The sequence below is a fragment of the Odocoileus virginianus genome, chromosome 19, assembly GCF_023699985.2.
Source record: "Odocoileus virginianus isolate 20LAN1187 ecotype Illinois chromosome 19, Ovbor_1.2, whole genome shotgun sequence".
Taxonomy (NCBI): domain Eukaryota; kingdom Metazoa; phylum Chordata; class Mammalia; order Artiodactyla; family Cervidae; genus Odocoileus; species Odocoileus virginianus.
In genome coordinates this window covers 42121894-43231120 of record NC_069692.1, presented here as the reverse complement: position 1 = coordinate 43231120, position 1109227 = coordinate 42121894, and the positions used below count along the sequence as shown (strand labels likewise).

The 1109227-nt window shown below is 44.3% G+C and overlaps 14 protein-coding genes, 10 long non-coding RNA genes, 1 other non-coding gene and 7 pseudogenes across 56 annotated transcripts; 15 read left to right on the top strand and 17 right to left on the bottom strand.

Annotated features, from left to right (window-relative positions):
* Positions 1–63962: 63962 nt before the first annotated feature.
* Positions 63963–68046, top strand: PNRC1 (proline rich nuclear receptor coactivator 1). The gene is made up of 2 exons (XM_020877240.2): positions 63963–64677; positions 66966–68046. Exons 1-2 carry the CDS (start codon positions 64132–64134, stop codon positions 67407–67409), a joined length of 990 nt encoding a protein of 329 aa, XP_020732899.2. The 5' UTR covers positions 63963–64131; the 3' UTR covers positions 67410–68046.
* Positions 68047–79572: 11526 nt separating this feature from the next.
* On the bottom strand, positions 79573–94544 carry SRSF12 (serine and arginine rich splicing factor 12). 7 transcript variants are annotated; one of them, XM_070450133.1, is made up of 5 exons: positions 94346–94498; positions 88011–88115; positions 86607–86710; positions 86289–86430; positions 79573–81513 (listed from the first exon to the last, which is right to left on the bottom strand). In XM_070450133.1, exons 1-5 carry the CDS (start codon positions 94408–94410, stop codon positions 81144–81146), a joined length of 786 nt encoding a protein of 261 aa, XP_070306234.1. In that variant the 5' UTR covers positions 94411–94498; the 3' UTR covers positions 79573–81143. The 7 variants fall into 7 exon arrangements, with proteins under 7 accessions (XP_070306234.1, XP_070306235.1, XP_070306238.1 ...); XM_070450134.1 differs by lacking the exon at positions 88011–88115 and adding an exon at positions 87520–87872 and having other exon boundaries at positions 86607–86730; positions 94346–94433; XM_070450137.1 differs by lacking the exon at positions 88011–88115 and adding an exon at positions 87520–87872 and having other exon boundaries at positions 86607–86718; positions 94346–94433.
* A 1132-nt stretch (positions 94545–95676) lies between these two features.
* Positions 95677–102284, top strand: LOC139029714 (uncharacterized). Its single transcript, XR_011481929.1, has 2 exons — positions 95677–97585; positions 101139–102284. It is a non-coding gene; the product is annotated as an uncharacterized lncRNA (long non-coding RNA).
* Positions 102285–119945: 17661 nt separating this feature from the next.
* Positions 119946–142507, top strand: PM20D2 (peptidase M20 domain containing 2). 2 transcript variants are annotated; one of them, XM_070450132.1, is made up of 7 exons: positions 119946–120540; positions 122622–122770; positions 127119–127261; positions 128605–128759; positions 131108–131243; positions 132222–132329; positions 141168–142507. In XM_070450132.1, exons 1-7 carry the CDS (start codon positions 120085–120087, stop codon positions 141287–141289), a joined length of 1269 nt encoding a protein of 422 aa, XP_070306233.1. In that variant the 5' UTR covers positions 119946–120084; the 3' UTR covers positions 141290–142507. The 2 variants fall into 2 exon arrangements, with proteins under 2 accessions (XP_070306233.1, XP_020732927.1); XM_020877268.2 differs by lacking the exon at positions 141168–142507 and adding an exon at positions 132551–136920.
* A 1227-nt stretch (positions 142508–143734) lies between these two features.
* Positions 143735–161075, bottom strand: GABRR1 (gamma-aminobutyric acid type A receptor subunit rho1). The gene is made up of 8 exons (XM_020877420.2): positions 160969–161075; positions 159245–159312; positions 157331–157554; positions 152916–152998; positions 150257–150397; positions 147952–148104; positions 145883–146079; positions 143735–144416 (listed from the first exon to the last, which is right to left on the bottom strand). Exons 1-8 carry the CDS (start codon positions 160985–160987, stop codon positions 144123–144125), a joined length of 1179 nt encoding a protein of 392 aa, XP_020733079.2. The 5' UTR covers positions 160988–161075; the 3' UTR covers positions 143735–144122.
* A 35954-nt stretch (positions 161076–197029) lies between these two features.
* On the top strand, positions 197030–197120 carry LOC139029751 (U6 spliceosomal RNA; annotated as a pseudogene).
* A 6937-nt stretch (positions 197121–204057) lies between these two features.
* On the bottom strand, positions 204058–248896 carry GABRR2 (gamma-aminobutyric acid type A receptor subunit rho2). Of its 3 annotated transcripts, none has more exons than XM_020877448.2 (9): positions 248463–248894; positions 235808–235914; positions 215631–215698; positions 213801–214024; positions 212647–212729; positions 212314–212454; positions 210064–210216; positions 208807–209003; positions 204058–204721 (listed from the first exon to the last, which is right to left on the bottom strand). In XM_020877448.2, the coding sequence occupies exons 1-9, from the start codon at positions 248648–248650 to the stop codon at positions 204410–204412; spliced, it is 1473 nt and encodes a 490-aa protein (XP_020733107.2). In that variant the 5' UTR covers positions 248651–248894; the 3' UTR covers positions 204058–204409. The 3 variants fall into 3 exon arrangements, with proteins under 3 accessions (XP_020733107.2, XP_070306226.1, XP_070306227.1); XM_070450125.1 differs by lacking the exon at positions 248463–248894 and adding an exon at positions 248370–248413; XM_070450126.1 differs by lacking the exon at positions 208807–209003 and having other exon boundaries at positions 204462–204721; positions 248463–248896.
* Positions 230347–230647, bottom strand: LOC110127287 (small ribosomal subunit protein eS21 pseudogene; annotated as a pseudogene).
* Positions 239054–241948, top strand: LOC139029711 (exonuclease 1 pseudogene; annotated as a pseudogene).
* Positions 248897–252904: 4008 nt separating the features above from the next.
* UBE2J1 (ubiquitin conjugating enzyme E2 J1) lies at positions 252905–279659 on the bottom strand. 4 transcript variants are annotated; one of them, XM_070450127.1, is made up of 9 exons: positions 279046–279659; positions 271251–271324; positions 269436–269567; positions 267161–267245; positions 266780–266885; positions 264352–264481; positions 262987–263106; positions 257096–257269; positions 252905–256953 (listed from the first exon to the last, which is right to left on the bottom strand). In XM_070450127.1, the coding sequence occupies exons 1-9, from the start codon at positions 279074–279076 to the stop codon at positions 256675–256677; spliced, it is 1131 nt and encodes a 376-aa protein (XP_070306228.1). In that variant the 5' UTR covers positions 279077–279659; the 3' UTR covers positions 252905–256674. The 4 variants fall into 4 exon arrangements, with proteins under 4 accessions (XP_070306228.1, XP_070306229.1, XP_070306230.1 ...); XM_070450128.1 differs by lacking the exon at positions 257096–257269; XM_070450130.1 differs by lacking the exons at positions 252905–256953; positions 257096–257269 and adding an exon at positions 260608–260971.
* On the top strand, positions 278458–306378 carry LOC139029713 (uncharacterized). Its single transcript, XR_011481928.1, has 3 exons — positions 278458–278712; positions 300062–300364; positions 305307–306378. It is a non-coding gene; the product is annotated as an uncharacterized lncRNA (long non-coding RNA).
* Positions 291335–325378, bottom strand: RRAGD (Ras related GTP binding D). The gene is made up of 7 exons (XM_070450131.1): positions 324885–325378; positions 311621–311916; positions 304774–304973; positions 303734–303848; positions 302915–303057; positions 298092–298240; positions 291335–294268 (listed from the first exon to the last, which is right to left on the bottom strand). The coding sequence occupies exons 1-7, from the start codon at positions 325024–325026 to the stop codon at positions 294117–294119; spliced, it is 1197 nt and encodes a 398-aa protein (XP_070306232.1). The 5' UTR covers positions 325027–325378; the 3' UTR covers positions 291335–294116.
* On the top strand, positions 325371–329869 carry LOC139029712 (uncharacterized). 2 transcript variants are annotated; one of them, XR_011481926.1, is made up of 3 exons: positions 325371–327121; positions 328421–328707; positions 329094–329869. It is a non-coding gene; the product is annotated as an uncharacterized lncRNA (long non-coding RNA). The 2 variants fall into 2 exon arrangements; XR_011481927.1 differs by lacking the exon at positions 325371–327121 and adding an exon at positions 327130–327416.
* Positions 329870–336720: 6851 nt separating this feature from the next.
* On the bottom strand, positions 336721–337544 carry LOC139029710 (small ribosomal subunit protein eS12-like; the record flags this gene model as incomplete). The annotated part of the gene is made up of 1 exon (XM_070450124.1): positions 336721–337544. A coding segment is annotated over one exon (237 nt), but the record flags the coding sequence as incomplete, so codon positions are not given.
* Positions 337545–342432: 4888 nt separating this feature from the next.
* On the bottom strand, positions 342433–346447 carry LOC110127188 (uncharacterized). Its single transcript, XR_002310700.2, has 3 exons — positions 346031–346447; positions 345792–345911; positions 342433–345603 (listed from the first exon to the last, which is right to left on the bottom strand). It is a non-coding gene; the product is annotated as an uncharacterized lncRNA (long non-coding RNA).
* Positions 346448–346472: 25 nt separating this feature from the next.
* ANKRD6 (ankyrin repeat domain 6) lies at positions 346473–521707 on the top strand. 9 transcript variants are annotated; one of them, XM_070450118.1, is made up of 17 exons: positions 346473–346657; positions 461433–461692; positions 485163–485261; positions 492438–492536; positions 493645–493743; positions 497255–497353; positions 499084–499182; positions 501521–501619; positions 503446–503523; positions 507508–507612; positions 508090–508182; positions 508928–509062; positions 509367–509552; positions 510494–510646; positions 517293–517406; positions 518201–518327; positions 519808–521707. In XM_070450118.1, exons 2-17 carry the CDS (start codon positions 461573–461575, stop codon positions 520383–520385), a joined length of 2283 nt encoding a protein of 760 aa, XP_070306219.1. In that variant the 5' UTR covers positions 346473–346657; positions 461433–461572; the 3' UTR covers positions 520386–521707. The 9 variants fall into 9 exon arrangements, with proteins under 9 accessions (XP_070306219.1, XP_070306223.1, XP_070306224.1 ...); XM_070450119.1 differs by lacking the exon at positions 346473–346657 and adding an exon at positions 456762–457160; XM_070450120.1 differs by lacking the exon at positions 346473–346657 and adding an exon at positions 458097–458254.
* LOC110127194 (uncharacterized) lies at positions 348059–352020 on the top strand. Its single transcript, XR_002310709.2, has 2 exons — positions 348059–348134; positions 351876–352020. It is a non-coding gene; the product is annotated as an uncharacterized lncRNA (long non-coding RNA).
* LOC139039636 (uncharacterized) lies at positions 367941–368742 on the top strand. The gene is made up of 2 exons (XR_011492978.1): positions 367941–368176; positions 368445–368742. It is a non-coding gene; the product is annotated as an uncharacterized lncRNA (long non-coding RNA).
* On the bottom strand, positions 378728–378827 carry LOC139029750 (U6 spliceosomal RNA; annotated as a pseudogene).
* On the bottom strand, positions 443273–445395 carry LOC110127263 (calponin-3-like; annotated as a pseudogene).
* Positions 499177–502959, bottom strand: LOC110127241 (uncharacterized). The gene is made up of 3 exons (XR_002310727.2): positions 502315–502959; positions 500442–500486; positions 499177–499385 (listed from the first exon to the last, which is right to left on the bottom strand). It is a non-coding gene; the product is annotated as an uncharacterized lncRNA (long non-coding RNA).
* A 4259-nt stretch (positions 521708–525966) lies between the features above and the next one.
* LYRM2 (LYR motif containing 2) lies at positions 525967–528220 on the bottom strand. The gene is made up of 3 exons (XM_020877455.2): positions 528116–528220; positions 527497–527637; positions 525967–526820 (listed from the first exon to the last, which is right to left on the bottom strand). The coding sequence occupies exons 1-3, from the start codon at positions 528158–528160 to the stop codon at positions 526740–526742; spliced, it is 267 nt and encodes an 88-aa protein (XP_020733114.2). The 5' UTR covers positions 528161–528220; the 3' UTR covers positions 525967–526739.
* Positions 528221–531064: 2844 nt separating this feature from the next.
* Positions 531065–669416, bottom strand: MDN1 (midasin AAA ATPase 1). 2 transcript variants are annotated; one of them, XM_070450115.1, is made up of 102 exons: positions 669149–669416; positions 661375–661601; positions 653445–653669; positions 652977–653084; positions 652705–652897; positions 649202–649444; positions 648955–649086; positions 646074–646177; positions 644491–644605; positions 641316–641509; positions 640300–640381; positions 637204–637299; positions 635399–635511; positions 633800–633948; positions 633090–633150; positions 626865–627076; positions 626186–626289; positions 624482–624626; positions 623888–623984; positions 622526–622639; positions 620547–620694; positions 620152–620262; positions 617781–617932; positions 617037–617215; positions 616465–616673; positions 616146–616292; positions 615304–615445; positions 613862–613996; positions 613640–613778; positions 613256–613394; positions 612814–612944; positions 610586–610730; positions 608554–608683; positions 607291–607521; positions 606483–606680; positions 604816–605024; positions 604034–604156; positions 602031–602228; positions 600979–601086; positions 600422–600610; positions 598193–598282; positions 597386–597649; positions 597008–597269; positions 593682–593841; positions 592710–592826; positions 591694–591902; positions 590574–590722; positions 590027–590238; positions 589442–589662; positions 587774–587887; positions 586115–586247; positions 584460–584575; positions 583576–583709; positions 580722–580879; positions 580412–580532; positions 579847–580057; positions 579261–579492; positions 578862–578988; positions 578023–578193; positions 576048–576262; positions 575285–575672; positions 574223–574332; positions 572910–573615; positions 571574–571735; positions 570865–571126; positions 569861–570096; positions 569201–569296; positions 568496–568590; positions 568116–568237; positions 567396–567542; positions 566436–566545; positions 565809–565882; positions 565142–565340; positions 563741–563900; positions 561494–561640; positions 560875–561001; positions 560094–560199; positions 559473–559588; positions 558124–558564; positions 557660–557886; positions 556638–556793; positions 556307–556476; positions 555398–555559; positions 552370–552507; positions 549911–550052; positions 548485–548654; positions 547831–547983; positions 546963–547110; positions 544409–544731; positions 544015–544179; positions 542793–542894; positions 541726–541927; positions 540496–540666; positions 539266–539429; positions 538662–538751; positions 537682–537797; positions 536918–537092; positions 535710–535783; positions 535504–535618; positions 534391–534454; positions 533311–533453; positions 531065–532530 (listed from the first exon to the last, which is right to left on the bottom strand). In XM_070450115.1, the coding sequence occupies exons 1-102, from the start codon at positions 669248–669250 to the stop codon at positions 532342–532344; spliced, it is 16758 nt and encodes a 5585-aa protein (XP_070306216.1). In that variant the 5' UTR covers positions 669251–669416; the 3' UTR covers positions 531065–532341. The 2 variants fall into 2 exon arrangements, with proteins under 2 accessions (XP_070306216.1, XP_070306217.1); XM_070450116.1 differs by having other exon boundaries at positions 607303–607521.
* Positions 531895–534249, top strand: LOC139029709 (uncharacterized). The gene is made up of 2 exons (XR_011481925.1): positions 531895–531978; positions 532594–534249. It is a non-coding gene; the product is annotated as an uncharacterized lncRNA (long non-coding RNA).
* LOC110127245 (mitochondrial import inner membrane translocase subunit Tim9 pseudogene) lies at positions 611979–612257 on the bottom strand (annotated as a pseudogene).
* Positions 669417–675947: 6531 nt separating the features above from the next.
* On the top strand, positions 675948–713428 carry CASP8AP2 (caspase 8 associated protein 2). Of its 4 annotated transcripts, XR_011481924.1 has the most exons (12): positions 675948–676027; positions 686921–687003; positions 691570–691638; positions 693687–693787; positions 694350–694424; positions 695300–695415; positions 697131–699349; positions 699889–703018; positions 704082–704181; positions 704847–704933; positions 707622–707717; positions 710528–713428. XR_011481924.1 is itself a non-coding variant. In XM_070450107.1 (11 exons), the coding sequence occupies exons 2-10, from the start codon at positions 686949–686951 to the stop codon at positions 704901–704903; spliced, it is 5922 nt and encodes a 1973-aa protein (XP_070306208.1). In that variant the 5' UTR covers positions 675948–676027; positions 686921–686948; the 3' UTR covers positions 704904–704933; positions 707622–710173. The 4 variants fall into 4 exon arrangements, 3 of the variants coding, with proteins under 3 accessions (XP_070306208.1, XP_020753858.2, XP_020753859.2); XM_070450107.1 differs by lacking the exon at positions 710528–713428 and having other exon boundaries at positions 707622–710173; XM_020898199.2 differs by lacking the exons at positions 707622–707717; positions 710528–713428 and adding an exon at positions 706782–707417.
* LOC139029752 (U7 small nuclear RNA) lies at positions 693366–693429 on the bottom strand. The gene has a single exon (XR_011481954.1). It is a non-coding gene; the product is annotated as a U7 small nuclear RNA (small nuclear RNA).
* On the top strand, positions 712237–725148 carry GJA10 (gap junction protein alpha 10). The gene is made up of 4 exons (XM_020898202.2): positions 712237–712323; positions 715246–715439; positions 715533–716707; positions 723226–725148. Exons 2-4 carry the CDS (start codon positions 715262–715264, stop codon positions 723262–723264), a joined length of 1392 nt encoding a protein of 463 aa, XP_020753861.2. The 5' UTR covers positions 712237–712323; positions 715246–715261; the 3' UTR covers positions 723265–725148.
* Positions 725149–725463: 315 nt separating this feature from the next.
* Positions 725464–1099338, bottom strand: BACH2 (BTB domain and CNC homolog 2). Of its 7 annotated transcripts, XM_070450108.1 has the most exons (9): positions 1098823–1099337; positions 1005387–1005499; positions 882051–882199; positions 827972–828091; positions 812986–813240; positions 750580–752143; positions 749698–749804; positions 738806–739012; positions 725464–731681 (listed from the first exon to the last, which is right to left on the bottom strand). In XM_070450108.1, exons 4-9 carry the CDS (start codon positions 828008–828010, stop codon positions 731214–731216), a joined length of 2640 nt encoding a protein of 879 aa, XP_070306209.1. In that variant the 5' UTR covers positions 828011–828091; positions 882051–882199; positions 1005387–1005499; positions 1098823–1099337; the 3' UTR covers positions 725464–731213. The 7 variants fall into 7 exon arrangements, with proteins under 7 accessions (XP_070306209.1, XP_070306211.1, XP_070306213.1 ...); XM_070450110.1 differs by lacking the exon at positions 827972–828091 and having other exon boundaries at positions 1098823–1099336; XM_070450112.1 differs by lacking the exon at positions 749698–749804 and having other exon boundaries at positions 750545–752143; positions 1098823–1099335.
* LOC139039635 (uncharacterized) lies at positions 954946–958608 on the top strand. Its single transcript, XR_011492977.1, has 2 exons — positions 954946–955376; positions 958414–958608. It is a non-coding gene; the product is annotated as an uncharacterized lncRNA (long non-coding RNA).
* Positions 1021206–1021717, bottom strand: LOC139029708 (thioredoxin domain-containing protein 17 pseudogene; annotated as a pseudogene).
* Positions 1067628–1075427, top strand: LOC139029707 (uncharacterized). Its single transcript, XR_011481923.1, has 2 exons — positions 1067628–1068132; positions 1073581–1075427. It is a non-coding gene; the product is annotated as an uncharacterized lncRNA (long non-coding RNA).
* Positions 1099339–1109227: the final 9889 nt, after the last annotated feature.

Genomic DNA, 1109227 nt, shown 5'->3' with positions numbered 1-1109227 from the left:
AGCATTCAGAGCCACATGATCTCCAGGAAAGGATTCTGAGGTTCGCTTTGGTCCAGGTCTTTCTCCTATATTCAAAAGCCTGAAGGATCAAAAACTCTCCTCTCTGCTTCAACACCAATTCTTTTCACATATGCAATTAAAAACAACTAGCTTGTTAAAAAGCCTGCCTAAGGAAAAGCTTGAAGTAAACCCTTTCCATGACCCTGAAACACACAGCCCGCTTTGCCTGAGACCTCAGCCTTGGGCAAATTAGAACTTCAAAAAAGGGGGGGGGGAGTCAAAGAGATATTTTAAATATCAAGTGGAAACTATGAGATTTCTGTCTGTCTGTCTGGATTTATGTATGTCTCAGTGTGTGTCTTTTGGGGTTTTTTTTTAATCTTGCTGAAGTTATAAATGAGTTCTGATTTAATTGGCCTAAACAAAAGTAAGCACTTACAAATCAGACAATTCTAAATACAAGAGAAATTAACCTAAATGAATTTCAGATTCACATAAACTGGGAAATATTCAATATTAAGTATCTAATATTAATGTTTGTTTGCTAATCTAATTAGACAAGTCTAATACAGACATGTCTAACAGCCGTTAACATCAAGCATATTTTCATCGTGCTATTAGGTTTATTGTAAGTTGAATATTGTTATGTTGTTATATCTGTTACAAGTTTGTCAGCAAGGAAAGTAACTCCAGTGGAGAAACTTCAAAAAAAAAATGCAAATGAGATATGAGCTTTTGGACAAACTCTATTAAGAATAATTATACTTTAGAAATGTCTGTGTAAAACAGTCTCTGTAGACTTTGGTAACCTGAAGGGAAGTGCTAAGCTAAGTGACAGAAGTTTATTGAAGAGCTAGGCCATCTCCAAATAAAATAGGATTCTGAAACATTTGCTGCTAACACTAACTTCCTCTCACACAGAAACTGAAGAGACTTTGGACTACTAATGAACAATGCTTGATGCTGAAAGGTTGTTGCTGAACCTCAAAAAGACCCTGGGATTCTTGGCCTCTGGAGGAAAAGAATTCGATCCCGGGCCAGAGACGAGGCTTGATTAATCAGAGCTTTTGTGTAATAAAGTTTTATTAAAGTATGAAGGAGATAGAGAAAGCTTCTGACATAGACATCAGAAGGGGGTAGAAAGAGTACCACTTGCTAATGTCAGCAATGGAGTTATATACTCTCCAATGAATCCAAAGAATGTCTGGAGGTTGTAAAGACCTCACCAGACCTACTCCCATAATTTACATTTTAAAATAACAGAATTTGCCAGAAGGTTTAATCCAGAGACTGTCTCAGGCAGGATACATCATTGTTATATAATCCTAAAGAAAGTAGAGGAAAAGAGTTTTGTCCTTTCTTCCTCCTTGAGAATGCCAGGCCCCTTTCTCCTTGGGGACTCCTAGACTTCTTATCAACCTGCCTGGGAAATGACTCTCTCAATGCCATCCTGAGATGTTCTCGATAAAAAAGCAAATTTTTTTTAGAAATTGTCGCTGGTATTTATGTTCACCAATGTGTAGAATGTTAATACAAAGGTCAGTTCCTGGTTGCTTAAGGAAAGTACAATGTGTGTTTTCAGTAAAGAAGGTATGAGATGAAATTACATTTTATGAAGGGAAAAGGAAGTAGGTTTGACTTACAGGTGGCTGTTTCAGGATGGGAGAACAAATGGGTACAGAAAGCGATAAGAAGGTTTTATGGAAAGTGGACTCCAAGGAAGAGTTTTGTGTATAAATACAAGTTTTCTTAAGATGTTGAACTGCCTTTCATAATGGACTTTAAGTTTCTTTACCTCTGAAGTAATCTGTTCTATGTTTACCTTTGAAATCTTCTTTTGTTAACTTTGGCTAAGTGAGTAACTATTGTTTCACAGTGACTTATATGATCCTATCTGACTGAGTGTTATAAACCCTTTTGACATTTATTGAAAACACTTCCTAAATCATTTGACTTCTAGCCAACTTTGGGATGCTTCAGAGGGCCCCTGAAACATGCCAAAAAGAGTTATTAAACTACCTGAGTTCATATGACATGTTAAATTACATGGGAAGTATTGTTAGAGGATTTAACAAATACTTAAAGATTTGGATATAACCTGAATCTCAGGTTAAATTGTATGGTTGATGTTACTTATATAGATATCCTAGAATTTATGTGAAATTCATGAAAATATGATATGTCCTAATATGTAAAATGTTGTCAGTTATAATTCTAGTTATCATATTAAAGTGTTACAAGTCACAGCAATGATCAGGCTACTTTGTCAATTGCAATTTAATTAGATTTTAAACTTGCCTTCTATGGTTTCATTCTCATGCCTTTAGAAAAATACTGCTAGTTCTTCAAGATTTATGGAAAAGAATTTTCTAAGATTAACTGATAAACAAATTTTGTTTATTTGTTATCTGGTAAACTGGTACCAGACTGGAATTTAGTCTACTCTGTGTTAAGAGAACAAAGTTTTCTTAGAATGAAGCTTTCAATAACAGATTATGAATTTCTTTGCCTTTAAGTGATTTATATATTTTTTAAATATTTTGTTACTTTGGTAAAGTAAATAAGCATTATTTAAAATTATGGTACATGTAGAAAAAGCTCATTCTGTGTCTACAAAAAATAAGCCCTCACAATTAGACTTCTGCTATCCTAATGTCCTTAAAACATGGCAACAGTCTACTCCTAAATTGGGGATTTAAAAATGGGTGAAGGATAGCTATAAATCAAAAAGTCAGGGCTATGGGAAATCCAAGACAGCTTGGCTTTTCCCAGCTCCCTAACAAACCTCATTTTCATTTGATGGGTTAAAGCCTTCCCTGGCTACAGGGTTAATGCCCTCATCATGAGAAAAATCATGTTTCACTGAATATTAAGTTTTGTTAATTGTTAAACTAAGTTTCTAGTTTTGTTAACTAAGGTCTAGTGTTTACTAAGATTCACTTCTGAGACAGTTCCTTGTTGTTATGTTATATTGCTAAAAGGTTTAATTAATTATTTCAAAAGACACTTTTAAGTTTGTTTCTAAAGCTTATCTCAGTAACCAATCTTCAGATAAAGATCGGATGCTCCATGATGTACAACCAGGAGATTAACACCAGGCTATAGTCATTTAACAAACGAAGTCAGATGACCTGGGCTCTACCTAATTAAAGTTCTTGACTTAGATTCTCGCATGGACCTTACTAATAACTGCTAGCTATACTATTTTCTATGTCGCTTGTTTTTGAAGATTGTTTTTTACATTACCAAATGTGTAACTGAGCATATGATAAAATGCTGATATGCTGGGAGAAGGCGAGGGTGGGATGTTCAGAGAGAACAGCATTGAAACAAGTATACTATCAAGGGTGAAACAGATCACCATCCCAGGTTGGATGCATGAGACAAGTGCTCAGGGCTGGCGCACTGAGAAGACCCAGAGGGATGGGATGGGGAGGGAGGCGGGAGGGGAGATCGGGATGGGGAACACATGTAAATCCATGGCTGATTCATGTCAATGTATGGCAAAAACCACTACAATGTTGTAAAGTAATTAGCCTCCAACTAATAAAAATAAATGGGAAAAAAATGCTGATATGCAGTTCCCTATGAGATCAATTATTGTAACAAAGTAACTCTAGACATGGGAAGAGGCAAGAAGGAGTATTTTCTGGACCAAGAGGCTAGTAAGACAGGTATGGTCCAGAGACTTTTGCTACTCACAAGGCCTGGTCTAGTAACAGCACGTTGAGTGGCCTGTCAATGGACTCTTCGGTAGACCTGGGAGTGAGCCTTCCCAGCACCTCGGGACACAGTGACCATGCAATGCCCCAAAGCGTAGCTGAATATGGGGCTGTGAAAGGACCCTGCTGACTGGAAGAAGGCACTTTCCAGCTGCCCCTAGGAGGATTACTTCGTGACCACTGGAAGCTGCTGCCCTTCAACACCCCCTGAAAGGAGTTCAGGGTGGAGATCAGAAATAAGGCACTCTGTGCTCTGGGAAAAACCCACAGGAACCAGGCTTCAGATAGTCAGATGTTTTCAGGTAAAGATTTTATGAGCCCAAATTCTTGCATCTCCTCATACCTAGAGAAACACGAATGTCACAAACCGATGTCTGGCCATGGTTCTCCTGGCTGGCCGCCGAGCAGCTTTTCTACTTCTATTAATCTTTGGGCCGCGCACCTTTAACTTTCTTGTTAAGCTTGTTTCTTCTAGAATACAACAAATCTCCAAGTGGTGGTATGACAAGAATATTCCCTGACCAACAAACACCTAGACAAGGCTGAAACAAGCCGCCTTATCATTCCGTGGATTCTCCTCTCCCTCCGTAAATGCACCCTGGCAGAGAGCAGGCAAAGGGAACCCAGAGCCCCGCGATGCCCCTGCTTGGCCTGAAGAAGTCAGAGCGGTCATCGCCCCTTCTCCCCTGAGACCGGGTTCCTAAATGCCTGAGAAGGGAAGTAGGTAGGCAGTTAGACATGAGCAGGGTATCAAAAGGGGCCAAAGAATTGGCCCTAAAATTAACGAGAGGGAGGAATGTGGTGACCCCAGGACAAAAGAGCAGATGAAAGCAAGGAGGGTCTTGGAACGCAGGAACAGAAACGGCGGAGCCTCACTGTCCTTCCCTCCTCCATGCTGTAGCTATTCGTGGAACACCATGACCTGCCTCCCCTCCCACCCCAGAGGAAGGAGGAATTTGCTCCACTCTCCCCCCTCCAGTATGCGTGCCTCATCCAGTCAGCACATGGCCTGCAAGACCTCCATCCCACTCCTTGTACCCTGGGTATAAAAGTGGACTAAGGACCCTTGTTCAACGTAGTTCTCCCTTGAGCTGGCCCGCTGTTCTTACAGCGTCTCCCACTCAAACTTTATTTCCCTCTCATTCTGTCTCTTGTCTGGAAATTCTTTTCCAACCTGCACCCGGACCAAAACAGAGGCCAGTTTGGGGAGGTTACCAGGAAACACACAGTAAAAGGTAAGGTTTGTTATGGCAATTTAAGTCTCTGCCTTAAAAACGTCTCTTTGGCAGGTGGGTTACTTCAAGCTAAAAACAATGAAGGCCTGAAGGCCTCGGAAGAAACTTGGACCTTCCCCCTAACTGCCTAAAAAAGAATTTATATATAAGACCTGTTCCCAAATACAGCTATCTCTAGCGATATCTGCAAAGACTATGGATTACATGTGCAGGGAAAACTCTCTAGAGATCAGGTCCACTCTGAATCCCATTGTTTCTCCATGGCCTGGGCAAGCATTTGTTTACCAAATATTTGCTTTCTTTTTTTTTTTTTTCTCCATGTCAATTGTCTTTCTCCCTTCTGAAGTCCCAACCCACTACCCCAAACATCTCTTGTCTTTAAATGAAGATAGTATTGTTGTTGTCCTGAGTCACGTCTGACTCTTTGAGACCCCGTGGACTGCAGCACGCGAGGCTTCCTTCATCTTCACGATCTCAGACTCATGTCCATTGAGTCCGTGATGCCATCCAGCCATCTCTTCCTCTGTCATCCCCTTCTCCTCCTGCCCTCTATCTTTCCCAGCATCAGGGTCTTCTCCAATGAGTCAGCTCTTCACGTCAGGTGACCAAAATATTGGAGCTTTAGCTTCAGCATCAGTCCTTCTAATGAATATTCAGGGTTGATTTCCTTTAGGACTGACTGGTTTGATCTTGCAGTCCAAGGGACTGTATTAAGATAGTATTAAGGTTCATTAGTGGTTTTGGACATTGTGGTGAGTTACTCAGTTCTCCTGGGTCTCTCCCAGGTAGACGTGTTATGAAACTGATTGTCTCCTATTAGCCTTTCTCACATCAGGGCTTCCCTGCTGGCTCAGTGGTAAAGAACGAGCCTGCCAATGCAGGAGACCCAGGTTCAATCCCCGGGTCAGGAAAATCCCTTGGAGAAGGGAATGGCAACCCACTCCTGTATTCTTGTCTGGGAAATCCCGTGGACAGAGGAGCCTGGTGGGCTACAGTCCTCGGGGTCGCAAAAGAGTCAGATACACCTGAGCGACTAACGCTTTTCACCTTCATGCCAATTTAATTCTTAGATCAAGCAGAAGAACCTAGAAGGGTAGAGGAAAATGTCTTTCTCCCTGACAATGGCTAATGTCTTGAGAAATAAAATTTTAGGGTTTGATGACAGACTGAACATATCACACAAATGAAGTGATGAAATAAAATTATTTTAAAGCAAGACAAGAATATTTTAACAAAATTTTCTCTGCCATTTGAGCCACTCTCCCTCCCTTTAATATGCATTATGCACGTGCCTTCTACTTTAACTGGGTCCCCTTAGAAGACACAGGAATGCCTAGTCATCAAAAAAAAAAAAAAAAGTAATTCCCTCCTGGCACCAGCGAGTAACCCCCTAGGAGATGATATTTTTTCCTTAATCCTTTACAAGATCACAATGACCCACTACCACCTTGTCAGACTATTTAAACTGTCAGAATGTCACTTTGATACAGAACATTTTGTCTCAAAAACTTCATAATTGTGCTTTAACATCTAAAAAGAGAATCGACCTCAGAGCTACTTGAAAAACTGTCTCCCGGTTTATAAACCCTCAGGTTGACTGGAATAAAATTTTAGATTTCTTTTCTTTCTATTTCTTTCTTAGATTGATTATTGATTCATTTTTTTCATCAACAGAAGCATCAAAAATGACCCTAGTTTTTCTTTCCAAACCAGAAAGTTGCCAACTTTCCAACTAGCAACAAGAATCCTAAGACTATTTTTTTAATCAACTGGCTTTATTTTTTAGAACTGTTTTATGTTTACAGAAAATTGAGCTAAAAATACAGAATTATCTCCCTCCCAATAGTTTCCTCATTATCGCCTTGCATTAGTATGGTACATTTATAAGAATCCTAAGCCTATTAGTATGCCAGCAAATTTGGAAAACTCAGCAGTGGCCACAGGACTAGAAAAGGCCGGTTTTCATTGCAATCCCAAAGAAAGGCAATGCCAAAGAATGCTCAAACTACCACACAATTGCACTCATCTCACACGCTAGCAAAGTAATGCTCAAAATTATCTAAGACAGGCTTTAGCAATATGTGGACCATGAACTTCCAGATGTTCAAGTTGGTTTTAGAAAAGGCAGAGGAACCAGAGATCAAATTGCCAACAGCCGCTGGATCATCGAAAAAGCAAGAGAGTTCCAGAAAAACATCTATTTCTGCTTCATTGACTATGCCAAAGCCTTTGACTGTGTGGATCATAATAAACTGTGGAAAATTCTGAAGGAGATGGGAATACCAGACCACCTGACCTGCCTCTTGAGAAACCTGTATGCAGGTCAGGAAGCAACAGTTAGAACCGGACATGGAACAACAGACTGGTTCCAAATAGGAAAAGGAGTATGTCAAGGCTGTATGTTGTCACCCTGCTTATTTAATTTATATGCAGAGTACATCATGAGAAATGCTGGGCTGGAAGAAGCACAAGCTGGAATCAAGATTGCCAGGAGAAATATCAATAACCTCAGATATGCAGATGACACCACCCTTCTGGCAGAAAGTGAAGAAGAACTAAAAAGTCTCTTGATGAAAGTGAAAGAGGAGAGTGAAAAAGTTGGCTTAAAGCTCAATATTCAGAAAACTAAGATCATGGCATCCGGTCCCATCACTTCATGGCAAATAGATGGGGAAACAATGGAAACCATGACAGACTTTATCTTTTTGAGCTCCAAAATCACTGCAGATGGTGACTGCAGCCATGAAATTAAAAGACGCTTCCTTCTTGGAAGAAAAGCTATGACCAAGCTAGACAGCATATTAAAAAGCAGAGACATTACTTTGCCAACAAAGGTCCATCTAATCATAGCTATGGTTTTTCCAATAATTACCTATGGATGTGAGAGTTGGACCATAAAGAAAGCTGACCACCGAAGAATCGATGCTTCTGAACTGTGGTGTTGGAGAAGACTCTTGAGAGTCCCTTAGACTGTAAGGAGATCCAACCAGTCCATCCTAAAGGAAATCAGTCCTGAATATTCATTGGAAGGACTGATGCTGAAGCTGAAACTCCAATATTTTGGCCACCTGATGTGAAGAATTGACTCATTGGAAAAGACCCTGATGTTGGGAAAGATTGAAGGTGGGAGGAGAAAGGGACGACAGAGGATGAGATGGCTGGATGGCATCACCGACTTGATGGACATGAGTTTGAGCAAACTCCAGGAGTTGGTGATGGACAGGGAGGCCTGGCATGCTGCAGTGTATGGGGTCGCAAAGAATCGGACACGACTGAGAGACTGAACTGAACTGAGGCCTATTATTGCATATAGCAAACAGTATTAAGGATATTAGTATTAAGTATTAAGATTAAGTATTAGGTTAAGTATTAGTATTAAGGATATTAGATCATTTATCCTCAATAATGAGAATTTGGATGCGTTTATGTTAATAGGAAAAACTACTGTAGAACTTATTTCCCTTATCTGAAAATTGATGCCTATACCATATTTGACCACTAGATGGCGCAGAACACTAGGCAATGCAGCCTCACGTGTTTTGGTGGCCGAGAAAGTAGGTCAGTGAGTCAGGTTCTTTAATTCCACACGTGGGCGCCAATTTCAAAGGGTGAATTTGGCCCCGGTTCATCAAATTCATATTAACACAGATAAGCCTAGCCATCGAGATGATTAAGAGTAACTAGCAGAGCACCTGTGCTGGGCAGTCTATGTAAGTATTTTTACTGGAAAATATGAAAAATTAAAAGGGGGAAAAAAAACTGTCTTCTAAACATTACTGTCAAGGCATGAAGATTTTTAGAGATATAAATAACAATCTGCTTCTGTGTGCAGTAAAAAACTTCCCTCTACTGTCTAAATTATGCAGAACACTGTCTGCCTCTCCGTCAGAGAATAATAAGCCTTTTCATCTGAACAGTGCCTCGCACAAAATATTTGGAGATTTTCTGATTTGAGTTAAACCTCCCAGTTCTGTGAGGCAGACATTTCATAGGTGAGCAGACAGGCTCAGAGAGGGCCAGTAACTTGTCCTAAATCTCACAGCCAAAAGCTAGAGGGCCAGGCTGTGAAGTGGTGAGCAATGCTGGAACCACCAGCAGTCAGTAACCTTTCTTCTTACCCAGTCTCTGCCTCCCATGCCTATTAGAGCTTGAGGGAGAAAATCACCCTTAAAATCCCGATTTCTGTTTTTCCATTTGAAAAATGGTGAGATGGTCTCTAAGGCTGCTGCTAAGTCACTTCAGTCGTGTCCGACTCTGTGTGACCCTATAGACGGCAGCCCACCAGGCTCCCCCGTCCCTGGGAGTCTCCAGGCGAGAACACTGCAGTGGGTTGCCATTGCCCCCTCCGGTCTCTAAGTCAGTATACCTTAACTTTAAATGTATTCGGTCTCTGGAGATCTTGTTAACATGCAGATTCTGACACCACAGATGTGCACTGGAGCTGAGAGTGCGTGTCTAAGCAGCTCCCCTGGCGATACTCACACTGCCGACTGGAGGGCCACACTGTGGGGCCTTCCGATCTCAGGCAGCTGGTGACTCACATGTTGGCTTCCAGGTGGCTCCAGTGGTGAAGAGCCTGCCTGCCAACACAGGTGGGTGTAAGAGAAACGGGTTCGATCCCTGGGTTGGGAAGATCCCCTGGAGAAGGGAATGGCAACCCTCTCCAGTATTCTAGCCTGGAGAATCCCATGGACGGAGGAGACTGGTGGGCTACAGTCCATGGGGTGGCAAAGAGTTGGACACGACTGAAGTGACTTAGCGATGACTAACATCCGCAAGGGGTGTGCCAACTGAAAGAAATGAGCAAGCCATACATCTGCAATCATGCTTGCAGTTTTGTAGCTATTTGAAAGGAACTCTATTCCCTGGTATTGATCTATATTTTATGTATCTAGATTAGTTGGAGCCTAGCAGATCCTGTTGAAGAATGCAACTGTTATTCCAGTTATCAGCCACAATTTCCTTATCATTTTTGTCTTTTATTGCTGATTGATAGCATACCTGGCATCCCAGATGGAGCCACCCCAGATTTCCTACTTGACATCTGATATGAAGCCCATGTTTTATATCTTTGCAGAGCAAAACCATAATCCCAACCTAATTACATGCTGGGACACAGGTAAGCATCCTATTTCCTAAATAAATGGCCTCAAGATTTTATACACTCTCCACCCTGGAACATGCTTTAATCTCCACGTGCTAGGGAGTTAGTAAACCACAGCATGTGCTTGAGACCCATTTGTCTGAAAGATTTTGCATTTGTTCTATGCAGTGCTTTACAATTTATAAAAGCATTTTCACCTAACTCATTCGATCCTACAAAAATGTGGTGAATTGGTTAGGGAAGTTACCATTTTCCCTATTGTGGAGGAAGAGGCAAAGTCTCCAGAAAGATTGTGAGAGGCAGGAACACAGCCAGGTCTCCTGACTAAACCCCACGCGCCTTCCACTGCACGACACGGCTCTTCTCTCCACCTCATGTTCAACGTACGCGTGAATCTGTGAGCAAGGAGTGAGTTGATGCTGTAGGTGAAATGAAAGGAAATAAGGAGGTGGCGTAAGCTTGGCATCACCATGTTAGAAGAAACTAGGAAATAAGAGGAGAACGTTGAGGCAGGTTGATGGCTCGGAAAAATCTGAAGTTTCTGGTGACCTATTTAAAAACTCCAGGTTTGATTTCTACAGACCCACAACTTCAAAGGTCATTGACTCTTTGTAGAATGAATGTCTTAAATCAGGCCCTAGTTTTAGGCTCAGCAAAACTCCACTCAAGCCTAATTCATTCATCCTATTCCAATGTCTACTGAATGATGACTGCATATGAGAAAATTTAGGAAATGCTAAGATGAATACACATTCTTGGGCGATAAAAAGTTTCTTATTTAATGTGTCTATTAGTTGCTCAATCATGTCCAACTCTTTGTAACCCCATGGACTGTGGAACTCACCAGGCAAGAATACTGGAGTTGGTTGCCATCTCCTTCTCCAGAGGATCTTCCCAACCCAGGGACTGAACCCAAGCCTCTAGGACTGCAGGTGGATTCTCTACCGTCTGAGCTATCAGGGAAGCCCAATAGAGGGGGTTAATTATTCCAATTACTCATGGGCTAATTCATTTCAAAATGTGATGCTGAACCTTGCTACATGCCAAACACTATCCCAGGTGGAGAACAATGGCAATGAATAAGACAAAGCCCTTGATGTTTTATTTTTCCATCTGAATAATGATGAGGCGGTCCTTAAGGCAATGCACCTTCAATCTGAATGCACTCGTTTCCTGGAGATCTTGTTAAAAGGCTCTTTCTGATTTAATTGGTCTGGGGTGGGCCTGAGAGTCTGCGTGTCTAACCAGTTCCCCTGGTGATGATCATGCTGCTGACGGGAGGACCACACTATGAAGTCCTCCCTGACCTCAAAGACTTCACTCGGCCAGTATTGTTGATGTTCTGTCGCTGTTGTGGTGGACTCTCTGTGACTCCATGGACCGCAGCACGCCAGGCTTCCCTCTCCTTCACCATCTTCCAGAGTTTCCTCAGACCCATGTCCATCGAGTCAGCGATGCCATCCAACCGTCTCATCCTCTGTCGTCCCCTTCTCCTCCTGCCCTCAATCTTTCCCAGCATCAGGGTCTTTTCAGATGAGTCATTCATTGCATCAGGTGGCCAAACTATTGGAGCCTCAGCTTCAGCATCAGTCCTTCCAGTGAATATTCAGGGTTGATTTCCTTTAGGATGGACTGGTTTTTTCTCTTTGCTGTTCAAGGGACTTTCAAGAATTTTCTCCAACACCGCAGTTAGAAAGCATCAATTCAAAAAAAAAAAGGAAGCATCAATTCTTCAGCACTCTGCCTTCTTTATGGTCCAACTCTCACATCATATAGGATACTGAAAAAACCAGAATGGTAAGTGCCACAGTGCAGGTAAGGAGGTCCCAAGTTTCAAAGAATCATGGAGAAGGGCATCTGTTCCAATCTTGAAGAGTCAGGAGAAGTTTTCAAAAGAGACGTTTAAGCTGAGCCAAGATAACATAGAGGGGAAAACATGTACACAGTCCTAGAAGCAATGCTATATGATAGATACTTAATAGCCATCTCTCCAGGAGTAGGTGAGATGGCCCGAATTTGTGGATTTTGCCAATTTCCTTGATATAAATACTCCCACCATGGCTGACTTTAGGCAACCAACAGGACATCACTGAACACGTGATGGGGAGAAGATGCGCACCAAACTCACAGGTGACCAGAAGTCCCCTTCAGGGCATCACTGCCTAGAGGCCGTATGATGCTTCTAGGGAATTCCAAGCAGTCCTATGGGGCGGGAACTCACTGTGTGTTGGCAGGGGGTGGGGGGCGGCTGGCAGGGGAGAGGAGTGCAGGCTAAAAAGGGAGAGAAAGCTGGACAGGACCACATGCCATTTTCAACAGTCTGCACTTCATCCCAAGGTAAATATGGATCCGCTGAACAGTCTTAAAAGGGAGTGACTTGCTGAGAATAACGCCTGTGGAGTGGCTGAGGCTGACCACAGCAAGGCTGGATGCGAAGAAGAAGAGATGGGGCAGGCCTGGGGAGCGGAGGCAGTGAGTCCAGACAGTATCTATGCCTTCCTGCCAAGCAAACCAACCAAGGATGACAGCGGAACTGTTGGGTAACTTGCAGCCCCAAATCCCTGATTCAGAGATTTTTTTCTTTAACATGAAAGAAAAAGTGATTGCCTTTAAATGAATAAGACAGGGAATTCCCTGTCAGTACAGTAGTTAGAACTCCTGCTCTCACTACTGCGTTACATCCCTGAGTGGGGAACTAGGATTCCACAAGCCATTTGCTTGCTGAACTAAGACTCAACAAACAAACGAATGAATACGGTAAAGAGCCAGTAAAGAGAAGAGGACCGCTGATGGAGGAAGGTCTCTGAGAGCAGGTAGGGCTGGGACCCCAAGTTCAGATGACTTATTACAGGGTAGGGTGGTGCAAGGACCATGAGACTGAGGACATGAAATTAATGCTGAAGAACAATCCAGAGTAGTGCTCGGAGGACCCGCCTCTTGTCCGTTCCTCTCAACGCTGCCCCGCCAGCGCCCGAAACAGGGTGAATGATAGCTGCTCAGTCGCGCCTGACCCTTGGCAACCCCATGGACTGTAGCCTGCCAGGCTCCTCTGTCCACGGAATTCTCCAGGTAAGATTACGGGAGTCGGTTGCCATTTCCTTCTCCAGGGGGAGCATGGTGGGTGCTCCGCAATTATTTGCCAAGTGAATTAATTCACGAACAGCTAAGAGGAACTGCTGATGAGACCCACACTTTGCGCCAGGTCTGTGAAAATGATGGTGATGTGTGTGCTCTTGAATTCTTACAACTGCTCTGAGAGGTGGACGATCCTTCCCACCTTACAGAAGAGGAGAGAAAGGTGTGGAGAAATACAGAAATGAAGGCATTCAGGATACGCCACCCCAAAATAAATTGCTTTGGTATGATGGTCATTTCAATCAGAAGGAATTTGAGAAACAGTTCCTCTCTGAAAGGTTCTCCAATCTTCCCTTTTCTGCCTAAAAAAAGAACAAAGTTTCCCAGGAGGAAGTTGCCCTCACTGTACCAGGAAGAGAAGAACATCCTTGTCCCCAGAGATGGGGAATCGACACTGAAATGCACAATCGGTCTTACAAACATACTGAAATAACCCTTCTCCTCCATGAATTCCCCGCATGGGTCTCCTAGTCACTTCCCCCCGACGCTCTGCCCCAGCCCGGCCCCTTTATATGGTCATTTCTTCACAAGTTGTCATTTCTTTGTCTAAAAACTACAGAACTTCTTGCTTTGATCACTTCTTCGGGTTGTCCTTCTCTTGCAGAATTTGATTAAAATGTGCACACTTTTCCCTCTGTTACTATTGTCTTGTGTCAGTTTAATTCTCAGGCCCAGTTGCAGCCCCTAAGGGCAGCCCACACCTTCCCACCTTACAGAAGAGGAGAGAAAGGTGTGGAGAAATACAGAAATGAAGGCATTCAGGATACGCCACCCGAGGATTTCTTCCTCCCCTACCGAAACGTGCCCGTAACCACACAGCTAGTGAGTGGCAGATGTGTGACTTGATCCAGGCCAATCTGGTTCAAATTCCTGCTTTTTAACAATGACGGTGATTTTAAAGGTCTGGCTTTCACACATTCTGTCACGTTGCCCTTTTACCGTATTTGCGAAGTACTGATGCCTGAACTCACCCCAGACCAACTGAATCAGTATCCCTGGATGTGAGACACAGATATCAGTATATTCTAAAAATTTCTTCAGGTGATTCCAATGTGCATAGAAAGTTGGAACCTACCTCATTAACCCATTTCCTAGTTTGAGGCTACAGATCTTTTCTAGCTGCCATTTTATTTTGAAGGAAAATTTTTGCAAATACACCAAACAAAACATTTCACTGTATTTTCATCGAGTCAGTAAAGTACCAGGCCTACAGTAAGCGTCCTGTAATTGGACAGTGTTCTCTAAGAGGCACTAATTTAATACCTTTATAGAGAAGTAGTAAATATTTGAAGTAAAAATTGAAAATACTTCAGAAAGAAAGAGGAAAACTTGTGTCAATAGAATAAGTATGAAAGTGAAAGTGAAGTTGGGTCCGACTCTTTGCGGCCCCATGGACTGTAGCCCACCAGGCTCCTCCGTCCATGGGATTTTCCAGGCATGAGGACTGGAGTGGGTGCCAGTTCCTTTTCCAGGGGATCTTCCCGACCCAGGGTTCGAACTCGGGTCTACCCCCATTGTAAGCAGACACTTTTACCGTCTGAGCCACCATAAATAAGCTAATTGCAGAGAGACAGAAGGAAGCACTTAAGCTTGCAGCGTGTGGCACCGTAAATTCCAGCTCAGCGCTCACCAGCGTGACCTTCAGCAAGTTAACCTCTCTGTACACTGTCTCCTTCTCCTACACGATGGAGCTGCTGGTAGTAGCTACTTCCTGGGATTGTTAAGAGAAATGAAATGAGTTCACATGTGCAACCACGTGGAGCATGGACGCATCTTGTGTCAGTCAGGGTTGTAACTGCCTACCTTTTCCTCCCCGAGTAAGAAAATTTTTGTCTGTTTTCTTCCCAGCTCTATCTTCTGTCCTTAGAACAGAGCCTGCCACCATGTGGCCTTCCATCAATGCTTATTATTGTTATTTTAAAAATAAGATAATTATGTAAAATAACTGTCCAGCCTGTGTGTGAATGCCACTCAAAAATATTCACTGAATCTAAAACTAAAACTACAAAATTTACTCATAAAGCATGTTATGACATCATACTTTTGAGGAACTTGGTAAACCACTCTAAAATAAAGACAATGAAAAAATAAAATAAAATAAGACACTGATAGCACCATTTAAAAAATATGATTAGATAGTCAAGCTTTAAATTTTACATGTTATCGGGTACTCTTCCTACCCCCTTCTGATGTCTATGTCAGAAGCTTTCTCTATCTCCTTTACACTTTAATAAAACTGTATTACACAAAAGCTCTGAGCGATCCATCCTCGTCTCTGGCCCTGGATTGAATTCTTCTCCTCCGGAGGCCAAGAACCCCAGCATCTTTGCATGATTCAGCAACAACCTTTCATCTTGGGGGCTCATCTGGGATCCTTCAGGACAAGATACTGGGGCTGAAGAAGGAATTCATAGGGCCTGGACTCCATCTGAGGCCCGTCCATGCTGATCGTGCTGGGCCACTTCTCCAGTGGACTCTGAACTCTGTGCTTAGTGCCTGTGGGAATGACAATGGAAGGATAAGACCCCCTCCGGACAGGGGAACCTTGAAGATCTTATCCAGGTTACTCATTGCCTGAGAGGAAACAGGCACTAATCACCCCTGCCTCAGGACAGTATCTGTGTAACCACTGGCTTATCGGTTATTAACTGGTTGGAATGTAACCGCGGGCTTATTGATTATTAACTGTTTGAACACATAACACGTGAATGATGGGGTTACTGTGATTGTATTTACCCTTCCTTTGTAAGCCTCAAGGGATTTGGGGTGGTGGATTTGGACACGTACACATAGGGTATAAAAGATTTTCACAAATGCTGGTTGGGGTCCTGGGCTAAAAGGAGACTCTGCCTTGGGCCCGCAGGTGTAATAAACTGCACTCCACTATCAAAAAAATAAATTAATTAAAAAAATAAATTTTACATGTTATCATCCAAATAATAATGACCTTAGGTTAGAATAAAAATATGCAAAAATAAAAATGATTCAATATTAAAACTGTAGAATCACAGTGACTTTACCCTTTTTCTTAGTTTTGTTATTACATCATCGTTTTATAGGCTACCTGTTCTTCCCTACTGATATTAACTTCTCAACAGCAATTGAGAAGAAGAAAGAAAAAATAGAAACTATTCCAACGACTGAACTGCATTGAATAGTTTAATGTTGCCCTTTTAATGGCTGGAAATTTTTCATGAAACAGCTCTGGCCACAATTTGTGAAACAAGTAATTTAGGAAGCTAGTGCTTTATGAGCAATTCACAGCCCATCAGGAAGTTGGAGCAATGAAACGTACACTGTTCCTATGAGTCATCCCTCAGATACTGGCATTTTTTCCCAACAAGCCTCTGTAATGAGAAAAAAAAATTATCATTTCGCACAAGCTTCTGAGGCCTGTTATCACTTTGTAGATTGAGTAACCCTTGGAGACAAGGCAATCTACTGGCCTGACAGCGTGGAAACAGCTTCCAGACCAATCAACTCCTGGAAACTGTTCTTGGACCAATCAACCACCTAGAAACAGTACCTGGACCAATCACTGTTTTCTAAGGACTATTTCTCCTAAAACCTGCCACTGCTGCCTTGCAAACCAAAGAAATAAAATGCACCTAAATTATTTCTGTGCTGACCTCCTGTGTCCTAGCCCCTTTGACGGCCTATTTAACAGGTACCTGGAACTCTGTGCCCTTCAGTGGAATTTGTTCTGTACCGAATAATTTTTTTAGCCATGTCGTATCCTTTGTGGAATAAGGTAAGGAATAAATACATTAAAGAATATATCAGGTTGTACATTGTAGTGGTTTTGATGTTATTTTATGAGTGTCTCTTTTTTCGTTCAAACTAGGTGGTTGTCAACCTTGGCTGCACCTTCAAATCACCTAAGGAGTTTTAAAAATCCTTATGATCAGACCTCCCCCTACATCAGTTATATCAGAATTTCTGTATCAGTATTTATTAAAGTTTTGCAGATGATTCTCATGTGCATCTTAAATGGAAAACAACTGCTTAACTGGAGCTTAGCTAGATTAGAAGTTCTCCAGAGGCAAGACAATTTCTTGTGTTTTGCTTTATTTCACCCCATGCAGCCTAGTACAGTTTTTCTACCCAAACTAGGAAACTGGTTGATAGTAAAAACACAGGGAGTTACGGACTGGTATCTGGGACTTGGGGTAAGATCAGAATTATGTGATCCTCTGAGCACCGGAAGAAGTTTACAAGAGCTTGTTCTTCTGGGCTTGGATCTGTGTTTGAGGTCCAATTCTGTCACCACCCAACTCTCTGTCCTAAGTAAGTAAATCATAAAATGAGGAAATAAAAGTATCTATTTGAAAAGGTGTCATAAGGGTTATACTAGATAATGTAGGGAAAGCCCTTAGCCTGACCTTTGGTACATGCTCCAGAAATATCAAACTAAGAATAAAAACAAAATGATTGCGATGAGCCACTTGCAAGAGTAATGCTTCCTAAAAGGTGATGCATGCCATTCATGGGGAAGTTGAGAAAGTAACTGCAGGAACAGTGTTCTAAATGAATCTGCAGGCCTGTTATTTAACTAAACAGAAATATAATCTGATCAACCCTCCTGTCATCTGAACATTTCAGGTGACATTATAGTAATGGAACTGTCATTGCCCGCACAGACTATAAAAAGAGAAAACACTATAGAGATAGAAGAAAAAAAAAGAAAAAAGAGGGAGAGTTTATGGCGCATGTCTAGCACTGTATGGGAGAAAGAACATCCCTTCCATGGTGAAAGCACTTTGACCCCAGCTCTGGGATACTTCCCTGGATTATTAAAATAAAATAAGTGTGCAGTTACTCCAGATACAACTTGATTCTCTAGAATCAATGGGCCCTTTTGGAGGAATTCCCTGAAAAGTATCAGGCCTTATTTAATTACACAGCCTGATGGATCTAAGTGCCAGAATCATAGAGAAGCCCCGTCTTTTGTCCTCAAGAAACCCCTCTTAAAGTGTAGGAGGAAAAAGTTTTCCAAACTTAATCACATTTACAGGCTTCCCAGGTGGCACTAGTGGTAAAGAATACACCTACGAATGCAGCAGACTTAAGAGCCGTGAGTTCCATCCCTGGGTTGAGAAGATTCCTGGAGGAGGGCATGACAACCCACTCCAGTATTCCTTTTCTTTTTTTTTTTTTAGATTTTTTTTTAATTGAAAGAGTATACCTTATTTGATCATTTCAACTTTCCCTTTGCAGGATGCTTACAGAGACCCTTTACATTTTTTTTTCTTTCCCATTTATTTTTATTAGTTGGAGGCTAATTACTTTACAATATTGTAGTGGTTTTTGCCATACACTGACATGAATCAGCCATGGATTTACATGTGTTCCCCATCCCGATCCCCCCTCCCGCCTCCCTCCCCATCCCATCCCTCTGGGTCTTCCCAGTGCACCAGCCCCGAGCACTTGTCTCATGCATCCAACCTGGGCTGGTGATCTGTTTCACCCTTGATAGTATACTTGTTTCAATGCTATTCTCTCAGAACATCCCACCCTCGCCTTCTCCCACAGAGTCTAAAAGTCTGTTCTGTACATCTGTGTCTCTTTTTCTGTTTTGCATATAGGGTTATTGTTACCATCTTTTTAAATTCCATATATATGCGTTAGTATACTGTATTGGTCTTTATCTTTCTGGCTTACTTAGCTCTGTATAATGGGCTCCAGTTTCACTCATCTCATTAGAACTGATTCAAATGAATTCTTTTTAATGGCTGAGTAATATTCCATGGTGTATATGTACCACAGCTTCCTCATCCATTTGTCTGCTGATGGGCATCTAGGTTGCTTCCATGTCCTGGCTATTATAAACAGTGCTGCGATGAACATTTGGGTGCACGTGTCTCTTTCAGATCTGATTTCCTCGGTGTTTATGCCCAGGAGTGGGATTGCTGGGTCATATGGCAGTTCTATTTCCAGCTTTTTAAGAAATCTCCACACTGTTCTCCATAGCGGCTGTACCAGTTTGCATTCCCACCAACAGTGTAGGAGGGTTCCCTTTTCTCCACACCCTCTCCAGCATTTATTGCTTGTAGACTTTTGGATAGCAGCCATCCTGACTGGCCTATAATGGTACCTCATTGAGGTTTTGATTTGCGTTTCTCTCATAATGAGTGATGTTGAGCATCTTTTCATGTGTTTGTTAGCCATCTGTATGTCTTCTTTGGAGAAATGTCTGTTTAGATCTGTGGCCCATTTTTTGATTGGGTCGTTTATTTTTCTGGAATTGAGCTGCAGGAGTTGCTTGTATATTTTTGAGATTAATCCTTTGTCTGTTTCTTCATTTGCTATTATTTTCTCCCAATCTGAGGGCTTTCTTTTCACCTTGCTTATAGTTTCCTTTGTTGTGCAAAAGCTTTTAAGTTTCATTAGGTCCCATTTGTTTATTTTTGCTTTTGTTTCCAATATTCTGGGAGGTGGGTCATAGAGGATCTTGCTCTGATTTATGTCGGAGAGTGTTTTGCCTATGTTCTCCTCTAGGAGTTTTATAGCTTCTGGTCTTACATCCCCTCCAGTATTCTTGCCTGGAGACTCTCATGGACAGAGGGGCCTGGCGGGCTACAGTCCGTAGGGCCGCAGAGAGTCAAACAGAACTGAAGCGACATGCACACATGTGTAGCGTGCACAGTCACATTTATTGTCCAGCCTGTGAGGGCAGGAACTTCTCCTTTCGATTAACCTCTGTTAGTCACAATAGTAATGCCACCTCCCATGTACATGGAGGATGTTATTCTTCCAGCATCTAAAAGAAGTCTTCAGCTATCGGCTTATGAGATTTCATTTTTACAGAGATATAGCCCCTGCCCCTCCATCCAGCTAGGAGTTTCACAAATATATATCAATGGTCATGAGTGAAATCGGAAATTTCTCCTACTACTACAAATATACAGGGAGGGATTAAACTTGCTGTGAAAACAGAAGGCCGTTTTTATTATATCACCCAGGAAGTAAAGCATTATTTAATGAATTAGAAACTATTTTCTAAACTATACCCCTGTGTCTTCAATGTTATTGCAGCCCCTTAACAAGTTTTTCATAATAAATAATTCTCCTGTGGCTTGAGAAAGCTAATATAGCAGTACAGATGCATAATTTATTTTCCAGGACATGGATAACACAGGCTCAAAATTGTAATCTGTCACACATTTATACTACGAATGTGATTATATACAATGACTTTTTTTCATACATTATCTAGTTCTTCCAGTCACATGTGTTATTAACATGATTGTCATTTTCCCCAGTGGATTCCCTTGACACCTTTTTTGAAAACCAATCAACTGTAAAAACGTCAGTCTACTTCTGGATTCTATTCTGTCCCGTTGATCTATTTACACCAACATCACTCTGTCTTGATGACTGTAACTTTTTAGTAATTCTTGAAATCAGGAAATTCTGACAACTTGACAAGTGTGACAAAGTTCTAAAACTTTGTCTTTTTTAAAGTTCATTTTCTCTGTCGTTTGAAATTTCACGAAAAATTTACAAATCAGCTTGTAAATTTCTTTTTAAATGACCCTGCCATGATTCTGATTGGGATGGTTTTTACTCTAGATAAGTTTATGAAGGATTGACATCATGATAATATGAAGGCTTCTAATCATGAGCAATTTCCAATTTCTACTCTATTTAGATTTTAATCTCTGTCTATAATATTTGTATTTTTCAGTGTAGATGTTCTGCACATTTTTTGTTAAATTTGTTCATTCTTAAGTATTTTGTTGTGCTGCTTTCATAAATGGTATTTCTTTTTAAATTTCACATACGGCCCAGTAGCATAAAATATATCTTCGTGAATGTCTGATATGCACTTGTAAAGAATGTGCACTCTGCAATCTTTGGATCATCTAAATATGTCAGTTAGGTCAAGTTGGTAAGAACGCTGTTCAAATCTCCTATATCCTCACTGATATTTTTGTCTGTTTATTCTAACACATACTGAAAGAGAAGTATTAAAACCTCCGAGTATGACTGCAGATCGATTTCTGTCTTGTCAATTTTTGCTTTTGTATACTTTGATGCCCTGCTATTAAGTGATCACACAGTTTGAACTGTTATGTTTTCTTGATTGATTGACCTTTTATTGTTACAATATCACTCCTGGTTCCTGAAAATACTCTTTGTCTTTAAATTTACTTCTCACCTGATTTGTGGAAATCCAGAAACACTAGCTTTCTGACGCTTGGTGTTTACATGCTATGGAGAAACAGCTTAAAAATTAAAGAGCTTAAAAATTAAAGAAGGTTAAAAAAAAAACCTATGTATGTCTCTGTATTTAAGTGTATCTCCTGTAAACAGATTATAGTTGGGCCTTGCTTTTTATCCAGGCTGACAATCTTTATCTTTTAATTGGAAAGTTCAGTCCTTCAAATTTGATGTATTTATGTTATAGGTGGGGCTTCCCAGGTGGCACTAGTGGTAAAGAACCCGTCTGCCAAGGCAGGAGACATAAGAGACCTGGGTTTGATCCCTGGGTCGGGAAGATCCCCTGGAGGAGGGCACGGCAACCCACTCCAGTATTCTTGCCTGGAGAATGCCATGGACAGAGGAGCCTGGTGGGCTACAGTCCATAGGGTCACACAGAGCCAGACATGACTGAAGCATCTTAGCACATATGCATGCACACATTATAGGCAGATTTCAGTCTCCTATTTTGCTATTTGTCTTTGATTTGGTCCTCTTTTGGGTTGAGGTTTTTTGGTTTGGGTTTTGTATGTGTGTGTGTGTGTGTGTGTGTGTGTGTTACTGTTGTTTATTTTTGCGTACTAGCTTATACCTTCTATTGGCTTTTTAGCTTTTTTTTTTTTTGGCTGGATAGCTTGCATGATCTTAGCTCCCCAACCAGGGATCAAACCTGCTCCCCTGACAGTGAAAGTACCAAGTCCTAACTACTGGACAGCCAGGGAATTCCCCTTTAGGTAATATTTTTAAAGTGATTACTAGAGATTACAATATACATCCTTAATTTATCAAAATCTATCTTGAATTGATATTATACCACTTCATATATACTATAAAAGCCTTATAACAGTATATGATAATTTTTGGTAAAAGCTGTACCTTTTTTGAAACTTCAAATTTTCATGTACATGTTTATCAACACCCATCAAATGGAATACTTAAGATGTTTGTATATAAAGAACCATAAACAAGTATTAAACTCTAGATAATGGTATGCATACTGAAGTGTCCGGGATGAACTTGACTGATGTCTCTAAGTGCTTGAACATGCATCAAAAAATAACATGGATTGATGGATGGTGAGAGGAATGGCTAGATGGATGGATATGTGACAAAGTAGAGCTAGCAAATATAGGTGATTCTTTCCATTCTTCTCCCTGTTTGAAAACTTTTATAATAAAATGTTGGATTAAAAAGCCAATTTTCTAATATGGCATAAAAATCAAATTTTAATCTATTTTGCAACAATTAACTACATAATGAAACCTTAAGGGCAAAGGAATTATGCACGTAAAGTGTTCTGGTGATGGCCTTCCACACTAGCCCAGTGATTCCTTGACCTTGGTTTTATTTTTTAATCAAAAATCTTTAAATTTTTTATTTATTGCTATTATTTGACCACACCATGTGGCTTGCAGGATCTCAGTTCCCAGACCAGGAGTCGAACCCGAGCCCACGGCAATGAAAGCCCTGAGCCCTAACCACTGGAAGCCGGGGACTTCCCCCCTTGACCTGTTAACTCCTGACCTAGTCCTAGCTTCCCCGCACTGTTGCACGGCTGCAGATCTCAGCGGGCCTCCCCAGCAGGCTCACAGGCAGCCCTCTTAACTCTGCACGCCAAACGCAGCGAACTTCCAGTCCCCAGAGTGCCCTGGGATCGAGCTTGCCTGAGGCCTCCAAGCCTCCAGAGACACCGTTTCCTCACCTGGAATGCTGCCCACCCCTCCATCCCGCTCCGTGTTTTGGAGAAGTCATGCTCACCGTTTGGATTTGCACACAACTGTCATTTCTCCTGAAATGAAGCAGAAGCAATCCCTCCTCTTCCAAAGGAGGTGAGGTTCCTGGCCTGTCCTAAGGGAAAGCCCCTCCCAGGGCTGGAATTGCTCTGAGCCGCTCACAGAACCAGTTTCCTTCTCCAGGAAGGCCGGCTGTGACCTCTGTAAATTGCCCTTAGGCGAGGCATTCCCCTTCCTCATTCTGTAGGAATGTGTGTAACCTAAAATTCCCGATTAAAAACCTGTTTGGGTTTAAAAACCGTGCTTGCTTGCTTTTCACGTTGTATCATCAGGAGAGAAAAATGCCCCTCCCCTGTGTCCTAAATGAGCGCAGAGAGGTGTGATAGCCTACTTCCCCGGACCCCTGGGAAGCAGGGCAGAGCGTCGGAACACTAGCAACACGCGCGCGCGCGCGCGCACACACACACACACATGCACGCACACACGCGCACACACACACATACATACGCACGCACACGCACACGCACGGACGCGCACACACACGCACACACACACATACATACGCACGCACACGCACACACATACATACGCACGCACACGCACACGCACGGACGCGCACGCACACACACATACATACGCACGCACACGCACACACATACATACGCACGCACACGCACACGCACGGACGCGCACACACACGCGCGCGCGCACACGCACGCACACACACGCACGCACACGCGCACGCACACACACGCACACACATACATACATACGCACACACACGGCGTCAGGCAGCAACTCCTCGGCAGCCCGGCAGCTGAACCCAGCCTCTCCCGTCTGCCCAGTTGCCCGCGCCGCCCCGCAAGGCCATCTGCACGTGCGCGGAGCTCCACCCTCAGCCGGAGATGGAAGCAGCACCTTTATAACAATCGTGACGAGCTGGAGTCGCCAGGAACAGAGAGCCAGTGAAAACCGAGGCTTGCTTTCTGCTGCGGGGGGCCCTGAGTCGCCTGTCTTGTTAGAAGCAAAAGACAGAGCAAGACTTGATTCTGAAAAGAGAAGGAAAGCAGCTCCAAGCTTAACAAAGCCTGAGCGGCCTTCAGCGCCACAGCTCCCTGTGGATCTCTTCGTAAAACCAGCCCGTCCTTCCGTCCGTGCTCCTCTCTGCATCAGCGGCTAAGCTCCACGAAGGCAGAACCACCATCTGTCTTCTCCCTGTGGTATACCTCAGCAGGTGGTGCAAAATAAGACTTTCATAAACGCTGGTTGAAAAAAGACAAGGCATCCCTGTCTCTCTTCTTCATCGTAATACCATTCTGTATCTTAATCATGGGCTTCCTGGATAACTCAGCTAGTAAAAATTCTGCCTGCAATGCAGGCAATCCCAGTTCAATTCCTGGGTTGGGAAGATCCCCTGGAGAAGCAATAGGCTGCCCACTCCAGCATTCTCGGGCTTCCCTGCTGACTCAGATAGTCAAGAATGCCTGCAATGTGGGAGACCTGAGTTCGATCCCTGGGTTGAGAAGATTCCCTGGAAGAGGGCATGGCAAACCACTCCAGTATTCTTGCTTGGAGAATCCCTATGGACAGAGGAGCCTGGAGAACTACAGTGGCAAAGTAATGCTCAAAATTCTCCAAGCCAGGATTCAATAGTACATGAACTGAGAAATTCCAGATGTTCAAGCTGGATTTTTAGAAAAGGCAAAGGAACCAGACATCAAATTGCCAACATCTGTTGGATCATAGAAAAAGCAAGAGAGCTCCAGAAAAACATCTACTTCTGCTTTATTGACTATGCCAAAGACTTGACTGTGTGGATCACAACAAACTGTGTAAAATTCTTCAAGAGATGGGAATATCAGACCATCTTACATGCCTGCTGAGAAATCTGTATGCAGGTCAGGAAGCAACAGTTAGAACTGGACACGGAACAACAGAAATATCAATAACCTCAAATATACAGATGACACCACACTTGTGGCAGAAAGTGAAGAGGAACTAAAGAGGCTCTTGATGAAAACAAAGGAGAGTGAAAAAGCTGGCTTAAAACTCAACATTCAAAAAGCGAAGATCACGGCATCTGGCCCCATCACTTCATGGCAGAGAGATGGGGAGACAGTGGAAACAATGGCTGACTTTATTTTTGGGGGCTCCAAAATCACTGCAGATGGTGACTGCAGCCATGAAATTAAAAGATACTTGCTCCTTAGAAGAGAAGTTATGACCAACCAAGACAGCATATTAAAAAGCAGAGACATTACTTTGCCGGCAAAAGTCTGTCTAGTCAAAGCTATAGTTTTTCCAGTAATTATGTATGGATGTGAGAGTTGGACCATAAAGTAAGCTAAGCACCAAAGAACTGATGCTTTTGAACTGTGGTGTTGGAGAAGACTCTTGAGAGTCCCTTGGAGTGCAAGGAGATCCAACCAGTCCATCCTAAAGGAAAGTCCTAATATTCACTGGAAGGACTGATGTTGAAGCTGAAACTCTAATACTTTGACCACCTGACTCATTTGAAAAGACCCTGATGATGGAAAAGACTGAAGGCAGAAGAAGGGGATGACAGAGGATGAGATGTTTGGATGGCATCACTGACTCAATGGACATCAGTTTGAGCAGGCTCCAGGAGTTGGTGATGGTCAGGGAAGTCTGGCGTGCTGCAGTCCATAGGGTCACAAAGAGTCGGACACAACTGAGCAACTGTCATTACATTATCTTAATCCTGACTGCCACTGTATTGTATGCATCTGCACTGCATTCATTCATTCTTTCCTTTAAACATTTATTGAACTGACATTTATACATCTGCTAAATATTGAGGGCGCAAGTATTACTAGTACAGAATCCCTACCCTTAAGAAGCTCATAATCCATAAGAAGTCCAGAGACCAGCAAGGAAACCACCACCGTCTCGTGTGGAAGGGCCTCATGCGGGCGTGAAGGGGACAGACGACAGGCAGGAGGGTAACATAGCAGTGAGGAACTCTCACCTATCAAATTAGCAAACATAAAAACAGGAGAGTAATAGTCGGTCCCCACTTGTTCCTTTCTAACAGAAGCCCCAGTTTTTCTTTGGGTGTTCCTGCCTCATACATGCAGTCAGATGACTCAAGAGAAGCTGACTTTATCCCAGAATCCAAAGGCAGATTCCTAATAAACCAAAGATCCCAGTCCCATTCAGTGGGTGGCCAGTAATTGGCTCAAGAACCCGGGCTTAAGGTTAGAGTTAGATTCCCCCAGCAGCTATTCTATGTCCAGGGAGAGGCACATGACCTACAAGTGCTTTTAAGTTTGACCCAGTCAGACCTAAAAGTGAAACTTTATTCCATCATCAGGGTAGCATTTTACCCCTTCACAAGCCAGGGAGAGGCTGTCTCAGCTTTGATGTGAGGGGGCCCTGAGGACAATGTTAGCCCATGGCGGGAGTGTGGAGCAACTGCAGATAGGAGAGAACTATAGAAAAATAGGGTAGAAACTCAAATTACAGCCTGCCTGAAGCCTGCCCTACTTCTGCGGCTCTTGTGAGAGCAGTGATTAGGATGCATTCCTATTGTTCAGGACATTCTGAGATGGCTGTTAACTTGGATCCAAAGCTATTCTAACTGAAAAAGCAAAAGTATTGTGAAACTGTGTAATAATACAGGGAAATGTTTAAGCTAATACTACCAGCAGTGCCCCGCCCCAAAGTAGACTACAAGTAATGCACACATAGGGATTACAGCAATATTTTAAAATCTACAAGAATAGTTATGAAAATACTTAAAATAGTATAGAAGTAGTTAAAAAAAAATAACCATGATTGTATTGGATAGGTGTTAGTCACTCAGTCATGTCTGACTCTTTGCAACCCTATGGATTGTACCCAACCAGGCTCCTCTGTCCATGGGATTCTCCAGGCCAGAATACTGGAGTGGGTAGCCTTTCCCTTCTCCAGGGGATCTTCCCAACCCAGGGATTGAACCCAGGTCTCCTACATTGCAGGCAGATTCTTTACCATCTGAGCCACCAGGAATAGATGTACTATTGAGGAGTAATTTTTAGCTCTTACAACTTTCTGTAATAAATATATGTTACTGTTATGGTGAAAAATGTTTGAAGATTTAGTGGAAGCATAAAGGAATGGATGCCTCATATCTGGAGTAGTCGGAGCAGGCTTTACAAAGAAGTAAGGCAAGCTGATGCTGTCAGGAAAAGTCATTCACCAGAGGCAATTCTAGGTCACACTCACTTTCTTTGTTAGATTTGGGCAAAGAAATAACTCTTAGCAGCCTCGTTTTACTTTTCGGTCTCACAGCAGGCAGACTCAGTTCTCCATGCGTGCTAGGTTCATTCAGTTATGTTGGACCTGACCCCATGGACTGTAGCCCACCAGGCTCCTCTGTCCATGGGGATTCTCCAGGCAAGAGTCCTGGAGTTGGCTGCCATGCCGTCCTCCAGGGGATGCTCCCAACCCAGGGATCGAACCCGCGTCTCAAGTCTCCTGCACTGGCAGACGGATTCTTTACTATGGCCACCTGGAAAGCCCCCTTAGTTCTTCGACCAGAGACTAAACCTGTGTTGCCCGCATTTGAAGCACAGAGTCTTAACCAATGGACTGACAGGGAAGTCCCTCGGGTCCTCATTTTAAACTATGGATAATGCGACCTACCTCACAGAGTGTTACCTGGAGATGATGTGAAAACGAATGATGTTATGTCAGAGGCAGAGTCATGAATGTGCGTGGCTGGTTCAGAGAGATTCTAATGTTTTAGTACATTTGGAATACAGGGCCCATGTCAAACCTGGAGCAGTAGCCAGTTCAAGAAGGGCCTTGTGTGTCCCACGGGAGATAGAGCTTCCAGTAACCTGAAGCCTTATCCCGTTTGGGAAAGTCGGATTCAGCTGTCACTGGAAATTGTTCTAGGATTCCCCCTGGGCCCACTGTGGTTGCTTAGGCATGTACTGAGCCTGCTACACACCATCTATATTACAACCCGAGAAAAGACAGACATGCATATGCTCCCCGGGGCAGGGTGCTTCCCACCATGAGAAAGTTAATTCATAGTTTGCACCAGGAGGCTGGCAGGAACACAGAAGAGCTATCAGCTTCTGAGACCAGCTGGCCATCCTGAGAGGGACTGGGATGGTCTCTCCTCCAAAAGGACGCTGGTCCAGTGGCAGCATCAGTATGCAAGCGTGCTAAGCCGCTTCAGTCATGCCCGACTCTGCAAGCCCGTGGACTGCAGCCCTCTGTTCATAGGATTCTCTAGGCAAGAATACTGGAGTTGGTTGCCATGCCCTCCTCCAGAGGATCTTATGGCTCCTGCATTGGCAGGCAGGTTCTTGACCACTAGTGCCCCCTGGGGAGACCACGGCAGCATCATTTTAGGGTGTCTTTGTGGGAGCTTGAGGACAAGGAGAGCTTTAGCTTTCCTTTGGGGAGGATGCTGCCAAGCCTTGCTTTTTTTGTTGTCGTTGTTGTTTTTTAATTGAAGTATAGTTGATTTACAATGTCATGTTCGTTTCAGGCGTATAGCACAGTGATTCATATAAATACATTCTTTTTCAGATTCCTTTCTCTTACATACTATTACAAAATGTTGAGTAGAATTCCATTTACTATACAGTAGGTCCTTGTTGGTTATCTATTTTATATATGGCAGTGTATATATGTTAATCCCAAACTCCTGATTTTCTCTCCTCCCACCCAAGTCTTGTTTTGTTAAGCACAACATTTACCAGATTGGAAATCATACCTTTTGCCTGTGATGTTTAGAGCATCTTTCCATCATCTCCATCACCCTTCCAACAATCACATTACTTGTCAAGGAATTTGCTTGTCTCCTGTAGGCTAGTGGTTCTTCCCTCTTGTGGAGCCACAGACCTTTTCAAGACTGTTATGAAGGCTATATACGCTCTCCCAAGGAATGGACATAGTCATGTCAGTTGTCTGCACATCTTCAAAGGGTTCCTGGCCCCTTATCTGCTTGATATCTGTGGACCATGAGTTAAGGACCTTAGCAGCAGAGAATGGTGAGTCCTGGAAGGGTTTTATGAAAGGGAGTGGCCAATCACCCCAGCCGTGGGGTGAATCCAGAAATGGATTCGGAGGTCGAAGGAGTGAAGGCGGTGCTCGTGGTAAAGAACTCACCTCCTAACATAGGAGACAAAAGATGCGGGTTCAGCCCCTAGGTGGGAAGATCCCCTGGAGGAGGGCATGGACTGGAACCCAGTCCAGTATTCTTGCCGGGAGACTCCCACGGACAGAGGAGCCTGGCGGGCTACGGTCCATAGGGTGGCAAAGAGTCGGACACGACTGAACTGACTTAGCACACACCCACAGAGTGGAGAAGAGACCCAAGGCAGGAGGACCACTTCTGAGGCCGCCACAAACTTCCACAGGCCTGAACCAGAGCCCAGTCACCGGCAGAAGCGAGAAGGTGGCAGCACAGTCTTTGTCTCGAGATCTGTGGGGGCTGACGGAGCACCTGAGCCAGAGGATGGGTTAGGGGATCCTCGTTTACCTTCAGTCACTGTGGCTGGAACTTTGGAACGCCGGGAGAGTCAGTTCCGAGCCACTTAATGTTTAGGCCTCCTTATGCCCTCTCCCCACAAACACTGCAACCCAAACGTCCAATCTGGCAGAGGTTTATGATCTGTAATAGTTTTTTTTTAATGAAAATAACACAGAATAAATGTACTGAAAGTTCTGGTCCTTTGGAAGTATACTGCATGATAAATCTCCCGTCTCGTTTCTTTTCTTTTTTTCTATTTTAGAAGCTCAATCGTGTCCTACTCTTTATAACCCCATGGACTATACAGTCCATGGAATTTTCCAGGCCAGAATACTGGAGCAGATAGCCTTTCCCTTCTCCAGGGGATCTTCCCAACCCAAGGATCGAACCCAGGTCTCAACTTCAAACAATAAAAATAGAAACAACTTCTCAGAAAGCATCATTCTATATTCTAACATAACTCTATCTTTTGGATAATGTTAGCTGAAGTAGCCACCTAGAAACAATCAATTTTCAAAAGAACATAGAGTACTTCTACAGAGACTTATTACCGATATGGGTTTCCTTTTTTAACTTAATGACTCACCAGCAAAATCCCTTAGAATTGGAAGGCTCTGTCCTTGGTGAGTGTGCCAATGTGAGTCACTGATTTATTCCCTGAGTATCGTTTGAAAGAGACTGCTGTGTAAAGCTGAGTGCTGTAAACCTGTAAACCATGAGTCTTTTTAGTCGTTTCCCTATCAACAGTGCGCAACGCTTGAGAGCAGAATCATGAATGGAGTGGAGGAGAGGACTATGGAATCTTTGCTGTGCTAATCTTCTATGTAAAAACTTCTACTGAACCTACGTTCAAGGGATCAGTGGCAGATTGAGCACGAATAAAAGCAGAGAACCAGGCCCTGGGATGGGCAGACCGAGGTGGTTGACCATGATTACTGTGGGGCGAGCAGAAGTAACGCCATGGCAGGCAGCTTAGATTAGGAGTAGGCCTTCCTACTTCTGGGTGGTAAGATTATCAGGCCACCTGGATACAACCAATCAGCTTTTGCTTAACACTGACCAATGTTTGCCAATTAGGAAATTAGGAACGGGGCGGAAACCGCCCCCCCCCCCCCCGGAAAGTCACCTGCGTGCGAAAGTTTTGACCAATGAAATTGCTTTGCAAACTTGTAACCAATCCACTTAAACCAACTACCAACGGCGTGTGCTCACCCTATAAATTTGTGTAACAGCTTGGGCTCGGGGCTCTCTGACCCCACACCCCTGCGTTGGATGCGGCAGGAGCCCTGACTCGAGTCAGCAATAAACTTCCCTTTTTGCGAGTTGCATTGTCTTGGAGGCCTTCTCTCTTCCCGCTCGGGGATTCGGCACCGGGCAGAACAGTTACAAGGACTGATGCTGTGAAGCTGGGTAAATAATCCTTTGTTGTTGCTGAGTCGCTCAGTCGTGTCCAACTCTTTGAGACCCCATGGACTGTAGTCCACCAGGCTCCTCTGTCCATGGGATTTCCAAGGCAGGAAAACTGCAGTGGGTTGCTGTTTCCTTCCCCAGGGTGGGGGGTAGGCAGTCAATAATCCTAAATTTATCAAAGGGAAGGAACACCCCCCAAAAAATTATTCTTGTAAATATATCACTACAAAATATACTGAGTGTCATGAAGGCCATGTGCATGGTACTCTGATAATGTCTAACTGGGGATTGACTTAATCTAGGAATGTTGGAGAAATTTTCTTTTCCTGTTTTTGGAGGCATTTTCTTTGGATGACTCAGTTATCCATTGCTGCACAACTAGCTACCCCAAAAAGTAATGACTAAAAGCAACCATCTAGAAGAAGAGGAGCCTTTTATTCTACTTGCTCACAACTGTGTGATTTGGGTGGATGGAGCTGGTTCGTTCCCCTGCTGATCTTGTCAAGGGTCACTCACGCAGCTGCATGCAGCTGGCCCGGATGCTGGGCCACAGCTAGGGTTCTCAGGAGGAGCCTCTCCATCTGGTCTCTCCAGCAGGGGAATCAGACCTTTGTTACACTGGCCAAGTCTTCCAAGAGCACAAAAGTAGAAGTTACCAGCTTTTCTCAAGGGTCAGCCTCGGGACTGGCACAGCCCTGCTTGGGTGCTGAATTCTGTGGCTTCCGGCAGTCACAGCACCAACCCAGAGTCAAGGGGAGGAGGCTACAAAAGGACACGAACACTGGAAGGTGTAATCCACTGGGAGCCACGCTGAAACAAACTGCCAGAGTGACACCAGTCAGGGAAACTGGTAGATGCGTAGGAGCTAACTGGGCAGAGAGGGTGGAAGACTGTTCCAGGCGGGGGCAGTGGTGCCCGCATCACAGCACAGGAGCGAAGGAGTTCCTAACTGAAGCTGGAATACAGAAAGCCAGGGGAGGCTGCTCGCAGGCAGCGAAGGGCCAGACCACGCCACGCCATTGTATGTTTCTCAGCTATCTTCCATGTGCAAGCGGTAAAATTCCAAGAGAAACTGGCCTAAGCAAAAATATAAGCAAAAACAAAGAAATCAGTAGAAAAAAAGAGAGGGAGAGAGAGAGAATTGCTTAGTTCATGGTCCTGAAAATTGATTAGTTCATGGCCCTGAAAAGGCCAGGGCACCGTTCACTTCAAGTATGACCGTATCGGGACTTCCCTGGGGGTCCAGTGGCTGAGACTCTGCCCTCCCAACGCATGGGGCCTGGGTTGGATCCCTGGTCATGGAACTAGATCCCATATGCCACAGCTAAAGATCCCATATGCCACCACGAAGACCTGGTGCAGCAAGTCAACAGATAAGTATGGCCGTTATCTGTTGAGGCAATCTGAGAACGAGTTGGAAAAGAATTTCCAGACACAGAGCATTTCAGAAGGGAGTGAATTAAGAACAAAGCGCAGAGATAAAGTGGTCACTGCAAGCACAGGCAGGTCAACCTCCTGACAGACCAGGAAAAGCCGACACCTTTCATGGGTTAGTAGCCAATTTTTAGAACTTCAAGACAAAGAGAAGTCCTGCTGGAAGGTTGGCGTTAGGTGATTGGTTAGGGCGCCATAGGGTGACTACTGAGGTGGGCATCTTTGCCTGATATGGGTCAGGAAGCCTGCTGTTGATGATCAGGAGGCCTTTCAGCAAGGTTACAGAGAGGCTCTGCCAGCTTTTGAGGTGACCTTGGTTCTGGGTTCTGCTTTTGCGGCCTTGGTAAAGGCCTCACACCAGCAGAATCCACGGCTGGGATGGTACGGCCAGGATCCGTCTACCTCCGTCTCTTAGCTCTGGCTTCCTCTTGGCTGCCTTTTCTCTCAGCTCCCGAAGCTCTAGTTTCACATCCTCCCAGATTTAAGTCCTATAGAAAAGAGAGCTCTTTTCTCTCTGATTAAACATTCAGTGGTCCAGGACGGTATCAGAATCAGTCTGGGGCCCAACAGGAATCAGATGGTACACTCTAATTAGGATAACTTAGAAAGAATTCATTTGTAAGAGGACCATCTTATAAATGAGTGAGTGCTGTGTGGAGCTGGCTCGTAACAGTTTATAAAAACTGACTCAGCATTTCCTCCCAACTCTGTGGTCGGTGTCTTCACGCTGGTATCTTGAGATGGGCCATGATAGGAATACTTAGACCGGAGCAATTGGCAGGCGCTACAAGTTAAGGCTCTCCCACACCCCTCGGCCCCGGCTATCTACCAGCATATCACCAGCCTATTTTGAAGATGTGGGAGAGATATAGGGACCCTGCGAGGACCCAGAGCTAACAGCAGTAAACGTCCAAAAGAGCGGGAGGAGGGGGAGGTTACCAGAATCCAAGAAAGAGTTGCGACACCAGTAGTCTGAGGGGTATCACAGGAAGGGAGCTGGAGAATAAATATCCCAACCTTATTTTCTGCACCAAACAGGGTAATGTTGTTTTATAGATTCTAGAAAGAAAAAACTGAAATGGACTAATCAGTGTTCAATCAATTCATACTAACAGAATGTAGAGTATTTAGCTGCCAATTAATTTGCCTAATGTCAAAGTACAGTGCTGGCTTTAGGAAGTCCCCATCATTTCCTTGCTGGAAACTCCCGTGGCCTGACAGTTTAGGAGCCAATCCTGCTCTTGTCATGGACTTCCTCCTCTCACTGGTTCCAAATTCACTTCTACATATAACCTGAAGAACTGCCACTGATATGGGAATTTAGTATACAACAAAATGCTGTTTAAAACCTTAGGGGAAAATAAAGTCAAAGTGTTAGTCGCTCAGCCATGCCCGACTCTTTGTGACCCCATGAGCTGTAGCCCGCCAGGCTCCTGTGTCCGTGGGATTCTCCAGGCAAGAGCACTGCAGTGGGCTGCCATTCCCTTTCCAGGCCATCTTCCTGACCTGATCGAGCGGGTCTCCGGCCTGGTAGGCAGCTTCCTCACCATCTGAGCCACCAGGGAAGAGAGGAGCTGAAGTGTTGAACAATCAGTGTTGGGACAGTTGTCTAGTCACTTGGAAATAAAGTCAGACCCCTGCCTTAGACCAAATCGTATGTTACATGACCTCAAAACAATCTACAGTGATTCTCACTTTTCTGTGGTGCTTATTCTCTCTATAGTTTCCTTTTGAGACTTTTTGCACCAGATAACTTTGTGTAAGTTATATGAAAAAGATTAAAACATGCATGAGAAAATAAATCATTCCCTTATGGTAAATAGCACTAAAGCCATTCATTCTATTCAATCCAAAAGTTTAGTTGATGAGGCTACTTATATGTGTAATTCAAAAGCATTTCAAAAGACATGAATCCAAATGGTGAGATTTTTCTTGTTTTTCTCTTTAAATTCCACTCAAGGGCACTGTTTATTTTAACAGAGACAGGCAGTTTACAAGTGCAAAACTGTAAAAAGCTGTATTTGGAAAATCTGAATTAACAGAGACACCACAATCTAATGTATTCAGCAATGATTTGTGCCTCTTAGAGGTAGTTCAGGCCACTGCTGCCTGGCTTGACCCCTAATTCAGCTCTGTCTGCAGTATTTAAATTTCTGGTAGGCACAGCCTTTCAGAGTAATGAATTCTATATTTTCATGCATGTTATGTAAAGAGGTATTTCCCTTTTATTTTTATTAGAAGGATTTTCAAGCTTAAGAAATGTCACCTATTTTTTTTTTTTTCAGGTTTGAGAAAGCAATCTGTGATTATTCTTTGTGAATTTAAGACTTAAACTTTTTTTTCAAATAGAATCTTTTTTATTTTTACTACCAGACCTACCTAATTCTTTCTGCCTTGATCATCTTTAACATCCTTCTCTGGGTTTTTTTCTAGCTCTGTCTTATGCTAGAAAGACCAAAATCCTATGAAATATTTATCATGTAAAATATTCCAGGACCAGGCACTCCATTAATTATAGTCACCTCTCTTTTCCTACAACAGTTCCCAGTCTTTTCAGTCATTTCTCTGATATATCTCACAGACCTGTGCTTGTCAGAGACAGAACCTTATTGGAGAGTTCACAACTTGTGCCTCCATTCTGGCATGAACTGAATCCAATCAAAACAAAAATCACACTTGATACCATAATCTTTCCTTCATCAAATATTTATATGAGTTTAAGAATGTGCCAAGCATGGTGCTAGGTATGTAGACATGGGGCTAGGTGGTGTTTTTAAAATATTAATAAGAAGTAAGAGCACCTTGACTTTTCCTTGGCAGAGAGGGCCTGGTTGAACTGGGTTTTGTATCTGTCTATTCTTCATTTGGTACCTTCATTTGAATCCTGACTCTTCTGCTTGCCAGCTGAGATGATGGGCAATTTATTTTAAAATACTTTATATTATTTTATATAGTAAAGGGATTTCACAGATGTTAAGCTAAGGATCTTGAGCTGGGTAAGTATCCTGGGTAAGTACCAAACTGTAGAGTTTGGTACCCAAGGCTTCACCCTCCTGAAATAAATACAATTTGAAGTAAGGATTTGTTCACATTCATCACAAAGAAGAAGAAAAAATCATCAGACCCTAAGAACACACCTAAACAGCCTAATGGGAAAACATATGAAATTAAAAATCATAGAGAGATATAGATACATAAATGTTATGGAATTCACTCCCTCTCCTATTAATGCTGGGGCAGTTTAACACACACTTAGTGGCTTAATTCAATACCAATATATTCTCTTACAGTTCTGGAGATCAGAAGTCAGAAATGAGTCCTAAAGGTTAAAAATCGATATGTTTGGCAGGGCTGGTTCTTTCTGGAGGCTCCAGAGGAGAATCTGTTCCTCATTTCTCCCAGCTTTTCAAGGCTGCCAGCAACCTTTGGCTCACAGCTGCCTCACTGCAGTCTTTGCTCTCATCATCACACTGCCGTCTCCTCCTCTCTCTGACCCTCCTGTTTTCCCCTTGTGATTACTCTAGACCCACCTGGATAAACCAGGATACTTACCCAGTTCAAGATCCTTAATTAACATCTGTGAAGTCCCTTTACTATATAAAATAATAGAAAGTATTTTAAAATAACTTGCCCAACATCTCTGCTGACAAGCAGAGGAGTCAGGATTCAAATGAAGGTGTCTGCCCAGAGCCTCTGCTCCAAAGCATGATGCTGTCAAAGAAATGAAAGAGAGGGCATTCCAGGACAAGAAAACAGTATATTTAAAGGCCAAGAAGCCTGGAAGAGCTCAGCACCTGCAAGTTGTAACTGGGGTAAGGATGTGAAGGGAAGAATAACAGAGAATAAAGATTGTAAGGGAGACAGAGATTCAAGGTGATGGACTCCATGGGAGAGCGAGTGTGGAATACTATTTCTGTCAATAGTGGCAAATCCTTAAAAGATTTTACAAAGAAAGATAACCTGATCTGATGGCTGTTTGGGAAAGATCACCGGTGGCAGCATTTTGGAAGAAAGTTACAGAGGTGTGAATTGAGTGACAAAGTTATACTAAAGATCCAGGTAAGAGCTGATGGGAGCCTACGCTGAAGCCTGGGAGGACAGGAAGACCGATCAGAAGGTCATGGAAGGGAGAATCAGCTGGATTTTGCTGACAATATCCACATGAGTGTGAGGGAGGTAAAGAGGGCAGATTTAAGCACGTCTCAAGATTCTGGCATGGCGACTGGGCGTCGGTAAATTAACAAGGCACTTCCCAGCTGCTGCAGTGCTAAAGAATCCAGCGCCAATTCAGGAGTCACAGGAGACCGGGGCTCGATCCCCAGGTGGGGAAGATCCCTCGGAGGAGGACGTGGCAACCCGCTCCAGTATTCTTGCCTGGAGCATCCCATGGACAGAGGAGCCTGGCGGGCTGCAGTCCTTGGGGTCAAAAAGAGTCAGACACGACTGAGCGACTGCCTACAGTAGAGAACAGTTAAGTTTCACACATTAGGTGGTGTGACAAGCCTTCTATTTTGATTAAGAAAAGTCATTGAGAGCTTTCTACATTCTGAGAAACTGCACTCCTATGCTGCCAAGAGATAACCCTCTTGCCAGTGACTCAGGTCCAACAGCCAATCACAGGGTCCCTCCATCCTAGCCACCTGCTCTGATCTTATTACCACAACCTGCTGAACTGAAAACAGTGATGTCAACAAAGCAAACCGCCCCCCAACCACAGCCTAGTCCAAACCTGCATCATCTTGCTCTGTGACTAAGCAGACATTCCAAGAAGACTTCAGGAAAGAGTAAAAGCTTTTCTATCTCCCTGGGAGGGATGAGGCTCCCTGTGGGTCTAAGATAAATAGTGTCCATGAAATAGTGAGCAAAAGCACAAGGCAGCTTAAAATAAAGCACTGACTTGAGAAGTACATTCCATTCAGAGAAAGTGATATCATTTTTACTCTCCTAAAACAGTCAGGAAAGATATTAACTTTTACTGAGCATCTAGTGCCAAACCACCACCTTGAGAAATATTGTCCCATTTTCCAAAGAAGGTAAAAGGACTTCCGTAAATCATCCAGATGTTTAAGTTGGAAGAACCTGGGTGAGAACTTAGGAAAAACTGTCTTCGACCTAGCACTCCAGGAAGGCTTGGGGAACGAGGGTGGGCAGGTGAACAGGGCAGCAGATCAGGGAGAATCATAAGAGGAAAAGCAAAGAGGCAGGACTCAGCACGTTTTAATTATTCCCCAAAAGGAGCCCTTCTGACTGGAGACTTTCAGTTCGCCTACGACTGCTTGGTGTTCTAAGCATTTCATCACGGCGGTAAACATCAAATATTGTTTCATAACACAGGCATACGCCTGGAATATTCAGTGACAGCTCACTGCCATGAATTATTATTACAAAATAGCAGCTGTGAAGAGATCATGAGGCAGCGGCCCCTCCTCTGTACGCTTGGGTATGAACTACGGGCTTTCCAAGTCCATGGGAACCAGGCCAGACGCTCATTCCAGTTATGGAGTTTCATTGGTCACGTTCCAGATAGTCGTTTTATTGGTGAGAATGATGACTAACTAGCAGGCTGATTTACATGCAAGTTCCTACTTGGCCTTTTTCCTGTCAGCAAAATCTACTAGTATCTTCTAGCTAACTTCCAACTTCAGTATAAAAAATAATTACACTCCAGGCAGCGAAATACATCCAAGGGACCAGCAAAGAAAGGTTAAAGAGTCCAGCCCAGGGACAACGTGGGCTGGACGTTACCAGGAAAAGCAAGAGCAAGCTAGCCAAGAAGTGTTGCAAGGAAAGAATTTTCTGGAGCCTTACACAAACTCTGGTTATTATCCTGGGCAGTGTTATAGTTTCACTGCTGGTTTGTATTAACTAGTACTAGAAACACATAGTAAGTGACCTAATTCTTTTCCAGTGGATTTTCCCTTTTTTAGAGCTATACCCTGGTTGGCTGCTTTATTTAATAATTTACTAAATCAACAGTCAGTATGACTTTGAGCTCAACCCTGAATTAAATTTTCAAATATGTTTTTATAATATTTAATAAATATGAATTCAGTTTTTCTAAGGATTTTTAGGTATAATTTTATATTTCATGAAATTTACCCATTTTAAGTATACAATTCAATAACTTTTAATATTTTTACAGAGTCATGCAGTCATCACCGCATGAAGAATTCTTTGGATTTTTGGCCATACCAGATGGCTTATGGGTGAGATCCCTGACCCGGGACTGAACCCAGGGCTATGGCAGGGGAAGAGCTATGTCCTAACCACTGAACCTCCCAGGGAACTCCCCAAAATTCATTTTTGAGCTTATTTTTTATTTGAATCTTTCAATGGATGATAATTTTCAAGAGTAAGTGATGAGCCACAGAAAGGTCTGTCATCTAAGTTACTGAGTCAGCTTTTAGTGAGTTTTCTTTGAGTGGCCAGAGGTCTCCTGCCTGTCCCTTCAGATGCCTGTGTTTGAAGAGAGTGTGTCCAGATAACCTGGTTTGTTGTTCCGACTTGTCCTGTGGTTTCCCTGTTACTTGATCTTCCCCGAAGCAAATGACCGCTGAGTAGGCTGAGGACTAACGAGGCCTGCCAGTTGGCCTCATTATCACATGTGGCAACCAGTGGCCAAACAACTCTTGATGTCACTAGTAAGTGCTTTGTAATCAAGCATTTCAACGATTCTTGACAGCAACTGTGTGAAGTCCCCTCATGGATCAACAGTGTGACGTATTTCTATTTTTGCCTTAACATTGATTCCAGTTCCCTTCACCTGCCTACATCAATCACTATGACCTTGAAGTGTGGGACAAATCTCTTTCCAGTTTTCCCCTTTCCCACAGGGACCTCTGTGACCTTGATTCTGGCTTTATTTCCTTTATGCTTAATATGATAATCCATTTCCTTCTGTCAAAGGCATCTTCATTACCATCTCCTTGTCCCCTCTCTTCACAAAATATTCCTATAGCACATACCAAAATTTTAGTTATGGACACCTCATACTCTGAAATTGAAAACTTGGTCTGTGGAGCCTCTGAATTCTAAGGTTTTATAGTCAGTTCTTCCAGGAGTTGCCTTCAAAATCATCTTAAGCAAACCACTCTCTGACCACTGCCTCCAGTCTTTGCAGCTCTGATTCCAGTAATTCTTTCTTTGTCTGGGATCCATAATCCATTAGTCCTCAAACTATTTCACTGTCCATAACATCATCATGTCTGTCCTGAACTATCTTCCATCCATGATTCATAACTCCCTACACCTCTCCCTTCAGCAAACTTGCCTAACCCATGGCAAAACCAGCTGTCCGTCAGCTCCACCTTTGCACTAGTGCAGCTGGATGAGGCTGGAGGAGAAGCACCGACCGTGTGGAGAGGCTCACGTTAAATTACGGCCGCTAGCCTCACGTCCGCTTAGTGCTACCTGGCAGCCCCATCCCGTTGTCCTCCGTCATTCACTCTTCCACTCTCCAAGGCAGCTGTTTCACATTCCTTTCTCTCCTCAACCTCACATGGATGACCTTACCTCCCGTTTCCTTAAGAGAAGCAACCAGAAAAAAGCCTTCTGGGACCTCCCGTTACCACATCTGCCTTATCCTCTATCACACGTCGCTATAGATAAACTATCCAAGCTCCCTGTTCAATATCAGTGTCTCCGCTTGTGCACTAGACTCGCTATTCTCTCACCTACTCAAAGACGTGGCTTCAGAAATTACTCCTCTCTCCCTTGCATACTCGAATTTTCCTCTCTACTAGATCATTCCCCTTAGTCTATGAATATGTCCTGAAATATCCTCATCTTAGCACATAGCAATATTTACCTCTCCATTTCACTTTAATCCCCCTTCTAGTGGCTCAGATGGTTAAGAACCCACCTGCAGTGCAGGAGACCAGGCTTTGATCCCTAAGTTGGGGAGATTCGCTAGAGAAGGGAATGGCAACCCACTCCAGCATTCTCGCCTGGAGAATTCCATGGACAGAGGAGCCTGGTAGGCTACGGTCCATGGGGTCGAGAAGGGTGGGACACAACTGAGCAACTAACACTTTCACTTTACTGGCTGCCACCCTATCTATCTGCTTCCCTTTTAACAAAACTTTAAAATGTACATTGTCAGTGCATGCTGTCTCCAATCTGTCTCTTCCCATTCTCTTTGGAATCTCCTCTAATCAACTTTTCATTGCTTTTGTCATGATCCCCTGTGAGGTCCATGCTGTTAACTTCGACAGTCAAACCAGCGTTTCCGCAGCTGATCTTTCTCTGCTCCCCGAAACACTTTCTCCCCTTGGCTTCCAAGACAGCACGCGCTCTCACTGCCACGCGCTCACTGGCTGCCCTTTCTGTCTTCTCTGCTAACTCCTCTGCTGAGGATCCAGTGTCTCAGGGCTGAGCACTCAGAACATTTTCCCTCCTTGCTGTACCCCCAGATGATCTTAAGCACCCTGTAGCTTTAAATACTGTTAGTATGCTGGTGACTCCTAAATACACATCTCAAGCCAGATCTCTCCTTCGACCTCCAGATTCATATTCAATTGCCTGCTTGAAAATTGCCATTGTATGTTTCTCAGGCCTATTGAATGTGTATATCCAGAACAGAATACCCAGTTCCGAACCCACAGATTCGGGCCTCTTGCAGTTTCCTCCATCACAGTGATTGGCTTATCAGTTGCTCAGTCCAAACATTTGGATTCACCTTGATCTCTCCCTTTCTCTCATGCTAAGACTGCATACTTAAGATTGGGACTTGAACCCACAACTTCTGGCTTAGGAGGAGACTCGAGCCCACAATCTCCCAGCAGAAATTGCACACCTAGGTCTCAGGACTTAATGAAACTCATGCTCTTTATGATTTGGTGCAGAAGGAATTCAGCAAAAGGCAAAGTGATAGGGGAGAAACTGATGTGTTGAGAGAGAGTCACACTCCATAGACAGAATGTGAGAGCCATCTTGGAAGGTGAGAGATCCCAGAATATGACATGGTGAGCTTTTATGGGCTGGGTAATTTCATAGGCTAATGAGTGGGAGGATTATTCCAATTATCTGGGGGAGGGGAGAGGATTTCCAGGAATTGGGCCACCTCCCCCTTTTAGGACTTCAATGGTTGGCTTCAAAACTGTCACGGCCCTTGTTGCTGGGTCATTTAGCTGATGTATAGCAATGAGCATATAATGAGACGCAAGGTCCACTGGAAGTAAATCGTTCACCATCTTGGGTCTAATAAGTTCTAACTAGTGTATGTCACATCTTTACCCACAGCACAATGAAAGATCTGCATGATGCAGCGAAGATCCTGAATGCCACAACTAAGATGCAACACAGCCAAATAAATAAAGAAATTTTAAATTAAAAAATAAACAAATAGGTACTGAAGGTTTATTGTAAGACAAACACTTTGCATGCTCTTAATTTTGACTGTCTAAATATAAACACACTACTAAAGTGTTGTGGCCTTTTCCCTAAAAAGACAAAATAGAAGTCACAGAAGAAATGTCTCATTTAATTTTCTAAACACGATCCTGAATATTTCACTTTTATTCATATTGAAATAATCAGTGCTGAAAATCTTTCTAAAAGGATTTATGCCTCATGGAAATCTAGACCTTCAATATTCACTTTAGAGGAAGAAGCACCTACTTAATAAGATTTTCAAATAAGATGACCTTGTAGGTTTTCTTCCTAAAAATTAAAAAAATAAAAAATAAATAAAATAAAACCAGGGTTTCCTTCAAAGATATATTACCCAATCTAGCTTTGAACACACACCACCCAGTATCAATTTGTATACTCCTTTCTGTGGTTCTGTGGGTTTTAGCCTGTTATTTTGTAACACTGTGTTTTCTAGCAAACTGTCCTTCCTTAGCCTCAGGGCCTCTTCCTGCCTTTTCGGAGGAGGGACCAGCAGCCTCTATCAGATCTCTCCTCCCAAGCTCTCCTCTTCCGGGTTGAGAGGTTGCGCATTATTTTTTGAAATCAGCTTCTCCCACACAGACCTGGTGGTTTCAGAGTGGGAAGCCACCCACGCGGAGGGCGGACTTTCTGAGCCCAGCCTTGCACGGCTGCACCATGTGGGGGTGGGGGGCACATCAGGTGCTCCGGCTCCTAATCCCAGCCCCACGCAGGCCCTCCGGCTCCTAGTCCCAGCCCCACGCAGGCCCCCCGGCTCCTAGCCCCAGCCCCACGCAGGCCCCCCGGCTCCTAGTCCCAGCCCCACGCAGGCCCTCCAGCATGTCACGTGTTCATCCAGGGCTTTAGTGTCCCCAAGTTAAACACAGGGGCCAGGAGCCTGCCAAGCTCCTCCTGTCCCTGTTCCTCAGATGCCATGGAGATGGGAAAATATAATGATGGACTCCTCTGAGGCTGTCAGAGGGGAACCGAGTGAATATTGAGGATCATCGCTTTCTTTTGGCAAAGAAAGCTGTAAATGGTAAATAAAAGTTCACCTACTCGTGTACAGAGTTGTACTGAGGCAGTCTAAGGAAGAGAAATAGTACCTTAGAAAGGAGATTTTTCAAAAAAAAAAAGAAAAAAAGGAAGATTTTTCTTTCCATAAAACCAAATAATGGAAGTTTCAAACACTTCTCAGAAATGCTAGTAACTAGATTTCTTGGAGTCATTTTCAAAGTGGTTATATCTTTTGGGTTTGGTGTTGGTGGGTAATTTCTATTTCCTCTTTTTTTATCTTTTTACATATCCTCTGAATCTTTTACTAATATATATTAATTCTATGATCAAGATAGGTATTTTTTAAAAGAAAGAAGTAAATGGCTTTAACTGTGCAAATGGAGGATAGAAGAGAGAGAGAAACGGGAAAACTGACAATGATGAAACTGACATTTACTGAAAATCATTTGTCATCTACTGGATAGTAAGGAGCTCACTTACTTCTCAATTCTGAATATGTAAACGTCCCATTTTACATATAAGAAAAACAAGGCAGAGAGGAGTCAAATAGCTCCTAAAGTCACGGTAAGCGCAGGCACCAGGGCGGTCTGACACGGGGGCCGCGGCCGTTTTATCCCGAAGCTCTGCTGCCTTCTAAGCGTCTACAAATCAGTCAGAACATTGTTTAACTCTAGAGGACAGGGTTTTTTTGTTGCTGTTTTTTCTTTTTTTTTAGGACAGTTTTTTTTTTTTTTAATACAAACTACATTTTATTTAGGTTAATATTTCCTGAACACACATGAACAAAAGTTAAATGGTTTAGAATGGCCTGTGATTTAAAGTTTGCCGTGGATGGGGGAAGGAGGGATTGAGAGTTTGGGGTTAGCAGATACAAACTTATACAGGGAAGATGAACGACATTGTCCTGCTGCATAGCGCAGGAACTATATTAAATATCCCCTAATAAACCATCCTGGAAAAGAACAGATACATGTCTGATCAGCAGAGATTAACCCAGCGCTGTAAGGCAACGTGTGCCTGTGTGCTTTGGTCGTGTCTGACTCTCTGTGACCCCGTGGACTGTAGCCCACCAGGCTCCTCTGTCCATGGAATTCTCCACGCAAGAATACTGGAGTGGGTTGTCATTTCCTACTCCAGGGGATCTCCCCGACCCAGGGATCTAACCCGCCTCTCTTTTTGTGCCCTGCATTAGCAGGCCGATTCTTTACCACTGAGCCACCTGCCTCAGAGGCCTAAGCAAACCCAAATGAAACCTATAAATACCTCAAGGTTAAGAAAGCCAAACTCAGGACTACCAGTCACAAACAGCCAAGCAAGCTTTCCCATATAAGGCAGGAGTGTAAGCTGTAGCCAATCAAATTATTTCCTTGCTCTGAATCTACCTTTTCTCTTTAAGTTTTTCTCCTAGCTCCTATTGGTGGAAAGCACTGCTAAATATTTCTATTTTGGTGCAGTCTGATTCCAATTGATTTCTGCTCCAATAAACTCTTAAAATCTTTAATATGCCCCAGTTTGTCTTTTAACAGCTGATATCTGGATCATTTTGTGTAGGCACCTCAAAGAGATTTGGAAGATGATTCGAATGGTTTGGACTGTTGGGAAGCATTAGGAGCTGCCCATCAGCTTTCAAAAATATGTGTACAGGCACTTCCCTGGTGGTCCAGTGGCTAAGACTCCACACCCCCAATGCAAGGGACCCGGGTTCAGTCCCTGGTCAGGGAACTAGACCCCACATGCCACGGCTAAGAGTTCGTATGCAGCACCTAAAGATGCCACACAGCAGGCTTCCCTGGAGGCTCACTGGTAAAGAATCTGCCTACCAATGCTGGAGACACCGGCTTGATCCCTGACCTGGGAAGACCCCACATGCCAAGGAGCAACTGACCTATGTGCCACCTCTGTTGAGCCTGTGCTCTAGAACCCAAGAGCTGCAACAGGAGAAGCCCCTGCGATGAGAAGCCCACGCGCTGCGACTGCAGAAAAGCCCAAGAGCAGCAAAGACCCGGCACAGCCAAAAATAAATAAAATTACATGGAGTTATTTTTTAAAAAAGATCCCACATACCACAACGAATTATTGTGTGTGTGTGTGTGTGTGTGTGTGTGTGTGTGTGTGTGTGTTGGCCCTGCCAGGCAGAGCTTCCCTACCAGTGATTGAACCCAGGCTATGGCAGGGGCAGCCCCAAATCCTAACCACTAGGCCAGCAGGGAACTTCCCCCAAATAAAATGTTTTGAGAAGTACAATCTGTCCATAGGAGAGAGGATGAGATGGTTGGATGGCATCACCGACTCAGTGGACACGAGTCTGAGCAAGCTCCAGGAGTTGGTGATGGACAGGGAAGCCTGGCGTGCTGCAGTCCATGGGGTCGCAGAGTCGGACATGACTGAGTGGCTGAACTGACCCACAGGACGAGATTCTATCCGCATAGCAAACGGCCCAGGAGAAACCGCACAGCCAAGGGGGCCTCATCACCGTGGTCTCATTTCACATCAACGGCGTGGTCCCTGTCCTGCTCACAGCCAGGACTGGCGACTCCTGAGGGCTGCTAACTGCCGGTCTTTCTCCTCTCATCCTCCACTTCCTGATTCTCCAATCTGCTCTCTCCCACGGCTGGATCCATCCCGCGTGTGTGTGTGTGTGTGTGCGCACACACTCCTGTGAGTGCTCAGTTCTGTCTGCTCTTTGCCTCCCCGTGGGCTGTGCCCACCAGCCTCCTCTGTCCGTGGAATTTTCCAGACAGTAATGCTGGAGTGCGCACCTATTTCCTACTCCAATCCAGGGATTAAACCCGTGTCTTTTGCGTCTCCTGCATTGGCAGGCAGATTCCTTACCACTAATCACCTGGGAAGCCTCACACCACTTTTCAGGACGCCGGATGACAGAAGCAATTTCAGGGCTCAGAACTGAAGAAAGGCCTCAGTCTCAGTAAACATTAGCCGGATGAATGAGTAATGACTGTAGGTGTGGTCATTTCACCTAATATCCCAGGGTGGGGAAGGACACAGGACTGCAAGATATAATAAGGAGTACCTATGCTAACCAACTAGGTTCTAATTGTGGGGGATGGGGGAGCTTAGAAGGGCAGCAGCTTGGTTCACTGGAGCCTGCAAACCAAGTTCAGATTCTGACTTTGCTCCTTGCTTAGGGTGGAACTTCGATTTCTTTCCTTGAGCCTCAGTCAATAGGCCTATTTAAAATTCCTAGCTCAGGACCCAGGTGGCGCAGTGGTGAAGAACCCACCTGCCAATTCAGGAGCTGCAGGAGCCATGGGTTTTATCCCTGGGTCAGGAAGATCCCCTAGAGAAGGAAATGGCAACCCACTCCAGTATTCTTGCCTGGGAAATCCCATAGACAAAGGAGCCTATAGTCCAAGGGATCGCAAAAGAGTTGGGCAGGACCGAGCAAACACACACAACTCGGGACTTCCTGAGACACCCAGTGGTTAAGACTGTGCTCTCAGCGCAGGGAGAACGGGTTTGATCCCTGGTCTGGGAACTAAGATTCCACATGCCACATAGCTCAGCCTTAGAAAAGAAAAATGCCTGACTTTCAGGGATGCTATATTTTGGGCATGAGAAATGTCTCCTCAGGCTCTTCTCTGGTCCTTGCTTTTATTCCGGCTCCGTAAAGGAGACCCCAAGTTGATGGGTTATGAATTGGGCCACAAGTGAATGGGGCTCTCTTTCTTTCTCCTTTATCTTTTCTGAGGGTCAGCATGGAAGGAGACACCCCGCCCGCCCCCTCTGCCCCCTCCGCCCCCAACACACACACTCACTGTTTTTCTCTTAACCCTCCCTTCTCTTTCTGGGTGTATGTTTCAGAGTAGTAGGAGATCAGATCGATCTCAGCTCTTTCTTTCCAGGTGGTTGAAGTGGCAGAGAAGACAGGAAGCATTTCCTTCTGAAGAAAAAACCTGTCCATCCTGTTGTCTTTTCTTCTGGCATCTCTTGGCTTCAACCCCCTGTCTCCCATGTGACCAACTGGTCATAACACTTGGGTTTAGGATTAAAAGAAGGAAGGGTCTGATTGAGTCGTTATCACTGGTGTACCCTGCCCCAGGGTTTCACATACAAGCCCAGCAACAATAAATGGTTAATGCATTCAGACTGAAATTTGATGACAGGTCATCTCAGACATGCAAAGAAAATGTTGAAGAGGGAGCTTCAAATTGCCAATGAAAGTATCTCAGTTTTCTAATGTGAGACAGTTATGCCAAGGTGACAACTCTCTGCCAAAGCTGTTTCTCTCACTTTTTTTCTGTTCCTCCTGGAGACAGTGTCTAGAGGGTGGTGCTTAGGTGACCTCATGGTGACTCTTCTCTGGATTGTCACCGACGTGTGCTGCAAGAATGCTAGTCTGGTCTTGTCCTTGAGCTGTCAATCCTAAGGTCTGCTCTCCGGGCTCTCCTTCCTCCCCCATTCCCGTGACTGGCAGGAACTTCTCTTGCATCACATCTGCCTCCTCACCAAGGTGAAATCTGTAAACACCTACTTCCCAGAACCGTAGTAGCAGAATGGCTCCTAGGGAAACATTATTTATGGAATAGAAAAAACAGATACACATAGACCCCCCCACACACAATCTTTATCACATTGCATTCCTTAATCACTGTCTGTTGTCTGAATATCACCTTTAGAAATCGAACGGGGAAAGAAACCTGGAATTTGGGATTTTTCCCCAAAATTCATAAGGTCAGGCTCTTACAAATAATTTCTAGTATCTCTCCGTGTGACTTCATTTCCCATTATACTCTTTCATGTTCCCCTGTAACAGAACATTCAGGGATTTTCCATTTTGCTTGCTACTGTAACTGCAGCATCTGAAACAGCACATGGCCCATGGTCGGCGCTCACTAAGTATTTGTTGCATGATTGGGTGGTCAGTCACATCCTCTGTGTTTGCATTTATCCAGTTCCACTCTCGGGGCACTCCCACTTCCCTTCGCTCCAGATCCTTGCAGAGTGGCACACACGAGCTTGCGTGCTGCCGGGAGCAGGCACCAGCTTGGAGGCGGTAGCTGAAGCGGTGGGTCTTAGCGAGGCCCCCAGGAAGAGCAAGGAGGAGCCCGTGTGGGGCAAGAGTGGTCCGAGGGCAGCAGTGCTCCAACTTCTGAATCTCAGAACCTCTTTACACTTCAAAAAATTGCTGAGGACCCCAGGGAACTCTCTTTACGTGGGTTATGTCAATATTTCTTCTACTAAAATTAAAACAAAAAATTTAAAATATTTATTAATTTATTGAAAATGGGCACAAATATTACATGTTAGCATAAATAATATATTTTAAAACAATTATATTTTCTTTTTTTAATTGAAGCATAATTGATTTAAATATCATGTTAGTATCAGATATACAGGACAAGTGATTTATTTATATATTAATATATGTATTCTTTTCCAGATTCTTTTCCCTTATAAATTACTACAAAATATTGACTATGTTTCCTTGTCCCATTCAGTAGGTCCTTGTTGGTTATCTATTTTGTATATAGTAATGTGTATAAAGCATAGCTGTATTTTCCAAAACCAAGTTACCAAGAGGAGTGACATTTACTCTTTTTCAAGTCTCTTGTGTCTGGTTTGATCAAGGCAGCTGAGTTCTTATATCTGCTCCTCTGTTCAATCAGTTGTGATGTACTTTGGTTGAAATCTGGTCTCGCATAGAGAGAGAGTTGGAAAGGGGAGGATCCTGGGGACTCCGGTGGTTTCTGACCTCATTCTGAAAATGGTCCTGAAGCGACACTTGCGGGACATTCTTGGTGGCTCGGTGGTTAAGACTCTGAACTTGACTGCACGACGCACGCGTTCAGTCCCAGGACAGAGAACTAAGATCCCTCATGCCTCAGGGCATGGGCAAAATAATGATGATACTGATGGTAAAGTAGCTGTTTAAACCTCACAAATAAGCAGACTGTGGCTGCCGCAGTAACGACCCTCTCTGTCACAACACTCCTCGTTGTCCCTGGGCAGTCACTAAGTCGTGTGCGACTCTCTGTGACCCTGCGGACTGTAGCTCGCCAGACAGCTCTGTCCACGGGATCCTCCTGGCAAGAAAACTGGAGTGGGTTGCCATTTCCTTCTCCAGGGGATCTTCCCAGACCAGAGATCGAATGTGCGTCTCCTGCACGGACAGGCGGATTCTTTACCACTGAGCCACCGAGGAAGCCCCACAAGTTCTAGCCCTCCAGAAACTCCAGATCCTGCTAGAACAGAACTCCCGTTTCTCACCTTCCCTGCCTCCCATTTCTCCACTTACGATTGCCCGGTTCTTCAATCGTATATGACAGCTGGCAGTCTGGAACAGGAAAGATAGAGAAAATATATGTTCCTGAGGGAAGGTGCTGAGGGAAGAGGGGAGTGGACTAGACATCCTAGGAGGGGGGTGAGGGAAAGAAAACACGCTACCCATCTTCAGCGAGATGAGGTTAGGAAGTGCAAGCATGTTTATGAGCAAAGATGACTCAGTGCCTGGGCTGAGAGAAGGAAACAAAAAACAAAGCCCACCCTGCTGGGCCTGTGTGGAAAGAACTGGTTCTCAGAGGGGGAGGAGTTGGTGTTATAAATTGACAATAACATGATTACATTTTTACAGCCTGCTTCCTATTTATTGGGGGAACTGATGGAAAGATAGCTGACAACCAAGTTGAGCTCTGAGACTCGTGAATTCTCAGCACATTGGCATGGCCTTGCTGCCACGGGTGGGAAGGCTTTAGGCAACAACAGTTTATAAACCGTTCCCCTTGGGCCAGCACCACCACCTACGCCTTCAGTGTAGTGTGTATCTTGCTTGTCTGCTTTATGGAGGGAAGGCGCGGGCAGCAGCTGTCAGCGGTCCTAGCCAGGTCCCTGGGACCACCTGTCACATGTGGCCCAGCTCTGCTTGGAAGGCTGTCTCCGTGTGTGTGTGGGCGCCTGTGCACGCATGTGAGTGGTTGTGTGCTGATGCAACTAGAGGCAAGAGCCACACCCACATGGAAATAGAAGATCTTTGTGTCTAAGAACTTCTTAACCTATTAGCTCAGTGAATAAGTAGAAGCAAGGATTCGGTTTTTTGTTTTTTAATATAACAACTTTACTGAGATAAATTTGAATGCCATAAAATTTACAGTTTTAAAGTTTACAATTCAATGAATTTTAGCATATTTACAGAACTATGCAACCATCATCAATATCTAATTTTAAAACATTTTTATAAAAATAAAAACTGTTTCTTTTCCAAAAAGAAACCCCACTGAACATGTTTTCAAGGTTTATCCATGTTACAGCATGTACCAGTATTTCGTTCCTTTTTGTGGGCAAATAATCCTCTGTGGTTTGAATATACCACATCTTAGTGATCTGTTTATTAATCTACAGATACCCATTAATTGGCAACCATTTGGGTTGTTGTGACTATTATAAATAAGGCTACTATGCATGTTTATGTCACAGCTACTGAGGCACGAGACACTGAAGTCTGTGCGCCGCAGTGAGAGACCCCGCTCGATGCAATGAAGACCCCCAGTGCTGCAACTTAGACTGGACGCAGCCAAACATAAATATTTTTTTTAAAAAAAAGTCAATCTCATCCAAAAATATCCTCATGGAAACATCCAGAACAGTGTTTGACCACATACTGGAGAACTGTGGCCCAGCATGTTAACACATACAATGAATCTTCGCATTTGGAAATTAAAAAATAAAAAAATTCAAAATAAAGTAAAAGTTGTGTTGCAATGAAACACGAAAAAGTTTTCTTTTTCTCTTCGCCTTTTGAGTGCTTCTCTGATTTAACTGGTCCTAATCTACAGTCTGCATTGATAACTAAATTTCCTTCTTTTCAGAAGACTAACCCGTTAGGTAAACTGCATCACAGAACAACTGCCCTCTAACTCTGCGTGAACCACATTATGTACCCATTATCTTTTAATTTTATGCTAGTCACATCCTGATGCTTAACTTTATAGCCCTCTCTCTACAAACCACCCCTTACGGTTTGTTTTTCCCTCTTTCTGCAAATTGCAGTGCAATCCACAAAAAAACAATGGACCCTGCTACTGGGACCAACTGTTAGACCCAAATGACCGGCCTACCTGATGCCAGCCTACTGAGTGTTTTGAAACGATGCGAAAAGAAAGAAGAACACAGGATCCTCGCGTCTTTGCTCTTTCTGTCCAGCCCCTGGCCACGAGCAAGCCCCAGCTGCAGGAACGCCCTTGATCCCCAGGGAGGGGAGACTCAGTCCTCGGGTCACGGGCCTGCTCCTCTTCTCTGCTGGCCTGAGGATTAAACCCATCTCTAGATTTTGTCCAAACTCTGTCCCCATATTTTCTTTCTGGTAGGCAGAGGGAGCCAAGATTTTGGCAGCAATGATAGTTTCTAATCAGTCTCCTTGCCTTTCAACTTTGGATGTCTTGGCACTCTCTAACTCTGCCAAAATACACTCCCCAGCACAAGACATAAATACTCCCCCACCTTCTTTACTCACAGCACCAGAGTTCTCCAGCAGGGCCCTGAGTGCCCCTCTCAGTATGACCTTCATCGAATCTCCAGTTTCTCTGGATTATTTTCTTTCCTACCCATACTTGCCCTGCATATTGTCATCTCTCCGCCTTTGCTTTAAGGTTGAAGTCCTGTTCAGTTCAGTTCAGTCGTTCAGTGGTGTCTGACTCTTCGCAACCCCATGGACTGCAGCACACGAGGCTTCCCTGCCCATCAACAAATCCCAGAGCTTGCTCAAACTCATGTCCGTCAAGTCGGTGATGCCATCCAACCATCATACTCTCTGCCATCCCCTTCTACCCCTGCCTTCAATCTTTCCCAGCATCAGGGTCTTTTAAAATGAGTCAACTCTTCACATCAGGTGGCCAAAGTATTGGAGCTTCAGCTTCAGCATCAGTCCATCCAATGAATACTCAGGGTTGATATCCTTTAGGATTGACCATTTGATCTCCTTGCAGTCCAAGGGACTCTCAAGAGTCTTCTCCAACACCACAATTCAAAAGCATCAATTCTTTGGCGCTCAGCTTTCTTTATAGTCCAGCTCTCACATCCATACATGACCACTGGAAAAACCATAGCCTTGACTAGACAGACCTTTGTTGGCAAAGTAATGTCTCTGCTTTTTAATATGCTGTCTAGGTTGGTCATAGCTTTTCTTCCAAGAAGGAAGTGTCTTTTAATTCACGGTTGCAGTCACCATCTGCAGTGATTTTGGAGCCCAAGAAAATAAAGTCTGTCATGGTTTCCATTGTTTCCCCATTTATTTGCCATGAAGTGATGGGATCAGATGCCATGATCTTAGTTTTCTGAATGTTGAGCTTTAAGCCAACTTTTTCACTCTCCTCTTTCACTTTCATCAAGAGGCTCTTTACTTCCTCTTTACTTTCTGCCATACGGGTGCATATCTGAGGTTATTGATATTTCTCCTGGCAATCTAGATTCCAGCTTGTGCTTCATCCAGCCCCACATTTTGCATGATGTACTTGCATATAAGTTAAATAAGCAGGGTGACAATATACAGTCTTGGTGTACTCCTTTCCTAATTTGGAACCAGTCCATTGTTCCATGTCCAGTTCTAACTGTTGTTTCCTGACCTGCATACAGATTTTCAGGAGGCAGGTAAGGTGGTCTGGTATTCCCATGTTCTTCAGAATTTTTCAGTTTGTTGTGATCTATACAGTTAAAGGCTTTGGCGTAATCAATAAAGCAGTAATAGATGTTTTTCTGGGATTCTGTTGCTTTTTCTATGATCCAGCGGATATTGGCAATTTGATCTCTGATTCCTCCGCCTTTTCTAAATCCAGCTTGAACATCTGGAACCCCATGAACAGTATGAAAAGCCAAAAAGATATGACACAGAAAGATGAAGTCCTATAGTCTACTTTTTAAAAAATCATGCTATTTCTTTACAAAGAAAAACAAGTGTGGTGTCATAAATCAAACTCCCTCCACCCGCCCTTGCTTCCTGTCCACGCCTTCTCCCTTCGGCCAGATTCTAATCTTATTATGGTTCTTTTAGTGTCAACCTTCATATTTTAAAGTAAAACGCTAATAATGATATATTTGGGGAGCTTTCCTGGTGGCTCAGTTACAAAAAATCTGCCTGCCAATTCTGGAGACTTGGGTTTGATCCCTGGGTCAGGGAGATCCCCTGGAGAAGGAAATGGCAACACACTCACAAAAGAGTTGGACAGAACTTAGTGATTAAACAAACAACAATAATATATTTTTTGGCTGAATATAAAATGATGACTTTCTACTATGATGAGGTTTTCACTCTGTTATCAACTAGATCCCATCTATACACATACACTTACGCGTTAAAAAAGAAAGAAAGAAAGGAAAAAACCCTGAATATTCATTGGAAGGACTGATGCTGAAGCTGAAGCTCCAATACTTTGGCCACCTGATGGAAAGATTCAACTCATTGGAAAAGATCCTGATGCTGGGAAAAATTGAAGGCAAAAGGAGAAGAGGGTGGCAAAGGATGAGATAGATGGCATCATGGAATCAGTGCACATGAATCTGAGCAAACTCTGGGAGACAGTGAAGGACAGGGAAGCCTAGTGTGTGAAGAGTCGGACATGACTTATCGACTGAACAACAACAAATACATGTGTACATATACTCTCCTTCCCCAGCCTAATATGGTTAAATCTTGTTTGAATTCTATTAATATTTGTCATAAAACAAAAGTAGACTGAGTAAATCTAAAGGTCTAATTGGCTTTATTATTTTTTTAAAGATTTTTTGATGGAGATCATTTTTAAAGTCTTGATTGAATTTGTTATAGTGCTGTTTCTGTTTTACGTTTTGGTGTTTTGGCCTCGAGGCACGTGGAATCTTAGCTCCCCAACCAGGGATGGAGTCTGCACCCCCTGCATTGGAAGGGAGCATTTCAGCTGGACGGCCAGGGAGGCCCCCGATCGGCTTTATTAAACGACTCCTGGGCTGCTCCAGAGGTGTTTGTGTAAAACGGAAGGCTTCTAAGGCAGAAAGAGGGCGGCACAAGGAAATGCAAGAGTGGATTATTTCAGGAACATCACCCACCCCGAGAGGAAGGCGGGGGCAGGGTGTGGGAGGGGAGGGCCTTAGGCAGGTTGCCCCACTAGTCCTACCAGGAATTTTCACACACAATGGTTTTTAAACCTTCTGGGAGAGGTTAAAACTGCATTAGATTAGGTACTAAGTCTTGGTGTGATTTGCCACAGTGCTTCAGGGCTTGTTTCTTTTTAACAGGTATTTACATGTAACCAGTTTTACTCTGAATATAGTCTCTTGCTTGGGCTTTTTCTCTTCATCATTGCCTTGCTCCTCCCTTGACTGTATTTTCCTGGTTTCGTTTTCCATTTGTTGCTGCTGTTCAGGCGCTGAGTCATGATCCCACCCCGGGGATCGAACCTGGGTCTACTGCACTGGCAGGCGGATTCTCTACCACTGAATCAGCAGGGAAGCCCAATTACCTAGCATTCATTGGTCCCCAAGCTCTCTGCCAAAAGTGTACATCTCGTCGCAATTCCTTCAAACATTTTGAGGACTCGATCCATTTCACCTTTTTCCTAGTGACCCTCCGCTCCCCCCAGAGTCGCCCACCTTCCTGCTGCAGGCTGAGTGTCTGGCCTTCCAGGCCACGGGACGGCTACTGCCCTGAGCTCACCTCTCACCCTGAGCCTGGGAATTCCTTCTGCTCCCCTCTGGTGTGGGATCTCATGTTTCCTAGGTTCCATGACTTCCTCTTTGTCGTTTTATTCTCTTCAATGAAGCCCCTCTTCCAGTAGCTTCCCGAAGAAAAAAAATGCATGGGAGAAATTTCACAGGTTGTTCTGTATCTGAAGATCTTTTATTGCGCCATTATGCCTGAATGATAGTTTGGGAGGTATCTTAGTTCGGGCTGCTATAACAAAGTACCATAGACAAGGACTTCCCTGTAGCTCAGATGGTAAAGAATCTGCCTGCAATGCAGGAGGCCTGGGTTCGATCCCTGGGTCAGGAAGATCCTCTGGAGAAAGGAATGGCAATCCACTCCAGTATTCCTGCCTGGAGAATCCCATGGACAGAGGAGTCTCATGGGCTACAGTCCACGGGGTCGCAAAAAGTTGGACTCGACTGGCTGACTACCACACAGAGGTGGTTATAAATAACAGAAGTTTCTTTCTAACAGTTCTGCAGGCAGGAAGTCCATATCAGGGTGCCAGCCTGGATGGGTTCTAGGGAAAGCCCTCTTCTGAGTTATAGGCTGCAGAATTTTCATTGTATCCTCACCTGGGAGAGAGCACAGACAAGGAATCAAACTCTCGGAACTGTTACAAGGGCACTAAATCCCATTCATGAGAGCTCCAAGTACATGACTGTATCACCCCCCACCCCCAAAAGCCCAACCTCTTAATATTATCAGGCAGGGGAAAACAGGTCCCATACAAAGTATCGAGATCAGAATAGTATCTGAAATATCAGCTTGAAGCCAGAAGACAAGGGAATGATGACCTCCATCCCTGGTCCTGGCAGATTCCGCATGAATCTGCGGAGCAGCCACAACTACCAAAGCCCACACTCTAGAACCCATGCTCCGCAACGAGACGCCACCGTGATGAGAAGCCTGCACAACACAGCTGAATCTCTCAACTAGAGAAAGCCCATGGGCAATAACAGAGCCAGCACAGCCAAAAGTAATTTTTAAAATTTCTCCTACGTTCTCTGTGTCCTGCAAGTCCCATTATTCCTACTTGTTTGTTTCTCGGTGATCCTTGCCCGACTGCTTGCAGTTTAGGGAAGAGTAAAAAGAAGCCGACGGTAAACTCAGTGTACATGGCATGAATTACTGGCTAATGAACATCTTTATGAGATGATCTGGCTGGGCTGTCTCTTAAAGAATCTTTGCTGTCAGTATTTAAGCTAATCACATATGCACTTGTGTACATGCAGAATAACTGTAATATGTTTAACTTACTAATTTTGCCAAGAGATCACTCTCATCTCTCCTGAAATTCAAAAGGCTGATGACATCATTTTAGATGACAGCAATGAGTCATACTTGGCTGCAAGTCATAATCAATATCTCAGAGAATATTTGGTAAAATATCAGTATCACAGCTTCATTCTGAGTTTCTCTGTGCTTTTCTTTGGCTCTGCAATTCACACATTGTTTCAGTCTTCCTCTCCGTGTTCAGCAATGTAAAAAGAAGAAAAGATATAACTCAGGGATGGTCAGTTTCATTTTTTTATACAAATCTTAAATTTCCAAGGATGGAATAAGGACACAGGAAAGATAACTCAAGCAATGCTGATTTGGTTGCTTTGGACAAATCTTAAATCTTTCTAGATATGGTAAGGACATGGAAAATCTTCTTTCTTAGGAAAAATTAGTAGAGAAATAATTGGCCAAACTTCATTTTTCTTTTTGTGGTCTAGGGTTACAAGCTACAAAAACAAACAAACAAACAAAAAAAAACCAACACTCTACATGATCCAACTTAGACCTGAAAATCAAGAGCATTTCTCTAAAACAAAGATTCATTTTGGAACCTTTAACCATCACATAGTTGAAAGAGCCCTGAGTCTGAAATTCTACCATATTATCTCACCCTAAGCTGGAATCAAGATTGGTGGGAGAAATATCAATAACCTCAGATATGCAGATGACACCACCCTTATGGCAGAAAGTGAAGAAGAACTAAAGAGCCTCTTGATGAAAGTGAAAGAGGAGAGTAGAAAACTTGGCTTAAAGCTCAACATTCAGAGAACTAAGATCATGGCATCCAGTCCCAACACTTCATGGCAAATAGATGGGGAAACAGTGGAAACCATGACAGACTTCTTGGGCTCCAAAATCACTGCAGATGGTGATTCTAACCATGAAATTAAAAGATGCTTACTCCTTGAAAGGAAAGTCATGACCAACTTAGACAGCTTATAAAAAACCAGACATTACTTTGTCCACAAAGGTCCACCTAGCCAAGGCTATGGTTTTTCCGGTGGTCATGTATAGATGTGAGAGTGGGACTATGAGGAAAGCTGAGCACCGAAGAAGTGATGCTTTTGAACTGTGGTGTTGGAGAAGACTCTTGAGAGTCCCTTGGACTGCAAGGAAATCCAACCAGTCCATCCTAAAGGAGATCAGTCCTGGGTGTTCATTGGAAGGACTGATGCTGAAGCTGAGACTCCAATACTTTGGCCACCTCATGCGAACAGCTGATTCATTTGAAAAGACTGATGCTGGGAAAGATTGAGGGCAGGAGGAGAAGGGGATGACAGAGGATAAGATGGCTGGATGGCATCACTGACTTGATGGACATGGGTTTGGGTAGACTGCGGGAGTTTGCGATGGACAGGGAGGCCTGGTGTGCTGTGGTTCATGGGGTTGCAAAGAGTCAGACATGAGTGACTGACTGAACTGAACTGATCTCACCCTAAGTTCAAATACAGTAAAAACTGGGGCATTGCACTATTTCATAGAAATGAGATATGCTATTTTCTTCATGGAATTTTAGCTGACTAGGATAAGATTGAATTGGCTGTTTGGGGACCTGAAAAATAAAGGCGATTTGACAGGGCATATTTCTATTCATTTTCCTTAATTTATTTTAAGTTTTCTGGAAGTAGTTTAAGTATTTTCTGGAAATGTCAAATGAAATAAGCAAAGATAAACATATTGATTAAAAAAGTGGATTTTCATCTTTTTACTGAACAAAAGAAAGAATACTTTTTCTATAAGGGGTTCATAGGCAAATTAAAAAAAGAAACCAACTTAATTATTTTGGGTCCTTTTGTTTATGAGAAACAAAACAAAATTTTTAATTCATTTGGCTTTAAAAGGAAGAACATCAAAAATAAAACCTTACTAAACCCCAACGATCATATTTTCTCCCCAAATTGCCCCTCTGGATTTTCACAGTCCTGTCAAGCTACTATTTCTCTCCAAACCAACCAGATTAGAAAGTCAGGAAGCATCCTGTCCACTCTCCCTTCTCCTTGCCTCCTCTTCCTCATCCCCCCCCCCCCCCACCCCCCCCCACCCCCCCCCACACCACCACCCCCCCCCACACCACCCCACCCCCCCCACCCCCCCCGTGTCTGGTCTCCCATCTCAGTCACCAGGTCTCAGGCTTTTATTTCCAGGTCTACCTTTCCATTTCCTCTGAACTATCTTAGTCCAAGTCCTCAGGTGCCTCCCAGGTAAGTTACTGCAATTTGCCTCACTGCCTGCAATCTGTTTTTAGAGGAACTTCAAGCTTCTTTGCCTAAAGAGTCTGGGAAGTAAAGGAGTGAAATGATCTGGATGAGAACAAGCAGGCTTTTATTTTTTTAATTGAAGGATGATTACTGTACAGAATTTTGTTGGTCTCTGCCAAACATCAGCCTGATCAGCCGCAGGAGTACACACGTCCCTCCGTCCTGAGCCTTCCTCTCATCTCCCTCCTAACCCCACCTCTCGGTTGTTACAGAGCCCCCGTTTTCTGTTTTTTCCCTAAATTGTTTTAACTGGAGGATAATTACTTTACAATATCTTGATGGCTCTGCCATACATCGACATGAATCAGTCGTGGGTGCACACATGCCCCCCAGTCCTGAACCCGCCTCCAACCTCCCTCCACACCCCATCCCCCGGGCTGTCCCCCTCTCCAACCTCCCTCCACCCCATCCCCGGGCTGTCCCCCCTCCAACCTCCCTCCACCCCATCCCCGGGCTGACCCCCCTCCAACCTCCCTCCACCCCATCCCCTGGGCTGTCCCCCCTCCAACCTCCCTCCACCCCATCCCCGGGGCTGTCCCCCCTCCAACCTCCCTCCACCCCCTCCCCTGGGCTGTCCCCCTCCAACCTCCCTCCACCCCATCCCCTGGGCTGTCCCCCTCCAACCTCCCTCCACCCCATCCCCGGGGCTGTCCCCCCTCCAACCTCCCCCCACCCCATCCCCTGGGCTGTCCCCCTCCAACCTCCCTCCACCCCATCCCTGGGCTGTCCCCCCTCCAACCTCCCTCCAGCCCATCCCCGGGCTGCCCCCATCCAACCTCCCCCCACCCCACCCCATCCCCGGGCTGTCCCCCCTCCAACCTCCCTCCACCCCATCCCCGGGGCTGTCCCCCCCTCCAACCTCCCCCCACCCCATCCCCCTGCCCCTCCAACATCCCCCCACCCCATCCCTGGGCTGTCCCCCTCCAACCTCCCCCCACCCCATCCCCCGGGGCTGTCCCCCCTCCAACCTCCCTCCACCCCATCCCCCCGGGCTGTCCCCCCTCCAAGCTCCCCCCACCCCATCCCCCTGGGCTGTACCCCCTCCAACCTCCCCCCACCCCATCCCCGGGCTGTCCCCCCCTCCAACCTCCCTCCACCCCATCCCTGGGCTGTCCCCCTCCAACCTCCCGCCACACCCCATCCCCCTGGGCTGTCCCCCCTCCAACCTCCCTCCACCCCATCCCCGGGGCTGTCCCCCCTCCAACCTCCCTCCACACCTTATCCCCGGGCTGTCCCAGAGCGCTGGCTTTGAGCTCCCTGCTTCACGCATCGAACTTGCGCTGGTCATCTGTTTTACACATTTGTTTCAATGCTACTCTCTCAGAACATCCCACCCTCGCCTTCTCCCACATAGTCCAAAAGTCTGTTCTTCACATCTGTGTCTCTTTTGCTGCCTTGCATATAGGGTCGTTGTTAGCATCTTTCTAAATTCCACACATATGCATTAATATACTGGAATGGTGTTTCTCTTTCTCATTTACTTCACTCTGTATAATAGGCTCCAGTTTCATCCGCCTCATTAGAACGGAGTCAAACTCATTCCTTTTTTATAGCTGAGTAACATTTTTTGTGTATATGTACCACACTTTCTTATCTGCCATTGGACATCTAGGTTGCTTCCATGTCCTGGCTATTGTAAAGAGTGCTGTGATGAACATTGGGGTGCACGTATCTCTTTCAGATCTGGTTTCCTCGGTGTGTATGCCCAGCAGTAGGATTGCTGGGTCATATGGCAGTTCTATTTGCAGTTTTTTAAGGAATCTCCACACTGTTCTCCATAGTGGCTGTACTAGTTTGCATTCCCACCAACAGTGTAAGAGGGTTCCGTTTTCTCCACATCCTCTCTAGCATTTATTGTTCATAGACTTTTTAATGGTGGCCATTCTGACCAGCATGAGATGATACCTCATTATGGTTTTTATTTGCATTTCTCTAATAATGAGTGATGTTGAGCATCTTTTCATGTGTTGATTAGCCATCTGTATGTCTTCTTTGAAGAAATGTCTGTATAGTTCTTTGGCCCACTTTTTGATTGGGTTGTTTGTCTTTCTGATATTGAGCTGCATGAGCTGCTTGTATATTTTGGAGATTAATTCTTTGTCAGTTGTTTCATTGCTATTATTTTCTCCCATTCTGAAAGTCAGGCAGCCTTTTTAAAGGGCAGCCTCTATTCAGCTCTAGCCAATTGTCGCTTCAGCAAGCATGATGGGACAATGTTGCTAGAAATCCAACTTTCTCAGAAAAATCAGAGATTTCAAGAGTTTCCACAAGTTCTCACACTTCCGTTGAATTTCTGGGAATTATACATCCAAACAGAGGGATGTGTAGTGCCTGGAAAATAGGTTATGCAATATACTGGGCTGGCCAAGCCTATCAGTGATTGTCATGTCCATAGTTGCTAAACTGGTCCTAAGTGGTTCCTTAGAAAGTGCCTCGCCATCCTGGCTAGCCCAGAGGAGATCTGATCTAGTAAGAAAGTTCTGTTGAACCAGGATGATGGTGATGAATCATCCAATCGTCCAGTGAGAACCAATCCAAACTGGACCAAATAGCTTCCCTCTGGAATTTGAACTCCAGATAAACAGTGTGTTAATTGGCAGTGATAGTAGGTAGAGGCAGAAATATACAAAAGCACAGAGTAGTTAAATCATGGAGATGACAGAACATTAGACCAAGCAAACATCTTCTGTTGAGGAGTCACAAAATAAACCTAGTTATCCAGGGTTGTGCTGGATGCTGAAGAAATTTTGAGTTTCTTCATTCCAGATCTTTTAGGCACTGTACAGTAATTCCTATTCTTCCCATGAGTTCTGGGTATAAAGGTTTCCTAGGACCCTATGAGGCCTGATATGTGGTCAATCTTCTCTCTCTTAATACTGTATCCGTATCATTAAAACAGATACCTTGTTACTTTAGGTAATCTGAGTGAATTCTTGCAATGAAGAAACACAACAATGTATTTATTCAGTGTTCCTTTTTTTTTGAGGTAATTTTCTCAAACCTTGATAAACTGCAAAATGCTTGTCCTGACTGCTTCTTTTCTGTGATCCTCTGCCTTTCTCTTCAAATTGTTTTGATGTTTAAAACTGTTCTGTAATACTTATTAAGAACACTTATTAAGTATTAATAAGAATACTTATTAAGAATACTTATTAAGAACATTTTACTAATGGAAAAATATATCAGTAAATCTAATTAATGTGCCAGTCTAAAAGTCTAAAAAATGTGCCAGTATTTTAGAGTGCACAGGAAGCCTGGCGTGCTGCAGTCCACGGGGTCGAAAAGAGTCGGACAAGACAGAACAACAATACACCTCAGGGCGTGTGGCCCTCAGGCAGGTTACTTTATCTCTCAGTTCGGTTGCTCAATCTTGTCCGACTCTTTTCAACCCCAGGAACTGCAGCACTCCAGGCTTCCCTGTTCATCAACAACTCCTGGAGCTTGCTCAAATTCATGTCCATCGAGTCGGTGATGTCCTCCAGCTATCTCATCCTCTGTTGTCGTCCCCTTTTCCTTCTGCCCTCAGTCTTTCCCAGCCTCAGGGTCTCTATCAATGAGTCAGCTCTTTGCATCAGGTGGCCAAAATATTGGAGCTTCAGCTTCAGCATCAGTCCTTGCAATGAATATTCATTCAGGACTGATTTCCTTTAGTATTGACTAGTTGGATCTCCATGCAGTCCAAGGGACTCTCAAGAGTCTTCTCCAACACCAGAGTTCAAAAGCATCAATTCTTCAGCACTCACTTTATCTTTAGAGACTTTATGTATCATTTACATCTACATTACAAGTAGATAGAATATCTTCTTTAAAGGATTGAAGAATGAAATGATAATAGATGAAAAAGTGCTTTGAAAAAGTAGAAACTCTAACAAAAACAAAAGGACAATTAGCTCATTCCAGAGGTTCCACAATCTTTGCCTGCTCTTTTCCACCAGCTCTTGCTAGGCTATACTTTTTACCTGGATCTTAAACCCAAATTCAGTTTAGAGACCCGAGAACTTCAATTAAGGTTCTCTAAGATCTTTGACAACAAAATCTTTTACAGGGAATCCCAGTGGCTCAGTGGTAAAGAATCTGCCTGCCAGTGCAGGAGACATGGGTTCCATCCGTGGATGGAGAAGATCCCTTGGAGAAGGAAATGGCAACCCACTCCAGTATTATTGCCTAGACAATCCCATGGACAGAGAAGCCTGGTGGGCTACAGTCCATGAGGTTGCTAAAAGAGTTGGACACAATTTAGTGACTAAACAACAACAAGATCTTTTATAGCACTGGAAGTATATGATTCCCATTCATCCCATGATCATGAACACAATGTAGTAAGTGTTGGAAACACAAAAATGAGTAAAATCCAGTAAAAAACGTGAAATCCAGCAATGAAAAATGATGAAATGTAGCATTCGCAAAGTTTACACAAAGTTATTGGGAAGCATCATTCTGACTATTGCCTCTTTTCGACTCTACTATCAATCACAAAATACTTCTCAAGCACACAAAGCTGAAGAATACTGATTAAAGGGTGGTAAGATACAGAGAAGTTAAAAGATTATTGTGGTATTCGAAAAACCTATAATCTAGTGTTGCAAGCAGTACGATGGTGTTAAAATTTTAGTCTTGTCTGTTAACTTCCTTATTGTATGATATTTGACAAGTACTTTTTGCCTCTCTAAGCCTGCTTTCAGGGTTCCCTGGTGGCTCAGAGGGTAAAGAGTCTGCCTGCAATGCAAGAGACCTGAGTTCGGTCCCTGGGTCGGAAAGATCACTTGGTGAAGAAAAGGGCAACCCACTCTAGTATTTTTGCCTGGAAAATCCCATGGATGGAGGAGCTTGGTGGGCTACAGTCCATAGGGTCACAAAGAGTCGGACACTGAGCGACTTCACTTTCACTTGCAAGCCTGTGTTCTCTCCTGCAAACCAGGGATAAAATATAGTACTTTTTCCTTAGAGTTCTTTCGAGGTTCAAGCGAGATAATTTACGTAAAAAACAGGTCATGGCACATAAGTGCTAAATAGCCACAATTCTTTCTGTGTGTGAGCGCAGTGCGGGGAGATGACGAATTTCTATCAACACAGAGCAAGTAAAACGCAGTGTTGCAGAACTGTTTCACTTTCTCCCTTTGAGCCGCAACCCTCCTCCTTTGCTTCCTTCTCAGCACCAAGCATTGTTTAGCGATCCAAAGTCCCACCGTGTGCAGTTAGCATTTCCAATGCGCAGTTAGGGATTATGGAGAACTTTTTATATACTAAGAAGTCAGTTTCGTCAAGTCACTCTCTTAATTTTTATCCCGATTACCACGGCTAATGAGCAGCGTTTCTCACCCAGGTTAATGAAAAAAGGTGAGCCACACTTCATCAAATGTCATGTAAATGTGGACTGATTTTCCGACTGCGAGGAATGAAACTCTTACAACGTACTCTGAAATCTTAAATTAAAAAAAAAAAAGCCCACAATAATAATGCAATTATGTTGGGCTTGAAATAAATACTTTCCCAAGGTCAGTGGCTGGGGAGTAGGCGTCAGTGGTCTTGACGCTTTCAGATTTTCTCCCTGGCTCCGGCCCCCAACCCCAAAGCCCAAAGCAGCCTAGGTCTGGCTGTCTCATCCATGCCTTCAGGGCAAAGTGCAAGGGTGAGTACGGAGGAGCCAGGATGGGGGGCTGGGGGCAGGTGGGGCTGAAACGGAACTTCATTGTTCGCGGGACCGACTCTTCCCGAAACAGCCCGTTGGCAGCGCCTGCGCAGTGCGCGCTCTTTGTGCCCGGCTGCAGCAGCGGGTTGTTTGTGTGCGTCTCTTCCAGGCGGTGGAGGCGGAGCCTGATGGGCGTGACCTGCCCTGTTGCGTCCTGATTGGGCTTTCACAGGAAGGTGGGCGGGCGTAGGGCGGAGCTTCAGATAACAACACTCAGAGCGGAGGCTGAGGATATTTGTTGCTGCGCCGCCACCGCCCGAGCCATGGTCCGCGATTCACTCCGGCTCTCTTAGCAGCAGCCGCCGCCGCCGCCGCCCTGTGATCTGTGGCCTCACTCGCTCCTTCTGCTCCTGCTGAGCCACTTTTCCGCTCAGCGCTATGACCGTCGTTTCTGTCCCACAGCGGGAGCCGCTTGTTCTAGGCGGCCGCCTTTCGTCCATGGGCTTTTCCACCCGCGGTTACTTCGGCGCCCTCCCGATGGTTACCACTGCTCCTCCGCCTTTACCCCGGATCCCGGACCCCCGGGCGCTACCTCCCACCCTCTTCCTCCCTCACTTCTTAGGGGGAGACGGTCCCTGCCTGACCCCCCAGCCTCGCGCCCCGGCACCTCTTCCCAGCTGCAGCCTCGCCGCGGCGGGGGGCACCCCTCGGGCGGCACCAAAGAAGCGACGAAAGAAGAAGGTGCGGACCAGCCCGTCGGGGCAGCTACCCAGCCGCTTCCACCAGTACCAGCAGCACCGGCCGAGCCTGGAGGGCGGGCGGAGTCCCGCGACGGGCCACTGCGGAGCGCAGCAAGTCCCGGACCAGGCCCAGGCCGCCGCCTGGGTCCCAGCTCCTGCGACCGCAACCCGAACTGAGGAAGCGAGCCCTTTACTTGGCCCGCTGCCGCCCGCGGCGCCCGGCCAACCCTCGTTCAGAAGAGAGGTAAGGGCCGCGAGGGGGGCGGAGGAGGAGCCGTTGGCGTTGCGGCCTCTGTGCGGCCACAGCCGGGCCCCGAAGTCTGGGGCCCTGCGCCGAGGGGTCGGGGAGGGGGGCGGGGGCCGGGGCGAGGGGCGGCTGTTTACTCGGGAGGGAAGTTTCCGTGACGCCGGCTCCCTTCTTGCTGGGGGGAGGGGGGAGGCTTGCGCTGGCACCGCTGATTGGCTCCGGGGAGCCGGCCAATGAGAGGAGCCGCTGCGCCCCAGCAACAGCCCGGATTTAGAAGGCTGGCGGCGTGCCAGGGGGTTTCGGCGTTCCGGGCGCGCGGGGGGCGGGGGAGGGAAGCGGCCCGCGGGAAGCTGACGTCAGCGCGCGCTACGTGCGGAGCGCTCCGGCGCCCATGAAGGAGGCGAGCGGGCGGCGATGGGGGCCCGCGGTGCGGGCCGGCCGGCGGCTTCCCGACCGCCGGTAGCGCCAAAACAGGTCGGGACGCGCGTACGGCCTCTCGCCTCCCTGTGTGGGGTTCGCGGTGGGCCGCCAGCCGCTCGCTTACGTTGCCTTTTTGTTGAGTTGTGCGGTGCCTGGTGTGGGGCGCCGGTCCAACTGGGGCGCAGCTCCTTGCCGAGCCGACCTACTTAGCTGTACTTTTCAACTTCGAAAGTTGGCAGGAGCGACGGTGGAGTTGGGTTGGCCCTGACGCGATAATTCTCTGTGTTTGTCAGGTGAACGGGATTGACGGTTTACGCATCCCCACTGTGTGTGCTATGCCAGGCTTCCTTAGTGGAAGGTAGTGTTGTGCCCAGAAGGGTGAAGTTTTCGAAAGAAAAGTTATCAGTTGAATTGACGTTATGATGCCCAGTTGCTGTTAAAGGAAGGACTAAGATAAAACTGAATAAAACTTAGATGGTATTAAGTCGCTAAGGTAACATTTACATCGAAATAAGACATTTTTCCTTTAATTTCAAAGGTTTTCATAATGAGAATAAGTTACTGCCATTTGTTGAAAGAATGTTTAAGAGATTTGCAGCTTATCTAGCTGTGCCCTTGGAAAAATTTAATCTGCCTGCTGTGAGTCCTAAAAATTCTGTATAGGTTCTTCTTTCAATTCCTTGGGCTTCCCTGGTGGCTGAGACGGTGAAGAATCCGCCTGCAGTGCGGGAGACCCGGGTTCAGCCCTTGGGTCGGGAAGATCCCCTGGAGAAGGGAATGGCAACCCACTCCAGCATTCTTGCCTGGGAAATCTCATGGACGGAGGAGCCTGTCCGCTACAGGCCGTGGGGTCACAAAGAGTGGGACACGACTGAGCGTCTTACACTTCCATGGCTCTTCTGAAGTATTAGTGATAATGTAAAAACGAGCTTTTATACTTGTTTCCTAGTAAGATGACTTTTTCTAGAACTGTATTCAAGCCTGGGCACTCTCTTGCCGTTACCACTTCTGACTTGGTTATGTTACCTTGTGCTCTGGCTTTCTATTTGTGTCCTACTTCCCTACACATTAGAAGTTTTGAAAGGACAGTGATCTAATAGATTATCTTCTCTTTCCATCCTCTCATCGCTTCTTATAAGGATCACTTGAGTTAGGAAAGTGATTAGAATTAAGGCAATAAAGTTCTTGAAGCAATTGTTAAAACAGAAAGTAGGGAGCAGGCAGAAATCGCCTTTACCATTACGTATAAAAGTGGAAAGGATGATAGTCTTTTTAGTATTTAAGTTTCTGAAATTTTATTTTCAGAAGCTGGGAGATCATTTTTAATGTATATACTTAGTAACCATTGTCAAAACATTTTCTCACTCCTCACATTTCCTGGCTCCTGCTAATCATATTTTTCTGAAATATTTTTTCAAGTACCTGTCTTACAAGGTAGATAGTGTACCTGTTAACATAGTTTTTCTTTCAAATCTGCCAAAGCATTTGAAAATTTCTCTTGGAAAACTCCGACTGTAAAAACACTGACCTTTGTTAGGAAGAGGTTGGCATACTTGTTTGGCAGAGAGCTCATTACTTTTCTTTCCAGAAAGATGAACTTGGTTACCTTGGGCCTTTTACTGTGCATTTTAGAATCAGCTCATACAGTGTACTAGTAACAGTGATTTAACTATTTTCAGTGGTAAAATTAGATGTGTGCGTATTTGGACATCATTGCTTAAGTGCAGCAAGCACATTTAATCAAGACAGTGAATGAAAGTCCAGGAGAACTTTAAAAAAAAAAATATTAGATATATGGTGAGGTTCATGACTGCTTTTTTATCATGAGACTGTATTCACTTTTATTATGTTCCTTGTCTTTGTAGGTTTTAAAATCAAAGATGGGAAAATCGGAGAAAATTGCCATTCCCCACGGCCAACTTGTTCATGGTATACCCTTGTGTGAACAACCAAAGATAAACAGACAGAAAAACAAATATAACTTACCACTAACCAAGATCACCTCTGCAAAACGAAATGAAAATAACTTTTGGCAGGATTCTGTTTCATCTGATATAATTCAGAAGCAGGAAAAAAAGCCTTTTAAAAATACTGAAAATATTAAAAATAAGCATTTGAAGAAATCATCATTTCTAACTGAAGTGAGCCAAAAGGAGAATTATGCTGGGGCAAAGTTTAGTGATCCACCATCTCCTAGTGTTCTTCCAAAGCCTCCTAGTCACTGGATGGGAACCACCATCGAGAATTCCAACCAAAATAGGGAGTTGATGGCAGTACACTTAAAAACTCTCCTAAAAGTTCAGACTTAGATCTCAGTATGTATGTAAAACATAGTTTTTCCAAAATCCCTGGACTCCTTGAAAAGAAGTGGTACAGAAATGGAAAATTGCCTTGTTGTAACATACAAGGGCAGAAGATGAGTTTAAAAAATTAAAAACAGCTTGTATTATATTTTATATTTTGTAAATACTGTATACCATGTATTATGTGTATATTGTTCATACTTGAGAGGTACATTATAGTTTTGTTATGAAAGTATGTATTTTGCCCTGCCCAAATGGTAGGTGTTTTGTATATATACAATGGAGAAATTTTAAGTGTGCTAAGGCACATATAAGACCGATTTATTTGCACAAGGTACTGAGATTTTTTTCAAGAAACAGCTGTTGAATCTCAAGGTGAAGATCTCAATGTGAACAGTTTACTAATGCACTACTGAAGTTAAATATGTGGCACAATCATTGTAAACATAGGGTTTGTCTATGTTTCTCTAAATTGATTTCTGCCTTCTAATCTGTAATTACTGGAAAACTTCTATTCCCATTTTTACCAAACTTAATTTCTGGTTTTTGGTTTATATCCGTTCAGATTTAAAATTTTAATGCCAACAAAATCGGTTGTAATCAAATTTTAAAACAATAATAATAATTTGGCCCCCCCTTTTAAGTCTTGACTCTTTGTGTGTGATTGTTTTTCATGTTTGAATGTGTAACTAGGAGATGGATTTTAACTTTCCATTTCACTGGCTAAATGTTTATACTAATTGTATGTCCTCTTGAAATTTGGAGAGTCTAATTTAACACTACTACCTCTAAGGGGAGGAATTCCCCATCTTACAAATGGAAATGGTTGTGGGCAAAAGTATAGCTGATTTAGTTTATAGCTTAGAATATGTTTTTATTTTTGAACTGTTTCGTACCATTTGACTTACCACGTTTACAATGAAGGAAAATGGCACTTGTTTGGTTTTCAAATTTTGTTTTCAAACTTTGAGTATACTGGTTTTCAAAATCAGTATATTGATACTGAATGGGATACTTGAATCAAAGCAAATATAGCATGTTAAAATAATAGATGGAGATTTTGGAATCTGAAGCTTGCATGAAGTTACTGTAGCATATGTGTTTTTTACTTTAAAATTCAAACTTCTACTCAATAGTGTATAAGGTCTATTCCAATAAGAAATTCTAGAACACAATTTTCCCTTTTCATTATACAAAGCCAAGGTTATCCCAAACAGTACAAAGGAAAAAGTGGTCATGAGTAATTGATCAATATTTAGACATGTAAAAATGTAAAGTTGTTAAAAGGTTATATATGATTTTATGAAATAGTGTAGATGAGAAGGTGCTACCATCCTGAGGGGAAGAAATGAGTCATAAATTTCAACTTCTTGGATCCTTTGGTTCACACAAGGGAGGACCCAACTTTAGAATCCTGTTGACTTGACAAGCAGTGCCATGATCGTATGATGACTTGTTACTGCCACTACAAAATCTCAACAATTTACAGCTTGTAAACAACCCATCCAGCCGTTTTGCTTTGGCACTGATTGTAACATGCCTTGTTCTTATGAATTTAGAGAAAGTTACACGTAATTTACACACAGATCTATATAGCTAGATTTTTAAAAAGCTATTTAGAGAAACTAAGATACAGGTGCACTTTCAACCTTGTAAAGACTTTTTTTTTCTTTTAGCCGAGAGGAGTGTTAATACACTGGTAAAGAAGATGGTTAAATTTTTTAAGGGATGATATAAGGAAATTATAAAAAATTTTGCAGTTTGAAAAGTGGTTGAAAGTAGACTACAGATATATTTAGTGAGAAGGTGTTTACAAATTTAAGTTGAATAGGTTTGGTTTTACAGTAAAACAGTTATTTAGCAGTCATAGTCTCTTCAGACTACTGTAACAAAATACCAGAGACTGGGTAGCTTGTAAAATTCCTCAGTTCTGTAGGCTGGGAAGTCTTAGATCAAGGCAGAGCAGGTTTGGTGTCTAGGGCTTCCCAGGTGGTGCTAGTGGTAAAGTGTGCCTGCCAATGCAGGAGATGGAGGTTCCAGCCCAGGATCAGGAAGATCCCCGGGAGGAGGGCATGGCAACCCACTCCAGTATTCTTACCTGGAGAATCATGGATAGAGGAGCCTGGTGAGCTACAGTCCATAGGGTTGCAAAGAATCTGGACAGGACTGAAGTGAGTTAGCATGTAAGCATGCTCAGAGAGCCTTCATGAGGTTTATAGCAGGTGACCTTTAGCTGTGTGTGCGCATGGCACAGGTGGGGGAGCTTTTTGGGCTCCCTTTTATAAGGACATGAATCCCATTCATGAGGGTTCCTGTCCTATTCTAATCACTTGCAAAGTCTCTACCTCCTGTTACTATCACTTTGGGGGCTGGGTTTCAACATAAAAATTCAGACCATAGTGCAGCCTGATTATTCAGCAATTATTTTTCCCCTATTGGAGTTTCTTGAAGCATTTCCTCCCAATGTTCCTGTAATTTGTTTTGTGGGGATATAAAGTACACTGCAGTTTTCTGCTACAAACCTAAATTTTAACTAATGGCCTAGTTTAAAATTGCAAAGGGGTAAAAGGTGTATGTGAGTGGAAAGAAATTGTTCCATGCAGTGGCACTTTCCCTGCAAAACACATATATGTGATTTAGAATCTTATACTGAAGTGTCTTTAGGTAAATTTGTACAATTTGATAGAGTTTACTCAGTTCATACCACTGATGCAGTGACAATATAGAAAGCTGCTTTTATTTGCATTAATCTTGGTGCTAAGTAATTCGTGTCCTTGCAGAATGAGAAAGGAAAAAGTAATAAAAGACCAAATTACAATATTAAAAGATTGATGGGAGCCATTCTTTCCAAACTAAAGGTGGTTTTTAAGTTAAAATTCAAACTTTAGGGTAGTTTCTAAATTTGAAGATCTGAATGTATTATCAAGTAATTTACATTTTACTGTTAATCGGCTTTCAGGTTTCTAGGCATTACTATACCCCGTTCCTTCACAAATTATAAAACTAGTACAAATGTGGGAAATGAATGGGATCCAGTTATGCTGTACTTAAAACCACTTGTATTTCTTTTGCCTAGTACATCGTTTTGTGTGTGTGTGTGGTTTTTAAACTAGCTAAAATCCCATAGTATTTGTTCTGTCTTCACCTGCCTTCATTAAAAGCCCCGACTCAACTTTCGGTGTGGAGAAGGAACCAAACGCAGGCCCATCCCAGTGCTTCTGCCCCTCAGCACCAGGGCCCAGCATGGACCTGGTAAGCGGGTTATGGTGGGCATCCACCCGACAGGGAAATGAGGATTACGAGGAACTGTGAGTGTGGTGGATAAACTAGACCCCTCTGATGCTTCAGCTCCCAGCATGTTCTCAAAAGCATTTCACTGGGGAGAAATAGGGCTGTCATAGCTCAAAGCCACCAACCTCTGCCCTATTTATTCCTGATTCCTCCAGAAGCAGTGCTGGGGAGAAACATGAATATTCAGTGGTTTGAGATTACCAAAAAATGCAAGGCAAGTATTTCGTGGGGGAAGCTGGTTTTGTGATTGAGACGGTGGGTTAATTTTGAGTTGAGTCCACAGGGCCGGAACGGGATACGACTGAGCGACTGACCCTTTCCCTGAGCTCCTGTGGTAGCTGAGATGGTAAAGAATCTGCCTGCAGTGTGAGAGACCAGGATTCAATCCCTGAGTTTGGAAGATCCCCTGGAGGAGATAATGGCAACCTATCCAGTACTCTTGCCTGGGAAATCCCATGCACAGAGGAGTCTGATGGGCTACAGCCCATGGGGTTGCAGGCGAACATGGCTGAGCAACAGACACTTTCTCCATTAAGCAATCAGTTCTAGAAAGGAAAATGCGAAGGGACTTCTGTGTGATACTGGCATTTTTGTATGAGTCTTCGTTCCCGCTCACATAAATGCAGATGTCTTCTTTACAGATGGGAAATTCATTTTAGGAGTGAAGCCCATAGTTAAAAATTCCCCCAATTGTTAAGTCACCAGGTTTAGCTTTTTAAAATAGTATGTTGTAAATATTACCACTAATTGGCCTACAGGAGTTCTGAAGTCTCTCAGACCTATGATTCCACCAGATGGCTCATTTATGTGCGTATGTGCATTCTTAGTATAATAAAAATCCTAACAATGAAACTAATAGAGAGTCCTTGTCTTGGATAAAAACTTCAACCACTGCTCCCCTCTTTGTTTGAAATACCTGTTTTGTGTAATTTTTGAGCCGCATGTCTACTGTTTGGAGTGAGGGGAATTAAGAGTGAAGTATGTTCAAGAGATAGCTAACCCTTGGACAACACAGGTTCAAACTGAGCAGGTCCACTTTACACACGTATTTTTAAAATATTAAGTACTTCATGATCTGCAGTTGGCTAAATCCCAGGATGTGGAACCTTGGGTATGGAGGAATCACAGATAACAGACTATAATTTATATGCATGTTTCCTTCAACTGCACCCAACCTGAGTTGCTCAGGGGTCAACTGTACAAGGGTAACTGGCAAAACTAAAAGTTAACAGCATAGGTGGGTGAGGAAGAAATGGCCACCGTAACTAAAATACAAGCTGCGTTCCCTTCACCCTGCACCCTACCGAATGTCGTAAAACAAGTCAAGTCACTGTGTCTTCCAGCAGGTGGTTGCTGTAGGGAGTAGGGATCATCTCCTTGGGAATCAGACGCTCTGGAAGGAGCATTGTGTGGGGCCTTAAAATAGTATATGACATGCATATATATAACTGTCAGAGGCAAAAGTTTTAGCAGTCTTCTATGAAAAGATGTGGACTACTCAGTAGCTTGAGAAGTGCAGAGTCAGAAAATTCAGTCTTGAATGGTGTATTGGGGTAATAACATGAGGGGCTTTAAATTCCATGTTTAAGAGTTTCAACTTTATAAGCATGACAGTCATCAGAGGTTTATGAACAAGGTAATAAGATTCTAAAAGAAAATATGAAAGTGGAGTATAGTTTGGAAAGGGAAAGCTTGGACACGAAAGCCACTTGAGATTCAGTAGTTTTAAAAAAAAGCCTAAAGGACATTATCAGAGGTTATGCTGAGGCATGGACTTATTTGGGAGATGTTTTGGAGGTAGAACTCAGAATGGGAAACTGAATGAAGCATAAGAAAAAGATTTAATTTAAAATCAAGCCATTAGGAAGATAAAGCCAGCAATTAAGGACCTCTGGAAGGGGCTGGAATTGTGGAGGAAGGTGATTTCGATCTGCATGTTGAACTTTGAGATCTGTGCAGGATATCCAAGGGGAAATATACAGCAAGTAAGGTCGGGTCAGGCCAAGAGGCACAGCCGTGGTAACTGCACAAAAACACTAATTACAACATGAATATGAAACAAGTATTGTCTTCCTGTATTTTCTCTTTTTCCCCTCCTTAGGTTAGCACCTTTACCAGTACTCCTGACCTCACCCTTTCTGCCTCCTATAGACTCCAGACTTCATCTATGATAGTAAATGCTTTAAAGTATTTCCTCTGAAACAGTATTAAATGATGGTTAGTTACTACTGACCTGTAAAAGTCTGTTAGTAATGGTTCAATACTAAATTCTGGATTCAAAACCGACAGCAGGGGGCCGGTAGCTGAAAAGGAGGAACAGTTTCTTTCCCTTTTCTGAATTTCAAACTGGGTAAAACTGATCTTTTATAATACTAAAGTTTTTTGTAAATCTTACCCTTTCTAATGACCATCCCATTTTATTGCTAAATTTTTTTTTCTTTATCGGAGGGGGGAAGCCCTGGACTCCCATGCCCTCTATGCTGTGGATACCCGTTTCAGGCTGAGGGAGTCAAGATGTTCTTACACGTGGGCATGAAAGGCTGACAGTCTCATCATCTTCCTCTATATTCATAATTTTGAAGGGCACTGCTGAATGAAAACATGTAGAAATCACAAGCCTGCTCTACTAGCCCTGAGGTAACTCCTCCAAATTTTTTTTGTGTACTTTATTCCTCTCCTGAATCCATAAATCTTTCAAAAGTTTCCAAATAGGGAAACAGTATGTCTGTTATGAAATGAATTGTTGTAAGCACACACTGTGTGTAATTCAGGAGGTCACTTGTTTTTGTATCTGAAAGGGAATTTCAGAGTACATTTTATAGACTGCTTTTTATAAACATAAATTAATCTTTGAAGGAAACTTTCTTGGTAATTTTAGGATCCTCTGAAGGTATGGGATGAAGTTTTAAGAGTTAGGTATAATCTATTTTATGCCTGAATTAAACTTTTTCTTTAAATCTCTTGGATTAGATGTTTTACTCTGACAGTTTTCAGATTACTTTTCATATCCTTTGCAGTTTTCTTGGGAGTTCTAAATTGAATATGCTAACAAGTATGAGTAATATTCCCAACACCCCAGAACTGTATTTGCCAAAACTAAGCTTGTGAATCACAATTTAAGATTTATAGGTGTTACACTTACTAAGGGTTCATTGTCAAGGTCTTAGAATTCATTTTCTAACGTAGTTTGTTGTTTAGTCATTAAGTCGTGTTGGGACTCTCTGGGACCCCATGGACTGTAGCCCACCAGGTTTTTCTACCCATGGGGTTTCTCAGTCAAGAATACTGGAGTGGATTGCCATTTCCTTCCCCGGGGGGATCTTCCCAACCCAGGAATTGAACCCACATCTCCTGCTTGGCAAGCAGACTCTTTACCACTGAGCCACCAGATAAAGTGAAAGTCGCTCAGTCGTGTCCGACTCTTTGTGACCCCAAGGACCACACAGTCCATGGAATTCTCCAGGCCAGAATACTGGAGTGGGTAGCCTTTCCCTTCTCCAGGGGATGTTCCCAACCCAGGTCTCCTGCACTGCAGGCAGATTCTTTATCAGCTACCCCGCACATACATGTGCTGTGTGCCGAGTTGTGTCTGTCTCTGTGACCCTTTGAACTGTAGCCTGCCAGGCTCCTCTGTCCATGGGATCCTTCAAGCTACTCCTAAATTATTACAGATAGTTCCTTTGTTCTAAGATTAGAAATTAACCTGATTAGTTGTCAAAGCCGAATTACAAACCAGTCTAGAATCTTGAGAAGATGGCAGGATGAACACATTCTGGTGATTTTTTGATTATTTCTGACATGGAAATGTTTGATTTCATTGAACTCAAACTGCCTTCAAACAGTAAGATCTTTAAACGGGAAGATCTTTATTTCACTCTGCTTGGCAGTATGGAGCCAGAGGCCTTTGGCTCTTCCTATCTCCCTATCTTGGGAGAGATCTACAATTTGGGAGATCTTCTTGCTATAAAATGAGGGCTGTCAACAGTCCCTTTCAACGTTGAAATTACCCTTCAAGTGACCACATTAATAGAACAAGGCTCTCACATTAATAGAACAAAAGGACTATCAAAGGCTAGACTTCCCTTTCCAGTCAGCCTTCCAAGGGTCCTAGTCACTGTGCTCAGTCCAGTCTCTATTTGTGTGTTTCTTAGGTTACTGTAAATCATCTGACCTTTGAAACTACACCCTGAATTTTAAAACCAAGAAAACAGGATTATGTTTATAAAAGATAATCAAGATTTTTTGATCACTCTTTTGCTAACTGGAAAAGCCCACTTATGAACATTCCAATTTTCAAAAACTTACTAAATGTTAAAATAACTTGAGGAAAGTATGTGATGAAGCAAGCATAATTTACTGTTCAACTGTAGACTCTACTTAATTAATGATTATATGGGTATTCATTGTAAGATTACCTTACTGAAGAGTTCTACAACAAAATGTTAACAGAACTGGGGGAAATGAAGGCTGCTTATACACGTTAAAAATTATATGACTATCCCAGTGGCTTCCCTGGTGGCTGAGTCAGGAAAGACTCCGCCTACAATGCAGGAGACCTGGGTTTAATCTCTGGGTCGAGAACATCCCCTGGAGAAGAAAATGGCAATGCACTCCAGTATTCCTGCCTGGGAAACCCCATGGACAGAGGAGTCTGGCAGGCACAGTTCATGGGTCGATTTAGCGATTAAACCACATTACTCCTACATTATACACAAATTGAGTATTTGCCAACAATTCCAAAAATTCGTTTACATTAAATATGAAGCACTAAACAGTCAATCTTTTGAGGCTGTAAACTGGATGCTTTTTCTTTGCACTTTTCAACTCTTAGTTGGTCGTAACTTCTACAATAACACAACTCTAGTCAATGACTGAAATACCAAAGTCATTGTAAATACCTGAAAAATTAGAGGAATGATAATGTATTTAAGCAATGGCTTACTGGGCAAATATGACAACTGTTATCTAATGTTAATGTTGAAATAAATTTTAAAGCTTGGAACTAAAGTTGGAGGAGGAGGTAGGTGGAGATTACAGAGATTCCGCAGGGCATTTATCATTGCTGCCCGTGGTTTGCGAGGAAAGCTAAAGAATGATCTACAGCGGGATAACCTGCACTTCAAGCAGTGTGAGGAAATACCTGTTTGTATGAGATCCCCAAAGGAGAAGAAGGGGCTGGCTAGAGGGCTGGTTAGCACTGAGGTGACCAGAAAGGAGACGCACAAAGCAGCGTGCAACCCTCTGGCTCCCACTCTTTAAAATCTTTAATGCTGAATTAACATCCTTGGAACTAATGAGAAGTTGAAAGCATTTAAATTTATTCTTCAGGTGTAGTTCCACTTTCCATGATAGATACTCATGTAAAACCATACATTTTAGTCCAAAGTAGCTAACAGGTGATGGACAAAAATGTGGTCACCAAAACCTCTTTGAGTATTAGTTATACTTGACTACTGACAACCAGCTAAGAGAACCTTATACAAGTGCTTTTCATGTATGAGATACTGTAGAATAAAATTTTATTATCCATGTTTTTAACTGGCATTAAAAAAAAAAAACCCACACAGATTATATGACCAGACTAGGGAATGAATTATAAAGTATAAAACAATACAAAAAATGGTTAGACTTAATATACACATTAAAAATTATAATGAATATCTTAACAAAACTAGAGCCTGAGTATTTCTAATTCAGCTACATTGAACATTTTAAGGTCAAAATTTTATGGTTTACTGACAGTGATGAATGTAAGTACTTTTCCTTAAGGTTCTTGTGAAATTATGTTTCAGTGTTAAAACAAATTTAAGTAACACTCCTCCTCATTTTAAAATGTAAAAATGCCCTGAAACACTCAACCGATTATACAGCTTAGGACGGGTACTTTTCCTCAAGGTGTAAAGTATTGCAACAAAGCGGATACTGCCTCACAAATAGGAATGGTTTTTAGTTTTGCCTCACAAAAAAATCATGCATTTTTTCTTCTTACTACTGAAACAGGCTATCACTTGAGCCTGGAAGACTGTTTTATATTGAGATTTCTGTTGAAATAAGTCAATGTAACAGCATTTTAAGACTACTTATCAGGAGTACGCTAAGAAAACTTATAGTTGTTTCTTTAGGAAACAGCTGCTTATAGCAAAGAATCCTGGGTTTCCTCAATCTACATCTACATCCATTTCTAAAAAGCATATAGTTCTTAGGATTCAGGAAGCTGTAACTTTGCTTGTTTCAGTGATACTTTTTCTGAGAAACTACTCATCCTATACAAGCTGCAATACATAAGATCAAACAGTAATAAACATGTGGTCGATCCACTTCTAGCAAAAGCACTGATTACTGGCTAGATATTCTCTTATTTGGAGACTGACCCTTTAAATTTTCTATCCAGAAAGAACCTGAAACCTGGCACACCATTAAGATATTCTTGATTTTAATTTATAGCCTATTTAAATACTAGTTTATAAACTAAGTAGGCTTTAAGAGGTAGGTTTAATACGGTGTTTTGAGTTGTGTGAACCAAACACGCTTAAAATTGTATAATACATTTAAAAATGGTAACCATCAACCCCCTTGAACATCTACTTCCACAAGTTGATATTTTTTTCATATATTCAAAATTGTGGTATATCCCTAGAACATAAGCTTCAATTAAGAGTAATCGTATAACCCTTTCCCCCAAATATAATTAAAACATTATACCATGTTTTGTGGGGAGATTATTCCTGGGGTATAGTAGCCTAGGTGTATTTTTAAATTCCCAGTTACTTCAGGACTCCTTTATAGTCCACCCACCTTCTTTGTGGGCTGTCCCAGTATACCAAGTTCCTGGGATGGGATCAGTGCATCAGAACACGCTCTGAGTGGGGGGTGGGGCTGGGAGGGATTCAGGGAAGCCCAGTCAAGAATGAAGTGTTTACCCCCCTAAGGCTGTTTATGTGAGGCAACGGGGCCTGGTCTGGGATGCACAAACTTGGTTATTTGCTTGATTTAAGAGCATCTTGTACAAGATACAAATTTTGCAGAGGGCCTAAACTGACCTGGAAGAACAATGCTGGAGCAAATGCTACGATCCTAAATATTCTATTTTCATCAAGGGAGTGATTCAGATGCTAAGTTCATGATCTTCACTTAATGCTTAAATGTTTTCTAACTGAATATATGAATTTTGAGACTAATATCTGGATGTATCACTGAACCACTGGTTTTTAAACTACTAGGAATCACGGACTTGTTGTAAAATCTACAGGTGCTAGATCTGAAGCTTTGGTCTCATGACCTGGATTGAAATCCTCTGCATAAGTAGCAGTGTTATACAAGCACCCCGGATACTTGGCCACCCTGTTTGGAAAACAAATTTAATTTTTATCTCCAAGTAGGAAATTACAGTTTTAATGTAGTTTAGGAGAATTATGGGCTTCCCTGAAAAGCTCAGTTGGTAAAGAATGCACCTGCAATGCAGGAGACCCTGGTTTGATTCCTGGGTTGGGAAAATTTGCTGGAGAAGGGATAGGCTACCCACTTCAGTATTCTTGGGGTTCCCTCGTGGCTCAGCTGGTGAATCCACCTGCAATGCGGGAGACCTGGGTTTGATCCCTGGGTTGGGAAGATCCTCTGGAGAAGGGAAAGACTACCCACTCCGGCATTCTGGCCTGGAGAATTCTAGGGATGCAAAGAGTTGGACATGACTAAGCAACTTTCACTTTTCTTTAGAAGAACTGTAAAAGTATTTCTAAATGTTTCTTCTTTTAAACTCTGATTTTGCCTCATGCAATGGAACTGGAATAAAGACACTCCAATATATTTATAATAGAAGAGCATGTCTTAGAACAGTAGTACCTCAAGTAATATATATTTATCTCAGATAACACATAAAGTCCTAAAATTAGTTAATATTTTACATTTAAAGACAAATAGCCCAGTGGCACAAGATTAAATCCTAGACTCCTGATAAAGAATTTTAGCGTGTTCCCCCATTTTCTGTCTGCAGCTGCAAAATACCGGCTGCTATACAGTAATTATGTGTATTACTTATGAGAGAAAGAAAACAAGCGATCAAAGTGGCCATCTTTACCTTCTCTGACATATCTGATCCTCTATGAATCCTGAACAAATGGAGGTAGGAAGTGCCCCGATATTTAAAGTGGGTAAGTACCTAAATAAATATACTATCTTTAAAGGAAATGATCACAGATGGGCAATACATTTGCTTTATTTAACAAATCCTACCCTAAGTATCCTCTCCTAAAAGGCCCAAGAACAATTCTATAGCAGAAGTGAATCCTAGAACAGATGAACCCAGAATACAATTTTCCAGGGTATCAGCACAATTGTTAATCAATTTCTACTCACAGAACCCAGTTTCACTGAAGCCTATAATCGTTTCTTTTCCTAATTCTGTTATCTCCTTTTCCTCTAAATATTATCTTAGTTTAGCATGTATCTGTCAAAGACTCTGGTCTTCCACAAAGACAAGCGTGGTGATCCGGGAGGGCAGTATGGAGCCCAGCCACCGCCCGGCTACAAAGTCCGTTGTGTGGCCTTGTTTGGGCATGTCACTGAAGCTCTCTTCATCTCACTTACCTGATCTGCAGTGGTATTGCCCTTATAAAGCTCTTGTGATGAGTGAGTAATGTAAAACTTCACAGAGCATTGCCAAGCACATAGTAAATAACCATAAAGTTTAAACTATTATCATTCCAGTTTTTCAATCAAACCAAACAGTATCCTCATAAGCAGTCTAGCAATTACAATGGACAACCAAATCAGAGTAAATCGAAGGATTAAGCATGTTCAGAAACACAGCCTTATTAACTTTTTACTAAAATATGATTAAATGGAGACACTATTCGTAGTATCCACAATAACTACATACATGTGTACATAAACCAAAACATTTATTTAGAAAATACAAAAAATTAGTTTGTCTTGCTCTTTCTTCAGACTATCCTGTCAATTTTCAGTAGTGCCACATAATTTTATAACTAAATTTTATTACATGTGAACACTTCAAACAGCTGTAGTTTTGAAATAAATTTTGCTATGATTAAATAGAGAAAATCTATTCAGAAAGTACAGAATGCACGAATTTATGATACTTATCCAATTACCACCAGTATATAAATTATTTTGTAAGGTTATTTCTTACACACAGGATGTAAAATGCAAAAAAAAGGAATTTGTATTCAAAACAAACAGAAGAAACACTGGCTCCTATAAGCTAAAAATATAAGACAGATTTTTTTTCTTAAGCATTCTAGATACAAATATTAACTATATGGGCTGAGAACTTTAAATTTCAGTATAATTCAACAAGGTACACAGTAAAGCTCTATAAATACATCCCCTATAATAACCATATGCAAAACCATTTTATCACAAATACTACCAAACCCTCTGAAAAACGTAAACTACAAACACATTTTTAAAGAAATTCTGTTTTAACAACTACAAAAGAATATCAATAAAGCTATTTGGCTTTAAAAAATGAAGGGCAGTGTAATGTAAATCCCAGTACTGCGAAGCTGTTTTCTGAGAATGCAGTCTTGAGTTTAATACAAGGTACTAAACATTTTCAAAAATAAACAAAACTTATTCTATACCATTTAAAGTCTTGAACAAAAGTTCTAAAAAGAAACCACTAAGTAACAGATGAAAAGTAGGTATGTAGAATTAACGGTATAAAATGTGATTTTATACAAAATGTACCATCTTCATATGTATAAGGCTTGATATGAGTATTTTTGGACTATGAGTGTTGCACATTTTTATAGCAGTCTCAAACCGTTCGAAATGCAGTATTTTTAAAACGTTTTGATATTTCTAACAGGAATGAACATGATACAGGATACAACTTAATATCAATTTATCTATACTGTTCCACTCAGGAACCTTTTTTGAGCTTAGGAAAGAATTTCTTTTGAATGCTTGATCTCTAAACTCTACTTTTAGAAATGTCAGTATTTTATGATATAGAACTAATACCATCAGGAATTGGCCCAAGTTTAAAGAGAAAACACAAAGGAGACATACAGTGTCAAACAGTCTTAAGTTTGCCTTATGCAATTATACAGTCATCATTACTTTTACATGAAAGTAAAGTGCTTTATAAAGTAAAAAATATTTTTTTACTGTTAATACTTAATATCCAAATCAGATTTTCTAATTTAGTTCTACTTTATACATTTCCTCTAAAAAGTACTCTTCTGCCACGATGTAAGCAAAAAAGGGTCCATAAAATGGGACACCACTCACATCACATTTGTGGTGTGGGCCCTTACACTGAGACCAAATCTTCATTAACCCAAGTGAGAGAGCCTTTATTTCTTATACATGCCCAAAGTAACTAATATCAACTCACATTTTCTGTAAACCTTCAAGAATTTTTATTCAACATAATGAGAAGTTTAATACCGATATTAAAACTACGGAGCACTCTTCTGTTGCTGCTCACCAGCTGTTTTTATGCCGATAACTCCGCGACCTGGAATGTGATCGAAAGTGAGAGTGTTTTGCCGTTTGTGCTTTTGTTTCAGAATTGGTATACGCTTTGGGAGATTTACATGGGGATCTCGCTATGGAGTCAGAGTGTCTTCCATGTGATCTTGATTTTGTTCCTGAGCTGGTCTGCTTCTGAGGTGAGCGTGACTGTGATTTTCCTACTGACTTGGACCTTTTCTGCAAGGACTTGGACCTTGACCGTTCTCTAGACCCAGAATTCCTTCTTGGAGTTCTTGACTGCCGTGCTGAGGTAGACCGCCTGGGTAGTGATTTGGAGCGAGATTTAGACTGGCTGTAAGAGAATCGCCTGTGTCGAGACCTGCAAACATCCATAACGTCAGAGTATATATTTCGCACAGAAATAGTTAATAGGTTAGGAAACAACACTTTCAGAAACTTATATACTTTACATAACATTGGTTGCACTTTTGTTGGAGAAAAAAATTCTAATTTTATTATGCGTGCTTTTGGTTCAAAAATATGTACAAGTTTGTAATATTTGACCAAAAGATTTTGACTTTCCTGGGTATCTTTTATGAGTCAGTTCTGAAAAATATATTTTGCATATTTAGTCTGGGTTACATAATTCCTAAGAGGTAAGAAAATCTGAAAGGGAAAAAAAGATAAAAAGAAAATATTTAAAGAATATTAAATAATGTTAATAAAAACAAAAACCTAGACGGAGGACTTCTGAGCCTTGTCATGACAGAGCAGCTTGTCCTAGACCAATCTTCCCATTAAAAAAGCTGTATCAAAAGGTTAGACAAGACTTACAAAACGCCTGTTAAAAGGCATTGGAGAATAACCATCAAAAGCAGAATCTGAAGGGTTACAAGCCATGAGGTTACAAAGGTAAGGGCTACCAAGGGTTACAAACGGTCTCTTTTCCCGAGACCGTTTTCCAAAAGCCAGAATGGGAGAATTAAGCCCAACTAGAAAACAGCTACTGGACTAAGCTGAAGAGACAGCGATTAGAATTCAGGGCCATCAAAATGGCTAAGACTTAACTGACAAAAATCCCAGAGATGAGGAAAATGCAGACAAACCACCCCACCCCAAGCTAAACTCTGCCTATAAATTTTCCTCAAGTCACTGGCCACCATCTACGGTGCACATGTAAGACTCCAAGAGGTTAGCAAAAAAACAGCAGCTCAAAGATTGAACTTCTGAGTGAACAATGCAAAGAAACAGAGGAAAACAACAAAATGGGAAAGGCTAGAGATCTCTTCAAGAAAATCAGAGATACCAAGGGAACATTTCATGCAAAGATGGGCACAATAAAGGGCAGAAATGGCATGGACCTAACAGAAGCAGAAGATATTAAGAGGTAGCAAGAATACACAGAACTACACAAAAAAGATCCTAATGACCCGGATAACCACTATGGTGTGATCACTCACCTAAAGCCAGACATCCTGGAGTGTGAAGTCAAGTGGCCTGAGGAAGCATCACTACGAATAAAGCTAGTGGAGGTGATGGAATTCCAGCTGAGCTGTTTCAAATCCTAAAAGATGATGCTGTTAAAAGTGCTGCACTCAGTAGGCCAGCAAATTTGGAAAATTCAGCAGTGGACACAGGAAAAGGTCAGTTTTCATTCCAATTCCAAAGAAGTGCAATACCAAACAATGTTCAAATTACCAAACAATTGAGCTCATTGCACATGCTAGCAAGGTAATGCTCAAAATCCTTTAAGCCAGGGGTCAAGAGTGCAACTTCCAGATGTACAGACTGAATTTAGAAAAGGCAGAGGAACCAGAGATCAAATTGCCAACATCTACTGGATCATAGGAAAAGCAAGGGAACTTTGAAAAACATCTACTTCTGCTTCATTGACTACGCTAAAGCCTTTGACTGTGTAGATCACAACAAACTGTGGAAAATTCTTCGAGAGATAGGAATACCGGATCACTTTACCTGCATCCTGAGAAAACCGTATGCAGGTCAAGAAGCAACAGTTAGAACAAGACATGGAACAATGGACTGGTTCAAAACTGGGAAAAGAGTACATCAAGGCTGTATATTGTCACTCTACTTATTTAATTCATATGCAGAGTACATCATGTGAAATGCCAGGCTGGACGAAGCACAAGCTGTAATCAAGATTGCCAGGAGAAATATCAATAACCTCAGATACGCAGATGATACCACCGTGATGGCAAAAAGTAAACAGGAAAGATCCTCTTGATGAAGATGAAAGAGGAGAGTAAAAAAGCTGGCTTAAAACTCAACAGTCAAAAAAGGAAGATCATGGCATCCGGTCCCATCACTTCATGGCAAATAGTAGCGAAACATTGGAAACAGTGACAGACTTTATCTTCCTGGGCTCCAAAATCACCGCAGATGGTGACCACAGTCATGGAAATTAAAAGATACTTGCTCCTTGGAAGAAAAGCTATGACAAACCTAGACAGCATATTAAAAAGCAGAGACATCACTTTGGTAACAAAGGTCTGTATAGTCAAGGCTACATGGTTTTCCAGTAGTCATGTACAGGTGTGAGAACTGGACCATAAAGAAGACTGAGCGCCAAAGAACTGATGCTTTCCAGTTGTAGTGCTCGGAAAGACTCCAGAAAGTCCCTTCGACAGCAAGGAGATCCAACCAGTCCATCCTAAAGGAAATCATTCCTGAATATTCACTGGAAGGACTGATGCTGAAGCTCTGACACTCTGGCCACCTGATGCAAAGAGCTGACTCACTGGAAAAGACCCTGACGCTGGGAAGGAGTGAGGGCAGGAGAAGGGGCTGACAGGATGAAATGGTTGGATGGCATCAGCTCAATGGACATGAGTTTGAGCAAACTCCAGGAGACAGTGAAGGACAGGGAAGCCTGGCGTGCTGCAGTCCGTGGGGTCTTGAAGAGTCTGACAGGACTGAGTGGCTGAACAAACAAGTGTAACTACGAACACAAACCACTGAGGCCAGAGAGGTTAAGCCATCGTCTTAACCTTTAGAACAATGCAGAACTGTAACGAGAACAAAGCAGAACTGCACTGTCTTACAAGAAAATGTGGTTCTTTCTATTCCTGATACTCCACAATGATTGGAAACTGACAGTCTTTTTTTGTTTATTTTTCTCCAGACAAGTAGTATACTTTACTGCCACTAGAAGGCAGAATATGCTGTGAATATTCACTTCTCTAGATCAATCAGGAGAAAAGTTGGTTGATTAAAGCTCTAATACATTTGGAAAGAGCTTATATTTTTAATCAATCACATGGACAATTTTCTCCTTTTCTTTTACTCTTTTCACCAAGACCGCTGGTTATCATTTAGTAAGTTAGGACAGTACTGCTTTAGGTACAATATTATATCTAGTTTGATTTTTTGTATATAAACCATTAACTTATAGTAATGTGAAGTGTTGAATATCACTCATAAGACTCATGTCCTTTGTGAAGTCAGAAGCAATACCAGTGGTACTGGTGTGACTCTGCTACACATGGCATATAAAATTTCTTAATTTGTTCTCACCACATTTTAGGTTCTATAAATGTAACTTGTATTTGAGTATATTGGTGTCAAAATCTCAGATAATCAATCAGTAGTAAAATGGCTTTCCTTTAGCCATGTAACAAAATGGATTATTCTCCACAGATTCACAGGAGGTTTATATTCTTACACTATCAGACCAAGTATGATAAAAAGAATCAAATTCCAGACCAAAACATAACTGTTCCTAAATATTTCTTCACCCACCTTGGTGATGGCTCAATCCTGACCTGGGTTCTCCTGGCTTATAAAAGGAGCTCAAGGCTTCCTCTTACTTACATGCCTCCCTAAGAATATGCCAAAATCAAAACATTTGTTTCAAACCCAAGGTGAAGGACTGATCTGACATGTTAAGATTCTAGGGCTCTGAATAGGCCACATTTTCTGGTAATCAGGATTCTCAGATACTTCTCTCTTCCTGTCTTTTCTTTCCACTTGGCTGGAGGGACTGGAGCCAGGCCACTTTACAGTCTTGTTTTTAGAACTAGGTACTTGGGGTAAAGACTGTCTAGCTCGGGTACACACACTCCATGTTGGGCTCTTCCTTGTATAGGCTTCTGGGAGTTGAGGAACGGAGGGAGTGGAGTGAAAGTGAGCAGCTCTGCAGATCAGCTCTGATTTGAGGTTATGTTGTCACTGGACAGCTTAGATATACTCTATATGGCTCAGGAGAGCCAACTCTTTCTTTTCTTATCACTAACTGCGCCATATGGCATCTGGGATCTTCGTTCCCCAACCAGGGATCAAACCCAAGATAAGTCCCCTGCAGTGGAAGCCTGAAGACTTAACCACTGGATTGTTAGGGAAGTCCCAGGAGAGTCAACTCTTTATTACTCATAGAAAGAGGATACTAGCGTAAACGCTAATCAATCTTTAAGGCCAGAATTCACCTTAAAATTCTATATGCCTATAAAAAAAAAATTACACTATTAAAACTCAAGAGAAAAACAGTTAAGTGGTAGAATTTAGGCATGCTAATACAATTTCAGTTATGATTAAAACATCACCAAGTAATTTCCACTGCAATTTCCTATTATTCTAACAGAAACTAACTTCTAGCAGGAAAAACAGACAACTTGTAAATATCTTCTTCTGAAAAATCTACTAGTTTTATATTTTCTTCCTACAATGCTACCATACTTGGAATTTATTCTTGAAATAATTTGCTTTCTACAAATACACTGATTCACATTTTGATCAACTTCCTTTCACAAATGATTACATTTTATTTCTTATGAGTTTTAAATTATCAGGCCTCAGATTCTTAATTTGGGGGTTCATTTAAAAAATTTTATTTAAAATCCTCATTTTATTGTCAAGTATACATCTTTAAATTTTTGCTTTTTTCCTCAGTATGTATTATCTACTAAAAAGGTTAAACTTAAGTCAGGCATAAAATGAACACACTGGAAGGTATCTAACAAACCCAAGTTAAAATAACAATACATTATAAATTGAGAGGAGCATATCCTTCTAAAAAAGTTGATTCTTTATGTATATTAAGTAAAATGATTCTAGTGTCCTGTTTTTGAAAATTCTTTAAAATGTTTTCTGGAAACAGCAGAAAATTAAGTTTTCAATCCCCTTTTATTTTGTACTCACTCTTTAAGGCTATCCGACCGCCGCCTATTTCTTCCCCATGAGGAACTTCTACTTCGGGTTCTTCTTTGGCTAGGGCTTCTTGATCTCCTATGATCACTTGGAGAACAAGGGTGACGTTCTTTTGATTTCATCTGCCCTGGTGCTAGAATATGAAGTTCAAGATTAATAATTCATTACCTGAAAACCTCAATAAACAATCATTCAATAAATAAGCCACTCAAATAGCATTATATTCTGAAATAATTTAAATTAAAAAATCTGTCATTGCTGAAACTCATCCTGCTAAAAAAGCAAGATCTGCTATTAAGTCACACTTACTTTTGCGATCACCTTGTGCAAACTGTATTTCAATCTGACGGCCACATACCCACTTTCTATTGAGGTTATAAAGGGCGTCTTCAGCATCACGAACATCTTCAAATATGACTAGCTGTTAAGGACACTTTGAACATCAGATATCAAAAATATTATTTTTTAAAAATAATTTACAGGTGGCATGAAATAATTAGGAAAAATAAGCTCAAGTTTTTAAGGTCATATCTCTAACATAATTGAAGAATCAGAAAAAATATCACTATCAAATGCCCCATTATGATTCTTAAGAGTCTGAAAATGAACAGAAACAAATCTCTAACTGTATTTTTAATGTATACATTAAAAGCTGTAGAATGCATGTAATTTGAAACATGAGAATAAGTTCAATACTGGCTAGTATTATCAAATAAAACATTTAGGCAGGACCCACTCCCTTCTCCTAGATAAAAGACTTACCAGGTTTTTCAGTATTTCAGATAAAAATCAGTACACAAAAGCCTTCATTCTCAAATTAGAATTACTCTTTCATTAAAAGGCTTTTTAAATTAATTTAGGAGAAATTACTTATAAACAAAAGTGCACACATATAAGTGAGCTAAAACATATATTCAAAACTGATTTTGTCCTTTCAAAGTGATCATATTTGACTTTGAACCTACTGCTGTAAAATACCTTTATGTTTTTATTGCTTCGGATATAATTATAAAAGAAATAAACAATCTGTTAACATCTGGAATTATATATCCCACTGAATTCCTTTATCTATGTAAATTATATAATAAACCTAACTAAAATGGAAACAAACTATATAAACCAACTAGCTGTATTTCAGGAGGTTGTCACTGGTTTAACTTTTTAAAAACAGAAAACAGAAAAAGCTTAAGTAATGCAATACAAATGAGACTTAGGCAATTACCTCAGGGTCACTTGATCACTTGATCTTGAACCTTGACCTTTATTCTTTAGGGCTTGCAAGATGGACTTTATAAGAGACGCAGAACCAACAGAATCAGACTTGGCTTTGACTCTGGAACTCTGAGTAAACAGGAAAGCCGAAGTCTCAGCCTGCTGTTGGCTCCGTCCTCTGCCTGGTAAGGACGTCCCCTCTTCCAAGTCTTTACATCTGTGTCCACCCTCCCTCTTTACTCCTTGGCGCTTGAGCTTTAGGTGCCTTTTGTCTTGCCTGCTCGGTTTATGCTTGGATTCTAGCTAACGGGCTGGTTCAAACTGAGGGGCGCTTGCCAGCTACTGTGGACTGCTTTAGATTTTCTGAGATAAAGAAATAAACACATTTAATTAGGCCATATTATTTCATAAAAATATGCTCCTGAGTACGTGTGTGTATACATACATGTATATGCACATGTATGTAGTCTATGCACATGCACACAGTAAAATAAAGGATATTGAACATAAGCAAATCCTCTTGGGCGGCGGGTGTAGAAGTCAAGTGGAATGTAAACGTCTACTATAGGGCCGTATCGACCAAACTCACGGCGCAAGTCCTCAGGCCTGAAGTATTTTAGAAATAAGGTAAAGAAATATGAATAGCTGGATTTAAATATTTTGCCTACAGAAATTCAGTTGAAAACTTCAGCAGAAAGTATATTTTCCGGACTAGAATTATCTAAAATTGTCTCTCATAGGAATCACCCAGGGTTTAGAAAAGAAAGGAAAAATAAAACAACAAATTCTCAGTTCTAAGTTTTGGAGATTCTGATTTAAGAGGTCTGGAAGTCTGTATTTTTATAAGAACTCTAAGTGGCTTTTATGTTTAGTCAGGTTTGGGATACTGATCCAGCACATTCACTTAATTTTTTTGCTTTTTTAAATCTGAAATATAGTTGATTTACAATATTGTGTTAGTTTCAAGTGTACAGCATAGTGATTTCGTTTTTATATATTTTCTACATATTCCTTTTCAAATTCTTTTCCCTTATAGGTTATTATAAAACATTGAGAGTACAGTTCCCTGTGCTATATATAGTAGGTCCTTGTTGGTTATTTATTTTCTATAGAGCATATGCACTTTTGAAAGTTATTCCTATTACAAGACTTTTCAACTGTCAAAATACAGAGTACTATTAACTATTCATTAAGAACACATTCATTTGTCTCACTATAATTTCATATTTATGTTAAATGTTTTCAGATAGAAATAAGATTCTGAAGAAGTCCTAAAGTTACTTCTCAGGCTTTAAAAGAAAAATCTATGCTTTATTAGTAAACATAAAGCAAAAATAACTACCAGAGCCTCAAATCTGGCAAGTATTTTTGAGTCACTTATATGCTTTCTGCTGTCACAGGTACTAAAGAGGGGACACCAAGGAAACACATAGCATAATACTTGTCTTCAGGAGTTACAATTTAACTGGAGAGACAGAACACGGAGCATTAAAAACTGACAGTTATAATGCATTTATATACCAGCCACTGTTCACCGTAAGACCACTTAATTCCCATAACAGATCTTTACAAATGTTGCTTACAGATGATGGTACAGACAGATGAAGTCACCTAACGTCACCGAGTCAGAAAGAGACAGAGCTGGAAGCAAACTCCCACAATCTGACACTAGTCTGGCTTCCTAATGACTATATCCTACTGCCTCTTGGAGCTCATAGAGATTCAAAACCAGCTATGAGCACAAAACACGGCTTAGAGGAATTAAAGAGCATTTCAAAACATACTCCGCAGAAAACATGGCCCAAGGATGAGCACAAAGCTTCTAACTTGGGAAATGGAAGAAAGGTGGCGTCCAAGATGAGATCAGGTAACTGGAAGAGACAGTCAGGCTGGAGACTGAGGAGAGGCAAAACAAGGAACTTTCAGGGTTAGAAATGCCAAGTTTGAGGTGATGGTGAAACAGCCATGAGAGTTCTATGAGCACCTGAAAACTGTGGTTATACAAATTCAATTTTATTTTTTCTCAAGACTGTAAGTCAGTGATTAAAGCTAGAGATATGAATTTAAGAATTACATAAAGATTCAACTAACACTAACCAAGTAGCCAATATTACGTTGATATCATGACAATTTCACTTTATTTTTATTATTTTATTTTTAATATTCACTATACCACGCTTAGCTGCCTGCCTTTCCTGAGTGACTGTTGCCTTTAGATTTAGAGGACAATGACAATGCCTTTTTCTTTCATTTATTCATTCAACAAACACTTACTGAGTATGTACTATGGACCAGGCTCTAGGAATATGATGGAGAACACGAAAGACACAATTCCTGCTCCCATAAAACACAGACTACAGAGCAAAAATTCTCAACCATTCCTGAATATTGGAATCATCTGTAAAGGAGATGTCATGGAAGCAGGCATTCCAGCCTGATCCTTTAATCCCTGACCTAATTTGTGCTTCCCATGGTGAGCCCCAGTTATGTTTAATTTTTTAAGGGTTTCATAAGCAATTCTGAGGTTCAGGGTTGAGAATCACTTCTAAAGCAGATGTCTTCACTAGTATACCTCAGTACCTAACATAGTTGCTTGGCATGTAGGAGGCCTCAGAATATACCTGCTGTATTGATGAGTGAAGGACACATCACTGTTACTATTTACCAGTCAAGGAGACTGAAAGTGAGTTACCTTGCCCAAAGATACACACAGTCAGTAGCAAAGCTAGAATTCAAATGAGTACCTTCAGAGGCAACCAATTTCATCCACCAAATGTGAGTGGCTGACAGAAAAGGATACTAGATATATAAAGGAGGCTAGAGCAATGTGTCATAGAGACTTAGAACCCCAGAAGTCTGAGGGAATGAACCTTCTCAAAAGAACTGGCTCTTATTCAGTCTCCTCTTCATCTTAGCTGTTAGCTGTTTTTTTCCATTTATTTTCGTATTTCTGGTGTAATCTATTTTGATATTAAACACACATGTATCCATCAACAAGATTTATTATGCCTTAATATTAACTATACTTCTAATTTTTAGTATTTTTTAAGAAGATACTGTATTCTTCTCCCTCAGAAATAATCACTGGTGTGCATCATTCCTCTACATAACTTTGTATTTCTACTGCAAATCTATATAAATGGTATCGGATCACCTATAAATGGTATCAGATTACCTGTAAAATTTTGCACCTTGCCTTTTCCACCATTGAGATTTCTCCATGGTGCTCTAGTTCACTCATTTTAACTCTGTATCGGTATTGTTACGGATAAACCACAATTTTGCACATACTTCTATGGGTGAGCATTTAATATGCTTCCTTTTTTTAACTGCAAATTGTGCTGTAGCATAGTTTTCTGGGATGTATCACTAGCCATGCAATTGATGGGCTGGAGAGTATACATATCTTCAGCTTTCCTACATGTTCTCCAAAATGGCCAAATCAACTTATACTCCTCAAGACATGCATCAGAATGCCTAAAAATCCAACTCCTCACTCCCTGCCATTCTGAAGGATATAAAGTGAATGGGTATCTCATTATTTGAATTTTAATTTCTGTAAACACCAGTTAGGTTCAACATCTTTACATGCTTATCAGTCATTTATTCTAGAGTCAGAATTTCTGGGCTAAAGAGGATATATACATTTAATTTCTATGAAACGGCCAAACAGTTCTGCAAAATGGTTAACATTTTATACTCCCACCAACAACATGTACGTTTCAGTTCTGCCCATCTCTGTCAGCACTTCGTACTGTCAGTCTTTTGAATTTTAGCCATTCAAGAGGGTATTAAGTGGAATCTTGCTGTGGTTTCAATTTGTACTGCAATTTTTGCATTTCAGTTTGTATATTTGCATTGTACAAATGATGCTGAGCACTTTTTCACATGCTAATTGGACACTCATATGTATTTCTCTTGAACATGTAGGAATTTTTTGTCCATTTTTTAATAATAACATGTCTTTTCATTGTTGACTTATAAAAGTTCATTACTATTCTTAGAAAAGTCCTTTGTGAGATATATGCTTTCTGAATACTTTATCCCAGTCCCTGGCTCACCTATTTACTTTCGTAATGAACAGAAATTTTAATTTTGGAGAAACCTGACTTTTCAATATTCCCTTTTAAGGTAATGACTTTGTCTTATAAAAAATCTACCTATCCCCAAGTCATACAGATATCTTCCTTTGCTTTCTTCTAAAAGCTTTACAATTTTATCTTTTACATATCAATTAATGATCCAGTTCAAATTATGTGGGACAGAGGCTGAAGTACATTTTTTCCCTATATATATCCAGTTGTTACAGCATCATTTGGTGGAAAGTTTTTTTTTTCTAAAGGCTTTAGTGCCTTTGTCAAAAATCAATTGACTCTATATGTGTGGATTATTTATGGACCCTCTTTCTGTTCTATTGATCTATTCGCCTATCCTTAGGCCAATAACAAAGTTTTGATTATTGTAACTTTTTAATAAATCTTTAAGCCAGGGAATATAAGCTTTTCAGCTTCAGTGACCTTTTAAAAAATTATTTTGGCTATTCAGATCCTTTGCATATTAATATATTTTAGAATTAATTTGTTCCTGTTTTTTAAAAGCATTTGATCAGGAATGCCTTGAATCTATAATATAATCAACTGGGATGGAACTGATAACATAACAGTTCACCTTCCAATCTAAGAACACACACTATATTTATTAATTTATATTGGTCTTTGATTGCTCTTGGCCATGTGTTGTTATCTTCAATGCAAACGTTTTTATGTGGTTTTGCAAAACTTATTCCTAAGTATGTTTTTTGATACTAAGATAAAAGGAATTTTAAAAGTTTTTGTTGTTTGCTGTTAGTATATACAAATAGAATTTTCACTAAATTTACTTCATGTTCTGGTGACTTAAGGAAACTATTCATGACTGTAGCTTTATGTAAACAAACATGTCACCTAAGAATAGGGACAGGTTTTACTTTTACCTTTATAATTTTTATATCTTTATTTTTCTTGCCTTGTTACATTGGTTAGGACCTGCAGTAAAATGTTGAATAGTGGTTGTAAGAGTTGACATCCTTGCCTTGTTCTGATCTTAGGGAGAAAGCATTCAGTTTCATTATTAAGTATGTTGTTAGCTAAAGGTTTTTCATAGATGCCCAAAAGCTGAGGAAGTTCCCTTCTATGTCTGTGTGTGTGTTATCTGGCCTGCACAATGTTTATAAACATTTAACAAAAAGTGCTGAAACACGGAAATGCCAATATCTTATAGCTTTTAAAACTACAAAAATGGCAATTTTGTATGATTCAACTTAGAAACTGCCAACAGTTTGAAACTGACAGTTTACACACACAAAATACAGTTTTGACTTCTTTTGAAAATTAAAACGATGTAGCCACAAGTCCAAATGTCTATACAGCAGTTACAGCTAAAGCCTGGTAGCAGCCACTGTCCTCTTGAGATGGCATATGTTCTTTTCCATTTACGACAGTCCACACCATTCTATTGGGCTTTAACCTGACACCTTCACTCATTCATTCATATTACCATGGTTGGCCTCTGTGGCCATTAGAATTGGAAACCTTACATTTTTTTTGTTGGTGCACTGCAATCTTATTCAGTATACAAGTGGTCTGTTTAACCACAGCAATTTTTCTAACCTTACCCAAATTATAAATTTTGCTTGCTTTCTATTTAATATGCTGATAAACAAGTTGAGCAAAGACATGTAAACACAAGCATACTTAGGATGTTAAAGTATGTTAACTCACAGTCTATAGTTGTGACATGCATATATATATTAGCAGAAATTGAGTTTCTAAGAAAGACTTAAAATTTACTTCTCAAAAGTAAATTATGATAATTACTCTTGATGGCTCTGGAGTCAAAGGCTCCAATATATTTCCAGCCATGAAGCCCCAGGTAAGTCACTGAAACTCTGAATTTCAGCTTTCCCTTGGGTACCACAAGATAATCTTGCATAACAATAAAGACTGGGATGGGGAGGAGGGCTGTGGAGTAAATTAAACAGGCCCAGTGAAACGAAAATATCTACTAATCCCCCCCCATTCCCTCTGGCTCCTGCTGAGGGAGAAAGACACAGCTCTAAGAAGTCAACATTAGAAACTGTGCAGACACAATTCTCCCAACGGGGGCGGGTGGGCTAAATCCAACAGAATCGACCAGGGAAGTCTATCCAACCCATTATGATGGGTGTTTACACTGCACTCCAAACTTTAAAGGAAAACACAAAAATCTCATTCTCCGAAGTTATCCTTTGTATACAGTATAAAATTGTGCAACAAATAAATTAACGAGCGCCACCTGTAAGTAAACCAGACTACTGACTACAGTCGTCAGGCCCAAGGTACGCACTATTCCGCAACGCGTTCTCAGCATCCCCAACTCCTTCCCAGCTAGGTGGGGAGATGCGCGGCTTTATCCCTGCCCAGCGACAAAGGGGCGAGACGCTGGCACTCGCCCGAGGAACTCTCAGGGGCGGAGGCGGCGGGGACCGCGGCTCCCAGCCAGGGGCAGCCGGCGCGCCTCCTGTTCTCTCGGCGAGGAACAGGCACCGGCCAGCCGCCCAGGTGCGGGGGACGGCCAAGGGCGGCGGGGCCCGGAGACGGGGCCGCGCCGGGGCCGAAGGCCGGACGGGAGGGCGGAGGCGCGAGTGCCGCCCAGGCCCCGGGCAGCCCGAGGACTCCCGCCGGCCTCGGGAGAGGCTCCTCCACGGCGAGCCCCGGGCCGGCCGGCGGCGAGGAGCCGGCTGGCCCCGCCGGGGTCCGCGTCGCGGCCGTTACCCGCCCCTCCCCCGCGCGCCAACCTGCGGACCCGCCGCCGCTCACCTGGTGGCGTCCGCGACGTTCCTGACGAACAGGGAGGTGTTGGGGGGCCTCGTGTAGCGAGACATGACCGCTTCCTCCGTTCCCTCGGGGGTCTGCCCGGCCGCCGGGCTCGCTCTGTCTCCCGCCGCCGCCGCCGCCACAGCAGCTCCGCCGGCCCGCGGCGCGACCCCCTCGCCTCGGCCTCGGCCCCGCCAGCGCGCAGCCGCAGAGGCGGGCGCGGGGGCAGCGCTGTGCGGCGCGAGTCCGTCCGCGCGGACCACGCGGGGGCGGGGCGGGGGCGGGGCCGAGCGGGGGCGGGAGGGGCGGGGCCGAGCGGGTGCGGGAGGGGGCGGGGCCGGGCGGGTGCGGGGAGGGGGCGGCGCGGGGTCCCAGGATTCGAGGGCCTCTTCGAAGGGCGCGGCGCGCGAGCCCGGGTGTGGAGGGCGTCGGGGAAGGGGCAGCGCCGGGGTCCCGGGGGCGTCGAAAGGGACTCTCGGAGGGGGCGGCTGGGGTCGGAGTGCAATAGGCGGGCATGGAGGCTAGAGCGGTCCTACGGGCTGAAGCAGGTGAACCGCGGGTCAGAAAGCGTCCGGAGGCAAGATGTTGCGAGTCGGAGGTGGGCGGGGTTCAACCTGGGCACAGCCAGATGGTCCCTGGGGCCTTCTTTATTGCATCCTCAGCCCCAGACCGTGGCAGTGGTTCTGCCTCCTGCCCTTTGAATGCTGAGACTGTTTAGACTTTCAAACTGTGAGGATTTTTTTTGATTCTTCATCCATTATTCGTTTGGAGTACACCATTCAGCTGTGTACATTCATTCAGATGTTTACTGAGCACCTGCTATGCACCGAAAACTATTCTAGGTGTGGGACCCAGCAAAAAACAAAAGCCACATCCCTGCCCTCATAGAGCTTACATTCTTGAGCGAAGACCAGACAATAAAAGAATGAACAAGTGAATACGTGGTGTGGAAGAAAGCGATGAAAGTGCAGAAGCAATTAAGCAAATTTAAATTACCCTCTCCCTGCCTCTCCAGTGCGTCTTAGCCACCCCTTCTCAGTACTCCTCCTGCCTTCACATTTGCTACTGTGGTCAGAAACACGTGTTACCAGGACTGAAACCAGGTGGCTTGTAATTATAGTAGCACCCCTTTTCATTCTCAGAAGTGGCTAATTTGGGAGGGTAAGTAATATGGTCATCCTACCTAGCCCATGGCTGTCTCAAATGCTGTGAGTTTCCCAAGGTCAGCAAATGCTTCTGGAATAGTGGCCATTCGTTCAAAATGTGATTCCTTAGGGCACAGCAAGCTCTGGGCTAGCCTGGGGATCTAAGGGGTGGGAGTGGGATCACATTCTTTGAAGCTTACAACTTGGTAGAGGAGGCAGAACCTAATTATCACACTGATAACTAAAGATAAGCCTATGCTAAGGGTATGAAAACAGCTACATGCAGGACTTCCCTCGTGAGCCAGTGGTTAAAAATCCATCTCGCAATGCAGGTGATACAGGTTCAATGCCTGGTGGGGGAACTAAGATCCCACATGCCTTGGAGCAACTGAATCTGAGGACCACAACCAGACAGGCCATGCACCACCATGAAAGATCCCACATGATGCAAAGAAGATCCTGTGGCTGCAAGACCTGACGCTGTCAAATGAATAATTTTTTTTTTCTTAAAAAGTAGCTACGTGCTGCTGGAAGGGTACCTTATGGGGGTTGGCAAGCAAGGCTAGAGGATCACTGACCTTTACCCTGAAGAAGCCTTACAGGAATATTTGAAGAATGAAGAGGAGCAATCCATGCACTGGAACAGCATGGAGAGTGTATGGTAGGAAAGTTTGATTTTCTCAGTTCAGTTCAGTTGCTCAGTTGTGTCCGACTCTTTGTGACCCATGGACTGCAGCACCCAGACTTTCCTGTCCATCACCACTCCCGAAGGTTGCTCAAACGCATGTCCATAAAGTCGGTGATACCATCCAACCATCTCATCCTCTGTCGTCCCCTTCTCCTCCTGCCCTCAATCTTTCCCAGCATCAGGGTCTTTTCCAATGAGTCAGTTCTTCGCATCAGGTGGCCAAAGTATTGGAGTTTCAGCTTCAGCATCAGTCCTTCCAGTGAACACCCAGGACTGATCTCATTTAGGATGGACTGGTTGGATCTCCTTGCAGTCCAAGGGACTCTCAAGAGTCTTCTCCAACACCACAGTTCAAAAGCATCAATTCTTCAGTGCTCAGCTTTCTTTATAGTCCAACTCACATCCATACATGACTACTGGAAAAGCCATACCTTTGATTAGATGGATCTTTGTTGGCAAAGTAACATCTCTGCTTTTTAATAGGCTGTCTATAAGTTTTTTGAAACGAATTACCACAAATTCAGTGGTTAAAAAGAACAGAATTGTATTCTCTCATGGTTTAGGAGGCCAGAAATCTGAAATCAGGGTGTTGGCAGGGCCGCACTCTCTCTTAAGGCACTAGAGGAGCATCCCTCCTTGCTTCTTCTGGTCCCTGGTGCCTCCAATCTCCGCTTCCATCTTCATACAGCTTTCTCCTCTTTGTTTTATGAGGACATTTGTCATTGGATTTAGGGCCCACCCAGGTAATCCAGGATGATCTCATCTCAAGATCCTTAACTTAATTGCAAAGACTCTTTTTCCAAATAAGATTAGGACTTGGACCTGTCTTTTCTGGGGCCACCATTCAACCCACTACACTGACCTTGCCGAGGAAAGAGATTTGGTAGGAAGTGAGAGTTATTAATAAACCTCTTCCCTTGGGCTTCCCAGATGGTGCTAGTGGTTAAAGAACCTGCCTGCCAAGGCAGGAGATGTAAGAGATGTGGGTTCGATCCCTGGGTCGGGAAGATCCCCTGAAGGAGGGCATGGCAACCTACTCCAGTATTCTTGCCTGGAGAATCCCACAGACGAGGGAGCCTGTTGGGCTACAGTCCATATGGTCACAAAGAGTTGGACACAACTGAAGTGACCTAGCACGTGTGCATGCACACTGACACATTAAGTGGGGTAAAAATTCACTGGACTCTATGTAAACCATGAACCTATTAGTTAAAAATATATGCATTGGTCTGCTCACTTATAAACAGAGCTGTTTCTAGGTGGAGGCATTACACTGATTTTCACTTTCTTTTCCTTACAGTTGGTACTGTCGGGTTATTTTTAAAATGCTTTTTATAATTGGAAGAACTCTACAAATCTCTTTACAGTTTGAAAAAAGCTTCTATTGGCATATCTGAAAAGACCTAATGGGTAGGTAGTGGGTTTTTTTCCTGTTCCTATTGATAGAAGCATTTGAGGAAAGGGACTTAAACTATGGAAGTTCAATTACAAACTTGAACTTTGAAGCTAGCTGGAATTGATTTAAAATAAGTTATGGAAATGGTAACCATGTCAGAGATGGATACGATAAGTAGCTTGACTGTAGTAACCATTTCACTATGCATGTCTATATATCCAATTATCATGTTGTATGCTTTAAATGTGCACAATTTTAATTTAAAATAATAAATAAGTTACGGAACCCTAACTGTTTATATGACATAAAAATGTATGTTCCTCCTATTTCCAAATTCGATCCGAGGCAATGAAGTGTAAAGAAGTGTGGGGAAACTGCTGTCTAGTTGGAAGGCTGGAGGCGGGCTGTTGTCAGGAAGGGACAACTGAAGAATGTTACCCAGAGGGGCAGGCTGCCCCAGCATCTGACGGCCTGTAAGCCAGTTCAGACGGCAGCTGCTGCACTGTGCTTTACCCTGCCCTTGGCATTTGTTGGTACTCTTACTTACAGTGAAAGTGAGAGTCACTCAGTCATATCCTACTCTTCTCGACCCCATGGACTATACAGCCCATGGAATTCTCCAGGCCAGAATACTGGAGTGGGTAGCCTTTCCCTTCCCCAGGGGATCTTCCTAACCCAGGGACTGAACCCAGGTCTCCCGCACTGCAGGCAGATTCTTTGCCAGCTGAGCCACAAGGGCAGATACTCTTCCTTAAAGAAGCAAAGAAAAGGCTTAGGTCAAGACTAAACACGCTGCCTGTCACCAGGTTCACGAGCATATTCATATTTACCCTAAGACTAGACTTTAGTTAGATGCATTTAGTAAAAGTATCACTTGAATGAATCATTGCCTTAAGGCATTAAATGGTAGCCCCAAGGCTTGGGAGAGTTAATGTTCTCTCTAAATTGCCAGAGAATTCCCAAGGGGTATACCCCTGGCAAAATCTCATGACGGTTTAATAACTATAGCCCCTGTTGTATAGCAGAGTTATATGTATCATTCTTTCCATTTAATACAGTTTTAATGGGAATTCCCTGGCTGTCCAGTAGCTACGACTCTGCTTTCACTACCAAGGGTGCAGGTTCAGAGAATGAAAATCCTGCAAGCCGAGGAGCGTGGCCAGTGCATAATAATAATAAGGCAGTTTCAAAATTACACTTCATATTCACCATAAAAAAAGAGGTAATAATTATGCGATATGATAGAATGTTAATGTTAATCATGTTGCCATACATAAATCTATCAAACAAATGTTATACACCTTAAATGTAGGCAATGTTATGTCAGTTCTAGCTCCATAAAATAAATAAGTAATTAATAAATGCTACAATCTAATGCTTCTTGTTTTTCCACCTATAAGAGAGACTTTGATTGGAAAATATTTTAGGAAAATTAGGTTATTTCTCATTTAAATAATATCGTTACTTTACCTAGCTCACTTTTCAAAAGTAAATAGATTTTAAACTTCTTCATTGAAATCACAGTTCCATAGAGAATATAGCATGAAAAATTCAGCATCTTTTTTTAACTTGCTAAAACTTGTCCTAGTGGACAAATCTTTAAAATCAGGCATCTGTAATAAGTTGTGTTTAAAATAAAAGCACTTAGGATTTTATTTCTAATGTTTGAAACTTGACTCCTCAGCCCTGTCTCTGGGAAGACTGCTGCTAACTCACTTGTCATTTAGCATCTAAAGTGAAAGTGAAAGTTTGGCTGCCCTGTGACATGTGAGATCTCAGTTCCCTGAAGAGGGGTGGAACCCACCTCCCCTGCACTGGAAGGTGGATTCTTAACCCCTGGACCACCAGGGAAGTCCCAAGGCTAGCCCTATTTCTAATTACCATGGATAATCAGGAGATACCAAGGCCGGTTTATAAAAGCAAACCATGTATTTTTGTTTTTCATTCTGAACAAACACACACACACATAAAATTGAAATAGAGCTGATGTACACTAGTATATTAGTTTCAGGAGTACCACATAGCAATTTGACATTTATATATACTATGAAATGATTACCACAGTAAGTCTAGTAATCATCCATCCTCACACAAAGCTATTACAGTATTATTAACCATATCTTTATGCTGTATATTATATCCCCGTGGCTTACTTTATAACCGGAGGTTTATACCTCCTAACGTCCTTCACTTGTTTTGCCCACCTTTCTGCCACTTTCTCCTCTGGCAACCACCCACCCACTTGTTCTCTGTATCTATGAGGCTGTTTTGTGCAACATGTATTTGTTATTCTATGGCAAGGCTACAATGCCCGTGGCTGTATAATATCACTAACTTTTTTCCAGTTTTTAAATGGGTCAAAATAGTTTCATTGTCAAATCTGTAACTAAAGAGTCAAATCATGAAAAACTAGTATATTTTAATCAGATTAATTAACTAGTTTTGTTTTTGACTATCATAGTGGAGAACTAGACATAATTGAAAATTAAATTGTACTTAGATATGCATGAGTGTGTTGAAATTTGGATGATGAAAAGTACTTTGGAGAAGTAAATTCCATGGTAATGAAGTCAGCTGGTATCATCTTATGCTGTGAACTAATTCTCCAACAGATGGTGCTAGCTTGCCTCTAGTGACAGCTATTCTGGTCTATCCTCCCTTAAAATGTACTGTGACCTTGATGGTGTTGATGATAGAAAGCGATGTGGTGATTCGAATAGAATGTCTTGTAAACATTCTTCTATTGCCCCTGAACTTTGGCTAATAAGACATCATTTCACAGAATCCAATTGGAGAATATATCCTCTTATGAGGATTATGAACATTTCTTCCATGATAGTTCAGCTGGTAAAGAATCTGCCTGCAATGCAGGAGACCCTGGTTCGATTACTGGGTTGGGAAGATCGCCTGCAGAAGGGATAGGCTACACACGCCAGTATTTTTGGGCTTCCCTGGTGGTTCTGATGGTAAAAAATCCGCCTGCAGTGCGGGACACTGGATTCGATCCCTGGGTTGGGAGATCCTCTGGAGGAGGGCATGGCAACCCACTCCAGTGTTCTTTCCTGGAGAAACTTCATGGACAGAGGAGCCTGGCGGGCTACAGTCCATGGGGGCGCAAAGAGTCAGCACACAACTGAGTGACTAAGCATAGCATAGCTATAGGAAACCGTTTTAAAGGTAATTTATATGATAACAATGAGTATTATTTAACTTTTTCAGAAAAGTCAGATTAGAGAAGGCTTGTCTCTTTAACTATATATCCCCCCAAATTACACCAAATCTCAAAAATGTTGGAGGTGGGTGTTTCTTCCTAGTTTAATTTGGCAAATATTTAGTGATCTACTAAACATAGCACTACTAAACATAGTACTAGGATGAAAATAGATATTTCCTAATTCTGAAGGACTTAGCCCAATTTCCCAGCATTAAGCCATTTTCACATATCCTGTAAGAGTTTTACCATAATGACTCATTTTGTTACCATTATAAGCTCATTATCTTTCTTTAAATTATCTTTTATTTTAAAAGAAAAATCTATTATTGATATTAATTTTTAAAATTTCACAGGCAAAAAGCAATCATCAGAAGATATCATGAAGTGGGATTTCCCTAGTGGTCCAGTGGTGAAGACTCTGTGCTTCCAAGGCAGGGGGCATGGGTTCAATCCCTGGACGAGGAACAGAGAGTCCACATGCTGTGAGGTGAGGTCAGAAAGAAAAAAAAAGAAAGAAAAGAAAATATTTTGAAGAAATATATAAACTTCAGCCAATTTATGTAGGTGTCTACATAGTCTCAAGCCTGACACCTGCGCTCTCTTTAAAAAGGGAAATTAATCACACAATAAGAGAGAGATGTTAAAGCCGTGCATGTGCATATGCCTGCTTAGTCACTCGGTCGTGTCTGACCCTCTGCGACCCCATGGACTGTAGCCCGCCAGGCTTCTTCTGTCCGTGGGCTTCTCCTGACAAGAATGTTGGAGTCGGTTGCCATTCCCTCCTCTAGAGGATCTTCCTGACCCCGGAATCAGACCCAGGTCTCCTGCACCGCAGGCAGATTCTTTATCTTCTGAGCCACCAGGGAAGCTATTAACTAGCATAAAACTAAAACTTTCTCCCTAAAGTATTAAGAGGGGAATAACTCTCACACCACGCAATTCAATATTTAATGTCACATCAGTGGGACACATAAAACCATTTACAGTACCACCAGTGGTTAAGTGTTTTACCTTTGGGGGAACATTCTAGCTAGAGAAAGAGAGAGAGAGTGATGCATGTGAACAAATCATTATTATACAATTTCATTAGCACCACATACAGATATTTCAAAGTACTATGGAGGACATGATAGAAAGAGGTTAGTTTTCTACGGGGACGTGAAACCACAATTTATTTTAGATAAAACTGATGTTTGAGCTATTTATTGAAGGATAAATACAACTTTACTGAGGAATAGAGAAATCAGGGCGTTTCAGGGAGATGAGCACAGAGACAGTGTGGTGGGAACAGTGTGGCGTGCTGAACTACGGGGCAGGAAAGAATGAGTGGTAAAGAGGTTGGAATGGAGATCTGGAGCCAGACTTTGAGAGGATCTGCATGTATACCATGCCAAGGAGCTTTGGCTTAATCCTTTGGGCAATGGAACTCCACCACAAGTTTTTAAGCAGGGGATTAAGAAGATCAGATCTGTGTTTTACAAGGATGATTCTGACAGAAATGCAAAGGATGAATTGGAAGGAATAGTGAAGTAGAAACTGGCACAAACAGATCAGTTAAAAGGCTCTTGCATGTAGTATGTTTTCTCCTTAAAAAAATATTTCTTAAGTCAGACAGAGAAAGACAAATACTACACGCTCTCACTTACCTATGAAATCTAAAATAATGGAGCTCATAGCTACAGAGAACAAACTGATGGCTGCCAAAGCCGGGGGGCAGTGGCTGAAGGAAATGAATGAAGGTGATCAAAAGCGAGAAAATAAGTCCTGGGGGTAAAATGTGCAGCGCGGTGATTAGAGTTCACAATACTGAATTATACATTTGAAGGTTGCTGAGAGTAAATTTTAAAAGTTCTCATCACAAGGAAACAAAAATTTTTATCTGTGTGTGGTAATGCATGTTGACGACACTTTTTGTGGCAATCAATTCACAATATATACACACATCAAATCATTATGTTGTACACCTAAAACTAATACAATGTTACAAGTCAATTATGCCCACATATGCCAAGTGGCTTCAGCCATGTCTGACTCTTTGTGACCCCATGGACTGTGACCCGCCAGGTTCCTCTCCAGGAAAGAATTCTGGAGTGGGTTGTCATTTCCTTCCCCAATGTCAATTATACCTCAATTTAAATACTATTTCTTAGCTTTGCCCACGGAAAAGGCTTAGAAACAATGACCAGTAGTACTTAGCACCCTGAAAGCATGGACTATAGTCTTTAAATATAATTTTTTTCTCAAAGGAACCATGACTGTGAAAGGGTGGCTAATGTCAGGTCTGGGGAAAGAAATGTAGAAAATAAATCTAGAATATTTTGTCAAATCAGAAGTAAAGAAGCTATTAAAGTCCTCTGGAGTCCTGTCAAAAGGATTCAAAAGGCAGTAATAGCTAAAGAGGGGACAATTTGAGTATCAATAAGAGTAAGTGCAATGCTGTCTATAATAGCCAGGACATGGAAGCAACCTAGATGCCCATCAGCAGACGAATGGATAAGAAAGCTGTGGTACATATACACCATGGAATATTACTCAGCCATTAAAAAGAATTCATTTGAATCAGTTCTAATGAGGTGGATGAAACTGGACCCTATTATATAGAGTGAAGTAAGCCAGAAAGATAAAGACCAATACAGTATACTAACACATATATATGGAATTTAGAAAGATGGTAACAATAACCCTATATGCAAGACAGAAAAAGACACAGATGTACAGAACAGACTTTTAGACTCTGTGGGAGAAGGCGAGGGTGGGATGTTCTGAGAGAATAGCATTGAAACAAGTATACTATCAAGGGTGAAACAGATCACCAGCCCAGGTTGGAAGCATGAGACAAGTGCTCGGGCCTGGTGCACTGGGAAGACCCAGAGGGATCGGGTAGAGAGGGAGGTGGGAGGGGGGATCGGGATGGGGAACACATGTGGATCCATGGCTGATTCATGTCAATGTATGGCAAAACTCACTACAATATTGTAAAGTAATTAGCCTCCAACTAATAAAAATTAATTGGGAAAAAATATAAATAAAGGTTAAAATTTTTAAGAACAACAACAACAAAAAGAATAAGTGCGATGAATTAAAGCATCATTTACTTGTAAGTGTGCAAGGTCCCACTCATACTAAAGTATAAGTCTGATTGATCACCTTTTGAACCTAACTTCTCTGTATAAACTTATACCTCAAGGAAAAACCCAAATGGTTGATGAGAGAAGTTTTCTTTCTAAAAGTATTTCAGTCAGTAAAATAAAGAAGGAATGATAGAATTAAAGAAGGAACAATAGAATTAAAGAGAAATTGCTCAGCGTCCGACTCTGCGACCACAGACAAAAAGCCCATGGAGTCCACCAGGCTCCTCCATCCATGGGATTTCCCAGGCAAGAATACTGGAATGGGTTGCCATTTCCTTCTTCAGGGACAGAATTAAAATATCACAATTTTGAACTTCTAGAGAAATAATGGATCTAGGCAATGACCATAAATGGCTGTTCAATTAACACAAAGAAACAACCAGTTATATGCCCTCTTGAAGGAAGTTCATACCAGTATACTCTTGCAAAAACATTGAGTGATCCAGCCTATAGAACTTTCTTTGACATTGGAAGTATTCTGTATCTGTACTGTCCCAATATCAGAGGAAAGCAGTTAACAAGTTTCACTAGTGTGGGGATCTAGAGGAGTAACTATCCAGTTTCTTTAACAAGTAAATTGCAAACATTTTCTAAAAGGAGGGAAGCTAATGTGAACCAGAGGACGTGGTGGCCTCTTATTTTGTGGCTGAGGACCGCTGACACTCAACAAGGGGTTCTTGCTGCCGAGCTCGGGGGCTGCCTTGTTGAAGTGAAGTCAGAGACGGCGGAGAGAATGGGGAGCAAGAGCGGTGGGCTGATGATTTCAATCATGTGTGTCTGTATAATGGCCTTCAGCTCAGAATGAAAGACATGGGCCAACATGGATGAACCCCAAACACATGATGCTGAGCAAAAGAAGTCAGATACAAAAGAAGACATTGTCATGATGCCATTTGTGCCAAGAGTTCAAATTAATATATGTCGATAAAAATCAGAGACGACTGCCTTCAGGAAGTATGGATTCCTGGAAGGGGGAATGAGGGAACTTTCTGAAGGTGATGAAACTGTCCTACATCCAGACTGGCACGCTGGTTATACAGGTGTGTATATTTGTCAAAAGTCATCAAATTATATACATTTAAGATATGTATTCACAGAACGGATATTTTACCTTAATTAAAAAAAAAAAAATGTTTCAGGACTTTCCTGACTCTGAGTTCCATTGCTGGGGGCACAGGCTCAATCCCTAGTAGGGGAACTAAGATCCTACATGCCACAAAGCATGTCTTGAAAAAAGAAAGGTAGATGTTTTTTCTTTTTTTAATTAGGAAGAGAGGAGGTGGTCAGTGGACAGTAACTGTAAGAAACTAAAAACTTGATCTATCTATTCTTTGGGGCTTCCTTGGTGACTTGGTGGTAAAGAATCTGCCTGCAATGCAGGAGACACAGCAGATGTAGGTTTGATCCCTGGGTCAAGAAGGTCCCCTAGAGGTGGAAATGGCAACCCACTCCAGTATTCTTGCCTGGAGATTCCCATGGACAGCAAGCGAGGCAGGCTTCAGTCCATAGGGCTGCAGTCATGTAAGACTGAAGTGACTTAGCACGCATCCATTCTCTGAACCAGTGCCACTGGTGGCTTGCTTAGGTTGCTAGTGTGGGATGTTGCCGGTGTAACTAGAGGGATCTCAGAAGTTTTCTCGAGCTGGGTAGGGGCATAGTTACTCCACAGGGCTCTGTGGTGGGCTTCAGTGTCATGGGAGGGATTTAAGTCACTCTGGAGTTCGGCTTCAGGCGTCCTGGGAAGCCACAAGCAGCGGTGGTGGAGCCCTAGCCGGGTGAGGGGTACCCAGGCCCCACCCTCTGCAGCCTCCAGCTAGAGTCTAAGATGTGTGCACCAGCCATCAACCTTCTGGTGGGCCTCATACGTGGTGCTAGTGGTAAAGAGCCTGACTGTCAATGCAGGAGACCTAAGAGATGCCGGCTCGGTCCGTGGGTTGGGAAGATCCCCTCGAGGAGGAAATGACAATCCACTTCAGTAGGCTTGCCTGGAGAATCCCATGGACAGAGGAGCCTGGCAGGCTCTAGTTGCAAAGAGTTGGACACGACTGAAGCAACCTAGAATATCTGTTCAGAATTATTGTCTAAAAGCTGACTTTATGTGAAACAGGGAATGCTGCTTTTACAAATGCTGGCTGAAAAACCACAAACATTGGTGGCACTGATTTAAGAGAAGTATAAACTCCTTGGCGAGGATGGCACTGGGCAAAGTGGGGATGCAGCGATGAGTCATCTCTAGGATACAAGTCTAGAGAAAGAGTTAGCAAAGATTCAGAGCCTATAGCAGAATCATAGGCAGTACAGACGAATACCAACTGTATCCTGAAGCAGGAAATAGTAAAATAATGCTTCCCTAGTAAAAGAGAGAGATGAAGCGAGATCCAGATACTCAGGAAAAAAGGAGATGATGACTGAAGTTACAAGACTGATCCGCGCACTGAAATAGGAGTGAACGTATCTCAATAAACTTCTCCAAACAGCAGCTTCAGGCTGACTTTCCCTTGCCTTCTCCTACCAGGGCTGTGGACGCTGCCATCAATAAACAAAGCTGAGTCACATCCTTCTGAACTTCAGTCTCCACTGTCAGAGAGACAGCATGTAATGGGGACAATGTCATCACCAGGCAGCAGATGCCTCTGCTCTCTGAATTCTCTAGACTCCTTCTATCCTGCCCCTTTTCAAATATTCCTGAATGTATCAGTCACATTAAGGCAATGAGGTTGATGTAACTGCTCCCTCCTTACTCCATTGCTTCTCTGGCACCAGTCAGGAAATTACAGGAACCTTTGGTCTTGAGTGTCCATCAATTGTGCTGTTGTGTCCACGGGTTGCCAGGTAGCGGTCTAGTAATTCATTTTCAGTAGAGAAGTCGTGAGCAGCTATGTTGGGTAATTTTAGGAGCTGAGAGCCTGGAGTTCTGCACTGAAGCCAGTCCTGATCTATGTCAGAGGCCATCTCCTTAGAGCTGGGAGCACCCTCTCAATCTTGTTGTGCAGAATAAACAAGACAGCACACTATAGCCTAGAACACTGGACATGAACAGTCTTTTTTTTTTTAATCACCTGCAGTCTTTCTGGCTAACATATGCTTCCTTGAACTGAGAGCTTCAGAAATAGCGTAAATATCAGTTGCAGGCATCTCTGGGATTTACTGGAGAAGGAAATGGCAACCCACTCCAGTACTCTTGCCTGGACAACTCCATGGACAGAGGAGCCTAGTGGGCTACAGTCTGTGGGGTCGCAGAGTTGGACACGACTGAGCGGCTAACGCACACGCTGGGATTTATGATCCCAGGCCTTTAGAGGGCCCAATAAGGTGATCTTGCCGAGACACCCTTAAACATCTAGTGACTTCTTTGTTCTCTGTTCTTATTTAAGAAACATCAGAATGGCTTAAAAGCTTGGCTAGGGGCTGTTAACTGATGGCGTCACTGTACAGTTTCCTGTAGACCTATACTCAGGCCTTACTTTGTAGATGTGCAAATATTAGCATCTGAACGGTTTTTTCCTCTTGGGTTTTCTTTGTTCGTTTGTATTGTTATTGTTGTATGTTTCAGAAGAGGGTGTAAACATGGCTGCTATTATTCTAGGAGTTGAGTAAGGGCAAGGGAATTAAGTTCTCACAATGCAGGATATAAAATTTAACTTTACCTCTTTGTTTTACCTTTTTGTCTTACTTTCCTAAAATATTCCTGAGGCGAGAGTTCTGGTTCAACTTTTCCAGTGAGAATGCCTGTCTTCTGTTGGGGTGGGAAAGTTTTAGGTGCCTAGCTGTGCAGTGTTAGGGCTGGCATCTAGAGATCGAATTGCTTTTTATACAGACTTTCAACTAATCTTGTCTTTAATCCATGCCCCATTCAAAGTGACAGATACCTCCAGTTCTGCAGCCCTTTTTGTCTTCCTTTTTGGCTTTTCTGATGCAGATGCTTTTCGGTGCTGTTGTTGCAGCATGTGGGGTCTAGTTCCCCGACCAGGAATGGAACCCGGGCGCCCTGCATCGGCAGCATGGAGTCTTAACCGCTGGACCACCAGGGAAGTCCCTGGCTGCAGATGCTTAAATGTCAGCTTTCTCTGCTTTGTTAAGTCTCCATTTGTCCACCTGCTTGCCATTTTCCAAGTAGTATTCTAGCAGCAAATCACCTATCTGAAAAGACTACACATCTCAACTCCTTTGTATCTAGTTATGGTCACATTACTAAATTCTGGCCAAAGGGGAAATGCTATGAAAAATATCTGGAATAGCCCCTTAACAGGATTTGATTTGGCTGTAGGGCACATCCTTTTATCCTTCTCTTCTTCCTGAAAGGTAAACATGATAGCTGAAACACCAGTAATTATTCTGAATTCATGAGCGAATCTTCAGCAAAGAAGCCACATACTGAGGATGACAAAGCAGAAATATAGGAGCCTTGGTCCCTGGTAGCTGTAGAGTTACCCAAGACTAAAACCAGACTTCTTTGATACTAACAGTAATTCGATAAATCCTATCATGTACCACTTTCCTTCAAAAGAGGGGGAAAGACTATGATACACTGATAATTGTGTACATGGCATTACTGAGCATGCTGTGGACAGGATAGAACGTCCTTTTTGACTAGGAGGATTAAAAATAGACTTCTCTCTCCTTAACAATTTACCTATCTAGTGACTGGAAGAATTTCCAATAGACTGACTTTTACCTCCTTTCCTTTGAGTCTTTGTTTCTGCTCCACTAACTCACATATTAATACTTATGGGGTCATCCATTGTAGGAAAAAGTCACATTGCAATGTATCTTCTGGTTCTGCAATTTTACAAGATGGGATCCCAGGTGAGCTGGCGCAGAGGGCAGTAGGAATATTCCTGAAAGTCATTTCTATACCTGGAAGGCTAGTAATACTTACGTCTACACAGAAGTACTGCATCACACATGATCACATTCCATGAAACTCAAACCAATGTGTGTGCAGTTCAACTTCCCATTAACTGGATCCCAAAATGCTTATGGCCTTTCAGTGTGACATGACTAAGGGGAAGTCTATCAGAGGGAACGTCAGAATGGAAATAAATAGTGATCCTAGCTGACTGTGATTGAAATATCTTTGGCAAATTCTACTCAAATATATGACCACGTGAGATCATTTCTACGCCCTTCATGGGCTTGGAAGCAGTCTGTGTGAGTGAGGGACCCTGAAGCTTAAGCTCCATTAGCTTTATCGTATACTTGCGTCCCGATTGGACAGGTGGAATAATATTTATCAAACAGGAACACTTACGTTGTTGCAATCACAGTACCAGGAGAAACAACAGTCACTATGCCCAAAATGTTCATTTGAATGAGACGCAAGAACATCCTTTTATTCACAATCCAAGCACTTCTCTGTGATCTTAAACACTGCCTTCTGCATAAATTCCTTCCAAACTTCACTTCTGTTTCTCCCTCTTTTTGTGGTGCAGGAATTTCACACTGTGAGGTCTCATCCTCTTTGTTGGATCTATTTCCAAATATCTTGCTGACCGAGACCCATTCTTAGCAAATGAGTCATGTTCACCTAAATCTGCTAATTCAGTACACTTTACTTCTAACTTATTAGTACACAAAGTAGTTTTCAAACACATATATCCACGTGATACTTTAATCCTTCATATAATCCTAACGAGATATATCATGCATACTCTTATACTGTACTCAGAAAAGTTTCGCGTTTTGTACACATTAATTTTATACATTTCCTCAGAATATATTTTTCTTTTGAGCAAGACTACACTTCGTTATGGGGGCTTCCCAGGTGATGCTAGCGGTAAAGAACCGCCTGGCAATGCGGGAGACTAAGAGACGTGGGTTCGATCTTTGGGTCGGGAAGATCCCCCGGAGAAAGGCATGGCAACCCACTCCAGTATTCTTGCCTGGAGAATCCCATGGACAGAAGAGCCTGGTGGGCTAGGGTCCATGGGGTCACAAAGAGTCAGACACAACTTGGCGACTGCAGAACACCACTTCATTGTAAGTGAAAGAAAACGGCAGCATAGCAACGGGGGTGGACGGTTCCTCTGGTGTGAGCAGCAGAGGCTGAAAGTAGAATCCACTGCTACAGAACTTTCACCATGATGGTTTTCATAAGATGTTTCCCGGCATTCTTCTGTCAGCTTTTAGGCTTTTTAGCTTCCACAGGCTTGCTGTCTTATCAGAGTCACAGGCTGCTTAAGCGGATACGCTGGAGAGCAGTGTAATTTCCTTGCACACATGGGTTTCAATTCTACCAAAATTGAAATTTTACTAATAACTGCTGTTTCAGATACCACATCAATCAAAGTTAACTAACAAACACTTGCTGAGATTCTATATTGATGCAAAAATATGCAATAATGGAATGGAAAAATAATACAATAATGGAAATATAGGCACTCCGATGTCATAAAGGGACGTAGAATTTGGGAATTTGAAACCAGACTGTTGGTTACGATTTGTGGAGTTTATTTCACAGCATTAGTATCTGAAGATCAAATTATCTTGGATTAGCAGCTATGGTGGATCATCCTATTGTGCAATGCAGAAACTTGGGTAGAATTTGATCTTGCGTAAAATTCATGTATCCATCAGCTGAGAGAGGACAAATAGGCTGGTCACGGATTGGCAATTTTGGCCTTTTTACTCCTTTAATTTAGCCTAGTTTGTTTTCTTCATCTTCACCTTCATTGTGTATTCCCTGGGCTAAAAATGGCATATTTATGTGTGCTTAATTGTATATATTGCAGACTTAATTTTTAAAATAAAACTATTTAGATGAGACAGTAGCAGTGTAAACATTTCACAGCTGCAAAATGTTTCCTTACTACCCCTCTTTTTTGTCACTCTCTCCTTCATATACATTACATTTTCAATTTCTTTTAATAGTTTCTCTAGTATTCTAAAATTATATGGTATAGAGTCTGTTAATGATAAGTGTAAACCTTGAACATTTCTGTGTAATAACTTTGACTTTAGACCTTTTATTCCCATTTCAAATATTAATTTTGGTTCACTTCTATTCAGTAGTATGCACTATTCTACGATTAACTTTGCTCTGTGTTGAACTCTGGTATTGAACGTGATGGTCAAATCTGGGTTTTGAAGCTTTCAAAGCAACATGATAGATACATCATTACATGTCCTTATGATTGCGGATCACTGCATAGTCAAGTGTTCCTGGAGAAAGAAAGTGACCTCTTGGCAACAACAACACTTGGGTAAAATTATAAACTAATTCTAAACAAGAAAAAGAAAAACAAACACACAAGAACATCAATTGCTGCCTTTTTTTTAAATACAGTCCAAGCAGACAGAACTTTCATTAAACAGCGGATAGTAGTAGGCCAACCTGGAGGGAGAGGCCAGTTGCTGCCATTTGATATGAATTAGACAATGAATGAAATATGTTCTTCTGAAATGATAAGTGACATTCTAGATTTTTAAAAACTGGCCAGCTATCATATTTGCCTGAAAAAAATTAAAATATTGAATGAAATCTCTCTTCTTTCATAAGTGAGCTTGAATGAACTTTTCTCCTAAGCCATATTAGTTTATAACAAAGGAAGCTAGTTTCAGTGAAGTCAAATAGCTTATAATAATAACAATAATTAAATACGTGTTAGCTGACATAAAATGCATTAGAGCAAATAGAGAGGTGAAAAGCACCTTTTGAAGAACACTTTAATCTGATTCATACTTGTTACCTTAAAAAAACATGTAATTTCAAAGAATGATCTCTAGAAAGGAAATGAACATTTTCAATTCTAATGTTATCAAAAATATACATGAACAATTTTTAATTTTTCAAGGCCAACACACAGGAAGCCTTTCTGAAAAATGTATCTAGTTTTGTTCTGTGTTTACCATACAGGTCTCTTTTTAGAAATACTTTAGAAATATTATTATAGCCTATAATGAGAGATTACTCAGAACAAACCATCTGCTTTGCTGATATGTAGTTATCTAGAGCTGCTGCTGTTTGGTAACTGTTATGGACTGAATTGCACTTCCCCAAATTCACAGGTTGAAGTTCTGACTCCCAATGCTTTGAATTCCAATGTCTTTGAATATAGGGCCTTTAGGGCATTAAGGTTAAATGAGGTCATAAGGATGGACTCCTAATCTAATAGGATCCGTGTCCTTAGAAGAGGCAGAGACACCAGATATCTCTCTCTCTTTCTCTTCTCCGCTCCTCTCTCATCCTCCCCAGCATAGAGGGAAGGTCATTTGAGGACAAAATGAGAAAATGGTTGTCTGCAACCACAGGAAGAAAGTCCTCACCGAACACCAATCCTGACAGCAACTTGATCTTGGACTTCCAGCCTCCAGAGAGTGAGTAAATAAACTTCTGTTGTTCAAGCTACCTAGGCTCTGCTATTTTGTTATGGCAGCCTGGGCGGACTCAGATAGTAGATAAAGGCACAATTAAAAGGACTGTACATTAAATAAAATCCTGAGTCTGCGGGTTGGCAAGGTCTGATGTGACGGACAGTGTAGAGACACCACCAGATTCACCTTGGGGAGCATCAACATACCAGTTTTGAACAGAGGAGATGCTTCTAGTTAAAGCCTTACAATATAAGTAATTTGATGGTGATGACGCATCTACTTCACTCAGCTGGTCACTAAATTACAGATTCTAACAGTATTTCAAGAATTGCATAAGAGATTGAGAATTTGCCATTTCTATTATTGTTTTCTACTGTAGAAATTTTATTATTTTCTCTCAAAGCACTTCAGATGTCTGGACTTAGTAAATGGAGCGATTCAAAGCAAAGGCTTAATACTCTTTTTTTTTTTTTAAATTTGCTTATTTGGCTGTGTTGGGTCTCAGCTGCAGCACACAGGATCTTTGTTGCGTCATGCAGGATCTTTCATTGCGGCTCTTGGGCTTAGTTGTTTCCTATTTTATTTATTTACTTACTTATTTGTTTTGGCTATGCCACACAGCTTGTGGGATCTCAGTGCCCTGATCAGGGATGAAACCCTGGCCCTCGGCACCAAAATCTTGGAGTCCTAACCACTGGACTACTAGAGAATTCCCAATATGCTACATTTAAAAATCAGAAATAAGGAAAATGACACTCAAAAAGGAGAGAGCCAAAGGGAGAGTGCGGAGGAGAGGAAGCTGCAGAATGTGTTGGTAGATTGTGCTGGGCCTTTTTTCTCACCACCATGATCAACTCACAGTGAAAAGCATGCTTACTAGTCAGTTTGTGCTTTAAAAATGAAAATATTTTATTGAAGCAGGTAGGCAGAATGATTAAAGAATGGGATCCTAGGGGAATATCTTTACCCCAAAATGGGTCCTACTCATAACTGAGTCTAATCTCCTCCTTTTACAGGTGAGAACCTGAATGACCTAAGGACCACTGGTCAAGTGTCAAGGACTGACATGAGATCCCTGTCTCTGGTTACATAAACATAGGCTACACAATTTAGACACATGTTTTTAAAATGTGAACTCAATTATAATGTTACCATAACCACTAAAATTTAAACATTCTCAGCCATTAATTAAGATAAACTAGGAATGATCCCTAGAGTTGAGCAGACTCCCCTAAAACCTTTTAACTTGGAAATCATCATGCTATGGGGGGAACTATCAATATAATACTCAGGAAGGCTTTGTGGTTCTTACAGGCACCTCTTTCTCAATAGACCACTTGACTGAGGTATGAATGACATATCAAGGGCTATACATATTTAATGTATGCACCTTGATGATCTTGGATTTAAGTATGTATCAGTGAAACCATCACCACAATCTATGCCATAAACATATCCATCACCTCCAAAAGTGTCCTCCTGCCTTCATTATTCTTATTTTTTGTGATAAGGACACTTAATATAACATCTACTCTTAACCAATTCTTAAAATGTTTTTTGGCTGCGAGGGGTCTTTGTGTGGGGCACAGGCTCGCTAGTTGTGATGCGTCAGCTTAGTTGCCCTGGCATACGGGCTGTTAGTTCCCAGACCAGGGATCAAACCCATGTCCCCTGCATTGGAAGGCAGATTCTTAATCACTGGAACACCAGGGAAGTCGGCGCTTAATTGTCAACATAGGCACTCCACTGTCCAGTAGGGCTCCAGGAATTTTTCACCTTGCATGACTGAAACGCTGCACCCTCTGACCCCTTCTCTGCAGGCACTGACCTTCTAGCTTGGCTCAGTTTCCATTTAACCAAGTACCAGGAGCTTATTGGTTTCATGTTAACAAACAAAATATTTCAAGTGTTAACTAGTAAAAAGACTTAACTTGGCTTTTCTGTCTTTTTTGGTCAGCCAGAAGTTTCACCAGCGTCTCTTCTCTCTTTATGTTGGTCTTTGTAGCAAAGCAGAATAGGGAGCAGTTGATGCAGAAGACCTTAGAGAACACTGTAACTGCATTTTCCTTAATTGGTTTTATTGGCTATTTCTCATTTGCTTCCCGTTTCATGTTCCATGATACCTCTAATTCCTAGATGTTTATTTATTAATTTTTAGACCACACATTTTAAAAGTCACTAATGGCTCTTCAAGATCACATCCTTTATAAATCTTCTTGAGTATTTTAAGCATCCCATGACCATCCATGCAATCCAGTCCTGCTAGCAACTCAAAACAAGTAGCAACAGGACTTTCCTGGTGGCCCAGAGGTTATGAATCTGCGCTTCCACCACAGGGGACGCAGGTTCGATCCCTAGCCAGGGAACTAAGATCCCACAGGCTTCACGCTGTGGCCAAAAATAAATAAACAAGTGACATCAAAATGACTGAGAAGCCTGAGAGGCGAATCCTTGGTAAGGGTGATTATTAATGTGATGCATGCATGGCCAAGTTGTAACATTGCTTGAGAGAAGACCTTGATGCGACGTCCTGTCTTGAAGGACCTAGTACTGCATCGGGTCCAAGTTCTAAATGTATCAAGGGTAGGGGAGCCATAAAAGTGGTCTCCATTTTCCCGAACCACGACCTCAGCGGGGAGACGCTCTCACAGCACAAGCCGGGCTGTGGCCTCACAGTGCTGTGTAGCCCCCAGTCCTAGGGGATCAGGCAGCAAAGACGCCTTTCCTCCGAGAGGCTCACTGTCCTCACATCCAGGAGCGGTTACGGCGAGCAAGGCAGCTCATCTCACTGCCAAGAGGGAGGGGAGTCAAAGGGAGCCTCAAGTAACTTAGTACCAGGACATTCCAGGCTCTAAAATAGCTGCCTTTACCTCATGGGTCGTTTGAAGAAATCTATACAGAACTTGAAAACAAGTTGTCCTGGAACCTTCCCCAACGAAGCAAGGTCCTGCCAGACATTTCTGCTCATTCCCTTTGTTTTTGTTTTCTAGAGTTTCTTCGTCGGTTTAACATTTTTCCTGCCTACTCACTCACTCCCTGGACGGTTTAATTCTCCTCTGGGTATAAGCCAGTATCATAGTAGATACATGGATACGCAGTTTCCTCAGCACCTCCTCTTTCCTTCCAGCCACGGCTAGGCTCCGGTTTGGCGGCATCCACCGCCTCTGACACACGTCCATCCACTGGCCCCTCACCTTCTCACTGTCCCTATCCGTTGAATGACTTTACCATCCACCTGGCCATTCTCACTAGACACCTCAGTCACCCCGCCTCCTTTGCTCATTTCTCTTCCCCCCAAAACGATGCCTTTCAAACAGGCATCGAGTCTGGCCACTTCTGTCTGTAGAATGTTTTTAGAGTCCAGGGACTTTGCAGGAAGTTTTCAGCTTGTCTCAGCCCAAAGTGTCTCTGTTTCCATTTATCCTCCACATCATCATCAATTATTCTTCCAAAACAAAACTCTGATTTTATTTCTCTCCTGTTTAGTAACATCTGATGGTCACCCACTGTTTCCTCAACAGTGTAGGACTTCTCGGGCGGTCCAGTGAGTGAGACTCCATGCTCTCAGTAGAGGGGGGCCGGGTTTCATCCCTCGTCAGGGAACTAATCCCAGAGGCCGTAACTAAGACCCAGTGCAGCCAAATAAAAAAATAGACAAATGTTTAAAAAAACTGAATACGACTCTGCTATGTCCCTTCACCCTCAATCAAAACTCATCTTTCTGCCAACCCGTTCTCTTGGTTCACTTATTGTTGTTGTTGTCGTCCAGTTGTTCACTCGTGTCCGACTCTTTGAGACCCCGTGGACTGCAGCACTCCAGGCTTCCCTGTCCATCACCAACTCCCGGAACTTGCTCGAACTCATGTCCACTGAGTCAGTGATGCCATCCAGCCACCTCATCCTCTGTCGCCCTCTTCTCCTTCTGCCCTCAAACTTTCCCACCATCAGGGTCTTTTCCAGTGAGTTGACTCTTCGCATCAGATGGCCAAAGGATTGGAGCTTCGGCTTCCTCACCAGTCCTTCCAATGCATATTCAGGACTGATTTCTTTTAGTATTGACTGGTTTGATCTCCTTGCTGTCCAACGGACTCTCAAGAGTCTTTTCCAGCACCACAGTTTGAAAGCATCAATTCTCTGGTTACTCAGCCTTTCAGCCAGCTTTCCCAACATCTTAGCCCAGAAGTGGTTTCTTAATATGCTATCTAATTTTTCATTCTATTTCTTTTTCTGGGTTCTCAACATATTTTTTTTCTTCTCATTTAGGTCATGCTTTGCACATCTATGCTGAGGGTTTTATTTTATTATAATCATAAGAATATCAACCTTATCCAAGTCTGCTGTCTTGCCAGAAAGGGTTCTAAATCTGAAGTCCAGAATACTATCCAGTCTAAGTAAATAAGTGTTAGTCGCTCAGTCGTGCCCGACTCTGCGACCCCATGGACTGCAGCCCACCAGGCTCCTCTGTCCATGAGATTTTCCAGGCAAGGATACTGGAGTGGGCTGCCATTTCCTTCTCCAAGTCTAGTCTTAGTCTTGTACAATTTGGCAAGCATTTCAGTCATTGACAATGTTGCTTTCCCAGGGTAAAGGAAATACTTGATCTACTCTTCCCAACAAAGCACTCATTTGTCATGAATTTCCTGTTCTAAAAGATATGGGAAAAAAATTTAAAAAAATGAAAGATATGGAATCAGGTGTCATGGAGGCTCATTTCCTGAGCAGAGAGAGAAGTATCCTTGGACTTTAAAATCAATCCTTTAATGAGGACGCTTTCTACCCACCCCATCCCCAAAACAAAGGTCAAAATTAACACCTTCGTACTGAATTCTGGGCATTGCATTATCTTTGCAGATACAGCACCTAGTGAAGGAAGGGAAGCGCTCTACATCTTTAAAGGTTATTTCCGGGAAAAAGAACCACAGGCTCCTTAGTAGTAGCACATAGACAGCTGTATGAACATTATGAGCGTGAATGACAGTGATCGTGAGAACTGCTGAGCTGACCTCGTTCAAGGAGGCGTATGTCCAACTCCATCAGCTTCCAGAGGCCATTCTTCCTGCCTCTCAACTCCCACAGGCAAAGGGCTGAGAAGTCTGGGAAGGAGAATCACATTGACACACACAGTATCCGCAGGTATTTATCATAGCTGAGTGGTTGATTGCCGCCATTACTCCATTAGCCTACTAGATTCAAGAAGAAAAATCAACCAACACACGTTTATTGACAAGGAAAGGTTGTATCACCACCGCACCATGTCAGAAACACAGCGGGAAGGCAAAAGAAGTCTAAAGACTGGAGGGGAAGATATATATTCAACAAATTATCACAATTTATTAAGTAAATTAAGAATACAGTAAGAAATACAGGCTGCCAACAATAGAAACCCAACACATGAATGCATGCATGTGCATACACACAAAACAAAGCTCGAAATGAATCTACTTTTCTCTGCCTCAAATGACAGCTTTGTTAATTCACAGGTCATATAAATAGCAGCTTCTATATAGAATTTCTACATATCCCTTTTCTGTTGTTGTTTATACCTGTCTGATAAAAGCAAGCAAACATGAGTGCTACTGATGTCAACAGGCAGGGTTGATGCAGTAAATTTATTCAAAATGAGTAACTGTTACGGGTTCTGGTGTCAATTGACAAGCTATAGATGAATTTAAGAATTTGGATAAGCAATAGAGCACAGTGGCTGAAAGTAGGCCCCTGGAGCCAGACTGGCTTCTGTTCTATACTTATCTATACATATCTAAAAGATCCACTACTTACTAGCAGTGAAATCTCATACAGGCATCTGTAAAGTGAAGATAAACAATCTCATTAACAACCTCATCGGTCGGTTGTTATGAGAATTAAATGAGTTAATGCTTGTAAAGCACTTAGCTCCTGTTACAGAGGAAATGCTCTACAAATGTCACCTATTGTTTTTACTCAAACAAGGCCAGTTTTTTAGCCAGTTGAACACAGTAATACTGATCTCATGGACTCAAACGAGATTATTGCAGAAGTGTATCTCGGTAAGTTTACTAAGCATAGACAAGAGGGTCCAGGAACTTAATTCCACATTTGCTGTCTCTAGGGCTGAGTCTTGGTTACACTGAGAATATTTTCTGATCTAGAATGTGACATTACTCTAGTATTTTAACATACTCTAGTATGTTAATATGTGTGGTAGTTACAGCAGCAGTAGATAGTCTTCATGTATATTAGCTTTCTTTAGACTAGAAATGTATTTTTTTAAAAAATACATTTTGGGGACTTCCCTGGTGGTCCAGTGGTTGAGACTTCCCCTTCCAATGAAGGGGGTGCGGGTTCAATCCCTGGTTGGGGAGCTAACATCCCATATAAAACAGAAGCAATACTGTAGCAATTCAATGAAGACTTGAAAAATGATTCATACCAAAATATATTTTTAAAAATATATTTGTCTTATTATATGAATATATTCTGTCTGATTTAACCTAATTGTGACAAATTAAGGAAAGAGGTGATAGGGTCTGAAATGCTGATGGAAGCTTTTACTATGTGGAACACCTTAGATTATAAATCTCTACCGTGCTATTAATAGTTATATCATCAACAACAGTTTTTCAGACTTTGTGCTTCACTCTGGAGCATCTTGAATTTCTTCATTGGGTAATCTAAAACCGAGTTATAATGTGGACACCAACTAGACACCTCATGTTACTTGAGTTCAGCCTCAAAATTGTAAACAAAACCAGAAAATATGCTCTCTCTCAACGCTGTTACTATTAAAAAAACATAGTCAAATCAACAACGTAGTATGAGTATATATAACCATATATCTTTTAATTAACTTTGTTTTGCGCTTTAAAAAAAAACCCACAAAACCTCATTTTAAATTCTTAATTCTAATTCTACTCTACTCAAATAGACTATAAAGGGAATACATACCTAGTGCTTACTGCATTCCAGGCACTGTTCCAGTCATTAGTAAGTTCTGATTCTAATGAGAAAGCCATATACAGTAGTTTCAGCTTTTCTATTACTCAAGAACCTCAAGGAGGAGAAAGTGGGGGCAAACCGAAGAGTGAAGTTCGTAGTCTATAGACCGGGGTTCTTTGCAAACCATTTATATCGGCACCCAATTTTATGAGCTAAAAACCTTGTATAAATTTGTATTACTGTTCTAGAAACAGAGTGGCTTATTCCTGTTTTAGAGAGAGCTGGTTTTTCAGGGGGACTGTGTTGCACTTGACCCCCTGGTTGGTTCAGCGATAAAGAATCCACCTGCAAAGCAGGACGCGGCGGGGCTGAGGCGGGGGGAGGGGGGAGGGTTTCGTTTCAATCCTTGGGTCGTGAAGACCCCCTGCAGAAGGAAATGGCAACCCACTCCAGCATTCCTGCCTGGGAAATCTCATGGACAGAGGAGCCTGGCGGGCTACAGTCGACCGGGTCGCAAAGAATCGGACACGACTTAGCGACTATAAACAACAAATGTTCACTTGGCCTGCTCTGATACCTATTAGCCGTCCCCATTCTGCTTCTGTGGGACAGAGGCAACGACGGGCAAGGAATGATGCCCTTAGAGCAAAGATCAGCTGTCAGGCCAGCCACGAGGACCCAGGCTCGCCGGCACCGGGTTTTTCCCCGCGACCCCCGCGCCGACCGGGGGCGGGGCACCTGCGGGCTGCAGAAGGGGCGGAGCACGTTGCGGGCGAGGCTCTGGAGGCGGGGCCGGGGGACTCGGGGGCGGGCCTCCCGGGAGCTGTGGCGACGACCTCCGCGGACGCCGGGCGGGTACGCAGGCTCGGTGGGCCGCCGGGACGGAGCGAGCCAGCGGTCCAGGGAGAGAACTGCTGACCGGTCACCGGCTGTGGGCACGATGAGACCCGGAGAGGAGCGGCCGGTGGAAGGGGGTGCCTGCGCCAGCGTCTCCGATCTGGAGCTGCTGAAGCTGCGCGCTGCGGAGTGCATCGACGCGGCGGCCGAGCGCCTGGGGGCCCTGAGCCGCGCCATCTGGAGCGAGCCCGAGCTGGCCTACGAAGAGCATCAGGCCCACGGCGTGCTGACGCGCTTCTTCCAGAGCGAGACCCCGGCCGGGTCGTGGGCGGTGCAGCCGCACTACCAGCTGGCCACGGCCTTCCGCGCCGAGTGGGGGTCGCCGGGGGGCTGGGCGGCGCCGCGCCCGCTGCACCTGGGCTTTCTCTGCGAGTATGACGCGCTGCCCGGCATCGGGCACGCCTGCGGCCACAACCTGATCGCCGAGGTCGGGGCGGCGGCCGCCCTGGGCGTCAAGGGGGCCCTGGAGAGCCTCGCCGGACTGCCTCTGCCGGTGAAGGTGAGGTGGGACCCGGGAGTGGGCTGCCTTTGCCTGCCCAGTCCGGACCTACCGCAGAAGGGCGGCAGCTGGCGCTTCCCGTGCGCATCAGTCCCTTCCCACCCCGGGGCAGGTGTCAGAGACCGCGCTCCGAGTCCTGGCCTTGGCTAGAGTGGGCAAAACCCCTGCGTCAGTCAGTAGTGCATGAGTTGCCGACCTAGCGACATTTTACAGATTTTTGCTTTTTCTCTCCTGTGTAGTTGTAAACAACTGAGTCGACGTTCTCCCTTAGGAAAGAACCTTAGAACCAAGCCTGGTTTTCGTGATGGCTTATTTTTGGTAACGGGCAATCGCAATTGTCTGACAAGGTTGTGCAATCTCTAGAAGGAAGTAGTTATTGTAGGGAAACCTGCAGACCCGCTTTGTTAGACTCCAAAAAATTTTCTTGTTTGTGGCAGTTCTAGAAGCTGTTGTGATTCGAATCATTGGAGTTTGGATAGGAAATGTTCACCCGTTAAAACTACAAAACCTCTAGAAGTATACAGAAAATGGGAGGAGAGTGACTATTAAGAACATAGATGAGTTGATCCTTAAGTCTTATGGTTTATTTCGCGATTTAAAGAAATTAACTCGAAATTAAACAGGGAAATGTTGTTTATGTTAGCCATAAGGCAAGTTTAATCTTGTGTTACTCTGTTTTTCCAGATGGAATATTCTTCATTTTGTGAGCTAAGATTCAGTCAACACCATTCCGGTTAAGGGGAAGACTAGTGTTATATTTCATATTCTTTAGCCCATTTTTCCCCAGCGTCAGTAACCTTTCTGTTTTATTCTAACAGTTCCATCTTTTGTGGCTTTTTCTGTTTAGCTGCCTTCTCTTTTCTGCCTCTGACTGGGCCTTTGTTTTTCATCTGGCTAGGATTTTGTTTTGTCTGGGGGAGGAGGTGTCCTTGCTTTTGCGTGAAACACGAGAGGTTTAACTTTAAACCAGGTTTATGGAAGGTTCAGAGAAGTCAGCAAGATTTAACCTGAAAAGTCATCAGATTTCTTGAGTCAAAGGTTAAGAGTAAAAAGCAGCTTAATATAAGAGTTTGAATGCCTGGAAATATACACACTTCTGATTTTGAACCTTAATACTCAGAATTAGAAGGTTATCTATCTTACCTGAAAACGGAGTTTATGTTGATTCTCTTTGCAAGCCAAGACTTTTTCCAGCTTTTTTCATTGTGTTCTTACACATGACCTTGAAAGTATATTAGTTGTTTATAGTAAATTTTTATTTACTTTTAAAAATTGTTTGAAGAAGTTAAAGTTTAAATATCGAAGTAAAATGTTTATTCTGTAAAGTTCTCTTTTGTTTAATTAGGTGTTTGGTGACCAATAAATCTGCCTGGTTGAGCTGGTGGAATCGAATTAGTAAGTTTGTGTAACAGTTGGCCGTCTCTAACCGTGGTATTAAGATTTATTTAATACTTTTCATAAAGGATTAATGTGTTAAGACCTTTTAAAGAGGTAGTTTAGTAAAGAAACAAAGTTCAGGCCTGAAGGTCAAAATATCTCTTCCCAGCTCTGCCTTAAGACTTGCTCTGTGACCTGGGGCAAGACACTTCACTCCCTGCCTCCAAACCACCTTTCTTAAAATGATGACAGGGTCTCTTACCTACCTCACAGGGTTGTTGTGAGGATAACTAGTAAGTAACTAGAAAGTTCCTTACCAGTAAAGTGATTATGAATCATTATATACACATACATTAAATAAAAGCTTTAAGAAATCAGTCCTAAATAATTTTGAGGGACTTAGTATATAGTACTTATCTTTTTTCATCTTTGACATTAGTTATATAAAATTGTGTTAGAAGATTGGGAAAATTTTCCTGTAGAGGTTTTAGTACATACTTTGCAATAAATTGGTATAATAATGTCAACTGCAAGTTTGTGATTAATTTAGCACCATAGATTTACGCCCACTGCATTATTTGAGAGTCAGAGAACAAAATCTCTCTTCATAGTTTGATATAGATTGTGAATATATATGCAAGGAAATCTGACTGACATTTCCTACTAGGAATTTTTGTCCCTCTGACACAGGTGTTTCTTTCTAGGTGATTGTCCTGGGAACCCCTGCAGAAGAAGATGGTGGTGGCAAAATTGATTTAATTGAAGCCGGGGCTTTCAAAAATCTTGATGTTGTTTTTATGGCCCATCCATCTCAAGAGAATGCCGCTTATCTACCTGACGTTGCTGAACATGAGTGAGTAATCAAGTTGAAAGAGACTTCTTATTATTCATTTATTTTTGTACCGGGGTGCATCATTGAAGTGGTTTAAATTTTTACATCAGATGTTTCAGCCGTAATAGTTGATGGTCAGCTAGTAGTCTGGTTCCAAGGAGCCACTGCTCAGGTGCTTCAGGAAAGCCCTCCATTCTCCGCAGTAGCTGGAGAGGAGTAGAGGGCCCGGCCGGCCGTGCTAGTGACAGGTCAGTTACCCGGCCTCTCTCTGCATCCCTGTTTTCAGAGGGTGAGTGTTTTAAGTGTCCTGGTGTCTTTGGCCTTATCACTAGCGATTGGTGTTGTGAGAGGAGGAGGAGTCTTCCATCGTTGGTTTCAGGGGTGATGTATAGCGGCACACCTCTGGACAGCCTTAGAGGTTGGAAATCTCTGCCAGTGTCTCTGGCCTGAAGGGGCCAGAGGCTGCAGGCAGGCGTCCCAGTCCATCAGCCTTCTAGGATTTAGGTTAGGTAGGTTTATTGGCCTTTATCCTGAAGTCAGCCCTTTTGGCCTCAGGCCTTTTCTTAGTATCTGACTTCTTAGATTTTCATTGGCCATCTTTTAAGGTGGAAAAAAGAACAAGAACAAAAATTACTCATCTATTTATGCTAAAAATCTGTAACAATAAATAAAGCACTGTGTCCCTATTACTCACCTTCCCCACATCCAGTCCTTTTCTGGAGATATATATTCTTCCAGAGCATTTAGGCTGTATTTATAGCCATAAAATAGGTACTTGTATAAAGTAAATTTTAAAGGAGGATTCCCCCCAAAAATATTCTTCTAAATATATTGTTGATCTTGCTCTTGCTTTTTAAATTAAACAGTATGTCTTGAATACCATTCCATGTCACTTTTTGAATGTTTTTAAGCCTAAAATACTAATACTAATACAAAACAAGCATTAACATTTCTTTTCCTATAGTTTATTGTGCTTTAATTGTACATAGATTTGAATCCTAGAAAAAATAGTGCTCGAATCCTTTTCATAAAGGACATCCTTTTCCATTTTATAATATTTATCACCAGTTTTGTTAAAATTCCAGTTTCTGGGTGAGGGTGATAAGATATATATTGAAGAAATAAAGAGTATCCTAAAATTTTTTAAATGTATTTTACTTGAATGCTTTTACTTGTTTTTGTTTTGCTAATTGAATGTTTGGAATCAGTAAAGAAATGTCATGAGCTTCCTGAATCTACTCATTAAAAAAAAATCTAAGTGACTTTTTATTAATTTACACGTGGGTATTATTACTCAGTCTTAAAAAGTATTATCTAAGCAAGTCATCTTTGTAAATAACTATTTAATATTCAATCCTTTCTCTAAACCTTCAGTTCAGTTCAGTTCAGTCGCTCAGTCCTGTCAAACTCTTTGCGACCCCATGGACTGCAGCACGCCAGGCCTCCCTGTCCATCACCAACTCCCGGAGTTTACTCAAACTTATGTCCATTGAGTTAATGATGCCATCCAGCCATCTCATCCTCTGTCGTCCCCTTCTCCTCCCGCCTTCAATCTTTCCCAGCATCAGGGTCTTTTCAAATGAGTCAGTTCTTCGCATCAGCTGGCCAAAATATTGCAGTTTCAGCTTCAGCATCAGTCCTTTTAATGAATATTCAGGACTGATTTCCTTTAGGATGAACTGGTTGGATCTCCTTGCAGTCCAAGGGACTCTTCAAGAGTCTTCTCCAACACAAGTGTTCAAAAGCATCACTTCTTTGGTGCTCAGCTTTCTTTATAGTCCAACTCTCACATCCACACATGACTACTGGAAAAACCACAGCTTTGACTAGATGGACTTTTGTTGGCAAAGTAATGTCTCTGCTTTATAATATGCTGTCTAATTTGGTCATAATTTTTCTTCCAAGAAGGAAGCGTCTTTTAATTTCATGGCTGCAGTCACCATCTGCAGTGATTTTGGAGCCCAAGAAAATAAAGTCTGTCACTGTTTCTACTGTTTCCCCATCTATTTGCCATGAAGTGATGGGACTGGATGCCATGATCCTGTTTTCTGAATGTTGAGCTTTAAGCCAACTTTTTCACTCTCCTCTTTCACTTTCATAAAGAGGCTCTTTAGTTCTTCCTCACTTTCTGCCATAAGGGTGGTGTCATCTGCATATCTGAGGTTATTGATATTTCTCCTGGCAATCTTGATTCCAGCTTGTGCTTCATCCAGCCCAATGTTTCTCATGATGTAGTTTGCATATAAGTTAAATAAGCAGGGTGACAATATATAGCCTTGACATACTCCTTTTCCTATTTGGAACCAGTCTGTTGTTCCATGTCCAGTTCTAACTGTTGCTTCCTGTCTTGCATACAGGTTTCTCAAGAGGCAGGTCAGGTGGTCTGGTATTCCCATCTCTTTAAGAATTTTCTAGAGTTTTTTATGATCCACACAGTCAAAGGCTTTGGCATAGTCAATAAAGCAGAAGTAGATATTTTTCTGAAACTCTCTTGCTTTTTCGATGATCCAATGGATGTTGGCAATTTGATCTCTGGTTCCTCTGCCTTTTCTTTTCTTTTTTTTTATTTGTAGTATTGTTTGCCTCATTCTTAATGTTGGTTTTTTTTTTTCCACTTATTTTTAATTCATTGGAGGCTAATTACTTTACAATATTGTAGTGGTTTTTGCCATACATTGACATGAATCAGCCATGGATTTACATGTATTCCCCATCCCGATCCCCCCTCCCCTCTGCCTTTTCTAAAACCAGCTTGAACATCTGGAAGTTCTCGGTTCACGTACTGTTGAAGCTTGGCTTGGAGAATTTTGAGCATTACTTTGCTAGCATGTGAGATGAGTACAATTGTGCGGTAGTTTGAGCATTCTTTGGCATTGCCTTTCTTTGGGATTGGAACGAAAACTGACCTTTTCCAGTCCTGTGGCCACTGCTGAGTTTTCCAAATTTGCTGGCATATTGAGTGTAGCACTTTGACAGCATCATCCTTGAGGATTTGGAATAGCTCAACTGGAATTCTATCACCTCCACTAGTTTTGTTCGTAGTGATGCTTCCTAAGGCCCACTTGACTTCGCATTCCAGGATATCTGGCTCTAGGTTGGTGATCATACCATTGTGATTATCTGGGTCATGAAGGTCTTTTTTGTATAGTTCTTCTGTGTATTCTTGCCACCTCTTCTAAATATCTTCTGCTTCTGTTAGGTGCATACCATTTCTGTCCTTTATTGAGCCCACCTTTGCATGATATCTTCCCTTGGTATCTCTAATTTTCTTGAAGAGATCTCTAGTCTTTCCCATTCTGTTGTTTTCCTCTATTTCTTTGTATTGATTGCTGAGAAAGGCTTTCTTATCTCTCGTTACTCTTCTTTGGAACTCTGCATTCAGATGGGAATATCTTTCCTTTTCTCCTTTGCCTTTTGCTTCTCTTCTATTCACAGCTATTTGTAAGGCCTCCTCAGACAACTGTTTTGCCTTTTTGCATTTCTTTTCCTTGGGGATGGTCTTGATCCCTGCCTCCTATACAGTGTCACAAACCTCCGTCCATAGTTCTTCAGGCATTTTGTGTATCAGATCCAATCCCTTGAAATTTGTTTTTTATTGTATCTGAGTAGTTAGACTAGGGTGAGAACTATTTGAAAATGGGAAAACAATGTATAAAATTTTAAGGCATTAGTGATACAGGTATTCTGGAACATTAATAAAGTATTGGTCAGGAACAGCTGACTTAAAGCAAGAGTATTTTATAAAACTGTGAGTTTAATTTGATTTTTAGAGGTTTTCTTAATCCATTTCAAATATTACATCCTGGGAAGTCACTGGCAGTCCACTGGTTAGAACTGTGCACTCTCTGCTGAGGGCACAGAATTTGATCCCTACTCAGAGAGCTAAAAATCCACAAGCTGGGTGGCTCTGCCAAAAATAAATAAATAAATAAACACACACACACACACACACACACACACACACACAAAAACAAATGTGACCTCCTTTGTGTCTTTCCTTGACCATGAAACAGAATTATCTGAGTTTCTGCAGACCTTTGATACAGAGCTGTCACAATACAGCGTAGAAGACAGGAGCCATCTTTTTTGTAATACCAGCACTTAAAATGGATTGTTTATTTGAATTTAATGGTGTACAGATTTAATTTGAAAAGGAGGTTGAGCAAAATTCTTTTTTGGACTGCCTTCTTTGTGTTAGTTCCTGGATTACATATAAACTAGAACTAGGATATGTAAATTGTTACATTATTGCTACAAATAATTCGCAAATAAAAATTCCGGCCGTGTGAATTAATTTTGAATAATAATTGGAATTTCTCTGTTTAGTGATACTGAAAAAAGCCATTCCTAATGATGTTCTGTTTCCTAGTGTGACTGTGAAGTACTACGGTAAGGCGTCTCACGCTGCTGCTTATCCCTGGGAAGGGCTGAATGCATTAGATGCTGCCGTCCTCGCTTACAACAATCTGTCTGTGTTAAGACAGCAACTGAAGCCCGCCTGGAGAGTTCATGGTACAAATGTCAAATACTTTGGGTAATAGATGGTGCTTAATATAGTTGAGTGCAATACAATTCTTTAATAGACTCTTTGATGAAAAAAAATTGGGGTTAAAATAAATACATAAATTTTTTAAAAATGTAAAAAAAACATTTGGGAACATTTTATGTACTCTATGAATATTCAAAAAAAATTTTAACATTTTCAGAAATTCCTGGCGCAGGATAGTAGATGTTTGTTTACGTGTGGCTAAGATTATTTGTACATAAATAGAATGGTCATTTTGAGTATTAAAACTGATGTTTTTATGTAAGGATCTCTGTTCTTTCTGTTGGTATTTGAAAGTTAGAACTTGATTTCCCAGTTATCCTGTTTCTTGATAACAAAATTTCATTGTTTTCTCATTTTAAAAAAAGTGATGGTTACTGGTTTTATATACTCAAGTGCTGTTAACCCTAAGTAAAAGTATTATGCAAAATTAAAAATTATGTGTAGCACCTTAATGTAAGTACAGTAATAAAGTACTGCCTTGAAGTTGCAGGTTTATTTTTTAGTTTTATTTCCTTATGCTTTGGGAAATTATTATACTTCACATCTGTTCTTTACCCGATTTTGCTGTACTCTGAAATTAGTAACTGCACTTTTACTGATTTTCTGCTTTAGTTTCTTTAAAAGGACCAAACATGAATATGTAAAAATACTTTTTAAAAAAATCAGCTCATAAAATATTAGGCTTTAATTATTTGTTTTAGTTATTATTTTGAATGGATACATCTTCTTTCCTAGTATAGTTCCAAATAAATGCATTTGTTTTGACGGTTGAGAGTATACTTTGTCAGTCTTTCGTTTGTATTAGTTTCTTATTGACATAAAAATAGCTTCAAATATTTTCCCAGAGCCAAATGCCATTTAAAATGGGATTCCTAAGATATGAGGGTAATTATAGAACCTCCTACCATTGGGGTTTTTCCTTATGTCAAAAGTTTAACAAAATATACAACTATAAGAAAGCCCCTGAAATAAAAGTCTCTTCCAGAAGGCTAACAATACTTATAAAAATTTCTGACAGTTTCTTTTTAGTCAAGAATCATAATTTATTAACATTATGTAAATTCCTCAGGCTAAAGTACATACAGACAGTTATTTTATTTTTTCTGTTAGCCAGAAAATGTCACACTATGCATAGAAACTTGTTGTATAACATCAAAATCTTTGATTGGTATATATGTGAAGGTAATAAGTTTAAACTATTTTTCTGTATATATGTTTTGGCTGAAAAACTTTATGGCTGTATTTAAACTAAAGGAATGGTCTCCAAGCTCCAAGTTCAATTCCAGTAATTTGGTTCTTTTTATAGGTATAATAAAAAATGGTGGTGTAAAACCCAATATCATTCCCTCTTACTCTGAGTTAATCTATTACTTCCGTGCACCCTCAATGAAAGAGCTTCCAGTTTTGACCAAAAAGGCAGAAGACTGCTTCAGAGCTGCAGCTTTGGCCACTGGCTGCACAGTAAGGACTTTAAGAGTTAATCTAAGTTAGAATCAGAAGCACATGTGTGGGCTGGGACTGTTTATATTAAGTTACATTAGAACCTAATTTTGCCTTTCTTTCATTTGGCAGTGTCTTGAGTATGCAAAAATCAGTTGATTTGAAAGTCTTTCATTCTTACTTATTTTACTCTGTGTTCACATAGGGAAGACCACAGTGGTCTTATCACACAGGACTTAGAAGAACTGGTATTGCTAAGCTAGAATCCCTGCCTTTCTGCAAGCTATCTTTTTCCTTATTGGCAGTTATGCTTTTAGAATTGCTCTATGTAGCCGCTATGAAGGCAACTTTACGGCAAGATCAGCCACACCTATCTTTTGTTTGTATTCCTCCCGTCACGGTTACTGCTTTTGATATCATATTTTATACCCTTTTTTTTTGTGTGCCCCTTAATTCCTTATTATAGTTACAGATGATTCTGCTACTTTTGTGTTTTAACCTTCCTACTAGCTTTAAAGTGGTTGATCTTCTACTTTTACCATGTATTTACCTTTGGCAAAGAGATTTTTCCTTTTGTAATTTTCATATTTTTAGTCATGGCCTTTTTTTTTTTTTTTTTTTTTTTTGCTTAAACAGTCCTTTAGACATTTCTTAGAAAGTTGGGGCTTTGTGATACTGAACTCTTAGCTTTTGCTTGTCTGTAAAACTTGTGATCTCTGCTTCAAATCTGAATGAAAGCTTTGTGAGGTAGTGTATTCTTGGTTGTAGGTTTTCCCTTCCATCACTTTAAGTATACTGTGTTACTCCCTCTGGCCTGCAGAGTTTCTGCTGAGAAGTCAGCTGATGGCCTTGTGGGAATCTCCTTGTAGGTGGCGTGTTGCGTTTCTCTTTTGCTTTTTATATTCTGTCTTCCTCGTTCATTTTTGCTGTTTAATGACAGCATGGTCCTTTTCGGGTTGAATCTGTTTGGTATTCTCTCTCTGTGTCTCCTGGGCTAGACATCTGTTTACTGTCCCAGATTAGGGAAGTTTTTAGCTGGCATGTCTTCAAGTGTGATCTCTGCTGCTTTCCCTGTCTCTTCTCGTTTTGGGGTCCCTGCAATACAAATGTTAACACTTGATGTTGTCCCAGAGGGCTCTTTAAACTGTCTTCATTTTTTAAAATTCGTTTTTCTTTTTTCTTCTCGGCTTGAGTGATTATCACTGCTTTGCTCATCTGTTACTCTGTATCATTTAACCTACTGTTGATTTCTTCTCATGTATTTCTTATTTCAGTTACTGTATTCTTTAGCTCTGTATAGTTCTTTTTTATATTTTCCAACTCTTCGTTTAAAACTTCTCATTCTATTCATCCATTCTTCTCATGAGTTCTTTGAACATCTTTATGATTATTACTTTAAATATCTTGTCAGCTAGATTGCTTATCTCCTGTTATATTTAAATAGTCTTTTAATAATTTTTATGTTTTGGCTGACTTATAGTATCTGTTGGGCTTCCCTGGTAGCTCAGCTCATAAAGAATCCACCTGCAGTGCGGGAGACCTGGGTTCAGTCCCTGGGTTGGGAAGATCCCCTGGAGAAGGGAACAGCTACCCACTCTAGTATTCTGGCCTGGAGAATTCCTTGGAGTCGCAGAGAGTCAGACACAGCTGTGTGACTTAGTATGTTTAGATTTTCATTGTGTCTAACTTAGATGTTGCTAAGAGTAGAATAATATCTCTGCCATTTTATAATTGGTTTTTGCTAATGTTATTGGAATTATCTTTAGTTTGTGGGAATATTGCCCGTTTTTATTTAATCAAATCTAAATCTGTAAATCCTCTTAGCTGGGCACATGTAAACTGCTTCTGCATCTTAATGCACTGAAATTAATAAATGAGGACCATAGTCAGCGCCGCCACACTGTGGATCTTCTGTCTTCCTCTTAAAGTGCGTTATACCTTTCAGACGAGGTAGTGGTGTCAGGGTCAGTCTGTATACGGAAAATTCGGGAATCTTGATTTGTCTTTTAGGGGCCCTAGCCTAGAGCAGTGTTTCCTACGTGGCGTGGGGACCACCTGCATCAGCAGTACTTGGGGTGCTGGCTGAAGTGGGGATTGCTGGCCGCCCACTCCTGGTTCAGGGGCTGACCCTGAGACCCGCTGGCTGGTAGAGCTCGGTGACCTTGTGCGCTTTGGCGCATGGATCGCATAAAGGGGACAGGGTCCTGGGAGCTCTCCTTAGAGAAAAATGTGGGTTTTAAAGTAAAGGTTTGCGGGTTTGTATCCTGAAGGGTAGGTGCCGCCTTTTCAAACTAATTTCTGTTAGTGAACCAGTGCTGGTTTGAAGTTCAAGCTTCTTAATTTTAAACTTGTGTTGTAATTTTTATTAGGTGGAAATTGACGGTGGAGCACATGATTATTACAATGTTCTTCCCAATAAGAGTCTGTGGAAAGCTTATGTTGAAAACGGAAAACAGCTAGGAATAGACTTCATTTCAGAAGATGCTATGTTCAGTGGCCCTTCAGGTAATTAAGCTCTTTCAAACACACCATGCTGTTTGAGGCAGGGAAGTACTATCCAAGGTTAAATGGTTTTGCTTAACAGCTTTGGAGGTTGGGGGAAGTGTTGCTTATGCTTTTTAATGACACTTTTTTACAAACTTAATGGTTAGGAGAAAGACATTAAAGAACTCTTCAGTGAATGTGGAATGTCATGGGAACAGATTTGCTTTTAGAAACAGCCAACCTACTCTTGGCTTTATATTCTAAGTCTTTCTAGTGTTTAAATTTGCTTCGTTCTAATTTTTAAGTAAGCCACTTAAAGGGGAAAGAGAATTTTAATTCATTCTCAGTTATCAGTAAGCCAGTTACTAAGGACTTGGTTACATGGGGACATTTTCAGTTTCTGAGAAATAACAAACAACTATGAAACACTCATAAGTATATCAGGTAATTTTAGATTTTTTCTCCTTTTAGAGGATTATCGCTAATAAGTTTCCATGTTAGAAATGTATCTCCTAAAATGCAGTAGGTGTCGATGAGTGGACTCGGAGACTTGGAGGTGAAAACAGGTGCGGTGTCACTCAGAGATGAGAGCGCGGGCTGAAATAGGGGCTGGCACAAATTATTCATTCATTAAGTCTGAGGTGTTCACAGGACCTCTAAGGAAAGCTGCCCAGTAACCGATTCCGAAAGTTGTCCAGGTCGAGAGTTAGGGGCTGTCAACACATGAGAGGTGATTGAAGACACAGGTTTCAGTGTTGAGGAGGCTGCCTGAGGACCCAGAGATGACGCGCTCAGGGTCGCCCGTGCTCAGGAGACAGAAGTGATGGGCGAGGGAGGCGTAGAGAAAGCCAGGCAGTCGGGAGAGTGGGCCCAGAGGGTAGAGAATTTCTGGAAGGGAAGGAGTTGTAAATCAGGTCAGGTGTATATAAGGTGTGTTAAGATACACGTGCTCCGTTGGACTAGCAATTAAAAATTCATGATTTGTCTTACCTTTCCAAGGATCTACCGATTTTGGGAATGTTTCTTTTGTGGTTCCCGGGATTCATCCGTATTTTTACATTGGATCTAATGCCTTGAATCATACAGAACAGTACACTGAAGCTGCAGGTGAGAGCTGATGTTCTGACGTGCCTTCTTTTTGTAGTAGTAGCTGCCTTTCTACATGCTTGGTTTAGCCCATTATCACTTCTTTACCGAACACCCCAGGAAATACTATATTGTGGTGGTCAGTTGGACAGGCAATTTAGATATTGAGAGCTAACCTGAAAACGAATAAGTTAGCTGTAATACGTATGAAGTTACCTTTCTTTAACTTCTCTCCTGCCTAGGATCACAGGAGGCTCAGTTCTACACTTTGAGAACAGCCAAAGCTCTGGCAATGACTGCACTGGATGTTATCTTTAAACCAGAGTTGCTGGAAAGAATCAGAGAGGACTTCAGACTGAAACTTCAAGAGGAAGAGTTTTAAATGCAGTAGGATAAAAGGAGGGTTTAGGAGCTACTTACAGATCATTCAGAAGAAGTGATGATTTTCTTCCTGTAATCTTTTTTAATGAGCGAGGAGGGCATGGCTTGTTTTTCAGTCTTAAAGTTTGAGTCAAATTCCTCTTACCTGAAAAGTGAGGACACAATGTGGAAAAAACATATTACCTCACCTCATATCTAGAGTGAAAGTTTCGCAAATCTGTGGCTGATGAAATTGTGACCTTTCAGAGCTGGCATTTCATAAACAACCTGGATGACACATGGTTTATCAGTGATAATATTTTATAAAGCCATATGTTGTGTGAGTGTATTTTAAAAGATCCAAGAGATTTCAGGCCTTATATTCATAATGGGCACATGAAAGATGTTTTTGGTGTTGGTAACACTGTTCTATAAAGTTGTTTAAAAATTCCCGTTCTAAATTTAGGGAAGATTCATTTGGAATATCTGTATCTGTTTTGGTCTAGAGACTCTCTTCATTGATAATAAAAGTAGGCTTTTAATCAGAAATGCTGTGGGAAATAACTAGAAACTCAGGTGCAAAGAATGAGCTTAAGTTACCGTTTGAAAGAAAATGAAAATGTTCTTTTTTGTATATAACTTACTCTGAGAAGTGGCACTGAAGTGCTATTTCTCATTCCATATTATTGTAATAGGGAAAATGGTAGCTGGATAGGATTAGACTCTTCCTGTAAGGTTTTGGCTTGGTGGCCCCATGTGCCCTAGGGGAATATGGTGAGAGGAGTGATGTCTGCTTATCTTGAATGTTAATGTCATGGAACTGGTCCCCTCTACCTCGCAGCCCTGTTCAGGCTTCTCCTCAGAAGCTAGCCTGTCCAGCCTGAGTAAACTCGGTAGTTTATTAAATTTAGGCGACAGAATTCTAAGCCTCCTTAAGCCCCATGCTAGTATAAACTAAGAAGTATTATATTAGTTTTTCCTGGTGTGACTTCTTTATCATGATAAAAGAATGTGAAAAGTATCCAGTAAAACAAATACATTAAGCTGTGAATATAGTAAAGGTCAGGGAGTCCTCAAATTTGAGCCATAAGCATTCCAGAAATGGAAGGGGGAAAGAGAGCAAAGTGAGCATTTGGTCTCAGCTGTAAGCAAGTCAACTTGTATGCTCTGAGACTTCCGCTTCTCTTTCGGAAAGTTAGATTTGATCCCTTATCCTTATAGTCTTTTAAACCTCTATTTCCTCTTTTATCTGAAGTTATTTAAAGTTAAAAGAGAGGGGAATTTGAGAGGAGAGTTAGTATTTAAGAATTGCTTTCCTTCTGTATCTGCCGTCTGCAGACTGGCCTGATTTGGCAAGCAGCCTGATTGTTTATGGCTAGCATGCTGAAAATGAGCTGTTCTTTTTTAAAGGGCTCAGGAAGAAAGAGCATCAGAGAGCAAATTGTGTGACCTGCAACACCTAAAATATTTACTGTCCGCCCCTTTGTAAGATAAAAGTTTGCCTGTCCATCCTGTATAACATAAAAACTGGCTCTCTTTGACTTACATCGTATAATCAGATCTTATCCTGGAAGAAAACTTCAAGCCTCTGAATTGAAAACACTGAGAAAGGGACTTAGCAGTGCCCATAACACATCAGTGGTCTGTCCTCACTGGGGGTTCTGTCTCTTTTGAAGTTTGCTTTCTTTTTTTTTTATTTATTTTTATTAGTTGGAGGCTGTTTGCTTTCTTTAGTATCCAGCCTTAAGGCTGTCCCCTGTGCTGGCCACTCTTCTTACTCTGTATCAGCTTTGAGAACTTGGTCCTCCATGACATTCTTTGTCTCATTTTTAAAAATTAGAGTAGATCTCTGGGTCCAGAAGACCCCCTGGAGAAGGGAATGGCTACCCACTCCAGTATTCTTGCCTGGAGAATTCCATTTCCCCCTAGATCTCACCCTGACATTTTATGTTAAGTTATTTAGTATAATTCAGACTTTATAATTCAGACTTTTAAAATCCCCTCTTCATTTTTATTTACTAGTGAGCTAACTGAGCCATATTACATTAAAGCGTGTAAATAAATAAGTAAATAAATGCTGAGTCAAAATCTCCTGTCCAGAGGAACAACTGTAGCTAATCTTCACTATGCAATTAGAATTGGGGAGACTACTTCCTTTGTGAAAGTAGTTGCTCAGTTGTGACAGACTCTTTGCGGCGCATGGACTATAGCCCACCAGGCTCCTCTGTCCATGGGATTTCCCAGGCAAGAAGACTGGAGTGGGTTGCATTCCCTTCTCCAGAGGATCTTCCCAATCCAGGGATCAAACCCAGGTCTCCTGCATTGCAGGCAGATTCTTTACTGTTTCAGCAGGGAAACCCACTTCTTTGTAATGGTAGTTTTTCCTTTTGGAACTAAGGTCTTTCTTTATCCTCATATTTTAGTGGTATGTTGTAATGTGCTAAATTTTCGTAAATGTTTATACTTAGCTTAAATTATCATTGTGTTGATTGGGCCTCACATTTTAGATTAAATCTCCAAAGATTATTTGGAGGATAAATGGAGAACCACTCAATTACAGGAGAACAGTGTCACTTCTAGATAAAAAGGGTTATATATATATGTATATACATATACTCTATATATGTAAATGATGAGTATTTTTAGGAGGTTGACACATGAATAAGACTTTTTCAAAATGGAATTTTGTGCCTTGATTTTGAGAAAAGGGGCAACTGGCTTTTTCCCCCAGAATCAGTTTGAATAAGGACACTTGACTGTCTCTTAGATTCGGTGAGTGCATGTTGCTCCTCTGCCTGATTCTGTGTTCTTTGAAGCCGCTGTCTTTTCTGTATGCTTAATTTCCTTTAAGTGCATTAAAACCTGACTCATTTGAAAGAAAAAACAGCCCAAGCTAAGTTAGTATAAATTTTAAAATACTTTGACTTTTAAAATAGTGAATTAACTTCTAACCTAAACTAGAGACATAGGTGGACCTGCTTGAGTATCTTGGTTCTTATGGAAAAAGGTTTTATTACATGGTTTTTTGTTTCTTTTTAAACTTTCACTGTTCACAGGCTGAACGGAAAGCCTTTTCCTCAAATACCAACTTTTGGCTATTTTTGTTAAATTAATAGACCCAAATTGTATAATCCAGATTAGTGGGTTAAATTTAAAAACAGATTGAACATGTTTTTTCTTTTGTGGTTTAATTTTAAAAGCAGGCCTGACTGAATATGGGACCTGTATAAAATGATTATGTGGTACTACTCACTACTAAGTTGCTATATACTATGTAATGATTAAGTGTCGCTAATATTTAGCTAGCCTCTTAAAATTCTCAGGTTCTGTTAGTTTTAAAAACTACTCATATTTTATGAATTATTCAGGAATTTTTCCCTTTTAATTGCTTCTTCCTATAACACTCATAAGGGCTGGGACATTTAGGTTAAATTAGAACATTTTCATGTGTTCATGAATACTTGTATAAACTGGAAGTGTTTTGGTTTCCCACAATCCTCCAGAGGACTGTTTATTTATTAGTAAGTTGTAGTGATCTTTTCAACAGTTGAGTTCGGTGAACATTTGTCAAGGAGAGCCTACTTCTAAGCACTGGGGGTAAGGTAAAGAGGAAGATATAGTTCATGCTCCCAAAAACTTGTGGTTGGTGGTAACTTCTCATAAGATTTGCTTCATTTAAGCAACACTGGGTTTGAGGGAACACCTGAAGGCTGCTGTCTTGGAAATTTTTGAGGAAGTGTTTCTGAAATATTTAAAAATACCTGAGTCATGTCAGTCTATTTGAATAGAAGAAATTGATATGAAAAGTCTTCTTAAAGAATGATTGTCTACTTTTATAATATGTTCTTTTTAGAAAACCTTTCAGATAGTTGTATTTTATATATTTCTTACTTTTTATCTGAAGCATCTCTGGTCTTCTGGAAAATGTTCTACGTAGTACTAGCCTTCAAAAGATCAAAGTAAATTTTCATTGTAAAATAAGTCAATTTGTCTTGCTGCTAGCTAGCAACTCTTTATAAGTGTGTAAGGTATGAAAAACTGCTTCTTTATTTTTGTTTATACTTCAGCAAGCCTTTTGCAAACAAATCATATAGTTAAGGATGGTGCATTTGATATGTATGAAGTTAATATTTTCAAGTAAAATCAGTCTCTACTACCATCAGATCATAGTCATTTTAAAAATATTTTAATGTATACATATATTAAAGTATGTATGAAAAAATCTATAATGTTAATAAATGTATTTATCAAATAGCAGTTGTGGTTTTTTCCAACCTATATAGGGAGTTTTGAAAATATATGAATATAAAGCACAATTACCCAAATACACTGTGACATAATCTTTTTTAAAAATTTATTTTTTGGAGAGGATAATTTCTTTACAATGTTGTGTTGGTTTCTGCTGTATATATTAGTCTCTTATTCAGTGTTACAGGTGTTGATTTGCTTTGCTTTTATACTATAATGTCATGTTGTTTATATGAGATTTTAAAAAGAACAATTATTTTTGTTTAAAAATGAGTGTTTTACTAGTCTCAGATACTGAGAAATGCCAGGACAAGTTTTACATGATGAGATGTAGGTACATAATTACAGTATTGAATTTTCTTAAAAAATTTTTTCAACTTCAGCACAAAGTCATACCATGTAATAGCTTAAATGCAACAGAGCAGATTTTTAGAGTCTTATCAATGTCTAAAGAATAAGTGCCTCATATGAAAAAAATTACAAGTGTCCGTGTTTTTTTTGGTTTGAACTGGCTTTCAAAATAGAGTCCAAATCTGTTCTTTTTTTCCCAATGATTAAAATGTAAAATGAGCTTTGATTAGTATAGTGGATCACAGCATCCAGTCGCTTTAAAAAATAAACCTCAGAAATACAAAACAGAAAAAAATATCAAATCAAGGTCTTCAATAGACAAAATTCTTGTTTAGCTCAAAAAACTAAGTAGACATTGCCCCATTGAGTAAACAATGAATTGCCTTTGAGAGAGTTTGAACTTTTATCTATTAGTTGTGTTGCTAAATGCCTGACGCCTTATTGTTTGACCCGAGAGAATGGAAAGCAGTTCAAAAACTTCATGTTTTCCCACTTGAGCTTAATTTACTTAAGGAATAACCAAACCTAGATCCAAGCGTTGTTACTGCCTGGTTTGAATGATACTAATTCAGGATTAACTATCACTTCAAGCCTTGTCATCAGACCTGACTCATTCCTCATAGGAGGATCATGTGTTGTATATGAGAAGCTTCAAAGAGTTTGATGCCAATCTAAGTACCCCTGGACTCTAAAAATTCTCGTTTGCTTTTAGCTTGATAAAGGAGTAAGATGTCACGTGTGAAGAAGTAGACTTAGGTGCAGTTGAAATTTTAGCAAAACTTTAAGCTGTTGTCTGTTAATCTCTGAAAGTGGTGAGGGGCTAGTCAGTTATTGTTTCAGCCTAATGTTTCCCAAAGATGGAGCGGTTACCCACAGCAACTGTTTGGTATACCTGCCATTGTCCTAGAAAGCTTTCAGCTTCCGCCCATCCATCCAGAGTCACAAACCCACTCAGGTGGGTTGTGTGTTTTTAAGACAGGCTCTTTTGTAAAAAATATGTATATAAGAAGAGCTTGTAGTAGAAAATCCCGGCCAGAAAGAGATCGCAGCCTCAGCTGTTTGAGATGTTTATGATGGTGCTCAGTCATGTCCAACTCTTTGTGACCCTATGGACTGTAGCCCACCAGGCTCCTCTGTCCATGGGATTTCCCAGGCAAGAATACTGGACTGGGTTCCCGTGCCCTCCTCCAGGGGATCCTTCCGACCTCAAGATTGAACCCACATCTCTCGTGTTTCCTGCAAGTGGCAGGCAGGTTCTCTACCACTGGGTCAACCTGGGAAGCCCCTTAACTCTAGGAGTCTCTCCAATCAGATCTTAGCCCATGTTTCCCAGCTTCTGATGTTGCTATTACCCCACCTACCCTCTGCCACTTTTTAAGTTCTGGCCTAAATATCACTTGTTTCATTGATCTAAGTTTGGAACAAAAGAATTTAGAAAATCAAGGGAAATAATTACAAAACTTTAGAAATTAACTCACAAAGCATAGATTTCTTATTCTAAGATGATAAGAACAATTTGACTAATAAAACTTGTTTTCTGTCCTCAGCCCAATATGTCATAACTGTATTTGTTACCTATTAATATATTGGGTCGCAAAGAGTCGGACACGAATGAGCGACTGAACTGAACTGAACTGAATATATGGTTTTGATTTATCCATTCCCACTGCCAGAGAAATACGTTTTTCTGCCTGTACAGAAACATGTTCTTCATGTTGAACCAGTTTCTGATGTTTTGGTTATTTGCGGGGGTGGGTTGTTTGTTTTTAACACTGTGAAGTCTCCTTGTTCTGACCTCATTTGCAGACAGCTGTTATTGAGTGCAGGGTAGGCTGAGTAGGAAAAAGCTTATTCTGGCTCTTGTTTCTAATTCCTTTCACATCTCCTGAAGGGCCAGCTCACCCTCTTTTAGCTCAAAAGAAGGCCTATACAAACTGAGATGGACTTTTGATAAGGGTGGAGAGACACTTGAAATAGCTCTCCCGGGAATTAAGAGTTGCGGTGAGGTCATTTAGAGGATGATTACCTCTGGGATTTTAAGGTCAATGAATCTGGAGGTGAATGTCATGTGTGAGCAGAGGACAGTCTTTATAGTGAATAAAGCAAATCACACTGAAGAAAAGGAAAGGTAACTGCCTAGAAAGAGAAGTTGTCTGAAATCGTTACAGTACTCATCAGGCACAGCCATTTATTTACTTCATGTCTGTGATTCCTGTGTTCTTAAGCTAGTTTGAGTGGGTTACTGTTCCCTGAATCACTAAGGTATAGTTCTGAGCTTCCCCGGTTGGCTCAGATGGTGAAGAATCTGCCTGCAATACAAGAGGCCTGCATTTGATCCCCGAATAGGGAAGATGCCCAGGAGAAGGGAATGGCTACCCCCGCTCCAGTATTCCTGCCTGGAGAATTTCATGGACAGAGGGCCCTGGCTGGCTGCGGTGTCACGGAGAGTCACAAAGAGTTGGACATAACTTGAGTCACTAACATTAACAAGGCACAGTTTAATTCCATTTGTGATTTTTTAAGTTTTAAAAAGCTGAGAACTTGGAATTACACTGCACACTATTTACTCAATATAATAAGAATAGTGATCTCAAATCAGCATCCATTCTACACATTCACTATTAATATGAGGAAATTAAGTCTAGAGTGTGACAAGAATATTCCCCTAAGAGTATTCATCACAGTATTATTTTTTTATCCAGTGTTAAGGAAAAGATTGCCATGTACAGTCATAGTATGGAATGATTTTAATGGCTGCAAAACGGAGTTTTTAGTAGGAAAATGTCATAATATGTCATGGGAAACAACCTGTATCAATTTGTATATAAAATATGGTGGCAGCTATACAAAACTACGTAGAAAAAAGGATGAGAAGTAATACTAGTTGCCCATGGCTAATAGGATTATGAATGGATTTTTTTCTGCTTTTTATAACTTTACAAATTACCATCCCCTCCAAAACAAAAAAGGTAGAAAGAAAGGAAATATTCCTTCCTCGTAGAGTAAGCATGCAATACTGAGTTGTCTCATGTATAAATGCAGCTCTTACATAACTTTTTGTGAATGATACTAAAGGTATATGGTTACACAAACCTAGTTCAGTGCTTTGCTCACTTGAATGCATGTAAGATTCACCTGGGGAACTTGTTAACATACAGATTCTAGTTGGGTGTGGGGTGAGGCTTGATGTTCTGCTTTCCTAACATGTTCCTAGGTAATGTCAGTGCTGTTCTGGGAATTACAAGTATTTTCCTAATTATATATAGATAAAAATTATTTTTATATAGATAAAAATTAAACAATATGAAATTGAAAAGGCATCCAATTATCTTCAGAGTGGTGATAATACTTAAGTGAACTAAATGGTTTTACTCTCACATTATTACTGTGTTTGTTGGATAATGTGCTTTCTTATCACTGTAGACACTGGGATTTCCCATACAAAGACACTCAGTTGTAGCACAATTTTTTTAATAACAGAATGAAATGTTCTTCCTCTGCATGCTTTATTGTGATGATTATGACTCACATTCACAAACAGTTTTGGGCTCCATGGTCAAACCCACAAGTCCACATTCCTACAGGGTGGAATGCAGGCTCAGACCTAGATTTGTGAAGTTCTCCAGTGAATTGGAAATATAAAATAATTAAACAAACTGGTCCTTCACCACAGATGGTTTGAGAAGCACTGCTCTTGAACATTGCATGCTACATACTAGGTGCTTAGAATTACTTGCTGAATGAATGAATAAATACAAAAAGTGCCACTATTATAAATGAATAAATAGAAAAGTGCAACTATTAAAATTTTTTTCCTCATATTAATGCTTATGTGTTGTGAGTGACAGTTTGTTTATTTGTTCAGTATTTATGTGATACCTGCCTTTTTTTTTTTTTAAGCTATACTGAATGGTGTGCAGGATCTTGGTCTCCCACCGGGGACTGAACCGACGCCCCTGCAGAGAAACGCAATCTTAACCACTGGACCGGCAGGGAAGTCCTCATACCTGCTTGTTAACTAGACATTATTAACCAAATCTCTCTACTCTCTAGTCAAGCCAGCAAGTTTATTAAGTACTATAGATGTCCACAGATAAAGGGTGGTTTTCTCCAAAATTATCAGAAAAGAGAGTTGCTTTGTATTTGGGTTTTTATGAAGTCAAATTACAGAGTTCTGTCTCAGTGACATAGCTTTGAGAGCAAAGTACTGTCACCTTAATCAATGCTGTTACGTGCTTGTGGAGGTCACCTGAGAATTGCTAGAAAAGGTAGCAAAGACATTGAACATGAATTCAATAACTTATTCTTCATACCACTAGCATAGATATCAACGTGAACAAGCCTTTTAAAGATCACTCTGAGAAACAGCACTGCATGTGGTTATGTTGTAAAGATCAAGAGTAAACACCTATAACGTGCACTGTTGTCGGTCAGCTGCTCATTGTGTCCGCTCTGTGACCCCATGGACCGCAGAACGCCAGGCTTCCCTGTCCTTCACTGTCTCCTGGAGTTTGCTCAGACTCGTCCACTGAGTCGGTGATGCCATCCAACCATCTCACCCTGTCACCCCCATCTCCTCCTGCCCTCAGATGCACTAGATACACTGTTATGAAGCTGAATAATTCCCATAGGCATATGGGCTAAGTCGTGTCTTCCCAGAATTTGTATTTTGAAATTCTCACCCCATAATGTGACTTCTTTGAAGATAGGGCCTTGAAAGAGGTAATTACGGTTAAATGAGATCACAAGGGCAGGGCTGTAATCCAATATGACTTGTGTCACCTAAATGAAGAGACACCAAGAATGCATGTACTCAGAGAAAGAGGCCAGGTGAAGACAGCAAGTAGGCGGCCATCTGTCAGCCGAGGAGACAGACCTAAGGAGAAAATAAACCAGCCAACCCCTTGACCTGGGACTTCCAGCCTCCAGAACTGAAAGAAAATAAATATCTCTTGTTTAAGCTGCCCAGCTTATGGGACTCCGCTCCGGCAGCCTGAACAGACTAATACAATACAGCATCCTATATGCTGGTTCTATATGGCAGAGCTCCCCAAACACTGTGGATGGAAGTTCAGATTATGTGTCCTGGAAACCCGCCTAGACAGTTCAAAGTGGTCCTGCTCTGAGGAAGAAGCAAGTGGCAAGGATGTGAGTGAAATTTGATTAGAATTGTTTCATAAAATAAGCATGAAAAAGGTAATGTTCTAAAAATATTATTAGTATTAAAAGTTGACATTTAACTATTTCATCTGTATTCCTTTACATTTTTCTGGTAGAGTTTGCTATTAAAAAAAAAACAAAACTTTTTTTTATTTCAAGAAAATGGGAGATGGCCCTGTAATTAGACTTTCTGAAACTTGGTTGTTGTTGTTTTTTAAAGACCAAAGTATAGCCCTCATGAAGAAATAACATGATATTATTTAGTATAGGGATCAGTCAAATTAGCTTTGGAATAAAAATGACATAATAGAGTTTATTTGAATTTCAAACAAATGTTTTATGCATAAATTTGATGGGAGTTGATCCTGTGGATATATAGTATGAATAGCTATATGTTGTTTAAATAATACACCAAATTAGAACCCTCTCCTTTATCCCCTGCCCTGACATCAGTGGCCATTGTTTTCTGGGTCACAGAAAATGCTGGTATTCACTGAGTATAAATGGAATTGTCCAGTGATGTGTAACCATTTCTTTTTCATTTTGGCATTCTCTTTTACATTCAGTAACCATGTATTTCTCATCCTAACAAGTTATTGGTAGTCCCAAATTATGCATTTCCTTGCCATGGTTATGCAGAAAAAAGTCAGCCTAATCCCAGGTTCATCAGTGAAGATATCACATTACTAACTTCACTTTGAACTTGGACATGCTGCAAGGTGGAGATTCATGAAGCAGTGATTATTAAACAGGGAACACTCACACACAAATTTTCTAGGCTAGTTACCCCTATGACAAAACTGACAAAATGCCTGCAAATACTCTCTTCTTCAAAGTTTCCCTACCAGGGAAATACCTACCAAAACCAGAAACCACTGTACCAGTCTAAAAAGCTTTTCTTGTGAAGAGGTGAAACCTTAGGGACCACAAGATGTAAATAAAGTAGGAATATTGTTATTGCCTTGTAATGAAACCAACATGAAGAGATGCATATAAAATAGGTAGGAGGCTACAGACTGAAGCATAAGTTTTGGTCAAAGTGGGGATTTAGGTGCATGTAAATGAGTGGCTCAGCGGTAAAGAATCCGCCTGCCAATACAGGAGATGTGGGTTTGATCCCTGGGTCAGGAAGATCCCCTGGCGAAAACAGCAACTCTCGCCAGTATTCTTGCCTGTGAAATGCCACGGACAGAGGAGCCTGCTGGGCTACACAGTCCACGGGGTCGCAAAGAGTCGGACACCACTTACCGGTTAACCAACAACAACAAAAGAACTTCAGGTGCTTCCCAGATGCACCTGGTCCAGAGATAGAGTCACGCTCACGTAAAGGATATGGTTCATATGAATAAATGTCTAGAGTCTAAAAGAGGCTGAACTAAAGAGTGCCTACCCCACCCCAGTGTGCCTTTTCTCTTAGCAAAGCAGTGCGCTTTTCTAAGAGATCCCAGTAACAACTATCATCAGTTGCTACGGGTGTCTCTATACCCGCAGTACCGAGTATAATGCTGTGTATACAATAAGCGGTTAATAAGTGTAAATTAAACCAGTAAGTGCCTTGTCAGTGTAGTTTTGGAAAGCTGGAGAAGGGTGGGTACTGGGAACTTTCTTTTCATCATAACCTTAAATTATGTCTCATCATTCAATTATTTCTGTAGTACATACAGAAGAATGTGAAATGCATAGAATTACAGGCATTTATGAGAAAATCGACCAGTATATTAAATTGAATAAGATGTATGCAGCTGGGAAAATGATCCTCGAGTATTTATCGATGGCGTGGGTGTCAATCCTCATGCTCACGTAGCTGCTCCTCTGGCTCTTCCTCCGCGGGGAGCTCCTCTCCGAGGCCAGCGTCAGCTGCACCATCATCCTGTCGGGCTTGTCTCCGTTCTCGGGGGTATAGCTGCCCAGGTCGTTCACCTCCCCGTCGCTGTAGCTGCCGTCCAGGAGGACCGCGCGTGGCTGAGGCAACCCGCAGGCGCAGGGAAGCTGCGGACACAGCAAATGCACGCTGGAATGCGAGCTCAGCCCGCAGAGCTGCACGGAGGAGGGGATCGCCCTTTCCTGCTTTCTTTCAAGGTGCGTGTGAGTTGCTCAGTCGTGTCCGACTCTTTGCGACCCCCTGGACTGTAGCCCACCAAGCCCCTCTGTCCATGGGATTCTCCAGGCAAGAATACTGGAGTGGATTGCCATTCCCTTCTCCAGAGGATGTTTCTGACCCAGGGATCAAGCCCTAGTCTCCTGCGTTGCAGGCAGATTCTTTATCATTTGAGCTACAGGGAAGTCCTTTCTTTTAAGGGGCTGGAGAAATCATGATGGTGGCACTGTATACATTTTATCAATGAAAGAGCAGGTAACCCATCAACTGTTAGGAAACACCAAATCATATCGGAGCCCCACAAGGAGTTTCATGATCAGATAATCGCCATGTTCTCTGATATGACCCCTGATAGAAATGTTTGCAGTTATTGTGTGTGTGTGAGAGAGAGAGGTGGGGGGGGGGGGGGGAGAGAGAGAAAGAGAGATGGAGTAGGAACTTGAAAGGTGTGGCATTGTGGGGATAGGTTCTTCTACAGAGGCTGAGTTTTCTGGAGGAGATAATCACTGAACTGCAGACGGGAGAATGAAGGGGAAACCAGGTGGGAGGGGAGGTGATCTGGGAAGTGATGGGAGCTGTGTGAGCTCACACGTGAAGGAAATTTGCCTAGAATGGAAGATGTGCTTCCTTGGAATCTTATATATACATATATAAACTTTCAAGAGACAGACATATCTATCCACCTATCTATGTATAATACATACATATAATGTTTATTGCAGCATTTATTATGGTGGCCAAAAATGGGAAAAAAACCCACTGCCCATCAATAGAGGAATAAATCATATTATAATACATCCAAGACATTCTTTATTATGCAACTATTAAAAAGATTGTCTTGGAAACAGACATTTCTGGAAGCTTCTTTTATGACTTCTCTATGTTCATAAATCATTTGCCCCGCCATGTTGAATTGGCATTTACCTTTATCACTGAACTAGGAACACCACCAAGATTGAAAAGACCTCGCCTTAGTTAACGTGACTTAGCAGTTTCTGATCTACCTGTGGGTGCTCAGTCGTTCAGTCCTGCCTGACTCTCTGAGATCCCATGAACAGCAGCCCACCAGGCTCCTCTGTCCATGGAATTTTCCAGGCAAGAATACGAGAGTGGGTTGCCATTTCCAGGAAGCTAGTTTATGGTAGGTGCTAAATAAATGTTTGAGTGAAAGAGGTCGCTCAGAGTGAGTTTCACACCGTTTTCACTTATTCTTTTGTTTGCTCTTCACAGCCAACTGGTGAAATGAGTGGAGGAGGGAGGGCCATGACCCCGTTCTACAGAGGAGGTGGGACCTGCCCCAGGCCGCGGCTGGACCCGATCCTGCCCTTGCAGACACTCCTGCTCACGGGAAAGTCACCTTCTCCTGCGGCTTCCGCGCCTTGCGCTCCTGCACGGTGGTCAGGTAGTTGACGGCCGCGTACTCCAGCACGGAGAGAAACACGAAGACGAAGCTGACCCAGAGGTAGATGTCCACGGCCTTGATGTAGGACACGCGGGGCATGGAGGCGTTCACGCCCGTGATGATGGTGGACATGGTCAGCACCGTGGTGATCCCTGCAGACGGAGAGAAAGGAGCAGGGGTGGGGGTCTCACCGAACCCACTGGCTGGCTCCGCGCCTCTCTCCTCTCTCCTCTCTCCTCCTCTCGCCTCCTCTCTCCTCCTCTCTCCTCTCCTCTCTCCTCTCTCCTCTCTCCTCTCTCCTCTCTGCCCCTCCAGCTGCTCACCTTTCCCATTGTGGCTTTTAAGAAGTTTCTCCTAGTCCTCTGCTCCCAGCTGTATCCCTGAATCTTTTATTTTTTCTTTTTCGCCCTGCCCAGTGGCATATCTTAGTTCCCAGACTAGGGATTGAACCCGTGCGTCCCGCAGTGAGAGCATGGAGTCTTAATGCAGCCGAAGTATGGCCTCTTCAGCTCAGGACCGCCAGGGCGTTCCGCCTCCTTGTGTCTGCATCATGGCACCTTTATCACTGTTTTTCTGCAGAGAGCCCCTGACAGCTTAGCAGTACAATTCTTTCCATTCAGCTGCTTAAAACAAAGATTGCAGGGGAGTTCCCTGGTGGTCTAGTGGTTAGGATTCAATCCCTGGTCGGGAAATTGAGATTTTGCAAGCCTTGTGGAATAGTCAAAAAATAATGAACTTTATTTTATAAAATAAATACTTATAAACAAAACAAGAAGATTGTATATACAAGCAGGTATGTATGTTTCTCCAAAAGAGGGGGGAAGTGTACAAGTTGTATTTTAATCTTTGTGTCCTTGCTGCTGGTGTAGAATGCTGTAGTCCTCGGCCTGTGTTATCAGCGGTCAGGACCTGTCTGGGTCCTGGACCTGGCTGCCCATTCTGCAATGCTGACTTGAGGACCCTATCAGTTTTACCAAGAATGATGTTAACCTCACTGATGGGAGACAGATTTCTGAAACTAGAATGTTTATTTATTCAGCACAGTAACTGTTCAAGCTACAGAACAACCGTTAAAGGCCAGGGCATCTGTCAGTGGCAATGTCCCTGAGATTTCAAATTAAGCTCAGAACATTTGCTTGGCAAACGCCAAATCACAGCGGATTGGGGTCATCTTAAGGGCCAGCACCAATCCAGTTTCACTAAAACCTGGTGAGTCATCCTCTCCCTTGAAGCCCCTGGACCTCTGAGCCACGGTGGTGTGTGTGGAATAGGTGCAATATTTAAATCAGGGAAGAGAGTGGATGGCAAACAGCTATTGAGAGTATAGTAGGGATTCTCAGACTTGAGCATGTATAAGAATTACTAGGGGAGGGACTTCTCTGAAGTCCAGTGCTTGAGACTTCACCTTCCAATGCAGGGGTGCAGGTTCAAGTTCTGCTCAGGCAACTAAGATCCCACATGCCTCTCAGCCAAAAAACCAAAACATAAAACAGAAGCAGTGTTATAACAAATCAAATAAAGACTTTAAAAATGATCCACATTGGGAAAAAAAAAAAGGTGTACTGGGGGAGCTTGTTCAAAATGCAAATTCCTGGAACTCTCTCAGAGATTCTGATCCTATACATGTACATAGGCCCCAGGATTTTTCATTTTAAACAATTTCCCCCAGAGAATCTGTCATAAAGTTCCCTTGGGCCACCTTTTGAAAAGCCCTGTTACAGAATGTGACTTTTCTTATCCAGATGAGCAGAGAAAAGTACTGCAGTCCAGGACAACCCACTCCAGAACTCAACTCTAATCAGATTAAAGATGAACTGTTTGTGTGGACTCCCAGGGGGACCTAGAAACGGCTTCACTACACAGACTCTTAATAGTGGCATTACACCTGTGGACAAATAACTTGATGTTTTTCTGAGTTATAATGCCCACAGGGATTCAGGACCCATTTGGAAAGAAGGGTTTTATCTGGAAGGAATTCCTCGTATTTTCAGATGTCTGGAGCATACACTTGAGATGTTGCTTACCCAGAGGGACTCTGGCGGGCACGGCTCTGCGGTCGATCCAGAAGGACACCCAGGACAGCATGACCATCAGCGTGGCGGGAAAGTAGGTTTGGAGCAAGAAGAAGAAGATGTGGCGACGTAGCGTGAAGTTGATGTACAGACGGTTGTACCAGCCTGCGGGACACAGGAAGAAGAAAGAATACACTCCATAGCCGCTCAGCTTCCCCATAGGACAGATTTTATTCAGAGAACCATAAATGCCTTAGACCCTTGCCTGGAAACTTACCCTACCTTTATAAAATGGAAGACAGAAAAACCATGGAACAGAATGATTATGTGATAACCCACGTCATAAGGGTTAGTACATTTCAAGGAACCTTTGGCCCCCATCCTGTACACAAAGGGACCCCTCGGGAAGGCCGTGTAAGACTCTCGTTACTCCAGTTTGGCTCAGGGCCCAGCAGCATCACCATCACCTGGGTGCTTGTTAGAAATGCAGACTCTTGGACCCCGCCCTGGATCTACTGAATCATAACTTCCTTTCGGGAATTTCCTGATCGTCCAGTGATGAGAACTTGGTGCTTTCACTGTGGTGGCCCAGGTTCAACCCCTGGTTGGGGAAGTCAGATCCCATAAGCCCTGCACTGTGGTTGAAAAAAAAAAAAAAAGAAAGTTCTTTTAACACTCCTCTCCACACAATTCCTACATATGTTAGAGCTTGAGATGTGTGTATTTAACAACTCCCTCTGTATTTCTTTATGGGGGAAAATATGTTTAAATAAAAATACCAAGCTCACTGCTGCAGGGCATTTAGGCTCTGCTTTATCTTCACCCTGGTGTTCTCTACAAGGAAACCTTGTGTGGAGGAATTGAAGGGAACAGAGAATGGTGGAAGGAGAGGAAAACGCAGGATAAACTTGACAAGAACTGAAAATAAAATGGGGACTTGGCAACATTAACTGGAAAACTGGCATCCCAGGACAATTTTAGTGCAACGGCTATATTTATAACAGCTCCAGAAAGTGATTGTGGAGGTGCTAGAGATTGAATATGTCCTTCTCAAATTCATGTGTTGAAACCTAATCCTCTAAGTGATGGTATTTGGAGGTGGGGCCTTTGGAAGGTGATTTCATTGTGAATGGGATTGGTGCCTCAGAGAGCTCCCTTGCGCCTTCTTTCATGTGAGGACACAGTGAGTCCTAAGAAGCGGGCTCTCACCAGACACTAAATATTTCAGACTCCAGGGAAGATGAGCCTGTCTGTGAGGCTCTGTGGGGGTTGTAAGGAGGCTGAGTTTCCTTGATCCTGACTTCCCAGCCTCCAGAACTGTGCAAAACAAGTTCCTGTTGTTTAGAAGCCGCCTAGTCTGTGGCTTGTTGGTAAAGAATCTGCCTGCTGGTGCAGGAGATGCAGAAGACGCTGGTTCACCCCCTGCATTGGCAAGATCCCTCGGAGAAGGAAATGGCAATCCACGCCAGCATTCTTGATCCCGTGGACAGAGGAGCCTGGTAGGCTGGTCTATGGGGTTGCAAAGACTCGGACACAACTGAGCGCGCACACAGACACGCACAGAGTTATGGTAGTTTTTTATAGCAGCCCAAGCACACTCAGACAAGAGGGAACGTCAAAATGCTAAGAGTCAAAGGAATGAGGGTTCCCCAAAGGACCAAGATGGGTGGATGAGGTGTGCAAAAGATAAGAGATGTGATTTTGGAAGTGAGCAATGCCTTCTGTTACAGGTCAACGAGTGTTGTCAACCACGCAGTGTGTTAGCAACGGCAATTGCAGAAAGATGAGAGCAAAGTCATCTTGAAAGGCGATTAGTTGAGAAAGAGGCAAGGGCTGGAGAGAGTGAAACTCAGCCGGAACCTGCCCTCTGGCTCACAGGAGGGTCACAGGAGGAGCTGTGCAAACAGTACAGCAGCAGGGGGTTGCTTACGACAGAAGCTCCCAAAGGGGCTGAAGTCAAGAGAACTGAACAGAAGATAATAAACCTGAAATGGACCTATCTTTTGTCCATAGGAGAGGGGTCTCTGGGAGTCATATCAGGGTGAAATTTCTGCTGTTAAACTGTCAATGCAATTGTCTCAAATAGACCTACACAGAGGGCTTATGTTGGAGTTTTTATTAAGATTTTCTAGGTTATCACTTGTGATGCTCTGGTGGTATCAAAAACCTCCCTCACCCCGTGCTCACCACCCTCTAGACCCGATCTGGAAATTCCATCTTTGGTTTCACATCCTAGAGGCACTGGCTCTGCTCACTTGATAGTCAACCCACAGGCCTCCTGAGATCCAAGCAGCCCCCTCTCTTAGCCCCGCCTCACCTGTGCTGCTATAGAAGGCCAGCTTCGTGGTGGTGTGGAATTCCTGGATGAGGAACTGGGAGAGGGAGATCCGCTCATCTGTCTTTAAGGAGTCATTGCCTTTCTTCCAATAGAGCATGAGGTCATCTTCCGTGTAGGCATCTGAAAAGACAAGATGGCAGCAGACGCCAGGAAAGATGAGCCTGTCTGTGAGGCCCTTTAGGGGTTGTAATAAGATCAGCTGAATAAATAAACTGTAGTCTAACAAAGCAAAACAAAATCCAAAAAGACAAATCTAATTCTCCTCAGTCTTCCAGAATCATCAGGGCAAAGCTCTCAGGCCTAAATACTCATCCTGACTGCAAAAGTGTTCACCGTTCAAGTCAGCCTAAAAGCAGATGAAATTGCTATTTTTGTAGACCAGAAACTACAATTTGCTCTTTAAAAAAAAAAAAAATTTTTTTGATTTTGCAAGTGAAATAGCAGCAACATTTCATATCGTTAAACTTTCTAAACCACAGGTAATTTAGCCCTTTTTTCTTTCAAAGAGTGATGATGCATCATTGATGGCAAATACCTTTAAACACTCTCAGGTAATAGAGGATGCATTCTAGCAAGAAAAGACCCACAAGGAGATTTGCAGCCAAAAGAGTCTTTCTCTGCAGGCCTCTCGTTGCCCTGCCCTCAGGGAAATCCCCTGAGGATCCCTCCCTCTGGCCCCATAGTTCCCCACCCCACTTATTTTAGGTGAGCACACCGCTTACCCCAGCCTGGCAGACCTACCAGAACTGGGGGTAAAACCTGAAGGGGCTGGTCCTGCGTCAACAGTTCTTTCTGGGGCTCCCCGAGGCTCTGTTTTATTCCTCTTTTATTCTACTTTTAACCTTTGACCTATGCATGACCCCTTTCACGTGTCTACTTGGCCAGGCTATCATGAGTATCCAGTGATTCAATCCGGCACTAATCTGGGTGCTGCTGGGGAGATGCGTGTTGCCTTGTTATCTACACCCAGCTCACTTGAAATAGAGACGACCCAGGATAACCTGGGTGGGTCTGATCCTGTCAGTTGAAAGGCCTTAAGAGTGGACCTGAGGTTTCCTGGAGGCAGATTAAAATTCCACCTGTGGACAGCAGGGTGGGCCCCTCTGCCCTTCCCCACCACCTGCCCCGCAGGAGCTCACGTAAGCCAGTCCCGGCACTAGCCGCCTCCCTGTGTATGTCCGATGGCAGCCGGCCCCAGCATCTTTGGCTCCAGGGGCCAGTTTTGTAGAAGACAGTTTCTCCAGGGACCAGGGTAGGGGGCATAGCTTTAAGCACATCACATTTTTTGTGCACTTTATCTCTATTATTATTCCATCGGCTCCACCTCAGATCATTAGGCATCAGATCCTGGAGGTTGGGGATCCCTGTCCGATGGTTCTGCTTCGCTGGCGGAAGCCTGACAGGTATCACTGCCTGGGTGTCTGGGGAAAGCCAGATTCTGGAGCCAACGATTAGTCCTTTGCTGCAAAGCTCCATGAAGGAGATGGCAGTAACCTTCTCACAGGGAGCTTGGGAGGGTTAAAGGGCAGAGCAGGCGGAAAGCCACAGTGTGCGAGGCAGTCGCTCCTTCGGTCCTGGGACTTTTTCTCCCTGACCCCACGCGGATCAGCCCGCAGACCTGTCCGTCCTACGTGTGGAGTCCGTGTCCCTGCGCCCCTCAGCCCTGGGTGACTGGAGCCAGGGGACTCCTGATCCACCACCACAGCCCTGGCAGGCTCAGCAAGATGCCCTGGGCCAACGAAAGTCCTCGCTGGGACTCTGGCATGGGCTGGGACGTGTCAGGGCTGGGCGCTGGTTCGAGACGAGTGTAGGAGTCACGGGGGGGGACCAGGCTGTGACGGTCAGAGAAAGCATTTTGGCAGAGACTGGAGCACGGGGCAGATGCGTAGAGAGCTAGGGATGCCAGTCCTGGACGCGGCCGCAGCCTTGGTCCTCCTACGGCTCTTTACTTTTCCGGGACTTCTGCGTGTGTGAGTTTCCCGAGGCCCCTAGGTCATGCCTGAATGTCTCACTCACAGTGCTGTCCCCTGGGGCAGCTGCTGCCCAGTTGTTTTTGCCAGGAAATTCTTTCTTCAGGGGAAATCGTACTCAGAAGAGCAATAAAAGAGATCCACAAGGAGCTCTCTGGTGGGCTGTGTGATGAGTGCTTGCCTGGGGAACTGCCCTGGGGAACTGGGAAACCTTCAGTTTCCACAGGACCAAGTTTATAACCACTGCCATGAGTATTGAAAGGGTCAGTTATGGGAATAGAAGGTCTTAGTGCCAAATTTGTTCCTGATTTTCAAACTTACCCGAGACGTCGCTTCTATCTGAAAAGTCATCTCAAAAGCACAGTCACCTGTGATAACCTAGAGGGGTGCTGGGATGGGGTGGGAGGTGGCAGGGAGGTTTGAGGGGGAGGGAACATACATATACCTACGGCTAACTCATGATACATGGCAGAAACCAACACGATATTGTAAAGCAATTACCCTCCAATTAAAAATAAATTAATTAAAATGTATTAAGAGATTAAATTTCATGTTAAAAAAAAAAGCAGATCACGAATAGGAAGACGTCCTGCTCCTACTCCTGAGAGTCGGAGGTGTCCAGGGTAACTTAGGGTCTGCGGGGGCTGTCTGGGCACAGGCTTACTCACAGCTCTCAATTTCAAGCGAGCACGTTTGTGAGTCCAGGGGGAACCGGCTGAAGTCCATGTTACACATGGCAGTCACTGTAACCCTGGAAACAAACAGATAAAATCCCAATGTGCGGAGGCCGCAATGCATAAGCGCAAAATGGTAAAACAGAAAGAAAAGGCCTCTCCTCCTCCCACATAACTGCCTTCTTACAGTTCTTAAGCGGTGTGCCAGGACCTAGAGAACCAGGCAGCTTATGTGTGATTTCCACTCTGGAGTACCCTTGGGTGTTTATGTTTAACCCCAGGCTCACCATGGGGCCGACAATGACTCTGCTAACCCCCACTGCATGCAAGCATTTTAGAGAAGCAATGATCTCCATCGATAAAACAATGTGGGGACTTCTTTTGTGGTCCAATGATTAAGATTTCGCCTTCCAGTGGAGGGGCTGCAGGCTCAACCCTTGGTCAGGGAGCGAAGACCCCACATGCCTTGTGGCCCGAAAATCAAAACATAAAACAGAAGCAGTAGTATAACAAATTCAATAAACATTTTTTTAAAAGAGCCACTCCTGAAATTAAAAATAAAAAATAAAACAATGTGAAACCACAACTCATATGGTTTCTTAAACGAAACCATAGGAATACATTGCTCTCCTGTTTCAGATTCATTCAAATTCTTCTTTTCTTGATTTTACTGAAACTCAGTATTTGTGTACAATGTTTTTACAATAATATTCATGAAGTATTTATGCCAGTTGCCAAATTAGGCACTTTATTTTTTTTTTTACAATGTTGATATTTCTATATTGATAATAACATCTACTAGTGGGCTCAGGTGTTCTGAGTGGATAATTCCGTGGAGATCATAATAATGGAAAAACACTGGAAGATCTTATGCATCAACATGCAAGCACTTGCTGGCATCTAATGGTTTTGCTTTAGAGTTTACACAGGAAAATTGGCTTTTGCATCAAAGAATAAGCAAATACAGATCGTTAATCCTAAAGAAAGATCTCCCACCCAGTGTGGAATTTCATGGCAGGGTATGATTACCAGTCATTAGCTAGTGAACATCCTATTTTTCCTTCAGCCACAGAAAATTTGCTATGTATAAGTTATGAAAATTATCAGGATAATTCATGGCCAAAAAGAAAAATCACTTTTAAATGGAAATTTCAAGGAAAAGAGCTTTTTTGAAACTCAGTTATCCAGATATTTGCCTTATTTTCCTCATTCCATTTGAGTGTTGTGGTCTGGGAGCGATCTTGTATTGTTACCAGCTGGATCATCTTGTCTCTCCTGGGAATACTGATACACAGGATGTTTTTCTGGGGGTGGTCAGGCCAGCCTCTGACTTGGACACCTAATGGGTGGGCTCGCATTTCTATGGGCACATCACCAGCACAGCCACACCTGATGGCGTCACCAGCAAGAAAGAAACTGGGAGCTAAGCTTGGAGACACTTGTGGCAAACTTGGGGACATCAGATGTCAAATGCAGGTAGGTTTTGCTATGAACAAAAGTATTAAATAGCCCTTCTCTCTGTTGCCAACCGATGCAGGAACAGGCGTTGTAGAATCGCAGACCTCATCAGACTTGTTCTTGGCACTCTGACTTCATGGTTCTCCACTTGTAACCCAAGCATTGAACAAGCAGCGCATGTGGTGTAATCTCACCCACACTCACTGTTGTTTCCCTCAAGTCCTTTTAAATTATTTCATCTAGAGCATCTTCCGGACGCTTGGCCAGTCCTGAGATTTTCCTGCTTACGCCTCTCATGTAACAGGCGCTCAAAACCCTCAGAAGTAACCAAACATATCTCAGTTCAGAAACAAAGAGTTTTGGTCCAATGTATTGACACTTCAAACTTCACTCACATTAAGACTTCTGCTCCCCCTTCCCAGCTAAGGCACAGAGTTGGCACTTGAGTGGTCAGTGTCTGCACGTCTCTATCACCTCCTACATGGGTAGAGGGAGATAAGAGGGGGATGGTTCTCTGGTGAGGTGGTTTCAAGCTCTCTGGGACCACTATGTGGTTGAAGCTGAGACTTTTTCCCCAGGTCCTTCATTCCCTCCGCGGGGCACCTCCATCCTCCAGCAACATCTTCCACTCCATCTCTTGGCTCACCACTCTCCATGCCCCACATGCTGAACTATTCCCAACAAGCCTGGGTGTGCAGACTGGCCCCATCACGGCCAAAACTCCTTCTAGCTCTGCCCTCAGTGGTTAGACAGCTCTTCTCTCAGCCTCTAGCTGTAGTGTCCCCCAACCATAGGCACACAAGTGTCCCGTGCAGTCCAGCAAATGGCATGCCCACACCTCTCTCCCAAGAACAATCTCTTCCTCCCAACAATCATTGACTCTCAAATCTTGAAAATGACTGGGAATTCAGGAACCGTGGAATTGATTTTTCAATCCACCTAGTGTGATGGAGCATCTCATTTGTGAATTTCGCTTGTTATCGTTTCTTGATGCCTAGGAAACTTCACCATCCTTACCTGCCACTCCCCGCCCACCCCTCCCTGGAGTCCGTACCTGTCTCTACATCAATCCTTTGGTTCCTGCAGGTCTCCCCCACTAGGCTGCAGTCATGCTAAGCTCACTGACTTTATATTATTCATCTTTATGTGCCCAGAGCTTAAGACAAGACCTGACAGGGTTTTTATCTGCACAGCTCTGGGGGCCAAACTTAATATGAACACATTCTATTGAATGGATCAGTGAGTGTGGATGAGGCGGAGAGCAACATATTAGTACTGATTTAGTGTTAACCTGCTGTTGACAGAGGTGACAGTATCCAGCTCCTCCGTGTTTTCCCCCAAATAAATCTCAAAGTGATAGCCCTCACTAACTCAGACCTCTTTATTTCTCTCTTAAACAAACCCATCATTTCATTTGCAATGAAAAATCAAATTATATGTTTTTAGGCACCTGGAGTCTCACTGACAACTTCTTTCCTCTCTTCTGCCTCTGATGTCACGTTCAATAGTGCCGGACCGGACCCCCACCAGTTCATGAGACCTGCCTGCTAGACTATCAGAAGTTTACAAGCCCCTTGTTGAACATAATTTTTTTTTTTTTTGGCTTTCCTGCTCAGCATGTGGGATCTTAGTTCCCTGATCAGGGATAGATCCCCCCTTGCATTGGAAGCTCAGAGTCTTAATCATTGGGCCACCAAGGAAGTCCCAAACATAACCATTATTAAAAATTAAAGTTCTGTTAAAAACAGAAGTAAAACTCTGAGTCTGGTACCTACCTGCTTAGATTCTAAGCCAGGATGCAGCAATGAAAGATTACTATAAATATTCATTAGGGGCAGAGATTCAGCTTCAACATTGCCATCTCTGACTCTAAAGATACACTGCATCGGTGCAGGCACTCCCTACTTAGACACTGGTGTGTGGATTCAGCTTTACCAAAATAAAGCCTGTAAAACTGAAATGCACTCTCAGCACAGCACAGGCGGAGTCGATCTCAGCCAGTAGCCGAGGCGCTGCTCCGTGAAGGCCTGCAGCTCATTCTACACGTGCTCCGGGGGGAGGTGGGCACCGAGATTTTCTCAAGGGGGCCCCCAGGGAAAGCCCCTCTGCGACGTCTGTGCTAAGGGAAGGTTATCCAGGTCAGTGCTTAATGAGCAGTTAAACATTTCTAAGGCTACTCTTCAGCACAGGACACATAGCCAATATTTTATAATAACTGTAAATGGAGTATAGTCTATACACACACAGAATCACTATGTCGTACACCTGAAATTAATGTAATATTGTAAATCAACTGTACAGAAAGAATAAATGAATGAAAGCAAGGAAGGAAGGAAGAAAAAGAAGAAAAAAAATTTCTAAGTCATCTGAGCTCTTGATTTTATTCTTTATGTTTTCAAAGTGATGCTCAAAATACCATTTAAAATCCTCAAGTGGCCTGGGGTCCCCATAGTTTCTCAAGGAGGACACTCTGGTGAGAAGGAATTAAAAAAAAATGCCTAAGCTGACGAGGTGAGGTAAACGACTTTTTTTTTTTTCAAAAGCAAAATTCCAAAATGGGAATCAGAGAGGTCAAATGAGGCAGGTCTTTGCGAAGAATTACATTATCTACTTCTTTGACTCCTACTAGAGAAATAAAACCTTCCTTAAACATTTGAAATTGAACTTGAACAGGGCCTAAATCATAAGCATCTGTATGAGAAATTTCCCCAAATGTACTTTCAAGGAGAAACAATCCTTTAAAAGGTTTACTCATGTGTAGGGGTAGGTTTTCCTGATGTTGGAAAGTCAGAGCCCCTGGAAAGTCAGAAGTTCACTGTTCAAGCCCAAAGCCAAAGCGCTGTGGTGGGGGGAATGACTCTCTTGACTGACAAACGAGTTGCACTTCTTCCCAGCTTCGGGCTTAAGAGGACGCAGGGGAAGGGGCCCGGAAGGAGGCCGGGAAGGCTCACCTGAGGCTATAGAGCACTTTGCCGTCGGGCTGGACCCGAAGCATCACGTTGTCTGTGGTGGTGTCGTGGATGAAGGAGCGCTTGGAGTGCACGAAGAACATGTCGGGGACCCAGATCTTCTTCACCAGTCGGCCGTCGAAGGTCATGCTGAGGTTGTTGGTGCTCGGGAAGGATAGCCGCTCGTCCTTCCAGTAATGCCGCAGGTAGAGCGTCATCGTGAAGTCCTGGGTCCAGGGGCAGGGTGGGAGCCCACAGTGACCGGCCGGGGGATCGCAGGGCGTCCTGCACCCCCACCCCCAGGCTGCGGGGTGAGCTGAGCCCAGGGAGGCCTGGCTTCTAGTCTCTGCTGCTTCGGGAGGCAGGGAACCCTGCAGGCGGGACTCAGCAGGAGGCCCTACAGAGGGGGCCTGATTCCCACCCCACCCTGCCCCTGGGCGCTTGCCTCCGCTTGCAGAAGGCTGCTCCCTCCAGTGCTGGGACCCCAGCCTGAGGGCAGCCTGCCCACACACAGGGCCACCAGCCAGCCTAGAGTTCTTGCCGGAAGCAGCCCTCAGCCAGAGAGTGGGGCTGGGGATGGGAAAGGGGTGGGTAACCCAGCCCTCAGCCAGGGAGCGGGGCTGGGGATGGAAAAGGGGGTGGGTAACGCAGCTCTCTGGACCCAGAGTGGGGCTGAGGATGAGTAAGGGGGTGGGTAACCCAGCTCTCTGCCCCAGAGTGGGGACAACCCCGAGGTGAGCTCTTTGCTGACTCCCAGAGAAGCCCAGAGGGATTGATTCTCACATAGACCTGATTTGATGACATGACCGTTTTTGCTTCCTTCCCTTTCCCTGTCTCACCTCTCCACCCTCTTCTTATATAGATAATTTTTTTTTGACACCACCATATACATATATATATATATATATGGGTTTCCCAGGTGGTGCTAGTGTAAAGAACCTGCCTGCCAATAGAGGTAAACCCAGGAGATGCAGGTTCGATTCTTGGGTCAGGAAGATTCCCGGAAGGAGGGCACAGCAACCCACTCCAGTATTCTTGCCTGGAGAATCCCATGGACAGAGGAGCCTGGCGGTTGCAGTCCATGGGATCACACAGAGCTGGAAATGACTGAAATGACCTAGCAGGCACACACACACACACACACACACACGCACACGCACCCACACACGCATACACGCGCGCACACACACACACACACACAGGCTTGCAGGATCTTCATTCCCTGACCAGGAATTGAACTCAGGCCCTCAGTAGTTAACGTTTGGAGTCCTGAGCCCTGGACCATCAGAGAGTGCCCCCACTCTTTTCGTATTTCCTTGGTGTCTGTGTGAGCTCAGTCGGGTCTGACTCTTTGCAGCCCCGTTAGCTGTAGCCCACCAGGCTCCTCTGTCCATGGAGCTTTCCAGGCGGGAATGCTGGAGCAGGTTTGCCACTAAACGGCTCGCGCCAGAAGGCTAGTCTCAGCTCTGCCTCTCCCCAGCTAAGACAAGTTTCTACAAGGTCCTGTCAGTCAAGGAGTTGTAGAATGTTCTATTTGTCAATCTAAGCCCATTTGAAAAAGAAAAACAGAGCTTTTTCTGCATTTTCGCAGCCAGACATGGAGTCCACAGGAGTAGCTTGTGTCTGGCTCTTGGATCCCGCTGTCTGTGCTGGACGGCATTTGCCCAGAGAACACTGCCCGGGGGCGAGGGCTGGACCCTGGGGTGGAGACGATCACGTCTGCCGTGCGGCTGTTTCACACCAGCTGAGCAGCTTTGAGCAGGTGTCTCAGCCTCCCTGAGCTGCCTGTAAAATGAGTGCGTGAATTCCCACTGCCGGGAGTGGTGAGCCCGGGGAATTCTGGTGTGTGGAGTTCCTGGACCAGCGCAGGGCCTGAGGGAATCCCCCATCCGCAGCCCTGGTCAGAGAAGCACTTACCATGTCCACCTCCGAGATGCTGTCCAAGCTTTCCACCTGCACGTCCACGCCCACAGGAATGGCCGGCCCTGGGGACAGAGCGTGGCAAGAGGTTTACTCTTTTTACTTGAACTCTGACTTTGAATGAGACAGGCATAAGGAGTATTTCTCCTAGAACGTTCAGATTTGAAGGTTTGGTGTCCCACATGCCAGGCTAGAGTCAAACCAGAGATTAAGGTGTGGCATCATGGGCTCGCTCCCTGGAATATTCCAGCTAAGGAAAAAAAAAAAAATTCTTTTTGTTTTGAATCAGTCAGGTGATTCTGAAATGAGGAAGTTAATACAAAGCATTTGTCTTTGGTTACATATGATCATTTAAAGGAACGATGAGACTTGAGTCAATGTTGGGTCCCATCTAAATAAGAGTTACTCCTCAACATGAAGTCACGTGTTTTTTAATTTTTGTATTACCTCCTGATTTTGCACCCTCTTTCATCTTGGAAGCCAGTGTCTCTGGCCAGGAGAAAGGCCCTGTTGGTGAATTAGAACCAAGGTCATATTCAAAACATTTGCCAAGGTACCGATCTGCATCTTTGCTAGATGATGGAGTCGCCTCCATGGGGGAGGTTATACACTGGGTGGATGTGAAAACATTATATTTGGGGGGCATTTCTAGGCCATAAAAACTTAATATTTATAAAAAGAAAGAATTATCAGGGAAGTAGATTGCTGCCTCTTTTCCTCCCTGCTTTCAGGTGTACAGGACAGGCATGGAACATCGGCACAATGTCATCATGGAGCATCATCACAGAGTGAAAAGGTGACTTTGGGCCCAACAGCAGCAGATTAAGGACTGAAGAAAGACTCCCTTCTGGAACCTGTTTATCCTTTAGGCAAAAGTGACTGGAAGAAATAAAAGGCATGAGAACGATTTCTGAAATGAATATTTTTTTCCCAGGGGGGAAAAAACACAAAATTCATAAGAATGAAAACCCTATTTGACTCTAAGAAACCTGAAATCTGGCAGCTGCAGGCTAAGCTTCAAAGGGCTCTGGCACTAAATCATTATTTTCTAAACAATTTTCATTTAATTAAACTCAGCAGACCACACTCTACCCTAGGATATGGGCCCAGAGTTCTGTCTGCCAGCTCCAGGATGAGAACAAATTTAGTCCAAGATTGGTATTTCACATTAAATTGATAATGCAGTTGTGATTTCAGGGGTATGATTATTGTGCATTTTTAAACATATACTGCAGTCAGAACTTTTACATTTTATTTAAAAAATTATGCATTTCTAGGAGCTATGAAAGTGAGCATCATTTAAGAAAATTTCAAAAACTGCTCCCACAAATCAAGAAATAAATTTAAAAGACCCAATTAAAAAAAAGATCGCTATTTCAGAGCATTTTCAGGAGGCAACTTTGGACCGCAACTGTCCCCACTGCCAGCTACTAGCCTCCCTGATACTGAGACATCCTTGTTGGGAGCTGTGGCCTGAGGACAGCTCGGCTGGCCTGGCCACCAACCAGCAGCTGCCTCCCAAGAATGCATTCAGCAGAGCCCAAGGCAGGCTGGCCAGGGCAGGTGCTCAGATGATGCTGAGGGCTCAGGCCTTGTTCACAACCTAGGCAGACCTGATTGGGGTAGGGAGCAATGCTGAATGGTTCCCAGGTCTGATGCTGCCCACAGACAGACAGAAGGACCTGCAAAGAAGACAAGCCCCAGGAGTGCATGCCTCATACCTCCAAAGCCAGGCCTCATGCTGAAATCGTGGTCATCTATCCTCAGAAGCTGCTCTGACTTTGTTAGCGGCGATTTGGTAATGTCAGGGCTTCGTTTGAGAACTGGGCTGCGGAGCAGGAGAAAACAGTTTGATCACGCACCCTGGTTAGGTCAGATGAACACTAGTCGCATTCAGACTTGATCTCGACAAGTTTGATGGGCTGTGGCATTTCCTCTTTAAAGCTACTGGAAATCCTCTCTTCCTTTCCCCGGCTTTCTGGATCAATGAACCAACCCAGAAGGTCCAAGACAGGAGTCTAGGAATGTGAATGAGGAGCTTGCAAAATAGCAACATCCACGGGACTTCCGCAGCGGCTCAGTGGTGAAGGCTTTGCCTTCCGTTGTAGGGGGTATGGGTTCGCTCCCTACTCAGGGAGCTAAGATCTTACATGCCTCATGGCCAAAACCCCAAAAAACATAAAACAGAAGCAATATTGTAAAAATTCAACAAAGACTTTAAAATAAATAAAATATTTAAAAATCCAACATCCAGGCCCCATCTCAGAGGTGCCAATCTGGGCAGAATGCAACCTGGACATTATTGTTTTTTAAAGCCTCCCAGATGATTTTAATGTGAAACCAAGGCTGAAAACTGCTGGTCCTGGGGCTTACTAATGAGTCTAAACGCACCCAAAGCTCTTCGGCCATTTGGGGAGGTTGCAGCTGGAGGGGAGAGGCGGTGGGTGTGGGCTGAGCCTGGCTCCCTTGAACCCCTCATCCCATTCCCCCAACCACCGTTACTGCTGTCTCTCTGTTCTTCATTTGGCCGTGGGGCTTGTAGGATCTTAGTTCCCCTACCAGCGATCAACCCAGAGCCCCCGCTTTGCAAGCATGAGTCTTAACCACTGGACCACCAGGGAAGTCCCCCCTTCCCCCTGGTTCCTCTCTTATTGGTTTTTGGTCTATCTGTTCACAGTATCTTGTAGGTACAAGTAAATACAAACATACATTCTTATATCTCCTATTTTTTGTTTCATTGAGACATAATCAACACTTAACCTTGTATTAGTGTTAGGTGTACAACATGATCATTTGATACATGTATATTTTGTGGTAAAATTATTACAGTGCATCTAGTTAACATCCCTCACCTCACACTTTCTTTTTCTTGTGATGAGAAACTTAAAGAGATACTCTTACAGTTTTCAAATCTACACTATAGTAGTGTTAACTATCATCACCACGCTGGACGTTAACGTTCTCAGGACTTATATGTGATATAACTGGAGGCTTGTACTTCTTGATCCCTTTCATCCATTTCACCCACCCCACACCCCCCACCTAGGGCAACCACCTGTCTGTTCTCCATAGCTTGTTTTTAATTCCACATAGAAGTGAAATCATACAGTATTTGTCATGTATGCTGTGGCAAATGGTCTCTTATTTTTATACATCAAGTAACATATAAACTTACACTTATTCCTTCTTTCTTACTATATATATATAGCTTGGGTTTTTTTGCATATCAAAGCATCCCAAGCCTCATATTCTTTCTCACACTGCGTAGTGTTGCATTGCACAGATACACCGTCACGCAGGCGCTCGGTCCTCTATCGGTGGGCACATGAGTTGCTTCTAGTCTTTTGCTGCTATAATCAGTGCCTCAAGGGCCTCTTCCGGTCTTCACTTGCCCCTCAGCAGCATCTCTGGAACTCACAGAAACAAGAACTGCCCTCCCAGCTCCTCCTTGTCCCAGCAGCAGTATGTGTGTGCCCTCCCGTGTACCGTGCACCCACACTCACACTTCTTTCAATGCACATGTTCCAAACGTTGGCCTACATCAGCATCTCTTGGAGGCCTGTTTCAAACCTGGGTTCCTGAACCTCCTCTTGCCCCAGAGTTTCTGATTTAGCAGGTCTGGGCTGAGGTCTAAGAATTTGTATTTATCACAAGTTTCCGGTTACTGCCGGTGGTGGTCAGGAGATGGCACTTTGGCCATGCCACCCGGCATGTGAGATATTAGATCCTTGACCAAGGATGGGACTTGTGCCCCCTGCATTGGAAGCATGGAGTCTTAACCCTGGGCCACCAGAGAAGTCCCTGGGGATGGCACTTTGCGAACCGGAGCTCTGGTGCATTCATCCTCAACACACGATTTCCTCCCTTGTAACCGGCGCTGTCCACCATTAAGTCCTTTGCTTCTCTTCTTTCCCGAAGAAACTATCGTTCTGGGCGGGGAGCGGAGAATGTGTCAGGGAGTCGGGAAAACAGGCCCGCCGTCCAGTGACCTGCCTGCCGCGCGCCTTCGGGGGGCTTGGTTTCCTCATCTTGCTGAAGGTGCAGCTCTGTGACAGGACCAGGGCCGCGTGGAGCCAGCGGGATCGTGTGTGTGGGTACGCGTGTGGGTACTTGCTTTTGAACTCGAAAGTGGACTGCGCGTGGAAGGAGCCGTTGTTTCTCGGCCAGCAGGACGTTTCCTCCTAAAGGAAGGAAACCGCTGAGCTGGCAGCAAAGGCAGCGCCCTGGGGAAGAGTCTTAACTAGTGGATGGGGATGAAGGTACGCTGCTGCTGGAAGGGAGGGAGGAAGCCGTTGCTGCCCACCTCCTCTCTCTCTCCTCGTGGAGCCAGGAGCCGCCTCCCTCTGCTCCCTGCCCCCTGGCCAGGTGTGGAGGCACTGCTGCCAATCACTGCAGCTTAGATGCGGGGAAGAGACCCCTCACAGTCGCGGGCGTGCCCCCTGGTCACTGTCGGCCTTACTTCAGCGCATCTTTGTGCACTCTGTCTTTGAGGCTTACTATGAAATTAAAACTAAAGGTGTTCTAGAGAGTCCAGGTACTCAGATCAGCAAAGTATCCATCACCCGGTAGATTTGCTTCAAATCTAACTGGAATAAAATGTGAAAGAAAAAAAAAGACTACAAAACTGCAATGCGTTATTTTAGTTTTTTGGCGAGAAATCCCCATGACCCACAGAAGCAGGAATTGGAGGATTAATTATTCAGAAGGCCTGATATGAAGAGGTCTGACCTAAACTATCTCCCCAGCTGAAACTGATGGCATTTTTTTTTTTTTTTTCTGGTGGCATTTTTAATCTGGAACTGCCATGAAGCTGTCAGTATGGAGAGCGGCCCATTGCCAGGTGGACCATTTCTCTTGGGCATCCTTGCACTTCAGCTTAGGGATTCAGCCCAAAGTGCGCTGGCAGGAGATGAGACAGCCGAAGGTAATCCCTCCTTCTCTCTCGGCTTCCATGCCGGGGACCAGCGATGTCTGTGTCCTCTGTGACCACAGGTAATCACAGTACTTCAATGAGCTCTGGTTACACAATTTCCCCGGCAGGCCTGCGGGTCGCCATGGCTTCCTGTGTTTCTTGTGCTTGGGGGTGGGGCGTTCGCTTGCCTGGCTGCTGCCCTGAACCCCGGGCACCGCCCTGCGAGCGGTCTCTTTATTCAATTATTGGCTAAGCCCTTTTGAGTGCAGTGCTGTTTTCTGCCAAGACCCGACTGATGCCCAGGGATATCAGGGCTGATGCGCAGGGATTATGTCATCCGCGACAAACTGGGGCAGGGGCAGGTGTGCGCGCTGCAGGGGATGGTCGCAGGGCTGGGGAAGGGCAAAGACTGGGCGGAGGGCTACCGGCCATCACAACGGATGGTCGGCAGGGGCAGGATGAGGCCACCGGCCGCTGAGCGCAGAGTCCTCTTCATCTTTGGGTGCCCATGGACTCTCAGTAATGTGAGTGAGTGAAGAACAGTATTAGTTCTTTGGATGGGTGCCAGAGAGAGCAATACAAGAGATGCGGGGAGAAAGAGGGGGGAGGAATAAACGTCAGGTTTGGCCCCATCCTACTATGGCTTTTCTTGTTGCTTCGTCGCTATGTCGTAGACCACCAGTCTCCTCTGTCCATGGGATTCTCCAAGCAAGGATACCGGAGTAGGTTGCCATGCTCTCCTCCAAGGCATCTTCCCCACCCAGGGATCGAACCTGAGCCTTCTGAATCGGCAGGTGAATTCTCTATCGATGAGCCCCCCAGGGAAGCCCCTCGTGGCTTTGGGCCCGTCTAAAACCGAACTGGGCACCGACTAAAGGAAGCGCTGCCACATTCTGAGACGTCACTGCCTCTTGCCACCATGAAGCTGAGATTCTAGCTTAGCAAAAAAACTGATAATTAGGACATGTAAAATCTTATTCTTTTTTTTTGCCACACCACGCAACTTGTGGGATCTTAGTTCCCCGACCAGGGACGGAACCCCAGCCACGGCAGTGAAAGCACCAAGTCCTAATCACTGGACCACCAGGGAACTCCTGTAAAATCTTTTTAAAATTGTTGCTATTTAATATTTTAAAATAACTATTTTCTCTTCACATTCCTATGTTAACATTTTTTTGGAAAATAGATTGAAGCCTAAAGCAAAGGATGAAAACCACTAAGAAGTAATCTGTACCATCCTGAACATATCCTTACAACCCTGAGAGAGGGAAAAACGCTGTAACTTGCTTTTAACTCAAGTTACAGTAGATCTTAAAATACTTTTCATGTCACCAGCATCATTTTACCAGCTGAGGTATGAGTATTAGCCTTGAAATGAAGTGTAACACGCAGCCAATAAAATAATAGCTAACACTGCCTGAGTACTGACTCTCTGCCAGTTACCAGGCTAACTAGATCACATGTATTAACTGGGTTAGTCCTTATAAGAATCCTGTGAGGTAGGTGTTGCCGTTGTGCCCATTTTATACACGAGGAAGCTAAGACATAGACGGTTTGAATAACTTGTGAAATTGAAGGAGACAGGAGTCACACTCAGAGGTTCTGGCTCTAAGGATGGGAGGCAAGTTTGGCCACTGTATCTCACTGGGAGATCTGGCTCCCATTGCCTGGAATGTGGGTTCAATGTGCAAGGTCCAAGCTTACCTTTCCCCTCACAGAAGAGCCAACATGGACCTTGCCCAAAACTGGTGCCCACTCACTGATTAAACAGGGCATGAACTGGGACTTCCCTGGCAGTCCAGTGGTTTAAATTCCAAGCTTCCAATGCCTGGGAAGTGGGTTCAGTCCTGGTCAGGAAAAAAATGAGTGCATTTACTGACTGAGTCCCTAGGAACTTATGAAGAAAGAATTGACATGTTCCAAGTTGGATACTTGGCTGTCTGAGGAGGCCTTACAAATAGCTGTGAAAAGAAGGGAAGTGAAAAGCAAAGGAGAAAAGGAAAGATATACCCATTTGAATGCAGAGTTCCAAAGAATAGCAAGGAGAGATGAGAAAGCCTTCTTCAGGGATCAGTGCAAAGAAATAGATGAAAACAATAGAATGCAAAGACTAGAGATCTCTTCAAGGAAATTAGAGATACCAAGGGAACATTTCATGCAAAGTTGGGCTAAATAAAGGACAGAAATGGTAGGGACCTAACAGAAGCAGAAGATATTAAGAAGAGGTGGCAAGAATACACAGAAGAACTGTACAAAAAAGATCTTCATGACCCAGATCATCATGATGGTATGATCACTCACCTAGAGCCAGACATTCTGGAATGTAAAATCAATTGGGCCTTAGGAAGCATCACTAAGAACAAAGCTAGTGGAGGTGATAGAATTCCAATTGAGCTATTTCAATTCCTAAAAGATGATGCTGTCAAAGTGCTGCACTCAATATGCCAGCAAATATGGAAAACTCAGCAGTGGCCACAGGCCTGGAAAAGGTCAGTTTTCATTCCAATCCCAAAGAAAGGCAATGACAAAAAACACTCAAACTACTGCACAATTGCGTTCATCTCACACACTAGTAAAGTAATGCTCAAAATTCTCCAAGCCAGGCTTCAGCAATACATGAACTGTGAAATTCCAGATGTTCAGGCTGGTTTTAGAAAAGGCAGAGGAACAAGAGATCAAATTGCCAACATCCGCTGAATCATCAAAAAAACAAGAGAGTTCCAGAAAAACATCTATTTCTGCTTTATTGACTATGCCAAAGCCTTTGACTATGTGGATCACAATAAACTGTGGAAAATTCTGAAAGAGATGGCATACCAGACCACCTGACCTGCCTCTTGAGACACCTGTATGCAGGTCAGGAAGCAACAGTTAGAACTGGCCATGGACCAACAGACTGGTTGCAAATAGGAAAAGGAGTACATCAAGGCTGTATATTGTCATCCTGCTTATTTAATTTATATGCAGAGTACATCATGAGAAACGCTGGGCTGGAGGAAGCACAAGCTGGAATCAAGATTGCTGGGAGAAATATCAATAACCTCAGATATGCAGATGACACCACCCTTATGGCAGAAAATGAAGAACTAAAAAGCCTCTTGATGAAAGTGAAAGAGGAGAGTGAAGAAGTTGGCTTAAAGCTCAACATTCAGAAAACTAAGATCATGGCATCCAGTCCTATCACTTCATGGCGAATAGATGGGAAAACAGTGGAAATAGTGGCTGACTTTATTTTTCTGGGCTCCAAAATCACTGCAAATGGTGATTGCAGCCATGAAATTAAAAGACGCTTACACCTTAAATGGAAAGTTATGACCAACCTAGACAGAATATTAAAAAGCAGAGACATTACTTTACCAACAAAGGTCCATCTAGTCAAGGCTGTGGTTTTTCCAGTGGTCATGTATGGATGTGAGAATTGGACTATAAAGAAAGCTGAGTGCTGAAGAACTGATGCTTTTGAACTGTGGTGTTGGAGAAGACTCTTGAGTCCCTTGGACTGCAAGGAGATCCAACCAGTTCATCCTAAAGGAAATCAGTCCTGGGTGTTCATTGGAAGGACTGATGCTGAAGCTGAAACTCCAGTACTCTGGCCACCTCATGTGAAGAGTTGACTTGTTGGAAAAGACCCTGATGCTGGGAGGGATTGGGGGCAGGAGGAGAAGGGGACGACAGAGGATGAGATGGCTGGATGGCATCACTGACTCGATGGACATGAGTTTGAGTAAACTCTGGGAGTTGGTGATGGACAGGGAGGCCTGGTGTGCTGCGATTCATGGGGTCGCAAAGGGTCGGACACGACTGAGCGACTGAACTGAACTGAAGTTATGATAATACAGGATGACACTTGAGACAGCTTCTGGACTGAATGGAGGGTGTATGCTTTTGGAACATGCATTTTTATTCTATCTTCTTGGAGATTATGAAAAGTTCTGGCCCACGGCCCTTCTTGGTATTTCCTTGCTGTATTCCCCAGTCAGTTTGTCCACGGATGATGTTTCCTGAAAACATTTCCCGGAGGTTAGATCAGGCCTGGGGGCCTGTTGGGAGCAAGGTTCTGCTGGAAGTCTCATTTCACTCATAGCAGAGCATTCGATAAGTTATGCTTCACTTTGTTCATTCTTTCATCTTCAAGCCTGGCATGCTGAAGTCCACAGGGTTGGAAAGACAACTGAGCGACTGAACAACAACGTTATAGCTCTAGTCCTGCTGGCAGATGGCCACGTGGACGCGGTCAGTCTGCTGTCAGAGCCCCACAGAGATGGCTTGTGTTCCCCACAGACTCGTCGGCCTGGGGGTCGTGTGAGTGTGTGTGTGTGTGCATTTAATTTTTTTATTTTATTTATTTCTGCTGTCTTGTTATTTACTCTGCATTTCTTGAACTGCAAGCAGAGACTGTGCATTCGTCCACATAATGAGTAAGGATTGTGTATAAATCCCTCACGTATAAATTTCCTTGGATTCCTCACTAAATGGATTTTTAGGTAACTGATGATCTCCTTTTCAAACCACTACCTCTAAGAATGTGTGATAGGTAAGTTAGGTGTCAACTTGACTAGACTCTGGTACCAGTTTTTGGTTTAAATACCAGCCTAGATGTTGCTGTGAAGGTGTTCTAAAGATGTGAATAACATTTAAATCAGTAGCCTTTAGATAGAGCAGATTATCCTTCATAATGTGGGTATGTCCCATCCAATCAGTTGAAGACCTTGGGGGAAAAAAAAGACTGAGGTCCTCTGAGGAAGAGGGAATTTGGACTGCAGACTGCCTTCGGCTTAACATCAACTCCTGCTGGAATTTCCTCTGCCTGCCTGCCTGCCATGTAAATTTCAGACTTGGTTGCCCACACAATCACATGAGCCAATTCTTTAAATAAATCCTCCTCCCACCCCAGCTCCTGTCATATGTGTGTGTGTGTGTGTGTGTGTGTGTGTGTGTGTGCGCGCGCGCGCGCGCGCGCGCGTATGCGCTTAGTCACTGAGTTGTGTCCAATTCTTTGCAACTCCATGGACTATAGCCTGCCAGGCTCTTCTGTTCATGGTGATTCTTCAGGCAAGAATACTGGAGTGGGTTGCCATTTCCTTCTCCAGAAGATCTTCCTGACCCAGGGATTGAACCTGCATCTCTTGCATTGGGAGGCAGATTCTTTATCACTGAGCCACCGTGGAAGCCCACACACGCACAGACATACATATACATACACATCCATACATGTTGCTGCTGCTGCTGCTAAGTCACTTCAGTCGTGTCCGACTCTGTGCAACCCCGTAGATGGCAGCCCACCAGGGCTCCCCCATCCCTGGGATTCTCCAGGCAAGAACGCTGGAGTGGGTTGCCATTTCCTTCTCCAATGCATGAAAGTGAGAAGTGAAAGTGAAGTCGCTCGGTCGTGTCCAACTCTTAGTGACCCCATGGACTGCAGCCTGCCAGGCTCCTCCATCCATGGGAGTACTGGAGTGGGGTGGGGTGCCATTGCCTTCTCCTATATACATGTTACGCACATCCTATTGGTTCTGTTTCTTGGGAGAACCCTGGCTAATTGAGACAGTGAATACTCCTTGATGCCTAAGGTCTGCACACCTTGGGAGACCTGAGTTGACTGGAACTGGAAGGCTGTGTCTGGCGTGGGTGGGGTGTCCGTGCTGTCTCAGAGTTTTCTGATCCAGCCTTCTTGCCACCACGACGGACCCAGGTTCCCACCAACCTGATGGATCCTCAACACACAGACTTGGCCAGCTATGGCCTTCCCAGGGGGACAAGAGAGTGCAGCAAGGGCAAGAAGGTGGCAAATTTGGTTTCTGGGAAGGAAATGTTAGCGTGAACATTGCACTGGTTTTGCCATATGAAAACATTTTCCTATGATTCAACCTGAATTTTACATCCATGAGTGTAACTTCCTGTTCTCCTTCTAGCCTCCAGGACTTGAGAAGATGAACGTCTGTTGTTTAAGCCACCCAACCTGTGGTGTGTTGCTATGGCGGCCGAGGCAGACGGCTCTCAGGGGGCTCACAGGTTGGTAATGCTGAGTGATTAGCTGTCTGAGATAGGATAGATAGGGGCCGTGGAAGCTCGGAAAAGAGTCTTCTGAGACTTGAGATGCAGGGGTGGGGGAGGGCCAAGGAAGATGACATCTATGCTAAATGTTGGAGGAGGGGAAAAAAATGAGGCAGAGGAAGAGGGAAGAGATGGGCGTGGTGAGCCTTGGAGCAGCCCAGTGAAGGCTCAGGAAACTATCAGGATAAGCGGCGCTTTGTAACTAGACAAGAGCAAGAAGCACAACGTGAAGACAAAGTTCTAGCAAGCTCTCTGGAGAATGAAGGGATGCAATGAAGGCAGAACACTGCTAACTTGAAAGAAAAAGTCACGGGACTTCACGGTGCTCCAGCAGTGAAGACTCCACACTCCCCAGGCAGGGGCCCAGGTTCAATTCCTGTTCAGGGAACCAGGTCCTGCCAGCCTCAACTAAGAGCCAGCACAGCCAAATTAAGAAAAAATATTTATAAATAAAAATCTAATGAAAGAGGCGTAGGGTGATCAGAGAGACCCCACCCATAGCCCAGAGGTTTGCGCTTTGTCAGGACAGGATCTGACAGCCAACAACCTCCTCCTCCTGGCCTCTGCCCTTCATCGCCTGAGCCCGCTGCAAGTTCCCACCGTGTACAAGCTCCTGTCACCTGTCTGTCCCTCTCACCTTCTCCTAGTCTCACTGGTCCAGTTCACAGCCAGGCTTCTTGTAAAAGTGAACCACATTCACTCCATTTTCTCCTCTCATCAACACACCAGCGCCCATCTCCTCTCGCTGAGATTGTTAACAGCTCTTCACCCTGTAAGTGGAGCTTGCATCTTGGCCCTCTACCTGACTGATTTTGACCCTAGGGGGATCTGGCCCTATGGATCGCTCCCTCCTTCTGGAAACCTTTGACACCTCAACTGAACACCTCTCTGGCCCGTAAGCCTCTTACGGGGAGTCTGTACGTGACTCGGTCACTGATGAGGCACCCACTGCCCAGGACGGTGCCTGCTCTGAAACAAGCATCTGACAGCTGTCCCGTAGATGGTCCCTTAGCTCTTTGACACCTCTCCATTCCAGCTCTACACCTGTTTCTCTGATCACCCATTTCCAGCATCCTTCCCCGAGTCCTCTAGCTTCGTCATGTGGGATCTTCCCTCATGGCGAGTGAGCTCAGTTGCCCTGCAGCAGGTGGGATCTTAGTTCCTCGACCAGAGATTGAACCCACGTCCCCTGCATTGCAAGGCGAATTCCTAACCACTGGACCACCAGGGAGGTCCCCACCGAGAACTCTTCATCCATCCAGTCCTTCAGTGTTGCTCATCCCCCCAACTCTCTCCTTTGTCCTGCTCTTACGCTGCCTTTGGGTCACTTCATCCCTCACCACCGAGGAATTCTCTTGACAGCTGCATCTCCAGACCCTAATTCTCTTTTGAGCCACAGACCTAGAGGCCTTCCTGTCACCTGGACAACCATCTCCTAGTAGGTTGTGAGCACACCCGGGTCCACATGCTCATACGGATCTCAATTTCTTTGCCCCCAAACCTGCTTCTCCTCCTGCTCTCCCTTCCCAGGCACTCCCCTCGACCCAGTTACACCTTCCAGATACCTGCTAGACTCCCACCAGTCTAATCCTGACAATCCTGCCTCCTTACAGTTCTCATCCATCTTCCCCATCCCTGTTCATTTCATCCCACGAATACTGTCCTAGCTTCGGCTCTCACCGTCTCTCATCTGGTCTAAAGCAAGGACTCTGGATGACTTTTGTGTCTGCCTTGCAACTCCTTCTGCACCCCCCTGCCACCTGTCACAGTGTCATCTCCCCAAAGTGGGAATCAGCTGAAACTCTCAGATCCTCTCTATCCTGCAGTTTAAATTTGAGTTCTATAGCATTACAAGCAAGAATGCTAATGGTACTTTGCTTCTGATGGGATCAGCTTGTGCTTCCAGAGCTTGAGCCAGAATTTTTCCAGGGGCCTGCAGTGTAGACAGGCTAGATTTTCATTCTTCCAAGGGAGAGGGAGAGACTGTAAGTATTGATACATTCTAGAAACACTGCTCAATGCCCTGGCACTCTGATCTTCATCCAGCACGTTTCATGAAGGTGGGTTCCATCTCGATATATCTCCCGAGAAGGTGCTGAGAAAATCACAGAAATTATCTGCCAGGGCAGAGACTAGAGTAAGCCCCAGGTGAGGCACAAAATGTTAAGAAGGCCCTTACCCTTGGATCGTGCAAGGCCCTATTCATTCATTCAGTCAGCCATTTATTTTTTAGTCCTGCTCTGCCACTTGTGGAATCTTAGTTCCCTGACCAGGGATCGAACCCGCACCCTTGGCAGTGGAAGGAGTGGTAACCACTGGACCGCCAGGGAATTCCCGAGGGTCTCTTTAAATTTTGCATCACTGGCGCCTTGCTAGCCTCACCCTCACCATGTGCCTGTGTTCACATTGCTTCTTATGTTATTAGTACGAACCCTTAAAAGCAGCCTGGCTACAAGTTACCAGCATTTTATCAGTTTAGAGTCTGGCTAAAATTAAGTGAGCCCTTGAAAAATTTAGGCTACATAAAAACAAAACACCTGGTTGAGTTCACCATTTTGGAAAGCAATTCTGCCAATTATACTGGAACTTTAAATGTTTCTATGCCGTTTGATCTAATATACTTCCAGGAGTCTATCCTAATTAAATAATCATGCACATAAGCAATGACCTTATATGCAAAGATATCCAGACAGAATATTTATAATAACAAAGAGAAAGCAATTAAATACTGTAAGCAGAGGAAGATGCTTAAGCGGTTATAATTATTATTGTGCTTTATAGTGTGTTCATTCAAATGATAACACTATATACTTCACATAAGAAAATATGCAGATAAAATCACATTAAATGCAATAAGGTTATAAAACTATATGCACAGAAAGATCCCAGACTAGTTAATATTCAATACATGCTTATAAAAAAAACAGAAGAAAATACACAAAAATGTTAACAAGGTTATTTCTAGGTTTGGGGGATTATGGGTGATTTTTGTGCATTGAAAAAATTTTTTTCCTATGGTTTTTAAAACAATGTGTCTTTCATAACAAAAATAAAAGTTCCTTTAAGTAATTTTTGAAAGAACATTTATTTCGCTTTCAGGACTCACTTTGTCACGGTGTGTGTGTGTGTGAGATCAGTCATGTCTCACCCTTTGTGACCCTATGGACTGTAGCCCACCAGACTCCTCTGTCCATGGGATTTTCCAGGCAAGAATACAGGAGTGGATCGCCACTTCCTTCTCCGGGGGATCCTCCTGACCCAGGGACCCACCCTGAGTCCTTGCATCTCCTGCATTGGCAGGCAGACTCTTTAACACTAGTGAGACACTGGTCTTCCTGATAAGTCACCCCTCTAACTCCGGCTTGGGAGAGAGGCTGAGAAGGTTTTGATGACAACCAATAGGATTTGTTGCTGTCGTCTGTAATCCTCGAGAGCACGGTTGGTTCCGATCGTCTCTATGGCTGCCCCGCTCCACAAATTCCCGTTTGCCCAGCAGCTTCTGACCCGGACGGTGATAGGACATGTGTGTTATGCACAGCCGTCCCTGTCTGTCCTGGGTTCACCACGACCAATGGACATTTCAGCTCCTTAACTTTGCTATGTTGCGAAAACTGCCTGAAACAAGGGCCGTGAGCCAGAGCTGGCTGTTCAGAAGCCCGGGTGTGAAGGGCTCTCTCAAACCCAGAGTGGGTCACTGAGGAGTCAGACACCCAGCCCTCCCACCAGCCCAGACGCCAAGAAGCTGGATTTCCTTTCATAGTCATTGATCTTGCTTTTTTAAAAAAAAGTTTTTGGCTGCACCTTGTGGCACGTGGGATCTTAGTGCTCTGGCCGGGGATTGAGCCCACACCCCGGGGCAGGAGGGAAGAAGGCTTAGCCACTGGACCAAGAAAGTCCCATGTTAACCGATACTCCTGACCTCTGTCCATCTTACACTCGGAGATGAAGAAAGCTAAAGTTCAATCTGAACTCAGGCTGCTAAAGAACCAAGAATCACGAATGTCCTTCCTGCCTCCATCTCTTCATCAGTAAAGAGAGGGCTGGTTTGGGGGTGGGGAGCGGGGTCTCCAAGTATCCTATTTTATTGATGCATATCAGGCAAGCAGGTGTGCATGTGTGCCCTTCCATCACCAGTGCTGCCAGAGCCGCCCTGGTGAAGCTGTGGCTAAAGGATCGGCCTGTTTCCGTCTGAGCTCCTTCCGCGGGCTGGCTCAGCCAGGGGGCACGTACCTTGCTGGCAACCATCAGCAGCTGGTCCTTAGGCTGGTCCACCTCTGTGGACCAATGGGGACAATCTAATGACACTCCGGGCCGTACAGCTTGAAGAAAGCTGTTTTGTTCTCTTTTAAAAGATTGTAAAAGGGACCTACACATCTAGCAGAAATAATTAGAACTCACAGAACCATTCTCACTAATTAGAGGTCCCATCAGTCATTTGAGAATTCCCAGATCTGCTCAACCTTGGATGCAAACATCAAATAATTGCCCTTATTATTTTTAACGTGCATATATGCTTTTTTTTCCCCAGAATCTTTCACCCAGGACAATTCCTAAGAGATTGAAGAGTATGCAGTGATAGCACTGTATCAGATCTAAGCATCATCTAAAAAGAAAACGTAGTTCTAACGTCGTAAAAGGAGGAGGGGAGGAAAGCAGGAGAACAAAAGGGAAAAGGAGCAAGCATCCGCAGGAAACACCACGTACTGGAGACGATTCCACAGTGAAGCCAGACGCTCACTGCACACACCGTCTCCCGCTAAGTCCTCGGTGCTCAAGTGTCCGCTCACCTGCCCTTTTTCGGCATCTCCTGTGTGTCTCTTTTCTGCCAGAGCACTCTGCTTTCAGCAGGCAAAACCCACGCCCACCACAAGAAGAAAACGCCAACTTTCATATTCTGGACGGCCAACACAGGTTTCCAAATCCAAGCAGTTCTCTGAAGAAACAGCGGAAAAAAAAAAAAAAGGAAAAGGCAAAGGATGTTCTTTTTCTCTCTTAAGACATTATCGGTCCGTTCATTATTAGAAAGATGTTTATTCACGGAAAAAAAAATCAACCCGCGGTCTGTAATCTGGAGAGCAGGAGAAAGCAATTTCCACTAAACCTATAAATCCTCCTACGTCAGATGTCAGGGATTTTCTGCAGGGAGGTTGAAGTCCTGTGTCCCTGGCTGACAATCATTTTGGCTGGTCTAAATAAGTTCGTCGTCAGACCTGGTGAATTCCTTCGTAAAGGTCTGTATGAATTTCTGGTCCAACGAATAGAAGGAAGTAAGGAGGAACCAGAACAATTTCCAAATCCAGAACTGCCTGAGGTGCTGAATTGCTTCTTATGCCCCGAAAATGAGCTCCTCCCTGGGTCTATTTTAAGCTTTTAGCCATTATTATTTGCTTCAGCTGAGGGCTGGATTTGGACAGCTCCCCACCCTCACTCCTTTCTGGGGTTGAATCTGTGGAAACTCAGTGGTCTGTAACTGGGCGAGTTGTCTATTTGGCTAACACGTCAGTAGAAGGCTAATCCTCGTCTGGTGGACCCTCCAGGAATCTTCTCATCCTCCATGGATGTGGTTTTTATTGTCTGTTTGGTTTGTTTGTTTTGCTTTGATGTGGAGGATAGTAAATGCTTTCTTTTTCTGTATTTTTTCTTTATACTGGAGTCTAATACAGTTTTGTATTAGTTTCAGGTGTATAGCAAAGTGATTTAGTTATACATACACAATATCTGGGGAGAAGGCAATGGCACCCCACTCCAGTACTCTTGCCTGGCAAATCCCATGGATGGAGGAGCCTGGTAGGCTACAGTCCATGGGGTTGCTAAGAGTCGGACACGACTGAGCATCTTCACTTCAATTTTTCACTTTCAGGCTTTGGAGAAGGAAATGGCAACCCACTCCAGTGTTCTTGCCTGGAGACTCCCAGGGATGGGGGAGCCTGGTGAACTGCCGTCTATGGGGTCGCACAGAGTCGGACACAACTGAAGTGACTTAGCAGCAGCAGCAGGATACAATATCTGGACTTCCAAGGTGGCACAGTGGTAAAGAATCTGCCTGCCAATACAGGAGGTGCAAGAGATGCCGGTTCCATCCCTGGGTCAGGAAGATCCCCTGGATCAGGAAACGGCAACCCCCTCCAGTATTGTTGGCTGGAAAATTCCATGGACAGAGGAGCCTGGCAGGCTATAGTCCATGGGGTTGCAAAGAGTCAGACACAACTGAGCACACACACATGCATTTATCTAATCCTTTTCGTATTCTTTTCCCATATGGATTATTGCAGGGCATTGAGTGGAGCTCCCTGTCCCACACACTAGGTCCTTATTGGTTATCTATTTTATATGCAGTGGTGTGTATGTGTTAATCCCAGACTCCTAATTCATCCCTCCCCACCTCACTACGAACAAGGCTAGTGGAGGTGATGGGATTCCAGTGGAGCTATTTCAAATCCTAAAAGATGATGCTGTCAAAGTGCTGCACTCAATACGCCAGCAAATATGGAAAATTACACAGTGGCCACAGGATTGGAAAAGGTCAGTTTTCATTCCAATCTCTAAGAAAGGCAATGCCAAAGAATGCTCAAACTACCACACAACTGAACTCATCTCACACGCTAGCAAAGTAATGCTCAAAATTCTCCAAGCCAGGTCTTCAGCAATACATGAACCATGAACTTCCAGATGTTCAAGCTGGTTTTAGAAAAGACAGAGGAACCAGAGATCAAATTGCCAACATCTGCTGGATCATTGAAAAAGCGAGAGAGTTCCGGAAAAACATATATTTCTGCTTTCCTGACTATGCCAAAGCCTTTGACTGTGTGGATCACAATAAACTGTGGAAAATTCTGAAAGAGATAGGAATACCAGACCACCTGACCTGCCTCTTGAGAAACCTGTATGCAGGTCAGGAAGCAACAGTTAGAACTGGCCATGGAACAGCAGACTGGTTCCAAATAGGAAAAGGAGTATGTCAAGGCTATATATTGTCACCCTGTTTGTTTAACTTATATGCAGAGTACATCATGAGAAACTCTGGGCTGGATGAAGCACAAGCTGGAATCAAGATTACCAGGAGAAATATCAATAACTTTAGATATGCAGATGACACCACCCTTATGGCAGAAAGTGAAGAACTAAAGAACCTCTTGATGAAAATGAAAGAGGAGAGTGAAAAAGTTGGCTTAAAGCTCAACATTCAGAAAACTAAGATCATGGCATCCAGTCCCATCACTTCATGGCAAATAAATGAAGAAACAGTGGAAACAGTGGCAGACTTTTTTGGGGGCTCCAAAATCACTGCAGATGGTGATTGCAGCCATGAAATTAAAAGATGCTTACTCCTTGGAAGAAAAGCTATGACCAACCTAAACAGAGTGTTAAAAAACAGAGACATTACTTTACCGACAAAGGTCCATTTAGTGAAGGCTATGGTTTTTCCAGTAGTCATGTGTGGATGTGAGAGTTGGACTATAAAGAAAGCTGAGTGCCGAAGAATTGATGCTTTTGAACTGTGGTGTTGGAGAAGACTCTTGAGTCCCTTGGACTGCAAGGAGATCCAACCAGTCCATCCTAAACGAGATCAGTCCTGGGTGTTCATTGGAAGGACTGATGCTGAAGCTGAAACTCCAATACTTTGGCCACCTGATGCAAAGAGCTGACTCATTTGAAAAGACCCTGATGCTGGGAAAGATCAAAGTCAGGAGGAGAAGGGGACGACAGAGGATGAGATGGTTGGATGGCTTCACCGACTCAATGGACATGAGTTTGAGTAAACTCCGGGAGTTGGTGATGGACAGGGAGGCCTGGCGTGCTGCAGTCCATGGGGTCGCAAAGAGTCGGACATGACTGAGCAACTGAAGTGAACTGAACTGAACCTTGCCTTTCGCTTTTGGTGACTGTAAGTTTGTTTGCTAGATCGTTTAGTCAGTTTTCCTTTGTATAAGTTCATTTGGATCGTTTTTTTTTAACGTATCACTCATATGTGTATCACATGGTATTTACCTTTCTCTGTCTGACTTCATGTAGCATGATAATCTCTAGGTCCATTTGTGTTGCTGCAAATGGCATCATTTCTTTCTTTTTTAGGGCTGCGTGGTTTTCCATTGTATATATGTACCACATGTTTATCTATTCATCTGTCAAAGGACATTTAGATTGCTTCCATGTCTTGGCTATTGTAAATGCTGCAATGAACATTTGGATGCATGTAACTTTTTGAAGTATGGTTTGCTCCACATATACACCTAGGAATGGGATTGCTGGATCATACGGTAGCTCTATTTTCAGTTTTTTAAGGAACCTCCAAACTGTTCTCTCTAGTGGGTGTAACAATTTACATTCCCACCAACCGTGGAGGAGTGTTGATTTTCTTTATGCTATTTTACAACCCTGTGAAAGGTAGATATTAACACGTAGAGAACTGATAGTAATACATATCTTTCCTGTCCATAGCTATGCAAATTATTCCTCTTGTCCACTAGAGAATATAAATCTCTGAAAAGCAAATCCTCATGTGAACCAGTTATAGCATGTTCCCTCACTAATTAATGACTTCAGCAAATTCTTTCACATGTGTTCATTTTATGGTTGTGTGAGTCATGATTAAATCCTCTTGTGTAAATCAGAATAAAGCACTTTCAATAAATACATATTGGAAACAGTTCAACACACAGAAAGAAGGGCAGAATATGTGATGTCTCCGGAAGTCAATATAAGCCAAGCATCATTAGACACTTAGTTGATGTGTGTGTGTGTGTGTGTGTGTGTGTGTGTGTGTGCGTGCGCGCGCGCATCTGTGCTCAGGCATTTCGGACTCTTTGTGACCCCCCATGGACTGTAGCCAGGCTCCTCTGTCCATGGGATTTCCCAGGCAAGAATACTGGAGTGGGCTGCATTTCCTGATGCAGATGATCTTCTTGACCCAGGGATTGAACCCAAGTCTCCTGTCTCCAGCATTGGCAGGTGGATTCTTTACCACCGAGCCACCTACAAAGCCAATAGTGACTTACTGAAGAATCAAAGTAGCAAAGAGGGGTGACTCTGGGGTTGAGTATATTAAAAATGTCTCCAGGCCAAGAAGGCACTGAGGGGGACATTAAATGGTTTTTTTATTCCCAGATGAGAAAATCTCTTTCTTTCTTGTTTGGAGAAACCCAGACTAGCTCCAGCAGCCAGGAGCCTGGACATACCACAGAGAACAAATCTGGATGGCCTCACAGGTGTATTTCCTACCTTTCCTCAGTAGCTTTACAGAGAGCTGGCTCAGCAGATCTGAGTTAGCTCAGTGGAAGCACAGGCTGATGACCAGGTGCTGAGCTTTCCCAACAGGGCCACTTCTTCCTTCACCAGGCAGCTCCCACGGCAGAGCTGGATGGCAGGGGCCCATGCTGGAGCCATCTGGCCCCAGTCAACCATGCCCAACACAGCTCAGGGGGTTCAGGAGAGCTCAGAAAACTGTGTGATCTTTGCTACTTTCCTGCTTGTCAGTGCTCTTGATGAATGTTGTGGGTTTTTTTTTTTCCCCATTAACACCACATGACTCCATTGCAGAGTGTCTGTGCCCCTCTGCAAGACATGGACATGGGAAGGAATTGACAAGACATCTGAAGATAAACAAATAAGACAGAAAAGTAAAAATTCAGAGGCAAGTAACCTAGACTGATGGGGATGTCTGCTGCATAGGATGGTCTTTTGTGTCTTGTTGCCCTTTCTTAGTGTGTGGTCCTTAGATGCACAAAGTTGGGTGGCCACTAGGACTGTGGTCCAGGCCAGTGAGAGAGGCAAGGAGAAGAAATGAAAGGCAAGCAATTTCACAAGTGACACAAGAGCTGTAGTCACCACTTTTATTCACATTCCACTGGCAAGAACTTGGCCACGTAGCCACTCCTAGCTGTGGAGTCTGAGAAATGCAGTCTCTAGCTGACTCACCTTTAGCTGAGTCTAGCTAAAATTCCATCACTATGGGGGAAAAGGAGAGTAAATTTGGAGGAACACTCAGCCATCTGCCAAACTCTCCAACTTTGCTTTCCATCTCAGGAATCAGGTAGCAGTGACTTGAATTGCAGCTTCTATTCCAATAAACCCCTTTTGTTAGGGTTTACTGGGTCCCTTTCCTCCTGGCCTGCTTTATAATATAGAGCTAAACTTTTCAGGTCAGTCAGAGCATCCAGACTAAAGAGAGAGGGGACAAAATGTCAGTCAGATCGTTCATCTGAGGCATGTGGAAAGGCTGGTATTTATGATGAGCAGCTCAGTTACCAACCCCGTTCCGCATTGCTATTCTAATTCAGGTCAAAGTCCTTGATCCCTGGTCCTTAAAGCCCATCTGTAACGTGTGCTCTTTCTCATTTGCCTGTTGAACCACCAATCCCACTAAAAACACTTAAGTTACTTAATTCAAGTTATTTAATATGGCAACAACAGTAGGCTATCTGGAGACTGTGTGCGTGCTGTCGCTTCAGTCGTGGCCAACTCTCTGCAGCCCTATGGACTATAGCCCACCAGGCTCCTCTGTCCCTGGGATTCTCCAGGCAGGAATACTGGAGTGGACTGCCATTCCCTCCTCCAGGGGATCTTCCCAAGAGAGGGATCAGTCCTGCGTCTCCCACACTGGCAGACAGGTTCTTTACCAGTAGTGACACCTGGAAGCCCATTTGGAGACTGCCCACCATCTATACAGGAATTTTCATCTCTGATGGGAAATCTAAACTAATAAGCTTCAGTTACTTGGAGTTAACTTTTTTTTACAGTATAAGTCTGTGATCTGAACATATCTTATTGATATCCCTAAGATTTTAATCATCAGTGAGGCACATTTGTTTTGCTCATCACTTGGAACTTTAGCTGGTTCACCGTGGGTGCTCCATAAATATTTAGTAAATTAATAAATGAACCTATTAAGTGCCCAATGCTTTTATTTCTTTAAGGAAGATAATGTATATTTACATTTTTTCTAAGCTTAATTTTGAAACATTCTAAAATATTGTTAACTACTTCAGATGCTCATGTATTAATACATTTGGGAGAAATTTTTCAACAATAGTGTTTGACACAAAAATTATTCCTGACTAGTATTGATACCACTTTTTAAACCCAATACTGTAACTGCCCCAATTCTCTCACTTTGCAAGTTCATTCAAATCCAAACCACCCTATTTAGCGATTCTCTGTAAAAAACCTCCCCTGATGATAGTAGCTCACTCTAAGCCCTTTTTTTTCTGTATACTGATACACTTCTATACCTCTTGACTTTGGCATTTAATTGTTGTTCAGTCACCAAGTCATGTCTGACTCTTCGTGATCCCGTGGACTGCAGCATGCCAGACCTCCCTGTCCCTTACCAGCTCCCAGCTCCTGAAGTTTGCCCAAGTTCATGTCCATTGCATCAGTGATGCCATCCAACCATCTGGCCCTCTGTGGCCCTCTTTTCCTTCTGCCTTCTATCTTTCCCAGCAGGCATTTAATTATCTGCTGCCTAAAATGGTTGACTACTCATTTTCCTATATACCGTATTAGTCTTCTTTCTCTAAGACTGTATAAATGTCATTACTGTATTTTAGTCATCCTTTAATCACATCAGCCCTGAGCACAGGATTTTGTATGCTGTTAGCTGAAAAATTACATCCCTTTTTAAATTTTATTTTATCTTTTGGCTGTCCTGCACAGCCCACAGGATCTTAGTTCCCCAACCAGGCATCGAACCCAGGCCATGGCAGGGAAAGCACTAAGCCCTAAGCACTGGACCACCAGGGAACACCCCTCCTTTGTGATTCTTTATTTCTCATGCCTGTGTGCATGCTACATTGCTTCAGTCATGTCCAACTCTGTGCAAAGCTATGGACTACAGCCTGCCAGGCTCCTCTGTCCATGGGATTCTCCAGGCAAGAATACTGGAGTGGGTTGCCATGCCCTTCTCTTATTTCTCATAATTACAGCTGAATAATAATTGTTTCATGAATGCTTAGATCATTTATCTGGTGATTCTCCGAACAAGCCCTCAAACACTTGGCCAAAGTCCTTTGGATGCTGAATAACTAGGTCTCCTTCCTGTGAGGCAGCCAATACCTCCTGCTCTGGCAAGTTCTTTCTACCACAAGCCATGAAAGACTTTTATGATACGGTTTTCAGAAGCTATGAAGATTAACTAGCAATGAAAAATCGATACGTAAACACATATATCACCCCCGCCCTTTGAAGAAGAGAACAAGGGAAGGCAGCACTAAAGATTTCTAACTTTTGAAATCACCATAGGACGTCCCTGATGTCCAGTGGTTAAGAAGGGACTCAGTTCAATCTTTGGTCCAGGAAGATTTCACTTGCTGCGGGGCAGCTCAGCCCGTGAGCCGCAGCGAGTGAGCCCGTGTGAGGCAGCTCCTGCAGCTCACACGGCCTAGAGCCGTGCTCTGCGACGAGAAGCCCGCGCCCCCCGGCCAGAGGAGCCCCGCTCACGGGGGAGAAAGCCTGAGCGCAGCAGCGGAGACCCGGTGCAGCCAAAAATAAAGGGCCGCAAGTTCTTAAAAATGACCGCAGCCTGCTACGTCAGTTAAGCTGAATTTCCCCCTCTGTCAGGGCAGAACTAGGAACGGATGGAGCACCTATGGCGTGCGCGGTACTTTCAGCGCAGCCGTGGGCATCTCGGTGACCTTGGACACGTTTTGACTTGCTATACTGCAGTCTCCCACTTGGAGCGATAACCCTCCTAAGTCACAGATCCGTCTAGGACTAAGAATAGATAGCAAATATCTTTAAAGTACTGGGTCAGTGAAAAGAATAACACGCAACAACATCCTCAACGAGTGACCCAGGGAAAACCAATAGGTAGTTTAAAACGAAGAGTAGTCCAGAGTAGGCAGTCGTGGCCCGTGTCAGCCCAGCTGGTGGGTGGCCTTGGGAAACTGAAGGGAGTTCATTAATCCATGTAAGCATGATATCTGCAAAAAGTAAAAGACGGAACAAGCAGGATTAAACAGAAGTGTATCACCTCTCAAGACAACAAGTCCAGGTGACAAGGTTGTTGGATTTAATGATGTTACCAAAAACCTGGTTCTTCCCTTCCCCCCTCCTTTTTCCTTTGGCCATCATACTCATTGTTACAATATGACTGCCAAAAGCAACAAGCTTCCACTTTCATTCCACATCCATATCCAATGGGAGAGAAGGAGGGAAAGCTTTCTTCCAGATCATAATAGATAAGCCCTACACTTCAGTCTGACTGGACCAAGAAAGGTTTTAAGTCCCCTCCTGGACCAGTTGCTTTTACCAGGTTAAAACATGCTCTGATAGGCTCAGACTAGTCAGGATCTCTTCTGGACTAGGAATGGGGAGATACTTGAGCAAAACCAAGGTTCTGATCCAGGAAGAAGGAAAACAGGGTGACTGCCAGCTCAGCCACCATTAGTGTCCATTACTCACCAAGGGTGAAAGCATTCAGTTTCCAAAAGCCCAGCTGGCTCCTGCAATTAAAAAAAAAGTTCAAACCCATTTTGGAAGTGTTTGGAAGTGCAACTGAAAGCATAATGGCCTTCAGTCGTGTCTTTTCTCCACAAGAATATTAAAACTACGACTGTTGTTCAGTTGCTAAGTCAAGTCTAACTCTTTGCAACCCCAAGGACTGTGGCCCACCAGACTCCTCTGTCCATGGGATTTCCCAGGTAAGAATATTGGAGCGGGTTGCCACTTCCTCCTCCAGGTGATCTTCCTGATCCAGTCATCGAAACTCATCTCCTGCATTGCAAGTGGGCGGCTTGCCGCTGAGCCCCAATCATCTAACTGGAAAGAAAAGAAAGAAGACGGGCTCTTCGTGGTGTTAGCCTTTGAATTACATGGCAGTTCCCTGCTGGCTCAGATGGTAAAGAATCCACCTGCAATGCGAGAGGCCCAGGTTCGATCCCTGGGTGGGGAAGATCCCCTGGAGAAGGGAACGGCTGCGCACTCCAGTGTTCTAGCCTGGAGAATTGCATGGACTGTGTGTACAGTGCGTGGGATCGCAAAGAGCCGGACACGGCTGAGAGGCTTTGACCTCACTCGACTTCGCTCCAATAGGAGAGTCAGTGCAGCCCTGTCGCCCTCTACTGGGGTCGCAGCAAAATTGTTGCAGGCAACTTGATTCCTCCCCAAATCTGTTTTTAAACAAACCACATACTTCTAGATTCGAGTATACAAAAAGATTTTATTATCTTACTTAACATGTTTCTAGGTTCAAGTATGCAAAAAGTCCCCTTGTTTTCTGTTGATGGCCTCTGATATTCTTGTCCTGGCTCCAGGGGAGTCACTGCGGTGAAGAAAGGAAATACTGTGAGATCGATCTAGGTCTAAAGCCACACTACTCCTCTGGAGCCGCTCGGGGGGTCTGTTAGGATGGAAGAGTGGGCGAGGGTATGGGGTCCCCTCAGCAGCATTTCAAGGCAAAGGGGAAGGGGGCGGCAGATGGCTGGATGGCATCACCAACTCAATGCACATGAACGCGGGCAAACTCGGGGAGACGGAGAAGGACAGGGAAGCCTGGGTTGCTGCAGTCCACGGGGCCACAGGGAGCGGGACTCGACCGACCAGCAGCAGCAGCCTTGCGTGGTCTGAAGGCTGAACGTGAAACACGAGGACTTTGCTGTTGTCCCTAAAGCAACTGGACTACTAAATAATTGTAGTTTGCAATCAGATGGCCCTTTGGCATTTACAAAACATTTTACAAGATTCATTGGGCCCCAAGAAAGAACTCAGAAGCAGACTTAGGCTACTACTTTTGCTTCATCAGTGAGGAACCCGAGGCCTTGAGACATCGTTTTCCCCAGGATATGTAGCTAATAAATAGGAAAATTTGTGCTTTCAGTCCCAGGGCCCGTACTTTTTCATTGACTCTATATCCTGCTTTCCCTTCCTGGCTGGTCTGTAAAATGATTTTGTTATCTTACTTAACATGTTTCCCAAGGCAGTTTGATGACAACTCAGATCTTTTAGTTAATTAGTTCCAGATTTTTCCCTGCTAATTTGAGAAACTGATTCATTAGCATGAAATAAAGGGTTTTTCTGGCAGGGGTTAAGAATGAATTCTTTGAGTGAGAAAGCCACATTTGGAACTATTCAACTCTTGAAGAAAAGAAAGAGTGTAATTTAATTGTATGACTAAATAAACAACAGGCTTAAACTGAACTCATGCGTCAATGTCCAGCAGAAAAGGACAGTGGTGCAATTTAATATGTGACAATGCAATTTAATGTTTTAGGGGTAGACAATTTTTCCCCTCTTCCATTCTAGGTTCTTTGGCTGACCTAATAATTAAGTTGACATAAGACAGATTAATAAGAGAACAACCAAATTTAATTTTGTATGTATAGGTGTCCCATAAAAATTTTAGACCCAGAGTTAAGCAGGGCAACTGAGACTTATATGTCATCCTCGGTCAAGCATTGGGTAGGGGTACTTCCCTGGCAATCCAGTGGATAAGACCATGCATTTTCAAGGCAGGGGGCAGGGGTTTGATCCCTGGTCGGGGAACTAGGATCCCACATGCAGTGCAGCCAAAATAAAGAATTAGACCATGGGCCTGGGTCTTCCAAAGGGAGGAGGGTATTTCACAAGAAGATAAGAGGAGCTGGTATTTGATGGTTAGATGTTCATCCTTCCATGTAGATAGGTTGTTCAGACAAAATGTTGTCTCTAGCAGGATCTCTTTTTCTGGACCAGGCCCCCTATCTAAGGTCTTTTAGGCAGTTAAGGGAAAGTGAAAGTCTTCCTTGAGCCTGCTGGGTCTTGACTGCCTTCAGTTCAAAACAATCCACATGCCAAAGTGGCCTATTTGGGGGTGACCTATTAGGCTCCCCTTCACTATTTAACTTTTTTCAGCATGTCACTTCCTTGGCTCACAGATTAATTTTGTTTGCATATAATTTAGTAAAATAAGTTAACAAATTCTAATTTTTCTTTGAACCTGTTAAAAAATCTTTTTAAACAGCAAGTCTCAGACTGTATTCATCTCCATGTTTTCAGATGACGTGGTTCTTTGCTTTAAGGAGAGAGAAGGTACTGGAGATTGAGTCAGTGACATGGGATGACACTGTAGCCTGTGTCCACCTTCTGCCCTCTGAGAGTTGGGCTTCGGATTTCTCTGGGGCCTCCTCACTCTCTCCTCCACGCCCCTGCCACCCCACCGAGGACACACCCAGGACAGCTCAGATGTGAACATTACAGGCTTGTGGAGGGTTGTAGCCCTTCACTGGTGGTGGCTGGAGCGTACAGAATCATGACTGTTCCAGCTGGGAAGCGCGCTGCGGCTCCCCAGGTTAACTCACCTCATTTAGCTACAGAACATAGCTCCAGATGGGTTATTTGGTTTTAGCTGCCTTTTCCAAGTGGCTATAAAGTCACAGGAGGTTCTGGTTTTACTAGTTCCATTTAGGTACAACTGGTAATTTCCTGTTTTTAGTCAGTGTTGGAGAGAGAGCTGGCCAATCCCTGGTGATGTGGTCTTTGGATCCATGACTTCTGCTGTTAACTACTCTATGGGTTGCATGCTAAGTCACTTCAGTTTGTGTCCACTCTTTGCAACCCTGTGGACCATAGCTCCCCTGTCCATGGGATTCTCCAGGCATTAACACTGGAGCGGGTTGCCATTTCCTCCTCCAGGGCATCCTCCCAACCCAGGGATCGAACTTGCATCCCTTACGTCTCCCGCATTGGCAGGCAGGGTTCTTTACCACGGGTGCCACCTGGGAAGCCAGTCAACTGTTCTACAGAAAATGCTAAAGAGAGCAGCTGCAGGTGGTTTTGTCATCTAGTTCTTGAGTTGTGTATTCAGTTGTTTCAGAAGTTGCTGCGTGAAGTTTCATTTAAGTTTAGGATGTCCACAGCTCACACTCTGAAACCTCAGTGTTAGGGAAGTGTAATTTTTAGACATAACTCTTTTGCTTAAAAACCACGTTTTACTTTCAGGTCAATTTACAGGCATTAGTCTGTTGATCCCTACTAATTTTTTTAAATTGAAGTATAGTTGATTTACAATGTCTCAAGTGTACAGCAAAGCAATTCAGTTACATACATATATATATGTATAACTTTTCAGAGTCTTTTCCACAACAGGTTATTACAAGCTATTGAATATAGTGCCCTGTGCTGTACAAGGAGGTTCTTGCTGTTTATTTATCTTATATGTAGTAGTGTATGTCTGTTCATTCCAAATTCCTCATTGACCCTTTCCCTCCAACTAGTGATTTTTAAATGCCAGTGAAAAGCTGGTCTTGCGAGCTCCTTCCCCAGCTCAGCTATTCACGGCCTCAGACAGAAGGAGGTGGCCGCTGAGGTGCAGAAGGGGTCTGTTAAGAAGCAAGTGCAAACTGCTCAGGCGCTGAGGACAGAGACATTTAGTAAATGACCAAATGGCCTTGGGCCTGGGGATGCTCTCCTCTTAGCCTTCAATGTCATGGGCATTTCCTGCATCAGTTGGACACCATGCTGTGTGTCGTGGGAAAGGCAGCCATAGGTGGGAGCTCCTGGGATCTGTTCCAGTAGGTTGGTGGTTTTGATTATTGTGCAATGACAGAGTTTACACCAAGAATATGGCTGGCTCAGCCGTGCCACAGCAAGCCTCTGGGACGACCGTTAGCTTTTAGGCAAGCTTTCAGTTTCCGTTACATCTGTTAGATAACATGCCAAAGAATTTGATATAGCAACCCTCCCACGAGGAAATAAAGGCTGAAGACAGTTCCTGTAACGTGGGTGGCTAGGAGGAGGTATAATGACAACTTCTTAGAAGGACAGATGGCACAATAGTAGCAGCTCAGATTAGAGCCAATTCTACCTGGGTTCAAATCCCAGAGATGCTGTTTATAGCTGTGTGGCTTCTGGGTGGTAAACCTGCCCAGGCTTCAAGTTCTTCATCTGTAAAATGGAAATCATAGCAACAGTGCTCATTTCTTGGGGAGGTAAATGATGTGTAAAACATTCCACTCTAGTCTCTCAAGGGAAACCTGTGAACTCGGCACAGACACCGCCCACCTTGCACGTGGAGCTTTAAGCCAACAGTCCCATTGGCTTCTCACGGCAGCCCTAGGAGGTTGGCTCGGGAGGCATTAATGCCTCTCTTTTACACCCAAGGAAGCTGAGAGCCCGAGACAGTTCTCTGCTGTAAAATGCCCATCAGGAGTGGCTCATCTCCAAACTGCAGACGTGCATTTTCCAACCAAGCCTGTTTTCTTCGTTTGGCTGCCACTGATAGATAACAACCTTTTAAAGACACTTTTGTTTATTTCTTTTTATTTTTGGCTTTGCAGCATCTTCATGGCTGTGCAGGCCTTCTCCAGTTAGAGCAAGCAGGGGCTGCTCCCTAGCTGTGGAGTTCGGGCTTCTCACTGGGGCGGATCCTCTTGTTGAGGAACCCCGGCTCGAGAACACGGGCTCAATAGTTGTGGCGAATGAGCTTAGTTGCTCCGTGGCTTGTGGCATCTTCACCACTGAACCCCCAGGGAAGCCTGATAACAACTTTGTTAAACTGCATGAATTCTGCTTCATCCTACCAACTACAAATTCCTCACTCACCCCCTGTGTCCAACCAAAGCAAACTTCAAGTGTATGTTCGCCACCTCTGAGCTTTAGCCCAGGAACTTCTTCTTTTTTTTTTTTAAGACTTTTTGATGTGGACCCCCCCCCCCCATTTTTTGTTTTTATTGAGTTCATTACAATGTTTGTTTTATGTTTTTGTTGGCTGAGAGGCATGTGGAATCTTAGCTCCCCAAACAAGGATAGAACCCTCACACCCTGCATTTGAAGGTGAAGTGATACTGGCCAAAATCTTGGCTTTCTCTGTCACTGAAGCAGAATTTAAAAAAATATGGAAATATAGTCTGGAAGAAATAGAAAAGAGGCTTTAATTCTCAGCTGTCAGAGAGAGGAACACAGTAGGTTCATGCCTCAAGGACTGTGCTCCCCTCCATGAGGAGTCTAGGCGCTTATACTAGAAGAGGGTTCGCAGTCAGGAGTCTGTGATGAGGAACAAAGGTGTCAGGAACGTGATTTCTTCCCCTTGCATTGTTTCAAAGACAGTCATGGGCTGGTGTCAGTAACCCAGTGATTGATTCTGGCCGTTCAGTGGCTCTTTAGCCTTCTTTCTGACATATTATACCAGGGGAAGGGTGCTCTAAGGATAAATACCAGACACAGGAATGTATTTAGCATATGGTCAAAGGAAAATAGATGTGAAGTGTAGCTCCCGCATAGTTAGGAGACAGAAAAGCAACCTTAGTTACAGACATGCAGAGTCAGAAGCAGTTAAAGTGAAAAAGATTAGGATTGTCAGGCTTGCTCATTGTTCTAGTTATCTTCTTTGTTCTCAGTAGAGGGAAAGAAAGAAAACAACTCACTCCTCTTTTTCTTTCCTTTTCACGTCATGAAGTCGTGGCCCCTGGACCGCCGGGGGTCCCTAATCCAGGGGCTTCTCAATGAACGCGTTTCGGCGCGGTGTCGGGCACACACACCTGCTAGTTTCTTTGTTTATGAGTTACAAAGTCACTCTTTGTTAACCGCCATTATTATAAGACGCTTTATTTCTCCAAACCGGAAATAATCCAGATGTCTACCACATGAGAAGGGGTGAAGAAGCCATGGTTTATTCAGACAAGAGGCTACTTCTCTGCGGCAAATAGGAATGAACCACAGATACATGTAACGACATGACTTCATCTCAAAAATGTTATATTGAGTGAGAAAAGCCAGGCACAGAAGGGAACCTACCTTATAATCCCATTTATATGAAGCTTTAGAAATGACAGAACAAATTTAATGGTGACAGAACTCAGAATATTGGATGTCAGGTCAGGGGGAGGTGAACACAAGGAATGATTAGAAATGAGGCATGGAGGGGCTTTATGAGGTGTCAGAAATGTCGGTCTCTTAATAGGAAGACAGGTCAAGCAGAATATACTTTACAACTCATTGAACTGTACACTTAAAGTCTGCATTTTACTGCAAGTAAATTATATCTCAATAAAAGCTGTCAGCTGTAGGTGGTTATACAGTTATGATTAAAAGGAAAGTGACTTCCCTGGAGGTCCAGTGGTTAAGACATCACCTTCTACTGCAAGAGACGCAGGTTTGATCCCTGGTTGGGGAACTAAGATCCCACATGCCTCGTGGCCAAAAAAAACAAAACAGAGAAGAAAAGCAATATTGCAACAAATTCCATAAAAGGCTTTAAAAATGGTCAACGTCATAAAAAATCTTTATGGTAAAAAAGGCAACTCTCCCAGAAATACAGGTATGCCTAGGCATATAATTGGGAAGGGTTAATTTTGAGTTTATGCTGGATCTGCTTCTGTAACTTTAACCCTCATTTCGCCACTTTTGTTACTGTGGTGGCGGTTTAGTTGCTCAGTTGTGTCCGACTCTTTGCGACTCCATGGACTGCAGCCACCAGGCTCCTCCGTCCATGGGATTCTCCAGGCAAGAATACTGGAGTGGGTTGGCATTTCCTTCTCCAGGGGAGCTTCCCAACCCAGGGATCGAAGCCTGGCCTCCTATATTGCGGGAAGTCGCCTGCACTGCAGGCGGATTCTTCACTGGCACCAAGGAAGCCGCTTTGTTATTGCAGGTAAACATAATGGCCCGCCTCAGGGAGATAGCCCGAGCTGCCCACCTTTGAAGGACAGTAAGAAAGTGAACGGAGAAGGCAATGGCACCCCACTCCAGTACTCTTGTCTGAAAAATCCCATGGACGGAGGAACCTGGTGGGCTGCAGCCCATGGGGTCACAAAGAGTCGGACACGACTGAGGACTTCCCTTTCACTTTTCACTTTCATGCATTGGAGAAGGAAATGGCAACCCACTCCAGTGTTCTTGCCTGGAGAATCCCAGGGACGGGGGAGCCTGGTGGGCTGCAGCCCATGGGGTCGCAAAGAGTCGGACACGACTGAGGACTTCCCTTTCACTTTTCACTTTCATGCATTGGAGAAGGAAATGGCAACCCACTCCAGTGTTCCTGCCTGGAGAATCCCAGGGACGGGGGAGCCTGGTGGGCCGCCATCTATGGGGTCACACAGGGTCGGACACGGCTGAAGCGACTTAGCAGCAGCAGCAAGGAAGTGAAACTAACACATCCCCCTGCCTGAGGCTTGCCATTCTAGGGTACCTTTGCAAGGACTGAAGAGTCATTTTACTTTGTTTCCTCACCTCCCTCACCACTACCATCTCTGATCCATAAGAGAACCTGGCAACCAGGCCCCAACAAGACAGTTATTTTGAGACACTAGGCTGCCATCTTCTTGGTCAGCTGGCTCCTGAATAAAGTCCCTTCCTTATCCCAACACTTCGTCGTGGATTCTTTGGCCCATCTTGCGGCAAGCAGAGCGAGCTTGGACTCAGTAACAAGCCAACTATTTAGATGCCCATGTTCATGCAGGCAAGATGGTTGGGTGGCATCACTGACTCAATGGACATGAGTTTGAGCAAACTCTGGGAGATGGTGAAGGACAGGGAAGCCTGGAGTGCTGTAGACCATGGGGTCGCAAAGAGTCAGACACAACTGAGCAACAAATCATACAGACTATTGACTAACATTCAACAGATGAGAGCAGCATAATGTGGTAGAAATAAAAGACGCCTTTGTTCTTGGGCGCTACAACATTAAGGTAAGCAGTATCTTGAATCAAGCGGTCCAGATTACTAACTCGTTTAGGAACCCATTGTTAATTTACAATGTTGTTTTTAAATGTAGTCTTTTTTCTTTAGTTAAGAAAGATGCTCCAGAACAGTAAACTCCACCTATCCTATCTTACTCTGATATCCTTCTTGTTTTCAATACATATGTGTTTCATATTTGCCTACTGACTCGATTTTTTATTTATTTATTAGATTTTTTTAAAATATTCAAACTCAGAAGAACCTTTCCTCTCCCCTGTGGTCACATTTACATGCCCTCAGCCAGCAAGACATCTCAAAACAAGGCACTCTTGTGGTGAGGATGGAGGTGACTGGTGCAAATCCTTCATGCGCTTGGGAAAACAACTAAGATGATGAATCACATCCTGCTCTCTTGAATGTAGTAATCAAACTTCCTCTCGAGGGTGGGGATTACAGGCCAGCTTGTCCTCTGGAGAGAGCTGCTCAGGGAGCAATCACCAAACAAGCCGGGCAGCTGGTGGGAGCGGACTCCCTGGGACTCCACAGTCTACCCCAAGGAGAATTGCCCTAGATTTCCTGACCCCGTTGCTTTCTCTCCTAATTGGCAGAGTTGGAGGGAAAGGGAGAATTCCTCCCTCTCCCAAAATAAGCAGTGATGGGGACTCACTGCCCAGGTCCTATTTCCAGGCTCAGAAACATTCCAAGTCTGCCTGAGGTTAGTTGTAGCTGAAGCTCTAGACATGACCCCAGTACATTAGAAAGACCCATTTCTCTCTGCTTCACCCTTGAGATAGAACGGGAAGGTGTGTGCATGAGAGGCAGGGAGACCAGAGGCATCAGCCATCCGTGTCCTGAGAGAGGAGCGTCCCTGTAGTTCTTAACTGGTGCTTCAGAAGATCCCCGGAGGAGGGCATCACAAGCCACTCCGGCATTCTTCCCTGAAGAATCCTATGGACAGAGGAGCTGGCAGGCTACAGTCCACGGCGTCACAGAGGCAGACACGGCTGAAGCGACTTAGCACAGCACTGCGCATGGAAAGAAGGGGGTGCCCTGTTCGGCGGTGTGGCGGGAACTGCTCTATCCTATACTCTGTATGTTCCCTTTCTTTTGGCATTTCATCTTTGGGGGTTACGTATATGCCTATTCAGGATAAATACATTTCCCAGCATTCTTTGCAGGTGGGTGTGGCCAAGGAACCCAGTTCTGGCCAGTGGGAAGTGTGTGACAGCCTCCTGGAACTTTCCTTAAAAGATGACAGGCACGCTCCCTTTCCCCTTCATCCCCTTAAGCATCCTGCTTCTCCAGTGGCAGAAATGATGGCTGGTGGTCCAGCAGTTAAGATGCCATGCTTCCACTGCATGGGGCCCAGGTTCGATCCCTGGTCAGGAAACTAAGATCCCACATGTCATGTGGCAGGACTAGGAAAAATAATAAAATAAAAATTGAAAAAACAATGATGGCTTAAGCTCCTGCCACCGTCTTGAACCATGAGGTCAAGGGCCACACTCTAGGGCTGCATATGGTGAGTGAGAAAGCCCCAGTTTTCTGTCCCTGAGGTCTCTACAGAGGGAGCTGATGAACTGTCTGGACTGTCTCTTCCAGACTTCTTTCTTCTGAAGCCCTTGTTCTTTCACTGGTTACTGAGTCTAATTGAAACAGCAAGTCACTGAGAACAGATGCAACCTGGGAGGTGTTCCATAACATGAAGAAAATTTTTTCAAAGGAGTTTTGCTGAGGCCAGAAATATACCCCATGGTGCTCAGTGAATAGCATGATTCAGTGAAGAATCCTGAGAGCTGGGCTGTCTCATTCCAACTTCAGAGAGAACCCATGAAGTACCAGGATCGGGGTATTCCCAGGTGCCCAGGGCATCAGGGGGCTGAGAGGGTGAAATCAGGAGCCAGATGGACAAGCCTCAACCCAGGTCACACGTTACCATCAGTTCTGCATAGTCTGATGGATACTAACCAATTTAGGGTATCTGGACAAGATACTTTTGTCCATATTAGGGTATTACTTTTTCTTTAATAACTGCAGCAGCACTCATCTGACATAAAGCCTGTTACTCAGCCTCTCTGGCTATGTCTTTTTATCTGCAAAATGAAGGGTGAGACATCTCTCTGGAAAGTTGGCCCCCTGACACTCCAGCTGACCCATAACAGTTTTCATTTGAAACAGTGTGGAGATTTCTTAAAAAGCTGGAAATAGAACTGCCATATGACCCAGCAATCCCACTTCTGGGCATACACACCAAGGAAACCAGATCTGAAAGAGACATGTGCACCCCAATGTTCATCGCAGCACTGTTTATAATAGCCAGGACATGGAAGCAACCCAGATGCCCATCAGCAGACGAATGGATGAGGAAGCTGTGGTACATATACACCATGGAATATTACTCAGCCATTCAAAAGAATTCATTTGAATCAGTTCTAATGAGATGGATGAAACTGGAGCCCATTATACAGAGCGAAGTAAGCCAGAAAGATAAAGACCATTATAGTATACTAACACATATATATGGACTTTAGAAAGATGGTAACGATAACCCTATATGCAAAACAGAAAAAGAGACTCAGATGTATAGAACAGACTTGTGGACTCTGGGAGAAGGCGAGGGTGGGATGCTTCAAGAGAATAGCATTGAAACATGTATATTATCTAGGGTGAAACAGATAACCAGCCCAGGTTGGGTACATGAGATAAGTGCTCGGGCCTGGTGCACTGGGAAGACCCAGAGGGATCGGGTGGAGAGGGAGGTGGGAGGGGGGACTGGGATGGGGAATACATGTAAATCCATGGCTAATTCATTTCAATGTATAACAAAAACTACTGTAATGATGTAAAGTAATTAGCCTCCAACTAATAAAAATAAATGGAAAAAAAAAAAAAAACTTATTGCCACTAGGAAGAAACTGACTCAGAGGAGAGAAACTTATAAAAGAATGTGAGTCACCCATAAGGCTAGGGACCAAGCTGAGGAAATAGATGCCACAGCTGGCACTGCCAACATACTGGAAACAATTACTGGAGTCACTGCCTCACTTACCAAAAGGAAAAGGGAATTCTTCACTGTTTTCATCTGGCTCCTGATCCAAATACTGGGCGGGTCCACTTGATTGGCTTAGACTAGGTCATGTGACCACACATAGCTGCCTGGAGCTGAGCTTCTCTAACAGGAAGTCAGCCCACCTATCATTAGCACAACTAAAGTGAGGGATTCCCCAAATACAGGAAGGAGCTGAGTTTCAAATGCTGAGCAGTCAAAATAAACGGAAAGAAAAGGGAAAAAAAGAAAGAATAACATCCACTACAGCCCATGACCCATGATTTGGCTTGCCTCCACCTCCAGCATCATATCTCACGCACACACACCCCACACCCTCCCTCCCACCCCACGCTCCAGCCATTTTGTCTTTCCTTCAAACATTTCTTCCTTATTTCTCCCACCTCGCTCCGGTTCAGGCTAGTGTAAAGGCTCGGGTGCTGTTAGAAAAATGAAGGCACACTCACAGGTGAGTTCAATGAGACCATTTACAGAGATGCGGGCCCTGTTAAGGGAAGCCAGCCAGACCAACTCTAGAAAGCATCCTTGGCTAGTAACAGTGGGAAGCCCTAAGCACCCCTCAGTTATAGCAGTAAATGATGAGAGGGAGGGTTCCTGGAACCTAGAGAGAATAGCTGTGTTTTCCAGCAAAGAAATGAAGTCAGTTTATACTGGCAGGGTGGGGAAGCTAATGGCCTGGTTTCACTCTGCTCCCACCCTCGAACCTCCTCCTGATGCTATTGGCTAAACCCAAACTGAAACCAGAGGGACGGCACCAAGGTAACCTCCCAGAACACAGGGCAGGGTCAAGAGAGATGGATGTTGGATCCCGAAAGGCTACTGGAAAAAAATGTCCAGGGTAGTCAGTATCCTTTGTTTTAGGTTCTTTTTCTTAACAGTACTTTAAAACATTTTTTAATTGTGGTATAATTGACATGTAATATTTTATTGGTTTCAGGTGTATGACATAATAATTGGATATTTGTATCAGTGTATGTTGCAAAGTCCTTAACAGTACTCACCTCTATGTGTAAGTATATAATCATAAGTGGTTTTAAATTTACTAAAATTAATAGGTATTAATAAAAAAAAAAAACAAAAACAGTTTTCATCTGTTCTTTTGATGAAAATGTCAAGGTAAAGAGCAGACTAGAAGGATTTTATATTCTGAGATCACGTCTTCCTACACTTTCAGGGTGAAAATTTTTGTTGTTGGTTTAGAAATGATTGTGGGCTTTCCAAGTGGTGAAGAATCCACCTGCCAATGTAGGAGACACAGGTTCCATCCCTGGGTTGGGAAAATCCCTTGCAGGAGGAAATGACAAACCACTCCAGTCTTCTTGCCTGGGGAATCCCATGAACAGAGGAGCCTGGCGGGCTACAGTCCGTAGAGTCGAAAAGAGTCAGACACAACCGAACAGCTGAGCGCTAGAAATGATTGCGGTTATAGATGCAATTAGAGACTGGTTTGCGGCTGTGGTTTTAAGTATTTTCACTTGGAAAAATTAAAAATTGGCTCATCCTCTCCTTCTTCCCTCTCTTTTCCTTCTTCTTCCTCCTCATCCCCTTCCTTCTCCGTTCGTCTATTTTTTAATTTTCTGAACTGAATACTTCAGACCCTCTAACTCATTCCTCCCGTCCACACTAAGAGGCCAGAATTATCCTTTTTTTTTTTTTTTCAGATAGAGAGATTAAAACTCAGAGAAATTAATTAAATTACTCAAGGTCACATAGCTGGCAAAATGCGTTCACTTCATATCTAGCTTCCTGCCTCCATACTGAACATGAATAAGATAAGTTAAAGATAAAAAGAAAAGAAATTAGATAAAAAGATAAGGCATCCTCTTTTCTAATTACAAAGCTATATTACAGTACCTTTGAAGCAATTTCTCTACAAACACCAGAGTTTAAAAAAACATTTTGGCAAAAATTGTAGATGTGTCCTTACATGTAAAAGGTGTAACTCTGAGGAAAATATCTTAGTTTGGGGACATCTTTACAATAATAGATGAAGTACAACTATTTCCTTCTTCTCCAACATTCAATAAAAAAGACGATAGTCAAGGGTAACTGAAATTAAAACAAAAATACAAAGCCTGAGATTTTGGAGAGAAGAAATTTCTATAATCCATATGTAGCACAGTGTCTAGCGCATAGTGAGTGCTTATGAACAGTAGCTTCAGTGCTCACTTTGGCACATTTATACTAAAATCAGAACAATACAGAGACTAGCATGCCCCCTGCTCAAGGATGACAAGGAAATTCCTATTTTTCATGTATAACTAGAAACTAATAAAACATTATAAATCAATTATACTTCTGTTTAAAAAATAGCTTTCACGCCTTCTTTCCATCAAATGAAAGAGCATGTGCCAACACTGTTACGTACCTTGGAATGCAGCAGCTGAGAGGTTAGACAGAAGCCCCGCCCCTCGGAGATGACCTCGTAAGGCTGTTGCACCTGTGATGACATCCCCTGCGGCAGCCCCCACTCACAGGCCCTCGGTCTGCTCACAGAAGGAAGGAGAGAGGTTCGTGGCCACGCTCCGTCCTGCAGCCCTTCAAGGCCACGGCAGTGTGGACGAGGTGGGTAATCGGAGATACAGGGCGGCAGCTGCCAGCTTCCTTCTGGGTGCAGAGGAGGGGTGCTCTCTGGGGGAAAGGAAAGGTGATGGGAAGGAGGGACTGGGTAAAGGCGGGAGGTCAGAAGAGGTTGGCAACCAGAGGACCAGGACCTGGGTCTAGAATCTTCCTTCAAGCACTTTGGGCAAATCTGATGTTGGAGCAGAAAACCAAAGCTCTACATGGTAGAAGCTGCCTGCCTGTCCCTCCCACCTCTGGCCTCCATTCCCCCCATGCCAGGAGGCCAGGTACCTTCTGGATTAAGGAATGTTGATAGGAGAAGATGGAAACTTCCCTTGGGCCCGTTGTGTCTCAGACCACACAGATTTCTTGTGGGAAACCGTAAACGTGAAAAGGTTTGGGTCCCAATTCTATTTCTGGCTTATATCTTGCCATCTTCACCTCTTACCTCTTCTAAACCCTACTTCAGCAGCTCCCACTCCAAGAGTAGACCCTGAAACAACCCCCAGAGAATCTCTTGGGTTCCAGGAAACACAGTTTGCAAACCATGCAAAACTCTCCCCTTCCCCCAATTTATTTCAGACTTTGGTACCAGCCTTTTAAGAAGAGTTACTGTTATTAAGAACAACCACCACCAAAAAGAGAGTTGGGATTATAAGAAAATCATGAACTCTGGGAGTGGGGCTCAGGCACTGAGACTTTCTCAACAGTTTGCCAGGTGACTAATTCAAGCCTGGGAAGCGTGGATTAAGGAGAATCATCAAAACATCAAGGAAACGCCTCAATGCACAAATGTATAACATGCTTTGGAAATATAGATGAGTTAAAGATAAGTTATGCTTTGGGAAGGGAGAGGATGTAAGGGAAAGTCACAAAGGGGAGGTGACATCTGAGCTTAACTTTAAATAATGAGGGGGATCTCTAGGGCCTCCCTGCTTAAGATGTGGTCTGCAGGCCAGCAGCACTGACATCTCCAGGCCGCTTGTTAGAAACACATAATCCTGGAAATTTTCTGGCGGTCCAGTGGCTCACACTATGCACTCCCAATGCGGGGGGGCCTGGTTCAATTCCTAACTGGGGAACTAAGATCCCACCTGCCCTAGCTAAGACACGGCTCAGCCAAATAAAAATTTCTTAAAAAGAATGAAAGAAACGCATAAGCCAAGGTCCCCTCCCAAACCTACTAAATGAGAACCTGCATTTTAACAAGGTCTGCAGGTTATTAATAGGCACGTTTAATGTCAGATACCTTGGGCTAAATGGACTAAAGAGCACTCGCCAATAAACCTGGTCAGTTTTGTTTCAACGTGACGTACTACACCTGAAGTTGGTTTTTCAATTTATCTTTTAAAATAAATCCCAAACCTAATATTCTCAAAGTTGACCCACATGCCATGTCATGATGACATCTGCAGGTCTGAAAGTGAGGACTGAGTATTTTAATGAATCCGCTGATGGAGAGTATCTTTATACTACAGGTGTGGATTGCCCTCAGATAGCTCTGGAGGTTGGACACGCTGGGACATAGGTCCCTCTGGCATGGGATTTAGCTCTCAGGGCAAATAGGCCAGTGCTCTCGCCCTCCGACACGTGCTGGGCACACAGCCTTCCCTGTGGGTGCCATTTTAACTTGCGTCAAGTTTCTTAGTGATCGGTGTGGGGTCAGGGGTGGAAGGTTGGGGACGTGTAGACTGCTCTGAGTGGCTGCTGGTCCCACAGCTTAGCTTCTGGTCTCGAGGAGCTAACCCTGAGCCCTAGTTTAACTCTGAATTCCAACTGGCTGTTAGGATAGCTCCAGGCAGACACGTTTCAGTACAACCCAGGCCAGTTTGGGTTTGGTTTTTTTTTCAGTCGCTTCTCTAAGTAAAGAAATAAATCACTTTTTTGCCTGAAAATACTATGAGCAATGAATTGTTTCATGCAGATCCACCTACCTGATGGGTTGAACACAGTTATGGAAGATAGCACATTTCAGTCGGCGTGTAGGATGAAAATCCCTAAGACCCCCATGAGGTTGAAGTGAGAGATGAATCAGGGGCCACGAAGCCAGCTCTCACTGCGTGCTCTTTGGAGCAGGGAGTGCACCCCGCGCTCCTTTTACACAGTGCAGCTGCCCTGCCCAGAGGCACGTGGGATCCTAGCTTCCCCACCAGGGGTCGAACTTACACTCGTCTACAGAGGAAGTGCAGAGTCTCAACCACCCAAAACTGCTGCTTCCCAAGCTGGGTCCACAGACCCGGTAATCAGGTTATAGACACCACCCTTGGACTACCTCCACCAACTCCAACAGAAGAGTTTGGAGAACCCACCATTAAAACCACAACCCTCATCCAGGCCAGGTATTCCATAGTGTTCTTTTGAAGTCCTCCAAGAAAACAAGAGTCTATAAAACCATCTCCTATTGTAAAGAGCAGTTCTCTGAACATTTTTCCTTCTACCTACATAAACCTTTTGTACCTGAGAGAATGGTTCCTCTTCTTTGCCAAGGAAGGCCATCATCTATCTGCACGATTTTTTAAAATCAGTTGTTTATTTGGCTGCGCCAGGTCTTCATCAGGGCACGTGGGATCTTTAGTTGTGGCATGTAGGATCTTAGTTCCCGGGACCAGGGATTGAACCTGTGCACCCTGCATTGGGAGCATGCAGTCTTAACCACTGGAAACCAGAGAAGTCCCCTACGTGCATGACTGATCCCATCTGGCCTCTGGCTTCCATCTTGCCTCGCTTGTTCACAGCCTTTACCCTTCTCAATTTTTATGCTATTATTTGTCCCCAGCCCTCCCCTCCCCCACTTGAGAGTATTCCTTCTTACTGTATCTGTGACTGTATCCTTCTATGTAGGTAGAAGGAAAAATGTTCAGAGAACCGCTATTTACAATAGGAGATGGTTTTAGACTCTTGTTTTCTTGGAGGACTTCAAAAGAATACTATGGCATACCTGGCCTGGATGAGGGTTGTGGTCCTAATAGTGGGTTCCTCAAACTCTTCAGTTGGAGTTAGTGGAAGTGGTCCGAGAATGGTGTTTATAACCTGGTTACCAGGTCTGTGGGCCCAGCTTAGGTTCTTCTATTTCTCTGATCAGCATTCCTCTTCCCACCTAAATAAGTACTCCTGAGGTTTTATCTCCAGACCTCCTCTCTTCCGCTTTTCTTCTGAGGAGTTTTGTTCCCCTTGATAGAACTTCCTTGAGCACATCTGGGATGATAGTCCCAAATCTTTATTCCCTTCAGCCCTAGACCAGCCTTTGTAAGTTTTTACTTGACATCTCCGCTTGCCTGCCAGACCCAGACTCCTCACCCTCCACTGGACTAGCTTCTCCCTCTGGCTGCCTGGTCTAAGTCAATGTCAGCACACAGGCTGCAATTCTAAAGATCACCGAGCTTATCATGAACTTTTTCCACTATCATCATCATTATTTTCCTGCCTCATTGGTTCCCTGAAACTCAGCAGCTTTCCATTTTTTAAATTCATAGTTTCCCTTCTGCAGAAGAAAGAACAAAATCAAACTGGTTTTGAAGAGTCCTAATTTTCTAAACTTGCTTACAACCCAGAGCTCTGATTTTCTTTGACATTTGTGGGTGCAGACAAGACCCATCCAGTTTCTTCCCCAGGTTTATTCTAAGTGGAATGAACCTAGAAGGACCCTTGACACTGAGGTCCTGGAACTGCTAGGATGCAAACCCAAGACTTTGTTACATTTGGTGGAGTGCTTGCTCCCAGTTCCCTGAACACACCAAAGCTTTCCTTCTGCCGTGTTAATATTCCCTTCCCTCCTCATTGCTCAAAATTTACCATAAACAGCAGAATCTGTAATGTCTCCCTCCTTTGGACCATTTTAAACCATGCCTATTATGAGTGTGAACTTTGTTATCTTTTGTCTTTCTTTTTTTTTTGTCACTCTGCATAGCCTTGTGGGATTTTAGTTCCCTCACCAGGGATTGAACCTGGGCCTCAGCAGTGAAAGCAGCAAGTCCTAACCCCTGGACCTTCAGGGAATTCCCCAGTGTAAGTTTCTTAGTGACTAAAAGGAGTCTCCCATTCATTTCTTTATCTGCTACCACCCCAGGTACCACCCCATCCCCCACCTGGGCATAAGGTCTTGAAGATAAGTGCTGATAAATGTCTCCTTGGTGTCCAAGAAGCATGTTTGATCATCAGTTTTTGTATAATACCTATTTCTTTTATTCCAGCATGCACACGTTTTACAATTTAACATCAGTGAAGTCGGGATTCATCCTATAATCGCTGACTGCTATAATTTAACTAGCAGCATTTTTTCCTCTCAGTGGTTCATAAACTATGGGGCATCTTACATTTGAGGGTGCCTTAGATTCAGTGAAACCAAAGCACCATCCAAGCACCTCTGGTAACGGTTATGTTTACTCGTCTGTCCTCTCTACAGAGAGTCACTCTCTGCTCAACGTTTCTTTAATCCCTGTTCTCCACTCCTACGGTTCTCCTCTTTACCTCATTTAAATTTCTACCTTTCTCACATAGAGTCACATTATCACACTGCAGTAAGACTGTGCTAAATCCGAAGGTGTCATTGGCTCATGATAAAATGCTGTTTACAATTCTGTTTGCTATAGAATGAATGCCAGTTCACTATATAAGCTAGTTAAAATACATCTTTATTTCTGTTAAGTGTGAACAGGCCAGCATGCTATAGGAGCTTCCATTTATGAAGACAACGTGGTCAGAAGTCAAGCAGTGTTGGAATTAAATGCAACAACTAGAGAAACAGGATGTATTTTTAATGACAATGTAATTATCATTCTTTGAGCAGCAGTGTGGCTTAGAGAGTCTCCAGAGAGTAAAGGTTTCTAAACATTTCCAGATGCCCTGTACCGTGCAATTTCCTCTTTATGTACCTTCATTCTTCATTTGTTTACAAGGCTGGGAGAGCCACTGGTCTTGGGCCGGGCAACTACATGGAGGGGACGCTGTCCCCATCAGCCTGGGTGTGGAGGGAGAGGTTGGGGGACCTGCCATGACTCCCAGTGTTGCAGAAATAGCTCGTCTCTCACCTCTTCCCGCAAACCAGGATCCAGCAAAAAAAAAAAGATGACTTGCCCCACAAACTCTATACTCAGCAATCCCAAACCATCCTGCCTCTCTCATGCTTTTTGCTCAGGCCAATCCTTCCATCCACAGCAGCACTAATAAGACTTTCTGTGACTGTGGAAATGTGTTTTAACTGCACTATCCAATAGAGCTGCCACTGGCCACATACGGCTATTGAGCAGAGCACTTGAAACTTGGCTAGTGCCATGTGGCAGGAACTCAGGTGTTTTTAACTTTAACTAACACAAATTTAAGTTCATGGCCAGTGGCTACCATACTGGAAAGCCCACATCTAGCATGTGCTTTCTACATGTGCACTTGGCATGAACATTTCTTCTCCAGATCCCCAACCTTCAAGGAACAGCTCAGAAGCTGTCATCTCCATGAGGTTCAGTCTTCCACTGGAAATCATTCCTTCCTCAGAGTTTCCATTACACATTGAACCGTTTTTGTTGCATGTAACATTTTTAATGTATACATAACCACTTACCACATCCTTGACCAGTCCTTTCTCTGAGGGCTGTGTGAGAATATAATTATGTCTTATTCTTACTTTGGATCCCACTATGTCTAGTGCAGTGAAAAAAAGTGAAAGTATTAGACTCTCTGTCATGTCTAATTGTTTGAGACCCCATGGACTATAGCCCATCAGGCTCCCCCGTCAATGGAATTCTCCAGGCAAGAATACTAGAGTGGGTTGCCATTCCCTTCTCCAGGGGATCTTTGCAACCCAGGGATAAAACCCAGGTCTCCTGCATTGCAGGCAGATTCTTTACCCTGTGAGCCACCAGGGAAGCCCAATATCTAGTGTAGGGATGTTTTTAAATGTTTGTTACATGAATCTTCTAATGACTGGAAGCAGAATTATTCACATTGACAATGAGGAATTGACAAGGATTATTGTGTAGTACAGGATTACCTTGACAAAAGACAGATTTGGGCCTTGGCCTCCAGCTCTTGAGAGGTAATGTCTGGACCCCTGAACTGTCCTGCCTGATAGGAGGGTCTTTGTTCCCCTGGGGGCCTACAGCCATGCCAGATGGTCTAGGCTAACAGTTTGATTTACGATGGGGTCTTGGGCTAAGGGTTATCAGCTCAGCCTCTGGAGGAATAACTAAGGTCAGCCATATGGGGAGTCAGCTCTATCCAGATGGCCAGCCCCCCCAAAAAAAACTCTGTACCTTCATGGGTTTGGGCAGTGTTTCCCTGGTAGGCAATATTCAGTGCATATTGTCACATATTGCTGAGAAAAATAAACGCTGGCACAGGCTGGGTATTCAATATTTAATGAGTGGCTGAATAGATGGATGAAAGAATGATGTCCCTTAATACTGCAAAATCATGGGAGTTGCCAGACTCACTCAGGTCAAATCATTTCCTGTTTGGGATCTGAGTTTTCCTTTTTCTTCTTTCCTAGATAGGCACTTAGTCCAGGTGTAGAGTTTACAGATTTCTTTCATTTCCATTTTGAATCCTCATTTCCTGTCTCCTATCAAGAAAGCCCCTAAGCTCGCCTTTCATTTCCCCCTTTCCTCTATAACAGAATCTGAGGCTTTGTAAGGGTCTCAGAATATTCATCTGGGAGGCATTTGAGCCTTTTCTTTATTGGAAGGGTGCTTTCATGAAACTGTTCACACCCAAGAACAGAAGACAGTCCCCGAGAGGCAGGAAGTGGGACAACACAGCATGAATGACGAGCACGCCCATGAGGTCTGGGGAAGGGCAGCTGGAGGGCTCCTGGGGTCCTCCAAGGGCCAGGATGCTGCTCAGGGTGGTCCAGGAGCTGCTGCTCTGTGGGGGGACACGGTCAGCAGGTCCATGTGTGGGCAGCCCGCCAGACCCCAGAGATGTCCATATCAGGCAGGACAGTCCAAGGGTCTAGAAGTTGCCTTCACCAGGCACAGGTTTGGAGCCCCTAGGCAAACACTGACCAATAAATCAAGTTGAAAAATATGTAGGAAGCTGGGAATATCAACCGGGAGTATTTGTCGATGGCGTGGGTGTTCTGGAAGATGCGAAGACCCACCTGGCCCTTCAAAAGCCCCTTCTTCCTGGAGGAGCTGGATTCATTGTTCAGGGCCAGGTGGACCCCTGTCTTGTCCTGTCTTTCTTCTTCCGTCAGAATATGGCTTCTCGGGTAGCCGGCCAGGCTGTTGGCCTCGGACTCGCTGCAGCTCCCATCCAGCGTCATGGTTCTTGAGTGAAGCATTCCGCACATGCACGGGAACTGCAGGCAGCAAACACGGGGGAGACGTCAGGCGCGTTTAGACCTGGAAGGGGTCCAGACGAAGGGGCCTGGGCTGAGAGTAAAGCCCACAGCTCTTCGGAACCACAGAAAGCAGAACTAGCAACATCTCCAGAGGTCGCTTTGTCCCATGACTCTCTAGCCTCTCTGCATATTAGAATCACCTTGGGAGTGCTTAAACTGCGCACCCCAGGCTCCACTCTAGACTAATTGATTTAAGGCTCTCAGGTTATTCTGCTAAGGAGAACCACTTGTCTAGTCCAAACGCCCTCAGTTACAGAAGCAAAAGCTAAGAACAAGAGAAGCTATACAACTCTCCTGGGATCAGACAGCCGGTGTCAGAATTAGGACCTCAAATCCACATATTCTGGTTCCAACCAGGGGCCCCCACCTCTGTGTTTAAACACAAAGATGATTAGGTAGGAGACTGTCCTTATTTTAAAGGGTTACATTTAAGGTTCAAGGGTCATGGTGCCTGCCTGTTATGTATTTTTATTGTTTTATTTTATTTTTTCTTGGATAATCCTCTAAGTATAATTTATTTACAATGTATAGTTTCAGGTATAGAACAAAGTGATTCAGTTTTATATATCTAAGTATGCCTATGCAGATAGATATAGATATATATGAGACCTTTTTCAGAGTCTTTTCCATTATAGGTTATAACAAGCTATTGAATACAGTTCCCTGTGCTATACAGTAGGTCTTTGTTTATCTATTTTATATACAGTAGTGTATATCTGTTCATCCCAAACTCTTAATTTATACCCTGCCACCAACCCTTTGCCCTGTACTTTTAAATGGTTCAACTGCACTGACAAAAAAATATGTTTATATGAGAAAAAGTTCACACAAAAATGGCAAAATGTCAGCAATGCTGGATGGAGGGGCAGGGTGTATGGATGTACATTATCCTATTTTTTCAACCACTTCTGCAAGTATGAACACGTTCATGAGAAATTATAAGGTGGAGGGAGGGAAATGGTTTTACTTAACGCCTCACAATTTGAGTCAGCAAAGTTGGCACCAGTTAACGTTTGGCTCATGAGCCCATGTTTGTTGAACGAAGGCTTTGACATATTTTGAATGACTCTATACAGGAAAGTCCAATACTTTCCTGTATAAAGTCCAAAAGTATTTAAATATAATCCAAAGGTATTTGATAATAACCTATGTACAGATTATTAAAAATTTAAACAAAGATTCACATACCCAAGTGAAAAGGATTTGTGTTTGATGGATGCTGGACAAAACATGATGCCAGCCTACTGACCATGGGTTTATCTCAGTCTGTTGGCAGTAACATGTTTCCAGCTCTGCTCTCAGCCCTGCTGTGCCTTTTCCATCTGGGAAAGTAAAATAATAACTTTTCACACCCTGGCTCCTACTATCATGGATCTTGAAATATACAGATGGATACCAAGAGGCATTAGGATACAAAAATAGATGAAAAAAATCAAAATTACTTGAAGTATTTTCACACTTGAAGAAATCTCTAGTTTAGAGAGCTGTTTTTTTAATCAGGCATGATTGTTTCATTATAAGTTCTATATCTTGTCCCATCAGCAACAGTAATTAAGTAGCCCAGTAATACATTCCTAGAATAATTAACATAGATTTTAAGGATAAGGGTTAATAAGAGGTCATCTATTCAATTCTTTGCATTTAGATATAATCACACCCAAACTTGGTAAAATTATGAGACATTGTTATATCACTGTGACTTCTTTTTTTTAAGACACAAGTCTTTACTCCTTTTCCTTGCTCTAAGCTGAAATTCTGTCTGCTAAAAGTCTGTTTGACTTTTAAGATTTTGAGTTATAACCAAAATTATGGAAAATCTCTATTTCCCCCATCAGCTCATTGCTGAGAAAAATTAAGTGGCTCTCGGCACACTGGGCAGGTCTGGATAATCAGCCAAAGAATTTGAGCACATGGGGTGGAGCAGATCCCGTGCCTTCCAGCTTCAACCCAAAGCGGCATAGAGCCCCCTTTGGAACCCGGGTAAATCTAGCAGGCTCTGGTGAGACTTGCCGTCTGCAGAGCAGAAGTCAAACTTCAGTGGACATCAGAATTGCTCGGGAACTTGTCAGCAATGCCAATTCCAGGGTGCCAGCTCCAGAGAATCTGAATCCATAGATATGGGGTAGGCCTGGAATCTTCAACTTTAGTAGGCTGAGAAAGTGAATCCAGGCCCCTTTGGGAACCTCAGCTCCACTGGGGGCCATGTTAACAGTCGTGAATAGTGATTTCTCTGTGGAGCAGTGAGAGAGAGATCTCACGCCTTCCCACCTGTCTACTCTCCAGCAACTATACCTTCTCAGCCTTTCAATCACATGTTTGACAACAGTGGACAGCAAGCCCTTACTGCCCGGGTTTCTGTTCCCATAGACAGGGAACTAGACTTGGGGCCAATGATCTGTTCACTGAGGACTTCCTCTTTGCTCCTTAGATAGCATCGTATGATCACTGCCCAAGACCAGGTTCATCATATGGTAATAGGTTGATGATCTGCCTGAGAATATGTTATACGAGGTTAATAGTTCATAAGTCCATATTTGTCAGGGGAAGGCTTTGTTATTTTTTGAAAAGCTCTTCAAAGGAAAGCCTAACAGATTATAAATCAAGTAGATTATAAATCTTAAGTAGAATCAAAGGCATTTGATAATGATCAATGAAAGCTGAGCACCGAAGAATTGATGTTTTTGAACTGTGGTGTTAGAGAAGACTCTTGAGAGTCCCTTGGACTGCAAGGAGATCCAACCAGTCCATCCTAAAGGAGATCAGTCCTGGGTGTTCATTGAAGGACTGATGCTGAAGCTGAAACTCCAATACTTTGGCCACCTCATGCGAAGAGCTGACTCATTGGGAAAGACCCTGATGCTGGGAGGGATTGGGGGCAGGAGGAGAAGGGGACGACAGAGGATGAGATGGCTGGATGGCATCACCGACTCGATGGACATGAGTTTGAGTAAACTCCGGGAGTTGGTGATGGACGGGGAGGCCTGGAGTGCTGCGGTTCACGGGGTCACAAAGAGTCGGACATGACTGAGTGACTGAACTGACTGACTGACTGAATGTACAGATTATTGAAAATGTGAACAAACATCCAAACGCTGAAGCAGAAAAGTTCCAAAGAGAACTTCAAGTGTGTATCTTAAACATTCTAGCATATTTGAAGACATCATGGAGATACTTAGCAGATATATTGTGGAATTGAAAGACTATTTTTGAAAATGCAACACATTGTCTTTGCCTAGAATTTAAAGCTCTCTTATGCAAAGGAGCTCCCAGACACCTAGACATGCATCAATGTAGGACTTTTCAGTCCCCTAATCTCTACATCTTTCAGATGAACATCATTTTTATTAGTGCAATGATGAATAAGGATTTGGTAACAAGTTGGCATTTTATTTCTTAAGGTGATCAGTAAGAGTCTGTGTGTGAATAGAATAGACTTTCCCTCTCTGCCCACACGCATTGCCCTGAATTCCCCATTTGCATTCCATCTCATAGTATACTTTAGTGTAGTGCAGTGCTGTATAGATAGCACAGTATTTCCAATGAGCCTAAAGGCTAAAGTCTCAGGATCAATGGGCCAGAGAACTGATAAATATATGAGTTTTTTATGCTAGAATTTTCCTCTTGTCTGCTCAAAGGCCATGGAGACATTTTCCCTAGACATGTTCAGGAATGATAGTGAGACTTTATGTGCATCTAGAACCATACAATTTCAAAATAACTTTCCCATACGCTATTGCAAGGGTGTTGTAACCCTTAACAGAAACCCTGGGAGGTAGGTGGGGTGAGGATTCTGTCACACTTTTCTAAAACAGATGAGGAAACTGAGGCCCGAGAGAAGTTGCGGAGCTGAGATCAAGAACCCAAGTCTTCCCAGCTTTTGTCCAAAGACTAGCTACTTTCTGGGGTCCTTTGTGACAGAAGCTAGACTATTCTGAAATGGTTCCTCCTCCTTTTGCACAAACATCTCCCTTTCCTCCCTCCGGCTATCCTCATCCAACCCGCAGCATGGGCTCCAACCAGGAAATGAAGGGAACTTCTCTCGCCTTCTCCTGCGGCTTCCGCGCCTTGCGCTCCTGCACGGTGGTCAGGTAGTTGACGGCCGCGTACTCCAGCACGGAGAGAAACACGAAGACGAAGCTGACCCAGAGGTAGATGTCCACGGCCTTGATGTAGGACACGCGGGGCATGGAGGCGTTCACGCCCGTGATGATGGTGGACATGGTCAGCACCGTGGTGATCCCTGCAACGTCCAGCTTTAGTTCAGCCTCTGACAAGCGTACACGGCTGCCCCATTTTACATTCTCTCTCTCTCTTATATCCAACCAGAACTGCCCCTGGCAGATTTCCACCTCATAGAGGTGTGAGGGTCTGCTCCGCAGCAGCCACCCCGGTCTCCTCCTGGACCACTCACTGCATGTCCCCTTTTGCTCTGAGCTCCTTGGAGCTGGGGGTCTCTGTGATGTGACCGCCAAGATCCATGGTTCATCCCAGAGGATCTGCTCAGATGTGGAATTTAAAGCAGTTGACTGTGAAAATCAACTATACTTCAACAAAAATTAAAATTTCTTAATTTAATAAAAAGTTAACTAATTTAATTTAATTTAAATTTAAAACTAATTAAATTAATTTAATTAAAAAATTTAAAAGCAGGGGCTAAAGATCCCCTCTCAAGGAACCTTCCCAAACCTCAAGAGAAGAACATATCCTCCCTCATCTGAGTCCAGAAAGCCTGTCACACCAGTTTCTTCCTCACTGTGCCTTGCTGGTCAAACCCAACCTGATTTTGTCCAAATTGACAATGATGAGGTGCAAGCGTTGACTCTGACACAGGGGCTTCCAAGGCTAAGCCACCACTCCAGGGAACGCAGCTCCCCCTTCCTTCCAAGAAACCACGAAACATGGGCCCTGCTCCCAAACTCTGTCTAAACAAAGCCAACAAACAAAGTTTTTGTGTTTACAGAGTAAGTTTGGGCATTTGTCGAATTGCCTCACTTATCAGAGTACTGAGCTCTGACACCCCCAGTGGTAGAGATCCACATCCCAGAAAAGTGCTTTCTTCCTGAAATGACTTGAGCAGAGGTGGTGTGGTCTGAGCTCCCTGAGGTTTTCACCACGTGGTCTGGGAGACTGAGGGCAGTGTGGAGTTGGAAAGCAAGAAGCAGGAGGAAAGTTCGCTCCTCTGACGCAGACAGACCGTCGGTTAAGAACCCTGAATGGTGCCTTTTACTTCTCTACATAGTGACTGGTGGAAAAAACAAAACGGAAAACCCACCCTGCCACACCTTATCAAGTGCTTTTACCCAGTGAGACTCTGGCGGGCACGGCTCTGCGGTCGATCCAGAAGGACACCCAGGACAGCATGACCATCAACGTGGCGGGAAAGTAGGTTTGGAGCAAGAAGAAGAAGATGTGGCGACGCAGCGTGAAGTTGATGTACAGACGGTTATACCAGCCTGCGGGACACAGGAAGAAGCCAGTGAGATCCCATCACAGAGGCAAAAACAAACTACTTTCCCGGGAGCCCTTCTTTTCCCATCATCATATTCATCTTCGGCAGAAAGTTAAAAGTTCATGATTGGGTGCCTTAGTACAATAAGCTTCCTTTCTAAAATCTAATCCCTCTGAGCCTCAGTTTTCTGGTCTATAAACTGGGGAGAACATCAATATTATCTACACCATAGATTCGTTGGGTAGACAGTAGTTAATTCATATAAAATGCTCGAAACAGCAGCACATAATGAAAAAGAAATTCTTAAAAATGGCTTTAGGGGCTCCCCTGGTGGCCCAGTGGTTAAGACTCCACCCTTCCATTGCAGGGGGCACAGATTCCACCCCTGGTTGATCCTACATGCTGTCTGGTGCAGCCAAAAAAATGACTTGTTTCAAAAAAAAGGCTTTAGAAAAGAGTTGATTTAAACTTGCCAAGAAGAGATGAGAAAAGAAAACTGTGTGCCAAACAGACATCAGAGCAGAAGAGAAGAGAGGGATGCAGGTGAGCACCATGGACATAAAGGGAAGCTGGCGCGGGCGGTCCTGACACCCTTGGCTGGGGCTCGCTTCTCTCCACTGTTGGATGGTGTGGACAGAAGGGCGGGGCTGGGGGCAGGCGAACGGGGAGATAGTGGCCAAGTAGCAGCAGACAGTAAGACAAAACCCTCTCACACCTGGGCCTGGGCTTCTCAGCGCTGGGACAGGAAGGGTAGGGAGTGAGAAGTCCTCTGTGGTCCTGTGGCTACTGCAGAGCTGTATAGTGTATAAAGGTACGTTGAAGTCCTAACTCCCAGCACCCGTCAATGTGGCTTTATGAGAAATCAGGTCTTTGTACATGTAATCAAAGTGAGGTCAGGTGCCTTTGAGTTAGGGTGGTCTGTAACCCAGTGACAGGTGTCCTTAGAGAAGAGGGCAGTTTGCACATAGATGCATAGAAACACGGGCTTCCCTGGTGTCTCAGACTGTAATGCTCTGCCTGCAATGCAGGAGACCTGGGTTCCGTCCCCAGGTTGGGGAAGATCCCCTAGAGAAGGGAATGGCTACCCACGCCAGTATCCTTGCCTGGAGAATTCCATGGATAGAGGAGCCTGGTGGGCTACGGTCCATGGGGTTCCAAAGACTCAGACACACCATGGACACACCAGAGACACAGGGAGCCACGCGACAATAAAGGCTGAAGCCGGAGTAATGCCACCGCCAGGAGCTGAAAAGAGGCACGGAAGGGTTCCTTCCCAGAGCCTTCAGAGGGAGCAGAGTGCTCAGGCTCCCAGCCTCTGCACTGGGAGGGAACACATTCCTATTGTTTCAAGCATCCGGTCTGCGGTACTTTGTTAGGGGCCCCAGGCAGCTAGTTACAAGGGCTGATGGTGGCATCAAAGCAGAGCTCACAAATGGACGCTCTCAGAACTGCACTATGGACCCAGCATCCAAGAAGAGGTCACACTGCACGTGAGAAATGAATCTGTGTCTCTGAATATAGGTTGTAAACACCTTTCCCTGAAAGCTATCCATCTATGTCGTTAAGTCAGATGAACCAGTTTACAGAATCGTGTGTAAAACCTGACTTCTGTCATTTTTCTGAGCGCCTCCCAGGTGGCCCAGTGGTAGAGAATCCGCCTGCCAAGAGGGGACACCGGTTCTATCCCTGGGTTGGAACGATCGTCTGGAGAAGGAAATGTCAACCCACTCCAGTAGCCTTGCCTGGGAAATCCCATGGGCAGAGAAGGCAGGCAGGCTACAGTCCATGGGGTCTCAAAAGAGTCAGATATTACTTAGTGACTAAACAACAACTTTGTAAAATTATGTAATTTTGTAAAATGACATAATTAATCAGGATGTCTGCAAGGATATTTGCTGAATTGTTCAGAATGAGTGCCTCCAACCATGGGATTTCAGAGGGCAGCAACTTTTAAATCCTCTGCATTTAAGTGCTATTTTTGTTTTGTTGCACTATGCATTATTAAAATAATAAAAAAATTATTTTCATCAGAGGGGGCCAAAGAAGAATTCTAATGTGTTTTCTTCCACATGCAAACCCAACCGTGGCAGAAGTTAGCTACCTGTGCTGCTATAGAAGGCCAGCCTGGAAGTGGTGTGGAATTTCTGAATCAGAAACTGAGACAGGGAGATCTTTTCATCCGTTTTCAGGGACTCATCCCCGTTCTTCCAATATAGCATCAGATCTTCATCTGTGTATGCATCTTTGGGGAGAGGAAAAGAAGTTAATTTGACTCCCTGTCTTCTGAGGCAAGGAGGAGCAACAGGGACCTCCTACACCAGCCTGGGAGTAAATAGGTCTTATCTCCGGCAGGCGGTACTCAGCCTCAGAGTTACTAAAATGGCACACGGAGGGAAGAAGGCAAAGGTCTGTCATTACGAACACAGATACTTACAGCTTTCCAGCTCCAAAGAACAGGTCTGAGAATCCAGGGGAAAGTGGCTGAAATCCATGTTGCACATGGCGGTGACCGTAATCCTAGAACAAGACAAACATGTCGTCTCATGCAGTGACCTACTGACTCGCCTGTCTGCCCACAGTAAGGAGGACACGGACATGGTCAGGAGCGGCTGCCTCCTTCCGGAAGCTTGGAGACCCAGGTCTCTAAGTCAACTTTTTATTTTTGAGCACCATGTGGCCCACTGGACCTTATATCCCCAACCAGGGATCGAACCCGTGTCCCCTGCATTGGAGGCACTGAGTCTTAACCACTGGACTGCCAGGGAAGTTCCTCTAAGTTAACTTTTAGAGTTTTGTCTTCTGTAAATGGTGGTATTTGCTCTGCCCGGATCCCAGCTCCTTGGGGTGTTGGTTGTGAATGACCCACACCGGTACCTCTTCCGGGCACTGTTCTTATTCAGAAAGCCACCTTCCCCAGAGATACCCAGAGGTTATGCCTCCGCAGCACCCTCTCAAAGTTATTAGCATCAAATTCTGGCAAACTGTACAGGCAGGCCTGGAAAGTGGGAGGTAAGACTATAATCACTCAAGTCAGCCCACAAGACACGATACGGTAGCCTCTATTAAGCAGTAGCTGTTGTTCTTTTTCTAATGTTTATTATTAATAAACATTGATAATATGTTTGATAGAATGATAGAATCATAGGCTGTCAGAGGTGGAGGGTGTAAAGATCATTGTCTCCCTCAATTCATTCAGGCTCAATTAGTCTCCTAACCCAAGCTTACGATCTCCAGTGATGGGGAAGTTACCACCTATTATGGTGGCCATCTCATCTTTAGAGAGTTCTGTTATCAGAAGGTTCAGACCTCCCATGTATTCCACAGACCCAACCACAGTGGCAAACTCTCCAGGGCCAAACGGACAGACCACACATTTTTTTTTTAATAGAGGGCTGTTTTTTCTTTGTGGTGGTTTTTTAACCCGAAATTGAATAGCTAATTCATTCTACAAATGCTGTTTCCTCACCTGCCATGCAAAGCACAGTCTAGCTCTGACGACACGGTGGTAAATCAGTCACACCCTCCCCGGCATCGTCCACACGTGTTAGAACGACTCTAGACGGAGCCCATGGCCCCGGGGACGGTTACCTCATGCTGTACAGCACCTGCCCGTCTGGGAACACCCTCAGCATGATGTTGTCCGTGGTGGTGTCGTGGATGAACGACCTTTTGGAGTGAACGAAGAAGACGTCGGGGACCCAGATCTTCTTCACCAGCCGGCCGTCAAAGGTCATGCTCTTGTTGCTGGCACTGGGGAAAGCCAGCCGCTCATCCTTCCAGTAATGCCGCAGGTACAAGGTCATGGTGAAGTCCTGTGGAGCCAGGGTGAGACCAGAGACGCCTGACACAGCGCCCTTCCTGACCGTCATTGCTGCATCCACCACCATGATGGATACCTCGGACCCAGCCTCCAGAGTCTGGGGGACAGTCTGCAGTCCTGCCGGACCACAGCTACCGCTGCCAAGGGAAAGAGAATGACTCATTCTCGTGCCTCGTGAGACTGGAGCCCAGGGGACTGCACAGCTCCTCCTTCAGGCTGTGCAAAGAAGAAATGGCAGCTGTGATGCCCTCTGGCTGGCATGGAGCCAGCAGGCCCGGATTCCCCCAAAGCCCTCCACCCTCTCCAACACCTGTGCTCACCTTACCTATTGGCTCACCATTCAACTCAACTCAGTAGACACTTCCAGAAACCTGGACAGTCAAGGGTCCCATTTAGGAGGATTTCTACCACTGGACTTGTAAGATCTTTGAAGGCAGAATTATGTCCTGCCCACCACTGAATCTCCAGACCCTAGTTTAATGCCTGGAAGAGCAGAGAAGTGGATGCTCAATAAATATTTGCAGGGTGGAAAAAAATGAAGGGAATGAATGGATGAAGAGATAGGCAGCAGTATAATTTCAGCCTGAAACCTTATTCTGTTAACAAGTGTCTCCGTGGTTGTGCCTTAAACCAAGAGTGAAGCCCTTACACTGTACCCAGACCTAAGACATAAATGCAGATGGGTCTTCCGGGAGCAGGTGGAGGAAGGCTGGAAAGATGCCTGTGATGGTGGGCTCAGAGTGGATGCCCATTTCTGCTCTACCAGCTCCACCCGGATCCCTCCTGCCTGTCCTGCAGGCCGGTCCCGTAGAGGTGAGCACCAACCAGCCCATCTCTTGAGTCCTTCACTTCCCTGTTCTGTCTGTATTTGCAAACTCCCTGTTTCTTCTGCCTCAGAGATCTCAGACAAGCTCTTGCTGTGCCCTCTCCACAGCTATCAGGTCTCAGCTGAAATGAGACTTCTTCAAAGAGGCTCTGGTGACCACCCAATCCTGCTGGACCCCACCATAGGGTGAGAGGCGGGCACTGGGGATCAGAGACCTGCAGACTTCCAGGTGAATGCATCCACCTCCTGTGCCCCTCCAAGTGTGGCTCGTCTGACCACTCACATTCCTTGAGGGGTGTGTTCAGAACATAAGGTGCTGGCTCTCACTCCCAGAGACCGAATCGGCAAGTCTGGCGTGGTGCCGAGGATCTGCATTCAATCAACACCCCCTCCCAGGCTGGGGCTTCCCAGACGGCGCCAGTTGGCGCTAGAACCTGCCTGCCAGTGTAGCAGAGGCCCGGGTCTGGGGTTCAGTCCCTGGGTCGGGAAGATCCCCGGGAGAAGGAAACGGCAGCCCACCCCAGCATTCCTGCCTGGAGAACTCCATGAGGAGTCTGATGGGCTGCCGTCCAGAGGGCCACAAAGAGTCAGACACGGCTGAGTGACAGAGCACCCTCCCAAGCTCTGACCCATGAAGATAGAGAACCCCGGCTCTAGATTTCACCGCACCTGGGTCAGCCGCCAAGCCCCAGCTTTAGCCCCTCCGGCTGCGACGCCGCCCCCAGGCGCAGCCGATCCCGCACCGGAGCTGCCCGCCCAGGGCCCCGCGTACCATGTCCACCTCGGAGATGCTGTCCAGGCTTTCCACCTGCACGTCCACGCCCACGGGGATGGCAGGGCCTGCAGAGGGGCAAAGACAGCTGGTTAAGGCGCCTTCCCCGGGTGGGCGTACAGCTCCAGCCACCGTCCACGCGGGCCCTGAGTAGAGCAGGGCTGAGGCAGTGATTGGAACTCCCTGAGGGTTTTCTTACTCCTTCCCGACGTGTTGGGTGCCTAGGCGTTCTCCATGAAGGCTGGGACTGTGTCTACCTTAAGTGCCTTTCCTAGGTCGCATATGTGTGTGCTGTCTCTTCAGTCGTGTCCGACTGTGACTCCATCGACTGTAGCCGGCCAGACTTCTCTGTCCATGGGATTCTCCAGGAGAGAATACTGGAGTGGGTTGCCACGCTCTGCTCCAGGGGATCTTCCTGACCCAGGCATCGAACTGCATCTCTTAGGTCTCCTGCATTGGCAGGCAGATTCTTCACCACTAGCGCCACCTGGGAAGGCCAGGGTGGGTGTTTAATCTATGCTTATATGAGTGGATGAGCTGGATTATGTATATGTTATGCTTCTGTGAAATGATTTTTTTAGATTTTAATATTTATTTAAATTTAATCTTAATATTTTAAAATATTTAGTATTTTAAAAACCTCTTAAATGGGAATAACCAAAACCCTGTATCCGTAGGCATATTAATGAATGCTATTCCACTCACAGGTAAAAGATGTCTTTGAGAGCATCAGGTGGCACCTGGACAGGGCCTTCTGAGAGGAAGGCATTGTCTGGAGGCCAGCCTGCTGCACCTGGGGTCGCTGGGCCCTGGCCAGTGGTTGCAGGACTGGGGCATGCCGACCCACAGTGATCTGAGCTGGGAGAAACTTAGGGTGGCGGTGGGAGTCTGGGTCTCAGGGAATGAGGACTGGGAGGGCCAGGGACTTCAGCTGAGGGCAGGGAAGGAGGATCAGAGATCCTAACAGGATCTAGTGGGTCAGTACATTGGATGGGCTCACCGATTTCCCCAAACCTCTCCCAGTAGGTTTGCTAACACTTCCAATCTTACCATAAGAGATTTGGGTTTTTTTGACTGAGCATGGTAGAATGAGAGCATTTTAGTTATTACTGGCGGGATTTCACGGCTATTTTCTGTGTCCTTAAACATGAACACAAATGAACCACACACACACCGCTTTTTTTCACCTGTCACACAGTGTAGCTTGTGGAATCCTAGTTCCCCAGCCAGGAATTGAACCCAGGCACACAGCAGGGAAAGCACTGAGTCCTAACCACTGGACTGCCAGGGAATCCCCACTTCTTAATTTTACTTTTCCGCTCCCAGATTAATTGGGTCATAGGCTGATCTTTTTATTTTCCTGTGCTCAGGTCAGGGCCCATGAAAGATCAGTGCTCTGGCAGCCAGTCTTTTCTTATTCCAGGCTCCAGGCAGAGTGGAATGGCCAGTGTGAGGCAGAGGCCCCCTCCTCAGGGCTGACTGCTGGTCTCTCTCTCCTGAGGGGACTGCAACATGAGGAAGGGTCTGCCGGCAGCCGGGCTGGGTCCCCGCTCCCAGCACCTAGACCCGTGCCGGACTGTGTACTCCCAGTATCACCGTGGGAAGCAGGGCTGTTTACTCCCTTGTCCTCTGGATCCGTCACCCCTGAGACATTAAAACAGCCCCGGGCCAGAGCTCTTCACCCTCCCTTTCCCGTGTCCCCTTTCTACAAAGCACCACACGCCTGTAATGCCCGGTCACCCCAAAGCCAAGGGCAGAAATAGTAGAGCCGTCACCCTCTCTGGACCCCCTTCCCGTGCCCTGGATTTCAGATAATGAGTACAGTGTCTGACCAGATAAAGTACGTCAGCTCGCGTGGTGCCTGCTACTGTGTCTCTCTGTCCCCGGGCCGGCCCAGCCCTCTGGAGCTCCAGTCGGTCTTTGGAGAGAAAGCTGGGAGGGTGAATTCACGGCTGTGAGGTGCCACCCACACGGGAGGGCAGGGCAGGTGTCAGGGATCCTGGGCTGTTGGAAACCACCTGTGTATTCAGGAGGCTCCAGAGCTGTGTTCAGGGGCTCGCACCCCCAAGCTTGAATGGGACCAGCAACTCTGCCTTCCTTGGTCCCAGGGCAGTGAAGGTCATCCTGGCCTTTGACCAGCCCAGCAGCCCAAGGCTGACATTCCACCCTCAAGTTCTCCTGAGTGCTCCATTTCGTCACCCTTCCCAACCTGATTTTTGAGAAATTCTTCCAAATTACTGGCCTTTCTCCTTCTTCCATGAGCAATTTTATGTTTTTAGTAGGACTGAGCCCTAGAAGAGTTAGAAAGAAAATAGTCTAGTGAAGTTAACTAGGCATTCATGTCTTGGCTCCAGAACACTGATGTGGGTTTTTCAGCTTTAAGAAGATTGAAGATCCCGCTTGCTGCAACTAAAATCCGGCGCAGCCAAATAAATAAATATTTTTTTAAAACTAGGAATAGGTACATAGAAATAAATCTAACAAACTATCTAAATGTCTTCTATAAAGAAAGCTATGAAGTACTGAGAAAAATGAAAGAAGACCTAAGTAAAGGAAAAATAATTTTCCTGAATTGGAAGATTCAATATTATAAAGATATTAATTCTGTGTTTACTTTGCCAACAAAGGTCCATCTAGTCAAGACTATGGCTTTTCCAGTGGTCATGCATGGATGTGAGAGTTGGACTATAAACTGTCGGGAAGCATTTAACCGAAGGATTCCTCTGTGCTGTTTCCTATCTCTCTAGAGCCCTCGGTTCCTTATCAGTCCCTTTCAGGGGCCTGAGGAGCAGGCAAGCCTCTCCCAGGACAGAGATCAAAGAGATGGAATGCTTGCATAGGATTTCCTTCATTAGCTTTTCCATTTGGTGAAAGGGGTTATTTACGACCCTCTTTTGTTATAGATCACCTCTTGGCCTTATGGCCTCTGGCTCCTTGCTTCCTTGGTAAACTTGTAAAGTCTGGTCTCTTGATCTTTATCTAAAGAAGCTACTGGTATATATACTCTTACAGAATTCAATAAAGCACCTTGGCTCCATCAGAGCTTGGGTCCCCGTGTCTGTCTGTCTGTCTTTCTCTCTCTCTCTCTAGCTCTGTATTTCTGGCTGATTCCCTGGAGCGCGAAAGCTGGCCGCGTAACCCAGGGAATATTAGCCTCTTTCCTTCTTTCACTCTCTCATCGTCGACTCCAGACCACCAGGTTCCGGTCCAATAAAGGACCAACAATAAACAAAGCTGAGCGCCGAAGAATTGATGCTTTTGAACTGTGGTGTTGGAGAAGACTTTTGAGAGTCCCTTGGACTGCAAGGAGATCCAACCAGTCCATCCTAAAGGAGATCAGTCCTGGGTGTTCATTGGAAGGACTGATGCTGAAGCTGAAACTCCAATACTTTGGCCACCTCATGCGAAGAGCTGACTTATTTGAAAAGAGCCTGATGCTGGGAAAGATTGAGGGCAGGAGGAGAAGGGGACGACAGAGGATGAGATGGTTGGATGGCATCACCAACTCAATGGACATGAGTGTGGGTGGGCTCCAGGAGTTTGTAATGGACAGGGAGGCCTGGCGTGCTGTGGTTCATGGGGTCACAAAGAGTCGGAGACAACTGAGCGACTGAACTGAACTGAACTGGGTGTGTTAGTTGCTCAGCTGTGTCTGACTCTTTGAGATCCCATGGACAGCAGCCCACCAGGCTCCTCTGTCCATGGAATTTTCTAGGCAAGAATACTGGAGTGGGTTGCCATTCCCTTCTCCAGGGAATCTTCCCTACCCAGGGATAGAACCCGGATCTCCCACACTGCAGGCAGATTCTTTACTGTCTAAGCCACCAGGGAAGCCCAGAGATATTAATTACCTCATATTAAACTATAGACTCAATGCAATTATTTTCTCTCTCTCTCTCTTTTTTTTTCTCAATGCAATTATAATCAAAATCTCATTTGGTTTTCTTGTGGAACTTGACAAAGAGATTATTAGGAAACTCAAAGTTGCAATAATAATCCTTCTTGAAGGAAAAAAGGGCGGGAGGATTTGCTCTACCAGATATCAGGGTTTGCTGTAGAAACACAGTGATTCAGAAGTGAAGTACCAGGACTGCAGTGGTTAGGACTCTGGTCTTGCAATGCAGGACCTTCAGGTTTGATCCCTGGTGGGGGAACTAAGACCCCATGTGCCATGTGGTGTGGAAAAAAATTTTTTTAAAGGAAGAGTGAAGTACCAGTATAAAAATGGACAAATAAATAAACAGAACAGAGTGGAGACTCCAGAAACACACACACACTTACAGACACCTGACTTTAGATACCACTGCAGATCATTGGGGAGAAGGCAATGGCACCCACTCCAGTACTCTTGCCTGGAAAATCCCATGGATGGAGGGGCCTGGTGGGCTGCAGTCCATGGGGTCGCGAAGAGTCAGACACGACTGAACGACTTCACTTTCACTTTTCACTTTCATGCATTGGAGAAGGAAACGGCAACTCCAGTGTTCTTGCCTGGAGAATCCCAGGGACGGGGGAGCCTGGTGGGCTGCCGTCTATGGGGTCGCACAGAGTCGGACACGACTGAAGTGACTTAGCAGCAGCAGCAGCAGATCATTGGAGAAGGAATAGTATCCTCAGTAACTAATGCTGAGACAATGTATATGTGCAAATCATACAATGTCCAAAACAACTCCAAGTGGACTGTGGATTCAAAGGGAAGAGGCAAAACAGCAAAGAGCAGGATAGCAATGGTCTTCCTTATCCAGATACAAAAAGCACTACCCTTAAGAAAACTAATGACAAAACGAATCCTTTGGTGTTAGAAGCCAGGACAATGTTTGGCTACGGTGGAGAGAATGAGACTTCTGGAGTTCTGGAAGTTCTGTTTCTTGGTCAAGGTGCTAGTTGCAAGAATGTGTTCACTTTTTGATAATTCACTAAGCTGAGCAGTTATGATTTGTGTACTTTTCTGCATACATGTTGTAGGTCAATGAGAAATTGCAATAAAAAAAAACCAAGAACTCTTCTTTATCAAAGACACCATGGAGAAAGTAAAAAACAAGCTACTGAGTGGAAGATATTCATAGTACATGTGACTGGCAAAGGGCTCATATACAGAATATAAAAATAACTGCTAAGAGTTTCATTAAGAAAAAATCAGATAATGCAGTACAAAAAGGGGCAAGAGATTTAAATAGGCATTTAACAAAAGACCAAGCAATAGACATATGAGAAAGTACAAAGATGCATTGACATTTCCCTTAGAACCACGATGAAATATTAATACTATCACCCAAAGAATTAGGCTCATATGAAAGAGCAATTACACTAGGCATTGATAAGGACACAGAGCAACAGGAGGAACCTCAGACATTGCCAGTGGTGGGTGCAAATTGGTACAATCACCTTAGAAGACATCATCCAGCAAAATGGAAGCTATGTAAACCTCGTGACCTATCTACAGAATAGGAAAAATACATTATGGTATACTCTCAGAATGGAATGTTACATTTACAGTCAACGACATGGATGAATACACTTCATGAAAATTTCACCACTGCAGGTTGCATGGCTTGAATTTCCGCCATGGCCCTTCCCGTTCCTTGAGAGCTTCTTAGAAAGTCGGAGTTAATTTGAAAGCTGAGTGAAGTTGAGACTCTTTCTCCTGTTGGTGGATGTGATCAGCATTTTGGTTTGAAAGCAGACCTGGTTTTTTCATGCTGAGCACTGTCTCTTGTGCAGCAGTAAGTGCCGTGCGGCAGGCATTAACCATCCACCTGGGGTGGGGTCGAGGCTGGACCAGGTCAGGGCTCTCCCTTCCACAAACCAGCATCAGCATCACCAGGCACTTAGAGGTGCAGTTCGTGGGTCCTACCCTCAGCCTCCCGCCCCAGAGACGTCACAAGTCCTGGAATGATGCCGACCCATAGTCACGTTTGAGGACACTGGACAACTGACCTTTAATGAAACTCCAGCAGTGAGGTTTTATAATGTCCCATGTCCTGGTTACCGTTTTCCTCTTGCTTTCAACTCTTCCACTGTGCTATCTCCGCCAGCTGTCTCCACTTCCTGCTCATCCATGCCTTCCTTCCCCCTTGCACTTGCTGAGCTGAGGAGTCTTTTTCCCTAAGCCTTGCTTGGCTCCCTGACCTCTGTTCCATGATCACTCTCCTTGGTGGAGACCCCTTCCTTTTCCATCTCTGCGACGCAGCTCTTGCCTGGCCCCTTCTCCTCTCTGTAGACACTCGGCCCTCCCACAGCCCACTCCCCTCCTAAAGCTGAGGACTCTCGGCACTCCCCTGGCCCCCAGTGGTTAAGAATCCATCTTCCAGTGCGGAGGATGTAGGCTCCATCCCTGGTCAGGGAACTAAGAGCCCACATGCCACAGTGCAACTAAACCCACAGCCTCTGGAACCCGAGCACTACAACCAGACAGCCCCGAGCCCCGGGAACGACCCAGCATAGTGAAGGTTAAAAAAAGTAAAACGATGACTCTTTGTCCGTCCTGGTTCCGATCTCCGACCAAACTCTGACACTGTTGTTAGTCTGGAAGGAGTCTCCACTGGATATCAAACCAAGTTCTTACATTTAACATCCTTCAGATGCGCAGTGACTGCCTCGGTCACCGGGCACAGGTGAGATCAAGGAGCAGAGAGGCGAGAAGGCCCAGAGGGGACTGTAGGAAAAAGGCCGTCTGAGGAAGGGGCTAGGGAGAGAAGGTTAATCTTAGGGGAAGGATGGAACCGAGTCCCCCTGCTGAGCTCATGATGACCCTCTCTATCCAACCCCGTGCTCCCTTTCTTGTCCCGCCCTTGTTCCCCCCAGGGCTGAAGAATAGCAAAGAGGAGTAAAAACTGAAACTGATCAGGGTCTTCTTAGGTACAGAGCCCCACTATGCACCCGGTTTCTATTTTTGTAGAAAAAGACTTCATTCTCCTAGGCCTTCATAGAGTTCTAAAGAGCAGACTCAAGAAGTTACTAATTAGGGAAGTGAAAGAATACAGAAGTGAAGGAAGACCAGTCAAGCAAGAAAAGTAGTGATAGTTTAAACAATAGTTCATCAATAAAACAGAGGTTTGGGACTTCCCTGGTGGTCCAGTGGTTAGGACCCGGCACTTTAACTGGGTTCGATCCCTGGTCAGGAAACTGAGTGTGCTTGCAGCTCAGCCAAAATAAAGGTAAGTATCTTTATTTATACCTTTAAATATCTGTGTGGATCACAACAAACTGTGGAAAATTCTGAAAGAGATGGGAATACCAGACCACCTGACCTGCCTCTTGAAAAACCTGTATGCAGGTCAGGAAGCAACAGTTAGAACTGGTCATGGACCAACAGACTGGTTCCAAATAGGAAAAGGAGTACATCGAGGCTGTATATTGTCACCCTGCTTATTTAACTTATATGCAGAGTACATCATGAGAAATGCTGGGCTGGAGGAAGCACAAGCTGGAATCAACACTGCTGAGAGAAATCAATAACCTCAGATATGCAGATGATACCACCCTTATGGCAGAAAGTGAAGAAGAACTAAAGAGCCTCTTGAGAAAGTGAGAGAGGAGAGTGAAAAAGTTGGCTTAAAGCTCAACATTCAGAAAACTAAGATCATGGCATCTGGTCCTGTCACTTCATGGGAAATAGATGGGGAGACAGTGGCTGACTTTATTTTGGGGGGCTCCAAAATCATTGCAGATGGTGATTGCAGCCATGAAATTAAAAGATGCTTGCTCCTTGTAAGAAAAGCTATGACCAACTTAGACAGCATTTTAAAAAGCAGAGACATTACTTTGCCAACAAAGGTCTGTCTAGTCAAAGCTATGATTTTTCCAGTAGTCAAGTATGGATGTGGGAGCTGGACCATAAAGAAAGCTGAGTGCCGAAGAATTCATGCTTTTGAACTGTGGTGTTGGAGAAGACTCTTGAGAGTCCCTTGGACTGCAAGGAGATCCAACCAGTCCATCCTAAAGGAGATCAGTCCTGGGTGTTCACTGGAAGGACTGATGCTGAAGCTGAAACTCCAATAGTTTGGTCACCTGATGTGAAGAACTGACTCATTTGAAGAGACCCTGATGCTGTGAAAGATTGAGGGCAGGAGGAGAAGGGGACAACAGAGCATGAGATGGTTGGATGGCATCACCGACTCGATGGACTTTATTTTGAGCAGGCTCCGAGAGTTGGTGATCAACAGGGAAGACTGGTATGCTGCAGTCCATGGATTGCAAAGAGTCGGACATGACTGAGCAATTGAACTGAACTGATCTTTTAAAAAAAGAGAGTTCTCGTTCTTCTTCACAGGATATATATAGTTATCTGACCCATATGTTCGAGTTATTCTACAGAAACTAAGGCCTCCACCCAAGTGGAGGATGGTGACTACATGCAGACTGGTTGGAACCAGAAGGCTGACTTTATAAGATTCCCAAAGCATTTTCATGTTACCTCACTAACTACCAAACAGAAGAAAGTTCTACAAGCTGCAACCCTTACTCCAAATGGCTGCCTTTAAACACCCTTCCCTGAAAGCGAGTGGGGAAGGCAGGTCTTCGGAGCACGAGCTGCCTTTCACAACAAGCAGCATCAATAAACTAGCTTCACTGTAAGTGGACTCAAGTTCAGTTTGGTAACAGGAGCAGGGTGTGGGTGTAAGCTAGGGTTTGTGCTCCGGAAGGTGGGGGCCAAGGACACTGCGGAGAAGTCAGAGGGGTCTCCGCTGAGGGAAGAAAGCTGCTGGAGCCCCAGAAGGCCGACTTCCTCTCCAGCTGTGGCTCTCCAACCAAAGAGAGTTGTTAACCGCAACAGTGAAGCATAGACCGCGCCCCCCGTGTGGAAGCGGCCGGGGAGATCCAAGAAGCATTCAGGGGAAGAGGCCACAGCTCCAAAACTAGGCACGCCCTTGCTTTGAGCTGGTTCCATGGGCCTCAGCTTGAGCAGCTGAATGGGGGGCCTTGGTGGCCAGACTCCTGTGGCTTGGAAATCCAGGGCTTGAACCCCTCCTAGGAGGAAGGCCACAGAAGAAAGCACTCAGGAGGGTCTCCACTCACAGTCTGGGTGCCCCATAAAGAGGGCTCCTTAAATAGCAGTGGAGAGAAAGTATACCAGGTGAAGATCATGTGTCTCAATTACCCTGGAAAATCCCAAGGAAGGCATCACACTGGAGACAGTCCACCTGGAGATGTCACTAGGAAGTAACCTTGTGAAGTGACACCACAGTTGGGATATTATGATATGTTAAGATATGATATAATAAGAAATATTTATTTGGTTTTCAGCCCCAGTTCCTGGCACAGAGCTCCTGAAACTCCTGTAGCTTCCTAAGTGATAGGGGTAAAAGGAGTATCCTTTTGTTCATAACAAACCACACCTGAGTTTAAGCTAGAGCGGTGACCCTCGGTTAGCTCTCAGTTTCAGGGTGGGGACTGGTTATTAAGGAGACAGCCGGGTGATTAGATGGTTGGAATTTCAGCCCAACCCCCCAACCTCTGGGGAGGGGAGGGCCTGGAGGTTGAATTAACCAGCAGTGGCCAATGAGCTCATCAATCATGTCCGCACAATGGAACCTCCATTAAAACCCCTAAACAAAAAAAAATAAAACCCCTGAGCAGCCAGGTTCAGTGAGAGTCCTGGTGAACACTTCAGGGAAGATGGTGCGCCCCAACTGCATGGGACAGAGGCTCCTGGGCTCGCGACCCTTCCGGTCCTCACCCTACGCCCTGCCTCGTCCTCTGTCCCTCTGTATCTTTTATAATGTTCTTTATAATAAACTGGAGACAGTAGATAATGTGTTCCCTGATTCTACAAGCCACTCTAGCAAATTAGCAGGGGGTTGTGGGAACTCCAGTTTTGCAGCCACGTCGGAGAGAAGTTTAGATAACTGGGGACCCGCTTCTGGTGACTGATGTCTGAAGTGGGTCTGATGATTGACGTCTGTGGGTCTGAGCCCTTAACCTGCGGAGTCTGTGCTAACCCTTGTTGTCATCGTTGTTTAGTCATTGAGTCGTATCCGACTCTTTAGCAACCCCGTGGACTGCAGCCCGCCAGGGTCCACTGTCCATGAAATTTTCCAAGCAAGAATACTGGACGGGTTGCCATGCGCTTCTCCAGGGGATCTTCCCAACCCAGGGAGTGAACTCGCTTCTTCTGCAAGTCTCCTGCATGGCAGGGAGCTTCTTTACCTCTTGAACCACCAGGGGGGCCCTAGGTAGTGTTAGAACCAAATTAAATTGTAGGACATGCAGCTGGTATCCACAGACAATAGGAGAACTCTTTGGAGCAGAAAACCCACACATCAGACTCGGAAGTTTCGTGAGTAGAACAGATCATGGTGGCAGGAACAGTACGAGCCCATCTCCCGGGACAGGCCCTAACGGACAGTGTGCCGTGTGTCTAGGAGGCTGGGCCGCACACCCCCCCGGGCCAGGAGCCAGGTCTTCATCGCATGTCAGCATGCAGCGTCTGATGCGTGGCCCACCCACTGTCCCCATGTCCCCAGGCGCACGCTCTCTGCTCACTGCCTTTGTTCAGCGCTTTCTGTAGGACACCTGGGTTTCACCCTCACGACAACCTGCTGAGGCAGGTACTGGAATTACCTCCATTCCATAGGCAAGAACCTGAGGACTAGAGATGGAAGTCTGGGAATGGAAGTCCCAGCCAGTGGAAGGCACAACCAGAAGGAAGTTGTCCCAGAACCCCCTCTTTAATGAATGCCTTTTGCTGACCGGAGCATTCTCAGTCAATAAAAACAGTTAATGTTTCTCGAGCACTTCTTATGTGTCACGCACTTTGCTGAAAACTCCACACATAATCTTCACTGAGGTTGCTCTAAGGATTCAAGAATTTGCCCTAGCCACACAGTTGTTAAGAGGCAGAGCCGGGGTCTGGACTAAGCAAGGCAGGGTGGCCCCAGTATAATGGTTTTACAAGATGTCTGTAAATCCTTCAACACGCCTCCTAACACAAGTCTATTCCTCTCCCTTTGAATCTGATTGGACCTCTGTGGTCAATTCAAAGACCAGAACGCATCAGGACTAATAACGCTGTGAGACTTCCAGTTTCTGCTGGTTTCTCTTCTGCTGTCAGGTGGCCGAATTAGAGACTAGAGAGAGGGAATGGTGAGAACAATGCCCTGATGCCCAAGGAGCCCCAGCTGCCCCAGGCCTAGCTTTGACATCTCTCCACCCGTGGCGCCAGACATGAGAAGGAAGACACTTTTGGGATGACCCTGTGAGGAGCAAACTTGCCAGCCCACAATGTCTCTTTGGCATATGCATTATTTTGAGCTGAAAACAATCGAAGCCGGAAAGACTCAGGAAGAAATTTTGACTTTCCATCTAACTGCCTTGGCTTCCCTGGTGACTCAGATGGTGAAGAATCCACCTGTAATGCAGGAGACTCATTTGATCCCTGGGTCAGGAAGATCCCCTGGAGAAGGGACTGGTTACCCTCTTCAGTATCCTTGCCTGGAGAATTCCATGGACAGAGGAGCCTGGCAGGTTACAGTCCATGGGGTTACAAAGAGCTGGACACGACTGAGCGACTAATACACTCACATACTAACTGCCTTATGTAATTTACACAGAGGGCCTGTTCCCACGGTAGAGCTTACTAAACTTGTTTGACTTTCTCTGGTGGATCAGTCTCACGCAAACTTAATTCTTAGACCAGCCAGAAGAACCTAGAAGGGTAGAGGAGACTTTCCTCCCGGACAAGGCCACTCTCTGCCACCATCTGACTGCATTCCCCTGAGAACTGACCCACTGAACACAACCTGATTTGTGAGCAGAAATAGCCTGTGACCTAAAGGTCACAACCGGGGTAGCTGGTTACATAGGAGTGAATAGCCAGACACCAGAATTATACAGCCCATGTTCTTAACCACAGTGCTGTGAACAAATTAATTAATCAATAAGTGATTGGAAGAATGAGTCTGTGTGATGATTTCAAAGAAGAAAAAGGTCTTATTGAAATAGGAGGGAAGGGGACAGGGTACAATCTTTAAAAGAATGACATAACTGTTGAAGACCTGACAAAAACTGGTCAGAACCAACTAGGTCCAACATGGCAGAAGATTCGATTTCCAGTGGGCCTTGAGCCACACCATATGCTCACTGTAATACATTAGCTAAATTACACTCCCACCAGCGCCATGATAGTTCCAAGGCTGACCATAAAAGACTAAAAAGTGGGTGGTGGCCCAATTCCTGGAAATTTCCACACCTTCTCCAAAACAGTTGAAATAATCCTGTCCTCCCACTCATTAGCCTATGAAATTACCCTGCCCATGAAATCTACCCACCCCACATTTCGGGGACTCTCACCTTCTGAGATGGCCTATCCTCTGTGAACTATATTCCTGCCATGACCAGTCTCATCTTTCGAGATGGATCATATTCTGTCTATGGCATGTGTCTCTAAATAAATCCACTTCTTACCCATCACTTTGTCTCTCACTGAATTCTTTCTGAAATGAGATATTGAGAACCTGAGATTCAGTCAGCCTTGAGAATAGGGGTGTGATTTCAACTTAAAGACAGTGGGTTCAGGTCCCAATCTGAGTTGGGCAGTTTCAGTACAGTTCCAAATAGCCAGGCGATGTTTCATGCTAGAGGAAAGGCATTAACTGGGGGCTCTGGGCAGGGACGGGCCGTCGGATGAAGCAGGACTGCACAGGGGGCCTCCATGGAGTGATGCTCGGAGCAGACTCTGCAGGGATGTGAGAGAGCCTTCTAAGACACGAGAGGTGAGAGGTAAGGCAGTTCCTGAGGTAGCTTGCTTCCACCAGGGGAGGTGAGCTGGGGAGGTATTTGGCCAGACCGTGGAAGTTCTTGGGACTCAGAGGGGAGAGGCGGGGGCTGTACTTCATCCCGTAGAAGATGGGACTCCCTGAAGTTCCCAAGGGAGCAGCGCCAGGAAGGGGATGTTTCCAGGAGGTGAATTTGGTGACAAGAGGTAGTGTGAGGGCCGTGGTGTGGGTGTCAGCAGGGTGTCCAGCCTTCTTATCATGATCATCCACCAAAGAGACAATTTAACAGATTTCAGTTTATGAATTCATTCACACTTAAACACCAAAGAATAAGACTGTGTCGGGGGTGGTGGGGCTTTCGAGGGCCACAACCATTATAACGTCTAAGATTTTTCCATCCTGCAACAAGGGGCTGAGAAATGTGTGGGGTGAGGGGGTTGCGTGGGGAGGGAGGGGCAGATCTGAGAGACTTGATTCAACTTGGTTGATCAAGAGGGGGAAAGGGGCAGGAGGGAGGGGGGCAAAATCAGCAAGGGCCCCAGAGCCCACTGCCTGAATAGCCGGAGAAAGAGCTACCGAACTTTGGCAGGTTCACTAAATGAAGGCCAGAAGCATGAGATTTGCAATTATCTCAAGGAAGCACGGGAGCCAATGTCTGCTGCCCCGTCTGCTATGTCCAGCCCTTTGTTATTTGGATATAGCACAGGAAGATTTCTCCTGTGCTCTAGAAGTTATATGGGGGAAGCGGGGTGTGCTATGGGCCCAGCCACTGCCCCGACCTGCCCCTGATCACAGGCTGGGCTTCCCGACCCCTTCTTTCCAGACTCACTCAATCTCAGCCATCCAGACATGGCCCCTCCAGACCAAGACTCCACCCTACTCTGTGTGGGCAGCTGACCACTAAGGGCAGCATCCACATGTACACACCCACCCCCCAGGCAGGAGCACAATCAGAAATCCAGATGCCACATGCTTGAATACCTAAAGGTTACAAGTCAAGCTAAGAAACTGCAAGATGGCATATATCCTGCCCTACTGCTTTGACCAATACACCTTCATGTCAACCCAGAAGGCCAACCCCAACCTTGGAACTCAGGCTTCTGGGAGCTCTGGCTGGCCCAAGACGGGGTGGGGAGAATGGCCCAGCTCTGAGCAGCCCTATTTCCACCCACAGCAGCACCCAGTACGTGCCTGTGGACACCCAGGTGCACTGCCTACACACACACACACACACACACAAGCGCGCGCGCGCGGCTTGCATTCCAATGCCAGGCTCCTGTTAACCATGAGCACCTTCGCCGTGGCCCCCTCTTCCTCTCTCCACACACTGGACTCAGCCCCACTGCATCTTTCCTCTTTACGAGCATCGCCTCTTGAATGCAGGCATCTCTGATTGTCTCTCTGGACAGAACTGACCACGTAACTCCCCCTCCATCAGCCGAGATGCTCTCCATTGCTTCTGTAATACGTGACTGAACTGAGTCATTTCTGTTTCACCTATAGACGCTTCGTGGGATGTCATTCTTGGGATGACACTCTGGCATGCCAGGAGTCAAGAGAAGTGACTGAACCCGTGCCGTGTCCAGCAAGGCTCCTTGGCCTTCCTCCTCCTGGACTCCTGGAGGCAGCCCTCCCCTGGTGCCCACAACCAGCCCTGTTGCGCCCACCCTACGGCTCCTCTGTCCTTCCAGCAGTTCTCCGTAATGTGACGTCTTGATGTGAAGACTTCATTAACACTGGTCTCCCCGACCAGAGCATTAACGCTCCAAGAACTGTGGCTGTCCTGCTCACTGCTGGGTCCCCAAGTGCCACCGACCCTGCTTCACACGAATCAGCTCCGTATTTGTCTTAAGAATAAAAATGAAAGTATTTTGGTTGGAGGACCTAACCTACGTTGTGGCCACTTGCCCACCATCCTGACAAGCTCCTTGGGTTTAATTCAAAAGAATCCACGATGACATTACGTCCATCCTCTACCTCCCACTTTTTTTTTTTAGGTTTTCACTATTTATTTATAACAAATATTCCCTGTCCGGGATCCTCTTCAGTTAAAAGTTCTTTGAGACGATGCCGTCGGCCTTGGCCAGCCGGAGAATGGAGTCATCTGACTCACCCATCCTGCGAACGGCCCCGCAGATAGCGTAGGTTTTGAACTGGCCGTTGAACCTGCCTGTCACCTTGTCAACCTCGGCCACGTCCATCTGGATGGACGCGTGGTCCTTAGCGCCTATGATAGTTGCTGGCGGAGCATTTCCGGTCCACGAACCCACCGGCGTCGTTCTGCATGTTGAGCAAGCGTCGGCACCACGATGAGAGCCAGGGCAGAAAGTTCCTCCCACTTTTACATACGTGCGTGCGTGCTAAGTCGCTTCAGCCGTGTCTGACTCTTTATAACCCTATGAACTGTAGCCCACCAGGCTTCTCTGTCCATGGGATTCTCCAGGCAAGAATACTGGAGTGGGTTGCCATGCCCTTCTCCAGGGGATCTTACCAACCCAGGGATCAAACCCATGTCTCTTTAGTCTCCTGCATTGGCAGGCAGATTCTTTACCACTAGCACCACCTGGGAAGTCCCCCACTTCTACAGTTTGAATTAAAAACCAGAACCATGTGGGACTCACTGGGGGTCCAGTGGTTAAGACCACACAGCCACTGCAAGGCGTGTGGGTTCAGTCCCTGATCGGAGAACTAAGTTCTCACATGCCACTTGACAAAAAAAATTTTTATATAGAATCAGCATTGTGCTGGTGAAAAGGTGAAATGATGTAGCTGCTATAGAAAAAAGTATGAGGGCTCCTCCTAAAATTAAACATAGAACTACTATGGGTTCCAGCAATTCCATTTCTGGGTATACAGTGAAAGTGAAGTCGCTCAATCGAGTCCGACTTGCGGCCCCATGGACTGTAGCCCACCAGGCTCCTCCATCCATGGAATTTTCCAGGCAAGAGTCCTGGAGTGGGGTGCCATTTCCTTCTCCAGGGGATCTTCCCAACCCAGGGATGGAACCCGGGTCTCCTACATTGCAGGCAGACACTTTACCATCTGAACCACCTGGGAAGCCCTAAACCCCCAAATTGAAAACAGGGTCTTGAAGAGATGTTGTACACACATGTTCATGGCAGATTTTTTTCCCAATACCCAAAAGGAAGGAATAATCCAAATGTCCATTGACAGATACGTGGGTAAACAGGATGTGATATATTCATACAACAGACTATTGTTTGGCCTTAAAAAAGAAAGGAATCTTGCCACACAACATGGGTGAACATTGAAGACAACGCTGAATGGATCAGCCAGTCACAAAAGAACAAGTACTATATAATTCCACTGACACGAGGGGCCTAGAGCAGTCAAATTCAGAGACAGAAAGTAGAATGGTGGTCCTCGGGGACAGGGGAAGCAGGGAGTAGAGTTATTGTTCAATGGAGTTTCGGTTTGGGAAGATGAAAAAGCTCTAGACACGGATGCTGGTGATGGTTGGACAACAATGTGAATGTGGTTTGGCCACTGAACTATACGCTTGAAATGACTGAGCTTGTAAGTTATATGTTCTGTATGTTTTACACTCAATTTTTTAAACATTAAAATTTAATTTTAAAAAGCTAAGCATTTCACTTTTTCTAACAAATGGAAGGGAAACCCCAGGCAGGCCCCTGCATGTTCTCCTAACCAGGACACACTACCGAACCAGGCAGCTGGGAGCTTAGACAAGATATTTTTGTTTCAACTGATCCCTGGGATTATTAGGAAGCTGCTAGATTTTTAATCTTTTCTTTTTTCAGACTGAAAAGGTCATCCAAGGGGTATCTAGTCTTAGGCAAATTCCTCTCTATCAGTTATTTTTAAATATCAGTCCACAGGGAAGCCCCTATTGGAGACACAAGTTAGAAAGAGAAGACAGGAATGGGAATACATACCCCTTGACTCTTAAAGCGCACCCTGTGGGTGTGGCCTGCTGAGTATGCACGGCTGCTAAGGGGGGTGTGTTAGGCTGGACCTGCATTATGTGGCTGCTAAGGGGGGTGTGTTAGGCTGGACCTGCATTATGTGGCTGCTAAGGGGGGTGTGTTAGGCTGGACCTGCATTATGTGGCTGCTAAGGGGGGTGTGTTAGGCTGGACCTGCATTATGTGGCTGCTAAGGGGGGTGTGTTAGGCTGGACCTGCATTAGGGCCGCTTGGGCTGAGGCTCTGCTTTGGACTGGGGGCCTGGCACGTGGCTGCCCCCGAAGAAGGCAGGCTTGCTCTTACTTGGACAGGGTCACCTATGTGCTGTCTGTCAGCCTCCTTCCTCAGAGCCACACCCACCACCAGCCAGTACTCCTGCCCAGGAGTGAGGGGCTGGGTGGACCCCGTCAGGAGCACTGGCGGAGACAGCTTCTGGGCTCTAAACCATCCACAGAGGCCCCAGGGCCGTGGATTGTGACGATCGTTGGAGCCCTGGGCAGTGGGAAGCCCCCTCCTGTGACGGCCCCACCCAGCCTGCTTGGTCAGGACCCCTCCAGCTGCAAAGCTATTTCTGAGTTCATGTATGTGTACCTCATCATGAGTTCCCCTAGTCCTACTTCATTCAAGTACCATCTAGACCTCCAGGATAGCCCTCCCTGTAGGGAAGGAAATGTGGCCCAAGGACCAGCTGCCCTGGGGGAGGGAGCTGGGAGGAAGGAGGAGCGCTCCCACCCTTTGCCGCGGTGACTGAGATGTGTCCGCTGAGGTGTAAAGGTCTTATCGGACCTGCTGGAGGTGACACCTCCTTCTCCAGCAGCTTTCCCTGAAATCAGGGCCTTCCCCAGCCTCGGAGGCTTACTCGGGCAGGGGCAGGGGACGGTCCTGATCCTTCATACTCTGGGGAAGTCCAGCTGATGGGCCCAGCACGTGCAGGGATCAGAATACAGGAAGTCCAGTTTGCTCCCCGAACGTGGCTTGAGGAAGGAGCTCCCTGACGGGGGCTGCAGCCTGTTGGATGATTCTCCTCAGAGCTGGGTTTTCTGAGAACGTGGCAGGATTTCACTCGCTGAGTGAGAGCTAGCTCCTGGCTTTCTCCCAGAGGAGGAGGGTGGTTTTATGAGGCTTTCACTTCTGCATCTGACATCACAGAAGAAACCCAAGTTCTGCCTCCAGTTGCTCTGTGCTTCTCACTTAACCCTCTGGGGCCCAGGCTCTTCTGCAAACTGAAGGTCCTGACCAGGTGACGGCTCAGGCTCCTGCCGGCAACAACAGCCTCCATGAGAAAGCTCCAAGGCGTGACTGGGAAGGTCACTCGCACGCAGACGCACGCAGCTGCCCCACAGGACCGTGCTCTGCCCGAGGGCTGCCACGCTGTGACTTCTGAGGACCCTGGGCTCTTGCCTTCATGGGCCCTTCCACCAGAGCAGTCACTTTCAAAAGTCTTGGCATAAAGATGAATATATTAGTATTATACATTAACATTTTATTCTACCTAAAATTTTATTTTTTTCTTCTGACTTTAAAATAAAATCTTTGTAGAGGCCCCTAGGAGTATTGTTTGTGAGCCCTAAACCCTATGCCTCCTCCGCCTAGCAGTGGAGGACACGCAGGTCAGAGGAGGCAAGAAAGAGACCCACCCAGGAGGTGGGTCAGCAGCTGTGTGACGTGGGCGTCACCTCACCTCTCCACACCTCACGTTCCTCAGCTAGGCATAACAGTATCTACTTCATAATTATGTCTACTTCACGGAGTTGTGAGGACTGAAGTAAGATCACGTCTGTAAGTGCCCTGATTAGAATGGTGCCTGGCACGGAAGTCAGCAAGAATTGTGCGTTGGCATTAATGCTATTGTTTGGCAACCTTGTCCCAGTCACCTGCTGACCCTCTGCATCTCAGCTCCTCCTCTAGAACAGGGGTCCCCAGCCACCTTGACACCAGATATTGGTTTCACGGAAGACAGTTTTTCCACGGACAGGGGAGGCTTCTGGATGATTCAAGCACGTTACATTTATTGTACACTTCATTTCTATTATTACGCCATCAGCTCCACCTCAGATCACCAGGCATTAGATCCTAGAGGTTGGGGACCCCTGCTCTAGAAGAAAAACAAAGAGGAGCTTTCTGCTTATAGGATATCATCTCGCTTGGACCTCCTGGAGCACTTCCAGCTAATTTTAGAGCTGCTTACTCAGGAAAATGTTACTGAAGTTCATGAAATTCCCTGGTGGCATTACTCAGAGCAAGCCCTCGAGGGCAGCGGGATGCCTGGCTGAGCAGCTTTCTGTCCCAGCAGGAAGAAGAGGCAGTGACTGGCCGCCTGCTTTCTCCTCCTGCTTGGCAGGTGTCAGAGCTCAGGGAGCTGAGTGAGAGGCTTTGAAAATGCAAAGGCCCCGGGGATAAATTAACATCCTAATCCCCTCACAGTCACACAAGAGGGAGGCCTGACAGCTGGCTTTTTCTAAGGGGCCGAGAACCCGTAGGTGCCAGGGGCTTTACATACATCATCTCGTTTAATCCTGACAGCCCCTGCAGACGGAGGGATTACTTCCCCCACTTCACAAACCACAGGCAGAGGGTCGGTGGCTTGCTCACAAGTCATTCCTGCTCCTTCCTGCCGCCCCAGGAGGATGTTGGCACCCGAGGGAAGTTCAAGAGCGAGATAAAGGGGAATAGAGACCAGCCTGCCAGGGTCTCTCTGGCAGGGTGTATCAGCTGCCTTGCTCTGGGCCTCAGTTTCCCCACGTGCACAAGGGGTGCCTGGGCCTGTGTCTCATGCATCTTGTGAGTCCCATCCTTCCCCCTGCCCTGTCGGTGCAGACGGTTGGCCCCTGTCCAGGCTCCTCTCTCCCTGTGGCATTTTTCTCCAGTTCCTGGGAGGGGCAGCCACCTTCCATGCCACCCCTGCTGGACCCCCCAGAGCAGGGAAACTCTTTTGGGGTCAAGTCTGCAAGGGGCCTTTGCAAGGGGTTAAATTGTTTTGGGGGTTTTCTTTTTTTAAGATCTTTTTTTCTTTTTTGGCCGCACTGTGTGGCATACGGGATCTTAGCTCCCCAACCAGGGACTGAGCCCCCTCCCTCTGCACTGGGAGCGTGGAATCTTAACCCCTGGACCACCAGGGAAGTTCCTGCGAGGGGTTAAATGGTTGCTGCATGGGCAAGCAGGTGGCCCCCCTCAGAAACCCAAATTCCCAGCCAGGCAAGGGGCAGCAGAGAACAGAGTCATCTTCTGTGCAAAACCTCCCGCCTGCTCTTATTCTTTTAAGAGAGGCAAGTTGGCAGCAGCAGGGCTAGGCCTTTGAGAAAGTAAACAGCTTCACCGTCCCCAGCGCCTCTGCTCAACACTCACTTCCTTCCATCGCTTTGCTCCAGGGGATGGTTAGTGAGTTGGGCTCCGCCAACTGGGAAACTCAAGCCACGCCCCCTCCCCCAGGGGCAGGGCTGTGCCTGAGGGGACCCAGCAGGAGGCAGTCCTGGGATCCGGCCCCAGAGGGCTGAAGGTGGGCGGACACATCTTACCTCCAAAGGCGGGCCTCATGGTGAAATCGTGGTCATCCACTCTGAGAAGTGGCTGAGGTTTTCCATGTCGGATTTTGGTCATATCGGGGTTCTTCTTATACAGGTGACTGCAAAGACAGGCAAGAAACATTTTCCATCCGCCCACCGAGGCGTTGTGTGAGATGATTTGGGGAGATTACTTCCTGCAGAATCTACCTGTTAGACACTTTCCCCCCATCTTACTGTCTCTTTCTCCCCTGAAGGGAGGTTGAGAGATAAAGGATCCAGGCTCCCGCACCCCCGCTTGCCCTCAGCACCCCGCCCTCACCGACAGGCTGACCTAAGGGCCTGGCCCTTCCAGAGGCTTCTAAAACAGATCCCTCCCAGACAGGACCCCATTCTCCCTTGGCAAGCTCCTAACTGTCTTGCCAAAAGTCATGATTGGATGACCAATGCTTGGGTTGAATGGTTTATGGTTGTTGTTGTTTTTTTTCCTTTTGAAATAGCTCTTTAGGAATTTCCCTGGTGGTCCAGTGGTTAAGAATCTGCCTACTAATGCAGGAGACATATCCTGATCCAGGAAGATCCCACACGCTACAGAGCAACTAAGCCCACGTACCACAAATATTAAGCCGCACGTCCTAGAGCCAGTGCTCAGCAACAAGAGAAGCCACCCCAATGAAGCTCAAGGGAGGCACTAGCGGCTTGCTGCCACTGGAGGAAGCACGCTTGCAGCGGCAAAGACCCAGGGCAGCCAAAAATTAACCAAATAAATCAATTAACTTACAAACATCTTTTCAATGTTGTTATAATATTGGTTTTGTGATACGTAAAATTCTGAGATAAATAGAGTTAAAGTTGTAGCAGGCTGGTTTGATCCTAGCCAGACCTGCTATTCCTCACATCAGTCCAGCTGGCAGCTGCAGAAGCCCCCCTGGCGGCGAGAGCCTCACCCCTCAGGAGGACAGACCGTTCACAGCCAGCGGGCGTGGAGGCCTCAGCTGGGCACAGAAGTGCCCGACCCGTCCAGCCAGGACGGCAGACCCCGCTGCCCATCCTTCCTGTAACCCAGAGGACAAAGGCGTGATTCTGGCCTCACTCACACTCATTCTTTCCATATATTTTTTCCCACCACAACCACACATAATCCTAGAGCAGTCAAGTTCCAAATATTCCAAAGCGATATGCTACTTACAGGATGATCACTAGACAGGAAACATAATAAGAGGGAGAATAAAATGGAGAGGAAGGAAGGCAGGCAAACTAGCAGGTTATTTGAATATTTGGGGCTGATGGAATGTGAGTTTTAATTTTTTTTTCTGGCCATACTGTGAGGCTTATAAGACCTCAAAGTTCCCCAATAGGGATGGAACGTGGGCCCCAGCAGTGGAAATCCAGAATCCTCACCACTAATCCACCAGGAAACTCCCTGAGGTTTAATTCTTGATGGAAGGAGATAACCTTATAAGAAATCAGTGTTACTATAATACTATCTGTAATGTGTTAGGTATTGAAGGGTTTTAGAAATCAAGGAAGAGACTTTGTTTCTGAATGTCTGTTGTTCATTTATATACACCCCTATTAGCTCTCTGTGTTCTTATCACACTTCATTGACTTTTTAGAGAAACAAGCATATTTCCTGTTTAAATTCTGTTAAGAGAAGAGTGATACATTTCCTGTCTCGGGGTCCTGTTCATTGAGACATCTTCCTATGAAATCCTTAAATTTCATTCTCTCAGCTCTGCGCAGATGGTATTATTTGATGGGAGGTCAAGGAAATGGCAACCCACTCCAGTATTCTTGTCTAGAGTATCCCATGGACTAAAGAGCCTGGCGGGCTGCAGTCGGTGGGGTTGCCAAGACTCAGACACAATTGAAGCAACTTCGCATGCAGCATGCCTAAAAGAATTTGTGCAGAGGGTCTGTTCCTAGAACAGAGCTGTCACCAGAGATGTCTGCAAAGAATAGAGGGTGGGGGTGGTGGAGAAAGTCTGCAGGGCCTGGAGGTCAGCGTCCACCTTGTCCCATTGTCTGCACAGCCTGGCACATCACTGCTTTACAAACATTTCTCTTCCCATCTTCAGGTGAATTGCCTTCCTCCTGACTGAAGTCCTAAACCACTACCCCCAACATCCTCCTCTGTCTTTAGCTGAAGACGGTATTTAATGTGAGGGCTTGGCCACCGGGAGAATTACTCGTTTTTCCTGGGTCTGTCCCATGGATGCAGATTATTAAACTTTTGCTTGATTTTCTCCTGTTAAGTTCTCTCCTGTCCATTTAACTCTTATGCCAGCCAGAAGAACCTGGCAGGGTAGAGGAAAATGTCTTTGCTGGACAATATAGACAGCCATCCTGCTCTCTCATTGCATGATTCTTTGATTCCTGGACTGAAATTTATTTTCTCAGCACATTCCTACGGAGCATCCACTCTGTCCAAATACTCCTCGCTCAAGGCATGGCAGGACAGACACTCATTCCCCCCACAGAGCTGATAAACAGACAGTAAACAAATGGAGAGAGAAATAATATGGCCTCACAAAGTAAGTGCCATAAACATAGAATAAAGCAGAGTAAGGAAGGAGAGAGAGACGGGCTGGGGGAGAGGGTGGTCCAGGAAGCCTTGTGAGCCCTGGAGAGAAGGTGAGCCGTGAGAGGAGCTGAAGAGAGTGCATCCTGAGAGAGGGACCAGCAGGTGCAAATGTCCTGAGGTGAGTCTTGTGTGTGGAACAGTAAGAGCAGTGAATAGAGAATGAGGAGGAGGAAAGCAGTGAGAAAGGAGGTGGGAGACGAGGCCAGGGACGTCTGAGGCCTGAGGCCCCCGGATGTATGACCCTGAGAGGGGAAACCCGTGGGAATTCTGAGCAGGGGGTCACAAGGTCTGGATTAACAGCTGAGAAGATCACTCAGGTAGAAGCGATGGCGGAAGGGCAGAGAAGAAGCAGGAAACCATTAGAAGGCTTTTACTGCGAGAACACGGCACCTGGGTTAGGGCAGTGAGCGGTGAGGGTGTAGAGGACTGATCAGGTTTGAGGGAGGCAGAAAGACCTTGCTGATGGCTTGGGGATGGGGATGGCGGAAACAGAGAGGCAAGGATGGCCCAGTTTCATGACAAGCACCTGGGTGAATGGTGGAAACATTTGCTAAGATGATGAAAACCAGGGGAGCGGCATGTTTGTGGAGATGATGGTGCATCAGATTCTTAGGAGCCATCTCGATTTCCAGACGCCGGTGAGGCACCAGGTAGAAAGTGCAGATAGGGTCCTTGCTCCTAGCTTTTGGCGCTGCCGGCTGGCGCGCGGCGGCCCAGGCCAAAGGAACGTGTCTTCTGGAAAGGGCGTGTGGGCCCCCCTTCCAGTTCGTGAGACGCGGGATGGAGCCATGACGTCGTGCTGTCAGTACTGCCAGATGCCGCGGGCGGTCCCCTGAGGACGCTTTGTGCCTAAAACCCCCGACCCCCTCCACTGTTTAATTGTGCTAAAGAGGAAACGTTTAGGAGAAACTTTTAACTTGGCACTATGGGGATACATGGATTGCTGCAATTTATCAAAGAAGCTTCTGAACCTATACACATAAGGAAGTATAAAGGGCAGGTGGTAGCTGTGGATACATATTGCTGGCTTCACAAAGGAGCTGTTGCTTGTGCAGAAAAGCTAGCCAAAGGTGAACCTACTGATAAGTATGTAGGATTTTGTATGAAATTTGTAAATATGTTACTATCTCATGGGATCAAGCCTATCCTGGTATTTGATGGATGTACTTTACCTTCTAAAAAGGAAGTGGAAAAGTCTAGAAGAGAACGACGACAAGCCAATCTCCTTAAGGGAAAGCAGCTTCTTCGTGAAGGGAAGGTCTCAGAAGCCAGAGAATGTTTCACACGTTCTATCAATATCACACATACTATGGCCCACAACGTAATTAAAGCTGCTCGGTCTCAGGGAGTAGACTGTCTTGTGGCCCCATATGAAGCGGATGCACAGCTGGCCTATCTTAACAAGGCTGGCATTGTACAAGCCGTAATCACGGAGGACTCTGATCTCCTTGCTTTTGGCTGTAAAAAGGTTATTTTAAAAATGGACCAGTTTGGAAATGGACTAGAAGTTGATCAGGCTCGTCTGGGAATGTGCAAACAGCTTGGGGATGTGTTCACAGAAGAGAAGTTCCGTTATATGTGCATTCTTTCAGGCTGTGACTATCTTTCATCACTGCGTGGGATTGGATTAGCCAAGGCCTGCAAACTACTAAGACTAGCCAACAATCCAGATATTTTAAAGGTCATCAGGAAAATTGGACATTATCTCAAGATGAATATAACAGTACCAGAAGATTACATCAAAGGATTTATTCGGGCCAACAATACCTTCCTCTATCAGCTTGTTTTTGATCCCATCAAAAGGAAGCTCATCCCTCTGAATGCCTATGAAGATGACAGTGATCCCAAAACACTAAGCTATGCTGGGCAGTATGTTGATGATTCTATAGCTCTTCAAATAGCACTTGGGAATAAAGATATAAACACTCTCAAGCAGATCGATGACTACAATCCAGACACTGCCATGCCTGCGCAATCAAGAAGTCATAGTTGGACTGACAAAGCATGTCAAAAATCATCTAATATTAATAGCATTTGGCATAGGAATTATTGCCCTAGACGTGAACTGGATATTGTTTCAGATACTACAAAGGTGAAGGAAAATACAAGTACTGTGGGCATTAAACAAGTGATTAGTACTAAAGGGTTAAATCTTCCAAGGAAGTCATCCATTGTAAAAAGACCAAGAAGTGAAGAGCTGTCAGAAGATGATATGTTGGATCAATATTCTACTTCCTTTACAAAGAAGATCAAGAGAAATAGTTGTGAAGGTAATAAGTCATTGAACTCTTCTGAACTGTTCGTGCCTGACCTGGTAGAAGGAACTACTGCTAAAAAAACCTTAAGCACACCACTGACTACAAGAAACAGATTTGCAACATTTTTACAGAAGAAAAATGAAGAAAGTGGTGCAGTTGTGGTTCCAGGCACCAGAAGCAGGTTTTTTTCCAATTCTCTGGATTCTGCTGACTGTATATCAAAGAAAGCAAGCAGCCAGCCTCTAGCTGAAACTGCTGTCACAGATAAAGAAACCAATGGAGGTGAACCAGATTGTCTAGAGGACAAGAAGTTGGATGATACCACTGTATTGCATAATTCCGGTGAACAGATTCCAGATGATGTGACTGTGATGGCTGAAGAGTCTCAGTCTTTTAAGACCAGCACATTCACGAGGACCATCTCACCACCCACCTTGGGGACACTAAGAAGTTGTTTCAGTTGGTCTGGAAGTCTTGGAGATTTTTCAAGAACTCCGAGCCCCTCTCCAAGCACAGCATTGCAGCAGTTCCGTAGAAAGAGTGATCCTTCCACCTCTCTGCCTGAGAATACTGAGATGTCTGATGTAGCTCCGTTAAAGAGTGATGAGTCAAGTGATGAATCACATCCCTTACATGATGTGGGTTGGTCTTCACAGTCTCAGGAAAGCATGGACTTGTCACCACACAATTTAAATGCATCAAAACTTTCTCAGCCTTCTAGTAAGGATTCAGATTCAGAGGAATCTGATTGCAATTTTAAGCCACTTGATAAACAAGGTAATCAGAAATCCAAGCTACACTTGTTTCATTTTTCGAAGAAAGACACGCTTCTAAGAAACAAGATTCCTGGGCTGTATAAATCCAGTTCTGTGGACAATCTTTCTACAACCAAGATCAAACCTTTAGTACCTGCCAGAGCCAGTGGGCTGAGCAAGAAGCCATCAAGCATCTGTAAGAGAAATCATCACAATGCCGAGAACAAGCCAGGACTGCAGATCAAAATCAATGAACTCTGGAAAAATTTTGTATTTAAAAAAGATTCTGAAAAGCTTCCTTCTTGTAAAAAGCCAGATCCCCTGTCTCCAGTCAAAGATAACATCCAGCTAACTCCAGAAGAAGAGGATATATTTAACAATTCTGAATGTATGCGTGTTCAGAGAGCACTATTCCAGTAAGCGCAAGCAGCTGGGAGACTGTTGCCTGCAAGAGAATCTCTATCAATTTCAAGTCCTGTTTGGAAATGAGGCCATTCTGAAAGATTTGTTCTTAGATCTATGCTATTTATTTTAAATAGAACACAATTTTTTATAATAATTGTGTAACTGTTCTTGTTTGGCTTTTTATATTTTTGTAAGAAGCTAACTAGAGAAATAACTTTGGAAAATCTACTCTATGACTTCCCCTGTGGTCCAGAGGCTAAGACTCCTTGCACCCAATGCAGAGGACCTGGGTTCGACCCCTGATCAAGGAACTGGATCCCACTTGCCACAGCCAAGGGTTCTCATGCTGCAACTAAGACCCAGTGCAGCCAAAATAAATAGTTTTAAAACAAAAAAAAAAAAAAAAAAAAGAAAGTGCAGATAGGGTGGCGGCAGCTCAGAAAGCAGGAGCAGGAGCCGTGTCTTCACTTCCTTCGGCCTTGTAGGTTCTGGAGGTCCCTGGGGGCTCAGCAGAGGTGCCTGACCCCCCTTCTCCCCGAGCCCTTTGAACTCTGCCCTCAAACACCCTGGCCCAACTTCCTCCCCTTCTCTCCTTCTCACTGCTCTTTCTCATCAGCCTTCAAACTGGATCCCACTCTCTCTCACCTTGAACCGAAACAGAGAAGGTGATCCATCCAGACCCCACCACCTCCTCGTGCCAAGTTCACTGGAAAGTGAGGATGGCACAGTGGCAGCTATCCTCTTCCGTGAACATTTCTGTTGTAAGAATCATCTCTCCCTCCTCCCAGTAAGTAAATACTCTCCCGAAGAGCTGCAGGAGCCTCAGTCCCAGGAGCCTCTTTCCCCTTTGGGCCTGAGCCGAGGCCCTGCGGGCATCCTTGCTGAAGGCCAGGGAGCACCGGCCTCTGCTGAGAGCCTCGTCTTCCAGGACAGGGCCCTCGGCCCTCGCCCCGCCTTCCCTGCAGCCTCCCTCCCCGCGCAGCCCCTCCGTCCTGCCTCTGTCCTCGGGCCGGCTCAGCCACCTGCTCTCCCTCCGGACACTGTCTTTGTCAACGGCTTCAGCTGGCATTCACTCACTGATGATTCCGAGGCCTAGGTCCCTGGCCCTGGACCTTCGCATCCTACTAACTGATTATTCCCAGCTGGGTATCCCATCGGCTTTTCAGCTCAACATGTCCACAGTTTGAGAACTCCTAAGGGCAAGGTGACCCAGCTGAAGGATGGGTGCACCATTGTTTGAAACTGGAGAAAGGGTAGGAGGGGTGAGGATGAAATGGACAGACCGAGGCTGCAGGGCGCAGCCAGGGAGAGCCTTGAAGATCCTGTGAAGAATTTTATCTTTAACCAAAGGCTGAGGGAAAACATGGAAGGGTGCCGGAGGAAGAAGCCATGAACAGACTTGCTTTTGGACAAGGCGTCTGCGGCTGCACGCTCTGAGGAGAGGCCAGTGGTCTCTTCCTGTCCTTTAGCTGGAAGGTGGGACCTCAGTCAATTCCCCAGAAGCTTGTGTGGTCGCAGAGAGGTCATTTCAAGGACCTGCCGCCCTCTTGGGTCTCTTCCCCAAGAGGCTGAGCGGGACCAGGCATGCTTCCCTGCGCGGAAGCCCCTGGAGAGCTGTTCAGAAGCCTCAGCAGAGACACTCCAGGATGGTGTCAGGCAGAGCTCAGCCTGAGGGCTTAGCCCATCGCGGACATTAAATTGTGAGGGCAGCCGGCTTGCTGCACCCCCCACCCCCCTCCTCGCAGGGAGCAAATCCCTCCGGGTCAGCAGTTTCTCTGTTTGAAGGGGAGGATTAGGGCAGCGAAAGTCCTCACGTGCCAGCATGCTGGGGAGAGGGAGATTGCTGGGGAGAGGGAGATTGACATCCCAGTGCCATTCAGAGGACCTGGCATTTTTCTTAAAGGTCCAGTCATTTGATAACTCAGGCTGCTGATACCCCGAGGCTTGGGCTGTTTGTGTGAGCTGGACGCCCTGCATCCATCCTTCACAGTGGGTGCCCACCCCAGTTCGAATGCCCGAGCCCTCCCACCCCAGACTCCGGGGGCAGTGTGTCAGGCACCAGCTGCAAGGCTGGGCATCTTCACGGAACCTCCAATCCAGTGAAAGGGGGAGAGAAGAAAAATGTGTTCACTCCACCTTGAGAAGCAGGGCAGGTGCCATCGTATTGTTATTTGCTGCAATAACAACAGCAATCATGAGCATCACACCCCCTGTGAGTCACCCCTCCTTGTGCGGGCCCCGAGCTGCAGTCACCCCGTCATTGTGTTTGGAGAAACGAGGTTTGGAAAGATCAGGAAACAAGGCCACACAGCCGGCAAGCAGCAGAAGCAGGGCCCCAGCCTGGTTTTCCCCGACTTCCCGACCCCACAGACCGCTGGGGAGGGGAGGGTGGCTGGGGAGAGAGAGAGGAGGCTTCCTGGGACCAGCCTTGGAGCCATGATGCAAACAGTGGGCAGGAGGAAGCAAGGGAACACCCAGCGGGAGGGAGAGATGAAAGGGCCCCGGGCTCTGGGACCGGGAGGGCGGACCGTGTGGTCAGGACAGGCCCGCACTCCCAGGTCCCGCTGCATTTCAGAGCTCGAGAGAGAAGGGTCTCTCCTGCCAGGGAGCGGTCGTGCGGTCAGGGGGCCACCTCAGGCAGCAGGATGGGGAGAAGCTGGAATAAAGCCGGGAGGCTGAGAGGCTGGAAGAACAGAACAAAGCAGAGAGCCTAGAGCAAAGAGGCTTGCTTGGCAGCGAGTCAGTGAAAAGGGGACGAAGGGTCAGAAGACTGGAGGCAGTTTTGAAAAAGCTGCTGCTGGACAGAACGATTGTCTTGTGAGGGTGTGTTGGCTACAGTGACACAGGGAAGGTTGATGTGTGAGAAGAGGTCCCCGTGTGTGGCTGTCTGTGTGAGTGTGACCATACGTGTTACATGTGAATGTATGACTGTGTGTGACCACGTGTGGGGTGTGTGTGTGTGTGTGTGTGAACGGGACATCTAAGAGAAGGAGCTATCCCACAGAGGTGAAATGCTCTAAGACTGTAGGGAGAAAGGGTCAGGTCATTTTATTTCTATTTATCAGTAGAGCTTAACTCTTGTGTCAATAATGAAAGTACTTTTTTGTCAAATGTTTGGCTGAAATTTTTCACACACAGACGTAGCTCTATGATTGTCTGAGTGTGCACATGCTCTGGTGGATTGCAGAAAGGCCTGGAACCATGATTCCTGATACGACTTTTCTCTGTTCTTTCTCCCGGTTTCTGCTCAATAATTATTTTATATTCTTTGAATGATGTATGCTCATCTTTTCACCCACATTACCACCTTATGGGATAGATTTCAAGAAGTTCTCACTCCTAAGGGTCAAATTTAATTCATCAATAAACATTATGGAGTTTCCTCAAAAAATTAAAACTAGAACTACCATATGATCCAGTAGTTCTACTCTGGGTGGAAGAAACCAAAAACACTAATTTGAAAAGATACATGCATCCCAAAGTTCATAGCAGCATTGTTTACAACAGTCAAGATGTGGAAACAACCTCAGCTTCCATAACAAATAAAGAAGACGTGGTATATATTACTATGGAACAGTACTCAGTCATAAAAAGAAGAATGAAATTTTGCCATTTGCAACAACATGAATGGCAAAAGGGCAGGGAGACGCTGGAATAAAGGAGGATATTATGCTAAGTGAAATATTAATAACAGAAAGACAAATACTGTATGATAATCACTTATATGCAAAACCTAAAAAATAAAACATAGTCGTGAATATAACAAAAAAATAGACTCGCAGATAATAGAGAATAAACTAGTGATTAGGAGTAGGGAGAGAGAAGGGGGAAGGGGCGAGAGAGGGGTAGGGGCGTAAGAGGTACAAACCACTATGTATAAAGTAAATAAGCTACAAGGACATATTGTACAGCACAGAGAATATAGCCAATATTTTATAATAACTACAAATGGAGTATAATCTGTAAAATTTTTGAATCACTATGCTCTATACCTGAAACTAATATAATACTGAAAATCAACTATACCACATTTAAAAAATGTTTTTTAAATAAATCCAGTCTATGTACAGAACAGACTTTTGGACTCAATGGGAGAAGGCGAGGGTGGGATGTTCAGAGAGAACAGCAATGAAACAAGTATACTATCAAGGGTGAAACAGATCACCAGCCCAGGTTGGATGCATGAGACGGGTGCTCAGGGCTGGTGCACTGGGAAGACCCAGAGGGATGGGATGGGGAGGGAGGTGGGAGGGGGGATCGGGATGGGGAATACATGTAGATCCATGGCTGATTCATGTCAATGTGTGGCAAAAACCACTACAATATTGTAAAGTACTTAGCCTCCAACTAATAAAAATAAATGGAAAAATAAATAAATAAAAATTTAAAAAATAAATAAATAAATCCGGTCTGTCCCCAAGCTCAAGCGGGTGTCTGGGAATGAGACTGTGGGTCTTCTGAGGAGGGACAGAGACGCCGTAATTGCAGGTTGCAGAGTGGAATCCCTGAAGGTCCCAGAGGAGCTCGTGCTGAGCCCAGCGCCACTGGAGAATAGACAGGTTCAGACGACGCTTTCCCTCCCACCTGAGTAAGTCAGGGTCCTGGGTTCTGGTTCCGACAAGCCACTAGCAACTGCGTGAGTGACTCAGGTGGGCGTCTTGGCCTCTGTAAAATGAGACAGTTTCCCCAAGTGTTCTCTGTGGAATAGGAAACCCACAAGATAGTCCAAAAAAAATAAGTGTTGTTTTTTTTTTTTATAACCTCTGTGTAATTTATCCCCCTCTTCAAATACACAGTGTCTATTTACATAGTAAAAATACCTGTTTAAAATGGTCGAAAGCAGGATTTCCCAAGCTTCTTTGACCCTGGAGCCTCTTTTCCATACAACACCTATTCACATTTTCAGAATTAGAACTCAGGGGAATTGCTGGATCCAGTGACCTCTGAGGTTCCTGCCAGTTCAACAGCCTCGGATCCTGAGATTACGGGTAACCAGGCTGAGCTCTCGAGAGTGGTTTCCTTTGTGTCATCCTGGTCAATTGGTATCTGCTTGCTTCCTGACTGAGGGTGTTAGACTCCACAGAGTCTTCACGTCTCCCGGAGCAGCAGTCTCTAAAGTAGGGGCACCCACTGGGGGCTCGAGAGAGCGCAGTGGGTTGCAGGAAGTAGAGACTGCAACTCTCATTTGCAATTGGTTTTTATCTGAAAACAAAGCTACCAAGCTTTAATTTAATACACATATTTATAATAGTACATGTACGCAATTTGTGCATACGTATACACACACACACACACACACACACACACACACTGGAGGTACACTTTTAAAAAATTGTCACTGATCGTGGTACATGATCAGAAAGGGAAACCAGGGAATGCCCTAGTGGTCCAGTGTTTAGGACCCTGATCTCACTGCCAAGGGCCCAGGTTCAGTCCCTGGCTGGGAAACTAAGATCCTGAAAGCTGATGTGACCAAAAAAAATTTTTTTAAAAGGAGACCACTGGCCTAGAAAATGTACCTCAAGATATTAGCTTATATTCATAATCACTAGTTCACGCAGGGCCTAGTAGGATGGAAAATAGGTGTGTAACATCTCACACGTGGTGCGGGTATCTTAGCTGCTTGATCTTTCCTTTGTGATGAACAGACCTAGAGTACCGTGCCTGGTATATCAGTTCAAAACACATATTAAAGAACTTGATTTGCGATAATGAGTGCACATTCTGGGCCTAACCGGTTTTTCTTGGAAATGTTTCCCTTACATCACAAAACTGCCTTCTCTGTTGTCCACACAAGAATTTCTGTTCAGCTAACAAATTTCAAACACCGCTTCTAAGATTCAAAACAGTGAAATGATACCCGAAACCGTTATAAACTTGTTACCAATCAAATAATTTAAAGAAAACAGAGGGATCGGGTGGAGAGGGAGGTAGGAAGGGGGACCGGGATGGGGAATACATGTAAATCCATGGCTAATTCATTTCAATGTATGACAAAAACCACTGCAATGATGTAAAGTAATTAGCCTCCAACTAATAAAAATAAATGGAAAAAAAATAAAGAAAACAACTCCCACTTACATGATTTCTTCATAATTCAAACTAAATTCCTATATACCGTTCCCCTGAGGTTCCCTAATTGCTTAGCAAGCCATTTGTGGTCCCTACAGGATGTAATCCGAGAATCAAAGCAGGACAGTCTGAGAAGTACAAAGATGCTTTACCCACTAAGTCTTCAGCTACCTGCCTTAAATCAGAATGCTTTGGAGGAGCACAAACATCAGAATGAAAGGCCCAGCCTGGTCGCTCACTGCCGGTGAGGCGATAGTGCATTTGTGCCCAGTGAGAGGCTGTGTTCATCTCCCTCCGACTGGAAAAGGGGTTCCAGGAGGACGGCCGATCGGACCCGCAGCCCTCCCGAAGCTGTCCCGAGCGCGGCTGCCAGCTCCAGGCACCGTCCCCCGCCCCGCCCACGGCGGTACCTCGGCTCGGACGTTCCCAGCAGCCCTCCCGAAGCTGTCCCGAGCGCGGCTGCCAGCTCCAGTCACCGTCCCCCACCCCGCCCACGGCGGTACCTTGGCTCGGACGTTCCCAGCAGCCCTCCCGAAGCTGTCCCGGGCGCGGCTGCCAGCTCCAGTCACCGTCCCCCACCCCGCCCACGGCGGTACCTTGGCTCGGACGCTCCCAGCTGCCCTGTCCATCTCCTCTTCCTGGGCTTTCTGCTCTCCGCAAGAACCATCAAGCAGAACAAGAACAAAATGAGTCTTGAAAAATAAGGCATCCTGTGAACGTCTGTGATGCTGCAAGCTGCCTTCCAGGGGCCTGCAGCGGGGCAGATCCCCGCAGGCTCAACCATTGAGTCGGTCTGCCGCCTCGAGCCGGCGCTGCGAGCGGGGCATGGCTGGCCCAGCTGAGTTTCCCGACCTAATATTGATGCCGAGGCTTGAAGCCAACCCACTTCCCACCCCTTTGGGCTGTCGTGACAGCTACAGCAAGGCTTTGCCGTCCCTGCTACTTAGGGATTGGCTATTAGTAAGTTGATTCTCCTGTGAAACTCAGCTTCCACTGTGTCCTAGCAGAGCTCTGGTTAAACCTGTTACATAAAAAAAAAAAAATAAATCTCTTGAACATGCCAGCTTTTTGCTGAGATCATTAATCCATCTTGCTGGCGACATAAAACCAGTCTGTCACATGCACCAGGGAGCAGGTTGGATTCTGGGTGGATTTGCAGGAAGGACTTGTGGACACAGAGATGAGCCCCTGACTGTGCCCAGGAAATGCTGAGCAAACACGAGATTGACCTGTTTCCATAGGCTTGCTTTATTCCTTGAGCTAAGAGCCTGTGCTTTGTCTGTGGACAAGGGTGTTTGGTTTTTTCCCCCAAATACATGTCTTTTTTGTTTTCTTTTCAATCTTATCAAAGCATAAAATGCATTTTTATTTTGAAGGAAAGCATAAACCAAAGGAGAATTTGTGATTATGTAAGTTCATCTTCCTAGCAGGAACACTGGACGAATGCTGATCTTTCATCCTAAAAGATATGTGAGGCTTGATCCCTATCCTGGAATATGGCATCATGAACATTAGAAGTGAAAAGACACACATGGTTGTTTCATCTACTCAACCAAAGAAGATGTTTAAAAACTACTTACTGGGGACTTTCCAGGTGATCTGGTGGTTAAGACTCCAAGCTTTCTATTGCCCCAGAGCAAGTTCGATCCCTGGTCAGGGAACTAAAATTCCACATGCAGCAAAAAACAAAACCAAACCTACTTATTGCTTGCTTGCTGCATCCTGGGAATGGAGACGACAAGTGTGGCAGAGACATCCTTACAGGTGGGGATGGAGGTCAGAAGGGACAATAGCTAAAAGTGAAACATTAGGGTTTTCTGAGGAAAGAATCAAAACCAGTTCTTCTGATCTCTTTAAGCAAAGTGGTATGACGTGATGCACTTTATTTTTTCAGGCACTTCTAACTGGTATCAGTTAGGTCAGAGAAATTGTCATAATAAAAGAGGATGAGGTCCTGGCCTAAGGGAAGGGGACAGGGAAGACGGAAGAATGAGATAGTCAAGTTATCACCAAAGGGCCCTGGTGACTGTTCAGGGTAGGAGGTGAGAGAATTCAGTGAAAGCTAGGGCTCTAGATTGGAGGCAGGTCTGGTGGGCTGTAAGGCTTCCCAGGTGGTAGAGAATCTGCCTGCCAGTGCAGGAGAGGCAAGAGGCACAGGTTCGATCCCTGCGTCAGGAGGATCCCTTGGAGGAGGGCATGGCAACCCACTCCAGTGTTCTTTCCTGGAGAATCCCAGGGACAGAGGAGCCTGGCAGGCTACAGTCAATGAGGTCGCAAAGAGTCAGACACAGCTGAGCACTGGTGAGTTCAGTTCAGTCAGTTCAGTCGCTCAGTCGTGTCCGACTCTTTGAGACCCCATGGACTGCAGTACGCCAGGCCTCCCTGTCCATCGCCAACTCCCGGAGTTTACTCAAACTCATGTCCATCGAGTCAGTGATGCCATCCAACCATCTCATCCTCTGTCATCCCCTTCTCCTCCCGCCTTCAATCTTTCCCAGCATCAGGGTCTTTTCTAGTGAGTCAGCTCTTCGCATGAGGTGGCCAAAGTATTGGAGTTTCAGCTTCAGCATCAGTCCTTCCAATGAACACCCAGGACTGATCTCCTTTAGGATGGACTGGTTGGATCTCCTTGCAGTCCAAGGGACTCTCAAGAGTCTTCTCCAACACCACAGTTCAAAAGCAGCAATTCTGTGTTCAGCCTTCTTTATAGTCCAACTCTCACATCCATACATGACCACTGGGAAAACCATAGCTTTGACTATATGGACCTTTGTCAGCAAAGTGATGAATGCTTAAAAGTTTCATTCCTGCTGAAGATTTAGTGAGGAAGAGATGTGATCTATGAAAAGTTCTTTTCCATAAATTTTGTTCCAAAGATCTCTTTTCATTTCTGTCATTTGGAACAGGCCAATCAGGGGCTGACTGGCTGGGAGCCTAGAATCGTGCATGGATGTTGTTGGTCTTGAAGTATTTGTTTTCTTGCATTTCAGATGCAACTTACATCTTACCAAGTTTTCTCTTTAAATTTTACTTTTAGTAGTTCAATTCCTGTGATTACAAGTAATAAACATCAGTTGGAGATGTGTAACATTTTTTATAATTTTTTTGAAAGATCATTCACACACCATAAACTTACCTTTAAAATGGGGTTTTTAGTTTTGCACAACTGTCACCACCACCTAACTTTAGAACAGCTTCACCTCCTCTTCATTCTCCATTCCCTCCGGCCCCGACAAACACCAGTCTACTTTTTGTATCCACGGATCTGCCTGTTTGGGGCATTTCGTACAAATGGAATCATGCAACATGTAGTCTTTTATGTCTGGCTTCACTCAGCATGTTTTCATCATTCAGCCGTATTGAAGCAGGTATCGATAGTATAACTTCATTCCCTTTTATTGCTGAATAACATTCCATCGTATAGATACAACATGTCTTGTTTATTCATTCATCAGTGGATGGACATTTGAGTTTCCAGTTTGGGGCTATTAACAATAATACTATGAGGACTTCCCTGTCAGTCCAGTGGTTAAGACTTCACCTTTCAATGCAGGGGATGAGCGTGTGATCCCTCATCAAGGAGTTAGGATCGCACACACCTCTTTGCCAAAAAACCAAAATATAGAGCAGGAGCAATATTGTAAGAAATCCAATAAAGACTTTAAAAATGGTCTACAAAAAAAAAAATTAAAAAGACATTTTTTGAACATTCAAAAGCTATGAACATTCATGTACAAGTTGTGTGTATGTATTTTGTCTTGGACATATACCTGGGTGTATTGCTGGGTCATATAACTCCATGTTTAAATTTTGAGGAACTGCTAAGTGGTTTTTCAAAGTGGCTGCACCATTTTACATTCCCACCAGGAGTGCATCCTCTAGCCATCATAGTGGGTGTGAAGTGGTGTCTCACTGTAGTTTTGATGTGCAGGCCCCTAATGTCTAATTAACGATTCGAGTATCATCTTTGTGCAAATGGCTATTCAAATCCTTTGCCACTTTTTACCAGGTACTTATTTTTGAGTTATGAGTTCTTCAGATATTCCTGATACAAGTCTCTTATCAGACATATGATCTACATTTATTTTCTCCCATTTTGTGTTTTCACTTTATTAATGTTCTTTCAAACACAAAAGGTTTTGCATTTTGATGGAATGTAGCTTATCGACTTTTTCTTTGGTTGCTTATGCTTTTATCTTCTAGCTAGAAAACCACAGTCTAACCCATGGTCACGAAGATTTACGTTTTCTTCCAAGTTTTTGTTCTTACTTTAAGGTCTTAAGATTCATTTTGAATTAATTTTGCATGTGGTGTGAGGCAGTGGATGTATAACTTTAACATTTTTTTATTTCTCAGGACCAAGAATTGTTCCTAGTGGCTCAAGATGAGGGGTGTGGAAAGTCCGCAATAAGTTACATGCTGCCAAATTAGGCCAGAGTTAGGTGGGACTCTGGTCACACAGTCTTGTGCCCCACATTAAGGGTTCAGGCCTGTTTTAAGGGCAATGTTACACAGGCCCTGAGCTTTTCTATTAAAATGGTACAAGAAATCTTTCAGCATTATGCACATTCCTGGAATAATTAAATTTATAGTGATTACAAAGCTAGGCACAGTAATATAACTCAAAAGACACACAAGTCCAAGGAGAGCATTAGAGAAGTTTCCAGCTGCAGTGTGCGGCAAGAGTGGAGACTTGTACCACTATTAACATATATACAGTAGATATCAAGCACCTAGTGCATAGCATAGGGAAGTCTACACAATACTCGGTAATAACTTACATGGGAACGAATCTAAAAGAGTGGATGTATGTACATGCACAACTGTGTATGTTCACTTTGCTGCAGTATACATTGTAAATCAACTATATTCCAATAAAACTAATCAAAAAGAACAGAAACTTAAAGAGATTACTGTGCTATTGAGAGACGATGTGGCTCATTAGGGTAGTGGCGGCAACATGAAAACTGGAAAAAGGGAAGAGAACATTTAAGGAGTTAGAATGGACAGAACACCCAATGACACAAAGAATTCAAAATCAGGTACAAATAGTCACTGGTTTTATTCAGCAGCTCAAACCAGTTCTGAGGCATTTAAAGAGGCATTCCAAACAGCTCTGGAGCAAGTATAGCCTCCCACAAAGTCCCTACGAACACACTTTTTTTTTCTTTTTTTCAGTGAGCCGCACAGTTTCTGGGGTCTGAGTTCCTCGACCAAGCATTGAACCTGGGCCCTCAGCAGTGAAAGTACACAGTCCTAACCACTGGACTGCCAGGAGATTCCCAAAGTACGCATTTGTGCACACACCATCTGTTTAAAGTTAGGGTTCCTCAACACGTTCACCTTTCACATACTTCTTTGTGAGTAATAAAACAACATAGGCTTTTCAAGACCACAGCCTATATTTCTGTACAACTAAGCCCAATGGTGTGAGGTTTGCTTGTTTCTTGATTCTGCTCTATAAAAATGGGAGGACTCTGGAGAAGGAGATGGCAACCCACTCCAGTGTTCCTGCCTGGAGAATCCCGGGGACGGGGGAGCCTGGTGGGCTGCCGTCCATGGCGCTGCAGAGTCGGACACGCTGGAGCGACTTAGCGGCGGCGGCAGCAGCTGTCTCTGCTGCTTTACAACCCATTCTGAACTTGAATTTAAAAATCGCTCAAATTTGCTTTTTGTCTACCATTTCTATAGTCTAAAATAAATATAAAAAAACAGCATGTAATGTTATTAGCAAAAAAATAAAGCAAGAAATGTGCATTAAAATGAATGTATAACATAAGCACATTTACTTAAGAAGTAAAGTTCAACAATATAAAGTTCAACAAATGTTAAAAAAAGTTCAAAGTTCAACAATGTAAAACTACAATTACTTTTGCACCAACCTAAATTTCAGTGTGAGCTGAGTTACTTCACTTTACACACAAACAGCACTGGGGTTTATTTCCATTTGTTTATCTGTAATGACTTTAGAAAAAAATGTCTCTGTGAGATTCTGGGATTAATGTCTGCTTCTAACCAAATTATGTTCTTAAATATCTTGTATCCTGAGTTTCTGCAGAAAGTAGCTGCACATTGATTTCTCAATAAAACTATTGACATTAAAAAAAAAAAAGGGGGAGGACTCAAGGTACCAGGAAGTTTATTCATAGCCAGAAAATAACAAAAAGATTTATTCTCCTGAAATAGGAAATTTTATGTTTTCATAGTCAAAATAATATACAATCTTAAAGGATTTTGTTTTTTAAAAAGCAGTTGAGAATTTTGATGAAATTCATTTATTTCAGTAGAATTAAACTATAAGCAGCATGAAAATGTAAAGTGCTACATAAAAGCCCACAATACATAAAGTTTAAAAGGTTTCATCGGTTTAAACAGTTACAGGCAAAACAGACATGTTTTTTTCAAGCATGCATGCTATTTTAACTACCCTTGTATGTGCTGTGTTGGTCAAAAAAACAGTCATGAGTTACCTAAACCTGAGGATTTGGAAAAGGAGTCCTAAGCCTTTATCTACCAGATCACACGTTTTTTTCCTGGCCTTATGCTATAAATAAGGGATTACAGTGGGGCTTTAAAAATAATGGTTTTCTGAAGAAGCCCTTTATCGGGGTGTTAAGAATGGCTCCAAAGACCAATTTTGTTCATTAACTCCACGATGGGGGTCAGATCGACAACTTAAGGATTTTTAAGTAGCAAAGTGAGCTGAAGGGAAGCAGCAAAAGATATGCCACTTCAGATATGTGTATCAGGTGCTAAAAAAAAAAGCGAAGGAGAAGCTGGCCTGGCAGTCGATGAGCGAGGGTCGAGAGGCCAACTCAGGCAGAGGAGAAACTGTATGACGTGCCTTCTTCATCAGTTCTAAGTATACACACACCCCATGAACACACGCAACACTATCACACAGACTGAGGCCCGCTCAGAGGGAGAGCAGGGGCGGCTGTCCCTAGCACACGATTTGGCTCAGCCTAGGCTGAGACGGGGGACGTTCTTAGGTGATAGCATGACCTGGTGCTGCCCAGGCGAGTCAGAGACCTCCTGCTAGGAGACCACTGAACTAACACCCCTGATACCTTACATTCCAAACCAAGCTTCAGAACGTATTTTCTCAGGGCAATAAAGTTCTAAGATACTAACCTATAATTTTTCTGACATAGGAGGTCTTCATAAAGTCCTTAGGCTTTTTAGACTTTACCGAATTCAGCTGTAGACAGAACAGTAGCAATCTGTAAAGACTTTAAAAATACCAATTTATTAAAATTTATGAAAACTGTGCATTATATCATAGTACAATATGTTCTTATTTTAGATACAGACATAAACTGGGCTATCAAATGAAAGCAAATGGTGTCTAACAGTTCATAGAACCAAAGCCCAATGAGAGCAGGAGTAAAAACTAAATTGGCCTTTAAATCATTTTATAAATTGCTTCTTTATTGCCCATAATAAACCACATAAGGACTTTATAAACACCACTCTCCAAAGTACTCAAGATACATTGTGGACAAACTTTTGTTGTCCTGCCTAGAACCTAAACACAATTTACAACACTGAGTTGTAAAAAAAAAAAAATAACTTACAAATGCACTTTTAGAGCATAACCTATTTGAAAGTTGGGGACTGCCTGTATTTAAAAATTAAGTCTTGATTAGCAATACTCTGGCAAGTGCCCTCAATGCTGCTACTGAACATGCTGAAGGCAATGTTTTCCTGTGACTATGTGTTCTCACCAGGCATTATTCACGATGATAGTTTAAATTATCTACTAGAGTCTGTGGAGCTAGCTAGCACTAAGTTATATATTGATTTTTGCACTGAAAATGATCTCTTGGGCTTTGATTAGGTAGGCAATTCTAAGTAGAGGTTTTTCTAATTTCTATCACTGTTACATGGGCCCTGAGCTTTTTTATTAAAATGGTACATGAAATAGTTCAATATTATGCATATTACTAAAATAATTAAATTTATAGTGATTATAAAGCTAGGAATATAATACAACTCAAAAGACATACAAGTCCGGGTAGAGCGAACACTCGAATCTTAAGACCCTCCCTTTACCTCTGGGAAGAACATCAGGCCATGTCCTGGCTTGGACCCTTCCTTCCTGATTTCAGAGGTCTAAGGAGGATTGTTTTCCTTCTTTTTTAAAAAAATCTTGTGTGTGAACTGGAGAGAAGGGGATAACAGCATATCAAAGTGGTTACAGACCATTATTTCCCCTTCAAGTAACATCCAGTAATAAAGATGTAATCTCATTTCCTCAGCAATGTCTGACCAAAATAGTTAATTTCACCAAAGAATGTTTAGGACATAGAGTCAGTCACAGAATGGGCAATCCCAGTATCTCTCACATGAACGCGTTTTAAGCAAGCTATTTGAGGAGTTTTATTTTCCCTTTTCAGCTCTTATCTCCATGTCATTCTACATAAGTAGAAACAGAGTACTCAGTGGTATCGAGTAACTAGTAATACTCACTGGAACTTAAAATACCATCTTTTATCCAAAAATTCCAAAGGGCTATACAGAAAAGAATCACAAATTTACATAAGAAAAGCTGAGGCATGAAAAACAGCAAATAAGTTATTTCCCGGTAGAGCAGGTTGGATAGAGAGACGAGGGACTTTGACTTCCAGTCCCTCAACTAAGCAGGACACTGAATGTCTAGATATATTTATACTGAATTTATAAGGATCAAAAAAGGAATGAAGAGTAAATATAAAATAATTATTTTGTAAACAATTCTTAGATTATACCCAATGCAGAATGTTTAATGAAGCAGCTGAGTCACAGCTCTTAAGACACAAAACCATATTATAACTCAAAGTCAAATATGTACTCATTGGCCAGATATATTCGCCGGAATATAAGAGCTGCCAGTGCCAAAGTCAAGACGACAATCAAGACAGCAGACCCGCCGTGGTCGGTGTGGTTGCCTCTCGGCTGCTGGCCCTGGGTGGTGTCTGGGGAAGCAGACGGCCGTCTCTGACTCTGCTGCTGGGCCCGGCGCTGTCGAGGGCTCATGGAGGTGCTCTTAGCTACGGGCTGGGCAGGCTGTTGAAGGGATGCTGCTGAGGGGTTCTCGGTTCCATACTACGAAATTTTAAGAAAGTCAGTTTGAAACTGGCAAAGCAAACTTGTACAATACATACAGGCTATTCAAGAGTACACAATATCACAGAGCAGTAAGGCCAAACTACCAGGAAATCTCGGAAGGCTGAGATGAGTAACTCACCCTCCTGAATAAGCCAGCAACACAACTTATTCTGAGTGCTTGCAGGTGGAGGAGGAATTTACCCGCAACAAGTAAGACAAGGACAGAGTTCATCCACATTCCCCACAGACGGCTCTGTACTCTCCTCTGGCTGCAGTTCCAGCAGCGTCTGCCAGGCGTCTGAGTACCGCCCTTCTTTCAGAAGTCAAGGAGAGAAGCAACTTGATTCCCACTTTCTACATAAAGATTTACCATATTCTAAACGGCAAAAAAGGACAACTCTCAACAGTGTTCTTCCTCCAATGTTATCTTACTACATCAATCATCATAGAACATAGGAAATAACTGCAAACCATATGTTCCACATAGTAATACTGTTATAAAAATTAGATGTGGTTTTCAAAACAGGTTTATCCTTTCTCACAATCCCCATCAACTGAATTGAACACAAGTCCAGAACTCTTTACTGTGTGTTTGAACTGTGTTACTTTATGAGTGTAAAGCATGAACTATTGTAAAGAGTACCCTGGGTATGTGCTGAGAAAAATGTGGAGGTAGGTACGGGAGACTCAGGAGGTGCCCTCTACAAAGCCCTGGATGTCAACTGCTTTCTATCCTTTCAGTGAATGCTTGGTCAAAGCAAAAACACCACATGGCAACAAGTGATTCAAAGTCATAAATGTGGTTTACAGACAAGAATGGAGAAGGAAATGGCAACCCACTCCAGTACTCTTGCCTGGAAAATTCCATGGATGGGGGAGCCTGGTAGGCTACATACAGTCCATGGGGTCGCAAAGAGTCAGACACTACTGAGCAACTTCACTTTCTTTCTTTCTATAGTTCCTTTTGGAGAAGGAAATGGCAACCCACTCCAGTGTTCTTGCCTGGAGAATCCCATGGACGGGGGTCCTGGTGGGCCACAGTCTATGGGGCTGCAGAGTCAGACACGACTAAGCAACTCACACACACACACAGACAAGAAAGCTCTACAAAATGTGAATTTCATTTTGCTTATATAGATACCTTAACTCTACCTCTAATAACCAAAGTCTTTGTTGTATTGAAAACTTTATATTGATTATAGTACAGAAAACACACATTCTTTCAAATAAGTAAGAATGCATGTTTTATTCAGAATCACTTTTTAAATTGAGTAAATACAAAAGATTTTAAATACTTTTCATTATAGAAAATTTCAGTATTTAGAAGAAATAAAGAATCTAAAAATATAATTCAAATACTCTTTTTAAAAAACAGGTAAGAGAATGAGCTTTGTCCTGACAACAGCTATAAACAATAGGGAATAAACTGCTGATCTTAGTTATCTACAGAAGACATTACACTTTAATTCTGACATCACCCCAACATTAAAAGATGTAAATAATCTGAGTTTCTTAAAACTACCCTTTGGAAGCACTCACAGGTAGTGGCCCGTAACACAGAGGCAGAACTGGGGCTTCCCTACTCCAGGGCTCAGGAGAAAGGCGCTCACTGAAGGGCAGGCCCGCGAAGCCCGCGCTTTAGGGGCCTTACACGGCCACGCTGCGTCACGCAGAGGTTTAGCACTGACGGAGGTGAACTGAGCTACCGTGACCAAGGCAAGATCCCCGCGCCCCTGAGATCCACCGTTCTTCCCACCGTTCAGCCGAGAGGACAGAAGGGTCTGACACAGCAAAAGCACTCAAGGCTTACAGGGAGATGGGTTCTTAAGAAAAATAAAAAGGGCGGTGGCAGAATCAACCCAGAAACCAGCGTAAGAGACTGACTCATCGTAAAGCTTTTATTCACAGGTGCTGCTTTTTTCCAGTAGTCCGAGTGGCGAGCACAAGCCTGGCCAGGACTAACAGGCAGTCTCAGCACCGCTGGGCTGGCTTCACCGCTTCACGGACGTGTGACCCGAAGCGAGCCATCTAACCGAGGAGTCAGCTCCCTCTCGCACAGGGTAATATCCAGTTCAGTAGTTGTGAAGATTAAACAGGATAATGATATAAGGTGCAAAGGGCACACAACTGCTTGTTAAATCTTAGGCATTACTAATATTACTATCGGTACATCCCTTTGAAGATTCCCGATTCAGGTTAACAAAAGAAAAGTCATGACTTTATTTAGGACTAATTCTCACAATTTTATTAGTGTGATTAACGTAATCCCTCAAACAATGACTTTACATGACATTTTAGTATGTGTACTTCATGGGAATATTTATGTAGATACACTGCTTTAAATAGGTTCCTAAATTTCAGATTCCTTTTGGATGATACATTACCAACTAAAACTTAGTGCTGTGATACTATGAAATTATCCCTATTTTAAACAATCACATCACGGCAAGACTGTATGACTTCAACGCTGCAGACCAAGAGGACTTTAGATTGGAGCTGATGGGCTAACTGGACACACTTTTGGTGATTCTCACTGAATCACAGATGCAGAAACAAGTTGGACTTGGCCATTTCAAAACACCATAGGTTTGGGGGCACAACATTTAAGTCTTTGCTGTTTACCTAAACTTGTTCAAACACGTATTGTATCACAGGATGTATACTTAAGTGAGAATTGTTCCTTTTTCCTTCATTAAGATGAAGTGATCATTTCTGGGAACATAAAAATATGTGACGTTTGTATCAAATTAAATTATATTTAAATATATATGTCACAGTCACAGATAAATCCCTTGTAATATGTATAAAATTTTCTATAGTTTAGCATCTATAAGGGAGTTTTGTGTCTGCTTCTTAATACAAAATGGAATGGCTTATTCAGAACCTCAATCTCAGGAAGAAGAAAAAAAACTGATAGACTGGAAGAACATAAGTCGACCATCAGTATTGTTCCCATTTCTACAGAGCTAAAAAATCTGCATCAAAAAGCAACAGATGGCCTGATGTTATCTGCTGTATTTAGACTGTGGGCAATCTCTCGCCCCCTCAAGGATAAAAAAACGTAGCTTATCTGGGATTTGACGTATAACAACACAGTGAATTCATATTACACTGGCATGTAAAGCAGCTACCTTCAGCCAAAAACAGGTTTCAGTCACCTCCCTAGTGATCAAATTATATAATCACACTCCGAGATAACCTGTACGTAAACATAATTAAGAGCTAAACTTGTAACTATATGCAATTTATTGTTTTAACCAGAATTGGTGTCAATTAATTACCTATACCTATGAAGAAGAGGTCTGTGTTAGGTACTTTAAAATCAAAATGGGTGGTGATCACTTTGTAATGCATAGAAATACCAAATCACTATGTTGTGCACAGAACTAACATAGTACTGTAGGTAGATTAAACTTCAAAAACAAACTCAGAGAAAAAGAGAGCAGATTTATGGTTACCAGAGGGGTAGGACAAACAGATGAAGGTAGTCAAAAGGAACAGACTTCCAGTTACATGATAAATAAGTCCTAAGGATGCAATGTACAGTATGATTAATGCAATTAACATTGCTGTTACATATGAAAGTTGTTGAGAGTAAATCCTAAGAGTTTTCATCACAACAGAAACATTTTTTCTATCTTTTTCCATTCATTTTGTATCTATGAGCTACTAGATATTTGCTAAATTTATTGTGGTAATCATTTCATGGCATATGTAGGTCAGATCATCACGCTGTGTGCCTTTAAATTTATAGAGTGGTGTATGTCAATTATACTGCTAAAACTGGAAGAAAAAATAAGGAAGAAATCAAAATCTAATTTACTAAACGTTGTCATTTCTTTACCTGTATTCCTAGTGTATTTTTAAAGTGCCAATCCTCAGATTCATTTATTCAACCAACAAACACGACCTACTACATACAAGGCATTGTGCCAGGCACTAGGGGTACAGTGCAGTAGACAGGCCTGATCCTCAAGGGACGCACATTCCGGGAAGTGAAACAGGCAATAAGTAACTGGAAAACAAATTTCAACTGGAATAAGGATAGCTGGAATACGCAACAGGGGACTTGACACAGCTTTAAAATAGACCAAAGACAGATTTAAATACACCACAAAGTATTAGCAGACTGTCTTTATAGGTGACCATCTTCCTTCTCTCTGCAATAGGATGGCTCTATTTTTTAAAAAAAAACTATTTATGACATAGAAAACAATTAGAATTCTAAAGGTGAAAAGTAATCTGAATATTTTTTTAAATATTTCAAGCTAAAACATATACTGACTAAAATTAATTCACTATATCCCTCTATAACATATATATTACATGAGCAACACATAAAAACAGTTAATCTCTTAGCACATGCTTTTTTCTTATACCTTCCTCTCCAGTCCCCTCCAAGAATTTACTTTACAGCACCCTCTCTCCTGCTTTCTCCACCCCACTTTTTTCTACCCATCTCAGTCTCTTGAATGGGACAGGACCACTCAATCCCACTTTATATTTGCCTGGGCAAATCCATATTTGCCCAGCTTTTATTTTAATTTTCCTGACCCTTTAACATCCTCTCTAAACTGGGAAAGCGGGGAAAGATGTGGCTACTCAACCAAACAACCTGTTACCAAAATGACAGTTCATCTCATATATAGAAAGTAAAGTCAATGTTTTTTCCCTATAATCCTAATTATTTAGCAATAACCCAGTCACATTTTCTTAATCGGTCTCTCCAATAACCAAGACCCACTAATGTTTAGAAAATAGGTCTGCTGCTGCTATTGCTAAGTTGCTTCAGTCGTGTCCGACTCTGTGCGACCCCATAGACGGCAGCCCACCAGGCTCCCCCGTCCCTGAGATTCCCCAGGCAAGAACACTGGAGTGGGTTGCCATTTCCTTCTCCAATGCATGAAAGTGAAAAGTGAAGTGAAGACACTCAGTCGTGTCCGGCTCTTCGCGACCCCATGGACTGCAGCCTACCAGGCTCCTCCGTCCATGGGATTTTCCAGGCAAGAGGACTGGAGTGGGGTGCCATTGCCTTCTCTGAGACAATAGGTCAGGGCACAACTAATAAGACCCACAGCACCCATGGAATCTTTCCGTCAGTGATTATTTACTAGACACTATGCGCAAGGCAGCACTTGTCCAGCAGACAATAATGTTCTGTATCTATGCTGTCCAAAATGGCAGCCACTGGCCACTTGGTGCTTTTGAATGCTTGAATTGTGGCCAGTGTGACTAAGGAACTGAAGTTTTAATTTAGCTTAATTCTGAATAAGAGCAAGTAGTTTATTTGGGAAGTGATCCCAAGAAAGCGTGTGCATGCACGCTTAGTCTCTCAGTCGTGTCTGGCTCTTTGCAACTCTTTGGACGCTAGCCCGCCAGGCTCCTCCGTCCATGGGATTCTCCAGGCAAGAATGCTGGAGTGGGTGCCATTTCCTCCTCCAGGGGATCTTCCCGACCCAGGGGTCAGACCAGAGCCTCTTGTGTCTCCTGCAGTGCAAGCAGACTCTACCCTCTGAGTTTTAATAAGGTAAATATAAACTCAGGGAGCCACATGCGGCTAGTGGCTATTGCACTGGACAGAGACCGTCTAAGGCAAATTTCTGACTCCAGGCCTTTGAGTCAGGGCCTTAACGCAGCTTAAGAAACCTGCCAAAGACAGAGCACCTATTGAGAAAGTGGCTAATGAACGTATATTTCATTTTATTCAGAGTCTAGCACTATACTGAAACTAACTTTTCAGAAAAGTCATATCAATAGAAAGAAGGTCCTATTTAGGTCCTACTGTCCTTTCTATAGAAAAGGAAGGACAATAGGACCTAAAACTGTTTTAGTCCAGCTCCATTTAACAAAAAAGAAGACTCAGTAAATATGAATAATTTGTTTTAAGATACTATAATTCATTAGAGGGAGAGCTTGTCTCGAATCTGTTAGGAGGACCAAACTATTCAGATATTTCATCTAGAGATCTCCTCTTCCTACTGCAAATAATTATGATGGTACAGATGTAGATGTAAAAGATAAGAGCCGTACCGATGTACTTGCGGTAGCACCCTGGAATGTTGCAGGTCCGTCATCCTGTAAACCACTTAGTGAAAAAGAGTGGTTTAAGTCCGACTCAGCAACAGTCTTTCCAGATGAATTAACTTCTGCCTATAAAACAAAAAAGACACACCCGAGAGCAGTGTCACAAGAGGAGGTGCACAGCATAACCCGCAACCTACTGAATTCTCTCTTGGGTTTATTTTTAGCTGTTTAATTGATTTTAATTACTACTTTAATATCAACTATCAATCAGGTAAGCTCTGAACACTCATGCTGCCCAACACTGTGCTGGTAATTTAGGAGGAGGAGTAGACGATACTTATTCTCAAGGAGCTGCTACTTGGTGAGGACAAAACCAGTACTCACGGCTCACGGCCCACTCCAACAAGCTCTAAAAACTATAAAGTTTTTTGTAATTTTTAGGCATAATCTGACATGTGAGGTTAATAACAGTGTATGTATTTTCACATTAGTGTAAATATTCCCAGGTTTGCTGATGAGATATTAATAGATTTGATGATTAGGAGCTGCCCCAGATCCCACTGTGCATATTAGTGCAAGTTTAATATTTTCTAAAATCTGAAATTCTGATGTACAAGAGACATTTGGCCCTAAGATTTTCAGAGAAGTAATGTTAAGTACAACAGGAATCCTCAGAAGGAAGAAAATAACCAATAATTAAGCACCCCCTCTTTCGGGCACCACAAAAAAACAAGGAAAAGTCTCTCCCAAGACCTGGACATGGAAGGATATACAGGATGTAGAAAGGTGAGACAAGGGAGGAGGCAGCTTGCTGCTTAATGCAGGCTGACTTTTCTGATGGAGCTAATTAAATTCCAGAAGTAATTAAATGTTTGCGCAAAACAGACGCAGAACAAAAGGATATGAGAGATACGTCAGAATATTAATAGCAGCTGTTGCGTGGGGATGGGATTATGCATTCTTGTTATTTTTCCCTTATTGCTTATCTGTAGTTTCTATAATAAGAGTTAAAATTTATTATGCACCAGACAGCTCTAAAGTGAGAATTAACTCAATCCTTATAATACCATACAAGTGCCATTATTTATTTACAGATGAGAAAAAGGTACAATATGAGCAATATGGCCCATGTCCTTCTACTAATAAGCAGCAAAGCTGAGATCTGACCCCTGACAGAGTATACCAGAGTCCAAGCTTTTAACTATTACTATGCTATAATGCTGCTTCTAAAAATATATTAGTTTTGTAATAAGGAAAATAATTTGTAAAGATCTCAGTACAGTGGAACTATACTGCTTTACTTTCTATCCAAAATTTGGCTAGGCAACAAAAGGGTTTCATAGTTAGAATTTATTTACAAATTTAGAGTACCTTAAAACTGATTTGTCTAGCCAGTTCCTTGGCTTCTTGGTCAGCCTGGCTTGAATCGCTTCCAGATTTTAAAGGCAACAGGACATCCTTCATGGCAAAGCCACATCCCTCACAACAGAAATCTTGTGATCTGGTAGGAAGCAATTTTTTGATGGATATAAATCAGATACTCAAAGGTTGCTCTATCTAAGATACTCAAATACTGAGTGATTAAATTTAAAAGAACACTGGACAACTCCATATCACATTCCTACATGTAAATTAGACAATTTTGGCAATAATTATAGTTCAAAGACAAACAAGTTAAATTGGTTTTTTAAGAAAATCCATGTCAATTATACCTCAATTTTAACTATCTAAATTAAAAAAAAATCAGGGTTTAGATTTCATTTTTTCCCAATATAATACCTCTTTAAAAGAAAAGTTTTAGATCTATAAGACAGCATACAAATTGCTTAACTACACTGTCCTTAAGTTCACACACAACAAGCCTATATTAAGTCTGTGTAAAAAGTCCATTATAAAGCTCAAACTGGGAATTCTCTGGCAATCCAGTGGTTAAGACAGTGTTTTCACCGCCATAGGCGTGGGTTTGATCCCTGGTCAGGGAACTAAGATCCCATATTCTTTTGGTGTGGCCAATAAAAAATTTTAAAAAAATGAATACTATTTACAGTTATTTCCAGGGGAAAAACTCAACAACTCTACTCATCTAAATAGCAGTACAATTTGAAAGATAAAAGACAATTCATGGACAATCCAGACAATGAAATTTATCATTCATTATAATAAATAGAGGCTCAAAATAAGCCTGTTAACTAGACTATTTCCTAATATTAATTTGATTTTCTATGCTTTCATTTTCTTTTTTGTATGACTAGAAGTAAATCAGTATAATACACTGTTACATTACTAAACTTTTACAAAAACTATTTTTTCATATTTCTAGTTCAACATAATAAAACTCTTAGATCTGGAAGAACATACTATTACATTATAAAAAACATACTATTTATAATTTCATGTAAACAAAACACATGTAAAAGTTGTACTAATTTAGTACTTACTGATGAATATTTTTTGTTTCACCAGAAGTAGCACTGCTGTCCACATCCTTTTGAGAATCAGCTGTATCCAAATTATTTATCTTAAAGTGTGTTCACTTTTTTTTCCCTCTATTTTCTGGTCCTGCTGAGCAGCATGTGGGATCTTAGTTCCCTGACCAGGGAAAGAACCCTCGCCCCTGAAGTGGAAGTGTGGCATCTTAACCATGAGACTGCCAGCAACGTCCCAAAATGTGTTCATTTTTTAACTGAGAAGTCAGATGAAGTTTAAAGGAGAAAGTTTATTTTTAACACATTAGTTTATCCATAAGGACAGTATGCTACCATGGTTGAATGCAAAATCATGTTTTAGAAAGCCTATATCACAGACTTAAGAACCTAGACTATATATAGTGAGAAGTTTAAACAAAAAAAAACCTTATTATTTTTTTTAACCTTGTACATGAAATGAACTGGATACAAGAATCAATTTAGAAAGTCAACAAAGGAGATCAAAACAAATGCTGTGTATTCAAAGTACATACTATAGTCTGTGAATAGTAGCTACAGGGTATATTCTGAACTTGGGAAAAATCTTTAAAAGACAAGTTGCTGATAAAACAGGGAGCCTATCAAACCTTCCTGAGGGATGGAACCCAGGGATCAAACCCGTGTCTTCTCACTGCTGGCGGATTCTTGACCGCCGAGCCGCCAGCGAAGCCAAGCTAGGGTAAGACATACTGTCATTTAATTAAACATGATAGATCTGAAGGGTGGTAGGCAGCAAAGTTCAGAACCTTACAATGGTCAGACTCAAGAACTGGTCTCCACACTACTCAAAGGAGAGGCTCCTCTGCACCTAATTACTCCTCTGGGTTATACAGACAGAATGCACCTGAGAAAACCTAGACGGCAAAACTGCTGGGGAACTCCCATTCGATAAAGAAAATCTCCTTTGCTTTATTCCAGATCACTTGTTGAGCACTTGCTATGAGGCAGATGCTACAGATACAAAGATGATAAAGTGGGTTTCCTCCCTGCCTTCGAAAAAGTTTCTAGAAGCTTCATGGAAAGCAACATACGTATCATCACTACGGCTCTCTTCTAGCTGTAACACTGCCCAAGTGGAGATAGGTGACCAGTACTGTCTTCTAGAAGATACTGTGCACTGCAGGCTGGCATCACCAACTACTTTTTAAAGCTAGATAGCATGAAATAAATTCTTCAGAGTCTGATCATCCTGGGGAAATTAATACAGCTACATTTCTAAGCCAGGAAAACTGAGACCAGGTCCCGTGGCGCCAGGGCGAGCACACAGGGCAGAGCCTGTCCGCGGGCGGCGGCGTCCGCAACGGCAGCCCCGGCTGGGCAGGGGCAGCACTCACTTTTTGGCGAGAGCTCTTCTCTCCTCAGGCGTGTAATCCAGAGACCCTATGGCCCCCTCGCCTTTCGTCGGCATGAACCCGATGATGGCTAACAACGCCGTCCTTACTGAAACAAAGAGCAAACACCGATCTGAGCTGCTTTGCAGAAGGAACTGGGCCTACTCTGAAAAGGAGAAAAAGACTCCGGGTTTCACTGGAGAGGTACGAGGAGGGGACTGCATTAAAATGATGCAAAAATCCCAACAGGGAAGAGCATGATCACTACTTATTCAATAATAAAAAGTTATTTATCCCAAACAGCTTCAATCCCCAGAGAGTACTATATCTTATTATTAGAATGACTCAAGTGCTCTAAGGCTTGTATTCACTGTAAATACTCACTGCTCCATGAAGGCTGCCAAGTTTCAGGATGATGTCCTGAGATGCTCAAACAGATTTTCTTGCCTACTTCAAATCGTCCATTAGCCTTAGGAATAAATAAGGCATTTAAAAAATTATGTATGTGTGTGTTTAATGTTTTATACTTTATAAGCATGAATATATTTTATGTATAAATAATTTTTAAAAGATAATTTTTAGAGCATTTTTAAAGGATGGGATCTCTAACGGGATACAGATTTTTGTCTTCTTATAGATACCCCACAAATATTTGTTAGATTCTGAGTGAATAATAAAAGCTGTTTTTAGAAGCTGTCATAGAACATTTTGAAAGTGAGCTGCACAAGTGACATCTCCGTAACTGACATACAATGACGTCCTGATAGCCTCCTCTGTGCCTAGTGTGGTGCTAGGTTCTGGGAAGGAGCTAAAAGAGAAGACATACCAAGGCTAGGGTAAAAACCAAGGACTCGGTGTCACCTAACTAGATCCCGGGGAGGAAGGCTCTGAGGTGGCAGTGCCTCTCAGAAGGCTGATGCAATTCCATACAGGAACACAGAAGTGAAAGATGAGAATGACTTCAGTTTTGTCTTGGTGGAAGAGCTACTGATGGTGTCCAGCAGTCAGGCAGAAGTACAGATGTGCTAATGACAGAAGATAACACATTTCTGGTACTTGACTTTCACAGAGGTGATCAATGAAACCATTTCACAGAAATAAGAGAAAACAGTTGTAGTCTGAACTTGTAGAATATCCATACTTGGGAGAAGGAGCAGAAGAAGAGGCATGAAGTTAGAATACAAGTTCCAAGTAGGCAGTTTCGACTTACTCTCTGCTACACACACAGGGTACATGACACGAATTTAATAAATATTTGCTGAATGAAAGCTGGAGAAGACTTTTCAAAAGAGAGGAAGTGAATCAGAAAGAGCAAGTACTGAACATCAGCATACATGATGATAGCATCGATGAATAGCTGTGGCGTCAAATACCCTCCACCAGTCTCCCCACGTACCAGCTCTTCCTTGAGACCAGTTGGCGCTCCCCACCATCTGGCAACTAAAAGGAGAGCCTCCTAACACAGCAGGGCCCCGCCAGGCTCTCCTACTCCAGACCTACTGCCAGCGTGACTAATTCTCAATATCACCTAATACTTATTAAGCAGCTTCTATATATAGGAACCTGACAGTATGATTATCTTCTTCATACACCTCCCTTTGGACAACTGAGAAAAATGAATTTCAGAGATTACGTAACCTGCCTGTGACATGACTGGCCAGAATTCACGTCTGTTGGCTCTAAAACGAATGCTCTTTCCACTATAAACACACACCATAGGGAAAAACATTAATTTGGTAATGATGACAATTTTTTCTTTCACCATTTGCTACTCCATGTGTATCAGAAGTTTAACTTAGATGGAAAAGGATGAAGACTGAGAAGAGATGGTGTGATTTCTCAAGCTGCTCTCTTGAGACTGGTGTAGGAAGCACGTTTCAATAGGATGCTATGTGTGGGAAGCAGAACTCAAGAGATGACACTACAGAGTCAGGATGTTTTGAAGGTTACAAGGAGAAAAAAGGCTACAGCTTAAAGTTGTAGCAGAGACATGGGAAGGTTTTTGTTTCATTTTTGCTTCTTTCAAGTTAGAGGATAATCAAATACACATAAACGAAAGGAAATGAAGGAAGGAAAGCTTTAACAATTAAGAGAGGAATTTACTGGTAGAACAAGGTCCCAGGAAAGATAAGATAAAGCTGGATGTATAGCTTTCCTCTACATGGAGATAAAACATGTGAAGATGGAGAGAAATTCTAGGATATAAACGGTAATAACATAGCTAACATTTACTGAGGACTCTTATTCTAAGAACTGCATGTGAAGATGAGGAAACTGTAAAAAAAAAAAAAGAAAGATGAAAATGAAGGACAGAGCATCGGGTGAAAAGCTGAAGGAGATAACGGGATTAAGAAGTACAACGGCAGTAACTACCCTTTCCTGAGTACCATCACGCGCCAGACTCTGCACAGAACTTCGTGTACACTAAGTCACTGAACCCAACAACCACACCACGGCAGCGAGCATCACGGGCCCTTCTCAGGTGCTTCAACTTCCTAGGGGTTTTTCTCCAGAAAAAATACAGTCCAAGGTCTGGTCTCCCAGGGTTATAATAATCATGATCCGCTTTGTTTATTAGTGAAAAATGCATGCATACTACACTTTACAGCCACCAGGAAGAGTTATTCCAGAAGCATTCCGGAAAGCCGAGGCTTCTTACCGTTAGGAGAATGATGCTGGGTGGTTTCATGGGGTACTCCGGTGGCAGCACTATTCGCCCATGATAAACTCCTCCATCAAAATCAGAGTCTGGGGGCCCTCTAACTGTGAAGTGCCATTCAAAAAGATTATCCTGAACCAAGACGAGAAGCAGAGAGGGATCAATAACATTAAAAAGTTGGATTGTTTTTACCGTGAGTATTAGAAACATTACTGGGTGAGAAAAATTAACATTTTATATTATTCCTAGGACAGTTTCTAATGCACAATGTCTCAAGTATAAAAGTTATAAGTAAAAGCTATTCAATCTAGCTTTCATGTCACATAAGAGCTAAAATATTTTTTTAATACATTTTAAAACACATGAGCACCATTTTCGTTGCTGTCGTTTAGCCGCTAAGTCGTGTCCGAGTCTTTTGCAACCCCAGGGACTGTAGCCCACCAGGCTCCTCTGTCCATGGGATTCTCCAGGCAAGAATACTGGGGTGGGGTGCCACTTCTTTCTCCAGGGGGTCTCTCTGACCCAAGGATCAAACGCACGTCTCCTGCACTGGCAGGCAGATTGCTTGCCACTGGGCCACAGGGAAGCCCGAGATCATTACATGTTCATAAATAAGATTATAGATTTACATATTTCCTATTCCATTAGCTCCATTTATTTTTTCTGAAAAATCTCTTCTGGACCCTGAAGTTTTAATATGGACTAACTGCTTGACACATTCCAAAATTCTTCACTTGAATGTCTCCTGGGTTTACTGGAATCTCAATCTTCCTTTGTATGTTTCATTCAGTTTTTGCATTATTTTGGTGTGGTTTATTGTCAACTACATTTCTCTGAAAGGAATATAAGGAAGAAAATCTGTACTCTTGTATGTCTAAAAATATATTTATTTTGAGTTCATGCTTGATTGTTCTCTGGATGTGGATTTAGTTAATTAATTAAATTATTTTTATTAAAAGTTATTTATTTTTATTAAATTATTTGATCTAAAAATATTATAGACTTAATTAAACTGATAAATAACCCCTAAAGCCCAATTAATGAAAATTATTATTTATATAATCAAATAATCTACTATAAATTTGGATTATTTTAGCACTTTCCAAATTTATCCGTCATAGATGCCAAAAAGCTTATTAGTAAGTGGTCAGTAATATTAACATCATATGTTAATATCATCGGATACCAAGTACTTCATAGTTCGCAAAATACTTGCACGAACATTATTACATTTTAGTCTCACCATCACCATGAAAGCGAGACGGGGCACATTTAAATACCCTCCTTTCACAGACCGGAAGACTGAAGTAGAGGTGGAGACGTTTGTATAAAAAGCCCAAACAAGCTGCAGAGACCCCTCACGGGGCTGAGTCTCCCAAATAGAGTCTGGAGTTCTTCCCACTTTTCTCCCTCATACCTAAACTAATTTCGTATCTGAAGCCCCCTCCTTTTTTTTTTGGCCGAGCTATGGCATGGGGGATCTTAGTTCCCCCATCAGGGACTGAACTCCTGCCGTGGGAGACTGGAGTCTTAACCAATGGACCACCAGGAAAGTCCCTGAGACCCATTTGATAGAGACCAGACATCTGCTTCTTCTAGAACATCTGATTCTGAATGGCTAACAGAAATACTCAGTGTATACCTTAAACTACCACAACATTGTAAATAACTGTACTTTAATTTTTTTTAATGGTTTAAAAAAATACTCAGAAAATATAGGGAATAAAATATATCAATAAAGCATACCAAACACATTTATAATGATTCAATGCAGTGAAAAAATAAGAAACTCAGAAGACAGAGACGGAAACTGACCTCTAAAGGCTGTGCGTGGTAATGATCTGTTGGGTCTTTCAGCTCTGCTGCTTCTTTCATTAAGCGTTTAACAGCTGAAACAGAATTCACAAGATAGAGATGTTTCAAATATACTTTTTCCATGTGATTAGCAGATTTACAGGCCTAATGAATAAGTTCCTACTTCAACAAAAAACGTGCAGAGGACTTACTGACTACAGCATATGATTTAATTATGCGAGAATAGTAATAACGGAGGAAGAAAAGGCAGCTAGGCACTAGAAGAGTGATATATTAAATTAAATACATAGGGAAGTCTCAGAGACACTAGTTTTCTCTAGTAAGTACTTATATACACTCCCTATTAGGTGGCACTCAAATATTAACTCAAGTAATCCTCAAAACAACTGAGATAGGTGCTGTCTTTATCCCCATTTTCCAGATGAAGAAACTGAGATATGGGGAGATTATACATATCCAGGGTTACATAGCTGGTAAATGACAGAACTAGGATTTCAACACAGGCAGTCCAACTGTACCTTGTTAAAATATCTACAGTAACAGGAAACATGGCCTCTGGCACTTATGCTCATGAACAGTAAACCCCCTAATATCCTCAGCCTCAGGACTTTCCACTCAATATCTTCTTTGACTTAATGGCACTGTCCCGACGTCACTGAATCTCCACAGCCCTAACTGAATTCCTGTTTGAAATGATTATTTGCTAAATTAAAACCTCCAATCCCCTGACCCCACAACTTTCTTAACGCCACCTGTACCTATACTCACTTCCATCTATCCATGCTCTTGGCTCTTAGATGTTCCCCTTTCATAGTCCCCTAAATTCAATTCTAACTGAGCCAACCCAACCATCTTCCAATTTGGAGTCTATACCCAAACAGCTAAGCATTACTGAATGGGGTTTAAAAAGTCATGGACACAGGCCCATTGACGCTATTATAGAGGTGTTATTAACAACCTCTGCTGGGACAGGGAGTGCCGCACATAATGCCACACAACGTCCTATATCTCTCCAGTAAACCCCACCCAGCACCTCCAAGTGGTACCCCAAGACTACTTCATACCTATTCGCTCTCTTCTCTTCCACCTCTTTCAGTTAATGGCAGACTTTATCCCCACGATGGATGACTGTGAGCAGCCAGGACGTTTAGAGTCCCATGTGTATCTGCACCCTCTTTCCTCGAATGTTGGTTCACAAAGGTCAATCCTTTGATCCCACCCCCTCACCCTCAAGCTTTAGGTGCTTAAAAAAATGTCAGGATACTGGTGTAGGATCCAGAATAGCAAAGCCAGAGAAACACCGGATAGCTCAAGGCTCTCTGAGACTCTGCTTGAGAACAAACTAACATAGCTGAACACGCGCCAGGAGAGAGGTACGCCCCAGGTGGGCACCTAACCTGCGAGCAGACGGAAGAGAAGAGGGGTCAGGTGCTGAGATCTGAAAGAAAGACAGTGGGAGTTACCCAGCTGGGTATGAGAAAGCAAAGGAAACAAAAAGTAGCCGTGCGGGGGCAGACTGGCATGCTGTGGGGAGAGGCCACCTGAGAAAGAGCTCACGCATAAACCACCAGACAGCTCCTTGTGTATCAGGACTTTGCATAAAATTTCACTTTACTCAAGGGTTCCTACGCTGGAAAAAAAATTCTCAAGTCACTATCCTGTTCCATAACTACTAATATTCTTTTCCATCTCCTACTCTGAACTAAGCCTGTAGGCAGAGAATTTGTTCGCCTGATCAGTAAATATTCACCGAGCTCACACTCGATGCTAGGTATCCTAAGCTGCTTCAGTGGTGTCTGACTCTGCGGAGCAGATGCTATAGCTACAAGCAAACTAAAATACAGCTTCTGTTTTCAAGGAGCTTATAGTCTTGGGGAAGAAGTCAAGGCAAGTAACACAATAAATGCTTTATTAGACACATGTACACACTGAGACCCACCCTCCACCCCGGGTCCCAGTCACTAGGCTTCGCTCAACTCTTTGCGCACGTCCCGCCTTGTTTCCGACTCCCTCCTTACACGCCCGTTCCTCAGGGCTGCTCCTGCCCCCATCCCCCACTTCATCGAGTCTGGCTCTCACTGGACCCTTAAGAAATTCACTCAGAAGGGTCTCCTTGACGCCTCCTTCGTCCACTCTCAGAGGAGTGACTAGATTCCCATCAGGACACATAAAAGCCCCCGAGGGGTCCTGGGAGGAGGGTGGACGCCAGGAATGCTCTCCAGGTTATTTTCAGTGGTCAGTCAGGTTTGGGAACCACTGCTCTGGAGACTGTGTTGAGCCCCACTCACAACACTCTATAGTTTCTCTTTTATAAAGTTCACCTCTCACTAGTGATTAACACCTGTCTTTCGTGTTCAATAACATCTACTTCACTGAAGTCTCCTCAGAACTCAGCACTCAGTAAACTCTCAAATATTAGCTGAAATGAACATTAGTATCTGCCCCCAACAAAATGCTCTCCAAGGATCTGATTAAAAGCAGTGGTTTTCAAATTCATTTGATGAGATAAAATCCTTTGTTCAAAGAACACTTTAAGGAGAACCTCAATATGTAAAACAGATAACAGCAGGCTAGCATGGAAGGACCTCTAAGCTATCTACCTCCTTCCACCTATTCTATCTAAGAGGCCCAGAGAAAAAGAATTGAAAACCCTTGGTTTAGAGCCATGTAAAAATATCATTAAGTTAATATTACCAGATATAAATAAAATCATGAAAGTTGTTATGAAGTTAATTAGTTTAACATGATTGCTGCTGTCAGCAATCAAAGATGCCAAGGAAACTGTTTTTTCTTTATTTCTCATCAGCTGGCTGCATAAGCTGAAGAGGTCAGATTTTATTCATTCTATCACCTTACCACATTTTCCTCTGCCTCTTCCTCACTCAGTTTATTAGGAGAGAAGAAAATAAACGTCCAATGGATATTATGAGAGATGTATGGAAGGGTCGGAACTGCTGCAAGAAAGATTAAAGGAACAATCATTGGCTCAACAGAAACAACAGGGAAAGGGGCAGAGCGCAACCTCTGAAAGAGCGACGTGGCCCAAGGCCCGTCAGCAACAGAAACCGATCAGAACCAAAGGGGTCCAAGATGCAGACAAGTGGACTTCCACCAGACCCCGGGCCTCAGCACATGTCTATGCTCTTTCCAACACTTCAGCGAGCTAAAGCACACACCGACAGGCGCCGTGACACTTCCAGGGCGGTTCCTCCGCCGAAGAGTGGGCGGGGCCAACTCCAAAAGTCCCCGCCCCCTCCCCCAAAACAGCTATTACAGGCCTCCCGCTCCTTAGCCTACGCAATTACCCAGCCCGTGAAAGCTAACCACGTCGTACTCCCAGGCACCTCTCCGCCTTCTGTGATGGCCTACACTCTGTCTGTAGAGTCTGCTTCTCTCTAAATCCACTTCTTATCCATCACTTTGTCTCTCACCAAATTCTTGCTGCGATGAGACATCAAGAACCTGAGCTTCATTATGTGCTGAGGCCAGATGTGTGATCCCAGTTGGAGGACTCTGGGTTCTGGCTGAGTTCAAGCCCGGGCCAAGTGAGTTCAAGTCTTAATATGAGGTGCATGGTTTCACATGGCTTTATTAAACAAGTTGATTTTATTAGTTCATGGGCCAACATTAAGGACAATACCATGTGAGAGCCAAAGTACATGGTCACACAGAAGGTAAAACTATTCTAGTGTTCTTATAATCTATTTTTCCTGAAACAACACATACTATGAACACTTCTGTGAAAAATAACATGGACTCTGGAATTAGAGCTGCATTAAAATTGGCTCTGACAATTTGCAGCTCTAAATACTTGAAAAGTCTCCCAATCTTATTCTGCTGCAATGTTTATATCTGTCAAATGAAAGTCAGTAATTTCTTCACGTAATTCTCCTTTCCTTTTCACCCCCTGCCCCTTCCCCAGGCCAGACATGGACTGGGATTTAAGGTCCTTCGATGATTCTCTCTGGTTCAAATATAGGCCTTAAGCATATGAAGTTGGCAACATGGCATGGCTCGCTGCCCGCAAAAGAAACGTCACTGCTATGGGGTGGTCAAGACTCAAAGGACTGCCTGGAGACCAGGGCTGGAGCACAGGATGCTCCTGACCCTCCATCTCTTGCTACCACGTGGCTAGTGAGGAGACTTTTCCCATTCCAGCTCCTCTCTTATCTCTTCGCAAGGTTGTAAATGGAACTCTCCAACCATGGTAAGATAAGCTGTAATAGGAAAGGAAAGGAAGGTGGGGAGCCCATGCATTCCTGCTTTCTTCTTTTCATGGAGGCCACATGATCACTCTGGATGCAATCTCTAGGTTCCCAGGGCCTCCCATTAGCATTCTTCACAGGCTCAGGTAATTCACTGGACTTTGGAGACAACGCTCCAGGAAAAGGGAATCATTTACTGGTCACTCTCATGCATCTATATTCTCTTGGAAAATAAATATCTTGATATCATCACCCTCCAAAGCATGGGTAAAATGCAGGAGACAGGCTTATCAAGGATGTGAAGCCAATGTTATGCTCCCCAAGAGCCTCTTCCTGCTCCCACAGTGAAGACACTTAAACAAATATTTAAGGACTGATATTTCTGCCCAGGAAGATCTTGCAAAGGTAATATATTTGACAAACATTTAAAGAATATCTGAGTTATGGAGATAGAAGAATGACCCAAACTGCTTCTTGTCTTCAAAAAGCTTGTAAAAAGACATGAAAACGATTAAAATAGAAATACTGACCAAGGATGCACAATTATACAGACTACTTAGCATGCCTAGGGAAGCTGGACAAGGTGGAACCTTAAAGAAGCTTGAAGAATTAATAGGAATTCCACATGAATAAAACAGAAGGCATTCCAAGCAGAGGTTCCAACAGGGACCAAGGCATACAGGTGAGAGCTGCTCCATCTGGAGAATCACTCAGGCAAACGGGTAGATGGTGAAAATGCAAAGGAGCATAACAGTGGTAGGAGATGAGGCTGGTGAGGAAGGCAAGGATCAAATCAGATTCAGCCCTCCGTGTTTAGTTGCTCAGTCGTGTCCGACTCTCTGCGACCCCGTGGACTGCAGCCCGCCAGGCCCCTCTGTCCAAGGGATCCTCCAGGCAAGAACACTGGAGTGGGCTGCCACGCCCTCCTCCAGGGGACCTTCCCGACCCTGGGATGGAACGCATCTCCGGTGGCTCCTGCGCCGCAGGCAGATTCTTTACCGCTGCGGTACCAGGGAACCCATGGAGGGAGTGACTGCTACATTTCTGATGGAGGTAATGGGTGCCTTCCCACCAATTTCTCATGTGCCAGCCATCTGCTGAGCAAGCAGATAGGGCCCTTCTGAAGAAATCTTGCCACAGGAAATTCTTTACACGTATGTCCCCTTACTGTGTACTCTGAGATCCTGATACTTAGACCAGAACAGACCCAAAAAAGAGAGCAGGGTGCCTGATCCAGAAGCAACTACTGACAGGGTAGTCAGAGGCTTATGAGGTGGCCTCACATAAGAGTTCTGCCCATTATCACAGGTCCATCCTAGAAAAATCATTAAAAATAATTTTTCCATCTATAAAATGAACAAATTTACTATCCATATGCTAACAAACTGGCCTTTAACCAGTTATTTGTATCGTCTTAGCTTAATCGTCCCATCCATGCTGCCAAGACAATTCCATGTCAGATAGAAAAAGGGTTATAGCTCTTACATTGTGCAGCGTTTTTAACCACTTCCTTTCATGCATTCATTACCTTAAAAAGTATTACAAGACAGAAAAAAAGAAGACATTTTCACTACGCTTCCCGCACTTTCAACAAGTTCCATATTTTGGCTAATTCACTTTTCTATGAACACCAAAAGATCTGTAGAATTTTTTTTTAAAGTTTTTTAAAAACCTCTTTTTTAGAGCAGCAGCACTAGCTCTGAGGAAACGAAACCGAAAATTACACAGCTAGAAGCATGTCTACCAAAGAGAGCTCAGCCAGCACCTGCCTTACAGCAGGTCCCACGGTGCAGAAACGAGAACAAAAAGTCTGAAGGACTTTAAAAGCTTATCACAGTCTCAGGTACAATAACCTATCAGAATTCAGCAAAGTCCTCTGACAACCATCTCCTGGGCCCCACCAACACTCCACTCCAAACTGCACTGCTACTCATTTTCATTATTCTCTGGACATTCCACTAAGTACCTCAGCTGTCTCAAGGAACTCAGTACCGTGTGACCAAAAAGTCACCCTCCGTTTTACCCACATATTTTTATCAAAATCTAGCACAAGTTTAACGTTCTAAACATTCCCCCATCTAATCTTAAAATGAAGCTTTTCTTTCCCTCTTTCTCTTTCATCTCCCCTTTCCTCCCCTGGCGTTCTTGGGAATGGGTTGAGGATAGCAGGGGTGGTGAATCCACTGAAACTGAATCCTATAAACGTATTTCTTGGAGTCCAAACCCTTCCGCGGATTTTTTTTTTTTTTTAAGTCTATGGCTCCCCCAAACGTTATGACTGATTCTGCAACACTTGGTTACCGAGAACGTTTCTTAGCCTGACAGCACTCAAGTTAACAAAGCTCTGTTCAATCAGTATCCTCAGGCTTTCCTCAGTCTTAGTTATGTTTTTAAGTCACTAAAAAAATCCAAGATTCACAGTATCGACTCTCTCCATGAGCATGCTGATCTTGCTGATTCTTACTGAGAAGTTGCTTCTTCCGTAGGAAAAAAAAAAAAAAAAAAAGAACCAATAAAGGTTGGCCAAACCATCACTAAAATCCTTTATTAAGATTATTTAGACCTGAAGTGTGGAGTTTCTCCCTCTGAACAAATTTATCAAGGTACACATCCAATACCGCTTATAGAATCCAAAGGTTTGTTTCAAGCCTATCTTAATCTGAGAGCTGCTTACTTTTCGGGCTTCTTTATTTTGTTGTTTAGTCGCCAAGTCGTTTCTGACTCTGCACCCCATGGACTGTAGCCCGCCAGGCTCCTCTGTCCAAGGGATTCTCCAGGCAAGAACTGGAGTGGGTTGCCATTTCCTCCTCCAGGGGATCTTCCCGACCAGAATCCAACCCGCGTCTCCTGCGCTGGCAGGCGGATTCCTTTATCGCTGGGCCATCAGGGAAGCCCGCTTCTTTATTATACACCAGAAAAGTATTTGAGGCTAGGATTGTTTGGCTGCTTCTGTGAATGAAGCAGGTCTATTAAATACAGGAAGAGAAGTTTCTATGCCTGAACAGAGACATACATACATCACACCAGTGTGAAAATCATGGTTAGTTCTAAAGTACATGGCTCGACTGGTGTTCTTAGCTTTTTGGTTAACTGCTTTAGTCCAGAACATTTCCAGAACATATGTCTCTAATTCTATTTGCCCCAAAGACTGCAAACAGGACGTTGAAACGAAATCCTCAAATAAGAGTGAGTCAAACAGCTAATAAAAGTCCGGTGGCGGCGACGGAGAAGAGCTAACGACCGTGTTCCAGGCGCAGGTAGGGCAAGGGGGTGATCTCTATTACTCACGGCCATCACCATTACACCTGTTCCCGGGGATGAGCTGGTAACCCAGGTCTACGTGGCGAAAACGAGGGAAGGGCAGTCGGGGTGCGGCGGGGAGACCCCAGGTCTTGAGCCCGCCGGGCCGCCCGGCTCCGCGGCCTGCACCAGCCCGGCAGGCGGCGGGCTGGCGTAGAGCGCGGAACCGGGAGCGGAGCGGCGAGTGGCGGCCGACGCGAGGGGACCGCGGCGCGGGTCCCCGGGGTCCCGGGTCACTCCCCCCTCGCGCCGGCCGCGCGGCTCCGGCCCCCGCCCACGGCCCCGCTCACCCGGACTCTTCAGGTTGTAGCGGGCCTCCATGGCGGGTGGCTGGCTCGGCTCCAGCCTCCCGGCCCGCCGCTGCCGCCTCTGCGCGCCGCCGCCTCCCGCGTCTCCGCTCGGTTCGGGCCGACCGGGTCTGGCCGAGGCGCCTCCGCGGTGGCCGCCCCGCCCAGGCCGGGGCTGCGGGCGGGGCGGGGCGGGGGGCGCGGGCCCCGCGGTGGCGCCGCCTCCTCCGCTGCTCCCCCGCCTCCCAGAGGGCCGGGCAGGCGCCGGCGCCGGCCGGGGTGTCGCGGAAGCCGGGGCTGGGCCGGAGGTCAGCCTCCTCGTCTGGCCGCGGGCCCCACGCCGCCGCGGCCGCCCGGCCTGCGTCACCCGCCCTCGCCCAGGTTTTGTGAAGTTGTCCTGACGTGGCAGTCGCTTCGTGGCGGGGGCGCGGCTCGGCCGCTGGTCCTCTCGCCGGCCCCGCGACGCGCACGCCGGGATCTGCAGGAGCGGGCGGCGCTCGGGTCTTGCCCTTGCCGGCCCCACCCGGGCTCCCCAGGCGCTCGCGGGAACCCCCTGGAAGGGCGCGGCCGAAGCGCCCCGGCCGTCCTCGCTGCGGGCGGATCGGGGCCCAGGTCCTCGAGACCGGTTCCGAGCCTCCCCGGCCCGGCGCCCGTGTGGACCGGCCACTGCCAACTGCTTTGTGTTCAGATCGGTAGCTGTTTGGGGTGGAAACAGTGAAGCAGGAAAGGCGAAATCCAGTGATAAGAGAATGAGAAGGGTTCTTATAACATTTTCCCCCTAGACAAATATGCTTAGGTGCAAGGCAGTTAGTTAAGCATTTGGGGAGATTTTTTAAAAAAGAATTGGGTTGGGAAGCATACATATATGAAAGGTATCCCCTCAAAGAACACATTGCAGGCTTCATTGTAGAAACTGACGTCACGAAAAAGACTTAAAAAGGGACAAGGATTTAGGAAGGGACTGGGACGATGGAGTGGATGAAGAGGGAAGGTGAGAATTCTATGTGGAATGAAGAGGGTTAATCAGGTTGGACAAATTTTATTTTGTTACATAAAAATGGAAAACTTTCTTTTAACAATATGCTACCCCAAAATATCCCTCTTTGGCATAAGGATTATCTTGAGCTGAATATTTTTGAGAAAGAGCAGGCACAAGAGAATCTCTGAAAACAGAGTAGAATTTACCCTTTCCTGAGGGAAATTCGCGTGTTTTCAAACACATTTTTTTGCTGTGCTGGGCCTAGTCGCTCAGCTGTGTCTTCTCACGACCCCATGGACTCTGCAACCCCATGGACTGTCGCCCGCCAGGCTCCTCTGTCCCTGGGGATTTCCCAGGCAAGAATACCGGAGAGAGTTGCCCTCCCCTCCTCCAGGGGATTCTTCCCAACCCAGGGGTCGAATCCAGGTCTTCCGCATTGAAAGTGGATTCTTTACGGCCTGAACCACCAGTGTCTGAGAAAGTCGACGAAATGGCAAGAGAATCCCAATGGAGGAGATGCTAACAAATCTTCGAAACAGCCTTTACCCCTGTTTAGGTGCTTTCCCTATGCCCTTTCATCGCTGGCCTCCTTCAGTCCCCCTACAGCTTTCTTCTGTCTTTAGCTGAAGACACTGTTAACCTTTGGTAGTGACTCAGGGAGTTATTCAGCTTGTTTTTCCTTTTGTTCATTTGTCTGTTGCAAGGGGTTTCAGCCAAGGACTCATAAGGGAAAAGTTTTACCTTTTCACTGGTAGTGACATGGGTTATTTATACCCATTTGACAGAGGAAGACAATTGAGGTCTCAGAGAACTCAAGCTTAAATTCTGTTTTCAACTACATTAAAAGCTCTTATCTGTGGCCCCCCAAAATATTGCCTGCCATTTCAGTGAACAGAGGACGTCTGCCTGCCATCAGCTGTTGCAATTGCCCTTGAAGGTGCACCTGAGGGGAATTCAGGATAAGGTAAAACAGGATACTGGCCCTGGAGAGTGGACAGAACAAGTTCAGAGTCCAGACTCTTGCATCTTCTCATAGGTAGAAAAGCACTAAAATCATGAACTTGAGATACCTGTATTTTTGTGATTAACAGTAATCTTTTATTGTTCAACTACATGTTTTTTACATTTTTTGTTTGGTTGGTTTTTTCCCAGCAAGAACTCCTGTATATTCTGGCTCCTCTCTTACCAATTTGGAACGACTCCTCAGAGATACCTGAGAGGCAGCATCCTAGGCTAAAGTCCTCAGTAAGGCCACCAAATAAAACAGAATTCTCAACATTTAGAATGTGCATTTTTTTTTCCAGTTGACATATCTTTCTGACATATTATTTTTTATCATATTGATTAAAGGAAATTTTCTAGGTTTTTATTAATTTCTTGATTTGAATACTTTGAAATCCAATTTACAGAGGTTCTTCAAGTTTCATTGACTTACATTGAAGGCTACTTATCTAGAAATTGGAAGGACCCTGATTCAAATCCAGGTCTTCCGACTCTGAAACTGGGATTGTTTTCTCTGCAATAAAAAGGAATCAGGCTGTCTTTCTTGTCTTATATTAATGTAAAGCCTTTCTTCCCTGCCATTGGAAAAGAGGAACATGCTTCTTAGAACCTCAGAGGTATCCTTGAAGTGCTGTTGATTGCAAGTTCACGTGTTCAACACAGTGAGGTCAAACAAACCAAAACGCCAGAGTTTGGAGCAGAGAACAGTTCACTGCAAGGGCCAAACTAAGAGAGTGAGTGACTCCTGCTCAAAAAAACATGAACTCCCAGATGATTTTCTGGGGAGTTCTAGGACTCCCAGGTGTGTGACTTTCTTCTGATTGGTTGATGGTGAGGTAACAGGGTGGTGCGCCAGGAATCTTGTGCTCAGCCTGAAGTTTCTCTGCTTATTTAACTTGTATGCAGAGTACATCATGAGAAATGCTGGGCTGGATGAAGCACAAGCTGGAATCAAGATTGCCGGGAGAAATATCAATAACCTTAGATATGCAGATGACATCACCCTTATGGCAGAAAGTGAAGAAGAACTAAAGAACTCTTGAGGAAAGTGAAGGAGGAGAGTGAAAAAGTTGGCTTAAAACTCAACATTCAGAAAACTAAGGACATGGCATGTGGTTCCATCACTTCATGGCAAATAGATGGGGAAACAGTGGAAAGAGTGAGAGGCTGTATTTTTTGGGGCTCCAAAATCACCGCAGATGGTGACTGCAGCCATGAAATCAAAAGACGCTTGCTTGTTGGAAGAAAAGTTACGACCAATGTGAACAGCCTATTAAAAAGCAGAGACATTACTTTGCCAACAAAGGTCCATCTAGTCAAAGCTATGGTTTTTCCAGTAGTCACGTGTGGATGTGAGAGATGGACTATAAAGAAAGCTGAGCACCGAAGAAGTGATGCTTTTGAACTGTGGTGTTGGAGAAGACTCTTGAGAGTCCCTTGGACTGCAAGGAGATCCAACCAGTCCATCCTAAAGAAAATAAGTCCTGAATAATCATTGGAAGGACTGATGCTGAAGCTGAAACTCCAATACTTTGGCCACCTGATGCAAAGAACTGACTCACTGGAGGAAGACCCTTATGCTGGGAAAGATTGAGGGCTGGAGGAGAAGGGAACGACAGAGGATGAGATGGTTGGATGGCATCACTGACTCAATGGACATGAGTTTGAGGAAACTCCAGGAGTTGGTGATGGGTAGGGAGGCCTAGCATGCTGCAGTCCATGGGGTTCCGAAGAATTGGACACAACTGATCTAATTGAACTGACTAATTGAAGTTACCATCCTCCACCTGAGAGGGGCGCCTTAGTTCCTATAGAAAGACTAAAAGATACATTGTTTTATATATCTCCCTTGAGGAGGCACTAGAACTCTGATTTCTGGCTGCGCTATTATTTCTTGAGTGTGTTTCCTTTGTTTCTGCATTCCATCACTTCCCGTGTTAGTAACTGTTTGAATCTGCCCTTAGAATTTTTTTCTATTGACCACGCTGCTGGGCATGCGGGATCTTATTTCCCAGATCAGGGATGGAACCTGAGCCCCCTGCGGTGGAAGCGCAGGGGTCCTAACCACTAGACCATCAGGGAATCCCCAAAATGTTTTTGTCCTGGTCATAAAAGTAATAACATGCCTGATGTTTAATATTGGAATATGAATAAAATACAACTCTCCTATAGTTCTTTTCAGAAATGACCATGATTAACACTGTAGTGTAGTGACCTTTAGCCTTTGTTTAGGAAGCATAGGTATAACACAGTTGAAATTCTATTATTTTTTTATACTAAAAATATCTGTCATCAGCTAACTGGATTACTTGTTTTGTAAGCAGCAGCGCTATCATAACTTGTATAGTTAAAAAAGAAATGGCAGGCCCAAAATGGAGTCACTTGTGTTAAGCCCCCCATCAGCAAACCAATATTCAATACCCAACCTAATTGCAGTTACAACCTCCTCCAAGAATGCATTCTTAACTGGTCAGTCTGGAATTTTCTGGTCGGCACCAACGCGGTAACCTTCCACATAGTTCCCTGCCATACCAATAGGTAGGTTTTCTAAAACTGTAACGATGCACCTATTCCCCAATTCTGCCTACTAAGGTTTCTTGGAACTCCTTTCTACTTGCTACATGGGTAGCAGCCCAATTCATGAATCATTCAATAAAGCCAATTAGATCTTTAAAATTTAACTTAGTTGAATTAACAGTTTGAACTGACAAATTTTATGTCAGTGTCTTCCTAGTATATAATGCAAATTGAAGAAATCTCAAAAAGCCATATATGAACTTTTTATATTTTATTAATTACTTTGAATAGTTCATGAGGTTTTGATTTCTCATTTAAAAAGAAGAACCTGCCATAGATTTTCAAATTTTCTTCAAACCCCAGGATTTCCCCTTTGTGGTGGTTAACATGGTACTACCTTGCTGGCTGGTATTAATGTTAGGAGATGTTGGTCGTTATTGGGCACTCGTTTAAACTCTGGTTACCTAAGCGAAAATGTCAGCCGGAAAGGAGTTCTTTGTTGTTTTCGCGCCTCACCTTTCTGCATTGCAGGCATAAGAGTTTCGTTTTTGTCTACCATCTGGTGGCCAGTCGAGGCATCCAGGAGAGAAACTGCTTCTTCATTTTTTCTTTCTTAATTTCTGCTATAGTCAAAATGTCTTCCCTGCTCATTCTATGTGAACATTTTTCTAATATTATATCCCAGAAAAAAATATTCTGGAGAGGTATCAAGTGAGTATACCTGAAACCAGGGGAGTGCTTACAATACTAGTGAGGTGGATTCCTTCCACCAGATGACGTGTACCACATTTCAAAAAGTTTTCCCTGGGACTGCCCTGAGGGTCCAGTGGCCAACACTCCGCATTCCCAGTGCAGGGGCCTGGAACTAGACTTCAGATACCGCAACTAAATTTCCTGCATGCTGCATCTAAAGATCCTGTGTATTGCAACTAAGACCCGGTGCAGCCAAGTAAATATATAAAAAAAAGTTTTCCCCATTATTAAGCAAAGAACATTTTCTAATAGTTGTTTGCAACATTATTAAAATAATTTTTACTATGACTTTCTTAAAAATCATGTCCTTTCTTGAAAACCTAATTTGCTACTGTATCTTTGAATTTATCTGACATCTTCCCCCAACTACAGCTCTTGATATTAGGGATGAGGAAAAGCAAACCTGCTTAGTATTGGGCTTTTGCTTTATTTGCGTGATTGCATTTCTTCTTTTTTTTAAAATAAAGGTGCTGTTAAAAATAACAACAAAAATGACAATACTTTATTTCTTACTCCTTAGTTCTGATGAACTGATGAGTTAGACACGAGATCTTTCACTTGTTAAACTTGGCTCTACAGGAAACACCTGCAGCTAAGATAAAACTGGTGTGCATGGGTAAGGTACTTCATGACGGCAGCTAGAGAGCCAGGCGCAGCCGCGTTCCCCCTGGCACCTGCAGTCCTTTCCTAACAGCTCTTGGGCACTGTCCCTCTGCCACCCAGTCTGTGCCTTTTTTTCTTGTGTCCCCGTATCCTGTCACCCCAGTCTGTCATTCTCTGGACTCCTTTTAGCCACTTGCTGAGGGGTAACACTTGGTCAGCGACAGGGCAGTCAGAATAGCTGGGAACTCTGCTCTCTACACTCACAGAATTTTCAGTTCCTATTCGTTAGGAAAATGCAAAATGACCAAAAAAACCACTATCAAAACTTCAATACTTTTAAATAAAATTGTATTTACCACTATAGCATCCACAAACTTTCAAAAAAAACATAGTCCATAGATGTGTGAAACATTCTATTGATGATGCTCAAGGCATACAGGAATTATGGGACTCACAGTAATTCTACAGCCACAGAACATTAGACAATATTAATGCCTTTTGCACAAACAACCTTACCTGCTTCCTGGTAAAATACTCTTTACAATTGTAGGCAAATTTTGAATAATAACCAAGTCATCCACCTCTTTAAAAAAAAAAAGTGGTCCTGGACTTCCTACGATGTATTCTTTCATCATAAAATAACCAAAAGGTGTCCCATACTTTGTCTGCCTTATCGCACCTTGTGAGAAAACAGCTGGGCCAGTCTGACTTCCCCAGAAGCTGAAGCAGGCTTCAGGTGCAAATGTTCTTCAATGGAAATATATACCATATATGCCAGGATTAAAAAGCAAACTTTTCCCCAAAATATCATTCTTCAGAAGAGAATTGCCTTATATTTTGTCTTTGTCCTTTATGAAAAAAATCCTCCAAGAAGACACTATCTCTTGTAAGGACCTAAAGCAATGAGACAAATTTCTTATACATTTTTTATAAAATTTCTTATAAAGGCCATCTAGCAGAATCAGGGGAAAATGGTGAAGACATATTTATTAATTATTCCTGAGGTTATGACTTCGGAGAACAAGCCCTGGAAATCAGTAGTAGTAAGCTTCTTACAAAGGTATTAGAAATACAAGAATATCTATTTGTGGAGATTGTGAATATTCAAGGGAACAAAACACCTGTCCTTTGTTTAACAAATGGCTTCTGAGATGCAGTAAAATCTCTACTGACAGCAAAAGTGAAATTTTTCTGATTGACACAGCTGAAAGCCTGGATCAAATGAAAGAAAAATTAAAGAGCTTCCTCAGAATTTCCCTACATTTGTTAAGATCTTAAAATTAAAAGAGAGAAGGAAAATATTTTAGGTTAGAAAGAAAATCCTCAGGTATCTTTGATCTTGTCAGTGGGTTTCTTCTAGCAGTGCTTACAAATGGCAGGCCATGACCCAAGAGTGGATTGTGAGGTCTTTTTTTTGTATAAAAGAAAGAGGAAAAACACTAGAATGCCTTGAGAGATCTTTAAAAAGTAACATCTGCAAGTATGAGGGCATGACAGTTTGCAATGTGAAGTGTTTATTGTGTCTCACAACAGAAAGTTAAAAATGGATTTCATAAAGGGTTAACTCCTATAGTTCTGCCCTATGGCAGTGTTAAGCATCCCATTCAGACATTGCTTTGGGTATGAATTCACAAGGTCATTCTGCTTTTCTTTTTTTTTTCATTCTGCTTTTTACAATAGTTTCTTTTCAAGACTGAAACTCCATCTCAGCTTTAACTGTAAATCATTTATTGAAACTAAAAACCATAATATTCTATCAAGACTGCTGAAGGTGCAGGTTCAATCCCTGGTTGGGGAGCTAAGATCTCATAAGCCACACAGTGTGGCCAAATAAATAAATAAAAAGGTCTGTATTAGCCTTATTTCCTACATCAGCGTTGCCTCACACCTTCCACTGTAACTCATATCAACAGGTTAGGAGGATATAAACATCACCTTGGCCAGCACTCACAGTTCCTGGTACACACAGATTGAAAAGCTCTGTATTATAAATGTTTTATTAAAATAAAAGTTTTAATAAATAAAGAAAATTTTATTAAAGTAAAAAATTAAAGTTTATCTGTAAGATAAACTTTTTATTAAATCTAATTTGGAAATCATATTGACTTTGCATGTGGATTAAGTTAGAAAAGTCTGAACATCAAAATAACACAACACAATTTTAAGATAATGTACCTCTTTTCTCAATAGGGAAGGCACTACTTCAGTAAACATGTTTACTTTCACATTCTATTTCTTACATTTACTGGGTTGGCAAAAGTTTGTTCAGAAACCTGAACGAAGTTTTTGGCCAACATAATAGTTACAGTAGATAAAAAATGTGTTTTTTTTTTTAATTAGTTGGAGGCGAATTACTTTACATCATTACAGTAGTTTTTGTCATACATTGAAATGAATTAGCCATGGATTTACATGTAAAAATATGTTAATAATATATTAAAGTATCACTATTTGTCTGCTCTTAGAAGAACAACTCAACTTTTCAGATACTGGTTATGGCCCTCCATGGTCTTTGCTGGAGAATGTAAGTAAGATTCAAGACAACTGTGGTTGCAGACAGTGACATCTGCAGGGCCTAAAACTGGTTTATTTTCTATTATTTTTAGATATCAAAATCCTTGCACTGTCAGTGTCTGTCTTTGAGCTACTTTACTAAGCACAAGGTCTGGCATATAATAGAGATCCTGTCAGTAACTGTTGAATGACAGAAAATTACGTCTCAGACAATGACTGATGGAGGAGTGCGCCGCCAGCGCAGCTCTTGAAGGAGGAGGAACCAAGGCTGGAGAAGCGGGCTGGGCTGGGCAGACAGGGCCTTGGAAGCGCCATTGAGGCGTTTGACCGCTGTCTGTAGCAGAAACCTACAAAGGGTGTTAGTGAGCAAGCGGTGATGAGGTCGGGAGTGCGGTTAGAAGGTCAGCCCAGGTCTGGTGTAGAGGATGGAATGGCTGGCTGGCTGAGGCCGAGGGACACGGGGAGAGGGCGCTGACGTTCAGATACGAGGAGGAAGTGGTCTCGACCAGGACAGCGGAGGGGAGAGAGAAGAGACAGGAGACCTTTGTCAGGCTGAGCTGAAGGGGCTGGGGATTGCCTGGAGGTGAGCAGGAGGCAAGTCAAGAATGCGGCTGAAGCAGTGTGCTGTGGCCCCTGAGATCTCTCTTCAATAATATTCGGACAGAACAGACCCAGGGATGCCCTTTGCTCCAGCCTCCAACCTCCAGTCGCAACCTTCGGAATCAGCCATTCAGTTTCCCTGGGCCTCCAGGGCCTCCAGCACCATTTTCTGAGCTTAGGTCTTTACGCATTAGCTGTGAGCGCCCAGATTCATCAGAGCTGTCATACCAAGATGGAGGCCACCGTCAGCATCCGGGTCAACATGCCTTTGCGGGCCTCCCACACCTCTCTCTCTGGGCTTCTGCTCTGAATGGCGATGCCGCAGCTCTGGTGGGCGAGGGTCATTTTTCCACAAGCTGTTCAAGAAGAGGCACCAATATCTCTTAAAAGGCAAAACAGGTGCAATGGCTGGACACTCTTCTGGGACGTGCAAAGGCCTCCCCAGGATGAGGGCGGGTGAAACCCAGGAGCCTAGATAGTTGCCATTCTCATGGAGAAGAAACTTTCCTAAGTCCTTTTGGGTCTGCATGCCCTGGGTCCTGCCTCCATTTCCAGACAAGCAGGTGAAACTCATCAAGAAGATGGCAACCACGTGACTTACCTCCCCAGACTGGCTGGTCCCCAGTCTAGGCTGGTGAGCATCTCTTGGAAAGACTCACCCTCCAAGCAGAACTCGGAGCCTCCAGAGTCCTTCTGCCTTTGAGGAGGCCCTCTGGTGCTAGGGGTTTTTCCTGCAGCCATTCCGCAGCTTTCTAACCACCCTGGAGCAATCTCCCAAGCCTCAGACCAAATGGAAACAATAAAGCTATTTGTGGGGGGAAAATAAAAAGACACAAGTTTCTGGCAGGGACACTAGGGAGCAGGATGATGACACCATCACAGGGAGACAATATTTAGTAAAGAAAGAAGCCAGTTCACTCTGGACATGTTAGATTGGAGGTTCCTCTTACAGAAGAGTCCAGCAAAGGTTGTTAGTGGCAACTTTAAGTATGGGTCTGAAGGATTAGGGTTGAAATGTATCTTTTAGAATTTTCATCCAGATCGGTGTTTTAAGTTATTATAACATATACTACAAAATCAAGGTAAAGATTGAATACAACTAAGATCAAAGGCTTATTCTCTCTTGATTTTCTTAGAGCTTGATATACTAATGCTTCTTAAAAAAATCAAAAGGCTCGTAGGTTCCCTGGTGGTCCAGTGCTTAGACTTAGTGCTTTTATTAACGTGGCCCAGGTTCAGTCTCTGGTCAGGGGTCCCACAAGCCTTGCACACAGCTCCCCCCCACCCCAAAAAAGAAAAAAAAAAAAAAAAACCGAATGGCTAGAAAAAGGATTTACATTTTCTGATATTTAAATGCTGTTAAGATTATTTTTGGCAGTAGAATTATTTAATGGATTAGGAAGAAAAAAAGCATCTTTGTTGAGCTTCTCCAAGTGAAGCACATTAGAGGACTGTACCTATTGATTCTTGTGTATATAAACGCCTCCGTCTGTCAGCCCTCATAAGCCCATGCAGCAGAAACCCTAAACTTCAAGTCCCTCTCTTTCTATTCATGAAACGAGGGCATTTTTTTTGTGTGTGGCTTCTTGGCATGTGTTAAGTGTTAGTCGCCGAGTCATGCCCAACTCTTTGCGACCCCATGGACTGCAACCCACCAGGCTCCTCGGTCCGAGATTTTCCAGGAAAGGATACTGGAGTGGGCTGCCATTTCCTTCTCCAGGGGATCTTCCCGACCCAGGGATCGAACCCGGGTCTCCTGCATGGCAGGCAGATTCTTTACTGCCTGAGCTACAAGGGAAGCACTTAGCTCCCCGACAAGGGATGGAACCTCTGCCCACTGCACCGGAAGCAGAGTCATAAGCACTGGGCCACCAGGGAAGTCCCCAAAGGAAGGCACTTTAAGGGACGTCTGGCGAGGTGCTTAGAGCAGCGGTCGACGGACTGGGTGCCGAGGTCAGACTCCAGGCCTCGCGCCTTACTTAGCAGTATCTTAACCAAGTCATTGCATCTCTCTGGCCTCAGCTGCCTCAACTGTAAAACAGGGTTACAGTGCCCACTTCTTGGGCTTACGAGGGTAACTATGGAAAAGCACTTAGGAACAGTGCACGGCATATTGTGTGCACCCAGCACCTACTAGTATTCCATAGTGTTGTCAAAGACAACATTTTCTTTCCCCTATACTCAATATCAACACTGATTAAAAATTTTGGAAGTAGTTATTTCAATTAGATTTTCCAATCAGAAACAGGATTTCATATATAACATCTTATGCTAGCCCATTCGGAGAACTCTGAGTGTACCTGTAAAGTCACTATATGGTGGAATCTTACTAAGAATCAAAAGGTGGACTGTTAGGAAAAGAATTTTTGGATGGCTGGGGATTAGGGCCAGAGCAGCAAGAATCAAAATCTTGAGCTTACTGAAGTAAGTTCTACAGCCAAAACAACCATGTCCCCATCAAAAGTATGGAGGGATGGAAGTGAAGTCGCTCAGTCGTGTCCGGCTCTTCGTGACCCCATGGACTGCAGTCCACCAGGCTCCTCCGTCCATGGAATTTTCCAGGCAAGAGTACTGGAGTGGGCTGCCACTTCCTTCTCCAGGGGATCTTCCCGACCCAGGGATCGAACCTGTGCCTAAGTCTCCCGCATTGCAGGCAGACGCTTTGTCATCTGAGCCACCTGGGCAGACCATGGAGAGATGAGTTAAAAAAAAAGGCAAATCCCACTTAAAGAGAGAAATGGATCCTCATTTCCCTAATATGAGAGCTGGTTAATTAGGACAAACACATTTATCTAAAGAAACCAGCAGGTCTGATGAACCAGTGATATGCATGCACAGTATATGCAACCTCACAAATGTGAAAGACCATGCTTCCTTTTCAGGAAAGAGACCATTCTGAGTCCAGAAAGATAAGTTATGAACACGCCTGAAATAAAATGAGATCCTTACCAAATCATGAGCACATGATACATGCTTTTAAACTGGCAGCTAATATTCTTGAAAGCAATGGTTTAACAATGGTTATAAATAACATCCTGCTCAAATAAAACATAATATTGAATATTATTGTTGTTGTTTAGTCACTAAGTCATATCCAACTCTTCTGCAATGCCATGGACTGTAGCCAGCCAGGCTCCTCTGTCCATGGGATTTCCCAGGAAAGAATACTAGAGTGGGTTGCCATTTCCTTCTCCAGGGGATCTTCCCGACCCAAGGATCAAACCCCAGTCTCCTGCGTTGGCAGGTGGATTCTTTACCACTGAGCCACCAGGGAAGCCCAATGCATATTATACTTGATTACAAATTACATCCAGTCCGCATGAATTGAATGCATACCATACTTTAATAATCAAGACAATTCAGCTATTTTTCTTGAATATATTTCAAACAGAGTTCCCATATAACCCGTACATAACAATATTGCTGTGTTTTTATTCATTTTATAGTTAAGGGTCCAAAATATATTATGTTCACAAAATAGTACTGTCTGTGAATGTCAACCAGTTTTTAATGTCTATTCCATCAGAAATATGCCACTCTGAAAAAGAAAAGAAATATGCCACTCTGGCCACATACGCTAATCTGTATTACTGAAACTAAACAAAGATGATAATTCAGAGTCTCACCCCCACATATAAGTTCTAATTGAGCTGAAAACCTCTAGGTCAAGTTCTCAACCTTTGAAAATGATCAGAAATATTCCAGAGCAGTCACCATAGCCATGTATTTGAGCTTCATATTTACACATTATTTTGTATACTTATATGTATTTATAGTGGTGGATTTGAGACATGAAAGTGACCACACACAAGAAAGCTAAGTCCCATATCAAAAACAAGTGAAAAAGAAACTGAAGAGATTTTGTGATTCCAATAGCACAGACTCCAGAAACTGAATGCTTAGCCATAACTCCGACATTTTCTTTAACCAAGAGGTCATCGCCATGCTGACGGCTTTGAGGCAGTAGTCTATATATCAGTGTCGTTAATTAAAGAGTGTACTTACTACCATGAACTTGGGTCTGATGCCATAGCATTAACTTTGCCTTTCCCCCAAAGAATCATTTGCTCTTGAAGTAGTAGGCATTTAAGGCACATTTTAACAAAACCCATCATATACCCAGCTTAAAAATGGAAGCTCCACCTAGTTACAATAATATATATACCTAAGTAACCTGTGATTTACCAGTTAGGCAAATGTCTCTATCTTGAGGATAAAGTTGTTTTAGAAAAGTGATTCTGTATTTGAACATTCAGAAAGAAACACTGTGTAAAAAATATTAAAGAATTAGATTTGTAAGAATAGCCTCCAGGTACTGTGTTGGTTATAGGTTTGGAAATGAGGAAAAAGACTTCCCTGGAGCCCTGGGATCCTACACAGCGCTTCTGAGCAGGAATCATGAGGGAGTTTGGGCACCTTCATGATTTTTACAAATTTCCTTCCAAAATGCGCAGATCCTTGGGAGGGCTCAAACCTCAAATCAGCTACCACCTCAAATTGCAGTTTCCAGCCTCAAAGGAATAGGACTTGGGAAGAATGGACGAGGAGAGGATAGAAAAGAAGCCACGGACGGTCTCGAGGAAAAGTTGCTTTAGGAACTATCCATTTTTGCTAGCATCAGCATTGCTATCCCTACGAGGCTCTGCTAAAAATACATACATATGAATATTTTCTAATACCTGCCAACATGCTTTAGGGCACTGAGCCTTGGGATAGACTAGAATTATCTACTTGGAATGGTTTGGGATGGGGGTAGATTTAGAATCTCTTCACGTGCTGTTGGTCTAAAGTACACACAGGAGGAAGAATCTCATAGAAACAGACATAGCTAACTACAATGCCTCCTCTGGTCATCCTCGCCCACTGCCCTGTAGCGGTTTCCAGGACGGCTTTTTCAGCCACGCAGAGCACGCTGCTGGCGAGCCGAGCCCTGGCTCAGTCGCAAGGTGGGGACAAGCAGAGTCCATGAGGCACCCTGTCACAGCTGAGGAGACTCAGAGGTGACGGATGTGCCCGCCAGGATTCAGTTCTCTGGCCGAGAACTGAAATGCTGCCTGTGGTTGTGAAACAACGTAAAAAAGAGAAAGAAAGAAACTGGTCCTAAATAAACATTTGGATTCTTGCATGGCAAGAGGCCCATCCCACAGAGGCGAAAAATTGTACATATTTTTAAGTTGGATATATTTTTAAATCTGCAAATGCCAGTCACTTCCATTTGGGAAACCATGTAGCTTCTGAGATTACTTTAGCCTGGGTGGCAGGTACAGAAAAGCCTTCGGAAACCCTGCAATTCAGCGACATTCCCATTTCTCTCCAGTGATTGGCACCATTTTGGAAATATGGTCCCAAACGACAGCAATAACACAGCAGAAAGAAAGAACCTCTCTGTATAAAGTGGTTTTAGACATGTCTATTGAGGTAAAGAGTTTTATAAAAAACTGTCACGTAGGGAAGCGCTCTCACAGTTATATAAATGTTTAGATAAGTTTGGTGCTAATGTTATTCTATAAAACTTCTATTTATATCCATTATAAACAGGGGACAGGTCTTATTGCTCCTGGAGCTTGCCGCCCCAAGCTGTTCCTCCATGGAAAAATGATTTTTCTCAACAACTGGTAGCAAAGATTCCCATGCTTAAAAAAGTCATTGCTAATGCATCATTTTTTGATTAATTTCCGTTTGCCCCATAGATACGGACTCAGTATGCATGTCCTAGACACCAAGGACAGAACAAAGCTTAGAAAAGTTGTTTTATCAAAGTTTAGTTCCATGAGAAAAAGAAAACATGAAAAAGTGCAAAATATATACAGTTCCTGGCAGTACGCACACAGGATTTTTTCTGACTACAGACCATAAAAGTTTACATTTGTGTAATGAAGTTACAGTAGATTTCACTTCATTGTTAATATACAAGTTTTTGCTTCAAAGTGCTTACTTTATTTAAAAAAGAGAAGATTAAAAGAAAGGGTGGCAGGATTTTTTTTTTTTTTTTTACAGCAAACGTATGTCTTGTGTCCCCATCTCCTTCCTCCTCTTCCTTTAGTGCAACACAGGGCAGCAGCTTCATTGAAACGTCTGATTTCAAAAGATGTTCCTGAAATCTCACCTACAGCAGCACCCTAGGCGTCCCGTTGGGGGTGGCTCCTTTCTTCTTCTGCAGCCGATTCTGAACCTTTCGCGATTTCACTACTTTCATTCTCACCTCAAACACTTCATGGATGGCCTTCCGGAAGCAATGAAAATTATAGTCAATCAACCCTGGAGAAGAAAACAAAAATGTTTCTAAGTGTCACCTAGAAGCCTTTCAAGTCAGCCATAGCAAGGAGATGCCAGTAGGGGGCGCCGGAGGAGAAAACATAAGGTCCATAGACTTGCCTAGAAGGTTTGCAGCGAGCTTCAGGCATCGCAGGCAAAGTCTTGTGAGTATGTATTTTCACAAACGAACGGTTCCAGAGCATATACCACATTTTCAAAAGTGTCTATGACCCCAAAGTTTTGAAGAACCAGCTGAACTGCCCTTTTAAAAAATCTTTCAGAATTAAAAACTGTAAGAACAATTAATATATATCTTTAGTGAAATATTTATTATATCTTTTCCCCAAAAGGCATTATTAAATTGACTCTGAACAGAGGCGGACCTTGACTTGGAGGTCAGCTTACATCTCCAGGTCACATTCCCCATCAATCAGTATTTACTGAAAAGATATTCACGAAATATTTAAGCTACTGTCATAAGCCCTAGGGAAAACAAAGTCCCCAATTTCAGAGGGGTTATCATCGCCTCAGGTCAACTCTGAGCTAAGAAATTCAACGATCAATGACACTCTCGGTGTTTCAATATTAAGTAAATTTTAAACGGCCAACAGTATGGGAGAATTTTCTTGCGTTTTCAGAAATTCCTGATACAAAAATAGAATAAAATATAATCCAAGTCCTGAGCCCATTTCAGACCATCAGCACTAGCATGCAGTATTGAGAGAGTATTCTGCACGTGTCAGTCTCAGGCAGTGGGTTCACCTGACTACCTCTGAAGGTGAAGGTGAGAGCCACCCAGCTGTCTGACTCTGTGACCCACGCGCTGCGGCCTGCCGGCCCTCCAGGCAAGAGCACTGGAGTGGGCTGCCATTCCCCTCCTCCGGGGGTCTTCCTGACCCAGGGGGCATGAAGTTTAAAGTGAGCTACTGTTAAACTTATTAAAGTAACCAGCCCCCAGAACATTTCCGTCCACTCAGGTGATGCTTCCGGAGCCCCAACCTCCCCCCAGAATAAAAAATAAATAAATAAAGATGGGATGGGGATTGCAGCAAGGCAGGGAACGCTTCCAAGCGGCCAGGAAACTAACCCAAGCGCCCTGTGAAAACAGCTCCTCGGCTTCCAGGGGCAGGAAACCCCGAGTGGCGCCCTCCGCTGCTTCTGCCGTGACAGTGACCGCGGCGCCACAAATCTAAGAAAGCGTCTCCTCGGGGAAAGACCGGCGAGAAGGAGCGGGGCAGAAACAAGAAGCGAGGAAGCCCAGGGAGGCGCACTTCTCGCTGGAGGCTTCCCCTGGCGCGCAGACAGGCACCAGGGCTATGGGAATTAAAGCCTCTGAGGTGCCCCCCATGACGGGGTATGAGAGCTGGTGGACAAAGTTGCCGTCTTGCATGTCCAATGGGGGCGAGTCTAAGTTTTTCTGCACACATAGCTTCTCCAAGATCCCCTCAGCAGAAGTGAGCATAAGGGAACTCCCTGGTGCACCAGTGGTTACGATCCTGCATGCCTCATGGTGCAGCCAAAGAAATAAAAGAAAAAATTTTAAAGTAATAGCATTTAAAAAGAAGTGCGGATAACGCTGCCACTGAAGATAGCTTTTCTCCCTCCCTTCTCTATTTCCCCACTTCCTCACTTTTATTTCTTGGAACCATCTTCCAAATAAAACATGAAATTCAAAAAAAGAAAGAAACAGGGACCAAAGACATGATTTTATTTAGCGACAGTTTGAGTAAGGTATGTGAGCGCCACCTCAAAACTCTACCTATGTGTCCCACTAACTGCCTTAGGCAGAAAGCTTAGCTAAAGGGCTTTGGCTCAAAGAGAACTCAACTCTAGGAAATTTCAGAGAGACGACTGATGATTCCCGACACATGTCAACTTATTCATCTGTGCACGTTTAAAACACAACAGTAATCTTGCTGCATTTGGAGTTTTAAAAGTGAAAATTCACTACTAAGGTTTTTAAAGGAACTGTATACAAAGAGTGCTGTTTATTTCACTCTTTCATAAAAGGCTGTTGACAAATATAGGAACAGAGACATGAACAGAATAAGCACTATCTTTAGCACCGTACAAAGTTAAGGGATGGTCCCATATCCTTCTATAGGTTCAGTGATTTTCAGTCATAGCTGCACATTAAAAGCATCCTGGAAAGTTTTATAAAATGAATGAACCCCAGGCTCTTCTCCCAGGAACTCTATTCTAGATGTTCGGTGGTGGGCCCAGATGGCTGTATTTTTTAACCACCTCCCTTTCCAAGAATCCCACTTCTGCTTTCCATCCTCCCCCTTCTGCCAGAGCAGTCAAAGATGATCCCAGAAAATGCAGACAGAAACCAACATGAGGAGAAATCAATCAATAAGTGTCGATTATCCATAACACTAACAGGACTCACTACTGAGATTAAGGCAGCAAAAACCAAGCGAACCACTTCCTGCATATGTAAGGCATCAAGCTCTAGGGGTGATTGATTCATCACATTTGCCTGGGACTTTTCAAGTTTCAGCCCTGAAGATCCTTTTCTCAGGAACCCCCCTCCCTGTCCCAGGCAAATGGAGATGGTTAGTCACCCTAAAAAGCAAACAAGTTTAAATGTGATGTGACTGAGAAACTTACCAATAATATTTCCTTTTTGCTCATTATTTCTAAATTTTCTAAATGAATCTACTACTTTTTAACAGAAAAGTAATACAAATCATAATTATGCTTTTATGTTCCAAAGAATTAAGAAAATTTTCAGGGTACAAATAAGTGAAAACAAAAGGATAAAAAATTATATAGACAAAATGGCACCAGTTTTGTTGGAAGAAAGGAAGGAAAGAGGGGATAACAGAAGAAAAAAGTGACAGGAAGGCAGAAAAGGAGAAAGAAAACCCCAGAAATTTAACACGGGGTTCAGCTCTAAGATGGTGATATTCAGTGATTTTATTTTGCTCTGTATACTTTAACTTTTCAAAGCATTTTTAAATAATGAACATGTATTACTTATAAGAGAAAAAGGCTATTTCAGAAAATGTTATTATTGCTACTTTGTTGGGAATTTAGGGTAATGGTTTAGTCACCAAGTTGTGTCTGACTCTTGCAACCCCATGGACTGCAGCCTGCCAGGCTCCTCTGTCCATGGGATTCTCCAGGCAAGAAGACTGGAGTGGGCTGCCAATTCCTTCTCCATTTAGGGTAAATCATCTCCTAATTACTAGCAAAAATCCTTAACTACATCAGTAAGCTGTTATTTCCCAGTTTAGATGGGGGGCAGGGAATATGAATATCTTTAACAGGTTAATTGCTTTTATTTCAAAATAAACCTCAATTTGGTCCTAAAAAATATTTGGTGACGTTATTAAGTATACTACTATCTTCCCTTTTTTGGAATCACAATGCCGCCCCTGTGTTTTAGGACTAAAGAATGGACAAGAGCTGAACAGAAGTTTAAAAAAGTAGCTTTAAGACTGCCTGAGTTTCACCCTTTACACGGGGAGGACAGGTGGTCGCAGCGTCCCTGAAGCCTTCTAGAAGTGAGAACCAAGGCGGAGGCCTTGGGCCTCCCTGGGGTAAGGGGCTCTACGGCCAGGCAATAACACCCCAGCCGGCTTCGCTCCCGGAAAACCTAAGGCCCCTCCCTGGGAGGGGGGTCTGGTTCCACTACCACCTCACGCTGCTGCACGGATCCCCAAACCCCACTGGTGGGGGCAGGAGCCAAGGGGAGCCCGCGACTGAAGTCTGGCAGCCTCCAGAGGCACGGTGCTGTCCACCCACATTCAACGAGCAGGAAAGGCAGGATCCGTGTGAATGGAAATGCTCCATTTAAATCACACACACACGAAATTACCTTTTCTCTCAAAGCTTTCCTCTCTGACAAAGCACACAAGAGCCAGGAACTTTGTCACCTCTTTTAAATAGAGAACTGTTGTATTATTCAGCTTTATAATGGCTGTTGATTCCTTGTCATAGGGGGTTCCTGCTCCATCTTCTTTGAGGCTAAATGGGAACAGAAACCAAAACATATTTGACCATTAAGAACTACAATTTGTTACCCAGCAACAAGACCGGATTATCACCAAGAGTGATAACCATAACGATAGGGAGTTTACACTTACAGGGCCTTTCAGCTAAATATCTCAGAAGCCCCAACCCCAAGAATGTACAGTGCATGCGGTCAGGGTCCTACCGACACCCACGTGGCTGAACTCTTCCTGCACCTGAAGGACACAAGTGACGGGTGGAGGCCAGCTCTCCTCTCCGCGGCCCATGAGGGCTTCCTGCTTCCTCGTGACAGAAGAACCAGGCTGTCTAAAGCACAGCCTGAAGACCAAGAAAGGGTGAAGAACTTTGCCAAAATAAAGCAGCCTGAAGAGGCAGCCAAGTGCTGGGCTAGATCCCTCACTGGGGGAAAAAACTGCGATAAAAGAAAGAATTGGGACCACTGATAAAATTTAACAAAGGACTCTATATTAGATAATAGAGTCATGAAGTCATGTTAAATAGACTTAATTTGATATTAAACTGTGGTCCTGTAAGAAAACGTCCTTGTTATTAAGAAACAGATGTTCAAGTATTAACAGCTATGGTCAAAGGATCATGATCTGTAACGTACTCCCAAATGGTTTAGCAGAAACAAATGTGTATGTTCAGTCATCCCTATGGAGCAGGCTTAGGGCCTGGGGTTGGCTCTAAGACACCCCTCAGCAGATACCCAAATCCAAAGATGCTCAAGTTCCTATGTATCTGCATATACCTTACCCACATGCATGCGTGCATGCTGAGTTGGGTCATTCATGTCTGACTCCTTGCAACCCGATGGACTGTAGCCCACCAGGCTCCTCTGTCCAAGGGAGTCTCCGGGCAAGAAAACTGGAGTGGGTTGCCACGCCTTCCTCCAGAGGATCTCCCCGACCCAGGAATCGAACCTGTGTCTCTTGGTCTAACTGCCCTGGCAGGTGGGTTCTTTACCTGTAGTGCTACCCGAGAGCCCCAACCTACACACATCCGCCCACTTTTTTACTTCCTTTTGGCATGCGGGATCTTAGTTTCTCGACAAGGAATCGAACCCATCCCTGTGCAGTGAAAGCCCAGAGTCTTAACTGCTGGACCATGAGGGAAGTCCCACTCCTCCTCCTCACCATATACTTTTAATCATCTCTAGATGACATAAAATGCCCAATACAATGCAAATATTATGGAGATAGTTGTCAGCGTGCAGCCAATTCAAGTTTTGCTTTTTGGAACTTTCTGGAACATCTTTTCTGAATATTTTCAATCCACTGGTTGGTTGACTCTGTCAATGTGGAACTCACATAGAGAGCCAACTATATTAGAAAAAGAGTGAGCGAATATGGCTCACTGATAAAAACTGGTGAATCCCAGAGAAGGGTATGTCGGAGTTCACTGTACTATTCTTGCATATTTTCTATAGATTTGAATTCAAAATAAAAAGGTAAATAAATATTTAAGAAAAGGTGTGACCTGCAAACACAAATTACTTGGGTTTGAATCCCAGCTCTCTCATTTTATTGTATAAATTTGGGCAAACTGAGTCACTTCTTTGAGCCTCGATTTCTTCATTGTATATTAGCAGTGATTACTTCAAAGTTTCCTAATGCAATGAAATAATATATACTTAACACTAAGCATAGTGCTGAGAGCATATAAAATGTACAACGTTAACTGCTATTATCATTATTGATATGACCTTTGTGATCAAAACTGGGCCCTCTGAAGACACTGCCATATGTATCTTGTTTACAGACAAAGGAGGATGTCATATACCTTTCCCTTATCTGAAACTGTGTGTGTTTTCAGAATCCCAGCTGAGACTCCTGAGCAGCCCAGGTCACCTGCTTCTCGGATCGCCAATGACAAGGCGGACTGCTTCCTGGGCTGTGGCATGCACCCTCAGCTACCCTCAGCAGGCCACCTGGGCTGGCTCGTGGCCACTCGAGCAAACAGTCTCAAGAAAGCCCAGAACGTATGCCCCATTTGTGACCCGGACCCAGACTAGTTCTTGCTCAGCAGGGCAGGTTCCCAGGCACACTGCCTGCCACCACAGGAAAGCAGATCTGCCAGAAAAGCCCTGCTCCTCCTCTGCCCGGCCCCTTCCTCCCGGTGAGTGTTCGGGCTGGATCAAAGTAACTCTGATTAACACTGTCTCCATGAACAACTTACCATTTATGTCTAATTACCATATGGCAAAATAATGATTATGCATATCATTGAGTATGTGCCAGATTAATTGTGCTGTTCATTGTTATTTGATTATGACAATCATCTAAACTATAATCAGGATAACTTTCATCCTCCATGACTATTTCAAGGTCATCCACATAACAGTTTAAAAACAAGAGAATATTGCAAGGCAGCAGTCTTGGGAAATAAGGTCTATTTCTAAAGCCAGTGTTTAATAATAATAATGATAAGGAATTCCCTGGTGGTTCAGTGGTTAGGACTCCACGCTTCCACTGCAAGGGGCCCGGGTTCAATTCCTGGGCAGGCAACTAAGACCCCGCAACTCATGTGGCTTGGCCAAATAAATAAACTTTGGGGAAAAAAAGTTTTAAATACTTTAACTTTAAAAAATAATAATGGCAGATACATTTGGGGTCCACCAGGGGAGACCTAATGATATTTCATCCTCACTGCAGTCCTGAGAGGTATGCATGCAGGTCAGGAAGCAAAAGAACTGGACATGGAACAGCAGACTGGCTCCAAATAGGAAAAGGAGTACGTCAAGGCTGTGTATTGTCACCCTGCTTATTTAACTTATATGCAAACTACATCATGAAAAACCCTTGACTGGAAGAAGCACAAGCTGGAATCCAGATTGCCGGGAGAAATATCAATAACCTCAGATATGCAGATGACCCCACCCTTATGGCAGGAAGTGAAGAGGAACTAAGGAGCCTCGTGATGAAAGTGAAAGAGAAGAGAGAAAAAGTTGGCTTAAAGCTCAACATTCAGAAAACTAAGATCATGGCATTTGGTCCCATCACTTCATGGGAAGTAGATGGGGAGACAGTGGAAACAGTGTCAGACTTTATTTTTTTGGGCTCCAAAATCACTGCAGATGGTGAAATCACTGCAGCCATGAAATTAAAAGATGCTTACTCCTTGGAAGGAAAGTGATGACCAACCTAGATAGTATGTTAAAAAGTAGAGACATTACTTTGCCAACAAAGATCCGTCTGGTCAAGGCTATGGTTTTTCCATTGGTCATGTATGGATGTGACAGTTGGACTGTGAAGAAAGCTGAGTGCCGAAAAATTGATGCTTTTGAACTGTGGTGTTGAGAAGACTCTTGAGAGTCCCTTGGACTGCAAGGAGATCCAACCAGTCCATCCTAAAGGAGGTCAGTCCTGGGTGTTCATTGGAAGGACTGATGCTGAAGCTGAAGCTCCAATACTTTGGCCACCTCATGCGAAGAGTTGACTCACTGAAAAAGACTCTGATGCTGGGAGGGATTGGGGGCAGGAGGAGAAGGGGACGACAGAGGATGAGATGGCTGGATGGCATCACCGACTCGATGGGCATGGGTTTGAGTAAACTCCGGGAGTTTGTGATGGACAGGGAGGCCTGGCGTGCTGGGATTCATGGGGTCGCAAAGAGTCGGACACGATTGAGCGACTGAACTGAACTGTCCTGAGAGGTATGGATTGGTTTCCCTGTTTCATAAGGGAAGGGACTGTGGGTGGGCATGTATGTTAACAGTTAACAGAAAGAGTCTGAACTGAATGGAAGGAGAAAGTGGTGAGACCAAGGCTCCCTAGAAGCTGGCAGAGAAAGCTGCATAAAGCAGGCCACAGCCAGTGAGCAAAGAGAAAGATGAAGAAACGCTTTACCCCATCAGCGGCTGTGAGATGATATTGTGAGGGCCAATATAAACAGGCAGCAACAACCTAATGCCTTAATAAGACAGTCCACACCCACTCACTCTGTACAAAATCCTGAATTCAGCAAGTTTACTATTATGGGGAATTATTTCTGTGTCCAGTAACAAAATCAATTTCCCTCATTCCTTATTTTGTATTCTTTTATATGTACAAGAAGTTCAGTTTTCTAAGAAGGTTAAGATCGTAATACTAAGCAGGTAATGTTTGCTTAGTTTTATAGTTCTCTGCCACCCACAGCAAGACAGTCAAAAGTATATTGGGAAAAAAAAATCCAGCCATTATTTCCTATTATAAAGAAGGTAACAGAACTATGGTTAATGTGAGATATTTATGTAGAAATCCAAGGACCCTAATATTCTCCCTCAAGTATACATGACATTATGATATGTGACAGATTTTTCAGTAGGGTAACTAGGAATCAAATGAGTTCAAATCCTAATTTCATTCCTTAATGATAGTGTGAGCTGGGGTTAGAAACTTCACCCCTCTGAACCTCAGTTTTCCTATCTGTAAAATGGGAGTAGTAATTCCCACCTCATGGAATACTGAGGAATTCAATGGTATAATATAGGCAATGAAATTATCAGCATAATGCCCAGGCATTTACTCAACAATTTTTTGCTATTATTATCACACACTAAATGGTGTATTTATAGGTCTCAATCATTTCAAACAAAAGTATTAAGATCAAATAAGTAAATTCAAAATACCTCAAGGGTTACAAAAGAGAAACTTGCTTGACGGTAGCCTTTCAGAATGTTCTACTTACCCATAAATACATGAAATATCAATGACCACATCGATCATGTCACAGCAGAGCTCGTACGTTTGCATATCCACAGGGGTACTATCTGTTGCAATATAAATCTTACTGACCACATCAAAGAGAAACGCCTTTTCAATTCCAGAATTCTGAAACAAAAGAGATTCTGCCTTAAAAGGATAGCTGGTTTTAGAGCATGATATGGTTATATAAAATGATACGACATCCTTAGTCTCAAATACGAACTAGCAAAAATTTTGGTTGTTCCATTTTTACAGTTTAAACCTCATTATCATGAACATCTTTATAATGGATTTACTTAAGAAATGAAAACTGAAATTATCACACAAATTTTACTAATTTTAAATTAAAAGTAGACTTTAAAAGTCTAAGCAAACAAACTCAAAATTGTGCAGTGAGAATCAATGTGAATACAACTAAAGGTCTGTGGTAATTCTACTTTGAGCTGGTAGTTTTTAGGACTCAGCCAGCCACCATATCATTTATTCACAGTGTTAAACAGATTTTTAAAAATTCAACACCATATATCTTATAGCCAAAATCAACTCTGACAGGACTCTTTTAAAACTGAATGATTGCCTACAGCTTCAATAAACATTCCGACTATAACAGTGAAGTATAGGAACTGTTTGGGGAGTTAAATTTTAACGGACCTAAAACAGTATGTAGGCACGATCTTCAAGTGTAATATTTCAGAGACCTTGAAGTACTGTCAGACCAAGTAGAAATAAGATTGTTTTCACTTGTGCAATGTTATTCTTAAATTCCGCGAACGACTCTAATGGGATAATATTATTTACTTACTGAGATAAAGATGTTTAGCAAATTCTCCAGGGTGGGAAGTTGTGGAATCAGTTTCTGAACCACTTTGCTAAAAGCTTCAAATATTGAATGGTCATATATGCTTGTCAGATAAAAGCTGAAAGATGAAACAGTATTTCATCACTTTTTACCTTTGACTGAGGAACAGGCTGTTCAGACTATGTCCTAACACCAGCATCATGCCTTCTGTACTTACTACAGCTCTTGGACACACATTCTAGTCCCTGCAGAAGTCAAAACCACCTTGGTAAAAAATGGACATGAGAATTCCCTGGCGATCCAGGGGTGAGGACAGTACTTTCACTGCCAAGAGCCAGGGTTCAATCCCTGAGTGGGGAGCTAAGTTCCCAGAAGCCATGCAGTGCAGCCAAAAAGAGAACTTATCTTAACAAGACATTTCTGTCCAACTCCCCCAAAGCAAGAACTGTGCCTCGTCTCTGCTGACTGGCTGGACCAGAAGGCTTAAAAATGCAGATGCATGTGCCTATATCAGCTTCCTTACATTCTCCAAGGGAATCTGCACTAATCATCTTTATACACATCTCTCACATTATAGCAGCTACATTACTGATACTGAAGTACCCAATCTTTTCATTTTTCTAATTTGCCAAATGAATGATGCATACATACTACCCCACAAAAATTATAGAGAAGTGGCTTTCCTCTGTGAATATTTATTTCTATTTGGTTTTTTTAGAGGATTCCTTATGATTATAGATACTACCTATAATAGTAAACCTTAGCATCGATTAGCTTCCTGGATGCAGTGTATGGGTTTTCTCTTCTGTGACTTTCATATGAGGAAGGCTTAGCTTTGATCTTTGGTCAAAAAAAAAAAAAAATTTTATGACCCCAATGCTTTTCTGAAATCTTGGAGTTAGCACACGCAAAGCTCACTTTTCCCAAATACCATCCTGATGTCTACAGCACAAAACAGGGTACACGGGTCAGTGGCTGTCCGTGCCAACTGCTCACGGCGACTGTGGGACCCCCGGTGCCCCCTGCAGCGTTTCTCTTCTCACCTGAGGTGAATTTTTTCTAGCCCGGCGTCTGCAAGGTCATCATTGGCCCTCTGGTGGATGTCCCTCTGGGTTTCAATTTTGTGGTCATCTGACAGGCCATCCACTTTGTGGATGAACACCTCGAAGTTGATGTCGGTGTTGACTTTGTAGGCCCTGGTCACGGTGAGGTGGAGCCTTGCCAAGGCCTCCATGTAGTCGTCCTGAGAAGCGAGCACAGGGGGGTCAGGGAGGCCTCTCTGGGCGGCCTGCCAGCCCCCCGCCTCGCCCCACGCCCAGCCTCACTGAGGTATGACTGACACGCACCGCGTGGATTTAAGGGCCACGGCATGTTTGGATACACACACGTTCGACCGCTACTGTGGGGGCACCGGGCAGAGTTGAGTGGTTCTCCTCTGTAGAAACGCCTCAGAGATAGCACAGCCTGCAAACCTCAAATCATGACCATCTGACCCTTTTTAAAAAGTCTGCTGACCCCTGGGGTCCACAGGAACTGCCCCAAATAACACAACGCTGTTTTTCTTCTCCTTCTACAGATGATACCCATACAATAACACAACGAAGGCCTCTGTGTATGCATCTCTCTGTTTGAGAAGTCAAACAGTAGACATCAAAGCCCCGTGTTTCTCCCCATCCTGCCAGCCAAGCCCATCACTCTATACCACACGTTCCAGAGGTAACCAGTACCCTGACTTCTGCCTTTAGCATCACCCACCTCTTTATACATTACTATTAAGACACACCTATGTATCCTCAAACAATATACAGAATTAATTTACATTATTTAAAAATTTACAGCAATATCAACGTGCCTGCGGATTACAGTTTGCCTTCTCCGTGTCCATTATGTCAGTGAGATTCACCTTTGTTGAAGCGCATAATGAATGCGTGATTCCTAGGAACAGTTCTATAAAATTCCATTGTGGATGGTCTATAATTTGTCACCTACCTGCCTGTTGATGGACATTCAGAATGCTTCCAGTTACGTGTGAGATCAGGAAGATGACAATGTGGCCAGTCTCACACCCAAATCTCTGTGCCTGTTTGTCTCTTAGGGCTTCCCCTGAAGTCAGGCTTGTTGGGTCAAAGGACTGAGCACTTTGAACTCAACTAGATACCATGGAAGAACCCCTGCTCCTCCAGACTCTCACCAGCACCCAGGGTTGTCAGATCTCTTCATCACCGCCAACCTGAAGGGTATGAATATGTCTCGGTTTTTTGGTTTTTTTTTTTCCCCTGGCTTCATGGCTTACAGGATCCAGTTCCCCAATCAGGGATCAAACCTGTGACCCTGGCAGTGGAAGCTCAGAGTCCTAACCACTGGACAACTGGGGAATTCCCCAATAGGACTTGTTTTTATAGCAAAAAGGAAAGGGATCTTCAGAACAACATTTAAAGGAGTTTTCACCCCCTCATTCTGACTCCAAAACTGGACAAATGAAGAAAAGTCAATAAAACAGGGGATGTTTTGGGGCATTCTTGTATTCCCCAAACTAATTAATAAAAATGTAGCCCTATGTATGTGTATGTGTAGCTGAGTCCCTTTGCTGTCCACCTGGAACTATCACAACAGTGTTAATTGACTATAATATAAAATAAGTTAAAAAAAAAAAAAATACAGTAGCTGCCCCATTCTGCATTCCTACCAGCAGTGTAGAAGTTTCAGCCATTCTCCATGTTTCCTAACACTTGGTATTACCAGTTGGGTGGTTTGTTTTTGTCTTTTTCAATTTTGGCCATTCTCATTGGCATGGGGTGGTATCTCACTGTAGTTTTGATTTGCATTTTCCTAATAAGTAGTGATTTTGAGCATCTTTACACGTGCTCACTTGCTAACTGTATGTCTGGTTTGGCCATGTGTCTATTAAAATACTTTGCCCATTAAAAAAAAAAATGTATCCCCAGTCTTTAGATAAATCAAAATACTAAGATACTAACAGGAAACTATGAAGGGAGAAAAAGACCAGACAGTCATTATCATCCTTCACATTCTAAAGAGCTGTTTAAAATGAAAAATAAACACTGGACGCTGTGGCGTGGTTTAGTCACATCTGACTCTTGCGACCCCATGGACTGTAGACCACCAGGCTCCTCTGTCCATGGGATTCTCCAGGCAAGAGTACTGGAGTGGGTTGCCATTTCCTCCTTCAGGGATTGGATGCTGGGCTAAGCATTTTGGAGAAATTCTAGTTTAATAATTTGGGGCACTTTCTTAACACATTATAATATCTCAAATAAAAAACAAAGTCATGATTATACAATTCCACATATAGAAATTCTAGACAAGGCAAACTATTCTATAGAGACAGAAAGCACATCGTATCAGCCTGAGGCTGGAACCTGGGCAGGGTTGGGGGGTACATCTGAGAAAGGCCACAAAGGAAGCTTTCAGCGAGGTGGAAACATTCTTAAAGTCAGAAGGTGGTTAGAAGGAATATAGTGGTTGAACTGTGCACTAAAAATGAATGTAACTTGGGACTTTCCTGGTGGTCCAGTGGTTAAGAATCTGCCGTGCAGTGTAGGGCACGTGGGTTCAATCCCTGGTCAGGGAACTAAGATCCCACATGCTGCAACCAAGACCCAATGCAGCCAAGTAAATATTTGGTTAAAAAGTGAGTGCCATTCACTGTGTGGAAGTTACACTTCAACGAGTGTTATTGGTTATGTCTCCAACTGAAGAGAGGTGTGAAGGGCATGTGTCTGTAAGCAGAAGCAGCCAATGTCAACAGTGTATCATGATCTCAAGAGACTAGAAATCATTCCTCTAACCTCCCTGCCAAGCGCATGAAATGGTCTGATTACCAGCAAACTGATGAAGTGACACAGATCTAAACGAGCTAAAAATGACATGACAAAGAAGAAAACATCTGATTACTAGAGCAGAGAGACGGTGAGTGATTTTTTTCTCCTACTGTGCTTATTATCTTCTACAACAAATTTTAAAAAAGGAAAAACACATTGCCTGGCTCCTATCCTAAAATTAGATCTAGGGATTACGGGCAGGTCACAACCGCAGTCACCAACATGAGTTAAGCCAACACTCTAGTCTGGACCCCAAGCACCTGTGAAGTCGCTCCCGGGGCAGGGTGGGGGTGCTTCCCTGGGCGCTCAGTGGCAGAGTCCGCCTGCCCGTGTAGGAGACACAGGTTCAAGCCCTGGTCTGGGAAGACCCCACGGGCCACAGAGCAACTAAGCCAGCGCGCCACAACCACTGAGGCCGCGCTCTAGAGCCCGTGATCGACAAGAGAGCCGCCCCCCACCCCAGTCTCTGCCACCAGAGGAGAGCCCGGCGGCAGTGCAGACACAACACGGCCACATAATAGGATTATTGAAAAAAAGGAGCGACGGCTCCTGGGTGGGGGGCGGGGGCCCTGGAGACGTGCCACATTCTGTGGGCGGCCCGGGGCGGGCGGTTCACGGGACATCACGCCTGATGCTTTCGCCCTCTTTTATTTCACAACATTATGGGAGGACACACTTTTCTCCTTGGTGATATATGTATCTGGCAATCCTGCGACTGTGAGGAATTCACAAGCAAAAAATAAAACTAGGAGGTGTCAGACAAACAGAGTCCTGCTTAGAGCCCTGCGCCGACCTTCAAGAGCTGCTGAGATACTTTCCTCCGGTTCGGTTTTGTTTAGTGCTTGCAATCACAACAAGTAAAGATCCCCACAAATGGGACTTTTTACAGTCTGCTTCCAACAGAAAAGTCTATTAGGCAGACTTGAAAACTGCTTCGTTAAAGTTAAATATTCCTTATTTTTAGTAAATGACAACTTTTAACAATGCTTTTCGCTATCTTTTAAGAAGCGTAACTTCAAAAGATGTATTTCTTACTCTTACTCATTTCGTTGCCCTGTGGCTGGAACACAACCCAGCAGCCCAAACAAAACCCAGCAAGCCAAGAAACAAAACAAAGAACACGTTTACCAACCCCACTGAAAGTCCACTTTTCACGCTCAGGTTAAATTAAAACCGAATTACAGCTGCAATTTAAAAAACAGGCAAAAAAAAGCCCTAAAAATAGAAAATAAAAATTGGCAAGTGTGGGAAGGAGAGGCATAAATTCGGAATTTGGGATGAACATATACACTCGCAGTCCTGTCCGATTCTCTGTGACTCCATGGACTGGGGCCCCCCAGGCTCCTCCGTCCAGGGCACTTCCCAGGCAAGAATACTGGAGTGGGTTGCCATTCTCCACTCCATGCTATCTTCGCAACCCAGGCATCGAACTGATGGCTCTTGCATCTCCTGCATTGGCAGGCGTGACCTGGGAAGCCCAACATATACACACTGCTTTATATAAAATAGATAACCAACAAGAACCTGCCGTACAGCACAAGGAAGTATATTCAAGATTCTGTAACAACCTAGAAGGAAAAGAATCTGAAAAAGAATAATACATATATATTCTTTAATATATATCACCCGAAGCTAATACAATATTGTAAATTAACTATATTTCAATCAAACCAAAAAGGGGAGATAACTGAGGCAATAAAAACACCCTAAACAATGAAAAAAACTGGCAAGTGTCCCTATTTTATCACATTAAAGCTGTATTATCAACACCTGAGACAGAGGTGCACTGGCAATTCAAATCCCGTAAGTGTAAGTTGTATGTATACACAATCTGGTACTGATGTGAAGTGCTTCCTGAGCCTCAGTCCCGAAGTGACGTGTCAGGGCTGGAATCTACTTACCCAGGGGCAGGGCCACTAGTGCCAACACCCCATGCAGCAGCCGCAAGACTCGGCGAGAGAAGGGGCTGAGAGGGGACAGAGGAGCGGGACAGCTCGGGAGCCCCCCTCCCCACGAGTGGCTTGTCCACCGCTCGCCACTCCTCTTGGGCTTTAAGCTTCCTGACTCCTGGTGCTGGCCAACCTCAGACAGGAAGAAGGGGATACTGCCAAAACCACAGAGGGGCCAGGAAACAGGTCAGGATGAGCAGGACAGCCAGCAAAGTGTGGCTCCCAGCAGCGCCTGGACCCAATGAAGGTGCTGCTAAGTCGATTCAGTCGTGTCCGACTCTGTGTGACCCCATAGACGGCAGCCCACCAGGCTCCCCCATCCCTGGGATTCTCCAGGCAGGAACACTGGAGTGGGTTGCTATTTCCTTCTCCAATGCATGAAAGTGAAAAGTGAAAGTGAAGTCGCTCGGTCGTGTCTGACTCTTTGCGACCCCATGGACTGCAGCCTACCAGGATCCTCCATCCATGGGAATTTCCAGGCAAGAGGGCTGGAGTGGGGTGCCGTTGCCTTCTCTGAATGAAGGTGCTAGAGGCGCGCATCTCTAGATGGGCCCACAGGAAGAGAGGCACGGCTGTCCATGGATCAGATATTGGAATGGACAGCCTCCCTAGCCCACTACCCCACACACAAAGGAGAAAAAGAACTTCTAACCATCCAGCCATGCTCCCACGGCTCTACAAGTTCACCGTGCAGTCACTTGGAACTAAAAGGCTGAGTTGCAAATTTCATTATTACATTAAACAGGCACCTCGATCCACGAGTGAGTTTACAATGCTTTCAGGCATGAGCAGTCTTGTCCGAGAATAGTTTTGCAAGCATGGACTCAGAACTATTATTACCGATGGTCTTCACAGCCCTGCCTTCCCAACACGACCGGGCTCGCAAGAGGCTCAGCCCCACCTGTCCATTTGCAGGTCTACAATTTCAGGCAAATATTGAGACCTGAGCTTAGAGTTGGCTGAGGGCATTCCTGTAGGACTCGTTACCTTTTAATCCCCTACAGCTGCAAAAGAGCGCCCCCGGGAGGGCCTTCTGGCTGGCCCTCCGTCGGGGATACGTTCTAAGAGTAACTACACATGAAACAGTTTGAAAAACATCAATGTCAATGTCCCAGTCTGCTAACTGTGCTCCTTCCTAAGACTGACCTGCCTGAAATGCATCTTTAGTCCTGCTTTTTCCCTCTCCTCCAGCCCTTACACCATCAGCCCCCTCCCCCACTTCACAGGAGAATGGCCCAGGGTACCAAAGAGATCATTCAGAAAGCTGGTCTGAACACCAATAAAGTGAGTGACTTTCAAGCCTGGGTGATAAGGTTCTTCTCCAGACAAGCGGCTCCCAATTCTTTGCTTTCAGCAAAGTTAAAATGAAAATACAATCAGGATTGTCTACTGATAAACCACAAAAAATATTTTTTTGTGTGATAGAAAATCAGGTAACCTAGGGGATACAACTTGGAAGGAATTTAAATAACTGAGTGAATGCTAGAGCAAAAATCACCCCATAGCCACCTCATGTGAACAAGGTTTTCAGTACAAACAGAAACCAAAAATAGAACTGATGCTAAATCCTTAGTCAAGCACAGATACACAGATTGAGTAGAAAAAAACATATGTATCTCAAACTTCACATTTTGCATTTAGTTACCTCTGAAATACATGCTAGTCACGCTGCCTTAACGGTGTACTAGTAGGAACTGCAATAGTTTGATTCAGAAGAAAAATGTTCACACTCAGAGAACTTGATCTTCACAGGAAATAGTAAACACTTTGAAACGTAGCTAATCATGTACTTTCGTTGCAGAGAACCTGTGATCTTTCAGAGACATCTGCCAAGAGCACCTGCTTCCATGGCCATCACGGCGGTCCCCTCCCGCCGGGACGTCCTCTCTGGGCTTGCCGAGAGCACACGGTTCCCGAACACTGCTTGTGGTCAGGGCTGCGTGTAGGGAGATTTTTCTTCCCCTTTCCAAAGCCAGACAGCCACAGCTGAGAAATGCTAGTCTGGTAGAAATGCCTACTCCTGACCCTAAAACCGAAACCCAAATGATCGCAAAGGGTCGGGCATTGCAGTCCCACCAGACACCGAGATGGAGCCTTACCTGGGAGTCTATTACAAATATCAGTGCTCCAGTCCCTCGGAAGATCATCTCATAGTCAAAGGTGGGGTCAAAAAAGTCAATCTGTCCTGGGAAGTCCCATATCTGAAAATTAACAAAGGAGCTGTTGGAAACGTCCTCCCGGCAGATCTTGTTCGTGCTCTCCAAGAACAGAGTTTCGTTGGGAGACATTTTATGAAAGACGACTTTCTGGATGGATGACTTGCCGCTCCTTCTCAGGCCCATGAGCAGGATCCTCGGCTTCACCTCCGTGCTGAAGGGGTCGCTAAAGTCCAGAACTGGGAAAACCACAAACAAGAAGGAAGGTGAGAGGCCGTCACAGTGGTTAGCGAGAGGAGTTTCACTTCCGCCTTACACACCATTTATGACCCACAGACAAAACTACCTTTTCAAGTACAGAAAGAGCAAACTCCATCACTCCTTCATCAAGAGGCTAGCTTTTAGCAAGTGAAAAACCCTGAAAAATGCTGCATCACCATCTCTCACACCATCTCAGAGGGCCAGAAAACCTGGGCAATTCCCCATCACAAGCAGGAACTCTAGCGTGTGAAGACTGGAGGTTTCCTGGAACAGACTATATAGGGAAAGAATCCATCTTAGCATTCCATAAAGTCCTTCTTTGCCGAGATTATCAGTGTTTGCTAAAGAGGTGCTTGCTTATTTGAATTATGCCTCAAAGAAACAATTTTGGACTTCATCGAAATTTAAAACCTTGTTGCTTCAAAGGACACATCAAAAAGTGAAGACAATCCAGAGTATCAGAAAACATTTGCAAATCATATATATGATAAGGGTCTAGTAACCAGAATATATAAAGAACTCTTACAATTCAACAATAAAAAGATAACCCAATAAAAATGTTAAAGGATTTAAATAGACATTTCTCCAAAGATACACATACGCCTATTAAACACATGAAAAGATGCTCAACATCATTAGTCATAAAGGCAATACATGTGGAAAAAATGTGATGCCACATCATACCCCACTAGGATGGGTTAAAAAAGATTGACAATAGCAAGTGTTGGTGAGAATGTCAGGAAATGGGAACTCTCATACGCTGCTGGGGATAACATAAAATGGTGTGCTTTGAAAAAACAGTTTGGCAGGTCCTCAAAAGCTTAAACATTGAGTCACCATATGATCCAGCAATTCTAGTCCTAGAAGTAAAGAACTTACATATGTCCAAGCAAAAATCTGTACATGAGTGTTCAGAGCAGCACTACTCATAATAGCCAAAAAGTAGGAACAATCCAAAGGCCATCAGCTGAAATAGGAACAAAATGTGGCATGCCCATATAATGGAATATTATTCAGCCATTAAAAAGGAATGAAGTATTGATTGGTGCCACAACATGATGAATGTTGAAAACGTTATGCTAAATGAAAGAAGACATAAAAGGTCACAAATTGTTTGATTCTGTTTATATGAAAAGTCCACAACAGACAGATTCATAAAGACAGAAGGTGCTTCGTGGTTGCCAGGGGCTGGAGAGCGGGGGAAATGGGAAGTGACCATAATGGTTATGTGTTTTCTTTGGGGTGATGAAAATGTTCTGGAATTAAACAGCAGTGATGTTTGCATCCCTTTGTGAATATACTAAAACCACTGATCTATATACTTGAAAAGGCAAATATTGTGGTATGTGAAATATATTCCAACTTTAAAAAAAAAAAACAGCTTCATGACTGACAAAAATAAAAGACCAAGTATAAAACCCAGTGAAAGATCAAGAAAAGAAACCAACGTTTTAAGAAAAAGGCAGAATATAGACAAAGATAGAAATGTGGCATTCATGAAACAAGGACAGTTCAGAAAAAGAGCAGTTATGGAAAAGGGTCTTAATGGATCTCAGAAACAGAAACGTAATTGGCAGGAGGGGAGGATATATGAATTGAAAAGCAGAATAAGCAGATGAACATGGCATCAGGGAAAGTCAAAGTCTCTCAGAACACAGTACAAAGGGACAGAACAACAGAAAGTATGAAGTAAAGGTAAAAGCAACATCAAGAATAAAATTTGAAAGTCCCATTATTCTTCAAACAAGTTCCAAAAAGAAAAATTACAGAATATGGGGGAAAGCAATACTAAATAGATAATCCTTTTCCAATTAAAATGAGCATGCCCACAAAGTAAAAAAGAGAAATTTAAACAAAAACATCACCACATGAAGAATAATTATAGTAAAACTTCAAAACATCAAGGATAATAATAAAGTCCTTTAAACTATGAAAAGAGGAAAACTATTACCTACAAAGGAATCATAAAGACATCAGACTTTTTAACAACATGAAGACGAGAGTATCATACATCAAGGACTGAAGGAAAATATCTTTCACCCCAGATTTATATACCCAGTCATACTATGTCTCAAATGTAGGAGTGCAACAAAGATGTTTTCCAGGAATTCCCTGGCAGTCCAGTAGTAAAGACTGCAAGTTTCCACTGCTGGGAGGCCCAGGGTTCGATCCCTGATTTGGGAATTAAGATCCTGCAAGGCTCATGGTGCAGCCAAAAAAAATAAATGTTTTCAGACATCAAAGGACTCTGAAAGCTTACTGCCTACTTAATCTCTTTGAAAGAATTACTCAAGGATACACTCCTGAAAGAAAATACACTCAAATATAATAAAATGCAATAAGCAATGGAAGACAAATTTTATTGAAACCTATTAATTTAAAATAAGTATTGATTTTAAATTTTGGAATAAAAAATTGGAAACTAAAATTCCAGATAAGGCAGACATGGGAGATTGGTGAGAGAGAGGGAGACAGAAAGTAACAGAATAGTATGGTTTTTGTTAGGAAAGCACAGTTGCGTATCAATTTTTTTTTTCAATTTTTTAAAATAGAAGAATAAGCTTCTCAAAATATAAAACAGGTGCATCATATTAAATTATGTATGACCACAAAAATATTTCAGTGCTTATAGATGTCTTCATCTCTTCTCAGTTTATACTGCTGGATGTAGGTGCAGATTTTAACTTCTCTTCAGCAAGGTCTGCAAGACTCTATGTGGCATGATCACCGACAGTGCTGCCCTGGAGGCGGGCCCTCTTCCCCCTGGGAATGTGGAGGTGATGGAGACCATTGTGGAAAGGGAAGGGAATGTGCATGCGTGTTTACATACACAGAGTGGCTGGGAAGTGAAATATACATATGGTTGTAATACACACACACAGCTGGAAGCATTTTCCCCTGGCCAAATTCAAGCATGCGCCGCCAACTACAAACAGCTGGGAAATGGTGAGTCAGATCAGCAAGTGCACCATCAACTCTGGAGAGACCCCTACACTGACCCCCACGCAGATGCATTTTATCATAGTTAACTATGGCTGTTCAGTTGCTCAGTCGTGTCCAGCTCTTTGCAACCCCAGGGACTGTAGCCCGCCAGGCTCCTCTGTCCCTGGGATTTCCCAGGCAAGAATACTGGAGTGGGTTGCCATTTCCTCCTCCAGGGCAGGCTTCCCGGGTGGCGCTAGTGGTAAAGAACCTACCTGCCAATGCAGGAGACAGATCAGACAGGTTCAATCCCTGGGTCAGGAAGATCCCCCTGAGGAGGAAATGGCAACCCAATCCAAATATTCTTGCCTGGAAAATGCCATGGTCAAAGGAGCCTGGCGGGCTACAGTCCCTGGGGTCGCAAAGAGCTGGACACGACTGAGCACACACACTGCAGGGCATCTTCCCGACCCAGGGATGAAACCCACGTCTCTGGCATTGGCAGGTGGATCCTTTCCCACTGAGCCACCTTGGAAGCCCGTATTTAACTGGCATGTACCGTAATACACTGTGTGCCAGGGACCTCGCTAGACACGTCTACAAACTCTACCCACCCAATGAGGAAGAACAAGTCTGTTCTACCCCTACTTGGGGCAATGAACCGGCCCAAGGTCACAGGACTGGTATGTACTAGCGCCCTCGTCCAGGGCCTTAGCCACCAATCAGCTGGCATTCAACTAAAACTGCAACGAAGACAAAAGAAAGACTAGAAAATACCAGAGTGTGTTACGCATGACAAGAGTAAACGCTGCCAGGGGAACTCTTACATTTACTTATACGTAGGTGGGTGCTGTTTCACAATATAAATGCATTTTTTTTATTGTGGACCCACGGTCAGGAAGTTGTGTATGCCACAGCTGTTGATCGGGGAGGTTTCTTACATCAGAAATGCCTGCTGACGAGACTACCCTGGTGGCCCAGTAGTTAAAAGACTCCACATTTTCACCGTAGGGGGGAACGAGTTTGAGCCCTGCTCAGGGAACTAAGATCCTGCATCATGCATGGCTCGGCCAAAAAAGGAAAAGCCTGCTGGCAAAAAATCTTCCTTCTAATCCTCCCCCACTCCCTCAAACATCCCTGCTCTGAAATCCTACGGGGTCTCAGAGATCTCTTTCTACTCTGGGGCGGGCAGTCAGGGTCCCATCAGGAAGGGAAACACCCGCGGGTCTCTGGCAGAGGGCCGCCCTGCACCCCTCATCACGCTTCCCCGAGCTGCACTCACTTGCTCAAGTTCGGTGAGAATCACCTGAGGAAAGGGAGCCGTTAAAGAGCTGCTTTGAACACAACGAGAGGGCCATTATGTATTTTAAGGAAAACCAGAAAGGAACTACAAAAAAAATCTGGGACTAGAGCTGGGACCCCAGAAAAGGCTCTTTAAAAGTGTCGGTGCGGGTTTGCAGGAAGTTGCCCGAGCGAGGTGAAATTTACAAGAGGGCAGTCTGCTCCATGAAGGTTCCCTGAACGGCTGCCAAGTCCGACAGGGCTGAGGCCGGGGCTGCAGACACAAAGAAAAGCTCCATTTCTTAGTGATTCGAGAGGAAAACACAAGGAAAACCGTCAGCTTTACAATGCACTGCTATCTAGGTGTTGTGGGGTCAGCAAGAAGGCTCCCTGGAGAAATCACATCGGAGTCTTCTAGGCGAGGAGGCCTAAAAGAGATGCATGAGGCAAAGGGCGTGCCAGGAAGAAATCTGGCCTTCCTGGAGTTTAAGGAACATAGTCTAAAGACAAGAAAATCCTGTCCACTCTCCAGAGGCCTCCCATAGAACTCAGAATAAAAGCCGAATGCCTCCTTTCCCTAAAAGGCCCCAGGTGGGCTGCCCTCTCATCCCACGCCCGGTTCATCCTCCCTACCCGTTCCCCCGTCCGGCAGGCTCACTGGCCTTCTGCTTCCTCACCTTCGGGCCTCCACTCGCTCTGCTCTCCCCAGGCCTCCCCGGGCTCCTCCTCCCACCCAGCCCAGGGGCAATTTCACCTCCTTTGGCCTCAACGGGTCCCATCACTTCCTAATATCCCTGTGTCTTCTTCATAGGACTTCACTATACAAAATTATCTTTTTACTTTATGTTTGTCTCGTTTTTTGTTTATTGTCTGTCTTACATATACACAGGCAAAAACCTTGGTAGCACGTGGTGTGAGCCCAATAAATACCATTAAATAAATTAGTGATAGGTTAACAGGCTAAGTCGAGAATGAAATGCAGGGAACTTCGGATTTTACTCTCACAGTGATGAGGAAATTACTAAGGATTTTAAAAGACAGACTCACAGGATCAGGGGCTTCCCTGGTGACTCAGTAACGAGTCTGCCTGTAACGTAGGAGACCCGGGTTCGATCCTTGGGTTGGGAAGAGCCCCTGGAGAAGGAAATGGCAACCCACCCCAGCATCCTCGTCTGGAGAATCCCACGGACAGAGGAGCCTGGAGAACTGCAGTCCATGCAGTTGCAGAATCGGACACAAGCGAGCCACAAAGACATACACACAACATGATCAGGAAGCGCATTCCAGAGACTCACCCCACTTAAGGGGGTCAGCGTGGGGACTGCGAAGAGTTCTATAATAAGCCACTATGGCTTGGAAAAAAGATTGTTCTGAGCTAAAGGCACTGGAGTTCTTGAAATCCTTTTTTTGCGCAAAGCAGATCCTCCCCTAAAGAACTCAATTGTCAAAAATCTCCTCCCCAGGAGTAACTCTCACCTTCTTTGTTTGGAGACTGAGGCAAAAAGAAGTCGGCTACACCCAGAGAACGTCACCAAACCCCTTCCCCCATCCCCTTTGAAGTCGTTTATTTCTCTCAGAAGTGTCCCTCTGCCCCTCCTCCTCCTCTCTTAAGATGGTATGTAAGTCCCAAATTCTAACTGCCTCCTTGAGTGGAATTTTTGTGAACTCACATGCATCACTACTTAACTAAACCTATTTTTCTCTTGTTCGTATCTTTCGTCAGTTTAATTTGCAGGACTCCATTTCAGAACCTAAGAGTTTTTACTCCCTGACAATAAGAAGGAGGCTGTTCTAGAAACACAAATGAGATGAATTTGGAGATAGGCAGAAGGAATGGATCCATGAGAAGCTTAAATTCACTCAATAATACTCAGTGATCCTCTGAACACAGGGGACAAGGGAGAAAGAAATCCCAGGTCCCCAATCCGGAAGATCAAGTGAACAAGGGCCCACTCACCAAGCTGTAAAGGCAAAGAGGCTGAACAGGGATCTGAAGTCGTTGAGTCCAGGGTGTCTATTGGCCTATGGCTCAGATGAGGAAGAGACTGGGGCCTCAGAAGGCAACACAACTATGAAGGTGTAAGAAGGTTTGAAGTGGAAATGCAGGTTGCTGAGATGGTCTGTGCTTTATTGTGGTCCATTTTCCCCCAGATCTTGCTGACTGAGGGTGAGAGCACACTGGAGAGGTTTGAGGCTTGTTCACAGTGAAATGGCTCAAACCAACCTGTTCCAATCTCTTATCACCAAGAGTTACCATTTACAGACCACCTACAAAGCACACAGTGTCAACTCTAACCCTCAAATTGATAACATTCATCCTTTGTCAGATGCGAAAACTAAGCTCTCGGTGTTCACCGTAATAAACACTCAATAGACAGTCACTGGTTGGGACGATGAAATGAAAGGGACTGATGGGACTTCCCTGGTGGTCCAGTGCTTAAGGCTCCATGCATCCACTGGGGTCTTGTTGCAGAACTAAGATCTTACATGCTGTGCAGTACAGCCAAAGATTTTTTTAAAAAGAAAAGAAAGTGAGCAGAATGTGAACTGAAACTTTAAGAAGAAACTCCACATCTGACTTTGGTCCAGCCCAGCACTTAGGTATTAAGGAGGTGAGTTTTATGCCCAAGTAAAGCTTATCCACTGTGGTCAAGGGCACTGAACATACCTACCACTGGGTCCTGACACCCGATTTCACAAACAGCAGACGGAGCTTTGTAACTAGACTACTGGGGATCCCAGGGAAACTCACTCACCCAGGGGGCAGCATTATGAGCTGGGGTTATCTAACCGGGCCTTTGTCAGCCTCTAACACCTTCAGGCTAATGACTTAACCCTGAAGTGGCAGAGCCCTGTCAAAAACTATGGAAGGGGGAAAGATGGATCAGGGACTCAGGGGCCGGGCTGCGTGGGGCCACATCGGACTGATCCCCTGGGCTGGGAATGTTCACAACAAAGAAGGGACCAGAAGTCAGGAAAGATGGGAACTGAGGTTCTGACAGGGTTGGCCCTGACTTTCTGGGGGAGGAGAAGGCATTGTCTGAAATGCATTTCCCAAATTCTGCTGTACCTGACAGCTAAGAGCTCTTATTATTAAGGAAAGTTCTTCAAGAGGCGACACCTCTGAACAGACCCAGAACTGGAAAATATAGCAAAGATTCAATGAAAGGATTAGGATAATGCGGGAGCAAATGGAATGGTTGAAAAAGTACTGTGTTAATGCCACAGTGGAGTGGAGTGAGTCGCTCAGTCGTGTCTGACTCCTTGTGACCCCACGGACTGTAGCCAACCAGGCTCCTCTGTGCCTGGGATTCTCCGGAAAGAATACTGGAGTGGGTTGTCATTCCTTTCTCCAGGGCATCTTCCCGACCCAGAGATGGAACCTGGGTCTCCTGTATTGCAGGCAGAGTCTTTATTCCTGAGCTATCAGGGAAGCCCATTAGTGCCAGACTGGGGTTCAAATCCCGGCTTGCCCGCTTACCAGCTGTGTAATGCCCACACATGTATCAGAGCCCACGAGCCTCATCTCCTCTATCAGTCTCTGCCAGAGTGTACACACACACACACACACACACACACACACACACACACACACACCTCTTTTCTTCTTTCTCCCCCAGCCCAAGCCTCGGTAACGCGAGGGTCTTTTGTGGAATGTGACCAGTGAGAGGCTCACTCACCCTTGAGGAAGTCAGAATGTCTTGGCTGTTAGTATTCTGTGGGGTCCACAAGGGCTTAAGGGTCTACTGATACACACTTATGGTTTTAGGAAGAGGCCTCGGGATCGTTTCTATTTGCATCATTATCTGTAGTCCTTTATATTTCTGATCAATGGAACTATTTACACATTCAAGACCCAGAAGTCCAGTAAGAAATTCCAACCCAAGTAGGAATTAAATATACAAATAGTATTGTTAATAAGAGACTACGCAAAAGATGATGAAGATTTATTCTCTGTCTGATTAACTGACGACTTCGTAAGGAAAACTAAATGCAATCAGAATACATATTTTCAAAGGCAGAAAAGGTTTTGAAGGTGACTTTTATTTATATGTGAAGATCAAATCTTTCTCAAATCCTCTCACATCACACTGGCAGGGAACTAAAAAGCATGATTCCATGTACGAATACTTCCTTTACATATGTATTCAATAACATTTCTGGGAATGCCCGGGCGCTTCAGTGGTTAGGACTCTGCTTTTACTGCCGTGGCCCAGGTTCAATCCCTGGAGGGGAAGCTAAGATCCCAAAAGCCATGTGACATAGCCAAAATAGAAAAACAAACAAAATATCTCTACTGTGTTCTGACCTACCCATGCTTCTGCAAGAAAGGAAAAGCATTCTTGTGAGTTTTTCTTTTTTCCCCCCAACTATCACTCTGAGAGCGATCAAGTTTATTTCACACATGGAGGAACAGAGCTGGCGTCTTCCCCAGAGGTCCTCAGGAGGAGAAAGTCCACCCGAAATCTGGGAGCTTTAGGCCAGAAGTGAAAAACCCTGTTTGTCTTGCATGTCACAGCAGAACCAGGGAAAGCCACTGTCACAGGAGAGCCTTAAAGCCTTCTTTGAGAATTGTAAAGCTGCCTTTTTAAATTTTTAAAAATTTCTTTAAAAAAATTTTTTTTTGTAGCACCCGTGGCCTGTCGAATCTTAGTTCCCCAGCCAGGGATCAAACCCACATCCCCAGCGTTGGGAGCATGGAGTCTTAACTTATGGACTGTCAAGAAGTCCCAAGAGTTGCCTTTAAAGAAAAAAAAAAAGGTAAGGAATACATGAATAAAAGAGGTAGAGAAGAAGAAAGAAAAATGAGCAAGGCAGAAGTGGCTGTAGAAGTGAAATTACGGGATGGGAGCCGTGAGACTGAATAAAACTGAGTGAACCCCGAACCACATCCCTTATCCAGAACTCGCTGTTACTGCATCTTTTCCCCATTAGACTACCCCGTATCTGTTTTAATATTAAAATGGGAGAGATTGCTGGTAAAAGGAGAGGACCAAGGTTCTATGACACCAGGAATCACTGAGACATGTTCACAAACATCTGAGATAAAAATACACTCTCTAACTATGTGTATTTGAATAAGCTCTGGGCCTAAGCTGTGACCTTGGTCACATCATTTTCAATTATTCGAGGCTTCCATCTCTTCCAACACTCTGTATTTTCAGAACCAGAAGAGATTAGCTATAGCCAGGCTGTAGTCAACCCAAGTCGTTACGGACAAGAGAAGAGACTTCTATTTCTATGAACCCGACCCTCTCCTAAATCTCCTCAGTTCTAGCCTTGTGGCTGCAAAAAAAGTCCCCTGGCATCTCTGAGCCATGGATTCAGGATCAGAAGAACAATTCTACTTACTCTCAAGAAACAATGAGCAGAGATAACTCACTAATAATTTTAAATATTAATATAAAAAAAAAAAAGCTGACTAATGATTAGTAGAACTGCCAGATTCACTACTTCTATGCCCATCAGGGAAGTACCACCTGCTGACTCTGGATTTTTGTGTCTCCTGTAACAACCTCAACTGTCACTCCCTCAGACCCTGAGAGAGCACACAGGCTGCTATGGAAACAACACCGCACTTCGCTGCACTGGGGGTGAGCAGTCATCTTAGCCAAATCTTCCTTAAAAATTGGGAGAGACTTTGGGAAAGAATAATTTCACTTTCGGATTAAATATGATCATTTAATTGCTTTCCTTATTATTATAGTTTTTAAAGCACTGTAATTTACTTAAGACTTAAAGTCCATGTGTCTAAAAATAAATTAAAAAATAAAATAACCATTATTTTTGGTGCAATTGTTTTTAATGGTTCAATTATTGCTTCCTCTCTCTGGAGTTTTATCTGGAGCCTGGGGGTTGAGGGTGAGACTCATCTTATCTCTAATTAATGACCCTGAAAGGGGGGGGGGGATGGGGTTCAGAAGTGGCCAAATCCATCCTTAACAGAACTAAAGTACCTAAGAAAGAAAGTGAAGAAAGTGAAGTCGCTCAGTCGCGTCCGACTCTTTGTGACCCCATGGACTGCAGCCCACCAGGCTAGACCTACGAACACTCCTGCTATTCATGAATAAAACGTGGAGTGTAAGGCAAAGCAGTTCAGTTCAGGGCTCACCTTAGCTGCACCAACATTTTTAAACTTCGCACAATGTAGTGAAATGTACCAGGCAACTCGGTTTAAAAATAGGATGGGGGATTCCTTGTAAGACTACGGGCAAATGAAAATCACACGACCCACCTCCAATCACATTCTTTTGCATAGCAATGCTGGTCAGACCTGCATCCCACACATCAGGGCAGAGTTCTGAACCTCATGGAAAAAGCCCCATGTCACTGTGAAGCTCAGGCACCAAACCAAGTCCATTAGGAAGGTTTGGAATTCATTAGAGAAATGCTTTGCTCATGGTTCAAAGTGCACCATATTCATCTTTTCTCAAAGAAAAGAAGTCCTCCTCTCCAACCCCCACTTTCCACTACTTGAGTTTGTAAATGTAAAATTTACCCCAAATACCAAATTACACAGGGTTATAAGGCAACACAGGGCCCAGGGCTCATTAGAAATCGGAATGACCAACTGGTGGCACCTGACGCCTCAAGAAAGGAAGACCACAGAAGTCAGGACTCCCAGCCTCCACCCCCATCCCGGCTCCCAGGGACCGTATCAGCTGGCATGACGGTTGTCAGGGACAGTCCTTGCCAGAACTGCTGACTGAGAAAGCAAATGTTCTGACAGAGATTCTGCATTCAGGCCTAAACTCCCAAGTCAAGCCAGCAACACTTGGAAAGAACAGGAGCCCAAGATAAAGGAGAAAAGCTTCAGAGGAACAAACCACAGCCACAGCAGAATCAGGTGGACAGAGGCCAGGCGCTCCTCTCACCACACAAACATACTCAGTGCTTTTATAGCAAGATTCCAGTTTGATCCCAAGATCTCACAAGGGAAGATTCTGATACATAAGCATCAGTTACAGGTGGGTTTACCTTGGGTTAGGAGCAGTGGGGCGCATCCTACGTCTGGCTCTGGGGTAGCCCTTTGTTCAGGAAATTCCTTCCCCTCAGCTAAAGTGTTCATTTCACTTCAAGTCCCCAAATAAAAAATGCAAAGTGCCCCTTTAAAGAACTGCAGGAAAAACAAACAGACCTCAAGCATTTCCCGGATCCCTGTCTCCGGCCCCCAGGACAATATCAAATTACAGGGTTTTTCTTCCCTAATATAGTCTCATTTCTTTTCCTTTTTTTTTTTCCAGAGGATCACAATTGCACCCTATTGTGTGTCTACCCTTTCAAATACCTTGCAAATACATTCCCATTCCGAATCTCTCCGGAGCCTCCAAAGAATCTAGGGGAGGAGCTGACAAATGCAATTTGAATAATAATGAAGTGGCTGAACAATTTAATTACCAGAAGTAGCCCAAGAGACTCCAACAAAAGCGTGGAAAGCCTTTATCTACAAAAATGTGGCCACCTGCTAGACTGTGCAACCAATTACGGGAAATGCAGAAGACAGAGGTGCACAGGTGCGCACAGGAGTTTAAGCAAATGAAGAATTAGCACAAAACCTCTCTAGGGGCTGGCACCCTGAAAAAGGGTGGCTTGGAAAGCTTCTTTCTCATCTATCAGGCTCAAGACTTAACTTTCTTCCCTGATTCATTGAAAGTAGCACCTACTCTAAGTAAAATACTGAAAACTGCCTTCCCACCCCCCCACCCCCCAGAGAAAGGCTTTGTTTGTATGGAGAATTTAAAATAAGTTCAATGAATTTTCAATAAAGGTTCTTCAAAATCAAGTCAAGAAAGTACTGTTTAATCCCTCCTACAATTTCTTTAAAGTGAACATTTTAAGTTCTTTCTTTAGAAAGCTGACAATTTCACCTAGATGTTGTGTTTACCAGCTTTATTCTACTGACCTTTCCAAATGACCTTACAATAAAGGACTTTTCCCTCGCTTTGGAGGGAAACAAAAAAGATGAATCTTTCTGGAATCCTAAAGGCTCTCAACTTCCTTAGGCTTTAGGAATTAAATGCAGAAAGCCCCCAAAGGCTGGCCAATTGCTAAATCCCGCTTTTTGAAAAGGAAACAAGAGTTTGCTTCTAAGTGGCCTTGTATTCCCCCGCCCCGCGCTCACTCCAGGCCAGGCGCTGCCATGCCCAGGTGGTGACACCTGGCAGAGATAAGGTGTCCTAACAACCGTATTTGCCTGGATCTCCGGATACCCGCGGCCACTCGGCGACTCCCTTATCACCTGGGCGCATCCCCAGCCGCTCCACCGGGGCCGCCACGCCGGCCCCTGGACCCCTCCCGCGGCGACACCGGGTAAGACTGACATCCGCAGCTGCCGACGACCTGCCAGTCACGCTGCCGCCGGCTGCCTTTTTTAGCCATGACATCTGACCCCTGCTTCGACAGCAGCATTCAGGGAGAGGTCCCGGGCGCGCCGGGCGGTCCCTCCCCTCCCCAACCCCCAGACCCTACGGAAAGCTCGGAACTGCCCGAGCGCGCGCGTTCCTCCAGTCAAAACGCCTCCTCTTTGCCCTCTCCACCGATCCTGGTCCCCCCGCCGCTGCCTGCACCCGGGCTCCCCCATTTTTGCAGCTCGCGACAGCTCCTCCGGCGCCCCTCCCGACCCCAACCCCGAAACTCCGCTCTCCTGGATCCCCTCCAAGTCCGCGGCCCGCGCGCCCGGCCCGGCGGGGGTGCCGGCCGAGGTCCTCCGGGTGGGGGGCCGAGCGGTGGACCCGACGCTCACCTCCCTCCTCCGCCCCGCTGTCCGGCTCGGCGTCCGAGGAGTCGGGCCCGTCTCCGTAGTCCGCTAGCCCCACCAGCTCATCCTCCTCCTCCTCGTCGTCGTCCTCCTCCTCCGGCTGCGGCTTCCCCAGCACCTGGCTCATCGCGCCCACGGCCGGCCGTCCCGGGGACGACGGAGGTCCCGGGGGTTGGGGGGGGGGGGTCGGCCAAACCTCCTGGCCTGCGGCTTGCAACGTATTTCTAAACTGAGGTTTCGTCCCGAGGTCCGCGGGCGGAGGCGGGGGCCGCGCGTCCCCCGCGGCGGTCGGCGTCCAGGTCTGGGTCCCGCGGCTCCCTGCGCGCCCGGAGCCCCCTGCCCCGCCCCGCCTCGCCCCGCCTCGCCCCGCCCCGCCCGCTCTCCCGCCCGCCGGCGGAGGAGTCAGCCGGAGCGCGGCAGTTCCTCCCCCGAGGAGGGAGAGAGAGGCTGCGTGACCCAAGTCACCTGACACACAGTCACACACTCACACACACACTCACACACACACCCCGCACGGGCGCGAGCGCGCTTTCCCGGGTACGGGCACCGATGGCTGGGGCGCTGGGCCGAGGCCGCGCACACACACTCACGGGGAGCAGGGCGGCGCGGGGCCCTCCACCCGCCCAGCGGCGCGCACACACACGCCGGGTGCTCGGGGCCCCGGGCCCCGGCGCAGGCACCTACCGCGGCTGCGCGCCCGGGGCCCCCAAGCGCCCCTCCTGCACGTGGTCCACGCACAGGCGGGGGAGCCGGCGGCCCGCGCAGCCGGGGGCCTCTCCCCGCCCACCTCGGCGCACACACGCCACCTTGGGCGGCCTTCTCCAGGCTTCACTCCGGGGCGAGGGTTCCAGTCCCACGCGGGCTGCCCCCGCCCAACGCTGCTGCGCCCGAGACACCTCTCAGAGCCGCGTGCCTGGAACACCCCGCGGATGCTGAAGCGCCCGAAGAAGAAAACTCGGGAGAAATGCACCGCAGAGGCGGCGCTGTCTCCATGGCAATTGCCTCTTAGTGCGCATTTGCGGTTCAAACTGCTTCCCGCTGAGAAAACGTGCCTGCTGCAGTCACCAAGCAGGCCTACCCAGCCGTAAACATTTCTGAAAAAACACCATGCCTCGTGGCTGGCTGGCCTGAATAATTCCTCTGCAGCGTTTGGGGAAGGTCTCAGGTGTGTGATACACTAAGAGGCTATTCACAGCCACCTCCTCCTGTCTCATTGTTGCATGGGGTGTAATCCCAAATCCCCAAATAAAATGTTCCAAGGGTTTTTTTGAGGGGAAGAGAGAAGGGGTTAAGTGGCGAGGGGAGACAATTCTCGCATAGGAATGGCAGCATTGTGGGGGTGAGACTGAAACCTGCATTCCTCCGCAAGCGTTTCACCGCAGGACAAACTGTACCCGCCCTTTCTGGATACTGCAAAGAATCACGTGGATGAACTTCCTTCTGTCAAGCGCAACGAAAAGGAAACCAGCTGGCCAGCAGGGTGACCCAGCTCCCACAGGTGCCAGCGGCTCAGAAGGCGGTGTGGGAGAGGAGAGGAGGAGAGATCGGAGGCCGGAGGCTTGGCGGGCCTCGGCGCGGCCTCTGCGGGGACTTCGGCTGGAGATCCTGCTCCAGGCTAGGGACCTGGGCTCAGCGGTGAGGGTGGGGGCCTCCATGCAGGCTCAGCACAGTGTTGCTGCCCTGGAAGAAATCCCAGTCTAGCAATCCAAGACTCCTGTCCTGGATTTTGTAGTAAGTGTAGGTGGATGCGGCTACACCTTCTAGGAGGTGGCTGCTTCTAATTGGGAAAGGCCCTGGGATTTTCCAGGAGGAGGCAGTGTAACATGTATGGCTGTATCAGTCAAAGTCCTTCCCAGGAGTAAAACAGATGGCACAGGCAAATATTTTAATTTAAAAGGCTTTTTCAATTAAAAGGGACAATTTACTAGGATGTGGGCAGAGTTTAGGAGCCCACACAGGGATCAGTAACAGTGAGGAGAGATTACCACCCCTAAACTAGCAGGTGTAAAGGAGAGTCCTGGACAAGGGGCACCAAACAGGAGCGACAGCTGATGAGGAAGCAGCCACTGCGGGAGCCACGTGGTGTTGATGGGACAGCAGTGGGGAGGAGTACCCTGACCTCTCTCCTGTCCATTCTCCAGTCTCCTCCAAGAGCTTTCCACTGGCCAAAGCCAACTGGACCCGAGGGCTGGAGAGCCCGGGACCCAGCCCGGGACCCAGAGGTAGGGTAGGGAGGGCAGAGAGTGGGTTCCAGTGGTGGGGGGAGGGCGAGGCGTGTACCCAGCACAAGCAGGCTCTATCCGCTCTTATCAGAGGAAGTTATTTAGGGGCAATTTTCCTAGTCTATTTTGGTCCACTCCTTCCTCTGTACCTGGGAGGAAGGCTCTTACAGAGTGGGTTTAAGACTTCTGGTTATCCCAGAACAAATCACCAGCCTGAGGAACTGTTGAGCAGACCTGATTCAAACTGCAGAAGGCTCTACAAGTTCAGAAGCCAGTCCAAGGTCAGTCCAGACAGGTAGGACATCCTTTGGGCTGGTTGCTGAGTGTGTGTGCCCTGGGGACCCAGGGGTTCAGGCAGGACAATTCCTAGGCTAAAAGCCCTTCTTTGCCTGAGACCAAGAAAGAGCAAGATACCTGAGGGCCCTCTCCGTTCCTTCAAGTGAGAGATCCTGCAAGGGGGGTTTACAGAACATCCGCAGTAGATTGGAGCACTAGTCTCAACAAAACATTTGAGAATTTGACCTTTCTTGAGGGGAAAAAAAAAATCTGTCAAAAAAATCAAAAGTCAAATCCTCAGTTAATTCTCCACCTAAAGGTAGATAAGAGTCATATAAAGGTTTAAGAGATTCAAATTCACTGTCCTGGAATTTTCCTGGCAGTCCAGTGGTTAAAAATCTGCCTGCCAATGTAGGGGGTGCCGGTTCGATCCCTGGTCTGGGAAGATCCCACACGCTTGGGAGCAACTAAACCCGTGTGCCGCATCTACTGAGCCTTCATGCCTCATGGCAGACTAGCCCCTGCTCCCTGAAACCAGAGAGAGCCTGCGTGCCGCAACAAAGACCCGGCGCAGCCAATAATAAATAAACAAATTCCCTGTTGCTTCAGAAATGTACAGTATTGACGAAGTTGGAGCAAACAGAACAGGAAACAGCTTTATTGCTTTTTCCTTATTTCAGTACTGTCAGCTTTCAGATAAGGAACAGTTTGAGGAAAGAGTAAGATGGAAACTTACATCACCATATGTAAAATAGATAGCCAATGGGAATTTGCTGTGTGGCTCAGGAAACTCAAACAGGGGCTCTGTACCAATCTAGAGGGTGGGCTGGGGCGGGAGATGGGAGGGAGGCTCAGAGGGAGGGGATATGTGTATACCTATATGGTGAGGTTTGGCAGAAAACGGCAAAATTCTGAAAAGCAATTATCCTTCAATAAAAAAAAAAATTAATTAAAAAAAAATAGGTTGAAAAACATCTTAGAAGTTTTTTAATTGTAAAAGTAAGTATGTATGGTTTCTTTCAGAATTTAAATAAAAAATGGAAAGACACTGGGACTTCCCTGGCGGTCAAGTTGAGCTTCCGAATTTCCAATGCAGAGAGGGGTGCTGGCTCGATCACTGGTCAGGGTATAAGATCCCACGTGCTGCGCAGTACCACCAAAAGATTTTTGTTTTAAATGAAAGACACTGAACCCTGGAAGCCTTTGAGACACTCGGTGTGGGATCTCCTCGGTGAGCAGGCTACGGCCTTCATCATCTGGCCTGGCGCTCGGGCTCCGTGCCGTCTTCCCGGGAGAGCGAGCTCAGGAAGGTGAGGATTTGTCTCTGAAGGTACTCATGCTCTATGTAACCATGGCAGGCTGCCACATACTTGATGGGTACTTAATAAATGTTTATGAAATGAATGAAAGAAAAGAAGGGAGGAAGTTACACAGTAGTCTCTGAACAGACCTGGCGTGTTTTTGAGAGAAACTTCAGGAAGAAGTGGAAATCAAATTTTTCTACTCAATCTGAGCTCTGGGAAATGCCACAGTGAGGTAAAATATGGACCCTGCCCTACAAGAGTGCAGCTAGGCTGAGCGCAAGTGCATCATGCAAGAGATGATGACCCTCAGGTCTTCGTCCCTCCAGGACTGCCTGAAGATGTGAAGGAATTATAGTAAAATGATTATTAAATGCTTGTTCTATTTTTTCTAGGGTTTCCCAGGTGGCACCAGTGGTAAAGAACGTGCCTGCCAATGCAGGAGATGCAAGAGACTCGGGTTCGATCCCTGGGATGGGAAACGGCAGCCCACTCCAGTGTTCTTGGCCGGAGAATCCCATGGACAGAGGAGCCTGGTGGGCTACAGTCCGTGGGGTTGCAGAGAGTAAGACATGACTGAAGCAACTTAGCATACATTTTTGCTAACCCTTTCTAAATAACTCTTTAACTTTATAGCACGTGAAAGAGGAGCTTTATCTTTTGCCAGAATTTTCCAACTAATATTTATTATTTTCCATGAATAAGAGGCACTCTTCCAAAATAATATGATCTTCAAAATATTCCCATTAAGTAATATTATTGTTCTTAATTTACAGATAAGAAAAATTCTCCCAAGGTATCACATGAAGTAGATGGTGATACTATTTTGGAATGCAGCAGGTCACTAGATCTTATTCCTATTTAACAAAGGAAAAAGCTGAAGTCAGTTACATGACGGCCTGAAACTGAAAAGGAGAAAGGGCTCCACAGTCTTCTAGGGAAAGAAGCAACACATACATAGACACTCAAGAATGAGTCTGTCGTTCCAGGCCGTTTAATTTACAAGATTCGCTGAGGGGAAGGGAAAAAAGAAAAATTGAAAAGCTTCATCAGTAAATTACTTGTCATAATACAATTGTTGACCATCATCAGACCTTTTATGAGGAACACCAATGGCAAATGACTTTGTTCCCTATCTGGTTTATATGCTGAATTAAAGTATAACATCTAAGTGTTATTTTTGTTTAAAATTTGAATTTTAAACGCCAGAAGTTTGTGCCCTTATTTTAGTGAATTATTTTGCTGTTACCAGTTAGATGCCTTGTGACAAGGAACATAAGAGCTATTTAAAAGAGACCTGTACAATTTAGGCAGAATAATTGCAGTCCTGAATAGGGCGAGCAATTACATGCAGCATGCAGCCTGCATCTTAGGGCATTCTGAGGCATCTGATGGCATTGCGCCTGGTTCCTGGGGTTTACATGTTGAAAGCCTTTCAGGCTTTCTTTTAAAATAGGTATTTAAAGCCATTAATTCTCTCTTGAAGCAAACAAAGGAAAGAGCCATCTGCAGAATCTTGCTGGACTCCTGCTTATCTAGGAAAGCCAAGTTTTTCAAGAGGGCACCTCAGAGTCTCTGGTTCTCCTAAGACAGCTGACTCCCTGATGAAATTGTTATAAATCATTAAATCATTTCCACTGAGGCAAACCATTATTTTTTATTATATTTTATAAAGTACATTATAAAATTATATTTTATTAAAGTAGTGTTTTGACATGATATGAACATGCACATGGTGAAGAGTCAAACAGCATAAAAGAATCTCCAGTGAAATGTTAGTCTCTCCTCCCACCCCGCCCAGAGTCTCTTGGCTTTCCTCCACAGACAGAAACATGCTGCTTTAATGTGCAGACATATTTGGAGCCATTATAGAGATTTCTACTTGATAACTTCATCTCTTTTAATAGTCTACAAATATTTTTTTTTAATGAACATAAAGACAATTATACTTTTAGGGCTGTGCTTTGAAGGAGGTAAACAGAGAGAGGCCAGAGAGTAACTGGGGATGAAAGAAGCAGCCTGATTTAGATGGGATCACCAGAGAAGACTTTTCAAAGATGGTGACTTCCGTGGTGGGCCAGTGGCTAAGACTCTTGAGTTCCCAATGCAGGCAGTCCAGGTTTGATCTTCGGTCAGGGAACTAGATCCCATGTGCCACAGCTAAGAATTTCCTACATGCAACATCAAAGATACCATGCGTGGCAAATAAGACCAGGCAGAGCCAAATAAATAAAAATAAATTTAAAAAAAGTTGACATTTAAGTTGACCATGAAAAAGGGACAGAGAGCAAAGTGAAAGTTGGAGTGGGGCGTGTTCCCCTGGAAGGTATCTCCATGGTTGGAAAAACCAAGAAGTGAGAGTGTTTGGTATTGGAGGGACAAGATGTCAATGTGATGAGAGCGGAGGAGGGCGGCAGGCTGAGAAACAGGTCGTCTTTTCCACCAGGATAAAGAGTTTAGACTTTATTCCAGGTGCCGCTGAAGCTCTGAAGAGTTTTCAGAAGGGAGGTGAAACGCATGGCTTACATTTCTAAAGGTTCACGCTGGTAGATTGTTTCCAAAGATGGCCACAACCATCCTGTCATCCCACAGACCTTCTGCAGATGTGACTCTGCCCCTCCGCCCTCCTGTTTTCCCTCCTTTTAAGTGTGGGCAGGCTCTGTGACTTGCCTTAACCAACAGAATGCAGCAAAAGTGAAGTGACACTGCAGCATCTGAGATTGGGTCAGAAAAGACTGTGTTACTTCTTTTTTGCACTTTCTTGGTGCCTTGAGCCACCCTGAAAAGAAGCCTAGGCTAGCTTACTGGGAGGCCCATGACAGAGAGACCCTGAAAGATGCCGGAGCACAGGAGTAAAGCGGCCCCAGCATGCCAGCCAGCCATCTGAGGGGCCGGGCATGTGGGTGACACTCTCTTAGATTCTCCAGCCCCAGTCGCAGCCACATGAGCAAGTTCAGCTCACTCTGTGTGAAACACAGACTTGCTATTCTGGCTGAACCGTGCCAGGCAACCCACATAATCATGAGCAAATATTGATAAAAAACAGTTGGTTTTTTAAGGCCATTAACTCATGGGTTGGTTTGTTACACAGCAGCCAGTAACTGATGTACATATTCTGGCTGATGTGGGAAAAATGGATTGTAGATTTCAGGATAGAAACATAAATAACAGATCACTTTAGCAGTTCATAAATGAAATGAATAGAGAAGTAGAAAATGAGAGAAGTGGATAGATTTTATATAAATTTTGGAGGTAGAATAGATCAGAATTTATTGAAAGCTTAATTAACATGAATGTTCAGTGAAATGATTACTACCAGATATTTGATTTGAGTAACTAGATGTATGGTAATGCCATTTATTAAAAAAGTTAAGACCCAGATAGGAGCAAGATTGAGGGATGGGAGGTGAATGAAGGTCCTTGATTTCTAACATTCTAGTTACCATATATTGCCACCAGGAAAGCTACCTTAATCTTGTAATCGTGGCCATTTTTTAGATGTTTATAATGTTGTCTTTGGTATAAATCATGAATTTTTCCAACTACAAGCCATGAATGAACTAAAGATGACATTTGTAAAAGTTCCAAACTAGTGAGACAGAATGGCTACATGTCGACTTCCATAAAAAGTTAACTTTCTATTCATATGGACTTTGAAGGACAAGTTTCTGACATCAGTGATACCATAACATGAGAGCAGAAAGCTCTGGACAGTAGACTCAGCCAAACAGAGGTTCTGACAGCTCCATGTTTGTAGGTCAGTTTGGACTGGACAACCCCTGCCTTGGCTGGGACAGTTACCCTAACTGCAATGATACACACAAGCAAATTCTCCAAGACAAATGACTTTATTTAAAATCCTCAAGAATGAAGGAGTCTCCAGGATGGTGGAGTAGGAACACCCTGAGCTCACCTCCTCTCAGTTCAGTTCAGTTCAGTCACTCAGTCGTGTCCGACTCTTTGTGACCTCATGAACTGCAGCACGCCAGGCCTCCCTATCCATCAGCAACTGCCGGAGTCTACCCAAACCCATGTCCATTGAATTGATGATGCCTTCCAACTGTGTCATCCTCTGTCGTCCCCTTCTTCTCCTGCCCTCAATCTTTCCCAGCATCAGGGTCTTTTCAAATGAGTCAGCTCTTCGCATCAGGTGGCCAAAGTATTGGAGTTTCAGCTTCAATATCAGTCCTCCAATGAACACCCAGGACTGATCTCCTTTAGGATGGACTGGTTGGATCTCCTTGCAGTCCAAGGGACTCTCAAGAGCCTTCTCCAACACCACAGTTCAAAAGCATCAATTCTTCAGCGCTCAGCTTTCTTTATAGTCCAACTCTCACTTCCACACATGACTACTGGAAAAACCATAGCCTTGACTAGACAGACCTTTGTGGACAAAGTAATGTCTCTGCTTTTTAATATGCTGTCTAGGTTGGTCATAACTTTCCTTCCAAGGAGTAAGTGTCTTTTAATTTCATGGCTGAAATCACCTTCTGCAGTGATTTTGGAGCCCTCCAAAATAAAGTCTGACACTGTTTCCACTGTTTCCTCATCTATTTGCCATGAAGTGATGGGACTGGATGCCATGATCTTAGCTTTCTGAATGTTGAGCTTTAAGCCAACTTTTCACTCTCCTCTTTCACTTTCATCAAGAGGCTCTTTAGGTCTTCTTCACTTTCTGCCAGAAGGGTGGTGTCATCTACATATCTGAGGTTATTGATATTTCTCCCAGCAATCTTGATTCCAGCTTGTGCTTCTTCCAGCCCAGCGTTTCTCATGATGTACTCTGCATATAAGTTAAATAAGCAGGGTGACAACATACAGCCTCGATGTACTCCTTTTCCTATTTGGAACCAGTCTGTTGTTCCATGTCCAGTTCTAACTGTTGCTTCCTGACCTGCATACAGGTTTCTCAAGAGGCAGGTCAGGAGGTCTGGTATTCCCATCTCTTTCAGAATTTTCCACAGTTTATTGTGATCCACACAGTCAAAGGCTTTGGCATAGTCAATAAAGCAGAAATAGATGTTTTTCTGGAACTCTCTTGCTTTTTCGATGATCCAGTGGATGTTGGCAGTTTGACCTCTTGTTCCTCTGCCTTTTCTGAAACCAGCTTGAACATCTGGAAGTTCACGGTTCACGTACTGCTGAAGCCTGACTTGAAGAATTTTGAGCATTACTTTACTAGCGTGTGAGATGTGTGCAATTGTGGGGTAGTTTGAGCATTCTTTGGCATTGCCTTTCTTTGTAATTGGAATGAAAACTGACCTTTTCCAGTCCTGTGGCCACTGCTGAGTTTTCCAAATTTGCTGGCATATTGAGTGCAGCACTTTCACAGCATCATCTTTTCAGGATTTGAAATAGCTCAACTGGAATTCCATCACCTCCACTAGCTTTGTTCATAGTGATGCTTTCTAAGGCCCATTTGACTTCACATTCCAGGATGTCTGGCTCTAGGTGAATGTGAGTGATCACACCATTGTGTTTATCTGGGTCGTGAAGATCTTTTTTGTACAGTTCTTCTGTGTATTCTTGCCACCTCTTCTTAATATCTTCTGCTTCTGTTAGGTCCATACCATTTCTGTCCTTTATTAAGCCCAAGGGACATGAAATGTTCCCTTGGTATCTCTAATTTTCTTGAAGAGATCTCTAGTCTTCCCCATTCTATTGTTTTCCTCTATTTCTTTGCATTGATCGCTGAGGAAGGCTTTCTTATCTCTCCTTGCTATTCTTTGGAACTCTGCATTCAAATGGGAATATCTTTCCTTTTCTCCTTGGCTTTTCCCTTCTCTTCTTTTCACAACTATTTGGAAAGCCTCCTCCTCTCAAGGACACACCAAAATTACAAGTATTCACAGAGACACTGTTGATGAGAAAGACCAGAATCTGCCAGAAAAGACCTTCCATAAAATGCGAAGAAGGAGTCACAGCAAGACAGGTAGGAGGGGTGGAGGTGCAGCTCCAGTGGAGACCCGTACCCTTGGGTGAGCAACCCACAAACGGGGAGCAATTTTAACTGCAGAGGTTCTCCTCGAGGGCAGAGGGAACTGGGCCCCACACCAGTCTCCCCAGCCTGAGAGTCCTGCCCGGGAAAGACGAGGCCCCGGCAAGTTTGGTTTTGAAGGCCAGTGGTGCTTGCTTTTGGGAGACCCCGAGGGCTCTGGAAAATACAGACTCCACTCTTAAAGGGCACACACAGAGGTTCACCTGCTCCGGGGCCCAGGGCAGGAGCCGTGATCTGAAAGGAGCCAGGGCCAGACCCACTTGCCAATCTTGGAGAGTCTCCCAGAGAGGCAGGGGGAAACTCGATCTCATTCTGGGAACACAGACACTGGCTGCAGGCATTTTGGGGCGCTCATTCTACCAGGTGGACGTTAGTGCTGGCAGGAAATTTTGGAATCCTCCCTCTAGTTTATTAGCTCCAGAACTCTACCCGACCCCCCTCATTAGCCTGAGGCGCCAGTACTGGGATGTTACGCCCAGCAACTAGCTGGGGGCTATGTCCCCACCCCCAGCCCTCAGGCCCCTGAACCCACGGCCTCCCAGGACATTCCTGTCCAACAGAGGACCTGGGTCCTGGCCCCACACACCAGTCACAGGAGCTTCTGGGACCCTCAGGGACCCCAGAGACTCCCAGACCTGGCTCCACTCGGTGGGGGGCGCACAAGGACCCAGGAACACCAGAGTCCTGCAGCGCGCCATGGCAGGGCCCGGCCAGCCCACCAGCAGTCCAATACTAGCTCTGGGACCCCTGAGCCCTCTGGCTGGAGACCCCAGGGCCTGGATCGGCTTGCTGGTGGGCTGGCACTATCCCTGGGGCTCAGCTTCACCCCCCAGTAGATGAGAATCAGTCCTGGGATCTCCCAGACCCCGACCCCATCCACCAGCATGTGGATATAAGGCCTAGGACCACAGTCCCACAGCCTGCCCCCTCAGGACACAGCCAACACACCGGCCCCAGGACACCTGGACTCCAGACTCTAGCCTTGCCCACCAGCAGGCCAACTCCAGCTCTAGGACACCTTGGGTCCTCAGTACAGGGTCCTGGGATCCAGGACCATCTCCTGTGGGCTGACACCAGCTTTGGGACCTCCTAGGGCTCCATGGCCAGAGTACCTGGGAGCTGGTGCTACCCACCCATGAGCTGGCACTAGCCCTAGGCTCTGGGCCCACTCACCATCAGGCTAATATCAGCTCTGAGATGCCCGGCTCCTTAGCCAGCCACTCCAGGATTCAGCCCTACTTAACCAGTGGCCAGCACCAGCTTTGGGACGTGCTAGCACCCGTGTCAGGAACTGGCCCCTCCCACCAGAAGGTCAACACTAAATTTGGGGATACTAGCCCCACAACCACCCATCCCAGAATCCAACTTTGCCATTGGTGTGCCTGCATTAGCCCCAAGACTTACTGGCGTTCTCCAGCCAGCTCACGAGCTAGACCCTAAATAAGGCAGGGCCTTACCATCAAGCAGACTGGAAGCCAGCCATGCCCTACCAGACCGCCCCCAATGATCAGCCCACTGCAAAAGGGGGAATCCCTAGTCCATGTAGCCTGGTGGCCAGAGGGGAGTGCACTGCTGGGACACAAGACATCTCCTAAAAAGGCCACTTCTCCAAGGTCAGGAAACAAAACCAGCCTAGAAGGTACGCAGAAGTAAAACCAGCAAATTAGGCAGAATAATTTATAAATAAATAAATAAATAAGCAAGCTGGTGTCAGCCCACAGGAGAACATGTTCCAAATGAAGGAACAAGTTAAAACCCCAGAAGGAGAACATAAGTGAAGTGGAGATAGGCAATCTACCTGAGAGAGTTCAAGGTAGTGATGTTAAAGATTATCAAAGAACTCGGGAGCAGAATGGATGGACAGAGTGAGAAGTCAGATTTTTTTTTTTTAAAAACAAGAACTCAGTTTTTTATTTCATCATTTCTTGCATTTGAAGTCTCCTCGATGACATTCCTAGCCTGAGATTCTCTGCCATAGTCGTTAACCACCGCACAATTGCAACCAACCACTTTATGGGGTTTTTCTCTCTCATCAGTTTCACAGAGGCCTACCCATTCCTCTAGTTTCTTGTTGTCATCAACGTTAATCAGGTTGGTTTGATAGTTATGACCAACCTAGATAGCATGCTATAAAGCAGATACATTACTTTGCCAACAAAGGTCCATCTAGTCAAGGTTATGGTTTTTCCAGTGGTCATGTATGGATGTGAGAGTTGGACTGTGAAGAAAGCTGAGCGCGGAAAAATTGATGCTTTTGAACTGTGGTGTTGGAGAAGACTCTTGAGAGTCACTTGGACTGCAAGGAGATCCAACCAGTCCATCCTAAAGGAGATCAGTCCTGGGTGTTCATTGAAAGGACTGAAGCTGAAACTCCAATACTTTGACCACCTCATGCGAAGAGTTGACTCACTGGAAAAGACCCTGATGCTGGGAGGGATTGGGAGCAGGAGGAGAAGGGGACGACAGAGGATGAGATGGCTGGATGGCATCACCGACTCGATGGACATGAGTTTGAGTAAACTCCGGGAGTTGGTGATGGACAGGGAGGCCTGGCGTGCTGCGGTTCATGGGGTCGCAAAGAGTCGGACACGACTGAGCGACTGAACTGAACCTAACTGAACTGATGCTTAGCACAAAGGGCCTCCACCGACTTGACATTCCTAGGCTCATCCCAGTTGGATGCAAGCACACATAGATGGGCTTGGCACTTGTCTAAAGCTTTGGCAGCTTCATGAATTCCACGTGCTAAGCCACTGTGGATGAGGGCGGTCTTCAGCACCTCTTGCAGAGCAGTATTAACATCCATTACACCTCCAGCAGCAATGCCTTCCTCGGCCAAGGCGGTGGGTTACGGGTGGAGCCGAATCTTGACTGCGCCCTAGCCTCCGCCTTTGCGCGGCTCCGCAGCGGCAGGGCCAGAAATCAGATTTTAACAGAGTTAGAAAATAAAAGAGAAGTACCAGAGATGAAAAATATAATAACTGAAATGAAAAGTACATTAGAAGGGTGACTTCCCTGGCAGTCCAGTGGTTAAGACGCCCAGCTTCCACTGCAGGGGGCTGGGTTCAGTCCCTGATCGGGGAACTAAGATCCCACATGCTATGAGGTGAGGCCAGAAAAAAAACAAAGGTTAGAAGGAATCAATAGTGTATAGAAAACACAGAGGACCGTATCAGTGAGCTGGAAGAGTAATAGAAATCACTGAAGCTGAAAACAACAACAAAAAAGGATAAAAAGAAATGAGGACAGTTTAAGAGACTTCTGGGACAACATCAAGTATGTTAATATTCTTATTATAGGGGTCCCAGAAGGAGGAGAGAGAAAGAGAAAAGGGAGAGAACATATTTGAATAAAAAGAGCAAAAAACTTTCCTAACCTGGGAAAAGAGATAGATATCCAAGTCTGGGAATTAGAGAGTCCCAAACTGGATTAATCCAAAGGCAAATAACATCACTTCCATGTGGAATCCGAAAAATAAAACGAATGAATATAACAAAACAGAAACAAGACTCTCAGATACAGAGAACAAAGGAGCGGTTACTGGGGTGAGGAATGGGGGAGGGGCAAGATGGAGTAGAGGATTAAGAAGTACAAACTATTAATACTACATATCAAATAAATAAATTACAAGGATATATTATACAGCACAGGGACAGAGTGAATGACTATTTTATAATACCTTTACATGGAGTATAAACTATAAAAATTTTGAATCACTATGTTGTACACCTATTGCTGATTTCAGAAGTTATGTCATATTCAGAGGATCCCAGGAAAGGTGTCTCAGGATATATCAGGAGACGAAGCTTTGTTAGAAAGGGAACTTGGGCTTTACTTCTCTCTGTCCTTGTCACTTTTCTCTCTGCACGAAAACTGGCTTTCTGTGCTTCTCCCACCAGATGGCAGGAGTTGGCTGTCTCGCCTTTCAGGCCCAGTGAGAGTGGGCTCAGGCTCTGAGCTCGACTATCCAGGTTCAAATCCTGGCTCCAACACGAACCGGCTGTGTGACTTGGGTCAAGAAACGTAACCTCTCTGTGCCTCGATTTCCTCATCTCTCAACTGTTGTTAATGTTATAGACCTCAATAGGATTGTGCTTAGTCGTTCAATTGTGTCTGACTCTTTGCAACCCCATGGACTGTAGCCCACCAGGCTCCTCTGTCCATGGGATTCTCCAAGCAAGAATACTGGAGTGGGCTGCCATGCCCTCCTCCAGAGGATATTTCCAACCCCGGGATCGAACCTAGGTCTCCTGCATTATAGGCCGATTCTTTACCGTCTGAGCTACCAGGGAAGCCTTGCCTTTAAAGGTGAGTACTATGTAAGTTTTAACTATTATCTTTGATTCCTAGGCAAGAAAATCTGGCTGGGGGACTTCCCCGGCAGTCTAGTGGGTAAGACTCTGCCTTCCAATGCAGGGGTATGGGCTTGATCCCTGGTCAGGGAACTAAGGTCCTATATGCAGCGAGGTGTGCCCAGAATTCAGCAGGAATTTGCTGTGTGGCTCAGGAAACTCAAACAGGGGCTCGGTATCAACCTAGAGGGGTAGGATGGGGAGGAAGTTCCGAAAGGGAGGGGAACATATGTATACCTATGACTGATTCATGTTGAGGTTTGACAGAAAACGGCAAAATTCTGTAAAGCAATTATCCTTCAATAAAAAATAAATTAAGACAAACAGAAAAAAGAGGCACTTGACTGTCAAAGTTTTATAAGTTGGGAAATTGATTACATGATTTACCCATGGTCACACACTCATTTTTCTACTGGGTAGTTGATCTTTATCATAATGATTAACAGAATCTCCTTATACATGTATATAAAAAAATCTTGTTGAGTTTGGGCCAGTGGTCCACCGCTAACGGCCCAGTCATACTTCACACAGTGCTATAGACTGCCCCTCCTTCAGGGCATGCGCCTCAGCTATCATCTAACGTCTGGCTGAGGACTCTATTTCCCACTGGACTTCAGCACTGCTGCTTGGCTCACATTTTGTTCTCGGTGCCTAACGCGGCGGTCAGAATCTCTCGGTACACTGTGCCATGTGGTAGCCCGATGCTGGTCCAGTTTCAGCAAATGTGCTGAGTGAATGGTCCAATCCGTTAGGGCTGAGGGTGTAGCTAGTGGCTGCAAAGGCCTGCCTTCATGAGTGGGGAGGCCATTCTGAGCGAAAGGAGATAAAGCTCAACAGAAACCTCCAAATACACCTACCATGTGCTTCACGTGGCCAGGCACAGGGAATACAAAGTCAAAACAAATGTCAGGCAGAGACTGTGGGTGGCTTAATCCCCAGACCACTCTGCCCTTAATTTGATATCCCTAAGTGTTCTTGAGTATCGACACAGCCACTGAAAGAAGCCCAGGCTCAGAGGCTGAATCATGATTGTTTACTCTGGGGATGATAATCACCCCCTTATTTCTGGAATCCAGTTATGATCAATGACATGTAATGAGAAATAAATTTAAGGGGCAGCTGAGAAGAGGTTCTTCCCGAATTAAAACACAATGGGAAGCGCTGTCCCTTTTTCCTGCTTAGATGTCAAGCCAAAAACAAAAGCCAGTAATGAGGTGGTACAGTAGCATAATAAAGAACCTAGGCCCAGATATTTTATTATGTAAGTTTTTACATGTTTAAACTGCTGTAGACAAGCATGCTCTTTCTTGCAGCCAAGTACTTTTTAACTGATAAACAGGGTCCCTTTATCTTCATAACTGAAAGTGAGCGATGGAGACAAATCAGATAATCAGTAGCTTAAGATCAGAAACTCAGGATGCCTACTACCATCACTTCTCTCCCACAGGGTACTGTAATTGTTTAATTGCATAATAAGATAGGAAAAAAGACAACAGGATTGTGACACTAAAAGCATGAACTATCCATAAAAGAAAAAGTACAAAATTAAAAACTTTTTCTCAGCAAAGAGTCTGTTAAGAGAATGAGTAAATATTCATAAACTTACATCTAGAATATGTAAAGAATTTTCAAAACTCAACAGTAAAAATAATTCCAATTAGAAAATAGACATTTCACCAAAGAGGTAGAGGTGCCAAATAAACACATGAAAAGCTGTCTAGCCTTTCAGCTTCCAGTATTGACCAAAATGACCAATCCAAAGGGAAAGAGTCAAGGCATTTGTTTATATACCTTTTAGAAGACGGAAATCATTCCTTTGGCCACATCCATGGGAATCTACAAGAAAGGTGATGTAGACATCAAAGGAATGAACCTTGCTCAAAAACGGAATGCCCCGCAAAGGTTCTCAATGGCAAAACTGGAACAGTTAGGCTGAATGTACCTAGCATGCTGTTGGCATTATTGTAAACAAACAGGTTAATGGCAAGATTCTTGCCAATAGAATTAATGTATGTATAGAACATATTACGTAACCCATGAGTTTAGATAGCTTCTTGAAATATGTGAAGGAAAATGATCAGAAAAAGAAGGAAGCCAAAGAAAAGGATATTTAGGTTCCACTGAAGTTTCAGCAGAAGAAAATTAGAGATACCAAGGGAACATTTCATGCAAAGATGAGTTCGATAAAGGACAGAAATGGTATAGACTTAACAGAAGCAGAAGATATGAAGAGGTGGCAAGAATACACAGAAGAACTGTACAAAAAAGATCTTCACGGCCCAGATAATCAAGATGGTGTGATCACTCACCTAGAGCCAGACATCATGGAATGTGAAGTCAAGTGGGCCTTAGAAAGCATCACTATGAACAAAGCTAGTGGAGGTGATGGAATTCCAGTTGAGCTATTTCAAATCCTGAAAAGATGATGCTGTGAAAGTGCTGTACTCAACATGCCAGCAAATTTGGAAAACTCAGCAGTGGCCACAGGACTGGAAAAGGTCAGTTTTCATTCCAATCCCAAAGAAAGTCAATGCTAAAGAATGTTCAAACTACTGCACCATTGCACTCATCTCACACGCTAGTAAAGTAATGCTCAAAATTCTCCAAGCCAGGCTTTAACAATACGTGAACCATGAACTACCAGGTGTTCAAGCTGGTTTCAGAAAAGGCAGAGGAACAAGAGGTCAAACTGCCAACATCCGCTGGATCACTGAAAAAGCAAGAGAGTTCCAGAAAAACATCTATTTCTGCTTTATTGACTATGCCAAAACCTTTGACTGTGTAGATCACAATAAACTGTGGAAAATTCTGAAAGAGATGGGAATACCAGACCACCTGACCTGCCTCTTGAGAAACCTATATGCAGGTCAGGAAGCAACAGTTAGAACTGGACACGGAACACAGACTGGTTCCAAATAGGAAAAGGAGTACATCGAGGCTGTATGTTGTCACCCTGCTTATTTAACTTATATGCAGAGTACATCATGAGAAAGCTGGGCTAGGGGAAGCACAAGCTGGAATCAAGATTGCCAGGAGAAATATCAATAATCTCAGATATGCAGATGACCCTTATGGCAGAAAGTGAAGAAGAACTAAAGAGCCTCTTGATGAAAGTGAAAGAGGAGAGTGAAAAGTTGGCTTAAAGCTCAACATTTAGAAAGCTAAGATCATGGCATCTTGGTCCCATCACTTCATGGGAAATAGATGTGGAAACAGTGTCAGACTTTATTTTTTTTGAGCTCCAAAACCACTGCAGATGGTGACTGCAGCCATGAAATTAAAAGACTCCTTGGAAGGAAAGTTATGACCAACCTAGACAGCATATTAAAAAGCAGAGACATTACTTTGCCAACAAAGGTCTGTCTAGTGAAGGCTATGGTTTTTCCAATGGACATGTATGGATGTGAGAGTTGGACTGTGAAAAAAGCTGAGCAAGAAAAAATTGATGCTTCTGAACTGTGGTGTTGGAGGAGACTCTTGAGAGTCCCTTGGACTGCAAGGAGATCCAACCAGTCCATCCTAAAGGAGATCAGTCCTGGGTGTTCATGGGAAGGACTGATGCTGAAGCTGAAACTCCAATACTTTGACCACCTCATGCGAAGAGTTGACTCATTGGAAAAGATCCTGATGCTGGGAGGGATTGGGGGCAGGAGGAGAAGGGGACGACAGAGGATGAGATGGCTGGATGGTATCACTGATCCGATGGACATGAGTTTGAGTAAACTCCGGGAGTTGGTGAGGGACAGGGAGGCCTGGCGTGCTGCGATTCATGGGGTCGCAAAGAGTCGGACACGACTGAGCGACTGAACTGAACTGAAGTTTCAGCCTGCTCCACCCAGAGAGGCATACTTTGTGGGAAGCAATGGAAAGGAGCCTGAGCTGCTGGAACCTGTTTGCTATGAATTCAAAACTCAGGGTCTGTTTTCAAACGTAAGATGAATAAAGAAGATGTGGTACATAGATACAATAGAATATTACTCAGCCACAGAAAGGAATGAAATTGGGTTATTTGTAGAGATATGGATAGATCCAGAGTCTGTCATTAACAGAGCGAAGTAAGTCACAAAAACAGAAACAGTATGTTAACACATATATGTGAAATCTAGACAAATGGTTCACATAAACCTATTTGCAGAGCAGGAATAGAAACACAGACCCAGGAACAGATACGGGCCACGAGGTGGGGAAGCGGAGGGTGGGTGAACTAGGAGAGTAGCCCTGACACGTATTCACCAGCCTGTGTGAGACGGACGGACGGACAGACAGACAGTGGGACGCCGCTGTGTCACACGAGCAGCTCAGCGCCAGCCTCCGTGAGGACCAGGCGGGGTGGGATGGAGCGGGGCGCGAGGCAGGCTCCAGAGCGAGGGGATGTGTGTGTACACACAGCCGTTCACTTCGGTGCATGGCAGAAAGTAACACAATACTGGAAAGCAGTTATATTCCAATTTAAAAACCACACAGATTTTTCAGGATGTGTGTCACCAGCATAGGGATAGGAAAATGGGACACAACAGAGCGCCTAAAGCTGACCCATAGATATTTGGAAACCACTCTAAGATAGCTCTGGCACTGCGAATGAGAGGAGAGATTGAATTTCAGATGGAATGTGACAGGCAAAACTTCACAGCTTTCACAAGAAAATATGGGAGAATGTTTTTATATCCTCGGAGCCAAGAAGGATTTCTAAAAACCCATAAATTAGGGCGAAAGACATGAGAAATTAACAAAAGAGAAAACAAGAATAGTTAGCAAACATTAAAGGTGAACAATTATACCTATAATTGGAGAAATGCAAATCACAGCATTTGATTTACAAATTTGTATTTGAAATACAAATCACAGTAAGAAATCATTTCATACCCACAGGAAAAATAAGTACTGGCAGAGAAGTAGAGCCAGGGGACTTTCAAACATCACTGCAGGAATTCAGATTGGTACAACTGACTTAGAACACCATTGGCATTATCTAGTGTGTAAATTTGAACATATTCGTATCTTAAGACCCAACAATTCTACTTCCAAATATGTAGCTTAAAAACTCTTGCACACATACCTCAGAAGAAATATTTAGGAATGTTCATAGCAACACCGTGTGCAGAAGCAAAAACTGGGACAATGTCCAACACACTGTCTGAAAGTAACCTGGGCAAATAAACTATGATATATTCTCTCAATGAAATACCACATAACAGAGAAACTGAATAGCTGAATCTCAGAAACAGAATGCTAAGTGAAAAATTAAGCAAGCTGAACTGGAATGGTGAAGAATGATTCCACTTATAAAAAAGTTCAAAAAGCAGGCCAAACTGAACAGCGTAGTATTGAGGGCTACATATATTTGTGGTAAGAGAATTATGGATGGCTGTTTCCTTTGGAAGACAAGGAGGGTATGATTGCAGAGGGGGCATTTACGAATTTCCTTGAGTGGGAAGCCTTGGCAAGGGCAGTTTCAGGGACGGAAAGCAGAACAGTAGTCTGGAGGACCAGTTGAAGCTAGTGATGCAAAGAAAGCTCGTGCAGTCAGCTCGTTAAAGAAACGTTGCTGGAAATAGGAGTCCATTAGGTGATTCAATAGGTTGGAGCTACAGCCAACTCCAGGAGATAGTAGAGAACAGGGAAGCCTGGCGTGTAGCAGTCCATGAGGTTGCAAAGGATGGGACATGACTTAGCAACTGAACAACAACAATATCCTAACAAAGCAGTGAAAGCGATCACTGGTAGAGCCAAGCTTTTCCTCATGAAGTGGAAGGAGAAGGTAGCGAGGTGGATGTGTGAGGCTGGCTGGACAGAGGGGCAGAACAGAGCTGCAGGCTGCCAGCCTTCCTCACACACAGGGAGCTTTAGGGCTCTCCTTTCATGAGATGCCCAAAGACTGTGTGTCCACTTGGAAACAAGCAAGCATGATCTCCAAACAGCTCACCCACTACTGTCTGCTTTGGCTCTCATGAGGCCCCTCTGCAGGAATTCCCATTAATTAAGGTCTGGGAAGAACTGCAGACCAGTCAGCTCCCAGGAGCATTCGGATGTCTTACAGACTGGCTTCTGTTCCTTTCAGCAGAATTAATGTGTGATCGCTCGGACTGCCCACGAATGCAACTTCAAACTCCATCTCATCTCCACTCTGGTGATCTCATAAAGGCCTCCTGGAGGAATGGAGCATGCTGTATCTCTGGATGTTTATTCAATGGACTAGCTTGGAAAAGCCTTTAATATGGAAAAGTGTAAGAAAGAAACAGTCACACTGAAAGGTAATGGGTACTTTGACCTTGGGGGATCACCTAGCCCTCACGGTGACCTACCTGGAGAGAAATTCAGAGCTGATGGGCAAGGAAAAGAAATATATTCTTCTAATAGCTCGTGATGGGGAATGACAGGGATGGGGACAAATCTGAAGGCCAAAGGACACTCAGAAGAGAGGTTTCACATCCTGCCAAGTAAAATTCTAGTTATGACTTTAGGATTGGGGAAGTTCGGAAGTAGTGGAAGAAAATCAGGCACTTACTCTTCCCTGGTGTGCGTAGGACTGTTTGGATTCATTCTGATTGATGTTCCCTGAAGGAGAGAGGGAGACATATAGCTTAAGAAAACGTAGGAGATCTTCACGTTTTTTTTTCCCCCAGGTCTATTTCAGAGGGAATAAAAAAAAAAAAATTCAGTTAAAACTAAGCTCAGGTAAGCCGGAAACTCCATTCTGGGGTTTCACCTCCCTCTCCACCTCCCTGTGTTCAGAGAGTAGATACCTGTCACGCTTCTTCAAAAGGCTGAATGAGATCCTTCCTACTCATTCATACATTCATTGAACACTAATTTATTGAACGCTCGCTGTGTTCAGGGAACTCTTCTAGACACGGAAGAAGTAACTGAAAAATAAACAAAAACAGACAGAGTTAATAGTGTGTAAAGCGTGATTTGAATATAGCAGGCTGGACCGTTCAATGCTTCCTATTTCATTAAGAGATGCTTCCGACAAGCTACTAACCGACAAGCTGTTTGGAATGAAGGCTTCCTTTCTTCTCTTCAGCTTTCTCATGAATCTGGATCTTTCATCATTGTTGTCTAGCTTTCGTTGAGACATCTCAGCTACGTGAACCACGGATACACTGAAATTACACCCTTGGCCACAGGTTGAAGGATGGTTTCTCCTCCTGAATCCCCTCTCCCTCCTAACAAACCCGGCAACCTCTGCTCGGAAAACCTCACCCAGTTGCATGCCCTGGCTGCTCTCCCTCTTGACAAGGAGGCCTGTGGGCAGGCGCCGAAGGCGCGGCGGTGAGGCAGGGAGCTGGCTGCAGGACGAGGCCCACGGGAGGGCTGGGGGGCCCCGCCTCTCCCCGGACCGGCCGCTGCGGGGCGCTGCGGCCCCAGCCTCCGAGCGCGCGCGGGCGGGCGGGCGGGGCGGAGGGCCGAGCGGGCGGCGGGCGAGGCGGCTCGGCCACAGGTAACCTGCGGAGCGGCGAGCGCAGCCCGGCGAGCGGCGGCAGGAGGCGGCGGCGCTGGGCGGCGCCGAGGCCCAGGGGCCGCCGGAGCCAGCGAGAACGCGTGCCCACCGAGTCCCCCCGCCTCCCCGCCTGTGGCCAGCACCAGACCCTGCGGCGCGGAGAGAAAGGTACTGGGTGACCTCGCCGGGTCCTTCCCAGACTCTCCTTCTCCGAGGGCCGGCGCCCCTCCTCCCGGCGCGGGGCGGGGGGCTCTGATCCGGGGAGGACGATGTCGCAGGTGGGGGCTCCCCCGGATCGCGGTCTGTTTGGGGAAGAGTCCCAGACCCAGCGCGATGCCGCCGTTCCTGCGGCCTCCGGGGAAGCCGTCGCCGGAGCGGGGTGGGGGGGTCCTCCCCCGGGTGCCTCCCTTGTCGCTTTCCTTCAGTTGCTTCCCTAGAGCAGAGAACTTGGGGGAGGGGGCAGAGAACTTTCTCGCCTTTGCACGCCCCCTTCCTCTTGCTCCAGTGAGCTGAAAGAGTTTGTAGAAAGTGGTGGTGGTGGTCGGGGTGTGTGTGTGAGGGGAACAGGGGTCCCCAGGTGTTCCGGGCGCGGAGACCCGGCAGTCTTGGGGCGTCAACGGAGAGTCTCCTCTGGTCGCCAGCGGCCCCCGCCGTCCCCGGGCCTGCGGCCGGCTTCGGAGTGACCGGACTTGGCTGGGACCCGCCTGCAGCCTGGTCCCTTCCCTCACCCCTTCAAGGACCGCAGAGGGGCACAGGGCCGGCCCGTGGGGGCTGTTCTGCCCCGGGGAGCCCCGTTCTGGCTGGAATTAAGCTCTGTAAAGAGTTAGCAAGTGGCATGCCCCAGAGCGCCAGGAAGCGAGCACGTTGTCCGGTCTGAACTGAGACGTCAGTTCGCCGACACTTGCCTTGGGAATTTCGGTGTGGTGCTTCCGGTGGGTTTGAGGAGGGGGAGGGGAGTTGGCGTCTATTCCTTGTCACCAGAGAGGAGCTTCAGTTTCCTAAAGCGGGTCGAGCATGTTTTCCCTAAAGCGTGGTGAGATGGTGTAAGTGGTGGTGGAAGACGTTCCCTTTGGGGTTATGAGACTGAGTCTTGATGCGTCTTGTCAGGTGTGTGGCTTTGGAAAATTCACTTTTTTAAGCCACAGGCAAACTGGGTGTATTGTACATAAGCTGGTGGTACTGTTGTGGAAATTGAATGTAAGTGAAAAGCTTGGCATAGAGCTCTTGAACGTTGGGCATCCTTTCTGCGAGCCTGTGGATGAAGATAGTCATTTCATGTTTAGGTCACATCTTCTAGGCCAATGTTAATGGGAAGAACTTGGGCAGTGAATACAAACACACCTGGGTCCGTGGTGGTCCCACAGAGTACTGATGGTCTCTGGGGGGAGGGGGTCCCATCCTTAAAATAGCAATAGCAACCTAGGTTCTCCTTGTGTCCTACCTGCCGACTACACGTGTTTACCTTCCATCATCCTTAGCTGCTGCTTAATATATTGTAAATGAAGAATTTTTTAAAAAGTTAAACATCCTAATTAGATCCTAATTTCTGCACTCTAGGAGTGAGGAGGGGAGAGAGGAAGAAGGGTGGAGAGGAATAAGAACCCAGGAAAACAACCGATGACACATTGGGAGATATAAACCAAAGGTGATAACAAATTGCCAATTTGTTAACTCCTGATTCGGTGGTGGCACCAAAAATTAACCTTTGCATCTCACTCAGACCCATCAGCCTCTCCAGAGCCCCTCCAGATAAGTACATAATCCAGGTAAAAGCGGACAGTTTGCTTAGAGACAACTCTGCTTAGAGATAAGGCACGCATCCAGCTCCCAGGGCATGCGTGTGCTGAAATTCTGGGGCTGCCTCTGCAAACTATAGCATGTGTTCAGAAAGCAACAAACGGAGAAGAACAAATTAAAAAATAAGAACAGAAGACACACCCAGGTACCCATCACCCAGCTGAAGAACCAGAGCATCCTTACAACCTTGCAGCCCAGAGCACTCCTCCCCATGGCATTCCACTTCTCTTTTATCTCCCAGAGGAACCACTAGTCTGGCTTTTGTGTTCATTTCCGCATTGCTTTTCACACTTAATATCTGATATGAGAACCTCTGTGGAAGGCAAGTTTCTAAATAACCATTTTCACAGTAATCTGGAGCTTGTAGAACTTAAAAGGATATTGAGAGTAAGATGCAAACCACAAAAAAGCTGAAAGTATCAAAGTGCTAGGGTGAGCAGTCTCTCCGTCACGCTTTGCCCCCGGTTTCCTTGGCAAGACTCTGCGGGTGTGTTCTGTCTGTATGGGGGAGGCCCAGTCTCTTCAAACATAGCTTGGAGGCTATAATTTTGAAAGCTTTGCTTGAGTCTCTAAGAATTGGAAAAACAGTAATTTGCACGCATGTGTTTTAGAAGTCTTTAAAAAAAATACCAATTATCCAGAGGACATTGTATTGGGATTTGAAGGATTAAGCCAACTGAGAGTGACCTTTAAAAACGGTTTTAACCTAAATTCTTCTTTTTCTGGTTGCGATGTTTGTGTTCGGGACTTTTAAGTTATTTCTTTGGGTTGACTCACAGCTGTCCTCCGTGGATCGCACACATTCAGTCACTTCTTGGTTAATCAGAGGTTCCTAAACTTGGTTCATGGTGCCCTTTGGATCTCAGTAATTTTTTTCACAATGCCCCTAGTTTTTGGCAGCTAGTAAGTAGTTAGGCTGAAATAACGTAATAAGTATTTATATCCTAACAACATAGAAGCTGTTTGAAGAAAATGACACAGTAAACTAAGAGGAAAAAATTTCTATCATTCTTAAATAACCACACTTTCAAATGGGGTGTGTGTGTGTGTGTGTGTGTGTGTGTGTGTGTGTGTGTGTGTGTGCCTGCGCCGCGCGTGCACGCGGCGCGCACACACACACACACACACACACACACACTTGGGATCTGATTGGATCCCAGTCTCATTTCCTGTCCCACGTTAATTTTTCTGCAGCACTCGCTTTTTATCACGGCAACCTCTGAAAACCCAAGCTTTGCAGAAATACAATGTCATTGGTAGGAATGTGATAGGATCTGATTTGGAAACTGTGAACTCCACCAGCCTGTAGGTTCAACGTCCAGCATGTTGAGTACGCTGTGTTTCCCTTGAAATTTTCAGAAATCCTGAGTTGTCCCTGTGAATTTGCTTCAGCACCCCCAGTGCCTTGGTGAACAGTTGAGGAATTGTTGGTCTAAGATAAAACCCACTTCCCAGGAAAGACCAGTTAACTAAGGAAGGTGTCAGCCTGAAAAAGCCCCAGGTTAAGTTTCTGTGTGGGTTTCCCAGGTGGCTCAGTGGGTAAAGAATCTGCCTGCACTGTGGGAGATGCTGACAGACTTGGGTTCGATCCCTGGGTCAGGAAGATCCCCTGGAGGAGGGCATGGTGACCTAATCCAGTATTCCTGCCTGGAGAACCGAAAGAGCGACCTAGCACACACTAAGGCTTCTGTGTGCAGTGGGCTGCATCTTGGTTTTCTCCTATATGAAATAGAGTTGCCTAGAGGCTTCCTCATAAGACTCTTTAAGAGAATTAAACTAGATAATATACATAAAGCCACCTTTTAAAGACCTGGAGTACAATGGAGTCTTGAGAAATAACAGCTGTTTTAATGGTTGTTATTATGTATGTGAGTGCTAAGTCGCTTCAGGAGTGTCTGACTTTTGCGACCCTATGGATTGTAGACCACGAGGCTCCTCTGTCCTTGGGATTCTCCATGCAAGAATACTGGAGTGGGTTACCATGTCCTCCTCCAGGGGATCTTCCCGACCCAGGGCTCGAACCCGTGTCTCTTATGTCTCCTGCACTAGAAGGAGAGTTCTTTATCACTCGCGCCACCTGGGAAGCCTGGTTGTTATTGTAAATAGTACCAAATCACTGTCCAGTGATGGGTATATGTCATTGCCCATATTAAAGAAGAGTGGGTGCTCGATATCTCTGTTAGCAAACAAGCTATGAAGTAACTAGTTTACATTGTAGGATGATTTATTGTTTTTTTGAACAGAAAACTCTGGTTTACTATTGTGACGATCTTTGATTTTATTTAGACCGTCTTTGGAATACTCATTTTCAGTGACCACCATGAGCCCTGGTTTGGACTGAGCCTGTATTAGTGCACTTCTAAAGGGGGTATGGTTGTCTTATGTCTTGGGAAGTTTGAACATAGGTGATAGGCTGGGAAATGTTTCAGGTAGGATTTAATTTCTGCGTGTACTTTTAGCACAGAGAGGCAGATGATATATGTATATTTTCATTGTATTTGTTTATTTTTGGCTGTGCCGGGTCTTCATTGCCGCTCACAGGGTTTTTCTTGTGGCAAGCTGGGCTACTGTCTGGCTGCGGTGCACAGCTTCCTCACTGCAGCGGCTTTTCTGGTTTCTGAGCGCGGGCTCTGGGGCTCTCGGCTTCAGGGGTTAGTTACAGCATGTGGGCCTGTATTGCCGCTTCCGGGCACTCGAGCACAGGTTCGACGGTTCTGGCACACCGGATTGGTTGCTCTGTGGCAGATGGGATCTTCCTGGATTTCAGATTCGAACCTGGGTCTCCTGCATTGGCGGATTCTTTACCACTGAGCCACCGGGGAAGCCCAGATGATACAGTTTTTATTAAATTGCAGAGCATCCCACGATAATGCCTATCAATAAGAGATACTTGTTAGTCTTCCAAGGAAAGGCTGACTTGGATAACGATGGCTGTCATAGTTCCTTTTAAGAAACAGAACTTTCTTCCCTTGTCCAGATCCCAAGTCTAAGCTAGGACCGAGTGATATTTTAACAACTTTGAAGAATACGCTCAAAAATACATTCATCATAGTGATGTTTCCTTAGTGTAGTTGTAGATTATTATTGTTGCGTTCTTCAGTCATTTATCATTGGGAAGCCTGTGCAGAAGTGTAGGTGATACTTCCAAGTTGACCTTAAATTTTTTTTTCTGTTTGTTTTGGTTTATCATGTTGAGGTTTTTTTCCCCCTCTATAAAATTTGGGTATATTTGTGAGTGTGGGAAGCGATTTGATTCTTCTGAACTGATTATTCTGTTTTTCCATTTCATGCCTATCTATAGATTATCAGCATTATTTCTCTTTAACATATTGCTCCCTTTTTAAAGAAATAACAATTTCATATCTTGCCTTGGTTAGGCGGATTATGTTTAATACTGAACATCTTTTTTAAAAAAATGTTTATGGCTGACTTAACAATGTTAAATTAGTTTCAGGTATGCCACATAGTGACTCATGCTTTTTATAGATAATACTCAGTGTCTTATGGTTTCAGGGCATAAAGTAGAGAACTGCGTTGTGGATGTTGAAATGTGGATTAGAATGAATTGCTTTCTTCCTTTTGTCTGCAGCTCTCACTTAAAAGCAAACTGAGCCAAGGAGCAGCTAAGCTCGTGTGCCGCAACTAGAGAGAGCAACAGGCGGAACGAAGACCTTCACAACCAAAAATAAATAAAATTATTTAAAGAAACAAAAAAGAAAATTGAAAGTCAGAAAGCTTGAGCATCAATTTAACTATTAGAATCTGATATTAGCCACAAAGTGCTTTATGAAATGCTTTACGTTTTTAAAAAGATTGTTATCCATTCATGGTGATGGTGATGTAGTTGCTAAGTCATGTCCAAGTCTTGCAACCCCATGGACTGTAGCCCACCAGGCTCCTCTGTCCATGGGATTTTCCAAGCAAGAATACTGGAGTGGGTTGCCATTTCCTTCTCCAGGGGATCTTCCTGACTCAGGGATCAACCCGGGTCTCCTGCACGGCAGACAGATTCTTTACTGACTGAGCTACCAGGGAAGCTCAATCCAGTACCATTCTTATAATCACTATATAGTTATGTTGGCTATTTTCCCCATGTTACACAATGCATTCTTATAGCTTATGTTTTACCTCCTGGTTTGTACCTCTGAGTCCCCCACCCCCATCCGGCCCCTCTCTCCCCCATTCGCCTGTCCCCCCTGGTGGCCACTGGTTGTTCTCTGCCTCTGGGAGTCTGCTTCTCTTTTGTTTGTTTTCGTCACTAGTTTGCTGTATTTTTTAGATCCCACATCTAAGTGATTATCACACAGTGTTTGTCTTTTCCTGCCTGACTCACTTCACTTAGCATAACGTCCTCCATGTTCATCCCTGTTGCTGCAAATGGCAAAATCCCATCTTTTTTTACGACCAAGTAATATCCCATTGTGTGTGTGTGTGTATATGTGTGTGTGTATATGTGTATGTGTGTGTATATGCATGTGTGTGTATATGTGTTGTGTCTGTGTATGTGTGTATATGTGTGTGCATGTGTGTCTGTGTGTCTGTGTGCATGTGTGTATGTGTCTCTGTGTGTCTATGTGTGTGTATGTGTGTGTATGTATATGTGTGTGTGTGTGTGTGTGTTACACATCTTCTTTGTCCATTCATCTGTTGATGGACACTTAGGTTGCTTTTATATCTTGGCAGCAGTTGTGAATAAGGCTGCTATGAGCATTGGGGTACATGTGTCTTTTCGAATTAGTTTTTTTGTGTCTTTCAGGTAAATACCCAGGAGTAGAATTGCCGAGTCACATTGTAGTTCTATTGTTAGCTTTTTGGGAAACCTCCATGCTGTTTTCCGTAGTGACTGTACCAATTTATATTCCTACCAACAGTGTACAAGGCTTCCCTTTCCTCCACATCCTTGCCAACATTTGTTATTTGTGTTCTTTTTGATGATCGCCATTCTGACAGGCATGAGATGATATCTCATTGTGGTTTTGATTTGCATTTCCCTGATGATTAGCAATGTTGAGCATTTTTTCTTGTGTCTGTTTACCATCTGGGAAATCTTAATATCTTCATATACAATTAGGAAAAGGTATGTAAGGATGAAAAGATTGAATTTTGGAGTTTATCGATAGCTAAATGGACTTAATTTCTTCATCAGTGATTTGTTGTTTTCAGTTCAGGAATAGGGATTATGGTAAATATTTCTGTCCATGATAGTAAAAAACATTCTTTTTAAAAAATTGAATTTAATGGAGATACCAGCAAATAGCAACCAAAAATGGAAAAGTAGTCCAAAGTAAACTAGTATTAATAACTAAACAAGAATCAGCAAGGTTTTTTTGTTGTTGTTGATTTTTGGTAAAGGACATATGCTTTGAGTAATGTTTCTAAAAGGAATAAATAGGTCCATTTTCCTTGCAGATATTAAGTAGATAAGAGGTGAAAACAGAACTTAGTTTTCCGTTTTCCACATCAGCTCCAGGAACCCTGCTCCCCATCATCTTGTCGAGCTGGGTGGGGAGGACGGAACAGCAGGGAACACGGCGTGGTCCGGGCTGTCCACTCGCCGTGGAGCTCAGGACAGTTTCTGAGAGCCTCAGTTTTCTCTTCACTGAGGGGACCAGACCAAAGCATTGCTTTAAAAAATGTGTGGTTCTGTGAAATTATTCATATTCACAGGGTAAAATCAACATTCTTTTTCTTCCACACTTCTGAAGGTGGATGCCGTTGAGTCAACCTGATGATCTGTGGACCAGAGAGAACTAATGAGATTGTTAACGTGATGTAACCTGATGACCTCCTTTTATTATGAGCTTCATTCACTTACTGTGCTAAGTCCTTTCAGACTGTTCATGCATGTATTCACACTCGGGAACATAAATCCAAAATACCATTCTATTTTAAAACTTGATTCCAAGGTCAGAAAATTTATACTCTTATTTCTGTAAGTTAGAGTTTTCAGTTCAGCATTTTATTCTAACTCTGGGCAAGTCCCACAGAAATCTGATATACAAGGAAATTGCCTCCAGGTGACAAGTTTGGGAAGTGTTGGATTTCTCCCCTCTTTGCATCTTTATAGGAATTTTAGACTTCTTAAAGTGAACATATATTCAGTTTATGGTCATAAAAATAAATATATCAAGTATTAATAAAAAGCTGTAAAATCACACAAGAAAATTCAGCGTTAATCATATGTATTAGAAAAAAAAACTTTGTTCTCATAGTGGAACTATTTAGATATTCTAGTAACTAAAATATTTGCTTAATAGGAGGTAAAAATGTAATCACATGAGATGGGCCTACTTTATCATGATTAAATGGTAGTGATTTGAATTTATTATTGAGGATAAAAATAAACCAAATCATGAACAATTTGACTTGGAAAATTTCAGTTCAGATTTTTCTAAAAGCTAAATTTTTTCTTTCTTTGTCAGGATAACATGTCTTATGCCAGTCGCTAAAGTTACTTTTTAGCTAGAAAATATCAAGTGAACGGTAAATCCCAGCATGAAATTCTGGATGTGACCCGGTTTAGGTAGAATGCTAAATGCATTGTGTACTATTTTGTATTATGCCCTATATTGTCTAAAATATTCAAGTACCACAGAGCAGACTTCTTGAATACACATATATGGATGCATTTGAGTATCCTAGTTATGCCCTATATTTACAGTTTTGGTTAACCTTTGATTAAGAGGCATGCACTTCAGAGCTGATCTTACTGGGTAAGATGCCTGGTTCTAGCACCTATTGGTTGTAAACAAATTTTTTTTTTGGTTGTAAAATTTTTGACAGTTAACTGTCAATCTGCCTCAGTTTCCTAATCTGTAAAGTGGAGGTTTGATACAGTTTTGTACTCTGACTATGGTGATAGTTACATGAATCTGTGAATGTGATAAAATTCGTAGAACTACACACACACATGCACACACACACACGTACCCTGAGCTCATGGAAAAAGTGAAATCCAAGTAAGTTCTATAGTTAATAGTATTATACCAATGCCCATTTCCTTGTTTAGATTGTTGTACTCTGGTTATGTAAGACAGTTGCGGAAGGAAATGGCAACCCACTCTAGTATTCTTGCCTGGAAAATCCCATGGATGGAGTCTGGCAGGCTTACAGTCCACAGAGTCGCCAAGAGTCAGACACGACTGAGCGGCTTCACTATGTAAGACATTACTGTTGGGAGACAGGGTGCATGGGCACTCTCTGTACTATTTTTTATTGTGATGTACACGACATAAAACTCACCGTTTCAATAGTATTTTCAACATGCAGTTCAGTGGCATTGGTTTCATTCTCATTGTTGTGTAACCATCACCACTATCGGTCTCCAGAGACTTTTATCATCCTGACCTGAAACTGGGTACCCACTTAACAATAACTCCCCAATCTCATCTCCCCAGACACCTCGTAACCACTGTTCTTTCTTTCTCTGTCAATTTGACTCCTCTAGATGCATTATATAAGTGGAATCATACAGTGTTTTTTCTTTTGTGTGTGGCTTATTTTACTTACCGTCATGTCTTTGAGGTTCATGTACTATTTTTTTTGCAACTTATGTGAGAAAGTAATATTGTTTCAAAATAAGGTTTTTTTTCTATTTTCTTTTTTTTTTGGCTATGCTACGCAGCATGCGGGATCTTAGTTTCCTGACCAGGGACCAAACCGGTGCCTGCTGCCGTGGAAACACAGAGTCCTAACCTTGGACCACCAGAGAATTCTCTCAAAATAAAGTTTAAAAAAGAAAAAAAGAAACAAACGTCCCATTGATGGTGCCCCACTGCTGTACCGCACCAAGGCATCGAGGTTAGGGACAGTGCAGGATGGCCAGGAAAGCCGGGGGGTGACATCACCTCTTTCCTTCCTCCTCCTTGTCCCCAGTCATAGGAGAAGAGATGAAGGAACTGCTGTGTTCTCTCTTGCCTCGGGAAGAGTCTGCATTATTTATCAGTAGATTGCTGTATCAACCCGAGGAGAAGCTTTTAAATCTCCCACGGTAATAGGGATTCCTGGGCTTCGCTGCTGGCTCAGCTGTAAACTACCTACTTGTCAATACAGGAGACCCGGGTTCAATCCCTGGGTCGGGAAGATCCCCTGGCGAAGGAAATGGCAGCTCATTCCAGTATGCTTGCCTGGAGAATCCCATGGACAGAGGGGCCTGGCGGGTAAGAATCCATAGGCTCGCAAAGAGTTGGACACGACTCAGAGACTAAACAACAGCAGACTAGGGGTTCTTAACCCGAGGTTCAGGCCTGATGGACTGCAGAGGCTCTGACAGCTTCCAGAATTTAGGCGTGAGTAGTTCATGCTCGTTTGTATATATGAAAGGGGAAGCATTCCGTAACTTTCGTTATGTTCTCAAAAGATTCCCTAACCCCCAAATAGTTTGCACGACAAGAAAATATAATTTAAATGTAACTTATGGAGCTCTTCCCACCCCATAACCAGCTTTTTCACTTGGGTGTCTTAGCCCCTTTTGGTTTCCTGGTGTATCTTTCCCCTTACTAGGCTCCAGAGGCTTGCTTTCTGTTCAAACCTGGGAGAAGCCTAAACAGTTCTTTTCCCTCAGAGCCTCCAGCCGTTCTCTCCTGTGTCCTACAAAATCCAGGATCCTCAAGTAGCCCCAGAGTAAACCATCTCCAAGTCTCCAGCGGGCAGCGGTGGAACTGAGTGGGGCTGAGTGGGGCTCAGACTCTTTGGAGAAATTGTTATTGTTCAGCTGCTAAGTCGTGGCCGACTCTGCGACCTCATGAGTTGCAGTACACCAGAGCAGCCTGGTGGCCTGCTGTCTATGGGTTTGCGCGGAGTCGGACGCCACCGAAGTGACTTAGCAGCAACAGCAGGAGGAGGCTTCACTGTCCTTCACTGTCGCCCAGAACTTGCTCGAACTCATGTCCATTGAGCCAGTGATGCTGGAAAAATAGGAAGAAAATAATACTTGAGGTACACAGCTATGGAAAACTCAGGAAGTGGTTCCGAATGACTGAGGTTCAGCAGATTCTGCCCTGGGGCGTGCAAATTTAATTTTCAGATTGTTTTCTGGTTTACACTTTGTGTTACAAATGTATTATAAACGTATCATACAGTACATTCTACCTTGTGGAGTATCCAGTGGTTTAGGTGAGCTATTGCAATGGTGTATTGTTATAAAAGATGTTAGGTATCAATTTATTTAATAAATAGAACTCCCCAGTCATTCAGACTGGTTTTTAACTCATACAAATGGATTGCACAAATGGGAAAAACTGTAACTTGCAAGTTTTTCTTACATATGTGATTCTCTAATCTTTGCATTCATCTTAGAAATCCTTCAATAAATCGTGACTTGACTCATATATTCAACTCAAGTATATTCTTTTAGAGTAGACTAACTGCTGTAACAAATGTTTCCAAATCTCAGTGGCTTAAGCCAGTAAAAGTTTACTTCCATCTCACCCAAAGTCCAAATAGGTTATTCCTGGTTAGGCAGCTCTCCTGCTTAGCTCTTCTTCAACTGATTCTCAGATAAAGTGTCCTTCCATCTTGTTATGCTGTCCTGAACAAGGGATTTCCAGTGTCACTATAGCGGTGAAGAGAGGGTGGGAAAGGCATACCAGAATAACTCCCTCCACCAACAAGTAAAAACATTACTTCTGCTCACATTCCACTGGCCAGAACCAGCTCAAATCCTCACCTCAATTTATGGAGGCTGGGAAATAACATGTGCCAGGGTGGACAGCTGCTTCTGAGCAATAGTGATTTACTTTAAAAGGGGAACAGAGCTCTTTGATGGATAAGTAGCCATCTTTTATGCTAATATGCTAGTCTTTTAACTGGTCAGTTCAGTGTAACTGCTTCGTATGATTTGTTTCTCACTTTCCAAACAGCTATATATAAAGTGTTAGGTTTTTGTAGTCTAAGGTGTGGGTGAGACCTTCCTACAGGAAACAATTTTGTCATAATTTTTTAATAAAGAGAAATAGGATTAAACCATCTAGTTTCATACATTTATTAGGGAATGAAGTGTATTTCATTTTGTTTATTCAGAGTCATCCAACTCCCTAGAGAATTGCACATTTGAGAAAGATGGAACAGAGGAAGATTAGCCAAGAACAAGAATATGCATGTCTCATTGGGTTCATGAATGTTCTTGTAATAATTTACTTCCAGCTGCTGGCAATAGGCAAGTATGAAAATTTTCCTCTTTAAAAAAAAAAGCAATCTTCACCATGTGATCTGTTACTCAGTCATAAATCAAGTGCAACTTTTACTTATTTGCTCTTTGTTGTTCTGTTCAGTCACTAAGTCATGTCTGACTCTTTGGAACCCTGTGGACTGCACACCAGGCTTCTCTGTCCTCCACTATACCCTGGAGTTTGCTCAAATTCACCTCCATTGAGTTGGTTGAGTTCCATCTCATCCTCTGCCACCCTCTTCTTTTGCCTTCAGTCTTTCCCAGCATCAGGGTCTTTTCCAATGAGTCAGCTCTTTGCATCAGGTAGCCAAAGGATTGGAACTTCAGCTACAGCATCGGTCCTTCCAATGAATATTCAGGGTTGATTTTCTTTAGGATTAATTGGTTTGATCTCCTTACAGTCCAAGAGACTCTCAAGAGTCTTCTCCAGCACCGTAATTCGAAAGTCATCAATTCTTCAGCACTCAGCTTTCTTTATGGCCCAACTCTCATATCCATCCATCCATGACTAGTAATAAGTGGAAAACCGTAGTTTTGATTATACAGACCTTTGTCAGCAAAGTGATGTCTTTGCTTTTTAATATGCTAAGTTTGTCATAGCTTTCATTCCAAGGAGCAAGTGTCTTTTAATTTCATGACCGTAGTTACTGTCCGAAGTGATTTTGGAGCCCCAGAAAATAAAATCTGTCTCTGCTTCCACTTTTCCCCCTTCTATTTGCCGTGAAGTGATGGATCCAGATGCCATGATCTTAGTTTTTTGGATGTTGAGTTTTAAGCAGCTTTTTCACTCTCCTCTTTCACCCTCATCAAGAGTTTCTTTAGTTCCTCTTCGCTTTCTGCTATGAGAGTGGTATCATCTGCATATCTGAAGTTGTTGATATTTCTCCCAGCTGTCTTGATTCCAGCTTGTGATTCATCCAGCCTGGCATTTGGCATGATGTAAATAAGCAGTGTGACCATATAATGGAAACTAAATTTGTAAGATTTGTCCGTATTTATTTACTTGAAACTATTTTGTGCCGGGGAGGGTGCCATTTGACTATATCCAGCATCTGACAGCTAGAAATGGAGAATATTGAGGGATTAATAAAATATCATGTGAAAGATGCCAGTACCTAGTTGGAGTCATAGAGAAAGTGGTCCACAACTTAGTAGTTACACCAACCATACGGACATATGGGCATATCTTGTTTCATTGCTCTTTGCTTCATTGAGCTTCACAGATCCTGCATTTTTTTCACAAGTTGAAGGTGTGTGGCAGCCCTGTACTGAGCAAGTCCATCAGCACCATTTTTCCAATGGCGTTTGCTCACTTTGTGTCTCTGCGTCACATGTTGGTGATTCGTATAATATTTCAGACTTTTTCATTATTGTGATGATGTGTGGTCAGTGGTTTTTGATGTTACTATTGCAAAAAGATCATGACTCATTGAAGACTCAGATAATGATAAGCATTTTTTGGCAATAAAATATTTTAAACTTTTTAAACAAATACAATACTTAACATATGTTTATTTTTAAGCCATAATGCTATAGCACACTAAATAGACCACAGAGTAGTATAAACATAGCTTTTATGTGTACTAAGAAGCCAGAAGACTGCTGTGACTTGCTTTATTGCAGTATTCAGTTTATTGAGTGGTCTGGAACCAAACCCACAATGTCTTTGAGGTCTGCCTGTAGTAATGTTTCATTTATCTGTTCGCAGTTGGGATTGGGCTGTTTTACTTAAGGAAGAGGTGCCAGTTTAGGTCCTAATTTTTTTGCATCTTTTTCTTTTTTGAATTTTGAAAGTATGGGACTTCCCTGGTGGTCCAGGGGAATCAGACTCCACTCTCCCAATGCAGGGGGCTGGGGTTTGATGCCTGGTCAGGGAACTAGGTCCCACATGACAGAACTAAGACCCAGTGCAGCCAAATGCATAAATAAAACTAAAAAAACTAAATTATGAAAGTATGATAACACATTTATGGGAGACTTGGAAAATACAGAACAACGTATCATATAGTTCCACTATATATTACAATTATTTTTTAAGTAGATAAAGATTTTTAGTTGGAGTTTTAATATCAAACTCTCAGAAATTAGTAGGATGAACAGACAGAAAAGAAGGATATAGTAGACCTAGAAGCACCACAAACCAGTTCAGCATAATTAAGATTTATATAATTTTTACACAACAGTAGGATACAAATTCTATTCAAGTTCCCATAGACTGTAAACCAGGAGACACTGGAACATATCCAGGGACATAAAACAAGGTGCAAAAATTTCATGGTCTAAAGGTATTGAAATCATACAGAGTCTGTTCTCTTATCACTGTGAAATTATGTTAGAAATCAATATCAAGAGATATTTGAAAATAACCCACATATTTTCAAATATAATGTGACATTTACCGAGAGAGATTTCTGACTTAGCCATTGAAAGCCTCAATGAAGTTAAAAGACTGAAAAAATAGAGGGTGATTGCAGAGAAGAAAGCATTTAAATGAGGAATTAATACCAACCTAATTTTAAAAAAATTATATTTTATGGTGCCATATTGGAATTAAAGATGCACTAGACCAAAGGTCAGCAAACTATAGCCATGGGCCAAGTCTAGCCCATTCCCTGTTTTGTAAAAGTTTTTAGAACGTAACCATACCCCTTGATTTCCATCCTGTCTGTGGCTGCTTTCACACTATACTGGCAGAGTTGAGTAATTGTCATAGAGACCGCATGACCCTCAACATGCAATGTATTTATTTACTATCCTTTTCCAGAAAGTGTGTTAACCCTTTCACTAGACTTAAATTAGTATAATTTGGGGGACTTCCTTGGTGGTCTAGTGGCTAAGACCTTGAACTCGCAATGCAGGGGGACCTGGTTTCATCACTGGTCGGGGAACTAGATCCCACATGCTGCTATTAAGACTTCCTATGTCACAACTAAAGATAGCTAGAAGATCCTGCATGCCACAGCTAAGACCCAAGCAGCCAAATAAATAAATAAGTAAAAGTAAAATATTTAAAAAATCAGTATAACTTGGTTTGAGGTGACTCTGCTTCTGTGGGCTTTCTTGGTGGCTTAGACTGTGAAGAATCTGCCTGCAATGCAGGATACCTGGGTTCGATCCCTGGGTTGGGAAGATCCCCTGGAGAAGGGAATCCTAGTTAGGATTTACTTAATCTCTGGCCCACAGTTTACCATCATAGTGGGGATAATAAAACCTACCTATTGAGACTCTAAAGTAGATTTTAAATGATCTCACGTAAGTTGCTCAATTGATCTTCTAGGTAGCAATCTGCCAATCTGTCTTCCAGTCTTTAGATCAATCTGTTTCCAGCTCACCACGGGTAAGAATCATCTGGGAACTCTATTACAGTTCAACGATGCCCACCCTGATTCCTCAGGGTCCTGATTCCTCAGGGTCCTGATACAGCAGATCCAGGGAGATGCATGCGTAACAAGCACCCCAGATTTTGATGGAGGACCTTAAGTAACTCAGACCCTTGTGGCAACTTGTCTTTGGGTCCCTAAAAAATAGTTTCTCTGGTAGCTCCAAATATGCTTCTTGACTCACCCCAGAACTGAAGCCTTGCCTGCTAGATAGGAGAGCTTGGAACCGAGAGGGGAATGCCCAGTGGCATCAGTCATCAGCATTCTGAACACGTGCAGAGACCCGGCCGGGGGTTTATCATAGAAATCAAATCACTCACTGCCTGACCGCACCTATACAGCCATCTGGTAAGATGCCTTGCCTCCAAATAGAAATAATGATGGAGACGTTGGCACTGGGGTTTCAGAAAAAGTGACTGGTTTACACTGGAGCGCCATATGCCTCTTGATGCTAAAAGGGAACAAATGAAAACTGAAATTAGCATTAAATCCCTGGGCTAGCTGTCTCTTTTTAAAATCAAAATGAAAGTTAGTAGCAGAAGAAGTTACCGTGAGAGGAAGAACCTAAGTACAGGTGTTTTATAGGCGCTTTAGGAACAGATGCTGATGTAGTTATTTACAATTTCCTTAGTCTCCAGAATGTATTGTTCTAGGTTACCTGATACTTAATGAACGGCTTGCTCGCTGAAGCCTTTGTTTTCCTCCATTTGCTGTTCAAAAACTTGGTACAGTAAAGAGCTGTAAAGCCAGTCATGAATAATAGCAAAATCCCCTGGCACCTGTTGGGTTTTTATACCATATGGAAAAACATGAGGAACCCCCTCCCTCAAAAAAATCTCCAAAAACAAAAACCAGAAAAATAAACACTTGAGGAATCAAAGAACCTCACACTATCAATATTTAATATGAGTGGAGCTGTGTTACTGTTGGAAGCAGTTTTAAAACTGAGGGTCCGGCGCCTTGAAACATTTTACACCTTTGTTGCCCTGCTGAAATAAATCCTAGATGGCTGACTGGATGTAAGCCAGGGTATTTTGTACTTTGAAATGTAAGAAAAGTGAACACTTCATCATCCAATGAGGGGCTTGCAGCTAATTAGATACCTTCCTGTTGGGAGATATCTTGGGAAACTTACCTCAAAAACATATGCTAATAAGGATTTAAAGAATCCTATGTAAGATTATCAAAAGATTCCTTTCAATAATGAGTTCCCTTAGACTTGGGATGTTTACTATATGATCAGAATTACTAATCATTCAAAATATACCCTCTTTAAGGGAGCCCAGCATTGCCCAGAACGTAGGAATACCATAGAGGAATAAAATTCTCGAAAGGTTGCCAAGTAAATAACCATCTTCTATTTTTATTAAAATGATAATGTTAGGTCATTCCTTTTCTTCCCTGCAAAATATGCAAGAGGTTTAATTTATCTCTCCATACCAAAATTTCTTTCCTTCCTATTACTAAACTCTTGAGATAAGGCCATTTTGAAAAAAAAATAAGGCTTCCGTCTTTAAAAATTGGTTATTCTGCTATACCAAAAGCTAACTGTCTTGATGCTTAGTGCATTTCTGTCTTTTTAAATCCAAAATTCACAAATTTAAATTCTTCCCTTGGTATTTAATGACTCATAAACACTAACACTGTGGTTATAACTGACTGACTGTGTTAAAAGTGACCACGCTTTTGTACATCTAAAAATAGAACGTGAAATCCTCTACCAGATTTCGCCCCAGGATGTCTGTGTGCTTGCTTATTATGCCTCTCTCCCCCTGCCTTTCGAATTCTCTTAATGTCAGAGATACTAACTTTGAGGGCAAGCAGGTAAATCTTAAGAGACTTGGAGTATTTGCTCTGAATTTACTAGCCAGCTAAACTGGATGGAGGTTGATATCTCAGTTATATCAGGCATACTTTTTGTTATTCAAAATGAAAGTTGTGCATGCAGTGGAGAGAAAACAGATTCCCTAATTCAGTAAGCCGATAAAAGCCATGATGGATTTTGCATGAAAAAAGAAATGTCAGAGGCTGTTAGGGTATTTAAATGAGGAGAAAAATTCTATGTTATAGCCATCAATCTAAAAGGAAAGATGAAAAAGAATGGATGCTTGTATGGGTATAACTGAATGACTGGGCTCTACACCTGTAACTAACACATCATTGTTAATCAACTATACTCCAATATAAAATAAAAAATTTTTGTTTAATTAAAAAAAAATGAAAGGAACGACCAAGTATTGACTGTAACCTAACGAGTTACCATGGGGCTTCCCTGGTGGATTATTGGTAAGGAACCTGCCTGCCTATGCAGGAGACACAGATTCAGTCCCTGGGTTGGGAAGATCCCCTAGAGAAGGAAACGGTAGCCCACTCCAGTATCCTTACCTGAGAAAAACTACGGACAAAGGAGCTGGCGGGCTATGGTCCATGGGGTTGCAAAAGAGTCGGACACAACTTAGTGACTAAACAACAAGCAGACACCATAAATCCACAGCAGCACATCTCAGCCCCACAGAATAAATGGCAAAAAGGAGTGTGTCAAGGCTGTATATTGTCACTCTGCTTATTTAACTTCTCTGCAGAGTACATCATGAGAAACACTGGGCTGGAAGAAGCACAAGCTGGAATCAAGATTGCCGGGAGAAATATCCATAACCTCAGATATGCAGATGACACCACCCTTATGGCAGAAAGTGAAGAACTAAAGAACCTCTTGAAAGTGAAAGAGGAGAGTGAAAAAGTTGGCTTAAAGCTCAACATTCAGAAAACTAAGATCATGGCATTGGGTCCCATCACTTCATAGGAAATAGATGGGGAAACAGTGGAAACAGTGTCAGACTTTATTTTTTGGGGCTCCAAAACCACTGCAGATGGTGATTGCAGCCATGAAATTAAAAGACACTTACTCCTTGGAAGGAAAGTTATGACCAACCTAGATAGCATATTAAAAAGCAGAGACATTACTTTGCCAACAAAGGTCCGTCTAGTCAAGGCTACGGTTTTTCCAGTGGTCATGTATGGATGTGAGAGTTGGACTATAAAGAAAGCTGAGCACCAAAGTATTGATGCTTTTGAACTGTGGTGTTGGAGAAGACTCTTGAGAGTCCCATGGACTGCAAGGAGATCCAGCCAGTCCATCCTAAAGGAGATCAGTCCTGGGTTTTCATTGGAAGGACTGATGCTGAAGCTGAAACTCTGGTAGTTTGGCCACCTGATGCAAAGAGCTGACTCATTTGAGAAGACCCCGATGTTGGGAAAGATTGGGGGCAGGAGGAGAAGGGGACGACAGTGGATGAGATGGCTGGATGGCATCGCTGACTCGATGGGCATGGGTTTGGGGGGACTCTGGGAGTTGGTGATGGACAGGGAGGCCTGGTGTGCTGCGGTTCATGGGGTTGCAAAGAGTCGGACGCGACTGAGCGCCTGAACTGACTGAGTGAGTGAAGTCTGAGTGCATTGTTGCCCTCGGATTAGGGAGGCCACTGTTCTCTGCAAAGCCTGATCTCTGCCTGAACAGTGATTCAGGGAGAAAAATGCTAAGGTCAGTGACTTTCCGCCTCCCTACCTATTTGTCTTTTTCTTTCTGATTAGCAGTAGGTAATGTATCTTAAAACCCCAGGCCTCCACATTCAAACCTGGCTAAGTGACCTCCCCTGGGAATGGACAATGCAGATGCCCTTTAGGAGAAGTCTGCTTCATGGGAGACTGGCAGGCTGTAAAGAGAAGAGTGTGACCTGGCTGCCAGGAGCCTTAGGTTCCAGTTTCACGTCTGACCAAAGCCTTTGTGCCTTCTGCCAGGTTGCTTTCTTACTTCTGTGGCTTTTCTTTTCTTTTAGAAAGGTGACCAGTTGCCCAGTGCTTCAGATGGGTCCTCATTCACTAGTCTCCTGCCCCTGTGGGTTTGAATCACAAAAACATTTTTCACCTTAACAAATTATTAGAAGCCAAATACCTTTATAACGGCCACTCTAGTCAGGAAATCAAACTGCTAGTCACCCCAGAAGCCCTTCCTTGGGCTGCATCTCAATCATAACTCCCTCTCTCCCTTCAAATTAACTACTGGCCACCCTTGCCTGAGCTGTGGTGCTATAAAGAAAATAGAGCACGCTGAAACCCTGATCCCTAGTGTTATTTGCTCAGTCCTGTCTGACTCTTTGCAGTCCCATGGACTATAGCCCTCCAGGCTCCTCTGTCCATGGGATTCTCCAGGCAAGAATACTGGCATGGGTTGCCATTTCCTTCTCCAGGGGATCTTCCCAACACAAGGATCAAACCTGGGTTTCCTGCATTGCAGGCAGATTCTTTACTATCTGAGGCACCAGGGAAACCCTGATAGGCTATCTTAATAATCAATGGGGAAAATTTCGATTTTAGTAGGATCTTTAAATGTTTTGCCAAAACATTAAAAACTATTATACTGTCTGTTAACAATTGTATAGGGAACTTTAAAAATACCAAAGTTTAGTACACTGTAATTTAAAACTTTAGCAACATTGAATATTAGACTTTTATTTTCTTTGTAAAATCTTATCGCGAGTAGTTTGGTTTGCCTTTTCCCATCCTATAACTTACGATACAGAACAGGCCACTTTTCAGAATTTATTTTATTGATGTGTAGTTGATTTACAATGTGTGTTAATTTCTCCTACAGCAAAGGAACTCAGTTATACACGCAAACATATACAGGCTCCTCTGTCCATATGGGATTCTCCAGGCAAGAATACTGGAGTGGGTAGCCATTCCCTTCTCCAGGGGATCTTCCCAACCCAGGGATCAAACCCAGGTCTCCTGCATTGCAGGCAGATTCCTTACTTTCTGAGCTACCGAGAAGCCCTGTGTACACACGTGTATATGTGTGTACATTCTTTTCCATATTCTTTCCCATTATGGCTGCTCACAGGACATGGAGCATAGTTCCCTGTGCTCTAGGCAGGATCTGTTTCTCCATCCTCTGTTCACCAGTCTGCATCCACAGGAGGCATCTTTCCTGCGCCTTGTTAACTTTCACGCTCTTGTCGACGTCTGGGTCACTTTCTAACATTTCATCCTTTGCGCTGTCAGTATTGTGAAGTGCTTGCAGGAGTTCCGTTCATGTGACGTTTTTGCAGCGTCATTTCTTCATCCTCTTATCTCCACACTTTCCTAATTTATGCTGATCAGTGCCCTTCTTTGAGTTCCTTTGGCTTCACACCTGGAGTCTTCAGGTGGTAGCTGTATCAGCTTACCATGGTCAGCCATTTCTTTTGTCACTCCGTCCTATTCCATTCAGATTTCACTTCCCACATTACCACTTTTCATTTCTTGGCTTCACTTTCTTCTTTGTTGGCTCATTCCCTCTTTTAGTTGTTCATTTTGGGAAGCTGTTAGGTGGATTTTTCACTGGGAGATAAGGAGACAACTCCATTACGTGTCTTGTTGTCTGTGTGAACTGAGTAATGAGTGACCAGTGACCAATCACTGCAGACTTGGAAAAGATGTGATGTGGTTGGTCACTAATTGTGATGCACTTCTGTTTACTACATAGTGATTTGTAGACCGGAGAGCTGTTGTTGAAATTGGTACCTCATGCAGTTTCTCGAAGTTAATACACCATGGTGAGATTGGAACTGTGTGGTTGGAGGACTGGTATAATTTAATCTGTGGGACCTACAACAGTGCCTGTTCGAATGTGTAGGCAGCCTACACGTGTGAAGTGTGGGCTGCCTGGATGATTTGTTATAGTAATCAATTCCTTGTGTTTTTTTGTATCTCTGCTATCCAGGTGTCCATCTTTAGGTACTGTGATTTAGTATTGTTCCTTAAAATGCTTTTCTTATGTTCTCTGTCTTTTTTTCTTTTTAATACATGGGTTTCCCCTCTGGGGGGCGTCCCTGGTGGTTCAGACAGTGAAGAATATGCCCACAATGTGGGAGACCCAGGTTTGATCCCTGGGTCCAGAAGATCCCTGGAGAAGGGAATGGCAACCCACTCCAGTATTCTTGCCTGGAGGATTCCATGGACAGAGGAGCCTGGCAGGCTATAGTCCACGGGGTTGCAAAAGAGTCAGACGTGGCTGAGCGACTAACACTTTCAGTTTCCCCTCTGCATTCGTTTGTCAGGGCTGCCAGAACAAAGCACCAGAGATGGAGTAGCTTCAACAACAGAAATTTCTTTTCTCACAATTCTGGAGGCTGGATGTCTCAGATCAAGGGGTTTGCAGATCCGGTGTCCCCTGAGGCCTCTCTCCTTAGCTTGCAGATGGCTGCCTTATTGCTGTGTCTTCATATATATATATATACAGATTGCATGTGCTAAGAAGCAGGAAGACTATATAAAGAGGAAGCAAGTTGAACAAGGGTGAAGGTGAGTAGTGTGGAGAGTGTTTCAGTTGATAGGAGAGAATAAAATTGGTCTGAGATGAAATGACTTATGAAAGGTTATAAATTTGTGCTACAGTTTTTATTGTGTGCTGTTTGTAGAATGATATATAGTTACCTAAGTGATTTTGTGGTATGAAGTATGAGATTCATGGCTTTATTATTATTATTATTATTTTGAGATTCATGGCTTTATTAAATCAACTTATGTCCAGATGTAAAGCTAATACTAATGCTTTAAAATTTACAAATAGCTGAGGAAAGAAGAGAAGTGAAAGGCAAAGGAGAAAGGAAAAGATACGCCCAACCGAATGCAGAGTTCCAGAGAAGAGCAAGGAGAGATAAGAAAGCCCTCTTAAGTGCACAATGCAAAGAAATAGAGGAAAACAACAGAATGGGAAAGACTAGAGATCTCATCAAGAAATTTAGAAGATACCAAGGGAACATTGCATGCAAGGATGGGCTCAATAAATGACAAAAACAGTGAGGACCTAATAGAAGCAGAAGAGATTAAGAAGAGGTGGTAAGAATACACGGGAGAAAAAAAAAGAATACACGGGAGAACGATACAGAAAAGGTCTTAATGACCCGGATAACCATGATGATGTGGTCACTCACCTACAGACAGACATCCTGGAGTGTGAAGTCAAGTGGGCTTTAGGAAGCATCACTACGGACAAAGCTAGGGGAAGTGATGGAATTCCAGCTGAGCTATTTAAAATCTTTAAACATAATACTGTTAAAGTGTACTCAGCATTGGCCACAGGACTGGAAAAGATCAGTTTTCATTCCAATCCCAAAGGAAAAAGGGCAGTGCCAAAGAATGTCTAAACTACCATACAGTTGCACTCATTTTGCATGCTAGTAAGGTTATGGTCAAAATCCTTCAAGCTAGGCTTCCAGCAGTACATGAACCAAGATCTTCCAGATGTACAAGCTGGGTTTAGAAAAGGCAGAGGAATCAGAAATCAAATTGCCAACATTTGTTGGCTCATAGAGAAAGTAAGGGAATCCCAGAAAACATCTGCTTCATTAGCTACTGGAAAGCCTTTGACTGTGTGGATCACAACAGACTGTGGAAAATTCTTAAAGAGACAGGAGTACCAGACCACCTTACCTGTCTCCTGGGAAACCTGTATGCAGGTCAAGAAGCAACAGTTACAACCTTACATTCTTTTTTATTGTTGAGTAAAATTCCATTGTATAAATACCATATAGGCTTAAAAATTTTTTAATAACCCATATTCACTTGTGACTCAGTATTTGTTAAATAAAGATGTTTTGGGTTCATTCATAGAGGAAAATTAGGAACATTGTTAAAATATGATAGTAGTCTAAGCACCTTAAGGTGTTATAGTTTGACTCTCATACAGGACTTCACACAGCTGCAAAAAGGAGAGCAGTATCCAGTACAGACTCTTGTGAGTACAGTGTTAGAAATGATGTTATTGAATCTTTATACCCCTGGAAGTTTGTCTGATAAACTGAGTAGTTGTCACACTGAGTTTCATACAATTCAGATCATAAAAATAAAACTAAGAGCTCATATATGTGTATTCCACCTCACTCCACAGGCTCATTAGAATTGATTTGTTGCTAGTTTCAAAAATACAGTGAAAGAAGTTTGCAGTGTTTGTGTTCACTTGGGATCAGGCTGTTTTGCAGAGTCAAGGTTATTGAAATTTATCTGCGGCAGAGATGGGCGAATAATGAACAGTTCTTTCTAGACACGTAATACAAGCTCCCTGTTGGCTTATGTCTGTCTGCCTTAGTAACAAAGATGTCTCTGTGCTACGGGGTAAAGACCTGGAGTGAACTGACTGCCCGGTAAGGGCTAAAAGCACTTGTAGGATATAGAACCACAGAGACTCATTATGATGGCTAAATTGCTTATGAGATACCAGTACTCTGAAGTCCTGATTGGAGTGGGCTTCACACGTCTGTGTTCTGTCTTTCCTGTTTCCTATGCAGCATTTTGATTTAGAGATAGAGTAAGATCTGTTGAATAAAACAAAAAAAGATAGTCTTTGGGCAATTCCTACAACAGACTCTTCCGTTTGATCTTTTGCTATTTGAACCTTTTAATTATTTGTAGAGATATTTTAAAACACAGAAAAGTACACAGGCACTCAATGTATTGACCACCAGGATGAGTTTTTAGTTTTCAGTATCTTCCTTCACAAAATATAAGCATAACGTCTTTCAACTTGTGGGAAACAGGACTAGAAAAGTGAAGAACATTGATCCCTTCCAAGATTAGCTTTTATTTATAGCTGTAGCTTCTAACTTTATTTTGGTGCTTTATAAACTCACCAAATCCCACTACTTAACATTAGCAATAAATTGTACCTTCTTTCCTTCTAACCTTGAAGCTTTTAGTGTAGTTGATTGGACACCTGCTTTTGCACATCTGCAAATGGTTATAAGTTATATATAAAATCCATTCCAGAGGGGTGTGGAAGAAGGGAAAAAGAAATGGATCTTACTGTCTTTTTCAAATGATCTTTTCTTCTCTGCCTGGCCTTCCCTGGTGGCTCAGCTGGTAAAGAATCCGCCTGCAATGCAGGAAACCCGGGTTTGATCCCTGGGTTGGGAAGATCCCCTGGAGGAGGGAATGGCTACCCACTCCAGTATTCTGGCCTGGAGAATTCCATGGACTGTATAGTTCATGAGGTCGCAAAGAGTCAGACACGACTGAGAGACTTTCACTTCACTTTCTTCTCCAGCTAATGAATGTGGATAATTTTTTTAAAATTTTATTTACTTTTTTAATTGAAGGATAATTGCTTTACAAGAATCTGGATAATTTTGAAACGTCAACCACTTGATGTAGTTGGTTTTTTCCATTCGTTGTGCTGAGTGCTTGTCCCATTCAATACAGAGTCTCATGCCCTTCACTTCTGGGAAATTTTCTTCCATCATTTCTTTGATAATTCGCCTTTCTTCTTAACCTGTTTGCTTTTTTAAAACTTCTGATGTGGAGAAGACCTACTGAGACTCCTTTTGCTTAATTCTTCTGTCTCTTTCTGCCTCTGTCTTTTGGTTGTATTTCTTGGTAGATTTTTAAACCTTACTCTCATTCCTTCTATTGAATTAAAAAAATTTTTTTGTCAATAGTAGTTTTATTTTCAAGAAATCTCTTTGTTCTTTATTTTTTTCATTTTAGCTTCTCCTATAATACTTTCTTTAATCTCTGAGGATACTAATTCAGGTTGTTTTTTTATATACATTTATGTGGCAATTTATATACATTATGTGGCAAAACCATCATAAGAGCAAAAAAAACCAAAACACAATATTCAAATAGTGCTCACACTTTGGGGATATGCTTGGAGTGGAGCATAAAGAATATTGTTATTGGTTGTGTCCTATTTTTTTAAATTAGGAAATGAGTTTTATTATGATCTTCATTCCTTACATATATTAAGTATATTACATAATCTTTTATATGTGTCTAATATTTCATAAAAAATGAGCAAATGTGAAGGACACTCCTTGTATCCCATCTTGTAAGAGTAGATGTTTGACAGTGTTCTGTGCCTGGGGCATTGACTCTTTGTAATCATGACCCACCCTTTCAGCTCAACATGCAATTGAGAAATGACAGGGCTAAATGAATCAGCATAAACAGGGTAAAGTGAAGTGTAAAGTGAAGTGGCTCAGTTGTGTCCGACTCTGCGACCCCATGAACTGTAGCCCACCAGGCTCCTCCGCTCATGGGATTTTCCAGGCAAGAATTCTGGAGCGGGTTGCCATTTCCTTCTCCAGGGGATCTTCCCAACCCAGGGATTGAACCCCGGTCTCCCGCACTGCAGGTAGACCTCCTTACCCTCTGAGCCTCCAGGGAACCCTATAAACAGGGTGGTGATGCATAGTTCCTTTGGAGACGTTCTTGGCAGGATGCCCCCTGAAGTCACAAACTTGAGGACACCATCTAGTCTTCCCTGTGATTGTAAGAGACGCGCCCACCAGCTCCTGACCACGTGCTGGTCTTAAATTGCATCCTTTGCCATCCCCACGGGGCCTCGGGCACTTCTGCGGCGCCTTTACTGTCCTCACTTACACATCTCTGTAAGCCAGTTTGGCTCAAAACCGTCTGACTGGACGTGAAGTAAGGGCAGAAAACAGCGGAGTGGAGGGGCGGCTGGTAGGGAAAGCCCGGCGCTGCGCCCCTGCCCGTGCTGAGGGCTCGAGGGCGGGCCGGGCCGGGCCGGGCGCCTCCTCCCGCGGCCCGGACGGTCCCGAGCGCGTCTGTGGACGTGCTCAGGTCTTAGTGCTGCCGCGGCTGGGACAGAGGTCGTCACGAACCAGAGCGAATGCGGCGCTGCGGACCGGGCACACCCGTGTGTGGCCTTGCGGTGTGCCCCAAGTCGTGTTTGCGTCCGCTCCAGCACCAGGCGGTTCTAAGTCCCAGACCTCAGCCAGCGTGCCCCGCTGTCAGCGCCGGGCGGAGGCTTCCTCCCCGCCGCCCGACGGCGCGGCCCCTGCTTCTCCCCGGGCGTTCTGACGCCACGCCTGCGGGAGTCTCTCCTCCGCTTTCGGCCACGCCACGTTTGTTCCCGGCCTTGCCGCTGGCGCCGCTGGTAGAGCGCCCACCTGCAAGGCAGGCGAGCTCAGTGCCGGGGTCAGGAAGATCCCCCGGAGGAGGGCGCGGCCGCCCTCCAGTGTCCTGCCTGGAGCCTCCCTCGGACGGAGGGGCCTGGTGGACCTCAGTCCCTGGGGTCGCACGGAGCGGGACACGGCTGACGTGACTAGCACACGTGCGTGTTCTGTTCTTTAATGCGGCTTCTCCTTAGTCTGTCTCTCTCCTGTTCGTGGGGTCTGTGTTGGGAGAGGAGATACGGGAAGTGTTTCATAAGCTTTCTTTTTTCCCGCAGAGAAATGTAAAAAGTGATTAAATTATGTTTTTACTTTCTTTTTTAAATTGAAGTATAGTCATTTTACAATATTACATTAGCTTTAGGTGTACGATATTGTGATTCAGTAAGCTTTCTTTAATCAGAAACCAGTATTAACGTTATGAGGCATTTTGTCTACCTCCACCTCCATCTTTTTTCTTTTTTTTCTTTGGCTTCATTGAGGTATAATTGACAAAATTGTACTTTATTTTCTTGGTAAGATATTCAAAGTGTGCACCATGATGATCTGATATACATAGACACTGTGAGAGGATTACCATATCCATCACCTTGCATGTTAACTTTTGTGTGTGTGTGAGAACATTTAAGTCCTATCACTCAGTGAATTTCAGTTATATGTGTTATCAGCCATAGTGACCATGTACATTATTTGATCCACAGACTTTATTCATCTTGTAACTCAAAGTTTGTACCGTTTTCCCAACCTCTCCGTATTGCGGTCACTCTCTACCTCCTGGCAACCTCTTCTCCTTCTAGGAGTTTAGCTATTTAAATATCTATTTATCTATTTATTTATAATTTTAAAAAAATTTAAGATTCCATACATAAGTGAGATCATGCAGTATTTGTGTTTCTCTTTCTGACTCATTTCCCTTAGCATAATGCCCTCCAGGTTCTTTAATGCTGTTGCAAATAAAAAGATTTCCTCTTTTTTCAAGGCTGAAATTTATTCCACTTGTGTTGTGTGTATTTTCTTTAACCATTTATCCATTAATGGACACTTAGGTTGCTTGCATACCTTGGCTATGGTGGATAATGCTGCAATGAGTATGGGAGTACAAATATCTTTTGGAGATACTGATTTCGTTTCTTTCGGGTATATACATAGAAGTGGGATTGCTGGATCGTATGATAGTTATATTTTTATTTTTTTGAGGCATCTCTGTACAGTTTTGCGTAGTGGCTGTCCCAGTTTACATTCCCACCAACAATGTACAGGGGTCCCCTTTTCTCTGCATCCTTGCCAACACTTTTTATCTCTTGCCCTTTTTAAAAAGTTTTTTTTCTTTTATCTATTATTTATTTTTGGCTTCGCTGGGTCTTCGTTGCTGTACACGGGTTTTCTCCAGTTGCAGTGAGCAGGGGTTTCTCTTCTTGCAGAGCATGGGTTCTGGGTGGGAGGCCTTAGTTGCCCCGAGGCATGTCACATCTTCGGCTACCAGGGATCAGACTGGTGTCCTTGCATTGCAAGGCAGATTTTTAGCCACTGGACCACCAGGGAAGCCTCTAGCTTTGTTCTTTTTGCTCAGGATTGCTTTGGTTATTTGAGGTCTTTGGGTTTCATACGAATTGTTTTTGGATAAATCTTTATAATTGAAGGAACTCATATTAACTAGTCTCATTCCTTGCTAAGGCAGTCTTTTTTAGGTTCACTTTTGCAAAACAAATGTTTGATCATATGTATCTACCTACTGGAGATATGGGTCAATCTAATTTATGTTAGGTGTAAAATCACAGTCCTCTAGTAATAGTGGCTCATCTTTAATAAGCTTTGGGACAGCAGAATAAAATACTCCTTTATGAACTGTAACTGAGGAGAACCATTATTGATCCCTGAAGTTAAAAAGCAGTCATTGTTCTTTAGTAAGATAATTTCATCACTAGTGGTGATATTTTATCTAGTATTACAAATTCCTACTTTCATTGGCAGAACTTCACTTCTTTGTAACCTGACCGGGTGTCTAATTTTAGAACAACAGATGGCTGGAGCTTGCCTTGTATTGATTAGTAATATTTTCTCTCTGACACACAGAAAACTTTTCTTTAGTCCCTTGCAACTTGATCATCCGTGCACCTTGCAGAAACCTCAATGTCCTATATGGCTCAGAATATTATCTATAAGCACTTACCTCTGTCAGGCTTTTGTTTGGAGGCCAGAGCAGGAGTGTGACATGATACACCAAAAATTGTCCTCTAATCTTGCCTATTCACACGTGACGCACCATAGCTTGTCAGCGTCTTTTGTGTTTTAATTAAAAAATTTTTTTTCCTATGTATTGACTGAATGCAGCCCTTGGATCTTAGTTCCCCGACCAGGGATCAAACCTCTGCCCTCTGCAGTGGAAATACAGTGTCTTACCACTGGCCGACCAGGGAAGTCCGAGTCTTTTGCATTTTAACAACACCTTTCAGAGAATTGACATTGCTTCCATCTAAATGACTTTGTCACTTCCTTAGGGGAAAATTAGTATACATTTTGTTTATGAGGGAAATGAAAAATACTTTATTTTACGCTGGATTGTGAGTTAATATGTCTAGGTAGACTGTTACTAGCCAGAGCCAGGACCAAACTCTGGTTCAGCTTGCTTGTTGCCCTGGAGTCAATGTTGGAGAGACAAGGGTGGTGTAAAAAGGGGCTTTATTTAGGAAGCTGGCACCTGGGGATATGGTGGACTTGCATTCCCCCACATCACCTCCCAGTTGTCAGTTAGGGGTCAAAACGTTTTAGAGGAGAATTTTGGGGGCTTCACTGACAGTGAGGGTGCCAAATACATGCAGAACAGCAAAGTCAAAGACGACTCGCATCTTGAAACTGGTCGCGCAGTAGTCTAATCAGCGTCACCGTGATCATTGTAAGCACAGTTAATCTTCAGCCCTAGGGTTGATGTGTTCCAGTTTCCTGGAGGCCCGTTCTTGGAACTGTGCAACCAGAGTCAGTACTGATAAGACAGAGCAGCGTCTGTCACGGCCACAGCCTGCTCATCCCACGGTTAGTTTTTCCCCTCTGGTGGCGGTTAGTGTCTGCAAAGCAACCGAGGAATGTGCATCAGACACTGTTATCTATGTCCTTTAGGGAGGAACTGAAGGTTCTGTGACTCTCTAATCTTCATCATTAATTGCTTAATCCTGCTCTTCCGTGACTCAGGGAGGCCTGGGAGACTCCAGCTTTTCTACAAACGAGAGACAGGGTATTCGGAAGGGCTTTTGTATCTGGGAAGGCCTCCCTGCCCCCACTGCAGAGTCCTGCTCTGCCATGAGACCTCTAGGAGTTATTGGTGGGGGCCCAGGAGACCTGGGGGCTTCCCACGTGGCTCAGTGGCAAAGAATCTGGCTGCTAGTGCAGGAGGTGCAAGAGATGCATGTTTGATCCCTGGGTTGGGAAGAAGATTCCCCTGGAGACGACGGAAATGGCAACCCACTCCAGTATTCTTGCCTGGAGAATCGCAGGGACAGAGGAGCCTGGTGGGCTGCATGCGTGCGCACACACACACGCACGCACACACACACACGCACACGCGCGCGCACACACACACGCACACACGCGCGCACACACACACACGCGCGCACACGCACACGCACCACACGCACGCACTCACGCGCACACACATGCACACACACGCACACACACGCACACACAGCATTCTCAAAATCTCAAACTTAGGTACCACTCTCTGCTCCCTTCCCGGGCCATGACAGTTCCTTGAAAATTTCTTTGCTGTTCCTAAAAGCCACGGGGTGTGTGTGTGTGTGTGTGTGTGTGTGTGTGTGTGTGTGTGTTGAGGGCAGGGAGGATGGTGACAGAGGAGTAGGTGACTCTTCAGATAATCTGAGTGAAAACCTGAAACAAAGAGGGACGACCTGGTGAGACAGGAGAGAATGTCCAGCCTCACCACCTGTCTCCCAATATGCTCTGAAAATTCTGGTCCACAGATATCCTCTTTCTTTAAGAATTGGTAGTGCATGTAATTATAGATTATCTGACATTTTACTTGAAATTACCTTTTAAAGGTGAGTCATCGCAAAGTGGTTAAGAGACATACTCTGGAGCCAGGGCAATATAGGACAAATCCTGGTTTATGAGGTACTGGCTGTGTGACCCTAGACAAGCGGCGTAACCTCTGTGTGCCTCAGTTTCCTCATATGTAAATTGAGGATAATAGTAATATCTACTTTACTGTTCTGTTATGGGTAAGTTACTTAGCCAGCAGCACTCATACATATTCATTGGAAAAGGAGATAGTGGGACTTCCCTGGTGGTCCAGTGGTTAGGACGCCACGCCTTCACTGCCCAGGGCCCAGGTTTAATCCCTGATTGGGGAGCTAAGGTCCAACAAGCCGTGCTGCACAGCCGAAAAAAGGAAAAGGAAAAGTAGATAGTGTAAAAATTAGCGGAAAAAGAGATAAACATCTTCAATCCTTCCACCTATAGGTAACCACTATTTCTATATTGGTACGTACCCTTATATGTTTTCTGTAGACAACATTAAAATCATACTTTGAATGTTATTTGTAACTTTTCCCCTTAATAATATATCATGAGCATTTGCCCATACTTTTTAACATCATTATATCTAAAAGAGAACTACGCTGAAGCTTTAGGTGGCTTCCAGATTGTCACTTTTACATGAAATGCTTTGGTAAACTTTTTTGTATGTTAATCTCACTCCCTTTTTTTTTTTTTGGCTGTGCCATGCAGCTTTTGAGACCTCAGTTCTCTGACTAGAGATTGAATCTGGGCCCATGGCAGTGAAAGCCTGGAATACTAACCATTAGGCCACCAGGGTACTCCCTCATCTCACTATTTTCCTTGAAAAAGTTTTCCTTGAAGAGAACTGAAATTGCTGATTCAAAAGGCATTTGTTTTTATTTTTAAGGCTTTTGACACATACTGCCAAATTGCCCTCCAGAAATATTCTCTAGTGATGTGTGAGAGTTTGTTTTCTTGTCCTCTTGTCATTAGGGATTATTCTACATTTGTTTTTTGGCTGCACTGTGGCATGTGGGATCTTAGTTCCCTGACCAGGGATCAAATACATGCTCCAGGCAATGGAAGCCTGGAGTCCTAACCACTGGACCACCAGAATTAATTCCCTCCTAATTTTTTATTTTAGGTTCAGTTTTGTAGGTAAGAATTATATCTTCATTGTTTGATTATGAAGAAAACTGAACATTTGTATGTTTTTAGCTTCTGTGTTTCTTTTTCTTCTCTGTGTACGTGAGGTACCTTTGTATTCTCTGTCCGTTCTTCTTTTGGGAAAAGTATTCACTTTCTTGTCAAGTTTCCATTTGTAAGAGATCTTTATGTTAAAAAGCTATTGGTTGCCTTTATTAAAATATTCTTCTCCCAAGAGGTAAAGTTTCAACAACAACTTTATTAATCGATTTGATACTCTAAGGTTAGTCAATTAAGCCTCATCCACGAGGTCTCTAAGAGAAAAACTATGATCAGTTGATATTTATATTATCATATACAAGGTATATTATTTATAAACACAGTTGAGAAGTCTTTTTATTTTTCCCTTCTGAATATACCAGACACTTGCTGGTGAGTTGATTTGGAGTTTACTTTGTGAGTGAAATTACTTCAGTCATTCTGATTAGGTATTGTGAATCCTGTTTTGTGCTTTATCTGTGATATCTTTTTTTTTTTAATTGAAGTATACATACTTCAATTGATGTACAATGTTGATTTACAATGTTATGTTTCTGGTGTACAGCCCAATGATTCAGAGATACACACACACACACACACACACACACACACACATATTCTTTTTCACATTTATTTCCATTATGATTTATTACAGGATATTCAATATACTTCCATTTGTTATATAGTAGGACCTTGTTGTTTATCTCTTTTATATACACAGTAGCTTGTGTCTGCTAATCCACCCCAAAATATGAACTGCTTAAGAATTTGCTCATCATCCTTGTGCGGGGACCATGCTAATCTCTGTATCATTCCAATTTTATTTATATGTGCTGTGGAAGCGAGCGTTGTACTTGTGGTATCTTAATGCATTCCTCAACTATTCCCAGATGCTGTCTTGGTATTTTAAACTCTGAGAGTCAGCCACAGTGCTTATGCCTTGCGTTTATCAAAGAACTTGCTGTGTGGATCGATCAAAAGTTGAGATGGAAGGCCCACAGATTTTTGTGATTCTAGAGCTGAGGTTGTAATGCTTAGTATACAAATAACCGAGTGACTTGAAAGGTGGATTCTTAGAAAGATTGGAAGTTGCCAAAGATGAATGGGTGAGCGAGAGCTCGCTGTGTGTAGGGCAGCGCATCGCTGCTCAGGCCTCCCGCGGGCATCACTTCTCAGAGCACGCTGGAGACTCATCCCTGTAGCTTTCTGAGGCTTGAGCGGGACCTGGAGATTCCCTTGGAGTACAGTTTGAAACTTTACTCATACCTTCAAATGCATTTGGGAGTTTAAAACAGCTGTAGAAACTCCTGTTGCCCCGGTAGAGTTCCCAAGGCAGTGTGTCTCTGCTTCCACAGTCTTTACTTCCTAAGCGCCCCCAAACACCACAGGCCCCCAGCCCGCCCCCACCAGCCATCCGAGGAGACGTCGCTGATGGCAGAAGAGCCTGAAAACCACTGGGTGACTCATGCCACGCGTGTGTGGCTTTAGGATTGACAGATGGTTTTTAAAATAGTTTACCCTTTCACTCTAAGGAGATTTTTGAAGTTTTGATCAGGAGTCTAAAAATTCACATTTTACCTAATTGATTGTGAGGAGGGTGCCTATCTTACCTGTCTGGATTTTTTTTTTTTTCTTCAGTCAAAGTTTAATGAAATATTCTGTATTACCTATAATCTTTTATTTAAAAGTGAGAAGAGACTGTGAGGAAATATATAAAATCTGTTTAAATCAGCAGAGCAAAAATCATGTTCTTACCAATGCTATTTATAAATATTGAGATGTTATTTATTTAAGCATGATAAATATATTCTCTTTTGATGGTTGAATGTGAAGTTTGCTTAGAATTAAAAATTTTATTTTCATTTTTCTGAGTGGCTATGACGTTTTCTAGCCAACCCAAGGGGTTTTATAATGTTTCTCTGGCCATTTAACCTGTATTTAGAATTTTTAGTGGTACTTTCTGAAAATTTCCAAGGCGTATCATAAAATTTGTGTTACAGACGTGTTTCTTCTTGGTTCTTCCTCTCTTGGGCTCACCGTTCCCCTCTCCATCCCTTCAATTCCTCCACACACACCCCCCACACCCCCCAGTGCTGGCACAAAAGTAAGTTACCGAAGTAGAGGAGGAAACATCTGCTTATTAAGTGTGATATTTGAGTAGAATTCTAAATGCAAAGTGGCTAGCGGCAGCGCTTCACAGAGTCAGGTCAGCCTCGTCTGGGTTGGGTCCCGGTGGTTTGTAATGCCGCGTGGGTCACGCCGTGTGTGGACGCCTTCTGCCACGCTTCTCGTGTCGCTCTCTGCTTCTGTTGCCACCGTTTTAATTCACAGCATTAGCTCACATCTCTGGTCGTTTGTCATTGGGTTTTCCCTGCCTCCGTGGTCAAGTTCCTCCAGTCTGCAGATCCCACAAGCGGCGGCTGGATTTGTATGTCTGGACATTGCTAGGCGTGGGGTCACTGCGCTGCCTAGAATACCCCAGCATTATGGTCCTGACTCTCAGCCTCTCCAAGCCTCTTTACTCTGAGTGCCACGTTAATTTTCTAGTCTTATCACCTGCTGCTCCCGACCCCCAGATTCTACCCTGTGGATCTGACAAGCCCGACAGTCCCTGAGCGGATATTGCTTTTCCAGCCTCCTGTCTCTGTGCTGGGACATCTGACCCACCTTGGAAGTGGCACCATCTCCTGCTGCATTACTTTCCAGATCCCTGCTGTAGGCAGCGCTCTTCTGCTTTAGGGAGCCGGAGTGTCACTCGTAGGGAATCCTGTTTGCATTTGTAGGCTCTTATCTGCCTTGCCAGAGGGTAGGAACCAGCTCATCCCCTGGACACACTCAACCTGCTGGGTCTGCGGCGCCCAGCCTCTCGTCCCCTTCTGGCTCTCTCCCCCGTCACCGTTCTCATTTGTCCTACCGTGAAATAACAACTGCTGCAAACTCTCCTTTTACCCAGATTCCCCTCCCAGTTCAGCCATCTCTCTCTCTTCTTGCTGCCATGATTGTTTTTTAATGGAAGAGACTGGCTTTATTGATTTTCCTGATAAAGTTCATTGGAGAAAAATACAAATAATACAGAATTTGAAGTGGGTAAAACTCATCCAAAATGCCATCACTCAGAGATAAATTATTTTTTATTAAATATCCTGTCCCATTTCACACATAAACACACATACTCTTGTATGTGATACACAACTTTATATCAGTGAAATCACAGTGGACATACTGTCCCGTGAGCTCCTTAAAAAAAATTCAGTATTTTGGGGACATCTTTCCATGTCAGTTCATGTTAATCCTCATCATTTCTGTAAGCAGTTCTCAAGAACTCCATTGGATAAAAAATTACTTATTCTACCACCTTTTGATGAGGATACCCATTCTTTCCTCATTTTTCATTTGTATTGCTAATACTGTAGTTATGTTAGTTAGGGTTCTCCAGAAAACCAGTCAGTCCTAAGGGAAATCAACCCTAAGGGAAATCAACCCTGAATATTCATTGGAACGACTGATGCTGAAGCTGAAGCTACAATACTCTGGGCATCTGATGCGAAGAATCGACTCATAGGAAAAGACCCTGATGCTGAGAAAGATTGAAGGCCGGAGGGGGATGACAGAGGATGAAATGGTTGGATGACATCACCAACTCAATGGACATGAAGTTGAGCAAGCTCTCGGAGATGATGAAGTACAGAGAAGCCTGGCATGCTGCAGTTTTCGCAAAGAGTTGCAAAGAGTCGGACACGAGAGTGACTGAACAACTCCAGAGAATTAGAACCAGGGGACACACACGGAAAAATTTTTATAAAGAATTGGCTCATGTGATTATAGAGACTGAGAAATCCCAAGAAATCCCGTGGAAAGCCTGAGAACCAGCAGGCAGTCAGGCCTCAGGCAGAGAGAGTAGGTTTTCTCTTGCTCATCCTTTCATTCTATCAGACCTTCTAGGGATTGGATGAAACAGTAGGAAGGACCTTCTGCTTTGCCCAGTCTGCTGATTCAAATGGCAGTCACATCCAGAAACATCCTCATGACACCCAGGATAATGTTTAACCAAATAGCTGGGTATCCAGTAGCCCAGTGAAGCTGGGACAGAAAATTAACCATATCAGTAGTGAACATCTTTATATAGCTATTCTTAAACTCACCCCCCTCTTCCCATTATCCCTTTAAAAAATATATTATTTATTTATTTGACTGCACCAGGCCTCAGTTGTGGCATGCAGGGTCTTTTAGTTGCAGTACATGGGATCTAGTTTCCTGGCCAGAGATTGAACTTGGGCCCCTTGAATTGGGACTGCAGAGTCTTAGCCACTGGAACACCAGTGAAGTCCCCCCATTATCTCTTTAGGATAAACTCCTGCATGTGAAATTGGTGGGTCAAATGTATGTGTATTCTAGATGATTTTATTGCCCATCAGAAAGGTAAAGTTTTCAGTGGCTTTTCCACTGCCCTCACCAACATGAATATTGCCAAATCATCCTAATCTTTGCCAACTTTATGCTTTAAAAATCTTTTTTTTTTTTTTTGCATTTCTTTCAAGAGTAAGATTGAATATTATTTTGTAAGTTAATGTTTGTATGTGTTTGTGTTTTCCTTCAATTAGACTGACTGCTGTATACTGGACTCTTAGGGTCCTAAGTCCAAATAATTCCAGTCTTTAATGAAGCTTTTGATTTTGTGCGTGTGTGGAATTGCCTAATCAGATTCTCTGTCCATTTTACTCTTTGAGTGTTTTGTCCTTCTTCATTGATAAGAACTTTTCAAAAATTATACATGTTACCATATTTCAAACTGTGGGGCTGGAGAAGGCACTTGAGAGTCCCTTGGACAGCCAGGACATCAAACCAGTCAATCCTAAAGGAAATCAACTCTGAATTTTCACTGGAAGGACTGATGCTGAAGGTAGTTCAATAGTTTGGACACCTGATATGAAGAGCCTAGTCATTGGAAAAGACCTTGATGCTGGGAAAGATTGAGGACAGGAGGAGAAGGGGGCAGAAGGGAATGAGATGGTTAGGTAGCATCACTGACTCAGTGAACATGAATCTGAGCAAACTCCAGGAGATAGTGAAGGACAGGGAAGCCTGGTGTGCTGCAGTCCATGGCGTCTCAAAGAGTCTGATTCAACTTAGTGACTGAACAATATTAATATATATTATCACAGTTTAAAAATTTTTGACTTTTCAGTTTTAAGAAAGAAGAATGGAACGGAGGAATCAAGCTTCCTGACTTCAGGTTACACTACAAAGCTGCAGTCATTAAGACAGTATGGTACTGGCACAAAAACAGAAACATAGACCAATGGAACAAGATAGAAAGCCCAGAAATAAACCCATACACCTATGGGTACCTTATTTTTTGCAAAGGAGGCAAGAATATACAATGGGGCAAAGACAGCCTCTTCAATAAATGGTGCTGGGAAAACTGGACAGCTACATGTAAAAGAATGAAATCAGAACACTTCCTAACACCATACACAAAGATAAACCCAAAATGTATTAAAGACCTAAATGTAAGACCAGAAACTGTAAAACTCTTAGAGGAAAACACAGGAGAACACTCGATGACATAAACCAAAGCAAGATCCTCTATGACCCACCTCCTAGAGTAACAGAAATAAAACAGAAGTAAACAAGTGGGACCCGACTGAATTTAAAATCTTTTGCACAGCACAGGAAACTATAAGCAAGGTGAAAAGACAGCCCTCAGAATGGGAGAAAACAATAGCACATGAAACAACTGACAAAGGATTAATTTCCCAAATATACAAGCAGCTCATACGACTCAATACCAGAAAAACAAACAACCCCATCAAAAAGTAGGAAAAAGACCTGGACGGACATTTCTCCAATGAAGACATACAGATGGCTAGTGGACACATGAAAAGATGCTCAGCATTGCTCATTATTAGAGAAATGCAAGTCAAAGCTACAATGAGATGTAACCTCACACTGGGCAGAATGGCCCTCATCAAAAGGTCTACAAACAATAAACGCTGGTGGAGAAAGGGACCACTCCTGCACTATTGATCGGAATGTAAATTGATACAGCCACTATGGAAGACGGTATGGAGGTTCCTTAAAAACCTAGGAATAAAACCACCATATGACCCAACAATCCCACTCCTAGGCATATACCCTGAGGAAACCAAAATTGAAAAAACACATGTATCCCATTGCTCATTGCAGCACTATTTACAATAGCTAGAACTTGGAAGCAACGGAGATTTCCATCAACAGATGAATGGATGAAGAAGTTGTGCTATGTATACACGATGGAATATTACTCAGCCATAAAAAGAACACCTGTGAGTCAGTTCTAACGAGGTGGATGAATCTAGATCCTATTATACAGAGTGAAGTGAGTCAGAAAGAGAAATATAAATATCATATTCTAACACATATATGCAGAATCTAGAAAAATGGAACTTAAGAATTTATTTACAGGGCAGCAGTGGAGAAACAGACATGGAGAATAGACTCATGGACATGGGGAGAGGGGAGGAGAGGGTGAGACGTATGGAAAGAGTAACATGGAAACTCACATCACCATGTGCAAAATAGACAGCCAACAGGAATTTGCTGTATGGCTCAGGAAACTCAAACAGGGGCTTCTGTACCAATCTAGAGGGTTGGGGTTGGGAGGGAGATAGGAGGGAGTTTCAAAAGGGAGGGGATATATGTATACCTATGGCTGACTCATGTTGAGGTTTGACAGAAAACAGCCAAATTCTGTAAAGCAATTATCCTTCAATAAAAAATTAATTAAAATTTTTTTGGCTTTTATGATTAATATGAAAAGGCCTTTTGTACTCCAAAAATTGTAAAAATACTAATCCATAGTTTCTTCTAGTATTTTGATGGTTTTTTAAAATTATCATTTATTTTTTATACTTACATATATTACAGATATTGTAACATCTATAATTTTACTTTCCTTTTTGTAATTTCTTTCCTTTTTTTCTTTGGCTGCACTGCACTGGCTTTTGGGATCTTAGTTCCCCAAACAGGAATTGAACCCATGCCCCCTGCAGTGGAAGCATGGTGTCCTAACCAACAGATCGCCAGAGAATTCGCTATTTTTATACTTTCTAATAGGTAATGACCTCTTTGTTTTCAGTGTCTGTTTAATTCATTGGGTACTGCTAAATAGATATATGGATTGCATTATTTCTTCTTTGTTAGCTGAACTGTAAAGAGAAACTTTATCTCATTTACTATTTGGTTCACTGTTTTGATTACTCATTTACTATTTGGTACAGTTCAAAGTAGGACAGGTAGAATAAATCTTAATTCTTTGTCAGTTTTTATAGGAGCTTTGTCATGGTAAAACTAGTATAATCTTAGTCTACTGCACAGAACACAGTGCCTACTGGAATAGCTTCTTCAAATACCTTCCTTTTAAGTAAAGGTATAGAGATTTGCCCAAGATCCTGTAGATGGTGGATTAGGTAAGATTTTGTGTGGTTCCACTGCCTGTTTTTTCCTAAATGAAAAGTAACCGTCTCTGCCTGCAGTCCATCCTTCCTCGCTCCCTTCCATCTCCAAACACATGAATATAAATGCCTGTATGTATTATATATGGACATGTTTATCACTTCAAGTTCTAGTCCCCTACGGTCAAACTCTAGGTGACTGTGATTGGCGCAGAGTTGGTGAATCTGTCGTGCCTGCCTGCTGGGTGAAGGAGCAGGAGGAGGAGCGGGAATAGCTAGTCATTGGAGGTCACTGCGCCTCTTGGATCTTGGCTTGTCTTTGGCAATAGTCCTGCTTCACGGTGGAGCTGCCAAAAATTTGTTGGGTGCTTTCCTGTCAGTCGCTGTCTGGATAGCCTGTGCCAGGAGTGTGGATACACCACCTGGGGATTCATGAGGACAACCTCAGGGTGACAGGTGCTGACACGCCTGGCCCCAGGTTAGAAGGGGACGATTTTGCTGCCGCCGTCTCAGCATCTCACCAAGCCTCCCCATCTCCTGGCGTCTCTGGGCTATGACTGGCTTCCTCTACAAGGCAGGATGAATCATACTGTTTCATGCTGCTTGCGCCCTGCCCCCCAACACCCCATCTCCCAAAACAGCCCAAATCATTCCCTCTCCTGCTCCCACGTCTGCTGATTGCTCAGGCCAGCTTGTAGTGTCTGTGTAGTGGCTCTGTGAGCAGGACTCAGGTTCCCAGGTGCCTGACCTGGCCAGGAAGAGCCCCAGAGGAAGAGAGGCCGCTGCCTGCTTCCTGCCCTCTCCCCTGCCCCCTTGCCCGCCGCCTGTCATCACGCATTGATGCTACTTCCTTTGTGGTTAACAGAGAGGCTTTAAGTCAGACGTCGCCGATTTTTGTATTCCTGAGCGGGCATCTCACGTTCTGAATTCAGGCACGCTGAAAGTTTTCGCTGCCTTGCCTGTGTTTTTCATGTTTCTGTAATCACTGCTGTGGGTCTAGAGAATTGACTCAAACTTGTTTTTCTTCAAAGGTGTCACTTCTTGGTTTTTCTTTCTTTATGAAATCTTGTCTTTATTCTTATCCTTCTAGAGTTGCCTAATCGTGTCACCAGAAAATGTCTGTGTCCCTGAAGTGTAGTGTTGATTTTAAGAGAAGTAACATTATTTTGTAAAGTAACATCTCACATTACCAGTGCGAATGGTTTTTTAAAAAAATTGTTTTCTAAGCAACTGTCAATCCAGTTAATGGTGGAACTTGAGGCTTAAAAATTGACATCTTATAGGGAATTCCCTGGAGGTCCAGTGGTTAAGACTTGGGCTTTCACTGCCATGGACCGAGGTTCAATCCTTGGTCGGGGAACTAAGATCGCACGAGTCACAGCAGTGTGGCCAAAAAAAGCAAAAAAATTGACGACTTGTAATGCTGCGTGTGAAGGGCATGTAGGACGTAGTGCTTATCTGCCAGACTTCCCCAGGTGGCCTCCATGAAATACTATGCAACTCACCCAGCTTCTTTTTATCTTTTGCTTCTCACCTCTAAAGCTGTCATTAGCTTGAGAAAAAAATGTTCAGAATGTGCTGCTGCTGCTGCTGAGTCACTTCAGTCGTGTCCGACTCTGTGTGACCACATAGACGGCAGCCCACCAGGCTCCCCCGTCCCTGGGATTCTCCAGGCAAGAACACTGGAGCGGGTTGCCATTTCCTTCTCCAACGCGTGAAAGTGAAAAGTGACAGTGAAGTTGCTCAGTCGTGTCCGACTCTTCGCGACCCCATGGACTGCAGCCCACCAGGCTCCTCCGTCCATGGGATTTTCCAGACAAGAGTCCTGGAGTGGGCGCCACTGCCTTCTCCATCAGAATGTGCAGTGGTCCACAAATAGACATGATCAGTGTTCATAAAGATGCTTTCATTGACAACCTATAAGTATCAATAACTTGTAAAATTTTTTCTCTTCTTTTTTAGTCTGAAAATTGCCCACTACATTGTTAATTGAATATAGTCTAGAAACAAGCCTAATTCATTAATTTTATTTTGGCTTGCAATTATTTGAGCTTTTACTCTGCCTCCTTTATAGCCTACACTGAAGAGATAAAATTTAACCTACATTCTTGATCTGATCAGAATATTTGTACTTTGAGTCTACCACTGAGGGAGTCAATGTAAAATGAGAAATTTGTCTTACTTATAAATTGTCAGAAGGCAACAATCTCAAGACTCATTATGTAAATATGAACAGATGGACAGAAACACATTTAGGAGACAAACCCTAGGAGCCCAAACCTAAGATCTGGACATTTCCTGTTTAAGCAAAAATAAGGAAAAATGAGAGCATATATGGCTCCTATTCTATGACTGTTTTCAAATAAGAGTTGCTGTACTTTAAATTCTGTTTGTGAAGCTGGGAGCTAAGAAGAAAACAATCTAAAACGTGCATATTTCAACTAAATCTGTATCTTAGCATCTGTACTGGCATGCATATGATTGGAACATGTAGAGTTGAATCGACACCCTTGTTTCTGGTTGGTTGCCAGAAATAAAGACATCAAAGGAAATAGTAAACCGGGCAGTGAATCAAAGCTGCATGAGCTTTCCATTTAGTAGTTATTGTAAGTCTCTCAACTGCTTTCTAACTGAAACTGTACTTCCCATAGCCCCCTTCGAGAAAGGGCCACCCTAGGTACACCAGTTGTTCATTCTTGTTAACCTTTACTTTGTACATATGTAGAATTGTTTCCTGGATGTGTGGAAATGCATGGTCAAAGGGAGTGAAACGTTGATAGTTTAACAAATACTGCCAAATTGTCCTTTAGAAAGGGTGTATTCATGTGCACTTCCACCAACAAGTGAAGGTGAAACCAACCACCAAGGTGTAACAGATACTATGGGTTGTTTGTTGGGAGCTGGACAAGACCGAAGTTTTACCTGTCATCTTCTAGTCGAGAAGTTGATTCTTGGAATGGCTGGAAGCTATTTCAGACAGTGTAAAAAGATTTACAGATATTCTTAGAAAAGAACATTTTCTAAGAATACTTAGAATACATTTTCATAAATACCTTAAAGTGAAAATACATAACTATATTGAATCTTTAAAAATAATACATAATCCTACTTTGAATAGATACTCATTTTTGCAAATTACTGTCGGCATATGGATATATTTTACTGGTTATAATTTGTATAATTTACTGTGTTACAATTTTTTTTCCCACAGAACTGTCTCATAAGCTGTTTCCTGTTTCTGTATGTTCTTAATGGTCATTTAAAAGCTAAATTTTGTTATTGTACCATAATGTGCTAGTTCAGCTCTTAATATTGAATATTTAATATACAACCAAATACTTAAACTGCATGTTCTTAATTAAGATGTATTGGCTTGTTCTGGTTATGAGAGTAATATAATTCTTTATTTAAAAATTTGGAAAAAAATTAGGAAGAAATACCCAAAACTCTTTCTATAACTTGTTAATGAACTCTGTGAGCATTATATATTTTCCCCTTTTCTTCCCTAATTTTTAATTTTATTTTGCAGTTTGAGAATATACTATTTGTGTAAAACATATTCATTTTTACATATTTCTAAACTCAGGTTTTTTTGGCTGTACCATGTAGCATTTGGAATCTTAGTTCCCTGACCAGGGATCGACCCCATGCCCCCTGCAGTGGAAGCGCAGATTCTTAACCACTGGACTGCCAGGGAAGTCCTTAAACCTTTAAAAATACCACTTTTTTGTTTTAAAAAAAGTGGAAGTTGCCTTTTTTTTTTTTTTTTTCTGACTATAATAGTAATTTGAAACTACTACAGAAAATTGAGAAACAATTCCAGGCATCCATAATATCACCCTGAGGCATATACCATTAATATTTTGGTTTATTACCTTCACATTTTATTCCTTTAAAGAAAATTTGAGATCTACTACCAGTAGTGGTTAATTTGGGGATGGTCATGGACTCTAAAGTAAAACCCAAGTTAAGAACTCTTACTCTATACATGAATAGACCCCCTTTTAAATTAAACATTATAAAACAGGCATTTTAAAATTGTTGTGAACTCTCGTAAATCTAAACATTTGCTGATTGTTATGGGTTGAATTGTGTCCCCCTAAAATGCACTGTGAAAGTCCCAAGTCCCTTTATCTCAGGTTGTCACCGTATTTGTAGATAAGGTCTCTATTGAGGAAGTCATTGGTGTGGGCTCTAGTCCAGCACGATGGGTATCTTTATGAAAAGAGGAAATTTGGAGATAGACCCAGGTGGAGATGCTATCCATTCACAGGTCAAGAAGAGAGACCTGGAGTGGATCCTTCCCTCATAGCTCTCAAAAGGCATCAACTCTGCTGACACTTTCATTTCAGACTTGTGATCTCCAGAATCGTGAGACAATAAATTGTGACTGTTGTTGAGGTCACCAGGTGTGTGGTATTTGGTTATGGCCGCCCTCAAAGGCGAATATGCTGATTACGTGTATCATCTTACATAATACAGACATTGGGTGCTGAGGTACTGTGCTGGGTTGGGAGTCCTAAACCAACAAAGTCAAGCTCTCTGGCTTTGAGGCGCTTAGACTGGCACACAAGGATTGAACCCTGGGGTCGTGCTGTGGGCGGCAGTGCCCAGGGCATCATGGGGGCCCAGAGCTGGCCCAGGGCTGAGGGCGGATTTCCCAGGAGAAGTGCCACTCGAGCCGAGTTTGGCAGAACCACTGGGAGCTTACGTAACGTGTCTATTGTTGAACCTTAGGGTGTTTTTACTTTCCTGTGTTTTTCAATAATTTCTTTAGGATAGATTCACAGCAATGCATTACTGAATTGCATAACATCCCAATGTGAAACTTGAAACATCATTTTTAGGGCAGTATAATATTCTAGTGAGTGGAAGTTTCCAGGTTTATTGAATCATCCTCTTTTATTGGATAAGACTCTCCCTGATGCTGTTTCCAGTTTTGCTATTATAAATAATGCTGTCAGGAACATCTTTTTGCAAAAAGCTTTCCCCACAATTAGAAGTATTTCCTTAGTGATAGAACCCTAGAAATAGAATTACAGTATCAAAAAAGTCAAATTATTTTTCAGAAATGCTGATTTACATTCCCGTTAGTAATCAAGTAAAAATTATGAACATATCCATTTTAATTTATTATAATCTTTTATACCCTTTGGGGGCTTCACTCATAGCTCAGTTGGTAAAGAATCTGCCAGCAATGCGGAGACCTGGGTTCGATCCCTAGGTTGGGAAGATCCCTTGGAGAAGGGAAAGGCTACCCACTCCAGTATTCTGGCCTGGAGAATTCCATGGACTGTATAGGCCAGAGTGTGTTAAAACAATTCAGTACTTCCCTCTTTTGAAGACTGAACCTTTCCTAGGAAGAAAAGTGAGATTTATGTTATTTGGGATGGAAGACCCCCTCCTTAGATTCTTCCCTCCCCCTGAGAAAGACCTGCTTAAAGGGCGTTGCACCGTCACAGACCTGCCCACACAGCTTCTGTGCAGTTTCTCAGCAGCAGATGTGTGCACTGGCCTCTGCTTAAACTCTCTTAGGTCACTGCTTATCTGAAATCTAATTGTCCCAAGAGATCAGCCTTCCAGGTGGGCTATTTCTGTTCTGTTCCAAGCTTTTTTCAAAAAGACTCTTGTCCTCTGCATTCTCTTAGACCCTAAATGTTGACAGAGTATCTACTGTCGTAGGTAAACAAAAATCTCACAATCATGGTGACCTGCTAGACCTATGTGGGCAGGAAGGAACCATTAGGAGTGATGGGGTTCTCAGTGAGAGGAGAGTTTGCTAACAAGCTTTGTATTGTTTCCTCATTTTAAAGGTGAGGTGAGGGGCTTCCCTGGTGGTCCCGTGGCTAAGACTCCCTGCTTCCCATTCAGGGGACCCAGGTTCAATCCCTGGTCAGGGAACTAGATTCCACATGCCCCAACTAAGAGTTTGAATGCCACACACAACTAAAACCTGGTGCAGCCAAATAAATAAATAATTTTTTTTTAAAAGAGAACATTGAAGATAAAATTTGCTCTTTAAAAAAAAGTGAGTGTGAGTATATTTTATTCACTCAACTAGATAGTGAATATGAAGGAGCAAGGACTCACCTTAATTAGTTTTGTGTTCTCTGCCCCAAAGGATGCCCTGCATAATTAATTGATGCTGAATAATCATTGATATAATTTTTTAAAATGCCCCACTAATTACTTAAAAAACTTTACTCTTGAAGTCAGGGGTAAAAAACAAAGTCATACCTAGTTTAAACACTACAGAAGCACATATGTGGAAGGTTTAAATCTCTTATATTTCTGTCCCATGAAGATGAACAACCATGTCTGCAATTTAGGATGTTTCTCTTTTTTTTTTAATTTTTTTTTTTTTAGGAAATTTCTCCAAATTTTTTTCCTAGCATTTAAAAAATATATAAACATCTCTTTCGTCTCCTGCATTGGCAGGAATATTCTCTACCGTCGTGGCCCCTGGGAAGCCCGGTGACCGTGGTGGTGGTAGGGTGTCTACTGCAAGAGGAGGCTTGAAGAAGTCTCATCTGAATCTGTGTGGTACCCAGAACAGTGCTGGGGGCACTGTGGGTCAGAGCCGTTCTCTTGATTCTTTGCCAATGCAGATGGAGAGAGAAACTTTCCTGGGGAGGAGATTTTTAGGGGGAAGCAGTCCCCCCTTAAGGAGGTCGCCCAGTCCCTGCGGACACTTTCTGACGGTGCTCCCTAGGACTCCCTCCTTTCCTCTGTTTCTCAGTCCTAAATTAGCAGAGAGATCCTGCCCTATGAAATATTCATAAGAGTCAATTGACCGTAAAACACTTTGTAAATGTAAGTGCTGTAAGTGACCCAGATTATATCAGCAACTTTTTGAGAAATGGGCAGAGGAAGGAGAAGGAAGGTAAGGGATTGGATCCAGGGAGCCAGCCTTGCCATTTTCAGACCGTAATAAATGGGTCATGGATCTGCACTTTTGTAATTTCAGAAATGACTAAGGTTTGGACTGTTTTTGAGCATCACAAGAGTGGCTTCGTCTCAGGATAAGTCAGTCTTTGTACATTACACAGATTATGCCACTTTTTAAATCCATATATATTGTTTTCATAGTCATCGTGTTTCCTGCTTGAAAGATCCTGAGATCCCATCGGTAGTCAGGATGGGTCTTCTCACATCCGAGGCTAAGTAAGAAGTCCCTGAAGGCAGCTGGCTTGGAAGGAGTTTCTGCCATCACCTCTCTTGCGGAGAGGGGGGATGGGGTAGGTCTAGGATGAGGGTCTTGCAGGACAGCAGCCTTGGGTCTGACTCTTGGGGGGTGGGGGTCGGGGGCAGAGGCAGTGTTTTTCACTATTAGACAGCCCTCCTTAGCATATGCAGATACTGGCTCCATCAAGCCATCAACTCTTTGTTCTGCTGGCTGGAGCCCCCAGAATAAATCTACTGTGTGTCCTTCCCGTCCGCCACGGCCGTTCCCCGCCCCCACCCTGTCTAAATCACTTCTTCCTCGCAGGACAGGATTCCTAGGATTTCTGCCCTCCGGGTTACCCACTCTCCTCTGGCAAATCCTAGGTGGACCCTCTCGTCTTCCCCAGCCCCCTCCTCGTCCTGAGGGCCGTGTTTTTATAACAAATCCTAACACTGTGAAGTTGTTCAGTTTCTTGTTTCTACATATACTCCATTGTCTCATACTGACTTATAAGTAAGCTGAAACCCCAGAGCAGTTGCTTTTTGAGTCTGAGTGAAAGATGGAAATCTCTATTTCTCTGAACTTTTTTTTTTCCCTTTCAGCTCTTTTTTTTTTTTTTCCCAAGCCAGACAGACTTCTTTTGGAATTCTGATTCTGTTGGTCTTCTCTAAAGCATTCATCTCTCCCAGCGTGTTGTCCGTGGATAATTTGAAAAGCCTGTGATGTATTTACCTAGGCTCAGGACTCTGAAGAGGGTGACAAATCCCTCAGGACGAGTTTGCCAAATGCCTGCTGGCAAGCCAGCGGCTTCCAGGCTCCGTGGAGAGAGAGAAGGACCAAACCCAGGGTCTGAGTGCTGAGGGGCCAGGTCGGGGGAGCTTTGGTTTGACTATTGACATGTAAATGGTCAGAGGGGCCCGAGGCGGATCCTTCCAGACCCTCGCGCCATCCTTCCAACCACACAAAGCCCAGCCCTGGATGGCTGCAGGCTGCGCCCTGTGAGGCACCCAGCGTCCTGGCTGCGGAGGTAAGCCCCAGATCAGCTCTGCCGTGAAACTTCTGGGTGGGACGGTGCCTGGGGCCTGGAAGTTTCCCCAGGTACACGCGATGGGACTGGTCTCTGGGTGTCGGTCGACAGAGGCTCAATGAAGGTTTTTGAAATGAAAAAGAATACTACTAAGTGATGATTAATTGGATTTGGTTTAAGAAGAATCATAATTGCCCACAGGCATGTGCATATACAAAATTTGATGGTAGATCCTAGTTCCCAAGTACTTTCTGAATCTTACCTGAGATTTCTGTGGCATCGTTTTTGGCATCACGTCTCTATCGCCCCTCGGGCACAGCCCCCCTCTTTCTCTCCCTTGTCTCTAGGTCCTTTCCAGTTCATCCTCCCTTCTTATAGTGATGGTAAATCGTGTGACTCACATAAGGGATGTCATTGTGTGCTTTACACGTTAGAGAAGTGAAGGAGAAGTTATACACCATTAGAAGAATTATATGAATAATTTATATGAATTATATGAATAACCTTTACTAAATTATATGAATTTATATGAATTATATGAATAATTTATGAATAACCTCTACTAAAGAATGGAGCTGCTGAAGTTTGTGCTTTCTTCCCCCCTCTCTGTAACTAAAGTGGAAGAATTTATGTAGCTATAGTGTCCTAAATTTAACATGTGAATTATAAAAGTTATATGTGCCAACTAAGGAGTGTCTCTGAACACCTAGCTCTGTGGGGATTAAGTCATCAGCCACAACAGGCGCTGACCTTTAACACCCCCTGAAAGGAGTTCAGGACAGACATCAGGAGCGAGGCACTCTGTGCTCTGGGAAAAGCTAGCAGCCTAGGACCTCATACAGTTAGATATTTTCAGGAGAAAATGTTATGAACCCAACTTGGTGCATCTGCTCATACCTGGAAAAGCCCTAAAATTGTTAACGGAGACGTCTGCTCCTTGTGACGTAATCGCAGCCTTCTACAGAGATGTGTGCTGGATCGTGTCCCCCCTCTGTCTCATCGTATATACTGCGACCTGCCCCTGCGCCTCTCAGAGCAGCTCCTCAGAGCCGTCTGAGAGACGTCTCCCGGCTGTCGTCCTCAGAAAGTCCCAAATACAGCTGCACTCAGAGCCCTGACGTTGTCCATTTTTTTCAGTGAACATTGTCACGCTTTGGACTGATTTTGTTACAAGTCCTTTAAGAACTAGCGAGAAATTATTTAAAATATAAGTTGAGATATCACATTCAGAACGAGTGCTAGTTTGAGTTAGAGTATCTTGATTTAAAAAAAAATCTCAAGGGAATTCCCTAGAGGTGCCTTGGTTAGGACTCTGGGCTTCCACTGCAGGGAGCACGGTTTCCATCCATCCTTGGTCAGGGAACTAAGACCCCGAATGCCCTGTGGCCAAAAAAAAAAAAAAAAAAAATCTCCAACTAAAAGGTATTATTTGGCAAAAGCTATCCCAAGTAGAACTCAGTTCCGTGACTGATTGAAGAGATGGTGCTTTAAAGAAAACATTTTGTTAATAAAATGCAAATGTTTCCAGACCTCTCTTTCTTTCTCTGGTACAGATATTCTTGGCAGTGTGAGTTCTGCATACAGTGCATCCCATAGCCTTGAATATTGGTTGTTAGTTCAGACACTTCTTGGTCCTATTAGAGTAATTATGATGATAGAATTATGCTCCCATACCAGAGCACCCATAATGAGACTGAAAAAACAGCTCAGGCAGTCAGACTTAGATCCAGAAGCCATAAATCCTGTCAGTGAAGTGTGAAGTTTGTTCTTAATTTTTAAGGATCTCATGCTCTAAGGAGCAGAAGTAGGTACAATGGAAAGAGCACAGAACTGCTATGAGACATCTAGCTTCTCAGGTGGCCTGGGCAAATGACCGCCTTCCCTGCCCTCAGTGATGGACCAGGTCAGTGGTTCTGGACCAGGGTTGGCAATGTCCTTACGGGGCCCTCGGGAATGTTGAGGGGGAGCATTTCAAACTGTCGCAGTGTATGGAGGCGCTAACAGTTGAGGACCCCGGATACTAAAATCCTGAAATGCCGCCTGGTCCTGGGAAGGCTTGGTCCACTCAGATGCCAGTGGTACCTATGCTGACAAACACTGAACCCAGTGGTCGTCTCTGAGGTTCTTTCAGCTCTGTTTCCCTCAAGTTCACAGGCAGAGCATTGAAAGCGTCTAGAATGATGTCCAACAATTACACTTAGCATCTGTAGCCCACATGTGTGTACGTGCGTGCTAAGTCGCTTCAGTTGTGTCCGACTCTTTGCAGCCCCATGGACTGTAGCTCTCCAGGCAAGAACACTGGAATGGGTTGCCATTCCCTTCACCAAGGGATCTTCCCAATCCAGGGATCGAACCTGTGTCTCCCATGTCTCCTGTATTGCAGGCAGATTCTTTACCGCTAGGCCACCAGGGAAGCCCCTGTGTCTCACATTTGGTGTCAAATGCTGTGTTGCTGGGAGTGAGGACAGATCCAGTCGTGCTGGGTCCAGATGCTCAAGCCGTGGCAGCTCGGATTCAGAGCTTCGTTGCTGGGGAGTTGCCTGCTCCAAGCTCTACTGAGACTGTTCAGATGCAGGTACAGATCTGGCCTGGGTGTTGTGGTTGGCTTTCGATTGTCTTTCATGCCCTCCTGTCCTCAAAGGGAAGAAGACCGTTCACTGTGGCCACAGGCCTGGCCTCCAGGGCCCGGGCGGCTGTTGCAGCCCTCTGCCCTGCTTCTGGGCCCTGTCCCCTCTGTTGGGGAGGGGTCATCGTGGGGACGGGTACCACCTGCAGGTCCATCCCCCTGTTGTCACAGGCCAGGCCAGAGGCCCTGATGACGCCGAGCAGGACTCAGGCTGGAGCAGAGGTTCCTCGGGAGTATGAATTCTTGGTTTAGTGTGATTAAATGTTTATTTGACAGTCAAGTGCTATTAAATCAAAGTCCCACAAGAAAGCTCTCAGGCTTATCTTTGTGTAGAAAGCAGTAGAAGGGTGAGTGACTAATCCTCACCAGAAGTTGGCTGTGATGTTGTATATGTATGCCATCTTACTAACGTGTAAGATTAACTGGAACGTGTTTTTTAAGTGATGCGTTGTTAAAAACTTAAAATTCAAGTACATAAAAATACCAGTAGTTAACTTTGATATATATCCTGCTTGTCTTTACAGTTTTACAAAGTTAGGGTTACGGTATGTGATATTTTGTAACTTTGCTTGTTCATGTCACACTATCTCATGAAAATGAGATATTTCTCTGCTTCTATCACATTTATATTACATCATTTTAGATGACTTCTAGTGATCCATTGAGAGGACAGGGCAGAGACCCTAGAGTCAGACTGTGGGTGCATACCTCAACCTTGCCTCTCATCAGCTGGGCAAGTTATTTAACTGCTGTGCGTCTCCCCCTAGTCTTCTGTAAAACGGGGAGAATAATCATACCCCCTCTACTGGTCTGCTTTGAGAATTAAATGAGGAGATAGACGTTGAGTGCTTAGAATAGAGCCTTGCATAAAGTCAACACTTACTATGTAGCATTATCTCCTCAGCATCAGCGGCGTTCCATGACTGAACCATCTCTACTGACCCCTCTCCTGATATTCTTGCAATTAAATCCTTTCTGACCCCTAGAGTTACTACTTTTGGATCAGTTTCTAAAAGTGGAATTTCTGGGTTAGAGAGCAAACGCAGTTAGAGGCTTTGGATATGTATTGCTGAATTTTCCTCCTTTCTCAGAATTCACTCCTACCAGCTTTTCTCGGCTAAATTTAAAAAAACATTGAGCTTGGCTTCCTTCTAATATCCTGTGTGTTCTGGGATCTTTCCCTTCCCATAATGGGGAATATAAGCTCATATAATATTGCTCTAGGGCGAGTATAATTAAGGAAATGAATTAGCCACAGAATGACTTCCATAAAACATGCCACAGTCAAATAAAAAAACAAGGCCGTTCACCTGCCACTTGGTATTTCCCGTGCTCACCCTTCTCTCCATTGATCAAGAGTTGTTCATGTGTGGGAGGAAGTAATATGAAATGTGAGACCGTAGTCCCCCAGCCCTCTTCCCCTCCAACCGAAGTTAACTTCCAGACATACTGGAAGAAAATGAATTTAACCTGCAGCAGCATGATAGGAAATGTACATGAAATTAACCATATAACTTGTAAAACATTAGATTGGTCCTTTTATTCTATGTTAATGTGAAAATCACTCACGTTATTGCATTTACTTTTACATTTACCATGACAAAACTGTTTTAAGTTGGTGTATACAGAGATGGGATCCACAGTGTTTGCTCCCAGGCCTGGAAGTGAGAGCTCTGTGGCCCGGGTTCCTTGTTCAGCAGGCCTGTCCTTACCAGTTGCTCCGTGATAATTCAGTTCTCCCACCCATCGTCTGGGTCAGGTGGTTGAGACCTCACTGCCCGGCATGACCGTATCTTTGCTAGATGAGGCCTGCTTTTGTGTTGTTCTCAGCAGTCCAACCACCTGCATTAGATGATAAACACGAATGCAGACATGAACGTTTAAGCCATATGACCCAACACAATTATGAGGAAGGTGTTTGATTGATTCCGAATATATTCAGTTTAGAATCTCATTATTGTTACCAAATGCATGTTTGTGTGCCTGACGCACAGTGAGACCAAACAAACCAAAATGGAGTTTGGAGCAGAGCAAGATTTATTGCAGGGCCAAGCAAGGAGAACTGGGTATGTGTGAGCGTGGAAAGGTCTCGTGCTCAAAATACCCCGAGCTCCCTGAAGAGTTTCAGCAAAGCAATTTTAAAAGCCAGATGAGGGACGGGGGATCTCAGGGTATGTGACCCACTTGTGCACAGTTCTCTGATTGATTGATGTTGGGGTAACTGAGTGGGTAACATTATCCTCAGGCTCCCATGGGTCTGGGGTCTCATAATCATCAGGTAGTTAATTTCTTCCATTTGGTGGGGGTTTTAGCATCTGCAAAGCAGCTCGGAAATGTGTGCATCAGACACCATTACCTAGGCGCTTCAGAGACGAGCTCTAGCAGAGGATATGGGGCGGGGGGGTCTGTCCCAGGAAGACCCACAGGGTCCTGCACAGTTATATTAGGGGCACAAAATGTGAAAATTCTCATCAAGAATTCCAGGTCTCTGAAAATACATCTTAGGACCCTAGAGCTATGCTCGAGAGAAGTTGACTCGGTTTGCAGACACAAGGTATTTCTGATAATTATTGGCATTCCCAAAAGAAACGGGGTTATGTTTTTATCATTTCTTTGAACGGAACACTTGATTTACTTTTGTGCAAAGATAGTGGCTTTCAGACTTTTTGACTGTGACCCATTAGAAGAAAGACATTTTACATAGTGACCTACGGTGTACATACACATTTAAACACGTGCAAGGAGACAGTTGTTTCCCAAAATACATGCACCACACTCTGATATTTCTAGTTCTGTTTTATTCTTTAAAATGGTGTCTATGATGGCACTGATGAACCTATGTACGGGGCAGCAATGGAGATGCAGACATAGAGAGCAGACTTGCAGACGCAGCGTGGGAAGGACAGGGCGGGCCGAATGGAGAGAGTAGCGTGGAAACGTGTGTATTACCAGATGTAAAATAGCCGGCCAGTGGGAGTTTGCTGTATACACTGGGAGCTCAACCCAGGGCTCCGTGCCAAGCTAGAGGGATGGGGTGGAGTGGGAATCGGGAGGGAGGCCTGGGAGGGAGGGGCCGTGATGTATGCCTCTGACTGACTCGTGCTGATGTATGGCAGAAACCAACAGAAGATTGTATAGCAATCCTCCGATCAGCACTTTTTTAAAAAGTGGTGCTTGTGACCCACTCACTGACTTACTTCTACGACCCACAAATGAGTCTGCAGGACCTGCAGTTTGGAAGTCCTGTTCCAGAACTTTATCACGGGCAGCCTGCTGCCTTCCTCTAGGTGCCGAGCCCCGGGCATCACCTCTGGTCAGCTCTCAGGGCCACAGGGCTGGTCCAGCAGTGGAGGTGGAGCCCCGTATGCTGGCCGCCTGGGCCCTTGAGCACTTTGCTCCTGACTGCGGCAGCTGACAGCTCCATCTGAATGGGAAGGTTTAAACAAAGACAATAATTCAATCTGAGTGCCCCTGAATCACGTCTTTGTCTCTGCTCTTGACAGAACAGAAGGAAGTTGTTCGTTATGAAGGATGCCAGCTGCCCGTGGGTTGGTGTATCTGTAGCCAGGCTGGCTCACTGTCAGGTCGAGCAGGTAAAGAGCTGGTTCCCCAGTTGGTGTGTCTCGAAGGAGTGCAGAAAGGGTTTCCCTAAACATGCCTCCTCATTCCCTTGTGCCTAAAATTTTACATTTAGAAGTTCATCCTTTTTCACGCTTACAAGCTTTTTGGTTTCCCAGCTCAACATAAAAATATCCTTAAGGAAGGGGGATCCCTTAAGATTGCATCAGGTAACGTTTGATGAGGATTTGGACAGCCACTGAGAGCTGGGGGGCGGCGATGGTGCTGCAGGAGGCGGGGGGCCTCGGGGACTGTGGTCAGAACGGAGGGGCTTCAGGCTTCTGGAAGCTTCTGTGTCTAATGATAATTTGAAAGCTGTTTGAAAGCGTGGTGCTCTTTAACTGTTCTTAAGAGAATTTTATGAAGACCTTGTGGCTTGGAGTGGCTTCAGCAGGGCTTAGAGGTGAGGGAACTGATCCAGATGATGACGAATGAGGGATGAGGGGACCCTCCAAAAGTGACCAGAGCTCTTAGGACCACTTGCCACTCAAGGATTATGTGGCCCGTATTTAACACTATAACCCATTGAACACAATGGGTTTGTATTTTCATTTAACCGATTGCAGACAACGTGACTTAAGTATGCCATCCAAGGTTCCCATTTTATTTTGTCCAATGCCTCCCAAACACCTTGCACATATTTAGCCATTTTAACTTAAATGTAGCTTTCTGCTTGGTCAGATTACCACAATTTGATTGCATGCCAGTTTGCTTTTCCAGTTGTTGGTTATGATGAATTTAGAGATAGAGAAAGACCTTAGTGATCACCTGGTGGGTCGATGTTTTTCAGGCTGTGGTTATCAACCCATTCCCTGTTCGTTAAATCGGTCTCATGGGAGTTACTGACAGACCCTGTGGGTTGAATGGGTGGGAATGCGGTAAATATTTATCTTTCCCACCAGGCATTGTGCAACACATGGGTACCCCCCAATGAGCAGCAATATACACAACCCATTTCATAGGATACAGATACATCCTTTCTTTTGTTTGACAAATATGTTTATCAAATTAAGCACCTGTTGTTTTTAGGCATGTTGGGGAGGGGCAGGGGGTACAAAGGTGAGGAAGATGTGGACTCTGCCTTCGAGATGCTCAGGTGGGCAGACAGGCAGAAAAGGTTACTGTGACACAGCGTGGTGGCTGCCCTGATGGGAACATGAAGTTCCCTCCTCCTTTCCTCGGGGGGCATCTGCCCCAGGAGGCCGCACTTTGGAAAAGCAGCAGTGAACACAGAAGAAGCTGGAGGTGTACCTGTGAGAAGGACAGATGAACCATCCTCAGCTTCAGAAAACGAGACCTCCTAGTCTTCTAGAAGAAAGGCTTCTAGCGAGCGGCGATAGCTCAGCTCGCTCAGTGCAGTGGGTTGAATGCCGGCCCCCGAATCTCCATCCGTGGCCTAATCTCTGGAGGAGGTGAGGAAGGGATCCTTCCCGGGCTTCCAGAGGAAGGACTGGCCTGCCCACACCTGGAGTTTGGAGCCTGACCCCAGACCCTTGAGGGAGTAAATGACCGCTGTTTTAAGTCACCACGTTTGTTGCGGTCTCTTGTGGCAGCCGTAGCAAACATAGGCAGGGGCCGCAGGAGGGAGGGTGTTTCTGCAGAGAACAGGGGCAGGGGCAGAGCCCTGAGTGGGGAGAGGGGGGCGTCCGGCCAGAGCAGGGATTTTGTGAAAAGGAGTAACGGGAGGCAGGGCTGCACGGCCGGTGTTGGACTCCTGGCCTTCGTGGTGGTCTGAACAGTGCTTTGTTTATAAAGGCTCATCTGGTGATACCTTGTGCTGCCTCTCAGGTAATGCTCCGGACATCGGATGGCCCGGCAAAAAATACAGGGTGAGGTTTGTGTATTCCTGTGGTGGCTACGCTCTTGTGTGAACACGTGGAAAATGCCAACAGTCATGGCGCTGGAGTGACTCCCCTCGTCCTGTTCTTGAACTTCTATTTCTTGTATTTCTCACTGCCTTTTCCTAAAAAGTTATATTTTTACGGCATTTTATTGCCTTGAAATTGTCAGTTAGGTTGAGCTCATTCCTGTGATGTGTAGTGAAAGTGAAGTTGCTCAGTTGTGTCCGACTCTTTGCGACATCATGGACTGTAGCACCCCAGGCTCCTCCGTCCATGGGATCCTCCAGGCAAGAATACTGGAGTGGGTTGCCATTTCCTTCTCCAGGGGATCTTCCCAACCCTGGGATTGAACTCAGGTCTCCCACGTTGCAGGCAGACTCTTTACCGTCTGAGCCACCAGGGGATCCCTGATATTTAGTGAGCATCTTTAAACCAGATAGATGAAGAAAATCATGTTCCTCATTGTGAAACTAGTCTTTGCTCATTTCAGGAATGCAGAATTTCAGGCTGTAGAACAGACCTCCCCACCTCATGCTCCTTCTTCTGGAACTGGGCCCTTTGATGCCTTTTTGTTTTCTTTAGTGAGATAGAATTTAGGTGTGAGAACATTTCGGGGTCAGTTTAAATTTTATTTCTTCGGGTTGAGAAATAGCAGCTAAAGGTCTTGTGTCTCAGCTGTCTGTCTGACCTGCACGATATCTTCTTCTATCTTTGCTCCCCCATCAGCCAAATTTCACATACTCTCATGTTTTATGGGTTTAATGATGAGTTTTTAATCACAAAAATAATTCAAGCTTATTATAAAAGTGTCAAATGTTAGGTTTGAATGTATTGCATGTGTGCATGCGAGCTCAGTCACTCAGTCAAGTCTGTCTCGTTGCAACCCCATGGACTGTAGCCTGCCAGGCTCCTCTGTCCTTGGGATTCTCCAGGCAAGAATACTGGAGTGGGCTGCCATTTCCTCCTCCAGGGGATCTTCCCGACCCAGGGATCGAACCTGTGTCTCCAGCATCTCCTGCACTGCTGGTGGATTCTTTACCTCTGAGGCATCTGGCAAAGCCCTTGAATATATTGCTCCTCAGTATTTTAGCTGGCTGCAAAGCTCACTCCCCACTTTGCTATGGTTTGTGGGCCCCCCCCCCCCCATTCATGTGATGAAACCAAACGCCCAGTGTGATGGTCTTCGGAGGTGGGGCCTTTGGGAGGAGATTAGGGTTTGAGGTGGGGCCCTCATGAATGGAGTTAGTTCCCTTATTAAAGAGGCCCAGAGAGCTCCCTAGTCCCTTCCGTGTGAGGACACAATGCAAAGGCACCATCTGGGAAGCAGAAAGCCAGCTCTCACCAAACAGCAAGCTGGCTGGCACCCGATCCTGGACTCCCAGCCTCCAGAATTGAGAGAAACTGCTGCTCTTTGGAAGCTGCCCACCCTGTGGTATTTTGTCACAGCAGCCCGCGTGGACTGAGACGTGCTTGTCTCTGGGTGTTAGCTTCCTGGGGCTTGTTGCAGCAAATTCTCGCAAACCGGGCGGAGCAGAGCGATAGAAGCGCGTTCCCTCACAGCCCGGGAAGCCAGGGCTCCAGAATCCGGGTGTGGGAGGGGCACCCACCCCAGAGGCTCCCACAGATTCTGTTCTTGACTCTCCCGGCTAGCTGGGGTGCAGCTGTCTCTTGGCTTCAGGCCACGTCACTCCAGTCTTCGCTTCTGTCTTCACAAAACTTTCCTCTTGTGGTTGTCTGTGTCCCCAGGCACCCTCTGCCTCTCACTTACAAGGAAACATATGGCTGCGTTCAGGGCCCCAAAGCTGGCATTCACTCTCTGGCCACGTGAGGCCATACTGGCAGGTCCCAGTCTTAGGTGTGGATCTAACTTTTTGGGGGGCCACTGTTCTACCCACTAACCGGTGTTAAAGCAAAGATTCTTGTGACACAGGTTAAAATGGTAAGAAAGACTTTATTCAGGAATGTTGTGATAGGTGTCGACTGTTGCTGTAGGGGCGAGGGATTGGTCTCCACTCTAAAGGTGACAAGAACAGATGGGGCTTTATAGCCAAGGAGTGGGGGAGGGGAAGTTACTAAGGAGAGACATCAAGTGTAGGAGGAGTTCTTGCTAAACTAACAGAGTTCTTACTGAAGGCCTGCCAGAGTGATGAAGCATCACCCGGGGAATGATGGGGGAGGGGATGAAGAATTCGATCAGGTATTGGTGGAGATCAAGTATTAAAGTGGGAATTATTAAGGGTCCTAAGCTGACTTGGCAGGATTCTTGCTAAAACTGGGCTTTGCAGGCCGGATGAGGATGGGGGAGCAATGTGAGCTTGATTAGGAGAGAGTCTTTGTCACAGTTCTCTTAAACAGTGTTTTCCAGACTCAGAAAGACCATAAAAGCCAACCCAAATTCTCAACAACGGAGCTCGTGCCCCAGGGGGAGCGTCACGCTGCAGCTGCCTGATTGGAAAAGTGCAGGGTTCTCCTCTCTCGCCTCCGCAGGCCCCTTGCCCTGTGGGCCTGCTGCCTTGTGTAGCAGGGTCCGTCTCCAGGACCCTCTGCTCCCCCCTTCCATGCCAACCTGGCCCCACCCGGCCCCTCTGCCCACCCCGCGCCTTAGAAAGCAGCTCCTGCCTCTCCCTGAATGCTATTGTTTGGATTCAAACCATGAGGGCTGATGTTAGGGAACTCATTGTGACATCAGAGAGAATTTTAGATAAATCACTGTGTGGGAAGAGGAAACCGATTGCTGCTTTGGGGCCCAGCCTGGAAACATTTGGCAGCTGATAAGAAGCCCCGCGGCCACTCTAAGGTCCTGCGTTGGCAGGAAGCCCGTCCGTGGCTTGGGGGTGGGGCAGAGCGGGTCTGACTCCAAGCCTGCTATCCATCGGCGGAGGCTGTCTGCGGAGCTCTTCCACTGCAGGAGCGGAGGGCTGTGTCTTCACAATGACCGCATCCCTCTGGGTAGGACCAGTGGAGCTGCGTCCAGCGCTGTTGTTGGACTCACACCTGGGCAGGTGGTTGCCGGTCTGTGTCCTGCCCTGGAGACAGGTAATAAATCATTAAAGGTATTTACAGGTAGTAAATAAATGTCCGCTCAACAAATCCCTAAATAGCTCTGCTTGTGCTCCGGGGACCAGGAGGCCCTGCTTCACCATATTTTCCAGGACTTCCACAGGCGCCTTTTTCTACTACAGGATGAGACAAGTGGTTTATTTCTTGTCAAACTGAAACTCTCTCTTCTTGGGCTTTTCAGGAATTCAGTACCCTAATTTACTGCATTCGGCTCATGTTTATTGAACCCAGCCCAGTCCTGTGGTTCGTCTAGGACACTTCTTTTTTTAATCTCATTTAACCTTTTCCTGCCTCCAAGTTACAGGTATTATCTCCATTATTTTTTGTTTTTTGAAGGAAGAAACAGGCTCAGGAAGGTTTTGACCTGCCCGGGTTAAGTCTAATGACTGTGGGGTCAGGACTGAACCTGGGACTGGTGACTCCAGCCAGTGTGCAGGCTCAGGGCCCCGCGAGGGCCCCCATTAAAGACGGGGCAGAGCCTGGAGTGGCCTGGGGGCTGCCTCAGGTCCGGCATGTCACACTGCGCCTGTTGGAAATGAAAACTCCGCAACTGTCCTTCCCCGGAGCTTGTCCAGTGGCTCGTGGGTGAAGAATCCACCTGCCCGTGCAGGAGACACAGGAGGCCCAGGTTCAATCCCTGGGTCGGGAAGACCCTGGAGGAGGAAATGGCAGCCCACTCCGGTATTCTCTCCTGGAAAATCCCCACAGAGCGAGGAACCTGGCGGCTGCAGTCCACGGGGTTGCAAAGAGTTGGACACGACTGAGCGACTGAGCTCGCAAGGGTGCTGAGATGCAGTGAGATAGGCACTCTTTTTTTTTTTTTCTTTTTCTTTCTTTTTTTTTTTCCATTTATTTTTATTAGTTGGAGGCTAATTACTTTACATCATTGCAGTGGTTTTTGTCATACATTGAAATGAATTAGCCATGGATTTACATGTATTCCCCATCCCGGTCCCCCCTCACACCTCCCCCTCCACCCGATCCCTCTGGGTCTTCCCAGTGCACCAGGCCCGAGCACCTGTCTCATGCACCCAACCTGGGCTGGTGATCTGTTTCACCCTAGATAATATACATGTTTCGATGCTGTTCTCTTGAAACATCCCACCCTCGCCTTCTCCCAGAGTCCACAAGTCTGTTCTATACATCTGAGTCTCTTTTTCTGTTTTGCATATAGGGTTATCGTTACCATCTTTCTAAATTCCATATATATGTGTTAGTATACTGTAATGGTCTTTATCTTTCTGGCTTACTTCGCTCTGTATAATGGGCTCCAGTTTCATCCATCTCATTAGAACTGATTCAAATGAATTCTTTTGAATGGCTGAGTAATATTCCATGGTGTATATGTACCACAGCTTCCTCATCCATTCGTCTGCTGATGGGCATCTGGGTTGCTTCCATGTCCTGGCTATTATAAACAGTGCTGCGATGAACATTGGGGTGCACGTGTCTCTTTCAGATCTGGTTTCCTCAGTGTGTATGCCCAGAAGTGGGATTGCTGGGTCATATGGCAGTTCTATTTCCAGCTTTTTAAGAAATCTCCACACTGTTTTCCATAGTGGCTGTACTAATTTGCATTCCCACCAACAGTGTAAGAGGGTTCCGTTTTCTCCACACCCTCTCCAGCATTTATTGCTTGTAGACTTTTGGATAGCAGCCATCCTGACTGGTGTATAATGGTACCTCATTGTGGTTTTGATTTGCATTTCTCTGATAATGAGTGATGTTGAGCATCTTTTCATGTGTTTGTTAGCCATCTGTATGTCTTCCTTGGAGAAATGTCTGTTGAGTTCTTTGGCCCATTTTTTGATTGGGTCATTTATTTTTCTGGAGTTGAGCTGGAGGAGTTGCTTGTATATTTTTGAGATTAATCTTTTGTCTGTTGCTTCGTTTGCTATTATTTTCTCCCAATCTGAGGGCTGTCTTTTCACCTTGCTTATAGTTTCCTTTGTTGTGCAAAAGCTTTTAAGTTTCATTAGGTACCATTTGTTTATTTTTGCTTTTGTTTCTAAAATTCTGGGATGTGGGTCATAGAGGATCCTGCTGTGATTTATGTCAGAGAGTGTTTTGCCTATGTTCTCCTCTAGGAGTTTTATAATTTCTGGTCTTACATTTAGATCTTTAATCCATTTTGAGTTTATTTTTGTGTATGGTGTTAGAAAGTGTTCTAGTTTCATTCTTTTACAGGTGGTTGACCAGTTTTCCCAGCACCACTTGTTAAAGAGGTTGTCTTTTTTCCATTGTATATCTTTGGAGAAAGGCACTCTTGTGTGCTGCCACTGATGGTGTTGGAAGGTCTCAAGAACACTGAAGAGAGGGATTGTTGGCAAGGAGGTTTTTGTTATTATTGTTTTGGGTTTGTTTGTTTGGGTTTTTTTGTAAGAATGTAGGAGTTTCATTTGGGAAGACGATAGTTGAATGAATAACAGAGAGAATTGTGTGTCGGAAGGGGTGTGGGGTCATCTAGAGTCCTTAGAAGGTAGCATTCTCTTGGTGTGATTAAAGGCTGTCAGAGGGCACAGTAAATCACAGCCAGGATCCCGTTTATAGCAAGCCTGCAGTATGCAGACTGAAGTCAGCGTGCAAACTGGAGATGTGACCAGAGATGTGAGATGAAACCGGGGGTCGGCTGCACCCAGGCCCTGGAAATCTCTCTCCCCCCTTCTTTCCCTTTAGAGGAATGTGCCCTGGGGCTGTTTCAAATTTAAATCCCACTGTTGGTTTTTCAAGTGACAACAAATAAACATTAAGTTTCAGAATTTAAGAATTTATGAGGTCTGTAAGTAAGAGGTTTGTCCCAACATCTAAGCATAAATTCTGGCAGTTATGGTTTGATGGACAATATTGATGAAAAATTAAAATTGTTTTACTTCTCACTTTGCAGCAGATAGAGCTTCTACCCCAAACACAATGTCCCTGCTCTGGAGGACTTTGGAGCTTCTTTTATTCTGTTTTGGCTTCCTTGGTAGCTCAGCTGTCCACCTGCAATGCGGGAGACCCGGTTTGATTGCTGGGTTGGAAAGATCCCCTGGAGATGGGAATGGCTACCCACTCTGGTATTCTGGCCTGGAGAATTCCATGGACTGTATAGTCCACGGGGTCACAGAGTCAGACACGATTGAGCAACTTTCAGTTACTCTGTTTTGGTATAAATTCTAAGTTGTCAGAAGTACTTTCTTTTACCAAAGAAAATGAAATTTGAAATTAATTTTCCTTACTAGGTGGGTTTAATATGATGTAATTTTGAATGGATTAAATTCTCCTGAATGTTAAAACAAATAAAAAATTCCAACAAACAAAAATTACTGCTGGCACAAGCTGATAATTTAGGACATTTAAAACTGAATTATGGCCTCTAGACCACATTCCTTTTTTGCTTGTCTTTTATTCGGCATACTTTGTTTTTCCGTTTCCTACTTTGTGACTTTCTAAACAGAGGGTTTGAATCACCTCCTCCTTGTCTGATAAGTTCCTGCTCTGCAGAAACGCTGACCTCGATGATTCAGCTGCACCAAGCAAAGACTGTTTGCTATTTTTCTTTTTCTATTTCTCATTTTTAGATTTGTGGGAAGACTAAAAGAAATGGTATGTGTCACTAGATGCTGCTTTTCTATGACGTTAGATCAGAACCACTGAAATCCTTGGAAAGTGTCCTTTTGTCAAAATTGTCTTTTTTTTTTTTTTTAACCACTTCTGTAAGCCTTGTCTTCCTAAGTGTAGTGCTGGCATGTAACAGCAGTCTCATTTCCCTCTCGCTGTCCCTGTCTTTGGAGTTATTTTTAAGATAGGTTTATTGAGGTGTGACTTGCACACCATCACACTTACCCACGTGCTGTGCATCCGTCTCTACAGTGCGGTGAGAACATTTTCCTCACTCCTCGTAGCTGGTTTGTGCCCGTATGCAGTCCAGTCCTCACACCCACTCCTAGCCACGGGCAGCCATTGGTCTTCCTTCTGTCTCTGTGTATTTGCCTTTTCCAAAAATTCCATATAAAATCGTGTAGTATGCATTTTTGTGTTTGGCTACTTTGATTCAGCTTTTCTTTGCCTTTTTTGGCCATGTCCCATGCCATGTGGGGGCTTAATTCTCTGACCAGGGATGGAAGCTGCATTGGAAGTGCAGAGTCTTAACCACTGGACTGCCGGGGAAGTCCCCCTCATTCAGCGTTTTTTTGTTGTTTTTAAGGTCCATCCCTGAAGTATGTATTAGTATTTGTTCTCGAGCTGTTTAAAAAGAAACAATTTTCTATTGTTTTTATCATCTGCTGCCCCCTTGTTCGCCTTTCTCTCCCACACTCTTGGATTGTTTTGAAGCCATCCTAAATGTGCTGTTACTTTGTAAATAGTTTAATATGTTCATTTGTATTTATCTCTTGCTTTTCTATAGTTAAGGAACTAATTATCTTTAGAAAAATGTGGGCACTTGGGTAAAGGAGAAGATAAAAGAGCTAAGTTTGTAGTTTACCTAAAATATAACACTTCTGCTATGTTCACGGTGCTACATGTGGCGATCTACCATGTGATGGATAAATCCTGTGTGCCTACCAGATCTGCAGTATATAATTACAATACTTAATTAAGACATCAGTCTGTAAGGATAACAGATTTTTAAGTGTGGGATTAACACATGCACACTGCTATATATAAGACACAGAATCACAGGGACCTACTGTATATTGAACTATATTCAGTATCTTGCAAAGGAAATAAAGCTGAGAAAGAATATATGTATATGCGTACACCTGAAAGTCACACAACATTGTAAACCAACTATAGTTCAATTTTTAAAAAAAGAAGTGATACGGGGGAACCCCAAGCACACTTTACCCGGGTTTGCCCGTGGTAACACCTGATACAGAGCCATTCCCCAGCATCACAACAAAGAATATTGACTTTGATACAAAGTACAAGACGTCACCCTCTCCTTAAAACCTAGCAGGACCGATCTGTTCTCCGTGCCTGTAATTTTGTCATTTCAAGAATGCTGTACAGATGGAATCATACAATAGATGACGTTTTGGTTACATTGGCATTTTTCACTCAGCATAATTCTCTGGGGATTTATCCAGGGTGAAAAAAAAAGAGAGAGAGAAAGAGAAATGTGTTACGGAGAATAATAAGAAGTCTTCTGTTGAAACCTGTTATGCAGCAAGGTAAAAGCAGATGATTTCAAATTTGCTCATCAGAGACGGTGACTGAGGTGAAAATATTCTTTGGTCATAATTACGTTGATGAGGGGCCCAGTTGGCTGTGGATGAGCTGGAGTTTTATTTAAACTGGCATAGTCAAGGAGAGGTAAACTCCTACAGCGCTTTGCTCCTGCATAGACATTCGTTTACAGAATTACTGAATATAAAATAAAGGCTAGCCTCTTTGTGGAATGTGCACACAATTAGATAAAGATGCCTGTGGCAGCCCCTGGAGGCAGGCCAGTCTGAAGCAAATTCCCAACCACCTTCTCCCTTGCCTTCCTCTGCGATGGAGACTGGAAATTTGAACGTTTAACTTTCCTAACCATTTTCTAGCTAGGGGTGGCCATGTGATGCCAATGCTGCTGGTACTGCTGCTAAGTCGCTTCAGTCGTGTCCAACTCTGTGCGACCCCATAGACGGAAGCCCACCAGGCTCCCCATCCCTGGGGTTCTCCAGGCAAGAACACTGGAGTGGGTGTGATGCCGATGAGATAGGGCCAATTCTGCTGGATAAAAATGCATATGTAAAGTGGAAAAAACCTTTGACGCTTTTGGCTTCTTTCTACCCGACACCTAGATGTGACACCTGGAGGCAGAGCAGCCCTTTGGGCATCATGAGCCGATGTGAGGATTAAAGCCATCACACTGAGCTTGGCAAAGTGTAAACCCAAAGGGAGCTTGGGTCCCTGAGTGTATTACTGAGCTGTTGTCCATCTTAGACTGCCTTCTTCAGGGCTTCTTCATGTGGGGTGAAGATAAGCCCCTGTGTCACAAAGCCTGGTTAGTCAGGTTACTATGATTACTATTTTGTTGTCGTTATTTGTAGCTGAATGCATTCTTCTTCGGTGATATTGGTGTATTTGTAGCTTTTTTGCCACCACAGAGCTCTCTCACACCTAAGGCCACTCTGGACCTGGGAAATTTTAAGCCAGGAAAGTCCTAGATGTTACCTAGTCTAGTGGTTCTCAACCAGGGGGTGGAGGTCTCAGTATTTGTGGGGTGCCACTGGTATTTAGCAGTGAGAGGCCAGGGTACTAACAGCCTGGCTGGCGTAGGGCAGTCCCACAGCACAAATGTTCCTGTTCAAAATGCCAGAAATGCCTGTTAAGAAACACTGATGTCATCCACTTCCCTGAGCAGTCCCAGTCAGGGTGATTAGAGCCAGCCCAGGACTCTGGATCTGCACTGATCGGAGCAACCTGGAGGAAGTCCCGTTCCCACCCAAACCTCTCTTCAGCGTAGCCTGGCTTCCCTTTCACCTCTGTTACAGTGCCCTCCTTGATGCCTCAAGCCTCCAACATCACAGCTGCCTTCCAGGTCGGGGATTGATGGCCCTGCAAGCTAGGGAGCAAGGGGAGAAGCCTGAAGTGCCCACTGAAACCCCTAACGCTCTGCAGAACCACACTCTGAAAAGTCTCTGAGGCAGCTGGGCCTGGACTTCCTTAGTTTCCGTGCACTTGTCTTCCAGGCAGTCCTACTATTAATAGTATCATGTGGTACTTTTGAAAAAAAAAATGCATCAAAGATGAATAGTAGCTGGAAGTGGAAGAGTCCTGGCTCTGACACCAGGTACGTCTTCTTCCAAGCATCCTTGCAGGTAATAGGGGTGATGGCAGAGCAGCGATCTCCCAGGCCCTGGGTGGAGATGAAAGGGGGTGTGGCCTGGGAAAGCACTTTGGGAATGGTAAACGGCTTTATATTCTCATTAGAACAGTGATGCTTTTAATGGCTTTGGGCATTAATCATAGACAAGGTCATGTAACAGGAGCGTGGTTCGCAGTTTAAGTTTCTGTTGATTCTTGCTGTATTTTGATTTATTAGGTCCAAGGGAATTGATTTCAGGCCAGGGCAATGGGTTGAGTAAGTAATAAAGATAATAGGGACGCACTTAGGAAAGTCAGGGCTGGGCCCAGCTTACTCACATTTTTTTCCAGCACAGAAAAGCACAGCTTTTACTGTATCTGAAAGACTTTGCTGGGAATGTGCCTCAAGATGAGGCTTGCACATGGAGCCGCTTCTTGGGAGTTGATTTTTCCACATCCTAATTGCAGAACGCATTGTGATTAGAGTGCATCTATTTTTTTTCCCCCCGCACCATGCAGCATGCAAAACTTCCCCAACCAGCCATTGAAGCCACACTCCCTGCACTGGAAACGCAGTCTTAACCACTGGACCACCGGGGAAGTCCCAGAATGCTGCTTTTTACATAGCACATAAATGCTCCCTGCAACATCAAGGCATGGACTTGTCCAATCGTGATCTCTTAGGGAAGCACCAGCGTGATTCCTATTTTCAGTGTTTCACTCTTTAAGAAGGGGCTTCCCTGGTGGCTCAATGGTAGAGAATCCGCCTGCAATGCAGGAGCTGCGGGTTTGATCCCTGGGTTGGGAAGATCCCCTGGAGGAGGGCACGGCAACCCACTGCAGTATTCTTGCTTGGAAAATCCCATGGACAGAGGAGCTCGGCAGGATCAGTTCAAAGGGTCACAAAGAGTCGGACATGACGACTTAGCACACAGGCGCGCACACACACTGTTTAAGGAACACGTGCTTATAAAAACAGATGAAAACTTTCAGCAAAGCACCTCTTGGGTCTGCCCTTCCTGGAGTCCTTGAGGCTTGATTAATATTTGCATTCGAAAGGGAAGGGCCTTCTTGGCAAATAGAGCACACACACCAGTCCTTAGGGTCGATTGCTTAGAACTCCTTCAGCTTAAATTTCCTCTGGAAACATTTCTTCGACTCCCAGCCTTGCGAACGCCCATCTTATTCCGAGCTTGGCCTGACACCCTTGTCTCTAACTTTCTGTCAGCCGCGTATCCTGCAGCATCCTTGCATCAGAGCGACCTATTTCAGTGACTTGAGGAGGGGTTTCAGTCATTGTCTGGGAAATCCCTGAAAAAGAGGTTTCTCGCGCTGGAGTGAATGGGTGTTTGTGCGTTGCCCAATACTGAGTGCTATAACGCAGGTTCTTCTTACTCATTCCTTTTCCTTGAAAGGGCATCGTGGTGCTGAGTCTTTACTTTGAGACAGCTCTTCAAAGTAAACAGACAGAAAACAACAAAATTCTGTAAAGCAGTTATCCTTCAATTAAAAAATTAAAAAAAAAAAAACAAAACCCACATGGAGCATAGACTTGAACTGCAGGTAGCCTTATGCCCCAGCCCATCCTGACCTGCCCATTTCTCTCCTTCTTGAATTTAGTGGGTCTGGTTTGCAGAATAGATTCTCAGGTGTTCGCCTTCATTAGCCCGGCTGAAAGTTCTAGCTGGCTGCTGCTGTACACACAGAATTAGCACCATTACTTGGTCCCTGCATTCTCGTTAACATTAAATTACACTTGCCTTAAATTTCTGAAAATTCTATTTCCTCACTGGTTATTGGATGTTAGTAATGTTTTCTCATGAGGTCTGTCACATTTCCTCACTGCAATAATTAGAATCATTACGATAGCAGTTATATCTGGGATTTACACTGCCTATTTACTTAAATTTTTATTTTTGTTTTCGTGTATATAGTCATGTTAAATAAAATAATATTCTGATAATTAACATAACCATAATAAGAATAATCTAACTGTAATTATCTCAGGCAGAATAACCATTTCAGCGTCTCAACAGAGATATGGAAAGATGTAAGCCCATATCCCTGGCTACCAGGCTGGCAGCCTAGTCTTACTTGTTTTTTGGAACTGTCTGGGCAATAAATAAATATTTTGAAAACAACATATGCAGATTCGATCCTCATGTTCCTTACCTGACAGGACCCTTTCGGAGCTTTTGGCTCTTGTCGAGAAAATATAGCAAATAAATCCCATTATGATAATAACTACAGAAATGTAGGCCTTACAATGTGGCAGGACTCTTCTAATCCTGTTATTTATTTTAATTCACTTAATTAAAAACAGAGATCTCCACATGTGGTATGACTGGAAAGCCGGCCAGTCTCTAGCTAACGGTCTCCTCCTCAAAGCGTTATTGCGTTCAGCACAGAGAGGCGTGCAGCTGGGCTGCTTCTCCCAGGACCGTGCCCGTCCTTGCTGCCGCTGCCCGAGTCCATGCCAGCCCAGGGTGTGGCCCCTCCCTCGCCCCTCCCCAGCCTCCTGCTGAGCCCGCAGGCACCCGAGGGCCCGGCTTGGACCCGGGCAGCCCTTGCAACTAGAATCTGGAGTCGCCTGCAGAAGCCCTCTTCCCGAGGTTGGGGACCAGGCCTCACCCACCGTGCCTGCTGGGCCTCCCAGGCGACTCAGTGTTAAAGACTCTTCCTGCCGGTACAGGAGACCCGGGTTCAATCCCCGGGTCGGGAAGATGCCCCGGAGCAGGAAATGGCAGCCCACTCCGGTATTCCGGCCTGAGAAACCCCATGGACAGAGGAGCCTGGTGGGGTCGCAGAGTCAGACATGACTGAACGATTAAAGAGCAACAGTAACGGCGCCTGTCAGGTGATGCCCAGCTTCTTGCGTTAGAACACTGGTTGGGCTGATGCTTTTTGGCTGCTGGGGCTCTTAAGGCAGGACTGGAAGGAGGGCAGGGAGACGGGGTCCCTCTGCTTCTACGTCATGCTGTCTGCCTGCTTAGGAAGCAGTGTGGGCAGGCCCAGGGTAGGGAGAGGACAGAAAGTCAGGAGACTCGTGTCTGTGCAAGTGTCTTCTTAAGCCTGCTGCATCTCTGACAGCCCTCTGGAATGTGGAAGGGGGGTTCTGGGGGCCCTGCAGGGAGTGTGGGCTCCTGGGTCCGATGGAACCTGAAGTTGGCCCTAGCACGGCTCGCCACTGCCTCTGTGGGCAGGGACAAGCTAACGAGTCCCTTAGAGTCTCCATCTATTTGTTCAGTTCAAAACCGTTCCTGCCCTTGGAGAGCTCGAGGACGGTGAAACAGTAAACAAAACAAACAATGCTAGGTGCGAAGGCTGCAGTCTTCAATAAGGTTGTCAGAGAAGGCGTCCCCGATAGGGTAACATTTGTGCCAACACCTGGGGGGTCGAGGGGGAGGGCACGTACTTTCTGTATAGAGGGGCAGCCGTGCAGAGGTCCTGTGGCAGGGTACCAGTGTGTTGAGAGAGCATAGGGGGTCCAGCGTGGCTGGTGTAGAATGAGCCAGGGGACTGTGGTTGTGATCGGAGAGGAAAGAGGGGGGCTCTGGTCCTGCGGGGCTCTGTAGACGTCGCACAGACCTGGGCTTCTGGGCCATGTGGGAAGCCATGTTTGCGGATGGGGATGGGGGCTTGAAAATGCAGAAGAGTAACACGACCTGATTAAGGTTTCCTTACCTCGGCAGTTGTGATGAGGGATAGTCGCGGGGAGGGGAAGGGCTCCAACAGGAAGGCCAGGCAAGAGGCTGTGCAGCCCGCAGGTGAGACAGGATGGAGGCCTGGACCAGGATGTGGTCGGGGAACGAGGGGAAGTGGTCAGATGGTGGACGTACTGAATAACGCCTGCCTCATGGAGCCGTTGCAGGGTTAACGAGATGCACGCAGCTGCTGCTGCATGCAGCGGGTCCTTGGGAAGGGCCAGCTGCTGTTGTTGCTTCTGGTCTTGCAGGACAGTCCTGACAGACACACAACAGTCAGGTCAGGGGTCTGTCCATCTGGTCAGCTGTAGCAGTGCTGGGGCTGGAACTCAGAATTGCTGGCTTCAAACCGAATAGAATGCCCCCTGCCTTTCCCTGCAAATCTAAGTCGCTGAAACCAGGGGCAGCGCTCGATTAAATCACACAGGAAGGAACGCTGCTGTCATACCTGACATGGCGTGAGCTTTGACGGTGAAGCCCCTGGTGTCCACCTCCCGTGTGTTCACAGGCGGTGTGATGGCTGATCGACCTGTCACGTCTACTTGAGTTTGGCCTTTTCGCTGGGTTTTCCTGGGCATCCTCCACCCACTGCAGGCAGTGGGCCTGACCCTGGTTCTCAGGCTGCCCTTCACCCATGCGCCCAACGTGCAGTTTCAGCACTTGTCACCCATCCTGAAGCTGAAAGATTGAGCTTTGGAAAGTAAACGGAAGAGGGATAACTGCCTTCCCATTTTTTAATCATGTCAAAATATACAGGATTTCCGTTATGAATAAGTAAGCATTTAGTGCAGGAAACGGAAACCACCCTAAGGACTTCACGCAGGAAGAGATGGGAATTAAGTGGTCCCAGACTTGCTGGAAGGGGCAGAGCCCCGAGGAGCCCTCGCCTGCGCCCAGGGTGATTCCCAAAAGTTTGAAGAACGGGCCCAGCAGCACACTGCCAGCTCAGAAGATGTTAACTGGGACTGCGGGTTCAGGAACCCACTCCCGGCCTGGGTTTTGGGGAGCAGGCAGGCTGGATGGGGAGGGGCCTGCCACCACCACGGAGGATGGGTCTGGAATGCAGCTGCGAAGAACCTCCCATCTCCCCACCGTGCCTGCCAACCACTGCGGGCAGGGCAGGCCTCTACTTGGCCTCCTTGTTTCGCGCAGGTGCCTCCCGCTGGATCGCAGCCCAAACTCTAACTGCAGGTGTGGGGTCTGCAAAGTGTAGTTTTCATTCTCTGCCCTCCAGCCAGGAGGAGGATGAGGTGAGGTCAGACACGCCGCCTCCCCGTCTCCGGTGACATCCCGCTGGCCTGCAGTGGGGATGGCGGGGGCCCTCCTTCCGGTTGTGTTAGCTTGGCCCGTGTTGAGAGCATACCACCCGCGACATAAAACTCTATGTTAAACACCAAATGCAACTGTCAATATTTTCCCAGCTTATCTTTTGTACAATGCCGTGTGCTTCGTAACAGAGGAGCTCATATCATCAGTTACATTGCGGTGACCCTCTGATGTCTGTAAAACAAAGTAGACCTGACAATCAGATTTCGGTTTATTTAAATTTGGAGAAAGTACTGAGCCTGGATTTCTGTTTATCACAAAATGCTTTTATGGTTCATTTCATTGCTTAAAAAGACTAGGCTAGTCACACTGTTTATCTAAAATGACATGATCAACATTTGGTATGAACAGCACTTTTAGCAGACTGTTTTCAGTATAAAAATATGCAGGAGTGAGTGTCAGGTCCAAGTAAAGTTGAACAAAAACACTAACTGACCAGTCCAAGTGCTCTGGAGCCCAGAAATAGCCATTTCTTGCAGCTTTGTGTCGAGTCTGTTTTGTAAAAGTTAATCAAATTTCTCTAACCATTACCTGACCGATCAGCAGAGAATTAAGCTGGCCTAATTAGTTTGGGAGCTAAATCAGACAGAGTGAACATACACCAGAGCCCAGAGAGGATAGATGGCTGCTGGTGACCTCATCTGAAGGACAGGTTACTTTTGCTACAATAGTAAGTCTGAACAGTCATGGGGGCTGCCCCAGCAGTAAAGAATCTGCCTGAAATGCAGGAGACGCAGGAGACAGGAGTTCGATCCCTGGGTTGGGAAGATTCCCCCTGGAGTAGGGCATGGCAACGCACTCCAGTATTCTTGCCAGAAAAATCTCAGGGACAGAGGAGCCTGGTGGGCCACAGCCCATGGGGTCGCAAGCGTCAGACACGACTGATGTGACTGCACATGCGTGCATCGGTCATGGGGTTCCTAAAGAGTGCCTTGGATGATAGAACAGAAATTGGAAGATCGATGTCTCTCTGAAAATTGGAGGTTGGGGTAAAAAAAAAATCAGTAAAATGCCACATATATATCTAATGCTACTTTACACACCCAGACAAATAGTTAAATATAGAGGGGGCTTCCCTGGTGGTCCAGTGGTTAAGACTCTGTGCCGCTCTGGGGAGCGGCTTCAGTCCCCTGTTGTGAAAGTGGGATCCCACATGCCACGAGGTCAAAAACTAAAATAAAGTCAATAATATTAAAAATATAAAATTAATAACATTTTAAAGATATCTGTTTCCAAAGTACACTGTATTCCTTGGCAACCCTTTTAAACCATTCTCTTCTGCCGTTCAGGAAACATTCTGCAGCTGCGTCGTGGACTGATCAGCCGCTGTTTTTTTCCTGTGCGGCCTGCACTTTCCCCTCCAACATTTGATTATGAAAATTGTCCTGTGTACAGCAAAGCTGAAAGAATTTTACAGCGAACATCTGTATAGCCACCACCTAAATCCCACCATCAATATTTTATTAAAATTGCTTTATTCCCTACAGTTATAGACGCTTTACCGTCTACAGTCAGGTAGTTATTGCTGCATAGCAAATTGCCCCAAACTAAGGGCTCTTTTTGGCCAGTCCTCCTGGCCTGTGGGATTTAGTTTCCTGACCGGGGATTGAACCTATGGCCCCTGAAGTGGAAGCACAGAGTCTTAACCACTGGGTCACCAGGGAATTCCTGGAGCTTATTTAAAACAATAAGCACTCATTATCTCACTTGGTCCTCATGAGTCAGAAGTTGGGGGATGGCTTCTCTGAGTTGTTCTGGCTTGAGGTTCCCTAAGAAGCTGCAGTCTGGGCATTGGCCAGGGGTTACAGTCATCTGCAGCGTGACTGGTTCTGGACAGCTCACTTCCAAGAGGGCTCACTCACATCGCTGATGGCTTGAACCTTCAAAGGTGTCACAAGGCAGTCTCACATGGGTGCTGTTCAGTCTGGTGGTTGCCCGGGGCAGGGGGTTAGGGGAGGGATCAAGTGGGAGATTGGGGTCAGCAGACATAAGCTTTTATATAGAGAATGGGCAAACAGTAAGGGCCTACTGTATAACACAAGGAACTATGTTCAATATCCTGTAATAAACCCTAACGGAAAAGAATATAAAGGAATATATATGTATGTATGTATAACTGAATTACTTTGCTATCCAGCAGTAATTAATACAACATTGTAAATCAACTATGCTTCAATTAAAAAAAATTGTATGTAACAATCAGAACTATATAACCTAATATAAAAAGTTACACCCACAGGGGATTCCCCGATGGTCCAGTGGTTAGGACTCCACTCTCTCATTGCCGAGGGTGCAAGTTCAATCCCCGGTCAGGGAACTAAGATCCCGTAAGCCACGCAGTGTAGCAAAAAAAAAAAAAAGTTATAAACACAAATGTACACCTAAGCTTGTCATTAAAAATGTGAAAACACTTTATATGGAAGTTTTATACAAATTAAATATTTAGTATCTTTGCTTATTTATAAAAAATGGGTGCTGTTGACAGTAACTCAGAAATGATGGAGTGGGGCAGGAGGATTCAGGGAAGGCTTTGCCCTGAAGGTGAGACTTGCCTGGTGTGGCATTCCAGCCAGGGCTGCTGGTAACACCAGTGCCGAGCGAGAACTTCAGGTGGAGTGGGTCACAGGATGATACCAGACACGTCCAGCGGGGCAGGAGGGGTTCCGTGGGCTGGATTACACTGGGGAAGGCAGCTTTAATAGCTCCTGACAGGAAGGGCCTCAGCTCCCCAGGCTGAAATCTCTAGATGTGGTCATTAATGTTTGACTATAGGAGCACCCAAAAACTTCTTTTCCTAGGTACACAGACATTTTTATTCACACACTCAGTGTATCCCTTTGAGGTTGAAATATTGTGGATGGTTCTCTGCTCTTTAAAGCTTCTTTCTATTGAAAGCTTTTTTTTTCCCCCCCTAGAACACATCTTCCTAAATTTTTTAAAAAATTATTTCTTTGGCTGTGCCAGTTCTTAGCTGCAGCATGGGATCGAGTTCCTTAACTAGGGATGGAACCCGGGCCCCCTGCATTGGGGTCACAGAGTCGTAACCACTGGACCACCAGGGAAGCCCCCCTAATTTCTAAATGTATATTCCTGTTCCTGACCCCAGAACAGGGCCAGACTGGATAACAGAAACATCCCTGGGAATGCTTGGCTCCCTTAAACTAGGAGGATGATAGCTACTGCTCCCCTATCACAGGTGAAGCCCCCACCCAGGACCCTGGTGGGGAGGCAAAGACTGAGGCGGGTGGCTCCTGAGTGCTGTGGGGGGCGGTTTGTTGAGGATTTGGGGGCCCCCCCCGGGGGAGGTCAGCTGCCCTCTGAGTGACTGACGACCCCCTCTGCTTTCCTGGGAGGTGAGCCCCTTTCTTAGACACGCGCCCAGGACCTGCCCCTCTCCTGGCAGCTTCCTGGTGGTCGGCGGGCTGCAGTGGAGCCCTTCCAGGGCAGCTGGGGTGGAGAGATTGGCCTTCCTGAGCAGGTAGAGAACGTATCAGTGTCCTCTGAACTGGGAGGATCCTCCTTATGGGCAAAGAAGAAAGAGTACAAACAATGAAAAATACCTTATCAGGCCAAGTCAGTGGCCCGTGAATCAAAGAATTCCAAGTCTTTAGTGCTGGAGAATGTTGACAATCACCGGTACAGCCTCTCTTTTAAAGATAAGAAGGAAACCTGGAAGCCAAGGAATGGGCCAGCTGATCTGAAGCCTAGCCAAGTAGGTCCTGGGGCTCCTGGTCCTCTGCTCATAAAGGCCGCTGTTCATTTTGTACCCACTTTTGTGTGTGTGGGCTTCTGCGCTGGTACTTCCCACAGTGTGCATTCATGAAGTATGTTCCCCCCCAAAATAAAAGCATTGCCTTAAGAATTATTTTCCTGAAATAATAGTTGCAAGTTGTATAGTATTTATGTAGTGCTTATGTGTAGAACTTATTTGCCAGGTTCTAAATTCCTTCCAGATAGAAATTCTTATTTAATCTTCTAACCATCCTAGGAGGTAAATATGATTGTTGTTGCTCTTGTTGAGTCGTTAAGTTCTGTCCAGCTCTTGCGACCCCATGAACTGTAGCCCGCCAGGCTCCTCTGTCCATGGGATTTCTCAGTCAAGAATACTGGACTGGGTTGCTATTTCCTTCTCCAGGGGACTGAGGAATCGAACCCACATCTCCTGCATTGCTGGCTGATTTTCTACCACTGAGCCACCAGGGAAGCTGGTAAATATGATTTCTCTCCCCATTTTCTGGATGAGAAAACTGAGGCATGAAGAGATCGCTGTGACCTCGCCAAGATGAGCTGGCTGTACCACCTGTGCTGTTAACCCCACTCGGCCCTGATGCCCGTGCAGACATCAGTGCTGTTGACTCAGTCTTCAAAGCTTCCTGTTTTCTAGGCATGTGATGGGCGTGTGCGTCCCACCTCCTGTGTCTCTGGGGCCATGTGACTGCTTGTGGCCACTAAGCTGTGAAAAGTGTGTTGTGTCACTTCTGAGCTCGATTGTGTTGCCACTATTGTACGATCCTCCAGATCTGTCTTTCTCTATGCCCTGGAGGCTGGTGGTTTCTCTGTGAGCCTGGGCAAGTCAGGGAGGAGACAGAGTCCCAGCCAGCCCTCGGTGGAGAGAGCGGGGGTGTGAAAGCAGCGGAGGCGTGGGGGCTGTTTGCCCTGAGTCCGTCCTGACCGATGGGATCTCCGGTGTGCCCCGTATTTCAAGGAGTACCTTAGTAATAAACAGGCTTCCCCGCTGGCTCAGACGGTGAAGAATCTGCCTGCAATGTGCGAGACCTGGGTTCCACCCCTGGGTTGGGAAGATCGCCTGGAGACGGGCATGGCAGCCCACTCCAGTATTCTTGCCTGGAAAATTCTCCAACCAAACAGATCTTTGGATCATTTGATACTTTGTGTGTGGGTCACTGACTTTCTTAGTTAGAACGCTGGAAAACAGCTTGGGCAAATGAACTCAAGCTATGAGAGCAAGAGCAAATGTGGCACCTCTTCTCATTTTCCTGAAAGCCCCTCCGCTTCCACCTGTCTAATCAGGTGGATAGCCCACCTGTCCAGTCTGTCGCATAGCCCGTGTAACATCAGGCAGTGACCTGCACGGATGTGTGAGCGGGAGTGTGCTCTGTGTGTCTGCTGCAAATCTGTCAGCATTACAGCAAAGAGCAAAGACTCAAAAAAGTGTCACAGCAGTTATCACAGCTATGCAGGATGAGACAGGTAGGGGTCCAAGGCCATATGAGAATGACCTTCCGTCGACAGTTCACTGTTTCCTGGATTATTAGTGGTTTTTCTGAGCCACGTGGGACCAGATGGCCGGATGAGCTAAGAAGTGTTGCCTTGGGATAGTCCCTTCCAGGTTGGTGGTTAGGACTCGGTGCTTGAGAGCCTGGGTTCAATCCCTGGTCGGAGAACTAAGATCCCACATGCCTCAAGGTGCAGCCAAAAAGTTTTCCCCTGGACTTCAAATTCTAGGCTGCAGAGTGGAAGGGGTGAGTAAACCCAGCTCTTCATGTTTCATGTGAACAAGAATGGTGCATTCTTGTTAAAAATGGTGTTTTTAAAAGGTGGCCAGTTATATTAGCTTTGATTATGATAGTGTTGCTGTTTATTTTGTCTTAGGAGAGAACAGTAGGTATGTAGCTACAAGAAAAATTGGCAAAAGTAAGAGTTTCTTTTATTTTTATTTTATTGGCAAAAATAAAAGTTTACACATTCTCTTCTTTGAGATGTGATTTCTTTATTTTTTTAAGATGTGATTTTTTAAGTATCACAGTTACAGCCTGCTGAGAAATATAGAGATTTTATTTAACGTTGCTCTGGTTTCAGAACTTCATTTCTGAAAAAGTAAAGTATTCAGATTCAGTTTTTTTGGTGGGGGGCTGCGTCGTGCGGCATGAGGGGTCTTAGTTCCCTGACCGGGAATGAAACCCCAGCCCTTGGCAGTGAGAGCACGGTCCTAACCACTGGACTGCCGTGGGCTCCCCCAGATTCAGCACTTTTTGAGCATCTACTGTGCACCTGGATGGGGCTCTAGCGGTCCTTGCCACCCTGGGGCTCACGGTCCATCCCGCGAGACAGAAGTCAAGCACATAATGCAAGTCTCCTGAGTCGTGAAGAGAAACCCACTGCGGATTTCCCGGGACGTGCGGGTCAGGGCGGGGCTCCCTGGGAAAGCGGCACCCAGGCTCAGGCTTCAGAGGTGGGTGGAGAGTAGCCCAGTGAGGCAGGGAGGGCGCGCTCCAGGTGGGGAGGCGCGCATTCTCGCGGCAGCGCTGGCGAGCGTGACAGGCCCCCAGAGGGGAGGCTGGGGTCCGGGGCCAGCCTCCGCTGAGAGTTGAGTCCTAAGGGCAGCCAGCTTGCTGTGGAAGGCCTTAAGGATAGAAATGACACAATCCGACTTCTGGTTTTCCAAAGAGCTCTCCGGCCCCAGTGGAAGAACCCAGAGAAGGTGAAACAAGCCTGCTTGACAGGCTCTGGCACCGACCCGGGTGACTGGCAGGAGATGCCGGGGCCTGGGCCTGGGTGGTTGCGGTGGGGCTGGAGAGAACTGGACGGATCAAATCTAGTTCCCTTTGAAGATATAATGTGTTTCTTTCCTCCTTACTTGGATATTTTTCTGATTTATTTTTGGCTGTGCCGGTTCTCCTGGCCGCGTGGCCTTTGCTCCAGGTGAGGCCAGTGGGAGCCACTCTGCCGCTCTGGGGCGCAGGCTTCTCCTCGCAGCGGCCTCCCGCTGCAGAGCGGGGGCCCTCGGGCGCTCCGGCCCCAGCAGTCGCGTCTCCCGGGCCCTGGAGCACAGGCCCAGCCGCTGTGTGCACGGGCTTGGCTGCTTCTCGGCCTGTGGGATCTTCCCAGACCAGGGCTGTGACCCCGCGTCTGCTGCAGTGACAGATTCTTTACCACTGAGCCACTAGAGAAGCCCTTAAATGTTTTTCTTACAGAAAATCTTGAGAAAATGTATGAGCATGAAAAAGAAAATCACCTAATCCCATCTCCTAAGGAGCAAGTTTATTTCTTCAGTATAAACCCTTCCAACCTCTTCCAGGCATTTACAATACATATTAATTGTAAAAGCAAAATTTATATATTAGGTATACATTGTTTTATAACCTACACTTAAAAAAAACTTAATGTACTTATTTTTCAGGCGTGTCCCACAGCTTGTGGCATCTTGGTTCCCAGACCCGGGATTGAACCCAGGCCCTTGGCAGTAAAAGCACAGAGTTCTAACCACCGGACCTCCAGGGAATTCCCTAATCTATACTTTTAGTAATATCCTTTCTGACTTTCTGTGTAGGTTCTTTGGACTGTGTTGGCAGTCAAAATGCCTTGGTGTGAGTGTGAACACTTCTCCAGAAAGCATCCCCTATCGGTGTTTACAGATAAACCGAGGGCCTTTTTTCCCGAGCCTGCTATAGTCTTTGTTGCTTTGTTTAGCCACTCAGTCGTGTCTGACTTTCTGCAACCCCATGGACTGCAGCACGTCAGTGTTCGCTGTCCTTCACTATCTCCCGGAGCTCGCTCAGACTCATATTCATCGAGTGGGTGATGCCATCCAAATCTCATCCTCTGTCACCCGCTTCTCCTCCTGCCCTCAATCTTTCCCAGCATCAGGGTCTTTTCCAGTGAGTCAGCTTTTCATAGCAGGTGGCCAAACTGTTGGAGCTTGAGCTTCAACGTTAGTGCTTGCAGTGAGGATTCAGGGTTGATTTCCTTGGTCCTGAATCTTGTTAATCCCTGGCTTGAAAGAATCTGTATGCAGCCATGGGGAAGTGTCCCTGGGAGATGCTTGTAGAAGCTGCAGGTCCCGGAACCCTGGTGTGGGGCAGGCAGCCACCCTTCAGGGTTTCTCGCGGCTGTCCCCGGGGCAGGGGAGGCGCTGATGGCGCTCAGCTGCATCTCTGAGTGGTCAGAGGGAAGTCAGAGACAGAACCAGCTGCCAAACAGCTTCCTGCAGAGTGAGAGCTGGGGCTGGCGTCTCTGCTGAAGGGGAAAGTAAGAAATGAGATACTGAAAATAGCACAGTGTTATGTATCAAATCTGTCTCAATTAAAAAGGGAAATGAGATAATTTCGGGGTGTCTCCTTGAAACAGTGTGTGTGATGACCCTTCTTAATAGGTCATTAAACACGCTGATATCCTTCCAGACCAGGAGTGGTTTGTCATCCCTGTTCGGTTTCTCACTCTCGCTTTGTCAGATTTTTTTTTTTTGTCTCTGCCAAATCTGTGGAAGGAGTTCTAGCTTCCGGGGTCAGCAGTATCCGCCAGTGGCCTGGGTTGGAGGACCTCAGGGTCTTTCAGGGATGCACATACTTAGGGTGTGGACTTCCCAGCTGGTGCAGGTGGCAAAAGAACCTCCCTCCCAGTGCAGGAGACGGAAGAGACACAGGCTTGACCCCCCCGGTCGGGAAGACCCCCCGGAGGAGGGCTTGGCAACCCGCTCCAGGATTCCTGCCTGTAAAGTTCCATGCACAGAGGCGCCTGGTGGGCTACAGTCTGTAGGATTGTAGAGAGTTGGGCGTGACAGAGCGACTGAGCGTGCACACACACACACACACACACACACACGGGTGTGTCATAAAAGGTGACAAAGCCAAGCACTGAACTTTCCAAAAGAAGAGCTGAGACGCAGCGCTCTGTGGCCACAAGGGGACTGTTCTTTTTTTATATTTACCATCCTGATAGCGCATTCCTCTCCTGCCCAGAGGAAAGCCTCCACTCCCTTCTGGATCTGGAGTTCTCCCTTTTACCAGAAGTGATGCTGTGGAAGGTTTGATGTCACCGGGTCTGGGGCGTGCCCAAGCCTCCAGGCCCACAGCTCTCTGTGAGGTTTTCTCCATGGCTGGAGAGGCTGTATCCTTTATTCACTCAACAACCACTTAGGACGCGACTGTGTGAGCGTGCTGAGCTTGTTGCCGTAAATACACTGAGGTCACTACCCCTGAGGAGTTTACTGCGTGAACCAGTCTCTTGGGCTGGGCTGGTGTCTAACATCAGATCCTGGTTCTAACGCTACTTGCTCTTACCTCTAGTGTCTAATGATGGTGCAGTCTGCTTGGCTATACAGCACGTTTCTGTAATGAAATGAGCTCATGTGCAATTTAAAAGTGAGTAGTATCAGTTCATGTGCTCCTCGAGAGCCAGAGTAGCAGGTTAGAATGATAACCTTTCTCCAGCCAGCAGGAAAGGGAAGCGCCTTCAGCTGAACTTCTCATCCGCAGGAAGGAGCTCTTTCTGTTCTAAGAAAATTAAAAACGGTGCCTGCGCCCAGAGCTCCATGCCTGGAGACGTGGGCCCCTAGCCTGGAGGGCTCCCAACTGGCAGCAGGCCGTACGTCCTGCTCTCTGGTCTGGCCCTGGAAAACCAGCATCTCCATTCTGTCAGGTCTTTTTGTACCTTTAATATTTTCTGCAGTCACCTCTTGGCTGCCACAGGCTGCTGGTTTGCTTCTGAGGTACTAATTGTGTGTGTGTGTGCACGTACACGTGTGTGCATGGCCTTGTTACCATAGATATTTTTCAAATTTAAGTGTAGTTTACAGTGTTGTGTTAGTTTCTGGTATAGAGCAAAGTGATTCAATTACACACACACACACACACACACGTGTGTGTATATTCTTTTTCAATTTACTTTCCATTGTAGGTTATTGCAAGATATTGAATACAGTTCCCTGTGGTATACGGTAGGTCCTCATTGTTTATCTATTTTATATGTAGCAGTGTGTATCTGCTAATGCCAAACTCCTATTTGGTTACCATAGGTTTTGTGAGTATATGGGCTGCCGAAGCAAGCCTGGTTACTGTTGGTTTTGAATGATCTTTGAATTTTCCCAGTGCCCTGGTGCTGACTTGTGGAAGGCCCAGAGGGGTAAACATGCTCACACGGAAGCGGGAGTTCTGAGCCTGCCGTCCGCTCCGCTCAGCCTGGCCCAGCACCTTTCCAGCTGTGAGCCCTCGGGGCAGAGCCCTGAAGCCCTGTGCCAGGCCCTGCAGAGTGGCCGCAGCCCGAGACAGGGCCGGGGGGCTCACTCGCTCTCGGTGGTTCAGTCGGCAGGGATTTTACAGTCCGTTTACCGTTTCCTGAATTGGGCAGAGTGAGGCCTGTAAACTCTCTTAATCTGTGGGAAGGGGGGACTGTCTGGAATCCCTTTTTGTGTGACCTGATTCTGGGGTGACCTTAAGTGAGTAGTCAAACCCTTCAGTGGCAGCAGGGAGTTAAGGAGCCTAGTTCCTACTCAGAGAGATGGAGCATCAGTGGTCCTTACTTGGCACAGTGCCCAGACTGCATCAGGCCTTCCACTTACAGCATTCCAGCTTGGGGCCAGGCCAGCCCAGCAGGAAGGGCCCAGGTTGGAGTAATAAATAAAGGATGCCGGAAATGCGGTCAGGAGGACTTGCTTTGAAAATGTTCCCAAGATACATGTATAACCTGATGCTGAAAGTCAAACCTTGTGCTGGGTAGAGAGGTTCCACCAGCAACCCCACGGAGCTCTCTGGTCCCTTCATTCCTCATGCTGTGCAATGGAAGACCATTTTAAAAGCACAGAGGTTGCTTTGAGGAGCAAATCTATTTGTTCATCTTCTGCATTTGGACGCCAGGGGTTAAAAAGATGGTTGAGATTATTTGCACACACAGATCTAAAAATGCCATCATGGGCATTCATAGGTGGCTTTATTAACCTCAGTCTGTTTTAGGCGTTGTAAGCGAGGGAGGCCTGGTCTCTGTTGCTCTGTGACCCAGAGCGCTTGTCTGCGGAGACAAGAGCTGGCTCAGTGAGTCTGTGGCCATGCACCCCCGCCCGCCCGCTGGATGGAGAGGTGTGCTCCTGTCTGGGAATTCAGCCAACACTGTGATCTGTTCTTTCTCTTGGCTTCTGTTTTCATGGTTATGTCACTGTGAGATAGAGGAATCAATAGAATGGAAGATATAGGCAAATAAATATGTTCCAATTAGAAGAAGCAGTGAATCCACTGTACTAGCAAGTACTTTCCTTGAAGGAGAATTATAGGATGCTTTATCTCACTTTTCTAAGAGAAAAGACATTATTATCCAATCACATGGATGAAAACTGCTTGATGGTTCTCAGATCCTTCTGTTTCAGCATCTCCCCATCCTTATCCCAGTCCAGGCCTCTGCATCTAACTGCTGCAGCGGCAGTCCTGTTGATAACCCTGGGCCCTACCGTTGCCCCATCCCCCTGCTCTTCATGCTGCACCGTGCAGACCGGTTCAGTGTCGCTGATCTGGCCGTGGGCCTTCTCTTAAATGCCTTCCCAGTGCTCATGTCGCCCCATACGCCTTCCTTGCCTTCTCATCCTGACTGGATCACTGGATCACTGGACCTTTGAGGGGCCTCCACCCACAACACCACATCATCCCTCCTTATTCCCCGTTTTAGTCAGGGTTCTTCAGAGAGACAGACCAATGGGATGTGTGTGTGTGTGAAGAGATTTATTATAAGGATTTTGCTCTTGTGATTATGGAGGCTTGTAAATTCAAAATCTGTAGACTGGGCCAGCAGGCTGGAGACCCAAGAGAGCTGATGTTTCAGTTCCAGTCTGAAAGCTATCCGCTGGAGGATTCTCTCTCTTTTTGTTCTAGCCAGACCTTCAACTAGATGAAGTCTACCCACGTTATGGAGGGCAACCTGCTATACTCAAATCGCCTGACTAAATGCTAATTTCATCCCCAAACAGCCTTACAGAAACATCCTGAATGTTTGACTGAGTATCTGTGCAGCCTGTGGTGCAGCAAGTTGACACATAAAATTCACCATCGCACTTCTCTTTGCTTTTTGTCATCTGCCCACAGCTTATCTGATGTTCTAATTCTAGACTCAGGGGCTTTGGGCGAGCTGCTTCTTCCACTTGGAGCGCTTTTGCATCTGGAATTCCACTTCCGTAAGGGAGCCTTCGCTGGTCTCCCAGGCTGGGTTCATTCCCTCAGCTCTATATATTGCTGGAGTACACTAAGTTTCCCTTTAATATCACACTTAGAATCACTTGCTCAGTGCCAACCTTTCCCTCGAGACTTTAAGTTCCACGGAGGCAGGAAGCATTTCTGATTTGCTGTTAACATGCCTGACCTTTACGACCTTTCCAAAGGTCATCCAGTGAATGAATGAATGAAAGTACTAATAGTTTACACTGTATTAAACACTGTATTATTATTATCACACTGTATTAAAGAACCCCCTCGCCAGCAACCACCGTGAATGCATGTGGGTGGAGAAGAGCTGCTCTTCGTGATCACCATACTCTCCCCGAAGCAGCTCTCTCTCCCCGTCCGCCACGTCTGTACACCTAGTGGGATTGTGGGGTTCGCCAGATACTCTGAGTGACCTGGGCAAGGTGGGTCCTGGGATGTCACGTATACCTGGGGCCAGTGAGCGGTACGGTTTGGTTTTCTGAAATCCAGCATATATTAATGCGTGCATTCTTTGAGTCCCTGTGTCTTCTCAAGATGACTTGAAAATACAGTTACACCCTCAGGATACGGGGGGATTGTTAGCTACATGTCGATTTCGTTATATTAAATTACAGACTGATGTCCTAGGAGACTGAACGCCCTGGAGGATGGGGCAGGTCTTTTTTTGTTCCTGTGTCAAGTTGCAATCTTAATGATGCAACTGCGTATGGCTCGGCTATAGAAGAGCTTAATTTTCAAAGACAGTCAGACACGTTTATGGCTGACCTGAAGCATTTGTCCCCAACCACTGAGCTGGTATCGCGTTGTCTCCCTAACGGGTTCCTGCTGACAGTCAAAGGAGAGATAAGTCAGGGGAGGTACAAAGCTTTTCAGTTAATTTATGATCCTGTGAGGTGTCAAGGCTGTAATTACTCTGTGACTGTTGCCTTTGCCGAAAGGGAAAAACAGTCTATTGAAAACCTGTTTTATGGAGAAGTCCTTTTCTGAACTTGAAAGATTTGTCTATCCCCCCAGAGCAGTGAGTGAGGAGGAATGAAGATTTTGGCCCAGTCTTTTTCCTAACCGGTGAGTTTGTAAAGCACTTTTTGATGAATAGGAATTTGTTTAACAGAATCTTTAGATCCTTTTTTTGAGGGGGGTCATTCCAAGTGACATGCAAGATCTTAGTTCCCCAACCAGGGATCGAACCTATGCCCCCTGCAGTGGAAGCATGGAGTCTTAACCACTGGACTGCCAGGTTAGTCCCTTATTTTTACATTCTTGACTAGACATCTCACAGACAACTCATTCATTCATTCAGCATATATCTGTAAGCGTTACTGGGCCCAGGGACTGTGGCATGCGTGGGGATAAAGTGACGAACCTGGGAGAGACCCAGAGTATGGGGGAGGCCCCAGCCCTCTTGGCGCTCCTGCGGGGTGGGGGTGACTGGAGACAAGTAAGCAAGTAAGTGAGTGAGTGACAATGCAAGTAAGTAAATTAATGAAAATGATTGCACATGGTGTTGACCGTTTTAGAAAACAGAACTCGGTCATGTGATGAAGTGTGTGCACTGGGGCAGGGGGTAGCTCGTCCATTCTGAACCACCCAAAACGTTGTAGACATAGGGACCTGCTGCCCGAGGAAGGGTCCCCACTCCCGTCCCTGCTCGCAGCACCGTTGCAAAGTGGTGTCATCCAGCTGGCAGGGGGAAAAGGATACCTTTGTGAGAACCTGGCAAACTTTTAGTGGGACTCTCTTTGGATTCCTCTTTCAGCTAAATAGAGCACAGAGCTTCTTTAGGGAAAAGAGAAGAAGGTATTGCAAGTTTTAAACAAGAGTAAGGTTCCCCAATCGCTGCCTCAATCAAGTTCATTAAAACTGAATGTATATTTAAAACTTCCTTATGATTAACTGTGTTATCATGTAAGTAGTAATACTTGAATGTCTCCACTATGTTGAAAGGCATCTTGATTTAGGAGAAAGGGAGTCATGCACCCTCTAAACCTTTGGCTTTCATTAAGTGTAAGTAGTAAATCTCAAGTGCCTGTGGTATAAATAAGGTAACCTTTCTAAGAATTAGCCCTTCTAGGAAATAAATATTTGGCTTGAAAAGCTCTACTACTGTATACTGTTTGCATGTTTCCCCAGCTGCTGTGTTTTGATAGCTGGGGCAATAAGATTAAAACAGACATGAGTTAAACACACACACACATACACGCACGGAAAGATCCGTGCAAACACCTGAGCTTGTGTTTTGGTGTCGCTGATAAATACAGAACGTGATGTGGATACGGGGTCTGGCCGCGTCCCTCCCCTGTGCCGGGTCACAGCGCGCCCAGGGCCCTTCAGCACGATGCTCTACAGGGAAGCCCGGCAGCGGTGGCCAGTGCGATTTAGGACCTTGTTCTGTGCGGAGACCAAATGTAAGTTAAAAAATGCATGTGTTCTGAAGGAATGCCGTATATTTGGCCTAATGTGAAAAGATGATGCCTTCTTCTTCTTTTAACTATTTGTCTATCTGTTTGGCTGCACTGGGTCTCAGTGGCAGGATTCTTCATTGTGGCACTCAGGCTCAGCTGCTCTGTGGCATGGGGGAGATTAGTTCCGTCTCCAGGGATTGAACCGAGTCCCCTGCATGGCAAGGTGGATTCTTAACCACTGGATCACCAGGGAAGTCTCAGTGGATGCCATCCTGAAGCTAGTTAGGCAGCACCCAGCAGTGGAGAACAGTTGCCCTAGATTTTGGCACGCAGGTCACATCCTGAGCCGACCTCTGGCTAGCTGTGCAGTCCCAGTTAAGTGGCCTGACCTCTCTGGATTATTTCCTCACCTATGGAAGGTGAGTACTCACAGGGCCCACCCCCGTGCTTAAGTGACGGTCTTAAGTGGTCTTAAGTGAAGACCTTATCATGATGCGTGGTCCAGGGTTAAAAGGTCCGGCACTCTCGCATCATTCCTTCCATCATCTCTGCTGGATTCCACCTGGCATCCAGATGGGGCTGCTTCTGCCCTTTGGTGTTTGCTCTGCTGTGTCTCTGTAAAGCAGCGTAAAAGCTACATCTCCGGAAATGGAGGTGCTCCTTGGAGGAAGGTGTGTACTGCTGTGAACTTGCCTCTCCGGGACTCTGCTCCTGGTCCCAGAGCAGTGGAATGGCCTCCTGGTAAAGGCTGCCGGACAGTCCTGTCTGTGGCCCTGATGTGCAGAGAAAGACACGTCTGGGAACTTTTAAAGAAGGTAGCTGGCCCGGTAGGCGCTATCGCGAAGGCTGACTTGAATGTGTGTGCATTTACACACACACGTAATTGTACTGTAGGGCCTTCCTAGTGCCTCAGACAGTAAAGCATCTGCCTACAGTGCGGGAGACCTGGAATCAAAATGTGGGTCGGGAAGGTCCCATGGAGGAGGAAATGGTTACCCACTCCAATACTCTTGGCCTGGAGAATCCCATGGACAGAGGCGCCTGGTGGGCTACGGTCCTGGGGTCACAAAGAGTCAGACACGACTGAACGACTAACACTTTCACTTTCATAACTGTATTATATTTATAAAGTTAAAAAATATATTTCAGTATATATATATATATATATATATATATATATATATATATATACATTTAATGGCATCAGAATTGATTAAGCAAAATGAATGACCTTATGTTACGTAGGGAGAACCTTGGAAAGTAAGCCAGAGGCCAATGAGCTTTCTCTATTTTTCTCTAGTCCATACTGCAAAGCTGGGCAAGATGGGTACCTTTATTTCCTTTGTCCCATCTGAAAATGTGTGCGATGGATGCAAAGAGATATTTGTTCATTGCCACATTATTTGTGACAAAAATAAAAAAAAGAATTGCAAACAACCTAAATGATTATCAATAAAGGAATGTCTAAATAAACCAGTATTCCACAGAATCCTATTACAGCAGTTTTAAAAAGAAAATCAAATTGCAAAGAATTAATATAATTATATTAAAATGCACACACACACACAACTGTATACCGTTGAGAGAATATGTGTTTGTGTGTGTGTGTGTGTGTGTGTGTGTGTGTGTGTGTGTACATGGCCACAGAAATAATTTGAAAGGGATGTCATCAAACTGGGAATATAGTTTCCTACAGGAAGGAAATTGGGATGAAGAGAAGGTGAAATTCAAGGGGAATTTTTCTTTCACTATCATATTTGAATTTTAATGTACAATGAAAAATTACATATGTATTACTTGTATGGTTAAACTTAAAGTAATTTCTAAAATAGATGTGAGGACAACTATCTTAGTTCAGGCTGCTATAATGAAAACCGTAGACTGGGCGGCTTAAGTGGCAAACATTTCTTTCTCACAGTGCTGGAGGCCAGGAAGTCCAAGGTCAAGATGCTGGGTGATTCTGGTTTGGGCAAGGACTCTTCCTCGCTTGTGGACAGCCACCTCTTCGCTGTATCCTCAGATGGCAGGGAGAGAGGGGACTCTGGTCCCCTCTTCTTAGAAGGGCACTGATCCCATTATGGGGCCCCATCCTCTTGACCTCATCTAAACCTAACTGCCTCCCAAAGCAGCTTCCCAGTTCCATCCCACGGGGGATTAGGCTTCAATACATAAATCTGGGGGGACACAAGTATAGTGAATAACACCAATCTGCAAAGCTTTTGAAAAGCTCCATTGCAGAATGTAAAGCCATGTACTTGTGAGGATACCACTTTATATTCTCACTCCAGGACCCTGGTATTTTTCAGATTTAACAGCCAGTAATATTTCTTCAACCAAAATTCATGTTCCATTTATATTCTAAGTGTTAGGATGACTAAACAAAATGAATGGTGTACCCATAGTTAGATTTTGGTCTCCAAAGGACTGCTTTTATAGTGGTCTTTTGTCATAGACAAATGGCTCTCCCTAACTACATAATGAGTATCTACTCTCTGCAAAGCACTGTGAAGGCAAATAAGGGAAGAATAAGAGTAGAATATTACTCCTTAGCTGTAAGAATTTTTCTGTGTCACTGTTTGGATGAACTGTGACACCTGAAATTATTTAAGATAATCAGTATAAGTAATTCAGTGTTAAATCACTTCATAACATACTCTTCTTAAGGCAGAAATTAGCTGAAGGTACTCCTAATTATAGCCTGTTAATTTCAATTTCAGAAACTGGTGTCATTTTTTTTCCCCCTTTCTATTTGTCCTACAAAGTTCTATTTCTGGTCATCAAAAAGAAGGTAACTCTGTGGGGAGACTAGGGATTTCATTTGCCCAAATGAGTAACTTTTAACTACTCAATTTCAAGTTGCCAAATGTCTATTTGTTCTTGGGTTTTTGTGGTATGTTATATTCAGCTTGCCTGATGTCGGGCAGAATTTAGGTCTCTAAATACCATGGAAATGCAAGGAATGTCAGACATGACAAAAAGCTGTTGTTGTATGAATGTTCCTTCATGTGTGTGCTTGCTAAGTTGCTCAGTCTGTCCGACTCTTTGCGACCTCATGGACTGTAGCCCGCCAGGCTCCTCTGTCCATGGGATTCTCCAGGCAAGAATACTGGAGTGGGTTGCCATGCCTTCCTCAGGGGATCTTCCCACCCAGGGATCAAACCTTTATCTCTTACATCTCCTGCATCGACAGGCAGATTCTTTTACCAATAACACCACCTGGGAAGCCCATAAATGTTCCTTCATACCATGTTCTAAAGGCAAATATACTACTTTTTAATTTACCTTTTTAGACTGCCACTATGATGTCAGGGACAGAGTACTATTTTGTTTTACAGATGTAAGAAAAATAGCATCTGTAGAAATTCCTCTTCTAGAGATGGTGTCCTGAGTCTTCCTAGGGAGCCGTTGTGAGGGTTCTGTTAGTGTCTGAGTTTATCTGTATGTACTTTACAGCTGGAGGCTGGGGAAATACCCACAGACGCTTGTGTGGACCTGCTCGACTCCCTGGGAAACAGGTGAGTCACTGGGACTGCATAAGCCTCCACTCCAACTGGAGAACTAGCTTTTAGGTCCCACAAGTTCAGGGTCAACTCAGACCCAGTCCAACACGAAAGATTTGGCATCTACCTTCCCCAGTGCCAAAGATCCTCATGAGCAGTTACAGATGTTTGTAGCAGGACCCGTGAATTCTTTATCTTATGAACTCTCTGGCCGGGTTCCTCTCTAGGGAGACCTAGCCTCTTCTCTTCAGTGGCCTGTGAACCTGTGGATTAGAGCAGCTGATGTCAGTCTTCTGTTCTCCAGCTCACTCCCTCTCACTTTTTAGTTTTGTTGTCATTTGTTTCTGTTTACTTTTTCTTTTTAAATTTTGTTTATTTGTCTGTGCCAGGTCATGGTTGTGGCGTGCAGGATCTTTAGTGGGATCTTGTTCCCTGATCGGGGGTTGAGCCTAGGCCCCCTGCGTTGGGAGCACGGTGTCTGAGCCCCTGGGCCACCAGGGGAATCCCTCCAGCTCGCCGTTGATTTTTTTTTTTTTTTCAAGTCAAATAACACCTTCAGTCAGTCCACCCATCTTTCCTGCAGCTGACCTCTCACGGCCACGGGTTCCTAATGATCAAAGTACCCCATTTGTCACTCTGACCTTGCTTTTGATTATGGCGTTTACATTCATCTCGCCTCTGATGCTCAGTTGTCACCCCTTGGCCTCTGGTCCTTTGGAATCCTGTCGTTGTTCTTTTGGAATCCTGTCATCCTCCAAAAGAGCCCAATACCAGGGAGCATCTCCCATGTCAACTCAGAGCATGTCAGCTGTGCGTGCTGTGTGCTAAGTCACTTCAGTCGTGTCCAACTCTTTGCAGCCCTATGGACTGGAGCCCTCCAGGCAAGAAGACTGGAGTGGATTTCCATGCCTTCCTCCAGGGGATCTTGCTGACTCAGGGATTGAACCCACGTCTCTTATGTTTCCTGCATTGGCAGCTGGGTTCTTTGCCACCAGTGCCTCCTGGGAAGTCCCCCTGGTCAGATAGTGGGCTCTTCTTTATTTTCTCGTGATAAGTCCAATCTTTACCCTTCAACCTTCAAACCTTCAACTCATCTCTCAATATCATGCCAAGGCACTCCCAGAACCTCCATTTAATTCACGGTAGGCCATCCTTGCGCCTAGGCTTCCAGGAACCATCCCAACATTTAAGGACCATCTTCAGGTGTCTGTGCCAGGATACTAAGCCACCAGTTTACAGGAGAGTGTTTCTTGGTTGATAAGGTCTCTTCAGTCCAGCCTGACACTCACCGCATCAACCCTTCTTCACCCACATGTTCTCCATCCCATCTGTACAGAACAGTGGAACCTGAAAGTCCTTTAGTACAAAGCTGTTTCCTGCAAGAGCAGGGACTCTCGATAGGAAATTTCCCTGCAGGCTTGCTGAGCCCTGGCCCTAATTATCAGCAGGGGTGGAAGGATTTTGAGGAAGGGGAGCATCCCCTTATGAGGCAGCTGACTAGGTGAGCTCTTTGCAGGTCTCCAGGCAAGAAAGGGCAGCTCCCGAAAGAAGGAGCTGCTTTGCGGTCAGAAAGTTCAGGGGTGTTGGGAGTTCAGGGCTGTGGGGCTTGTGCACTAGTGTCCCTGTGGCGAATCTCAGGGCCACTGCATACGGGTAAACTCCCCACACCTCCAGGAGTCCCACCCTTGGGTGCCAGGAAACTCCATCCCGGATGGGTACTGTGTAATTCTCCTGGTCGGTAGCTCTGCTTGTAGCTCATAAGGCAGAGGTGAGAGAATTGTGAAGTGGTGCACAAAATGTGTGCGGAACAAGCGTTTTCCACAGGACTTTATTGACGAGGTGAGGTCAGAGAAATACTTCATTTAAACCCAGAACTTCCCGTGTGACAGATACATTCATAGCAGTCACAGAAGGCCAGATATCTTCAGGTGTCTCCAACCCCCAAAGATGGATTAAGTCTTGAAGAAAGCAGTACTGAACTAGAGTCAAACACAGTTGTTTAGTCATCTAGTGGCAATAATAATAGTGGTTATTGAAAGCTGGCATCTGTATGCATTCTAGATTATTGTTGTTGAGTCCTAAGTTGCGTCCAACTCTTTCAAGACCCTATGGACTGTGGCCCGCGAGGCTTCTCTGTCCGTGAGATTTCCTAGGCAAAAATAATGGACTGGGTTGTCCCCGTGCATTATAGATACATGCCTTATCTCATTTCTCTAAAATAGTGTTTTTATACATGATCTTATTTAATTTTCAAAACAAGTTGGTAGTATATCCTGTTTACAGAAGGAGTAGCTGATACTCAGAGAAGTTAAGTAGCTTCTCTACAGTAAAATAACCAGTAAGGGATGGATCTAAATTTATCTGACTCTAAAATGTTAACCAGCTAATTTTTTTCACTGGAGTAGAGTTGCAACCAGCTGATTTTTAACAGCTCTGTTAATACCCAACAAAGCCCTGAAAATTTAGAATATACCAGTCAGGATTTTTTATACATATGTAGATAATTTCTGAACAAGGAGCAGCACAACAAACCAAAGATGTTCTAAAACATCATTTTTGTAAAAGTTGAAAGCAGTGTGATGATTTTTAAAAATTGCAATAAGCTACATTTAGGAAAAAAAATAAGAAAAAAAAAGTCAATCTACTGTCTTGTTCTTAAGCTCTTGTTCCATAGGATCTTCTCACCGTGACTGGCATTCACCAAGATGGCCCCAGGACCATGGAGAAGGGCACCCGCTCTAGGCAGTCTTTCTTCAGCCCTTGGTAATTACAGGATAAACTTGAAACTACCATCCTGAAATATTACTTTTAAGGAAACTTCTGATTTTGGAGTACTGCTGGCGTTGCTGAGAGTGATAACTAAAAAGATCCTATTACAACTTGTTATTTGGGGGATTACATAGAATGTGTTTCAGTAACCAGGTGAGGCAGGCGTAGGGGACGGTCGATCTGGCAGGAGCTGGCTGCTGGACAGTAGAAACCATCATTATCACACTTGCTCCTGCCACCTCCTAGAGGAGCAGCCTGCCCAGCACTTTGAGAGTGTGGTGATGGGATCTGCCTTTTTTGGGGTCCGCATCCCTGGTGGTAACGTCCTCGCTTTTACTTGAGGAGGAAGGGGGAGGCTGGGAAGGCATTCAGCATGGTTTCTCGGGGGAATGGGAGGAAGAGGGGGCAGTTTGTCCAGCTGATTCTCAGCCAACAAGCGCTCAGAGCGGGAGCTCCTTGTTAGACAGCTCGTCCTCGTGGACCTTGGAGAGAGCTCTTCCCGTCCTGGTTCTCTGCTCACTGATGTTTCTTGCTTTGTGGCAGGATGTCCCCCTTTTCACTGAGCAGCAGCCTCACCAGTGTAACTCCTTTTGTAACATATAGAAAGTCATACCCTTTAGTGGATAAAGGGGTCTGAGAGATGTCACTGGTGAGTGTATCCCAGGAATGTCGAAAGTGTGTTTGTGAAGAGCTAGTTTCTGCTGTTTCTGTCCCTTTAGCATCAACGCTAGTTTATTGGGCATTTTCTTTTTTCTTTTATTTGTGTGTTTATTGATGTGAAGTTGACATACAGTCATGCGCTAGTTCAGATGTTCAGCACCCTGATTCAGTTATATACAAACACACACACACACACACACATTCTTTTCCAGGTTTTTTTCCCTTTATAGGTTATCACAAAATATTGAGTATAGTTCTGTGTGCTATCAGTAGGTCCTTGTTGAGTCTCTGTTTCACATACGGCAGTGTGTATATGTGGGGGCTTCCTCGGTAGCTCAGCTGCTAAAGGATCCGCCTGCAGTGGAGGAGACCCCGGTTTGATTCCTGGGTTGGGAAGACCCCCTGGAGGAGGGCTTGGCAACCCGCTCCAGCATTCGTGGGCTTCTCTCACGGCTCAGATGGTAAAGAATCCACCTGCAATGCGGGTGACCTGGATTTGATCCCTGGGTCAGAAAGATCCCCTGGAGGAGGGCATGGCAACCCACTCCAGTATTCTTGCCTGGAGAATCCCATGGACAGAGGAGCCTGGTGGGCTGCGGTCCATGGGGTTGCAGAGAGTCAGACGCGACTGAGTACCTAAGCCCAGCACAGTGGCATATATTAATCCCAGACTCCTAATTTATCCTCCCCACCTTTCCCTTTCGGTAACCACAGGGAAAAACATTTGTTTTCTGTCTGTGAGTCTGGTTCTGATTTGTAAATAAGTTGATTTGTATCATTTTTTTTAAGATTCTACATTTAAGTGATATCGTATGATACTTGTTTTTCTCTGTCTTACTTCACTCAATATGACAACCTATAGGTCCATGCATGTCGCTGAAAATGGCATTATTTTGGCTTTTTTAAAAATGACTGAGTAATATTCCATGTATATATATGTACCACACATCTTCATTATGTATTTCATCCATCGATGAACATTTAGGTTACTTTCATGTCTTGGCTATTGTGAGTAATGCTTCAGTGAATATTAGGGTATGTATATCTTTTTGAGTTATGGTTTTCTCCAGATGTATGCCTGGAGTGGGAGTGCAGGATCACATGGTGGCTCTGTGTTCAGCTTCTTGGAGAACCTCTGTGCTGTCCACACTGGCTGCACCAGCTCGCCTTCCCCCAGCAGTGTAGAAGGGCTCCCTTTTCTCTACACCCTTCCACCGTTTATTATTTGTAGACTTTTTGATGATGACCATTCTGACTGGTGGGGCTTCCCTGGTGGATCAGATGGTAAAGAATCTACTTGTAGTGCAGGAGACCTGGGTTCCATCACTGGGTTGGGACGATCCCTTGGAGAAGGGAATGGCAAGCCACTCCAGTATTCTTGCCTGGAGAAGTCCATGGACAGAGGAGCCTGGTGGGCTACAGTCCATGGGGTCACAGAGAGTCAGACACAACTGAGCAACTAATACACTCACACACACACGTTCTGACTGGTATGAGGTGATACCTCATTGTAGTTTTGATTTGAATCTCTCTAATAATTAGCCGTGTTGACCATCTTTTCATGTGCCTTTTGGCTATCTGCATTCTTTTTTGGAGAAATGTCTACTTAGGTCTTCTGCCCATTTTTGATTGGGGTGTTTGTTTTTTTTTCATATTGAACTATATGAGCTGTTTCTGTATCTTGGAGCTTAATCCCTTGTAAGTTGCATCATTTACAAATATTTTCTCCCATTTTGTAAGTTGTCTTTTCATTTTGTTTATGGTTTCCTTTTGCTGTGGAAAAGCTTTTAAGCTTAATTAGATCTCATTTGTTTGTTTTTGTTTCCATTACTGTAGGAGACATCCAAAGAGATATTGCTGCAGTTTATGTCAGAGAAGGTCCTACTGTTCATTTTCTATGTGTCATCACTGTACCAAACTTTTATCACCTTGTTCTCTGAAGGTTATGCTAGTTTTTAATTGATGTGTAGCTGATGTACAATATTGTCTGTTACAGGTGTACAATGTAGTGATTTATCATTTTTAAAGGTTGTACTCCATTCACAGTTATTGTAAAACATTGGCTCTGTTCCCTGTGCTGTAGAATATATCCTCGTTGCTTATCTATTTAATACAATTTATTTATCTCTTATCTATTTAATACATAGCAGTTTATTGCTCTTAACCCCTTACCTCTGCTCTGCCCCGCCACTCGCCCCACTGGTAGCCACTGGTTTGTTCTCTGTGAGTCGGCTTGTTTTGGTTACACTCACTGCTTTGTTGTGATTTTTAGATTCCACACCTAAGTTTGAGTCTCACAAGCACCATCTGAGATCATTGTTCTATTACCTCCATTTTACAATGGAGGAGACTGAGGCTTGGAGGCTTATTAGATGATCTGTCCCAGCATCATGTGTTCAGCAGATGAAAGTCAAATCCACGTCTGATTTCAGCAACTCAGTCAAGTTATTGAGTCGTAAGTTGATGTTCTTTAGAATTGTTACAATTCACATATCATAAAATTCACTCTTTTAAAGCATACAGTTTAGTGTTTTTTATTATATTCAGAAGGGTGTACAACCATGTCCAGTATCTAATTTCATCACCTCAAAGAGAAACCTCAGACTCACTAACAAGCTGCTCCCCTGGCTTCTCTCTCCCACCTCCTCTTGCAAGCAGTCCATTTCCTGTCTCTGTGGATTTGCCCGTCCTGGACGTTTGGTATAAAGACTAGCGTACCACATGTGACGTCTGGGGTCTGGCCCTGCTGGCTCGGATGGTAAGGCATCTATGTGCAATGCAGGAGACCCTGGGTTCAGTCACTGGGTCAGGAAGACCCCCTGAAGAAGGGAATTGTTGCCCACTTCAGTGTTCTTGCCTGGAAAATGCCATGGACAGAGGAGCCTGGTGGGCTACAGTCCACGGGGTTGCAGAGAGTTGGACACGACTGAATGACTGACATTCTTTCCATTGACTTAGCTTAATGTTTTCAGAGTCCATCTATGTTATATCAGACGTCCGTGGTTCGTTCCTTTTTATGCCTGAACAGCGTTTCGTTGTATGGTTGTGTACCGCATTTGGTTTGTCCATCCACCAGCTGATGGACGTTTGAGTTGTTCCCACTTTTGGTGATAAATAATGCTCAGGTGGCGCCTGTATGACCTCACTGGGCTTTTACTGGAAAACTTGTCTTCTTCTCAACATAGGGAATAAAACACAGCAGTTTCCGAGGCAGTGTCTGGAAGGCTTCATAGCGTGGAGAGGCAGGCTCTCCGTGGAGCTGTGTTACTGTGGTGATGGCCGTGTCCAGTGGAAGGCAGGGCTGTGAACCGCTGAGTCTCCGCGTGTGTCTGGAGGGCACCGGGTCTACATGGTAATGATCGTTATGTGTCCGTTTCCCTTTCATCGCCCGTCACTGGAGTACATTCACGTGCTTTTTAAGTCTAATTTGGGAAAAGCAAGTCAGGAACTAAATGAGATGCCCTTCTCAGGGTCCTCTGTCTCCCATCTCTTGGGTACTTGCTGTGGGCCCAGTGGATGGATGGGCTTCCCAGGTGGCACTAGTGGGAAAGAAACTGCCCGCCAGTGCAGGAGATGTGAGACATGGATTCAACCCCTGGGTCGGGAGGATCCCCTGGAGGAGGGCATGGCAACCCACTCCAGTATTCTTGCTTGGGAAAATCCCATGGACAGAGGAGCCTGGTGAGCTACAGGCCGTGGGTCGTAAAAGAGTCAAGACGCGACTGAAGCAACCTGGCACGTGAGCACACGGTGGGTGGTTGGTTTGTTGCTCTGTGGACGGGGTGAGGCTGCTGTTGCCCTAAACCCCACACAGGGCAGCCTCTTCTGCTGGTCATTTTTCAGTTAATGATACTTCGGCAGTGATTGTTCTTTCTCAACATATTTATTTAAAAAATAGCAAAAATGAATTAGAGTTACAGGTTTATTCTTTTTGCATGACTTGTTGACAGCATGGACTGCTTCTCAGTGGTGAGAGAAACCCAGCACCCAGCAGTCCTGCGTCTGAGACTCACATAGACCAAGAGGGTATGTTTGAACGTGGGAAAGACGCATAGAAACATCTGTTACAGTGGAACATACATTTGTGTACATAGGACCCAGTGATTCCACTCTAGGTGAACGTGTGTATGTGTGGAGTCTCCTGAAGGGATGAGTGTAAGAATGTTTATAGCAGCACTGTTTTCAATACACTATGCAAAAACTCGTCAGTAGAAGAATGGATACATGAACGGTGGGATAGTCATTCACACGGTGGAATGTAATATATGTCAGTGAGAATGAAAGGAGCAGCAATGTGGAAGAAGCTCACAAATGTAGAGTAAAAGAAGCCAGGCAAAAAGGAATACGTGAGCAGAATATGAGGTTCAAAAATAGGCAGAACTAAGCTTCACATTAAAATTCAGGACAGTGGTTACCCTTGGGGTGGGGGGTGGTCAGTGGTCAGAAGCGGCATGAGCAGGGCTCTGGGAGGCTTTGCTAATTTCTTTTCTTGACTAAGCTGCTATTCACACAGGTCTGTTCTGTTTTTTCCATCCCCCCCCCCCCCCAACACTGATCAGGACTTTATTTAAAAATTAGTAAACAACACTGTAGAATCATTGATATGTAAATTTATAAAATCCTGCATCTTAAATTTAGTTGGCAAAGACCAGTTAGTTAGTGGCTCAGTGGGAAAGAACCCACCTGCCAATGCAGGAGACACAGGAGATGTGAGTTCAATCCCTGGGTCAGGAAGAGCCCGTGGAGGAGGAAATGGGAGCCCACTCCAGCACTCTTGGCTGGAAAATCCCATGGACGGAGGAGCCTGGTGGGCTGCAGTCCACGGGGTCGCAGAGTCAGACACGACCGAGCATGTGCGCCTTAGCCCACAGTTAGCCATAGGCATGCGTTTAGTCTTCCCTGTAGAAATCAGACACTAAAGGGTAAAGAAAAAAGCTTCCTCTTGTTTGAAAATACCAGTTTAAGCAGAGGACTGTAAAAATGCATAGATGTTTAATAAAAGAATTGACTGTACAGGAGTACTCCCCTTTCACATTATTCCTTTTTACTTCGTATGCGAGTTATTGGTTATGCTGTAGAATTTAACCGTCACAATGTTAAAAGGTAACTACTTAGGGAAGAGGCAGAAAAAGGAATGCATGTAAGGCAATATTTCTGTTAGGTACAATAACATAATAGTGTTTTCAGAAGGCAAGATAAAAATTACTCAAGGCTAGCTTGTTTCTCAGAGAAGGCAACGGCACCCACTCCAGTCCTCTTGCCTGGAAAATCCCATGGACGGAGGAGCCTGGTGGGCTGCAGTCCATGGGGTCGCGAAGAGTTGGACGCGACTGAGCGACTTCCCTCTCACTTCTCACTTTCATGCCTTGGAGAAGGAAATGGCAACCCACTCCAGTGTTCTTGCCTGGAGAACCCCAGGGACGGGGGAGCCCGGTGGGCTGCCGTCTGTGGGGTCGCACAGAGTCAGACACGACTGAAGCGACGCAGCAGCAGCAGCTTGTTTCTCGCTGAATAAAAGCAACAGGCTGAACACAGAGCTCCTGCGTGAATCTAATCACCAGTGCCTTGGTCACCACTTTGGTGGTCTCTGGGGTAGTCATCTCGGTGCTCACTATGAGTATTCACCGGGCGTCCTGCCCGACAATCACCGTCACTGATTTCCGACTCATCGGTCCCTGGTCCTTGGCTTCCGCTGCGAACGACAGGTTCTGTGGGCGCAGCACGTACCTTGCCGCCCAAGTCCATACACACTCATTCCTTTCTGGGAAGCGACTTTGTTGGTACCTGCCTGTGGAAAGATTGTGCAGTTGCCCACGGGTTGTAATATTAGCGTCTAGATGTCCCTTTGGGTACCCAGTGCTAACATTCCTGCCTGCCTGGCTCCTTCGTTGGTGCCCGTTTGCAGACTAATTGTCCTGATCCAAAGGTTTGCCAATTTGCACTTGGGGATCACAAAGATGCCTCCTCGTCCCATAGGCTGTCTTCCCTACTCGCCTGGCGCATTTGTTGTCTCCTATCTACAAACCGGTTACACTTTGGCCGGCTTTTAATTTTCCTTCATCAAAACATCCTGCTTTTCTGCATACTTAGCTCCAATGTCGATGGTTGTATGGAATCCTTTTGTTCTGGTCAGGCCTTCTAGGGCCATGAGCATCGTCTGAACCTGTGTGCTGTTTCCTTTCTCTGGAAGGTCATCTGCTTGAAATATGTCATGTGGCTTCATGCTGTAAGCTTGATAGCTTTAATCAAGTTGCAGTACTCTCCAAATGAGGCCAGTTTAATGAGGACTCATCGACCTTCCCCGAGTCTGGCTGTAGCTTGTTCATGAGTTCACAGAGGATTGTGCCATCTTTTACGTCCAGCCAGTGCTCATCCTGTCACCTGTTCTGGCCAATAGCGAAGGTCTTCTGCCCGGTGGTCACCCTGGGAAGCAGTCCTGCTCTTGACCTCGGCCTCGAGCCCGTAGGAACGGCGCTTGTTGAAGTGGGTCGTGCTGACTCGGGCGACGGGAAGAGGCTGGGCTCGGGCCTGGGGGTCCTCGCCCTCGGCTTCCCTGCTCCTGGCCCCGAGGAGAGGCTGCGGCACAAGGCGCTCGGCGCTCGCTCCCCTGGCTGGCGCAGGCGTCGCTGGGACTCGGGCGGCGCGATGCGGGCCGTGCCTCGGCTGCTCAGCTGATCGAGGCCCTGCAGAGCCTCCGGGTCAGCTCCGGAGTCTCGCACCAACTACGTCTGTTCTGTTTTTGAAAGTTCAACATGCTGCGCACCTAAGCTTTGTACACTTCTTTGGTAAATTATCCATTTAAAATACAGAACGTAGTACATGCGTGCATGCGTGCTCAGTCGCTTCAGTCCGGTCCAGCTCTTTGTGACCCTTCGGATGGTGCCCCGCCAGGCTCCTCTGTCCATGGGACTCTCCAGGCAAGAAGACTGGAGCAGGTTGCCATGCCCTTCTCCAGGGGATCTTCCCAACCCAGGGATGGAACCCACATCTGTTGCATCTCCTGCGCTGGCAGGCAGGTTCTTTACCACTGGCGCCGTCTGGGAAGCCCATAAAGTGTAATGTGTGTGTCTATGGTTACATATGAATAGATTCATATATATACTTGTTATCAGGTTTTCTCCACCTCTAGTTTTCATTCTAAAATAAAATGTTGTAGGGACTTTCCTGGCGGTTCAGTGGTTAAGACGCCTCACTTCCAATGTATGGGGCACGGGTTCAATTCCTGGTTCAATCCCAAACGCCACGCGGAACGCCAAAAAATAAAACATTGTTAAACATGATACAGACTGTGGAAGTGTGATAAGTACCTCCAATCAGAAGGAATCCCTGCATTCATTCCACAGATTCTGACGAGCAGAGGCTGGGCCAGGTGGGTGGCTCCTAGCCTGGGAGGGAGTGGGAGGGGGGCGGGATCGGCAGCGCCCCACGTCCCCGTCCGCGGTGCATCCTCTCCGGGATGCTCCCTGTCTCCTCACGTCCCTGCTCCTCTGTTCCTCCCTCCCGCCTCCCCACCGTTACCCTTCTTTTCCCCTCTATTGCCTTCCCCCCGCCATGCACCTTGTTTTGACCCTGGATGTGGACGATCATCGAGAGGCCATCTGCCTGAAGTTGGAGACTGCATAGTACTTGCCTCGCCCAGGTTTTGGGAGAATCCCTGGAGAAGGGCTGTTAGGACAGGAACCGTGACTCCAGAGAGAGTCTTTGGATTCTCTCCAGGGGCTGGGTCCCAGGCCCCTGAGAGCAAGGAAGAGCCAAGCCTGCGAGTGGAAGCTCCACCAGCAAGCGTACTGAGACTCAGGCTTTGCGAAGAGAGAGCCCGGCCTCGCGCTCTTGGAGGCCGTGAGAAGGCTTCACCCGGACCCTGGCACAGAGGGCCTCACACGGTCTCGTTCCTCAGGTCACCCATCTCCTGACGACTGCTGAAGCTCGACTCATTAAATATAGTTCCATTATGGAAATAACCTGACAATACTAATGAGAAAATCCCGCGAGACACAACTATTTTAAGATTGTTTTAAACTCTTGGAAATGAATATCTCTGGGGCCAATTCTCGGCATATAATAAGCAAGTCAAGGTCACTGTCGTTCCTGCTGCCTTCACTGTTGGAACCTCTTCTCCCCGTAAAGAGGAGACACAATTTTATTTTCGAATAATGCACCATGACTGATGATGATGACAATGTGGTATGTTTTCGTGGGCTGTAATTATGGGCGACAGACTTTCGTGGAGCGAACTTGTTCATGGTTCATTTGTGGCTAAAACTTACAATATGAACAATCACCAATTTGAGAGAAATTCTCAGCTGGGAAATAACCTGAAATAACCAGGCTGGGGGAGAGGCTGGCGTGAGGGAAGCTGACTCCCAGCTGGACCCTCCTGGGTAGCCCGCCTCTTCCTCAGTGGTCCTCGCCTTCCTGGGGGTCGGAGTCCCCAGGTGGAATGTGTCTTCTTGAGCCGTGGGCTGTGCACATGCATGTGTGTGAGGACGCCAGGAGGGGGGGTGCTGCAGAGCCTCCAGGCTCCCGCTCCACCTAAAGTCCTGATTCCCCTCGCCTGCGGAGAGCTCCCAGCAAAGCTCTGTGCCCGAGCCAAACGCTGCATCATGCCGTGTGCCGAGCAAGGCCACGGGACCTCCCTGGGGCAGCCCGCGGGAACTCTTAAGGAAAGGTGAAGGTGTGAGAGATGCAGGAAGGACTCTAATTAGCAAGTTTATCCTCCAGTAGGCTTCATACGCGCACACAGGCCACCTGCCTGAGTGCTCACGCTGTGTGAGTACTGTGCTAAGTGCTTGCCAGCCACGCCTACAGCACGCAGTGGTCCTTACGTGGAGTTGCTAAGTTGTGTCGACTCTTTTGCAACCCCGTGGACTGTAGCCCGCCAGGCTCTCTGTCCGTGGGATTTTTCAGGCAAAAATACTAGAGTGGGTTGCCATTTCCTCCTCCAGGGGATTTTCCCAAGCCAGGGATCCAACCTGCGTCTCCTGCATTGGCAGGCATTTTCTTTACCACTGAGCCACCTGGGAAGCCCATGAGGTCGGCAGCTACCATTTTTCCCCGTCTTACAGTCGAGGGCATGAAGGCCCAAGGAGGTTCTGTAACTTGCCCAGAGTCACGTAGTTGGCTCTGGGGGTGGAGGGTTTCCATAGACCCTCTTCTCCTCTTGCTTCTTCCCGTCCTGCCCCCACCAGGAGGAATCAGAAGGAAATTGAGATGAGGGGGCCAGGTCTGGAGTGGTGCAGGCCGTGGTGTGTGTGCAGCACCGGCCTTTTCAGACCAGTGGTGATGGGCGCTGTCACCATCAAACCACATCTAACCATGACATGCTGCTGAGAGCTGCACCTTTTAAGAAGAGTTTTGGACATATATAAATATAAAGAAGAAAACCAACAAGGATCTACTGTATAGCACAGGGAACTATACTCAATATTCTATTGTGTGTGTGTATATGTATATGTATATATATATATATATGTATATATTTAATATCTTGTGTTTGTGTGTGTGTGTAACTGAATCACGGTGCTGTGCACCCAAAACTCACTCTATGTTGTAAATCAACTATACTTCAATGAAAAAGTAAGTAAAGATAAAAAATTATTGGAGAAAGCTGTGTGGGTTAAAGGTGATAGGCGTGGGGGAGGGTGGCATGCATCATAGCATCTGGAGTTTCTAGGATCAGATGGACAATATGGTCAGAAGTTCTTCATTGAGGGTCTTCTCTGGCTGTCCAGTGGCTAAGACTCCATGCTCCCACTGGAGGAAACCTGAGTTTGATCCCTGGTCAGGGAACTAGATCCCACCTGCCGCAACTAAGACCCAGCTCAGTCAAATAAAATTTTTTTTTTTTTAATGAAATACTTCATTGGCAGTATCATTGCCTAAACCAGGACCCCTGCGATGAAAACCAGGTTTAGCCAAGATAAAAGCAACTATTTCTGGAGGTTCACTTAGCGGACATTGATAGAGAAGATCAATCTGTGGAGTTCAAATGGTAGTTCTCCCTGAAGGGTCATGGACTTGAGAGAAGGCCTATGTCCTCCAAGGAATATAGCAGAAGAAATCCACTGGAATTACACATTACAGTGGTAAATCACAGTTGGTGTTTACTGCTGAGTAGATGACACTCCTGTTAATCCCAGACTTCCCTTTGCCTTATTTGGGGTTGTGTTTGTGGGGTTACATTTGGACACTTCATTCCTAGCTAGAGCAACAGCTTCGTGTTTTTTTTTGTGTGTGTGTGCAAAATTAGAAACCAACCGCCCGACGTGGCTTTCTCTCCGTGTCTCCTGTAGGGAGGCTGCAAGGATGCAGCCTGAGTCGGCTGCTGGCCGGAGCGACCCCGGTGAGGACGGCTCTCCATCCTCGTGTGACAGCCATTGCTTCCCGGCATCCCAGCGTCTCCCTCCTGAAAGGGCGGGTGACGGGTGTTTTATAGGAATATGCCCTCAGTAGAACACTCTTAGCCCCTGGAACCTCACTGTCCCTCAGACAGCAGTGAGGGACCCATTGTCTGCAGTGTCACTTATACATGTTGAAGTGACATAATGGAGTCCTGGCTTTTGGCCAAGAAGGTATGGATGTGTGTGAGTGACTTTAAAAAAAGAAGCAGAGCCTGTGATGTTGATTGACCCAGACAGGCCATTGGTAAAGAGTTACTAAGCATCCATTATGTATAAGGCACTTGTACTCATTTCCTGCGGCCACTGTAACAAATTACCACAAGCTAACTGGCTTCCGACAACAGAATTGATTCTCCCACGTTCTGGAAGCCTGAAGTCTGAAATCAAGGCGAAATCTTCTGAGAAGGATACCTAGAATCAGGTTTGAAGGATAAGGAGTTTGGGAAAGATCTAAAGGTCATTCTAAGCAAAAAGAACAGGATGGTGCTTTCAAGGTGACCTGAGCACCCTTGTGGCCAAGCGAAGGTACAGGATGGGTGGGTGGATGGGTCAGAAGACGTGGTGCAGACAGGCCGAGACCAGGCCGCGCATGGGTTTGTGCATCCCTGAACTTTGTGGTGGGGGATGTGAGTCGCTGAGGATTATAGCAGAGGAAAAACGCACTCTCGTTTGTGCCGTGCAGAGCGCATTCTGCCACCAGTGATCACAGACACCGAGGCGGGGGAGGGAATTGAGGCCGGGAGGCCAACGCGGCAGAACAGCTCCACCTGCGGAATTCAGCACCCAGACTCCAGCCCTGCAGACTCCACGCCCCGGATGGTTGGTTCACACGAAACTGTCTTTGTCAAGAGGAGAGGTCCGCAGACAAGGCAAAATAATGGGCACCAAAGGCCCAGACCCTAACCACCTAGCAACCCCCATCACCCAGCAGACCCCACCACCCAGCAACCCCCATCACCCAGCAGACCCCTGCCCAGCAACCCCCATCATCCAGCAGACCCCTGCCCAGCAGACCCCTGCCCAGCAGACCCCACCACCCAGCAGACCCCTGTCCAGCAACCCCCACCACCCAGCAGACCCCTGCCCAGCAACCCCCATCATCCAGCAGACCCCTGCCCAGCAACCCCCACCACCCAGCAGACCCCTGCCCAGCAACCCCCACCACCCAGCAGACCCCTGCCCAGCAACCCCCATCATCCAGCAGACCCCTGCCCAGCAACCCCCACCACCCAGCAGACCCCTGCCCAGCAACCCCCATCATCCAGCAGACCCCTGCCCAGCAGACCACATCACCCAGCAACCCCCACCACCCAGCAGACCCCACCACCCAGCAACCCCCATCACCCAGCAGACCCCAACACCCAGCAGACCCCTGCCCAGCAACCCCCACCACCCAGCAGACCCCTGCCCAGCAACCCCCATCACCCAGCAGACCCCTGCCCAGCAACCCCCATCATCCAGCAGACCCCTGCCCAGCAACCCCCACCACCCAGCAGACCCCTGCCCAGCAACCCCCATCATCCAGCAGACCCCTGCCCAGCAACCCCCACCACCCAGCAGACCCCTGCCCAGCAACCCCCATCATCCAGCAGACCCCTGCCCAGCAACCCCCACCACCCAGCAGACCCCTGCCCAGCAACCCCCATCATCCAGCAGACCCCTGCCCAGCAACCCCCAACACCCAGCAGACCCCTGCCCAGCAACCCCCACCACCCAGCAGACCCCTGCCCAGCAACCCCCATCATCCAGCAGACCCCTGCCCAGCAGACCGCATCACCCAGCAACCCCCACCACCCAGCAGACCCCTGCCCAGCAACCCCCATCATCCAGCAGACCCCTGCCCAGCAGACCACATCACCCAGCAACCCCCACCACCCAGCAGACCCCTGCCTGGCAACAGGCACGGTGTCCATGGCTCCGGCCGTGTTGCAGCTTGGCTGTCTGTGCTCCGACTTTGCCATCTTGAAGCAGCTGGAGGAGGAGGCTGAGTTTCTCATGACTCCCTTTCTTCTGAAACTAATACATCAGAAGGGAGCTTCCCTGGAGTTGGCTCGGTGGCCACTGAGAGGAGAGAGAGTTTGACCACTGTTGGCTCAGTGGCTCCTTCCTGAGAGTCAAGCTTAAGTAATCCTACCAGCTCTCTGGTCAGGTTGGGCTGACCTCTACAGACTTATCTTTTATCCAGGATACATTTCAGGCCGATGTATACTCACTCTCTGAGTTAGTCTGGCTTTGGCTTCTAACCAGTTCCCAGGCAAAAACCCATCTACAGAGGCAGATTCTGTTAGGCAAGCAAAGCTTATATCACCTCTTTCATCCCAACTTCTCAGTTTAGAAGAATTTCAGGAAGCACCTTCAGCATCCAGCTGGAGACTCCTGTGGCAGTTCAGGTGATAAATGATGGCAGGCTGAGTGAAGGCCATGGCACTGTGGCTGGAGATGAAAGAACAAGTCAGCAGCAGTTAAGCGGTGACCATACAGCCACGTTTAATGTTTACCGAGCTCTTTGTGCGTGCCAGGCTGGGATAGCCTGTGTGTTATCTCATTCAGCCTTTGCAACAACCCAAGCAGGTAGGGATTATTATTCTCTCTGCTTTATAAACGAGGAAGCGGGCTTAGAATCAAGTAGGTAATCTGCCCATTTTAAGTGGCAGAACTGGGTTTTGAGCCCAGGAAATCCGACTTCAGAGCTTGCATTTTATTATTTTTTTTAATGTTTATTGTTTGTTTGTTAATGGATGCGTCAGATTTTAGTTGCAACATCTTTGTTGTGGCATGTGGGATCTTTCGTGGCCGCCTGCAGACTTCTCTCTAGTTTCAGTTCCTGGGCTTAGCTGCCCTGCGGCATGTGGGATCTTAGTTCCCTCACAAGGGATCGAACCCACCTCCCGTGCATTGCAGGGTGGATTCTTAACCACTGGACCACCAGAGAGGTCCCCAGAATTTGCATTTTAAATCTCTGTCTTACTGTCTCAAACCAGGAGGATCTGGTAAGTTGTTGGATGTGGGGGTGGGTGGAGACACTTAAGAGGAGAGGCGGGGTGGTTCCAGATGAGGGAAACGGGCGGACAGATGGAAGACGGGGCCCCTCACCAAAAAGGGGCCACAGGGAGAGGAGTGGGCTTGGACAGAAGAACGGTGATCTGGCTGTTGGCATGTTGATGGGGAGCATCTGAGTAAGATGTCTGTTAAATGGCTGGGTGTTTAAAAAAAGGGAGCTTTAGGGAGTGATTGAGACGAAAGAAGATTTGGAGCGATCCGTTTCTAGGCAGCAGAAGGGCGTGTGGGCTGCAGGGGCGGGGGCTGGGTCGGCACTGAGATCTTCTAGAGGGGAAATGAGCAGAGAAGACAAACGCGATAGAATCTCAGGAGCCGCAGCACTTAGGGGGCCGGTGAAAGAAGAGCCCTCGGATGAAGAAGTCCGCGGATGGTAGGAGCACGAGAGAGTGGGTCACGGAAGCTGGTGGAGGAGGAAGTGTGACGGAGGAGGGATGGTAGCAGTGTCTGATGCAACAGAGAAATCACGTAACGTGAGAGCTGAAGGTTACCCTTGCGCTTGGCAGCTAGGCAGTGTAAAACCAGCTGTTGCAATGCAGATTATCGCAGCCCCTTTGGAAGGCACTACAGCAGTTTCTGGGCTTCCCAGGTGGCGCTAGTGGGAAAGAACCCGCCTGCAAATACAGGAGACAAGAGACGCAGGTTCAATCTCTGGGTTGAGAACATCCCCTGGAGGAGAGAGCACGTACTCTTGCCTGGAGAATCCCATGGACAGAGGAGCCTGGAGGGCTCCAGTCCGTAGGCTCACACAGAATCGGACATGGCTAAAGCAACTTAGCATGCAGCACATCAGCTTCTGGCACAACTACACACTGTCCTACCGTATGATTCAGCAATTGTCTTCCTTGGTATTTACCCAAATGAGAGGAAGACTTAGGTACACACAAAAATACGCATGTAGAGTTTTTAAATTGAAATATAGTTGACATATATATCAGTATTGTGTTAGTTTTAGGTGAACTACACAGTGATTTGACACTTACACACCTTGTGAAATGATCAGCACAATAAATCTAGTAACCATCTGTCCCCATACAAAACTATTACAATATTATCGATGATATTCCTTATGCTGTATATTACATCCCTGTGGCTTATTTGCCCTTGGATGTTTATAGCAGCTTTATCCCTCATTGTGAAAACTTGAAAGCAACCAAGATGTCTTTTAGTAGGTGAATAGATAAACTCTGGTACATCCATACAATGGAATATTATTCAGCACTTTAAAAAAAAAAGTTATCAAGCCATGAAAAGACAGGGAGGAAACTTAAATGGACATTACTAAGTGAAAAGAGCCAGCCTGGAAAGGTGACCTATTGTATGATTCCAACTCTATGACATTCTGGAAAAAGCAACACTTTAGAGACAGTAGAAGGATCAGTGGTTGTCAAGGGTTGGGGAGGGAGGGGTGAGTGGTGGGGTGCTAATCCAATGAAGCTGTTGTGTGAGATACTCTCATGGTGGGTATGTGTCATTGTACATTGTGCAGACCCGAGCACCCGTACAGCCCAGGGTGAACGCTATACAAACCATGGGCTTTCGTTAAGGAGTCAACACTGACCCATCAGTTATAACAAATGTACCACACTAATACAGGACGTTAGTAATAGGGGACACTATGGTGAGTTCAGGGCCAGAGTGTGGGTTAAGAGCTGTAAGGAACCTCTTTATGCTTTCTGTTCAGGTTTTCTATAAACCTAAAACTGCTCTAAAAAACTAAAATGTATTAACTAAAATTGAAAGAAAGAAGGAAATGCAAAAGAAATTAAAAAAGCAAAGTAGAAGAGAAAGCTGTATACATACAGTCTTGAAAGTGTAGCATGAATCCGTAATTGTGACTAATCCAATTCTGTGTGTTTGAGTTCCAAGCTGTACACAGATCTGACCAGTCTCTCTTCTTACCGACATCTAGGGTTCCCATCACGCATGCAAGTTACAGTCCAGTGTCTTTGGCATGATGTGAAAATTTTTCCACAGCCTGACTTTGCAGTGTCATCTGTGGTCTTTGCCTGTGTGTTGTAAGCTCCAGCTGCAGCGCCTCTCTTTTTATATATGTGTATTTTTATTTTGTATTTTGGCTGCGCCAGGTCTTAGCTGCAGAAGGTGGGGTCTTCAGTCTTTGATGTCTGCAGCATGGGTGATCTAGTTCCTTGACCAGGGATCGAAGCCAGGCCCCCTGCATTGGGAGCGTGGAGTCTTAGCCACTGGACCACTGGGGAAGTCCTGAAACAAGCCTCCTTGCTCCTCTTTCCTACACTCTCAGATGACTGCCTTCGCTCTTGCTGTTTCCTCTGCCCATGCCCTCCCCCACTTCTCTCCCTAACAAAATCCATGGTTGAGACCCAGCTCAACCATGACCTTCTCTGTGAGCACGTTCCTGACCTCCGTTCACCCCAGCACACCAACCAAGAAAGCTCTCTTGCTGGGTTTCCGTAGTTCTTCGTGACTGTCTATTCAATAAATGCTTCATACACCACAGAATCAACAACCACAGCATCAGGGATGGTTTAGCAAGAAAACGGGGTAGAAACAAGCCAGATCAAAGCAAGCTGGCCGTGGGTAAGAGCTGGCATATGGATGCATGGCGGGTGGACTGCTCTCTGAGGCTGGTTTTATTGTCATTTGGTATTGATTGTGTAGGGTCACCTTTAGCATTTGTGGTTTTACCCAACAGAGGTTGAGGACAGCGAGAAGAAAATTCTGGGGGCAGCTATGGTGCCGTCCGGTGCTGACACACCTCTGTCACTGGAGATTGGTAATTCTTAGGGTCCCAGGAGCTGCTGTCCTCTATTTTGAGGAGGAAGAGAGAGGGAAGAACGAATCCACCCCCATTTGTTATCTCTTGGAGGTTTTGCAGCCATAGCCTGCTTAATCTTTGGGGAAAGGAAAAAGGAAAAAGTCAACCCCCCAAAAAACAAAGCAAAAAACCAGTTGACTTAGCTGGCACCTCCTCTGTTTCTCGTGGGATCCACAGACTCCTGAAGACCAATTAATGCTTAGAAAAAGCAACTGATTATTAGCTCTTCTAGCATCTATTGAACAGACATTAAAGGCTAACTATGTTCTGGGAACTATGCCAGGCCCTGGAGATACAAGATAAACAAAATAGGGTTTCTGCCTTCAAGGAGTTCAGTGTAACCAGGAAGACCAACCTTGAGCACATGCCAGCAAATTACAGGGTGCGGGGAGCGCAGGTCTTCGTCACTAGGGCTGCCGTCACAAGGTACTGTAGACTGGGTGGCTTCAATGGCGAGAATTTGTTTCTTCTGAGTTCTGTAAGCTGGAAGCCCCTGCTCAGAGTCCAGCAGAGTTTGGTTCTTATAAGGATCTTCCTGGCGTGCAGAGGACTGCTGCTTTTTCTGTCCTTGCATGGCGTTTCCTATGAGCATGGTTGGAGGCAGGGGTGCGGTGTGAAGAGGGAGAGGCGGGGGAGAGAGTCAGCATAGAGACTCTTCGGTGTCCCTCCTTATGAGGACACTAATCCTATCAGATCCGGGCCCTACCCTGAGAGCCTCATGTTACCTTGCTCACGCCTGTGCTCAGCTGCTAAGTCATGTCTGGCTCTTTGCGACCCCCATGGGCTGTAGCCCACCAGGCTCCTCTGCCCATGGGATTTTCCAGGCGAGAACACTGGCGTGGGTTGCCGTTTCCTTCTCCAGGGGAATCTTTCCTGACCCAGGGATTGAACCCATGTCTCCTGCGTCTCCTGCATTGGGAGGAGGATTCTTCACCACTGAGCCACCTGGGAAGGCCCGTTTGACCTTAATTACCTCCTGACGGCTCCATTTCCAGATACAGTCACACTAAGCGTTAGGGCTTCGGTTCATGAATTTGGGGGTAACACAATTCAGCCCATAGCAGGGCTCACAGGAAACTGTAGGAGAACAGAGAAGCGCCTGATCATCTCGTCACAGGGGAGATGGAGCAGCAGACGGCTTGCAAGTGGATGACACTGCATCCGGATTGTGGGGCATTTGCTATGTGATGTGAGTGCCCAGCCCCAACTTGGCAGCTCTGGTTATCTAGCAGCACCAGACAACCAAAAAGTAATTATCGTTGCCCTGTGTAAAAAGGAGAGGTTTCTACATCACAGTCCTCCTGTCAGTCACATCTTCATTCAGTGGTGTATCCTGGTACCGCCGATAGTATTTTGACATTTGTCAGCAGCTTTTCTTGATGGTGGGGTATGTCATAGGTTTCCTGAATAATATCCAGATGTCACTCAACTTTCACTGCAGCAACTCTCTAAGCCTACTGCGGAGGTGATTCTTTGAAAAATCCAGTAAATGTCAGATTCAGAAGAGAATAGTTACAGTACGTGAGCTGTTCTCAGGAAATCAGCGTAGCTGTTCCTTAGCCGTGATGGGCCTGCTCAGGACTTGCATCTCCACCGCTGCCTTTTGCAGACAGCACGTGTGAGCACCAGGCTCCTGCTCAGCCAGTGTTGCCCTGTCCTCGTCAACGGTGCTGCGCTGAGGGCCCCTGACTTGAGTCGGTTTTCTCAGAAGGAAGTGCCCCAGGACCTCTGAGCAGATGAACCGCTCCTCACTGTGTACTTCTGTCACATTCAGTCACGGCTCTCAGCTGGCCTCCAGCCTTTTGGGCCATCATCAGGGCTGATCAGGGCCTGATGATGGGTTTCTTCAAAGTAGGGAGCGAGTCACATGCATCTGTGTTCAAAGCTCATTGGTCCTCCAGTAGCGGTTGCAGTAATCCAGCAGTGATCACTTTTGGCTAAACTAGTATAAAGGTCTTGCATTAAAAATAGGAATGTGATTCTACCAGCATTTGGTCTCCCCAGGGAATTCATTCTCGCTGCAGCACACCAGCCATGGTTGCTAGCTATTCTCCTGCCCTTGGTGTAAGCCGAACGCTGGCCAAAGCAGAATCGGCCCCCTGCCCATAGGAGCTGCTGCCCTCGGGGGAATGAGGGCAGGGCTTTGGGCAGAAAGGGTGTTCAGAGGGTTCATGCTGACAGTCATTTTCCCATCTCCGGGACCAACAATTCTGGCTTTAGAAATGAAGGGGAAAAAAATTAGTAATATTAGCACAAGTCAAACTCAAACCCCTCTTCCTTTCTGTGATTACTCAAGTTGGGAAGTTGGTTTTCTGCTGCTTCAGCAAGTGGTCTGGAAGACGCACCTGCGATGTGGAGGGCCGCTGTCAGCCCTTGAAAGAGCTCCCTGTCTTCTCCCGTCCCCTTTTCCCGCAGAGGCTCTGATCAGGGGGATTTCTGAGACGAGCTATCAGTTCGCAAACACTGGGACAGCTTCGCAGCCAGCCCTAGTCTCCTCCGCTGCTGCAGTCCCTGTGTTGGAACCCTCTGCCTAAAGGGCTGGGTTGGGAGAGTCTCTGGGTCTCTGCTGTTCCCACAAAGCGAGCGTTCCCCTCACTGCTGTCCTAAAGGCAGTTCCTTACAGATTTCAACTATTCTCGCATCCTCCCTCCTTCACAGCCTGTGCACTCATCGCTGAGTGCTGCTGGAAGAATGCAGACTTCGTTTCTCTGTCGTCTGAACACCACTGACAAGCGTCCCGCCCATCTGTGAGTTATTCCCCAACTCTGATCAGAGCAGTCTCACAGGTCTTCTGCTGGTGGGAGGGAGCAGGCCACAAAATCTGAAGACCCAGGACTTTCAGAAGCTGTGCCGGGCAGACTAGAAAGCCACGAAACACTGCGTGCTGGATGGATGTCCTAGTATGCTTTTCGATGTGATCTGGTCGGTGTTGGCTGAGGAAGCTCAAGGGGAAAAGGCAGCGAGCATTGTAACGTAAATCACTGCGGACCCTTGGGCGTGACAGTGCTAGGAAGCTAATGATCTCCAGGAAAGAGCTGACCGTGATTGTTTCCAGCAACAGAACACGATGTAGAACGGGGAGGACAGACCCCCCAGATGTGAGTACAATCTCTCCTCAACACAGGGTTTGGACCAGTAGGAGCAAAGAGACTCATCTTAACTGATGGTGCTCCCTAACCAGAGTGCCTGTGGACCATCTCTGGGTGGGCTGTGCGTAATGCCTGGCTGGGACTTTTGTGTTCAGATTTCTTCTAAAATATTCTTGCCTTGTTAGGAGACTGAATGCAGTGGCTTTGAGATATCGGTACCAGGGGACCTTGTTATAAATCTTCAAGAATACCCCATAGACCTTTTGCTATAAAAAGAAAACGGATCACATCACAGACCAAGCAGCTCTGTGGCCCCCTGGCATTTGATGAGAGACAAAAGCACTGACGAATTGGAAAGCAATAGAAAATGGGGCAGTGGGCCGGGAGGAAGGAGAGAAATCTTAGGAAGCGAAATTCCTTTCCCAATTCATGATGCTCATTGCATATTTATGATCGTGCATTTATTTCCTTTCTGCTTAAAGAACTGGCAGCTTGTTTGCATTTAAGGTTTTTCTCCTGTGAAAAACGCTGTGAAAGTGACAAAGAGGGATGTGATTGATAGACTTGGGGCAGAAATTCCTCACTGCCAGCAGTGGGAAGTGTCTTGGACAATAGCTGGTCTATTTGGGAGCGAAAGCTCACATCTAATGAGGGAATGGGGCACTGCAGCCTGGGTGCCCAACAGGTAGGCAGCAACTCTTTGATTGCAGACTGCTCACCATCCCTCTCTACTCCTCTGCCCTTCCTACTCACTGCTGGGGGTCCAACATCCTCCTTACCCCTCTTGCCAGCCCAGTCCCTTCCGCCTGGTCTGATCTGTCAGTTCAGAGGTATCAGAGGAAAGGAGAGTGTCCCCTCACTGCAGAAGCGTGGGGATCATTGTTCTGGAAGAGAGGTCCGGATACCGAAGATGTCGGGCAATGATCATGAGAGAGGTGGAGAGGAAAATGAGCCCAGGGTGGAGGTCACAAAGGAAGACTCGGCCACTTTGATCCCTCCCTCCGCCCCTCTCTGCCGTGTGCCAGTGAAAATGCAGGTGAATGCTGGAGGTCCTTTCAGTGAGGCGACTGCTGGATTTAAATTGTGAACTTGAGATCCCCAAGGTATGTGGGTGCATCCCTGTGGGATACAGGGACTGTGCTGATAGCACAGTAGAAACCAGGAACCTGGAATTCTGTTCCTGCTTTTGCAGGCAGTTTTCTGTGCCCCTCTGGTGGTGGTGGGCAGGCGGGGCGGGGGGGATCCAAAATCCCACGAGACACCTGTCCTAGAGGCACCCTCAGCCTCAGGCAGGCTATGCGTGGCTGTGGTGGAGGGGGTGGGTTGGGGTGGGGGCATTTCATTCTTAAGTAGCTGCCATTGAAATTTCTGTTTTTAATAAATAACATTTCTACTTGGCCAACATTTTCTCAGAAATGTAGTGTCTCTCCCTCTTAAAAAGAAAAAGGAATAGTAGTGTGTGCTGGATTTGTAAAGCGCTGTTTACCAAAGGTAATCATGGGCTATCTCAGTAGCTTGCAACCATGGCAGTCAGGGTCCCTCACCTTTTGTCTCTGTCTGCGAGGCAGAATTTGTTGCATGGGACAGGAGGAGGGGGGGAGGGGCCGTTAGCAGAGACAGGCCCGCTGACCCGTGCTTCCGTTGCTGGGGAGACAGGACGGCACTGCTGGCCTGCAGCTTGTAACCTCAGCTGATGGCCTGCGAGGAGATCTCTGTCCACAGGAGTTATTAGCTGCGGAGTGAATGGTGACATTGTAGCCATGATGATAATATTTGCATGAACTGGGAATTGTACTGGAGGCTCTTGAATGCTAGTCACAGGAAAGGTTTGGGAAGGTGGGGGTGGCCTCGTAGGTCGTGTGCACAGAAATAACAAGTGAGTCAGTGAAGAAGAATGTGGCTGTGGGAGCAAGGGCATTTAGGAAGCCGGGGCTAATTTTCTGCATTTTCATGTCACTGGGCCCTGGAGTGCTTCCGCAGGGTTGGGGCAGACAGATCTGAAGCTCCATGTAATTTGTGTGAAGATAACACGCTTTACCTGAATAAAGAGAGAGAGCGTGCAGTATCCTGTGTTGACAAAAGCCACTAAAAGCCCTCCAGACAGGGCGGCATTCTGGGAAACATGAAGCCCAAACTTCAGTCTTTCAGGGCCACCCTGGGAATTTCCAAAGGCTTTTCCAGCTCCATTTCTGTTTTTCATCTCAACTTCATTCTTTCATTGGCTTATTCATTCAACAAAGATTTCAGGTTCATTCCAGTGATTTCTGACTGTGGGTGAGGAAAGGGGTCTCCTGCTTGTACCTTCTCGAGGTTTGTTGCGCTTCTGATGAGCCTGGTGATCAGAACAGCATGGGTTTGTGAGGCTTCCTTCTGCCTCTTTCCATGTTTTTTTTTTTTTTTTCTTTTTGCGCCTTGCTTCGTGGCTTGTGGGATCTTAGTTCCCAGACCAGCCCTTGAAAGTGAAAGCATAGAGTCCTGACCATTAGACTGCAAGGGAACTCCTTTTCCTTGCTGTTCTTTACCCACACTTTGGACAACAGATGGATGATGGAAATTTGGTCATTTGCAAGCTGAGCAGAGGCTTCCCATGTGCACTAGTGGTAAAGAACCTGCTTGCCAGTGCAGGAGATATAAGAGATTCAGGTTCGATCCCTGGATTAGGAAGATCCCCTGGAGGAGGGCATGGCAGCTCACTCCAGTATTCTTGCCTGGAGAATCCCCATGAACAGAGCAGTCCATGGGGTCGTAAAGAGCCGGACACGACTGGAGTGACTTAGCACAACACAAGCTGAGCAGGGATGAGAATAACCTTTCTGAAGTTGTACGACTCACACTTGACCAATGATTTCACATAATAAAATACTGTCTTTGGTCCCTGGACCACGGTCCTGTTGTTCTCCCGGCCACCTGGAGTGGTTGGTGACGTGGCCCACCTAGATGTCAAGGTGAAGGAGAATCAGAGCCAATTCCTTACTCTTCAGAGATTGAGAGGAGTGTGGGGTTTGCCTGGAAACCACTGTAAAGATGTCTGTGCCTTCTGGGTCTTCAATATTAGAATGTGTGGTAGGGCCTTATGCTACAGTAGTTTCTTTCCATAGCCCATATTGGTGTTTTTAAGAAGTACATTTGAAGGCAGAAGGAGGCCCATGCTTTCTGCTGTCCTGGTAGGAATGGGTCACAGAGTCTTAAGCGTTCCTCTGGCCCCCAAACCTTCACCTTTGGCGTAACACCAGTGGTTTTGGTTTGCTTTAACAGTGGCGCAGGGCTCCCAGGAGGAGTCAATCTTTAAAATTCTGTTCATTTGGCATTTGGTGGAAAGATGGGTTTCAGTTTACCGCTAGGACTACCCCCAGATCAGTGCTGTGAGCGCACAAACCTGTGGGCGGTTTGTGTTGGCACAACCCCTCCCTAGAGTAACTGTGCATGCTAAGTCACTTCAGTCGTGTCCGACTCTTTGTGACCCCACGGACTGTAGCCTGCCAGGCTTGTCTGTCCATGGGATTCTCCAGGCAAGAATACTGGAGTGCCATGCTGTCCTCCGGGGGATCGTCCCAGCCCAGGGATCGAACCTGAATCTCTTCTGTCTCCTGCATTGGCAAACAGGTTCTTTACCACTAGCGCCCTCTGGGAAGCCCCCAAAGCATCCATTTATTGCAGCAGTTATTGGCCAGGGGATGGCCCGGGCCTGCTTCCAGCTCTCCAGTTGTTCCAGAACTCAGGAACATGCCCTCTGAACAGTGAGAAAAGGATGAAGATAGAGAATGGCAGGAAATGCTGGGAGAGAGTCCATGGATATAGTCCTGTTAGGGTCTCTGTGGGCTGTGGTCCATGGGCACCCAACCGGCCAGGGGAATGGGCATGTTGGCCTTGGTGAAGCCACAGAGCACAGTCCAGAGGGCCCTTTGTGGCCACCTCAGTGTAGTTACCTGCTGAGGGGGAGCCTGGAAACCAGGCTCCGTTCGGGGATTTCGTCGGGTCTCTGAGCCCCTCTGTTATCTGCAGGGCAGACCTTGCAGTTCCAGCCCTAGTGGTCAGGAGGCAGTGGGGGGGGGGGTGGGGGGTGAGGGGTGGGGTGGGCTGGGCTGGTTCAGCACCCTCTTTGCCTTCCACTTGCAAGTTCAGGGTTTGCTCTTCAGGGGGTGCTTCCTGAGTGTCCCGTCTCCCCCAGTTCCCCTCCCCAGCAGCGAGCAATCAACAGAGTCCCTAAAACCAGGGCGGAGAGATGCGGCCTGTCCCAGGTGCTGAGTGGCACTGATGGCAGCTTTGTTCTGTAACCCCCAGGTCCCGAAGATGGCATAGTGACGAAGCCTCCTTCCGATGGTCAGAGCATCTTTACCCGAGGGTGCCCGGGCCCGTGATGCCGTGTTGAGCCGAAGGGACTTGTCCACCACTTCCCCGAGAACGTCTTTCTCTCCTAATTCATGAGCCAGCAGGATGCGGTCGCCGCGCTTTCAGAACGCCTGCTCATAGCTGCGTACAAAGGCCAGACGGAGAATGTGGTTCAGCTCATCAACAAGGGCGCCAAGGTAGCGGTTACCAAGGTAACGCGAGAGTAAACACTTCAGCCATTCCCTGGGGGAAAGCCCACGTCTTAACCATGATCCGTAAAACTGTTGTGTTTGGTTCACAGTCTTCGGAGTACTGGCTTCCTTCTCCCCCCTCCCCCCCAGTGATGGAGGTTTGGGGAGAAGGAAGAAGGATTTAAAATGCTTTCATTGCTGTCTTTCAAACGGAGTCACTTGTAATTAGCATTGGACCCTCTTTAAAATCACAGCAGTCCGTGGGGTCGCAGAGTCAGATGTGACAGTGGGCACACAGCACAGAATCACAGAGTGGCCTTTTCTCACTTCTTTAGCCAAACAGACAAGAGAAGCTGGGGCACAAAAACTGACTGTAGAGTGTTTACGTGGGAATCACATTGAGCCTCGTGGGGAGGTTTGTGGGCGGGTCAGCCACTCCAGCCTGCAGAACCTTGTTGCTCCCGTCTGAACCATGATGGGCTTGGACCAGGTGACCCTCAACCTCTTTGGACTGACTTCACTCAGGGCAGTGGGATGCGTAGCAAGCTTCGGAGGGCACTCCTGACCCCTCACCAGCAGATGACACATGGGCCCCGGGGCAGCTTTTTTAGCAAAACTGAGGTCAGGCTGACTCTGCCGAGACAGGTGTGAATCCCTGGACAGCATAACACCGACGGTAGAACTTAGCATTGCTCCGACCGCTGTACAGAACCTCTTAGAAGAGGTTCTCTTTGCACCCCCACTTTAGGGATGAGGAAACTGAGGCACAGAAAGATAGTAGTAACTTCAAGGCCCAGGGGCCCCCACCTGCTGATCAGCAAAACCGCAACTTGGACCCCGTCATGGCTCCAAAGCGCCCCCCACTCCAGACCACCCAGAGAGAGCTCTGGAGAGAGGCAGAGTTTCGTTTTTCAAACAGTCATGTCTGTTCACCTCTGACCTCCTGTGGCAAAGATCAGCCAGCTGGCATTTTCAGTTACTCGCGGGCAGTCTCCGTATTTCCTGCTTCTGACCTGTGCTTTCTCCAGCACCACCAGGCAGGTGACTCAGCTCTGAGGGCGTCTCTCTGAAGACAGCATCAGATCTCACGGGATGCGGGCTCTCTCCCACGAGACACCCCGCCCCTCACACCAGCCCCTGACACCGGCTGCAAGGCCGGGTTGGCTTCTGCGCTTCTGACTGACTGGCGAGAAATCAGAGGCTTCCATGACCCTCCTTGGGTCGAATTAACTTACTAAAGCAGCTCACAGAAATCAGGAAAACATTTTACTTACTAGACTCCCAGTTTATCATAAAAAGGTGCAACCCAGGAACAGCCGGATGGAGGAGCTGCGGAGGGCAAGGTGTGGGGAGAGGGCGCTGGGCTTCCTGCCCCTTCAAGCGCCCCACCCTCTCAGCAGCTCTGCCTCCGCCAGCCCAGGCAATCCCTGACCTCTGCCCTTTGGGTGTTTACGGAGGCTCCATTACATAGACGTCAACTAAATCTCTGGCACTGGTGATTGACCGCCGCCAGCCTCTTTCGCCTTCCTGGAGGTCAGTTCAGTCGCTCAGTCGTGTCCGACTCTTTGTGACCCCATGACTGCAGCATGCCAGGCTTCCCTGTCCATCACCAACTCCTGGAGCTTGTTCAAATTCATGTCCATTGAGTCAGTGATGCCATCCAACCATCTTATCCCCTGTCGTCCCCTTCTCCTACCACCTTCAATCTTTCCCTGCATTAGGGTCTTTTCCAATGAGTCAGTTCTTCACATCAGGTGGCCAAAGTATTGGAGCTTCAGCTTCAGCATCAGTCCTTCCAGTTTCCTTTAGGAGGGACTGATTGGATCTCCTTGAAGTCTAAGGGACTCTCAAGAATCTTCTCTAATGCCACAATTCAAAAGCATCAGTTCTTCGGAGCTCAGCTTTCTTTATAGTCCAGCTCTCACATCCATACATGACTACTGGAAAAACCATAGCTTTGACTAGATGGACCTTTGTCGGCAAAGTAATGTCTCTGCTTTTTAATATGCTAACTAGGTTGGTCATAGCTTTTCTTCCAAGGAGCAAGTGTCTTTTAATTTCATGGCTGCAGTCACCATCTGCAGTGATTTTGGAGCCCAAGAAAATAAAAGTCTGTCACTTTTTCCATTGTTTCCCCATCTATTTGCCATGAAGTGATGGGACCAGATGCCATGATCTTAGTTTTCTGAATGTTAAGCTTTAAGCCAGCCTTTTCACTCTTCTCTTTCACTTTTATCAAGAACCTCTTTAGTTCTTCTTTGCTTTCTGCCATAAGGGTGGTATCATCTGCCTATCTGAAGTTATTGATATTTCTCCCAGAAATCTTGATTCCAGCTTGTGTTTCATCCAGCCTAGCATTTCGCATGATGTACCCTGCATATAAGTTAACTAAGCAGGGTGACAATATACAGCCTTGACGTACTCCTTTCCGGATTTGGGACCAGTCTGTTGTTCATGTCCAGTTCTAACTTTTGCTTCTTGACCCACATACAGATTTCTCAGAAGGCAGGTCAGATGATCCGGTATTCCCATCTCTTGAAGAATTTTCCGCACTTTGTTGTGATCCACACAGTCAAAGGCTTTGGTGTAGTCAATAAAGGAGAAGTAGATGTTTTTCTGGAACTCTCTTGCTTTTTCGATGATCCAGCAGATGTTGGCAATTTGATCTCTGGAGGTCAGGAAAGTGCAACTGAACGTTCCAACCTCCAGTGACTGTTGGTTCCTCTGGCAACCCATCCTTAGGGCTTCCCATTGCTCAGCACTCAGTCGTGTCTGACTCTCTGCAACCCTGGGGTCTGTAATCACCAGGCTCCTCTGCCCCTGGGATTTTCCAAGCAAAGTACTGGAGTGGGTTTGCCATTTCCCACTGCAGAGGATCTTCCCCACTCAGGGATCAAAGCTGCGTCTCCTGCATTAGCAGGCCGATTCTTCACCACTGCACCACCTGGGAGGTCCAGGGTTTTTCATAAGTTATTGTGTTAACATCAATTCAGGTGTGGTTGAAAGGGATTTATTATGAATAGCACGCTCCTTTCACATTTATGGCTCTGGAGCTGTTTCAGGAACTGACAGAAGACCAACTATAAGAACAAAAGATGCTCCTATTGCTCTCATCACTCAGGAAATTTCAAGGAGCGGTAAGGAGCTATGAGCCACGAATGGAGACTAAGAGCAAATATGTATTTCTTATTATAAGTCACAATCACAACGCTGGTCTCTACAGAGAGAAAATCTTCGGCTACTGAAAGGTCTCCCATTGGCCTAGCAGCACTCTGACCTAGGTGGTGACAGGGGGTGTGGAATCCAGGGTGAACCTTCACTCAGGCCCCAGCATGGGCTCCCCACAGCTCTTCAGGCCCCAGGCAGTCACACGTGGGAGAAAGTGCAAGAACTCTGTAGTCAGGGCACATGTGCACACATTTTAACTTTGCTATGTTTGCTAATTGTGCAAGTTGCTTACTTTCTTCAAGCCTCAATTTTCTTATCTGTAAAATGGGTATAAAAGTACCAACTTTTCAGAATTATTATAATAGAAACTTATTAAAGCTCTTAACACATAGTCTGCAATTTCTTTTTTAAAAATTAAAAAGATTTTTTTGTTTATTTGGCTGTGCCAGGTCTTAGTTGTGGCATTTGGGATCTTTAGTTGTGGCACATGGGATCACGTTCCCTGACCAGGGATGAACCCAGACCCCTAGACCGGGAGCTCAGAGGCTTAGCCACTGAACCACCAGGGAAGTCCCTGCAAGTTCTCTTCTTTAAACAGACTTCTTTTGCTCTTTAAAGAGCAGCTTTATTGAAGTATAACTTGCATGCCAAAAAATTTACCTATTGTAAGTGTGAAATTCAACAATTTTTAATGTATTTGCAGAGTTGTGCAAACATCACCGTGTTCCAGGGTTTTTTAATTTTTATCTATTTTTGGCTGTGCTGGGTCTTCCCAGCTTTGCTTGGGCTTTTTCTGGCTGCGGTGCGTGCGGCCACTGTCACTTTGTGCTTCTCTCCCTCCCGGCCCCACCTCCCCAGGGCTCACTGCAGAGTGGATGGGCAGAAAACAGCGGGTGGCAATATGGGGGGCAAGGAAGAAAGTGAGGGAGCAAGGGGAAAAAACGAACTGAAGACCCTATGCAAGCTTCACAATATCATGTATATCTAATTTATGTTAAATGTCACATTTGCATATATGTTTGTGCACAAAGAACTTAGGAAAGAGTTGCCTTTGTATTGACCAGTCACATCCATTGATAAATGAAAAAGGCAAGTATCAAAGTAGTAAGTGATAGGTATAGTCTGATGCATTTTGGTTAAAACACAGATCCACTGCTCTCTGCAAACGTGCTTGTGTTTGTGTGAGCATGGAGGAGGACTGCGCGGGAGCACAAGACACTGTTGATGCTGGTTCCCTGGCGGACAAGAGGATTAGCTTCGCTTCTAAAGATGTTTCCGCTGTATTGTTCTGCTTATTAAAACAAGCATATATCACTTTAGTAATTTGTGAAACATGAAATCAAGTTTAGAAATAGTGTTGAGTGCCTGTGCCCACACTGGACCAGTGCTGTATATTTAGCACCTCATTGAAATTCTCACAGCTCAGAAAGCCTGCACTCTTATTTGTGCAATACTTATAAGGAAAGGTGGGTATTGAGCAGGAAGCTACTCGAGCAATTAAATTACTTCCCTGGTGGCTCAGACGTAAAGAATCTGCCTGCAATGCAGGAGACCAGTGTTCAATCCCAGGTTGGGAAGATCCCCTGGAGGAGGGCATGGCAACCCACTCCAGTAGTCCTGCCTGGAGAATTCCATGGACAGAGGAGCCTGGTGGGCTACAGTCCATGGGGTTGCAAAGGGTCGGACTCGACTGAGCAGAGAAACCAACCAACCTGGGCGGGAACCAGCTGGCCTGGCTCTGGGGCCCACACTTGGGACGGCACCTGAGCTGTTCCTTCAGCACCAGCCCAGGGACCTCCACGCCCCCCCACCCCCCCAGCTGCTTGTCCCCATCAGGGCTCAGGTAGAGATACCATCGTGTGGGAGGGACTTTTGCCAATGGGACCTCTCTCTCCCCATCCCCAGGACCACACTTACACCATTGCCAGGGTTTTTAAGCAACTTCAGAAATTCCTGGCCAAGGAAATGTAGTGCAGAGGGTGTGAACATGGACCTAGGAGCCAGACTCGCCTGGGTTCAAACTCGAGCATATTTACTAGCTCTGTGATCTTGATCCCTTTGTGATTCACATCGTCACCGCTAAAATGAGGGTGAAGTAATACTGGCTACCTCATGCGGTTGTTTCAGCACTAACTGAATCGATATACGCAAGGGACTTTGAAAAGCACTTGGCATGTGGCACGAGTTGAATGTGGTCGCTGTTATGAGGTGGTCCTGATGAGGCAACAACCAGCAGCTTATGGTCTGAGAGTCAGGGTCTGAGCAGCAGGCGGAGAGTCCTGAGCAGAGGACGCATGCTGGTCCCTCATCTGAAAAGTGAGGCTGACCCCCACCTTGCGGGGTCGCTGTGAGGATTAAATGGGACGACAGCTGTGGAGCGCAGTGTCCCGCATCGAATGAAGAGAGAACTCTGCTTCCATGTTGCCTGTCTGCCTGCAGTGAGGACTTGCCAGGTCTCTACAGTTGGCAAGAGCCAGTTCCTTAAAGTAAACCTCTCCCCATCCAACCTGCTGAATTGATGAACATGTTGGGGAATGCTATTCAGCAACAGGAAGGACTGAGCTACGGGCAGAGGAAAGAGCACGAATGAATCTCAAAGCCAAATGCGTTTGAAGCCAGACACAAAAGGCCACGTGCGATGTGACTCCCTTTGTACAACTTTCTTCTTGTTGTTCAGCCGCTAAGTCATGTCCAACTCTTGGGACCCCATGGACTGCAACATGCCAGGCTCCCCTGTCCTTCACCGTCTCCCAGAGTTTGCTCAAACTCATGTCTATTGAGTTGGTGATGCTCTCTATCTAATTCTGTCTTAACATGCTATCTAACCATTGACTTTACCATCTTTATCTAACATGCTATCTAACCATTGACTTTTTCAGTTCAGTTCAGTTCAGTCACTTAGTCGTGTCCAACTCTTTGCGACCCCATGGACTGCAACGCACCAGGCTTCCCTGTCCGTCACCAACTCCCAGAGCTTGTTCAAACTCATGTCCATGGAGTCTGTGATGCCATCCAACCATCTCATCCTCTGTTGTCCCCTTCTCCTCTTGCCTTCAATCTTTCCCAGCATCAGGGTCTTTTTCAGTGAGTTGGCTCTTTGCATCAGGTGGACAAAGTATTGGAGCTTCAGCTTCAGCATCAGTCCTTCCAGTGAACATTCAGGGCTGATTTCCTTTAGGATTGACTGGTTTGATCTCCTTGCAGTCCAAGGGACTCTCAAGAGTATTCTCCAACACCACAGTTCAAAAGCATCAATTCTTCGGTGCTCAGCTTTCTTTATGGTCCAACTCTCACATCTCTACATGACTACTGGAAAAACCATAGCTTTGACTAGATAGACCTTTGTCAGTAAAGTAATGTCTCTGCTTTTTAATATGCTGTCTCGGTTGGTCATAGCTTTTCTTCCAAGCAGCAAGCATCTTTTAATTTCATGGCTGCAGTCACCATCTGCAGTGATTTTGGAGCCCAAGAAAATAAAAGTCTGTCACTGTTTCCATTGTTTTCCCATCTATTTGCCATGAAGTGATGGAACTAGATGCCATGATCTTCATTTTTTTAATGTTGAGTTTTAAGCCAGCTTTTTCTCTCTTCTCTTTCACTTTTATCAAGAGGCTCTTTAGTTCCTCTTCACTTTCTGCCATAAGGGTGGTGTCATCTGCATATGTGAGGTTATTGCTATTTCTCCCTGAAGAATCAAAATTGTAGGAACAGAAAATATATGAGTGATTGCTAGGGACCAGGGATGGTGGAAAGGGACGACTGGAAGAAAAAAAAAAAGCGAGTGGAATTTTGGGAAGGAAATGAAATTCTCTATTTTGCTTACACTAGTGATTTTGTTGGAAAAGGCAACTGCACCCCACTCCAGGACTCTTGCCTGGAAAATCCCGTGGATGGAGGAGCCTGGTAGGCTGTGGTCTATGGGGTCGCTAAGAGTCAGACACGACTGAGCGACTTCACTTTCCCTTTTCACTTTCATGCACTGGAGAAGGAAATGGCACCCACTCCAGTGTTCTTGCCTGGAGAACCCCAGGGACGGAGGAGCCTGGTGGGCTGCCGTCTATGGGGTTGCACAGAGTCGGAGATGACTGAAGCGACTTAGCAGCAGCAGCAGTGATTTTGTATGATTCTATACATTGATCCAAACACATCAAACTGAATACCTAAAAAGGATGAATTTTATTGAATGTTAATTATGCCTTGATTAAAAAAAATAGCTCTTCTAAATATAATCATTATTATGTAAGGAAATAAACATAAAGGGATTTAATATCATTTGTTGGAGGGGGGAAATTTCACCACACCCTCCCCCCTAAATTTTTTGGTTTGGTCTAATAATTAAATTGACACAAGACACAGTAACAGAAAGAAAAATCACTTAATTCACACACACAGAGTGTCATAGAGATGGGCCACCCTGACCTACCTGCCCCAAGGCGACCAAAGCAGTTTGTTTGTGTCATGTTGAGACAAAGAAACAATCATCTCTGAAGGTTTAGCAAAACAAAGGGGCTTGTGCTTGGAGTAGGAGACTCCTGAAGAAGCTTGCTTTTACTAAAGCTTCCTTAGCCTAGAATTCTGTAGCTCTGTTGGTAAGGATGCTTTTTGTCCTCCTGGTTTATACGGAGGATTCCTTCATGCAGATTTATTTCTGGCTTGCAGAGGGACAGAATGGGGGCTAGCATGTCTTTTAACAATATTTTCCCCCACCGGCCGTTTCTCAAGTAGCTTTAATTCAAAATAATCAGTGTGCATTGAGCATACTCTGGGCAGCCTGCTCCGGGCCTCGACACATTCATAGGTTTGTGGCTCCTGTGAAGGTTTCACATCAGGGCTCCCATTACTAGTGAACAACTATCCTCCAATAAATAGAAACTTTAAACTTTTAAAAGGAGAGCTGCAAAGGGTTTAAGTTTAGTAACTTTCCCAAGCATGACACTTGATCGTGTCTGTAGAAATTAAGACATGCAGGGCTGGTAGATACTTTCTGGCAGCCTGTCCCAAGAAAAGGCTCAAACTGATGGATGATATACCTTCACAGCCTCAAGAAACGCAGCCGGAACAGCGAAAACCAAGGATCTTTTTTGTTGTTTGTTCATCTGCTTTGGTTTTGAGTCCATGGGAGTCTGTTTAATATTGGACTTACTGGAATGAGGGCCTGTTGGTCTGTGGTCCTTTCCTAAAAGCTGCCAGTCCCCAAGAGGCAGGCAATGGGAGAAGCGGACGCTTACAAGGCCCTTGGTTAGGTGAAAGTGTCCACTTGAGAGACTGTGCTGTCTGTCACAGGCTTCTTCCAGAAGACTCCATATACTTGTTTTAAACGATAGAGAATGGTTTTAATTTTCTGGTTTTTTGGCTGAGCGGCACGGCCTGTGGGGGCTTAGTCCCTGAGTGGGGATTGACCCCTGACCCGCCGCTGTAGAAGATCGAAGTCTTAGCTACTGAACTTGCAGGGGATTCCCTAAAAAATTAAATATTGTGAACATCCACGTGGCTCTGAAACAGAAGGTGTGAGTGTTGAGAAGTCTTTCTCCCACACTGTCTCCCAGCCCCTCAGGGTCGCCTGTTCTGAAGGCAACTGTGATGTCTGTTTCTTACATTTTCCCCTGAGATATCTCATGTGTATATGTGTAGATGGATGTATCTCTATGTGTATCTCCATGAGTTGTTTCTGGACAAATGGTAGGATACTCTATATATCCTCCTTCCCTTTTTCCTTTTTTTAAAAATAGTAATCTATTATTTGGCTGTGCTGGGTCTTAGTGGTGGCATGCAGTATCTTTGATCTTCATTGCACCGTGCAGGGTTTTTAGTTGTGGCGTGCGGGATCTAGTTCTCTGACCAGGGATCAAACCTGGGCACTCTGCATTGGGAGCCCAGAGTCTTAGCCACTGGCCCACCAGGGAAGTCCCTCCCGTTGCTTTCTTCAGTGAACTGTAATTGGCTTCACCTGTCTCCTGTCCACGGGCATTTAAATTGTGTTAATCGTCTGTTCTTGGAAATTACTCTGCAGCGACTGACCTTGTCCTGAGGTCCTCTTGACCAGCGTGGTTCTGTCTGTGGGAAGGCTTTCTCCAAGCGGCACCAACGGGGAAGGGCGTGCCTGCCCTTGTCATTTTCCAGCCGCAGCAGAATTGCTCTGCATGGAGCTTGCGCTGGCGTCCACTCTGCCGGCGCCTGCAAGCACTGCCCTCCGAGTGCGCCGTGGCCAGTGCTGTGCCGGCCCCTCCCTCTCCTCCTGGCCTTTCTTCTGGGTTTATCCCGCCAGGAGCTTTCGGCAGTGGCTCTGTTTGGCCTTTGAACCTCTCCTCTTTAGCTTGGGGTTTATAGAATTTTCTCTTTTCCACCTGCTCTGGGTTGTGTCTAATGACAGCCTCCCGGGAGTCAGGGAGAAACGCGAGGGGTGGCTGGTGGGAGACCAGTGGTTGGAGTCCCCAAGGCTTCTCCCCTTCCTCAGCCTCCGCTCACAGCCGGCATCCAGGGTTCCCTCCCCAGGCGGCCTGGGACTCTGCCTCTCACGCCCAGGAGGCAGTGTGATCTCACCTCCCTAGCGAGGCGGAGCCTGCGCGGGCCGATGTAGCCCAGTCCTTCTCTTGGACCCACACACTCTGTGAAGGCCCTGTGGGTGTACACTTACGGGTCAGGGCAAACAGAAAATGTGCTTTTGGTTCTACAATAGCTAGAAGCATCGCCCTGTGGGAGGAAAATCTCAACTGGGAAAACTCAGGCCTTTGTAGTTTATTGTTAGAAATCAAGGAAACTTGACATGTGGTAGTAATTCTGAGCAACTGTTATAAAATGAACACATGTTCAGATTTTATTTAACTAACCCATTAGTGAGAGAACCAGTAAGATGTTGCAACTGGTTCAAAAGAGAATGCAAAGAATTACAAATATGCAGGTCTCAGGAAAGCGGAAATAAATTTGCTTATTAGATATAAAATTGGCTGGGATACACTGAATCTGCTAGACATGACTTATTGGCGTCACCCTCAGGATTCTAAGACTTACAAAGTTGTGAAATAGCTCAAAGATGAGGAAGATAACCAGGAGATGACCTGGGATAGCGCTGTGCCCGAGACAGGACATCTAGTCATCTCTCTTTTTTTCATTCATTTTATATTTTAATTTTGCTTAAAATATTTTCATTTCAAAAATATAGCAAAATATGCATAATACAAAATTTACTGCTTTAACTATGTGTAAGTGTTTAATTCAGTGGAATTAAATCCGTTCACTTTTTTGTGCAACCATCAGCCCCATCCATCTCCAAAATTCGTCTTCCCAGATGGAAGCTTGGTACCCGTTAAACATGTCCTCCTCATTACCCCCTTGCCCTGGTCTGTTGCAACCACAGCTCCACACTCTTGTCTCTGTGATTTTTTTCAATTGTTTAAAAATCTCCCAATTTTTCCTTACCGAGAGTAGAGGCAGTGAATGACATTCACCATCTCTGTGACCCTGGCCAAGTAATTAGTAGCCTCCTGGAACCTTGGCTTCTTGTCTGTAACGTCAGCCTCACCCCTGCCTCGGGGCTGTGTGGTGCAGATCGGTCAAGGTGATCCATGCAGCGTGCTTGTACAGTGTAACAAGGATGTTGGACAAGCTCAGGGGATGGTAGTTATTTTGACCATAATTCTGTTTCTTCACTGGGGTCCCCAGGGGCAGAGGAGTTCTCATCGGTAGGTCAGCAGTTCCCAGTGTTGACCACACGTGTGATCACCTGGAGACCTTTAAAAAATCCGGACGCCTGGTTTCTGACTGAATTGGTATGGGGCGTGGCTGGGTTTGTTCCAGAGCCCCGGTGAACGAGTCGCTCACTGCTCCAGGCCTTCCTCCGCAGGCTCAGGAGGGGAGCCCCTCATGCATGGTGGGGCAACGCTCTGTACGGAGCTGTGGGCGGGTCAGTGGCAGACGCCTGGGATCCCCCGCGCTCTTTGTGAGCCCCACAGAAATACAGTGGTATTCTCAATGCCGTAACACAGGCCAGAAACAAGCTTGCCTGCAGGAGGTACAGTGTGTAGGGAGGCAGGTGCATGCTGTGAATGGCATGGCTTGCCTGGGACACACGCCTGGCAAGTTACCGGGTCAGCACAGGAAAGCCTGGTGAGGGTTAACTTCTGATGGTGCAGGTGTTAGTGAGGCCGGCAGCCTGGGGACTCGGGTTTGCCGCAAGGGTACGGGGTGTCCCCCGGAGATGCTCTTCGCAGGAAGGAGAGGACACGGTGAGAACGGGTGTTGTGGGTCACACTGAAGTCCCTGCCTGGGCCTGAGAGGAGACAGCCGTAATTGAGAGGAACAAGCCTGGAGACTCAGGGAGAGACATGCAGCTCTGACTCAGGCATCCCAGGAGAGGCAGTGGAGGCTGCCTTGGAAGGGAGCTCAGGGTGGGCGCCTATTCTCTTGGCTGCTCTCAGCCTCTGGGGACGTCCTGGGAGGGGTGTTGTTCTCTGGCTGTGTCTGCAGTGTGTTAGCTCCCGCAAAGCTCGGGCCACTTTTCCAGCTCTGGGCCGACTTGGTGGGTGGGTGGCCCAGAGGCCCAGTCCACACCGGGGTGTTCATGCAGCAGATCATCTGCATCCCCCAGCCCTGGGTCTGTCTGCACAAAAATGGAGGCTTCAAGCTGCACAGCCTAGATTAATGAGCTGGTAATGCTCCTCAAGTCGTGTGTTTGATAGATCCTCATCACCTGGAAGAGAGATTGCAGTGTCACGGCCCAGTCGGGTGTCAGCATTTGTAAATCCCCCCTGTATCTTTTTCTGAACAAAATGCATTGGAGGATCACTGACCCACTGATTCCAGGCCAGGAATCAGCCTGTTGTATGACTTCCGAAGTGTCATCACCTAATCCACGCTCTGGGATTGTTGCAAAATGAGGAAGCCGGAGAGCAAAGGGGCTTTCGAAGCTGCTGAGTTGCCCACTTGTGCCCACTGCTCAGATGCCAGTGCAGACGGTCTGTTGGTGGATCCTCTTAGTTGTCTGCTTTCTCTTTTCTTACTCTTTAAGCTGTAATGACTTCAGTTTCAGAAAATGGATGAAGCCAGTAACTTGTCTAGAGACTGAAAACTCCTTCTCAGCAGGCCTCTTGGTTTGTTTCCAATGAAAGTTGGCTGTTGCATGTTTAAGTTGTTATAAACCAAGGATATAAACCAAGATGGGTGAGGAGGAGGCCACAGTGCCTGGTCTTCTTTCAGCTGGTGTTTCCATCAAATAGAGCAATGTATAAAGAATTACGCACCATGAGCAAGTGAAATTGGCTGATTCTACATCAGTCAATGTGATCCTACCTGTCAATAGGCGTCTTAGTCAGCTATAACGTGATACCGTAGACTGAGTGGCTTAAACACCAAAAATTTATTTTTCACAGTTCTTACAGGTGGAAATTCCAAGATAAAGGTGCTGGCAGGTTTGGTTCCTGGTGACGGTCCTCTTCCTGGCTTACTGACTTTTTTGCTGTGGGATATTATTCAATGTTTAAAAGGAATGAAATTCTGATACATGTTACGACATGAATGAACCTTGAAAACGTTATGCTAAGTGAAGTAAGCGAAGTGAAAGGCAAAGGAGAAAAGGAAAGATACCCGTCTAAATGCAGAGTTGCAGAGAATATCAAGGAGACATAAGAAAGCCTTTTTAAGTGAACAGTGTAAAGAAATAGAAGAAAATAATAGAATGGAAAAGGCTAGAGATTTCCTCAAGAAAATTAAAGATACTAAGGGAACATCTCATGAAAAGATGGGTACAATAAAGGACAGAAACAGTATAGACCTAACAGAAGCAGAAGATATTAAGAAGAGGCGGCCAGAAAACACAGAAAAACTATGAAAAAAAGATCTTCATGACCTGGATAACCACGGTGGTGTGATCACTTACCTAGAGCCTGGCATCGTCGTGTGTGAAGTCAAGTGGACCTTAGGAAGCATCACTATAAACAAAGCTAGTAGGGGTGATGGAATTCCAGTTGAGTGGTTTCACATCCTAAAAGATGATGTTGTTACAGTGCTGTACTCAGTATACCAACACATTTGGAAAACTCAGCAGTGGCCACAGGACTGGAAAAGGTCACTTTTCATTCAAATTGCAAAGAAGGGCAGTGCCAAAGAAGGTTCAAACTACCACACAATTGCACTCATTTCACATGCTAGCAGGGCTTCCCTTGTAGCTCAACTGGTAAAGAATCCACCTGTGATGCAGGAGATCCTGGTTCGATACCTGGGTCGGGAAGATCCCGTGGAGAAGGGATAGGCTGCCCACTCCAGTGTTCTTGGGCTTTCGTGGTGGCTCAGATGGTAAAGAATCACCTGCAGTGCAGGAGACCTGGGTTTGATCCCTTGGTTGGGAAGATCCCCTAAAGGAGGGCATGGCAACCCACTCCAGTGTTCTTGCCTGGAGAATCCCCATAGACAGAGGAGCCTGGAAGGCTACAGTTCATGGGGTCACAAAGAGTCGGACATTACTTAGCAACCAAGCACAGCACAGTGCATGCCAGCAAAAGTAATGCTCAAAATCCCACAAGCTAGTCTTCAACAGTACGTGAACCAAGAACTTCCAGATGTACAATCTGAATTTAGAAAAGGCAGAGAAACCAGAAACCAAATGGCCAATATCCATTGCATCATAAAAAAAGCTAGAGAATTCCACAAAAAACATGTTTCTGCTTCATTGACTGTGCTAAAGCCTTTGGCTTTGTGGATTACAACAAACTGTGGAAAATTCTTCAAGAGATGGGAATACCAGACCACCTTACCTCCTCCTGAGAAAACTCGATGCAGGTCAAGAGGCAGCAGTTCGAACTGGACATGGAACAACAGACTGGTTCAAAATTGGGAAACGAGTATGTCAAGGCTATAAATTGTCACCTGGCTTGTTTAACCTATATGTAGAGTACTTCATGGGAAATGCTGGGCTGGATGAAGCACAAGGTGGAATCAAGATTGCTGGGAGAAATATCAATAACCTCAGATATGCAGATGACACCACCCTCATGGCAGAAAGTGAAGAGGAACTAAAGAGCCTCTTGATGAAGGTAAAAGAGGAGGGTGAAAAAGCTGGTAAAAGAGGAGGGTGAAAAAGCTAGCTTAAAACTCAACATTCAGAAAAACTAAGATCATGGTATCCAGTCCCATCACTTCATGGCGAATAGATGGGGAAACAATGAAAACAGTGACAGACTTTATTTTCTTGGGCTCCAAAATCACTGTGGATGGTGACTGCAGCCATGAAATTAAAAGATGCTTGCTCTTTGGAAGAAAAGCAATGAGAAATCTAGACAGTATATTAAAAAGCAGAGACATTACTTTGCTGACAAAGGTCTATCTAGTCAAAGCTATTGTTTTTCCAGTAGTCATGTATGGATGTGATAGGTGAATAAAAAGGCTGAACGGCGAAGAATTGATGCCTTATAACTGTGGTGTTGGAGAAGACTCTTGAGAATCCCTTGGACAGCAAGGAGATAAAACCAGTCAATCCTAAGGGAAATCAACCCTGAATATTACTGGAAGAACTGATGCTGAAGCTCCAATACTTTGGCCACCTGATGCAAAGAGCTGACTCATTGGAAAAGACCCTGATGCTGGGAAAGATTGAAGGCAGGAGGAGAAGGGGACGACAGAAGGTGAAATGGTTGAATGGCGTCATCGACTCTGTGGATATAACGTGGAGTAAACTTTAGGAGATGGTGAAGGACGGGGAAGCCTGGTGTGATGCAGTCTAAAGGGGTTGCAAAGAGGCAGACACAATTGAGCGGCTAAAGAACAACAAAATGAAAGAGACACAAAAGGACAGGTGTTGTAAAACTCCACTTATATAAGGCGCCTGGAATAGTTGATTTAGTGGGATTGAGAAGTAGGGTAGAGAGGGAATTCCCTGGTTGTCCAGTTGTTAGGACTCTGTGCTTTCACTGCCAAGGGCCCGAGTTTTGGGGGAACTAAAATCCCACCAGTTGGCTGTTCGGCCCAAAAAAGAAAAAAGAAAAGTAGGATAGAGGTTAGCAGGCTTCGGGAGAGGGGAGTTATTGTTTAATGCATATGGAGTTTCTGTTTGGGATAATTAAAAGTTACGGAATTGAATAATGGTGATGGTTGTACAACATTGTAAGTATATGTAATGCCGCTGAATTAAAAACTAAAAAACTGGTTTAAATGGTAAATTTTATTACGTATTTTTTACCATAATAATTTTTGGAAAATTCACTCAAGAAGCAGCAGAAAACATAAATAGTTGAATTACCATAGAAAAGATTAGATATGTAATTCAACCTTTGACAAATGCTAGGGTCAAATGGTTTCACAGCCTTCTTCTAGACTTTGACAACAGCAACAACAAAAACAGTTCCAATGTTATTTAAAGTGTTGCAAAGCATAGCTCAAAATGGGAAGCTGGATTTACGTTAGGAAACCAGTGCAACCTTAATACAAAAGCCAGGTAAATATAAACAAGAGTGAGAGAAATAACACAAGAACTGTGGAGCAATCTCGATTATGAATTTGAAGCAAAAATCCTTAATAGTCCTGCTTAGTAGAATACAGCACATATCAGAGTGGCACAGTGTGACCAAGTGGAGTTTGATCCAGGAATGCAAGGATGGTTCCTTAATTCATTACAGCAATAGATTAAAAGGAAAACAAACACATGATTATATTAACAGTTGCCGAAAAGGCGACGATTCCTATAAGGATCAGGAAATAAGAGAGGACAGTTCTCATCTCCCAGCCACAGTTCTTCAGGCACTGGACTGACATGTTTCCCTCTGCCCGTGTGCCAACCACTGCAAACGTCGTCTCAGGAGCGGCCAGTGAGTCGCATGGAGGCCTTAACGAAACCTTCCCACTTAGGCAACTGATGTGCGGTGGGAGTCGGTGGGATTCTAGCAGCCCGTGAGTCGCCTGAACCGCTTTGGTCCTTCTGCTGGTGGACCTTTCTAGAGACGAGCCCACGCCTGGCGGTTTGTGCATCACTTCAAAAAGAATTCTCTTATTAATTAAGCCATTTTGTTTGAATAATTGATTCCTGGTCATACACATTTTAAATCATCTCTCCCAGTTATTCATGATTATTAGTCCATCCCCAAAGTAAGACTCAGAGACGCATTATGAAGCTTTTTGGCACAGGAAACTGACGGTTTTAAACGGAACGACTGAAGCAGCTTCCCCGGTGGTCTGGTGGCTAGGACTCCACTTTCCCAGTGCAGGGGTCCCTGGTTCCATCCTGCATGCCGCAAGTAAAAATTCTGTGTGCTGCAACTGAGACCCAGTGCAACCAGAGAAACAATTATTCTAAAAACTAATGAAAAAATAAAAGGAAGGACTGTTCTTTCAGAGGACAGTATCCCTGCCTGTGTGCGATTGGACTGTTGATCCCTGGGGCAGGAATCTTACCTCTGTCCCCTGCTACATTTTGTCTTATTAAAATAAGCCTGTCCTTTCAATCTGACATTATGTTGGATCCTGGTTTTTGTCATTCGAGGACTTTATTACCTTGCTGCATCTTGTCACCTACAGTCTGATTAAAATGTGGTGTGTCACTCATCCATGTAGACAGGTAGATGAAACACATTTCCAAAATGGAAAGAAAGTTCTGAAGGCTTTTTAAACGGTACGTTTTTTAATGTGAAGATTTATTCTCTCACTCTCTTTTTGTCCATGGCACTTTTTCTTTGTCCATTTTCTCCCTGAAGGTCTTTATAACTTTGTTTTGATTGAATCACAGGCCTGAGAAGGACTTTGAAGTTTTGGACCCAAATCTATGTCACTCCAAACAGTTGGAGCTCTGGAAATACTGTTTATGATAAGGGGACCCTGGGGTCACCTAAGAAAGTTGGTGGGGATCTTCTATAATTTAAAACCTAAATGAGGGACTTCCCTGGTATTCCAGTGGTTAAGGCGATGTGCTTCCAATGAAGGGGCTCAGGTTCAATCCCTGGTCAGAGAACTAACATCCCACATGCTGTGCAGTGCAACCAGGGGTCGGGGGGAGGACAGAAAAAACCCAAACAGTTAAAAAACAATCCAATAAAAAAAAATAACCTAAAAGGCTGGGCCAAATGGCCAGGACTCCAGCTGCTATTTCTTCTGCCACAAGTAACATTTTAGCTCTTGAAAATCACTATCTACAAGCCTTACTACCTTCATCCAAATTAAACTCTCAGAGACTCTTTTCAATCTGAATATTATATTGTTTCTAAAATATGTGTCACTCTTACTTCACTAACGTTACCACTTTCTTGCTTCCCATCTCTCTCTTTCCTATTTTCTATTCCTTCCTTAAAGCTGCATGTAATACAGACAGACTTTATTTGCCTCAAAAAAGACTGCATGACTCTGACCTATTATATTTCTCAGGATGTGAAGAAAGGAAGTGTTGTCACTTTGACATTATTACACTGATTTAGGTTATACCTAAATGCTTCTTGTCAAACTGTTTCCTCCCATGTGGGTGATGTCTCTGCAACGGCCCTCCTTGTAACAATCCCCAGTTAAGATGGTTCAGTTGTTTTATTTCTTCGAGCTCATGAGCCTCAATTACTTTAGCCTCCCTTTGCCACGTGTGTCTGTTGTGACCTTGAGCAAAAGTGCATCATTCAACAAAGACGATGTTTTGAGAATGGCTAAGGACTGATACTGAAGCTGAAACTCCAATATTTTGGCCACCTCATGCAAAGAACTGACTCATTGGAAAAGACCGTGATGCTGGGAGGGATTGGGACGACAGAGGATGAGATGGCTGGATGGCATCACTGACTTGATGGACATGAGTTTGAGTAAACTCTGGGAGTTGGTGATGGACAGGGAGGCCTGGCGTGCTGCGATTCATGGGGTCGCAGAGTCAGACACGACTGAGCGACTGAACTGAACTGAACTGACGCTCCTTCTTACTTCTTTGGGTCCGCTGTCTTAGACTAGGTGGCCGCCTTGAGGAGTCGAGGCTCAGCATCCATGGAGCAGGTGTTCGTGGTCCAAGTGTTGTCTGGGCGAAAGGCCGGCCCTTTAGTAAGGAGGCCCAACCACACTGAAGCAGGAGAGAGGAGCTGTGACCCAACCTCTAGGTCGTGGCAGCGGTAATGAGTGACCAGCGTCGTGACCCAGCATTCCCGGGCACCCTGGGGTCTGTATGAAGGGAGAGTCTTTTTTTTTTCCTGCCATTTAATTTATTTTTTAAACTGGAATATACTTGCCTTACAATGTTGTGTTAGTTAATGCTTTCCAGGGAGCTGCCGAGCAGGAGACGTAAGAGACGTGGGTTTGACCCCTGGGTGTGGGAGACCCCCTGAGGAGGGCGTGGCAGTCCACTCCAGTGTTCTTGCCTGGGGACCCGTGGACAGAGGAGCCATGGCGTTGAGAAGCGTCAGACACGACTGAAGCTCTCAGCGCACGTGTGTGTTGGTTTCCCCAGCACAGGGACGTGAAGCAGCCACACGTGTACCTGCAGCCCCCCCTCCTGGGCCTCCCTCCCCCCCCCGCCCCCGAGGGCTCACGAAGCTCCAGTCTGAGCCCCCGTGCCCAGCAGCCCCCCACTCGCTGTAAAACGGCTCTCCCACTTCCAGCTGGGAGCTGGGCTCTTCCAAATCAGCAGCAGAGGCTTTTCGTTCAGAGCGCTCTCTACGATCACCTGTGAGTGTAATTTGTGGGCCACCTGCTGGATCGGGAGTCGCTCATGTTCTCTGCGGCAGTTCTGCTGGAAATCAGGACCCACGGAGCTCAGCCTGCCAGAACAAAGCAGCAGCCGGGCCGAGTTGTTGACGGCGAGGCCACGTTTTCTGTGGTTGTTGCCTGGCAACGTCGCTAGGCCCTTTGCTGTTCACTTCGCTCAGAGTGAGTGGCTAAACCCCTGCCCTTCCCTGGTCGAATCAGGGAGACATGCTGCCTGCAGGGTCCTGCGCCCCCCCACCCCGCTGGTCTTGGCTAGCCGGCCCTGACCCCGGGGCACGCTGGAGACCTGCACAGCTGAAGCTTCAAGGAGGGATTTATAGCCTCCAGGTGCGCATTTGTCACATGGAACTTGGAACACACCCGCGCTGAGACCCCACCCTAGCTTGATGGAATCTGGGGGTAAATTCTGAGACTTTAAAAATGTTTTCAGGTGCATCTATGGTGCAACAGGGTTGAAAACCCATTATTTATGTTACAGCTCGAAAAATGTGGTCCTAATACTAGCAGCATCTGCTTCTCCTGGGAGCTTCTTGTTTGTTGTTCAGTTACTGAGCTGTGTCTGACTCTTTGTGACCCCATGGACTGCTTCCCTGTCTTTCACTATCTCACGGAGTTTGCTCAAACTCATGCCCATTGATTTGGTGATGCCATCCAACCATCTCATCCTCGGTTGCCCCCTTCTCCTCCTGCCCTCAATCTTTCCCAGCATCAGGGTCTTTTCCAGAGTCGGCTCTTTGTATCAGGTGGCCAGAGTACTGGAGCTTCAGCTTCAGCATCCGTCCTTCCAGTGAACATTCAGGGCTGATTTCCTTTTGGTGGCTCAGTGGTAAAGAATCAGCCTGCAATGTAGGAGACCCAGGTTCAATCCCTGGGTCAGGAAGATCCCCTGGAGAAGGGAATGGCAACTCACTCCAGTCATTTTCGCCTGGAGAATCCCATGGACAGAGGAGCCTGGCAGGCTGCAGTCCTTGGGGTTGCAAAAGAGATTAGACTGAGCGACTAACACTGTCACTTTGTCACTTTCAGCCTTCTTTATGGTCCAATACTAACATCCATACATGACTGCTGGAGAAACCATAGCTCTGACTAGATGGACCTTTGTCGGCCAAGTCATGTCTGCTTTTTAATATGCTATCTAGGCTGGCCATAGCTTTTCTTCCAAGGAGCAAGTGTCTTTTAATTTCATGGCTGCAGTCACCATCCACAGTGATTTTGGAACCCAAGACAATAAAATCTGCCACTGTTTCCACTTTTTCCCCGTCTATTTGCCATGAAGTGATGGGACCGGATGCCATGATCTTCTTTTTTTGAATGCTGAGTTTTAAGCCAGCTTTTTCACTCTCCTTTCACCCTCATCAAGAGGCTCTTTAGTTATAGGAGCTTGTTAGAAATACAAATTGTCAGTCTCCACCCCAGACCTACAAAGTCAGCAACCCTTTAACAGGGCCCAGATAGTGGTCTTTAACAAGCCTGTGCTGCCCTGTGAAGTTTGAACACCACTGGTTTAAGGCGTGATATTAACACACAAGCAAGCTAGTTTCATGTGACCTGTGAATGTTAACTGCAAAAGCAGCAATAGAGAAGATGCAGTGAAAAAGTAAGGATAAAAGTGACAAATCGTTGTGTGGGGTGGGAGAATCGCAAATGATTCGCTTTTATTTTCCAGGGCTTTAGTGAAGGCGTTATTTACTTTTATTTTATTTTTTCTTCACTGGCGCGCAGGCGTCCTCTCGTGGTGAGCAGGGCCTGCTCTCTGGTCGCCATGCACACGCTTCTCCTTGAGGTGCCGTTCCGCCACGGGGAGGTCACGGCCTGGTTGGAAGTTCAGTCAGAACAGGACTGGTGGTTTCCTGGGGGGAGCTGAGGTGCTGTGGGCGTGGAGAAGGCAGCTGGGGCCATTTCTTCTTGGAGAACTGGAGAAGGTGTTCCCGGTAAAGAAGGTCCTTCCCGAGAGACATGGAGACTGGATTTCAGAAATAACCGCGGGTGAGATCTAGCTGATGGGAAGCTCAACCCTCCAGCGAGGCCCACCTGGTTACCTAGGGCACCCGAGATCCAGCTCCTTACCCGTGTCTGTGCCGTTCCCACGGTCTCACGAAGGCAAAGGAGTGGGGGTGTTGAGGAGGAGGGGCAGCAGTCGGGGGTCTTCAGGGGTGAGGGCTGAGACAGAGGGAAGGAAACCCGTGCTGGGTGCTGGGTGCTGGGTGCTGCCTGCCTTATCCCGTCTCAGTGGTTGGTGGAGCCTGTTCCTATTTCAGATGAGTAACCAGGCTTAGGAGAGTGTCCAGCACAGAGTCAATCAGGTGTTACTGGTCAGAGGTGGGGTTTGAACCCTGCTCGTTGGGCTCCAGTGCCTCTGGCCTGTCCTTTCTTCGGAGAGGGCACGCTGCTGACCTTGGATGAGGAAGGTGCCTCTAGTCCAGGACATTCTGTTAACACCTTATAGTTGCTCAAGCACCCTCCAGATGTGATCTGGTTTTAAAGCACATCCATGTTTCCTTCTCTGGCCTTCGGATTATTTGTGTCCACTTGGACAAACCCTCTTGCCTCCTTGGGCCTCAGCGTCCACGCAGTAACCCCTGGTTGCTGATGAGGATGTTCCTCGGGGCTCCCCTGACCTGCCTCCCATGGACCCCTTGGGCCTGTGGCCTCGTTCCCAGCCTCCTCAGGGCAGCCCCCTCCGGCCAATGTCTGCGCTTCTCAGATGCTCAGAAACAGTGTATCCTGCCGTCTTGTCAGCCTTCCTCACCGCACACGTCTTTCTCCTTATAATTGCGATGGGCTTCCCTTTGTTCAGAATGCGCCAGAAACGTTGTGAAGGTCACTGATCGGATGTCCTGGACAAGGACACATGGTAGGAGGAGCCTGGGGCCAGGCCAGCGAGGGGAACCAGGCTATTTGGCTTCAATCTGATCGGCTGTGAACACTTCGTCGGATGAATCAAGGTTAACCATCCTGCATAGAACACCATCGCCAGCCGAGGAAGGTCATGCCTCCATCTCATCTCTGATGCTGCCTTTTTATGAAGGCTTTTTATAGCCTGTTTTCTTGGGAGGAAGTTTTTTCTTAATTAAGAATTCTAATTTTAATGTGAGCTCTGACCTCTTTCTTTCCAGAATCATTCTAATGCTTTGATTGCATTTCACAGGTTGGAATTAAAATCCTTTATTGTCTACTATCTGTTTTCCTGCAAGGCTAGTTACCCATGGCAAACTGGCCCTTGATTGGGAACACAAATGTGTTTATCCTGCTAGACTATCAATAAAGGGCTTTGGGAAGCTTTATCGAGATGCGAAAAAGGACTCAGGCCATATGAAACCCTTGTTCCTCCAGGAGCATTTCTGTATAGGTGGGGTCTGTGGTTAAATGCTGTTTGGAAACATTTCTTCACAGTGAACTTGAGGGAGAAAGCCAAGGGAGCAGAATGTCTCCTTCAGAAGTTGGAGAATTCGGAGCGTGGCAGGGTCAGTTTTTCGGATGGGGACTGACTTGCTCTGAGAGCGCGGCTCTGGGTGTGAGCCTGTCATAGTTCAGGAGTCCCTGGCAGGGGACAGTCACCTCTGTGCCCCACCAGCAGGGCTGGGAAGCCCCACTCTGGCGCACGGGAGCTGCACACACACGTGTTCTGCCATCCCCTGGGAGCAGCCTGCAGCTCACCAGTGACAGAATGAGTGAACAGTGTGACAGTGTTTTTTAAAATAAAAAATAGAATGTCAGACCCCCAAAATTGCTACATGACACTGTTTCATTTAATACCATTTATGTAAGGTTTGAAGACAAGCAAAACAGTTTTCATCTATTGTGCACGGTTACAAGCCTGTAGTAATGTATAATCACAGGCAAAGAAACGATGGATTCCAGATTGGTTGGTTACCAAGGGGTCGAGGGGAAGTGAGATATGGGAGGGGTTCGCGAGGAACGGCTGTGGTTTCTTTGTTTTTTTCCTAAAGTGTTTGGTGGAAGTGAAGGTGTCAGTCGCTCAGTTGCATCCGACTCTTGGCCACCCCATGGCCTGCAGCCCACCAGGCTCCTCTGTCCATAGAATTTGCCCGGCAAGAATACAGAAGTGGGTTGCCATTTCCTTTTCCAAGGGATCTTCCCAACCCAGGGATCGAGCCTGGGTCTGGTTTCTTTAGTTTTCTCTTAAAGTTAATGGTGGGTATGTGCATTTTCAAATATTATTCATATTTTCGAATGGTTGAAGTAGTTTGTAATTTAAAAATTTTAAAATTTGTTTTAGAAAGGAGAGAATCGGTTCTAATGGTTTGTCCAGCAGTTTCAGTTTTGAGGAATTCCTAGCCAGACATCTCTGGGGCTAAGTGGCTCTACACTTTGCTGCTCTCCCGTCTCTTGCCCCATCAGATACACTGTGGCCACGTCACCATCCCTGACAGTCACACCAGTGGGGAAATAAGAGAAGATGTGAAAGCCCTCACCTTTCTACTTGCCTGTTGGATGAATAGGAGTGGAAATTATGCACTAAAGGAAATCTTCACATTTTGAACATATTTTGTTCGTAGCTCACAATGCCAATAGCCAAGGTTACCCGAGACAAACTTGAACTCTGAGTAAATCTAAGCATCGCTTGCCAAACTGCAGGCGGGGGAGGAACACTGCTGTGCAGACCTTGTTCTTGTGACATCTCGTTCTGAAATCAGTGTTTGCTTTGCATTAACAGCATGGCCGGACGCCCCTGCATCTTGCTGCCAATAAGGGCCATCTCTCTGTGGTCCAGATCTTGCTGAAGGCTGGCTGTGACCTCGACGTCCAGGATGATGTGAGTAGAAGCCATCATTCTGCCGGGGGATGGCTGTCAGCCGGGCTTGTTGCGTAGAGTCCCACAACGTGTAACTAGCTGTGAGGGGGGGCAGGGACAGCACTTTTTAGCTCCACCTTGGTGGGAAGAGCTTCCTCTTGAAGCCCTGCTCTGGGACTCATTCTCAGTAGCAAGTGTGGTTTGGTTTTCCCATCATAGTTCCTATCGAGTATTATTATTTCCTATCTAGTATTATTCAAGTGCAGGGCCTTGAAGGGTGTTTTGTCTGTTTCCTTGTCTCGGTATGAAGGAGCACACTACATATACACATGCACGCACACACACAGGTTTGGGCAAGTCTTCCTGGAAATGTGTCATTGATCAAATTTACCACTGGAGAAAAAGATGAAGCTTAAAAACTTAGATTTTTGTCTTTTCTTGCCTTGATTTCTCTTAATATACATTTAGTTTAAAGGGACCTATTTAAAGAAAAAACAGGACATTGATCTCATGTAATCTGAGAAAAAGGACACCTCCAGAAAGATTCACCCTGGTGCTCTGCCATGATTGAGAGTCACTCTCTGAGTTTCTTCAGTCAGATTATCTAGAAAGAGATTTCACTTGGCTCTTTTGGGTTCAGGAATCCATTCCCGAGTGAATCAGCTTTGGCTGGCAAGGAGTCTTGTAGTGCAGGGGGTAGCCTGTTGGGTTTTTGGGCAGGCTAGAATCTCTAAGAAGGGGATGTGAAAAAGATTATGTAAATTGCCCTCCAGTGGGCTATTAGGAAAATGTCCTAATGATAATCTGATTGGAAATTCTTTTTGGAAAGTTTCTAACTGTGATTTGTACAGTAGGACTCGAAGAGGTAAGAACTTCTGTGAGGGACACAGGCTCTTGGAGACTTTGTACTCATAAACCCCTTCAGATTCACCTCTAATCACTGTACTTACAGAGTGTTATCACAGTTCAGACCCTCTGTTGGGCTAGAGTGTGGGTCACCAAAGTGCTTCTAGCCTTCTTTGAGTTTCTGTGTAGTGTCCGAAAACTTGGCAAACACGCAAGTTGAGAAGGACAGCCTTCACAAAGCAATAACTAAACGTGTCGTGTCCAGGAGCAGAAGGCTGCCGGCGTCATTCAGAAATTTCTGGTTATATTTGAAACCTGTTGAGTCATCAAGGATGTTATTTTCAAAAGATGCTGATCTAGCTTTAAGCTGCTGTTGATTTCTACCCCGGGTCACAGTACACTTTTTTCTTTCCCAGCACTGTAGCCATCATAACATACCTGATTATATCTTATCCTTACATGACAGGAGCAAAAATACAGGGAGAGGGGAGAGATTCCGACCACAGGAAAGGCAGGGCTCTCAATCGTTGGTGCCAATATGTTGGGCAGCGTCCGCTCTTCTCTGCGTAATTAAAGCCCTTGATGCCTTGATGGCAAGGCTGCGGTAATACCAGGGTGCTCACCCATCGCGACCCAGCACTCCTCAGGTCCTGAGCTCCGGGTATCGCGTGTTCTCCTGCAGCAAGAGCCATGCAGACTTCCCAGAACTACTGCTGTTTCTATCAGGCGAGATAGGAAGTTAAACTCGTCAGGAGTCCTCACAGGGTAGCCAAAGGTGTATATGTCAGCAGAAGGAAGGCCAGCTCTCCCGTTAGAGGGGTATTCTTTATCTATTGAAATTATTAATATATTTTGCATCTTTCCCTTGCCGTAGACAGTGCATATATTGCTTCTCTCAGGTGGTTTGACGCAAAACAAAAGCACACACACAACAACAAAACAGCATAAAAACAGCTGGAAGTGGAGGGGCCTTGACTCTCACTAGTTCTGAAGTGATGCATTTGTCAGAATATGGTTCGTGTGTGTCTTCTATATATTTACTCTGCTTGTCGATTAGCCTTGAAACCCACGCAGGAATTCGAGGAAGAAAACTCCTAATGGATGGTCTTTAAAGAAGCTGGGGACGGGAGTCCCCTGGTGGTCCAGTGATTTCACTGCCATGGCCCAGGTTCACTCTCTGATCAGGGAACTAAGATCCTGCAAGCTGTGAGGCATGAGCAAAAAATAATTAAAAAAATGAATAAAGAAGCTGGGAGATTAAGTATTGGGGAAAAAAATTTCAGAAGTTACCTGTCTTGGGTGATGGGTAGCAAGAGAGAATGTGAATGTTATGAAGAATTTACTCCTAACTTTATGATCCACAGATACTGTGCTTTGTATCATGGTAAAGACTGAGAATTAGTTGAAGAATGACCTCCAGTGCCCTGGAGTGGGATTATTATGAATTTGAACCTGTGGAAACCAGTTCTTTAGAATATGCAACTCCAGGAGCAAGTTCCCTCTTGCTTCCTGCCAACCCTGCCAACGCTCATTGGAGCACTAACGCCATCTCTGATTGGTCGATGAGCAGTCACACAGCCCCGGCCTCAGAAATAGTCCAGGACCCCGTGGCCACGGGAAAAGGCACGAAGGAAGAGAAAAATCAGAAAACCCAGAGAAGACAGGCTAGGAAGAACCCCGGAAGATCAGAGAGAGAAAAAGAGGTCAGCAACTGTTTTGTGCGCCTCCCTGTCTTGAGCTCCCTTGCAGTAAGGCTGCCTGTGCCACCAGGAGGGGTTCCTCCTGAGGGGGCAGGGCCCCCCTTGCATGGCTGGGGTTTCTCCCATGAGCTGGCTTTGGAAATCTGCCTCCACTCTGCTCACTCGTTTCCACCGTGTAGGAGAGAACACGTATTTCAGAACCAAGTTTTAGACCGCAGGGGTTGCAAACCTTTTAAAATCGCTAAGTAAGAAACACCGATGTCCTAGAAAAATGGAGAGCTGGCAGTTCATGAATCTTGCAGTCACTCTGGAACATGATGTGCACGTTCCAGATCAACGTGCCAAACTACAAGTTTGCTGGGTCTTCAAGTTCCAGCTTCAGCATTTTTCTTCTGCCTCTTTGTAGTTAATCATTCAACAAATACTTCTCAGGTGCCATACTTGCCCAGGCACTGGGCTAAAGCACTCAGCTTGATGATGCCATAGACAGGCCAGCCCCATCCCCCAGAAGCACCTCATTGTTTTAAAGACCTGTTTAAGGTTAAGTGACTTCACAGGTTATAAACAGCACGGGGCAAGTGCAAAAAGCCTTGACAGTTTGAATTCTGCCCCAACTGTGGGTACATTTGTGCTAAGTCTCCTCAGTCATGTCCGACTCTTTGCGACCCTATGGACTGTAGCCCACCAGGCCCCTCTGTCCATGGGATTCTCCAAGTGAGAGTGCTGGAGTGGGTTGCCATTCCCTTCTCCAGGGGTCCTTCCCAACCCAGGGATTGAACCTGTCTTTCTTACGTCTCCTGCATTGGCAGATGGGTTCTTCACCACTAGTGCCGCCTGGGAGGCCCCTGTCTCAACTGTGCTACCCCGAATTAGCTGGTTATTCTAAGCTATGCTCTGAACTGCACTGGACCTTGGTTTTTTAATCAAAAAATGAGAGAATTAGATGCCACAGTGCTTGGAGTGTAGTAGAATCAGTAAATATTCACTGAATAGTTAGTGAGTAAATGCTGTTGAAGGTGCCAGACTTCTCCCAGCTTTTTTTTTTCTCCAAAATTTCAGAATTTCATGGTTGATCTTTAAATCAAAGAGAAATAAAGATTATGTCTAAGTTGCTGCTTAGGTCTGTTAATAAGTATGAGTAGAAACATGAAACAGTTTGAAACATGTATAGAAACAGTATGAAACATTTTGTTTCAGTATTTGAAAACTATACTTACTTCCTTTTAATTTATTTTTTAACTTTTTATTTTGTACTGGGGTATAGCCAATTAACAACTCCCTAACTATCCCTTCCTCCCGTCCTGCCCCCGCTGGCAACTACAAGTTCATTCTCTAGGTCTGTGAGTTTCTTTCTGTTCTGTAGAAAGTATACTTTTGAAATAATCCTTTTATTTCCAAAGAAGTTTTATAGGAGGAAGAGTTGATTCGCAGGTCATTGGCCGTGTTGCAGTAACGGGTCTCAGGCGTTCATCCATGTCATGTTCTGGGGAAGAGCGGGCCCGAGACAGCCCGAGGTGGCCCTTGGCTTGTGTATTCAGGTCTCTCAGCCCGCGATGCTCGCCTTGGTGACTTCGGGGTGGCTGGTTTTTATGTGCCAGAGAAACCCAGGGCCTCTGCACCTCGCGTGAGCAGAGCTCACAGTCCCTCTTGAGGGCCATGCAGGGTGGGAGTGGCTGGCTCTGGCCTTCACAGTCCTGTCCATCCGACACACACGGCAAGGAGCCTGGCTCTGACCGAGGAGTGTGAAGAGGAGGGGGGGCCGTGTCCTGGAGACGGGCAGGGCCGGGAGGAGGGACCGCCGGATGCATCTGTGCCAGGGGCATGGGGACCACGGGCTCCCACCACAGCCTCACCTGGCCATCAGGCCTCCCAGGTCCTGTCCATCCATCCGGAAATCTACTTTTAAGGGCCGAACTAGAATTGAGATTTAGCTTCCTACGTTGAGTTAGGATTTCACGAAGGAAAGTTATCCCCACAGAAGCAAGTACAGGAGGTTCACGCTAAAAGCAAGTAATAATCACTGTGGTGGTCTGGCTGCAAAGTTGCCTCAGCTCATGATTTAGCGGCAGCCCCTGAAGCACAGTGAAACATTCGATCTGGAGCCAGGCCACCAGCACAACCCATGCTTTATGCACAACAGAATGGCTCCGTTTGGTTACGTAAGAGGGTCTCTAATTGGGCCAAGGAGTGCAGGTTAGCATGCCCGCAGTGTGTGGGAATGGTTAAAGGCCTGTAACAGCTAGAAATCTGCCCAAATCGGTGTTTACTCTGAAGAAGGGGGCTGCAGCCTCACCTTTGTTGCTGAGAGCAGGGCACCTCCTTTCTCATCAGGTCAGTATCAATATATTACTCTTGAGGTCCATTTTGGGAAAACCCATCATGACGCTGATAGGGAAACAGGCAGTCCTGAAGATTCTTACAGAAGTTTTCAGAAATGGAGACTGGGGCCCTCCCGGCGGCTCAGTGGCAAAGCATCTACCTGCCTGTACAGGAGACACAGATTCGATCCGCGGCCCAGGAAGATCCCGCACGCCGTGGAGCAGCTGAGCCCGTGCGCCCCTGCCGTTCGCCTGCGCTCTGCGGCCTGGGAGCTGCAGCTACTGAAGCCTGCTCACCACAGCTAGAGAGCAGCCCTCACAGCAGCAGACTCAGCCCTGCCCCCAGATTAGTTAATCAAAAAAGAGAGACTGGGCGGTTTTTCATGGTTACCCGTTTGGGCCTTAAGTACACCTCATCTGGAAACACTTCCTGAGTTGTTTGAAGAGGATGTCTAATGGCTTCGCCCACCTCCTGTGACCACTGATCCAGGGGCCGTGTTCTTTTGATGACATGTCACATGCAAAGGGTCCTCTGAGTAAGCGGCCTTGGAAAGGTGAGTGAGAAGAAAAGCAAGGCTAAACCCACTCTGTAGTGGGACTCATAGCACAGGATGCCGAGGGGAGGGCTGGTGACAGAGGCACGGACAGTGGATGGAATCGTGGAAGTGATTACCTCTACCCTGACCCAACCAGGAAGAAATCTCTTAGATTCTACGGAATGAAGAGAAAAGCTTCTGAGACATGGGCAGTCCCATCCTGTTCCTGGGATATCAGTACAGCTTAGACATTTAATAAATAGCAGTTTTTTGATGCTAGAAATTATATATGTAAAAAATTGGAAAGAATTAAAAAGTTTAAAGAGGAAAATAAATAGTTCCTCTCATGAATTTTTAAAGGGAGTTTTTTAAGTTTTAAGAATGTGAATTTGGTTTTTAAGTAGGATTAAGTGCTTTTTATTTGTGATCAACTATACATCAAATTGACCATTTTAACCATTTTTAAGGGCACAGTTCTTTGGCATTAAGTACATTTGCATTGTTATGCAAACATCACCGCGGTCTCTCTCCAGAACGTTTTTTCGGATTAAGTGCTTTTAAAGTGCATTGTAATTTGTTACAGATCCCAGGGATGTAAGTAGAACCAGGATTTGATGAAGGCTGTTTATAGGTAGCAGGGCAGCCCTCTGTAAAAAGCCCCGGGAGCTCCGTGTTCTAGACGGTCTCTCCTCTCTCGGGCTGAGGAGCAGGAGTAGCCCGGAGCATGTCCTCTGCCCCTCCTAGGTTCCACCAGAAAATTGTTTATGCAAAACTCTTGCCACCCAGATCACAGACCCCAAGAAGGGAAGTGAGGGACTTTGCCTCCTTTCACAGAGGAAGAACCTGAAGTCCAGCGAGGTGACAGGTGTCCCCCAAGGCTTGCGCAGCGCACATCTCCTGACCCCCTTGCCCCACTCCCCTTCCATCCCACCAGGAATTTTCCACACCGTTCTCCCATTTCCCTGTTCAAGCTTACACCCCAGGCTGGACTTGATTTCCTGAGTGCCTGTCAGAGATAACTTGTGTTCTCGGAGGCTTCAGAACTATCTCTTGCTACAGACTTCACTGTCTTACCTTTAGGATGTTAGTCCTTCTCTCAACTGTGATTAGGGGGAGTCAACTTCCCTTTGGCACCCTGATAGAGAAAGAGGAGGCCAGCCATCCCGGGAATCTGATCACAGAGAAAAGGGTCAGATGCAAGCCCTAACAGTGAGGATGCTGTCATGGGATGTTGCAAGAGTCTTAGAGATGTGCAGTGACAGCTTGAGTCCCCGAGTCCATCCTCAGATGTCCTGACAGATCGCCTGCATTGTTTGCCCTAGGCCAGGGCCAGTCAGCCAAGGAGTCCACCCACCCTCGGGTCCTGAGTGCTGCTGAATGCCAGAGTAGGCATTCAGAGGACTCTGACCCTGGGGGATGAGAGAACTCAGCAGAGAGTAAAGATTCCAGGCATTGCCAGTCACCTTGCACAGCCCACGGTCTGACTTTCAGACGTGCTCATCGCAGTTGTGATAGTGCCGTCGCCATCCCCTGGGGTGGCGAGTAAGAGCCTGACCCTCATCCAGAGGTCAGCTCTGGGGCCCAGGGTTGCTCTGCGGTTGGCTCAAGGTTACCACTGAGTTTGTGAACATCGTCATTCTTCCCGGCATGCACCGTCTGTTAACTGGATCACGGAGCCCAGCTGACCCTTGGTGGCTGAGGATGATGTCCTTACTTCCTGAGCGGTGAAGCCGGGGAGCAAGTGGTGGGGGGGCTGGCGCGTGCTGACCGCCGTCCCTGCCTTCCCACCCCCTGCAGGGGGACCAGACCGCCTTGCACCGGGCTGCGGTGGTGGGGAACACCGAGGTCATCGCGGCGCTCATCCAGGAGGGCTGTGCCCTGGACCGACAGGACAAGGTGAGCAGGGCAGGGGTGCGCCAGCTCGAGGCCCACTCGGGATTTCCTGCTGCGCGAGACGCTGTCATTCCTGAGTGTTACCGCTCACGATTCAACTTGAGGAAATCAGCCCGGAGTCCCGCTGAAAGAGTAGCTGGTCTCCCAGCAAACTGAACGTTTAAAAAAGCCCTTCCCTCTTTTCTGCGGCAGCAGTGAACAACCACAGAAATATAAACGGGGAGAGAAAAGTCCGGAAGTAATGAGCTGTGCAGGCCTGGATGGGGGGTTCCACATCCGGAGAGTCTGAGTGGAAGCCCGCAGACTGTTTCCTTTAAAAAAAGATAAAAAATAAAACAGTGGCCTGAAACAGCTGGGAGGGCATTTCTGCCTCTTCTCTGCGCTTCCCTTTCCCTCACCCTACCTCCAGGTCCCACCGCACTCAATTCATTGCACTTGATGTTTCTTTTTTTAAGAGTAAGTTAAGCAAACACAAGATCTGTGGAATTGGTCGATTTTTATTTAAAAGTCACCTATGGAGGACACCTGTTTACCGTATTTAGAAATCACTGTCCCCAGTGCCTGCTTATTTGCTTGGGGCCCTGAGGCTTCTGGATTAAACTTCGAGAAATCAGATGTGGAGAAAGGAAAAGAGCTGTGGGACCCACTTGCCCGCCCGTGGGCCCCTGGAGCTTCTGAAGATGGACTTTCCATCTGCCTGATCTTTGCAGGGTTTTCTGTGGGGCCAGGAGTGGAGCCGGGCAGCCCCTGGGGCGGGTAGGTGGGCGGGGGAGGGACCCACGGCTCCCAACGCAGCTCTCTGTTCAGCGGGAGTGGTGTGTGGGGGCCTTTCTCACCACCCCAGTCCCCAGAGAGGCTTAAGCCCTAGTGCCTTAAGTCATCCACCGTGCATCAGAGAGCTGGAGCGCGTGTGGAGCGGTATGTGTTAGGTACCCTTCTGGGAGAACAGGGAAACTGGCCGCTCAGCTCACTCCCTGGGTTCTGTGGTTTAGGTGGGAAACCCAGCCAAGAGACGCCCCTGGGTGGGCCTTAAAGCAGCCTGCGCTGTGCTGACGGGGAGCAGGTGGATCAGGCTTGGGTGACGGGGCTCTCTCTCCTGTGTGCCCCCCAGGACGGGAACACGGCCCTGCACGAGGCGTCCTGGCACGGTTTCAGCCAGTCGGCCAAGCTGCTCGTTAAAGCTGGAGCCAACGTGCTTGCCAAGAACAAGGTGAGGTCCGGCAGGTGTGAGACCGCCTTGGGCACAGTGAGGACGGCCCAGTCCGCCTTCCTTGAGGGAGCCTCCTCCTGCTGAGCAGAACTAGGGTCTGGGGCCTTGGAACCTGGTGCAATCGAAAGCTTGGAGCTCTCGGAGCACTTCCGTGAGGGCAGCGGCTCTCCCTGCTTTCCCGTCAGTCCATGAGAATGTGGTCACGGGAGCCAGCCCTGTCCTGCGGGGGCAGAAAAGGACCACAGCATCTCCTCTGCCTTGCTGTCCTGTCACCCTCCTCTTCCCTCCCTGCCATATCCCCGGATCAGCCCCAAAGCCTCACAACAGACTGATCTGTCGCTCCTTCTCATCTGCTCCTCCTCTCCTCGGGAACTTTCCAGAAAGCTCCTCACCTGTCACTGTCTTGGGCCTCCCCAGAGCAGCCTCAGCCTCTCTGGGCGACTCTGGCGTGTGCTTCCTGGGCTTGCAGGGTGGGCCCGCCATCTCTTCCCTCGCCCCCTCCCTTAGGGGTACCCGATTTCTTTCCTGCCCACTGACCCTCAGGGTGGGGACCTGCCCGTCGGGCGGCCAGGTTTCTCCAGCTCCCAGGACCACACGCAGCTCCGGGCTGTGCTGACTGGTGAGATGTTTCATGGTGCCCTCACGGGCCGAGGGCTTCGGGGAAGCAGCCTGCATCTCCAGTAAAAGCCCAGCTCACTGCCTAGAGGACTGGTGGCCCTCCATTTCTTCCAGGTGGGCCATGGCCTGGCACAGGAGTTGGTAAGCTTATACCAACTCGAAGTAGGTGGTTCCCAGTTAACAGATGGGGAGGCCTCACCTGAGTCTTATGAGACATGTGATTCGTGCGGCGCAATTAGGGCTGTGAACTACCCCAGCTGGGTCCACTTCAGCACACTGCCACCTGCGCCCGGGAGGGCCCCCAAGCTGTGCGGGGAGCCACGAGCTTTCTCTCTGTGTAGGGCAGCACAAGGGAGGTGTCCCCCCGGGAGAGGGGCTTCATGCTCACCGGCCTCAGCCTCGAGGGGCCTCTAGGAGGTCCTCCTCTCGCTTTCTTTCCCCCACAAATTATAAGGTACGTAAAGTCTACAATATTACGATTTGATAGCTCCCAAGGGTTAATGAACACATTGATCACCCCCATTTATTTACCTTTTTGTGTATGTGTGGGAACGTTTAAGTTTGACAATTAGCAAATTTCAATTAAACAAGACAGTGTTAACAGCCTAGGCCCCATGTTACACATCAGATTCGAAGGCCTTGTTCCTCTTAGAGCTGGAAGTTTATGCCCTTTTACCACTTTCTGTGTCCCCCTCCACCCCCAGCTCCAGCTTCCGGCAGCCACTTCCTACTCTCTCTTTCTACAAGTCCATCTTTTTATTTCCCAGTCTCCACATAGAAGTGAGATGACAGAGTATTTGTCTTTCTGTCTAACTTATTTCACTTGGTGTATCACCCCCTTGGTTCATCCATATTGTTGCAAGTGACAGGATTTCTTTCTTTTTAAAGGTTGGATAATATTCCGTCGCATAAGAAAAGTCCTTACTCAGCCAAGGACAGAAGCCCCTGTCTAGAAATCGGTCCTCATTACTCAGGGTGGGAAAAATGCCTGCTAGATATATAGCAGGCCAGTTTTTGAAATTTCAGGTTTGACATTGCGGCCTTTTGTGTCTCCTTTCATTTTACACATTGGAGAGCCTTCCATGTTATTACACATATGATGAGTGCATTCCTTTTGATCACTGAGTAATGTTCCACTGTGAGCATATACCATAATCTATATTCTAGCCCATGTTTTTTCATTTTCTTCCTCCAAATGCTTTTCAGCATAATCGATATTTTCTTATTGACAAAGTAAATTTTTTTGTACAGCCATCAGATTTCTTTTCAACATATATTTAACATATATTTTTTTCAACATATATTTAAGTGACTCCCAGGAAGCCAACAGCTTTGGGAAAACCTTCTCTATGTGTACTGAGAATTCACTAAGCTGAGCCCTGAGCCCTGCCAGGGAATGGAGTGTTTAAAATGTGGGCAGACCCTTTGTTTTGGAGGACTAAGCTGGCAGTGCCTCTATCTGGCTGCACTTTAAACTCTCCCGGTAAGTTTTAAAAAAAAAGCAGGGAGAGAAGAGGGGAGAAAACCAAACCCACATGATGAGCAGGCCTGGGATGACCAGCTGTCCTGCTTTTGCCTGGAGTTAGGGAAGGGATGCGTCCCAGAATGCAGACCTTTCAGCACCTACACATGAACAGCCTGGCCCCACCCCCTGGGGCGGGGACATTGCGTTGCATCCGTGCACTGGTCTGTTGGAAGGGTCCCCCAGTTGAGTCCAACTTGCAGCCGAGGCTTGATAACCAACAAACTCACTCAACTCTCAGGCTCAGAACTTACCACGTTACTGGAGGAAACAAGGAAAGAAAGACCCTGCCCAGGTTGGTTAGAGCTAAGGTCATGAGAAGGGTGGTAAGTGGCCCTGCAGCACACAGCTTTCTTCTGTTTTTAAGAACCCATTCTTCTTTTCAAAGGTAAGGAATATAAACCATCCTTGAGTCTGGGCAGACAGTGCCGTGTGATCCAAAGAGGAGTGAACCGGGCCAGGGAAAAGCCATAAACAGGCTGACAGCTTTGAGCCCAGAACTGCAGGCCTGACCCAGCTTTTACGCTCAGCAGAACAAACACGGAGCTTATGTGTTTAATCTCCCAAATCCTCGCACTGAATCACGTTGCCTGCTTTTCTTGTCACTCTCCTAGGGGTTATCAGCAGCCTTGCAGGCCTCATTCCCTGGTTTCAGAAAGTTCTCTCCTTGTCAATGCAGTCTTTCTGCAAGACTGTAGTCTATGTGATCCTGACCTTTGTTTGCCATTTGACCTTGAAGGTAAACTCCCAAAAGCAAGAGGGTCTCTATCTCTATGGGAAGTGATAGATGCAGTTGTATTGCGTGTCCTGTGGGGGACCTTGCCCATAGTTTAGATTTTGATGTTTCAAGAAAAACCCAAGATTCGGAAGAGGCTTGCAAGTTAAATCTGTTACTGTAGCCCGCTAGAATCGGCCTGTTTTACCGCCGTTGTTAGGCCATCCACAGCTGTTCCATGTTCCTCTTACAACTAAGAGGAACAGCCTTGCGCATGTGCCCAGAGCTCTGCCGTGAAGAAGACGGTCTCCTCAGCCCTCCGAATCAACCCTCACTGTCCCAGCACATGGGGGTCATGCTCCACTTTACAGGTGAGGAACCCACGGTGGCGCTTATTAAGAGCATTCCCCAGTAGCTTGCAAGCAGTAAGCGGCAGAGCCAGGGTTTGGAACCGAGGTTTTATGACCCACGTGACTCCTCTGCTGGTTTGGATTCCCAGTTACATGTTCGCCTCTGAAGCACCCCGATTGGGTCCACCGAGCAGAAAGCGGAGAGCGCGGACAGTGACTCTCCTGTGAGTCTTGGCCCCCTGCAAGCGTGCCCGGCCTGCAGGGGGTGTTGCTAACATGTGCCCCCTCTGTTCGCCTCTCTCCCAGGCAGGGAACACGGCTCTGCACCTGGCCTGCCAGAACAGCCATGCCCAGAGCACCCGCGTCCTTCTGCTGGGCGGCTCCCGCGCCGACCTCAAAAATAATGTGGGTGAACAAAAGTAGCATCTCTTGCACTCTCTTCCATTGCCTCCAGTATGAAAGCATACTAGAATACTCACGTGTAGAAAATGAAAATTTGTTAATAAAAGGGGTTTAGGGACTATCAAGAAAGTATTCATTTGTTGCTAATTCCTAAAGGATCCTTTTGCAGCAGTCCCCAGTCTTTTTGGCTTAAGGGACGGGTTTCATGGAAGACAGTTTTTTCACGGATGGGGGCAGGGTTGGGGGATGGTTTGGGGATGATTCAAGTGCATTACGTTTATTGTGCACTTCAGTGCCACCGCTGATCTGACAAGAGGTACCAGTCCGTGGCCCAGAGGTTGGGGACCCCTGCATTAGGGGAATGGGAAGAGGAATCAACACTTGGAAACACTGATTTTTCTCCCACGCTTGCCCCTTGCTCCTCAGCCTCTCAGTGGGTTTTATCATTTTGTACAGCAGGTGTCTAGCAAGTGGGTCTAAGAATGAGTAATTGTGTTCAGGAAGCCTCCGCCCACACAGTGTTGCACTCTTAGTAAATACAGGCTGAGGCTGGCCTGGGGAGGCTGTCTGATGCTCCACGCCCAGCATCTACAAATCTGCCCCTGAGGCATCCTTGGGATGAGCTGATGACCAGTAGTTCTTGGAGGTTCCTGGCCTGAAATGTCCCACGGGCACCCCCCTTCCCTCCACGGACACTGGGTTTCCTTCCTGAAGCTGATGCCACATGGCAAAAGAATCTGAGGCTTCTCTCAAAAGTGACTTTGGCTGGGCAGCTTCCCTGGTGGTCCAGTGGTTAGGGCTCTGTGCTTCCACTGCAAGGGGCACGGATTTGATCCCTGGCTGGGGAAGCAAGTCCTACAGGCTGTGCACCGTGGCCAAAGAAAAAAAGGACTTTTAGCTGGGGTTCCCTGACTGGGGGCAGGCTTACCTAAAGTGGTCCTGAGAATGCTCTGAACTTCAGCGTTGAGCTTGGTCCCTCCTTAGTCCAGAGGAGAAGGTTGTGCTGAAGCGTCACCATCTCTAGACAGAACTAGAGCTCAAGTGAGAAGTCAGGGGAGCTCCGCAAAGCGTCACGAGATCTTCTCCAGCTTTCTCATTTTCCCTCTGGGAGCAGTTTGGTCTGGGACCACCAAGGAAGACCCTGCTCCTGACTGCTTTTGAATGTCCTTTTTTATGCCCAGTGATTGCTTCCTCGTCAGCTCCCTAGACTGCATTGCTCCCCGTGGGATCCTGGGGTACTGCTAGAATGGGGTGCACTTGAACTTTTTAGAGCACGTAATCTTAAAATCCAGCAACTCATCCCACTTTCCTAGTCCATTCAGCCACAACGGATCTGTGATGGGGAAAGTCTCATTTCCAAAGTGATGCTATCGGTCTTGGGCAGTGTCATCCAGAGCCTTTGGGTTATAGGAGAGGCAGGGGTCAGTGGAGTCTTAGTAAGTGTCTGCTAGGCAGAGCCTCTCTTAGTTTTGGCGAAGGTCTCTTGGGCAGCAGGCCTCCAGGACCTGAAACCGGAGACAGGGTCTGCGTGGTGGGAAAGAGAGCTGCACGCAGGGAAGGGCTGCCAGTCGTGGAGTGAGCACCTGTGATAAAGGAGATGCTTGTCATTCAGGCCATTACCCTGTAAGGAACACATGCTTGTCTGCTAGCTTGTAAAGGATAGTTTTCTTTTAATTTGCTGTTTTGTTTTGTAACCACCCAGACCGTGCTTAGAGTGTGGTCTCTGTCCGCAGGCAGGCGACACCTGTTTGCACGTTGCCGCACGCTACAACCACTTGTCCATCATTAAGCTCCTCCTCAGCGCTTTCTGTTCCGTCCATGAGAAGAACCAGGTCAGTGCACGTGTCCTCCCCACGGTCCGCTGGTAGGTGCGTGAGCGCCGGCGGGGACAGGGTGCTGGGAGGCGGCGCCTTCTCCCGACGTGGGGCTCGCCAGTGCTGGCCTCTGAAGGAAGCGCAGGCTTCCCGTGGCCCTGGTTTCTCTGGCGTTCCAGGGTGTGTCACCACATTTGCATCGTGAACCTTTTTTGGAAATCCTGGGGGTGGGTTTTGTCGTTAGTGTGATTTTTAGAAATGAAACCCGCAAGGAAGAGTGGCTTGGTAAGTAAGCACGGGCGTTCGGTGTCGTGATTCCCGAGTTCTGTTCCTCGCACCACCCCCTTTATGTGAGCTAAGCTGATGGAGCCACTTGTTTCTGTGAAGTTCGGGGTATGGTCAGTATCTCCACCGTGTAGTGGGGTTTTGAGATAAAGCTGTGGTTATTACAGTGTCCTGTGGAAATGTGACTTTTCAATAGTCATTTGGATTTTTAAAAGTTGTCCTGTTATTTATTGAAACCTATACCTAACGGATGCATGGTTTGGCTTTTCTGAGTTTGGGTGCATAAATCTGAAATTTTAAAAATTAGGTCATGATTCAGATTTAAAATACCCTATAATGATGATTATTGACCCTGGCTGCATATTGGAATCAAAAGGGAATTTAAATATGCCATTCCTGAATCCCACCCCTAATGTAGATGACCAGAACATCCGGGGGTGAGGTCCAGGAAACAGTATTTTTTGAAAGCTCCTGATCTAAGTGTGGGCTTCCCTGGTGACTCAGTAAAGACTCTGTCAGCAGTTCAGGAGACTTCCTGCAATACAGGAGACCAGGGTTCAGTCCCTGGGTCGGGAACTTGCCCTGGAGAAGGAAATGGCAGCCCACTCCGGTATTCTTGCCTGGAAAATCCCATGCCTGAGTGTGCAGACAGGATTGAGAACCACTGACCTAACGGCTACAGTCTGTCCTTCTACAGCCTCCCCGTGGATTCTCGTTTGTCAGGTTACCCCAACACAGGCCTCAGCAACCAGCGCTTCTCAACCTGGGGGGCATGTTTCAATCACCTGGGAGCTTTGAAAACTCATCATGCCCTATCCATGCTCCAGACCAATTAAGTCAATGTCTGGGTGGGACTCCGGCGTCAGTAGTTTATAAAGCTTCCCAGCTGATTGCGGTGAGCAGCAGAGACTGGAAACCACAGCTCCAGAACTTCCCCTAACATACACCTAGGTGACTCAGGAATGAAATGAACACTTTCCCTGTCTACTCACCAGGGAAGGAGGCCCGAAGATGGCTGGATTTTCATACTTGATCACCTGCAAGGAATGAACGAATGAGTGATTTCACTTCTGTATGCGTCTGACTTATTTATGTCATCCGGTTTGGGAATTAAAACCAACATTTGCATTTGTAATTGGCCCACCCAGCTGCATCTGTTCATATCCTCCTTTGATGGTCTGAAATGCTTTTTGTCAAAAATGAATTATTGGCTAAGTTTGGTAAGGAGTTGAAAACAGCTGGTGTTCAATGAACACGATCGTCAGTGACTCCACCCGAACAGAAAACTCCCTGGCCTGTAGGATGGTCCCGGTGACCCTTTCACATCCCTCAGAGTGGCTTCAGGGCTGGGCTATTACTCTGGGGCCTGTAGAAGTAGCTACCTTAGAAGCTCCTGCTCGTTCTAGCTCAGAAACCAACGGGCTCTCTGCCCATCCTCTGCCAGGGCAGACAGACAGGGTCCAGAGCTACCTTTTAAAGTAAAAATGTTAAAAAGTATGAGGTAAAAGAAATATTTAAAATACATGGCTGAGATCCTGCCTCTGTGTAAGGTCAGGGCCTGCATTCCCAACACCCCAGGCCCACCCAGCATTGCTTGGCCTCCCTGCACTTAGCCCTGCCCTGTGATTTCTGGCATCCCACTCAGAAAGGAATGTGCTATTTGTGCGTAGTTCATTCAGTTTCCAAGATCTCTTTTAAAAAAGAACCATTAAACAACAGGATCCTACTCTATAGCACAGGGAACTATATTCAATATCCTGTGATAAGCCATAAAGGAAAAGGACATAAAAATATATAACTGAATTACATTGCTATATAGAAGAAATTAATACATTATAAATCAATTATACGTCAATAAAATAATTTAAAAAATAAAGTATAAGTTAAAAGAAATATTTTAAAGAAATAATAAAAAGAACCACATAATACTTTAGCCAAGGGCCACTTGTCAGTCTAAGGCAAATTTTAGTTTAACTTTGAAAAGCCAACACCAAGCCATGGGATAAAAAGCTGCAGGGCTGTGGGCCATGATCCCATGGGGTTCAGTGGGCTTTCTTCTGATGGATTCCAGGCTGGAGACACAGCACTTCATATTGCCGCTGCCCTGAATCACAAGAAGGTGGTTAAAGTCTTGCTGGAAGCCGGGGCAGATGGGACCGTCGTCAATAATGTAAGTGGAGTTTTCTGAAGCCGTTTCTAAAGCCGTGCCCACCCCTCGCAGGGTCAGCTTGCGCTGTGGCCGCCTCGCCTCCTGCGAACTCAGGGCACGCGGCCTCGCCCAGCCTTGCTCTGGAAGAGCTTCAGCGTGCCCACCCCACGACCCCTGGGGCCAGAGGCGGTGGGCTCGAGGGGACCCCTGCTCTCAACAGCCCCGTGATGTTACCGACCCCGAGGGCCCCTCGTCAGACAGTTCAGTGAGGACATCCCGACATGAAAAGGGTCAGGGCTGTCTAAGTAAACGGGCAAGCAGATGATACTGGAAGTGACTTCCAGGCCTTCTAAACAGATGTGGTCCTTAGAAAAACGGCCACCAGGTCAGTCTTCCTCAAAGCTCCAGTTCATTTCTCTCCAACACCATCTTCTGTTCCTCCTCTCGATATTTTCCTCCTTCCCTCTCCGCCTCTTCCCTCACCTTCCCATCCCTTGTCTGTCTGTCTGTCTGATCGTATAGCAGGCCCCAGCTCAGACACCCTCTCTTTCTCAAGGTTGGCCCGTGGTGTGTGCGCTCCTGAAACAGCACAGCCTCGGGCTGGTGGGGGCAGGGGGCCCCTGGGGGCAGAACAGTCGCCTGGGGCGTTGGGGTGTGGAAGCTGGTGAAAGGCTTCCCTATCTAGCCGTCCCCCGCCGGCCTCCCAGCTCTGGTACCTTGACTGGGCACCATTCCCTTCCTCTGAATCCCGCTGCCATCAGCTCCTGGCTTGGGGCTGAATCTCGCTCGAGCCTCTGTCACGGCCACAGCTTCTTGCTTTTCACAATCCGGTTCTTGAGTCTCTGCGGCCAGACCCTGATCTGCCCTACAGGTGTCTTCTCCGTTGTTCTCCAGGGGAAATGTATCACCTGGCTAGAGTTTTATGATTCTGTTTCCTCAGCTGAGATGTTCCATCTTCCCCTTGTCTGTTTTGTTTGCTTTTTAAACCTCCCTCATCTCTTTTCCAGGAAGCCTTCCTGGCCGAGCAGCGCCCCGACCTTGGTCTCCCAGTCACTCACTGCTCACAGCGCCAGCACTTCCCTCGGGTGTGGCTGGTGGTGGTTTAGTCACTGAGTGTGTCTGACTTTCCACCTGCCGATGCAGGAGATGCGGGTTCAGTCCCTGGGTTGGGAAGAGCCCCTGGAGGACGGAAGGGCATCCCACTCCAGTATTCTTGCCTGGAGAAGCCCATGGACAGAGGAGCCTGGCCAGGGTCGAAAAAAAGTCAGACACGACTTGGAGACTAAACACCGCCACCTTCTGAAGCTGTGACTGGGCTCCCCTGTTAACGGGTGAGGGGCAGGGGCGGGGCTGTGTCACACGCGCAGCTGCGTTTCACTGGTCGCGTGTGGGTGCTCATGTGCCCCGCTGTGGGGTTACCAGCCCCCGGGAGCGCTGTCCCGGCTGGGCGTGCGTGTCCCGGCTGGGCGTGCGTGTCCCGGCTGGGCCAGGCGTGCGTGTCCCGGCTGGGCCAGGCGCGCGTGTCCCGGCTGGGCTGAGCGTGTCCCGGCTGAGCTGCGCGTGTCCCGGCTGGGCTGCGCGTGTCCCGGCTGGGGCGCGCGTGTCCCGGCTGGGCGCGCGTGTCCCGGCTGGGCGTGTGTGTCCCGGCTGGGCTGCGCGTGTCCCGGCTGGGCTGCACGTGTCCCGGCTGGGCGTGTGTGTCCCGGCTGGGCTGCGCGTGTCCCGGCTGGGCTGCGCGTGTCCCGGCTGGGCTGCGCATGTCCCGGCTGGGCGTGTGTGTCCCGGCTGGCCTGCGCGTGTCCCGGCTGGGCCGCGTACTCACCGGCCCTCCCTGTCCCTCTCCGTAGGCAGGCCGGACTCCGCTGGAGACTGCCCGCTACCACAATAATCCGGAAGTGGCTCTCCTCCTCACTAAAGCGCCCCAGGTAGGATCTGCCGCATTTTCCCTTGTATTGATTATGCGGGGGCTTCAGAGTTGTTGGGATTCCTTGGGTTGCGATCTACGGAAGCCAGATCAAACCACATTATGTAAGGGACTGATGGGTTTCCTGAGCAGGTAGTGGGAAATGTAGGTATCCGCGTGAGCCTCCGGGAGACTGGAACCAGAGACCTCAGGCCCAGCAGGCTGTTCTCATGCACGGGCATCATTTCCTCTCTGTGGCTGGATCATTGTCACAACCAGTTTCCTAGATCGTAATTTCCCAGCCAGGGAAAAGTAACAGTTTAAAACGTTGTAGGAGAGACTTCCCTGGCGTTCCAGTAGTTAAGACTCTGTGCTTCCAAAGCAGGGCACGTGGGTTTGATCCTTGGTAGGGGAACGAAGGCCCCATAGGGTGTGCAGGGCAGCCAAAAAATGAAGACAATAAAACATCATGGGAGAAGATTGTGATTGGGAGCTTGGGGCAGATGCCCAGAACAAGTGGGACAGAGGTGCGTTAGGGAGATGTTTGACCACGTGGTTACAGGAGGTATTTCCCAGAGAAAGGTGGGAATGGGCATCTGTCTGGGCAGCCGTATATGTCCACTAGAGGCAGCTGAGTACAGTACAGTTGTACTCCTTTTAATTAAATATTGCATGATGGTATATTGGCCATCATTCAATTTTAATAGATGACTGATATTTGAGGTTGAAACGATCCAAGTCAGAAATTTAATCATGATAATCTATAAGCTATTTATGATTTCAGCACCCTGAAATAGCTTTGTTTATAGTACCTTCCATATTCTCCCCTTTATCCTATCTGTGATAGGAAACTGTTCTGCAGTCTTCACAATTATTTATCATAATGGAAGCATAATATTCTTTTCTGGTTGCTGACCAGTATTAAACCATTTCCTTAATGGTTTAATAACACTTTGGTTATTTCCCAATTGGAGCTACCCTGTTCCTTTACGGCAAACAGTGATTAGTTTTCCACCTTATTCTGGCTAATGCTGCAAGAAGGCATCGTCTCGGGGAGCCAGAGGGAGAGCCTGGACCCCAGGTGCCACCCAGGCCCAGGCAGCCTCGGGTTCTGGGTGGCCTTGATTCCATCTTGTGTTAAAAACATGCCTGATGTAACTAGCAGTTTCTGGAAATAGTTAAGATTTTATCTCTTGCGGAATCGATCACCCTCTTGTCCATGGAGTAAGTCCTTTTCAGTGGGCTCTGAAGATCCACAGATTCTCAGCAGAATCACCTCCAGAATCTTGATAGAAAAATGCTCGCCTCTCCTGGGTCAAAAAGGACAGGGTGTTGTTTAAGTGTCAGAATCCATCGCAGTTACCTGGCGTTTCAGAGTCTGGCATTTTGATGGACAGCCAGCCCTGTGCTCAGCCATATGAAGACCGTCAAGTCTTGTGGGGTGGAGGATTCCCCTGGCACACAAGGACTGAGGTGCCTTTAACCTGCCTGTCATTTATCTTCTAGAGCCCAGGGATCTAGATTCCCAGGGATAAAGCTCACTTGTGAACTACTTTCCTGTGTGGGTTCTCCTTTAGCCTTTACCATTTAAAAAAATGGCTTGGGACTCCCCTGGTGATCCAGTGGCTAAGACCCCGTGCTCTCATTTCAGGGGGCCCAGGTTTGGTCCCTTGTCAGGAAACTAGATCCCACATGTCACAACTAAGATCCAGCAGCCAAATAAATAAATATTTTTTTAAAAACAGCTTACGCAAGATTTTCCACATGCATCAGGGAAGTCTCCACACCCATACTGACTAGCAAATAAATAGAATATTTTTTAAAGTTTTTTTTTTTTTTTACATAATTGTATGTACTAACCCTTATTTTTCAATGCAAAGTAAAAGCTTTGGAATATGCACAAAATTGCATGCATACTGTTCTGTTAATCTGTAGTTAGAGAAATGGCCTCGGTGTTTGTCTTACCTGAAATGAGAAATCCCCTTGTCCCGGCACCTTAGTTGATCATGGATTTTGATGGTTCACAGCAGTACTATGAGGCTGTTTCCTTCCAAGACCTTAGGGTTAATATTCTCTGGTTTTTGTGAAGTGGAGAAGACTGGTGATCCGGGTGGATGGCACAGTTCTCTGAGAAAGGCTGTGAGCCATGCAGAGTTGTCACTGGCCAATAATGTGGTCAGTGGAGGGAGTTTTTCTGATTATTTAGTGTTTTGTGAACTGAATGTTACTTCTCATTTTTGGTGGATGTGGTTCACAGATGCTTTGGAAAGTGACTTTTAGGCTGATTCTGGAGCTGTGTGCTGTTAAGTGTCCGTAAAGCAGATGAGCATCGGGCACTAGTTGCTTCTTTTCATCTGACTCGACTTCCTACTGAGTCTATTTGGCTTAGGACACTGGTTCTCAGACCTTTTCTATCTAAAGACCCTTTAACTTTTCTTCAACGTTATGGAGGCCCATAATGAACTTTATGTATGTAAGTTTATATCTATCAGTAGTTTCCAATTGAAAATAAAGTTGAGAAATATTAAATACTTTAATCATTTGGAAGTCAATCCATTTTGTAATAACATAAATAGCATCATTTTGCAAAAGAATACTTTTCAAAACAAAAATTGAGGAGAGTAGAATTGTTGAAAGTTTTTCGCACATCTTCTCAATTGTCTTACTTAGATCAGAATTCTGCCAGCTTTTATTTCTGCATGCAATCTATTGTAATATCACTTATGTAGCTTCTGGCAAACACCACAGTACACTCATGAGAGAATGAGTGTGAAAAATGCCAATGTTGTAATATTATGAAAATAATCTTAACCTCATGGACACAGGGGTCCCTGGACACTTTTAGACCTGCTGGCTTTCAGGGGATGAGAATATAATTTAAAAATTCTTTTCAACTGCAGGCATATATTTTCCATTTAGGTGGTACCCACTGCCTGTTGATGGTGTTGTTTGGTTTTTTTTTTTTTTTTTTGGTCGTATAATGTATCATTTGAATCTAATGAGCAGGAGAAGAAAGTCTGACCTTGAGATGAAAATCACTAGGCTGAATTTCAGAGAACACTTGTCTATCTATGAGACAATAAAATAGTGTTTCATTGCAGAAAGAGTGTGACCTTGAAAGTGCTTCTGACTTCTGGACCTCCTTTGGTTTTTTAAAGGGACTGAACCCTGGAACTAGGAGTAGGGAGTCTGGAGGAGAGGATGTGGGGCTGGGCCAGAGACTGGAGGTTCCCACCAGCTCAAAGATCTTTGTTCTGTGTTCGCTTAGAAGCCTTTCTGCCAACTCAGTGATTCTAAGGCCCCCGGGCAGGTGGGAGACCCCTGACCAGGACCAATGGACCAGGTGTGCCTGCTGCCTGCTCTGTCTCGGTTAATACCAGCAGCTCCCTGTTCTCATGTTTGAGAAGCCAGAGCGCAGAGGGGTCAGATCACTTGCCTGAAGATCTCCAGCTTGCTGCCGGGCTTCAGTCTGCAGGGCCCCGCATGTCCTTGCTCGCGTCCCTTCCATGTCTCTGCACTCAAAGGGGCCGACCAAAACCTTCTTCTGGGGGAAGAGACTCCAGCCCCGTGGCTGGTACTGTGGTTCACAGGTGCATCTCAGTTATATTTGAATGAAAGTTCTATCTGAATACGACTTGGATACAATTCGGCCAAGAAGGACGTCTGGTGGGCTAGATCAGACCCTGTATCCCAAGACAGACTGCCTGGCATAGGGCTGCCGTGCCGCACAACCCCAGGGGCCTCCGTTCCTGCCCTGGACTCCGAGTGGCGCTCCCTGGAGTTGGGCAGTGCACAGCCCGCTCACACCTACGTGGCGGCCCTGGCCCGGACTGCGCGCCTGTTAGTGTCAGTGTCGACCGTCAGCTCCTGAGGTCGGGAATGACATCCTCGCAGCTGGGCCCTGAGCGCCCAGGGTGCACGGGACACAGCAGGCGGGCTCGGCCGGAGGCCCTCGGCAGCCCAGCGCACGCCAGCGGTTTGTAACGATGCCTCTTGCCTCCTTCAGGTCTTGCGCTTCAGTCGCGGGCGAAGCCTGAGGAAAAAGAGAGAGAGGCTCAAGGAAGAGAGGAGAGCTCAGTCTGTGCCGAGAGATGAGGTGGCCCAAGGCAAGGTGTGGGGCGGCCCTCCCGCCCGCCCGCGGGTGGGAAACTCTCCCTGCCTCCGCTGGGCCCGCCTCGGTCTCTCCTTCCTGCTGGGTCCTTCAGAGCCTGTCTTTCCTTCCGGCCTCTTGTCTTCCACTCTCCCCAGATTTCAGGCTGTGGGCTCGCATGCCACTGGTCTTTTCCAACACCCCGTGTATTTGCGAGCCCTGAGCGTCTGTGGCCCCGTCACTTCCACGGGGACAGCACGGCCTCTGACAGCACACCCTCCATCATGTAGAGCAGTGAAATTTGCAAAATGTGGATCCACTTGTCACCTGGAACCTTGTTAGAAATGCAAATGTGGGGGCCTCACCCCAGACCCACTGTTTCAGAAACTCTGGGGCAGGGCCCAGCCATCTGTGGTTGAACAGGCTCTCCAGGTGATTTGAATCTGGACTCAACTTGGAGGACCACTGTCGTAGCTTCCTGCCTCTGTTTCCTCTTAGGGAATAAACCCAGGCAGTGCTAGCCCACACGGCTACTTGTGCAAATTAGAAGGAGCTGCCTCCCGGACATCAGCCCAGCACAGGGCGCTTACGGTGAGAAGAGCCGGAGCTGGAGTTCAGTCCCCTCTGCCTCACCCATGCCCTCGGCTTCGCGCCTTTGTGCAGTGAGCAGCTTGCACAACTGTACGTGGCAGCTCTGGAATGAACCATGCCTTTCAGCTCCCCCAGGGGGAAGAAGACTAGGATTTAGAGACAGTTTTGGGGACATAAAATTTTATACCAAGTACTTGTTTTTCTGTCCATTTGAGAATCTTATCAATTTCCAGGGTTAAGGCATTGTAACTTTCATTACGTTCCTGTGTGTGAATTCTACATGTTAACTTGTAAACGTTCTCAAAAGGACTAGAAATGGTGATTTTTTTTCCCCCCTTCATTTCAAAGGGTTCTCATTCTCCTCTATGAATTGTGAGGGTCCAAGTTCAAAGAATGAGTGGGGTTTTCTTTTTGTTGAAATGTAAAAGATAAAAAAAAAAAACCCTCTAATGCTGAAGTGTTTCATGTGTGCTAGCTTCCAGAAGTTCTAAAACACAGAATGAGACCCAAGGCGATATCTAGTTTGGCACCTATTAAATAAAAAGGCAAATATTCAGCTCCCCAGGAAAAGCTCAGATGTTCAGTTAGAATCACAAGCAGTGTTCCCTGTGTCTGAAATTTGTTGTTTTTTAACGATTCCCAGGGGTCCTTTAAGTGGATGGAGTCTGGGAAATGTTATGCCATGATGGAATAAGGCTGAGGGGTCCAGTAGAGGAGGTGTCTGGGTTTTTTCCCCCCTCTGTAGGGAAGTGTCTCGGCAGGAGACACCCATAGCAGCGAACAGGCTGCACCCAGGAAAGAAGAGGCCAGAGAAGATGTCCTGTCCGCCTCCCCGGAGCCCAGAGCAAAGGACAGCAGACAGAGAAAGTCAAGACCCAAGGTCAGGAGGCACGTGAGAGCCACCGAGAGGGCTGGGAGGTGGGCTGGCGGAGGGCCCTGGGGTAGCGTCATGCCCAGCGTTAAAAAGCCACTTCACTTGGCTGGCTTGCTGCTTCGGAGCCAGAGCGCAGACATTGGCCCTGGCCGGCTGCAGACCCAAGGTTAGCGTGTGACAGCTCCCTTGGCACGGGGTCCCTAGAGTAGAACGCCGCCAGAGAGCGTGGTGGGCCGGGGGGCGCCGCTGGCTGGGCGTCAGGCTCGCAGGTGTCACGTGCTCACAGCGGCGGTCTCCTCCTCTCCCACAGGTGTCAGCGTTTTCTGACCCCACCCCTCCAGCAGACCAGCAGCCCGGCCAGCAGAAGAACGTGCACGCTCACAATCACCCTAAAAAGAGGCCCAGGCATCGCTGCTCGTCCCCGCCCCCGCCGCATGAGTTCAGAGCGTACCAGCTCTACACGCTGTACCGGGGCAAGGACGGCAAAGTGATGCAGGTACCTGCTGGGCCCTGTCAGGACAGGCCCGAGGGCTGCAAGCAAGGAGTCTGTAACCCTGTTGCTGGAGGCTGATACCCACTGTAGGCAGTGACTCCAGAAGGCAGGAGCTTTGATGATAAGCCAGCTGGCCCTCTCCACCTAAATAGTATACTACCCTCCTGCTGCTTAGGCCTGGTGAGGCAAGGGATGGTGCAGGGCTTTCTGCACCAACCTTGTTTAGTCGCTAACTCATGTCCGACTCTGTGACCTAATGGACGGCAGCACACCAGGCCTCCCTGCCACTGACTCTCTCTGGGAGCTTGCCCAAATTCATGTCCATTGAATCGGTGATGTCATCCAACCATCTCATCCTTTGTTACACTCTTCTTTGCCTTCAGTCTTTCCCAGCATCAGGATCTTTTCCAGTGCATCGACTCTTCGCATCAGGTGGCCAAAGTATTGGAGCTTCAGCTTCAGCATCAGTCTTTCCAATGAATATTCAGGGTTCATTTGCTTTAGGATTGACTGGTTTGATCTCCTTGCAGTTCAAGGGACTCTCAAGAGTTTTCTCCAGCACCATCCTTAGGAGACCTGATAATTTTGAGACCAGGGAAAGGATAAAAGCAGCTTGAAGGAATTCCTTGGCAGCCCAGTGGGTGGGACTTGTTGCCTTCACTGCCGGGGGCCTGGGTTTGATCCCTTACCTGGGAACGAAGATCTTGCAAGCTGCATGGAGTGCACACACACACAGAAGGGCATCTGAGGATGGGGACTGTATGTTCCCCTCTGAATCCTCTTAGCGTTTGCCAGCCCTGTGGGCTTGGCTTGCGCGACAGTCCAGAGCTTCCCCAGGGGTGAGTGTCCACCATCACCTCTGTCCCCTGGGTGACCTGACCAACGCAGGACAGGTACCAAGGAGTAAACGAGCTGAACTGAGTCCTTTCTGGCTTTCCTCCTAGGCGCCAATAAATGGCTGTCGGTGTGAGCCCCTGATCAACAAGCTGGAGAATCAGCTGGAAGCAACTGTGGAGGAGATCAAAGCAGAGCTGGTGTCGGTTCAGGATAAGATGAACGTGAAGCTGGGGCACATGGAGAATAAGACCCAGCACCAAGTAAGTGGTCGCCCTTCTCCTCGTGACGCCGTGTTCTGGCAGAAAGTGAAATCAGAGACCTCAGCACGCCTTTCTGTCCTGCAAACTCTACCCTGAGCATGTCGGGCAGGCTGTCAGAGGAGAGGCCTGTGATTTCTTTAAAGCCATTGTGATTTTTTTCTTTAAAAAAGAAAAAAGTTTTATTGGAATATAGTTGCTTTACAATATTGCGTTGGTTTCTGCGTATAGCACGGTGACCCCACCTTACATACACACGTGCCCCCTCTTTTTTGGATTTCCCTGCCATTTAGGTCCCCACAGCACTGAGTTAGAGTCCCTCGCGCTACACCCACTGGTTATCTGTTTTATACGTAGCAGTGTAGGTAGCTGGGTTTAGTTGCTCAGTTGTGTCTGATTCTTGCGACCCCATGGATTGTGGCCCACCAGGCTCCTCTGTCCACGGGACTCTCCAGGCAAGAATACTGGAGTGGGTTGCCGTTTCCTCCTCCATACATAGGAGTGTATGTATTTGTAAATGCCAATCTCAATTCATCCTACCTTCTATTCCTCCCTTGGAATGCATACGTTTGTTCTCTGTTTGTGTGTCTATCCCTGCCCTGCAAATAGGTTCCTCTGTCCTGTTTTTCTAGATTCCATATATATGCATTAAAATAGAGAATATATTTCTTTTCCTGACTCATTTTCCATGACAGTCTCTAGGTCCATCCACATGTCTGCAAATGGCACAATTTCATTCTTTTTGATGGTTGGGTAGTATTCCATTGTGTGTGTGTACCACATCTTCTTTACCCGCTCCTCTGTTGGTGGACATTTAGGTTGCCTCCATGTCCTGGCTGTTGTAGAGTGTCGCAGTGAACACTGCGGTGCGTGTATCTTTTGGAATCACGGTTCTCTTCAGGTATGTGCCCGGGAGTGGGATTGCTCGGTCGTATGGTAGATCTCCTGGCCATTTTTCAAGATTGCTGGGAGAAGTATCAGTAACCTCAGATATGCAGATGACACCACCCTTATAGCAGAAAGCAAAGAACTAAAAAGCCTCTTGATGAAAGTGAAAGAGGAGAGTGAAAAAGTTGGCTTAAAACTCAACATACAGAAAACTAAGATCATGGTATCTGGTCCCATCACGTCATGTGAAATAGATGGGGAAACAGTGACAGACTACCTTTTTGGGCTCCAAATCACTGCAGATGGTGGCCGCAAGGCATGAAATTAAAAGACACTTGCTCCTTAGACGAAAAGTAATGACCAACTTAGCATATTAAAAAGCAAAGTCGTTACTTTGCCAACAAAGGTCCATCTAGTCAAAGCTATGGTTTTTTGGTCATTTTTGGATGTGAGAGTTGGACTATAAAGAAAGCTGAGTGCTGAAGAATTGATGCTTTTCAACTGTGGTGTTGGAGAAGACTCTTGAGAGTCCCTTGGACAGCAAGGAGATCCAACCAGTCCATCCTAAAGGAAATCAGTCCTGAATATTCATTGGAAGGACTGATGCTGAAACTGAAACTCCAATACTTTGGCCACCTGATGCAAAGAACTGACTCATTAGAAAAGACCCTGATGCTCGGAAAGATTGAAGGCAGGAGGCAAAGGGGATGACAGAGGATGAGATGGTTGGATGGCATCACCGACTCAATGGACATGAGTTTGAGTAAACTCCGGGAGTTGGCGCTGGACAGGGAGGCCTGGCGTGCTGCAGTCCATGGGGTTGCAAAGAGTCGGACATGACTGAGCAACTGAACTGAACTGATAATAGGTCTAGTTTTAGTTTTGTAAAGAACCTCTATGCTATTCTCCATAGTGGATACTTCAGTGCACATTCCCATCAGCAGTGTAGCAGGGCTCCCTTTTCTCCATACCCTCTCCAGCATTTATTGTTTGTAGATTTTTGATGCTGGCCATTCTGACGGGTGTGAAGTGATACCTCACTGTTGTGGTTTTGATCTGCATTTCTCTAATATTTAGTTGTGTTGACCATCTTTTCACGTGCCTCCTGGCCACCTGCATGTCTTCTTTGCAGAAACGTCTATTTAGGTCTTCTGCCCTTTGTGATCACTTTATGTGATTTCTTGAAAGCCATTGACTTAAAAATTTTTAAGAGCATGTTTTAATTGCTTCTGATTATAAAATAATATATACCATTATGGAGCATTTTTAAAACATGAAAACTAGGAAAGGAAAATAAATCACCTGTGAACCTACTATGATGAAAAAGCACTGTTCATATTTGGGTTTATTTCCTGCAGTCCTTTTGTGTCTGTGTGCCTTACTCCCCTTTCCCCTTGTACACTAAAGTAATACAATCACGTGTAGCTTTTTCTATTTTTCCAACTTTATTTTGAAAGCGGTCACACACGCAGAAAGGTTGCAAGCACAGCTTCCTGAACGTCTGTGCAGCCTCCGCCTCGGCCCAGCCAGTAGGCACTGTGTTCCCACGTTTGCACGGTGTCTCTTGAACACACTTCTGGGTCTTTTGCTTAACTGTTTGCTGACCCTAACCTTTAAGTACTCCAGAGCACATCGACTAAGAATGGGGATCTCGTCCTTCCTTACACAATGCCGTCTTCACATCTGAGAAGAATAACACTAATTGTGTGATGTGCAGTCCATGTTCAGATTTTCTCAGTTCTCCCAAAATACGTGTGTTTTGTAGCTGGTTTTTGTTTTTAATGCCAACCTAGGGTCCAGTGAATACTTTGTGCTTGTATACTATATGTGAGGTCTCTTTTCATCTAAAACAGCCCCTGGTTTCTTCTTGTGGCTCTTGTTTTTTCCCATAACAACTTTTTAACAGAGTCCAAGCCATTTGTGTAATAGAATGTTTTATAGTATGACAGCTTCTTCATGGTATTTTTAACTTGTTCCTCTATCCCTCTGTCTGTAAAGCGAAAGTTAGGTCTAGAGCAGTAATTCTCGAAGGGTTGTCCCCAAACCAGCAGCATCAGCATCATCTGGGGACTTGAGGGGGAAAATATGCAAATTCTTGGGCCTCCGCCCAAATCTCCTGAATTTAACTGTAAATAAAACTCCAGGGGCAGAGTCTTAGCAACCTGTATTTTAACAGAATCTCCAGGTAATGCTGGTAAAAACAAGTTTGAGAATCATTACTCTAGATGCTTATTTAGGTTCAGGTTAAATATTTTTGGCAAGAATATTTCATAGTTAATTGTGTAAGCTTCAAATTACATCACTTCAGAAGAGACATGTCAGGATGTCTCATTATTACTGACACTAAGTTCGATTGCTTGGCTAAGCTGGTAACCACTGCCTGTCTCCACTGTAAAGGTATGTTTTCCCTTTGTAATTAATAGATATGTGTTGGATATAGGTTTTTAAATATAAAAAAACTTTTAAAAGCTTACAAAGTAACACATGTTATTTGGGGAAAACACCTCACATGCAGAACTATTATTGCAGTGACCCTGCCCAGAAACCCTCCCATTACTGTTTTTTTCCTGTAGCTTTTTTCCTTTTATAGATATAACCTTACTAATTTTCACTTTTAAACAAAAAATGGAACTATACTGTGCTTTTTTTTTTGCAGTTTACTTTTTAAGTTAGTAGAAAGAGCTAGAGTGTGCTTTTTAATGGTGGTGTACAATTTCTGTGCAGGGAAATAGAATTTTACTTCCTGCTCTTTTCACTTCACTTTATTTTTTAATAAAGTTTTATTTAGGTTTGGCGGTGCTGGGCTTCGCGGCTGCTGCGGGTTTTCTCTGGTTACAGGGCTTGGGCTCCCACTGTCATGCCGTCCCTTGCTGTGGCCCCGGGCTCAGTGGTTGCAGCTTGCAGGCCTAGCTGCCCCACGGCATGTGCGGTCCTCCTGGACCAGGCATCACACCTGTGCCTCTGGCATTGGCAGGAGGCTGAGCCACGAGGGCAGCCATTCCGCTTAATTTTGTTTCTTGAGCGCTTCCCCACGTCCTTGGCTTCATAATATTCCAGCACATCAATATCACATAATTTATTTAACCATACCTTTTGTTAGACACTACAGTTGCTTATAATTTTTCACTCTACTCAATAAATGATGTGAACATTTATGTACAGAAACTTGATTGCTTCTGAGGTTATATGCTTAGAATTAGGATAATGGGACCCAAAGTTAAGAATATGTTTAAGGCTCTTGATAAGTGTTGGCAAGCTACTTAATTGAAAGGTTGTACCAATTTATATCCTATAAGCAGGATCTGAATTTCTGTTTCAAAGCTTTGCTATCATTGAATTTTTTTTTTCAAGTTTTTTCCAAATTAACTAAGGACATTTGAGTTTAATTTGTGTGTCTGTCCCTGTCTATTGGTGAAATTATTTTTAAGGTTTGTGGATTATTTGCATTTCATAAAAAGCCCATTTTAAAACTATCTGGGGGAGGGGGGACTGGGATGGGGAATACATGTAAATCCATGGCTAATTCATTTCAATGTATAACAAAAACTACTGTAATGATGTAAAGTAATTAGCCTCCAACTAATAAAAAAAAAAAAACTATCTGGGCCATAATAGATTAGTTAAACTGCTTTGTAAATAAAACCTGACTTTAGCTAGCCCAAGCACAGAGGGGAATGCATTAGGTGAATGTTGAGATGTCTCACGGACCTCTGTTTGGTTCAAAGGAGGTGACAGACTAGAGTCTAGGACCCGAGTCCTCACTCTGGGTCTCAGGGGACTGACTCTAGCACAGCGTGAGTCAGGAGCATGTGCCTGGACCGCCAGCTACGCCCCAGGAACACAGCTGTGTGTCGGCCTGGGTACTGTCCGGTCTAGGCAGGGGTGGGAGGTGGGAGAGCAGGCTGGTCCTGGGAAACAGGAGGAGAACGGGTCCCAGGAGGCTGTGCGGATGAGGAGCCCAAGCAGGAGCTCGCCACATCTCCGGAGCATCTGAGCGTGGAACGTCAGCATGTCCCGGCAGGAGAGGCGCCCGCTGCCAAGCCCTCCGTGCCGGCTCCCACTCACAGCGGCTCCTTTCTCTTCTGCGGAGCTTGCCGCGCACTGGGCGTTTGTCCTGCTGGGTGTCTGTCAGAGCCCCGCAGCTTAGGGACTGGAGGAGCGGAGAAGGGCACGCGACTGCAGGGGGCCGGTCACTCGCTCCTCCTGCGAGAGTCCGTTCCTGGGCAGGCTGAGAAGTCTGGGGTCCCTGAGAAGGAGAAGGGGGCCTGGGGCTCTCGAGGAGGAGATGGGGGTCTGGAATTCTCAAGGAGGAGGAAAGGACAGACTTCTTCTTTCCCCTCTACATGCCTTAGTCTTAGTCACATAAAACTTTTTTTTCTTTAAGCCTGAAACTGATGATTACACACCTCAGCTTAAACTCTGTACCAGGGATTCTGTAACAACAGTGTATCCTGCTTGGACAGTTTCTCCTTCCTGAGAACCTGACTGATCCTGATATTTTAGAATGTGTATTACGGGAGTGGGTCTGGTAGGATCTCTTCTATTAAGTTCTAATGCTGTTAGCCTAAAATGTAAATTGTGGGAGTGGGTCTGGTAAAGTTTTCACAAACTTGAAACATTCTTTTGCTTTATTGTAAATAACTCCCTTGCTCACACTGGCGAGGGGGCCGCTCTCTGTCCCCTCCTGGTGTCTGCGTCAGAAGCTTTCTCTTTCTCTTTTCATACTTTAATAAAACTCTGCTACACAAAAGCTCTTGAGCAATCAAGCCTGGTCCCTGGTCCCGAAGCTAAATCTTCTTCTTCGGAAATCACGAATCTGACATTGTTCACCATAAGCTACCACTCCCTGACGTGATCCCTTTGAACTCCGTCCACCCCCTTCCTCACAGGTGCTGTGAGAACTCTCAGTGACGCGACGTGTCTGTTCACTGGGAATGCTGGAGGAAAGTGCTGACTATCCAGCAGCTTTCCTTTCTTCTCGGGCAGCCACTCACCTTTAAAAGGGGAAGGGGGGTTAAAAAAACATTCTTAAAAGGGGAGTCGGGGGACTTCCCTGCTGGCCCAGTAGTTAAGACTCTGAGCTCCCAATGCAGGGGGCCCAGGTTCGATCCCTGGTCAGGGAACTAGATCCCACATCCTGCAACTAAGACCTGGTACAGCCAAATAAATGAATAAACATTAAAAAAAAGGGGGGGGGGGAGTGGGATGGGAAGGGAGGTGCAAGGGGACGTGGATAAACCTTTGGCTGATCCACGCTGATGTCTGGTAGAGATCAACACAATATTGTAAAGCAAGTATCCTTCAATTAAAAATAAGTAAATTTAAAAAAAAATTTTTTTTTTTTTAGAAAGAGGAATTGGGATAGCTCCATACTCCTTGAAACACTTTTTCCTAAAAAAAAAAAAGAAATAGTTTTTCCTTTTAACAATAGTCTTGGAAATAATTTTCAAAGGCCTGTACAAATTTTCTTTTACTGACAAGGAATATATTGGCTCAAATTGTATATTTACTGTGTATTTATAGTCTCTGGACCCACTCAGGATTTTAAATGAGAGAAAGAAATCAGCACTGGCTTACTCAGAAACATACTCAGGAATTCTGAACGTGTAGAGGTCCGTGAGGGCCACACGGAAAGAACCGGGCGGGGAGTGGGATGTGCTGGCCTTCTGTCCGGCCCCCTACTCGTCTCAGGAGTGACGGCATCAGGGCCCATCCTTCGGTCATCTCAGTCACCACGGCCCCCTTGCCCCCTGAATCCTAGATGCGGGTTCTGGACAAGCTGATGGTGGAGCGACTCTCCGCGGAGAGGACGGAGTGCCTGAGCCGCCTGCAGCAGCACTGGGACTCGGAGAAGCGCGAGGGGGAGAGACGGCAGGTGAGAAGCGGCCTCCGCGCCTGTGCACACGCCGCCCCGGGCCGGGGCGCAGACCTGCCGCTGAGAGCGCCCAGGTCCTCGGAACGTGCTCGCATCACAGAGCGTGTCAGTTTTATAGCCTGAAGGTAGGCGAGAGCCTGGAGTCCGGCTCCTGTTTGTGGCTGACCGTGCAGTAGGAGGCGCAGGCCGGGCAGTCTGTAGAGGGTGCTGGGGAGGAGGTGGGCTCCGCCAGGGTCGCTGCTGGGCGCTGTGCTTCTGCCCTGAGCGCGCGGCCACGCGGACGGCAGACGCGAGACGGGCTCCGTGAGCGTGAGCCCGCGCCCCTGCGCAGGCAGACGCGCTGCCGGTGCTGTGGGCGCTGGGTGCTCACTCACGTCTGACTCTGCAGCGAGCCCGCCAGGCCCCTCTGTCCACGGGATTCTCCAGGCTCGAATCCTGGAGCAGGCTGCCTTCTCCTCCTCCAGGCGACCTTCCCGACCCGGGGTGGAACCTGAGTCTCTTCTGTCTCCTTCGTTGGCAGGCAGATTCTTTACCACTGCTCCACCTGGGTGTTTGCTTTTAAGATGCCTCTGAGTCACTTAATGAAGATGATAGGTAGCTATCGGCTTGGGTGCTAGGTGAATCCCAGGCTTTGGGGGGGGGGGGGGCTGTGGAAGGGAGGCAGCCCACAGCTTTGGGCCTTGTCCAGATAATAGCCTATCATAATTGAAAAGCCCAGTCTTGAGGCTTTAGTTCATAAGCTGTGTATCACAGTCTCCTGATGATTTGTGTACTAACTGTGGGATTTTTTTTAGATGTCCTTGGTGGATGAATTAAAAACCTGGTGCATGTTAAAGATTCAGAATCTGGAGCTGAAGCTTTCTGGAGATTCTAGGGCCTCCAGGACTAAGTCCACGCCGTCCACTTGCGAGTCCTCCACAGGTAACCAGCATGCAGAGAGAGCCCCTCCACCCACAGGGGATGAAACCCCCAGGTCGAGTTCTCTTCTTGCATCTGAAGACAGCCGTGTGATAGGGCTGCATGAAACACCAGCCTGTAGCATGATCTCTGTAGGGGCCAGGGCCACGCTGTTGCTCTTATTTAAGTGCTCAAAAATTTGTTGAATGAAGGAATAGAAGAATCGCTGATCAGTGATAGCAGTGCAGTACTGATAGTGTGAAAGTGGGCACCAAAGATTAGGGTGCGGAGGGGACACGTCTGTTTGGCCGGGCGCTCGCCCGTGCATCTCTCTGCCTTCCTCGTCCTTGATCCGCCCTCCACTCTTGGCCAGCTCTGCACAGGTGCTCAGTCGCTTTGGTCATGTTCGATTCTTTTCGATCCTGTGAACTGTAGCCTGACAGGCTTCTCTGTCCAGGGGATTCTCCAGGCAAGAATACTGGAGTGGGTTGGCGTGCCCTCCTCCAGGGGATCCTCCCGACCCATACTGAACCCACATCTCTTTACATCTGTACAGCCTCGCTAAACCACAGATCATATATCGAAGTTGCCCCAGGTGCTGGATAAGAGATGCTTTTAGCAGAGCACCGTTATGTTAGCTCAGTGGTTGTACTCAACGATGATCATCGAGGACATGCACAGCCTTAGTAATTAGACCTTCATGGGGGATTTTGATGTGTGTTGTTCATTTCATATTATCTTGGACCATTTCTGTACCTTGGTGCCTTAATGGTGGGGAAAATCCTGGGCAAGTTTTTCATGCTGGGACTAGTTATGTAACTTGTCGTAGAGCTCTGGGTAGGGGCATTAGGACCACCTCTCCAAACTGGGTCAAGACACTTGTAACTGGGGCTCTGGTGTGGAAAAGGCCCAGAAATTAGAATGGGGGTGCTTACTCATCAGTAAGTGCCCAGCTTGGCTTTAGAACATACAGTGAGATGTAGCATCCTTAACTATCAGGAAGTGGTACCCAGAGCCGTCTCATGTAGATTGTTGTTGTTTAGTCGCTTAGTCATGTCCGACTCTCTGTGACCCCATGGACTGTAGCCCACCAGGCTCCTCTGTCCATGGGATTTCCCAGACGAGAATACTGGAGTGGGTTGCCTTTTCCTTCTTCAGGGGGATCTTCCTGATCCAAGATCGAACTGATGTCTCCTGCATTGGCAGGCAGATTCTTTACCACTCAGCCACTTGGGAAGTCGTGTATATTGAGACAGGCTAAAGGAAAGGCCAGCAACATTTTGGCTTAGATGCCATGAGTGGGTCTCACACAGTACCTCTGAAAGCCCCGACAAGCCAACATCATAATCCAGGGAGAAGCAGGAGGAAAGGACGGGGGAAGCTGCACAGGCGGGTGGTGATGGAGAGGCTGGCAGTTACAGGATTCCCAAGACTCTCAAATGCTGGCCCAGGTGCCTGTATGAACACAGCTTCACTCTGACTTTTGTTTTCCTTCCAAAACCAGGTGTGGATCAGTCAGTGGTGACTGCAGGCCCAGTAGCCGCCTCGGACAGTTCCCCCCAGGTGGTCAGGCCCAAGGACAAGGCCCTCAGCTCCTCCACCACCCACAGACTCCAGCAGCAGGAGCTGTCTTCCTCGGACTGTACGGGCTCCCGACTGAGGAACGTCAAGGTCCAGACAGCCTCGCTCCCCTTGAAAGAGGCAGCCAGAGGCGATCCACAGGCTGGGCCTTGTGTTGACAGAGGCACCCAGACCAAGAAGTCTGGGAAAAGCGGGCAGACGAGGCACCGAGGCCAGCAGCCAGCAGTCAGCACTGCCGGCGGGCAGCCGCCGCCTCCAGCAGCCGGCGGTGAGCAGACCGCCCCTCACGTTCGAGACACCTCCCAAGCGCTGGAGCTCACCCAGTATTTCTTTGAGGCTGTTTCCACCCAGATGGAAAAGTGGTATGAAAGGAAGATTGAAGAAGCACGAAGCCAAGCCAGTCAGAAAGCCCAGCAAGACAAGGCCACGCTGGAGGAACACATTAGAAGTCTAGAGGAGGAACTTGCTAAACTAAGGACTAAGGTACAGAAGGAAAACTAGGGCCCACAGTGAAAGACGGGAGCCTGGTGCACTGCAGTCCCTGGAGTTGCACAGTCAGACACGACTGAGCGACTGAACAAATTAAAAAACAAATGGCCTGAGAAAGGATCTTTAGGATTTCCTGTCCTGCAGCTGCAGAAGAGCTATGTCCAAGGTGTCGGTTATTGTGCACACAGCAGAACTTGCCTTTAAAAAAAAATCAAAACACTGGTTTCTAAAATGTGCCAGACACACGTTTCCTACGCCCTGAAGTTATGAAGACTTCAACAATTAGACTGAAACCAGGGGAAGCGTGCTTGGTTTCAGGTTTCATTATAGACTTAAAACCTCAGCCCAAGTTCATCTGAAGTTCAAAAGCTCAAATTAATTAGCCATGCTAAGAAACTGAATGATGTGTAAGCCTAAATCCTAATATTCCCGATATGAAATAACGTAATTGAAAAGCAAGAAAAAATATTCATCCCTGTGAACTCGAATCAGGCATTCATTCATAGCAACACAGCTGCTGTGCCTGGACAGAGTCTTTCTGAAGAGCTGTAATAGACATGCTGAGGAATGTCAAGATCCAGACAGCCTCCCTCAAGTTCATAGTCCTCAAGATACTGACATTTTAACCAGGGGAAAACTCATCAAACAAATTTTGAGGAGAAGGATTTTCACGATGTCACAAGATCCAGTATATCTTAAAATGTTTTGAAAAATCAGAGTGTATTTAAATAATGAGTTAATTGGCATAGTAGCACTGAAAATGTTTGTTAATAGTGAACTCAAATGAGAAAAGGTTCAGATCATTTGATCATGGTGTTTGTATCTTTCAGCCAAAATATAGAAATATTACAATCAATCATAGTGATTTTCAAGTGGATTAATGGAAAAACATTCCCATAACAATTACCTGAAATTTTTATAATCTAATTCCCAGCCAGATTATCTTAAGAGTACCTTTCTGAATTTGAGCTTATTGGTCTACATTTTATAAAGACAGTATTTCATTTTGAATTGAGTTCTGTCATTGAGGAACCTCAAAAGCTTCCCACTGCTTTGTAGCGACTATGTCAAGGTAAATAATTCAATAAATTGACTTAGATTCTCCAGCATCATGGAGCCCTAGATTTTCACTCTGCTCTGTGGGGTGTACAAAGTTGAAAAGTAACAGTATATTGAAACTTTCAATTATCTTTCAAGCTTCTTGTCCTTTGGACTGTGGCATTATGTTCATCTCCTCAAAATCCCATATATGCATAGAAACTTTGATTCTATTTCTATAAACACAGGAACCAAGTACTGTTGTCTGTAATTTTGAATAAAGTTTTGCTCATTGAGCCAAAGAGAAAAATGTGACTTCTTGACATGGGAACACCCAGAGAAACAAAGTATGCATTTAATCCCTGCGTCTTCTGCCCCTCAAGCTGGGTTGTTTTGGGTTTGTTCTTTTAAATACAATCAATGGATCTAGGCATTCCTAGTAGATGTATGTCTTCGTTCTGAAGCCCAGACGAGGAATTAGTTTGCTGTCCTCTCAAGTTTATCATTAGGTCTGTGAGCTCATCTTGTTTCTCCTTGGTGGGGAGACGACTTCTCCCCAGAGATTGTCGTTCGGTTGCAAACTGTAGGGGCGCTTTGCTCTCTTCATTTCCCTGTTTGTCCCCAGTGCAGCATCATGGGGTTGTAGGGCTACGTGGTACCTTGAGTTTTCTAAATCTGTTCCCAGCAAGGTATCACTAAACCTCTTCAGAATCCTTCCTCAGTATACATCAGTGTATTGAGAGCTGCCAGATACGGAACTCCTGAGACGATCAGGAAGTCGTGTTCCAAGTAGAATCTATTCTCACCCATTAAGAGATCTGTTACCTCGTGGGGTATTCCTGTTGAGAAACGCTGAAAACAGTTTAATGCTTTGGTGGTGTTTTGATTGTATAACTCCTGCCCATCAGAAGCAGGCAGCTTACTGTGAACTGGAAGATTCCATCAGAGTCAGGGAAGAGACTAGGGAGACACGTGAAAGGCCAAGTGCACCTCGTATGGCAGATTATGTGGATCTTGTTTCCCAGGGAAGGAAAACCAGTGGCGGCCAGGAAACAACAGGGTCAGCCAGCTTCTAACTCAGAGATCACAGCATCTCAAGACAAATCCAGGAGTGTTTTCAACGACTGTGATTGGTCTGCTTTTGTTCCTTAGCATTGTCAAAAACTCAACTAAGGCTCCCATGTGTATTTTTTCTTTTTTCCCTTGTGCTATTGGCTAAAATGAGCAAATGCCACAATAGTGCTTTTCCTAAGAAGCAGAACTATTAACAACTTAGGCCAGTCGTGTAGGTTGCGTTTCAAACTGAGGCTGGAATTTTCAATAACTGGGGAAGATGATGTAAAATACAGAGAAGATGTACAATATTGCAGTATTCTTTTCAATTGTTAGTGCATTATTGCATTGAGTGTAGTAAATATCTGTGATCAATTGAATATTCTAATTTTACTTTAGACTTTGGGAGCCCAAAATCAAGGAAGGGGTGTTTCATGTTTATACCTTTTTTTCAGTCAAGAGTTGATTCAGTCAAAAGTTGAAGCTTGAGAGGTATGTTATATTCTATTTAATATTTTTATCACCTTGAACTTATCTCTCTTCCAAGCATTAAAGATGGTTCTCAACATTATGGAAAATATCCTGTATTTAAAGAATGAAAGTGGGAATACTTTGTTCAGCCCATAGTTTCATTTGTGTGGTTGACCAAATTTTATGGTTCCTGAAGGAGTGTTTCCACCTAACCACACTTCATCTTGTTTTTAAAAGAATGTAATTTAGACTAAATACACTTGCTTTTAAAGGAGAGATCAGGTGTACTGCATGAAAACGTAAAAACATTTTTAAGCCTGCTGTAACATGAAAAGATTTTTCAGTGCAAGCTTAAACAAAATGCTTTCTTTAAACTGTTGACCTTTTGGAAAATACTGAACGAAGGAGAAGGGGACAAAACCTCATTGTGTGCAGGCTAAGATAATGTTGTTTTTTTTTTTTAACTAACAAACTGTTTCTAAAAGCTAAATGTATTTCCTATGATATAAAAGCCAATCAATTAAGACTTAAAGGACAAATCAGTTAAAAAAAAAACCAAATGGACTTTTAGAATATGTCTTACCAATGAGAAATTTATGAAGAATATTTTTTCAGCCGTCATTTTATTTAAGGAGAAATAGTCTTTTTGTCTACCAGTTAGCCAAATGTGACTAAATGGGAACACACTGATTTAAATCCATGAGACACACAGAAGCAAGACACTGTTCAGCAAAACACTTTTTTAAAGAAACAAAATGGACTGGGTCAAAGTGATTTACTCTTCTCAGCAAACAGAAGAAGCAAATTTCATTTAATCCTTAAGGTATTTCTCAAAGTCTGATTCAAGGAAGGAAACAGCCTGAGGTGATTCCCAGTTTGGCACAGGACAGCTTCCTTTTGATCCTGTTCGGGTCTTACTCTACATAATCTTTTTTTTTTTTTTCAATATAGATGTAAGTTGCTTCCTTTTGGTTATGTTTTACTTGAATTTTCCTTACTTTTCTATAAAAGATAATTGAGTTATTTAAGTCTGGCTCTCCGCCACTCAGCTTCTCCTGGGTGGAGGAGAGGCGTGACTGCAGTCATACAAATTCCAGGAAATAGGACGTCTTGCCCTCCTCGAACACTGGAAAGTCATCCGTCCGGGCAGACACATCTGCAGCAAGGCCTGTGCCGTGCAGTTCAGACTCTGACAGCACACTGGAATGGGGGCAGTGATAGAGGAGGGGCAGTCAGAAATATAAATAACAGCCTTAGCCACTTTTCATGTGCTAGAAAGCTTCTGTATTTAAAAAGCTGATTTACTGTAGTGGTGGTGGTGCTTAGTCGCTAAGTCGTGTCTAACTCTTGCAAACCCATGGACTGTAGCCCACCAGCCTCCTCTGTTCATGAGATTTCCCAGGCAAGAATACTGGAGTGGATTGCCTTTTCTTTCTCCACGGGATCTTCCCAACCCAGGAAACGAACCCGGGTCTCCTGCATTGCAGGCAGATTCTTTACCAACTGAGCTATGAGGGAAGCCCTTATTGTAGTTGATATACATAAATAGAATGTTCAAACCTTAAACTTTGGGAACAAACAGTCAACAATAGTATAGTATTGCTGACTCAATGGGCAGGTACTTGAGCAAACTCCAGCAAACAGTGGAGGACAGAGGAGCCCGACGTGATGCAGTCCATGGAGCTGAAAAAGAGTCGGATGTGACTTAGTGACTGAACAACAGCTAGTTTACGGGGAACACCCAGCGAGTTAATTTGCCTCATCCAAAATAGTGATAAAGATGATGAATCAAATGTTTCACCAGCAGTTCTCTTTTGGCCAGTTTCTTAGTTCATGACCAAGGTTCGATGTGTGAGAGGAAATTGCTAAATAAATCTTCCTTTAGGCTAAACAACAGACTTGACTTAAAATTCAGAGGAGATAAAACTGTAAGTGAACACATAACATCAAACTGTTCATTAGAGATGAAGGGAAAAGCTTATCCCTGAGAATGATCTTAGCTTTGGAAAGATGCAAATTCAACTTTTTGTGTGTTTTATCCACTTAAAACCAAGTTAGGTTTTCTTGGGGGAATCGTGGTATTTTGATTCCTGCAAATACAAACCACAAATGCTCTCACATCTTCAACATACACCACTGCTAGGATGAACATCAAAGTCACTGACTGCCACACTTCATAAAGGATGGTTTTTAGCTTCAAGATTTTAGATTAACTAGAGACAGCCTGTATTTCCGTATGTATGTCAATCATGCCACACAGAAAAAAGGATGAATATTTCTAAGTTTGTTCTTTGTTCAGAAACCGTTCACAAAAGCTTTTCCTTTGTTCATCAGATGGCTGGCTAGATAAAAACTGGCTCATGCAAGCATTTAAAATGTCCACATTCCCCTGTGGAAGATCTGAAGCTGTGGGAGGCGAAGGTGGGCCTTGGGATGCAGGTTACTGATACACCACCACAGGTTTATAGATTTACCATCCTGCAGAAGTCCTACACCTTTCAGCTGCCGCTCAGACCCTTGGATTGACTCTAGACCTGTTCTGTAGATGAACTGCCAATCCCAACCTCGTTGGTGAGCTTTCACTTTCACTGAATTAACTGTTAAACATTTGGTTTCTTTCAAGGGTCCTGAAGCCAACTTTATGTCCAGTGTATTCTTCAGACTGTTCTCCCTGTTAGCAGGGCAGAGTCCAATGCACTGAGGAGCTTCCTTACTGATTTATTCTACTTTCCACATGGCTGTTAAGGTAACTGTATTTGTTTTGTCCAGAAACTGCCTCTTCTTTTTGGAAGGTTCATTAAGTTTCTCTTTCTCCTCTCTCCAACAAAGTTCTAGATCCCCTGCGGTGATCTCTTCAGAACCCTCTGAGTATCAGATCCGGTAACGCCTGAACAACATGCTCAACAACCCTGAGGGGTAAAGTGGAAAGACTTTCCGAGGGAGCTCCAGACTGTCTCCTGAGGTCAGTCCACCTCCAGCCCTACACCTCACAGGTTTTTAAAACAGCTTTACTGACTTACACACAAAAAAATCAGGGTGGGGGAAATGGCTTTATTGAGAGAGAATTTGCATACATGTAAAATGTACAATTCAACAGATTTTAGTATATTGAGTTGTGCATTCATATAAATGGAATCAGACAATATGTAATCTTTTGTGACTGGCCTCTTAATGTTTTCAAGGTTCGTTCAGGTGTAGCATGTATCAGTACTTCATTCCTTTTCGTTTGCTAAGTAATATTTTATCATATGGGTATACCACATTTAACTTAGTCCTTAATCAGTTGATAGGCATTTGGATTGTCCACTTTGTGGCTCTTATGAATAATGCTGTTTTCTGTTTCCAAAGTGGCTGCACAATTTCACAGTCCCACCAGCCATGTGTAAGGTTCCAGTCTCTCCATCCTCACACACATTTGCAGCTACCTCCCTTTTTAATTACAGTCATCCTAGTAGATGTGAATAGCGTCTCTCGGTGGTTTTGATTTGCATTTCCCTGATGACTGATTAATGGTGTTGAACATCTTTTTATGTGCTACCTGTTGGACTGATTTTTGCTTCTTACAAAATACTGCTGACACATCCAAAAACATTTTCAAAATAGCGGGTGTGTTTGTCCATGCTAAGACAATTGCTCTGATGCAGTTTTCTTGGCTCTCTCTCATATGCTATGCTCCACGTTCTGATATTTTGCGCAAGGGTTCTACATATAAACAGTTTCACTTGGCTTTGGGCTGCCCATGATTGAGCCTAAGCTCAACTAAACATATGGAGACTTTGAAAACCTTTCAGAACAATGCTGTAGTTAAGATCTGGCTAAAGCAAGTGTTTTTTCTAACTCTTTGAGCTGCATATTGCCTTGAGTAATCATCATCCGGATTGAATCCTGCAGAAGAAAGTGAAATCTGGTCAGTTTTAATTGGTAGAACAAGGTACAGCTCTACCATTTCATCTGTTAAAATTAAGAATTAATACTGAGAACTGGAACCGCTGTACTTTAGGAAAGTCCAGAATTAACAATCAGGGGTGTACAATTGTCTGACATGCTTTCATATACCCCAATCGTACTCCCCAAGCCACCATGCTGTAATATCTAGCATCTTTTTGTGTGTGTGCATGCAGATATTTGGTTAACAGAAAAGCTGGGTGATGCCACCGCAGAGTGTAGACAGAACAAACACTGTGAAATTTAAAACGCCAGGTAAGTGAAAACCAGTGACATTGAGAGCAATGATCGAGATATATCATTTCAGTGACATATTCCAAGACAGCTACTAAATTTTTAAAAGAGCTCACTAATCAGGCATCCCAGGTGTCACTAGTGGTAAAGAGCCCGCCTGCCAATGCAGGAGACCTAAGAGTGCGAGTTTGACCCCTGGGCTGGGAAATCCCTGGAGGAGGGCATGGCAACCCACTCGTGTTCTTGCCTGGAGAACCCCAGGGACAGAGGAGCCTGGCGGGATTTCAGTAGATATTCCAAGATATCGTATAAAGTTAAAAAAAACCTCACTAATCAGTGCAAAAGGGTCAGGGTCTTCCCTCGCTAGTGATCTTGGTCTCACCTCTTCCGTGGCACTTTTGTTTCTTTTGAATTCTTCTCTTGCCCAGGCCTTCAGGTATTTGCGATCAGAATCATTTGGAACTTGCCGGACTGCCTGCAAAATCCTTCTGTAGAGGAGGAGAACTTGTTGCCTCCTCATGAACTGCACAGGGGAGGAGAAACAGTAATTACAGCTGCACAATCGTCAGTTCAGTGGGTTCTTTTCTCTTTGGTCCTCAATTTTGAAAAGAGGAAAGAAAACCATTTTTTCCCCTAAGAAAATGGCAAGAAATTTACCTGGACTGTTTACTCATTTGTCAAATACAGGAACCCCAAAGGGTACAAGCGACAGAGAAGTCTTTAGAGTGCGTCAGCAGGCAATGAGGCACCAGGGCTAGAGATGCAGACCTCTGCCAGCCTCTCGCCGCCGCGGCGGAGAGCAGCCCCGCCCCGCGGCGCCTTCCGTCCGCCGGGGCGAAGCCCCGCCCCCGAGCCCGAGCCAATCAGAGGGCGGCGCGCGTGGGGGCCTGCTCCCCAGTCGTCCCTCAGTCCCGCTCCATAGGACGGGTGGAGGGGGCGGCAGAGAACCGAGCTCAGACCCAGAAGAGCTGCCCTAAGAGGCCCGCGAGGAGAGCTGGTACCTGCTTGAGGGTTAGCGTCGCCGGGGGCAGGCGGGAGGCGGCCATGTCGTCCCGACAGCGCGGGTCCCCGAAGCCCCGGCGCGCAGGAGCGGAAGTGGGGGGTGGCGGGGCGGGGCGAGGTCGGTTTCCTGGGAGACGGCCGGCAGCGCGGGCGCCCCCGGAAGAACCTGGCGGTCTGCTGATCGGAACGGAAGCCCGAGGCAGTGTCGCTTTGTCTTAGCCTGTTTTCTCATCAGAGAAATGGGGTGACAGTCCCTGCGTGCTGGGTTGTTGTGAGAATGAAATGGTGGTGAGGCATTTAGCACAGTTCTTCACACGTGTTTGTTCTAGGAAATGAGAGTTAAGGGTTTTGATGGTGAAGGGAGAAAACTGTGTTCCTTTTGAGATTTAGTGTATACAGCTAAAATGACTAAAATGGCTAATTTGTCAGTTTGTGTTCTGCTCTTCTCGGCTTCGTCCTGCTCTGTTCTGCTGCATTTTTCCTGGCGCTGTAGTCTTCATGGTCGTCATTAGTTACAAGGTTTCAGGTGGGTGTACCGTTGCAGTTTTGAGAACTTGGTGTCGCTGGTAATGAGGAAACGAATATCCCTACACCTTAAGCGCTTATTTCCCTAGATGTGTTTTATTCTCCGGTCACTACTCTGTAGGCCCTTGGCTTGTATTAACTGTGAGAGGTTAGTGAAGCCCTCCCACTTCCGAATTAAAGTGCGGCCTTGTGTGTTCAGTAGTTGCCGGCTGGCTCCCTGAGCACCTCTGCTTGACTAGCTGGCTTGGAATCCTAGCCCTAGCTGTGTACTTCAGTGTGTGGACCCGCCTGTTTTCTCATCCCTGAAGTGAAATGACAGCATCTACCGGAGTTGTTACTGGAATATTGTATGTCGTGCCCTGAGAACAGAAACTAGCGCGGGTCAGCCTAACGGCTACCACCAGGCATTGTGTGAGTAACGTTGATGCCATACCCCACCCTTTTCCAATCCCATGGACTGTAGGCCACCAGGCTCCTCCGTCCATGTCATTCCCCGGCAAGATTACCGGGGTGGGTTGCCATTTGCTCCAGGGGATCTTCTTGACCCAGGGATCAAACCCGAGTCTCCTGCCTGCAGGCAAAGCCTGAAAACTTGCCTACTAATTAGCAGTTCATTTTTTCCCTTTTAACTATTAGTGAGCTATCCCTTGCCATTTTCAGTCACACTTATTTTGTGAATTGTTATGACTTTACTCCCTTTATCACTACCTGGACTTTATGCAGTTTTATATGCAGTTTGCCACATTTCAAAAATTCTGATCTTTTTTATATAGCTTTAAGTCACTACACACTGTATTTTCTATTATTTTGATTCTTTTCAATTTCACCTTCTCCCTTTAATTCTTAAAAAATTTTCATTGTTGATCTTTAAAATATTTACTCCACCTGGAATTTTGTTTTATAGCATATTGGGGATTAAGTTATTTTCCAGTTGTAAACTATAATTTCAGTACTATTAACCATTCATTCGTCTTCCTGGGCTTTGTGATGGTCTTGGTAAATTCTTTTAGGGTCTGAATAACCCTTACAGCTATTTCATCCAGGTTTTTGTTGTTTTCATGAGGCAGTAATACTATCCTGTAGTATCTTGGAAGTGTCTATTAACCTTCTGTATGACCTTTACAGATGTTTTGTCACTTTCCTTTAAATCATCTTAGAATCTTAATCTATAAAGTAACTTGAGAGCAGACATTTTTATACTATTTCTTCTTTTCATCCAGAAACATCCCCTTAAGCCAGACACTGGTAATGCTGTTGTGAGTCATACCTGCCTTCTGTTCTCAGAATCACTCTTAGGGTAGGAAGACATAAGTCTAAGGCAGTATTAGAGATGCTGTCAAGGCTCCTGCCTTGGGAGCGCATTCTTCTTCCAGGGCTTATCTGAGCGAAGTGTTGTTCAGAAAGGCCAAGTGGGTAAGAGCGTTCCAGGCAAAGCGCACACGAACACTGGCAGATTCTAGGGCTCCCGTGGTTTGCCGTGAGCAGGTCAAATAGTGTGGTGGGGATGCGGGAGAGAAGGGACAAGGGAGCTAGGCCAGGAAACAACCAATAGTACCTCTTCACAGGAGTTCAGAAAGATCTCCAAGGATGCTGTATGAGGGAGTGAAGCTGGCACAGTGATTAGTCGTTTGAGCTACATTTTGAGAGAGCCCCAGCTGCAGTCCAGTACAGAAGAAAGCGAAAGGGAAGGGGTGGAATAAGATCAGAGTCTAGAAGTGAGACCTGGCAAGACGGGTTTGGATGGAGATGGGAGCGGAAGGTGAGGCGGATGGAAGGGCTGAGCTCCACGGGCGCGAGTGAGTGAGCAGGCATCCCCAGCAGCTGCTTCTCTGACTCAGGCACGTCACGCTTCCTGACCAAGCCCCCAGTTCCTGCGTCTGCTGCTGCGCTTCCCAACCTTTCCCCATCACCGCACAGACTGAAATGGCACGCCTCGGTAACCTGCTCACTGAAATTCTCCTGTGCCGCCTTGCCGGCTGTCCTGGGGCCGAGGCAGTCACTCGTGTTGGTACACCAGCTGGGATGCTGCAGCCTCGCTGGTCCTGCCAGTTAAAGGCAGACATGATGGACTGCGTCAGTCATAATGTTGGATCTTACCTCCCTGCAGGAAGATTAAACTTCCTACCCCACAGAGGCCGTTGGCCAGGAACACATCTCTCCTCTCAGAACTCATCTTGGAGTAGTACCCTTACAAGCCATGTGTCCACCATCCTGCCCTCCTTCTGCCCTGAGGCCAGCGTGCTGGGGCTCACCCACCACAGACATGAACACAAGAAACAGACGCTGGGGCTGTCTGAGGTCAGCACTGAAGCTGCAGGGTCACGACACGCGGCATACACTAGTGACCGCTGCCTGATCCAGCAGTCGAGACCCCTCGCGCACCTTTTACACTCTTGTCTTATCCCATTAAGGATGGTCATAAGTGACATCAACCGTCGTATACTTTTTAATACTTTTCAGAATACAGGCTGCATAGCTTTTTAGAATAAAAAAGTGATATAACCTCAGGTACATGCTTTAGGACACCTGGTTAAACAACAACAGGCAATCTGTCTTTGAGGACCACTTCAGAAGGGTGGCACGCTTCACAGTGTAACTAACACACGCGGAGATGGGCGATGGCATCCTGGCGGGCCGTCTGTAAAGGACACTTGACAGGCAGAGCTCACATGGGACACAGCACAGCTTCAGGTGCTCACGCACTGCTTTTTGGCCAAGTAAATGAAAAACTGCCGAAAAACTGCTGGTGGATTTCTGACTGGGGAGAGAGGTCTGGCTGCTCAGTTCTTCTGACACAGCACTTCTTTTCCAGGATGAGCCTGACTCAGTTCAGCTTGAAAGCAGTGTGAGGAATGGTTCTTCCTCATAACTGTTAAGAAAAAATGAACTAAAGAAATAAATTACTACGACAACAGGAACGGTGGCATTGAGAGAATGGAATAAACAAAGGGAAAATCATCTTTCCATCATTGCATAGTCTCCCGAAGCAGCAGAGGTGAAGGAGGACAGGGAGAAGCCCCTCCATCATACATGACCCGAGGGTCATTCTCTGAGGATCTGGGCTCCCATGATGTCTGGTCGCTTTATGAGGACACACACAGCATGAGGTCCCTACCCTTGGAGAGAAGGTAGTTCCTTTCACAAGAAGCACGGTAAGAAAATACACTGACTCTCTAAAATAAACTGGAGCTGTCTTAGCCATCTGACGGCTTTTGGGTACACACTGCGGACTTAGCAAGGCTAAGCCAGAGCGCAGAGTCAGAAGGGCCACTCCCTTCATTCAGGCCTTTGTCCGGAGGCCTGGCACAGTCCGCGTTCCTGGCAGCATCTCCTCAAGGTGGGTCCAGGGTCCCTGAGGGGGAGGCAGGCAGCTGGGCCCACGGGGGGGGGGGGGGGGGGGGGCGCAGCTGCCTCCCGGGCCAGGGCCGCCCCAGGTGGGGGACGCCTGCTGCTGTGGCTTCACTGCCCCGGGCTTAAGAACCAGGACCCAGCGCCTCTGGGGGCACGAAGAGTTTTCTTTAGGCCCTGAAATCGAAACTTAGGTTGCGATCATTTTTGTGGTGAATGTTTATAAATCAGGCCTAAGATAAAATACCATTTTCGAGCTAGTTCAGAAACAGCTCTCCAGAGGGAGCTCCTGGCAAGCAGTGTGACGTTCTGGGTGCAGTTACAAGTCTCCCTCAGGACTGGTCCTCCTGCTCTATGGGCGGTCAGAGGCCGTCACCAGCTCAAACCACTGCCTCAGCGCGTCACTGAGCGTCTCGGGAAGCGCGTTCACGTCGCGGAGAATTATGTAAAATGGGAACGGGAACTCTTCCATGTACGATCGGATCTCAGGCATTTCTCCAGGCCCTCTAAATATCGGTACCTTGATGTCCAAGATAGAATCCTGGCAACAAAAGACATTTTGAAGACAAAAATTAAATCAGCTCTTTCATGTTCTCTTTTACAGACATCAGGTGCCTGCATGTTACAGCAGCTCTTATTAAGGAAATTAAGGAAGAGGCAGGTCTCTTTCTGAGCATCCCTTCCAGGAGAATGGACACCAAAAGGGAGGGGACGGGGTCGACGAGCAAACCTGATTGCCCTGGGATGGTGTTTCCTATTCTCTGCTTGGAATAATTCACGTTAAGTCTTCAACTCGCTCCTCAGGCCTTAATGTGACCTGGAGAGACGGGACTTCCCCTGGGACAGACCCGCCTGTGGATACCTCTCATGCACCACTGGTGCCTGCTCCTCTGGGGAGGGCACTGCTGAGACACAAGTACCCAAAAAGGGCTGGCTGCGTTTCCAGCGGACAGGGCCCGTCACAAAGGCGCAACGCCCGTGGTGACGCTGTGCAGAGGAGACGGCCCCCCAGCGCACAGTCAGCACAGCGACTGGTTCGGAGGACGGCCTCTGGGATGCGTGGCTTCCGAGTCGTTACCGACAACCTCTCCGTGTCTGTCCCCTGCTGTAGCGTGGGAATAACCATGCCTGTATCACTGACTCACTGCACAATTATATGAGAACTTAACTGTAAAATGCCTCAAACAGCGCCCTTCAGGATGCCGTGGGTGTTAGAGGAGTTCTCGGTATGATGGTGAGACGCAGGCCGTTTTTCAGATACAACAGCTTGGAGGGAATTCTCACTTTATCTCCAGAAAAGTGGCTTTTAGTAGTCACTCACCCGTGAACTGGGATTGTCCAACACAACGAAAATAACGAAGATGTTAGCGCTCCGGGCAGCCTGAACCGCGGCTAGGACCCTGTCTTTGCCCTCGAGGAAAAGGCCGCGCCCGTCAGAGACCACGAGGAGGAGCTGGGCGGCTTCTGGAAGGAACACAGAGCAGAGGGCTCAAACCACTCGGGAACTGCCACGGTGAGACGAGCTAGGCAGGCTCTCTGGGCTAGGGAGCCAAACAGCTCTGAAGCCGATGAATTCTGGCACAAAGCGGGTCTCCAATCACATCTACTATTTTGGATGTGTGAGGCAGCGACAAAGCTGTGCAAACACTTCTGTCAACAGAACAATTTCCCAACAGTGCTTTGGGGGTATGTCACATGTAGAACAATGTGTGAGAATGAAAACACATGTTTATAGACAGAAAGTATAAAAAGAGCAGTCCTGAGCAGACCATTAGAAGAAAGTACCCAAATCAGAAACGTGGAGCTGTGTCTTTCAGATTTCTGTCAATTTCCTGTACCTAAATTCTGGTGTGTTTTTTTTCTTCTTGAAATTGACACATTTAAACAAAACTTAAATAGACTAGACCACTAAAATGAAGAGTGAATAAAAATGTTTAAGATTTTTTAGCACATTATATTTTCAGTGAAAATTAGCAAGTTTTGAGAGGCATGGATGACCTGCTTTAACAGGTACAGTCAGAATGGAGGATTTAGGAAAGGGCTAGAACTGGTGGCTGCGAAAGTACAGTCAATCACGGATGGATTAGCTGGTTTATGAATTACATCCTCTGCTTTCCTTTGTTACTAAGATATTACAGAATACTCTTACTAAGATATTACAGAATACTCTTTCCATTTAATTCCACATACCTTGCTCCTTCCTTTCTCAAGTGAACTCAAATCTACCAAATAAAAAATTCCACGAATGTTTAACACCTCCCATCATCCCCTGTTCATGTCTTTTCCTATAGAGCATACACTTGAACATGTGGCGGTGGGTACACTGAAGTGGGACAGGCCATCTGCAGATCACACAGGAACGGAAAGGTGCTTGTCAACAGGACCCAGGCACGCAGCTTACCTGGCCCGGCGCTTTGGGAGGGCTGTTGAGCAGCTGCAAACATGCTGGCTACAGACTCCAGAACCTAGACCAGAACCAGAACCAGACACTCAGAGAGCTATTTACTCCTGCCATTGTCACAGAGGCTGAAATTACATCTGGCACTTACGTGACCGTCTCCAATCTGTAGGAACCAAACTGTCCCTTCCCGTCGCCTGCAAAGGACTGAGAAGGCTTGCAGTTGCCATTTACCTTGGGTGCTGGCGTTTCAAGCCGAGACCTGTGTCCCTGGCACATACCCCACTCATGTTCTACTAGAAAACCCAACAAGGGGGGGGAAACACTTACTCTGGGGGACAGGAAGCCAATAACTCCCCCCAAATGAACCAAAGAGCTGTCTTTCAAGAAAGCAAAATAACTTAGCAAAAAAGGGCAAAAAGCCCCTCACAGCATGTCCATAAGGAAGGAAGTTAAATTAAGATAGGAATCAGGAGAGAATTACTATCCCATACTGTTCTGAACCCGTGCCACCCTGAGCAAGTCACTAGCTTTATTTCACATCACTTCCCCAGGCTCAATGGTGCAGAGAAATTGGCCTTGACCCACTTGATAAGCATACTGGGAGGTGGTTCATTTTCCTAAAATGCTCCAAACTGCTCAAAAAAGTAGGGAGCCAAAAAATCAATGCTGCAAAGTGAAATGATCTTTGAATAACAGAGAAAGAGGTCACACTGCATTTAACAATGGATGCCAAAGGAGAGTCTGTCCCAGTGTACACAGTCTGAGGTTTAGGACTGTTCTCTATTGTGAATTTTACCATATTAGGGAGGAGAGAGTCCTAAAGAATTATGTTTTTCCTGTACCAGAAAAAAAGGGGCTTCCTTTGTGGCTCAGCTGGTAAAGAAACTGCAAGCAATGCGGGAGACCTAGGTTCGATCCCTGGGTTGGGAAGATTTCCTGGAGAAAGGAAAGGCTACCCACTCCAGTATTCTGGCCTAGAGAATTCCATGGACTGTATACCCCAGGGGGTTGCAAAGAGTTGGACATGACTGAGCGACTTCCACTTTCATACCAGAAAATAACTTCAGAAGACATACGATGTCATCAACTTACCTGAGCATGTCATCAACTTACCTGAGCAATCTTGGTTTTCTTTTGCTGGAATTTGCAGAGCCGCAGAATCTGGGACCCTGAGGAATCACTGAACTGTTCGTGGAATGGATGTAATAGCTTTACAGACTCTCCAAAACTTGGAGGAGAAAAACCAAATACAATGGGAGTTACTTCTTGTCAAGCCAAAAAAGGTTGGCTTTCCCAAAGGGATTAAGAGGCACCTTTACCTGCATACCGCAATCTGACCGACTTCCAGAAGGGTGAGAGCATTTCCAATCACGGCCAAAGACTCAAAGGCAAGCTGTGAAACAGGAAGTGGAGGGCTGAAGGCATCAGGGTATTCTTGACACCAATGCCTTTCACCTCTTTATACCATGAGTCCCACAGGAAATGCTGTTTTTTTTGGGATAGCACCTGGGAACACCATCAATATGGCTGTTCACCAACTCAGAGGCCTTGGTAGTCTTAGGCCCTGGCTGATGCCACAGGCGCCAAAACCCAGTACCTGTTAAAGCAGTAGGAAAGGTCTGCTTTAGCATTACCCAATAAGAGTGATCTCCAGAAACTTGGCCCATAAACTATGGCTTCCCCCTGCTTTTTTGACTACACAACCTCTCATGGATAAAAGATTTTATTAGCCAATTTATTCTACTCTATGCATACATGACAGTAGTTTTAGAATTTAAATTCAATTGAAAAGATGATATTTATAGCAACTAACATCTACTGAACATGTATCAAGTACCTGGCACTGAACCGAGTGCTTTATATATGTTATTTCATTTAGTCTTCGTAACAATGATGAGTTCGAGTTAAATATTGTTATAATCCTTTTTTAAGAAGTGAAATCACCTGCCCAAAGTCATGTACTAAGTGGGGAGTTGAGACCTGGACCCAGGGTTAGATGTATGCTTTTTCCCAGTGAAGTGTGTGTACAGACTTCAGGACACTCACTGGCTTGTGCTGGCTGTCACTGCAGAAGCCCCCCCACTCTCCAGGTCCGTGACGGGGGGTGGGATGTGAGGGGCCCTACCCAGGCTCCTGAGCCCTGTTACTACCGACAGAACACTGACTCTACACAGACTTAAAGAGACGTATGCTGAAGACATTTTCTTAGAAGAATCAGAGGCGTCAGATACTGAATCATGCGTGGTCTCAGAGTACAGTGCACCGTGTTTTGTGGAAAATAAGCACCGTCAGACTGACCTACGCTGAAGCGAGACAGCCGCACCGCAAGGCTGAGAAGTACAACAGTCTAAAAGACCTACAATCTAAGCGACTGCAGTCTGGGAATCCTGGAATTGCTTTCCGACTCTTTAACGTATCACACTCTCAGAACTAACTGGTGTTCCGAAGCGCTTTCTGTCCAGGCCACGTTCAATTACAGAGGCACCCAGCTGGCCCGTCCAACCGCCACTGCGCCGCTGCCCCTTGCCTGTTTGGTGTGGTTGTCCACCATGCTGGAAGAGTCGTCGACAGCCAGACAGACTCGGTACTGCCGTTTACTCGGCTTGGTTCTTCGAAGCCAAATCTTGTCCTTCCGAAACTGGCTGGCAATGTAGGGAATGACCTTCCGCATGTTCAGTCGCTTCCCAGTTCGATAGTCCCCTCTGTTTAATTTAACCAAACAGAACAAAGATTAGAGCTAAAAGCACAGTTACAGTACCCGACAGCCAGTTACACCAAATAACCAGTGTCCTGGCACAAATCAAGTATTACTGTTGGCTCAGACTGCCGGGATCTTCTTGACCAGCAGCCAGAAAAAACAACAGATGTGTATGTGGCAATAATGATTAGGTGTTTTGGTTTTTTTACATTTAGAAAATGTAAAACACTTTTTAAAAAGGAAAAAAATAATGTCTGCATTGAAGGTTAAGTCTTGGATTCCCTTTTCTGTTCTAAAACTGATTGTGGACACCACTTTGGGAAGATCTAGGTGAGTGATGCATGCAGCGAGCGAGTGACCCAACATAGAGAGTGGGAGCGGCGCACACGCCCAAGGCCAGCCAGCCTCCCCACCCGCCGTTACCCAGCCCAGAAGCTTCTCTGCAGAGACAGCAGCATGGCCACACGGTGAGGATGCCACAGGGGCGCCCGTGCAGCAGAAGCGGCCGCCCAGACCCCAGCACCGCGGCTGGCAGGTGCTGAGCTCAGGCACCTTCCCGGGCGCCGCGAGTGCCTCCAGCGGAGGAGACTCACTTCAGCTTGGCGGCCTGGGTCGGCTCCAGTATGAGACGAAGCTGCTCACACAGCTGTTGTGAAAGAGGCGCAGTTAAGACCAGGTAACTCTGCCACATCTCCGCGGCGGCCTTCTCCTGTGACGACAACATGCAAGGTGCCTTTAGAACGTCAGAGCCAGGCAAGGTCATCACAGCGAGACGAGGGCTTGAAGCAAAGCAGAGGAAAACAACGTGCTTCTCTTGGCAAGCTGAGTCCCTGGGTTTAACACGTCTCCTCTGCCATCAGAGCCATTAATTCACAGTCCCAAAGAGAAAGACTGGAATTCAGGACCAGATCAGCGCCTCACTCACATCTCCTACGCGGGATACATGCTGTGTACCCTTCACATGGAGAGGGAGCTGTGATGGTTAATTCTGGCGGCAGGAGATCCAGCCACTTAAACCATGGGCTCTCAGGGTCTTGTTTCAAAAGCAAAAGTACAAGGGCAAACCTCTCAAGTAACACACTTAACAGCGTGCTTACTTCCTGGGCACAAAGCTCCTTTTTTTTTTTTTTTAGGCCAATTATGGCACAGCAGTCATTACATACATGTGATGAGAATGATGAGAACAGATATATTTGTGTATACATGTATACAATAAATTTAGGATGCAAGCTCACTAAAAAGGAAATTTTCGGTTAACCTACACTTCCACTTCACGTCAGCTGGCAGCTCTCCGGGCGGTCTATTCAGAGGGTGACATGGTATCCAGACTTCTGTCCCACATCCCAACCAGTCACCTCTGTTACCGCCATTACAGACTGAGCGATGGAAGCTAAAGTATGAGACGTCAGTTTCCCTGTTTTAATTAAGCTGCACATCCAGTGGCAAGGCAGGCTTTAAAATTATATTCTCCGTATCCTCAGCCGCTTTCACCAAGGAGGTGGGGTGAAGAACCTACGAAGTGGGCTGTGTCTTCGGGAAGTCACGGTGTTTAGCAGGAAGACCAGTGACTCACCTCTTCTGGGTTTCCAGGTTCACATGGCTGCCATGCTTCCAGCTGCCTCTCCAGCTCCTGTCTTAGCTCATTGACGTCTTTTAAGAAGGGCTAAGAGGGAAAAGTCACAGAGAGAGGAGACCCAGATTGGAGTCACTAATTCATTATCCTTGGGTGCCTTCTTCCCTGCAGTATCAACTCCCACTGAGAGGCAAAGCTTGAGCAAATTTAATGGCACAAAAGATGCCAGACACCTATTCTTCTCCTTCCCATTTTTTTGAGGGTAAGCTGGATAAACATAAACTTAACTGACCTGCAGCCTCCCAACACAAGGCTGGTGAATGCCCCCCACCGTGGCCAGGTAAGGACGCAGACCTCTCCCAGCGACCCTGGGACTGGCTGTCCTGCTTAGAGAGCTGCTCACACCCCTCAGTGAGACCTGACACATTCAGAAGTGTGTCACACCAACAGTGCTCCCTGAAACACTGATACGATATGAAGCCCCCAAGCAACCAGATGCAACCAGATGCTTATAAAGTTCTAAAGAATTAAGAGCAACTCCACAATTAAAAGCAATTCCATACTGTCAACTTATTAAAGTGGTGATCTGTTACAGTTTTAGGACCTGGAAAATCGTGTCCACAAGAAACTGATGAGCCGTGTGAATGGTGGAGTCTCTGCTTCTCTCTGGCTTCTCATTCTCTGTCTCCTTGTGGGATGGGTCTCTCCTGGGGTCTTGGTCTTCCTCTGTTTTAACAGTTTGGGCCTCCATCTCCATCTCTTCAGAGCCTGTTCTCACACAAGGACCGAGTTTTACTTAGCATAACATCAGCATTAAGACTGAGCCTTCAGTCACACGTCAATCCTACGTCGCTCAGATGTCACTCACCCACCTCCCAGCAGGTTAACATGTCAGCTCCCTGTGTTCTGAGACAGTCATTGCCAGTTCGCACCCCTTAACTCCCCTCTCTCCTGACCCTGTTGTGCTCTGGGGAGGGGAAGGTAGGAGAGATGGTTTTACCCTGGCAAGCCTTGTAGAACTGTGTGATTCATTAAACTGTGTGCATGCAGAACACTGACAAAATAAAAATTAAAATAAAATCATAGTTCTATCTTATAGATGAAGATGCTGTGTCAAAGACAAATAATTTGCCTCCACCTATAAAGCACGTAAGACAAAGTCTGGATCTGAATCAAGGACAACCTAATCACAGAGCTATGTCTTTACTGTCCCATAATGGCAGTCTGCGATTCTAACGCCCCTGAGAAGCAGCAAGCAGAAGCAGCAGCTGTTGAATTTAGCAGGTTACTTTGAATTTGCATTTATTTCATTGCTGATGTTCTTTATCCATGTGTGTTGAATACATTTAAAAAAAATGAACTGAAAAAAAAAAAAAATGAACTGGCTTTTAATAGCACTTGGGGTCGGTTATGAAATGGAACAGTTATAAAACGTAAGAAGTTAGTGTTACTTTCTCACATGCATTTACCCTATTTCTTTAAACATTTTATGCTAACATTGCATATTTTATAATTTAAAATATTGTTTCTCTAGTAATCAAGACCATCTCTTCTGGTTATAACTGGAGTATGTGCATTGTTCTGTTTTCTTCTACATATTTAACCAAGACTGCCAGGATTCTGTCTGGAACTTGGGCTTCCCCGTGAATGTCAGTGACCTGTAACGCCACTCTCCCACCTTTCTGCTCCCAAAGGAAGCGTCTACAGGGGCGTGACTATGGGCAAATGAGTATCTAAATCACGGGTTAGGACCTAAAAAGAACAGGACAGGCGAGACGACAGTAGAGAGTCACGGTGCTCAGGTGGGAAGGGGGTGTTCACCACACTCGCTCACCAGGCTGGGCCGTGCTCCCCGACTTGACCTCCTCTGGCCTCAGCAGTTCTGCGTCCAGCGCTCTGAGCTCCTCCTGCTCCTCCAGGTCCATGGAGGTGTCCTCCACCCCCTCCTCTTCATGAGCCTTGCTGGAGTCCTTTGCAGACTGCTGCTGCTCCGTGCTGGCCACATCTGCCAACAAAGCGCACACATAAAAAGCTGAGCTCTTTGCAGAACAGTCATTGAGAGTGGGTGTGCTTTTGGTCAGAGATTCTACCACTGACTGGTTACGTGGCCTGGACACGACACAGTACTTGGCTTGTGAGCTGTTGACCTAAGTGTCTTATTTCCGTTTTCCCCAGAAACTATAAGGATATAGTGTAACCATACCTGTGACCACAGAATAGGATGTTTAGCTGCTGGGTTTTTACTGCTATGATCAGAGACTGAACCAGAATAAACATGCTGAACACATGACTCAGAGCAGCTCATGGATTATCCTCAGGGTCAAGTCATGGGGGAGAAACTGTAGTGATGAAACATAACAGCAGAGGGCGGGAGGCACAGAAAGACAACGCGGGTATCCCAGCATCGTGACCCTGGACAAGTTCTTAGACCTCTTTGGCCTCAGGATGCTGATCTATAAAATGCAGATGGAACTCCATGATCAGGCTGCAAAGCTCAGAACAGTGCTAGGCACAACATAAAAGCCCCATGTAGGGCAGTCATCATCGGTTCTGCTTCATTTTTCTTAAAGGTGGGGACAGGAAGAGAAGAAGTAATCCACAGGAGAGCAGTCTTTTCCATGTCATTGACAGTAATCAATACCAGCTCCCGTATGAGGAACGAAACAGTGAAAAGTCACCCAGAGAGCTCAGAGGGGAGACTGAACGATATCCCATACTGAGATCTTTTTTTCTTTGTCACTCTGAACCTCCGCAGAGAGTGAAGAAACATCTGCTCTCAGATCCCTGAGACCAGTGCTGGGTTTGGATAGTCAACCGTCACCAATAATATTTAAAAGGCTTTACACTAGACCCAGAACCCTGAGCACTGAAACCCTGCCCTTGGCTACAGATATCTTTATTTCAAAACCAAATTGTATATCCGCACAGTTCTTACTAGATGGAAACTCGTTTGAAAAGTCCTTCCGCTCCCTCCTAAGATGACTTTGTAACAACACCTGGTGGACACAGCGTCAGCATAAGCGCGCACAGAGCTCGATCAGCAGGGAGGGCCCCAGCTCCGTACCGTAGGTCTGGGCATCGTAGGGCTCGCTGGCCTGTCTGATGTGCTCGAACGCTTCCGCGTCCTCCGCCCGCGCCTGGAGCTGGGCCGGGCCCTGCTCGGCATGGCTCTCGGTGTCCAAGGTCCTCAGCCTCTTATGCACACGCTCACTGTGATCACCCATGGAGCGTTCGTTGTCGGCCTGCCCAGGTTTCCTCTTAAAACTCTGTGGGAGATACGAGGAAATTCACCAGAACTTTGTAATACAAAAAGAATAAAGATAACATTTATCCTCAGGGGGCTGATTAAATAAATTAGGTACAGTCATGCAAGAGTGGAATTCAATGCAGCTGTTGATAGAAGATCTCTAAATACACATACAGAGCAATCTCTATGATACACTCTTATATCTGACATAAAGGCAGAGAGACCCCCACTCACACACAGGCGCACACACACCCACACACCCACTGCACACGCGGTTAGTCTCCCAGAAGACAAGCCTGGCAGCGCCAGTGGATGCTCTGAGGACAGGCCCTCGGTTTCTTGAGCACAGGGATAACACGGAAGCTTTCAGCGGACTGGTTTCTATAGACTGATTTTGTGTCACATGTATAAATAGCACCCCATTCTTAAAATCTTGTATTTAGAACAGAAAATAGGGAATTTGCCAGCGGTGCAGCAATTGGAACTCGGCACTTTCATTGCTGGGACCCAGGTTTAATCCCTGGTCAGGGAACTAAGATCCCACAGGCTGTGCGATGCAGCTAAACAAACAGGATTAGGACAGGATTGAACAGAATTAAAGAAACCAAACACAGGAGAGAAAGGACAGTGAACAGTACTTCTGGTTAGTAGCCTGGCAACACCACCTGTTCTTAGGCTCCAGAACAAGCGCATCACGGGATCAGGATAAGCGTTTGTCTGTCCCCACCAAGAAAAAGGGAGCAAGCCCAGTGGTCCTGCTGTGCTTGCCAAGGCTGCCATCGTGCTGGGGCAGCAAAGGCTGGGAATTTCTTTTTCAACCAGTGCATCTGCAGCATCATTTACACACAGCCTTCACCCGAGTTTAGCTGAAGAGTGACAGAGACCTGTGTGTTCTTCCTGGTGTGTTTCTGGGAGGCCATCCGCGCCATGAAGCTCGACTCGTGCCCTTCTGCCTGGTTTGCATCCGCAGCCCCGCTGCCGTGTTCCTGTGAATCCCAAGCCACAGAGAGTGAGGGGCAGGAAGCGGAGTCAGCCCCTGGTTACAGACCGCACTGCGTACAACTGCCCTCAGTCACGTGCAGTCGGCCCTGAGTCCACGGACACGGGCGGCCCACTGCGCCACACCAGTTCACGTGAGGGACTCGAGCGGCCGTGGACCTGGGTATCCGTGGGGGTCTTGGAATCACTCCCTTTGGGAGCTCAGGGGATGACTGTGACCACCTCTGCCTGCCTGCTCGGGAACTCACCCGTCACTGACGCCTGGCCTGTGGGCAGGAACAGAAGCACTGAGACCTGTCTGTCACCCTCGCGGGGGGCTGTGTTGTCTACAGGAGGTAATGGCTTACTCTGAAAGCAGGACGGACCTCGATCAGAAACGAGGCTTCATCATCAACCAGCTGGGTACCCTTGAGACTGTCATTTAACTTTATGGGGGCTTATTTAACTCAGATGCAAAATGGAGAACATAGTAAGAACAATAGTATTTATTTTATAGGGCCACTGTGAAGATCTACCAGAGTGATGAAATGCTCAGCACCTCATGAACAGGTGCTGAGTAAACGGGCTGGAAGGGTAAGAGGGGTGTAATTACTGCTGAGAAAATGGGGGTCAGAGAGGTCAAGGGAGCGGGCCAGAGACAGCACTGAGCGTCAGGCCCCGACTTCCAGGGCTCCCCCCAGACTACCGACGCCCCAACTATGGCCACAAAAGACATATCACCCCACACCAAGGGATGAAGACGTGTTTTGCTTTTTACATTAAAATGTCTGGCAGCGTGGTGAACAGTAAGGAAGAAGGATGCACTGTCACACCCGTATCACTGCATGAAATCTCAAGTCAACCCTTCTTCGCTTAGGAGCTTCGAAAACAGAATTTGAACGTGATTCTCCCACAGAGAACGATACTCTCGTGATTTTTTCTCCTTAAGCACATCACTTAAATACAGTGTGAAAATATTCTGGGGTTTGTTCCATGTAAATATAGGTGTATGACTTAGATGTCAAGAACGAAAAGACACTACACAGTAATCCCTGCTGCTGAACCAACAGGCTCTCACACAGGGAGGAGAGGCCCTCCCGCGAGGCGCCGGCGGGGAGCAGGCCTCACCTCCCGGCCCCGCTCCGTCTCGGGCGCGGCCCCGGCCAGCTCCACGGCCTGCTCGTTCTGCACACTCTGCAAGCCCGTCTGCCCGCGGGACTGGCGCTCCTTCCTGTCCGTGGGCTCTGGCACCGGCTCCTCCATGTCACAGTTCTCCTCTTCTTCTTCCTGCATCTGCAAGGAAATCAAAAAGCATTCAAGGCTCTGAGGGGAGAGGTGAAGTGAGGGCCCCTCTCCTCACCGAGAGGAGCCTGCAGGGAGGGCATCAGCCACAAACCGAGAACTGCTTGGCGCTATCGCCTGCTCGTGGTAAAGTATCCTAAGACAGAGTCCAGCGAGAAGATGGTACTCTTTTCTCATCATTATTACTTTAACAGAGGACAAGGCAGATCCGCCGTGATACCTGAGGCTGGAGGCCTTGGTCAGCAGGTGCGTCCTTTTCTGAGCTTTCCTCACTGGCATCTTTGTCCCTGTCGGCCGAGGACAGTGGCTCCTCTGCGTCCTCTTCAGGGTGATCGGCAGCAGCCCGGTCCCCGTCATCAGCGCCGGTATCCATCTCTTCCTCTCCCTCCTCCGCCGTGTCATCTTCACCGTGGCCTCCCTCAGGCTGGGGTTGACCCCGACCTTCGTCCTGATCAGCCTCAGTCTCTTCCTCTATGTCCTCAGCTTCATGACCTGCTTCTTCAGTATCCTTTGGGTGCTCTTTAATTTCCAAAGGATTCTCTTCTGGACAGATGAGACAAAAGAACGAACGCAGAATTTAAAAACTAAACAATATGATTTCTTAAGATGAGATATAGTTATACAAGCATCTTTTTATTACTCTCAAACCAGAAGCTGGCAAACTATGGTCCATGGGCCAAATCTGGCCATCTACATATTTCTGCGAGTAGTTATGCTGGAACACCACTGCATCCAATTGTTCACCGATGTGTCTACTCCATCCGTTTTGTGTTACATATGGCTGACTTCACGCTACAAGAGCAGAACTGAGGATTTGCGATTGTGTTGCAGTTTATGACTGGCAAAGACTGATCTGTTTATTATCTGACGACCCCTTCACAGAAGAACTTAGCTACATCTGCTCTTCACTATACTTATATATTGTATGCAACTGTTTGGATATCCATTAAAAATCCAAAAAGCTACCACAACAATAGGAATACTTTAGAACAGACAGGAAATGCTACTCTAATTTTCAATTATCATTAGGAATAACTGATGGACGTCATTCATTCCTTACCACACACAACATATATTCAAATGGGAACAATCCTATTTGAAAAAGTTTTTTTAAAACAGCTTTTCTATAATTTGGATAAGAAATCAATTACTTTGTTAGTAAATAATTCTTTAAAATAATTGTTTCTTCAGAATCAGAAAAAACTAGTGGTTATCATTGTGGCGGGGGCGGGGGGGGTAACATAGGAGCAGCAGGTGTGAGGTACAGACTGGTGATGTAAGATAGGGCCAAGGATGTACTGTGTAACACAAGGACCTTAGCCAGTATTTTGCAGTAACTGTAAATGAAAAGAACTGTATAAAGATAACTTTTTCACAGTAACTGCTCCTTAGTTTATATACATAGTAGCTTAAAATGAGCCTGGGTATTTTCCTCAGGCAAAATAGCTTATTAGAGTCTCAGTGAACTTTAATTTTATGCTTGCTTGACTGTTGAATTTAAGGTTGAAATAAGTGTCCAGTATTATAAGGTAATGAAAGCACCTTAAAAGCAACAACTTATACGATGCTTAAAAAGGAGAACTAGAGATTCACTGGGCAAAGAATGTTCTAAGCACAGGTTATCAAATACCTTAAATGTGAAAAAGGCATTTCACGTTTATGAGAGCCATATGCGCACCTCCTATACTTAAGAGACGTTAATATCTTGCCACAGGTGTGTCAAATCTGTCACTTGTACTTAAGGAATAAAATAGTTCTGGACACAGCTGTCAGGGTCCTGATGTCTCTGCTCTTCCTACTTCCTCAGAGCTCATAACCTGAAGTTACCATTAATTACTTCTGTGTTTTCAGACATTTGATGCATCCATAACCAATATATAGTACTATATCTTTTAGCAAATTTTCATATAAATAGTACCTCTCATTTATTCTTTTGTAATTTGCTCTTTTTGTTCTGACATGGTGTGTTTTTAACAGCTTTCTAGATACGTAACTGCCTCACTGGGAAGCCGAGTGAGGCTGCTGCGACCTTCCTGTCCGGTTACGCATCGTGACAGGGTCTCTGTCACAGCAGCCTCACCCACACCCCCTCCCAACTCCAGAGAGCACTCCCTGAGGGAGTCACACGCAGAGGGAACAGTAGGTGACAGAAGCACTGGCTTACTGTTGTGCCAAGTGAGTTTTCCTGGGATTATTCAATTTCACTTCCCATCATGATTTCATATTTCAGCCTAAACACACAATATAAGCACAACAATCAGTAACTGTCCTAGGAGGCAATTCCCTGGCAGTCCAGTGGTTAGGACTTGGCGTTTTCACTGCAGCTGCCCAGGTTCAATTCCTGGCCAGGGAACTAAGATCCAGCAAGCTGCGTGGTATAGTCAGAAATAATTAATTAAACAAAACTTTCACAGGAAAGCTCATAAGCGGGCTCTACAAGAGGGCTGGCGCTGCCTGGCCTGCACAGTGATTGTATCAACCCGTGAGAGGGGCCCACGATGCCGCTGTAGGGAGGCAGAACCATGCTGCCGGCACCGCCCGGACAGCGGCTGAGAGGCACAGGACAGGCAACTGCAGAGACCGAGGCCTGCTGGGTACCAGCGTCAGGCCCACTCGGAGGAGAAATGCAACAAAGACAAGCAGGCGACCTTGTCAAGCCGGAACTACACTCATCAGGCATGGTAACGAGCTGGCCATGACGCTGGCCTGGAAAGCAATCAGTTACTGCTCACTGTCAGGGACTTTCAACAGGCCCTTTATGCTTTAAGACACACCTTCTCCATCTTCACGGTCACTGTCCCCATCACCGTCGTGGTCTTCACTGTCTAAGTTCAAGTCATCCGGAAGGTCCAAGGCCTCGGGTTCGGGCAGCTTTTCCTCGCTGCCATGGTAAGGATCTACCTCGTTCTCATCGTAGTCCCTCTTTGGGCAACGGAGAGATCAGGAAAAATAAAAGTAAACTTGAGAACAACATTCACACGTAATGAGCTCTGAACACAGCTGACTCCTGAACAGCACAGGTTTGAGTGGTGAAGCCCACGGACACAGACTGCTTCTGTGGATCTTTTTCAATGAACGTGCCATGACACCAGGCAGACGTGTGGCTGTCACGGACCCGAGGCTCAGAGCCCCCGGACGCAGAGGGCCAGCCATAAGGTTACACGCAGGTCTCCAGCCCTGCAGGTGCCCACACCGCTCAAGGGCCACCTGTCCTTCTGCTGAGAGAACACAACGTCTCTGCTCTCAGATCACCAGCACACACTGGGATTTTACCAGGAGGCTTACAACTTTCACGTTGGAATGTCAGCTTTCACTGTTTGTGCACATTCTCCATGGATAGGAGGTGCTGTGTTACCTAATCTCAAACAGGATGTGGAAGTTAATGGAAAAAATATGCAAAAGGACTGTGGGTTTTAGTTTCTAAACTGCAACATGAGTCCCAGCAGCACAAAGCTCATCTCATCGGTAACAGTGGCTAGATACTTCATGTTCAGCTAAGAGGCTCTATGGCACATTCCTTTATGAGGTGGTGGGGAAACAAATGATAAGTAGGAGAAATGCGTCCTGAGACACCCCGGGAGCTTGCGCTGCACGGCCCTGGCCTTGAGTGAGAAGAGCAGGTGGGCTTTGAACCCTCATCACCTCATCTATTTGTTCATTAATTTTTTCTTGGTCTCGTCCATCGTCATCAGCTTCTGCTTCTTCCTTTTCCTCCTTCTTATCTTGTTGGCTTTTCTTTCTGTTTGACTTGCCAGCATCTAGGTTGTCATCTTTAGCAACAAGTTCAGAATCTTCCTAAATATCAGAGGAAGAAAAAACAGATCATCATCTCTCTCAACCTAAAACAGTGCTTTCACCTTACTGTCTAACGCAGCTCCCAGACACGTGCTAGGCCAATCCCATGGAGCCATCCAGCAGACGGCGTACCCATCACCCTGCAGGGGCCAGGCAGGACAGCGCAGGCGGCGGCCGAGACAGCAGTGGGAGCAGCAGGGCGGAGGGGTGTATCACACCCAGCCCTGGGGGCCCTAAGCTCAGGGCTGGGGAAGGGCAGTGACCACTGAAGTATCCCATCTATACTTCCCTCCTCCATAACACAAAGGATGCGGCAGGTCAGGCTACTCCTTGAGCCCTGAATATAATCAAAAATCTAGATTGCAGAAAAAAAACAGAAAAGCAGAGACAGAAGAAAAACCAAAACAGAAAGAAAGCCATGACCGACAGGGAGTGGCAGCGGGTAGGATGACTGCCCCCTCTCTTCGTGGGGACACAGTGATGGGGGAATCTTCTACTTACCTCGTCCATCCCTGGTCCTGTTTCTTCAGTCTTACTGTCTTCCTCCTCATCTTCATCGTCGTCATCACCCCAAAGCCTCTCGTCTAGTTTGTCAGCCTCCTCGCCATTCAGATCGCCCATCTGTTTGTCGAGGTCTCTGGTCTCACTGTCTGAGTTTTCATCATCCTCTTCTGAAAGGGAAGGCACGGAGCTCAGTTTGGCAGATCCCCAGACTAATCTGTTCCTGGGTGTGTGGGAGAAGCAGGGACCCGGCCAGGATCCTGCCTGGGATGTGCGGCCTAATTCTGCAGAACACCCTACAGGCAGATGTTTTTAGATGTCCTGAAGCGCTCCTGCTGTGCCTACAGACTGGAGAAGAAAGGAGGTCTGGGATGTGGGGTGGTGGAGGACTGTAAGCAGGGTGGTAGAACGGCTGTCAGCGCGTCCATTCTGGTGCTGGCAGAGTTCATTATGCGACCCAGCAACCTCACTGGATTTTGGTTTCTTACCTGGGAAATAATCAAGGGTGGTCTACAATATCTCCACGGTTCCTCCCTATCTCCAACCTATTCTATGCCAATGATTCTATCTAACATCTCAAATCATGTGTCTCGATCAATTAACTAGAATTTTCTCTCCTTGCTCAAATAACCAGACTTTTCTTTCCTTTGTATTTGATCAAGGTCTGCTTTGACAAAGTTTATACCCTTATACTTACTTAAGGCATGCATACCTCCTTCTACTCAGAGGTTAGCTATCATTTCTTAAAATAACACACTGTATTTCAAATTAAGCTTTGGACAGACATTTAGGTCAACAGTTGAATTATGGTAATAACATGACAGGTAATAATGTGCTGTAAGAAATCATTATCAAATAATTTTCATAAGTTAAGTGAAAAAAGCAGACTATAGAACTATTCATGGTCTCTGTGTGTGTGTATGTGAATATATATGCAATAAATGGAAATACCCCAAAATTAGGTGATTTGGGTGACAGGTACAATGGTATTGATTTGGCTTCTGCATTTTTATTCCAAATCATCTACAACAAATGTCTACTGATTTTGCAATTAGAAAAAAACGCATATACATTTTTAAAAAAAAGCCTCTCCAGAACAATTCAACTTGGGCTGAGAGCCAGGCTCGGTGAGGGTGCGTCTCGCTGCTCTCCCCAAAGGACACTGCGGGTCACTCATCTGCACATGCAGCAGCCAGAACATCAGGGCCAGTGCCTCAGTTTACTCAGAGCAGGACCTCCGCAAGGAGCTGGAGACACCCGACACGCTGGCATACACACAGCAGACGCTGATGCTTCCACCGCAGTCACGCAGAGTAACCAACTTGCTCCAAGAGCATATGCTAGGCTACTTATTGGGAACATGTGGTTTCCTGGAGAAAATATTCACTTTTCAAAAGCAAGAACGAAGTGGCAGATAATCTCAAACCTTGTTCTTCCAGCTCCCCATCATGCATTTTCCCATCAAAGTCTTCTGACATCTCAATGGCATTATCCTCGCCCTTAATGTCTGATTTTGAGTCAGGATCTTCTTTATCCTTTTCTTGACCCTTCTGAAATGTATCTTCTGCCTAAATAAAAAAGCATTATAGAAACGTAAATGAACATAATGTTACTAATGTTTATTCAGCTCTAAATAGAATATAAATATGTAAATGCCAAGGTCAATGGTATAAAATTTTCTGTGGGGAGAGAAAAAAGAACCAATAGAGAAAATACACATGATTTGTGACTTGCTTTAATACTTCTGTTAACTAATTTCTAGTTTTTTGCATTCGCTGTTAGAGAATATAGACTTTTATTGAGGTTTCCTTCATGTGAAATTTTTTTATTCCAAACATATTTTAAAAGTCTATGTATTCTTTATGTAGGATAAAAAAAAATTCACTTACTATACTGCATATAAGTTTAATATCTTGTCACTTTGATCTCTCATAGACATTACCTAACTGTGAATGTAATTCCCCCCTCCTCTACTTCCTTTTTTATCTTTTTATTTGAAGTACAGTTGATTTACAATGTTATGTTAGTTTCAGATGTATAGCAAAGTGATTCAGATACTCACACTTCTTCAGATCATTTTCTAAGTTATCACACGATACTGAATACAGTTCCTGTGTTATACAGTAGGGCCTTGCTGCTTATCTGTTTTATATATAGTAGTGTGTATCTGCTAATCCCAAACTCCTAATTTATCCCTCCCCCAGTAAATGCAATTTTCTTCACTCTTTCTTAAACTACATATTCCTACACATTCTGTATTACATCTTGGGCAAAAGACTCAGATTGCTATCTCTTCCATTACGGTTGAATTTTAAAAGTCCTTTTTTAAGATACAAAAGTAACACAATCTCATATAAAAATTTCTAAGCCAAACAAAAAGAGTATGTTTCCCTGGCACCCCCATCCTCCAAAATTCCCAAAGAAAATACCACTGGTGATGTTCTGGCACATCTTTTTATCTATAAGTATACCAACAGACACTTAGAAATATAATATATACAGTATATATCAATACCTGTCTCCGAGCATTTTTTTTAAACAAGGGATCATTCTTTACAAACTGCTGTGCAATCTGTTTTTTCTAAGTTAAAAAATATGTCCTAGATATATTTCCATGTTGATACTTAGAAACTTATCTCATTATGTTTAATTATAGTATTGCTCTGCATAAACAGTATCATTCAAAAATAATTCCTTCCTGATGAAGATATGGATGCTTTCACAATTTTCACTAGTGTAAATAATGCTGCAGTAAACATTTTTGTATAAACACACTCCCTCATACACATACTTATCTTGGGGCCTTATGAGATTTCTGTGAGAAAACATGGAACTCCTAGACCAAAGAACACAAAGCGTTTAAAAGCTATTGGATACTGCCGAATTCTTCGGAAAGTTTTTTATCCTACTTAATAATGTTTTTCTGCAATGGATTTGAACTTTTCTATTAGGTTTCTTTTACTTTATTTTTCTTCCTCATTAACAGAGTACTGGGTGCTAATTAAGTTAAATTTGACAAATACAGAAAGGCCAATACATACACACACATGGACACACACACACACTCTGTACATTAGAGCTCTACCACACAAATGCGAGCATTACTCTTTTGGTTTTTTATATCTTTCCAATTTTCCCTTCAAAGGAAGAGAGGAAATCTGGATTGGTTTGTTCCTCTGTTTTTAATAGGTATGACCATATCGTAAATAGAAATTTATGGACTGCTTTAAATTTAGAATACAGGTGATAAAACGAAATTCCACTCTCTCTTCTATCTTCAAGTCACAGTTGATTAATCTAATGACTAAATGACTAAAAGTATGTTTAAAAAAAAAAATCCAAATCAGATTGGAATTTTACAAAGTAAAACAAGAATCCTAGTCCAAAGCATCTAAATATTTCAAAAGCATTATTGATTTCAACTAAAAAAGATACAGATATTTAAAATTTGAACATGTCAAAGACATACAACAATAAAACCTATTAATAACAAACACTGGCACTGTTGTTTAATGTAATCGTTACATAAAATAGCCAAACTTTTTGTCCTTAAATGAACTACTACCAAAAGTGTTCTCTAGAAAATCAGCAAAAATATTCCCATTTAAAATAAAAAATTAAAAAAAAATAAAATAAAAAATTTTTAAACTATTTCCTTCCCAAATTGTAGGTACAACCAATGACCAAGCTACCAGTATCCTTTCTATTGCCTTCAAGCTTTTAATTTACAGCCACTCCCTAAACTCCAGTTTTCTTAAGGTACCTAAATCAGTCTGAAAACCATGAACCTAGTAGGAAAAACATTCAAATGTGTAATTTAAATACTGGAAAAGGAGTGTATGCTTCTGCATCCAATTTACATATTTCATGGCCATGAAAACATACCTGTTCTTCATTTTCTATCTGATCACTCACATCCTTCATGCCCTCGCCTTCTCCAATGCCTCCTCCCTCGTAGTCATGGAACTCAGTAGCCCCCTCTCCTGCTGAATCTTCCATAAACTCTTTGGGCAGGCAAAATCCCTTGAAAATAGAGTGAACATTAAGTACAAATGCAATAAAGAAGTGATTCCCAGTCCTGCTGCAGGGAAAAATACCCTACATAAATGATAAATTCTTTTCTAGCTCAGTATTTTACATCTGATGGAAGGACAGGAGACTTTTTGACATTCTTTTCTTCCTTGGTGATAAGTTATTAGGCAGTTTCAAAGCTTGATATCAGATTTAATATACGAGGTTTTGACTGTGGAAGCCTCTGGTATGTAGTAACCTGTCATTCGGCCAATAGAAAAATCTGAATGAGGTATATACTAGGATGGTATTTAAGGAGCAAATCAACAGGGGTGCGGAGGGAGAGTAAACCCTTCCAGTGTCTACATCCCAAAAGGCTTTTGTCCTTCTTTATCTACTTCCCAAATCAGCAAGCCAGAGAGGAAAGAGAGAAGACAAGTGCCCGTGAGGTATAGCAACTTGAAAGCACTTAAGTGCGAGAATTCATTTTCTTTCATTAAGGAAAATTCTGTGTGATGTTCCTCAAACCAAGTCACGGTGTATGCGTGCGTGTGTGGCTACATTGCTTCAGTCGTGTCTGACTCTGCAATCCTAAGGACCACAGCCCGCCAGGCTCCTCTGTCCATGGGAGTCTCCAGCAAGAACACTGGAGTGGGTTGCTATGCCCTCCTCCAGGGGATCTTCCCAGTCCGGGGATCTGCCTGTCACCTCAGTCTGGGCTGTCTGCTGCCAGGGCACTTGGCCACCCTTACGGCATGGGGCCTGGAGATACAGCAACACTTGTGAAGAGTTAACAAAACTGTGTTTCATGTCGGAAGACGGCCTAGAAATAAGTATCAAAAACTAGTGTGAGGGCTGAAATTGACTAAAAAAAGAAGCAGAAGAAAATAATGGCTCTCAATCAGAAATTCTACCAGAGAAAAGTATAAGCTATCAAGATATTTGTCAATCTGAGGATGAGAATGTACTACGAATAAGCTGACAACAAGGCCAAGATCCAAGACCAATAAACACTGTGTCTGAGTTACACAGATTATAGAAGATATTACACAGATACATAGAAGTTACACAGCCTTCTATGGATTAAGCGCTTTAATCACAACCTAGACCTATTAACTTAGCACTGCATCTCATCTATTTTCAAGTTCCCTCAGCATGCCTGAGAGAGAACAGGAATACAGTACAGACACTTAAAAAATTAAGGGAAAGGGAAACTCACTTTCAGGACATGTATTTTTAGAAAGGTGACTGGAAAATACATTTTGGTTAAAATAGTGAGGGAAAGAAAAGCTACGTACTCCAGTATTCTTGCCTGGAGAATCCTGTGGAGAGAGGAGCCTGGTGGATAGTCCATGGGATCACACAGAGTCAGACAAGACTGAGCACCTAAGACTTTCTCACACTATTTTAAAGAAATATGTTTAGATGCATGAAGAGTAAGTCATAAAAGGAGGAAGATTCAGACGTCCTTCCACAGGGCACATCACTGCTGCAGCTGAGACACATGCTAAGCTCACAGCACTCTGCTTTTATCAGGACCACTTCTACCCCCACAACCCCATCCGTAAACACACACAGGTCTGACAGGCCACAGTCATTCTAGAACCTGTCAGACCACAGCAATGGAGCAAGTGGACAATCATAGCTGACCCAAGTCTCGGGGCACCCTCAACATACCGTCCTGTCCCTGCCTTCTGCAGGCAGTGTTCCCTCCAGAAGTGATGGGATGTAAGACTGGCTCAGTGCCCATCAGATAGAGGGGGCAAATCTGAGACTCATTCCTTTACTCAATAAAGGCACACACTTATCCTCTAGAGACAAGGGCTTGCCTCCCCATTTTTTTTTAACCATTTGTAGTATTTTAGATACTCAAAACTAAGAGCTTTTGACTGTTTACAGGAAGCCTAAACCTGACCTTCAGTTTGGAAATTCCTATCTTCATCAAGTGCATCCTACCTGTACCATATTTAGACTCAGGAAAGATCTGAAAATACTAGGGACATTAAAAGAAAAAACTGAACAAAAAAACTACATACTTAGTTGAAGGTGGTACTCACAAAAATGCAAGTCTCATTTTACAAACGAGGAAACTGAGGCTACGAGACTCACTCACTCTGAGTCTCGGAACCAGATGGACCTGTGACTGGCCTTACCATGGCATGCTGAGTCTGTTAGATCTGTCTGCTGCTCCTGAATTCCAAGGGTAGGGTCTACAGTCTCAACAATATCAATGCTTTTCACAGCATTGGGATCATGGCTGAATGAAGGAATGCCTTCCCTATTAAAGATGCCCACCTCTCTTAACTTTAAGAGCCCCATTACCATTTCATGAGTAAGTATAGATGACTTAACAACTTAATAGCATTAAAGTGAAGTTGCTCAGTTGTGTCTGACTCTTTGCAACCCTATGGACTGTAGCCCACCAGGCTCCTCCGTCCATGGGATTTTCCAGGCAAGCATACTGGAGTGGGTTGCCATTTTCTTCTCCAGGGGATATTCCTGACCCAGAGATCGAACTCAGATCTCCCACATTGCAGGCAGACTCTTTACCCTGTGAGCCACCAGGGCTAATAGAATTAAGGATTCATTTATCCTACAGGTCTAGCTCAGAGTTATCAGAAGACTTCAAATTGGAGACAAAGAGAGAAGGGTATGAACAGAAAGCAACAGCCTTTAGATGGACTCTCTAGTCTAGGGAACTCCCCCCGTGAGGGACCTGATTTTAGTAGAAACTAAAGTAGAGACTTTAGTACAAACAAGCTTAGTAAAAGAAGAACAAACAAAGCCATAAGAAATTCACAGGGAGGGCAAATCACCTCCTGCTATTTGTGAAGGTTCGGAATAACAGCCCATCAAACCAAACATTGACGGGTATGGAATACTCCATGGAAACAGTCCTTACCTTCTGGGCAAGCTCCGTGAAGATCTGGGCGAGCACAGAGAGCAGCTTCGCAGTGCTGCGGTGAGTCGCCAAAGACATGGTCAGGAGGAAGAGGACGAGGTCGGAGTACCTGGACAGCATGGGCACCAGGCGCGCCAGCAGGCGGCAGGACTGGGTGACGAGCTGGGGGCAGAGCGGAGTGAGAGGCCCGCTCACACCAGGTCCCCTCCGGGGGAGCCAGCTGAGTGCGCTACATGTCACTAACGGTGCGCCGCGGCCACACACAGGCACACCACACGTGCCCCCTGCGACTTCCTCCTCGTTCACACAGATTCTCACAGCGCTACACTCCAAATTCCTAGTGACGTAAGTCACTTGTTAACATCGAGTTAACAAGGCTCTTTAGCTTCTAAAAAAAGTATGTTTATAAACAAATTCTGCTGGGATTCAAGTTCGCACTGGAATCAATGCAAGAGAATAACACACAAGTCTTACAAAGTAAGCTGTTTCTCTGGACTTAGGGAGATGACAATGTCATCCTCTCCTGGCTTACTGAAGGGAAAGGGGGTTGCCTGATATGGCCAGTGATCCTTAGTTATGGCGGTAACATCCACCACTAACATCAAACAAGTATGTGTTTGGATCATACATCAAGGAGTATGTGATTAGGATATGAAAGAATTCTAGGTACGTCAACCCTAGATACTCTAGACTGCCATCATCTTTGCACTTACAATTGTAATCCTTAGCAAGTAAGCTCTAAGTTTTCCAAAGTTTGTCAGTGAGGTCTACATGCACAAAAAGGTCAAATTCTTAAGTGATTCTGCCAAGGAGGCCTGCTTTGGGACCGGTATGTGCAGCGAGCTGAAACCCCGCTGGCTCTGCTCAGCCCACATGGACAGTGAGAAGCCTGTAAGGATCTCTGGTTACCGTGTGCCTGGCTGCTGAACCGTCCTCGCCGGATGACTTCAGCCTCTCCACCAGCTCAGAGACCGTGGAAATGATTCTCTGCACATGCAACGTGCTCACGTCGGCCCAGAAGTCCTCCTCCAGGAGTTTCGTGAGGTGTCCTAACTGCAGGCTCTCGAAGCCTGCAGCCTCTTTCATTCACAGAAAAGAACAACACGGTGAATAACAGAATAAAACTCTCCTCCTCTCATTCATCCAATAATTATTCCAACATTTGTCCTTAGATATTTAAAATAATCACCAAATTAAAAAATCAAGTAAGAAACTAGTATTTTCCTGGTTCTAGACATACCATCTTCTTCTTGGGGTCTTGCCTGGTCAGCGCTCTCCTCTTTTTTTTGACTGTTTCTTTCTGCTAAATTCTGAATGGCACAAAGGATGGCCCGGATGGCGGTTTCCATTTGCTCTGAAAAATCCTCTACAAACCCTTCATCCAGAATTTGGTTTCCTAGTAAAACAACATGGTGCAGAACAAATTTTTACAACTCAATCACTGGTTTCAGTGCCTCTGGAAATTACTAACAATCCTCTGTCATTTTAACAAACAGCCACCAGCCAAGCAGTAGCTGAGGCTGAGTCACTGTCCAGCTGTGCTGGGTGTAAAGAACGAGATACACCCCTGGCGCAGATAAACCTACAAGGTTATTTCCTTCTGTTAAAACAACTTTGCTGAAAGAATGCCAAAACTATGAAAACAGTTAAGATGGAGTGTATAAACACCAACTGAATCCAAACAGGATTTCCAGCCTAAAAGAGAACTTTCTGGAACAGCCGGTGAGCCGCGGCTGTCTCCCTACTCGTGTGCTATAAAGTAATGTGATGGCAACCCAGAGGCAAGGTGCTCAGACAAAAGTTAAGAGCTATGTGCTTGGGCTTTGCGGGTGGCTCAGTGGTGAAGAGTCTGCCTGCCAATGCAGGAGACATGGGTTCAATCCCTGGTCCAGGGAGATCCCACATGCTGTGGAGCAACTAAGTCCGTGCTCCACAACTATTGAGCCTGTGCTCTAGAGCCTAGACCCAACTACTGAAGTCCGCCTGCCCTGGAGCATGTGCTCCCATCAAGAGAAGTCACCACAATGAGAAGCCCGCACGGAGCAACGAAGAGTAGCACCCACTCACTGCAACCAGAGAGAAGCCTGTGCCGATCGAAGCCCCAACACAACCAAAGATGAAGAAGTTTTATACACGGCCTCAGAACCCTGAACAGATACGTCTAGAACAAAACGACGTCTGTTTAGGGCAATGTGGACTTAAACCTACAAGACAGCGTTCCTGCACTGGGCTTTTACTCCCTTCCCGAAAAGCAGTCCTCACCTTCTTGGCTGCCTGGGGTGAGCAGGTGTGTCTTCCAGGTAGTGAAGTCATCTGCGGCTTTATTGATCTCTCTTCTTACATATTCCATGCTCTCAACTAAAGCCATTTGTGGGTCTGTTTGCTCACCCTCAACCCCTGGAAGAATGAACAAGGACTCTAGGCCTTGCAAATGAGCTGACACCTGGGACAGGCAACTCAGCCCAGAGGAGCAAACTTCAAAATCTTTCCTGCAACAACAAAAATGCCACAATGTTGAAAGCAAGGCGCCAACACCCATCCACACCCTCCCTTCCCTGCCTCCAACCACTAACACTCAGGGCGCCTAGAGACTTACAGCTGGACACGCGCCACAGGGCACTATGCAGGTCACTGGAAGACTGAGGACGAAGCACGCCCCTTTCGTTCCCTCACTAAACCGCGACCACGCGCCCACGCGGAGGCAGAGCAGACACCCGCACACTCACCAAGAATGAAAGAGCGCCTCGCAAGACTGCTGCCTGATTCTGTCGACATCAGCTTTCACGGCTCTAACGGTCTTCAGCATCTCCGTTAACCTCGCAGTGGACTGCTGCCAACGCGGGTCCTGTCTCCGCATCAGGCAGCCAGAGGGCAGCTGCGCTTCTGGAGCTGGGGACGGGAAGCTCAGGTCTGACGGGGTCGGGTCGGGCGCTGCTCCGGAAAGCGCCGGGCCTTCCGGGCCGGGGCCGGGGCCGGGGCCGGGGCCGGCGGCCGGGCAGCACCGGAGGAGCCAGGAGAGCTGCTCCAGCAGGACTTGCGCCTGCATCGCCACGTGCTGCAGCCTCTCCGTCCACTGCTGCACCGCGTCCTGAGGCGGGAAGGCCACGGGGTAGACGGGCGGCCCCGTCAGCCTGCCGTCCATCTCCTGCACACAACTGAGGAGGTTCCTGCGCAGAGAAACAAGCCCAGGGGAAGAACACATGGCACCTTCAACCGTGTCCGCGAGCCTGTGTTAGCAGTGAATGCACTGATTTCCGGGTGAAGTATGGGCTCTTCCACACAATCAAGAAGAGAGGCTCCCCCAGCGGAGTAAAAGGTCTAATCACACGCCTGCCAAAGTACGTAACCACAGCCTTTGGTGTTTAAAGGCTTCAGAGCAGCAGAACGGGAACTCGCTGCTTACCGTCTGCCACTGACAGGCCTCTCATACCCCGCACAGTCACAGCCCCGCAGTGACCTCAGCCACTATTTTCTAAAATAAAAAATCTAGTAAATGTAGTATACTTTGCTATATAAACTCTTGTGAGCAGAGATAAAATAGCTGAAGTGACTACAGTCTAGAATATGATCTCTCAGCCAAGGATCCACTCAGCAGGTGATGACAGGCTTCCTAGCCATCCTCATCTTTTTAAATATCTGTTTCCGTTGGGTAGCATCTGGGGGTACAGTTCAGCAAACTGCAACTCGGTGATCCAAAAAGCCTAACGAACTGAAGTCAACTCACATCTGACCTGTGCCCAGAGGCCAGGATGCCCCGACGCCATGATGCAACCCTGTCCCTCTGTCTGCATGGGCTGCCAACCACGGACTCCCTCACTCCAGACCCAGGTGTGGTTCAGCTGTGACCATTTTTCCCGTCTGACTCAGCCTTCAACTCATCCCCCAGAGGTGCTGCCAACACCAGGGGGGCACAAGTGTCACCATCAAAAGTAAGGGGCCGAGCCAAGGCGACCGACCCCATCCGCCTCTCAGGCCTCAGACCTCACATCACAACTGGGAGCAGCTCGCACAGCAACTGTGAGCCGCACACAATTCTCCCCCATTCATTCCCAGAAACGCAGCTAGTCAGCAACACCTGAGGAGGATCCACTGCTCCGTCAGAGCCGTCAGGGACCGCCGCTGTCGGATAAGCACCTTCATCAGATGCGCCGAGAACCCTCCACACCGCTCCACGTGGCCCGCACCCACCTCCTGCAGGGAGAGAGGAGAGCACGCTGAGGGGCCGCGTGGTGAAGACGCCTCCGATCCGCGCTCCTGGAGGAGCCCCGTGGGGGCAAGCTGGGTGTGCTGCCCTCTGGAGGCCACACATCCGTCCACCTCTGGGATGCTTCCACAGACCATGGACATTCCGTGAGCAGAACTAGTTTAACACCAAAACTGGGTATCAGTGATCTTTTCTCAATTTACAAGGGGGAAGAAAAATCTGAGGGTGGCATTCTCAATTTGAAGTTTTTCTTCCATAATTTTTCTTAAGGATTTGGACCTGCTAGCAAACAGTGAGTAATGGAACTTGTTATCAAATACTTTCTGGTTAAGCACAAAATTACATAGATTACATCACATCCTCAGGTTGATAACTGCAGAGAGCTCAGTCACCTCCAGTGATGGGCCGTGATCACGTGACCAGGTCTGAGGATGCTGTCCTGGGTGGACAGGAGTCCCCAGGTCCTGCAATCCCGAGGCTCTATCATCCTACCTTGGCAGGAGCTGCCAGGACGGCACTAAGCCTGACGTGCCGTGCGAGAGAACGATAGAAGTACTTCTGACAGCCCTCCCATGAAGACGAGATTTCTGTAAGCAACCTGGAGAAGAAATCAACATGGCGTAATTAATTAAAACCGCTATCTCCACCCCAGATCCTGAGGAGTCAGAGACTGGTCCCTTCAGCCACAACCAGAAGCCACGAGTCTGATCAGGTTTACTTCTGTGAGGATCCACTGAATTAAGTACTCATCAGTCCTTTACACAAAGGATGTGACAATAACATGAGGCCTTAAAAGAGGTCTGTGTACACGGCACGCTTAAAAAGGTGACCATTCTCCTACAGATTTTCACCTGTACATTCAAGCCAAGTGAGCAGGCCTCAGGAAAAAAATCAAAGAGCCAAAAAAACAATGGCAGAGATAACACGAGGAGGAAAGAAAAATGAAAAGAAGAAAACCAACAGTCACCAACGCTTGCTTTAAATGCTCAAAGTGGTCCCTTGTCTTCCTCACCCCACCAGACTCCCAACAGAGCCCAGAGTCCAATGTTTTACATTCGCTCCTTACCTTTTAAAAGGGCAGAAGGAGAGGGAAGTTTTTAAAAAAGAAAATTAACACTTGCTAGGTGCTCACCACCTGCCAGTCCTGAGCCGGCACTCTTCTAAACGTTATCCTTATGGCGACTCGAGGACAGAAGCACTGCTGCCCCCACTCTGGCAGATGAGGCCGTGGGGGCTCAGCGGACTCGCTCCATTTATAATTAAAAACACCAACCTAGAATCAGCCTCTTGAGTGCTGCTGACTATAGACAACGCGCTCTGGAGATCCAACGGGCGAAGATGGAGCATTTCTTGAGGGTTTTTTGTACGGGCCCAGGAAAGACCTTTGCGATATGACAAACCTAGGAAATAAACAGCATGTTTTTAAATAAAGAAACTCTGAAGAGAATGGATTAGCAATGCCACCATCAATCAGAGTTGTGTCCTGGGAACAGCACCACCCAGGACTCTCAGGCCCTGCCCCACACTGAGCAAAACAGAACCCGCTTCTGCACTTCAGCAAGGTTCCCCAGGTAGTTCATATCCGAGTTACGTCGAGAAGCATTGCTCTCCATGCAACGCTGGAAGGGTGTGTGCTGATGAAAATAAAACACATGGTTTCTGGGAAACCTCACTGCACAACTGTGAGACGATTTGGGAGTCACAAATGGTCATCAGAGGATTTTCGTATGTGTAACTGGAACTCTCAGAATGGCATTTCCAAAATCTTGCCTTCCACCTTATATTTCGCACTATCTCAACGGTGTCTACAAAGTTTCCCCAAATCAACCATGTTATTTTTCTTCCTAAAAGCAGATGAGTATACTCCATTGAGTTTCCAGTGAAAACTGTACCAGCTTTTGTCAGGTGTTTGAAGAGATCTGCTAAAGCTCGCTGCTTCTGCCTGAGAATGTGCTTGGCCTCCGACCGCTGCTTCTCCTTCTCTGCGGAGGGGTCCACCTTTAAGCTCTGAAGCTCACTCACAAAGGAGATGACTTCGCCTGCAGGGAAGACAAGGGGGAAACGTGGAAATCCCCAGGAATCCTTAATAGACTCAGATTACCCAAGACCAAGGATGTTTTGGGAACAAACACCAAGTGTCATTCATCTTTATATTTAACAGTCCTCAGCACTGGTAAATTCTCAGTAACAGCTGAGGACACGCATGATAAGAGAAAAATCGGAAACAATCTATCTTGATAACAAGCAACCCAAATAAAAGTAGCTAATCGTTTTATCCAGGGGTTTTATAATCACTCAGGCAAAAAACACTTATTGAACATGGATCATGTGCCATGATTTACACTAGGAACTCTAAAACACTTGAATAAATTTCCCATAACTGCGACATGAATTGAGCTTCTGTGCTGCACCGTGTGCTCTGAAAACATCCTTCTCGCCTGCACAGCTCCAGAACTTCTCTGCAGCCACTCTAAGAGGCTCAGAAAGTCTCGTCATTTCCCAAAGACCGTTCAGCTACAGAGCGGACCTGACGCCAGGACCTGAACCCTGGCTGAACGGACTCCAATGCCCAGAGTCTTTCTCCAGCACTGGGCTGCCTCAGGCGCTGCCCATCTGCCACAGGTAGTGTCATAAGCAGACTGCATGTCCTGCCAAGTCCACGCCGAAGTCCTCATCCCCCAGGACCTCAGAACACGACGGGATTCAGAGATGGGGCCTTTAAGGAGCCCATCATGGTGAGAGCAGGCCTTGTGGGTGGGCTCTAATCTAGCCTGGCCGGCAACCCCAATAGACAGGGACACAGAAGAGGCAGCTACAAGCCAAGGAGAGCGCCTCGGAAAAAACCAGCCCTGCTGACACTCTCATCTTGGACTTTCAGTCTCCAGAACTGTGAGAAAACAAATTTCTATTGTTTAAACCACCCAAGACGTGGCACAGCTGCCCCTTGAACAACGTGGGTTTGAACTGTATGGGTCCACTTACTTACATGGGAGTTTTTTTTCCCCCAATAGTAAACACCTCAGGGCTTACACGCACCCGAGTGAATGAATTCGCGGATGTGGCACCTGGACACAGATGCCCGACTCTAAGTGACACTTGGATTTCCCAGCTCTGAGGGGCGGGTGATGCCCCCAGCGCCCGTGCTAGTCACAGGTCAGCTGTATGTTGCCAAGGCGGCCGGAGCAGACAAAGGCAGGCGGTCCAGTCTGTCAGCTGAGAGCCTGCACCCCCACACGCTTGGCACAGCACCAGCAGAGGTCGCCGTGCATCTCCCAAAGGGCACGCCTGGGGTCTGCAGGCCACGCACCCCATCATTAGGCGCGGGCAGGCAGCTTATCTTGAAAACTGGTTATTAGGCTATTACTCTAACAAGTTTGGTTTTTACTTTATTTACTTGGCTGTGCCAGGTCTTAATTGCAGCATGTGGGATCCAGTTCCCTGACCAGGGATCGAATCTGGGTCCCCTGCATTGGGAGCACAGAGTCTTAACCACTGGACCGCCAGGGAAGTCCCGCTAACGAGTTTATTTTTCTTTTTAAATATCTTTCTGAGGTCAGACTGTAGACTTACTGGAGAAGGACCAGCTTCACTGTGACCCCACACTCGCTGGGGCTGGGTGGAGGTGGAGAAAGTGGTGAAAGGCTGCCAATGGCCCAAACAGTCTATTAAGTTCTGGATCCCCTTTCCCAGCCATTGCTGATACACTGCAGAGCAAGGACAACCAGGGAGATGAGACTGCTGTGCCTCTTTGAAGTGAAAGGAAAAAGAAAGGGACTGTGGATGAACCTTCCTTCTCCTTTAACTCGAGAGAGACAACATTCTGAGAGGTACTGACAGCGTCTAGACTCTAAGAAACCCTTCACTCATGGCCCTGAGCAGGAAGAGCTGATGTGGGCAGGGCTGCTGCAGTGAATGGCTAACACCGCCCTGGTCTGCACGAGAGGACGGTAAGACGGAAACCACGGTGACCACCTGGGCGGTCTCCGCGGACGATGTCTGGGTTTTGTCTGGTTTGTAACCCACTTGCTTGTTCAATCACCTGCTCTACACTAGTAGGACACAGGTAATGAATTCCAGCTTTCCTGGGCCACTGGGGCCACTTCAGAAGGAAAGCCCCCTCGGCCTGGGCATGCACCCACCGGTGAACTGGTCGAGGCCCTCCACGAGGCGGGGCAGAGGGCTTCCCTGGATGAGCGTCAGGCACATCTTCCTCATGCGTTTCAGGAGTTTCGGCAAGCGACGCAGAAGGGCCCCTTCCGAGGGGAGCGGGGCGCCCTGCCACGGCTCTGGAACAGCGGCCTGTGAGACAGAGGACAACAGTCGTGGGCCACCCCCACATGGGTGCGGAATTGAATGCCGCGCCGTCTCTGAAGTCTCACAGGACAAATAAAACATCTCCAGAAGTAGGACAGCATGTGCCTCAGGAGCTCAGAAGAGTGTGGCTGGGGTGCGGGCCCCTCGGGGAAGCCCCCGGAGCTGCCGTCCGTGCTCCTGCTCCCTGAAGGCGGGGCTGGGCAGCCTAGCTGCTCCCTCTGAGATAATGCGCCACACTGCGCTTCTCAGACACGGGCAGGGCGAACCTGACCACCAAGGCCTACTTCAGCCGCCATCTCTCATCACCCTCTAATTCCTGACACTTCAAATACCAGGATCCAGACACTAGGGAAGGCAGCAGATGAAGGGAAACCAGGCAAAGGGAAAAGCGTTCGTCTGTCGAGGGCACAGTTTCACTACTTTTTTCCCCTGAGGAATCCCTGAAATTCTTGTGCTTTCATCGATAACAAAAAATTTGATTAGCATTATGAGCGGTGAGGTGATGAATACAATCGAAAGAAAATAAATTTGGCAGCCATATCATATGTGTGCAGCCATATCACAGCTGGACGCTCAATTTCTACTACGCCTTCTGAACTATTAAGAGATCTAACACAGCTTGAAGAACTGCACTGCTAACTCTGACCCAGCGTGGAAAGCACGACGTGACGGCAAGAGCCATCACCTCCCCTACGAGCGCTCGCCTCACCCGGCGACTCTGCAGCAGGCCTGCTCACTCAAGGTCTTGATAACTGTTTCCACTTTCAGGAATTTTGTAAGCCAGTTCTTAGGTCTTGGTGCTTGAAACTGGCCGTGATGGAAGTTCACACATCTCCACACCATGGTCATCAGCAACCACTTCAAAGCAGCAATCACCACACACTCCCGGTGTGTGCAGCAGCCTCGCCGCGCGAGGTCCCCAAGGCAGCTTCCATGTCCTATTCCTAAGCTGATGCCCTAAATCTTCCCTTACGGGGAAGTGAACTGTTCACAGTTAAGTACAATGGTTTTGTACACAGGCTCATGTTAAGCTTCTAGCACGAGGATTAACGCGTTTTGCCTTACTAGGCAGCAGGGTCAGAAAGACGAACACCACACCACTAGCCCAAAGAGGAAGATTTCAAAGGCATTCCCTCACCTAGCTCTCAGGGCATGTCTCCCACAGAAAGCACAGACCGCATCCAACCAGCTCAGGAAGAAGCAAATACCATCCCGCGAGCTAATACCTGTGCGGCTGCTGGCCGGGCTAACAGGGTCTCCCTCAGCACCCTGTTCAGGCTCTGAATGGGGGACTCCTCACTCGTGGCGGCACCTGTCGGCCTTGGCAAAGGGTCTGGCTGCTCCTCCTCGTCACCTTCCACCAGGGATGACCGGCAGGGTTCGCTCAGGATAGCTTCAAATTTCTTCATGAATTTGAAGAGGGTTCTGGCCCCCAGGTAACGGGAGATAAGGGCAGGAAAAAGTAAAAATGGAAAAGTGAGGAAATATGTAAATGACATAATGCACACACAGGCAACTTGATACCTTGCACCTCTGGTACAACGAGCGTCTTAGAGACTCACAATCCTTTGTTGTTTTTAAAGGAAAAAGCATGGCAGGTATTCTAATCGCAACTGAGCCGGGAACGGTGGGATCCCTTGGCTGAAGGCGAGCAGGTGGCAGAGGACTGGACCTTCGGCAGCAGGCAGTCTGCTCTGCCTCCACACACATCAGCTCCTCCCGCAGTGAGACTGCGTTGGGTGGGAGGGTGGTGCTGTGCAGACAGCAGAACATTCCAGTGTTTTTAGCAAGTTTAAGGCAGCACAAGTCAGGCCTTTGTAACAATGCAGTCATGCTGTCTACCATTCAAAAATTCTGAGCTCTGGCCACTCCCCGTTTTAAAAGATGAATTACCTGTGTGTCTTTTCCACAGACTGCTTAATAGACCAGAAGCTGACATCATTCCACTTGGATATCTTAACAAATTCCTGTAAGAAAAATGAAGCTCAAGGACGGGCTTTACCAAGCTGGTGTCATTCTGCTTCTTTCTAGATCACCCGTGTGATGACCAGAGCGCTCTTCATCCCTAACACAGGACGGGGTGTCAGTGAACAAGTAAAACAAGTCAAATAAAGGGACATGTGTTCATCTCAAAGGGATGGAAAAATTGCTGCTACGATCGGTATGTCGCTGTGTACTCCAGCATAAACCGTGTTGGGTCCACAACAGCTGCAAGTATAAACAGGATTCTCATTGCCCCCCGGCACCCCCGCAGCCCACAGCCAGGCGGCGCTCCTCTGAGCCGGCTGCGGCTGGGGCGTGGGCCCTAACAGTCCCCTCAGGCGCCTCTGACGGGAGCCGCCCCACCGAACCCTCGCACACGTGGCCAGGGAGCCATGGAACCCACGCCACGAAATGCAGAGCCTGCTGCTGCGATGCTCCCCTCCGTTCCTCAGAGCCTCCGTTTCACTGGATTAAAACCGGAAAAGAACTTGCTGCTTTTGTTCTCCCAAGAGTCATTATGACTGGTGTTCATCTTACCTTAAGCTCCTTTTCTAGGGGGGAGCGAAGTTCCACAATTTTGGCCTGGACCCGGTCAGAGAATTGCTTGTAGTAATGGTACAGGTTCCACAGAACACTGCAAAGTGCATCTGGAAGAAAGGAAAAGGAAATGAAAAGCACGCGTGCTGCTGGCTTCTCCCTCGGGGCTGCACACCTAGGGGCGATCCTCTCCTGACCCTCCGGGCCACGACGTCACAGCAGAGCACCCGCAGATTATGTGACAGCTGGCGGGGGGCCGGGCTTAGCGGTTCCCAGAGACGCCGGCTGCCAACACTACCCCTAGTTTTTTCATTTCAGTCTGCAGTGGATATCTTCTTCAATCGCACTTTTGTTCTTAAAGAAGGCATACTCAGATGTTCTACCAAACTCACAATTTCCAACTCTTTCTCAGAATCTTACTGTACAGTCAGCAGAAACGAAGCCTGTTTTAAAAGATGGCATATTAAGGGCTCAGCTTGACTACTCATTCACGTAAATCTATACCTTACAGTGACACTTGTCTCTAAACTGCTGTGGTCAGGGACGGTAACTGACAGAAGTTTTCTGTGCAGTTGCTTGATATGTTGTGGCAGTGCTCTCCTGAGATCAAAGAACCTAATTATAGCCTGGTTCAAGCAGAAGCTTAGTGGGACATATGCGCCGTCTAGACAGACAGACGTGCTGCCTCAACACACCAGCTCCCAGGATCTGCTTCTGCTGCTTTGCCGCTGCCACAGGTCACCAGCCAGGGATTCAGTTATAACCAGTCTGCACTTGATTTCAGAGTTTTTCTCTTTATCTCATCTGAATCACATTACAGTAAAAGACAACTGAAAGTGTCTTATTTAAAACCTGGTATGCATCAAGACACCTGTCTCACGAATTCAGAGCCTAATCATTTTAACAGCATAGGGTAAAATTAAAGAAAAAAATTTGATACACACATATGTATATCCTCACCTTTTCCTTCGACTTGTGGCATCAGCAGGACATGACAATGGAAAACCAGTAACATCTGAAGCCGTATGTGGAACTCGCCCAGTGAGGATCCTTCAATAAATGCTTGTAAAGTGCTCACCAGCAACATCAGGGTCATCTGCTTGTCGTCTTTAGAGATTCAAAGAGGAAAACACACGCATGTCTGAACTCATCACACAGTGTCATACTACACACACTCTACTAAGAGATCCCCGAGGGACACCAGCTAATGTGAAGTTTGGAGCAGGGCCCACAGCTAAGTTCCAAGCCAGTTTAAAAATGGCAGTTGCACTGCCCGCATATGTGACACGCACTCCTGGCAAACAAGGGAACTGAATTATGAGGCCCTTGTTCTAAGCATGAGATGAAACCCTTTTAACTCAAGCACTGTAACTACCACCTACCAACACAGAAACTCCCTCTCTGACTTGTCCCATGGACACAGAGAATAAGGAAATCTTATCTTACGACTAGCTCTCTAGACTCTGGATGAGTCACTTAAGCCTCTCTGACTGTCACCATTGTTCTCAGTAAGAAAAGAGCCACACAGCTTTCTCGGCTGACCTCTCGGGAATACGGCAGTCCCACAACACGTCCTGTGGGAAGCAGTGGGGGGACAGGGGAGCGGTGAGCCCCAGACGCCGCAGCACGGCGGGCTGAGCCCGGACCCCCCACGCCAGCGGGAATCGCGGCGGGCGGTACCTTCCTGCCCCTCTGCCTGCTCCTCCATGTGCTTCTCCAGCGTCTGGTAGATGGAGAACCAGTGTCTCGTGGATTTCTCAGTATGGCGCTGCAGGGTATTATCCAGACTCACGGACCAGCAGCTGGAATGCGGGAGGAGAGGCCAAGGAGGCATGTAAGGAAACCCATTCAAACACATGAAACCTCGAAGACAGGAGCTAAACGTCCGCAATTCTCCCCTCCTACATGAAGATGGAGATGCTGCGGCTCTGCGGCCTCAGAATGCATGCTGCTCTCTGGTCTCCAGCTGACACATGCCCTCAACTCTCAAGAAACAGCCCATCCAAAGACCCTGTCCCTACCATGTAATCAGGAGGGGGAGTGGCAAATGAATCACTCACTTCAGTTCCAGTTTACGCCAACGGATGATCAACTGACTGACCAAATCAAGATGCTTCCTCAGGGACAGGGCTCGACTTGCATTCTCCTCCCAATCCTGACGAGACACAGAAGCCATTATTCAGCCCCCTGATCACCTCCTCCCTCAGGTACATCCTTGACTTTTCTTAAAAGACCACTGGGACCTTAAACAACTTCTATGCTGATGTACCAGGTGGCGCTAGTGGTAAAGAACCGGTCTGCCAATGCAGGAGACATGAGACACGGGTTTGATCCCTGGGTCAGGAAGATCCCCTGGAGGATCTTGGCAGCCCACTCCCGGAGTCTTGCCTGGGAAACTCCAGGTGGACTTCAAGCCAGAGGGTCACAAAGAGCCGGACATGACTGAAGCAACTCAGCACGCCTGCACGCACCAACACAGAACCACCCTGCTTATCCAGCTCGGAGATCGTCCTGGTGACCTGACTAACCTCCAGCTGAGCAAACTGCACAGGATTTGGAGACCTGAGTCTGAATCTCTGTACTGTCAGTCACGTGACCCCCTTAAAGTCCAGAGCTCTAATCTGAAAATGAGGGGAGCACCAGCCACTTCAGAGGCTACGAGAGGACTGAGGGGGTGAAGATGCAGCCAGTCTGAAGCCAAACTCGAACAACAGGAGAATCTCCTCGTTGAAGACAACTGAGGACTAGAGAGAGAATCCTCTTACCTGTGCCTTTGCCAGAAGGATCTCTAAGCCGCTCAGGAACTTTGAGATGGGGCTGGAAAGTGGGAAATAACAGATTCGATCCATTACAACCAGCAGCTGCAGGGGCGAGAGAAAAAGATCTGGGCATGCTCTCGGGACTATCAATCGCCCACAGTCACAGGGTAATGAAGACCGGCCTGTTTCATGCAAAGGCCCTGCTTCACAAGCACCCATGAATGCTCTGGGTAAAACACCAGGGCTGCAGATCCTCCCCAAGATAAACACTTTCTCTGCTATATTACTCTGGAAGTGAGGCTGAGTTTGATAAGGTAATTGCTCTTATTACTCTGTTATAAGTTATTACAGAATTAGCTGAAGATCACACAGCAAGGGTCTGAGTTAAAACTACCAAGCTTGAAAGAGCCAGACCCTTGTTTACATAAGGACATTTCTGAATAAAGAGCAATGCAGCAGCACTTCATATGTGGATGGCAAACCCTGAGCAACAGATAAAGTAAGCGGAATCGCAAACACCATTCACAAGCAGCATCACAAACGTGTATATTCATCCTACAGGAAATAGTGCCTCCTCGAACCGCGTTCTATAAAACCTCCGTGTCACCAGTGTGCAAGTCAATGCACCCGGGACAACGAGAAGCCGCCTCCCCAGCACCGCCCTACCTGCTCCAGCGCCGGGTGCTCTGGCCACTCCTGCAGCAGCCGGTGGACAGCCTCTGAGAAGCCCTGAAGCACGGGCTGGCACTGCCGAGCTTCTGGGATGTTGGGGTGATGGTAGAAGTCGTAGGGCCCTTCAGGCCTCACCGTCAGGTCTGAGGTCGCTCCCCCAAAGAGAGTGTTATGGGATAGGGTGCAGGCCAAAAGCTGGCTGCCCAAGAGTTGGTCATTCAGCTCAGCTCCTGTGAAGTCATTAACAAGATCACAGTAAGGTCGGTGTTAAGTTACAAAGATGTTAGAAACATGCTCAGAAATAATGAATGACAGGGACTGAATGGAGCAGACATGGCAACGCCGTTCCCCCCAAAGCAACACAAGCCCAGGAGACTGTGACTCTGATACTAAGTGGTCACCAAAACCTGCCAAGTTTCAGGATACACGGATGCTGCCTCAACATAATCAAAGAGGGTACAGTCTGAAGGATTCAAATTCCCAGTTTTGGGGGCTCTTCTTGGCAGAACTGAAAGCTTCCTTCCTACTTAAACCATGGTGTTTTGCTTTCATGAGAAATAGAGGCAGAATGAAAGATTCCTTCCTACTTGCATGGAACAAATCACAAGGTCATGTAGGAAACTGCATCAAACCATACCCTGTGAAATTAATTTCTGAGTTCCCAGGCTACTCCCAGCAACACATGATTTCATTAGAAAATCACCAAAGCTGTTAGAGGGAAATTAGAAATAATGTGGAGAAACAAGACCATTAAAACTAATAGCGTATCCTTGCTTTCTTAATCCCTTTAACCCAAAGTATTCAAAGGATGAGAAACCATGGTTATGGCAGAATTTTAAATCGATTTTGGAATTAGCTTTAAGTCCCTTAAGTTAAGGAAACACCATCAATTCGAACTTAGCAAAAACAGGGAGGTAGCAGTTTTAATTGTTCCAGAAGCAGCAATCACATGACTCATTCTGATCTCCCAAGAGCTAAAGAGAAGTAAACCACCATACCCATCAGGGGGTAGACGTGTGTCACGAGAGAGGCCCCCGTCTGGTAGCAGGACAGAAACAGGCTGAGGTAGTGCTCTGCCCCGTGGGGTGGCGGACTCTGCTGGTACCAGAGGGACCGGGCGAAGCCGAGGCACAGCTGCTGGTGGATGCGCATCACAGCCTGCATGGAGCTCTGCGACAGGACGGCGGGGGCCGCCTCTTCCTGCCCACCTGAAGGCCCCTTCTCCTCTAGTGTGGGTTCTGCCAAAATATCTGCGAAGTCCTGTAAATAACATTAGAGCAACTGAACTTGTGCAAATCAAAATCCAGTTCTAATCAGACCAAAAGGAATGGGGAGGGATGGAGTGTGAATGATCAAGATGAAGTAACATTCATTATGTGCATTAAGAAGTTATTTTAAAAATTACGGAACTGTTCAAAGGGAATGTAACAGAACCTAACAAAGTGTTGCAGTCAGTTATAGAGTGAATCCTAAGAGCTCTCATCACAAGGAAAAAAGTTTTCTTTTATTTTATATCTATATGAGTGATGGGTGTTCACTATACTTATTGTGGTAATCGGTGCGTGACAGATAGAAGTCAGGTCATTGTGCTGAGCACCTTAAATTCAAACAGTGCCGTGTGTTAATTATTTCGCAATAAAACCGGAAGCGGGGGGACACCCGGCCATTCAGAGTGAGGGGCGCGACCCAGGGCAGCACACTGCCCACCTGCTCGCGCGGCGGGAACTGGCTCCTGAAGGCGCGCTCCTCCTGCTCCTCCTCGCTCAGCGCCGTCCGGGGGGTCCCGCCCCGGTGTCTGTACAGGCTGCTCTCCTGCGCTGCCTTCTCCTGGGCTAGGCGTTCCTGCTCATCCCACTCATTGATGATTTCCTGAAGAATCACACATTCCAGCAGAAGCTTATTTGCCTTTGCTCAAGCACTTAGTGAACAAAGGCAGGATTTGCTCTCTCTTTATTTCTCATTTCTCATGAAAACAAAACACCAGGGTTCAAAAACAAATGACCATGTCCAAGAAACTAAATTCCATGTAGTGGACAGTAAATGGGCTTTGTTTTCAAACTATGTATCTGTAGCAAACTGGTTTTCCTAAATTCTTCCTTGCTGTATTGTTACAATTTGGCAGGTGTGAAAATCTGCAGGACTGGGGACCTGCTGTCAGGCCTGGGTGGTGCTCTGTGTCAGGGGTCAGCAAAGTGGGCATGTGATGCAGACTGCACTTGGCCAGCACCTCAGGGAGATGGATGGCCCATGAGTTCGGAAAAGAGAAAATAGACTGGGGAATGGTTGTTCTTGGGGAACCAATCAGTTAAAACTGGGCCATACCTTACCAGACATTTCCTAAATTCCCTACTACCTCTAAAGTCCTCTAATTGGCAAAAACTATCAAGAAACCACCCAGTACTGAGGAGGACCGAGGACATGAGCCTCCTACATTCAGGAAGACAGTCTGTATCAGAAGCCTAAGCCAGCAGTTAACCTTTGTCTCCGCAATTCTGCTTTCTCGAAATTTTACCTGAAGATCTAGTTTTAAGACTTTTCTTAGAATGGCACTGGTTTGGGTTTTTTTCTCTTCTAAAATAGCAAAAAGACCTTACATATAAATGTAAATATTTAGTGACAGGGATATCCCAATGTGTTAACAGTTCATACGGTTCACATGGCTTTAAGTGGCCGACTCTAACAATTTAGCTTATTCTTTTAACTGTCTACAGTGAGAACAAACTGCTTTTGTTGGTAAGGGAGAAAAGCAGAAGTTATTTTCTTAATGTTAATAGAAGTTGATACCGTTACATGGCAAAACCCACCGTAAACAAAGTCAACACCAACAAACGAGAGACCACCTGCAATGTGCATCAGGAACAAAGGACTGACGTCACTAATAACTTTTTTTGATCTCTTAAAAACTAACACAGACCCCTAAACCTGACAATTAAATGTGAAAAAGCAAGAAACAGCTACTCGATCCCCACTCCCTAACCACATGACCCCATCTACGTCGGGCGCCCCGCTCAAGTCCCCGGCGCCCCGCTGGAGGTGGGCTCACCTGACAGGCGTGTCTGAAGAGCTGCAGGGCCCGCTGGTCCAGCTCTCCCTTGCACAGCGCGTGGGAGCGCAGGTATAGGAGGGCGTTCAGCAGCAGCTGTTCTCGGCCTGGGCAGGGGCTCTGGCCCTTCTCTTCCAGCTCCTGTCCTCCTGGGCGCTTGAGCATCAGCTTGCTGAGGCCACGCAGCACCTCCTCCGACTTCACAGAGCACAGAGCGTCTGCGTGGGCATAGTAGGTAGGGAAGGCAGGGCCCACCGACGGGAAAGCCAGCAGGGATGTGGCCAGGGCCCCCAGCCTGTCTGCACCGGCCAGGCCACCCTGGAGCAAGGCGTGGACCTCACCCGCCACCAGCCGCATGCCGTGCTGCAGCTGCAGGATGGAGGCCTGCAGCGGGGCCGTGGCGTCTGGGTACAGGGCAAACTCCTCGGCCAGCCGCCTCCGGAACTGGTGGTGCGACTGCTGCCAGGCGGCCTCCTCCTTCAGAAGGTTCTGGGCCATCTGGGCGGGCCGAGGTCCATCCGAGCGCAGGGCCTGCAGGAGCCGCGAGAGCAGATCCTGAACGGCGGGCGCCTGGGCGATGCTACTGACGTAGTGGTGGATCTCCTGCACCAGGGCCTCGTACGTAGGCAGTGGGGGCCGACAGGCCTGCTTCTTGGACAGGCTGCAGATTAAGTTCTCCAGCTGATCAATTCTCTGGCGAAGCAACCTAAAGGCAAACCAACACCATAGGCAAATTCCATCAGAGGCAAAACAACAAATCTAGACTGAGCTCTTGGGAAACAGAAGGCAGGCATTTTGGTTTCTGAGGCCTAAAATGATGATATACTGACAATTACAGTGAGAATGGATCACACACCTACAGCATTTACTGTGTGTAACCCGTGTCGTCAAGCACTTCGGACGCACATCTCACTGAAGGAGGCACTATTCTATCCCGCTTTTACAGAGGGCGCTGCAGTGGTGAGGCACTGAGCGGTCTACCCGAGGTCTCAAGCTGATGGAACTCAGAACCCACTAAGCAGCACTTCCTCAGGTACCAGCTGCCCGGGTGCCTGGCATGGCACCCGACTCCTTCCACACCGAGAGGAAGCTCTGCGTTCAACCCTCCTGGCTCCATGCGGGTCCTCCCCCTCCTTGCAGAGTATACTTTTCCTGATTATAACTGTGGCTTTGGGATCCACTCGCTAATAGAGCTCACAGATGTAGACCATAAGCTCAGCTTAACACTGTAATTACACTGCAGAATGTCATCTTGGAAAGAAGATTCTAGCTGATAATCCCAAGTTCCAGTAATCATCACTGCACAGCGTCACCTGATGTGAGGGTGAGAATGACTGAGGATGACGTCATCTTCCAGGTCTCTTCCGGTCTGCAGCTGGAGTGAGAGGTTCCGGGTCTTCCACTCACACCGCAGCTGGTGTAACTAGCACAAAAGGAGAGACTGGCTTGCTGCACCCAGCGAGGACCAGGCCTGAGACACGCAGCCCTGCGGGGGGGTTGCTCCCTGGATGGACAGAACCTGGGAGCCTGAACGACCCAACGGCTGGGGGTGGCTTCTGCCTCACATTTTTAGCCTGGACCACTCGCTTCAGAGCGCTCAGGTGAAAAGGAACAGTCTCACTGATGCCAATGAACTGCTGAGTCTCCGCCACAGCAGCCTGCCCTTCACCCCAACCAATTTAATCTTCCTTCCTCCAAATATAGGTCTAACGTATCACTATTTAACATGCTCAGTTCCCGAGTTTGGTTGGTAGTTCAAACAGCAAGAAGCACATCACATTATCGGAATCTACCTAATTCCTGAGTTTTGGATAACACCAACAGTTCAAAACCTAAGGTCTACTCACTGTTGTTGTCTAGTCACCAAGTCGTGTCAGACTTTCTTATGATCCCGTGGACTGTAGGCCACCAGGCTCTTCTGTCCATGAGATTCTCCAAGGCAAGAACACTGGAGTGGGTTGCCATTTCCTTCTCCAAGGGATCTTCCCAATTCAGGGATCAAACCCACACTTCCCGCGTCTCCTGCATCAGCAGGCAGATCCGTCACCACTGCTCCACCTGGCCCGAGGACTACTGGACCCTGTCTAAAGGAGCTACTCAAACCCAAGCATCCAAAACTTAATCCAGGTGGGGGCCAGACGGTGAGGGGCACTGTGAGCGCTTAGGACAGCCTATCCATCGGTGGCTGGAACCAGCATGGCGGTTATATAAGCCCTCGTGGCGCCTGGCCCTCCTCAGAGGGACCCACAGACAGGACGCCGCAGCCTGGAGAACACAGCCCTGGAAGGCCACAGGGCAGCTCGAGCCCAAGCACCCAGGAGGGCGCAGGAGGGGCGATCGCTGAGCGCGGCCCGCGGCCAGCCCTCCCGCCATACCTCTTCCGCAGCGTACTTGAGCTTGTACCGCCTCTTCACGGCGGGGTCGAAGCGCGCCTGGGGCAGCCAGGTCTGCATCTGGAGCAGGCCCAGGCTCACCCACAGGCTCCCACGGCGGGCCGGCTCGGGCAGGTCGCGCCTGCCCTCCACCTCCCCGAACGCGTGGCGCAGGGCGGCAAGCAGGAGGCCCAGCAGGTCCTGGGGCAGCGCCTCCTGCCTGGCCAGCTCCCCCAGAGTCTCGCCCACGTGCTGGAAGGCCTGGCCATCTCCGAGCAGCAGCTGCCGGCAGGCGTGCACGTGCTCTTGCTGCCGGGGCGCGGGCAGCAGCTCCGCCAGGCCGGCCAGATGCCGGCACAGCACCAGGCCCTGGAGCCGGGAATCCGTGCGTCTGCGGGGACAGGGGAGCACTCACTGGGTCTGCGCTGCAGTCACCAGCATTCCTTTCTGACACTAGCGTTCGTCCTTCCAGAAAACAGCGAGGCAGCCTACACTGCTCTCCAGACTACACCTGGAGGTGAACTTCTGTTCTCGGTCTGTTGGTTTTCCAGGCACCGCCCTCGTGGTGACAGGACACTGACAGCTGGCAGAGGCCAGCTCGCAGCAGTCTCTGTTATGGGCTGAAAACCTGCTCCTCCAGCCAAAACACACCTGTCCTCCACCCACCGGAAGCAGCCACTACCCAAGCAAGCTCTGGCCGAGGTCCCCGCAGCACACCCTGGAGGAAAGGCGGGCGCCGTCCCGTCCACCCGGGGAGGGGGGATACCTGAACTCTGCCACCACCGGGACGGCCATGTTGGTCCAGAGCATCGCGCTGACGTCCCGGAGCTGCTGGCACCTCTCGGCCCACTCGCCCAGGGTGACGCGCGAGGACGACAGGACGGGCAGGCCGCTCACATCCCAGCGACCTGCTCTGCAGCTGCTGGTCACGACCTCAAAGCAGCACTTGGAGAACACGGCTCTACTGAGACCGCCGGGGCCCTGAGGGAGGGAGGCGAGTCAGGCCCACTTTTAGAAACTGACTAACGGGTCTCAACGGGCAGCACTGGGGCGCCTCAGGCCGCCAGGACAGGCAGCCGCCACCCTCAGACAGGACCAGCCTGGCAGAGTGGGGCCGGGCGCGGGGGCCTGAACGACTCCACTCTCCCGAACGGAGAACAGGGGCTGCTTTCGTCAGCGGGAGAAAACCCCTCGCCCCCGGGCATCGGGAAGGCCGTGTCCGCTGCAGGGCTGGGGGCGCACTGCGGGCGGTGAGGCCTGCGGCAGGGGGAGCCTCTGCTTCCTGGACTGCTAACCGGGACACAGCAACAGTGTCCATGACAACAGGAGAGGGGTGAGACCCACAGGAAAGCAAGCCTCGGCTGTGTGGACCTCTTGGTGAGCCATGAGGTTTAACACTAAGGGCTTTGAGACGTCTGACAGCAAAGGAATCATCTTTGATACAGGGATGGAACAGAACTGAGTCCTGCATCCGTGAAGCTTGTGAGAATGAAGTACTGTGTCAGAAGTGGCATTTCAAATAAGAAGGAAAGAATGAACTAGGTCAAACTAGTGTTGTCAATACTGCTTTTGGATATATTTGTTTGTAGAAGATTAAAAAATTTACATCCCTACCTCACAAAATAAGATATTCTGATGAGACTGACATACATATGAAAATGAACAAATGGTTTTTCACTCTATGGGTGGTGAAGAAAGACTTATTTAAAAGCATGTCAAAGCCACAAACTAAAAAGTGGCTGGTGTATTTGCAAACTATAAAACGTGTGTGATAAAAGAAAACATCCTCAAACCTGAGAGACAATAGAAATATATTTCCTTCAAACCTGCGAGATACGAGAAATATATTTCCAACCATGTTAGGTGAAGGTTTAATATGCATAATATATAATGAGATCTTCATTAATAAAATGACGTTTAATGACCCTTTTTAAACAAAGTGGGCAATAAACATGACTGGAAAATTCAGAGAAAGAAATAAAAACAAACAATATACATATGTAAAGATGCTCTATCTCAATAAAAATCAAAGGAATACAACTTAAAACAAGTTCTAAAGTGGATGACTGGTAATAATTCAAAGTATTAATGACACCAAGTGGGGCAAAGATATGGAAACACAGGATATGAGAAGTGATCCTGACTTCATGTCTTCCCTCTTCACCGTCTCCTAGCAGGAAGAGTGAAAAACAAACCTACTTCCCTAGATGTTCTGATAACATACATAAATCTCTTTAACTGTGCAGACACTTTGGCCATGGGTTAAATCCCAAGCTTCATCACAATCCATGGGAACAGCAGACAAGTAGACAAAGGCTTGTACAGGGGTAGCTGATGCAGGGGTACCTGCTAGAGGAAGCGGGAGGAGAAGGCCAGAAATCTCAGTGCTCGTCAGTAAGGAAGTGACGAATGCTCTGCAGCACAGCGGTGGCGTGGGACAGCTTAAAAAGCACGAGCTGGGCGACAGGTGCAAACTTTCATGACATACTATGTGAACCAAGGAGGCAGCCTTGCTTTTGATTACACGAGAGAAATTTTTTCTTTTTTTTAAAACATTTATTTTTATTTATTTGGCTACATAGAGTCTTAGTTGTGGCATGTGGGATCTAGTTCCCTAACCAGGGATCGAACCCAGCCCCCCTGTATCAGGAGCGCAGAGTCTTAGCCACTGGACCACCAGGGAATTCCCGAGAGAAATTTTTTCTACTGTCAAACATTTTTATAATTTTCTGCCAACAAACCTTTAATGTGGGGTCCAGAAGAGATCTGGGGGTCTCCTTCCGCTGTTCACCAGGCAGTGGGCTCCACGTCAGCCAGTACTCTGGATGTGTGGTCACAGTGCTGCTCCAGAAAGACGTAAATGTGGAGCTGAATAACTCGGACCACAAAGAGATTCTTTCTTCAGCAGTCATCTAGAGATAAAGGGTTAATCAGGTAAGAGAGTATTCGAGAAAGATTCTATAAATCCAGTTAAAAGATCTCCATCTTGTAATATCATCCAGAACTAACATGGATTTAAAGATTATTAATCCTAATGTTTCTGATTTTCTGCCACCCCAGACATCTTAGTCACATTATTTAACCTATTTATACTTTGATAAAACAAACATGAGATCTGATTCTGTAAGACTGCATGTGAAAATGTAATAAAAATAATCACATAATTATGTATCAAAATAAATGAATAAAACATTATAAAAAAAAATTTAAGGCTGTACTAATGAAGTAACAGTAACTACAATTCACCACTATTCATATTCAACAAGTTACTCTCTATGGAAGAGTAAAAAACACTGATTATACATTTTTGAGCAAATAAAATAAATATTAGCAAGTATTTTAGCCTCATCTAACTGGGAACCAAATGGAATGAAACTATGATAAGAGCAGGAAAATGCCTAGAATATTACTGCAAAAAACATTCAAAGTTCTCCTCTTTGAAACTTAATTCAGAAAAGATTAGCTTTACAATATGCAATTTTTGAGATTATTCTGCAATGTTCTGCAACTAGTGTGCCACAGAAAATCTAATCAGTTCACAGTGCAAAGGCGGCTTTTTGATTTTGACTTTGATTTTTACCTTTTGATGGTGTGCTAAGGACCAAAGATCTCGAAGCTCTTGAGGAGCAACTGGTGTGTGCTTAAGACAAAATGTGATGTGACAGCTTATCTCCTCATCTATCTGAGGCTGCCGGTGTTTGCTTGACCTGCTCAAGAAATAGAGATGGGGAGAGAGTAAGCTGTGGGCTTTCCATGAACTGCTAGAAAACTGCTATGGAAGGGGAGATGGAATACACACAGAATAGGCAAAGAATCAAGAATTTTTGGCTTTCCAAAGTGGCAAACGACCTCCCTCTGCTTCAGCAACTACTCCCCCCCTCAAGACAAGGCTGTGCTTTGTTTTAAATGCAGGATACACAGAATAAACTTCCACGAAAATAAGCTGCCCCAAAGGGAAAAAACCCGAAGCATGGCTCACCTTCTCAGACAAGCCTCTGTCATAAAGTCAGCTGTGACTTTGTACTGCCAGAGCATGGCCAGGTACTCCATCAGAGGCCACAGCTGAACGCTCCTGGTGAGCTGGAGTAAGGGGCTGAAGTCTGGCTGCCACAGGGAGGAAGCTTCACTCTGCTTTTTCTCCAGAAAGCCAAGTGAAATTCCTTTGGCTTTTAGTTCTAAACACTGAGCATTCACAAGATTCTTCAATGCATCTGGACAAAAAGATACACAGCAGTCAGTGGTCGGGCTCAGATTCCCAACAGCCAGTTATGTGACTATGAGCTTAACTTGAGTTCAACATCACCTGAGCTCGAGTTTCTCATGTGTTAAATAACACTATTAATATCTGCACAATTCCAATGACAGAATTAAATAATGTATGTAAAGTTTAGCCTTATGCCTCGACACTTATTTAGTTGTCACTATAGTATATGGGCGGGGCGAAGAAGGAGAAGAATATCTAAGGGAGAAATTTTTTAAACTTACTGACAAAGAAAAAGAAAAAAAACCAACAACTTATTGGCTGCAGAGAGCATGCTTAGAACCACTGTCAGCTAGCCACACACCTGAGTCAACATCTTCCAGAATATTAGCTCGGAGGACCAACCCCCAGGCCCGGAGGAGACTTTCCTTTAATGTCCCTTCAGATGCAACCATTTGGAGCCGACTAATGTCTTCCTGCCATCCACTCTCCCCAAGAGCAGGCATCCACTCTCTGACGGTAAGAGCTTTGTTAAAGATCTTCAGTTGTGAAAAACACTCTACGACCAGCTCGTCCTAAAACAATAAAACCCAGGAGAGCCTATTACAGAGGAGAAAAGTGGTTCTTTTTAGAAGCCTATTCATGTCTGAAAAAGTTTTTAAATATTTCCTCAATGCTTCTACAAACATAAAGTTGGTTTACTCTTGTTGCTCTAAGGATATTTTACAGTAATAAAGTTAAAAGTCTATTCAACCTTAAAAGTCTCAAGACTATGCAAAATAACACTTAACAAATCAGTAAATAGTGCTCACTGAACATTCAAAAATTTGCAGGCAGGGCTGAGTCTAGTTGAATGGCAGTGCCCACATTCCAAGAGAGCTTTAGAAAAGGTCAAACCTTTGTGTTAACTACATGCTTCCAAATTGTACCTTAAAAGGAAAGGGTCGTCCCAGGAACTTCTGCAACTTCTTTACACCTGCGAATCCACCAGTTGGGCTCTCCAAGCAATTCTGAATATGTTCTGAAATGGTCTGAACCTCTTTGTAGTATCTTTAGCAGAGGAGATAAAGGGGCAGAAGGGAGGTGAGGAAAGGGGAAGTGCATGTACTTTATACGAGGTTCACATTCACCGACAAGTCAAGGATGGAACAAACCACAGTAAAGTAGGGAGAAACACGTTTCCTTCCCAAACATCAATCCTGTAGATACTGACGTTGTTTCTCTAAATATGAGTCTTACTTGTCTTCATGGTTCATCAGGAGTTGGGGGATCCGACAGACCAAATGTTTTAAAACCCAGTGCCAGTGAAGGGCAAGCAAGGCCAGGCCCGAGGCATCTACTTTTACTGTGTCGGCCGTAGTCCAAAACCGGTCCCGCCACCGCACAGAAGCCAAGATCTAAAAACAAAGCAAATCAAGACTGCTCACAAACATCTCACAGTAAAGGACACAAAACACAGACTTCAATCGTGAATCAATACGCAACATATACATGTTAAAGACCTAGCATCTGACTGGAAAATTTTTTAGGGGTATTGAGGCAGTCAGAGAAGGCAAAGATCTTTCGTCCTATCACTGGAAGTTCAGAGCTATTGGGGAAAACAGCGTCACTGGGTCATGTGGTAAGTGTGCACCCCATGTTATAAGAAATCACAACCTGCTTTACAAAGAAGCTGCACTCTTGAACCCCAACCAGCAGTTCAGGCAGGATTCAGTCGTTAACCTTGGCTGTTCTGGTGAGTGGACCTGCACTGCGGTTTCAATTTACATCTCCTGGATAACTAATGATACAGAAGTTTCCAAGTTCTCAGGGGGCATTCATTATCTTCTGAGAAACATCTATTCAAATTCTCTTGCTCCTTTTTAAAACTGGGCTCCTGCTTTGGTTTAAACAATTTATATACAATTTATAAACAGTGTCGCCTAGTGTTTTCATTCTCTTAAAGCTGTCTATTAACAACCATTTTTAATTTTGACAAAACTGAATTCAATTTTTTCTTTTATGAAGAATGCCCTGAAATCTCTGCCTATCCTCAGGCTGTGAATATTTTCTATGCTTTCTTTTAGAGGTTCATTAACTTTAGCTTTTAGACATAGGTCTATAATCTATTTTGATGTTAACTTTTCTGACATAAGGCAGGAGTAAAGGCTCATATTTATTACATGGATATCTAGTTTTATCATCACCGTTTGTTAAAGAACTGTTTCCCTCATTAAGTTAATTCACCATATATTAATATTTGAGGGTCTGCTTCTAAATTCTCTTTTATTAGTCTATGTCTATCCTTATGACAATAACTACTGTTTTCATTAATGGAGTGTTGTAATGCAAAAACCAGGTACTCTGAGTTTCCAACATTGCTGTTCTTCTAATTGTGTATTTTTATGGCAAAGCAGTCTCCAGATTAATGATAATCTTTCAGGTTTTATGGTGTAAAAGCTATTTTCATAATAATATCATATTATTTGCCCTCTTTACTTTGGTGACATTTGCACCGATGGTACCAAAAAAAGGGCAGGGGCTGGGGTGGCAGACAAGCCGTGACTGGGGGTCTGGCAAACAGTGTGTAGAAAATGAAAGGATCTGTCAGTTCAAGAGAAACAAGACTGCCGAAAACAAAACTCAAAACTTTTAAGCAAAGCTCAGAACTCTGAAGAACTAAGAGCGTGACAAATTCCCAATACTTAAAGATTTTCTGATGAAGTCCTGCAGTAATTTTTCAAGAGTATGACTTCTTAATTTATATTGGAAAATGAAATGTGCCAACATTTGGAAGATCTGATAACTCACTTAACAATACTTTCCAAATTACCAATGCACCAGCTGCAAATATACACAAGCGTAACATGCAAGGATAAAGTCCATCCAAAGTGCAGGCCGGGACAATGAGTTTTAACACATGACAAGATCGCTATTTTTCCAAATTCCACATTATAAGTGACCTTTACAAAACTATCACTTGTCAAGCTGTGGTATAGGATCAAAGGACATTCACAATTACATGGGAATGTTTGTTAAACTAGCCTTCACTTTCCCAGCTCTTAGCAACATGAAATAGAGGTCAGCTTCTCTTCACAAACTTCAACACATACAACATATCATAAGACAGCAAATCAGGGGCAGGTGTGAAAAACCAGCCTTCCTTCTGTTAAGCCAGACACGGAGAGATGTGCAGAAATGTAACACTGTTCCACTCTTAATTTTTGTTTTGGAAAATGGTTGGTTTTTCATTAAAAATGTTATTCATGTTAACATGAATTTGTTACTGTGTCTTTAAACAAACTAACATAATTTTTTACATTTCTAAGATTTATTTCCTAATACAGTAAATATACATGTAACCACATATGCAAAAGTTCTTTGAGATTTGGGAATGGCGGGGGTGGGGGCTGGGGCGGGGGGCGGGTCTTGAGACTAAAAAGTTTAACACCTACAATTCTACAATTACTGGAATAAACTGGAATCAATCCCAGTTTAGTCCACATGTGAGAATCATGTCTAAGAAGGCTTAAGGGAACTAAAATATAACAGTTAAAATTCTGATTTTTAGCAACAAATGGATGGACAAATAAGTTATAGTATGTATACGTCCAACAGACTATTACTTGGCAATAAAAAGGAATGAGTTGAGACACAAAACAATATGGATGTATCTCAAAATGACTTTAAATGAAAGTGGACAGATAAAAACAATATAAAATGCCAGAAATAGAAATATAAAAGCAATATAAAATGCTGTAGTAACAAAAAGCAGACCAATGGATACCTGCTGGAGGTGGAGGGCAGAAAAAAGGAAGAGAAAACAGAAGATGAAAGGTTTGAGGGCGATGGATGGATTCACTGTCATGATTGTGGTAACGGCATCAATGTATACAGGGGTCAAAAAGTATAAATCTGTACACTTTAAACATATGCAAATTATCCCAATTACACCCTTATACAGCTTTAAAATATGTGTATCTATTTAAAATTCACAAGAACAATTTCTCAAATAATATTGGACATATGACTACACTGAAGTTAGCTGTTCCCCTAAAAAATCTCTGTGCCAAGAAATATGTCACTTAAAAGAAAAACAGGTGCATCTCCTCACCTCATTAACACTGGCATCAGACACCGTGCCCTGAGAGGACTGTACCCACAGCAGGATTAATGCATCACAAAGTTCAAAGAAAGCAGCAAGATTGACCACGATTTCATGGGGCAGGCTGTGATAGCTCTCTGGATCTTAGAGTTGGTATAAACAAGAACATGTGATCAGTTTTAATTCTGTGGACATTTTCAAAGTTAACAGCAGTCTAGAACTTAATATTATCCTCAGCACAAAGGTCAAGGTCAAAGTTGAAAGCAAATCTTTGCCTAATATTATTAAGTTAGCAAGTTAGGTGTGTAGAGATGTTCATGTCTCAATTAAAAAAAAAAAAGCATTTGTTTAAATACAAAACAAATTCTAAGATATTACATATATGACCAGATGCATAGATAACAGGAAGATATGAGAAGATATAAACAAATCTCTACTATTAACAGTAGCTCCTGCAAGAGTAAACTTTTTTGTTTTTATGCTTCTATAGTTTGAACATTTTCCAAGAAATACCAATATCTTTTCAATTAAAAAAAAAAAGGAAGGAGGAAGAAAAGAACCCATAACCAAATGCTTATGAGCTCATACTCTTGAGCCAAGAGACCAGCTCTGGCCCTGCTACTTGCTGCAGATGTGACCCAGGGCATCTCTGTGCCTCCCTTTCCTCACTCACAAGACCCACCTCATGGTGGTCAAAATAAATAAATAAATAAAGGAGATTGAGGACATGTAAAAAAGCACTTAGTCAAAAATACTGAGTAAAGGAAGATGTCAAAATCAGGCCGCCAAATCAAAGGGAATCAGCAGCATGGCAGCACCTGAGGAGCCTCTCACCGTCAGGAACATCATGCAACCAGGTGCGCAACTCAAGGAGGTAAAAGCGGCGTCCTTACCTTTCTGGAATTCAAAGGACATTCTCAAAACACTGTTTCTCAACTTTCTGCCACCAACAGAAACCGAATTTGCTTCAGTAAAAATCCGTTTTTCCCGGTCGAAATATATGATGGTCCTGAAATGAGATTCCACAATTAATAGTGATCAGTTCATAATACTTATCACAGCCTCTACCTGCTGAATCTTAAGAACCCTTAGAATGAACATCAATTTCCCTCAGTCTGTCATTCCCCTCAGGCCTCTGCAAATTCTGGCTGAGAGAGACGGGCAGTGACAGAGACGACAACCAGGCTGGCGGGGAGGAAGACAGGGCGAGGGAAGCTGCCGGGCCCAGGTTCTGCTCGGCCACGATCTGACAAACCGCACTGTGGACTCTCGACACTGGCCATCACGGGGAAGCCCAGGCAGCTCAGTGGCTGGGACCCGGTGCTTTCACTGCTAAGGCCCAGGTTCTGCTCGGCCACGATCTGACAAACCGCACTGTGGACTCTCGACACTGGCCATCACGGGGAAGCCCTGGCAGCTCAGTGGCTGGGACCCGGTGCTTTCACTGCTAAGGCCCAGGTTCTGCTCGGCCACGATCTGACAAACCGCACTGTGGACTCTCGACACTGGCCATCACGGGGAAGCCCTGGCAGCTCAGTGGCTGGGACCCGGTGCTTTCACTGCTAAGGCCCAGGTTCAGTCCCTGGTCAGGGAACTAAGACTTCAAAAGCCTCTCGGTGCAGCAACCCCCCACCCAAAAAAAAACCCCAAACCAGCCATCATACAATTAATCTGCCAAGTTAGAAGTTACCCAGGGAGGAGGATGAGAGAGCTGCTGGGGGAAAGGGACAAGGGGTGCTCTGCGGTGTTACTGCATATCAACCACACGAGTGAGTTCACTTTGTGAAAATTCATCAAAACGACATACATTCATCATCAGTGGCACTTTTCTGTAATGCATGCTGTACCTCAGTTACAAAATTACTTCTCTAAATCTCGTACACTGATGGACAATTAAAAATACTACTGGTCATTACATTAAACAGTGAGGAATGATTTATAAAACACTTAGGTATATTTATACTGTATGTGACTATGTATGTTAGACCTTCAACATTTGATGGGACAGACTGCTGAGGAAAGAACTTTCCAAAATGCAGGGAGCTATTGGGAATCACACAGAAAAACAGTGGAAACAGAGCTATCCTGTGATAAAAGATTAACCATAAAACAAATCCCACTACTGATACTTCCCAGTGTACATATTAATAAGCACCCTGTTAAATTATTAAGAATCTGCCAATTCAAAGGCACTAGGACATCAGGGTCAGAATGACTTTTCGCTGTGCACAGAACTTGAAGGAGAGGTCGTAACAAAGGCAATCATGTCAGACGCTCAGCACTCCTCAGATTCAGAAACTAAACACGTGTAAACTGTATCTTAGGCGATACGGGTCCGATCCCTGAGTTGGGAAGATCCCCTGGAAAAAGAAATTGCGACCCACTCCAGTATTCTTGCCCAGGAAAACTACATGGACAGAGGAGCCTGGCGGGCTACAGTCCATGGGGTCACAAAAGAGTCAGGCATGACTTAGCCATTAAACAACAATTTGTGAAGTCACAGGGTACAGTGAGGCAAACAGTGCCCACAATAGTAGGCTTCACCTACTTGTTTGCAACAGACTCTAAAAGGGCAAAGAGCTGTTCAGGCTGGTCTGTCTGTGGGTCAAAGTCCATCGCATTTCGGATGATGTCTACAGCCTGCATGTTCCATCGGGGATCCAGAGGGATGACAGATTCATCTGGTTTAAGGAACAAAAGAAAAGGGAGAATTTTGGAGTTAAACTCCCTGTCTGACAAATCTCACCGTTTTACTTTGATCACATAAGTCTTGCTGGGGAAGAGAAACGGAAATGGTTCAATCCGTGACAGTTCCAAAGCCAATGCATTCACCTGCTCAGGTCCCATTAATGGTTGGAAAAGAATTCATGCACTCAATTACCCAATCTTTTGCCATTAACCACAAGATAACTAACTTCCATGACAGAAAATGAATGAACACACCTCAGTAATTTGTCTTTAACAAGAAAAACAACTCAAGATTATTTTGCTTAAAACCCACTTCTTTATAATCACAGGGCACGCTGCCGCCACCTCTGCTCCTTTGGCTAAACTTGGTATCAAGCTCTCTCTGCACAGCAGCAGCCATCAGCCTCTGACCTGGCCCGGAGGTGGGGATCCCAGCGGCAGGAGGCATGGGAAAACCATGGGAATGTTAGTTTGAGGGTGGCTGGGTGGCTCAGTGGAGTACTTCACGCCCTGAAGGCATCCAGAACACAGGAGACTAACCAATGCCTACTGTGAAGAGCAAGGTCCAGTGGGGGGACCCGTATCCCCAAATCTAGCAAGGCTACATGAGCCAGAGAGACTCAGATGAAAAGGAAAAAGGAAGATGAGCCAATCAGTGGGCAGGCCAAGGCTGCCGCGAAGGGAATCTAGCCCTCTATCCTAGAACTATGTTCTCAAAGACCAAAGTTCTTTCATGAATGGAAAGTCATAATTCACTTCAGCCACAATATGACCCTGACATCAGTTTTCTCTGTCATTTGACTTCTGCCCAACCATCTATCCCATTACCTTTAGTGTACATGAGGCAGTCATAGGTACACATAAAATTATAATTATATAAACATCAAAAAGCATCACGCACACTTTTTTTCTAAACCAAATCAGGTAATAGCATGTTTTGATCAATGTCAGATGAAAACTGAGAAATTCTGAATACCTCATTTAATTAGATAGCTTGGATGGCTACTTCTTTTATCACTGTGGCTTTGTTTCATAACTTTGAATCTAAGACTGTATAACTTCATCATTAAGGTTTTCTGTTTAAGACACAGAAGGTGTACTATTTTACCTTCATCTCAAAAGATCACAGTTTAAAATCCTTTCTTTTAACAGTACTTACTAACACATCACAGACTATTACAAGTTACAGGGGCCCCAGAAGAATGAATTTTATTCCCATGTTTTTCAAACAAAGGCAGCTGAGCATGAACGAGGGACCCAGAACCAACAAGCCGGTTTGTGGCCAGGCTGGGACCGGAGCCCAGACCCCCAGCGCCCGTGTTCCTCCCACCGCACTGGGTGCCATCATCCTTTCTCAGAAACTGAACAGTCAATACACAGTTTTGAAAAGCAGCAGCAGAATACGCATCTGGATACTCTGAGACTTCTTCTGTTACAAGGGGGAGCTCTGACAGATCTTTTCCCCATGAACTCAATGGACAAGAGTGCTGAGAGCTAGAAATCAAGGCAAGTGCAGTACCTGTTGCATTTGGTTGTAATATTTTGATGACATCACGGACCCCAGATGAGAGAGAATTTGAGTAAAACTTCCTGAGAGCTGCAGCACTGGCTTCCAGATGAATCTGTATGGACTCTGTGGAGGAAGGAGCACAGATGCCAGTCATCACCTAAAGCAGCGCCGTCCCCTTGAGCTTTCCGTTCTGCAGCTGCCACGGTGGCCGCGCCGCAGGTTACGCTTCAGGAGCTGCCTGTGTCTAGCAGCCATCACACGGGACAAAGCAGATGAGAACACGCATCCAATTTCCTTCTACACATATTTAGACATGATATACACATACACTGGCTTAACTACAAATTCTCCTAGAGTAGAAACACTCATATAAACTCAACTACTTTAGTCAACAAGTTATACCCACAAATTCTGGTACTTTAAAACCTTTAAAGCTACCTGGCATGAAAAATGTACAAAGAAATTAAGAATGATCATTTAGATCACTGGAACGGAAGTTAAGATTAGAATCTTACGTACTTTTATGGGAAGTAAATTTACCAAAAGCAACCCTTTTCCAGAAGGAATGCATGTGCCAACAGAGTAAGTACAGGAAAAACACCAGGATGCTCAGAAGTTAAAAGTGACGTGACACAGCGCATTCTCCTTCTGGGCTGGATAGAAGACTGGACAGATGCTGAAATGCTCAGAAGTTAAAAGTGACGTGACACAGCGCATTCTCCTTCTGGGCTGGATAGAAGACTGGACAGATGCTGAAATGCTCAGAAGTTAAAAGTGACGTGACACAGCGCATTCTCCTTCTGGGCTGGATAGAAGACTGGACAGATGCTGAAATGCTCAGAAGTCAAAAGTGACGTGACAGCGCATTCTCCTTCTGGGCTGGATAGAAGACTGGACAGATGCTGAAATGCTCAGAAGTTAAAAGTGACGTGACACAGCGCATTCTCCTTCTGGGCTGGATAGAAGACTGGACAGATGCTGAAATGCTCAGAAGTCAAAAGTGACGTGACACAGCGCATTCTCCTTCTGGGCTGGATAGAAGACTGGACAGATGCTGAAATGCTCAGAAAGCTAAAAGTGACGTGACACAGCGCATTCTCCTTCTGGGCTGGATAGAAGACTGGACAGATGCTGAAATGCTCAGAAAGCTAAAAGTGACGTGACACAGCGCATTCTCCTTCTGGGCTGGATAGAAGACTGGACAGATGCTGAAATGCTCAGAAGCTAAAAGTGACGTGACACAGCGCATTCTCCTTCTGGGCTGGATAGAAGACTGGACAGATGCTGAAATGCTCAGAAGTTAAAAGTGACATGACACAGCGCATTCTCCTTCTGGGCTGGATAGAAGACTGGACAGATGCTGAAATGCTGAGAAAGTTAAAAGTGATGTGACACAGCACATTTTCCTTCTGGGTTGGATAGAAGACTGGACAGATCCTGAAATGCTGAGGTTTACATGGGGAAAAGTTTCTCTCAGGGAACAACTAGGGTAGACGTGTACCTTAATGTTTTAACAGTTAAATAAACAATAATGCTAAGTCATAAGCATCCTGCTAGGAGCTTCCCCAGATGTAATTTTAACTGTGTAGTTGAAGAAAAAAAGCAACTGCTGAGTTATGAAAGCAGGGTATGCATACATAAATTCCCTCATTACACAAATCAAGCTTCTTTACTCACCAAGCCCCTGTGGCATATTCTTGGCTAAATGATAAAGCCATTTAACTCTGAGCATCCAGTCTTGATTGGTTGCTCTTTCTATGAGCAATTTAACAGCCACAGCCAGAGCATCTGGTTCATCAATCCAGTAAGTATCCACTTCAACTGAAGTGAACTTTAAGTTCTCTGGGTGGGAGGACTGCATAATTTTCTCTAAGTCTGGCAAAGTAAGAGGCTGAATCCTGAAATTCATTACAATAGACAGAGTTAGTATTAGGGTTAAATCTTCATTTCACATTTCAAAGAACCAAGACAAATAACTTTATAATTAATCCATCAAAGAGTTAACAGGGAATATATAAGTTCCCTCCAAAGAGGGAAAATCAAAACATGTACCTATAATAAATAATAAATAGGGAGCAATATCACAACAAACAATGAAACTATGTGAAAAAGTGATCATGTAACATTCTGGTCCAATATATTCAGTAGTGACCATGACCATCTAAAAAAAGGGAGGGAGAAAGAGAGGGAAGGAGGAAAGCAGGAAGGAAGGGAGGGAGGAAAAGTCGAGAGAGAGACACACAAGCTCAAGGCTCCGCTAACCTTGCCCAGTTGCTTGTTTTCATGCTCAGCCTGTTGAGACAATACGCCAAGATCTGCCCGTCGCCTCGGACTTTAGAGAGGTGAGAATCTTCTATAGTGAAGAGCGCCGAGGGCAGAGAATCTGGCCACAGCCCCAAGGCGAGAAGGGAGCTGCCCCAGGTTTCCTGTGCTTGCAGCGAGGAAACATGTTTCTCTAGGAGAGCCTGCACAAGCTGGTGGGAGACAGAAACACACGGTGTACGGTCCCCAAGACACAGGGTCTTATCGAAGACTAGTAGAGTAACGGCAGTCTTCTAGGTCAACAGTCAGGACACATTCCTCAATACCCAACATGACAAAATTCCACTTTTTCAGCTGAGAGGCAAGTGTCAAGACATATTTAATCACATTTATGCTATTTTCCAAAAGAGTGCCTGGACACCAGATCTCTGTTCCAGCAAAACTGCAGGTGAGCTCTCTAAGGCCGTTAAAGTTGCTGCTGGCAGAGCACCCTCCCACCTCCTGCAGTGCTGTCCTGCAGGAAGCTGTGCCAGGCACCTCACAGTACCTGCTGGTTTGCTGGGGAAGCCTGGGAGCGGACATATGCTCCCCAGCACGCTTTAGAAAACGCGCTGTCCACGCTCAGGCCTCGCTGCAGACACTGCACGGTGAGTGCGGCTGCCTGAAGGAGGGTCGACACTGAGGGCGCTGGAGAGGCTGTAAGGAAGACGACAGTGCCACGCGTGAGCAACGGGTCCTGCGAAACCTCCAGAGAAGACGCACAGATCCCATCTTCACGCCACACTGCCACCCGGCCCTTATCTCAGAACGCCTTCCGAGTGGACTCCAGGGGGCTCAACGGCACTCAGTGAGCCTGCGAGAACATTCACTCACATTCGCTCCCGGCAAGCCCGCCCCCCCACTCCCTCTCCGGGAGCAGCACCTTGTGGGGAAGCGACCAGATGCCTTAGACACGACAAAGCCTGGCCACATATACCCTCAGCCTCAAGCTGATACCCTGAAGGGGACAAAATGAGCGTGGCAGCAAAAAGCCCCGTGGGCTCTGAAACCCAACTCAGCTGTCCTTGTCGACTGCGTGGCTTTCCCGAGTCACTCAGCCTCTCTCATCCGTAAGATGGAAACGTGCCTTGCAGAACTAACATGAGGACTAAGTAAGCAGCCACCACTGCACCTAACACAGAGTGGTTTACTAAACAAGTAACATTTCATTATTTTTCATTGTTATAATTACTGCCCTTTCTTGTACCTTTGGACATTTAGAAGAAGTAATACCGGTCTGTTTTAAACAATTCCAAGTTCCTACTTTATTCAACCTTCAAGAGATTCAATGATGACTGTGAAAGATTTTCAGGACAACCTTCACCAATCTCAGTGCCAAAAGTAATATTCTTCCGAGTGTGGGCCTCTGACTGCATGCCTCAGAATTCCCTGGGAAGCTTCCTGACATGCTGATTCCTGTGGCTCCCTCAGACCAGCTGAACCCAACCTCTTGGCGGGCAGGGGCAGGAGGAGAGTAGCCAGTACATCTATATTATTAACAGGCTTTCTAGGTCATTTCCATCTCTATGCATACTAAATGCAAGAACTCCCAGACGAGCAGCAAGTGAAATGACGTGAATCTCCAGAGGAATAAAACCCTGCAGAGGCCTGCAGGTCAAGCACCTTACCTACAACAGCGCTTCGGGCCTCTGTGTGCAAAGCCAAAAGGGTGTCACACACGCTGCCCCCCACCAACCCAAGGCTGTGCAGTAGGACTTTCAGATCTAGGTCATCTGGGGTGCTCCCGTCCCCGCCTCCTGAAATGTAGATTTCAAGTCCACGGTTCCTCATAGCTCGGGAGATTTCTCCATGAACAGGATCCATTGAGAGAAAGAGTCTAGTGGTACAAGCAATTCAAAGAGGGGGAAAAAGACGTCAAAATCTCAGTGCAACCAACAGTGTAGCTCCGCAGCACCTGGCAAGGGCAAAGCACATGTGGCTCATCCTCAGGAGCTGGACACCGACGGCCCAGCTCACAGATGCTGTCTGCGTCTGCATTCTATCCTCTAGTTCCAAGCACATCCATAAAAAGCAAGGCAGTTTCGCTTCCTAGGCAACTAAGGATTGTGTATCCACCTTGAGCACTGAGGGCTGTAAAATTCTTACTCTCAGATGTTTCCCAAATCAGCCAGTGCTCATTCATCATTCTAACTCATCTACAGAGAAAACAAAAAAGAGGAGTGTGTTCTCCAGAAACACTTAGCTTCGTAATAGCCGGTGTCCACCAGCTTCTGCATCGAGCCGCCTGATAGCTCACCCTTGCCCCAGCACTCAACGGGGGCTCCTGCTGACCCTCCTCGCGCCAAACCTGCTCCTCGGCCCGTCTCCCCCTTGCTCGATGAACAGCTCTCCACTCACCTCACTACTCAAGCCAGAGCCTTAAGTGCTATCACTGCTTCCTCCCCTTTTTAACCCACAAGCCTGTCAGCAAGTCCCACTGATCTGACTGCCTGAGTGTAAGCCATCGTTTTTTGCATGAACTATTGCAAAAGGCTTTGAATGGGTCTCCCTGCTTCCACCCTTCACCACCGACCCGAGGCAGGGACCTCATCTTTCTGCTGACGAGTGTACAAACACAGTATGTAAGGGGCCCTAATGAACGGCCACCTCTGATATCCAGGTTGAGACTTTGAGGCAGGAATACCTGAAATTGGGATGTGGTGTTACGGTGGGAGTGGATCCATCGATCATTCCTCTCTCGCTGACAGTGAGGACACCTCCAGGTTCCAACAGAGCATTCAAACGATCCAGCACCGATGGGCTGCAGAGAGAGAACCCAAACAGGTGGACAGGTCCGGGTACCATGCTGACCACTGCCCTGGCAAGGGCCTCCTGCTCCTCTTGACCCACCCCCCACTCCCGGACAGAATGAAGATCTCTTAGCTGATCACTACCGGAGAAAGAAATGGCAACCCACTCCAGTGTTCTTGCCTGGAGAATCCCAGGGATGGGGGAGCCTGGTGGGCTGCCGTCTATGGGGTCGCACAGAGTCAGACATGACTGAAGCGACTTAGAAGCAGCAGCAGCAGCAGCTGCTGATCAATACCCCTTTTCACTCCCCGAAGGCACACAGCCTAGCGAGCCATAAACGTAACTGGATTTTAATTGAGGACATTCTGAAAATGTTCAGAACGTAGAGAAGCCCAGATCTGACCCGTACTGCGCTCACTGTGTAGGCACAGTAGATTCATGCTCGTCCTTCTCCTGACTTTAGAACCAAGTGGTACACTCGGAATGCACAGTTACTAAACATCTGCTCTGCTTATCAGATCCTCCAGTATAAACATCTGTACTTCAGAATTACCCTAAAGAGGAAGCTTTCTGAGGTTAAACGAAAATGTGTAACTCAAAGAAAGTTTTGGTTGGAAAAAAACAATCCAATTTTGTTAGCCATCAGTTCAGCTTAAAACGATCTGCTAGAACGAAAATCTTGCAGCTAATGACCAGCTACCACTGTTCACCACGAGGGGAACTCTGCAGAATACAGCAGACAATGTGCTTACAGTTAAGAAAACAGTGGATTAAAAACAGCAGAGCTTCCACCTGGGGTTCTATTTTGACAAGCATATCCCAAACTTCAGTCAGACCCGCTCATGATTGAACAGAAGCTCCTTACTTGCAGAAGTTAACATTGTCCATCAAAAGCCAATCTCCAGACTTCAGGGCCTGAACCAACATGCTGTCAACCCATTCGAACGTGCCATGGCTGCGGCCACTGGCTGACTGCATAAGCTTCACCCCAAAGCTTCGGAACTCCTCCACGAGTCTGGCAAACTCTGAAATGTCACAGTCACAGAACTTAATTTCAAACCAGGGCAATCAAAAACAAACAAAATAAAAAAACTAAGAGCTTATTAAAAGAAGGCTGGAAATGTATGGCTCAGTTCTTTAAAGTTTCATTAAAAAGTAAACAAAAGGATTTTTGTTTTTGTTTGAACAAGTAAGAAAATTAGGTTTGGGGATAGAAAATACTTCTTAAGGGCTTTCTGAATGAATGGCTAGATAAGAGTTGACTCAAAGGTGATGGAGAAAGTAAATAATATTTACCTGTCTTAATTTCTAAAATGACAGAAGGATAAAGCCTCCTGCTTATTATTGCATTTATACCATATGAAAGTGCTTTAAGTTTGCACAATGTAATTAATGTTATCACACCAGGCTTCCTTTATAATGACCACATCATATATAGTAACAACTGGTATTTATTTATTTATAAACTCTACAGTTTATATAGCCCTTTCCTGGAAATTTTTCAACTGGTTTTCCTTATTAGAAATTGATTCTAACCCTTTTTCGTCTGACAAGATAATATATTTCTGCTTCTAGCCATGAAGGATTAACAAGGTTTAGACTTAAGCTCACAGTCTTAAGAAACCGGGTAAACTATATGAATCACAAGTGCTTTCAGACACGGAAAACAGACAGTACGGAGCTGGGACCCCAAAGGGAAGGAGGCCCTGGGACTGACGGGCTTTCAACCTGAAAGGAATTTCTAGATTGCAAAGCAGGAAGAGGAGACTCAAGCAGATCCCGAGATCTCACTGACATGAGGACACAAACTGAGATTCAGGGAGATGGAGGCAGCCTGAATGAGAGGCAGCATGCTCAAAAAGCAGAAGTTAATCAAAGAAAGGGCTCCAGATATCCAGAAAGAGGTCCCTGGGCCTTTGGCTCAATAATAATCTCCATGTGCAAGGGAAGGCTGAAATTCCATGTGTAAAAAATTCCAAGGAGAAAAATATTACTGGGGAGCTGCAAACTGAACAACTCCCAGAGTTCACACAGGGCTGAATAACACTCCAGTTTCCACCAATCAAAGCGAAGAGACCCCATGGAACACACAGGACCTTCAGAAGAGATTACACAGGGCCATGCCTCAAGAAGGGGGTTAATCTGATTTAGCACCATACACAGGTTAAGAGTTTAGGGACTTCCGAGGTGGCACTAGTGATAAAGAACATGCCTGCATGTAAGAGATGCAGGTTCGATCCCTGGGTCGGGAAGATACCCTGAGGAAGGAAATGGCGACCCACTCCAGTAATCTTGCCTGGAAAATCCCATAGACAGAGGAGCCTGGTGGGCTACAGTCCATGGGGTTGCAAAGAACTGGACACAACTTAGGTAACTTGACTCTTCTTAGCACAAAGAGTCGACAGTGACTTAGCATGTAAAGGATACTCTGGCCCTGATCTTAAACAGCTTAATAGCAAGCCTGAAAAGATAAAAATGATCCAAAAGCAACTGAACAGCCTTACCCGCTACTCAAAGAAACCCTCAGAACACCAAAACACAGCACTCAGCAACTTGAGTGAGTGTCCAGAATCTAACAGACATGACTAGACATATTTTCTGGCTTTTTAAACTCACTAAGTGCTGCATTCTGATGTTAATAGAGCTATTATAAAATATTCAATATATATAAAGATTTTAAGGTAAAATAGGAAACACCTAGAATACATTTTAAAAGTCATACATGTTTATCACAGAAACATTAAAGTATAAATAGTTTAAAAAAGAAGCTATTTTCAATCAAAAGTAAACAAGTTTTACAGCCAGCCTTTTAGACTCTATTGATATCCCTAAGAAATAACTAAGAAAATAAATCCTAAATAAAAAGCAGTATTGAGGAAGGGCTGTGAGAACTTACCCTAGATATTTAAATTTTAACTGACTTACGAAAGAAACATATACACACCAGATTTCAGGTTTTGAAGTCAGACAGGCTTGGAACCAAAACGGAGTCCAAACACATCATAACAAGAAGACAGTGGGCAGGCTAACCTCTCTGAGCATTCATCTCCCCATGTCTAACATGGAGTTACCTTTCCTTGTAATGTGGTGTTGTGAGGGTTAAAAGTAAATATATTTTATATAGTGTCCAACACTTGATAGGAATTCAATGGTGAGTTTACAATCCCTAACAGTTAAAAAATATAAAGTGATACAGGGGTGGGTTTAGTCACTCAGTCGTATCCGACCCTTGCGACCTTGTAGACTGTATCCTATCAGGCTCCTCTGTCCATGAGATTTTGCAGGCAAGAATACCGGCGTGGGCTGTCATTTCCTTCTCCAATCTAGAGACTGAACCCTGGTCTCCTGCACTGCAGGCATTCTTACTGACTGAGCTGCCAGGGAAGCTATAAAATAGTGATATATGATTTCATTAAATATATCAATAAGTAATTTGAATGAATGAGTAAACAATTTCAAATTCAAATGGTGAGTTTGAACTGGAACATGACAGATCAAATCAGTAATAAAATCACTGTCTTAACTAAGAAAGTAAACGATTTGACCCAGATCATGGATACAATGTTGACACAGTTAGAAGAGGGGGGTTATTTCTTCATCCTTAGGGAATCCACTATTCCTAGGGAATAACTAAGGATTCCTTAGGAATAATGAGCAGGTTTTGGAAATAAAGGATGACAAACTTAGTGACAGGCTTCAACTTTTAATCAATGCTCCCCAATCAGCCAAAAAGCTGCACCACAAGATGAGAGCTGAAGGCTTCCAGATCAACTGAGGAACTTCTTCCACCTTCTATACAAAATGAATAAACACATCCAAGCTACTAATTTAGGCTTCTATTCTTCAGTTTAAAAAGACTCAATTTTTTGAGAAATTATTAATAAGTTTAAAAAACAGGCCAACAAAAAACAAACCAGATTTACCTGCAAGTCACTGTGGCTGATTATTCACAAAATAAATCAAACTCAGTAATCCATTTTTTTCCTTTGCTTAGGATCACCAATTCTGAATAGTTTACATCAGCTTCACTTTACTTTCTAGTAAACTTTCTATTTCCAAACCTTGATTGTTAATAATCTAATCATCAAATTCATTTTAAAAGTCACAGGCATTGCATGTACAAACGTAATACCTGTGGGTGGACACTCTATGGTAATGCCAAGTGACTGATACACACACCCAGAGACATACCTGCCTTGGAGTAGGAGTTGATTTTGTTGTTGAGTCTCTGCATAAGCAGTAACACTGCTTCCAGCTTGTTGACAATCTCCATCGTGACACCTTGACCACCTTCCCCAAGACACTTGGGCTTATAGGTCAGAAGGAAGTGACTCCAGGCTCGAAGCACTACTTCTGCATCGTCGGCACTGGCAAGGAGGCTGTCTCTTACCAGGGCCCTGACTGCGCCCTCCACCTTCTCAAGGAGCTGCCTCCATGGCCGGGTCAGATCAACCTGCAATTCCCAGAGCACGTGAGCCCAGCAGAGCCACGGCCACTGCTGCCGTAGCAACCCCAACACGAGACCGCACCGCTTACTGCCCTGCCGAAAAATACGGGCGGGTCAGCTACCTGCTCAAATCCACCCAGAAGCTCCGTAGTGTCCATCGCACTGTTCACGGCCATGATCTTCAAAGTGTGACCGGTAAGGTGTGCCAGGAGCTGAACCAAGCTGGTCTTGCCCACTGAGGCTGGCCCCACGAGGATGACCATCCAGCTCATCTGTACACACTTCATGACCGACTCCAGTGACTGTAAAGACTGGTGCAGGAGCGACAGGGGCCGGCAGGGCGGTGGAGGGACGTAGCTGCCGCGGGAAAGCATTGAGTAGCCAAGCTGGAAAAGACGGCCCACAAGATGTCACAGGCATGCCCGGGGAGGGGGCCGGGGCCAGGGAGGACTGGGGATGCCCGGGGAGGGGGCCGGGGCCAGGGAGGACTGGGGATGCCCGGGGAGGGGGCCGGGGCCAGGGAGGACTGGGGATGCTTGGGGAGGGGGCCGGGGCCAGGGAGGACTGGGGATGCCCGGGGAGGGGGCCGGGGCCAGGGAGGACTGGGGAAGAGCTCCGGCCCCGCGAGATGTCACAGGCGTGCCCGGGGAGGGGGCCGGGGCCAGGGAGGACTGGGGATGCCCGGGGAGGGGGCCGGGGCCAGGGAGGACTGGGGAAGCCCGGGGAGGGGGCCGGGGCCAGGGAGGACTGGGCATGCCCGGGGAGGGGGCCGGGGCCAGGGAGGACTGGGCATGCCCGGGGAGGGGGCCGGGGCCAGGGAGGACTGGGGAAGCCCGGGGAGGGGGCCGGGGCCAGGGAGGACTGGGGATGCCCGGGGAGGGGGCCGGGGCCAGGGAGGACTGGGGAGAGCACCGGCCTCCTTGCCTCACCTGGACGTCACAGGGCGTGACGTGCAACAGCCTGGTTCCCGTGTACGGGCTGGAGTTTGAATTAAACACGTCCTTGAACACAGCGATGACCTAGAGGAAGAGGATGATAAAATCAAAATGCAAATCATTACATCAAACTCTCGGCCAAACCTTCTAGAATGAACACTAGTAAATATGAACAGCAATATGAAAATCACCATATTATGAGTTATTACCCTTTTGAATTTTCCTATTAAAAAGGATTGATTTAATTCTTCAGAAGGAAAACAAATGGAAGTTCAAGAAAAGAGCAATAATCTCGAATTATGAGATTCCAGAGAGAATATACCATAAATTAAAACAGAGCCATGGAAACTACGGCAGATCTCAAGATAAAAAATTAATTTGCTTTCATCGTTCAAGATAACCACCTAAAGAAGGTAGAAGAGAGAAGCATGAACTTTATGAAGAACAATGACCATCATTTCCTGATACCTGCCATGTGCCAAACATATTAGGTGCTTTAGTAGATTATTTCTGATCCAAATACCCTCACAAAATATTTCTATTTCCATTTTATGGATATGGCTATGATATTCACACAAGTTATGTAATTTGCTCATGGATGGTACCTGAATTTAAATCTAAGCCTGTCTGACGGGAAAAGCACTGTTTTCCTTCTAAATATTTATGCAGGAAAGCATTATTTCTGTATTGACATTTATTTGTCCCTTCCTTAGCAGCAATACTGTTAAAAACTTTTTGCTAATAGTATTCTTTCTTGCATTTCTTTCAAAAATCTAAGAGGAGCTGGGGTGGGGGAAAGATGAGGATGTATAAAAATCACTAATTTAGCCCACAGCAGCAGCAAAGATTCCTGCCACCCAAAATATTTAGACAAGTAGTGCATTCAAACAAAGTAGCAATATACTAATCAATGTACACTGGAGTGAAAACTAAAACAATAAGGACAAAGACACAATGAGTGTCAAATGCTAAGAGCCCCAAAGCAGCGCAGAAGAAAATGCTGCCTCCTGGGTCTGGGTGACGTTTGACCTTCCATTTCGCTCGAAAGCATACCGCCTCCTCTCTCAGATGCTATACCGGAGTTAAAATTACAAATTACTTTTGCAACCTTTCTCCTTCTGCAACTTTTCTTTTCCTCTCAGAAAACATTTGGCCAACTAAAGCTGAACTGCAGGAGTGATGGAACCCTCCCACACTCCACAGTAACTCAGCACCTGGCCAACGCCAATTACCCAACACTGGCCAGTGTGGCCACAGCTAACATACTAGGCTACGTTGATAAAGAAAGGAATATACCAACTGGTGATAGGTGAATGATATAAAGTTTCATTAATTAAAAAAAAAAGAACTGAATATTTTGTCCTAGTATGAAGACTCAAAGCCACTCGCATGTAACACATGAGTAGTTGATGCTGGGCTGGATTCTGGATACCACATAAATAAGGATCTGTGCTCTTAACAGCACAATCAAAGTGTCTGAAAGCCACATCTTCACGTTTCTGTTTCTAACTCACATAAATTTGTAAACTACTTTGTTTGTAAGCAACTGTGATACAGTAGAAGAAACAGCAAGCAAAGTGGAAAGGTCTGGGCTGGAGAGCTGGCTCTGCCACGCAAAACACGGAGACTCCATGGCTAAGCCTTGGATCCTTGCCTGTGAGAGGTCATGACAGCATCTCCCAACTGCAGCTGGTATGAAATTTCCCATGAACTGCATTTTAAATACCACAAGGCAAAATGCATCCATGATTACAGTTTACTAAGCGAGGAATTCTGGTGTTATTTTCTATTTATGAAGGGGTATTTTTTACTTTCATTTAGATACGGAATATCCTCCCTTTTATCTATTTATACTTTCTAGATTAAGTATCTTGCAATTTGACATTTATTTAAAGGTAGAAAACCTCCTCTTCTACTTGTTATCACCTCTCCCCTCCTGTTTCTCATCTGTGTGCCTGGAACCAAGGTGATGAACACCAAGCCTTTATTACTGCAGGGTGATACTGTTTAAGAAGGTAAGCGATCCTGGCAATGTAGATAGGTAAGCAAACTGTGTCCTCTAAAGTAAACTACACTATGAGACTCTGAGACAGATTAAGTTTTTGTTTCCGCCCTTAATTTCTAAATTTCTAAGCAGCGTTACTGAGTCTGGTTGATGAAGCACACCCTTTCTCTCCCTCAGGGAGAAATCAAAGAAATACAAAGAGCAAGCATGGAACTCACCTTTTCTTTATCTTCCTTGGTTCTCATTCTCTCACCATAGACCAGAAACACATGCTGACCAGGATCGTAACAGCCGGGGGACTGGTCAACCAGCATCAACTGACACCAGCGGAAAAGGTCCCGGAGGTTGAATTCCCAGGGTCCTCCTATTTGCCCCCATTTCTTCTCAACGGTCACCTCATGATCAATCTGAAAAGACAGCACTCGTACTGGGAAACACGTCCCACCGCTCGGGACTGCGTTAAGTACTATCGACATAGTACAAGTGCACACACAATCCGAAACAGATTAACAGGCTGGATTCGGACGTCTCCTCCCAACTCAGACTTCTCAATGCCAGGAAGACCCTTGGAGGCATTATAAAAATGATACATGCAACAGACCTGAATTACTGTAACTCTCAAATGAGCAGCTTGCCTTCCACTAGAAACTTTTAGAGTCCTATATGATTTATCTCAGTTGCAGAGACTGGTAATGAGATAGTATTCCATATTGAGAAAATGATGATTCAAGTCAGTCAGAAAAATAAAGAACAATTAATGCACGTAAGTACTTACTTGGTTGTTGAAAGCAACCATTTTTTTAACAATATTTTTGTCAATGGCTGGAAAGAGAGTGCTGGCAATGAACTCCATGTCTATTACTGTAAGGGGATCCACAAAGACCTAGAAAATCCAAAGATAACACGAAAAAAACGCCATCATTTCTCTTTACCAAACATGCCTGCCATGACTTACGCAGTATTTTTATTTAATGCCAAAGGAACAATGCCTTAGAAATATATATTTCAGTTATAGAAATTTCTTTTCTTGCATTCTCAGGATATGGAATCATATAAAATCTTTCAAATACAGAGCAGAAGGTTTTCTTGTTACCTTCATTCTAACGGTTTAGAGAAAGATACCTGCAATTAATATTTTTAAAATATTTGTAATTTTAATCTCCTATTATGTAAAATTCTCTCAAATATCTAGATGGTAAGTATACAAGTATTTATTTTTAAGTCTGATCAACTTCTCAACAGTTTTGAAATTTTTCACACAAACTTCTTAAAAGATACTTAGTAAAGTCTTAATTACCAAGAAAGGAACATTAAAGAAAGCTAATATCTAGAGGCATTTCCAAGCCACTACTTTGAAAAAAGATGTTAAAAGAAATAAGTGTATGTGTACATACACACACTGATACAACTACTCATGGTGGCTGACTCTGGTATGGAGAATGCTGGATTTTTTCTTCTTCCTGGTAGTTTTTTGTACTTTTCTGAGATTAGTGCACTATTTTCATTATAAAATAATTTTTTAATGTTCTAACAGACACTTAAAAAGATTGGCCTTAATCCTTGAGCACAGTAATAGAATCCTCAAGATGGTGGTGATCTTACTTCCCTCCAACTGATAACATACCAGGGCCTCTTAAACTGAAGATAAAGGATTCACACCAGGAGAGGACAGTGACAGGAATCGGTCACATTAACAGCCATCACACCCAGACATGAAACTGAGAAGTGGACACCACAGCGAGCCTGCCCCATCCTCCAAGCAGGCACCCTCCCGGCTACTATCGCCCCCGGGCCCACCTCTGGGTTTTGGGCAACAGTACATCTTACCTGAGTGAATCTATTCAGGAAAGACCTGGGCAAGCCCTTCCTCCCGCCTCCTTGTCTAAAAGGGTTCTGACAGCCAAAAATTTTGGTCTTCTCATGCTGCACTTGAAAGCTCATTCCTAACTCAGGAACATAGATTTCTCCTCGGTGGTCAAAACAAGCATTGAGTCCTTCCAAGACTGACTGAGAAGCCAGGTTCAGCTATTTGGAGAAAAAAGTGCATACTTATTTTATATGCTATTCAGCTATTAAGAAAAAACACAGGAATAACACACATGAAAAGCAGTCTTATCTTCAACAGGGATGGGGACAGAGTTCAAACAACATTGGTAACACTGTTTGTTAAGCTGAAATGACATGAATTCAGTCTACTATTAATATTTCATCTATATGTTAGAGAAATTTGGGGTGTATAAAATAGCAATAATTTTTAAGTAAACTGAAGTCAGATGAAATTCTTTAAAAGCAGTTAAATTAGCCTCAAAACTAGGCTGTATCTGTTACTTGCTCCTATACTGGCCTGCTTTATAAATTACAGCTTACCAGTACAAAGATATCTCATGCTTAAATATCTGGGATTTTTTTTTTAAAAGAAGCTAGCTAGCTCCTTACATACTTAAATAAGAAAACATCCTTTCTCGATCAAGTAAATCTGAATAAAATCTCCAAATGGTTTTCAAAGTCATGATATAAACCACATAATGTGGATCTAATGATGCCAACAGTTTTGTCAATAACAAGTATGAGGATCTGTGTGTGTCCCAGAAATGAGAAGAGCTAAATGGAGCTAAACTCAGCATCTTCAGACACTGAGCTAGCGCTCAGAGATGTGAAGTACTGGTCGTTTTCAGACAACATGGAAAACCTCAACTGTGAAATGGGAATCAATAAAATGCAAATGGTCCAAAAATCAGCTTATATTAGAATTTCAAGTGCCACATTTACACAAGCACTCAAAGCACACGCTCTGCCACATATCCCTTATGGGTCAAGTTCGAAAAGCTGCTCTTACGTAACGACGTCAAGTCCAGGTTGCCTGGCAGTCCCTACATGCATTTCCACAAAATATGATTCTGGCCAACAGTCTCAAGCTTTGAAACTAGGCACTCTTTTTTTTTTCCCTGGTTAATGATTATCCTATCACATATCTTTCGTCAAAAAATTGGCGGAGGTGGTGGGGGGGTGGGGGGAAAGGTGGGGAGACGAACAAAATCTGTCCCTCTTTAATCTCCTCTCAAGACGAGCAGGAAGCAGCTCAGCGGAAAAGGAACCCCATGGCAGTCCTGTCACTGCAGACTCAACGGGGTTTGAATCTAGGGGACCTGTTGGGGCCAGTGTCAGACGTGATCTGTGGCACTTTCATCACTTACTTATCATTTAACCTGCACCATCTTTGCTTGCCCTTTCGTGAACACACCAAACTAACTCAGTTCTTTGGGCCACAACCTTAAATTTTTATTGTGTGCATCACATCTCCATTACCTCTCTAGCTGCCTGTCAGTTACAGAGACCCAGCACTTACCATGTGTCATGACGTGCTCTGTCTTCTGGCCACTAATCTACGCCCGACCTGCACGTATTACACTGACTGCTTTCTCACCAGATTTGTGCGGCTCATCCTACTATAACCTTCCCCCACCTTTCGGCTGAAGTGAATTGGTCGGCACTATTTGTAAACTATGTTATCTCTGAAAATAAACAAGAGACACAGCAAGCCTACCACAGACTAGAGACTAAAACTAGTGAAGAGGCACTGTCTTACTGAAGGCTAGCTCACAGAAGAGGAGAGTTCGTAGGGGAGATGCAGAGGGGCTTCTCTACGTGCTTTCTGACAGCTGACTTTCCTTACTCGCGAAAGAAACCATGGAGGATTCTTTTCATTGGAGAATTTGTCTTTACCTAGCCAACAACACGATCCGGTGCAAAATGCCCTCAAGTTACGCAAACTCCGCCCCGCTCCTCACACGTCTCAGCCTATCTGGCGGCCTGACCGGCTGTCCTCTCACCTCATCCAACACAACCCAATGGCCTGCCTTCAGGGCTGCCAGCAAGGGGCCGTCACGCCAGGCAAACTCTCCTCCCTTGCCACCCTCAACAGGTAGATCAGCTCCAAACAGGTCTGTGATGTCCTATGAGAAGAAAAAAAAGCGAGGGAAAGCCAGTATTACATAAAAAATGAACTAGATCCCAAGACCCCAAATCTAAAATGATACCTAGGCCTCATGCCACTTCTTATTCTTATACCCCAAAGAGAACTAATCAATTTCACAACCAGGAGCCTAGGAGCACCTTCTCATCACAGTACTCTAAGGATCTATCAGCTAGAGTCCTGGGTAACAGTTTTCAACTTTCGCTGTTCTTGAAAACAAACTGATGAGCTTAAAAAATACCCAATGCCCAGGCCCTGCTCCTAGACCCCATCCCAGAAGATTCTAATTTGTCATCTCTGTCCCCTAGTTTCATAAGATTGTTTAAAGGTCATTTTATCTTAATTAACTTCTTTAGAAAGGACAAAGACGAACAGGTTATATTACAGTAAACACCAAAGCAGGCAATTCTATCTCAGAACAGAGTAAAGCATCTAGAGAGACTAACACCACAGGTGTCATCTAGTAATGAACACGGAGGAAGAATCAGGTTTGCAGATCATGTTGCTGCAATCTTCATCACCATGAAATATTTGGGGCTCTGATAACATCATAATTATTTCTGACTAGGAAACACTATAATGGATAAAGACGTTACTCCCTACACTTATCCCCGTCAGCTGTAGCATGATCAAGCTTACCGTCTGCTCTGACAAGTTGATTCGGATGAGCGTGTTGCCTGAAGCCCTGGCTAAGGCTCCCACCAAGCTTGTCTTGCCCACACCGGGGGAGCCCTCCAGTAGAATGGGTTTGTTCAGTTTTGTAGCTCTTAAGAGCCTCTGGGCATTCATGGCTGTGGTGCCTGCAGTGAGTGCATAGTCGGCGATACTGTTCCTATGCAAGACAGGGCCTGAGGAGGAGAAAAGTCACTTATAAGCTGGACATCACACCAAATCATACATACGTATCAACTGGAGATTAGGAAAATCCAGCAAGTAGACTGTCAGTCAATGAAGTACCATATGTGGTGAAAATGTTAATCTTATTTCAGTGTATTATTCCCTCACTTCTGGGTTCATAAAGTGCTTTCCAACATCAACCAGCAGCATACTCTTTTCATCTGTGATGACCACACTTCTTGCATACACAGGTCGGAACTGCAAGCATGCGTCTTTGCATATTTCCTTTCACAACCTATACCTGGCATCACTACTCCGTGTGCTTGTACAATCTACCCTGTACTTGTATTTTCCTAAAACTCAAGCAGAAGCTAGGCAAACAGGCCAGATGGTTCCAAATAAACAATTTCATTCAAGGTTTTAAGCCACCAGATAATTCAGGATGCATCTTGGAGCTGAAGTGCAGGACTAATACCAGTCTTATAGGGCTTAATATTTATAAGCTATGTCTTCTGGAAGAAGTTTCAGACTGGTACATCAGTTTGGAATGGAGCTAGAAAAACATTTATCTTCTCAGCTATGACAGCAGAAGCAAAGGCTATCCAAGACCTTGGACCCAGGCCACAAGAACTCAGCTCCTACAAGAGAGAACTGAACACCACCATGATGGCTTCGGGAGGGGATCTAATGGTCACATCACAGGGGCCACATCAGAGATGAAGGCAGTGCCACTGATGAGCGAGAGGGAAAGGGACAATGTTCCATCCAGCCAGGAAGCTGGGCTGGTTTAGCCCATCACTGGACCCCCGCAAGTCTGTGTGTTCCTGGAGCCCAGCAATTATTAACACAGAAAGGGAGGAGGAACAAGAAATAAACGACTCTTCTAGAGAAGCAATAATCCAAAAAGTCATGAGCACCCTGGAAAGATATCTAATATAACTACTTCATTTAAATATTTGACAGAGGCAACCTAATAAGAGCAAGGATTAAAACTTAAATCCACTTGCATTTCCCACTTAGCCACTCATTTACTCATCCATCTCTCATTTTCTGAATGTCTGTGACTATTAGGCTACATACAGATGCCAGGGACAGGAAGGTGAGTGACATGATGCCTGCCCTCAAGGGTACACAAAACTGTTTCTGTAAAAGGTGATAAGGTTCTATGGTTGAAACATTACGGGCTGAATAACCACTTTAGGAAAGGTCTTATTTTGAGCACTAACACAAGAATAAGTGCATTTTATGGGACAATTTATTTATATATCAAAGACTATATTATCTCCTATTTCTGCATGCCAGTTATATATATTTTAACCACTCACACAATAATGATTACACCAAGTCAGATTCTAACTGTTATCTAGTTCCAAAGTAATCATGAGTATGATACACTAAAAGTGAAAGTCACAATAAAAGTCAACTATCTAGGAACCACAAGAGAATCATTTACTTAAGATAATTCTTACCCCTTGGTATAAAAAATGGATGAATTCCCCAAAGGTTATCTATCGCAGTGAATTCCTTGGCTTGGAGCCTGTCGTAAATCTTCAATTCGTTTTTCTGACTTTCTGTAAGTCGGCCTATCTTGGAAAGTTTCTGGATTAGGAATTTCAGACATTCTCTGCGAGCCAAGAGAGCCGTACCAAACCCAGAGGAGGTTACCCCTGGAAGAAAGAGGACAGTCCGTCAGACGACACCCGGGCACCAAGCTCTCCAGCCGCGCAGCAGGGGCTCGAGGTGAGCTGCAGCAGCCACCGCAAGCAGCCGTAAGAAGGGCGGCTCCCCGCTCCCCCAACCGCCAGACCATCAGTTCAACAGCGGCTTATTCGGCAAGCACTCCAGTAACGCCACAATAAATCAGCCTGCAGAAAACCACCACCAGTGTTACTACATTTAGTCATGTGGGCTTGTAATTCTGATGTTCATGGCTGAAAAAACACTTAAATATTACATTTAATAAATCGCAGTAAACTTAGAACTACAGGATTCCAGCCGATTAACTCTAAATGACTGTGTTAAGAAATACCATGTTAAATTCTTCAAGAGCATTACCAGCAGTCTTCTATCAGAATCACTATTTCGTGCTTACTAAACCCCTGGTCTGTAAGCAGTGAAAAGTTTTCTCCACTCTTATAACAATCGCCTCTCAAAAAGTAAAATGAGAATCACTGTGCGTCTTGGAAATGTTAACGTAAGTCTGTACACAGCCCCTGGCTCAGAGGTCTGGGCCTGCTCCATCTCATGGTCCCCTCTGCCCTAACCCCTTGTTCTCACCAGCCAATATACCTGAGCCGATTCCATCTATGTACACTAGGCACGCGGCATGGACAAAAGACGTCACTGTGGAGATGGTCTCCTGTCTTTTCAAAGCAGCTTCCTCCCCCATCGTGTTCATGAAGTTGACCCAGGACAGGATATCTCTGATACTGACCACACATCTTCGACCAAACTCCTGGTGGGTCAGCCAGTCAATGAAATCCAGCATCACCTCAGCTATGTCAGCCCCTAAGACACAAGGAAGCATACAGGTTTGCTATTTAGGAAGACTCCAGAACGGGGATTTGCAACATGGGGCCCATAGACAGTCTTTTTCTAAGAAAACGAGGTCCACAGCTTTAATCACATTTCCATAGGGTTCAATGAACAGCATTCTCCCCTTACCCCAAAACAAACAAAAAACCAGAAAGAAAACTTGAGAATTAAAGTCTTTAAGAAGGTGCCCTGAAAACTGCTCCAAGAAATAAAGTACTCATAAACCTCAGTCTCAAAGAAGCAGATAACCTTTCACATTCTTTAAGAAAGAGAAAAATGTGATCCAGACACTACTTGGATTAGTTAGGGCTTGTATTAAGGCTCAGACCAGATCTAGGCCCTAAATTTAGTCTGTTTGATGCCAAGAATATGGATACATCAAGGCAATCAAGGCTCAATTAAGAGCGAGAGAGGAAAAAGAAAGATGTTTTGGCACTCACTGAATATTCTAAGAATCGTTAAACCTAGATTATAAGTATATGGTAGCTTTTAAAATACTACTCTATTTTCCTAATGTTTCAGAATTTTCATAATAAAAAGAAATTTTAAGGTGAAATAACAAGTTAGTTGACAACTACTGAAGAAACACAACTGAAAATTCTATAAACATTTTCTAAAGGTGGTAATCACTAAAATTTAAACCACATTTTCCTGGGAATTACATGGTGGTTGATCCCTGGTTGGGGAACTAGGATACCACAAGCCACATGGCACAGCCAAGTAAAAAAAAAAAAAACCTGTATTTCCCTTATCTTTAGCCAACGAATATTATATATTTTATAATAACAAATCTTATTATAAAGATGGCCAACAGGTAAAACCATCAGAAAGGTAAACTTTAGTAACCCTGGTGAAGGAGCGTACCAAGCTAGTATTTTCCTTAGATCTATTCGTTCCCAATTCTCCTTAGAATATACCATATACACATACCATCGATGTCCTACTCCCCCCGCTCCAACATAACTTCTCAGCCCACGACCACCCCCCACACCCGAATACGCTCACCTTTACGATCTGTTCTGCCCAGAGACAATCCTGGACGAAGATTACGGCTGATGATCTGAACTAAATCTTCACGCTGTGTGCTTTGAGGGCACCATATTTCCGTAAAGCGGTTTCTTAAGGCAGGAGACAGCTACCAAGAACACAAATTCTAACATGAGTATCTGCGAGGAAAACAAATCTTCTGAATACTGGCTGCGAATCTGTCAAGTACCTGGAGCTTCTTTTCTTACCTCTTCTACTATCTATAACTTATTGATCACCTATTTGTCCCGGCTCCTAACACATGTCATCTCATTAATCTCCACCACACTCCCCAAACTCATATTCCCATCACCTTCTTTAAAACCATGGTAGAGAAAGAACTTCAAGGTCTCACAGAGTCCGTGCTCCAAGGATTCCAGCCCCAGCAGATGACTCCCAAATCCCAACCCCTGTCCCAAAGCAGAGGCCCTTCCCTTTATTTTCCCTTCAGCTACCTTAACCGGAGGCTCAGAAAAAGTAAATGCTATCTTCCCATGGGGGAGAGCTGTCTGAAGTAGAGGGAGAAAACTTGGATATGGCTCAAAGGGAGTGAAAAGGTAAAGAGGGGACTCTTTACTGCCTATATGACAAGGAACAGTTAGTCCTCCAGTCTCAAGAGCCTTTGCCTCAGTCTGGATTCTCTTACCCTTCCCCTGGGTCAGGTAACCCCCATTCGCAACAGTGCACCAATGATTTCCTTTTACTGGACAACTGGGTCAACACCATACTTCTGTCTACCCAGCCGCAGGAGCACGTGCCGCTCAGCACCAGCCTGGCTCAGCCGGGCCCCAGTTTCCGGATGCCAACTCTGTCTGACGCAAGGCATGCAAGCCAAAAGGCGGCTCTCCCTTCGCGCTGTGTGTGTGAGTTGCTCAGTGATGTCCGACTCTGCAACCCCATAGACTGTAGCCCACCAGGCCCCTCCGTGCATGGGATTCTCCAGGCAAGAACACTGGAGTGGGTTGCCATTTCCTCCTCCAAAAGGAGCTATAGGAAGAAAGAAAGTGAGGTTGCTCAGTCGTGTCCGACTCTTTGCGACCCCATGGGCTGTAGCCTAGCAGGCTCCTCCATCCACGGAATTTTCCAGGCAAGAGCACTGGAGTGGGCTGCCATTTCCTTCTCCAAGGGTAAAGGTTGGCAATCTCTGTCCAAAAAAACTCAAGCAAACCTGCCAGGCAAGTTAACACACACAACCTGGAAATCAGATCTTTCTGTGTTATTTCCACTTGCCAAGAAGCCCATTTTCATACTTTGTTTGAAACTGTGATGTATTTTATTTCTTCTCCTCGGTGTTTTTCTTGAAGCACAGCGATCGTCTTTTTTCTCAAACTACTGAGGAAAAATAGTAGTCATCCCTCCCTAGCCTGAACAGACCAGGGTCCCAAACACAACGCAGACTTCTCACAGAAAGGCTTCACGAGCCTGAGGGCCACGGGGTCCGGGGTGCTCCACGCTAACTGGACCCTCACAGCACTTTCTTAACAGAAGACACCGCCCCTACTCTCTCCCTTTCCAAGTTTGAGGGCGACCCACACAACCCCCGAGACAACTGATACGCTCCACCTGCAAAGCCAGGACGGAATCCCGGCTGCCACTGCTTCCGCGTCACTTTAAAATCACTCGTATCACCACCCCCGGGTTTAGCAGAGTAGACTTGAGAAGCAGAACATGAGAATAAAATTCAGTTCCAACTCTTCTCATCCATAAAACTAGCATAATAACTTCCACACACAGCTCCCATGAGAATCTGTTACAATAACACATGTAGAAAGCCAGGCAAAGTGATTGAAACAATGAAATTTCACACACATACAAAAAGGGAAACGTCAAGTAAGGAAATGTTTTATCTCTTAGAATTATTTTTCAACCTTATAATGACTCTGAAATATCTTTCTGGATTTTTGTTTTTTATTCAGTTTCTATGCAGATAATTTTTTACATACTATATTTAGGGTGCCAGTGAGCTGAGGTCAAAAGGCAGAAAAAAATGATGCTTTAACAACAGTTTTACCTCTTTTTTTCCAAAGTCGCCCCCAGGGTTCATGGTTGCCAAGATACGGAATTTCTTCCCAGCTGTCAACAGCTCTACCTCATTATCCCTGTCCTCAAGGTTGCCTTTTTCCGCTAATAACAGAGTCTTTTCCACTTCAAGGACACTGGAAGAAAAGTTGGGAGATGGGAAGATTAGAAAAGGCTTCCTTATTCTCTTTTGTGGTGACAGTTTTCTTAAAAAGGAAAATAAAATCATCTTCTCTGTTGAGCTTTCACTTTAGTTAATGGTTTCCTATGACAAACTTCAAAATTTTTTTTAGTAGTTATCCTAATTCCTGTGTCATGGAACAATAGTTCTGATCAAAAGAAAAAGAGTTCCTTTTTCTACTTTAAGCCCTATTAAGACATTTGCTTTAAAAATGGGTGACTTGTATGCAAATATTCATGGCAGCATATTCATAAGTGGAGGAGAACAACCCAAATACCACCAAGAGGCGAGTGAAGAAAAAAATGCAGTATTATCAGCAGAGTGAAGTACTATTAGGAATAAAAAGGAGCACACTAATGAAGCAGGCTACACCCATGGACGGGACTCCAAACATCGATGCAGAGCAAGAGAAGAGATGAGTTATATGAAAGGTCTTGAAAAGACAAATCTATACAGACAGGAAGCAGATTAGCAGCTTCCTGGAGCATGCTGCTGCTGCTGCTAAGTCGCTTCAGTCGTGTCTGACTCTGTGCGACTCCACAGACGGCAGCCCACCAAGCTCTCTTGTCCCTGGGATTCTCCAGGCAAGAACACTGGATTGGGTTGCCATTTCTTTCTTCCTGGAGCATGAGGCAGCATCAAATACAAACTGTAAATGCAAAGTTGGGGTCCTACTGGGATGATAGAAGTGTAAACTGGATTGTGGTGGTGGCGAAACTCAGTAAATTTACTAAAACTTATTGAATTATACATTTAAAACATGTACATGTCATGATATGTACATTATATCTCAATCAAGAAAAACAGTTAATCATCAAGATCCACAATGATCTGAGGTCTTTTTGTCTAGTTATTCTGCTTTGTCCATTTATCTTACTTTTAGTAAAACATTTTTCTTCTATCTCATGATTGAACATGTACTTTAAATAAACAATGCTTTCTTTTTCTAAACGTGATCCATCTGCTGAGTCTTAAGGTCTCAATGAACGCTGCATCTTACTATTTTCACTGCACAACAAGACCTTCTGTTGCGATAATTCCTGGTCTGCAGCAGTTTTGTTTCACTGGTGCTTTGTATCTGCCAAAGAGTCATGACGCACGGTGGGTTCCCACAGTGGTTCCTGCTTTCAGGGGACCCGTCAGGTGAGCCAGCCTCACCCCCAGCGCGACCGCGGCTGGTACTCGGTCACCAGGGGTCCATCCATCAGGCCTCCACGTGGGGACCAAGATGTCCTGCCTCGGTTGCCAGGGCTTCATTCTACCGGACAGGACGTTCCTGAAATCTCACGCATATTTTTCTTGTCATTTAAAAACTTTCTGGAAGCCATGTTCCAAACACGTGGGTTCACGTCGGGTTTTACTTTTCTTGTCCGGCCTAAAGTCTGTCATGGTCCAAAAAGCAGGGCTCCGTAAGTTTACTGATGGCTTTAAGAAAATCCTTAAACTGCTTTATCTGATCAGATTTTGGTACTCGTGCAGCCATATTCTTTGGGAATGTTCATTTGTCACCTTTTCTGATGCATGAGTTTCCTTTCTGTTCTGGAAAATCAGCAGTCCAACCTTTGCTTAGATGTTTTCAGGGAGGCCTGATTTCTTAAAGCACAGGCTCTCACATCCGACACCAATATGAGGCTGGGGGCTGTGCAGCCAGCCAGGCCTGAGTGGAGGGTAAGGGTCCTGTCCTGGGGTGCTGAGAGGCCTGACAGCAGTAACACCTCGGGTTTTGATTCTATTTCTTTGAGGAAAAAAATCAATGGCCATGTAATAATTTGCCTTAAAAAAGGATTCTAACTTGGGCTCGTGTGTTTTAGCCCTAGCATCCCATAGTCCCATCTTTCTGATTATTAACAGCTAAACAGAAGAACCAGGTCTCTTAAAGGAGAAACTGAGAGCTAAAGCCTAAGGAGCAACTGCTCACTGTCACTCTCAAACATTTTCAGCAGACCGATGAAGAACATCACTGTGCACAGGATTAGTATCTGTAAAACCCAGACCAGCAGAAGCATCGAACACAGGGCAAGCCTCTCCCACGCGTGTACCTGTTGAGTCTTTCCAGGACAGAGTCGTCAGCCAGCGAGATCTCATCCAAGAGGAAAAAGCCGTCCTCCTTCACGGCCAGAACCAAAGGCCCATCACGCCACTCAAAGAGTCTTGACGTGTCAACTTCCTCCTGCAATTTGGAAAAGCGGGTTAACTTAAGGAGCAGGTAGCTCCACAAGACAATACACACGTAGCCAGCACACGTCCACTAGTGAAAGGGTCCTTCTGCAGAAAATACAGGTCAAGGAACAAAGAAAAGAACTTGTGTAACAGGGTGCTCATGGAGCCCCCATGTAGACCAGTGAAAATATGAAGATAAGATACATATCAAATCTGGAATCAAACACCCCGCCATGAACAAAAGCCCACAGCTGACTGCTGCAGGGAGCCAACTTCAGTTCTTTAGATGAACAAACGCATCATCACTTGCTCTGGACACACCTTGTCATCTGGCTTCTGCCTCACCGGCCGCAGCCCCCCCAGGAAGTCCGAGGTCTCCATGTGTAAGTGGCAGCTGACCGAGTATAATCTCTGATCTGCCAAGGCTGCGAACAGCTGGCAGACAGTCGTTTTCCCACACCTGTGAGACATGCACACCAGATTAGCAGGGGCGTGAATTTCAAACGTCCTCCACAAACACCCCAAGCATCAGAGAGAGGAGCCCTGGGCAGAGCCGACCAAAGCCACAGAGACCGCTGGGCCACACGGGGCCTGTGCCTTAGCCTCAGAGGCCCTCCCCCAAACACCAGCACCCTACCGCCTCTCATCCAGAAGGGCAAGTGCCGCATGAGCTCTATGGAATGGAACCCTTTCTCCCGGCTTTACCCCGTGTCTCCAACCAGCAGCACTGGTTCACCGAATTCCAGCGCCCTTCCCACCAGCATCGCCAGTCGCCGCATGCCCTCGGTCCACACGATGTGGCTGAACTTAGACTCCCAGGTGGATGTCGGAGTAGACAATTTACCTATCAAAGGCAGAGCACACATGTAGGTTCTAATGTGAGCACAACTCAAACTCATTTTCCTTGGGGTACGATGGCCTACTCACTCAGCAGCCTGAGGACGTTTTCTTTGGAGAAGAGTGACTGAGGACATAGTCTTTTCTTGAACTGTTTCTCAAGGACTTCCTGAATCACGACCACCTCCTCCTGCTTCCTGACTCGGCCTGCCAGAAGCATAAAACCTCGGGGGAAGAAAAAGACACCGTCGAGTGTTAATCCCAAGGAGCGCCGAGACTATGGAGCATTAGCTGCTGTGAAGAGGAAGCCTGAAGACCTACTTTAAAAACACAGAGACCCTACTGCAACGAACTGTTCACTCCATCAACATGACCTCTAGGTGAGTCTAACAGACGAACTCGTGGCTCTGAAAGACATTCAGGAATGCTGGAAGCAGCTTTGTCTCTAACAGCTAAGAAGTAAAAATGATCCCCATGTCCTTCAACAAGAGAATGGATAAACACATGATATCTCCACACAATGGGTTACAACCCAGTCATAATTTAAAAGGAATGAAGTCCCGATACACAAAACAGCGTGGCTGAATCTCACATCAGTCTGAGTGAAAATCCACCAGACACAAGAGCACACACTGCATGATCCTGTTTGGATGAAGCGGAAGCTCAGGCAGAATCTATCACTGGTGACAGATGTCAGAGGAGAGCTTACCTCCAGGAGCTAAGACTGGCAAGAGCCACGAAGGAATCTTCCGAGGAAATATTAATCGAAATGTCCTAAATCTTAGCCGAGGCGGTGATTTACATATGGGCATCCACATATGTAAAAATATACTGAGCTTTACATGAAATAATATAGCACCTCGCCCGTTCTACTGTTACATTTTGTTATCCCTTGATGGGAAAAAAGTGTTCCTCCCTCTCTTCTTTACCAGTTAAGAAGAGCAAATGCAACTCTCATGGGTTAGTTTCATTTCTTCCCCATGCTTATTAGCCACCCTGTTAATCTCACCAAGACCTCTCAAATCAGAAGATTCTGAAAGGCTTTCATGCAGAGCAGCATACAAATTCTTCCAACTGATTAAACCAAAATGACCAAAATCTGAGTCTCAGATGACATGACCGCCTTCTCTTAGAACTCTGGTATCATCTAATCATCTAATCTTTCAGTTTTCTGCAAGTTTCTAAGGCATAAGCAGGATTCTCCATGGTCACCACACTGCAGGTAAATAGTGCAAAGAACCACCAACCTCCTGCCTAAACTCCTAATGGCATTATGTCCACACCCTGACTCCCATAGGTGGCTACGTGAAGGGACGAGTGAGAAAACCTTGGCAACCAAAACCTAACGGAACAGAGGCCTTGCAGAAACAGGATGCTAATAACAGCAGTCTAGACTCGAGGGACAAAGGCTCTGTTCTGCAATGCTCAGTACAATGTGTATACTGAGCACAATTTGAGCAAGATTTGTTTTAACAACACAGCTTGTGATCTACCCTAAGTTCACAGTCGGACAGCACGTGCTGAGAGCGTACCATCGTTGGCTAAGTGCTGCAGCCAGTCATACTCCTCCTGCGTCTGCTCAGCCAATCTGTATCGCTCAGCCCATCGAAACAGATCACGGAGGGTGATGAAGCCTTGCTTTCCAGCAAACACTGAAGAACCTCTGCGATAGGACTGTGAAAGCACCAAAACAAATGAAAAGGGGTGATGGCAAGCACAAAGTACAGAAGTCCTAACAAATTCAGGCTCCTGTAGGAAAAGATTACAAAAAAATAATACAAATAGTGCAAACATGCAGAAGTAATCCCACAGTGTAGGAACACATTAGTGAGTGGCAGTTATTGGCCTGTTAGGGAGTGATTCAAAAATGTATAATCCTGACAAAAACCACTTTTAACCCCATAAAATAAAGGGGATATTCTTTAAAAAAAAAAAAAAAAAAAAGGAAGAAAGAAAAGCTGTAGCTTTGCAGAGTTCACAAGAGAAGTAACACAAGGATGGATCTCTTTAGTTAGGTCCATACAAGGATTACTGTATCCATTTAAAAAAGAAAAACTGCACTTTGTCAATGTTAAATTCCAACCTTAGTAAATGCTTCAAAATTATCCACAAGTAGGGAATGTCATCACACATAATTACCAGAAAAATTTTAACATGTTATTAAATTGCCAAATTATAAAACAAAACCAAAAAAATGAATATTAATGAAATGCATGTTAAAGATACGATCCTTACTCCAAGAAAAAATAATAAAATAATAATAAAAAGTAATAATAAAATGGACTGCTGTTTCTACCCCAGGAGGCCTCAGATTCTGGTCACCAAATCTGATCAACACAGTCCAGTTGTCACTAAGTGATGAGAGGTGGAATACCTGAAGGTCCAGCATGACTTTAACCAACTTGCTGCAGTAGGACGGTGGCAAGCTACACCGCTTGTGCAAGATTGTCTCCAACTCAGAACTAGGCAGTTCATCAAAGTGCAACTCCACAAACCGATTCCTGAAGGCTCTGGAAAGCACCTGGGAAGCGTGCAGAGAACAATATGATAAAGAGGGCCTTTGCATCTAATTCCCAGAATGGAGGCTCCGTCATTCACCATAAAAAGAAAGTCCTTCAGAAGAGGTAAAAACAGTCTCACCAAGACTAACATGCCGTGTTGACAACAGGAGTGAGGCAGCAAGAGCTACTCACCTTCCTGCCCCCGTAGAGCCCCGGGGGGTTCTGGGTAGCAAAGAGCGTGAAGCGAGGGTGTGCTCTCACGACTTCCTGTGTTTCTGTCACGAGCAACTCACGGTTGTCGTCCAGCAGTCTGTTCAGCGCCTCTAACACATCGGTGGGGGCCAAATTTAACTCATCTAAAATAATCCAATAGCCCTTCCTCATAGCATCAATAAGAACACCTTAGGGGAAACAAATTATGAGAATCAGTGCATAAATTGGTCCAAAGTGTTATATACCAATCAACAAATCCGAGATTACTGCTAAATTTCAAAGCAAATTACTCTCTGCAGCTACTCATGTCTCAAGACAATTTGTGGTGTTAAATATCAAGGAAACTTACACTCTTCAAAACCAGGCCCTAGTCCTGTCTACAGCTGACAAGATGAGTGTGGCCCAAAGGAAGCATCAGCCCTAACCATCACCACTTATCTGTCATAGAGCCCAGGCAGGAAGAAAAACCAGCTGTTAGGGCATCCATGTGCCTCAGCTGAAAAGGCTAAAGACTACTTGAGGAAATCCACGGAAAAGAATAATAATCCTACCTTCTTTAAACACAAGCTTCCCTGAGGAGTCAGATGTGTAACAACCGATATACTCTTGAATATCCGTGTGCTCGTGGTTGTTAATACGCACGCAATGGTTACCAGTAGCTGCGGCCAGCCACCGGATCAGGCTTGTTTTACCCACTGATGTCTCTCCCTGAATCAGCACTGGATAGGTTCTTTAAAAAGATCAACCAGTAAAGCAATTTAGAAAAAGACAGAAACCAGAATTAAATCATGTAGCATTTTAAACAAAAAAAAAGACTATAACATTTAATATCCTAAGAGAACGTTATTATACACCTATGCACCATGAATGGAATATTTCTTAAGCCCTGAGCAGTTTCTATATAAAAATAGTTACTGAGAAACTACTAAGAAAGTAATTCCAGCCCCTCTTGCACTAGTAAGAAACAGTGAGTGGGACTAGCTACTACTCGCTTAACAGGTAATAGGTGATGAGTATCCGTCAGCAAAATACTAAAAGGCAATCTTAATAATGGCGAAAATGATCTGCACATTATCTGCACAGCACCACATGGTGGTACTGCTCCCACCAAATGGTACAACTGGAAATGGTGCTCTGCGCCGGGTGAAAAGCGGCAGGACTGACTTTAGAAAGCACTCACTCACTCAGCGAATGAGTAACAGGAAAGCTCTCTGACAGTTAAGGAAGCAAGACCAGACTCTGAGCACTGCCCGTGCCGGGCAGACACCAGAGCAGTGGGAGGAAGGCCCACACACCCTGCAGAGACCACGCGGACTATGTCCCTCAGGTTCCGCTTGACGGAGGGCGTGAGGATGTACGTCTCGTCTATCGCAGGCTCCCTGTCTCCCACCGAAATCCAGTAGCCTTCCACCTGGATGAGCCTGCCTCCCTTCGGTTCTGGAATAGGCTGAAAGACACAAGGGTCAGAGGAATAAACCACGGTCCCACACAGCTCCAGCGCTCTCTCAGAGAGGGGTGGCGAAGAGAACTGTCACCAAGCATGCTGCCTTGTTCTGGATGCCCTCGACATTAAAATCCACACATGAACAGGAAAATAAAATTACTTTGAGGAATGAGAAAAAATGGTGACATGTACTGGTCTTAAAACTCACATAGGGGTAGGTAGATTTGGGGGGCACTTAAATCAAAATAACTTCTCAGATAGTTTATGACTCAGTTCTCTTCTCTCATCTATGAAAATTCTCACTCTAATCAAGCATTTTCATCAAAAATATGTGTTTCATATAAACCACATTCCCCAAACAAGGCCAGTGTTGTACTGCAGTGGGGGGGTGGGGATGGGGTTATACCACTACATTCTGGATCCCCTGCAAGACATTAAAAATAAAAGCAACCCCCCAGAGAAACTAACTTGTTAAGAATAATATTGTAGTAAAGGCATAATCTTTTAAAGATGTGGTGAAAGTTAAGCTGATTTATACACGATGACCATTTCTGATCTGTAAGAATGGCAAAGTGGTGGTCACATATATAGCTACAGAAAAGTGCTCTTTAAGCCTCCTGACTTGAAGCCATAATTGTAGGCACTGCTTTTAAGGACTCCTCAGTTGAGCAGAAGAGCCGCAAGAAAAAAGAACTGTTAGGCCTCCATCATGTGTAACTATGAGGAACACATACAAAAAATAAGTGCAGGGGGATTGTATTGAGATAACCAAAGCAAGCTTGAGTCTTTTCTCAATGTTTTCACAGTTTAACCAAAGTATATATTCATGTGTTACTTGCATAATTTTTCAAAAGGAAAAAACAATGAATCCAAGTACCCCCAAGTCCCAGTGGCCCTTTCTTCCTAAAGAGAGCAACTGACATGTGAACAAGACAGTGGTAAGGCAGTTTCCATCAGCCTCCTTCAGTCCCACGCATCCTGTGATTCCCTCTGTCGAACTGAAATGGTACTCGTGTGTAATAGAAAAACGAAAAGGAAAGGGGGGAAAACAAGTCCAACCACTGATCAAAAGGGAGGTGTGCCAATAAATTATGGTGTAAGCTTCTGATGAAATGCTAAGTGACAATCAGAAAGCATGTCACTTACAGTGATTTCTGGTACAAACATTAAAAATACATCTAGGATATAGTGAGACTAAGAAGGAAGCTACAGAACATTCTTATGAGATGGTCTCCTTTTATATATTAGATATATATAGGCATACCCTAAAGATTTTCCAGGTTGAATTCCAGACCATGGCAATAAAGTCAATATTGCAATAAAGACAGTCACACAAAATTTCGGTTCCTCAGTGCATATGAAAGTTATGTTTACACTGTACTACAATCTAGTAAGCATGCAATAATGTGTCTAAAAAAGGTAAATGCCTAAATTTAAGAATGCTCTACTGCTAAAAAGTGCTCGCCATCAGCTGACAACACAGGGAGCCACAAACCTTCAATCCATAAACACTGCAACGTCAGGGAGATGCGTCAGAGCAAACGCAACACAGTGGGGCGTGCCTGTATTAGAACTCACCTTGCTGAAGCTACACACACATAGAGATAGCAGAGTTTGATATGTAAAAACTATTTAACGAATTATATATACACACATATATATGATTTAGAAGGAAAGGACAATCTGTAGGGCTTAAATCTCCAAAGAGTAAGATTACCCTGACTTTTCACCACCTAAGGTACTATCTTAGAGTCTAAGGTACTATCTAATGTTTAAATTTTGTGGGATAAACTGCTTTTATAACTACAAACAAGTTTTGCAAAAAAAAAAACAAAAAAAACCCCAAACAGCTAACAATCTGATATTTCTACCTTTCATTTATGTTACTTCAAAAATCAAAAAAGAGGACTTTCCCAGTGGCACAGTGTATAAGAATCCACCTGCCAAGGCAGGAGACACGGGTTCAATCCCCGGTCGTGGAAGGTCCCACCTGCTGTGGAGCGACGAAGTCCCCACACCACGACCCCTGGGTCCGTGCTCTCGGGCCCACGCGCCTGGAGCCGGTGCTCCGGAACAAGAGGAGCCCCTGAAAGGAGAAGTCCGTGCGCTGCAACCAAGAGCAGCCCCTGCCCACCGCGATGAGAGGAAGCCTGCACAGAGTGACAGAGACACCGCGAAGCCAGACAAATAAAACTTTAGAAAAAGATGAAACAAGAACCCACCTGCTTCAGCAGACTTTTTACGTTGCCAGAGACAATGTGTTGACAAATGAGCTTCTGAACGATTGGGTGTGATGCCCTGTCAAGTTGTGTTAAGAAACCCAAACAAAAGCCCTAGAAAAAAAACACAAATACACAAAACAGTAGTTATCCTTCTGTAATAAGAGACCAACTTATTCCAAGAACACAGTTCAACCTCTTGGGTGGTGGTGGTGCGCAGAACAACTTCTAAACGTGTTACAATGGTAGAAAAAGGCGAACGGTAGGTAAGGATTCCAGGATGAAACATTCTGGGCTCGTCTGACTGAAGCACACACAGACTGGGCACCTGCATCCCCATGCCCCTCTTCCCAGGGCATGCCCACCCCCCGCTCCCCCACCACAGACCGTGCACAGACCTCATAGAGTGAGCGCTGGATGCTGCCACATGGATTGGAAGCTGCAAACCGCAGGGCCCTACACAGAGTCCGAAGGCTGTAGTGAGGTCTGTGGCCGGTCCCGTCCACCAGTTTTGTTCCAGACTCTTTCCTCACAGCTGTATAGAAGCTACAAAGAGGATGCAGTTCAGATTTATTTCAGTAACCAATAAGTGTTATTATTTTGCTCTTGTTCCTGTTTCCTCTACAGAAGGGCCAAGAGTCATTTTTATAGATTAGGTGGCCAAGCTTACATAAAACTTGCCATCAAAAATAGTAAAATGAAGATGGATCAATTTTCTTCAGGATGGAACGAGGAGAGAGGTGAGAAATCTCTGACTCTTAAGGAAAAGACAGGGAGATTTCAGAGGTACTTAGCAAGTATCTTTTGAATCCTAACACAGGGTTCCAGAGTTGACATTAATATGAGAGTCAAGTGAAATCCCTGTATAAATTCCGGTGATGATGGCCAAGCACACAGAAAAAAAAAAAAGTCATGGTGTTTTTTAAAAAAGTCTACAGATACGGCTATAAGCAACAGTGACAAAGTCGTAAAATGCCTGATGATCGGGGACCATTTCTATTTTCATTACCACATACTTCAGAAGATGGCAAAATGGAAGAAATTTCAGATAGAAACATCAAATGCAAAACTCAAAAATTCATGAAAATTCATAAGCAGATACCACAAAATCAATTATAACCAAGTGTATGTCAGAGATAAAACTCAGGTTCTTGCCCAAATGGGATCTGGCTTGCCTCTTACCAATCTAGCTAGATATCCTTTCTATTGTAGAAAGAATCTACATTCTAGAGTGAGTTTTTATATATGGAACATGCACCTCTTGTATTATCAGCACTTATAAGAGCCACACTGCTTTAATCCCCAGCTTTCTGAATATTTGTACTATTCTTGGCTAACAAATAGTGCTCAGATTTTAAAATATGGTGTGACAAACCATTCCAAAGCCCTTTGACAAATGTCTCCTTGACTAACCTATTTAAAACAGGGCTCCACATCTTATTTTCTAACTGACATTTTATTTGTTATTTTTCTTCACTTATCACAACCAAAAATAACAGTGCATCTCTCTTTACTTATTATCTTCACCTGCAGAATTAAAGCTCCATGAAAAGAACAAAGATTCTGTTTTATTTACAGCTGTACTCCTAGCACCTAAGCGACTCAATAACTATTTATATTAAAAAAAAAAAAGGAGTAAAGCATGAAAAGCAAAGTAGAACACTAACATGATCTGACTTCAAAACCTTTATTCACTTTAGGGACCCAGGGGAAACTGAGTGGCATGCCCCAGATGACAGAATCAGTTAGACAGAGCCAGCACTAGAACCCAGGGTGTCTGATACACGGACTGTACCCTTTCCAAATGGCATACGAAAAAGAGGAAAGAGACTCAAATTAAAAGCACTAAGCCATATCACCACTCTATAGACCATTCAGCTAAGCCCTATTAATTCCAAACCAGACCCAATCAATTATATCAAGCTTTCTCCCCTTCTATGGCTAACATGCAAACTGCATAAAGGATTTCAACAGGGCAGATCAAAATACTGTTTATATCTCCTCGAAGAATCTGAATCCTCCAAGGACTCAAACTCTCAGCTGTGAATACAGAAGTAACTGGGAGAGTATTATTGGTTACATATTTTCATAGGCAGTGATTTATAAGCTCTGTATGTACTACATTGGCCAAAAAGTTTGTCTGAGTTTTTCTCTACCGTCTTACAGAAAAACCCACATGAACTTTTTGGCCACAACTCAATAGCTTCCTTAGGAAAATCCAAGGGAGTCCATTGTGTCCAACTTTAAAAATAAAGTTCAAATAATCCTTCCACCAGTCTTCTCTTGTTAGAAGCAAAAGAAGAAAATTTATATGCATGAGACACATATTTTTCTGTTCAGAGGAAAGGTTTATAAAGAGAAACCAGAGAGAACGCACTTTATGATTCCTTGCACTGTGCTCTTATTCACACTCAAGCCTTTCAGATAATCCACAATAAGAATCTGTAAGTCTTCTTTACTTTCTAATTCTTCTACATAAAGTTCTGTGAACCTGTAAGACAATTATTCCATTATTGCCATATTGAGGAAGTTAATACATCTATCTTTAACAAAACAAAAACACAAGACAAAAGAAGTTATGTCAACTTATTTTACCCACTTGTAATATGAATTATGAAAGCCTTTTAACTTGAGATACAGACTGATCATAACAAAACAGAAAATAACATAACTGTTACCAAAAACCCACACTACAGCTACTACTGCTGCGAGACAAAAATCACAGCCCTTGCAAAAACAGTTACAGAAACAAGGCTTATTCCTCCTCATTCTCCGGCTTCCCAGGAGGCAGAGTGATGAAGAATCTGCCTCCAATGCAGGAGACACAGGAGACGCAAGTTTGACCCTGTGTTGGGAAGATCCCCTGGGGTAGGAAATGGCAACCGCACTCTGGTATCCTTGCCTGGGAAATTCCATGGGCAGAGGAACCTGGTGGGCTGCAGTCCCTGGGGTTGCAGAAGAGCTGGACACGGCTGAGTGACTGAACACACATCCTTATCCTAATCTCAGCATGCGTTCTTGGTCACACTACATGTCACAAAACGTACATGCAACAACAACAAAGTCCCCTCAACATCAGAAATTAATAGTTGTAGCAAAGGAAAATACAACTCATGGTTGATAAAATTTGCCCAAGCTTTTATTATATTATTACTATTTTATTATTTTATAATGTGGGAAGAGATTTAATAAAGTTTTAACACTATTTTAAAACTCAGATTCAACAGGCTACCAACAACAAACAAGCTCATTTATCTTTTCCCAATGCTACATACATCAAAATCTTGTCCCTGTTACTCAGTGTTTAAAGATGAAAACTGGAATTTAATGTCCTTTTACAAATCATTAGCCTCATCCAAAAGGACTCATCCTAAGATGCACTTATGTTGCTACATGAGATACTGTTATTTCCTTATATGAAGGTTTTCTAATAGCCAAAGGGCTATTTGAAGAAGGAAAGATTTTTGTTTTCAGCAAAATCCATGAGTCATCAAATGGATTAACTAACATTAAATGTCAAATTAACAACCCAAAGGAAAAAATTCCCTATTGTTCTGGAGTTTTCTGTATTCCTATCACCTATAGAAAGAAAAATATGACAAGTAAGAAGATTCCTCTAGCAGCAATCAAGAAATTTCAAGCATTGTTATGAGGGTTGATTATGTTACTACTACCAATCAATAAATCAAGAGAACTTAACTTTAAAACTGTCTACTGGTACCAGGCCATGTCCCCTTACCTGTTTCTTATTCCTGGTGGGAGATTTCTTTTGCCTACATCAGTTGCTGGATTCATACAAGCAAATAAACGGAAGTCAGGGTGACGAACCAGTGGTTCTGTTAAAAGAAAACTGTAACTTATCAACAACTTGTAAGTGATGGGGTAAGACCAACTCCCCCGAGCCCCCAGGGGAATCACTCTGCCTCAGGCTCACCAAGGGTGGTACTGGCTGCTCAACCATCTCTGCCTTTGGTGAAACCCCACTGGAACCAGTTTCCAGATCTATGTATACAACCTAATTTTAAGCTGCCATTCCACCATCTCTTATGGTGTGGCTGTCCAGGCCATTTATGTTTCATCACCTATTCACCAGTGTGTATTCTGTCACTGAGTGAGCATGCTTTATTACCCACTATCCAAATGCTTTGACAAATTATTTTATTTTTTACATTCCCTCTACCACCTAACAGTAAGACTCTGCATAAAATTACTATCTACAGAATAAATAAATCACACTGAGAAGCCCATGCAATCTGCCTAACTGAAAGAATACTACTTTCAAGAGGTCAAAAGGCCTCGCGGCAAGTCCAGTCCCAGGAGGATAAAGACCTACCTGTGTCTCCTCGATCCAGTAACACCAGGGAGCCAGAGGAGCCTTCAAGTAAACCACTCAGACATTCTAAAGTTTCTGGAGCAGCCAGGTTAATCTCATCCAACAAAATCCACTCTCCTCTCTTCACGGCCTGAGCTAAAGTACCCTAGAAGATGGATCAAATGCCAAGGATCCGTTTCAGATGCAGACACAGTCACCACGAGCAGCTCTGAGAGCGGGGTTAGAGCGGGGGCAGGCAAACTGCTCCTGCCTGAGGAGCTCGCGCCTTGACGCCGATGGTGCCAACCGGCTGCCGAGCCAAGGTCAGTTAACTTTCTCCAAATGTCCAAAAAGGCCACAGAGATATCTCTGAGCCTAAGAGTGAGATGCACTAAACCAGACCACTGCATCATATGGGTGGTGAGGTAAATAAAAACTTACAATGTATTCAGATGTTTACAAGCACCCAAATGGCCACTAAAAGCAAAAACACAGGGTGAGGTTGTAAGTACCTACACCAAGAGAAGATAAATGACTACGAGTGCACAATAGCTGTAATACAGAGCCTTCAGTTTCTGAAGAATGTCAAAATGAATCTCTCTTCCTGACTTTATCTCTTGAAGTTCTACTTTCAAAAGCACTGAAAATAAACCTTATAATCCATTCAACTGACATATCAGAAACTGAACTGTTTTGGTGTTTTATACTTTTGCTTTCATGGTGATCCTAACAAAGAATCTTCTATAAGAAAAAAAAAAACCGACCAAATGTACAAAACTTCAGTGTGATGCCGAGTCATGAAATAGGTATAAACCCTATTTTGATAGCACTTGATAATTTCATTGGTTATTTTAGAAACAATTATAATAAGATGAAGTGCTGATGTCTAAATTCTCCACAACAACAGATATATGGTTGAGTGACCTCTCCTCATTAAGACATCATCTCAAGTAAGATTCCTGCATCACCCTTAGGGTGAAGTCTGAAGACTCCCATGATTTTCTTTAATAAAAATATAAAAAAACTTAAGTCACAAGTGTTCAAGTACACTGATCCTGCAAGGTCACAGGACAGAAAACAGTACAGCTACTAACACACTGGAATCAAGAATGTAGCCCAACATGAATGGATCCAAACCCACCTCCCACCCACAAATACAAACACAACTACAAAACAAGATTCACTCATTATCCTCAACTGCATCTTACAAAATAATAATGACAGTGCTCACGAACACCACAGTTTTGGGCCTCCCTGGGGGCTCCGTGGAGAAGAGTCCGCTGGCCAATGACCCCCGACCCGGGAAGACCCCACAGGCCACAGAGCAACGAGGCCCTGGCACCGTAAGTGCTGAGCCTGCTCTCTGGAGCCCGGAGCCACACCTGAGGCCTTGCAGCCGGAGCCTGTGCCCCACAACAAGGGAGGCCGCCACAGCGAGGAGCCCGGGCGCGGCAACTGGAGGGGAGCCCCAACGCTGCAGCTCGAGAAAGCCCGGGCAACAGTGAAGGTCCAGCACAGCCAAGTTAATTAAAATCTTAAATTATATCAAAGACTTTATCACGTCCATAAAAAGACATTTAAACCCTGCAAAGAATTAAGTGTTTACTGTTCTAAACAACAAGCCCTAAAACGTCAACACGAAGAGAGGACAGAACAGTAGCCTCTTTAACTTGCATTTTGCATCAAATCAACCTTCCCTAAACCTAAACAATCAAAGCAAAATACCTCTACAAATGCAAACAATAGGGCGTTCTCAGTCATTCTCATCTGTTGTTGGGCATGGTTGAGTCTAAGACCAAATGCTTCCCACTTCTCTTTTAGTAGTGACCCTAGAGAAGAATAAAGACAAGAATTAAAAATACATTTTGAGTCATAATATATATAATTTTAAAAAACCGCATAATTAACAAAACACACACAAAAATCACAACTTAGAAGTGTAAAAAATTAAGTCCAAATGCTTATAGAACTCCAACCGTATGCAGCCACTATACTAGCCAGTTCATTTATATGCATATAATAAATATACACATATAATATGCATATATATGCATATAATAACTCCCTTATTCTCACTATTCCCACTGTATAGATGAGAAAGTAGAGAGGATAACTAAGCCACCAAAAGCCCCATTCACTGTGGAATGCAGTTTTCTGGAATAACCTCTTCTAAGCATACGTGCCTTACTGACCAAGTAAGGTACTTGTCCATCAACACCAGCAACCACTGACTTCTACAGAAATCGTGCTGAGTCCCAGGCACAGCAACGCTTCAGAATCAGTCGTGTTCACCCCAAGTCCCCGCAACCCCTACTCGCACTGCACCACTCCGCCCCAGTCTTCTCCCCATTCGGCTCTCAGACTCCAGCCAGGGCCCCCACCAGCGGCCCGGGCTGCCACCTACCCGTCTCTCTCTCTGTCCCACCCTTGCCGACAGCTGACTTGTGTACGTGCTGCATCAGCTTCAGCAGATCTTGCCACCGCTTCTGCCTATAACACGTCTGAATGTGTCCCAAGAACGCAAAGTTCTGCTTCTTCGAGAATGTCTGAGCAAAGAGCTCTTCAAACGTCTCCCGTAAAGGCAGCCAAATAAGCTTATGGTCCACTGGCTTGTAACTGAAAACAAAAGGTAGGTATGTGATTCACAAACTTCTGAAGCTAACAGAAACTGGGAAGTGTACCTAAGAAAACAGGAGTAGGTGTAAGATTTCTTCTCATCAAAATCAGAAATAATAGCAAAATACTAAAAATCTATGCTAAAGTTTTAGATTATGATCTATTTTTTCCACTCCGTGTGTTTGAAGGGTCTACGCTAAAGGTAAACACTAGTATTAGATAACCAAATTATGAAAAAATTTGAAATTCCAAACTGGATAGTGAGAGGCATGTCATTTATTTTACTAACACATTTAAATAACCATCATGTATATTTAATGATAAACCATATTTTATTAAGAGTGACCAAAATGTTTTTGAGATATTTTAGGAAAAAATATAACATCTGAAATTGATTTACTTAAGCATCTTGTACTTCCTTTAACATCATGCCTTGTCAGTGGTGGGGTGGGGGAAGAGACTGCTCCCAAAGAGATTAAAATTGGGGGAGGGGGACAGTAAAAAAAAAAAATGTTTTTTTAAGACGTTGCAATGGTTTGTGACCCTTCAAGGCTCAACTATTTATTTCTGAGATTTAAGATTCTTTTTTACTTCTTAGTATTTTATTTTTCTGGTTGGGGAATTAGGGAATTAATTCATTTAAATTAAATTTTAATTTACTACTGGGGGTGGGGAGAGGTTAATAAGAGTCAAGAAACACTGCTCTGGCTAGACTTAAGATAAGTTCCCCAGGCAGCACTAATCATTCTGGAAGATTAGACAAGATCAAGCATACAATTTTCTGCAGCCTAGGATACCAAATGCTACAATTCAAGGATGATAACGTCAATTTTATTTCCAATAAATATAATTTGAGAACCGAAACAATATCAAAGTGTTTCAAAACAGGCAAGTACAATTGGAGAATCGTGGATACTATTTACTCTCTGGCCTGTGAGGAGGAACAATGAGACACCCGAAACCCAGTGCCCTGACACAGCGTCTACAGGGAAGAGTCTGATTTCAGAGAAAGCAGGAGAACTTCACAGACTCAACTTCGCTTCCCAGTAAGCACTGACCCGTTCATTAGTAAAAACATTCCTTTACACCATTCATTCCACTCTTGCCCTCAGGAGCCTGCAATCTAACCAGAAAGACAGCAGAGGAAGAAACCTACCAGTACAGAGTATCAAGTAGAAGCTGGTATGCCAGGAGATGAAATGAAAGCAGAGGGGTCAAAGGATTCTAGTGCTTCAGCTGTGACAGTCAGAGGACGGGAATTCGAAGGCAATCAGAGGGGAGGGTTTGGCTAAGCAAACACCTCTGGGCAGCAGGTGAGGTTGCAGGGGAGTGCGGCTGGCCAGGCAGCCGGGCTGAAGGGAGGGGAGAGAGAGAAGGGCCGCCAGAGGTGGTTTGCAGCGCATTCCACGTGGACTGGAGTCAGGGAGGAAGACAGTGATGTAGTCTGATCACACTATCACAGAACCACGCCATCTACCAAAGAGAGGCAGGAGGAGGAGAGGAAAGCCCTAAACTCTGGACTAGGCAGAGGACGATGAGCCAGAATGTCAACAGCGGAATGCTAAGAAATTAAGCTAAATACAAATGCAGTTTAAATAAAATAGCTAGTCTTAAAGATGAGGGAATAAATGGGATCCAAAGCTAACTGAGGCAGCAGAGTGATGATTAAGAAGGTAGATGCTCAGGCAGACTGCTGGGTTCAAGTCACTGACTAGTCATTACTTTGAACAAGGCACTGAATCCGTGTGAGCCTCAGGTCCCTTGTCTGTAAATGGGAATAATGGGCAGGTTGTTAAGACTGCTAAGTGAGTGAACACAGGTAAAAACTCAAGAGTGCCTGCACTGGAACGCCATTGAAGAGCAACCTGTTACAATTACTACTAGTTACTAGTAGTAACTAACTCAGTGAACTGAATTCATGAAAGAGATGGCTTTATACTTCAAGTTAGTCTGGGCTCCTTAAGAAAAAAGCTTGTTCATTTAAAACTGAAGGCATATTGGCTGGTTAAGTCAATAAATGCTTCAAATGATGGAGAAAATGAACATATATATATACAGCTTGCTGAAAATAAAAATAAAAACACTCAATGGAAACCAACGTGTCAACCGAGGTGAGCTGATAAATCAAAGGATGAACTGTTACAGGCTAGAGTTTCCAAGGTATCTTTGGAAAGCTCGCCTCAGGGGCAGCCTGAGGGCCCAGGGGAGGAGGTCCGGGCCACCTGGCCCTCATGGACAGCTGCTCAGCGTCTCCCTGTCACACATGATGCATGGAGACCGCAAACAAGCGTTCACTCGAAACGCCTGGAACAAAAGAAAACGACTCTCCAAAATGCCCACACATGGAAGAAGATCAAGTGCAAAAGAAACACGGAAAGCACGTGATGAGCATGAAAAGGCGGACACCTCCCCTCATTTGGGGTCAGGGCTCTGGGTCTGAGAACAGGCACTGTGCCCTGCTGTCTCCTGACCAGTCTCCGTTATGGGTGATGCTTCCTCGAGGGGCTTAGAGGAGAACGCAGGTTGGCCATCTTATTTCTGCTTCTGTGAGATCTTTACTTCTCCTCTCATTTTTGCTTTCCAGCGTTGGTGACGTCTCCAAGGACCCCTCCGCGTCTCTGTATCCGTCTACTCCAGCGGCGGCCCTCCCAGCTCCAGCTCCACACTGTGAACCCATGTTCTCTGTTCTGCCATTTAGCGTAGGCTTTCGTTTCTGGAATGGTTTTATCTGCTTCATCCATGTTCTCTGTATCATCCGCTCTTTTCTACAGAGTCCCATAAGCTCCCTCCAACCCAGTGCTGTTGGAATTTGGTTTACGTCTCTTCTCCCAGGCAATCTGTAGGTCTATGTGCAATTTACCAGAATCTACTTTAAATAGAATGACAAAAATGAGCTAAAAGTGAGGGGAAAGATATACCACACTAACGTCAATCAAAAAAATAAGTGGGCACATATGCAAACAAAATTCACAAGGCAATCTGCAGGAATGCAGCTTAAGTGCCTAATCGCCTTGAAGGCCTTACTCTTACAAAATGTATTTATCCTTAATTATAACTTCTCAAAAAACCAATCAAAAGGATCCAGATTTGCAAGTCAGACTAATTAAGACTATAAATTTCTTTTATCTTTCACCATAGTATTTGATAAATGCAGAATATGTTTAATAAACTAATTATTAATACAAAACATAAAACCGGTTTCATAGTTAGATAAAACTAACCTCACATTCCCAAAATAGAACTATGAAGCTTCTGTACCTCTTCTTCCTAGCCACTGCTCTGTTTTCCATACCCTTGCCTTTTAGTTAATAAAATCATTATTGTTGTTCGAACTTTATACACAAAGACTCTTAAGCAGTCCTTTATACATCTAAGATATAGATTAAAAGATGTGATTTACACACCACTTGCCAGTAATACAAAAGGACAGAAAACAAGGCATACTTACAGCCATACGAAAACTGAATTGTATCTAAGTTTTCTTTAGATTACTGATGCTAACCTACTAACAAGTTAGCACCAAAAATAAAATTCCAATTACCACATTCTGATTTCAACCTTTCATATTATCAACTGCATCACGTCACAATGTTCTCCCTACAATTAAGACTACTTGCATTTAAAAAAAAGGAATTAAAAAAGAAAACACTATTTGCAATGGCTGATATAACACTACAGATTCTTAAAAGAGACTGATACAGCCTGTGTTCAATTAGTCCAAGAACAATGCCATCTGTGTTAGCTATACTCAGCTGCAGGGCATTACAGAACAGAGTAGAAACAGACAGTAGCAGAGACACACTTGGAGAAGGGAATGGCAGCCCGCTCCAGTGCTCCCGCCTGGAAAACAGCACGGACAGAGGAGCCGGGCGGCTGGCAGCCCAGGGGGCTGCTGCGAGTTGGGCACGACTGAGCGACGGAACCACCGCAGACGTGCTGATTGAATAAGACTCCACTTATTACTGGGAACACACTGCAAGTGCCGCAGTGAGGGAAAGCGGAGACTGTCCGTTAACTGCACAGAAGTGATATCAGAGCAAAGTGGAAAGGACCACCGAGGAGAAACAGTGAAAGAAGAGCTGCAGTGAGAGAGGCCAAGTCTCAGCTGACAGATCCTAAGACAGGAGAGAGACTTAAAATACACTGCCAAGGTGTGTGAGGAGCAGAATTTAGGGGTCGGGAGGGAAAGAAAATGCGAAGCACAGAAGGAAGCAGGATTCCACACTAGCACTCCACCCAGGGCAGGCAGGGCTAAGAGACTGGAAAGAGCAAAAGTAAAAATAATGCCACAGTATAAAGTGCCCTTAAAAAAAAAAAGAGTAAATAAAGAGCTTCTTGTAGACACTATAAAGAGAAAAAAGAAAAATAAGTTCTATTGTTCTACGCTTTTAAGGATTTGTGCAAGCAACTGTTTAGAATTAATGGGACAGATCCTAGCATCATTCAACATAAGGTATGCCAATAGCATCTATCCAGTTTTACAGCCTTCAGCACAGATTAAAATTGTTCAAAAACTAACATATTCAAAAACATCAAAAGGAAGAAGGGCATTTAATTGACCACAGTGAAGTTCCATTTAACCAAGTGGAAGCTACTTAACCTTTTAGAGTTAATCAAACTGCAGGAGAGTCTCGCTTGAAGGCGGCATAACTCAAGAACATACTCTTCAGATAAATATTACTTAACGGCATTCAGTTCAGTTTAGTTGCTCAGTCGTGTCTGACTAATTTGCAACCCCATGGACTGCAGCACACCAGGCCTCCCTGTCTATCATCAACTCCCGGAGCTTGCTCAAACTCATGTCCATTGAGTCAGTGATGCCATCCAATCAACTCATTCTCTATTGTCCCCTTCTCCTCCTGGCTTCAATCTTTCCCAGCATCAGGGTCTTTTCCAATGAGTCAGTTCTTTGCATCAGGTGGCCAAAGTGTTGGAGTTTCAGCTTCAGCCTCAGTCCTTCCTGAATATTCAGGACTGATTTCCTTTATGATGGACTGGCTGGCTCTCCTTGCTGTTAATGGGACTCTCAAGAGTCTTCTCCAATACCACAGTTCAAAAGCATCCATTCTTTGGTGCTCAGCTTTCTTTATAGCCCAACTCTCATATCCACACATGTCTACTGAAAAACCACAACTTTGACTAGACAATCTCTGTTTATAAATCTCTGCTTATTGGTATGCTCTATAGGTTGGTCATAACTTTTCTTCCAAGGAACAAGCGTTATTTAATTTCATGGCTGCAGTACCATCTGCAGTGATTTTAGAGCCCCAAAATAAAGTCTGTCACTGTTGTCGTTGTTTCCCATCTATCTGCCATGAAGTGATGGGACCAGATGCCATGATCTTAGCTTTCTGAATGCTGAGTTTTAAGCCAACTTTTTCACTCTCCTCTTTCACATTCATCAAGAGGCTTTTTAGTTCCTCTTCACTCTCTGCCGTAAGGGTGGTGTCATCTGCATATCTGAGGTTATTGATATTCCTCCCGGCAGTCTTGATTCCAGTTTGTGCTTCCTCCAGCCCAGTGTTTCTCATGATGTACTCTGCATATAAGTTATATAAGCAGGGTGACAATATACAGGCTTGACGTACTCCTTTCCCAATTTGGAACCAGTCTGTTGTTTCATGTCCAGTTCTAACTGCTGCTTCCTGACCTGCATACAGGTTTCTCGGCAGGCAGATCAGGTGGTCTGGTGTTCCCATTTCTTTAAAAATATTACACAGTTTGTTATGATCCACAGTTGACTGCATACTCACCTTTATATTCCAGCCCCCACCCCACACCCTCAGCAGGATCTCTGAGAGCAAGAACCTCAAGAATTGTTTAAAATGAGGAGAAACATCTACATGCCCACGGGGCCCTTAGCAAACACTAATAAACACCCTGCTGGGGCAGGCACGGGGTAAGTCGATGAACATTTTCCCAAGGCCAGTACCGAGCTTGACAGCAAAGAAGTGCTTCTTACCTCAAGCAATGAGCACAAAATAACAAGAAAATGGTTTAAAACCATACTTACCCTCCCAGCAAATCTGCAGTGTCACTTTGCTGATTCATATTGACAACTCTCAAACGGTGGCCTTTAAGAAAAAAAGGGTGTCAAGAGTTATTCTGAAAATGCGACGACTGACAATACCCGCCGAGACCCTTAGGGGTGTGTGGGCGTGGGCACGGGCAAATCTCTTAATGTGCACTTCCTCTGACCCCTCAGCTCAGTTTCAGGAATCTTGACTCTTCAACGTTTTAACCTAACCCAGAGAGAACGAAAGATCCACTGCTCTAGCATCAGGTAACTGAAAACAACAAAAAAAATCCTTCAGTAAGTCAATGTCTATGAATTAGAACTAAATAAATACCCAGCGTGAAATATTAATATAGACATCAGAACAGGAATGAGGCAGTTCTGTTTTTAAAGGTGACCAATGTGCTTAACTAAACACAACACAGAGAAGGATCCATTTGTTTCAAAACAAAACCAAGGCACTATGTATGTGCAGGCCATAGATTAGAACCGAAAAAAATTAATACCCACATGTCAACAGCAGTTATTTCCAGGGGGAGAGAGTACACTGTCTCCAAGGAAAAAGATTCCAGTGCTTATCTCCAGGGGAAATAGAGCTGCGGCACCTTTTAACTCCAGCACCCTTTGGACTCTAGTTTTTAAAAGGCAGTCAGCATGGAGTGAAATGTCTGCCGTCTAGGGCAGAGTGCATCCCCTCCCGCAGTTACCTGTGACGTGAGCCAAGTACTGGACTGTGGAGGTTTTGCCTGTCCCAGTCTCTCCCACCAGCAGCACAGGCTCCCCCCTGCTAACGCACACCGCGAGCTGCTCAACGAGAACAGAGGACGGCCTCGTCGCAGCAAAGGAGAGCTTCTCCCTGGGGAGGGGAAAGGACACGAGTGGCAGGAGAGACAAGCTGCAAGCTTCTCTTGGTGCTATTCTGAGGAATCAGACTCGACAAACAAGACAACTCAAGAAGGGCCCGTCTCCACACTGTATGGGATGGCTTACAACAGAAGAATTGCAGAACTCATTCTATAAACATGGAGCATTTATATACCTAGCACTTCACTAGGCTCTGGAAATTCAAAACACCAGCAAGATAAAACGTCTGTACTACCTATGTCATCTTGGGCAAGTTACTTAACCTCTCTCAGCGTTGGTTTCCTAACTTGTTCAATCTGGGCAACAACACTAACTAGTTCCAGTAAGTCCCCCACAAGTTCATGTCCACCCAGTACCTGTGAATGTGACCTTATTTGGGAAAAAGGTCTTTACAGGAATAAGAAGATTAAAATCATACTGTGTTGGACTTAAGGGCTGGTCTTAAATCCAACGGGCCGTGTTCTCACACAGAAAGAGAAATTTAGAGACACAAAAAAGACACACAGGGAAGATGCCCATAATACAATGGAGTCAGAGACTGAGCTGGGGCAGCTACAAGGTAGGAACACCAAGGACCAGGCCATGCCGTCGAAGCCAGGGCGAGGCAGGAGCCTTCAGAGGGAACACGGCCCTGCCCACACCTGGATTTCAGCCTTCCAGCCTCCAGGACGGAGAAGAAATGTTTATTGCAAACCATCAAGTTTATGACCAAACCATCAAGTTTATGGCGTTAGTGGTATAGAACCCACGTGTCAGAACAGGATACACAGAGACCCAGGTTCAGTCCCTGGGTTGGGAAGATTCCCTGGAGAAGGAAATGGCAACCTACTCCAGTATTCTTGCCTGGAGAAGCCCATGGATAGAGGAGCCTGGCAGGCTAGTCCATGGGGTTGAAAAGAGTCAAACACGACTAAAGCGACTTGGCAAGCATGCACACGTGAATCGAGTTCACGGTAATCTGTGAGGAGAGTCCTGGGGCACTAACAAACACATTAACTCATAGGGCTACTATACTCACATGCAAAAACATGCAAAACAGCACTTAGCACAGTGTTAGAATACAGCAGGTATTTACTGAATGGTAACTAGATCTCAGAAACTTATAAAATTCCAGCCTTCAAAGAATTAACAGACTAATGTTAGGACCAAGCCTGCCTTCCAAGTGATGCTTACTTCACTAAATAAATATGTTACAATGAATAAAATCAAAGATACATCTCTGCTAGTCCCAAATCTCTAAGGACCCTCATCACCTCCCTCCACCTCCTAATATCCAGTTTCACAGGACACATTTTCAGAAGTCACTGCTCCTTCCTGTCTAGCATACTGGAGAGATCACAGTTCAGACACGTGTTTTACTCAGAGAAAAGGGTCAGGACCAAATGCTCCTTCCATCAAGTTCCCACTGACCCCACAGGGCTCAGCTCCGGCTGGAACCTGACCTCTGTATGTGGACTGCCTCGCTTTGTTTTCGTAGAAGCCGCACTCGACCCACTTGCACATCGAGCTCGTTGATCACAATCTCTGGTTTGTAAAGTTGACAGAAGAATTCCACCTATGGGAGGGGAAAAGATTCACCTGAGTAAAATTCTGCATACTCTTCAAACACTTAAATCATGAGGCTTACTGTGCCCCCTCTACTAAGAAGCATTTTTGGCTTCCTAGATAGGCAAGTTAGCATTTAATTTTATTTTACAATATTTTCCAAGTTTCCATTTTTAAAAACACTGATTATGAATGTTCCCTAACAGTACAATTTATTCATTCAAATAATCTTCTATCTACCTACATAAAGTGAACACAGTCAAGAAAAAGCTGCACTCCTAAAAGATACTTCTAAAAAAAAAAAAATCAAAGTAATTTTTCTTCAGCTATGTTTTCTTCCCAACAAACTGAAAAATTCTTAAAGAGGTGGGAATACCAGACCACCTGACCTGCCTCCTGAGAAATCTGTATGCAGGTCAAGAAGCAACAGTTAGAACTGGACATGAAACAACAAACTGATTCCAAATCGGGAAAGCAGTACGTCAAGGCTACATATTGTCCCCCTGCTTATTTAACGTACATGCAGAGTACCTCATGTGAAACGCTGGGCTGGAGGAAGCACAAGCTGGAATAAAGACTGTGGGAGAAATATCAATAACCTCAGATATGCAGATGACACCACCCTTATGCAGAAAGTGAAGAACTAAAGAGCCTCTTGATGAAAGTGAAAGAGGAGGGTGAAAAAGTTGGCTTTAAACTCAACATTCAGAAAACTAAGGTCCTGACATCTGGTCCCATCACTTCATGGCAAATAGATGGGAAACAATGGAAACAGTCAGAGACTTTATTTTTGGGGGCTCTAAAATCACTGCAGATGGTGACTGCAGCCATGAAATTAAACAACGCTTGCTCCTTGGAAGAAAAGCTATTATCAATCTAGAGAGCATATTAAAAAGCAGAGACATTACTTTGCCAATAAAGGTCCATCTAGTCAAGTCTATGGTTTCTCCAGTAGTCATGTATGGATGTGAGAGTTGGACTATAAAGAAAGCTTAACTCCAAAGAAATGATGCTTTTGAACTGTGGTGTTGGAAAAGACTCTTGAGAGTCCCATTAACAGCAAGGAGATCCAACAAATCCATCCTAAAGGTAATCAGTCCTGAATATTCATTGGAAGGACTGAGGCTGATGCTGAAACTTCAAAACTTTGACCACCTGATGCAAAGAACTGACTCACTGGAAAAGACCCTGACGCTGGAAAGACTGAACGTGGGAGGAGAAGGGGACAACAGAGAATGAGATGATTGGATGGCATCACTGACTTGATGGACATGAGTTTGATCAAGCTCCAGGAGTTGGTAATGGACAGGGAAGCCTGGCGTGCTGCAGTCCGTGGGGTCACAAAGAGTCAGACACAACTAAGCGACCAAACTGAACTGAAGCTTTGGAAATGCAAAGGCTTATTAAAATATTTGCTAAGACAAAGTTCCAGTCCTGAATCTACAACCTACAGAATAACAGCCTCCTTAAACACTGGCAAGTAAGGCATGTGTGTGAGAAAGAATGCAAGGCAGCTGACTCTAAGAATGTGGCCCACAATGAGAACTACTTATCCAAGAGATAGTGAGTTTTATGTCCATGAGAGGCAGCAATGAAACTACCAACTTTGCAAAAGCTTTTCTAGGTTAAGGGCCAGAGACCAGCAAGTAAGCTAAATATCGCAACTTCCTTTCTAGAGGGAAGTAGAAATAGCACTACATACCTTTTTCTTGGAAATGTTCAGTTTGCTTCCAATGACTTCTGCCATTTTCAGTTTGCTTGTCTGCTTAGAAAGCATCGCAGTGAAACAGTCCAGGGCCTATTAAAGTAACCAAGGCAGATAGCAACTGACTTTTTAAATAATACATTAATGACAGAGCACTGCTGTCCAGACCACAAAAGGAAGGAATATAAAATCTAGCAGGAACATTTCTGCAAGAAAGACTAAAAGGAGAGTACAAATAAGGTACCAACCCTAGACTTAAAAATGTTACAACAGAGACAGGACACCAAAAACATTAAGGCTATATTATTATCAAAATATTGGTTAATTAGGAAAACACACACACAGCTCTTGAGTTTGCAAATGCAAAATTCAGGCAAAAATAGCAAATAGCATTATTCCCTGGGTAGGTATATGATTCTGTAGGGGAAAATGATCCTCAGACAGTGGAGATAACACCAAAAGATTACTTTTGAGCTGTAAAGGGAAATTCTTGGTGTGCAATAAAGGAATACTGTCATTAACCTAACCCAGTACTTAGCCACTACTGAGAAGCCAAGATACATGTCTTCTGCTGTAATAAGAATTTATCTGGTGTTTGCCCCTAATTCCTACATAGCCTTTCAAAAATTCTGAATCACCAGGAAGGAGTGTCTTCTGTTATTCACTAGAGTCCTCCTGGGCCCTACTGCGTTTATTATGCTAAGCAAGGTAACTCCAGATGAGCCCTTACTTAGTTTATCAGAGGAAATGGCCAGGCCAGAAAGACCAAGCACGAACAGGAGCACCGACACTCCCACCCCCAACACTTGGAGAGGGTGGAGGGGCTGGTGATGTATGATGAAGGTGGCACGCCCTGCCTCCAAAGGTGTGCCTGTGCTCAGATCCCTGAAATCTAGCCCTCTGTGACTCTTTCATCTGACTGCTCCTGAGTAATATTTTTAATAATAAAACTGTAACCTGTACAGTGAGTACAGAGCTTCCAAAGAATTCTACAAGACAATCACTGTACCTGAGGAGTTTGTGGGAACCCCTGAATCTACAGCTGACTGGTCCTAAGTGCGGGCGGGCCTCCAGTACTTGCGGCTGGAGTCTAGAGCGGGACGGTCTTGTGGAGACTGAGTCCGTGAACCTGTGTGGTCTACACTGACCCCGGGTAGTCAGTATCAGGGCTGGACCGAATCGCAGGACACCCGTTGGTGTCAAAACAGCGAAGAAGCACCAGATAAAGCCATAAAGCCATAAAGCAACGTTCTGTACAACAGCTGGCCTGACCTCCTCAACAAGGTCGTGGGGGGTTTTCAGGAGGGGCTGGGGGCGCGGCTCTAATGCAGTAAGAGAGTTCTTAACTCCACACGCAGAGACCACGATGTACAGGAGACACACCAAGGTCCTAACGGCACAGGGGAATCTCTGAATGGAGAGTGTTTCTTACCGTCCTGTTCTGCCGCATTTTCTCAGTTTTACTTCTATATTAATAAAATGTCGCTGCTGTTTAGTCGCTGAGTAGTGTCCAATTCTTCTGTGACCCCATGGACTACAGGCCAGCAGGCTCCTCTGTCCATGGGCTTTCCCAGGCAAGAATACTGGAGTGGACTGCCACCTCCTTCTCCAGGGGATCTTCCCGCCCCAGGGATCACACCTGCGTCCCCTGCCCGGCAGGCAGATTCTTGACCACTGAGCCACCAGGGAAGCCCACATTGATAAAACACTTGTACACAAATGTGCACAGCAGCATTATTCACAACAGGTGAAAACAACCCAAATATCCATTAACGTATGAGAGAATAAACGAAATGTGGTGTATCAATACAATGAAGTGTGATTCAGCCATAAAGAGAATGAGTAATGCTGCAACATGGATTAACCAAGAGAACATGCTGAGTGAGAGAAGATAAAAGGGTCACCTAATGCATGATTTCATTTATATGAAATGTCCAGAACAAGCAAACCTATAGATAGGAGGTAGATTAGTGACTGTCAGCGGCTGCAGAGAGAAGGAAAATAGGCACAACGGTCGATGGTTACAGGATTTCTTTTGGAGGTGATGAAAACGTTCTAGAATTACTTAGTGGTGACGTTGCATAATTCTGTAAATATACTAAAATACACTGAATTGTACACCTCAAAAGAGTGAATTTTATGGGCTGTCAATCACACACACACACATAACAACATTCTGAAATAGAGACTAAAGAAGATCCTCCCCATGCCAGTTTTATTTTAAAAGTACAAAACAAGATTGTCTGTAGGAAGATGAGAAATGTAGGAGGGCGGGAGGGGAATTTCTCTGGACAGAAGGAGATTAAAGGACTGGCACATACCACTTCAGGGTCTGGCTTGATTAAGTGTGTGCTCTGAATCAGGGTTCTTTCTACTTAAAGTAACTTCACCAGAGATACTGCTCACCAAAACAGGTCACTATCCTTTCCTCAATCCTAGCTGACAGACACAGTAACACTTTATAGTCAAAACGGGTCAATGTTTTAAGAGCCCAGAGATCTTCAGGCGGTACCACTTTTATTCTTAACCAGGTGGAAATAAATCTCTCTCTGTTCTTATTGAAGATGGCAGAGCTGTAATTCAACAGCGCTTTCCTCTTGCATAATACACTTTCCCCCCAGCCCAGCATACAAGAACAGACTTCATAACCCACATACATTTCTCTGGACTAAAGTTAAAAAGGCCCTGCTAGGGCAAGTGGTGGGATCAGACAAATACAAATCTGTCAAATAGACTAAGAAATTATACACAGAAATTAATACTAAACATCTTAGAAACTCTTTTTGTTTTACAATAGTATTACCACCTGGGAGATTTTTTCCTTTCATTTAAGCTTTCATTTTAGCATCTGTTTTACTCTATTTCAAACTAGACTTATTTGATATTAGGGGTGACCCATTTTAAGAGTCACAAAACATTTATCATGCTCACTTAGCTCTAAGACAACTTTAGTTCAGTTTTAACTAGCTAAGGATATACACAGTACCTACACCATAGAAAAACTTTCTGACAATAAGTCAAGAGACAGAAAATAACAGTGGAAACGAGCAGCCTGGCGGAGCACAGAGAAAACAAGCAGGAAGGCGGTCTTACCTCTTGAAAAATATTTAAGGATGCTGATGAAGACAGACTGTCAAAGCTGTGGGCAATCCTGTTACACCAATTAAGTAGGTCCCTTTAAACAAACAAAAAAAAAGGTAAGAAATAAAAAATACCACAGGTCAAAGATGTCAAAGATATCAAAGGTATCAGAGTTTACTTAGGTCTGGGAACGTCTGACCACAAAGACTCTCTCTTTCTGGCAACTGAATATAAACAGTATCAGGTCAGGAAAAAGTATGAGTGGATACTTTCCTTACCTCTACCAGGAAGCAACCTATAACTCCTTTCTCCCCCATCCATACCAGACAAGGTAGCAAAAGACAGGATCAATTAACTCTCAGAGCAAACTTAAGGGGAACTACCCATTCCCAATTCTCACTTCTCAAAGAGTAAGTCAACTACTGCAAATGGAGCTCAAAGGAACAGAATTTACTATATATAGCAAAACCCAAAAATCTTATTTACGACCCCATTTGTCACAAAAGGACATCCAGTGAAAAAACTATGTCAGCAGTTTTCCAACTTTTTCCACTATTGCCAAATTTTAAAGTTATTTGTTAAACTTCCAATTATAATTCCTAGGGATGCAATGTATAGTATGATAAGTAACACTGCTGTATGTTATACATGAACAGTTGTTACATTATCACAAGAAAAATATTTTTTTTTTTACTATTTAACTTAGTATCTGTGAGATGATGGAGGTTCACTCAACTTGTTGTAGTAATCATTTCATATGCACGTAATCATTATCCTATATGCCATAAACTTATACAGAGCTGTTAGTTATAGCTCAATAAAACTGTAAGAAGAAAAAAGTAATTTTTTAAAGCTAACATATTATCTTCATAAGCCTTCCCATTCAGTAACTATAGATCTCAGAGATTAGAGACTGAGAACGTCTAATTTCAAAATCAGACTTCTTGTAACCATTCAGTTTGAGCTGCTAAGAACTTCTGAGAGAAGCAATTTTTAAAATACCAACCCAAAAGCGTTTAGTCCAGTACCTGAGAGACAATTCTCTTCCCTCAAGGCTTAGTCTCTTATTTTCTTGTCTTGCTTCTGGAACCTCCTCGAGTGCCTGTTCCCCTCCAACAGAACTTTCACTCAGACAGTGATGCTTCTCTCCAATAAGCTGGATGTAAATATCAAGCAGGTGATCGGTTGCTGCTGATAAGCTGGGATATCTATTTTGAAGAACCTGACAGAGGAGAAAAAAAGCAAAAAAGAAAAAAAAAATCGCAGCAAAGTGATTTTTTTTTTTTTTTCATTTATTTTTATTAGTTGGAGGCTAATTACTTTACAATATTGTAGTGGTTTTTGTCATACATTAACATGAATCAGCCATGGAGCAAAGGGATTTTTAAAAGCACACCAAAAATGAATTTCTCTAGGAGATCTGTCATCTTGAGCAAGTGTAAGAACTTTCACCTTCACCAATTACCTCCAACCCCCCAAAGACTATGACTTCTTCCTGCCCAGAACTGTTACCTAGCAATCTCATGACCTATCACACAGCTTTGGGCACAGGAGCTTGATGGGAAAGACGCCTCAAACAACATGGGCATCCAAAGCCCATGCATTTCAAGTACTATGTACTCTAGTTGTTTTAAAGACAATTCTAGTCATTGTCATTTCTCAGCAAAAGCAGAAATGAAACAGTTCAGTGGGAAAGGAAACAAAAGTTTTTTTTTTAAAGCAAAACACAGCAAAAGGAGCTAATGTTAAGTCCTGATAAAAAGTAGTTTTTATCAGACAGTAGAATTTAGAAAGCAAAAGATCTAATCCAATTCACTTCAATAACTATTAAGAATTTTGTGCAGTATTAATACTTGGTGGCCATAATATTACAATATTTATGATATGGATTTGTTAAGTCTACTTGAGAAGAAAAATATCACATATGTATTAGAAGTATTATTAGCTAATATATATTTAAATTAGCTTAAGTATACCATGATTCCAATTTACATTAATATATGAAATATCAACATATTTTATATATATTAAAGAGGTAAAGTCCACATATTTACAAAGATAAAGAACCAAAATCTTTTAATAGTGTCACCTTAAGTCTTAGATCTCATAGATTTTAATTTCTTACCTTTTTTTTAAATTGGAAGATTTTACAAAATGTTAATATTTCAAATGTATTAAAAATTAAGATAGAAGTGAACAGTAAAATCAACAAATTCATTTTATTTGCTACTCATGTGGATCTTTCAAAGAGAGAAAAAATATGTTCTGTGTATAGAAGGAACATTTTCAAAACTGATCATATTTATGCACTGTGGCTACCATAAACAAAATACACACTTCCATCACCCATAAGACAAAGTCCCCCTGTGCCCCTTTTGTGATCACACCCTTCCCCACCACCCCTGTCCCTGGATTCTTGAACCTGATTCCAATCAGTACAGTTTTGCTTTCACATTTCCCATATACATGCAATCATACAGGATGTAGCACGTAGTCTGGTTTCTCTTATTCGGCATCATGTTTTTGAAATTCACCCAAACATTACTGTATGTATCAGTAGTTCATTCTATTTTAATGCTGAGGAGTAATTCCATCATATGAACATGTATACTTATGATCATGGTGGGGGAAAAGAGCTATTTTTACTTGAAAAAAACAGGTTTAACACTTTAGCAGGGCTTGGTTATTTGGGGAAAAAGTTCTGAATAGTGATTTTTTTTTTTGAATAGTGATTTATATGTTCCAACCAATTAGTCATTTTTTACCTCAAGACAAAAAATATCTTTTGTTATTACCATAAATGTCAAAATGTAAACAGAATATCACATGATAAACCAATCTGACATGATACGCTTATCAATATTTAAATGTCTGAAAACAAAACATTTAAAGTACTGCAACAGCAAAAAAAAAAGAGGGGTATTATGTCAGAGCAATACCACACACACATGAATTGTGAGGCAGGAACGGATGCCGGGGACACCAAAGCTGAGCAAGTTATTGGAGGAGCTCCCAGCTGCGCGCAGTGAGAGAGGGGGAGAAGGCCGCACAGACACACAGCGCACGGCTGGGAACCGGTGAGGCCGAAACTCACAAGGCCGTGGAGACGCAGAAATCACACCAGCAAGGCCAGGGTTCTGAGAGATCACATGAAGGGCGACCCAGTAACTGGCGCCCTCTGAAAACCCCTGTTAATAAACACTTCAATGCTATTAATAGAAAAAATATTTGGAAGGGTTTTCTGGAGCCACTTATTTATGTAAAAATGTACACCAAGAAAGAGGCAAGTGACCCTGCCATGCCTGAATGTTCACTGACAATACTTTATTTGCTACTGTCCAAAGCTTTCTGCTGGGAGACAGAAAGCTGCCCAAGCGAGAAGGTAGATGCAGAGGAGAGAGGTTGGCAGCCTAAGTGAGGTACACCGCGTAGGGATCCCAGAGAACCAGTGATGCTACAAAGTGAACCAATGTATAAAGCCTTTAAATTAAGTCATCCCAGTTTCCATTAAGGTCCAGATGAAAATGCACATGGAGTTGTTAAGTGCGAAAGATACTAGTTACAATCAACTTAGTAAAAATAAAAAGATCCTTTGAGGACAACAGGGGAAATTCTAATGTGATCTGAGAATTAAGTGCTACTGAGGAATAACTATTCATTTTATTGGCTATAATAACGATATTGTGGTTACATATGGAAATATCCTTAGAGATGCATGAAAGTATTTAAGGGTGAAGTGCTGTGAGGTTTGCTTTCAAATATATTAGCAAATAAAAAGTACTAGATGATGTTAATATAGTAAAATGTTAGCACACTAACTGTTAAATTTAGAGTGATGAGTATTTTCGTGACTCACTGGGCTATTTCTCCTCTCCACATGTAAGCCTGAAACTTTTAAAATAGGAATTCTCTGGCGGCTCAGTGGCAAAGAATCTGCCTGCCACGTGGGTTTGATCCCTGGATTGGGAAGATCCCTTGAAAAAGAAAACGGCAACCCACCCCATGACTCTTGCCTGGAAAGTCCCATGGACCTAGAAGAGACCAGTGGCTACAGTCCACGGGGCCGCAGAAAGCTGAACAGGAGTCACAACTAAACAACAGAGCTGACTCACTTCTTTGTACAGTAGGAACGAACACAACACTGAACTTCTAATATAAATGAAAAGTAAAGAGAAGCAGTGATATTTTCAAATGATCACATACCTCATTCAGTTCTGCCTTATCCATATTATCCAGGTGAATTCTCGTCCAGTATTTGTCTAGCAGAGTAGCATGACTATTTAGTGGTCGATACCAATTTCCTCCACAGCTCAAGAGTCTGTATTACAAAATGAAAAGCAGAGTCACACAAAATTGCTAAATTTTAATCTTGAATGATGCTCCTGGTTATCCCTTGCTATACACTGCGTCACATCTGAATAAAACTCACAATTCCTTCTGGTGTCAAGACACTATTATGCCAGGCTTACAGGGAGGATGACAATGAAATGCTGCCGCTGACTCAGCTTTGACTATTTTCCTGGGGAGAGTAACAGGGCTTTCACCAAATTATTTTCAAATTACTGCAGAGAGTCCTATTAGGCATTTTGATCTCAAAAACATGTTTTCATTAAGATGTAACTTCAGGAGAAAGAAAACAAACCAAGACCCACAGCACTAAAAATAAGTTCACTGCTTATTTACCAAAAGCTATAGTACCTAAAACTATTTAAAATACCCAGAAGGGAAGGAATATTCATTGAATACATATTCTGCGCAAGCCACAGGCTTACAGTTAAGCCATTAATTTAATCCTCATAACAGCTGCCCTGAGGGAACAGTGATCTTGTTTTCCTCTAACCGCAAACCGTAAGGAAGAGAGAGAAAAATGTCTCTTGCTCACCCAACTATGACTACATATGGCAAAACCAAGAAACGAACTGCAGTTGGTGTGACATCCTTGTATGATGTCTCAGGACTTTCCAGGAAAGAACTTCACTATCACTGTGAATAAAAACAGGTTCTATCAAAACTAACAGGGTCTAGCAAGGTGCTCCTTGAAGATGGTTAGATCAGCTCTGCATTCCACCTGGGAGTGAATGTTCACAGAGGTACAGTAAGCACTAACATAATCACTAAACACAGTGGAGCATCAGTTTCCCTCTTGGGCATTTTAAGATCCTGGAGAAATGTACAGGTAGTCAGGCAGTAGGAAATAAGCCACTGCCTTCACATTACTTTAAAATGTAGATACGGACATATACGTAAGTTTCTCTAGGTTTTATTCCCTTGTTGATGCTTATCTTCAACTTATTTATTTAAACCGCTTGACGTCTGCATGGCTTCATTAGCATCAGCACCAGCATCATGGCTGGACACTCACCACGTGACAGGTCTTTAGCGCAAATCATTTCACTGAAACTTTACAATTTACTCCAAGTTGTGAAGCAGGCATTACTGGTCCCACCAGAATCAGCCAAGCAAGGCACACACAGATACCAAGAGTCAGTGTCAGGACTCAGACACAGGCTACCTGACAACTGTCATTTCTGCTTATGTTTGAAAACATGGAAACAAGTTTTTTAAGACTGGTTACTTATTTCTAAGTGAAAAAAACAATACTTTTATTTTCTAAATTAATTATCTCCTGAAAAACAGTCAGGAATGAGAAGGTTGGATCTGTTCCAACTAACCTTGTTTAAAGGCCCAGAGAACTCTATTCCTGGACTTGTGTATTCAGGACTCTAGCATGTGGACTCGTGAGCAAGAGGCTCCACTGTGGAAACAAAAGGGTTAATAGGACATACCTCCTGGTTGCAAAGAACTGAAATCCAGGAGCCGCCTTCACACAGTCACCTCTGCCAGGAATCAAGAGCTCCCCATTCTCCAAGAGAGGGATCAGCACAGAAACCTAAATCACAAAATTCCAGGGACAAAGCTACAGAGACAGAAGTAGCAAAAAAAAAAACAAACACAAAACCAGCCCTCTAACCAAATGACAAACCCATACTTAAGGAAACCCTACTTCTCACAGCATAAACTGGGGTCAAAGCTGGTGGGAATACTGGAGTCAGCTACACTCTGGCAGAGCAACTTACTCGTCCAGCATCCACTGCGTGCCTACTATGGACCAGAATCAAGCAAGACACGAGAACTCCAGACGCGACTGAGGCGTTACGGCCTGGCGTCTGATGGCAAGCGGCTGGCAGATGACCACACAGCCTGACCGCTGTGACCCCAAGCGACGAACAACTCGCCACATGGAGACAGGCTGTCGGTGAGCGCGGAGTGGATCAGAAGCAAGGCAGTGAAGCCACCCCGGAGGGAATGCCATTCACCGAGTCTTAAAGTTGAATAGGAAATAGTCCAGTTTGGTGGGAGAGGAATGGCACGACCACTCTAGGCAAAAATATTAAAATGAATAAAAACACACGTGCCTAAGCGTGTAGCGTGAGAAGATTCTGCGGTGGTTAGGGCAGAATGTGCACGTGAAGTCGTGAAAAAATACCAGGCTTCAGAGACAAGAGGGTAAAAGCCCTTCTGTGCTGAGAAGTTTGAACTTCTTCATGAGAGTGGTTGAGAGGATTTTATTCAGGAGAAAAAAACTTTTATTTTACATTTTAGAAAATGAACTGTACAACAATATGGAAGATAAACTGAAAGAAAGCCAGCCTGGATGGAAAGAAGTGAAAAAACGTATCAGTCAGGTAACACAGGCAAGATGGCAAAGCAGATTAGAGACAAAGCAAGCAGTCACGTCCTACGGCAGCAGGCCAGGAGGGAACAGAGGACGAGAGAAGGAAAGAGTACTAAGCAGCATCGGTCTCAGTGAGCAGGAGACGAGAGGAAGCGGACAGCAAAGTTCTGGCTTGGCTCTTATGTGGCAGGAAAGGTTGTTCTGGGAAACCAGCAGACAAGGTTCATTTTGAACATCCTAAACCTGCACCCACTAAGGAATCTAAATAGAGATTTTCTGAGAAAAGTATGGGCTAGACATATGGATGTAGGGGATGGGAGTTTAAGGATGAAGTTTTGAAAAACAAAGTAGGCAGAACAAAGAGCCAAGAAAGAGGGTTCTAAAATATCAACATAATTTTATTAAGCGTCGTTAGTTCATGGCTAGGAGTAGAAAGGGAAAGTAATAGAGTGGCAACGCCAAGGTAACAACGAAACTTGAAACAAAAGGCAACAATCCTGAACCACATCTATAAAAGCTACCTTGAAATAGTACTGGGTTCACTATTAGCTGAGCTCTGGAAATAACAAAATAATAAAGGGGAAGGCATATTTTTGAGTAAACACAACTTTACTATAATGATAAGTTTAAACATAATCAACTGAACAAACATACCCTCTGGAATCAAATGTAGTAACAAAAGGGGAATGGAACACAAAATGGAAGTCAAAGAATTTTCTGATGTATTAGACACGACCCAAGTAATGACAATTAAGAACAAGACAGAAAGCAACAGTTCGGTCTTGAATCTGGATGTGGCCATCAAAGAATGTACTTAGCTACGGGACAGGGACAGACACCTAAGCTTCATCATGACCTGAGTGGAAAATCCCTCATGTTCATCTAACTTCTTCAGCTCAAATTCTATGATTCATAATCCCAATGACTTCTCAGGTATCCTGAGGTCTAAAAAAATTTGTCCAGGAAAGAGAACAGTAGAAAGGGCTAAGACTCAACAAATACTTTTAAGTTGGCCTTGTAATTTATAATTCAGCTTCATTTTCAAGTCTCCTTGGTAGGAGTCATCCCTGGCTCTGGGCTTATCAAGAAAACGAAGTTCCAGCCCTATAAAACTTAGCATTAAAATCTTAGAACACAGTGGTAACACTAGGCCAAAAACCCCATTACATCATTACCTCAGACTCTAAAACACGCATGTGCTGTAAGACACACACATTTGTGGCCACTCTTTCCCCTCACGTCTCCCTGAACCCAGAGACCTCTCCTTCTCTCTCCTCTCTCTCTAATCCAAGAGGGTAAAGTCCACGCAGAGGTGGCTTTAGGGTTCACATTAGAGAAAACTAAAACCAATCTTGGGAAAATCTGCCCACAGAAAGATTTTCTTCATTTTGCAATACATTTTAGGGTGGGAATTGGGTGGTAGGGGGTTGGGGGGGATGTCATAGTTCACAGAATACAGAAGAAACATGGACTGCCTCCATAGCTAAATTTCACACACATAGAAAAGTGATCTTTTTAAAAAGTCAGACATAGACATTCAGTTTATCTCCCTTAATGGAACAAAGACAAGCAGGCGCTTATGACATCATCTCTTCCTTCCTGAGTCCTCAGCTCACTGCGCTGCAGATGCCACGGCTGGGGAGTGGGCTTCAGAGTTCTCGGTGTACCTATAACACGCATGAGATGTTTCCCACCCAGCCTGTTCTTAGAGAGGCTGTGATGCTGATCATATGTTCAACTAATGGAGGAAAAAAGATACTGCGAAACTGATCACACATTCGACTACTAAAGGCAACAGGACAAGCAGAATTTTACTGATTTTCTATCAAACAAGAGATCAGCCTAGTAATCCAAGAACTCAAATAGATTAGGTGGATAATCAACACACCGTCTCTGATGAAATAACCTGTGCTGTTTAAGTAGTGCCCCAGAATCACTATTAACACAATCTGAAGGCAAGAGGTTAGTGCGTTACTGTGGAGGTGACGTACCACGTCCAAGGGGGCATAGTCAATATTCTCCAGAAGGACCCAGCGTCCCTCGGTGACGGCCTGCGCCAAGGCCCCGGGCTGCCACACAAACTCCCCTGGGGCATCCGCGCAGCGGTAGGCTCCCAGCAGCATCTGCAGAAAGGAGGGGAAGTCCGCACTGAGACCACGCGCCTGAGGCGCCGCGCCGCATCCCGAGACGAGCTCCATCTCACTCCTACAGTGTTACAAATCTGCCAGTCTTAGTTACCTTGCTGTCGGTCTGATCTCCAAGTTGGACTTTGAGAAGTTGAGGGGGCTTCCTTCTACCTGTCATTGCAGCTAAGTGTTCAACTAAGGAAGTTTTGCCACAGCCAATCGGCCCTTCTAACAACACAGGGTTCTGAGAAGCCACCGCCATAGCCAGCGTCTGAAGATTTCTGCACGCTGAGTCGACCAGCACGTAAGACCTAAAGGTCAGCTCCTGGTCGCGAGAAGAGCTCCTACCACTCGCCTGAGGAGACAAGTGAGAAAGAAAAGGCACATCAAGAAGAGTCTTTCCACCAAAGGGCACAGGTTAATTTCTACAACAACTGACTTTTACACAAACCTCTGCCAATAAATTAGTAGTTCAGGATCTACAGCAAGAAGTCTGTAGCCAAAGTAAGGATCCAGCTTTTCCCCTTTCCTGTCTCCTGTCCTAGGGAGAGGGGTGGGAACTTACTTACAAATTTCAGAAAATCTCTCTCAAATTTTAAGAAACCAAAAAAGTTGATGCATAGTGAATGGGAGCAAATCTCATTTGTCATGACTGGATTTTTGTTTTTCTTCCTCTTACCATATTCTAGGATTTCATGTCTAAGATTAAGAATGCACACAATACAATTACAAGACAATCATGGAAGTAAAGACACTAATAGGATGTGCTATAAAACCACTCAATGTTTTTCCAGGTACAATAAACAATACCAGGGATTTAATTTTTTTTAATTTTACTGAAGTAGAGTGCATCAACAATGTTGTGTTAACTTCTGCTAAACAGCAAAGTGATCCAACTACATATACATACATTCTTTTATGCTCTTTTCCATTACGGTTAGTGAGAATACTGAATAGAGTTCCCAGTGCTACATGTCCACTATATAGTTTGCATAACAGAAGTACACACACACACTAAACTACAGGCATACCTCCAAGATTTTGCAGGTTGAATTCCAAACCACAGCAATAAAACAAATATCATAATAAAGCAAATCACACAAAACTTTCAGTTTCCTAGTGCATATAAAAGTTATGTTTACACTATACTCTGGTCCATTAAGCGTGCAATAGTTTTATGGCTAAAAAACAACATACATACCTTCATTTAAAAAACATTTTATTGCTCAAAATGCTAACCATCATCTGAGACTTCACTGAATTGAAATCTTTGCAACAGTAGCAAAGATCATCAGTCACAGATCACCATAACAAATATAACAGTAACTAAACAGTTTTAAATATTTCAAGTATTACAAAAATGTGACAGAGAAACATTAAGTTAGCAAATGCTGTTGGGAAAACGGGACCAACAGACTCGCTTAAGGCTGAGGTGCCACATCCTTCAGTTTGTAAAAACAATACAAACAGAACACCTCACAATATCCATGAGCTCAATGAAGCAAGGCAGGCCTATTTAATTAAGGACATTTTTGTATTACAATAATAACTATATATTATACTTAGTACCTTACAATAAATTATAATAATTTAATTAATATTTAATTAAGAAATAACGTGGTATCTGGGAGTTGCTTCAAAATAATACAGTGTGAGGAGTCTTCAGAAATATAAATGCAACATAACTGACCGTGAATTTATAATTAGTGAAGCTGAATAACTACATGTGAATTCATTATACTACTATTTCTACTTTGAAATATGCTTAACATCTTCCATAACAAAAAGTAAAATAATAATCATAACGCACCCAATATGTTTAATCGGTAATATTAGTTTTTTTTTTCCTTGAAAAGTTGTTTTTATTTTTATTGGGCTCTAGGGGATGGGATGGGGAATACCTCTGTAAGTTATGCCCCACTAGGAAGATGTCCAATATTAGCTTTACAAGATGAAAAGTTCTGGAGCTTCTTTGTGCAACAGTGTAAATACACTCAACACTACTGAGGTGTACACTTAAAAATCTTAAAAGACGGCAAACGTTACATTCATTTTACCACAACTTTCCAAAAATTTAATCATCATCTACCTACTGACACAGAAGAAAGCATCTCTTGGAAGAGTGCAACGATTATGACCTTTTAAGGAATGGTAACGTCTCAAACAGAGCTTGTCCCCTAAAGATATGTAAGGACAAAGTGAGATTTGGCGCTGGAAGCTGCTGAACTTTCTGCAGAGCTGTGACTCTCGGCAACTAGCGGGCTGGGCCGCCGCTCCAGGCTGCACTTCTGCCCCAGCTCTCTGCCGCTGCCATCCACCAGCAGCCCGCCCCAAGCTGACTCCTTCCCAGCGTTAAAGTGCTCACGCTCCAAACCTAACCTATGTTGTTGTTGTTTGCTGTTTACTCACTAAGTCACGGCCTGATTCTGCAACCCCATGGACTGCAGCACACCAGGCTTCCCTGTCCTTCACTATTTCCTGGAGTCTGCTCAAACTCCTATAATTGAGTCAGTGATGCCACCCAACCAGCTCATCCTCTGTCTACTTAGGATCTGTCTATATTAGGAGAGGGGTTAAAGAGGGGTGGGGAAGTCTTCCTGACTACAGGGAAATACCACGGGCTTTGGAAATACTGCTGTCTCAGTGCGGGCAACAGATATATCTAGTTTATGAATTATCATGCAGCTGTACACTCAAAATGTGCACTTTTTTCTATCTATTTTATACTAATCCTTTTCATTGTACTTCCCAGATACAAACTGATGATCACGGAATGACCCAGGACTTGTTCCAGGGAGAAAACTAGGTATATTTGATGAACTGACTACAGACTGCTGGGGAAACAGAGCGGCCTTTCCAAAGTGTAGCATGGAGCCACTTTCTTGGAAAGGTCATTTACTATGGCGGGGGACAAGTTCACTGCAGATGCAGGCCTCCCACACCACAGGCAGAGAATACTCTGACAGGAAGAGGCTGCTGGCAGTAATACCCGGGCAGAGCCCCATCTCTGCCAAAGGGCAGCCCAAGGGCCCTGGGCAAGTCACTCTGCCTTGTGCTAAGAAGCTTCACTGGTGTCTGACTCTTTGCCACCCTATGGACCATAGCCCACCAGGTTCCCCTGTTCATGGGAGTTCTCTAAGCAAGAAAACTGAAGTGGGTTGCCACATAATTGCCAGGGAATCTTCCCCACCCAAGGACTGAACCCACATATCTTGAGTCTCATGCACTGGCAGGTGGGTTCTTTACCACTAGCGCCACCTGAGAAGCCCCATTCTGCTTTAGTTTTATATAAATATGGCATCACAGTGTGTGTCACCCAACTTCAAATAGCTGCTAAAGCAAGTAAACAAGTCATATATGGAGGAGTTTTGCCCAAATTAAGAGCCTGATGCACAGGCATCATTATTTCTAATTCCACACTAAACAGGGACAATGGGGCTATCGGAGAGGAGGGTCCCGGGTGAATTCTCTACTCTCCCCGAATACCTCTCTAAGGGGACAGCAATTGGGCAAACTCAATTTTGCTCACACATAAATCACAAAGCCCAGCCACAGAAAAATACACACGCAGTGTTCAGATGGAAGACGGCACACCTAGCACTGAGGCCAACGTACCTGCTCTTCGGCGGCAGGCGGCTGCCTAGGCAATACCACCCCGCAGACAGCGGTGACCCTGGAGCAGAGATCTGCCGACACAAGGTGCCCTGTGGGGTACTGTTGCTCCTTGTCCTTCCGCCAAAGGGGCGCGCCTGGGTTGGCCAACACCAAGGCCTTCTCCAAGTCCTGCAGCTGGGCCTCCTCGAGTAACCTGAGGGGATGAGGAGCTCGTCAACGGCTCGAATGCCCAGGAACGCCACGCTGACATCTCCAGGAAGGCTCCTGCTTACCTTAACCTGAAGTGAATCAGTTCTTCACTATTAAAAATCTTCTTCAGGAATGATAACTTGTGCTCCTCATTCATACAGGTGACCAAAGCAAGACAATTGGCCGTGTACCTGGAGAAAACCAAAGTATATAAACTCAGGATCTGCAGTGGAGGCTAAAGAATTAAAGAAAATTTACTAGCCCGCTGAACACCCAAAAAGGAAATCTTATGGAGTTTAACACAGGGAAGGGCAGAAATCACAAATAGGGCACAGTGAATTCACTTGATGGAACATAAGAACAATGGAATCCCACTCACATCATCTTATTTCCCTCTGAAATGACACATGAAAGGGAGTAAGAACCCCAAAGGCAGCAGAACAAAAACAACGTATTTTCAATGGTTTCCTTTTCCTCCTCACGCACACAACTCCAGGGTCCTGCTACAGTCCCCACACTAGAAGGACAGGAACAGGCCACCAGCTACGCACCAGCGGACCAGGGTGTCGTGGCTCCTGAGGAGTGGGACACACACGCTCCAGTCCCAGAGGTCCCGGAACACAGACTGCTCCTGCTGCAGAAACTTGTAAGCTGCCTCCATGAGGTCCCGAAGCTTCATCCGCCTGCGCCCGTACCGGACTGGGTTTGCATCTGAAGTCTCTAGGAAGAGCCTCTGAAAGACTGGAGATGTGTCCTTGAAATACCTCAGGGCAAACCTTCAGAAAGAAAAAGAGTTTTCATTGGTTGGTAAGAGTATTATAGCATATATGTGTATGTATGTATATATATACACACACACACACACACATTTTTAATGGAATAAAACAACAGAGTGTAATGGTAACTCTCAAGAGTTTACAAGCCAAAAGAGATGAATGCTTAAAGCCACCTAGTCCTAAGATTGTATTCCGCTTGAGTTCAGGAACCAGAATTGCAGCCTGAGATATCTGACTAACAGGAAACAAAAACCACAAGAACTCATCACAAGTGTTTACTACTGAAAATACACACATTTTCAACAAGCATTTACTGACGTCTCACTATGAGTCAGACACTGTTTCAGACACCTTGTGTTAAGTCCTGGAGGTACAAAACCAAGAAGACGCCTCCCGGGAGGGAGCTGCTACCTAGGAAGGAAGGGAGTCGCAGAGACAAAGTGAAGCACAAGAACAGGGCCTGAACTGAGCCCGAGAAAGTCGCCAAGAGACGCTCTGGTTGCGCCTTAAAAGATGAAGAGGAGACCTTCATGAAAGGCAAAGGTAGTTAAGACTGGAAAAGAGGGACCAAAAGCTACAAGACATACAGAAAATAAAAACGGCAACGTAAGTGCTTCTATATAAGTAATCACTTTTAATGTAACTGATTTACTCCTAATCAAAAGACACAGATTGAATGGATTAAAAAAAAAAACAGCATCAGACAATATGCTATGTATGAGAAACCCACTTTGGATCTAAGGCTACACACAGGCTGAAAGTGAGGAGATGAAAAAAAGGAAAAATCTGTGCAAATGGTAATCCAAAGGGAGTAAGGATGACTATACTGATATCAGTCAAAGAGGCTTTAAATATATGGAATAATGAGAAAGAAGATCAGTAAGGAAACAGAGAGCGTGAACAACACTACAGAGCAAAGGCATCTAACAGGCATTATGTACAGAACACTCCACCAACAACAGAAGGACATATACTCTTCTCACATGCAGACGGAGCATCCTCCAGAATACAGCACACGTAAGGACACAAAGCAACTCTCAGAAGACTTTGAAGTGCTGAAATGACACACAGTACCTTTTGTGTAATTGTACAGATTACAAAGGAATGAAACTAGACAGTGACAGCCGAAGGAGAATTCAAATACATGGAAATTAAACACTCTTAAACAACTGATGGATCAAATGAGAAGTTGCAAGGAAAATTAGAGAGGACCTTGAAACGAATGAAATATAACACACCAAAACCTATGGGCTACAACACAAGCAATGCTGACAGCAAAGTTTACAGCTACAAACTCGTATACTTAAAAAGACCTGAAGATAACAACCTAACTTTAGACCTCAAAGAACTAAAAAAAAAAAAAAAAAAAAAATAAACACAGAGCTAACAAAAGAAAGGAAATAATAAAGATTAAAAGCAGGGACAGAAACTAGAAAAGCAACAGGGAAAAATAATCAACAAAACTAAGAACCGGTTTTTGAACAGATCAAGAAAAGTGATAAACTCTGTGGCTAACTAAGAAAAAAATAAAAGATTCAAAAAACAACAACCAGTGGACTTCTCTGGAGGGTCAGTGGTTAAGACTCCACGCTCCCAATGCAGGGGGCACGGGTCCCATCCCTGGTTGGGGAACTAAGATCTCACAAACAAAAAAAAAACAACAATCAGAAATTGTTTGAAAGAGGGACATTACGGATGCCACAAAAACAAAACAGATTGTAAGGAATACTGTGAGAGAATTTCCTGCCGATTGGACTCTGCGCTTCCACTGCAGGGGGCATGGCTTTCATCACTGGTCAGGGAACTGAGATCCTGCACCCCACGCAGTGTGGCCAGGAAATAAAGATTCAGTTGTGGCTTGGAAGGGAGACAGGCAGGTGTGGGGGCAGGGGCGAAGGTGGGCTGGTGTTGGCAGCACATGTGGAACCAACAGGCAGCAGTAAACATGCAGGCAGATAAGCAGTAACCAAGTCATCAGCCTGACCCACGAGGCCTTTGAGGATAAGGGGAGATGAGCAGAGTGGACTGGCAAGGGCCACAAGCCTGCGCAGCAAATGGAGGAAGGCTGTGGCCCATGGGAAGCACGCGAAGAGGCCTGGTTGACATTCCCTGCTGAACTCAGCTGACTGCAGTCCCCTTCTCTCTAGAGACCCATCATCTTTAGAGAGTGCTCTAAAATTCTGACCTAACCAGTGATGGATGGACCGATAAAGCACACTGAGCCAGAGAGTAACAAAATCAGATTCTTCCCTAGAGAATATTCGAGAATATGGAGAATGGTCCCTTTCCAAGGATAAGACTGAAAGCCGTAAGGTCTAAAAGGCAATGAGGAGCACCATTCCTGTTAAATATCTAACCCTGGATGAGTCACTTACTTGGGCAGCTTGCCACACTCCACGCATCCAGAGGGAAGACCTGGGGTCCAGTCCTGGCCCTGACGTTGAGAACAACTTAGTTCACTCAGCTAACCCCTCTGAAGACCTGAGACGGAACTAACAGCGCCTGAATAGGTCCCGGTACAAAGATAAAAAAGATAATGCTTATCTACTTACTTTACTATCCGAAGGCCTATATAAACACACATTACTACCAAGATACCACCATTCAGTTCCAAAATCCACACTCCTAATACCCACAGCAGATCCACAAAATTTCCATGCTCAAGGATGTTCAATGTCTTATTATACATCAAAAATTCAGAAAACAACCTAACTGCCCAACAAAAGGATAAGAAGTGATAAAATACAACACAACTTTTTAAACAGTTTCATATACTGAGGCAAAGATGGCCATATGTGACTAAATTTAAAAACAAGATGCAGGTTAAAAATTCTAGTATGTATTTTTATTAGAATTAGTATGTAACCAAATGTTTTTTAATTTTATTAAAATTATTTTTTAAAAACATGTGCACAGATGTTCTAAACTTTGCTGTGGTAATGGTCGCACCTATCTGCAAATATACAAACACCCAGTGACCTGCACACTCTGTGGTCTATAAACTACATCTCAATAAAGCAATTTTTAAAATATATGCACATAAAAATCAACCTGCATACTCTCAGATGGGTGTAAGAATAAGAAAAAGAAAAGGGATTTGGGAGAAAAAATACCAAATTAATAATAATACCAAATTACCTCTGAAGAGTAGAATTTCAGGGTGGAGAGGACCTTTTGCTTTTTATAATTTTATACTGACTGTTACTTGAATATGGTGCTTCTGTAATCAAAAGATGATACTCTCTTTCTCAGAAGAATGCTACCAGAGTTCTCAGAGGGAGAAAGGAAATCTACAATTAAGTATGTGCTACTTTCCAGCACTCCTGAGCGCAGCTTTCAAGCGGAGGTGTATAAAAGCAAGACTACTTCTGGTTCCTCCTTCAGTTCCAGGCGAGCCTGATTTCAGCCTGACCGCCCGCATGCACACAGTCGTGTCCGCACGAGGCACGCTCTCCGACAGCACTGTCTCTGCTACCGTTCACAGAAGACCCCTGCTGGGCCCACCCATCACTGCTCCTTCCAATCAAAGACAGAGCACGGATGTGGAGCCGCGTGTCCAGACGAGCTGACAGCAAATGAGAAACCGAAGCCACGGAATTAACCGAGTGCAAAACCCAAAGCAACCTGGGTGGTTACAGTCGTCCCCTTGTCCACAGGGGACGTGATCCAAGACCCCGGGGGATGCCTGTAAGCATGGGTAGTACTGAACTCCGTACACGCTGTGTTTTCCCGTACATACATACTTAGGATAACGTTTAATTCATAAATCAGCCCCAGGCTATCCAAGCTGTCAGCATCACTACTCTCCTGCTTTGGGGCCATTTCTAAGTGAAATAAAGGCTACCTGAACAGAAGCACTTCAACACCATGGCCCAGGCGGCAGCTAAGTGACAGGGGGGTGGGCAGCAAACAGAGCACGGACGTGCCAGAGAAAAAGGATTCACGCTCCAGGCAGGACACGGCGAGGTTCCATCACACCACTCAGAACCGCAGGCAAGTTACAGCTTATCAACTGTCTCTGCAACTTTTCACTTAGTTTTTTTGGATATGGTTGACTTTTAGCAACTGAAACCATGGGAAACGAAACCACTGATAAGGAAACCACATATAAAGGAGGAATGCCATATTCTTCTCCTCCTGGGAATATAAATACAATCATTAGCTCTAACATGCTGTTGAGATCAAGTTCTGTATAAATCAGTCAACAAATACATGAATGAGGACAAGTGGGCAGCACCAAAGTAGGAAAAAAGAGCGTGGGCTTTGGAGGCAGCTAAACCTAAGACTGAATTCCAGCTCTGCCACTTTCTAGTAAGGGGATTTAGGGCAAGTTATTTAGGGGTGGTTGTTCTTCATTAATGAAAGACAGCTTTCACAAGATTTGCAAGCCATGGATGAAAGGACTACATGTTAAAAGGATCTGCAAGAACCAGGGAGTGGAGAGAAAGGGGGAGAGCAAACTAAAACAAAAAGCAAAGAACTAAAAGATGCAAAACATAAGAGTAAGGGACAATCAGAACTTAAAAATCAGGTTGCCCTCCTGAGAGAACACTCAAGGGGAAAAAACATCAACACACAACGGGTACACTGGGGGCTTCCCTGGGGGCTCAGCGGTAAAGAGTACGCCTGTCAACGCAGGATACACAGGTTTGATCTCTGAGCCGGGAAGATCTCCTGGAGAAGGAAATGGTAACCCGCTCCAGTATTCTTTCCGGGAAAATCCTATGGACAGAGGAGCCTGGGGTCGCAAAAGAGTCAAACACAACTAGGTGACTGAATAACAATAATGTAGTACCTTAACCGTCTGAAACCACTTACAAAGTTACAGCTGAAGAAACCTGGGAACACAGGAACCAAGTCAGGAACAGGACTGGATGATTTTTTTAAAATTAGAACTCTGAAACCAAAACTAGTATATCAGAATAGAGAAAGCATCAACAGACCAAGAGTGTTCTCAGAGTCCCGACAAAGGATCTGCCAAAGAGTGAAAGATGCACTGAAGGACTGAAGATGCAGAAGGTTATGAATAACAACAGCAGAACGGTAGTCATGTGAGGCAACAGCTGTGTTAACTGTTACTGTAGTAAATGTCTTGCAATGCGCATCTCAGATCTCCACACCGTGCACCTTAAACTGATACAAAAATGTTTTATGTCAATCATATCTCAATAAAGCTGAGGGGGAGGAGGGGCCAGTAATGCACGAGCAAGGGAATAAAAAGAAAGACCTTGTTACTACTGAGACACCCGATGGGAGCTCCACAGAGGTAGGCGCCCTGGCCTCAGAAAGAGGTGTGAACTGGCTTCCAGTAAGAGGAAGCCTGACTGGGTTCCTCCTCTCCAGTCTCTCTCATAGATTTTCATCCCCAATCCATCTCTCATCTCTTCATTCCTCCCTCCTTACTCTTCCTCCACAATTTGACAGTAGGAAACACTCTCTATTTCCAAGAGATAACACACTCATTTTTCTTAATTTAATGACTTCTTGCTCCCCTTTAGTATTTGGCTCACACCTCTGTTAACATATTGTATCCTGTTGTTTACAAGTACAGAAACTCCTAATGTGTGACTTTCTCACTCCCACCATCCCAGAGCTCAAAGGGAAGACTATATTTATCTACAGAATGAATGACTGCATCCTATCTAGATATATTAGGTATAATCCTAATACGTTTGGTAATTTCCTCCAGAAGAAATTTAAGAGTGCAAGTGAAACTAATCAGCTACATTTTTTAAAACTAAAAATCAAAATCCTATTCCACACCACGACCTATAGTTCATTGTATGTCCTGCCTGACTCATCATTCACACACATTCACACATGGTGCTTCTTTCTTTTTTTGCTCGTCTTTAAGTTACTCTAGCGGGCACGTCATGTAATTTTTGGAACAAGGTGGGAGCATAAGTAAAACCTACTGCCTTGGCAAAGGGAAGAGAAGAAACAGCAGTGGTGCCTCACATTCATTTAATAAGAACATAAAACTGAAGCTGATGGGGAAGCAGATGTAGCTACTCCATCATTTTAGTGATTCTCAAACACAATCTGAACGCACTCTACCAGTAAGGCTTAAGAGAAGGGGGAGTTCAATTACTCACAGGTCAATCCTACAGGGTAAGCAGAACAGTCAGCACATCTTGTGAAACAGTACCACAGTCAAGTACACCTAAGTGATGGAAGCAGCCAGCGAGGCCACAGTCTGGATCCTCAATCAGCCCAGAGAACAGGTTCCTGACACTACGCATGATGGTGACCTTTAACCCTGCTGTGTGTGTTTTAGTTCCCTCACACAACTAGGCCCATTTTTTCCCTCCTCTTTTAGAAAAACTCACACAAATCACGGTTCCCTCAAGTCTTCATTTCTTATTCCCTCATCAAAGGATCAGACTAGAGATCATACTTGCAGGAAAGCCAAAGGGTACTTATTATGTTGATGAAGACGAATAAGAAATGCTCCACTGAGTGAAGTCAGATACGAGAAAAACAATGTCACGTGATATCACTTGTATATAGAATCTAAAAAAAAATTGGTACTAACGAACCTATTTACGAAACAGAATTTGAGTCACAGATATAGAGAACAAACTTGTGATTACCAAGGGGGCGAGGAGGTCGAGGGGGGTAAACTGGGAGACTGCTACTGACGTATACACAGTACTGTATGTAAAACAGACAACTAACACAAACCTACTGCACGGCACAGGGAAGTCTGATACTCTCTAATGACCTACACGGGGATGCGTCTGGAAGAGAAGGGACAGATGCACGGATACGGCTGATTCGGCCTTCCCCGGTGGCTCCGCTGGCAAAGAACCTGCCGGCAACGTCGACACCTGGGTTCGATCCCTGGGTTAGGAAGATGCCCTGGAGAAGGGAATGGCTATCCACTCCAGTGTCCTGGCCTGGAGAATCCCAAGGACTATCCATGGAGTTGCAAAGAGTTGGACACAACTGAGCGACTTTCACTCACACTCACGTGGCTGCCTCTTCTGACCATTCCACACAAACCTATCAATTTGAGAAAACCAGGCGCAGTGGCACGTGTCTACAGAACCAGCTAGTTGGAAGCTGAGGCAGGAAGACGGCTTGAACGAGGAGTTCTGGGCTGCGGGACGCTCTGCCCACTGGGCGTCCACACTAAGTTTGGCTCACTGGGATGACCCCATGGGAACAAGAGACCACCAGATTGCCTAAGGAAGGGTGAACCAGCCCCAGCTGGACAGACAGGAGGTGAAATGAGAAATACATTAGAATCCAGTTCTAACACAACTTCTTATCACACTTTGGATGCGAAGAGCTTTCTAGAAAGTGGGAAGAGACATGAGAGATCTTGTAACCCACCCCCCACAGCTGCTCCAGCGAGAATCTCACACAGCTGAAGTGGATGATGTAAGAGTCTCAGCTAAAACTCATTTAAATCTATCTTATATGCCTTTCTTGCCAGATGACAGAATCTTGAGGGTAGGGGAGATGGCCTGGTCATATTCTCCAGACCTATCTTGATGGCCAAGACTTCAAACCTAGTAAATGGTCACTGAATTGAGCTGGATAAATGGCTTCTTCTGTGACTATTTTTAAAAACACTCCTTTCTCCCCTTTCTGTATTTCCCCTCTTCTCTTCATCTCAGCTCAGACTCCTCCTTACTTCCAGCAGAGTGTGGGGTCTGCCATCTCAAGGAGAAACATGAAGAATAAAGCTGTTACTCACGGGAGGACGTCAGGATGGTTACCAACGAGTTTGCTCATAGACACACAGAGCCGTTCATGTAAATCATGGTTGACCTGGCCTCCGGCTTTAATGGCTTCAGCATTCCTTTCCAGCAAATCCAAAAGGAGAGGGCGCAGCTGGCGGCCAATCAGCACAGCGCAGTCCTTGTCCAGAAGTAACTGTGCTAAGGTGTTCAAGATACCCTGGCGATCCTGAGGTGTCCACACCTGAGAAAGGCAAAGCAAATTCATGAGTGTCTGCTACAGACCAGAGTCCTGGCTTATATTCGATTTCCAGACTTCGTAACTGAGTTTATTTTACAAAACACAGTGGGGTTTCTTTGCAATAGGACTAGTGAATCAAATGTAAACTGAAAGTCGCTCAGTTGTGTCTGACTCTTTGCCATCCCATGGACTGTATAGTCCATGGAATTCTCCAGGCCAGAATACTGGAGTGGGTAGCCTTTCCCTTCTCCAGGAGATCTTCTCAAGCCAGGGATTGAACCCAGGTCTCCCACATTGCAGGTGGACTCTTTACCAGCTGAGCCACACAAGGAAAGCCCCAATCAAACGTAAAGGCTGTAACAAATAAGTTTCAGCCCACTGGGGTTTGAGATAAAAGGACCGACATCAGGATTCCAGGTAAAATGCTAGACAGCTTCAGCTTCCTTGAAAAAGAATCTGTTACAGAGTCATAACAGTTTCCAGGGAAGCCAGTGCTTCCCCAACTCCTTTGTCTGGAGGGAAAACAGTAGTTAGATGAGGAAAAAGTACAGTTCGTATGCAAAACTGCCAACTCTCTTGAGGAAAGGATATTAGAAATCAATTCCTGGAAATGAATGAAGATATATCCCCATGAAGACATCAGACTTTAATTAATAAACAAGACAGGTCTAAAGCTGACAGGCACACTTTGATATACAAGATGAAATAAACCACAAAGTTCTAGTGTTTGGGACCAGAATGTCCAGGAAAAAAAGGAAAACTGAAAAGTATGAAAAATGTCTCATATTGCTAGTGCATAAGCAGTTCTGCACAACCCTTGCCAGCCAATGTGACAGTGGGTTTAAATTACCTGAGGGGCATACCCTCTGACCTACCAAGCCCAATGCTATGAATTTACAGCCTAAAGAGTTTGATACTAAATGGTTATCTATAAGAATACAGCTGGAACACAACCTAAATACCATATTCAAAAATACTGTAACTTTTCCCAAAGTTCCAAAGCTGTTCTTGTATGTAGTATTAGTAACTTATTCCATTTTATTTCTTACTAGTTTTTTACTGTATGAATGTACCACAATGTGTTTATCCATTTGCACTGTTTCCACCTATCCTCGATAAAGCCACCACGAACATTCATGTACAAAACATTTACAGACATATTTTTATGACTTTTACTTTTTGGCCATGCCACATGGCAAGGAGGCTCTTAGTCCCCAATCAGGGATTGAACCTTGGCCCTCAGCAGTGAAAACACAGAGTCCTAACCACTGAAACACCAGGGAATTGTCTAAATTTTTATTTTTAATTTTAAAAAAATTTAAGAAATTTCTTGGGCTTCCCTGCTGGCTCAAACGGTAAAGAATCTGCCTGCAATGCAGGAGACCTGGGTTCAATCCCTGGGTTGGGAAGATCTCCTGGAGAAGGGAAAGGCTATCCACTCCACTCTGCTTGCCTGGAGAACTTCGTGATCAGAGGAGCCTGGTGGGCTACAGTCCACGGGGTCACAAAGGGTCAGACACTCAATGTTTACCAGAAGTTGTTTTCCAAAGTATTTGTACCATTTCACATCCCCACCAGCAACGTCTCAGTGCTTCAGCTGCTATATAAATTCACAAATACACAGTACTATCAGTCTTAATTTTAGCCATTCTATTGGAGGTGGAGTGGTATACAATATAAAGTGTCACTCATCTATTTTCTGTGATGTAATGTTTAAATCTTTTACCCGTTATTAAATAGGGTTGTTCCTGTATTAACCATGATGGTTTCTGTGGATCCTCTATATAAATAAGCTTGAGGAAGTTCTGCTCTATCCATACTTTGTTTTTCTGTTTCCTGAATAAGCTTTGTTAACTGGCATTCCTCCAACACCCTTATCATCTAAACTGCCTAATATATTGGCATAACATTTTTCGTATTAGTCACTTATCTTTCTAGTCTTTTTAAAATCTGTAATGGTGGCCTTCTTCCATTCCTAATAATTTGGATTTTTCACTTTTATTCTTGGTCAACCTTTGCAAAGAATCAACTTCTGGTTCCAATGGTTTCCTATACAGTTTATCCATTTCCTATTTCATTCATTTCCACTGTTAGCTTTATTATTTTCTTCCCTCTATTTATTTTGAATGTAATTTCCTCTTTTTTTTTTACTACTTCACAAGGTGGAAGCTTAAGAAATATCACTAATTTCAAACATATTTTTCTTATATTCATATATTTCACGTTATGAATTTCCTTCTAATTGTAGCTACACTCCACAAATTGTTTAAATCATAACACAGTTCAAAATTCTTGATTCTCCCAGAGATTTCTTCTCTGATCATAAGCTTCTTTAAATTTTTTTACTTAATGTCTAACATTCAGGGATTTTTCCTTATTTAACATATTATTTAACTTATATGCAGAGTACATCATTTGAAATGCCAGGCTGGATGAAGCACGAGCTGGAATCAAGATTGCTGGGAGAAATATCAATAACCTCAGATACGCAGATGACACCACCCTTATGGCAGAAAACGAAGAAGAACTAAAGAGCCTCATGATGAAAGTGTAAGAGGAGAGTGAAAAAGTTGGCTTAAAACTCAACATTCAGAAAGTAAGATCATGGCATCCAGTCCCATCACATCATGGCAAATAGATGGGAAACCATGGAAACAGTGGGAGACTTTATTTTGGGGGCTCCAAAATCACTGCAGATGGTGACTGCAGCCATGAAATTAAGAGAAGCCTGCTCCCTGGAAGAAAAGCTATGACCAACCTAGACAGCATTTTAAAAAAGCAGAGATATTACTTTGCCAACAAAGGTCCGTCTAGTCAAAGCTATGGTTTTTCCAGTAGCCATGTATGGACGTGAGAGCTGGACTATAAAGAAAACTAAGTGCTGAAGAATTGATGCTTTTGAACTGTGGTGTTGGAGAAGACTCTTGAGAGTCCCTTGGACTGCAAGGAGATCCAGCCAGTCCATCCTAAAGGAAATCAGTCCTGAATACTCAATGGAAGGACTGATGCTGAAGCTGAAACTCCAACACTTTGGCCACTGATGCGACGAACTGACTCACTGGAAAAGACACTGATGCTGGGAAAGATTGAAGGCGGGAGGAGAAGGGGACGACAGAGGATCGGCATCACCGACTTGATGGACATGAGTTTGAGCAAACTCTGGGAGTTCGTGATGGACAGGGAAGCCTTCCATGCTGCAGTCCATGGGGTCAGGCAAAGAGTCGGACGTGACTGAGCAACTGGACTGAAATGAACTGAGGGATTTTTCCCAGCATTATTTTGAGGGTTTCCCCCGCTAATTTCATCTCATTGAGATAATTGAATATGCCTTCTATGATTTCAATTCTTCTAACTTTCTTGGTATTTGTTTAATTGCCCATCTTATGATCTATCTTGGTAAATGTTTCAAATGTGCAGAGCATATATTCTGGAATTACTGGGCACAGTATCCTTTAATGCCAATTAGGTCAGGTTTGTTGATAGTGTTCAGGCCTTCTGTATCCTTAGTGATTTTCTGTATTTGTACTATCAAGTACTAAGGTTAGAGTATTAAAATTCTCCAATTATAACTGGGGTTGTCTATTTTTCCTTTTCTATCACTTTCTGATTCATGTATTTTATTATCAGATCCATGCACATTTAGGTTTCTTTCTTAATTTTTAATACTGACATTTAGGGCTGGATACATTCCTTGCTATGAAGGCTACCCTGTGTATTAAAAAGATGTTCAGCAGCATCCCTGGCCTCTACGCTCTACATGCCAATAATATCACCATCACAGGTTGTGAAAATTTTTAAAACATCTCTAGACTTGCCCCAGACAGTAAAATTCCCCGAGCTGAGAGTCACCAGGCACGGGGCAGAAAAAAACACTTCAAAAAAAGAAAGTGGAAATAAGATTAACAGAAAAAAAAGGATTTTTTTTTAATTAAAAAAAAATCATATGCTATCTTAGAAAGTTTAGATTTTGATTCTGGAGATAACAGAGAGCTTTTAGACAGAATAGTGATAGATTCAGATTTGTCTTATTAATGATGACTTATATTAAGTGGCCAGAATAGGGTGGGAGGTAATAGCTAAAAGGAACAGGGGCTTCTTTTTGAAGTAACAGAAATGTTCAAAAACGGACTGTGGTGACAGCTGCACACACCTGTGAACAGAGCAAAAGCCACTGAACTGCACACGTACATGGATGAAGTATGTGGCATACAAATTACATCTCAAAGCTGTCTCTAAAAAGTTCTAACTGTAGCTCACATGTATTGATTACTTCCTGTGGGTCAGGCACTGTGGTAAGCTCCTCAAATGCATCATCTAGATTCCACAATCTTATTTATAGCAATAATAACAGCAACCACTTTTAAAGACAACACTTACTGTACCCTAGGCACCTAACTCTCATAGCAATCCATGAAGTAGGTAAAATTATCCCCATTTTACAGATAAGGAAACTGAAAAATTAAAAAAAAAGGGATAAGGTCATAAAGCTGAGAGTAGAACCAGGAATCGCATCCCAGGCTCCAGAATCTCTGCTTTTAACTACTCTGTAACTATTGAGCAACTATCACACGTAATGCATATCAAGAAACTGAGGCTTAGGAGAGCTGAGCAACTTGCAGAACGCCCCAAAAACAATGGTAACGCACTCCAGTATTCTTGCTTGGGAAATCCCATGGACAGAGGAGTCTGGTGGGCTATGACCATCCATGGGGGTCACAAAAGGGTTGGACACAACTTAGTGAGTAAACAACAACAGTAAGGAAAGAGAAGAGAAGGACTTCCCTGATGGTCCAGTGGTCAAGAGTCTGTGCTTTCACTGCCAAGGGAGAGAGTGGGTTCAATCCCTGGTAGGGGAACTAAGATCCCGCATGCCACAGGCATTGCCAAAACACAAAACCGAAAAAAGAATCTGATCTGCACCCATCCTTCAGTCCCACTACCCATACATGCTCTCAAGCACTCTGCTCTTCCTCAACAGACAGTGATCAAGGACATAAGATGTGATTCTGTGACTTACAGTAAAAGAAAAAAAAAACATACTTAGTCTTCAAAACTCCACATCTGTCCAAGTACCTAAAACTCTGGGAATTTCCTGTGGTGAGAGAAATATGCTACAGTAACACAGTGAATTTTGGAAAGCGGCTAAGCTGGGAGCCAATCACGTGTTTAGAGGATTAGAACTTTCATCCCCATGCCTTGACCTCTGAGGAGGGCAGAGGGGCTAGAGATTAAGAGCTGAATCACCAATGGCCAGAGATTGAGTCAACTGTGCCCGTGAAGGAAGCTTTCATAAAAACACCAAAGAATGTGGCTCGGAGAGCTTCAGGGATGGCTGTCCTAAAAACGAAATATTTTTCCAAGTTTTGTGAGCTGCTCTAGCAAATTAATCAAACCCAAGAAAGAATTTCTTGGAATCCCCAATTTATAGGCCAGCTGGTCAGAAGAGCAGGTGAGGGTGGGAGAAGTCTTTTAGGGCTAAGCCTTTACTCTGAAGGAACTGATGCTTTCCACAGGAAAACAGCATCAGAATTGAGTTAAACTGCAGGACACAAGCTGGTGTCTGAGAATTGCTTGATAGTGCTAGAAAGAAAACCCCCGTGCTGGAATTAAGAGTCAGAACTGTAGGATGTTAGTAGTAGTAAGGATGAAGAGAAAGACACAGATTCAATACCAAGGAAGGAAAATCAGGAGGATTTGGCTATACGTGACGGAAAAGGAGCGAGAAGAGTTGAGGACACTCAGTTTTCTGTAACAAGTGACTGGACAGAGATGGGGGTGTCACCAGCTGAGATGAAGAACAAAGGAAGCACATCTGAAAATTTTACTTCAGATCCCAAACTCCATGAGAAGTAAGGTTTCAAAATCTTTGCTGGGAGTTCCCTGGTGGTCTAGTGGTTAGGACTCCATGCTTTCACTGTCCAGGGCCCAGGTTCAATCTCTGGCAGGGGAACTAAAATCACGAGGTTCAGTGGTGGGAAAAAAAGTCTTTGCTCTCCAGTAAAAATCACTGTTTCTCCAAATAGGAGAAACATAGCATGACAACACAATCAACTCTTCTCTGAGTGAAAGGCTTGAAATCATTACTGAAAATAGAAAGGAGCAAACCTGAAAGACATCTCCCAGATTGGACAGAATCTGAGACAGAGGAGAGACAAATGGAAAGCACAGGTGGCCGGAATCTTAATTCAACTGAACTTTCTAGTAGCTTTCAAGTCCCTCAACATTACTATATACAGTCCCCGAATCTACCTGAGTGGTTCCCACACTTCAAAATCTGATTCTCTTTTTTTTAAAAGGCTATGAATCATTTCCTCATTTTACTCCCAATACATAAGCACTAATTTTCTATCCAATTACTGTGAAGAACCATAAATAAACCTCCTACTGTCAGTGGTCCATGATCCCCAGCTTCAGAACCTCTGCTCCAAATGCAAGCCCACTTACAGAAAAATATTTCTAGCCATAATACATAGTTCAGGAGCCTGTCACCACAAGCTCAGCTCATATAAATTGATTTTTTCATCAGTCCAGCCCATCAAAACTCAAGTTTTCTTTCCAGACCTCTCTGTTAATGTTAATGATCCCTTCCTTGGGGGAAATCACAGGCCAGATAACCCCAGGCATATCTTCCACTACTCCCTCCCCTTTGCTATACACGTTCAATTTGTCATCAGACATGCCTCTTCTGTTAGCTCCCGGCCTCTCCAGACCCGAAAAACTGCTGTTTCTTCCTTAGCAATAGGATATATATGTTCCAGATACCGAAGTTAGGGAAAAAAAAAAAAAAATTCCCCCCTACTCTCAAGCTCACAGGTGTGGTGGGGAAACAAAAACGCCAGGTGAAAAAACGCGTGATAAGGATCCTCAACTCAGATAGCGGGTGGTCAACGAGAGAAGGCTCTTAACAGGCCAGAGCACCCATTTTCCAGAAAACTAATTCATAATCCCTATGGCTTACGAATTATGCCCTCGCCGTCTCGCTCGGCCCATCAGTTGTAGTCTGTGTTTATGAGCGTCTCCAAAAATAGACACGAAATACCTGGGGGTCAGAGACCATAACGAATTTATCTGTATCCGCAAAGTGCCACAACTGTGTCTTACTCCCAGCAGGAATACAATCAATACTTGTCAGTGGGCAGAAAAGTCAGAATAAGGCAGAAAGGAGACATCCAGCCAGCCAAGCCAACAGAGGTGGCTGGACTCGGCAGGCTTAAGTAATACAAATGTCAAAAGGGCAAACACGCAACCTCAATTACAAAAAAACCCCCCAAACCACGTTTTTCTCTGAAGGTCACGTTTGGCGCACACAGCCAGGGTGCTCCAAGGAAATAAATCGGTGGAGAGAAGGGAAGACTCTCCCACAGAAAAACAAAAGGCTCCTTCCAGGCTCCTCAAATGGGCGCGGATGCCTCCGCCACTGACCAGCCTTGGGGAGCGGGCCAGTGTGACAAGACGCCGCTCTCCGGTCCCCTGCGTCTTCGCGCAGGGCCATGGGGCACGCGCCAGGCGGTGGTGGGGGCGACCCAACTCCCTCCCGCTCCTTCTCTTACCTGCTTGACCAAGAACCTGCCCAGCTCGCTGCGGCTCTTCTCGTTCTTGGCAGCGATTAACCGCAGCGGCGCGGCCGCCACCTCCAGCAAGAGGTGCTCCATGATCACGGGTCCTCCGCCCCGGGCGGCCACCAGTGCTCCTTGCTTCGCCCTAAGAACCCCCGAGCTGCTGAGGTACCCGCGCCGGAACTGCCACCAACTACGTCTCCAGTGAAAGCGGCTGCCGTAGCTCCGCTGGTATCTAGAGAGCGGCGGCAGCACACGTGGGGGGAGCACGCGGCGCTCTGCATCATCAACCCGCGACCGCGCCGACCGGCGATCGCGGCCCCGCCTCCTCGACACCGGAAACGCGGGGCGTCAGTAGCTATACACTTCCGGCCTAGACTCCTCCAGAAACAGCTTTTGCTGGTGGAGGCTAACGGTTACAGTGATGGGAGATACGGCGACAAAGAGTGGCGTGACAGCAATTCAGGAGAAGCTAGGGGGCCCCTCGGGCCGTGTGCCTACGATCCTCAGCCCGCCATGCCTCCTTCTGCCTCAGCAGACAAAAAGATCAGCTAGGAATGAAAAGCAGATTTACTCCCTCTAACCCATCAATTCCCCTTTTAGACGATTGCCCTGTGGAAATTCACACACAAGTGTAACAAGCATTAGATAGCCCTTGCAGCAGTTTTATTATAAATATTGGATATAAGTGTTAAGATGGGTGATAAACTTTAACATGTTGAGATACAGAAAAGTCATTTGGGGTTATATATGAGTTAAGGTGAATTTTATGTTAAGGAAAATAGCCTCTTTGTGGCCTATCAAACATAAATTGTATATGTGCTTTAATTATTAAAGAGAAGAGCACACTGACAAGGAATAAAGAATGTCCATGGTAAAAATAAAGATGAAATGCCTTTCTTTCTGGGAGGCTAATGCTGGTCCTACTTTGATGATAAGACTTCCTTTTCCAAGTGCCAAGGCCATGTGGACTCTCATATAGTTGCTGGTGTGTGTGTGTGTGTGTGTGTGTGTGTGTTTCAAACCTTGAAGAACTGTAACCATGTCTTATTAAATGTTCTTTGTTTTGACAAGATATAAAATTGTGCTGGAACCCATGCTTCTCTGGAGCAGCTTCACAGAGTAATCTGGGAAGCTGGCTTCTGGGCTAGTCCTTAGTTTGGCTGAAATAAAACTTCTTTCTATTCTTTTATAGATTATTGATTATTTTCATTGACATGGGAATGAAATAAAGTATGGTATATAGGACACTGAATATTCTGAAGGCACTGTGAAGAGTGGAGTAGAAAAGTACATAAAATTAAAAGTGCATTTATGTCAAATTCATTTATGAACAAGCCAAAATAATGACAAACTCAGACGAGTGGTTGCTTTTGGGGGTATTGGACTGAGAAGGGCCTAAGGGCACTTCCTAGGGTGTTGGAACTATTTCATTATCTTCCCCTGTGTGGTGGATACTCTGATAGATACAAAAGCCGTAATTTGTTTATTTGCTTTTTTATTTAAAATTGAGGATATATGTTGAAGTACTGTGTTCCAAGGTCTTCTCAGGTGGCTCAATGGTAAAGAATCGCCTGCCAACGCAGGAGGTAGGGTTCTGATCCCTGGGTTTGGAAGGTCCCGTGGAGGAGGAAATGGCAACCCACTCCAGTATTCTTGTGGAGAATCCCATGGACAGAGGTGCTTGGCAGGGTACAGTCCATTAGGTCATAAAGAGTTGGACATGACTGAGTGACTGGACGTGAATGCACTGTATTCCAAGTTTCCCTGGATTTCCCGTTCTGGGTGGATATATTACTTTGAAATGCAGATAAGTTTACCAGATTCATAGACCTTTGATTTTAAGTTGAAAAGACAGAAACATTGACAAATGTTAAAAGTATTACAATGTTTGAAAGAACTTGAGGTTTCACTACATGTTTAGGTACTTATGTAATACAGAAGAATCTTTTGTATTCTATTCCAAGTTAATCATAAAAGAGATGTTGCCTGTAAGTTTAAATTATACATAACGGTCCATCTCTGGGAACCCTGCTTCCAGGTAACGAGCATTAAGCTACGATACTGTTGTTTAGCTCATAGGAATCATCCTGACCAGGCCTACTTTTGAATGACTACAGGAAGGAAGAAATGAACACATCCCCTCCAGAGGCTGATGGGAACCAGGAAGTGTTTGACTTTACTCCCTCCCCTTTTAGTATAATAGGAGCCTGAATTCTAACTCAGGCAAGATGGTTCTTTGGGGCATGAGTTCACCATCTTCTCTGTTTCCTGGCTTTCCAAATCAAGTTGTTATGCCTTGCTCCAACAACTGATCTCTTGATTACTGGCCTGTCATGTGGCAGAGTAGTATGAGCTTAAACTCCATAACTCTTAGGAATGTTTTACTTGTCAGTTTTTGTGTTTGTCCTACAAGTATGATGTGTTTAAAAAACATCAAATGCATTACATTTACAAATGGGGTTTAAAATACTGAAAGGAATTTAACTATATGTTGTAAATGGGAGCAATTACTAATTTAAATTCATCAACCTTTAAAGTCTTTCTCTGGCCTTCCATTCTCATATTTCATGTAACAATTTTAATAAAACTGCAGTTGTGTTCTGACGTTGCCATAACTGTCCCAGTAATCTAGTTCTTTGTAACAAATTATGACCTTAAATTATACTGACTTAAAACACCAAGTATTTTATGTACGTATGTGCTAAGTCACTTCAGTCGTGTCTGACTCTTTGTAGCCCTATGGACTGTAGCCCACCAGACTCCTCTGTCCATGGGATTCTCCAAGCAAGAATACTGGAGTGGGTTGCCATGCCCTCCTTTAGCAGATCTTCCCAAGCCAGAGATTGAACCCATGTCTCCTGCATGGGAAAGCAGGTTTTTTACCAATAACTAGCACCACCAGTCGGAGAAGGTGCCTGGAAAATCCCATGGACGGAGGAGCCTGGTAGGCTGTAGTCCATGGCGTCGCGAAGAGTTGGACACGACTGAGCGACTTCACTGTCACTTTTCACTTTCATGCATTGGAGAAGGAAATGGCAACCCACTCCAGTGTTCTTGCCTGGAGAATCCCAGGGACGGGGGAGCCTGGTGGGCTGCCGTCTCTGGGGTCGCACAGAGTCGGACACGACTGAAGCGACTCAGCAGCAGCAGCAGCAGCGCCACCAACACTTTGTGATAGGGAGGTCCAGGAATTTGAGCAGGGCCCTGCTGGCGATTCTTGTCTTCCATGGGACATTGACTGAAGGCATTCAATTGTATTGAGCTAGTCAATGGCCTAATCTGGTGGGTCCAAGATAGGATCACTCACACATCTTGTATCCTGGCAGGGATGGCTGGAAGGCTGAGCTCAGCTGGAACTTTAAGCTGGAATGCTTACATGACAATTTGAGGTTGAGAAGAGAGAGATCTCCATGAAGCCTGGATGGAAACTGCAAGGTCTTAGAAGTCCTAAAACATCCCTATCCTTGCATCCTATGGTCAAGCAAGTCGCTAAAGCTAGCCCAGATTCAAGGGACTGGAAATTAGACTTCATTTCTCAATGAAGGAGTGGCAAATAATTTCCAGTCATCTTTATTTACCACAGCTGATGCACTTTTTGAGATTTCTAACAGAATTTTCCAGAGCACTTTCATTTGACTTGAGTAACAGAATTTTTATAATGCTAACACTGGAAATGTTAACCCCAGCCTCTTACCCACATTCAAGATACTGAGTATCTTGCACTTGTTCCTTTGGATAGATTCCCCCTCCTTCTCTCCTTCTTCATCCTCCTCTCTGCCCGTAGGTGCTGATCTGTTCAGACTACAAGTAGTCTGAGTCTTAGATGTGTTCCTGACATATTGCAGTCGAGGTATCATTGCTTCCAAACCCTTTGAGGAACAGAAATAAGCAATATGTATTTTAAAAAATCATGAGCTCATGCTGACATTTCCAATTCATGTAAAATAGTATAAGTTTTCACCCCTAATGTTTTTTATTTTATCCTTGGATCTCTTTTCTCTTTCAATAAATATCTTAATTCCTAAAAATATTAAAATATTACATATTTCTTTATTCCACAAGATACAAAAATAGTTCCAAAACTACAACATTAATACTAACAATAAAACTACTGCATGAGTTATAAGATTTCTTTGCAGTTCTTTTTGTCCTTAGAAATATATCCCACTCATGATACACAGTCAGAGCACCATATTCATATGTCACTTGAAATAACTGTTTTGTCTATGTGGTTATATTTCTCTTATTTACACAGTTTCATTACTTAGATTTATTTTCCATTTTAATGTTTTTTCTTCCTGATTTAACTCAGTCTTTTAATATATGAAGTTCTTATATAGTTTATTTTTTTCTTCTATAGTTTAAAAGTTTTTAAAAAGGCAAACTTAACACTTTAAATAGGTAAAATATATGGTATGTGAATTATATCTCAATGAAACTGTAATTTTAAAAAAGGAAGAAAAGCCATACATATTTCCATTCATATATTTTGCTTGTTTTTTCATAGCAACACTTCAAGGATTAATTAGAACCTAATAAAAAAAAAGGTACCATACGGTGCCTGAAGCCACCATTTAATATTTTTATGTGGAAATAATTTTTTATTTAAGTAAAAATACTTAAATGGTGGCTTCCGGTTCCGTATGGTACATTTGTTTATTAGGTTCTAATTTATCCTTCAAGTGTTGCTATATGAAAACAAGCAAAATATATGTATATTCTTTTTCTAATTCTTTCATTGTTCTGTTATCCCCCTTAACACTGTATCTTCTAGTTACATAAACATCTTCTTCAGAAATTGCTTTTACTTTAGCAAGATTTGCAATCGTTTGTTCAGACTCCATAAAGGATGTAACTGTTTTACACTACTCTGTTTCCCTAAGAAAAATGTTGATCTCTTCAGTTGGCTTCTGTAAGTTTACCAAATTGGCAATGAGGTCTTTTGAAGCAAATATTTTTACAGGTAGTTCCCACCTCCCAACCCCACCTTCCTTGCCAGGGCTTGCAGAATCTTAGTTGCAAGATCTTAGTTCCCTCCCTGACCAGGGAATAAACTCAAGCCATAGCAGTGAAAGCACAGAGTTCTAACCACTGGACCGCCAGGGAATTCCCCAAGGAAATATTCTTAAACCAAATACTACTTTCTGCTCAATGTAAAGTATTTACAAGAGCACCAGTAACAACGAGAGACTTTGTAAGGCTTAAATGATATGATTATTCTTTTCTGGAAGATAATCTTGCTGGAAACCTTTATTTTTGAGGCACATATGCTGTGTTCTCAATAATTGTTCTTTGATGACTGCCATCAAGTACTCATGTTGAAAACCAGTATCCAATCAGTTGCTATGTTTTATCACTTTCATCTCCTAAATAGTCTAAAATCAATTTCCTAGGCTACCTGCCATCTCCCTCATCTTCTCTGGATCACTGCAACAGCATCTCAAAATCCTCCTTCTCAAGGCCAACAGAGCTTACTGAATGTAAATCAGATCACCAGCACCTCAAGTTTAAAAACCTTTGGTGGCCCGCCCATGCCTCATCTTTAAAAGTAAATTCCAAGCTCTGCGACAAGGTTCTTAAGGGGCTTCAAGGTCTGATCCAAGCTTCTCTCTCCAGCCTCACCTCATCCTTTATGTTAAAGCAACGACGTATGCCTTGTGATTGCACACCTTCTACCCTTCCCGTTTCCACTACCTGGAAAGCTACCTGGCTAACTTCTCTTCAGAAGCGACGGTGGTTGGGGGAGAGTCTGCTGCTGCTAAGTCACTTCAGTCGTGTCCGACTCTGTGCGACCCCATAGACGGCAGGCCACCAGGCTCCGCCATCCCAGGGATTCTCCAGCCAAGAGTACTGGAGTGGGTTGCCATTTCCTTCTCCAATGCAAGAAAGTGAACAGTGAAAGTGAAGTTGCTCAGTCGTGACCGCATGGACTGCAGCCTACCAGGCTCCTCCATCCATGGGATTTTTCAGGCAAGAGTACTGGAGTGGGGTGCCATCGCCTTCTCCAGGGGGAGACTCTAGGAAACCAGTATTCTTCCAAAACATATTCACCCAAATGAGGACTTTTTGAAAAACTTTAAAATATACAATAAATTGCTAATGAAAGTCGCAAGTTGTTAAAATGGACAAACTGGAGGAAAAGGCTAGGGATCAAGATCACATCTCTAGATGAGGTAGCAGCGAAAGCTGGCTTTATTTCCCCACGGGTCAATGGCACAGGGCCAGCCTCTGGGGGTTAGACCCTACTGGTGCCTCTGATGCCCGCAAGTTCTAAGAGATAATTCTGGCAGCCTGACTCTAAAAAGCACTCCTCTCTCTCCCACCCCACTTGACTGGTATCCCCTCTACACCAACTCCCCGGGGTAAACTGCTTAGCCTTCAGTCAAGTATCTGCGGGCACTGTACAACAGGCCTTACCAGCACCTGTCCAGCACGCGGCTGGCAACCAGTCGAATTAATTGAACAAAGAACCAAATAAATTAGTCGAATTAACAGAACAAAGAACTAAGTAAATGACAGAGCCTTCTCAACTATTGCTTTTCCCTTTCATTAAAGAGCTCCCAGACCCCACCCACCTCAGCCAAGGTTCTGCCCCTTCCGTAGAGAAGCCCCGCCCCTTCTTCCCCGCCACGGCAGGCCCCGCCCCTTTGCCCCAAACACGCGAGTTTGGCGCCAACCGTGTTTTTTTTAATCCCTCCCAAAGGCGGGAACTATTAATGTGCGCCGAGGACGTGCATTGCGTCCGATCCGATTGGCCATGGACGCTCAGTCCCGCCTCCGGGTGCTAATAGCGAGCTGGCATTGGTGGAGATGCAGGGAGACCAGGGTGTCCAGAGAGGATCCCAGGCTGCTTTGGGCCAGGCGGGGCGGGTAAGTTCTTGTGGGGGTCCGGTCTGCGCGGAGCTTCTGGGAAGAGTTTGAAGGGCGCGGTAGTCCCCGTAGCGGAGGCTGACTGCGTCCGGGGATCCAGGGCGTTGAAGGGAGCAGCGGAATCGGTGGGGGTTGGCGTGCGTCTGATGTCCGGGGCTCCCAGGAAGCCGCGTTCCGCGGATGCAGCTTCTGGGCTTTCACTCCAGATCCCTCTGTGGTCCTTCGAGAGAATTCGGGAGGGGGCGGGGGCGAGGACTAGCGCAGGTAGGAATTGTCCTTTCGACCACTCTTCCTGCCCCTCCCCTCCAAAACCTATCTCTCCTTGGAATTGTCCTTTCGACCATTCTTCCTTCCCCTCCCCCCCCAAAACCTATTTCTCCTTGGAATGTACTTGTTCGGATGCGATTCTCTGCAGGAATGGGTCTTTCCTGTGTCTGTTGATCATTGATGTAGTTTGTTTGTTTCGGCCACTCTTATACCCAGAGAAGTTGTTTACCTTAATCTATACAGATATGAGAATCTTTTCCTAACACAGAGTAGACCCTAAGTCAGGTGAGAATGTATAATTCGTAGAGTCTCAAGATTTGCGCTTCACACATCAACTTGCCATTGATTCTGATTCCTCCCTGCTCTTTCCCATTCTTTACAGCTCCAGCTCCAAACCTTGTCTGTGTTGAAGGCTCCTCCTCCATCTCACTCAGGGCTCCTCCTCTCATCTCAATCAAAAGATTGGAGGGGGGACAGAGGCCTTCCGGGGAAGAATCCCCCTACCCCAATTAGTTCTAGCGTTTCTTGCCATTTTGCAAGAGATCACCCATTTAAAAAGAATTTTTTTATATTCTTCTCTCTAATGAATATTCTTGGTTTTGTCATCTGGCTTTAGAGACAGTTGGGTTTAATCCCAGGTCTCCCTTTACCAGCTGTTGGACCTTGAGGCAAGTTTCTCTTATCTATTTCTGCATCTGTAAATTGAAAAAATAATAGTTTGTACCTCATAGGACTTTGGGAGGATTTAAGATAAATTAATAATCTATTTAAGAGCATTTAGGTCAGTGGCTGGCACATAGGGTACAGTATATATGGTGTTTGTTACTCTTTTCCCTGTACATCATTTTAGGGATCTTGCTATATTTGATTAAGCCTTTTCTGTGAGCCTAAAGATACCCTTTCCCTCTCCCCTGACTATTTGTCTACAGATATTTTTGTTTTTCTCTACAAATGTTTATTTCATTCCCTCGATTTTTTTTTCTTAAAGGAAACCTACTTCAGACTGTCTCTTAAAGACATCCTATCACAAAAGCTTAGGTGATCCTTCTCTCATCTGCTTTGCCTTCACATTTGAATTCATTGGGATTGTTCCTCAAAAGATTATGAGTGAGCTTGCGACTCTTTTCTTTCATCATCATGGTTCTCAACTTTAAAAATTTGCCTCTGCACTTTGGTGCAACTTTCCTATCAGAAACAACTCTCATTGTATATGAGACACTCATTTGGAGAAAGATGAGAGCAACTGTGAAAAATCCATCTTCTCAAGAGATACTGATACATAATTCCTCTTCTGTTTCCTGTCTTCCTTTTCATGAGAATCACTGGTCTCTGTAAAGATCTCAGCTATAGCAGTTGTGTCTTTTTAATTGATGAAGTATAGTTGCTTTACAATGTTGTGTTAGTTTCTGGTATACAGCAAAGTGATTCAGATTTATATATTCTTTTACTCTATATATTCTTTTTCATGTTATTTTTCATTATGGTTCATTACAGGATATTGAATATAGTTTGCTGTGCTATAGGACCTTATGGTTTATCTATTTCATATATAGTAGTTTGTATCTGCTAACCCAAACTCCTGATTTATCCCTTCCACCCACTCCTTTTCCCCTTTGATAACTATAAACTTGTTTTCTGTGTCTGTGAATCTTTCTGTTTTGTGAATAAGTACATTTGTGTCATATTTTAGATTCCACATGTAAATGATCTCACATGGTATTTGTCTTAGTCTTTCTGACTTAACTTCACTCAGTATAACAATCTTGGTCTAGCCATGTTGCTGAAGATAACAATTTCGTTCTTTTTTATGGCTGAGTAGTATTCCATAGTGTATGTATACCACATCTTTTTTATCCATTCACTTGTCAGTGGACATTTGGGTAGTTTCTAATCTTGGGTGTTGTTCAGTTCAGCTCAGTCGTGTCCAACTCTTTGCAACGCCATGAACCGCAGCATGCCAGGCCTCCCTGTCCACCAACTGCCGGAGTCTACCCAAAAACCCGTGTCCATCGAGTCAGTGATGCCATCCAACCATCTCATCCTCTGTTGTCCCCTTCTCTTCCTGCACTCAGTCTTTCCCAGCATCAGGGTCTCTTCAAATGAGTCAACTCTTCACATCAGGTGGCCAAAGGATTGGAGTTTCAGCTTCAACATCAGTCCTTCCAATGAACACCCAGGACTGATCTCCTTTAGGATGGACTGGTTGGATCTCCTTGCATCCAAGGGACTCTCAAGAGTCTTCTCCAACACCACAGTGCAAAAGCATCATTTCTTTGGTGCTCAGCTTTCTTTATAGTCCAACTCTCACATCCATACATGACTACTGGAAAAACTTGACTAGATGAACCTTTGTTGACAAAGTAATATCTCTGCTTTTTAATATGCTATCTAGGTTGGTCATAACTTTCCCTCCAAGGAGCAAGCATCTTTTAATTTCTTTCTTTTTTTTTTTTTTTAGCCTCTTAATTTCATGGCTGTAGTCACCATCTGCAGTGATTTTGGAGCCCCCAAAATAAAGTCAGCCACTATTTCCAGTGTTTCTCCATCTACTAGCCATGACGTGGTGGGTCCAGATGCCATGATCTTAGTTTTCTGAATGTTGAGCTTTAAGCCAAATTTTTTCACTCTCTTTCACTTTCATCAAGAGGCTGTTTATTTCTTCACTTTCTGCCATAAGGGTGGTGTCATCTGCATATCTGAGGTTATTGATATTTCTCCCAGCAATCTTGATTCCAGCTTGTGTTTCCTCCAGTCCAGCATTTCTAAACAGTAGCAATTATGTCTTGTCTTCGGTGCTATATACTGTTCAGACATCTTGTCCTGAATGTTCTACAGATAATTCAACATGTCTTCTTTGGTTCTCCATTTCAGTTAAAAGCATGACTACCTTGTTATTGAAACTAGGAACTGAAGAGTTGTCTTTAGCAAATTGGGATTTTGATTATTTCAGCAAATATTTTTTTTATTACCTACCAACCTGTCAGACTCTGTGCTGAGAGCTGGGGATACAATGATAAACAGAACAGACTAGGGCCTGGTCTTGGTAGAGCATATAGTCTAGTGGATGAGACAGATATTTCTCTAGGAATCCCACACAAATGTATTCATAAACTGAAAAGAGGCCATGTAGAGAAAGGACACAGTGTTATAAGAATATTTAACAGATGGTTAAATTTAACAGGGGCTTCCCTGGTGATTTCGACAGTGAAGATCTGCCTGCAATGCAATAGACCCAGGCTCGCTCCCTGGGTTGGGTTGAGTCATGTCTGACTCTTTGCGACCTTGTGAAGTGTAGGCTGTCAGGAGTCTCCTGCATCTCTTGCATTGCAGGTGGATTCTTTACTGCTGAGCCGCTGGGGAAGCCCGTAAGCCACAGTATCAAGAGGAATTGAGTGAAGGAGGGCAGTGAGAAAGGAGCACTCCCTGCCGAGGCTCTGGTGGGAGGAACAGACTCTCCTAGGAGCTGAAGGAAGGCCCTTAGGATCAGAGCAGAGGCTCCCGGAGAATGGGGGAGGATGATGGAGACTAACACTGCAGCTTCCCCAGTGGTCAGTGGTAAAGAATCCGCCTGCAGTGCAGGAGACCCTGGTTCGTTCTCTGGGTCAGAAAGATGCCCTGGAGAAGGGAGTGGCAACCTACTCCAGTATTCTTGCCTGGGGAATCCTATGGACAGAGGAGCCTGGCGGGCTACAGTCCATGGGGTCTCACAGAGTCAGACATGGCTGAAGCGATGTAGCGCACAGCCCACAACGCTTAGAGGAGTGGGCAGAAGCTGGCTTACTCGGGGCTTTGTAAGCAGGACTGTGACAGACGTGTGTTCTAACCTAGGGTCAGCTGGAAGCACTGAAGAGTTTTAAACATAAGAGGGAACATGATCATATTTGCATTTTGAAAAGACAGCTCAGGCTGTGGTTTTGAAATGGGCAGTACTGGGTACTTGAATAGGTGCGTACATGCTAAGTTGCTTCAGTCGTGTCCGACTCTCTGTGACCCTGTGGATAGTAGCCCTCCAGGCTCTTCCGTCCATGGGACTCTCCAGGCAGGAATACTGGAGTGGATTGCCATTTCTTCCGCCAGGGGATCTTCCCGACCCAGGGATCGAACCTACATCTCTTACATCTGCTGCGTTGGCAGGCGAGGATCTTTACCACTAGATCCACCTGGGAAGCCCGATACTTGAATACATTTTTCCTTAAATCTTTTTAATTCTGTCACTGAAATCTCCGAGGTCTGCTTCTCATCTTTATTTCCACAGTTAATAACTCAGTCACCCCTCATTGTCTCCTGTATGTTATCATAGCCTTTGCTGTCTGCCTCGTTACTAATATTTTCGACACTCTTCTTGCTAGAGTTGAATGTCTGAAATGCAGATTTTTTTCTTTGAAATGCAGATTTGACAATTATATTTCTTGGCCTTAAAAGCTTTTAGTGGTTCCCTCATTCTGTGGTTGAAGAAGTCCAAGTATTTCACCAGACTTTCTAAAACCTCAGTTCTCACATTCTGTTCTGTGGGTATTCAAACCCAGACTTGCTTGTGAACTTATTGATAGATGTGGGAAGATGGTGTCAGGAAGTGTGTTTGCTCGCAGGAATCCAGTTTCACTGAACCTTGGGATTTTGGAAATCTTGGGGTCGTGAGTGAGAGGGTCAAAAGTGTAGGTGGCACTGTCTGCGCTGACTTTATTCAGTAGGTGTTGGGGAGTAATACGAAGTTTCTGAGCAGGAAATGAGATGAACAGGGTTGCTTTGGATGAACTAACTCAACAATTGTGGGTAGCATGTGTTTGGAGAGGGAAGATAACTAGCTAGCTATAGTGGAGGCTGAAACAAATTTCTTTAGCAAGAACAAAGGAAAGGGGAGAAGCATCAATAGGGATGCTACTCAAAGAAACAGCAATATCAGGAGGTGACAGATGTTGATGGAAAGTTTTTTTTTTTTGGTTTGGTTTTGGACTTGGTGAGCGTGGACTTACAGGAATGTATTTATTAACTTTAGCATCTTACCGCTGACTCTTGGTTTTTATTTTAGTACAGACAGTTCCTAGTTTTCAGGCACCGAAGGAGCAGCACAGGAGTCTGATCTGGAATCCCTGTTTTTTGTAGCAGCTCTTGCTCTCTATCCCAACTTCTTTGTGTTTGCCCATCAGATGTTGAATCCAGACTTTGCTTTGCAGTTGTAGAAAATAAGATACAGATGTCCCGGAGCTTGTCACCTTAGGAGAGAATTCAGATACACTTTTACAAGGGCCAAATAGCATTTAGAACTAGTTATGTGTTACTAAATTGTAACTACAGCTCTGTGAAGTCTTCCCTGTGAGCTTTTCATGATGAATAAGACTTTGTAGTCTTTTGAGTGAGAGCCAGTGAACAAACCAAGAGCTTTAGTTAATGGATATAGATATATTTTGGTTAAGGGTCTTTTGGTTGATTTCCTTGTTTATTCAGCACACCTTTATTTTCATATTTATGTATTAAGTGCTGAGAATATAGAGATTTCTAAAACTTGATCTCTGCTTTCAGGTTGCTCATATTCTGTCTAACTGCTGTCTAGTACAGCCACCTCTAGCCACATATGGCCATTTAACTTTTTTTTTTTTTCCTCTTGGCCATGCTACACAGCTTGAGGGATCTTAGTTCCCCAACTAGGGATTGAGCCCCCGAGCCCCCTGCGATGGAAGTGTGGAGTCCTAACCACTGGACCACCAGGGAGCCCCCTCTTTAACTCTTTAGTTAATTAAAACAAGCTACAATTTAAACATCAGTCTCAGCGTATTAGGCCAAATAATGGATTCACCAATATGTTCATGTTCTAATCTTAGGAACCTATGAATATGTTGCCTTACATGGCAAAAGAAAGTTTGCAGGGGATTCCCTGGTCCAGGTTAATGGAGAAGAGTGTTAAGAGTCCAAGGTGTGGATATTATGTGTGCTTACTGCTCCTTTGCTGATGGAGCAAAGAAATATCAATACGTGTGTGTCTACTAACTCATGTATACACATGTACCTATAATTATTTCTATATCTAATCATCTGTACCTATGTTGAGTTCAGTGTGTGTTCTTACTGATGTCTTCAGCTATAATCTGTTACCACAGGGGTCATTTTTTGTATGTTCTCTTGCTTTTCTGTAACCTTCTGCTTCAGTAGCAAGAATCCTGGCTCTCACTACCAACCATTGATTACATCATTCAATTCCAATATACATGTATTACAGATTGGAACTATTAATTTGTACCCTGGTGGGAAGCAACTTCATCAACTAGAAGACAGTACTTATACTAATTGAGATTTTAATGCTATACCATCTTCCATTTGGGGGTATAAATCTTACTTGTCCTTAGTGTACTTTTGTTTTTGTTTTTTGTTTAATGTCTTGCTGGATGCAGTTGGCTAATACTTTTAAAAGACTATTTCTATGTTCCTAAGAAAGATTGACCTATAGTTTTCCTGTCTTGTAATTTTCCTATTTTGTCCTGTCTTTGCCCAGTTTTGATGTCTAGACTGTACTAACCTTATAAATCTTGTCTCTCAGCCTTTTCCCCCCATTTGTTGTCTGGAATAGATTTTATCTCTTCTTCGAAGGTATGATAGAATTACAAGTTTCTTTATGGGTAGATTACTGTATCAAACTATTTAATCATTATTTAATCATCCTAGATTAACTACTGTGTTGAATTATTTTAAAATGTGTTCATATTTTCTGTTTCTTCTTTAGTCAGTTTTGAGAAGTTACATTTTTCTAAAAAACCATCTGTTTCATTGAACGTTCAGATATCTTCTGTTAATAACTTAATCTCCGCTGTGTGTCAAACTGCTGTGCGTGTGTGTCCACTCAGTCGTGTCCGACTCTCTGGGACCCCGTGGGCTGTAGCCCGCCAGGCTCCTCTGTCCATGGGGTTCTCCTGGCAGGAATACTGGAGTGAGTTGCCGTTTCACTCTCCAGGGGATCTTCCTGACCCAGGGATCGAACCTGAGTCTCCTGCAGCTCCTACATTGGCAGGCGTGTTCTTTACTGATGAACCACTGGGGAAGCCCTTCTGAAGCCATGGTCCTTTTCTATTTCCGATGTTTGTTCTATATTTTTCTTTGTTAGTTTTGCCAGGTATATGTCTATTTTATTCATCCCTTTAAAGAACTAGTATTTATTTTTGTTCATCTTTAGAGCGTTTGTTTCTTTTCACTAATTTAGTTTTTTATGTGTTTCTTTCAGTTTACTTTGTTCTCGTTGTTGAGTTGGATGACCTAATTAATATTTTGTATTCTTTCCCTATAAACTTATTTAGCTCTATAACTTTTCCTCTAAAAGTACTGTTTTCGTTGTACTCCACAAATGTTTTGTAGTATATTCATTGTTAGCTCTGTGTATTTCCCAGTTTCCATTAATGTTTGTTCTTTGCCCTATGTGTGTGATTTTTGAAAGTAATTGGGAAATTTGAAAATGCACTGTTAATTTCAAATTTTATTAATAAAGCATATCTGTGAAATTTGTTGAAACTCACTATTATAATATGTTGTCCGTTTTTATAAATGTGCTTGGAAGTAATATAAGTGTAGTAATTTAGTGTAGGTAAATCATCAGATCAAATCTGTCAATTTTGTGTTCAGAGCTGTATCTTTAAATCTCTTTTAACTGCTCGATTAGCAGAGTGTGTTAAAACCTCTGTTGTGACTGCCTATGAGTCTCAGACAAAAGCCACCTGGTAGCTTTAAAAGAGAAAGCGTGTTAGAAAGAATTGTTAACAGCGAGTTGGAATAACTGGGAATTGGTTAATAAAGAGTTAATGATAACCCTAAGAAACAAGGAGTAGCAGATACAGGATCAGCCACTACCTTTAGGGTTGAGATAGATCATCCAGAGAAGACCCATCTGCCCATCGTTGGAAAGAGTGTGGCCGGGCTCATTGAATGGTGGCGAAGTTGCCCAGTGCCTTGCTGGTGACAGTGCAGCCAGCATTGAACCGAGCAGAGGAGGTGCCTAGAGAAGCCCCTAGATGCTGCTGGTTGTTGGGTGCTGTGGGGTCCAGGCGTTGAAGCTGCCCTCTCCCTAAGCCTAGCAGGAGAAGGCTGTGTCCTGGACAAGTCCATTGTAGTAGCAGCCTTATGTATAGGAGGCAGGCATGTAGGAAATTGTGCCCTTGCAGAAACCTAGTGCTGGAGAAGCTGTGTGCTGTAGGTACTGAATGCTGGGGAACGCTGGCTCCGCAGGAACCTGGCCCGCCAGACGTGCTCCAAGTCGGAAGAGAAGCCGCCCTCCTTTCCAGGGCCCCATCAGCGCTCTCTGCTGACAGGGCTGTATGCAGGGCTAGTTAGCGCAGAGAGATTTTCAAGGCCTACCTCCATTATCACACAAGGGTAGATAGGGAATAAAGAGGCATTGTAATTGCCACAGTTCCTTTAACTTTGTGTGTTTATACATATATGTAAATAATTCTCAGAAACAATTATAAATAATTCTCAGAGACAATTTTGAAGATCTCTTAGTGCTCCATGTACTGTGACTAAGAAATGAACAGTCACTTTTCTCTTAAATTTTAAAAGGAATTTAAAAGTATACATTTTATTTGGTGGTAGGGGCCTAGAAAGTAAGGTTTGCAGACAGTGATCCCATAAACAGTTGGAGAAAAGTTTAAGACAGGTAAGGGGCAAAAACTCAGGATTTTTTGGATCTCTTGTATTTCCCAATTTTGAATAACCAAGACAGGTAGAGTCTTTTTCTTTTTAGAGTAATAACTGCCAATAGTAAAAACTGAAACTGTGAAATGATAGGCAATGAAGGCATTGATCTGTTTGATCTGTTTCACCAGGTCATCAGATTAATTGGTCACCATTTTGTGGGGAAAAAAAAAATCCATTGAGTGATGCTCCCTTCCGTTTGCAGCTAGTCGTAGGCTACTGCCAGGAAACCTGTGCGTTTCTTCTCCATCCATTGGGTGCTGCCTTACCAAGAGTTAGTTGTGTTACTTGCCAAATGTGATTCTGCCATCTTTGCCTTCTGTAATTATTGCGCAGGCTATGACAGAGTTGATTGCTGCAGACATACACATGTACTTTGATTTTATTTAAAGGCATACTATATAAATTATATCTCTGTGGTACATGATGACTTCTTCTTTGAGTATACATCCAGTGATTAGAGCTCTGACTTCCTTGCACACCCAGAAGATGTTGCTTGGGATTTCCCGGACTGTTTTCATTTGAGTAACAAATTCTATACTTCTGAGTCCATCTGAGTACAGACTAGATTTTCTCTTCCAGTATTTTGGATTATGTCACCCTCACTTGATTTGACAGCAATTGTAAGTGTCTTGCTTCTCACCTTTTAGACTTTCTAGAACATTCAGCCTAGTTTTCCCTGGGAAATAGCTGAATAGTAACCTTACTCCAGTATTCTTACCTGGGAAGTTCCATGGAGAGAGGAGGCTGGCAGGTTATAGTCCATGGGGTTGCAAAGAGTCGGACATAGTGACTAAAACAACAACAACATACTTTTACTTAGAAAAATAAGGAAATTAGCATAATTGGATTTGATAATAGATGCATCTGGTCGTTGGTAGCTTATTTCGGTTGATGAGAGCAGACCTGTGCAGGCACAGATACCCATAATAACCCCAAATAGCCACAGAGGCCATGGTTCATTGACTGTGGGCAGCATTCAGATATCTCACAGGCAGAATGGAGAGTGTCAGATAAGTTAGTGACTGTCAGGTACTTCAAGATATTCTTAGAACTGCTTTGGATTCTTATGTTGCTCCAGTCTTGTGCCACATCAAATATTCCTGTATATACATTTTTGTAATCATGTGCTTGGTATATCTATAGAGCAAATTACTAGACATGAAATTGTTTAAATTGAACTTAAAAACTTAATAGCTGTTGCCAGAGTACCTCCTCAGAGTTTGTACCAGTATACGCTTGATGTATGAGAGTCTTTGTGAATATTGTTTAGTTGCTAAGTCGTATCTGATTCTTTTGCAACCCCATGGACTGTAGCCTGCCAGGCTCCTCTGTCCTAGGCAAGAATCTAGGAGTGGGTTGCCATTTCCTTCTCCAGGGGATCTTCCCGACCCAGTTATCAAACCCAGGTCTCCTGTGTTGGCACGCAGACTCTACCACAGAGCCACGTGGGAAGCCCATGAGAGTGTTTGTGTCACTTTTCCCCCACCTTTGCTAGCCTAGTATAGCATCGAGCTCTAACTCTTCGCAATTTGCCCATCTTACTCCCTTGCTGGTGAAGACGTGTATGTGTAGAGTCTCATGCACATCTAAGGTTACCCCCAGGTTTGATGATTTGTTAAGAGGACTCAGAACTCACCATGTATTTGCACTTCGTATGATAGTTGACTTATTTTAGTATAAAAGTTAACTTATCTTTTGGTCTACTTTATAAAATTGGCATCATTTGCTTTCTGATATGGGTTAACCATGTCAACAAGTTTAAGATTTTTTGTTTTATAGTTTTAGCTTTTAGAAAATGCCAGACATTAAAAAAAAAAAAAAAACCAAAGCAGAGTGAACCCTGTCATTGTGTCCAAATTTGAAAGTTATCTTTTAACTTAAAGCTAAGTTTAGTCTCTGAATTGTGAGGTTGATTTTAACAGTGGAGAATATTTCTATTTAATACCTTAGATGGAGACTATCAAAAAGAAATAGGATCATGGCAGCAGATGACGACAATGGTGATGGAACAAGTTTATTTGATGTCTTTTCTGGTAAGAGCTCATTTTAATTTTCTTTCTAAATTTATTTAATTATAAAGTCATGTATTTATTCTCATTGATCACACTGTCATTATCAACCTTTTCTCCCCACACATAAATGAATACAGTGAAGTGCTTGGCAAATAGAAAGTGCTTAGTGAGTGAGAACATTCTTATTTTATACTTTCAGGCCTCTTAAATATAATAAAATTAACAACTTTGCCAGTATAAGCAGTAATGATTTTTTATTGTCATATGAAAAAATATAAGGAAAAAAATATAAGGAAAAAAGCTGGCTTGAAACTCAACACTCAAAAATGAAGATCATGGTATTCGGTCCCGTCACTTCATGCAGACAGATGAGGAAAAAATGGAAATAGTGACAGACTTTATTTTGGGGGGCCAAAATCACTGTGGATAGTGACTGCAGCCATGAAGTTAAAAGACGCTTATTTCTTGGAAGAAAAGCTATAACGAATCTAGACGTGTGTGCGTGCTAAGTTGCTTCAGTTGTGTTCAACTCCTTGCAACACCCTGGACTGTAGTCCACGGGATTCTCCAGGCAAGAGTACTGGAGTGGGTTGCCATTTCCTCCTCCCAGTGATCTTCCCGGCCCAGGGGTCATAGCCGCATAGCTCCTGGGTGTCCTGTGTTGCGGGTGGATTCTTTACCGTTAAGCCACCTGGGAAGCCTGACAAACCTAGACAGCACATTAAAAAGCAGAGACATCGTTTTGCCGACCAAGGTCCGTCTAGTCAAAGCTGTGGTTTCTCCAGTATCATGTGCGGATGTGAGAGCTGGACCATGAAGAAGGCTGAGCGCTGAAGAACTGATGCTTTCAAACTGTGCTGCTTTAGAAGACTCTTGAGAGTCTCTTGGACAGCAAGGAGATCAAACTAGTCAATCTTAAAATCAGCCCTGAATATTCTTTGGAAGGACTTGATCCTGAAGCTCCAATACTTTGGTCACCTGATGCAAAGAGCCAGCTCATTGGAAAAGACCCCAATGCTGGGAAAGACTGAGGGCAAGGAGAAGTAGACAACAGGATGAGGTGGTTGGATGGCATTATCAACTCAGTGGACATGAGTTTGAGCAAACTCCAGGAGACAGTGAAGGACAGGGAGGCCTGGCGTGCTGCAGTCCATGGGGTCACAGAGGGTCAGGCATGACTGAGGGACTGAACAGTGAACTAGGGGAATTCCCTGGTGGTCCAATGGTTAGTACTTGGTGCTTTCATTGATAAGGTGTATGTGTATGTGTTTATATATATATATACACACACATATACCATATATATACTTACCATATATATATATATGATAGATACTTGTTGGAATTGATATTTCCAGTAAATGGAGTGGTACTTGCTTATTGTTGTTTAGGGAGAGTCACAAATAGATGATCAGTTTGAAATAGACAGCCAAAATCTAATAGTAAAATAAGCTCATAAAATGGAAATATTTTTAGTAATATGCAGATTTTAAACTTCCAAATTCTGGCATAACATTTTAGTTCTTTGGTCTTAATTCTAATTATGCTATGACAATCTCATTAAATTTATTGAGGATATAGTTGTATATTTATTGATCAGAATTATAATTGCTGTAGAATGAAAAAGGGTAGTTGTAAAACATGTGTAGTAGAATTCCATTTTTGCTTGATAGTGGTTTAGTAACTATATCATGTCTGACTCTTGTGACCCCATGGACTGCAGCCTGCCAGACTTCTCTGTCCATGGGGTTCTCCGGGCAAGAATACTGAAGTGGTTTGCCATTTCCTTCTCCAGGGGATCTTCCTGACCCAGGGATCGACCCCATGTCTCCTGCATTGCAGGCAGATTCTTTACCAACTGAACTAGGAGGAAGAATATGTTTTAAAAAACTAATATCCATAGACATGAAATAGATTCATGTGGAATATGGTCATCATAACCACTCTGGATAGCATTATTTGATTTTTGGTGTTATTTAATTATTTTTGCTGATGTTTTTTCAAATTGTTATGCTGCTATATATTTGTCTTATGATATTTTTTCTTTGAAAAATTCTAAACCAATAGAAAAATGGAAAGTATAATGACCACCTTTACTTTTCATTTAGATTCATAAGTATCACAACTGTAACTCTTATTTTGAAGGACAAAACTATTTTGTTATTCTCATTTGCTGGAAATAGCTGTTTTCATTTCTGTATATTGCTCTTTCTCAAGTTTTTGTCCACATGCATACGTTGTTTTGATAGTTACATACATAGTGTATGTTTTTATTTTTACTAGTTAACATGATTTCACCAACATTTTTATTCATATAACATTTTTTGTACTTGTCTTTTATTATATCTGTAATTTCAAACTTATAGAAAAGTTGCAAGAATAAAAACATGCAAGGAACCTTTTACCTATGCCAGTGGCCTTAACATTGTGCACATACTTTTTTATTTATACACATACATGCACACAGTTTTTTCCTGACCTATTTGATAATCAGTTGTATACATTATGGTCCTTTACATCCAAATACTTCAGTGTCGGGATTTCCCGGGTGGTCCAGTGGCTGGGACTCTGTGCTCCTAATGGAGGGGGCCCAGGTTTGATGCCTGGTCAGGAAACTAGATCCCACATGCTGTTACTAAGACCCAATGCAACCAAATAAAATAAATAAAATATAAAAAAAAAACAACAAAAAAAAACCCAACAAATACTTCAGTGTATATTTCACAAGCAAAAGTTGGTTTTCTTACTTAAAGACGGCATAATCATCAATTTCAGTAAATTTAACACTAATACTATAATTTTACTTAGTCTACCATCTTTATACCAGTTTTATCAGTTAATACAGTAATGTCCTTTATTGCTGTGATTGGATTTAGACCTATCATTTTAAAAGTTTAGTTTATCTCATCAGTTTTTTTCCTTTCTGATTTTCTTGCCTTTTTCAGATATTTGAATATATTTTAGAATTTCATTCTGATTTGCACATTAGCTTTTTGGTTATACCTTTCTGCGCTGTTTTTTATAGTTGGTTGCTCAAGGGACTGCAGTATACATCTTTAGCATTTTATAGTCTAGTTCTTAAAAGGTGTTTATTATTTATTTTATGTATTTATTTTATAATGTATTTATTTTACATTATGTACAAATAAAATGTTTTTACTTTATAGTCTAAATCTTTATGTAAGATGTAGAATCTTGTACATATAGTTGCATTTGGCCTCCTTCCGTCCCTTTATGTTGAAGATGTCATGAACCCTACAGTGCTGTAATTTTTATTTTAGCCTGTTGTATGTATCTTAAATAAACTAAGAGGAGTTAAAACCTATTGAGGTGAAATATTAGTCTTTTGTATTTACTCAGTTATCTACCAGTTTGGTCCTTCTAGTATCCTCTAGCACCCTTCTAGAATCACTTTCCTTCCCGTTGTCTCTTTTTTTCTGGGACTCCAGGTCTATAGTATGTGAGAACTCGTGATATTCTATAGGTTAGTAAGATTGATCTTTTTTAAAATATTTTTTCCTCTATTCTTGCAATTGGATAATTTATTGATCTGTCTTCAAGCTCACTGCCTCTTCTGTTGAATCTTTTTACATTAGGTATTGTAGGTTCAGTTTTAGAATTTTCATTTGGTTTTGGAGTTGTTTTTATTTTCTACCAAGATTTCTTTTGAGAAGTTTTGAATTGCGTTTTGGACATTGTAAGTGTTCGAGATACATGATTCTGTTATATTCCTCTGAAAGTGTTTTTAATTTTAGCAGGCATTTATCTCAACTGAACTTAGTCTTCTGTCTTCCCTGTGGTGAACAGTAGCTGCACTCTCTGTTTAGCTCAGAGATTCTTTAGCTTTTAGCTGGACTCCTGGGAGTTTTAACCTTTGCTTGTGTTATTCAGATTTGGGCACAGTTTGGGGAGTCCTTTCTGTGGCTCTTTGGATTTCCTCTTTGTAGTTGCTGTTATCACCCCCAAAGTTTTTTCTCTAGTTCTTCAAGCTATTAGGACTAGAAGTGTCCATCTGAGTTTTTCTGCCTACTGTGGTTCCAACTAGAGCTTATCCTTGCGCAAAAACTTGTAAAAAAGGGGGAGAGGAATTCATTGCTTCTTGCAGCGGTCACCTCCTCTACAGTTTTTGCCTGCTTTGGATTTCTCTTTAGTTCTTCAGATAGCCTTTTTTTTTTTTTTTAATTTAGGAACCGTTTACATATAATATTTAAGTAATTTCAGATGTACAATATAATAATTCCATGTTTGTATATATTCTGAAATGATTGCTACAGTAAGTCTGGTGATAGAGCATTAACTGCAGTTAGCTTTTAATATTTTGTTTAGAGTTTTTATTTTTGCAGGAAGATTGTTCTGATACTGGATTGGGAATCTTATTACTAGTATGGTTTTTGAAAGTGAGTTTTTAAGTCTGTATCTGTGTACTAAGATGTGTGTGTCTATAAGGATGTACAAAATCTTCTAAACAGTTTTCTTTTTTGGCATAAGACTGATACTCTTTTTCTGGTCCTACAGAGTAGAAATGGAAAAACTTCACTAAGTACATAGAGTCAGTTTTAACCAGCCTTTGATTTTTTTTTTTTCCAGCTTCTCCTCTTAAAAATAATGATGAAGGTTCTTTGGACATATATGCTGGGTTGGACAGTGCTGGTTCTGGTATGTAAATTCTGTAACAAAATGCTTTCTTATTTTGTTTGGTCAGTCTGTTGGAAGTGTTTATTTTGTTGTTACCAATTCCTGGCATAACTCATAGCTTCTCAACAATTTGCCTTTTCTTTGAAGTGATTATACTCAGGTAACTATTTTTTAACCAACATCTTTATCAGTGAAAAAATTAGCCCTTAGGTTTGTTTTTCACCTGGGTGTCAGGTTTAATTGGACCTTACGGAAAAGTATTTTGTACCATTGAAAAAAGCCTGGTGGCGGTGACTGCATGTATTACCTCACACACTGTTACAGGCTACATGACACTGGAACTTTTGGAAGGGTAGGCACTCTATGTATTTTCAAATGAATCAGTACGAGTGTAATATGCAGAGAATCTAATGATCTTTCTAATTGAGAAAACTTTGCTGCAATCTTATTTTTCAAAGCTTTGAACAAATATGATCTTTACATCTGATTTGTTGATAAATTTGTTGTAGATAAAGTGGTTCTCTAGTTCTAATCTGAAATTAGTATAGATTTAGATGAAATACAAGAGATGGGGAAATGTATAGCTCTTTGTGTAGAGGTAGACCCTACATCAAAACGCTTGACATGTATATTTTTCCTTTTTTACCCTAGTTTTATTGAGATATAATTGACATATAATATTAAGTAAGTTTAAGATGTATAGTGTGTTGATTTTATACACTTAAATATTGTGAAATAATAACCACCATAGCATTAGCTAACACCTGTATAGCATCACGTGATTACTATCTCTTTAGGATTACTCTCAGCAATTTTTGATTATATAAAATAGTGTTATTAACTATTATCACTATGTTGTACATTATATCCCCAGAACTTAATCATCTTATAGCTGGAAGTTTGTACTTGTCCACAAACTCAGAAGAGTTTGATCAATATCTCTTTTCCCCCACCCCTAGCCCTTGGTAACCATCGTTTTTAGTCTCTGTTTACGTACATTTCAGTTTTTTAAATTTTTTTTTCCTTTTTTTTTTTTCTTTTTGGCCCCTCTGCAGGGCTCATGGGATTTTAGTTCTCCAGCCAGGAATGGAGCCCGTGTCCCCTGCATTGGAAGCATGTAGCCTTAACCCTTTTTTTGGAATAGAGTTGGCTTACATTGTCTTGTTAGTTTCAGGCATACAGTAAAGTGATCCAGTATATATATATATATAGATAGATAGAGGTATATTCTTTTTTTGTATTCTTTTCCATTATAGCTTATTACAAGATATTAAGTGTGGTTGAAGGTTTTAAATCCAGGTTTTTAATTTGAGTTGATTTCTGTGTGAACTATATAAATATGAGGGTCTACTTTCTTTCTTTTGCTTGTGGCTGTCCAGTTTTCCCAACACCATCTGCTGAAGGGACTATCCTTTCCCCATTGTATATTCTTGGCTCCTTTGTCATAAGTTGGGGCCGTATACGCGTGCCTGCCTGTGAAGTCACTTCAGTCGTGTCTAACTCTTTGCGACAGTATGGACTGTGGTCTGCTAGGCTCGTCTGTCCATGGGATTCTCCAGGCAAGAATACTGGAGTGGGTTTCCATGTTCTTCTCCAGTGGATCTTCCTGACCCGGGATCAAGCCCAGGTCTCTTGCATTGCAGGCAGATTCTTCACCTCCTGAGTCGCCTATGACTGTGCATGCCTGCGTTTATTTCTGTGCTTTCTGTTATGTTCCACTGATCTCTGCATCCGTTTTTCTCCCGCATGGGAGTGTTTTCCAGTGTGGACCAGAAAACTTGCTAGACAAGTTGTGAAAGAGCTGTTACACTCGTGTGTTTGTTCTTATTCCTATAAAAGTATACTTCTGATTACTGCAGTGTTGTGTTATAGTTTGAAATCAGGAAGTTTGATGCCTCCCCCTCTCATCTTCTTTCTCGATTGCTATGGCTGTTTGCAGTCTTGTGGTTCCGTACATACTTTAGGATTGTTTTTCCCATTTCTTTGAAAAATGCCATTGGAGTTTTGATAGGGATTTTATTGAATCTGGAAATACTTATTTTAATGGAAGGGTTTCTTGTTTGTTTTAGACAATGCATCCAAATCCTCTGTACCATCCAGGAATTGTTTGGATTTATATGAAGAAATCCTGACTGAAGAAGGAACTGCAAAGGAGGCAACATATAATGACGTATGGATTACCAGAATTATGAACGATGGTTATTTTGTGCTTTGATATCTCCTGAAATGCAGACATTGGCTAACTTCTGAATAGGCGTTCTATGTTTGAGAAGTAGCTCTTAGACTAAAAGAATATTTACATCAGTTTCTGCCTTCAGATCTGCTTTAAAACAGTGTCTTCTAAATGTTTGCCTAAATGTAGTTTTAATTTTGCTTGATTAAATTTAAGTGTCTAAATATATAAAATCTCAACAGGTAAATCAGTATGATAAAACATTTTGTCTTTTCATGATTTGTACTAAATTATAAATTGTCCCAAGACTTCATGCAGACAAATTTCTTTCTACATTATTTGAATTTAAAGTTTGGAGACTGAATGTGAAACTAAAGAAAATAACATTACTGGCAGGCCCAACTTTAAAAACTAGTAGTCTAACTAAATACCTGTTAATAGAAATAGACCTCATTTACCCTACTTTGTGGGTTGATTTATAAAGTTTTAAGTATTTTGAAATGTCATTTAAGTTAAGAAAATAATTTAAAATGGTGCTTGATCTTTTTGTATTTTACAGTTGCAGGCAGAATATGGAAAATGTCAGTTGCAAATGAAAGAGCTGATGAAAAAGTTTAAAGAAATACAGACACAGGTAGAATTATAATGAATATTTTATTGTTGCCTTATTAGCCTTTAAAATAAAAATTTAGTAAAATCCTTTGTTAGAAATCAAAATGCTAAAGGGTTGACAGATTATAAGAAAACTTTTCTTCAAAGTGTTATGTGAAATAGCAAATCTGGCCAAATATGCATTATTTCCAGTGTCAATGAAACTGATAAAAGAAAACTGCTTGATTTGTTCAATGATATTGACCAATGATTAAATAAATGTTGCTAGACTAGTTAATAGTTAAAGAATAGAAAATTTTGATTGTATCAGGTGGTTTAAAAGAATGGCTTGAGGAGCCAAGATTTAGAATGACTGATGGGGGAAAATGGTGGTGCCCTCACAGTTTTTGCCAGAGTAGCTTTTTTTGTTATCATGCTGCAGAATTAGGAATGTCCTGTTCTGATTTTTATTTTTTGGTAAAGTTGTTTCTCTTTCTTTTCCCTTTCTCCCAAAGAGCCAATCAGTCCTCAATTCATTCTTTGTTCACCTAAGAATTAGTATATTATTTCAAGTTAAACCTCCAGTTATTAAATATAACACAGATTTTATCATTTCCAAAATAATGACCCAGGCAGAACTTTTTTTCTGGTTATTTATTGGTTTTTCATTTTCATCCCTCTTTTAAATTGTTTCATTTTAAATAGCCTTTCTTTGGTGCCAGTTTCTTCTCTGAATCTCAACCTCCCCATTTGTATAACGAGCATCACTGTAGTCCTCCTACAACTGTTAACAAGAATTTCATAAGATAAAACAAGTGATGCCTAGCATGTAGTTAGCATTCAGTAATCAATAGCTATTATAAATAGTGGTTTATTCCATAGATACATACTTTACTAAATATATTTTATGATGTTTAGAATTTTAGCTTAAAAAATGAAAACCAGTCTCTTAAGAAAAATATCTCAGCACTTATCAAAACTGCCAGAGTGGAAATAAACCGCAAGGATGAGGAAATAAATAATCTTCACCAAAGGTATGATTGAAGAATGTGGATATGTTTGTAAATTACATGAATTTTGATATGTGGAATATTTTTAACTTTGGAAAGATAATGAAAATCATGCATTTTGTTAAATTTTTAAGGTTTCACGGAGAAGAGCTAATATTCTAATGGTGTATTGTCATAATGATTTCTGCATGATTATTAATAGAATACTGCCACATACCTCTCTGAATGTATCCAGTTTTGTAATATACTGGGATCTTGTTCTGAAATTCTTTGATCCTGGGAAGATGATGGTGTATGTCATGGGCTCCAGACGGGGCCCACCGAATTACTAAAATACAAAGAGGATGTCTGCATCATACATTCTGTCATAGACAACTCTTAAAATATCTCGCAATTACATATTCTTTTTCCTCTGAAATGGATTTTCTACTTAATTTCTCTCTCTCCCTCTCTCACCTTTTTTTTTTGGTTGGAGCAGTATTGGCTCAGAGAATTTCATCTCTTCTCCCCTTGATAGTCCAAACCTCCAAGACAGTTATCGAAATTTGCTATCTGTTTCTCCACCTTCCATTTCTACTCACTCTCAAACCCAGTCTGCTCTGATCTCTTCCTCCTGTGACTGCCACTAAATTCATCATTTTAACTTGTCTTTACAATTTGACATAGTTGACCCTTTTTTCTTGAAATAGTTTTCTCCCTTTGGCTTTCATGAGCCTTACTTTTCTTCCTAACTTGAGACTTGTTTTTCTGGCGAAGTTGGTTTTCTTCTAAGCTATGTCTTTGCTTTCCTTTGTCTTTCAATATTTTCTTTTGATGTAATCTTACTTGTACTAGTCGGTTTCATTTCTATGTAGATAACTACTTTACATCTGTACAAAATTTTCAAAGTTACCTCATCCAACACTGAATTTAAGATTGAACCCATTCCATTATTCCTTGCTTAGTGGATTCCACCAACATTTATTTAGTTGGTGCAAGCTAGAGAGTCTGAAGGATAGAATGACCATTTAATTTATTGCCCAGACCAGGACACTTTCAAGGGTAGAAGGAAGTGCTGTTAGTAATTACACTGATACTACTTGGCAAACTGGGACGTGCAGGCCGCCTGCCTGGGAGGCATCAGTAACACTGAGCACTTTGTTACCCTTCAGATCCCAATCCATTGCCATGTCCTGTTGATTTTTATGTCTATATTCTCTCGACTCATTCACTTCTCGCCCATTTCTGCTGCCACTGCTGCCCATCACCTCTCAGCTGAACTGGGAGTGGTCTTTGTGCTCAGAACTGTTCATCCCCTCTTGCTCTTTCCAGCCTCTGGTTTCTCACTTCTTGCTATTAAAGCCACAGGACAGTAAAGCGCAGCTTTGGTCATCTATCACAGAACTGCCCCATCCCACCTCTTCTCCTCTTTTTTCCCACCACTCCTCCCTCCCTCCCTGGTTTTCTGTCTCCTGTAGTGAAAGAAATCTGAACGACATTGGCCAGTGCTGGGAGAAACCTGAGAGGTCTTTCAGGCTTGGTTTGAGCAAAGCAAATGAAAGAGAGTTCTTTGTTTTAAAAACTTGTCCATTACATTGGGAACTGGTAAAGTCTTACTACTACTTATTCTTTTTTACAAAGGAAAATTAGTTTTGCCAGTATGTGGGCCCCCAATTTTAAAGTGTATCACATGTGATTAAACCTTGGGTTATTAAAAAGGAATTAACTTTGTTTTTGGTGTTAATTTTATTTCTCAATAGACTGTCAGAGTTTCCACATTTTCGGAATAATCATAAAGCTTCAAGGACATCAGATCTAGTTAAAACAAAAGATCTTAAATCCAGATCTCCCCATTTGGATGATTCTTCAAAGACTGATCACAGAGTGAAAAGTGATGTTTCTAAAGATGTACATTATAGCACTTCACTGCCAAACCACGAAAAGGAAGGAAAATCACACTGTGAAAAAAAGAGCACTTTGCATTTGCCTACATCTGTTGAAAAACACTCCACCAATGGCATTTGGTCACGTTTCCATTATCAGGTTGGTGAGAGTAGTTCAAATGAGGATCATAGAAGAGGAAGGAAAGATAGTCGACATAGCCAGTACAACCGGGGGACTGACAGAATACGAAAAGACTTGAGCGCTGGCTATGGTGATGGTGAGCTGAGGAACACGGAGGCCAGTCAAAGGCCACAGGGACATCCCGAGAAATATGGTAAAGGCGAACCAAAGGCTGAAAGCAAAACTGCAAAGTTGAAAAGTAACACAGATTTAGATCATAAAAATGAACGCATCAGCTCTTCTTGGGAGAAAGAAAGCTCTAGAGATAAGTCACACACTCGACTAGAATCTCAAAGTGACAAAAAGCTCGAAAGACAAAGTGAAAGATCACAAAATGTAAATAGAAAAGAACTTAAATCACAAGACAAAGAAGAAAGAAAAGTTGATCAGAAGTCGAAATCAGTAGTGAAAGGCCAGGATCATTGGAGAAGATCTGAACGAGCGGTGCTTCCGCATTCCAAAAATGAGCTAGCGAAGTCTTCTCACAATTCAGGTAAATACCATGTCGAGGAGAGAAGAGGCTGGGAAGATTGTAAAAGAGACAGGGCTGTAAGTAATCATAGTTTTCAAGAAGGAAGGTGCCTGTCTTCTCTTTTAGCCAGTAGAACTCACAAACACACTGATTCCACAGAAGCTGATGCTGGGCACCAGCGGGAAAGCACAGCTTTCAGAGCAGAAAGGCACAGAACTGAAGAGAAGAGGAAAAGGGACCGGGAGAGCAAGGAGGAAAATAAGCATGTTAGACACGAAGAAAGAGCACCTCCGGGGCGTTTGCAGAGGACTAACAGAGAAAGCAAGAAAGCCACCGCAGACTTAAAGAGACAGAACGAGCCGAAAAACGATAAAGGGGAAGTCTCCAGCAGTGATGCTCCTGAAGGAGCGAATGGTAAGGAGCCAGCAGTTAGAGCTGAGAGTGCCCCAAATGAGCCGCAAAACAAAGACTTAAAGTTGAGCTTTATGGAAAAACTGAACTTAACTCTTTCTCCCGCTAAAAAGCAGCCTGTTTCTCAGGAGAACCAGCATACCATAACCGATACTCCCCTGTCCTGTGACTTACGTGCTTCTGAGTCATTGGTGCAGGCTCAGACTGTGACATGTGTCCCCTCTGTCCTTGAACATACCACAGAGGAAACCAAAGCTGAGTCATTGGAACCAAAGGATGCTGTTACAGCAGCATCTGAACCCAGGACCAGTGTTTCAGAACGGAAAGCAGAAGGAAACAGTTTGTCCGTGGCATCTGTGGAGAACGCTGTGCCTTCTGACACACCCACGTGTGGCACGGAGACTTCCTTCTCAGCACCTGTGGAAACGGAACCAACAGAATCTTCGTTATCTCCATCCGCAGCAATGCAGCAGACTGTTACTGGTGCCAGGGCCACAGTTCCTGTGATAACAGACACACCACAGACAAATGTTCCTCAGAACATCGGCTTGGAATTGGACAGCAAAAGAAACAGTGACTTAAATTCTTGTAGTATCTCTGAAGAGACAGAAATGAAGGAGGCATTTTCAACAAACATGACCAAATCCAGTGAAAGCATTTTGCAGCCTTCAGTTGAAGAAACTGGCATTCTGCCATCTGTCCTTTCAGAAGGTGGTACACCAAAACTTGAGCCTTCTCTTGTAGACCCACCACTGGTTGAGAACAAGTCTTGTCATTTGGATCCTTGCTTACCTAAAGAGACTCCAGAATCTTCACTTCAGCAGACTGAGTTAATGGATGACAGAATGGAAGCTGGTGAAACAAACTCAGTTTATCATGATGATGAGAACTCAGTTCTGAGCATTGACTTTAATCAGCTGAGACCCATTCCAGAAGCCATCAGTCCTCTGAATAGTCCAGTGAGACCTGTAGCAAAAGTTCTTAGACTGGAAAGTACATCTCAAGTTCCATTATATAATAATAGTCATAAAGGTAATACTTTATATTATCTCCTATGGCTTATCTTATGTGAGAATGTAAAACACACCAGCAAGATGAATCAGTGCTTTTATTTTATAATAAACTAGTGTCCACACCTCTGTTGTTAGCTAGTAATGTACACTGAGCCTTTAGTCTAGGTTTAGGTAGTGCTTATTTATATGAAAAAGAGAATGGTAGGACAGATTGTTTCAAATATTCTTTGCCTGTTTTCAGATACTTTCTTGTTTAAAAATCATCATCAAATGGCAGAGAGTAGGTGATGCTGCTAACATCAAGAAACTTGAACAGTTGGTTTTGCTGGTTACCCAAATGATCAGACTGTGCAGTATCATTATTGTCAGGCACCTTCTCCGACCAGTAAAGATGAATCATATAATAAGTGTTAGACATTAACATTCTGCTTTTTTTTTAAGAGCTATTAAAATAATAAATTGCCTCAACATTTAATTTTTTGTTATATTTAAAGTGGAAATGTTAAATGATAAACACTCATTGGACATGTGGCAATAATATGCTTTTCTCTTTCACAGATGTGTTTCTACCAAATTCAGCTCATTCTACCTCCACAAGTCAGTCTGATCTCAACAAGGAAAATCAAAAGCCAATATGCAAATCTGACAAATTTGCAGAAGCAGACTCCCACAAGAATTCATCTTTAGATGAATTAGAAGAAGGGGAAATTATCAGTGACAGCGAAAAACCTGAACCACAAAGAAGTTTTGACAAAAGTGCCAAACCAAGAGGTTCTGCGGAAGTGAAGAAGACAAAAACTAGCCCAGCAAGCAGGAACAGCTCTGTGCACTTGGATAAGGACAACAGGAAGATACCCCCTATGAAAATGCACCAGACCAAAAGCAGATGGGATAGAAGACGAAGTGAAGCTAGCAGATCTTCAGAAACAGAGAAGAAAGAGAGACCAGTGAGCACTTCCAGCCTGGAGAAAATAGTTCCGATCACTGTCACACCCTCTTCTGTCCGAGAGATTATGCACATGCTACGAATGATAAGGAAACATGTAAGGAAAAGTTACATGAAATTCAAGGTCAAGTTTTCACTAATACAGTTTCATAGAATTATTGAGTCAGCGATTTTGAGTTTTACATCACTAATTAAATACCTGGACTTGTCCAAAATATCTAAGTCAGTGACTACTTTACAGAAGAATCTCTGTGATGTTATAGAGTCCAAACTCAAGCAAGTTAAAAAGAATGGCATCGTGGATCGTTTATTTGAACAGCAGCTACCAGATATGAAAAAAAAATTGTGGAAATTTGTAGATGAACAACTCGACTATTTGTTTGCAAAACTTAAGAAAATCTTTGTAAAATTTTGTGACTCCATAAATGTTGGCAGTGACAGTGACGAAGGGAAGCTTGAAAAGAAAAGTAAGGACAAAGCACGATCTTCACACTGTCAGAAGGGGAATATAAACAACTTGGGCAAAGAAATGTTGAAAGAGAAATCCCTCAAATCAGAAAATTCTGGTTCTTCTAAGTCTTCAGTAGGTTGTAAAAAATCTGAGGAAAAACATCAAGAGCAAAAGAATTCCAGTATTAACACAGTAAAGCATGACGTTAAAAAGACTACTAACACTTGCTTTGATAATATGAAGAATTCTCAGTCTGCAGAGCACGCCTTGGAACCAAACTGCCTGAGCACCCTAAAGCCAGGAAGAATCGAAGGTAGCACCACAGAGGATGCCCAGACATCCCAGCTCACTCCTTCGAAGCCAGAACGCAGTTTCGAGATTCTTACTGAACAGCAGGCATCTAGCCTTACGTTTAATTTAGTGAGTGATGCACAGATGGGAGAAATATTTAAAAGTTTGTTGCAAGGTTCTGATCTTTTGGACAACAGTGTCAACTGCAATGAAAAAAGTGACTGGGAGTTAAAGACACCAGAGAAACAGCTGCTAGAGAGTCTCAAATGTGAATCTATACCAGCTTGTACAACTGAAGAGCTGGTTTCAGGGGTGGTTTCTCCTTGCCCTAAGATAATCAGTGATGACAACTGGTCCTTACTGTCATCTGAGAAAGGTCCGTCTCTGTCTTCGGGGCTTTCCTTGCCAGTCCATCCGGACGTGTTGGATGAAAGTTGTATGTTCGAAGTGTCCACTAACCTAGCTTTAAGTAAAGATAATGTATGTGGTTCAGAAAAGAGCAAGCCCTGCATTTCTTCCATACTTCTTGAAGATCTAGCCGTCTCTTTAACAGTACCATCGCCTCTGAAGTCAGACGGCCATCTCAGTTTTTTAAAGCCAGAAGCTTTGTCTAATTCAACGCCCGAAGAAGTTATTAGTGCCCATTTTAGTGAGGATGCCTTACTGGAGGAAGAGGACGCGTCTGAACAGGATATTCATTTAGCCCTGGAGTCTGATAATTCAAGCAGTAAATCAAGTTGTTCTTCGTCGTGGACAAGCCGGCCTGTTGCCCCAGGCTTTCAGTACCACCCTAACCTCCCCATGCATGCTGTCATAATGGAAAAGTCCAACGATCACTTCATTGTGAAAATTCGGCGTGCAGCACCATCCACCTCCCCTACTCTTGTACAGAGTACAGTGACTGATAACTCTCTGCCGAGAATGGAAAAGAAAGCTGGTGAAGCCATGGAGGAAGAATATATTTCATGTCAGAACAGAGTTTTTAAGTCTGTGGAGGAACTGAAAAATTCCAGTAAGAATGTTGATGGTAGACTAGTTCATGAGGAACAAGACTGTGTAATACAAACAAAAGTTCCTGACATATATGAATTTCTTAAAGATGCTTCAGGTAAAGTGAGTCAAAGTACCGAAGAGGCTGAAGAATGTTTCAAGTTGCATCAAGTATGGGAACCAAAAGTGCCTGAAAGCATTGAAGAATTGCCTCCAGTGGAAGAAATTCCACATTCTGTTGAGGATCATCTTCCAAACACATGTATAGACCTCACAAAAGATCCAGTCACCGAGACCAAAAAGTTGGGGGAACTTGTAGAAGTAACAGTTTTAAATATTAATCAGTTGGGATGTTCTGGAAGTAGTGTGGATCAAAATGCTCCAGTATTAGACAATATGCAGCCTGAAACCGTTGATACTTTTATTGATTTGACACAAGATGTTTCAAGTGACAGTAAAAATGAAGGTAACCATCCTGCTGTAGTTGTTGAAGACTTGGGGTGTCCGGTGATCTGTGTCGATGAAGATAACTCAAAGGAAGAAAATGTGCAGGTGGCAAACAGGCCTTTGGAATGCGTCGTTGAGGAGGCCTGTATTGATCTAACCTCGGAAGCTTCCAGTTCAGGTGAAGTGAAAAAGGATGATTTAAACTCAGAGTCAGCATTAAATTCCAACAGTTCAGAGTTGCCTGGGACATTGGATAATCCTCACAAAAAGAGAAGAAATCTTTCTGATCTAAATCCTTCTTCTCAAAAAAAACAGAGAAAGGAAACAGATTTAACCAGTAGGGAAAAGACCAAAAAAATTACTCAAGACTCTGGTGAGGACAGTAATGCTCATCGAAGGAAAGCCAGTAAGAAAAAGGCCCCTTCAGTAACTAAAGACTCCGCATCATTAAAGGAAAGCCCAGGGACTAAGGATGCATCAGCAGCGCCTGCTACTTCTTTCACAAGCCTTTCTGCAAAGAATGTTATTAAAAAGAAGGGAGAAATTATAGTTTCGTGGACAAGGTAAGAATCTTAAGAGACTATTAAATCACCAGGAAATTTTGAGACACCAGAAATCTATCATGTCATAGTTTTATCCCAACTTAAAATAGGGAAAGGGATCACTTTCAAAGTGGCCAAAGTTGATAGAAAATACACTCTAGGATACAGCCCAGCTGTCCTGTAGAACAGTCTAGAGCAGTGGTCCTTGACCAGGGAAGTGTACTGGCATGATGGACAGAGCTTTTCACTATGTTTTAACCTCACTTTTTCAATGAAAAAAAATCTTTCACTTGTAAGGGAAATAGTATACACACATTTTTTTAAGAAAGGAGGAATGACAGGTGGTGAATAGGACAAAAAGTGTGACTGAGTGTAATTTGAGTTTTCCCCTGAAGTTAGAAGTTTCAAAAAAAAGTTTTATAAATTTTGTTGTATTTTAATGTGAACTTAAAAAAAAAAATGCAGGTGTAAAGACCGCCTTTCAGATGTAAAGGTAACCACAGTTGTAATCCATTAAGCTAGAGGAACATGATCTCCAGACTGGCTAGAGTGTATAATGATACTGAATTTTCTTGAAATTGGGATCAGTTTTAATACCTCAGTCCTCCATGCTTTCATTTCAGGTAACCTGTAGCTGGTAAAATCTCAAGAGATTGTAATAACAAACATTGGTTCAGACCATGTAGAAAAAGCAGAGCTCTAGGGATTAGAATATCTGAATTCTATATTACTTTTTGGTTCTTCTTACCTATTAAATCTGTGATCATGTTTGGGCCCTACTTTATAAGTACTATTTACACACTACAGGTAGAATTTTAAGAAAATCTTTCATTTTTGTCATTAGAAAAATACATTAGTGTATTTGTTTTAGAAAATTTGGGAAATATGTATGAACTCAAAGATTAAAATCATCCATAATCTTATCTCTCAGATAACCATTGTCCTTTATTTTAGTATATACACTTTTCCTTTTTTTATGAGTTTTAACAAAAATGCCAGTTGTTATTAGTAGATATTAAGAAAGTGAACTTTTTCTTACCTTTCTGTTATAACCTACAAAAACTTAACATTTTTCCCCCTTCAGAAATGATGACCGGGAAATTTTATTGGAATGTCAGAAAAAAGGGCCATCATTGAAAACATTTACTCATTTAGCTGCTAAGTTGAATAAAAATCCATATCAGGTAACTACCCAAATTTTACATCTCTGTTGTTTCACAGATGGTACTACTGTAAATACTTAGATTTTATTTTTAATGTGTTTAAAATATATAGATATTTATTAGCTAACATCTTTAAAAGTATTGCTCTTTGGAGAATTCTTTGGTCATCCAGTAGATAGGACTCTGTACTTTCATTACCAAGAGTGTGGATTCAGTCCATGGTTGGGGAGCCAAGGCCCTGCAAGCTGCACAGTGGGGCCAAAAAAAAAAAAGGGTTTGATTCTTCACGTTCATCATGTAGAACTGCTAAAAGCTTGATGATTGTGGAAGAAATTTGAAACAATCCTAATTCTTTTTTCTGTCATTTTACCATTTACTTATTTGGTCTCAAACAATTTTATAATGATACTTTGTTGCTTAAGAAAGTTTAATATTGAAAAGTTAAATAGCAGTTACCTTTATTACAAAGATATTTTGTTTTCGGAAATATTACTTTACCATTATTATTAAGAGTAGCTTTCTCTGTCTTTAGATGTTTTCTTTTTTTCCCCCACAAATCAGAAGGCTGACTTTATTTTTTAAAATTTTTTAAAAATTTATTTTAGATGTTTTCTGAAAATATTCATCAAAGATACAGAATATATTATTACAATATTTACAGTTAACCCTCATTTAAAATTTTTCAGGTCTCAGAAAGATTCCAGCAGCTAATGAAGCTCTTTGAAAAGTCCAAATGCAGGTAGTTAATGGATACACTGCAGGAGGCTAGTAAAGTAAGTGTCTGACACTACTTGTGCGGTTAGTGGCTCACTAGTCATTGAAATGTGAGTGGTGGGTGAGAGACATCTAGTTCAGCTCGTGCTTCCGTCATAGGTTGGAGAATGCGTGCTCAGGAAGTCTTCTGAGTCACCTGTCTTAGAAGGTGGGACGTGCTCAATGAAGCCTGCTGCGGTTAGATCAGGACCTCTCTCCTCCACCTTCTGCATGCTCATGAGTCTAAGGCGGGGGCAGACCCATTTGATGATTGATTATACATTTTTAGAGATAAAGAAAAGGAAAAGCATTCTTGAGGGAATTCCCTGGAGGCCCAGAGGTTCAGACTCTGTTCTTCCACTTCAGGGGGCCTCAGTTCGATCCCTGGTCAGAGAACTAAGATCCTGCATGCCGTATGGTGCAGCCAAAAGAAAGAAAAGAAAACATTTTTGAATAGCAGTATATTTCATAGCCAGTGAAGTCTGTACAGTCATTGTAATTTAACATTTTTCTCATTTTTAATTGAGTGCTAAAATACTTTAAATATAAAATATACATTTAAAAACATGAAATCCACTGTCATCTGAAGAGGTGACACGATTTACCACATTAAATTATTAATAATGTACACAAACATGTTTCTTTAAGCCATTCTTATGTAGATTTATTAAGGCAATATGTATCAGAGTTTTTTCTTTAAGACCTAGGCCAGTTGCCTAAATATTTTGGATTTTTCTGTAAGGAAAATTGTAAAGATATCTAACAAATCACTGTTTTTCAGTTGATTTGTAGTCATAGTTATTTGAATCCAAACACCCAACTTTATAGGTAAATCTTAGTAAAAACCATATTTGGACTTTGATCTCATTGTGATGGGTTCTGAATATTTTTGAGTTATAAAAATCTGTTCCTAAACATAGTATAAATTACTGTCTTTTAGATAATCTGTTAATTTCAGTATCCTCTTAGAGCAACTAGTTTCTTAATGAAATCTTCAAAAAATATTTAGTTTATGTGAAGTTAAAATACTACTTATGTAATTCAGAATGTAAGATTGAATAATGGGGGATTTGAAGAAAAAGCTTATTCTAAAGAACCTTAAAAAAGTAGTTTGATGCAAAAATTGCCTGATTATTTTTCAGATTCATTATAAATAAAGTTAAAAATTTTCGCTACCTTTAAGAAGTTAAACTGCGGTTTTATTTGAACATTGTTATAAAATGTGACTTCCATTCTCTTTTTGAGGATAATGTCCATTCATGAAAGAATTAACTTGTGTCTGGAAGTGATGTTTATTAGTTTGAAATTTCCAAATTCCATTGCAAATGTACAATTTTTTTTCATGGATTTGATACTTGACATTTTATTTGCTTGCGTGATAGCACAAATAGTATGTTATTTCATTCCTAGTTTGTTTCTTTGCTGATATTTTTCCCTTCAAGTACTATAGTCTCATTAAATTCTTGTCAAAAGCAGAGTGTAATGATAAAGTTACCAACCTAATTCTGGAAAAAGCTAGTTCTTTAACCATCAGTATTATCTAGGCCTTCCCTGGTGGCTCAGATGGTTAAGAATCTGCTTGCAACAAGGGAGACCCAGGTTCGATCCCTAGATTGGGAAGATCCCCAGGAGAAGGGCATGGCAACCCACTCCAGTATTCTTGCCTGGAGAATCCCATGGACAGAGGATTCTGGCAGGCTAGAGTTCATGGGGTTGCAAAGAGTCAGACATGACTGAGTGACTAACACACATACACACACATATTGTCTAAGTAGAACTCACTTGAAAGAACAGCAGTTCATGAAATATCATGAAATAATCATATCAGAAAAACAGTATCGTAACTTTAGCATTTTCTTATATTACAGATAAGTTGCTGAGTTTCTTGGAGTCTTAATTGATATTGCATACTACACAAAAACTTGGAATTCTTCATGTTTTTAATGGAGCAGGAGAGGGCAGTTTTATGGCATATTTGATTCCCAGATAATAATCTTCATTTGTTATTACATGCTGACTCTTAACTTCAGGCCAACATGGTCAACTTGTTCCTGACATCAGTCTGACTTGCTCACCTGTTACTGATCAGGATATTTATTTCTAAACAGGTTACAACTTGTTATTAAGGTAAAAGCAACAATGAAACAGTATTGAAATCTTAGTTTTGATATTTCAAATAAATGACTTTCTTTTCTAGATTTTTAAAAATAGTTTTGTAACATTTTAAACTTAACCATTATTTAGTTTGTTTCATCCATTTTTATTTGCTTTTGTAATTGCCTGTCCTCATTTTGTTAAATTGTAAAATAATTTAAATAGTGTGTCTGTAAATATGTATAATTATAATGATGTAAAATACTTTCTGTGTGTGTGTGTGTTTGTTGTATACACACACATGAATGGCTGTGCCTAGCCAAGGATTTTTTTATTTGTATAAAACTTTTTGTATAAAGTTTGCTTTCGTTACCAGTAATGTATAAATAAAACCATGTAAAGTTCTGATATATTCTGATTAGAATGGTTCTCTTATTGTGTATTAGAATGTTTCTTTTGTTGTGTTTAGATGGTAATTAAAATGGAAAAAAGATAAAATGCCCAGGGGCCTTGCAGGCTATTTTGAAGTGGTTCTTGGTTGGGGCATGGCTGGCTAAATGTGCTGGAGTAGATTCATTGGAGCAAACTGGTTGCTTTTGCCTGCTTTCTCACAGCAGGTACTGGTACAGTGAACAGTGCCCCAGGGGTCCTCACAGACAAAATCAGGGCAGTGCAAAAATTCCTTTTGGGTGAAGATCTCGGAAAAGCAGGTAAGGATTGCCTGACTATGTATTATTTATCCATCCCTCTTCCTTCAGACTGGTGATACTGGTAGGTTACAATCTAGGCTTGGCGCTCTGGAGTTACTGAGGAAATTGCCATTTCTCCCAGTGTCTGCAGGGGAAGCCCTGATCTGAAGGATTACTTGGTGGATAACAAACTGAAATGATGAACTGTGGTTGTATAGTTCTGGGGCAGTCTGCCATAAGGCTTGACCTTTCCCCTTTCTTTCCATCCAGCATAGCCAAGCCCTCCACGGCCCCTAGCCCTTCAGTGCATAAGAATCCTTACCACCAGGCAAATGGGTTCTTAAGCCAAAGTAAAGAAGCAACTAAGAGGTACCACTGAATCCAAGAAAAACTGGATTACAGAAGACCGTAAAGATCTAAGATAAGGCCAGGAAACACTAAAAGGAAAAAAAGATTTTGGCAGTGTGGTATAAGAAATAACCAAGTAGAAATATCAAAAACATAATATTTAAAATAAAGGTAAAATGGAATAAAAATAGAGTGGATACAGATGCGTCACTACAAACAAAGCTAGTGGAGGTGATAGAATTCCAGTTGAGCTATTTCGAATCCTCATAGATTATCCTCTGAAAGTGCTGCACTCAATATGCCAGCAAATTTGGAAAACTCAGCAATGGCCACAGGACTGGAAAAGGTCAGGTTTTCATTCCAATCCCAAAGAAAGACAATGCCAAATAATGCTCAAACTACTGCACAATTACACTCATCTCACATGCTAGCAAAGTAATGCTCAAAATTCTCCAAGCCAGGTTTCAACAGTATGTAAACTGAGAACTTCCAGATGTTCAAGCTGGATTTAGAAAAGGTAGAGGAACCAGAGATGAAATTGCCAATATCCGATGGATCATCAAAAAAGCAAGAGTGTTCCAGAAAAGCATCTATTTCTGCTTTATTGACTATGCCAAAGCCTTTGACTGTGTGGATCACAACAAACTGGAAAATTCTTAAAGAGATGGGAATACCAGACCACCTGACCTGTCTCTTGAGAAATCTGTATGCAGGTCAGGAAGCAACAGTTGGAACTGGACATGGACCAACAGACTGGTTCCAAATAGGAAAAGGAGTACGTCAAGGATGTATATTGTCACCCTGCTTATTTAACTTATCTGCGTAGTACATCATGAGAAATGCTGGGCTGGAAGAAACACAAGCTGGAATCAAGATTGCTGGGAGAAATATCAATAACCTCAGATACGCAGATGATACCACCTTATGGCAGAAGGTGAAGATGAACTAAAGAGCCTCTTGATGAAAGTGAAAGAGGAGAGTGAAAAAGTTGGCTTTAAACTCAACATTCAGAAAGTTAAGATCATGGCATCTGGTTCCGTCACTTCATGGCAAATAGATGGGGAAACAGTGACAGACTTTATTTTCTTGGGCTCTAAAATCATTGCAGATGGTGACTGCAGCCATGAAATTAAAAGACTCTTGCTCCTTGGAAGAAAAGCTATGACAAACCTAGACAGCATATTAAAAAGCAGAGACGTTACTTTGCCAACAAAGGTCCATCTAGTCAAAGCTATGGTTTTTCCAGTAGTCATGTATGGACGTGAGAGTTGGTCTATAAAGAAAGCTGATTGCCGAAGAATTGATGCTTTTGAACTGTGGTGCTGGAGAAGACTCTTGAGAGTCCCTTGGACTGCAAGGAGATCCAGCCAGTCCATCCTAAAGGAAATCAGTCCTGAATATTCATTGGAAGGACTGATGCTGAAGCTGAAACTCCAATACTCTGGCCGCCTGATGTGAAGAACTGACTCATTTGAAGAGACCCTGATGCTGGGAAAGATTGAAGGTGGGAGGAGAAGGGGATGACAGAGGATGAGATTGTTGGATGGCATCACCAACTTGATGGACATTAGTTTGAGCAGATTCTGGGAGTTGATGATGGACCCGGAAGCCTGGTGTGCTGCAGTCCATGGGGTTGCAGAGTCGGACCTGACTGAGCGACTGAGCTGAACAGATGCATGAATTAGTGAGTTGAAAAGTCAGATTGAGAAACTCGTCCAGAGGAAGCAAAAAATGGTAAATAGGAAGTATGAATGTTGAAGTAAGTGGGATGAAGTAGACATCCCATGGACAGAAGTAGATGTCCCAACATTCAAGTAACACACAAGGTCAGAAGAAGAAAAATTTTTAAAGATTGAAACACCACAGAGTGCCCAATGGCAAAAAGTACCCCACATCTAGACACAGAGTGTAATTAGGAATATTAAAGATATAGTAAGAAACATCTACAGGCTTTTAGACAGTAGATCATTGTGCAAAGAACAGGAATCATACTGACCTTACTCTTCTGAAGGGCAGTGCTTGCTGTAAGGGAACTATTTTTTAAGTAGTAGAGCTAAAATTTTATGTCTGTTTATATTGTTATTCACATGTGAAAGTTTAATAAAAGCAGTAAGATTTATCACTCAAAAGATCCACATTGTAAACAGTTTTGAAGAGCGTACTCCACCAAAAAAAAAAAAAGTGCAGAAACTGTTTCACGAGCTAGGGGTTGAGTGAATTACCTGATCCCTTGGTGATACATGCATAGGCAGACCTCAGGGATATTGCAGGTTCGGTTCCAGACCACGGCAATAAAGCAAGTCGTGAGTCTTAGGGGGGCTCTCACTTCTGCCCACAGGAGTTTATATCACCAGGTGTGAACAAGGTGGCATTGTGAACACGGGGGGCCATTGAGAGCACAAAGGCAGAGGCTATGGACCTGTGCCTCTTTCTCCGCCCTGAGATGTTTATTCTCTCTAACCTTTCCGTTCCCTCTGTTTCAGATCTGGGTGTGTTTTAGGCCCACTAGTGACTCCACAGATTCAGCAAAACATTTGGTGTGAGTAAAAGTAGGAACTTTAAAAAAGTAAATACAAAACCAAGCGAAGCGAAGCTTGTCTTCTGTGGCAGTGAATCCTCAGCCTCTGGTATGCTAGTTTTCGCTGAACCCTCCGGCGAGCTTTGATGACGCTCCACCCCGTGGTGCTCCTGTGTTTCCCACAGCTGCGCAGTGTCAACATCACTCACCTCCTCGGGACACTTCAGTTACTTGTGTGAGGTTTGGAGAGTCACTCACTCTGTGCCTGTCTCAAAGATAATTCACCTAGCTGCTCAGAGTCTTCAAGGGTAAAGATTGGATTGATTCATATGCTGAAGACTTTAAAAAAAAATCAGGTGTATGGTTGCATTTATTTTTTTTTCCTTTATGGCTTGAACATTTATTTTCTTGAGTAGGTAACACATTTAGAGAATTCCATGTAAAAGTGTTCATCTCACCTCTTCCTCATTCATCATGTTACCTTCCCTTGAGGTATCTAATATTAGGACTTATTTTATATACCCTTATAAACATATGAATTTAGTATTTTGATTCTGGTAAAATGCATTTAAGCTTTTAAATACATTACTTTCCAGGTGAACTTTAGGAGTAGATGTCAAGGGCTTCCTTGGGCAATATACTCAATACTATACAAATACATACATTAATACACTGTGATTTCACCTCTAGTTAATTCTGTAAGTTTGTACTTGAGGCTAGTGAGCCAGGGTAGTGGAAATTTAACCTCCCCACCCCAACCTGTCCACCTTTCGTTATCATCCTTTCTTTAAAACTAAATATATAGGCAGATGATACTTAGGAACTGTCAATGATTTTATGTATTTTCTATATATTATATGGAAAAGACCAAGCTTAGAAGTGTGCATCAGAGCTATGACTTGAAGCCATTCTTGTGTTCTGGTGACACCATTGCTATCAACTCCTCTAAGGTGACAGTAAGATTGTGTACTTGAGATGTGACGCACGGAAGATTCTGCAGGGCTTGGAGTTAGAAGATCTGGTCTCTGTTTGCCTTGGGCAAATCATTTGACCTCTCTGAATTCAAACACTTTACAAAAATTTGACATGGGTTTCTAAGGTTTTCAGATTCTCTACTGGAAAAAATAAATTTTTTCCTGAGCTGCCTGTTTCAGCCTAATAGAACATTGCTAGAACACATAATCTACAGACAGGCACAGCCCCCTCTTGATGGTCTGAAAATGTTTAATTTCCTTTTGAGCTATTTCTCCTTTCAGCCTGACATGATTTGCAAGAACACTTGGGGTTTGATTGTCACTCTATTATTGTTCCCATTTGGTGAGGCCAGATTCGCCCCAGGCGGCTCTTGATGAAATTGGACATGACCCATTGATCTGTGACATCGATTCACAGAGCAATCAATTGACTGAAAGAAATGCACTGAAATTCAAATCACTGTAATCACCTACAAATGAAAAAGGAAAATTCTCATTTGTTTCACTTTTCATTTCCAAATATGGTACACCGGGAGGGGCTCCAGCCTCATGCCAATTAGGAAAAAAAACGTAAGAAAATTTAAAAGCACCAAAGGACATCTTGACCTCAGGGGCGGACTAGGTTAGACTCCATTGATCAAAATTACTGAGCTTATTCTGAACTGGGCCCCACAGCCAGCAGGTCAGAGCCTTTATATCTGCAGCCAGCAGCAGTTCCAGTAATCAGCCACACATGGTCCAACCTGAAGGTTCTTGGAGCCCAGTCATTTTTTTATCTACTCCTAAGGTAAGTGGTAAATATGTAGTATCTCTTGTTTGTGAGAAACACAGGAAATTCCTGTGGGGATACAAAGGTAATATTTGAAGTAAAATTCACGAAAGGAGTGCCAACTTCTTTATATTTTATTTGATAATGAAAGAAAATTCAAGGGTATTACTTGGACCTGAGGAAACAGAAATATTTGTCTAAAGGATTTCACTCTTGCATGCTAATATGCATGATCATTTTTCTGTTTTGTGTATTTCCTACTTCCAGTTTTCTTGCTATTTAAAAATTATAATTTCTATGTTTTTAAAGAGTGGCAAAAAGAACATTAAATAGTTTAGGATTTCTAAATAGAGAATAAGTTAATAAAATGAGTTAGCTTTTTCACTTTCAGGTTTTTATATAAAATAGAAGCTTTAGTTTTTTTTTTAAGTACTAAAGGAGTTAGTTTTTAATAAAGAATAATGGCCAGACAATATTAAAGGAATAATTATGGGAAAGGACTGAAACTCTTTAAGAGAGGATAGAGCTTAGTAAATTATTGTTTCAGTTAATGAGAAATAGTCCAAAATTTTATAATCTAAATTTTATTTGCAAGTGGTAGATATGACTACATTTTTAATTTCCGAATTTTGAACAAGTGTATGGAGTAAAATAGAAAAGACTCATTAATACCTCTTCTAGATTCTGACAGGTACCTACTGCTTTTAAAATTTTATCTTAAAAGATGTTTATGCATATGTATGTACATACAGGTATGCATGTACATAAATGTGTGTACTGGGTGAGAATCAGCCATGCTTCCTTAGAAGCGTCTCTCTCTCCTTTATATTTTTGGCTCTGCCTTCAAGCTCTTCTTCTGCCCTCATGTTCTCCTGCAGACCTCCAGTAGCCGACATGAACTTCCTCATGTGTGCCTTTGGCGTCTTCTCTCCACACTTACATAGTCACATATATATATATACATCTCATATACATATGTGTATATATGTATGTGTTTAGAGGATTTTATTTTATTCAGTGAGCTACAGATGAATGAATTTGGGAAGAATTGACATCTTTATAAATGTTTAGTTTTCTAATCCCTGAGCATGATCTATCCCACCATTAAATTGATTTATTTAAATAGTGGTATTCGACGTTGTCAACTATTCTCTCCTTGAAACTCTGTCCTGCTTTGGTTTCAGTGCCTTCACCCTTTTGGTTTTCCCCCTCTTTCTCATTGGCCATTCTCATTTTGATTTGTAGACTTTTCCCCATGCTGTTTCTCAGAGTTCTGCCATTGGCTTACTTTTTCTTTTTGTCCCTAGGTGATCTCAACCTATTCAATGATTATTTACAATTGCTTATTTATCTGTAGTTTGCATATTTTGTTTTTATTCTCTAGACCCAAATACCTTCTGGACATCTCCACTTTTGCTATTCAGTTTTGTTGGGTAAAATCTAATTTTTTCCCTAGTTATAATTTCTGGCATTGATGTATTTAAAAAGCCTCCTTCTACTTCAAGATTATAGAACATTCTCTTACATTTTACTTCAATACTTTAGTTTTTTTACATTTAATACTTTATTCCATATGGGATTTACTTTTGTGTTTGGAGATAAGTAGAGAAAATATAATAATTCTGTGTTTTTTTTTCCTTCTATATTTTTGATTTGATATTCATAACTTTTTCACTGTCCATTTTATGTTACTGGGAATTCCTGGTGACTAAGTACTGTGAAGTCTGAATGAAGTATGTATTGTTCATTGTTGAATTCCTTGGTATCTAGCACTGTGTCTATATGATAAATTTTAGTACACAGTATTGAATAAATGAATTGTGGAAGGAGAGAATTGTTTCATTATCTGTTTAACTTAACAACACTTACCTGTTTTTCCTGTTTCTTTCATATCTGGAAGTCATCCACATTAGAAGCCTATAAACCCTCAAGTATTTTAACCTCATTGATCCTTGAGAAACATGTTTTTTTCAAGGTGAACCCAATGACCCATTCATGGTCTATGCTTTGATTCTTCTGCAGCTCCCAAGCTTGCTAGCGAAGCAGTTTATATTCACTTTTCTTCTAAGTAAGCAGAGCTTCCGTGAAAATCTGTTCCAGATGTGGCTTTGTGGATCTGATCATATGTCATTGCTGGTACTGCTTCTGAGCCTGCTGAATCTTTACTGCTACCCTGGGCCAGATCCGGAGGGTTTATCTGGCTGAGTTCTATTCTCTCTGCTTGTACTTTCAGTCTTGCAGTAGGAGCCATTGATAATATATAATGAGGATCTACTTGTTTTTTCTGTTGATGATTTTTTCCAGTGATAGAGTCAAGGAGCTGAGTTTTTAAAAAGAAAAGACAATTCAGTTCACTATTGTTTACTGATGCCTTCATATGTCAAGATCAAGATGAAATAGAAAGCATCTCTGTCTATAAAGAGTACCTTTTCAGAAAAGAGAGCATAAGACAACTATCACAAAGCTCATGTAGGCATGGTACCAAATGAGTAATACAAGCACTAGTGTATGAATTCAGAAATGGGAAACTCACTCTGACTTGAGATGGCTGGGAAGACTTCCTAAAGAAGTTGAGACTTATTTAAGATCATGTAAGGTGTATGGTAAATATGGCATTTCATATGTTAGAAAAATGAGCAAAATTATGGAATAGAATGTATTGTACAAATATGATGGCCAATGAGTATGCTAGAATGACAATCAACTTTGTGTAGGAGAGAAGAGGATAGGAAGGAATTGAGTTGGACTGGGGAGGGTCTTTAGTATTTTTTCCAAAACCTATCCCTTAGAAATATTTCAGCAAGCATGAACCATAAGTATTAGGGCTGGAAAGTCCTTCATAGTTTTATTGACATGAAGAGAGGGCCTGCTGTATTGACCATGTTTTTATATATTATACCCATGGATTCTATTAATCTTAGTGTTTTCTGTATGTTTCAGACATTAGTCTCTTACCATGGGGGATTGGAATTTATTGGGTGGCATCTTAGAGGAAGTTCACTCCCACTCAACCATGGTGGGGAAAATCTGGCTGACCATCCTCTTCATTTTCCGAATGCTGATACTTGGTGTGGCTGCTGAAGATGTCTGGGATGACGAACAGTCAGCATTTGCCTGCAACACCCAGCAGCCAGGTTGCAACACTGTCTGTTATGATGATGCATTCCCTATCTCCTTGATCAGGTTCTGGGTTTTACAGATCATTTTTGTGTCTTCTCCCTCTCTAGTATATATGGGCCATGCACTGTATAGACTCAGGGCCTTTGAAAAGGAAAGGCAGAGGAAGAAGTCACAGCTTAGAGCCCAGATGGAGAATCCAGAGCTTGAATTGGAGGATCAGCAAAGGATGGATAGAGAACTGAGGAAATTAGAGGAGCAGAAGAGGATCCAAAAAGTCCCGCTGAAAGGATGTCTGCTTCGTACTTACATCTTACACGTCTTGACCAGATCTCTGCTGGAAGTAGGGTTCATGGTAGGCCAATATATTCTCTATGGGTTTCAAATGCACCCTCTTTACAAATGCACTCAACCTCCTTGCCCCAATGCAGTGGATTGCTTTGTGTCCAGGCCCACAGAGAAGACCATTTTCATGCTCTTTATGCACAGCATTGCAGCCATCTCTTTGTTTCTCAACATACTGGAAATATTTCATCTGGGCATCAGGAAAATCATGAGGGCACTTTATGACAAATCCAGCAGTGAGGGCATTGAGGATAAAAGGAGACCTCCATTCCATTTGAAAAAATATTCAGTGACCCAGCAGTGTATGACTTGCTCTCCCTTCCCTGAGAAAATCTCCCTACTTCAAGCCAACAATCAACAGCAAGTGATCCGAGTCAGTGTGCCTAATTCTAAAACGACGTGGCATATCCCGCAGCCCAGGCAACTTGACGTAGACCCTTGCTATAGTAAAAAAGACTGGGCTGAGAAAAATCAGCACAACGGACAGCTCCACGTCCACAGCCCGTGTCCCTGGGACGACGGCGCTAGAATTCAGCACCCAGGACAGCAGCCAGGCCATTCTTCATTTGGCTTGCAGACCATAAGGCCTCACTCCTGGCTAGGTACAAGGATGGCTCCTAGGCATTGCCCATCACATACAACAGGACCCTGGGAGCAGTCCCAGGACCGACAGCCCTCAGGGGAGCCTCTTGCAGACTTGCACAGTCACTGCAGACACAGCGAAGGCAGCAGGAGAGACAGCAGGGTCCAAGAGGCAAGAGACAGATCTTACCCCGGCAGTCGCAAGGCCAGCTTCCTGTCCAGACTGTTTTCTGAAAAGGGACAGCTGTGCGGGGACTCGGGAAGCTCCAGTTCTCCAAGTAGCTCTTGCCAGGGCTTCCCACACCGGGAAAACAGCCCCTCACTTCTGCCTTCAGCCCCCGGGCGAAGAACATCCATGGTAAGTAAGGTCAGACAGCCTGACTGATCATGGCACTTTCACAAGAGGTGCCCCCTCTGGCCCCTTCTTAGCCTTCTCTTCCCTTCTTCTTTGTGTGTATATGTGTGTGCTGAGAGAGAGGGAGAGCAGGAGAGGGAGCTTAATTTACGGAGAGTCATTCAGTACATCCAGTTAAGCTCAATTCATAAAATAAGCTTATTGAAAACTTGCTATCAACTAGTCTTATAAGTGCTAGGATATAAATGAGCCCCATCTCTGCCATCAAAGCGCTCTGAGTCTGGATGGGAAATTAGTTAAACATATAAATGGTCAAGTGTGAGTGTGCACGTTAGAGGGGATGGTGGGCAAAAGAGAGAGAGGTCAGTTCTTTACAGAAAGGCCAGGAAAAGCTTTAGAGTTGAAATTGCCTTTGAAATGAGTCTTGAGAGAGATGAGTTTCTCTAGACCTGGGTGGACTGGGGTACGTGGAAGAAGGCTCTCTCAGTACAAGGAGAACATGGACAAAAGCCGAGAGGTGTCATAAAGTGGAGCTGTCTGGGGCCATGTGCGTCTAGAGCACAAGGTGGTAAGAAGACTGGAGAGGGGGGCATGGAGGCTTTGCAGGGAGGCCACTGAGAACCGGTAGGGCTAGACAGTGAGCAACGGAGGAGTGCTTGGGACGAAGCTGCGCTTTAGACAGCTCTTTATAGCAGAATATGGAAGCGTAAATCAGAGGAGGGGCCGCTTGTCACCTTGGATTGCCCTTGTCTCACTAAGGATGGAGGGCGTGCTCCGTGGTTTAAACAATTCTGGCATTTAAAAGTCACATACAAACATTTGCGATATATTCCATAAAGACTAAAATCAATATTGTCTGGATTTTAATCCTGTTCTCTGAAAAGCCACAATGGAATAAACATTCCCTGGCTATCATAGGGCACGATGGATATTTACTGTGGATTCTTCTCAATTCTGGAAAAAAGTGACTCGTGTTTTACCCACTACTAGCTTCTTATACTTCTTACCCACTACTTGCTTATTATAAAGAAAAATCACCGTGTTAATAGGGGAACTTCTCAGCGGAGTTTGCTTTGTTGAGCTCACACACTTGCTTTTTCCTTTGTTTCAATCTTTGTGTTAATAATAATTGAATCCCTCTACCCCAGTTTGGTATCTTCTATGAATTTAGAGATGTTTTGTTACTGCCCTAATGCCTTACCTTGAAAAGGAATCATCCTACCTAGACTTTTTCCCAAAATGCTTTTTTTTTTCCAAACTTATACTCATTTCTTGTCAGTGACCAGCCATCTTCTCAGGTTGATTATATTTAGGATTATTGTATGGGTGCTTGGAACGCTATGCCAAACTATGGGAGGGTTTTCAACTCCGGCTTGAGTTAGTCATCTGGAGCTTAAAAAAAATCTCCAGCCCAGGACCCATCTAATTCCAATTGAACCAGAAGCTCTGGAGATGGGATGCAGGATCAGTATTTTTAAAACTCCTTTGGTGATTGCAATGTGCCATCAGGGTTGAGATTCACTATTTTGGAGTAATCTTGCCAGTGGCCCCTGCTTCTTATCTGCTTTTGTGGAGTCAGTATGACAGTTTTCACCATTTTCTCTCTCTTGTACCTCCTTCCATGTGAGAGAAGCCTTTGTATTGGCAGAGAACTGAGGGAAGAACGGCAGTGTTTAGTTGAGGCAGATTGTCTTCATCTCAGATTATCTTTTGGGAGAGATAAGCCATGCTGCAGAGCTTGGAGAAAAGACGATGAGGATGACAGGCCCTCTTTCAATTTTCATCTTCCTCTTTCGTCTTTGTTTATGTTTCCAGGGATTATAAATAATGCCTTTGGTCACAAGGCATTTGCTTTGACTTCCCTGGGGGCTCAGATGGTAAAGTATCTGCCTACAATGCGGGAGACCTGGGTTTGATCCCTGGGTCAGGAAGATCCCCTGGAGAAGGAAATGGCAACCCACTCCAGTACTCTTGCCTGGAAAATCCCATGGATGGAGGAGCCTGGTAGGCCCCAGTTCATGGGGTCACAAAGAGTCGGACATGACTGAGGGACTCACTTTTCACTTTTGGTCCCAGAGCTTTCCTACTAATGGTCACTTTCCCCCAAGCCTCTTTCAGAGTTGACAGGCCACTGCACTCCCCAAATGGTAGGGAGACTTTGAGATTGAGGTCACAGCTGTCAACTCCAGAGCACTGTGGCTGACACATCATACTGCAAACAGAGGAAGCTTTCATGAGAAATTAGAGCAGTTGGGACTTCCCCAGAAGTCAGTGGTTAAGACTCCACATTCCAGCACAGGGCAGGGGTTTGATCCCTGGTTGGGGAAATTCAGTCCCACATGCCTCATGGTGTGGCCAAAAAAAGGAAAGATATTAGTGCATCAAGCAAAGTGTTGTGAGCATCCACTTTCAATACATGGACTATAAACAGTTTTTTACACTGTATTAGGTCCCAGAGAGCTGAATTTTTCAGGGTCAATCAGATGCATTCTGATTGTAGCAGTTAGTGTTTCAGAATGAGATGAGTTCAAGTAGAGACCACAGTTTCTTTGCCACACGTTCCCCTTGCAGAGAACTGTCCTGCAAAAGAAATCCGCTCTATTTTAAAAGGTCAGGAATACCACCTGCAAGAGCCATGATTTATACTCCAAGACATTCTCCTTGCCATCATACTCAAATCCCACAGTTTCTTCACGTCTAAGCCTGTTGGTTATTGAATAATTTTCTGTTAAGTTTGATTCTTTAAGGATGGAGTTCACTGGGCATGGACAGCAAGTTTTAGTCCTTTCAGTCTGGCCCAGTAAGCATGGAGAGGAAGGCTGGGTGAGCTTTAGGAACCCATGCTCCCCTCTGTAATGGAGAGGGTATGGAATGGCATTCATCAATGAATGCCTTCACTTGTCTGAGGTGCTGTGGAGTAGTCATTCTCATGCCCAATTCCACTTTAAATCTGCAGGGAAGCTTTGAAAAATGGTGTAATACGAACCTCTGCAGAAAGAGCCTGAGTACCACTATTTTTAAAGCTCCCCAGTGACTCCAATATGAACTCCTACTGTAGAGTAGGAAGATTTTGGCATTAGGAAGAAGATTGCCCTGTGAATGACTCTGATCTTCTGTGATGTTAAAGTGATGATAAAGAGCACTCTCCTGTTGCTCCACAGTGCTGAGGACCTTTGTACTTACTAGTCCCTCTGCCTGTGTTGCCCCCCCCCCCCCCCCAAGGACCTCAGTGTGACTGATGGTGTGAGCTGTGTGCTGAGGTCCCAGGGAGCACTCTTGGGCCGTGATCATGGAGGGGAGAGTTAGGTGTGACGAGGTTGGAATGGGCAAGAGCTGATATGTCAGGCTTTCCAGGTCATGGAAAGGAATTTGGGTTGGATGGCACGGGAATGGTGGTGTTCTGATACATACACATATGCATACATGTATATATTTAATTAACTTATTTACTCTTGGCTGCACTTCATCTTTGTTGCTGCACGTGGGCTTTCTCTGGTTGTGGAGAGTGGGGGCTACTCTTGAGTTGTGGTGTGCAGGCTTCTCATTGCAGTGGTGCCCTTTGTTGCAGAGCATGGGCTTTTGGGTACGGGGGCTTCAGTAGTTGTGCACATGGCCTTTGTTGCTGCAGGGCTTATGGGGTCTTAGTTCGCTTTTGGGTACGGGGGCTTCAGTAGTTGTGCACATGGCCTTCGTTGCTGCAGGGCTTAGGGGGTCTTAGTTCCCAGACCAGAGATTGAACCCATGTCCCCTGCATTGGCAGGTGGATTCTTAACCACTGGACTACCATGGAAGCCCATGATACATATATTTTTAAAATCACTGTTTCTGATGAGTCTATTGTAGAGATGCTGTGGTCTGAATGTTTGTCTCCCCCAAATTCACATGTGGAAACCTTATCCCCCAGTGCAGTGGTATTTGAAAGTGGGACATTTGGGAGGTGATGAGGTCATAAGGATGGAGTCCTTTTGAACAGGATTAGTGCCCTTTTAAATGGGGCATCAGATCATTCCTTAGCCCACCCACCATGTGAGGGTACAATGAAAAGATGACCATCTGCGAGCCAGGAAGAAGACTCACACCAGATGCTGAATCTGCCAGCGCCTGTGTCTTAGAATCCCCAGTCTCCAGAAATATGAGCAGCACATTTCTATCCTTTTTCTGTTTTTAAATGTTTGTTTATTTTCGGCTGCGTTAGGTGCGCAGGGCCTTTCACTGGGCCCTTGGGCTTCTCTGTGGCTGCGGCACCAGGCTCAGTCGTTGCTGCGTGTGACCTCAGTTGCCCCAAGGCATGTGGGATCTTAGTTGCCCAACCAGAGATCGAATTCACCTTCCCCGCACTGGAAGGTGGATTATTAGTCACTGGACTGCCAGGGAAGTCCCTACATTTCTCCCCAGTTTAGGGTATTTTCTTATAGCAGCCCAAATGGCCCAAGGCAGGGGGTAAGAGTGCAGTCAGAGAGACCAGCTCGGAGGCTTGCACGGGACTCAGGTAAGAGGGGATGTGACTCAGTGCAGGGGTCCTACTGTTAATGGTTTGAAAGAAGAGCCTTTTTATTTCCTCTTAGTTTTCAAATTAAAGTTATACATGTTCATTGAAAGACATTCAATCGGGATAAAAGAACACCAAGTAAAATGTGACCCTGACGATGTGAGGGTTCACCTCTCCCTCTCACCTGGACTCAATTCCCATTTCCCTCCACCAGAGACCATCACTGTGAACAGCACAGGCTGTGTTCCCCTTCCTCCCTCACTGCAGTCACAATCTGTCTTTGAATACAAATGTATGTCCACATATATCTGTTATATGTTTTCAAAAACATAAATGTGATCCTGCTACAGAGATGTCTCTGCCACTTGCTTTTGCTCAATTACTGAGACGTCTCAGGAACTCCTCACTTCCGCACCCACGGAGACGCCCCAGCTGTACATGCTTCATGCTCCTCCATGATAGCTGTACCGTAAGATACTTGATGAAATTTAGCCATTCTAACTTTTTTCCTACCGCAAACAACGTTGCAATGAATCTCTCATACATACCTTGATAGGTACCTAGAAATGGAATTATTGGTTTTAACAGGCATGCATATTTTACATTTTGATAGATGTTGCCAGTTTTTGCTCAGGAAGGACTATGCCAATTTATCCTCTTTCCACCACATTAGCACTTTTTCTCCACACTCAGACATTATCTATCCCCACCCTCAGTCTGATAAACTAGAAATGTTTTCCTTTGTTTTACTTTAAATTTCCATGATCACTAGTAAAGTTGTTCATATGTTTATTAACCATCTGTATTTCTATCATGAATTATCCTTGTCTATTTTTCTGTTGAGATATTTGTTTTTCCTCTGGTTTCTAAGAGCTATTTTATGGTATTATATTAATGCCTTGTCAATATATGTATTTTAAGATTTTCTCCCAGTCTGCTTATATCTTATCACTGTGTATGGTGTCTTTAAACTTTTAATATTGTACTAAATCTAAAATCTCTGTGACTTCTAGGTTATTTGTCTCATTTGAGAAGGTCTTTTTTGATACAGCATTATCAACACGGGTAATTAGATGGATGTTTCAATTGTTATAATTTATTGAACGTTTTACTAGAGAAGTTTTCCATAATATATCAGTTGCCAAAGAATCTAAAGAAGAGGGAGAAAGTCCCCCATTTTATGGAGCCCCTGATTCTGTCTAGACACTGCCATGGGTTTCCGCATTGTGACCCTGTGATGATTGCCATCTAAGAATAAGGAAGTAGATGAATTGTCCAAGTCATACAGTTAGGATGTGGTAAACCACAGTCTTTGGGACATAGCAGGAACATAAATGAATATTTACTGAATGGGTGAATGAGCTGGAATTTTATCCTAAACTTGTCTGACCCAACCCAAGTTCCTTCTCCCATTGCTGCTTCCTGCTCTCCCTGTGAAAGTGAACGTGAAAGTCACTCAGTCATATCCAACTCTTGGTGAGCCGTGGACTGTAGCGCTCCAGGCTCCTCTGTCCATGGGATTCTCAGGCAAGAATACTGGAGTGCGTGGCCATTCCCTTCTCCAGGGGATCTTCCCGACCCAGGGATCAAACCCAGGTCTCCTGCATTACAGTCAGCCTAAGTGTAGCATATTTTTAGGAAAGATTATTACAAAATGAATCATCTACATTGGGATCCATGTTCCCATTCCACATTAATGCAAAGTCAGGAACTCTGGTTTGTTGTGGAGGGGACAAAGATGGAGATTAGGAAAAGGTTGGCCTTTTAGTTTTAGACCTGGATTTTGGACACGAGCACAGCTGGAAGAGGAGGCGGGGATGGCAGGTGGGATTCAGGTCTTACGCTGCAGTGCTGTCAGGGAACAGAGCTTCTTACCTGGACATTCTTCTCTGGGGTGATGTGGTGGGGGGACTATCTTCTGTAGAGAGTTTTGTTTGGATTTGGGATATTTGTGACACACAGAGTCGAGTGTGGGTGGGTGAGACTAGCTTCTACCAGCCCTTCTGAGTCTATTTTGTTCATTTTGTTTCAGAACATGCTTCTAGAACTTTCATCTATTATGAAAAAATAATCGATGCCTGGGATCAGAAAAAATGAACCCAGGAGAGAGCTGGCATCTGCGAAATAAAAGTTGTATGTCTGTGAGCTCAAACTGCAGGAGAAACTCCTAACTATCCCCTCCGGAACCCTTGATCAGGCCGTGGCTGTGCATCAGAAGCTCCCAGCTGGGGCTCCTGACCTCTGGGGTCAGCCTCTCGCTGTCCTACTTGGCCACACTTCCTGAAGCTGATCTGATGCTCTGCGTTCACCAGGGAGGTACTCTATTCCATCAGAGAAAATCTAGGGACCAGATGTGTAGGAGCCGGGGTGGGGAGGGGCGGAAGGGATGATGCTCTTGATTCAAATGAAAGGAAAGACAGTTTCATAATGGGGTGTGGGAAGTGCAGCTTTCTCTGTCTCTCTGGACCTTGATTTCCTGATACCAGGAAGCATGACGTTTATTTATGCCAGGAAGACAGAGGTGCTCAGTGCAGAGAATGGGAAGCCCATTCCACTCTGGACCCCGTCGCAAGCTTGTGGGAGCCATGGAGTACGGTCATGGTAATGTATCCTAACTGAGGGGCTGGGGTGATGAGCTGCAGAAGAGTGAGAAGTTCTAGAACTATTCCTAAGAACAGCTCAGTTTTTTCCCAAACAACATGCCACAGAGCTGCTGGCAGAGAGAAGGCAGAACGAGACTCCTCAGTGTGCTCTGGAAGTAGAGCCCCCGATTCACACCCAAGGTGCACATTCAAACCAGGGGAGAGAGGGACTTCTGGTCTAGTGGCTAAGACCCCGGGTTCGACCCTGATCAGAAAAGTAGATCCCACCTGCCACACACACAAAAAAGTGACCCCGTATGTCACAACTAGAAAGATCCTTCGTGCCACAAGACCAGATGCAGCCAGATTAATTAATTTTTTAAAAAACAGTGTAGGAAAGAGAATGACTGCCGCCCATCTGGGGCTGGGTGGTGTTTGAATGCTTCCCTTCTGCAGGATGTAAGAGCCTTATTCTGTATGAAACCACAGTGGCCATTCCCTGCGACAAGCACTAAAGTCAGGTGGAAAGTGCAAATGACTGTTGGTTCTAAGTGAACAGGTTTTCCTAGAGAATTTTGGGAGTAATTTTGGGATCATGGCCCACCCTTTCCCCAGAATGGACTGAGTAACTTCATGCCTTCAGGCAAAGGACTCTTCTTAACCTCTGACACCTGATGCAAAGAGCAGACTCACCTGAAAAGACCCTGATGCTGGGAAAGATTGAAGGCGGGAGGAGAAGGGGACGACAGAGCATGAGATGGTTGGATGGCAGCGCCAACTCAATGGACATGAGTTTGAGTGAACTCCAGGAGTTGGGGATGGACAGGGAGGCCTGTCGTGCTGCGGTCCATGGGGTCACAGAGTTGGATACGACTGAGCGGCTGAACTGAACTGAACTGAAGACACCTGAGATGTTTGGGCCATGGTGATTTCACAGCAGAGAACATTTGCTAAGCCTGTTAGATGCTCCCCGAAGCTCTGCCTCAGTGGGGAGCCCATGGAGGGAGTGGAGTTTGGCAACTTGTGTCATTTCCGTTTTCCCACCTGGCTAATGGGGCTGGGCACATCCAGAAGCTCAGAGCCCAGCGGCTCTGCTAGCTCCTGCCATCACGTGACTCCATCCTCACTGCCAGACCCCTCATGAGTCCAGCGTACTCAAGTCATCTGGGCTGCCCGCCATTCAGTATCTCGTTTTCCTTTTACAAAACTCAGACTCAAGTGATCAAATATTCTTTTCTGGCTTAGCTGTATTTCTGCCCTAACCACAATTATAAACTCTCTGCCCTGCAATTCACTGTATCTGGCATTGGTTTATCCTTTTCCCCATTTGCATTCATTCAATGTTTTATTTTCAATTAAACCTATTATTATGAGATGTAGATTCATATGCCTTAGTAAGAAACAATATTCTTCACCCAGCTTCCCCGATGGTGACTTTCTGCGTAATTATAGCACAATATCGAAACAAGGAAATTGGGTTTAGTGCCTTTGTCCACTCTCAAAGGCATTCGGGATTTTTAAAACTGAGAGTTGAAGAATCACATTATCACATTTTTAAGATTTCTTATCAGATTAATCAGGTAGCAGGTAAAGGTCCAAACAAGGAAGAGGCGTGGCCTCTCTCGACGGAAACAGTTCTGAAAGCCTCTGGCTCTATAATCTCCAACACAGGGATCAGAGAAAATCAGTTTACAATGCGTAATGATATGTCTTTATTTCATTAACAGAAATGGTGTCTAGACAAAATTCAGTTAACAGTAGCAGTTCAATTGAGTGAATTTTTTTTTTTTTGCACAATAGTGTATTTACAATGAGTAAATGAAGTTTCAATTCATTAGTTCATAGCAATGCTTTTTTTTCCCCCCAGAAAAGGTAAAAATTCTTAGTTACAGAGAATAAGCATCAACAGCCATTTCATTTTTACAATAAAAACCACAAGAAAAAACCACAATCACTTAGGAAATAAAAAGACGAGCCTAAGAACTAGTACAACAAAATGATGCATTGAATTCAGTTACATTAATCGCATAGAATCTGTGTAAAAAGTATGTAGAAAAACACCTGATGTAACCTGTTACAGTCGTTGACCAGTTATGAGAGGTACAGAGGGTTATACAGGTAGATATGTGTGAAAACTGTCCGTATTGTTCGACCTGGGGAGGAAGAGGAGAGGGGCAGTGGCCCCTTGCATACACTGAGAAAACCCTGTTTTGAAAATGGCCTCTGGAGTTTGTAAGGCATAGATTGGAGGTGCACTTGCATTGGACTGGTTCTGGAACAAATTCTCACGGGCCCATGGGACCTCACTAGCAAAGGTGGCACTTGCCTCAAATGGCTCACCGTGTCTAACCAGCGCCCGAAGCTCCTGAACGCCCATGAAAGCGTCCAGATCACTTAATAGAAGTGGCAGGTCTTTTAGGTCGGGGCATGAATGGGCCTCTCAGCATTCACACATGCACAATGCATGGTCAGGACTCATGTGGAGATCACCCCTCTGCCTCCAGGCATGTTTTGGTAGAAGACGTAGCATCAAACTGTAGGAAGAAAAACCCTCTTTGTCCAAATCCCTTCCCTCTTTCCTGTCCCCACAGGAGCGCCTGGTGCTGCAGTTGAGTCTACCTGAAATGCACACTCTGGGTGCCCTTCTGTGCCTAAGGAGGCCACTGTGTTATCTGAGGTCAGTCCACTGGCATGGAAAGCAAAGTCAAGGTTGCTTGTCCATTGCTGGCGAGTGAAACGCACACACCATGGCACAGCAGGGAACCAGAGCTGTGAAAGTGGGCCCCTGCCACCGAGTGGGTTTTCTTCACACCACGGCGGCGTTCTTGTCGTATGACAATGAGCATGCACTGAGACTCATTTGCTATGAATACTATCTCCCAGGGTGGAGTTTAGGAAAACACTACACACTTACTTTTCTTTGCAAGAAATGTTTTTGCACCGTCAGTCAAATAATTTATCCTCCATCTGCCGCAGTAGGCCTTTTCTATGTACAAAGACTGCTTGCACACACTATTTGTGTACAAATATATTTTATTCTGCAGCATCCGTCTTTGATGCTTGGGTCAGGAGCTAGCTTGGGCAGTATTCGGCACACATAGCTTACACACAGAATGCCTCCAGGCACACAGAATGCCCGCGTGAATTCCAATTCCACACAGGCTTCCCAACTGAGCACTGACTTGCCAGTAATGGAACCCACAGCAAAATCCTCAATTTGGGGAAGAAAGACTAACTCATGATCCAGTGAATAGCTTTATTCTTTAAAAAAAAATTGTGTTTCTTTGCCTATTTATAGTGATTTGAGGACAAAACTTCATTCTTTTTGCCCTCTTGATCAGCAACTCCTTCAGCAAATGTTAAGTACTAGTGGTGCAGTTTGAAGTCATTTATTAAGTGGCTCCTAGTTGAAATGGGGTATAATGTACAGAGCTAGGGAACCCATAGGGAGTCTGAAGAGCTTTGCAGGCTTTTACTCATTTTGAGAGGATTATGCTACATAATCTAGCAGATGGATCAGCTTGAAGAAGCAAGTGGGGTCTTCAAAGCTGTATATTTTCACACCTTTTTCTGTTCATTTCTTCTTCTTTAATGGCAATCATAAAGCATTTAGAGAGAAAGTGTAGGTTTAGACCTCCTGACAATAGTGCTGGACTTCACTGTACCCACCTGGTCTTTAGAAGTCCCCTCACACGAATTCTGTTGCTGGTCCCTGCCTTCCTTTTCAAGAAGTGGCAGCTGACATACTAATCATTAGCCTTTTTTTTTTTTTTTACTTCCTTGGGAAAGCAACACAAGGATTAAATCCAAAATCATAGTGCATCTTAAAAGCAGCATACCTTTAGAAATACAGTTAATAAATTATTTGTACGCTATACAAAATACCCTTCCCTACGGCAGCATCACCTCTGATGCCTGAGTCATTAAGAGAACCCAGAAGAGAGGAGCAGGTGGCCCAGTCACTTTTCCAGCTCTTTTGTTTATTTGTTTTTGCCATGGTTTGTTCCAGAATCAGTATGTCATGAAGTTATTTTACTCAAGGCACCCCCCAGATAACGCAGAGAAACAGACATATACAGCAAAGCACGCACCTGCCCAAGCCGGACCGATCTGAACGAAGTGAGGTTGTCTGGAGACACAAGTAGAAGAAAGGCAGACCCGAGGGGAGGATAGTTTCAGGCAGATGTTAAGCAGCCACAGGGCCACCTCTATACTGCCCCTGCTGCGGCAGCCCATGCCTGCCCCAGCCGCTTGGAGACACACAAGGACCCTCCTGAACATTTCATGGCTGGAATATAAATGCCAGAGCTCTTTATATCTGTAAGGATAGAACCCTAATGGTACAACTAGATGTCGCCATTCCACATAAACACTATTCTGTGCCGTTTACTTGCTTTTCTCTTTCATAAAAGACTTGGCTTGCACTAATGGATCCCAGGAAAAGGAGACAGGCTGGTTTGCAAACTCCACTTGAGGCAACCTGGACCGTGGTCCCCAGCTAGTCCTCCCTTTGAATCAACCTGGAAATAATCTTGACAAGCACATGGTTCAGAGCAGTAAGAGACACAGACACGTCACGTCAACAGCTGAACAAAGCCAGTCGCTGTTCCCGGTGGACAGTGAACCAGACCCAACAGCTTGTTCAAACCTCCAAGAAATCGAAAGACAGTTTCTCCAGCAGTGTTTTTAACTGGCTGCTTCCCATGGCAGGCGTGGCGAGGGTGTGGTTAGCAAAGAGGAAGACATTTGAGGCAGGGGTTGGCCAGAGTAGGCCATGGGCTGAGTTGGGGGGAGAGATATACAGGAAACCCCCTCCCCAGCTGGAAGCCAGCAGCGCAGGATAAAGGAGGGCGGGGGGGGGGGGCATTCAGAACGGGGTCAAGACGACCAGATGCACATGAGTGGGTACCAGGGTCATTCACAGCAAGGAGCCAGTTTGGACCTGGTTATGATATGAGCAGAAATCATTCCTTTTTTAAAAGAAGAGGAGGTCACTTTAAAAAGGCAACAAAAGTTAAAAAACCAAAAAACAAACAAACAAACAAACCTTTTAGCCAACTCTTCCACCAGAACACACAGGATCACGGCATTCACATTGAGTTAAATCAGAGCTGTCACCAGTCTTCCCCAAAGGCAAACCTCACAGAGAAGCACAGAACCAGGCCAAGAAATTCCAACAGCCACAACAGAAACCGTAGCCTCGACTCAGAGCAGGAGCAAAATGTATCTTAGACAAATGCACGCACACACACACATACACACAGACGAGAAAAAACAAAAGCCCAGAGGCAGGTTCTAAAAGTGGAACTATTTTCAAAGAAAAGCCTTTTTTTTTTTTTAAAAAAACCCTACCGCATGAACCAACAAATTTCTGGCATTCATACATATTTAAACATTTAGCACTAATATTTGTACAGAAAAAAGTTAATAATACTAAAACATATGTTACTATGATTTCACGTTTCGCCTACGTCATATACTAATTTCCCCTTTCACATGCAGCTTTAATATCTTCCAAACAATGGCACAAATGAAGAAACAAAATCAACCGTCTAGTCCCCACGGCCCACCACCCCATCCCCACATTAAACTGTTCAGGACTCCTCCCCGCAGCCAAGCTGGAGGACCCACAGGAGCAGGGGACTGAACTCTCCCCCAGCACAGGCTTTGAGGGGTCTGCACCCCTTCCTGTAAACGCAGCCAGGGGCCCACACGCCCCCTGAGCCAAGGGAAGCCGCTCTCTGTGGGTTGCAAGTCAACCAGTTTTGCAGCAAAAGAAGGAAATCATCATCAGGAGAGAGTAGGGAGGTGCGTGGTGGGGGTCAGGGGCAGGGAGGGCTCCTGGACGCATCGTATCCAAAGCCTCAGAATGAAATCTGCCTTCAGACCAAGAGAATTGGTGGGAAAACCTCAGGATGCAACTTAAAGCATCTGGAGAAACAAGGGAGAAAGAAATGCTTTTGTCTGCGCCAGGAACAGACTTCAGGCTACAACTGTCCTGCTCTCTCCTGCTCGGGCGGGGCCCGCCGCATCAACCCCAGGACAGCCACATAAAGGTGGGACCCCCAGGGCGGTGATGCAAAGCCCCCCAGGTGAGTCCCAGGGGAGGCAGGTCCTGGGCTGGGTGGCCAAGCAGCTAAGTCCTTCGAAGAAGTTCCTACTGTTCTGTACATCCAGAGCAGGCAGAGGTCTGGGGCAGTGTTGAAATGAATGGGACTTACTCCCTGGCTGAGAAACCAGTTCTAACTTGGTATCTAGGAGCCGAAGCCTGCTGAGTTCCAGTATAACATCACGATTCCCGCTGTTTCAATGCACTTTCCAGTGAGATGTCCAAACTCTTTCCCCACTTAGAAATCTGAACATCAACTCTGAACACTCTGCATTTTAACTTTGCTTAGGAAAAGGTGGGGAGGAGGTGAAATATAAAAATATTCAAGCAGATTATTGTCTACATCCTAGGATGAATTCATTATTTGGCAAGATTGTTTTTCCTACATAATTATCACCTGAGTGCTTTTTTTTTTTAATTAGCTGTTTTACTTTTTGAAGTAAGAGCAAAGAATATACAGTTTACTTGAGTTATACTGAAGTGACAACTTCATTTAAGAAAATATGTTTGACCCAAAACTCAGTGCAAGTGGCAAAGTTGACCTTGACTATACAGTATCCGCAAAAAAAAACAAACAAAAAACAACCCATGATACTCAACTGGCACCATCTGAGAGTGCCCAAATCAAACCAAACCAGCAAGAAATAAAAGGTCTGAAATAAAATGTCAAAGAAAGCTTCCAACACTGAATTCTGTCCATAAATAAGCACAACTTGAACTGTGAAGCAAGAAAAATGACCAGGTTAACAGTTACAAACCGGTTCTAGCATCAGAGACAAAAGAGGAATGTTGGAACCTGTTTATAAACGAGAAACCAAGTTTCCAGTTTCAGGAGGAGAAAATTGAGGCATGCAGGACTTTTGCATATGGAGAGAGATAATATATTTCATATATATTATATATATACTATGTACAGTCTAGCTATAAAACTTTGATGTGTATAGAAGCTGTCTTCCATGAAAAAAGTTGAACATTCAGAAGAAATTCCTGAGATAGGCTTTGTGACATGGGCCACGGAGAAAAGAAATCCGCGGTTGGGTCCTAGAGGTGTTAGTCCATCCCTGTAAAGACTGAAATGAACCCACAGACAGACAGCTTTGCCACTGTCGTCTTCCCTTGCCTGAACAAGGGGTAGCACCATTGTGAGGGTAACTATATGTCGCTCCTGCTTGAAGGGAGGAGAGAATACTAAGAAACAGTATTGCTGCTAAGACCGCTGTAGTGTGCACCAGATTCCTTCTCGGTTCTTCCAGACGACAGACGAACAGCACTGCAGGCTGACCCAAGGACAGCTGTGTGGGAGGGGGCTGAGAACTCGCAGGCAGGCCGTCACTGGGGGTAATCTTTCCTGGGTTGTTCATCCGTTGTACACTTATCAGTCATTTCCTGGCAGAAGTCCACGGTCACCGTTTGGCTCCTGGGTTCCAGGGGAGGCCCTCGCTCAGAGAAAGCCCCCGGGTCAGTGCCCTCCAGCCTCCGAGCAGAAGTACAGTTCTCCGAGGCGCTGCTGGGGGCCCAGGGGGGGCCGGGGGCCGCCGCCCCCTGCTCCAAGCAGCAGGGCGCGCTCTCCCCCGCCGCGCACTGCTCCACGCCCAGGGGCGCGGGGCTAATACTGGGGGCTGTGGGAAGAGCCACGGGCCTGAGGACGGGGCAGTACCGATGCAGGGCCTGGATCTGCTCGGGGCTCTGGATGTCCCGGCAGACTTCCTGGGAGAGGCACGAGAAGTTGTCCAGCAGCTCCCCCATGTGCGCTTTCAGCTGGTTTCTCTCCGAGAGCAGCTTCTCCTTCTCACACACCTGGAGGAGACGGAAAAGAGGAGACCTGATGCAGCCTGAACGCGGGCAGCGCGGGCCCTGTGTTCTGCAGGGGGCCCTGCTTCAGGTTTTCGCAGCCTACGTTAGAGTGTAACTCGAGAAGGACTGGGGCTTCCCCAGGGCCCCAGCGCCAGAGAAGCTGCCCGCAAGGCAGGAGCCACAGGAGACCTAGGTTCAAGCCCTACATCAGGAAGGTCCCCTGCAGGAGGGCAGTGCAACCCACTCTAGCATTCTCGCCTGGACGATCCCGTGGACAGAGGAGCCGGTGGGCTGCAATCCACGGGGCTGCAAAGACTTGGACACGACTGAAGCAACTTGCATGCATGCATTCATGAATGGCTAGGTCAGAATCTAGAAACTCAAAAGCCCCCTGTCCAGGGAGCCAGGACCCATATTTTCAGCGTCTCCCCTCTGAGCAGCCCACGGAGATGCGCCAGCGTCCCTGACACCTTCCCCGCAGCAGCTCTTCACCCTTCTCTGAGGCCTGGCCGAAAAAGTGAAAGTGAAAGTTGCTCAGTCTCATCCGGCTCTTTGTGACCCCATGGGCTATATATATATAGTCCATGGAATTCTCCAGGCCAGAGCACTGGAGTGGGTGGCCTTTCCCTTCTGCAGGGGATCTTCCCAACCCAGGGACTGAACCCAGGTCTCCCCCACTGCAGGCAGATTCTTTATCAGCTGAACCACCAGGGAAGCCCCTGGCCAAGCGACCAGCAAAGTCTCCGCCCACTGGAAAACGAGACAATCAAGATTCCAGTTTCCTGGTATTTGGGGTTTGAAGAGAATCAACTGGAAAACTCTCAGTTCCCAACCTTATAGTTGAAAATCTCTCTCAGATATATTAGGGTTTGATTTCTGAAGGTCAAAAATAACTGACCAATTCCAACTATAAGACATTCTGTAAAAAGGCAAAACTACAGACACACAAAAAGATCAGTGTCTGCCAGCGGCTGGGGCTGGGGAGGGAGGTAAGAATAACTGAAACAGAGGATTTTTAGGGCATGCAACTACTCGACGCCATTGTCAGAGTGAATACATGTCATTACACATTTGTCCAAACCCACAGAACACACACCACCAAGAGTGAGCCCTCCGGTCAATTATGGACTCTGGGTGATTACAATTTATCAACACAGACTCACCCCCTGTAACAAACACACCACTCTGAGAAGACGGTGAGTGAGCAGAAGGAAGGGGCAGGTGGGAACTCTTATTTTCCTTTCAATTTTTCTGTGAACCTAAAACTTCTCTAGAAAAGCAAGTCTATTAAAAAAAAAAAAAAAACCATGAAAATTGCAAAAAAATTCAACCGCTGCAGTTTCTTATGGTTCATCCTACACCAGCACGCTCTTGACCTTTGCAGCCGACGGACTGAACACAACGGGTCCTCTTAGGATGCCTGAGGACTGTGTAGTGAGTCTCAAGTACCCAGTCTCTCTGGACGTGGAAAGTGCTCACAGAGGGGTAAGACAGGCTGAGTGTACTAGCCCAGGGTTCCGAGATGTTCTCCTCGGAGAAAACGCCATATAGACTCCAGTGTTACTAAAACTCATCACCCTATAAGAGAGGTGAATGTGGTCATACCTATCTGTGTAAGGACAGAACATAAGGAATCTCCCTGAGATGCACAGCTGTGAAATGGACGGAGAAACTGGACATTTGAAGGGGTGTGAAGTGAGGCCTGACCCTTGGCAAGGGTATGCAGAGAGCTGAGGAGTGGATGAGAGAGGATGGGAAAGAGAGAGAAGAGGGAAGAGGGCAGAGAGAGAGAGAGATTGAGCAAGAGAGAGCGAGGCAAACACACGACCGCAGGGTCTCCTGCACGGGAGCTGCACGTGCTGAAACACGAATGCAATCTGGCAGATGTGTGGGCATGTGTGTTGGAGATAGAGATTTACACGGGGAAAGGGCACCTGCTAAAATATTTATAAATTTATCAAGAAAACATGCTTTAGAGATGAAAAATAAACAGATGTACAAGTGCAACTCGAGAGAGAAATACATTTTGCAAGTTTGCAAAAGCAGTGAGTGCCTGGCGGGAGACCAGTGGGAGTGAGCGGCTGGGACCAGCCTGTGGACACCGCCCCCGGGGGCTGGTGGAAGTGGAGGGACGGAATAAAACCCATCCGGAGGGCTCCCGAGGAAAGGACATCTTACACCAGCAGCTGTGCAACTTGGACCTCCTTCCCTGGGCCTGCAACTCAGTAAACTGAGAGGCAACACCATCCCTGGGGAGGAACTCGGTCTCAATTCTGCCACATCTTCTTGGCCAAGTCACCTACCCCTCCAGGCCCACCGACCTGCAACGTGTCCTGGGCCACTTTCTAGAAGGGAGAAGATGCTGCAATTGGCAGTGTTTGGCTCTCTGCAGGAAAGGCCGTATAAATCCAGGCCTCGGTTAAGAGCAGGATGCTTTAAGCCACAGGTGCACTGTGGGTGAGCACGTGACACTCACATTCCACGGGGAAGGTAGCACATTATTCAAGGGGCTTCCAAAAAGGCCAGGGGAGAACTAGGAGATGCCCTCCGGTTTCAGCTGAGCGATATCAGCACAGAGCTTTGAGTTTCTGCCGGGTGTGTGGCTTAGACTTTTTCAGTTTGTTCCGTACGACACAGGTACACAGAGGAGAGAGCTAGTTACAAAAAGTCAGGCACTTCTCAAACATGGGTGATTACATTTATTCCTGTACCTGGAAAAGAGCGCAGGGCCAGAATTACCACAGGCATGTGCTTAAGGCTCGATGGCTTATCTCCTGCAGGCCCAGCCTTGCCCGAGTACCCGACTAAGCCAAGCAGGCTTCCAGAAGACCCACACACTCACCAGCAGCGGTATCTGGCTTCCTGATGTCGGCTTAAATTAAACATTTCTGTTGCTGTTGTCACATGTGTGTGCTCAGTCACTCAGTTGTGTCCAACTCTTTGGGACCCCACGGACTGTAGCCCCCCACGCTCCTCTGCCCATGGGGTTCTCCAGGCAAGAGTTCTGGAGTGGGTTGCCATGCCCTCCTCCAGGGGATCTTTCCGGCCCAGGAATCGAATCTGCATTTCTAACATCTCCTGCGTTGGCAAGAGGGTTCTTTACCACTAACGCCACCTGGGAAGCCTCATCGTTGTTGTTAGAACATTAGAGAAAAATTTGAAAAAAGAAGGAATTTTCAATCCCAGGACTCAGTCACAATGTCCAATACATTTGAGGGCAACAGACATTTCCTGAAAGGCTTCAGGGGCTTGCACTGGGAATTCAGAGATCATCAAGACTGTCCTGGTCATGAGGAATCCACAGTCTAGGGCCGGGATTGAGGAGACAGACAGATACACAGATAACCAAGACTAATGTGGTAAGTACGAAGCCAGACATCAGAAAGGGCTCTGTGGACAGAGACTCAGCCTCACCAGAGACTCAGCGTAGGGGCTTCTAGGAGGAGACAGCAACCTGTCTCTTAAGGAACAAAAGACACATAAAAAAACAGTCGAGGACTGTCCCGGGTGGAGGAGACGCAGCAGAGGCAGGAACACAGAGGTGGAAACAGCGGGAGCTGGGGCTGGGGGAAATGCACCCAGTTTGATTTTACTGGGGGTCTAGTTCCAGGGAGGGAGTGGAAGGTGATGCTAGAGGGGAAGATTGAGTCGTGGACAGCACAGCGCATCTTGTTGAGGAACCTGGCCTTTATCATGGAGGTGATGGCAACTGCTGAACATGGGTAAATCTTCCCTGCTTGGTGGGTGTTAATTAGATCAAAAAGAAAACAAAACATGACGTTCAGGACTATCTTGAGAACAGGTAACATTAAAAAACTTTTTCTTTAGTTTTTTAATTGCTTTACAATCCTGAGTTAGTTTCTGCTGCATAGCAACGTGAATCAGCTATACGTATATATATGTCCTATCCCTTTGAGCCTCATTCCCGCCCCCCACTCCCATCTTACCCCTGTGGGTCGTCACAGAGCCCTGAGCTGAGCTCCTTGTACCATACAGCAGCCTCCCACTAGCTGTCTATGTTACACATGGTCGTGTGTATATGTAAGCGCTACTCTCTTGGTTCATCCCACCCTCCCCTTCTCCCACTGTCTCCACAAGTCCAGACAACAAGTAACATTTATTCAAAGTTTCTCAAGTGAGCCTTAGGAAGCATCACTATGAACAAAGCTAGTGGAGGTGATGGAATTCCAGTTGAGCTATTTCAGATCCTCAAAGATGATGCTGTGAAAGTGCTGCACTCAATATGCCAGCAAATTTGGAAAACAGCAATGGCCACAAGACTGGAAAAGGTCAGTTTTCATTCCAATCCCAAAGAAAGGCAATGCCAAAGAATGCTCAAACTACCACACAATTGCACTCATTTCACATGCTAGCAAAGTAATGCTCAAAATTCTCCAAGCCAGGCTTCAACAGTACATGAACTGTGAACTCCAGATGTTCAAGCTGGATTTAGAAAAGGTAGAGGAACCAGAGATCAAATTGCCAACATCCGCTGGATCACTGAAAAAGCAAGAGAATTCCAGAAAAACATCTACTTCTGCTTTATTGACTATGCCAAAGCCTTCGACTGTGTGGATCACAACAAACTGTGGAAAACCCTTCAAGAGATGGGAATACCAGACCACCTGACCTGCCTCCTGAGAAATCTAAATCTGTATGCAGGTCAAGAAGCAACAGTTAGAACTGGACACGGAACAACAGACTGGTTCCAAATTGGGAAAGGAGTACGTCAAGGCTGTATATTGTCACCCTGCTTATTTAACTTATATGCAGAGTACATCATGAGAAACACTGAACTAGATGAAGCACAAGCTGGAATCAAGATTGCCGGGAGAAATATCAATAACCTCAGACATGCAGATGACACCACCCTTATGGCAGAAAGCAAAGAACAACTAAAGAACCTCTTGATGAAAGTGAAAGAGGAGAGTGAAAAAGTTGACTTAAAACTCAACATTCAGAAAGTTAAGATCATGGCATTTGGTCCCATCAGTTCATGGCAAATAGATGGGGAAACAATGGAAACAGGGACAGACTTTATTTTCTGGGGCTCCAAAATCACTGCAGATGGTGACTGCAGCCATGAAATTAAAAGATGCTTACTCCTTGGAAAAAGATGCTTACTCCTTGGAAGCAAAGTTATAACGAACCTAGACAGCATATTAAAAAGCAGAGACATTACTTTGCTGACAAAGGTCCGTCTAGTCAAAGCTATTTTTTTTCCAGTAGTCATGTATGGATGTGAGAGTTGGACTATAAAGAAGGCTGAACACAGAATTGATGCTTTTGAACTGTGGTGTTGGAGAAGACTCTTGACAGTCCCTTGCACTGCAAGGAGATCCAACCCGTCCATCCTAAAGGAAATCAGTACTGAATATTCACTGGAAGGACTGATGCTGAAGCTCAAACTCCAATACTTTGGCCACCTGATGCAAAGAACTAACTCATTGGAAAAGACTCTGATGTTGGGAAAGATTGAAGGCGGGAGGAGAAGGGGATGACAGAGGATGAGATGGCTGGATGGCATCACCAACTTGATGGACATGAGTTTGAGCAGACTCTGGGAGTTGGTGATAGACAGGGAAGCCTGGCATACTGCAGTCCATGGGGTTGCAAAGAGTTGGACACAACTGAGTGACTGAACTGAATTGAATCTGCAGTCTCAAATGTCTCTTCTTGCTCTGAGGTTCTCATCAGGACATTGGCCTACTATGAGGCAAAGGACCATCACATGTAGCCTGAGGACCCACACTCAGGTCCTGACCACAGTGCGTGGCCTCCCTCTGCTTCAGGCCGCCACAGATATGGCTCCTGGGATGAGTTTCTAGGATTGGGCAAGCAGGAAGGATGCGCTGAATGAGGCTGTACCGACTGCCTTCAAGTGTATAGTCAGGAGCCAGAGGCCACCTGGATTTACTTTCTGTAGCTTAAGGTTTCTGATTCAGAAGGGAATGCAGACTTCTGAGTGAGGCGGAGGCTTGAAAGATCAGAGATGAGTCCCAGAGACAAAAGACTCCCCAGCATGGGAAGAGGTGATGACCACTTTGAGGCAGAAGGTGCAGAATTCAGGACCCCAGGGCTGAGAAGGGCTTCAGGAGATCAGGTGGCTGAGCCGCCCCTGGTGGCAGGCTGGCGTCCTGCCCCTAACCTACCCCTCCGTGGGAGGCAGGAGAAAGCAGGGCAATGACAAGATTTGGGATCAGACAACCAGACTTGCATTCAAGCTCCATCACAAGGTGGGGAGTTACCAAAGCTCTCTGCACTCTGGTTTCCTCCTCTGTGAATGGAGGTGAAGTAGCACTTAAATCATAGGGCTGATGTGAGGATTACACGTGACCAGCTACAGAAAGAGACCAGAAAAATACCTGGTCCACACACGCAGCACTAAATGTTAGCTCTCGGCTCACGCTGAATGGAAAATAAGAAGAATTATCTCTATGGGAGAGAAGGAATGGGAGTTTCAGATTAGCAGAGGCAAAGTATTATACATAGGATGGATGAACAACGAGGTCCCAGTATATAGCACAGAGAACTACATTCAATATCCTAAGACAAACCATAATGGAAAAGAATGTGAAAAACTAAATATATATAACCGACTCACTCTGCTGTACAAAGAAACTAACACAACGTTATAAATCAATTAGACTTCAAAAAAAATCACCTCTATGCGAATGTGAAAGTGAAAGTCAAAGTCCTCAGTCTTGTCCGACTCTTTGTGACCCCATGGAGTACACAGCCCATGGCATTCTCCAGGCCAGGATACTGGAGTGGGTATCCCTTCCCTTCTGCAGGTGATGTCCCCAGCACAGGGCTCGAACGCATTGCAGGAAGGTTCTTTACCAGCTGAGCCACCAGGCAAAGTTGGTGGTTTGAGCACGCCCAGGGACGACTGCCCCTGTGATCTACACAAATGGCTAAGATATAAAACACGGACACACAATCACACAGCCACACATATATTACAGATGTAAAGCTATTGTTTCTTGTTAAGAACGCCTTTAAAAATCACTGTGAATGTCCCTGAATGGTGGCCCTTCTCTCTGTCTGTCTGGCCTTTGCTACTGAAACTCCGCATCAGTCTTGATCATTCCAGGTTGCTGATAGCAAAGGGCAGGCCGACTCACCAGCTTGCGGATTTCACATTCCAAGTTCTGAATACAGTCCAGCTTCCTCTTGCGGCAGCGCTGGGCGGCGATGCGGTTCTTGCTGCGCCGGCGGACATCGTGAATGAACTCTAACTGCTCCGAAGTCAGCTTGTGCATCTTGATCATCATCTGGAAGTCATTCCTCGGAAGGTCTGTGATTTGATCGACAGGAAATGGAAGTTTGACCTGCAACCAAGAATAACAGAACACGATTATGGCAGCTGGATTTTATCGTTTTCATTCTGGCGACTGGAACATCAAAAAATGGTAAAATCTCCTTTTTAATGATGACCAAGTACTATGAAGACGACTGAAGCAAGCAGTGATGATTCTTTCCTGTTTCAAATATAAACAAGACTAAATAGACAGTCAAACAGAATGTGAGCACACACATATTATGGTGTGGTTATCATTCCTGAGATCTCAGAAGCAAACAGCATGGAAACAATGGAAAATGTATACACTGTCACGGCCGGCCACAGCACTTTTGTAAGCAGGGCTCTACAATCAGTTGAAACTCACTCCCATTGAGCCTCAACTCAGTGAAGTAACAATTTATAGACAGACATCATCTGAGGAATCATCTAAAACACTTGAATTAAGAGAGCATGTACACCTTGGAGATGCTGGAAAGACGGAACAGTCGGTGTGACTTGCAGTTACAGCAGTATAAGGGAGACAGACATGGGGAGAGAACCTGGCAAGGCTACACCGTTGTGACCTAGGAGTTAGAACTGGCTTTTGTTCCTTCCTGCCAGACGTGAGACCTCAGGCTGGTTACCATACTTTTCTGAGCCTCAGTTTCCTCATCTGCAAAATGGGACATGCTTTTTAGTTGCACAGTGCTATTATATACCCATGAGGCACTATGGATTTAGGGAAAATAAAATGGCCCACTCTCTCACATTTTCTTTTACAATGTGATGCTGACCTTCCTCTGTCAAAAGGTGGGATGCATGTTCCTGCCCTTTGACCAATACAATGAAGTGGGAGTGATCCATGAAACTTCTGAGGTGACATCATAAAAGCTGTACGGTATCTCCTCAGGCCTCTTAGATCAGGGCCAGCCTCCAGGCTGTGGACCAGTACCTCCTGACAGATCAGCGGCACCATTTGATAGAAATAAAAGGCACAATAAACGTAATGCGCTTGAATCATCCAGAAACCATCTTCCGCACAATCAGCCTGCGGAAAGACTGTCTTCCACAAAACTCGTCCCTGGTGCCAAAAAGGTTGGGGACCGCTATCTAAGATTGCGCTCTCTTCAGGACAGCTTCTGGAGAGGCCCAGGTGGAGAAGAACCAAGGTCTCCAGCCAACAACCAGCATCACCTCATCAGTCCCATGAATGAGCTACCTTGGATGAGGATCCTCCAGGCCCAGGCAAACCTCCAGAGGTTGCCTCCTGCCAACATCTGACTTAAACCCCATTAGACATTCTGAGCCAGGCGTGCTCAGAGCAGCCACTTCTGAATTCCAGACCCACAGAAGCAATGAGAGATGTTAAATGATTGTTTGAAGCTACAAAGTTTTGGGGTGATTCGTTGCATGGGTGCGTGCTAAGTTGCTTCAGCTGTGTCCGACTCTTTGACCCTATGGACCACAGACCACCAGGCTTCTCTGTCCACGGGATTCTCCCGGCACGAATACTGGAGAGGGTCGCCATGCTCTCCTCAGGGGTTCTTCCCCACCCAGGGATCGAACCTACATCTCTTACGTCTCCTGCACTGGCAGGCAGGTTCTTTACCGCCAGTGCCGCCTGGGAAGCCGTGGGATGATCGGTTACACAGCAACAAATAACCGATGCAGATACTGTGTTCAGCAAGTCTCACTTCCAAATTCTTGCAAATCAAGGGAAAGGGTGAGCATCCTCCAGAGAAAGAACACTAGTCATTTCAGAGATGGCTCTGTGTCCTTATATTCTGCTAAACGCTTCTTTACAGCCCTGTGGCGGTTTGAAGTATTTCTTAGAAAAGGAACCAACGTTCTCTCGAGCTTCCTCGGCACCCACAGGATAGAGAACCCAGACCTGCACCGTCCAGCAGCCTGCCAGGCCCCCTTCAGGATTCGCTGTGAGGCAGGGACTGCAGGAGTCAGCTCTGGTCCCGCCCAGAAGCTTCTGGAAGTGGAAGGTGGAGTGTTGCTTGGCCAAGACACGGCGTTTCCCAGCTCAGGGCCCGAGCGCCTGCGTAACGCGAGCATCTGCTCCGGATACACCAGCAGATGGCGCTAGAAACCCGAACGTCGCTCAGGCACCGGCCCGGCGCCGTCCAGGCACACAAGGCCGGCTCCAGTGGGGTTCTTCCGCCTTCCAGTAGCCACGGCAAAGGAAGTGGAGAGAAACGGGTGCCGCTGACTTTAATACCATACTGAACAGGACCCAGTGTGGCTGCAATGTTACCAACGGGAATCAGCATGGAATTAACGAGGTAGTCCACCAGTGTGGCTGCAGTATTACCAACGGGAATCAGCACGGGATTAACGAGGTAGTCCACTCTGGGGGGATGCCACGTTGTCAAGCCCCGGGGCGTGTTTCACACTTGGGTGTGCCTCGCCGTTCGGACCAGCCTCATGTCCAGGGCTCAGCAGGCACGTGCGGCGCGTGCCTCCGGTCCCGGACGGCGGGGCGTCAGCGGCCGGAGCAGGTCGGCTGGAGTCAACGTGGATAACTAGAGGAACAGACAGGCTGTTCTGGGCTTAGTGGATCAAAGTCCTTTTGGTGAAGAAATGGCCCTTAGTATTCAGAACCCACAGGGTTATGTCTGGGTCGTCCAGGGGAGTGAGAGGAAGATCTTTAATCCCGAGCTCAGGCTTTTGCTTTGGTTGCATCAGAGGCAGGCAGACCCCGAGTGAGTCTGGACATTCGTGGTTACTGAAGCCCCTGGCTCAAAGGCACTCCTCCTAAATGATCATTCGCCTTCCTGTGGCTGGGTGTGATAGCTCTGAGCCTGTGAGACGTGGCATTTGCTGAAGGCTCCCAATGGGTGCTCTGATTGAACTTCCGTAGGGCGACCTCTGCCCCATGACAGCTGTCCGATGCTGGCTCAGGAGGGCAGAAATCACCACAGTGCCCATGAAACACCGTCGGCTCGGCCCTGCTCCGGCCGCTAATGACTGGCGGTCAGCACAAACAGCTCCTTGTCACGGGCCCGGCAAAGGGCTTTGTCCACGGGCTGTGTTTGCACAGGGCTTAGAATGATATGAAAGAATGTTTGATTTCCCTTTTCTATGCTTGGATAACAAACAGACTCAGATCCTGGACAGCACCTACGCAGCACAGAGGCCTGTCTGTCGGCCACACAGATGTCCCCACACCAGGCAGCAGGCGTGCGTTCACAGCAGGGGTGACAAGGCTTTGGGCCTCAGGGCTTCTCCCCCTCTGCTGACAACAAAGCAATTCTGCTGATGCTCCACACAGTGCTTGCTTATTTTCAGACAGACTGCCTTCTAAACCACAGGCTACTGTATTTAACACTCTCTAGACAGCCAATATATATATATATATATATATATAACACTATGGTAACAGCACCGAGCTTGACAGTAAAGAGGAAAAATCAACAATGCTGGTTTCAAAGTCCTTGGCGCGAAAGGCCATGTAACTTTTCAGTGGAGCCGTTGCAACGCAAGCTGCTTTACAAAGAGGTCGAAGGGAAACTGTCCACTATAGACTTTCTTCCATGTGGAAAAAATCCCCCAGGCCCAACCACTCTGGTCTCTTTCTAAAGTGTGCTGCGACCCCTAGAGAAAGGGATGGCTTACCCCAACTACCAAAGGGAAGCCCCTGAGATTGTTCTTGGAAAGGCGTGGCAGAAACCTCACCACAGCTCTTCACTAATTTCAGGGTAGGAAGTTCCAAACTGACGGCATCTTCCCTGGAGATAAATGTCAGCCACAGACCCACTGAGGGGCTGGGGAGACGTCCCTTTCCCAGGCTGGCAGGCACCCACCTATTCCCCAGATGGGCTCGAAAGTCAGCTAAAGTGACTTGGCCTTGGACACCGAGAAGGCCGAGACCCTCCTGCCTTTCTCCCAGCAAACTTTTCCAACCCAGATAGACCCAGTAGGACTTCACATCTTATTTACTGTCCTCCACCCACTGATTCCTCCAGGATCTCACTTTGGAGGTGACTTAGTTTTCATGCCCCAGACCCTCATAAACTGAGGGGATGGAATGCAGAGGCCAGCGAAGCAGCAGCAGCACCTATTGAGCGGCCAGCCTGCAGCCACATTCAGTGATCAGTCATGCATGAGGCTCAGCACAGAGGCTCAAAGCGGACCAGGCTGTTTAGAAGGGTGGGGGCCCAGGGGGCCTGGGGGGCCCATGGTCTCTTTGGACAGGTGGGGCCCCAGCTTGGGTTCTCAGTGGAGACTCACCCTGACTGTCAGAGGCATCTCGGCTTGTCTCATCCTGTAAGGACCACGGTGGAGGATGTTTTCACCCGGGACCCACTCTGGGCTGGGTCAGTAATAACCAGAGGCGGGGATTTCACTCCTGGGGGCTCCAGCTCTGGAGCCGATGGTGAAATGAGCGGCCCCCTGCAGTGCAGGTAACCTCTGGCCCCAAGGGCTGACAAAAAGTGGGAAGAGGCTGTGACATTTGGACAGTGAATGAAGCTTAAATATTCCTCCTCCGGGGCCTGACCATGGGATGCTGCCGGCTAGACCCCGGGGGCGGACGCTTCTTTCTCACCAGACAGAAATCAGCTGTTCCCTTTCTCTCTCCTGCCAACACCTACCCTGGTTCTACCGCCCAAACCACATCCCTTCTCTTCCAGTGAAACAAAAATATCATTTAAGAACTGTATGAGAAGTATAACTTCTAGCAGCAAATTCAGTTACGAGGCCAAAGAAGAGAAAAGAATTCCCACTCCCGAACACCGACTCTCCTCGGCCTCCCTGTGACCTGTGCTGCCTCTGCACGCTTGTTACAGGCTGGTGATGAGCTCGTGCCTCTCAATACACATCTCACTTGCCTGGTGACTCTGGTGTGCTGCACGGGGGCTACTGGAGAGGCAGGACAGAGATGCAGACGTTGCAGAAAAAGGCGAAAAGCAGCACGTCTTTCATCTAGAGATCCCAACTAGAAGCACCAGCCCCTGGGGTCAAGCTTCAATCCTATCTCCTTTCTTGGTTTCACTATTAGATGCTGAGCAGGAATTGGATCCTCTTAGCAGTGCCCTGAGGATCTTCTCCAAAGCCTGTAACATTTATGTTCTTAAAAAAAAAACAAACTTTCTAGCTGTGCCGCGGGGCATGTGAGACATAGTTCTCTGACCAGGGGTCAAACCCACAGCCCCCTGCATGGAAGCTCAGAGTCGTAACCACTGAACCTCCAGGAAGTCCCTAACGCTGACGCTCTCGCAAGCCCCTCAGATCCCTGTGAGCCGTCTGGGGATGAAGCAAGATGCCCTGTGGGCTGACGATTCCAGTCCTCTTCGAATGGCGACAGCCAGCTTTGAGCCGGGCAGATGCCAAAGACAAAACCTCCTCTGCCAGAGACAAGCTTCTCACACAACTCTCCTCCTAATCTCCGATCTTGCAGCCCAGTTTCTGGAACAAACACAGGACATCTAGAGTTTAGTTGTGATGCTGCAATTCCTGAGCCCTGTGATCCCAGGCGAGTCTTTTCCTTCTCGGTCCTGAAGCTCTTTGAGGATCTGGGAGTCAGAGGGATTCAACATCTGCCCTACTTAGCTGACAGGGTTGCCATGAAGAAAAAAATAGGCTAACAGATGGAGAAAGTGCTTCGAAAAGTCTGAATTGCCTGAGAATTGTGAAGGGTTACAAACGTTGGCAGTAGGTGTTGAAGTAGTAGCATTAGTGTTTCAGTTCGTCCACCATCCTTTGTCACATAGCTTCTTCTTTGGGTCACAGGGTGTGCTTTGGAGTTCCAGATGCTAAGAGTCTTTCTAGACAACATGAAAACACTGTTTTCATTAGAAATGTGGCTGACGTCCACGCTGCCCAGAATGGTTTTCTTTTATTAAGCAGACCAACTATAGTTACTTTTAAAAAGACCCCTGATTCAACAAGCCACAAAAACGACTGTAAAATTTTTATATCCAACATATGTCTGGAAGTCAACATCTTGGTGGAAGAGTTAAGAGTCAGACATGGCTTTTCTATAACATTTCAGGGTTTGTTCTGGAACTTACTCCTCCCTGCCCTCACACATCCACAAGCATACACGTACACACAGCACCCTCATACGCTTTTACCACTCTTGGTATGAGAGGTGTTAATAAAACAAATCCAACTAATCAATGCCTTTGACTATGCAAATAAACTGTCTTCCTGCTGCTTCTTTATTAAAATCTACAGTTAATGCTTGTGGTACAAAACTATTCACTAAGACTCTTACTACTTGGCAAATGCTTGTGACTTTTCAATAATTTTCAAATTCTAAAAGCAAACCTGTAAACCACAATGAGGTACCATACCACTAGAACGACTATATAAAAAAAGGACAATAACAAATGTTGATGAGGGTGCAGAGAAACTGGATTCCTCATACAAGCCTGGTGGGAATACAAAATGGCTCAGTTACCTTGGAAAACAGCCCAGTAGTTCCTCAAAAGGCTAAACTTAAGACTTATCATATGATTTAGCAATTTCACTCCTTGGTATATAACAAGGAGAATTGAAAATACATGTCTACAAAAAACCTGAACACAAATACTGTTCGTGGCATAATCAGTAATAGCCTCAAAATGGAAATAACCCAGCATCCCCCAACCAATGAATGGATCAACAAAATTAGTGTATCTACACAGTGGAATATTATTCAGCAATAAAAAGGAGTGAAGAACAAATATATGATAACATGCCAGGTGGATACAGTGATAGCAAGAAGGAACTTAGAAAACATGCTAAGGGATGAAGCCAGACACAAAAGCCCACATGGCTAGATTTTACTGAAAAGAAATGTCTGGAATAGGCAAATCTACTGGAGACAAACGTATATTAGTAATTTCTTGGGGTAAGCGAAGAGGGGAATGAGAAGTGATTGCTACTGGATATTGTATTGCTTTTTTTGAGGTGATGAAAATATTCTGGGATTAGACACTGTAATGGTCATACAACTTTATGAATCATTAAAAATCACTGAACTGTTCACATTAACAGAGTGAATTTTATGGTATATCAATTGTATTTTAATTAAGAAAAAAACCTGTATGATATACGTGCACAGAAATCAAACATAGGAATACACAGAAATAAATCTTTCTCTATATTCCCTCTCTCCAAGTTTGCCTCCCATTTCATTTTATTATCTATACTGCTTTTATTGTTTATAATATGTTTATTTACAAAGTAAACTAGGACCATGTTATCTACACTGTTACTTTTTTCACTTTATATGACCTATTCATTTTTTCATAATTGGAAGTAAGAAAAAAAATTCCCATGTTGACTTTTTAGGTATGAAAGCATGAAAGCATGAAGAAACATAATAATCACTTGATTACATAAAACTTAAATTTTTTTAAATGGAAAAATATACTATAGAAATAGACTAGGAGAAATAAAAATTTTAAAAAATAACATAAAGAGTTCAAGAAACTTAATGATAAAGGTCATGGTTCTGAAATGACTTGACAATTATCAAACCTAATCTGTAATTATTTTTCAAGATTTGTGCTTGTGCTCAATTGCTCAGGCGTGCCCGACTCTTTGAGACCCCATGGACTGTAGCCCACCAGGCTCCTCTGTCCATGGGACTTTCAAGGCAAGAATACTGGAGTAGGTTGCCAATTCCTTCTCCAGGGGATCTTTCTACCCAGGAATCAAACCTGAGTCTCCTTCAAATCTCCATGTATATGAACAATTTTTATTTTATGATAAATAAAGACCAAAAATTTAGTTTAAAAAAACAGACTAGGAGAGGATATAGGCAACATGTATAAGAAAGGATTAATAGTCTTAAATTAAGGATTCTGTAAACTCATTAAAGTCAAACACCCCCCCCTACACACACAAATGGACAAATGGCAAGTCCAGGAAAGAAAATACAAACGATGAAGACATATAAGAAAAATATCAACTGCATTAGAAGTCATCATGTCCTGTCCATCAGACTGGCAAATATAAAAGGACTAGTGACCGCTACAACTGGCAAGAACAGGGGGCAATGAACACACTCGCACGTTCTGCTGGAGGATGTGTGAATTGCTACAACCTTTTGAGAAAGTAAACAGGTAGTATTTAACAAATGAGTATAACCTTTAACCCACTTACGTAACTTTAACTCACAAAAATAAAAGCACCACCACTAAATAAATATGTTCACAAGCAGGTTTATTGCAGCAATGTTTGTTAAGAGGGAAATACAGGAAATGGAAATGTCTGTTGAGAGGTGATCACCGAGTCAGCTGTGATGTATAGGAACCAAGGATATTAAAGAAGCTTGTGTTAACCCTACACAATTGACCTAGGGGCATGTACGCAGCAGACAGCTGTGTGCAAAAAGCAAGTTGCTTAGTAATTAAATGTGTGTTATGCAGTACTTAGTCACTCAGTTGTGTCCAACTCTTTGCAACCTCATGGACTGTAGCCCACCAGGTTCCTCTAAATGCTATTAAAATAAAGCCCAAACCCATAGACATGTGAATATGTTTATATATTATTGTAGGCACAGAGAAAGCCTGATAAATTTGGTACGTTAGGGGCTTGGTATGTTCTGCTTGATTATTTTAAAAAAGGAACTTCAAAAAGATGGCTGTTGATAAAGGACAATATTGTGCTTAGTTAAACTTTCCTTGAAGCTGGGGAATGCTTAGGATGAGAAGTCAACATTGATGAGATGGGAGGGTAAAGACAGTGTAACTAGAAATCAGAATATTCTGTTCACTTGGAAAAGAAGTCACCTGGCACCTTACATGAAAGCAGATCAGGGCAGAATCAGCCCAAGAGATGCTGGCTTCTGGATCATTTATGACTCACCCTGTGAAGGGTTTGCCTTCAGTGTTACCGCGGGAGACCACACTTACACTGGGGCCAAAGAAACTCCCCAAAGCAAATGCTTGGCTCAAAGAGGAGCAGTCACGCTCAGCTCCTGAGACAGTTCTGGGAAAACCTATCTCTTCTACTTTAGGAAAATGAAAAGGTTAAACTGGGAAAACCTTAACTTTACCCAAAACTGGACTACTGAGAGGGGCTAAATGTGACTCCTGAAATGGCACGGAAATCTGGAAAATACCTTTTGAGACTGTTCAGGAATGTAAAGCATAGATTCATTTTTTAAAAGTGAAAATAAAAATATTTTTGAAAATAGTGTATATTTTTTGAGGGGAGATCAGTCCTGTTCATGACTACTGTGTAGGCTGAATAATTCCTCCATTTCACTGATTCATTTAAAGTTGAAAAGTTATAAGGACTTCTCTGACGGTCCAGTGGTTAGGAATCCACCTTCTGATGCAGGGAAATTGGGTTCAATTCCTGGTTGGCGAATCAAATCCCACATGCCTCGGGGCAACTGAGCTTGTGCGCCCCAACCAGAGAGAAGTTCGTCTACCGCAATGATGAAGATCCCACATGCCACATCTGAGACTCAGTGAAGCCAGAACAACAGAAAGCCTGCAAAGTTCTAAGACGGACAAGTGATAAAGCCTCAACACAGGAAGATACCGGTGCCCTTGGGGGCATTCAGTCTCAAGAACTGACTTCAAGTTCTCTTTGGGGATGTAAGAGGGATAAAAGGAGATTTTTCTGAAACTGACAGGTCCTTGGACTTATGCAGCTATCATGAACACACACCCCTTTTAGTTAACGGTGGGGCTCCTCTTAAGAGAGACAAAAAGAAAGAAAGAAAGACTGAGAGACATTTGTCTTTTTCATGAGATATGTATCCTGAGAGAGAGAGAAATCATTATGCCAATGGACTCAGTGACTGGGCTTCTGAATCAAGAATGCTTATGAATAATTTCAGGGGAAAAAAAAAGAAAGCCTCCTAAAAGTTGTGATCAGAGAAAAAGAAGTGAGTGAAGAGAGAGAGAACACAAACTTGAACTGTTCTCACCAAACCTCCACCTTCTCAGGTGACAGACGCAGATGTGACTCTGGCTTGCGACACTGAGCCCAACCCTCCATTCCAAGCCCTAGGGGATACAGTGTACTCAAACAGTTTCCCATTCAAATTTCCTTTTTATTGTCTCTTAGCTAAACTAAATCCTTTCAGTATATTTCTGTTTCCATTTCTGCTAGGCAGTAACGGAGCAGTGGGGACCAGGCTAGGTAGAAAGCGAGGAAGTGACCACAGGGCATGTCTGTAGTTGGTCCAGGGAGCTTTGGAAGCTGTTTACAAAACATGCCCAATCTAAACCCTTCATGTGCTTCTTGCCAACCTCACAGAGGGCTGAATAAACTGCACGTGGCTCTGTGAAAAGCTAGCTCACCCCGTGCGGCATTTCTGCTGTCTGGATGGGTTAACGTCCCTGCTTTACTAGAGGCTAATATCCAGGGAGTGCAGACGTGGATGACGTGCACTGGCCTAATGAGAGTCACGCTTCATTTCCTCCTGTGTTTTTCGGAGATGCACTTCACAGGAGGGGCTTGGCACTGGCCTTGCTCTGAGACACAGGTGGCCCTCTCATGTGGGGTCCTTGGCAGTCACTACCAGATCATGACACAGACACCCTCAGCTCTTTCTGGGGGCTTCTCGTGTTCCAAGGGAAGGAGGAGCACCTGTGGTGTCCTTTCTTTTCTCTCTTTGGCCACGTGAGTCTCGCTCACGATGTGGCTGGCGTTGCACCTGCTTCCTCTCCCAGCATTGGGAAGATATGGTTGGGAATTTTTACCTAGAAAGCACTTCACATTTAGTGTGGACAAAAACTGCTACCCAACCCCACTGCTCCTTAAAATGACTCTCACCGTTTGGGGGGCACCTGGGCAATGACCCATGATACGGTTAGGTGCAACCGACAGAGGTTCTTCCTCAGTGATACTGGGGCCAGGATGGATGGTGAGCTGTCCATCACCTGCATTCACAATGGACAAGGGATGACTCCAGGGTGCCTGTTGACAAGGAAACTTAAAGGTGCTGGGAAAGCATGGGCTTACTGTGAATCTCTCCAGTTTCAATCAGTCAATTTTGAAAGCAATTTTATATTTTTCTTCTCACTGAAGAAGCGAGGGGCAAGGATGAGGGTGACAGGTATGGCATCCTTTCAAAGCAGGCAGAGAAGGGAGGGGGGGTATCTGAAGTAACTGCACACGCTTTCAGGCATCGGACTTTTTTCCCACTAAGCTTTTTGCCTCTGCTTTTTGAGGGCTGAAATCTCGATCAAACTTCAAGTGCTTTCTGGTTAATTCTGAATCACCTGGAAGCATCCTGCCTTTGTGTGTGCATGTGTGTGTGTGTGTGTGGGGGGGGTTTAGTCGTTCAGTTGTGTCTGACTCTTTGTGACACCATGGACTGTGGCCTGTCCATGGGATTTCCCATGGCAAGAATACTGGAGTAGGTTGCCATTTCCTTCTCCAGGGGGGGATCTTCACCACGCAGGGTTCGAACCCAGGTCTCTTGAACTGCAGGCAGTCTCCTGCATTGCAGGCAGATTCTTTAGCGACTGAGCCACCAGGGGCGGATGGGGAGGCAGTCCCTTAACTGTAAAGGTTTAATCTTGGCGAACAAGAACGGTCTGGCAGTGGTGGGGGCAGGGGGAGTCCAGATAAAGGGCTGAGGGTGGGCCACATGCTTGAATTCGTGCGGGTTCCCTACCTCCTGGCCCCTGTCCTGAACAGGGCACGACTCACTGTCTGCTTCCGAGAACGATCCGGACTCGTCGCTGGAGTTGGTTCCGTAGGACTGCTCACATTTAATCTGGGGTCGGACCTGGCTGTACACTCCGTCTGCCAGCAGGCCTGGCTCCTGATGCTCGGTGGCGAGGAACCGGGCTCCCTGGGAGCACGGGGAGGAGGAGAACTCGCAGAGGGGGAGGCTGCAGGGCGAGCCGCCGCTCCCGTCCTCGGCGTAGGAGTAGGAGGAGCATGAGCTGGAGGTCCTCGTCCTGGCCTCCAGCGGCGGCGACCGAGGGCACACTTTGATCGGCACCGGGCAGCTCGTGTTGGGCCGCATCCTTCCCGGCAAGTGGTCCGCCATCAGCCCACCGTGCGGGTAGGCCTGCGAGCTGGAGAGGGACTGGCCGGCCCCCACCCACAGGCCCTTTGGCACCGGCTCGGAGAGGTCTTTGTCCAGAGCGCTTACCCCAGAATACGACTGCACCGCGGGGCTCGCTTGGTCACAGGCGCCGGAGGAGAAGATGACGCTTCTCCGGTCCAGCTCGCCCTCCTGTTTACAGAGCGCCTCCAGGCCAGGGCCCTTGAGGGGCGACCCCATGGCGAAGCTGTGCGCGTCCTTCTGGCCCACGTGGGGCGGCCCGTAACTCCCCGGGAAAGGGGCGTAGTCAGTTTTAAGGTCACCCTGAGTGATCCCCTTGTCGAAGGGGCACGCTGAGCTCCTGGCAAAGTGCTGCTGAGAGGTGCCGGGCAGGCCGGACGACTCCGCACTTTTCGTTACGCTGAACAGAGAGCGCAGGCAGGACGGGGAGGGCGCGTCCCGGGCCCGCTCCAGGCAGGCGGCCCCTGCCGGCGGCGCGGGCGCGGGCGCGGGCGCGGGGCTGGGCTGCTTCCGGTCCATCTCCACGTCCCCCGCTCGGTCCTTGACGTCAGGCTCGTCCCCGGACAGGCAGAGCGTGATGCTCTCGTCTTCGTTCTCTTCGCTGGGCGGCTCGCTTTTAATCTGCCCCACGGCAAGCCCCGGCTTGAGGCTGGTGCCAGAGTGATCTTCACTGAATGTGCTTGCAAAACCTGAGGTACTGTGTGATGATGCGTTATAGACATTCTTGGTACATGCAAGCTGGTATTTCTTGTATCTGGGGTACTGCGTTAACGCGTCCTTGGCCGAGCTCTCCTTGGCGTCCGCGGGCACGTCAGACTCGGGCAACAAAACTTCTTCCTTCTCTGCCACTGGGATGGTGCTGGCCTCAAAGCCGATGGGGTCTGGAAGCATCTGGTCCCTAGGGCAAGCCATCTTGGCCGTGTCCGAGTCCATGGTCTCCTCCTCTTCGTCCTCCTCCTCCCCGGCGCTGTCCTCGTGGTCCTCGTGCGGCCGCTGGCACGCCGCATCCTTCCGGCACACGAAGAGGCCATCCTCGCTGTTCAGAAGCTGGGTCTGCAGGAAGCTGAAGCAGGAGTCCTCCAGATTGTGCATGCGCAGGAACTCGGCGCAGCGGATGACCTCGCGGATGTTTTCTCTGCTGAGTAACAGCTTGGCGGTGTAGGCGAACTGCAGCAGCGGCCCAAACCCCCTGGCCGTGACCTGCAAAACAAACAGGGAAATCGCCAACCGTTACCATCAGCACTGCTATTGTCCCGAATCTCTCAACTGAAGCAAGATAACCAGACAGCGCTAATGTCCCAGGATAAAGACTGCAAAGGAGCAGTTAATCTCGTCCGGGGTCAGCAATGATTCGGCTCCCAGTAATTAGGGCCTGTCTCGTGCACGCCACTGCTCTACTCATCACGACACACAGAATTGAAAATCACCAGGGTCAAGTGGCTAAACAAGATGACAACGGGTTCAGTGTTTACACTAATGAAATATCCTGGCAAAAATGCACGGTAACAATGGGAAGACTACTGATCTCCCTCCCCATCCATCCTGTTGAGAGCCATCGTCCAGGAGTGCCGCGATGCTTCTGACAGCTCGCCCGAGCCAAAGAAAGCGCTGTCATTTTCTTGTCAACTGCAAAACCGGCAATGCGGCCCTGTGAAAAACCGGAAAGTCCATGGGGCTTTGAAAATAGTTGTTTGCTCACTTACAAAGTTAAAAAGAGACATTAAAAGCAACTCCTGTTTTTTTGCTCACTCGTCATGGTTTCTAGTTGAGATTTGCCAGCCATCATGTCATATCCCATCTTAACAATGATACCAGAGATGACGGTCCTTAGCAGTGTTCTCAACAAGAAACTAACTCTTGGCCCATAAAACGGGGCGGCGGGCGGCGGGGGGCGGGGGCGGTTGGCGCGGGGGTGTTACAAAGCTAAACAAGCTGGCTGTCATTTCAGGGCTGAAGCTGCGGAATGGCACGGGGCATGGGCAGCTCTTTCCCTAGCTGGCAGCGGCAGCCCTGCCACGCAGCTGTCTTCTTCCTGGTGTATCTTCAGGGGGTGAGCCTACTGTCATGCGCTGCTCCTCCATTTCACTGGACACAGGTCGGGAATGTGCTGTTTATGCAGGGCGTGTGCACGCGGGCATGCGTGCATGCACACGAACATGCAGAATGACTTCGTTAGAAATATGCCGCCTAAGGCCAGGTGTTTTTTCAGATGGAAATGGATGAAACCTCCTGGTGGTCAGGGCAGGCTTCCTTGTGTGTGTCTGTGTTCAGTCACTCGGTCGTGTCCAACTCTTTGCCCTTAACATATACACAAACCCATGCGTCCTCTAATTTCTTGCAAGCACTGCTGACCCCATAAGAAAGGGAAGGGAGGCACATTCAGGAATCACATGTACAAAACAAATGAAAGCAGGGGTCATGGGGTCCTTGCTGGAAGCTATAGTAGCAGTGATTAAAAAAATCTCTGCTAGGGGAATAAATGTGGAGCGAGATAAACCAGCAGGCTTGGTAGATGACTGCCACAGGAACAGAATTCAGCACAGCACACAGAGCCCAGACTCTTGTGAGGACCTGAAGCTGTTTTCAAAATTCAGCTCAGACATCGCTCCTCTGGGAGCCCACAGCAGACCTCCTAGAGGTCGAATGCCAGCATCCTCTCAGTCCCCACGGGCGGAGTAAGGAAATAACTTGGTCTTCCCCACGGCAGCACTGATTTTATAGCATTGCACCTTGTCTTTTTAAAATCTGTTTGGTTACACCAGGTCTTAGTTGTGGCATATGGGCTCTTTAGTTTCAGCATGTGGGATCAGGTTCCTGACCAGGAATTGGGCCCAGGCCCCCTGCACTGGGAGCTTGGGGTTTCAGTCACTAGACCACCAGGGAAGTCCCTATATCACTGCATTCTAAGGGAATGCCTTGTAGGTAAATTTCTTAGATACAGAGATGACTGGGATTTTAACTGCTAATATTTTAAAAATACTTTTAATAAAAACCTACCACAAAAACACATGACTGCCAGACCCACATTACAGTTCTACAAAGGCAATCACTGCCACCTCCCTCTTATTGTACTTAATTGTGTCTTTCTACCAGTGGACAGCAAAGTTTCTTCAGATCAGGGGCTTTTTAATTTTTCTTTGTGACCCTGAATCTAACTAGGGTCTCTAAATATCTGCTAAAAGCTGGTATATTACTGAATATGTCAGACAGAAGTTCAACTGAGCCCCTAACATAAAACTACAGTGTCGAGAAAGTGACAACACAGCCTGTTTGGTGAGTTTGGTCTCAGACTGCTTTTGGAGAAAGGCCTTGTGTCAACCAACAAACCATCCCAATTAACAAATCAACAGTGGGCGGGGGCTTATCTGCTGTGTCCCCTAGAATCTGTGGGCTTCCCCTGTGGCTCAGCTGGTAAAGAATCTGCCTGCCATGTGGCAGACCTGGGTTTGAGCCCTGGGTTGGGAAGATCCCCTGGAGAAGGGAAAGGCTACCCACTCCAGTATGCTGACCTGGAGAATTCCATGGACTGTATAGTCCACGGGGTCACAGAGTCGGACACGACAGAGTGACTCTCCCTCACTCACTCACCCCTAGTGCCCATATCGAAAGGGAGCACATCTGACCACGTCTGTTCTACTAAGTTGACATGGCAACAGATTCAGCACATGTATGTTTTATGTACTTTTCTCCCAGGAACCTTTAAAAGGGGGTGTAAGGTAAGGGAGTGCATATTGATAAGTAACCAAAGAAGGTTGCCAAGAGTGTCACAGGACCCATTTCTTCATTGTAACACGGCTCCACCACAAAGAGAAAGTGGCAGAATCATGACAGCTTTGATTCCTTCATCAGGAAGTGTCCTCTGCTCCCCCCCAAGGCAATCTGCCAGTTGTGGAGTGGATGATACACATCTTGAGTTTTGGCAGATGCGCTCATTACATGGGAAATCTGGGAAACTCATCTCAATGCTATTTATTTATTTTTTTATACAGCACTTCTTACATTCTCATCCCAATTTTTTAAAAAAATCTTGATGTGGTCTGAGTAAGCCGCACCACTGCCCCCATTATAACTGCGTTAAAGAAGATTCCTAAAGAAGCTAAGAGACATCCATGGGTATCACTAGATCAGTCCTGCGAGTCACCGCCTGCCTCAGGGCAGCAAGGAGCTGCAGGAAGCTCTCTGCTCAGGGCCAGGCCGTTGCTTAAATGTAGGAGTGGGGCCAAGGATGCCAGTGAGCACAGTCTCCACATCCCAAACCAGTTCACCAATCCTTTTGGTTTCAGGAGACATGAGGAGCTTGAAATGATGGTCACATGGTCACGAGCAAGTCAAGAATAAACACAGGGTTGTAAACTGTCATCAAGCCCAGGTCAGAGGAAATGGTGTCCTCACCATGAAATCTTTAGCGACCATAATTAGCTCTTCCCTCCCATGAGGTTAAGTCATGTTTTGTTATATTCAATTTTGCTACATTTTGTTCAGCTTCTGTGTGCAGGGTTTTGTCTAGTAAATCAATTATTATTCACCAAGCTCCTGTTACTACCTAGCACCATTCTAGCTGGTTCTCCTAATGTACTGGAAGGCAGGCAGGATTGCAATGCTTTTTGTAGCCAAGGAAACTGAGAAGCAAGGAGATGAAGGGATGCATCCGAGGTCACAGAGCTCGTAAGTGGAGAGCTGGGATTCCAACCAGTGCTGTGAGGAATGGTTAAATCTAAGACTCAGTACTGTCCTTAATACACTCAGGATTTAGCTTAGAAGAAGAGATATATGAACAGTAAGTTAATTTTAAGTTTAACATTTTCATGTTAACACTGAAAGGGCTGAGCATCCAGTGGCTAAGATTCTGAGCTCCCCAATGCAGGGGGCCTGGATTCAGTCCCTGGTCAGGGAACTAGTTTCCACATGCTACAACTTAGAGTTCACATGCTGCAACTAAAGATCCAGCAAGCCGACACTGACCCAGTGTAGCCAAAACAAAAACAAAAAGCCAAAAAAAAAAAAAAAATGGAAGGGCTGTCACAAGATGACATGATAAGGTGTCAGCTGAGAAATCCTGACCAGTTCAGAAGAGGAGATGGCTGAGGTCCATATGATCCCTTGAACACGTGTAAGCAGGACACCTGGAGTGCACTGACTTGCCTCCAACAGGGTCGGATCTGGGCTTCCCAGGTGGCGCTAGAAGTAAAGAACCCTCCTGCCAATGAGGGAGGCATGAGACCGGGGTTCCATACCTGGGTTGGGAAGATCCTTTGGAGCAGGGTACAGCAACCCACTCCAGGATTCTTTCCTGGAGAATCCCATGGACAGAGGAGCCTAGTGGACTACAGCCCATAGGGCCGCACAGAGTCAGACATGACTGAAACAACTTCACATACACAACACGCACACACAGGTCTGATCTGGGTCAAGGGTTGCTTTGATACAATGGGTACCTTCTGAATTGCAACACCCATCCCCCCCAGGAGCCCATCTCTGGTGCATGCAGGCTAGTGTTAAAACAGGCAGAGGCTTTCTCAGTATTGGTTTATCCCCCATCTTGAGTAGCTTGCACTGTCTTTCCACTTTCAGGAATCATTTAACCTTGCACTGTCCTCATAAAACAAATGTCCAGGTACCGATGACAAATATCCAGCTACCAACGTGAAGCTGGATGTTTATGAAACTGGGCCACAAGCATGCACTGTTGTTTATGCTCTATTTGTAAGAAATAAGGCTCTGATAATGGGAAAAATAAGATGGGGGCAGGAGGAATCACACACAAAACTAATGACCCATAAAAATGTTATTTAAAAAGGTAATGATCACCAAGTTACAGTGGAATGAAGTAACCGAGAAATAGCAAGCCCGTCCCAGCTCACTGGTGTTAATGGAGCTGTGTTCCACTGCTCTAAGGGAAGCAGACACATCTAGGCTCAAAATTATTAGTCAGGAATGGTCTAAAGGAATGATGAACAAATGCAAAATACAGTATTAGGGACATCTGGGATAAGAGTCTCGCATTTTGAAAGTAATATTTAGGTTGGATCATTTTTTTTTTAATTCTTTTTTTTTTTTTGGCCGTGCCTCGAGGCATGTGGGATCCTAGTTCCTGATCCAGGGCTAGAACCCATGTCGCTTGCAGTGGAAGTGCAGCGTCTTTACCACTGGACTGCCAGGGAAGTCCTCCTTGGCTGTTGGATCGTTTTGAAGAGTATTTTTTCCATCACATGGTGTGCAATACGCACTGTGCTACAGATGAGACTGGCAGACACGCTGGGCACAGTGGAGTGTGCCCTGTGGGACCGAAGCCCACGAGAGGTCCGCAGACCACCTCGCCCTACTCTCTGGGTCCCCCAAGGAGGCGGTGACCCCAGCCAGCAGCTGGCACACACGAGGCAAGTGGCACTGACCTTGGGTTTTGGGTCTGAAAGAAACAAGGTCGGGCCACCAGACGTGTGCCCTGTGGTGTGCACCCACGTGCCACCCGTGGGTTGGAAATGTAACCCACTGAAGCCGTGAGCCTCCATCCACCCTCTGTTCCCCCAGCGTTCTGATGTCCGATCTCTCTGCTGGAGAAGAAAGGAAGAGGAAGTGATGAAAACGTGGCGAGCAGAGGGCATGCTTAGGGGCTGTTAGCAGGCCTAGGGGGTTTATTCTCTGAGAATGTGCCCCGTGTGCTGCTGGGCAGAGCTGGTGAAAGGAAACTTCTCTACACTTTCATTGCTCTGGACTATTAGAGCAATCAGGCAGTTGGGCTGCAGGCATAAATTGAAAATAGGGTTTGGGAATTTTTATGAGACATGAACAGCATTCCATACTCAAGTCATGTGATGAAGGTCTCCTCTGATGGTTCTTTTAGTTTTCTTTTTAATTTTTTAAGTTTTAAGGCTGCACTCTATAGCATGTGCGATCTTAGTTCACCAATGAGGGATCAAACTCTCGCCCCCTGCATTGGAAGGCGGAGGCCTAACCACTGGACCACCAAGGATGTCCCTCCTCAGCTGCTGCTGGCAGTATACATCCAAGGCTGCAGCACTGAGCCCACCTGCCCAAGGCTGATCAGACGGGTCAGGAGACCCGGGGACTGTACCCCAGGAGAGGGGTGGCATGTGCCCAAGGTTCCATAATCCCAGCATCACAAAACACAGACTCTTTTGTCTTCAGCAACATTACATCCCAGTGAAGCTGGACCTCTCCTCCACTCCCGGAGCGGGGAAGAGAAGGTAACAAAGCTTTGCGGATCAGTTTTTGAAAACACTGACTTGGGTTGTGTTTTCACAGCAAGGCACTTGTCAAATAAAGAGAACAGCACTGATGACAACTCACTCCTCCTTTCCGCCCCCGCACCACGCTGCATCCCATTCTGCAGGCTGAGGACTGATTTAGAGATGAAGCATCGCTTCTAATCTTAATTTTCTAAAATTAATATCCATATTATCACATGTGTCTCCCCAAAGCAGCATGGTATACAAGCATACTACATTCAGGATGTGTTTGTTAAATTAACCTCACTATTTCAACAGAACTTCTGGTTATTTTAATATTAATTTTAGTTAACGATAGAGCCAGAGAAATCAATCTGTTTCCATCCCTAAAGTAACAATACAAAAACTAAAGCAAGTTGATTTATATCTACAAGCATATAATTTCATATGGTGGGTTTTTTCAACCTATTAATCTATTTTTTAATCTATTCTTTTCTCTCCTGTGCAGTCTTGAATTGGGGTTTCCAGCCACAATATAAAGTTCCTCTCCTGTTTGTAAATCTGTCCCTGAGACTCTATCTGATCATTTAATCATTGACTGGCTTTTTTTTTTTGTTTATTCACTCATTCATTCACTGACTACATAGTGGGCACTGCCCATGCACTGTGTGACATCTGAGGGTAGCAGATCTTTCATCCAAATCCCAGTTCTCCAATGTATCAGGTAACCTGAGCTGCTTACTTAATTGTTATATGCTTCAGTTTCCCCAACTGTAAGACCACCGGTGCCTGCCTTGTAGTAAAACCTATGGAACAGCTTCTAGCATTGAGTAACAGCAATTATTATTGCTGTTATTACAAAAATGAATAATATATAGTCTCCTTCTCCAAAAAGCTAACATTTCACTGACCAGAGACAGATGTTCAGTACAAATGTCTAGAATGTAATGTAAGTATGTAACAGGTATTTCCAGCTTGCTGAGGCAGGACCAAGCTAGGGGTAGTTATTGCTAAGGGTGTCCGCAAAGCCTTCCGAGAAGAGATGGCCTTTGGAACGCTGAGCTGAAATTCATCACAATAAGAAAGGCCTGGCTCATTCTTCAAATGCCACTTTCTCGGTGAGGCCTTTCCTGGGCCTCTAATCACACCTGTCCTTCCAGCCCAGGACTGGCTATCAGACTTGCAGGGCCGAGTGCAAAGTGGAAGTGTGGTCTTATTGTTTGGAGGTTGGGAACTTCAAGATGATGAATGACATGGTGGGACTTCCTTGGAGGTTCAGTGGTTAAGACTCCACACTCCCAGTGCAGGGGGCCGGGGTTCAGTCCCTGGTCAGGGACCTAGATTCAGCATGTCCCAACGTTCATGCCACAACTAACGATCCCACATGTGGTGACAAAGATTCCACACATAGCAGTGAAGAGCCTGCATCATACAGCTAAGATCCAAATTAAAAAAATCTGAAAAGATGGTGACAAGGTCCTTCTGAGCATGGGACCCCAGGCAATGACGTAGGTCAGAAGCCCATGATCTGGCCCTATAAACACACACTTGCTGTCTGCGCACAGCTGGTGAAATGGTGATCTCAGGGGGGTGATGGCATCCGAGGGTAGAGCCAGTGAACTCCATCTGAGTCAAACTCCAAGAGTTCAGGGACACAGCTACTGGTATCATCAGTGCAGGTCAAGTGACTCTCATGAGGTTATGGGTACCTTGGCCTGAAATACAGTCAGCCCATGAAGAAACGTTTTGATTGGTGAAAAAAGAAAAGAAGATCATGTAGGTTCAGTGGACAGAGTCCTGCTTGAGTCTCCATCATAGAGTCATGATCCCACACTTGAGTCAGTTCACAGATCCAGATTCTTAATTCCCAGGAATTCTCCAGGAAGAATCCTATAATAATCTATGTTGCTGCTATGATTTCTTCTGGAAGGGTCTGCAGAAATGTATTGAATACATCTTATAGTTTTCCTAAATAATGAACTAATACAAGCTTTTTTAATTTCAAAAACTTCAACAGAAAATTATTCAGAAACTGTCTATATCAGAACCAAATCTATCTATATATCCATCCCTACCTATCTATGAACTGAAGTAGTTGTACTACTTACTTATTTAAAGATTTTTTTTGATGTGGACCATTTTTAAAGTCTTTATTGAATTTATTATAATATTGCCTCTGTTTTATGTTTTTGGTTTTTTTTGGCCATGAGGCATGTGGGATCTTGGCTTCCCGATCAGGGATCAAACCTGCACCACTTGCACAGGAAGGCAAAGTCCTGAACCACAGGACTGCGGGGAAGTCCCAGTAGTATTACTTCAATACGAAGGGAACAAGACCATGTCAACAGTTCTGGCCAAACTACTAACTTTGACTTCTATCATTTAATTTTAGTCTGATATTATAAACTCACATGCTGATTACTTCCTATTGGCTTTCAGATTCACATTCACTCTTCTTTCGCTTTTTCCTTACTTGCATTGAGAAAGAACTGACAGACATCCCTGTATCAGTTGGAGGTGTACCGTGTGCTGGCTGGATGGACGTGTACTGTGAAATGATGACCACAGTGGGTTCAGCTGACATCATCTTCCTGTGCTCCCCTGGCGGCTAAGAGGGTGACGGATCTGTCTCCATTGCAGGAGACCTGGGTTTGACCCCTGGGTAAGGAAGAGCCCCTGGAGAAAGGGATGGCTGCCTACTCCAGTATCTTTCCTGGAGAATCCCATGGACAGAGGAGTCCGGTAGGCTGCTGTCTATGGGTCACAAAGAGTCGGACATGACCGAGCAACTAACACATCATCTTCTCATATAAGATACAACAAAAAGAAAAAAAAATTCTCCTTATGATGAGAATTTTAGGATTTGCTCTCTCAGCAACTGTCCTGTGTATCACAATCATGCCCACTCTCTTTATGGTTCCTTCTCTAATGATGAAGCTAGGTTAGTTTTTGAGCTTTCTCTTTAAGTCGTTGGTAAAGAGGCTCCCTTGTCCGGTGACTCATTCTGCCCAGAGGGGGCACTGGCGGGAGATGCGAGGTGGGAGGAAAGCAGCTGAGGTTGCTGCTGCTTCTCCTTTTCTTCCCTTCCCTGGTGGGTGTCTGGAAGCGGTGGTCTCCCCCCGGATGCAGCCCCTCCTGCACGCTCAGAGGCCACCTCTATCCCTCCAGCCCTGGGAGTGGGAGCCACGACCTGCCGTCATCAATCACTGGCTTGAGTCTCCTTCCACTTCCTCTTCTTTCGGTTTTCCAACACCTGTCTCACCGATTCCCTGTCTCATGCCCCCTCTGTCTGAAACACCAGGCATGATTTCTGTTTCCCTGACTCAATCCTCATCCAGTTTACAGACCAGGAAGCCACATGAGGTGAAGCCCAGAGAGGTGAGGGATTTTCCCCAAAGTCACATGGCTGGTCAGCCAGGGCTTCACTAAAGCCTTCTGAATGCAGAGTTCAACTCTCCTCCTCTTTTCATTTAAAAAAAAATTTTTTTAAAAAAAAATATTATACTGGAGTATAGTTAACAATATTGTGAGAGTTTCAGGCGGACAGCAGAGGGACTCAGCTGCAAGCACACACGCATCCATTCTCCCCCAAAGCCCCTCCCAGGCAGGCGGCCCGCGATCCTCAGCAGGCTCCCTGGGCAGCACAGTAGGCCCTCGCTGACCATCCTAAATATCCTCCTGCTCCTTTCATACCGGCTGCTGCTTCTCCGAAGTGAACCACAAAAGAAGTGATATTTCACATGGACACACGGGACTGTAGGTTTTACTACATTCTCTAAAACGGTCACCTTTATACAGCTCTATCCAAAGGAGTCTGGCCAACTGGATGTGCTCCTTCCCCAGCAGGGAGAAGGGTGAATCTCCATCTGGTTCTATCGTCATTTACATGATTCAGATTCAGTGCCTAGATTTCTCCTGAAGAAGGACAGGAACTGCTAAGTCCCTTTGTTGCCTGATGAAACCTGGTAAATCAAGGGAGCTCTTCTATCACATAGGAATTTGATAAATCAGCAAAGCTCAGCTCAGCTTCAGTTCTTGGCATCTGGAAGGCATCAAAGCAGAAATGCCTTTCTGGTGGGGGGCCATGTTACACCAAAGCTTTGTTCCAAATGAGAAAGGCAGCCTGCTAAGGCTAATGTCTAGGGGGCATGTCACGTGACCCCTGCCTGTGTCCACTGACTCCACATTATTTGGGGGCTACCTAACAGTTGAAACTGCCCCTGAGGTATTTGGGTGAAGAGAACAGGGAAGGAAAGCAAACATTCATTATCGTCTTTCCTGGAAACTGCCAACGCTTTGGCCCTGCGAACCCTCACTTCACCGGGGTGGTTTTTACCTCCTCATCTCACTCCTTCATGTGTGGCCTTAATTATTTTCTCCTTCAGTTACCTGATAGTTATGTTTCCCAGCTAAATGACGGGCAAGAGCCACAGGTGATTCAAATAGAAGATACTGTATTCATATTTACTCTAAAAGCATACAATGAAAACAGAAAGTCTCTCTTCTGAAAGATTATATAATGAAGCTCACGGAGTGATTTTTAAAAATTCAATTTCAGTATAACTGTAGATCTTAAAATAGCTATAAAATCATAGTAACTTTTTACGTTTTTCAGTGTAAAATGAAAGTGAAAAGCATCCTACTCACTGGTAAACACGTAGTAAAACCTGCATCGAGGTTTACAGTTTCATTTGAAAAACCACCTCCAACAGAAAATTATTTTTTAAAAGATTTTAAAAAATTACCTAATTTCCCTTTGAATGACCCCCTCCCCTCTTTCAGGAAACCAGTGATCTTCACAGGCTAAAATTTTCTTGAGTCAAGGTTTGGTTTTACTTCCTAGACCCCTCTAGTCATTTCAAGCCAACCATCAACCATTTGATGTTCAACCAGATAACACGGAACAGCTTTTAAAGCTTCCAGTCTTGAGAAGTTCAGTTTCTCAGCAGAGCCTTCTAATGGTTCTTCTTGTGCCCAGTGGTGTCCCACTCTGGGACCCCATGACCGCAGCCTGCCAGGCTCCTCTGTCCATGAAGTTTTCCAGGCACGAATGCGGGGACAGGTTGCCATCTCCTACACCGGGGGCTCTTCCAGATCTAGGGCCTGAAGCGGCGTCTCGAGTCTCCTGCATTGGCAGGCACCACCAACGCCACCTGAGCTCTTCCTATTAAGCCAAAATTCCCATCCCTGAGCGGCTTCACGGTCACTTTTCACTTTCATGCATTGGAGAAGGAAAGGGCAACCCACTCCAGTGTTCTTGCCTGGAGAATCCCAGGGACGGGGGAGCCTGGTGGGCTGCCGTCTATGGGGTCGCACAGAGTCGGACACGACTGACGCGACTTAGCAGCAGCAACCCATCCCTGAAAGCTAACCAGTTACCAGCACCCCTACCCACATCACTGCCCTCCTCTGAAACATCTTGAGCTTGACTGCATCTCCAGCAAGATACCTGGACGGAGCAGATGCTGCAGTCACTAGATCAGAGGGCAGAACGACCACCTCCCTCCGTCTAGAGTCTACTTTCTACGAATGCGAAGCTTTATTTCACTGCCACTCACTACTCACGGTGCTACCAATGACCATCTCTGAGCGGCTGCCGCTTTTTTTCCCCTAGAATTTGCTACCGATAAGCCACAAGTCCATCTTAATCTTGCAAAACTGCTTTCTTAACCTGAGTGTACACCCGTGTCAACATTCAGAAACTGTTCTTATATAAATTGTTCTCCAGGAAAACTTTTTAAGATTCACTTTCTTCCTTTTTTAAAAACCTGTAATGCCGTATCTTCACCTCCAGACTTCCCGTGTTGTCCTGGGCTCCACGGTTTCTCAAAGATTTTGACCTTAACAAGTTGCACCATCATTATGACTATGTCTTTCCTGTCCTTCGGGAGACTTCATCCAGACGGGGAGCTCAGGTGTCTTCTTCGACCTGGGGTTTCCATTTCTTTCTCCGAGTTTTCCTCAGTTTTCCATCTACTGAACATTCTCTAAGACATACAGTACAGAGGTAATCCACGGCTCTCTGTCTTCCTCAATACTAAATGGTCAGCCCCAAGGAGTAGCTGTTGGCCCCCTTACCTTTTGCTCCACACAGGACATTTCTTTTATCTCTCCCTCTTTGAAAGGTCTCCACTCATTCTGAGCTTGGGTTTTCTTGATACTGTTTTTGCAGGTCCGGTATACCTTTCCATGGGCTTCCCAGGTGGCGCTAGTGGTCTTCACCACTTTACCCACATGCCAATGCAGGAGATGTAAGAGATATGTGTTCTATTCCTGGATTGGAAAGATCCCCTGGAGGAGGAAACGGCAACCAACTCCAGTATTCCTGCCTGGAGAATCCCACGGACAGAGAAGCCCAGCAGGCCACAGTCCATACGGTCACAAAGAGTCGGACACAACTGAAGTGACTTGGCACGCATACCTATTCATCGTTGTTCATATTTTCCTACGGTTCAAAAAAATCTGAGCAAAACAGAGAACTGCTGGCACAATTACCATCCTTTGTAGAAAAAAATAAAATAAAAAAGGTCCTCATCTGAACTTTGTTTTGGACATTCAGAGCCGTCCTGAGTCATTTTTCCCTGCATAGGCGTAATTTCTACATTTCTCTTATTTTAAAAAAGAATTTCAAAAGGTCGTGAACCCCAAACCAGAAAACTTCTAAAGGAAAACACAAGGCAGAAACTTCATGACACCAGATTTGGCAATAATTTCCTGGATATGACACCACCACAAGCAACAGAAGCAAATAGAGGCAAATGGGACTACATCAATTTAAAAACTTTTGTGCATGAAGAGACACAACAGAAGGACATCTCTGGTGGTCCAGTGGTTAAGAAGATACCTTGCAACGCATGGGATGTGGGTTTGAGCCCTGGTTGGGGAACTAAGATCCCACATGCTACAGAGCAACTAAGCCCCTATGCCACAGCTAGCGAGTCTGTGAATGCAATGAAAAAGCCCACATGATTCAGTGAAAATCCTACAGGCTGCAACTAAGGCCCGACGCAGCCAAATAATACATAATCTTAAAAAGACACAACAGAGTGAAAATGCAACTGATGGAATGAGAGACGAGATTGTGAATCATATATTTAGTAAGGGGTTAATATCAGTAATATAAGGAACTCCTATAACTCAACAACAAAAATCAAATTATTTGGCTTTTCTCAAAATGCAAAGGATTTGAATAGGTATTTTTCCAACGGAGATGGACAAACTGCCAACAAGCATATGAAAAGATGCTGAAGGTCACTAACCATGAAAGAAATGCAAGTCAAAACCACAGTAAGATACCACCTCTGACACATTAGGATAGCTACTATCAAAAAAGGACTATTTTTAAAGTAAGATGTTTACTGGACATTAGTATAGGACACTTAAAAATGGTTAAGATGGTAAATTCATGTTGTGCTTTTTAAAATCAAAATAAAAATAGGTCTTGGAATAATTATGGACTGTGAAAAACCTCCTTGTTGACGATCGTGCTCTCTAAAATGATGGTTTCTTCTAAGGGTCCTCTCATGTATACTCTTGCCAGTTCCTTTCAGTGAGTCAGTATTAAGACCAAAGTAGCAATTCTAGTCTTGAACTGTCTACCCTCTAAAGATGAAACCACCAATAGGGCAAATCAATAAGCGCTCAGGTATTCTGTTACTTGAGAATTCTGATAGCTACTTAGCTGAAGTTCCGCATCACGCGTCTCCTCTGCCCTGATTTTGTAAACGGGAGTTGAAACCTGAGCCGGTCATCACGCTGGCTATAGAATCCATAAGAAGCTCCTACTGCACGGTCAATGCTGCTTCTCTCCCGTTTCCTCCTACTTCTCTCTAGAAGGCTCCTGCCCTCGCGTTTCTCGACTCGCTTACAGCTTCTGGATACATGCTGCTGCTCTGCTCTTCTGCCCAGCTGGTCACATTTTCCATTTGAACAAAGAATTCCTGCTCATGGCCATATCTCCGTGTCATGCCCTTTTGCTCGCGCGGTTACTTGAGCCATCTAAGAAATTCTATTTATCACTCTGGCAATAATCTCCAGTTCAATTTCTCAATTACTCCTGCTTCACCCAAATAAGCATTGCTTCTGTCTTCCATTTCTTCTTGGTTTATCAAGTCATTCACCAAATACTGTGCACTTTCCTATCAATGTCAAACCCGCTTGCTTCCGCAATAATCAGTGTCATGAGATTAGCAGGATATTTGTCCCTTCCCCCCGCCCCCCACTTTCAGTTTAAAGCATGAACCTTATACACTGGAGGTCCTCAATAACTATTTGCTGAACTGAATTGAACTAACCCTAGTAATGCCTGCCAGGGCAAGCAGACAACTTGAGTCCTCCTTTCACATGACCATCTATCACATAGTTGAAGACATCTGTCATGCCTGGTTAGGGAATTTTTATTTTTTTCTTTCCTTTCAAGAACTGAAGTCATATTCTCCATCTGAAATAAAAACTGAAGAACAGACAGATCACATGTCTTCTGGAAAATGCCATTTTCTTCTTGACCTCTGGAAGCAAGTGGGTTTTACATTCCACTAACACCCCAATCGCTATGAGGACTCGGTTCCACCAAGGGAGAATCACTGGTCTTTGGTGCGGAAAATAATCTAACCCTGACAACCTAGGCAAGCACTGCCCATCTTTCATTTGCAAAATAGGAATAAATAAATAGGGACATGCTGAAGAAATTCAGATAATACATCTGAAAGGCTTTTGAGACACAAACACTAAAAATTCTAAAAAGATGTGTATCATCTTTTCAAACAGAGCTTTTCCATTTGCAACGGAAGTGGGTGTTGCCGTGGCTTACAGAAGGAACAGAGCTACAGATCTTGCCTTACGAGTATGGTTGAGATGACAGCAATGACAGTATTTCTACTGTCTTTAGTTTCCTCCATCTAAGTCCTTTACTATCCACCCTAAAACAGAAGCCAAGACATGCTGACTGGGTTTCCAAGGCTGTGCGGTAAGCCAGGGTAAACGCGTATATGGGAACCAGACGTTCTGCCAAAGAGACCGTGTATTCCTGATTTCGCCTCCCTCCTCCTGCTTCCACAGCGGGCTCTGGCGATGGGGAAGAGTCAGTGCTGATGCGATGCAGGCGCCATCTGTGGTCTGTGAGGACTTAAACAGTGGCCACCGACCTTCCGTATGTGAGCGGACCACGGCTGCCCCAGAGTTAACGGACTAGCAGACGGGAACACACCGCTTTGTGGGAACCAAGGCTGCAGAAATCAGCATGAAGCAACACCCACACTCCTCGAGCGGAGCACGAAGTCAAGCCTGTCACCCAGCTGCTCCCCCCCAGTTCTCACCTTATCTCCATGTGAGTCCCACCATCAAAGGAGGGGTGAAGAGGGAGCCGGCTCCATCCATCCGCGTGGCCAAGGCTGCCATTTTGCCCGGATGGACTGGGCTCTTGCCCTGCGGCCTTCCCCAGCCCCCCGTGGGAACGAGGGCACCAGGCTTGCAAATGACATCAACGGTCCTGGATGTAAGCCTCCAATGAGAAGGGCGGGATGTCCAGGATGGAGACTATGGAGCATGAAGGCAGGGGCCTCTTCTGACATTTTTTTTTGGGGGGGGGGCCATTGCACTTGGCATGCATGAGGGATCTTAATTCCCCAACCAGGGATTGAACCGGTGCCGCTGCGTTCAGTATGTGGAGTCAACCACTGCACCGCCAGGGGGAAACCCCTAGGGCCTATTTTGGACGGTGGAGTCACCTCTGGTGGCCCTGCTGCTAAAGCAGGTGAGGCAGAAATTTCCACCAACGACTGGCAGGCTGTGTCCAGTTTCTGTGGGGCTGAAACACACTTTTCACGCTAACTCAGGGGATGGTGAGAAAAGGAAATAAGCCACAGGTGCATCCAGAATGGCCCTTGGAGGCTGTCCTGGGCCACCTACTTTGAATGTGGCTTGGAACTGTGATGAAAGACCTCTTTACTTACAGCCCCTAAGCAGGGAGACAACTTTTTCTACTCTAAAGGAAGATATCTTCTGAATCCTGAAAACAAACTTTTGATTTCTGAGAGACACCAAATCTCAAGGATAACAGCTGTTTGGGGCGAATCAATGTATTTCAGAACATACCTTTAAGGATGCGAGTTCAGCACCTACAATACTTGGTTGGGGGTGTTCCAGTATTTTGATGGAATTTTAATCCTCAAAGCTGGAGATCAGACTACAATGGAAGACAAGCCCTCCGGTTTCCTTGCTCTATTAGAGCAGGAAATATTCGGCTCCTGTGAGTTTGGACCCTAGAGCTCATCCACAGCGGATGACCAGCAGCCTTCCAGTCCAGCGGAGTTTGAAAACCTCAGCCATGCTAGCAGGTGTCTGGACGGCACGATCATTTCTTTAGCAAGTGTAGGAGGCCAGGGCTTAAGAATCTCTGGGCAGGGTCATCTTCGGGGTAAAAATACTGAGGCCGAAAGCAAAAGGGAAAACTCATACCACTTCTCCTGTCCTCTCTGCTGACACCACCTCGCCTCTCTCCTTCACCCTGATGATCTTCCTGGGTCCTCCATCCCAGGGAGGCTGAAGAGTCTTTGGGTAAATGTTCCTGACATGGACTGTGTTTCCAGTAGCGATGACCTGCTTTAGAGAGCAAACTGTATGCTCTTCCATCTGACCTTCCAGATTCCTCCCAAACGACTCCCCTTTCAACCTCATCTTCAGTTATCCTCTTGAGCCTGACCGCCAGCCTTTCTCCGCTTCTAGCATTTGCTCAAGCTGTGCTCACTGCCCAGGTCCATTCTTCACATTGCTTTACTGATGCCCAATGTACCCATGAAATCTAGGAAGGACAGGGGGCAGAGTGTCCTTCAGTATGGAATGCACGGCCAAGGGAAACCGTTGTGAAGGAGGTGGCGATTAAACTGGATGCCCACCCCCTCACACACACTCTGGACAAGAGCTGCTGCCCACAGACCCCCAGCTCTGGCATTCAATCACATGAGTACATGAGTGCTGTTTTCCATTGCTACCTGAATGTTGTGCCTTTAAAAAAATTTTAAATTTTATTAGTAATGTGCTGATTTTTGCTGTAATAAAAGTGATTCAATTATACATGTGTATATACATATTATTTTTCATATTATTTTCCATTCTGGTGTATCACAGGATACTGAATATAGCTCCCTGCGCCGTCCAGTAGGGCCTTTTTTGCTGTTTATCCATTCTGTATAAGAGTCTGCATCTGCTGATCCCAAACCCCCGGCCTTCTCTCTCCAACCTCCCTCTCCCTTGGCACCTATAAGTCTGCTCTCTCCGTCTGTGAGTCTGCCTGTTTCATAGATAAGTTCATTTGCGTCATATTTTAGATTCCACATGTAAGTGATGTCATATGGCCTTTGTCTTTCTCTTTCTGACTTGCTTCACTTAGTATGATCATCTTTCAGTTCAGTTCAGTCGCTCAGTCGTGTCTGACTCTTGGCGACCCCATGGACTGCAGCACGCCAGGCCTCCCTGTCCATCACCAACTCCCGGAGATTACCGAAACTCATGTCCATCGAGTTGGTGATGCCATCCAGCCATCTCATCCTCTGTCGTCCCCTTCTCCTCCTGCCCCCAATCCCTCCCAGCATCAGGGTCTTTTCCAATGAATCAACTCTTCACATCAGGTGGCCAAAGTATTGGAGTTTCAGCTTCAGCATCAGTCCTTCCAATGAACACCCAGGACTGATCTCCTTCAGGATGGACTGGTTTAGGTCCATCCAGTTGGCTGCAAAAGTGTCATGCCTGTCTCGATAAGAAATTCCTAAAGGTCTGCTTTTATGGGTCATCTACATGTATTCTAATAAAATCTCAAAAATATCTGCATTGTAAAGAAGAGTTTGTTGTTTCTTTTCAGAAGCCAATAATATCATCACACGTTTTAAAGGAATTCACAAAAGGCCACATTTTCACCTCTGTTGGATGATACAGTATTCACAAAAGGTTAAATGATAGGAAATTAGTAGGTCACAGAGAACTACTGGGGTCATGAGGACTTTTGTGTACATCCTAGGTATCTTGTATCAACAATAATCAATCCAAAGATATTTACCTGAGCATTTGCTGTGCTGGGTGCTGAGGTAAACAGACAGTCTTACCCTGGAGGAACTCATGATGCATTATCCATAGTTGGGGAGAGCAATTAAATGTTAAACTATACATTGTCCAGACTCCCGGTGTGACAGACAGTGCGAGAAGCAGGATGGGTCTGCCGGGCTGTGTGATAGCCTCTAGCACTAAACTTGAATGAGGGCAGGCTGGAGGACGGAAGCGCACACGACCCATGCCCTCCGAATACTACGATCATGACCACGGCAGATGTCAGAAATAGCCTCGTGGCCATCTAGAAGAAAAGATCTTCCACAAGCATCTTGTATGTCACACCTTTGTCTGCCAGAGAGAAACCACGGCCCTCCACCCCATCTGCATGAAACTTCAGCTGGCCCTCCTAAAAGGGACGCCAAGGTAGAAACAGAGATGATCTGTCAAGAGAGGCCGGTGGTGCATAGAAAACCACAGAACACAACAGATGGGGCTTCGGGGGCACCTGCGCACCATCGCCGTAGGAACTGCAGGAGCGGGAGGCTGGTCTGAACGTGGGGGCTGGGAGAGTCACGTGGACGAGCAGCCCTGTTTCTTAGGATGCCAAGTGAGAATCGTAGGATTTCACATCTGGGGGATGGGAGGGAGCTTCTAGATAAACTTGAGAAAAAGCAAAGTCAAAATCCTCTTTTACAAACTAAAGGAGGGAAAACGACATAGCAGGGAAGACATTTCAGAAAGTCAAACAGGAAAAAACAAAAGAATATAAGGTAACGAGATAAAATGATGAAATGTCTAAGAAGCAACTGCCATCAGCAAAAGAAGCCGGGCAGGGTCAGAGGTCACAGGTCGCTCCGGGGGACAGTGGGTGTCACGGAGGCCCTGTGAAGCCCAGGGTCCCTCCTGAGGGCATGCCGTCCTGCCAGCCCTGGGGCCGGGACTTGAGCCTCCCCATTCCCAGCTCTGCCCCTGAAGCCAAGCGCTGCGCCGGCCAGAGGCACAGACCGTCCGACACCCTTGCTCTTAGTGGGAAGGGAATCCAGTTTGCTCCTCGCCACGGTCACAGAGCCGACACCAAACACTTCCTCTGGCATATGGAAGGAACAGAATGTCAAAGGGGGTTTTTACTCCACCTGACCAGATAATTAGGTAATTAGCACCGTTAACCGGCAGGGCACAGACAACGTGTATATGTGTATCTCTAGGGAGGCATGTTTTTCAAAAATGTACCATCAAGTGCTTTTTATTACACTTTTTTTTTTTCCTGGAGAAGCATTTCATTTCTCAAAAAGGATGCTGGGCACGTTTCCTGTCCATCCCAGTATGGCCCTTTCTCACTGCGTCAAGCTGGACTGCAAACAACGAAGAAGCTGTTTCTGATCCCCCACGGATCTTACAACAAACCCTGCGGTGCTGGCTGGCTCCTTTCTTCCCTCCAGGCACCCCCCACCCACCCTGGCTGGGGGACACATTTCAGGAACGCTGTCTTGCTGAAAAATAAAAAAGACCAGGAGAGGGAGCACCAGAACACAAGAGGGGTATAGATCTGGGTCTCAGGGCAAGTCGGAGAAGGAGAACGGGGCAAGGAGAAGCCAGCTGCCTCAACAAATAGATGTGGAATCTGAACGGTGTACTTCTCAGGGCGGGAGGAACGGGAATTTGGGATCTGTTACTTGTTCACCACACCGAAAACATTTCCAGCCAATCATAACAAAAGAAAACCTAAAAGGCCATTTCATTTGCTCTTCATTCATCCTGGATAATAACATTATTTCATCAACTGCTCTATCTGTTGTTGTGGGGTCCACCACTAAGTCTGTACGTGCAGAGGGAGGATTCATTCTGATTAGGCTTCTCTCCTGCGTGCTGAATTTCCTTCAGCTCTGAGGGGAAGAGCGATATAAATACTTTAAGAGACTTAATGCACTTTACTTGTATAGTATTAATAACACTCTGGGCTCCCCTGGTGGCTCAGTCGGTAAAGAGTCTGCCAGCAATGCGGGACACTCGGGTTCAATCCCTGGGTTGGGAAGATCCCCTGGAGAAGGAAATAGCAACCCACTCCAGTACTCTTGCCTGGAGAAATCCATGGACAGAGGAGCCACAGACAGTGGGCTATAGAGTCCATGGAGTCGCAGAAAAGCTGGACACGACTGAACGATTAACACTCGCCTTTCACTTTTCAAGAACACCTTAGAGCGGGCACCTTCCCTGGGTCGTGTGAGTTCACTTGCCACTTAGTGATGTGGGAGCACCTGTGTCAGCCTGGCGAGCGTCCAGTCTCACCTGGAGATCAGTGGGCCCCAGTTGCACCGCAGTCCTTGGTTGGAGGAGGTGTCCGAGCTGGGGCCTGTGACACCTGGGACGCAGCAGTGAGCTCAGGCGTTCTCCCTCGGGCTTCACGCTGTGGGATGCTGGCTGGTGACCACCTTGGCAACGCAGGGCACAGACCTCTCTGTCCCTTACCTAAGGCATACTGCCCACCTCCCACGGCTCCACAGTCTCAGGTGTTGGGGGAACAATGAATAAGGAAGGAAGGGCCCTGGTCTGAGATTCTAGGCGGATGGGGCAGAGACAGGTCAGCAGCCTGATATTTATAAATAAGAGCTGGAATGGAGGAGAGCCTTTATGCCCTACCAGCATACCAGGGGCTGGGAGAAGGCATCTGGTTCTGAGGAAGTGACACCCGGGCTGAAGCCTGCAAAAGGAACTGGTGGATCCTGCAGACACAGGAGAGAACCCAGCGCTCCGCAAGGGGTGGCAGGAATACAGCTAGGGTGGGATGCTGGGGTGTGGGGGTGTGGACAAATGAGAGGGACCACGAGCAGGGAGAGCTGGCGATGTGTGAGGACCCAAATCAGGACTGAGAATGATTAAAAGAGGCTCCCAGGGCTTCTCACTCACTCACCAAAGCCACAATCTGGACACCGCATCAGTGACCGTAAGGTTCCAATCGGAAGCTGCTTGGGACCGACATCACACCTTTCCTGAGTGATGATTCCAGCAGGAATTAAGGTTCGCAGGAGTCACCAAGGTGGTTCAGGACTCAGAGTCACAAATTATTAGGGAGGATGTGGCTCCGAATTCTGTAGCCGAGAGCTTTCTTTAAGGGAAGACAGCCATTGATATTTAAGCTACTGCCTGATGTAGGGTTTTTTTTTTTTTTTAAAACAGCCAACTTGCCCAATCAATCATTCTGGTCTGGCAATGAGAAGGAGCTGAAAGTTCTTACAGAACTTGAATTTAGAAATTTAAATAAAGATGAATGGCAGAGAGACAGACTAGTAAAACATGAGGTGGTGTGTTGAAAATAGCAATGGTCACAGATGGGGAAAAGGCAACCTTCCTCCTGGTCATTGAGTCTGGTGGTAACTGGGGAGCAGCTGACCAGTTCTGTGGCGGTGGTCCCTATAACTTCTTCCATTATCACTTGAATGGACTTCAGACTGCAAAGTGAACTTTTTGACTCTGACCCCTCTGCCTCCCTCTTATAAGCACTCTTGTGATCACCCTGAACCCAACTGGATAATCCAGGAAAATCTCTGCATCTCAAGATCCTCTATCCCATCTGCAAAGTCCTTTCTGCCATGTAAGGTAGTGTATTCACAGGTTTGGGGGACTGAGATGAAGCCATCTTTGTGGGGGGCTTACTCTGCAGACCACACTGGGTTATTATAAAAATCTATGCAGCTGTTGTCTTAGCTGTATCTTACGTCTTCAGTGCTTCAAAACTGAGGCTGCAAAGGCAGGTCCTTATGTAAGCCAAGGTGACCTACATATTCAGATCTTTTTGTGATCAAGTGGTGTGAATTGAGTCATCAATGGGTAAAGTGAAGAAAAAGCATGAAAATTTCAGAGTTCGGGCATTTTCTCTTTGCTGTCACTGTATGCTTAAATTTTTTTCAGCATCGTTTTCATGATTTTTCGTGTAAAGACAAACTTCCAGTGCTGCGTTCCTGGTGACTTCTACGTGGCCCAGGGAAATCGTGAACAAGGGCTGGAGGGTTGCTGTCTCCCTGTCCGTGGCTGACTGGATTGCGACCCCAGGGCTTATTTTCCCACCAGATAAAAGCCCAGCATGTGCATCTTTAATGAAGATTGCTACTGTCACCGCTGAGACCAGGGGTTAAGAACTCGGGTTCTGGAGTCAGGCTGCTGGGGCTTATATTCTGGCTCCTTAATTTAGGAGCCGATCTTTGGGCAAGTTAATTAGCCTCTCCTGCCTCAGTTTCCACATTTGGCTTCTGGGGATAATACCCAGCAATCTCATAGCATCGGTGAGTTAAACATATATTGTGCATGAAGCAGTGCCTGGCACATAGAGAATGCTCACCAAGGGTTATTTCTGATCATCACCATCAACAGTATATTAGACACGAGGGATGTACTGAAGAGAAAATTAGCCCTTTTCCTTAGTGCTGGCTTAGATGACTTTTAAGACCAAGTGTTTATGATTTCCAATATATCAGAGAAGAAAAACACTCCTTTGACTTTCTCACTTCCCGTGGATCACGCTGTGCTAGCAAGATCCTTTAATATTTCTCCTTGCTGCCAGTTAAGTACACCAAGTCAAAATTGATATGTAAAAAATTACTGTCCCATTATCACCTGCTGGCCTTGCTAATAAATCTTAGCTTAATGAAGCATATGCATCTCTTCAGAACAGGACACAACCAAAACTAGAGCGATATGCCTTTAAAAAGTACATATCGCTAGTGCCTTTAAAAAGCTCACTGCGTAACTGTATGCCCATAAATGCAAATGCTGTAATTTTTTTGAGTCAAAGATCATTTTGAAAAAGCAAGAACATAGAGTGGAATCTAAAAGATATACACATGAACTTATTTCTAAAACAGAAAGAGACTCACAAACCTAGAAAACAAATGTATGGTACCAAAGGGGAAAGGGTCAGGGGAAGGATAAATTAGAAAGTTGGGATTAACAGACACAGGCTACTACATATAAAGCAGATAACTAACAAGGACCTACAGTATAGCATAGGAAACTATACTCAGTATTTTATAATAAACTATAAGGGACAAGAATAAAAAAAAGAATATCTATCTATCTATCTATCTATCTATCTGAATCACTGTGCTGGATATTTGAAACTAACACAATATTGTAAATCAAGTATAAGTCAATAAAAAAAAAAAGAGTTAAAAGCTAAAGAAAAAAAAAAGTACATATACATCTATACTCATGGTAGCTTTTAAAGCAGTCTACAAGGTCCAATGAGTCAGTTTTGAGAGTAGGCCTTCAAATAGTTCTCTTCCACTTGAAATCTGAAGTGTGGAAAGTGGAGTGGATGTATGTTTTACAGAAAGAGTTGGCAATAAAAAATAGAGGACACTCATAGCTGAAGCAAGCCAGGAGGAATTTATATAGTGAGTTTTAAATCACACTCAAAATTGGCTTATGTTATCTACTGAATAAAAATCCCATTGATTTTGGGTTTCCTGAAGATGTTTTCTGGGTGAGGCAGACCCTAGACCTGGCAAAGCTTCAGATGCAGACTTCTCTGTTTTCAAAAGGATTTGGAGAGGCACAAATGTTGCTAATAGAACACAGCAATGAAAATGAACAATACATTTCTTGGTATTGTGCTTCTCAGGTAGCACTGTGGTAAAGAAGCTGCCTGCCAACGCAGGACATGCAAGAGATGCAGGTTCGATCCCTGGTCGGGAAGATGTCTGGAGAAGGAAATGACCACTCACTCCAGTATTCTTGCCTGGAAAATTCCATGAACAGAGGAGCCTGGAGGGCATCAGTTCATGGGGTCGCAAAAAGTCAGACATGACTGAGCACACTTTGGTGTTAAAATAGGCTGACTTAGTTCTATCAGTGGCTGAAATTTTCCCATCTTGTTATTAACTCTTCAGAGAGACTTGAAGTTAGTTTTTTCTTTTTGCCTTTTCCCCTTTTCTTTCTTCTATTCAAACACTTCTATATAAAATATTTATAGCCTAATACAAAACACAGTGTTTTCATTAAAAGAAAGCCAGCCATGTAAGTCCACTCAAGTTCTTTTGTTCCTCTGATACTAAAATCTTTATATCGCTCAAACTACTTTCATATTCACTGGGCACACAAAAGTTCCTTGGCCCCTATCTGTTAATATATTTCTTCCTTTAGTCTTTTTTTTTTTTTTTTTTTTTTGCCACATGGCGGGGATCTTACCTTCCCGAACAGGGATTGAACCCATGCCCCGTGCAGTGGAAGCACAGAATCTTAACCACTGGACCACCAGGGAATTTCCTCTTCCTTCAGTCTTTGGTTTACAAACCACTTGCTATATCACTGGCTCCAAGAGCCTCCCCTTCAGACTCTCCATCATCTATTGGGAAGCTTAACCCAAACTGAGACAACTCTCATAAGACATGTTGGAGGCAAAAAGGTTCAGAAAAAACACAGCATCCCACTTATCAAAAATAAAGTGCTTTTTTTTTTTTATCATTTCAGCTCTGGCAGCAGAAGGGAAATATCAGCCTTCAGAGGTCCCCATGAAATATCTGTCAAGATATGTGAAATGTTTTTTTTTTTTTTTCATTTGGGTGACTTGTTTCATGATACAGTCGATGTGTTTCATGAGAAAACATAAAAGGTCAATTCAATTGGTCAAACATGGTTTTGCTGACAGACACACATACATATAAACACTCATGCTCTCCCAGTTATAACAACACTGAATCTAATTTAGAGGCACAAGATCTAGGACATGAAGAGTTAATAGTTAAACCCCACCCTTAATTCATTTTGTCATGCCCGAGTATCACTCTTCCATAGCAAGCAGGATCACCCACTGTTCGGAGGCCAGCAGACAGAGAATGAAATCAGTGTAACATCACTGTGCCACAGTGGGGGGAATAGGGATGAGCCCGGAAAACAAGCTCCGGTGCTCCCTGTATGTGAGAGCGGGACGCAGGACAGGAGGGAAAGAAAAGAAGACAAAATAAAAAGAGTAGAAAATAAAAAAGCCGGCACTGTAGCTGCAGGCAAGCTCCTGCTTGCCTTCCATCTATTTCAACCAAGGGCATCTTTAAGGCTGGGCGCAGGCATCTGTCCTCGTTATAGCAACCAGGCTATGAGCAGCCTAAACTCCCAGACGAACCTGGAAGAGCAGACGAATCCCAGCGATCAGAACTGATGGAGTGTGCCCTTCTTGCCCTCTCCCCCGTGACTGCTTGCGGGCAGGAAAACGGGGGCTTCTCTTGCTCAGCCCAAATGCCCCTTTGTTCGCTTGCTTGAGGCATGGTTTGAGTTACTGCTCTTTCAACAACATTATGGGTCACAAACCCCCTAAAATGAAACAATCACGCTGTACTTCTTTATCATGAATCATTGCTTTAATTTTTAACCCAGCTCAGCAGGAAATCATGTGTTTACCCCATGCAACTTTCATTTGATCATGGAATTAATAAAATCTCTGTTACCTAACAGAATACCATGGGGCTATTTGAGAGCAGCGACAAACTTAAGGAGGGAACAGTGCCCCCTCCTCTTTCTCTTTCTCTGACAGCTGCTTGGTTCTGGGGCAGTAAAATCACACATAAAGTAGCAAAAAGCAAGTTTACTAATTTGCCTCCTACATTTACAACTTCACCAGGACCAGCTCTGCTCTCTATAAATTCTGTTTTCTAAGGCTTCCTTATCAGATGACTAGGTTCTGCCAGTAGGTAATACTCTTAAATTGTCATCTGCTTATAAACTTTTTAAAATGTTATTTTTTATTTTTGCAATGTGGGAAAATGTATCATGCAGTGAGGAATGACCCTCTTGATGTTACCTGCTAGTATGTACAGTGAACTTCCTCTTTGTCCTAATGTACATTTTTCAACGAGAAAAATGACATTACAAAATAGTTCTTCTTGGCTGTATTCAGAAAATAGCTACATATATTCATTATTAGGATTCTTCGATTTTATTGAAATATACCCATTTGAACCTAAAACATGTGCAGAAGGTTAGCTATTATCTTAATCCTAAATTCTGCTATTATATTTCCATCACAGATGTTCTGCGCTGATAGAAAAGTCGGAGCTATTTGGATTTGACAGCTTGGATTAATAACTACCCATCTCGAATCATTAATGATGCTGGTTCCAGTTCAGTGATTGAAATGGGTAAAAAAAATTTTTCATCTTATTCTTTCCTTATGAAAGAGCTGTTGGCTTGGCAGTGCATTTCTTTCTGGAAAAAAAAGTCCTTTTGAAGGGGAGAATACTAAAAACGGTGTAGGAAGTGCTAGAGAAGAATAGAAATTCATTTTAAAGCAGTGTACCATGTACAAATGCTGTCTTACAAATAGGATTATTTAATTTAAACCTCAGATCTGTCAAGCTTCATTACTTCAAATGGAGCCTGTCGTTTCTTGAGTTCATTATATACAGAGATTATATGACAATTTATGTTAGGTTCAGTCATTGCTGAGATCCAAGGCAGTTAAAAAAAAAAATTACACAGCAGTGTCAGTAAATACAGCAAAGTCACTGCAGTGTTGGGAAAGGCAAAAAGTCATCTTGCTAAATGAGGATCCAAGCTGTCCTGTACCGAGACTGCTTCTAATAAATAAAAGGCCTCTGGGAAAAGTGCTGAGCGCACGCTGGATCTATTTTCAGCTTGCATCAGCAGCTGTTGCCCCTGGGATCACATCTTTACGCATACTCTACACCATATGTAATCACTCCAGCGCTGCAACCAGTAAGATAATGAAAGAGCATGGCATAAATCTATACTCGAGTAGAATGCTAAATGAGAAAAATAATACAAAAAGGGGGGAAATAAACCACATTTTCAAGTCATTAGGAAGAAAGACTTTGACATATGAAGTGTTGCAGCCATTAATAGCACTTATCATATAGAGTGGAGACAAAGAGACAAATTAATCAAACTGACAGAACTGGGACATTTTATGCTAATGCAGGCTCCTGGGTTTTAGTCTGTGTTCCTCTGCGTCTGGAAAACTGATACCATTACAGGACAGGAAATTGTATGAATAACACGCAACAGATCATAAAAATTCACACACCAACTGCAGAAACACTGCCAAAAAGCTCAGTAAAAACAAGGATGGAGACCTCCACAGAGGAACTACCAGCAAGTCATGAATGCAAATATGTCCAGGAATATCTCCCATTCATGCATTGTAATTAACTGTAGGCTTCTCGCTCATAATTATAGTGATGAAACCGAAGCCTGAGGAGTGAACTCTGCCGCTACCCAGAAGAGGCTGCCCCAGCCCCTGATTCCAGGCTGTTTGCCATCAGCTGGAGTGACTGTAGTTCCAACCTAAATTTACTGGCCAGGCTGGGTTAGTCTTTAAAAAAAAACAAAATAAACATAAAGGGAGGAGGGAAAGTCATAAATTGCTAATGCAAAGAAAAGATAAGCCAACATGTTCACGTATATTTGTGCGAGTGGCAGGAAGAAAGGGAATCTGATATTGAAAACATTTTTCATAAAATACACACTGTCCCTGACTTATAAACAGCCCTCACTTTATGAATAGGCTGAACTTGGAAGTGAATGGTAGGCAAGCCCTCAGGAAGGCTCAGCAGAGACATTGCTCTTTGTCTTCCAACTGTAAACTCCTAGGGTGGCTGGTGAGGTGGGTCTGCTGGCTCATTCATACAGATCCACAGAGGCAGTAAATGACTGCTATGCTAATAAGGTCTCCGTCCCTTCCCAGAGGAAGCTCCTGTATCCTTAGCACTGGGTCCTTTAGCTGCAACTCCAAAGAAATTTCCCATTAAAAAATTAACAATACCAACAGAAGTTAGGCGTGGCTAAAAAAATGCATCAGAACTAGAATCCAGTGAGATCATCTTTTGGCATTCAGGACTCTGGTTCTCAACAATTCTGTTCCAGTCTTTCCTCTCCTTCTCACCTAATTTACACTACATATTTTCCTGCCTCTGAAACTTTCCTAAAGGAGACCTGTCATGATGTTAACCAAACGGCTACCACGTGAGTATTGTCCTAGATGGTTGATTTGCAGATTAAAAATAGCATCGCCACTACCATCACCACTCAGAAATCTTGCACAAAGATCTTACTGTCCAAATGAGGAGACAGACAAGCAATAATTCAACTACAATGCAATGTACAAACTGCAGTGACAGAAATATAGAAAGGTGTGACTCACATATAATGGAGGGACACTGAACTCCAAGGGCCTTTCCCACCTATAGAGATCCCACTCACACCTCCTCTCCTCCATGAGACCATCTCTCATTTGAATTATCTACTACTTCTTCACAGTGGTACAGCCCTTCACTTATTCGTAGATCGTAGAAATAGTCTTTCTCTCTTTGCATGATGATAAACATCTATCCATTGAATAAATTTAAAAAAATAAAAGGCAACACAGATAGAAGGGTATCCTGTTTCCAGGATAAAAGACACTCTCAGCGGTTCAAACAACTAATTTCTTTAACAAGAGATTAAAAAAATTTTTTTTGGCTATACTCCACGGCATGTGGGACCTTAGTTGAACAGAGATCAAACCCATGCCCCCTACATTGGAAGGTGGTGTTTTCGCCACAGGACCATCAGGGAAGTTCCACCAAACAACTAACTTCTCAACAAACTTCTAGAACACAATTTATCTAAGCCACCTATCCTAAGCCTGTGTTCCTTAGCTACCGGGCCACCAAAAAACGGAACTGCATTTGCGTCGACCAGTGCACGAAGCAATGGAAATGTTTCAAGTAGTGTCAATGTGAAGATTCTTCTTACAGTCATGTCACTTGCATACTAGAAAAAAAAATCTGTTTCAGGGGAGGACTCCTGCCTTGGTAAAATGAAAAGTGAAACACACAACCTGGCTTTACTTATGAAGGTGGCAGTAAGTTTGGCTATATGCAGCACCGTACAGAAAAACACTTTAAAGTACGCGTGTCCTAGGCTGGTCAATGACTATAATGGGAATCATCATGTAAGGCCATTCACAGCGACAGGTCTGGGAACACAGCTACACCACCGGGGCTAACCCTTACTATCAGGGACCATGCCTGAGTGGCCACCCCCCAGAGGGAGCAGAAGGGTCAGGTGTGGGTTTTCCTGAATGCCTTTCAGCCCTGAGGATACCTGTGGAGGACCCAGATCTTTGGTAGGAAGGGCACCTAACAGTGCAACTGAGGAACACTGCTGGCCTCCACCCAAAGGTGCTGAGTCTTCTGCTGCTTTCTCTTTTTTACGAAATCTGTATAACTTTTTTTTTCTTAACATCACAAGATTTTAAAATATATTATTTTTCATTCTGTGTTATATTTTGTATACTTTTAGCATATTTACCATTTTACCCTTTTGTTAATACAATCAGGTATACTGTGGACTGGCTATACAGACCTATCAATTTTCAGTATTTTTACCAATGAAGGGGTAGAATGGCCTTATTCTTTATGGTGTTAAGCATAAGGAGAAGTTTGAATTAGAACTAAAGTTTAAAGATGACAGATTCTGATTAGGCTCAATAGATGGTACTATTTGGGGAAGAAAACAAAGATACACCCTAAATGCAAAATAGAAAATAATGATTCAAGTGTTATATGATGGAAGTGTTAGCTGCTCAGTCATGTCCGACTCTTTGCAGCCCTGTAGACTGTAGCCCTCCAGGCTCCTTTGTCCATGGAATTCTCCAGCAAGAATACTGGAGGGGGTAGGCATTCCCCTCTTTATTTATTTTTTTCATTCCCTTCTTTAGGGGTTCTTCTTGACCTAGGGATTGAACCCATGTATCCTGCATTGCAGGCGGATTCTTTACCATCTGTGTCACCAGGTAAGTCCATGTATTTGATGAAAGCCAGTTATAATGATTCCTGTTTTAAATATTTTTCTTCATTGAGAACATGTTCTCTTTCTAATCATATTTAAAGACAGGAATCATTATAAATACATGATGAAAGCCAATAAGATTTATAGTGATTCCTGTCTTTAAATACAATTAAAAAGAGAATGTGTTCTCAATGAGGAAGAATATTGGGGAATATGATGGTGAAATCTGAAAACTGATGTTTAGATTCCCTGAATTGATGAGACTTTTATTTAAATTGCTTATTATTATAGCCTCTTATTATTTCACGTAAGTATATTAAACTCTGAGAAATAAAATCACAAAAAGATGAGAAGGGAGGTCATATTCACAGAAGTCTTGGAAGAAATGGGATGATGTACTACAAGAAAATCTAGTGACAACGTTATAATTATTTTCAATAGGAATTCTTTTAAAAATATTGCAACTGGGGCACAGCATTGAGAACCTGACACACGGACCAAATCTTGCGCCTTTCGTGTAAGTAGCTGTTACCTACAGAAGGCGTGTGATTTGATCCACCTCGGTCAATTGGAAATGATTGACAGGGTAAGACAAGGCTCTGTGTCCATGGACGGTGAGTACAAATGGATGATAATAACTCTTGCTACAATCATGAAAAGTAAAGAAAGGCAGATGGGGCAGGGCTAGGAGGGAAAGTGGTGGTCCTGTGGGACTCAGGTGGCTGGAGATGATTTTCTTCTCTTTGGTTCTGCTGGATCTTAGTTGCAGCACTCAGGATCTACCCAGGCCCCCCACACTGGGAGCCACTGGACCACCAGGGAAGTCCCTTCCTTTTTATTTATTTTGCTTTTGAGATGTTTCTTAATAGGACGTTACAGGTACTGCTGAAGTTATAAGTTTGGGAGGATCAGTTCCTGCAGAGAAGAGTCTTCATTCTTTGCTAGGACTGCAGCCAAAGACAGAGGATGAAGGTATAGGGTAGGGAAGATGAGGGAAGGGTATGAAAGGCTGCACTGGGAAGTGGGAGGTGGTCCTGGCCAAGTGGGGAAGGGAGGTTGCCACTGGATCAGGAACTTCGTGGCAAAAAACACTACTGAATCATAAGCTACTGGAAAGAGGCTGTGGTATCAACTTTCCAGACTTTCGTTTTTTAATATAAGAGATATACAACTCTTTTTTTCTATTTGGATGGTTTAGGTCCTTTTTTGAATATAGATATCTCGAATTTGGTGACTTCTTATTTTTGTTTTTCTGAGAGGCACACTGCCAGATTGTATTTTAAATAATTGTGCCTTTCAGACATATATTCAGCTATGGGCCCAGTGCACATAAATTACAATAAATATCTGAGGGACATCCCTGGCAGTCCAGTGGCTAAGGCTCTGCCTCCAATGTCGGGGCCCCATGTTTGATCCCTGGTCAGGGAATTAGATCCCGCGTGCCGCAACGAAGATCAAAGATCCTGAGTTCAGCAACTAAGAGCTGGCACAGCCAATTAAGTAAACAAAGAAATGAATAAATAAATAATATTAAACATCTGAATGGAAATTTATGGATTATATTGTCATTATATATTTTTATGCCACTTCTTCCTCCCAACAACTTGGGAAGTGAAATGTGACAGTTTCTATTCTCATTTTAGATTTATAAAATGGTGCAGAGAGTTTGAGCAACTTGCCCAGGTTTGCTGAGCTCAGATCACATGTGACCTCCCCCACCTCTAGAGCCATTCTAACAAACCAGCTCTAACACATTTTCTTTTTCTCATTCCCCCTTAAAATCTATTTTTCCATTTTGATTACCACCCCTTACATATTTCAAGAAAGAGTGTGGGCGTTGTGCATTGTAAGAGCCAGAAATGAAGACCAAGAAGGCAGAGACCACAGCACAGACCCTAGCTTTCGATGTTCCCACCACACGGCTGATGTTCACTTATGATAAGACTCCACCTGCACACGCTGGGAGCTTCAGTTTAAACCTTTGGGAAATATCTTCAATGTCTATGGGAACTTGCCATCTTCCTCCTCCTGCTTTAAGTGGGGGCCAAAATTTTCCATAAAGTCTATTCGTTTGAATAGGACATAATCCTTTCTTATAAGGTTTCTTTTTACTGGTTCATTCATCAAATATTTATTGAGCATCTATTTTGTGCCAAACACTGCGCTGGGCTTGAGGAACAGAACGGCAGACAAGGCGGGCATGACGCCTGAAACTCATCCTGCACTGCGCAATTTGGTGGCCACCAGTCATGTGTGACTGTTGACATTAAAACTAATTAGAATGAAATAAAATGAAAAATTCAGTTCCTCAGTCCCTCTAGCCACATTTCAAGTGCTTGATAGCCCCATGTGACTAGTAGCTACCATATGTACCATACATAGACAATGGGCAGAAGGACATGTCCACCACCGCAGAAGATGCTATTGGACAACACTGACCTAGGACAAGTAACAAAATAAACAAGCAAGTTGACAAATGTATCAGTGAAAACTATGACACAATGTGAGGTCTTTTTCTGTTTTCTTTTGGGCTTTAAAAGTCATCTCATCTCTTTCTTTTCCAACAAACACACCTAATTTCACGGCCTCGTGACTTCTTGCTTAGGCCACCGCAACAACCTGGCCATTGTACCTTTGTCTCTCAATCCTTCCTTTGTACCACTGCCTGACTCATCTTCTTAATGACAGTCTGTCAACCTGCTTCCTGCAGAATAAAACCCAAGCCCTTCAAGCATGGCATTCAAGGCGCTTTATATTTGGGCTTAAATGATCTGTCGTGCCTCATTTCTTGCCACATCCTCTCCCTATTCTACACGTTAACAACAGAAAATGGGGCTATTGACATCAAGGGCATCACTCTCCGTGTTCATTCTTGGAAAGCTGTATTTAAGTTATGAGGATGTCCACAACAGCCAAACAGACATTCTTTAGAACTTCACTGAGCTGAAACATGAGAAGAAAAGGAGAGGGAGGAAGAGGTGTAGTTCCTCAGAACTCAGATGGGATAAGTGCAAGTTACCTATGTGAGTTCTGAAGAAATTCTCAGCTCAGAGCAGTCGTCAGGGGGAGGGTCGTTTTCTACCCTCACCAAGAGGAAGGTAAAGAAACAGGAGAGGAAGTAGGATAGACACTTAGGGATCCATGCAGGAGTGCTAGGATGTTTTGCAAGAAATATACAAATCACATGACCAAAAAACACACACACAAAGTATTTTCATCTAAATGGTCGTTATGCAAAAACCTTACATTTTCTTATGTGTCTATGTGTATGTGTGTGTGTGCAAGCTCAGGCGTGTCCAACTCTTTGCCACCCTTTGGATTGTAACCCGGCAGTCTCCTCTGTCCATGGGATTTTTTTGGGCAAGAATACTGGAGTGGGTTGCCATTTCCTTTTACAGGGGATCTTCCTGACCCAGGGATGAAACCCGAATCTTCTGCACTGCAGGCAGATTTTTTACCTCTTGGGCCATCGGGGAAGCACATATTGCTTTATATTTTATATAAAATTTATAAAAATATGCATGACCTGTGTTCCCAATAAAATGCCATTGGGGCTTTCTTTGGGGGCAAGACTGCACAAAACAAAGAGGACTAGTAGACAAAATGTACTGAATTTATGGAGCGCCTCCCAAACTGCACATGACCCACTGTCACAATTTTTAATATCTTCTCTAACACAATTCACTTTGCTTAAAAATTAGATTCAGCTTAGAACGAAACTCATTCTAAGCAATACTATCTGTGAAATCGCAGGTTTAACATGTGAGTTGCACTTATCGAATACGTCATTAAAATAAACAATGATTTTGAAAACAAATTTTTCACATATCACTTGAAATCATTTCATTTTCAAGCTGTGCTACAAATATCCATAGGATGGGAAATCCTGGGGTTAGGAGGCTGAATAAGTGTTCTAAGCGCTAAGGTGGGGGATACTGGACATAGCCTCTTGTGTTTTCCAGTCTGGGACACCAGGCAACTCCCCTGTGGTTGGGGGTGCTCCTGACCGCTCTAAAGAGCGAAGCGGTAAAGAGTGGCAGAGACGTGAAGCATTCATCAGATCAGGGGACCTCCCTGGTGGTCCAGTGGTTAGAAATCCGTGTGCCGATGTGGGGAATGGGTTCAATCCCTGGTCTGGGAAGATTCCACATGCCCGTGAGCCACAACTACTGAGCCTGCGCTCTGCAACAAGAGACGCCAGTGTGGTGAGGCGCCCGCACTCTGCAACAAAGAGCAGTCCCTGCTTGCTGCAACCAGAGAAAGCCCTCGAGCAGCAAAGACCCAGTGAAGCCCCAGATCAACCAATCAATCAAAAATAAGCCAGCGGTCAGAAACATCGGGGTCCTTTCTGGGGCCGGCGAGAACAGACGCGTTAACACTGACGGCGCACAGAACGTTCCACACGTCTCCTGGAGCCTTCTCAGTCCTCTGCAGTGGAAGGGGCAGGGGGAGCCTCACTGCTCTCCAGGGGCTCCTGGGTTTGGGTTTGTGGGTGGCCTCAGGGGACCCGGGGGCAGCTTCCCGCCTCTGTGGTGACAGGCCACCTCCTCTGTGTCGAGTCCAGGACTCCTGATGCTGCGGCCCAGAGGCTGCGGGCCGTGAGGGCGGGATGCTGGCTTCCTCATGCCGAGGCTGCTCAGAGCTGACGGTGTCCCCCGAGCGACACGGGCAGCCTCCGGGGCCACCGCATGCGACCGTCTGGACGCGGAGGTTTGCACAGACCCCCAGCTGGGCGATGCCGCCACAGCTTCTGTCAGAGGCTCAGCTCTCCTGCACAAAAGGAAGAGAAGCCTGCTCCCCAGAGGACGGGCGTTTCACGCAACTCTTCTGCCAACTCTTCTTCACGCAACTCCTTTTGTCTCCCCTCTCCAGTGGGGCTGAGCTCGTAGAAAGCTGGTGCTAAAGCACTTCAGCAAGAAGCCAGGGATTTGAAAGCCCCTTCTAACAGCTGTTAATGGTTGTCGACGCGCGGCAGACACCAGGGCTGGCGGGAAGAGAGCCAAAAATAACTCCACGGCAGTGCTGTTGAGGACTCAGTGATTTCTGATGCTGCAAAGGAAGGGCATGAGGAACGGAAGCAACGGCTCCAGGAAGACGGCGAAGGGGCTGGAAGGATGACGGCCCTGGGCTGCTGGCTGCGTGGCCCAGTCCTGTCACCACAGGACTTCTAACACCTTTCTCAAAAACCTGGTATCTGAGAAAGACTCACGCAGGAAAATGGAAAGACAGGAAGGGAGACTGGTGCTGGAGGCGGACTGAACCCAGCCCCCTGCGTGGACGGGGTGGGCCCCGTGGACTCGGGCTGTGCACGGCCGATCTGTCATGACGGCTCTTTCTGGTGTGTGCGTGTGTTGTTTTTTTTAATTTTGTTTTAAAAAAATTATTTTATTGACGTATAGCTTATTTACAATGTTGCATTAATTTCTGCTGCACACAAAGTGGTTCGGTTATTTATATATACGCATTTTGTTCATATTCTTTTCCATTATGGTTTATGACAAGATACTGGATAGAGTTCCCTGGGCTATACAGTAGGATATTGTTATTTATCCATTAATTACACAACAGTCTTCATCTGGCAAACTCCCAATTCATCCCTCTTGGCAGCCACACGTCTGTTCTCTATGTCCGTGAGGTTGTTTCTGTTTCAAAACGACAAGTTCATTTGTGTCATATTTTAGAATCTACATGTAAGTGATATGGTATTTGTCTTTTCTCTGAATTACTTCACTTAGCATAATAATCTCCAGGTCCATCGATGTTGCTGCAAATGGCATTACTGCATCTTTCATGGCTGAGGCGTATTCCACAGTTTACAGTGACCACGTCTTCTTTATCCATTCATCTGTCTGTGGACATTGAGCTTGCTTCCACATTTTGGCTGTTGTAGACAGTGCTGCTATGAACGTATGGGTGCATGTATCTTTCTGAATTATAGTTTTGTCAAGATAGATGCCCAGGAGAGGGGTGGGGGGATCACAGGGAAACCCTATTTTTAGTTTTTTAAGGAATTTCTGCATTGTCTTCCATGGTGGCCACACCAATTTACATTCCCACCAGCAATGGAGCAGGGTTACCTTTTCTCCACTTTGGTGTGTGTTTTTCATCTGCATTTCATTCTGTGGCATTTGTAAGCCCATTCCACGGTTGAGGAACTGGCTTAGGCATCTTATCCTAAGAAGCCCTTCCCACTGACTCCGAGACTTGCCTGATTTGATTGCCTTCTACCGTCTTTCTGTTCAACCTGTTTTCTCTCAAACAGAGATGTGTAACAGTTTTTGTTTTCTTGTTTCTCCTAATAACCAGCCTCCACTTCAGTTTTAAAATCATATCCTAATTTTTATCAGCCACTCCCCCAAGAATTACAGTGACTTCTGTTTTCATTTTTTCATTTTTATAATGTATATACACAAGGGAGGATTTTTTTTCCCTGACTTTTTTCCCTATCACTCAATCCAGATGTTCACGAGGCACTGTTAAGTCTTCCCACTTATGTGCTGAAAATTCTGGTGCTCATAGTGAGTAAAGCTAAGTCTTGGAATTCTATCTGAATAGTATCCTTGATCTTTCTGGGTCTGGCAAACAAACCATCACCCACTCACAATGTAGACAGTAAAGTGGCAGATGAGTCGAGCTTCATTAGGGCCAAGTCATGCCAACATAACTTCATCTCTGGTTTTGCTGGGATTGTGCTCAGAGAATGCAGCAGAAATAGCATCTCAGGATTTCAATAAAGGCGGCGGACATGTATCTCAGGTCACTTTTTCAATAATATGAAAAAATGGGGTCTGGAAGGTAGCAAAATTAAGCTATCGTTGGCTAGGGGATAGATGAGTGTCAACTTCAACCTGAGGGAAACTATCTGGTGATAAGACCTAGCCTTCTGTCCACTCTGTCATGCTTAACTTCTATCTCTGACTTGGAAAAGATTTGGGTAATAAGCTGGTAAGATATTCTAGGAATCAGAGCAAGACCCTAAAAGATGATCATGAGCTGATACTATGGAGTAAATGTATAAGGATGCAATTTAACAAAAATATATGTCAATTCCTATACTGGGCTTTAAAAAGTCAACTTCGCACAATAATATAAACCAACTTTTTTTTTTTTTTTTAAGTGTTAACTCTGTAAAAAAAAAAAGATGGGAGAGTTCTGGCTTAATGATGCGTGTCAGGACTGTGACAGAGTTGCCAGGAAACTTCATACAAGCAGAGCTACATCAAAAGATGTATTGCAGAGATGGGGTTACAGTTTCCCTCAATTCTTTACTGTTCAGATCACACTAAGACTTTCATATTTAGTCCTTGTACTGTATGTTAAGAAAAGACCAGACCACTATATTCTTCTACTCCTCTGTATATTCATCCTATTAATTTTTAAAAGTTTGATATTGAAACTGCAACTAAAAATCTTAATTCATCTACTTAAAAAACTGTAATATATAATGGAACTATATGTTACCTTGTTCTGTATTTCCCAAGTCTCCTGTAAATGTCATACTTTGATAATTCTAAAGAAGATTTTTTTTTTTTTTTTTAAAAAAAGAACAGGCCATACTGAAAAGCATCATGATGAACACTGAGTCTATGTCCCTGGTGGCCATGGAACCAGGGATGTTCCACCTAGAGAAAGGGAGACAAGAGTTGTCTTCAGAGAGCTAATGAGCAATCGCAGAAAGATGAAGTGAGATTTGTTCTCTTCCATTGCCAAGGGCACAAATAGGGCCACAGATGAAAATGAAAGGGAAGTAGATTTGTGCTAAAAATGAAAAAAAAATTTCTAGCAATCACAGTTGTACAAAATGGGAGGCGGCTCTCAAGCAGTGGTGGGATCCCTGCTAAAAGTGTCCCAGCAGAGGCTGGAGAGGTACCTATGTCAGTATCATAAAAGGATGCCACAGTGGGTAAGAGATTGGACTAAGTGCCTTCTGACATGCCTCCTCTTCTAACTTTCAATCCTTGATACTCCTCAGTTTCTACCACAAGAAAGGAAAGGAGGTAAGGTTCTTAGCTCCCTAAACACTGGGATGCAACACATTTCTTGCAAAAACTGACAAGCAACAAAGACAAGCTGGGGCGTATTTTCATTCACTCTGGGTACCACTGGCCAATACATGGACTTGTGAGTTAGCAAAACAACCAGAGCTTTCTTAAACTTCCCCAGGTCCTCGATAAGCCTGTGAATGACACATCCTTCAGGCTACTCTAGTTTGGAATTCTGACCTAGTCCAACCAGTCTGCTGAGATCGTGAACAATTTGCAGGGCACACAGGGCCCTTTGACAGAATGCAATGAAAGGAAGTATTAAAAAAATAAAGGAGTCAGTGATTTCCTAAGCATGTAAATTTTCAAAGACCTTCGTATCTACTCAACAAGAATTCAACTGTACAGTTGCAGAACCTGGAAATTAAATAAATGCAGACTCAGCAGTCTGAGTTTCAAGACATTTACACAGGCATTATTTCCAGGCATGACTTCCCTTGCTGAACAAGTAAGCCCTTTCTATTTAGACCTGTCAGGGAAGCAAATGGAGTCTGTCACACGGAACTACAGTTTTGTTTGGATGGATAGCGGCAAGCCCCATCTTGTATTTTTTCAGGGCTTGACATAATAACATCCATTAGAAAATATCATAAAAGCTGTACACACTCTGCCATTCTGTACATGTTAAAATGTCAGGAGAAAATAGCCCAAAGCCTTTCCTCTTCAGTAATCTCTTGGATGGGTTTTAGGACTGAACCAGGCAATCTCAACATCTTTTCTGATGAGTGGAAAGAAACCAGAATAAATGACTACAAGTATTGATAGAAGAGATGGAAGACATGAGGCAATGAAATAAGTGGGAAGAGGTGAGGGATATACTCTAAAACATGGCAACATGTACTGTGATTTACTCATGGTTGATAATCAAGAAACATCTGTAATCTCAAGGATCGTCACGACTTGGGAGAGAACGTACTTCTGTGCCAGCAACCTAAGGCCAAGGGAAAAGAGATGCTCCTGCAGCAAAGGGAGCGGAGGTCCTGGAGGCCACTGTTCCAGATCCTGCTTAGGCGTCCATTTCCTGTTCTGATGATTAGGACCTCACGAATGCAAATTCTTGCATGGGTCTCTCAGGTCTGTGATCTTTTTTTTTAATCTAATTAGCGATTCTAATGTGAATTCTAGACACAAAGTTGAGGTGAACAATTGAACTGGGCCTCAGGTTGTGAAGTTGGCACTGGCCTCTGAGGACAGATGGCGTCGCTGGTTCAGAAGCTGCCGCTCCAGTTTTGTAAGAAGTAACAAGGAAGAAAGCCTTGGATGTGAAGATGATCATGCCCTTTCAGAAATCTCCTTTAACTCAAAGCAAGTTACAATTACAAACAATATCATATATTAATATTTTGTTTCCCAAAAGAATTTAAGTGAATTCTAAAATCCAAAAATAATCTACTACAGACTGAGCAGCCAATGGAGGTCAGGTGGCTTAGGACTCAGGGAATTATCCAGTTCAACAACTGATTGGAAAAAGGGGCCCAAGTGTGTAGGAAGCAGAAGAAAGGTGAATTTCAGGAACTTCTGAACCAAAAGACAACTGCATTTTAAGTAAGTAAGAACAGTAGGAACTAGACAGAAATTTGCCCCCAAGTGGAGTGGACCTAGACTACTAACATTAAACCTAGCAAAGGACGGACCAGTGGATGTGCTGGGTAACTCAGGGGTGATTCTGATGTCTTTTTTCTTATGATGTAACGATAATAACGTCTGGGAGACCCACACACGTGCACAGAATGCTGCAGTGCTCACACTTACACACACACACACAATACACATGCATCCAGAAAACTGATGAGACATCTGCAGTTATAGCATAAAAGCCTTACCCCCTGGACTCTGCTTGTTTTCTCTGGCTGAATGCATTCCACTTTTTAGAACTTGTATGTTTTTCCTTTTGGGGAAGTAATGCTGTTAATGTGGCTTTTAAAAAGTTGTGGTTAAAAAAAAAAAAGCCTAACAGAAAATCTACCATCTCAATCAATTTCAGGGGCATAGTTCAGCCATATCAAGTATATTCACATTGCTGTAAAACAAAGCTCCAGACAGTTTCACCTTAAAAATCTGAAATTCTGTAACCATTAAACCACTCCCTTTGACCTCCTAGGACCCAGCCTCTGGTACCCACCAGTCTACCCCATTTCTATGAATCTGAGTACTTTAGATACCTCATTTAAGTGGAATTATGCACTATCTGTCTTTTTGTGGCTGGCTTTTTTTGATTGATATGGCTTTTAAATAAACAAGGGAGGTGGGAAGGGAAGCAATGAAAGACAGAAAGAGGGTGAACTCACCCTGGATTCTATTTCTGGCATTGGCTAGAAAGGAAAGTCCCTGGAGTGTTGTCTTGGGCTGGACATGTTACAGCTACTTAGAGAGGGTCCTCCCAAGCTGAGTGGGTTCAAGGCCCATCATATCCATCAATAAACCTCTTCTGAAGGTGCTCTAAGAGTCCTGCTTTCAAGAACACTCTCTGAAGTCCACAAGATCTCAACGATTCTTCAAGAATTCCCATGAAAAGTTCTCAGCATCTTTCTGGGGGAGGAAGAATCTGAATCAATAAAGCCTCATTATTTTAAGTGTAGCCTCTGTCGGAATCTTGGAAGGAGTGCAGAAGAGGCCATGGAATGTGAATGAATAGACTCTGAGCTGCCAGAGCCTGCTCTTGAGGAACGAAATATGCTTAGAATGTCTGTCCCTTGTGGATGCAGGCGGAGGGCACAGAAGGAAGGAAAGTTTGGGTTTAAAACTGAAAGGCAGTCTGTGAAATTCAGTCACATGTCAAAGGGGTCACTGGCAAAAAATGTCTGGGAAGCACTGTGACACTCTGGCTGAACCTTGCAGGGCCACTCCCACCAACGCCGCCGCACATGTCACTGTGAGCAGAGCCACATCTTCAGCGCAAAATCCCCCTTTCCCAACAAAACGTCCCCCCAGCGTCCAGAACACAGGGGCATCTCCGCGTGGGAGCCTGACTCCGAGAGGCAAGTAGCAGCGCCAACTGCGAGTTCACCTGTCATTTGAGTGGACGGAACTCAAATGACCAACAGGTTAATTTGCAAATGAAAAGACAATTCTCTGAGCAGATGTATCCAAGGCAACCTCAATTATCCTTGCACAAGCCGGCGGTGAGATTCTCAGCAGATCTTCAGTGTTTTGCGCTTCCCTCCGCCTCACTGCTGATGGCCCCGGGGCCCTGCCTTCCACCCGCCCCGCCCCTCACGTCCTCTTTCAAACCTGCTCCTCAGGCAGTCTTTCTTCCCCACCTCAGTTCAGGGCAACTCCCCTCCTTCTGGCTCTTGGGGCCAAAACCCTAGTCATCTTGAATACTTTCTTTCTCTCATAGCCCACTTCCAATCAGCTAGTGGGAAGTCCTGGCAGTTTCACCTTCAAAACAGTCGGATTCCAAGCCTTTGCATTCCTCCCCTGCTACCACCCACCTACAAACTACCTCTCGCTTGAATTACTCATTTTACTTATTTTTTTATTGGTTGCACTGTGTGGCACATGGGATCTTAGTTCCCCAACCAGGGATCGAACCTGTGCCCCCTGCATTGGGAGCATGGAGTCTTAACCACTGGACCACCAGGGAAGTCCCTCGCTTGACTTGTTGAAGCAATAATTAGTTGTTTAGTTGGTATCCCTACCAATGCTTAGTTTGTATCCCTACTTCTGCCCTTGCCCCTTTGTAGCCTACCCTTAACCCAGCATCCACAGCCATCCTTTAGAAAGACAGGCTGGATGATGTTACTTTCCTATCTGCTGCTGCTACTAAGTCGCTTCTCTTAGCTTCTGTCCAACTCTGTGCAACCCCATAGATGGCAGCCCACCAGGCTCCTCTGTCCCTAGGATTCTCCAGGCAAGAATACTGGAGTGGGTTGCCATTTCCTTCTCCACTGTCCTCTCTAGAACCTTTCGAAGGATCCCATATCACTGAGTAAAAGCCAAAGTCACTAATATGGACCATCATGCCCTCCACGCGCTGTCTCCTCTCAACAGGCCAGCTCAGACTTCGTCTCTGTTAAGTCACCTGTTTGGTGAGCCCTTTCTGAATTTCGGCTGGCCACCTAAATGTCCGTGGACAGATGAACAGATAAAGAAGATGTGGTTCATGTATATAATGGAATGTTACTCAGCCATTAAAAAGAATGAAATAATGCCATTAGTAGCATTATTGCAATAATCATACTAAGTAAGGTAAGTCAGATAAAGATAAATATTATATGATATCACTTATACGTGGAATCTAAAAAACCCGATACAAGTGAATTTATTTACAAAACAGAAATAGATTCACAAACATAGAAACAAACCTCTGGTGACAAAATGGGAAAGGGGTGGGGAGAGATAAATAGGGAACTTAGAGTTGACAAATATATACTACTATATATAAAATAGATAAGGTCTTACTGTACATCACAGTGAACTCTATTCAGCATCTTATAAAAACCTATAATGAAAAAAGAATCTGAGAAAGAATGTATATGTACATATATATACATAAATAATACATATATATGGGGTTTATATATATATATATATATATGTATGTATAACTGAATCATTTCAGTGTATGCCTGAAGAACTATCAGTCAACTATACTTCAAAAAATTTTTAAAAGCTGCAATGCCAAAATGAAACACAACAAAATTTCAACTCCTGTCCTCTCTAACCACCAGGCTCCTTGCTTTATTTTCCCCTGTGATGCTGACCGCCAACTTCCGTAGTCCTGCTTCTCATGTGTGGCCCCTAACGGGAACGCAAGCCCTGGGAAGGCAGGGTGTTCTGCTCCCGGCTACACCGGGCACGCAGGAGAGCAACATGCTGGTGCTCCACGCAAATCTGGTCCATGGGTGAACGGCTCCCTCTGGTCCCTCAGGTCTCACTGCCAAAGTCTCCTCCTTGGAGAGACTTCCACGCCCACCCGATCTAAGGCCACTTCTCCTTCTGTCTAGCACATCATCTCGTTTTATTCTGTTTTCAGCACTCAGCACAATCTAAAGTTACCTGTTCTCTTATTTGTCTTTTGCATTAAAATGTAGGCCCATGAGAGCTCCCACTTATTCTGTCCTGCTCACGGCTACATTTCCAGCACTTAGAACAGAGCTTGGCACAGAGCAGATGCTCAGTAAACGCTTCTACTGAATGGAGCACCTTTATGACAAAATAGATCCAAATCCATTATTTTTTTTCCCCATTTTTTAATCCAGAAAATTAAATGCATGTCCATATACCTTTCATTTCAGCTCACCAACAGCTTTAAATTTTGCTAAATTTGTGTGCTCTCCTTGATCGAACTGTGCTTGAAGCTGTTTAATATCTCTGGTGTTTTAAGCAAAAGAAAAACATGTGATCTCTTCTCCATATCTTTATTATCTATCTACACACATACATACACCCACACTCCACCACATAACCATTCAAACCTTTCCAAAACCATTCAAAAGTATATCATGACATTTCATTCTTAGAAACTTTAGCATGTATCTCCTGAGAACAAGAATATTCTACAAAACCAAAATACCAATTTCCATCCAAGAAAAGTCATGTTGGCACAGTGTTATAAACCACACTATACTGTCTACATTCAGAGTCTCTAAATTACACCAAGGATGTCCTTCATAGATTTTTTTCCAGTTAGGGAGCCTATTGAGATCACTTACTGCGTTTGGTCCCCCTTAATTTTCTTTGACCCCATCATTTTGTCTTTAATGGTGGTGACACTTTTGAAAAGTTCAGGCCAGCTGTCTTGAAGAATGTCTCACAGAGGATGTCCAGCCACAAAACTATGTTCAAAAGTTAATCTAATTTATTCTTTTATTGTGTGATTAGTTAACCAATTTAATATAGAGAGTTCATTTTTTCTATTTATTTTAAACTTTAGAGTTTGCTGTTTTTAATTTTTTTTTTTGGCCACACTGTGAGGCTTATGGGATCTTAGTTCCCTGACCAGGGATTGAACCCCAGGCCCTCAGTGGTGAAAGCGTGAAGTCTTAACCACTGAACCACTGAGAATTCCCTACTTTTCATCTTTTTGATTAAATTTCAATTTCTTGATTACATAAAACATTTAAGTCGTTCAAAACTCAATACCAAATAAAAAGATACATTTAGAAAAGCTACTTGCATCTTAAATTCTTTCACTCTGTTTTAGCCCACTTTCCTGAAGCCACCTTTTCATAGCTTTTGTTTATCTTTTCCATTTCTTATATATTTTATATATATATGCATTATAAATAGATATCCATATTTCCCCTTGTTTCTTAATCAAAAGGAAGCATACCATATCCTGTGTATGCATGCTTCTGTGTCTTGCTTTTGCCTTCTAAAATATATCCTGGAAATTATTTCATATCAGCACACGAAGACCTTTTCTTCTGTATAGCTGCACAGTATGCAGCTGCATGGTTGTACATACATGGATAATCCTGCATCCATGTTGCTTTGTTACTCATTAAAACCCATTTTTTAAAAGCTGAAGGATAATCGCTTTACACATTGTGTTGGTTTCTACCAGACATCATCATGATAAACCCACTCTTTTTTAGTGGGTCATCACGGACTGAATTGTGTCTCCTCAAATTCATATGCTTAAATCCTCATCACCAGATAAGCATATTTAGAGACAGGTCCTTTCAGGAGGTAATTAAGGTTAAATGAGGTTGTGAGGGTGAGGCCTCGAGCCAACAGAACTGGCGTCCTTACACGAAGAGGAAGGGACACAGGGTTCTCTGTCTTTGTGCACAGAGGAAAATCCACGTGAGAACACGGTGAGAAGGTGGCTATCTGCAAACCAAGGAGAGAGGCTTTAGGATAAACCAAACCTGCAGACACCTCAGTCTTGGACTTCTAGCCTCCAGAACTGTAAAAAAATAAATTTGCTGCTTACGCCACCCATTCTGTGGTATTTTTGTTAGGGCAGTCTGAGCAGACTAATACTCGGATACTAGAAGAGTTAAAGAGCTATACATTTCCCAAGAAAACAAGCTAAAGACTGACATCAGAGAAAATCACTTTTTAAAAAAACTTAAAAGACATTTCTGGAGGCTCCTGGGGAGGAAGTAAGGAAGAATCAGCATTCCACTGACCACAGAGTAGGAAGCAGTTTGCATTAAGTCGTTTTAAACACCAGTGTGAGCCTTACAGGTGCAGACCCACTGGAGCATCACTTTCTATTTTGGCTCGCTCCTGAAATCTCAGTCACACACGTGTCAGTTGTCTTCTTGCAGACTTCGGGCATGAAGGAGGGAAACCATCTCATTACTGCAGGGCCCTCAGCGGTCCAGGTGTTCCAGGATCCGGGGATGGCCTTATGGTGTCTTCTGTGAACAAAGCCAGGCTGAGGATGGAAGTAGCTTCTTTTCCTTTTGGTTTGTTTATGTGGTTGCCCTAGGTCTCTGCTGCTGCACGCGGGCTTTTTCTAGTAGCAGGCGGGCTTCTCACTGCGGGGGCTTCTGCTGTTGCGGAGCACAGACTTAGGTGCGGGCTTCAGCAGGTGCAGCATGTGGGCTCAGCAGTTACGGCGTGCAGGCTCCAGAGCACAGGCTCAGGAGTTGTGGCACACGGGTGCAGCTGCTCCTCCGCATGTGGACTCTTCACAGACCAGGGATCGAACCCCTGTCCCGGCCTTGGCAGGCAGATTCTCATCCTTCAAAGTCGCACAAGACTTGACTAGACAGTGAGACCTTCCTACTCTATCTGGAGATGCAGACGGTCAGAGTCTCGGAAAACATCTGCGTTATTTTCACTGAAAATAACATTAGTAATTTCCAAAGGAGTGACTCTAGCGAATATACAGGAAGGAAGAGCATCTGTAAGTTTCAATGATCAAGGTAAATTGAAATATGAAAAAAGGACTTAAACTTTTAATAAGAAGGAGCTGGAAGAACTCTATTCCCTTTACTGCCTTTGGGGTTAATTTTCATTTCACCAATGAGACAGTGAGTGTGGTCCAAGTTGAGGACTCTAGTCTCTTAGTTGGGAGCATGGAGGGCCCTGAGCTGGACGGAAGGGACCAGGAGCACTGGTGCTTCCAGAAAGAAACCTGATGGGGTCACAGGACTTGTGAAATCACACATTAATACCATACTGCAGAGTTGTACATTTTCCAGCATTATGCTCCACACTCCATCTGATCTTCATTCCCTCCTTCCCTTCTATCCACTGAACTGTTCAAATAACCTTTTTATTATTGCAGAAATGAAGTAATGTATGCTGTAGGAAATTGGAAATTCAGAGAAGCAAAACAAAACCCATCACGTTCCCACCATTCACAGGTCACCACTCTTTAACACTTAGCAGACGTACTTTGTCTCCTTCACACACACACACACACACACACACACGGTTACAGTTTGTATTTTTTAACCAAACCTAGATCATACTGGGCCTATTGTTTCTCAGTCTGCCTTTTCCAATTATTACCAACTTTCCATTTCAGGGAAATTTCCTCTAATATCCAGACCACATTTGAATGTCTACAATTTCCCCCCAAAGTTTCTCTATAACTGGTTTATCCAAATGAGTAACCACTCCAGGACCACATTCTGCATCTGGTTTTTAAATCCCTTAACTCTTGTTTAATTCAGCGTAGTCCCACTTTTATGACACTGACTCATTGAAGAAATCAGGTCATTTGTCCTGCAGAACGTCCCACCTTCCAGATTTGCCCCATTGCTCCCTCAGGCTGTTGCTATGCTTGTTTTTCTAATCATTGGTTTTCCTCTAACTGGAAATTATATCTAAAGGTTTTATGAGGTCAAGTTGCGCATGGAACACATCGTCGGGAAGGGTGTGTATTTCATGGACATCATCAGAAGACATCTAACACCAAGGTGACTCCCCAGGAGTGATGCTCAGACTGATCCCTGCCTGGGTTTGTGTAGAGAGTGTGTATGTCGTTACATTGTGTCTTATTGTGTTGCTTAGCTACCGTACTAATGTCCACCAAACATTCATCATAATGGCTTTAACCATAAGTGAACACCTTTTCTGAATTTGTTCCTAACACTTCAAAAGACGTGGCACTGGATTACAAACGCCCTTGAGGTATTTCTAGAGGCTCTGTCCTCCAGAAATTCAGTACAGTAAGTCCCCTACATACGAAACTTCAAGCTGTGAACTTTCAAAGATGTGAACGTACACCTGGTTCCAGCAAGGAACCAGAATCTGTGCCATCAACATCAGACGTGAGTGACACGGCAGCCTGCCTTCCATCTCTATTGCTGACGGCCCTTCCGCTCCACCGTCTCCCCCCTCCTCTCCCCTCCCATCAGTAACTCTTCTTGCCCGTTCATGCGATGCCAGTCCCGGTATGCCAGCTGATGTACTGGACTCCTGTACTTCCCAAGATCCTGTACTGAAAGGTTAGAAACATTTTATTTTTTGTGTTTGTTTTTTAAGTACATACTATTTGTGTGAAAAGCATTATACACCTATTACAGTACAGTACTATATAGCCGACTGTGTTACTTGGGTACCTAGGCTAACTGTGTTGGACTTACAAACAAGCTGGACTTATGAACACACTCTCAAACAGAACTCATTCGTATGTATGTTCTTGCAGGTCCTTGCCTCCATCTGTGCTATGTAAGGAGTGATGCTCACAATATCACCTGGGAGGCATACTCCCTGGAAGGTCATTTAGGGAGCTCCTCTATAGGTACCCCCAGTCCGATAAACTGTTGAGGCTTAACTATTTCACAAATAAATGAAGATAAACTTAAAACCAGCCATCGAGAGAAGACTGTTCTTAGTGGAGGAACCAGCAATGAGAGTTTCAGGGCAGGGGTTCAGTCTTAGCCCTGGCCCTTTTTTCTCTTTTCTCAGCAGCTTTTACTGTCTAGTTGCTCAGTCATGTCCGACTCTTTTCGACCCCGTGAACTATAGCCCTCCACTCTCCTCCGTCCATGGGATTCTCCAGGTAAGAATATTGGAGTGGGTTGCCATTTCCTTCTCCAGGGGATCTTCCCGAACCAGGGATTGAACTTGAGTCTCCTGCTTGGCAGGCAGATTCTTTATCGCTAAGCCACCAGGGAAGCCGTCTCTCTTCTCAGAGGGGTCAGCAATTCCCAGTCGTCTCAGCCCCGCCCCATGGGCCTGTGTTCCTCATATCTGTATCATCAGCTGTGCCCTCTTGGTGTCGTGTGAATATATAAAGTGCCACAGATACACACGAAGGCTGGACAGCCTCTCTCTCCACTGACGAGTCCCACGCTCAGTTTTCGGGATCTCCCAACTCTCATCACCAGGCACAAACCACTGTCAGTTCATGCTGGGACCAGGGGAGCCTTCTGACCGTGCCCTCTGTCTGGAGTAGTCTAGGAACCCATCCATCCAACATTCCACTGCTAGAGAGCTATTCTTTAAATTCCTTTTTATCATGTTCCATTTGGGCTCACTTTTTGGCTCACAACTATTGGCTACTCAATCAAGATTAAATTCTTTTGTCTAAACTTTATTCTTTCATAGGAAGGCCCCATGGAATCTGACCCTATTCTGAATTATTTCCCCAAACCTAGCCTCTGTGCTATTCAGAGGTGACTCCTCAAGGCCCCGTCACTGCTTCTTTTGGGACCTTTGTCGCATCAGCATCCTTTCCCGAAGGCTCTCTCTCTTCTCATTCCCTGAGAAAGTCTGATCAATCCATGTGAGAGTTGGTTTTAGGAGATGGAAGGAAAACCCCATCCCAGCACCCCATCGGAACCTCAGCAGCAGAAACAATGGCTGACACATGGCGTGGCATCTACAACGAATGCTTCTGAATTGTTCACACCTTTTGATTTCTACGGTTTGCCTTGATTGTTCAACTATTAATACATTGTAAGCTCTTTGGAGGAGATGGTCTTATTTGATATTTCTAAGTTAAGGCCCCCAAGTCCATTGTCTTCTTCTATGAAGTACTGTCCTTAAGCCATCTTAAAGGCTTAAAGGACCCGTTTGTCCTTTAAACACACACACACATCTCTGGAGGTAATTCTGTGTTTGCTTCTACCCTACCCCAGTGTCCAGCATCTTGCACTATTATAAAAATCTTGAAGAGAGCTAAGATGCATGACATGTAGCCAGGATACTATTTCTTCTGCTAGCAAGTAAGAACATCTGGTCGACGTCTACCATAATAGCCTCAAACAGGAGTCAAGGAGAGACTGCTGAACAGAACTTGGAAAGGTCATCTCATTTCTCCCCATGAATATCTTACAAATCTGAAGGATTTAAGTCCCCTGCCACCCAAATCCCCAGAGTTACAAAAGGTGTGCTTCAAACATCTTCTCTTAGAACCCTGCATATTTCTTACCCCTGAATCTTGGTGGTCCACATTTTTAATCTTCCCACCTTCCTAGTTGTAGGGTACCACTTAATTCCTGGGATAGAAGAGCTCTGCTTGGCAGAAAGAATATTCTCACATAGCCTAGGGTGTTCCTTGGAAGGAAGAATGAAGCAAATGTGACGGTGTCTCACATGGTACGAGACTGCTTATCATTACAGAGCGAGACCCTTGAGAAGCCTATCTCTCAGCAGACACTTTCCTGGCCTTTTAGGAACGTTCCTGTTTCCCCCACCCTTCTCTTTTAGTAAGTAATAAACTAAGAGTAGGAAATAAGTCATGAGAAGTCAGAGGGTACGTAACTCTATCCTAACTGGTGCCATTCGACACGGCTTGGCACACGTGCATGTGGCCGCGCTCTCGGAGACCTGCTTATTTTACTTATTTCTGGTTGCTGATGCCACCTCTGCAAAGAGCATCATCCCTATACTACTTTTAGGAAGAATAATCTGTCATTTGGTTTTGCATCTGGAGAAATAAAAACATAAATAAACCAAGAGAACAAAAATGGAGACTCAGAAATAAAGAATCAGGACAAAATGAGTAGCGATGACATTTACTTAATACTCTTCTCTATGCAGCAGAAGACAAAATGAAATCGTTGTTACTTCAACAACTTGGAGGCCTGTAATTGTGACCTTCCATATCCTTCCTTTGATTTCCTTCTAAACTCAGGAATCTTCTGTTGGCTAAACCCCAGCCTTTTTTTCCCAAACCCGGGCCAACTTTTCGGCTTGCTTGGGAACAGCTGCCAGTTCTCTGCGCTGCCAATCAGTCAAGAAACGTGCTCACATCAAGGGCCTGGCTCCATCCCACCCAGGGTGCTGAACGCGCTCACTTTTTCACACACAGCCTTTGCCAGGCTGCACGCAGAAGTCCAGCTCAGACAGGAAAGCTCACTGCATCACCAGTGAGCTCTGAAGAGGTGCCAACGTCAGTGAGAGAGACTGTCAACATATCTGAGGAGTCGATGGCACAATGAAAGATTTTACTATGCGTACCAAGTAAATGAAAAAAAAAAGAAACACTTCTGAAATATCAGGAAACCAAAAGTGCCATTGTTTACTTGCTCCCTGAAAGCAAAACCAATCTACCCCTTTGTCTGGCCTGTGATTTGGTTAAGAACCCAAACAAACAAGGAAAGAAGCAGAAAGGTATTAACTGATGAATGCCAACAACGATTTTACTTTCTCTGTGTTTCTAAGAACAGCCTTTTCTACTAAAAACCACACACCACTACAACGCCTGGATATGTTCCCTTTTATTCAGGAATTTTCTGAATCAATTTCCTGGTTTACAGCTTGTCCAACCAAGATTCCAGGTGTTCTCACCGTAAGAAGGGTCCCTTTCCAAAGCTGTCTGCTTGTATAGAACACCTCCAGAAATGTCACGGACACCCTGACAGAGCTGAAACCTGAAGACGTTTGGGGACATTCCAAGTTTCTGAATGGAATGTGAATCCATTAAAATGACTAGGTAATTTTACTGATATCCTCCCATTTGTGCCAAATGGTAGAGCTGCCAAAGAAAAGGCAGAATCAAAACCGATTTTTGGATTCCAACTCTTGAGTATTTTGGTGTGGAAACTGTATTTTCTTGTAACTCATTTAAAAAACACACCATGCTTTCACTGGTTAACTGCAATCTCAGTTTTCAGGAAGCAAAGAGAAATGAGATCTATAATCAATGTTTCTCTTCTGTTCGGCTTTCAGTCTAAATGGTCCTGCACTTTCATTGGCAAAGGAGGGCAGGTAATAACAGTGAGCAAGAAACCTATTCGAGGAAGCAGTGGCTCAACTGAAGTGCCACTACACCATGAGTGACTCACCTCTGTACTCAAGAGCGATTACGCGGCATCGATAAAGCCGTGCTAATTGGACAGTGGCTTGCTGCCAGCTCATGCTGGCATGACCTACGATACCCCTGGCTGACAGCTATTACGTCTATCACACTTTTTGGGGGGGGTAAGCTGGATGGGAAGTGGAAAGAATTTTGAAAAAAACCCTCCCAAGTGCTATTTAACTTCTTCTCATGAATTAAAAGTTTAATTAAGTATCCTGTTAAAGGCCTGGGTTCTATGATTAAATATGACAAAAATAATACTTCTGATTCCTGATCAAGTGAAGAACTTTACAGGTCTGAACTCTTGTCTTTAAAGCTATTACTAATTTTAATTGAAATAGCTAAGAGATTCCATAACAGGGCAAAGAAAGAAATGTACCGGATGTTTAATTCATATAGAGAGAAGAGTTTTAAAATGAATAGATACACTGGAAACTACTTCTACAAAATTTCAAACAACTTTACTGTTAAAGGTTTTATAAATGGACCTATTTTAAAATGTTGATGACTGTTTTCATCCTACATTATACAGGGGGAAATAGGTATAGTCAAAGGAAGTCTTAAAAATGGCTTTGAAATCAGGTCACTTAAAAATAATTCTTAGACAGGTCTTAGTTTTTTGTCTACTCAACTCCTTATACTATGCCAAAAGAGGAACATATCTCTGCTTAAAGTTCTTTAAATAGGACTTACTGGCCTCAGGATTTAGAAAATGTAAGAGGTTTGGAAATAGCTTATCTATTTCAGTTTTAAAATTAGCTATTGCTGTGGCTATTTTCACCCTAGATTTCCTTACCTCTGTAGCAGTGCCACTAAGCAGTCTTCAGAGATGGAATCACAATAGTATTAGCACCCCATTTTGTGGCTTCGCTTTTATTGCACCCCCATCTGAGACGGAGGCCCAGATTTCAGGGCTGGAAGTCACCTCTGTGTAACTATAAATATGTTCTGCCTTCAGGCAGTTCAAAATTATCAGCATGATTCTAGGACTTGAAAACTTCTTACTTGCCAGCAAGTAGTTACCTGGGATATTTTGACTTATTTTTCATTCGTTTTTTTTTTTTTTTTTTTTTTCATCTGCTGCCAAGTCTCACTAATGCAACTTGGAAAATTGCACCACAGCTTTTAATGAGGACTCTGAGGTAAGAGTCATTTCATCAGAGAAGGTTGTGCTTTCCTTCTAGGGGAATAATAACACCTACTGTCTATATAGCACCATCCTTCCAAGAAGTTTAACTTATCACATTTCATTAATCTGAAGAGCAGACTTGAAAGGCAAATTGTTGCCCAGTATTGTTACTCCCTGCATACACACATGGACATTGAGGTCATTAAATGAAAATAATTATTTTCAAGATACTTCTGAAATGGTTGTAGAATAGTGATCTACATTTTCTACAAGCTGTCTGTGTTCTAGGTTATCAAATAGCCCACGGGGTTCTACAGCTCTTGAGCTGTCATCTGAGAACTCTCGAAAGACCACCTCCAAAAGGCCAGGGAGGATTTTCAAAGAGAAGAGAAGTGAGCTCACATCTCTTCTGAAGCCTAATGATTCTCTCCTTTCCAGACCAATCTGCCTTCCATCTCCCTGGTCTTTCCCTACCTCTCAATCCAAACATCTTGCCTCTCTTCCTGACCTGCAGGATTTTTTTTTTTTCTCTCCCTCCAGTAGGAACCTCGAAAAATTCAAAGACCATCAACTTGTCGCCTAGGCTAGGTATCCAGGGATCATCCAGTTCAACTCCATCAATTCTGAAGGATGAACCTTGCTAAGTTGAGTATTGCCATTTGCTCAGGAGATCCTACCCTCTTTCAAGTCCTCAAGAGCAATTCTTTTAGAGACTAGTCTTATGTTTCCCATATCAGCAAGTTTTCTCTCTCTTTTGGAACTTTGCTATCCACCCAAGTATGAGTCAGGATGAGCTCTGCTGTGCAAACAAACACGCACCAAGTCTTAATGCCTTAACATAAAAGCTAATCCCTCATTCGTGTTCAGTCTGATTTGAGTCAGATGGCTCACCTCCAACAGTGACTCAAGAATCTGGGTTATGGTTCCACCACCTAGGAGTCCTCTGACACCAGTTCAACGGATACGAAAGGACAGGAAGAGCTCAGGCTTACTCTTAACTGCCTCAGGCTAGAAGTGACGTGTGACTTCCTCTCACCTCTTGCTGGCTAATCTGGTTACCCAGCACTCCTGACTGTGAATGCGGTCTTCCTGTGTGTGCAGGAAAGAGAGGAAAATCGGATATGAGTGAGTATTGATAATCTTTATCTTCGGGGGCAAGTGTGCTGGAATTTCTCCCTCCTGAAATCAAAAGCCCAAAGAAAATCTCTTGTGACTCTATTTCCCTCCAGTTTCTGGCTCACCTCTCTCTACTCGCTTTAAAATAAAGGCTAAAAAAAATGTAGCGTACATGAGCTTCTTCAAATACTTCTCTCCTTCTCTCTAGAACAGAACCCAACTGGATGTGCCCTATTGCTTTCCCAAATGCTCAACGAAATCATGAATGGCTTCCAAATTACTGGATGGCCAATTTTCAGCCTTCACTTTAGCTCACTATCAACTTCATCTGACATAGCTGATCACTCTCTCCACCCTGAAATTCTTTCATTACCTGGCTTCTGACACTTTACACTTTTTTTTTTTTTGCTTTGCTTTCTACTTCAATAGCTGCTCTTTCTTGGTTTACCCTATCACCTCCTCTTTTTCTCTCTGACCTCTTAGTTCTAGAAAGACTCAAGAATCAATCCTAAGACCACTCTCTCTCTTTTTTCTATCTATACTTATTCATAAAATTCTATCTCCGGGCTAGATTTCCCCCAAGAATCTCAGTCATGTATATCCTTACTGTGCAGCAGAGACAACTCTGAAAGGCCTTCCCTGGTGGCTCAGATGGTGAAGAATCTGCCTGCGATGCAAGAGATCCGGGTTCGATCCTTGGGTGGGGAAGATCCCCTGAAGAAGGAAATGGCAACCCACTTCAGTATTCGTGCCTGGAGAATCCCATGGACAGAGGAGCCTGGTGGGCTACAGTCCAGGAGGTCTCAAAGAATCGGACACCTGTATATCCTTACTGTGTAGCAGACAACTCTACCTAGATGTTAATAGGCATCTCAGACTTACTATGTACAAAACAGAATTCCTAATCCTGCCCCACCCGTACCATCTGAAACCTATTTCCTTCAGGCTTTCACCAATCCAGGCAACAGCAACTTCATTCTCCCAACAGTCTACCCAAACCTTGGAGTTAGCCTTAACTCTCTTTCACGTTGTAGTTAATCTACAGAATAATCCCATAAACTCCACCTTCAAAATATTGCCAGAGGGACTTCCCTGACGGTCCAGTGGTTAGGACCCCATGCTCTACTGCATGGGACCGAGGTTTGATCCCTGATCAGAGAACTAAGATCCCTCAAGCCGCGCAGCCAAACAGACAGATGTTTGCAAACTTAAAAAAAACAACACTACCGGAATCGAACACTGATCAGCACTCCAGAGCTATCGCCCTGGTCTGGGCTTTCACGCCAGGCATGGTTTTGCGGCCTCAGCATCTTCAAGGCTTTCCCTGCTCTGCCCTTGTCCTCTTTCAATTTATCCTCGCCCAGCAGTCAAAGTCACCTTTTCCTGTGAAACCCTCCACCGGCCTCCCAGCTCATTCCACGGAGAGGTGATGTGCCCTGCTTGTCCCCGAATCTTCTCTGCTGTGCCACCTCCCACGGACCCCGCGCTCACGCTACTAGTGTGCGTCAAACAGGCCGGCCGTGCTCGCCCCGGGGCCTCTTCTTGCTATCCCTTCCCCCTGCATCACTCTTTCTCCACAGCTCAGCACGCTGTCTCCCTCACCTTCTGCAGGCCTTTATACAAAAATCATCCCCCAGGGACTTCCCTGGTGGGCCAGTGGTTGAGAATCCAGCTTCCAAGGCAGTAGACGCAGGTTCGATTTCCAGGCAGAGGACGAAGGTCCCACATGCCTCCGAGTGCCTAAGCCCAGGGCGCCGCTACTAAGAGAGGAGCGTTAGCATTGCAGCTAAAATCCCATGTGCTCCCACGTACTGCAACTAACACCCAATGCAGCCAAATATAAAATAAACAAATACATTTTTAAAAAGTCATCCTCCAATCAGGCCTCTCCTGACCACCCTATTTAGAATGGCAATATCTGAACCCTGATGATCCTTAACCCCCGTCCCTGTTTTATTTTCCCCAGTGGCATCTAACAAAGTCCATGCTGCATTTATTTATTTTCTTTCTCTCCTTCTCCCCTACTGGAATGTCAGCTCTGCTGTGTTCCCTAGTTTCATCCAGCACCTAGAACGCTGTCTCCTGGCACAGCCTTTGATAAACATCTATAGGATGAATGAATGAATGAATGAATGAGGAAACAGAAGCTCAAGGAGGTTGACTGGCCTGCGCAAGACCCCATATGTAGTTAGTGCCAACGTCCCGATTGTGGTTTTCCCAGCCCCTCATGGTTGATGCTCCTCAGCTCCTAAAATTGGCCTACTCGACCTCAGAGGTTTGTCTCGGCGATAAATGAGGGGACGCCAAAGGGCTGGCTCTGTGCTTCGGGGTGGGGGAGTGCTTTGTGTTTCTTGGTCAGGCCACGTTCCAGAGACCTCCCCCAGCCCCGCAAGAATCATGCTCGGGCTCAGAACGCCATGGGCATCCTCTGCTTATCCAGCACTGAGCACTTTCTGCAGTATGACATCCTGAAAGCACTGTCCAAAGACAACCATGCCTGTCTTATTGCTTCTTTAAAAAACTGGGCCTAAGCCATTCCAGGACCATTAACGGCTTTCACTGACTCTAAAAACTTTCAGACAAGAAGATTGCGTCATTTCCCTGCTGGCCTCTGGGCCCAGCAGCATGACACAGGGACATTCTTTACTGCACCTGTGGTGGAGACTTCATAACAAATGCCATTTTTTTTTTTCCAGAATCCTTTTGGGTCAGTCTTCCCTTTCGTTGAGCAGTATCAAAACAAGATCTGTCAGCAACACTGGGAGGGAGAGAGAAGCTGAAAGATGCGGGAACAGCAGAAGATAAGACAGTGAGTGGGCAGAGGTCTGAAATACACTGACACTTAGGACAACCTAAGGTCCGCCTGAGCGGCCATACGTACGTACGCCTACCCTACTGCCATTCCCTGGGTGAACCCTCCCCTTCTCTGGAGAGTGAGAGAAGCCGGGAAACAAGCCCAGAGAAAGGGACCAGAGCCTCGGCAATAACCTGTCTCCATCTTGTTTGTGTGTTCATTGATGGCAAATGAGAACTGGATATATTTAAGGTATACAATGCGGTGTTTTGATATACGTGTACACTGTGACATGATCACCACTAAAAACAAAGAACATTATCTGTCAGCTCCCATAGCTGTCTTTTAGTTTTGGGTATGTGGTGAGAACTCTTGAGCTCTACTTTCTTGGTGAATTTCAAGTATATTATATGCTATTATTAGCTACAGCCACCATGCTGTACATTAGGTCTCTAGAACTTATTCATCTTATAACCGAAAGTGTGTACCCTTTGATCAGTATCTCTCCTTTGGCCCTACCCCTCAGCTTCTGGTAACCACCGTTCCATTCTGTTACTATGAGTTTGACTTTTTTCCTTAGATGCCACAAACAAGTGAGAATATGCAATATTTGTCTTTCTCTGTCTGGCTTATTTCACTTAGTATAATGTCCTCCATGTTTATCCATGTTGCCACAAACATCAGGATTTTCTTTTTTTTTTCCCCAAAGGCTAAGTAATATTCTCTTGTGTGTATGTATGTGTGTATTTACATACAGACCTCAGCTTCTTTATCCATTCATCTGTGGACAGACACTCAGGCTGTTTCCAGATTTTGGCTATTGTGAATTATGCTGCAATGAACATGGAAGTGCACATAGCCCTTTGAGAGAGTGATTTCATTTCCTTTGGATGTAGACTAGGAGTGGGGTACTTCTACTACTTTTAATTTTTTGAGGCACCTCCATACTATTTTCCACAATGGTTCTATGAATCTACATCCCCACCACAGTGCACAAAGGTGTCCCTTTCTCCACATCCTTGCCGACAAAGCAAGAACAGCTTTGCCATGCTCAGCACATCAACCACTCTCTCTTCACCTCTTAACTCGAAATATGCTCACTATTATGCATCAGATGATCTGTTTCATTGCTGAATGAAAGCACTAAAGACAACGCCTTATCCCCTAGTCTTTGCTAACACACATTCCTGGATGTGCTTTTCAAAGAGGAGCCGACACTCAAGTCACATGAACCCTAGGGACTCTCTGTCATCCCATTTTGACGGGGGTGGGGGGGGTGGGGGGGGAGGAAGACGATTTCTTGACTCTTTAACTTCCAGGAGGCCCCTTTCAGTTGAGAGACTGCCCTGGCACTGTGGTGGGCTCAGCTCTGCAGGAATTGGCGCTGCCCGTCGGGGGTCTGAGGGGTCAGAATCGCACAAGGGGATGGCAGGTGCGGGCCGGAGCCGGGTCGGGCCTAAGCCGACTAAGCAGGGCAGTGGGGAGGGGAGCAGTTCGTATCTGGAGATTTCCCAGCCAAAGATGGAGCTTTTGGATTTGGCCGTGCTGGTCCATGAGAAGCTTGGAGGCCGGCCGGCCGAGAGCACAGAAGTGAGACGAGTAAGAACAGGGCTGGGACAAGGGCCAGAAGGTGATCTGACCATGATGGATGATGATGAAGATTTCCAAGGAGCTAATGAAATGCTTTTCCTTACATCATAGGGACCAAATGCCAGTGAGTTCCAGGCAGCTACTTTTCAAGGTAGTGTTCCTGATGTTTGTTTATTCACCACTTAATTCAAATTCGATGAAGTCATTCACTGAACTAAGTAGGACAATGATCTTTCAGCCTGCAAGGATCCTGCAGTGCGCCCACAACAAGGACAGAAAACAACGCCCGTTGTTGGGGCCACAGGAGGGGGCTCTGAGCAGAGGAGCAGGCTTCGGAAGAGGGGGGTCTCAGAAAAAAATCACAGACCCACAAAGGAAAATACCATGGGGGTTTGCTTGCATGCCCATCAGCCAGATGCTTAGGGCTGGGTTACTGACAATATGAATTCACATATTATAGGAAAGGAAAAAAACGTTGTTATATCTGAAGGTTTCAGGCACATAAATAACCAGAACGTTTTAATGACTTGGAAATGCAGATGACACAGGGCAGAAATCATTTCACACGACTAGAAAGAAGAAAATCAGCATTTAGCAGATTCTCACTTAACTGGAACACAAGCAACCGAAAAGTTCCAACGGCAGGTTTTTGTGTGACATCTCTGCAGTGTGCTTCTGACTTCAGAGTGCCCAGTGCCAAGGAAGTAAGTGATCATCAGGGGTCTGATCTAAAAAGAAACTTGTAGGTTAGGTTTTACTGCCTTGGCATTGTATTATGATACATAATTTAAGGACTTCAGAATTTTAGGGGTTTTTACAGGTAAGAAATGGGGCTCAGAGAGGTTAAGTGACTAGACGAGGGTTACAGAGCTTACTGGGGTGGGGGGAGGCCAGAGCTTATAAGGTCCAGGGTCCAGGGAGTTTTAAGATGTGGTCAGCAGTCATGGAAGAGAGACTAAATTATTCAAATATGGTTTTCATTTGTAAATATATTTTAAGATAATCTAACTTTTTAAAAGCAGTAAAAAACATAAATTAGGTGGTTCTCAAACAGATACAGATGGTAAATTAACTGTAAACTCCACCCCGTCCTCAAAACCATTCTGGATAAGTGGGATTCTTGTCAGATATTTTCAGAGAATTCTAGAGCGAAAGTAAATTCAACAGGCATTCTTGACACCCGCCCCTCGAGAGACGAAGAAAGAGTCTTACATTTGATGAAGTCCTACTAGTTTAAATGGAGACTTTTATATATTTATCCTCTCACCTCATGATGGATTAAATAGCTGCCCATTAACACAGACGAGGACAGTCCAGCTCAGGATCACTAGTCACCAGGCAGCTGCCTCTCCTCGGCCTTCCCGCGTCACTTGGCACATAAACGTCCCTCCCTACCCCAGCCCCGATTACATGACCTTCAGCTGACTGGCATCTTGTGTTGGGACCTTCTTAGTCATCCTCTTGCCAGTGGTGTGAGGAGTAATGGAGCCTTTCACACGGGCACATAACAAAGAATATTCATGTGAAACTGCTGTGTCACCCTCACTTTGCCAGCTGGCCACTCTCCTGCTTTGCAGACATTGTTTAACAGGGGACTAGATCTGGTGACCCCTCTGACTCCCTGTCTATTTTGGGTTTTTTTGGAGGGGGGTATAGAGCGACTTTTAAAAATTGAGGAGGAGCTGATTTAAATTGTTTCAGGTGTACAGCAAAGTGTGTCAAACTTATATATAGGAATATATATGTATCTATATTCTTTATCAGATTCTTTTCCATTACAGGTTATTATAAGATATTGAATCCAGCTCCCCGTGCAAATAATGTTGTCTTAAAGTCTATTTTGACTAGTATCAATAAAGCTCCCCTAGCTTCCTTGCTGTTTTATCTATTTTATATTTTGTATATAGTAGTGTGAACGTTTATTTCTTAGGTTGAACCTGAATGTCTTTCTGCAGAGCAGATGCTTGCCTCACCATTGCCTACTTCTTATATAGTAGGCATGTCCGACTCTTTGTAACCCATGGACTATAGAGTGCATGGAATTCTCCAGGCCAGAATACTGGAGTGGGTAGCTGTTCCCTTCAACAGGGGATCTTCCCAACCCAGGGTTCAAACCCAGGTCTCCCGCATTAAAGGCAGATTCTTTACCAGCTGAGCCACCAGGGAAGGCCACTTTTTATATACAAGCTGCTTTATTCATTTATCTGATTTCCAGGCCTCTGGAGGCACTGGATTTAGGACCTCTGGGACTTCAAGCCAGTTGCACCCGTCGTTCCCTCAGGGTGACTGGGTCCTTGGCTTCTCCTAGGAGTGCTGTGAAGAGCTGCTCTGAGGGTCATGGCACAACTCTGGGGCTCTCTTCATACGACTATGGATGTGAGCTGTGCAGTGCACAGCTTGCACAACTGTCGGTGGCCCTAGTGGTGGTGGCGCACAGGAAAGGATTCTGGCCTGAACACAAAGCCTAAGGCTGCCCACTGGTACCCTTCGTCCCACAAAAATGAGGAGGAGTCAGGATGATGGAAGAAGAGAAAGAGCATGGGCAGTTCCACGGGGCGACCAATTTAATGGTCTGTCAGCATCAAGCCCATCTCCTGAGTGCTGGCAGCTCAAACTAGTCAACTGAGTATCATCTCTGGACAGAGCAAGTGCATCCACCAGGGTCCCCAAGGTACAGAAGTGACTGTCCCCCCCAAAGTAATCAAGAAACCTGAGTAGGGTATTTTCAACAATGGTGAGAAAAGCAAAGTTTACATTTCTTAGAATCTTACTATATTAACTGTGAAAACAACCGCTTGCTTTTACTTTGCCCCCTGGGCAAGGAAGGGGCTGTGAATACTTTCATTCTTTTACTCTCAAGGGAAGTCAAGTGTTCCTTCAACCATTTGAAAGAGAAAAATCATAGCAACAGTCCCAGTGATTCAGATCCCACATCTAGGATTGTACTAAACTTCGGTCCAACGACTCAAAACCCAAGAGTAAGTGAATTAGAAACTACGAGAGGCTGCGAGCCACAGGTGAGGTTCAGATTCATGCTTCCGAGACTTGAAATGCATCAAATAGAAACCGGCTCAGCCACAAACCTAACATGTGGGTAACTTGATCATCAACCCGCGAGCGGGGATGTGACGCTGCGCCCACCTCCCGGTCCACCTCCCAGCCAACAGGCCTCGATCGGCAGCCACGCGGACGAACCAAAGCACGGTACCTCCTCGGGCAAGCTGACCACCAAGTCATCCTTCGTCTGTCCGACCAGCGCCTGCCAGAAGTATTCACTGCACGCGGCCAGCACGGCGCGGTGGGCCCGGAACTCCTTCCTTTCCACGATCAGGGTCACGTCACAGAGAATATCCTTTTTGCGCTGGTCATTGAGGCCCAGGAGGATGTTGGTGCAGTGGACTGTGGACTCATACACGTACATGGGGGAGCCAGGCTTCTCATCCACAGACATGCCGTTCACACCCTGAAAGACAGCAAGCCAGCCCGGGTCAGCGCGGCTCCCCGAGCCAGAGAGACGGTGAGAAAGGACGCTGCCCTCCTGCGAGCCCCCGCCCTGACCGAGCCAGCGGGAAGGCGCAGAACCGCCCGCTAGCATCTTCTGCTCAGTCAGCACCGTGAGCTCATAAAACATCTGGAAAGCTGTGTTCTATGGCTGACTTTTCTCCTCTCCCCTCACTGCGTCATTTTAAACCCCACGGAAACAAAGCCAGGTCTTTTAATGGAACACCCCAAACACTCAAAACACATACCCACTTTAAGACTTGGTAGTTTTGATTTTGTTAGTGGACTGAAAGGGAACTTTCACACATACTGAGTCCCAGTGCAAGTATTAACTGAACTGTGTGTTAAGAGGAAATGAATCATTCAGAAGTATTGGCAATGCTGCCTTGATGAAGCACGTGTTTAAGTTTCTGGGCTGAAATTTGGCCAAGATGCCAAGCGGTTAAACATCTAATCACAATATGTGATTTAACATGGGAATGAAACGGACTGTGTATGATGGAGTGGATGTAGCCACTTATCTATCACAATTGCCCTCCAGCACTTCAGACAAAACACAGCTACATAGCCCTACTACTGTCATGAAAGGCTCTTGAAAAGAAGTGGAAGTGTGCTATCATGGCTCCAGCAGACTGGATGTACACTCTCTTCAAGGAAATACAGTATATCACATTAGGAGTCAAGAAAAAGATATATTCAATGGTGAAGATTACTTTTACAAGGGGTTCTTTGCTTTAAAAAGCGTCCACTGACAAATGTAAAAAATCCATTTAATTTACCTAATAGTTGCGCTAGTGGTTAAGAACCCACCAGCCAATGCAGGAGAGATAAGAGATGTAGCTTTGATCCCTGGGTCAGGAAGATCCCCTAGGGTTGGAAATGGCAACTCACTCCAGCATTCCTGCCTGGAAAATCCCATGGACAGAGGAGCCTGGCAGGTTACAGTCCATGGGGTCACAACAGTCAGACACGACTGAAGTGACTTAGCACGCAACAATTTTCCAGTAATGTTTACACTAATATGAATTTCAATAGTGAGTCTTACTTTCTTTTTGGCTTTATTCTTATTTTTTCATTTTAAAAAATTTAAACAAATTCTCGGCAGTGTCGCCTGGCATTTGGGATCTTAGTTCCTTGACCAGGGATTGAACCCATGTCCCCTGCAGTGGAAGTGTGGAGTCTTAACTACAAGACTTCCAGAGAAGGCATTCTTATTTATTTTTTAAAGAGTTTTAACACACCATAAAATTGAATAGCCTAGAGCATGCAATCTTGACATATTTTGGCAGATTTTCACAACTGTGAAACAATACTAAGTCACTTCAGTTGTGTCCAGCTCTTTGTGACCCCATGGACTGTAGCCCACCAGGCTCCTATGTCCATGGGATTCTCCAGGCAAGAGTACTGGAGTGGGTTGCCATTTCCTTCTCCAGGGGATCTTCCCGACTCAGGGATGGAACCTGTGTCTCCTGCATCTCCTGCATTGGCAGGTGGGTTCTTTACCACTAGTGTCACCTGGGAAGTCCAAAAACGTATTCTCTGAATACAGTAGTCACTTGGTATCCACTGGAATTGACTCCAGGACTGCCCGCAAATACCAAAATCTATGGATTTTGAACATAATCACAATCGATACACTGAACATATTCTTCACCACCAAGTCTCTTTACATCCCTTAACAATCTCTCCCTTGCACTCATCCATTCACCTACTGGTGGATACTTGGGTATTTCCGCTTTGGGTTGTTACAAGATAAAGCTCCTCTGGATGAGTGTATAAATCTCTGTATGAACGTAAGCTTTCCTTTCTCTCATGTAAACACCCAGAGATAGAATTGATGGATCATTTGGTATGTATAAGTCTAACTTATAAAGAAACAGCCCCTGTTTTCTAAAGCGGCTGCGCCATTTTACACTTTCAATGGCAATGGATGAGAGCTCACTTCTTTCCCATCCTTGCCACCATGAGGTATGGCCAGCCTCTCTAAGTTTCATTGTTCTAATAGGTGCACTGTGGCATCTCTCAGTGATTTCACTTTGCTTTTCTCCAGTGACTGAAGATATTGAGACTCTTTCATGTGCTTATTTGTCACCTATCCATTTTCTCGGTAGAGCATGAGACTCTGAATCTCAGGGTCGTGGGTTCATGCCCCACATTGAGTGAAGTGTTGGGGCTTCCCTGGTGGATCAGATGGTACTGCTTGCAGTGCAGGAGACCTGAGTTTGAGCCCTGAGTCAGTAAGATCCTCTGGAGAAGGAAATGGCAACCTACTCCAGGATTTGTGCCTGGAGACTCCCATGGACACGGGAGCCTGGTAGGCTTATAGTTCATGGGGTCGCAAAGAGTCAGGTATGACCAAGCGACTAACATGTTCACTTTCATACATTTTCTCTGGAGAGATTCTTTGCCCATTTTATACTAGGTTGTTTCCTTACTACTGAGTTTTGAACGTTCTTTATAAAAGCTCTTATATCTATCAGATATCTTATATCTATCAGATATGTAATCTGCAAATGTTTTCTCCAAGTCTGTAGCTTGTCGTTTTATTCTCCTAGTAGTGTCTTTCAAAAGGCAGAAAGTCTTCATTGATGAAGTCCAGGGAGCAATTTTTTCTTTAATGGATCATGCTTTTGGTGTCATATCTAAAAGCCCTTTGCACAAACCAAGGTCACATCTTTTGTCAGATTTACAACTGGATATTAATATTTTTAATGCAATTAGAAATGGCTTTGTTTTTAATTTACAATTCTGATTTGATTTTTCATTGTGAGTATATAGATATATAAATTACTTTTGCATGTTCATATTGTATCCTGCAGCTTTGTCTAACTTGCTTATCAGTTCCCATTGACTTTTTAGGGCCTGGAGTTTAAATTATAAATTCAATTCAAAAACTATTGTCAAATTTATTGGCATAAAGTTACACATAGTATTTCCTTATTTTCCTTTAATACCAGTAAAATCTGTACCAATGGCACCTCTCACCCTCTCAGTTCAGTTCAGTTCAGTTGCTCAGTTGTGTCCGACTCTTTGCGACCCCATGAATACCAGCACGCCAGGCCTCCCTGTCCATCACATACTCCCAGAGTTTACTCAAACTCATGCCCATCGAGTCAGTGACGCCATCCAGCCATCTCATCCTCTGTGGTCCGCTTCTCCTCCTGCCCCCAATCCCTCCCAGCATCAGGGTCTTTTCCAATGAGTCAGCTCTTCGCATGAGGTGGCCAAAGTATTGGAGTTTCAGCTTCAGCATCAGTCCTTCCAATGAACACCCAGGACTGATTTCCTTTAGGATGGACTGGTTGGATCTGCTTGCAGTCCAAGGGACTCTCAAGAGTCTTCTCCAACACCACAGTTCAAAAGCATCAATTCTTCAGCGCTCAGCTTTCTGCACAGTCCAACTCTCACATCCATACATGACCACTGGAAAAACCATAGCCTTGAATAGACAAACCTTTGTTGGCAAAGTAATGTCTCTGCTTTTTAATATGCTATCTAGGTTGGTCATAACTTTCCTTCCAAGGGGTAAGGGTCTTTTAATTACATGGCTGTAATCACCATCTGCACTGATTTTGGAGCCCCCAAAAATAAAGTCTGACACTGTTTCCACTGTTTCCTCATCTATTTCCCATGAAGTGATGGGAGCAGATGCCATGATCTTAGTTTTCTGAATGTTGAGCTTTAAGCCAACTTTTTCACTCTCCTCTTTCACTTTCTTTTTTTTTTTTTTTTTAAGTCTTTATTGAGCTTGTTATAATATTGGTTCTGGTTTATGTTTTCGTTTTCACAAGGCATGTGGGATCTTAGTTCCCCAACCAGGGATTGAACCTGCACCCCATGTAGTGGAAGGCAAAGTCTTAACCACTGGACCACCAGGGAAGTCCCCCTCTTTCCCTTTCATTAAGAGGCTTTTTAGTTCCTCTTCACTTTCTGCCATAAGGATGGTGTCATCTGCATATCTGAGGTTACTGATATTTCTCCCGGCAATCTTGATTCCAGCTTGTGCTTCTTCCAGTCCAGCGTTTCTCATGATGTACTCTGCATATGAGTTAAATAAGCAGGGTGACAATATACAACCTTGACATACTCCTTTTTCTATTTGGAAGCAGTCTGTTGTTCCATGTCCAGTTCTAACTGTTGCTTCCTGACCTGCATACAGGTTTCTCAAGAGGCAGGTCAGGTGGTCTGGTATTCCCATCTTTTTCAGAATTTTCCACAGTTTATTGTGATCCACACAGTCAAAGGCTTTGGCATAGTCAATAAAGCAGAAATAGATGTTTTTCTGGAATTCTCTTGCTTTTCTGATGATCCAGCGAATGTTGGCAATTTGATCTCTGGTTCCTCTGCCTTTTCTAAAACCAGCTTCAACATCTGGAAGTTCACAGTTCATGTATTGCTGAAGCCTGGCTTGGAGAATTTTGAGCATTACTTTACCAGCATGTGAGATGAGTGCAACTGTGCAGTAGTATGAGCATTCTTTGGCATTGCCTTTCTTTGGAATTGGAATGAAAACTGACCTTTTCCAGTCCTGTGGCCACTGCTGAGTTTTCCAAATTTGCTGGCATATTGAGTGTAGCACTTTCACAGCATCATCTTTCAGGATTTGAAATATAGATACTAGAATTTGTGTCATGTCTTTTTTTTCCTGATCACTTTGGCTCAAGGTTTATCAATTTTATTGATGTTCTCAAAGAACAAGCTTTTGCTTACATTGATTACGTTCTGGTTTTTATTACACTGAATTCTGCTCTCATTATTTTATCCTTTCTTGTGCTTACTTTGGGTTTAATCTGCTCTTCTTTACCAGTCTCCTAAGGTGGAAGTTGAATTCACTGATCTGAGATCTTTCATCTTTTCTAATGAAAACTTAAATGCTATGCATTTCACTCTAGATACTTTAGCAGCACCCCACAGATTTTGAAATGTTGAGCTTTTATTTTCATTCAGTTCAAAATACTTCCTAATTTTCATTTGGGTTTCTACCTTGATGCATATATTATTTGGAAATACATTAACAGTGAGTCCCCTACATACAAATGAGTTCCGTTTCAAGAGCATGTTTGTAAGTCCAATTTGTTCTTAAGTTCAACACAGTTAGCCAAGGTACACAACTAACACAGCCGGTTGTAGGGTACCACACTGTAATAGATTTATAATGCTTTTCACACAAATAACACATAAAACACAAACAAACAAAAAAGCCTTCTGGGAGAGGAGGAACCAGAAACCCAACCTCTGCTCACACAGGTTTCAGGTGAGGAAGATCTGATAGGCTAGACCATGGTATCCTGGACGAAATGGAGGGAACAAGATACTTGAAGAGAAGTTACTTTTAGGAAAAGGAGAATTTAAACCTAGAGGGACATTTTAGCATAATATGTGGAGCTGATGCCACCAGCTCCTCTAGCCCTACGTATCCTAGCCCAGAGGTTTGTTCTAGGGACCATGGCTGAGCAAGGGAATATGAACTAAACCAACATGCCACCTGGGAAGCCAGTGTGGAGTTCTGAGGTCTGAGCGGGGCTGACTGCCACGCAGCAGGACTGGGCAAGGGCCCACCAACAGGCAGAATAGTCATCAGCAGTGATGAAGTCACGGCAGCAGGTGGGTTCTCAGCTTCCAGTTCACAAGTAAGATGGCCTCTTTCTGCAGATGACATACTAAACATAGAAAACCCTAAAGATGCCACCAGAAAACTACCAGAACTCATCAATCAAGACAGTAAAATCACAGGATACAAAATTAATATACAGAAACCCGATGCATTTCTGTACACTAACAATGAAAAATCAGAACAAGAAATTAAGGAAACAATCTCATTTACTATTGCACCAAAAATAATAAAATATCTAGGAAGAAACCTACCCAAGGAGGTAAAAGACCTGTAATGGGAAAACTGTAAGATACTGATGGAGGATTTATCTGGTGGTTCAGTGGCTAACTCCACGCTCCCAAAGCAGGGGGCCTGGTTTCGATCCCTGATCAGGGAACTACATCTCACATGTTGCAGCTAAGAGTTCGCATGCCTCAACTAAAGATTCAGTACAGCAAAATAGATAAATAAACTAAGTATTTTTAAAAAGATACTAATGGAAGAAACTGAAGATGATACAAACAGCTAGAAAGATATAATAATTGAAACTGTTAAAATGACCATACTACCCAAGGCAATCTACAGAGTTAATGCAATTCCTATAAAATACCAAGGGGATTTTTCACAGATCTAAAGTATAATTTAAAAATTTTTATGGAAACACTAAAGACTATTAATTACCGAAACAATCTTGAGAAAGAAGAACACAGCTGGAGGCATCATGCTCCCTAGCTTCAGACTACAGTAAAAGCTAAAGGAATCAAAACAGTATGATATTGGCACAAAAACAGACATATAGATCAATGGAACAGAACAGAGAGCTCAGAAACAAACTCACACATTTATGGCCAATTAATCTATGATAAAGGAGGCAAGAATATACAATAGAGAAAAGACAGTCTCTTCAGTAAGTGGTGCTAGGGAAACGAGAAAGAATGCTATTAAAATGTTACTCTTTATAAAATTAATGTCACATCATATATAAAAATAAACTCAAAATGGATTAAGGACATAAATGGAAGAACATAAAAATCCTAGAAGAATACACAGCAGAACACTCTTCGATATAAATTATAGCAATAGTTTTTGGATCTGTCTCGTAAAGCAAAGGAAATAAAAACAAAAATATACAAATGGGATCTAATTAGACTTAAATGTTTTTGCATAGCAAAGGAAACTGTAAAAAAAAAACAAAACAAAATGAAAAGACAACCTACAGAATAGGAGAAAATATTTGCAAATGATGTGACTGACATGGGGTTAATATCCAAAACATATAAAAATCTCACACAACTCAATACCAAACAACAACAACAAGCAAACAATCCAATAAAAAAATCAGCAGGTCTAAATACACATTTCTCCAAAGAAGACCTACTAATGGCCAACAATCACATGATTGTTCAACAAGATGTTCAACATCACTAATTATTAGAGAAATTTGAATCAAAACTACAACGAGGTATCACCTCACAAGTCAGAAAGTCCATCAACAAAAAACCTACAAATAATATGTATACCTATGGTTGATTCATGTTGATGTATCAGAAACCAACACAATATTGTAACAGAAACCAACACAATATTGTAAAGCAATTATTCTCCAATTAAAAATAAATTAAAAAAACAAACACATGCACACAGACACAAGAGTCTACAAATAATAAATGCTGGACAGTGTGTGGAGAAAAGGCAACCCTTCTACGCTATTGGTGAGAATGTAAATTGGTGCAGCTACTATGGAAAACAGTACGGAAGTTCCCTGAAAAACTAAAAACAGAACTACCATATGGTCTAGCAATCCTATTCCTGGGCATGTACCTGGAGAAAACTCTAATTTGAAAAGACACATGCACTCCAATGTTCATAGCAGCACTACTTATAACAGCTAAAACATGGAAGCAAGCTAAGAGTCAATCAACAGATGAAAAGAGAAGATAAAGAAAGCATATATGTACGTATGAAGTGAAGTGAAAGGCACTCAGTTGTTTCTGATCTTTGTGACCCCATGGACCATACACTCCCTGGAATTCTACAGGCCAGAATATATATATACACACACACATATATGCAGACACACAATGGAATACTACTCAGATGTAACAAGAATGAAAATTTTCCATTTGCAGTAACATAGATGGGCTTGATCCAGTCCTCTTGCCTGGAAAATCCCATGAACGAAGGAGCCTGGTGGGCTATAGTCCATGGGGTCGCTAAGAGTTGGACACGACTGAGCAACTTCCCTTTCACTTTTCACTTCCATGCCTTGGAGAAGGAAATGGCAACCCTCTCCAGTGTTCTTGTCTGGAGAATCCCAGGGACGGGGGAGCCTGGTGGGCTGCCGTCTATGGGGTCGCACAGAGTCGGACACGACTGAGCGACTTAGCAGCAGCAGCAGATGGGCTTGAAGGATATTGTGCTAAGTGAAATAAGTCAGACAGAGAAAGACAAATACTGTATTGATATCACTTGTATGTGGAATCTAAAAAAAAAAAACACAACATACTAGTGAATATAACAAAAAGGAAAAAATATCTATCATTCCCATGAAGCCGTTGCTAGACTCTAATCTGTCTGAGGATTTTCTTGACTTTTATTGCATTATTCCTGGATAACCCTTCCAACGCCATGCCAAGCCCACTCTGCGCCTCTTGGTTTTTACATTCCTACCAGAGCTTATCATACCCCTCCCCGCTGGCCCCTCTTCAAGCATAATGGAACACGCTGCTTTTCTTCTTCTTTTAGAAATCAGTCAGCCCTCCCCATGCCCCAGTTATCATCGGTGCTCTTCTAGGAATTCTCATTTTCCTGTTTTGGACTGACCAATGCCAACCACAAATCTGGTTCTCCTATCAATGCATTATGTTTTATTAAGTTTTTGTTTTTTACCTGCCGTACTAATATAGAAACACATTTTCCCTCCTAATGCAGCAAATCCTGAAATCTGTAGCAGGCCCCATGGGATCTAAGAATGAAGTACTTTGTAGTGAGTAACAGCCCAGAATAGCATATAGGAATCTGACAGCCAGTCTTTACGCTAAGCATTAGACAATGTGTTAAAGTGTGCAGACATTAGCTGAAATCAGATTGTAAGGAAGCTTTCCAAAGGTTCTGATTTGGGTTTTGGCTGGATCTCATTCTTTTTGTAGGCCAAAAAACCCCCCAGCTGCACAAGTACACATACATATAACCCAATCATCTTATCCTATGGTTTGGCAGTAAAAGATAATTAGTGTCATTTTATCAGAGTATGCTCATCCTCTCAAAAAGCTGCACAGACCACAGCTCTTTATCATTCAGAGATGAAGTGTTAATGAATACAGACTCACTGCTTAACTCCCTCGTTCACTCTTCATTCACTATTGGGTCATATTCAGAAATTAAAATGTCTAACACTGAGTTCTGAAGGTAAAAGTCTACATCGAAAAGCCAAGAAAAGAAAAAGAACTGCAATGGGAAACCTGAAAAGTTGCAATTCACAAAAAAGTAGAATGTTAAGTTTTTCAGATAATGTGTCATGTTTACAAAGTTTCATAAGAGGAGACATGAATACGCCTTGCAGGTAATGAAAAAGACCAAATTACAAACCATTTCACTTGAAATTCCAACCACACTTCTCCTAGAAACAGTGCATTAAGTAAACACTTCTGTGAATCAAACACTAAATTATTTAGTATTTGCTGAGTAAATTTCTGCTCTTATGAAGCATTTTTAAAAAGTCACTTACTACAGAACTGTAAGGGTTAGTTTGTATAAAAGAAAGTTATCAAGTCTATAGAAGTTTTAGAGTGCACTGTGCCATTAAAATTATGAAGTTATTACTTTGGGATTGGAAACACTTTTCAATCACATCAGGACTCAAACTTCTTACTTAAAGTGGAAAGCAATCCAATTTTGGCATTTTCTAATGGAAAACTGCAGTGCCTGTCACTTAATGTTTCTAATGCCTTTAGATAGCTAAATCGAGGGCCTGACATGGAGCACTAAAGCATTCCATGTTCTTTATTTACTCAAACACTCCATCTGTCTGTGTACTAGCTAGTGGCTAGGGAACTGAAATTTAAGGCCGTTATTAGGAGGAAGCACTTAGAATTGTATCATCAAATCCTTAATAGCTCTGAATGGTTCTCCTACTTCAACATAAACTTCCATTTTCCTTGACCTTTCAGGAGGAAGTTCAATTTACCGATATGGTTTGTGACAATGGTTTTGACTGTGCAGTTGAAAAAAATTAGGAACCATCATAGCAGGCCCCAACTGGAGGGGTAATTTTAGCTGTTGATGTTGTTGTTTTACTTCTTATAAACAGAGCCAAATAAAAAAGAATCGAAACTTTCAAACTATCGGGTAACATAATATCAGTGACAATGACTAGCATTTCCATTTTCAAAAGTAAACTCGAAGTCTTCCTTGGCAGTCCAGTGGTTAAGACTGCGCTTTCACTGCAGGGAGTGTGGGTCCCATCGCTGGCCCGGGAACTAAGATCTCGCACGCTGAGTGGTGTTTGTGAGTTTGTGTTTGGCCAAACACAAACAAAAACAAAAGTACATTCATGCTATGGTTTCACAGGAAAAAAAAAAGTAAACTATTTGTAGAGGCACAGTATGATACAGAGACTGAGCTAGAAGAAATACTAGAATGTTGGTAGCAGATAGTATGTAATAATCTAAAGGCAGTAAAGAATTAAAGATTTACTACATATCAACAATACTGGAAAGAATTGGAGAATTAGATAAATAAAGTGTGAAGTGTAAAGCCACAGGGACTCACACACTGACCACCGGTTCAGATTCTTTGGGAAACACTTTGGATTATATAATGACTGTGGTGTGGAGAAGACTCTTGAGAGTCCCTTGGACTGCAAGCAGATCCAACCAGTCCATCCTCAAGGAAATCAGTCCTGGGTGTTCATTGGAAGGACTGATGCTGAAGCTGAAAGTCCAGTACTTTGGCCACCTGATGCGAAGAGCTGACTCATTTGAAAAGACCCTGATGCTGGGAGGGATTGGGGGCAGGAGGAGAAGGGGACGACAGAGGATGAGATGGCTGGATGGCATCACCGACTCGATGGGCATGAGTTTGAGTAAACTCTGGGAGTTGGTGATGGACAGGGAGGCCTGGCGTGCTGCGATCATGGGGTCGCAAAGAGTCGGACACAACTGAGCGACTGAACTGAACTGAACTGGATGAAGTTGAAGATTGTCACTCAGTAATTCCATTCTGAGACTACACACAAGTGATGCTTCTGCATGTCTGTAGCAGAACTCTGGACAAGAGGGGTCACAGCAGTGTCGTTCAGCTTCTAATGGAAACAACGCGATGTCAGCTGGTAGCAGAATGAATAAACACACCGAGGTATATGCATATATTGCTTTAATGGAAGAATACAGAGCAAATTAGAGTCATATGCAACATGGACAAATCTCACAAACCTAACATTGAGTACTGAGCTAGAGAAGCAAGGCACAAAATAACAACACGCTTGGATTTCATGGACATCAAGTCCGAAAACAGATAACACTTCAGCATCCATGGATACACACTTAGGTGGTGAAACTAAAAAGAGGCTTCAGGACTTGCCTGGTGGTCCAGTGGTTAAGGCTCCATGCTCCCAATTCAGGGGGCACAGGTTCAATCTGTGGTGTGGGAACTAAGATCCCACATGCAATGCAACAGGGCCAAAAAATAAAAACAGAAACAAGAAAAAGACACAGAAGGAGACTCTTGGAAAGTGGTGCTGGGGAGGTCTCAGGGGTGCTGCCACAGAGTTCTATTTCTTGACATCAGTGATAGGCAGTTATTTGTTTGCTTTTTTATTGAATTACACATTTGCTTATGCACTTTTCTTTTTCTACATTGTATTTTGTCAGTAAAAAAATCCTATGATTATGTACTCAGACACTCAGTTGTGTCTGACTCTTTGCAACACCACGGAATGGAGCCTGCCATGGAATTCTGGAATGGGTTGCCATTTTCTACTCCAGGGGATCTTCCTGACCCAGGGGTCGAACCAGCATCTCTTGCATTGCAAGAAGACTCTTTCCCACTGAGCCCTCTCACTCTCAATGGAAGATTTTAGGAAAGAGTTTACAGCTCAAGTTCCCTGTAGTTAAGTTCAGTGACTTAACTAAAAAGGTCCTGGGGTGGACCTTAGGTTTTAAAGAAAAATACATACACACATCTTACAGCCTACAATTTAAGGTCTGAAGGTACCTTAAAGGCAATCAAATCTAGCTGGACATTTTAAATAAGAATCTGCAAAAATGGGCAGAATATAGGGATAAGGCCCTTCAGGAGGTGGTGAGACATCTGAGAACAGGCTTGTTTCTGAACAAGACTCTTTTCAGAGATCTCATGTTTCATCTTCTCTCTGTGAAAACCCAATCACTTCAATGCACTTCCACTTCCTTATCTATAAAATGAGGAAATGGACTAGGTGACCTGCAAGATATTTCTAGTTTTAATTTCAATGGTTCTGTGAAAGTATAAGAAAAACTTGAAATGCGAGCTTTTCTAAGTACAGTCTTGAAAAATCTTTTTTTGGGGGGGGGATCTTTTTTTATTTTTTTGGAAGTTAGAGATGCTCAAAATAACATAGCTGGTTGGAATGGAGAAATACCATCACAAAACTTTTGGGAAAGATGAATAAGGAAGGCTTTCCCCAAAACAATCTGAACTTTTTCTCCTTAAAAACAAGTCCACCCTAGGAAGGACGAATCAAGGGCTAATTTGTTCATATCAATGGGATGCAGTGCCCACGGGGACTGAACCATGGATTGACACCCTGCTCTCCTCTCACCCCGCTCCCCTCAAAGAGGGCTGAGGTGTGCAGGACAGGTTCTCAGAAACTGTAGCTTTGGAATCAGCTGGGGTGTCCATCAGCCCCGCCTATCGGAATCCCCACCCAGTGATGCCAGGCTTTTCGGGGACCCGGGGAGGCTATGATTTGGATTTAGTAATCACAGAGAACATACACTGTCATTTCAAAAAGCAGATGAAAGAATTACATGCTTTGAAATCAATGGGGGAAAGGGATTCCATGCTAGACTGTTCAAGATGCACAATTATTCTGTCATAGAGAGTCAAGTAAGTCAGAAGGAGAAAAACAAATATCGTATAATAACACACATATATGGAATCTAGAAAAGTGGTACTGATGAACCTATTTTCAGAGCAGGAACAGAGACACAGACATAGAGAATGGACCTGTGGACCCCAAGGGGTAAGGCAAGTAGAGAGTGGGGCAGACTGAGAAAGTAGCACTGATATATTCTCCAGGCAAGAACACTGGAGTGGGGTGCCATTCCCTTCTCCAGGGGATCTTCCCAACCCAGGGATCAAACCGGGTCTCCGGCATAGCAGACAGATTACCTTCGGAGCCCCCAGGGAAGCCCACTATATACACCACCATGTGTAAAATACGGAGCTAGTGGAAAGCCGCCATAGAGCCCTGGAGCCGAGTTTGGTGCCCGGTGATGACCCAGAGGGTTGGGATGCGGGGTCCTGGAGGGAGGCTTACAGAGGGAGTGGATATATATGTGTATACAGCTGACTCACACTGTGGTACGCAGGAACCAACACAACGCTGTAAAGCAACTATATTCCAATCTGAAAAATGACAATTATTGTCAGTAGGGTTTGGGTGATGGTGGGGTGGGGGTAAGGGCGGAGTGTGAGCAGCGAGGAAGGGTGGAATCAGGAATGGGTAGACTGGAACCATGCAACTCTGCCATCATCTCCTCTGCTCGTCTCTTCTATATTTTGATGCCTGATTTTGGTTCTTTTGTGGCCAGCTCCCAGCTCAGGGTGCAGCCGAAGCCCCCATTTACTCCGCTGGGGTGGATCCATTCCTACCCTTGGCTACCTTGTCACTTCCAGTTTGCCTCCATTCCTACTTCTTTGTATCTGTGTTCTCCATTTATATTCATTTCTCATACATCAATCTCTGCTTCCTATTAGCATTTGCTTCTTGCACATTAGGAGCTAGAGGACAGAAAGAAGTCATTTCCCTTCTCCATTTTTCTCTATCAGGGCATCTGTGTGAATTGTTCTCTCCTGGTGTTCCCTTCCAGCCAGAGAAATATGACCCTAGAGCCTCACGCTGCTAATGTGAGAAGAAATTATGAACAGCGATTAGAAGGCTAAATGAGGGTGGTGGAACCTATTTACTTCATTAAGGTTCCTTCAGGGAAAAGGCAAGAATGGGAAACTGAGAGATAAGGGTTAATACTCAAAGAATAAAAGATCCATTTGACTCAGAGCAATCTTCAGTCTGCCTGGATTCTATCAGACGCCCTTCTCCATGGGGAAATCATTATAGAGAAATGACATGCAAAGTGCTCCATAAAGCATCTGAGTCAAACCAGAGAGAGGATGACTCAACGGATCATTTTACGTTTTAATAGAAGGTGCTGCAGATTTGTACCCAGTGCAAGTTCGACACGGGGCGCGCATCCCCCCCCCTCTAAAACTTCTCCATCGGGTAGGAGGGGAGTTCCCAGAACTTGACAGAAATTATTCTGTCTTAGAGAAGCACCAAGTCAAAACTCACAACAGAGAATCAGAGACTAAGAAAAGACAACTGATAGTCAAATGCAGAAACAAAGGGAGCCTGCGAGTCTGTCTAATTCCAACGTTAGCATCACTGTCAGATCTCAGACTGTCACAAAACTGAACTCGGTAATTAGTGGACTTCAAATCTGATTAAGCGGGTGGCAGAAAGAAAAGGGAGAGAGAGGGAGGGAAGGAAAGAAGGGATGAAGAAGGAGAGAGAGGGAACAGAAGAGGGAAAAAGAATATTTAAGTGTCATCATTTAAAAATGTTGCTCCTTGAATTCGTTTCAATAGATAACCGTGTTATTCATTTCAGAAGTTTACTCACCAGGTCAGTGACAGCACTGGGCTTGGTTATCGATGTGAAGAAACCATGTTAACAAAGTTATTGTTTCTTGGACTAGTTTTCTGGGCTAGTTACTGCTTGTAGGTGCTAAAACGTGTAAGTTGCCAAAGGTGAAACCATCTGAGCAGGAAGTGCAGTGCTCGCTAGAGAAGGAATCATCAATCCTAACTCTCTCGGGGCAGGGAGCGAGGGCAGGCTCACCTCCTCGTGCGCTTTTGAGAGAAAGGCCTGCCTGGACATAAAGAACGTCTGCAGTTAGTTACGTGGCTGTCCGTCCCTGTGATCTCCAGCAAATGGCTTTCCGCTTCCCGAGAGGGTGTGCTGCTTACAGGTGGGAAAGAAAACAGAACTGAGTTTCTGTGGCTTGGTAGAAAGACAGCTTTCCCAGAAAAGGTTCTGAATAAGAGGAAACTTTCTTCTTTCATGTACTGGGGTCTTTTGGACAGTGTGATTCTGTTCTGAAATATTGCCGTCTTTGTAGAGATGCATGCTGGCATGGATGAATTTCATATTGCAAGATGATTCAGCTGGTTACTAAAAACAAAACTCGGCACCCATGGCAGCAGCGCCCAATCGAGGCATCAGGGCAGAGGAGTCATCTGGTTTGAGGGTCCTTTCAGGAGGCGCTTTGGAAATGGTCGGTGGATTTTCCACTAAAGCCCGGGCACCCTCACTCCTGTTTTTCCATTTCAAAATGATTAAAACCATGAAGCTACGACCATTGCTTGGCAGTCTGTTAAATCCCACATCAGGTAATAAAAGCACTTGGACCATCTGTCACCAAGAAGGAGATCAAACGGAGCTGGAATATGAACACACAGGTGAAGTGCTCTCCTGGGAGGATGCGGGAAAGGCAGGAGGTCAGTGAAGAGAGATGGGGGAAAGGATGTGCTCGGAGCCTTCTAAGTCCCTGTCCTGTCCTTGGCAGCTTCTCAGCGTGATGAGAAAGATATGCCTCAGATACAGCAGAGTCTGTTAGGAAGAGATCTTGTTCTAACTCACTCATTGTAAAAAGTCAGATTTGCACAGTTATGGAGGAGAAAATACCCTCTCTCCAAATGGAAAGGAAGGGGTATGACCAGATGGTACCAGAAGAGCATCCAGAAGCGTCCAGGAGTACCAGGCAGGAAGACAGTACTCAGTGCTTTCTTTTCTTCCCTTTTTGTTTTGTGTTCTGGGTAAGTTCTCTCTCTTTTTAAAATAGAAGCATAGCTGATGTACGATATTATATAAATTTTGGAAGCACAGTACAGTGATCCATGATTTTCAGAGGTCACACTTCACTCATAGTTACTATAAAATATGGGCGATATTCCCTGTGTTGCACAGTATACCCTGGTAGTTTATTTTATACCTAGCAGTTTGCATCACTGACTCCCCTATTCCTATTGCCCCTTCCTTCCCCACTGGTGACCACCGGAGCTTGTTCTCTGTACCTGCGAGTCAGCTTCTTTCTGCACGGTCACTAGGCTCTTGTATGTTTCAGATTCTATGTATAAATGACAGCAGACAGCATTTTTCTTTCTGTCTCAGTGCTTTCTTGATTCCACAGTGTACCTGATTCTATTTCTCCTTCCAACCCTAGATAGCGGGCCCTCCATTTGAGTTTCTGCTCTCCCACCTCCTGGCTGTGGGACATTGGGTACATTAATTAATGGACCCAATTAGACTCCGTAATCCTTGGTTTTTCCACCTGCAAAATGATGATGTGAAGATTCAGTGAGATGAAGCAATAAGATATTTCAGCTTCCCTGGTGGCTCAGAGAGTAAAGAATCCAACTGCAATGCAGGAGACCTGGGTTTGATTCCTGGTTCGGGAAGATCCCCTGGAGAACGGCATACCCACTCCAGTATTCTTGCCTGGAGAATTCCATGGACAGAGGAGCCTGGCAAGCTATAGTCCACGGAGTCACAAAGAGTTGGACATGACTCAGCAACTGACTGTACGGAGCTATTCAACTAGTTCAATGGGGTATTGAAGGTGGTCTTTGTTTTATAGTAAACACTCCACAAATGGAAACTATAATTATGAAAGGAAAATGAGTTTCTTTGTACATTATAAAAAATCTGTAATTCTGCACAGAATGAGGCTTTCTTATATCGAGGCAAACCCAGACAGCGTGAAGAGTGAGGTGTGTCTTTGCTAGATTCTCCTGCTTAATTAAACCTGGGGAAAGCCCAATTTGCCTGATTTCCATCCATGGCCTGTGAGAAAATGATGCAATAATGTGTGGGATCTGGTGTTTTCTGGCAACTCTGACCATGACATCACTCCAGCCTTCTATCTCTAACATCCATGATGAGCGTGAATTGGGCAACAGATTTGAGAGCTTTCTGAGAAGCAGAAAGAACTCTGTTTGCATCAGGAACAATCCTCACCACCATCTGACTAATTCTACACATAACTATGGTGGTACACGATTATATTATTCATACCAACAGTATCTGCTCTGCTGGGCACTTAACCCTGATATATTTCTCACTCATGCCAAGAAAAGGCATCTGGCAGATGGAGGGAGGCTTGTACTGATTCTCATCTAAGAAAGTTTCCAAAAGATTCCATCCCACCAATGCTTGTTAGAAGGATGAGCTTTGAACAGTCCACCTTCTATGACAGGCTTTCCCAGTTTTCTCTCTTTGAAACCTTTTGCATGTTTCATACAAATCAGAACCCTCCTGCGTCTTGAGAGACACTGGGTGTAGCAGTGGCCAGCCAGGCTTTGGAGCCAGTCTGCCGGCATCTGCATACCGACCAGAAGCTTTCAGCGAGGATCCCTCATCTGTAATCCAGTTGTCATGAGGAGCGAGCAAGCTCAAGCACAAACACAAAGTGCCCAGAGCACTTCCTGGAGTGCAGAGCAGGCAAGCGCGGAGCACTGCATCAGCAGGGTCCAGAGGAGCGGGACGGTGCAGTGGCTGAGGACACGGCCTCAGGAGCCGGCCTGCCTGCCTGGAATCCTGATTCTGCCACTCATTTCTCGCCCACCCTCCATCAGCACATAACTCTTTTGTGCCTCATTCTTCTGATTTGTACAAAAGGGTGTGATAAAAGAACACCTACCCTGCAGGCTCATGAGGGTGAAAACATTTCACGTGTGTGTCTGTTCATTAATTCACTCTCAGTATGCAGTATGTGGCCAATAAAATTAGCTCTTCTCTCTCAACACGCCAACTGTTTCCATCTACTTTTCATTCCCAGATTGACGACAGCTTATCCTTTTTTTTTAAAGAAAATTTTTTTTCTGGTATTGAGCTACACGGGCTGCTTGTATATTTTGCAGATTAATGCTTTGTCAGTCGGTTTGTTTGCTATTATTTTCTCCCATGCTGAGGGTTGTCTTTTCACCTTTCTTGTGGTTTCCTTCACTGTGTGAAAGCTTTTAAATTTAATTAGGTCCCATTTGGTTATTTTTGCTTTTATTTCCTAGGACATGAAATTAAAAGATGCTTGCTCCTTGGAAGAAAAATTATGACCAACCTAGACAGCATATTAAAAAGCAGAGGCAATACTTTGCTGACAAAAGTCTGTCTAGTCAAAGCTGTGGTTTTTCCAGTAGTCACATATGGATGTGAGAGCTGGACCAAAAGAAAGCCAAGTGCTGAAGAACTGATGGTTTTGAACTGTGGTGTTGGAGAAGACTCTTGAGAGCCCCTTGGACTGCAAGGAGATCCAATCAGTCCATCCAAAAGGAAATCAGTCCTGAATATTCATTGGAAGGACTGATGCTGAAGCTGAAACTCCAGCACTTTGGCCACCTGATGCAAAGAACAGACTCATTGGAAAAGACCTTAATCCTGGGAAAGATTGAAGGTGGAAGGAGAAGGGGACAACAGAGGATGAGATCATTGGATGGTATCACTGACTCAATGGACATGGGTTTGAGCAAGCTCTGGGAGCAGGTGATGGAGAGGGAAGCCTGGCATGCTGCAGTCCATGGGGTCGCAAAGAGTTGGACACTACGAGGACTAAACTGAAGTGAAGTGAATACAGTACGTCCCTGCTGGCCCAGTGGTAAAGAATCCACCTGTCAATGCAGGAGACACAGGTTGGATCTCTCTGTTAGGAAGGTTCCTCAGGCCACTGAGAAGGTGAGCCTGTGAGCCACATTATTGAGCTCGTGTTCTAGAGCCCCGGAGCCTCAACTATGGAGCCCACACACTGCAAGTACTGAAGCCCACCTGACGTGGAGACAGTGCACTGCCACGAGACGCTGCCACGGTGAGGAGCGGCAGCTCTGCATCCGGAGGACCGTCCGGTCACAGCCCACGCAGCAGCGAAGACCGGACCAGCTGCAGAAACGGAACGATACCGCACCCAGCTCCGGTGCTGGCCAGTAGGTCTGGGCGGTCTCCTTCGCTTATACACGGTAGGGGGCGTCTCCCTGGTCCTTTTTGCACAGCAGCATCTCCTGTTTCCTGTCCTGCCTACAGAACTTAGACTCGCCTAGCTGCCATCCTGACTCTGGGAATTACATGAGTTCGTTCACTGTGTGGGTTTAGGGTAACTGGGGTGGGGTGGGAACCTGCATTTTCACCCCCCAGGCAGCTCATTCGAGGCAGCCCTACGAACCAGGAAGGTTCCCTGCCACTTCCTAGAGCTGGAGGACGGGGACAGCTCATGTAAGTTCTCATCTCCTTATACATGAAAGGAGGATAAACCGGCTTCCCACGAGGCTGTTTTGAGATGTGAATGTGTTGGCTCACTCCCTGACGTCCTTCACGTCTCTGCTCAGGTGTCACGTTCTCAGGAAGGCCTCCCGGACCACCTCCTCAAAGCCCAGCCTGCTGCCTGCCTCTCCATCCTCCTCTCCGTCCTCCTGCCCGCCTCTCCGTCCTCCTGCCAGCCTCTCCGTCCTCCCGCCCGCCTCTCCGTCCTCCCGCCAGCCTCTCCGTCCTCCTGCCCCACTTGGTGCTGCTTCTGTTTTGGGTGAGGTTTCCTTCAAACCTGCTTCTTCTCACATCTTCCTATGCTCTCTGGAGCTGTCTGTCTTCCCTGGGCCACCAGGCTGCCTTGCCTGTCTGTTTATCCACAGAAAACTCTGTCCGTTCTGAATAATGTGAATGTTAGCGGAAACCGACGCCATAACCGCCAAGGTACATACCTAGAGAATGGGAAGGTAAGAATCCTATGAGGGGACAAGAGGAGAGAGGAGCATGGAAACATATACTACCATCTGTAAGACAGCCAGCCAGTGGGAATCTGCTGTATGCCTCAGGGGACGTAAAGTGCAGTTCTGTGACGACCTAGAGGGTGGGAAGGAGGGGACATGTGCATACCAATGGCTGATTCATGTTGATGTATGCCATAAACCAACACAATACTGTAAAGCAGTTATCCTTCAATTAAAAATACATTTTAAAAAAAGCTATAGGAAAAGCCTAGGTTGACACAATAAAGGAAAAGCTAACATTTGCAGACTTTCTCAGTGGAAGGGGCTTAAGTGTGTTTTATTTCCAGGCTTGCAGTGCAACATATTCTTTTCTCTTTTTAATCTGTCTTCAATTGGAGGACTATTGCTTTACAATCTGTGCTGGCCTCTGTCATACAACAACGTGGATCCATCACAAGTGCACACACATCCCCCCGTCCTGAACCTTCCTTCCCACTCCTCCCTCTCGCCCACCCTCTGGGCTGTTACGGGGGTCGGCACCGCGCTTCCCGTGTATGTGTGTCGTGTCGCTAGGTCACTTCAGCCACGTCTGACTCTGTGACCCCATGGACTGTGGCCCGCCAGGCCCGTCTGTCCACGTGACTCCCCAGGCAAGAGCACTGGAGTGGGTTGCCGTGCCCTGCTGCAGGGGATCTTCCCGACCCAGGCATCAGACCCACCCCTCTGACGTCTCCTTCACTGGCAGGCAGGTCCTTCCCTGGGACACATTCTTGGCCCACTGGGTCTGTACGAGGTGGAGCCCCGCAGAGCACTGCTCAGCTCTTCTGGCCTGGCAAAAGCACAACGGCTCTGATTTCTCTCTAAATTCACAGCCACTGCTCTCAAACAGCCACAGAGACGGCCAGTGAGTGGTGCCCTCCCTTTCAGCAGCACGTAGGCCGCCAAGCCCCCAAGAGATGATGTGCACACAGGACTCTCAACTGCATCCCCGGGACTGTGTTTTCAGAGTATGGCTGAGCTCAGCAGGCTCACCTCCTGGCTACTGGCTGCCCTGGGATCACGCAGAGCTCCGGAGGGTCTGCAATTGAGAGAGGACGGTAAGAGCAGGGTTTCTGATGCTCACCCCAGCATCGGACAAAGGCCACTGAGCAGCGTGCTCCCAGATGCTACAGGAACGCGCCTCACTGCCACTCACAGTGGTCTGATGACAAACTCCTCTTTAATAATTTATCATTTGGAGTTGTAAGACACTGGAGTCAAGGCAACCAATGTGAAAATAAACCACTCATAATCCTTCTGGGAAAGTAGAGGTGTATTTGCCCAGCAATTCCCAAGAACAGTCCCCGGTGGATAGTTTTCTGACCAGCTTAGAAAAGAACTGATTGAAAAATAGCACATGCATTATAAAGTTTCCTATCACAATGCCTTCAAAATTCTTTGGAAAGGAAAAAGATGTTCACCTATTTTTTTTTTTAAACTTGTATGTTTCTAAAGAAGACACTTGAAAACCAGAAAAAAGTATTACCTTCTTTAAAAAAAAAAAGTCAAATAAAATGGCACAGCAGAAGTTCACATAAAATGCCTGACAATGTTTCTTTTCAACAGAACTCAGGCTGAGTGAAAGACATTCTTGGATTCTGAACCTTGGCTGGTTACCTAGGTTGCAAAGGATACCAAAAGAGACTCACACCAGGATTTCTTCGTTAGAATGCCAGTCAACGAAAAGTTCATAATCCTTTCAGATTTTAAATTCTCTGTGTCTGTGCGGAGGAAAACCATTTAACAGTTTGGACAATTGGAAAAGAAGATTACACCAGACTTTGTCTATAAAGATGTGGGTTATACTCTTTAAAGGCAGAGGGAAATGGCTTTTCAGGCTGTAGCACTGTTATCCTCTTTTTAAAACTGGTTATATGGAGACTGCTGGTTGCTTAATTAGAATGGAAACTTATACATAGAAAAGCATACCAACTGAATCTAGAGTATTAAGCCTGATAGTCATAATCAACATCTGATTACTTAAAATTGACCAGATTTGAAATCTATTAAGATTTCTTAATTACTCATGTGCTCACAGTTATTACTTTATTTTAAAGAAACACTGAAAAGCTTAATGATTTAATATAACAATTTCAAAAGTTTTTTCATCAGATAGGACTGGACTGTATGATCTTTACAGAATGATCATTACTTAGTTAATGAACTCAGCATGCTGAACATTTTCCAGCCACCTGAAACTTCCCAAGCACTGTGTGAATTTTTGGCCAATTAATTATCAATTACAACATCATAAAACATTAGCACAAAAATAGGAATAATGAAATTTAATTATACAGTATTCTTCAGAGTTGCTGCAAATACTATACAAGACTGATTTTGATTAATAATTCATTCAGCAATAAAGTATCAAGAAAGATACTTATGCAGTGCCACAATCCTCACACTGATTTCTATAATTACAGATTACAACAGTGGCAATTTAAAAGGTTAGAGAGCTGTGGTAATTTGCTATGTCATCCTCAGCTATATTAATGTCTCTGAGCACCAAAGATAATTGAAAATATAATAATGGACCAAATCAGACGGCTTGCCCATGCTCTCGTCACAAAAACATCTCCAACCTGAGTACATTAGTAAAGTCAAGTCCTTGATAATTAGCCTCTTTCATTATTTAAGCAGTCCCACTACTCATTTGGTTTACAGTGAAGTGAAGGGAGAAAATATGTAGATATACGGGCCAGAATACGCAAACACAGAGACAGAAGCTATGGAAAAGATAGAACACGGAGACAACTACAATCGGTATATAATTTACATCTGGCATGACTATGTCTGTGTAATTACTCCTCAGGTAGTTAGACCTGCCAAAGAATCCACATGATGAAAGCTGAGTCTCTGTCTTTGGTAATATAGTTGAGTAAGTAGCATAAGAAGAGATTCAAAGTTTATCCAATTAACCTCTCTGGGCTGTTTCTATATTGTGACACAGCAAATCGCTCTCTCCTTGGCGTTCTATTATACCCTGAGAGTGGAAATAGACACATCCCAACAGGCATATTTACTCTGTCTTGCTTTCAGGGCTTGGGGAAAATACCTGGCTAGTAATTGATAGTCTCTTTCCATAATCAGTATTTAAATGAAATTTTCACCTAGGGAGAAGCCCAAGTGAAACAAAACATACAGATCTACACACAGAAAAATCACTTTCTTCTCTGCTTTCACTGATATTTTTGGAAGAGATGTAAGACATCATGGCTTTCCTCTTCTGAATGCCTTAAATATTCGACTAACTTCAAGTCTGTCTAATATGGAGGAGCAGATGGAATATTCACCGGGACTAAAATCTTTGGCATTATTTAAAATGAACTCTTAGCAGAGTGTGTGTCTTGTTGGGAAAGGGAGTTATTCCTTCTGGAGTATGCAGGGTCTGGATTCAGGATTTCATTACAGCTGATCGCCCAAAAGATAATACAGGAAGACACAGTTAAAAAAAAAAAGCTAAGCAAAGTTTCATTCCAGAACTAGAAGGGATTTGTAGATCACTTGATTGAATTCTCTCCTTTTACAATAGTGTAATTCTAGGCTCAAAGTAATTTACTCAAGATCACAGAACTATTCAGCAACAGACACAGGAGAACCTAAGTATTTCTGACTCCTAGGTTTCTACTATTAATATATTGTATTGGAAAAAATTAAGGAGAAAGGGGGTCATGGAGAAGAGTATGGAGAGAATGTTTTGTTCCAAAATTAGGCCTTTTTCTTGACATTTAATTTTCACAGGGCTGATAAGTATAAAATAAGGGGTGGGTAGAAGAAGAGTGTAGAAGTGTAAAGAATTTTACATTGAACACCTATATACCCATATCTAGATGCTGCAGTAAGCATTTGTTATGCTTATTACATTGTAATAAGCATCTGTATCCACTCCTCTATCCATCTGTCAATCACATAGAGTGCACATCAAAGCATAAATTGCCAGCACTGGCACACTTTCCCCTAAATACTTTAACAGACATATCGCTTGCTAGAGTTCAAAATTTGTTTATAGTTTTTCTCTTCTGAGGTATAATTTACATTCAATGAAATGTACAAATCATTTCATACTCACTGAGTTTTGATAAATGTAGATAACTGTGTAATCTGAACCTTATCAAGCTACAGAATATAATCGTCACCCCAGAAAGAGTCCCCATCCCCGTTAATCCCCCCACACCTGCCTAAGGCAACCACTATTCTAATGTTTTTCTAGCACAAATTTTATCTGTCCTCGAATGGCTGAATTTTGAACGATTAAAAGCCTCCTTCAACAGTTAAGCGGCTTAATGTTGTTCTGTTTTCCTCCCTTTGGCTAACCAACTTTTTGAACACACACTAGACACCAGTGACAGCGAAATAATCATTTCATTAAACTAGGAAAATAACTTCAATGGTGGTGAGAATTGCAGGATTAATTATATCTCGAGGGTGATCTGGATGTACAACCAAAAGGGAAGCCACACACCACACTCTGGGTCTGTTACTCATTTGGAAAGTGGTTGACTCTTCGATAGAAAAATAAAACGCGCACCCATAGAAAACTGAGGGCTCTATAGGATCCTTGGAGTAAATATGAAAAACGAGGAGGCCTTTAAAAATTGCCCAACTCCAGATTGGCATTATCGCTTAGTGATGAAGATGGATGGTCACTGCGTGCCAAGCTGTAATCTATTAGGGTTCAGCCCTTAGTTCTACAGAACGTACAACCAACGGAGGCTACCAAAGGACCCCAAAGCCCCATTTATTTTCTTTCCACCTGTCGGCGGGCAGTGAGTGGACTAGGCCTTTTTTTCCCTCCAGCAGCTGAATGGTTCCCAAGGAGACACACCCTTAGCCGACAAAGTACTGGGTTACTTCTTTACCAAAGGGCTCAACAGTGGTACACTTCACAAATCAGTCACTGCAATGGGATTATAACAGACTTCTAAAGAAACTCCAACATTCTTTAACAATTCTCCATTAACCCTTGTTATGAATTGATTGTGTCCAACAACAAAAAGTTGACACCCTAACCTCCAATAAAGTCTCAGCATGGGACTTTATTTAGAAATAGGATCACTGCAGATGTAAATACTTAAGATGAAGTCACACTGGGGTGGGGTTTCCCCAGTGGTTCACCGGTAATAAGATACCTGCAATGTAGGAGATGCAGAGATGCGAGTTTGATCCCTGGGTCGGGAAGATTTCCTGAAAGAGGAAATGGCAACCCACTCCAGCACTCTTGCCAGGAAAAGCCCATGGACAGAGGAGTCTGGTGGGTTCCAGTCCTTGGGGTCACAAGAGTGAGACACGACTGAGTGACTAAACACCAGCCCCGCCCCACTGGGGTGTGGTGGTGCTTTTATAAAAGGGACTCCGAGGAGAGGCAGAAGATAACACCGTGTGGGATGCAGGCAGAGACTACAGTGATGCCTCTACCAGCCAAGGAATGTCCCGATTGCTGGGCACCAGCCAGAAGCTAGGAGGAGGCAAAGACCGAGATTCCTCTACAAGGTTCAGAGGGAACATGGCCCTGCCGACACCTTGATTTTGAACTTCTAGCAACTATGAGACATAAAAACTTCTGTAGTTTTAAGAATATCAGTTTGAGGTATTTTGTTACTGCAGGCTTCTGAAACTAATCCTAAAGATGTTTTTTTTCCTTTTTGGTAATTTTTAAAAAAAAATGAAGCATAGTCCACAGGCAGAAAAATGTATCATCCATAAGAGTACACTCCAGTGAATTTTTTCAAATTACTCATATAAACACCACCTATATCAAGAAGGCTAGCAGCACCCAGAAGTCTCCTTCCTGCCCTGTCCCAAACAGACTCCACGCCAAGACATTTGTTGTTGTCGTTTAATCACTAAATCATGTTCAACTCTTTAGCAACCCAACGAACTATAGCCTGCCAGGCTCCTCTGTCCATGGGATTTCCCAGGCAAGAATACTGGGTTGCCATGCCCTTTTGGGATCTTCCCCACCCAGGGATGACAGCCATTCTGACTTCTTCCACCATAGATTTCTTTTCTCTCCTTTCGGGCTTTGAATATATGGGAAAATATACTACATTTTTTTCTGGCAGGGGAGGGGGGCATGTGAATGTCTGGCTTCTTTTGATTTTATATATGTAGGATTCATCCATGCTGTTTGTAACGCTGGTTTTTTCTGACGATGATTTTAAAAAAGGTATTAAAATTTTTTGGTTTGTTTTGGCTGGTTCAAATTTCCAAAGGTACAAATGGTACATGGTGCAAATTTCCTAAATCGTTCCATCCCAACCACACACTTCCATTTCTTAGAGGCATCTCATGTTAATTGTATATCCTTCTAGAAGAATCTTATGTCTATTTAAGCAAAAATATATACATTTATAGATAACTCTTTCTCCTTTTTTTACACAAAACCTAACATACTGCTATTAGGTACCTTGCTCTTTTACTCAAAAATATATTTTGGGCTTCACCCCATACCAACATAAGAAAATTTCCTCATCCTTGCTTTTTGGTTACAGCCAAAATTCAACTGTGAGAACACAGTATAATGTATATAACCAATTCTCTATTCATAGCTATTTGACTTGTTATTATAAACAAGGTTGCAACATGTAACGTTGTAATTTTGCACATCCATATATTTCCCCCTAAGGCTGATGGGAAAGTAAGCATTAAAATGATATAAGCTTTTGCAGTTGTGATTTTGCCAAACTGTTCTCCATTTAGATTGTACCAATTTAAATTCCTACCAGCAATATGCAAGAGTACCTGTTTATCCAGTCTTGCTAATAGATAGTGTTATCAAACTGAAAGGAAAAAAATCTGTCTCTTTGGTAGGAAAATAACATCTCATTGTAGCTTTGAAATTTAAAAATATATTCATTTTAAAGCTTAAAAATACGTTAAAGTTTAAAAATACATTCATTTTAGTATATGTCATACATCTATGAGCAGCTACTTATATGTCCTCAGAAGTGAAATCTCTGTTAAACTTATTTTTTTCAATTGCACTGATGGTCTTTTTTCTTAGTGTCTTGTAGAGGCTCTTTATATAGTAGAGAAATCTGCCTTTTCTCTTATAATGACTTGAAAAATATTTTTCCTAGTTTGTCACTTGCTTTTGTATGCAGTGGTGCTTACCCTTCAAAAATTTTTCATTGTCATATAATTGGATTAATTTTATGGCTTTCTTTGTAAGGCTCTTAGCGTGTATATGATAAATTAAAAAGCTTTTCCCCATTGTGGATATAAACAGTTACCCCCTAAATTCTCATAGTATTCTCAGGCTTTTTGAACTTGATTTTACTTTTGGCCGTGCTGGGCGTTCACTGCCCTGCATGCAGGGCTTTCCCTGGTTGTGGCAAGGAGCCACTCTCTAGTTGCGGTAAGCAGCGTCTCGCGGTAGGGGCGTCTCTTGTTTTGGAGCATGGGCCCTAGGGCACCTGGGCTTCAGGAGTTGTGATTCCCAGGCTCGGGAGCGTAGGTCAATGCTTGCGGCTCACAGGCTTAGTTGCTCTGTACCAAGTGGGATCTCCCCGGACCAGGGATTGAACCTGTGTCTCCTGCAATAGCAGGTGGGGGGTCTTTTCCACGGAGCCACCAGCAAAGCCCAGTTTTGTTTCTTTTAAATGTATGTCTTCAATTCAATTAGAATTTACCTTGGTATAAATACTGGGGCTTCCCTGATAGCTCAGTTGGTAAAGAATCTGCCTGCAATGCAGGAGACCCTGGTTCGATTCCTGGGTGGGGAAGATCCCCTGAAGAAGGGATAGGCTACCCACTCCAGTATTTTTCTTGGGCTTCCCTTGTGGCCCAGCTGGCAAAGAATCCGCCTGCAATGTGGGAGACCTGGGTTTCAATCCCTGGGTTGGGAAGATCCCCTGGAGAAGGGAAAGGCTACCCACTCCAGCATTCAGGCCTAGAAGAATTCCTGGACTATACCCATAGAGTTGCAAAAAGGTGGACACGACTGAGAGACTTTCACTTTCATAAAATACTAGCTATCAACAAACTTCATTTTTTTAAACTTATTATTTTGTATCGGGGTATAGTCGATCAGGGCTTGCCAGGTGGCGCAGTGGTAAAGAATCTGCCTGCAATGCAGGAGATGCAAGAGACTTGGGTTCGATCCCTGGCTCAGGAAGATCCCCTGGAGGAGGAAATGGCAACCCACACCAGCATTCTTGCCTGGAACATTCCATGGACAGAGGAGCCTGGCGGCGACAGTCCACGGGGCTGCAAAGAGTCGGACACCACTGAGAGAGCGCAGGGAAGCAGAGCAATGACTGACAATGTTACAACGGTCCCAGGTGAGCGGTGAAGAGACCCAGCCGCAGGTACACGTGTCTGTTCTCCTCCAGACGCCCCTCCCATCCAGGCCGCCACGTGACATCGAGCAGAGGTCCGTGTGCTACCCAGCAGGTCTTTGTTGGTCATCCATCTTAAACAGTAGTGTGTACCTGTCCATCCCATACTCCCCAACCATCGCTTCCCTCATCCTCCCCCACGCCACCCCCGGCAACCATACGCTCATTCTCGAAATCTGTGTCTCTTTCTGTTTTCAACAAACTTCACTTTTTCCAGAAAGCTATTACTGTCATTGCAGCACCGTTTATTGAATGGTCCAGTTTAACTGCAGTGATCTGAAACACCTTTTTTAATGTAACCTAAATTTTCAAATGTATTTGAGATTATTCCTGGACTCCACTCTCCACCATGGACCTATCTAATCAATGTCCTGACTCAAATGTATAAATATATTTAATATATATCTAAAAAGCAATTTTTTCTCATTTTTTAAAAATTCTAGACTATTCCTAATTAAAAACATTTTTTTTCCACATGAACTTCAGCATCAGCTTGTGTGGTTACAAACAGTTCTGTTGTTATTTTTTGTGTTAAATCTCTGATGTTGAGATTTTCTTTATAAGAGCATGAATTGTCTTTTCACTTATTTACATCTTTTTTCCCCTGCATCTCAGGGGAATGAAAAAATTTCATTTATTTATAAGAATAAAGATTTATATCTTACAGATTCTTTGTGAACTCAATACCTGTGTTTATATGCATAATGTATTTCTGTGTATATTTACATTTATTTTTGGATTTTTCTTTTTTTACTGTTGTAAGTAAGATCTTTTTTACCATTATATCATCTAGTTAGCTGTTGATCTTGTACATGAAGAATGTTGATTTTTCACATAACAAATTGATACTCAGCCACCTTTACTGAGTTCTGTTATTGTTTACAACAATTTTTCAGTTGATTCATAGAAATAAGCACCCAATCCAAGTACACAATCGTTATCACCTGCAAATTACAAACACAATTTGACTTCTCCCTTCTGACTTTTTATACTTTTAATTTCTGTCTCTAGTACTGCATGAGTTTGAGCAAGCTCCGGGAGTTGGTGATGGACAGGAAAGCCTGGCGTGCCGCAGTCCATGGGGTCGCAAAGAGTCGGACACAACTGAGCGACTGAACTAAACTGACTGAGTAATGCATGGGTTATAGTACATTCAAAATAATGTATAATGTTAAGCGCCTTTGTGTTCATTCTTTCTGACATAACATGGATTCCAGTACTTCCCTCTCAAGCATGATGCTCAATTTTAGGTGTAATATCTATACTTGATCATGTTAAGGAGATACCATCATTTCTTATTTTATAAAGTGCTTTTTAAATGAAAAGTGGATTTTGAATTACATCAATATCTTTGCAGCATCTATGAAGATGATCCAGTGAGCTTTCATAAAGATCTATTCATATGATTAATTGGAGACTGGGACTGAAATAAATTATTGCCTGCTGAAAGCTAACGGTACAAACTCCTCTCACACAACTCTCCCATCAGTTGAATCAGCTGGTCATATTCAAGCTCTTGGTCCTATCACAGCTCCATGCTGTTGTATGTTAAGTTTCCATACATCACCTGCCCTTCCTACTCTTCTCTGCCAAACACCTGCTCATCCTTCAAGAATAACCTCAGATGTCAGTTCCTCCGGTTACTTCCCGACTCCTGTGGGCACAGCTGAGGGATTCTTGCACCAGCTTCCCCAGCTCCCCAGTCATATCACTATCACAGAATTACTTCTGTGTCTGTCTGCCACCCAGGGCAAGTCCCTCAAGGGCAGAAACCATGCTTTCTTTTTCCTTTCCTGCAGCATAGCGTCTGAAGCAGAGTTGGCTACTCAATACGTGTTTTCACTCACTCAATCAATACTGAATGTACACCCCCCGTGTACGGTACATGATGTCATGTGTCGTCCCAGGTGCCTGAGGACACAGCCGTGAACCCAGCAAAGCCTATCAAGCTCCTATCAAGGAACTTACATTCTACTAGGGTAGATGGCAATATAGCAATACAAACACAGAAAGAAATTCCTGATCAAGTGTACTAGGGAGGAGAAAAATAAGGCAGGGCAAGAGAGCTGAAGGCTGAGATCTGCTTTAGACAGTGTGGTCGCCGAGGGTCTCCCTGAAGTAGATTCCAAATGAAGTGAGAGGGTGAGCGATCCAGGCATCTCAGAGAAGAGCTGCCTGGCAGAGTTAACAGCTACGAGAGCCTGGAAGGTGTGCCCAGAAGGCTGCCGAGGTAGTCACGGCAGTGAAAGGCATGCTTTTGGGGTAGGAGTCTGGATTTTATTCTTAGTGCTATGGGAAGCCAAAGCAGGCAAGTGACAGAATCTGATTTCTTCTTCCTTTTTAAATGTCTGACCCCACCATTAGGCATGCAAGACCTTAGTTCCCAACCAGGGATTGAACCCATGCCCCCAACAGTGGAAGCTCAGACTCCCAACTCCTGCACCGCCAGGTAGCCTTGATTTCTATTTTTAAAAGATGAGTTGGCCTCTCTGTGGAAAGTGGCTTGTGGTGGGGTCGGACTAGAAGCATGTCGGGGGGACTCTCGCAGCGGCCAAGTTGAGCAAGGATGATGGACTGGACTAAGGAGGGAGCAGGAGAAGCAGTGACAAGTGGGTGGGCCTGGCATATGTTTGGAAGGTAGAGCTGATGGGACCTGCTAGTGGATTGATGTGGGATGTGAGAGAAGGAGTTAAGGATGCTTTCAAGGATTTCAGCTTACGTGACCAAATGAATGGAGCGGTCATGCACTGACATGGGAAACCTCAGGGGAGGATCAGGTGTCGGGGTGGGGGTTGAGGGGAGAACAAGACTTGGTTTGGGAAATGCTAAGCGTGGGGATAGCACTGTTTGACAGCCCTATGGAGATTTTATATAAGCAGCTGAACACATAGGTTGAGATTCAGGGCAAAGTTGATTCTAGAGATATAAATTTGAGAGGTATTAGGGTGGAGATGGTATTTAAAAGCTATAGTACTGGATGAGATCATCCAGGGAGTAAACTCGTGTGAGCTGAATGAATAGATAAGCAAGTTTGTGTGCAGGAACATGTTAACAGGGTCACATAACCTGACCCTGAAGAAACTGGGCAAAGAAATAACACACACAGAGAGAAGAGTACACAGGTGAAGTTTTCTCCCTGTCTAGGGGACCAATTCAGGTTTTTTCATTGCACTCTCAAGGAAATACAGCCTGTAGCCCAAGTTATTTGGAAACAAAGTGGATCACAGAACTCTCTGGAATAAGTTTCCATTGCTCAGTAGGTGGATAATGTGTGTTAACCCTCTTCACGCTGCTTGGAACTCAGCACCCTGTCAGAGCATGAAGTACAGGCTGGAATCAATAGGAGTGAGTAGTTCCAGAAAGAAAAGATGTTAACGGGTATACACAACGTACTTCCAATTAGAAAGGGGAGGAAAGATAACAAATCCAACATCTACAGACATCCTTCATGTGCAACATGTCTCCACTGAAAAAATAGGCAGAAACAATTTTTCGCAATGAAGATAAAATAATCTTTGCCATAAACCCAGAACAAGTTTTGTAGAATTTGAGATAGTGAAGCTGTATTCCTCAGAAATCAAAAGCAGGTCAGTGGGTCCACCAAATTTTTTTGGTTACTTCAAATATATTACCCTAAACCAATAGCTCCTCAGCTCAGAGGAATATAATCACATTTAAAAATATGAAAACAGATGGCATTACAAGAGGAATTCGCTGTGATCATTTCTAAGGAGCAAAGTAGAAAAAGCACCAGACTTTTCTGGTTGGCCCTTTGAGTGATATTAACAGAGAAGGTACAGTGGAGGAGGCTGGTGGAGAGGAGAGTCAACAGGTTCTTTTGAATACTTTCTCCACTGACCTAGAGAGATGCCCCGGTGCAAAAGATCAACTTCGTACGTATTCAGAAATGGACTGATTAGAAATATTAGAATCTTTCCAATTAGGACTACAGGGGAATTTAGGCATGATTAATAATGGCAGTCAAGGGAATTCGGGTATCAGGTGACTATGCCTTTTAATATTAACATGCAAATATGACCCTGATACTTAGCATCTCCAAGCAAAGATGGTCTGTGCTATCACCTATATACTGCCTGCCTGGCGGCAGCCCTACATTAAAAACACTAATTTTTTTTTTTTTTTTTTTACATTTTAGAAATTGAAGTATAGTTGATTTACAACATTGTGTTAGTTTCAGGGGCACAGCACAATGATCCCTGGAAACCCACTCCAGTGTTCTTGCCTGAAAAATCCCATGGACAGAGGAGCCTGGCAGGCTACAGTCCACGGGGTCACAAAGAGTCAGACACGGCTGAGTGACTCAGCACAGCACAGTGATTAAGGGGTGTGTGTGTGTGTGTGTGTGCACGCATGTGTGTGTGTTTCCCCAGCCGCTCAGCAGGTAAAGAAGTCGCCTGCAATGAAGGAAACACGGGAGATGCAGCTTTGATCCCTGGGTTGGGAAGATGCCCTGGAGAAGGGCAGGGCTACCCACTCCAGTATTGTTGCCTGGAGACTCTCCATGAACAGAGGGGCCTGGTGGGCGGCAGTCCATGGGTTCACAGACAGTTGGACACAACTGAGCTGTATATATGCATATCTATCTTCTTGGGCTATACAGTAGGTCCTTGCTGTCTATCTGCTTTGTGTGTAGTGTGTATCTGCTAATCCCACTCTCCTAGTTTATCCCTCCGCCCCTCTCTTTCCCCCGAGGAAACCATAGGTTTGCTTTCTATGTCCGTGAGTCTGTTTCTGTTCTGTAAGTAGATTCAGCAGTATCAATTTTTTTTAGATTCCACATATAAGTGATACCATGGAATACTTGTCTTTCTCTGTTGGACTGACTTCATTTAGTATAATATTCCCTAGGTCCTTCCAGCAGCCCTACATTTTTAAGGGTTAGTGCTTCCACTTCAGAAGCTAGAGACTCTTCAAACACTGGCAGAATCTTAACAGATACTGAAGACCAAAAAAAAAAAAGTTAATAAAAACTCTATAATGAATCGAATAAAGTCCCAGGATAAGCAGATACTATGAAAAGCAGAAATTTATACGAAACACATTAGTCACTCTCCATGGCAGGCATGCCCTGGGACTGGGAGCCACATGTCTGAGAGAGGCTTCCTGAGCTAAGTTAATCTTCTGTCACAAACTACAGACACTGAGGTGGGGATGTACATAAGAAGTGTGAGTCATCCCTCAAGGGAATTCGGGTTAAAAAACTCAAGAAAACAACGCATCAGAAGATCCCTTTGAACACTTTGCAAATATTTCACCTGTTGTGTTTCAAGGATGATGCACGGAGACTGGTTTTTACACCATAATTATAAGAATGAAGGGAAGGGTGACCTCGGATCAAGCAAGTCATTAGCAGAGGCCAGGCCTAGGCCCTGACAAACTGGTCTGGTTGTTTGTGTGAATCGTTATCCTTCGGGTGCTCTTACCGGGGCTGGGGTAGTGGGGAGGGCCTGCGGTGGAGACAGACAGGTGCCTCTCCATTGCTGGTGAGAATCCAGAGTCAGTCTGAACTTCATTGGCACGTTCATGACCCACCCAAGGAAAGACTGAGGCTCTTCCAGACAGGCCCCCTTCCCCCCTCCATCTCCTGAGTATCAGGGCTCTTCTGGGGTCAGAACCCCTGACTGGGCTCTCCATTTTTACAAATCGCTTCTTCCTTCCCTTCTCTTCTCATCCTCCAGTTTCCTTGGTCAAGCCGAGCACCTTCGTGTGCTCAGAACTTAAACTGGTTTTCAGAAAATTCAGATTGACTTATGATCTCTTCTGACAGTCCTAGGAGTTTAGTCATATTCTGAGGGTGAATTAATTTAGTAGATAATTACAGATTTTCAGATCCATAGAGTGGAAGAGAAAGGCCCTGCCAGTCTCTACTGTAGTCACACCACTAACCCCTGCAGGTGAAATGGCCCTAAACTCTCAGAAGCAGCCTTTAAAATAAAGAGAACTCAGAACACTGGTGCCCTACTTTATTTTTTAACAGTTGTAACTCTCAGTGCTAGCAAACACAATCTTAGGGAATTGACTGTCAAACGTTCCATATCTCTCGGCGTCTAATGAGCTGGTCTGGAAGCTCCCTTGAAAGACTCTTGGTGAGTCTTTCCTTGGTATTAAAGATTATACATAAAACCTGTAAAGAACACAGCATCTGTCTAGACAATAGAAGACTTGGCTCATATTCCATGTTCACTGCTGACTTCTCTGTGACCCCTAAAACTTCATAGTTTCTCTGTGGCGTAATCTATGAAGTAAAGATGAAATAGTTGAGATCAGGTGAGGCCTAAGTCTTCATGCTGACATGTATGTCATCACATGTTACTGTATCCTTGTTCCAGACAGAAAACAGGGCAAAGGAGAGATCTTTGGTATGCATGGAACATGAGAACTCTGTGATCATCTGCCACAGTTTCTCTGAAAGCTCATGAACTTGGGGGCCAAGAACAGAAGAAACACACGGTTTCTTGGGAATTAAAGTTTGAGGTAAACATTTCTAAAATGTACAAGGAAGTTAATTTTGAAAATTTGCTGCTCATTTGTTATAACTTCAGAGTTTCATTTTTAATTATTAAAAAAATTCCCTCTAACAAACACACTTTCTGAATGAGTACTGCCTCATCACTGGCAGGCAGTTCTTGAAACCCTGGCCCTCTGAGTGATTCTTCTGAGTAGGTCTTAACGTGCATCCACTGAGTTGCTGGGTTTCACCTGGGAGGAAGCTGATGGATACAACTTCAATTTTTGGCTCTAATTCTTATCGCATCTTTTGATTTAACATAGTTCTTGTTGACCTTCCAATGCTTCTATGAAAAGTGGTGAATAAAACAGCTTCCAGGGTTCTTGTGAGGACTGAATTAATACATGTAAAATGCAGAACTCAGAAATTCCTTCTGCTATTATCCACAGAACCAAGAGTAAAAGCAAAATAGCTATTTGCAGCTATGAGGCCATCTGAGTGAGAAACGGTGAGAATCCCCCCAGCTCCCTGTGTCCCATCTCAATGGGACTCAATCATGCACGCCTCAAACATCTACTGCGTGCGCGGGTGCCAAACACCACTTTAGGTTTTGGATTCACAGTTATTATATTGAACATGACAGACAAGGCTGCTACATTCTCAGGCCTTATATTCCAGTCTGGGGAGACAGATACTAAACACATAAACAAACACCAGTTCAATAGTGATAAATAAACTTATCCCTACCAAGTAGTGATAAGTGCTCTGATAAAAGCAAAATACAGTGCTATGTTAGGGAGTCCCTGGGGGCTAAACAGACTAGGGTTCTCAGAGGTCATGACATTTAAACTGAGGTCTGAATGATGAAGGAGACAGCCACATGAAGGTCTGTGGCAGCTGATCCCAGATGGTCTGTGGACCCCCTGGGGATTCTGAGACCCTTTCAGAAAATCAACCAAGTGACTACTATTTTCATAATAATACTAAGACGCTATTTGTTTCTTCTCCACGGGTTGACATCTGCATCGATGGTGCAAATTTAACAGTGGGTAAAACTGCTGGCCCCTCAGCACGACACAGGCAGTGGACGCCGCTGTGTTAGTTCTCCAGCACCAGACGGGCACAGTAAGACAATGCCAGTTTCACTGAAGAATGCACTTGATCAAGCAGTAAGAATTGTTATTTGCATCAAACTTACATTAAATTTCAACACCAGAGTAATGTCGTTTTAACATTCTGTATAACAGAAGGACTTCTGTCGCCACTGGGGTGTGACTGCTGTGTCAAGGAAAAGTATTTGTGGGACTGTCTGAGCTGCAGGTTGAGCGACAGCTTTCATGGAACAACATTTTTCCCTGAAAGAAGGCCTTACGAACTATGGTTCTTCAGATTTAGATATCTAGCAGGTATTTTCTTGAGAATGAAAAGGGTAAGCTGTTACTTCAAGGAAAACAACTGGCGGAGTTTGCCGCCAAGGAGAAAATTCAAGCTTCTACAAATCAGAATTTTTGAAAATGTGTATCTGCTACTATGAGCTTACTAGCTTCTCAAACTTTAATACTTTTCTTTTGATGCTGGTGGTAATTTTAACATGTGAATTTTGGGGACATTGTAAAATGAAATGTGTCACCATTCTGAAGATCTGTATGACTCAGTAAACCACCATTTTCCAAATAGCCAATCATGGACTTAAGAAATCATGCTCTGGTAATAGATCCAATTGATATGCAAAGCAGACCAATGCGTTTTAACATAACAGAATATGAAAAGTTCATTGATATGGTTTTAGATTCAGCATGGCAACTAACCTTTAGGAAGTCACCATCTGTCACCTTTTGATGTCGTTTCAAAAAAGAGTATCCACAACTGTTTGAACAGACTGAAAATATACTTCATCCTTTTCCAACTACACATCTGTGTGAGGTGGAATTTTCTTCATCTAATTTAACCAAACCATCACATAACAATGGATTGAATACTGAAACAGATATTAGAACCCAACTATCTTATATGTCTTCTAACATACCAGACATTTAAGAGATATGAAAAAGTATAAAACAATCCATTCTTCTCGCTATTCTTTTTCTCTTAAAAGATTTAGTTTTTTTCATAAACGCATGCTAATTATGTTAACACGTAGTGGGCTTATTATGTTATTTAAAAATTAGCTAATAAATACTTTAAGCAATTTTAATAAGGTAAATATAGATGGATAAAACTCAAATAAGCAAAAGCTCTTTGGGATTCTCAGTAATTCTTAAGAGTATAAAGGTGACTGTATAGCACAGGGAACTCTGCTCAATACCTATAATGACCTATATGGGAAAAGAATCTAAAGAAGAGTTGATATATGTATACAAACAACTAATTTACTTTGCCGTACAGCAGAAAATAACACAATACTATAAATCAACTATATTTCAATAAAAAAAATTTTTTTGAAAAGAGTATAAAGGGGTCTTAAGAACAAAAATTTGAAAACCATTGGTCTTGGAATGAGACAATAAGCTTATTTATTTTTAAGCAAATTTATTTAGGTCTTGAATGAATTTGGTTAGATTTATTCTTAGGTACTTAAATATTTTGTTGTTATTGTAAACCCTAACTTTTAAAAGCTATTTTTCTGTATTCTTAGTGTATTAAAATGCAACCAATTTTTGTATATTGATATTATATCCAGCCACTTTGCCAAGCATTGCCATTATGTTTTGCATATCAGTCTTCCCATTATATTAGTTCAGTGGTTAGTAAACTATGAGCCAGAGGCCAAAACTGTGCCACCAGTTTCTGTAAATAAAATTTAATTGAAATAGAACCACACATCCTCATTTACATATTTGTAATTGTTTTCACACTACAATGCAGAGTTGAGTGACAGAGACTGTACTGTCAAGAGTCAAAAATATTTACTATCTGCCCTTTTACAAAACTCTATGTTATGAACGCCATTCAAAGAAGCAATTCTGGGTCTCTTGATTCCTTAAATGGTATTTTTATTTTCAATTTAATTTCTGTTCCCATCTTTATTCATCCTCCCTGTTTTCTCCATCTTTTTGCTACCCTCTCAAAATTCACTTTTTACTTTTTTTTCTTTTCTGGTTAAAGTACTTGAGGCTATAAATTTTCCTCTAAGTTCAAGTCTCACTGCATCCCACAAGTTTTGATATGTAATATTTTCATTATCATTCAATTCTAAGTATTTAAAAATTTCCATTATGATATCTTTGATCAGTGAGTTATTTAGAAATGCTTTAAAATTTCCAAATATAGGGGGGATTTTGTGGGGGGTTATCTTTTAGTTACTGACTTCTAATTTAATTGTATTATGATCAGAGAATGTGATCATTATTATAGTGATTCTTGGAAATTTGATGAGACTTGTTTTGTGGCTTAGTGTGAGGTCAATTTTTATAACTCTTCTTTGTGAAGAATACATGTATTGTAAATGTTTGGTGCAAAGTCCTCATGTCCATGAGTCAAACTATTTAATTGTGCAGTCTAAAATTTCCATCTTTACTCATTATTTGTCATCTGCTTCACTGAGCAGTAACTTAGAAAAACATTAAGAAATTTATTTACAATTTTATCAACTTTTGTTTTTTATACTTTGAGGCTATTTTAGAAATGTTGTACATTTTTCAATAAATTAAAACTTTTATCAATAAGTAGTGCTCTCTTTACCTTAATAATGTTGTCTTTTTTTTTTCACTTTTTAAAAATTGAAGTATAGTTGATTTATAATACTGTGCGGATTCTGGCATACAGCAAAGCAATTCAGTTATACATATATACACATAGTCTTTTTCATTAAAGGTTACTACAAGATGTTGAATAAAGTTCCCTATGCAAATAATGTTGTCTTAAAGTCTATTTTGACTGGTATGAATAAAGCTACTCTAGCTTTTTTTTGAGTACCATTTGCTGAAATATATTTTTTCATCCTTTTATTTTGTCCTTCCATGTCAGGGTTTTGCAACACTGTAGAGCTGAATTATTATTTTATAAAATCTTAACTTAACTCTGTCTTTTAGCCAGAAAATTTACATATATTGTGACAGCTGATATGCTTTTGATTTCTATTTGCCCTACTTTTTCTGTGTTTCATTCAGTTTTTATCCTTGCTTGACTTAAAAAAAAAAACTGCCTTTGAAACTATATGCCACTTCTATTCTTTTATTTTTATTTTATTGTTTAGGCTATGCCTTGGGCTTCCCTGGTGGTTCAGACAATAAAGAATCCCCCTGCAATGCAGGAGACCCAGCTTTGATCCCTGGGTTGGGAAGATCCCCTGGAGAAGGGCATGGCAACCCACTCCAGTAGTCTTGCCTGGAGAATCCCATGGACAGAGGAGACTGGCTGGCTATAATCCATGGGGTCACAAAGAGTCAGACACGACTAAATATCTGAATACACACAAGATCTTAATGTGTGAAAAAACTGGAAGTCTAAATTGTTTTGGACATGTTAAGTTTGCAATGATTATCAAACATCCAAGTGGATATGTCAGGTACACCACTGAACAATGAATCCAATATTCAAAGGAGGAATCAGACATGGAGATATAAACTGGGGAGTCAGTACCATGAAGTTCTGGAAGCAGGTAAAATATCAAGTGAGACTGAAGAGAGAGAAAAGATGAGGCTCAGAGCTATGCCCTAGGATACCGATGCAGACGCTGAACACAGGAGGAGATAGCAGTAGCAACTGAGAAGGAAAAAATCCAGGAGAAGGTGCTCTCATGAAGGCCCAAAGAACAGTGAATTTTAGGAAGAAGGGAGTGGTTGACTGTGTTGGATACTGTTGAGAGGCTGAGAAAAATGAGGCAACAAAGAGGTCACTGGTGGCTTTGATATGAACAGTTGTGGTGCAGTAGCAGGGTTAGATGAGGCAGTAGAAATAACACCTATGGGCAAGAAGTTCAAGATATTTTATGTGAAAGGGAGCAATAAAATAACATAGAAGTCAGAGGAGGGTTTGGCAGAAGAGAGTTTTTCTCCCCCCATTGGGTAATATTAAAGATTTAACATGTCCATGGGAAAGACCGAGTACAAGGGAGAAACTCATCATCCAGAAAAGAAAGGGGATATTTCTCAGGAGCAACATTCTTGAAAAGCCCAAATGCCCCAGAGTCTTTTAATGTGTGACATGGAACATGTCTGTGACATGAAACATGAGTCATACACGTGACCTGCAGGACAGAAAGTTTAGTCCTTATATACATTGTACAAGGACCTGGGGACTGTAATCTTAACCATGAGGGGATGCTATATCCTAACTTAAAGTTTACCCATGTTTCGGTAGTAGAAGCTATAGGGCAATATCTGATAGTCATTACCCAAAAGCTGTTTGGGGTAGTTATGAAAAGAGGAGATTAACTCAATTATTAGCTCAAGTCAAATATAATTTGATCCCTTATCCACTTTAGGCAAGTAAATCCTAAAGGTCTTAGGATGCACACCTCTTCACTGTGGTATCCCTTGGAAACCACATTTAGAACTTTGTCACCATGTAATGTGTCTAACACAAACTGAAGTCCATTTCCTCTTAATTTGTGCTTAGTGGTCATAAGGGTATATAGTTGGACTGTTACGTTCTGCACACACACACACACACACACACACACACACACAACAAACCAAAAACAAACAAACAAACAAACTTCTTACGTATTTGAAGATAGAAATTAAATTCACTATTTCTTCTCCAAGCCAAACAATCCCTTTCTCTTAATTTTCCTACACAGAGCTTATTTTGTATCATTTGACTAAGTCTTCCTGACTTCTTTCCCTCTCTCCAACTGCTTTTTTTTAAAAGCAGAGTGACAAGAAATCAACAAGCTACTCAAAGTCTGAGTAATCCTGAGAACAGTGGGGGAATTTCAACACATCTCCCTTGGACGGATGAAAGGCTGAATTGACTCTGCCAAGATGTGAGCACTCTCCAGTTGTTGCTAATCTGGGGAGACACTTCCATTTGCGTTTTTCTTATTTCACCTAGTTGTCCAAATAAAATGAAAATGCAACCAGACATATATAGGAAAGAGATTTAATGTCCCTATTCTGGAAAATTAGTTTGATATCTCTGTAAGTCAAAATCTGCACATACCAACTCCTTCCAAAGTGTCACAAATACCTAAACTTACTAACAAAAACTGCTTTGTGTCTTAATGTATATTCCGGCAAGTGCTTGTGAAAATCCAAAAGGAGGCAGTCAGATGAAGTAATTAATTAAGAGAAGTGTTGGGTTTGGAAAGCCTTCTACTAGTATGAGGTTAATGGATGGTTGAGAAACTCCTCTGGGGGTGTGTGTGAGAGAGATTCTGTCTGCTAATTACTACCCAAGAAAATCTAAGCATCCAACAATCATTCTAATTTTTGCTAAGCAGCATGAAACATCACATCCCATTACATTATGCTATGTCAAGTAACACGATGTTCCTGGGGTAACATGACAGAACAATACAGCTGGGAAAAACAAACTGAAAGGTCAACCGATGTGCATATAATTTGAAAAGAAGGAAAATGGTACATGTTGATAATCAGGCCTAGAGCTGACCTAAGGGTTTTGATATCCACAGGTGATTTTAGGAAGGGAGCTATGACGCAGCCATAAGACTTGGCTCCCTCATTTACAGTATTTGTTTTACTCTGTATATGCGTTGTGGCCTCGTTGAAGTTCAACTTTTCCTCTGTAACATAAGAATACTACTACCCACCTTACCTCTCTTATATAGTTTTTGTGAGATTCTCGTGCCCAGCACATTGAAGTATTTTATAAATATCTAATTTGATACTTATATCTATCTGAATTGGATTTACTATTCTGTATTTTACTGATTCTAACATTTTCCTATATAATATTTTAAAATTAGGATACATCTTAAAATTGATAGCTTGCTATAGTCTTCCTTTCTCTTTTTCAATTGAAGTGTACTTGACATACAATATTATGTCAGTTTCACATGTACAACATAGTGATCCAACAGCCAAATACATTATGAAATGATTACCACAAGTCTGCCACCACACATCACTACAGTATCACTGACTATATTCCTTATGTGATATAAAATATCCTTGTGACTTATTCTATAACTGGAAGCTCACATCTCTTAGTGCCATCCACCAGTTTCTGCCCAGTCTCCCCAGCCACCTGTTTGCTCTCTGTGTCAAGTCTGTGTCTGCTCTGTCCTGCTTCTCTGGTGTTTTACATCCCACGTGTAAGTGAGATCGCATGGCACTGATCTTCCTCTGACTTGCTTCATCCAGCATCATACTCCCTATTCACCCATGTTGTCACAAATGGCACAATTTCATTCTTTTTTTTATGGTTGAGTAATCTCAAGTGTGAGTGTGTCTCTTTTCACTCACCTACTGATGGACATTCAGATTGCTTCCACACCTTGACTACTGTGAATAATGCTGCAATGAAGGTTCAGCTCAGTTCAGTTGCTCAGTCGTGTCCGACTGATTGCAACCCCATGGACTGCAGCACATCAGGCCTCCCTGTCCATCACCAACTCCAAGAGCTTACTCAAACTCATGTCCATTGTATCAGTGATGCCATCCAACCATCTCATCCTCTGTCGTCTCCTTCTCATCCTGCCCTCAATCTTTCCCAGCATCAGGGTCTTTTCCAATGAGTCAGTTCTTCACATCAGGTGGCCTAAGTATTGGAGTTTCAGCTTCAGCATCAGTCCTTTCAATGAATACTCAGGACTGATTTCCTTTAGGATTGACTGGTTGGATCTCCTTGCAGTCCAAGGGACTCTCAAGAGTCTTCTCCAACCCCACAGTTCAAAAGCATCAATGCAATGAAGGTAGGGTTGCATATATCTTTTTGAACTAGTATTTTGCTTTCTTCAAGTAAACACCGAAAAGTACAATGGCTGGGTTGTATGGTAGCTTTATTTATTTATTTATTTTCTGAGTGTTCCATAGTGATTGCACCAATTTACATTCCCATCAGCAGTGTGCAAGTGTTCCCTTTTCTCCACATTTTTGCCAACACTTGCTATTTGTCTTTTTGATGATAGCCATTCTGACAGGTTTAACGCGGTATCTCATTGTAGTTTTAACTTGCACTTCCCTAGTATTTTTTCTTTCTTAGTAGTACACAAAATACTGTATTTAAATCAATGGCCTCTTAGAAATGTGGCAAATAAAGTGCTGGAAATGGTAAAATGTCAGCTGTTCATTTACTCATAAAATAAGCTTTCACTGAAAATCTCCCTTGTGAAAGGCATTCAGAAAGAAATGCAAATCCATAAGACTCAAAGCCTGATCTCCAGGAGGATACAAAGCAGGAGGTGGATGAGGCAGGGTCCAACACCAGTGTGTGACCTGCGCCATCTGATTACAGTTCAAACTTGGCGCCCTGTGAGTGCCGAAGAGGAGCTTCCAACAGGAGCAATCGGGGGATAGCATGGAGGAGGTGACCTGGCCTCGGCAGAAGAGAAGCGTCTCAAAAGACACATTTGGGAATGGACACAAAGGTGCACAGTGTGCATCCGGAGAACGGCAAGGAATCTAGAGAAGAGGAGTTTAAGGACTGTGTTGAGCGGGGGTGTGTTCCCATAAAACTTACTCTAAAAAACAGGTGGCTCGCCTGTGGGCTGTAGTCTGCCTCCTCTACCCCAGGTCATTGAGCCAGGGGACGGAATGACACAGCTGGACACAGGATTCTGGACTGCTGGGGCGGGGAGGGCAGGTGAGAAGGCAACATGAAGGGCCCAGAAAGTCAGGCCTGGGAGTTTCAACCGAACGTTCCCGGAACAAAGGGCCAAGGTGGTATCTATGAAGATGAGTTCAGTGGCAGAGGGGAGGGTGGATTTCAGGCATGTTCAGTTAGGACAACTTAGTAAACCCAGGAGTGAGAAAGCAGATTAGTCCAGGAGGCAGCGAGATGAGTGAGCGTAAGGAATGCAGAGATATACCAAAGCTAGAAGAAGTATAAGGGTGGTAGTTAGGCCACGGCACTTCGGGCTCGAAAGACTGTCTGCAGGGAGTTTGGGTTAGGGGCCCCCTCACGGAGGAGCTGGTCTGCCAGGTGGGGGACCGACAGAGGGTCCAAAAGAGGGGCAAGGGTGTGGAGCTGGGAACCACAGGCTAGCAGAGAAACACTACATTGTCTGGTGCGGCCAGAGGGCAAGGGTGGGGTGTGAACGTGCGTGTGTGCGTGTCCAGCTGTATCCCCACCTCTGCAGCTCTGAGCCCCTGGCAGCCTCTCCTGGACACACCACACAGATTCCTCCATCCACCTTCCCTTGCCAGGTTTCCCACGCTAGTGGTCTTCCTCCTCTCAGCTCTGGGCTTATTGGTTCATCCAGTAAACATGCACGGAACCCAGGCAACGTGGAAGAAGCCTGGGAGCTCAGACGTGAAGATGGAGCACCAGGAGATAAAACGAGAAATTTCCAGCGGCCAGACATGCAAGAGGTTATGAGAGGTGATGGGTGGTGTTGAAGAGTTTTGAATGTATGGGTTCACGTTCATATTTAGAAAGACCACTTCTTTGCGGACAACAGAGAACAGGAGAGGGAAGGTGGCTGGGTGAGGCCTGTGGCGCTGGGCTGCAGGCCGGCCTGGATCTGAGCAACTCAAAGCAGAGCTGACTCCTTGGATAGAGAGCATGGAAGGGAAGCATGACTCATGGGCTTGTCAGCTAGGTGGAAATGAAGGGATTCCTCTTGCAAGAGGGAATGGGAGGGTGGAATAATGCATCCCAGTCTGGACAGAGCACACATGACATCCAGTAGGCTGTTCTCTATGAAGCACTGGAGAGAAGCTGGGCCTACAGATAGAATACCGTCAAGTCCTCACTCAGGTGGTAGGTGAAATTCAGGTAGCTATGGAACACCAATCTTTAAGAGGGAAGAGAGAGAGAGAGGGATGGCAAGGGAAACTGGACAGGGAAGGATGCTAGAAAAAACAAGTACAAACCAGCAATGTCTGTGCTTACATGGCCATTGACTTTGACCTTGGAAGTCTGATTTGAACTTTTATTCTATGTGCAAATTTTAGCACAGATTGCATTTGGAGGTTATCACGAGCGTCTACCACCCAGGAAACCTGGTAACTTAGGACAAACGTTAGTAAAACAGATGGACAGAGCAAGACATAAACACCGATAATTCTTTGAGCCTTCTTGTTTCAAGGTAGTAACAACAGTAATAACAAATAAATAATTTTTGCATAGCTTGTCATTATTTTTCCACTCTCCAATGATGACTGTCTTCATATGTTTGTCTTCCTAGTTAGATGATGGGGTTCTTGGGGCCAAAGACTATACCTTATTCATCATTCGAGCCTCCAGAATCTACCACAGGACTTGACACAGTCGGCTATTCATTCACTTGGGCAATATTTACTGAAAGTGTTAGCTGCTCAGTCATGTCTAACTCTTTGAGACCGTAGGGACTGTAGCCTGCCAGGCGCCTCTGTCTACAGGATTCTCCAGGTAAGAATACTGGATTGGCTTGCCATTCCCTTCACCAGGGGATCCTCCTGACCCAGGAATCAAACACAGGTCTCCTGCATTTATTAAGCACCTACTACATGACTAGGAAACTTATCGTCCCTGGAGATACATCAAAGAATTTGACAAATACTTCTGCACTAACAGAGCTTATGAATTTTAGTAAATAATGGGAAAATCTAGTAATAAAATAAGTATAATGTTTGAATCACTGTACAGTATAGATTGCTGGGTAAAAAGAATTTCTGTTACCTAATTAAACCTGACAAAAGGGAAACCTGATTATATGTGGAAACAGGCCCCCTAGCCGCCACTTTTCCTGTTGCAAAGAGTTTCTGGAACTCTCTCTGCATTCGGTTCATACTTCAAGCGTAAACAAAATCACTTTCCTTATTTTGACTGTTCTAGAATTCCTCCTGAAGTCAGCATTTGTTTGTTTGTTTTTTCCCCAGAGTTAAAAAAAATACTGGAAAGGCCCAAAGTGCCACATACACATATAGAATGAAGTTACTGAGTTTTGTTTCAAATGGGGGCAATGATTTTGGGATTGAAATTTTGTATGAGATCATACAGAATATATTTGCTCAGGCAGCCATTCCCTAAGACCTATTAATTGTAAGCTCACATCACTAAATATAGTGGTGATGAATCAGAAAGTCCCTGTCCTCAGGATCCTGTGATACAAGAGGGATAAGACAAACACGATATTATATGGTAGGACAGCACTAAGGATGCTTGAATGTGTCCTTCTTTTTCTCCTTATTCTGCTTAAAAGGCTAGTTTACCTCTCCCAGATATGCCCCTACTCCCAGCTTGACCTATCAAATAGATTGGCGCCTGATGACAGACGATGAGATGGTTGGATGGCATCACTGACTCAGCGGACATCAGTTCAGTTCAGTTCAGTTCAGTTGCTCAGTCATGTCTGACTCTCTGCGACCCCATGAACCGTAGCACGCCAGCCTTCCTGTCCATCACCAACTCCAGGAGTCTACTCAAACTCACGTCCATTGAGTCGGTGATGCCATCCAACCATCTCATCCCTCTGTTGTCCCCTTCTCCTCCTGCCCTGAATCCTTCCCAGCACCAGGGTCTTTTCCAATGAGTCAGCTCTTCGCATCAGGTGGCCAAAGTATCAAGTCAGTGGACATGAGTTTGGGCAAACCCCGACAGCTGGTGAAGGACAGGGAAGCCTGGTGTGCTTCAGTCCGTGAGGCTGCAGAGTCAGACACAACCGCGGGGCTGAACACCAACAACCTGCCACTGTCGCTCACGTGCGCCGTCCATCCCCTGCCTGACCGTGGCCTCGGGGGGCGGGCGCTGAGAACGGAAACAAGCGCCGTGGAAACCCAGGGCGGCGGGGGTTAAAGCTCAAACGTCTTTGCATTGGTTTATGAAAAAACATCACCTGCACGCCTGTGAATAACACAAAGGTCCTGAGAACTTTCTGGGAAAAAAAAAGAGGAAAATGACTTCTATTTTAGGGCCCCGCAAGCGTCTCTGAAATGGAATCTGGCAGTTGACAAGCTCGCAGACAGCAAATGACCTCAGGTGTTACGCTACGATTTTAGAAAGACACAAATGTACTGTGAAAAATCAAGCCGACATGTTGCATTTCGCAATAAAATTCTTTACATATTTAGCACCTGCGTTTTCAAAGCGCTTTTGTATAAATCTCCTCTCGCATGACTGTCGGGACAACCCAGGGGTGCGCACATGCCGCGGGCCTCCTCCCGCCCCGCCCGCGGAGATGCTGAGGTGCGGGGAAGCGGGCGCCTCATCTGGCAGCTGCTGAGTCACAGGCTGCGCCAAGGGGTGAGAGCAGCCTTCCTCCCGCCGGTCACGGTCCCAGAGGGACACCGCAGGTAAAAGGTGCTTGGGTGTGGTGGGGAGCAGCACATTGTTCTTCGCTTTCCTTAAAAGGGAAAGAATTCAGTTTTCTGATTTAAAAACCAGAAATGACTGGAGGGCTAAAGCTGCAGTCTTTTTTTTTTTAAGCTGCAGTCTTCTGTTAAGTAAAAAGGAAACATCACTTAGTGGGAGAAAAATCAGGAGGAATGCATATTCTGGGGGATGTACTCGGAGAATGCACAGTTTCCATTTTGACTTCTACCAAAATGAGGATAATTAGCATCACTTCCCTGGAAACTTTATTCAAATTTCCATATGCAGCGATGTTTCCCTGGGTTCTCATTGCAATCATTAAACTGCACTTAGCATGTGTAGCGATTTACATGCCTGGCACTACATATAATACAATTTCCTTTCTTCCTTTGAGGATTTTCCTTCTTTCCTTCCTTCCATTATACAACTTTCACAGTCACTCCTGCATTTACTGAACTATATCTATCAAGAGGACTGCAGGAATACTGAAATACAGATGAAAAGAGCCACTATCCCACCCGCTCAAATAGCAGAGGAAGGCAGAGGGCAGGAATCCAATCACCCGCCTCATGTCTGCCCCGGATCTTATGCTGGGTCTTAGACAAGGACCTGTTTCCTGAATATTTAGTGGATGAATGGATAACCGGACAGCTGGATGGATAGGTGGATGGATGAATACATGGATAGATGGATGAATCGATGGACGAGATGCCTGAATCTGGCAGGGCCCCAATTTCTGACTCAGTAAAATGGTTGAAACTTTACCTCGGCTGCCTTTTGACTTTTCTGTTCCAGCAACCCCCTTTCCACAGGACAGGGTGGGACCAAGAGGATGCAGGTGACATTCTGGGGCTATTTATTTAGCAGTTTGCCCTGTCTGGGTTAATATACGGGTTAGGTTCACTGCGAAGGACACTTTGCCAAGTCCAGAGATGCTCAGTTACCCTGTGTCTGGCAAGTGAGTGACAGCGAGCTCAAGGGATGGGATAAGGGGAAAATGTTAACACTAAAGAAAAAAAAGCTCAAGCAAATTTAGAAGAAAATGAAAAAGGTCCCCCCACCCAAGCTACCTAAAACCCCTTGTTTTGAACAAAAATATGACTGAAAAAAGTATTTTCAAGTTTGTGCTCCTCAAAGCGATCCTACCCAGAATGCGCAGAGGGAAGTTAGCCAGAGACAAGAAGAGGATTAGGAAGAGATGGAAATAGAGGAGGAGGAAGAAAGGTGGCTCGGCGGTGAGATGACAGGGCAACAGGAGGGGCCCACGCCTCAGGCCAGGTCTCTGCAGAAGGTCAAAGAGCACCTGGTGGGGATGTGAGCAGCAGACGTGGGTGAGAAAGGACGCCCTCTCCCAGTCTCTCGAGGTGCAGACAGTAGAGTGCGGCTGACAATACTGAACGCCTGCACCGTGCTGGGGCCTTTTATATGGGCCGTTCTGTTTTTATATGTGATGTTTTATTTGGCTGTCCAGTTCTCAGCAGCCCTGCGAGGAAGGCCATTCTGTCCCTTGTACCTGTGACAACCCCGAGCTCGGACCTCATCAGTGGTGGAGCAAGCACACTCCGATGGGCAGCACCCACCGGACACTTTACCTTGTTGAAGCCTCAGGTAACTCTAGGAAGCAAATACTTATTATTTCCATTTTGCTTGGCAAGAAAAGGCGGCTTCCAAGCTTTGATGGAGTCATTGACACAGTCGCAGCTAGCAAGAGGCCAGGATGCGTGGGAACTGAGATGCGATTCAGGGTTCCTTCTGTTTCACTGGACAGGCTCCCAGAGGAAGGAGCCAGCTCCCTTCCCCTGACACCATCCCCACTTTCAGCCTGTAACTTGTGGGCAGATAAAGGCCGAGTACCAGACCAGCCAGGTACCGTGTGGAGGTTGGTGCTGATGTCCCTGACTGTGACTGCACATGGAATGGGAATTCTGAGCTTGCAAAATAAAATTACGGTTATCTGGTTTGTGCTGCCAGGCAGCGCTGCAATCTTGCCTATTGTGTTGTTTAGTCGCTCAGTCCTGTCCAACTCTTTGCAATCTCATGGACTGTAGCCCACCAGGCTCCTCTGTCCATTGGATTTCCCAGGCAAGAATACTGGAGTGGGTCGCCACTTCCTCCTCCAGGGGATCTTCCCATGCAGGGACCAAACCCATGTATCTCCCACATCTCCTGCACTGCAGGTAGTCTTTATCACTGAGCCACAGCGGGAGCCCCAACCTTGCCTATTGCTGTTGTTGATCAGTTGCCCAGTTGTGTCTGACTCTTTTTGATCCCATGGACTGCAGCACACCAGGCCTCTCTGTCCCTCACCATCTCCTGGAGTTTGCCCAAGCTCATGTTCGCTGTATCTTGTCTATAACATGTCCAAAAAGGTGAAGTGAAGTCGCTCAGTCGTGTCTGACTCCTTGCGACCCCATAACATAGTCCTAAAAGATAACGATTTTTATTCTAGCAACAGGAGGTGGAAAAGGGGTTCACTGTTCCAAATGGAGCCACTGATTTCAGTGTGGGGTAGTGCTAGTTCTGAGTCTAAATCACTTTCTCTATAGCTTGCACCTCTTGGTTCTGCTTTTTCTGGAATAATCACGTCTTCTGTGCATCTAAATGCGGCGACTGTGTGTCTCCTTCTTGTTCTCTTCTCCCAGCTGACTCTGCTTACTCCCCTCAACCACTGGCTGGAAGACACACCGATGGCTTTCCCAGTCCTGATCCCTGTTCATGGAGTCTCTGTCCTCCACCCAGTGCACTGTCAGCAAAGTGGTGCCCCAAGTATAGGCAGGCAGCCAACGGCTCCTTCAGGGCCGTGAGCTGGTGTCTCACAGAACACAGGGTGCTGGTCTTCACCTGTTTATGAGCCGCTCTGGTTTCTCCTCAGTGCCTCTAGGCAGCGGAGTGTGGAATAATGCATCTCAGGATTCCACATTCTTGCTAAGCTTATTATTTACAAACTCTTACTGAGGCAGTTTCCTGAGGCTGGAGGGCAGTCAGGTCAGCGGTGTCATCACACACACCTGCTGCTTCTGTCCACGTATCCCTTCTCTGCCTTCAGCCCTTTGCTGAATCCAACGCCTCCCCTGGAGGGAGTGCACAGGATCTCAAGGCTTCCCTGTCGCCTCTGACAGGTGGACAAAGAGAAACATTCTTCACAAATCCACGATGCTATCAAAGCATAGAAGAGGGAACAGAACCTTCAGTAAAAGAACCCTAAACATCCTACCAGAAAGTCCCAAACAACCCTGAAAAGTGAGAATAAAACTACCAAAAGCTGACAGAGGGGAACAGCATTATTTCCAACCCACATTTGTCCTTCTAAAAAAAGCTAACCAACTACAGAAAGAAAAAAAAAAAACCTGAAATGTAGGAAATCTAACATCGTTAACATATTTCCTGTCCTCACATAGCTTATAAAAAATGTTTCTGAGCTTTTCCCTGGCTCATTTACAGTGACGAGAGGGAACAAAAAGGAAATGCAACAGATGGGACTACCGCCCTCTCACCCAGCAATTTATCGCCACTCGAGGTAGCTTGGGCGAGATTTCAAACGTCTTTCAGTTGCACCAAGAGCTTACTCCAGCCCAGGAACAATGAGGATGAGTGAGGCTCCTAAAAAAAAGCTGTGGGTTATAAGCCATGTTTACTCCTGTCTAATTTTGTTGTTTCTAAAAGCGATCACCCCGGCTTCCCTCCAACCATCCCCACACTGACTTCACGAGGATGTAATCTGGTAGATTTAGAGCTGACAGGTGGTACATGCATAATTAAAGATGACCTAACACAGAATGCTCTCATTCCTGGCATATTATCAGACACTTAAGCAAAGCAATTATCAGTAGGCAATCTTTTCTGTCAACAGAGATAGAGATGAAACATTTCTTCAATTAAGAGGATTCTGCAAGGATGCTGTATATATATCCATCTGCAAATACTTGAAAATCTTTAGAGTTTAATACTAAGTCAGCTCAATGAGCAGCTCTGGCCAGTTAAATTGTGTTTTTTCCCTCCCCTCTGAGTTTTCCTGGAAGGTAACTTTTTTTTTCTTTATTGAAGTAGGAAGGTCACATTTTAAGCATCAGAATCATCAATACAGGAATAATTCAGGGACATTATGAGAGATCCTGATCCAAGCTGACAAGGAAATCTCTGCATTTCTCTGTCATCATCCTGTTAGGGTTTACAATTACATCAAACCTTCCTTAAAAGTGCAAGGCAAAAAAAAGGGGATAAGGTTCAGATAAAAGTAATTAAAAATTTTCTTTAAAGCAGAATTATTCTCTCCCCATGTTCCACCAATGTCAGGGGGCTTTTTTTTTTTTTTTCAAGATTCATTTTTAAAAACATTTTTAACTGGAGGATAACTGCTTTACAATGCTGTGCTGGTTTCTGCTGTATGATGCGAACCAGCCGTAAGTATATACATGTTGCTCTCTCTTGAACCTCCCTCCCACCCACCCCTCTAGACTGTCACAGAGCACCAGGCTGGGGTCCTTGTGTGATATGGCAGCTTCCCACTAGCTATCCATCTTACACACGGTAGTGTACATATTTCAGGCTACTCTCTCAATTCGTCCCGACCCCGCCTTCACCCGCTGTGTCCACAAGCCCATTCTGTACGTCTGTGTCTCTATTCTTGCCCACAGAGGGGTCCCAGAAGAAGAAGAGAAAAACGAAAAGCATATCGGTGTTAGAGAATTTAAGAGAATTACTGTCATGCAAACTTCATCTTGAATCTAAGCGGTTTAAGGATTTTACTTTTTTCATTTGAAGAAATAAATATTCTTCAAAGGAAGAGAGGTCTTGACCGCATGATGGATTTCGCATTTCAGGCCAAGGAGGGAAGAGGCCCTACACTCCCGAGTAGAGTACTATACTTTTTATAAATTACAGCGTATGTACTTTCTATAAATGAATGCATTTTAGCTTTCCTCAGAACAGAAATTGCTTTAATGTTATAGTGAGACAAGTGATTTTCTTTTCTTTTAAAAGGTACTTTATACGTTAATGGGTTTTTTGAAGCCTGTGTAAAAACTGGCTTCCCTGAGACAGAGAACTTCACAACGTTTGTGGGGCATATTCTGCCACATTTCACAAGAGGTCTTATTGTTTAAATTCTTACATCCTTATGTCATCTGTGAACAAACGGCCTTATTGTTCATTTGAACATGTCTTCATAGGATCTCTGGTGGTAGGGCTGGTGTTGTTGTTTGCATTTTTTTCCTCATCAAGTCAGAACAAAAGTCTCTTTTTCTGCAGCGCTGGGAACTAGGGAACGTGCAGTGTGAGGCAGCTGTTTCAGTTGGAAACACGATAACGATCCTGTTAAGTGAAGTGCTAACATTAATGGGCTGACTTCTGACAAGGAAATCAAGATCTCTGGAAAAGTTTCTTTGACACAGCAGACTTCAAGGTAACGCAGGATAGATGCACTTCATAGAACAATTAAGACTCATCCAGTAGGGGACTTCCCTGGTGGTCCAGTGGTTAAGAATCCACTTTCCAGTGTAGGGAATGGGGGTTCAGTCCCTGGTTGGGGAACTAGGATCCCACATGCTGTGGGTCACCAAAGCCTGGGTGTCGTAACTATGGAGCTTGTGCACTCTGGAGCCCAAGCGCCACACCTGGAGAGAAGCCTGTGTGCCGCAACGAAGACCCAATCAGCCAGAGATAGATAAATAATGATGAAGAATCATCCAAGCTCCCCTGGTGGCTCAGTGGTAAAGAATCCGCCCTCCAACACAGGAGACGGGTTCGATCCCTGATCCACGAAGACCCCACACACCCGGAGCAACTGAGCCCGTGCGCCACAGCTATCAGACCTGTGTTCCCGAGTCCAGGAGCTGCAAGGACGGAAGCCTGCATGCCCTGGAGCCTGTGCTTTGCAAAAAGAGAAGCCATTGCAATGAGAAGCCTAGATAGGGCAACCGGAGAATAGGCCCCGGCTGCAACTAGAGCAAAACCTTGCAGCAGTGAAGCCCCACCACAGCAAAAAAAATTAATTAATTAAAAAAAATCATCCAGTAAACTTAGAGGTGGGCCTGCTGGACAACAGGACCCAATTCCTTCCAAGACATGTTTTCCTTGGGAGATGCTTCATTCAGAATATTAGAGGAAAGATACCAGTAGTCCTTGGGGAAAACATAATCAAGGGGTGAGGTGGTGACGATGGCAAGATCATTCATGGGAGATGCGGCAGGACCCAAAGCTGGAGTTCATTATATTTCTCAGAACTAAGAATAGCTTCTGAATGAGGATTCACAATTCTCCACGGACCTATTTCTCCTAAGGAGCTCCCTCTTTCTCTTTCCAATTTTAATGTAAAAAAAAAGAGACAGAGACTATAATCAGACATGGAGAAGTAGGCAGGAACAAAGGAACCTCTACAGATGGAAGGAGCATCTAAACCAGCCATGTTTTAGGTACTGTTAAACACCTTCCATCAGAATTCAATTCAGAAAAACTCAAAAAGTGTACTTTGATAGCATGCTGCATCACAGGCCGGGACAAAGAAACACGTCATACGTGTGTTATTGGGGCCAACAATGAAACACTTGGCATCTCCCAAATGATGGCATGGATGAGAAGAAAATAGAAGACATAAGGTACACACTACCCATCAAAATGGACATAATACAAAGGCGGAAAAATTCTAGGGAGTTTATTTAGGGAGAGACTCTTATTCCTCATATAGTCCCAGCCTTTTGTGTCATTTAAATAAACGAAGCAATGTCTATAAGCACAGTCCTTGTGCGCTGAGGATAACACATGATGCTAGGACATTTTATATCATGACTTTTATACTCAATGATTACTTTAGAATCATCAACTAACAACTTTTTAAAAAAATGTCATTAAAGTGGTGGTACCTTACATAAAACAGAAATATCAACCATCTTATCATGAACCAAAGTTTCTCCTATCCCCCTCAAAACTAGTTTTCCAAGTATCTTGGTTTTACTAAGTTTTATGCTTGGATTAACAAAATAAGATTGCAACGATGGCTACAAAGTAAAGACTAAATTGCGATACCCTGATGTTGATGGAGTATTATTTCGCAAAGAATAAAAGTCAAACTCAAGAAATTATTTTCACTGCAGTCTGCGTTTTCTGTTTCACAAAGGTTGCTCAAAATTTGCTGTTTGGAAACCTTTTAGAGACATTCCATACAATATCATGCATTCTCCTTGTTAACAGAATATCAGAGATGCTTATCAGGTTTACTTCACTAAAGACAAAGTGTAACATGGATTTAAGAAAGTCAGAATGGATATAGTTTTTAATATCTATCCATTCAGAGAGGACATCTGCTTTCCGATGAAGAGGCAACCGTGTAACTCCCGAGCACTTGGTCTGGCTTTTTTAAGAGCTGGCACTAGAGGTCAAAGTGGACAAAGTACCCAGAACACCTCCAACGTAACCAAGAAGGCAGCCACAGAATCGATGCTCTTATGTTCTTCTCCTAATACTTTCCCCCAAAAGTGAAGCCTCACTTCACTGCAGGGGAATAAAAGAAAAGAGAAGAAATGAAAAAATAGTGGGTTGGTTTTTTTTTCTTTTTTTTTGTGCCACAAACTGCACTCGAGGAATCAACTGTTCTTCACTTGGAATTCTTTCATGAAATGAAACGTTAGGCGCAGGCACAATTTGTTGCCCTTAGAAATGTAAGGTGAGGAGAGGAAAGATGTGTTAGAAGAGGATGAAAGAAATGCATGTTTCTATGAAGCCAGGGGTGGGGGAATAACACACTATTACAGACAGAAGAATGGTTACATCCCCCTAATGTATTGGGTTGGCCAAAAACTCCATTCGGTCTCCATCAGCTGTTATCAAAGAACCTGGACGCACATTTTGGCCAACCCAATATTTTTGGATCAGCCCCGAAATAAGATAAGACAAGGGCTAGATCATAGATGAACATGTAGTATCACCAGCTACTAAGAGAATCCAGCACTAACCAGTTTATACAAATTAACTTGCATTTACTCCCTTGGGGTCAATTAAAACCTATACCCCAGGAGACACGACTGCTTTCACATGTACCCACTTGTAACCTCTGAAAACTAATTAACAAAGGAGGACACAGACTCTCCAGGTACAATGGAAACCAGTGACGTCCACCTGCAGCCAGCTCTGTAATATCGTCCGCTGGGTGCTGACAGCCTCCTCTTCCCTCCTCTCATTCCAGCACAATGCCTTCAGGTCTGTCTGAGTAACGTAATTTACTGGAGTGGAATTCCCTTGATGCCCTGCGCAGCACTTGGCGACAGGATCATTCATACTCCACCGTGTCGAGGCCTGACACCGATCCATCGGCCCCCGTGCCTCATTCGCGCAGAGTGAGCGATTTCACCTTCCACGGTGCCCTTCTGGGGTGCGCACGGACAAATTTACTCCACTCAGCCCTAATTACAAACCTTGGTTGAAATGCTCTCATTAGATTTCTATTTCTCACTCTAAATGTCAATCTGATTGAAAATGCCGATTTTCCTGAGGATTCATCCATTAGCAATAAACTCTAAAGCATTCCATGACTGAGTGCATTAAACCAACAACATGGACATGCACTTAAAATACATCATTAGAGCAAATCTCCATTGCAAATGCTTTACATTATTCAACCAAAGGAATAATGAGCCCAGCCTGGCCAGTACCCTCAAATTGCACATGAAGGATAGGTTAAAACTGGCTGTTATGAAGGAAGAAGCAGGCGGTACATCAATGAGATGAATTTCAGAATCTCTCTCATCCCTTACAAAGGTGTGGGAGGAAATCAGACCCAGAGCCTAATTTATCACCTCCTTTTGCCTACCATTTTTACAGAAACTTCGGTCTGTGGCAAAGTACAATAAGACAGGCAAAGATAATGGGGAGTGTGTGTGTTCATGGGAGGGGTGGGGGAAGCTGTATCTGTGATGCTAGGAACTTGCTAGTCTTCTAGAATGATTTGCTCTGCCTGAAAAGCATTCTTCCATTTCACTCAACAGAAGAAAAAAAAAAAAGGTGGAAAAAGCAGCACTGTCTGGATGCACTGAAAGAATCTGGGTACCATCCTTCTTTTTTTAAAAAGTTTATTTACTTTTAAGTGAAGGATAATTGCTTTACAGTATTGTGCTATTTTCTGTCAAGAATCAACATGAATCAGCCATATAGGTATGCATATGTCCCCTCCCTCTCAAACCTTCTTCCCGCCTCCCTCCCCCATCCCATCCCTCTAGGCTGTTACAGAGCCCCGGGTTGAGTTCCCTGAGTCATGTGGCGAATTCTCATTGGCTATCTATTTTACCTATGGTAATGTATGTTTCCATGTTACTCTCTCCATAAATTCCACCCTATCCTTCCAGGCAACCTCTCCCCCAGCCCCCAGCTCCTGCCCCACCAGATTCATAAGTCTGTTCCCTGGGTACCATTCTAATGAAAGAGAGGTTTTGCCCACTCAGTCGACCTGAGAAATGTCTCCAGTTCACTGGACTGATAGGGTCCCTAGCATGAAAAATCCAGAAAATCCAGTGATGATGCTAACATATATACTACAAATCAAAGGTTGTACCCATGACTGAAGTGGTAGGACAGATCATGAAAAGGAAAACTTGGAGCGAAGAATTTTTAAAATTAGCGTAATACATCAATTGATAAAACCAAGCCATCACTGCTTTACACCTGTACGGTGTTTTAATCCCTTAGCTTCTTAGTCTCATTTATCACTTCTTGTCAGGTCCCTGGTGAGGCCAAGTCAGGGTGCAGTCATAATGTCTTTTTTTAATTTGACAAATGAAGAAACTGCATCCCATGAAGGTCATGGAGGAAGCTGAAGAATCTGATGTATGCAATTTGATGTATGTAACTCTTCACATGTAATACTAAAGGTTAACCAAAAAGGTTAAGAGATACCTATAATGATGACCTGATTATGAAATACACAATATATTTACTTAATGAAAAACTTTGGTGGGCAGAAAAAGACTCCTAGAAGGCTAGATATACATTACATTCAAGAGAAAATAGTTTGCAAAGAATACTAAAAAGAAGCAACAGTAATTGTTTTCTGCTTGTCAGCATCTGGTTATCTACAGGATTGATCAGTGACCAGAATGACAAGAGATGTGACATTTTCTACAGGGAATTCTACCACCATGGAAGCTAATTGTTCCTCAAGTTTTGCCCATTCCCAACTGAAATACTTAAAACCTTCCTTGATTACAATATTAGCACTCTCTCTTTCATGATGTACCTCATCAGGTATTACAGAGAATGTGCACAGATGTCAGAACTGAAATGGTCACACTGACATAAATTGAGTGGGAAGGCAAAAATAACTGCTTATGCTCAACACAGTGCTCACCTTAAGATGAAAGAGGGGCTTTCATGGTGCTAATTTAAGAGCAAAATAAAAACCCGAGACCCCAAAAGTAACAGTAGTAGACTATGAAGAACAAAATGATTTGTAAATGACCTGTCGCCTTCTGATTGAGAAACAATGAACAAGAGGATGATCCTGTATTCACTTAATTCCCAAATGTGTCCTCCAAGCTGAGCGGGGAACGGCCGAATGCCCTGAAATTCTCCACCACGTTCGTATGATGCAACAGCGTGAGTAAGCATCACCACCCCCCTTTTACTGAGTGCTGGCTCTGTGCTTCAAGGACGTTATCTCATTTACTCCCCACCAGCACCCTCTGAGGTAGGCACTCCCCCTGTTTCAGTTTTTAATTAAAGACGTTCAGGCCTAGGAGAGGTTCAATAGAGATCGAGGTCAACAGGTAGCTAAGTGAAAATCTGATGCTGCTTAGTCCTCTTTCCCCCAAAGCTCTGGTCTCAGGTTAACCACCCTTCCTCACCATCTGCTGAGCCTGCAGACAACCAGTGGGGAATATGATTTGCAGTCTTCAGTTTCCAGAGGCTTCTGGAATGACTGTCCTCTTGACTCATCCTATTTCCCAAGTGACTTCAAACTGAAAGGCTTCAGCAGACACACTCTTCCCTTGCAGACACCCTCATTCTTTGGAAATGCCACAGCCACTCAGCCAGTAGCAGGGGACAGCACCATGGCTGGGATCACGGAGCTGCGAATTTCCCTGTGGAGGTTGACACCACTTCTGTCTGGTATTTTCTGTAGCCACAGACAGACACGCTACCCCTTACTGTGGTTGCAGGAGACTCGGCTGGCAGATGAAGGGGAGTTTTTACTTGGTTACCTGCCCCTCCGACATCTGCATAGAGCAGGTCTGTGCCCATCCCTGGTCCCCCCTCCCCAACACCACGTCCCTACACAAACAAAGACGTCTTCCAATCTCTCTGCAACACCACTAAGGGACCTCCCGCTGCTGTTCTCTGGATCTACAGGACAGAACTTTCTAACGTCGAGCCAAAGGGATAGATGTTGTAAAATGGCATTTCAAACAAGGCAATTACTTCTCAAAAAATGATTCAAGGATCCTGTCACTATTTCTTGCAACCTCCGCCGACACAATTTGCTTATGTATGAGTTGTGTCTTTCTTTCTTCAGGAGGGGAAAATGCTGATCAACTATCACAGGTAGACACACAGTGCCCAAATGTGGCCGACTTTTTGCTGCTTAGAGACACGCATTTATTCCCCCCAACGCACCACTTACCAGACAGATGCAAAGATGCGGGCAAGCCAGTCATCAGAATTAACAAAGTGATTGTGCTTGCATTACATATTCTGATTTGTATGAATCTTATTTTTAGCCATGCACAAAAGGGCAATAAATGGAAAATCTTATTCTAACCACTACTTTTTCTGGGCCACCCACACTGCTCCACCTACCGCACAAGTCCACAAATGTGAAAAAAGAAAAAAAAAAAACCCAACTCAGGGTTCGTCCTAACAAGGGATGCAAAGTGGCTAAAATATGTGACATTTTTTCCAGTTCGTGTTTGTACTTTCATTCTTTTTCTGTATCAGGACTTTCAGGGAAAACAACGTTGACTTATCTCTGGGCATTTTCAAAGACTCCGCGGTGGCAGGGCAGGCGGTGCTTTGGCAAGGGTGATCCGCCAGGCACCGCTACCACCCCATCACCTGCCGCCTGGCAACCAGCTTCCAGCAAAGAAACACACCCCTGAAACGGTTCTGTAAATTCAGGCAGATGATACCTACAACATCTTCTTTTGCAACAAAGATGGGATTTTAAAAGTTTCTCAAATGAACAAAGGGACATCAGAAACGTAAGCGTTTCTAGAACAGAGCAGGCTGTCAGAAATGATCTTGCCAAAGTTACAGCAATAGTGCTCATCCTAAATCTGCTCTTGGGGTGCTGAGGGCCAGCGCTCCCCGGGACACAGCATCTCCTTGCCATCTCCCTTTCCTTCTGTGCATTTTTGTCTCTGTCTGTCCCATCCACTCAATCCCCCCAAGCCCTCAGCTCACCAAGCATGAACCCTCGCTGCCGAGCGGAGCTGCTGATGTTGAAAAAACCCACCTTGAGAGCAAATAAGAAAAAAAAAAATTGAGGAAGAGGATGTTTCTGGGGGCATAGAGAGGATAGAGACGAGAGTCTATTTTTGATCACCATCTCTTTAGACTTTTCATGAAAAGTTAAGTTATTAAAGTCCCAGGGCACCGATCTGAATGCTTGTTCCCCTGAACCCTCCGCAAACACAGTAGCAAACACAGGCAGACGGGGATTAATATTTAAGAGTTGGTTCCACTAAATAATGAAGACACGAAAAGAGTCAACACCGAGAAAGGCATCTTTACCTGCGCGCTTGCTCATTATCCAGAAACTAGAGGAAATGCTGTCATCCCCGGTAGCTACTCGCGCCCTGCAGAGCTCACACCTTCTTCCCAGAGCAGTGCTGATGAGGTGGATCAGAAAATCTTTGAGGGGTTAGAGTCCACTATCAGCAGATCTCTGACTGCTGTTGTAAAAACACGGGTAATTAAGTGTTACGAAAAAGTGGGTCATCCACGACTGAGGTGCAAGCACACCTCCCCACACTAGACTCCAAATGACTGTGCTGTGACAGGGTGGGAGGGGTCTGAGCGCAGCGAAAGCAAAACTTTTATGTGGTGAGCAGTGTTTTAGTTTTCACTGGTTTAGGTTAGAGAAAGTTAATCTCAATGTCAACTGCAAACCAACTCAAAGTTTTTGAAGTTTGACGACAAATGCTGGCTGTTGGTGTCACGGGAAATTTCAGAGACAGTGTCACAAACAGTCCGAGGGACCGTCTCAGGTTTCTGGGACGTGCCTGTCACTGATGAGCGGACGCCGTGACTCAGGGGAGCGAGGAGGTCAAACCGAAACCGAAGGTAGGGAACTGAGTTCTCAGTATCCACACAAGCATCTCCTTCTCCAAGGGAGCATCAAAGCACTGCAGACCACTTCCCACACTGGTACCCAACTCGGGCGCGCCACCCAATTTACCAAAGCATCTTTTGACTGTCGTCAGAAGAAGGCATCTTTCGACTACTGTCAGAAGGAAGCAGAATACACCCTGTGCTCAGCACATTTGTTCATCTGTCACGCAAGAGCCACAGCACAGAAATTTTAATTCAAGTCAAAACACACTGTATCCCTATTATATACTAGGAGACAAAAGATGTGAAGGCATGCAGAGGGAAGAACCGAGAAAAAACTGCTTTTAAAGAACCTAAGGCTTGTACAGAGGATGATGAGACCTCATTACACACAATGTCTAATATGGATCATTTTAAACATTTATTTTTTATTTTTCAGCTGTGCCGCATGGCATGTGGGATCTTAATTCCTCGACCAGGGATTGAATCTGACCTCCCCCCACCCCTACTCCACCATACTGGAAACACAAGAGTCTTAAACCATTGGATCGGCTGTCAGGGAAGTCCCCAGATCACTACTGAAACATAAAATCTCTTCCAGCAGCTGTTTACTATACACTTAATATTCTACTGACATTAATGTCCGTGGATGACATTCCCACAACTTTCCTCAGGCGACTCCTTTAACAATCCCCTTCATTTTAATCTGGGTCTTGTTTCAGCGCTCAAAGCCCTTCCTAAATTTGGCGAAGAGTCAGGATTCACCCTGATCCAGAGCTGACGTCCCTCTAAAGGAAGCACGCAGATACTCAGCGCAAGCCACACCACAGGCTGAACACCACGCCAGAGGGGGCTGAGCAGACGCTTCTCCGAAGAGGGATACCACAAAGAAGGCTGAGCGCCGAAGACTCGATGCTTTCCAGCTGTGGTGCTGGAGAAGACGCCCGAGTGTCCCTGGACAGCAAGGAGACCCAACCACTCAATTCTAAAGGGAATCCACCCGAGTACCCACTGGAAGGACTGATGCTGAAGCCGAAGCTACAATCCTTTGGCCACCTGATGCAAAGAGCCGACTCACTGGAAAAGACTCTGACGCTGGGAAAGATTGAGGGCGGGAGAACAAGGGGTGACAGAGGATGAGGTAGTTGGGTGGCATCACTGACTCAGTGGACATGAGTTTGAGCAAACTCCAGGAGATGGTGAAGGGCAGGGAAGCCTGGTGTGATGCACTCCATGGGGTCGCAAAGAGTGGGACATGACCTAGTGACTGAACAACAATGACAAATGATGCAAAGGAAAACCCTCTGGTTCACAGCACAGAAGGGGCTCTATTTGAAAATAAAATCAGATTTTTATTGGAGTCCATATTGTCTGGAGTACGGTTGGGGAATAGGGGTGAGGAATCCGGCTCAACATTTCCCCCTTCTGCCAAATTGTCTTATGGTGTATCAGTTACAAATTTTTACCTATCTAGAACACAAACCAGTTGATATAACACTATCCATCTGGGACCACATCAAATCTTTCTTTTATCATTCCCAAGGCCCACTAGGATCTTGTAGGGTCACTCAAAAATCACATTCATTGACAGAATCCAGAAATGGAAAAAAAAAAGCTAATAACAATTTCCACTTGATAAACACGATGCTGAGTCTACAGAGGCATCTGCTCTTGTAAGAGTTGACGAATGTAATTTGAAGGGAGAAAAATAAGCAACCAGGAGATCACTGTCCTATAAAATGATAACAAAGTTATAATTTCTGAATTCCACCAATTTGTGGGATGTCAGCAGTCCAGAGTACTGACTGTCAATTTGGAATTGGTTGAAGAAAGGAAAAAAGTCTGGAAAAACACAGAAAAGTAGGCATTAACAGGTAGGTTGCATTTGGATAGCTGGATTAAAAGTGACTTATTTTCTTTATTCTACTCTGCTATTTTATAAATTTTGTATTATAAGCATGTATTACTGTCATAATTGGGAAAGTAAAGCTAACTCTATTTTGATAAAAGGAAACAATTCATTAGTTTCTGATTCTGTTCTTTCTAGTCACTGAGAAAACTTAATACACGGGATCTTTATAGTAGCCTGGGCTGGTGACAAAGCAGACATGACACACAGGGGAAATCTGCTGGAAAGAACAGGTTATAGCTTCTAGTTAAGCCTGCCCAGGACTCTCAGAATGCTGCTCCTATGCAGAGCTTCACAACAGCGTCCTTCCTCACTGTGACCACGGTCTGGGCACGCTCCAGCCGCCCCAGAGCTCCAGGGGCCAGGGACCTCACAGTGGTCAGTGTAAGGGGTGTGTCTCTGGGAGAGGGTAGCTCTCCCGTGGGTTAACTCATGGCTCAGAGAGCACTGTGACTTCGTTCGCACAGGCACATCCAAGAAAGAGCACACAAACTATTTGTAAGAAGCAGCACACTGGAAATGATTAGAAGAAATTGACAAACTACTGGTACTACAACGGACGTCACCTGGCGAGCGGCTCTGTCACCTGCATGGCTGAGTCGGGAACGCACAGTGAGCATCTTCTCGGATTTGGACACGTCTATTACCACACTGGCTACATCACCACTACCCGCGCCATCAGTGTATATGCAGACAATGAAAATTAATCTTGATGGTGCCTTGAGCACAACATGACTGTGAACCAGCATGTTACAAAGAATCACATACGATCTTAAAAAAAAAAACAGAATTGGCTTCAAAACTATGCCAACGGTTCCCTAATGACAATAAGAGCTAAATATATACATTCATGAAGTTATTTTATATAACATTCTTATCATTAACATCTCAACTTTTAGAGTACCTCCAACTAGAATAAACAGAATAAGCATAAAAATAATTATCTGAGATTTAAACTCTGGTACTGGAAAGGTGGGAAAAGCCAAAACTTGCATGGTTTCTCAAGAACAAAATGAATGGTATATTTTTCTATCCTAAGTCAATATGTTTATAGCATTATTAAGACATGAAAATAGGTGTCATAAAATCTAAGTTAACTAAATTATGTGAAGACAAGAAGATCTTTTTTGATTTGTTTCAATTTTCTGGGGAACTGACAGCTAGAAAATGCTTTCTGTTCAAAATCTTTTCAAAGCAGTTTCTTTTTCTACTTATAAAGGATCTAACCATTCTCAGTGATTCAGCAGGTCAGTGTCATCAGCTACAAATATCCTCCAGGGTATATTTGCTAACTTTATTAAACCAAAGCTATCTTGTTTTCTGAATCTCTATCACTGAAAAAGGGAAGTGGGATTTGTGCGGTAGGGTGGGGTGTGGGGTGTGAGAGGGGGTGGGGGCTGAGTGGCAGTGGGAAGTACCCAGGCTGGTTAATTCAGGGTTCTGGTTAGTTGGGTTCCAGGTAGCTGAGCCATCACTAAATATGAATTCAGGGCCTGTATCCAGGTACACCTGATTCTCGGAGCCATAAGAGTCGATCATGAGAGCCCCCAAAGGCTGCCTTTGTTGGCTTTCTCGAGCTCATGTCTTTCCCTCTGGGGACTGTTGTAGACAATCTGTGTCAGGGTGTCCATCTAAAAATCATGGTCTCTGAACTCCTGGGGCTGAACTTGTTTTGATTAGAATCTATATCCATGTTGTTTCATCTCAAGCTTAGGGTGCCAGTATTTACGTGTGATGTCAAAGATGAAAAAGCACTTATTTCTCCTCTCTTAAGACTTGCTCCCCTGAATTTTCTTTTCCATAAAAACATTTCATTCCAATTGTTTGATGTCTTAGCAGCTCCCTATAGCAACTGACTCCAAAACCTTTCTTGCTATGCCCTGTTCTCTAGCACCTAAGCAAAAAGCAGGGAGAGTATTTCTAAGCAGGTTTGGAATGTCTGGGTTGGAAATGAGGGACTGATTTATATCTACTGTACTTCAACTTTGATGATTTTATTTCAATTCTTTTTTGGTTATACTTTTTCCTTGAGCCAAACACATACATACACATTTATGTGTGTATATATGTGTATAATTCACACACATGCATTTATTATTATTATCTTTTTGAAAGTTGTTCAGTTGTATCTGACTCTTTGTGACCCCATGGACTGCAGCCCACCAGGCTCCTCTGTCCATGGAATTCTACAGGCCAGATTACTGGAGTGGATAGCCATTCCCTTCTCCAGGGGATATTCCCAACCCAGGGATCAAACCCAGGTCTCCTGCAATGCAGGCAGATTCTTAACCTTGTGAGCCACCGGGGAAGGCCACACACAAGCATGCTGATATGTATAAATGATTCTGACGTCTTAAGGAGGCTGTGGGATGATTCAGGACAGAAGTTTCTAAGCTCTTTGAAAGTATGGATCCTTACGTACTGCTCTTTAGGAATTATAACTCACTGATGGTTCTCCAAGGCTGGTTTACTACAAACACAGGATAAAAAGCAAAATCCGCCTCCCTCCCCCAGATTAGGGCCCAAATGGACTAACTCAGTGGGTTCAATCCTTCTTATTCCTCACAGGCCTCCATGTTACTTCTACAGCTGTTCTGTGAGGTATGGGTGCAGCAATGTCTAATAATACAGAGATTTGCTGATGACGGATAAGCTACACGTCACTGGGAGAATGTCAAACAAGCATTAGAGTGAGAAGCCCTGTTGCAGGAGATCTATTTGCTACTAATTTTCTTTCCAAGTTTCCACTTTCTGCTAGGCTTCACTCTGGGGCAAGTCCTGGTCCTGTCTTCAGGTCTGCCCCCATGGCTAAGACCTGTCAACTGCCTCCACTATTCACGCATCCTGGGCTGTGGTACCGGACTCACTAATGAAGTCATAATTCACATGACCTGCAGCAGTCCCACGACTGGAGCACACGGGTGTGCACATCCCTTCCACCCCAGGAAAGCGGCTTTCCTGCATGTGCACATGAGATTTTAGTAGAGGTGACGGTTATTGATGACAAATTTCCCTAGCGGTTTCGGACAAATTTGTCCTTGTCCCGATAGAAAACCCATTCCTGAGACTGAAGTCTAATATTCTGCAGGCCTTCACCTTTGCCCAAAGGGTGCCTGGGAAGGTGTGAGGGACACGGACACCTATGCGTCCTCCGCCTACTCAAACTACAGCATTCCTGCCGAGCATTACTTAGTGTTCTGCCTGCTATTCTCAGAAGGAAAGTAAATTCTGGTATTCAGGGTATTTGTGTGTGTGTGTGTGTGTGTGTGTGTGTGGTAAAATACACACAACATAACGTTTACCACTTAAATCATTTTTTAAGAGCACAGTTCAGCGGCATTGAGTTGTTGTTCTAGTTGCTGAGTCACATCTGACTCTTTGCGACCCCATGGACTGTAGCCTGCCAGGCTCCTCTGTCCATGGGATTGTCCAGGCAGGAATACTGGAGCAGGTTGCCATTTCCTTCTGCAAGGGATCTTCCCAAGGGATCGAGCTCACAGGTTCTGTGTCTCCTGCATTGGCAAGCAGGTTCTTCACCACTAAGCCACCTGGGAAGCCGTTCAAATCACTGTGCAGCCGTGACCACCATCCATCTCCAGAATTCTTTCATCTTCCCAAAGTGAAACTCTGTACCCGGTAACACTAGCTTCTCTCTCCCCTCTATTCTCAGGCCCTGGAAATCAGCCTTCTACACTTTCAGTGGCTTTGACTAGTCTGGGCACATCACGTAAGTGGGATCATAAGGTATCTGTCATTCTGTGTCTCGCTCATTCCACTTGGTATCACATGTTTCATCCATGTTGGAACATGTGCCAGAATTCCATATTTTTAAGACTAAATAATATTCTCTTGTATGTGTATTCCACATTTTCTTCATTCGTGGTTGAATGAGTTGCCTCCACCTTTGGGCTATTGGGAATAATGATGTATGAACATGGATGCACAAGTATCTGTTGAAGGCTCGGTTTTCACTACTCTTAAGTATACACCCAGGAGAGGAACTGCAGAATCATACGGTCCTTCTAGGCTTCCAGGTGGCACAGTGGTAAGAATCCACCTCCCAGTGTAGGAGATGCAGGAGACATGGGTTCAGTCCCTGGGTCGGGAAGATCCCCTGGAGGAGGAAATGGCAACCCACTCCAGTATTCCTGGCTGGAGAACTCCACGGGCAGAGAAGCCTGGTGGGCTGCAGTCCACAGGGTTGCAGAGAGTTGGGCACGACTGAAGCAACAGCCACACATGGTCATTCTATGTTTAATTTTTTTCAGGAATCATCATACTGTCTAGTGTTCAGTTTTTCATATTAATAAATGTTTTAGTGCAGTTTTAGGTTGACGGCAAAACTGAAAGGAAAGCACCATGGGGTCCCATGTACTCCTTGTCCCCAAATGCACAGTATTTATTTTTCAAACTTCACTTTTTAATTTATTTTTTAACCCAGGTCCATGGCAGTGAAAGTGCCAAGTCCTAAACACTACACCACCAGGGAATTGCCAAGACCTTATTATTATTATTTTTACTCTACTTATTGGCCACGCCACATGGCATGAGGGATTTTATTTCCCTGACCAGGGACTGAACCCACGTCCCGTGCCTTGACAGCATGGAGTCTAATCACTGGACCACCAGGGGAGCCCCATGACTCTCACAGAGGTGCTCCGGGCACCGGGTGTGTTGGCTGCTTCACCCAAGGCTGCAGGGAGGGGGCCAGGAAGTGAGCACCAGGGCCAGCAGGAGTCTCTGCTCCAAGTCACCCCGGGGGTCCCAGCCGCCTGCTACCTGCCCTGGCTTCCTTGCAGTTATTAAACTGGCACCCAAGGTCATCCACCAGGGAAACCTCAAGTGTAAACGTGGGCACTCACAGATGCCAGCGCAGGAAAGCAGGAGGGAGATGAAGGAACACTGGATCCAACCCATTTCTTCTACTTCATGGTGAACACACTTCATAGACTGAAACTTCCCAGAATGTGGTGCAGAATAACCAATTAATGCTTGACAGAGACGTTATCATTTGTAAGGGCAGAGTGATCAGAGGTAATTACCTCGCTCACAACTCTGCCAGCCCGATCACCAGCCCTGTTACCCTCTGGGCAGCTCCCAGAAGACAATTCTGAATTAATTCCTTCTACAACTCTTTCATCACCTCTTGCTCTTTTGGTCTTATTTTTCTGACTTTGTGCTTTTTATTTTAAATGCATGCACTTAAATCTATCTGCAGGATGTGGGGTTCTGTTAACATCTAGAGAGAATGTAATGTTCATAACATATCTGCTTGGGAATTGCTTTATTAAAAGTGACTATTCCCAAGCAACTCCAAATATTCATCTTGTACAGGGACCCTCAAATTTTACAGGCGGCCTTGGCTACTTCTTTCTATGTGATTCTTGGAGCCCTTCCTTTCTTCCTTCTTTCCTTCCTTCCATTATTTTAACCCTTTCTGATAATCAATTTCTTTGTCTGTAAAATGAAAGCAATGCCAAATCATGCCAAACATTCTCGTGCTGTTCAATCACTTTATTTTTAAAAAGTGACTACTTTCAATTTAAAAAAGTTTTGTTTTTTTTTAAAGTGACTGTTCTCCATTTCAGAGAGTTATAATAAAAGAACTGTAAGCCCTAATTGCTGCTTTGAATGATAACATAAACCATATCTAGTAAAATGTTATAAACCACCATGCTTGTCCACAGATTCAAAACGCCCATAAATTTCTCAAACATTTCCTAGACAGCATCACTCAGGCTATTTTCACACGCACATTGATTCAATGAAACAAAAGACAACATGCTGTGAGAACTCCTACACGGAAAGCTTAGAAACATACAGGTTCACAGGTACATGTGTACATTAGCATGTATGCTCCCATATATCCAAGTGCACAGTTATTGAGTCAATCTCTTCTACTTTATTCTATGAACACGGACTAAATTGTTCTTGCCTTCAGCAGAGAGGTGACTGGCTTGTCCCAAAGCTAACACAGAAACAAAACACTGGTTTTGCTGGCTTAGACTTTTAATTAGAAGTTCACCTTCCTTCACATATGCCTTTTGCAAATCAAGTCACATTTAACAGTATGAGGGGAAGGATCATACTGGGATGATTCACTTTGAAAGTGGACAATATATTTTCTAGCCCAGGAGAAAAAAGATTTTCCCTTTGGAGTATGTCTCAAAGCATGATGAGGACCCATGGGAAAAGGTGGTGGCCATCACCACAGCCTGCTAACAGCACTGTCAGTCACCCCTGTTGAAAGGCAAGGGCAGAGAATGGCTGGTACCCGTGCCTCTGGAGTTGAGCTGGCACAGAATAATGGCATCTACTTGGATGGACTTCCAAAGGTGACAGTGCTGAGAAGGCCCTAAAAGTCTCTTTCCTGAGAGTTGAGTTCATGTATTAAGTACAGCACTAATATCTTCATTTTAGTTTCATACACGTTTCTACCTTCATCATTCCTCTTATCACTCACACTTGAGTTAAAGCAGTGATTCTCAAAGTGGGGTCCCTGGACCAGCCTCATTGGCATCACTTGGAAGTTTGTTAGTAAAGTAAATTCTTAGAGGCCCCTAGATCTCCTGAATCCAGGAGTCTGGGTATGTGCTTCAGCAAGCTGGACTTTCACAAGCCCTCCAGGCGATTCTGAAGCATGATAGTGGTTAAGATCCACCGAGTTAGGGAACCACCCAAAGGCAGAGTCTAACCCCTGTTCCCTTCCCCAAGGATAATTCTCAAGACACCTTGTTATTATCATCTCAGAAAATTCTTGGCCTTGTGTGGTTGGAGGAAAGAAACCTTAGTCAAAACTTACATGTAATTTTTCCAGGTCCCGTGCTGGCTTCGAGTCTTAGGATGCAGGGAACTGGGCGAAGGGTGAGAAGAGAAGGCTACAGCAATCCATTCAGACATGGACCCCAAAACCTTGTGGGGCCGCCTTGCGCCAGGTCAGCGGGCATCCACCTGATCGGGGAGGAAGACTGTCCATTAGCAGAGGAAACCTTGCATGTTAACATCGTCCCCTCGCTCCTGCAATCCTGCTACACCCCATCCTCCGATTTCATGACCTCTAGCTTCCTGTGCCTCAGGACCGGTCCAGCTAAACAGGACTGGATAAAACAATGCAGGTATCAATGCCAGGGCTCACCACGGGTGAAACGCACGCCTCATGGCGTGCCCTTCTGAACCCCAAAGCAGCTTGGATATACCCAGTCAGCTGTCTCTGTATTTCATCTCCTGAATGTTTTATCTCACCACATCAGAACACTTTGGTTCAAAAGACACACCTGGCCGTATTAGCAAGAAGATACAGGAAACAATGGAGAAGGAAACGGCAGGCCACTCCAGGATTCCTGCCTGGGAAATCCTGTGAACAGAGGGGCCTGGCAGGCCACAGTCCATGGGGTCACAAAGAGTCGGACACGACCTAGTGACTAAACAACAGCAGAAAGAGTTGTGATAAATTTGAAGCAAGTGATAAATCTGTGGATTCCAACTGAAATGAGATGATCCTCTGATACCTCAAATATGTTTTCTTAGAAAATAATAGTCCTTATTTTTTCCTGAGGATAAATTAATACATGCTTATTCTAGAACACCTGAAAATTTTATGGAAAAGAATCAAGAAAAAATAAACATCAACTGCAACCTTGACACTGATAAGTCACTCATGGTATTTTGTTGTGTAGGCTCATGACCCCTTAAATGAAACTCCCGGGCCAGATACACTTCAGAGTTCAGAACTGCTTGGTGTGAGAGAGCATTATGATGCTCAGTTACCACTTACTGTACGATGCCCCATCAGAATCTGAAGCAGCACCCTGTAATCACACATATTAGATAGCTTTGCAGCAAAGTAGATGCATATTCTTATTTGGTCAGATAAAACAGAGCTTCACATTAGTTAAGGTCAGATTTTTCTACCAAACAAGTCACCAAGAGACATTTGTGATGTTTGAAGCAAATGCATTCAGAACTGGGGATAAGGGATTGTGGACCGGTATTCTTTTCAGATATGCAAAAACAGAGCTTAGTTTCTCCTTTTTAATTCAATAGTATATGAACGTGAGCATTTCCTCAAGTCATTAAAAATTCTTCAGAAACATGCTTTTCAATGTCTGTGCAGAAAAGTGTTTTATTTCATTATTTCTCTCACTTGGGGAATGACATATTGTTTTCTTTTCTTTTGTTATCGCAAATGACACTTTGACAGATGTATCTGAGTATCAAATTGCCTGAATGTCTGTGTATTTTCCCAGGTAGATTCCTAGAAAAAGAATTGTGGGGTCAAGTGGAGGGAGCTTCGAGGGTCCTGGAGACTGTTCAGAAAAGCTGCACCAACTCACACTCCTGCCACAGCAGGAGTTCTGGCTCGTTTGTTTAGGTACCCACTTTACCGAAGGCACAGGAGAAACGCACTTGCCCGTCACACACCTTCACAGAGCTCTCATCAGGGACAACCACACTTAGACTCTACTTTCTTTCTTACACAGATGATGATCAGCAGCTCATTGTTTTTCACATAATAAAGAGGGAAATGGGAGTAAGGACAGTTTTCCATCAAGGAGCCCTCATTAGATGGGACTGAGCTGGATCTGACAAGGGGGGAATTGCCCGCCTTCCGTGGAGGGAGTATGGAAGTCATCGACACATCATCGTGAAAAAAAACCACAATCATTTTTCTTTGTGCACTGATAAATTCTGCTTCTGGAAGACCAAAGCCTTGCATTTCCCGTGCATTTGGTATTTTCCTATTTCTTGGACATCTGACTGCTCTTCAGAATGGCCATCAGGGAGCAGAAAGAGATGTGAAGACAAAATTAAATCAGACAAGCCAGTAATCACGGCTAACCTTCCCAAGTACTCACGATGTGTCAACTCTAGTGCTGAGTGCCTTACATGCTTTATCTCATGTAATGCCGAGTGCACTGGTACAGAAACTGGTGATGGTGAAGTTCCAAAGTATGTGCTTGCTCATCAATCCCCCTTCTCCCCTAGTAAGTCTGGAGGAATTAAAGGGTTGCAATTTCAAAGATCAAGCCTAATGTCTTGAATGACTCCAAGATAATCCAAAGACTCAGTGACTCCTAGTCAAGCTATCAATCCAAATGTTACCCTTAGACATTTTTCTGTCAACACCTCCAATACTATCTGTAGGAAGCAGTGAAAATAGTATAAAATACAAGCAGAGTCCAAATAACTGTAAACACGTCCAAGGTTTTATATGGACAGAAGGAAGGCTGTATCTCAGGACAGCTGAGAGTTGAGAGTCTGTTCACACAGAGAAGAATGAAGACACACACATACACTTTAAAAAACCACCAAACCTACAAACATATTCTTCCCAAGTGAGACTGCAAGTTTAGTAACGCTAAATCAGAGTTCGAAACCCCAAGTTCCTTTCCATGTATAGCCTTTTCTAATAAATTTTCTTTCTCTCTGCCCTTTATGTATTTAACCTCGCAGGATAATTGACGGAGTGTGTGTGTGCACTCAGTCGCTCAGTCACGTCTGCCTCTTTGCGACCCCATGGACTATACAGTCTGCCAGGCTCCTCTGTCCGTGGAATTTTCCAGGCAAGAATACTGGAGCGAGCTGCCATTTACTACTACAACTGATGTAGAGGAGGCCACAATTTTCACACACTGATACCAGAAAATGGAAGAGAGATTTTTTGTTACATGGAATGAAATAACACCCACTCTTGCCCTCGTCTAGAAACTCAGTTTCTGCATAGTTTAGTATACACTATATAATGCCTGCAGTTCGTAGAGAGAAAAAGAGGGGGGTATAAATTTAATTTGTTTTAGGAGTGAGTTAAATTTATCTCAACAATCTTCTCAAAAACTAAGGGGTGCTTCCATCAAATCTATCAAGAGACCCAAGATGTATCAAGAAGTGGACCGCTTACTCCACTGAAGCTTTTCTTTATACTTAAAATAGCATTCTCCTGATAATTAGGTGTCAAGTGGGTAGAAGGACTTCTAAGTGATTTTTTTCTTTGTCACAATAGGGTATACGATTAATTTTCTAAGTACACCAGGCCTATAGGATGAGAAAAATAAGATGATGATAAAAGATTGAAGGCAAGAGGAGAAGGGGATGACAGAGGATGAGATGGTTGGATGGCATCACCAGCTCGATGGACATGAGTTTCAGCAAGCTCCAGGAGTTGGTGATGGACAGGGAAGCCTTGTGTGCTGCAGTCCATGGGGTCGCAAAGAGTCGGACACGACTGAATTGAACTGAGAGGAGATGACCACTCACCGTCAAAGAACATACTTTGTTTTTTCCAAAGGGCCTAATTACTTCGGAGGGAAAGAGAATAATAAAAAAAAAAAGCCACCATTAAGTAACAGAAATGATTACTAAAAGCTCTTTAGCTACTCAAACTACACAACTGCATTTTTAAAGCTGATTACAAATTTGGATTCTCTCATTTAAAGAATGTACTTCGGAGCAGCTCACGTCTGTTTTAATGCTGAACCAAAGTCTGTGCAACTGGCATATTATCAAAGTAAAAAAAAAAAGTTGCTTGAATAAAATTACACTTTCAATGTCACTGAATCTTGAACGGCAAAATACCACAAGCTTAAAAACTACTAATGCCATGTGGTTCTGTTATCGTACATTTACGAGAGAGTTTATGGTTTCCTAAGCCCTAAGAGACTTAAGAGGGTTGCCACCCAGAGGAGCTTTGCTATTAAGGGCAGGTCATTCATCGCCTCTGGGCCCAATGCCTTTCACCGGTCCCTGTGACGATGGAATGAGACGGCAGACAAGAGAGTTTTCGCAAACTCCTAACACATACATAAAATGTTGGGTATCACTGTTCTTTTTACTAACAACTTTGCAAGGTATAAAGATACTGATCCCCATTTCACAGCTAAGGAAACTGACAACAGGAAGAGACAGCAAAAACAAAACAAATGAACAAAAAACAAACCAACCCCAAATCAGAACAAAAACTGAGTTAGGAAAGTTTTATCTTTGAAATGGCCACAAATCCGCTGAGTAACTCTGGACGTGATTTCCTCAGTAAAATGAGGGAGTTGAATAAAATGCTTTTAAAACTCTTGTTGAGACTAATGGTTCTGTGATCAGGGCCTTGGCCATGGTAGGGATGGGGCACCCTTAAGACTGACTCTTAGGAAGCAGTCTCCCCTTGAGGTCAAGGTCTGCAGTACTGGGATGGGGCTGTGAGCAGCCTCTCACCCCTGGGGATGGGACGGGCATTAGTTCATTTTGCTGGATTAAGGGGAGGCTGGGGACATCCTAGGTGAACAGTCAGGGCCTCTGGGGCATAGGAAGGAGGTCCTGGAAGAGCTTAAAACAGTAGCTCTGTAGTAGCTGGTAAAATGTTTCACTATTCTAACAACTAGTGTAGACCCCTGGGAATGTCAGTCTGGCAAACAGCTCTATTGTTGCTGGACTCTTAGTTTCAAAGAGATGGCACCCCTGTGGGCTACCCACCTTTCCTGACTGAGTTCCTACAGTACTGGAGGAGAGATCTAAAAGGGCTACTTTTTGCAGTGTGAGGGAACATCAGGGTTACATGGGAATCTCACTTCAGAAGGGCTGGGGCCACTAACTTTGGCCTCTGCTAATGATCTCTACCAGGGCTGTCTAACACAGCTTTCTCTGATGAGGAAAATATTCAGTATCTGTGGTGTCCAAAGTGGTTCTGCATAGAACTTTCAAGAACTCCATAGAGCTTTAAAGTTCCTAGTGAGACAGAAGAACTGAATTTTAAATTTTAATCAATTTAAATTGATGTACATTTAAAGAGGCCTCCGTGGTGAGTGGGCACCTTATTCAACGGTGCAGCTCTAGGCTGCCTCATGCACTAGCTTTCTAGGCAGTATTTTGGACCCCAGAAGCTCACAGGACAACACTCAATCATCTCTTCATTAAGCATCTACTGACCTCCTCCTGGGTACATTTAGGTGTCTTGAAACAACGGTGAATGAGGTCATCACGGACACTTCCTGCTCTCACGGTTGCTTCTCAGCTAGACTGATGTCCAAAGACCTCACGAAACCTCGCCGTGGTTCACCAGACTGCTCTTAGGAAAAGGTGGGTGAGGAGGTATGGTAACGCCGTACTAAGCATGAAAGCACTGCCTTTCGTTTCTTCATATTTACTGTTACAGAGGCTGGGGGAAAGTTTTAAAAAGGGATATCTGAACGGCTACTGTGCACTCACTCACAAGTCAAGTCACATATCCCAGAGAAGGGAAATTATCTGTAAGAAATTCCCTCTTGCACAAACTTAAATTTACTTAGAAGAAAAAGTCAGTGGGACCTACATTCCTCAGCTAAGAAAAAGTAAATGGTATTTAATTATAGCAATAGTCATAAAAAAGTACAAGCAGGTCTCCAGCTGCAAGCAGTGGGCCAGGGAACATTTATTCCCATTAGCTGTAAAATGACCAGGTTTTCTAGAAGGTTCTTCTTGTGTAAGTAAGGCTGATTGCATTCTTTCACTCTGCAACTCCACTCTTAGCTAAAATGTTCGCAGTGGCCTGAGTGAGATTTGATGAGCAAAGCCCTCTTTGCTTCCCCCCAGGCAGCTCCAGGGGGAAATATTTTTATCTACATCCCAAATCTAATACCAGCTACATTATTGCCAAGAAACATAAAAGTGGTTTGGCTTAATGATTTTCCAATTTCCAATATTGCTTCCTGTGTCCAGCTGTCAATTCTCTCCTATCCTGATCACCTCTTCCTACCTTACTGGGATTCAGAATGATAATAAGAAAACATGACAAAATATTCAAGAACTGCTTTCTGCTCTTATTTGAACCAGAATCCAGGTCTGCCAAAATTTAAGGGGACAGAGATATTATGCTCTGTGATACAGTGTTTTTAAGTTAATCATCTCCATTGTATTTATACTATTTCACTTGAGGAGAGTCACCAGGCTAAATAACCTGATTTTGCTCAGCATCACAATGGGATTGTACCTGGAGGATACCATTGAGCCAATCTGACTTTCAGGACCTTCAAAATGCCACTCTGGTCCTTCTGTGCAAAGTCACAGTAGTGGTTTTTAAGGTTAATAAATAATGTCCATCTACACAGATACACACACACTCCATCACTCTTTCCCTCTGAATTGAATAGAAAGAGAAATTACAGTGGTCAGAAAACAAGACGAGAGTTCAAAACTTAATTCTAAAATTACAAATTCCATTTTGAGACTACCATCTGCTGGAAAAGGTTAAATCTCAAGCGTTCTGCTGGTCCCATGCTGTATAAAAATATTACCAGAAATTTGGTGACAGCTTTAGCGATAAACATGCTAACTTGTGAGCGGTCCTGGAGCCCCTATTCATCCCGTAGTCACGTACTATTTTATGACCAGAAGGGCTTTGAAAAGAAAGGGGTCCATCGACATTAATTTTTTAAGAAACTACAGAGGTGAGTTTTTTTTTTTTTTTTGAATATACATTTCAAACCGAATTTCAACAGTCACTTGTATGAGGCAGAAGACCTTTGAATCATAGGTCTGTGGCTTTTGTGTTTTGTTCTCGTGGCATGGGAAGGTGATATGAGGAAATGTGCTTTTTTTTTTTTTTTCTGCAACAGAGAAAGAACTGGGGAGCAGCCACTTCAGAGAGGATGGAGAAAATTAATTAAGATAAAACATTTCTGAAAGTTTCCACTTACACATTTCAGATGCCAAGTTACTCTAGTTGGAGAACCCCAGCTAGAAAATTCACTTCTTTGATTCTCAAGGTTTTACCTTCCCAAAATATAGTGGAGAGCGTGTTCAGATTTCCACCCCTAAGAGGATAGTGCATTTAGAACCACTTGCCATTGACAATTCTGAAAAGCAGCAGCTAAAAAGAAACAAGTGTTGAAAACACACATTCTGATACACAAGAAGCTAAAAAGAAACAAGTGTTGAAAACATACAATCTGATAACAAAGGGGAACGGGGGAAGGGTTAAATTAAGAGTCTTAACATGTACACACTACTGTATATAAAATAGATAACCAACAAGGATTTACTGTACAGCACAAGGAACTGTATTCAGTATCTTGTAATGATCTATAAAAGAATCTGAGAAGAATAGATCTGAATCACTTTGCTGTATACCCGAAAAAAACAACTATATTTCAATATAAAAGAAAATACCCAATCCAAAATATACTGGGGGTTTCTGTAGCTTTAGAATATAAATAGTGACTTATACTTATGCATAGTAATAATCATACTTTTTAATGACTCAAAACTTCCACATTCTAGGAACTGTGTCAGGAATATTATGAGTATTATTAGCCTACTGAGTGAATGAGAGAACCATGGCTCAGAGAGGCAACATGCCTTGCCCAAGGTCACACTGGAGGAGGTAAGAGGGGATGACATGTAATCTGTATCCATGCCAGTTTGACTCCAAAGCTCACCCCTTTCCTCTGCAACACTGCTATCCACTACACTCTGGGGAAACTACATCCCTCTCCCCAAAGCAAACAGGTCCGCTTTTCCACGTGCTACCAGTAAACTGTCAAAGTAAAGTGACAAAGCTGCAGGTCCTTCAGCCATTTAGACATTTTTGCAAAAAGCCGATTAGCTTGTTAGCACTAAAATGGTTATATTTCATGAAGTATACTAGAATTAAAAATTCTTCTCATATTGCAGTTTCTTAAAATACCATCAGGCTTCTTATTTTAAAATGACCCAGATTATTCTCTCCAAGTGAATTCTAAGCATGGACACCTATCCTCTATCATGAGACATGGCAGTGAAGATATGTACAGGCAGTATCTTCCTCTGGGTCCTGATCTTTGAAGAACATCATGATCTTGACAATGCCCACATAGAAAAACACCCAAAGCAGATTCTGAAGTGGCATTTAGGGCTCATGTACCATATTTTCCACCTTTAGGTCAAAGACATCCAGGAAATCAGGCAGTCAGTAACTAAGCTCTCTGCGGGAGTGGACATGGGCATGTGTGTTGACTGGGGCTGCCAGTCAACGTAGTAAAGGGCACACCAGAAAAAAGTTGAAGGAAAAGACAGGTGGAAAATAACCTTTAGGGTAGTGAGGAGGGGAGGGCAGCATGTCATTCACCAAAACCTTTCATACACGTGAGGTCTCCTATAATACATTTTTCATTATTTTCCTAGTCTTGAAACCAGAACTGTGAGAATGCTGGCTACCAGGTGAGAAGGCAACTTCTGCTGTCTCTCTCAGATCTACACTGCTGTTGTTGTTTAGTCACTAAGTCATGTCTGACTCTTTTGCAACCCCCACGGACTATAGCCTGCCAGGCTTCTCTGTCCATGGAATTCTCCAAGCAAGAATCCTGGGGTGGGTTACTATTTCCTCCTCCAGGGGATCTTCCCACCCCAGGGATCTGGCTACTGTCTCCTCCTTGGCAGACAGATTCTTTAGGACTGAGCCACCTGAGAAGCTCATACTAGTTGTATCACTTACACAAACGTTACACAACCTAGAACACCACGACCTCCCACACCTCCTCCGTAAAAGGACAAGTAAAACAGTATTTCTTGGAAAGACAAGCATTAACTAATGCACTGCATCTGTTAATGCAGTGGCGCTTTCTCCACCGCCTCAGTCTACTCTTAAGGGGTCAAAAGTGTCGGCATAACACACAAAGAACATCTCTTAGCTACTCAGCATTTAGTTCAACTCCACAATATACTTAGCAAGATTTCTTTTTTTTCTGCCTTCCTTGGTTTAATGACCTGAAATGTACCAACATCCTGTCTTACCTAATCCCCGAACAAGTTCTATCAGATGCCAGGACAGAATCAGACAGCACTGCAGGCAGTGAGATCATTCACTAAGAATTCATTTTTATTCCAAAAATTAGGAGTGCCAGACCATTTCACACAATCTATCACACAGCCAGAAAATGAGCCTGGCACTTTAAGAGAAACACTGAAGCTGAATTTTTAAAACCTTTTGCCCATCACAGGCCCTTTAAAAACCTAATAACTCTCTCCTCATAAAAAGATGCACAAATAAACACAAAACCTTTCCATGTAACAGGAGCGGTTCAAGGGCCCTTGGAAGCCTAAGAATCCACAGACCCCAGGTTAAAAACCCCTGCTGTAAATGAGCTTCAACAACAGCTCCCTTTGTGCCTGCGTCTCTGTATTGGATCCTGGTCACTGGAGCATCCCGGTGACTTCCTCTGGTGTCACTCTAGTCTCGGTGAAAAATGACCTTTCTTGTTTTGGCTTCAGGAGCACCCCTGCCAGGCTTCTGGTCAGTCACGGCGAACACGGCCGTGCCTCTCCCCCGCCAGCCGGCTGCTCTGGGAACACTCGCCCTCTCCCAGTCTCTCCTGGACTTGACTTTCCCTGGACGGCCTTGGGGTCTGCTCTTGGATTTGAGGTCATAGATCCTGCTCGCTCCCCTCCTTCCTGTCTCTTTCCTTCTTGGTCCTTTGTGAACTCTTATAATTAAAAAAAAAAATTCATGTTCTTTCTTTACCATAAAAGTAACAATCTTGACTTTTGTATTTGTCAGTTTTTCCTCTAAAAGCACCCTTCTCCCTTTCATCCCTTTGCCCCGTGGGATTAACCTGTCCATGGCTCAAAAGCAACAGGGTCTGCAATGTCTGCCTAGCGGGACAGGGTTTCCCCTATGGAAGCAGTAGGTACAACGGGAAGGCGATAAGCCTGAAGACAGACAGACGGGGGTCTAATCCCAGTTTACCAAGTTGACATACTTAGGCCAACTATTTAATTTTTTATTGTTTCTAACATTTTTTTTCATGTGGACCATTAAAACAATTCTAGTTTCTATTTAATTGGAGGAAAACTGGCTTACAATGTTGTGTTGGTTTCTGCCATGTAACAACATGAATCAGCCACAAGCATATCTACGTCCCCTCCCTCGTAAACCTCTCTCCCCCTCCCTCCCCATCCCACCCCTTCAGGTGGTCGCAGAGCACCAGGTTTGAGCACCCTGCATCATGCAGCAAATCCCCACTAGCCGTCTACTTTACATACGGTAATGTATATGTGTCCACGCTACTCTCCCAAATCACCCCACCTGGAAGGCGAAATCTTAATGACTGCACCGTCAGGGAAGCCCCCGGCCAACTATTTTAAAGGAAAGCTCAATTTCCTAATATGAAAAAATAGGGATGATAATACCAACCTACATTTTTTTTTTTTTTTTTTTTTTTAAGGATGATTGAATGAGCTGATAAAACACAGTTCCTGAGACACAAAATGCTGTTCTGTGCTCAGTCGTGTCCGACTCTCCTTGAACCAGGCTCCGCTGTCCATGGGATTCTCCAGGCACGAATACTGGAGTGGTTGCCATTTCCTCCTCCGGGGGATCTTCCCGACCCAGGGATCGAACCCGCGCCCCTGTGTCTCATGCATTGGCTGGTGGGTTCTCCACCACTGTGACGCCCGGGAGACACAGAGGGGCCTGGTATATAGTGGTTCCCATGTTCCCCTTCTGCTGCGAAGTCGCTTCAGCCGTGTCCGACTCTGTGGGACCCCGTAGACAGCAGCCCACCAGGCTCCCCCATCCCTGGGATTCTCCAGGCAAGAACACTGGAGTGGGTTGCCATTTCCTTCTCCAATGCATGAAAGAGAAAAGTGAAAGGGAAGTTGCTCAGTCGTGTCCGACTCTTAGTGACTCCACGGACTGCAGCCCACCAGGCTCCTCCGTCCATGGGATTTTCCAGGCAAGAGTACTGGAGTGGGGTGTCACTGCTTTCTCCGGTTCCCCGTCTAACTCTTCATTAATGAGACTCAGCATACATTCTACACTTTAGAAGCAATGCTTAAAGCTGTTTATTGTGCAGTCAGGACCACTTATATTTGCAGTCTTAAGTATCTTTTTAAACTTAGTTGAGATCTAATTCACATACCATAAAATTCACACTTTTGAAGTGTACAGTTCAATGGCTTTTAGTTTATTCCTGGAGATGTGCATGCCGCTGCCGCTACTATCTAATTTCAGAACATTTTCATCACCCTAAAAAGAGATCCCATACACATTAACAATCACTGCACATTTCTTCCTTCCTGGACCCCCTTCCCACTCCCAGCCCTTGGCAATCACTAATCTAATTCCTGTCTCTATGGATTTGCCTATTCATATAAATGAAATATTTAATATACATGGAACCATACACTAGGCAGCCTTTTCTATCTGGATTTACTTAGCATAATGGTTTCAAGCTTCATCCATGTTGTAATATGTATTATTAGTCCATTCCTTTTTATGGCTAAATAATAATCCATTGTGTGTATGCATCACATTATGTTGATTCATTTATTAGATGATGGACCTTTGGGTTCTTTACACTTTTTGGCTATCATAAATGATGCTGCTATGAGTGCTTAAGCAGAGCTGGATATACGTAGACATATGTTTTTCAATTCTTTAGGAAATATACCTGGAAGTGTAAACACTGGGCATGATGACAATTTTTATTTTTAACTTGGCTATGCCATGGTACCCATACATTTGGCCAAGCATGTCAAAATATTGCTGTGAAGGTAATTTTTAGATGAGACTAACGTTTATATCAGTAGATTTGAGTAAAGTAGATTACACTAGATAAAATGAGTGAAATCAGTTGAAGGCCTTAAGAAAAAGTCAGACCTCTCCCAAAGAAGAGGAAATTCTGACAGCTTCAGACATGAAGTGCAAATCAGCTCCACCCTGAGTCTTTACCCTAGCTGGCCTAGCCTGAAGATTTTGGACTTGCCAGTTTTCATGACTATGGTAGATCAGTTCAGTTCAGTTCAGTTCAATTCAGTTCAGTTCAGTCGCTCAGTCGTGTCTGACTCTTTGCGACCCCATGAATCGCAGCACTCCAAGCCTCCCTGTCCATCACCAACTCCCGGAGTTTACTCAAACTCATGTCCATCGAGTCGGTGATGCCATCCAGCCATTTCATCCTCTGTCGTCCCCTTCTCCTCCTGCCCCCAATCCCTCCCAGCATCAGGGTCTTTTCAAATGAGTCAACTCTTTGCATGAGGTGGCCAAAGTATCGGAGTTTCAGCTTCAGCATCAGTCCTTCCAATGAACACTCAGGACTGAGCTCCTTTAGGATGGAGTGGTTGGATCTCCTTGCAGTCCAAGGGACTCTCAGAAAATGCCTTAAAATAAATCTCACTCTTTCTGCATATAAAGCACATCTTAAGGATTTCATTTGGTAACTCTGTATTTAACACTTTGCTGTCGTTCAGTCACTAACTTGTGTCCAGCTGTTTGCAACCCCATGAACTCCAGCACGCCAGGCTTCTCTGTCCTTCACTATCTCCAGAAGTTCACTCAAACTCATGTCCAATTTGAGGAGCTGTCAAACTGTCTTCCAAAACAGCTGTACAATCCCATCAGCAATGCATAAGAGTTCAGATTATTCCACATTCTTACCAACACTTATTATTACTATTTTCTTTTTATCTTCAGCCATCCTACTGGGCTAAAGTGATTATTTCATTGTGGTTTTGAGTTGTGTTTCCCTAATGACTAACAGGGCTTCCCAGGTGGCACCAGTGGTAAAGAATCCACCTGCCAAGGCGATTGATCCCTGGGAGGGAAGATCCCCTGGGGGAAGATCCCCTGGGGGAAGAAATGGCAACCCACCCAGGTATTCTTGCCTGAAAAACTCCATGGCCAGAGGGCTACAGCCCACGGGGTCTCAAAGCATAGGACATGACTGAGCATGCCTCAATGACACATGGTGCTAAGCATCTTTCCACCCACTTATTGGCCATTTGCATGTCTTTTTTGGAGAAATGCCTATTTTAATTTCTTGCTCCTTATTTAATTGGATTATTTGTCTTCTGACTGTTAACTAGTAAGAATTCTTTATATATTCTGCATACAAATTCTTGATCAGATGTGTGTTTTGCAAATATCCTCTCCCATTCTGAGGGTTTCTTTTCATTTTCTTAATGGTTTCCTTTCAAGCACAGAAGGATTCTATGAAATTACAATTATCCATTTTTGCTGCTGTTGTTGTTATCTTGTACTTGGTCACGTCTAAGAAATTGTTGCCTAATCGAAGGTCACAAAGATTTATTCTTGTTTTCTTCTAAGAGTTTTATAGTTTTAACTCTTACATTTATGATCCAATTAGAGTTTTTGTATGTAGTATAACATAGGAGTTCAACTTTATTCTTTTGCATGTGAATATCAGTTACTCCAGAACCATTTGTTGAAAAGGCTATTCTTTCTTATCTAATAGTGCTGGCATCTTTGTTGAAAAACCTTGACCAGAAACCTAAGAATTTATTTCTAGACTATTGATTCTATACCACTGTCCATCCTATGACTATGCTGTTTTGATTACTGCAGCTATGCAGTATGTTTTGAAATCAGAAACTGAATTCTCCAACCTTGTTATTCTTTTTCAATACTGATTTAGCTATTTTGGGTCCCCTGCATTTCCACATAAATTTTAAAATTAGCCTGTCTCAATGTCTGGTAGTATGTAATAGGAAAGAATATATATATAAAATCATTTTGCTGTATACCAGAAACTAACACATTGCAAATCAACAATACTCTAATTAAAAGAAATTAGCCTGTCAATTTCTTCAAAGAGCTAACTGGACTTTTGATAGGGATTATGTTGAATACATATGTTTATCAGTTTGGTGGTATTCCCATCTTAACAATAGCAAGTCTTCTGCTCCATGAATAGTGGCTGTCTTCCAGTTACTTAGGTCTTCTTAATTGCTTTCTATAGTGTTCTATAGCCTTCAGTGTATAAATCTTACATTTCTTTTGTTAAATTTATTCCTGAGCATTTCATTCTTTTTTTGATACTGTTGTAAAGAGAGCTATTTTATTTTCAGAGTATTCCAATGCTAGTTTATAGAAATAACATTGATTTTTGTACATTGATCTTTTTATCCTAATACCTTTCATCCCACAATCCTAAACTTGTTTGTTAATTATAATAATTTGTGTGTGTGTGTGTGTGTGTGCGCGTGTTGGTGTGTATGTGGATTGGAGTCTTAGCTATTCTGAAAGAGCAGAGGTAGATGTTAGCACAGAAACCCAGCACTGAAATTGCAGTGCAAATACCAAGAGCCCACACCAGCGTCCCTCCTCCCTGGGTGACCCTCCCGCCTGGGGGCCACAGCCTTGGTGGCCTTCCTACTCCTGCCGACAGTCATGCAGTGATTTGTACTGCAGGGACTGCAGATACCTGGTGAAACATGAACCTACTTCCACAGAAGAGACGCTGGAAAACAAGTCCTCAGCCTGTCCCCTTAGGTCTGTCTATTCAAGTGGACATCATTAGGTAAAAATGCCACAGAGTCTGACGTCACCATCCCCAGAGTAAAAGAATTTAAAGATTCGCTTGTATAGGAAACCACATTCTAAAGGAGTTTTGAATGAACCTTTACAAAAGAACCTTCCTTTTAGGCGAGACTTCTTACAGGTTTTCACAGAGACATGTCTGCCTACACCTTTCCACTTCAGGAAAGGTGTACATTACTTTGTACACTCCCGATGTACCTTACTTTGGGGGACAGGGGTGATTATTTTCCCCCAAAACTGCTAAACCTGACACAAGTTCTAATTTTATTCTTTACTGGACTGCATTTTGTTTCAGGTTTAAAAACTCATTTCCAGCCAGCCAGCAGTCAGAGACCTACTTTGCATATTGATCCATGAGTCACTCATTGAAACATGCACTTGCCCAGAATACCCATGCATGTGAAAGGATCAAAATATCACACTTTGATTGATTCAGAAAGTCACTTCCTACCACCATGCAGTCTGGACTTTCTGTGTTGTGTCTGACTAACCGGGGAGGTGTAGGAGCTGCGAGCCAGGAGTCACTGGGCAGAAGACCTGGTCCCTTTTCTGGGCACCAAGATCCCGGGAAGTGAAAACCCCAGCTCTCCACGGCCAAGGATATCCACATGACTCTCATGTGAGCATGATACGGGTATCGAAGTCATCTTTTGAAGGGATCCTGTCATTTCGGTTTGACAAAAATCGAGAAACATTTTAGAAAGAAAATCGGATTTGTGTGTCAGTGAAGAATATTCCTGAAAAGAAACTCTTGTTGTGAAACTGAAATCTGGAGACCGCGGTGGTGCTAAGTTGAGTCATCAGTTCCCTTTACACCCTAATAATTGAGGCACTTTGATCACAATGACTGCTCTGGCTGATGCTTTGGTGTTTGCTTTTTTAAGTACCTCCCTGCGTAAACAGGTTGTCTTACGATCATCTCGCAAACATGTTTACATTTGGGGGAGCACGGGAACATCTGTTAGAAACAGATTTCACGCTTTTCTGACAACTTAGGGTAAATTTGAATCATATTTCTTGGTAATATAAAAAAGCTCTTGGCGAGTTAGGTGAAGTTCTATGGGAAAGGGGTGTGATGAGTTATTCTGATTGCTCTTGGTACTCTCTGTATATGTACTTAAAAATTTGCCCTGAAAGCATCCATTTGAAGTACCAGAAACAGGCATGAATTGTCATTCCAGCTCTGTAGGTGCAGACAGAGGCGTGGAGAGGGCACGTGGCTTGGCCAGTGACTGAGAATGTGGCCAAACTGGGAAGCACACAGCCCACAGGACTTGTAATTTACAATCTTCAGGTGTCAAGGGTCTTGGGATTTTATTTCCACGGAGTGTTTGAATTCCTCGCAATTTTATTAAGAAGGTCTCTTATTCTATAGAGGGCAAGAGGAGCGTCTGGGTGATGAAAGCTAAACAAGGGCAGTTTTTTAAAAGCCTTTTTAAAGTTGAAGTATAGGTAGTTTACAATGTTGTGTTAATTTCTGCTGTACAGAAAATGATTCAGTTATCCATGAAGTGAAGGGAGGTGTTAGTCATTCAGTTGTGTCTGACTCCTGGCGACACCATGGACTATAGCCCACCAGGCTCCTCTGTCCCTGGGATTTCCCAGCAAGAATAGTGAAGTGGGTTGCCTTGCCCTTCGCCAGGGGATCTTCCCGACCCAGGGATGGAACCCAAGTCTCCTGCTTTGCAGGCAGATTCCTTACCATCTGAGCCACCAGGGAAGCCCGCATGGAATTCTCCAGGCCAGAACACCGGAGTGGGCAGCCTTTCCCTTCTCCAGGGGATCTTCCCAACCCAGGGGTCGAAACCAGGTCTCCCACACTGCAGTCGGACTCTTTACCAGCTGAGCCACCAGGGGAGCCCAAGAATACTGGAGTGGGTAGCCTATCCCTTCTCCAGGGGATCTTCCCAATCCAGGAATTGAACCAGGGTCTCCTGCATTGCAGGAGGATTCTTTACCAAGTGAGCTATCAGGAAAGCCCATATATATATTTTTTTCCATTATGATTTATCATAGGATATTGAACATAGTTCCTTGTGCTCTGGAGTAGGACCTTGTTGCTTATCCATTCTCTATATACATAAGTTTGCATCTGCTCATCCCAAACTTCTCCCCCATCCCTCCCCTACCCCACTCCCCCTCGGCAACCACAAGCCTGTTCTCTGCGTCTGTGGGTCTGCTAACAAGAGCAGTTTTCAAATCGGGGCCCCAAGGTAGAGATGCAGGTGTGAGTGGCAAGGGGAGGATGCAGAAGAGGAAAAGAACAAAGCTCGAGGGAGAAGCTGGACCCACAAACTTGAGGCAAAATGCCTTCCTGAAACCTCAGAGCTGAGCTCGCCCCTGTGCCTGCCACGCCCAGAAGCACAGGGCACGTCCGGGCGAGGCACCCACTCACTCTGGCCCTGGGAGGCCAGGCAGGAGCTGCCTCTGTGTGGGGGGAAGCAATCGCCACCACGAGGAAACAGAGGTGCAGCAGGGTCCACGGGGCTCCCCCACGGCAGCACAACCCCAAGGAAACCCGGCCCTCGACCCTGCCTCAAACCCATGACCCTGCCTGCTTTCCCATGCCTCGGAGTGTCCCACCCAAGTGAGCGTCCAGCATCAATGCAGGACTTTCCCCCAGTCCATCCTCTTTATTTTTATTTTATTTTTAAAAAGATTTTTTTTTATGTGGACCGTTTTTAAAGTCTTTATTAAATTTGTCACAATATTATTTCTGCTTTATGTTTCTGTGGCCATGAGGCATGTGGGATCTTTGCTCCTGGACCAGGGATGGAACCTGTACCTTGTGTATTGGAAGGAGAAGTCTTAACCACTGGACCACGAGGGAAGTCCCTCCATCCTCCTTAGAGTGGGCTACTCCACCTGTATGACGGCTAAAACAGCCAAGTGCAAGGTGGAAAGACAGCCCTCAGAGTGGGAGAAAATAATAGCAAACGAAGCAACAGACAAAGGATTAGTCTCAAAAATATGCAAGCAACTCCTGCAGCTCAATTCCAGAAAAATAAATGACCCAATCAAAAAATGGGCCAAAGAACTAAACAGACATTTCTCCAAAGAAGACATACAGACGACTAACAAACACATGAAAAGATGCTCAACATCACTCATCATCAGAGAAATGCAAATCAAAACCACAATGAGGTACCATTACATGCCAGTCAGGATGGCTGCTATCCAAAAGTCTATAAGCAATAAATGCTGGAGAGGGTGTGGAGAAAAGGGAACCCTCTTACACTGTTGGTGGGAATGCAAACTAGTACAGCCGCTATGGAGAACAGTATGGAGATTCCTTAAAAAACTGGAAATAGAACTGCCATTTGACCCAGCAATCCCACTTCTGGGCATACACACCGAGGAAGCCAGATCTGAAAGAGACACGTGCACCCCAATGTTCATCGCAGCACTGTTTATAATAACCAGGACATGGAAGCAACCTAGATGCCCATCAGCAGACGAATGGATAAGGAAGCCATGGTACATACACACAATGGAATATTACTCAGCCATTAAAAATAATTCATTTGAATGAGTTCTAATGAGATAGATGAAACTGGAGCCCATTATACAGAGTGAAGTAAGTCAGAAAGATAAAGACCATTACAGTATACTAACACATATATATGGAATTTAGAAAGATGGTTAACGATAACCCTATATGTAAAACAGAAAAAGAGACACAGATGTACAGAACAGACTTTTGTACTCTGTGGGAGAAGGCGAGGGTGGGATGTTTCAAGAGAACAGCATCGAAACATGTATATTATCTATAGTGAAACAGATCACCAGCCCAGGTTGGATGCATGAGACAAGCGCTCGGGGCTGGTGCACTGGGAAGACCCAGAGGGCTGGGGTAGAGAGGGAGGTGGGAGGGGGGACCGGGATGGGGAATACATGTAAATCCATGGCTAATTCATTTCAATGTATGACAAAAACCACTACAATACTGTAAAGTAATTAGCCTCCAACTAATAAAAATAAATGGAAAAAAAAAAATAAAACAGACAAGTGGCAACTGTTGAAGGAAATGCAGATATACCTTGGCTGAGTGTGTTGGGGGGTCCCTGTGCATGCACCCAGGCCCCTGTAGAGTAGGATGCAGTCGGGGAATGGGAGGACAAGGGGCAGGGATGAAGGAGCAGGGCGTGCAGCAGCTCACCCTGAACCACCACGCTCCATACGGGAACTCCAAGGAGACTGTGAATTCCAAACTCAGAGCTGGCCTCTGAAAAGTCATTGTATCATGGTGAAGGATAGTACACATTTCATACACCCAGGCTACTAGCTTGATTTAGAACATTCTAATCTTTAAATGTATGGCACGTGAGTTTCACATGTGCCCTTGCCCCAAGCTGCACACAGGTTAGGGCCAGGGTCCCTGGTCACCAAGATCAGGACTGGGCAGCCCATAGATGGGCACCGGGGGGTCACACACCCTAATGTTGCAGACACTTGACCCCCTGGGTAAGGAAGCTGAGGTGGCTGCAAGGGGCTTTCAGAATATCAAGGCATTTATGCAACAAAGGTTTCCTTCACTGTTGTTTTGGAGAGATCATGCAGAACGTGGGTAGCTAAATCTTTTCCCATCTCGCTTTTCTGCAGCCAAATACATCAGGATCTTGCTATTGGCTAACTGAGAAAAATCTTCATTAAAAAAGAAAAATCACCCGATTCTTTTATCTCTTGTGGTCTCTTTCTTCATACATACTTTGTAACACATTTACCAGCAGATTGTTTAACAACTTGATGGTACCAGCGGGAACAAACCCAGCAGCAGTTAAGACACATCAAGGAAGGACCAAGCGTAGTCGGGAAGAGACAAACACCAGTGAACGTTAGGGTGAACGGTGAGAAGCAATTAAGTAGCTGCACATCAAATGCATAAATATGATTCATTTTTAAAGGCCCATACATGTTACACCCACTTTCAGGAGTTTCCCAAAGTAATTTAAAACTATTTGATGTTGTTTCCTGTTTTTTCAGTCCTTTTATCTGTGGATGGGGGTGGTGATTCTACTGTTACCGACGGAACGAGAAGGAAAGTGAAGGATGGGGCAAGTTTCCCAGTTTTAATCATCAACATCTGTTTTTAAAAGTTCTTATTTTTAGATTTTAAATTCCCAAATTTGGGGCTCAAAGCTTCAAAATCCTGAAGGCTTGCCCTCTATGACAGTAACAATGGATCGCACCAACATTTTTGCTTGGAGTTAATGAACTCCACCAAGTTTGGGCTTTCTGCTCTCTCCAGAGCTCCCTGCTAAAGCACCCCACCTTCAGAAGAGGCAGAGGAAAACAGCGTGGCCGCTCATTGTGCTCAGTCCGTAGTCAATGATTTCTTTTCTTCCCTGAGATAAGGACTGACCAGAAAAAGACCTTTTCATATTTTGCAGCCAAAGTTTCAAAAACACTAAAATATTTCATAGATATTTATTTCATCAAATTATCCCCATGTGCCAACAGCAGCATGGGAGAAGTGGCCACCTCTTCTCACTTGTCCTGCAGAGCGCATTATTTTAATCCAGTAGATGGTTAATGAAAAGCAAACCTACATGCTCCACGAAATAAACACCCATCAACACTATCACAAGCTGAGAGGCATTTTAAGGGCCAGATGGTACAATCCACCATCAAAGGCTTGACCACCAAGTGGTTGATTCTAATTAAATATCTCCAGTGAGAAAGAAGCTACTATTTCTGAAACAGTCAATTCCATTTTGGGGAATTATAGGCACAACATCACTGCATCTAACATTAGAGTTCTCTCTCAGGCAAATCTGCCTCCCTATAGCCTAGAAATACTGGTCTGCCCTCCAGGGTCACCGGAGGAAGGATAACACCCATACACAGGTTAGGGAAGAGGCATGACTCCATCTTTCTTTTCTACCCCAAGTCTTTTCTCCAGGTAATTGTTTTCAGTTTCCTCCAAATGTCACTTGGGACATGGTTTCAAATTTTCTGTCGTCTCAAGCCATTGTCTTTCAAAATAAAAAAAAAAGCTCTCCGTTAAAAAACAATCATTTAAAGCTAATACCATGCAATAGCCAACAATACATTTGTCAATATATCCACCAAAATGTGATCTCAAATTCAGCATCATTTTAACTGTGATAAGCAGACAGAACTATCTACCCTCTTCTTAGTCCTATAGGGCAAACCACAATTTCGTTAACATTTTGGGCAGCTTCTTCCCATCACTAACAGATTGAGCTTCTGGAAAGTAAGTCTTATGAGAATTTTTCACATATTGCTATTGCCTTCTATGTCCTGCATTTTCTATTTGTGAAGCTGATTTCTTTATTTGGATACAACCATAGGTCTTGACACTGATTTCTATTATTAAATGTCAACTCTCTCAGCTTGAATTCCTTGTTGTTGTTTTTTAAAAATTCTTTCCTTCTGCTTATCCCCTCAGTAACAAAAGAACACATGAAAGAGAACTGTGCTCAAGAGATTTTTTTGTAATCCTTAAATTGTACTAAGCGTACAAAGCAGAGGGCAGTCAAGATGAAAATTAACTCAATACAAGATGACCTTTAGGAACTGGCTCCCTGTGTATGCTGCGCTGAAATCTGCTTGGTCAATTCGGAGAGGAAACTCAGAATAAATATTTACCATGTTTGTTTATTTCTCCTACTGAGAACTATCTAAGACAAGAGGATGTTTAGTGATGGAAGAGATTTCAAGATTTCTGCTCTGCGCTGTGTCCTGCCCAGGCGGCATGAGGATAGATACAGGTCCCAGCTTCATAATGAAACCAGACACAGTTCACTTCCTTTTTTTCTGAAACCACCCCCTCACCTGGGGGATGTCTTGAGATGACACAGAGTTAGTCATGTATCACTAACCTGAGATAATGAAGGGAATGATTGGCATTCATTACCATTGATGGGGTGAGTGTGTGCGCGCTCAGTCGTGTCTGATTTTTTGCGACCCCATGGATGGTAGACCACAAGGCTCCTCTGCCCAGGGAAGTTTCCAGGCAAGAATAATAGAATGAGTTACCATTTCCTTCGCCAACCATTGTCAAGAATAATATTTAAAATATCCTTCTGGGAAGATGGGCGGCCTTTGCCTGGGATAGAACACAGCCCTGACTAAGCTGACCTGCTCCAGCTGCGGATCCCTACAATGCCCAAAGGAGAAAGGAGACATTTCAACTCCAGAGCTGCTTCCTCTTATAACCGGCCTAAGGAGGAAAGGTCAAGAAGTGTCTTATCAGATGAGTGGACTCACGGTTACACCTTCATGGTTTATTTACTGACCATGAACTACCAAGAAATCACCAACACTCTTTGTCCAATTTCCCCTTGCCCCTGGCTTTTGGGAAGCAGTCTGATTACTGAACATCAGGAAAGAGGAAGCCAGTGTAACATACAACCTGGTTATCAGCTGGGCTCTTACCTTCCCACAGGCTGTAGGAAAAGACCCAAAGACGGGGGCCAAAGATGGAGAATGTCTGCCATCTCTCCAGACCAGTGGGGAAAACCCCAAACAAATGGGAGAATCTAGACCCTTCTTTTCTTAGGGTCTCCCAAGAAATAACCTTCAGTCGTGGCTGTTTTCTACTGTCAGTCTCTTTGTTGAGGACACAGAGGTGATGAGCCCCATCCGTGGGCATCCCGTCGGCTCCTCCTCCTACCAGCAATCAATGCCTATTCTCGAGCTCTGGATGCTACACCCATGCTCTCACTTAAGGAATCTGTCCCTGGATTTACCCTTACTCTTCCTATGACATCAATGTCTCTCTCTCCAGGACCACTGGCATCACAGCACATTTACCATCTCCCATCTTCAAATCCTCTGTGGGTTCCATAACTTCACCAGGTACCACTCCCTTTCTCTGCCCCCATTTCAAAGGAAAGAAAATCCTCAAGAGTTGTTCAGACTTGTTGGCGTAGTCTCACTTCTCATTCCAACCTGAGCCTGTGTTAAGTAGGTTTTGTGTTACTTCAAATAAGCTGCTTTTATCAAAGCCCCCAAGAGGTCAATCTTCTCAGTTTCACGCCTCACCTTGTCTTCTACTCTTCTGTGATGTCTCAGCAGCACCTGACTCAGTGGCCCAGCTCCTCCGTGAAACGACCTCTTCCTGTGGCTTCAGCAGCATCACATGATCCTGATTACTCCCCTGGCTTTCTCATTTCACCTATGAGCCCCCACCCCCACCCCCCGACCCCAGAGCCTTGGCTGACTCCCCTTCAAAACGGCAGTGTGGTCCAAGGCTCCAACCACGGACTTCTTCTCTTCTCCAACTAGTCACTGCCAGGTCTACGGCTCTTATTACCCATATGCTGAAGGCTTCCAAATCTCTTTTTCTTGTCCTGACTTCCTCTCTGATTTCCATTTCCAATTACCCACTCAGCACCTGAACTTTTTTATCCAACTTACATGTCTAATAGTACATGGTTGAAACAGAATTCTTGGTACCACATCCCCTACCATCACCCTCCTGCTTAACACCTTTCCTTGTGACTTCACGTTGCTCTCAGAATAGAACCCAAGGTTCTTACTCAGGCTTACCAAGCCCTGCCTAGTCCTCTGTCTTCATTCTTACTGATCCTCCTTTTCTTCCCCCTTTTCCGGTCACTTCAGTCCACAGGCCAGTCCACCATCCACTTTCTGTCCGCTTCAGCGCTCGTACCTGGCCTGAAAGGCCCTGCCCTTAGCCTGGTGAGGTCCTTCTTCCCCACATCAGGCATTACCTGACCTTCCTATGCACACTTTCCTGTAACTGTCCTCCTCCTGAACATATTGCTACATTTTATTACCTGGGTAGCTCTCATAACCCTCTGAAATTACCTTGGGGATGAACAGGATTACTGGTATACAGTCTGTATTCCTGAAACAGAATGGGAATCTCCACTAGAGTAGGAATCTTGTTTCCTGTGCTGTGCTGTGTGCCTACCATCTAGGACAGTATCTGGAATACAGCAGGTGATTAATATTTGCTGACTGGATGCAAGCATGTATGTAACAATGGGTGGAATGACACCCTGCAGGAAAGACCTCTGCATACTGCAAAATAATCACGTGCAAGTAAGGGACAGAGAGGTGTTGGTTTAGCTGCTCAGTCGCGTCCAGCTCTTATGACTGCATGGACTGTAGCCTGCCAGGCTCCTCTGTCCATGTGATTTTCCAGGCAAGAACACTGAAGTGAGTAGCCATTCCCTTCTCCAGAGAGAAGTAACGTGCTACAACTAGTCCAGACTCTGTCTTCTCAAGACATCATTGCTCTATGAGCATCCGTCATCTTGACTCCATTTCAGCAGATGAAACAAGAATCCAAGCTTTCATTGTCTCTCGCCATTCCCCAACCTGGTCTCCTTGCTGCCAATCTTTTTCTTCTCCAGGTCATCTCTACAATGTAGGGAGTCATCTTTCGACATGGAAACCTCACCATATCACTTCCCTGCTTCCCACGGATTTTAGGATGAAGCTCAATTACAGCCTCTAAGGCAGCTCCGGATGCTGCTCCCTCCAAAGTCTCTTCTTCCGCTCCGGCTCCTCCCTTGCTCTGCTCCTCAGCTGTCCTGAAATTCGGTTCTTTGATGCACCAGGCACTGTCACCCCAGGATTCACAGTCATTCATTCCCCTCCCCCTGACCTGGCTAACTCATCCTTCAGGTGTCAGATTGGAGAGTTCCTCTGGGAACTTTTTCAGACGCCCTCCCTGATCTGGGTTAGGTTTGCTTCTTTAATTGACAGCGTCCCACCCTTCTGCAGTCACGGACTTTGTTATCCCCAGATGATCACTCACTTAAATGTCTCCATTCCTTTTTAGGCTTCTTGATGGCAAGGACGAGGCTCTCCTGTTCCTCTCTGAGCCCGAGCTAGAGGTACTCACGAATGATTGTAGTATTAATGAACAAACGGACTAATGTTGAATCCTACCAAAGACAAAAGAGACAATTCTAGACGGTGCGTATGTGGTTAGCTTTGATTCTTCTCTTTTCTGCAATCTCTGTGATTGTTCCTAATTCTTGCACTTCATTTTCAACATTCTTTTATTTTTTTATTCAAGGATGATTGCTTTACAGAATTTTGTTGTTTTCTGTCAAACCTCAACATGAATCAGCCATGAAAGTGAAAGGGAAAGTCACGTCCAACTCTTTGCGACCCCATGGACTATACAGTCCATGGAATTCTCCAGGCCAGAATACTGGAGTAGGTAGCCTTTCCCTTCTCCGGGGGATCTTCCAAACCCAGGGATTGAACCCAGGTCTCCCGCAAAGCAAGCGGATTCTTAACCAGCTGAGCCACCAGGGAAGCCCAAGTATACTGGAGTGAGCAGCCTGTCCCTTCTCCAGCGGATCTTCCGGACCCAGGAATCAAACCAGGGTCTCCTACATTGCAGGTGGATTCTTTACCAATTCAGCTATAAGGGAAGCCCCTGTATCCGTAGGTATACACATATGTCCTCCCTTCTGAGCCTCCCTCCCATCTCCCTCCCCAGCCCACCCCTCTAGGTTGATACAGAGCCCCTGTTTGAGTTTCTTGAGCCACACAGCAAATTCCCGTTGGCTGTCTATTTTACATGTGGTGATGTGAGTTTCCATGTTACTGTTTGCATACATCTCACCCTCTGCTCCCCTCTCCTCATGTCCATACATCTATTTTCTATGCCTGTTTCTCCATTACTGCCCTGTAAATAAGTTCTCCAGTAGCATTCTTCTAGATTCTGTATATATGTGTTAGAATATGATATTTATCTTTCTTTCTGACTCACTTCACTGAATAATAGGTGCTAGGTTCATCCACCTCATCAGAATGCACTCAAATGTGTTCCTTTTTATGGCTGAGTAATATTCCATTGTATACAGGTACCACAACTTCTTTATCCATTCATCTGTCGATGAACATCTAGGCTGCTTCCATGCTCTAGCTATTATAAATAGTGCTGCAATGAACAATGGGATACCTGTGTCTTTTTCAATTTTCATTTCCTCGGGGTTTATGCCTAGGAGTGAGATTGCTGGGTCGTATGGTGGTTTTACTCCTAGTTTTTTAAGGAACTGCCATACCGTCTTCCATAGTGGCTGTATCAATTTACATTCCCACCAACAGTGCAAGAGTGTTCCCTTTCTCCACAGCCTCTCCAGCATTTACTGTTTGTAGACTTTTGGATGAGGGCCATTCTGACCAGTGTGAGGTGATATCTCATTTAGTTTTTTGGTTTTTTTTTTGGTCTCATTTAGTTTTGATTTGCATTTCTCTAATAATGAGTGATGCTGAGCATCTTTTCATGTGTTTGTTAGCCATCTGTATATCTTCTTTGGAAAAATGTCTATTTAGGTCTTTTCCCCACTTTTTGATTGGGTTGTTTGTTTTTCTGGTATTGAGTTGTATGAGCTGCTTGCATACTTTGGAAATTAATCCTTTGTCAGTTGTTTCATTTGTTATTGTTTTCTCCCATTCTGAGGGCTGTCTTTTCACCTTGCTTATAGTTTCCTTTGCTGAGAAAAACTTTTAAGTTTAATCAGGTCCCACTTGTTTACTTTTGTTTTTATTTCTGTTACTCTAGGAGGTGGGTCATAGAGGCTTTGATTTCTGTCATCGAGTGTTCTGGTTATGTTTTCCTCTAAGTTTTACAGTTTCTGGTCTTACACTTAGGTCTTTAATCCATTTTGAGTTTATCTTTGTGTATGGTGTTAGGAAGTGTTCTGATTTCATTCTTTAACATGTAGCTGTCCAGTTTTCCCAGCACCATTTATTGAAGAGGCTGTCTTTGCCCCATTGTATACTCTTGCCTCCTTTGTCAAAAATAAGGTATCCATAGGTGTATGGGTTTATTTCTGGGCTTTCTACCTTGTTCCATTGGTCTGTATTTCTGTTTTTGTGCCAGTACCATACTGTCTTGATGACTGTAGCTTTGTAGTATAATCTGAGGCCAGGAAGCTTGATTCCTCCATTCCATTCTTCTTTCTCAAGACTGCTTTGGCTTTTCGGGGTCTTTTGTGTTTCCATGTGAGTTGTGAAATTTCTCTGTGAAAACTGCCATTGGTAATTTGATAGGGATGCACTGAATCTGCAGACTGCATTTGGTAGTATGGTCGTTTTCACAATGTTGATTCTTCCTACCCTTGAACATGGACCATCTCTCCATCTGTTTATGTCATCTTTGATTTCTTTCCTTAGTGTCTTATCATTGTCTGTGTACAGTTCTTTTGTCTCCTTAGGTAAGTTTATTCCTAGATATTTAATTCTTTTTGTTGCAATGATGAATGGGATTGATTTCTTAATTTCTCTTTCTGATTTTTCATTGTTAGTATACAGAAATACAAGTGATTCCTGTATATTGATTTTGTATCCTGCAACTTTGCTAAATTCATTGATTAGCTCTAGTAATTTTCTGATACTGTCTTTAGGGTTTTCTATGTTCAGTATGATGTCATATGCAAACAATGAGAGCTTTACTTCTTCTTTTCCCATCTGGATTTCCTTTATTTCTTTTTCTTCTCTGATTGCTACAGCTAGGACTTTCAAAACTGTGCTAAATAATAGTGCTGAAAGTGGACACCCTTGTCTTGTTTCTGATCTTAGGGGGAATGCTTTCAGTTTTTCACCATTGAGAATAATGCTTGCTGCAGGCTTATCATATATGGCCTTTACTATGTTGAGGTAGGTTCCTTTTATGCCCATTTTTTGAAGAGTTGTAATCATAAGTGGGTGCTGAATTTTGTCAAAGACTTTTTCTGCATCTATTGAGGTTATCATAAAATTCTTATCTTTCAATTTGTTAATATGGTGTATCACATTGATTGATTTGTGTATATTGAGGAATCCTTGCATTCCTGGAATAAACCCAACTTGATCATGGTCTATGAGCTTTTTGATGTGCTGCTGAATTCTGTTTTCTAAAATTCTGTTGAGGACTTTTCCATCTATATTCATCAGTGATATTGGCCTGTAGTTTTCTTGTGTTGTCTTTGTCTGGTTTTGGTATCAGGGTGATGGTGGCCTCGTACAATGAGTTTGGAAATGTTCCTTCCTCTGCAGTTTTTTGAAAGAGTTTTAGAAGGACAGGCTCTTCTCTAAATGTTTGATAGAATACTCCTGTGAAGCCATCTGGTCCTGGGCTTTGGTTTTTTGGGAGTTTTTTTTTTTAATCACAGTTTCAATTTTAGTGCTTGTAATTGGGTTGTTCATAATTTCTATTTCTTCCTGGTTCAGTCTTGGAAGATCAAACTTTTCTAAGAATCTGTCCATTTCTTCCAGGTTATCTGTTTTATTGCCATATAGTTGTTCATAATAGTCTCTTATAATCCTTTGTATTTCTGCATTGTCTGTTGTAACCTCTCCTTTTTCATTTCTAATTTTGTTGATTTGATTTTTCTCTCTTTTGTCTTGATGAGTCTGGCTAAAGGTTTGTCAATTTTGTTTATCTTCTCAAAGAACCAGCTTTTAGTTTCATTAATTTTACTACTGCTTCTTTCATTTCTTTTTCATTTATTTCTGCTGGGATCTTTACAATTTCTTTTGGGTTTTTTTTTGTTCTTTTTTTCCCAGTAGTTTTAGGTGTAAAGTTAGGTTGTCTATTTGTTTGATGTTTTTCTTGTTTCTTGAGGTAGGACTGTATTGCTATAAACTTCCCTCTTGGAACTGCTTTTGCTGCATCCCACATGTTTTAGTTGTCATGTTTTCATTGTCATTTGTTTCTATAAATTTGTGATTTCCCTTCTGATTTCTTCAGTAATCTGTTGGTTGTTTAGAATGTGTTGTTTAATCTCCACGTGTTTGTGTTTCTTACAGTTTATTTCTTGTAATTGATATCTAGTCTCATAGCATTGTGGTTGGAAAAGACACTTGATACAATTTCATTAAATTTACTGAGGTTTGATTTGTGACTCAAGATGTCGTCTATCCTGGAGAATGTTCCACGTGCACTTGAGAAGAAAGTATATTCTTCTGCATTTGGATGGAATGTCCTGAAGATATCAGTGAGATCCATCTCATCTAATATATCATTTAAACTTGTGTTTCCATATTAATTTTCTGTTTTGATGATCTGTCCATTGGTGTGAGTGGTGTATTAAAGTCTCCTACTATTATTGTGTTACTGCCAATTTCTCCTTTTAGGTCTGTTAGTGTTTGTCTTATGTATTGAGGTGCTCCTATGTCGGGTGCATAGATATTTACAATTGTTATGTCTTCTTCTTGGGACTGATCCCTTGATCGTTGTGTAGTGTCCTTCCTTATCTCTTGTAATCTTCTTTATTTTAAGGTCTATTTTGTCTGATATGAGGATTGCTATCCAGCTTTCTTTTGCTTCCCACTTTCATGGAAAATATTTTTCTATCCTCTCACTTTCAGTCTATATGTGTCTTGAGGTCTGAAGTGGGTTTCTTGTAGACAGCACATATATGGGTCTTATTTTTATATCTATTCAGCCAGTCTGTGTCTTTTGCTTGAAGCATTTAATCCATTTACATTTAAAGTAATTTTTGATATATATGTTCCTGTTGCCATTTTATTAATTGTTCGAGGTTGATTTTGTAGATCTTTTTTCTTCTCCTGTATTTCTTGACTATATAAGTCTGTTTAACATTTACTGTAAAGCTGGTTTGGTGGTGCTGAATTCTCTTAACTTTTGTTTATCTGAAAAGTTTTTTATTTCTCCATCAATTTTGAATGAGACCCTTGCCAGGTACAGTAATCTTGACTGTAGATTTTTCCCTTTCAGTACTTTAAATATATTCTGCCATTCCCTTCTGGCCTAAAGAGATTTTGCTGAAGGATCAGCTGTTAATTGTATGGGGTTTCCCTTGTATGTTACTGGTTGCCTCTCCCTTGCTGCTTTTAATATTCTTTCTTTGTGTTTAATCTTTGTTAGTTTGATTAGTATGTGTCTTGGTGTGTTTCTCTTTGGGTTTATCCTGTATGGGGCTCTTTGTGTCTCTTGGACTTGATTGACTATTTCCTTTTCCATGTTGGGGAAATTTTCAACTATAATGTATTCAAAAATTTTCTTATACCCTTTATTTTTTCTCTTTTTCTTCTGGGACCCCTATAATTTGAATGTTGGTGCACCTGATATTGTCCCAGAGGTCTCTGAGACTATCCTCAGTTCTTTTCATTCTTTTTTACTTTAATCTGCTCTTTGTAAATTATTTCCACCATTTTATTTTCCAGCTCACTGATTCATTCTTCCGCTTCAGATATTCTGCTATTGATTCCTTCTAGAGTATTTTTAATTTCAGTAATTGTGTTGTTTGTCTCTGTATGGTTATTCTTCAATTCTTCTAGGTCTTTATTAATTGATTCTTTCATTTTCTCCATTTTGTTTTCAAGGTTTTTGATCATCTTTACTCTCAATATCCTGAATTCTTTTTCATGTAGTTTGCCTATTTCCTCTTCATTTATTTGGACTTCTGTGTTTCTAGTTTGTTCCTTCATTTGTGTAGTATTTCTCTGCCTTTTCATTATTTTTAACTTACTGTGTTTGAGGTCTCCCTTTCCCAGATTTCAAGGTTGAATTCTTTCTTCCTTTTGGTTTCTGCCCTCCTAAGGCTGGTCCAGCGGTTTGTCAGCTTGTACAGGGTACAATACCCTACTGTATTTTTGTTTGCTTTGAGTTTTTGTCTGTTTGTTTGTTTTTCCTCTGAGGGTAAGGCTGAGCGGGGTGGTAATCCTGTCTGCGGATGATTGGGTTTGTATTCTTGTTTTGTTTGTTGTTTAGATGAGGCGTCCTGCACGGGGTGCTAGTGGTTGGGTGATGCCGGGTCTTGTGTTCAACGGTTTTCTTTGTGTGAGTTCTCACTATTTGATACTCCCTAGGCTTAGTTCAGGTCCCATCACTTCATGGGAAATAGACGGGGAAACAGTGGAAACAGTGTCAGACTTTAATTTTTTGGGCTCCAAAATCACTGCAGATGGTGACTGCAGCCATGAAATTAAAAGACGCTTACTCCTTAGAAGGAAAGTTATGACCAACCTAGACAGCATATTAAAAAGCAGAGACATTACTTTGCCAACAAAGGTCCCTCTGGTCAAGGCTATGGTTTTTCCAGTAGTCATGTATGGATGTGAGAGTTGGATTGTGAAGAAAGCTGAGCGCCGAAAAATTGATGCTTTTGAACTGTGGTGTTGGAGAAGATTCTTGAGAGTCCCTTGGACTGCAAGGAGATCCCACCAGTCCATCCTAAAGGAGATCAGTCCTGGGTGTTCACTGGAAGGACTGATGCTGAAGCTGAAACTCCAATACTTTGGCCACCTGATGCGAAGAGCTGACTCATTGGAAAAGACCCTGATGCTGGGAGGGATTGGGGGCAGGAGGAGAAGGGGACGACAGAGGATGAGATGGCTGGACGGCATCACCGACTCGATGGACACGAGTTTGAGTAAACTCTTGGAGTTGGTGATGGGCAAGGAGGCCTGGCGTGCTGGGATTCACGGGGTCACAACGAGTCGGACACGACTGAGCGACTGAACTGAGCTGAGGCTGAGTTCTCCAGTAGTCTAGGGTCTTGGAGTCAGTGTTCTCACTCCAGAGGCTCAGGGCTTGATCTCAAATGGATCTTCCATGCCACTATTAACCAGTTTAGGAAGATGATGCACATATTCCGGGGTGCTGCACAACCTCCTTAGCTTCCATAGCAATTTCCCCTGGAAATCCTACCTGGCCTGCTGGCTGCCAGACTGCAGCCCCATTTTCAACATTCTTGCTTTTAGCTTTCTAGTCTCCACATGTATTTTTAATCAACATACATCTCTCTAGGGGCTTCACTGGAGGCTCAGTGTAGGAGACACGGGTTATGATCCCTCATCCGGGAAGATCCCACATGCTGTGAAGCAGCTAAGCCCGTGCGCCTCAACTACTGAGCCACATGCTGCACCTGCTGAAGCCTGTGCACCCGACGGCCTGCGTCCACGGGAGAAGCCACTGAGATGAGAAGCCCGGGCGCCGCAGCGAGAGAACAGCCCACACAGCAATGAAGATCCAGCAGAGCCATCAATAAAAAGATAAAGTCACAAGACAAACACACGTGCACCTCTCTATCATTTTGTGTTTTTCATTCCAAGCAGTAACACACACTGGTTCTATCTCTAAGTTCAGGCCCTTCCTCCTTCAGTCTTTTTCACCTCCTCTTGCTCCTAGTTCAATTTTGTGTTTTCCGGCATCTACAGTTGTACATTAAAGTACTCTGTACTGTTTGTTACTGACTATAATAGTTTTCTTTTATGATTCATTACAGTTTCATTTATTATACAGCTATAATTAAGCATAGTTAAGTCTAACCGACAATGTAAAGTTCCTTAGAGCATTTAAAACTCAAGCTAATAAGCCCTCAAGTGTTTTTGAAGACATTCTGTGGACATTTTCCAGGAGTGTAATGCTAACCAAGGAATCTGAAGAAGCATCTATTATTTAAAGAGAAGAGGGGCAGTGTTTTCACACAGCTGACTTTTCTTTGCTACTGACCATTCTTTTCTATTCTGTGGAGAATACAGACAAGATGAAAGGGTCATGACATTCCATGAGTAAGTAACTCATGCAAGTACCTGAATTATAAGTTAGGAAAAATTATTTTCCAATGATTAAAATAGCCTTCTAGGAGCCTGTGTTATTGTATCCAAATTCTTATTCCTGTGGAAGTCCAGCCACACAGCTGATGAGTTTTGATAATTTCACTGACTCTGATTTGCCTTTTATTAATATCAGTGATCAGTACACAAGAGCTGTCACTGAGCTGCTAATGTTAATATATCCTCATTAATTCAAAAGATATGCATTTGATTAATCTGTCATGGAAAGACCAACATTCACTCTTAAGAAAAGCTGACATTAAGCCAAGAAGGTCACGGTAAGTATCCGAAGGAGAAGTGGACCAAACAAAGGATCACTTGTTCTTCTTTGCGGGCAGCCAAACAGGTAACAGCATAGGAATCATTGAGAGCATGGGCTACAGAGTCTAACCAGACCTGAGTTTGCTTCCAAGCTTTACAATTTACTGCCGATCAGGTATCCAGAGAAAGCTACTTGATTCCTCTAAATCTAATACTAGAAAACGGCAATAGTGGTACTTAGCAAATAGGATTTTTATGAAGATTAAAGGAGATAATACATGTAAGTTAAAAATTGAGCCTAGTCCCAGGTACATAGCAAATGTTCAGAACATTTTATGTAAATAGACTATTTCCTTTTATCTTTAAATGGCAACCCAATCCAGTATCCTTGCCTGGAAAACCCCAGGGACAGAGGAGTCTGGCTGGTTTCAGTCTATGCAGTCACAAGCATTGGACATGATTTGAAGACCACACCATCACCAATTACTCTTTGTACAAACAAGTGACATGACATCCTTTAAAATGTAAAATGTTAGTTACACGTAAGGCTTTATGTGATACCTGTAAGTCTCTCTGTGAACATGACATTTGGGAACTGTTATCTACATGCTATAGAAACTGTTTGGAACTGTTATGCACATGTAGCCACGTCTAGTGATGGTGATTAAATCATGGTCATTCCACGGTCTCCTGTGGGCCCAGTGCTCACTTGCTTTACTTCATTAGTTTCATTCAGTAACTAAAATATGAAGAATTGATGAAAAGCCTACAAAAGATTGATTCACACAAACCAAAAATAAACTTACATACATTAATAGAATGTCCAAAATTTATTATTTAAAATATGGCACACATCATAGACAAATGCTCAACAAATCACTGGATTTGTGATGTAGGTTCACTGAGTTATCAATTTAAATTAAAAGCCTGAAATTTCAACATACAGAAGAGATGAGCAGCTGTGGAAACAACTTTCTGAAAATATATAATATTATCTATCAGCTGGAAAACCAATTACTTATGGAAAATATTCACAATTGGACATTACTCAATAACTTCAAAAGTTGCTAGAAAGATATAATTAGCATTTACTAATGGGTTAAAATGTTTTAAATAACAAATATTTAGAAGAAAATGGCAACCCATTCCAGTATTCTTGCCTGGAGAATCCTGTGGACAGGGGAGCCTGGTGGGCTATAGTCCACAGGATTGCAAAGAGCCCGACATGACTGAGTGACACTTTCAGTAGTTTTTAGCTCCTGTCAAAAACAGTCTCTTAAAGAATGATGTTCATTTACCTTGAAAAGAAAATACTAACTTGGACATTTCTTGATAATCATGAAGCCTCAGTTAAAAACTCCCAGACATGTGTGAAAACATATATGACTTGCCTGTTACTGAGACAATAGGTCGGTTAAAATTGGGAGTGGCTTATCTTGCTTTACATTGTCACAATCTGTCTATGACTTGATAAATGGTCCTGCTCAGGTCTCAGGAACATTAAGAACCCAGAAACGCCAGCACAGCACTAGATCCCAACGTAATAAAAAGACACAGGATGGAGAGTCAGAGGACCTTGTTCTAAGCACAAGTCGATCTTTTGCTAACAGTGTGACTCATTCATTCATTCATTCATTCACCCACCTACTCCAGATACTGCTGATATCAATGGGCAAAACAGATATGCCCCTTGGAGAGAGCTCACTCAATAAGGCTTACTAAACACCCTAAAAATGGGGAGGACCACGATGATGGCAAAGAATTTAAATCAGGCATCACAATGGAAAATTCATGATGATTACCATCTTCATGGAACAGACAGCGTTTAGGTCTGTTTTTGCTTGTTTGTTTGTTTTTGGTCCACAAAACAGGAACAGAAATACTGCTTTCTCTACCTCAGGAAGCATCAAGCTCTCTGAGCACTTATTATGTTGCACACATTTGAAATTAAAAGAAAAACACTACCTTATCAGAATAAACCATTTGGCAAACCAATTCTCTTTAAGTTCAAGCTTCTCAGAACAAAGCTTGCCTATTTCACAATATCTTCATTGATATATTTACTGGCCCTTCAGAAGAAGCCAAATATTTGCGCAACTATAAACCTTCTTCAAATATCTTGAGTCTTGCTATGGATCTTAATATTCTTAAGTGGGTCCCTGTGTTTGGCAGAGAACTCTTCAAACCATTTTAAGGCTACCTGCTTTTTTAATAGCTTTTAACCTATGAGTTTCTTGGAGTAAGTCAGAATAGATCCAGTAGAAAGTCTCTTGACAGATGGTCCTTAGTTGACTGGATGAATAAACTGGCCTTCTCCATCTTCTCTGTAAAATATACTGACTGATGCAGGGGTCAAATGAAGGCTGCACGTTGCCCTCTGGCATTCTGGAGCACTCAGCTCCTTCCTGGGAACTTTACGCTTAAACTGATAAAGCCACTGTTCTTGTTACTGTGTAATAACTGTGTAATACACATGTATAGAAGCAATACATATATGTAATTTGGGGACTTCCCTGGTGGCTCAGTGGTAAAAAATCTGCCAGCCAATGCAGGAGACTAGGGCTCGATCCCCGGGTTTAGAAGACCTCCTGAAGGAGGAAATGACAATCCACTCCAGTGTTCTTGCCTGGAAATCTCATAGAAGAGCCTGGCCGGCTATATACAGTCCACAGGGGTCGCAAAACAGTCGGACGCAACTTAGCGACGGAAACAGGAACCATATATATGTTTAAATATCATGTCGGCTAATGAAAGATGAGTGTGAAAAGTCAAAGCTATTTTTCTGAAAGTTTAGTGAAATCAAATGAAAGAAGCAAGTTGCTGAAAGAGATCTGCTATTGAATTATATATGTATAATATAACCGGAAGACCGGAGAAGTAAACATTTACAATGATTTTGCACTCAGACTGTATGGCAAGTGTCTAAAAATTCTTCCACTTTAGTACTTCCCCGGCTGCACAGTGGAGAAGAATCTGCCCGCCAGTGCAGAGGACACAGGTTGGATTCCTGGTCTGGGAAGAATCCCCATGCCACGGAGCAACTAAGCCCTCACAGCTCAACTACTGAGCCTGAGTTCTAGAGCCAGAAAGCTCCAACTACTGACACCCATGTGCCTAGGGCCTGGGCTCTGCAACAAGAGAAATCACGACAATGAGAAGTCTGCACATGGCAATGAAGACCCAGCGAAACCAAAAATAATTTTTTAAAAAGTTCTTCCACTTTAAAGAGAATAAACATGAAAATCTTGTGCTTACATATGCAGAAGGTGACACAGAATTTCCAATCAGTGTACACAAACTCCAAGAAAAGGCCTTGAGCTTACATCAGATTGGCAAATAACTGTTCATGTGCATCTTTAAGTTAAATACATTATTTAAGTCATGCAGTATCTTTTTTTTTTTTTTTTTTAAGTGATTCAGCCAGATTTTCAACTAATAAGAAAACATGTGGTCCCAATCAGGTTAGGACAATAACTGTACAAACAGTCCCAAGAATCTCTAGGAATATGGAGTTTCTTCTTTTTGCTCTTTCTGATTTCTTTTTTATTGTCTAACATTTTATCAATGGTAATTCTTTGCTTATTTAATTAAAAACACTCTTTTTCATGTAAAACATGTATGTATCAATTTCAGGTATCCTGAAGCAAAGAGAAAAGAAGGTCAAATAAATGCACTCACGTGTTGTTTACTTAGCTAGCAGTTTTAATTCTGCCTTTTGCATCTCTGTTTCTGGCATGAGGATACCTACTTATTTGTAAAATTGGTTTTATTGGGGTTCAATGAACATGAACCTCCCAGTAACAGAGCTGGATCTTTCATATGTAAAGGCTGATTCTGGGGCAGCAGAACCCTCCCATGTGTGAACAAGGTTTCCTTTTACTAATCTGGTTCTCCTCCTGTATATTTTGGGAAATGACCCAAGTCCACATCTCTGTCTGGGTCTTAAAGGGACTGTGACTCAAAGCACTTCACTGGGGATGCCCAGGGGCTGTGCATGACTGGACACTGGCAAAGCAGTTTTGAGAAACCTCCTCCTCAACTGAGAAATCCACTGTGAGAAACCTGCAGCTTGTACTGAACAAAGAAATCAAGTCAGTGAAACATCAGAAAGTCACGTCTGTGTCAGTCTCAGTATCAAACACGGGTCATCCTTCTTTACCAGAATGACAACAACCACCAAAAAGAGGTTTACAGGAAAGGACCACTCGAAAGCAGTAAGATGGGATGTATGGTTAGTCTCGTTTTAGCCTTTACTTTTACCTTTCTCCTTGTGAGTGGGGGTGGGGGAAACTGGCTCTGACCCAGTTCAAAGTCCAGGTCAACAGCCCATAGACTTATGGTTATTCCTCAGTAAACATTAATTGACTTCCACATCCCCGGATTAATGCTGGATGGCATTTCCACCACAGTGCAGGCAAGCAGTGTGGATATGCTCAGAGGCTGTTGGGTGTACCTGGCTTTCCCAGACCCTTTGATGGCTGGGAGATTCCTGGACAAGAAAAGGACCCAGACCCACCAGGACATGGCCCTGGGCTCTCTAGGCAGTCGAATCACTAGTGTAGATACTGCCAGTGGCAACCGTTTGTTTCATGGAAGAACTTCCTACAGCTCTACTTGTAAAAGGGAAATAAAACCAAAGACTCAACCTCAGAGAAAAACAAAATGGTAAATCTTGAATCTTTTGCTTAATTTCAAAACTGTTGTTGAACCATTTAAAAGATGTGGTGGGTGGAACTGTGGCCCCTGCAAGGAGAGAGGCTTATGTCCTAACTCCTGGAACTGCTCATATGAATGTGACCTTCTTTGGAAAAAGGGACTTTGCAGATACAATGAAGTTGAGGATCCCAAGACAAAATCTTCCCAGATTAATCGGGTAAGCCCTAAATCCAAGAGAAGTGTCCTTACAAGAGACAAGAGAAGACACGGAGGAGAAGGCCACGTGAAGATGCAGGCCAAGGTTGGAGGCATGCAGCCATTTGCCTTGCAACCTCCGGTGCCTCCCCAGCAGCCGGACAAGGAAAGGAAGGAGCCTCCTCTAAGGCCTTGGGAAAAAAGTGGGGCACCTTGATTTCAGACTTCCAACCTTCACAACTGTGAGAGAACACAGTTCTGTTGAGTGAAGCAGCCCAGTTTGTGATCTTTTGTTACAGGTAAGTAATCTATTGGGCTTCCCAGGTGGCGCCGGTGGTAAAGAATCCTCCTGCTCATGGAAGAAAGTGATATATTAACAGAAGGCTGGTAGGAAAGCCTATCAGGAGACTGGTGGGAAAATGTCAACCAACAGCTCCTGGAAAAGAGAGAAGTCTATGTGTCAATATCAAAAGCATGATTCTGAAGACTGAAGTGAGCAGGACAGAGGGTGGAAACCTCTTCTAAATGCATGCTTGAGTCCCAAATCTGATGTTTAAGAATCTGAAGCCTGGATCAGTGGCCAAATCTGGCCTGTGTCAGAATCATCTGGCAAACTTTTAAAAATGCTGATTTCTCCACTTGACGATGGTTGAATCTGAATTTCTGAGGTCAGATTTGAGATACTGTGCTTTTGAGAAGTATTCCATGTGATTCTGATAACCTAGCCTTTCTAAGAATAACTGGCCTAGATGCTGTGCCCCTCCCTTAAATGTTGGAGAGGTAAATCTGAAGCCAACTTTTCAAAAATAGACACGTTTTTAATGTTGCCGTTGCTCAGTCGCTAAGTCATACGTGACTCTTCGTGACCCTGTGAACTGTAGCACACCAGGCTTCCCTGTCCTTCACCATCTCCCGGAGTTTGCTCAAACTCAGGTCCATCGAGTCAGTGATGCCACCCAACCATCTTGTCCTCTGTCGCCCCCTTCTCCTCCTGCCTCAATCTTTACCAGCATCAGGTCTTTTCCACTGAGTCAGCTCTTCCCATCAGGTGGCCAAAGTACTGGAGCCTCAGCTTCAGCATCAGTCCTTCCAATGAGTATTCAGGATTAATTTCCTTTAGGATTGACTGGTTTGATCTCCTGGCTGTCCAAGGGACTCTCAAGAGTTTTCCCCAGCACCACAGTTTGAAAGCATCAAGTGTTCGGTACTCAGTCTTCTTTATGGTCCAACTCTCACATCCACCATACATGACTACTGGAAAGACCAACAGTTCAGTTGCTCAGTCGTGTCCGAGTCCTTGCGACCCCATGAACTGCAGCATGCCAGGCTTCCCTGTCCATCATCAATTCCCGGAGATTGCTCAAACTCATGTCCATCGAGTCGGGGATGCCTTCCAACCATAGCTTTGACTATACAGATCTTTGTTGGCAAAGTGGTATCTCTGCTTTTTAATACACTGTCTAGGCTTGCCATAGCTTTTCTTCCAAGGAACAAGCATCTTTTAATGTTTTTAATAGGCTAGTTTTTATTTTAAAAATCCATTCTATTGTGTATGGAAAGCCAATAGAGACGCATTATAAAGTATTAAACAATACAGGAAAGCACAAAGATGAAAGTAAAAGTCACCCAGATTCACCATCTTCCACACATTTATCCCCAGCATTTACTGGCACACAGACGTATGTGTACCGTTTAACCTCACGCCTCCAAGTGTGGTCCACAGGCCAGCAGCACTGGCGAAGAGTGGGGGAACTGTCAGCTTTGACAGTGGCTCAGAATCTCAGATCCCAACCCAATTGTTCTGAATTGGAACCTGCGTTTGCATATAAGTGTTTGAGAAGCATTGATTTCACATAACTGACAACATACTATGTCAAAGAGTACACTTGTTCTTTAACTTGCTTTTTTCACACATCAAGGTGTTATAAACATCTGTCCTCAGTAAAAAACACAAGAGCTATATGATCTTCGTTAATGGGTATGTGATATTCCTTTATGTACCAGAATTTATTTAATCTGTCCCCTTTTTATGATTTCTATTTTCACATTTTTTTCATACAACTGCAAACACCCTTGATACAGGAATCCTCGAGAATACATCTTTCTGTCTTGCCAATATTATTTTTGAGCAAATCCCGAGAAGTATGTTTGATAAATCAAATGATGGGCACACTTACTGTTTGGATACATGATGCCAGATGCTGTCACCAAATACTGCACCAATGTACAGACAGTATACATCAGCCACACAGGGGTCATCACAGTGATTTTAATCTCTGCCTATCTGACACTTAAACATGACAGTTCATTGATATTTTCCTGTATTTTTCTAAAAATGATAAAAAATGGAATATCTTTTCATACATTTATTGGCCATCTGCATCATTCTCTTTGTGAACTGTCCAGGGTAGTTTTGGTTGTTTAAAATAGCAGTTAGAGAAGAATCTGCAGAATTATAGAGTTTTGAAATACTCTCTAATCACAATGAAAAGACAAGAAGATGAAAAAGAAGGAAGGGAGCAGAGAACGTGCCATAGAAAGGATAATCAAAAGATTAGTTTGTGTGTTTATTTATAGACACTGGTTACAGCAATCCAGTGATTAGGCAAATTAATGCAGCTGTGTACGATCGCAGTTCTGGGATCAGACTCCACATCCTTTTCAAACGATGCCACCTGTCACTTAAGTATTTTGCATTTGCCTTTTATGTTACATACATTTCAAGATGATTCCCATTTAAAAGGCATCATTAGTTAACCCTTTGGAGGCTGGCATGATATGGATTCCCTGCTAGTATCTCTCTTAAGAGTCAGGAACAGTGAGCAAACCTCCCCCTGAGCAGGCGGGAGAAACAGTGTTTGCCTCTGAAAAGGGACACTCCTCTCCAAATGGGCACTTTTTAGGAAAGAGAACAGCTGCACTCACATCACTGGGTGTAAAACTATTCCCAGCTTGGCACCAGCTGAAAAACATGGGGGTCGGAGGTGGTGGACGGGCTGGACGTGAGCAGGCGCACAGACCGGGCTTCGTTCCACAGGACGCGTACTACCTCCATGCTCCCTGCCTGCTCCGTCACAGAGGCATCCTCCACGGGCTCACGCCCGGTACACAGACCCTCCTGCCCTAATAGCAGGGGTCTTCTCACGGGGCCCCCGGAGATCTCCTGCAATCTGAAGATGATGCCAAATGGGGGTCAGACATCATGCACTGGCTGGAAGGGAGCTGAACATGCAGACCAGGCCTCATCCTGCAGATTTTCGACGCAATACACGAAGGCCGCGGTCCAATCTGAAGGTCTGACAGCGCCATGGTCACGAAGATGAAAACCCAGCTCCCCCGCCGCTGCCACCCTCTGCTGGCCGCAGCTCCGCTTATAGGCTGGACGGTGACAACCCGGCCACCTTCATTCACTGAGCATTTTTCATGAACAGTAAGAGCATGTGCCAGGCGCCAGGGAGGGGGTGGCGGGGAGAGAAAGCGTTCAGACCCCACTCCGCGGGATGTGAACAGCCTGACGGAGGTCTTAGTTACCACATTTCAGGAGGTAAAAGCGAGCGGGTCCCACTATAAAGCCTGAAGAAAGGAATTTTGGGATAAAAAGCTAAGCCTGACCTTCTACAGCAGGTCCTGTGTAAACATACGAAGCATATAAGCCTTCAGAACTATGCAGCCTAAAATAGATTTCAATAGCCACTAGAATGGGCGTGTTGTGCACAATAGATTCTTCCAGGTTTTAAAGGGACAGGGAACTCTGGAATACAGCTCCAAAATGTGGGTCAGAGCAAGGAGGCTCACTGTTGTAGCTGGAAGATACTCCCCACACTCCTGTCAGAGGCAGCAGCAGGGAGGGCCGGGGGCTGCCTGATGCAGACAGGATATTTGGACAAGGGATGCGAAGAGCAGAAAAAATGAAGGCCTTTAAACAAAGAGAATAAGAGTCATAGTGAACATTCCATAAATGTAAGTATACATACATATATACATGTGTGTGTGTGTGTGGGCTTCCCTGATGGCTCAGAGGTAAAGAATCTCCCTGCAATTCAGGAAATGCAGATGTTTGTTGGATCCTTGGATTGGGAAGATTCCCTGGAGGAGGAAATGGCAACCTGCTCCAGTACTCCTGCCTGGAGAATCCCATGGAGAGAGGAGCCTAGTGGGCTACAGTCTAAAGGGTCACAGGGTCTGACATGACTGAGCAACTGGGCATGCGTGTGTGTGTGTGTGTGTGTGTGTGTGTGTGCGCAATGACCTAAGTGAAGTGAGAGACTATTCTACCTCTGTGAATAAGGTTCAAAAAGAATATTTAACTTCACAGTAATACAGTGTAAAAACTGTGAAACATCTCTCTCACTGTTTGGCACATGTACAGTTGAGCCTTTCTGTCCTGCTCTTAAACGGTGATACCTTCTTGAATAATTTAAGGGCAAAAGTGATGTGGACCATTCAGTCTAGAACCAATTCTAAAACAGTAGGAGGCAGCCAGATGCCTGGTTTAGGTGAAACAGTGGGTTTGCTTCTGAAAAGGAACACCTCTAACCCAGTGTTCACTCTCGAGGAAAGAGAAGAGTTGTATGCACTTCATTGGGTGGAGAACAGGTTCCTGGCTCAGAAACAACTGGAAAAAAAGGGGGTCAGACATCATGCACTGGCTGGACATGATCAGAACACACGGATCAGGCCTCGTCCTGCAGATTCTCAACTCAACACACCAAGGCTGTCCTGCACTCTGAGGATCGGACAGGCCGGTGGTCAAAAAAGACAGAATCACAACATGAGCGGAGAGGCCACTGTCTGCTCCTCCTACCCCAGTCAACCCGACTGGCCGGGGAAGAGGCAATCTCTGTTCCCCTTCCCCGCTTACGGGCTGAGGGTGGGGACGCGGACAGTGGGCCGCTGACAACTCCTCCCGCACAAAGAGTTGTTCACGCCGCCCAAGTGTTTACGGCTCACAAGTGCCGCTCAAAATTAATTCACAGCGGCAACACCGAGAAGAAAGCTTTGACAGACTGTCTTATGTGTTGACACGGTTAGAAGTTGTTAGATAAAAAAAGCAACACACTTTCCCTCTTTTCCAGCCCACACAACAGCCAAAGTTGCTTCCAAGAGGAAACAGGAGCTGTGTCTGAGAGGCTGAATGCCACCTGCAGGTGAGGACGGCCCGTTCTGGGGGTGATGGCTTGGGGTGCGAGACGAAGGTGGGCCCTCGTCTGGAGGGGGTGCGGGGGTGCTGAGCCTCTCACGCGGCCTCAGTGACAACAGGTCACGGAGTGGTTCTGCCTTCCAGCCCCTCCCCGTAGCACTAGCCTTGGTGCCAGCGTACCTCCTCAGGTTTCACAGGGCACAAATAACTGATCTGCCAGGTTGTGTTACATTCAGGTGTACCACAAAGTGACTCAGTCACACACACACATGCATATGTATCTTTTCTTATTCAGATTCTTTCCATTATAGGTTATGGCAAAATACTGAATGCAGTTCCCTGGGCTATACAGTAGGTCCTTGTTGGTTTTCCAGTTTCTATATAGTAGTGTGTATATGTTACTCACAAACTCCTCATTTCTCCATACCCCGCCTTCCCCTTCAGGGGTGGTAAAGAGCCTGCCTGCAATGCAGGAGACCCAGGTTTCCCTCCCCTCTGGTAACCGTAAGATTAAAACAGCACTCTGTTATTTATCAGGACTTCAGGGAGGCTGGGGAGATACCATTCGCTAGCTCACAGATCATTTACATTAAAGTCAGAAAGAATACAGTGTGATTCAATGATCTTCAGCCACTTGAGATATTTCGAGTGAAAAAAGAAGCCGGGTGGGACAGCAAATACTTGGCCTTCTCCCCCTGATTTTTATAGACTCTGGCTGGCTCAGCGCCGCGCTGTGAGGTCAAGGTGTTGTGTTTGAAGATTTTTTTTCGGTCGGGCAGAGTGTCTTCTGTGTGAGGAGTCACGTGCCTTGGAAAATGAAGACTATGACAACCGATCCTCTGGATCTGCAGGTTCACCGCCCAGAATCAACCAAACACAGGTTGAACATATTTGGGGGAAAAAAGCCAGAAAGTTCTACAAAGCACAAAACTTAAATTTGCTATGTGCTGGCAACTATTGGCATAGCATTGACACTATATTGGGTACTATAAGTAGTCTAGAGATTACTTAAAATATACAGGAGAATGTGCATAGGTTAGATGTAGATAATATGCCATTTTCTACAAGGGACTTGAGCATCCGTGAATTTTGGTATCTGTGGGAGTCCTGGATCCAACCCCCTATGGATACTGGGGGACAATGTAACTGTGCTTCCTGGGATCACAAATTGCTCTTTATGTCAAAACTAGGCAAGGCAAGTTTTTAGGTAAGCTATATTTATGTATTAATATCTGCTGAAAATAAAGTTTGTATGGAGCTGACCCAAAGGAAAACTGTGAATGGGGAATATTCTCTGATTCCTCAGAGATGTTTTTCACACAAGCCTCCCACCCCCATCTTTACTGCACCAGCCACAGTCCAGAGGTCCCCAGAGAGCGCTTCCAATTTTGTTGCTCACCCCCTCCTTGGCCCATCCTTTTCCCTCCCTCTCATTCTTCATCATCATGAAACTCCTCTTCGGTTTCGTATCAGGAAGAAGGCAGAGGAAAGAGTCATTTTAGTAAAGAAATGACTGGTGGGATAAAGTAGTCATCCCCCTAAGTCTTGGGGGTGTCTTAGAGTATACCTTGAGTTGGTGGTCTTCCTGTTGGAGGATGAGATGCATAGAGAAGTCTTAAAACACAGAGGAGAGAAGGGATCTCAGAGTACCTGGAAATCTAGACAAAGTGGTCTGTTTAACCTGAATAGTCCAGGCCCAGTATTCAAGTGTTTAAATCTGTAGCCAGCAAGAGGCTGGTCTGACGGTGAAAGTCATGAGTTAGAAGAACTGGTCCCACCAATGATGGTGATGCTGACCCAGCACTAACACCGCCAAAGCATTTCGTCTCTGCTGGGCATTGTGCTGTCTGCTTTATGTAAGTAGACTCATCTGATGCGGGCACACCTAGTTTTATTATACTTTGCTTTATTATACTTGGCAGATATTGTCTTTTTTACAAATAGGATGTTGGTGGCAACCCTGTGTTGTCAGATGATGGCTGGCATTTTTCAGAAGCAAAGTAGTTTTTAATTAAGGTATGTTCAAAGTTTTATTAGACATAATGCTATTGCACATTTAACAGGCTGCAATATAGTGTGAACATAACTTATATGTACTGGGAAATGAAAAAAAACAACTGTGTGTCTTCCTTTATTGCACTATTCCCTTTGCTGCAGTGGTCTGGAACCAAAGCCATAATATCTCTGAGGTCCACCTCCAAAACCTTAAGAGCCTGAGGTTCTGTTATTCTCATTTTCCAAGGTGGATACTGAGGCTCCAAGAGATTAGGTAACTTGCTTAAGGCTACAACAGCTAGCAAAAAGTGACAGAATTGGAACTGACAGCAATTGAGTCTGGAACCAGTATCCTTCCATCATCTTCAGTGGTTTCACCCCAGTAAAACTGCTGCTGCTGCTAAGTCGCATCAGTCGTGTCTGACTCTGTGTGACCCCATAGATGGGAGCCCGCCAGGCTCCCCTGTCCCTGGGATTCTCCAGGCAAGAACACTGGGGTGGGTTGCCATTTCCTTCTCCAATGCATGAAAGAGAAAAGTGAAACTGAAGTCTCTCAGTCGTGTCCAACTCTTTGTGACCCCAAGGACTGCAGCCTACCAGGCTCCTCCGTCCATGGGATTTTCCAGGCAAGAGGACTGGAGTGGGGTGCCATTGCCTTCTCCATCACCCCAGTGTAAACCAGTGTAAGTTGTGAACAACCAGCTCCAGTCAGCATCCTGATTTACCATGATGGAGCACCCAGAAGCCATATCCTGGATACAAAAGCCCCTTTTCATGTGAATGTGGAGGAGTAAGGACACAGAATTTGAATGCAGACAGGTCTGGTTAGAATCCTGACCCTCCACCTGGCTAGTTCTTTGACCTGAAGTTAATCTCTGAATTTCCATTTTCTCATCTGTAGAGTTCATCTGATACTTCCCGGTTCACAGAGTTGTTTGTGAGTATTCAATAAAGAACATGAAAACTGTTTTCAGACACACAGGTTGCTTAGATGTTGTTATTACTGCAGTCTTTTGGTGGGAAATACCACTCCTTCCGGGCTTCCCTGGGGCTCAGTGGTAAAGAATCCGCCTGCAATACAGGAGATACAGAAGATTCGAGTTTGATCCCTGAGTCAGGAAGATCCCCTGGAGGAGAGCATGACAACCCACTCCAGTATTCCTGCTTGCAGAGTCCCATGGACAGAGGAGTCTGGCGGGCTATAGCCCATAGAGTCGCAAAGAGTCAGACATGACTGAAGCAACGGAGCACGCATGCATGCAGAGGCCTGACCTTCACATAGGTACCAACTAGCCCGACCTGGGAAAATCCAAGAGAAGATTCTCAGAATGACCACCGGGGAGAAGGGAGAAGAAGCAACTAGCTGATCATACTGGCATTTACCAGTAGTGACTTTCCTGGTGGCTCAGATGGTAAAGTGTCTGTCTACGATGCGGGAGACCCAGGTTTAATCCCTAGGTCAGGAAGATCCTCTGGAGAAGGAAATGGCAACCCACTCCAGTACTCTAGCCTGGAAAATCGCCTGGACGGAGGAATGTAGAAGGTTACAGTCCATGGGGTCACAAAGAGTCGGACACGAATGAGCGACTTCACTTTCTTTCTTTACCAGTAATAAGGAAGTTTGACCCCAAAAGCCAACATGTGAAGATGGATTCTGTGATATGTGGATGACAGACATGAACATTCAGTGAATTCAGAGTAGGTGATCCTTTCCACACTCACAGGCTGCCTGGAGACCTGCATGTCAGCTGCTGAATTGGACGAGTTTATGAGGCGTCATTTTCTCATTGGTGATGACACTTATGCCTGGCACACTGCAGACTGGATTCAAAAACCAGAGTCACCTTTGGGCAGTCAACTCCTCATTCTGTAACAATTCCAAAATGCAGTAGCTTCTCCCAAAGTAGTTGAAAAAGACACCGACCTGCTGAGACCCAGGGGCAGCCATCAGGACTCTAAACTTTCTGCTTCTAACGGCCTAAATGTCAGCAAACACTTCTGCATGGATAGGTGAGCTCCAGAAGCACAGTCCGCAGTGATTCATCGAACCCTTTATTACAGACAGTCTGCATCCCTTTCCTCCCCATGAGCTCACCCTTCAAACCACCACACTTGTGGCCATTTTGGGAGGGATGAACTAACGTTTAAAGCATTATGTCATTGTAAACAAACAATCACATGTAGGGTGACTCTGGAAAATACAGCATTTCACTTCTGTGGTGCTGGTTCCACTACAGGAATGGGGAATCCAAAGGATGAGGTCAGTGGGCCAGCTGCCACACAGAAGACAGTGCCAAGTCCACGTACACCGAGCAAGTTGCCTTCGCTCACAACTGAGAAATGATGCTCATTACTGTAATGCCAGCCAATGAAAGGGACGCCTCTCCTAAACGGAAACAGCTTCAGAGACTGCTTCTCCTTGGCATTACTTGCATGCCAGGATATCAAGAGTGATGTCACCCTTGTTGATGACGGACATGGCCACATCCAGGCTTAATGAGCACTAGGCACATCGCTGGCTACTGAAAAGTGAATGAAAACGTGCTACTATGACTTAGCAGAAAGAATGGTTATGATAGAATGGTAAGTGGTTAAGAGAGGAAGTTATCTCAGTCCTAGACATCTCGCCCAGTTGAAGAAGATAAACTATACTCTTCTCCAAGTGGCTATGAGTTCCAGCTACAAACAATGGGTGAACAGGTCTGTATATTGTAAAGTGGATCAACCTGACTTAGTCTTCATCTGTTTTTTCCTAAGGCAGAATATTATTCTTCTAGTGGGGTCCCAGCCCCCTACAGGGTCTTTAGCAAATCTAATCGAAGCACCAGAACAAGACTGCCTTATAAATAACAGCCACACATCTCACTTTCCTATGCTTTCATCCATGCTTCTACCTCCCAGGCTTTCAAGAATCCAGACTCAGAACCCTGGGTCTTCTCTGATTTCTCTCTCCTGTTCCATCCTGACTCCATCAATATTCACCCAAGTCCCACTGACTACTCCCTTGATATCTGCCTTTTACTTCCACTTCTACCTTCTACTCCTACCCTTACCACTTTCGTGCAGGATCCTTCCCACTCCTCAGGTCTGTCCAGCCATGGCGACACCTTCACAAGAACTTCCTGGCTGGTCTTGAGCCTCTGGCTTCTGCCCCCACCAGCTGTCTGGGACACCACCGCCACGTTATCACAATGGCCTTTTCCAGGGGCAACTCCAAACTCAGCTTGTATTTGCGGCCCTCAGCAATGCGGTGAGCAAGCTGTCTCCCCAATCCTATTTTTCACTTTCGCTCTGCACTGACCTCATCCCCTGCTCACATCCATGCCCATTTTTATCTGTCTGCCCGCCAGGGTTCAGGTAAGGCCTGTTTCCTCCAGGAAGGCAGCTCTGGCCTCTCCAGGAGGACGCGCAACCCTGACCAGTCACTCGGTGATAAGTGGTGTACTTCCTGGTGACCTCTTTTATAATCTTTATCGCTTTAACACTATTCCAATGCAAATCCATTAATTTCTTCTCTCCTCCGCTGAATTTCTCACGGCTCCCAAAAGACTATATTTTCTCCTTCTTTGTATCATCTCTGCCTACCCTATCCCTTCTCCTCCTGCTTGTTCACAACCCATGGAGAGCCACTTCAGTAAATAAAGACTTCTTTTTATTTATGTCCTTAGGAGAACTCAGGAAGGGAATCTAAATGAAATGCAAAAGTAAACCCAGCAGAGACATCACTAGCTCCCTCGGGGTAGATGACACAACGGAATTCAGTGAACTCAGAATTAAGTACTTCTGCTGTCAGGAAATCTTCAACACTGCCAAATACCCTTTCTGATGTTAAGTCTAGTAATAACTATGAGGTTGAGTTATAATTCAGTATGTAAGGGAGGGAGAGGAGGAAATAAAACAATTCCCCTAAAGAAATGTATTTTTTCCCTAAACGTTTTGAACACATGCCTTCATCTTTAATCAGCTTTAATTTAGAGATATTGCATCTTGGAGCTTCCCTGGTAGATCAGTTGGTAACGAATCCACCTGCAATATAGGAGACCTTGGTTCGATTCCTGAGTCAGGAAGATCCCCTGGAGAAGGGTTAGGCTATCCATTGCCATATTCTCGGGCTTTCCTGGTGGCTCAGATGGTCAAGAATCTGCCTGCTGTTGGAGACCTGGGTTCAATCCCTGGATTGGGAGGAAGACATGCAACCCACTCCAGTATTCTTGCCTGGAGAATCCCCATGGACAGAGGAGCCTGGCGGGCTACAGTCCATGGGGTCACAAAGAGTTGGACATGACTGAGTGACTAAGCATAGCAGGGCACATTTCATATTGTACAATATTTTTTCTGATGGTGCCCATCACTGACCTGTTTGGGGACAGTATCAACCTGGGCATGGAGAGCAATGAGAGTAGCTCTTTTGTTACAAAAGTGTGCTCTGGCTGAATAGAAGTCTTATGCAAAGAACTGGTATTTGTTTTGGTCAAGGCCTTTGAGGGAGTGAGAAAGAGCTGGGTCAGTTCCTCCCTATCAGATGAGTTAGGAGGGCAAGCTGGAGATCTGGGGCCTTGGGTTTCTAGAAATGAATTACTGGGATATATGACAGATACAGACAAGGAGTGGATGGTATGAAATGTGGAATAAATAGGTCCTGAGACTGACACGTGTACAATCACTTCAACAGCACCCTTACTTCTGAATCATTTGTCTCCTCCCCCAATGGGGTGATGCCCTTGGAACACCATCATCTCTCAGGCAGCATGCTGTGACCACGTTTTTGCAAAAATGAGACTGAAATTAAGGAGTGAAGGCTATGGAAGCAGCCCTGCTTTTCTTCAACATAGTTTTCCTATTGTACAAACATTTTCTGTATTGTTGCTGTCATTGTCCTCCAATCCAACACAGCCAACCAAACCAGCATTTCTGCCTTGTTCATCATCAACACAGTGAAGCTCTGTTCTCTTCTCATTCCCCCTACCCACTCACCCATCTCTCTCTCACATCAGACCTTGAAAATGTGCACTACGAGTTCAGAAAATGATGCTGCTTCTGCACCCATGACCCCAGGCTACCATTTTTCTCCAAGTTTGACTGAATGTCTAATGTTGATCAGAATTCTGGTCACAAACAACCTTGAAATGTTACAATCAAGATTACTGAGACGCCTCATCTTCTCTTGCTACCTTCTCTTGCCACCCTCCTCCTGTTGATTCCCTCCCTTACCAAACATTTAGGTGCTGGCTTGGGTCTCACGGCCAATGGGGCAGTGATGATGCAGAGTTTCCACGACAGGCTCCCACCAATTCCCCTGGCCTGAGGCCCCCTCCACTGGGGTCTCTTGTCTTGGCTTCAGCCAGCTGATCCCCACTACGTTTCATCTTCACTGCTGCTTGCTTTTCAGTTCTCTGTCCCTTCTCTTTGCTCTCTCATCACTTCCCCTAAGCTTCCTGAATTTCCCTAAGGCTGGTTACTCATCCAAAGATATCACCCAGAAAGAGGGCCCTCCATTCCTGCCTGTGATCAGCCAGTCTTGCAAACACAGTCCCAAGCTGTAACCCTCACATCATTCTGCTGTTGCTATTGCTTAGGCTGCATTTCTTCACCTCCAGAGGTACCTATCTTACTTTCTTATGCTTTTTTGTTTTTTTTTTTAAACACTGTCAAATCAGTTCTACTACAGACAAATAGGACTGGTAAAAGAGGCATTGTTACATGAACATGGCCCTGGGGGAAGCACCTCGCTTTGGAGTCGGAGAGATCCAGTTTCAAATCCTAATAAACTGCAGTGCATGCATGATCAGTCACTTCAGTTGTGTCCGACTCTTTGTGACCCCATGGACTGCAGCCCACCAGGCTCCTCTGTCCTTGGGAGTCTCCAGGCAAGAATATTGGAATGGGTCGCCATGCCTTCCTCCAGGGGATCTTCCTGACCTAGGAATTGAACTCGTGTCTCCTGTGTCTCCCGCACTGCAGGCGGATTCTTTACTGCTGAGCTGCCAACGAAGCCCAATCAACTGCAGGAGGAGATGAAAAGCCTTCGGCGAGTCATTTAACCCTCCTTGGCCTCCACTGCCATATCTGCAAAGCGGGCTTGGCAATCCTTAGCTCAAACGTTTGTTGTGATCAGGGCTCAATATATAAAAAGCCTCACACATAGAAGGCACCCTGAAAGTCAATGTTCCTTCACTGACACACCCCATGGTACCCCCCATACAGGTGATACAGATGATGGCTACAGTAAATGGGAAGGAGAGGGGACATGGCTGGTGAAATTAGGTAAAGCTGATAGCAGTGAACAGAATAACTGCAAATGGCACTTCATACTACCAGGACTGTTCTCTTATAAAAATCTAAAGATTAAGGTTTTAAAAAAATAACTAAATTACTTCTACAGAAGAAGCAAAAAGCAGAAGAAAGAGGTTGCCAGGACAAAGTGAGCCAAAAAATCAGGCTGCAACATGAGCAACAAAATGAGTACTAAGTCGTGTTATTTAAGCGTCCCACAAAGAAACAGGATATAAGGAGACCAGTGTGTGAGAAAGACTTGGCCTTATGCACAGAGTTGACACATATGCAAAAACCCAGACCAGATTCCCATTTTAAACAGGAACTTGCAGACTAACTGGACCCCTTCTGAAAGTGAGGCAGTTCTTGCGTACCAAGTCATCCTGTGACCCCAGCACCAGGACCCACACACAACGCCTGCCTGAGTGAAGCCACAAGGAGAGCAACGTGCCACAGACAGACGGAGGACCAGGCTGGTCTGACCTCCATGTGCCGATTCAAACCCAAGACAGAACATCCTCTACGGAATCTGCACACTAACGTTTTACTAAACTCCTCCTCGCTGCCAGGCGAGTGAAATGAACCACACAGGGGTGGCACACACACCACCCAAGGTAGACCAGCTCTCTCTCTGCAAATACCTGAGGAGAGAGTGCAGATGCTCCTGCTGGAGTGAAGAAAAGCACCTGTGTTTCAGTGAAATGGGATGGCTCTCAACTGTATAAAGATGCCATCAATCTATCAGCTTGAACTTCAAAGGAACATATTCCGAGAAAATTGAAAATGAGGCTGGGGCCAGGAGAATAGAATCCACACCATTTCTTGACTCCTTCCTAGAAAGACAATGGGAACCAAACTGGACACCTTGTCACTTTATCCTCCCCATTTTTCTTACTTGTCGAACTTTTGAAAAGATCTTCTACACAGTTCTCTCTCTGGACCAACAGATTTTTTAGTCCAGTTTATGGCTAAACACTATTGCATGAGGTCATTTTTTCTATGATTTGTTGGACATTTTTATGTGGCTTTTACTGAGAACAGCTGAAAGTGAATTATCTTGGAGAAGCCTCTGGGATTCTATAATTCTCCAGTGCTCTTTCCCATCAGGATGATATATTCCAAGACAATTCTCAACCAGGAAGGACCTGATGCCCAGACTTTTAATAAGCTTTGACTGTTGTCTCAAAAAGCCAGGTGGGTGGGCAGTGGGAAGGACCAGGTGGTCAAGGCTTAAATTTACTCTTCTGTGATGGGGACAAAGGATCCCACCTTGCTGGGAGGAGATTATAAAATGTAAGAGGTGGGGACTTCCCTGGTGACCCAGTAGTTGAGACTTTGCCTTCCAAAGCAGGGGATATGGGTTTGATTCCTGGTTGGGGCGCTAAGATCCTACATGCCTGATGGCCAAAAAACCAAAACATAGAACAGAAGCAATACTGTAACAAAGCCAATAAAGATTTTTAAAGATGGTCCATATATAAAAAAAAAAAAAAAACCTTAAAAAAAGTGTAAGAGGTGATGATGTCTTCTGAGATTCTCCGAGTCTGATAGTCTAGGATGTAACGACTTCTGCTCTAACTTTCCATGGACAGATGCCATGAAGCCCAGGGCACACATTCTGAGAACCAAAGGCTTGTTCTAGATCTAATCAGAGACAAGAGGGAGAAACACAGACATGAACTGAACAGTGAAAGTCAGTTTAAAGGATCAGGGACACACAGACAAGGATAATAACGGGTAGAGAAAAAGAATCTGCTTAAGCCTTTCTTTGAAAAACCCTTGAAAAATCACACCATTGCTTGGAGACTACATGCCAATATGAATAATTGAGGTGAATTCATTAAGCGCACCAGAAGACACTTCCTAGGAGCTAGAACATATTAATTAATCTAAGAAAGCGTGGTTTCTAAGCTCACCCCTTCAGCTCCACCAACCCCTTGCCACTAAGTAATAACCCTCAACAGAGCTATCAGGAAAGCTATCACGAAGTGAAACACACTGAAGTAGGACACAGTAAACACAGAGTCTGTAACCCACTTCAGTGACTGTATTAATTCAGGTGCCACATGATCCAGTAATAAGAAAGCAAGGGTGGGAAGACCGGTGGGGTGCAGTTCATCCTGCTGAGTTTGAGTAGGAGGTGCCAGGACGGGAGCAGGTTTGCATTTTTGACAGAATACTCAGTAGGTTTCATCGGCTTCCCCTGCACACACACTTAACAAGATGCATAAACAGGATATGCCTACTCGGCTTCCTTGCTTGCTTTTAAGGTGACTTCACTGAAAAAGAGGCATCAAAGGATGTTCTTGCTACGTCACCAGATTTAAGAAAGTCTTGTTTACAGTGCTACTGTACATCTGTGACTGAAATCTGAAATTTTCTGATCTTCGTTCCTTTCTACATGCTTTCATATTTTTCTATCTTCTTATATTTATTCCTTGCCATGATTCTCATGATTCAGCTTTTTTTTTAATGATTTTTTTTTTTTTTTTACTTTGTGGACCATTTTGAAAGTCTTTACTGAACTTATTACAATATCGCTTCTGTTTTATGTTTTGTTTGTTTTTTGGCCATAAGTCATGCAGGATCTCAGCTCCCTGACCAGGGATGGAACCCTAATCCTCTGCATTGGAAGGCAAAGTCCTAAGTACTGGACCACCAGGGAGGTCCTGATTCAACTTTGTAATAGTAATGTTTTGTGTAAAATGTTGTGTGTCTTGAACTGTTGGGTGAAAGAGCTGGGTAAACCTAAAAAAACACTCACAGATAATGTTAGTAAGTGAGGGTGGAGGTAGATAAATGCAGCCTGCAGCTGGTCCACAGTGAGGGTGGCAGGTCCCATGAAGTTGCAGGCTCAGTACTTGGGGCTCTCCGTTTCAGCAAACTGCCTCCTCATACTCCAGGAGGCTGACACCCCTCTTATTTTCTGATAGAGCTGTGCTCTGGTGAGTTCTGCATATGGACCATTCTCGCTTCTTTTCTTGAGGAAAAGAGGAGGAAGGGAGGGGGCATTCAACAAACCAACCAGCCTCAAATAGCACATGTAAATGAACACAGGAAATATGATTATGTAACTCAGTGTTCTGAGCCTGTCCTTATTTGCCATATGAACAATACCCATTGTACTTCTACATGGTTGGGGGGCCCTATATCTGTTAAGGAATCCCTTTTAGTTAATAAGATAAGAAAAAGAAAATGAATATAGGAAAGAGAATAGGAAGACAGATAGTCATAAAATTGATAAGATCACTGTTTTAGATAGAATTATGCCAGACTCTAGGTAAAAGAGACCCTCCAAAATAGGGGTTTAAATAGCACAGAAGTTTATTTTACTTTCATAGAAAAGAAATCAGGGTCAGGAAGGACCAAACGGATGCTTCTCTTTCATCAGGAACCATGTTCTTTCCTTTCCATGATGTGGTCCTCCTCCTCCTCTAAGTCCAAAATGGTGCTGGTATTCCAGCCATCACACTTACGCTCCAAGGGAGACGATGGAGAAAGGGGTGGAGAAGGGTGTGACCTATCCTTTTTAAGACTTCCTGGAACTCACACACCCACTTCTTACATATCATTGGACATAACCAAGCCACATGGTCAAGGAAGCTGGGGAACATGCCTTTGAGAAGGTGAAAGTGAAGTCGCTCAGTTGTGTCTGACTCTTTGCGACCCCATGGACTGCAGCCTACAACGTTCCTTCGTCCATGGGATTTTCCAGGCAAGAGTGCTGGAGTGGGTTGCCATTTCCTTCTTCAGAGGATCTTCCCCAGGGGTCGAACCTGGGTCTCCTGCATTGCAGGCAGACGCTTCACCATCTGAGCCACCAGGGAAGTCCAACACGCCTTGGGGCCTGCAGCAATGTGGCTTTCAGGTAACTGGTGGGCAAGGAGAAGAAAGCTCTTTGGCGGCCAACTAGCAATCTCTCTCTGATATAATGAGAGCTTTGCAAACTTCCTTATTTTCTGAGGCTGTATAACATAAAGATCAGCAGCATATAAAAAGGGAAACAAAAGGCCCTATTATGGTAAAGTGCAATAATAGCATTCTTCTGAGTTTAAGAAAAGTCATATAGGTCCTGGATCTCACAGGACTCAGTGATGCTTTCTAATGATTTAATGTCATTCACAGGAAAGGGGTAATATATCACATGGTGCTGCAGAGACATCTCACGGAGCCCAGTGGTAGCAAATATTTTCAATCAATAGCTTTGGACAACAAAATAGACATGAAATCCTCTAACCTGTATTTAATACTAATCCAGTGGCCTGAGGCGTGAAGAAGGAAGGAGGGGGACAGAACAAACATTTTGGACAGCAAAAAAATGATTTCATAAAAGAGGTACTAAGAGTTAATTAAGACATGGTCACAAGGGGACAATAATTAAATAGTTTCCTAAAATATAATCAAAGTATTACTGGTTGGTACAATCTAGCAATCGATATTAAATACCTTAAAATTTTTTAAGGCTCCAACCCAGCAATTTCCTTTCTAGAAATTTAGCTTCAGAAAAATAGCCATGGAGATATTTAAGAGACCTATATATGTAGATATTCATCAAGATTATTTATACCAGCAAATAAGTGGGAAAAAACCCGTCCACATCTAACAAGAGGGGATTGGTTGAGAAACGCTGACTCAGCCATTCTAATGTAAGCATTAGAGAGGCGGTGGTTAAAAGATTAAGTCATGGAAAACAGTCACAACCAAAGGAGTCTTCCCCCCCTAGGAACTGAGCCTGGGTCTACTGCATTGTGGGCAGATTTCTTTTACTGTCTTGAGCCACCAGGAAAGCCCTACCATATAAAGCATAAAAAGGAATTACAAAACAAAACATGTAGTGTGATCCTATTTGTTGTTTAAAAATCAAAGAACCTATATTACCACACATACCTGAATATAAGGTAGCCTCAAATAAAAGATCTTCCATTTTATCAATGAGAATACAAAAACAGTAAAGAAAAGTTTTGCTAACTTGAGTTTGTAAACTTTTAGGAATGTGATGAAAATATGATATTTACTTCATATTCATATTATAAGTTGCATCCATATAGAGTAACTGATTGGTTTGTAAAATTTTTTGAAATCATATTTTATGTAAATGTGTTGTCCAAGTGTTATACACTCATCTTCAACATCTTCATTATTTGTAGAATTGCTTTCTAATCATCTAATACTTCTCATTGTCAGTGACAGAATCTTTGACTTAGTAGGTGATGCTGTCTCTGAAAATCTGATCCTGAGTGAGAAACACACATTTGCATCCTATTAAGAAAACTGGTATTATTATTTGATCTGTATGTGATCTCCATTGCTCTTAAAAGTGCTCATTTAAAGACTTGTTCTTGATGACATCCAACCCAGCCTGTGAGGTCACGTTTTCATGAAGGATGGTCATGCTTTCATCACTTACTTTTAGAGCAATTCAACCACGTGATTTCTACAAAGACCTAAACCTTGCTCTGATGGGGTGATTTCAGGATAACAAGTCTTTGTCCAAACAGTACCCTGTTGTTCAAAATATAATTATAAAGAGAATGCCCATTATATGAGAGACTGTGTAGGAGCCTGAAGATAAGACAATAAGCATGTTTAAGATGGATAATATCTGGCTAAACAAAACCCCCTTCTTGCCTTATATTCAGATGTAGTTCCTGTGCATATAGAGAAAAAAAAAGAATGACAATTTCTATAAAGTCTTTAGTGGTTACTGCTGTGTAGGAAGATTATTCTGAGAGAGTTACACTTCTTCTGTCTGCTTCTCTTTATTCTAAACTTTCTTCAATGACCTAGAATGGATATCATCATCAGAGAAATAGTGTTAAGAACAAAAGGGAACAACTGACCAAGAATTAAACTCCAAAATATATAAGCAACTCATACAGTTCAATACCAGAAAAATGAACAACCTAATCAAAAAGTGGGCAAAGGAACTAAACAGACATTTCTCCAAAGAAGACATACAGATGACTAATAAACACATGAAAAGATGCTCAACACCACTCATCATTAGAGAAATGCAAATCACAACCACAATGAGGTATCACCTCACAATGGTCAGAATGGCCATCATCAAAAAGTCTACAAGCAATAAATACTGGAGAGGGTGTGGAAAAAAGGGAACCCTCTTACACAGTTGGTGGGAATGCATACTGGTACAGCCACTATGGAGAACAGTGTGGAGATTCCTTAAAAAACTGGGAATAGAACTGCCATATGACCCAGCAATCCCACTGCTGGGCATACACACCGAGGAAACCAGAAATGAAAGTGTACCCCAATGTTCATCACAGCACTGTTAACAATAGCCAGGACATGGAAGCAACCTAGATGTCTATCGGCGACGAATGGATGAGGAAGATGTGGTATATATACACAATAGAATATTACTCAGCTATTAAAAGGAATGCCATTTGACTCAGTTCTAATGACGTGGATGAAACTGGAGCCTACTATACAGAGTGAATTAAGTCAGAAGGAGAAACACAAATTCTGTATACTAACACATATATATGGAATTTAGAAAGACGGTAACAATGAATCTATATGCAAGGTAGCAAAAGAGGCACAGATATAAAGAACAGACATTTGGACTCTCTGGGAGAAGGTGAGGGTGGGATGATTTGAGAGAATAGCACTGAAATATGTATATTACCATATGTAAAACAGATGAGCCGTGCAAGTTCAATGCCCGAAGCAGGGGCTCAAAGTCGTTGCTCTGGGACAGCCCAGGGGGATAGGGTGGGGTGGGAGGTGGGGTTCAGGATTGGGGGACACATGTCCACCCGTGGCTGATTCACGTTGATTGTATGGCAGAAACTATCACTATATTATAAAGTAATTATCCTCCAATTAAAATTAATCAGTTTTTTTAAAAAGAAAAAAAAAGAATGAAAAGGAATGAGTGGAGAGAGGAGCCCTGAAACATATACATTACCGTATGTAAAACAGATGGCCAGTGGGAAGCTCTTATAGGACACAGGGGCTCAAACGTATGCTCTGTGACAATCTAGATGGGCTGGGAGGTTGGGGGAAGGTTCAAGAGGGAGTGGACATGTGTATGCCTATGGCTGATTCATGTTGAAGTATGGCAGAAACCAATACACTACTGTAAGGCAATTACCCTCCAATTAAAAACAAGTTAATTAAAAAAAGAAAGAAAAGGGAGCAAAGTAGAGACATTTTGTAACACTTGGGACATGAACAAAGGCAGGCTGAATCGGCCAAAGGGTGTGATTTCAGTTCAAAAATCATTCCCTGTTGGCTTGAAACTGGTCACTCAACTAGTTTCAAGTTAGTTAAAATGTAGATGTATTTTCTAGAAAAGTAACTGATTGATCTACTGCACCCTCTCCGCCTCCATTCACAGCAGACTTTCACTGATGAGGTTCGTTTCTGTGCCTGGATAGAGTCCTAAGAGAACCAGTCAGGGACAGGTCACAGGAGTGTGGAGAGAGACAATCAAAAGATCAGGCACTGGACATCCCAGCTCTGGTCAGTTCAGTTCAGTCACTCAGTCGTGTCTGACTCATTGCAACCCCATGGACTGCTGCATGCCAGGCTTCCCTATCCATCACCAACTCCCGGAGCTTGCTCAAACTCATGTCCATTGAGTCGATGATGCCATCCAACTATCTCATCCTCTGTCTTCCCCTTCTCCTTCCTCCTGCCTTCAATCTTTCCCAGCATTAGGGTCTCTTCCAATGAGTCAGTTCTTTGCATCAGGTGGCCAAAGCATTGGAGTTTCAGCTTCAGCATCTGTCCTTCCAATGAATGTTCAGGACTGATTTTCTTTATGATTGGACTGGTTTGATCTCCTTGCAGTCCAAGGGACTCTCAAGAGTCTTCACCAACACCACAGTTCAAAAGCATTAATTCTTTGGTGTTCAGCTTTCTTCATGGTCCAACTCACATCCATACATGACTACTGGAAAAACCATAGCTTTGACTGGATGGACCTTTGTTGGCAAAGTAATTGAATGTCTCTGCTTTTTAATATGCTGTCTAGGTTGGTCACAGCTTTTCTTCCAAGGAGCAAGCCCTTCAAAATCTCCACAGTCAGGAAGCCAGGACTGAGGATTGAGACGGTTTGATGAAGACAAACAATAATGGATCATACCTAAAGACAGTGTAGCCTGCAGCGAGGTATCCAGAACTGCAACCTGCCTGCGGGTTCAAACCCCACCATTACCAGGTGAGCTACCTTGGGTTAATTACGCTCTCTGTGCCTTGGTTTCCTCATCTGTGGGATAAGGATGGTAACCCTCGCTATTCCACAAAGTTACTGTGAGGCCTCAGTAAGCACAGGAAAAGCCTTGGTCTGAGTTCAATGTGTTGGGTTATTTTTTATGCTGGAGCCACATTAAGTGCTGAGACCACCAGCCTCTCAGATAATTCCCACAGCAATCCTACAAGGTACAGACAGCTGCGCCCACTGTACCGAGGCAATCCCCAAGCCTCTGGGGGATAAAGTGACTGGCAGGAGTTTGTTCAGCTCGTCAGCGGGCGGTTGGGAGTCCCCTAAAAGCTGTAACCCCCCTCGTCTGCTCTACGATACAGAATGGGCCTGCGGTCCCTCCCAAATTTGTTTCCTTGTCTTCACGCAGGCTGCCTGGCTGGCCCCCTGCTCAACCTTCCCTCAGGCTCCTCTCCGTTTCCTCCTGCTTAAGAGAGTATCCTGTGCGGGGCAAGGAGGCCAGGGCAGCGGTTCTAAACCTCCACCTGAGGTAACTTCACTGCTCAAAAACCACCCAAGTCTCTCTGGCCTGCTGACCGCCAGGAAGACGGCCACAGCCTTCAACCGACTCCCGTTTCTAGAATCATCTCTCCCACTCTGCCACCTGGGACGCCCTGCTGCCCCTGTGAGGCCCCGCCCCACACGCCCCGCCCCAGGCTCCCGCTTTCGTTTTCATTCACACTCCGTCTAGAATGTTCTTCTCCTGCTGGACAGCGTTTTCCACAGCCTTTCGGGGAGCGCTCCCAAGCCACCCACTAAAGGCCCTGACTGAGGGCTCCCTCCGCTGGCGGGTCAGCAAGCGCTTTACGAAGAGCCTGTTAGGAGTCAGGGTGTGAGGCACTGTCTCAGGCGCTCTGAACAGGCCGTGGACGAAACCTCGGTCTTCATTCAGCTCACGCGCCTCGTCCCGGCCCTGATCACGTCCGCGTCTCCGCCAGCAGCGGACGTGCAGGCTCGGTCACCTCAGCCACACCCAGCTCTGTGGGACCCTGTGGGCGCCTCTGTCCGCGGGATTCTCCAGGCAAGGATCCTGGGGTGGACTGCCGTGCCCTTCGCCAGGGGGTCTTCCCGACCCAGGGATCAAGCCCTTGACTCCGAGGCCTCCTGCATTGGAAGGTGAGCTCTTTACCACTAGCGCCACCCGGGAAGCCTTCTGGGCGCTTATCACGCCATTAACAGACGCTTCATAGAGGTCTTTCCTTGGTTACAATACGAGCCTGGAGGAAGGGACCATGTCGACCTAGCTTTACATTTCTGTGTCTGACACAGAACTCACGTGTTTAGCACTTAATAAGTATTTGATGAATGAACAGTGTCCTGAGAAATCTCCCTGCTAGACCCTACTCCCTGATAACAAATTTGTGGGCAATCCCATCGAGAAACATGGAGCTGATTCAGCTAAAGATACCACTTTCCCCCTTCATTTAAGAAAACGGGTACCTGTGGTTTGCCTTTGGGGAAAACCTCATGAGTCACTTGTGAACAACACAAAGGAAAGGCTTGTTTACTTGCCTCTGGATTCTTGGGACTTTGTACAGCGTGAGGGATTCAGTAGGTGCTCAGTAAATGTTTGCTGGAGGAACGGGAGGAAGGAGGAGGGCAGGGAGAAAAGGAGGGAGGAACGCAGGAAGAAAGGGGGGAAAGTGAGTCTGGTGTCGAGAGCAGAGCGCAGGTACGACCCTTCCCCCTGAGGTAAGGCGGGCACGGGCCGTCCGCAGATGGCCCAGGAGAGGCCCGCGGGCCCGGCCGGAAAGGGACGCTCAGCCGGGCCTGCTGCGCCCGAGGGAGCCTCGTGCCTCAGGTTAGGGAAGGCACCTCCAGCAACACCGCTGTTCTGGGGCGACAGGCCTGAGGCATTTAAACTCTGGCTGGGTGAGCAAGCCCTACCCAGAACAGCAATAAAGCCAGTGTCTTACAGATACTCGAGGAGCCACCCAACAGTGATCGGTAATCCTTCCTGACACACTCCACTGGGTGAGCCGAGTCTGCCATTCACCTCCCGCGCAGGTGAGCAAACACAGATTGTGTAAAGGGAACGGAAACAAACTCGTGTGGAAACTTCCCCGAGGGCCACTGCCAGGCTGGGTGACAGATCACGTCTGCTGAGAAGCAGCCAGGACTTTTACCGACCGGACACCTGAGGGTGGAAGAAGCAACGCCCTGAGGCCGCAGACTGAATCACCCATCAAAGTGGACGCTGGCCCAGACGGCACGACCTTTCTTCTCTGCTGCTGCGACCCCCTGGCCTCAGCCCACTCGCACCCCCACTGTGAGGTTACAGGGGAGACTCAAGGTGCAGAGCCAAGGGGAGAAGAAATGAAGTTGGACGATCTTTGTGGGAGTGAGGAGACCTGTTACCTGACACACAGTGGGTCCTCTTTAAACGTCTTAAAAAAAAAAACAAAAAAAAAACCCAACAAAGGAAAGAACAGCTCAACTCATCTATACTTGGAATTTCTCAAATTACTCATAAGAGCACTTTAAAAAAATTCCAGAAAGACAGAGAGTATGCAACCCCTGTCAAAATAGTATTAAGTGCTGAAATGCAGACAAAGACAGGCAATTAACTGCTACCAGCTTAGATGAAAATGTCTGCAATCTTGTTTAAGTGCTTGGGTGATAGGAAGCACTTGGAGATAAACTTGGGAAGATATGCGGGGTGAGGAGGAAAGGGGTTTACAAAACCAGTATGCAGCCAGCTTTCTACAAAATTGGTTCACACGGAAAAGTTTTTAAGTGCAAAACACTTAAAATACAATCCAAGCTCCCTCAGGATGATGGGAAAATGCTTGATAATGTTTCCTGAAGGTCCCTAGAGTCTCTTTCTGCAAGTGTATCCTTTCAAAAGTGCAGAGTGACATTCTCCTAAATATGACCCATGTGCCAGGACTTAAAATCAAATTCATATTGAAATATATGAGTTCATCATTTAAGTCTCCCTCTGACTAATTTGAACCATTTGACCCACTCAATAGCAAGGAATGATAACGCCGAGAAAAAAGAGTGTCATCTTCCTCAAGGATGTGAACAATTTGCATATAGAGGGAAACCACCGAGGTTTAAGCAAGAAGATGGGGTGTGTGTAGAAGGCAGCTCGAGAGAAACTGGTGGAAACTGACAAAGTCCTTGAGTGACTGACTGAGCCATTTTGTGACCTTTTCTCTTTGATTTCCAACAAATTTTCAACTATGGAATTTCAATCATGTTATTAGGAACAAATGAAACTTAAGTAAGAGTCTGACATTCAAACTTCGCTTTAAAAATTTTACATCAGATTCTATGTCTATCATATTGCTTACACGTGGAATCTGATTCCTTAAAAATACTAGGAATAAAACTACCATATGAGCCAGCAATCCCACGACCGGGCAATATACACTGAGAAAATCATAACTGAAAAAGACACGTGTACGCCAGTGTTCATTGCAGCACTGTTTACAACAGCTAGGACATGGAAGGAACCCAAATGTCCACTGACAGATGAATGGGTAAAGGAGCTGTGGGGTGTGTGTGTGTGTGTGTGTATATATATATAATGGAATATTGCTCAGCCATAAAAAGGAATACATTTGAGTCAGTTCTAATGAGGTGGATGAATCTGGAGCTTCTTATATAGAGTGAAGTACATCAGAAAGAGAAAAACAAAAATATATGGAATCTCGAAAGATGGTACCGGTGAGCCTATCTGGAGGGCAGCGATGGAGACGCAGATGTAAGTAAAGAACAGACCTGTGGGCACGAGGGGCGGGAAGGAGAGGATGGGACAAGTGGAGGGGACCACATGGAAACGTAACACTACTGTATGTAAAACAGACAGCCAGTGGGAATTGGCTGTATGACTCAAGGAGCTCAAACCAGGGCTCTGTGACGACGCAGAGAGGTGAGACGGGCTGGGAGGTGGGAGAGAGGGTCTGGAGGGAGCGGACATATGTACACTTAGGGCTGATTCATGTTTACGTGTGGCAGAAACCAACACAACATTGTAAAGCAGTTATCCCTCAAATAAAAATAGATAAATTAAAATGCTAAAAATTAAAAAGAAGTAAATATAAAAAATTTAAGAAGTAAAAAATTTTTTAGTGGTTCAAACGAACTTATTTACAAAACAGAAATAAAATCACAGATGTAGTAAACAAACATGGTTACAGGGTAGTTGGGAGAACTTAAATTGGGAGATTGGGATTCACATATACACACTATTATGTATAAAATAGGTAACTAATAAGGATCTACTGTATAGCACAGGGAACACTTCTTAAGATTCCCCTGATGGGAGGAGAAAACAGATCCATCCTGTGTGTGGGTGTGTGTGTGCTGGGGGTGCGGGGGTGGTAATCCTTGTATTCCAGTGGAATCTTCCCTCAAGGACTGAAGCTGATGATTTTATACTCAGGCACTGATTCTGTCATTTACCGTGTGTAAAGTCTTCTAGATAAAATGTAAAGATGGAAGTGTCTAAAATGGCTTTAATCATGCCATGATCCAAAGCTGATGGGGAACACTTTCAAAACCTTATTCTAAACTAGATGGCCAGTCATTCTTAAGTAAACAACTGGTCTCAACACAGAAAGAAATGGAAAGCTGAAAAATTTAGTAAATGAATTATTTCAGCTTGAATAAACAAATACCTTAAAATCTCCAGGTAAGCCATTTTTGAATTCTGTTTGTTGTTCTTCAAGCACCCACGAAGGCTATTAGTTGAGATTTAGTAAAAGACTAGATAGTTTTTAAATAATGTGAATCAGAGTGAACAATAAGGAATGAAATACAAAATGAGCTCAAAAAAGTTGAGAATGAAGATATAAAATTTCAGAATTCAGAGCCAATGACAGTCGAAGAAATAAAAAGACCTCCAGTAGCTACCTAAAGATATTTCAAAGAGAACACACCGTAGCTTGTCAGTCTCACATTTCTACCGCTACTTAAAAAAAGGAAAAGAAAATGACAAAAAAAGATTTTTTCCCGAAATGGCAGAATATAGCAGAAATAGTAAATACCAAACCCAGAAAAAAGAGGAAGTTAGCAGAAATGGGTGGCTTGCTATATGTGATATTAAAAATTGCCATAATGAGAATGGGGCAGTAATAAAAATAAATTATTTCCTTTTTTGCAAAGTATGTGAGGGTAGGAAATTGACCCAAACTGCCAGAGAAATGAGGAAGCACTTTTTTCATACTGTGCTCAGAAGGCTCTTTCATAATTTATCCCTTCCTCAGAAGCCCTTTTTCTCCACGTCCCTGCTCTCTGCTCTTCAGCTGTCCTCTCCCCAAGCTCCTCAATTAAATTATCTCACGTTTTTCCTCTGATCTGCTGTTCACGGCTTGTCAGATCGCTCCACCATAAGCCTTCCCACAAGCCGCTGAAGCAGCGCGCTAAGAAAAGCGCTGCGTCTCTCCCCAGCTGCTCCGGGGTCCTGGACCCCAGGCAGGAGGTGGCTGGGGTCTTTCTCTGCGTACAAGCCTGAGCCACAGACTCTTCCTCTAAGGGACCTGTGTATTCACATCCTTAAAAATGGTGGAATGTGGTCTCATCAACCTGCTGAAGCCACAATCCACGTCCCAGAGAAATCGATTAGGAAAAAACAAAATAAAATTGCTTATCCTTATCCAGCTAAAGAAAAAGTAGTCTTCTCCTGAGCCCTTGGAATCACAAGACAAGTTGTGTCGTTGCCACAAGCGCTCGGCTTTTTCTCTGTGGCCATCCTTTGAATCTATAAGACATCTTTCACAGAATATTTCACAAAATTTTTACAGAATTTTCAACCTAGACTGGCATGAATTATCCAGAATGGTGATACAAAGAACCCACATGCCAAATTAAAGCAGTAACTCAAAAAGGCAGTATGAGAGAAAAGAAAAAATATTGTTGCAGAATGAGATGAGATGAAAGAAAAAGACTCTGATGAGATTCTCCAGTTTGATGAGACAGAGGTGCAGAAAGGCTTTTCCCAGAGGGTCGACACTTCAAAGGAACAGTGTGTTGATTTAAAGGTGGCAATTTAGAGGAGGCAGAGGAAACTAGTGGGTGATAAATAAGAATCCCACTCAAGCCAAGGAGACGTCCTATTCAAGGAGAGCTTAAAAACATAGGAGACATGAGTAGGAAAAAGCGTTATTTTTCTTTCTCTCTTCCTCTCATTTTCCCCCCAAGTAGGACTACTGGTTCCATCAGGAATCAAGTGGTCCAAGCCTTATGAGCCCTGATGGGAGGAGAAAACAGATCCATCCTTTCAGCAGGCTAACTTGACAATGTGGTACTATAACCCTTAAGAATGTGCATGCTTTTTGATCTGGTAATTCCATTTCAAGGATACGTGAAAGGTTGTATGTGTGAGGATGCTATTTGCTGCTTTTTCTATAATGTTCTGCCTTGTTCACACCAGTGGAAAAAAAGGAGAAACAACTTCAACGTCTGGTAATAAATCAGAATACATTCAAACATGGCATTCTAGACAGGCATTTGAAGTGATGGGGTAGAGGAATATTTAGTGATGCAGAAAAAATATTCAAGAAATGATGACATTTAGGAGGGATGTTACCAAAAAGTGGAAATGATTAAATTTTTGTCTTTACACACACACAAACACACACACACACACACACACACAAGATACAACCAGGATGCATACAGGAGTTTCCAGAGATGGTAAAATCAAGAATGCTTTAACTCCTTCCTTCCTTGCTTCTTTCTAAAAATGTATTTTTAAAAAATGTTGTGGGTTTTGACAAAGAGAAAAATCAACAAATGTTTTTTGAAAAGGAACAAAATCAGGTGGTGGTCTTGCGTACAGAAACCTATCTAATGCTAGAGCAGAAGGGCTTTCCGCTCTCCTCGCCACGCTCTTCGTTCTGGAGACGGGGAACCAAGGCGTACAGGACAGGTGGGCTCTGGCCCTGGGAGCGCTCAGGAGTTAAGAAGTCACTGAAAAAGAGGGCGCGAGGCTGCTCCAAGGTGCTCCGCGAGGCAGAGCGCGTGGGAGGGATGCGTGTGTGATTTGGGAGTCGGGGTTTAACAGAATTGAGAGTCCCACATAACACTGGATTTTGGAACAATAATGGGTGGGAACTTAAGAATATTAGGAGACTAGAGGTACAGTAAGGCACATGGAATGAACATTTTTTCCAGCACTGCCACATACAACGCTGCTGTCAATTCATGTAATCTTCTAAGTAACTCTGAAAATACCAGCATTCCCATTTTACAGATAAGAACTTTGAATTTAAAATAATTAGCACTGGGCAAGGATCTACCAATCCAACAGCTGTGATCTTCTCTCTGGACAGACTAAAAATCCTTCCTCTTGCTACTGTGCTACACATCTGCCTCCTTATCTCCTGAGAGAAAGACCCCGATTCATACAGGTTACTTAAGAGCAGAGGCACCTGGAGTTTCAAAGGCATCATAAACCTCAATGGTGAGTCAGTGATGTGCGGGCAGCTGGCCGCAAGCCCCGCACAAACTCCCCATCCAGAGAGATATTCCTGGAACTGGAAAGGCCAGCAATGCCCAAACAGGGCAAAGGGATGCAGAGAAGGGAAAGAGTGCTATTTAAAAAGTCTTATTTTTGGATCTATAGGCACACGAATGTCTTTTAATCCTGCCCTTACAAACACCAAGAAATCTGTGCACCTTTCCTTCTAATACATCCCTCGGAGTTCCGATTAGTGCTGTCCTTGAACTCCCGGGAGTCCTCCGCTGTGACCTTACATAATAACAGTGCTATCCTGGCTCTTACTGGTAGGCAAACAGAACAGCAGGCAGCGCAACACCTCCTCTCTTTTGACCTGGGAAAGGGACAGTCGACAGTCCAGATCCCATCTAACGGGAGGTCTTAACCGCCTATTAGCTACTTGCAGAAACCATGACACGATTGCTCTCCATCAAGCCCCAAGTAGTTTTCTTGCTGCAGGGTTACTGGAAACACTCTCCTCCCTTCCTTTTTTAACTGCTCTGATCACCTCACCAGAGTCTGATTAGGATCACAGCCCTCTCTGTGGTTATGTCTGACTACAGTGATCAGCAACCAAGCCTACCGGCTTACTTACAAGTAAGTCTCAGCAGTTTAACAGGCATTTGTGAACACAAGAATCAACTCTCACTTTGTGATTACTATTAGTTTATTTAGAACTTTCAGATTTAGGTGATACTTCTAAACGCAGCCACTCACTACATAATGACTATTCAAGTCTCAACTGAATGAAGTTAAAAATTCAGTTAAAAATGACACTTACTTCTTGGAAGGAAAGCTATGACAAACCTAGACAGCATATTAAAAAGTAGAGACATCACTTTGCTGACAAAAGTCCGATAGTCAAAGGTATGATTTTTCCAACTGTTTTGTACAGATGTGAGAGCTGGACCATAGAAGGCTCAGGGCTAAATCTCAGATGTATAGAACAGACTTGTGGACCCTGGGAGAAGGCGAGGGTGGGATGTTTCAAGAGAACAGCATTGAAACATGTATATTATCTAGGGTGAAACAGATCACCAGCCCAGGTTGGGTGCATGAGACAAGTGCTTGGGCCTGGTGCACTGGGAAGACCCAGAGGGATCGGGTGGAGAGGGAGGTGGGAGGGGGGACCGGGATGGGGAATACATGTAAATCCATGGCTAATTCATTTCAATGTATGACAAAAACTACTGTAATGATGTAAAGTAATTAGCCTCCAACTAATAGAAATAAATGAAAAAAAAAAAACATAAAAAACATAAAAAAAAAAGAATGGATGCTTTAGAACTGTGGTGGTGGATAAAAGAAACTTGAGAATTCCTTGGACTGCAAGGAGATCAAACCAGTCAATCCTAAAAGAAATCAACCCTGAATATTCATTGGAAGCACTGATGCTGAAGCTGAAGCTCCAGTACTTTGGCCCCCTGATGCAGAGAGCTTGCTCACTGGAAAAGACCCTGATGCTGGGAAAGATTAAAAGCAAAAGGAGAAGAGAGCAGCAGAGATGAAAATGGTTGGAGAGCATCACCGATCAATGGACATGAACTTGGGCAAACTCCAGAAGATGGCGAGGGACAGGGAAGCCTGGTGTGTTATAGTCTATGGGGTCACAAAGAGCTGGACATCACTGGGTGACTAACACTTTCACAGAAATCTTAGGCATCTGTTAAAACTGACTTCCAATATCACCTTCTGAATGCCATCTTTTCCTCCCTGGAAACACTTCAAGTGTACCGTTCTTGAAATACTGATACTCTCCTGTTATATATTTGAATTAATTTTGAACTATTTTATCCTTGCCATCAGAGAGTAAGGCCCCTAAGGGCGGGGGCAATGTTTGTTTTCCCAGTTTTGTCTTCTGTCTGATGCCGAGCACGATCACCATGTGGTGGACACCAACAGGAGCACCTACAGAAGACGGTGTTCTTCACTCTACAGAGCCCCATTCTGTCTTAAACAAATACTTGTATCATCTTGTATTTTTTAAATGCAATGTTTTCTCTGTCTTTACAGTTCAGAGAATTCAAATATCAGCCAAGCTTGGTGAATGAATTCTTTTACCATTTGCTAATTACTTTGTCCTTTTTCTGCTGAAAGCCTACACTGAATTACTTCAACTTCGCCTCCAAAGGAGACGAACAAATTGCTGAATATAATTTGCACTTGAAACAATAAAGCCATTAATGGCATTTGGGCAAGAACACCCATTATTTTCTTCACAGCAATAAATCAGCATTTCATCTGTTATAAATTGCTTGGTCAGCGTCAAATGGCTTCAGAATAAATCTCGTGCTCCCTTGTGCCTCTGCCGTCTATGATAAAGGAAGGAGGCAGAAGGTAAGCCGGTGTTCTGCATTCCTGGGCACATCATTTTCATGCTCCATGACTCTGTAATTTATTTCCAGTGATAAACCTCTTGTAGTCCTACACTGGCTGATGCTTACACACGGCCAAATATACACAGAAAGACACAGGGATCTCTTCAACATTAACGCTGAAGTGAAGGGGTTACCTAACTGGAGGGCTCAAGGACCATGGAGAGTAGAATTTTGATTCCTACTATAGATTTTAGTAATGGGGCAGCTGTAAAAGAACAGAAATGCTGTGATGATTGTTCTCGTTTAGCCGCTAAGTTGTGTCCGACTTTTTGTGAACCCCATGAACTGTAGCCCACCAGGTTCCTCTGTCCATAGGGGATTTCCCAGGCAAGAATACTGCAGTGGGTTGCCATTTCCTTCTCCAGGGGATCTTCCCAACCCAGGGATCAAGCTCACGTCTCCTGCACTGACAGGAGGATTCTTTAATACTGAGCCACCAGTGAAGCCCACTCTAATCAGCAGGCTTTTTTTTTAAGGCATGCCCCAAGACATGGTTGTAAATGTCACAGGTTCATTAGATAGAACAAGAGTTATCCTCTTAAGGTTGGGTTATTCTACCCTCACATTCTGAGGAATATGCCTAAGTTCTACTTAAAAAAATCCCTCTCCTTGAAATCATCTCACTTCCATGATTTATCCTTTTCCGGTACTTCTGAATATAACACAATATCACAAAGTAGGTGCCTAATAAATATTTAAGTGAATGAATTAATAGATAAATGTGTTTCATTTAGTCTAAGTCACATTAGTTAACAGTATTACTCATTCATCAAAATTAAACACTACTATGTCATCTACATTTATTACGAGCTGGTCTCTCTTCTCTATTTTAAAATTAACTGATATTTGGGAGTTATGCTTGCTGTCAGTTACAGTATTAACATTTCAAATACACAGAGGATTTTATGAACATTATTATGAATAATGGTCATTAGTTGCTTTTAATATCCTAGGCAGAGTGAGAGAAAGTATACTTAAGCTACAGCATGAGAGATTTAAGTTAGATAAGAAAGAGTGTTCTGGCATCTGACCCAATTAAACAGTGGAATAGATTAGTGAGAGAAGTAATGAAATCTCCTTTCTTGAAAATCTTAAAAATAAGATGGAATCCCAGCAATATACACATTGCTATGTCCCTATTTAGAGACAAAAGAACTGGTTCCAATCTTTTTTTGAGAGACAGGTATATTTATTAGCTGTATATCTAGAATAGTATAATTTTCCAGGGTATAGGCATTTCACATAAGATATTGGTATCAATTCATAACCAAGGATATGAATCATATTTCAAGGAAGTGACTTCCAGTTCTAGAGTCTCATATGTTATATTGTTTTGGGCCATTTTACCTCTAAGCTAAAGATTCTTTTCTAACTAAATAGGAATACTAAAACAACAAGAACATGCAGTTCCACTCCCCTGTCTCTTCTGTAATACAGACTTTGGGCCACAACATGTTTTTGCCAACAGCCCAACTCCTTACTCAAGAGATACCAATGGAATCTCAGTATTTCCGGTGAATCATGAATAAGACTCATTCATGGGGAGTCGAGAAGGATAAAGAATAAAGAGGAGAAGAGCCTCATCATATTAAAAAGGCCAATTTTTAGGAGAAGGACAGTTAATAGTGTCCTCGAAAACATAAGAAGTGGAAATAATCTTGAAGTACTTTGGGAACTCATCATTTCCTTTTCTTTTTATATACATTTGTTTATGGCTCTGCTGGGTCTTTGTTGCTGCTCGGCTTTTCTCTAGTTTTAGAGAGCGGGGGGGGGGGGGTACTCTCTAGTTGCAGTGGGCAGGCTTCTCACTGCGGAGGCTTCTCTCGTTGAGCACAGAGTCTAGACTGGTCAGGTTTCAGGAGCTGCGGTCCCCGGGCTTCAGAGCACAGGCTCAGTAGTTTGTGGCGCATGGGCTTAGCTGCTCTGTGGTATGTGGGATCTTCCCAGGTCAGGGATCTAATCCGTGTCTCCTGCATTGGCAGGCAGATTCTTTACCACTGAGCCCCCGGGCAAGTCCTTGTCCCGTTTTATAAATGAGGAAACTGAGGCTTAAAGAACGTATGCGACGTTCTCGAGGTCACTCTTTCTTAGGAGGTGACAGAACGGCACTGCACCACTCAGAATATGAGTGGAGATTCAGACCTGGCCATGAGCCAGGGTGGCCACCCAGCCCCTCTGGAGGACCCACTCTAAAGGCTCTAGCCTCGCTTCCACGGATCATCACACCCTCTGAATCTGGTGAGTGACTGCGAGCAACTTCCCTTCCAGGCAAGGGATGGAAAGACGCCTGCCAACCCTCAGAGCACGCTCAGTCTGATGGCCTGAACTCCAGCTGACCTTGTAAAGAGCACTGTCCTACTCAGACTGGACCGGAGGCAAAACTCAGCGCAATCCTGACGTGGTCCTGCCCCAGAGCAATGATGGGAGGAGCCATGGGCCAGCCCCTCCCAAGCCTCAGCGGCTTCTGGGGGAAAACAGAGGCTGTGTGCAGTGAGGAGGGGCTGTGTGCGGGGGAGAGGGTACACTCACTGCAGGCCTGCATGGCGAACCAGGAGCGGGTTGCGAGTCCCATCACTGTTATGGACTGGAAAAACCAACCAGGGGAGCCTTCTTAGAACTCTCAAGGGGAACGCTGTGGACAAGCCTCGTGGTCTTGGAGGAAAGATGGCTTGTTAGGTTTAACACATGTGTAAGCACATGGCAGCAGGCGTCAGAGATACCCTCTCCTAGAAGACTATGTAAAATAAAAACTGTTTTTGGAAAAGGGCACTAAACTAAGGGAACCTGAGAATTCCAGACAAGGGCCAGTTCAGTATCCCATGCTTTCTCAAGCATTTAGCAACCAGATTTAGTCTTCAGTTGAATGACTTTCATTTCAGACATTTAATTTATGCAGACAATTCACTTGCAATATTAAACTATTACAACATTCTGTAAAAACTACAACAACAAAGACCAAAAACACAGGAGGCCTGCTTTGACCGCCTAACTTAAAACTTCAACCTTGTCCTGTCCCCAAACTGACACTCCTCTTGCCCTGCTCTTTTTCCTTTTCTTTAATAGCAATTATTATCTCCAAACAGGCTTCCCCCGTGGCTCAGCGGTAAAGAATCTGCCTGCCAATATAGGAGATGCAGGAGACACGGGTTCAATCCCGGGGTCGGGAAGATCCCTTGGAGAAGGAAACGGCAACCCATTCCAGTATTCTTGCCTGGGAAATCCCATGAACACGGGAGCCTGGGGGGCTAGAGTCCACGAGGTTACAAAGAGTTGGACACAACTGAGCGACTGCACATGCACGGACACACATAATCTCCAAACATATTGAATTTGCTTATTTGTTTACTGCTTATTTCTGTTTTCACCCAGTAGAATATATGCTCCAAGAGGGCAGAAATGTTCGTCTGTTTTATTCACATCTGGATGTGGAAGCTTATGTGGCACACAGCAGGTGTGCAAAAATGCCAGCTGACTGAATCAGAACAAGATACAGATCAACCATCAACACTGCAGAAAGTCTTTTTTTCAGATAACAAGATGAGGAAGTTGCTTCATCACTACCTACGAGGAATATATATATATTTCAATATAAATCACCAAGGTTAAAAAAAGAAATCAAATTCAGAGGTCAGCAGGTGCATTCTGCCATCAGAAGCAGCAGTTGACTCATGCTAAAGGCTCCAGGGTAACTAAGCCCTGTTGTACGTGAGGCCACGCAGATGACCAGCTCTGCACGTCTCTGGGGGTCAAGAGGGAACAGGTAGGTACCAGGCAGTATGAAAAGATACTTCACCAGGGTTTGTCTTTATACCCTTACAATAGGAATACTTTGTACAGCACCTCCCCAGGCATACAAAACACTTTCACTGTATGCCTCTCCTAACAGCCTTTTGAAATGGTTAGGATTTTCTGAACCTTGGAGAATGTGTTATCTGTCCATGGTGGTGGGCCAAAACAGATCATTCCTATTTTGGTTTAAGAAAAGCAAGTACAATTGGTAGATGACAGGGCCTGAGGGGGTGGGGAGGAGGAACGGGGAGTGTGTTTAATGGGGACAGAGTTTCCGTTTAGGACGGTGAAGAATACGGGAGAGGAACGATAGTGAGAGATGTACAAAAATGTGAACGCACTTAGTGACCCTGGACTGCAGAGCTAAATGTGGTTAAAGGAGTATGTTTTATATCACGCGACCTTTACCACAATAAAAAACATTAAAAAGAATCGGTAATAAATTCATGCAATACTTTAAAAAAGAAAGCAGTGTGTGTGTGTGTGTGCGCGCGCCCGTGCGCTCAGTTCTGTCTGACTCTTTGTGGCCCCGTGAACTGCAGTCTGCCAGGCTCCTCTGCCCACCAGGCATGGAATTTTCAAGGATCATGTAAAGCTCTGCCTTAGAACCACCAATAAAAATGCTAAGAAACAGACAGAACTCCTCTCTTGTGTAGAAACATTCTGTAACAATGGAGAAGTGTGTGTGTCTGTGTGTGCGCGTGTGTGCTGGGGGAGGGGAGCTGAAGTAGAACTTGCCAAACTCCAGAAAAGTCACAGCGTGTACCGAGTGGGGAGGACTTGAAAGTTTCACCCACACACAGAGGCACCGCGCGGCATCCAGAGGGGAGCGCTGCTACAGAAGCCGAGGAGCGGGGCGGCCAGAGGGAAAGAACCAGCTCAGCGTCTGAAGACACAGACAGGTTCCATCAAACCTGCCCGCACCCTTCAAGAGCTTCAGGGTTCACAAACAGGAAACGGCTAGGTATGGCTTAACCTGAGTCTCCACCTCCCTCGAGAAGAGCTTGCCCCAAAGGGCAATGAACAGAGTGTGGAGACAGAGGGTGAGAGGTGAAGAACACCGTGAGTTCAGTTTCAGGGTCTGGGGCATTTAGCGGAAGGAAACCCTTTTCTAAAAACAGAGGAGTTACGTGGGGTTCGAGCCTTCCCAGGCGGCACTAGTGGTAAAGAATCCATCTGCCAAGGCAGGAGATACAAGAGATGCGGGTTTGATCCCTGGTTCGGGAAGATCCCCTGAAGAAGGGAAAGGCAACCCACTCCAGCGTTCTCGCCGGGACAGACAATCCCATGGACAGAGGAGCCTGGTGGACTGCAGGACATGGACTGCGAGGAGTCAGACAGCACTGAGGGGCTGACCCAGCAACGTCACGGGGTCGATACTGGCTGACATCTTCACTACAGCAGCCCAACACTACGTGCTGGGAAATGAAGAGAAAACTGAACTGCGAACCCACTCGGGAAGATGTGCGATTAAGCTGATCATTATTGGTGGGTTCATTCACTCACGACATTCTGTATCAGGATATTTTCAGACACAGAAAATATCTGAATTGACCTAAGTCAATAAGAGGACCTTCTATCTCATACAACTGAGCTGCCTGGATACATTGGAGATGGTTTATTTAGCAGCTCACCAACATCGTCAAGGACCCAGATTCTTTCCATTTTTCTGTCTACAGTAAGTCCCGTCCACACAAACAAGCTTCATTCCGAGAGTGTATCCAAAGTCCAGGTTGTTCATAAGTCCAACCAAGTTAGCCTACGTAATCACTAACAGAACTGGCTACATAATACTGTGCTGTGATAGGTTTATAATACTTTTCACACAAATAATACATACAAAACAAACACAAAAAATTAAAGAAAATATTTTTTAATCTTATAATACAGTACCTTGAAAAGTACAGTAGTACCAGCTACACCACTGCTGCTTTTGTGCTTGCTTCCAGACATCCTGGTCTTGAAATAAAGACACTGTACTACCATACTCTATATAGTACTTATAGTAAAGAACCACTTGTAGAGGATGCATGCATGTGACAGTGTACACTAGTCACGTGATCTAACTTAAGCGATTGGACGTGTGAACGCACGTTCGTATCTTTGAAAGTTCATAACTTGCAGGCTCATATGTAGGAGACTCACTATATTTTGATTTGCTTGGATTAACCCCAAATTCCCCTGGGGATAGACTGGGTCTGGGGCCTGCTTCCCGAGAGCAGCTGGAACAGAGTACAGACTTCACCCAGGTCTGTGCTAGCAAGAAAGAGGCCAGTGCCCACTGGGTGGTCCCCAGAGATGTAAGCAGATGGTCACTCAACAGCAGTCACCAAGTGCCGACTGGGTGTCCACCTCTCTGCTGGTCCGGGAATCACGGTGACAAGGAATGGCCTCTCTGTAGGAGCTTGGAGATGACGGCAGAGACAGAAATTAATGACATAACCATGCAGATTAAAGATAAAACTACAACTGTAATAAATGCTCTGCTGAAAAGGTAGTGGTATTCTAACAGGGCACCTAGATTAGATAAGGGGGAGGTGAGGCCTCCCTGAAGAAGGGACACTGAGGTTTGGGGACAGGGGCTGGAGAAACCTTTCAGACAGAGGGTCCACACGGAGTGGCCAAGTGGAAGGATGGACTAAGACACATTCAGAAACCACTCCCCAGATGGACAGCAGATTGGCGGTGGGGGGGAACGAACCTGGAGCAAGAAGGAGCCGAGGAGGTAAGGGGGGAGCCAGACCACCTGAATCGTATACAACGTAAGAAAATATGAACACATACATGTTTTAAACTCTAAAAATCTGAGACCTTTTTTGTTTACATCAAGTTTGACACAAAACAGGGCTCTAAAATGTCTTGGAGCATGGCTGCTTTGAGAATATGAAATGGCCATTCCTTGTCCTTTCACAGTGAGTATTTCTAGTTGCGTAGTGCAGCCCCAAAGGAGAAAGCAGATGGAGGGGTGAGGGGACAGACAAGGCCTGGGCTGACCTCAAGCCTCGCTTGAAAGGTGAAGCCACACAGTTGTAACTAATTCTTTTTTCCATTTTGTTGATTTATTTTTTGGCTACATCACAAGGCATGCAGGATCTCAGTTCCCGGACCAGGGATCGAACCCATGCTCTCTGCAGCGGATGTGTTGATTTATTTTTGGCTTCATCACAAGGCGTGCAGGATCTCAGTTCCCGGACCAGGGATCAAGCCCAGGCTCTCTGCAGCGGATGTGTAGATTCCACCGCTGCTGGTGTGGGTTAGTCCCTAAATCACGTCTAACTTTTGTAACCCTGTGGGCTGTAGCCGGCCAGGCTCCTCAGTCCATGGGATCTCCCAGGCAGGAATACCGATGTGAGTTGCCATTTCCTGCTCTGGGGGATCTTCCTGACTCAGGAACAGAACCCGTTTCTCCTGCATTGCAGGCAGATTCTTTACCACTGAGACACCAGGGAAGTCTTGGCTGTGACTGAGAACGAAGGAAATAAAGAGGCCAAGACAGGAAAAGGACGGAGAGGAAGACGGTGGCCTTGAGGCCAGGCTGCCTGGGACCAGGGGCCTACGTAGAGGTTCATGGTGTGCAGTAACAAGAGCTGGGTGGTGATCTGGGGGTGCGGGAAGACCCAGAAGCACTGGGGATGGAGGGAGCCCGATAAGGGGCAATCTTACCTCCACCCTGCACTTTCAGGGAAGAGTCTAGCTTTGACTCTCTTTCCATATCCTGGAGAGGCAGCATCAGTGAGACGCATAACTCAGTTTACCTCTGTGCCTTTTAGGGGCATGCTGGCTTACTTAGCAAGAGATCACACAAAAATTATTCGAGATAAAGTGGAGGAGAGTCCTCCTTCAGCAAATGAAAATACACCTAAGGAATAAACAACACTACCACTTCCTCATGGGGCTGAAAAATATTATTTCTTACTTTGGTTTCTTATCACTATAAACTAACTCATAATCTCTCAATAGCTGAGTATAAATGGTCTAATTAACCATCTTCTGCCCTTCAGATATTTCAGAATTTCCATGGTGACTAACCATGCGTTTCTTCCACCACATTGACGAGCATGTAGCTAAATGGGCTATCATCCTCCCAAGCAGACATTTAAAGTGTGACGAAGGCATCTCAGAGAAACTTGGTCCTTTTGAAATGAGATAACTAATTACCCAGTGAAAAGGCAGTCTTTTCCCCACTGGGAAATCAATGATGTGGTTTAGTAGAATGAAAGGCAAGGACTATGGCAAATCAGGTCTGCAAGAACAGTAAACAAAACAAGCCAGGGAACAATCAGTACATGTGGAAAAGGCAAAACAGCGCCAGTCACACAGCTGATCTGATTTGAAGAAAAGGAAATCTGTGTTTCAGCAAGAAAGGAGAAAGAGTGAAAATACACAGAGGGTGAAAAAAGGAAACAACACACCCTGAAAGCAAAGTAAGACAACTGAAAGCAAAATAATTCATACATACAGACCTCAAAGACCCAACAAATTACTCTGTCTGAACTATCCTACAAAATTAGGAAATGGTTGTTATACAGGTATTGGATCACTCAGGAAAACAGCCGTATCGCTTCCAGAATCCCAACTGTTAACAAACACAAAGCATTGAGACATGGAGATGGCCTCCTTCTCAGAAAAGGAACACAACCTTCGGATGAGGCTAGTAACTGAGAACCCATAGATACTGTGGCAACGCACAGAAAAGGAAGTGGATGATGAAAGTAAATATAATTCAATGTACGTCATAATGGACAGAACTGGGAAGGGGAGAGAAGTGGGGACAGACCCCCAAAATACTGTGCCTACTCGGCTCCTTTTTAGTTTTGTCAAGTTGCACATCTCTGTGTGACTCTTACTGTAAGAAGAATGAAAAACTGACAATAAAACCTTGTCTGAATGGAACGCTGGCCTCTGGTTAAGTGTCAAGCACAAAAAGAATCATCATTTTTTTTCAACAACCTTTCAAACAAAGGGTGCATGCTCCTGACATCTGCTGAGCAGCTACGATTTCCTCTTCTTCAAAACTCAGAGCGTCTCTAAATTAAACATAAGCTTGTTTCTGGTATCTGCAAAATATATATGGATAAAATTCAAAGTTTTAGAAAGGGGTTGCCATAGAAACACACAACTCTCTAAAAGAGCAATCCGTTGTCTCTTAAGGGGACGCGTCATCATAGAGATTTATTCAGTGTCTGTGTGTGCAACTGAGGCTGCAGACAATGCATACAGGACAGCCAGCACACACACACTGGACAAACACACCAATGAAATAAGCACTTTACGGAAGGGGCCGTGGGCCCTCGTGTGTGTGTGTGTGTGTGTGTGTGTGTGTGTGTGTGTGTGTGCCGGGGGTGCAATCATGTGAGCTGAGCCTCTGGTACAGCTGAAATGCAGCCATCATAAGATTTATTCAAAACACAATTCTGCAACCATCTGGGCACTGCGCACAGTCCTGGACTGTTTTCTGTGACTTCTTTTCAGATGTAGCTGTAAGTACTAGAAGTAGCACTTATAAAAATAGCTTTATTTTTACTAGCAGAGTAGACTCAAGCTAAAAATAAACCACATGGGAATTTGGTACTGCAAGCTTTTCAAAAGCATAGTGTCAGGATACTAAGACAAACACCACCTCTTCACTAGAAACTTCTGTGCAGCATTCCAAAAAAGTCACCCAGTTTTTAGCCAGAGTACAGTTCTTCAGATTTGGTTTTTCTTGAGACAAAGGAACCCCAAGGAGGAAACAAATAAGATGGAGTCCTGAATCAAACCAGTTACTGGGCCTTAGGAAAGGATTTCTCATCTCAGGCTTTCCCCAGAAGAGGCCGAATTATCACACAGCCTTTTGACAAGTGGATGATCTTAACTGGGAGGAAGCAAAAGAGATATTTTGAGAGTCTGTGACCCCAAAACTTCTGTAATGAAAGTCTTGGATTCAAAAAAGTTAAAGCTATCTGAGTGAGTCATGATTTGTCTGAAAATGTGATCTTTTCTGCAGCTGTGTTCATCTATGGTTGGTACTAATGATTCTCAAAGCATACGAACAGCCATAATAATGATACCTCTAATGAAACACAAAGGTTCCATAAACATTAAATATTTAATCTGTTAGGTAAATACAGCTACTGCTAACCAAATCTGACAAATGGGAGAACTGATACCACCACTCATATTTGCCCCAAATCACAGATGACTAACTTCTGAATTCATCTAAATAAATATAAACATTAAAGTACACATGTGGTTATTTACATGTTTGAATAAACAAAGTATCATGATTATGCATAGCTACACAATTGATTAAAAAGTCATTCAAGGGCTGACTCAAAAACCAAACAAGTTACATGTAGGCAATATGGCCCTAGTATCATCAGCTGACATTATTCAGAGAAAAAGAAAAGAAAAAGCAGAACGTTTAAGATCTCACCTTTCTATTACTAAGTCTAACAGACAAATATCCCATTGTGGTTAGTGGACCACAAGGCAAAGGAACCAGCTAGCATCTGGCTGTCAGTCACAGCTCTGAAAATGTGGAGCATCTGGCCAGAAGAATGTACACTTGGATTTCACAGAAGGAGTACTCTGACTTTTAATACTCAGACAAACCAGAAGTTCCTTTCAGGAAGCTTATCAGAGGTCAGGCACTCTGCTCTAAAAGATTTCCCAAATCTCTATAGCACTTCTTCATTTATATTCAGCCACCAGCTTTCTTGAAAGCTTCCCAATTCAATCACAAACTTCTTAGGAGCAGGAACCATATCTGTGTGGCTCATCTCTGGGGCCCAGAATTGGTAGAGCTCCAGAAATCATGGCTGATGAATGAATGAGTGTGAAGGGCTGGATTTACAGCAGTTATTAATGCTCTTATCTATCAGATAACTTATGAATTTGGTAAATATCTGATAAAAATGATGTGGGGTTTAACGAAATAATGTTCCTGGTCATATTCAAAAACTCAGAAATGAGAGATCAGTCCTTTAACACAGATTTTCATTTCCTATGGACAAAAAAGCAAAGAATGATCATGATATTCTATACTTAAAACCAGAGGGTTAAGAAACTGTCTGAAAGAAACTCTGATCTGGGCGTGACAGATGACAGTTACATAATTATAGTACACTAGTACACTCGTGGACATGTGTCTCTTTAAGTCTGTACACACGTCCAGTGCTCTGGAAGCAGACTGGCAATTCGCCCTTTTTTTTAAAAAAAATTAACAAAAGAGAACCATGTTGGTCAAATAAAAATAACTGATAAAGCCTTCAAATTCTCCTAAACTCCTGAAAATCTTATTTCTCCTAACCATACCAGTCACAAAGGCAGAAAGTCACCTCTCAACACAACTGGCTTGCTACTAAAGCTGACACACACTGACATACACACCAGACTTTGGGAGAGACAGCCAGTGAGGATTTAAAAGGAAATGCGCTGTGGCTGTGGCGTCCCACGAAGGCTTCCAACAATTCAGATGTTCTCCATCTATGCAAAGAGGGAAAGGGCCCATGTTGCAACTGTTTGATGAACATACCATAGCAGGCTTCTTACTTCTTCTGGTACAAGTGAAAATAGGTATGTATTGAAGGCATCAGATAAAGGCAATGAAGTGATAAGGATTTATAACCCAGATTTTAATTTTTCTATATCAAAATTTCAGCTTTAAGTAAGATCATCCTACTTAACTACCATCTTACCACACTAATTTTTACTTCAGTTTGATAAGAGTAAAGTGTGAATGCCTGAAAGAATCCACTCATCTCTTTAGAGTCAGCTATCTAAGCATGAGGAGAAGGCAGTGGCACCCCACTCCAGGACGCTTGCCTGGAGAATCCCATGGATGGAGGAGCCTGGTAGGCTGCAGTCCATGGGGTCGCGAAGAGTCGGACACGGCTGAGCGACTTCACTTTCACTTTTCACTTTCATGCATTGGAGAAGGAAATGGCAACCCACTCCAGTGTTCTTGCCTGGAGAATCCCAGGGATGGGGGAGCCTGGTGGGCTGCCGTCTATAGGGTCGCACAGAGTCGGACGCCACTGAAGCGACTTAGGAGCAGCAGCAGCATCTAAGCACGAATTTTTCAAATAGCTTTAATATAGAATGTTGTTTTAATAGGAATATTATAGAATTATCAAATTGAATTGCTTAAACATTTTCTAAATCAAGATCAAAGGTGGATAATGTTTTAATTTTTAAAAAGGTAATACACATGGCCATCATGAAAATTACAAAAGTCTTAGCCATTCATGAGGTTCAGGAATGAGTCTTCCTATACAGCTTAGTTTCCCAGGAAGGTGAAGGGCTCTAGTTTACTTAAAACAGAAATACTTCTAAAATGGATCACATTTGTGTGTGTGTGTCTCCATGATAGAGCCTGCATACATAATATACGTTTTTTCCTTGGTAACTTACAATCGAAAATACTAGCTCATTTGTCTAAATTGAACGTAGTTCAAAACGTGATACACACGTGGCTGTAGATGAGACTCTATGTGCTGTGGTCCATGGAACACAAAGGCCGTCACGTGACTGTCAAAATACTTTGAAATCCATCCCCTCAAAAACAAGAAAACCCCTGATGTCAATGTCTGTTCCGGTCATTCGCCTCTGGCCCACAGAGTCAGGGTGAAAGCTGTGCAGTGTGGTAGGACTTACCTAGTTTTAAAACACTAGACAGTGAAGCTAAAGCTGAAGAAGTTTCCTGACGAGTGGTTTCCCTGTTCTCTAAGTGGACATCTGCCTGGATGTTGCTCTCAGCTACCTCAGACTTTAGCTGGAACTCCAGTCTGTTGAGGACCCCAAAAGCTCTCGGCCAGAATGCACTTCCTCAGCTTTCTCACCGACATTAAGCTCATTTAACTGGTGGGGAGGAGGAGCACCCTTGACCGATTCACAAATCTTATGGTTAGGAGTTCTCCAGTGCCTCACTTCTGTTTTTTTTCCTTTCCCACTTCATTTATTTTTCTAATTGAAGGTAGCTGCTTTACAGGATTCTGTTGTTTTCTTTCAAACATCAACAAGAATCAGCCATGGGACCTCTTTAACCGTGGTTTTCTTTTTTTTTTTTGCTATTTTTTTAATTGGAATAAAACTGCTTTACAATGTCGCTAGTTTCTACTGTACAACGTCATGTAATACATCAGCCACATGCGTTCACACACCGCCTCCCTCTGAAGCCCCTCTCCCACCCTCCCAGTCTATCTCTCCAGGTCATCACAAGGCATCAAGCTGAGCTCCCTGCCCCACACGGCAGCTTCCCACTATCTGTTTTACACATGATACTGGCATAAAAATATTAATGCTACCCTCTTCACTGAGGTATTATAGACTGTTGGTAGAAAGAAATCGGCACAATCTCTCTGAAAGGGCAATTTGGTTCTCCCTCTCTTTCTGGATATCAAAAGCATGAGAAAGTACACACGGTCTGACCTAGTAAATTGCTTCCTAGGAATCCGGCCTAAGGAAATCAATGGATATGTAAACAAAGAAAACGTACAAAGGGGATGACCACACCATATAAAGTTCCGCTTAATTCTAAATTACAAGTTTGATAAGTAAAATAATGGAGTCAAGCAACAGAAAGCCATTATGCCGTTAAATTTTGAAAATAATGATACAGACCCATATTTATTGAAATGCAAAGATTTTCACTAGATATTGTTAAATGAAGAAAAGTTTAAAGAATATGTACAGTGTACATAGGGAAACACCTAGAAGGAAATATATTAGAGGCTCCCAAATGATTATGGAAACTCTCAGAGTCTTGATAATTTTTTAACAGTGCCTCCAGGCTCCAACAGACATTCAACAATATTGTTTGTTCAGTAGCTAGCCTAAACAACTTAGTAAGTATTTATGTCCTAATAACTTAATAGTTATTTCGAAAAAATAACCCACATAAATTAAAAGTACTGTTCTTTCTTAAATAGCCTCCTAATGATTTATCAGCAGAATGGGAACACCTGCTGGACAAGCAAAACTTCAGATTCTTTGTGGACAAGCAAAACTTCAGATTCTTTGTGAACAAGCAAAACTTTAGATTCAATGTGGACGCCACTGTCTGCATTTCCTGCTTCACGCTGGTTTTCACATGGTGCTTACTTTGTCATTAAAAAACTCGGCAGTCTCTGAAAACCCTCTTTATGATGTCATCAGAAGAAACGTGGCACATTCTTATGTTGAAGCCATGAACAACCTCAAAACAGTGGTGAACAGATGGGTGTCCCTTGAGGATGGAAAATAACCTGGGGCACCCTCATGGATTTACTGGGCTGTCCCCGTGCACCTTGGCACACAGCTTGGTAACTGCACATTCCTAACAGTATTAGCAGCTGATTTCTCTTGGGTATGAAAGTGAGAGTCACTCAGTCATGTCCAACTCTTTGTGACTCCATGGACTATACCGTCCATGGAATTCTCCAGGCCAGAATATTGGAGTGGGTAGCCTTTCCCGTCTCCAGAGGATCTTCCCAACCCAGCAATTGAACCCAGGTCTCCCGCACTGCAGGCAGATTCTTTACCAGCTGAAGCCCTCTCTTGGGTATGGATGATTAAAGAAAAAAAAAAAAAAAGATTTTCTGACTCCTTCCCAATAAACACTTGTGACTTTTTACAATGAGGAAAATCATTAAACTGATTTACATATTTTCAGAAGTTTTTTTCCTCCTTTAGCTTTTACAACCAACTTTGATTTCTTACTGTTCTCAAGCCTGAGAAGTACAAGATCAAAACCCCGGCCAGTTAGGCGTCTGGTGAGGACTTCTTCCTGGTTCATACATTTCTCTTTTCTTCCATGAAAGGTATTTTTTGGTTCTTAAAAGATAGATATTCTGCTTGCCTGAATTTTTTGCTCTTAGAAAAGTCTCAGCATAAACATTAAAAATAGAAAGTCTTATTAAGTGTCGATTGACAGGTGAATGGTATATTGGTACCTATACACAATGGAATATTACTCAACCATAAAAAAGGATGGAAATAATGCCATTTGCAGCAAACATGGATAGGCTCAGAGATTATCATATAAGTGAAGTAAGTCAGAAAAAGACAAATACCATATAATATCACTTATACATGGAATCTAAAATATGACACAATGAACTTATATATGAAACAGAAACAGACTCACAGGCACAGAAAAAAATTTATGGTTACCAAAGGGAAAAGGTGGGACAGGGATAACTCAGGAGTTTAGGATTAGCAGATACACACTACATAAAATAAACAACCAAGTCCTACTGTATCACAGAGAACTATATTCAATGTCCCATAATATATCATAATGGAAAAGAACATGAAAGAGTGAGTGTATATACATACACACACACATAGCTGAATCACTTTGCTATACACCAGAAAGTAATGCAATACTGCAAATCAACTACTTCAATAAGTACAAACTTGAAAGTCTCAGATGATGCCTTAATGAGAGAAAGCTCACTCCTGAATAACCTCCTGCAGTAACTCTACGACGCTGAACCCTGACTTGGCAACTTGCATGGGTGGGGTGGATGGAGTCACCGGTGTCAGGACAGTGACCCAGACATTCGCCCCGCTTCCTGCAGGTAGCCACTACGCTCGTGCGACAACAGACTCTGTCCCTCAGCTGGGGCGCCCGTCACAGAGCTGGCCCCGCTCTGGTGGGAACGCGACTGCGAAGGCGCGCTGCTCTCCTCTGCGGCGCTTCACTCTCCGGATTAGCGGTGCTCCTCGTAAAGCCCTGCCCGCTGCTTTCACCCTGGTGTCCACCGCCGCGTCTTCAAAGCGCCCCACGGCTCTCTTTGTTCCCTGTCGGTTACTTCTGCCCTGGTCATCAGGTTTCACACTAAAGAGATGAATGGCCTTTTATAACTTCGCCCGTTGGGGCTTTCAAAACCAACCAGAGGGAGTTAAGTCCAATAGATATTTAGCCTCCTTTGGTGTTTAGCTGTTGGTGACTCTTTGTTTTATCCCTTGTGGGGGTTGATGGGTAGAAAGGATCATTTTCCAGTTTAAAGCTATTTTTAAAACCTGAGAATTTTACAAGTTTTGGCGTTGAACTTTTCCTGTGGCTAATATTTTCTAACCATTTCCTTTCTTACTTCAGAAGTGGCCAAGGAACTATTAAAAAACAACTTATTTTCCAATCTAGGAACATCTACAAATGTATACATCATTTTCAACTTAACATTTACAAAGTTAAGTTAGAATTAATAATGCTGCAGTAGTAGAGTGTTTAGCTTCTTGCGTAATTTTTTTAAATTGGAGCATAGTTGCTTTACAATGGCGTGTGTGTCTCTGCCGGACAGAAAATGAATCAGCCGCATGTTCACACATATCCCCTCTCTTTTGGATGTCCTTCCCAGTGAGGCCACCACAGAGCAGTGAGGAGAGTTCCTCTATACAGTATGCTGTCACTAGTTACCTATTTCATACCCAGTATCAGAAGTGTATACGTGTCAACCCCAGTCTCCCAATTCACCCCATCCTCCCTCGGCCCCTTCGTGTCTGTACATTTGGTCTCCATGTCTGCATCTCTATTTCTGCTTTGCAAATAAGATCATCTATACCATTTTTCTAGATTCCGCATACTTGCATTAATATACAACATTTGTTTTTCTTTAATTGCAATGGTCCCTGCTGATCTTAAATATATTCTTTTAAAACTGAAGAACAGTACCATCTCCCAGTCCTCCTTTACCGGCTTAATCATTCCCTACAGCATTTATCACCTTTTACCATACTACAGCTGATCTTTGAACAACAAAGGTCTGAATTGTGTGGGACCACTTAGATACAGATTTTTCCCAATAAACACAGTATGCATTTCCACTTTATAAATCTTTGAATTAACTAAGTGTGGGGAAAAGTTTGTGTGCAATAAGAGATCACAGTATGCAGAATCAAAAGAACTAGGGTTTGAGTTCTGATTCTATCAAAACTGTTTGTTTCCTGCCTTTGAGTTAGTCATTTATCAGTTCCTTTGCTTTTGAGGCAGAGATGGCAGTACACAGATTTTCATCTGTGGGGGAGGGAGGGTTGGTGACCCTAACACCTAAGTTGTTCAGGACTGAACTATATATACTTTACCTATTGATCATGTTAATGGTCTGTCTCCTCCAACTGGAATGTAAGCTCAATAGAGGCCAACTTTTTGTCTATTTTAATCACTGATGTACTCCCAGCATCTAAAACTGCCCTCCAAAACACAGAAGCTCAACAAGTACTTGCTGAAAGGGAAGTGAACAAACAACTGATTCTTAAATCTTTTATAATTCTATTTCAGTAGGAATTTTAAAAAATGAACATTAATGTTTATGGAAACCAACTACTACTTTTTTGAAAGTAAAAATCAAAGTCAATCTTTGATTCCAGTAAAATTCACAGATTACAGGATCTCATTAATTTAATATTTCTCCCCTTCTGGGAAATACTTCAACTTTCAAATCAAGAGGACTTCTGATTGTCAACTTTGGCAAATCTATGTAAAACACCTAAAAATACTGGTATAAGCATTAAAAACACTTAAAAAATATGTGGCTAAACTGCAAGAAAGTACTAAAGGTTGGCAATAACAAGGAGACTAGAAGCCAGGAAGGTAAGTAATCCACGAGGTGGCATGTACCCTGGAGTCATGAGTTAGTCCCAGGGTGTCCATGGGCTAGGAGACAAGCCAAAGGCACACAAAGGGTGTGGGGCTTGAAGCCCATACCCCTGAAATGGGAGATCCTTTGTGGGCAAGTTTGAAAAACATCTCCCCAGGAGCAGAAGAAAGAAAAGGTAAGCATTAGCGATGGCAGAGGTGGGGGAAAAAAGAAAAACTTTCTTCAGAAAATTCCAAGCCCACTCTTGCACTGTTTGGGATCAGAAATTACATATCTCCTCCCAAATACAAACATTTAGGATAAAAAAGCCCTGAAACGGCAGTGCCCCCAAACATATACCAGAAGAAAATTCAAGGCCTGTAGAATAATGAACTAAATCCACATTTCAAAGAGTCTTCAAACAGAGAGTTCCAAGTAACTGAATTCAGAATCAAAAATCTCAAAACACACAAAAAAGCAAGTAAAGAGTCTGCCTGCAATGCAGGAGACCCGGGTTTGTTTCGGGGGTCGGCAAGCTTCCCTGGAGAAGGAAATGGCAACCCACTCCAGGATTCCTGCCTGGAGAATCCCATGGACAGAGGAGCCTGGCGGGCTACAGTCCACGGTGTCGCGAGAGCCGGATGCGACTGAGCACCTAAGCCCATGACATCATGGACGAGAAGGGAAAACAAACTGCGGAGTCAAACGCTCAGAGAGCGGAGGTTCTGCACGTATTAGATACAGAATATAAGACAGATATGTCCAGTGTTCAGAGGAAGAAAACAGTATCTTAGAATATGAAAAAGAGTAAGATGTCAAAAATAACTAAGCAGATTTGAGCAAGAGCCAAAAGTAACTTCTAGAAATGAAAATAATTACAAATAGAGATTCAGTGGGTGAGTTCAATACCAAATTAGATATAGCTGAAGAGGGAAATGGTGATTTGGTAGATGGAAAGAAATTACATATAATCTTGTAGCGAGATGAAAAAAAGATGCAAAGTTATGGTGGGGGGAGTATGGAGGAAAATACAGAAAATGAGGGGAAAGACAGACTTAGAAGTGATTATACTTGAGATTTTCCAAAACGATCAATCATTAAATTCAGGAAGCCAAATGAATTCCAAGGATGCTAAATAGAAAGAAATCTTAACCCAGACAAAGCCCTGAAAAACTGCAGAACACCATTATCAAAACGTATCTTCAGGACAGCCCAAGGACAAGGCAGATTATCTACAAGTAAGTGATAACTAGATTGATATTTGATTTCTCAAGAGAAGAGGAGGAATCTGGAGAAAATGTTTTTTAATCTTAATTCTGAGATACTGTTTGCTACCTTTCTTTCTGTATGACCATAATATTTTATAACAATACCTGTAGATCTTAATTCAATATAAAATTTTCAGCTAGAAATAGAAATTTATTCTTTAACAGAGACCATCTCAAGTCTATCTTATAAGCTAATACAACTCTGAAAAAAGATATTAAACTGTATTGTAAAGCAGTAATAATTTCACATTGTGGTAATGGGTTATGAATAGGCAAATTAGCTAAACTAAATAGTAAGCAGAGAAATACAATTTAAAACAAAAGAATTTGGAATATAAAAGTGGCTACTTAATCTGGGGAGGATTATTCAATTAATCAAATTGAAACAAAATAAAAATGTGCTATTTCACTTAAAAAAAAAACACTGAGAGAAAATAATATTAAACATGGAACTGTATACTCAGCAAAACTATCTTTCACAAATAAAAGCAAATAAAGGCATTTTCAGTCAAAAATAAGAAAGTTTATTTAAAAAAAAAACAATTATAGAAACTTGTAACAAACATACTTCAGAAAAAAGCAAAGTGATCTGAGATAAAAGGGAATGGTAAGCAAAGAAAACAGTAGACGTATGTCTAAATTTATTGAAACACAGGCAATATAAAACAAACGCTGACTAAATACAAATTGTAATAATGCCTAATATAAACAACAAGATGAAACTGAAAACTGAGCAACAATGGCATATTAGGTTGGAAAAGAATGATCAGAACTAAAGAGTTTTAAGATTCCTAAACTGCTTGGGAGAAGAGGGAAGGCACTATCTAGAGTAAGACTTCGTTAAGTTAAACAGAATACTGACATCTCCAGGGTAAACACTGAAAGAGAAGAGTGTGTACAACTGTCAAACCAGCAGGAGAAAAACCTTGGAAGCATAAAAACAAAGCAAAACTCACTCAATTCAGACAAAGGTAATAACAAAAAACAAAACAGAAAAAGCAGAACAAACAGAAAGCAAAAATGAGATGACTGAAACGAATTTAAATTCACTTCATTATTACATTTTGACTGAAAATACAAATGTAATCAATGCAATGTTGTAAACAAAAAAACTGATCATATTTTTTTGTTGTTAAAGACAAAGACTGATTGAATTAAAAAACAGAAACCATGTCCACCTAAACAGCTGATGAATGTTCACAGCAGCTTTATTAATAATTGTTCCATGCTGAAACCAACCCAAATGTCCATCAACTGGTAAATGGTTAAACAAATGGTGGTATATCCATACAACAGAATGATACTCAAAGATGAAAATGATACACATTGCAACATGGATGAATCTCAAAAGCTTTATGCTAAATGGAAGAAGTCAAACACCATAAAACCTACATACAGTATGATCCTATTTATGTGACATTCTAGAGAAGACCATAGCAGAGTGATAAAAAAAAGCAGATCAGTGGTTTCTTGGGGCTAGACGAGAGGGAAAGAAACTGCAAAAAGGGCATGAGGAACTTTCTGGTGTGATGGAAATGATCTATATCTTTATTGTGGTATTGGTTACATGCCTTACACGCTTGTCAAAATTCACCAAATAGTACACTTTAAATGTTTGAGTCTTACTGTATATAAATTATTCCTTACTCCAGTATTCTTGCCTGGGAAATTCCATGAACGGGGGGAGCCTTGTGGGCTGCAGCCCTTGGGGTCACAAAGAGTCGGACATGACTGACAGACTAACACACACAGTTAATTAAGAAAGACAAAATCTAGTTATGTGATTTACAAAAGACGAATCTAAAACGTTTGCATCCTTGAAAAAAGGAAGTTGGAGAAAGATATTTGCACACAATTGCCCCAAAATATGGTTTAACTAAACTGAACCCATACAAAATTAATATTAGGCAAAGAGATGAAAAGGGTCATGACATAGTAATAAAAACATTTAAGCGACCAAAGAAACACATGCCTAACAATATCTTCAAAATGTATAACAGCAAAATTCACATAACCTCAAGGGGAAACTGACCATGGGACAATCTTATTTGTAAACATAAATGCAAAAAAAAAAATTAACAAATACATTAATTTATAAAGAAAAATAACATGCCTAAGTCTGAGTTGCTTCCCTGGTGGCTCAGAGGGTGAAGCCTCTGCCTGCAATGCAGGAGACCTGGGTTCAATTCCTGGGTGGGAAAGAGCCCCTGGAGAAGGAAATGGCAACCCACTCCAGTATTCCACACAACAGAATATCCACAGAACAGAATGAGCCATGCAATAAGTCTGAGTTCGCCCCATAATACAGGGTTAGTTCAATATCAATCAGTGTTATTCATCACATTAGCAGATTAAAGAAGAAAAGTATATGCTTATCTCAAAAGATGCAGAAAAAACATTCAATAAAATACAAAAACCATTCATGATTAAAACTCTGAGTAGACAAGGAATACAAGGAAACTTCCTCAGCTGAGTAAAGGGTATCACAAAATAATCCTGCATCATTTCAGTTCAATTCAAGGGTAAAACTTTAAATCATTGCTGTAAAGTCAACAAGAAGATAAAGTCTGCTATTTATGATCACTTCTGTTCAACTCTGGAGATTCTAGCCAGCTCAATAAACCAAGAAAAGGGAATTAACACTATACAAATCAGAAAGGGAAAAAAAAAAATCAAAGCTATTGTTTCTTATAGGTGATATAATAATCTAAATAGAAAATCCTAAAGAATCTACAAATTGTTTTCATTAATAAGGAGGCCAGTAATGGTACCATACACATGATAAAATGCAGAGCCCTTCAACACTGAAATGGCTAAGTAAATTGTATTATAATAAGTACAATAAAATATGATACAACAATGAAAGTGAATGAACTAAAGAAGTTACACACATCTATAGAGATGAATCTCAGAACATACTGTTTTGGCAGGAGTAAGTCACAAAATAACCAGTGTGATTCTATTTACATAAAGATTAAAATAATATAGTACAATGTTTAGAGACACATACTTATGTGGTATAACTAAAGAAAAGCAGGAGGGTGATTAACTCCAAATCCAGGAAAGTAACTGGGGAGAGCAGAATATAACAGGAGAAAGGTACATATGGATTTCGATAGTAGAGTGATAATATTCTTAGATAAGTAGTATAAATGTGGATGTCTCCATTTTATTCTTTAAAATGTGCAAATATGCTATGCTTTCTCCTCTCTATGTGTTGTATCCTTCCTAATTCAAAGAAATAAATGAACCCAAGTGAACTTGCTCAGAAAGTGCATTTTAAAGTACTGTAGGGACCTCCCTGCTAGTCCAGAGGCAAGACTCTGCTTCCACTGCGGGAGGTGTAAGTTCAGTCCCTGGTTGGGGAACTAAGATCCCACAGGCAGAGTGGGGTGGACCCTCTCCTCAAAATGTACTGTAACATTATTTCAAGTGGGAAAACACAGACATTAAGGAAGCTATTTTTCTATATCTAAGTTTTATAATTAATATTTATTATTTTTAAATTCATTTATGGGGAAGTTGATAGTCCTCACTCACATGATGATTTTCTAAATGCACCAAAGTCATAAGAAACTCTTTTGATTGGTTATTTTTTTTTTCTAGACTGGCTATTTATTTTCTTGGATATTTTATTCATAAATAAGTAAATATTTATTTTTGAGGTGTCATTGACATGTAACATATTAGTTTCAGGTATACAATGTAATGATTTGATATTTATATATATATATATTGCAACATGATCACCACTGTCTTGACAGATTTTAAAAGTACAAAGCAAAATCTCTGTGTTTTTACAACTGCCCGCATATGACAGAAGAAAAACAATAAATGACCACATGCTAAGGAAAGAACATTCACTATTAAGAAATGCCAAAAAGACTTGAATTCTTATATTAAAACAACTTTCACTGGAAAAGATCTGATCCTTTCTTTTAAAGAATTCTTTGAAAGAGAAGTTTTGTTCAGACCAAAATAATAGGAGATCCATGTCCGAAAGAGTTGAAAATATTTTCCTTTCTCATACAATTTTTAAATTGCCAGTATAATTAAAATGATATTGATGATCCAGCCATCTGGATAACCCACACAAAATATTCCAAATGGTACTCATTACCAACCCTTCCAAATAAGTCTTGGGTGACAGGGTCCAGTCACCCAAGCCAGACCCAATGCCTCAGTATCTTTCAACAGCCTGTGTAATTTCCCCTCCTGCAATTCATCCTCCATCTGCCCTCTGAGCAATCTTTACAGAACATACACATCACCATGTATTTCCCAGCTTTCAAGTCTTTCAGTGCTGACCCATCCCTACACAGAACAGCCTCCAAGCCATTCAGAATATGGTCCCCTTTCTATTGTCCTTTCCGGCTGGTGGAGAAGGCAACGGCACCCCACCCCAGTCCTCTTGCCTGGAAAATCCCATGGATGGAGGAGCCTGGTGGGCTGCAGTCCATGGGGTCGCGAAGAGTCAGGCATGACTGAGCGACTTTACTTTCCCTTTTCACCTTCATGTATTGGAGAAGGAAATGGCAACCCACTCCAGTGTTCTTGCCTGGAGAATCCCAGGGATGGGGGGGAGCGTGGTGGGCTGCCGTCTATGGGGTCGCACAGAGTTGGACACGACTGAAGCTACTTAGCAGCAGCAGTGTTAATTTAACATGATGATATTAAAATATTATTTTATGGGTCCATACATTAGCCTACTGTATGCTCCTCGATCCTTCTTGAAAAATATTTGCCTGCCTCAAAATTATTATTCATCTTCAAACTATTATATAGAGGATGGATAAACAACAGGGCCCAACTGTATAGCATAGGCAACTATCTTCAGTATCTTGTGACAAACCATATGAAAAGAATATGAAAAAGAATATATGTATGTATAACCCTGAGTCACTCTGCTATATGGCAGAAAATAAACACAAACATTTTAAATAAACTATATGAGTTTGAGTAAACTCTGGGAGTTGGCGATGGACAGGGAGGCCTGGCGTGCTGCTATTCATGGGGTCGCAAAGAGTCGGACACGACTGAGCAACTGAACTGAACTAAAACTTCAATAAAATTAAAAAAATCATTATCCATCTTCAGAAAATCTGTGCAACAGCTCCATTCCGAAGGTTTCCCAGACCACTCCTGTCTGCACTCCTCATGAACCTTGTAGCTATCATTCCATTAAACACTTCCTGCTTTTTAAACCTATCTTCCCAACTACACTGCAAACACCTTGAAGGCATGAATGATTATCTTTTTATTTTTTTAACATCTCCAGTGTGTTGCCCAGCACTCCCCCCACTAAAGTTATCGTTTATTTGTATACCCAGGTCTTTACTCAGCTTTTCACACATTATCACGCTGAACTCCCAGGATGACTCAATGAACTCTGCTGTGAGCCCCGTTTTTACAAACAAGGAACCTGAGATGCAGGGGTTACATCCCCTGGAGACTCTCCAGTTAGGAGGTGGTGGACTTCTGATGAGAACCTGGGGCTCCGGGACTCCACTGCTGAGGCCAGCATCTCGCACCTGTGGGGAGATGTCGTGACACAGGTCCTGTGAACGCTCAGCCACCCTGGGCCCTGTGAAGCGGATGGAACCCACTGGAGGAGGTGTCAGGACTTCTGGTTCTGCCACTTGTCAGCTGTGACGCAGGGCTGTCCCCGGCGGCCCCTGGGCCACCCTCTCCTCCTTAGGGAGGATTCCACACACACGGATTCCACATCACAGCTTCACTCTTTCGACCCTCTAAAGCTGGTAGGAAAGGCTTGTGGATCAAAAATCTGGGTACTCTGAGTTACTGGCCTTGAAACATCGCTTCCTTTACTGAAAAACCGTTGCTGAAGAAAGGATGTCAGAAGCCACTTTTGGGCAGGGTCAGAGAAGTGTCCACTCAGGCTCTCAGCTCAGAGCAGACCCCTGGATCCTCACTCTTCGCAAGGGCTGCAGACCAGGGAAGAGCTACGCGCCAGCATGTCAGAGTCGGTCAAAGGCACCCTTTCTGTAACCGCTCTCCGTAGTGTGCAGGGTGTGATAGCAACCAAACCTCCGCCCTCCTTCCTGGGGAAATGCAAAGCTAGCTGCGGCCTTTTCACAAACCTCAGAGAGGATGAAATGTCAGCTGTGACTGAATTTTCTGGCTTCATCCCACTTACCTCACCACCTAACTATTATCTACAATGACATTTTGGATATTAACACACGACATCTAAACATCAGCCCTCGCTCGGACATCATGTTACAAACCGCTGAATTCTACAGCTGTTTCTGCTGGAAACAGAAAGATTCTTAACATTTTCAAAGGGAAAAAAGTCTGTTAGTTCACAGATGTCTCCCCAGCCACGTCTATGGGGGCTTGTCCATGAGTTACAGCGAGTAAATGCTAACTATGCTTGCCACTCCTGTGTACACACACTACTGGTTTTAAGTAACCACTCCTTCCCGTCTCCCAAAAAACGACAGCTAAAAAAACAATGTTCGCTTGGAGGAAGAGAAACTAAAATTCTTTTTGCTGTTCCTCTCAATCAAACCCTTGAAGGAACAAAAGTTTTTACTGTGGTTTACACACTTGTCACTCAAAAAAGTGGTACCTAGAAACGCCATGAGCCTTCCTATAATTTCACTTCTACTTAGGGAGCTCTATCAGTGCTTGCTCTGGGCACAAAATGCTGAACAGCTGAATGGCATTTTGGCAATGGTGTAGATGAAAACTGTTTAAAAAAATACATCCCACCCCTTGTGTGTTTGGGAGACTTGGCCAGCGTCTAACGAATTCCTGATCAGTAGGGTCAGTCTAGTTCCATGAGGACTACCCATGCACATGTGTCTATTGAGCCCTTGCTGTGAGCTTCACGCCATGAGAAAAACAGCCTTAGGCGGAAGGTGTATTCTCCCTCATTTTACAGGTGAGGAAGCCAAGTGCTATGTGAACTGCTCCAGACCACAGAGTCAGTAAATTTGCCAAACTGGAATTTGAACAGTCAATAAGACCCAGAATATGTAACACAGAAGTTCTTCTGGAACCAAGGAAACAATATTCATTCTTTCACAACCCTTGGCATATGCTCTATGTGTTTCAACTTTTAAAAAAATCAGAGGAGACAGATGACTGATGAAATGTAAACCATCGAACCTTAATTAAGATTCCAATGATCAACAAACTCAAACTTTATTCAGTTTATTAACTGTAATTAAGACATTACAAATGTGTAAAAAAAAATACGGCTCTTAAAAGAGGCTGGGGGTGCGAATATTTAGGAAAATAACTGCATTTCAACTACTGCCCTCTCCTGGTGGCATAAACAAAGGTGTATGGCCTTTTCTTAATTCAATCAATTTAGAAACTTTTCATCTAATTGATCTACCAAAACCAAACACGCAGGTAAAGAAAAGACTGTATAGGGCTTCGTCAGGATGAGACTTGGCTCTAGATGGAAACCAGGTACTCGTCACCTGAGTCAATTATGAGAAACCATTTGGCTTCTCAGTGCCTCTATTTTTCCATCAGTAAAATGGGGATAATAATATCTACTCTGCCTACCTCAAAGTTCACTGTGAACATCAAAGATAATGCACTTGAATGTTCTTTTCAAACAATCTAAAACCAAGGACATTTTTATTAATGAACTAAAGCCATTCACAGAAATACCATTAAAATTAAAATTTCAATGGACTGGGACTTCCCTGGAGGTCCAGTTGCTTAAACCTCTCCTTCCAATGCAGAGGGTGTGGGTCTAACTCCTGGTCAGGGAGCTAAGATCTCAATGCCTTGTGGCCATAAAAACCAAAGCATAAAACAGAAGCAATATTGTAACAAATTCAATAAGAGATGCTAAAAATGATCCACATCAAAGCAATCCTAAAAAAAAATTACAGTGGGCCCTTGAATAACTTGGGCGTTAAGGATAACAACACTTCAGGCAGCTAGAAAATCCGAATTTAACTTACAGTTGGTCCTCTGTATTTAGGGTTCCCTCATATCTGTATCTGTAGATTCAACCAAACATGGATTGTATAATACTGTAGTATTTACAACTGAAAAAAAATCTGAGCGTAAGTGGACCCACATGGTTCAAACTCATGTCATTCAAGGGCCAACTGTACATCCATTCTTCAATGCTGCAGTCCCGTTCCTGGGAAAAAATGCCACGGTACTAACAAAACTTCTTTGCAAGGTTATGTACAGAGATGTTTATGATTACAATGTTGACAAGAGCAAGGTGGGAGGCAGGACCAAGGTAAATACCCATTAGCAGAGTATCAGTAGAATAAATTATAATAACTACACTATAAAATATTATGCAACCCCTAAAAGAGTGACTAGAATTTTATCAGTTGAATGAAGAGATTTCGACATGGCTTTTTCAGAAAAAGCGGATGTAAGAAAATGTAATGAGGCGTTCCCAAAGTCTTAGTGTAGCGCTTTTAAACTTTAATCATTTCAAAAGTATAAATGCTACATACTTACAAAAATAACATGAAAGGTTGAACACTGAACATTTTAAAATACATTTTAAAGTTCTTATTAAAATTCAATTTAACAGAAACTGCTGCACACAAAAAATGAAAAGCAAATTTTTGTATTCAAAGTTGACAAAGTAAAATAAATGCAAACAATTAAATGTTCCAAGGTTTCTTTTACAAGTGTACAGCAATTAGAGTTAGCTGGTCAGTCATGTCCAACCCTGGTAACCCCACAGGACTGTAGCCAGCCAGGCTCCTCCGTTCACGGGATTCTTCAGGCAAGAATACCGGAGTTGTCAGCCATTCCCTTCTCCAGGGGCTCTTCCCGACCCACGGGTCAAACGCTCGTCTCCCACATTGCTTCCCTGGTGGCTCAGAGGTTAAAGCGTCTGCCTGCAATGTGGGAGACCTGGTTTCGATCCCTGGGTCAGGAAGATCCCCTGGAGAAGGAAATGGCACCCCACTCCAGTATCCTTGCCTGGAGAATCCCATGGACGGAGAAGCCTGGTGGGCTACAGTCCACGGGGTCGCAAAGAGTCGGACACGACTGAGCGACTTCACTTCTTCTTCTTCCCACAATGCAGGCAGATTCCTTACCATCTGAACCACCAGGGGAACCCACAGCAACTATAATCCTAAAGTTATTAACTTAAAACTGCACTAATGCTTTGCGAATACTCCATATGATATGTTTTCACTTCTGGGACAACTCTCACCCCTGCTCCCACGTGTGTGCTGGTGTGTGTGTGTGTTTGTATGATTGTGTATTTATATAACTGATCATGTTAATATGAGAAAATACAGGTGGCTACCTGGACAGTTAAAGTGGGTGAAGGGCGAATAAGGAAGTGAGAGACCTCGTTCAAAAAGGAAAACTTCAAAAATGGGAAACTAAGAAGTGGACGTGCTGCTATCACACTTGTGCGCTAATAGGAAATCACCTGCACTATACAGACATGCAAGAGTTGGCTGTTGTTGTTTTTTTAAAGAAAGGAAAGGAACTTGCCCCAAATCCCACACTAAGTAAACAGCAGAAGAGCCCAGAATTGCACCCAAGTCTCTGAGGCTACGAGGCCTGGCCCCGAACCACTCTGCGGCCCACACAACTAGCAAGGCGACTACACTCTGGTCCCCCAGGGCTGGGGATCATGCCGCCAAGTTCACCAGCCCTGCGATGGGCTGCTTCAAGAGAGGGATCCAGCCCACTGCTGCGACCTGTCCTCACTCCAGAGCTCTTTTCAGAACCACCAACTGTCCTCTGAAGCTCTCCTTTCCAGGCTGGAACACTAAACCCAGCAGATAGTGTATCCAGAGCTCGGCCTTTTGTGGTTGATTACGAGGGCAACCCTCTATCCCATAGACATCATTTTAGTCGCCACTGCTACAAAATCCTTATTGACTGGTTCATCTCTGAATCAAAGACACCTTCCCTCCTACCCAAATAAACTAAAAGTGGAAACATCTTCACAATCTCTAAATAAGCAACAAGGCTTCTTTCTTCCAGGCCTGTGTTCCTTTATCTGGAATCCCCTTCCTCTTTCTCTCTGCCTAGGAAATTCCTCCACATTCTTTAAGATGTAGCTCAAATGTCATCGTCTCCATCAAGGTTTTCCTGCCTCTTCCAAGCGGAAGTGCTTCACCCTCCACATGCCCACACCACTGAGGACAGGTGTACCCCAGCAGTTCTCACCTAGCCTTTGATGATGGGTTTAGGTGCTGATTTTTCCAGGAGCTGACCAGAAGCATGATGTCTTATTTATCTCTGTGTCATTTCTCACCCTCCCCATGTGGCTAGCATGGTGCTTGGTGTACCATAGGCCTTCAATAACATATCAGTTTCATGGAACTGTGAAGCTGAGATTCTATGAATTCACAAGGTGAATTAGTAAGAGGGTCCATCACGCAGGCAAATCAACCTGCAGTCTTCTATGAACATAGCTAAGAATTCCTTGCCTTTAGATAATCTCTAACTACATCTCTACCAGGAAACATGAGATAACTCAGACAGGTGTTGCTTCCTTCCTGCCTCTTCCTAACTCAGCAACCGCAGGGCAAGCTACCACCCTTTCAAATGTTGGTTTTAGGTGTCAAATCACATTTGGAGCGTGGTGTGTGTATGCACACATATGTATCCACATATGGAATACTCGTCACTAATTCAGACCTTCCTTTACTTCCGCGGGGTGAGATCATTCAGAGAAATAATAATGGCTGATGTTTGTATTAACACTTGGAATGTATTTACTTTCAGAGACATTATCTGTTCTGCAGTATGGAGCAAAGAGCAAATCAGTCGACGTGATGTGTATTTATACGGACGCTGGCTGTGCAGTAGAACATCCTTTGTTGAGTTTATGCCTTGATGACATGTCCACGCCTGAAAACGCTGACTGACTGTAGGTCCCTGCTGTGAGAAGCAAGGTCTGCAGAATCAGAATGTACTTGATAACAAGTATATCCCTTATCGTCCACCATAAATAGATTCAAGCAAGCCAAAAACTGGCCATTCTTGTGTAACAGTGATTCCTTCAATAATAGTGATCAGTATCCCAACTAAGAAAATGCTCACCTATTTATTCCTACTGCCCTCAGTGAAAGCAGGAAAAGCATTTGGCAAACCATCATCTGTCCTCCTTAGATTTCACGAGAGTAAGTTCAAATAGATGAAGGAGAGGTACTACAGTAACTCCTTCCACAGTACAATTCAACTGGACCAGCTCCTGCTGCTCTAGAGCCGCCTCTAATCAAGGATGTTTGGCTCAGTTCTGTTAGCTGTCAAGGTTTAATAAGCCAAGCTAGTTAATGAGTGACGGCTAGATTCCATTCCAAGACTTCACATCATCCATGAAGCAATTAAGAACGTACCTCCTGGCCTCCCCCTAGGAGTTCCAAAGGTGCTTCAGTCTACTGAGAGACTAACCTCAGCACAGTTTGAGGGGGAAACAAATAAGTCACATTTAACCCTGAGAGGGAGCAGAGGATGCCTTCTCCCAGGGCCTGTATTAGGAGAGAAATCTCGCCAATTTATTTTTTGTCTGCATAACTTGTGGGGCTATTTTTTCTCTTTTTGCCTGTCTCTCTGAAATTATAAAAGGCTCTTATGAGTTGTTTATATGAAACCAAGTACCCTGACCCACAGGCAAGGTATTCCTGGAACTGCTGAAATAGCAAGCTAGATAATGATATCATTTTAGAAAGTGCCAAGCAAGAAAGCTCTGATTAACTGCTGAAACATGCTCAGCAGAGGTATTTGTAAACAGAATGAATGTCACTTTAACTTCTTTTCTCTGTCTAGGCTCCCCCGTTTCCTGGTATGTCGTTATTGTGAATATTTCCTCTTCAGATCCCTGCATATACAGAAGGTTATTTGATGGAAAGGAGTACCAAGTCTTTCTCTGATGGAAAGGAGTACCAAGTCTTTCTTTGGAGAAAAAAAAAGTGTTTGCGGAGTTCATGGAAAGATTCTGAACCTCATCCAATACAAGGCAATCTTTCTACTTTGCATAATGTCCTTTCATCTGCCCTCTGCATTCCCTTTCTATCACTGAGCCCCACAAAGTTTTCTTTTCTGATGCTAATTCTCCAAGAGAAACCGACAGGGCTCCTGGGGGGAGACGGGAGGACCACAGGGAGTGCTCAGAAAGGGATGGCTTCAGGGCACGATGCAATACTTCCTAAGGTAAGAGGTGAGCCCAGCACAGGCGGCGCATCTGTCCTCCAAGAGGCAGGATCTCCTTCACTCTTCCTAAATCCCCTCAGACTCCCCCTGCTTCCAAGGTACTTCAAAAAACATCATCTTAAGCTTGAAGGTACATGAATTCAAGCAGCTGTTTATGGCAGGGGTCCCCAACCTTCAGGATCTGATGCCTGATGATCTGAGGGGGAGCTGATGTAATGATAACAGAAGCGGAGTGCACAATACATGTGATGCACGTGAATCATCCCCAAGCCACCACACGCCACCCTCACCACCCCGCCCCAGTCCCTGGAAAACCCATCTTCCATAAAACCCAGCCCTGGGGCCAGAAAGGCTGGGGACCACTGGATTATGGTATGGCTGAGGGGTTGGTAAACAGAGTGTTGATGATTTTTACAAGTATCTCCCAGCCTGTCACAATGCTTGGGCCAAGACCCCTCTTTCTTTTGGCGTGCATGAATATGAGCACTCGAGAGTTTGTGAGCGCATTCGCTCTGTGGTCAGCGGCACTTTAGGGTGAGCTCTTTAGAGATGGAAGGAGTTCAGAGTACCCAGTTCAGCTACCAGAAGCTGAAGATCAGCCGGTATGAATGGTATGCAGCCGGGCAGTTTTCCAAACCCCACGCTGTGACTGCATATCAGGAAGGCTGGTATAAACAAACGTGCATGTGTGCGTGGAGGCTGATAAGTCAACAGGCAAGACAGACGTGGACCAGCAGCCCAGCCCGAGGAAACACGCAGAGTCGGCCGAGTTTCCACTTAAGGTGAACAATGGCTGTTTCGGAAACAGGTCTGGATGGGCTGGTTGAACAGTCAGAATGATCTTTTGACTTTTTAATCCACTAAATGACTGTTTCAGACGTCCAGAAGCTGGATTCTCAGCTTTTAAAAAATTATTCTAATAGTATAACACCACTCAAAGTGAATTTTAAAAAATATATAATATGAAAACATGCAAAGATACATCAAGTGAAAATAGCCCAAAGAAAAACTGCATGCATATATAGATCTCAGTTTTAGAAAATATATAGATATATTTTAAAAGAGGTATTAAAAATGTCCCAATGAAATACCACTGGGTAGTTTTTTCTGGGTGACAGAATTACATGTCACTGTGCTTTTTCTTTATATTTTATTTTCTAATTTTTCTAAAAGGAACCTGTTTTAGCTTTGTAATCAAGAAAAATAGAACTTCTCTAATCTAAAAAAAAAAGAAAAAACCATTATCCTACAGATGAACTGATACCCATGCATGAGTTACATGAGTTGAGGGAAGCTGTCGAAGTACAAAATAGAAAAGTTTATAAAATGTTAACACAAATTTGTCCAAATATCTACACACATTGGTATCTTGTGTCTTACATTTAAACTCCCAGAGAGCAAAGGCTGTGCCTAATTCTGTGCAAAGTTTTCCTCAGTGAAAAATGCAGCAGAACATAATTTTTATGATGATTATGCAAATGCACCTGGCTGTCGTTCACTCTGCGAGCAGCTGGGAAAATTCCTCAATGTTATAGATGCCCAGAGAGGGACACAAAATAAGAACACATCCTTTCTCCTGTTTTAAAATCCTTGTTAAAAACCACTTTTATATGCAGCATGTACTTTCATAGAGAAGACTGATGCTCTACCATCTTTAAAGTGGAGAAAGAAATGGTACTGGAATTTTCTCTGTTCCAGCCCACTTCAGTGTTACGTAATGGGAGCAATCCTAAGCATTAGCTTAGAGTATGATTTCCACATTAATTCAACAACTGGACTCACCACTGACTCAGCCTCTGGAATCAATAGAAAAGAGAGACACAAAAGAGTTTTTCCACTTAGAAAACAAAACCAAACCCAAACAGCCTTTAGTCAAACCACTCATGTAACTGGAGCCAAAATCTATAGGGCAGCTTCCATTCACAGGGTTTGCTAGGCCCCCTCAGAGCGCTGGCCAGTGACTCTCCCCACCTCACCCCACCCCAATACGAGCATGGTTACTGTAACATTGGAAGTCACTCTCAGGGTGTATCTCTACAAACAATAGTTTTTTATTTTATTTACTTTTTTAGTGCAATAGCCCACAAGAAGACAGATGACTGTCAGTCTGTAGAGCTGATATTCTTACTAGAAATTTAAAACACAATATATCAAATTTGGCCCAAATAAGTCAGTTCTTTTCAAGGTTATCATGAAAGAGATGCAAAAGTGAAATTCCAGGCACTTACTGAATTGAAACAGAAGTCGCTTTTGAGAACCCTGCCATTCCCCTTCCCTCACACCCATCACAAGGGCAAACACTGAATGCTCATCCGATGCTGAGCAGTAAGTGTTTATGGGCACGATCTAACATCCTCCTCCGAGGAGGCCAGGGAGTTAGGTGTTTTCATCAGTATTTTAGAAGTGATAGGTTTAGAAGAGGTCAGGGAGATCACCCAAGGTCTCAAGGCTCCTCTGTGGCAGAGCTGGGATCTGAACGCATGTCTGACGACACCCAGGGTGAAAACTCTTAACCAGGAAGGACATGCTGACTTCAGGGAGCCAATGAAGTGTGAAATCAAGTAACAGGTAGATACAATTACGCCAGTTTTCAGTCTGTGGCACATACATGGCTGATCTTTCCCTATAGTAAGCATGATGTCCAAAAAAAAAAAAAAAAAAAGATGGCAAACTGCCAACCAAAACCTCCAGAGGGAAGAAAGGAAGGTCACTTTCTAAAGCAATAACTCAAGTCTCTTACTGAAAACACGGCCATGCTGAGGCTTGGGTGTGGTCACTGAGAGATCTGGAGGAAATCTAGAGGCAAAATTTACCGAATTTTCTATTGCACAATAGACTCTGTCTGTGGAAAGCACCCCCCTAAACGGAAGTATCTGTCAAAGTAAAAATAAACCCAGTTAACAGCATCCGAAAAATACACTGTGAGTGGGATTTATATTTCTCCCATTTGCTATAGTCCATGCATATTCTCAGCTTTTTGGTCCTGTCAAAAAGAAACAAAACACCTAAGTTTTCAACCCAATCTCCAAAGTCCTGACTAACACCCATCTTGCAGGAGTGAAGCGGGAGGAGACCTCTTCTGGGGGGGGAAGGTTAACTCCCATGAACTCATGGGTCATCAGGAGGCCAGGGCCACCAGGACTCAGCTCTGCATGGAAGAGAAATCGTTCGCATCTGTTCACACGGAGATGACTCGTTCCTCCCAAAGTCATAAAAGCCAAGCTGACCGATGACTTGGAATGCTTACTTATCAATTTACAAAGAGAAATAGAGTTTCCCAGAAGAGCATAATACTGGGGCCAGAGGATTATTATTTTTTAAATTAAAACATTTACTGAAAGCCTACCATGAGCCAAGACCTGTCCGAGGCCCTTTCACATGAGTGGTCTCATTTTAGCCTCACAACAAACCTTTGAAATATCTTTTGTGTCCATGTTGGAGCCAAGAAGTTGCGGCCTGGAGAGGCTCAGAGCCCCAGCTGAGGTCACAGAGAGGAGCAGAAGAGTCAGCCTCCAACACTGGGGCCAGGGGTCTCAGTGCTGGGAAAGCGTGACGTTCAGAAGCGGGTGGCGACAAGAGTCGGGTCATCCTGCGTTGACGATTTTTAAACCTCCAGACTTAAAACTTTGTACTGGCCACACATAGCTGCCATTGGGTCTACAATACACAGTTTTCAGGCTCCCCAACTCTTGCTGGTGGCTGACACAAACAACAGCAGCTAGCTGCTTGCTTCTGATGTGAACATGCTGTAATTCCCAAAACACTGGTTAATTAACATTGTCTACATTTTTTTGTTTTTGGCTTTGTGGCTTTTTAGTTTCTTCTAATGTAGAACAGTTCCCCCTTTTTAAGAAGATAATTTTTTGGCCATGCCACACAGAGTGCAGGATCTCAGTTCCCTGACCAGGGATCAAACCTGTTCCCCCTGAAGTGGAAGAGCAAAGTCTTAACCACGGGACCACCAGGGAAGTCCCAGTTCTACCTTGTTATTTTTTAATGACATGGGCTTTTGAAGCAGTCAAAAACATTTATCTTTATACTCTTCCACAAAACTGATTTCCTTGTTTCCCTGCAGTGGTTACTTAACTTCCTTCTCAACCCCTTGTATTTCCTTTAAAGTGGAATGAAGTCTAGAGGCTTGATGACACGTTTGGCAAGAACACCTCCAGGTGATACCTTCATGCTCCTATCATCTCAAGAAACATCTGGTGTCAGGTTATTCACCCATGTAGTGCTGTGTGTTCACTTGTCGAAGTATCTACATTTATTTTTATTTCTGTTGAAAGGATATCAGAAAGTGGGTAGACAAACCATGGGTTGATGCGAGTGTGGATTACCTTCTGGGAATTTCACACATAGCTAATCTCAGTCATTTTTCTGTTGATGTCTGAAAGTTTCAGTTTCAAGTGATGATATTTTCTGCCACTGTTCCTTGAAATTCAAATTTTGAGGGTGTTCATTATTTGGTACCTGGGCACTAATTTATTTATATCTATCAAAAACACATAAATACACACGGTACAGAACCACGTGCCATGTGTGTGCTCACTCATGACTAAACGAGACACAGGTAATTGGCAAAAAACCTATCCTAAGAAACCATTTCAAAGAACACAGGTAATAGTTTATACTATGTTTTATGTTTCCTGTTCCTGCTGAAAATTTTGATATGATTGCTCCATACTCTACCAATCCAGCTCAAACAACTCTGAAGTGATTGTCATCATGAAAGTTTCATATTAAATACCTATCATAAGGACTGGTGGGCCTAACAATGAAAAAATAAAGCAAAAGGAGGCCCCCTGAGTATGTTTTCAGCATTAGAAAATACATTAAATCAGTTTCCAAAGCCTAGCTCTGAACATTTGGCCTGCTCTGGATTTTGAATTGTGGACTTGGCCTAGACAATAAATCTTAGGAACGATTGTTCATAGCAACTTTGAAGACAAATAATATTATTGTGGCCTATATGATTATTCTCTTTGTACAAAGTTTCCAAAGAAAATAGCCAAGATGCTTAAACTTTAAACCAAAGTTGACAGTCAATGGTTGTAAAACACACGCATAGATGTTTATATTAAGGACTCAAAAGCCAATTTTTAAAAACCCACCAACAGAAAAAAAAAAAAAAAAGGAATACAGTTTTTGTCTAGAAGTAATAATGTAGACTAACATCCCTGATTTTTTCGAAAGGCAGATCCAAGTAGTCAAGAAATAATGTTTTTGTTTGTCTGTTTTAATCATATCGGGACTTTCTGGAGAATAGTGTATTGTGTCAATACAGTGAATTGCATGAGTCACATTAAAGAGCAGACTTCCATTAGCTTCAAACTGCACAGCTGGCCAGGGAATGCTGCTTAATTCTTTTTCTTCCCTACCCAAAGGGGGAGGTGCCAGAGCGCTCTTCTGATTCTCTCATCTGTTTATCTGCTGAGCAATAAGGCTCTTGCTTCAGGCTGGCTGATCTGCTGAGCCATGAACCGTATGAGAAGGCTCTCCAGCAAGATGGCATGCCCACCACACTGCAGGAATCACAGTCAGAGAAACGCAGTAGCGGCACAGCTGGACACCCCACACCTCCGGGCCTCACTGCTGGGGACCAATCTCTTAACCCTGAGCATCCTTACTAACTCTTCAAACGTCTGAGATTCCAAGTAAGTTACATGCTAATACAGTGATTCTTTAAACACCCACTGCAGATAACTACAAGAAATGCTCAGGTTTGAAAAAAAAAAATGCTCATTGATCATCAAAAAGTCACTCACTTCAGACTAATAGGCTATTTCTTCTCTTCTGCTAATAACAGAATTTTGTCACTCTCCACAAAAATATATACTGAACGTTTACTGTACAGAGAACACTCACCCTAGAGAAGACAGAAGCACTTGCCTATAATAAAAGCACTGCAGGTTTTCCTTTCCAGGTCACACTGCAGAAAGGAGACAGAATGAATTCATTTTCTCCTCTATTCTGCCCAAGACAGCCTGTGCTTCAGATAATTTGTAGAAAACTAGAATGCTAGAGGCCCTACAGAGTTCCAAGATCATCTGACTTCTTGATTTCTTTGTGTGCTAAAGGCCGGGAGAATCTGATATAATAACCTACGAACCAATCTCTTCAGAAGAATGCATATGCACATCAAATATCAGATTCAATTCCTATATTTTACAGACAACCCCTGAAGTCAAGCTAGGCTAAAACATCAGGCGAACAACTCCAAATGTATTCCCGCGGCTCCATCTCATCCATGCAGACCCCAAGTTTCAAACAGAGGATGTGACTTGGCCAGAGTCACATAGCAGAGGCCGTGAAGGGAGCAAATGGAATAAAATGGAAAATGATGCAGGTACCCTTCCAAACTCTAAATCAACCTGTTCATCAGAAGTCGGGCTTATCAAGTTGCTAGAAAAGGTGAAAAGGTGAAATGTTTTCAGAGGAATAGATCTTCCTTTTATCTGAGGGCTCGAGCTGACCTTCTCACTGGAAATAGTGAGGCTTTCTTGGTCTTGCCCTCAGGGCAGGCCTACCTGTGGTTCAAGGTTGCCTCTTCTGTGTTTGTCTCAGCCAATCAGTAAGACCTTCATAACCTGGGTGCATTTATCAAGGTGAGCAAGTGTGACAGTATGCATTAGAAACCCGTTTTAAGGAAATCAACACGAGTTCTAAAGAACTCTAAGTTAGCCTCATGCTGTTGTTTACTAAGTCGTGTCCGACTCTTTCATGACCCCATGGACTATAGCCCGCCAGGCTTCTCTGTCCCTGGGATTCCCAGACAAGAATACTGGACTGGGCTGCCATTTCCTTCTCCAGGGAATCTTCTCCACTCAGGGATCGAATTCATGTCTCCTGCATTGGCAGGGGGTTTCTTTACCACTTGGCCACCAGGGAAGCCCAAGTTAGTCACACACGGGATGTTTAAGAGGTTTCCTGAATCTGAGGCTGTTCCTTTATTTAGAAAGTGGCAGTCTACTGAAGTGTTAGCAAGTAAAAGTTCTACAGTTGCTTTAATGATGAGATGAAACTAATTTCCAGCCACTATATTAATTTGTTCATTTGCAAAAGACTTGTTCTTTCAAGAACTAAAATATTCATCCTGGGATGCTGCATTTACTCTTAGCTTAGCAAATCCATGTAATACAGTTCAAATACTCTCCTATGAGGCAATGTGACAGAAGGAAAATGTGCCTGGGTTTTGGAATCAATAAAATCCAGATTCAAATACTGGATCTGCTATATCTAAACAGGGGTACTGATTTAACAGTTAAATTATTAATCAAATATCTACAAAGGATAAACTTCATCCTAGATCCTAATCCAAAATCTGAATTCATGACATCTATGTGAATGAGGACTTAGTTCATTCTTTCTTCTGGATTCTTTTTCTACTGGACTTTGTGATACTGGTGGCTTTTGAGCTGGGCATTAAAAAGAGTTGACCTCAGTGTACAAAACAGAATATACTGGAGAGGAAGCTTAAAGGCAGAGACAATATCGTGCTGAGGTACAGACAGATCAGCAAATGATACATCAGTTCATGCTTAAAACAACGCAAATATTTGTGTTAGTTTATTTTGCCATATTAAAAACTATAACTATTGAAAATTAAAAGGCTACTGTTCAAATGACTATCTTTCTAAAGAATCACTGTTAGGTTTTTTGATCAAAAGGAAATCTATAGTACCACTGATGGATTTTAAATCATTAGATAACATCAGTGTTCTAAAGTAACAAAACAATAAAACAAGAGAATGTTTTCTTGACATGGGACCTTACAATGAAAATCTTAAATATTATGGTTCAATATTCACATGTTTCCACACTACCTACCAAGTTTTCAAACTGTACCTACTTATCCTTTTCAAATTACTATCACTATCTTTTTCAGGTGAAATTTCTTAAAAATTACTTTGAGAAGCCAAAAATTCACAGTGGAAATTTCTTCCCAAGTCCTTCTTTAGATAAACCTACTCAACAGGCAAATCTAAATAATTTTTAGCAGTTCTAAATGTAGAGGATTCATGACTTCTTACTGTAACTGCAAAGGAACATACAAAGCAATTACTTAGTCACTGACAAAACCCACGTTCAACTTTTGAAATAATGACTAATCTGATAGGAAAGACGAGGCTTTTATAATTAAATACTAAAGTCTAGCCATTTGAGATGGGCACAGCAGGTTATATAACTGTCCTCTGCACTCACAATATCCTTTTCTCCCTCTTGGATGCATAACATTTTTCAGTAATAATAGAACATGTAACAAAAAAAAAGTCACTGTACCATAAGAAATCACTCTAACCACAAGTTATACTTCTGGGGAAGAGTAAAACCTCATTATTTTGGAGTTTACTAGTCTCATAAGAGGAAAATGTATCCATTAATAGTATAAATAAAATCCCCTTGAGAATACATTAGATTCTTAAGAAAACAAAATAGCAAGCAAGCTGAGGCACCCATTTACATATAAATACTTGGAGTGTTCACTGGAAAGTGTTCTAAGCTGTGCTAGAATGGGCTTCTCAAACTTGGATACGATCTCCTTCTGTGCCCACGGATGGGCTGGCGCTCAGGAACAGCGGAAGATCCAGGATATACATGACACTTTTTCCTGGAAAGATGGGTGGCTCTTGTGCGCATGCCTTCGCCTGGAACCACTTAGCACAGTCACTACTCAGCCAGGGACTAATTTCCCAGGCCCTTTGCACTCAGGAGGAAACATGCGACTAGTTCTCACCAAGGAATATGAAGAGACAATGTGGACTCACTCCAGGGCTATGGGGATTGAGGACCGTTCCTTCTTCATGTTCTCCCTGCCTTCCACCATCTACGCACAGACAATCAGTAGCCTCAAAGATGGGATTATGGGTTGAATCCTCTCTTCCCCACCAAATTCATGAAGTCCTAATCCCCAGCCTCTAAGAAAATAACCTTATTTAGAAATAGGATAATTACAGATGTGATTAGTTAAGATAAAGTCACACTGAAAGAGGGTGGGCCCGAACCTAGCATGACGGGTGTCCTTATTAAAGGGGGAAATTTGGTCAGACAGGAACAGAAGGAAGATGACATGAAGGGTCACAGGGAGAAGACAGCCATCTACAAGCCAAGGAGAGACGCCTGGTACAGATCTTTCTCTCACAGCCTCAGAAGAAACCAACTCTGCCGACACTTTGATCTTGGATTCCTAGCCTCCAGAACTGTGGTGCAGTACATTACTTTTATTTAAGGCCTCCGGGCTGTGGTACTTCCTAACAGCAGCCTAGAAACCCAGTACAGACTGCAAGGCCAGAACGAGGCAGGAGGCTGGGTTCAGGATTCTTGAATAACTGCCAAGTAAAAAGCACTTTACCTATCAGAAATACCTACAATGGGTCAGAATTTAGCAAGAAAGGAAACTTTTATTGTGCCAAATCACTGGCTATCGAGGGTTTATTTGTAATAATAGCTAACTTATCTACTAATAATATTAAGATTTAATTATGAATAATTTAACTGGCAAGTAATTTTTAAAGTTCTCTTACATAAAAAAACCAAAGAACACAGAGAACAACGTAACATCCATGTAAACGTTTAGGATAAAAGGGAACTTCAAAGAAAATATGAGTTTACAGGAAGATACTTGGGGGTAATTCCCCCAAGCCCTCCCCAGGGTACAAATGTACTCTCCTCTGCCACTAGAAACAGAAGTTCCTCAATAATTTTAAATAAGCCACAATGTAAAGGTTTAAATTATGCAATAATTCACTTAAAACAATTATTTTGCAAATTCAGAGAAACATTTCTTCCAAGTGGCCCAAGTGTGTTAAATCCTACTTGGGTACTAAGAACAAAATACTGCAAAATGAGGTCTCAATTTTTTTCAAAGTTCTTTATCAATATTATTTTTAATTAATCTGAAGAGATGTCACCATGTAACACCTTCTTCCCTCAACTGTAGACCAAAAAATGTACTTCCTTTGTGGTAGGGTAACTAACATGGAATCAATACACTGTTTCCCTTTTTTATTATTATTTTTTCCCTTGCATGAAAAAGTGAAAGGACAGATATCCTTGCTAAGACATAGAGTTGTAATTCAAAATACCTCAAAAGCTGAGCTGGCAGCTGGGTTCTCCTGTTTATAGAAAAGCTAGGATGATTCAGCCTGAGCTCAGAGCTCAATTTAGATCATAGCATCTGGATTCCAAACGCACGTGAGATGTGGCCGCAGGTTTCCAGGTCCTGAACTGATCCAAGATGGAGACTGGAGACCACTCACCAGAAGGATGCCAAATGGAGAAAGTTGCCCAAGGGAGAGAGGAGACTCAAAGGTGTTTGAAAGATCTGGCCACAGGCAGCCTGCTCCAAACTGCCAAGCACATTGGTATTTCTTTTTTAAAAAAATAATTTGTATTTATTTATTTATTGGCTGTGTAGCATGTGGGAATCTTAGTTCCCAGAACAGGGACTGAACATGTGCCCTCCGCAGTGGCACCTGGCGTTATAACCATTGGACAACCAAGGAAGTCCCACGCATCAGCATTTCCTGCAGCGGGCAGGGGAGGCCAAGGGTAAGGTGGCCAGAGGGTGACACTAAACAGCCCAGTCCCCTCATCAGCTTTGTCAGAAAGCACCCCTCACCAATGATTCCTTTCCTGAAGCAGTCATTGTTCAGATTTAACTATGGGAATCTGGCAGTAAAAGGAAAAATCATAGAGAGCACACAGTTCCTACTAAGACTTAACTTTACTTTGTTTTGAAGAGAAAAACTAGGATAATGGAAGAGGTGACTTTTTTTAGTTTTTTAATTTTATTGAAGTATAGTTAATTTACAATGTTGCATTAGTTTCAAGTGCACAGCCAACTGATTCAGTTATACATTTACACACACACACACACACACACACACACACACACACATATGTTCTTTTCCAGATTCTTTTTCATTATAGTCATTAAAAGATATTAAGTATAGTTCCCTGTGCTACACAGCAAGTCCTGTTGTTTACCTATTTTATATACTACGGTAGGGTGTAGATGTTCATCCCAAATTCCTAACTCACAGGAGGGAAATTTTTTCAATGACCTTTTTATTCTTGATGAGAAGAAATCATAGCCTCAGTCACTCTCATATACACTACACACGAAATCTAAGAGAAGAGGGCAAAAAACAGTAGCAAAAAATCTTCCTTGCCCAATTTTATCTCCATCAGAATTCACCTTGCTTCTTCCTTTATTTTCCTTGAGTGTAATCTACCCAGAAATGTTGGTGATTCTGCAGCGATGGATTTTACGTGCAAAAAAAAAAAAATCCTTCCCCTACTGCTTCTCCTCACCTTCCCGCTCCAAGGTCTCTCTTCCCATCTCCCCTGCTGGTCTCTTTGTTGTGAATGTCAGGGCTGTCAGTGTCACAGCCTGACGTGATTAGTGTTTCTGACACCAGGAAGCAGGCGGGGAGCAAGGAGAGCGGGTGAGGATGCGCAGCCATGTATAGAAGTCAAAGGCAAAAAAGCCCGACCTGCCTCCTCTGAGGCTCCCTGATGACAGAGCAGCTTATAAATCACCCTGGATTCTTCTCATTTAACCAATTAGTCTGTTTTTCTACTCCTGGGCAGATTCCAAAGGTGTGGATCTATTCTGTGAGATCAAAGTCAGGGGCTCCAATAACAGATAAGACAGAACTCGTGATTCAGCAGATTCTCGGCTATAAAGGGGAACCATCACCACACTCTGGAAGGATAGCGCGAGTCCATTTCGAGTATCGATTCTCTGCACTTTGTCACTCTAATGATGTTATCTCATTAAAAGAGATAAATGCCCTACTGTTCTTCCAAAAGCATCTGCTTCTTACTCTCCTCTCTTTTTCAACAGCATGGCTCTCTCAGCAGCACATTAAAATCAAATTGAAATCCAATGCAGAGCTTGGCGACAGAGCTGCTTACGGAGGCTTCTTTTTAATTGCTTTTTTCTTCTCTCGACCCCCAAGCTGCTCTCCCCACCCACTGGTCACCCACAGAAACAAGAAATGCAAAGAGAAACAGATGCAGAAAGTAATCAGAATAGGAAGCATTTTATTGGGTGCCTGTTCCGTGGAGCCTCCGCCCTGCCAACATTTCGTATCTCCTACCTTGACCTTATGAGGCAAGTAGAACGACCCCCCGTGTGTAAATGAAGAAGAGGAGTCTGATGGTAAGGTCCTCGACCGAGATTACACACGTAGGGAGAGGCTGGACCACATGTTATCAAGAGTACATCCAATGCAAGTCCTCTTTTCTAATCCCCATCTAATCTCATTCAGGGAACAAAGAAGTAAATATGATGGCAACTTGATTAGAATAGATGGAAAAAATGTAAGAGAAGGTGGCAATTATTCTTCAGGCTGCTTGCACCCAGGAACACAATGCCATAGGCAGTGCAATGGTTTTGTTTCAACAGATTTCCTATTAAATAAAAAAGGTAGCAATTTTCCATAATGAATGTTTTATACATTATTCCTTTGTGTATCAGGCCTCTAAAGTACACATTATTAAAGTCTATTAAAGTCTGTATTTAGCAGCATTACTAATGTGTCTTTGGGGAAATTATTACAATGAAACGGCATCAGTCTTTCACAAAATTTCAATTGTTTAATATTCCTCTTCTGATCTTCAATACACATCTATTTTTAGCCATAATCAGACCATAATCAGACCTGAAATGCCATAATCCCATCCTAGAGCTGTCACAACATATTGTTTATGGGTCGGATTTAAGAAATAACAAGAAATGCAGATATTGCTAATTTCACCCATCATTTTTTTATTGTCTTTTTTCCCTCCCATAACTCATTGCAGCTTTCCTACTGTTCTAATTAACAGGTGCTCCTCGATCACTGACATGTGATGACACCTTACCTCCGTGGCCTATGCTGGCTAACTTAATTAATTGCTCACGTTCATATCTAATTGAGACTAGCCTTTCAAGATAATGCCACTTTACTAATGTCTAAGGGTGTAAAAAATTACAAAACTATTTCATTAAAAAAAAAAGCAAATCAACCAGAAGAACATATAAACTATGATTAATCAAACCTAAATGTTTGCATTTAAACCTAAATATTGTCATTTATGAGCAATAAGAAATACATGTCTTCTGAGCATTAACTAAGGAGTTTCTGCAAATTATGTAGTTTTACCTACTCAGAATAGGCACCTCTCCTCTAGCGAGTACATGTATCGATTTTATCACACAGTAGGAGGTTTTTAAAACATAAAGCTGAGGACGTACATACATTCAAAAGCACAGTGCTCTCTGAAAATATCTTACAGAAGACAGTAGTGCTAGGCTTATTTTTATGGAGATTAAAGATAACAAGAAGTGGGAAAAACATCAAACAACTCTACATTATAAGGCCTCCATAGCACAAAAAGGGAGGGATAAAAAGCAATTTGAAGTATTAGGCACTCAAATTAATAAGCTGGAGTTGAAAGCAAACTCTCTGTTATGTATTTCCCCTCCTACACAGCGACTGCACTGGTGGAGATGTGTTCACAAAATCAGGCAAAGCAAGAGGATTATTAATATTCTAACAGACAAGACACAGATCAACTGAGTAGTCAGGTTTCCAATCACCAATTAGCTAAACAGGATGTAATTTAATTGTCTCCATTAAAGCCGGGAGAGAAGGGGCAGAGCCGAGGGCTTAGAAGGATGTCAGGGCGTTCCTCCACACGATGCCCAGGGCCAGGATCCACTGACCTCTTTGTTACCAGGGGCCCAGTCACCAGCAGGATCAAAGAAAGAGCTCAGCGCACACATCACGTGTCCAAAGGACCCGGCTAACGATGCGACTGTGGGCTTAGTCCCACACGGTGCGGCTGAACAAGACTCCCGCGGTTCAGTCAACATTCAATTACAGCTCGACGTGAAGGCTGGTAGCGCAGTTTGTCAGTTAAGGAAAAAAAAAAAATGAAGCAAAGCTTGTAATCAAGGAAATCCTAAGCACATCTCTCTAAACCCTCAAGAAATAAGGATGGTAAGATTCCCAAACTGACGATCACAATGTGTGTGAACTGCCACTAAAAACGACCAAGTGAGACCGAGCATCCTCTTTCCTCCGAGTGAGAACGGTTCTATGGTCAGTAGCTGCAGCCAAGGGCATTCCTGGTGGCTCAGACAGTAAGGAATCCGCTTGCAACAAAGCAGGCACGGGTTCGATCCCTGGGTCGGGAAGAGCCCCTGGAGAAGGAATTGGCAACCCACTGCAGGATTCTTCCCTGGGAAATTTCATGGACAGAGGAGCCTGGAGGGCTAGAGTTCATGGGGTCTCAAAGAGTCAGACGTGACTTAGTGACCAAACAACAACAGCTGTGGCCACATTTCAAAGAGCATATCATGATTCACAGCTCAGCCTCTAAGACTTGAAATTAGACTGCAGTCATGTCAAAACGTATTCCTTCTCCTGCTCTGGGTCTGGGATGGTCTTAAACCAAGAGTCCAGTCTGAAGCCTTAATTTCCCTCCCTGTCTGGATCCTCCCTCATCTTCTCTGATATGACGGGGAGCTGGTAAGTGAGGCTGCTGAAGCCGAGACACCGCCAAGCCACCAGTAATACTGCCGCGGGGACCGTGGTCTCAGAGCTCCCACAGCGTCCTTCCTTCGAAGCCACGTTCTCTGTACAGAAAGGTTCAAATTTTCAACTTACAGCCCAGACCATAAAGACACGTGATCAGAGGAGCAGGCGCAGACCACTGCCCCAACACGTGCTGCGCTGAGAGGCAGAGGTGAGCCCCACGCCTGAGGCTGACATGTGCTCCTTGTGAGGCAGAGAGGAGCAGGAGCCTGGGCACTGATGCTGCTTCCCAGGTAGCGAGGACCGTCTAGGCGCAGATTCCACATCATTAAGGATGCAGCTCTCAAATAGCAGGTCTGTTTTACATATGTTTACAAACACAAGTTCTAGACATGCGCGCATTTTAAAGACAGATAAGCATAAACATACTCAGTTAACTCCAAGTTTGTCTCCTCCCTACTTCATGCCAAGCTGACCATCCACTAGGTTGTGTTTTTAATTTTATTAATTTTTATTGGAGTATCATGGGCTTTCCTAGTGGCTTAGATGGTAAAGAATCTGTCTGCAACGCGGGATACCTGGGTTTGATCCCTGGGTCGGGAACATCCTCTGGAGAAGGGAATGGCAACCTACTCAGTATTCTTGCCTGGAGAATTCTGTGGACAGAGGAGCCTGGTGGGCTCCAGTCCACAGGGCCACAAAGAGTCGGACACGACTGAGCGACTGACCCTTTCACACCTAGCTGCTTTACAACGTCGTGAGCTTCTACCGTGCAACAAAGTGAATCCACCATGTGTTTACATATAACCCCTCTTTGTTGGATTTTATTCCCATTTAGGTCACCCCAGAACACTGATTATAGAGTTCCCTGTGCTACACAGTAGGTCCTTATTAATTATCTATTTTATACATAGTATCGATAGCGCGTATATGTCAATCCCAGTATATGTTAATCTCAATCTCCCACCCATCTCATCCCCCATTTCCTGATGTCCATACATTTGTTCTCTATGTCTCTGTCTCTATTTCTGCTTTGCAAATAGGCTCATCTGTACAGGTTATGTTTATTTTAAATATACACTCCTATATCTCCCAGAAGGAAATTATTTTCCTGTTTTCATCCTAAAAATGCAGACTTGCCCAGTGCAGTACAAAGGCAAGAGAGTGCAGGTATAATTTCACCATTCCCATACACCTCACATTCAGCAGAACTCAATTTACATGTCACCCTTGTGTTAACAAAATTTCATGCAGCCTCATAAACTCCACAAAGTAAAGTTTTAAAAATAAAGAACAAGGGCAATGTTTCCGTAAAGATGCAGAAGGTGAGGACAGATGTGCTACAATGTCCAGGGCCCTCCTGGACCAGGGGTCAGGGACCACCTTCTTCTTAGAGTAACTACTGCCCAACACAGGACCCAAGCACAGACTAGACTCCTATCTGAGGATATGCTTAAAAATGATTGCAGACCCTAAAGAGCCTTTGTTCAGGTCAGTTATTTCTGTCAAGGTGGGGCTTCCTGGTAGCTCAGAGGGTAAAGAATCTGCCTGCAAAGCGAGAGACTCGGGTTCGATCCTGAGGTTGGGAAGATTCCCTAGAGTAGGAAATGGCAACCCACTCCAGTATTCTTGCCTGGAGGATTCCATGGACAGAGGAACCTGGTGGGCTGCAGTCCATGGGGTCACAAAGAGTTGGACAGACTGAGTGACTCACACACTTTATCCTATTAAAAATTAAAATGGAGACATTCTCGGAACAGGAAAACACAAGCAAACACACCAACAGCCATCGGGGGGGATGACATCATAGCAGGTCATGGAGCCTCTCAAAATGTACTATATACTCAAGAGACAGTGGAAAGGGCAAAAAATGTCTCAGTATTATTATGAAAATAGTTTTGACTTTTCAGGTGGCCAGTAAGTGGGCACCCCAGGGTCCCCAAACCACAGCTTGAAAACCATTGGTCTAAACTTGGCACTTCAGCAGTATCTTGAATAAGAGGATGTGATGAGTAAGAGGATGTAATAGTCACTGAATCAAGGGACAGTATCTTTTCTAGAGCATTTCTCAATATACTGCTGCTAAGTCCCTGGGATTCTCTAGGCAAGAATACTGGAGTGGGTTGCCATTTCCTTCTCCAATGCATACATGCATGCTAAGTTGCCCCAGTCATGTCCGACTCTGTGCAACCCCATGGACAGCAGCCCACCAGGCTCCTCTGTCCATAGGATTCTCTAGGCAAGAATACTGGAGTGGGTTGCCATTTCCTTCTCAATATACTACTGCCTCTAAAACGCTGGAACATTAAAATATTCCTTCCTGGTAATATGTCAAATAGAATGACTTCTACATTCAGATCTGTTTGACCAATGCTTCTCTCTCTTTTTATCTGCCATTAAATATTTCCACCCACTTGTACCTCAAATGCAAAACAGCTAAAAATGTATTTATTGTAAAATGCCTGCTTTTTCTGATTGTAAATCATACATATAAATATTAATTGCAAGAAAGTTGAAAATAAAAAAATTTTTTTTAAACAACAGCCATTGATATTTGCACAGTTATGGAGACTGTGCAAACCAGTCCAGTAGGACCGGTTCCCCGTGAGCACTTCCCTCCTGGCGTGTAGATGGTCACTTCTCATGATGTCATCCTCATCTGGCCTTTCTTCACCGTGTGAAGGGGTTAACGGAGAGAGCTCTCAGGTGTCTCTTCTCACAGAAAGATATTTTCTTAAATAAGAAACATGCATACCTTATACCTGTCCTCAGGAAAAACACTGCCAGAATTCTGGGCAAAATCCTCATAGTCTTTTTTTTTCAAATGTGGACCATTTTTTTTAAGTCTTTACTGAATATTGTTTCTGTTTCATGTTTTGGTGTTTTGGCATCGAGGCGTGTGGGATCTTAGCTTGAACTCACACCCCTTGCACGGGAAGGTGAAGCCTTAACCATTGGGCCACCAGGGAAGTCCACCACAGAGTCTTCTTCATCATATATATTTTTAATATTTAGTGAAGTCTCTATCTTAAAGATAATTGCATGCCTTATTTCAAAGTACTATTTTTAGTAGGAAAGAATTCACAATGCTTAAGAAAATTTAGAACATATAAGCAAAAAGAAGACAATGCCCTTAGTACTTTGACGTTATCTGCAATCTCTTTGCTGTGGGCAGAAGGGCATCTTTTAATAAAAAATAATAATCAAACTGTATATATTGTTATGTATTAATAACTTGCCTTCTTTACAATTTATTGGGAACATCTTTTTATATCATTAAATATTCTTCCATCCCTCGTCATTTTTATTGTCTGGATATACCATGGTTATTATTTTTTTAAAGTTACTATGATAATATATAATGAAAATCGTAGCTAAATTTTTACACACATCTATGACAATTTTCACTGAGTTCTAGACATGGAATTTCTGAGCCAAAAGGTACGTGTATTTTGGAGGCTTTGATACACACGAAGTCTTGAGAAACATGCTCTTTCATTAACGGTGAATGAGAGAGGGTGGTCAGCCCTATCTATGCCTTTGATGAGTAACTGGTAATAAATCCTCCTCGACTGTATAGGCAGAAATAAAATCTCATCGACTGTATAGGTAGAAAATACTATCTCATCATTTTAATGTGTCTTACTTTAATAACTTCTGGGATTGGGTACTTTCTTGTAAATTATTTGCTGATCACATTTCTTCCTTTATTGACTTTATCTTTCTGTTCTTTCCCATTTTCTATTAAAGGAATCACTCATCTTCCTAATGCTCAAGAGTTTTTCATAAGTTAGCTAACTGTCTGACACATGTGTTGTATATGTGTTGTGTATGTTGCCCGGCTAGTCTCCTATGTGTTAGGATAGTTCAGAATGTCTTCTGATGGAAAAACATCTTCAGGTTTTACACAAATACATTTTCTTCCGCTACCATTTCTGTCACTAGATATTAATAAGGCCCTCCTTATTCCAAGATGATTTAAGCTGTATTTGTATTTGTTTCCGTGTCATTGGTTTTTGAAGTGTGTGACGTTTCTCCAAAGTCTGCCAGGACGGGAATTTGGCCATTTGCCTTCAGAAAAACAACAGTGGAGACTCATAAAATAAAGACTGGTCACTGGGTAAAGTCACCCAGCGTGTCCTAGAATGGGGAGGAGAGAGATCTTACACATTCACTGTTCACCAAGCCCTTATCCGGCGTCCAGTAGCTCTGTTAACTTGCTCTTCAGGTGGAAGAAGTTTCAAATGGAGAAGGTTTGAACATCAGGTGCATGCTTATTAAACTCTGGAGTGAGACAAGTCCTCATGTTGGCCAGAACGGAGGCTTTGGACAGTCAAGACCTTTGTTTTGTTCCCTGGTGAATAGCAAACATGGTCATGGTACGCAGTGCATACGTGATAAATGTGCTGAAGGATGAAGGACCTGATGCTGTTATGTGTTGCCAGGTGCCTCATGGGACGACCCAAGGGTGTGAGTCCTGGACTTCTCTACTTCATATAAAGGAGTAGCAAAGTGAGAAAAACTCTAGAGGAAGGCAGAAATGAAATTTCCAGTGTTACTTTTCTATCAACTGCAGAGATACTGATTTGCGTGTAAGGGAGAAACTGCCCCAAACTTGGCACGGTAGGATATGGCGCTGAAGACTGGAAAATATTCAGAGAAAAAGTTATGTCGGGCAAGTAAGCAAAATAGTGGCATCTACCCAACAAGAGAGAGAAGAGATACCACCTTCCTCCATTTGATGCCATGGCGCATGTCTAAGGCAGTAACAATCAGATTTAGCCTTATCTGAACATGATAAGGAAGAAACAGTTCTAAGAAGATTCATTTTCACTGTGGGGGTAGAGTGAGGAGCATTCTGGGCAATAATGGAAAAATCAATTATTTTTCAATCAGATGGAGTGTCCTCATAAATTCAAGGCAGAGAACATCATGCGATGTGCCTTCCTGAGAATGATGACCATGAGAGAAGGAGTTGAGGATCATAATTCCAAGGTTGCTTCTAGGAAGAGAGCTCTTTCAAAAGCAGAACTGTGTTCCTGTAAGTGTGGTTCTGTGTTACAAAGTGGCATGTCCTAAATGCACACCACCTTGCCCAGTTTACGTCCACAAAATCCCATTCTGTCCAACCTCTCATTTGGCTATGATTGCCTAAGTTACAGGCTAAAATCCTCTCTTGACAGCAGGAAAACACATACAAATAACACATATAAACACAAAACAATAATCCTTCTGGTGAGCAAAATTTATAATAGTAAGCTATAATATATACTTATTATATATTAACAAGAGGATAACCAAGAAAGTAGAAAGGGTAAAGATGCTGGACAAATTTAAAGTGAAATCCCAATTATAAAGTTTTTGATCAACACAAAAGATTAGAAAGTCAGCTCTTGCAAAAAGCTCCAAGGGGAATATGAAAGTTGGAAACACAGTCTGCAAGTCTGCCTAAAGCCCAGGGAGTATGAGCACCCTGGGGAAATTTGCACACACACAGTTTCCTTAAACGTGAGGCTAGAGCACAAAGCCCAGAAATGTACAACCATTAAAGTGTGTTTACAATACCGAAAAGGTGAAGAGACGTGAGGGCATCCACCCTGTATAAAGCTTATGAGTCGGGTATCAACCTGACACATCCCGTGTACAGCAGCTCCGGAAATGGCCCTAAGCTCACGGTGAAGACTGTGGTGGCTGGGATGCCCTCTGTTTTCTGCCAGCACTGAGGTACTTACCAGCCTGCTGGCTACCGGAGGGCCAGACGCACACCCCTTCCAGGCAGGTGCATTCCAGACCCGGGCCCACAGAGAAGGTTCCAGAATGTGAGGGATGAAGGCCCTATCTGGCTCCCAGGGGTTCACTATCAGATTATCCCCATTAAATTAGTTAGACAAACTGCCAATTTTTGATGCCGTGTGGCCATGCCTATGTTTTCTAGAGGGTTCTGTTTCCAACTGGCCCAAAAGGGAGCGGTCAGTGCCTAACGGTGATCAGAATCGCTGCGGTGTTTCAGAGGAGCAGCCCTGGACCCGAGGATGTCCCAGCCCCCCTACATCCAAACATGTCTCTAGTTAAAGTGTCACAAAGCGAGCTGGGGTTTGGGAAGGAAGGAGCGTGATTACGTGGTGTATGTCCAAGGAAGTGGAAAACGTACAACTCAGATATCTGTCTCCAACTTTCTAGGAACATTTCTACTTAGAAAATCAGTCACACCCTCAAAAATATTTCCAACGTTCTAACAAATATCCTAACTGATGAGGTGACTGTCTAGTTTTACTTATGCCAAGGTCTGTTTCCTTCCCAGGGGGTGACCTATTTTTTTTGTCTTATGCCAAGAAAACTATAAGAAAAATGCTGACCGATGAAGGTTACACATCACGCTTAGTTACACATCATGCTTAATCACCACTTTGACTTAAAATAACATAAAATAAAACATTCACTGGGTCATTCAGGCAAGAACATAACCTCTCAAGCCACCGACACACCTACCGGGACTTCTGAAATTTCTGAGTCTGGTTCCTGGCTGTGTGTCAAGAGCCAAACCATGACATCAGGTCTTGCGTTGCCCTGGAGAAACTCAGGGCAGGGCTGTCACAGCAGACTGTGTTTGCCAATCTGAGATTTCCCAAGAGTTGTCTTAGCTTTGCGCTACATCAAACTGCCAATGATAGAAGCCAAGGCCTGCAAGGACCACCATGATGAACTGCCTTCCCTCCCCCACTTCCAATCCTGACCTTGGGCAAGAGCACCTTTCAGGACCCCAAAGCTCACTCTTCAAAGACTGTCGGGGGCATTATGTGAACAGGTCAGAGAAAGGCAAATACCGTATGATTTCACTTATGTGTGGAATCTAAAAAAATACAACAAACTAACAAATACAACAGAAAAGAAACAGACTCCTAAGTAGAGAACTAATAAATTAGTGGCTACCAGTGGGCAGAAGGAAGGGGGAGGGTCAGAACAGGGGTGGGGCAGTAGGAGATATCAACTCTTAGGTGTAAGGTAAGCTACAGGGATAGACCGCACAACACGGGAATGTAGCCAGTATTGTATAACAGCTATAAATGGAGCACAGCCTTTAAAGGTTGTGAATCACTACATTGTACACCTGTCACTTGTATAATATTGTCCAGCAACTACTGTGGTTGTTCAGGTGCTCAGTCAAGTCCGACCCTGTGACCCCATGAACTGCAGCGCTCCAGGCTTTCCCGTCCTTCACTGTCTCTCTGAGTTCTCTCACTCACGGCCATTGAGTCAGTGATGCCATCCAACTATCCCAGCAACTATACTTCAATTAAAAAAAATATGGATTAAAAAAAAAAGGTTTAAGTATTGAAGCCAAACGGGGGAAAGGTCAGCAAAGTTTTCTTTCTCTTTGGCTTGGCTGTCAAATGAAAATCTCTCAAAAAACAATGTGTTGGGACTTCCCTGATGGTCCAGTGGTTAAGACTGCGCTTCCAGGGAAGGGGGCAGGGGCTCGATCCCTGGTCAGGGAACTAAGATTCCACATGCTTCACAGCATGGCCAAAAAACCTCCAAAACAATGGCTTACTTTTTTCTGGTCTCTTCTGACAGGGTTAAGCAACCATGCCCATAGAAAGGCCAAACAATGGCCATGAGAAAAACTGCCCCTGGAAAAGGGACCTTAGCAAAAGAACCTCAACAAGTTACATGGGCTTTCTAAAGTCTAGGAGTCCCATAAGAGGTTTTTAGGACCCAATCACCTGAAAGCGCTGTCCAGCTCCCCTGGCTACCTCTCGCTGCGGTCTCTGGAACTGTCTCTCCCCTGTTTTAAATCCTTCAGAGGCTCTCAGAATGCAACCCTTCCACCCTTCTCTGGTCTCCTATCTGCCATCTTCCAGCAGGGCAGGTGTTCTCAAGCAGGCCTTTCTGGTTCCCTAAAGGGACACTGGCCAACGTGTGGGGACATTTTTCATCATCACACTAAAGTGGAGGAAGATGAATGCTACTAAACACCTCCAACACCAAAGACAGCCTCTCACGACAAAGGACTTCCTGATCCAAACATCAACAGTGTCAAGGCTGAGAAATCCTGCTACAGCCACACAAACTCTGTTGTTCTCTACGCATGGCAGACTTGTTCATAAGCTTCTGCACCTCTACACAGGTGGTTTCTTTCACCTGGAATGCCCTGCCATGCTTCTGTGCCCAAGAAATGACCGTGTAGCATGCAGAATCCAACTCGAGACGTCACTTCCTCTATACGCTCCTTTCCAGATTCCTTAAAGAAAGATGTTTCTTCTGTGCTTCCCCAGCTGCTGGTACCCATCTCATACTGGTCACAGTGCCCCTAAGTTGTCTGTCACCTGCTGAAGGCAGGACCTCAGCCCCATTCATCATTTTTACCCAGAGTGCCCATCTGGCAGTCAATCACTGCGTGCTGAGTAATCAATCAAGGAATAAATGCAAATGTTGCCAGGCTGTGCTAAGTCGCTTCAGTCGTGTCTGACTCTGTGTAACCCCATGGACTGTAGCCTGCCAGGCTCCTCTGTCCATAGGATTCTCCAGGCAAGAATACTGGAGTGGGATACCATGCCCTCCTCCTGGGGGTCTTCCCAACCCAGGGATCGAACTCATGTCTCTTAAGTCTCCTGCAGTGGCAGGTGGGTTCTTCACCACCGGCGCCACCTTCACCCAAGGCTCGCTGGAAACATTATCTGAGGGACAACAGTGTCCCCAACACCCAAAACAACAACAGCAAAAACTGATCGAATGCTTATCACGTCGGAGAAGGCAGTGGCACCCACCCCAGTACTCTCGCCCAGAAAATCCCATGGATGGAAGAGCCTGGTGGGCTGCAGTCCATGGGGTCGCGAAGAGTCGGACACGACTGAGCGACTTCACTTTCCCTTTTCACTTTCCTGCATTGGAGAAGGAAATGGCAACCCACTCCAGTGTTCTTGCCTGGAGAGTCCCAGGGACGGGGGAGCCTGGTGGGCTGCCGTCTATGGGGTCGCACAGAGTTGGACACGACTGAAGCAACTTAGCAGCAGCAGCAGCAGCAGCTTATAACACAGACACGGGCTGTATTAAACACTGGACACATTTCAACTCATTTCATCCTTTAAACAACCCTGCGAGTTACATACCATCATCACCAGCATTTTACAGATGCGGAAACTGAGGCACAGAGCCATCAAGCCACTTTCCCAGGCTCCTCAAAGCTGGCTGATATTTAAACCCAGGGAGCTTGGCCCTAGAGCCTCCGTCTTCCAACATCCACGCCAAGACAATTATACGAACAACCGACAGTCTGGCTGCTCAGAGGCCTCCGACAAACACAGTTCATGCCTCTAGAAGGCTACGTCACCAGCAGCCTGTGACCCTGCCTGTCGACACTGCTTGCCAACCTCCATAATGCTTCTGGCAGGAGACACAACCTGCTCACATCACAGAAAGACATCACGTAGCCAGGGAAATTCATGGTACCATAAAGAAGACACAAAGGATGAGTCCGCAAAGTGCCTCTTACCTTGTTCATGCTGTAGGGACTGCAGCAAGGAATCAGACATGTCACAGCGCAAGGCAGCTCTTAAGGATTCTCCCTGCTCCTGCTGACCTCACTTCCTGAAGCAGACAGCTGCACTGCAATCACAAACAAAGAAAAGATCTTTCAGAGCAGTCCTGTGTCCAGGGGGCCTTTTTGCCATGATGGCAAGGCTCCATGCCTATCCAGTATGGTAGCCACGAGCCATACATTGCTACCAAGTACTTGAATGCTGGCCAGTGCAACTGAGGGCTGGACTTTAAATTCTGTGTAATTTTAATTAAAGCTCAATGTAAATAGCCATGTGTGGTCAGTGGTCACCATAATGGATGGTGCAGGTCTAGAGAGTCCAATCAAGAGTCTTGAGGCCGCAGACACCAGGCTCACCAGTGTCCGAGGAAGAGTTGGACGTCATATGTCCTGAGTGACTGTGGATGCACGCGGCGAAGAAGACTCATTCATTCTACACCTGTGTTCTGAGTGCTTACTGCGCCCCGAGTGCTGAGGATGCAGCGGCCAGGAGGCTGGAGAGGGCGGTCACATAAGGGCTTCGAGCGCAGCCTTCAGTCTCCTTGGGAAGGGACAGGCCCCAACATACAAGCTGCAAACGTGCCAAATCTCAACAGCATCCAAGCAGCCCACAAGGAGCAAAGGAACAGACCAGCTGAGACATCCCTGGTGGCCCAGTGGTTAACGTTCTGCACTTTCACTGAAGGGGGCATGGGTTCAATCCCTGGTCAGGGAACTAAGATCTCACATGCTGCATGATGTGGTAAAAAAGAAAGAAAACAAACAAACCAAGAAGCAGACCAGCATTTGGGGGAGCCTGACTGTCCCACTGTCAGGACTTCATAGCTAGAGCCTCCCATGGAGCCTTCTGAAAGGCAGTGTGCCAGAGGACGTCTGTTTTCCATGGGCCAAATGAAGCAGATGACCCAACATCCCCTCAAGTGGGAAACAGGGTCCATGTTTTTATTCACATTGTTGGTTCTTTAGGTAGGTTTTTTGATCCATTTGAATTATATTTTAAAACACAATGGTCCTTGTTCAGTTCCAGGATTCTTCATTAATCAAATATTAAGGAAAAATAAATAAAGAAAATATATTCAACCACTTAATTGGATTGGTAGCCTTTTCCTTTGAAAGATTTTTCTGGGAAGATTTGAAAAGAGAACAAAACATTGTAAGGTGCCTTATAATCGCCTTATTTCTATATGTTTTCAGGTTGCAGCTAGGAAGGATTTATATATCTGAATCTTTCCATAAAGCCTGGAATTCGAGGTTCAAGCAGAACTGCGGTGTCTTAAAAATATATTATTTTTAATTATAACAACAGTGTAGAAAACATTCAAGAGGAAAAGGGAGAAGTATGCAGAATCCCACTGGCCCAGCATCACCTTTAGTTTTTAGCAGCCAGCCTTCGTCTACTGGAGAACAACATGAGGCATGTCTGCTGACTGAGTCGAAGGCACTTAAGTTCAAGGTTGTATTCTCCATTTTAACATCTTTCGCTAAGAAAGAAATGATTTTGCAATACACGTTTTCAAAAGATAAACCCTTACTCCACGCACATTATCATTCTGCAAACACAATATTATTATAAATCAGAAGACAGGGAGAGGAGACTGCCGATCACTCCTCGGCTATTTGAGACACATAAATTCCAAAGAAAATATTACATTCAGTCATAGCAATAACATATTTTAACAATGATGTACAACACGCGAGACCCTGAAGTTCTGCCTCTGTAGCCTAAATACATCCAGAAACACCCTCAGCTGTACACGAGACCTGGGTAATCACTGCTTCGAAGCCAAGAAAATTCAATATCTAATTCTAACCGAGCTTAAAAGTGACTGAAAGAAAATTCTGCATGTAATTTATCTCTCTGAATTTCTAGAAGCAGATGTTAATGAATTTCGGTGTTTTAAAGAGAAATCTAGACATGTTATTTCCTTTCTGACATATGTACTTGATCCGTTTAAAAACTATGGCCCAACAATTAACTGGGAAGTTTGTTCAAAAACCTGGCAGAGATGCCTGATGTCACAATTCCATTCAAAGGGACACACTGGTACACAGGAAAGGTGGGCACAAGAAGATAATAACAAACAGGCAAGGATTCTTGAGCATAATTTCCCCAAGGAAACCCCACCCAGTTCCAATCATCCCACTATCCCCATGCCCTGAGAACTTGCTTACATAGCTTGCAGTACACTAATTTTGGATCTTCTCCTGTCCGTCACCCCTGCCAAGTGTTCTTGTATCGTTTTCATGTATGTCGGTTCTACAGCAAAGTCAGAATAAAAACTCTCCAAAGGAAATATTAATCACTTAGAAAATTCTTAATAAATATTATGAACAGATTTTTTTTTCTTTGCTCTCACTCATAGGGCTGAGAGTGATGTCATGACTCTTAATGGAAGGCCTTAAAAACAATGTTGATAAACGTTGCAGATGGCCTTCAGGACTTTTTTTAGAAGAAGAAAATCTTTCCATGTCCAGGATCACAAATCTTTTTTTAAAAAGTACTGTTAAGAACACCTTATACTGCGCTCAAAACTGTACAATGCATTTTTATATTCTTCAGTACTGGGATCAATCTGGGTGGTAGTTTTCCTAATTAGGAAATTGGATGCAGAGAGGAAAAAGAATTCTTCTTAGTCATGCTGTAGTAGGCAGTAGACCCTGTGCTGGAAGTGACTTCATTTCAAGATACTATAGAATTAAAATAAGTTCAAAGACCACAAATAAAAGAACCTCCCCCAATAAAACATAAATACACACTGAAAGATCACAATTAACACAAATAACCTTAGCAAACGAACGACAGAGTTAGAAACTGGATCAGTGTGCTTCTGGACAGCATCGGAAAAGACTAGCCTTAGTCTATCAAGTTATTTCAATCTCCTTTGAGATGCAGAGAACCTGGTTGTTTTATAGCCAATTCAATTTATGAAGAAGCTTAGAAAAATCCACAGCTTAAAAAATAAGACTGACTCAAGTATAAGGCATTCAGGGAAAGGATATCAGAGCTACCATAGTAGAATTAAGGGAGTGTTTCTTCTTTTATTCTAGTTTTCAATGTTTCTTTTTAATTGTTCAAGAAGCTGAGGCCTTTCAAGGGCAGCTGAAGAAACGCCACCCCGCGTGTGACTTCCACTCAGTCACTCCCAACAGGATTGGCTCAAGCAGCAAAACAAAGCCCATGGTCAACCTCAGGCGTCTGAAAGCTCAGTTGAACTGCAGTTCATCCTTCCAGGCGGGTTAAGAAGTGTGGGTGAGCAGAAGGTAGGGGCAGGCACACGTAAGAAGACGAGAGCAAAGAGAATGAGAAGGAAAGGTGGAGGCCACAGAAACGGAGCAAAGCAAAGGGCAGGCGAGCAAAAGGGCCTTGCGGACAGGTTCAGCGACACGGCCGAGCCCCTCACCAGCCAGTCCTGAGGCTCCTGGAGACAGCGCCACATCCCAGGGCTTCTCCGGGAGGACACACTCTCAGGGCTCGGGTGTCAGCAAGTGGGAGTCGGAGTAAAGTGAAGACCGGGCCTACCTGTTTCACCACTATTTATTTACCATCAATCTCCACCTACCACAGAGAAGAGTATGTTAAACTGGATCACTGATAATGGCGTGGAGAGGCACAGTGAGGACAGAAGCCAACTTCACTCTCTCCTCCCTACTCTAAAGAGAAGCTCAACCAGGTCAAATGGCTGTGTGTGTGCTGCGCTATGTCTCAGCCCTTGAAAATGCAACAAATACTTATTACCAATAATCAATGATTCTGGTGGCTCAGAGAGTAAAGAATTTGCCTGCAAGGTGGGAGATCCAGGTTTGGTCCCTGGGTCAGGAAGATCCCTTGGAGAAGGGAAAGGTTACCCACTCCAGTATTCTTGCCTGGAAAATTCCATAGACAGAGGAACCTGGTAGGCTACAGTCTGTGGGGTCGCAGAATCGGACACAACTGAGTGACTTAACACCTTCAGTGGCATTAAATACCAGTAAGAAATCAATGGAATATGATGAGCTGGGTTTTTCTCCCCACTCCAACTCCTCAGTCTCTACCAAGATGCTCATTTTAGAAGTCTTTTCTGATATAACTCAAAGCTGGGGAGTTTTGGCACTCCCTACAGGAAACATGCCAAGAGGAGCCAGTGGTTTATGCCTCACTTTGTCCAAGTTCCCACTGGTTTTACATACAACACAGCCTGAGGTCAGCCTGTGAATCAGGCCTCCAGTCCCTGCCCTCTCACCACTGAATCCAGGAGCCTGAGCAAAGGGCCAGAGCGTGAGGACCCAAGAGCTTGTGGAAAAGGAATAAGGGAATAAAAAGATGAATGGGTGCTTGGAGAGAAAGGGAGAGCAGGCAAGGTGGTAGGAGTCTAGGAGAAATTCTCTAAATCTAGGACTTAGGAGCGTCAGAAATGACGTTAACAGATGAGAGAAATATCCCTAATATCCTCCACCATAGGAGAGTCAATTTCATGGGTTGGGGTAATTAACACGCCTCTGAAGCAAAGTCTTGACAACCTTCAAGAGGAATCCTTGTGCAAGATTGGAAAATGTAAAACCATTTTATTACAGACAGCCCAAACACTCCCTTCCACAGCAAGGGGTGTTGGTGCTGGGATTAAAAGATCCAGAGGTGAAACAGCAAACAGACCCGTCCCCTACCCCAAATGCACACACACTCTCCAAGTGGCTGTCTCCATCCGTTCCTCCTGAAAAGACAGAGCAACGTTTCCTGAGAAATATCTTGAAGGTCCCTCTCCAGCCTCACGGTTCCATCAGACACGTGGCTCTGACTCTGCAAGACTTCTGTGTTTTTGCCATCCCCAGCTTTAGGCAGCAAACATGCCATAATCTGATTCTGCCCCAAGAGACAGGACAGTGCTGGCCACCCTGCCTTGCTCCCCTGTGCCCTATCCTCATGGCAAGCCATAGAAAACACACCACCCAAGTCATCTGGCCACCAAGCATCATCAGGAGCCTTCTTATCCAAGGGCAGGCTAGGCAATCTGAAAATTAATATTCTGAAATACTAACTAGCATATGAGCTATATAGTTCAACAGGAAACTGATAAGGGAGAAGAAAGGAAAGGAATATAAAGGAGAGAGACGCTGCTGGTAACACAGAAAACCTGCCCCGAGAGCCAGATGGGGAGCAGCAGCATGCCAGCGGACAGTGCCCAGGGGTAGAGTGTCTGCTGCTTTCAGGTGAATGCTTCCGGCACGTACGCTGGGGTTCCCCGTAGTCTAATCCTAAGTCAGCATATCCAAGTTCAGGGCTAACACTCCATAAAGATCAATTTAAGTAATTTAGGAATATCTTAATTAAAGGCACAATACAGAAAAGCTTCCAAGAGGGTGCCTGGATCAGCCTACTTCTAGCCGGGGTGGGGCTATTTAACCCAGAGGACACAAATTCAGATGCCTAAGGGGTAGACTCTTGAGGGTCCCTTGGACAGCAAAGAGATCAAACCAGTCAATACTAATGGAAATCAACCATGAATATTCACTGGAAGGACAGATGCTGAAACTCCAGTACTTTGGCCACTTGATGAGAAGAACCCAGTCACTGGAAAAGACCCCGATGCTCGGAAAGACTGAGGGCGGGAGGAGAAGGGGATGACGGAGGATGAGATGGTTGGATGGCATCACTGATTCAGTGGACATGAGTCTTAGCCAACTCTGGGAGATGGTGAAGGACAGGGAAGCCTGACGTGCTGCAGTTCATTAGGTCACAAAGAGTCGGACATGACTGAATGACTGAACGACAACAAAGCAGTCAAGAAAGAATGAGATGAGGGAACAGTCAGGCCAGAGGAGAAGACAGACAATGAGGTGTAGGTGGCCTGGAGAATCTGCCAAGTGTAGCTCCAGGAAGGCAGGAACAAGGGACATGAGGCACATGGCCCCAGAGCTTCTGATATTCAAGGAAGACAAAAACAGTGAGAGATTACATGAAAGCATATGCCTTTTCAATGTTGGAAGTTTATATTAATACTTTGGAGATACTGAACAGGTTGGATTTGGTGGGTCACGTTGTGTCTATTATCGGAGACCTTTCATGTCGGTTGGGGGATTCTTTGTTCCTTTAAACCTCCAAGGCTGATGGCCCCAGCCTGTCTCCTGATCCTCTAGGGATGCACCGCTGTGGCTTCCCTGGGCACAGGGAGCCCAGGGAAGAGTGGGCAACGAAGGGCTCAGGAACCACGTCAGTCTGTGTATCAACTCTGCCTCTTGGCACTAACCACCTCTGTGTCTCTATTCCTTCACCTGCAAAATTTGAGGAAATTCTTTATACCTCCTAGGCCTGTTCTGACAATTAAATGGAGTAACATGAAGAAAGCACTGGATGCATGATGTTAACAAAGATGAGGCTCTTCACCTCTTCCTGTTTCCCATCACCATTCAGCATCATCTCATTATGCTTGCAAGTGTACGGAGGTGTTTACCTCTCAATTACCCTACTGGATTACAAGTATTTCAAGGGAAGAGATTTTGTCTGTTTTATTCCCAAGTAACCAGCATCTATCCCACCACCCTACATGCAGTAGGCACTCAATATGTGTAAATTTTAATTATAGTGATGTTATAGACTGAATGTTTCTGTGTCCTCCCCCTTCCCCCCCGCCAAATGCATAGGTTGCCTAAGCCCCGCTGTGATGATATTTGGGTGGAGTCCCCATTGTGGGATTAGTGCCATTATAAGAAGAGATGCCAGAGAGCCCAAATGTGCGCATGCATCATTCTTTCTCCCCCTCTCCTCACCATCTGAGGACACAGTGGAAGTCAACTGTCTGTAACAGAGCCCTCGCTAGGAATCAAATGGGCTGGCACCTTGATCTTGGGACTCACCAGCCTTCAAAACTGTGAGACATAAACTGCCGCCTAGCCTCTCAGGCTATGGTGTTCTGTTATAGCAGGCTAAACTGTTGGTGGCAAACACTTAGGAAGATCTCCATTAAATCGAGCTCCAACAGAGCCTTTTTCCTCTCAATTTATGTTCTTTTGATGCTTTAGTGTCAAAATCTATATCTACTCCTGACTTGGCCAGAATATTGTGAGGCTAAATGAAAAAACACCTTCAAATTTAAGAATGCAATCCTGAAGAGTTTTCTCTTGAGAAGTATGGCATCACTTTTAGGTCAATAGGGTACTATCTGGGTATTCGTTGTACGCCTCAGAAGAAAAAACTTAAATGTAAGAGATTTCATCACCCTACTAATAAATAGAGTCATGCCTTAATTTTAGCATCCTCAACTCATGTTTGCCAACAGTGCATGTCACTGCCTGCTGTGGACTTGGTGGCTGGCCAGAGTTTGAGGCAATCCCCAGTCCACTTGTCCAGTTCGGATGGAGAAGGCTGACCTGTATTCATCCAGGACAAAAGTTTACTAACCATGACTGACTGATCCAGGTTTCTTTGATTTTGTTCTGAGAGAATCCTAGTGACCTTCCAACAATCTCAGCTTCCCTCTCCTCTGGGGTGTTTGCTGAACTATTCATACAAGCACATTTCCTGTGATTTGGTGAGAAGTGAAAATAACAGAAAGCCTCGTCGGTGGGTGACTTCAGAATGACCCACTGAAAAGGAAGCAAAGACACGGGAAATCACTCTCAAAGTATCTCTTTCCAGAATCTCAAGGGGATCAGCCATCTCTCCAACAAAAGGTTTTCAACTGAGGGACTGAAATATTCTCAACAATACCTCAAGGATAAGTCAGTGAGAAGCGACCGTCTTACTGGGGGCGAGTGCTTACAACTGAGACCCATCTGCTTAGCCAGCCAAACTGAGTGTGATGCCTTGTTCGTCTTGGAAGAAGCTTTCATCAATCCTCAGAAGAAAGCTCAATTTGGCATGACCGGCACCTGTCGAATGAAATCTCAAGGATTCACTGTTGATTTCTGCTTTCCTGAGGCTCAAATTGTGTCCTCTGAACACCAGCTTCTCCACCGTGCGGCTTGTTCTTCATGAGGGTGCCCGATGTCCGAATGTTTGTTCTCCCAGGGTGCTGGGCTTTCTATGCTCTTGAATGAGTTCAGTGTCATCAGAATGAATGAAGTTCTCATACCTGGCAGGTAGCGCACCTGGGGACCCCCAGAGTCCTTCAAACAACAGAACGCTGGGTGCCCATCTCCCCACGCCGTGCCCCCAACACTCACCCTGAGAGCCCCACACAGACTCTGGGGGGAATGCACCTTGCTGCTTTGGGTCAGCAGTTGCAGTGTGAGTGTAATCACCCACTGCAGCCCCTAGAACCCATGGCCCCGTCTGTGGCATTAATGTTCTCCCACCTGGGAACTTCCCTTTCCTGCCTTCGAACTTGGGCCCGTGCTGAGTCACTCCGTCATCTCCATTCTTTGCGACCCTGTGGACTGAAGCCCGCCAGGCTCCTCTGTGCATTGAATTCTCCAGGCAAGAATCCTCCAGTGGCTTGCATTTCCTTCTGCAGGGGATCTTCCTGACCCAGGGATCAAACCTGGACCTTCTGCATTGCGGGTGGATTTGAGCTCATGAGGCACTTATTATTTCCAATTTCCAACATACCTAAGGGTTTGGGGGTAGGCAGAGTGGGGCTGGAGTTAGAAGGGGCCAGGCTGCATGACCTCAGGATTCTACTCTGCCAGAAATCCCCATGTGGGCTTCCCTAACCTCAATTCTGTCATATCCAGTGGCTCAGGCCAGAGCCAGAAATACGTTCTCTGTAGCTGCTGCGGTGTCGTTATGACTCACAGCCTGACTTTTCCTCACGGCAGAGTGGCGCTGGGCGAGGAAGAGTTTAGGGATCGGGTCAAACACTGGGGCCCATGCTCCCGGTCAGCATCGGCAGCGCGGCGCACTACCCCAGGGAAGCAGTCAGCGCCGCGCGCTCTTCACACCCGGCCCAGTCTGCCCTGGGTCTGCGGGGAGGAAGGTGCCCGGTGTTAACTCTCCAACGATCCAGAACTGGGTGGCCGCACGCTGACGTTTCGGTAGCGAGAGAGGGGCAAGGAGGACGAGGAAGGAGACCAGGGCGCAACCGGCCCCGCACCTCACAGCTGCGGCCTGGAGAGGCGCCGAGTTCTCCCACCACAGCGGGGAAAACAGCCGCGGAGGGCGCTCCAGCCGCCGACCCGGAGGCCTCGGCCCCGGGGGACCCTCTGATCTCATTACAGCAGTCCACACCAGCCCTCGCAACACAAACAGAGGAAATTTATGCCGGCCTCAGCCTGGGGAGAGCGCCGCATTCCTCGCTTAACGAGAGTTCCAGCTTCAGAGGCCGCAGCCACTGCGCCGGGAGGATGTCTGCTCTGCTCCAAAGAAAGAACTGAGGTCCGGCCTCTTCCCCTGGCTCTGGGGCTGGGCAGGAAGGAGGTGAGCCTGCAGAGAGCCCCCGAGCTGGGGACGCTCCCTTTCTTCTTGTCAGCCCCACCCCGCCAGGCGCAGTCGGCGGAGCCGCTGGCTCTCCAGCGGCCCTGGGAAAGCTCAGCCTTGAAGGGTTCCACCTGCTAAGGCCGCAAGCCCGAGAGAGAGGCTGTCTCGTGGAACGAAACTCGACATCGTTTGGTGGGAAAATTTTTTCCCTAAAATACCCTTGCCCGAGCCTTGGAAAACTTTATCCAACCTGGGGCTCCCACTTTTAGAATACATGGAAAGAGGAAAAAATTATTTTACACCCTTTAATGTCATCTCAGACGTAACTGAATGCTTGGTTCAGAAGGAAGAGGGTAAACTTACAAACCAAAATTAAGAACAGAGCGGTGGTTCTGAACGGCAAGTGCATGGAGACATTCTCGGCTGTCACGACTGGGGGAGGGTGCTCCGGTCATGGACCAGGTAGAGACCCAGGTTGCGGTAAATATCCCACCAGGCACAAAACAGTGAGAATCGCCGGCTCTAAAACGTCGAGAGTGGGATAACCAACAAGGATCCACTGTGCAGCACAGGGAATTCTGCTCAATGTTACCTGGCAGCCTGGGTGGGAGGGGGGTTTGGGGGAAAATGGATACATGTGTATGGATGGTTGAGTCCCCTCACTGTTCACATGAAATTATCACACCATTGTTGACATCTCAATACAAAATTAAAAGTTCAAAAGGGAAAAAAAACATGTCAACGGGGATGAAACTGAGAAATTCTGATGCACAGGGAACACTCGAGGATGTGGGTAGGTTTAAAAGAGTGACCATTCTTAATCACATTCCAATAACGTTGAGAGCACGCAGTCAAAATGTGCACAAGTAACCACCACAAAAATTCACCAGTTCTTTCTTCAAGTAAAATAAATGAAAACTGCCCTGTAACTATGCAGAGTCAGATCATCAGGAGCTGCCTGGAAAAGAGTGGAGCAGCTTGGATTTGAGACGACATGATCAGCATCAACGTGAGTTTTGTGTTTATTTCAGGTGAAGGTGTGATCTCTGCGCTTACCATCACAATTCACTGGTGAGCCCTAACAGAAGGAATTCCTGAGCTCCCCTCCACGATTACTAAAACCATACATGTAACCTGAGTAGATGTAGGGCTGGGGGGAAAAAATGGCAAAATACTTCAACTTTCACAATACCAGCAAAAATATGAGGAACCGTGGTGATGCTGACCTACATTCTAGGAAGGTTAAAAAAATAGCTGCATGGTAGGACCCTAAATAAATGCAGAATTGCAGAAAGGTTTCATAATGAAAATAATCGTGGTGCTTATTTTGAGATTCTCCCATTTCTAATTTTCTGTATCTGTTTCAAAACACCCTTTTTCCTCTACATAGCACACTTTCATTGCATCTGATGTAAGAATGTACGATTCCATAACCCAGTCATCATTCTCTCACGAACTCTTTCATTCCCATAAAAGAAAGAAAAACCCCTTTTTAAACACAGCGCCTGCATGTAAGCAAATCAGAAGAAGGAGGGAAAAAAATTCATGAATGAGCAGGAGACAGTTTCTTAATGGAATGTTTTAAGGGCCTGTGGTATATAAACAGTAAACAAAAGTGATTCACTAAATGTTAATACTGTTGACCATGATGTAAGAGTTGGGCTTTTTTTTTTTTTTCATGTTGCAAAGCAAGAGGGAAATGAATACCTTGGTAGGAAAAAGTGATACCTTCCTTGGCATTTCAAAATCATTACTCAATGACTCTTGAGCAAGGGAAGCCACCGTAATGACTTTATTTTACCTACCGCAATTATGGGGCACCTCGGAGTAGTTCTCCACCATAACCCACTTCCTTCGCTCACTCCAGCCCTGCTAAATCATCTCTGGAAACCATTAACCGAGACTCCCATTCCAACTTTCCTCTCTTCCCTCTCTTGCTGCCTCAGTCATGCTGGAACCAGGACAAAGCCAACTCGTATTACATCACAGAGCAAACTCCTTTTTCTATAAACCATCTCATTGGTAGTTTACCGCTACTGGAACCCAAGGCTGTCAACAGTGTGGTCTTTGTTTGGTGGGTGTTGCTTGAAAAATTAAGCCAAAAAAAAAAAAAAGACGTTTCCCCTACACCTCTTTCCTCGTGTAAATACAGGCCAGTGGTTGGAGGCGCCTCGGCAGCCTGGCTCCACCCGCAGTGTAAACGAGACATTACCTTATACACAAATGAATCCGTGCATTCCTCATCTAGCTGCCTCCCCGCACATTCCTCTGCTCCCAGCTCACACCCCGGCCTTCCCCTCCTCTTTCCTCTGCCCCCACCCTCCCTTTTTTTTTTTTTTTCCAATTTCCATTGCCTCACTGTGTTTTTGTGTAAATGATCTCACATGACTCAACAAATCCATCTGCCTGAAGCAGGCCAAGTCTGGAGCCCTCCCAGGAGGGAGGAGAAGAATTGCTTTGTGGAAAGGACCTGGAGCGCTGCCCTTTCTCTGGCTCGAATTACCCGCCTGTCAGGCCTGACGGATTTGGCTAAAAATAAAAGGAAGCGGGCCGTGAAAAGCAGATGAATGGGCTCAGCAGTTCCTTAGATAACATGGGCCTGCTGTGGCCCAAAGCACCCCAAACAGAAACTTCAAATGTGGGGCTTGCAAAGGCCAGGGATGGGGTGTCCAGGTGAAAGTGGGGGCACAGGGACTGAGGTTAGATTTTTGCCTGAGGACTTGTGTGTGTGAGAAAGAGACAGAGAGAGAGATATACTCATACAAAAAGGTCCTCAGAAAAACAGTAGTTTGGTGGCGTGAAGGCCTGGCTCATTTAAAAAAAGAAAAGAAAAGAAAAAAAAATATTGTTTCCACTACAAAATTACCCTTCTTCCCACCTCCCAACACCAGACATTTTAAGCCTCCCTATGATGTCACTTCTATATCCTGAGCCAGCACAGAGCTCAAAGTCTTTCTTGTGAGTGGATGCCCAGCGCCCGCCCGCAGTGGGTATTAAGCACTTAGGTTGGCAATGTAATGACACAGTGTAACAATCTGTAATATGAAGCAGTCAGCAAAGCCCTGGCTCGAGGAGCTGTTTCTCCCAACCATTAACCATATGTTTGGCTCCCCAGCTCGCGGAGCAGAGCACCGTTCCAGCTCACCATCTGGTTTCTATCCACACAAGCAACTGCAAGGCACAGACCATCTCCCTCTGGGGCGGTGTTTCTTTTTCTCCCTGTTCCGTTCTGCCCTTCCCCTTTCTGCCTCCCAGCTCCTTCGGTTCCCTGGGCTAAGGAGCTCTCTGCCATTCATCACGTGCAAAGCAAACTTTACCTGGCGGCAGCGAGCCATTAAGAAGGCGCAGCTGTATCGCAAACACACCCGAGGACCGCTTCCCGTCCTCCGCCGCCCCACGCGGCCCCTACCCTTCCTCACTCCTACTGAGGGCTGACACTCGATCCAGGATGTTAAAAATAGGTACATTCTTGACAGATCCAGGGGTGGTTGTGGTGCCCTTCACACTCACTCCATATTCTGGGCTTTTAACCACCACACACACACACACCCCCAAGTTTGCCTCTGCATTCAATTCTCATGACATCAGTCTCACCCAGAAGACACACGGGCTACAAATAACCAAGTCCAGCAAAGGACTCTGCTCCTTTCTCTGCCCTCAAGGATTCAACCCCACGTGTGTATTTTTCTTTCTTTCTTCTTTCCCCTATGGAGCCTAAACTGAAAGAGATGCCACCTCAGAAGAATAAGAGCCCACAGCCTTTTTCAACAAACTGATAATTTGCAAAACTCATGCTTATTGACATTGGCATTTTCATCGAACACAATCATAACAGGGAACAGACTATCGGAATTCAGAAGCTCTTCTTGCAACGTCTCCCAAGTATTTATCTCAGATTTTCTCCTTTACATGATTTCAGGTAGTTATAACTGCTTTGTTTTTGGGGTTTTTTTTGTTGTTGTTGTTGTTTAAGAAGAGATAGTGTTGGCAAGCAGAAATTAGATAAATTTTGCCCCTGTCCCGTTCCCACTAGAATTGTATGTGTAACATCAGCCCATTTTACTGAATTAGGAACTGAAAGTTAATTCTTTCCCACACTTTAAAAAAATTAAAAGGCTGGCTTCTCACATACCAAGAAGAAAAGGAAGAGTATCATTAAAAAGTGATTAAGCAGAATGTCAGATTTTATCAGTGTGGCAGTACTATGGAGGTTCAGTCGGGAACACTGTTTATTCAGGCTAACAAGGGTGTCAGGAGGCCACTACCTGAGCGGACGGACATCTCACACCCGCTGTCCTTGTCAATCCTCGTTTCGTGATTTGAAATACGCCTTTTGTTTGCTATTTCCCCAATATGTCCCCAATAAGGGACATTAAAATTCTGCTGCCCGCAGGTTTTAGAAAATGATAGAAAAGGAACTTTCAATTTCAGAAGCCTTAAGAAATTGTCCATAGACGATGGGTTCAATTGAATGCTGTTTTTCACCCCCAAACCATAGTACACCCTTAAGATGAATTACCATCGTCACCACATCACTAATAAAAACGAAGAAAAATGATCAGTTCACAACTTCAACATTTTCATAATTTACCTCTGCACCACCATCAATTTATTACAAAGTATCAGGCTGGCCAAATTGTTTGGGAAGTTATAGGAAAACCCAAATGAACTTTTTGGCCAAGTCAATACTTAGGATTTCCATAAATACTGATGCTCCCAGCCCAATTCTACCAGGATCCCTGTCGGGGCTGGGGGAGGAGGGGGACCTAGGCATTAGAATTTCTGAAAGCTTCCCAGCTGTAGGTATTGGGCAGCCAGAGTTGAAAAGTCTTGCTCTGTGTGAACTTGCACCACATTAAAATTAAAATGAAACCTTTGGAATGGCAATATAAATGAGATTTGGGATTAGAACAGTGGCTTTCAAACTTGGTTAGAAGTGAAATCTTCAATCAAGCCAAATCTTATATGAAATCTCTCTAAACGAAATAGTAAGTGGTCATTTGTATGTCTATACAATATCCATGAATTTCATAAATTCAAATGGATAATTTTTTAAATCACTACGTCAACCAGTGAGACCAAAGAGGCCATTTCATTAAACATCAAAGTCTGAAACTGATCAACTGAGAGGTCCAGAGCTCTCCACCTCTGCATCCAAGTGTTCGCACGGCTAATGGTTCAGATGATCAAGGCTGGATGCATGTGAAAACAGCAGTGTGTGCAGTAGGGTAAAATTAATTCGTAAATTAATTTAATAAATGTCAATTAAATGGCTAGTACACACCAGGTACTGCCCTCAGGGGGTCACTGGAGGAATAAATTGCAGCCTTCTCCCTGAAGAAGCCTAGTTGAGAAGACACCTCATGGCCCCACAGCAAGACCATCACAGTAATGGAGGTACCAAAGCTTGCTATGGGGAAATGTGGCTAATTCCGTCTAGGGAGACGGGGCATAACTTCAGCAGCATGGGACAATTAAGTCCTAAAAATCTGAGTAGGAATTTTACAGCTAACAAAGAAAGAGAAGGACAGCTCAGAATGAAGGAACAGAATGTGGGGGGAAAAAACCCAACAACAACCACCCGTAAGTATAAATAGGTTTGGTGAGTGCTGGGGGTTATGAGAAATTCTGAGCAGGGGAAGAAGGACTGGGATTTGAGACTGAAAAGGGAACTGAGCCTAAGTTATTAGAAACTTCAAATGTCATGATACAGTGGAGACCAGCGCTGAGGGACAGGAACCTAAGGCGAACCACTCACGTAACTTCAGATTTTCCAGCAGTCATGTTAAAAACGTAAAAAGGAACAGAAGGAGTTAATTTTAATGATATGTTATTTAACCCAATAGGTCTGAAATATTACCATTTTGATATGCATTCAATATAAAAATTATTGAGATATATTACATTTTTATACTCTTATTTTTTAATTTTTTATTAAAGTATAGTTGATCTACAATGTTGTGTTCATTTTGCTGCGCAACGAAGTGATTCAGTTTTACATATATGAAGAGTCTTTTTTTTTTTTAATATTCTTTTCCATTATGGTTTATCACAGGAGATCGATGACAGTTCCTGGTGCTACACAGTAGGACCTTTTGCTTATCTACTGACCCCAAACTCCCAATCCATCTCTCCCCGACTCCCCTGCTGCCATGGAAACCACAGGTCTGCTCTCTAGGTCGGTGGGTCTGTTTCTGTTTTATAGTAAGTTCATTTGTGTTACATTTCAGATTCCACATATACGTGATATCATGTGGTTTCTACCTTTCTGACTTACTTCACTTAGTACGACTGTCTCTAGTTTCTAGCCATACATGAGTTTTTTTAGAATAGGGCATGGTTTTATACCTGTGACACATCTCAACTCAGACCGGCCACATTTTTTTTTTTTTTTTTGAGGGTTCAGGAGCATTTTAATAGTGCTCTAATATTTAGATATATACCAATTTCTTTTACATCAGCCTTGATTAATTTACTTATTGTTAACATGAATTCAAAGCAGACATACAGTTTCTTTTATAGTAGAGCAAATTTGGAAATAGACACAATTTGCCATCAGCAAATCTTAATCTTCAGAAAACAACATCTCCACAAGGTTGGCCTGAAGACACTGAGATTCTACCAGTTTTTGAGGTGTTCCATACTTAAGTAGTGTAGGCACTGCAGTTAATTTCAGGTTTTTCCTGAAGTCATTATTTGGATCTTTCTAATAAGGTTTTTCTCCTACTTGGCAGTAGATGAACACACATCCTTCACCAACATGCTTCAGCCCCTCTCGTATGACTGGTTCAGCCTGCACGCAGTCGGGGCACCAGCTTTTCCCTTCGGCGTCCTTAGAACCAGAAAAGTAGGCGAAAATGGTCTTGCCACTGTGCTGCTCCACCACCTGCATGAAATCCTCGTAGCCGGACACGCTCACCTCCTCGTAGCTGGCCATCCAGACCGGCCACATTTTAAGAGCTCACGAGCCACGTGCCGCCAGCACACTGTCCGAACAGCTCGGGTCTGCGTCTGACCGTGCAGGCAGTGACGGCCGATGGCCTCGCTGCGACAGGTCTCAAGAGGAGACCAGTGCAGCGACAGCGTGCAGAAGCAGACGGAAGACTGGGTCTTGGAGAGGCTGGCGAGGCTGCTTCCAGGGTCCAGGCCAGGGAAGAGGAGAAGGATGACACTGGGTCCAGGACCGCCGACCCGGCATGGCAGTGGGATGGCATGGAAGGGCCCGAGTCAGAACACTTTTCTAGACAGAATCCAGAAGAACTATATAACTAGCCACTTACCCACCCAGAAATCTACACTCAGAGGAGACTCAATGCCATGCCTGGCATGTAACTGACCATGCTGTATTTATCTAACCGGAGGAATTCACTTGTTCAATTTATGACCTCACTGGAATCTGAAAAACATTGGTACAGACATGGTACAGACTTATCGACAACTCCTTTATAACAGGTTCAAATATAAGCCAAGATAGCAGAAAACACTCAATTTCAAGGTTAATTTGACAGCCTGATTCAATGCGTCAATGGTCTCAATGTGTTAAAATTTGGCATGTAAGTAACACATTTAAGTGTGCATGTTTTTAAATTAAGGTTATAAAAAATGCTCAAATACATTAAAAATAAAATGCAAATGAAATAAATGCTTGCACACCCCCTTAAGTATCTCCAGGGAACTTCAGCAGATCATAGTTTGAAGACTGTTAGTTCGGGGCCTTCAAGGTCAAAAAGTAAATATGAGAGCAATACTCTGCCCCTACTCCATAAAGATCATCAGATCATTCCCATACTGAAGCTGGGAGGAGATACCATTCCTCATTATCCTAAAAAAAGTAGGGAAACTGAACAACCAAACTGCAGAAAATGCACTAAGATTCTCTAGTAAATTAGAATTTAAAAGGCTATGACTCAAATCGGAGACATATCACTCACTTATCAACATTGTTCATTCACTAATTCACCCAGCAGTATTTACCGAGCACCTACCATGTGTCAGGCATGAGACTTGGGATACATCCATGAAGAAAACAGACAAAATCCCCTACCTTCATGGAATTTAGAGTCTAATGGTAAACAAAACAAGAAACGTAATAAATGACTTTTGTTATAAGGTGGTGCATGCATACTAAGTCGCTTCAGTCATGTTGGACTCTGTGAACCCAGGCTCCTCTGTCCACAGGATTCTCCAGGCAAGAATATAAGGTGGTAGGAGCAATAAAAAATTGACTGGGGTCAGAGGAATTGGAAATGGGGTGAAAGAGGAAGCCTGCAATTCTAAATAGATGCTCAGGGTGATGAGAAGATGAAAATGCATCAGAGCTCACATAAATCACAGGCAAGACATCAGCAGTGTGTTTGTGTGTGTGTGTTGGAGGGGGGGCGGTGTATGAGTGTGCATTATAAGAACAAAAGTTTGCTTTTATCTGAACATGAAATGAAGTTTGGATAAGGCCTTCATTCATTTGATTTGCCATCAAGAACTTCCCTTAGCCTCCCATTTCTCTCAATCACCGCAGTTAAAAAACACAGTTTGTGGAAAATATTTTAAAACTACAGCGCCTTCCATGAAGCAAAAGGCCTTCCCTAGACGCCTGCTGAGCAGAAAGTATCTGCCATCGTCAGGAATACACTCTACATACCCTCCAGTCTGCATGATCCACTAGCCACGTCCCACCCACACACAGACCCCAGCCGACCAGCTCAGCAAATGTGCACCAGCTCACACTCTGTAAAACAATGGGGTCTTTCAGGCCTTACAATCTTGTGAAGAAACGGGCTGAAACGTCATGGGAAAAATTAGGAAATATCGGAGGAAAACAGCTCACAAAGTGAGGGGTGGAACCACAGGCTCACAAGTTCTAAGTCCTGAACAAAGAGAAACAACCGTGACAGTCCCCGCCTGTGCTAACCCTTCCTTTTCAAAAGAGAGGCATCCCTAAGTCCCCTTTCTCGTCTCGGGGATTACAGCAGCAAGACGTAGGCAAGACATCAGAATGAGGAAATTTTCAACCTCAAGAAGCAGGGTTAATTTCAAAAGCTTTACCCTCAAGAAAACCAATCCAAATAACCAGCCTTGTTCAATGAGCCATAGCACCAACGTGATTACAGACCAACTGGACTTCAACCACCACACAAAGGAAAACAGAAACTCCTTCCACTATACCATATATTTTTTTTATCTCTTCCCAAGTATTCTTGCTATGAAGTCTCATACGACTAGCCCCACCTTGGCAAGCCTTTCTCATCACCTGCCACACCCAGTTTACACCTTTCCCAACTGCCTAGCAGGATTCTGTCTCCCAACCTTTGCCAAAATCTGTTCCACTTGCAAATCACCTGTCTCCTGCGTGTGTTAGCCGCTCAGTCATGTTCCACTCACTTGCGACCCTATGGACTGTAGCCTGCCAGGCTCCTCTGTTCAGGCAAGAATGCTGGAGTGGGGAGCCATTCCCTTCTCTAGGGATTCCCAACCCTGGGATCGAACCCAGGTCTCCTGCAGGCAGATTCTTTACTGTCTGAGCTACCAGGGAAGCCTTATCTGTCTCCTCTTACCAAACAACATCTCTATTGCCTTAAAAACCTCAGTTTGAGACCCAGCACCAACTGCAAAATGGATTTCCAGATTAATCAAGTACATTTGCAAACCTGTGAACAAACTCACCCTTCTGCTTTAATACTTCTTTATTTAATCCAACTGTATTTTCCAATGGATAAGTTAATCAAACTTTTCTAAACTCCCTAAGGAGAAAATTTGTACCATATTTCTGTCTGTAAGATTTTATCAACTGTTAAGCACTGTAGGCATTGTCAGTTGTCTCCCATGATGGTCAAATTGTTTTGAGGAAAGACTCATAAGTAGTTTATTATTATAAAGCACTATGTGGAAAAGGTGTTTATTTTACTCTTGGAAGAAAAAAACAATGTATATTAAAATAATAAAAATGCTTCAGAATGTAAAACAACTTCAAAGGAAATTATATCTCATAAATAAGGGAGTCCAGGGATTTCCCTGGTGGTCCAATGGCTAAAACTCCATGCTCCCAATGGAGCCCAGGTTCCACCCCTGGTCGGGGAACTAGATCTGGAGTGCCATAGCTAAGACCCAGCATAGCCAACCAAGTAAATAAACATTTTTTTAAAAGAAAGAAAAAAAGAAAATAAGAGAGTCCAGTGGGGCTGAGAACCTTACAAAGATACTTCACAGACATATCATCAGTATTACTCCATGAGCCTAAGCATAAGAACCACTTCTGGAGAGAAACCATCATTTGACAGAGAGGTAGAATTTGGAGTCAGGTAGGGAACTGAGCAAAATTAAATGTCACTACTGCTGGCTAAAAAGCAAAAGAGACACTGTCAGAGGTAAAATGTAAGTTCACCAAGTCAGGCCACAGAAGTGCTTCTATAGTCAACACCCTTGTGAACTTACAGACCAAGTTCTTAAACCACTGGTTCCAACTGCTGCACATTAGAATCACTTTGGAGAGCTTTTTAAAAGTTCACTGCCCAGGTCACATTCCATGCTAATAAAATCAGAATGTCTGGGCAGGAGTTGGGCATCCATGGTGTTTAAAAATCCCCAGGTCATTCCAAAGTACATCAAGGTTTTGGATCCACAGTCCCAGTCTCTCCTGGCAGAGCACAACATCCGACATTAAAGAAGGCAATGGCTCCAGTCCAAAGTTGGGGCTTCCCAGGTGGCGCTAGTGGTAAAGAATCCATCTGCCAATGCAGGACTCAGGAAATGCGAGTTTGATCTCTGGATAGGGAAGATCCCCTGGAGGAGGAAATGGCAACCCACTCCAGTATTCTTGCCTGGAGAATCCCATGGATGGAGGAGCCTGGTGGGCTACAGTCCACAGGGTCACAAAGAGTCGGACACGAGTGAGCTTGAGCATAAATTACAAACAGCCCGGGGTAGCTGCCTGTTAAGTGGGAATCACCCCCTTGTTTCATCTTCTTTGATTTTCATATCGTGGTCCACTACACAGGCTTTCTGTTTGTTTTTGTTGTAGTTGTTTTGTTTTTTGGCCACGCTGCACGATTTGAGGGATCTTAGCTCCCTGATCAGGTATCGAACAATCCATGCTGCCTGCAGTGAAAGGACAGAATACTAACCCCTGGATCACCAGGAAAAGTCCCAGTCACATATGAGAGTCCCTCAATGAACCTGAGGCTTTGAGATTTAGACTAGGAAAGGGAAACCAGGCATGAAGGTAGGTACAGGCCCTGAGAGCAACAATAATACTTGGAATGTGGCTCATCAGATGATCAAGTGACCTGGCTTCAGAGTCAGCAGCCTGGATGCAAGGCCTCGGCCCAGTCACCAGTTAGATGCGGGACTGTCCACATCTACCCAGTCAAAGGACCCAAGTGGTTCACCTGGGACAGGGGTTCTTAGCCTGAGGTGCTTATCAGCTTACAACCCCAGATCCTGAGAGGTCTGGAATGGGGTCCAGGGACCCATAGATTTTAAGATTTTTTTTTTTAATGTGGACCATTTTAAAGTCTTTATTGAGTTTGTTACAATATTGTTTCTGTTCTATGTTTTGACTTTTTGGCCATGAGGCATGAGGATCTCAATTCTCTGACCAGGGATCGAACCTGCATCTCCTGCATCAGAAGGCAAAGTCTTAACCACTGGACCACCAGGGAAGTCCCGGGGATCCACGGATTTTAGAGCTTTCCAGATGACTGTTGTGTCATATGAATGTGGAGAACCACAGCAGAGAGATTACGAGAAAGGGCTCTGAGGCTGTACCACATGGGTCCAAATCCCTGCTCCCCGTTACTGGTTTGGGTTTGGTTTCATTAATTGTGAAAATGAAGCTAACGGATGACACCACCTGTCAGGAAGCTTAACTGATTGACCTCACTGGATTATTGTTAAGGATCTGTCATGATACCTGGTAAATGGCAAATGCTCAATTTTACATTATCACATACATACGCATATGTTTATTTGTCATAGGGTTAAGTGGCATATGAATATAAGGTGCTTGGCACTGTCTCCACTGAGAAGTGCTCAGTAAATATTAGCTAGGCTGATGCTGACAATAGTGATGGTGGAAAAACTTACTGGACCTGGCTATCTTCTGTTTGGGATTTCATCTTCTCCTCATGGCATGGCAACCTTCGCTACAGAAATAAAACCTAAAGTATATGAGGGTGGGGAGGAGCCTTTCTGCTCTCTCTTCACTATCTGGAGGCCCACTAACCAGCAAGGGCACTTGTGCTGCAAGGACATGATAGGAATGCGGGTTTAATGGCAAAGAAGAAAAATGCGGTGAACCGCCCCTCCCCAAGTGATGATTAGCAGCAGAACTCGACAGCCGGAGGAAACACCAGCGCCTCATTTCCTAGGGGGAGCCCAGAGTGGAAACGAGTTGTGTCCAAGGTCACACTCTGTGGCAGAATCGGGATCTGACTTCAGCACAGAGCCCTTCAGTCTCTAGGTGGCTTCCATGGAGCATCCTTGGTGACAAGCATGTCTGGGAGGCCGCGGTACCCGAGGCCAAGGCCAATGTGAGGGGTGAGGAATGTGGTGCCCTGTTTCCCCACCGCTTCCTTCCTCACTTGACCAATGCCCTTCCCTGATCCAGATTCCACACCCTGCAGGCCATTTCCGTCTGAGATGGAGGATATGGACACTAGAAAGCAGCTGTGATCTGCTCTGCGGCCAAATTGTTTTCTCGGGGATGTTCGGTTCCAATTTTCTAATATAAGACAATTTAAAAAAAGGTTTAATTGCCCAATGTTTCATTGGCACAGAACTGTTCAGTGGTATACATATATTAAGGAATACTTGCATAGCTTTTATCCACTGAGCAAGGACAGGAAATCCTGTCTTCCAGCTGCTGAGTCTCAGACCACTCCATCTGAATATTCTTGCTGACAAATGTGACCTTGTCTCAGTTCCGAAGAATTTAAATATTCCTTCAAAGTCATTTCTGTTTGATCTTAGCAACGTGACCAAAACGCAAATTCAAATACCACTTATTAAAAGTACAACATTGATGTCCAGTAACCAGTTCCCCCCTCCGATTCCAATCCAGTGACCCTGGGCTGGAACCTAATCTAAAAGATTACAAAGCAACATCCTGATGAGTTGTCATGGCAACCCCTAGATGTCAGATACCCCATGTCCCAGGGCTGTAAATTCTCATTTTTAGTCTACTCATATCCTACTACTTCATGTATAACAACCAACTAAAATACAATTTGATATGTCAGTTGCTAAACATAATAAGAGATGCCACTTACTATTATAGCCAATAATAAAAGATTTCTAGTTGCTTCTGTTTTCAAAGATACTGCAAATCACTATGTACTCCAAGTCCACTGGACTGGTCCTCAAAGAAAGGCTATTTAGCCAGAATTCCTCCATTTTTACTTAATTAGTCAATATTTAAGAGCGCCTTGGAGATGAAAAGAACTCTGGTGAAAGCTTGGCATTATTATTTTCTGAACAGAAGGAAATGCACTGATCTTCAAACTTTCAATAGACACAGTATATTTGATCCAAAAGAGAAAACCCACACACACGAAACCCTGACTGTGATCCAAGACTTTCAAGGGCAGAAAGCTACAACAAGGGTGCCTTGCAAGACCTTCGATTCTTTACAACTAAGGAGGAGAGAGATTCGTATTGTTGAAATAGATAACGTAACATCTTGTTTTAATCGGCAGTTTTGTTGAACTGTTGAAATCCTAAGCCCCGGTAAGTCAAAATGTGACTGTATTTGAAGACAGAGCCTTTAAAGAGGTATTTAAGGTGAAATGAGGTCACTGGGGTGGGTCCTAATCCAATCTGACTCGTGTCCTTATAAGAAGAGGCGATTAGGACACAGATGCAGGCAGAGGGAAGACCATGTGATCTTCAGTCATCTACAAGCCAAGGAGAGAGGCCCTGAGAAGAACCCCACTCTGCTGACCTTTTGACCTAGGACTTCCAGCCTAGATACAGAAAGAGAAATTTCTGCTTAGCTGCACGGCCTGGGGTGCTTTGTTACGGCAGCCCCTGCAGACGAACACGTTTCCAGCTTTTCTGCTCTATGTCAATTCCCCAAGAGTGGCTTTATCTCAGGCACAGTGGGGTCAAACTTTCCCCTGCAGGTCTGTCTTCACCTGGAGCCCAGCTGGGGTTCACTGAGTTCACACGCCCGCAGACTGGGCTCTAAGACAGTCGGGAAAGATCTCTCCTGAAAGTCCCATTAGCTAGAAAACATTAAAGCCTCCTCTGTAAGTAGCCAAGCTGATTGCTAGAGCTGTTTGCTTGTTTTTATTTTCTTTGCTTATCATTGAGCATTCTGCTGATGAGAAAAGAAATGTCCAAAAGACGAACAGCAGGCCCAGAGGGAAAGCGACAGAAAGGCATAGATGATACACAAACCAGATTACCCAGTCTTGAAGTAATCCAGAAGTAGACCTAAGATACATCACACTGCATGGGCGTTTAATCCTAAAAGTAAGCAGAATGCAGAGAGGTGTATAGTTGCGTGCCTGCCAACAACTTTGAACCAACATTAACCACTACCTATGTGGAGGTGCAAGTTCTTTCTCTGCTAAAATTCTATAAGGCCTTTTCTCCCTTTAGGTTTTGAAAGTCAATTTCTACTACACGTCTCTTTCCATTTTCACAACAGCTGCCAGAAAGTTCAAAACCACACTCTTGGCATGTCTCTAGCAAATTCATAAATGATCTGATTTTTTTTTAATTATTGTTAATTCCTAGGCTCATTTTCCAGCTTTTTGTCATTGGCTTTAATGGGGTGTATTTTGGAGTCAAATGTCTAAGTCGCTTTAGTTGTGATCAACTTTTTGCAACCCTATGGACTATAGCCCATCAGGCTCCTCTGTCCATGGAATTTTCCGAGCAAGAATACTGGAGTTGGGTGCCATGCCCTCCTCCAGGGGAATCTTTCTGACCCAGGGATCAAACTCGTCTCTTATGTCTCCTGCATTGGCAGGCAGGTTCTTTACCACCAGCAACATCTCGGAAGCCCCAGATGTTACCTTTTTATAATAATGTGTGGTATTATTAACTAGACAGCCTTCATTAAGCCTCAAATATTTACAGGTGTTTCTCTTCCAGAGCCTCTTATGGATCCGTGAGATGGGAGATTTCATGCTCAAACGAAAATCTGCTTCAGTTCAGAGAGAAGCTAAACAACATCAATTTCTTATACTTGTTTTAATCACAATGTGAATTTATAAGGTAAAACAGAGAAGAGAGCTATGCTAGGAAGCTGGGACCGTGACAAAGCCAGCCTTTTGTATTCAGTTGCTTGCACTCAGGATGTTGGCCGGCACCCAGAAGACACATAAATTCCTTGGGGTAAAGGATTTATTGGACTACCGGACCCCTCCTTTCCTCCATGGGAGTGTCACCGTGGCAGACCCACAGTGAAGCCTGTCCTTGGTAAAGTCTTCCACCTGCCTGGATGGACCGTGTCTGCCTACATCTGCCAGTGCACACAGGCCGCCAGGCCAGCTCCACGTCCAGGAACACCTACTCGGCTATTTACAGTGCTGGCTTGGCATGACACAGGCCTGGGTTTGTAGTTACTGACTCTGTGATCCTAGGCAAAATATTAAACACTCTCTGAGTCTCAGGTGCCTCATCTGAAAGTTGGGATAGTGTTGGAAGTCCCTACTGGGGTTTGCGTGAGGATTAAATTAAATAACACACACAGGTCCTAAGTAACACGTCTGGCACACTCGGAAACGTTAACTATTAGCATTACCATCCTTTTAAAATTAATTTTCATTAAAGTATAATTGATTTACAATGTTCTATTACTTACTGCTGTACATCAAAGTGACTCAGCTACACAGAGACAGACACACACTCTCTCTTAGATTCTCCACCCACATAGAGTCATTTCTGCTGCTGCTATTTAATCGCTAAGCTGTGTCCGACCCTCTGCACCCCATGGACTGTAGACCACCAGGCTCCTCTGTCCACGGAATTCTCCAGGCAAGAATACTGGAGTGGGTTGCCACTTCCTTCTCCAGGGGATCTTTCCGACCTGAGGATTGAACCCGAGTTTCCTTCATTGGCAGGCAGTTCTCTACCACTGAGCCACAGGGAAGTCCACATAGGCTATTACAGGGTATTAAATAAAGTCCCCTGTGCCATGCCATAGGTTCTCATTAGTTATCTATATTACATGTAGTGCTGTGTATCTCTTATCATCACTTTGTAAAGAATGATTCTTATTCAGTGTAACCTCATGATCTTTATGGGCTCCCCTGGTGGCTCAGATGGTAAAGAATGCACCTGCCATGCAGGAGACTTGGGTTCGATCCCTGGGTTGGGAAGACCCCTGGAGAAGGGAATGGCAAACCACTCCAATATTATTGCTTGGAGAATCCACATGGACAGAGGAGCCTGGTGGGTTACAGTCCATGGGGTCACAAGGAGTTGGACACGACCGAGTAACTAAGAACAATACAACACACAATCTTTATTTTTTTGATGTACAGTCTATGTATTGTGCTCATCTTCACATGAAATGTTCCCTTAGTATCTCTAATTTCTAGGGACCATTTCATGCAAAGATAGGCACAATAAAGGACAGAAATGGTATGGACCTAACAGAAGCAGAAGATATTAAGAAGAGGTGGCAAGAATACACATAAGAACTATACAAGAAAGATAATGATCCCAGATAACCGCAATGGTGTGATCACTTACTTAGAGCCAGACATCCTGGAATGCAAAATCAAGTGACCCTTAGGAAGCATCACTATGAACAAAGCTAATGGAGGTGATGGAAGTCCAGTTGAGCTATTTCAAATCCTAAAAGATGATGCTATTAAAGTGATGCACTCAATATGCCAGGAAATTTGTAAAACTCAGCAGTGGCCACAGGACTGGAAAAGGTCAGATTTCATTCCAATCCCAAAGAAAGGCAATGCCAAAGAATGTTCAAACTACCGCACAATCGCACTCAATTCAGTTTAGTTCAGTCACTCAGTCGTGTCCAACTCTTTGAGACCCATGGACTGCAGCATGCCAGGCTTCCTGGTCCATCACCAACTCCCAGAGCTTGCTCAAACTCATGTCCATTGAGTCAGTGATGACATCCAACCATCTCATTCTCTGTCTTCCCATTCTCCTCCCACCTTCAATCTTTCCCAGCATTAGGGTCTTTTCCAGTGAGTCAGTTCTTCGCATCAGGTGGCCAAAGTACTGGAGTTTCAGCTTCAGCATCTGTCCTTCCAATGAATATTCAGGACTGATTTCCTTTAGGATGGACTGGTTGGATGTCCTTGAAATCCAAGGGACTCTCAAGAGTCTTCTCCAAAATCACAGTTCAAAAGCATCAATTCTTCGGCGCTCAGCTTTCTTTATAGTCCAACTCTCACATCCATACCTGACTACTAGAAAAACGATAGCTTTGATGAGACATAACCATAGCTTTGACTAAACCATAGCTTTTGACTGGCAGTCATCTCACACGCTAGCAAAGTAATGCTCAAAATTCTCCAAGCCAGGCTTCAACAGTACAGGAATAGTAACTTCCAGATGTTTAAGTTGGATTTAGAAAAGGCAGAGGAACCAGAGATCAATTTGCCAACATCCATTAGATCATTGTAAAAGCAACAGAGTTCCACAAAAACATCTACTTCTGCTTTATTGACTATGCCAAAGCCTTTGACTGTGTGGATCACAAAAAACTCTGGAAAATTCTTAAAGAGATGGGAATACCAGACCACTTGACCTGCCTCCTGAGAAATCTATATGCAGGTCAGGAAGCAACAGTTAGAAATGGACATGGAAAAACAGACTGGTTCCAAACTGGGAAAGGAGTACGTCAAGGCTATATACTGTCACCCTGCTTATTTAATTTATATTCAGTGTACATCATGAGAAATGCTGGGCTGGATGAATTACAAGCTGGAATCAAGATTGCCCGGAGAAATATCAATAACCTCAGATATGCAGATGATACCACCCTTGGCAGACAGCAAAGAAGAACTAAAGAGCCTCTTGATGAAAGTGAAAGAGGAGAGTGAAAAAGTTGGCTAAAAGCTGGCTTCAACATTCAGAAAGCTAAGGTCATGGCATCCAGTCCCATCACTTCATGGCAAATAGAAGAAAAAGTGGAAACAGTGAGAGACTTTTTTTTTGGCTCCAAAATCCCTGCAGATGGTGACTAGCCATGAAATTTTAAGACGCTTGCTCCTTGGAAGAAAAGTTATAACCAACTTAGACAGCATATTAAAAAAACAGAGACATTATTTTGCCAACAAAGGTCCATATAGTCAAAGCTATGATTTTTCCAGTAGTCATGTATGGATGTGAGAATTGGACTATAAATAAAGCTGAGCACTGAAGAACTAATGCTTTTGAACTGTGGTGTTAGAGAACTCCCAAGAGTCCCTTGGACTGCAAGGAGATCCAACCAATCCATCCTAAAGGAGATCAGTCCTGAATATTCATAGGAAGGACAGATGCTGAAGCTGAAACTCCAATACTTTGGCCACCTGATGTGAAGAACTGACTCGTTGGAAAAGACCCTGATGCTGAGGAAGACTGAAGGAGGGAGGAGAAGGGGATGACAGAGGATGAGATGGTTGGATGGCATCACCGAGTCGACGGACATGAGTTTGAGCAAGCTCCCGGAACTGGTGATGGACAGGGGGCCCTGGCGTGCTGCAGTCCACGGGGCCACAAAGGGTCGGACACGACCGAGCAGCTGAACTGAGCTGACAGTCTATGTTTAATGTTATAAGTTACCGGTCTACAATACAGTGATCTACAATTTTTAAAGGTTATACTCCATTGGTAGTTATTATAAAATATTTGCAAATATTCATAAAATATTATAAAATAGTCCCTGTGCTGTATATTACATTTTCGTAGCTTACTTATTTCACACATGGTAGTCTGTACCTCTTAATCTCTTACCCCCATCTTGCCCTCGCCTCTTCCCTCCCCCCAGGGGTAACCACTAGTTTGTTCTCTATATCAGTGAGTCTGCTTTTTTTTGTTGTTATATTCAGTAGTTTGCTGTTTTTCTGTAGATTCCACATATAAGTGGTATCATACAGTATTTGTCTTTCTCTGACTCATTTCACTTAGCGTAACGCCCTCCGAGCCCATCACCTCATGTTCTTGAAATCTCCCGAGTCCACGAACAGGCCCTTTCCCAGGATTATTTCATTTTTGTGTGATGAGAGGGAGAGCCAGCCCCCAGTCCTGTGGACCGGTCAGGAGGCATCACCCCGAGTCAAAAGAGAGAGGTCTGGATTGGAATTCCATCTCACTTCACGGGCAGCATTTACACGTTCAGAGGGTGAGTGCTTAGGAAACCAGATTGAGCATGAACTCGTGAGTCTGAAGAGCCAGTCTTCTTGGAGCTTTGCTGGCAGAGCAGCAGGGTGAGCGCATTCCCCCAGCTCCTTATCGCTGCCTTCATCAGAGCGCCGCTGCCCCCGGCAGGGTCTTCTGGGCTGTGCGGACCAGGGAGCAGGCGAGGTAGCTACATTTCCTGGAAATGCAGGCAGCAGTTTCCTGTGGCTTCCTCTGTTTCTCATGTAGAGCTGAGCTCACGTAAATCACTAAACACCTCAAGGATCAGAGCGTCAGTCAGAGGAGGTGCAAACACTGAGAAATACTGCCATTTCCTCATAAACACAGTGAGATGTGCCAAGTACAGTGCATCTTCCAAAGATGTCCCTGCTGAGAATCTCTACAGTAGGCTGCAAGGCGACCCGAAGGTCACAAGCTACCCTTCCACGCCTGTTCTTTTGTATCTATGCCCTGCCGCTTGAGTTGGTGAACGTTCTCATGAACCGAGACCCAAGTGAGCAAGAACCAAATTTCCATGAAGGCCAATGTTTTGCATAAACCTTCGCCTGAAAAAGCTCTGGTCTGGTCACAGGGCTTCAGTAAAGATTTCTCTAGAAGTTGGGGCCTGGTCAGAAAAAAATTCACTCTCTGAAGTGGAAAGTAGTAAAATGATTAGATGAACTTAACTGTTCACATAACTATCCTCAAAGCCAGTTCAGGATTCAATAAAGCAATGCACACCGCATTTGGGAAACAGCCAGGCTCACAGGAGGTGACCACTATGCGTCCTTAAAGCTAAAATGAAGCGGAGAAAAAGGTATCTTGGCCAAGATTTGCAGCAACATAGAGGGACCTAGAGACATCATACTGAGTGAAATAAGTCAGCCAGAGAAGGAGAAATATCGTATGACGCCCCTTATATGTGGAATCTAAAATGAAATGGTATAGATGAACCTAATTACAAAGCAGAAGGAGACTCACAGAGAACAAACTTAAGGTTGCCAGGACGGATGGGACAGTTAGGGAGCTTGGGATGGACAGGACACATTGCTCTATTTTAAAAGGATAATCAGTAAGGACCTACTGACCAGCACACGGAATTCTGTTCAATGTCAGTGGCAGCCAGGGTGGGAGGGAGGTTTGGGGGAGAATATACATGTATACGTATGGCTGGGCCCCTTCACCATTCACCTGAAATCATCACAACATTGTTAATCAGCTATACCCCAATACAGAATAAAATGTTGTTTGTTTTTTTTTAAAGATATCTTGACCAAGGCTACCAGAACTTGCTGAAGATGGAGGGTGGAAGAAGAATGGGCAAATGCACAGATTCATACAAATCAGAGCAAACACAGAATGGCTGGTCCTGGAGGCAGGGGGCCCACTTTCCGAATTTCACCTTTGCCGTTCCCCAGCTGAGTGACCCTGGCCGAGCTACTTAACCTCTCTCAGCTTCCAATTCCTTGTGTGATTTGTTTGTTTGTCCATCACCGACTCCTCTTCCTTTGTGAAGAACTGCCCTTCCACACCCACTGGAAGACCTAACATCACAGCCGGTCACACGACATAAACACAGCTTAGTTACAGGACACAGTTAAAGCTTTCTCACTCAAGTTTGTCTGCAGCTCACAGCCAAAAACAGCTTGGTTATATAGCTCATTTGCAAGAGTTGCTATGAGAATTAAATGAAGTATGTAAAGCAGACACAAGAAAGACTGGCTGCATCCTTACAAAGGTTGGTCAGCACAGGGGCTGGTGTCTTGACCACATGGCTTCAAATCCCAGCTCCCTTCACAAGGTCTGTTTAGATAAATCACTTGACATCTTTGTCTCAGTGTCCCAGTCTGTAAAAATGGAGCTAACAATAGTAACTTCATCATAAGGTTTTAAGGACTGAGTCAACTTAGATAAAGCCTTTAGAACAGTGCCTGACACGCAGCAGCAAGCATTCCATAAATATGTTGTTTTGTGGCTAAGTGGCGTCCAACTCTTCTGTAACCCCGTGGACTGCGGCCTGCCAGGGTCCTCTCTCCATGGGATTTCCCAGGCACGAACACTAGAGTGGGTTGCCACTTCCTCTTCCAGGGCATCTTCCCAGCCCAGGGATCGAACCCAAGTCCCTTGCTTTGGCAGGTGGTCTCTCCGACCACTGGAGCCACCAGGGAAGCCCTCCATAAACATTAGCTATCAGGATTAAAAAGGAAGAGTGACTCTGACAGCTATTAAAAACTGCACAAAAGTCACGGATCTAGACTTACTTATCTTCAATAAGAAAAGAATCATTCTTCCAGATAATCCAGCTTGATGGAAAATCCCTAAGGACAATTAGAGAGAGTTGAGTTCCTCATATTAGAACTTAGCCAGCTCCAACATTTGGTCCCTTGAGTGAACTTACTGACCGAGAGGATACGGCCTGAGCAAATGACCCTCATCAGCTGTACTGCCCGATGGCCGTCTTTCTCACTGTCAAGACATCTCAGTTATGAATTCATCTGTCATCAATTTAATTATAAGGCAATTCTTACAAATCACATCTCTCTAAAACCAATAAAAACTGATTTTGGTCCTTTATACCACAGGGCTATGTCCTTAGGGTGATCACCCTGATTAACCAGCAAGCCTCTTGTTGAAATCTGTATTAACTGCAACTCAGGCCTATTTTATGTACTAATTAAAAGGAGTTTCTCCATTTCTGCTGTGTGTGTGATATAATCACTAATTCATTTATTCATTCATTCATACAATAAACTTACATTGAGCCTTAACCTGTGCTGGGTTAGGTTCTGGATAAAACACAGCAAGAAACTTAAGAGACTAGTGAGGAAAGTAAGTCAGTCAACCGAACACTAGAAAATAGTGCTAGGACAGAGGTGCACCCGAGGAGAGCTCAGGCCTGCAGAGTGGGACTCAGAAGAAATCCACGCAAATCCATGCACTCAGCACAAAGCGTCTGGGACAGAAAGGTTTGTCCAGGGCACAGGAGGGGTGGAGGAGGACAAAGACGCTGACTGGAAAGGTATGTAGGTCCTAAGACATTCTGGAATATCAGGTCCCCTGGGAAGAAAATGTGCTCTTCTAAGTAACAGAAGTCTTGGAAAGATTGTAACAAAATCATGACAAGACTCAGTTCTGCTTTTAGAAAGGATCACCCTGATGGGCAGTATGGAAGATGAATGAAGGGACCGTACAGTGGAAACTGGGTGAAGTAGAGAGTTTACTGCATTTACCTAGAAAAGAAGTGGGAAAGCTTGAATACAGGGAGAATAAAAGATGAAGCAAAAGAGAAAGATTCTGGGATTCCAGAAAATGGGAGAACCTGGATTCTGTGAGGTTATGCTTGCTTCTTCAGCTCACTAGACACTGTGGGCCTGTCACTGTTTGGCTATTTCAAGAAGGCACACGAGAAGATGCTCGACACTGCTAATTATTAGAGGAGTGCAAATCAAAACTACAGTGAGGCATCACCTCACACCAGTCAGGACAATCACCATTAAAAGTTTAAAATAATAAATGCTGGAGAGGGTATGGAAAAAAGCGAACACTCCTACACTGTTGGTGGGAATGTAAATTGGTGCAGCCACTATGGAGAATAGTATAGAAGTTCCTCAAAAAACTAAAACTACAGCTATCGTATGATCCAGCAATCCCGCTGTTTGGCATATATCCAGAGAAAAAGTCTAATTAAAAAATATACACGTACCCCAGTGTTCACTGCAGCATGATTTTAACAGCCAGGACGCGGAAAGAACCTAAATGTCCATCAACAGAGGGATGGATAGGAAGATGCAGAACATGTACACAATGGAATATTACTCAGCCATAAAAGAATGAACTAGTGCTCTCTGGAGCAACACGGATGCACCTAGAGATGATCATCCTAAGTGAAGTATGTCAGACAGAGAAGACAAAATATATGATATCATTTATATGTAGAACCTAAAAAATTACACAAATGAATTTATTTACAAAACAGAAACAGACTCATAGATATGGAAAACAAGCTTATGGTTATCAAAAGGGAAAGGGAGGGCTAAATCAGGAGTTTGGGATTAATAGATAAGTCCATCACACTCCTCTATCCATGGAATTCTCCAGGCAAGGATACTGAAGTGAGTTGCCATGCCCTTCTCCAGGGGGTCTTCCTGACCCCGGGATTGAACCTGCAGCTCCTGCAGTGCAGGTGGATACTTCACCACCTGAGCCCCCGGTGAAGTCCAGGTACACATTACTATACATAAAACAGATAAAAAGGGCTTCCCGTATAGCACAGAGCTACATTCAATGTCTCCTAATAACTTAAATTGGGGAAAGAATCTAACAAGGATACATGAAAGGAATCGTTTTCCTGCACACAGGAAACTAACAAAACACCGCAGATCGATGATACCTCAGTTAAAAGCAGATTGAAGACGACACGTGTCCACAGCACAGCAACGGGATCTGTGAACGCCAGAGCATCCCGCACGACCCAGGAGTGGCAACGCCCTTCCCTGAGAAGCCTAGAACTTGGAAGCAGAAACAAAGGGCCTTGCCTTAAACACTCATCCCTCCTCAGCAAGGAATCAAACATCATCAGGGGTGACCATGTCGAACAAGCTCGGGGACATCCTGGCTTCCCCAGCATCCTTGTGAGCTGAGTGAGATCCCCCTCCTGTCAGGTCCAGGGTAGTCGCGTTTCCTTAGTAACTATTTCTTGCCACTTTACCTTCCAAAATGGTTTCCCTCTGAATTCGACTAGATAGATGTCAGGAGCCCAGCCATAAGCATCATATTCTCAGGGAGCACACATTCTACATCACAAGACTACCTGACCACCTCTATTTAGTGATGTTCAGGCCTTGAGAAAAAGGTGGGGAAGTTCTCAAAACAAATCAATAGTACATTTTATCTTAAATATAAAATGTGATGGAAGTCCTTGGGTGCCTTATAGTCAGCTTTTCTGAGTGACACTGTTGGGAAATACTGAGATTTTTCAAAGAAATAAGCTATGACTTCCACAAACAACCTCTGGCCAGGAAGAAGGGACACAAAGAGGGTTAATTAAATCCAGGTCAGAAATCCATTAAATGAAGCCTCATGGCCTGGTGGGTCTTGTAGAGAAAGGCAAATGAAGCTTAATTTTAAAGGGACATTGGTCATTCCAGACCAAGTGCTGAATCTGAAAGTTCCACCTATAAGTACGAGAAATCACTAAGGAAGCCAGAATCATCTCTCTTAGAAATCAGTACTTCCCTGGTTCCACTAGTTTAAGTAAACTTATAAAACAATGGACTTCTGCTTTAGTCAAAAATATTTATGTGTAAGGATGTAGTCATATTCTATATGAATCTAAGGGAATTTTGCAATAGTCTCATATCCTCATTGAAAAATATATGCATATTTATATATCTCTCTCATTCTCTTTATCTAGTCAGTGTTAGGAAAGTAAAATTAATGAACTCCCCGAAACTCTCAGAGAAAAATTATGGAAAGACACATACTGGCTAGACATATTCCAATAGTAGTTACCATAGAAACGAGTCGGTAGATATCGGTTTTGGAGTTGTGCCTTTTGATAAAATATTAAATTTCTGAGAGTATTTGCACAGCCATACAACAGCATGACGGCTGGTGTCCACCTGAAATCACACATTTAAAAATTATTTATACTAGTTCTCCTTTTGGGTTAGTAGTAGCCATGAAGAAACATTCATTCTTAATAAGCAGATTCTAAAACACCTTTCTCTGCCCTCGCACGGTTTCATCTTGTTTCATGCTGAAGTGAGAGTGGTGAAGGCATAAAGACAGGACTCTAAGGGAACCAGTGTGGTCTTGCTTGGGAGAGGCTCTTGAAGGCTTTAAACCACTGCTGCCAATGTCCTCCACGCCAGCTAACTAGACAATAACTCTGCTAAACTGCTTTTTAAAATACACTACCATGTATAAAGTAAATAGCTAGTAGGAAGCTGCTGTATATAACACAGGGCGCCCAGCCTGGTGCTGTGATGACCTAGAGAGGTGGGATGGGGGGACAGGTGGGAGGCTGAGAAGGAGCCTTATATAAAGTAAGACTGGGGTTCAACCCCCGTGGTCGGGAAGATCCCCTGGAGAAGGAAGTGTCCACCCACTCCAGTATTCTGGCCTGAAGAATCCCAGGGACAGAGGAGCTTTATGATTGATTCACGCCGGTGTACGGCAGAAACCAAGACGACATTGTAAAGTAATTTTCCTCCAATTAAGAAATAACTTTAAAAATACCCTTGTAGTTTATTGATTTTAAATATAGGAATCTGTAACCCATAATCCCCACCCTTATTTTGCCCACTCCCACCTACCTCTCCCCACCTGGTAACCACTAGGTGTTTCTCTACATCTGTGAGTCTGCTAAATCGCTTTTAATTAAACATACTTATATACCCTTTTTCCATGGCGAGACAACTCTTTTTCACTGTGTGAGAGGCAATGACCTCACGCCTCCCCGCTGGACTAAGAGTTGTAACTTCGCCATAGGCGCGGTTCATCAGATGTCCCTTTTTCACTTCTATTTAATGATGTACTTCCCGTGCGCCTCAGGACCCTGAAAAGCACGCATTGGCATGCCTCATTTTGAAAATAAATAAAAATTATCTGTTTTAATACAAGGATAAGAATTGCAAAGCCAAACAATCACTAACTCAAATGCTGTCTTTAATAAGGAACAGCACGTTAGTGGCTGCACTATATTTTTCCAACTCAAAGTCAGTGACCGGGGTGTTTGCTGATTAGTGCTATAATGATACCTGGCTTATAACCAACAGACAACACAGTATGTATGAGATATGCCAGGAACAGCCTAACAATCTCTTGACCTGGAATCTAACATGTTCATGAGCCACAGACCCAGGAATCTTTGAAATTGGGGTTGGTGGAGTTAGTTCTGTTAGGAGTGAACATTCTGGCATGAAACCAAGAACCTCAGTCCCCTTCAAACAATGAATTCAGCAACCATCCTGACTCCCAGACAGAAGTAAATCACATTAACAGCTGAGAAGAGGCTATGAACTTTCTGTTTGAAGGTCAACTAGAAAAGAAAACAAGTGAAAGATCAACTGAAAATGTCATGGGTGAGCCTGAACCAGGCAGGTGTCAGGTCTGGAATTCCAGGAAGGTCCCAGCGAGACAGTAAAAAGATACAGCTACTCTATAAAACATTACAATTTTCTTTTTGCTTCCAAAATGATGTATATATGGATGTACATATTTCAGTAATCTCTGGCAATAAGCACACATTTATGTCAACTACTAAGGTGTAAATCTTACTATATGACTAAGAGATGGACCTTATCTTCCATATGACTGAGAGATGATGGTTATCTCCAGTGGGATCAAAGGTCATGCTTGTTTTTCTATCATAAATACATAAATAAATAAGCACACACATACACATATATTCTGACTATTTCTAAAACATCACCATATAAACATTAGTGAAATAGTGGGATGATTAGAATAACAAATACATGAATCAATCCCAGAACAAACCTCTACTACTATTGCAGACATCCTAAGGACAATAAAGGACTGAAAATTAATCTTACAGGTCACAGGTATGTTGTAATCTTAAAAAGTTCTAGTTGCACTAGTTATGTACTAGGTCAAAAGAAGTTTAGTTCAAAACATTTTGGAGTAAATGAAAAATACTGTGCTTTTATAAATAATTTTATTAAACATTAAAAAGTTTAACATAGGCTAATCCCTTTGAAAGTGTATTTTGCCTCATAATAAAGGTAAAGGAGGTTGTAATGTAATTCTAAGATCATGTAATGTAAATCTAAGATCATCATTCTAAGAGGGAAGTTTTACATTTTAAGGAGGGAAACTGTATTCAAAAATCTAAATTATATGATTTTGAAACATAATTTCTGTGATGATGAATTTTTCAAACATTTCCAAAATCCTGTGCTTTGGTTGAGGATGAAATCCATACTACTGAGTCAAGACTTGTAAAACTCTCTACTACTGTCTGCTTCAAAAAATTCTTAGGTTAAGAAAAAAGAACACAAGGAAAAGTGTTATTTCTCATCCCCCACTATAACAGAACCTTATCAGAATCACAAATTAAATAAGAGGAGATATATTTGTGATTCAATTCAAAATTCTTAAATAAGAGGAGACACAGTTCAAAATTCTTGAATATTTATCACAAAATTAGAAAGCAAATTGACTTTTAAAACCATGGTCTCCACAAAATCAACTATTGCTGCTAATTCCTACTAAAATCAGTTCAGTCGCTCATAATTTAATGCTATTCTCAAAGTAAATAGATAGTATATTTTAATTCTATCACTCTTCTCGATGAGGCCAGAAATTAAGAGCTGACTAAATGCACATATGATTCTCATATAATATAAAATACAATAATACATACACATAAGTGATAATCATATGTCCCTTAATAATATAAGGGCTGAGATAACACGTGACAGCAGCTGCTGGTTTGTGGGGTGGTAGTATCCACCCCAGCTAGAACCAGCTGGGTCCTGCTATCTGATCACTCCCATGGCACCTGGGCTGAGACCAGCTTCTTCCAACAGCCCCGCTTCTCATCCACCCCCACGGCAGGTGGGGGGCAGGGTGGGACAGTCATATACCTTCATGCTCCTCCAGGGGTCATTACAATCAGACTGCCTGTGTACCGACCCTGCCTCCTCCAGGGGTCTCCTCTCCTCAACCACAAAATGTGAGTTTTAAAAGAGACAGTGTAAAAATAAACATAGTGGCATAATGCTGAAGGCACAATAAGCCGCCACCCGGCAGGTTCTGTCTGCTGTCCATGTGCTGCGCCTAGCAGCCCAGTCCTGTCCAACAGTCTGCAACCCCATGAACTGAATGTGGTTCGCCAGGCTCCTCTGTCCATGGGATTCTCCAGGCACGAATACTGGAGTGGGTCGCCATGCCCTCCTCCAGGGGAATTTTCTCAACCCAGGGATCAAACCCAGATCTCTCGCATCGCAAGTGGATTCTTTACCATCTGAGCCACCAGGTAAGCCCCTACTGTTAATAGTCAGGTGGAACCCAGCTAAAGATAGAAAAGAGGGCTGGGGTACCGGCAGGAAGAAGGGAGCTGTCAGCCACATGGGGGATAGCCCTTCTGCTCCTGACCTGCCCCCACCACCGGACATGTTTGCCGCAGGGAACTACACAAAAACAATAAAACTACCTTTTACTTTTTAACTGCCCGTTCATTACTAGCTAATGACATAAAATGTGAGCTAAATGAAGTTTTTTAAAAAATAACCAGAGATATAAGGTAGGGGCAGATTCCATAACAAAAGTGACATCCAGGTTATTCTGCTTTTGCCTGTTGGGATACTATTCTGTTATAGTTGACGACGGTTTTTTTGTTTGTTTTTTTGGAGCATAGTTGCCTTACAATGCTATGTTAGTTTTCACTGTACGGCAAAGTGGACCAGCCACATATATACATACGTCCCCTCTTTTTTTGAACTGCCTTCCCATTTTAGGTCACCATGTAACACTGGGTTCCCTATATAGTTCAGTTCAGTCACTCAGTCGTGTCCGACTCTGCGACCCCATGAACCGCAGCACACCAGGCCTCCCTGTCCATCACCAACTCCCAGAGTTTACTCAAACGTATGCCCATCGAGTCAGTGATGCCATCCAGCCATCTCATCCTCTGTTGTCCCCTTCTCCTCCTGCCCCCAATCCCTCCCAGCATCAGGGTCTTTTCCAATGAGTCAACTCTTCGCATGAGGTGGCCAAAGTATTGGAGTTTCAGCTTCAGCATCAGTCCTTCCAATGAACACCCAGGGCTAATCTCCTTTAGGATGGGCTGGTGGGATCTCCTTGCAGTCCAAGGGACTCTCAAGAGTCTTCTCCAACACCACGGTTCAAAAGCATCAATTCTTCGGTGCTCAGCTTTCTTTATAGTCCAACTCTCACATCCATACATGACCACTGGAAAAGCCATAGCCTTGACTAGATGGACTTTGTTGGCAAAGTAATGTCTCTGCTTTTTAATATGCTATCTAGGTTGGTCATAACTTTCCTTCCAAGGAGTAAGCGTCTTTTAATTTCATGGCCACAGTCACCATCTGCAGTGATTTTGGAGCCCAAAAAAATAAAGTCTGACACTGTTTCCACTGTCTCCCCATCTATTTCCCATGAAGTGATAGGACCAGATGCCATGATCTTAGTTTTCTGAATGTTAAGCTTTAAGCCAACTTTTCACTCTCCTCTTTCACTTTCATCAAGAGGCTTTTTAGTTCCTCTTCACTTTCTGCCATAAGGGTGGTGTCATCTGCATATCTGAGGTTATTGATATATCTCCCGGCAATCTTGATTCCAGCTTGTGCTTCTTCCAGCCCAGCGTTTCTCATGATGTACTCTGCTTATAAGTTAAATAAGCAGGGTGACAATATACAGCCTTGACGTACTCCTTTTCCTATTTGGAACCAGTCTGTTGTTCCATGTCCAGTTCTAACTGTTGCTTCCTGACCTGCATACAGGTTTCTCAAGAGGCAGGTCGGTGGTCTGGGATTCCCATCTCCTTCAGAATTTCCCACAGTTTACTGTGATCCACACAGTCAAAGGCTTTGGCATAGCTATACAGTAGGTTCTCATTATTATCTATTTTACATGTAGTTGGGTTTATACATCAATCCCGATTTTTTTAAGTTACTTTTAAGATATTTTTATTAGTGGACTTTTTTAGAGCAGATTTAGGTTTACAGAAAAGTTATACAGCAGAAAGGTCCTCTCCCCCCCAGTGTCTCCTGTTATTAACATCCTACTTTAGTATGGCGCCATGGTTACAGTTAATGAATCCATATTAATTTGCTATTACTCACCCAAATCCACAGTTTACATTAGGTTTTACTCTTCAGGTTACATAATTCTCTGGGTTTGAAAAATGCTCCGTGTCATCTAGCCACCATTACAATATCACACAAAATAAAGTCACTGCCTTGAAGATCCACTGTGCATCACCTATCCAGCCTGCCTCTGCTTCCCCCAAGGCTCTGAAAACCACTGCTCTTTCATGTCTCTAGTTTGGCCTTTCTTGTAGTTGGAATCATTCAGTACACGCCCTTTTCAGATTGACTTTTTCCATTAAAAATATGCATTTAAGGTTCCTCCAGGTCTTGCTTGGTTGTTCAGTCACTCAATCATGTCTGACTCTCTGTGACTCCACAGACTGCAGAACGCCAGGCTTCCCTGTCCTTCATCATCTCCTGGAGCTTGCTCAAACTCATCTCATGCTCTGTTATGATGATGCCACCCAGCCATCTCATCCTCTGTCGTCCCCTTCTCCTCTTGCCTTCTATCTTTCCCAGCATCAGGGTCTTTTCCAATCAGTCAGCTCTTTGCATCAGGTGGCCAAAGTATAGGAGCTTCAGCTCCAGCATCAGCCCCACCAATGAATGTCTTGCTAGCCCATTTCTTTTTAATGCCAAATAATATTACATTGCATGGATGTACCACAGTTTACCCATTCATCTACTGAGACACACCTTGGTGACCTTCGGTTTGGGGCAATTATGAATAAAGCTTCTACAAACATTTGTGTACAGGATTGGTATAGACAAAAGTTTTCCACTCATTTGTGTAAATGTCTATAATCCCAACTACTGAACTGCATAGGTCTATGATGAGCTCCGTAAGAAACTGCCACAGTGTCTTCCAAAGTGGCTGGACCAGTCTATCATCTATAACATTTAAAAATCCACCTACAGAGGTGCATCTTATTTTATCAACACAAAGTGACTAGAAAACACTACTAGCATATTATCTACAATCTAAGCGAAGGATAGTTAACTTTCAGAGCTAGACCAAACTTGCAAGACTTATAAGGACCCTAGCTGATGTCTTTGAGCAAATATACCTGACTTTTACAGCCTCAAAAAATGTAACTAGTCATGAAGACCATCTTGAAAATCTCTTATAGTTATTAAACCTTATACAACTCTTAAGAGGGAAATTATGATTTCTGTGATATCAATAATTCCATATGACCTTTAATTTGTTTTGGTATCATTTCAATAAACAAACTGTAGTTTAGACTTTGGAGAAAATGTTAAATGATCAAGACACTAAAAATGACTTGGATTGTTGAGCTGCTGGTTTTGTTGCTATTTTGGTTTTAGGTCATGAAATTTCTTTCCTGCTAACAAAAGAAAATATTATCTTTTCATTGAGGACATTTTCTGAATAGTATTATGGCCTTAATACAATGTTCATCCCTTATTTCTACACCTGCCCTAATATTATGGGGAATTGTTGCATCCTCTTTCCCATGAACTTTACAGTTTGATACCACTGGGGAAGAACTCTATGAACTTAGCAAAAATAAGAATTTGCCCCCCAAATGAAAAATTCTTCTCTCAGAATTTAAATACTTTTGTTACAAACAGATTTACTAGTGAAATAGTTTCCTACCCCCTCCAAAAGAAAACACCTCTGGAAATCACCAACCTATAACAGATAAAATTTCATTGATTAAAATCAGAATTGAGGTATAATAAATCTCAGTTGTGGGACATTTAAAAAGAAATAGTTTTATTACTTTCATGTAAATATAATAAGAGCTGACATTTAAATACTTACTGGGCACTGGGTGCTACTCTAGGGTCTTCACGTATATTCTTTCAATTAGCCTTCAAGATAACCCCATGAGATAACTACTATTATCATTTCCACTCAGGGAATCAAAAAGCTCAGGGAAATCAAGCGGGGACTCTGCTACGATTTCTCCAACCTTCTCTTAGGAACTGCGGTCCTGCCCAAGAGCCCCTGGCTAACGGCTGAGTCCAAAACTCTTGCGGACACTGCTTGCTACGTGGACAGAAGAGTGTCTGTGGTTTCTGGGGTCTCCATGTGTGTCCACTGCCCATCCATGAGAAACTGCCTCTCTCCCAACACTCAGGCACATACAGATGTGTGCTCTGGGCTGAGACTCACAGATGTTGTCATGCCCTAGGAAGCAAGGTCTGGTACGATGTCTGACACATCCCACGTTCACCTGCTGGACTTGATCCCTCTGTAGGAGCTGCTCTATCTCCCCTGAAACTGAAAGTGAAAATCAGTCATGTTCGATTCTTTGCCACCCCATGGACTTAGTCCATGGAATTCTCCAGGCCAGACTACTGGAGTGGCTAGCCTTTCCCTTCTCCAAGGGATTTTCCCAACCCAGGGATCAAACCCAGGTCTCCCACATTGCAGGCGGACTCTTTACCAGCTGAGCCACAGGGAAGCCCAAGACTATCTCCCCGGAGCCCCCACCTACTCTCCCAGGTTCTTTCAGCTCCAGCTAATCGCCTTAATCTGCTGAAAAATCAACCAAGCAACAACCATGAAGGATGAACAACGGTTCATATAACCTTTGCTTTGAAAACAGACTACTGACTTTAATCAACTACTAAAAACCATTGTGTAAGGATAGCAAACTCTTCTTTTCAATGCAACTCATTTTTACTGATAAAAATAAGGGGACATTTCTATGTGGCTGAAAGTAATTTGCTCTCTTAAGTAGGTAAGTGTATCTTTTCAAGTTCATTAACATTCACTAGTTTAGTTAGCTCCATTCCTACACAGATGAACTTCAGACTGAACTATGAGGGGGCTAGAAATAGTTTGAATCTGAAATACGTCTGAATTTTTAAAATTTTTAGTATTTTAGATTTGAAAATAAAAATTTGAAGGAGGTGGAAACAGAGTTGATAAAAACCTCTGAAGGTCTGCTCTCCAGGAATCTGTTTCTAAGATCTTCAGGCCTAGATCTTCATTCCATGACAGGAGGCTGGCAGTGACAGAATAACAAGGTATAAAGAAGCAGAAGGGGTGACAGCTCAAGAAGCTATCAAGGGAAGAGGAGTGGGAAGGAAGTGACAGAAGTTAGACTCGAGTGATAAATTGGTAGGTTGAGTCTGAGTGATGACTGCTGGAACAGAATGAACAGAGGGTCCTAACTTGAACTAGAACAGTGAGGGCTAGGAATCACGAGCTTACAGCTATTCTAAAATGTACATAAACCTGGGGCGCCTTGACTATGCCTTCTTGCCCTTTAAACAGGGACTTCCCTGGTGGTCCAGGGTTGAGACTTCACCCTCCAATGTAGAGAGTGGGGGTTCCATCTCTGCCTGGTCGGGAAGCTAAGACCCCACATGCCTCACGGCCAAAAAAATCAAAACATAAAATAGAGGCAATACTGGGACAAACTCAATAAAGACTTTAAAAATGGTCCACGTTAAAAGGACTCTTTAAAGTAAATAAATAACTGGCACAAAACAGGTATAAAGCAAAGTAAATTAGTGTTCTTTTATAAGTGCAGTGTGTACAGTGGAGATGATAAATTTCCAAAAGTTATAATAAAATATGTTTCAAATAGAACTGTCCCACTTTCATTATTGTTATCCACTAAAACCAAGTTTCTCCAGCTAAACTGAAAACCACAGTTTCATCCTTCAACATCTGCTCAGAACTCCTTAAGACAGGTTCCAACAAGTTTCCGGGCAAAAGAGAAAATCAGTTATATGGGCCTCCCCCAACCCCTCTCTCTTGGCTATCGGATACAGGGTAGTGAATTAACTAATATACATGTGCCCAAAGCAAAATGACACATTCTCTTAAAACATACAGATGAAAAAATAATTCATTTACTCATTCTTTGCAGAGTAACCCCCAATTCAAGAAAAATAGGTACTTAGCAAAATTCAGATTTAGAGAAGACAAACCGGATGATATAAATGGATTTAATTTACTGAAGGAATCATTTGAAGATGACCAAGTCTATTACAGTACAATCTGATTCATAAAATCATATTTCATAACCAACTTTCTAAGAACACAGATATTCCAGGGTATCTCAGCTCAAACACCAGTGTGGCTATTATGCTGAATCTGATCAGGAAAATGAGGATTTGCACTGAAGTTGTTAGATACTGCATGTAGAAGTCTTCAAAAGAAACCTAACGTTAAAGTTGTATGAAAGTTTCCTTTTAATACACATGAAAAGAGGATTTGTCAATTTAGGATACTCATTTAAGAGTAAAGTTTTTGATATTACAAACGAGAAAAGGACTTCAAATGTCACATAGTATAAGAATGCTTTTGCTTTTTTACTTTGTAATAAAGGTTGAAGACCAAATATAAATGGTCAACCTGCATACTACTACTGTAACAAGAATATGGATATAGTTTAAAAGAGACTTTTTTTAAAAGTCTCATTTACTGGGGATGGTTACAGCACATGAGTCATGAATTTGGGCAAGAATTAATTTATTAAGGGCCATCGAACAGCAATGTTAATATCATCTATGCATTAAGGTAATCAAAATTATCCTTTTCTGATCTTAGAGGAATTTTTTGTTCCTTTAAAGTATAGCTTCTATCTACTTTTCATTCTGAGATCTTTCTAGTCACCAGCTCCTACCTTCTGCTTAGGGCTTCCCTCCTAGCTCAGTGGGTAAAGAATCTGCCTGCAATGCAGGAGGACTGGGTTCAATCCTGGGTCAGGAAGATCCCCGAGAGAAGGAAATGGAAACACACTCCAGTGTTCTTGCCTGGAGAATCCCATGGACGGAGGGGCCTGGTGGGCTACAGTCCATGGGGTTGCAAGAGTCGGACAAAACTTAGCCTCAAAATCACCACCATCACCTTCTGCTTCAAAGTGGGCTAACTGGATGTTACAAAGATCAGACAGCTGTGGTCCGTGATGGGGCTTTTTGTTGAATGGGAGAGAAAACCATCAAACAAATCCAGATGTCAATGAGTAATTAAAATTCTAATAGAGGCTAAGAAAGACAGAAGGAGGGAAAGTATAAACTACTGATGGGGGTGCTCCTTAACGGTGGGAATCAGGGAAGGCTTCCTGGAGGAAGTATTAAGATGAGCCTAAAGGATGAGCCAGAGTTAGAAAAATGAAAAGTTGGTGGGGGGTGGGATGGCATTTTCAGGAGAAGGTGCAGCCGTGAGGAAGAGCAGTGGCCTCTGGTCAGAGAGGTAAATAAGAGGTCAACGAAGGGAAAACACCCTGATGCGACTGGAGTGTCCGGGGCGGGGGGGGGGGGGGGGGCAGGTCAGCAGAACTGCACAGACGGGGAGGCTGGGCTCTCCGGGCAGCGGGCAGCTATGGGAGGGCAGCCGAGGGGCAGGATGTGCTGACTGCTTCAGGAGGAGTATCCTGTCCTCAGAGTCCAAACCAGGGACCCGCCTGTGATTCCGCTGCTGTCTGTCTGTAGGTGCGGAATCAAGAGGGAACTGAAACTATGGGGAAGATTTCAGAGACTCTCCTGCCATCAGAGAATTCACATACAAAAACATGAACCATTTAGAGCAGCAGTGGAGACCTCTCAGAAGTTTAAGATCTCTGTTTCAGAGGTAAGCTCTGTCTTGTGGCCTGGGAAAGAATGACGAGGTAAGATCACTTTCCTGTGTCACTCTTCAGAAAACAGGTCAGAATCACGACGGAAATGACTCAAGATGCCACCTTTTGGAAGATGGGCGACTGTCTCTGCCACGGGAACAGAGTGTGCGCAGTTGCCCAGTCGCGTCCGGCTCTTGGCGACCCCAGGGACTGCAGCCACCAGGCTCCTGTGTCCATGGGATTCTCCAGATGAGAATCCTGGAGTGGGTAGCCATTTCCTCCTCCAGGGCATCTTCCCAACCCGGGAATCGAACCCAGGAGTCTCCTGTACTGGCAGGCAGGTTCTTCGAGCTGCCCACGTGGGAGCAACGGCTTGTCGACTGTCAGCTGAAAGGAGAGGGGAACTTTTGCTCCTGGTTACACACAGGCACTGTTGGGATGGGGCCCCCCAACACTCTGGGCAGGTGATATGGCTTCCCAGCATCTTCCTCCCGGGACTGCCCAGTCCATGGCAGTGCGGATCCCCTCTCCCTGGGAGGATGCAGACCACTGTGTGAGGCACATTTTGTGCCCACTTTCGAAGACCCATCCTCCAATACAAAATAAAAAATGTTCACTGGAACATTTTGTTGCTCTTGTTGAACTGCTAAGTCGTGCCCAACTTTTGCGACCCTACAAAAGACTGCAGCATGCCAGGCTCCTCTGTCCGTGGGATTTCCCAAGCAAGAATTCTGGAGTGGGCTGCATTCCCTTCTCCACGGATCTCCCCAACCCAGGGATCAAACCTGTGTCTCCTGCATTGGCAGGTGGATTCTTTCACCACTGAGCCACCTGGCAAGCCCTTGGAAGTTTTTAATATGTTATAAAAACAAAATATAAGGTTGTGCAATAAAAAGTAACACTGCTTCAGCCAGAAGGAAATAACCTCTATCAACAAAAAACCTTTTTCCCAGCAGAGTAGATAATTTAAACACAAACTCTGCAGATGAAGACTATTATTTATTCCATAGGTGGCAGGTCTAGGTGACAGACATGTTCTTCCTTCCTTTCTTCCCACCCACAGAGTTTGGGCCGTTTCTAGACGATGTTCAGCTGACATGCTTTCAAAAGATGCAGAAAGAGGTGATGCACACTCTCAGTGGAAAGGGAGTGTTCCACCAGTTTTGGTAAATAACCGATCAAGACCTAAACTTTTGATTTCTAAAAGAAAGAACAAGATGATTCACAAATACCTAAGGAAAAAGTAGGTCTGGCAGCCAGTTCTGAAAGAAAGTTAAAAAAAAAAAGTTTGCACTTAAAATGAATCTTGGTCAAATTTTAGACAAATCATTTAATTAAATCCTCTTTTCTTTTGCCACGTCTCCATTCAATACACTTTTTTTTTTCCAGTTTAAGAAAAGCTGACCTACCCAAATCAGAATTTATAAATAATTAAGAAGTAGCTATTTGTTGTTAAAAATTATTTCCTTGTGAAAGGAGTCAGTTTTCCATATGTATTAAAGATCCCTTATAAAAATGGGTTTATTGCTTAAGAGATAATTTTTCAAAAACACATCTAGTATATTGAATGAAGCCTCACTGATCCCTGTCCCTCCTTCCCTCTCTCCCTCTATCCATCCATTCATTCATTAATTAGGCAAATGTTAGTTGAGCCCCTGCTCTGGGCCAGGCATGGGGATTCAGCACTTGGAGGACAATAGTGAACAGAATAGCCTAAACGCCTATCCTGATAGAGCCTGAATTCTCATGCTACCCCCACGGAGCTAGAGAACTGATTGTGAAGGAAAATGAACTTTCAACAAAATAATAAACATTTCAGTTTTTCAAGATGAAAAAGTTCTAGAGATCCTTTACACAACAATGTAAACATAGTTAACACTACTGAATTATACACTTAAAGAATGATTAAGAGGGTGCATTTGATACTGTGTGCTTTTTAGCACAATGAAAAAACTAAAACAAATTCTCAAAAGGTCAAAAATACATGTAGTCAATATTAAAAAACTAAGATCATGGCATCTGGTCCCATCACTTCATGTCAAATAGATGGGGGGAAAGTGGAAGCAGTGAGAGATTTTATTTTCTTGGACTCCAAAATCACTGTGGACAGTGACTGCAGCCATGAAATTAAAAGATGCTTGCTCCTTGGATGGAAAGCTATCACAAACTTAGACATCACATTAAAAAGCAGAGACATCACTTTGCCAACAAACGTCCATATAGTCTAAGGTACGATTTTTCCTGTAGTCATGTATGGATCTGAGAGTTGGACCATAAAGAGAGCTAAGCGCCAAAGAATTGATGCTTTCAAATCGTGGTGCTGGAGAAGACTCTTGAAAGTCCCTTGGACAGCAAGGAGATCAAATCAGTTAACCCTAAAGGAAATCAACCCTGAATATTTACTGGAACAACTGATGCTGGAGCTGAAGCTCCAATACTTTGGGCACCTGATGCGAAGGGCTGATTCACTGGAAAAGACCCTGATGCTGGGAAAGACTGAAGGCAAAAGGAGAAGAGGCTGGCAGAGGATGATGGACACGAACCTGGGCAAACTCTGGGAGATAGTGAAGGGCAGGGAAGCCTGGTGTTCTACCGTCCATGGGGTCACAAAGAGTTGGACGTGATTTAGTAACTGAACAACGACAACAATATTTACTGAGCACTTACTATGTATCAGGTTCTGAGTGACATCTCACTTAATCCTCACAGTAACCTTAGGAAGCAGGCACTGTTATTATCCCCATTTCACAGATGGATACACTGAGGGGGAAAAGCAACTTATCCAAGGTCACATATCCAAGAGATGGAGCTCAGATGCAATCCAACTGTCTCCTAACAAGTTAAACTGTTTCCTTACGTACACAAAGTTTTGAAAATAAGCGATACTATTTTCAATAGGACCTATAGTTAACAGCAGGAAAAGGGTAGTAATCATACTATGATAGTAAAAGTAGCTATAGTCCCATCTGTTTTCATTCTTCAACTTGGTTTTTCAACTCTTGATGGTTTCTAGGCCAAGTTACTGCCCTTCTGATGATTATTTTGCCTGAAAACCTATGTGCTGGACAAACTGCTTGTGACCATTTGTCTCTAAGCCATAATATGCTTTTCCTACTAATGGAAAAAAAAATCACACAGGATGGCTTCTTTTAAAACAGACATTACTGAAACTGTAAATATTTTTAGCCCTTTGTACTTTTCATCCAGCAGCTTGGCTGAGAATAATATAGAAACACTTAAAAATAGCCCTTCAGTATTCTGAAAACCATCAACTAGTTTAGCACATACCCAGCACCTGCTTGACTTAATCAACGTGATTTTGCTAGTCACATAAAAAAAGAAAACCCTTCCAGTTTCAGAATTTTGCTCCCTTAAAAACCAAATGTGTCACCAGGGCACTTGGTGTGAGGTTGCCCCCTCTCTTCCTAACTTAGAAGGTGACACCTGGATCAAGTCATGGGTAACTAATGAAGATGCAACTTTCCCCTTCTTGCAACACCCCTCACAGGAGTGAGAAAAAGCTCCCCAGGCAGGAGCCTTCGTAACAATCGTTAGGATTTTAATGGAGAGTTGCTTTGTTCTATACTTTATAGGTGTTGCTCGGGTTAACCTGAGGACACAAGAGAATAAATCAGCTGATACAGAAAGGTAACGTTATGTGACTCTGACCTGTTTTTCCAGTATGATCCATAGATTTCAGGACAGAAAAAAGGAAGAAAGAGGGAAGGAGGGAAGAAAGAAAGGCAATAATTTATTTAGACTCTACTCTGTTCAAACACTTTGTGCTTAGCATCAAATTTCCAACTGTGGTGTAAGAAGCATTATGTTGTAACAGACCAGGAGTAGCTGGCCTAAACAAACATCACCACCACAGGATTTTAAAGCCCACATAATGTGAAGCACCGATTTTCAGATTGCCAGTTATGCTTATTTAATAACAAAAAGATTAATACAGCTTGGTGCCAGACAGCCTTTCCCCTGCTGCCAAACTGGATGAAGATTTTATAACATCACCTTCCATAATCAAAATTCCTTGGAACATGAGGTCTCTGGCCCAAACCAAAGAGAGGTAGTTAAAAAACATCATGTGTTTTTTTTTTTAAAGTGGAGGCAGAGCATTAGAGTGAATACATAATGTATTGTCTAAAGGGGACATTTTCAAGAGTGAAAGGGGATGTTGTCAATTAATCCAGAACACAGGTGTGAACTGGGACAGTCCTGGGCAAACCACAAGTATCCCACATCCCACACCTATGAGTCCCCCAAGGGGAAAGTCATAACCAGGCTTCGGTGTAAGCCATTTTGTTTCCTCTGACACTTTTAGGTCTCCTAAAATGTATGAGACCATGCTAATAAAATCTAAATTTTCTACTTAGCTTTAAAAAAAAAAAAACCTCTCTTTCCTTAAGAGTAAAATTTGGAATGACTAGAAAGCATGCCTTCTTCCTGCTTTATCATTCAAATTCCCCAGGCACAGACAATAAGACTCTATCTAAAGCAAAAGTCAATGGATATATCATCCTGGACAGAGGATGACTTGTTTTTTTGCCAATTTGGCTCATTTCAGCAATTGCTGATGAATCACAAAGATCCAGAAGACTTATTGGTATGAAAATAGAACACCAGGGATGCCAGAAACAAGATTTTTAAAGTTCCTACAAGATCAGAAATGAGCCCAAATGAATACAGTCAAGTTGATGGAGGCTCCAATGTGAAGTTCAGCCCAGTGGATCCATAGAGGTGGCAGCTTCCTGATTCAACAGAGGCAGTGTGACCAGGCTGCCAAAATGTCCCTTTGGCTGCATGAATAAAGACACTGTTCTCAGACCAGAGAAGTCCAAATCTCATCATACTTGGCTCTAGTCAAACTACTCATGGAGAATGGCTTTAAATTTTTCCCACTACATTTTAAGGCACCTTCTCATAAACCGAAGACTCTGAAGAGAAGGAAAGATCAGAATGATGAATGAACTCCAGCTGAGGAATGCTAAAGAGAATGGACTGATGCTGAAGCTGAAACTTCAATACTGCGGCCTCGATGTAGAGAACTGACTCATTGGGAAAGACCCTGACGCTGGGAAAGATAGAAGGCAGGAGGAGAAGGGGACGACAGAGGATGAGATGGTTGGACGGCATCACCGACTCGATGGACATGAGTTTGAACAAGCTCCAGGAGTTGGTGACGGACAGGGAAGCCTGGCGTGCTGCGGTCCGGGGGATCTCAAAGAGTTGGACCGAACTGACTGAAAGAGAATTTAGCACGAATAGCTTGGAAAAAGGAGACTTACAGAGGTTATGATGTTGTCTTTATTCAAATAACTAAAGATCTGCCATGAGAACTGTTAGCTTTATTTGCAACATAGAAATGAGGATGCCTTATTTGTAATTTGAGGTTGGTAAATGCAGAACTATTACATTTAGAACAGCAAACAACAAGGTCCTACTGTGTAGCACTGGGATCTATGTCCAATCTCCTGGGATAAATCCTAATGGAAAAGGATATACGTACATGTAAAACTAGTCACTCTGCTGTATACTTGAAGCGAACACAACACTGTAAATCAAATACATTTCAATGTGAGATAAAAATTTATTTAAAAAAAAAAAGAAAGAAATGAGGCTCCCCTAAAGGAAGCCTCTGCATCTGATGGTGTTGAACCTGAAGACACGGAACTTCCGGCCCGCTTGCACAACTGGCACTTACACGGGGGAGCATGCCACCCTCTTCATGAGTCAAACACCAGGAACCAGCCTGGGGCTGCACCAACAGACTGTCTTCATCACGGACTGCAGAGTTCTTCTTTTCCAGCCAATCTAACGAATGAAAGGGCAACCCAAGCTGACACAACAATTTTTAATGCATCTCGTGGACAAAGCCAAGTGTTCTGGAAAGAGGGGACACTGCAGGAGCTACACCATATATTTCATATTTGACCTAAAACGGGCCACACAGCAGCCCCAGTCATCCTAAAGGACTTCTGTGGTCCCACGCAATATGTACACAGAATTAAACGAAAACATCACTGCTGAACAACTTTTTAAAAGCTATCACTGCACACGTTGCTTTCAACATACAAATAATTTCTATTCCAAAAGACCATTCACACATAGCAATGGGATGTATATTTATTTTTTTCTTATGTTTTGGCATCCTGAAAAAAAATCGCTTTCAAAATATCTATATCCATTTATAAAAATTTACATGCAGGCACTTTAGCAACAAATCACAACCAGATAAAAGTGCTTAAAGTAAAAGACTCTAGAGCCAGAAACAAAACCCAAAAGGTAAGACATACTAGAGAAATACAGAGAGAGAAGCAAATCAATAGACTATAATCTCAATGCTGAGCACAGAGTTTGGCAGAGAGTTGGTAAATGCAAGTAAATGCTCCCTACAGAAAGGCCCAATTAAGGAGAGCATAACTGATTCCTGAAAAAATAACTGTGTGTCTTCCTAGACCTTTTCAAAACTACTTGACACTATTTGCCAAACATTAAGAAATCAATATATTAAATTATGCTAATAAAATAAGTGGTGATAAAATAACCTGTTGTGTGTAAGGCCTGGGTCACCCAATGGTGTGACACCCTGCAAACTTAGTCAACAAGGGGGGATTTCGGGCCAGATTTTAGTTGCCTGCTCTCCATCTTTGAATTTGCAATATGTTTAGCTATAAGGGAAAAAAAAAAAAGGACTTATAGCCAAAAATGGGTACATCACTTATACCGTCTGTGTCTTATACTTAAAGTATGTACCTTATATTTAAAACTGTTTATTTTTTCTTTTCTTGGACTTTAATCCTACAACAAACCAACTACAACTGCAAAAGCAAGAAAACCCAGTACCAACAAAAACCAACAAGCTCGGGGGTCTACAGCAAAGGACCGGCAGCTTGATACATTCTAACTGTGTAAAGAGCTCTTCTGTCAGCTCATCATCTTCCGCTTACAAGTATTTTACTACATTTTAAAAGGCCCGAGGAGCTATTGTAATGTTTCAGACTCTAAACTATCTTCCTAGATCCAAGCAGTCAGTAAATAAACATATTTTAAAATAAAGAAAGTGAAAAGTTCCCCATTTATCCAAAGGTAATCACTGTAAACAACTTGTTCTCCTTCCAGAAATTTATTTTGCATTCTCCTCTAAACCCACACATAGGTGTGCATACAGTTTTTTAAATAAAGACATTAATAATCTTCCGTTTGCATTTTTTTCTCCTAACATTTTAACATGGACCTCTTTCTAAGGTAATATTCCCTTCAAAAAAAATTTTAAAATCTGGGTGTTACTGCATGACCTTACTAATTAAAGAGTTTTTTAGAATCACCATAACTTATTAAAGTTTTGTAAAAAAAAAAATTTAGAGTGAGATGCAAATTATGTAGAATAAATTGCACAAATCTTAAGTAAAAAAAGAAAAAAACCTATCCAACTGAGTATTCACATACCTTAGATTCCCTACAGCTAACCAAAATCATTATTTGCCTCCATGAACACTCCAAAGTCAGTCAAGATTGTTAAAAGATAGTTGGCTCCCAATCAATTGACTGACTTTCTCAACAACAGATGGGTGGAAATCACCTTCACAAAATTCAGAACCGTAATATGACCCTTTGTATAGCCCCTGGATATAATAGAAACAGAATCCCTGCCATTGTTAGAGAGGCAAGGAATTACTATAGACGATTCACTCTCTTCTAACACAGTATTTGAGATGTTTGGGTGTGTGTTTTTTTTTAAATACTTTATATTCTTCAAGTGATGTGTGGCCACACAAGACTGATGTTCCCAACTCAACCTCATTATCTGTCTGCTGTTGCCTCTCCAGCATCAGCCAGATTTACTCCTTTCAACAATTATTTATTAAAATTTTACTTTGTGCAAGACGCAGTGCTAGGGGTGGGCTTACTAGAAATGTACACCCAACATCCATGAGTTTTCAGCCTAGTGGATGAAAGACTCATATACAAGTGTCTACTTGCCAAGGCATCCAACTGGCAGTTGAATGATGAAACCAAGACCAGGAGGGGCCAAGGAGAAAAGCAGGGCTCAGCTGTGGCAAATGGGGAGAGACAGTGGCAGAGGTGTCACGTGACTTAGCCCCGAGAAGACAGGTCGTCTAGGATTCTGACTAGCAAAGATTAAAGGGAAGCGAAAAGAGATGGAGAAGAGAGAAGACTTCTAAAGGGGAAACACAATAAACAAATTTTGCAAAAGGAAAACTAGCAAAGGAGTACTACATACACCAGAAGAGAATGCCAGCAAGCAGCAGGGTCCATGCATCCACACTGGAGAAGGACTCAGGATACATGTTTCACCTGTAGGATCAATAGACTCTGAAAAATGATCTACCTCTCCCTGTAAAGTTATACAGGCCCTCAGAAGGGCCCAGCATGAAGCAAGAAGGAAGAGGAAGATCCTGGCCAGCTGTCCAGGTCTCAGAACACAACCAGGAACCCACAGAGGGATATATGTTGTGACCAGGACTTTCTCCCATCAATCCAAAAAGAACTGAGACTTTGCAAACACATTTACCAATGGAAACTTGCCTCATGATTCCTTTAAGAGCTGCTCAATTTTGAAAAAAGAGAACCTCCCAACACTGAATGAAGTCATCTACCTGCTTTCTCTGTCTTTCCACAGGTCACTGAATGTTGAAGTTGCTAGGAAAAAAAAAAAATCACGTAATTGTGGGATTTGGTATACATCTGAGCTTCACAGCATCAGGTCCCCTTACTCAGCTGGTCCTCCTGTTTCCTAGAGGGGCTATTTCATGAAATATAATATTTCCTGGCACACAGCTAGGTCATGTCACATTTCTCAGCCTCCCATGCAGTTAGTTGGTGACATGTGACTGAGATCTACCAGTGAAATGTGAGCAAAAGTGATGATGCTAATTTACAGGCCTGGTCCATAAAAATCTCCCATGTGTGATCCTCCATATGTTGTTTCCTCCTCTCTTGATGTGATGTAAAACCCCCAATAACTGTGGAAGCCATGCACTGGAAATGGAGAAACTAGAAAGTAAAAGTAATCTGGATTTCTGAAGAACAACCAGGAGGAATGCCACTATTTCACCCATTGTGCCACTTATTAACACCCATTATGGACCTTGAGATTTGGGGGGGTTATCTTTACAAGCAGCTAACTTTATCGTAACAACACCCAAACTCTGACCATGCCTTTGCCTTAGTTTGGGTCTCCTGAGAAGTAGGAGCCAAGACAGTTAGAAACACAGAAGATCTGCTGGGGGGAGGGGCCAAGAGAAGGTGAGACGTCCTTCGGGCCGCAACGTGGACAGTGGAAGGAAGGAGGAACGAACAGGAAGTCTCAGACTGCAGCACGGTTCCAAGAAAGGTCTGGTCAAGCGAATGTGAGTTCTCAAGCCAACATGGCCCACTGAAAAAACCTTGCATCCCAAAGGAATGAGGCTACAATGGGAACCTTCATGTCACTGATGGGGAGGAGCCCAGGGGCTCAGGGTGGTCCTACAGTCAATTGGCCCCAGAGGGGCATCAAGTGGGCAGTCAGCCAACTTATGCTCCAGCTGCAGATGTAAACATCTCATGGTCATGGACGCCACATCCTTCCACTTACCCAAACACACGCTTACCTTTACTTCTCTGCTCCTGTCTCTTAAGAAGAGTTGTTCCTTCTCTAGTCCAAAGCTAATCTCTCCATACATTCCAGCTAAGATGTCCTCAGATCTTCTTAGAGACATCATTCCATTAACTGTTTCCTTCCTCTTTCTCTCTTCTGGATTCTATCTACTCTCGTATGTGAACATGCTTAAGACTTTCAAGCTTAAAACTAAGTTTAAAAAAAACTTATTGAAGTAGAGTTGATTTATAATGGTCCAGGCAAATAGCAAAGTGCTTCAGTCATATATACCCCTATTCTTTCTCAGCGTGCTCAGCGGTTCAGTCATGCCCGACCACTTTGCGACCCCATGGACTATAGCCCGCCTGGCTCCCCCTGTCCCTGGGGTTTCCCAGGCAAGAACACCAGAGTAGGGTGCCATTTCCTTCCCCAGGGGATCTTCCTCACCAGAGACTGAACCCGGGTCTCGTGCATCTCCTGCACTGGCAGGCGGATTCTTTACTCTCAGCACCACCTTTTTCAGATTGTCTGTTAATCCCAAATTTATCCCTCCCCCACTTTCCCTCTTGGTAACTATGCGTTTGTCTTCTGTGTCTGTGAGGATACTTTGGTTTTGTAAGTAAGTTCGCTTGCATCGCTTTTTAAATGAACTAATCTACTTAAGTACTTTCTGTCGCCGAGTCTGTGCTGCAGCGGAAGGGCCTCTCGTGGTGGTGGCTTCCGCTGCCGCAGAGCGCGGGCTCCAGGGTGCACGGCTTCCGTGGTGGTGGCAATGGGCTTGGTTGCTCCGTAGCACGTGAGATCTTTTCAGATTGGGGATCGAACCCATGTCCCCTGCAACAGCAGGCAGATTCCCCACCACTGGGCCACAGGGAGTCCCCATTTGTATCATATTTTCTTAGATTCCACATATAAGTGGTATCGTATGACATTTCTCTCTTTCTGACTTACCTCACTTACTGTGATAATCTCTGAAATCCATCCAGGTTGTTGCAGATAGCATTGTTTGATTATTTTTATGCCTAAATAATATCCTATTGTATACATACATACATCACACCTTCTCTATCCACGCCTCTGTCAACGGACACAAGCTGCTTCCATGTCTTGGCTATTAAAAACTAAGATCTAAAAACACTCATTGACCCTCTTTCTTTCCTTCCCTTCCCATCTCATCTTCTTGCAAGAGTGGACTATTTATTTCTCATTTTTTACTACACCACAACTTCTCTCACTAGGATCACACAAACCTACAAGTTGAAATATCCTAGAACCCTTGCCAACCTCTCTGAAATGCTTAACACTACTGATAACTCCTTCCTTCTAGACATGCCTGCCTTGGGTTCTAGGACATCCTATCTTTAAGTTTTCCTCCTCTGGCAGACCATTCTTTCTAAGGCTTCTTTTTGCTGGCCTCCTCCTGAAATTTCCACTTCCCAGGGCTTCTATCGGTGGTTCTCTCTGATCCGTCTCTCACATTAATCTCAACCCTACCGTGGTTTCATGACTTAACTGAACGCCCCTCCACTGATGACGTCGCCATGCGCTCACTGAAGCCTGGGAGCGGTCCTCGATCAGTTCCTGTCTCTCCAGGCTGTGCTGTGCTTGGGCGCTCAGTTATATCCAGCTCTTTGCGACCCCATGGACTATAGCTCCTCTGTGCATGGGATTCTCCAGGCAAGAATACTGGAGTGGGTTGCCATGCCCTCCTCCAGGCGATCTTCCCAACCCAGGGATCAAACCCAGGTCGCCCGCATTGCAGGGGGATTCTTTATGGTCTGGGCCCCAGGGGAGCCCAAGAATACTGGAGTGGGCAGCCTGTCCCTTCTCCAGGGGATCTTCCCAACCCAGGAATCGAACTGGGGTCTCCTGCATTGCAGGCGGATTCTTTACCAGCTGAGCTACCGGGGAAGCTGACTCGGCATCATCCGCTCCTAATCCCCATCCCCACCCCACTGCTCCCTCCCTCTTTGCATGGACCAGTACAGGAGCATAGGAACTGATCCGAGGACCTCTGAATCCATTCCCGTAGTCACCTCCACAGTTGTAAGGCAATATTTCTAAAGCGCAAATGTGATCAAGAAAATTCTTCCTTGAAACTTCAGAAGTGGTTCCTCGCTGCCTACAGGACGAAGGCCCATCTCCTTAGAAGAGTATATAAGATCTTGCATAGTCAGGCTCCCATTTATGTTTGAGCCTGATCTCCCTCCATGTTGCCAAGCTCTAGTCATCCTGAACTATCTGAAATTCACAGAATGTGGTATGTGTTCTATGCTTCTCAAACTTTATACAAACTTTTTGCCTTGAATGCTCCTTTCGCTACCCTCGTCCAACTGAGGGAATGTACTACACATTCTTTCAATACTCGATGTGGGATTCATTTGTTCACAGACGTCTTTACTGACTAACCCAACCTTCTGTGGGCCCCCTTCTCATCCTCACCCCCCATTCAAGTGGCTCTTAAACAGTTACCATTGGTTCATGGCACCTATCATGTGGTTCCGGGATGGCAATGTTATCCTGTTCCTTTTTGAACAGCACTGACACAAAGTAGGCACTTAGTGAATGCTTACTGATAGAATGAATGATGAGCAAATTCAATCCTCCTTCTTAAGCTGGGCCTGATAAAATTTAAAACAAAATTCTCAGAGTGGCCCCAAATCATGATGACACTGATCAGCATCATAGGCACACACTGGTGGCCAAGTTTAAGTAGTGCCATCTTTAATTTACATGTGAAAAGTGAGCACTTGGCATTAGAGGAGAAAGACTCAAATATTCTACATAAGATCACCGTAAAGATAGCTCAAGGGCTTTCATCCCAAGGGACATGCATTCAGCCTCAGTAATTGTATAAACCAGGGTTCACATTTCACACGGGACTTTCTCACACAAATTGGAAACAGAAGACAGTTAAATGAGGCAAAGAAAAGCGTGGCTTTGAAACACAAGGAACCACACGTGCATTTTACATTAAATGCTGTTGTAATTTGCTCACAGAACGTAGTACAAAAATTATCCTAAAAAAAAAATTATCCTAAAAGTTATAGCTTGTAAATTTGATATGTAAATAGGAATTTAAAATTAGAAATCTCCATGGCCACTGAATTCTAAAAGAGTAAAAAGAAAAAGGGAATGAAAGATAAAATACACAGTTTCAAACTCACTGGGACATATCTCCCTCCTAGCTGATCACTGGGAGGCCAGTTAGCACATTCAGCATACTGGGTTTACCGAAAAAGGACTTTTTTATGAAAAATCATGGGTCAAACAACTCTATGACATATCTGCTGTTAAAGGAAACACATTTTTTCTCCTACTTGACACGATGATGCACAGTGTACTTATCCACCGAGACAACTGAACATGTTTCCCACCCCAAAGCTTAGGGAATAGCTTTTTTAAACTTTGAAAAATAAATCCCCAAACATAGTTCTTGTAACATATTAAATCCTGCCAAAGATGGATGTTTTCAGGGACACAGTCCAAAGAAAGCTTTTAATTTATTTAATGGTCTCTGAGTTAATGGTATCAAGAAAATGTGTATCTTTGTTCTAAAATACACAAATCACTGATGCTTATACAATACATAGCAACCACTTGACTTAGTTCCTGCCGTTCAGCTTTAGAAGAGCAGCGTTTTACCTGGAACTGAAACCTGAGACTGAAATTCTGCAAAAAGTCTGGGATGACATCAAACTTAACACTTTGCCAAGCGAGTAGAATGATTTCTCCAAGCAGCACGCTAGTACATCAGCTTTTAGACAAACGTAAATGAAATGTCAGGAGAGGACCAGCATGCCGCCTCCTCTTGTCCATTAATAACCGCCATGGACCATAATAACTGGTGGTCCCACGTTGTCAATCCAACAGATTATTGGCACCAACAAATCCCCTTGGAGATTTGCTCATAACCACCCAAGTCCAAGTAGATGTGACCTCTCAAGTTTTAGACTGACGATACTAAAGAAATACATTTGTAGGCTGAAAAGCTTATGGCGGTGCTGGTTCAGTTGCTTAGTCATGTTTGACAGTTGCGACAATGTGGACTGTGGCCTGCCAGGCTTGTCTGTCCGTGGGATTTCTCAGGCGAGAATACTGGAGTGGGTTGCCTTCTCCAGGGGATCTTCCTGTCCCAGGGATGGAACCCAGATCTCCTGCATTGGCAGAAGGATTCTTCACCACTAAGCCACCAGGGAAGCCCTTGAAAAGCTTTTAACTCAGGCTAAAATGCTCCAGAGTACCAGGGGAAACTCTTTAAATAAATACTCAGGGAAAATCTGCATCTATGGGTGACTTAATGGTACATACAAAATTTATCCTTGCGCCAACCAGACAGGAATTTGAATGATCTCCGTCTATTTCTCCTTCTTACACTTTTCAAATTCAATCTCAGCTTTGTTCAATCTCTGCCTTTTTACTCTTTGCCGTTTGTCTGAAGTTTTCAACAGAGTTACTCTACAATACTGTTGTAGTTATGGAGGGAAATGTTATTATACTTCAGAGATGATGCTTAAGTATTTAGGGTTAAAATCTCACAAGGTCTACGACTTACTTTCAAATGAAACTTTTAAAAGTATGAGCCCCTTTCCCCAATGGTGGTGGTAGTTTAGTCGCTAAGTCATGTCCAACTCTTGCGACCCCAAAGACTGTAGCCTGCCAGGCTCCTCTGTCCATAGGATTCTCCAGGCAAGAATACTGGAGTGCGTTGCCATTTCCTTCTCCAAGGGATCTTCCTGACTCAGGAATTGAATCCAGGTCTCCTGCATTGCAGGCAGATTCTTTACTGACTGAGCTATGAAAGAAGTCCCTTTCCCTTTTTTATGTGTGTGTACACATACACAAAAGTATACACAGAAAGACACAATGACAAATGTTAATGACCAATGAGCATAAACTTTAGTGTAGAGAAGTGTTCCTTATATTATTCTTTCATCTTTCCTCTAGGTGTGAATTTTTCAAAAGAAAGAGGAAAAAAGTTTTAAAGAATTACTTTTCTTGATGAATACCAGTTTTTCATATTGTAAATCCATTTTCTAGCACCACAAACCTAAAATTTGGGGGACCCTGTGCTAAAGAGATGTCAGGAACAACAGAAGACACATTTAATTGTCTTCTATGAGCACAACCTTGATTCAGCTTGCACGTGTTGGAGGGGACTGACTGTGACTTCTAGCATGGAGGTGGAGGGCTGGATGAATGCACCTCTAATCCAGGCACTTCCCTCCGGAAGTCTCCAGAAAGCTGGGGCCTCAGGGTCTCCTGGTCTCTACCTCCCAGGGAGCTCCTGGTCACTCATCCTGCCTCCAGGATCTCCCTGTGGCTCCTGGGATGTGGCTGGGCGTTCAGTGAGGGTTTGGGGCTCAATCCAAAGCACACACACATGGGACAAATCTGCCAAATACCCTACTGCGTGTTAGATCTCCTAATTTTAAAAGATAAGTGTTACAAATATTCTTAAATGCTTTCAAAACTTCAGCTGAGTCTAAAATGCTTCTTCAGATGTTTATGTGCAAATCTTACGTGAGCAATTTACTATTCTAATCAGTACACACCTGATCAGAGAAACAAAAGATTGGAACTAAAAACATACTTCATATCTGACAAAACATGAACAGTCTTTCTCATTCAATTATACTGGCATAGATGGAAAAAAGGCTTTTTTTTTTTTGGCCTCACCAAGCAGCTTACAGGATCTTAGTTCCCTGACCAAGGACCCAACCCAAGCCCTGGGCAGTGACACTGGGGAATCCTAATCTCTGGACCACCAGGCAAGTCCAAGAAACATTTCCTCGCAACAGGCATGTTGGGATGACTGCCTTCATCCTCACAGAGGATGCTTTCTAGAGGGAACGTGGTAAAAGTCAGGGTTTCTAAATAATGACACCAAAACTGTACTCGAAACAGGGCGCTAATGCCTATTTTCAAAGGTCAGACAGAAGTGTCAGCTTCTAGAGAGCTGATTTCACACTATGCACATTTGGGTGGGGGGCAGGTTGCAACAATATGATACAAACATACTTTCTCTAATGTTTGTGCTAATATGATGCTAAACTTCTAACTCCCACACCAAGATCTTGGCTACAGTCCATCTCTCCTGAACATGGTTGTCTTTTAATTAGCCAGATACGTCTGTAATAATAAATATAAAGCTTCATAAGAACTCAATAAACCCAGGTGAAATCTTTACCACCTAGAGCGTTTAGATAGCTTGTAATCAACGAGATGGTGTTTTCTCAATGGGAAATACAGATTGCAAGGTAAGGTATCTTTCGATCTGTTTACACCGAGTGTTTGCTTACAGGGCAGCCGTGGTGCTAGGAACCATGCCGTGCACATGTGCTCATTTCGTTCTTAGTACAACTCTGTGAGGAACGTAATGTTACAGGCATGGGACGACAGAGGACAGGGAAGCTCTGAGAAGGGGAAATGAACATGCATCGGGCATGACCACGTGGCACCGTAGCAGTGCTCACTCTACATTATCACACCTAACTCTCTTTACAACCCTAGGATGTATCAGTAACCCCATTTTACAGGGGAGAAAACTGGGAGGTACATAGCCAAGACTGCTAAGCTGGGAACTAAACCCCCTTATGCATCATGAGCACAATTCCTCTCTCTGGCCACCAAATTCCTCAAGCTTCAAGCCAGAAAGCGAAGGCAGAGGTCACGGCCATGGAGGGGACCGCCACAAATATCACCTCCTGGTCACCGTATCCACTAAGGCTAGAGACCCATCGCCTGGAGGAGGGGAAATACACAGTCATGCCCCAAGGCTGAGAGTAAGTTTCTTTTCAAATCCAGAGGATGTAATCCACTCGGTGGCTTTATATTCTGGTCTAACCCTGAGCTTAAAGCCAAACGAACACACACTGCCAATCTGACTCCAAGGCTGACTCAGCCTCCCAGAGACTCTGTAAATGACCAATCACTGAGAGAAGGGGAAGCTCTACAAGACCCACTGGAAGGCTCTTCTCAGCTGCCTTCCTGCTCGTCCTGCATACTGCCCTCTGTATGACTAACTCGGGGTCTGAATTTACATGTGTAATTATTCACAACAGCCAAAGGTGGAAACTACCCAAATGCGTATCAACTGATGAATGGACAAACAAATTGTGGTATATCTGTGGCATACAATGGAATATTATCCAGTCATAAGGACTGAAGTGCTGGCACACGCTACAGCGTGGATGAACGTCAGAAACATGATGCTAAATTAAAGAAGCCAGACCCCCAAAGTCACACATCATATGTATGATCCCATTTATATGAAGCATCCAGAAAAGGTAAATCCACAGAAGCAGGAAGCAGATGAGTGGCTTCCAGGGGATGAAAAATGAGGGTATTGGGAGTGACTTCCTAATGGGTGTGTGGATTCCTTTGGGGTGATGAAAATGTTCTGGAACTAGACTGAGGTGATGGGTACACACTAAATTGTATACTTTAAGAGGGTTAATTTCATGTTATGTAAATTCACTTCAATTAAAAACAAAAAAACACATATGTGAACACACACTCCTTGGGCAGTCTTGAATAACAATGTACAGTATGCCAAGCCATAAAGATGCCCCACCCTGGGCTCTTTTTACATTACACACAAATAGACAGGGACGGATTTCCTGTAAGTAAGCTGATCTTGAAGAAAAAAAATGTTAGAGAAAGAAAATGAGAACTAAGCCAACTCAACAAAACAAAACAAGATTCAACACTGTATTTTTTTCATCTTTATATCTCCTCTATCCCATGAAGCCAAACATAAACCCCAATCACCGCGTACACACACACAGAAAAACTGGCACTTAAAAAGACCAGCGAAATGAAATCTGTTGTGGGTTGTCCCCCTACTGTCCCAAAGTTAAAAGAAAAAGCCAACAGGCCCTTAAGCATACAAAAGGAGGCACAACCTCGCTGATAATCAAGGATATTCAAAAGAAAACAACTAGAGAATCACTCTTCATCCATCAGAGTGGGAAACCTGGAAAAGACTCCAGCTCTCTCGCTGCAGTGAGGTAACCAGGCATTTCATATTTTCCTGGTGAGACTCTCCATCGATGCAACTTTTTTGGAATGTCATCTGGCATCATCTTTGACTCAGCTCTTAAGAATCTATCCTTCAAAGCGGGTAAGTGAGAATATGCGTACAAGAATTTTAACTGTGGTGTTTTGCGGAATGGTAAAAACCTAGGATGCTCCTGAATGCCATCGACGGAGGAATAGTTAAAGAAACTATGGTGCAACTAGTGCATCTGTGGGGTCGCAAAGAGTCGGACATGACGGAGCGACTGAACTGAACTGATGGTGCACAAGACATTCATATACTAAAAGGAGGCATTAGATTTATGACTATGGATAGGAAAAATGCTGTGACGCAGTATTAAGTAAAAAAAGCTGCAGAGTATTATTCATGATTTTATCTTTACAGAGAAAGAATTATCTTATATATGTATGCATACATATGTACATATGTTTGTATACATATTGCATTCAGAGCAAGGAAAAGAAATAATCTGAGAACTGGGAAGAAAGGCAATAAACTTTTCAATATTTACCTTTATATCATTTGAAACATTTTAACAATCACGTAATCGTCCTGCAACTATATTTTTACACAGAAAAACTTTAAATAAACAGGATTCTTTTCTCTGCACTTGACTTTAACGAGTGAAAAATGCAAATGTAAGAAATATGGATACGACAGTCCCATCAAAACCTGCTTTGAGGGTATGACCTAAAGTTCAGGGATTCAGTTTATAGCTCCTAAGCTGTCTGTATTCCATCACATCCCAGTGGGACTCAAAGTGGGATCTATGTAGACCAGCCCCAAACCCAGAAACAGGGAGGAGAGTTTAGAGACTTTTTAGCAGTTTTCCAGAGTTAATGTTATGTCTGTTGAATGTAACAATTTTTAAAAATCTTATGATTTTAGATGTTAATTTCATTTTTCTAGTAATTCATTTTTATCGTATTTTATAAATCATCCATCCATGACTCAAACAAAATGGTTAATGAAGCACAGTTTTTTGATATTCATAATGATAAAGCACAGTAATACATTTAGGAACTTTAATAGTGAAAGATTAAATTGTATTAAACATATTAGGACTATGCTAATACAATCAAAACACTTACGAAAAGATACCAAATTGATTTGCAGAAAACTTTTGCATAATCAGAACAGATTTCTAACCTAAGTAAATGATTAAGCAGTTTCTCTCATTAAGAACAATGAACTCTAGATTGTATTTATACTACAATTTCAATTTTTCTTACTGAAAACTAAGAGAACTGGAGAATAAACGAAACCCCAGACAACTCCAAAAACCAACTACCAAGAGTTCAACCAAAGACAATTCAACTTTTGCCAAAACTGTGGATAAGAAACAAAGTTGACCTGACTTTCATTTTTTTCTCCCCCCTCATGCTTCTGAGTCAAGATGCTAATGACAGAGACAGGCAGTAAGAAGGAGAAGCGAGGGGCCGGTAGGGGTGGGCGGTGGGGTCTGACTTTCCAGAGCTGACTCTTTGAAGTTTCACTTACCAGTAATCTATGCTAGGGGTGGGGGAGGGGTGGGAGAGACAGCGTTTACGTGCTCCTAAGTCTGAGTTTTCCACACGGAGACATATTTTCTAACAGCAGAATGCACCAAGTTATAGTTACCAAGAAAAACTGGCTGGAAAAAGAAAGAACCAAATAGGCTTCCAGCCAAAAGCTAAAATAAAAAAACCACGATCATTTGTAAATGCAAATTTATTCTCTCCTCCCTAAAAAAATTTATACTAATGCTAGAGTGAGGTGCATTTCCAAACTTGGCAGTGTAAATAAAAATAACTGTGAATGCCACGGTGGTGGATGAAATGCTTTAAAATTCACAGCTGTAGTACTGAAACTGGGAAATCCTGGACTGTCACCAGAGGGGACACAGCCATTGGAAGATGTATGACACAGTTTGGGATCTCGAGGATATCTGAGAAGTTAGGAAAAACAACTGGGTAACTTTCGTATCAGTTGAACTTCATATGATAAGGGATCCCTAAAATGAAAAGCAGCCCTGTGTATGGCAGTGTTATGACACTATCTGGATTCCTTGTAGCAAACAGTATCATCAAATGAGACTGAAAAATAGATGAGTCTATGGCCCTGGGAAGTGGGGCAGGCAGTGGGCAGCTGGATGATCTTCTAAACCATGGTTCCCAAGGAAGAGTCTTCTGCCTCAACTGCTCTGCTTTAAGGGCGTGTCAAATTGTCACCCTGTTTATTTAACTTATATGCAGAGTACATCATGAGAAACGCTGGGCTGGAAGAAGCACAAGCTGGAATCAAGATTGCCGGGAGATATATCAATAACCTCAGATATGCAGATGACACCACCCTTAAGGCAGAAAGTGAAGAGGAACTAAAAAGCCTCTTCATGAAAGTGAAAGAGGAGAGTGAAAAAGTTGGCTTAAAGTTCAACATTCAGAAAACGAAGATCATGGCATCTGGTCCCATCACTTCATGGCAAATAAATGGGGAAACACTGGAAACAGTGACAGACTGTATTTTGGGGGGCTCCAAAATCACTGCAGATGGCGACTGCAGCCATGAAATTAAAAGACACTTACTCCTTGGAAGGAAAGTTATGAACAACCTAGATAGCATATTAAAAAGCAGAGACATTACTTTGCCAACAAAGGTCCATCTAGTCAAGGCTGTGGTTTTTCCAGTGGTCATGTATGGATGTGAGAGTTGGACTGTGAAGAAAGCTGAGCGCTGAAGAATTGATGCTTTTGGACTGTGGTGATGGAAAAGACTCTTGAGAGTCCCTTGGACTGCAAGGAGATCCAACCAGTCCATCCTAAAGGAGATCAGTCCTGGGTGTTCACTGGAAGGACTGATGCTGAAGCTGAAACTCCAATACTGTGGCCACCTCATGCGAAGCACTGACTCATTGGAAAAGACCCTGATGCTGGGAGGGATTGGGGGCAGGAGGAGAAGGGGACAACAGAGGATGAGATGGCTGGATGGCATCACCGACTCGATGGGCATGAGTTTGAGTAAACTCTGGGAGTTGGTGATGGATGGGGAGGCCTGGCGTGCTGCGATTCATGGGGTCGCAGAGTCGGACACGACTGAGCGACTGAACTGAACTGAACTGGCACCCCAACGGTGACTTCAGTGGGCAGTGATCAATTAAACACCTCCACCATCACAACTCTTATGCTATGTGAACAAATGCATTGGAACACCAAATTTATCAGGTGTTCGGAAAGACGGATTAGGCCAGACGGCCCAATGCGACAAAAAGCAGTGTCAAGCAGCCCCGAGCTATTTACAAAGCGCCCACTCTACAGTGATGCTAGACTAACTTGTAGATTTAGCCCTTAGAGGAGGTCTGCTGAAGACCTCCGAAGTCCTTAGCCCAGGGGATTTCCCCTCCCCTGGATTCCCACCGAGCCTACTGTACAGAGTGTAGATGGCCTTCCCCTTTGTCAACCACGCGGCCCCTTTTCACTCTTTGCCCCCCCGACCTCTCGGCAACAGGTAACACTGCTCGGCAGCTTTTTGAACTCTCTCCTGTAATTATCCTCTCTCCCCTAGAGTAGCTGCTGCTCCTCTCTGTCCTCCTCCTGACTGAGGGTACTTCCCGAAGCCCGGGGCTTCTCATGCTGAGAAATCACCTGTTTCCAGGGACACCGACTCTCTCCCTGTGCAGAACCCCCAGTTCCCCACTCTCCCCGCCCTTGACTCCCCTCCCTGGTTTCCAGCTCTCCTCCAGGGACCCGCTTTTCCAGTGCCTCTACTGCATGTTCAGCACTTTCAAAAGGCTTCACGTCTTCCCCGTGTGCGACTGTCTGATTCGAAAGAGACTCTTGATCTCCCTCATTTCTTCAACAGCAGAAATGCCACCCAGTCTCCAAGTGGCTCCGCCTTTTTCACGTCTTCAGCTCAAATCCTTCCAGGCCTGCGGATTCGTTAAAGCTCCCCTGTCTCTCGCTACACACTTGGCGCCAGCCAGATCCTGTTAGCTCAGAGAAAATGCTGCTGCTTTTTTCCCAAAGCAACCATCACACTACGGTCACTGTGATCTCCCAATCACCACCCCTGCCATCTTGATCTTTCCAGCACTGTCCCCAGCCGTTCAAGAGCCCGCCCCACCAGGAAGATAGAGGGGAAGGGACAGTTAGGGAGTCTGGGATGGGCACGTACACACTGCTTTATTTAAAATGGACAATCAGCAAGGACCCACTCTACAGCACAGGGAACTCTGCTCAGCGTCACCTGGCAGCCTGGATGTGGGGCGGTGGGGGCGGTGCTGGATGCATTCTCCCTGGGGGAGAATGCATACATGTATATGAAACTATCACGACGTTGTTAACTGACTATACCCCAGTACAAAATCAAAAGTTAAAAAAAAAAACCTGCCCACCATCCACATCTCCTAGTAACGAGGGGTACAGAGGGCACAGCGCTCAGAGCTCAGGCTCTGGAGCCTGACAGCGGGGTTTTGAGCCCCAGCGCCACCACCACGATCCTTAGAAGAGCTGACAGCGTCTTCCCCAGAGGGCTGCTGTGAGGGCAGGATTACTCCATCGATGCAGAGGGCCTGAAACAGCACCTCGCCCAGTGAGCCCTCCTCCAGGGCTAGCTTCTCGCGGCTCCCGCCTGAGTGGCCCCCACGGACACGTCCTTCCCCTGCGGCATCATCCCTGCCCTCACGCAGTGTACACTGGATGGGAGACCCTTTATCCTCCGTGGTTGTTGGACACAAATTCTACCCATGGCTGAGGCTCAGGGCTGATTCCCACCCAGCCAGTGGGTCTTCTTCCATCGCTCCGGCTGCACTCGTCGCCCTTGACGCTGAACTTCCAGGATACTTTCTGGATGTCCCTAAATCACGTTATTCTCTGAATGAGCACGCGTGAGAGGCAGCGCGCACACTGCCCAGAGCGCTTCATCTGGAGCCAGAGGCGTCTCCTATGGGCTCTGCTGCGTGGGTCCTGCAGCCCTGCATCTCAGCCTCTTTCCCGGAAACGTTAGTCTGTGATCTCATTGATAAGCTTTTCTCAAAGGATGAATAAGACCATCCCTTTGTCAGGTATATTCATAAACACTGGTTTCCTCCCAGGCAGACTGTAAACCCCCAAGCGCAGTTCACACTTCTCTCAGCTCCAAGGATGGTCCGTTGCTGCTCAGCCGCTAAGTCGTGGCCAGCTCTCTGCGCCCCGTGGACTGCAGCGGGCTGGAACTGTCCTTCATCATTTCCCGGGGTCTGCTCAGACTCGTGTCCATCGAGTCAGTGATGCAACGCAGAAATTCAAAAGACATGGATGCAAAGGGCGGACGGAATAAACGAACCCCTTTCAAGTCTAGTGAGCCTCTGTCAATATTCTGAAATGGACTTTTCCATATCTGTGTTAGATAACCGACAGCTTCCAACATAGAACGCATTTTCGCACACTCAGTCTGCGAAGAACATAAAGTGATTTTTACGTTTGCTCTAATGAGGGATTTAAACGATCCACCTAACCTTTATCTGTTTTAAAATCTTTTTTCAGGCCTCATTTTTTTTTTTTTTTTTACAAAATACAGAAAATGCACAGCAAAAGAAAAAGGGCAATGGCGACACAAAGTAATTGGAACGATTCTTCATAGCTATTGATAAAAAGGGAATTTTGAACCATCGCCTTAGTCATAAACTAGCGTCAGGCGAATCTGAAGCAGCGAAAAATAAAGTGTGCAGGAGAGAGCCGGGACCCGGGTTCAGGCAGCCGGTGAACAGATCTCACAAGACGAAGTGCCGGAAGTGGTGCTGTACCTTCATCACGGCCGCCCCCACCTGACCACCTGGAGCAGCCTCAGAGGAAGCAGACCACCCCCACACACTTTCCAGCTGCATCTCGGCAGCCACAAAGTACGCACACATCATCAGCCAACGTACAAAATTATATCAGAAGCATCAATGTGAAAAGGGGAAAATCTTCAACTCGTGATGAGTAACCTGTGTTATTTAGATTCGGTCACCAAGACCTAAAACCAAGCTTAAGGGGAGACCCCTCTAAACACACCCACACAAGCCTGAGAACTGGCTACCTGAGTACAGGATCTCACCATCAAATATTCGAGGCTCTTGAAAGACTAAAGCTACAAACCCCCTGCAGAGGGTGGGAGCCCACAGTGGTGAGGGGTATTCTGGAGGGTCTGTGGTTCTGCTCCCCCTGGCGTTCAATGATGAATGGAAAGATATCACTGGATTCAAAAGCAGGGAGGACTGTTCTCCGCCTTAGAACTGGACTAGACAAAGAAAAGATCCAGAACCCCCCGACACTGTCCTACCAATGAAAAGGCTGGATCTTATTGAATGAGTGTAGTTCACATGTTTGGAGCAGTACTGTTAAGAGGTTCTTGGAGTGTTCAGAAATCCACATTAAGTGGTGAGAAAATGGGGGGAAATAAATAAGAGCAACTGTTTACAAGTCTTTGCTTTGTTCCTCTTGAATAATTTTTTAATCACCATTTTAGGCAGTTACATTCAAATGCACCTGCAGTGTAAATCAGGAGAGAACACACCTGCTCTTCAAATATGAGTTGAAAATAAATTGACTCCCCCATCATGCTCTCATTTGATATTGATTTTGGAAAGTGAGAGGAAAAACTGAATTAAGCCCAAATGCTGACCCACACCATGTAACCCTAAGGAAATCATCAGTGGACATTTAAAGAAATGTAACTTTTACACATATGCCCATAATCCCCCAAAGCACATACAGTAATCACACTTCACTGACATGACAATAACCAGGACGGTCTTTCTACAAAATGCAAGAGATGTCCATCATAGCCACAGAGGAACGAAACTTTCAGTCCATAAGTGATATGTCCTAAGTTAATGTCCTTTTCTCCACTCTGAAATAATTTTCATTTACCACCAATAACCACAACAATGTTCTTTGTCCACTGAGGCTACATTTCCATTTGCCTTGTAACCTGCCTACGGCCACCCTGAGTCAGAGCACAGAAAAGAGAAAGATTTCTTTCTCTGCCCAGTCAATTCAAGTTCAATTCTGGTCAGTCTGAACATAAGACACGCAGCTTTAAAAGATCATCATTAACGTTAAGAAGTTACAAAGACTGAAGTCTTCTGTTGGCAAATTCTAGAGCTACTACCCTTCCTTCACACAGGATGCCTCTGGATAAATGTCAGCCTTCGTTTTTTATTTTCCCCTAAAAACAGGTTGGGGAATTTGTAATTGCCTTCTTTGCAAGAATGCAAATTTGATTGCCTGAAGATTCCCCTAAACAAAAGAGGGAGGGTTGGAGGAAAGTTCAATAAAGTTTTGAGAACTGTAGCTTTCATTATAGATTTTGGGATGTAATTTCCTACCATTTACCTGCACCTCGAATTCCTCATCTCCCAATAAACATAATCCAGATACTTATTGCTCATTACACCCTAGTATAATGTCATCCTGGTAAAAACCTCGTCTTCATTATCCACTATTTATCTGCCAGAACTTCTCTTGGAGGAAATAAGTGTAAGTGTCAGAGAAACCTTAGTGACACAAATTCAGTCTTTTCATATGTTCTGTATGTGTGCTCAGTCGCTCAGCCACATCCGATTCTGCAACCGCATGGACTGTAACCCACCAGGCTCCTCTGTCCACAGAGTTTTCCAGGCAAGAATACTGGAGTAGGTTGCCATTTCCTACTTCAAGGGATCTTCTCAAATCAGGGATCGAACCCAAATCTTTTGAACCTCCTGCGGATTCTTTACCACTGCGCCACCTTTCAAATTCTATATAGATGAAAAAGTTTACTGTTTTCATGCTTCCATCCAAAAATGTGTTGAAAGCAGAAAAATTATTACATCTTAGATCCTTCTGTAAAGGCTGCAAATACTATTTTGATACAGTATTTGAGGATCAGAAGTCTGTGGTGTTTTACTACATGTAATACAGATAAATAACAAGGTCCTACTGCACAGCACAGGGAACTATATTAAATATCCTGAAATAAACCACAAAGGAAAAGAATATGAAAAAGAACACATATAAATGAATCACTCTGCTGTGTATCAGAAATTAACCAACACTGTAAGTCAGCTCTAGTTTTTTAAAAGTCTGCAGCTTTTACTTTTCTTCTGAAGAGTATCATAAAGCCAAATTTTAGCCTCATTTCCAAGACAATTTAATAATTTAGCTGCTTTTATACTTCTCCTCCTACATACATGCCCAACAGAAACGCACTGTGTGTTCCCCCAAAGATATGTACTGGAATGTTCAATAGCAGTGCCATTCAGAATGGCCAGAAAACCAAAAACTATACAAATAGACAAACAGTGGTATATTCATACAGTGGAACACTATATAGCACTGAGAATTAAAAAATCGACCATTATACGCAATGACATGAATGAATTTCACGAACAACGAATGAAAGAAGCCAGACACGAAGGAGCGCATGCAGCATGATTCCATGTACATAAAGTTCAGAAACAGGCAAAGCAGACAGAATTACAGGCGCGCAGTTCAGAGCGGCTCAGCATAGTAAAACGGCTGCTGCTGCTAAGTCGCTTCAGTCGTGTCCGACACTGCGCGACCCCATAGTCGGCAGCCCACCAGGCTCCCCCGTCCCTGGGATTCTCCAGGCAAGAACACTGGAGTGGGGTGCCATTGCCTTCTCCAATGCAGGAAAGTGAAAAGGGAAAGTGAAGCTGCTCAGTCGTGTCCAACTCTTCGAGACCCCATGGACTGTAGCCTACCAGGCTCCTCCGTCCATGGGATTCTCCAGGCAAGAGGACTGGAGTGGGTGCCTTTGCCTTCTCCAAAACTGAGCTAGAGAGCTTAATTCAGATTCAAGATTTTATCATTAATTATGCAAGCCAGGCTTCTCTGCTTTCTGCTTGTATAAAATGGAGTCAACAGCAAAAATCAAATGACATGACAGTGTACCTTTAGCAAAAAAAAATGCTATCACTGTTGCCTAAAATATTAAATGATACTGTATTATTGAGAATTCTTTAAGTTATAAGATTGTATACGAATTTAAGTGTAAATGTAACTGGAAATACAGTATGAGCAATTTTGCTATTTAAAGGACTTTCTAACAAAGATCTGCTGTTGTTTAGTCGCTAAGTAGTGTGCGACTCTTGCAACCCCCGTGGACTGTAGCCTGCCACACTCCTCTGTCCATGCGATTTTCCAGGGAAGAACCTGGAGTGTTGCTATCGTCTTCTCCAGGGAATCTACCCGATGCAGGGATTGAACCCACATCTCCAGCATTGCAGGAAGATTCTTCACAATTGAAGCCACCTGGGAAACTCTAACAGAGATATGAAACATTTATTCTACTTATACCTTACTTAAACTCCATCCTCGGACTCAGCTGACCTCTCAGCTGTCTTGTGCTTTTCCATCTTTTCTCGCTTGTTTCCATTCAAGCCCCTTCCCACCCCGCCATGCCCTTTTCCCTCTGTGCACTGGAATCTTACCCACTCTTGAGCACCAGCCAACACACCCCTCCCTGCCACGGAGACATTTCTTTCCTTTTCCACTGAGTGCTTCCACCAAGTTCTTAGATCACAGTGTTGAATAGCTATTTCTCTCTTTCTATGATATAACAAGTCATATGCTCATATCTTGTCTCCTCAGTAGGCTGAATCTTTTCCTAAAAGAAGGGACCTGTGTGATATTTATTTTAATCCCCTTCAATACTCTGTACACTGCAGATATGAAAATGCTCGCCCTACCAACGCTCTTTTTTGTGTGCTCAGGAAAGTAGGCATGTCTCTAAGTAGGGCAAAGGTGCAGACTGAGATTTCTTCTTTTGAGTAAGTGGATTCTGTCAGTGGTATCTCATCTCTAAAACTCTCTGTGTTAAGCTCTGATATATTTCTCTGAGAGCTCTCAACCACTCTACACTTTAGAATCTAGACCAGCACTTTCAAACAGAAATAAAACGTGAGCCATATATGTAACTTAAAATTTCCTAGTAGTCACATTTTAAAAAGTAAAAGGAAATAGATAACATTTAAAACATTTTTATTTAATCTTACATGTTATCATCTCAACAGGTAAATAACATTCTTATTAAAGAGGTAGTTTGTCTTTTTTTGTACTAAATCTTTGAAATCCAGTGTATATTTTATACTCTTGGCACATCTTGACTTGGACCAGCCACATTTCAAGTGGTCAAAAGCCACATGCAGCTAAGTGGTGACTGTATTAAACAGCACAGACTAGACTGGAGTGTGTGACTGCAAAGTATTCTGAAAAAAATCTAAGATCAGGTAAACACTATATGGATATACAGTACTCTTCCTCAACCTTGCTCCTAAAAACTGAAGTACATACTTCAGATAATTATATCTTCAACAGCTATCAAGTTCACCATCGATCTCATGTCTACTCAGTATTTAAAATGGTGATCAAACATTCTAAAATTCAGAAAAGTATGATAATTATTAAAAATAAATTTATAAATTACAAATAACTTTGGACCTTGGACTGGCTTATTCATTTTATGTCTTACCAGAGCACTCAGCCCAAAGCTTTGAGCACAGAAAGTTCTCAGTATATACTCATGATGAATGAATGAACAAATAAAGAAAACAAGTGAGCAAGCTTATAGAAAAAAGTCTAGCCTTCCACCTCCCAATTACTAATATGATAACCTGTGGTGACATATATTCAAAATCATTTATGGATAAAGAAATCGAAACTTAAAGACTCACACTAAGATGGAATTTAGATTTTGTTTAAGTCAGTTCCAGAAAAGGAGGGGAAACCCTGATAAATTAAAATGAAAACTGGATTATCATGTGCTGAAGTTAATAAAGTGCCTATAGTACCTTACATTTGATAAAGCCATTTGTCATCTTATCTTATTTAGATGACATATATCACCAAATAATATCTAAGCCAAATATCAAAGTACAGTTTCTTTGTCCTACATGTTAAAAGAAAACAGATCTGGAAATATGTGCTTAAGCCAACTAACTCATGGTTATATGGCCTAAAAAAACATCTTTTATTCATGAGAAGTTTTCCCTATTCATTTTTGCCATACAGTAAAGCATATTTTATATCTGATTGTAAGTCATTTAAGAACTTCATTTTGGAATCTTAAGACTATCATGCTAAGTATTAGTTTTACTGTGGACATCAAAAGAATAAATGACTAATTACATAAAGGGAAAAGGATGAAATGAATCATGGGTTCCACTTGAACTTCATCAGTTAAAAGGATGTGTAGCAAATCTTTAAGGAAAATAAGAAATGAGCTTAAATTAGTCATGATCTTTTGAGGGGGAAAAAGGTAAAACTATTTTACTTGATCTCAGATCTAGTATCTAAAAGATAAAGGGCACTGTGGAGAATCACTATCAATACTCAGACTTTGAAGGTTCCTGTAAGGTCAAAATATGGAATACGTACAAGCAAAAAAAATACAAAATCAATGTGATATGTTTTTATCATTTAAATGTCTCTTCTGAGCATTCTTAAGAGGTATTCAGAACCTTAATCCACTCTGCAAATTTTAAAGACTACAGAAGAAAAATTTGGATAAATTAACATAATTTTAAAATAAGAATCTCATCTTATATATTAAAAAGAAAAAAATCACTATTATATTGTAATTGTTATAAGCTGCCCCAACACATAAGCAACACTACATTTACTTTAGGGGTAAAATGGACAAAAAAATTTCAACTAATTCAGCAACAAAAACTTGTTTGGCTTTATGTACATGTAACATACTCAGGCATTTAGTTTTTACTTTTTAAAAATTGAGATATAACTGACATACAACATTGTATTTGTTTCAGGTGTACAACACACTGACTTGATATTTGTGTGTGTGTGTGTGTGTGTATATGTATATATATGTAATAGTGAAATGGGCTTCCCAGGAGGCTCAGTCGGTAAAGAATCACCTGCAGTGCAGGAGACCTGGGTTCGATCCCTGGGTCAGGAAGATCCCCTGGAGGAGGGCATGGCAACCCACTCCAGCGTTCTTGCCTGGAGAATCCCCATGGACCAAGAAGCCTGGTGGGCTGCAGTCCATGGGGTCACAGAGAGTCGGACACGACTAAACACAACACATTTTGTGAAATAATCACCCAAGGAAGTCTGGTTAACATCCATCACCATACATACTTACAAATTTAATTTTTCTTATGAAATCTACTGTCTCAATAATGTTGAAATATAAAATACCTTATTATTAACTAGAGTCAAGGTTCTAAAATCAATAATGTCACATATGAACTGATAATTTTCAGTTGAGTATATACTTTAAATAAAATCACTGAATCCTAAGAATTATAAAGAAGGATCTTAGAAACATTTAGGCCAGTGCCTCTCAAACTTTAATGTGTCAATGAATCCCCGGGGAAATCCTGATAGAAATACAGATGATGATTCCATAGGTGTGGAGTGGGCCTGAGATACTGGATGCTAACATGCTCTGGATGACGCTGATGCTGCTGGGCCTGGAACCACACGTCAGGTACCGAGACTCTAGTCAAGCCTAAAGGAGAGCCCGCAGCTTTTGTTTGGAAGTCTCCAGCCGCTAGGCACTGACACCTGCCTCCACCAGCAGGACAGGGCAGGCATGTGACTTGTGGAACGACAAAGAAAGCTGATTTCCTCTTCTGATGCCGGAAGACACCATTTCTCTCCCGACATCTTCTCTCTGCCAAACGAAACAGCCCCACTTCCTTGGCTACTCCTAGCAGTGGCCAGTTTCCAGATCCTCAAACATCTTGGTCACAAAGGATGCTCCATCCATGGTCAGTATCTTCCTTAAAATAGTCCCCAGGGATGGGGCACGGTATTCTGTACATGGGACAGCCAGGCCTGGGAATGGTGAGCAAAAATCACTGCACAGTCCTATCTAAAAGGGACAGCTCACTAAACGTGGCTCTACGGAAAAGCCACCTTCAGTAAGAAGCAAGGGCCACACTGCACGGGCAGCTCAAGGTCTTACGGAGAAACAAGCATCAAGCAGGTGTGCACATTCTGTACTTGAACAGGTTATTTTTTTAACTCAAATGTAGGAATTTACATTTATGCCTGCTAAATGTCACCTTGCTACTTTGGGTTTAGCATTTTCTTAGGTAATTTTAAAATAACAGATCACATCAGAAATATTTTCAGAAAATAACTCACAAAATCTGTTTAAAAATGCATTATCTAATAAGTATATACATTTGCAAAAAATCCACACACACTTAAAATAATAATTTTTTAAAAGAACATACTTGGGACCATTCTTCAGGCTAGAAAATAAAACATTTTGAGGACCCTGGAAGCCCCCAAAGAGTTCCTTCCCTACCATAACCTACTCCATCACCTCTAGAGGTAACCGTTATACAGATTTTTTTTTTGGGGGGGTGGCAATCATTGTCTTCATCTTCTTTATAATTTTAACATCTATATGTATATCCCTAAGCAATCCACCTAGTTTTGCAAGCTTTTGAACTTTATATAAATGGAATCATTCTGTATGCATTCTGAGTCTTGCTTCTCTCACTGGACATTATATTTCTAAGATTAACCCACATGGATGTATGCATTTTTGTTTAACAGACACTCACCTAGAATTTATTACATGGCAGTCACTCTCCTAATCATGTCACAAATATTAACTCATTTAATCTTTCTAACAACCCTATCAGGCAGACACTATCCTCTACCCCAATGTACAGGTAAGGAAACGGATGGGCAGTGAGGTTAAGAAACCTGCCCAAGGTCACAAAGCAAGTGGGAGACCCAGATTTTGAACCCAGACAGAATCCTTGCTCTTAAACACACCTCGCACGCCCTCCTGTATGGGGTGTTACTGACTTTTTTTTTTTTCACAGCCAAACAGGATCTCAATGGGTAAGTACAGCCAAATGAGTTAACGGAATACAATGCTGATGAGCATTTGGGTTGCTTCTGGGTTTTGCTCTTATGAGCCAATGTTTCTTTGAACACTCTTGTCAGTGTTTCTTTTCTGAAAATTTATTGTTAATTGGAGGATAAGCATTCCACAATGTTGAGCTGGCTTCCGCCACGCAACATGAAGCAGCTGTAAGAACACACACATCCCCTCCCTCTGAAGCTGCCCTTCCATCACCACCAGCCCCATCCCACCCCTCCAGGTTGTCAGAGAAGCAGGGTGAGCTCCCGAGTTACACTGCAACTTCCCAGCAGCAAGCTAATTTACATAGAGTAATACAGACATTTCAATGCCACCTTCTCAATCTGCCCCACGCTCTGCTTCTCCCCACTGTGTCCACACGTCTGTTCCCCACATCTGAGTCTCTATTCCTGCCCTGCCATTAGGCTCATCAGTACCATTTCTCTAGATTCCCTGTATATGCATTAATATACGATATTTGCTTTTCTCTTTCTGACTTACTTCACTCTGAATAACAAACTCTACACTCATCCGCCTCAGTTCAACTAACTCAAAGCCGTTCCTTTCTACGGCTGAGTAATATCCCACTGCAGGTTCCTCAGGTGGCTCAGTGGTGAAGACCCCACCTGCTAAGCGGGGGGCAAAGGTTCGATCTGGGTCGGGAAGATCCCTGGAGAAGGAAGTGGCAACTCACGCCAGCGTTCTTGCCTGGGAAATGCCTGGACAGACAAGCCTGGCGGGCGAGAGTCCACGGGGTCGCCAAGAGTCAGACGTGACTTGCTGACTAACCAGCAACAACAAATATCCCATTGTACACAGGTACCGCCACTTCCTTATCCATCCTGGAGCACATGAGTGAGACTTCTTCCAAAATGTGTATCTAGGAGTAAGACTGCTTGATTGTTAAGCCAGTAACAGGTTGCACTTGGTTCAGTAATAAACTGTTCTTTAACGTCATTGTATCAAGTCATGCTCCTACTGCGGCTGCTGCGGCTAAGTCGCTTCAGTCGTGTCCGACTCTGTGCAGCCCCACAGACGGCAGCCCACCAGCCTCCCCCATCCCTGGGGTTCTCCAGGCAGGAACACTGGAGTGGGCTGCCATTTCCTTCTCCAAATACTCCTACTAACTATCTACAAGACCTTCCAAGCACGCACATCCTTAGCAACACGTGGTCACGTCAGCTATGTGCACATCTGCCGATCCAGAGAGAGGCATGGCGTGTTGCGGTGATTTCACTCAGCACAGATTACTCAGCGCGCCGCTTGGGCCTCTTTGGTGAAGTGCCTATGCAAGTGTACGCATGTCCAGTATCACTTTCCTACGGGGCTGTCTGGCCTCTCCGTACCAATTCGTGTGTTCTTTACACACGCTGGAACAGTACCACAGATGTCCCACAGACATCACCAACCACGCTGGGCGTGTTTTCTTACTCCTCATGTTTTAATGAACTGAAGTTCTAGTCACATTTTTTCAAACAATTAAAGTGAAGGCCTCCTCACACATTTTAAACTTTCTGTACTATTACAGAAGAATTTTCTGGGTCTGCACTTGAGAGTCCTTCATATCCCTTCATTAATTTTTTCTTAAGAAGGTCTTATTTGGGAATGGTCAGGAAAAGTATACTGACAATGACTGACATGGAATGATAAAGCTGATGAACCTGATATCTATAAGATCTCGAAGGATATCAACTAGGTAATTAGGACCATTTCAGCATATCCCACAATCATTCTAAGGACATAAACAGATTCAACTCCTCCTGTTAAGGCCGTCCTGGTGCTCAATCTTTGCCAGCTCTCTTTTCTTCCAACTCCGACCCCACTCACCTCAACTATTCATCCTGGCCCTTGATCACTTCCTGCTGTGTGCACTGAACTTCAAATGCTTCATGCTTATCTATGTCGTCTCCAGAAATACTAACTTCCCTACCATCTGGGACTATGCTTTCTACTGGGTCCGTATTCCACACACCATAACCTGGGCTTAACAGAGTTCCCTGCAAAGAGCAAGCACCTTGACAAGTAATTCTCTATTTGCACAGTAAGTAAATTTAGGACAAATTAAGATAACTTCAGAACCAACAGATATAACACAAACATTATAAGACTGTACAAAATAAAAACATAAGTTAGTTAGAGAGGTATCTGACAAAAGTTGAGCGGGAAGAAAACACTGATATATATCTGAAATGGTAGCCTGGGAACAGACTGTAAGGAGCTTTAAAGGCTCTTCTGAGGACTCTGAGTGTTTTCTATGGACAGTGAGAAGCCACACGTGATTCTCAAGGGACAGTCAGTAAGTTCATTCATTCAGCAAATACGTGCTTAATGAGCAGCCCTGTAGTGTCACTTTTCCAGGCCCCTGGGCTTACACAGTGACCAAAGGAGGCAAAGACCCGGGAGTCTGGAGCTGATTTCATAGTGAGGGAGACAGATGGACAAGCAACCTCATATACAGGAGGTCAGAGGGTGAGAAGAGCCTCAGAGAAAAGGAAGGAGAAGAGTGGGTGCCTGGAAAAGAGGGTGGTCCCCCTACTCCACAGGGTCGGGGAAGGCCTCTCTGATGGGGCAAGAGACAGCTCAAGGTCGCAGAGGGAGCCTGGGTATCCTTGGGATCTCATGCCAGTTTCCCCAGACCTACCAGGCCCTGTGGGCATTTTAACAGCCAGAGGCAAGCCGATGATCCCCATCCTCTTTCACACTCTGAGTTCTGAGCCTCCTCCTCCCCTGAGTACTGCGCATCTGGAGGCATCTCTCACCCCATCAGGATTCTCCAACTCAAGGCTGGTGGAAGAATCTTCCCAACACCTTGTTCTCTTTGCCTGCTTTCCCCATGCTCAGGCAGGCGTACCTCTTCCTAATCACTTTGCCAGCAAAGATGCATCTAGTCAAAGCTATGGTTTTTCCAGTAGCCATATATGGATGTGACAGTTGGACCATTTAACAAGGCTGAGCGCTAAAGAGTTGATGCTTTCAAACTGTGGTGTTGGAGAAGACTCTTGAAGAGTCCCTTGGACTGCAAGGAGATCACACCAGTCCATCCTAAAGGAAATCAACCCTGAATATTCACTGGAAGGACTGATGCTGAAGCTGAAGCTGAAGCTCCGGTACTTTGGCCACATGATGTGAAGAGCTGACTCCCTGAAAAAGACCCTGATGTTGGGAAAGACTGAGGGCAGGAGAAGGGGTGACAGAGGATGAGGTGGTTTGATGGCATCACCAACTCAATGGACACGAGTCTGAGCAAACTCTGGGAGACAGTGAAGCAGAGGGAAGCCTGGCATGCTGCAGTCCATGGGGATCACAAAGTGTCGGACATCACTTAGGGACTGAACAACAAGCTACTCCCTGGATTCTGAGGTCAGAGCCTCCCCTGGGTTTCTTCCTGGGCCTCAGAATCCAGCCTCCTTCCCAGAATGTGTTCTTAGACACAGGTGGCAAGCCAGTGCACGCTCCACTTCCAATTCCCTTCCTGTCTGAACGACCCCTCCCAGAAACCCAGCTCTGGGAAGAGAGAGCAACAGGAGCACCCAGAGCCACTATGGGGCCTCCATAAGCAAGAGCCCAGGGTCAGGGAGGGGGTTGTGCTGGTGCACATGTGTCCACGTGTGTATGCAGAGTGCATGCATATGTGCACACACTCCTGGGTCTGTCTAGGAGTGATGTAAGAAAGGGTGTGTGCATGCAGGCAGGAGCAGAAAGAATCTACGAGAACAAACAAGAGGTGAGTGTTCACATAAAGAAAGAAATGTAAAGACTTGGCAAGAGGAAGGAAGAACAAGACGCAAAGAAAGGAAATGCTACCGAGGAGCAAGACACCAGGGTAAAGAGAGTAAAGGAAGGCATAAGCATTAAAAATAAAAAATGCGGAGAAGATGGCAAGGAGAAAAAGAGCCATCTAGAACGAACTGTGAGAGAGGCAAGACTGACACAAAATTTCAGCTAGCAACATTCTCATCTTGCACTTCTCTTTAAAGCATTTCTTACTTCCCAGATCAAGGCTAACATAGCAGGTAAGGCGCAAAGGCCACTGGCTGTAGTAGCTAGGAAACTAGTGAGGCAACGTTTCTAAAGATGAAGTGTTCAGAAAGAAAAAAATCTGCATGAAGGTAAATGTAGGTGCTGATTTCACAGTCTAGAAATTCAGTTGCTTTCACTACAGAATGCAAAAGGGAAAGGTCCTGGGGTGAGACCTCTGTGGCCTCACCGAGCTAAGATAGCGATCTCTGATGGTCTGGCCAAACTGCAGGCAAAACAAACCAAAGCTGAGGAGCAGAAGAAAGCTCCCACAAACAGATGCAAGCAGAGAGGCTGCAACTGACATACACACACCTAAACTCCCTGTGACGCCTGGGGTCTGCGGGTCTCAGCCCTTCAGCCCTGGGAACGGGGCAGCACCGTCCTTCCTGTCTGAGCTGCCCCTCCTCACTCTGACTCGCATTTTCTGTTACCCTTCCTCTTGGGATCCTCTGACAATGATTCACTCTGCAATCAGCTCGGCAGCGGTCCCACCACCCTCCACAACAGACGCTGTGGAGAAGGCTGGTGGCTTGGTGGACCAGAGTCCGGACCGGTTTTTTCCTTTCTCTGTTCAGGGAGGATTTGCTTTTCAGCCACATTTCCCTCAAAACACAGCCCCGCTGGGAGATGCTTACTGCACAGATTTCTAAACGATGAAATGATCTGAGTTTGGCGACTTGGTCATAACGAAACTAAAAACAGTAAGATGAAAAAACAATAGTGTGATCATCACACCTACAAAAAACAACTTTAAACTTGGGTGAAATCAAGAGATCAGAAAAAAAAAAGCTCAAACTAATATTTTCCAACCTTTCACTAACAGCTAGGGCTAAAACCACATGTTTTGAAGGTCTTGCACTGTGTTATTATTAGAAGTCACAATTCTATTGATACTGATGAGTCATTTGTATCGGCGGAAACCAAGAACTTCCATCAACATCATGTTACACACAGTCACTGTGGCTTGGCTTTTTCTTTATTACTGGTCAAAGCTGCTTCAGAATGCTTATTGAAGCTAAAAAAAAAAAAAAAAAATGGAGGCAAACTCCACAAGGATGTGTAAAGCTTTCCTTTCCCTCACTGATCTCAGTTTAATCATCTTTCTCAAGATAGTTCAGAATGCTCTGATCAACTGTATCTGCAAAAGGAAGTTTATTTATAAACCTCAAAAAAAGTGACATTTTCACTTTCCGATGAAAATAAGCAGAACTGAACTCCAAAAACAAACAGCGAAACCATTTCTGAAAACACACGCCAACTTTAAAATGACCCGAGGTCAGGTTTGAGTTTTTTTTTTTTTTTAACCTTAATAACATGCAACAGATACAAACAAAATCTGTCATTACTTAAGGACGTGAACCACATAAAACAAAGTGGGGCTGGCTGCTGAACACCTCTTGCCCACTGCCCCGGCCCAGGCACACACGCTTCACTGACACGGGGAGAAGTGGGTCAGATTTGGGTCACACCAGGAAAACCTCGGTTAACTGTTCACAAGAGTTCCCTCTGGTGCTAGGGAGCAAATAACAGCAGGGTCCCTTTCTCTTACTCTCATCCCCCCTCCCCTCTCCCTACAAAGAGCCCCAGAAAATTAAAAGGAAGTAAAAATCGGTTTTCTCTGGGGGCTTCCCAGAAATACTGTGATGCTCAAGCAGTCACTAAGGCAGAAATATGCCCAGTTTTCTACCCCGGGGAAACTAGAGCTGTGTCCGGTTGCCGGAGGGAGAAGGGAACCCAGCTGGGCCGCGACCACAGATCTGAAAATAGCCTCCCGCGGCGCATGGCCGAGGGGCTCTCCACGGCGGCGCTGGTGCTGTGGGCCGATCGGCCTGGGGCCAGCTGAGGGCTGCGGCCGCCGCATGAGTCAGCACGCGGCTGGGAGGAAACTGCTGACACGCTAAATGGCTCTCCAGACAGAAGGCGCACACGCCCGCCCGGCGAAAACAAAAACAAGGTGCATGCAAATCGGCAGGCAGCAGCCTCCCTCCCTCCCCGCTCCGGTTCTCCAAGGTCCAGCCCCGGACAGACACAGGCCAGACGGAGCAGAGATGCCGCTGCTCAAAAAGCAGCCGTGACAGCCAGTATCCGAAGAGGGGTAAGAACCAACCATTCGCCCTCCCTGTTGGGACGCGGGGAGCGGCCGCACTCAGATCTCACGGGCCGGTTCATCGTCACCAGCGTTGATTTTAACTGGATTTAACTGCTTTTCCCCCTTCTGACAAAAATCAAAATAGTTGCCCGATCGACCGCAAAAACTGCTAACAGACAAGCACAGTTCCTGTTTTTCAGAGGGGACTTACTTTCAAACCCACAACGTCGAGATGTTTAACACAAGTGGAAATTTAAAATTCATTGTTTGATGTGGGAGCTTCAACCTGTACACGAATTCAGATCCCACGAACGTCCTGGTGTAACCACGTCTCGGGCTGCGTCCTCCACGTCTTTTCACCCTCTTTCTCTCACTGAATACCGGACCCAAACCTCCAGAGGGGAACGGGTTATTCGGAACTCAGAACGCATCGTCCCACTCAGAAACGCCACCGTCTTCAGGATATTCCATGAAGGTTGTCTCAAATTTAAAAGTCGAGTCAGAGGTTACATTTGTCTTAACAGAGAAAATAACACTATAACAATAGTTCCAAAGCCAATTAAAACCTAAAGAAAACATGATGAGTGACTGTTTGAAACCCCTAACTAGAGGCAGTCTTCCAGGTGAGACTTTCAGACTTTGTCCCGTTCCCCTCTGGTTGTCCAATATGACCTTCGTGGCTAATTCCACTTTAAAATGCATGACACTCCTATTTTGCCGTAACACATCATCAGGAAACTCTTATTGGCTGTGAGTTTCGAATTTTTTGTTGCTGTTGTTCCAAAAAATTCACCAAGAGTTGGAACAGAAAAAAAACAAGGAAGAAGAGCTACAGAGAGGGGGGACCAGAGAGAGGGGGCCGGAGAGAAGTGGCGTCGGACGCAGGAAAGCACAGACGCAGCCCTCAGACAGAAGAAGATGCGAATCAGGGAGCGGTGCCCCTGCCAGACAGCATCCTCCAGAGAGCGGGCCTCCTTACCCGGCTACCCGGAGACCTGAGCCCCAGAGAAGCACAGGGGAGCGCAGCGGGACATTTCCTCGGACTGACGCTAGATGGCGCCATCAACTCAACATAGCATGGTTGCTGGCGGAGTCTGCCTGGGGGGGCCGCGTGGAAGCCGGTTCAGACGCACCCCCAGTGGGTATTCACAAGGCAGCGCGTCTCTCTGAAAGCAGCAGGGTTGGGACTTCCCTGGTAGTCAGGTGGTTACAGCTCGGAGCTCCCAAAGCAGAGGGCACAGGTTCAATCCCCGGTCAGGGAACTAAGATCCCACATGCCAAAAAAAACAAAAATTATTAAAAAAGCATAATTTCATTAAACAGTCAACCTCTCCAAATGTCCACTTGTCACCACCAGTCATGCTCATGGCACGGGGCATATCACTTTTGAAACAGACTTATCAACTCAATTTGTAATCAACAGAAGTGTAGGGTGGGGAGGCAGATGGGTGAAATCCATTCTTTTTTTTTCTTCTTTTTTTAAAATCCAACATTTGGAATGGGGAACACATGCAAATCCATGGCTGATTCATGTCAATGTATGGCAAAAACCACTACAATATTGTAAAGTAATTAGCCTCCAACTAATAAAAACAAATGGAAAATAAATAAATAAATAAAATTCAACATTTAAGGATAATAGAGTATTTCAGGTTCACTGCTCCTGACAAAAATTCCTAGTTATAGACCTAGTGGTTTTCCCCTGAACCTCCATTTAAATGTCAAATAACACACCATCTTGCTACCCAGGTTTATGCAATCAGATCAAGTGTCTGGCAAGAGAAAGGTGATGCTTTCTGACAAACGTATTATCACATTAAAAATCATCTGCTCTTCATATTTTTAATACTACTGTGTGGTTTATACGGTCTAGTCTGCTTGCCCACATTCTCTGTCTCCACGGTTGGCTTTATACAGAGCCCCCTCTTTACTCAGAAAGTTCCTGCCATCACCAGGTTAGCAGTGTATGAGATTCTACTAGCCCCACTGCTGGGGTTTTTACTTCTTTCACTTTATCTCCTATTAATAAACTGATGCTTCAGAAAGAAGTAATACACTTGGTTGTTGCTGCTCAATACCTGGGTTGGAAGATCCCCTGGAGGAGGGCATGGCAACCCACTCCAGGATTCTTGCCTGGACAATCCCATGGACAGAGGGGCCTGGTGGGCTTCAGTCCATGGGGTCGCCAGGAGTCGGACACGACTCCACACCTAAACAACAACAATACGAGACAGTTTTCATAAAATCCTTTTCTGAGTTTGCTTTTGAAAGGCAAGGAGGGGACTGGTTAAGTGCACTGGGCAGCCTCAAGGAAGCAGAGCAGAGAGTGACGTCAGGACAGAAAGCGGACACGGGGAGAACTAACAGCAAGCCTTGCCTGGCTTCCTCCCAATGAAGTCAAGGTCGGCACCCCAACGCCCATCTTCTCAAGGAGATACACGAAAAGGAAGTCAGTCTACATTTTCCACTTGCTGAATGGGTAATAATATCTTTTATAGTTAATTTCATTTTTTTTCCACAGTTTGACTCTTCAGGGCTCATTCATTTGCATAATATGGAAGCCTGAACCTCTATAGATGTTCTACAAATCAGTGCAAGTAATTCTCACACTAAATCAGCAGCTTTAAATTAAGCTCATCATTGTTTGCATAGAAATCTTTATGCACTCATCTGCTTGATTTTTTTAATCACTTAAAACCTCCAACAGTGACACGCTAAGCATCTCCCCATTTAGCCATCTCCAAAATTTGAACTAAATACTGAAAAATAAGCACAGTACAGTCATATGCTTGATCATTTCCCAAATTGAGCTTCAAGCATATGCTTAAATGTTCCAGCAGCTCCAAGGATAATGCCGCTTGACTAAAGATGACAACTTGGACGTCCAGCCCAGGACACAGCTGAGTCAGCATTCTAAACAGTCACCCTGCAAACCCGGGGTAATCAGGGTCACTACCAAACCAACTGCCTAGCAGAGTCCTTTAAAATCATTCAACTCTCCTGTTGAGAGTTGCAACATGCTAATCTGGCAAGATAATCTCTTCCTGAAATTGACTAGGATGGAGCAAAGGTTACCTGTTTTTATCTGTTACTAGCAGCTAATATTTCTCATTAGGAACTCTGATGGAATTGGTTCTGAATGAAATTTTTTCCTTCTCAGTAGGAAAAAAAAAAAAAAAGAAAGCTATAAACAAATTTTTCACTTAACAAGAGGGTAGGAGCATGAGTTATAGAAAAACCCTGGGAACAGAGTCATAGGATTCATGTTCTGTGTCCAGTTCTTCCTGTCTTGGCATGTTATCACTTCCATCCTCTGAATCCTCAGACGGACACTGAGAACTGAGGAATGCAATTATCAGAAAGTGAGTTAGGTGAAAGGAGAAGGACAAAGGATACATTCACTCAGGCTCACTGAGAAATTATTTTTCAATTTTTTCTTTCAGATAGATGTCAATAAAATATCCAATAGAGTGAGATGGCCTATATTTCCACTTCTGAGATGTGATGGAGAACAAAAAGGAAGAGGGGGTGCAGAACAGCAGGTGGTTAAGAGAACAGGTTCTAGCATCAGACACCTCGTGTCCAAACCCAGCTCAGCCACTCATTAGCCAAGTGACATCCATGCCTCAGTCTTTTACAATCACACCTGCCTCCGGGTGGTTATATGAGTTACACAGCTAATATGAAGGACACACACTTAAGACTCCCAATACAGGTTAGCTATCATATGAAAAAAAGAGGAGAGAGGTGTTTTAGCACATAACAAATCCATTTGTTTTAAACAGATGCTGTCTGCACTCCTAAATTGTGCTAAGAACAGTCTGTATAATCATCCTGGGTCTGCAGAGGCTGGAGACCCTGCCAGTCTGGGACAGGCTGGGGCTTCTGATCAGCTGGACTCTCATTTTCACCAAAGCCCCTCGCCCCGGGGCCCACGCATATTAGACAACTGGGAGGGAATGCCTGCAGGTTCTAATCACTCAAATATTGTCCAAATGACCCTCAACATGCCCAAAACAAGAATGCTAACTTGCATTTTTTTTTCCGGTAGGGAAACAATATTCTTGGCAATTAATTCTGTTTTTATCAGGTTCTAAAGACACAGGTAAATAAATCAATTCTGGACTCTGTATACAGGAACCATTATTGGCCAAAATGACTGAACGGGTTATACCATGGTTTATGCAATATTCCAAAGGGCCACAGATAGGAGTGAATTAATAGGCTTGGGAGACTTCTTGTTGTTCAGTTGGTCAGTCATGTCCAACCCTTTGCGACCCCATGCACTGCAGCACACCAGGCTTCCCTGTCCTTTACTGTCTCCCGGAGCCTACTCAAGCTCATGTACACTGAATCAGTGATGCCATCCAACCATCTCATCCTCTGTCGTCCCCTTCTCCTCCTGCCCTCAATCTTTCCCAGCATCAGGGTCTTTTCACACGAGTCAGCTCTTCGCATGAGGTGGCCAAAGTACTGGAGTTTCAGCTTCAGCATCAGTCCTTCCAATGAACACCCAGGGCTGATCTCCTTTAAGAATGACTGGTTGGATCTCCTTGCAGTCCAAGGGACTCTCAAGAGTCTTCTCCAACACCACAGTTTAAAAGCATCAATTCTTCAGTGCTCAGCCTTCTTTACAGTCCAGGGAGACTAGGGGGAAACCTAGCTGGTTTCAGACAGGTTCAGATGGCAGCTGACTCCCTAATTCCTTGGGCTGGGCTGCCCCAACCTCCCATCCGGATCACACCCTCTCCAGTATATCCTCCAGTGCATATAATAACTTTCCCTCTCAGAGTCTGCAATAAGTCATCTGTGGCTATCTGATAAACGTCATCCCTCCTACTAGATGGGGTGCTTCATGAGGTCAGGGCTGGAATGGGGCTTGTTCCCCAAAAGCAACATGGTCACCTAGCACTACATCTGCCATGTAAGGGATTCTCAATATCTGCTTAGTGAATGAATGAGCCACTTGCCTCTAAAGTATGCCATTTCTGGACACCTGGCCCATTTTATGCCATCCATGAGCTCCTGATAATTAGGAGAATACAGGATGGGAAGAATATAAAACCTGCCTGTAATCCATAGATCCTGGGAGACTAAGCAAACTCGCTGAGCGGCACCTTGACTTTGGTTTTCTACGGATAAGAACAGGAATAACCACACTGGGATCTCCCAGCTTTAAACTCCAAAGTCTAAGCCTTTTATGGGGTAGAGACATGCAGCCTAAGGCAACTCCTGAAGCATCCACAGAAAGTGGCGAGGGAGAGACAAAAGGACGGAGTAAGACAGGAATTTTGACAATGGACTTGGAAATGCAGAATGCTTCCCTCTGCACTAAGCTGGAGTTTGTCCCCATGCCAGCTGCCGGCTCAGGAATAAATGAAGATAATCACGAGGAGTATGGGAAAGCTGGAAATAGGAGGATGGCAACACTTGGGGAAAGGGAAGCTGAAAGCTGACTCAAGCAGGAGAGAGAACCAGTAACCAGGCAGCCACTGGCAGGGGCATCAGTGCCGCGTCCTCCACCAGGAGTGGAACAAAGAGTTCAGGGAGGCAAACGACACATCTCAGCACCAAAGGCCAATTCACTGAGGAACAAAAGAGAAGTTAAGCAGGGTAACGTGCTGGAGAAGCCGTGATTATGAGGTCACTGGGAAAGGCTGAGAGGCATTTTGGCTGTAATTCCAGTGACGAGGATGAAGAAGTACGTGAAATGCTTTCAGATTGGGAAGATTTATTATTTTGGAAAAAAGTAGCTCAAGGAAAAACAAAAGCAACATTCCTGCCTGATTTTTGAAGTAGTGCCACTAGTAGGACCGGGTTCAATTTCCATATTCTTTAGCAAAGAAATGGTCCTTGAAAAGGACACACTGGTGCTTCTGCGACCTCCAGCTCTAGGGAAGCTGAGTAGCATGCTGATGGTGAGAGCAAGTTTCAGCCTTCAGCAAACTGACATTTGAAATTAACAAGAAAAAAGGTGGGGGGAGTAAAAGCCTTAAATTGACAAAGAAACTACTTTTCTATTAAATATCATCACAGACCAAAAAATTAAAAAAAAGATGAGTAATAATGCTGGGCAATCTGAGTTTACAAAATGTTTAATTCATAGCAGGTTTCAGTTTGGACTTGAACAATGTGTAAATATTTACATGAAATTTAAAAATGGGACAAGAATAGGTTATATGCTGTCATCGGCAATCCAGGAGCGACTTTCTATCATTCCAAACGCCTTGGTACTGCTTCCCTAACATGGCTTCAGCTCTGCCGAAAGCTTCTTTCCTTCTCCAGAGCAACGCCAGTGTTTGCAGCCAGCCCTCACTTCTGAACTGCTTGCGCCTCTGATGGGATCCTATGTCACCGGAACCTTCCTGACAGGCAGATGCGGTGCTTGCTGTGTGAGTCACGGATTTTGGCAGATTATGTTGCATCTTACATTGCTCCCTATTGCTTGTACTCCAGGGTAGAGACGGGCTTCTCTGTGTGCTGTGACCCCCAACGCCAAGCCCAGTCATTGACTCTGGGCTAGACTGTGTATACAGGACAGGGAAATAACCTTTAGACAGTCAGGGCAACACACGCTGCCTTCTGATGGAATCCTTTCCAATGAGAACCTTCCTCTTCTGTAGAATGGGCACAATGCCTGCTTTTCAGGGTTGCCTTGAGGAGTCAAGGAAGGAAATGAGGAGTCGACATTCAGGGAGGAGAGTCAGCACGGTTTCTGGCACATGGTGAACATTCAATAAACCACAGCTATTGTTTCAGTGGGTGCTGGCAAATGTCAAATTCTCCTGGAGGAGTCCTTAGGCATTAAACAGCCAAGTTACCCGATCTGGTCAATAACAATTAAATAGAGGGCAGGTGACCCAAAGAAATAGATTATTTACCTGCAAAGGATTATATGGTGCCCTTGGTATTAATTATATGGCCTTTCACATTGTATTCTCTGTTAAAAAGAAAGCTATCAATCCCTGAGTGGGACTCAGTGTTGATTTCATTTGATTCCGTTTTGGGTTTTTTGCCTTTTTCAGTTTTCCTGACCACGGTTAACCATTCACTTGGTGTAGACTCAAAAATCATCTACGATGTGTCAGGCCTTTAGAAAATAGCCAAACACAGAAATATTAAACAGTAAGACGTTCTAGCTCATACAGTAGTGGGCAGCCTACAGGCCAGCTCCAGTGCTTACAATGTTTCTGCCCAGTGTTAAAAAAAAGTGTGAGCAAATATTTAGAAAGTAGGGGATTCTACATCAAAACCTTGATATCCAGGCTTCCCTCAGAAAAATCAGACAGCGGGGCGACACAAAGCCACTATTCCCAGTGCTTCCCGCCTGATGGCAAAGAGCTGGGATGGTGCAGCGGGTGCCTGCCACTCCACGCCATGCCCCCTCCTCGATGGAGAGCAAGGAAGATGAAGGGCCCCAAGTTCCCCAACTACTAGGGATCTCAAGAAGAACAAGAGCAGAAGATGAAACCACGTGTGGGGTCCTTCTGAGAGCGGAGAGGGCCTGGGCAACGGTGCAGGTCACGTGCCCACCAAGCTGGTCCTGCTCCCCACCCCTCCGTCATACAGGAGGGTGTTTATGTATCTGAGTATAAGCCAACAGTTTCAAGGAGCCAGACACTGCACCCCCTGAAATCTGAGGTAGACAAAAACTAGGGCAGTGAAGCCCAGCCCCGCTGAGCTAGAGAGCCACTAGGACTCTCCCCTCCCTTGTTAAGGCTGGATCCATCCCAGAGACACTAAGCAGGACTTAATCCAAGTAAAATTAAACTGCTCGCAACAATACAGATTGGCCTGAGCCCTTTTGTCAGCGTCCCAGGAGCCTCGATCACAAATTCTGAGGAACAGTTCACAAGCACTAATGAGGAGGTCCTGTTGCCTGTGCAAGCAGTGGGCTCAGAAGTGAAGGGCTGGCCTAGGAGAGATGTGAACCTGACCATCTGTCTCTCTGCGACTCACTTTGATCACTAAATGAATTGCAACAAATTGAAGAGCACATGGCTAGAGTTAATTGTCTCATCTGTAATCTGACCCTACTTTTAGGCAGTTATTATTACCCTCTATCAGGTGGGAACATTTCCCACCATCGCTGCAAAGTGCATTTTCCTGATGAACTGTAATGGATCATTAAATTCCGTATCAGGATAACAATACTTTGCACTTCTGCAGTGCCTTTCATCCAGGGATGTCAGAGTACTTTACAAATAATTAAGCCCCTCACACTGTAGCCAGAGGTGAGTGACTGAAAGGGACTGGCCTAAACACACTGAGTCAAAAGCATAATTCAAAAGAAAGAAAATGAATGGCTTTCTCTCACACACTAGAAATGCTGAAAAGTTATGGGGGTGGGGTAGAGGGGGTCCCTGACTCCCTCCCTTTCTTTCTGCCTTACCTCTTTGTCCTTTATTGCAGATCTTCACATGCAACATACAAAGAACAGATAGGTAACTAACAGATGCTCATATAATTTAGCTATGAGCTCACAGACACATATATGAGGAGAATGCTCTTCCATATAATCCTGGCATATACAGCATGAACTGACATTTCTAATCCACCTGCAGAACTGACAGATACCAGAATTAACACATTTATGATTACCAAATGGCAAACATAAAGCCTTCCAAAATCCAAAATGAAAATATTACTTGTCACAAATAAAGTACATTCTAACAAAACTTCTTTATTCCATGGTTGTGTTTTCCATATCTGGGACGCTCATTTGAATGATATTCAAGTTTCAGGAACAGCAAATAGGATGGAAGTGGGCAATCATTACATTTTTTTTTTTTAAGCAGAACACTAGAAGGGAAAAACATTTCAGCCACTCAAAAGTTTTGTGGTGAAATTATAAACTCCTGAAAAACTGCATTTATAATGGAAATGCTGACAGACCTTTCAGGGGAGCAGTTTGATGCAACACTGTTATTTAGCCATCTCTCTTACAGACTGAAGGCTAATTCTAACAAGATGTCATTTTGACTCACATTTATTATTACCTGTAAGAATGAAAACCGCCGTTTACTCACAAGCTGCGAGCCTCAGGAGCAGCAGGGTGGGGCAGTCTCACATGGGAAGCCAGACGCCGCTGCCTTTTACCAAAACAGCCCCTCCACCAACCGAGGGGCAGCCTTTCCCCGCACGGCTTCTTTCATGTCAGCCAGAGCCTTCGCAGCTCAACATGCCTTTCCTACATGTTACATTTTAATGATCTGAGAAAACCGTTATCAGAGTTAACATCTCTAGTTTTACTCTAAACAGACAAAAGCAAAATATCTCATTAGGCATCATCTCCGCCAAGGTTCCCACTAGGCAGGAAAGGATTTTTATCTAAAGTAATTACCCATTTTAGTTAAATACACTCAACAGATGAAATTTACACCGGGAGTGAGAGACTGCAGCACTAGACCGCGAAGGTGAAAGCCGAGGAACGCTGCGTCCCGCCGCTTCCCCCGCCAGGCGGCCGAGAGCGCGCAGCTCTGCCCGGGGCCGGGCGGCCTCGTCCCTCCTGTTTCCCAGGGGTCACGGGTCGTCGAGACGACGGTGACCAGACAGGCAAATTGCGAAGTGCTCCTTCTCCGGCCACAGACAAAACCATCTGACGGCGGTGCGGGAACTTCCCCCCCAAGTTATCAAACTCGCCTACATGCGAGACGGTGCTGCAGATACCTTGCGCGCCCACGACCCCTGGAAGCCTGGGGTGCGCGGTCCCTGCCCGCTTCCTCCCACGGTCCCGAGTTCTTGCAAATCCCCGGCTAAACCGAGGTCGCCGAGGTGCTCACTCGAGTCCCCTCTCGCGGGCAGCTAGGGTAGTCCAAGGAGCGCCAACCGCCTCCCTCTCCAGGGGTGCTCGGCTCCTGAGCACTCACCCGATGAGAGCAGAAAAACTGCGAGACCCCACAGGGCGCCTCTGCGAGGGCGCGGTGGAGAGGTGTCCCCTGGATAAACTCCTCTCCTAGGTGGAGCCCAAAAGGGGTTTGCAGACTGAAGTGCAGGCAGGGAGAAGAGGGTGTGTGTGTTGCACTTTGATTTCATGCAGAATCGTGGAAGAGGAAGGTGCAAGATTTTCTGTCTGAAGGCACGACCCCTCGGCTCGAGCTCCGCGGGACTCAGGCCAGTGACCCGGTCCTTGGCTAGTAGCGATCGTACCCAGCGCGCAGCCCGAGGTCTGCGCCGAGAGTCCCTGGGCTGCCTCTTCCCGGGACCCTAAACTTGGGCTTTGATACCCCACCAGTCGCTGTAGTCTCAGCTACCCGGCGGCGGCTGACAGCCGAGCGCAAAGCGGCGGCTGACAGCCGAGTGCAAAGCTTCGCGGAGCAGCCCCGGGCGCCGACGCGGCGAGCCGGGAGGAGGCCGCCCGGCCTGGCACCGCGATCGCGGGCCGGGGGCCCGAGCGCAGGGCCGTGGGTCTGACAGCTGCTCCGGTCGCGCGGACGCGCGCCTCCCTCCAGCCCGCCCTCCCCACGCCTGACTTATTACCCTCTGCTCCTCCTCCCCCTGCTGTTCCAAAACACCCGTCGACGCGAGCAAAATACAATGCCGCCTCGCCCGCCGTAAACAGCCGGGCGAGAGAGCGCACGGCCGGAGCCGTGCGTCCGCCTGCTCAGCTCCCACCCCCTTCCCGTTCCTAGAAAATGCCATCAAAGCGGGCAGGGCGCTCGGCTGGCGGCTGCGTGCGCGCCCGGCAGCCGCGGCTCCCTTCCCGCGCCGCTTCCTCACGCCTCCCCGCCAGTCGGGCGAGCCCGCTCCCCCCGCGTCCCCTCCCCGGCCAACTTGCCCCGCCGCGGGGGCCCGGGACCCGCGGGCCACGGACTCACCTCGCCAGAGAACTTTGCGTTCTTCTCCGTCTCCTCTTGCCCGCGTCCACCCAGCCCGCAGCCCCCTCCCTGCGGTCGGCGGATCGGGGAGGGGTGGGGGTCACCGAAAGCTCACGAGGAGGAGGCGCATCACATGGCAGCGCGTCCCCAGCCCCCCGAGAGTGGCGGGAAGGGGGAGGGGAAGGGTCGAGGGGAGGCCGGGGAGAAAGCGGGAGCCCGGCGGCCGCGGGAGTGGGCAGGCGGGGTGGCGAGGGCGGCGGCGGGCGCTGGCTTTAGCGCTGCTGCGACCGCAGCCGGGCGTGCACGGTGGCCGCTGCCGCTGCTGCTGCTGCTGGCGAGGCGGCGGCTGCTCGGCGCTGTTTGCTCCGCGCCGCGCGGCTCGCGCTCTCCCCGGAACGCCCACACTCTCAATCGCTACATTGTTGACATTCGGCGCTGACGTCACCCGCTCCCCATTCACAATAACTTTACGGGAGCCGGGCAGCGCACCTCCCCGGCCGCTGGGGCGCCGTACGCCCGGCGACTAGCGTAAGCCGCTCCGCGAATGGCGCTCCGGGGGCTGGGGCGGAGGGACACGGGGCGGGCGCGCGCTCGGCCTGCTCGCGGGAGGGGGCGCGCCTCACGCCGCCGCCGCCGCCGCTCTCCCCGCTTTGTGCGGCCGCGCGGCCTGGAGAGCCCCCTGCTCCTGGCCCTCCTGGCCGCCTGGCTCGGTCCGGCCTGGCCGGCGACTCGCCCAGGGGCCTTGAAAGGCCAGGACTGGGGGCGAGAGGGGTGGTTGGAGAGGTGATGGCTGGTGTGGCACGTGGGGAGCGGGCAGAGCCGGGGCACCATACCCTGGAAGGGGAGTGGGACCTCGAGACCTGGGATTCCGGGCTTGCCTAGCGGTTTCCCAAGAAGGGGCAGGAAAAGATGCGCCGCGGGCGCCTCAAAGCTGACCGGTCCCCCTGTTGGGAGCAGACGGGGTGAGAAAGAGTAGCCTCTGACCTAAGGTTGATACTGACTTTGAAATCCTTTCCCGGAGGGCCTCCGCCTGTCCCACCGAGGTGGCCTCTGAGCCCACACGCCAGGGTTTGGATAGGGGCGCGTGCGATGGCGAAGCGGGCCTCGCGGCTGCCTCCCCAGCCCTGCGGGGGTCCAGCCCCCTCCCCCGCGCCCACTCCAGAGGCCGCCAGGCTGCTGCTGCTGCACTTGAAGGCCAGCGCGGCTGCCCTGTCGGAAGAAAGCTTGCTGGTGGTTAGGGTTTTACAGAAAGTAATTAGGACTTCGACTGAAGGAACATTTGCAATAAAAGGAGGTTGTGTTAGTGCAGTGCTGGTGCCTGCAACTTGACGCCTGCCAGGGCCAAGAAATTGCCACGTTTCCCTGAACACCTATAACTCGGCCCCCTTGTGTAGAGGCAGCATTCTGTATTATTACATGTGGTGCTGATTTTTAATGAAGATTATAAAACTTTGGCTCGCTCTACTGAGAGAAGGGCCATAAATCGCCCCTGTAAAATGGGCACTGGCATATGCTGAGGAAGCAGCGAAGCGCTGCCCTGGGAGTCTTCTGATATCAGCCAGAGTGTTGCTCTGAACCACCTTCGTTTGAGGGCAGAGTTTTCAAAGGCCCCATTTTGAACGTCTGCGTGGAAAGCTAAGCAATGGCTGTGAGGAAGCGGAAGGGGCCAAGGTAATTTTTCTAGCAGCATTTCAGAGCGTCCTGGAAAAGGTTGAGACCCACACTGGGTATTTTCCTCGGCTAGCATCTCCAGTTTTCTGATGAACAGTGGTCCCAGGGGTAGGAGCAGTCTTCAGTCCCCTGGTTCGATGAATCTGGTGCCCCTTTTGACAAAGCATCCTGGCTTCTCAGAGGTCCCTGCCTGGCCTCACCGTTAGGACAGAATTCTGATGATCTGCCTTGGCGGGGCCATTTCTTATAGTCTTCTGAACCGTGATGTTTCTGCATTCCTCATTCTTGTAAGCATGGGAGTGTCAATGTGATAATTTTGCTTTTTAGTAGCATCAAGCAGTGTTTTCTCCCTAGTGCCAGGCTTGAGAAGATCGCTAGGAGGGTGGAGTAGATTAATTTGTTTTGAAAACAAATTGTGTCCGCCCAGCTGTGAATGGAGCTGGGTGCATCAGTAGATTGTGGTGAGAGGGTGGGGGTTGGTGTAGGTTGTGGTGAGAGGGTGGGGTTGGGGGGGGGTGTGGCTGATGGAAGCCAATCTTGCCACCTTGTTTCTGGTCCAGGATGGATATGGATACAAGAAAGGCTATTAGGTCATTCCCTATTTGCCAAAGACTCAGAAGGGGAAGTTTCTTAGTTTGAAATTCTCAAGTATGGGATGGGACAGCAATTAGAGGTGGAACTCTGATAGGTTGTTTCATTTAGTCATTCAGGGAGGTGGAATTAGAAGGAACTGACCTCTAAGTTAAGTCCCGGACTGCACATCAGGGGCTTCTGTGGCGGCAGGTAAGACAAAAATCTCTGTCCTGGAGGAGCTGGAAGTCTGATAGGCAGTTAGTTATTTCATTTCCAAAGTCAGAAGTGGCTAATTTGAATTAAAGCCTGTAAAGCATATTCAGAATCACATAAAATTAAGATGGTAAATCAAGAACCGGGCACTGTTTACCAGAACTGCTCTCTCTAGAGGTCAGGCTGCGGACGGCCTCAGCATCATTGTCATGAGCATTTGTCGTCCATCCCCTGGGCTTGAAATGCTGCTCTGGGCACTAAGGCTTTTACAATGTGAAACAGATGCAGGTCCTTTCCTCTGTATATTCATGGCAGTAACTTGAGTAGAAGTCAATTTATTTCCCATACCTGCAACTTTCAACCTTTCCTGATACACTTTTCTTCTTACCTAATTAGATGTGTGTGCTGATCCAGAATAGGGGCTTCATCTGTGGTACGTTTCTTAAAGGCAGGATATGATTTCCAGAGACATTTGTACCCATAGTATTGAAGTCAGTAAACTTTGTCCCCATAAATCTCCTTGATTTTATAAAATAAAATAGGAAAGATTAAAATATGCAGGAAACAAAAAGAGCAAAGGAAGATAGAAGAAAGAAGTGAGCGGTTCTCAAGTCTTTGATTTTCTCCTTCTCCAGCACCCTCTTAAAGGATCTGAGGATGTGGAGAAGATATAATCATTTTGCTTAGGCAGAATTTGAAATGTTGTACCTTGAACAAGACATAGCAGGGCAAAGTTAAAGTCGGATGAGAGAGAATGGAGTATGGTGTTTAGAGGGAGACAATCAAAGACAAAGGGAGGCGAAACACTGGAGGAAATGTCTGTTAAGAAAGTTCTGAGTTCTACTCATTGGGCAAAGTCCTCAGAATTATGACTGAGATTTATTATTTCAAAACCAGATGTTTTGAAGTATATATAAACCATAGAATCTCAGCTCAGTGCTGCACAAGTAACACCTGGAAGAACTGGTGAGATTTGAATAGTTTTGAGTGGTGTTTTGTTCAATAATTGTTCAGCTACCTCTTTGTGGCAGGCACTGTCCTACGAGCTGACATGCAGAATTCATTCTAGTGATGAGACTGGGGTAGGGGAGAGAGACAGACAATGAACCAAATATATATTTATATATAAAAACCATACTACTTGACCGTGTGTGTGTGTGTGTGTGTGTGTGTGTGTACAGTCTAAGACATAAATGAGCAGGGAACAGAGCCATCTCGGGGGAGAGCTTTTCACACGTGGAGACGAGCAGGTGCAAAGGTCTGAGGCAGGGTGGACAGGGCCAGCAGGGCCACAGTGCCCGATTCAGAAGAGCAGGAAGGGGAGAAGCAGGAGACCATGCCAGAGAGCTAGCCAGGCTTTTAGTTTAGGTGACATTTACGGGGGTTTCTGCAGAGAAGGGACCCTGTCTGGCCTTGGCTCCTAAACAATCATTTTGTTTGGCAAGTGGAGGAGACAACAAGAGTGAGAACATGGAGAGCATTTAGGAGGCTATCGAGATGGGCTAAGAGGGGGGTGATGGTGATTTGGACTTCAATAATAGCTGCAAATGGAATCTAGATATATGTTCAAAGTAAACCAGACGGGACTTACTGATGATTCAGCTGTGGGATGTGAGAGAAATAAGGAGTCAAAGGAAATTCTAGACTTCGGCCTAAATAGCAGATTAGCAGAAATTCCGTTTTGTGAGATGGGGAAGGCTACAGGAGGAACAGGTAATGGGGGAGGGAGGAGTTCAAATGTTTGCATTTGGAGAAAGTAAGTAAAGGTCAGGCTCCCCTGGTGGCTCAGCTGGTAAAGAATTCACCTGCAATGCAGCAGACCTGGGTTCGATCCCTGGATCTGGAAGATCTGCTGGAAAGGAAATGGCAGCCCACTCCAGAATTCTTAGCTGGGAAATCCCATGGACAGAGGAGCCTGGCAGGCTACAGTCCATGGGGTTGCAAGAGTCTGACATGACTTAGCGGCTAAACCATCAACCAACCAACCAACCACCAAACTTCAGACACCTGTTGCTAAGTGAAAACATTGAGTAAACAATTAAATGTGGGAGATTGAGACTTCAGAAGAGATGTCTAGACTAGAGTTGGAAATCTGTGTCATCAACAGAGAAAGTCTGGAAACGTGGGTGAAGAAGAGAAGAGGTCTAAGGATAAGCCCCGGAGCAGGGCAGCCTTCAGAGGCCAGAAGAGGAATAAAATGAAGATCTGGCCAAGGTGACTGAGAAACAGCGAAGGTGAGAGTCAGGGAGAGGGCAGCGTAGCATCCTAGAAACCAAGTGAAAGTGGATGTTTCGAGAAGCAGGGGCCAGTCAGTGGTGCCAGTGCTTTGATGTGTCTTATTGAAGAGAAGGTACCATCGACTCTTTTCTAAATTGAATATTTACTTGTTTTCTGTTTATTTCAGCTGCGCCGCAGGGTATATGTGGTCTTAGTTCCTCAACCAGGAATGGAACTGTCGCTCCCTGCAGCAGAAGCTCAGAGTTTTAACCACTGGCCCCCACCCAGGAAGTCCCCCCCACTGACTTTCAATGACCTGAAGATCCCTGGCGTCTTTGGCAGCAGGCAGTGATAGGGACGCACCCTAGCTGAAGTGAGTCTCTGAGAAAAGGCAGTGGATATGGACCACTCTCTAGAGGAGCTTTGCTGTGAAAGGCAAAACGGAGACATGGGTAGAGGGTGATGGGAGAAATTAGACCTTGTTGGTAAGAAGAATCCGGTCAAGAGGGGAAACTTGAAGTCAAGAGAGAGTGGACAACTTCTAGAGTTAAGTTCTTGAGTCAGGTTGGGTCAGTTCATCCCCCAGCAAGAGCAAGAAGGCGGCTCAGGCAGGGATGCTCAGGGAGGCTGGTCTGGGGTGGTGGGAGATGCCGGAGGTCCTTGTCTGAGTGATTCTGTTTTCTTAGGAGACTCAGAAGTGAGGTCTCAGCTGATGGTGGAGAAGGGAAGGGTGTAGGAGTTGGAGGAGAGGGGAAAAGTGGACTAGTGCCGCGCGATGTAGCAGGACTACCGAGCAGCTCAGATGGAGTTTGAGGGTCACTACTAGAGTCTTTCTGGACAGGACGTTGCCAAGAAGACTTGTTTCTCATCATATAAACTCTCATACAAGTTTTGAAAAATAATCAATGTATTCCAAACTAGAGAGTGTTGTAATTTTTCAGAGTAACTAGGACCATGCAGAAATTTTACTGCTAGCTATTGTTAAATATAGCTGGCAGCCTTTTTGCTTTTTAACTACTCATTCGTCTTATTTATCACATCTTTACCTCCCCCAGAGTTCACCTCAGTTCCTAAGAAGGACTGGAAATAGTCCTTAGGAGGAAAACATGTTCTTACATCATTATCTATGGTAACATAGCCCAAGATCTTCTATTACAATGAAGAATTGATGCCACTATTATCTAAAAATTTAAGTGAAATAGACTAATTCTTCTTCATGCACAGTTGAATATCTGTTGTCCTGATGAGAGAGGAAAAATTAGAAAATGCTAGATCTACCCTTAAGACACTTAAATTTAGGTAGAAAGTCAAAGCTAACAAATGAAACAGTGGACAAATGTAGTGATTTTATATTTAATTAATTTTATTAATTATTTCATGCATTACTTATATTAAGGTTTTAAATTATTTACATAGATATATTAGAATTTATACTATTGAAAAATTAAAAATATACAAAAAGATTTGTTGTATGATGGCAAAAAAAAAAAGGAAAAATCTAAATGCCTATAGCAGAGGATTGGCTGAATTAGTGGTGGCTTATATATAAAACTGAATATCACAGATTCATAAAAGATGATGTTGAAAAAGTATGTATATTGGTATTTTAGTGCTTTATTAGTACATTTTCTTTAAAAAAACTGCAAAATAGTATGATCCCCAAAGTGGAAAAACTGCCTAAGTGACCATAGAAAAAAAAGTGTGGAAGGATATACAGCCAGTGTTAAAGGAGAGCTCATGAGTGGTTTTTCTTTTTGCTTAACTGTTTTTTTTTTCTCTCTAATATAAATGTATTACTTCTGCAATAAAGAAAGCCAATAAAAGTTATAAAATTCAAGATGTGTGTAATTAAATTCTAATAAGAACTGAAGTGAAGTAGGTGTTAAGAGGGAAAAAAAAAATTTTTATGAGGGTTGAAACAGCCAGGAAGGTTTTCACTGAGAAGATGGAATTTGAGTTGAACATCAAGGCTGGGAAGGATTCAGAGGACGAAAAGTGGCTGGACACTCAACACCAAAGTATCCCCAGAGGCTGTATTTGGTCTGACCAAACCATCCATGTGTTGGAGTCTTAGGAAGGAGTTAAGACATTACATCAAGAAAAGTAGATCAGAAAGTTACGGGAGACACTGCCTGCTGTGACAGCCAGCAAGGAGCTCTCAGGTGCTGAAGCAAGGAAGGGCAATTGTCATGGTGATAGGTTTTTGAGAAACAGGTTTCTCCTTCCTTTCCCCTCTCATTGGCCAAAACCTTGTATCTGTTAGAAAGCAATCACTCACCTGCCTGCCTTCACTTCTTTCATACATTCCCTGATGCCTTGATTCTGAAGGACAAGGAGATTTTAGTCAAACATAGAGGTTGGAAGGTCATTCTCAGCAGGGAAATTGGGGCAGTGAAAGTTCAAGAGTTGTAGAATGTTAAAAGTAACAGCCAGTAGCACAATATAAGACTAGAGAGGTGGACGTGGATCAAAAGCATGAAGATTTAATTTTATCCATAGAGCACAATGCCTCTTCAACTTTCCAGGGACATGCTTGTAAAATGGCAGAGACAGGATGCAAACAACTAGGAATCCTGGAGCATGGCCCCAGATGCTCTTCTCCAGGCGTGGTGTGTCTGTGAAATCTCCTCTTACATGTTAAAGAATTCAATGAAACTTCTGTTGCCTCTTTGATGAACAGGAGTTGATTTTACTATAAACTCTTATTTAAATAATTTGGTGTCCATTAGGACTAAAATTTTTTCTCCCACACTCAAAATCTTTGATTAAAATCAATGCACTGTAGAAAAATGCCGAGTTTATCTGTGTCTTCAAAGTTGCTCGGAGATACAGGAAAGCCTGGCTGGGTGGCTTTCAACGACCAGTTGCCAGCTGTCAAAGGGGCATAATCAGTTTTGGTTTTAGACAAGAACACAACTTTGGCAGCGTGAAGGGGCCAGAGGCGCTGGAGACAGTAGCAGAGATCCAGGAACAAGATGATAGGAGCCCAAACCAACACATCGAGTGGGACTGAGACAAGAGGAAAGGGTCTACGGAAAGACATTCAGAGATATTCAAGATGTAAGGATCATCTGCATGAGGCGATGGGGAGGGGGAGGAGCAACCGAGGGAAGAACTGATCCTGGGGAGTGGGAGGAGGGAAAAAGCACTCTGGTAAGCAGTGACGTGAAGAGGAATGAGGGCTGGAACTCTTGACAGCAGTGTTGAGGATGGGTGTGGGCAGGAATGGAGCTAACTGGAGGGGAGATGGTCCAGAGACGGGCACATCAACAATAGCAAGGAGGACTTTTCAAGGAGGGGTCTGGGAACAGCATCCCACAAAAAGGAAACGTCTGGAGGGACAGCAGGGAGGGTCTAGACCCACTTCGTGGGGAGGGGAGAATGAATGGGAGATGTGGGTCCCTGGGGGGCCTGAGAAAGACATGGAGGTAGAAGCCTACATGGAAGAAGAGACTGGAGATGAAAGGATGGAGCAGATAAAGGCAGATGCACAGGATATGAAGGAGGAAATACAGCGTGAACCCAGACCTCTGGGTGGGCAGGAGTGGCCAATGGATGGACGGAGAAAGGCAGACACTTGTGCTCGTTTTGAGCATTAAACATAATCTGGGGGACAGATGGGCGGTCATCAGGTATCTAGTCAGAAAAGTGGAACCTGAAAATGAACTGGATTATCATCAAAGAAAGGACAATGATAAAATTTTGAGACTTCGGGATAAGTAAGAAAATTGGGGTTGAGAGCTGGATTTCTTTTTTCCCCACAGGAAGAGGGTGATGAGTTTAAAGCTCAAATAAGCAAAATAATAGTATTGGTAATAATAATGACAATGATAATAATATTGCTTTCCTTTCCCCCTTTTAAAATAAGTAACTCTAGCAATGTTCTCTTGTTCCCCTCAGAGCTTGTTGCCATGCCTAGCTTTTTTTTTAAATGAATAAGTAAAATTTCAATGTTTGTCTTCCTTTGCCCACCTGGTAAAGATGTTTTTGGTCAATAAATGGATTATTTTCACCAATCATTACATATTTGCTTAAGAAACTTGAAGAAGTCTGGTTGTAGACAGAAGTAATCTGACAATTTTCTAATGACTAAGAAAAGAAAGCCTGGATGCTTTTATTCTAATACCAATGTATTAATACTCACTCCACATTTTTCCCCCCTCAATCCAGCTTCTGAGTTTTTGAAGGGCACAGAGCTGAGTTCACTAATCCTATAGCAGTTTTCCCCAAGGAATCTAATAGGCTGTACTTAGCGCTTTCAGTCTGCTTTTAAAAAACAAACTTGTTTATGTGATATAATTACACAAGGGCGCCCAACCTGAACGCGGGTACCAGCCGCGCGCTGGTCAGCGCAGCTGTCCTGCACCCACGTGCGTGCGCCAGGCGCGGCGCCGGCGCGGATGACGAGCTCCGGGCCTGCTCTCGCCGCGTTCTCCCGAGGCGTTCCCTGCAGACGCCTCCCTGCAGACACACCCAGGCAGGACCTCGCTGCACTTCGGGGGGTGGGTGTGTGAGGAACCCTGGCGACTCGTGCCGGACTTGAACGGGGCGTCGGGTGATCTCGCAGATGAATGGAAACACCGAGTCCCTGTGTATGTTCCAGTCTCACTTCAGCACCTTCTGGATTTACAGCTTTGCCCGGATTTGCCGTCGTCGTCAGCCAGACCCTGTTGTTAGGTTTCCTCCGTCCTTCGTTTTTCTGAGGCTGGCAAGGGCGGCGTGAAGGTGGGTCTGGGATATGTCTCAGAATCGTGCTGGGCGGTGATCCAGAAAAGGGACCAGATTCCCAGGTCTGAGGACCAGTTGGCGTGAACCCAAGCAGATGCTGAATCCGAGTGCTTGTGTATTAATGTCTGTGACCTCCGGTGAGTTCGTTTCAGGATAGCCTGCTTCGCTCTGAAAAGAGCAACAGGAAACACCACGAATTTCTTTTCTCCCAAACTTTCCTTTTTCCAATTCAGCGATCGACAGCATTGCTATTCCTTTCTAATCTCACCTGTGTTACCTACAGCCTCACCTGTGGGTTCCTTTCAATCATAAAGAATATCTTTGAAAAATATCTTACTTAGAAATAATTACAAACTTTTGGAAAAGGTGCAAGATTAATACGTAGAACCCCTGTATCACCTCCAGCTCAGATATCCCGATTGTTAATATTTTGACACATTTGTGTGTTCTCTCCCTTTCTCCCCCTTTCTGTCTATAGGTATCTGCATACACACTTATTATTATTATTCTTTTTCTGAATATTTGAAAGCAAGTTTCCGCATCATGGGCTTCCCTTGTGGCTTAGCTGGTAAAGAATCCACCTGCAATGTGGGAGACCTGGGTTGGGAAGATCCCCGGCAGGAGCAAAAGGCTCCCTACTCCAGTATTCTGGCCTGGAGAATTCCATGGACTGTACAGTCCACAGGGTCACAAAGGGTCAGATACGTCGGAGTGACTTTCACTTCACTTCAGCATCATGCCCATCAACCGCTCAATGCGTGAGCGAATATTTTCAAAAGACAATGACTCTGTCCTGCATCAGTACAATGCAGCATCCAAATCAGGAAGTTGGCATTGCTGCAACCCTAACAGCCAATCCAGAGACTCTATTCAGATTTCCCCGACCCTCCCAGCAACATCTTTTTCCTTTCTGGTCCAAGATCCAGCTCAGGATCACGGTTTCATGTGGCTGTCACATCGCTTTGGTCTCCTTCCCTCTGGACCAGCTCTCTATTGTCTCCTT

Coding starts and splice junctions, on each gene's coding strand:
- GJA10 (XM_020898202.2), top strand. CDS start 715,262: ATGGGGGATTGGAATTTATTGGGTGGCATCTTAGAGGAAGTTCACTCC. Junction 715,440..715,532: donor CTGCAACACCCAGCAGCCAG/GTTGCAACACTG, acceptor CTCCCTCTCTAG/TATATATGGGCCATGCACTG. Junction 716,708..723,225: donor CCGGGCGAAGAACATCCATG/GTAAGTAAGGTC, acceptor ATTTTGTTTCAG/AACATGCTTCTAGAACTTTC.
- GABRR2 (XM_020877448.2), bottom strand. CDS start 248,650: ATGGTTGAGCCTGCGGGGATCTGCCCCGCTGCAGGCCCCTGGAAGGCA. Junction 210,217..212,313: donor GGCCTTCTATAGCAGCACAG/GTAGCTAACTTC, acceptor TGTGTCCCGCAG/GCTGGTATAACCGTCTGTAC. Junction 209,004..210,063: donor GCCCGCCAGAGTCTCACTGG/GTAAAAGCACTT, acceptor TGGACGTTGCAG/GGATCACCACGGTGCTGACC.
- PM20D2 (XM_020877268.2), top strand. CDS start 120,085: ATGAGACCCGGAGAGGAGCGGCCGGTGGAAGGGGGTGCCTGCGCCAGC. Junction 131,244..132,221: donor TATGTTCAGTGGCCCTTCAG/GTAATTAAGCTC, acceptor TACCTTTCCAAG/GATCTACCGATTTTGGGAAT. Junction 132,330..132,550: donor ACAGTACACTGAAGCTGCAG/GTGAGAGCTGAT, acceptor TCTCCTGCCTAG/GATCACAGGAGGCTCAGTTC.
- CASP8AP2 (XM_070450107.1), top strand. CDS start 686,949: ATGGCAGCAGATGACGACAATGGTGATGGAACAAGTTTATTTGATGTC. Junction 699,350..699,888: donor ATATAATAATAGTCATAAAG/GTAATACTTTAT, acceptor TCTCTTTCACAG/ATGTGTTTCTACCAAATTCA. Junction 704,182..704,846: donor TGAATAAAAATCCATATCAG/GTAACTACCCAA, acceptor AAAATTTTTCAG/GTCTCAGAAAGATTCCAGCA.
- UBE2J1 (XM_070450127.1), bottom strand. CDS start 279,076: ATGGAGGCCCGCTACAACCTGAAGAGTCCGG. Junction 269,568..271,250: donor ACCACGCACAGCCTTTAGAG/GTCAGTTTCCGT, acceptor GTCTTGGTTCAG/GATAATCTTTTTGAATGGCA. Junction 257,270..262,986: donor GTGCTACCGCAAGTACATCG/GTACGGCTCTTA, acceptor GACTTCTGAAAG/AAGGGCGGTACTCAGACGCC.
- RRAGD (XM_070450131.1), bottom strand. CDS start 325,026: ATGAGCCAGGTGCTGGGGAAGCCGCAGCCGGAGGAGGAGGACGACGAC. Junction 311,917..324,884: donor CAGCGGGGCGGAGGAGGGAG/GTGAGCGTCGGG, acceptor TGGTTTTCCCAG/TTCTGGACTTTAGCGACCCC. Junction 303,058..303,733: donor TGCTAAACATCTTTATCTCA/GTAAGTAAATAA, acceptor CTTTTGTTTCAG/AATTCTGGAATTGAAAAGGC.
- GABRR1 (XM_020877420.2), bottom strand. Junction 148,105..150,256: donor GGCCTTCTATAGCAGCACAG/GTGAGGCGGGGC, acceptor TGTGTCCCGCAG/GCTGGTACAACCGTCTGTAC. Junction 144,417..145,882: donor CGCGGAAGCCGCAGGAGAAG/GTGACTTTCCCG, acceptor CTGTGTCCGCAG/CTTCCCTGCGCCTGCGGGTT.
- SRSF12 (XM_070450133.1), bottom strand. CDS start 94,410: ATGTCTCGCTACACGAGGCCCCCCAACACCTCCCTGTTCGTCAGGAAC. Junction 88,116..94,345: donor AACGTCGCGGACGCCACCAG/GTGAGCGGCGGC, acceptor AAAATACTTCAG/GCCTGAGGACTTGCGCCGTG. Junction 81,514..86,288: donor CGGTCGGATAGCCTTAAAGA/GTGAGTACAAAA, acceptor GGATGTTTGCAG/GTCTCGACACAGGCGATTCT.
- PNRC1 (XM_020877240.2), top strand. CDS start 64,132: ATGACCGTCGTTTCTGTCCCACAGCGGGAGCCGCTTGTTCTAGGCGGC. Junction 64,678..66,965: donor AACCCTCGTTCAGAAGAGAG/GTAAGGGCCGCG, acceptor TTGTCTTTGTAG/GTTTTAAAATCAAAGATGGG.
- LYRM2 (XM_020877455.2), bottom strand. CDS start 528,160: ATGGCCGCCTCCCGCCTGCCCCCGGCGACGCTAACCCTCAAGCAG. Junction 527,638..528,115: donor CGACGCTAACCCTCAAGCAG/GTACCAGCTCTC, acceptor TCCCCTGTGCAG/TTCATGAGGAGGCAACAAGT. Junction 526,821..527,496: donor ACAAAAGTGCCACGGAAGAG/GTGAGACCAAGA, acceptor TTTCTTCTGCAG/GATTCAATCCGGATGATGAT.
- ANKRD6 (XM_070450117.1), top strand. CDS start 487,496: ATGACCTCCAGTGCCCTGGAGTGGGATTATTATGAATTTGAACCTGTG. Junction 497,354..499,083: donor GCGCCGACCTCAAAAATAAT/GTGGGTGAACAA, acceptor CTCTGTCCGCAG/GCAGGCGACACCTGTTTGCA. Junction 503,524..507,507: donor TCCTCACTAAAGCGCCCCAG/GTAGGATCTGCC, acceptor TGCCTCCTTCAG/GTCTTGCGCTTCAGTCGCGG.
- MDN1 (XM_070450115.1), bottom strand. CDS start 669,250: ATGGAGCACCTCTTGCTGGAGGTGGCGGCCGCGCCGCTGCGGTTAATC. Junction 613,779..613,861: donor AAACGTCCTCAGGCTGCTGA/GTGAGTAGGCCA, acceptor TGCCTTTGATAG/GTAAATTGTCTACTCCGACA. Junction 569,297..569,860: donor AGCACCCGGCGCTGGAGCAG/GTAGGGCGGTGC, acceptor TCGCCCCTGCAG/CTGCTGGTTGTAATGGATCG.
- BACH2 (XM_070450108.1), bottom strand. CDS start 828,010: ATGTCCAGGCAGGCCTTTCTCTCAAAAGCGCACGAGGAG. Junction 739,013..749,697: donor GCCCAGGTGCCCCCCAAACG/GTGAGAGTCATT, acceptor TCTTGGTTGCAG/GTCAAACTTCCATTTCCTGT. Junction 731,682..738,805: donor AATGTGAAATCCGCAAGCTG/GTGAGTCGGCCT, acceptor CGTCTCCTCCAG/GTGTGTGAGAAGGAGAAGCT.